This window comes from Embiotoca jacksoni, unplaced genomic scaffold, assembly GCF_022577435.1.
Source record: "Embiotoca jacksoni isolate LCO1_2020_lvr unplaced genomic scaffold, fEmbJac1.0.p SCAF_24, whole genome shotgun sequence".
Taxonomy (NCBI): Eukaryota; Metazoa; Chordata; class Actinopteri; family Embiotocidae; genus Embiotoca; species Embiotoca jacksoni.
In genome coordinates this window covers 4,091,220-5,054,530 of record NW_027185375.1, presented here as the reverse complement: position 1 = coordinate 5,054,530, position 963,311 = coordinate 4,091,220, and the positions used below count along the sequence as shown (strand labels likewise).

At 41.2% G+C, this 963,311-nt stretch overlaps 7 protein-coding genes across 14 annotated transcripts in view; 4 read left to right on the top strand and 3 right to left on the bottom strand.

The window, feature by feature from the left end:
* Window positions 1–43,902, top strand: part of LOC138204035 (RAS guanyl-releasing protein 2) — a 68,595-nt gene extending 24,693 nt beyond the window's left edge. The window contains exons 2-17 of the mRNA XM_069159141.1: window positions 13,363–13,495; window positions 13,695–13,797; window positions 14,073–14,129; window positions 14,453–14,584; window positions 15,107–15,257; window positions 16,725–16,898; window positions 21,918–22,034; window positions 22,443–22,724; window positions 27,013–27,087; window positions 28,031–28,150; window positions 28,595–28,710; window positions 28,831–28,972; window positions 36,043–36,079; window positions 39,191–39,349; window positions 40,235–40,297; window positions 42,221–43,902. Of these exons, the coding sequence (XP_069015242.1) occupies window positions 13,426–13,495; window positions 13,695–13,797; window positions 14,073–14,129; window positions 14,453–14,584; window positions 15,107–15,257; window positions 16,725–16,898; window positions 21,918–22,034; window positions 22,443–22,724; window positions 27,013–27,087; window positions 28,031–28,150; window positions 28,595–28,710; window positions 28,831–28,972; window positions 36,043–36,079; window positions 39,191–39,349; window positions 40,235–40,293 (1,794 nt within the window). The 5' untranslated portion in view covers window positions 13,363–13,425 and the 3' untranslated portion in view covers window positions 40,294–40,297; window positions 42,221–43,902. The remainder of the gene's footprint in view (window positions 1–13,362; window positions 13,496–13,694; window positions 13,798–14,072; window positions 14,130–14,452; window positions 14,585–15,106; window positions 15,258–16,724; window positions 16,899–21,917; window positions 22,035–22,442; window positions 22,725–27,012; window positions 27,088–28,030; window positions 28,151–28,594; window positions 28,711–28,830; window positions 28,973–36,042; window positions 36,080–39,190; window positions 39,350–40,234; window positions 40,298–42,220) is intronic.
* A 145,682-nt stretch (window positions 43,903–189,584) lies between these two features.
* Window positions 189,585–848,068, top strand: nrxn2b (neurexin 2b). 4 transcript variants are annotated; one of them, XM_069159137.1, is made up of 24 exons: window positions 189,585–189,916; window positions 264,952–266,330; window positions 283,975–284,043; window positions 310,419–310,439; window positions 352,522–352,551; window positions 389,595–389,612; window positions 472,320–472,621; window positions 486,582–486,605; window positions 494,597–494,758; window positions 503,377–503,815; window positions 504,970–505,353; window positions 507,490–507,693; window positions 510,967–510,993; window positions 531,686–531,805; window positions 533,110–533,491; window positions 534,688–534,878; window positions 556,334–556,507; window positions 560,801–560,920; window positions 740,907–741,088; window positions 803,518–803,689; window positions 817,700–817,789; window positions 829,810–830,132; window positions 835,886–835,964; window positions 844,968–848,068. In XM_069159137.1, exons 2-24 carry the CDS (start codon window positions 265,619–265,621, stop codon window positions 845,861–845,863), a joined length of 5,121 nt encoding a protein of 1,706 aa, XP_069015238.1. In that variant the 5' UTR covers window positions 189,585–189,916; window positions 264,952–265,618; the 3' UTR covers window positions 845,864–848,068. The 4 variants fall into 4 exon arrangements, with proteins under 4 accessions (XP_069015238.1, XP_069015239.1, XP_069015240.1 ...); XM_069159138.1 differs by lacking the exon at window positions 283,975–284,043; XM_069159139.1 differs by lacking the exons at window positions 283,975–284,043; window positions 352,522–352,551.
* Window positions 848,069–890,843: 42,775 nt separating this feature from the next.
* On the bottom strand, window positions 890,844–931,924 carry LOC138204032 (mitogen-activated protein kinase kinase kinase 11). The gene is made up of 10 exons (XM_069159136.1): window positions 929,865–931,924; window positions 911,239–911,419; window positions 906,857–907,005; window positions 905,642–905,817; window positions 904,442–904,694; window positions 899,901–900,017; window positions 896,974–897,145; window positions 896,758–896,870; window positions 895,958–896,578; window positions 890,844–893,067 (listed from the first exon to the last, which is right to left on the bottom strand). The coding sequence occupies exons 1-10, from the start codon at window positions 930,619–930,621 to the stop codon at window positions 892,466–892,468; spliced, it is 3,141 nt and encodes a 1,046-aa protein (XP_069015237.1). The 5' UTR covers window positions 930,622–931,924; the 3' UTR covers window positions 890,844–892,465.
* Window positions 931,925–933,483: 1,559 nt separating this feature from the next.
* Window positions 933,484–944,386, bottom strand: drap1 (DR1-associated protein 1 (negative cofactor 2 alpha)). 5 transcript variants are annotated; one of them, XM_069159133.1, is made up of 7 exons: window positions 944,298–944,386; window positions 942,322–942,394; window positions 941,843–941,936; window positions 940,972–941,097; window positions 939,573–939,663; window positions 939,372–939,460; window positions 933,484–937,899 (listed from the first exon to the last, which is right to left on the bottom strand). In XM_069159133.1, exons 2-7 carry the CDS (start codon window positions 942,374–942,376, stop codon window positions 937,710–937,712), a joined length of 645 nt encoding a protein of 214 aa, XP_069015234.1. In that variant the 5' UTR covers window positions 942,377–942,394; window positions 944,298–944,386; the 3' UTR covers window positions 933,484–937,709. The 5 variants fall into 5 exon arrangements, with proteins under 5 accessions (XP_069015234.1, XP_069015233.1, XP_069015235.1 ...); XM_069159132.1 differs by lacking the exon at window positions 944,298–944,386 and adding an exon at window positions 943,099–943,333; XM_069159134.1 differs by lacking the exon at window positions 944,298–944,386 and adding an exon at window positions 942,982–943,066.
* A 35-nt stretch (window positions 944,387–944,421) lies between these two features.
* Window positions 944,422–945,689, top strand: cunh11orf68 (chromosome unknown C11orf68 homolog). The gene has a single exon (XM_069159130.1). It carries the CDS (start codon window positions 944,422–944,424, stop codon window positions 945,163–945,165), a length of 744 nt encoding a protein of 247 aa, XP_069015231.1. The 3' UTR covers window positions 945,166–945,689.
* Window positions 945,690–958,664, bottom strand: rela (v-rel avian reticuloendotheliosis viral oncogene homolog A). Its single transcript, XM_069159129.1, is given in 12 exon segments — window positions 945,690–946,712; window positions 946,714–947,525; window positions 948,112–948,186; window positions 948,322–948,402; window positions 948,609–948,824; window positions 950,694–950,798; window positions 951,630–951,764; window positions 952,266–952,357; window positions 954,274–954,419; window positions 955,696–955,841; window positions 956,017–956,055; window positions 958,447–958,664. Coding segments are annotated over 12 exon segments (2,013 nt in total). The 5' UTR covers window positions 958,454–958,664; the 3' UTR covers window positions 945,690–946,553.
* Window positions 958,665–961,454: 2,790 nt separating this feature from the next.
* Window positions 961,455–963,311, top strand: part of LOC138204027 (serine/threonine-protein phosphatase PP1-beta catalytic subunit-like) — a 15,409-nt gene continuing 13,552 nt past the window's right edge. The window contains 2 exon segments of the mRNA XM_069159128.1: window positions 961,455–961,481; window positions 961,483–961,507. Coding sequence (XP_069015229.1) covers window positions 961,455–961,481; window positions 961,483–961,507 — 52 coding nt within the window.

The following is a 963,311-nucleotide window of genomic DNA, read 5'->3' as shown; positions in this document are numbered from 1 at the left end:
CGTCAGCTATAGTATGTCGTCCAAAATATCATAAAAAATGTCTTACTATAGCATGACGTCCAAAATATCATAAAAAAGTCATGCTATCGTATGTCGTCCAAAATATCATAAAAATGTCATACTATAGTATGTCGTCCCAAAATATCATAAAAAAGTCATACTATAGTATGTCGTCCAAAATATCATAAAAAAGTCATACTATAGCATGTCGTCCAAAATGTCATAAAAATGTCATGCTATAGTATGTCGTCCAAAATATCATAAAAAAGTCATACTTTTCGTCCAAAATGTCATAAAAAAGTCATACTATAGTATGTCGTCCAAAATATCATTAAAAATGTCATACTATAGCATGTCGTCCAAAATATCATTAAAAAGTCATACTATAGTATGTCGTCCAAAATATCATAAAAAAGTCATACTATAGTATGTCGTGTCCAAAATATCATTAAAAAGTCATACTATAGCATGTCGTCCAAAATATCATAAAAATGTCATACTATAGCATGTCGTCCAAAATATCATAAAAATGTCATACTAATAGCATGTCGTCCAAAATATCACAAAAAAGTCATACTATAGTATGTCGTCCAAAATATCATAAAAAAGTCATACTATAGCATGTCGTCCAAAATATCATTAAAAAGTCATACTATAGCATGTCGTCCAAAATATCATAAAAAAGTCATACTATAGTATGTCGTCCAAAATATCATTAAAAAGTCATACTATAGCATGTCGTCCAAAATATCATAAAAATGTCATGCTATAGTATGTCGTCCAAAATATCATTAAAAAGTCATTACTATAGCATGACTTCCAAAATATCATAAAAAAGTCATGCTATAGTATGTCGTCCAAAATATCATAAAAATGTCATACTATAGCATGACGTCCAAAATATCATAAAAAAGTCATGCTATCGTATGTCGTCCAAAAATATCATAAAAATGTTCATACTATAGTATGTCGTCCAAAATATCATAAAAACGTCATACTATAGTATGTCGTCCAAAATATCATAAAAAAGTCATACTATAGCATGTCGTCCAAAATGTCATAAAAATGTCATGCTATAGTATGTCGTCCAAAATATCATAAAAAAGTCATACTTTTCGTCCAAAATGTCATAAAAAAGTCATACTATAGTTATGTCATCCAATAATATCATTAAAAATGTCATGCTATAGCATGTCGTCCAAAATATCATAAAAATGTCATACTATAGCATGTCGTCCAAAATATCATAAAAATGTCATACTATAGCATGTCGTCCAAAATATCACAAAAAAGTCCATACTATAGTATGTCGTCCAAAATATCATAAAAAAGTCATACTATAGCATGTCGTCCAAAATATCATTAAAAAGTCATACTATAGCATGTCGTTCCAAAATATCATAAAAAAGTCATACTATAGTATGTCGTCCAAAATATCATTAAAAAGTCATACTATAGCATGTCGTCCAAAATATCATAAAAATGTCATACTATAGCATGTCGTCCAAAATATCACAAAAAAGTCATACTATAGTATGTCGTCCAAAATATCATAAAAAAGTCATACTACAGCATGTCGTCCAAAATATCATTAAAAAGTCATACTATAGCATGTCGTCCAAAATATCATAAAAAAAGTCATACTATAGCATGTCGTCCAAAATATCATAAAAATGTCATACTATAGTATGTCGTCCAAAATGTCATAAAAAAGTCATACTATAGCATGTCGTCCAAAATATCATTAAAAAGTCATACTATAGCATGTCGTCCAAAATATCATAAAAATGTCATACTATAGCATGTCGTCCAAAATATCATTAAAAAAGTCATACTATAGCATGTCGTCCAAAATATCATAAAAAATGTCATACTATAGCATGTCGTCCAAAATATCATTAAAAAGTCATACTATAGCATGTCGTCCAAAATATCATAAAAAATGTCCATACTATAGTATGTCGTCCAAAATATCATAAAAATGTCATACTATAGCATGACTTCCAAAATATCATAAAAAAGTCATGCTATAGTATGTCGTCCAAAATATCATAAAAATGTCATACTATAGCATGACGTCCAAAATATCATAAAAAAGTCATGCTATCGTATGTCGTCCAAAATATCATAAAAATGTCATACTATAGTATGTCGTCCAAAATATCATAAAAAAGTCATACTATAGTATGTCGTCCAAAATATCATAAAAAAAGTCATACTATAGCATGTCGTCCAAAATGTCATAAAAATGTCATGCTATAGTATGTCGTCCAAAATATCATAAAAAAGTCATACTTTTCGTCCAAAATGTCATAAAAAAGTCATACTATAGTATGTCGTCCCAAAATATCATTAAAAATGTCATGCTATAGCATGTCGTCCAAAATATCATAAAAATGTCATACTATAGCATGTCGTCCAAAATATCATTAAAAAGTCATACTATAGTATGTCGTCCAAAATATCATAAAAAAGTCATACTATAGTATGTCGTCCAAAATATCATTAAAAAGTCATACTATAGCATGTCGTCCAAAATATCATAAAAATGTCATACTATAGCATGTCGTCCAAAATATCATAAAAATGTCATACTATAGCATGTCGTCCAAAATATCATAAAAATGTCATACTATAGCATGTCGTCCAAAATATCATTAAAAAGTCATACTATAGCATGTCGTCCAAAATATCATAAAAATTGTCATACTATAGTATGTCGTCCAAAATATCATTAAAAAGTCATACTATAGCATGTCGTCCAAAATATCATAAAAATGTCATACTATAGCATGTCGTCCAAAATATCATTAAAAAGTCATACTATAGCATGTCGTCCAAAATATCATAAAAATGTCATACTATAGCATGTCGTCCAAAATATCATTAAAAAGTCATACTATAGCATGTCGTCCAAAATATCATAAAAATGTCATACTATAGCATGTCGTCCAAAATATCATTAAAAAAGTCATACTATAGCATGTCGTCCAAAATATCATAAAAATGTCATACTATAGTATGTCGTCCAAAATATCATAAAAATGTCATACTATAGCATGACTTCCAAAATATCATAAAAAAGTCATGCTATAGTATGTCGTCCAAAATATCATAAAAATGTCATACTATAGCATGACGTCCAAAATATCATAAAAAAGTCATGCTATCGTATGTCGTCCAAAATATCATAAAAATGTCATACTATAGTATGTCGTCCAAAATATCATAAAAAAGTCATACTATAGTATGTCGTCCAAAATATCATAAAAAAGTCATACTATAGCATGTCGTCCAAAATGTCATAAAAAATTCCATGCTATAGTATGTCGTCCAAAAATATCATAAAAAAGTCATACTTTTTCGTCCAAAATGTCATAAAAAAGTCATGCTATAGCATGTCGTCCAAAATATCATAAAAATGTCATACTATAGCATGTCGTCCAAAATATCATTAAAAAGTCATACTATAGTATGTCGTCCAAAATATCATAAAAAAGTCATACTATAGTATGTCGTCCAAAATATCATAAAAATGTCATACTATAGCATGTCGTCCAAAATATCATAAAAATGTCATACTATAGCATGTCGTCCAAAAATATCATTAAAAAGTCATACTATAGTATGTCGTCCAAAATATCATAAAAAAGTCATACTATAGTATGTCGTCCAAAATATCATTAAAAAGTCATACTATAGCATGTCGTCCAAAATATCATAAAAATGTCATACTATAGCATGTCGTCCAAAATATCATAAAAATGTCATACTATAGCATGTCGTCCAAAATATCACAAAAAAGTCATACTATAGTATGTCGTCCAAAATATCATAAAAATGTCATACTATAGCATGTCGTCCAAAATATCACAAAAAAGTCATACTATAGTATGTCGTCCAAAATGTCATAAAAATGTCATGCTATATAGTATGTCGTCCAAAATATCATAAAAATGTCATACTATAGCATGTCGTCCAAAATATCAGAAAAAAGTCATACTATAGTATGTCGTCCAAAATATCATAAAAAAGTCATACTTTTCGTCCAAAATGTCATAAAAAAGTCATACTATAGTATGTCGTCCAAAATATCATAAAAAAGTCATACTATAGCATGTCGTCCAAAATGTCATAAAAATGTCATGCTATAGTATGTCGTCCAAAATATCATAAAAAAGTCATACTATAGCATGTCGTCCAAAATATCATAAAAATGTCATACTATAGCATGTCGTCCAAAATATCACAAAAAAGTCATACTATAGTATGTCGTCCAAAATATCATTAAAAATGTCATGCTATAGCATGTCGTCCAAAATATCATAAAAATGTCATACTATAGCATGTCGTCCAAAATATCATAAAAAAGTCATACTATAGTATGTCGTCCAAAATATCATAAAAAAGTCATACTATAGCATGTCGTCCAAAATATCATTAAAAAGTCATACTATAGTATGTCGTCCAAAATATCATTAAAAAGTCATACTATAGCATGTCGTCCAAAATATCATAAAAATGTCATACTATAGCATGTCGTCCAAAATATCACAAAAAAGTCATACTATAGTATGTCGTCCAAAATATCATAAAAAAGTCATACTATAGCATGTCGTCCAAAATATCATTAAAAAGTCATACTATAGCATGTCGTCCAAAATATCATAAAAATGTCATACTATAGCATGTCGTCCAAAATATCATTAAAAAGTCATACTATAGCATGTCGTCCAAAATATCATAAAAATGTCATACTATAGCATGTCGTCCAAAATATCATAAAAAAGTCATACTATAGCATGTCGTCCAAAATATCATTAAAAAGTCATACTATAGCATGTCGTCCAAAATATCATAAAAATGTCATACTATAGCATGTCGTCCAAAATATCATAAAAATGTCATACTATAGCATGTCGTCCAAAATATCATTAAAAAGTCATACTATAGCATGTCGTCCAAAATATCATTAAAAAGTCATACTATAGCATGTCGTCCAAAATATCATAAAAATGTCATACTATAGCATGTCGTCCAAAATATCATAAAAATGTCATACTATAGCATGTCGTCCAAAATATCATTAAAAAGTCATACTATAGCATGTCGTCCAAAATATCATAAAAAAGTCATACTATAGTATGTCGTCCAAAATGTCATAAAAAAGTCATACTATAGTATGTCGTCCAAAATATCATAAAAAAGTCATACTATAGCATGTCGTCCCAAATGTCATAAAAAAAGTCATCTAAATATGGTCACTTCTGGCTCCAAAATAATAAGATGGTGACAGCCAAAATATCAAAACTCAAGGCTTCATATTAGCAGTTCACAAACCAAGGTGTGACATCGCTGTTGGTTGCCACTTACATGGAACCAGTGTTATTTTTCTTATTTAAACTTCAACAAGAAAGCATGCTTCCCATAATGAAACCATTTTCCCTGAAAACAATTGACTAGTGCATCTGTGTTCAAAGGTAACAACATCTACTAAGGTAACCTATTTCAAGGTAACTAATTGCTGATAGTATCTTCATATTTACTGGGCAGACATTAGACTGGGATACAACTATTTTATAACTCCTGACAAATACGTGTATTTCCCAAAGTGTATGTTGCTTTAAATATTGAATTTGACTGAGATGACTGTAAAAACAGGATGTGAGAATTCTGACCTCAGCATTGCAGTGCACCAGAAAATGAACCCTGACCGAGGCTTGCTCTGAAATTAATAGACAGTCGGCAGGAATCACCAGGGTGTTCACTGCGAGAGGCCAACCCTAATGTGCCATTGCAAACGATGATGTATGACATTTGTTCTTTTACACAATATGCCACGAAGCCTCATCTTTCAGTCATCACACAGCGAGAGTTTGTGAAGGAAGTTGTGTGTGTCGGGGAGATAACCGACAGAGTAAAAGGAAAAACTAATGATTAGAAAGAAAAGTGTGGAAAAAATGTTTATGAAACTCAGTATTCATTGAACTTTGAAAACTCAAACCCACGGCACATTAAACAGTTTTTTATGATCGTGAAAGAAAAAAAAAAGAAGAAGTGCGGACGCGCACACTCATGCAGTCGCTCCATTTCACATACGCATACCAACACACCTTTCCGGTATTTGTTATGAAGCAAACTTTCACATCTGGTAAAAGGACAGAAGTTTGAGCAGGAAGCTTCCAAACAAAGCAGCAAAAACACTCTGACACAATGATACATTGTCGGGTTCGGGGGGCAGGAGACATATATTATAGCAGTACATGGCCTCTGCAGCGATGCCCTTTCTCTCTGTCACACATTACACTTCTCATTTGAAGTCGTAGAGCGTTTAGATATGAGATATGAGAGTGTGCCAGATGTGGAACAGGATGCGTGACTTTTCGTTCATTTTGGAGGACGTAATAAAACATTACACTCTGGCAGCTGCTATGTCCCAACAAAACATTGGGAAATTTACATATTTTTCTCCTTCACTTCCTTCTGATGCGTGTGTCAAGAACATGCAAAAGTGCTGCTCGCCTTCTTTGCATGTACAGTAGGACTGCTGCCATTATGATGCAGACATCCAGTTTTTATCAGTATTAAACCCCCCCTTTTAATATCCTTCCTTCTTCCAACAATATCTTTCCATGTTTGACTGAGTTGAAGCACTCTCTTCTGCCTCCCAGTCTCTGTCTTTATCTCCCATTCTCCCATTCTCCCATACCTCCTCTCCTCCCTCCGCCTTCCCTCCCTAAGGAGCAACTGTAGCTGCTAATCTCTGTTTGCAGCCGGTGGTGTGCCCCCCCGCCCCCCGCCCTCCCACCGATGTTGCATTTTTCGTGTCCAGGGAAAAGGAAATGTTTCCCTTCCTGCTCTCAGTGCCCTGCAGTCCGTAAATAGAGCCTGCCACCAGAAGCTCTGTCAGCCCCTCTGGAGAAATGTATCTGTCCCATCATGCAGCACCCTTGCTACAACTTCCTGAAACAAACTGTGGGTGTTGGGCAACAGATAAGGGTGGTGTGTGTGTATAGTGTAAAAAAAAAAGTGGTTTATGTATGCGTTTTTAAAGTTTATCCTTGACAGAAAGATGATAAAATAACAAAGAAATACTTGCCTCTCAGTTTGGAAACTGTTGTCAAAGTTATAGTCAGAAAATGACTATCATAATTTGAGACATTAGTTTTTTTTTTTTTTAAGTCATACTACATACTCAGACAATTTGTAGAACCACCAATTAACCTGAGGTGCAGTTGTAGTGTGTCATGTTAATATTTGCTAATTAGCTCCAAAGTCAAAGTACAGCTGAGGTTGATGACAATGCAAGAACATTCATTCTGAGAGGAAGATGACCAAGTTACATGGTAATCCATCCAGACGTTGTCCATGTCCCTGGTGGTGCAAGCGCAGAAATCAGGGGATTACCAAAATTACTACGTAACATAATCTAGACACCAAAAATGTCTGCACCAGATTATGTGTTGATCGATTCAACAGTTGTTGAGAAAATGGTGGACCAACCAAACTTCTGCAGACTAGTATGATTAAGACCCGGCTGCTGGAGATAGAACACGTGTTTTAAGACTCCGTGTGTGCGTGTTTGTTACCTCATTGGGACTGTTCCGGTATAAACCAGTCGTCCTCATGGGGACCAAATCCTGATCCTAGTGAGGCACAAAATAAATTCTGGTTAAGGTCAGCGTTAAGGTGTGAATAGGAGTTATTTTAATTTTAAGGTTAGGCATGAATTATTTTAATTAAGTCATACTATAGCATGTCGTCCAAAATATCATAAAAATGTCATACTATAGCATGTCGTCCAAAATATCATTAAAAAGTCATACTATAAATATTAATATTAAAATATTAATTTTAATTTTATGAATTATTAGTATTATTGTGATTAAGTTTTTGCTTAAGGTTTTTGTAAGGTTGTTCACAATGAAAGGAAGTCAATGCATTGTCCTAACAAGGAAAGCAGCACAAACTTGTGTGTGTGTGTGTGTGTGTGTGTGTGTGTGTGTGTGTGTGTGTGTGTGTGTGTGTGTGTGTGTGTGTGTGTGTGTGTGTTCAATTCCTAATCAGAGTAAATAAATGCATGCATATCTTTTGGCTCATGCCCACTATCCATGAAAACATCAATCAAACTTGTTTCACCCAAATGCCAAGGAGAAAAGATAAAACTAAATCAATGGCTGGATAGAGACGGTGCATTGTCACGGGATATTTACTAGCATGGAAATGAGACCATTATGGAAATATAAATAACAGGATGGATATCATTACCTGTGTGTTTGTCAGTGTCTCATCATCAATCAGTGCTAGAATCAGCACGGACAACATTTAATCCCTGTTACGTGGGAGGCTTTAAAAACCCTGGTTTCTACATTTTCCTTGATGGAAGTGAGGTGAGTGCTTGAGAAGTTTTCATTTCCACTATTTACAGCCACAAAACAACAGGAAAAGGACAGTCGTTCGAAGGTGTCTGCCCGTGTCTAGTCAGAGGATGGGACATTTTCATTGCCCAGTAAAGCAGCAGCAGACAGCACATTGTGCATGGCCAGGATTGACCAGGCACCCGTCAACTTCCCTTTATCCCCACTGCGCCCCATCCCAGCCCTTAATCTGCCTGATCGATGGCCCTGGGTCGTCGTCACCAGGCAACCAAGGATGACACCAAAGCTCTCACAGTGTGTGCTACTTAACAATCAATCCGCTGCTTCACAGCTATGGAAACAGTATCAGAAATGACACTGTGGGGAAAATACTTGAAGAATGGCTCAAAGGACAGAAGCAGGGAACTTGTTAATGATAAATCAGTCTCTGAAATCTCCTGGAAGCACACGGGGAATTGTTCTCTGGGTCGCAAAAAAAGCGCTCCTGTCAACAGGATGATGAATGATGCATTCGCGTGGAATAGCAAGATAGTATGACGATAAAGACGAGCACAGCTTGTGCCGCAGTGCCAAACTAGACTCCGTTAAAAGCAGACTCAGTCTTTGCACCGGTTGCACTTGTAAACACCCCTGCATTTCTTTTTTTGTTGAGCCTCTGAGGGATGGATACAGTAGGTCTTCTGCATCTTTGGAGAAAGTTGTTTTCTGATTGAAACAGTCAACAGTCAAAATGCAGAAGTAAAACATACTCCTATTTCATCACAGAAAAAAACACTTCTGCTCAGACTTAGATGCCTCTCATTAATAATAATAATAATAATAATAATAATAATGATAATAATAATAAGAGGTAGTGTGGCAATAATAGACTCTAAGGCCATTTTGCTTCCTGTTGTGTTCACAAAATGTGAGCAGAAGTATCTATTCAGGGAGAATCTATACTCGTTTCCATAAGATGACAAATATTTCTCCTTTTTCTGAGCCAGACCATGGTGGTTTCAATGCAACAGTCTATTTATAGCAATAAAATATCATTTTTGATTGTTTCCCATTATTTCTTTAGACTGTATCTCACATTATTTGACCATATGGCCTCAGATTTGAAATTTACAATTTAATCTGGCCTTGTCATTACCACATTCACTCGCTGTGTGATGATTATGACGCGTGATGATTGAAGCCCGAGGATTATACTTCCCTGTCTTTTTTTTTTTGCGACGTTTTCTTTTCCCTCCATCCCTGCAGGAACAAGTGTGGCTGAGACAACTCGTGAAGCCTGTAATTGAGTGTGTCCACCCACTGTGCTGCAGCAGAGACAGTGCAGTGAAAAGCTTCATTGTGTCGGGCACAATAGATACATGCACACACTTCTCCCCTCCCTACCCCCCCCACACACACACACATACTTCTCATACTCACCGAACCACAACAGTGTCTAAATGCAGCGACGGGGTGTATTGTTGTGGATTCTGTGACTTAACATTGCGACTCGAGCATAACCTCAGCATTACCTTCACATCAACCAAAATGCGGGGGTGTCTTGTATCTCTCATTTCACCAACACACTGAGGTGTGTAACCTAAATAGAAAATGGGATTAGTGTGTTTTACTGCTTCAGACACAACTAAAGCATCCAGGATTACTGCAAACAATAAAAGTTTCCTTCAGGCTGAACGCATGCACAGGGGAAAAATATTTTATATATGTGTGTTGTGTGTAGAGGTGTTTGTATGTTGTGAAAGTGACTGGACATTAAGCTGTGGTTGCCATGGTTTCCTGCTTCGAGCGCTCACTAAATGGAGAAAAATACCAAAATACATTTCTTTCTGATACTATTATGGCATCAAATGTGTGACAGACTGACCGATACCTTATATACAGTGCATCCGGAAAGTATTCACAGCGCTTCACTTTTTACACATTTTGTTATATTACAGCCTTATTCCAAAATGGATTAAATTCATTTTTTTCCTCAAAATTCTACACGCAATATCCCATAATGACAAAGTGAAAATAGTTTGTTTAAAAGTTTTGCAAATCTATTAAAAATAAAGAACGAAAATATAACACGTACATAAGTATTCACAGCCTTTGCTCAATACTTTGTTGAAGCACCTTTGGCAGAAATTACAGCCACAAGTCTTTTTGAGTATGATGCTATAAGCTTGGCACACCTATTCTTGGGCAGTTTCTCCCGTTCTTCTTTGCAGGACCTCTCAAGCTCCATCAGGTTGGATGGGGAGCGTCGGTGCACAGCCATTTTCAGATCTCTCCAGAGATGTTCAATCGGGTTCAAGTCTGGGCTCTGCCTGGGCCTCTCAAAGACATTCACAGAGTTGTCCCGAAGCCATTCCTTTGTTATCTTGGCTGTGTGCTTCGGGTCGTTGTCCTGTTGGAAGATGAACCTTCGCCCCAGTCTGAGGTCCAGAGCGCTCTGGAGAAGGTTTTCATCAAGGATGTCTCTGTACATTGCTGCATTCATCTTTCCCTCCATCCTGACTAGTCTCCCAGTTCCTGCCGCTGAAAAACATCCCCACAGCATGATGCTGCCACCACCATGCTTCACCGTAGAGATGGTATTGGCCAGGTGATGAGCGGTGCCTGGTTTCCTCCAAACATGACGCTTGGCATTCAGGCCAAAGAGTTCAATCTTTGTTTCATCAGACCAGAGAATTTAGTTTCTCATGGTCTGACAGTCCTTCAGGTGCCTTTTGGTAAACTCCAGGTGGGCTGTCATGTTCCTTTTACTGAGGAGTGGCTTCCGTCTGGTCACTCTACCATCCAGGCCTGCTTGGTGGAGTGCTGCAGAGATGGTTGTCCTTCCGGAAGGTTCTCCTCTCTTCACAGAGCAACGTTGGAGCTCTGTCAGAGTGACCATCGGGTTCTTGGTCACCTCCCTGACTAAGGCCCTTCTCCCCCGATCGCTCAGTTTGGCCGGGCGGCCAACTCTAGGAAGAGTCCTGGTGGCTCCAAACTTCTTCCATTTACGGATGATGGAGGCCACTGTGCTCATTGGGACCTTCAATGCTGCAGACATTTTTCTGTACCCTTCCCCAGAGCTGAGCCTCGATACAATCCTGTCTCGGAGGTCTACAGACAATTCTTTGGACTTCATGGCTTTGTTTGTGCTCTGACATGCACTGTCAACTGTGGGACCTTATATAGACGGTGTGTGTCTTTCCAAATCATGTCCAATCAACTGAATTTACCACAGGTGGACTCCAATCAAGTTGTAGAAACATCTCAAGGATGATCAGTGGAAACAGGATGCACCTGAGCTCAATTTTGAGTGTAATGGCAAAGACTGTGAATACTTATGTACATGTGATTTTTTCATTTTTGATTTTTAATAGATTTGCAAAAATTTCAAAAAAATTTATTTCACATTGTCATTATGGGGTATTGTGTGTAGAATTTTGAGGGAAAAAATGAATTTAATCCATTTTGGAATAAGGCTGTAATATAACAAAATGTGGAAAAAGTGAAGCGCTGTGAATACTTTCTGGATGCAGTGTATGGACCAGACTCTTTTTTGTTTTGTTTTTGCTGCATACCACACACTGCATCGAGGCATTTCAAGAATAGATACATAGTGGTTTCCTGCTTAGTGCTTGTAGCTTTGTATCCGTCTTTATGATGAGCCACACATGTCAGTGCAACATGTTTATCGAAACCCGGCTCCAAAGTTCATGGTCATAAAGTGGGGATGGATGTGTAAATGGAAATGAGATTTCATTTTGAAGACCAGTATGGACAAGAATCTCATGAACTGAAAAAAAACTAGTCAATATTTTAGGTGGTATTCATGTTTTACATTTTGCTATTTCCATTTGTAATGTTTGAATTTTTCATGTTCTTTACTTTTGTTTTCCCCTCCTGCTAGTGAGAGGAATTACAAAACAAATCAGTCAACATTGTGTTTACATCATAGGCTAGCATAGCCGACTCCATCGCTACTGATGCAGCTGTAAAACGGTGGATAAATGAAATAAAAGGAATCATAATGTCAGCGAAATAACTTGTTTTACTGTCAGAATTGAATCTTTTCAGTTCAAAAACATTGAAAAGGAATCAAAGAGCCACATCTTTTTTTTAATTTGTATTTATTCAAAATATTAAAGTTAGCCGAGTTTAAACTGAATGTTAGTTGACTAAGTCGGCTAAGTCTGCGGCACACATGATCTGCCTATCTGGCCAGTGCAGGAATGTCTCACCAGACAGCAGATATAAAAACTACTGTAAAATACAGAGATATTTATCTTGTGGGAATCGGCTTCATTAGCATTTTGTGAACTTGTTAAGCAAAGGTTTGTTAAAGTTCCATACTATAGCTTTAAGTAAAATGATCAATACCACAAATAGTGTGAAAATAGTAATTTAATACTGAACCAATCATTTATAAGCAGCTTGTAAGTGGTGCAGCAGCTATTCGCTGATAAGGAATGTTTTATCTTCGTGAAGGAATCCCAAACAGGTGCAGTTTTTGCAGTAGTATTGAGGTGTTATGGCAGCAGTATATAAACATTTAAAATGTTAACTGCCCTCCGTTTCAACTGCAGTAAAAAAAAACAATAAAAAAAACCCTGCAAAAGCATCTCAACATTTCAGACTCAAACAAGATATTTTTTTTAGATTTTCCGCTGAAAGCTGGACCAATTAAAAATACGCTCCTTCAAGTGGAACTAGTTTCAGTGCACATTCTGTACATTGACTCCTTGAATGTGTTCGGGGCAAATAAAACCATCATATCAGCAGTGGATGACACTGACAGGCACATATCCCAATTAAATTTCACTAACAATACCATCATACCAGCCCGAAACGTGAACACTCACTGATTATCTCCCTCACTGCAGAGATGCAAAATAACTGACCACACAACAATTATGCTGTGAATTTTCTTCCCTCTCCTTTTGCTTTATAATTATTCTCCCTTTTTTTGCTCGCCTTTTGATCCTTTCTTTTCATCTTCTTTTGTGTTTAGTGAGAGGCACGAGAGCCAAACTGCCGAGAGGGAAACGAGGGGAAAACTGAGAGGAAGGGAGCGATGGAGTCCATATTATCAGAACAGTCCGCCACGGTGGACGAGCTGGTGGAGGCATCCATCCAGGCCTTCGGTTGGTCAATTAAGTGTCATTCATGTCATATGTAAAAGTCATTTAATTTCAAAGTGAATTATATACGATGATATATATATATATTCATGCAGAAATGTATGTTGTTGTGCACTAACTGCCAAAAATGGATATACAGACTAACTGAAAGGCGGTGTGATACCTTCCTGATGATGAGGGTCATCTTATTGTCTTTTTATAGATGAGAAGGGCACATTGAAGGATGCTGCCTTGGTCCGCAATTTCCTCATGATGCACCCTTGGTATATTCCTTCTACTGACATGGCTAAGAAGCTTGTGTTCAAGTATCCTTCACCTCTGGCTTCTGCTACATCAAAGATGCATTTCATGTTTTTTGGTGTTTATCAGTGAATATTTTCTTCACACACAAAGCAATGGAATTAAAGCACGATTTTCTGTATAGGGGAAGATCACTGAAGAAGAGTGTTTAGTCTGTTCTGTTCTCCTAAATCCGTTAACTCTTAATGAGATTTAAAAGGAACTTGTAGTGTTAAAGCAGAGGAAACAGTTACAAGTTTGACAACAATTTGCAGCGAGGTTGCACCTTGACTTGGATCAGATCTCAAGAGGAGAGCTGCACTGCTGAGCGCCGATCAAGAATATGTCACCTCGTCAAGTAATCAACTATCTTGTCTGTCTCATCTAGTGCTTCTCCTTTCTGATCTTTGCTCTTTACAGCTGTCATCTTTTTTTTTAATTTGTTTCTGTCTTATGGTCTTCTTGATGTGTTTGATTCACGTGTTTTGTTTCCAGTGAATATTAAAACACTAACATGCTACACAGAAGCGCCATCATTTGGTAAAAAGTCACATTTTATCTTCATATAAAAGCTCTTAAACTCAGTAACAGTCATATTGTTGTGTAGATGTAAACACGTCTATTTTCCTCTCAGTACATGTCATCATCTGTCTCTCTCTCCCCCTTTGGTCTTTCTTCCAGGTACTGGATTTCTGAGTTCCCCGCAGAGTTCAATCTCAACCCGGAGCTGGCGGACCAGATCAAAGACTATAAAGACCTCTTGACCACCGAGGGCAACGAGAGCCAGAGCCGGCTCATCGACCTCGACAGTGTGTGAGTGAATTGGTTGCTGAATGTGGCGCGTGTTATTGACAGTGCGGAAAAATGTGGCTGTCTGTGGGTGTTTGTGTCAGCAAGCCTTTTTATTGCCTCCTATTTGACATTGCTGAGCTGTGCTATACGGGGTCAGTGACTTATCCTTTTCTCATAAAAGCCATTACGATGTGACTACTGTGTATTGCGCTATAAAAAGACGAATTTGTGAAGCTGTGTTACTTAGCTGACATCTTTTAAACGAGGGAATATCCTCTCCTTAAAATAAAATCTGTTAAAAAAGTTGCGCAGTAGTAACTTGCTAATATATTTCAGGTTTCACAGGGCTTCTGGTATTTTATTGATGGTGGCCACTATGTAATGCCATAGTTCTTTTCACCATACTTTTGCTTTGATATCCAACACCACTTTAAGTGCAGCTCTAACTTTTGCAGTGGCTATAAAGCTGATCCTCATATAATCTTTTATGGTGTCATTCCAGAAGACCCAAGCAGAGAAAACTGTGCTGTCTCTCTCCTCTAGGCCGTCATATAAATGGAAGCGTCAGGTGACTCAGCGCGTCCCATCTATGTCCAAAAAGAGGAAAATGTCGCTGCTGTTCGACCACCTTGATTCCTGTGAGCTGGCCGAACACCTGACCTACCTGGAGTACAAATCCTTCTGCAAGATCCTGGTCAGTTTGACCACAGCTGTGCATCTCGTGGGATGTTTACAGCTCTTGAATTCCTAAAATTCTCAAGTAATCTGGTGTTTACATGCCACAGACTCTTGGTAGTTGCTAAGCAATAGTACTTAAAAATTCACACTGGGCAGTAATTATATTAGTTTACTGGAGACATATTTCTCTTTGAGTGTTATTTCGGGAGGCAAAGGCAAAGGAAATTTAAATGCTTGAAGATTTTTTTTTAGATCATTTATTCTAGTGTGGTGGTGCTGATGGCACAGTGGGGGCAGTGGCATCTCTCTTGACTTTGTCTGTGTGCCTCTTCTAAAAAAGATTCTGGCTCAAAATGAAACAAATCTAACCTAGAGGTACAAAAGGGCATTTATGACAGAGTTTTAGTTATAATAATGACAAGAACTTGTTGATAGGCTATTTATTTATTGTACAGAAACGAGAGCACTCTCAATCTTGTCATGTACCTCTTAGTGGGAAATCAAGTGATCATATTTTTAAAATGGTCAAACTATGCCTTTAAAGGGGCCCCCCAGTTTTTTTTTTTTTTTTTTTTTTTTACTGTTGCACTACCATAAAGCTGGGGGACACATTTAAAAAAAAGAGCCATTATGATCAAAGCAACAGAGCTTGAAATATCTGGAATTCTAGTCTCCACTATGCGGCTTACATTTCCCATGATGCATCTCAGTCGCATCTGTCATTCCCAGGCCAGATGCTGTTTTTCAAACTCCACACCCTCAATTTGTACAAAAATACCAACTAAAAAAAAACCCACAAAATTGCATTGCTTCCCTGTGCCAATAGTAATACATTAAGGGTTAAAAACTGCTTGGATATAAGATTTTTTTTTTTTAATATGGTACAGGTCAAACACTAGATCTTATCATGTGAGATGATCTTATATTTAGATTTGAAATCTATGTGACCTTATTTTTTAGTATAAATGGATTATCTGTTGCTTTCCCAGGCACATCATTTGACTTAATTCAAGTAAATTTCACTTGTATTTTTCTCATAAGCATCCTTACAGTATATTCAGTTCCTTTTAACCACATACAAAGAAACATGTCTGGTGAACATCCACTCAAGGTTGTACAAGCCTTTTTTTAAAAAAATGTTTTTAAGTTGTATGTATTTATTTCAAACCTTTGAACACTTCTCAGAGTTTACTTCTTTCTAGACTGGAACCATCTTGTTTTGAAATTTCTTGTCAGGTAAAATTAACTATCTGCTTGTAAAGATAATTTCCCTAATATTACATATCTTTAAATTCTGTGGGGTTTTTTTCCCGTGTATTTTGGCCAGGCTTTGCATTGTATCATGTCCAGAATTATACCATCATCAGAGGGTACAATCGTTCGAATTTCTATGAATAGTAGGATATGATTATGTTCTACAGCATTTTTTTTTAAAATTTTTTTTAAATAGATGAAAGTTCTCAACGCTCCACTTTTCTTTCAGTTTCAGGACTACCACAGCTTTGTAATGCACGGCTGCACGGTGGATAACCCCATCCTGGAGCGCTTCATCACCCTCTTTAACAGCGTCTCGCAGTGGATCCAGCTTATGGTGCTCAGCAAGCCCACTGCCCCGCAGAGAGCTGCTGTCATCTCCCATTTCATCAGAGTGGCACAGGTCTGTCTGCAGGGCCCATTAAGACTGGGTTTGGGAAAGTTGTGGGGGTTTAGGGTGCACGGACAAGGACACTGATAGAGGGCGATCGCTTCAGGCCAAAGAGAAAGAGCAGAAATTCTTAAAAAAAAAAAATTGGAATTAGAATTGACAGTGAAAGCCAAGGGGTATAGAGAAAAGGGTAAAGGCATGGCGAAGCTTAGATGATTTGCACACACACACTTACGATGTCGTGCTCTTTCATTAGAGGCACGGATTATGAGAAATGTATTCAACAAAGGCTTTGGTGGTATTAGCATGTTTAGGTTCCTACTGAGGGAAAACCTGGCATCTCTTGGAATTAAGAAAAGCAGAGTTGGTTCACCGGGTGGTGACGCAGTTTTAGCATTTTTCAATGGCTTTTTCAGGCATAAGCACTTTAATAAATCTCTCACATAATGAAGAAGTATGTAAATCTTACATTTCATTGAAACAAATAGATAATAAAACGTGACAAATCTCAAATATTAGCGGGAGCTTTTTGCTGCAAATATGATTCAAGGTTAAAGCGTAGTGTGACCACCATTTTATTTAAATAGAGGTAGAATAGTTAGAAATAACAAAAACAGAGGCATCCCTGAGGAGTTTCTACAGGTAGCATGACTCATATATGCAGCTCGCTTATGAAATGTCAGGTATAGACAGGAATAAAAGGTGTGAGGGAAACACATATTTTGGATGATTTAAAAATTCCCCTCTGATATGTTAAACGACACATAACAATACTGAAAACATAATTTGTATTTTTCCATGAAAAAAAAGTAAAATTACCTGGTTGGAAATTCTTCAACTGACATCTTCAGCATATCTCCTTTGAAAATCCAGAATGTATGAATTTGTAAATAAAATTTTTCATTTCAAAAGTTAAACTGAAATGAAGTTCAGAGGAATCTGAAAACAGCCGCTAACGTCGAACTCTGAACGTTCATCATTCTGTACAGCGAAGCTCAAACGTCCAAGAATGGAGGGGGACTTTAAAGTTACTATATACAGAAAAATGACTGACTGAAATTGAATATAATTATCTACAAAAGTTGTCAGTCCTCCAAAATTATTCTCCCTGCAGGAATTGTGCAGAAAAAAAAAAAAGTCTACAGCGATGCTAGCGTCTGTTTAAAGCTGTACTTAGGCACAGCATGTTTATGTATCTAAAGTGAAGTTAACCAGGTTTATTGTTGTTTAGCATGTTAGCATGTTAGCTAAATAAGCACACAGTGTAGCTGAGACTGATGGAATTGCCTTGGTGGGAAAAGCAATGTTTGTCACTTTCACAACAATTAATCGAAATAAAAGAATCAGGAAATGAATAAATTACGACGATAGTCATTTGTTTTTGCCCTAATTGAGATTCATCCTGTGGGGATCATAAATGTATTGCACAAAATGTCCTGTCAATCTGTCAAATAACGAGTATTCCCTTTACAGAATTTAATTTATTCTGCTGCACATTGACCTGTTGAACTAATCTTATGGCCAAGATTTCCCACCTTTCTATCTAAATGATAATCTTCCTTCCTACTGCACAAAGTAAAGCTAAATACCATTTAGATTGTCTGCACCTATCAATGTATTCCTACATTCATTGTCTGCAATCATCCACAGTCATCTACAGTTCAGGATGGCTCTAATCCTAATCTTAACGTAATCTTGTCTCTCCCACAAATTCCCAGACAGAACTGCCAGCTAGCTGCCTTACATGGTTCTCTGACCATATGTCTGGAGACCGTCATTCTTTCAGCACAGAATCATCCCTTTAAATGGCATCCTGCGCTTCTCTGTAATTGATTTTATTTCAGCTTGATGGTATCATTTGCTTTGGTCTGCCAGATGGGCTGAGTTCTCCCTCTCAGCGACAATTTACTCATATCCGCTGTGTGAGGGACCTTCAGTCAACCACAGAAAGTGCGCAAGAATTTCCATCCTAATAATGCAGTGCTCTGGTTGAATGCGTACTCGTTACTTATTGAAAGTCTTCTGCGGGGTTGTTGTCATCATTAAGAGATGTCGCCGTCAGATCCCTCTCTCCATTTACTCTGCCCTCTCTTTATGTGCAGAGCAGAAGTCAGTCTTTGATTTAGTTTCTGCAGGTTTTCTCCACCTCGCTCTGTCACAGTACACCAGTGCTCTAACATCTCTGTAGGCTGTATGTCAGGGAAGCCCAGCACTAAGTGTTTCACACTCATTGATACTCCACACTTGGACTTGTTCCAGTGTTTAATGAAGCCGTGACACTGCGGAGCTGAGGACAGATGCCGCTATTGACCAGCATTGTTGATGAACATGTACAGTCGAATCCATAGAATGCGTGAGAACGACCTATGCAGCTTTTAGTTTTAGTTCTATGCTATTTAATAGATTTTTAGCATGCTGGCATGCAAAGGCACACTGGTGACCCTGTTAAGCTCCTCCTGTAAATTACAGCTTCTCCTTACTCCATGCACATTACTGTGCTGCTCCATTGGTGTGCAAAACATTTTGAACACCCCTCATAATAAAATATAAGCATTGTCATGGTTGGCATGGTCAGCATTCAGATTTTAACAGTTACCTCAAAGCATTGCTGTGTTGGAGGATGTCCTCACAGAGTTTCTAACAATACTGTAGATTAAGGTTCCATTTTCCTGCAGGTGCAAAGCCAGCGTTAGGCCAGTGCAGTCTTCGTGTAAATCTGTGACACATGCATACCTCCCCAAAACCGATAAACACCTGTCTGAAATTTTCTTCCTTTTTCTGTTTGCCGTTTTAAGTACTGCAACATGAAACTGTATTCAAAATACAGTTTGTAATGTAACAGAGGAAGATTCTCGTCAGTAATATCACCTACGAGTGTAATCCAGTGACCTGTGGCCTGTACCAAGTGAAATACCAAGTTATCTTTGGCATTGGGTTCACTCCTGAACCATGAAGCTGGCTCAGTTTTATCTAGAGTAGATAACTGTGGTAACCGCTAACCTGCTTCAGTATAGGTCATGCCTGGTCATGACTGCATTGAGGAAGCAAATGTGTGCCGACATTTTTATGAGACCTCAATTCAGAGTTAAATTATTGCTCCCTGTCATGTCAGGCGGATTATTACGATGACATTTTTTTGCTTGCAGATATGTTGATGAATATTTTCTGTAACGGTTTTAATAAGTAGCACAAATACATAAAACATTCTCATGAAAACATTTTGCAAATAAGTTCACACATTTAAAATCTTTTTTTTTTTTTTTTTTTTTTTTAATCTTTGAACCAATGCCATGAACAGATCAAGTTTTCAAACCCTGCATCAGCCCCATCGGCAAAGGTTTACCACCTGCATGTACCGCTTAAAACAAAACAATTCTGAACCCAACTTGACCTACAATGTAAGATCTGCCCTGACCTATAATTAAATATTGGCTCAGAGCTGCTCCTGAGGAGTGAATACAAAAGCCCAGGGGGGCACCAATGCATGAGGCAACACAGACATTATGAAAATGAATAGAAGCACTGATGATCAGTAATGAGTTTTTCCCTTCTCTCTCTCTCTCTCTCTCTCTCTCTCTCTCTCTCTCTCTCTCTCTCTCTCTCTCTCTCTGACACTTCAACCTGACTATCTCCTTTTGACCTGGTGCTGCTTTTAAAGTTGATGAGAGGAGCTCATGTATTTGTCTGTTACTAAATCTCACCCTGACTCCACCTGCTGATTCCTCCCACTAAAGTATTAATATTTAAAATATTCAGCCTCTCTTCAAAGTTGTGCTCAGCTGCACCTGGTTAGTTACCAATGACTGTGGTCACGAAACCTGCAAACAGTCTCTGGTTAAGCCCATTAGTGGAACTGGAGATCTATCTTGCATCTGTGCACTGTTTCACAATGACAATCAGTGTTTCCCTGTCTTAGAGTGTCCGCAGGTCATTTTGGAAGTTCACTCATTCACACAGAATGGGCGAGCACTGAGACATATACATCCGAGAACAATCAACCCTGCTGAAAATTTTTCTTGTTAACTCTTTGCCCATTTAAAATGCCTCAAACTTTAATATTTCAGAAAATTATCCCAGCACGTGCAAAGACGAAAATAATGCTCAATCTGAATTCATATGTATTCAGCAGCAGCACAGAAAGTAGTCTTAAAATATCTGACATTTCCTAAAACTTCCCTGAGGGTGCAGTTGTGTCCCATTTCAGCTTCCTACTGGGAGCGCATTACAAATGACTCATGTTCATTAGTTTTTTTTCTTGACTGCACAATTGCATTGATATTTAAAATGCAAACATGTCTGCTCTGTTTCACGCAGCAAAGCTCCGCTCTGATTCTTTTCACATCATGTTCTCTGAATGTTCCCTCTGGCTTTGATAAACATACATCGCAAATCTAGCTGACAAGAGGACGCAGCCCTATCAGTACGTTTTCTAACACCACTGGAAAGACCTGGCATGTTCACAATGAAACCTTTCCCAGGCTTTACTGATGGCTGCATGCGTGTGCTGTGTAGCTGAACCGTATTACTCTCCAAATGATGGGCTGCCTTCTACCCTGCTTTGCAAATTGATTCCAAAGGATGTTTGAGCTGAATCAAATGATCCCCCCCTGGCAGCCCTCCCACACAGCTGCGACCTCATTGATTTTCAGTGAGATGCCAGCAGGCTGAAGGGCAGCGTGGAGCCCCGCAGAGTGCCATTCACAAAGAGCTAGCCTTACTTTGACATGGACAGGTTACAACATTCAGGAAAGTCTTGGTGCATTCACACCAGGTTCATGTTCAGATGTGCATTTGAGCTGCTGAACACTGTGCAGACTTTCCATATCTAAAAGTCTCTGCCTTCGCTGTCTAAAGTGTTTATTTTTCTGACTCCTTGTAACTCCTTTCTAACCTGCTCTGCCTTCCCTCTTTCTCATTCCCTTAAAATCCTTTTTGGGCAACGTGCTTTTTTGGCAGCGCCTTACACATTCATATACTGCCTCCTCTCTCACCCCTCCCCACTCCTAATATTTCTTCCTTCTCCGTTGACAGAAGCTGCTGCAGTTGCAGAACTTCAACACACTGATGGCGGTGGTGGGCGGCCTGAGCAACAGCTCCATTTCCCGTCTCAAAGACACGCAGACACACATCAGCGCAGAAACCAACAAGGTGCAGTAGCTTCTACCATCACTGATCTATTTCTGGCATCTACAGCCAGACACTCCCTGACAAACGCAATGTTCCCCGCGTGTCAATGCACTTAGCTTACAAGTGATATTGGATCATAATTCCGTAATCCACATCTCCTCCGAGAGCTGCCAAGCTCCTTATCTGTGCCCATTACTCCTACACACTATCTTTATAGAACTATGAGTTTGGGCTGCATGGCCAGAAAGTTGAATGCAACAGTTGGGGGAGTTGCAGTGTTTCTTCAGTTATGCAAGTCCATCTGGAAGTCTTACAGAATGTTTTTGAATCTTCTAAACTAATCTCTCATGAGACAGCCTTTTGCTTTCCTGCCAACTCTCATGTCCATCCTCTCCCCTCAAATTCCCCCCTACAATCATTCAATTGCAGGTTTTTAACAACTTAATTGAACTGGTGACATCATGTGGGAACTACAGCCAATACCGCAAGCGTTTCTCTGAGTGCTCGGGCTTCAGATTCCCCATTCTTGGCGTGCACCTGAAGGACCTGATAGCCGTCCATGTGGCACTGTCAGACTGGGCCGACAAAGAGAAGACACGGGTCAACCTGGCGAAAAGCCAGCAGCTGTATGCCATCCTGCAGGAGCTGGCGCTCATCCAGACCACGCCGCCCAACGTGGATGCCAACACAGACCTGCTCAACCTGCTTACAGTGAGTGTGAAAGGCTGGACAGAATGTGCATGTGCAGAGTCCAAGATAAATGTTTGGCCTGAATTCATACAGCAACCTGCAAAGAAAAGATTCAAACCAATTGTAACAGCAAAATCCCGGTCCTGAATCAGGGGGCTGTGAGTTTATTATTCGTCGTGAAGAGCAACAGATTTCGAAAGGGTTTGTTGATCAGCCAGACGTAAATGAAGTAGGAGGAAAAATGTTGAGAAGGAGAGCAACTTTATGTCCGACCCGTGTGACAGACAGCCTGGTTGATACACAGATTTTGTTCTGCTGTGATTTGACTGGCTCATGGTCAGACGGACTGTTGGAGCCAGCTGGGACAAAATCTGTGTTCAAAGGCCAGAGATGATATGTAACCGAAGCAGTCCACGCGTGAAGCATTCACATGTCTTCAACCGATATCGTCCAGAGCGGTTAGAATAGCCAGTATATCACCTCTGAGAAATAAATAAGGTTTGACTGTTGGAAATCGTTACCAAGTGTGGATTCAAAACATTAATTATGATAACAATCACAAGCACTTTGAGTGGCTAATGTGAGATCATTTTAACCTATTTAAACAATGAATTAATTATTTATCCTGACCTTCAGTTCCTAGTATGAGTCAAGCTCCCAAAACTCTGGATCCTACGTTTCCCATAATGCAACTCAGTTGTGTTTTTTTACCCTGTCTGCCTAGATAATGTTCAGTATTAAAACCCACACCTTCAATTTGTTCTACAGCATTTCTGTTATTTCATTAAACCCATACACAGAGTAGTTATATAGTCCTTTCCATAAGCTGTGTCCTCCAAATGACAATGCACGTACACAGTGTGCACTAAAGAGTGCCCCTTTGAATAAAAAAGAAAGCTAATACTGGCACTCAGAGATACAATAAGGATTAAAGAGGGCATTTACTTTTTGCTTTCATTATTGTAATACTGTTATCTTGTTGCCAAATTCCATTGTGTTGAACAATGCTTTTATCCAGGACACAGAGTCGTCGCCCATGTTTCAGCATCTCCTCGCTGAGCTTTAAATTGTTAACCTGCACTGAAACTTGTGTGTTTTTTTATCCTGAGTAAAAACTGAAGAGCTTTGCCCGTCTGGTTGCTTTGGCCCTGAAATTATCTGACAGGGCACCTCAGTAGAAACGGTGACCTTTTAAATCTCAACACAACAGGAAAGCCTTTTACCTCAAAGATCACAATATGCTATACTGATACTGCAGCTTTACTCATTTGCTCTGTGTTTTCTCACTACTCTTACTTCAGAACTTGATTTTCAAAGTGCAACAAACATAAATAGTCTCATTATAAAAGTACAAGTCAAACTATTCATCAGCAATAGTAACAGTAATCATGTCACTTCTTTCCTGTCTTTACTGAGAGAACACTACTTTCCTTCCACGTGTGTTGTAATTTGCTATATAAATAAAATTGAATCAAATTAGATTAAATTATTAATCACCAATATAATCCCCCCCACAACATGTTATTAAGTCATCAAATATATTCACCTTAAAATGTGACATGATGGGATGAAATTTAAAACACATGCAGAAAGCAAAATTTCGGGTGGAAATCAAAATATTAGATGTGTTTGAAAAGCAATCATTGAATGAAAATCACAAACTTCTTATTTCGAAAAATAGACTTGTCAGTAAGAGTTTGAGTAAACATTTCAGTGCAGCTTACATTATATATTTAGTCGGAGGCCAGAGGCCAGAGACTACTGACTGAAACTGATACCTGCATTGGTGCTGCCTTCAGCGTGAAAGCTGAGGCTCTGTTTAAGCACAACAACTTCACAGGCCCTGTGTGTGTTTGTGTCTCAGTATTTTTGGCAGATGCAGATAAGAGTTTCCGGAATTTGAGAAGGGGCACTTTCTGAGTTTAAACAATCCCAAGACATCAATTACTCAATCTGGCTGCAGGTGCTGGTGTGAGATTGCAGCTGGCTTCCCTCCTTTTTTTTTTTTTTTTGTGAAAATGTGAAAAACAATTTGACAAGTTTTGGAGCTGAGAGGCACCAGGAAAGTTTGCTGGACAGAGTCAATACCCAATTATCTTATGCCAGTGCTTATTAGAGTTGATCTAACTTGCGTTCTGTTTGACTTGCAGCCATGAGATGGAACGAAAGCCAATAAATCCTCCAAATTTATGAAAAAGAGAAGGCATGCCTGCGTGGAGAGTTAAAATAAGCAAACCACACAGGTTTAATTATAATTTTCCTCTTCTTTTATTCATATTTATCAGCCTTCCAGATTAATTATCCTCTTTTTTACGATCCTGACCCATTTAAACTGAACCTTTGCTCTCATATAGTGTAAGCTCTACTAAATCAGTGGGCCAAACAAGAAATGTTTTCTTCTTCTTCTATGTTTACCACTTCAGCTCAATAAAAGACAGGAAACACAATTACAGTTCGCAAACAGCTCTGAGGAAAACAATTTGAGGCCGACATCGGATGCAGTGGATGATTGTGTGGCAGTTGGCTATAATGTGTTAACTGGAGCAAAACAAATGAAAAATAGATGCCTCTCTTTCACCTCTTGCCATAGTAGCTGTGTTAATGTAAGAGATTGCTCTACTTAACAATAATGAAGAGATGTGTGTGTGACAGTGTTTAATAACTGGAAAATGGAGTCTGCGGTGTAAAATAAAAATAAATTTGAACACAATGAATAACTTTTAAACATATCTGCATAGTCTGGTGTAAACAGTGTGTTATAAGTGTGGAGTCATTAGGATGTTTTCCATAAGCCTTCAGGGCTGAACATTAGCAGTGCACAGTGACTAATTGCCAGTACTGGGAACCACTTCACTCCACTCGAGTTTAATGGAGTGCAGTTTCTGATGCAGATGAAGATCTTTATAAATCTCTTTGTCTAAAAAAACCCCTGTATTTACTTCTTTATTATGGTACTATTTTGTCACGCAAATAATTTGTTTTTATTTTGAAATACCTGCCCTGAGATGTGGGGATTTTTCATTTGTAGTGCCGACAGCGTAGAACAATAATAATCGGATACTCTGTTTGTGAGTGAGCAAACTGAGCAGAGACAAAGAAATAGATGTAACTATAACTGTTTCAGTAAAGTTTTATCACTTTATGTCTATTTCAGTAACGTTTACAGTCGGTCTAAAATTCCAATAAAGGATGGTTTTGGCTGAAATCGGTGCAGGGATGCAGTTATTTTAAGGTTTGAGACACCTTTGTTAAACCTCAAAATGTTGAGGATGAACAAAGCTGTCAAACCTTTGTCTCTGCATAAGAGTTCTGATCTCCTTTCTTCTACTATTCAAAATACAGTATTACAGTACTCAAGTGTGCATATTGTTAGAAAAGTATATCTAAAATAGTCCACTTTGAAATCATAATTTTTGACTGAAATGTTTTTTTCACCAAAAAAGTCAATTAGTTTCTAAATGTCCTCAAAATGAACTTTATTCTCTCTCACGCTTTCAAAATTCCACAAGGTATGTATGTGCAATTATATGTAGGTTAATAAATATATAGGCTATGTTTAACTGCTGGACACAAGGTGTCTCATACTTCACTGTTAAGTCCATTCTCACTTTGTGTGGCAATCACACTTGTTGAACATTGAACCAAGTTTGCTTCCAAACTAACTGTCAAATTACACTTGAAGTGAGTTCAGAGAAACTTTCCTCCTTTAGCAGATGAATGTGAAAACAGCCATTTAGTTTAAACTCCGCACATACAATCCATCACTTTGCACAGCAGTGACACTCAAACATTCAACTTCAGGGACAAGAGGAAAACCGATACTCAAAGGTGAAAACGTACTAATTTTCGGAGATTGGAAATGGACCTAGTTTAGGTGACGTCATGTGACCTACAGTAAGTGTACAGCGAGTCATGAGAGATTATAACCTTTGCCTTTGTTCAAGGATGCAGTATTATATTAAACTACTGAAAAATGATGTCGTAAAAGCGATTATATACCATTTTTCGCAATACAAATTGAGTCAGTGAGTTGCCCATGTGTCCAATTTCAGAGGACCAGTTGAAGGAAATCAGAAAAAAATCCAACTTTGAATGTAACATTAGATGGTATGTATCTCCACAGACATCAAAAGAAAACATACATATAGTAAATATTTTACATTTAATGACTAGACACAGAAAATAAAGGGCAAAATGATGAGATGAATGCTTTGGTGAATATCTGATTTAACATTTTAAGGAGATCCTGATTGTTTGGCAATGACTGGAGGTTTTACACCTGCCTCACTCGCACTGGCTCTCCATGCAGGTCTCTCTGGACCAGTACCACACAGAGGAGGAGATCTACCAGATGTCTCTTCAGAGGGAACCTCGCAAGCCAGCGGTAAGCATCACGCTGACTTAAACATCCCACGTGTCCCGTTCCGACCTTTTCCTAGAATCAGTGGCGGAAGGAGTAATCAGGTCTAAAAGTAGAAATACCACATAGAAAAAACACTCAATTATAAGTAGCAGCCCTGTATTCAAAAACTTACTGATGTGAAAGTAGTAATGTCAGCAAAATGTATTTAAAATATCAAAAGTAAAAGTATTTATTGTGCAATATGGCCCAGTTTAGAGTCTTCTATTTTTTATATATATGAATTACTGGAATACTGAGCAGCATATTAATGTTGTCATGGTCGAGCTAATTTCAACACATAATACTGTTGAAGTGTCTAATCTTTGTATATTAATGCATGTAAAGAAACTAATCATACATTTTAGGTATCAAGAATTGATCAGACAAGTAACTAAAACTGTCAGATAAATGTAGCAGAGTGGAAGTATAAAGAAGCATCAAATAGAAATGCTGAAGTAAAGTAATAATACCTGTAAATCATGCTTAAATACAGATGTACTTAGTTACTTTCCCCCACTGCTTAGAATATCGTATATTTGGCAGAAATATGCTTTGCTTTACTTCCGTCTTGATATTGCGGATGGTGCTAATTTTCACTCTGCCTTTTGAGAGGCATCATCCAGCAATTGTAAAGCTGCGAGCTCTAAACTGTCTGCATTTCAGAGGGATTCAGTGCCCCGTGTTGAGCTTCATGATGAATCCTCACCATTGTTTAAAGTTCAAATGTACATAAATATCAGATTTGATATATTCTATAATAGATTTTTTTTTTTTAATGAATGTTACAAATCATATCAGAAACCTTTGTTTTCATTTTCTCATGCCATTTTGTCCCACTGAGGAGCAGCTTTTTCTTTTCTTTTTGAAAGACTTCCCTGGTTTGATATTGATCTCGTGGCCTTTGGGTTCTCTTTGGCTGTTGCAGAACTCCAGTCCCGTCCCCGCACCTGACCCCAAGCCCACTATGATCGATGAGTGGGCTGTGTCGGTGAAGCCCAACGCCGACCCGACGGTCATCAAGAAACACATTGAGAAGATGGTGGAGGTGAGTTTCTCAGCCCCTCTCTCAGTGCCTGAGGGACCGGAAGGATGAATAATAAGATCTTGTTGTCCTCTAATCTTTCACCATAATTACCAGAGCTGGGAAGGTCAAATAAAAACCCTGATCATAATCCATCCATCCATCTATCTAGTTGCATAGATAGATATTGGTCTGAAATAACAACAGTGTATAGTGGTTAGTATAAAAAAACTTTAAATTGATATTGCTGTATTATTGACATTACTGAGGCAGTTTCCTGAGCTGTGTCCATATTATTTTTTATTGGTCACTTGTTGAATTGCTCAAAAACATGTCAGCTTTATTAAGATCGAGTGATTTGATAGAAATCATTTTCAGACATATTGATTAAATTGTTATATAGGTAATTGTTTTGCCTGTAAAATTGTCCTCCTGACCTTGATTATGTGAGAACTGTCTCGTACACAGTCAGTCTTCAAGAATTTTGACGCCGATGGCGATGGCCACATCTCCAGGGATGAATTCGAAGCAATCAGGAACAACTTCCCTTACCTCAGCAAGTTTGGAGAGCTGGACAAGAACCAGTGAGCATTTACCGATTTATTATTCATGCAGTAGTCCATATTAAGCAGTTTATATAGTCGACTGAGCCAATGTCCACTCTGTCTTGTGTGGAGCTCACCTCTCATCACTCCCTCCCACAGAGACGGGAAGATCAGCAGAGAGGAGATGATTGACTACTTTATGAAAGCCAGCTCTCTGCTCAACTGCAAGATGGGTTTCATCCACACGTTCACAGAGAGCACCTACGTCAAGCCCACGTTCTGCGAGCACTGCGCTGGCTTTGTGAGTACACACCTAGTGCTCTCATTTGAACATTAATCATGGGACGCTATCTATGACCTCCATTGATCCTCAGGTTATACTTTCAAAGATGATTTCAGATACTGACGTCCTTATATTTTTATAAACCCATCAGGCTCCAGTGAAGGTCTTGAAGACGTTTTGATCTTCGTTTCATTTCCTCTCATGTTATTGATGTATTCATAGTCTCAGTCGATGGCAAATGACATAGTTTGCTTGAAAAGGTCAAGGGTCATCAGTGCTCACCTTGCCGTTGCACAGCCACGTAGCTGCACAGACCATTTGCAATTCATTATTTGTCTCAGCAGCCACTGGCGACGCGTGATAGTGCATCTCTTAGAGGTTCCTCCTGTCAGGTCAGGGCAATGCCAATTACTTTGAGCTACAGCCACATGCTGCTGAAGTTGCATTATGGGAAATATGGAGCGATGATAACTCTGCTTTGTGGCAGTCTTACATCTCTGTGTGTGTGTGTGTGTGTGTGTGTGTGTGTGTGTGTGTGTGTGTGTGTGTGTGTGTGTGTGTGTGTGTGTGTGTGTGTTGTGGCCCTTAACATTCCCCAAAGTCCCCCAAGGAGCCCTCTGTTATTTCGACACAGACAGTGAGTCAGCACTCAGCTGTAATGAGAACAGGAACAGGGCTTCTGGATTGAACTGGAGATGCTATTCCATTCAATTCTTTAGATTGCATATGAACTACTGCATGCTCAAAAGAGAAGCATGGCATAGATTATTTGTATAGACTTCCATTAACATTCAACACGCTCGTATACGTGCAAATGAATGTTCTCCAGGGGAAACTCTGTCATTTTCAAACCATCATGAGGGGAAACTCGGAAGAGAGAGCAGGGAAAGATAAGGACTCTGGCAGCGTGCTTCCTCCTCTGAATACATCTGTGTGTGTTTGGCAGAGGTAGATACACCAGCCGCTTCCTCATCTGCCTGCTTTCTACTTTCCTCTTGGCTCCTTTGCAAAGACAATATTTTCCTGCAGCCCGTTTTTCAGCACTTGTCTCAGACACGCTGCAGAAAGCCGAGCGGGGGGGGGGGGCTCCAGTAAACACTGCAGCGTTCACTCAACTCAAGCGTCTTACATGGATCCTCATAATCTTCTGCTGTTTCGCCCGCAGCCTCCTTTAGCCTTACGTCTTAATTAATGGCTCACAGATGAGTTTTACTAAATGCACAGAGCGAGGAAACATAGCACAGAGGGTGAGTTTGAACATCTCAGGAGGATGCAGCAAGCGTTTAGCTGGAGGCTCAGAGAGGCTGCACAGAGTGGTGTGTACAGTTTTTGTTTTGGCTCCCGACAGTTTAGATTTCATAGAATAATAGTGAGTAGCATCCAATCTGTCGACATATATCTCTTATACTACTGCTGGAGTGGTCATTCACTCTGACAACTCCACCTTAAAACAGTCTAATTAGAATAATGGGGGAAAAAAATATCACAAATTCTTTCCGGGCTGTTTGTCTGCGCCGTGTGTCCTACGGTCAAGCCACTTCTTCTTTACATTAGCTGCTCACGGGTTTGATACTGTTAAAAGCTTTTCTTTTAAAGTATTTGGTGCATTGAGGTTCCTGCAGGGAACTAGCACTTCTAAACAAACCCATCATGGACACGTTGTGTGGTGACCTTATCCTGCTGGAATGCAGACTTTGGCAATGAAGAGGGGTGGTCCAATACCAGTCTATTCCTGTGACCTCAGATAATCACGATGGAATTATCCGTTCTTTTTTTTCCCACTGCAATTTTCCTCCTTTGATGTTCAAACCAGTTAAAGCTGCACACCATATGAGTCTTTTAATCTGAAACCACATATACAATTTTACAGTTAATCAGGTTGATAAGTTCTGATAGATGATGACGTTGCAGACTCAGTTTCCATACTGGATCTGTTCAGTCTTGTTTACGTTGTGAATGCAGTGGGGAGGATAGATTTAAAGGAGAGAGTCTTCAAGTGTTACAGGCCAGAGTGGCTTTTTTTCTTCGTGCTGGCAAACTGAAGAAGTAGGACAGTTTCACAAACTTCTGCTTGAAACACATTTGCTTGCAAGAGTTAGACGGGATGATTGGGAGTACTTTTAGATTTGTCTGTTAGATATGAAGCTATGACCAGGATACAGATACTTAGCATACAGACTAGTATCAGGGGGAAACAGCTAACCTCGCTCTGTCCAAAGGTTAAAAAAAAAAATCTCTATAATGTACCTTGTACATAAATCCAAATGTAAAATGACAACTCGTGGTTTTACCAGTAATTAAGGATTTTGCTTTCTGATTTCCGAGAGTCTCGGCTGGTTGTTCAATGAGATGACAAGACAAGTCAAGACGGGATGTGTTCATTAGTGAGGTTCAGAGGAACTGGTAGACCAGTGTAACTGACCTTTAGACAGAAGCATTCCCCTTCTTTTCCAGTCTCAATGATAACCCACGCCAACCTGCTGCTGGCTATAATTTCACCTTTACAAGATGAATAGATAAATGTACTTGTACATTCATCACACTAATAGGGCTGAAAAAAAGACGACCGTGCATCACGTAGATGTGGAGCATACCGAGCCAATTACCGTGGCAGCAAGCAAAACCAGGGAGGAAAAAATGTGGAGCCTCATTTGATCCGTGAAGGAACAGTAGTTGAATAAGAGTGGTCTGATGCTCGCAAGGTTATCGAGATGTCTCTTGCGTATCAGATCCAAACGTGCGACACATTGAGGCAGGAAGTTGAATCAAACAAAAGCCTTCCTGAAAGAACTGGGCCAGGGCTTCAAAACAGGCAACATAAGCTGATATTCACAAAATATGCTGGAGCAGGATTATAAACGGGCAAAAAAACACAAAACACAGAGGAACAAAACCACAAAACAGCGACTGTGACAAGGGGCAGGGACGGACAAAGGAGCAGACATGGACATGGGAACTGAAACACTGAACTGGAGAACACACAGACTAAAAGACAACAACGAGGGACAGGTAGGACTAATTACACAAAGGCAGGAAGTAAGGTAATAGAAAGGACATGACATGTACTACTTACAAAGCAAAAGAGGAAACACTTGGTAAAAGGGAAACACAGGAAACACAAGGACACAGGCAGAGGTATGACAGGGACCATGGCTTTGTTCCAAAAGGCGTACTTACGTAGTAACAGTCAGTATTTCGAGTGCCTGAGTGCGTTCACGTGGCCAAGCACAAAAACATGCCGTGCACTACAAGTACCAGGATGATATGTTCAAAACAGTCCCACGATTGAGTTAAAAAACGCCGGACACTTTCCACACTCAACAGTTGCCGTCTTGGCTAGAGGAAAGGGAGGGACCACCTGCGTGAAGAATTTTCCAAAAGGTATCTGGAGAAGCTGCAGCTGTCAGAACACAGCACAAAAGTGTTTATTTTTCATCAAGTACTGCTGTTGGATATCAGCCATCGGTGTGTTTCTTGTGTGCGTGTGTTATACAGAGAGCATGGAAACGTGTTCATTTCTGGATAAAATAATAAAGGCCAGCAGATGTATTGGCAGGAGGTGCATTCAAATGCTATGGTTATTTCCGGTATAACTGCAATTTGAGACAAACTATCCTGTTGAAATTCAAGTCATATACTTTACGTGGTGTTTTAGATTTGATTACATCTTGCTCGCCTAACTTGTCACTGGCTATGTTCCAAATGGCATACTTTCCTTATCGTACTGACACACGCTAGTAAAAGATGAACAGATGTTTGATGGGAAAAAAAAAGAAGTAATTATGATCAACTAAAAATGCCACAAAAGAGAGAGGTACAGTGTACGCAAGATACTGTCAAGTCTGTGTAGATTATGTTATTTCAGTGATGTTCAAACTTGTACATTTTCTGGCGCTGTTAATGGTTGATGTGTCACTGTGTCCTGAGAAAAGGGTGGTTTTACCGTAGCGTATCAAACAATTCAGCAGGGAAAGAATGACACGTGAGAGACAGAAGATTGTTTAGAAACACTTTTCGTTGTCTAATTGAGGAAAAAAAAAACAGCAACTTGATTTTCGACAAAATTAAAAAAGTATTCACTTTCATTTCAAATTCCCCGTTAGAATAAAGACAGGTTCAATATGGCATGAACTAGGTAACCAAACCCATCTTGCTTCTCATTTTAAACATTTGAACACGCCCGGCCGTGTTTCGTGCTCATTCACACACCACAAGCCGATTTAAAAGCAAGTGAAGAGGCATCAGTAAAGGATGCTAAAAGTAGAATCGTACATCTCCCAGTCACAGAGTTCATCTTTGATGTATAATGTGTTACTGCTGGCGGTAAAAGCAGCAGTTTTCTAAAAGCATGCGTTGAAGCGTCAAAGTGTCAAAGTGAGGCAACAAGTCAGTGTGTCTGCGGCTCTTGTTTGTAGTGCATTGTGTTTTACAGTCTACAGAGGCAGTAAAGGTCAGTGTAGGCAGAGCTGTGATGATAGCTGTGTTTAGATGTTCTCCTCATAACCGACTTCTCTTTGTTGTTGAGCCCCTGGCTGTGTGCGCGCGAGACTCTCGTGGACGTACGTGTGTGTGTGTGTGTGTGTGTGTGTGTGTGTGCGCATCTACAGGTGTTTGTGTGTTTGCATCCATGCGTGTGCGTCTGTGGTGTCTGCATGTGTGTGTGAAGAGGTCAGGATATTTTGTGCCTCCTCAGATGTGCCAGTGCGGTGTGTGATGTCCAGCTCAGCTCTTTCATGTCATTGTTCCCCCATTGCCTGTGCGCTCCCTGCGTCCCGCTTGATGTAGGGCCCCCTCCGCCCCCTCTGTCCCGCCAGCCTCCTCGCTCGCGCTCTCCCTGGTCCATTTGTCCAGTGTTCATTCAATACCTCAGAGGATATCCTCATGTGAACTGTATGGGTGTTTTAACACGCTTTAGCCCATGAATCCCTAATTGTGTATACTTTTCTCTTCATTGCAAACCATTTTCCAGTGCATAACTTTTTAGATGAACTCTCCACGTGTCATGAAGTTTATGGTTTCCATTCATTTCAATTCACAGTTCAACACAAATTAAAGGCTTCAAACTTATATTAAACAAACACAGCACTAGGGAAATGGTTTGATATGAGATTCGTTAGCAGGTACTATTCTGAACATTTTATGGTACGCTTAATATTTGGTAAAGAGTTCCAGTAAAACCAATATAGTAATTAAACCAAATTTTACTAAACTTGATCATAGAGGCCGTGTTGCATTTTGGGTAGTTACGTTGAAATAACATGCGACGTTTAATGAGTTAGAATGTCCCGACCCATTGGTCTACTAGATGATAGCGTATCAGTGTCATGCTTTGCCTCGCCTGAATTAAAAAAAAAAGTAAGCTGCCTTAAGTTTAGCCACCAAAAACCACATGGTTTAGTTCTATGGAAAAAATACTGGTGAGGGTTAGCCACCAAAAACTACTTAGCAAGAACACGATTACTTAAAAGATATCCATATCACTTTCCCACTGACTCTAATCCTGTACTCCTGGGTCAAAGTCCTGGGGCTGTATTCACAAACATGCTGGAAATCCTCTCAATGATCTCCTCACTTTCTAACAAGGAGTCCTCGTTCAGGAGTGATTTAGGAAAGTTCTCAGAGCAACTCTGAGTGAAGAAATGACAGAAACTTTTAACTAGGTGAGGAGGTGTGGTTGAGCCCTGTTGCTATGATGCCTCATTTTAAAAGGCTTGATTGGTTAATGAAAGATAAAAACACTTTGTGATAATGGGCACAGAGTGGACAGTGACATCCAGTGGAAATTAAATGAATCGCGCCCAGGAACTGTCAGCGTGATCACTCTGCTGATGAAGGTTGACAGACCCGAGTCATCACTGCTGCATTTCCAGCTGCCACGTGTCTTAGTGCTGTGATCACTTTAATTTCTGCTGTTATTGTGTTATTGCGTTGAGCTGGAGATTTCATAGCATCTCTAATGAGACTGACCACAAACATCATACCTGCATGATATAATCACTGTCATTCAGCATCTCTTCTACCTCATTGTACATAGGAATTTTCTCCTCTGCTTAAGACAGTCTTAGTCCCTGCTTCTTGTTCACCTTTGGAGTTCTCTTAAGGACCAAGATGCTTTCTGAATAAGTCTCACCTTTACAAGGATCTACTCCTAATTTAAATTTGTAGGAAATGTCAATATTCTAAGAGTTTTCTTAGTTTTTTTTGTCAGTTGGAGTAACTCTGAGCACTACGAAGCTTTATAAATATGATCCCTGTGTTTTGTTTGAATAAAACATGAATTAAAACTCAAAACTCAAAACTCTGTTCTCGGCTAGTCACCAAAAGCAGAATATCGTGACTTTAAAATTACAGGAAGGGTGGAGGGTGCTACATCTTGGAATATACGTCGCCAATAATAGATGGCTGGAATGAATTACTGTACATGTGTGTGGAGGATCTTCCTTGTCATAAAGGAAGGGTCAAAAACAAAGTGGGTGAAAAATCATGTCCCTGCTCGTCTCCAGTTTGTCATTTCAAGCAAAAGTTACTCTGTAAATGAGACATAAAACCACATTTTTCTCATTATTATTACAAACCAAATAATTCCAATTTTAACAAGATAGCGGTCTGATTATACAAAATCATTGTATCCCATTCAAAAAATACTTCTTCTGTAATAATATGCTGACTTATTACGTTAAAAACTTTTCTTGTTATATCTTGTTAGAACTTTTAACAAGAACCGAAAAGGGAAATTCACTATGATCTGAAACCTTAGTTCTTTGTATTTTATGCATATTTCTTTATTCACCGCTGTAAGTTCTTCACACTTTTTTTTTTTTTTTTTTTTTTGCCTCATTTGCCTTTGTAACAAATACGTTTCTGTGTTTCGCGACTGTGTTAAAAAGCTTATTATTTTCCACAAGAAATTTAAAGATTGTGTGTTGTCAACATTCTCACGGTGTTCATTAACACACAGCCAACCTCTGCCTTCTGTGATTGCTGCATCACCTGATGTTCTTAGCATACCCCTTGCCTCCATAGAAATGAGAACTCGTCCTAATTAACACCCATCCTCACTGCCCTTTTCCTCCTCTTTCTTCTTCTAGATATGGGGCTTCTACAAGCAAGGCTACAAGTGTAAAGGTAAGACAGCACTTCATTTAGCTGGTGTTTTATGTCTGCACCACACACATGTTGCTTCTTCTGCTCGGAAAGCATTCAGAGAATCAGTGAATCCTTTTGACTCCCATCGATTCCCACCTAAGTACATGTGATCCACACAGAAACTACGGCAAATACAGAACGGCGCACTCTTTTATGTGCAGAGTCAAAGCCCTGTTCTCCAACAGCTAGATGATATCCATCAGCTGAGACCCCACTTCACACAATGGACGAGTGTTTTCCCTTCGAGTCCTCCGAGTGAGCAAGTGTTTAAAGAAGCAGGTTCGGTCGTTGGCTTTATAAACACAGCTTGCTTCTTTTCCTCTGTGGATATGCTGCTGGTGGTCTGTGCCGACGCTATAAAGTAAATAGTGATAATCTGCAGACATTTCCTCTCTCCAAATAACCTATGCTACAAATGCCTCCAACCAGATGTCAAGCAAAAAAAGGTCAGGAAACCACGGCAGATCTAAAATGCAAGTCGTGCAAGTTTCCATTTGCTGCTGACTTTCAAGAAGTGATTGATTACAGCAACTCAACGGGAGAAGTTAGACTGGGCAGATATTTTACAGACAGCATTTCTGTGCTTGGTCAGTGTTCAGTATGTGTGTGTGTGTATATGTGTGTGTGTGTGTGTGTGTGTGTGTGTGTGTGTGTGTGTGTGTGTGTGTGTGTGTGTGTGTGTGTGTGCACCTTTTATTCAGTTATGTGGTTGTACAAGCATTTGTTTGTCACCGAGGAAGACGTTTAGTATTATGTTAATATAATAACTGATAAACATCACAGCATTTGTGTATGCAGACTCATTGTGTGTCAGAGGATGTAATGTATTCAAATCTCTTCTTGGAAAAAAACAAAACAAACAAACATTATATTGACTAATTCTCTCTGGTTCATTCTTGGTTTCAGCATTAATTGCTTCCGCATTCATTCAGCCTTTCAGCTTGGCTAACTAGTGCTTTTTAAATAGATTGCAAGTTATCATCAGACATTTGAGTCGCATAGCAACTGGTGTAATTAATGCTCCCTGGGGCCTTTGAGGTGTGTTACCAGCAGCCCCCTGCACCGTGTATGCAGAAGAAGAAAAAAAAAACAAAAAACACTTATCTAATCACAGACTCATTGTTAATTAGAGCAGAGATCTTCTGTTTTGAGTGCGTATGATAATTTTGGATGATATCAAAGTATTTATTAAAAAAGATCTGTGATTTTAGCTGCGTAAAAGGTCAGTCAGATATTAAGAGACAAACATGATCCAATAATTAGTGCTACTGAGATAAAAGGAGGGAAAATGACAGGGTAAACACATGTTGACCCACAGAAAGGAATAAGATTGATGTATTTCTTTGTGCTATGTGTATATGTATATATATATATGTACACACACACACACACACACACATCAGTTATATATGTGTGTATATATATATATATATATATATATTACGATGGTAATGGGGATGAATGATATATATACATACATACATGTATATATACACACACACACACACACACACTCCACTCACAGCCCTGAACCCCACACTCTCTGGTGTCCTCTGGACTCTGAAGCAGTGCAGTCTGCAAGTCGGACTGGGAGTTTTTAGAGTGTTCTGGTTTGTTCCATTAATGAGACCAGAGGAAGTCAATGACGGAGCCTCACAGTCATTCATCCCCATTACCATCGTTAGCCCATACTCAGGGAGGCAGACATAGCGGCAGGAACATAATTGAAATGAATCACCTACTGCAGTGCATGAGCGTGTGCGAGAAGTGTGAGTGACTGTGGGGAGCTTGATGTGTTCTTGTGGACGTCAGATATTCAGATGCTTTCTCAGAGTCTGTAGTGCAGTCACAGTGCCTGTATTCAAACTTTCATGTCAATGCAATGCAGCTACACTATGACGGCAACAAGTTTTCATTTCCGTTTTCTATTAGTTTGACATTTTCTGAAGTACACCTTTGCTTTTTTTTTTTTTTTTTGCTGAGAGTTTCCTGCATGAATCTATCGATTAAACAGGAGGTTCAGCCTTCAGCCACGTGGCTCGGCTTAGCATTCAGACTGGGAAAAGGGAGCAACAGTTGTAGCTTCGTATTTCCAGGACATACATGAGTGTAGTAGGTTCTTCCCTCCTAGCTTATGTGGGAATTGTTGTATTGTTGAGTTTCTCTGTATAATGTAAAGTTCTGCTGTGAGGACTTTAACGTGTTAAGCGCCATGATATAACCCGTGTTGTGATTTGGCGCTATAAAAATAAAATTGAATAGCATCCATTTCACATGTCAGACAGTTCCTTTAATTGTAAATCCCCTTAGTGTGGACATTTTGGGCTTATTCCCTTTGTGTGTGTGTGTGTGTCATATGGCCACAGAGCAGTTAAAAGAAAGGTTTTTAATTGCCTCTCTCTCAGTATTGGGTGGTTCATCATGAATGATGTGAAGCACTTGACCACAAAAAGGGGCAAGGGGATAACACTTCCTGAATGAAGGAGAAAAATAATTCAACTTGGGGTATTATTCTGTGAAGAGGTGGTCATGACATGGAATTTTAATTTGGAAATCACCTTTGTTCGAAGTGTGTAACATTTCTGAAAGTTTAATGTGGAGGACGTTCTTCTGCAGCGGTGTCAAGGAGAAATGGAATATAGGTCGTAGCGAGAATACTAGACGGATTTGTGCGAGTGTGTTCAGGGACTCATGTGTTCTTGCTGCTTGCTGGGTGACCCATCACTCCCCTCCTCTCAGACTCCCCCCAGTTGACAGAGTTGTTGTCGGGCACGATCGGCCTCACCGTGTGCGTGTGTCAGTGTTCGTGTGTCTGCATGGCGTGTTGTCGAAGCACTCTTCCGTCTCCACGAGCTCTCCCGTTCGCCCCGACGTTCCCGTCTGCACCCGTCCCGCCACCTGACCCTCTCTCTCCACCGTCCTCCCCTCGCCCCTGGCTTTCCCCTCCTTTCTTCCTGTCTCGCCTCCTGTCTCGGCGATTCTCCCTCCCTGCCCTCCGATCCCCTCCTCCGCCCCGCCCCTCCCCGCTCTCCCGGCACCTCTCCCTGCCCTCGTCCTTCTCCCTCCGCATGAACCCTCCTCCGGCCTCAGCCTGCGGGGTGAACTGCCACAAGGCCTGCCGGAGCCGCCTGGCTGTCGAGTGCCGGAAGAGGACCAAGAGCATCAGCCACGAGACGCCGCCAGCCCTGCAGGCCAGATCCTACAGCTTCCCTCCTCCTGCCACCACGCCGCCCAGCCTGCAGAACACCGGTGAGATGCATCACATGCAAGGAGACTTTTCAATTAAATCAAATTTCAACAGGGCCGCAAAAAACAAACAACCTGATGGCTCAGAATTTCGTTTCATTTTCTGAGCCGTAGATGAGGCAATCCATTTCCCTCTGTGTCTGTTAAATACGACATCAACACTACAAGACTAGTTTAGGATACTTACATCTGCTGGGTTAGATTTCCTAAAACCAGCACCTATAAAGCTCGTCTTGTTTGTATGCGTACAAAAACTAAGGATGGAGGCAAGCTGTTTTCCCTTGTTTGTAGTCCGTATGCTTGGCTATAGCGCAATCACCTGCTGGCTATGGTATCATAGAGCATATGTCAACCTGGTATGATGGCAAAGTGTGTTTTACACCCATCAATCAGTCCTCTTCAGGATACCATGTCTGATAAAAATCCATTTCTCTCTTTTTTTTTTTTATTCTAATGCAGGCATCCTCACAGAAAAGTATAGCTAGGAGGAATTTGCTACTTTGTTTCACCACTGCAACACCTCCACTTTCAGAAAGGGTGCGTTTGTCTTCCTCCAAGCATATGGAGTACTGACATTTAGAACATATTTTCACACAATAGAGTGTAATTTGCAACGGAAATGTAATTGGCCCACCACGGTGAGGCAAGTAACTCATAGAAGCAGTGTTTTCATCAGACATTTGCAGAAATGGTGCCATGATTGGCTCTATTTCATATCAGTGTGAAGCTGCTGGATCACAGGACCAGACAATACTGGCAGGCACATGAATTAGGATGGTAAATAGACGAAGGCCACGCCTTTCATGGGCTTTAGGCAGTTTTGCATTTCCATTTGATTGACCAATCTGCTGCTCATTTCTCTCCTCTCACCTGCTCGGTTTCTCAAAGTGATTGCTGAAGAGGATATAGAGACGGTGGAGGACGGAGTATTTGATGTGCACCTATAACCAGGTGAGAGAGATGTGGCAAATTCCTCGTTTACTGCATACCAACTATGATTGTTATTTTCATTTTTTTAATTTTTTTTTTAACTGATCTTTAGTGTTTCTATACATTTTCACTCTAGTTAACAACTTAATATTTTGCCCAGAAGAATTCCTTGTGTCAGTAAAGTACTACATTTGCTGTGGAAAGAGTTGACTCCTGACTCAGACAGAATTTATTGCCTCCAGCTGCATTACTTGAGGACATTGATCAGACTATACACAGCTCCCTCTGGAGCTTTGTATAACTTACTCACGTATAGTATCGCATTTGAAAGAAAATCACACATGCAACACCACATAGCTGACAGACTTTGATATGTCAAAGTAAAACAGCTCCCATCATTGTGTCGGGGTCAGGAGTGTAGAGCAGACAACATGTCTGTCACATCTGCTGAATATCGGCTTTTTTTTTTTCTTTTTTTTTTAAATTTTTTTTATTATTGGCTGGTGTTTTAAATAAATAGTTTGGCAATTTGGGAAATTCAATTATTTGCCTTCTTGTTGAGAGTTAGATTAGAGGACTGATGCCATTCTCATGTCTGTCAATTAAATATGAACAAAATATTTATATATTGTATATAATATATATAGATATATACTGTACTGTATATACTGTATATACTGTGCATTTTATATTTTATATTTAATATTTGTACTGCTATTTTATTGCTTTCTATTATTCTATTATTATCTATTGCTTCCTGTATGCTGCTGTAGTGAAAAAAATTTCCCCTCGGGGATTAATAAAGTAACTACCTAACCTAACCTAACCTATTTCTCCCAGCTTACAAGTTACCACATTTCTTATTGCCTGTTTGATCCATATGAGGTGTAAAAATTTAAAAGTGTGATTTTATGGCGGGCTATGTGTCAGATTATTTAAGTTTTGGCCCCAGTAACGTGTGCAACCAGTCTCACTTCACTAAGTTACTGCACCTGTTCAAGACATAACCAAGAACAGAATGAGCTATGTAGCGGTGCTGGTAGGGGGATTTTTTTTTTTTACCTTCAAAAATATTAAAATATTTCCCAAATTGTTGACCTATTTTCATTTGTTATCCAGTTCCAAGAAATAGCTCGAGGTGTTGTCATCTAACAACCTCGTTGCCCTGAGAAAAACATCAGTGCCTGCTTACAACCTCAAATCACAGTTTGAATATGAACACGAGTTATGATCAGTTCAATCAAAGAGCACGTTTCTCGTCTCGGATTGTTTGATTTCAATAATTCTTACCGTCCCACACAAGTGAAACTAATCAGTGTTTTACATTAAAAAAAAAAAAAAAAAAAAAGCAACTGGAGATAACAGGAAAAATTAAACCAATTTTTTCTTCTGAGGAGTGTTTATTCTTCTTACCTAACATCTTGTTCTCCCCTTGAGATTTACACCCACGCTGGGAACCACTGTTTTGCTGAGTTGGCCAACTAAACAATAAGAGTGTAAGAATCCAATAGAACGTGGTCAAATCAACCTTCTAATGGGAGGTCTGGGGCACAAATGAGCAATTTGTTTGTCGCAAATGTTTTGTGGCGTCACGACCTGGTTCGAAAAGACATGATAGAAGGAAGGAGATGCAGTTTGAAGGGCAAAAAGAGCTAATTTATTTGAACGAAGACATCAAAAACCTTGTGAAAAGTGCTGTGGACGTCAGTATAATCAGTGGGGAAGGTGTGTACGGATGTGTGAGTAGAGTGCTGTTAGGATATGTTGTGCGACAAAGAAGTGTGGGAGAAGAGAGCATCATTAAAAAAAAAAAAAAAAAAAAAAAAATTGGTACAAATAAATAATGCATATTTTCATGCCATTTTATTCCTACATATCTACAAACCACATTAACTACTGTATTTTCCTAACACACTGAACATGTCCTTTGTTGCTGAATGTCAGTGCGTGACCATCCTCGCAGGAGCCTTGAGCTGAGGAGTGGTTTCCATGAACGGGCCGGTGACAAGTCTACAACTCTCAATTTATAGACCCCCCCTCGTCCCCCTCCCACGGTTGTCATGCAAGAAGCCAAAATCAGCGGCTGTCAGGAGCCGGACAGAGAATGTGCTGCACTATGTCTGCTTTAACAACCCTCAGCGCTGTGACGCTGCACTGAACACGAGCCAGCACGCCTACATGCTGCCACACGGTGGACACGTACTGCAACAGCACTCCTCTCCACCGCCACCTAAAACTCGCATGAATGTGACGACCAATGTGAATGGAATGTCTTTGTGTGATTTCTGTGTCAAACCTTTGCATTTTGATTATGTGTCAACCAAAAGTGTTACTACATATATATATATATATATATATATATATATATATATATGAAGAACAAAAAAAAAATCCACAAAATTGTATTTTCTTGTTTGAATGTTAAAGTTTAGATTTTGAGCACACTTTGCTGCAGATTGAAATGGCAGTCGACTTTACTTTAAAAGAGGTGCTGTTATTGCCAAGAATGTAAAGCTGCCACGCATCTGAGAAGCTCTGTTTTTTTTTTTCTCTCTCTCTCTCCTTTTGTTTATCATCCTGTTTTGAAATCCATCAGGGCGGACCAATAATTGGACCAATTTTGATGTCAGATAAAATATTGCTGATTTTTGGTGCCCGTCTGTAGTGCGATGACAATAGCAGCCGTTCTGCCAACAAAAGGAATGTCAGAAATGACCGTATCGACATTTATAATTAGTCAGACTTTGAACATTGTTATATTTTTGTCATGTTTACCTGAATGTCAGTAACTGTCCTCTACTTCTAGCTGTGGTGTTGTTTTCAGTATACAGTACTGTACCGTACCAGTGCACTGATAGATGACCTATCCTCCTGCAGTGCTGTGAATGTAGCAGAAACAGTGAAGGGCTGCTGTCAGATGAAGAACCGATCTTTCCTATTAACTGTGTTGACAGTAGAGAGCAGGAGACTGGCCTTTACTTCCCACTGATTCCTCCATTAGCTTTTGAATGAGCTCTGAAGTTTAGAGACCGTCAGTTCAAATGAAATAATGAAAAGGGATGATGCCAAAACCGGAGTAATGAGGCTTTTCATTTGACAGCAGCTTATAAAAACATTTTCCTGAGAAATCTGTTTTAATGTGAGTTGTAGTTTGCCGTTTTTCTCCCCGCATGCTTCCTTTCCTTCACGGCTGTGTTCTCCGGCCAGGCATCTCTGTTGCTTGAGCTTTTTTGTATTTTTTAAAGTAGCACGCCAAATGATCATTTATTTAGGAAACATGATGTCTTGAATTTTCCAGACAGTGGAGATGTTTTCTGTATCTTTGTGCCTGTGGAGAGATGAATTCAGACTTTTGAGTGCCATATTGTTAACCGATGGTTTGTCATTGAATGAGACTCCTCTCGTCGCTGGTATTCATATTTCCTGCTTAAATAGCTTAAATAGATGGCGGTCCTTCTGCATCACTCCTCGCCTGGTGAAAGATGTGTGCTGCCATTCAGACTGATGTCATGCTGTTCCTTGTGGTCTATTACCAAATGAATAAATGCAGCAGGCCTCTTTCTAATATGTGTTAACTAATAAGAATGATACTGGGAAATAAAAAGGCTTCTCTTGTCTTTCTGAAATGGGAGTTCAACAGTGTATTCACATACTGTAGATGTTTCTACCTGCAGCTGCTTTGATCCAAAAAATATTGCCTGTTTTACTTCAAATTGTATATCGTTACCATTAACACTGAAAGCTGTCCATTTTGATGTTTCATGTTTTACCTTGACAATTTTCATGTTTAAAAAAAGAAGAACGACTCCCTCTGGGTTGGAAAACTTCTGGGGAAAAAACCTTTTCAAATATAAAATGAACCCTCCAAAAATAATAAATAAATACAGCCGTCAAGTCCAAAATCAAATTCATTTTTTCTCCGTTCCTAAAAAGGGAACAATCTGAGCAAAGATAATGTAATTGTTCTGCTGTCTGAGTCTGTCTGCACTGAAAGCGCAATTCAAAATACGGTAGCTGAGCAGAATAAAACATAAAGCACAGAGGTCTAATAGAAGGGAGGCGTGAGATGATTTAGTTGACACTAGCTGCAATACTGCTTAATATCAGAACAATTTACCACACTTAAAACACATTTTAACATTGCGTGTATTGCCTGTAGCACATTAAAATATTGATGCATCTATTTTTCTCATCATTTCCAAACTCAGCCCCTTTTCCCCCCGAGGACAGCAACTGCAACACAACAAGAGAAAATGAAAAAGAAAATACAACCACTCAGAAAACACAGACTTACTCCACACTCTGATGCATTCTGCCACCGCACACTTCTGCCGTCCTGCGTGTGACCATGATTCAGTGCCCTCTGCCTGTCTATTATAGACATTAATAACCAGCCCTGAATGAGCCTTGGAGTCGATGCCACATCTAATTACTCTCAGAGATGAAGTCACTCAAGGTCTCCTGATTGCTCGGCCCCCGCTCTGTATGTTCGGCTCAATGGGGGGGGGGGGGGGGGGGGGGGGGGGGGGCATTGATCCGGCTATATCCAGTCTTTGACTCCGCTCATATCTCATCCAGTGCAATGATACTGCTCAACGCTCTCGTGTGGGACTGTGTCGGCTAACAATGAGCAGATGAACAGCAGAGATGGCGTGTTCATAACTTGGCCTATCGACCTTGGTCACACACACACACACACACACACACACACACACACACACACACACGTAGTCTGCGTTAACCACATGATTATCAAACTGTTCTACATTCACTCTCTGTGGCTGCTTGTTCTAGAAAGGTGGCCCATCATTGACTGAAAGAAATGACACTGGAGACCATAGCTTTGTGTCTCCGTTTGAATTGTTTGCACGCTGCAGCACCAAAGGAAAGCAGACATAAAGGAACCCGTATGCAGACACCACACAAACAACCCGACTCTCTAATATCCTCTTTGAAGTATCACACACTCCGCACATTTCTCCTCCCCTGTTCCTCCAGAGCCCGTACAATTGCTCCTTATTAGTGTGTGTGGCCATCGCCCAACGACAGCATTGAACATCTCTTTTTAGCCCCGTGATTGATACCTTCCATTCAGCTATAGAAAAGCCCTCCTAGCAGGGCAGCCATTTAGCCGGCAGCCTGAGTGATATTGATCTACAAAGTCTGAAATGAGGGAAATTGAATAGCACCGCAGCTAATTGCATAGTAATGAAGGCAGGAGGGAAATAACCTCACACACTGTTAGCACTCGCACACTGCGACCTTGATTGCAAGGAGAGGAAAGATTTGGGGCCCGATATAGCCGAAACGCATTCGAGCTAAGATGTCATTTGCCCCCCTCAAGAGAAGGTAACAGGTCTGTGGTGCTGTTCAATTAGAAAGTGATGCAATGCACAGCACCTTGATGGGTTTTTCGAGAGAGAGATAGAGAGATACGTATTGGTATGTATTTATTTTAGCAGCTGCAGACGCATAAAAGCTGATCATGGATGGAGAAAAGGATTTGGCACGACATGCAATATTGATTTTTTTTTTTGTGGAGCAGCAGATCACTCTTAGATTTCCTCATGTAAGACTTAATGAAGCAATTATTGATTTGATGTCTGCTCATCAAAAAGCGGGAGCGCAGCCAAGCCCTGCGCTGATCTGACGTCTGCTCATCTCTTTGAACCCACCATGACACCTGCATCTGCAGTGCTGTGTCCCCCTTGTGGCGCACTGACTGCAAGCATCTGGAGCCGTTAACCTCGCGCCAGTGGGAGGTCGGGGCTGTCGCTGACCACTTGGGGGCAATGTTGAGCTGCCGAAGGGTAAGGAAGTCCTACCGGGCATGCGGGAGCGCTGCCAGTGATGTGGCAAAAACAGAGCCTGCTGTCGGGGCTTCGTGGTTGAATCACAATGCAGCATCACAATGCAGATAACAGCACTACGTTTCTGTGTCGTTCACGTGTTACTCCCCATGGAAATCGACCCTATGCATATGCACGAGAACACATATACTGTAAGTCAAATGAAATGTTGATTTATGCTATTTTTTTTTTTTTTTTTTTAAATTAGTGTCCCTTTTGCCCACACACTCGCACACAATGCTGACGAAAATACCTTACATGATTTCAGCACATAGATACTTAGTTGGGTTTCATGATTTTGCTTTCATGGTATGCAAATGTTTTAAATTTGCAGAGAAAAATTATTATTTTATTTAAAAAAAAAAAAAAAAAAAAAAGCAATAATTATATTAGATATACAGCCGCAGGCACCTGTTTAAAGTAATCTTTGAAGTCCAACAGCAAAAACAGAGTTGATGTCGAGTAGAACAAGTAAAAAAGAAAAAGCTCGGGTGAAAGTGCCTCTTCAGCTCTACTTATCTGGCTTCGTCGACATTTAAGAAGCAGCAGGGCAAACAGTCTCTCACAAAGTCGACGGCAGCGGCCTTATAATTGCATTAAGCTCATTGCTGACTCTGGTGGAGCACTCAGCACTGTAGGAGGGTTGGAATCTTCATTTAGAGTAGAATCACTTATGAAGAATATTGCTTTTAGAAAATGTGACTTATGCCAAGGAAACCCAGTGAGACGTGGCCAAGACCGGCTAGTTCTACTGTTAAAAAATTTATAAAGCACTTCTATCGTCAGGATCAACTCCAAACTTCAACGTTCATCAGGCTTTTTAATGACCTCTTGAATTAGAAGAGAAAACAATGTTATGAGACAACTCAAGTAGAGGCTCTTTGTTAAGCCAAGACTGAGAAAAATGAACACAGCCACATAGCTATTAAAAGTATTCAGAATTCAAAACCTGCCAACCCTTCACCTCTTCTTCCATTCTCTGTGCTCTTGCCTGGAGAAGTCTCATTTAGCCATTTGCTGATACCAAAGCTAGTTACAGTGGCTTGGAGGATTGACACAAAATCGATGGCATCGCTTCTGCGGCAGGGATGGCTCCCATATTTAATATTCGTGAAGCGGCAGGACAGGGGCTGGAAGGGATGGATGGAGGGAGGGAGGGAGGGGATGTAAACCTCAGCAGCAAAGCAAGTGTGTTTTGACTGATGGGGCAGTAGATTGGATCTTGTGACCCTGGCATCACCGACAGCATTGCACCTCAGACTTATCTACCTTCACGGCCAGGTCGCCACTGTTGTTAAGAGTTCTAGAGAAAGAAGAAAAAAAAAGACAGACAACAAGCGTATCCCCAGGTGCACTTTACCTTTCATTCCCTCAGTGTTTTTGAAGATTAAAAGCAGCAGCACTTTGGCGCATATAACATTTCCGCTTTGAGGTATTCATGAAAGCGCAGATATGATAGGCTATAAAAGTATGCAATGCATAAATGACTGCAATAAAGATCTTTCTCGAAATGCAAGCTATCATCTCTCCGAAAGATGCGTTATATTTCATCGCTGAATGCATCGAATATTCTGCTTTCAGTCCAGAGCACCTCAAATATCCTGTGATTTCTACCCGTTGCAGCTTTTTGTCTTTTTTACCATATTGCTTCAGTGTGTGGTGGAGGTTATGCTGGTGATTTACTGCTGGAGGACATCAATTCGTTTTTACTATATCACTATATCCTTGTTTATTGTAACCCCAACATTAATAACATGATGATCTAAGAGGGTTGCTTTTATTTACAATAATCCACATATCCAAAGACACAGTGGAGAGCTTTACTGTCCAAGAACCACAACAAATGGAAAATGTCTTGGCAGCATATGAACAGCAAGTGAGTGACCATCACTTGACCATCCCTTTGGTACTCATTAGGCAAATATGTGGTGTAGATAACTCACTTCCAGACATGAATGATTCATGGTGGGCCTTTAAACTCCTACGTGTGAAATCCAAACATGTAAATATCTGAGATCAGCTGCCATACTGTCCAGCCGATCAGTTCCAACAGTTTAATGAAATAAAACCTAGTTGGAAATGAATCCTGGGTTATTATTAGTTGCTAAGTGACGATTTGTGGGCATTTTCCAGTGGACCCCAAACACAAGGTGTTAAAATAAATAATGTGCACTATAAATCATTTTAACTACCAGTTATCTCCTATTGTGATGCAGTCTGGCCACAGCTACTCGATGGTCATCTTTCTATCTGGTGCCAAAACCTGCAGTTGGACAAAGCCATCAAGCTGGAAAGCTGAAGAAATTTGTCACTTTGGGATTGGATACCCAGAGGATATACCCACCTAAGGCAATCTGAGACATTCTCATTCCCAGGGCGCCAAGTACTGCTGTTTGGTTAAAGACAGTGGTTTCAGAGACGCACAAGGTGCTCTCTTTGGTGTCAGCACCGTGAGGTCGAAGGAGGAGGAAGTCCTAATAGGGGGAGAGGTCAGGGTCTAGTCGGCTGGAACAAACACGACATGTACCCAGGAGATCAGTGTTGGGATCCACAAGTAAGCAAAAGTCAACAGGGAGTCCTTTAAGGTAACACAAATACGTGTTTCACTTACGTAATGCGCATACATAGTGTTACTCATTTGAACCTAAAGCATGGTCTTTTCCTAAATGCAACCAGTTGTTTTAGGTTAGGTTAGGTTAGGTAGTTACTTTATTACGTTATTGGTGCCTAACACTAACCAAATTGTGAACATGTTACATTTAACCCAAACCATGAGTTTTACCTAAACCCAACCCTGTGGATATTTGGGGTCTAAACCTGAGGCACCTCTGTACATCTCCGAGATGCCAGCGGGCTGTGAAAACGGCAGTATTTGACGGTCTGAGAATAGAAAGACTGCAGTGTATGTGGTCTTAAAAGCAAAAACTTTAGTGTTGCTAAAGTTTCTGGGAGCCATGGAGACAGACTTTTTATTTTGGCAAACCATCAGATGACTCAGGAAGTGGAGGCAGAGCCTTGCCTAGGCTTTTCTCAGCAGGGGACTAGAACTGCTGACCCCCAGTGAGAACATAGTGAGGTGTTTTTATGAAGAATTCCGAAAACAACTCACACACACGCACGCACGCACGCACACACACACACACACACACACACACACACACACACACACACACACACACACACACACTCTAAAAGAGGCTCAACTACAGAAATATTTTCTATTTCCCTGGCAGAGGTCACTGAAGTGGTGACAGTGGTAGAAAGCAATGGCAAAGGGGACAGTTGTGGAAGCGATATTGCAGGGCAGTCTTGGTTTAAATGCTTTTTCAAGGTTTAAGTTGAGACTAAAGTTCATGAGTGACGGAAAGAATACGACTGTAGAATAAAGAGGTGAACATGATCTCATGCAGTTGTGTCTGGGCTGCCTCTGAATGTCCGGAAGGAGCTTGGAACAGGACAGTCAGCAGTTGAGATGGTTCGTGAAAATCGAATCGACTTGCTTTCCTATGGAAGTATGGTCATGCACGTCCATTTGGGAGGAAACCCTGGGGCAGACCCAAAGCGCATTGGAGGGATAACATATCTTGTTTGACTTGGAAACCCCTTGGGGTGCCCCCGGTAGAGCTGGAGGATGTGGAAAAGGATTTCTAGGCTACCTTTCTTGGCCTACTGCCACAGAGACTTGGACCTGAATAAACAGGAATGGATGGAGGGGGATGAGGGTGGGGGTGGATGGGGGGGATTGTACTCAGTCTCCCCCTCCAGTTACGACTTTTACTTGTAAATAATTGTCTCCTGCAACACGCGAAGGTGGTTGCCAAATCTCCTGCTACTTAAGTTTTTTTTTTGTCTTTTTTGTCCTGGAGGGCAGGCATCTCCTCCTTCATGCCTCTGAAGCAAACACAGGCACTCTGCCCAAAATAGTTGCTTTATCTCACCCTGTTCAGTTGCATAACCCACCTTGACGGTGGGCACAGAATGGAAAAGCAGTGGAACTAATATACGCATCATAATGCTTCAATTTCGAGCACGGAAACCCCCACAGGTTATTCACGGAACCTCTCCTTCTCCTGTTCTCTCCTCTGATCGAATCAAGATTGCGACAAACAGGCTATAATCACAGATTCTGAGTGACAAAGAGGAATGGAAAGAGCAATAAGAGAAAGATAAGAGGTGTGTGAGGGTATACTAGGACAGAGCATCATCCGAGGACAGGGGTTACGACGCTCTTGGACGCACCATAAAAAGTCTTCTAAGGCCGTTGTTATTGTCATTGTGGTCAGAGGAGGATGCTAAGGATTTACAAGCCCGTCAGAGAGAATTATCCACCAAAAACCTTTCAGGTTTTTATGAGAAAATGCCCAAGAGGCATGTAAAGCCTACCTTTATTAAAGATCACTTAAGCTGCATTTATGAAGCCCAACAACATTTGCTGATGGATATAGGCTTAACCTTGCTTCATGTGGGTTTATGAGGCTTATTGTTCACGAGTAGAAAGGCCTTGGATGCAGTGTTAGGAAGTATGTTACTGTTCCTGCACGTATGAGGGATACTTTAAAAGTCCACTATACTGAGCAGTTCACAGCTCTCGGCTGCCTTTGGGCTGTGTTTGTTGGACCAGTCATTTCTGTTTAGATTCTGTTGGGAGGCTGAACCAAATCCCAGCACGCGGCTGTGGGCAGGTAAACACCCTACAGGGGTTGCCAGTATATCACAGGGTAAAACATACAGTAGATAATAGAGCAGATAATCCTTATACCTCACAAGCATACAAGGCGATTTAGCGTCTCCTAACCACCCGATAGAAACATATTTCCAAAGTGTGGAGGGTGGTTTTGACAGAAAGTTGGACTATTAACAAGACTTAACCTTTCTTTATTTCATTTTTTTTTTTTTTTTTTTTTCTTTAACATGACTCTGTGGGACAGAAAAGGAAAGAATCACCACGTTTACTTATTATGGCTGTATAATCCCCGGAGAGCTTTTTTTTTTTGCCTGTCCCCAGGTTCACCAGGGCTTTAAACCCTGACAAGGGATCTCTGACCTGGGGAGATGATTGTGCTCAGGGCCCCTGTCATCCCAGGCATGAAAACGGAATCTACACTATGTGACTGTGCAGTCAGCCAAGCCCATTGGCCTTGTGGCCGGCCAGGCCGCTCTCACTCTCCTTCTCCTTCTCTATTCATTTTTCTTTTGCTCTCATCCCACTCTCATAGCCTCGGTTTTAATTGCTTTGAAGCTGAGTGCTCACCTCGGGGAACTCAACAGGATGTTTTACAGAGCTTTGGGGAGACTGACTATTAATAAATAATACCTCCCCTCTGTCCTCTTTCTTCACTCTGCACTGCGGTGAGATAGAGAGGAGCTGTGACAACAGGTTCTGAGCAACACTCTCCTGCTCGAGGTTATAGAGAGCAGAGCAAAACAGGATAAAGCAGCAAAAGATACCAAAAAAGTAGTCAGGCCACAAAATACATGTCATAATTACATCCCTTATCAGGTGTTACATTTCAAAGGACTGTTCCCTGCATATTGCATTTCATAAAGTCGAGTACTGTTTTTTTTAACCTTGCACTGCCAGTTAATAAGATTCAGCACTGTCAGGGAGAAAGTTATAATCATGTCATCTTGATTAGACCGCAATCAAAACAGTATGTGTAATTATCATCCCCAATGAAACTGGCAACACATTCAGAGCATCTTTTCCTCCGACTTACAGTAGCTGTCTTACACGCAGCTCTGAGGTTGTGCTTTGTTGTTAGCGCTGCGAGGCAAGACTTTACACCCAGGTTTTACAAGTGCGTTATGTGTCTCTGAAGCTTTCATGGCTGTATTGACCTTATAACAGAGCTAAACGCTGAGGAAACAATCATTCCCACATGCCCTCGCTAAAAGCCTCGCCAATCCGTGCCTTCATTCACTCCTATCCAAAGGGTAAGACTTGAGACTTGATCGAAGCAATCGTAATAATGTCAAAGAAACATCTTTTGGTCGCGAGCCTGCATATCTTGACCCATTTTGTTGTTTGGGGGGGGAGGGGGTTTATCTGCTCAGTGGGAGGAGGTAGATATTGGAGTTTCGAAGGATACGAGGAAAATAATCTCAAGACATTTGCGGAGTTTCACACAAACAGTTAATAGAAGTCAAGTTGAAGATGAAGATCTTTTAGCAGCTCGAGAAAAATGCAATGCAGCTACAACGCATGCTTGCGTTTTGTGAGGTGCAGCAGACACGATGCCATTGCAAACAACTGTGAACGCATAGACAAAATGTTTGCTGTTTCTGGCGTATTAAAATGCATCCTGGTATAACATACTGAAGCAAAATGAGGCATCATAAGGAAAAATAGGAACTTAAAAAGATCAACGATGCCACGCAAAATTTCTGTAACACTAAATCTCACAAACTGTCACCCACAGAATTTCCCTGTCTGCCCTTTATGCGTGGGTATATGGGATTTGCTTCTTTAATGATGACTTTTCTACACTACGAGAGCCCACCTGGAATGTACAGACCTGTTCCCCTGTTCCACTTCCGCTCCCTACGCGACTAATTAGATGCCGTAATGCATCATGATGGAAGGGGGCGATATTGAAGTTTAAAAAGGAAGAGGGGATGCGAGATTGATCCGGTCCTAAATGATGGAGGAATTGATCACGTCTCCGTGTGGTGGAAGGAGCGTTAACATGCCCTAATGAGGAAGAATAGCCATTAGTGACAGAGTTAACAGATATGCGGGCAATCTCTCACGCTGATTAAAAAGGCTTATGAGCGCCGTGACGCGTTTTGCCCTCCACATTCAGTGGGAGCAGGGAGGAGGGCGAGGAGGAGGGCGAGGAGGAGGAGGAGGGAGGTGATGAAGCCAGTAGGCAGATCCACATTCGTTCCTAACCCTGTGGGGATTTTAGACGCTCGCCACGAGAAAAATAACACATCAGCTCTCTGATGCGATACGATAGCTAATGATCACTATGTGAAAAGAGTATCGGCTACCCGGTTTGCTTATAATAGATACCAAGTAGCCTCAGAACTTATGGGCTAAGTGGAAATGTCTGGATTTACATGTATTTGTCATGCAAATGCAAATGCAAAAAAAAAAGCAGAAAAGTCACACACGCAAACAACAAATCTAAAACAGCAGCTCGTGGTCTTATTTGACAACAGAAGTCACTTTAACACGAGTATGTGTCGATGAGCCTTTGTGTGCAACCTTCTGATGTGACAGCGAGGACATTTTTAAGTTAAAAATATAATTCTGTGGTCACACTTTATATATGCTGTTAAATCACATGCTTCTGAAGACTCCACAGCTGCTGCGTGGCTTTGTGGTGCACCATTTACAGATGTTACTGGGACTGTACTTCACAAACTGCGTGATCACACCCTCTTATCTAACCTCCCTTTGTCGTGAGATGTATCGTGCCTGACAACCCACCGGAGCCAAATACTTCTCTGGGCTCAGTAATGTGTGAAAGGCTTGTTGTCAGGACAGACTTTTCACAAAACCACACACACACACACACACACACACACACACACACACACACACACACACACACACACACACAGAGTACACACACTGATCCCTGTGATCCCTGTGCCCTTTGTCTCTAATGCCATCATGTTGACGACTTGCAGCACTCTACTTTTTTTTTTTCTTTTTCTTCTTCTTCTTTTCACAAACACACACTTCTCAGCTTTCCACATTGTTAAGTTTGATGTGCTTGTGGAGCTAAATTGACCTCCATCATCGATATTCCCTTCTCTCTTCTGTTTAATGCCGTTTAGGTTTACTGCTTTAATGGGGTCAAATAATTACAGACTATGGTCACTCTTCTTGTTCACTACACTGCATTATATTGCACAGCAGACAGTCTGAACCTACATCTCCACCCCGAAGCTTCCCACGTTAACAAGATTGATGCCTCAGATATGACCACACACACACACACACACACACACACACACACACCAAAATCAATGCACTGTTGTTAGCATTTATATGGCTTTTGCTTGAATATCACTACAGCCAAGAGGGAGCCTTCAAGAAGTGCAAACAAAATTTAAAAAAAAATAAAATAAAAAAGCACTTAGCAGGTGGTAGCCATGAAACACAGTTAGCAATGGTGTCCACTTAATGAAGTCCATTAAACACCATTCAGGACTAAATGGTTAGCGTTTCAACACAGATTCATAGCATTCATAAATGTTTAGTGTTACTTTTAACCAATCACGAGCCGGTCTAATTTCAGGATCCATCCACTGTCTATTTATGAGTAAACACTTTCCGTCACAACTAAATAAGCTGATTGGGCCTCACTCATCGGAATAATACAAGATATTCATTCTGGGTTTAGCTTGTTAGAATTCATTCTGCCGATGTGAATCCTGCTAACCATGTTGAGAAAAGTGCGTATGGATTGTGACTGATATGAACGATATGGGCCAAATTTAGATCACAGGTACATTTCAGGGTGTGTATCGAATTCATGTTCTCTCTCTCTCTCTCTCTCTCTCTCCATCTGTATCCATTTCCCTTTCTCCTCCACCTCTCTGCGGAACAGTTAGATCTTAATACCCTGACAGAAATCTGGATGAAGAAGGAGACGGAGAAACAGTCTAAAAAGAGAGAGAGGGGGAGAATAAAAGTGAAACATAATCTATAACTATTGGTGGTAATCTTTTGATTTGGGCAAATTTCCTTCTGCAGCAGAATCAAAAGGTCTATTTGCATTTTTTAACAGATGAGGTTTTAATTTTCACAGTTCTGTGGATTACCTCAATTCAAAGCTCCCTGTCAGAAATGGAAAGATCTCTATCTTCACTCCCCTGCTCCTCTCTCCTCCTCCTCCTCTCTCCTGTTGTTGTATTATGCACTTGTGGAGACAAATCGGGGAAAAAAAAAAATGATACATGATGGTCTCTTTTGTCTTATGTAGTTTCCTATTCTACTAAATTATATTTGGACAGACTACCTCACTGTTCAGCTGGATATTCAATTATTTCTTCAGTCAGTGGTGAAAAACAAAAAGAAGAGAAAGCAGACGAGGAAGATGTCACTCCTTTCTATCCAACAAGAACAGAAAGGAGGTCAGACCTCAGACAATTGAGGTTTCTGCTTTATTTCTTGTGCTCTTCTGTGCGGGGACTCTTTTATCATAAACCCGTCAGTTTTGACATGATGTGGCAACACAACAAACGTTATTCCTGGGAGGATTTTTCTCTCTTTTTAAACAACAACTTTGGCTTAAAGGACAGTCCCATGTTTCCCGCTAGAGAGGGACAGGTGGAGGCTGGGGAGGCGGTTGCAGCAGAAAAGCAATTAACATTCACAAATAGCGTCAGGGAAGCTATCCGCAGAGGTTACACTGGTGCTGAATGTCACCTACTGCCTGGGCCCAATTTCTTCATTCAACCCTCCCATAAGGGCAGACACACTTAAATACATATTTGCATACAAATGCTGTGATTAACCCTCTAAGTGCATTAGCTCTGGCTGCTTTGTGGAGCTTCAGTGCTAATATCTCACTCACCGTTTGTCTATGTGTGCTTGAAATGAGGTGGAATAATGATCCTTTATTGACTTTGTTGAATTGACTTCCATCGGTCTCCCCTGGCTGTTTTGTTTCTGCAGCTCTCAAATACATTATTCCCCGTCTTCGCTAACAAATCACAGCAAAGCTTTAGTCTGCCGTTGACATTATGACAGTGCGCTCTGTTTGATTTAAGGAACGCATTTCCATATTGTGTCCTATAAAGCAATAAAGCAGTGAAGCAAAAAAGTTAAATGATTCTAGCTGGGAGAACTGTGTGGCTACAAAGCAAATACCAACAGAATGCAGTATTTATCGTATATATATATACATATATATATATATAAAGAACAGAATAAAGACACAGGACTCATCAATTAATTGTTGCAATGTAATAATAATAATAATAATAATACAAAAGTAGAAGAGCTTCTTTGAAAGGACGACAGAGCAAAGAGTTTCCTTCCTGCTTTGTAAGCTTTGTTCTATTTCCAGCAGATGAACACTGACATACTGGGGATAGCAAGTGAATATGCCAGAGGGCTGATATGTTCCTACACTGCTGCTGAGGTTAGTGTGTACCCTGCACCCAGACAAGTGAGCCTGGGTGTGGAAAGCCAAAGAGCAAGAGCAAACACAGAGGAAGAGGACAGACTGAAGGTGTTCAGTTTTTTTTGTTTTTTTTTGAGTTACACTTTGAAGGTGCTTATTGTGACCTTAGAGGCTCACCTTGAGGCTACAACAGACAACTCCCAGTGGAATCAATAAAAACAAGAAAAAAAACAACCAAAAAAACCCCCGCAAAATCCAGAGAAGCTAGTAATTACTGCTTTATTTTTTGTTTTCACTCCTCTCCCACCTTCACGCCACACAAAGTTACATGTTGCATGAAGCCGGGGAGCAAGTGTTAAATAAGAGACATCTGGAATTAGTGTTGTTCCTTCCTCGTGCCCCCTATCCCCGCCCGGCTATCTCTTTCCTCCCGCATCTCGCCCTCTCTCCTCCGTCCATTGGCAGCGCACACAGCCGCAAGCAGAGCTAATTAAATGCTTCTAAGTGAGTCGCCTCGCCTCGCCTGCCATTCCAGCCTCAGCAAAAGGTCATCCTACTCACAGGCATGAGGCAGACATTTCTCATGACTGTTTTCCTTTTGAGAAAATTTAGCAGATTGTTAATTATCAGATTACAAGTTTGCCTTTTTAAAGGCCAGCACGCCGCCCCGAGTCGGATGGCTGGGGAGAGAGGGAGGCACACGGAGAGGAGGAATGGGGAAGAAGCGGTGTAAGCAATGAAGATAGCTGCGGGGGTCCGACTTTTCTCCTCTTTGCTCGAGTTAAGTCGGGGCTATGATTCGTGATCAGACAGAGAGAGAATTTGAGATAAGCAGAGGAGAGAGACTCTCCGTCTGACAGTAAACCCTGTACTCCCTGTCTGACCCCCCCCATCAGCCCCCAGCAGGCTGCCTCCACCTCTCTCTCTCTCTCTCTCACACTCCACCTTAAATTCAAATGGAGACTGTCAAAAGACTGTGCCGCACACGGGGAAAAAAAAAAAAAAAAAAAATCACTGCTCGCAGAATACACAGAGAACACTTGTTCACTCTCTTCTTCACCTTTTTCGTCGCTCAGCCCATACCCTCCTGCTGTGTTAAAAGAGACACGGGGCCGGAGTGATGTCAGCCTGGTGACATTTTGCATTCTGCTCAGTAAAGGCAGAGCCCTATCGGAGAGACGCAGTGCAATTTCTGTTGCATCGCTGCTTGTACCGATCAAGGAGGAGGGGGTTAAACATGTCATTGTATAGGTACGTGCTGGGAGGCCGTTAATGTGTGCGCCGGATGGAGCCATGTTTTATACGTTGCCCGTGTTTGAAACGTGCAAAAATGTTCTTTTAGTGACTTTTCTGTCCATAAACCTAAACATCTATCGTTGTGGTTGAAACGTTCCTGTTATTATTACCATCTGTACAGTTGCAAATGAGATGCAACTGTTCCACTATTTTCCAAATTGCTCTCGTTTAACAGTGTTTCTTTAGCCGGATCCCTCAATGCCTCTGGGTTCACTGCTTTTCATAGCCATCAATCTATAAATTGATATGGTGAGTTAATGAGGCAATACTTGAGTCATGAATCAGCTGTGGAAATGGGCAATGGAAAGTCATTGATGAAAGATCTGTGCTTTATACCCTTTAGCGGCAAACAAAGGAAACAAACACAGTCCTATACATGTAGGATTTGAATTAGGGCCAAGTTGGCTAACACAAAACTAGAAAGTCAAATTTTGGCACTCATCCTCGGAGAGTCAGCAAAATCTTCTCCTAAGTATATCAAATCTGGTGTGACAGGAAACAACTCAATTATCAGTTACTTTCAGAGAAGCATTGGACGGCATTACCAGGGGACGTGTCTGTTTAAGCCCTTCGAAAGCTGAATTTTGTTCTTGTTGTGTTCAAGGACAGTCCAACAAATGAAATTTTACATAAATCTTTGCAAGTCATAATGACAAATAACTAAATGATCAAAGTTTGACGATCATTCTAGCTTATTTCTTATGCAAAGGTTAAGTTGCGCTATCAGCTGTAAAAACCAACTGTTGATAATGATGATGATACTTTATAGTTTGTCTGAATTCCTTTTTGCATCACAGCAGATCCATTTGCAGCACCATAAAAAAAATCATACAAATTAGGGGAAGACAAAATACACAGGTCATTTCACAATGGTTAATGTGCACATTAAAGTGATATGGATTTCTTTAAGCCCTTCGAATGCTATATTTTATTCCTATTGTGTTCAAGGACAGTCCGACAAATTAAATTTTAGAGAAATCTTTGTAATTCATAATTAAATACAAATATAAATCACAGTCTTTTTTTTTTTAACACAATGACCATTTTGGCTCAATTCTTATGCTGTAGGTTGTTGCGCTACCAGCTGTAAAAACTAACTGCTGATAATAATATGATACTTCATAGTTAGTCTGAATTTCTTCTCGCATCTCAGCAGCTCCATTTTGCAGTACCATAAAACATGTAATAAAATTAGGACGGAAATAAACACGTCAGACATCATAATCACAAATATCATAATAGTCCCTTGAGTGTACATTTGATCTTGGCTGTAAATGCCATATTTCATTTTAGGAGTGTAAAATTAAAAAAAAAAAAAAAGTGCTTGTCTAACCTTGTTAAATTACAAAACCTTGATAATAATTTGCATTTACTGTTCAAGACATGGTTTGGTTCAGAAACTACTTCAGGGACCAGCTGTAACATTACTGTGGAGTCATTTCTCGAGAGGTTGGCCTGAACAATCTTTGAGCAACTACAGATATCTTCTCAGCTACTGCAGTCGCAGCACTTTGAGATGCTTTGCTGACTGCTATATTCAAACCAGAATATGTTCACTTCACTACAATTATCCAATAGCTGATATTGTTTCCAGTTACTTTGTAGATTAACATTTTAATAAGAAAGCATGAAATGATTTTCATAAAATATGCATTAGTATGGATTAAATTACCAAACAGTATAGCTAAAATTAGCTCCTCCTTTTAATGCAGCCACTGCATTAAAAGCTTGTTTTGCTCACACCCAACAGCATCAGTGCTAATAACCCGATAATATAATATGACACTGTGACAGGGGCTATTCCACCGTCCACTGCACACACGTCTGAAGTACATTGGGCTGCTAATACGACTGTACTTCCATTTAAGTCAAATTTTGCGTACGGGACTTTCACATGCGATTTTGTTTTATGTGCTATTACGATTCCAAAATTACTTCATTCAGTCCTCGGTCCTGTCAATTCTGCAGCTAATTCTCAAATCACGGCTGACCGCTCACCCTTGAAGGCGCCACCGAGAAAAGTGTTCAGACTGGCACCTGAACACAAATGAAACACTACAAATGGCTAAATTCCTCTGCAAAAAAAGATTTTCATACTGAAGTGAAATGAATAGAAACAAGTACCCGAAGGCACAAGAGAGAAACGGTCTAAACAATCACGCCTCAAAAGCATGTGAGGATTAGGCTAAAGAATGCACGTTCTACAATAAGGTTGCACCGTGTTGTCTTCCATCAGCCGCCTTTCACATCCTCTGCCTCACCTATTTCCTGTTTTCTGACCTTCACCCCTCATCGCTGATTTGTAACTAATGTGCATAAGATGTTATTTGTGTCCCTGCCTGGGGCTACCTGTCCAAACAGCCCACTGCCGAGCCAAATAAGTAAATAAATGGGACAAGAAGAACAAATGAATAAGGAGATGGATGTTCCCTTCTTGGAGACACAGAGGCCTAATTTGAGCTAATAACGGACCACATCAAGCGTGACCCCTCGCTGAGAATGGAGGGTCAATGGAGTGTCTGAGAAGCCCAAGCAATCTCAAGTCAATTGCTCACAGGCTCAAAGATCTCATCAGCTTCTTTTCTCTTTACAGAAAGACTGGGCTGGGAGAGAGAATGAGAAAAAGAGAGAAAGAGGCTGGGGAGAGAGAAAGGTAACTGACGGCCGATGTTTTAAAACACAACGTGGTTTACCCTTTAGTCCCGGTCTCATCAACTCGACGCTAATCTGAAAAGGAGCCACTTAAGAACAAGCTGTTGTTTATAATACCTTCAAATCGATGGATGACCACCATCACGGTGGGGAAATGGCGGGGGAGCTGACGAGAGGAAAATAAGAGTAGATGAACAAAATTAGTCTCTAACCCTTTCCCTCCTGCCTATCTTCAACTCTCTTTGGAGTTAGCCCCTGATCCGTGGGGTGGGGGTTATGGGTAATTGCCAGAGCACTCCCAGCGCCAACTGTGATCTGATTTGTGGCAGAGGGCAGCCAATTACAACCATCGCGTCACTTTGTGCAAGACTGTTTCTGCCTGCAGGGGGAGAGAGGGAAGAAAGAGAGGGGGAAAAACAAACGGTGAGAAACGTGACGATGGATAGAAAGAGGAGAGGAAGCGGGAGGAGCTGACAGAGTTAGGAGAAAAGGAAGAAAAAAAAAAAGGGGTGTAGGAGGAGATCAAAACAAGCAATAGCGAGAGGGAGAAATTAGATAACGTGGTTAGAAACAGGAGAATTCATCTTCTTTTTACAACTTGGAGTTTACTTTTTGTAACTTTGCCAGTAATTGCTTCTTCTGTTTGCAGGTGCTGGGTAAGAACAATCTGCTTGAAAGGGCAAAAATATATACGGAGGAAGACCAGTGGTAGAACTATTGCTAAGCCCGTATAAAATAAAGAAAGGATTTAAGGCATGGTAGCAGTGCATGAGCAATTTTTTCATCTTCTGATAAATCACTAGCTTGGACAGCTCTCCTTGTAGATTCATAAACTGATGTTGAGGTGAGATAATGCCCTGCCTCACAGCGCAAACTGTCTGACTCTGCTGCCTAAATGTCTGTGCATGATAACTGTCCTGCTTTTTGCTTTTAATGGGTTTAACAGCCCCTTTCAACATGTGCCGGTGTGGCACAATAAGTCGTGCACAGCTTATTGAATAAGTAATGTTTTGAGCAAAATGTAAGTGCAGAAGGAGTTTTATATGTTCTGAATGTGTTCTATGTGTTTTTGAGAAGGAAGAGTCATTTTATCTATATTTTTTAGAGCTAAAATTAAAAGCGAGAAGCTTGAAATGTCCCAACCTGCCGTATTGAAACTTTGATTTAAAATATATCTGATAGGATTTGCTGTGCACTGATTTGGCCACTTGTATGTAACGCCAATCATAACAGCAATAAAAATTTGTTTGAATTTAAATATTCAAATTGTTGAGCGAACAATTAATACAATATATCAACGACTGATTGCCTCTGACCCCGTCTAAAGTAAGAGAGAGGGCTGCGATATTCAGTGTGCCAGATTCCTAATTTCCTACCATTAAGTCCATTTCCTTCCCATACTCCCTTCATTAGCACCCATGTTAAGCTCTGCAGAATTGCTAATAAGTTAATTGAGGGCTTCTTAAGACTGTGTAGGTGACATTGAGAGGGAGATTGGCCTCACTATGTGTGAGAATGAGCTTTGCATAATATTTAATGGCCACTTATGCTCCACATAGAGGAGCTGCAGCAACCTCTGGGCTCATATTGTCTCATGCACTCACACAGATATAGGATTACACAATGACGCACACACTTTTCCTGCTATTAGTATAGAGTCACTATTAATTAAACACGTCGTCTCCCACGGAGGGAGAAGCTGTGTGTGTGTGTGTGTGTGTGAGAGAGATCAGTCACCTTCTGTATCATGAGGTAAAGGGTTTAAGCATAAAATCAGCTATATCGGAGTTGTGAGTGCTTTTCACATGCACTAAGACACGCAATCATACACACACGGCACTGTAAAGGCAATAGGCTGTTTTCATTGTATAATGTGTGTGTGTGTGTGTGTGTGTGTGTGTGGGGGGGGGGGGCAGACAGGTTGACAGTGCATGCAGAGAGCCAGAGAGAAAGAGTCAGGCAGGCAGGCAGCAGCTGTATTGGGACTTCCCTTTGGGGCTGAAGGTTTCCTGCCTCTCTCTCTCTCTCTCTCTTTCCCTCTCTCTCTCTTTCCCCAGAGGCTTTGTGTCAACAGAAGAGACTTCCATCCACACACACTCACACATACAGATACTCTTCCTCCATAGCAGACCAATTCTACGCCCACCAACATAGCGTAGATGGTTGTCGGCGTGTCAGAAGAAATACACTGTAAAGCGAAATATTGAAAGGGAAGTCTGGTATGGTAATTCTGTCTCTTGAGTTTCTGTTTGGCTTCAGTTATGTGTGAGTGAGTGTGTTTGTGTTTGTGTGTGTGTGTGTGCGCGTGCGTGTGTGTGCGTGTGTGTGTGTGTGTGTGTGTGCTTTTTGGGTATCTGCAGGACAGGTTGATTGGCTGGCTGTCTGATGTCAGAATTGCCCACAACAGATCAACCTTGAACAACCTTTCTGTCGACTTGATAAGGTCCACTTACCTCCAAAGGCTCTTATCTTATTCACTCATTCACTGCAGTGAAGAAAGTGAGGATCAGGACATTACAGAGGGGCTTTGCTTTGAAAGCTTTCTATACGAGAACAGTACAGTGTGCTGTATTGTGGAAAGACATCAGAACATTTATTCAAGTGTACTTAAGCACAAATGAAGGCAAATTACTTGAAAACGTTTGGTTCGTTATGTCCTGTACTTCGACTACACCACCGTTCTTATGGAACCGCTACAATCTTTAAACTGTCAAACAAATGTTTTATAATCTAATCATCATAAGATCAAACTGCAACACTCGAACCTGTTATTAAACTATTGACAGATATTTTAATACAGTGATTAGGTTTGTATAACAACATGAATTTATTAGATTACGGTGTGTTTACATTAGTTCTGACTAAGGACTCTCTTTGGTGACTAATAGTCGTGAGTTCAAGACACTTGCTGGCCGGTCCACGCATTCTCATGGTATTAATTTCGTTTTTTGAAAGTATACTTTTTGGGGCATGGTTTAAGCTACAGGGCTGTCAAAAAAAAATGTTGTTACTACCAGTGTTAACGCTGTGCTACATTACAGAGAAATACAAAACTGGAATAATGAGCTTTTAGAATATAAATTCAGGAGCCCATGCAAAAAGAGAGCCGCCGTGTTGACAACAACGCAATGGCAAAACTGGTAATGATGCTGAATGTGTCGGAACAACCGGCAATGAGACTAAAGATTTTGATAATTAATTTCAACACGGTATATTCTATCTCAGCTCGATAGTGTCTGGATATTGGTTACTAACGGATTAACGACAGTCTGGGCATAGATGACCTGCACTCTCTGATGGTGCACATAATTCAAAAAGCCTAAAACACAACCCGAGTGCACGCAAGGCGTTATCTTTTCAGATCTGCAGCTCCTAACCGTGGTTGTCTCTTTACACGAGTCTTGGCTTGTAGTTTATAACCAGTTATTACTGTTGGGAGCACCTCCACATTACTGTGTGTGAGGAGGATGAACCGGGCCTTTATTTTCTTGTCTGGGGCATCAAACACTGTACATAATATTTGGATAAACTCATGCTAAAACTATTTATGGTACATTAAAGCCACTTAAATAACCGCTATTTGCATGTTACTTCTCGCACCCACAAGGCCCACTGGATATACGTTACACTGAGGTTACCCACAAAACCTCCTTCCTAAAGTGGAAAACTCAGCCGTTAGAAAATATTTTTGTTAGTAATTTACAATATCTCTGAAAAGACAGTTTAAGTTTTTTTTTTTTTTTCCTACAGCCAAATAACTAATGAAAACTTGGTCGACTTTTTTTCCTAGATTGTTCGGGGGCTGCCCTCGTTCTGAGAAACACAAAATACAAATTTATACATCTCTCAGGCTCTACTGTCATTTATTTGTCACAAATAGACTTCACATCAGTTTTGTTTTTCTTTTATATTCCAGACGCTGAGTTATAATAAAAACGATATAGACCGTTTTATTTAAGACTCGTAGGTCCATCTTTCCATCAGAGTAGCTGTAAAGTGGCGTTTAAGCAGGTTTATGGTCTGTCTGAACTGCTCGTCAGATGGTCAGATGTGATGTTGGAGGGGGGTGTCTGGGTGAGCATTCTCTGTCACTTCCTGAAATCGACAATCTGATCGGCCACAAGTGGAAATTGTCTGAAAATGTATGTTGTCTCCCCATTTTTTTTTATTTTTTTAAAGATATCCCATCTGCTCTCTTTCCACTGCAACTGTCTGGAATAACTATAAACACATCTTGAGAACTACTTCTGAAAGACCGTATCCTATATCCTTGCCCACCCAATTACTTTACCGCTCTACCCCTCCTTATGGTGCAGGCTTGGACCAAGCTGATGTGTGGCTTCTCAGAAATGTAATTACACATCAGCTCTGTGGCAGCTGTGGAGATACCCGGTGAAGACAGCGAGATCTGTGATTAGGTGGCTCATGTTGCCTGTGTTTTTTCCTCAGTATCTCAAGGTAGTTGATACTTAGAGAAAGGCCCTGCTCAGTTTCGGAGTTGCACATTGAGACAGTCGTCTTGACTGCTGCTCCGTATTAGAATGAGAGAAAGAATGGATGCCTTCTGAAGATGACTTGACTTCTATTCAGTAATGAGAGGAGGTCAATGAGGAAGATCTGCTCCCTCAGATTCGGTCAATATTTCGCTATGGGTAAATATGTGATGCTGAATTTTCTACATTACTTCTGCAATTCCACTGTAAAAATCTATTTATTCAATATTTTGTCATGCCCGTACTTGTCCAATGATCTTTCTGCCCGCTTTTCTGAACTTTGTCCTATAATTTTCATTTTATTTATGTTATTCTGCCTCCGATCTTCTAACATTCAACCCTCCTCCTCCTCCTTCTCATCACCAACTCATCCCTTCGGTTGACCAGGGAGCCTCAACAAAAGCTTCCGTCCACCAACCGCTTACTCTGCTCCACCACCGCCGGTGTCTAGACTTCAGAGGAGTCCAAAATCTACACTCTCCAACCTTTATCTGGGACATCACTCTATGAAGTCCCCTCTCATTATCAGAGTCTAACTGACAAAACTTTAATAACACAAACTGTCACTACTTCAATAAATATTGTTCATTTCAAAATGATCTCTCCTTATTGAAATAGAAGTTGTCCCGTTTTAAAAGTTTGTGCATAAACAATAACACTGTTGACTGTGTTTCTTGGTTGTTTGTATATAATATATATAGATATATACTGTACTGTATATACTGTGCATTTTATATTTATATTTGATAGTTTTTACTGCTATTTTACTGCTATTTTATTGCTTTTCTATTGTTCTATTACTATCTATTGCTTCTGTATGCTGCTGTAGCGAAAAAATTTCCCCTCGGGGATTAATAAAGTAACTACCTAACCTAACCTAACCTAACCTAAATCACAACATAATTGAAACAATTGCATGAGCAGTACTGCAGTAACGACATTGCCCAATCATGTAATAAAGCCACCTCGTGTGGTGGCGGTGGTGGTGTCAGTGGGGGAAATACAGTATGATTCTGATAAATAAATTAAAACCTACAGCAGCAGTATCTATGAAAGAACTACTGTTTCATCAAGAACAAACCGAGAATTAGCATAGAAAGATGATGATGATCTGGGTGGAGCCACCAGATCCCATTCATTATCTATAGGAAGCAACAGGACATTATCCAGCAGTGTAAAATGGGCAGGCAGAAGTACAACGCTGAAATTAATGAACTGCGACCTGGAAACTGTAGAAAATGATGGCGTGGTAACGTGTGGTTACATTTTAACCTTGGTTCTCTGAGTGAAGAGTCTATCTCTCCAATCCGTACTTACGGAATATGTAACGGAGTGGCGAGAAAGACTCGAGACGATAAGAGAACCAACCTGATGTCAGTTGTACATCTAGTGTAAATAAATGTACACGGAAGCTTCTTGAACCTGAAATAAGACTCGAGTAACATGCAGGTCCTGCACCTATCTGTATTTTTTATCTGTACCATTATCCTACACACCTACAACACAGGGAAAAAGCAGCAAGCTGCATATCAATTGACAGCATTGAGTGTGTTTGGTGCATGTCTACACTTAGGTCGGACTACCTCGAACTCTTCAGTGGCACATCATCAACCAGTGATGAGTCAGTTTTATAAAGTTCAAGAAAAAAAAACTGTAGAGTTAATTACAGCGTATAGAAATGTCTTGACAGTTTCAAAAACATTTTATTTTGTATTTTTCTAAAAAGATAACTTTTTAATTTGATACACAAAAGTACTTAATATTTTGCTGAATATATTTCTTTAATAAGTAACGTTTTTAGTTCATGTCCTTTTGTGACAATACTGCATTTTCACATTGTGGAATTACTTAAGTAAAAGACCTCCATACTTCCTCCACCAGTGGTCTGGCAGATTAAAAACAATGCTATTATTACTATCAGGCAGGAATCTCTGGCACAGAAATCAGAGCAGTAATTTGAAGCGATAAGACCCAATTTGTCTGAATTTGTTCAAGTTGGAAATGAAGCTCATTATGCTTGAGGTCTTGTTAAAGCCCGAGTGAGAGAAGGAACATGGATTTGAAATGCTTTTGAAATACAGATTGGTTGCTCCATGTTGCTAAATGAAAATGTGAAAGCCTTGCAAATCAAATCATGACTCGTCTGGTGAAATCACTTCAGTGCTGCGCTGCGATTCTTTTCTTCAGGAAATATCACCAAAGTGTGACGGTTTATTTCATCCTCAAGAGCCATATATCTCCAACAAGGCTACTATACATGTACATGTGGCGAGGGAGCTCAGACGGTGAGCTTTATAGTGAAGAAAGGGCTCACAATGTGGGGTTACCAATTCCATGCACAGCTGGAACGCCTGTTGTGAATGATACCTGCTGCACGTACAGTGATTTTGTTAAGTGAATCCCTGCTTTCTCCTGCAAGACCAATCTCTGCCGGTCTGTCATGCCGGACAAGTAGTTATTGAGCAAAAGATTGAAAGTAAGAAAGAAGAGATTGGGCGAAGAGGCTGGCGAAGGATAGCGAGGGAAGCGGAGTGAGGGTGAGAGACGTGGCTGAAGAAAAAGTGAGAGGGCAGAGTATGAATGTGGAGAGAATGAAAGGATGACAGAGGGCTGACGAGCGAGAGAAAGAAGCGTCAGGCTAATAGGAAGCATGGAGAGATGGATTTGACTGGGGAGAAAAAAAAAAAGAAAAGAAAAAAGAGTGAAACGCAGACTGACAAGAGACGGCAGAGGCAAAGTGAGAGACTGCCCTGGGAGGCAAAAGATGTGGTGGGAGGAGAGGCGAGGACAGCTCAGCTCTGCTGCTTGCTATTCCAGGTGTCATCTTTTCCAGTCGCCGCTGATTAGTGCCTGAACATATCTCCTGGGGAGAAAATTAAATATTGATCTATTTTTCTCTCTTCGTTCTAACTCCCATCCTCTTTTTTTTTTTTTTTTTTTTAAACTCTGCTTCTTTTTTATATAGAAAATACCACGACTGATGGAATTTCAAATTTGACTGCTCAGAGGTAAGCTTTTCACATTTGGCAAAAAACGAAACAAAAAAAAAGTGCCCCCAAATCCCTTCAATAAAAAAAGGAGCCATCTGGGAAACCAAAATGTAAATACATTATATGTCACGAAGCTGTGAGTACACATGTTCTTAAGGTGTACTAGATCCCAAAATCTTTCAATTTTTTGTTTTGTTTACCTCCAGGATATACCACTCCAGAAATCTGCTGTGTATTAATTTGTGAAATCAGTGGTAGCAACGTCAAACCCTCTCCCTTTACCAATTTGAAAAGTCTCGCATCCTGATTTTGTGACTGTCATCAACATTCCTGACTGTGTTCAGTCCTCCAGTAATGTTCCCTGTTCTTCCACTTAAATATGAAACAAGGATTGACAATAACTAAAATATTACTCAAAGGAAGTTTCAAAACAATAAAAAGTGCAACCAATCTGCTTATTTGTTTGAGATTTGGTAGCTTGTGTGGTACCAGACATCCAACCATCTATCAAATATGTTACTATCAACAAATCCAACTAATCTTTCCCCAGACCGATTACTACTCTAACAAAGAACGTTGTATGTGGGACACAAGTTTAAAAATGGTCAGCCATTAAAATAAGATACCAAGGATCTCCTGGTATGTCACTATATATCACTGAATAAGGTTAAACAATGCAACTGCACCACAGGTTCTGACAAGCAGAATGAAACAAAGGTCAAAACTACAGCAGAACTTTATACCAATCCTTTTAGGATTTTGGATTTCATATTGGTCTCTGATGAAGGTCTAACGTTAAAGCTCTTCTATATACTACAAGTGTTGCTAAAGTTTTAACCTTTGTAGATACTTTTTCCTTCTCCGTGCACTTTGGCAGTCGGTGAAGTTGGTGCCTGTCCGAAAAGAAGGAAGGAAATACTCCACTGTGTTCATCAGCTACATATTGTGGTTCGCCTGCCGTTTTGTGCAAGGAGTTAAACAGAGATTGTTGTGGGGGGGTTTTTGTGTTGTTGTTGTCGTCTTTTTGGAACAATCTGCTGAAACAATAAACTAATGAGAGCAGTGAATAAAAAGTAAAGGGACAGCCAAAATAATCGGCTGAAAGAAGCTAAAGAGCTCTATAGATCTTGGGGTAACTTCAGAGACTGGTGATATTTTTCTGTTGGTTCATCGATGTAGTCATATGACCCACTGTTAATATAAAATATCGATCAGTGTGTACAATGCAATTATCTTATTGTCAGTTCAATCATGTAACGGGTACCGCAGCTTTATCTTGTTAATCCATCGGAGAAAACGCGCATCACTGGAGTCAGTACAACTGGGAATTGACAGTGCTTGAATAAAGGAATAAGTGTGACGGGGGGGGGGGGGGATGATGGTGGTTAGACAGCACTGTGTACACTGTGTCATAGATCACTGAGTGCAAACAGTTACTTCTGAAAGTACACAAGAAGACCATATGACCAGAAGGTGTCTCACAGCTAAAAGACAAAACATTAAAACTATTAAAATCCTTCACGCCCATTGCAGCTTCCTGTCCTCTCGGGTGGCATCATAAATCCTCCTGATCCACCTGAGTCCCCTGGGTGACATAAAAAGGAACAGCCAAGCATTTAAATCCTCTCCTTCATACCCCCTTGTCCTCCCCCGCCCCCCTCATGTCCTGTTCTTCTCTGCGGAGGACTGGCTTGCGGTGTGACGGCCTCAGCTGTGAGGGCCCAGAATGGTTGTGACAAGCCAGGATAGCAGCCGTTCCCCGCTGTCCAGGAGGATTAGGTCTCCTTCTTCAGGATGACTCGGGGATGCCTCCTGGCCCCCGTACCTGGCTTCTATAGGGTCTTCTCCACATAGCAGGGTATACTGGGCCACGGACTGAGCAACGGAAACCACGCACCAGCGATGATGAACATTATAACGAATCTGATATCCTCTCCTAAAATGTATGCGATTAGGTGCAATTAAATGATAACAGCATGTGTTTATGTTACTTTGCCGAAGGGTACCTGGAGGTGCTACATCTAGTTGTTTTCAATTAATTAAACAATGACACTAATGTGATAGTTTAGTGTAAGTACTGTACATGAACGAGACTACTGTCTGGCCTGGAAGACTAGAAACAGCCCCAACCACCCTCCATACTGCATTATACACTTTGTGGACTGTTGAATTGAACAAAATAAAGAGAGATCTCACTTGTGTCTTCAATGCAAATACCTTCAGGCTGAATAGATTACCTTTTTTCTAACAAGAACTCCACTCACATTCATTTTTGTTTTTTGTACAAGACTTATTTAACTTTCAACAAGACTTTCAGATGGAACAATTGTGCTTATTTGCTGGTCCCATTTCAAACAAGCCTGCTATGGTATTATGGTTATTTTTGGCAATATGCATGTGATATGACTTTTCCACCCAAACCAGATGATACAAATGTTCTTTTCCTTTCTGTTATGTTGCAAATAGTAACATCTCCCACTCATGAAGCAACAATCTTGGTGCTCTATGTTGGCTTGATTTTGAGAAACAGCAACTCTGATGCTGTTGTGAAGCTACGGACTGAACACAAAGGAGATGGACAGGCTGAATTCCACAGTAGCTGGCTTACAAGGTAAGGTCACTTTTATTAACAGGGTAGGCTTCTTATTATTCACTTTAGTTTATTTTAACACCATCAATACCAAAGAAATAGTTTTTGGGTCTGCTCACCATGAGAATGTGGTTATCAACTCCCAAGTCTGAAACAAAAATCAACACCAAACAAAAAAAAGAGTACATTATTTTGTTTCCAAATTCGGCCATGGCTATTCTCTGCTAGTCTTTTATGCCGATATAAAATGAAGTATGTATAGCAAAGCACAGCAAGCTCAATCTGTGGAAGTGTTTAAAACCGATTATATGAATGTTAATAAAATGCTTTTTTTTTTTTTTTTGGACTGATATTTTTGGCAGCAAACCAGAATTCATTTCCCTGCTCTTGAGGCAGAACTTTTTCTCTGCCAAGTCAATACTGCGTGCCAAAGTCATAATTTTGCTATAGTCCAGGAATTTAGTATTATGCCTGCATGCTGAGCTTCAGACACCAGTGAAGAAGGATGTAGATGCATTCTTGACTGTTAAGTGTTTAGCTTCTCTGCCAATAAAGAAGAGATTGTTTGTATTGAATAACAACTGATTGAAGACATGGCATTTTGGCACAAATGGATGTAGGTGATAAGACAGGACCCCCCCCGGAGACTAGACGCTGGAGGTGGTGAAGCAGGATATGCGGATTTAAATTTTTTTTATTTGTGCAGCGTCAAATCACAACAGGGCGCTAAAGACAGGAACCCAACAATCTAACAATTCCGACATGATCGACAGCTGGAAGGAAAAACTCACTTTTAACAGGAACGGACCTCCGACGAGGCTCGTAGGTCGGCGGCTGCCTCGAACCAGTTGGGGTGAGGGAAGAGTGGAGACGACTGATGGAAACTGTCGACGCTCCCAGGAAAACCAGACAGGTGGTGTGGAGGAGGAGGAGGAGGATTGCATATTAGGAGGTCTAAAGACACGATGACAATGGTGTTTAAAGGACAGGGATGAGAAACTGATTGGCTCAAAATACACACGCAGAGAAGATCACTGGTCAAGTATGGTGACTACAACGTCATAAACGTTGACGGCGTGGAAATGGAAGTGACGAAGAAAACACAGCAGCTCGGAAAAGCAAACCCACAGAGGAACGGAGATGAAACGTTAGGGAACAGATCTTAAGCTTGATTGCTACTTATCCCTCCTTCTGCTCAAGTCAAGTTGCAATAAGCTTTCTGTTTGTGGCTGGAATCTGAATTGAATTCCTTGTGATTTTCAACAGTAAAGACGTTTATGAGTCTGTGCAAAAAAAACAACTAAAAAAAAACCCGTACGTTTGACCACAAAACACACACACACACACACCTCATTTCTAGCTGAGACCATTCATTGCAACAGATTCTAAAAGATTGCATTGCAGTGCATGATGTCTATTTCTTAATGATAATTTTCAACACATTTGAGGCATTTAATGAGATTTAATCATCAATGTCACATTAAAGGTGTCACTGGTTCAAGATAACTTCTCCGAATAAAACGAACAAACATTTGATGATGCTAATGAAGTGAGCACAACAAAGATCTGCTGTTGATGCATGTGATGATTTGTTTTATTTTTAATAAAAGGTTTTGAAGGAAACAATAAGGTATTATCATAGCGGAATGAGTGAAGTGTGAATCAGTTATACTGCCAATTTCTCTTTACCATTTAAGCAGTACATAAACATGTCTGGAATTATAACTACATTCTATGGTAATGTTAATTTAAATCTACAATAACTAATAATAATAATAGGATAAAGAAGAACCTGAAGGAGAAGTACTGTATGCTTTTCTTTCTTGTTGGCTCCATTCAGCCATTAAGACTTATTGTCCCTGACATGGTAACTGTAAAGCCGGCAATTGCAAACCAATTCCCACTTTTCTCCCAATCGACCTCTCTTTTCCACATTGGTGAGCAATCGCTATGAAAAAAAATGCCTGACCTTTGGTTTTATGGACCATTTGTGACGTGGAACAAATTTCATTGTGTGATTCCTGTAACTACCACGGGCAGCTGCTGAAGAAAAACCCAACAGCCCTCAGAAGCACTGGCCTTTCTAGCATGTGTGTATTTGGTATGGATACCTTTATCCACAAATTCAATTTGAACTTTCATGCACCATAAATAGCCATTAAGTGGACATTGTAAACTTGTGAGAATGGGGAAAAGACAGCTCGTGCATTAAGAGGATGACCCCAGAACAGATGGGATTCTTTGCTCTGCTGACGAAGCCCAAGGCCTCAGACCAGACGCCATCGTGATAACCAGTCCACCGTGGACTCCACGAAAGAAAAGGCGAGTAAATCTCGACGGGCTGAGATCCAAACATCCAATTATTCACGTCAGGGAAAGTCACTCCTCTTCCCAGTCTGAATTTAGTTGAAAAATTTGAACAGGCCAAACAGGAAATGTGCTTTCATTTCCAGAGGCAGCCAAGAGCCAAGATTGAGTGCCATTTTAATGAGCTTTCCCAATGAGGTGCCACCTGTTTTATCCAGATAATTGGATGATTGTCCACCCTAAAACGACCCCTGCTTGGCAAGCAATCTTTCTCTTTCTTTCTTTCTCTCTTTCTTTCTTTCTTACACACTTCGCTACTTTCCATAAAAAAACATAAAAATGCATCCAGAAAGAATATTGTTATTGAAAAGAGTCAACAGATGAAGAGAAAACCCACAGCAGACAGCAGACACACATTCAGCTTTTATGTGCAGAAATTAGTCTTGCCTGCTACTGTAAACCTTTCCAGCACCGCGCACACAGCTCGGCTCTACAACTTGGATTTATTCTTTTCGCAACATCAAACATAAATCCATTCCAACTGGAAAAAATAGAGTCTGTGACTGCTTCATATAGTGTGTGGTTTCTATGGTTGTGGTGCACCAGTCTGTATGCTGCTGTAGCAGCCTTACCTTCTTTATTTCAGAAAGGCACCATGTAATATTTGGTCTCAATTAGATTATAGTGACATCACAGCTCACCGAGGGCTTTAATAATTATTATGTTACAGTTTTCGCTGCCATTGTGAGTGTATTTGCTGTGGAGCAGAAACTGGACTCCTTGCTGTGATAATTCCCATGATTTAATCCATTTCTCAGTGAAAAATTGAATGGCACAGTCTATGATCAACTTGATCATTTCATTTCATACTGCTGTTTTGCATACAGCAGACATAGCCAGGTAATGTTCTGTCTATGGCCAAAAGCAACTTCCTGGTAGCTCTCCAGGATAATACTTGACACCAGACGTCAGAGAGGGAGATTCAGACTCACTTTTAGAACCAAAGAGACTGAAAGAGCTGAAAGCATAAGTTGTACTGTCTTTTTACCAAAATGCAAGGGCTTTACTAAACTGGCATATATTACTATAGATACAACTGCAATGCAACATGCAGGTACAAATACAGCATGCTGACAGATCATGAAGTGGTGGGTAAAGAGCTGGGTTTCAAAATGAACGAGTTCACCTTCATGTGTGCACAAAACTGAGCTCTCCTTACAGACACCTTTTGAATCATGTTACTTGCCTCTGTATCAGCAAAAGTGGTGGGAGAAGAACTCAGATTCTTCACTGAAGTAAAAGTGCTCCTTTACAAATTAAAGTTAGAGCATCAAAAGTAATTGCAATCGATACTGATTACAAAGGACATTAAGGCTGGAAGGAAATACCACATCACCCACCTCATTCTGGACACCTCACAACAGTCACACACTTTAAAGACTGTCTCTACCTGAATCTCTTATCTTCGCTCCACTCCATCGTTTTGTGCAACGATTCATTTTGAAATAATTCATGGTGCAATAATACATTCTGTGTATTTTGATTTTCTTACAATTCAAAGTGTGTATCTGCATTATTTGTATACAATGGGTATTATGCTGCACCTTTAACTTAATTTCTTTGTCTTTTCTGCAGATGTTCCTGTGCTGTCCATTATCTGTGGAAATGGCAATAAATATTTTGAGTCTTTCATTCTGCAGGAAAATGACTGACTGAAAAATGCAGTTTATGACATTAGTTTGTTAATGTAAGTTAATGTAATGTAAGCTGCTGTACTAAACATGTTTTATCTATTTTAGTTAACTGCTGAACTGTATATACAGTTAAATAAGTCATTAGGGTGTTTCCCAACCAAGCGGTCAGAGCATTTATATACATAAATGTATGACATACAAGTGATGAGAGAAATAAGATGATTTGTGATTTAGAAAAAAAAAGTTCTGTGTCAGGAATTGTAAGTAATTTGAACCTGAACTTTTGTTGGCTAATAAAAACAAATTCATTTGAAATAAAAAAAATTAATGCAGAAAGATGTTGTAATAAAATGGTTCTCACTGGGGAAAAACTGGGCAACAGTATACCAAAGGTACATAGCTGAATGACAAAACTAGCATTTAAACTATGCTTTTTTTTTCAGATTATTAATCAAGCCACATCCTGTACTATTATTCAACTGTTGATTGATTGTAGCTTCACTGGCAGATAAATTAGTCAAGTCCACATTATCAGATTTGGTTTACTGTGATACTACAGAGTTGAAATCACCCTCATAGATGAGTTCCATGATATATGTACATGGAAACAGTATTTATCTATATGGTATGAAAATAAAATAAAAAAAAGCCTGGTACTACAGTCAGAGGGTTATATGCAAGACAATTTGAAAGGCACTAATAACTGTGACTTACATACTCGAGCAGTTCCAAAGAGTGTAATAAACAGCGACCACCGCTCCTTCCTGACTGGGACCTGACCTTTCCACAGTAGCTGCCCCTCAATTTGCCAGCCCACAGGCCCGTACAGGCAGATAATAGGCATCCTCGAGTCACTATTACATCTATGTGTCTATATGGTCAGGCATGGACACAGGCATGGAGCACTGTAGCTGTGCATTCAAATGTCAGCGTATTTGTTGGGGAAAGGGCACTGACAGGTAGAGTGTCTGCAGGGTAGGGAAAGAGCTGTTATTAAAAAGTAACAATTTAAAAAGGACAGAGGGGGGAGAAGTTGGGAGGAAATACACAGATCAAAAAAGGGTTGACTGGATCAGGAATTCTTCCTATTGAAGTGGATCTCAAATTGGGATCTGGGGAATCCAGAAGATGTAAAAGCAAAACAAAGAGCAGTTTCATTTCACTCTCATGTATGTTAATAAATAGCAATCCAAATATCGTATAGGATGTTTCTATCATTATGAATGAAAGATCAGAGATAAGGGTAAGAGCGGAGGAGACCTTCACCGTCAACTCTACAACCTGCACTGGGTTCCCAGTTCGTGTTCAAAACATATGACAATCGTAACTTCATGACCTTTCCATCATGTCAGTGGTAGATAAAAGTTATTTTTCCTGTTCTCGTAGGAGCAGGGTACCTGTTTCCTCCAGGACGGAGGAAATGCATCTGAAACAAACTCGAAGTAAATGAATGTCAATTTACATGATATTAGATCAAGTCCTCCTACCCATTTTTTTGGATCCTCAAATACTCAAATGGTTGTTTCCCAAAATGAATGCTCTTGTTTAGGTTTAAGTAGAAAAATCCCCTGGTTAGGGGAATATAATACGTTGGGTTTAAATGATGACTTGTTGTGCATTAAAGTAGCTACTTCCTTAAAATAACGCAATCTTTGTCATCGTGGCAAAAGTCAGATGTATTAAAAATACAGTTCTGCCTGGTTGGAAACTGGGAAAATGAGAACAGCGGTCTCTTGCACCGAGAGTTTTGCAACCTTTATAGTCATGGCAGCAGTGAACGGCTTTAAAATATTGTCCACGGAAAGCAAACGGCGATCTCCTGCACCCAAGTCCACTGTTGTACTGAACCAACCTACTCACCACCTTGAAATAAGGAAAAAAAAACCTCAGACATGATTTGACCTGCATCATTCTCTGGGACACTAGTTTATCATAATTTACACAACCCTAGAGGTCACCTAACTTTAAAATGCAAAGACCGATGAGGTCATTTTTAAAGGAGGACAGCCTGCAGCATTATCAGCTAAGTTTGCAGCTCTCCTGAACTCTACAGAGCTTTGTAGCAACTTTCAGCTTATTGTTTTGGTTTTATGTACACGACTGCACCGCTTTGGTTCACTCTCGCTACTCAGCAGGCAGATGTTCTCTTCAAAAAAAGCTGTAAAAAAACAAACAATTGTATTCGACCTTTCTAACACCAAACAGCAGACAGACAAAGTTAGCAACCAGCTGGTGAATGTTGTAGAGCATTCGCAGGTCAAGAGTCGCACAAGAGATTTCCCTCCGGAGGTGGTGGAGATCACAAACAGAATAAATATGTAGAGATGTATTGGAGAAACATTTGCGAGAAACATGACTATAATGTCAGAGTTGTGGTCAAAAGATATTTCCATCGTTCCTAAGCGGCCCCCCCAAAAAAATAATCTGTTGAAACCATCTGTGTTACGGGTCCCAGGAATGGTACCACAGCAACAAAAATTAATATCCTGTAAGACACAGGTAAAGTTCAGCAGCAATGAAGACACTAAGTTCTTCCAGATTGCATCTCATTCTTAACTTCCAAAACCGCATTAAACATTCAACACCACCGTGTGTGTTGCAGCAGTCTCTATTACAGTCTCCTGCTGTCTCTGAAATGTACAAGTGTCAAAAAGTCTGGTTATCTTACAACTCTTGACAAAAATGCATTCACCGCAACTGGCACAATACGTATTCAGTGTACTTCTCACAGTATTCCACTATAAGCCGCGTAAAGTACATTTAAATCACCTGTACACAAGTGATTTAGGGCAACTGTAAAGATACAGTGCAATTTACAACAATAGTCAACTGTATTTAAACCAAACTATATTAAACTGTCTGTACATAGATTTGACCTTATGACAGACCTGCATATCACATAAAAAAATACAAAACAAGTTCACTAAAGAACATTTAAACAGCAGCATGTGCAGCTTTAAACTCTATAAACTGTGACTAACCATTAACTAATGTGCAGTTCTCTCTCTTTGTCCCCGTTCTGAAACTCAAGGCACTTGTTCTGACCTCAAATTACTCACATTGTACACACGTGCTTTTAAACTCATCTTCAGTGCAGTAAACACAACTCCCAATCTACAACATCCATTTCTCCTGCATTCACAAGTTAACATTTCATATAAATTAACTTCTAACTCTTCAAAATATACTTATTCACAAGGCACTGAAACGTATTACCACTTTCTGTAACTAACAGCAGTGTGAGAGCCCAAATGATGACTGTGTGAAAGTAGATAACGTTAGCGCTTGCAATTCTTTACTGTTCCTCTGTACAGTCCAAATGTTTAGGTCAGAGGTCTTCAACAGGGGGTCTGCGACCCCTAGGGGGTCCGCGGAGGTACTGCAGGGGGTCCATGACATTTTTGGTTGATTAGACAATTTTTTAATGTTTTTTTGTTTGTTTGTTTTTTCACAATTTTTTTTCCACAAATTTAAATGTCTTTAAATACACATTAACATGAATCCAACATATTGTAGCGAATGGATAAATGGAGGCAGAAGATGTTATCTTTCAGTCAGAAATGCACACATTCAGCGACACACAGGAGCTCTCTCAAGCTGGGCACCAGTTCACTCACAGCTCGAGACTAGCCTGGACCTGTCCCTCCAAGCCTCCTGCACTCCTCCAGTTTAATATAAAACACAATTTTTATACAATATATATAGTAGGAGGTCCCGGCTCCATCGCTTTATCAGTTTGGGGGTCCGTGGCCTGAAAAACGTTGAAGACCCCTGGTTTAGGTTACATTCTGTAATTATTACTTAAATCCCTAAGATCATGTTCTACATATTAAATCGTTCAAAATAAACAATGACAAATTAAATCATAAATTAACATAAATGTGGTCACATTTTTGAGTGTGCCACATATACTCTCTATGGAGACTTTGTCAATCTATAACAATGTCCCCTGGCTACCATCATAATGACTATGGCTGCTACACGGCTTTGCCACTTGAATGTGAATATACCTTGTTTTGGGGCGCTGACTAACGACTGCTTTTCTGTCTTCCTGGGAGGAGAGTCCCAAATGACGTGAGGAGGACACTTAACGTGCATATGTGACAATAATGCTTTATTGGAAGAATTTAATGATCATTATAAAAGTAAACATACAACTGTCCTTTAAGGATAAAGAATATATTGATAAACACACAACGTATCTCGGGTTAACTTTCCCAGTACCAATCAACAGAAACCCAGCCCCTCACCTCAGCTCTGCAAGCCTCCCAGACATTCTGTCAGTCTCAGATGAGAGTATAGCCCATTCACAGCATTTCAGTCTGCAACAACTGGCAAAATATTAAGGGTGGTAGTCAGATTATTTCCTGAATCCTTTTATCAAAGAAACATTGACATGCTTGATATATCCAAGATGAGACAAATTACCTTACTAGCAGATGGACTGATGGTGGACTGACTGTGTGTGAATCGTGCCCTCAATTGCAGGAAAAGTGGAAGCCTTCGGTTTGTGTGTATTTGTGTACTCACAAATGTTTGAACCTGAGAATTTGGGGGGGGGGGGGGGGGCAGATTTAGCTGGGTAATTGAGTGCTTAATCCCATCAAAGACTGCTCCATGCAGTCCGCATCTTCCATAATCTGCCCATAATTACACACTCCAAGCTTCAGTCATAACCCCCCCCCCCCCCCCACACACACACACAAAGTTGTTCCTGTATAGAAAGACACAGAGTGCCTTGTTCAGCTTTAAAAAAAAAAATAGTTCAATTTAAGGTTATTGATTATGTTTTGTCCCCATGGTAACTGAAATCATTTGAGTGTTTGTGGACAGTTTCACACCACTAGTGATCAACATATTAATATGAAAATGATAATGCACATGGTTCATTCCTGAAGCTAAATGCTCTAATTAACACTTTATGTCACCATGTGTGATGTCACATACAACAGTTGGCATGTACAGTGGCTCTGAGCTCTGGATATTATAATTTTAAGAAATTACAGCGTATTCCATTATAATGCAAAAATTGGCATAAAGCTCTCAGAAATCGTATCAGATTATCTCCTGTGTAGATGAATCCGTCTCAGTAGGACATTCCTGTCTTGTTGATGACACAATGTCTACACGTTGTCGACTCATTTTTTGTAGTACATTCTATGAAATCCCCAGATTATTATATCTTCAGCTATTCTTTAAAATATTATTCCAGTCACCCACTTGCAGGAAGAAATCCATTGTTGTCCAAAGAGATACAAACCCATTGGTCTGTCACGGTATGATATATATGCTACACAGGAAAAAACACATTCTTAACCTGTGGGTCAGTGCAGTGAATCGCAGAACTGACACATCTTTGATCAAGCTACTAAATGGATCCAACAGGATAGTTGTTCCTCAATAAATCCTAAATGATGCAGGTGAGCCGAAGAGGCAGACGAGAAGAAGGAGGAAAAGCAGATGTTTTTTTCTTATGCTGGCATGGCCAAAGGGACTAGCGCTGATGCTAGTAAATAACATGGTAAATACTGACGCTTTTATTCCTGAACACTCCCATCTGTCTGGCCCAGGGAGGGAAAATAAATACTGGTGGAGTGGAAGGGAGAGAGGGAGTGTGATGAACCAGCACGGCCCGCAGCAAATTAGAAATGCAGACTTTTGACTTGAGGCACCCTGGAACTCAAGTCAGCCTGCAAAAATTTGGTAGGAAAAAAAATATATGTAAAACCCTCGGTGCACCATCAACTTTCATCAGTGTGCCCTTGAGCAAAGTGCTTCATCCCCAGATTGCCTCCGCAGAGCTGCGGGTGGAGAGCAGATGACTGTAGATCTCTGCAAATCTCATGCGTGAATGAGAATATGAAGTAGTACTGGGCTACTAAATACAAATAAAACTAATTTACTTTCAATCTCCTTAATATAAATAAATTTATGTGAGCAAACATGTTTAGGGATGTTTGCAGTATGTGTTGGTGAATGGCAATGCTGGTCTGTCCATCAGTCCACCACACTATGGTCCGGATGTAATGAAGCAGTGTGTAGGATTTAGTATCATTTAGTGGTGAGGGTGCAGATTGCAATCAACTGAATACCCAGAGTGTCCGGAGGATGTATTGTGATGACTTAGGGATCTCCCTGTCACTACAACTATTGGATTGGATGTCGTTAAATGTGACTTAGATATTCATGATCCTCTCAGGATTTAGTGATTCCTGATTTGTCATTTAGCACCATTATCAGGTTCATTTGTGCCTTACATTGGTTTATGTTTAAATATCTGCAAAGCTAATGATAGTCTCAGATGTACTTTGTGGTTAGTTCTAAATTAGTAACGTCTAACGTGGCCAGCAAGAGTCGAGCAGGGAATACCACACCGGGACTCCTACAGATTACTGGCTGGTCTTCTCTGATATTTTACTCGCACTAGTCTGAGAAGATTAACCGTAACGCGTTGCTCCTCGACTCCGGACACGTTCAGCAGACAGCAGCCATGTCGTCCACACGCGCCGGCATGTCACATTACATTTTGAAGCATCCTCTATTGAGTGTCTGTACATATGAATGTGTGATGAAAACCCACACATTGCAACAAAGTCAAATTAATGTTGCGGTGATGTAATCCCAGTTTAACATTGGAATAGATAAAATGGTCAACATGGCAAACATTATACCTGTTGAATCTGAAAATGTTAACATTGTCATTGTAGGCATCTTAGTATACTCAACATTAAGCTCAATTACTATTATACCTACTTTAACCCTCTAACGCATGGTGTTGTCCTGAACCAACAAATCACTTTTTTGGACTTCATACAAAATCCTTAACATTTTTATTAAATATAGCCTGCTGTATTTACACTCACTTTTGTTTGGGCGATATCATACGAAAGCATGGAGATGTGCTGGGAGGAAATGGAGACTACAACTTTTTAAGGTCAGACGGAACTTGATCAGGCAGTCTTGGTCATTCCTTCTCACAGTGAGGACAGTGAGCTTAGCAGTTCAGAGGTCAGGAGTCAGTGTGTGAGTGTGTGCGTGTAGTCTGTGTGTGAGTCAATGGGAAAAGTACAGGACTGTACAATACATTCTCATTTTAATTGTATATAATCTGTCTGATTTTCTTTTTAATGTTTATTGTCTGTTGATAATAAGTCTGTGGATGACAATTCTGAAGATGTACCAGATGATGTTTAACCAAGACTACGGATTCAAACAATAACCCACAAAAACACACATTGAGACCCACTGACCCACACACTCTTTCAAATATCCATGCAGACAAAGGCTAAAATCACACACACACAAACACACTAATTTGGTCAGTTGGATGTTTGTTTATATTATGGGTCAGAAATTAGGTTCAACCATGGGCCAGTTGGCCCAGCGTATGCTGTATTTGTTTTATTTTTACATTCGAATGCAGAGACAATTTTTTTTTATGGTCGGTGAGAGCTAACAGACACAGCAGCCTTTCTAAAACTATACTATTTCTGTATACTATTGACTTTTATTAGTTTTTACAAGGTCATATTTATTGGGATTCACACAAGCCTTGTGTTGTGATGCAAACGAAATGCACTTCAGCTCTCATTGTGGGGCCTAAAACTTTTGAAGGGCTGACTCTAAAGGTCACTATTTGCCTACTACTGGTTAACACACTGAAATGAAATGTGAAGCACATTCACACATGATGTGGTAGTTGTAGTTTGTTTGTTTGTAAAATTATGTTTTGGAGCACATATTGCTTGTTTCTTCCAAATCCACTTATAATATGTGCTATAAAAAAAACCTTGGTGTTTCAGCACATTGTTGCCCTAAGGCTACAAACCAATATCTGGTGGGATGGGGATGGGGAGGGGAAGGAGGGCATATTTAATGCTTGATGTATTATCAGGGACGCCCAAGCTCCCCAAAAAATAGGATGACATATTTTTTTTCCCTAAAAATACAAATTCATGGCATCGAGGGATAAGTTCAGCATCACAGAAAATATTAATAGCCTATCTATCCCCCAAATACTTAGTGATAGAATGAATAGACATCTGACTGGTGCTGCTGCAGCACACATATCAGCACAGCTTGTTATTTGTACCAACAATTACTGAAGGTGAATTAAACTCAGCGGTTCTTGTTCTCTGCATATTTAAATAGACTCATTTATGTCTTTAAAGTAAAATAAACAGAACACAAATTATACGAAATGAAAGATTTAGTTTAAGTTAGTAGGAAAATGCACAAGGCCAGCTGTCATCAAAACAAAGCATCTAGCCTGAAAGTAATGATTATCCATGCTGGGTGGTGAAGTAGTTAGCAGTGTCGCTTCACAGCAAGGAATATTATAATGCTGCCATATGCTGATTAATGATGAATACAGGTGTTTTAGAAAAGTCACAGAAAAGATCTCATGTTCTACAGGATGTTGTAGGCTGCTCGTTCAACACCAGTTTCTTTAAAACTGTGGGTCAAATGATTTCAGGCTACATTTACATTTTATGTGTGTGTGTTTGTTTGTGTGCTTCTGCCAAGTTAATTCATGAAAATTCCCCTATGATTACAATTAGAGGTATTCTCAGGTATTACTTTGCATGCAGTTTTATTCAGAAATGTGCAACACTATTTCACTGTGCCACCTAATCAGCATACCCACAGCTTCCTCCCACCTCGGCTTAAACACGTTTTGTGCCAGGAAATAACCAGACAGGTGCAGGCATAAATCAGTAGACTTGGGCTGAGATAAACTGCATCAAAACTGTGTTTGCACGAGCACTGACTTAGTGCCAGCAGGAAACCAGAGCTCATTAATCTAATTAGGAATGATTTTGTTTCTTCTTATCTACTTTTATCAACCTAGTTTCTTAGAAATTGTTTCTGATTCAACTGAAATTGAAACAGCAAACATGTTTTGAAGGAAATAATTAACATTGCATTGTGTTTTCCGTCAACATAGAAAAGGAAACATTGCTAATTTGAATATTTGGCCAGTTGGAAATATGCTGATACTGAGCACGTCAGTTAAATATTCACTGTACAATGTATTCTTGTAGTGACTACAGCATCATTAAGCTTTTCATTGAAGAAGGTAATAGGTAGGGTCTGAAAAGGTCCATAATGACTTACGGCACAAAGCGGTTATTTACATTTTTTGCAGCATAAACATAATGTAACAATTTATACAATCATGTTTTATCTACCAACAATGTGAATGAAGTATGGGTGCAACAAGGGCACTTCATGGACTCAAAGTAGGAACTGTGATTTCCCTGACAAGAAGAAGCATCAGGTACGACAATGTCAATCCCCTTTTTCAAATTGTATGCTGTCATTTTTCACTCCAGCCAAGCAAAGAAATATATTTGAGAGTTTCAGCATGTTTAAGGACGTGCAAATAAAAAAATGTGCCCAAAAATAAAAGGAACAAAAGTTGCCCATTGTAGTGTAGATGAATGGGACAGGAGCTGCAGAAAGGGCTAAAACTACAAGATAAAAAAGGACAGAAAGACTAAAGGCCTGCCAAATCTCAAACCCCCATCCATTGCATCAACCACACACACTTAGTTACCCCCCCTCTGTCAAAAGGTGGAAGCGGGCCAACATGCTCGGTGGCCAGGTTGACCCCTTGTCTTGCTCAGGTGTCTATCAGCTGAGACACAGAGGGAGCCGCGGGTGGAGAGGGGGTGGCAACAGACTGCAAGATCACTATGTGGCAGAGCAGTGTGGCCTCTGGCACTGTCACAACTGCTGCCACTGCTGCCTGTGTTGTTGTCGCTGTCAGATGACGACAGTACAGACAGAAACAGAGAAAAACAAGGGAGGGTCGGGTGAGGCAGGACAGTGCTGCTAATCGGAAAGACTACCGAAATATCTTATTCCAGCCGAAATGCTGTCACTTTGTTTTTCATAATTGGTAGTACATTTATTATATGGAAATGCTTTAAGAACTCCTTGACTTTATTTTAGCAACCATTTGCACTCAAAATGCCAAAATGTCTTGTCCTTTAATCCCCACAGTGTGTAGTTTTTCCTCTTAAAGGGGCAATATGTATGAATTTGAGTTTAAAACATCAAACTAAAGTTATCCACGGAATGTGAAGCCGTTTTGACGTTATTTTAAAGATTCTTTATATTGTGTTGCACAGATGTCTACTTAAGTTGGCATGCTAACCAGCGAGTCCCATCCTGATTTGTAAAACCACCCCATATATATATATATACACACACATCACCTACAGATTTCCTGATTAACTCAAATTGGATTTAGTTTGAAGTATCCTGTAATCTACTCTTGGGCTAACAGCTGGGTGAGAGGCACTTAGTGTCCTTCCTCATCCCTCACGCCTCTGCTCTCTTTTTCCCAGGATACATGTCTGTGTCTATCTGTGTCTCTGAATATCTTCATGGTTTCACACACTCTCAAAGGCCCAGGAGGCCCACTGCACATAAGAAACATAGACACCAACTAAAACGTGTGTGTGTGTGTGTGTGTGTGTGTATTTCGTTTTTTTCAAGTCCGAGCTCCAAATATATTTTGGGCCAGTTAGTCTTAGGTCCGGTGCGTCTTCGTAACGTTGCTATTCCCTGTCTGAGTATCTTTAGTATTAACGTGGTTAATGTTGACATCGCTGGCACGGTCGTCTGTGCACATCAAGTCCCTTTGGTTTTTTGTTGTTGTTGTTTTTTATTGGATTCCACTTCAAATGATGTAGCTTTAAGTTTTAGCCAGCGGTCCATGTCTTTAAGTTCACATGATTTAAACCTGTGTGAATACTTGTAGGGAGGGAAGCAGAATATGCTAAGAGGTCTGATGCAGTGTTCCAGGCAGTCGTCTCACATTCTGCACTTGATTTCGCACTGGAGCTAAACATCACAAGACATTGCTGTAAATGTGTGCAGACATTTCCTGCATGATAAGGCTTGATTTGCGATAATCAATGAAATTGTGTGCAATACCTGCAATCCACAGTGAAATTCAGGCCTTAACAAGTGGAGTTTACTGTATGGACAGACTTTACAGTTTAAAGACTCAATGTATGGACTTTCACAGGTTTAGTGATATCTATTGATGTCAGAGTTTATGTCAAGGTTGCTGCTGCACTTAGTATCAATTTATTTGAGAAAGATGCATTCCGAAATAGAATTCTACTGATCTATCTAAAGTTGTCAAGAGGACTTCACACATTTGGGGCATCAATAATTAGTTTGAGAAATCCATCCAATTCCAATACGAATTTATTTCTTATCTGTTTCTAGACTATAATCACAGCCAACACTGGAGCTTTGGGCAAAAAGGGGAGCGAGCCAGGCTACTACAATGGTACAATGACAGTATAGTGGACTTCACATCACTATACTGAAATGCAACATGTAGAATGTACACCTTATGGCAAGTTTACAAAAGTACACATATTAACTGCAGTGAATTCAGAGAGTGTTGTTTAACATCTACCATATGTAGATATGGATGCAGATTCTTTTCAATTTGACAAAACTATTACTTCTATGTTCAGTGTGCACAATAATTCACTTTTTAACTAAATTCTATGGTTCTCTACAGGCAGAATGGTTTATTAAAAAGACAACAGTTCACCTTTTACATTTTTTAAACTCGTATATGTCAACATTGTCTCTACAAAATTAAACTTGATGAGTTATCTGTCTGTGGAGGTGATGTTTACAGAAAACTATAAGCGACATGTAAGCTTCTGCTAAAAAATATCCACCTTTGACGACTGATAAAAACAAGACATCCCATATTAAGTTTTCCATTCATGCATAGCAAACCTATAAATGTACACCCACACATACGTGGTGGGGACGTTTACATCACTGTTATTCCAATTAGCTGTGTTCACACTTGGGTAGTTAGCAGTGTTTGCCTGTAAAAACTTCCATCTGTTTATGTATCACAACTTGATGTTTCTCATAGCAGTTTTCACAGGTCATTTAGTTTGCCAGAAGGGAGGGAAGCTTCCACAAATCCCACAAACAACTCTATTGTCATTGCATTATAGCAGAAACCTCCTCCGACACAGGTGATGTGGTCATAAAGGAGGGTGATGCAGCTGTTCGAAGTGACGACAATGACATTTTACCGTGCCGGCGTCTGTGTGAGTCGCAGCTGCTGCAGGAGATGGGAGCGTTTTCATGGCTTGACATGAGGTGACTATTTTTAGCAAGAGGACATTTGATGATTTGATGGATGAGGATTTCAGTGTCAACTGAGTTTTTCTTTTCCAGGAGGGATGACATGGAGCTAATCCTGCACTGAGACAGACAGACAGACAGCGAGAGAGTTTCATCCGCGGTCTGAGAGGAATGGCACAGTCCAAACTCTACACACATGTTCGCAAAACACACACACACACGCACGCACACACACACACACACACAAAACCAATGATTACCAGAGAAGTGGAAATCATCTGCCTTAATTAAATGCCACAATCACAATTAGACTGACAGATACAGACATTTACACACACACACACACACACACACACACACACACACACACACACACACACACACACACACACACACACACACACACAGCTTTACCCCATCTGCGTGTGACAAACTGACAATTTATTCAGTAATATAGGCATTAAAGATATTTGCGCAACCTGATTGAACTGGCAGATATAGCAATTTTGGTCAAATTACAGCTGAGAATGTAAAGAGGTAATCCAGCAATTTTTATTTTATGGCAACTTTGTCACAGTCGAGGGTGCTAAGAGATAATTATCAATCAAACCATATACCTAATGTGACATCCTTTTTGTCTATTCATTTTTAGGTTATTGAATGTACTTTTAGATTGTTATTTAACTGTATCCTGATTAAGGAAGAGATAGTCTTTTCCAATTAGCAGGTGATTAAGATAGCAAATGTTATGCTTTGTAACAATTTGGTATTTATTTTAATTGTTTACTGTCAGGGCCCACTGGTGGCAGCCATGTTGGAAAGTACGTCTCATAAGATCACAGTCTGATGGAAACATGTAATTAACACTGTGAAAGGAACTTTAAATTTAGAACAAATTCAGTATTTTATTAAAAATGTGTGTATATTCCACTTCAATATCAATTATATTTGATAGGGTTACTGACTTCCCTTCTATACAGTGCTTTCTGGCATCTCTCAGCTCAGTCCTCTGGCTTTTACCGTTTTAGGTCACTCACCACTCATGTCTTTGTTTTTGGCCACAGCAGGCAGCTGTTTAAAAAACAAAATAGCGCTAAAAACCTACTTTACACCAGATACCCACAACTCAATGGCAGTCAAAGTTAGTAACTCACTGGCAAACATGTTGAGAATTTAAACAGCCAGATATTTACCTCACAAGTCAGTGAAGGCCAATAGATGAGCTATAACCGCTAACACACAAGTGAAAATTGGACTTATATCTATCATGTGATCAGAAATATGACTCCAGTGAATGCTAATGTTGCTCCATTTCTGCTGTAAGTCAGTGTTATGTTTACAGCTTTTGGTAAAAAAACATAAAAATCATTTATTACAGCCTTGACTACAGGACCATTTAAGGTAGTTTTATTCTCTGCTAATTTTACAAGTCATGTTTGCAGGCGTCACTCTCACGAGCCCTAATCATAACCACTAACTCAGCCTTTCCACTCAGCTGCATGCACAGATGCACACACAATTGACTGTGCTGGCAGGAGCCTGCAGCTATAACTGCTGCTGGAGCCACTGGAAATGTAAAAGAGGAACATTTCCTAGAGAAACCGTAAAATCTTTTAGGAACCAGAGTCTGAGTTTAAATCATCATGTTTAACACAGAAAGAGTACGAATTAGAAAATAACTAATTATTAGAAAGAGTTGCAGATAAGGCTATTACTTTAAGAATGCAAAGACAGATGGGAGCTATGTTTTAGCAGCGGAGCTTTGGGCAGGGGAGCGTGTTGGCTAGACACTTCATTACCTGGGTTGATCAAATGTTCTTTTAATTGCCACATCGGCGGCTCTCCAATCAGCCATTTTGTTACAGCGGACTGTGATACTGAGCTTGGAGGGTGTTGACCACTCTGCTCACGTTGCTCTCTATCCATCTTTCTTTGATTGTGTGCAGTGATAGTGTATTTGTTGTTTGTTCAATGCAACATGAGGTGTCGTTGAGCCATCAGTGCAAATTATGTCAGTGTTAAGGCATGTTGGAAGAACTGTTTTATTTTGTACTTCACCTAAGGATGATGGAGGATAAGTAATGTGTGGAAGAAATTCTGTCCACGCTTTTGAAATGATGGATTATATTTGCCAAAGCAGCAGACAGTTTCTGTGAAACATTTTAATAGAAAATACAGAAAGTATGTGAGTTTAAGACACAGTAGAAAAAGTAGAATTCAGCAAGCTGTTGCTTCTGACTTTGGTAAATACATTATTTCTATTCATCACAGGCTTTCATTGAGGACATTTATCAGCAATTTGTTTGAGATTACCTAAGTAATCTTCAGTACTAATTACTAATTATTAACTCTATACTATACTGTTACCTTGAGTCAAAGCTGCAGGATGCCAGACTCGACTCCACTGCTTGCCTTTGTGTCCTGTCTGCTCCAGCTGTACACGTGCTGCACTGTTTGCACACATGCATGCGTTTGTCCACCTCTCTGTCCCTGTGTTCAGTGTGTTTGGCTGGGCTACCTCCATTACACTGTGACTGTTCATCAAAGCCCTGCTCCCAGGCAACCTTGTCGCCTGGCAACACGAGTGAGGTTCACCAAGGGGAGACTTCAACCAGGCGCGAAGGGAGAGAAAACAGAAGGAAAAAGAAAGGGCAGGACAAACTGGCTCCACCTCTAGCAACCTTTTGGTTGTCGTCTGCATGGACCTACAGCTTTCCATCGCCAACAAAAATTTGAAACTCCATTCAAAACCTACAGTTTGCCAGCATACTGAAAACAGCTTGTAATTATATTAGCAAGGCAGGTACAGTCATTTTGTTTGTGGCCTGCAGCTCAATATCACCCTGCCAATTATTAAAACCCAGATCCATGCAGATATAGGACGACATCCACGCTCTAACCCTCCATCACCCACCACCACATGAACGTGCATCCACACTGGAGGCACAGTGATCGAATGTGAAATGCATCTTCATTTTAGAGCTGTTACACCGTAGAGCTGCAATTACCCACTGATGCCTGCTTACCGCCAGGCAATCAACACTCCATTAGCCCCTCCACACTCAGCCCCTAAGACACACATCTACACTGACACCCACAGACACACACATGGGCAGGCAGACACATGTACGCACAAATGCACACTCCCCTCCCAGCAACTGCGATTCTGGAGGGGACACAAATCATTACTGACTGCTGCGGCTGTGTTTTCCTTTTTTTTTGTTGATCTTGTTTTTCTGTCTCTTCCAGCATTTCATTTTTCAATCCTTAAAATTGTCCTGCTTACGCAGCTTCTGCTTCCTGAAGGAACAGAGAGTTTTTCCATTTTTAACATATCCTAGCGGAGGAAACTGATCATGTAATACTTCGCCTGAGGTACAGTAGAGAGTAAATGTGTTATTCATGGCCAAAGGCATTTCTATCATGTTAAGTGGAAAATCTGCCGCGGAGAGGTGACTGGGATGCAGGTGGAGCAGAAATGAACACAAACAGACACCAGCTCACTCATTTATAGGCGCGTGCGCACGCACGCACGCACGCACGCACACACACACACACGTTTATGAATATGTACACAGCAACAGAGACGCATACAGTACAAACAGACAGTCAAAAATAGTAAGGTGAACATGTAAATCTGCTTCCCTGGTTAAAATAGGCAGCCTCTGCAGGAAGTTGTGCATTCCAGTTCACGGCTTTAGACTGATATATATACCTATTTGCTTGTGTTTTCTTTCTCTTAACTTTCTAATCCAGTTGAGCGCTCAGGCACCCTCCAAGTACATTTTCCACCCACAGCACATATTACTTTCCTGATCAGACCTGCACTCTCCGCATGTGTGTATTGTCTTCGCCCGCCGCCCTTCAAATACTCAAGGCGAGAAGCAGGCTGTCCTTCACTTTTCCTTCTTTAAATTGCCGTTCTTTTGGGGATCCGTGAACAAACATTCAGCTGAAAGTGTCATTATTCATACTGATGACTCACAGACAAGGAGATGTTTTTCCCCATCTGAATGCTGACTGAGGGAGAAAGCAGTCAACTTTCCGCATGGCAGTATATCTGTGTGGTAAATAATGCCATACATAAAACACACATGCTTTAACAGCCAAGCATAACATGGCATTATCAACACTATGTGGATATTATATTAAATGTACAGTAGCTGACAAATGTAAGGACATTCAGTCACCTTATAGGTTAGTACTGCATGTACTTTACAGAAGAAGAAAAAAAACCTCTGAATCAATTTGTCATCTGTGTTGAAACATTCCATTAAAATAGCCCTTGACAGGTCCTTCCTGGTTTAAAGTTTGCTTCCATTTCTAAGCAGGTCAAAAGATTTATATAACTATTTACTGTATGGAATCTTTATTTTGTGTCAAAACAACCCTTGTAAAAAGGTAAAGTCAAAGGGACGACATCTGCCTTTGAAAACTGCTAATGCAGCTGAACTATGGCACCAAATTTGAACTGGCACAGAAAAGTCTACTTTCAACGATACAAAATAAAAGCAGACAAAATAACTTTTGAAATGGGACATTAATGAAATGTCTCTTTAAAGCACCAGAGATTCTTCACACCTGTCAACTAAACCCTGCAGTATGGGAATGCCAAAATGTATATATTTAGTAACAAAAACTGTTCTTATTTTGTGTGGTAGACATACGGTCTGTGGTTCAGTTGTTTATTTAGAATCCTCCCCTAATAGTATTGCATGACAAATCACATTCCTCTAATGTCTTCACAGTCAATTAATGCAAATATCTGAAATATGGCCTTCAGCGTGCAGTATGTTAATTCAGAGATGCAAGACTGTAGTCGGAGTAGTTAGTTCATGAAGGAAAGTACACAGGTTAATTTGGATTAATGCTGTAACTGCTCCATGTTAAATACAGGTCAAAAGGATTCAGAGAGAGAGCAAACAGATTAACTGTGGTGTTCAGAACTGGTGTTATTCTAGGATGGCTAATATATACACACACATGTATAATAAGTCTCGAAAGAAGTCAATTTTAAGACTCCACCCAGCATGAGAGCTGAGATCATGTGCTTTATCCTCTGGACGAAGGGAGTCGAATACAATGACGTGCACATTCAGAGCCAGTTTTTAAATTAATAATTAAAAGAAGTTAGTAGGATATTATAAATATATTCTTGTGATTCTAAATTATCTGTCTGGCCCTAAATAATGAGTACCAATTAATAATAGATTAGATTAAATGAAAAGGTAATATTTTTTTGATAATCTAATCTGTTACGAAACAAAAACAAAAAAGCAGCTCCAGTCTTAATTGTGATATTATTTTGCACACCTGCCAGGCCAGACCAATCAGCGACCAGTGCCGGTGGTTAAGTGCAATGATGTGCGATGATCATCCAAGTGTAAAAATTAACCCGAGGTCTACGCCCTGTAGGATGCAAAGACTGTAAACAGTTCACCATGGAGTTTTTATAGTTTATATTTTCTTGTCTTCCTGGTTCCTGGTGCATTGAGTTGATAGCTACAAGCCCATTCATTCAATTTTGGGCCAGCCACAGTTACTTAAAAAGAGGCACGCAAAACTCATCTGTTGCCACCAGGAGCCAGACAGAGAAATTCAAGCCATCCGCTCGTTGATATTTTTTTTTCCCATTCTCCCTTTCTGTTGTCCTGCAACATTTTAGCCTGGGGAAAAAAAAAATGCATGAGTGTGGCTGGGCATCGCTTAAGAAAGAGAGACCCTGAGTCAACAAAAGTCCAAGTTGCTGCTGTGAAAGCCTCTGAATAAATTAGTTGTGCCAAGGTATTGCTTAGAGTTTGTTATCCAGATGCACTTCTTTACAAAGTTAGCCTCTGCAGCTGTTGTTTGAATTTAATGTTGTATATCTTAATGTGCTTTTGTGTTTTACTTCTTAAAATTGAAAACTAAGACCCGGTTTTTACCACCATCACTACTCTCTCTTGTCTGTTTTGGCAACATGAGCAGCCTGTACACCTATGAGCTGAAGTGTTAGCTTTGCAAAATATAAAAGAACATGTATTTCGAGAACTCTGTTTTTGTTAATTTGAGAACGTGACTCTGCTACATTTCACAATAAGTGCCCAACAGTGTACAATTCTTGCTGTCTTCACACTGCATCAAATCAATTGTCCACTGACTCCCTTCAGAGCTGAAGTAGTCAACACATTTTTTTCTGCCAAAAGTGGCTGCAACTGAACTTATTAAAAAAATACTATCCACAACCAACTCCACAGACAAATAGAAGACAAATATTGTAATAAATAAATATATATATATATATATAATTTTTTTTTTACAGAGGAACAAATGTTACACGAGTTCGGTCTATTTTACAGTTTTTTTTCAGTTTATGCCACCTCACTATAATTTACAAACTTTGTGACCTCATCGAGATTATGTAATTTTATCAATGCAACTCTTGTCACCATGTCTAAGTACAGATCAATCCATTAACCACATTGCTTACAGTACAAATGACACATTCATTCAAGAGAAAATCATCTTTTTTCATGTTTCCCACAAATCTCCCATGATTTCCTCCCTTCTCAGTGCCTGTATTCCATTCTTCTGTGACACCAGCCATGTAAATAATTACCTATAGTACCGAGAATGGAGGATGGAAAACAAAAACATCTTATAAACCACCACCCTGTCAAAAAATGAGCCACATTCCCGATTGGAGTTTTCCATCTGTATGTCGGTGTATCTCTGAAAGTAGTAATTAGGTTGTCAAGGAGAGAGCATGCTGGAGAAACATAATAACCACCACACACACAGAGACTCTGTAGAAGGGACAGCTGGGGGACAGACGAGCCATTATGAGGACGCTGATGGCAGTGACAACTCTGTGCTTTTACTCCTTACTTCCAAAAACGTATTGACTGTGTATTGATGCGATTTTTCATCTCTTGAAGCACAGACAAGTCATTTAGATTTAAATACTGTATACAATGTATTCATTGTTTGCTTTCCAGCAGACTGGCTACACTAAAACTTTGATCCAACCCTATTACTGTCTTTAGTTTTGGTATTGTACTTTGATTTATGAATACTGCAATGCATCATATGAATTAAATAGCGCAGACTACTTTGTGGAGGCGTAATTAAAATAGGATTTAGGTGTGAATCTTTTGGAATAGATCACTGCCCAAGCCCCAGAGGACAACAGCTCTCACTAAACTAGTGTAAACCACTGTTATAAAAAAATTTACATTTGGGAGGTCAAGTACATTTATCAGAGTTCACATACTGGATCTGGACCTTGTGGGAAAACTTGGTATCACACCAAAGTGTGTCATCAATCCACTTGAGGGGAGAGTCAGTATCACGTCTTCCTTTGCACAGGCATGAAAGTAAGGTGCCTGAAGTATGAGCGCCAAAAAGGTTTAGGAAAAGATCATGGTTTGGGTTAAATGTGAGATACACACAATGTGTTTAGAATCGGCACCAAAACGACATGGTTAAGTTTCAGGAAAAGATCATGGTTTGGGTTTAAATAAGTAATTTTATGCAAGTAATGTTACATACAATGCACAAGTTAAATACTTTCTGTCTCGAACACTGGTCTTTTCGATGAAAAAGTGTTTATTCCTCCCAATCACAATCAAACTTCTCTATACATGGACTTTACCACTCTCTTTTTTTCTTACTTTGTCACATGACTTCCTTCTTTAACTGTGTCTTTCGTACATGTACTTTTCACGCTAAGGCGAGGCAAAACGTGACATTGACACAGAATCCTCTGGTGTACTGATGGAGGTACTACATGCTTTGGCGTGACACCAGCTGTATGAGAGCTGTCAGAGTTACCTAAATGGCTGGCAGACGGTAGCAGAGCTTTCCCGTGCTATAATGGTCTTGTAGGTAAAAGCCTGGCAGCACACCTTTTTGAGGGTTTTGAGGTGAATGTTGGTGGCTTTTTGCAGAAAGTCCCCAAATAAATAATTTAGAGCTGGAACAAAGCTAAATGGGGGAAAGGTCGACAGCACTTGGAGGTTGCAAAATTGAAAGGAAAAGGGGGTGAGTATAAGAAAATGCAGAGCGGAGAACGAAAACCGAGACAAACAAAGAGTTTCACGAGCACACAGGTGCAGAGAGGAACCTACCACCCAAGCTACAACTTGTCAGACCCTCACAGCTGCTGGTAGCATCTGACAAGTCGGAATGAACTCCAACACTAAAAGGATTGGAAGCCCCATTTTCCCACCATCAGTCTTGAGCTCCCATTGCTCTTGTTAGGCTGTGGCCATCAGCCACACGCAGAGTGGCTAACTAGCATCCCACTATTCCACTTCCAGTATGACAGTGTCCTTAGCAGAAACATCCTGGTGGTATAGAGAGAAACAAGCCTGATGCGCACTGTTTCATATGACTCGAACCTGTTCTGTTGCCTTGCTCTTCAATCACAGCCATATAGCGCATAATAATCATGTGCAGATGTTTTCTGGGTAGATACTTCAGCACAGATTGAAATACATACATGTTCACATACTAGGACAACAAGTCACATGGCAAGAGCCCTTAAACCCAACCCTGTATACACATTGTACCCATGAACCAACCAACACACTACAAACGCGATTCAAGTACAGTGCAATAGTATATTTTACTGACCTCAATTGCTCAAATTATAAATTGTACCAATGGGAATTTATCAGAAGTACACATGTTTATATTCTATATTTATTAGTACATCTAATAACTATGCAACTTATTAGCAATAACCCATAGTGACTTGTCGGCTCTGCTGTGTCAAAAATGTGGATGTCAGTTCATCTTTTATTCAGATGTTTGATTCCCTCGGTCACTCACTCGTTTACTGGGCAAAATTTGGTGACCCTGCAGTCACCGTGCAGCATAGATCAACAGACAAAACTCAAAACAAAGTGTGATCATCTTAGTGACAGGAGGCCATGCTATTTTTCTCTGCCCCCTAAGGGTCATATTTCTTCTTTACTGGTCATGGAAAGGACACAGGTTGTAGTAAGTTACGAGCTTCATTAACCAAGACTGCATCTGGACTGCACCTGTCAGCATTTTTATAACCATCATGCTCTCCTCATTTGTCACCTGGGTAAAAGAAACAAGGGGTTACATCAGTTATTTTTGTTTAATTAAATATATCCAGTGTGACATATCGTTTCATCTCAAAATGCAGGCACTAATCTGCACTTACAACATAAATGAACTGGAGGGAATATGTATACATTTCTGATCTCTGATATTCTCACACACACACACACACACACACACGTGTGTGCTGCCCATTCTCATTCACAGGGCGTCACATGCTGCAGTCTTGTCAAAGGCCTCAGAAAGATATGCACAAAGTGCCCTTTGACATCAGCAACTTTATCACCTGGATCAAAGGAGGAGTCATGTAATGGCGCACAAAGAGCAACAAAGTTTGGAAGAGTTTGGAGTTATTAGATGGAACAAACACTGGATTTTTCATGCAGTAGACTGGTGTTTAGTCAGTAGGAAAGAAAAAGCCAATTTGAATTTCTTTATAATAATGAAAGTACTGTTACTTACATAAAATTACTTTTATTAACTCAAACCATGACTTTCCCCTAAACTTAACCAGTGAGTTTGGTGCAAAAATCCCCTCATGCGTATCTCCTAGGCAGCTGACTGTGACAGGACGGCAGTATTTGACACCGTGGGATAAGAACAGGTGGGTGTTTGGCCAGCTGTGCAGAGGTGAGAAACTGGAAGGATTTGAATTTATCCCATAAGCTCCCTTAAACTGAGTTGCACATAAAGCAGGAATGACACTATGAATGTCTTCCAGGAGACACTGTCTGAAAGTGTGCACATACATTTCAGCAATTATGACATCTCCCCTGTCTTTGTGATGGTTGGCTTTTCAAACTATAAACACTTTTGCCATGCTCCATGTTGTTTGTTGTGGTTTTTGCCATATTTCCTATTGGTGTTGGTGACATTGAACGTACCATGTTAATTGTTAATCTGGGACTAAAGCAACAAATCTAAAGATAAATCCACCAAAGATATTAAGGCCCAAGTACTGATGAATGTATATTTTCCGTAAGAATCTTTTCATACATATTTTAAGCCTCTCCTCTGCCCTCTCATTTCTGTTTCCACAGGAGGAAGATGCCCAGCGACCACAAGCTGCAGCGCCTTCGCTGGCCTTTCTCTCCTGATTAGGATCATAGCAGAAGGAGGTGGGAGGGAAGAGGAGAACAGGAAAAAGGAGGAGGTGGAGGATGGCAGAGGGGGCATCAGGAGAGCTTTCTAGGAACACACACACCAGTTGACTCTGCTGCACCCTTCACAGTAGGAGCTGTCAATCCAATTATGCTGACAGTCTGGCCCACGAACACACGTGCGTACAGTACACCCACCCTCCACTGCTGCACTCCACCTACATGAGCTGCTCATAGACGCATATACTAATGTGTACACTGCTGCAGACATTTATAGGCGCACACACACACACACACACACACACACACACACACACACACACACACACACACACACACACACACACACACACACACACACACACACACACACACACACACACACAAGACAGCTCCAGCTGAGTCCCTGACTATCACCACATCCCCTGCTTGGTAAGGGTATCACAGCAACAACATGTGCAGCAGGGGGTGTGAAACTCTTTCCAGCTAATCAAGGCATGTAAGCATCGGCATCTCGACACATTGCCAGACACTTCAAAGCCCCGCTGTTGTGTGTTGTTTGCCTGCCTGTTGTAGATTCTACTTTCAAATGCTAGAACAAACCCTTTGAACACCCTTCCTGCCCCTTCTTCCTTTTCCTCTCTATCTCTTCATCTCTCCTCTCTTGTCTTGGCAATCCACCTCTTTCATTACAGCTTGTTTACTGTGGAGTTAACCCTTTTTGTTCCAGATGTGAACACAGGCTTCCCTTTGTGTTGCATCCTATTGCATTTGCCTGACTGCTGTAATCATGTCCTGGAGAAAGCATTATAAGATCTATTTTCTACCATCCTCTACATGAAACATGGCAAGTTGTTCTGTGACTCAAACAAGGGGAATAAATACACATAATCTCATTCTGAACAATTTGTTATTCAATCAAAATGTGGCTTATAGAGTGCAGAATGAATGCAGCGTTGAGAATTAATCTTTCTATGTACATGGGTGGCCGCAGCAAACAACCAAAGCCTCGCGGTAGCAGCAGTGTTCTGCTTCTGACATTAAAGTACACTCGCACTGTATGGTACAGTATGTCCTCTGCAGCAAAAACCTTCAAAATAAACTTTTTCTTCACAACAATGGTCAGTTGTCAACAGCAAAATCTTGCAAGAGCTCTGCCAACTCTCACAATAGGAGACCTGGCATCTCCTCTCCTATCTCCGTCATCCTCCACCTACCTATTTGTCTCAACTTAGCTGCCTCTCCCATGGTGTCTGTGGAGCTGAGGACGACACGTAGAGCAGACAGGCCTGTCAAAGGGTTGACACAAGTGGGGTAATATATATATATATTAAAAAAAAAGAATAAATAAATAAATTAGATCAATTATATACATACTGAAAACCTATTTGACATTTGAAAATGACTAAAATGTTCTACTTATGTAAAACACTCACAAATAAGTTAAGTTACACAAGGCACACTAGACTTCAAGACATGTTATCATCATGAAAAAAGACAAATTATACATGGTCATAAAATGTACCCGTTTAAATGTAAATCATTTTTACTTTCAACTTGTCTTTTCTGCTTTAGGAGAACACACCACAACTACTTGAAATTAGTGTCAGAGTTGTAAGATTTTGCTTGAGCAAAATTTTTAAATTTAGTGGGACATTTAGACTACATGCAAAAGAGGCCAGGCAGAGCTACTCTGAATTGCATGAAGTGCCACTAAACAGACCTGATTGTGCAGGTGTGGAAAGCAAAGAGGCAGCTGAAATTGGAATACAGCTTGAAGAGAAAACATTTTCCAAACTGCACACTGTTTTCAAGAGGAAGGCGATGCGTGAGAAAGTGGTTACGCCGCAGTGATAAATCAGGTGTAGCAGACATTTGATTAAATGTCAGTAACGTCTGAAAATACATATTGCATGAGACCAAACATACCATTTTTAGTGGTGCAGATTTTCTTCCATTTAACAAATTTACAACCTCAGTGCAGTCCTTCAGCCGATAGGAGTTTGAAATGAAGGGTAAAGGGCCAGTAAATCCTCAATGAACTAATCCACATATTTTCCTATTTCTATAGCTACTGCTTCTGATTGGTCAGTAGATTAGCCTGTTGAACAGGATCTGTAATTTATTTTTCTTCTTTTATTATAAAAATGTATATAAAGTGAAATAACGTGTGGCCGCCACCACCACCAGTGCAGGGTCATATTATTATTTTTTTTACTTTGGATAAAACTAATCATAGACCCACAAGTGATGGAAAATAATGGATTGAGAAAACACATTCCCCCAAGATTATAACATTTATTTAAATACTCTAACAAAGTTAAATAAAGAGCAAATTTTGAAGAAACAACAACAATAAAAATACTGTACAATGATGCTTAAAAACACAAGTCGAGTGCTAATGGTGACTATAGGTCACAGTAAGGGAGGGAGGGGGGGGCAGGCTCTGGGGACAGGGACCTCACCAGCTCCTGTGCTCTACACACTCTCACATCAAACAATACAAGATTATAACAAAAGCATGGAAATACTGGAAGGCTGTGCAAAAACAAAAACAAAATACCTCCAACCGTCTGGGCGACCACACTGCTGCCCCAAGCACTCCTAAAAGGAAAAAGAAAATCAAATTTAACAATTCAAGTACAATATTATGGGAATTATATTCTTGGGGGGGGGAATACCAAAAGTGGTTTAATAAATTACAGCTAAATAACACCAACAAAAGTCATCAAAGGCATAAAACTAAACAATACCACAGAATTAAAGAAACACAAAATGGTAGCAAAGCAAAACAGCAGTGGCTTTCATGTCTGGCCTGAATGTCGTGCCTCCTCCATCTAGGAAGGCTCACATCTTTTTTGAGCCTCCCTGAGGAGCTGGGTGTGGAGTACAAACAAACAAAATGGAACCAACAGCAGCCAAGGTTTACTTCCAGACTGAACCTAAAATCACCGACCAGATCACAATTTATATAGCACTCTATCACCAGAGGGGGGAAAGCAGCCTGACAGCACCGCATTTGGTGCAGCTTTTATACCCTGCCTAATGGGTGACCCAGGAAGTAGGAGGTGCCAAGGCCTGCCTGAACCTACAGTAGCTCAGGAGGGACAGTCCCTCACTGGCTACACATTTGTATAATTTAATTTCTATACTTTAAAAATCAAAACAAACATGTACATATTTGGTATATATAGCAACAATTCATTCTGTATATTACTGTTTGGTCCACAGACATGACTTACATTTTATCTGGCTTTATCCAATTTCTTTCTGCATGACTGTAATATCATCTTGACTACAATCTGATAAATTGTACACAAGTAACAATAATAAGACATTTTGTTTGGACTAATAGAAAAATGCCAAATGCTGAAGGGGAAATATGACAGAGCAGAGTGAGGTGCAACCTGGGTGGCAACAGACAAAGCTGAATCCTCCTCAAGTACCACACCAGAACCGATGGGGGTGAAAAGGATGCGGTGAGATTAGGGAGAAAAGTGAGAAAAGGTGGGCAGGTGCAAAGTATTTAGCTTAAGAGGTGGCGTAAAAGTGGCAAGTTAGAAGGAATATGATGTGGAGTGAAGGGAGAGGGAGGAGATACAGAGGTAGTTGATAGTAAAAAAGATAAATATGACAGTCTTCTTGGAGAGTGAGGCTAATGGCTTTCTCTTGTTCAGCTCTCATCCTTTCTGAAACACATCTGTCTATTGCAGCTTGTATAGAAAGCTCCAAACTGTTGTCACAACTCCCTGCCCTGAAAGCAGCAGTTATTTACCTCTAATATGAAGTGAATGTTAAAATAAAGGGCTTTTGTTGATGGGATTTCCCATTGCTGTATAATTTCTATGGGCTCTGACATACTGCATTTGTGCAATTCACAAGCAGTGGGTCTGCCCTGTTTGACATTTTAAACATGTATTTGATATCATGCGGTGATATTTTTCACCAGATTGAAATGGAGCTCACACTCCATGCATGATGTGACATATGATAATGACTTCAATGTGCACCATTCCCATGCAAGGCATAAATCTCTGTCACATGATGATAAATGCAGGACCTCTCACACAGATTTTTTTATTCAGTGATTTCTCAGTTGAGAAAATGGCTGTCAATGCCTCTTGTTCTGTCGTCACTTTGTTAGAAGGTACATGCCCTTGCTGGCAATTGTATAGTTTGAGCATAAACAGCATTGAATAGGAAGCACCAGTCATCCACCAACAGTGTTGCAGTTCATTTTTAACCATTAACATTGAAATGCCTGCCACGATTGATTGACCGAGTTTGAATGGCAATTTTAACAAGTGATCCCTCTCATCCCCCATCAGCCGTGATGTTGTCACAACATCGGATCGCGGGTCCTTTGGCAATTATGCTTTCGCAGTGCACAGTATTTACTGTCAGACACTCGAACATCTCCATTTGTAAAACACTGAAATACAGTGGGGCACAATAGTAAACGGATGACTTGGCTACTTTAAAAACAAAGTAGCCCTTGGTGCACAGATAATATGAAACAAAGCTGCACAATCATTAGATGAGCAGTTTCATCTCTGTTTTCAGGCCTCATAGATAGTGTTTTAATTAAACCAACATTTCCAGCCAACAGCATGTCACATGGTTAAAAAAAAGTAGCCAATAAATTACATGCATAAGTCATGTTTTATGTGCTGAAGATTATTTAGAAATGGGATTGTGTTAAATGCTCCATATATGTGACAAGGTGATAATAAATAACTGTTTAATACAAAAATCAAATCAACCATAAATTAACAACCAAAGAAATAAAGAATATGGGCCCAAACTGCACTGTCATGGAGGCTGGTGGAAAGCAAGATGTACTACAATTAAACACCAGTGCGAACAAACTAATTGGAGCTAAACCAAACTATTTAACAGCACTACAATATGCTGAAACTTAAAGAAACTCAAACAAAACATGCATACAGACTGCCACCATTTTGTTCTCCCTGGCAGCCCAACCACAGCCACACTGGAAGGAAATGAAACAGAAAAAACAGCCCAAACAATTTTATATTAAAACAAACTAAAACCTAACAAACCTAAGCAAACAAGCACATTAATATACAAAATAAACTTTCCAACTACATTTTACATACTATATGCAGAGTGGAAACAAAAGCAAATACCTTCCAGGCCTGAAACAAAGCCCTTCCCCTCAGTTGGAAATGTGCAGGTGCCTGGAGACAAAATCACCACCAAACAAAGGCGGGCCTCAGCTTGAGCTCAGGTGTGCAGGAAAAAGGCCCAGGTGAGCTTCCTGCATCCCTTTGTAGCCTCCCTCCTCCCCTTCCTGGGTCCTAGTGCTAGACTGGTATCTGCCCGTCCACATCTAAATTGAATGTAAAATCTGTGAGCCATTTGGATGCATTGAGGTTCAGCCTGTAATCCATCCATCTACACATGTATCATTGTTTCAAATTCTAGTCAAATAATATTTTTGATTATTTCAGATCTGTTCAGCATCTCCTCATATTTGCTCCAAACAAACTTGTATTGCTGCCACTGGGAAGATAAATGGATTATCACTATACAACCAGCTGGTGAACAGCAGTTGTAAAGACTTGTATGACACACAGTACGGATGAAAGTACAGCCTCCTTTTGATGTAGTGCTGAATGTATAATGTTTATAATGTTTCAACAGTCACTGCTACTAGGCCAATATGCCAGCCGATGTGGACTTGGCCATATTGTAAACATGACAATTTTAATATTGGGATATGGGGTGTGATCAAAACCTTCTGACTGTTCCTGCTGTACATAAACAGGGCAGGGGGAAGCATAACTTGCATGGGTAAGTACAATGTATTCCAAGTTGCTAAATCAACATACTCATTACCACTAGGGTTTTCTTTGACATTTGCAGGGTTGTGCGCCGTGAATTTGTCCCCCAGTGTCAACACCGAGTTCTACTGTGTAGATCTGAGGTGTCTGAGGGAAAGCAACCTAAACTGTGGCATTGAGTTCACCAACGAGACAATGTGCCCAGTTCAACACACAATTGTCGCTCCCAACCACCACTACTGGCCAGGCTTCTCTCTGTTCTCCTAAAATTTGACACAGGTTAATGCGCGTTCAACTTTTAGGTCTACGGTGAAATTGCAAATACACATGTACCAGTGGGCAGCATAGGTGTCGTGCTGTCAGAGCGCACCGGAACGACACTCTATTTTTTTCTCCAAGTGAGGAAATAACATGTTCACAGTTCTCTTGATCCAGTTGAAATAAAAAAAATAAATAAATAAATAAAGATTGTTGTTAGATACGTTTCCGGGAGGAGACCCCGGGGAAGACCCAGAACACGCCGGAGGGATTATATATCCCAGCTGGCCTGGGAACGCCTCGGGATCCCCCAGGATGAGCTGGAAAATGTTGCAGGGGAGAAGGAAGTCTGGGCCAACTTGCATGGCCTGCTGCCCACGCGACCCGATCCCGGATAAGCGGAAGATAATGGGTGGATGGATGGATGGATTTTTTTAAGAGCTTCAAGATCCAATTATCTCTAAAGCATGTCATGCAAGAGAGCCAATAAAAACAAATGTAATTGTCAAAGTTGTCATATTGGCATTCAAGGTGTGTTGATTGATTCAAGATGTCAACTCAAAACTTTGTTTTGGTCTGTAAATTATTATTGTTTTACTGTATAAATGCAACCACTTCCACCTGGCCGAAAAGTATTATATAACAATGCTTAAAATTAATATGGCCTACTATCAACCGCAACACTGATAAAGCATTTTAAAAATGCTGTCAAAGCAGAATAGCAATTTGTTTCTATTTTGTGCAGAGAGGACTGTGGAGACAGATTTTAAGACCTAAAAGTTGCTTTGTTAACTTCACCACCAACTGTGAAAGAATCCAGTGTGCGAATTACAAGTGTGACGTTATTCTTGGTTCATCTGTGTCTGCTCCACTGAGCAAAGCATTTCAGCGCCAGCTGCTCAAATGAGCTGGCTCAGTGTTTTAAAGAAGAAAACTGGGGGTCAACCACACTGGTTTGTAGCACATACAGGATGGACTTATAACAAAGTGAGTATGTTGTAATAAATAGCATAGTTAGAAATGTATTGACCTATACCATAACATATTTGTTTATTAGCCATTCTAGAGATTTCTTTTAGCTGTTTAGAAAATAAGGTATTGCAGCTATTAAGTTATTGTTATAATGGCAAACACGAGATTGCGTAGGTTGAATAATACAGCAATACATTGGGTTGCGGTGAATAAGTGGACTATGACTGAAAACGGAACAAATGTGGCTTTAAGTTTCTGCCTCTGCTACAAAAGCTACAGTCATGCTGTCGAACTTTCACAGCCTTCGACCGATGGAAAAACCGTGTTAGACGTACATCAAATGAATCTCTCCTTGGTGTGCGCTGTGCCGGAGGGGTTCATCAGTGACAAATGGCGTCTAACCAACTCATGTGAGACGCAGGTGAGGAAAGAGTATATCTACACTCAGCGCTCTGATGTCTCTTCTGATGGCGGTCGTGTCTGCGTGTGTTGTAAGAGACAGACGTAAGGAGAAAAATCATCGAGCACTGGATCTCCACGGTGATGTGTTTGCGAGTTGTCTTGTGACTTACTGCTGGCTGTGCCGTGGTGTGGCCGCTCAAACATGAAGCTACATTAAATTGATTTATACATCGTGCTGAGCATATGTATACGTTTGGTGTTATGGGAAATAAGCTGCTGAGAGGTGTACTGTATGTTTTATACGTGGGTGTGATTTTTGGTGACTATATGTGCATAGGAGCAAAATATTTGGTTGTATTTCAATTGCGGTCCTGTCAGAAATGTGCCTCTATGGGAGAATGGAGTGTATTTGTTCTCTCCGTGCACGACACTCAAACCCATTTTCTTATGCACACCTTCACATACAGTATGTGTGTCTGCGCAATCCACATCTCAGTTGTCTTAAAGCTTAAAAATCCACCACTCATCTGCTCATGTTTGTCTACTTTTCTTCCTCTGTGAGTTGAATTCACTGAGTGATATGACTAGATTCACATTATAACAATCACCATTGAATATCTTTCATATTGGGAATATTTCTTATTTTATTTTGATATTTCTACAATACTGGTTGTTTATCATGTTATTCGAACGTTTCTCTTCGTTTTTAGTCACTACGAACAAACACAAGCTGAAACCCTCAGGTTAGCCAGATTGATTACGAAGAGAAAACAAAGGTAAACAGTCAACTTATCACCTAAACCATCTACTGTAAACATCAATCACAGTTTACAGACTCCCTTTAACCAGATGTGACTTATAAAGTCACAAGGACCTGCAGTTTTTCTGTCGAATGAGTTAATTCTATCATGCTAACCTTTGGTTTATTTATCAATCTGCATACTTATATTGTCCGACACACATGGAGTGATGTTGCCATGGTGCCTGATGCTTTGCTGGCTACACTGTTTGCGTAATTGTAAGAAAATAATGAACAAAACTACAAAAATAAGTTGAAATGATAAGAACGATGCCAGCGGCTGGACCGAGGACGTGTTTAGGCGCAGCAGTGGTTTGACCTAAATGCTGAAGACAGCATGCCAGCATGCTGATATTTAGCAGATATAACGTTTATCATGGTGATCATCATCAATGTTAACATGCTGAAATTTGCAAATTATAACGAAGCCCAAAGTGCAGCTGAGGATGATGGGAATGTCTTTAGATTCACGGGATAAAATTTATATCATTAGCTTGATGATGGCTTTAGGTGAAAATTAAAGTTACTGCATTTTATTGTGAGGACAACGTCTGTAGCAAATCTTGAGACAATCAGTGCAAGAGTTGTAATCCCCTTACACGTCCCTGTACCAGAACCCCGTAGTATCTGTAATAAACATGTAGCCATTCTTTGAAGTTTGAAGCGTAGCACATTGAATGACAATGCCACTGGATCATCCTGTCACTACAATGGATTTAACATTTAGTTTCTTTTCTGTTGTAGAAAATTTGCCATAGTTGCAATCATTTGCTCTCTAATTTTTTTGCAGGTCTGACTAGGTTTATAAACATCAATTATTTCTAGACTTTTTCCACATCTCACTGTGGCCTGATGATAAGGAGACTTATTGTATTGAAAGAAATCCCTCCAGTGTCTCTTGTCCATAGAGCCAAAGTTGTTCAGTTTTGCAGATGTATAGTGACGGAATTTGGGGATATTTTCAGGTGGAAATTTTAAATCACACAAGCCAAAATTTAAAGGATTTAAGTCTGGAGTTAAGTGTGGAGCAGTCTTCACTAACCCTGAAACTACACTGCTAGCATGACTAAAACATGGTAAATTGTGAAATATATTTTCAGTGTGGAAATGTGAAGTAATTATATATATTTTTTTATAAAGATAAAGCAAAAGCAACAAAGTTACATAATCTTACTTCAAAACGCCGTCCTAATTCACAAGTGGCCACTCCGCACGTCTGATTTCCACACAACCACAATATGTAAAATCTCTTAAAATATATATTTCAAAGAACAAAATAGCCTACTCTTATTGCTCAGAGTGAATTCCACCTTGCAAAGTCAGATGCAGAAAGGGTAGGTCTATCATAAAGGAAATGAAAAGAATCAATTACAAGCGTTCAGTACTGTGGAAAACAATTAGAACATTTTATTGTCATGTCATTAAAGAGATGCTGTTTTAAGGATCTCTTCATTTAAAAGAAAATGCCCTTATCACCACTTGTCTTTTCCCTCCAGCTAGAAGAATCCAGCGAGGTAGGATCAAAATTAACCTGCGTGTCCGTCAGCTCTGAGTGCACAGACTGAGTATTATCGCTACCGGTTTTAGTGACTCACACCACATGCTGCAGCCTTCAATAGCACAAAGGCAGGATGACAGAAATAGCATTCATTTATGTATTCCCACTTTTGACTCCGTTTTTAATTGGGTTTCCTGCACGTTCAAATGCTCACACTGTAAGCTTTGAGATGCACACGCAGAGGCAGCGCACGCTTTTGCTCGCACGGCCAATGAGAAATGAATAGAGTAAGTCCTTTCCCATTGATTTCTGTTCTGCTTTCATTATGCTGGTGCAGGCATTGGGGAGGGGAGGGGGTATTTCACAAAGCTCTCTTTATCGCCGCTTTTCTTTTATGAAATGGAAATTATAACCGTGGGAGAAAACCCTTCCATCCGTCGTTGCCGGAGCCAGTCCAGCTACGTCTTCTGGGATGCAGTCGCTGGTGTACAAGAGGCTGGAAGACACGTCCACATCCACATCCATGGATTCGCTGCTGATCTGAGCTTATTCACCTGTAATCAGTTAACTAACAGGACGTGGAGTGCTGGGTCTCCCTCCTAAAGATTTATTAGTTAAATACAGGGTACAGTGTTTGTCTGCTAGTCTGATTTCACAGCTCTCTCTTGCCTGCTCCTCTGTGTGAGGGTTCATGATAGCGGTGGCTAAAAGAAGAGTTTTAAAAATGAAAAAGAGGAAGCAAGCGAAAAGGGTGTGAAAATTCTTTTCTCCTGAGTGCCTCGGTGCTTTTGCCAACATCTCTTCACTTCCACCTGTCCTTCATTTTCTGTTCTTTCACCTACTCCTGCTTTTCTTGTCTGGATTTCCAACTCAAAGCCTCTTTCCTCTTTCATCCCACCCCCCACTTACACCTACCTCTTCCCCGACAGTATCCTTCCTCTCCCCTCCACATCTTTATAGTGGTTACTTCATCTCTGCCTTCTCACACACTGATTCATTCTCCAGAGGAAAGGATTTTGACCAACGAGGAAGACAACTCACCGTTCCATATGTCATCTTTACACTCCGCTGTTTCCTAATGTTTGTGGTAATTGGATCGTCTCTCGTGAAGCAAGCCCAACATCTGTTGTTTTTGGGGATTTTACCACTTGACAGTTACTATTCACATCTGTTTGAACTTATATTTGCTGTCTACAGAAATACTCATTTTGATCTTGAACTGTACCTATCTCCAAAGGTCTTGTTAGAAATTCAGGGTCCTCCGAACATCCTGCCCACAGGCACATATTCCTGGCACATAGGAAGCCACAGTTCAGATATCCAGGTTTTGTTTTTCTTTCTTCTTTGTTTTTGTTTAGCTAGTTTTCACTACTTACCTGCATCATAAATAAAGTAAATATTGTCTCTAATCCATCTTCCTCCCTAGTTCCAGACTGTGTTTCACTGAGACATTGCAGTAGAAATAAAACATTGTAAAATGTTCACTATTAACACTTTGAAGGTGCACCCAAAATACAATTATACAACAAGTAGTGCCGATTCAAAAATCTGATTGGTGAAGTGTACATTTGGAATGTGCTCAAATCAACATGATGATCACTAGTAAATAACACTCCACCATCTCCATGGAAAATATATAATTGCAATTACATTTCATATATAATATGCAACATAATTTTACTTATTATAGGTCTATTAAATGTGACCAATGATGCAAAACTGGGTCTCTTTTGGTCCTTTTTTGTCTCCCTTAGCACCTGTACCGTAACACTACGGATAGTCGCGCGAGTGGCTGGCTTGACAGGGTTTTAACAAATGATGGCTCTACTATTTAAAAACTACATTTGTCCATGGATTTCTTTTTTCAACAGATATCTTGGCTACAACAAGACTGAGCTACCTAAGAAGTTCTGTGTTTCTCTGTGTGTGTATTTTTTCATTTCGATAAAATGATGATCTACAGGTGTAAATTCTAAAATGACTGATGGTTTAGATCCTTCCTTTTCAGCTGTCCAGTATTTTCCATGTTGTCTCACTATTAGAGAATATAGAGTCAATGGATCTAAAATCCCTTCAACCAAAGTCAACTTGTCAAGGCAGTATCCAACACATCCTCATGTGACCTACTTGTAATTGCCATCAGGAGTCTGACACCTGTATGCTCCTATTTAGGGAACATTCATGGTGATTTGCATTCATCTACCTCCACGTCCGTCCATCTTTGTCTTAATTCACCACACATACTCCTGCTTCTACACGTACGCACGATCTACATGGGTAATTAGCCAACGTTACAGCCTCTGCAGTGTGACTACAAATCACAGGACTGCTCTGACACTCCTCAGAGATACAGTGTCAGTATGTAAATACATAAACAAGTCTGGGCAGTTGTTCCTGAGGGTCAACTGCATTACCAACAGGCAGCAGCAGCATGGAGATTTGTAACTGCAACTCCTATGATAATCAACACAATCAACTACAAACAGTTCAGGGGGGTTCAAATGGATGTAATTTGCCGCCATGCTTGTCTTCATGCGTGTGGGTGGAGGCTCTACGGTGATATGTAATTTGCATGTACTGTATGTGAGGTTCTGTGTGCGCATTACATGTACAGTAGGAATATGTGTGTGGTATAAATGTGTGAGGTATGTAAAAACCATGAAGAATTCTGTTCCTTGTTGCTGAGTACCCACAGGCTGTTTATGTTTCCCCTTTCTTTTCTGCTCCACAAACACACACGCAGACACACACGCAGACACACGCACACACACACACACACACACACACACACACACACACACTTTTTCAGCAGCCTCCCTGTCCATCCTCCCACCTCCATCATACTTCTCTCCACGGAGCTGCCAGAAAAATGGCTGTCTTTTAAATGGCCCACTCAGCACGGCAAGATGACTCGCTTATCATCAAGGTCTGCTCTCTGCGTAGACATCACACTTGCCCACAAAAACACAAGAACACAGCTCAGGATTTATACAAGGCTACGCATTTGCATACCCCCATAAACACACACACACACACGTTCACACTACTTAGCCCTGCATGCATGTTTTTTGCACACAGACAAATGCATGCACACACACACGCGCGCGCGCACACACACACACACACACACACACACACACACACACACACACACACACACACACACACACACACACACACACACACACACTGCCTGCTCTGAAGCTCATTCCTCATCCCCCATTTCTACTTCCACTACCCCTGCACCCTTCCCTACTCTCCCACCCTCCCTGCGTTGCCCTGTCTGCCCCATAGGGGAGATTTCACACAGGGTGAAATACAGCGTTGCCAACATATGCCTCAAGCAATCAATTTATGCCACAGGGCTATCTCTCTTGGCTCCCTCTGCTACCATAGACGGCTACATGCAGATCAGCTCGGCTCTTCTCTCATTGTGTTCACAGGCAGGAGTTTGTCTTAAAATAAATATTTGCATCACATTGCGCTTTATTTATGAGTGTATTGACAAGTGACAATAAGTAGCCATTGTCAATGTTTGGTGTTTACACGGCGAGGAGAGTTACTGAAGCAGATGTTGGTGTTTGATGTATTGTCTTTCATTTTGATTGCATTTTGATAAGGGCATTGTAATCGCTAGTGCAGAGCAGCTACATTAAAGGAAGGAGTTGGGTTTGATATATGAGAATATGGCGGTGAACATCAAACAGCAGCACCTGCATTGCTTCTGGCATCTTCCCTAAGTGTTTTGTTTTTAAAGGTAAAGCTGTGTTGTTAAAATGGTAATGATGGTCAGTGCAGTCGGGCTCAGTGTAAACACCGTGTCACCCTGCAGCATGCCAGTAATTCCTGTGTTTCAGCACCAGTGGAGTGAACAGCTCCCTGCGAATTTTCCTCCTCTTTGCCTTTTCTTTAACAACAAAATAAATGCTCACTTTTTAGGGCGAGAGCAGCAATGCATTAAGAACCCATGCACGGCAGAAAACAGACAGAAAGAAGAAGGGATCTTAGTGAAAGAGTGGGTAGATAATCTAACACAGGTGTCTTTTTTTTCTCCTCTCCTGCTCTTTTTCTTTTGCTGTTTTTATCTGAGCAAGTGATGTGGGATCATTAATTTGCTTGCTTCTTGTGTTCCTGCTCCTGCTGAAGCCTGCCGCTTCAGTCAAATGCCTATGGCCGTCAAGACAAGAGGGGAAGACGGAGGGAGGGGAAAAAAATGGCGCAGAGATGAAGCAAAGATTTATGTAGACATGCACGCATACATGCAAAGGAATCACACAATAGGTGGTAGGCACACATTAAACCAGCTGCACACCCACACAGTCACAAAGAAATTGATCCCCTTCATTCTCTCACATGCATCGACTATATGTGCACACACACACACACACACACACGCCAGTCTAATCGCAGAGACTGTGTAAAATGGAAAGCTCAAATAAAAAGCTGGATGGGCTGATGGACTGTCTTCATTACGTTCTTGTTCTCCTCTGAAAACCACTGGGAGGAGACGTGTGGGTAGGAGAGGTTTAAATCACCATAATCCCTTCCCAGTGCCTTTTCACTCCTGCTTTTAACTTGCCTCTCTTGCTCTCTTTCTTTGTATCTCTTCCTATTTGTCCATGTCAAACTACCCATGTGAGGAAAATATGTGCCCTTCACCATGAAATAACGCCGAGCTTTTTCTTCAAATAAATAAATAATAATAATAATAAAAAAAAGGCCGAAAGAAGACTTCTACGGTCCTCGAGAGCCTCTAAACTCTAAATCAGAACATTCTACTACGTACATTAATTTATAATTGGCACGGACCCGTGTTGGTACCTCCCCTCATTCAGATTGTGCTATTATTCTCAGTTTTACATACTCCTATCAATTAGTTGTGATCAAAAGATTGCTTGGGGAAGCAGAACTCCACCTTAGTGATTCAAGCTGTCATCTTTTATAGATGTTAGTGAGTCTAAGGCACATCTGCCCTCAGAGGGGCCGGCGCACCGAGTGGTCAGCCGTGGAATCCATTCTCCAGAAGTGGTCCAATAAAGTAGGGGAGTAATGAGCAATGGAGTGTGAAAATGTGAGGCTTGGCTGAATAACAAGGTCGGTATTATCCCGTGTGCTTCGTTTATATTGATGATGAGACTATGCTTTCTCGGAGCACTCGAACACACAGAGGAGTTTTTATCCAGACCAGTTACACAAACTGACATTGATTCTATTTAAACCCGAACTGAAAACCAACCAGTGCAGCATTTAATGAGCATCAGCACTATTAAAACCAGAATTTTTCATTACAAGTCTGGTATTAAAACATTAAAACAAAAAGCTTTCGCATTAGGGGTGTACTCTACAGAGCTCTAATTAAAGGTAGGAGAATGAAAAAGAAACTGTAATTTAAAAAGAAATGAAGTTCAGTTGAAAGAGGAGCAGTCAAATTGTAGATTTGATAATTATTGATGTTCCAAACGCGAACAATTCGACTAAATAAAGACCAATTATCCACAACATACTTGAAACAAAAAGATATGGGGCCAGCATTGAAAAGGACATTCAAAGGGTCTGATCTTGAGGTGAATATTATAAAATGATGAATGAGTCAAACCTGAGAGGTTTATCAACAGGGCATTTATCTGACCAACCCATGGGCCATTGTTCTCCACACCCAGCTTGACATCTCCACACAAGCCATTGATATGAAGGTCACTCCACGGAAAAGAAATGAAAAGGGGTTTCACAGCAGAAAGTTCAGGGTGATCACCTCCACTTCAATTCAGCCACTGCTGCATTATGCTCCCATGGATGCATGGATGACTTACACTATTCACTTCGCACAATACTATGTGGCCTCTGGAGCTCGAGCGCATGAATGAGGAGACCTGGAGCCAGGCCATCGGTGCTTTGTCAAAAAGTTGGGTGACAGCCTCCCGGGAGGCTACACACTTTCAGGAAGGTCAGTTTCTACTGTGAATGTGGCTGTGTGTGCAGGGAATGGTGTTCCTGTGTCTTTGTCCGAAATAACAGGAAACTGTTTACGGTATACCACACTAAATTATTTGTAGGCATCCTGGCGTACTTGTTTGTGTTAGTTTGTGTTTTTGCATTTAATGTCACAGAATTAATCACTTGCACCAGAGATGTGCTAGTGTGTTCCTCCTGCAGCAATGAGCAACAGAAATTATATCAGAGTTGACTTTCAGTTTGGAATTTTTGCCTTGATTAACGCTACAACAATAATGAACAACAAAGCAAATTTACATTTGACATAAAATTGCAGAGGTTTGGAGAAAAACAAACAATAACACGTTCTGCAAACTGCTATTCCATTATTAAAACAGCACATTTATACAGGCAGACATTAAGGTAACATTTACTGTTTTATGGTTTGACTGGTTTCTTATATCTGTTTCCTTGTATCGTATAGTTCTTTGTTATATTCATTTGATTATATTTGATTTGATTTTCTTTGGTTTTGAGGCACTTTGTGACTGGTGTCTGTGAAAGGTGCAAAATAAATACATTTCGCTTGCTTGCTTACACATTGTATGTCTTCTATACAAACACATTTTTGAATTAATAACAGTATGCATCTGTTTTCCCACTTGCACCACCAAAATGTTTTGTTAAAATGTTATTATTGTCAAGAAGTAATCAAAAGAAGTGCAGGATAAACAGGAGCTGTATAGTACCATTTTAATGACATTATGTATTTTGTACACCTACTCTACCAACTACGTTGTACTGCATAAGTATTTGTACCGCAGCTGTGGTAACAAACTTTTGGCTTATTACCATTTTCAGCAATTTGCAACCAAAGCCCCACATACACTTTTGGGACGTTAATTAGGAAGCTTCTTCAAACCTTCAGCTGTGGGATGAAAGTAATAACAGTGTGAATGAGGGTGTGCGTGTGTGTTTGTGCCTGGGAGAGAACCTTGTTCACGTATCATACAAGTTGTGCATGGTCAAGGGATTCAACTCTGACTTTCTCCTTTCAATTAAGCTGGTAATGAGCTGACATTAAGGTCAAGCATGGACAGTGGTGCAGGAGAGCGATGCACATTAATCAAAAGAAAGTTTGCCAAGTGCCCACTGAATATTATTAACTGCATTACAGTCTTAAGATTTGTTCATGTCTTCTATTTAAACAGCGCAGTCCTTTAATGTGATTCTGAGTGTATTGACTACCGCTGCTTATATATCAGGTCAATCCAATTTTGCCCCGATACAATAGTATATATATTGGTTAACATAAGAAATTCTGCATAGCAGCTTCCATCTACAAAGAGCTTCACAATAAGTAAAATAAACACATGCTGAGTTTTTGTTATGATGTGTCATTTTCACCTACATCCAATTAACTAATCTTCAAAAAAAAAAAAAAAAGTTTTTACTTTAGTGTCATCAGGCAGAGAGTGAGCCATTTTTTGCAGTGTAGACAGTTTGTATTTAATTTTTGCTGTGCATTGTTTGCCTTTTAGAGTAATCCAAATGGTTTGCTTTTATATTGGTTTTAGCATGGGTTGTTTTTATTTGCATTGTGTGGTTTTAGCATGTGGTGTTTTACTTGCAGGTTTTTATAATCTACAATTTTATCAGGCATTTTATTGGGCACTGTGTTCTGATCTGATTGAAGCTGCTTGTAATTATTGATTCCCTGCACCTGCAAAAGTTCTTAATCAATTAAGGACCAATCATGAGTGCTGGCAAGGCAGAACAGCGTCCGTCACAGGAGGGCAGGATCTCCCCTCCCTGGTGATTAGAGGAACGCAGGAGAGGACGGGTGGCTGAGCTGGAGGAGACAGAAATAACCAGAAGACCCTGACTCCCCTCCCGGTTGCATGCTTGCTTTTACCTGGTGTTCAGCTCGTTTGTGTTTTTTTCTTTTTTTCATTTAATCTTTTAGTAGTTCCTTTTATAACTGGACTTTTAACTCTTTTTAACTTTTTTTTTTATTGTTGAAATTACACTGGACTTTTAGTCTTTTAATCACGCAGTTATTTTTTTTACGATTTTATGGGTTTTAGTTTTTGAATGAATATTTTTACCATCCCATAACTATTATGTCTTGGTGATCCCTGCCACTTTCCCTGATTTTAAGAGCCTGTGTTTTAAATGGAGACCCAGACTCCTCAAACCAGGTGGCGTTGTCGGGCAACCCTTTAACTTGTATTTGTTTCATTTTACAGCTTTTAGTCTGCTGAAATGATTTAATGTAATACCCTCCCTAGTGGGCTGACAGTAGCTTGTGGAACTCGGGCCTGCTAGCTTATAACCAAAGTCCTGATGTCACCGCTATAGCACAACTATAGCATCTACTATTAACAGTTGAAACATTTGTAATTTAATCAAAGATGAACTGTTATTAAATTGAAAGCAGGCAAAAAAAGAAAATAAAAACATTTTCAAACCATGAAAATTTACCACTGTAGATATATATCCATAATATTTACCAGCATTCTCCTCTGTCTCTCTTCTCTCATGACACGTACGATGCCAAAGTGTGTAATTCACCCGTCAATCCACTGGAGGATACCGAGTCAGTGTCACATTTTGCCTCGCTTAAGCGTGAAAAGTACACAGATGTTTGACTGTCAGAGCATGAGGTAATGTGCAGAAGTACAGAGAGTGATAGAGTCCTCAATAGGCGGAGGTAATGGTGGTTGGATGGAACAAACACACGACTTTCTCATGGGAGACTGGTGTTCAAATCTGTGAGAAGGAAAAAAATCAACACGGATTTCATATAGTTAATGAAGTAAGTCACAGAGGTAATGTATTTAACTTACTTTAAGCATCTGTCGTAACTTGCATGATGTAACATTACTTTAGGAACATCTCTTTACTTTTTTTTTAAACCCAAACCAGGAACTTTTCCTAGACTTAACCATGTGGTCTTTGGTGCTTAAACCTAAAGCAATTTACTTTACATGCCTAGGCGAGGTAAAACGTGACACTGACCAGGGCTTTAATTACCTTTTTAAAAAAAAAAAAAAAAAATTAAGACATTTAGCGTTAACCACATCATATGAGGTGAAGAATGATGTGACTGTTCCCAGCAGAGCTAAACATGTTCAGTATGTTTCTGATGCTCAATTCTACTTCTAAACCAACTCAGAGGAACCTGTTCACAGAACCTACACATGTATAGCATGAACTAATATTTCATCTTGATTTTCACTGCCAGGTAGCCTGACAAAATATATATATATATCAGTATCAGACAATAAAACAGGAAGATATTATATATCTTGCCCGTAGAGAGATTGTTCTTGTGTAAATCTAAACCTGTCTTTTGCCTGACATAAAGAATCTGGCCTTTTTTTTTTTCAATTTTCATACTGTACCACACAAACGCATTTCTCCCACACAGCTACTCATACACATACTATGTGGTACATATCTACCATATCTATATGTGTCATGCATTATTTCAGCATAGGGGTAAAGAGGAGCTTGTGGAGGAGTAGTTGGCAGTGGTGCCAGCCACCCCGGCACTCTGACAAGATTACCTCTACACCCAATTCAATTAGAAGCCCACTTTAGTCACCATTCACCCCTTCAGGGTCTCCATAATCATAACAGATGGCTCACTCTGAGACACCCACCATCTTTCACCTCCAAGCGGCCTGAAGAGGAGTGGAGCTGGAGCACTCATCACTGCATAGCGGAGGATCATGCTGAGTCTTTTTTACTGTAGTTCAGAGTATTACTTCTTTTGTAGCTGATCTGTGTGATGTTCAGACTACTACTTCGATATGATTTAGGGCAAAGTTACTGTTGTATAAATAGCCAACATGGAAACAAACCAACTGTATTCAATCTAAACTACACTGGTGCACTCAACTGCATTGATTAGCACTCTGTATTATTTATCATTTTGTAACAAGTGGTTTGTGTTAGGGCTGTTGAAACATTTATTCTATTTTATTGGCTGTTAAAATAACCCACCACAGCTTTTTGGTATTTATAAAACAGATGAGACCACATGAGTTTTAATCACTGAAGTCCATTGAGTCTTCTAATATCAAGTTTTCCTTTAGAGGGTCGAAAAGAGGAGAAAGTCAAACGTCAAAAGCTTTGTATTTTTCTAGAATCTCAGTATTCTTACAAAGCAGTACTTTGGCGCTGATGCCGGGTTGTTACAAATTATAGGCAGTGTTAAAAGCAGCATGGTATATATGGTATAAATACCAGGTATTTGGTCATACACCATATGAACCTATGACATAGAGCAATCGATTGACATCTATCTCAGCCAAACATTTAACGTTATTAGGCAAATCTTAGCATGCTAACACACAAAATATAGCGAGTGAGCATGATGAACAAATAGCTGCCTTCTAAACAATAAGTTGTGAGCAATATCATTGTGAGCATATTTGCTGGCTGTCAGCATTTTATGAGCACCACTGTACAGTCAATAGCCTTGAGCATGATTGTAGACTCTAAGACCATTTTTAAAATTGCACTGAGTTTTTTTTTTTCTTTTTTCTTTGTATTGACAGTTACAATAGAGACAAAGTTGCTTTGTTGCTTTGATCCAGGTCTGGATTTGGAGTTCATTTTGTGTGTAAATGCTGAAGCAAAATCCTTCTTTGTGATATCTAAAGGTCTTATACGGTTTCTTGATTTTTGTTTTGTTTTGTTTGACTTTGTGTTTTCCTTCGTTGTTGAAGAAATACCATGATATTTCCATGGATGGGGAAATTGTGAGCATAGGCTACTAAGAAGAATCCAGAAATCAGAGAACCCAGTGTGTAATACAGCGTTGGTATTGTGTCGGCGGGCCAAAGCAAAGTGTCCTGCTCTGACATCCAACTGCATTTGAGCTGCCTCAAGAGGTGGTTCCTTTCCCTTTTTGTTCTGCGACAAGTCACTCTATTTTTCATGTAAATGATGAAATCCTTCCCTGTGGGTGTCTCATGCAGAATGAATTAAGCCCCAGTTGTGTCATTTCATGATACATTTTTAAAATACACAACATATCTGTCGCTTTGTGGTGCCTCAGGCTAAGGCACATACCATGTCCGCGCGTCATTATGAGTTTGGGTTGAGCTCCAGTCGACTGTCTAATGCCATCACTGATTTCTTTCTCACCCCCACTCCCCCTTTTTACTTCACACAACGTGACTTGAGAAGCACCAGAAATGGCTCAGAACTTCATAAGAAAATAGAGTGATCTCCTGATTGTCTGTGTATTGTATGAGGACAACATGGTGACTCTTTTGCATACAATGGGAATCGAGTTTCTCCTGCTGAGTGGTCAATTTGGCACTCTGGTGTGCACGAAAACATCAGATTAAAAGGCACAAATACATGTTTTTGTTTTGGTAAGATGAGAATGTTCAAGAATAGAAATCAAACATCCAAACAACAGGCAATGCAGTGATATTGCTCGAGCCTCTTTTGTTTTTTTTTAATACTTCTTTTCTTCACTTTCGCTAGATGATGTGCTATTGTGCTCGCGTCAGTGCTGTTAAATTACCTTCCAAAATCAGATATAAACCACACGTACTTCTCTATATGTCTTTTTGTAACTTGTTATGCAAGACCTGAGATGAACTGCAGAAGAGAAGGCGGGGTTCATCTTTTTTCTTTTTCCAGCAATTTATGTGTGTGTGTGTGTGTGTGTGTGTGTGTGTGTGTGTGTGTGTGTGTGTGTGTGTGTGTGTGTGTGTGTGTGTGTGTGTGTGTGTGATCAAAGCGTTTCTGCCCCACCATGTGCTGATCGAGCCTAGGCCTGATAGAGCTACTTAGTCCCCATAATGTCCTGGGGTCCCCTCTCATTGCTGCCTTTGAATCCTGTCACAGATAACACTGCAGATTATATGCCTCTCCTGAGTCACTTTCAAGTTGACTGTACTCCAAAATTGCAAATCTCTCAATCTGACTGCGTGCGCATTTGTGGTGGAGAGTGACGATATCAAGTCTTCCATCTGACTTTGTTGTTTCTGTCGGTGAACAACTGAAGGAAGCTTTTGTACACAGTTTTGTTCGGGATAGAAAAACAACATGCTATGGAGAATGTGATCACACTATTGTCCAGGTTTCTCAGATTTAGGTTATATGGACCCCAAGTACTCAGGCAATAATTTCTCAGCAGGGGCAAAAGTGGAAGAGCATTGAATAATGTGCTTTAGTGGACATTTTAGAAAAATCAGCAAAGGTGCTGCAACAGTGATTTCTGCCATTTTTACATTTGTTAGGTCAAATTGACATGAAAAGGACAGAGGTATGAAATCACATTTGAAACCTCACTTATATGAACTACCTCTTCCCTTCCCAGCCTCCCAACAGCCAGATTTCAAGATTTACAACTGAGGATTGTTTTTTGTTCGTGTTTATTATCCCCTGAATTATTTACAATTACTAAATGTTGCATCTTTTTCAAAGTATGATTTTATTAGGTTTCATTTGGCCATTTACTGTTAGCAATGCACACGAAACAAGCAGACACTAATTACAAACAAACACCATGTTTAAGTGCAATACTCCACCAGCTACAGTAACTAGTCCTTGATCTGTAGCTGAACATGCTTCATAGCCCCAGTGGATAGGTGACACAAATCACGCTGCACAACACTTTTCCTTACACTAAAGTTATTTTTTGACTGTCATCGCTTTACTTGTGCTCTCACTAACATGGGCACTAGTAATTGAATTCATTTTTAACTGCAGCTGGTATTTTTTTTTTGTAGATGTTGGGAATAATTAGGGGCGGAGACAGACATAATTGTCCAGTCCTTGGAGCCAAAACCTTTGGGGTTGGGGGCCCCTCCCTTGAAACACAAAACCACATCAAGAGTGCTGTGACCTTGCATGGAGAATTGACCAATATTTTGATTACATTCTGTACATTCTGTAGATCTAGTTTGGTCAGATTTGTCTGAGATGGCAAACTCACCCTGAAATCCTCCAGACATTTATACAGCTCAAACCATCTCATCAAAATACAATTTAAATTGCCTTAAGTTAGTATGAGGAAAGTAACTTCATGTTGGTTTTCGGATATGTCAATGTCATATATATAACTGATCACATCTGTAAATCCACAAATACATGCTGCGTTTTTGTGTTGGTAGAAAAATGGGACATCTTGGCTGCATACAGTTTGTCACCCTTCCAAACTGTAGACTCTGTACAGCAGCCTAAAATGTGAATGTATGGTATAGATTAGCTACTGCATGGGGGTGCAGTTGTTCCCCCACTACTCATCTCACTCCCACTTAGTTGTTTGGAATAATGGTAAATCATGAATCATAAACATGTGCTTCAAAATGTTAGAAATTCAGTGGCGTCTCAGCTCCAAAATAAATAAAAAAAAAACTCTTTAGGTGTATTATTTATCTGTTTAGAGAGACCATGGATTCCACACACTATTAATGGAGCAAATTACGCGACACTTTGCGCCTATGCAGCTGAATTAAATCCCTTATGCTACACATCACAAAGCCAAGGACTTGACTATCAATCAGGACCCCACCACTTGCCAAACTAAAACCTCCTACTTTTCAATTGTAGCTCAGCTTTCTAATGGAGACTAAGTAGCACTCCGTGCTGTGTTTCCCCATGCTAATGGTCTTGCTGTCTGGCCTAGGAGTGAACAAGGCTGAACTCTGTCAAATTTAATCTTTTAATAAGGTTTAATACTAAAACGAGAGCCACTGCCTCCATCATCAGGCCCCCTTACCAGTTTCTCATCTGGGCTGGGCCGCTGCTCCCTCACGCAAGCAGCAGCAGAGCACTTAGCAGAGCACGGGACGTGTCAGCGCTCAGTAGCTGGGGGGTGGGGGGGCTGGTTGGGGATGGGGACGGGGACGGGGGTGGTAGTGGTAGTGGGGGCTTGTTCATGGGTACACAATGTGCCAAGAGACAAGAAGCAGCTCACTCCATCAGACAGCGCTGTCATCACAGAGGGAGAGACCAAATGGGAGGGTGAGGAAGAGAAGAAGACGGGGAGGAAGCGTTATTATTCTCCCACTTTGTTTATCAGTTATCATTGAGGACCAAAATATTAAACACACACAGGCACTGATTGACGCACGGGCATACACACACACACACACACACACACACACACACACACACACACACACACACACACACAGTTCTACGCAGGCAGACAAAGAAGTATGTAAAAATAGGGAAACGAGCAAGACTCCCATTTACACTCACATGCACACGCACAGCATGGTTAAGTGAATCTCCTAAATCACGAGCCAGTGTTCAATTCATCAGGGAACTCTTAGCAGCTGTTCTTGTCTAACCACATCAAGGCGAGGATTTAACACATGAATCTAACACTTAGATAAGTCTGCTTTTCTAAGAGATGGGGGAATTCTCTCAATAATAGTCTGCCGAGAAATTGGTTTTAAACCCTAAGTCATAAGTACCATTAAGCCGGCAGTACATTACAAATGAAATCAAAATCAGTGAATTCTCATAGGCAATAAGGTGAGTTTGCAACCCCCAACAAAGACTGCCGTGTTGCTTTGATCGCTGCAGCGTGCGCAGAATTAAAAACTCTTTTTCTAAGTCAGTGGGATGTGTTATATTTGGATTTCAAATCAAATCTGACTTGTTTTGAGGATGGGTTAGGTTATCTTGTGATGCATTGCTATGAAAGGGGGCTTTATTCAATTCAAGTAAATTTATCTCGCAATGTTATCACTTTTGGCCTTCAGTCGAGTTAGATATGAGGTACATATCTGTCAACAGGACCTCCTTTACAATTTGTTACACTTACTCAAGTCTCTGAAGTTTCAAGTTAAACTTTTTTTTATTTTGACTTGCAGGTCAGTATATTCTCAGCTTTATCTTGGAAAATTTACAAAATATACAATTCCAGGATTTGATCAGAGAGTATTCTGATAACTTTAGCCTAATAAGGGCGATAGATGAAAAGTCAGGGGATCTACAACTGTATTGATATTCATCCTGTGTGGGTATCATGAATACTTCTGAAAAACTAAATTTGTCCCAGTCATATGAGATGTGAGATATAAGTGAAATCTTTGGCCAGCTGGCTGCACTATGGGGAAAGTCAGGAGATCAACAAGGCTACTAAGATTCTTCCTTAAATATGTTCCAAATTGAATGGCAAATTATTGTATAGCCGGCAAAACATTTCTCTCAAAATCCTTTGTTGAGTGAAATGCCAGGTAATAGCCTGGGGTTCCATCAACAGAGACATTATCTGAGGAACATAAACATGTGTCCAAACTTTTATGGCAATCCAAAATTTATAGAGACATTTTAGTCTGGACACAGCACACGTAGTCATTTAACATAGCAACTATATGGTTGGCATACATATCTTCCAAATTAAAGTTTAAAACCTGGTAGATAACAGCTCTGTACAGGTATTCCCTGTCAAGTTTCGTCAATAAGAAAATAAATATCACTCTAATCTGGTGTTGTTACCTGACTTTAAGTAAACATATCAAATCAATATTTTTTGGACATTTGCTTTTTCCAAGCAGAGGAAAGCTCACTTAAAAAAAAAAAAATATGCATTGACATTTGTTTGTGCTCTTTTTGCAGTGATCTTTCCAGACTGTCTAATGCACTAGCCCTAATTGCACCATTTCCTTCAGTTGGTTACAGTAATGTGATGTTATTAGCTGCACTTATACCATTTTTCCAGGTTACCTGTTTCTATCCTCGTTGGTGAGAAGGACCAATTATGATGCTCTGTTTTTCTACCCTTTGACAGCTGTTGCTGTGTTCCCACATCTCAGCATCCAAAAATTTTACTATTAAGTTAACTAGGTAAGAAGTCTATCCTCAATAATCTACACAGACTATTCAGAAAAAAAATTCCATTTAAATTTGACTTTGAACATTTTCCACCAATATATCAATTGCCATTTCTTGTGCATGCCACATTTACGGATTAAACTGTACATAAGCTCTTTTCAGGGGATAAAGATGCTCTTATGCATTCGTTAAATTGATGATGGCTACTGTATACTTCTACTTGTACATGCACTGAGCAAGTAGCTATACTTCGCTACTCAGCACATTGCCAATATTAGGAAATAATTATTCCCTAATCAAGTCTGGTATGTCCAGAAACTGTTATCATGTGCTGAATACACAACGCAATGTAACAATACAGCACTGTCAAAGGTTTTCGGCAATAAAAGTACAGGTGAGGATGTTTTAAAATTCAATGCCATGAAGTTTCTATTTATTAATTATCTGCATAAAAAGGGCAGAACAAAGTCAAACCAAATCAACATTTGGTTTGACTTTGTTTCTTTTTTAAAAAGCAAAAAAAATCAAATTCTCCAAGGAACAGTTATTTTTGAGAGGTTTTCGAGGCACTTGGCAAGAAGGTTGTTCCATTTATCTTTTAAAAATGTGCCATAATTCCTCAGTGGATTTGTTTTCAAAGGCCTCTGTCTCTGCATGTGATCCCAGACTGACTCAGTGGTGTTGGGATCAGGACTCTGTGGGGGTCCTACCATCTGTAGCAGGACTCCTTGTATGTTTGGGGTCATTGTAATGCTGCAGAATTAATTAGCAGTGATTTCAACATTTAAAGTGCCTCAAACTTTCACTGCGCTGTGCATTTCTTAGATATTTAAATAAATTACAGGCGCCTAATTGTTTTGTGGTTCTTTTTGAATTGATGGATGACTTTTAAACATGATGGATGGATTAGAATCATTTTAATGAAACAGTCACCCGGTCTGGGAGGCCCTTAAATAACCTGTACATATTCACGTCCTTATATATAACGGATTTCTCTCTTCAGACTCCTTGTTTGGTTCTTTTGTTTCCTTTTTTGTAAAATAAAAATAAAACAATGTAACAGCGCCATTGCAGTGACAATAGATTGTTTCCTACCTGATAAAAGAGCTACATTACTTTAGAACATTTTTACTCCACGAGTATCTCATTCTGAGTGACAGGCTCAAATTGTCTGAACACTGAAATATTTTTTTCCACCTGGTGAATCATTGCTTTGGCTGAAACTTTTTACACAGCCTGAGTGTGAGCTGTCTTTGCCTTAGCTTTCTCCTTGAATTAATCTGAAATTTGAATTCCAAAGAAGCTAATGTAAAAGAACACAGACTGAGCCACCAACCCAACACCAGGAGAAAAAAAAAGTTCTCCTGTTTGGCCCTAAGGTGGCAACTCAGAGTGTTCTGTTTAAGAATAAAGACTTTCAACTGCTGTCCTCCCACAGTTTGCACTCTGATTAACTTAAGCAAAGCCTCTGTGTTTATACGTACTTGTCAAAAACAATAAGCTCATGGACAACATGGTCGACAGCTCTGCCTGGCAATGGTGGCAGTGTGGGGGGGGTGGGGGGTGTAGAGTTCACAGAGAAACACAGAGAGGCAGAGGAGGGAAGGAAATGTGATGGAGGACACAGAGGGATAACCTGAGAGGAGAAAATGTGTGTGTGTTTGTACATTCAAACCAGTGAGTAAGCAAGTGTGTATGTTAGTGTGAGAGACAGACTGAGAGACATGACTCTACCGGTGCTGAGGGCAGCAGGTTTTTGGCAGAAGCAGCGCTTTCATGTGCGCAGGGGAAGAAGAGGAGGAAGAGGAGGAAGAGGAGGAGGAAAAGGAGGAGAAAGAAGAGAGGATTTTGGCCGTGGTGCCGATGCCCGGCCATGTGGCGATGGCAGGGTCATGTCAGGCATGACTGCTTTTAGTTTTCTGATGGAGGTTGACCTTGAAATCTCGTTGCCTTTAACTGACTCTGACTGCTCGGTGAACACCAGGCAGACATGTTCTCGTACTGTGTCCCCGAGGCCACAGTCAGTAGGAGGCAGCCGCACATTCACGAGTGCACACGATGTGCACTTCAAATACTAACACACACGAAGTGCATGTGCGCAGTGAAATAGCTGCAGCTGGCACTGCATCAAGTATGGAGATTAGTGAAAGGATCAGATCATATTTTCGCACTTACCTCCAGCGTTATCGAATTCAGTGGTGTCTACAGATTATTTTGGCTTTATTTGCCCAACCTTTGAGGTATCTGAATTTTCTTCTCCCACACCATTCCATTGGTGGTGCTAAAATATTGAACATTTTAAATTGGAAACTAGTGTGTTTGTGCACATTTTTTGTAACCGTACCATAATTTTACATTTTGACCTGCATAAATGTCAACCCAAAACTGCTGCCACTGTTTTCCACTTTTTATGGAAAGGTTGATTCACAAAGATGTGACAAAGATGTCCTCTAAACAAGAAGGATTTCACACTGTGGAGGTTATAGTCCTGCTGTCTGAAATGAGTAGGAGAAAACTTAAAGGTATCAGTGTCAGTGGCGGTGTTAGGGGGCATGAATCAATTTGAAAATATTAAACCAACTACTCTCACTATAACAGCACTGTACTGTATAAATACATGTATATAATATTTGCATTAATACTCAAGATTTGTATGCGTGAAAGTATTTTTGTATGTGAACTAACCTTGAATATCTACTGCACAGCAAATACTGTAAAAATCTTTCCACATACTTCTCTCAGAACAGAGAGAATGAACAGTCTCTTCAGATTTTCTTTATTGCGTTATCCTTTTAAAGACAAACTACTGCGATAACACGGCGACAGCACACAGACACACGTGTCATCCCATCGAGAGGTGAGTGAATCTGAAAGGATAGCCGGGAACCGAGGCACCCACGGTGGTGAAGGTCACACGTCTGATTGGCTCCTGAAGGACGTGGGAAAGTGATCCTGCCTTTTAAAACCCTGATGACTACACATTAGCTGGTGTCTGGGGAGCAGCAGTCATGTCACACACATACACACTCAGGCCTCCACACAGAGGTACACGGGGGATCCTGTTTCACCGTTAAACATGTGATGTGATTTGTGGAAAATCTTCTCAAATTGCACACATGATCCATGTTCGCCCTTTTGGGCAACATACTGTATGTGTATATATCTATATATATATGTGTATATATCTATATCTATATCTATATATAGATATATAGATATCCCAGTTCTGCAGGTGACGCCTGCAGCCAGAAAATGAACAAGATTTTTAATTTTTGGAGACATAACATGGATTCGCACGTGGTTTGTTGATGTGATTTGGAAATTAGAAAAGTTGTAATGGTCTCTGATTTAATATGTTCTGCATATATGCAAATCAAAAATCGAATTCTCCTTCTCCCATCCCCTGATACAGATCTTTTGTTTCATTTATAAACCAAAAAACAACACAATGTGGCCCTGATTGGTGGTAAAAGTGCATTATTCAAATACAATTGGCTGTGCAGCACAAACAACATTTCCAATGCATTGTCCTTTTTAGCTTTATGAAAGCCCGCCTGCCTGATGATGGCTGCTTGTTTTTAAGCCCACGCTTTGAGATAAGTGCCGAGCAATTTTGTGAACGAGTTGGTCCCTGCATTCAAAGATAACAGAAGACTGTGAAAGCCGACAGATTTTTACCCTCGACAAAGAATAAATAACAACAACAGTGGATGATTTGACTAGTTGATCAACTGGATAAATTGCAGCTTTTGTTGTGTGGATACATTTGAAGACTAAGATAATCATTATGAAAGGGTCATGATGGAAGTTCACCTTGTGGAAAATAAGGCAAATACATTGTATTTGTACACTGTCCCTAAGCAATGTTAAAAATATATATTTAAATTATTACAATGAAAAGTTTCCTTTTAAATATGAATAGAATACAATGGACATGAACATCGAGCAGTAGCAATATATATTCTATTTCCACTTTTACTGTGCAATTACTATATTAGAAAGAAACATTCGATTTTAACCTTTTCTCTGCAGTCTGCTCACTTTCAAGTGGAAATGTTATACTTTTTAGTCAAGTTTAGTCTAGTATAAAATTGTTTTTTATTCTGTTTTAATCAATTTATTCATTCATTAATTTGCCATGTAGTTGCATGTTCGATTTATACCTTACAAGGAAAATATAACCTGAGTTAATACATTAATTAGTAATTAGAGCTATGGCCATCTTTATCAACTCCACATTAAAATTGTTCACAGCACTTAAATACTCTGTGAGAATGAACATAATGAGCACTTTTAATTTTGAAATTTCTCATTCAAAAACAATTTTAAAGCAAATTCTTAAGATATATTCTAAATGCAAGACTTTTAATAGATTATGTTTACATAATTTTAGCTGGGTACACATGTGAACACTTTTTATAATATGCTATAAACTGACAACATTTGGAATCTGCAGCACTTACTGCTGAGTTTTCAGCCTGCTTACCACAGCATTTTATATCCAAAATAAGCAAAGCAAAAAGCTCGAGTAGTACACACACATGGACATTGTACAAATGCAAAGTAGTGCTACTGCCTGAACAGTTAATGTACAATATTTTCATGGTCCACAGTCAGAAATTACTGCAATTATATCCGAATATCAATAAATTGAATCGTTTATCATCATACGTTATAGTATTCCAGAGACTAGGAGGATAACATCCTCAGACTCGCACTCCTCTTCTGTTGATAATACGGTAAACAGACCATGGTTGATTGACATCTCCCTCACTGAACTGTTACGGTGGCACAACGTATTGCTTCCCCCACTTCCTCGTATGTGGGTGTAAAATGCTTTTGGTGTCTCATCTAGGCATCTTTGTTTCACTGGGGAACACATACATGGTAAAACACTATTCTGCATTCAGAGTTCTATCTCTGTATTATTCTGTAAATCTTCTGCACTTACTCTTTTCACAAGAGGAAGACAGACCTTCATTTGATGTTAAAGGACAGTGGCATTCCACTATGAACTATAACATATCTCTGAAGCAGTGTCTCCCTCGCTTTCATGTCCTATTCATATATGTTTTTCCTCACATAATCTCTCTTGGCACAGCCGGCAGCTTGGATTTTCACCCCAGCTAGAGTATATGCATGTTGTTAAACCACTTGCATTTTGCAAACTAAGTGTCAGTTCAAGTAGCTGAAATGTGACACACAAGGCGAAAAAAAAAAATCAAGCTTCACTTACAAAAAAGGCTACAAGGTTACAAAACGCAGGCAGGCAGACAAAACACAGGAAGTATAGGAGAGGTTAAAAAAAAAATAAGCAAGCACTAACCAAGGGCAGAACCAGAACACTGGTAAGCACAAGAATAATGGCAGATGGGTACTAGTGAGCTGGGGGTATATACAGTGGTGTGAAAAAGTGTTTGCCCCCTTCCTGATTTCTTATTTGTTTGCCACACTTAAATGTTTCAGATCATCAAACACATTTAAATATTAGTCAAAGATAACAAGTAAACACAAAATGCAGTTTTTAAATGAAAGTTTTTATTATTAAGGGAGAAAAAAACAATCCAAACCCACATGGCCCTGTGTGAAAAAGTGTTTGCCCCCTAAACCTAATAACTGGTTGGGCCACCCTTAGCAGCAACAACTACAATCAAGCGTTTGCGATAACTTGCAATGAGTCTTTTGCAGCTGTGGAGGAATTTTGGCCGACTCATCTTTACAGAGTTGTTGTAATTCAGCCACATTGGAGGGTTTTCCAGCACCAACCGCCTTTTTAAGGTCACGCCACAGCATCTCAACAGGATTCAGGTCAGGACTTTGACTAGGCCACTCCAAAGTATTCATTTTGTTTTTCTTCATCCATTCAGAGGTGGACTTGCTGGTGTGTTTTGGATCATTGTCCTGCTGCAGAACCCAAGTTGGCTTCAGCTTGAGGTCACGAACAGATGGCCGGACATTGTCCTTCAGGATCTTTTGGTAGACAGTAGAATTCATAGTTCCATTTATCACAGCAAGTCTTCCAGGTCCTGAAGTAGCAAAACAGCCCCAGACCATTACACTACCACCACCATATTTTACTGTTGGTATGATGTTCTTTTTCTGAAATGCTGTGTTACTTTTACGCCAGATGTAACGGGACACACACCTTCCAAAAAAATTCAACTTTTGTCTTGTCAGTCCGCAGAGTATTTTCCCAAAAGTCTTGGGGATCATCAAGATGTTTTCTGGCAAAAATGAGACGAGCCTTAATGTTCTTTTTGCTCAGCGGTGGTTTTCATCTTGGAACTCTGCCATGCGGGCCATTTGTGCCCAGTCTCTTTCTTATGGTGGAGTCATAAAAACTGACCTTAACTGAGGCAAGTGAGGCCTGCAGTTCTTTGGATGTTGTCGTGGGGTCTTTTGTGACCTCTCAGATGAGTCGTCGCTGCGCTCTTCGGGTAATTTTGGTCAGCCGGCCACTCCTGGGAAGGTTCACCACTGTTCCATGTTTTCTCCATTTGTGGATAATGGCTCTCACTGTGGTTCGCTGGAGTCCCAAAGCTTTAGAAATGGCTTTAGAACCTTTTCCAGACTGATAGATCTCAATTACTTTCTTTCTCATTTGTTCCTGAATTTCTTTGGATCTCGGCATGATGTCTAGCTTTTGAGGATCTTTTGGTCTCCTTCACTTTGTCAGGCAGGTCCTGTTTAAGTGATTTCTTGATTGAGAACAGGTGTGTCAGTAATCAGGCCTGGGTGTGGCTCGAGAAATTGAACTCAGGTGTGATAAACCACAGTTATGTTTTAACAGGAGGGGGCAAACACTTTTTCACACAGGGCCATGTGGGTTTGGATTTTTTTTTTCACCCTGAATAATAAAAACCTTCATTTAAAAACTGCATTTTGTGTTTACTTGTGTTATCTTTGACTAATATTTAAATTTGTTTGATGATCTGAAACACTTAACCCTCCTGTTGTCCTCAGGTCAAAATGACCCGCAGCTGTGTTCAACCAAGTTCTATTTTATTTTCATATTTTTGGGGATCATTGGTGACAAGGAGGCTGTGAGGGTTTCTTTAAAGAATGATGACCAATGATCCCAAAAAAATATAAAAATATAGAAATAAAATAGAACTTGGTTGAACATAGCTGCGGGTCATTTTGACCCGAGGACAACAGGAGGGTTAAGTGTGACAGACATGCAAAAAAAAAATTTGGAAATCAGGAAGGGGGCAAACACTTTTTCACACCACTGTATATAGTCAAGTGACTGATCAGCAGAGTGGAAACAGGTGAGCAGAGAGGCAGGAAACATCAGGTAAGAAAGCAGGAAATGAGGGAGTGGCTGGTCTGAGGAGACAAGAGATGGGGATCACAGGAACACAACCAGGCTGACTGAATGACTGAATAACTTAAAAAAAAAAAAAAAAAAAAAACATGACACAAAGGCCTCTGATAGTAAAGAGCTCCAATGGTAACAAGAAGGAATGAGGGAGAAAAAAACAGGCATACAAATGCTTCTCCTGGGGAGTCGCTTCAACCGAGCTGAGAGTTCCATGTTTTTTTTTTTCAAGTGTGCTTCTAGCAAACCATTTCCTCCTGCAAACCTTTTCCTGCTCATCTCCTGGGTCTAAATATAGAGATAGAGAAGAAGGGGAGCGTGAGTGAGGAAAGACACATCTCACGCTGGCATTTTGTCAGATCATCTTTTTTTTTTGTGCTGATTTTTCCAATTATGGCTGAGTGACATGTAGTGTGGCAAATGGTGAGGTTGTTGGCGCTCATTTCACTGCAGACAGCAGTTAATGAGCTTTTTATCATCTATTTATGTGATTTCTGTGAGAGAGCAGATGAAAGTGAAGATATCGCAGAGAAAATACTTCCCAGACACCTCTAATTGTGATGAGATGAGATAAAAAAAAATTTAAACACCTGCTTAGCTTTGATCACTTCGTTCTACTTTTCTGTTCTTTTTGTCATTTTTAGAACCACTAAATAGGTACAATCTGTCAGTTTAAAATCTCCCTTGTGAAATATGATAATGGCTTGGTGCCATACTTGTATACAGTGATATATCTACAGTAGTTCTTTTCAAATGAATCCAAACAGTACCTGCCCAGCATGATTACTGCTAAAGCGTTCAGTTAAAAGAACCATGATACACCCTGTTCTTAATACTATCAGTAGTGATATAGTAAAAGAAAAAAAAAGTTTTGACAGGCATTGGTTTTACAAAAACTACACTCGGGAGGTTAATTATGTTGTCTATATTATGTTAACTCACATTTGGTCTTTAAAGGTCTTACACTACATAAATAAAATGTACTTACTTGAAGTCCACATTCAATTGATGAGTGTCTGTTGATTGTAAAAATAATATTTGTTCTGATTTGACTGAAGGTCAGTGCTTTACCGAATACCATTCCCATTGAAAAAATGGTGATGAATAAAAGTATTGAGAAAAAAATGGTGTCATACAACTTAAGTCTTATTTTGTAGTGTATTATCTACAATGGTATTTTGCAGAAATTATAGTGCATAACTTGTACAGGTACAGAACCAAAGCATGTTATACACTCGTCAGTCCACTAGAGGATAGTGTCAGTGTCACATTTAAGTATGGCACATGACCAGGGTTGAAGAAGGAGACATGTGACGGAGGTCATTTTATAAAGTATAAAAGTGATAAAGTCAGGGTAGGAAGGTAGGGTGTGGGTGGCTGAATGGATTAAATCCAGACTTTTCGCCCAGGAGAGTAGGGTTCATGTCTGCATGAAAGCAAAGTGAATTTCTTTAAAGAAATCTTTTCCCGGCTAAATAGTTTTTTCTTAAACCTGACCACGTGGCTTTTGCTGGCTGAACTTAAGGCAGCTTACATTTCTCGCTTGTTTGAAGCAAAATGTGACACTGACACAGTAACCTCTAGTGGGCAGACAGGTGTATTGCATATTTTGGCGTGATTCTGGTTTGATAGGTAATACTTCCAGTGTATTACAGTAATGAACTGTTAAGAACAGTCTTACATCACTGATGAATTCATAAGCCTGAGCTGTCAAACAACCTAACCGGTTTATTTGTCTTTGTATCTATAATCTTGAAAGGCAGGTGACCCATAGAAGTGTGAGAAACCACAGACATGTATTCATAGAGGACAAAATTTGCACAAATTCAAATCTTTTCAACTCTAACCTTTCCTTTATATCTGGAATCGCACTTACAACAAACACACTTCCCATAAAGAATGAATTAGACCAGTAATGACCGTGTTGTGCACCTGCATACATATGAATGGATGTCACAAATCATAATGTGCCAGGCAGATAATGAATGAGTATCTCATGATGAAGCAGCTGATGCCAATCATCAGCTAATGCAAGTGATTATTAGTGCACATTATTGTTACTTACTCGAATGCAATTTGCCATTAGGGCCAAAACTACTGAAATAAAACTCAAGTTGTAACACACCATACTTAACTGTTACATTTTGGAGTCATATTTTGAGCATTAAAATGACCTTTCAATCCATGATAACTGTGTTTACACAATTCCTGTCAAAGTAACAATAGACTTGCTTAGAAATAGAAATGTATTTGAATTTATCATGCAAAATGTTTCCTGCTGAAAACGACTTTAATTTTTAGGTTTGAGATGACAGTCGGTTTTGATTATTTTGCAATATATGGTTTTAATTCTGGGAAGCAACACTGACCAATCCTCTGAATGACTTCCTGTTGATGGGCCGCATCGGCCACGGCATTAGTGGACGCCACAGAGCTTGGAGAGGAATTGTCCCTCAGAAGGACAGTCCTGTGTGTCCTCTACCTCCCCCCTCCCCTCCATCTTCACCCCCTGGAGATGTGCAGGAAGTCCTGCTGTATAGAGGTGGAGGTGGGAGGGCCGAGACACACACATCAGGCCTCGATGATTAAGAGTCCAGATCCAGTGGCCATGAGTGTCAGCCTCTACAACACAAACACCTTCCACCTGCCCTGGTCTGGTAGAGTGTGTACCCTCCCCACCTGGCTCAGTCGGAGGCAGGGACGGGGGAGGTATACTGCCCGTCATCCACTACTGATGGATGGGGGACATTACGGCTCTTGGGGACAGGTGCCACTGACGATTAAAGGCCCCAGCCAGTGGCTTGGAAAGAATGGAAGTGGAAAGAGGAGAGAGAGGAAGGAAAGGGAAACTGTTGCCGCAGAACGGGTAAACACAAACACTGCAGGGAAAGCAGATGTGAAACGAGTGGCGAGGTGGAGGGGAAGGAGGGGGCAATGCAGGTAGAGGAGAGACAGATGGCAGGAGCACTTTTTTTTTTCCCAATGTATTTGGGTTTTAAGTGTGATACGATACGACTTCCTGTGTACCAAAACAGTGATCACGCGATCTGACATGCCTCCTAACAGGTGCAGAAACACTTTGCTTTGTCTCTTTTAGCCCCTTTGTTATTGACGCAGCCCCTATCACGACAAACACTCCTCACTTTTTTTCTGTCCAGCTGCCAGAGTCAAGCAGCTGCTCTCTATGCTGTGTTGATGACATTTGTTTCCTAACCCTGTCAGTGAGCTACGGGGACAAGTATTACCTCCCCTGTTTCAGGGGCATTTCACCTGTCTGTCATTGGCACTCCTCCGCCTCCCCGTCTTGTCACAGCATCATTGCTGTGCTGCCACGTGATTGGTCCTCTCCCTCGCTTGGGACTCAATCATTTCAAGCATCCATGGCCTGACCTGCGCACCAGAAAATATTTGCAACCTCATACAACAGAAGTAGCTAATGTTTAATTTTTGTCTCCATCATCAGCGCAAACACAAGAACCTGAGTTTTATCTGATATGTTGGAGGCGAGTACCAAATTAAGCGGTGGCTGTCATGTCACTTTGCCCATAGTCCTCCATTCATAGATAATGATTGCAGCGCTAAAATTGAACCCCCTGTGAAGGTAAAATGTGACAAATATAATCTGTGTGCTGCAGCTCATTTCCATTATCATCTGCGATCATGGATGGAGGGAAAGAGGCTGAGCTGAGAGGACGACGAGGGAGTGAAAGACACAGGATAGGAAGGAGAGAGAGCAGCAGTCCGCTGGGAATGGGCCCCCTCTTTGTTGATGCCAAGTTCAACAGACTGATTGTGGAATTGAATCTCCACAAAACCAAGGCAAGGAATAATAGTCCCCGGCTGAGAGAATGGAGCTATACTTTAGGTTTCAACTGCAGAGTGAAATGTACTGCCATCAGCAGAAAAAAAAAGGACAGTAGTAGGGACCAGTGTCTATCTCTGCAACACCAGTGATTATCTGGAAATTGCCTTGACATTCGGCTATAATTTGCTTTATAATGACTGGAAATAGCTGGGGATGAGTCCTCCCAGATTGCCATGTTATCAAAAATTGCGCCTGTGAAAAACAACATTTTCACATTTGCAAACAGCAGGGGGAACCACTTCATCAACCCCCCCTCCCCCTCCGCCCTCCTCTTCCAGCTTCAGCTGTGGTTCTTCTTCTGATCCCTCCAATATTTTTCTTTTCCAATCCATCAGTGTTTACTGTTATAATGTTCAATGTTTGCTCATCTGCTTACCCATAATCCCTCAGCACACATTCCCTCTCCTCCTTGGCCTCTATATTAAGGCTCTGTCGTCATTGACGGATTAACTCCTCTGAACTTCTCAGCGATGATACGCAGCTAAAACATACTGTGAACTATGCTTGACTGTCATATCCACTACAATGTCTCTCTGGAGTGTGTGTGGTTGTTTGTGTTTGTGTTTGTCTCTGTGTATTTCTTGCATGCGTGATCTCATGCATGGTCTCTGCTGGAAGTTCTCTTAGACGAAGAAGAAGCTTGGAATGAGAATTTAAAACACATTTACCAGCAATAACAGCTGTTTCTCAACTGTCATATTGCTTCAAGCTGACTTTTTGAACTACAAACTAATGAATCATATCATGGAATAAAACATGTTCTCCTTCAAGTACTGTGACAACCAAAACTAAGTCAAAGTTGGAGTCCACCAACTGCTCTTTTAAAGTACTTACAAATACAACGGAGCATGCAGTAAAACTTTGTGGGTGCTCTCTTAAAAACCTGTGCGCACCTAATTATAATGAAAGTGGTGTTCCTTCTCAGTTAGTCCATGTCTGATAGGTTGTCATGTGGGTTTCTGCTTCCTCTTGAAAGTGTCCTCTTTATCAGTGAATCCACACAGATACTGCTTTGAGCCTCTTGCCTGCTTATCTCTGTTAGACCGTTAATTAGCACCAAGTGCAGCAATTACACTCAAATATCCTGAGCAACAAAGACACAAAAGATGGCCCCCTACTCACCCCCGCCCCGCCTCACCATGGCCTTAAAACTAGAACCAGCTCCCATAAATGACGGTAAGGAGAGAGAGGGCGAGGAGAAGGAAATGAGTAAGGGAGATTTTTGAGCTACACAAAGACAGAACTTGGATAAGACTCTGCTGTCGTTTTTAATTGGTTTGTCTCTCCTGAGAGGAGCCCCAAATCTGGAAGGTTTTAGAAGTTGAGCCTTCTCCTGTATACGCCTGTAAGTCTGCGCATATACATGAGTGGAATTTTTGCATGCATATAACGCCACAGTGGTTGAATAACCAGCTGAAATGGGAGAGCTGGATATTTTCTCCGGCGTCGTGTTCTGCGGTGACAGCTGAGAACACAATGATCTCAGCTCAGCCAGCAGTTTCAGGATAGCTGGATGGAACATTTTAAAGGCTCTCCATGTTCATATTTCATGTTCCAATAACAGCGTGAACTTGAGTCCTTTAGGAATCATTAAACTCGTGATTTTTTTCCGTCAGTTGCCTTGGTTACCACAGGCAGAATTTTTGTGTCAGTATACACCTGTCAAATTAGCCTAAATCACAATTTGGAACAGAGAAGTGCATTTAGTTTATCCCAGTTTCATATGCTTCAAGTCTAATTTTCCCTCAGAGGTGGGTAAATTTACTTCATGAATGGAGAGAGTCTGGCCACGCTCCAGAGGGCATCGTTTCCAGCCGGTGCATCTTAATGGGTGCAGACCTTCGGTTGATCTAGAAACTACTGGAGCAGCCTGTAACTAGTATTGACCACCATATAACGTATGCTGTGTGTCACAACTCACCAAAGAGAGATCCTCCTCCAATGTGAGCAGAGTGCAACGCCATGTCAGTTTTTCAGACGTTTTGTTTTAGGAATTGATCTTGCTCCAGCTTTAATTTCTCAACATTTGCTAGTGTTGCTACATTTGTTTTGCTTGTACCACCACCACTATTGTTGGAACTACAATCAGCCACGGCCACTTGCCACTGATTAGCCTGGCCTTCAGCGAACCTTAATGCAAACAGGAATTCCAGACTACAATCACAGCAAAGACTGAAGCTGTGAACAATGGGCAAGCATAGCCAGGAATTTGTTATGGTAATATCCCTGTGTAGTGGGTGATGAAGTCAGATAAGGGTAAAATTAACTACTACTACTACATCCTCAAATATTAGAAAACTGCTCCATGATAATTAGCTGTCTGAATTCAAACAGCCGAGTTCTCTGCTCCAGCAAACTGTAAAGAACTCGCATATTTCACATTTGTATCCTCTGGCCGACATGATAATTCACAGACCTCACATTTGAAGATTCCTCAGAACAGTTCAAGTTCAAAAACGTATCTTACTGCTGTAAGAAGTAGTTCATCCAGGAGCAGATGACCAACACAACATTATCTACCCACTGGTAATCATCTATGTAGCTATCAGTGTCCAACAGCTGCAGATAGCAGATTGTCTGCCTCGAATCAGGTGTATTGCTTCAAATTATGGTCTGTAGATACTGTACTTAGAGAGGACATAAATACAGTATAACCATCAATAGAGTGCATAAAAAAAAAAAATTAAAAAAAAAAAAATATATATATATATATTTACATCATATCACATGTAGAAAAGAGCACAGGAATAAAACCTTGAATGGTGATTGAGGAGACCAGTTCAGAGTTAGATGCAAATCGAACAAAGGTTTAGGGAATGACTGTAGTCAATAAAGACTTTCACAATCAGAATACAAAAGGACATGTGGCTGCAAGCTGTATGGATCGCACTCCACTGCATCCGTCAGTATCTGAAAGGCCTCAGGTGTTCGCTTGTTCTCCCCACTTGCACGTTGGGCTGCTCCATGAACAGCTGACTAGACAGCAACCAGGAAACTGGCAACCATCTGGCGCCACTGGGGATCCAGGTAGCCCCCTATAGCGTTCGTCATGAACAGCAGAACTCCAGGGGAAAGCAGGAGCACAAATTAGGATGTAGCACACGGTCTTAAAGAGTCTTACACGGTTTGAGAAATACTTTTAATTCTGGAGGGACTTGGTAATCTACATCAAACAACATCTGTGACAGTGGGGTGAATCGACATTCAACACACCCGCATGAAAGGCTTTTTAAGTTCATATTGTAAGTGCTGAACTTCAGTAAACATTTGTTATGGCAGCACTCAAAATGTCAGAACCATAAGTACGATTTTGTTTTTTGCAATTACTCATGTCGACCATAGGGAATTGTTTTTCTAATATTAACACTGCTGCTGCATCTACCATTAGCAGTGAAGGCTGAGGTGTGATGGAGTTAACTGTTAAGGAGCCTGGGGTTGTATAAGGTTATGGTAAATTTATAGATGTAATGAAAGGTCAGTACACTGTCACTGCAGTCCGATGATTCGATATAAAAGCAAGAAGGTTCTGGGTTTGAACCTCTGCGAGGGGCTAGTTTGCAATGTTCACCCCGTGCTCACTCTGGGTTCTCCGGCTTCCTCCTACAAAGACGTGCATATTACATTAATTGGTGTGAATGACAGCATGAATGGTTGTCTGCTTCTGTCTGTCTCTCTATTGGCCCTGTGATGGATTGGCGAGCTGCCTTCGTCGAAATTCAGCTGGGATAAGCTCCAGCCCCCCATGACTCTGTTCAGGATAAAACGTGTATAGATAATAGATTAATTGTTTCATGAGTTGTGTGTTGCCCCATAGACACTTAAAAACAGCACCTATGCAGTTTTGTGGCGCAAAATCTGACAAGACTTTAACATCCATCCGTCCAGTATCTCTGTGAGCCTATCCCAGCTGACTTGAGGCAAAGGTGGGGTACTCCCTGGTCGCCAATCCATGACGGGGCCAACAAAGAAAGACAGGCAAACTCTTGGTCGCATTCACATCTACCGGCATTTAAAATCAATCAATTAACCTAGCATGCCGGTCAATAGATTGGAAGGAGTAACAAACAGGTGAAAAAAAAAAAAAAAAGTAAAAGTGTATAAACTGAGAATGATTGGATTGGATTTTTAAGATCGCAAACAAATTATACCCTAAAGATTTGTTGTCTTTTAATTATGAATCAGACCCATTTGCTTGCAAGGTGAATTGGATGTGGTGGGCGGCAGTTATGCTGATGGATGAGACAAGAGTTTCTATTGGAGGGTTTGACTTGAATCCACAGCATGGCCACACACTCACACAACTCCGTCTCTCCCGCTGTAAATGCTGGACGGGAGAGGTCCAAGGGTTGACGTTATTTTTGCCTTTTTCTATTGAAATAATTTTAAATGTGGCAGAATAATTTTCGCTGATGGTTTGTGAACACAAAACTAATTTCATAAAAAACATGCAAACTCCACACAGAAAGGCTCCAGCCTTTGCCTTGAGTGCACACCACTGCAGCACCGTGCTGCTTCGACTTCAACATCAGCCGCGAAAAATATAAAATTAGTGGCTGCCATTCAATCACAAAAATTATGATGAACCTTGCAACAGTAATTGCTGCCTTTCAAACCAATTTCTGGACAGTTTTGAATTTGTTTTTGAAAATAAAAGCCTATTATTTTAATATTAACATTGTAAAATCATATCTTCGAAACTAACTTCTCTTCATCTTTTTAAATATTACTTTTTGTGTGATTCTATCGATCTTGCTTTACTGCCCTCTACACTTGATTGTTTTTTGAGCTTTATGCAGAGTGGCATGGGTCATGGTGAGAACCAAGTGCGGCAGTGAAAAATCTGCATTTAAACAGAGTGGACAGACTAACAATCACCTGGCAAGTGTGGCGTTTTTTTTTTTTTACTGGGACACATCACTGCGCTTCAGGTGAAACGCATATTCAGCAGAGGGACAAGGGTGAAGGGAAGAGACAGGACACAGCAAAAAAATAAATAAAAATAATCAACTTCAGGCTGTGAGTTGCATACATAGCTAATACTTGTTCTCTTGTGATGCTTTCACGAGCTGCAGTAATATCCAGAGTTGACACTACAATGATGAGCTACTGACATTACGGTACTGATCTAACCAACCTTCAGACTCACGGCTTTAAAACGGTTGCTGCCAAACCATTTTACATAAAAACACAACGTTAATTTACCCACAGCACCAACAACAACAGTCTGACCTGTTCATTTCCTCTCAGTAATATGTTTCACAACAGAGAGCCAGTGATTTAATTCATTTCCTCTGTCTGCTATGTTTCCTTAATGACTGTAACCATGACCTTTAGTGGATCCTACAGCTGTGCCTCCTCCCACACTGGGCTCTCCATCCTTTTGTCTACGCATTAATTTGCTCTTATTAGAATCAAACCTTATTATACCTGAAGGTCACACCATTATCCCCCGCATTCTCAATCCAAATATTCACATCCAGTGCTGTGATTGCTTCAGACTATGAAAGCAAAGAGAGATACAGAGGGATGTGACAGGACCATCTTTGCCACTGATGAAATCCGAACGCCGGGACCGAATCACAGCTATCCAAGACAGAGGTAAAAGCTCACATCTCTGAAATGCTGTAGGTTAAAGATTGAAAATATATCCTCAGAGCAATGACTGTGTGAGATACCCATTGTATTCTTCACAATGCTGTAGTACGCAAAGCAAAGAGAGAGGGGCTGTGAGAAAAGGAACAAGAGTGTCACATCCATTTGTAACTCCCGCTGTGATGTCAGGGTGCTGGCGGGGCTTCACCAACTGTGCACAGTGACATTGATGGATGCAGGTGAGCCCCCCCCCCCACCCCACACACACACACCCACACACACACACAGCTGTTTGTTGTTTCTTTATAAACCCATAGCAGAAAGCTGGAGATGGCAAAAGATGAGGAATTGGGCAAGCAGGATAAATGAGGGTGGCATAGATAAGAATAAAAGGTGAGAGAGGAGCGAGAAATAAAAGTGTTTCAGAGAAGTGGTGAAAGGAGAGGAGACGGAATAGCGTGACCAGTCATGAGAAAGTCGGACAGATAAAGAGAGTGCATTATAAAGTTGGTGTTTCTTTTCTTCCTGCACCTGAACTTTTTCCCTCAATTCTGTTTAAATATTAAAGGCTTGTAATTAAAAGGTGACGGAGTGGGACGCCACAGGGAGCGCTGGCTGTATTGACTGAAGAGTGACAAAGCATCAGTCGCTACAACTTAAATCCTGCATCAAATGTGGGGATGGGGGAGGAGGGAGGGCCAGTAGAGGGGCAGTTGAGCGGGGGCTCTGGGATCTTGAGGCAAACACGTCTGGATGTCAAGATCTTTTCATTTGTTTACGTGCCAGTAAGAGCTCCTCTGACCTCCCGAGGAGCGCTGACAAATTTTTAAGCAAGAGCCCACCACAGCAGATATGTATTTTTGAGTGTTAACGTATTGCTTAATTTGCTTCTCTCCTCCACATGGGACTGAAGTCTTGCTGAGAGATGACTGGCAGACAAGAAGGAGGAGGAAGAAGTCACTTTTCAGCACTTTACAGTAGCATGTAGTGCAGTGGCACCACAGACTCTATTCCGCTTTACATACACGCTGGGAAACCATCCACTGTGTTTGGCCCTCTCCGCGGTGTCTGAATGCCGAAGCCGTTTGTCATTTTGTCTAAAGTGTGTCAGCATCAGATGCACACGTGAAGTAAGACTTTAGTCCTTGTGGCCAAAAGCACAACGCCTCCCCCTTGATGGCAGAGCCAGATGGTGGCTTGTCAGGGGTCGGCATACATAACCACCTCCAAACAAGAAGAGTAATTATCGATACAGTAATCACACTCTGGTACTGAATGATCCAGCAACACCTCTGAACAAAAGAAGCCACTGCACACTTTAACCCGGTAACACGGCAAAACGTGAACTAGACACGCCCATCCACTACAGTGTAAACGTGAAATCCGCTTTGGCCTGTCTAGGCGTGACAGTTACGCGTTTTCCTTTTTCGCAGACGAAAATGAAACCTACTGCATGTGTACAGCGGTGTGACTTACAGGAAAATGAAACTTTTAGGAAAAACAGGTGGTTGAGGTTAGAACACAAAAGAAAAACCTCAAACACGACATTGTTACCTTCTGGATTTGAACATGCCAACAGGGAACCCCTCCAACTTGCTGAATTGAAAAATGTATTTTGTACTTGGTCACATGATCCTTCCTTATGTTACTTTTACATAAACTTACAAAATGTGAAACTGTCACGCCTAGAGAGATGTCGGGTGTCTATTTCAAGCTTTGCTGTGATACAGGGTTGCACACATGACATGCTCTTGGTAACATGACATTTCTCTCCATCGCAGCCGAGCAGTGAGTTTAGAAGTTGTGAAACAGGCAGAGATATTGTATTGAATCCTTGCCTTCATTAATCATATATGCCTTTGAGTAAATTCACAGCTGCACAGATTTAATAAGCAACATTGTGGTAGGCCCAGGCAGTCCATGTGCCTCGCATATACCAATGTAAGAGAGATCATTATGGAAATTCTCAGAGGGAGGTGAACTTTAATAACTGCTCAAAATAAATCAAGGGGCGATATGAAAATTGACAGACGTTTCTCCCCCTCCAGACTTCAGGTAGAGTGCGGAATTGAAACAACACCAAGCGTCAGGACCTTTCAAGTAATATTGCTTCTTGAGAGAGATTCTGATTATGCAGGTTGGAATATTATGTGCCACTGCTTTGGGTAATCATGTAGCGCTGCAGCCATGCTACTATTACAATAAATCACAGTTTATGATAATGACTCAGGAGGAAATCATTGACACCTAGGCATCCGGAACACCATGTACGATGTTCATGCATATTCAGCAGGAACACCTCCGTTTGTTCCACACTTTGCTTATAAGAGAATTCCAGCGCGACATATGTGATTATGTGAGGAGACGTAAATCTGAAGCAAACGACAAAACACAAATGACCTTTCCTTACGAATCTGAGATGACCTTAGCATAAGAATGCAAATGTGAGCAATGACTGATAGTTTCAAAGGGCAGTTTTAGCCACAAATGTGTAAGTGAGTATCTCCACCCTTAGGATTTTATTGACACATGTTCAGGTGTACGCCCAGAGTGTCTATTAACATACATGACAAAGAGATTGACTCTCCTCCATGAAAAGTACAATACATATTTTTTTACACCATGTGAGATTTACATTAATGTTTCCCAAATACAAATAAACAGTGGTGCAAAGTAACTAGGTACAATTAAATATGTACTGTAATTAAGAACAATTTTGAGGTACTTTATGCTTCCACTCCACCATGTTTCAGGAGGATTCCCCCCCCCCCCCCCCCGACTCAATTACATTTATTTGACAGCTTTACGTTTAAGATTAAGATTAGAAACAATTGATAATATAACAAGCTTTTAAAATATTTTCTGGTGTTATAGTCAGGGTCACATTTCAGATGTAAACAACTCCACTAAACAGTTATTTTCCTCCCTAGACTGCTCACATGGCTTCATTTCAATAAATGTTCAAATGATTCAATATCTCACCAAGATTCAAATATTAGAAAAGTAAAGTCTAAAAGCTGAAAACAGATTGGTGGATCAGAACTTTGTTTCTTTTTTCCTTTCCCAGTAATCATCTGATGACCCTTCACATTTATCTGATATCCCTGGATACAAGACTGGATATAAAAGTAGCTACCTGCAGAAGTTTCAACAGGTACATGGTACTTGCATAATGCTGCTTCAGTAGAAATAATTTAACAATGCCTACGATGTATAGAAGAATAAGTATTTTGCGACTGATTCGTCTGTACTTTTACTTTTTATTTTTTTATTTTTTAAGTAGACCTTTACTTGACGTCTTTTTTCACATTTCTGGATTGCTACTTTTACTTAAGTACAAGGTCTGAATGCCTCTTCCACCACTACAAGCATTCACTTATTTTACTGTCAATTATAGTTCAAAGTCAAACAAGTACGATTGATACCTTCAACTGCTGCAGGCATCTAAAGATGTGTTCTATCATTCTGCGTGCTTTAACAGAATACAGAGATAAACTGAAATATCTGTTTTTAAAGATTCATTTTTTTTCACCTTGATCTTTCTTTAATGATATTTCCTGCAGCAGAAAACTTCCCACCACACCCCTTGTTTGTTGAGTCTTGGCATATTTTTGCAATTTATCCCGACACAATTGCCAAAGCAATATTTTTCATTTCTTTACACCAGCTGACTACCACCTGCAGAGAATGAGTCAGACAAATACTGGAGGAATAGTAAAGAGGTAGCAACATCAGTGAGATTGGTAAATAAAGCTGCTCTTCTGCAGCAGCACATAAACAAAGCCCTCAAGTGAAGGACAGATATTTTCTTTCCACCTGCTGCATTTCAGCCTAAATCATAACGCAACGCAGGTGATAGAGTCCTTACGGTTGTGTGTGTGCTTTCTGCTTCCCTGTTCTCACACCCCTCCATAACCTCATTACAAACTTGCAAAAAGGGTGGCAAGGAGAAATTATGATAAAGGTCCCATTATGACTCGGGTCACATCAGCCTCATCTTTACTTTCATTGCACTCTTGTTACAAACTCAAATTTTTTTTCTTGGCGCTCTTCTGAAAGAATGTTTTGCAGTAATTCTATCAATCGCATACACAGTGTCAAAAATAAGTCTTTATTCGTCCCTCTTCAGCAGGAAAGTACAGTTGATAAAAAAAAAAAAAAAAAAAAAAGCTTCCTGACCTGTCAAGCTCTCTTATCATCACTGACTTACAATGGGCTTTAAAAAGGAAAAGAAATATAGTTTTAGTCTTGCAACTGCCGAGCCCTCGAGGTATTTGATGGAAGAGCTGACAAGCATTGACAAACTTCCAGGATGGTCCCTGAAGGTGCTAGGGGTGAGCATTAAGCAGGCAGTGATGGACCCTATTTTAGTCTCTGGGAGCTGATAAGACCGGGATTCTGAATCACACATTTACAGTCACGGTTATTAAAAAAGCAGGGTCACTTCACTCAGGCAATCTCTTCAGATGGAGATGGGGGAGCTTGAAGAAAATGAATTTAGAACGGCCCATCTTTGTCTCCGCCGGACTAGAATCTTAAGGACTTTTACCTCTGGTCCTTTTCAAGAAACATAATGGATTAATAAAATGTGTTGTGCGTGTTGTTACATGCTTTCGTTATAAGTGTTTAACATTCTAAAAGAGACAGAGAGTTTTGATTTACTGCAGTAATTGTGTTTTCTTTTATTATTGCTTACTATTGCCTCTCCTCTTTCTGCTCTGCAAAATATGGTTGCTGTAAAGTAACAGTTTTCAATACAATATCCCTAAGGATAGGAAGCTTGTAGCGGCACAGAACAGCAGAAATCAATCAAATCGCAGACCAAAAGAAATGGGGAAAAAAATAAAAAATGGTTTGCTTGCTGTCCTTTTCTGTTCTATTTTGGAGGACTTATTTTGGATTACATATTCTGTTCCCAGAACCCTCAAGTATATTTATTTACTGTAACTCTTGACATTTTGAATACCAACTGTGTTCACAATTAGTCAGACTAATGAATGTACTTCTCTAAAAAAGAACACTTAGTGTGTCTGCAGCCTGAATTGTTCACAAGCAGAATATCTGGCCTTTTGTGTAGCCAGTATGTTTGGAGTGAGCTATGAAAGAGAATGAAAAAAGTAATTTACATCATGTCATTTCTGTAGTTGATATACTGTGGCTTCATTTTGGTCAGAAAATGAATGATAGAACAAGCTTATAAGGTTGCCTCAAACACTGCTGGATAGCAAATGTTTCATTCTGTGACAAGTTAATCCATCTATGGTTCAATTCAGTCTGTTAAATCATGACATATATCAGTGTTTCATAAACCGTTTGGTGTTTGTAATGGACTTCAGACCAGTACTACATTTTCTTACAGTTGGTATAAGAGGGTTGCTGTACTCTAGGAAAACAATCATGGACCCGGATAACAGGCTCATGTGCACTTCTTTTTAGATTACATTGGGTGTTTGCAAATCCAGTGTTAACACGGATACAGTCATACATTTTAGGCTCCACAGACCCTTGTGGAAATGGCGACAGGATCTTTGCAGTTGTTAGAAAGCAGACATTTCAATTTGAAAATGTCAGGTAAGCTCAGTGTCTGCATCTGCGGAGGACTATATCCAGCCACCTTTTATAATATACTCACTTCATTGTTGATACAGGACTTTTACTTGCAACACATATAAAGCTATTTCATCTGTACAGCGTACCTCTGAGTAAAATAAAGTACAATCATTTGCTCCATATTTATCATTTTCCTCACCGCATCAACTTAAAGGACCAGTATGCAGGATTTAGTGGGAGCTATTGGAAGAATTTCGATATGATATTTATGATTGTGTTTTCATAAGTGTATAATCACCTGAAAGAGTCATTGTGTCAAGTTACAGCTGTAGAATGAGTCCTGCATACCTACGTAGGGAGCAGATCCTCTTCCACAGGGTTCGTCATCCACCATGTTCCCACGGTAGCCCAGAAGGGACAAACCAAACACTGACTATCAAGAGAACGTTTGACATTCACAATGGATTCTCCTACCTACAACTTGAGGAGCAGAGTGAGGCAAGGGATGTTGGTTGCAATCTGCAATCTCACAACTAGATGCCACTAATTCCTACACATTGCTCCGTTAAGGTAAATTGCACTGATAATTGAAATAATAACGGTCTATAAAAAGCAGACCAGATGTGAAAAAAACATTTACTGAAACTTAGAGGCTGACCAGCCTGTCAAGCTCCCAAAATATTGGAATTTATCATTTGTTTTACATCAATATTTGATCAAAATGTTCCGGGCCTCCTGTTGCTGTATTATTCCATTTGATTATGTCTAATGAGAAGCATTAATTCATTCATAGTTTAATAATTTTTACTTTAAAAAAATATCTTTACTGTTTTTCTGCTGTTACTTCTTCTCATTGAATGCTGCAGACTGTTTGACCCAAGCCAAGAATTAATAATAAACAGTTGTCGAGTGTAAACACGGAGCTGTGGTCATAATATGGTTGTTAATATAAAGCTGAGCAGCCTATGCAGAGCTGCAGTGTGGCTGTCACCTTTCTCAGGAGGCCCAAAAAGCAGATAATAATAATAATCTTCTAACTTTCAGCCACTAATGGAACCAACGCGCTGCAAGATGAATCATGAAACAATACAAAAGGTATATTGCCTTTTTAACTGCCACACTTTTTAAAAAGGACCAAATCACTCATCACATACAGCAGTGCGGCATTGTCAGTTCCTTTTATCTCATTAAAAAAATAATTCAATGTCTCAAAGGTTTGACTTTCCATTCCTAGTTTATTTCAAGGAGAGCAGACAATGACCTTGATGCCGTATTTCTTTCTTCTTTTTTTTACATTAGAAATCAATGTAGGTGGCGGCACTCAACCCGACTACCATGCCTCATTCTTTTAAATCAAATAGTTCCCCTAACGCCCTATATTTATTTGTGCAGACACATACCAGAGGTGCACAAGGTCACAAAAAGTATCATCTTGCTGATGCAAGAAATCCCCCTTCTGATAACAGAAAATACCAAAACACTGGAGAGGCCACATACATCAACCACAACTGCACAGAGAGAGAAACCTCAGTGAACTTTCCCTACAGTGAACCAGCCAGTGATTGATTTTCTACACGGATCTCTAAATGGGTGTTACTCTCCTATCTGTAACAGTAATGAATTTCATTATAAGGCCCTGGAACACACAGAGAGAGAGAGAGAGAGAGAAAGAGAGAGATGGAGATGCTGACTGATGTCAGGGGAGAGAGAGGAGGAGAGAGAATAGAAAGACAGAGGGAGAGGAAGGCGGGGCTGTCATTCAGGGTCTGTCTGTCAATACTGACAGCACATCTCCCCGCTGGCCAAATACTGAAATAACAGCCAACCGCAGAGTAATTATGAATGCTGCCTACTGCTTTTAGGCAAGCTACATCTCCCTCACCGCGTCTCAGTGTCACACGCTTGCAGAAGTGTGCATTGTAACATACGTGTAAATATAGACATGTAGAGTTTCCACCCTACTTTCTCTTTGAGCATGTTGTGTCCCTTGTGCCCAGTAACCACGGTGACCAAAGACGTCCTGAGGCTGGGGATGTATCCAGGCCGCACTGAGTCAGGATGTGTGATTGGATGACTCATTGCCTTCTTGGGGCTAAAAAAGCCCTTTCATCATTATCTCTCACTCTCTCTAAATTCTCTGTCTTTCTCCCCCTCCCACCATTTCCTTCTCATTTTGCACTTATCTGCACTTCAGCGTTTCCCAGGTAAATACAAGCCATTTGGTTTTCTCCCAGACCCCCTGGGGGAAAAGTGCTGTCATCCGACACCACAGAGAGGTGTCAGGGCATTCTGTTGACTTGCCGGTTGCCTTATATTCATATCTAATCTTCCCTTCTGTTTGGTTGCTAAGGAAGTGAAATGCTGCTCTATAATTTTGTGGTCATTAGTATTCATGGAGGGCCAGGTCAGGTAAACCAGGAGTGATTGGCTCTCATGAACAAGCCAAATGCCACTAGAGACTTTGGAGACAAATTGTGACGCCATTTTTTGTTCAAGATTTCAATCTCGAGTGGCCACCGTGTACGTTATTAACAGGGTTACACTGGTCATTTATTTATTCTTTATCACCGTGGAAATCAACTGCCAGAGTTGCACTGCAGGACCAGCCATTCGTGTCATTTTTTTGTGCGCGTCTATTTCATCCTAAGGAAAATTGATTTGACTCCATTTTCATCATGTTGCCCCCAAAAATAATTTCCCAAATGGGGCATAATGTCATACAAAAACATTAGGTTAACACTTAACATTGACTGGAGAAATTTTATTTTGAAGTACCTGCTTTATAAATTGGCTGACTGGTCCAACAGTAAATCAAATATTGTCCCACTAAATAATTGCAGTACAAAAGCACAAAATCAGTCTGTGTGTGTGAAAGCTTCATTATACCATCACAAAATGCTTTTTCACATCACCTCGGTTAACATTTATATTATATAAATAAGGGAATAAAACAAAATATAAATGGTTGTCATTGACATTTAAAGCAGTATACGGGAAGACTTAATTTTCCAAAACACATTTGGTCTAATATCTTTTTTTTAAACTATTTGTACGATAGTATAAATCTGTTTTTGTTTTGTTTTTTTTCCTAGATCATTTTCATTGAATCAGTAGCATCAGGGAAATGTGTGTGTGCCTAAATGTATTCTGCAGCGTGACAGTGGCCCCAAACACAAACAAACCTCAACATCATCGAGTCAGAGGGATTAATGAACTAATTAAAACTATACTGAATGTCTTGTCCACAGTTAAACATCGATGCACTTATTTTGAAAAACCTCAAAATACAAACACGAAGGTACCACACCCTTTTGCAGGCAAAGACAGCTCGTCAGTGGTTTAGTAACCTTTTACATGGGCATAACAACCAATGAACTGAAAAAAAAACCCTATTTGTTACCACTTTAAGAGGTGCTGCACAGGAGAATGCAACAAATGTTCTCACTAATTGTCACTGGATTTTTAATTGTTTTTGTATGTTAAAAATCACTGCAGATTTAATTTGTTGACTTAGAATTTATATAGTGCGTTATCTATTATATGCAGAAGATACACAATTTATAAAATACAAAAATATTATTCACACCATTCTTTATAGAATTTAGAAAGTCTCTCTGACCCGGGATAAATCAGTTATAGTTAAACAGGATGAACATGTGTCCATTTTCTTTTGTGTATGAAAGTGGTAAGGCTGGGTGAGGAAGCTCCTTCATATTCTGCTGTTGGTCAGTGGCTCATGTTCCTTCTTCAACCATAACAAATCCCATCCCTTTGTACGACTGTTTTTAATCCATCTACTTCACTGCCATCCCTATCTCCTGTTCTCACTTAGTCTCTAATCCTCTCGCTCTGCCCTCTCTTTTAGCTTTTCAAGAATACATTCCATTTCTCTTCTTATTCACTTCATGCTCTTTTGATGCTCAGTTCTGCATTTCACCTGTCTTTTTCTTGTTCTCCCACCCTCAATATATATATATATATATATATATATATATTTATTTTCAAACTATGCATTCATGGCTGCCTCGCATTTCCTTCATCTGTTTGGAATGTTGGTTGTGCGTGTTCTCAGAAATGAACGTGGCGCGTCCACAAGATGCGATATACACATGACCAGTCAGTACATTGTAGGGGTAGAAAGGAGATGTGACAGGGTTAGGGACCTGCAAAACTAAATGGAAAGATGTCCAAGACTGTTACGGTCACAGTGGAAAATGCTGGAAAACTGAGTTTGGGCAGTGCTGCTGTCATGTTTTATCCGTGTGATCTCAGAATCAGCAATTGTTCAGGCAAATCAGGATGCTCTAATTATATCCTTGTTTATCTGGTGCGCCCTCTAGTGAAGTCATCAACTAACACACAGAGTACAGAGGCAGCGTTTACAATGCAAACGGTTGTCGACATGAACACATGGTTCAAAATTAGGTATATCTCCAGCTTGTTTCTTATTTATTACTCCCAATATCCAACACATCCCTCTGTCCGTGTCTGTCATGACCTTTCCTCTCTTCACTGCAGGCTGCTGCTCTGTCTGTATGCACATATATCGTATACATTCATATTACTACACTATGCACCTTGATAATTCTCCCCGTCAGCCAATCCATGTTTAATCCCTGGCTTTAATTTCATCCTACCCCCTGATTTTCAGAAAATAATTTCCAACACCACAAACACTAGCTCGTCCTCTCAAAAATTGCAATACAAACAAACACCCGCACACTGTCCGACTCCCCCAATCTCTCTCATGCATAGACCGATGCACATGTTGACGGCTTGTCGTCTCTGTGACGTGACTGCACAGAGGTGACACTGCGTCTGTCACTCTGACAGCTGGCATTTCACAGCGATCCACTAACCACGCTCCTCACAGAGTAGACGGGAGATAGGAAGAGATAGAAAGGGTCACGGAGAGAGGAGGAGAGGTTGTAAAACAAAGCAAAGATCAGCAAAACAATAAAATAAAACACAGCGACAGATGGACAGTTTTGCTTAATATTTCTGCCCTTATCTTACCCTTGTCCATGGAGATAAAAGGTAAAGCTTAGTGCAGAGTAGCATGCAATAGGTTTGGAGGGCACACTGTCATAGATTAAAGGATAACTTTTAAAGCAAATGCTAATTGGCCCTCTTTGTTAATAAAACCACAAGTCCTTACAAGTCCCATCTGACCATATAAATTACAACTGTATTGTAACTGAATATGTGCAGTTTGACAAGGTCATTGGTCCGAACCAATTTGTGATGACGAAGATAAGATAATGATGAGACAAAAACATTGTGGCTGTTTATGTCGCTCTTGATTTAAAAATTGCAAACAAAAGTGCAGCAAGGTTAAAGTGACGATAAGACAAGGCCACCGTGTTAGCTGAGGGGTGATTAGCATCTTACATCCCTGGGGATCAGATGAGCACTCTGCACTGTCATGGCTCCATATGCCATGGACAGCCAACAGGCCTGCTCAGACCTGCTGGATGCTTCACTGGAGGAAGCTTTTTGGGCTGTTATCACATCGAGGAAACCTGTGTGCGAGAGGCTTACTGTAAGAGGATCTCACAGTGCTGAGGAGCTGTCTGTAGAGTACTGTCCATTGCTATGCTGCCTGACTTCTGGTTAGTGCTATGGATATACAGGACTATGGACACAGAATAGTCATACAACAGCCACTGTAGTCAAGAAGCTAGAAAAAGCTTTGCGTTGGTCTACTTATTTCTTTGTTCTGTTAAACAGTTACTGGTTAAAAAAAAAAAGTCCCATATTGTATAGATTCAGATATCCTTTCTTATTGTAACCTACATTGTTGGGCTAGGTTATGTGAAAATACTGTACAAATGTCGACATGCTTACTCCGTGAAAAATGCACGCTGCTCATATTCAGCAACTGTGCGCTCTGTGTTTGTGATGTCACAAAGCCACGCTAATGTCATGTCATACAAGTTGGCGAGCTACCAGGCCAAAGAAAACCTGTGGTTGGCCAGGACATGCATTACTTAGAAAAGACTCAGCCAATATGAAAAAGAGCCCCTAAATATACAGACACAAAACAGCCTGGTCTTGGCTTGAGCCAACATGCACACTCGCTAGATCGTTTTGTTGGCAAGCAAAGTGTGGAACACCTGCATCTCCTCCATTGACCATGGCATGGTACCACGAGTTGCCATTAATTGAGTCGTGAATAAAACAAATTGCAGCCTCTATTGTAGCTTTGCTATTTAGCAATGGCGGGTTTGTGAAAGTCCCACGTCACACGTGCAATGCAGATCACAATTCTCTCTGACCAAACAGTGGTCTGCATTGTTCCCACGTCATCTTTGAGTACTGGCTCAGCTTGCTCACAACCTCAACAAAGGCGATACCCAAAATAGTACCAATTAGCAGGTTTTAAGCAACACCGTTGCCAAATGGAAAACCAAACAAAGTGAGTAGAGTGGTAGTGGCAGTGGAAAATGGGCTTTTGACTGCAGTAAATAACTGAAAAACAAGCAACACCCCCATCACCCTGAACTGCTCTGTGTTTAGTGCCCAAACCACAAAAGCTAGCATGCTAACACCGCAAACTCAGAGGGTTGGCACATTGAACTAAATGGTATGCCTGCTGAACTTCAGCATGTTAACACTGTTGATGTGAGCTAACATGTTTCTTCATACAGTGTCACAGACTCGGGAGGATTACTTGTAAACTGTTGCTTCCTAAAATATGCTGCGTGATTTAACACCTACTGCATGTAATTCTGTTATTTCCAAATGTGACCACCGGTACCGCAGGGTGGGTTATTTCCTTTTAGAGTTTGGATAGAACAACCACAGATCCACAAGTGACAAAAAGCAATGGACTGAGGCAAATGATTCCCCCAAGATTACATTTATTTAAACAATTTTTTGAATATAACGTTAAAATAGAAAGCTATTTATTAAATCAACTCTTGAAGAGACTACAACTATAAAAAAAAATCAATCCAATGTGGCTTTAAAACATAAGCGGAGTGCTCCTGGTGACTAGGCCTCATCTGTAGGCAGTAAAGGGGGAAGGGTAACGGACTCTGGGACAGAGCCCTCACCAGCTCCAAACTCTCACATCAAACAATACAAGATTATAACAAAAGCATGGAAATACTGGAAGGATGTGCAAAAACAAAAAGAAAATACCACCAACCACACAACTTGAGAACGTGAGGAGCAGGAGAGAGACCCAGTCACCAGACTCACCACCGTCTGGGCAGCCACGCTGCTGCCATCCCCAAGCACTCCTACAAAGAAAAAGGAGAATCGAACTTAATGCAAACACAAGATTATGGAAATTAATATTCTTGAGGGGAAATAATAAACAGTGTAGTTAAAAAAAAAAACAGGAAACTAACATCAACAAAAGTCATCCAACTAAACCATACCACAAAAATGAAGAAACACAAAACGGTAACAAAACAAAACAGAAGTGGCTTTCAATTCTAGTCTGAATGTTGTGCCTCCTCCATCTGGGCAGGCTTCACACCTGGTTTGGACCTCCCAGAGGAGCTGGATCTGGGGTACAAACAAACAAGAGATAACCAATAGCAGCATAGCTTTACTTAAATACTAAACCTAAAAAACACCTACCAGATCACTGTGGATCCTCAATGCAGCACTCTGGCACCAAAAGGGACAAGCAGGCTGCCGGCAGTGCATTCTGTGCAGCTTTTATACCCTGCCCAATAGGTGAACCAAGAGGTAGGAGGTGCCAAGGCCTGCCTGAACCTACAGTAGCTCAGGAGGGACATTTCCTCACTGGCTACACATAGGACTGGAAATAGAACAAATGTAGCTGTAAGAAAGAGCTGAGAATGCACAAACTTAAAACTACAGCACAGATACTAAACAGAAAAGGTTTGTGGTCTATTAAAAGGTGAGCAGTCTCAGAATGAAGGGGGTTTAGGTCATAACAGAAATAGAGAGCCATTGTGCACCAGAGAGTGAAATTCAAAAAGTAGTGCAGAAAAGAATCAGAAAATGAGAAAGAGGTGTGCAAGAAGAAAGAAATGAAAAAGAGTGTCTTCTGGGACAGAGCTCTGTAAAGCTGCCTTTAAATTCATTAAAAACTGGCTCCTCATAAGGGAAAATGGTGGTGGTCTGAAAACAAGAAGGACCTTCTGAAACAGTCACACTGGGAACGTCATTGAAAGTTGGGGCATTTTTAGGCCACAAAGATATAAAAAAGATGCAAAATGCAGTAAAACATTAATGAGAGTTTCTGGGATCCAGTAGTGCCTGCTGGAAGGTTAACAGAAGTGCTCCAGGTGTTGGGAGATTTATGAGGCTTATGAAAGAAGAAGGTATTTGTTGAAATTGGGAGCAACTTTAACACTGAGGGAAGAGTCACTCACTTTTTACCAGTACGTGCCTTTAATGTGACAGAGCACTGGTGAATAAATGACTTACAATTGAAAAACACCAACTTTTTGACACATCTGAACAAAACTTAATGGCTCCTCAGTGTCTTCAGGTTAATCCAACTAAAAAAAACATGCTGTGCAATAGACCTGGAAAGTGCGGATAGCTCAGCACCATATAGTTGTTTAAGAGGAGATTTGTATTTCTTTTGTGCACCAAATGCCACCAAAAGTCATGTTAAAGCCCATTTTCTCCTGAAAATGGGCAAAATTGAATATGCTTCGCAGCATTGGATTGGTACTTACCAAAGCATGACAGCGCCTGACAATTTCTACCTTGGCAGGTTGCACACTCTACCCTGTAGCATTTACAATGACAATGGAGGTAATCATTAGGGCATCAAAGTGCCTTGTTGATAGCAAGAGGCAGCGAAAAGGACACTTTTTTTCCCAGTCAGAAAAATATTCGACATTGGTTCAGATGTGCTGGAGAGGCCAATTATAAAGGGAGACAAATGGAGCTGATAATTTGACTGACTTGTGATTTAATTTTAAATTCATTAGACACTGTCTTCATTATGGTGGTTTTCTTTTTGAGAGGGTGGTAATTTTCCCTAATGTATGAGTAGAGGTAGCAATAGTAGGGTTTTTTTTTTACAACGAGGTTAACAGCTGTCAAAAGAAAATCTAGACTGTGGACAGCAATTATGAGGTCCGGAAGCAGACTAGATAGGAGTGACAAATACAACAATTAGCACTGCATAGACAACCGTATCGCCAAGCAGGAATTATCTATACCTGTCAAAATGCCCTTTGCCATGAGAATGCAATGTTCTATGGGTAAATTAAGAAAGTAATCCAGGATGTAGAAGAAACTGAGGTCACTAAGAAATGGCAGAGACACAGCTGGGCTGCAGTGGTGTAACAATAGTTTTAACTATTTCACAATGACTCTATTTCAGTGAAGGAAGGGTTGAAGCAAGTTAGGTGTGAAAGACCTATTGACTTATTATGGATACCTGCGATGAGTGAGATCTCAGTTGCTGCACACACAGTACAATTAGTTTTAAAAGTGATACACCAGAAAAAGACCCAGGATATAAATATACTGTATATGTAATATAATGTGATGTCGTGTAGGAGCCAGTACACAAGCCGCTATTGTCAGTCTTGTAAAAATGGAAGGCTCTTAATGTGGTGGTACAGCAACAGGAACGATTTCATTGACATTCACGTCCCAGCACAACTTATTTTTCTATTGCAACAAGTTTTAAGATGTGGATACTCATATTGAGTGGGGGTATAGGGGGGATCAGACACATCTGAAGTGGTTGGTGAATAGTGATGCTGAAATCGATAAGATGAAAGTCAGAACAGGGAACAGAGAAACTAAACGCTGCACAGCACAGATTCTGGCAAAAGCTTCAAAAGTACCAACTACTGCTGAGTATCATATTCAAATAAAACGGTTTCTCACTTGTTGCTTCTACATCCATAAACTTTTGGCCATGAGCAAACAGTTCAGTCTAACCTTGGTACAGAGTCAAACCACGCAGAAAAAAATGTTAAAAATACTTATTTGTGTGTCGCCCCAAAGTGAGTAAAGGCCTGAGTGTGGCCAACCTTACAAGTAGTCTGGCTCAGCCACTGGCAGGAACAGATGTCTGCGTGAATGGGGTATCGTGAACTTTAGTTCAGAAAATAAGAGTTGGCTAAACAGTGTTTAGCCTCCATTACTGCCATCTTGTTTCTTATTCAGTCACCAAATAAACTGGTACAGGTACTGTTAGGTAACTTAAACACTCGATTACGGCTATGGTGTGGTTGAGGTTAGGGTTAGACATGACAGCTCACTCCCGAGCCTTTAAATACAACCTCCACATCATCTCCACTACCTTCCACATCACTACACATAAGACAGTAGTGGATATAAATCCTGTATCCTCCTGTATGGATGGAATTCATATCATTCACACAGTGTATTTGGCTGGTACACAATAGTAATGGGGACATGGTTACTGTGAATGCATAAAATCTTACAGGGAAATTCATACATATTTAAGTAAAACTAGAGTTGACAGTAATAAAGTGAAAAGATTTAACAGGGAGACTGAATCTGAAAAGATTCTCTTCTTGTGACAGTGAAGTAAAATTGTCTTTGTCTGCTAATCCACAGAGACTGCTGCTCTTCATGCTAACTAAGCAGTTCTTCTATTTATTTCAAAGTAACAGCTGCTGCTACCAGAGGCACAAAATACCTCACTTAAAGTGCAAAATAGTTTTTTGGGCTGAAAGAAAGAGGCCTGTTGTTCCATTGAAAAGTTCTTCTTCATTCTTGCAAGTGTGTTTGTGCATGCTCTGACGTTTTTCAGTTTTCTGTGGATATGTGATAGAAGACAACTGAAACATCTCATACTAAAATTGTTACAGTGGAGTTTAACTTGGAAAAGCTTTATTACTCTTTCGTTCTTCACGTATCCGAGAAAAACCTCTGCTACAGGTCACACCATGGTGTGGCCTGACACACCATGGGATTTCTGTTTGAGGGTTTGATTAATCTGCAGACTTCTAGCAGGCCAGATACAATGCACCTAAGCAAGGAGCACCGAGAGAGCCTGACTGCAGATGGACAGCCCACCTGCAGTGTAGAGGAACTGAGAGGATATTGTCATCTGTGCTGATGCTTCTATGCAGCGAGGGAGCGCCAACAGGCGACAGGCCTTACTGGAGAGAGATGGCGGTCTTATCAGAACTTCAACAGACGACGGACGTGTTTCTTAATTTATTTTCACCAGATTTCCAGATCAAGACTGGCATTTCCATTAGGTGCTGTTGGTAGTATGCAAGAGATCGTGTGAGTCACAATGTGTGTGTGTGTGTGTGTGTGTGTGTGTGAGAATGTTCATTTTTATGGTGATCTAGGTGTGACTGTTGTAATGTGTTATTCTTTAAATACCATTTTACTCCTCGTTAATAATTTTACACAGCATGCTGGCATTTGCTTTGCAGAGGAACATCTGTCTGGGATTCAACCCTGGATATGCTATTGTTCTGTATTTGGTGTCTCTGTGGTGTGTCTATGTATCTGGCTCTTTTAAAATACCTCAATCTCTCTGCTTCAGTGCCTTCACTTTTCTAATGTTCACTCCCTCTCCCTTGCTCCCTCCTCCTCTCCTTCCCTAATTACCTTTTCTTTACCATCATTTCCCTATTTAGCATATGAATTGGACCCAGAGCGTCTCTGTGTAGTTCACTTATTATATTTGCACGTGCATGGATGAAAGAGTAGGGCTCTTGTTATGAAATACACTGAGAAATGCATTATGATCAATTATAGCTGTGACTGCTACGTTGGTAAGTCGGTGAATATGTCTTTCGTTCATAGTGTAATGTATATGACTTTGAATCATAATATAACACACGATGCTTGCTGGAAGGAAATCTAAATGCCTTCCTTTTCACCTCATCTTCTATCTTCTCATGTGTCTGTGGTCTCTCCTTTTATCTGTCTGTATCGTCTACATATCTGATGGTATTTAAACAAAAGATCAAAAGAAACAAACACTGTTCATATTGTTACAATTATTTTTTAATTTCTTATATACGGAAATGACCGTACTAACTGGAGTGGGTATATGAAAGCTTTTTCCAGGCTGGCATTACTAACAGTGTTACAGCATTACTAGTACAGTATCATTAACTGTTATAAACTCTTCTCACATAGCATTCTGGACACAGCACTCTGAAGCAAGATTTATGTATGCAGTATGAATAATTAGTCCAGTATCCCAACAAAGTGTGTAACACACCTGTCAGCCCACCAGAGGATACCGTGTCAGTGTGACGTTTTGCTTCACCTAGGCGTGAAAAGTAGACGCAAGTATGACCGGGTTTGAGGATCGAAGAAAGACGTCATGACAGAGATCATGTATCATGACAGAGGTCATTGAGTAAGTTGCATAGCAGAAACACTGGTCGTTAACTGGAAGGCCTGCGTTCGAGGCACTATAGATGTGTAACGTAAGTACATTATTGATAAAACTGAATATATTTAACTTACCTAATGTACGTTAGGTAACTTAGCCTATGTGATGTTACTTACTTAAAATTATTTATTTCAACCCAAACAGTGAACCCAATAAAGTAATTTTGTTGCCAATACCTAACAAAATTGCTATTGTGTCACATTTTACCAAAACTTCTAACTCTAGCAAAGTAATTTGGTGTTTGATAAAAACAAATTGCAACCATGTCACTTCACCACATGGTTTTTGGTGCCTAAACCACATGTATATCATTTTCAAGTGTACAAGAGGCAATAACGTGGTATCTTCTGACTGACAGGTGTATTATATGCTTTGAAATGGTATCTGGTTGGAATGACAGGAACTACATTTATGGGGGAAATGAAAGAATAAATTCCGTAGCTTCTCTTTGGTGTTTTGGCTTCAGGCCACATGAGCCAGGATCTGAAATGTGACTAAGACACAGGAAATTAGCTGAAAATGGACATATGTGCTGCTTTCTTAAATCAGTAAAGAGTTTAACCAGTCTGCCAGTATTTTTACACTCTCATTCTCACATGTTGCAGCTGTTAGATGCTGCGTGTTGCTTTGAAAAAAAGAAGAAGAAAATCACAAAACAAAATTCTGATCGACGAACACATTGTACTAACTTCAATTCAACCAGCTAACTGTATGGAGCACCTTTATAGCCTTAGATTCACATGTGACTCATGAACTACATTTTAAATGGTGTCTTTATATTATATTGTTCAACCACTGTGGGGTAAACTCTTTAGGGAAAATCCAAACTGAACAGGCCTTTTGAAATTCATCATTAATGACAAGAGGTTGTTAAATGATGAAATGTTAAACAAAAAAGATGCAAATTCCTTCCTTTTACGGTTGTTGTGAGGCTGCGGTTAGACAGAAACCTTCATCCTGCCAGATGAAAAGAATATTGTACTGGCTTGCAGTAATGTAAGGGATTTATATGACATAGGAGTTTACACGGACTGACGGGATCAAGGCAGAGAGAGCGGGGAGAGTGGGGTTTTGAAGCTGAGATATCACACCGCATAGCCTCTCCGATGACACTCTTCTCACAGCATTTCTCATTCATTTCCTAATGAGCTTAATGGCATGCGAGCAGTCTCACCTATTTAACCCCTCCTCCCCCCTCCCACACACACACACACACACACACACACACACACACACACACCCTCCCCGAGTCATTTTATTGGCATTTTAAAAACAAATCTTGTTCAAAATCTCATTCATCTGTCAACATCTAAAACACAGATGCATTCAACACACACAGCACACAGCAGCTTACTCATATAGTGCATAAAGCATGTGTGGATGTACAGCTGTCAGTTCAAAAGTGACCTTTGAATGATGGTCAACCGTGCAGCTCATACCTGCCTCTGTCAGTGCCTTTATCGTCCCCTCGTTCCACTCATAATCAATACTGTGTTTCATTTTCCATCTGATGAAATGATTGTTTTTGCAAAATGTCACCACACAAGACGAAAGCTTTGCCGTTTTTCTGATTACACCCAGGCTTGCTGAAAGAGGCTCTCCTCACCTTTAGGTTGTAAATAAGCAGTTGACCCGTCAGTTTAAGGACAAGTCTGGAAATATAGTGTGAATAACAAGATTTTGTCAGCGAAGAAACGGCGGATGTCAATCAATAAAATAAGCAGTGAGTGACAGCATTGTCATCATTAACTAACAGCACGCAGCTGATAAGGAAAATAAGACACACTTGACATCAGCTTTTTGAGGCGCTCTCTTCTCACGTTCAGTTTTTGTTTATCAGTGACAATATTTTTGAATGTCACGAGTAAAAACACACCACCTCACTTCAGAGGACTTTCGGCGATGAGACAAAAAAAACCAACCAGTGAAAGAGATCAGAGATGTGAAGCGGAGTGTTGAGGCGTAGTGGGGGTCCGGGATGATCACAGCCTCCACTGGGTCTCTGAGGGCCTGACTCAAGGGGAGATATAGATCACAGAGCTGAGGTTCCACCACACTTCACGTTGGAGTAAATTGTAGACTCCACTCACACCTCCAAATGGATCGACACTATCCCTCAACAAACACAACCCCCTCCCGCTCGCTTTTGATATATCTTTTTAAAGCGTTGATATCACTCACTCGCCTCGGCAATTCATAACAAACCAGACTCGAGCACCTCAGCAGCACATGATGAAAAGACTGACAGTGAAAGTGGCCAAATATATGTCTTGTTAAATGTTATATGCCAGTCATTTACAGAGGAGAGTGGATTCTCCTGCCCCTTCCCTGCATCCCTGATTCTATGACACCTCTCAAACTGTCAGGGGAGAGCGGTGTACTTTTGTACGTGTGTTCATGTGAGACAATCCATCCATCACATTTTCCCGCACTCTGATGTCGGCAATATGGCAGCCATCTTGCTGACATCCATGCAATGGAGCTCTGGGAGGCAAGCCCGCATCTAGGACATAAACAAGCACGCCTGTTTGTTTTATAACTATTTCAAGCTGTTTTTCCTTCCCAGCATATCGCAGGAACCCTGATTAAAGCTTCTCGCTCCTCCAGGAACGATCCATCAGGGTTGTACACGAGCTATCAAAAACCTCAAAGCCGGCACTTGCTTGCTGCTTTGTCTTTCAATGAGGAGCAAGGTGGCACATCAAACGGCTGACAAATCTTGGGGAGAAAAAGGGAATACTTTATTCGCACTATAGCTGTCGATGGCAGGAAGGGAGCCTACTCAGATCCTGAACCCTAAACTCATTGTCACTTCCATTCAAGCCCTACAAGGGTGTTTAATGAGGAAACACGAGCAGAGGACAAGGTGACATCTGAAGTGTGTCGCAACACAAGAGGTGACAATATGTACAATAGACCGAGATCTCAGGTCTTCCCACCTCACGTTCACACCCCATCAACCCTCCAGATCATTTTTTTCTCATGATGGATTAGATTTAACTCTTTAAATCTTTTAACTTTAACATACCATAACCAGAAATAAAGCGCTTGTGCGCATGCCTGATCCGTAGCTGATTTCAAGCCGTTGCAGTTTAAGTTTACTGAGAACTGTTGATGAAATCCATTCATACATTTACAGAAAACCAAAAACCTTAAACATGTTAACCTCCATTTTCCTTCTGTGGTGTCAGAAGTGTCAGTGGCAGATATCACCAAATCAGCACATCTGCAGATAAACGGTCAGCATACTTACAGGGTTTGTAACGATCTAAACCTTCTTAGTTTATTACTTTTCAGTGTTGAGGAGTAATTAGTTAAATGTAACAGAGTACCTTAATTATCGCAATCACTTGCAGTTACTGAGAAAAAAAAATTGGTGTTGAATTACAGTTATTATATGTTAGTAATTACAAAGGGGTTACATCTGAATACGTTCCTTTTTGATAAAAAAAAAAAAAAAAAAAAAAAAAAGCTTGTGTACAATTTTATATTTGTTCTGCTGCTTTGGCTTCATTTATTTATTTATCTACGTCCAGACAGGCTCCATTCATCCGGCAGTACGAGCTCCAATTCTGAGCTTTGTTTTTGATTAATTGTTTTGTTTGAATTTGCACTGGCTCTCGTCAGCCAATCAAATCAATGTTCATTGTTCAAAGCCGCCACACCAAGGTGGCTGGCAATGATGGGGAGACATTTAAAAAGAGTCATTCAGAAGTCAGTGTCTGAAACCTGCGAGCAAAATAAAACCCAGCCGTGTTGTTGGTTCTATCATTACTCAGGCTGGAGTCGACCTGTGTGTTTGACTTGGTTTGAGGTTCTGGGAACACATTTCCTTTATCGCAGTCATTTGTGATCTGCCAACCTGTGATTTTTTTTTTTAGGTGCCTGTGCTTTTAGTCAAAACATTTCAACCTTTATTCAAGTTAAATTGAAGATATTTTAATAAACATTTGACAGCAATCAGTGTTGAGTTCTGTTTTGGGGATTCGCACTGTGTAGTTTAACATTTAGTTTTTACTTTTACTTTAGTTTGCACTTTTCAGCTTTATTGTCCAGTTTAGAACATTCCCAAAGTAACCAAATGTAATTAGTTACATTAGTTATCACATTTTTTTTTTTTTTTTTATCAGGGTAACTAGTAATCTGTGACCTATTGCATTTCAAAAGTAAACTTCCCAACACTGCTAGGTTTCAGTTCGACAAAGAATGTTTGAAAAACAGTTGATATCTACAAACCCTAACTACAACAAACAATATATTTTTACACAACTGACTGCATACACAGGGAGAATGGAGCACAGTTCCAGTCACTGCCGGCTTCAAGCAGCTTTGACTCGCCATTCTGCTTCACTGGATTCAGATGCTAACACACTCTGCTCAGATATAAAGATGTGGGGAAGTTGTAAAAGTTTCCACTTGCTGTACCAAACTGACACTCAGCAGTGCTTGACTCCCAGTTCTCTGCAATATATTTCCAACGAGCCGCTGCAGCTTTAATAAGGAAATTGATGTGTGGAAACAAATCACTGTACTTAGCGCCGAGTGTTGTGGCGACATCAAAACATGCCCTGATTCTTATTGGAGCTGAGTATGTAAATAACATAAGGCGAAAAGCTTCGGCAGACCGAGTCCAATTTTGTTACATTTCAACTCCGGCTCATAGAAGTACATCAGTAATCCAAAGTGCCTTTTAAGATGGCAAAACATATCAGCAGAAGCTCAAATCTCCCTTTACATCATCAGCCTGCCACTGACATCAGAAACCACGGCGCTTTCTTATCTTCCATTTACAGGAAAGAATAGTCTATTTAAATCTCAGTCTGTCCCATCCCCTTTAGACCAAACCTGTGTTACAGTAACTGTATTAGGTTTCTTTCTGCTTTGACACCACATCTTCCTCCTACCCTCCTCTGCTCCTGCTCTCCGACAGCGCTGCCGAGAAAGAGGAAAAGGAACGTTTGGGCAGCAAGCTGCCAGGAGATAAAAGGTGCTTTTATCAGCCATTAGCCGAAGAGCAGACACGGCTTCTAACAAGCAGCATTCACAACCGAGCTACGTATTATATCAAAAGAAGAGGAGTGTCCAAACGTGTGTGATTGAATGTGTATGCAGGTATGTCTGCAATGTTTGTGTACAACTGCTTCACTCTCTGATGTAATATTTGGATTTCAAAGGCAGGTGGAAACACAGGAGATGAGTGCGTGTCTGGGTATGACCATGTGCATGTCCATTTTTAGGTCTGTCTGGAGTGTGAAGTGTCTGCTGTCTCATCTCAGATTTGTTCATCTCGGTTTTTTTTTCAGGAGCTGCGATTGACACTCAGGTGGGGCGAGAAGGAGACAAGAGGGTGTTGGTGAGCCAGAGGTGATCTGTGTGTGAGTGTGCGAGAGAGGAAGTGCACACATGTGTAAAGGGGGATTTATGAGTCAGGGGAAAAAAAAAAAAAAAAATGCGAGCATGCCACGCTGACAATCTCCATCACAGAGACCTGATGTGAAGGGACAGGTCGTGACAGAACACAGGAGAAGCAGTTTCATCATCCGAAGGGCCAGATGGGAGAGAAAAAAAAAAAAAAAAAAGAAAAAAAAAATCCACGGACACACAGTCACACGTAGGCTGGCAGTGATTTGCACTGATCTGCATGGAAGGACACAGGTAATCCTGCACTTTGACAACACACACACACACACAAAAGGAAATTAGATCACATCAGTCAGTCAAAGGCAGCTTTCAGACTGAAGTCACCAGTAGAAATGGCAGCCTCAGAGCAATGTCACCCCTGTCGTCACGACAAGAGGGTTTCTTTCCTCTCCACAGGCAAACACATCCACATGACGCGCATGGCTGAGCAGGGAAGTTTGATTTCCCGTCGCGTATTTTCAATGAATGCAGTGAGGCCAGTAGCTGACAATGTCATCAAAATAAACATAGGTGATTGAGTCGTTAAAATAGGCCAGATTTTTCTGCTGAGAATATGATGTTAAAGGGTCAGTTACCACTCACCGTTAGAGGGAATTGAGATATTATGTTTGAAAAATCGTAGTTTGTAGTGACACAAAAACTTTAATGCCAGAAATTCATGGGTGGAATTTGTGTTTTTGTGCCTGCAGGTGTCTGTCAGTCCATCTGTCTGGTCTTTTCTCGTGAGCACGATATTACAAGAACGCCTTGAAGGCAATTTCGTTAAACTTGGAACAAACATTCACTTGCCCTCAAGGACGATTACATTTTGGGGGTCAAAGGTCAAGGTCACTGTCATCTCAAATCTATATCATTCTTGCGAACACGATATCTCAAGAATGTCTGAAGGGACTTTTTTTTTTTCTTCAAATTTAGCACAAACATTCATTTGGACTCAAGAATGTACCGATTAGAATTTGGTGGTCAAAAGTCACAATGACCTCACAAAACAACATTTCTGGCCTTACGTCAAGAATTCATGAGCTGATAAGGACAAACCTTTACGCAAATGTCAAATAAGATAGATTGAGAAAGTGAAGACATTTTTATTCAAAAGGGCACTTCACTGTTACATCAAAATGTTCAGCACAAACAGTTTTCTGGCGATTGATCCATTATTTGGTCAGATACTGCAATCAGTATCACACCAATCTTGTGTGTTCACCTTTAAACTGTGACGCTTGTACAGCTATTCAGTTCTGGTTGAAGACGTGTGTGAAACATCCACATTTTAAAATGCGTAGCTCCTTTGCAGCAACATCTTTATTTGAAGCAATGTCTACTGTCAATCAACTTTATTTCCCACATGTGAACACATGTAAGGCTTCCTTCAAAGTCTTCACCAGATATATTGTTATACGAGTCGGCACAGATATGGATATAAACTGCAATTTGACTGGTTGGCAGAAGCATACAACAGCAAGGATGTAATTCTAGTGGTTTCTAACTCACTGCCTCTATTCAAAATGTCACACAGGAAAAGACTAATCTGAGAGTTTATATACATTTCTTTATGCTATATAATTTGTCACTTTACTAAACTTAAGCCAGCAAAGCAGCTGCACTGGAACAATGCAGGTTAAATGTTTTTCTTAGGGTATCCCAAATGTTGCTGTGTTAGGTGAGTAAAGCATTTATCACTCTTCTTCTCTGCCCAAATATCTGAACTAACAACTTTCGGACCCGTTTTCTTGACACATGGTGCAGCTGCACCCCCCCCGTCCCCCAAGCCTTATGTCGAGTATTTGAACTTTTGTTTTGAGTAAGAGAGAGAAAAAAAATTGAGAGAGGAAAAGCTCAAATTGGATGGCAATACTTCTATTTGTGCTATTACTCAAATATGCCAGTTAATTTGTCATCAAAAATTCTAAATTAATGTTTCAAAGCCTTGGCTTCAATGATGACAGGAAAATGTGTTTGCAGTAATTTGGAGACAATAAAAGCACATGCAATTAAAAATACCCATGTTTTGTATTACAAAATGGTTGTACTTCTGTGTCTGACAGATTTTTGGAAAGCAATCTTCACCATGTGGTTATTAATATCCACTGGTTGTTCTTGCTTTCTCGTTAGCAATGCCAGCTCAATAACTCGAGCTTATTAATCACACGGCCAAAAATAATGCACATCGCAAATGAGCCTTTCTAGTTTTGTATCTCTGGTAAATAGCTCCCATTGAGATTTGAAACATATGTGGTGCCTTTCTCACAAAAAAAGTGATAGTAAAAGATATAATTGATTGCAGAGTCTATGCAGGGAAACTAATTCCTGCTGCTGTGCCAACTGCTGTACTGTTAATTCAGTCACTTAAGCTGATATACCGGAGAAATTCGACGTTCTCCCAAGTAATATACAGTATATCTTTGTTAAATCTGCAAAGACAATTCCCCACGCTGTTATTGTACAAAGGCTTTTTCAGAAAACCCTTTTAATGTTCATTCTTTGATCAGCACACTGTAAGAAGAGTGTCTTGACATGCCCTCGGTACCTCTAATTATGATGTGCTGATGTCCAAACATTAATAATAGTGAGTGGTTGTATGTGTGACAGTGAAAGGGGTTACTGGATAATGGATAGAGCAACAAATTAGCACTGTCCTGTCTATAAAACTGCATTAGCTAACTAATCTCTTGCTAGAAGTGGCGCCATCAGCAGCTCAACAACCAACTCTGACTCTCTTGAGCATTGAAAGGTTTGTCTGAAATGTCTGGTCTAAAGTTTTTTGAACCTTGAAGCCACTACAAAATTCCACTCATAATGCTTGTTAAAATCAGCGGGAGAAGAGTCCTGATATCAGCATAATGGTACATCAGATGCAACCACAGGCATAACATATTCAAATAGTTAACAACTAATGTTTACATTATTGCAAAATGAGTGCTTATGAATAACTGTTGCCTGCAAGGAAATTAAATGAAATAAAACAATTTTGGACTTGGGCCACTTGGATGGTGGTTGCTAAGTCTGTCACAGCTTTGTGTACCACCAACGAGACGCATACAACAGTTTGGGAATCACTGCTCTAGATTTATGACTGATGATATTTAAACTACCGTAACTCCTTCTCCTTGCAGCCTATATAACTATAAATTTAATTGATTGGGTCTTTGCCAAATCATTTATGGATGATAAAAATAAAATGTATGCATTAATTCCCCTGTTGTGTCTCCCCCACACCGGATGACTTTTATCTTGGAAATAAATGGACACTGTCAGCACTGAATGCTGAGCCAGAGGCTCTACCATTAGGGGCCATGAGTGGAAACATTGAATCTTTTTCATTTCCTGGGATCGGTCCAACTTTCTCCAGTGTGTACTTTGCTTCTAGTACAGTGTCCACTCCCTGTCTCTTTGTATCAGTGAGACGAGAGCATCCCTCCCCTCTGTCGCCATCGTTCTTCATTTCCATCAGCTCTTTCCCCAAACTGCAAACACTCCCTCAACTCCCGTCTGTGTCTGTGATCTCTCACCCTGGTGGCCTATGGGAGCCGTAGTCCTACTGATGTGTCCGTGGCCCCAATCACCTCCCTGGTGCTTTCTGGCTGAGTGAAGGCAGTCTCGAAGGGCTTCCTCGGGTGATTGAGCGGTACCAAGCCCAGGTCATTCGCCGGGGGATCTCTCACTCACCAACACTCCAGTGGGAAAACTCTGACTGTTGGCCATTTATTCAGCACATGTATCAGCTCTATGTGGTGGCCAGCTGCAATGCAGAGAAAAGACAGAATGGAATAGTCAGGAATGTAAATTAATCATGAGCCAACTAAGCCCCAGACTGGTCACTTGTTGTCTCTGGCTTGTTAAGCACAAGTAGCCTCAAGCTTCTTCATAAGATCTAAGCAGTGGATGACACCCTTGTTATGAGTCACTGGGACAATAACACTTTGTCCATAGTAAAAACTTTAGTTCAGATGTTATGATTAATGTCCCCTTTAAAGTTTCTTGCGAACACCAGATGGATGTTCAGCTAGCAACTTGGAAATGTCTGCTGTTGTTTTTAGTACAAAAGTTCCCAATGGCTGGTCTGCTGTGGCTTGATCACACATATGAGCCATTCTCTGGCGGTAACTCACAGCCTCTTCATATTCCTGAGTGGGAAAATCATCTCATGATCAGAGAAATTAGACTGATTTTTGTTGTTCACGAGTACATCCTGAGGGGGAATGACATACGTTTTGAAAAGCATGCACTGGACGGTGTTTTGATTTCAATTCTTTCTGTTGTCATTGAAATGAAGTACTTAGACATTTTCTTATTTTGTTTTTATTCCAACGAGAAGTTAAAATGTGTGATGTTTGGCCTGAATTCAGATTGATATCAAATAAACTTCGAAATTAAAAAAAAGGTTAATCCTCAATGCGAATGAAACACTGAAAACAGCCTTTCAAATTTTAGATATTGAATTACTTGTTTGTCTGTGTTTTTTTGTAATACCAGAAAAGATCCCTCTTGGTATCTTTCTAAAATCTCAGCCATCCCGCCACCAAACAAACCGAACCTCTCCACATGTTCCTCTTCAGCATCAGCCCCCTGGCAGTTCTCACCCGACCTCCGTCACTGCACCGGTGCAATTACACCTCCGCCACAAACTGAGGTTAGAGAGAGTTCAGTGCTCTCAAGCTTGGCTCCCAGGTCCCTAAAGGACATTGATTCCTCTGACCTATGTGTGACTGCTGCTCCTCCGACCAAGGTTCACCAAGCGACTCGCAGCACGCTTCAGTGAGCAGCTAATTTCCCATGGCTCAGTACACCAGGCTATTAGTGCTGAGGCTAAAAACTAGCTGCCACAAGCTGCTGCATTGGTGAGATCTATAACCAGGCTGGCGAGAGACCAAAAGAGCTTTAACATGCTGAACGCTTCCATTGACTACTCATGCATGTAGTTGTCTCCTCCTAAACCTGTGTTTCCTCTAATAGGGCCATTTCACCAGGAATATTTTTCTCATGAGCCAGCTGTGCTCACAAGCATGCAGCTGCCGGAGTGATATCTGTATTTTCTACAGTTCTTTGTTACACTTAGTGACAGCTCAACACAGTCGGTGTGGACAGTACGACATTTTTTTCATTGTCCTGATACGGAACCGATTCAGTGGTCACTCAACAGGGATTGTAATCCTCATGGAGATGGGAAGAATACGATCACCAGTCACACCTCAGATGTCCGTCTTAGAGTTGATGAACGGTGGATTTCTGGACACACATATGCATATTTGTATAGTGAATATGTATAGTGTTGTATGTCATTACTTAAATGACTGTAGTTTTGTTCATGCTCTTGGCATTATCTTGCAATAATGGCAACAAATAGATAAAGCCTCAAAAAATGGAGAGTTCAAATGGCAAAGGTCTTTACTGGAATCTCGGTTCAGCGCACAGTAGATCAGGCAGAGGCAGGCACACAGTTTGACAGGGGGCAGACAAAGACCAGATTAAAACAAACTGAAAGACTCAAGGAAACGATGGAACACTAAGCAAAATCTATAAGATGAACTGGCAAAGAGGGCAGAGGGTACAGAGGCTAAATACACAAGGGGAAGGGAGAAAATGACGCACGGGATGAGACAATCAGGGCGGGGCAACAATTTAAATGATGGGAAAACACAGAAAGGCAAGAAATTAAGAGTATGAAAGGACAGGAGAAGGTTGGTAACACAGTAAAACCGGACATATTAAGTGTACAACGTAAGGAACAAAAGGTTGTGACAACACAACACATCGTTAATGCTAAATTCATGAACCAATACATACATTTAAACTTAAATAGTTTTTTATATTATACGTAAAAAAAAGTATGACTGCTGGAAGACCAATGTTGTCAGTGTTTACTCAAGGGTTGCTTTTGAGAAATGTTTTATTTGCAGTTGTGGATGTTTGGTGCTGAGCTGATCTGTAAAAAGTGAAGAAGGTATAAAGAAATATGTGTTAACAATTGTGAAGGAAAAAAAAAAAAAAACCTGTATCATTGTATGTTATGTTGTCAGTTCTCAATGATCAAACTGGCATGATTAGTTGCCCCACATTCTGACAAAATCACCAAAATATATCACACGTTACACGTAGTTAACACAATTTATGCTAATACGTTCATTATTAGGCTAATTCATGCATTATTTAGCATATTTTAAAATACTTGTCTTCACAACACCTTTGGTGGTAGATTGAATTTATTCTCTGCCTGTTAAAAAGAAAATTCCCCACTTTTCACGTGGATGTCCGATCAGCGTTGATGGACTATGTTGTTAAATGAAGCAATACATTCTCCGTGCCTCTGGGAAGCAGCTGCAAAAGCTCTTCCAGCATCTGTCATATTTGACATGTACAGTGACGTAGTTGGTGGCCAGAAGAACTACAGCCTGTTGGAACAGTCTTGAACAGAACCTTGTCCTCTTCACCCATACCACATCTGGCTTTTTTTTCTAACATTAAAAAATGGCATCCCAAAATGGGAGTGCAGAGGATGTTGTGGACAGGGATACATTTCATAGTGTTTTAGCTGAGCTATACGCAGCCACTCAGCCGAAAATGTGCTCGGAGAAGAGGCTGAGACTCTGAGGTGCTGATGATTGGTACTCCAATCAGTGATTAAAGAGGAGATCCTGTATTGTCTTTGATGTGACATGGTTTGCAATGACCTTAATCATAAATGTATTAACGGCACTGCTAACTTCTACCAGTGGCCATTCATGGCACTGCAACGGACAAAAATCGTAACATTTATCCCTTAGTACCGGTGGTTCTTAATGATGACCCCCCGGGCAGTGATAAAAGACACAACCAAGAACAACAAAACACCCTGAATGCAATGTGGTGCAGGGACATTAAACATTACTGTAATTGATTTTCGGTGGAAAACTTTGTTTTCTTTCAAACCCTCCACAAGTTCAGCTTGGCGCAGCAGCCTAATAGTTGGAACTTCGAGTTGGAGTAAAGAATGGCCCTGTCTGCACACGTTATTATATCACCATCTGCAGCAGTATATATATATATATATATATATATATATATATTTTTTTTTTTTTTTTTTTACTTACGAATCTAATTATTGTGAGAACTATTGCAGTGCAGTGCATTTATTGGTGTTTAGGGTTGGTGGTCAGGGTGGTGAAACGAACACTAGGAGTCCCCAAAGTCAGCAATCTTTAAAATAATTCCAAATATAAGCAACATGACTGTTTGCCAACATCAACTCGTCCTCCACAAGAACGAAGCATTCCTGCTCTTTATCAAATCATAATATTACAATAGCAAAGGTTTTGTATATAAAATCACTTTTTCCTGGATAAAGTCTTGAACTGAATCCTCTGTGATATTCATGAAGCCCATGCAGCTACTGTCTACGCCTCAGAGGTGTGACACAGTGGGGACAAACACTGCCTCCAAGCAAATAACCTATAAGCAATCACCATGAAAACATTGACCCTGACCAGACCCCCCCACCCGAAGGCTGGGGACCCAACTGCACGGTCAGCAGCTGTTCAACCTAGACTCCGGTCTGGACTCGGTGTCCCTCCCAGCCCATCCAGTTACGAGGCATGTTGCCAGCGGCCAGAGTGAATCTCATATATAACAGCCGCTATCAGTCGTCCCATAGGGGTGGCTTGTACTCAGTTAGGGCAGAGATAGTCGCAACAGTGAGCTCAGTTTTCCGCCACTCTCTGCTACATAGTGTGGCAGAATAATCACACCAATAATACTCTGGCTCCTTTTCAGCACAGGAGCTCTGAGGAAGGAAATTAAAGAAACAACGAGGAATGAGGCTCCGGATCTCACGTCATTTTTTTTTTTTTCGAAACCACACGCCGCCAAGAGAGGATGTCCAAGGCAATAAGGCTCCCAGCCTGCTGAGGGAATTGGTTTGCCAAAAATATTTGTTGTTTTCAATAATGTGGCTGTTTGTATTGCACGGAGAGGAGAGGAAGAGGAAGAGGGAGAGGAGAGGAGAGGAGAGGAGAAAATGATGGTTCCCATATAATCTCTTGTAGTGACCTAATTTCACCATAGATGCCTTATTCGCTTACCCAGGGGAAATAATGAGGAAACGGTATGATTAGCACGATTAGTCTGTCTGTAATCCTGCTGTGTGTGTTAGCATACACTACATATGTGCCGTTTCTCTCGGTCCCATTTCTATGGCTGATACCACAATCACTGCCTGTATTTAAACCCTGGCACGATGGCTTCGCGCTGTGGGTTTACGGTTCCCACCGGACCCACTTAAAGAAAGCAAGACCCCCTGTGACTCAATTGCTTGCACACGCTCTCCTCATTCTGGTTCCGACAGGCTCACTTGCCCTTCTGCTAATCCCCCTGGAAAGGTGCCTGGCCCTTGGGAGGGCAGCCCAAAGAGCAGTCCCTGTCCTCAGAGCTTTGAACAGATGCCCTGAGGGTCTTTCCTGGCCTCAGCAACACCACCTCCAATCCTCCATGATCCCCGGGATGAGCCAGGAAAACGCTGCTCCGAGGAGATCTTCTGCCCACGTGTGAGCCAACGGCAGCGAGTCGCGCAGGCAACCGCTGAGCGTCAGCAGTTTCACAGAGGCAGGGCGGAGGGTGGCAGGCAGGAGTCTGGACCCACGCACACTGGGCAAAATAAAAATGGACACACGTACACGGAGGCACAAATACAACCAGCTCCCTCACAGTACAGTAACTTTCACTTACTTAAGGCTAACATTTGGCGTGGGGATGTTGTGGTTCGCTGCAAGTGGTGTCGCTCAGAGACTGAAGTGTGTGCTTGTGTGCTTGTGCGCTTGTTTGCGAGTAAGTAAAGAATCCCTTTCATCTCGCCTCTACTACCAATCTTGGAGGCCCATACCACCACCACCACCACCACCCACTCTCCAGTCTCCTCTCTTCCACTTACAGCGGCTGCCTTGAAAGCCCCATCGCTCTTCAGGTGACTGTTCGTTCTAATGTGACGACGGAGCGAGTGGTACAGCCATACCTCTTTATTTGTAGGAGGCACAGTGAGGGGGGGGGTGTAGCAATACATAGTAAAAAGGACAATAAGGGGCAATAGAGTCATTAATAATGTAATAATGATATAAATCATGCCCGCTTTTCCTTGTTTGTTTGTTTTTTTTCCCCGTTGACAGCATGTTACATAAAAGAGAACTGAACATTTAGCACGACCTGTGCGAACCATAATGTATCAACAGATAAATAAATGCTACCAATAAGGCTGCAAATATTTGAGTGATTATTTGTTTGTTTTTTTTTCTAATCACTTACTAATTCAAAAAAAGTAGCATGAAATGATTATCATAGAGCCCAAAGCCCACTTAGTGTGGAACAAATTAACGATGCAAAAAACCCCTGCTGAGTCATTGTTGAGTCATCTGTTGGGAAAGTTGCATTGAAACCCCGACACTTGGTTTACAAAACCATCCCGCCAAGACGATTAGATGTCCCATTGTCTTTGGATATGGATCAGTCAGGTTGAAGGAGCTGCAGCAGCAAAACACGAGTTGGCGTGAGGAAGGTTACCGTTTCCATTACACTTAAAGGAATATGACGGGATGAGGTTGCGAATGAGTCAGTCACTGTCAGCATCGTGCCAATCAGCCAACACAAGTGGGACGTCAGTGGCTGAACGAACACGCTCTGTTTTCACAAAGCCGCTTTGGCCGAGAATTTGCTGTTTCGAAGAGGAGGAGGCCAGACCGGACGACAAACGTCCCTCCTTCGTGACCTTGACATCGTTGTTTCTTTTTAGCGGCGTTTTTGACTTCTGGACTGCTTAAATAGAAGTCTCGCACGTCATCGTGTGTGTGTGTGTGTGTGTGTGAAGCTGTTCCTTAAAATACATTCGTCATCTCGTACCGTGTCTGCACAGGAGGCGTACCATGAGCAGCACATTAGCCGAGCAGCTGCAGCTGCTTCAGTCCTCCGTGCGTGTCTGCGAGCTCAAGCTCCTCTCCTCTTTGTCGTTTGGACACAGTTGCAAAGAGTGGCATTTTGTATAAAAGTGACAAGCAAATGGAACATGGGGGTGGATCTGAATAACACACGCGGCACAACACGGAGAGAGGAGTCATTATCACTTCTAATTAGCATAATAAGTAGTTATGCAAACCTGTTATGGGGAACCTTGTCAAAGAGAGGTTAGCTCTTTAACTATAGAGGGAGTCAGACATCAATTTACACACACACACACGCACGCACACACACACGCACACACACACTGCATTTAGTTGTAGTTGACTTTGCCTCAAGTGGTTGCGGCTGGCTCAGTCAACAATCAACACAAACTCTCCTCGTCACTCTCAACTTTTCAACTAAAATAATTCAGATTATTTGGTTGGCAGACTTTTGCTCAAGTTTGGGACATTATTTAGAGCACTATATAATATTTCCTGCTTTGTATAAGAGACAAATTTTATGAAACACAAAGTTTACCGACTAAATATTATGATAAAGCCTGTGTGGTAAATGTTTGGACCGGCTTGCCAACTTGCTTTGTGCCCTTTTAAAAATAAACTAAATGGTGACTGCCTGCGAGTCGCGGTTTTCAAACAGGGACGTGACACATGTGACACCAAATTAAAGGACGTGAATCTATAAAACCTCACATGGAGCGTAGCTGTGATAGTTTGAACCCGTTTTCCGTTCCTTATTTTAGGTTTGACGTTTCCCGTTTTATTTTGAAAGTCTCTTGTCCTCTTGTGTCTTCTCCCTGGCCTCACGTGTGGTCCCTTTTAAAAAAAAAAAAATTTTATGACGAAGTAGTATTTCCCAATTGTACACGTACTACACGCAACAGTATAAACGTTGTAAGGGTAGCTGCAGTACATATTAAAAGTAAAAAGAAAAAGTATGTGATCCAGAAAGCATCTTTTGTCTTTCTCTCGGTGTCCCCGTGTTACCCGTGCGTCTGTTTTCGGACCCATTTACATCCGTGGATATTCTTCTGTGAACACGTTTTATTGGTATCCGTTAAGTTTAGTTTTAGGTTTTGTTGAATCTTTTGCTTTTTTTTTAGATCAGCCCCAACCACGCTGCCTTTTTTTTGTTGTTTTTTTGTCCCAATTTTTTTATGTTCAATAAAACCTTTAACTTTATACCCTTTTCTAATGCGTTTGCGTCCTCTCCACTCCCAGAACACAACAGTAGGACACTCGCCCTGCTTTCCCGAATCACATACTATTTCTTTTTTACTTTTAGCACGTACTGCAGCAAAATTCACTTCTCATAATTATAACATTATAATCACACACACACACACTCATGCTGCCTTTAGAACAGACTTCTCGTGTCTCCCGGCTAACTGTGGTCTTGTCTCCCTTATGGTGGAATAACAGGGTCTGAATTATAGCCAGACTGGGGGGGCGGGGAGCAATGCAAACATGCACCTGTTTATTCCCGTTAAAGCCACAGAGCATGAAATGCACCCCGCTCCCTCATGACGCTCCAGTAAAACCTCTGTCTTTATGGGGCTTATTAGACAACTAGGAGAAAAAAAAACAAAAAACATTTTGATCTTTACTTCAACAACAAAAGAAAGGAAGGCGCCTGCTTGACATCGGCTTTGTAGAAATGACAATGGCGACATCATTTTGTTCTCACTGGAGCAACAAATCACCAGGAAACAATGATTGTAAGACATGGTATGCACTGTGTGTGTGTGTGTGTGTATATATATATATATATATATTTTACATCATATATTTTGAAATTGCAGAGGTTCATGAGAAACTCATGGCTACTGAAAGTTTCTTTGGCCACTGTGCGATGCTTGTTCCTAAAGAAAATGGCTCACCCGCGGCTCACAATTTTCTGAGAGCAGGGAATTTTTTTAATGTATTTTATTTTGATGTCTGTCAGTGTGAGGAAAAGAACATGATGATGACACAAAAGATCGGAAAAATTGTTCCGAGAGATAAAAGGTAGTTGGTTTGATCAGCAGTTGGGTTCATTCTAGAAGAAGCATTTTCACAAAGAAAAACTAGAAAATGGCATCCAAGCTGGGAGATTCATTCGCCAGACTGAGGAGCAAAACTCTTTGTCGATGAGCACAACATTATTTGCGTGTAAAAAAAAAAACCACAAAAAACCCCACAAAAAAACCAGGATGTAGGCGTACTTGTTTCGTGGTCAACAATTAAGACAACATTTCACGATCGTGTGGAAAGCCTCAAATATTGAAAGGGCAGGTTAAAGTTGCAAACACATACAAACTGAAACATGTCCGGCTGTGAAGCGAAACAAACATCAACCTCGATCAAAACGACGGGAGGAGGAAAGCGGAGGAAAAACGCGGCACCACCTCGTCTGTCCAACGGGGCGGCGCCTCCGTTACAGTTTGGGCGTCTGCAGCTGCCAATGGAGCTGGCACGCTGCCATTTATTGATGATTTCACTGCTGACAGAAGCAGCGGTATGAACGGTAAACCGGAGCATTCTGTGTGTTCACTGCCGAACGGATTAAAAAGTCATTTCAGCATCCAGCGGGACAACGCGAGGCGGCCAAAAGGGCATTTTGTTTTGGGCGGGGAAGAGCCTCGACTGGCCGAGTCAAACCACCCCCCCCCAGATCTCAACCCGAGTGAGCTGAAGATCGGAAGCAGGAAGTGAGCGTCTGCTGGCGTTCTGGGTCCCAAGACTTCAGTCAGCCTTTTTGTCTGCAAATGCGTTTCCGCTAAACATTACATTTTGTGATTTTGTTTAGCTTCATGCGTCTCTCACTTTGGGCGCTGTGTTAAAAGGGCCATGTCTCCGACACAGTTGTCTCTGCATTGATGTAAACCTACTTAAATCAAAGCAGAGAGCACTTTAATGCAGTGTCCATTATTTTATTTCAAATTGAATGCTCCCGAAGCACGAAGGTGCAAATGCTGTTTGTTTTTTTTCTTTTACTTGTGTGTGAAATGGAAAACCTGTTGTTACAGACATAACTGTGAATACTGAGTGGTAAATCTGCCCACTTTATCACTTTAAACTACATAAATGTCATGCTGGAGTGGAAAACTCGACAGGCATGGAAACAGTAACTGAGGGAGTGGTGCTCATCAAACTTCGCTAATGTGACTGCAAATTAGATCTCGGATTCTTTTGTAAAGGGGAGAAAACCTTCGTGGAAACAAGTAGCGTGTAAATATGAGTCACATCGTGGCAACATTCAAGACTACCTCCGAGTCATCGTCAATGTCAATTAAAAATGTGTCCTCATGTGTCCTCTGTATGTTGTGTGTGTCAAGTGTCGAGTTCTGCTTTGCAAAAACATTTCACTCAGGGTAAAAAAAGAAAGAAAAAAAAAAAGTCATTTTTTTCCAGCCAAAAACTTAGTTGAAGAGACAGCAAAGAGGAGGAGGGGGAGGAGGAGGAGGAGGAGAAGAAGAAGAGTGGGAGCTCCCTGAAGCTCACATACGAACACCGAGAGGCCAAGAGTGTGAAGATGTCTCGCCTCCGGAGTTCAGACACCAACCTCGTGTCCTACCCACGACAGCCGCAAAAGAAGAGAGCAACGCTGACTATTCTCCGACGTATGCATGCTCTAAATATATTTTTACATCCACTCCAGTTGAAAGGAAAGGCCCATTACACTTAATTGGAATTTTCAACCCCCTACTGTTTCCCGCAGCCATTTTCTTCTCTTTTCTAAGAGAATCGGCAGGGGAAAAAAAAAAAAAAAGATGTTGCAGGAACGAAAATGACCAAGGGTTGTTTTTGAGCATCCTACTTTCCTTGCCTTGTGGAAAAAGCATTTTCTGCTATTCCAAAAGTAAATACTTTTTTGTTTTGTTTGTTTTTTTGTTAGGAGCCTTGTTGTTGAGGTTTTTCAGACCTGTCCAAGAATATCCTTAAAGTAGGGAGATGTGTACAAAAGCTTTCTTAAAACGCACCTATTGCACTGTCACCGCTGTGGATGTTGTATTATTTATTTTCTGAGCGTCAGAACTGGTGTGGAAAATGAGAGGGGAAAAACTGAATTAAACATCATTTTAGGGAGAGACTAATGGTATGTTTGCCGACGTGGATGTTGAAGTTTCCCCCAGATTTTGTGTTAGCATTTTTTTTTTTTTACTCCACGTGTGACTGTCAGACACACTGTACCTGTAAGCACACTGGCTGCTCTCTAACTTTCTAAATTCCATTTCATGACACATTGACAGATAAAAACTTACCAGCATTGCTTCCTTATATCTCCCTCCCCTGCCTCCGTCTCTCCACTTCTTTCTGTGCCTCAAACCAGCTGCAATAACACTCAAAACCCTACTCGGCTCAGTTCCCTCATGCCCGTCTACGCCCTTCGGATATGCTCGCTAGTACTTAACGGACAATTACAGAACATTTTACAGGAGCATGGTCACGAAAACCGTTAGAACCCGGCTCGTACGGTGGTTGAGACTGCAATTCGCCTACACATGAACACACGTGCACACAAACGGAGACGCAACAACGCATTTTACATCGATTTCAAATGAACTTGTACTTTCATCAAAACGGAACAGGAGAACTGCTGTAGCAAGTCACCGGGTCAAAGGTCAAAGCGGCATTGATCAGTGATCGGCTCACAGTGGGAAGGAGTGCACTATATGGCTTTCTTTAAATGGAGCTTTTAAACTACTCGAGTTATTAAAGAGCATCCCAAGTGATTTGATATTCAGGTCTCATGAAGATCCTCTTTTAAACACTTCTTCACTTATAGCCACCGCATTATGGGAAATGTCATTCAAGCTGTAATTGACACATTAATAGATGTTGGGAGAAAATTTGTGAAGCATCATATATGAATTATATGCAGTAATACATGCACCACTGTATGTCATGGTTTGGTCTGTTTGCTTTTTCCAAGTGCTGGAACGTGGTGCTGTTGTTTCAGGACCACGGACAGCGCTGTTGCGTGTCCACCGTCACAATTTTCTTTATGAGATTTCAACCTCGCGGCTCGCCGTACGTGATGCGATTTAAAACAAAACAACAACAACAAAAAAGTTAAAACTGTTACAATTAAGGTAGCTTGTCAGCTAAGTAGTGTTCCAAGTTTCATTTGTGCCATCACATTGTTTGCTTAGACAAAAAGCAGCTCCAGAATAAAGATGAAAAACTGCAGGAATAGGCGTAGAAGGATGATAACAAACTGATTTACGATATACATTTTTGTTTTGCTCCCCCATCAGTTTCAACTGCCCCCTCAGTCTCCCGCTCTTTCTCTACATGGCTGCTCTACTTCCTACCACACCGACCTCACTTGCTCCCACTTCACCAGTCAAGCCACAGCTGCTGCTACCAGCCGGTAAACACACCCCTCATCAGTCTCTCCCGGTTGTTGGACTGTAAAGTCGGAGTCCTCGTTTCCAGTCGACAGCATGGAAAGTCTTCATTCTCTGGCTAAGTCCATCCATCGGTCGATTCCCCCTCTGTTCTAGTTCCTTGTTTGTATTTTTTTTGTTTTCTTCAAACCCTGCATGGATTTTTTTTTTTTTTTTTTTCATTTTTCATTTCATTCAGTGTTCACTTGTCTGGGCCTGCGTCTGGCTGATATTTCTGGTGAGTAAAGTTCTTTTGATGGCCTCATCCATTGCGTCTCGTGTTGTACATTTGCGGTCCTGCTTTTCATGAACTGTGACGCCGTATAAGTGATTACTATACATACACAGAGACATTTGTGATCTCGTGCAAATGAAAACTGAGAAAATGAGTGGGAAAAAAAAAAATCTGCTTTCTTTTCCTGTCATGAGGTTCCTGAAGTTCAGGTTGTCTCCAAAAACGGACTTGTGGAAGCATATAATGTAATTTAGGCCTGGCAAAAGTAAATCTACCTTAACTGATGGTTTTAAATTAAGAGACATCTCAGCCAAATGAGATATATCTTTTGGGTGCATGCGCGGTTCTCACGTTGTTATAGTCGCAAATAATTGAGTGTTTGGTTAACTGGAAAATGAAACTTGTTGTCAAGCATCTCGACATATTACACATCTCATACTCCGGGACCTTTATAATTATTTGAAAGAGTTTTCTCCTCTTATTAAGGAGAAGAAGGGCAAATCAAATGTTTTCTTCATGCACTTGTGCTTGAAGTATGGCTAAATATTTAAAAAGTATATTAACTACAGACGGCTGCAGATGAAATAGCTGTAATTATATCTCCTCTTTAATTTTGTGATCACAAAGTATAATTTCACAACAGTAAATATTTGCTTCAATGATGTTCTTTCGATTATGATGATTTTGAAAATATTACCGTTTTCATTATTGAAGGTTTTTTTTTAACAGCTACCCACTTCTACATCCAAGTTTTGTGTATTTTCACATCAGTTATTTAAAATATGATGCAATGTTGAATCAAACACTCACCTCATTCTGCAACTTCTTAAAACGCCTTTAATCAGTTTTAATGAAACTGTGAGTAAATTATATTAAATATCCCTTCCGTTATTATTCTACTATTATACTAAACATAAATCTCAACATATACAAAGTTTGAAGGAGGGCTCAACATGGATGCCCTGCTCTGTGTCTGGTCCACGTTTGTGGATTATTGCCTCCATATTGGAATCCAGATAAAATTAAGACTTTCTTCAAGAATTTTAAGGAGACATAAACTATTGGAATGCACAATCACAGTTGTTTTATGGATTCATTGACATTGTCTTTTCTGTTCGTGCAACCTGCTATCGCACCAAAGCGTATATCATATTAATTACTTGACATACCTTTGACATTCCTATGCAAGTTGAATATGTTACATTATGCAAGGAACTTTTTTTTTTATAGTACTTAAAAGAAATCCACCTCCATTTCTCACAGATTCCAACTCTGAAAGTCCTGGGTTGGATCCATCCAACCAACCCCCAACCCATCTCCCTTCTCCTTTGATATCCTCAGGTGGACTGTCATGTGTATTACATGCTTTGGTGTAAAACCAAGCTGGTTAGAGATTAAGGGTGTCCGGTAGTCGAATGCAGTTTAAATGGAGGGTATTGTGTATCAGATGTTGTACGAGAGACTAAATCATATTAACTATTCTATTTCTTTTTTCTTTTCCCTGACCAGCACTGTTGGTGAAAGAATACAATGTGCATCCATGCATCCATTTTTCTGAGTCAAAATGGAGCCACCGTCAACACATCAGCTACGCTCATGCATGAAGTATATCCACACACTGTCACACCCATCCGCCATCATAAATGGGTTTTCATAAGGTACAACGGCAAAACCGTGCAAATTAGAGGTTCCCTCATCGATCTAGTCTTTGATCCAGGCCAGTTCTGCTGGAGGTAGTGGGAGTCATTTGGGGGAAGAAGAGAGTCATTTCCCTCCTGGAAAGTCACACGGAGCACTGAGCGTTCCCTTATTTAATGGTTCAATAGCGATACCTACTCCCCCCTGTTTGAGAGCATTGTTTCCCTATGGTTATTGCACCATCAGTTACCCCTGCGGATGCCTGGCTGACATAAATGCATACTTCCCATGCCAGCCAAGCAAATTAAACTGAATTGAAGGTGGAGAGAGAAAGAATGGGAGATTAAGTGAGAGATGGCCCGCAGAGAGAAAGAAAGAACAGAGGAGAGGGAGAGGAAGATTGAGCGAGAGATTGAAGGAATGACTTGCAATCAGGAATAAAGGGGGCCATCTCAGTTTCTCTTTGAAACCCCACACACACACACGCACACGCACAAGTTTGCCTCACTATATTTTTAAGGCTTATTTGTCATTTATCTATGCTAAGTATACGTCCTACTTTCACTGTGTATGCATGAAGCCAGGCCTGACTCTCATTTACGCATAATGACGTTTCCGCACTGAACCAACAAAAAATCAAGGCGAAGTGTGGCCCAGCTTATGCGGGAGCCAATAATTGCTTGCAACATTATCACTGCACTTTGCTTGCTCATACACTATCATCCACCAATTTCCATGAAGCACAATGTGCTGCTTGTTGTGAACAATAGTGACTCCTACTGATTGCAGCGGGAGCTTTCATGGAGAAGTGTGGTGGGAAGTTTGGGTGAAATGGAAACGCATACAGAGACAAGGCGGTGCGCATGATGGCACATTTAGCTGCTGAAGAGACATTTCCTCAAGGATTCAGTAGGAACGAAGAAGAGTGAACAGTGGGTGTGATATGGATGTCAAATAAGTGGTGAATTCACGTCCATATAAACTCCTCTCATGTACACAGTGAACACGACCCCATTTAAACGCAGTATTAGTAGGGAGGAGGAAGAGTGAGAAGTGGCTGTAACATGGATGTCAAACAACACGCGTGTCATATCAGTCACGGTTCATGAGGAGAGGACCGAAATGCATGACACAAAAGGCCAAATGCTGAACAAAAGATGAGCTTTACTGATTCAACTAATGGTTTGACTACAAACAAAGGGGACAACAAAACACAAGGAGCCAAATCCAAAACCAGAAAGAGACATTTCGGGGACTTTCCTCATTTACCGTCTATCCGAGCGCTAAATAGGAAGATTAACGCACATTTCATCCGTGTGTTCCATATATATGTGGCTGCATGAGGTGTAGCCTAGTTTAGAACCAAGTTTGTGGCAGACAGAAACAAATAAACTGTCCAAAAATGACCAACTCTTGCAATACACTTGATCAATGAGCAAATTTGCCAAACATGTTGCAATGTTCCTTTAACCTGCTCCAATCTTAACCAAGCCTGTGTGACATTAGCTCTTCAGGATATTTGAATAATTTCAAGTAGCCTGGTGAGGATTAACAAAAATGGCACAACCTCGAAGCAGTCATGCCAGCACTGCTTCTGGAAAGAAAAGAACTTAAAAAGGAGGCAGCGTAAGAATGTACACGCACACAGCAGCACCAAGTACATTTGCTACCTCGCAGGAGGGACAGAGGGAAGCTCTGATTTTTCTCGGTCTTGATAGTGCAGCACAAAAGCGGCATTGTTCACCAGTGGCTGGCTCTCTCCATCTCAGGGGGATAAAAGATAGAGGGAATAATTGCTTACCCTCACACCGTGTGTAAAGTGTTTCTCCTTTCGGCAGCCAGGCATGATGATAGCAATGGCGGTGCTTCCCCGACTCCTGTTCCCGTCTCACGTGTTGAATCTGCCATCTGCGAATGTGCTGATGTTGTCACTGCTGTATCACACACACACACACACACACACACACACACACACACACACACACGCACGCGCGCGCACGCCATGTCCAAAGGGCTCTGTAGGGTAAATATGTTTGGAGCCGTCACGGCTGATCATCTAATCATGACTGGGCCTTTGGGGAGCAAAGCCCGCCTGCTTTCCCCCCTCGCCGTAGATGCTGATCATACAATTCTCCCACATCGCCCTTCAACACCACAGATTCATATCCGAGAGACGGTTTAGATTGGCATAAAGGCCGACCCGAGTGAAGTGCTGCTTGGGCAGTTTTCCTTTTTAAGAGGATAATTGATGCGTTTCCATCGCTGCTTGATTTCTTTCTCCTGCTTCAGACGAATCGAGGAGATAGTTAAAGTTTGCTTGTGATTACGTATTGAATTCTCGAGCTTTACTCAAACCAAATCAAAATTTCAACCAAATATTCTGCCGACAAGAGTTGTTTGGTCTACTGTCTGCCCGTTTCTGCTACGCCCCTGAAAACGGGGAGAAATAACCACAAGAGTGATGCGGTGACGTTTCCTCAATGAACGCATTTGCTGGCATGAATTACACACATTTACAATACACACTTTAACAGAACAATCAACATTTTCACATACATAAATTTTGTATATAATATATATAGATATATACTGTATTGTATATACTGTGCACTTTATATTTTATATTTTTTTACTGCTATTTTATTGCTTTTCTATTCTTCTATTATTATCTTATTGCTTCTGTATGCTGCTGTAGTGAAAAAAATGTCCCCTCGGGGATTAATAAAGTAACTGCCTACCTGCTTTATCTCGACAGGTGAATTCACAAAACGGCTGCGTCACTCGGTGACGTCACGAGCCGAACCAATCTAACACGCTAATTAGCGCTAACTTCACACGTGCCGATACACTTTACACTGCTCGACAAAACTCCCGTCGTATTAACTTGCTCAAACACGACATACACATTCTCTCGTCACCTCTAGGACTCATCGGGAAATCAATACAAACACTGCACTGTAAAACAACATGAACGTACCTGAAAACGGGGAGAAACAATCGCAAGAGTGATGTTTCCTCAATGGAGGCATTTACTGGATTGAGGAGAACACCGCGAACTCCCCGGGCTTTGAAGGCGAAGACAAAAGCAATCGATCTCAGGATAGCTGATCAGGCTACTTAGCGGATGATTGATACAACAATAATGAATGAATTTTAAACCACAAAAATAGATTAGATAAACAATGAATAAATCACTCGATATTTCAACCTGTTTATGAATATGAATGGACTCTTTTTTAAAATGATAACAGATCATCAATATTTATACTTGTCACATTTCCAATCAGCAGCGTTGCTTTTTCTGTAAAACAATAACTTTCTGCATCAGTTGAGGTAATAAGCGAGGTAAATAACAAAAAAAGTTCCTGGGAAGAAGAATTATCATGCACAGCAGGGGGACCAGTACTGATGGCCGTAAACTTTTATGTCCAACACTTTGTGTTTTAGATGTTATTAATTAGTTTGCCAAAACCATTTGCTTTTTTTTTACTTGTTCCTCTTTAACTGCAGTGTTCCTCTTCTCACTTTGAACCCACTGTGTTCTGTTCTTTCATGAAACCATGAAAATACATTCTCATTACTGATTAAGAAATCAATGAAAAATGCCTCCTAATGTGCTACTCTGATGTGCAGAGCAATGTTGAGTTTATTCCCATTTCTCATATTTACTGAATGCATAAAACATAAAGTATTTTCTTCTTTAGTGATGTGTCTCCAAGGGGTAGCACAATGGTTCTGGGTTTGGACCTGCAGGTTCTCTGGGACCTTTCCTTGTGAAGTTTTCCTTTTCTACCAGTGTTTTTGCCCAGATTCAGGAAATGCGTGTTACTGTAGGTTGAATGGTGACTCTAATAAACCATTGGTATAAATATATGCATGAACATTTGTCTGTCTTTGTGCGATGTCTTTCCCAAACAGTCAGTTCCTATTATTACCTGCTCCAGCTCCTAACTCATGTTCTTGTTTCCTGCACCTTTGTAGTTTTCATATCCTGTTTTATTTTGGTTACCCACTGTTGTCTCTCGTTTCAGGTCTCTTCACTTCCTGTCCACGTGTCCTCCTGCCTCTGTGATTGTCTGCCCCGCCCTGTGTTCAGTTATCACCCCTACCCTCGCGTGTATGTCATCTGCATGCTCCCCACCTTCTGTGCCAGTTTGTTGTCTTCCTCTGTGCTCTTCATACCAGTGATTCAGTCGTTTGTCCTACGCGTATCTGTGACGTCTGCCTGTTCCTGTTTTTTTGTCTCTGCCTTGTCCCTTAATACCTCAGCATTGCCTGTACTTTGGTACGTGATCATTTTTTATTAAAGGTTTTGTCAAACTTTTTCTATGTGTACTGTGTTCAGGCTATTGCAGCTATAAGTGGTGCATGGTCTGCAAATTTAAACATGTTGATATCCATAATCCAATTCCTACTAAAAACAATTTGGTTTCCCTTTGTCACAGCACGACACGTGTTTTCTGATCTGACATTACTCTGGTTAAAGTTTGGGAAGGTTCCAAACAGAATTAGTTTATAATTAGAAAAATGTAATTTCCATTTTCATAAGAATAGAATAATATTACCCTGTTGACTGTTGAAGTGTGGGAAAGATTGTGGTCCTGGTTAAAAGACACCAACGTTGGTTGTTGGTATTTGAGCCGAAAACAAAACAGCAGTATCTATATCTGACATCTTGTTGACCCATCTATCTACAACAAAACACTCCATATGTGGATACTGTAGCTTTATAAAAATATCAAACTATTTCCTCATTTTGCTCAAGAGACATTGTTCCTATAGCCACTGACAAACATTTAGAAACAGCTAATGCTGCCATTTGCTTCAGGAAATCAATCTCCAAATTCACATCAAAGAGTAGCAACAATAGGTTTGTAACTGAAATATTGAACCCCTCGTGATTTCCGCATGCAAACCTCTTCTCCATCATCTGTTGACTATTAATCAACATCATTCCTTCGCAGTGGAGACAGATCCATTTTTCTAACCAGTGATGTGTTTCAGCAGTGAACCCACGTGCCTTGACTTGTTAGTTAATGACCTGAATGGAGGCTTTCAGGTTTACATCACTACAGCAACGCTTTCACTTTACAATAAGTACACACTGGTCAGTAAACATATGTTTCCTGAATCCTGTCCTGTTGATCATTACTGTATCCTGTAGGAGGATAGTAAGTATTTAATGTTCATATACACCAGGTTAGAACTTGATGTGACCACTTAAGCTGCTTGACTGCCTTAGAGCTTCAATCTGTGATTCATTTTCACTGGCAATTTAACATATTCTTGCTTGTGGTTATTACTGCCTCTTTTCACACACGAATGGCAATGACCAGGAGGTGACATCATTGCTCTTGAGTTGTTTTTTTTTCTTTTCTAACTCCAAGCATATTGTTTTTGTTGTAACCCCAACAATGTTCTTTTGTCCTAACCCCAGTCGTACTTTTTGTCACAAACCCCAACCATGTGTTTTTCCTAAAAGTTTCATTTCCCTTTAAATCACATGGCTATATCCATGCAATAAGTTTAATTTGTGTCCACTACATGGAAACGTGGAACTGTCACGCCTATAGAGGCCAAAGCCTGGCTATTTCACGTTTTGCTGTTGTGGACCGGCGTGTCTGTTTCATGTTTTGCCATGACACTTGGTTGAATTGTGAGTAGTCATGTGTTGTCGTCGCTGTCCACACAAGAGTGTCCAGAGAAAATATTAATCTTCACTATACAACAGAATGCAAATGCATGATTTAAATCGGTGGTTTTTAAATTCGCTTTCTTTGTATAGAGAACCAGAAAAATGTCTGACTCATGACTCATGTTGACATATTTCAAAATAAAAGACCTTTTTAGACAACATGATAACAGTAATCAATGATGGTATTAACTGAAAATCCCTGAATCTCACTGACCCAATAATAAACAGGTACACCACTTTACTTCACATGATCTATCCATTACTGTTACTCTATATAATAATATATCAAGCAAAGTAGGTGTCTTTACATATGAAGTCAGTACTAGAGTTTCAGTTGACATAAATTACATATGCATTTCTATAAAACTGGTCTTATACATAGCTGCTGGAGACTGACATTTGATTTAATTTGCTCAGAGTTGTATTTATCCATAAAAGTGTTACAATTTCTGTCATCTTGAAGTAGTTATTTCAAGCCAAGAAAAAGTGCACCCAACTTTTTTGTGTGTACAACAATCACAGTCACATTAAAAGCAAACAAATGTACTTGTGTGCGAACAACTCTCCCTCTGTGCTCTGTGCCAAGTTATTATTTGTGATTTTGATGGAAATGTGATAATGCGCTAACAACAAACAAGGGAGACAACTTCTTTGGTGTGTCGCCTTTTTTATGTTTATTTTTCATGTCTGATTACACGGCACACTTGATTTGTCTCATTTCAGGGATGAGCAGGGCCGTGATGGTGGCACTGCGATTCAGGGGCTCGGTACCATCAATTCAATTCAATTAGTTTTAATTAGTGCAATGGAGAGAAAGAGGAAAAAACAACAACCTCACAGGATCCTTCAACAATGAAATGAATTACTCATGAGTGAAAGCTTATCAAATCAGCCAGCTTTATATGTAGAGAATATTAAATCAAAGGGCTGGAAGACATATGACTGGAATGAGTTATACTGATATTTAAAAGGCATGAAATCTCTATTGGATTCAAATCAGATCATGATAACGGGCTGGTGGTTATTTGATGCTATTTGGTGCGTTATACACTCGGTTGACATCTGTCTGCTATGAGATGTTTTCATTTATTTTTAGAGGTTGCCTTTGAATAGAAGACCCGACAACACTGACTCACGTTTGATTGATGGTTACCTCTAACAATGACCGCAGAGACCGGCAGTTTTGTGAACGGCAGGGCTCTCACAAATGTCATATCCATAAAAACACTGTCTGATGATAACTCCCATACATGTATCAGAAGACTGTGAGGATTTGTGAGAAAGGCATCGTTGTGAACAAACCTTGTATAGTCTGCAGGCAATGGATGCTGACCTTTTTGGCTGATGAACCCTTGTGTCTACTTGTAACTTCATATCTCTGCATACAGGAATAGTGTATGAGCAGTGTCACTCACCTCAGATGTTACATTTGACAAATTTTAATCTTTAAACTTGAAAAAAAAAAAAAAACTACCAAAAAATAATAATTTAAAAACATCAGAAGAAAAAACCCCAACATGACGCAGTCTACGTATCTAAGTTGTTTTCCATCTTTCCTTTACCATCAATCATCTTGTGACTCCATAGATGTATGTGCAATCCCTACTATCAGGTTAGAAACCACTATTATATGTGAAAAATATAGATAAGCTCCATGCATCCCAACAGACACTCTTCTGAGCATGGACAGGACACACAAAAAAATCTGGTTATGGAGGTCTTTCCTGATAAAGAATGGTTATTTATTCCAATTAATAGCTATCATAAAACTTTTTTTTTTTTTTTTTTTTTGTCACACTTATCTGATTAATTGTCACTGGTCTTTTATTAAAAACAGCATTTCATTACATTAGGGAGAGGTTGTTAAGGAAAAGTTAGAAGACTACAAACCAGCTTCTCCCCCACCTTCAGCCAAGACAAATGTGTTTCCTCAACACCATCTAAAGGCTTATCTGGTTGGGGACCAGATAAGCTTGATTCAGGGAGAATTGTCCAGAAATGACGAATCCAAATGCTGCAACCTGCTATAACATTCTTGGCATAGAATAAATAGCAGCCATCCCTCTTCCCATTTTTGTTACAATATAATTTAAATGGTGGTGGAAGTATTGATTTCTCAGGCCTATCACATTTTAACTTGTAATGAATATCACAAGCTCAAGCATGACTACTGATCCCCTATTCACTGATCTCTTCTGTCTACTATACTGATACAGGTGTAACTTAAAGAACTTTATTGACACAACTTTCTGCTGTGAAAATCCGCCTCCCCTCTATTTGACTGCTTTAAACCTGATATTATGGCTTTAAAAATTATCTCTGAGAGGTGCCAATACTCTTTTGACAGGCCTTCCCTCGCACCATGCTGCTCAATAAGCCTGTGATTGATGCCACCCCTTGAGGTTCATTGACTGGGACTGGGATTTCTGTGTCGACACACCACTTGTCTCTGATGTGGACAGACCCTTAAGGCAGAACATGCTGATGGCTAAGACTGATGAATAGACTTTAAAAGTACTCCAAAGACACAATATTGACTTACGTGTCAATTGCGTATATGTGTTCAATGGTTCACTGATTGATCACCTGCTACGATATAAACTAGCCATTTATTTAGACAGTTTAGAAATATGTATATTCCTATGGACATGCAATAAGTGGTGGATTTGTTGTTGAATTTGTGTTTTGTTCCCATGAAAGTCTATGCTACTCTGACCAAGGAGGAAATAAATCCTGTAAATGAGCCTAACAGGCTGAAATGAAGACTTTTGCTGTGACAATTTGCTGACATGATGTAGGAAATGATGAGCAGACCCAGTTGTTCTTCCACTGAAGCAAGACAGAGCAACAGACCACAGTGAGGCCATGGATGGCTACTAATGAGGAACTTTGTCAGCCCAGTATCTGAAGGAAATGGAAAAGAAAGTGAGAGCAGAGAGAAATGCAGTTTCAGCTTCAAATGGTCTTTCTGACTCAAATGACCCCCTTCTCTGCCCACATAAAAATGGTCCCGCTTGTACAGGTGACACCTGGGTTTTGCCAGGAGTAATGGCAATGTGCCAGTCTTCAGGGTAACACACAGTGGTGCAGCAGAGAGAAAATGGCTTGGCCAGTCAAAACTGATTCCACATGTTGACTAAAAAAAAAAGAAAAAAGAAAAAAAAAATGCTACAACAGTGTTTTTTAAATCCAGCATGTATCAGAGTCCCGCTTTTTTCATTTAAGATATTGATCGGGGGGCTGATTTACGCTCAGGATGCAAACTAAATGCAATTAACTAACTGGAAGAATTATAAGTAGGCAGTGCTCTGCTGACTTGTCAAAATATTTGAATTCAGTTGGCACACAAACAGAAGCTATAAATCTGTGGATATATTCAGATTATTTCAGCAAATTATTCAAGTTCCACTTGAACAAACAACTGTGCCTCTCAACACTACCATACCCTTGAATACGTCTGACATCTGACTGGGTGGAAGTTTACTAGAAATTTGAAAATAATATATTTATAACAGCAACAGTATAATGTATGTACAACTGGAATATTAATGCTTTCGTGGACTAACACAGACTATGGTATATACTCCCTATCAACTCCATCTTCAGTACCACAGAAACACCTAAATTGTTTATGAGAATACAGCATGAGGTCAATATTCTTATTACAGTTTATTCTACACGTTCAAGAGTTTGCACACATTGCATATACTTAAATGTTAGGTCCTCTCCTCTTTATAATATTGTTTACACCAATTTGAATATCATAAATCTTTATGAGGAATATTTATCTGTACAACCAAGACAATAAACCGTAAAACTATCTGTGCAAAGAAAATATGATTCCTTTAATGTTGTTTTTTCCCCTTTTATGATGATGATCAAATGGAGCTTGTGGACCCTCTGTTTTGTTTACATAATTGCCTCTAAAAATGTTTGAGGGTGTGGGCAGTCATTAGCAAATAATAGCAGCAATGCACTTGGTAGTTGTATCTTAAACAAATAAGTGGGTGACTCATTATTTTTCCATTTTGACTCAGTTTATATATTTACAATGGGAAACAACTAATGAGAGCTTGGCTGTCATCTTTGAGGAACACTGAAGGAATCTGTGACCATCCTTCACAACCTGCATACTGTAAATTTGTCTTTATGGGATACAATATTGTGTTGTTGTTGTTTTTATTATTTTTAGGACAATACTATTGTTTTTTTCTCATTGAGTTCATATTTTTATTTTTATTTTATTTGATCACTTTGACATGTTCGTCTTGTTCTCTGCATTGAGTTTGATATTTCCTCATGTTTTCATCCTCTTTGACCACCCTATCCCTTCTAAAATCTCCACCGCCCTGTAGGTGTAACTACATGGGCAGAGAGAAGTATCTTGAACACTATACCCTCTACAGCACCTCCCCGTTTCCCTCGCCCAGGGTGAAGTAGCCTTCTCCAGCCGGAGCGAGGCGTGTCTCCGTGGGCGGCCTCTTCAGTGCGGTGCCGCTGCCACTGCTGCTGATGCCGCTGTGTCTCCTCTTCCAGTGGATGCAGGTGGAGGTGCGTCAAAGGACCCAGAAGCATTCGCACGAAATAGGGTGGCAGAACCTTCACAATAAAAGTCCCGGCGGTAACATATCTGCGTGGGAGTTTTAGTTTGAAAAGAAGAATGTGAAGTGGAATTTCCTGCCTTGTGGCTGGCTTGACAGCAGGGATGCAGGTGGAGCGACTCGGCCAGGACCGATCACATCTGTCTTGAAGGAGAGAGGGGGGGAAGGAATCCTGCGTTCTGGTCTGCTCAACGCTCTGGATAAAAAACAAAACAAAAAACAAAACAAGCACAGAAGCGTAAACTTCACCCAGGCTATACGCAGGGATATTTACAAACCTCCCCAAGTCTGGAGAATTATATCGAAGGGATTGCCGCAAAATACAAGTAAGGACTTTTTTCTTCTTTGCTGTGGAGACTGGACGCTTCTGTGTGTGTGTGTGTATGTGTTTTTCTGCCTGTGATGCTCTCAGAGGCTTTTCCAAATGGTGACAGGTGATGTCGGGGAAAAATAAAAGACACACTAAGATAGTCCAATAACGCTTGCTTTGTTCCGTTGAGAGGGAGCCAGCAGCAAATGATGCGTAATGGGTCAATATTTTGAGGAGATTTGGGAAGCGAGTGGATTTTTGGTCTGCTGTTTGTTTTCTGCGGCTCTGGGAGCAGACACGTTGAATTATTATTATTTTTTTTAGGGGGGTGGATGATGGACATATATGTTTTGGAGCCACCCGTGACAGCGGTGGCAGAGTGTGGGAATTCAGAAGAAAAAAAAAAATCGCACTGTGCTCGGTGTAAGAGAAAGTCAGGGTTCGTGCTTCGGCGAGCTGGAGATGTGTTTGGCTACGCAATGCCCAGACTACTTGTGAGGAGATATTCTTACAGGTTCCGACACTCGTTAAAGCCGGGGTATTGTTTTCATGTACCAGCTCCGCATGGAATAGAATAAACACCTGGCTTGTAGCGAGTGGGACACGCTGTATAATCTATTTACAATGCATGTAGCCTAATTTTTACATAAACAGCCTACTTGTACTCTTCTCCTTCACTCCAAATACCTAGAATGGAAATTTGCTGGAATTTCACTCACTCGGGAGTCGATTGCTGGTTTTGGCACCATCAGCTGGGGGTATTTTTTTTTTTAATTTATCCATCATTATTAATCTTTTGTTTCATTAAAATCTTTTGGACACGGACAATTAGGCCACCGCAGGCTACACTTTCTTGAATAAACAGCTGCATTATATTTATATGTGCTGGGGGGGCAGATCTGACACACTTCTGCGTAAAAGCAAAGTGTTTCCCCAAGTAAACGCGATCGGCACGATGTTTTCCAAATGCACTCTGCAAGTACGTAGACGTTGCGCCGAGTCTGCTGCGACTGTATGCGACTCCTGCGCCACCGTGTCGCCAAACGCCCACTGGGGTGCGTAACGGTGTCTCTACAGAAAATCCCCCCTAACCAACGGTTAATTCACAAGCACTACTAACCGGCAAATCCTTGATTATGAGATACCAGTCGGGTTGCGGTTAGTTGTGCTGCTAATATTTGAACTGAGCTCAGGCTATCTAGTTGAGAGGTGCAGAGGCAGAGACGCATGGGAAGGATCAGTGGGAAAACGGGAAGCAGATACCACATGAGGAGAGTCTCTGTAAGACGCCAGTGGGGAATCTGACCTGTTCAGTTTTTATAACGGAGATGGGTGAACTTTTCAGCATTGAGCATTGGCTTGATATTCATGGAAATGGTTGCGTGTTGATCACGTGTCCAAAATCAATTCTCAGACTTGTTGCAGTGTTGTGACATCAAGGTATAGGACAATTGCTATTCAATTTTTATGACCTTGTAAAATGTCAGTGACAAAGAAGTTGCTGGCATTGTGCTCACTGTGATCAAAGTAATGAAAGTTTGCTGACTGATTGATCTGAATTCTGCTTCAAGATCTTTGATGAATACTGTGAGCATGGTGATGCAATGGTTAGCACTGTGCTCTTGACAGCAATGTGGGACTCTATTTGAGGGGTTTACATGTTCTCCCCGTGCCTGTGTGGGCTTCCTGCCACAGCCCAAAGACAAGGTAAATTGGTGATTGTAAAGTGGCCGGAGGTGTGACCCTGCACAGGATAATGCAGGTATAGATAATGATGGATGGAAGGATGACTGGCTAAAGCACACAGGAGATGGCGTCGCTTATTTGGCTACCTGTCTTCTTCAATGCAAATGAAGCCCAGTGCCAGAGATCAACTAAGGTGGTATGGCTCATTTACTTTCTGAGTCCAGAAATGGGCAGATGTATAAAGGCCACATGGACTACATACCAACACTTGACCACTGAGTCAAAAATATATATTTTTTGTCTTTTCCAGTCGGCGACTTCGTCATCATACAACCAAAGAATGACAACACAAGTGTATAACTTCCCAAACACAATTTTGCATTTTCTTCCAAATTCACAAAAAAGAATCCACCATCAGCTCAGGCTAACGACTCTAGCTTTGACAATGGCTTTGGGAATACCTGAATAACTTCTCCCTTTATTACAATCCACACTGAGCAGACACACAAATGGGCCCATATATAGTGTAGTTCCACTTTTGTTCTCCCAGCTTTCAGTGCACTTCATGAAGGGTGCTTTGTGGGTTGAGATGACTTATAATAATTGCAAATTCCTCCACAATTTGAATAATTTTTCCAGACCTTTTCACCGTTTGTTATTCAGTGAGTGCAAAAAGTGGATTTGAGGTCCTGTGCTTCTCTTTTATTTCCGCTCATCTGTCTGACATGAGGTTGCACACAACTTTCCTGAATACAAATCTCCAGCTTTTCAACTCAAATGCCATCATTCGGGGTCAACACACAATCGCCATGCCATTTGTGCGCCACAGAAATATCACCTTTTCCAATGTATAATGTGACTTGTTGTAATGAGTCCCCATATGTGTGCGTTTATGTAGGAGGAATCTGCAGACCCAGTTTTATTGGAGTTATTGTGCGAGAATAAATTTGAAGAAGATATTCCCTCTCATGTTGGGTATATTTAGCCCAAATGCAGCCCCTCGAAGCATCTGTCAGATCGGAGGCATCAGTCAGAAGTTCCATCCATTCGCAGGTCAGTGTTGTGAGCAGCTGTCATTTTTCCCCTGACAGAGAGCCGAGGCACTGTCTTCTATCTCACCTCTATCAAAACACGGGCACTCACACGCCCCCCTCCGCCCTGCCCTGCCCCCTCCAGTTTACCACCGAATAGAGACTGAGAGAGCGAAAATTGGAAGAGAACAGAATCAGAATGGGTAATCTCCCTGTAATCCCTCGCAGGGCGGCAAAGGGAGCAATCTGCCTCATTAACTCACTTCTTCTGCCTCTTGCCGCCGGGCCCTCATCCATCTTCCCGTACGTTTGTCCACCGGCTGCCTCCTGAGCCGGAGAGAAGATAGGTTAAAGGAGTTTAGGGGGAGTTATAAAGTAGGCAGACACTTTCACCTCTGTAAGTAAAAAAAAGTGGGGAGGCAAATGCAATAAGAAAAATGTAAGATTTCCACTGACTCCTCCTCATGCCCTCCATTTTACCCGTGTGGGCCATGATCAGGGAGGACGTGCCCGGGCTGCTTTCTGTCCCGCCCATAATCTTTAATCCTCAGAGTGGAGGTAAGAAGAGTCCGTGATGCAAAGAAGCACTGAAGCTCCTCTTCTTGTCTAGTTGAGTGATTGCCTGAATGGATTTGTGAGAGAAAGCGAGGTGGCAGCACACAGAGAGGAGAAGAGGGAGGAGAGGATACAGTATGGCCTATTGATCCTATTAAGTTACGCCCTTCCCTCCTGTGTGGCCTTGCCAGTAGGATATCTGTGTCTAGATTGAGACTAATATTAGTCAGTCTGGCAGGACATTTATTATTGAGTATGTCAAACTTAATGCATCTCTTGTCGTGCTGTCGGATGCAGAGGAAAAGGCATAAAATTGTCATGTGATGGCACCAACTGAGTTCAAAGCTCTGTTTGGTTTTTAACAACTTGCCTTTGGTTCTTTCTAAATGAGAGAGAGTTGAGAGACTTGGGTGTTAACATATCCTGGATCTGTGCCACGTACACTACTGTATTCCACAAAGACTGGGTCATGAATTCATTCAGCAGAGCGTGCAAGCACATTTGAATCTTGGCTTTTTTTTTTTTTTTTTTCTTCTCTCGAATTGTTGAAAGTAATGTAATCTCACTCCCCTTTTTCCATATCTAAGTAACCCCCAAGAAGCAGGCACTGTAAATTAATTAATGAAGATGTTCTTTGTAGCCTCCAGTGAGCACTTGATTTGAAATATTTGCATTACCATATTGCTCGCCTTTTAACATGCTCAAGCAAGCTCCTTGGTGCTGCAGTTTAGCTGGAATTTATGAAAAGAGAATAAGGGAGTACCAATAATAGACAAATAAAACAAGACACTTCTTGTCTTTTCAATGTTTTGGCCTCATCTCAAATGTCACCTCCCTTAGGTGTCACCTCAGCCCAGACCTGGAAGAACTCTCGGCCTGAGAGTTTCTCAGGACCAATTTATGTTTGAGGTGTGGGACATGACTCTTTAGCACCTGCCACTGAGCCGGTTAACCTAATTTACTCAAGCACAAAGGCAGCTGCTGTTTCTCAGCGTTTAAAAATATCACACCTACCTCGCCCATTTGGAAGGGCACGTTCCGGACAAAACGAGCTGATGTAACCTCACTGATGATGATGACGATGTATAATTTCCACCTGCAACCTGAAGACAGTGCTTTCTCTCAGATTCCGTAGTAAACAATGGTGGCCTTTTGCACTGCGGAGCCTGTCAGACGAAACTTTTCTGAGCGTCATTCAGCTTCGTTTCATGATGTATGAACAGCAAGACTGTCTCCATCTTTTAATTATGCCCGTCCATACTAGGGTATGCTAACATGTGGTTAGCTGTAAAAAGGATCCTATTTCAAAGTGGAGCAGGTTGCATAACAGGGATATGGGACACACAAAAAAAAGCCCCACATAAGAGTTTTATGCTCATAATTGAAGAGTGGGTGTTAGTAACTAATCCTTATGCTGTGGGATATCACTCATCCACACTATTTCTAGTTTTGCATAATCATGCAATTTGTTTGCATAACACTTGCATATCTAACCTCACAATAGCATTTACTTCCAAAGACAAGTGCTGGACATTACCATCAGTTATTTAATCACTATTTAGATCGAGCCTTATGTTATAAAATGCAAGTTAATCCATGAAACTTCTCTTTCTCTTAATGAATGTTTAATTCATATCCTGTGGCCATTAATACTTTTCACAAGACTGTTTTTTTTCTCAATAACAAACATGCAGGGAGAATAGACAGTAATGAAAGCTCAGAATCATCACTTACAAATATAAATGTGCTTGTGTTCCAGCACATTGATTTGCATTTGAGTTGCAAATGAGCTGTTGAGGAACACACAGCCAGGTAAGCTTCCTCAGACGTCTTTCTTCCAAAGATTTTCTGTTTGTGTTTTTTTGTTTGTTTTGAACTCCCCCTCCCACTTCCTTTGGGGAATCTCGCCAGAGCAACTTGAAAAACTATAAATGCTGCTGTGAGTAAAGTAGCCTTTAGAGAGTTGTTGTGCTCAATCAGAGTTTATTCTACTTCAGAAATCCATAAGGCTCTTGTCCGTGCTGTCATAAATGAATATACTGTGCTGTCAGACAACCACCCCTGCAGCCAAATATATACAAGATATCGAAACTTGAGTTCATGCTAAAAAAAAAAAATCCTGAGTTTATAACTTAACCTCTCACACCATTCTGAGATATAGCTACTTTTCTAGTCCCAGAATGCACCTGTTCCTTACGCTCTACTCAACATCTGAAATTAGGTCTGGATTGTCCCCACCTGTGGGATGAGTGAACTGAGCGACGGGGGGGCACTCAGGGGCTGATGGGGGTCATGATATTGAGATACTGTCTGCTTGCTGAGGGCACGGCCGCACTCAGCCCCCAGTGCGATAGCACTCTCCCCACCAGGCAATGGAGAGGCATGACTATTCTGAAATCCACAATAGCCACTTCACTGCAGAGAGGGAGAGGCTTCGGCAGGGCACAATGGGTCCGTTTAGAGAGGTGGTTCTGCTGCTGCTGGGGCTTGCTTTGGGTTTGTGCAGCCAGTGTACCGTCATCAGCCATCTCTTGTCACCGATACGATGGCACTCTGTTTGCAGACGGCCACGGGGCAGAATGTGGGAATAGCCACCATTTATCCCATAGAACTCTCACATCGAGCACTCTCAGCAGCCAAGGACGTAGGTTGAGCAGGCAGGGTCAAACAATTACCCAGCACTATTCTCTCAGTTGTAATGGGCCAGGAATAGAGAAGCACCATTGAGTGATGACTGCTAACACCATTTTGTGATTCAAAGGAGAAACACAGAGATGAAATAGGCACTCAAGTTCAATCACATTCAGCTTTATTGTATTTTTATAGTTCTAATGTATCTTGCTTTCAAGCACTAACTGTATTTAGTTCACATTTTCTTTGTGTTTTGACTGATAGCTAAGGTGTTTCATTTTTCTTTGCACAATGTCTGCTATTCTAAACTTTTACTTTTAGTAGCTTTGCGAGTGTTGATGCAGATTTTTCTGTTGTTCCCATTTTCCTATTTGTCAGCAGCAAATGAGGCCTGTGTCACATTTGTGCCAGTCTGCCACATTGGCTGCCTGCTTTTCCCAGTTTGAAGGAGAAAAGCAGAGACGTGAAGGCTAAATGTGTCAGAATAATGGTGAGAGGAAAAGGAGGGGAGGAGGGAGAATGAGCTGGGAGTAGAAAAGAGGGAGAGCAGACTCAAAAGCCATCAACTCCTCCCTCCATCTCAGTCCAGCTGTTTCAGTCCAGCCATCCATTTAGATAGCTTTGGTGAGACTTGCAGACTAATTGCTCTGATGCAGTGCAAGCTTTTTTTTTTTTTCTTTTTTTTTGCACCTTTCCAGGACATTTTTAGCTGTTTGGTGTGTTTCTGTTGAGTATGTTTTTCTCATATGCTTCTGTTTGATAATGAATCAGGGAACCATTGGAAAAAAAAATTAATTGTTCTTATTTATAAGCCAATGTAAGATTCCCATTCCTCACTAGTTAGATTTTAGACCGTAGAATTAATTAATATGAATTCAAGTTATGTCATTGCCAATTTGATCAACAGATATAACAGAATAATGATGCAGTGTGATTTTAATAATTTTGCAATTTCCCAAAAAGAAATCCTCTTCCACAGCGAAAAGTAATTGCTTTAGCTGTGGTGATTTGTTTAGCATGAGCAGTAATACCAATCCAGGCGCATATTATATACAAAATAAAGGATACAAAAGAACTGTGCCGCTTACAAAAAGTACAACTTTATCAGCAGAAAAACAAGCTGTGCATTCCAATATCCCTGCTACCAAACCATTTAGTATGCCAGAAAAATATTTAGTATGTCCTTATTAAATGGCAACCAACGTCACCCATTGGTTTGCGAACGGCCTCGAGTTTGGATTTTGGCTGGCGCCATCTTGCTAGTTCTGGGGGTTTGGAGCCAGAAGTGACCATATTTGGATGAGCCGGTGGGGAGCGAGCGGTGGATCTGACTCGATCTGATTGGAAACCTGGCAATACTACGTCCCGCCCACTGATAGTCATAACCTGACTGCACCACAGGCCTGTCAATCAAACAGACATGCCCCCAAAAACTTTAAGTGTAGCGCTCCTTCCAAATCACATCCTTTTCGCTTTTACTTCAAGTACCGGGCTACAGATCACGACAGATATAAACACGAGGGTCAAAGTTCAAGGCGCATTTTTGTGGCAAAGTAGCATATCTCAATTCTACGCAAACTGCATCCAACAGTACATGCTTTGTAATGGTAGCTGCAATACATACTGAAAGTAAAAAAAGTATGCAATTATGATGTCACTGCTGTGCAGACTGAATATTTGACAGGTCCAGGACCATAAAGTGCTGTGCAAATCAGCACTGACGTCACACATGCTGAGCTGTAGAGTGTCTGTTGCTGTTGTACAACCTAAAATATCATTATAAATTATACATTTTGATTGTTAATTGTATTTTGAAGCACCCTTGATTTAGTTTCAACTGCCAAGATATCAACTACAAATGTCCAAAGCTGCAGCCTCTCAAATCATGGCCCGGAAATGAAATATGCCCAGATCTGATTGTTGTGGGATCAGAGCCACTTTTCCCATCAATGGTGCTAATTGTGGGGGTTTAGCACTCACCAGGTTTCCAAGTCTCTCTCTCTCTCTCTCTCTCTGTCTCTCTCACTGTCTCTGTCCCTCTTTTCTCTCTCTGTCTCTCTCCCATTTCCAACTGGAGCAGTCCAGGATTCATCAGTGTTTTCCCTCTCTTCCAAGCTGGTGTAGCACACATTTGGCCTGCATTGTTTGGGGACTAACATGTATGGTGACATGTGCCTCCCACTCCCGAGCGAGTCCCTGGAATAACTCTGTGATTTGACATGGCCCCTGGTGTACAGCAACCCGTAGAGTGTGGGAGACAGGAAGTGTGCATGTGTGTCACAGATGGTATTAGCAGCAGAGATACTTGTGCCTGTTTTGACAGAGCAGATCCTTGGGAACGGAGCCGGGATTTCCACCTCTCTTGTGGCACATCGGCCTGTCACCCTTTTTCAGTTTTCTGAAACGGAATACATGTTAAATTTCTTGATATTTCTGGAGCTAAGTTTTGCAGTTAGTGGCAGACACAACAATCTGGATTTCGATAATAGGGTAGGTTCACCAGCAATTATTAACACAAATATTTCAATTTTGAGGTCCTAAATTGCCATCAATCCACAACAGTTTCTTCCAGTTTAAGTGGGACAGCACACAGACAAACTGAAATATAAACAAGAAGTTCAATGCTTCAGCTTATTTGATTTTACCTTTACCGAACAAATGCTGCATCAGAAATACACTTGGATAATAATGCTAAATTTACAGTAAATAAAAAGAGCAGGCAGACAGAGAATCAAAGAAAGATACTAACAGAGAAAATGAGACAAACATGGAGAAGACGGAGGCAAAAAGAAAAGACAAATAGAGACAGATCAGAGGAACCCAAAAGGCCTGTTAGGTTTTCCAAAACACATATGCTATTGTTGAAAAGTCAGCCCCTCCAAAGCCCTATCAAACTTCTTCAGAGCCTTATCGATCCAAAGCTAACTCTCTTGCCAAGGCATTCCCTCCAAGGATGCTGCTATCTGCAAACCGTGCACTTTGCTCCAGTTACCCACTATTCACTCGCTCCGCCATCAGCCCTGAATCTATAAGACTTAGTCACATCTGTGTGGCCGGGAGCAAGTCAGCGAGTAGAGAGTGCGAGTGTATTGTTCTCTCCTTTAACATTAACATCTCCATCTCCTTCCTCGGTTATTAGTCGTTTTGGTTTCTTAGGAGGGGAAAGAAACAGGGACTGAGGTTCCTGCATTTTCACAGTAAAGCTTTCACAGATTTGTAACATCATCCCTTTGTAAATCATCATTATTAATGGTATAAAGTGGCAATGGGCTACTGTTGATGATGTCTGAATACATTAAGAAGGATGTGAGATTGGAGATTCCTGCTGGGACATGCTGTGAGTTTCAATAGTCTAGTGATGTACATAACATGTCATTTCTAAAGAAACTGGACTTCTGGCTGCTGGAAAGCTGACATTGAGCTGCATTGCCGGATGGATGGTTGGGAGGTAAACAGCGCTGCTTGAAAGGCTGGAAGCTGGACTGTATTCTTTTATATATATCTGAGAGCTGGACAGCATTGCTTGACAAATGGCTGGGCACTAAACTGCATTGCTGGCTTAACTTGTAATGCTGAAGGCAAGAGTTGGAATAATAGGGCAAGGATAAAGGAGGCCAGATATAGTGAAAACAAAAAGATGGTAAATGAGTGTGTTATTTTAGGACTTGTCATGTGTGAATCAGGCTGTTAAGAATCAACCACCTGCAGTTAACTCCCAAGTGACTCCTGGTTCAGACTGGTCACATAATAGAGATTAACATGTGAGATAGGACTCGATAACAGACCTTTGCGCAGCACTTACACTCTTGTTACAAAATGGGAGAATCATTCTGCAACAGTCATCATTCCTTACCTTACATTTATTCAGAAACTGACTTTTGAATTGTGGAAAAACAAGTAAATAAATCAAACATGTCATACAAGCAGCTGTGATTTCAAAGCTTGAAATTTAAAGCAGTTTAAACCCAGTAAGCTGTGTATTCATCCAATTAGTTGTATAAAGTATATTTACTAATATCAATGTATGAGAAAACTGCACATTACTTGAAAAGAAAATGTCCAGCTCAAGGCTCGAACCTTACCAAGCTACATTGGTTAAAGATGCTGAACAAAGCCTGACTTGACAATTTTATGCCTCTGTAAAAAAACCAACTACACTCATGCAAACATGTGACCATCTAAAATACATTCACAGTTTTCTATATATCATCCATCTAGTCATTTTTGTTTAGACTTCCTCTATCCACTTCCTGCAGCCAAAAGCTTAGTGTTGGCTCTGAGTATTTCAGTGACCTTCTTTGATGTCATTAAGTGCTTGTGGCACATTCCACAGAGCATTGCCACCTCCTGCCTCTCCAGTTTAGCAGTGCAGCTGAACCGGAAACAATGGATGCAAGATGCGCTGTGGAAGAGGTCACGGGGACTCCTGACCATTGAGGAAGGACATGCTTTGTGCACACGGTCCACTGGCACACTTCAGTACCACATATTTGTCAGACGGCTCACAGCACGGCCACTGTGCTGAGAGCGGCTGACCATTCAGCACCACGGACAGCTCTCTGCCCACATGCTTTGTTTCATCTCTCCCACACTGCTGCCTGTCTCACAAGGCCAGACTATCTGATTAGTCAGCTAACCTTGAATTTAACACGGACTTTGTTGTTGCATAAAGATGTCTGTATTCCAACTGCAGTAAATTATCCCGGTACCCTTTGCTGCGTAAGATAGCTCACGCTTTCAATAAAAGGTTAAAACACAATTTTTGTTGAAAACCTGAGTCAATGCTTTTCACATTTTAAAGTTGCTCTCTTGCTGTAAAACATAATGTCTAACAAATAGGAGGTAGAACTTGGTTGAGCTTGGATATCAATATTGAATTAAATTTAGACTATTAATTGTGCTACAAAACTCCCAACATCGATTGGTCCAGTGTAAACTGTTGCACTCATATTTCATCATTGTGGCTCGGGAGAACATGAAACCAACTTTTTAAATAGAAATGTTTTTACAGAATCAATATGCAGTGCAGTATTAATGGAGAGTAAAGTGTGTCTTCTGTGTTCTAATAATGCTGTGCTTCAAAAGTTTTTGATTTATGCATTTACACCATCTGCACTTGTCTTCCAGCAGTACTTAGCTTATGCAATAAAAGCAGGGCTTTATTGTCACTGCCATAATATTCTGTATTGCACACACTGAAACAGTAGTTTTGTATTCATTCAATATTGTTATTTTATCATATGCCAGTATTTTCATATTCTAGTTTTGGAATTGGATTTTCTAGATGAACACCAAACACACAGCTAGCATTCCAAGCTACCGATCCATATTACAGAAACACACCTTAAGACATTTTATGCGGTTTTGATTTGTGGAATTTAAATTTTAAATTTGCAGTGTTTTATTGATTGAACAGTGGGTAACTGTGCAAAGTGCACGGCTTGCAGATAGCAGCATTCTTGGAGAAAATGGCTTGGAACAAAAATGTGCTTACGATTGATACCACTCTGAAGAAATTTGATAGGGCTTTGGAGGGGCTAACTTTTCATCTTACTTCCTACCCAGCCAATAAAGCCCAGGGCTGGACTGGGACAGAAATTTGGCCCAGGCGGCCCATCACTATTGGTCAGACACCATCCTCCAACACACCATCCATGTATCCCACTTAAGGACCCATACCAACTGTAGCCTACTATACCTCAAAATTAGTAGCTAAGTAGTAAGTGCCCTGTGCTGTGGCCTGTCTATTTAGACACCTCAATCTCAAACTGTTTGACTCTGAACCATGGCATCCGACAGGAGAAACAGAGGACAGAGGGGGAGGGAATGGGTCTCGTCACAGATCTGACCAATGGGCCGCTGTTCCTACTTTTTGGGCTGGTCGTTGCACCTCAATTCTTTTATGAACAAATTTTATTTTATTTTTTTTACCTCTCCAGCCATTGTTGAACCAGACCTGGCGCACCCTGTTTGGTTTTGTCAGAGGTTTCTCCCTGTTAAAAGGGAGTTTTTCCTTCCCACTTTCACTGCTGGTTTCTTTTTGAAATAAAAAGCACCATTCCTATTATTACAGATAATACTTAAAGTTGAGTTGTTAGTGATTATATTTTCTGGAATCAGAGGGTAGCTCTTTTTGGTCAGTCTAGCTCATTCTCTGCATGGGCATTAATATCCAGTCAGCGTTCTCATTCATAGCTGCAGGTAAACTGTTATCAGAGGTATAAGTAAACAGTGTCACAGGGAGCTTACTCAATGCATGGAAACATATCTGGTGCAGAGACGAGAGTCGTGCTATTGATTCAGTCCCTTGGACAGTTCCTCTCGTCAGCCCACTCTGCCAGCATTCTCCCATTGCTCCTCAAAACCAGCCAATTGTGTCTGAGGGTGTAAGAGGGTTTCAGCACCTTGGATAGCTCCAGCGGCTGGACTGCTGCTCACTGTCCCTGTCATTTTTTTTTTACCACAGAGGAGCTGTTTTTTTTCCAGAACCTTGTTCCATGAACTTTCTAGGACAGTCCTTACAGTTTGTGCGTATGAATATGCATGTGGAGTGTACCTGTGTACTCTCAGTTCGTTGTTGGCAGATCTCCCTGGACAGCTCCCCACAGAAGGACTGCTGCTCTGGCTTTTTACGATGGATGAGAGGCGTGTATGTGTGTCTGTGTGTGTGCGCGCGAGTGTGTGGAACTGCGCACATTTGAACTGTGGTCCAATATTCTTCTCCTTCTCCTTATCCACCTTTCTATCTCTTGCTCGCCTTCAAAATGAGTCTGGACTGGCCTTGTTTATGTTTACCATCCTGACAGGGCTGATATTTTTACTCACTGCTGTTGCAGAAATTAATGGCAGGTCTCAGGAAGTAAACAGCCATGAAACAACCAAGTTAGGCCCGTTTCTAAATACAATACAACGGTTGTTTGTGTGTCTATGCGTGGGAGAGTGTATGTCTTGGCCGGTGGTCACTTAAGCTGCTGCTTTTATTCATTATGTACTTGTATGAAGCCAGTCAGAAGGACCTGCAGTCCTTGTGGGAAAAAGCTTCGATGATTATGTCTGATTTACAGTCCTCAATCGTCCTTGTGATGACTAGGCAAGACTTTCCCCTCTATCCTGCACCACATTTCTCTTTTCCTCCTTACCTCAGTCTTGCGTTGCATCTGGCGTTGCTTTATTTATTTTAATCAAGCCAGACTTTAGACTGGCATAATCGAGGCTTAGGGCAAGAACTGCTGACTGGATCCCTTTGATGTTTGGGCTGCTGGTTGTGCGTCAGGTCATGGTGGAAATGTAGTGATGAGGTCATGGAGTGTTAAGCCCAAGCCTCTTAGCGCACTTAAGGTAGCTGCAGAATATCTATGTAAGCTCTTTTGAAGTGCATATATTTTGTCTGATGGCATGTGCAACGTCAGACATTTTTCGGTGAAGGAAATACTGTAGTGATTTATGGAGTATCATAACACAGCAGTTGTGCTCAATGTGCAATAAGAGTGCAGTAACGTGGTATGTCCCTGTGTGTGTAATTGTGCAAGAATGCATCCGAGTAGATTCGATTACATCAAATTAGTAAATGCCGTCTTAAGTATTCATTATGCATGCTTAAATACATTTTGCACAAAAACACAGCATGCAATGCCATTTAAGCAAGACAGATCGCATCTTTTGAACTGCCTACATGTGCTTCGAGAGGAAGTTTTACATGCATATGAATATATGCAAATGCATGTCAATACACGGTGTGTGCATATACATTTTCTGCATGTTTTGCACCCCTGTCCCCGGGCACCACCTGTGACCTAAGGAGGGGTAAAGTCAGTTGATGCTGATGTGGCTGCTGATGCCTTTCCCATCCCTGCAGATGGTCCTGATAGGCCATGACACAGCACAGGGACAGCTGCTGAGTGTCACAGTGACAGAGAGAGAAAGAGAGGTGAGAAGGTGTAAGGGAGGCAAAGGCGGGGGACCGTTTCAGGAGGAATTTGTTGTTGGTGTAGCGCACAGTCTTTCTTCTTACCTCTTCTTCTATCTGTTTTCTTCTACCTAAGGGTTTTGTGAACATTCAAATCCTGAAGGGAAAATAGACCAATTAAACTGATCATTATACAAGTCTAGCCTTGAAGCTGCAAAAAGAAGAGCAACTCATAATTCATGAGCCTATTGACTGATCATTTTCTCTCTTCCAGGCGTGTTTTGCAGGTTTGGTGCAATTAAAATGTAGTATATCTATGCGTACTGATTCTTAAATAAACAAATGTATTCATATGATATAAAATATATATTTGACCACATGCTATAGTTTGCTTCAGTGACCTTATCGCTGCGTGTCAAGCAACATTAAGATACACCCACAATGTTCAGCCACACAGTGAAGAGCAAAGTGCAGTCAGTCAGTAGCACAGATAGCTTGTGGTCAATATTAGCTTGTTCTTGGATGCTACGTCAGAGGGGACGATTTTAGAAAGTGCAGGAATTAGGTAAAGGTGAAAGAGAAGTGATAGCGATTAAAAAAAAAATTAAAAAAAAAAGAAATGAGGAGAGAATGGGGCAAGTTGATGGAAATGACTAATGGAGGAGAAGGAGGAGGAGAGATGATTTGGCAAGAAGGAGGACAGAATGGAAAGGGAGGAATAAAGGGAGAGGAAGATGTCCCTTTTTCAACCTAGCACATTAAGAGTCTGCCAGAAAAAAGAGACAGACCGAGACAGAGAAGAAATGAGGTTTGGTGAGGGTTGCAGAGTGCAACCTGTGGTTTGACATTGGCTAACCTTGGCTGTCAGTCAGTTGGAGGAGGGGTTATCTGTCTCCCCCTGCTTCACTCCCTGCTGCTTTAATGAATTTACTAAGGCCTCGGGAATGGCTAATGCACTTGTTTGTGGAGGTAGGGAAAGAGGTGGCTGTAAAATTCACCAGCAGCAGTTGTGCCCTGGGGGGAACCAAATAGTCCTGCAAGCTGGGGCTCGTGCAATTTGGTAATCATTTTGTAGGCATGAATTCAAATCACAACCTTAAATATACCATCCCCTGAGGTATAACCTATCCTATATAACGTATTATACACTGCACAAGGGATTTGTCTAATATTGAGGCAAATATTCTATGATTTCTGAAAAAAAAAATAAAATAATCGAGCACCAAATCCTGAAATGATACTCTGAATCCCACATGTCGAGGTTGAGGTTTTCTTTTGTTCTCAGTCTGCCTGCCTCCTCGGTTGGACAATCACTACCAAACCATCCGATCCCTCATTCATATGCTCCATTGACTGTGCTCTGTCACTGTGTGACACCCAACGGGGCAACCCCTGATCTCAGGGGGAAGTCTCCGCAGAGGCACGGGATGGTGAGCTGCAGGGTGCGAGGGCAGTTGGGCCGTTGTGGAGAGCAATGGGGAGGAAGGAGGAGAATCCAGCTATCATGCATTCCTATTCGAGGAGAAAATATAGGTCAGAGGGCCAGTCGGGGGACATATAGGGAAGGACACAAAGCACCAAGAGGGGACAGAATATGGCAGCAAAAGAAGGCATGTACCACTCATAATTGTGTTCATGCCAAGGATGATTGGCAAAGACAGACAGAATAAAGGAAGAGAGAGAGAGAAAAAAAAAGGGACTAAATCGTGAGACAGTGACCTTTACCTCCTGTGTAGTGTTAAATGCTAAACATGTTACTGCTTACTGCAGAGCACGGCTTTCTCAACCCTTTGGGCCATTTTCTTGCCTCTGACTCCTGAGACAGGAGGGGTGGGGGGTGGGGGTGGGGGTGGGGGGGAGGCAGAGCACTTGGTTTAAAGCAGGCTGTAGGCTGCTTAGCTGCCTGAAACTGCTAGGAGAGCCACCTCGCTTCCTTTCAGTCCCTGGTTAGTGCAGCTCAGTTGGCATGTTGCCATTTTCTGATTTCATTCCGTTTCCTTCCAGCGTGTTTATTTTGAAATAGGCTACAATACAGAATGCACAGGTTCAGGATGTGTGATGAAATCGACAGGAAGGCAACATTGAGTTGTGAAATATATTGACATTGAAAAAATTTCCCCTCGGGGATTAATAAAGTATATACCTACCTACCTACCTACCGACATATTTCTCTCAGTCATATATTACTGTATTCAGTAGGCTACTGTAGCCCTGCTGAGAATGACATACAAAAAAAACCCGGTTATCTTTTTAGGTACCATGAACATCCTCTGCAACTTCTATTTCAATCCAGCAATGAGTCTTTTTATTATTTTTTTTTTAATATGAAATAGTAATAATTTAACCTGAACATAGCACTAAACCCTAATTGTTTTTTTTTTTTTTTTTTAAACAACCTGGGATTTAGAATGATCATTTCCATCAGTTATCATTGTGAACGTAGCTTTCCCCTCCCAATAGTGTTACATTCCAATCTTCACCTGACGCCAGCAGACAGCGGTCACGCGGTTAATTTGGACATTTGGACAGTGGTGAGCACGGGAGACAAATGAATAAGTAACGACAGAGGAGGCTGCAGCGAGGCGTTTTAAAATGCTGTACAGTCTAAGAGTATTAGCGCGAAATGTTCGGTGTCAGAGCAGCTCGGAGTTTGGGAACTGCGAGCTCCACTGTTTTGAGCGGGAGTGGGAGCTACCATGGCATTTGTGGTGAATAAATTACAAACAAACCTATGTGTATTTGTATTTCCCGTGTAATAAGGATAATTAGTTCACCACTTGGAAGGTGTTGCTAATTAGAGCTCTACGCAGGCTGCTTTGATGTCAATTACGTGACTTCACCAAACTACGTCCGCGTAATAAAGAAAATGATGAATATCTTGGTTTGCATTCATAAATAGCGTATTACCAGCTAAATTGGCAAAAGTCAATAAAGTCCATGTTTATATTGAAGAAGTGGTCAAATCAGGCAAAATGAGTAGAAATACTACGCGGCTGTATGGTGTTTTTGAATTTGCGGGTTTTAAGCTGTCAGGTGGTGGTTGTGGTTCATTTAGCGGTTTGCAGTAAGTGTAAAAGGCAATATCCTCTATTGCACATTAATACTTATTATCTACTAACCTGCAATAGGTTTTTGGTTCAGTATTTATTTTCTCGGAGTAGGAGTTGGTGTCTCTGACTTTTCGATGTCTCTTTTTAAGAGGAAACTCTTAAACTCTCTTTGTGTTTCATGGTTCTTTCACTGCGTTACAGTAACTCCAGCAGTATCAGTGTGGGTTTTGTAACTTTGTCATTTAGTAGACACTATTACTGTACTCCTTGCTAAACATTTTGGACTCAATGTGTTTTTTGTGGTCGCGGAAAGCCGTGGCGAAAAATAACGGACATCTTCAAAATTTTCTGCATATGTGCTGCGTGTGTATGTATTTCAGTTGTAGGTTTAAGGCGAGCTCTGAGCAAGATGGTCTCTGGTTTGTTATCCTGGCACACGTTTCAGATTTTTGTACAAATTCACAAATCTCAAAACACATTTACACTTTCACTCTTTGCAAATTCAAATATACATTCTTAGGTTTCTTTACACATTCACTACGCATACAGATTTGAGATCATTTCTCCACAGACATTTGCACAGGTAAATGCGACATATGACTATATCTTTAGAGATCAAATCTATGAACAGTTTAGAATAAGAGAAATACAGTGAGATACCTTTTCCACAAGGGCTTGGTTTTAGGATTTTGCCTTGAAACCATCTATAAGTTCTACAGAGAAGCAATATATGATCAAACAACAGCATCCTTTTTGTAGGGAGGTGTGGAAAGTCTCAAATAATGGTTCTGAACAAAGTAAGGGATGAAGAGCGAGCTGTTTCTCAGGGTAAATTAAGTTTCAAATGAAAGGTGAGAGTACATATGGAGTTAACTTAAAAGATAGAGCAGGATTTTCAGTGCCTCAAACCAAGTGGCTCATCAGTGATGTCACGGCAGGACAAGCGACATCTTGAATAAAACATGCCCAACGTTGCCAAATTAAAAGGTCAATCACCACTGGATAGACGCTACATTGGTTTCCTCTGCAAACTCGACATCATCTTACTCAGGTGTGTGTTTGTGCTGCTGTACGCCTGTGCCTCAGTCTGCACTACTTAAATGCTCCCAGGGGATTCGGTGTGTTGTTGTGTCCAGTCGTAGATGTTCTCCTATTTGTATCTGTGTGACTAAAGGCGGATGTGTTTGTGTATCGTGATGAACACATACAGTCGAAGGGAGTATTCCTGGATCCTAGCCCGCAGGCAGGAAACATGATCTTTTCTTGTTTACAGGGAAGGGTTGTCTCACTGTGGAGGCTCCTTTTCGCAGAGCTGCTGCCCATTGATATGTGAAGGCTTTATAATTGAATTAGTGCAGGCCTTATAGCCCAATGTTGGAGGCACGCTGACTTCCATCGCAGCACTGCTGTCTCATGACTTGTAACAGGAAGTCGGGAAAAATTGCAAGTGGAAGTGTATGTACTTCTTCGGGACGGGGTAGACATGTTTGTTTATGTGGGAGTATTTACGTATGTTTGGACTTTTGAGATAAATATTGATCCATATTCTTCTCCCACCAGGCTCACCCTTGTCCCACATGTAGTGCGGGTGTGTGTGTGTGTGTGTGTGTGTGTGTGTGTGTGTGTGTGTGTGTGAGAGAGATGGTTATGGCTCACTACTAGATTTACTTCAGTGCTCAGGATGTGACGATGACTGCTTAATCATTAGGCCTTGTGGAACATGTGGAAATATTTAATGGCTGATGGACATGTCCATCAATCAGACATCTGAGGGCACTTAGGGAGCCTGAAACTTGGTGTGGTTTATTCAGCAGAGTGTAGCTTTGTGTTTGACAAGACACTGTCGCTGTGTTGAAATGCCACTATGGAAGCACTATGTCACTTGTCTTTTGTTTATTTTTAATTAAATGTGAGTTTTTGTGATTTGCAAAACTTTGCATTCTGTTTTTATTTACATTTTACACATTGTCCCAACTTTTTTGGAAACATGGTGGCATTACTGATTCATTGTTGTTTTGGTACGTGCAAGATTTCTTCTGTCTTTCTTTCTGGGAGCCAACCCATCTCTGTTTATCTGTCGGCCCCCTCCACCCTCTGTTCCCACCCAGACGTGTGCATATTTACACACCACACGCACTTTTGTGTTGACACTTAATGACATAATGCACATAATGCATTTCCTCGCCCCTTATCCCAGCCTTAAACATCACAACATAATGCATCAACCTCATTCTGTCCTTAACCCTAATGCTGCGAAGTCTGACCTAAAATATGTATCGTCGTTTTATTTTAACATCCTGGCAGTTTTACAGTATTTCATGATGTTGGGTTTTTAATGTCATCACGTGCATATTACATAAATACACTTAAATAAAGGCTCTGTGTGAGTTATTATTTTCTATCGTATTTTGCAACATACACAGATACTGCTGTACTTTTTTTTTTTTTTATGTTTCTGTCCAGCCTTTTTCTTGGCGCTACCTTATGTACACCTGAGAGACGTGATTAGTTAAAGCTGGAGCACAGTGACTATTTGCTACCTACACAAAACACACCTCAAATCCAGTGTTTTTAAATATTGCTTTGATCTCATATTTCTTAACTGTCTGTGGAATCATGTCATTGCATAGTTGTATTGTTATTGGCTCATGATGTTGCTGCACTGCTTGCTTTTTCTGTTGTACGTGGTGCTTGGAGAAAATTCCTCTTCAAGCATCGTCTGACCCTTTGGCTTCACTGTTTTACTGGCACTACACTACGACAGTAATGGCGTAAATTCTCGGTATTCCAAAACGTTTTCTGCTGAGGTAATGAAGGAAGTTGCTGGTGTTACCCCCACCGACAACAACAGTGGCTTGCTAGGCTTGACAATATACAGTGTTTAGGCCTTCGACGGACATAGCTCCCATATTTGGTACAAGTTGCTCTGGAGCATCTCTGGTCTTCTGGTGCATCACCCCTCCACAGAGCACTCAATAGTGCTCTGCACTGTGAAATTACAGTATTCACCTGGATGTAATTACAGTTCTATGAGTACGTATAATTCAATGGCTAATGTAAAGTTACAGCAAATGTTTCATAACTGCACTGGTATGGTCCAATATTACAAATATTCTTAATGGGATTAAAAACCCAGCACTATATAACCCTAAAACCAAGAATTAAAGTCTGGTTCCTGACATTGCTCTAACTCCTAAAAACTCATCCATGTTCATCAAAATTCCAAAACATAGAAGAATTTTGAAAGAAAAACTCCCCTTAAACTTAATTGTGGAACAGAAGCAATTATGAACAATATTTTATATGGACATACGGTCGGGTTAAAAACTTGATTTGTATTGGAGGGGGTCTTATACCCTTAAACAGTCCACTGAATGTGTGTCAAAATGTGCTGAGCAGCTACACTGTCCTCACACTTTCTCTAAACGTTCTCACTCCCAAGGTCAGTCACACTGTTCCTTACACACACACACACACACACACACACACACACACACACACACACACACACACACACACACACACACACACACACACACACACACACACACACACACACACACACACACACACAGGGCATTGCAGTTGCCCACAGGTGCTGGCTGCAGCTGAAAACGCTGGGGCACAATCATTTATTTCAATCGGCCTTCTGTCAGTTTAGCATAGTTTAGCATAGCCACTTGAGGATTGAGGAAAAATGTATGCAGAATTTCCATTACTCAGAGATATCAGCTAAACAGCACTTTGCTTTCCCTGATCAACTGTGTTTGCTGCATTACATCAACATGAGATAATATCCCACAGCCCATCTATCAAATTCCCTGACAGTTCTTTTTAGCTGCATTCTCTGTTCTTGTAGGCATCGCCACTGTTCTGCTGGATTTGTCAGCGAATCTGTGCATTTGCATGTTTCAGGTTTTGCATTTCCTACTGGCTGCTTTCACCGTGAGTGTTTTTTGCATTCCAACCTAGCGGCAGATCATACAAAATACGCTTAAGATATATTTCTGTCTCGCACAATGCGGCCGCACTAATACGTTCACTTGTAATGGCCTACAATCGGTTCGGTAGACTGGTTTGAAACGGTCTTACTGTGGAGGATGTCAGCATGTATAATGAGGATTAAATCATCATTGGGAGCATTTCCGAGCACAGTGTCGAGACACCGCTGTGGTTTGGATTTTACTGCACACACACTTGCACACTGAGACCAAGCATTTAAGGCCCCATGGCATAGCAGACAAATGCATGTGTAAGATGTCATTGTGCATAATTTAGCAGATTACTATCAAGTGCTAGTTCATTCAAATGGAGTGGATCTGCATCAGTGGGCTAATCTAACCAATGGATTGAAAATTGTAGTGTGTTATGTGAGCTATATGCAGTGTTTCCCTGAGGATCTTTTTCAGCAGTGGTGCTGTTGTGCGCAAGGAGGGCCCATGTCGCTCGAACCTGTATTTGCACATATTGGCGGTGGAATAACTTAAAACTACGTGACTCTTAGCTTTAAACACCAGAATGACTCTGTGTGTTTGTCAGATTTAATGTAATTTGACTAAATGAGTGGAGGTACAGTATTGTCGATGTCATCTCTGACTTCACTTGGTTCACTGTTTCCACTGTGGACGCTGATGTTTGCTGTCAAACACTGACATGGAGAGGAGAGGCTGCAGTGCCTCTAGCTCCAGTCAGTTGCTCCAAGTGGAGACGGCGTGCGTGGTTTGCGCTGGTCGTGATTGTTGTGCGAAATGTAAAATTTCTGCAGTGAACAGACCGGCCCAATAGACTTATTGAAAAGTGTTAAGTGTGCTAAAGCGTTTGAATCGATGGGCATTTTGCATGATTTCTGAACACGTGAATTAATAACCTTGCTATCTTTCTGAAATTTTGCATGATAATGGAGATTGAGTCACATGAAATTTATTGGGATTTTAATTTTCTTCGTCACCCCACTACATCACAGTGGTTGTGAAAAGCTGTGATACTACACACGCTGAGCCTTCGAGGACCATTTTAATGACAAAAAACTAATTTGGTTGGTATTAACAAATGAGAAATTGTGATACTTTGCTGGAGAGGAAAGAGTGAAGAAGAGGAGGAGGGGGAAGTGGAGAGGAAATGCACAGGAAGGGAGAAAAAAAAAATTGGTGAGACTGATTGTCAGAGGATCCATGTAAAGTAGAACTTAAATTCACTGTGGTGACTCTGATTTCCACAAAAGCTTTGTGTTAGCAAGTCCTGCAGGAAAGACGGGCAGAGAAAATTGCTATCATTTGATATTCAAATCAAATTCAAATAAAAAGCTTGGGCTTTCCAGTCCCTCTGGCTTTCTCGCAACAACTGGCCTCTCTATCTATTCCTCTCCTATTCTTATTTTCCTCTAGTTTTTCTGAATGTTTTGTCTCTCCTCTCCCACCGAGCAAGTTTTTTACCATTGTATTATTTCAGGAGAAATACAGCTTGAGGGGTATTTTGACTCTTACGGCCAGTGTCTGCGTTTAATTGTGATGCATCCGGGCAGTGGCCGCCGCTGAAATGTTTAGCAGCGTCCAGTGTTTCCCATACATACAGTATACTACACTTGGGCGGCCCGCCCAGATATATTTGGTGACACATTTTTAATTTTCATTTATAAAATCTGTCCGAAGAACGATGCGAAATCTGCATCGGTAGCGAGCGTAGGGGGACAGCTGTCTGTCCCCGCTGCAGCGGACACTCGGACACAGAGACCCGCCTGCTCCACAGGCAGCGGCAGGGAGGATAAACGTACAAAAGTGCGGTTACGATGCCGACAATCGTTTGCATGCAAAACGAGTAATCTGTCGAGACATCCAGAAAGTCTTACTTTCTTTTACACATCATGTACTAAAAATCCCAGAAGAACCAAATCGAGTCTGATTGGAGTTTTGGATCAATAGGAAGAATCATTAACAGCTTAACAATAGCCATGCCTGTTCCTCACTTACTGTGTATACCGGAAACTTAGGAAGCAATTTAAATAATTTCAGCCCAAAAAAAAAATCACGATGAAAACATTTTGGAAAATTGTTTCATCTTTATGTATTTATTATGTATTTATTTGATCTTTTATCTTTTCAAATTATGAAGAGTCGTATCGATAAGATTATCAATAAGTATTTGTACGATAAATACCCCCCCCAACCCTCCAGCTACCAACCACCGCAAGTAAATCCTGTCTAGCCAGTTTTGTTTCCTCGTTTGTCTTTTCAGTTGAGCTCAATCCAAGTTACCTTGTGTTGCTGCCATCACTGTCGTATGACTATTGCCAGACTATTTAAATACAACTGAATAAAATAAAAATAAATTGCTCGTATTAATAAACATCTGTTCCATTTGTATGACTGTGTGCACAAATGTGTGTGGGAGTGTTAATGTTTGAGCGCTCGGATGTGCTGCAGTCGTTTTACAGTCGTTCAGTATATCGTACATTTGTCTGTTTGACTTTTTTTTTTAATTTAATACAACTTTTAGAACATTGATGTTCAAATAACGGGCACAAGCTAAACAAGCAGTTAGCACAGGCTGTCCTTCCTCTCTGAGTTGTGTCACCCACAGTTTGGCACTGTATGGCTTGGCAAATGACTGATCTGTTTATATGATCTGCAGCGAGTCATTATGGCTGCCTGCCGCTTAGGCGACATGTCCCTCCCTATGTGGCATTCCCGAGGACATTCATCAACTGCCTAATGGCCAAAAACGGGGGCCAGGCCACACTCTTCTCAAGACTTGTGGGTTTGGCCAACATGTTTCAGTCTGCAGATGGTCAGAAGATGGAACTCCTGTTAGAATACAATAAATCCTATTTGTGTCCTTGGCGTGCACCTATCACTAGCCATGTGATTGTTGAAATGAGGAAACCTTTCACATCATTTCTGCTAATTGTCATGTTTTAACGTCATTTAGGATATTTAATTACTATTAAATGCCACAATAATTCATACGGGCATACCGTGTTATTTTAGGATACAGCCTTTGAAGGGATTTCTCAAAAAACAATAACAGGAACACATGAAATGACAGCTGTTAAGTGCAGGTGCAGCAACGGGCTAGCTTTAACCTGTCAAACACACTGAAGGAGAGATATTTTGGTTTTGGAAATTTGTAGACAACCACGGGCCAGCATGCAAGGCATTTCAGATGACAGGAAACATCTCAAACATGTCTAAGCACCTTAAAGAGAGTAGATAATACAATATCTAAAATTGAAAGGCTACCGTTTACATATTATCGAGAATTGTGTTGATTCAGTGGCATATGTACCAACTAACAAATTCCTGGTATTGTGCCATCACTGGCTGCAAGACGGATGCCAGCATTTATGTGGACAGTGGAAGGGATTCATCAGTTCCCTCTGAGTGTAACATGTCAATATCATCTCACACCTTGGTAGTCCTCTGTCCATTCCCTGTGATAGAATTTGTGTGATCGAATTACAGCAGTGTTTTCAAACCACAACCATGGTATAGGGAGTTTTAAAATAGCTGATATCACCAGATCTGCACAATGCTTGACACTGAGCCTGAATATGAGTGGCAGTTCAATTTTAATCAGCCCTCATCAGCAGCCATCATCTAGGTAAACAGTGCACAGGGACGGGATAATTAATCATCAGTCCCTCGTTCTCAATTAGCCGACTGTTGGAGAAGTGGAAGGGAATATTCCAATCACCAAGCTGCTATAAAGGCAGCATGTTGATGACACATCATAGTTAAAGACTTCCTCCATCCCAGGATCTAATAGGCAACATCTTGTTAGCAGTCCCTCAGTGTATAGTTTATATGGGCTGAGAGCGGGAATCTGGCAAAGAGAAAGGGAATATAAAGAGAGAGATAGCAGAAGAGATAGAATATTTGCATTGTATCAATTCATGTTTTTTTTTCTCAGCGCCCATGCGACATGCCTCTTGTATATTAAGTATGTGTGTGGGTGTGCACTCAAGTTGCTTTTCCATCTGAGGCAAAAAAGGATGAATCAATACGGTCCGACTGCCATGAGCAAGTGATTGCACTGCATCAGCATTTTCAGCCTGGAAACAGTGGCACAACTTGCTAAAATGAGTCAGTCAATGAATTGATCAATCGGTGGTGATAAGCCTGAGCCATTTAACTTAGGTAACCTTTCAATCAGTTTAATGAGCTGTGCGTCTCAGTGCAGCGACTGAGGTAATGTAAGGCAGAATAGTACATGATGATGTCATTTGATTTACCAGAAAACAAAATATTTGGCATACTTACAACATTCAGTCAAATATGATCTTAAATCATCCCTTCCATACTCAGTTGGCGTTATCCTTGAACTCATTTGCGGAAGTGGGAGAACATAATAACTGTCCCATGTCAGACAGGGAGGGACAGACACTGTGAGAGGGCGTAAGGGCAGGAGGCAACAAAAGCGAGGAAACATGAAAGTGGGAGAGAGAAAGTCAGTTTCAATGTAAAGATAAAGAGTGAGAGAGAGCAAAGAAAGAAATGGGCTTCTGAAGCAGGCTGGTGTACATCAGCTGTCAGATTAGTGCAAGAGGAGCGATGGTAAACCGAGATGAGACAGCTGAACTTTTCACTGCCTATCCCCCAGTTCCCTTTGGTGGCACCACGGCCACTTTTTCAAAAGGCATTAGTTGTCACTCAGCGTGAACTTGGGCATCACCGCTCTCCCACTGTCTGTTCTCAGTGCCATTCCCCTATGATGCTGGTTAGCTGTGAGATGGCAGCAGCACAACACAAAATGATGGCAGGATTTCCACCAGCTCAGTTACCTCGTATACCTTTCTGCTCCTTGTATGATCTTCCTATGGGACTCCTCAGGTTACTCCGGCACTTGGTTAGCAGTGTAGCAGATGGAGGATTCCTCTCTCTGAGGACGATAAGATCATCATATTCATATATCACCGCTGCTAATGTACAGTGTTGCAGAGTTGCACTGAGCCAACTTTTTTGTATTATTTAGAATTGTTCTTGTTCAGAAAGGTGAAGGTCTTTTCAAATATATTGGCTGCTCGGGAACATCATTCATCCTCAGTCATACTCCTTCTGCTACTGTTATTAAAGAGACACTCTGCACTACAGGTGCTACTTGCGGAGATGACCTTGATTCTCTCAGTGTGAAACTCTACTGGAATTCAAGTTTAGAATACACAACTCAGGCTAAACTCTGGTTAGGCTAAACCATAACAAAACTAGCATTTGTTCTTAACTCATCCACATCAGTTTGGTAATAGCACAACGAGCTGCATATTTCTGTGTAAACCATATATGTGGATATAGAGGGAGGAACCGGTTGACTGTTTGGGGAGCCATTGGAGACGTCATGTTTCGATTCTGCTGGTTCAACTCGTGTTTAATAAATTGCTGCTTCTGTCTCCCTAGCAGATTTTGTTGCACTTTGGTTGCACAAGTGTTGCTGTCATCAAGTCGAGTACGATGCAGCATCACATCTCTTTCACAATGGCTGTGTCCTCCGCTCTGTCAGTATGTGTGTGTGTAAATCAGTCCCGACGTTGTGTAAACGGGCGTGACAGGGAGAGAAAAGCAGAAGGGAGCAAAAATCTCCTCCAAACCAGGTTTTAACTGGTGTTCCCAGTCGACAACACACTCTGCATTATTGGACCTAACTGTCAGTGAAATGCCATTAATGGAACAATAATTTGATTTTCTTATTAGCCACCCACATATAGTTCATCCCAAGTCTTAATTAACTGATAATAGTCAGCTGTTGCAGAGTGGTCACTTAAACAAGAATGCAAATACAGTTTGATCCTTTGACAAAAACAAGCTTTAAATGTGTGAAAAGTAATGATTGATTTTCAAAGTACAGTAAGAGATTAGACAGTATCAGATTATGAGAAGTCACTTCAAGAAATCAAAAATAAATATAAATAAATAGGAAAAAGATTAAAAAATAATTCTCATACACTGTTGAACAGATCTAACTAAAGTGTCTAATTGAATGCTAAATCAAACGCTTGAGTTGCATTCATTTGTCATGTTGAATTTGGTTAAAGGTATGTTGTATGTTGGATTTCCTTGTTTATTTTCAATTTACTAAACTATCCTTAAAAGACTCTAATATACAAGAACAACACAGCTGTTACATTGAGGAGCTTTTCCAACATGAGCAGCAGCTTTGCAAGTCTAATTGATAATATAGAAGGCAAGAAGAAGGATGATGAGTTAATGAATTGATTTTTACAAGGATACAGCCGAAATACAGCAATTTTGTGAAATCCAGAAAGCTTAGAGCTCCTTCTGAAGTGTAGGAGGAGAACACACAATGCAATGGACTGTACCACAGAACAGTGAGTCCCACATTTATTATACAGTTGGTCTCTCGTGGTTAAAATAATTCTGGCCACAGTGGAAATGGTGGCTTAAAGAAGTAAAAGGGATTGAGACCGGAGAGACCATATCTCATTCATAATTCCACTATTTGATGATTATGATTGGCAAAATGATGATGGCATTCTAATTTTGCTGGATCGAAGCTTAACTTGAAACGGCGTGAAAACACAATTGATGGATGGAAATAGAATATTGAATACATTTTATGAATGTATTAATGTGAAGCAGGAGGTCTACTTGAATGCTGATGAAAAGTGACATGATTCCAGATCTGCTCTGGCCTAGAACGAAAATGCCAATTCCCTGATTTTAGTCTGACCCAATGTTGAATTTTCCAAACACATGCATCTCCATCATCACCACTGTAGCAACACAAAGATATGTGCAAACTGTTCTGTACATTAGTATCAGTTACAGCTGATATAGTAAACTGATTAATGCTATAGGGCTATGTCTACAGTAATTCACAGACCTGTGTTCATCTATATTTATCTGCAATCTGAGAAAATCACAACCTGTTTTTCCCAATTTCCAAACCTACATGTTTGCCAGACTCTGTATTTTGTGCCATACATAAACTGCAGAATAATTATACAAAAAAAAAAAAAAAAAAAAATAGAAATAGTCAGATGTTCAAGAAAATGGTAATTTTGTAAATATGTAATACATTTTTAATTTTCCAATACAACATATGTCTTTAGTCAGGAGATACTTATGGCCACAATTGGATTTACACTGTTTTAGCAGTTGACACCACACTGCAAGCACAGATTAGTCCTCTATAGAGCAAACATTGTAGTTGACAATGTTAAACACTGAAAATGCCGTAGTGTGTTTGATATGTGAGCTGTCTGCCTGCCTTTTTCACCTCCCAGCTAATAGTTATAACATTTATTCAAACAAAATCCTCCTCTTTTTTTCTCTCTTCCTTTTAACCTTGGAGCTTTGTGTTGGGCTTTTTGTCTGTTTGGAAGGCTGACAGCCTGAGCTGTTGTTGTCAGAGGCTTTGCTCTCAAATACCAGTCTAAGGTTTCATTCAATCAGTCATTCTCCCTGTGTCTCAGCATGCTCTGTATCGATGTTGGTTTGGAGCCTTTCTCCCACAGTGAAACGCTAAAGTTGAAGTAGCCTTAGGGCAGAATAAGCAGCTATCCAGCTGTGGATTGATAGGGGAGAAAGACACATGTGCACATAACACACACACACACACACACACACACTGACACACACACACACACACACACACACACACACACACACACACACACACACTGACACACACACACACACACACACACACACACACACACACACACACACACACACACACACACACACACACACGTGAATCTGCAGGCCTTCTATTGATCCAATCATCGTATTGCTGACTCCAATGTAGTGCGCTCATGTCAAAAGGGCTGTGGAACGCCACTTGACTTCATGGGGTCCGTTCAGTCGGACTGGCCGCAGCTGGGGGAATAAACCCCAATTGAACTACTGTAAGTAATAGTTTTAATATAATTTGTTGGCAAGACAGTGTCTCGCCATATTGGTAATAATGCGAAGTAGTAATATACTCGAAGGGTCAGTTTACCCACTTTACAACAAAACATTTTCCCACATACCCACATATGAATAAAGTTTCAGTTTTTATTGCGGAGGTTTGTCAGAAACGTTTATCTGGAGTTTGCACAATTCACCAAATATACAAGCCATAGAAGTCGTCATAGAAAAAATGTCTGAGAGATTCACAGTAATCAACAGTGCACTGCCAACAGTTTTTAGTGAAATATTTTTTTCTAGAAAAGCAAAGTACAAAACATTAGTAAGAAAACATGTATATATGTTGTACTTTGAAGGATTTATTTGCGTGTAAAGCTTTATATTTCATAACGGCAACATGGGTAACATTTCTTCCTGCGCTTCATAGTCAGAATGCTCAGCGAGAGCTTGCGATAGGGAAACATGCACCACTGTGGGAAGTCATAAACGGCCAGTGGTTCATTACCAGACTAATGGACAAAGAGAAAAATCCTATAACCTAGTGAGAGGGGGGCTTTGTCTTTACGAGCTCTGTTCTCTCTCCACTGACCAACACTCTCCTGGACACGCCGACAGTGCCAGGAACTCTTCACTGTTTGTCCCATTTCTACCAACATGCTACTTCCCATAGACAATGATTTGAATTGCATAGATGTTTTTAGGCCTTTATTGGCTCTCTTAGACCGACAGAGGCAGTCAAATGGGAACAAACACATACAGCGGGAAAAATAAGTATTGAACGCGTCACCATTTTTCTCAGTAAATATATTTCCAAAGGTGCTATTGACATGAAATTTCCACCCGATGTTGGTAACAACCCAAGTAATCCATACATACAAAGAAACCAAAACAAATACGTTCAGAAATTAAGTTGTGTGTAATAATGTGAAATGACACAGGGAAAAAGTATTGAACACGCTTACTGATATTTATTTAATACTTTGTACAAAAGCCTTTGTTGGTAATGACAGCTTCAAGACGCCTCCTGTATGGAGAAACGAGTCGTATGCATTGCTCAGGTGTGATTTTGGCTCATTCTTCCGCACAAACAGTCTTCAAATCTTGAAGGTTCCGTGGGCCTCTTCTATGAACTCTGATCTTCAGTTCTTTCCATAGATTTTCAATTGGATTCAAGTCAGGTGATTGGCTTGGTCATTGTAGCAGCTTTATTTTCTTTCTCTGAAACCAATTGGGAGTTTCCTTGGCTGTGTGTTCGGGATCATTGTCTTGCTGAAATGTCCACCCTCGTTTCATCTTCATCATCCTGGTAGATGGCAGCAGATTTTTATCAAGAATGTCTCGGTACATGTTTAAGTGCATCTTTCAATTACGTGAAGTTTGCCAGTACCGTATGCTGAAAAGCAGCCCCACACCATGATGTTCCCACCTCCAAACTTCACTGTTGGTATGGTGTTTTTAGGGTGATGTGCAGTGCCATTTGCCCTCCAAACATGGTGTGTATTATGACATCAAAAGAGTTCAATTGTGCTCTCATCTGACCAGACTATATTCTCCCAGTATTTCACAGGCTTGTCCAAATGTTGTGCAGCAGACTTTAAACAAGCTTCAACATGCTTTTTCTTCAGCAATGGAGTCTTGCGTGGTGAGCGTGCATACAGGCCATGGCGGTTGAGTGCATTACTTATTGTTTTCTTTGAAACAATTGTACCTGCTAATTCCAGGTCTTTTTGAAGCTCTCCACAAGTGGTACTTGGCTCTTGGACAACTCTTCTGATAATTCTTTTCACTCCTCCTTCACAGTCAGAAATTTTGCGAGGAGCACCTGGTCGTGGCCAGTTTATGGCGAAATTATGTTCTTTCCACCTCCGGATTATGGCCCCAACATTCAGAAGTTTAGAAATGCGTCTGTAACCAATGCCATCAGTGTGTTTTGCAACAATACGGTTGCGAAGGTCTTGAGCGAGCTCTTTGCTTTTACTCATCTTGAGATGTTTCTTGTGTGACACCTTGGTAATGAGACACCTTTTTATAGGCTATCAGTTCGGACTGAACCAGCTGATATTAATTTGCACTGACAAGGGGCCCAGATTGCTTTCTAATTACTGATAGATTTCAGCTGTTGTCTTGGCTTTCCATGCCTTTTTGCACCTCCCTTTCTTCATGTGTTCAATACTTTTCCCCTGTGTCATTTCACATTATTACACATAACTTAATTTCTGAACTTATTTGTTTTGGTTTCTGTGTATGTATGGATTACATGGGTTGTTACCAACACCTGGTGAAAATGTCATGTCATGTCAATAGCACCTTTGGAAATAAATTTACTGAGAAAAATGGTGATGTGTTCAATACTTATTTTAGCCGCTGTACCTCAAATTAGACTTGCGCAGACACACCACATGTGGCATTAGTGACTGCGAGTGTAATGGATCCTCCTCAAGTTTCACCCAGTGTACACATGAACATGAGCAGTGACAGTGCTGAGCAGAGACAAGGTTAAGAGACAGAAAGGGAGAGTGAAAGCTGCAGACGGAGAGAAAGATAAGAACTTGTAAGTACTCCTCTTTCTATTATCCAGCTAAAGGAGTCTTGGTTATCACTTTTGCACATGCTCTATTGGGGCAAGGGCAATAAAGAAAGAAAGACAGAAAGAGAGAGAGAGAGATTTTCAGTGTATTCATTTGCTGATGTTGTTGTACCACCAACATGCAGGTGATGTGAATGGCATTGCATTTATTTTGAAGCAGGACAGATAGTATTAAATCTGATCGTTGTGTCTGGATGTTTATTTTAGGAGGGACAATTCAGTATTCAGCGAGGGAATGGTGTAATTCTGCATTGTTTCTGACACAACAGTTCAAAAGTGAACTGGCAAAAATGAAGTGCTTTCATGCACTTGTCTGTAATTTTCATATCTCCCTTCCAATTCTTCTGTCTTCTCTCCTCTCCTTTCTGACCGATGGTCTCTTGCTTTTCATCCAGGCGCTGCAAATAGGGATCATCTCGGGACATTACCTATGCAGGCCAGGGTAACAGGGCCCTCGGATGCTGCTTTGCTCTGCTAGGGGATCTTTGACCGGAGGCTCAGGTTACAAAGCAGACATCTTCCTTAGTACCCCCAACTCCCAAAATATTGCCTCATCTACTTACCTATCATTCTCCTCCAGTGAGGAAAGATTTGCATGAATAAATTCACAGCGTTATTGGCCATATAATTATATATATTTTTTTTTAAGGTGGGTGTCAAAAATACAAGAAGATACAGAAATCCACCTTAAGATTGGAGAATGTTGTGGTATACTATTTAAAAACCTAGTTTGGGAACTATTAAAGCATCTAATCAATGGCTCGGTTTATGACAATTTGAATAGAGAATGGAGCTTAAATTGGAAAAATATTCTCAATAAGTCTAGCAAGTGGTTATTCCTCCTTAAGGAGTCGATGTAGAGTAGCTCTATTTAATGAAAGTCAGACTACCCACATAATCAAATGTTAGCAGGTAATTAGCACACACATATTTATCATTAGTGACTGCAGCCAAAGCATAAGGAAGAGGTAGGTTTTAAAAATCCATACAAATCTTTTTTTAACATGTGCTGGGCACCTTTTTTTTCTATATAGCAGAACCAGCAGAAATAAATAATTTTTCACTTTGAGGAATACGCAGCGAGTTTGGATGAAAATAGATGCGAACACTGCTCAGGGGAACTTTGCTGTGTCACAAACTGCTGCATGTGTGCAATTTAAATGAGGAGATTTTGGGATGCCCAGTGTTGAAAATTAGCTCTCAGTCACTAAATACATTAGCACCTTGTTGGAAACATTCATATTTAGATAATTACACCAATTTTGCTGGCTTAGTGCTTTCCCCATCTCGCAGTCATTTACACAGTGGAGTCTCACAGTATATATATATATCTATATATATATATAGATATATATATATAGTTTGGCCTTATGACAACATTGCTGAAGAAAGCTGATTTCTTTTATTCTATTCCTTCTTTTTCACTGTATGGTTTGGAGAAGGTGAAGTTGTGATTCAAGAGTGAAATTAAAAGCCGATTAAACTTAAAACAATGGTGAAAGATTGAAAACGGATTGGATATATTGCTAATAATTAAACGAAGTATCAAACTCAAAATTCACTCTTGGTTGAATAATAAATGGAGCATTAAATGGAGTGATTAACTTGACGGACATTAGCCATTAGCTAGGCCTCTATTTTAATGTGTACTTGATTTTAATTCTTTTTTTTTTTTTTTTTTTTTTTTTTTTAGATATTTGTTTATTAATTATTCCGGATGTAGAGCACTTTGATTTGTTCTGTCGTGACTTTTGCCTATTTGTGATACTACGGTGGTGTTGAAGAGCGGGGGTTTCTTCCCTCAGAAATAATCTTTATCTGAGTAGAGACACTGGCTGCAGAGAGCACATTAACTTGACATCAGCCAAGATTAATTATGACTTGTCATCGAGTTACACATGTAATTAACGTTTGTGACAGCTGAGATGATCTGCCACTGGCAAAGTATGTAAGTTTAATCAGCAAAAGTAGCGGTCAGAAATGAGAAGCCACTACCTGCATGTTATACTGATTTTGCCTATAAGAGTTGGGAGATATACGGTGGTAACACACACCTGCTGGGGGGATACTGCATCTTTACTGAGGTTACAGCGTGGTAAGGCTGTATCTACTCCATTTCAATGTCCATGCTATGTGCAAAAAAAACAACAAAAAAGAAAACAACTAAAGTATACATGAAAATTAATTTAAAGTTCATCACACCACAGAATACGTTGTTAACTACCCATCCAAATTTGAATGAAAAAAAACCGACGAGTATGTTAAATTAGGCTTTAAAATCATGAGAAAAACAGCAGTCTTCTCTGCTCTGAAACGGTGGGGGCGTGTCGCCTGAAAGTGTTGAAACTCCGCCCAGTCGCGGGACTCTGTCAAGTAGCCACGCCCCGGACAATGGACGCCACGATGAGCAGTGTAATAGGACTCGATCAGCCTGACGTGTTTGAGCCACCAGAACCAGAATCAAGTTCTGAGCAGGCCGACCTGAAAACCAACGTCATTCTTCTCAGTCTGCAACAGAATGGTATTTTATTTTCTCTCATTTATTCAAGTCAGCAACAACAGTACTGACTAGCATAACATAGCTAAATCCAGTTAAGATATCAATAAACAGAATGTATTTTAATATATTTCCATATTGTTTTAATTGTCTCCATGGCCACAGATCAACTCTGCAGCCTTCTTTCATATTTCAATATATACCATTGTTATACGACCCTGTTTTGTCAATTTTTAAATAAGTGAACCCTGAACTTTCTTTTTACTTCTGTTTGCCATTTCACGAAAGGTGAAAGAACCCCGCTGTTATAATAATTATTTAGACTACGATCAAATTTAACACATGCTCTATTGTTAGTTTCATTCAACTACACCTACCTGCAGGTCTTCTGAGTGCTGTATGTGTGAATTACTGAATATTTCTTCGCATCGTAGCAGCGGAGTAACAAAATGCTGCCATCCAATTACGTACCTTTACTGACTAGTTGTTCATGATAAATATTTGATAAATGAATTTGTTAACAGTATATTTAGTCCTGCACATGTACAGGTGCACCTGTGGGGATTGCAGGACGACGGCCACAGAGGAAGACGATGTCTGCTGCAAAGAGATTAATGTTCAAGATCAAAATAAGAATTAAGAATGTCTAAAGGCCTAGTTGTTTTAGTCCATACTACTTTTTGACAGCTGGCCTTTTTTCTTTGTTTACAGGAGTGAGTGATGCACAAATTAGACATGCATATATGTAACATTGGCAAGAACAGTATTAAAACTTTACAATCAAATATGTATCTCTGAAATAATGTGCATCTTTTGTCGATCAATATTACATAATTCAGCTTTAGGAATGATACAATCCATTCCAGTCAACATTTGGAAACCCTTGGATGGAGCACATTGGAAAGCATTCCGTTTTTTACCTCCAGCCTTTATTCTCTGTTTCCACTTGGCACACACCACCGATTTAATAGATTAATGGCTAATTTCCTCCACATAGACAGCTTAGTTTCATGACAGTATTGGCTGATGAAATTTCTTATTGAATACGTATTCAGTATCGAGCTGTAAACCCCTCTATACGTCAAGGCTCACCACAAACTGTAAGGTATTGTATTCAAACCGGAGTTGGTGACTATGTAAGTCACTCAATCCATCAAACCAAGACAAATAAGATGAGTAATGGGGCTGCAGTTTTTCGATATGCATGAATTAGGACTTTAGTGACTATTACTTCTGGAACTTCTGTATGTTCACACGTTACAGGATCATTTTGTTATGACAATTGTGTATAACTATCTTTTTGAGGAATCAAAGAATGACTTTTCAGACATGAACCAGATGTATTGTTTATCCGTTATGAGATGTTGCTGTGAGTCATGGCCAAGGATGACAGTTTTTGTGTTCATCCCCAACAATGCAGGAACATAATGGCAGCTAAATACAGCTCCGAGATCTTCTAGAATACGTGCTTACAGATTACAAAAACAAATCCTTTGTGGAAAAAAAAACCTTCCTAAATTATTCATGCTTCTTCATGGGCATGTTTTCATCATCACGTTTTACCTTGCCACTATCATATCCGTTGGAGTGTGACAATGATTTGGGCCCACCAAACACACTGCAAGGGGAGAGACAATGATGGAAAAAGAGTAAAACAAAACACAGAAAACACCCCAGAAACAAAGGACAGTTACATTCCCAGGACAACTGCAAAGCAACTCGATGCCTTCTTTTGCTCCTGTGGACTGATTGTAAAACAGCTCTAGCTTTTTGAGCAGTTGACGTCAGTGTCATTGTCCTTTTCTTGTGTATTTGCAGAAATTTAGGGGTTTTTCACGGACAGGATGAGATTTCGGGGAATGCATTTGTTTCATATTGTCTCCAGTAACTTTTGATAACAAAAATGTTGCATGAAACTGCAGCTGCCATTGACAATGATGCTGTCAGAAGTGGTTTTGGCTTGTGGTTGCTTGCTACGGAAACAGAAAATGCATTCTTCAATATAATTATTTAAAGAAAAAACTCTCACTGTTTTCAATTTTTTAAAGAGAGTTAAAGTTAAGCTCTGAATGGAAGATGTGAAGATTGCTGTTGCTACAACGTGGCATAAAGTGTAAGCAGGGGTGTGTATGGTTTTGTGTGCTGGCAACAGTGACTGTATATCTGTCAGTGAAGGTCCCTTTAGTACCCTGTATCTATAGTAACACAGTAAGACAGTTTGATGTGAGTACGGGACTTCAAAAGACAGACTGCGGCCATTCATGTTTTCATCCCTCGCACTTTTATCCACACTTGCTTTGGGAGCCATGTTGTGCAGCCTTGGAACTGTCATTACTCCACGCATTTGGATGCAGGCAGTCATTTTTCTGAATATTTACCTTTTCTGGCAATATACAGGACTGTTTGTTTGGATCTGGTATATGTTTCTCATGCTGAAGTGTTAGAAATAAAGGAAAACAAATCACAGTGCTTTACGAGGTAAAAAAAAAGTAATGGTATATAAATACATATACAGCAGCCACTTCTAATTGTGGTGTTCCACAATATTAGTTTTAGTTTGTTGTTCTTCCTCTTGACATAGTGCGGGCAGAATGCCAGAAATACATTTCTAAAATGTAGTCCGGTACAATACCACCTTTAACTATAACCTTGATAATGAATTTATAATTGCATTTTCAAATTTCCATTAATGTCACCAATTATTGTGAGCTAAGACCAATATGACTGTAAAGTTGTACCGAGCCACTGAGTGTGTAAAAAGGACACACTCTATAGACACCCCTGTAAAATAGATGAGAAACAGTCCAATAGGTACAGATATTAGAGAAGTGTGTTTCAGGCTAATCCTTCAGTTTCAGTCATTAGGGGCCATGGCAGACATTGTTTGTAGCCTGACTTGTTTCAGAAACCAGCCAAAAGACAATGGGATCACTGTTGGTGTTTAAAAAAAAAAAAAAAAATCTAGAGCAAGCACAAATAACCCAAAACAGAGAGCTCTTGCTCGAAGATGCGTAGTAGAGCTCTTGCTCTAAGAACCATAGTAGTATAAATCGATAGCCTAAAGCTGTCTGTTAAAAGACCTTGTTGGGAATCAAACTTGACTCTCTCAGAGCTTGCTTCTTAAAGTATGGAAATACAGGATATTGTTTAACCATTGCTGTGAATTATTTTTTCTGAGTGAAGTCTTTGACAAGTATATTTTACAAAAGTTGCATACATCTTATGGCCACTGCGTTAATATTCACAAAAATTAGATTTTACACCTTTGCAATGGAATTGACAGAACTGATTTCACTCAGTCGATCCCAATTGTCACTCATCCCAAGGAGTGGAAGAGATGAAGGGATGGTGGAGAGAAGATGGAGGAAAAGGAGATGGTTAAAGCCCCTCCATAATTCATTTCCATCTGCCAATATGAAGGGTCTTCATTTCACTTGAAATAATACATGAAATGTCTGCCACAGAGCCACCCGTGTCAATTTTTAATCGTCACTTCTTTTCCAGTGGCTACGCCAAATCAATCATTGTCCCAAAGTCAAAAGTTGGAACTTTTTTTTTTTTTTTTTTTTCATTGCCGTCCCTTATTTCATCTGGTCGAAGTTATTCACAGATTTCAAACTTGGATGTTTTTTTTTTCAAATGGTGTTCAAGGTTTACTTTGAAGGGGCGTACAGGGACACATTCTTCACAGTGGCATGGAATTCTTAGCCTCGAACATGACATTTGTCCCTTTTTATTTATTTATTTTTCTCTTTCTACTCTTGTTGAAATATGTATCATGTTGCCAGAGATCCCCAAGTGCCTTTTCCTGTTGGGGAAGAAAGTGCCTTGCACTTTTTTTTATTATATGCCAAATCTAATTCCCTTTCCTCTCCAGTAGTGTATTAATACATGCACGACAGAATTAGTTACACTCAATTGTCCACACAGTCTCTGTGCAGACTAAGTCTTTAAAGTAGGTGGGATTAGCTTGCTTTCACGTTTGTTTGTGTCTTTTTATTGTGCATCTCTGTGTGGCCTGCATAAAGTTGCTATAGTACCTTGCCCTGCAGTTCCTGTCTTGCATGTTTGTTAGGCTGTGGGCCTCTCAGTTGGTCACCCCACACCAGCTCTGACAGGTGTTGCCTGCATCATCTCACTTCTCTCTTCAGAAAATCACACAACGTGCACATTAATCACACAGGGCAGTTTTATATTTTTTTCAAACTCAAAATGATATAACTAAAAAGATATGATGGTAAATTCGGTTAAGGGGAGTCATAATGGCCTCTTCTTTGTTGGTTGTCATCTGTTGGAGCCAAATGATCTGTTGGTTCATTAGTCTCTGCCCAGCAAGGCAGTCTTATCAAGTGCTTCCCTCAACACAATTAAAGCAAGAAAAAAACATTTTTTTTTATCCTGGATGCAACACTCGTGCTTTATGGTTATTCCAAATCTATAGAATCATCATTCCTACATCCCATAATAATGTTAGATAGTGGTATATACATAGAGGACTGTTAAGGTTTTAGGCACTAAAAGTAATTTGTGGATGCTTTCAAAAATAATGACATTTTTTGATTCATCATTTAGTTTCATACATAGGGCAGTAAGAAGAAAAGAAAAATCCTGAATCAAATCAGCATTTTGTGTGTCCACTGTTTGCTTTTAAAATAGCACCAACTGTCCTAAGTGCACCTGCTCACAGTTTTGATTGATACTTGGTGGGAAAGGTGTTCCAAGCCTTTTGGAGAACTTGCCACAGTTTGTAGTTAGGTTAAGTTAGTCTCAACTGCTTCTGTATATTCATGTATTCCTAGACTGACTCAGGACTCTATGGGGGAGGGCTTACTATCTATGGCAGGATTCCTTGTTCTTCTTGTCTCTGAAAATAGTTCTTTATGGCTCTGGCTGGCTGTTTTGGGTCACTGTCATGCTTTAGAATTAATTTGGGACTGATCAGACGCCTCCATGATGGTACTAGATGGATGGATAGGAATATTAATTGCCTAAAACCTAACAAGTCCATATCAGCACAATGCCAGGGAATTGTAAAAAACTGCTTAGTGGGGTCTCTTCATCCATCTCTGTCTCTGCACGTGTTTTAAGGCTAGTTCACTGTGGCCTCATTTCTATTATTCTATTTGTTCTATGGGTGAAATGAGGAAATGCTACAGTAGGATTGACCATTACAGAGCACTGCAATAATTAAAACGAAGCTCCTTTGGGTTTTACAGAGCAGAGACTTTGTTATACCACATGGGTGTCCGTTTCAGAAAAGAAGTGTTGAGGCGACCGACTGTGAGCGAGGTCTTTGGCTTACATATTTCAGGGTCTCCAGCCGCTACTACTTAAGCCTTGACACCTCAGGCCAACCTGATTAGGCCACCTCTGCCGTGTTTTCATCCACTTCCTCTTTATTAGCTAATAGGCTTAGCTCTCTCTCAGGGGGCCCCAGACATATTGGATCAGCACACCAACCTGTGCTCTGTATATCTCTGTCTCATTTTCTATCCCCACCTTGTTCGCTTGCTTTCTCTGCCTCATTAACTGTCTCATTCAAAATCTCACTTTTTTCTTTGTTGATGTGGCTGCATCTGTAAATGCCCTTGTAACTATGAACACATTATATATGCGTACACATGCGCACATTATATTCATTCAACTTAAATTGAATGAATTATTCATGTTGTTTCTCTTCTGCGTTTAGGGACTCATCTTCCGCTGTATTTGTCTGTTTTCCCATGAGGCACAAACACACGCACTCAGATGCAGGGCAAGTTTTACAACTGCTTGGCTGATGCTGGGTGTGGAGTCATAAAAGCAGACATCATCCCTGACTTATCACTGGCAATATACACATAATAACTCCGCTGGGATTATGCATCATACTGTAATTGACCCTTCCTCATCTGCAAAATTGAGCCCATCATTTCCATGTGTGGCAAGTCTTTAGGCTGGATGACGAATGGAATTAATATGAGGACTACCTTGATGCTGCCAAATTGCAGCTGTCTTGAAGTTAATTGTAACACAAAAGAGGGGTAAAATATGATAAGTAGATTATTATTAATTTTATTTATGTTATATCAGTTTAATTCTTTATTTTAATGCATGGGTTTATATAATTAAATCATCTGTTAGTGTGCAAGGTTTCAAAGTTAAAGTCTGTAAACTCTGAGCCTCTTAGTCACTGAAACTTAAAAGTAGTATATGAAAAAAATAATTGTCCAACTGTTAGTTGAAACTTGAAATGAAAACTTAGAGATAACAGTTCATTACATTTCCAGGCTAATTAGAATGCATTGTCTGTGTACTTTAAGCAGAAAGTCCACAGAAACTTGAACATTGAAATAAAAAGAACAGAAAGACTCACACATTATAATCCTACTAATAAACCGTCTCGAGATCAAGTCCATCTCCGGAAGGACCCCGTGGTGGTACTTGAGGCAATGGAAGAGGCTGTTTGTGGTTTAAGGACATTGAAAACACTTGGTGGTAGAACAGCAAAAACCAGCATGACAGTTTAAAAGAGAAGACAGCCTGTGAACTTTAAAACACAGATTACATGGCGTGGAAGATTGGTACTCCTCCACAAACATGACATTAACATAAAGTGACAAACCTATTTTCTTTTCTTTTTTTACATTTTAAGGGTTATCTTGCAGTTAAATTAAGGCAATCATCAAAGCAGACAGTTTTTAATTATTTGCACTGCTCACTGGTTCAGACCCTGCTAAGCATTTGCTGAAAGAAAAAATAAACTAAACTAAATGCTTTCACATGTTTTCACAGTACTTCAGTGAATAAAAAAAATATATTTTAGGGCTTTATATTTCCTAACTCGCATCTTACCAAACTAAATAGTTTGAGCATATGGAGTAGTGTTAGCAAACAGCTGTGTAATAAACATACTGTTACCTTTTTCTGAGACTGGTAGTCAGCATACTCTGTGACATGAGGACCAATAATGTTCCAAACACTCGGTTTGTGATGAATGATCATATGAGGGAATAGTTGATTAGTTCAGAGCGATTTTCTAATAAATTTGATTTAATTTAGATTTAGACTTTATTAATCCCACAGTGGGGAAATATAGTTGTCACAGCAACATATAAAGACAAAAAAAGGTGCACACAATATGAAAACATTTACAAATACGTATGCATAAAATAAGATAGATAAAAAAATATATATATATTTTTGAAAAAAATAAGAGCAATGAATAAATATGCAGACTATATACACAAAAAACAAATAAAAATACAAATACAAGTAAATAATATCTAAATGTAGCTTGGGATGAATGGAAAAGTGTCAGGCGCTATGAAATGAAATGAACAGTGCAACGTTATTTTATGGTGGTGTTGAACAGTCTGACAGCCGTTGGAACAAACGACCTGCGGTAGCACTCTTTCCTGCACTGAGGGAATGGTATTTTTGCTTGAAATGCCTATCATGTTACAGGGCCAGGAGGAAATGATATGACTGAGAAGGCCTAACTGTACATACGGTCGTACTGGCAGTGTCTTGTGGCCATAATTAAGCCAATGGATGCGAGCGTGCTTTCCACAGTGAGGAACCATCATGGCTTCTGGGGGAGCCATATTAGACCTATTAGCATGAAGTTCAGATTTGCTAACCCACAATATTTAGATATTATATATTTATTTTGGCTTAGATTGGCTTGGATAGGTTTTGCTTGTGTGCTCACATTTGTCAGATTACTACTCTAAACAATGAAAATCCAAGGGGTTAGTGAATGCTTTTAGCTTGTTGAAAACACATCCGAGTAATTGTTTAGTCATGCTTAGTCATCCTTGTTTTGTGTCTGATCAAATACATGTGGACCAGTTCACCTGTTTCCTGCACTGAAATTGATTCTTTAAACGACAGTTGTTCTCAGCTCAAACATAACTATATTTCAAGCATTGAGACTGTGCAAAATAATATTTTTATATTTGATTATGTTGCTGCTTTGTGCGAATATTACTATATTACATCATGGAGAATCCCATCAGTCCACCACCAAATTCCTCTCCAGAATGTGATCATTTTTTATTCATACAAGAGATTTGCTCTTGGTCCTAATAAATGATCTGACTTATCTGTTGAGTATTGCTTGAGTTTTGTTGGAAGCCGTCCTCATGTTATCCCTGGTGGGCTGGATAAAGCTCTGAAATACTGTTGGCTTGTGTTATCATTGGTGTCCCATAGACTTTAGCGGTTACCACGAAAAAAAACCCATTGATTCACAGATGAGATTAGCCAAGGATTGTGGTGCTCATGAGGAAAGTGACATGCTGTGCATGTGCAAAATTGTATTGAGCACCACAGAGGGGTTTGAGAGAAGAGCAGGAGATAGGTTGTATCCAAGTCAGAATACATTTAGTTATAGAAGTTTCTGGGTTTCCGTTTACATTTTGGGTTTGTTTGCACCGGGTACATGTTTTAAAAGGCAGCATATGCCCACATATGGACTCCTAGTCGTTTTGTCCTTGTGTTTGGCAACATTTTCATTTCAGCAGCTCAAGCGGTCTCCCTCTAGCCCTTTCCTGTTTCCTGCTATCGGGCCACGCAGCTGGGGCTGGGGTTGTGACAGAGCCCCCTTTGGCTATAAGGCCTAACGTGCAAGTGAAGAACAAATTAAACCAAGGGTGGTGAGCTGATAGTATACTATTATTCTGATAGTGTCAGAGAGAAATGCTGATGCCTTTCCAACTACACCCACATCCCATTTCTAGCCAAGTGAAGCGTTTCTACGCTTCCTCCCTGAGGAATTACCTGTGTACTGTTTACTCCACAGACTCAGACCTGCATGTGGGCCAGACTTTGTATCAAGAAGATATTGTAGACAATATGTAACAATGTGTTGAGTTTATTTTAAGACATGTACATGTATTCCAGATATTGTAGACCTATTTACAGCCATACAGAAGATGTTTGGGGTTTTTTTTTCCACTGGGAACATGCAAGCTGTACATAGCAAACTTGAATGTGTTTATGATTTTTTTGTTGTTGTTTATTTATTATAAAATAATGTGCTTTTAAAAAAAAAAAAAGTAAAATTTTTCTAACGCTCAGTGAGTAACCATGGCATGCCACATGAATAGTAGATAGTAGTTTTGCATCCCGACATTGAGCAAATAAAACACTGCGAGTTAAAACAAATTACTTAATTGCCCGTGTTTCAGCCACATGTTGCATGTGTACTACAATTCTAAAGTGCAGCTTTTGGCTAAAATATAATGTCAAACAATAGTAAACATCTTAAGGAAACGTGATGTAGGTTCGATGTTTCTGAAAACAAAGCACTTCTGTCAAACATCTGGTTTTGGCTCACCGCCACCACACAAAATAACTTTACTAGGACAGCCATATATTCATGACACTTGCAGATTGTGCAGTATAAAGACAGATTGATGCAGTGAAAATGATAAAAATGCAACTCTTGGGTCTTTCTTCGAGCACCATACTGACAGTCCCAATTGGTGTATGGCTGCTGTTATAACCTCCTCATCTTGACTCCTCAAAATATTCTTGATACAAAATCTGTTTCTCATTTCCAGCGGACATCCTTTGAGCAGCATGTAAAGAATAAGCCGACAGTAATGTTTGCCATGTCACTGGTAAATTGTGTGTCTGAAAAGGAAGACAACCACATGTACTGGCAGGGACAGATACATGTTTGGTTTATGTAAGGTTTGGATTTAAGAAAATACCAGGGAGGACCAACAAATTAAGTATTTATGGTTTCAGGGTGCGATGGTAAAAGGTCAGAGAAGTGCCTTATTACACAGGGTAATTTTATGGATGCATTCAGAAACAGTGGTAAGAGTTGACCTCCTCATGCTATTACAAGTACTGAGCATCCAGATATAGATCCTGAATTGAGCTCTATGTTTTCAGGTCTGACCTCCAATATCTAGCACAGTGTGGTAGTTAATTAAGGCTAACAAAGGTGGGTTAGTATGTTTGGGCCACACTTAAGTCGTTTGTTTCATCAGGGTTCTTCCCACAGATGTGTAGACTTCAGAGTTCAGATAAAGAGTGAGAGATGGAGTAGTAAAGGAGAGGGAGGGAGAGAGAGAGAGAGAGAGCGAGAGAGAGAGCTCACTGGGAGAATGTGTCAAGAGAGCTCTGGTCTGCCCTCCTTCTGAGAGATGTTGATCATAGAGTGCGTGGCTGTTGTGGGATCAAAGGCTTTGTCAGTCAAAGCCCCTTGACTCTGTCTCTGCAGAGCCGACTACAGGTACTCAGGGAGGCATAGACGTGGAATAATTCATGACCAGAGAGGCTAACCCTCAGATGCTCTCCCTGCCCAGAATGAGAGAGCGCATCTAGGGTCACAGGTCTCAGAGCCTCCCGTTATCAGCCCCTAGGCATTCAGTTGAGGACAGCTGCTGTGTTTGGCTTCTGTTCCTCCTCTGTATTATCTGTTATAACACATACTGCACAGTACTGTGTTTGGCACGGACACAATCGTGCTGTGAAGTGTTTGTGTGGCACAAATGGCATGTTTTGCATGTATATGGGTGGGCAGGTGGGTGGATGCTTGGCATGAGATGTTTTGTTTTTCCGTGTGCGTGTGTGTATGTGTGTGTGTGTGTGTGTGTGTATAAATAATTTTAGCCTTTTTACCCGTGGATGAACTAATGCCTGAGTAAACCAAACAGTGAAATCCCATTTGCCTCTGACCTGCAGTTTTCAAGTTCAAGTTTCAAACGACACATAGTTTGAGCTTGCTAGACGAATCTGAATACTATGAAGCCACCTTCTTTCAGTTGCGTTGCACAAGAACACAATGATGAGAAACACTATATATGTCCATTTACTCAAATTCTATTTAGAATTATTTTTTATTATCGCATTTCATTTATCAGTATTACGGTAAAACACCACTACAATTTTGTAAGTTAGAGTATCTGTTCCCCATTTGAGGAAGTTCTGACACGATTTGGATCAACTATACTCAGATTTGGGAAATGCAGGGCTGCATGACAAATTTTTGAGATTTGGGATATGTGTTCGTTAGCACCTGTGCAAGCCTCTGTAAGCTTCAGTTACCCATAACACCCTTCTTTGTGAAAGTCTGTGAACATAGTCTGTGTGAACGTGTCTGCATATATCTTCAAAGAGGCATAATTCTGCTATCACTGGTCCGTATACACAGGATGTGTTCAAGCACAGCGTTGCTTTGGAGGTCATCCATGTTTTGTTGTTGCACGGCGCCCAATTTGGGCATATTGGCATATGATCAGAATAGGAATACAACCATTTGATTCGTTTGTGCCTGTTTGAGCAGGCAACATAAAAATAAAATATGTTCACAGTGTTTTTGAGAAAATGAACATACAATTTTTAGCCACTGGTCTCGGCACAGCATTAACATCCAAATGACTCCAAACTGGTGACTCATTTGCTTGCACATTGTTTATGTAAGAAAAAAACAAACCTTTTTTCATTAAATATTTAAATTCCCACAAAGCACAACTTTCTATTTTAAGTGAAACAACACGCACAAACAATTTAAAAACATTTTCATGTCCTGATCAAATGGGCAGCCTACCTCCATAGAGGTGCACAATATTCTGTAGTGTTCGCCACAGATGTAATAGTGTTTAATTAGATGTCCAACCTGAACCATTAATGCGTAATATGCCGGTATCACTGAGGGGCACGGAATAGGCTACACAGTGTTGTTAAACTGTAGCCATAAGGATTAACATGTAACTGTTTAGCTTTGCTTGCAACAACCACTCTGCCATGGATATTCACAGAAGTTGGCTGAATGAATGACTCGGACTGCTATATGATGACATCATGGTCCAAGCCTGCATGTACTAATGTGTGGGTATATGGAAATGTCCCCCTTAAACTAGCCCCAGTCAGCTGCACACAGTGTAGAGAGTGAAAGTTTCAGTGGTTTTGCTTTGTTTTTGATGAACAATGTGAATTTTGAGCAGTGGCACTCACAGGGGAAACACTGGTTACAAGTTGACAATCTAATGTGAAGGCTGATTTTGTAATTTCTGGCTTTATTTATCTACTGAGCCCCATGTGAAGGCTAACTATGTCTGTGACTGTGATTTTATAGAAATCTGACCATTTGTGTTTTTTACCATTCGTGATGGGTCTATTTTTCCTAACTGATGATATTTTACTAAGACTTTACTAATACTGTCATGACATGACACATGCAGAATATTTCAAAAGTTGATTACAACTGTTTGAAACTTCTCTGCAGATTTGATCAAATCGCTGTTCCAAAGCAACTGTTCTCAGTTTGTATGTGACTGTTCAGCACTCATTAGTGCTTGCGAGGTAGCTTTGTTAACACAGAGTATTTTAAGGACAGCTTGCTTGTCTTCTATTTGGCTCTCGTACTTTCTTATTGTCTTTGTGGTAACATTGAGACTGTGAGGGCTGAGCAGCTTGGAGCACTTTTTGTGTGTGCCCACTGGTGCCAACAGTTAGTTGACAAAATGTTGTTTTATTTGTTTGTATATGCAGCATTTGATTAAGATCCCTCACAACCAGGTCCAAGTGGTCTCTTTCTTTGCCAAGTAACTTTGGAAGACATTACTTTGTTGGCATAACAATAACCACAAACAAAGGTGTTTTAGCACTGTTGTCATCTGTACTTGGGCTAATTATTAAAGGGAACAAGAGGGATTGGCTGAGTGTGTTGGGTAAAGCTGGAAGGGGAAGTAAAGCATGGGTATGAGACAAATCCTTTTGCCACTTATGTCTCCACTTCTCTTTCTGTTTTCTATCATCCCAATAATAAAGCACTTGTTTCACCAGAACCAGACCTGTCCCTTTATTTTCTTTGCTGCCTTCCTCGTCCCTCTTTTCCTTGATGATCGATAGTCTGCGTATGCAATTTTAACGTCTCTTTTCTGGTTTGTGCTTAGACAAAGTAAAAAGGTGCATGTTTTTCTTTTTCCAGCTTTGTTACTTGAATGTTCTCAACTATAACCCTCAACTGTGGCCATATACCTCTTTCTGTTACCGTCTTTATTCGTAACTATCTGTTTAATTCAACATCAAAACTATGAGGAAGTGAACTTGCCATACTGCACTGGGATTTATATTACACCAAAAATTAAATCCGCTCATAATTACATCAAACAGGATGGGCAGAGTGCCAGTTTGAGGATGAGAGAAGTACAAAACATCGTTAATGGTGATGATGCAGCATAATTATAAGACACCTAATCACAACCTGGTTTTCTTTGGTTGGCTATAGAAAGAAAATAATGACTTTGAACTGTAAGGCCTCCCTCTTGCCCAACCTTGTCAGCTTTTGGTGAGGGATTACAGGATTATGCAGTGATTTGTATCACAGCACAGGGACACCTGCCACCTTTCTCTATTTACTTTCATCTTAGTCTTGACAGGAAAAAGTCCCATGTCAACCCATTAGAGTATCTCTTTACCGTGCTACTGTTGTTTTTCAGAGATAAATTGGAGGGCAGGGGGAAACTCAGAAAGTGGGTCAGTGAGAATATACAATGAAGAGTGTGGGGGAGGGAAAGAGAGCATGGGGGAAGAATCGGGAAGGACAGAGGGCACTAACTCTGAGGCAATAATTAAGTGGAATATGGAACGTCCTCAAGGGTCCATTCGAATCAGCACTTTACATTTTGATGCAAAGTGAGATAGCACGGAAGCCACTTTATTAATGGCTTTATTTATGTGTGGGTGGATGGCATTTGCCCTGACTCCGGGACACGCTTGGCCGGCCTCTCCCTCGTACTTGCAAATTGCTAGCAGGGGGCAAACAAAGGTGACTCAGGGTCACATCTACTCAGTGTACTACAAGCTGTGGAGAGAAACCATGTAATAATCAATGTATTTACATAATGTGCCCTTAATGCACCTAATCTTATGGATTTGCATGGGTTCTTTAAAGTTCAAGCAGTACGGGCATTTGAAGCTGATACAGACATTTTGGGGGCTTTGACCTCTTCAGAGTTTGGACTGCTTTTTTTAGTGTCCTACGTAAATTCACTTCTAGAGGCTTAACACGTTTCTGAAATAACATATAATACCTAGAACACTGTCTGGTTGCTTACATACATGCAACATTTCAAGATGGTGATCCCACTAACCTATTACTATCTCGAGATTCAGCAGTGTTTAAAGATACAACAATAGCTGTTGCTTCACGTAATTGAAATGTTTTTTGGACAGGAGACATCTCAGCTTTATCTTAAAAAGAGATTATTTATTGTCATATCATAATGGTCCCCAGTGAAAGCTATTGGAAAACTCATTTGATGAAAATTGAAGTTCAAGTTTTATAAGAGTGGCACTTTATTTTCTCACGTCCTTTCACGTTCATGGGTTTGGACACCTCTTAATAAAAGCTGTGTCTGAAGCGCCAGCAAGCCTCCCCAGGGAAATGTATTTGTGGTGAAGTTTATGAGGACACCAGTCATAAAGATTTAAGATGGAGCTTTTAAAGCTGTTCACAGCATAAGCACATGTATTGAGTTGGATGGGGGGATTATTGAGTGCTGTATCAATATGGAATGTACATGATGGCTTTCCACACTTTCTATATATCTTGCCCTCTTGCTTTACGTCATCCTGTCAAGCATGCCACATTGATAATCTCTTTTTTCACTCACTCGTCATTGCGGTCATAAATGAAACATGATGGTTGAGAGTCATTGGAGTTTGTGAGGGAATAGCTGATGTTGTAATTGGTGTCAGTGGTTTGCTCTTATACCCACAAACTCACAAGTGTCTCCACTATGATTTGTGTGAAAAGGTTTACCACACTTGAGGATGAACTGACCAACACAGTGTGAAAAGACTCACAAGGGATTTGGTATTTGATTGGCCTCTGGCTCACCACCTGTCCTTAGATGAATATTCATAGACCTAATCTCCACTGACAACTAACACAACCAAACAAACAAAGGAGAATTCCTTTGGGAGCCATGTGTCACAAAGACAGAAGGTCAGAAGATGGTGCAGTGTGCAATGTGTTCAAATCCATTTTATTGTGCCTATAACATATTTTTACATTATAAAACTATTTCCACCTTTGCAGATGAGGGATGGACTGCAGAAGTGAGTCTTAATTTGGTCGCTGGTTCTGATTGGGGAGAAAACAAAATAACGATAAGCTTTTAGCTAACTGGTGCTGCCATCAGTACTTAGACATCAACATGAACGTCATTCAAGCAATTTAGCTAATATTTTAGGTTTGACCTTGATTAATACACTATATTAATGGTGTGTTGTTTGTGAGGCTTGCAAGTGTGGGCTCACTCTCACAAAATAAATTTGACTGACTGAGAAATAGGTGCTCATTGAATTGTCATTGAAAACAAACCTAAGAGTTGTCCGCTTTAGGAGCCAGCTTCCTATTGATTAAGGGCTCATTTGAGAGCTCAGTAGTCTTTCTGTACTGTCACAACTTTAGCAAGAAATAGAAGAAGATTTGACTTCAGTGGAGTGACTGCACAGACAAGGAGATGTTAAAATACCAACCTCCTGAGAGGCATCAGTGAGATATTTTCCTATGTGCTGACTATTGTCAATATTGTCCTACATAGGACCAAATTGTCAAGTCTTCCGATCAGAGCAGAGCTTGTATTTGCAGTTTGCTGCTCAGTCATCTGCTACATGACTTTATCCATGGCTTTGATCCACATCTGGCTCGGGGACTCAGTTTTAAGCTTGTGTTCCGGTGGGTTGAGGTTTTGGTAATCTCCCACTCCTCTCCCCCACTATGGTGGGAGCACTCCAATAGTTTTTTGCATAAAATTGCAGCATGGCCAACTCCTGTATCTTTTGTTGTGTCTTACACAGCATACCTTGGTGATGCTTATATATTTGTTTGAGAGGCTGGGATTCAACTCATTTTGGAAACTGTAGTTACTGGTACCCTCTGAACCTAAAAATAACCAAAGTAAATCAGCATGTTCAAAACTGAAGTTTTATGAGCTTCACAAATAAATTGTTGAACAGTTATTACCGCTAACGCCAAATAAAACCTTAAAACGTTAACACTTATACGTGATCAAATCTAAAAAGTGTATTTATGACTCATAATTCAGAATATTCATTATACCAGTGTTATTACAATCACCCTTTAGCTATTCAATTTTTTATAATTTCTAACTGTAATATCCCACCATCAAAAATATTAGAGCGACAGAAAACACTGAATATGAGTATGGATTGCAATTCTAGCAGAACAGTGAATTTAAAAAAAATATGTCAGTAATAGTTCAACAATAGTGTAAAAACAAAATAAAAGAGAAAGGGGAAAGCCATGTGCATCTTAAGGCGACTTAAATAATGTATATAACTGATAGAGCTTGTATCTGTTCATTTTAAGAACAACTTAACTGACAGTTGTAGTTTACTTTTTATCTTGAGAAAAAAACTTTAACAAACTTGGTAGTCCACAATGTTTACTTTAAAGATCTCTGAAGGTTTTGCGCTAAACAGTAGAGAGAGTAAAGATGAAGTGTCTATCTGTCAATTAGAAAATCTGCATCACGCTCTCCTCAGAATCTCAGTCGACTGAAGGGTCTCTGACTGATTATATGACTCATCGACCTACAAGGGGCAGCCTTACTAAAGAGAGTTTATGACCATTGCATATTTGGTAAGGACTTCCATTCTAACCTCAACATCCACAACAACCTATCATCAACCGAGCTTCACCGACATCATCACTAGGTGTTTTTAATGAGGTTAGATCATGTACACATTATTGTATTGGCTAAAACAACAATATGCTAATCCCTTTGGTCCAAATTGGTGATTATTTTTACCTCATGTTTGTCCACCAGAAAGATAACCTTTACATTTATTAGCCGGTGGCCTCACAGTCGCTGCCGTCCTTACTGGCTTTAATTAAAGCTGTAATTGTGCAGACAGACTCTTTTCTCATTATAGCTAATCTTTTATTTCAACCTGCTCACTATCCCCCGTTCAATTAAGTGAATTGACGGTTGTGGAGGCGTGTTTGGTAAAGTGTAATGTGAGAGGGAAGTAAATGAAATTGGACATATCACCCTGATGATTTTTGCTGTGATCACATTGACCTTCAGTGTTGGTTGCATAGTCTTGCTTAATGTTTGAAATCATATGTGGCGTGTCAGACATGGAACCTTCCAGTTTTTGTTGCAAACAGGGCTGCAAGTAATGATTGCTGTTATTATTGATTATTTGGGGTAGAGTCAGACTTACGTTTTAAAATGCCCCTCACAGTTTCGTGGAGCCCTGTTTTCAAATGGCTTGTTTTGCTTGACCTGAAGTCAAAGGCAGATATTCCAAACACCAAAAATAATACCTTTGGTATCGAATTTTAAGTAATATAAACAGAGATGTCCCCACATTTGAGGTGCTAAAACCAATGGAACTGTCTTGAAAACTGTGAATGATTATTTTTTTTTTTCGATTGAATTAAGTTAGTAAACTCATTTCAGCATTACTATAGATATGCAGCTTTTTCCCCTAGTCTGTTCTGATACTTTGTGAGCATGAATAAAGATTGGCTCTGTTGTACGTATGAAGCAAGCTCTTCTGCTCTGTGTGTGTGGATGTTGTCAAGTTGATTATTTCTCCAGAGTCGCTGTACTGGGCTTCCTAAAGTGGACAGTATACATACCACATGCTGTTTCCAGCCTGGACCCTGCTGCTTCAAAGTTGCACTGTTTACCCTCCAGAAGCCTCTGCTGGTGGGAAGTGATATCTAAAATCTGCCATACCCTGTTAATTTCTCTTTTGTAATGCAGTTTTATTTGGGAGATTGTGAACAGCTGGAAAATACAACCACTGTTTGAGACAGAACTCTTCTTTTTCTTATATGTCCTTTTACACTCCTTACACGCAGTGTCTTTACCTCACCGTCCAGGATGTGATTTAGAGTAAACACTCTAGTGTTAGCATTATCATTGTCTTATTGATTAGCCCCCTGGAAAGGGTATCGTGAGATATAGGACTGATCAAGGGGACAAACTGATATTTAAGGATGACAGTGAGATCTGAGCAAAGAGGTGTGTGTATCTTCATGTCAATTGGTGGTTGTGTGTTCAGGTAAATGTAAACCCTGAATGAATAAAGGATGGAATGGAAACATAAGCTCAGTAGCTACAAAAGTATCTCTGCTTGGGTCTTATGCACAAAATTGACAGAGGAGGTCACACTGAAATGCATGTGTATATTTAGTGACATTTCATAATCTTAAATATTTGACATCTTTACTGCTCAACTTCCAAAAATATCTTTGTTTTAGGTGTCAATAATTTGCACAAAAAAGTGAGATGATGACCTTTTATTTAAAGTGGTTGATGGCTGTTTGCAGCATAGTAACATGCATGTTTGTAATTGTGTTGTGGTTGAAAATCCCTCTACAATAGATCTTCATTTTATTTAGCCACAGTACAGGTGGGTGCTCTACCCAATAGTAAAATAAAAACTACAGCCGTCTTCACAAATCTTTTGTGCAGTCAGGTATTGTGCTGGTCTGTTGCAATTAGGTGCTGAAAGCAAGGTGAAAGTGCCATTAATATGTACCTTAGACTCCCATGCACCATTAAAGCCAAACACAAACCCCACATTGTTGTTGGGCAATTACAAGGCTTCTTCACTTGTGCTCCATTTGCTTTGTCTGGTGTCCATTTGCTGGAATGGCCTCCATCCATGTGTTTTAGATATGAGCAGAAAATGGACTAGATGTGAGGAAGCGAGACATTGCCAAAGAAAGGGAAAGCAGCAGAGTGAAAACTGTCAGGCAGAGCAATGAAGAGAAAGGATTTTTGAATATTGTACTATTGTTAGTCAGGGACGTCAGAGTGCATGTGTCCATAATCCAGTTGGGGAAGGAAGGGAGACACAGCCATGCCAACTGTTAGTGACCGAAAGCCTTGGGATTAATGCTGCACGTATTCACACTCTGATTATTGCCCACTCACCCCTCCTAAAGAAACAGTCTTGTATAAAAGTCTGTGGTTAGAAAGTCTTTTTGTAGCCACGTCTCCTCATCAAAATGTACACGGGTGAATAATATATTCATTCTCTCCAAAAATGCGACATACAGTGTGTCAGGAAGCTTATTCAAATGTGTATTGTGAAGAAGAGATGCAACAAGTGCCCATTCCTGTCACAGACACACATACTGCCCCCTACAGTATATTTCAGATCAGCATTGCCCTTGGCTAATGTGTTTGCCAGAGAACTGGCACACGCAGAGGTCAAAGGTTAATGAAACATTTGCAGGTACAAGCACTGACCCTGGACATCAAAAATGCATATTGTTGGTTTTAGTATGCATTATTCTTGTGGCCAGACAGCCTATACATAGCTTTATAGCCTCCAGTCAAAGCACTTTACCTCGTTAAAAGATCCTGTTTAATAATGTATCAAGTCCATCTGCTTCAAAGGCAGTGATCAGTCAATTGAGCAACTCCCTCACCCTATTCCCGAGGAAGCTGCAGCTTCCATGAAATCGTGTTTCCCTCCTTCCCTAATGATTTGTCTCAGTGCTTCTTACCAAATACCAAGTCAAACGGCAATTATGCTGAAATGCGATGTCTACCCTCATACCATCCTTGATCATGCCTTTTCAAAGAAATACAGGTTGTGCTGTGTATTTTTAATGAAAGCTGATTTGCACACATCTGTCAAAGACGAATAGATACTGTAAGTTAGGGAGAACTGTCTTCTATTCTTGAAAGGTCATCGTTGAGTTACTTTGCAACATCATCAAGGGAGAGATGATGATAGTGATGACGGCTGAGGAGGAGGCCCCCAAGGATTGTTGCTTTGCCGTCAGCTCTGACCGTTGCTGTAGGGTCAACATCAGCTACGTATGCCTCTGGGTCTTCTCTGCAGTGCAAACCGGACAGTGCCCATATTTTTCATCCAGTTGGAGCTGGCATCGTTAATCATCCACATCATCTTTTCCCGCCTTAGCTCCTTCCGATGCCGCAGGCTTCTCCTCTCCCCTTTTATTCTCTTTCATTCCCTCACCTCCTTGCCTGCCCTGAATGTCTTCCTCTTCTAAGTGTAGCCGTAACTTTTATTTTATATAAACTGTGCCATTGTATGCAGTGCAGTCCATCTGTATTAAGTAGGCCGCAGTACTGAAATACAATGTCTGACTGGTCTGTTGCAAGTTTTATGTTCAGTTATTTAAAGCTGTGTCAGCAATTATAAACCCAAAAGACTTCAGACAGAGTAGTATTTTCAGTAAGTAAACTATTTTACTGCCGCGTTCAGTGAAAATAGACACAACACAAACATTATTTAATGTCCAAAGAAAGTCACTTATTGTGTCTCTAGCTTTTCCAGGTAACATAAAATTTACCTGTGTTGCATTTAAATTGACCAAAACATAAAACAAGCCTCAATGGACACTATCAACGTGTTACAGGATTTGTGTTGACAGGTTGTGGTCATCTACCTTAAAATGAGCAGGTGGGAAACAATTCATATTTCTAAGAAAGAAAACGCACGCGCAGTGGCCAAAACGCTTCTGAGCAAAGCAAGTGTCTTTGGGGGCACTTACAGTCTGTCCTCTGAATAACTGAAAAAAAAAAAAGTGTTTGTTTAAGTAGGGTGATGTAGTATAAAAAAAAAGCTGCTAATACCTCATGTCACCCAGCCAGTTCAATAATAAAAAAATAAAAAGTAATTTGCAATCTGTGAAAATAAGTACTGCAAAATTAATTTTATATGCATAGCTATGAGTTAATATGCAGAAAAGTAATATCTTTCTGTAAATAGTTTTAATGACATTCTCAGGGAATAATATAATTCAGATTGCATGCTGATAATTTTATAATTTACCAAAGAAGATTTCTCTCCAGATTATATCATTGCTTTGCATAATGAGCCAACAATGAATTAGGCAAGAATGTTATGAAGCAATGTAGAACTGTCAATCTTTAAGGCTAAATTCGCTGTTTACAAGAAGACGCATTGACTTATGTCCCACATCTAGGTCTTACAGTTGGTTTTTGGGTGCACTTCCTGAAATACGATTTCTTAGTCACTCTTTCTACTTTGACTCTTGTCAAGGTTAAGATTATCTTAAAGCATTAGGGCTTACAACTCCACATCCACACAGAGTGCAAGGAGCTGTGACAGAAAGGAACGATTATGAAAAAAAAAAAAAAAAAGCAAAAAAAACAGAACGAGTTTGAGTAGGAAGGAGCAGATTTACAAACTTGTTAAAGGCAGAACTCTTCACCCTGCCTGAACAGGCACAGCCTACATCTTTACAATTCTGTAGAGAGGAAGAGCTGCATCGGCTCTGAATACCTCTGGTCTTCTCCCACTGACGGTAACCTGCATTTGTCTGTATTTTCCAGTCGGGCTGTGGATCATCTCAGCCACAGAGCATCGCCTGTCTCAAACTAATATTTTATTGGCAGCAATTTTGTGTTTGTACCTCCCAGTTACAAGTCTGCGTTTGTACTTCACACTTCCAAGTCAGGTACCATTTCTGAGTTGCAGAAAAACACACGCTTTGGGCTATTGTCACATAGGATTATCTTCCCCCCCAAAAAGTAGAAAATACCAGACAGTCATAGAAGCAGCCAAAATGTTTGACCTTCGACTAAAGGTAAGCCTGCTGTGTAGAAGCAAAACCTCCAGATAGCATGTCTTTTCCAAGACTATCTGTGTTGTCCTATTGCTCACTGCGGTCAATAGGTCAATTTTAACTAAGAGTTAAAGGCTTGATTACCGCTGGGACCTAATATGATTGATATGTATGCCTGTAGGATGGTTCTAGTTTCTCTCAATACAAGCCTCTGCCTGGGGGCACATAGTAATGTGAGTTAAGCTGGTCTCAGAGGAGGGGTTCTCTCAATGCAAAAAAACATTGAATATGCTGAGACTTCGCTCTAATATTTAGTTGTAATATCCAGTCTAATTTTGGTATGGAGCCCTGAAGGGTGAGGAGACTTGCACTTTTGCTCTCATCATGAAAAGATCAGAGATACGAACAGTAATTTATGTATTTGAGACACTGAACTAATTGTCACATTACTTTATCACTTAAACTGTCGATGGGCGCTTGATAGGATTTTCTCTTTACCACTTTGCTTGTCACTCATTCAGATATTTTTTTGTCCATATGTTTCTAAGTAACTCCCCTTTGTTACCAAATCATATTAGAAGCAAATGTGCTTGAGGATCTTCATCTCCAGCTCATGTATGACCATGACATGTGTCTTTCCCATTGTTTTTTTTCTGGTTGTCCACTCCTTGTAACTTAACCGCCACTGGGTCACTGTAGTGCCTCGGTGTCCTACAGGTGTCATTGGAGCCCATTACTGGTTTGATTGGCTGTGCAAACCACTATAGGATATTAGAGGCAATAGAACTCTTGAGATTTGCATTTTCACAACTTCCCTCGTTTGCATATTGGCCAAATATTTATCTGCTTTGCCATTGTTTGAAAGTGAGTGGAAATTTCTGATGGATGCATTTTTGAATAACAATGTACTACTTATAATTGAATAAAGGATTTAAATTTGAATTCTAAATGAAATTATAATATATATATTTTTTTGTAAATTTTATTTCAGTTTCATCTACTTATATAATCATATTCCCAATTTCTCCTGCTTTTTATTTTTTATTTTCTTACAACTTTATATCTATGTTTATAGACAATTCAACAAAATAGAATTAAAGTGAAACAAAAATAAAACTTCTCTAAATCTAAAAATAGTATAATACAGAAAGTACTGAAAGTAAAATAATAAATGGGAGGTTAGGATCTGGGAGGGGAATTCTGTGTATGTGTGTGGTGACACGAGTGTAGGCATATGCACATATTTTTAATATTTTCGTGAAAATATACTATTTTTGTTTAGAATGCAGTTGTTGAGGGATACATATCTATTATTTGAATGTTTAAGTGAATATATTATATCCTAATAGAGCCTGCAATGTGTGTACATTAAGAGTAGAAAAGTTTGTATTCCATAGCATTTAAACTTGCAGCCTTGAGACAGTAAAATCTGAGTATTTCACTTCTACAGTATGCATTTGAGTCTCGTTGGCATATTATAGTCCTTTTGAGAGCAAATGGATTAACATGATATATTTACTCCGCAGACCTTTTTTCTTGCGGTTGTAAAGATCTACGAACCTTGAACCTCACTGGATGAAAAAAAATGACTATTTAATGTACTAGCACTATACATTTACACACTCATAAACCCACAACAGTATATACTGTAGCGATAGACAGAGAACTTGCACTTTTCCCTGTCTGCCTAATTTGTTAAATCCTTGGAGAATCTGATTCATAATGTAAATTGTGAGAGCTTTCCTTCTCAGCACAATCTGCCCTGTTCAGTGAAGCTTCTTTAGATCAAATCGAACAGTTTAGGACCCAACAGACTTCAATCAAAAAGTATCTCTAAATCGTTATTGTTTTTATGCTTATTAGACTTAGTGTCTTATATACGGACGTTTAGTGTTTGGCAAATCATTTTTCAATTAAATTAAAAGACATTTTTGCTATTTAAATGTTTTAAATCTAATACATGAGGTACATCTAAGTAGAGTAGATATAGTAAACATCTTCAATAGTTTTTGTGAAGGCAGTTTAATGTTGGTCAATTGTAGGTAGTCGAGACGGAAACATGAATTATTGTGAAAGGGATTTGCTGACACTTTGATTTGTAGCATGGGGATGTCACAAAGAATAAATGTGTTTTACCATATTTGCAACTAGGTTGCTGATGGTGTTTAACTGTTGTTGAGATGGGGTGAAGTTTTTTATTTATTTATTTATTTATTTTTTTACATTAGCAGACATAGTTATTGTTAACCAATAGTCGTACATTTAAGTAATCTAAGCATAGTGTCCTATGCTTAGATTTTTTTTTCACAGGAACTCTGTGGGCATCTGATCTGTATCAACATCAGAAGATGAGTGAACAAAGGAAAATCACTGTATCCAACAACCTTAAGTCCACACCTCATATTTGAGTGACTTGAACCAGCAACTATTTGGCATGTTTCTTTGAAAAAAGAATACACAGAAAACCATGTTTTAGCCAATTATACCAATTAATAGAATTTAAGACTTTAGTACATTTAATACGTGAAGTGTGCCTCTTCTGTCCCCTGTTTTTCCAAATCATCTCCAGAATGCTATAAAATGTAAAGTGTCTTGCACTATTAATGGTTTTATTTTCAAAAATATTTTCCTCACTGTGCCATTATTATTTCATGAAGCATTGCTGATTTATTGATCATAATTTTATACATGCTTTGTGATAAAATATAGAAGTATGCAATTGGATTATAGGTTCATCCATCCATCCATTAGTTATACCTGCTTATCCTTGAGGGTCTGGAGCCTATCCCAACTGACACGAGGCAAGAGGCGAGGTGCACTGCGGACGGGTTGCCAGTCAGTCACAGGGCATTAGGGCTTCAGCTACTCTTAATGCATGTACAAATGGGATCAGTTTGGTCAGAGGTGATATGACCTACTCTCGAGTGCGGCTAATGTCACATTGTCAGCAGTAGTCATACTGTGACATGAAAGAGTGTGTGTGCAGAGGCCAATGTGTACCTTTTTATTCCTGCCGTTATCACCTAACAACCTTACCAGGTCATTGCAGTCCTCCAAACACATACAGACTGACACATGCGCTCATAAGTCATGTGCTCTCCTTTTCAGAGGGGAGTGTTTCAGTGCAACAAAGGTTATTTACAGCTGTGGCCTCAGCTCTCCTCCAGATGCAATTAAAAAGCTGTTTGGATGCACTCATGTGTAGTTCATCGGCCATTCATACCCCCCCCCCGCGCCCCCCTCCCTTTTAAACACCCCCCCCCCCCCCCAGTTTCTTTCATCGTAGGGGCTCTTTTTCATCACGCTGCAGATGACATCTTCCTTTTTGTCAAGGTCGCTGAAGAGAGAGTCCCAGATGATTGTTGTCACCCGTCAGCCCTTTTTCTTTTGAGCATCGGTTTTCTCTGTGACGTGCTGATTGTGCCGACACCATTCGAGCCTTTCAGGAAGCGGTATTTGCTCCGCTGCCATGCTGATCATGTTCCCCCTGAGTGCAAAGTGTTTAGCCAAGTCGTTGTGAGAATGCAAGGGGTGATTTGCAAAAGGCAGTGTTCCTTAATGGTGCTTTTCATGGGTTGCGTGTCACATCCCGATGGCCTGGTTTCAATTGGTCCATTTTAGTTTGTTCCATCTCCACAGTACGTAATAAAGTCTCATGGTAATCCTCTCTCCTTTTCGCGCTGGACCGTGAATCATCACCTGCGATTCTCCTCTACCTCTCCTCTCTTTTTTTGCTCCCTACTGTGAACTGCTGGTACACCCTTTCCATTTGGATTCACTCCTCTCCCTCCCTTACTATGTCCCATGAGTTCACAGAGGTGACAGGCAACGAATGAAGGCACTCATTGTTACGTCAGCTAGAGTAAAGCCATGAATTTTTAATCTGCTCTGACACTGGTCTCTGTCTGTCTGTCCGTCTCTCTTCGTCTCGCTGACTCTCTTTCTCCTTGTGTTCTATTTCCATTGGCATTCTGTCCACTGGCCACAGCTTGACTTATACCCAGCTGAGAGGCCTTACACCTGGGACCACAAACCTCAGTGCTCTGCCTGCCCCTGGTGCTTGTGTCGTGCTGTATGTGTGTGTGTGTGTGTGTGTGTGTGTGTGTGTGTGTGTGTATATATATATATATATATATATAGTATACTGCAGATGTTTCTGCCATTCACACACACACACACATATATATTCACACACACACACACATATATATATATATATATATATATATATATATATGTGTGTGTGCATGTGTGTGAATGGCGGAAACCTCTGCAGTTTAGCTGTGCTTCAGGGCTTCACAGCTGGTGTCAGGTGGGGGGAGACTGGGCAGAGGGGAGGGGTCACCATCCATGACCTTCAACCATTAGCGAGAGGCTGCTGTCGTTTGCTCTCACAAGGACATCCTGTCCACTCCATGTACATGTCGATTCACGAAACTAATAGCATCATTACGGAAGTCCTTTGGTCGCCAGCTGACAACAGTCTCTTGTGAAAGTAGATCAATGGATTCATCAATAAGACACTTGGCATATATTTAGCATTGTTGTTTGAGAAAATGAGAATCACTTGCAGAAACTAAATGCATCTGCTTTGCAACACAAATGTCATCATAGACACATTGACAAAAGTAAAATATTTTGATGGATTTTTATATTATACTTAGTTGCAAATTTACTGGTGACGTGTAAATTTCACGAATGAAATTCAATACACCAGCCCTGCATTGAATTCTGTCTTCGTTGGTGTTTTTGTTTTGCTGTTTTAGAGTTTTATGTTGGTGAGGGAAGTCAAAATATTATAAACCGTAAACTCTACAATATAATAATATGTGATAGCTGATTGTTAACACCCTTTTTTGCAAAAGAGAATACAAAATCGTAAATAAAAACAACAAAAATACACTTCATATAATGACCTCCAACGGAAGTTTAAAGGTGATTCAAAGCATCTCTAACACCTACGTTTAGCCCCGTCCATGTACCAGACAGCCAGTCATTTGTTTTGAATGTTGATCAGTTGATGTGTAGCCAGATTTATGAATGCAATAACATGCCTTTGGTCCTCACATGTGTGGGGACACATAATAGAAGTCATTACTCTCCTGCCCAGTTCTCCATTCTAATAGAGCATTAGTATGCTCTTAGTGGCACTGTTGGTATTGAACACACTCTCTCCTTGAGAGCAGAGCAACTGCTGCTTGGTCTATCCATGATTCTCCCCTCCCGATGTCACCTCACCTCTTTGCTGTGCCGATCACCTTGTAACCCCCCCCTCTTACCTTCCCCCCCCACCTCCCGATGTTTTTTCTCCTTGTGCGCGAAGACTGTGAATTAGCTCCAGCTTTCAACAGGGATCTGCCAGTAATGAAGCCTTTGTGTTTGTACTCTGAGCCGGCACAGTTTCGAAATTGAATTGGATGTTCCCTTCCCGCCTGGTTCCTCTTACCTTCCTGCTCCCAACACGGTTCGGGCTTTCTCCATTATCTCCGGCATTCCTCGTCACAATACTCCACATTGTGCGCCTCAAAACACGGGCACGGTTTTTCAATGGCTACAAACGCTCCCAGGCTCCCGTCCAAGTCCCCATACCTGGTTGCATAATACGCTAGACACACATACACGCCCACGTATAAAGTAGCAGTGTACCACTTTGTTACATTATGAATGGTAGGAGATGTATACTCTGTCAGACATAGACATTCCCATTTGCATCCAATACATAGGTCTCCTTGCAGTGTCCATAGCCAAATTTGCACTAATGCTCTTTTGTGGAAACCGGAGCTCTCTGTACACTTGTGTTTGGTACCGTCCCCAGAGGACCCCACTCTCTTCTTCCATACACTGCCACTGCCATCAGTGCTTATCCTTCAAGCTGGGTTATTGTTGCTGTGCCCAATGTGTGGCACCATGTTTTATACCTTCCGAACATTGCCTCATTCTCTACACGTGGCCTTGCTGCCATCTAAGAAGCCATCATCAAAGATCAGCGCTCACCAAATACTTAGCAGGGTGCTTTTTTTTGTATGTCCCCTCACCACGCTTAGGCTCTTACCAAGTACTTCAGTCTCACTTGCTACCTGTCAAGTGCTCCCACCTTTATCTCTCCCTCCCTTCCCACATTTCCTACTCTACTCTCCTGGTAATGGTAGAGGATGAAATGAAGAGCTTATTTCAGTTCACTCATGCCCCAGTTGGCTCCACACCTTTCTTCCAGTATTGTTGGTTGGATTTAGCAGTGGTTAGCTAGAGCTTAAGAAGGTAAACCCAGTAGGTGTCCTGACAGGAACATGACAGCATACAGGGTGAGAGGGGGGTTTGTTTAGGGATATTGATAAAGAAATAGCAGGTAGGGTGTGATGCATGATATACGATGGAGTGCTGTCTAAAAAAGGAGTGAAGTGAAGTAGACTGGAGGCCCAGCACTGCTACAGAGTGTGCGGTGTGGACTTTGAACAGCTCAGATTACTGGTTAATTGTACATGTCATAATTGGATAAAAATTGACACGCAGACCCTTTACATGGGCCACAGGCTGAGAACTGTGGATGCTGCCGATTCAGAATTTGACAGTCCAATTTTGTGTTCATTTTTCTACTTTTAATTCCTTTGTCCTAGCATACAGCAACTTAACAACAATCCACTGGCATTGCCTCCAGGCCAACAAGTCACATATCCATCAAATACTTCCCTAAATTCACTTTGACAGTCACACTTTGTGTAAGGATTATAGAAGAAAGATGCAAACGTTACATTTTGACTCGCTGTTTGACTGTCTGACTTAGCCGACAGACAGCATTGCTGGTGAAAGTCCCCCAAAGAGGTTAAGATGGCAAGAAGGAGACAGGGGAGAGTTAGAGGGAGGATGAAGCAGAAGCCAGGGAATACACAAAGTCTTTTTTTATTTTTTTTTTAGTCTGGAAAAATATCAGCATTTGGATTTTACCGTAACTCTTGTGATGATGAATTGAAACATATTATAATAGTTCAGTTCTAGTTGCCTTGCTGGATTATGTTTCTTGAGTCTGTATCTAGCAGTCCCAGGAATGACAGAAGGAAACTTTGTTAAAGTAAACACAAGTAACTGCTCACTGACTTTACCATCAAACCTAAAATCTCCCCATTGGCGCAAGCCTTATTTGACACACAGTATTACTACTATGGTTCGTGTGGGAGAGAGCTGGGCTGCTATTTACATGATTAAAATATCGTCATAACGGGATATGTCATTACTGCTGCATTATAGTTGGGTTAGTGCCAGTGGATGGGCACAGTGAGTACTCACTTTAGTTCACTCAGCCATACGGCAGAGGTGGTTACTCTAACTTTTTAACTTTCACAGGTGGCTCTGTGGTGTCAGCTTTTTTTACTGAGAGGAATTTGCTTACAGACAAATATAAGCCTTTATTTGCATGATCCTTTTAAGTTGGAACAGTGATACACTGGCTGCCTTCATTGTAGCCTGCTAATGTATTTAATACAAACAATGCCGTTAGTAAACCTTGCTGAAGGACAGAAATGTATCCAAAGCTGGTCTGCCTCCTAATATTTATTTGAACCGTTTTATTGAGTTAGAATTGCACAAACAATTTATCTGGAATCTTTCCTCCATGGCAATCATAAAAGTTGAATATTTTCGCAATAGCTCAAGCAAACACAGATACACCAGACAAAACGGATAACAATGTTTTTGTTCTTTCAGTCATTACCCAGACTTCATGACCGCAGGTAATGATATGCATGTAGACTGACTGGTGAATACAGAGCTTTGCCTCCTGGCTCAGCTTCCTTTTCACCACCACGGTTCGGTACTGCAACCAGATTACTGCTATCACTTCTCCCAGCGTAATGAAATGAAAATCCCTCTAGTGTTTCATACACAGTCCAGCCATAGTTTCTGACCTGGTCTTGTTTATTTTGACCTGGTTCTTACCCTGGAAAAGTTCACAATGGTTACTCTCAAAACTGTGATTATCTGCTTGGCAAAATAAGCTCACTGAAGGAGTTGTACATTTATTTTTAAATGTAGTGTGCTGCCCTTCCTGCATTCTTCATTACTCTGTTTTATTTATTATCTTTGACAGCTCATCAACTACTCACTACCAGTGAACACCAGAGTCATCGCTGCGTTCATTGACTGTGTTTTGGCTGTTGTGACAACAAGAAGGAAAAGCTAAAGTTTGAAATAAACACATGCAGGCAAACATACAGTTTTTTGTATTTTGATATGCAAATGCACTGCACTGCACTGCACAAAAAAAATTTAAGCCTCTGTTATGATGCCAGATCAATAGGTGAGCATGTTGACCTCAACTTGAAATAAGTTGATCATCAGTATCTGACATTACTAAACAAACTCGCCTCAGACAACATCCACTCGTCCCGTATGAACAGATTTTACAAGGTCATAGTCAGTACATTTGGTATTGATCATCTCAAGCACTGTCTTTTAGCTTTTCCACTTGGTTCCGGCAGTAAATCCTGAGGCACTGAGTGGTTTCAATTGGCCTCAGAGGCAGCCGGTGTAATATTATTTTATTCCAGGGGTCATAATTTATCCTGTCTGTAATATCCCCACAGAGGCTGTTCGGAGGAGGATGCAGTTTGTCTTACGACTTCTGTTTGGATGCTCAAAAAATTCCTCCCTCCTCTGACTTCTTCTTCTTTTTTTTTTTTTTTTTTTTCTTTCAGAGAGGGAGTGAGCATTAGCTTACATAATCAGATCCTTGAGTCTCTACTGCCCCCACCACAAAATCCAGCCTGTGTCTCCTCTCCTCTCTCTTCTGCCTAACCTACTTCTGTCCAGAGACTTGCAAATACAGGCATATTCTGTCCCCTTTTTTTTACAGCTCCCCGTTTGTGTGTCCGTGTATGTGCACACACAAAGCTGTGTGTCACCTCATATCTTTTCAAACCGAATTCTTGCCACTTTTTCCTTCTGAGTCACAAAGCGGCGCCGCATGCCTGTGCATGTTCCCGCTCCTTCAGATTTAGAGCTGAACTAAAGGAGACCTGAATCAATGTTTTCAGAGCGGCGTCAGTTCCATTTTTCATCAGTTATTCTTAGTTACTCCTTCATATCTTCTCAAAAGAGAGCCGGATAGGGACAGACTTGATACTGAGGACTACATATGAGAGGAGCTTGGCGAGAGGTCTTTTGTAAGACACAGCCTTCAACCATATTACCCAGATCAATATGCCACCATAGGAAGTGCACTGAGGGAATTGAGAGGCAATAATGAGCTCAACGAGTCTACAAGGTCTGTGAAATTAAACACATTGCTCACCTGCTGCAGATATCAGTGGGCCTTGACTCTTAGTAATCATATCGGTGCCCTAACATCAGTGGAAATCGCTAAGATGGAACATTGTGTAGAATATACAGACACCGGTTTATTGCTTCTGTCGGTCCCTAGGTCTTCAGTGTGCTTGTTTTTCTTTTGATTTGTCTGATTTGTGTTTAACAATACGGCCCTCCGTCAGCCTTGGCTGGGATATTGAAAAGACAGTTTCATTGTAAATCTGCAGTCGTGATGATATCATTTTTAGAATTTTAGAGGTCGTGTCTTCCACCTTATCGAGTGTACAGAAAGGCGATAGGATCTTGAAATTTGCAACGTCATTATTCCGTCCTAATTTTCTGTATGTAAGAGTACTATGCTTCCTTTTAAACCAAAACCATCCGATGGCATCTTTGGCCTTTGTTTTGTGGTTACATTATACGACAATATCATATTATAGCTTTCTATCCTCAGCTCTTTTCACCAAAAAATATCCTCCTAAAAATGTTAGACCGGTGGCTCACTGCTACATGGAAATGTAGGGAAGGTCGGGAGTTTGGCTTCTTAGAATATAGGCTAGACATCCTAATAAGGTGCAAATATCAGGCCTGTGGCATGAGCGTAGCAAATTGCTTTTTGACAGTATATTTAAGATGGTAATCGACTGTCATTTGCCACAGCCAATTCTCTCTGAATTGCTACGTGTGCCTGAGTGTCTCTCCCTCTCTGGCTCTATCTCACTTCTTCTATCTGCTGTCCCTCTCATTTTTCCTGTCTTATTCATCCATAATTCATCGTTGAGTTATGGAAGGCCACCCCACCCCACCAACTCCCCTTCCCCAATAATAGATGAAATTCAATATTATATTCATAAATCCTCCACTTTCTCCTGGCTTAAGGATAATATTATTGGGCAGAGTGGTGTCTTATGTACCTGAGTTTTAAAGAGCAAAAATTGACCAGGCAGCAACATGTGTAATGATACACAGTCAATCACACATGTGTGTGTCCATTTATTGGAACAATTTGAAGACATACGTTTTACAACTGCTACTTAAATAGCATGAAATGTATCTACATATAAAGATGTATTAGATATATTATATATATATAGATTTAAGCTACAATTACCCAGTGCTCTCACGCATAAAAATGAGAAGAAATTATTGTGTCATTTTAAGCTGCTTGCCCTACTCTTAAAGGTTGCTGCTAAAATGCTTCTCGTCATTGGCTACTCAGGAACCAGAAATATTTTCTAATTGTGCCCACTGTCATCCCAATTAACATGCAGGAAAGATGGTTTGGCAGCCACCACATACAGCTGCTAATTGCCTCCTTTACTGTTGGTGCTATTTTGTAGAGGCAATCTCAGGAGCAATCATAATGCAGCTCAAATGCAAATACACTGATCTGTATGTGTACACAAGTATGTGCTCACACAATTCTTAGAAATGTTCTTGAGATGCACATACCATGCCAGAAAAAGTCACACACACGGTCTCAAGTGGAGATTTAGCAAACAAATCCGAACCAGTTGTGCTGCTTATTTACACTTGGATTGTAGCTGCCAGAAACTACACCATTGTTTCCTTCATAATAAATGTTATGTCCATTAGGCACTATATGTACTCGTATGGTATTTTCATATTCATTTTCTAAAATTGGAATGGCCACTTTTAGATGTATCTTTATATTTTTGTTGCTTCCCTGGTTCGTCAACAGATATTATCTTTTTTTCCCCTATAATCATGTGAACCTTTAAAAAAAAAAAAAAAAAAAAAAAAAAAAACTATTAATCATTATTATGAAATTTTAAGATCATCTGTATTCCCTTAATAAAGTCTCACTTTTCTTACCCTTCTCATTGCAATAGAATTTATCCTTAGATTGACAGAGTTTTGACATTTTCCATGATGTTGTCTCGTTTGTCCGTTATGTTGACCAGCATATAACAAGTGAGAGTTCTTTTCCCGATCCTTTGGTTGACAGTAGCTATTGAAATAGCCTGCTGGCTATATTGATGGTGCAATGTTTTCTTACTAGAATAGACACAATACCTTGTCAGCTGTCAGTTTCTCCCTCCCCACACCGAGACACTGGCAGGTCTTTGTTTCTTTGCACGATGCTTCACCCTCGTCTGATGTGGAGATGATGAAGGAAGGGTGTGTGTGTGTGTCTGTGTGATGGGGTAGGAACTTAAAGATAGTGAGCAAGCAGACATCTGCTTGACCACTGCCTGGCAAGATGACTGTGGAGTGACTTCCTTTATTCTGTCTCCCCTCCTTTCACACTCTCAAGCCTTACTTACTTTCTGTTGCCGTCAAAACCTTTCTGTCTTTCCGATGTCCTGTCTCACTCCACCACCACCCGTCTCTCTCTTCCTCTCTTTTCTCCCAGATAAGGCCAGTAGAGCTGCAGGCTGCTGGGCTGGTTAATTGGAACAGGAGAGTCTTGAGGCCTGGCCAGTGAGCCTTGCGCTTCCTACCAAAACATCTCCAGGCACCAAGACAGCCACACGCATGCTGCTGGGCACACACACACACACACACACACACACACACACACACACACACACACACACACACACACACACACACACGTATTCTAACACGCCCCCAGCAAACATTTTACATTTCATGCATGCAAAGCAACATAAATCGGGTGAACAGGTAGGGATTGAGCAACTTACCCAAAGAAACTTAGAGAGGAAAACAACACTTGGAGATATCTAAACTTCTCAACTCTAAATATGGGCTGAGTTGCCTTGCATTATTTTTGGTACTGATTGGTGCTCCAAAATGTCCATACATGCCAGACACACAGACACAATAATTGACCCCTGCAGGTATTTAAAGATCTGCCATTTTCAGTTTCTATGGTCACACACCTTTTAACAGTGATAACATGGCAGAGTATAACTCGTGGCACAAACGCAATGCCAATTCATTCTGGTTTAGAAATCGTGCGCAAGGCAAATTTATTTGGATTTACACTTTCAGTGCTGGCCGCACATGTAGTCTGCAAACTCTTACACTGAAAGGCTGGAAATGGGTGGAACTGAAGCGTAATGGTGATGGATGGCTGAATAAACCAAGGGAGAGTGGGTTGGGCGTGATGGCAAATGAAAGGTGTTGAGGTTTGTGTCAAACAGCAAGGAAAAAAGGGGATGGAGGGACAAGTGAAAATGTTTTTTTAGAGGCTGGATGAGCACTCAACAATAGGATACTTTTACAGAACATGTGCAAAATCCTCTTTCTTTATATTCCTCAGACCGTGATTGGTGCATTACAGTCATATTATGAACCTGGCAGAGAGCATGCAGATCTAATGGCACCACTCTGCAGAGGGTGATGTGTGTGAGAGTGCATGTCAGTGTGATTGCGTCTCAAGCAGCATGGCAGGCTGAGTGTCATGAGTGATGTCCTCTTTCTGCTTTATTCTTTTTTTCTTTTTTTTTCATTTATGTGCCTCAAGCTCAGTCTCTCTCCCTCCTCTCCCCTCTGCTCTCCCCCTTTATCGGACATTTTGTTGGCTTGATTAGGGATGTAACGGAGCCTTTGAGTAACTTGCTAACACGAAGGGGTCTCTCTAGGCCTCTTTGAAACTTGCCAAATGAAGACATAAATTTCCTATGTGGAAAAACATGCATAAAGTATTATGCATGTTTTTCCACGTAGGAAATTGATGTCTTTATTTGATATCCGACAAACCAGACCAGACGAAAATAAATTTCCCACATAGTCGTTACTTAGAAAGCCTTCATTATTCACAACCTTGTTGGTTGACTGACTTAGTGGAGAACTTTGGGTGACCTGTTCCTACAGAATCAAATAGGGTCTAAAGCAGGCCAGGGGATATACAATATGTGGTTAAGCACAGTTATCTTTCACTACATCTTTTTTTTTTTTTTTACTCGACCTCTTTGACTGCCGTCTTATGTCACCTTCACAACATTTCAGCTTGCAGAGCAAATTCATTTGCCCAATGATTCACCCTGCCAAGGTGTCACGACAAAAAGGAGCAACAAGGAGGCCCGCTAAAGCCATTATTAATCTAGTTGTTACAGAGCTAACGGCAAGGCTAAAGCCCTTGATCTGTTTCATTAGGATCTCCTCATCAGGGCTAAATGCAGTTAGCACTAACAGCCACAGCTAGTCACTCGCGGCTTACAGCTGACGGGGCTGATCAAAGGCAGTAATCTGATGTCGAATAAAGGCCCGCTCACGTCTGTGTCTGCTCACACGGTCCACATGACTGAAAGGCTGTGAATAGCTGTGCTGTCGCAGTCCTGATTCCTTAATTTTCCCCCAGATTTAAGGTGCTCTGTCTCCTTCATTTATTCTTTGAAATGTAGGTTTGTTCTTTTTTACATTCTTCTTAGTCTTTGTAATTCCTCCCTCCCTCCCTCAATCCATGACTCATAAATCTCTCTCTTAATCCCAGAGCGACATAGCAGTGACGTTAGGCAGTCAGACACTTTTAGAAAGATGAACTACAACAGGCACCCAAAAAGGAAACGGCAACATTTCTGATTGATTAAAATGTGTAAAACTTTTGCAATTATCTATTAGTAATTATTCTGTTTTTAAATAATACATTTATACTTGATTACACACACTACTGCTCATAAGTCATTGCTGCAAGCACACATTTTTGCAAAAGAAAATTGCAATTAGCATTGAAAAATATTTTATTTACAGCTTCTTTAGAAATGTCTTCCAAAGTGTCCGTTCCTCCTATGTTTTACCCTCTCCCCATCCTGCTACCTGTATCCTTAGTATTTGAAATGTGGCACAAATTGTCATCTCCCACGTTTGTGTTTGCCATTCCTTCTCCTCTTACTTTTTTTTTTTTTTTTTCAAATCCTTGTTTTCCATCTTGACCAGGAATATTAAAAGTGTCTCAGCGTGCCGCTCTGGTTAATTAGAGCACAGCAGTGGCAGCAGCAGCCTCATGCTGACGGATGGTGCACTGCTGAGCTTCTCACAGGCCAGGATTAATGGCTCCTGCCTGACGAGGATGTGCTGTGTGTGGGTCTAGCTGCTCGCATGTGGAAGCTGCGTGGATAATGCGTATGCGTAGGTGTTTTACTGTGTAGGAAAGTATTTGCACATGTAAATATTTGCGAGCTACACCTCTATTATCCTTTGTCTGGATTATTGTGGTATATAAATATTTAATGTGCTTCAGGGGTTTTTATAGCACTTGAAAAGTGTTTTATTGTCATATTTACAATTCTAAATAAAGTGTTGCTTCCCTAAGAGGACAAACATAAAAAATGCACAACACTGAACTTGGTGTAGCAACGGTGGGCAGTGAAGTATTCAAACCAGACTTCATCTGATTGTCTGTGAGCTGAATGTTTGCAGAAGAAGGAAGATGAAAGCCTGGCACAGCTTCACACAACAGGTGTAGTCTGGTCTGTGGGGAATCTGAAGACCTGGGGCCAAGGCGGAGCTCAGCAGGAGATGGATTAAATACGGAAACACACACATTTGTGCCGAGGCAAACTGCAAGTGTGTACACACACATCAAAACTCATTTTTCCACAACAAAAAGCAAAGAACAAACACCCCAAGACTCACCTAAACCACACACAAGCCTTTATTTCCATAAATACATTTACTAAAGCTAAAGTCATACAAAATACCTCCATGCCCAGTTTTACATTGGTGACCAAATGCTTTTGGACGTAAACCATACAGTATGACTGCAGTTAACAGTTTCTTAAAGGAGAAGTGTATGTATAGTGAAATATATAAAGTAGGGCTGTAATGGTGCGTGTGTTTGACGTGATGTTGGGTTCGGTATGAAATGTCAATGGTTAGTTACGCCCCGCGAGACAAACAGTTAGTGGCAGAAGCTCCACCCACAATGTTTTGGCAGTGCACCAGTTGTTGTTCATTTCAGCAAGGTTAGCCTTAAAAGCTGGCCAGATACTGTGCCGATTTTATTAAACACGCACAATGTGTTAACGCGCACTGAGGTTGAATTTTAATTAGCCGCCCTGCGTTCTTCTAAAACCTGTGAAACCGTTGCTCCCACTGAATGGGTCAATCAACCAGATACCAGGTGGAGCTCACAGTTGCTACCTGGACACTTTTGTCCACTTTTAAGTCCAATAAAGTTTTTACAAACAAGATGTCCGTGTGTTGACAAAACAAGAGAAAGGTAACGTTGTTTTGTGCAACCTTTATAGTTAAAATTGCACTGCTGGCTTTGATGGTTAATTTTACGTTATGTTTTTATAACTGAGACACAAGAATTCAAGTGTTTTTATATTGACAGTTTGCAGCATTTAAGAGCCTTAATTTACGGTGGGAATTATGACCAATTAGGTACTTTATTTGAAAAAAAAAAAAGATATTAATTTGTTTTTTGCTTTCATTGCTTTACTGAAAATGTACTGAGCTGTGGTACCTAAACCAAAGTTTAATTTGTTATACAACTAATACATTTTGTTATACCACTAATAAAGAACCACAACAGTTTCTGTTCCCAGCCTCTGTCCTTGAGTTTAGACATTTTCAGTGAAGTCATTCAGACTTCTTTTCTTTACTGATGTTGGCTCTGTGATATTGTTGGCCTGGCAAAGATTCCGCAGTCAAAAAAAAAACATGACAACTGTCTTAAAATAATGATTTGCCATTAATTTATTGTCATAGTAGTCATTGAGTACTATTTCCACTATTTAGATAAATGAGCACAGACTTCTCTGTGCCACTGAATTAAAAAAGAGATAAAAAAAAAAAGAAAAAAAAAGAAGAAAAACTGGGTTGGTGTTCTGATGTTTTCATTGATTGTAAAACATCCAATCTTTGTCTCAAGTGAGGGAATAAAAATATTAAATGGGACAGTTTGCAGTGTAAATGTAGCCAAAGACTCTTAAAAGAGTTGGAGCAGAGTTTCTATCAAGAATGTGCCAACCTTCCTCTTGGGATGATGTGAGAGGAAATGGGTCGGTGGTGGCTCACATGACCATGCAGTTATCCTGAGGGGTGAAGAGCTTCGCTTGAACAAGTTGGGTCAGGCTGTGTGAGACTGAGTGCAGACTGCTCTTTCAGTCAAGTCAAGATTAGCCAGGCACTGAGTGAAAGAGCTGCTGTTTTTCGTCAGGAACAAATTGAGGCAGATGGATATCATGCTAGCAGTTGGTTTAAAAAAAAAAAAAAGAAGAAAAATATGGCAAACGTTATTTTTGGATTGAAACTGACCGAAGCTGGATTGTCATTGTTAAAACAATGCTGCTGCCAAATGCTGTAGAGGAGACATTGTGGACTCTGTGATGAAAACATAATTCCAAATGTAGGCATAAATATACACACAAATTGGTACCGAGTATACACAGTCCAAATGAACTCCGCACTGGCACACAAGGACAGTTGTTTTGCTTGGTGCCGACAGCTGCACATGCAACTAGAATCAATCACAGCCCCACACAGTGCAATCCTCGTAGCTATAGTAATCTCTTGAGGCTTGTTGTGTTTCCTCAGTGTCCTTGGAATTTAATAGTACCATCAGGCGAAACACCAATATCTCCTAACGAGCAACAGAACACGGAGGATACAGTGAAATTCAACATAGCAACCTTCATAAAGGCAGCAGTGTGAAAGAGCTGCTTCTGTCTGTAGTTGTAGAGCCCCCAACCACACATAACTAGTGAGTTCACTGTTGTGCCATAGAATGTACCAAATCCATTTACCCATAAAGGGTCACAAATTCTAGTTCAAAGAATGGATGAATAAACAAGTGTAAGCTCTTTTTGATGTCCCCTTTATCCATCTTTGAAAATATCTGCTGTCTTTTTTGTTTATTAACTGCTAATTTGGTTTGTAACAATTATGAAAATAGTAAGAAATCTCATCACAAGTGCTCTGATCAGCAACAAGGTTGGCAATTTACTGTAGAGACTGATCCTGTCTGAACACACACACACACACACACACACACACACACACACACACACACACACACACACACACACACACACACATACATGCACACATTAGCCCCCCGAGCTGGGTACGTTTTTATGTCTGTTGGAGGTTACCAAAGGGACATATGCCACAGAAGGAGCCGGGAGCTGGCACGTGGAAAAAATATTTCTATAGTGCATTTTATGATCGATGATTCAACTTTCACACTTTTTTCTCTTTTCTTTATCAGGGATTAAAGCCTCTTTTTTTTTTTTTTTTTCTTCCTGTTATTGGTATCTGATTCAGGTATGCAGGCATATATCAACTGATTTATCACTCATCAACACTCATGTTGTTCCTGCTGCATACTAGTATACATTTTGTCTGACTGTGTCTTACATTTAACAACAGTTAGACATACAGTAAAAAGTGTGTTCATAGTTCTGTGTGTGCACATCATGAAACATAACACATAGGACTCCAGCCGTCCTTTAACTGTCAAATATGCAAAATAAATGTCAGGAAACTGTGCAAATCAGCCAGAAATTTAGGAAGTTAAGGAGGAAGGAAATAAGAAAATAGAGCACATCACCTCCCTGTCAGAGTTATTCTTTTCTCTCTCTGTTGGGCAACAGTTAAAATGCAGAGCCACAGATAGACATGCTGTGATTTGGTTTCTGAGACTATAGGATTATAAATTGAGCTGTTTATCATGAAAAACCCTTCCGTAGATAATGCTTGAAAAAAAATGTACTCTACATTAACCATATTTGATTTTGTTGAAATGTTCGGAATGGCGGCGGCTCAGTAATGCAGTGGTTAGCACCGTCGCCATACAGTAAGGAGGCTCTGGGTTCAATCCCAGCCTCGCATATGTTGCCTGTGCGCAGCCACGACAACGGCTTCCTCCCACCGTCCAAAGACATGCATGTCAAGTTAATTGGTGATTCTAGAAATTGCCCTTAGTGGGTGAATGAGGGTGTGAATGGTCTTTGTTTCCGTCTCTCTGATGGCCCTGTGATAGTGTTAGTGTACCCTGCCTTCACCCAAAGTGAGCTGGGATAGGCTCCAGCTCCCCCCCATGACCCTGTTCAGGATAAAGCAGGTATAGATAATGGATGGATGGGTAGTCAGAATGGCAGGATTAGGTGAAAAAAAAAAAAAAAAAAAAAAGAAAAAAAAATTCACCCTTTTGTTGAAAATGAGGAATCACTTAATGTATAATTCTCTGAGAGCATCAGACATGTTAGCATTTGTAGTGTTCAATCCCAGTTGAGGCTGCTGTTTTGGAACACCTAAGTCTGTAGATTTTGGTTACTTTTAAACGTATTTGTTTTTTGTTTTTTTGAATGATGCAATGCCCATGCCTGAGCAAATATTTCTCCCATCCTGAAACACTTAAACGCAGAGGATGATGTGTGTTGTGCTTCCAATGCTGTAAATATAAGCTCACAAGATCCTTCTGTAGGCTTCATTAATTTCTTTTCCTTACCAACTCCAACATGCCTCGATGAAAAATGGCCCCAATATTATTTGTTTTCCTCCCTTTTGTGTTTCTCACAGCTCTCTGTCCCCTCTGTCCTACCTAATCTCTCTCCATCGATGTTGAGCTTTACCCCTCTGAGATCACGATTATGCAGCCTTTCTTTCTCTCTCTTTCTCTCTCTGCCTCAACATTTCTCCCTTCCTCCTTTCCTCCCTCCCTCCCTCCCCTGCTTGTATGCCACCCTCATCACTGTTGTCACTTTGAAGCCAGGCAAGATAGCACAAAGGAGCACGAGCAGGGGTTAGCCTATCTTTAATTGTAGACTGTCTGTGATGGAAATTAAATCTCACTCAAGAATTAATGGCGAGGGATTAAGTTGAGCCCGCAGGGTCAAGACTAGCTATTCAGATAGCTATTGACTATGCAGCACTCCACTCTGAATCGCATTTGATTTAATGATGTGTATGTTAGCTTTTGCATGTTCATAGTGTGTGTGTGTGTGTGTTCCACAGTGGATGGATGTGATTTATCAAATATACACCATTTCTGCCAAAAGGTGTGTATGGATGGCGGCTATCTCCTTTGTATATGAAACTGTTATGTTAAAGTACAGTACAATGCTTGACTTGAGTAAAAGATGAAATAAGACTGATTTTGCTCAGGCTCTTTTGGGATGTATGGTGTGATGCAAAAAAAAAATATGCTTATTTATCACTTGGCTCTCTTGGTTTTTTTTAAGCTTCAGCTTTCAACTAAGAACTATATGGATTATTCTAGAGTACATGGAATATAAAACTGCAGGGTAAGCAGATGAAAGATACATGAAATACCAAGTAAAACATCCGCAAAGGCTATCAAAGGGATTGCTGAGTAACTTCTTTTGGAATGGATCACATTTTTATATGGACGGTATCTATCTTGCACGGTTGTGCTGGAATGTACTCGTACATGTTTCCATGTACAGTATCTTATTAAAGTTGTTCTTTCTTTTTGTTGTTTCTTCCAGATCGCCACCTGCCACCATAATCATGGAAGCCAAACCTGCGTAAATCTTTGCGTTCCCTCACTTTTTAGAAGAAGAACAGGTTTTAGCTGAAATGATGAAAGCATTGTATGCTCCAGCAGACACCACCGTGCTCTGATACCCGTCTACTCAACAGCTCCCTCCCTCTTTTTGCTCATTTTCTTCTGCTTGCGCTCCTCTTAAAGAACGATCACAATCTTCCCCCAAGCTTTTGGCAGCAGCTCAAATTTCCTAGAAATTGCACTGAGATCTGGATTCTGGAGACGAACATTCTATTTTCGGTCCAGGATAGACCAAGAGGCTTTTGAAGAAATGGCTGTGTAGAAATTATCATATTCCCCCTCTTTCACTGTACTGCTATTCCACAGTCCCAGAGGCACTAACTGATGGAGAGACGAAGGAGAGAGTCTGGATAAGGACAATAATTAGAGCATCAGAGAGAAGAGGAAAACTGCTTATTGGTCAGGAAAACTGGAGTGGGGCTCCTGTGAGGATTACTTACCTAGTGAGCTTTATATCCCAGTTCAGAAGTATATAATAATTCCTGTTTACATTTGAATCTGTTATCCACAGTGAAGCTAGACCTCTTCTCTGGTTCATTAGACCTGTAAGGTATCAATTACAGAAGGGAAAAGTGGGAACTTTGAGCATGATAAGGGGGCTAAAATTCCTGTGTTGGCCTCTGTGGCCTCTGGCCCTCTTCAGCCTGTTAACCACAGTGAAGATGCTTGAATTTGGAGGGGCGCCTGGCCAGTGGGCCCGTTACGGGCGCTGGGAAGCTGGATCGGTGGGCGAGCTGAGCTTCAGTCTTAAGACCAACATCAGCAAAGCCTTGGTACTCTACCTGGACGATGGCGGCAACTGTGACTTCTTGGAGCTGCTGATTGCCGGCGGGCGCCTCCAGTTGCGCTTCGCCATCCACTGTGCCGAGCCCGCCACTTTGCACATGGAGACAGGGGTGAACGACGACCGCTGGCACATGGTGTTGCTCACCCGCAACTTTAGGGAGACCCTGCTAATGGTGGACGCGGAGACAAAAGTGGCCGAAGTCAAGTCAAAGCGGAAGGAGATGGCGGTGGTCAGTGACCTGTTTGTGGGTGGGATCCCGCCAGACGTGCGCCTCTCTGCGCTGACGTCCAGCACAGTGAAGTACGAACCACCCTTCCAGGGCTTGATCTCCAATCTGAAGGTGGGGGAGATGCCTCCTACTTTGTTAAACAGCCAAGGCATTCAGAGCGACCTGGAGTACCTCTGCACCAAACAGAACCCATGCTTCAATGGAGGGTTTTGTTCTATTCAGTACGGAGAAGTTCACTGCGACTGCACCCACACCCGCTTCAAGGGGAAGTACTGCAAGGAAGGTAAGGAACTATCACACTCCCCACTGTGATTTTGTTTTTGCATAGTACCTGTTAAGTACTAGTGGATATTAAGGCATGCTCCTTTATATACAGTGTTCACGTGTTTACTCATAAACTCTGTCAAGCGTTGACGGCCCATTTTGTGGTTGTGACCACACTTTGTAGCCATTCATTGCTATAAGGCATCAGTTCTGCAGTGCTGTGTACATCGTACTTTGAGTTGTACAAATCCATCCATCCATCCATTATCTATACCCGCTTTATCCTGAACAGGGTCACGGGGGGGCTGGAGCCTATCCCAGCTAACATTGGGCGAAGTCAGGGTACACCCTGGACAGATCGCCAGCCTATCACAGGGCCAGTTGTACAAATCTGATGTGTATAACTTATACTGTTTTTAACCTTTACTAAGACTCTTGCAGAGAGGTCAGATACTCATCTCTCCAGTCAGCGAGTAGGAGGTCTGTGTTTTAGTAGTTTTTCTGACCCTGTGAGGACGTAGAGGAAGGAGGGTGCTTCTTTGCTTGAAATATTGAGTTCTTGACGAAGAACGCTGTTTGAGGGATTTTGTGACTCAAGAGTTTTACACATGGCACAGGTGCTACTTTGAATGTGCCTATATGAAAACAATATTTAACATCAAAGCTGCTGAATATTTTAAATGCAAGCTCGCATAGTGTAGGTCTACTTTCCTGGCTCGCCTCCTTTCTGTTTTTCTTTCTTTCTTTCTTTCTTTCTTTCTTTCTTTCTTTCTTTCTTTCTTTCTCTCTCTCTCTCTCCGAACCTATTGTCTGCGGCATACACCCTGCTCTTGCCTTCATTTGCTCTTGGGATGTGCTCCTGTGCTGTCAGCTCATGTCAAACTCCGTTCTGTTTTAAACCTCTGGCTCCCTCCTTCACTGACACATCCCATTTCCATATCTATGCTTTTTCCCTCTCCTTCACATTCATCCATCTCTGCTTCTCATCATCCCATAGCATTTATTTCACTCGCCTCCTGCTCTTCCCAAGGCTATCTGGGCTTTCCACCTCACCCCCCCTCTCCGCCACCTCTCTGCCTCGCCCAAGTTTACTCCCTCACTCCACTTATCTCTCTTTCACCTTTACCCGCTGTCAGCACTTCCTACTCTTGTCTCCCCTCCTCCTGCACTTATCGCTCTCCTCTATTTCTTTCATCTGTCTGCATCTCCACATCTTTCTTATGAATTCTTCCATTCCCTATGCAGGCATCAGAAATTGCTTTCTCTGTCTTGATCGTTTGTAATGGGGGGGAAATGGGGGCGGGGTGGGGGGCCCTTCATCCTACATTATGACCACGCCTTATTAATATTGCATTGCATCTCTTAGAATAGTCAATACACTCACAGTAGCTGCTACCTCGTCCTGTGTGATGAAATTACTTGTAATTACAGAACGTTCAAAAGGTAGATAACTATTTTGCCAGCAGTTATGTGCTAATTATTTGAAGTCTTGCATTTTTGTGGCACTCGCTGATAAGCTTTGACAGAGCTGAGAAAAGACATCAACCCAAACAAAATATTGTGTTACATTTTTTGTCAGAGCATTGCTTTTGATAGATCTGAAGTAATAAGAATAAAATCAGCATGTGGCCATGATTTAGATCAAAGCCTTGGAGTCATTTTGATGTAGAAAGTTTAGAACAGTCTTAATCAGCTCAAGGAGCTCTATTGTTTTGCTTTTTCCTCTCTGAAGAAGTCAAAAACTAGTAAAGTCCTTCATTTCGCTGGGATGAGTTATTGCTGGCTATAGACACCCTATAGTGCAGTACATAATGACACTGCTGGACAGCCGTACATGTCTGTCTCTTTTCTTTCTTCTTGTTTGTCTCTCATATTATACAGTTCCTTTATTCTTCGAGCCTTTTTTCTCCTTCTTTCTCTGCTCTGTGTCAGATTGCTGTGTGGTTGCTGGAAGCAGATACTGCTGCCTGGCTCTTGGCTAAATTGAGAGCAGAATACCAATGCAGTACTACAGTGACTGCAGGAAGCATTTGTCCTTTTGAAATGGAGAGAGAGAGAGAGTGAGCTAGAGGGAGACAATGGAGATGGAGGTAAGGAGGAGAGAAACACAATGAGGAAATCAGGGAGAGGGTGATGACAGTGGTGAGAAATGGAGCGAGCAGCAAGAATGAGGAGGGCAACATGAGGATATTCATTTGCTAAGTGTCAATTTATTTTCAGAGATGTTGTTTGGTTTGAGGACCTTAAATTAGGTCATTATGGCTGACTGCCAGTGCAGCGGTGTATTTATTCCTTTTATCCAACACGTGGGTGGGAATGTAAAGGTCTTTCACTCTCTCTTTTTAGTTGGTTTTAAGACCCTTTAGATGTCTGTACTAACAAATCCATGTCTCGCTGTGTTAGCTCAGTGGTGAAGGGGCGATGTCAAAGGAAAGCTTGTTTTTAAAGGGCTTCTGCCTGCTTACTTCAGAGAGGAAGAACGCATCATTTAATAGGAATTTTTTTTAATGATGTTGCACTAGCAATATATTTATGTGTCTAGTTCCAGATTATTTATGATGTGCTAGTTGATCATTCAGGCATTTAAATGATGCTCTTCCTCACAGAGATTTACAATCAGTGGAAAAAGTTAACATTTTTGGATCACTAAAATGACAAGATTATGGCTTTTTTTTAGGGTTGCTCCTAAGGACAGAACACATACAAGATTACTATTAAAGGAAGATTCAACAAAATTACACAAACATATTCATTTATTTATTACTTGTTTAATGTTATTTATTCTGTTTTTGTTATTCTGGAATGACATTTCGCTATTAAGATGCGATTTATATAATTTTCAAAAGTTGTGAGAAAGATAAACTGAAGTCTGGTTACAACCATTGTTTTGGGGTGGATCCTGAAATCTCAGAGACAGATATTTCTTAGCTTTGGCAAATTAGTTCTAAACCATCTGCATTTCTAGATAGAAATGAGAGACAGGGTATTTACCACAGACCTTAGAATGGACAAAAGCTCCAATAAGTCTCCGGAAATTCAGCGAATAACAAAACATCTACAAAGGGAAATGCACAAACATATGAACAGAGACATAATACTGCAAATATCAAACTATAAGAAGAGGTTAATGAACTAAGAAACAAGTATTAAGAAAACTAGTCACAAGGACAAACTACAAGAAATGATCATGGGTATTGCACTAGTAGTTAATATCCCTGTTGCTTTTGTGGATATAATAATCTGATATTTTGTTGTAATATTTGTCTGAAATTGATCAGTTTAGACCCTGAACATGATGTTTGTGTCGCTCCCACTCAGAGCAGCACGTCATTAATAGAGAAGCTGTTTATGCATAAACAGACCAAAACGGCCTGTTCACATGTAGGTGGAGAAGCAGCACCGGGATGTGAATCACCAAAACAATAGCTAATGGGCTTTTGCAAGGAATAAACAAACAAACAGATGTGCTTCATAGACCCCACATAATTATACAAAACTGCAGGACATGGAAAGGTACCCATTCTTCAAAGAGACAAACGGGGGGATTTATAGTTTGATGATATGGTGTGTAGTACCCTGTTGTGGAGTTTTGAAGGAGTGGTTCAAATGCATTTCAGGTTCAAAGCTAATCTTTTGTTCGGATATTCACGAGCAAATTTCAATGGTTATAATTCTAGGACAAGCACAAATTGCCCCTTTTTGAACCAATTTAATGTGTCACCAATGAAAATAGTAAAGGTCGATAGATGGTGAACAATTCACTCTGATTGGAAACTGGAATTACCATGTATTGTACATTTTATTCTTGGTATTGTAGAAAAGCTTCTCAGTTGCATTTAGACATCAAAATCATTACATTCAGACTGTTCAGTATTAACCAGTTATATTAACAATAAGGACATTTCAATATAATTTAGCAGACATGGATGACTGATGTTGGCTATGCTGTACAGCAAGGTAGGTTGGATTTTAAAACCAAATATGAAATTTATATTTTAATGAAAGGCAAATGCGCGAGAGTGCAGGGATCATTAAAATGATTGGTTATCCTTATCGTCCTTTTACTGATAGTTACTCTGTGCTCATGAATATAAAGGCTTTGGAAGTGTCAGGCTTTGATGTACACATGAGAGCATTCCAAAAGAGAATAGAGTTCCACACAAAGAAGTTGCTTTCAAATCTGCCTAATGTGGCGATGGAAAGAAAAAAGAGCAACGCTTTAATGTGATGTTAACCACGTTGTGTTAATCTTCTCAAACGACGCTTATTCAACATCCACACTTTGACAGCCTAAAGTGTAGTTCGTGCAAATGACTCAAATAAAAGCTATTACCCACAAAAGTGTAATTCCCCGCAAAATATTGTCCTCCAGACTTTTGAAATGCTTTGTAATCATGGATGTCAGCCCAAAGTGGAATCAGTAAAATCTGAAAAATGAAAGTGACAGCTAAAGTTTTGTCATGTTAGGAGGTCGTGTCATTTCAACTTTTTTTTAATTTTTTTTTTATTCCCACTGCTTTGTAGAGTGTGTACCTCCTGTTGCACTGATTTGAATATTAGTGATCTCACGGAGCTCCTAACAACCCTCATCCATGTCTGGCACTGATGGGTTTTAGTATTTTTGCACATTTTCACAAATTTTGTTAAGGTTAAGTCAAAATGGATGAAAGTAAAATTTGAACGTCACACATTCAGCCTCATGTCTTTTTAAAACTGACCTAATACCACTGAAAAACATCCCATTTTACCGAATAAATGCAACTTTTGCTGCTCACTGAGGAGCGAGTTTACACCCTGCCGGAAGCCTTTTTGTCCAATATGTATGTATGTATGTATGTATGTATGTAGGTGCATCTTTCCTCTTATAATCATCCTATTAACTTGCATTTTGTAGTAGTTCTTGCCATGCCTTTTACCATTAGGGCTTGTAATTAAAGCTGTTATGTGCCTCTGTAGGCCGTTGTTTTTATAATTGATGCTGACCCTGGTTTTGATCTTGTGTTGACCTCCAAACGGCAGTGCAGGGCAAGGCAGCTATGAGCTCTCAAGTCAGGGTAATTAGAGGTTAAAGACTTTGTGAAAATGCCTGCTGTGATATTAATACATCAATTTCCTCCGCAAACTGTGAAAAGGCTTTCAGGTTGCCATGAGAATTGATTTGAGAAGTTATTTATTTGAATGGCCTATGAATTGCCATATCGAACTAACTTGACAGACTCAGGATCTTTGAAATGTATACAGTATGCACTGTAGCCAGTCACAAGGTAATGTAATGGAGGAAGGATCATTTACAGATTATTGTCCACAGTGACATTAGTGCACCAAACCAAAAGACTTCACTGGGAATTTATTTACTATAAATGAGTAGAACAAAACAAACATAATTTTCTGCCTCGTATTTAAAAAAAAAACAAAAAAAAACTGTTTGATATATTTGTTGGTCTCTAGTTCATTATTATGTTATAATTCATTGATCTGTTTCACTGTATCAGTTTGGAAATGTACCAGTCAGACACGTGCAGGCACGTTATTCAGTCGTGACACAGATCTGCTTCTTTTTGGCCGATACATCTGTGTACACAGACCAGGTAATAGCTTGCGTCTCGCTCACGCTGCACACATGCATCTGCATCCTGCAGCTCTTTTTTTTTTTTTTAGCTTTAAAGATGATGTCTGTTTTACATGTGTAACTACAATGATTGTGTGTTGGGCTCTGAGCGCTGCCAAAACACGGGTGGTCTACATCCACCACTGTGCCTGAATGCATCCTGTAAAGACACTGACAAAGGACTCAAGTTACTGCTGCAGCTCTGCTAATGTGTTGCTTCCATTAGGCAGCCTGTGTAAACATGTGTCTTAGCCAGAAGCTGGGCAAGTGTGCTTAATGATTTACCTCAAACACTAATATCAGAAATGTAAATAATTTCTGTCTGCAAGTAGGAAGTTTGTTGTCTTTAGTGGATACTATATAGATTTAAATATAAAAACACATTAATACCAACACTATGTTTTTGGGATTATACTTTAGGAAGATTATCAATGGTTCATAGGTTCATAGGATGTAACCCTTATTTTTAGTCTGTAACAGTAAATGATTCCCAGGGGTTGTCACAGAAAATGTGATATTATCTGGTTTTTGGCAGTGGAATATACACAGGATAGCAACGTTTATGAAAAAGGAAGGTTGTTGCAGCAGCCATTTTCCACTTGGCAGCGCCAAATAGGGACGTGTTCAAAAACAGCTGTTTAACTCGTTACCGCTCGCTACTCTCTAATTCACTTTCATCATCACTTTTTATTGTATATGTTGGAATAAAGCAGAACCTGGGGTCCCTGAGGAGCCGTGCAGGGAACTGGCCTGGACGCTGCATGTCGCGAACGCAGCCCCCTACCTTAAAGCAAAGAGGCTGTGACTGCAGGCCAGCCCGTAGCTGCAAGGTGAAGCAGGGATGCAGCGCTGTGTTTGGGGAGTCAAGGTGTCAGCTTCAAACACACACGGTCTTTTTTAGAACTTGTGGAGAGGTTTTAACACTGCATGCCACGGACAGATGCTGTTTTCCCAGACAAGTCAGAGTAATCTGGTTTATCAGCTATTGTGATTCATCAACGACATGGGCTCAACGCCCCTCTTAACACCTCGACACTCAAGAACTTGAAAATGTTTTATGCTGCAGCTCTATGTTATTTTTTTAGCTGCATGTGAATATTGTTTTTATCTCTAAAATTGTATTCAGAGCTGGAACAAGAGAGCCTACCACCATGCTGACCCTCTGCCCTTGCTTGCAGTTCTGAAAGTTGTAGTTGCCTTTATACTGTGTATACAAGATGGCATCGTGGATGGCAGCTTTGGTACTTCGCTCTCTCCAGTGATATTGGACATATCACAACCGCATCAGCACCATTTGCACTGTTGTTTAGGTGTATATATGTAAAAAATATATATATATATATATATTTCTTAGCTCTATATATGTGTTTATGTTTATTTATGTTTATATATCTATTTATGTCTGTGTGTTTATATTTTTTTGCCCACTGAGAGAACAAGTTACAACCAAAGTGAAATTCCTTGTATGTGTAAACATACCTGGCCAGTAAAGCTGATTCTGAAACTTTGGGCTCTGAAGCAATACAGTATTGCCTAATTTAATGACCTAATGGCATTAAATGCATAATGCAGGAATCTTCTCAGTGAAACTAATGTTTCTCATCGATGATAGTATTTTAAATGTCAGACAATGTGAGTTAACTGTGGTGGGACAATGGATTTTAGTCGTAATAGTTGGGTGATGGTGACAGAGCAGGGCTGGGGCAAAGAGCAGAGTATACCATAGCAAGTCATACATCATGGTGATAATTGCGCTATCTCCCCACTGGCGACAACAGAGGGGGGAGGTGGAGAGAGTTGGGACTGAGTGTGCAGTGGGGAATGAGGGCCCTCACTGCCTGATAATTGAACTCCCAATTAACTTGTCCTGTATACATAAATAAGTATGGTGCTAATGAGGGGGCTGTACCCCATAAGGCTGCCTGAAGAGGTTGTCTAGATAACCTTATCAGCCATGTGTCTGGCTGTAATGACAGAAGCTGACTGAATCCAAGTTGTATCTTTTTGCATTTACCGAGCAACTGCACTGATAAAGTCTAATGAAGCAGGCTATGCTTCAAGTCTCCCCTGGATCTGATTTTGTTGGTGTTTATCAAAGCTGCCGTGTGCTTGCTGGGACATGGTGTTTGTAAAGCAGCTGTTTTTTCTATCATTATGGCTCTCCTTTTCCTCTTCGAATTGTTGAGTAAGCATTTTCCTCAATTTCAGTTTGTCTTGGTAGTACCATGTGGACACAGATGGTAAAGCTCCAGAAACATAATTTTTGTATATATACATGTTGAATTGTATTATTAAATTTCAATGGTACAATTTTCACCTTACACAGAATAGTGTAAAATGCCAGCAATACTTGACCCCTTCCTAAAAAATGTGCATGAAGAATGCAAAAACACCAAAAAAAAAAGCTTGAAGATATCTTGGAAATTATATTGCACATGCACGTGATCTTAATAATTTACACTAGATGGAAAACTGTAAAATAATAAGTATATTGTAACAAATAATCACTAAAATGGTGGTCTTGGTAATTAGGAAAGACATTTGTGTTCGAAAATTGTCTCATTAACAGTAAAAGGGGTTGGTCTTTTTTTTTTTTTTTTTTTTCTCAGACAATAATTGTATTCACATTCCCATCTATGGGTGTGGCAGAGTAACCCATCTTCCCCAGGTTTACATGTGCTATCTTTATTTATAGTGTGTTTTCAAATTGAGCTCAGATTCACCTTCAGGGTGGGCAGAGGCCAAAGTAACAACCAAATCTATCTAAGGAAACACTACAAAGATAACTTAATCAAAATCAACAAACTCAATTACAACATCTTAATCTCCATGTCTGACATAAACAGGAGGAATCAAGGTCAGAGAAATGTTAGGCCACACCTAGAAACCTCCTAAAGAACTACAAAGCCAACCGCATGGCAAAAGTTATAGATAGACACAAGAGTGGTGGATGGGGAAGGAGGCAGTTTAATTTTTTTCCCTTGCAATGCGACGGCGCCATTTTGGCTCTTTATGTCATTGTGTTTCATCTGACTAAAAGCCTAAATAAATTAATTTCATTGCGAAACAACACTTCAGTAGAGATTATCCAACCCCCCCCCCCCCCCCCCCGATTGACCAAACCAAATTACTGTTCTTGCAGAAAAAAATTCAACCAAGAAAACCACTGTCTCTCACTCTTGTTTTTTTACATATTCAACAAATGTCTGTTTTGCCTCTCTCTCCCTCGTCATCTCACTTTCTTCATTACCTCCACTTTTAAGTGATCTCAGTTTTTGCTCACTCTCAACCCTTCACCGGCTCAGTTTTTTTTCTTTTTTTTTTCTCTACATCAACTGTGTAGAGGCATTTTGCTGGCTGAGCAATCCCAAGTTCAAAGGACACATGCTCCTGGGCCTCCATTCTCCGCTTGATAGATTCTCAGCTTCCTCAAGCAGACAGCAAAGCAAAATTTCACTATTTAGGCATGGCTTTCCAATATTTCTCAATTCCTCATACTTTGAAGGCTGTTGCTTATCTCGGCCTCTCTTGCCATGGTGTCTTTTCATGTCTTCCTCTCAGGGTTTCTTTCTGTGCTTTTGCTTTTTGAGAAGAGAAGAAGGCCATATATTCATCTACACTTCAATAACTGATTCTGATCCAGTGTTAAATTGGTCTTTGGTGTGAAAAAAGAAAAAGAAAAAAGGAATCCAGTAACCGTTTCTTCAGCTGAAATACTTGCTTAAATCCCTAATCCCCTAATTCCACTCATTTTTTGCACCGTATGAATACTTTTATGCAGATTGCCTCTTCTTGCAGAAGCAAAAAGCAAGAATTACTGGATTAAAGTGTGAGGTTAAATTGACTCAAAGAAGCCAGTGAGTGTGAAGCACACAGACGACGTGTTAGTTTTGACTCGTATGTTGCAGTGCGGTGGTAGTGCAGGATGCAGGTCCGGTGGGGGAAATCAAGCAAGTAGCTTCTGGGGAGGGTGTCAGTCTGATGTTTCCTGTCTACGTACTCCTTCACCATTTTCTCAGGTGAGTATTTGCTGGTCTGAAGGTCTCTGCCAGCGTGAACGGCCGTCAAATACAATTAAAGCTTGCTCTCTACCCCCGCTGTCACTCCACAAGTAGAACAATTGAGCGAGAGGTCTGGCTCGCACATCCCTGTCACATGTCACTTTCGATCCATCCCCATTATCACCGAGCTGGAGGAGAAACAGGAGGCCCAAAACAAAACAATACACAACAGGAAAATATACTGCCTTTGAAAAAACTTTAAAACTCTATGTTTTTCACAGTGAATTATACAAGTGCTTAGTGAACTGAGTTTCCACAGAGAATGTGTTACAAACATCACCATGTAAGACAAATATATGCAGCATTTACAGATGAGACATGTATTGATAGTTTGCACACGTCTATGTGATTGTAAAGGATGGTCTTCAATAATAGATGAAAATCGACACGCATGCACGACATGCATTACAACATACTGCTGGAGGAGTACATCAGACAGCTTTTCTAATTCAACAACAAAGCAAATCAATAACTTGTTTTACTGCGTTGACTATCCAGCATCGTTATCTTAATGTATTCACATCGATGGCTTTAAATTTTGTGTGCATAGATTTTTGAGTACTTGGTGCAAAGCTTTATGCAATTAGGCTTGATTTCTTTTTTTTTTTACTTTTAGGTCTCCTGACTATTTATGTATACCGTTAATTAGCAGACAGGCCGCTTCCCAGAGGTTGCAGTCACCAGAAAAGGAGGAATTATCAGCGGCAAAGTCACGTTCCATTTCAATATCTGCTCGTGCTGCTTGCCATCAGTGAACTGACTGAGACCTTTCCTCTCCAGAGAAATGTTTGCTTAAATTAAAGTGAGACTACACTCAGATTTTAATCAGATATAGGAATGAATGGGTATCTTAGACCCCTTCTGGTAAAAGTTTTAATCTGTAAAATATTCATGATGATGATGCACGTATTAAAGTAAATGCAATTCAACTAGCAATATTTCTTTCTATGCAGGTCAAACTTGACAACAAAAGGAATGCATGTTAAAACCTTTGACTATGGCTAGTTGTGATTGAAGTGAATCAAGTCACGTGTCTATTTATATTATTTTGTACTGAGAAGGGCTTAAGAATCCAATTCTACATTATTAGACCATTTGCAGGACAGTAAGGCTCATTCACACATTCTGCAAGGATGTTCCTGGGCATAAAACTTTGTAATAGCTTTTCTGCATGGCTGCACACAAAAACTCTGCACTGTGTTGCTTTATTCCTCTCTACGCCCAGCTAGATGTGGTATCATGTTTAACTCAGATAATAGTATATATATTACACTTTTTATTAGAATGCTCTGTAATCATAAAAGAACACCACACTTGTTGGCAATCCATTTCTGTCCCGTTCCCAATATGACTGTGAATATTGTTGGCTATGTATCAATAGTATTATTTTACGGCTTGCATCAAATATTTATAGTGTAATTCTTGCACTGTTTGATTAATACTGTCTAGTATTTTTCCAGCATCTTTTTATATTCTAGTGCTGTGCTTGCTCACATTCAGTGTACATCGTAGCAGCTGTAACAACATTTTCTACTCAACATGATCGCTTTTACCTTACAGTGAAAAAACCCAGGCTTTGATCTGTTGACGCTGTGTGTTATTGGCTGCTTGTTGCTCAACTTTTCTGATTAAGCTCATCTTAAAGCTGCACCGAAAGGGCTTTATGTAAAGCAAGTTGATCACCTTTTTTTTTTTTTAAGATTATTTTTTAAGGGTCACTATTGAAACCAAATGACAAAGTTTGTAAGACGGGCTTCTATGCCATGATTCATATGGTTAAGCGTTACCCCCCGCCCCACCTAAAAACATTACATTACCTCACCTCTACAATTCTACAACTCTACAGCATTAGGTTTGCATTTATAATGTATGTGTAATGGAACATCAAGATTGCTCCATTGTGTTCATTTTAAATAGTCTTTAAAACAAAACAAAAATAGTTATTAGTATATGCGACATTCATCCCTCCATATTTCCCCCCATTTTTACCGGCAACTGGTTGTTACTCCAAAAGGTGTCAGAGGGTGGCCGTAATGCACCTGACAGCCGTCGGCTAGCTGCCATCAAACAACAAAAGGAAAAGAGGAACATGTTGCTACAAGGCTCCAGAGCTTTGCAGGTAAAACTGTACAAAAGCTGTAAAGACAACTTCAGCCATCGAAAAGTTCCATATGGAACTCCTTCAAAACATAAATGAAGATGAGGTGCAGTGTAAACTCTGCAGGTAAAGTTATCAGATCATCGTTCTACCACAGTGATGAACAGTAATTCGACTAAAGCATTGAGCAACGGTCCTTCCATTGATCAATACTTGAAACTCGAGTTGCAGTCAGGCCAAATTTTTTGAGGGCTACTGGACTAAACTTCAAGGAAGCGAATATAAGCTGGGTTTATGTGTTACACAAATGTGTGCAAGGATCCCAAGAAACAAAAAAAAACAAAAAAGTTAACTTAAAGCTGCAAACTGTTAATCTCAGGTAACAGCTTTGGCTGTGTAACCCCAGGCTGCCGGTTTAAATGATTTCTGACCGTTTAGTGACTGATAAGGGATCCTTGCAACTCCGTGTATCAGGTGACCTCGTGGCCCTCTCCTGGAAAACTTGTTTGTGCATTCAGTGAGAAAGAATAAAGTACCCAGGGAGGTAGGGAGGAAGGGTTAGGGGTTAACGAACATCAGGGCAGAAAAGGGTTCTAAGCATGAATGAGTGTTTGGACCAAAGCAAGGCTCAGAAGACATTGCCGTCAACACAGACTGTGAGAAAACCTTCACCATTCCTCAGTGCCTCCTCCACTTCAATCAAACACCTGCCAGCTGGGCTTTAAAAGAGCACCGTAATCCCCCTCCTGTAGCAGCCAGAGACCCCTATTACTGTAATGTGACAGTATTGGTATATGAAGAAGAAGGTTCTGATCCCTCCTGTCGTATCCCGATGCCCCAGCTGAGTGTGTGACTTTAAATACAGGTGCAAATACCCTGCACTACACTCCAGCATGCAGAGAGACCTGGATCACAACATGGGGGACTCCAATTGGCCTTTGGAGACTACTTAAAAAGAACTAAGGTGCCATCAGTGCTGATCTCTGCACAACCAGGGTTGCATTCATTGTTGCTTTATAGATCTCCTGTGATTCAGACTAGTTCTGTGACATTTGTTTATTAATTTAGCCTTCCAAACAGACGGGACCACCTATGGAGTTAATACAGCGCCGGCGACACCAAATTACTCGGAAATGAGGTCTGATTGGTGATGTGCCTGCTGCTGTAATGCCGTCATTCAAGTTGCAAGCTGTTTGTGCTTGTCGCTCATCACGACTCTCCTGCCTTGCTGTTGAGTGAGACTTCACACCATAGAAAAAAAAAAAAAAACTTGTGCTTTATTCATCTAATTTTAAACTACTTCCATTTTGAGTTGAGCATTTTTTTAAATTAAATATATAGGTTTAATGAAGAACTGTGGTAATCGTTCAGAATCCATCTAGTTTTTTTTTAAAAAACATTAAAAAGCTCAAGGTCTGGGGAAAAATTGCGACATTATTCACTTCCTGTTCTCGGAGACTAAACTTAGCATGTTGTGTTTGCAGTAACCTGGTAATTCACCCTAATTTCCCTACCAGTCAAGTGCTTTTTTTGTTGTTGTTGTTGTTGACCAAACTAGGAAGTAACTAACTGATCATTACAATGATCATAACAATTAAAAAAACAGAAATAAGGTGGATGCTCATTGATCATACAGCAAAGAATGAGGTACACGGGGCTGGATGGAAATCGGAGAAGGAGTCTGGAAGGAGATATAGAGAGCATACTTTGGCCATTTGGTGGACAAAAAGATGCTGCAGGACATGGTAACGTGACAGTGGGAGTGACAAAATCATTCAACACCTTAAGAATGGCGTCATGTCTCTGTTGGACTGCCCAGGGTGATATTTGTCAGGGAAAATGGAACAGCATGAGGGGCACACAGTCAATCCTGGGAGGGCAGCACATTGTGATGCCAGCCAGTATATTCCACGTCATGGCAATTCATATATATTGCATTCACGGGATGTTTGTGGTGAAGCACTCAGCATGACTTCTCTATACATCAGGCAGGTTGACAGATGCTATGGAAATAATTTATAAGAAAAACAGGGGACCATAAAGAAGGTTAGAAAAAATAAAAATGGTCTCTCAGTATGTGTGGTGACCACTTCCCCTCATTGACAGAACTAACGCTTTACCACACAGGCACGGCCTTAATGACAGTTCTCAGTTTCAGCAGCATCAATATGATGTTTCGATAATGTGATGCCAGGAAACAGACTTAGTTTTTACATTCTGAAATGATTGTTGTAATTATTCAGTCTTTCCATTTAGGAGCAGTCATCACAACATAGCGCCGCATTTATTCACAGCCATCTTTCTCAGCAAAAGGACTTAATCATACATTTCCATAAACACACAAACACATTGACACACATCCTCTGGCGTCACTGCTCACAAGCCAAGCAGCGAAGGTAAATATTGACTCACAGTCTTCTCATTAAAGGGCTTTTTGACTGTCGAAGCCTGAAAAGGACATATAGTGCACTAATTGCAAATGGTAGACTGCCAGGGGTATTGTGTTCTGGTAATAATGGTCACCCTTTATCTTCTCCTCTCCCCCCTGTGTAGACCTATTGCCAAGGGATAACTCAGACCAAAGTGTTGAATCAGATTAGAGGTCATTGCGGATGTTAGGAATTACACGACTCCTCTGTAAATGCAGAAAACATAGTTCATGTGAAAATAGGGTTAATCTTGTTATACTAGGGATTCATGCCAAGTTTAAACAATGGGCACAGCTTCTAGGCCCATTTTTTTCTGCCAGCTGTTGTCTCTGTATTTCACTAAGCCTTGCATTTTTTTGAATTATCTTCACAGCTCAGAGCTACAATAAGCATAATGCCTTCCCCTAATACTTGTTGTTTAGCCTCGGTTTAATTTAGGTCCACCATTGCAACAAAGTCACACAAAGTCACGAATACTGATTGTGAAATAATGTGAAAAAATTAGACATCATAGTTAAAGACTAAGCTCATGAATATGGACGTGAGAACAAGAGTGTAGAGGGAGAGAGGGGATAAAAGAAACTCGCAGTCCCAGAGAGTATATTGTTCTGCTGTTCACATGTCTGATCAAGCTTAAAAATGCTATTACCTTATTGTCAGTGGAGCTGTTCTCCGTGGTTTACCTCTAGAAGATGCGCTGACCTTTTCAACACTTTACCACATCAGGTCTATTACGTGCCGACAGCCCTCCTCTCCCATTTCCTTAGGAGAGGATAATGCCAGCTCCCCTTTTTATTGTGATGAAAAAGCAGAGCTGGCTTTAGTTTGATTTCTTTCCGCCTGATCTTGGAGCCTCCTAGGCAGGCAGTCCTAACAGTCACTTTACCTGAAAGCAATCACCCAGAATGACAGTTGCTTTGGTGTGTGATTGTATATCAATAAATTGGAACCCTATTATTTGTCATTCAAAATAGAGCAGTGGAGGGCAGCAGCCTGCACAGACAAGAGAGTGGATTTTCTTCCCTGGTGGACCTTTTGTGATCCGGCATCACGACGCAAAGCTTCCAGCAAATATGTAGTGGAAGGGATTGATTGAAGCCGATACAGTGAGGGCACCAGCATATAATACTTTCAACATTTATATTACCATAGCCATTCGTTGTGTCTCTGTTTTACTGCATGACGAAGGATTCCTTGCTCTTTTCTTTGGCTTTTTATTACCACTGGAGGTGGAGGTAGCACTGAGATCATAGTGACTCAGCTGTGTCTGCAGCCTGCCTCCCACTGTAGCTCCCATCTATCCATCCATTTCTACTTAGCGCTGTTTTTTCGCTTTTCATCTATATATATATATATATATATATATATATATATATATATATATATATACAAAAATCTTAGATAATTACCATCTGCAATTTTGTCCCTTTAATTTCCAAGACGAAACCATGACGCAAGAATCTCAAAATGGCTTCCTGGGTGAGTTTGTAAAGTAAGGGCAGATGGGGGTAAGGATTAATTCCATGCTTTATTTGCGCTGCTAATGACAAAGAGGCTGCTTTGGCCCTTGAGGGGGGGAGAACAGTCTTGAAGTGAACGGGCAAGATTTGGACCAAAAATACATGTTTTCCCACGATACTTCCATGGCAATGGGATACAATAGTCACACCCACATAGCTGGTAATGAATGATCAACCTGGTATTATCCTTTTATCCTCTCCCACAGGGGTGTTAATGTTGAGCTATGTCTGTGGTGGATTTCTACCAGTGTGACACATTTATTATATAAATTCAACCAGAGGCTTATACTGTATTAACATGCATTCAGCGACTGACGCACTATAGCCAGACACAGATTCCACATGAGCTGATGAGCGAGAGATGGATCTGTTTTCTCCATCTGTCTTCAGCCAGGTAACTACTGTGATCTGGCCTGGTTTTGCCGTGATGTGTGTGCAGGGTGGTGTGTGTTGTCACACTGCACAGGTGGCGGGCAGCAGGGACGGGAGCAGGCCAGTGAGCAGGTAGAATACCATTGAGGTGGAAATAACAGTCTCGTCTCCTCTGCTGCTTTGAGAGGCCTGGCATGAAATGCTGCAGGTAGTTGTGACCACACACTGTTGCTCCCCCTGTACTGGACAAAATCTGGTACTACGGGTGTATCCATGTGGGTTTGTATACCTGCTCACAAACATGATGCACAGACAACAGTTTACTACTGCAAAAACAGTGTATTGATTCACTTATTTTGTAAAAATGGAATCATCATGGCTTCCTGTATATTGTTGTTCACTGAGTGGGACAGAAAAAAGTGAGGCAAGTTTATGGTTGTTTTGATTCATAAGATCTGTTGATGAATGGCTGTCTATCACACACAGTTGGTACAATAAAAAATAACCTAAACAGTCTCTTGTGCTTTCAAGTAAAACATTAAACCATCAGATGTAAGAGAACATTTTGTATACACAGTGGGGTCCAAATGTTTTGAACTTCAAATGAATATATTTCCATTTTGCATTCTTTTTTCTAATTACTACAAATGATAAATCAGCTGAACAATTTCAGTGCAATATTTACATGAATTTGAAAATATATTTGCAATGCCAATGTCCTTTTTTTTGTAATTTTTGTTTCTATGATTGCGGCATTAAAGCTGCTTAAACTCCACATTTATGTAATAGCCCATGCTATCCCAGCATCTTTTACAGTGTACCGGAAAGCTTCTTGTGACATCACAGAGCTGGACTTTCTCAGTCTTCAAGTGTCCCTATAAATGTTTAACGGGGCAGAGGACAGGTGGCCGTGGAGGAAAGCCTGTGGCAGTCATTATTCAAACAGGTCTTCAAAGCTTTGTTGTGTTTTGGCCCATTATCCTGCTGCAGTATGGATCGTTGTCCAAAACGTTGCAAACCAGAGGGTGTATTGTGTGTGAAGAATGAGATTCTACTTCCCCTTTTTCAAGGTGGCTGTCTAACTCCCTGAATTGAATATGTCCATTCACCATGTTTCACTTTGGTTTGGATACACTGTGGTGTCTTCCTCTCTCCCGTTTGTCTCATCACACACAGCCTTATGTTACTGCCAAAAAACTGGAACTCATATTCATTAGTAAACAGGACTTTTTTTTCACCACCCACTGTGAAACGCTAGTATATATTAACCCGCCCCGATTGTTTGACCTTCTTTCCCCTCCTGAGAAGTGTTTTAGAGACCCTACTCCTCCTCTGAGAACATCATTTATACTTATAAAAGCTTCCATTCGGTCTCTGAGTTTGAAAAGTTTAATGTATTTATCTTCTGATGGTGTGGTCACTTTTGGTTTGCCTGATTGGGCTTTAGATACAACTGATCTCATTGAAACTAGTGCCAAACCTTCAGTCTAGTCATGAGTTGACACTTGCTCTGAACATCAGTTTGATTTCTGACACTTTCCCTTAGTCCTGAAGCTATGTTTTTCACTTTGACAGGCATCTTGCTGTCACCGGTGGGTTCTCCCAGCACGAACTACAACAGCCAGCTGAAGTACGGTTTCCAAGGTGTTTATTCCACCGGCCACAAACATACAATAAATAAGTATAAAATGTCTGTGTGCTCATCTGTGTAGCATCCGAGCACTCGCTGCACATCCATTCATCAGCCACCCTGCTGCTCCATGTCCTCAGTAGAGCCATCTGGTGTCCTGCTACTCCATTTTATGCAGGAAGAGAGGGACAATCAGTGGTTAGTTTCAGCTTGGGACAATTAAGTCTCTCCCAGGCACTGTTCCCTGAGCCACTCCCCCAATCAGTCCCTCCTGCAGCTGAGCCAAACCACACCCCACTACCACACTCACCATTAAAATACCTTTTAAGTAAGCAATCATCTGCTGGAAACTGAGGTCAGAGGCCTACCTTAACAAGTAAGCAATGGCTGCAAGTTAATTTACTTGAACAAGCCTCTGATGAGTCGATCAAGGCCATCAGAATGTCACCTGAATGCTGCTTCAATGGAAGGATACAACTCTGAGGAAATCTGACCATTTTGTACAAATGAGTTCACATGGTCAATGCCACAAATTATAACTTGTCTTTTTAAATATTTCTAAAACCTCAAACCGTTTGATTATTTCCAGGTTTACTGGAAAATATGACAAATATTTTACGTGATCTCAGACTGAATGTCGTAGATATTAGATCGGAAAGTTGCTAAATGTTTACAGCAGTAAGATGATGGGACCTGCAGCTAGTTGTGCTAAAGATAATAGGGTTTAAACTAAGTGAGTGATAACTGTTTTTCCACTGTATTTAGTTAAGGTGGTTTATGTGAGATAAACGTTATATGGATGGACATCAAACTAATTAGTTGTAAATATACATTTTTCCCCCTTCTTGTAATCAGTCTTGTCTTATATCCACTTCAATAGGATATACACACACGATGTGATTTGTAGAAAAACAAAAAAAGGTCCTCTCAATGGATAATGAAATGTAGTAAAAATAATTACATGTCAATTAATTATTGAGTGAAATGAAATTGGGCTGCTTTTTAATATTTCATTGCTGTGTCCAGAAGGCTGCATTGTACTGCTGGCCGATGACCAGCCATTGTATTCATGCGTTCACCTGTTGCCTCTGACCAAAGCTAGCATACAGACCCCAGCTGAGAGCCCAGCTGAGAGCCCAGCTGCTCCTTCTCTTGGATCTTCGACAGGTGCCATTGCCATCACAGTCTCAAGCTGTGATTGCACCAAGCGCTAGCCACAGACAGATGAAGAAAAGCAACATCAGTGAGAAAATCAAAAAAGCTTACCAGCTGGAAATAATAGTACATTCTAACACCCCATTGAGAGCCTTAGTCTCTGAAAAATGTATTATGCACTTGACTCAGTCTGACCTGCATACATGACTGATCAAGCTTTTTGAACGTGAAAGTGGCTACGAGGAGGAAGCAAATAAAGGAGACTCCTTTTTGTTCTGTCTCCTCCAAAGAACTTCTTTTGTTCTCAGGGTTTTGGCAGCCAGCCTCAAGTCCAGTCAACTTTCACTGCAGTGATTTGTCTGTGACACATCAGTAGCTCACAGAGCTGCTCATCACTCTCATCTTGGAGAGTTTAGAGGGGTGAAGTGAGGGGTGAAGTGAGGGGTGAAGTGAGGGGTGAGCCAATGTGACAGTGCTAGGTATCCTGTAAGGCCTGCCTTTGGTTCAAGCTGTCACATCAGTGGGAATTCTCCTCAGCAAATAAGCCTGTTTTCCCATGTAGAGACAGACAAGCCGCTCGGCATGCTGGTTCATTAGTTCTTACACTTGGAAATCCTTTGTACAAAAAGTCAGATTTCCTCAGAGTTGTATCCTTCCATTGAAGTGGTATTCAGGTGACATTCTGATGGATTTGATCTACTGATCAGAGGCTGGTTCAAGTAAATCGACCTGCAGCCGTTGTTCACCTGTTATAAATATGGCTGTGTCTCCAGTTTCCGACTGAAGATTACAATTATATTGTAATGGTAGCAAACAAGACTTTACAATTAAGTGAGTGTCAAAAATCAAATTGTTAGAGAAACAGCACTCCATTCCTTCGAGACATGATCCACCCTCTAGTTTGCATCATGTGGAGAAGGATTCATACTTCAGCAGACACACCTTAAATCTTTGAAGAACTACCTGAGGACTGAGGAAGACCAAGGAGTGCTGAATGTCATTAACTTTCCTCCACAGTCACCTGACTTAAGCCCTGCTGAACAATTACGGGGCTCTTATGGACCGAAAAAGGCAACCACTGTGTGACAACATGGGTTACCGGGTCATCAGGTTTTGCTGGAATCCCAGCAGGTTGAGTGGTGTTGTGAGATAAGCAACAGTTTTTCAAACACATACGAACATATCATGTCAATTTCACAGACTCAACAGTTCAATTAAGTTGTTAAGCAGAGATTACTTTGGACTTAAAAGCTGTGTGAAAGTTCTAAGTCTGTTGGTTTTTTAGCAGTTTGATATTCATATCATTTTACCCTGTCATGTTGAGAACATTTGGTGCTCATTTGAGCTTGACCTCTGCCTAAAGGTTTGTGTGAAGCATCTTCTGACTGTTTTTGGTAGAAAACATCCCACCTATAATTACATTTGCCTTCTGCTACTGTGTTCCATAGATCCTTCCTATTTGGTGACTTACTGACCCCCTTACTCATATACAAACCTGCACAATGTTGCTTTACATACCGCCCATGGCCAATTGCACTTTCACTCTGGTGAACAAGACCGAAATAGTGGCTTCGTGTAGCCCCCCCCCACCACCACACACACACACACACACACACACACACACACACGGTCCAATGAATACTGTCTCATTGTCTCATTGAGGGATAAAGACGAGCCTATGTTTCTGTTGCCACTTCCACATAAGGGAATGATGAATGTTTCAGTCCAGTGGAGGACAATGAGGGGTTGGAGATGAGGTCATGGGCTGGTTCAGGGCAATAATGCATAAATCTCAGGCCGAAATGGATGTTCCGAATCCCAAGCAAGAGCTCGAGGCACATTTTGGGTACAGTACTGCCACGGGTCAAAACTCATTCCCTCAAACACATTAAAGCACATTCAGTTATTTGTGCAATGTGTTATCCATAGTGTGTTTCACGCAGTGTAAGTCTGGCAAACACAATATACTTTGGTAAACCTGACATACTGTGCCACTACAGGTGCTACTATAGCCGAAGGAGCCATTTTTACTAACTAGTGCTGTTTGCTGTCATTTTTAATGATATTCTGGTGTATGCATCAGTGGTGGACTTTAACAGCAGACAACCGTGGCTAGTGTTGTCTGCTCCTGTGATCTTTCTGTGTCTTTGGTTTTGTTCGGCTGTGGATGTGAATCATTCTGTAAAGTCTGTCTCAGGCTGTGCTCATACAAAGCATTTTGGAATTTGTTTGAACTCTGAAGCATTTATTCCATTAGCATGGTTCACTGAGGCAGGCAGGGCAGAACAATGATGCACACTATTCTCTGATGCATTCCAACGCAAAATATGGGAGACACCAAAAAACTGCACTTAGACATTTGGCTCAAAGTGAAAAACTGAGACTTATTACAGAAGAAAATGTAGAAAAGAATAATGTATTATGATCCAAGTACATGGATGTTAAAAGGCAAGGCTTGATGGGTAGAAAATTAGGTGATGACATGTGATACCTCTGATTTACTCATCCCTGGAAAGTCGAGCAAATCAAATTGAAGGAGAAACCACCGTCTAGACTGATTTTCATATCCTGCTGTTGTCTCATGTGCTCCCAACTACAATAAAGAGCTCAAACAAGTCCATGTTTCCACAAAGCAGTGCTCAACATTATGTTCTTCCACTTTGCTAAAATTCTGACTTTTATGAGGATAACACTGGTTTTACTGGCCTGGTTGTATATATTTCTGCATCTGTGTTTTGTCTTGATTATGAAAGCATGAATATTGTTTTGGAGGAGTGTTGTGCACATGGAGTTATTATTACTTGATTCCCTTTGCAACAAACATGAATTATGGAATGCAAAATGGCGCGTCAAGCTGCTTGAGGTAATTTACATCAGCATTGGAAAACAATAGACTTTGTGATAGCTTTCGAGTTAAGATCTATCTCTTCTCCTCAACATCTATCTTTCCTGCAATATTGGATTTTCAGCTCTCTCAGAACAGTGGCCCAAAGCAGCAACCATCACCCACCGTACCTCCTTATTTTTCTGACATTAAAGGCAATGAGATAATGGACCTCTTGCTAGCAAAGAGCCTGCTAATAAACCTCAAGGCTATCTACTGGGCCACATAATGATTTTGATAGCAATATTTCAGTGTATGAGCAATTCAGAGAGAGGCACGGGAGATTTGATAGGGTTTTTTCTTATGAAAATGTAGAAGTTCATTCATGTTATTAAATTAAGTCTTTTATTTACCATCTAAAACAATGTTTCAACAAGGTCTTAATACAATTATTGATACAGTGCGGTATGCTTCTCCCGTTTTCATGTATCAAAGGTAGGAACCTCACAGCGCTCAGCTAACCAGGACTGCATCAATAAGCCAGATAGTATTTGCCTCCTCTTATTACCCATCAATAACATAAAAATGTATTGTGCCATTAGACTGATGAACGTATAGTGGTAGATATTTACTCAGCTTACAGTAACAGCTTACATTGACAGCTCACTTTCTCATGAAATTTTGATATTGATTCATTCAATTTCAAATGCCCTGATGTAGTACAATGTAGCGCAAATATTATTCCCAACATGACACTGACCCTGTCCCTCTGTGCAACGTAAATTATAGTCACAGACTAAAGTTGTACATAAGAACAAAGTAGAATAATGTGCTTCCAATGCAATTTTTTTTATTTTTTTTAAGGCCATACTTGTAAATAGCATTTCCATTTACCTCCTCTGATCAGCAGCCTACTAATTCACTTGGACACCTCAACCCAAGACCCACCGGCCTCGTCTGGCACACTGTAATCTACACATTCATTCTGACATTCATCACTTTCATACTGTAGGGAACTGAACCACTGTGGGCTCACTACCATCAATAGCTCTTGCCTCAGAGTGGTGGCATTTTTGGAGATCTATGAGGGTGTTTATGAGCAGCTTGAAAAGGGCATTTTGCAGATTTATGGACGACAAGGCTAAATGATCTATGGAAAACAGGGAGAGGGGAAGAGTTGTTGATGTTGATTGTGGGGAAAAAAGTCTTTGAGTGTTTTTTATGTATACTTGAGAGGGCTGTGCCCCTCCCCTCCCACACAGTGCAATTTGATAGGGACAGGAGGGGAGAGAAGGTAGGTGGGGGGATTTAAATTAATAAATAAAAAGGTCACGTCAAGCCATTTTCATAAAAGCTCATTAACTTTTATTTGCTCAAAAATATGTCTGTGTAATTAGAATAACAGAGATTGAGCTAATGAAATTACAATAAACAGTGGTGGTGTGGAACCAAAAAATAATAACGCAGTGCTTACTCATGTCTGAGGCTTAATTGCACATTATTGGCAGGTGACCTTTGAAGGAGATTGAGGCAGATCCCCAGGTGTTTTTGGCAAGGTGTGGGTGTAGTTTGTCTGTATGCATGCATGTGTAATCTCTGTGTTCACCAACTGTTTAAGCGAACAGGAGTTCCTCTTGTGTGTACGACAGCAACTGAGAGGCGTTTTTATTGCCACTCTGACCTTCATTTATTTGACCTATTGCTGCTTGCCGGTGAAGAAGTGGAACAATATATTTTTGACAAATGGCCAGTTATCGAACTGGCTTTCTATACACCTTGTTCCATAAAAAAGAGCAATCAGAAACTTACTTTTGTCATTTATTAGCAGGTTTATTAGTGAGGCTGGCTACACTTGTCCCATGCACAAAGAATACAGTGTTGACGGCGCTCAGCTGTTTCCCTGGCCTGCTAGTGTCGTGCTAACTTAAGGCCAAGAGAATAAAATTTGGAGAACGTGGTGAAATGTGCTTGATGCAGTGTGCAGGAGAACCTGCTCACACTCAGCCCTACGTGATGGACATGTGGACACCAGCACTCCTCTGACATATATTATTGACAGCAGAAAGCTATGTGTTTGTCATTAGCAAGAGCAGGCCGTAAATGATCAATGATGCCTAATGTCACTTTTGTGGGATTGGAAAACGATAATCAATTTTCAGTCAGATTAATTACCTCATTGGTCTAATATTGTTGGCGACCTTCAGATGGAGCACCCATTCAGTTGGAGCAGTGAGAGCTTCGGTTCATAGCTTATAAAACATTTGTGAGAGAATTAGAAGTCGTATGGATAAGACCGTACGGATCGACACCACCTGCATGTAGTTTCAAAACCTCACCTCTCTAACCTGCGTGAAACCTGGCACAATTCCACAGATAGGAGGGAGATTTGTCAGCCTCCCTGTTTGTTCACTGTGTGTGCTGATAGCGTGGCAGCCTGTTTGTTTGTTTATTCCCTGTCTAGGTCAAAGCAGATGCCCTCGCTCTTCTTCTCCACCTTTCCCACTCTCTCACCGAGCCGGTGAATTGGTGTCTCTGAATCTGAGTCTCTGAACTCATCTAGACCCTGTTGTGCTGAACTTTTCAGAGGACTGTATGTGCTCTGAGGTAATGTCACAACATTCAATTCTCAGATCCAGTGCACATTGTCCAAAGAAGTTGTCTCCGGTGGTGGATAGACTCATGAATTGGATGTTTTTCGGAAAAAATAACTTGGAGAATGACGGGTTGCATGGGTTAGTTGCTGCAGTTACATAATGCTTCATACGGTTTTATTGCTCATATTCTCAATTATTAGGTTTTGTACAAAGAAACAGGTGCAATATGATTAATGTCAGTTTAAAGTTACTGACCTCTATTTGACTATTATTGTGTGCTGAAAGAACAGCTGAATAACTCCTTTTCCAGAATGATTTATAAAATGTACGTTGATAAGGTATCACATGGATAAAACAGATACTGTCCTGCAGATGAGCAGTAAAGGCAGATTATGCTTTGATCATTCTGTGTGATATTCAATGATGATCTAAATCCTGCAGCGAGATCCATACAAGCTGATTTTCATTTTGTCTTTGTGCTGATATATTCAGAAATGTTCAGTTGACCTGAACATTATGCATCACCGCGAAGCACGCAACCTTGACCTGCTGTCAGTAATAATCTACATCAACCAACTCATCTCATCAAATATTTCAGAGGTCACATACTTTTCTCTCTCATGTATCCATACAGAGACATTATAGATCACAAAGATCATCAGTATAATAACCTGTTGGAAATTAATCTTGATTACAGAAACGTTTATACAGTAAATGTGCACGGAACAGTGGTCCCGAAAATGCTGATGTTAATCAAACGATATGAACACTTACTCACTTGCTCCATTCTTGGGCTCGGTTCTTGGGTCACGGGAACAGCTTCTGAACGTTCTGATCAAACCACATATTATTTTGCATGCTGTTAGAATGGTAAGCCGTTTTTCACAGTTTGTTATATCCACACATCTGTATATAGGTATGATTCCTACCCAGGTTCTCACAACAATACATATTCAAAACACTTTTTTTTCTTCGTATGTATCCTAAATCTTTGACAATCATAAGGCATTGTTCCAACATCCTTGTTACAATAGCAGTATAAATCATTGTCCCTTAATTTAAGTAGAGCCATTCTGCATTCAGTAATCCTTACATGTCTTTTCCCCTGCAAGTTTAATTCAATCATGTTTTGGTGTGTTTGCATCTCTAATAGGGTTGTAAAACAAGGATGCTCTAACTATTTAATGGCAGGTTTGTTGAGGCAGGATTTGAGTTTCATTGATTGGGTCGGGGCCCAGTCTCAGCACAAAAAAAGAGGCAGAGATGGAGATTTTTTTTTCTACTCTATCTATTCTGATTTTGACAGATTGAACAAAGCAGTGAATATGTGGCAAGAAGGTTTTGTGTATTGTTAGCATAGCAACCACACCACATAATCTTGAACTACATGTAGTGTTTTTTTTATTATTCTGATTTGCCTTTCTTTTTTTCTATCTTTGACCAATCACACTTTGAAACTGGAATTGCCTCGCCTCTATCAAAATTGAACAAAAAAAGGCAGTTTCACATTCTGATTTGTTGCAGCCCCGATCATCTCCATACAAGACAACAGCCTTATTACCAGACCACTTAATCTCTACACAAGAGCACACTCCATACTTCTCTAAAATACCTCTGTCCATTTTCAGATGTGAAATCTCACGTTGGTTGTGACTGTGCAGCGGAACATATTTGAAACCAAGCAGACACTTCCGCACACACTAGCACACGCTGCGGTAATGTAGGTCAACACACACTCGCATACCCACATGTACTGTACAGACACAGTATGGATTTACTGTCATCACCTCAAAGGGAGGGTAGGTGCACTTGTTCTCCAAAAACTTCAAGTTCCCCGCATTGTTTACTTTGTGAATTCCTGTTTTCAGCGAGACAGCAGCCTTTTTGGCACAACAGTGACTTCGATGCACATTGGCACCTGGTGAGGCGGTTGACTAGGTGTTGAAACTGTGAGGCAATCGTTGTGACAATTGCGAGCTTTTTTTTTGGGGGGGGGGGGGGCTCAAACTCAGTGAGCGGGTACTTTTTTCTGCACTCTACATTTTTATTAGTTTTTTCTCTACTGCATCTAACGAAAGATGCAGCGTTGAAAAATGGTGGTATTTTACTCAACGTTTGATTGCGACACTTTTTCACCACATTTCTTTCTTGAGAGGTGATAAATAGTGCTTGCCATGCTGTCTTGCAACACTTATATTACTGAATTTGACCTTTTACTGACAACAGGCAGTCATGTAATTGGATCGTAAAGGTATTTTGTTCTGTGCTTGGAAGTTGGATTTGTCAAGCCCGGGGCACTTAATGAACACATGAGGTCATTTATAATGGACTGAAATGTGTGAAAGTGCAGCATGAAAGGATGGTGTGTATTATTGTTGTCCATTATGTAAACTAGTTTGACCTTTTCCAGTGGGTCACTATAGATTTGATAGAGCTGTGCTTTAGATTGTCCCTTTACAGTATATCATTTCATTTCATCATACCAGGATATATTGTGATACTACACAGTGCAAAAGCCAACATGTGTTTGATATCAAAGGAATCAAGGAGATGCAATATATGTATAATAGTACATAAAACAAGTGCTACGTGACAATCGATTTTTTTTTTCTTCTTTGAAATGCAAAAACTTTAATGTTTTCATGTTATACATGTGCAAGCAGGTAATTCAGTTCAGTATCTTCTATAGATCCAAAAGTACCTTAAGTGTGACTTCACGTAGCTTCTTTTCATCATGCACCAAATTGACTTTTTTGCTGTTTTCCTTTTTTTTCAAACATAATAGGATAGACACCATAGACTGTATATAAAAGTGGACGTTGCTTCTGGGCCTTACAAGTGGAGCCAATGTGGAAGTGCCAGAAAGTGCAATACCGCTGAGGGCCGCTGTAGGTTTGGCTTCAAAAAGCCTCTGGCTCAACAGACTTCAACTTTTCACATGGAATACAATGTCAATAATTTTTTCGACAAGTCCATTTGAAATTAATCCCGTAATTAATTAGATATTAGGTCTTAAAAGAGGTAGGTTTGTTGGGTCTGTTTGATTGACAGCCCTGTGTTGCAGTCACATTTTCGCTGTAGGTGGGTGGGGCTTCACTATCCTCAGGTTCCCAAATAGATTGAGTCAATATCCATTGTTCGTTCATCCCCAATTCATCTAAATATGGTCAGTTCTGGCTCCAAAATAGTAAAATGGCTGAAATGCTGAACTTGAGGCTTTAGAACAGGTGGTTGCCTCTTGCTTGCAAACCAGGACTGAAGTCTATAGTCTACATTTCGTACTTGCATTTTTGCACGTGAGTAAATAGTTAACACTCGGAAAGCAACCATGCAAAGATAGAGAAATGGAAAATGTACTTGATGGGTGAACCGTTGAATGCAGGGTGTAAATGATTAGAATAATTTGGTCTGATTCAGAGAAAATATAGTATTCAGAGATACATTTTATAAAATACAATTTGTATTGTATTTTGACCCCAGTGGGATTAAAATTGGTTTTCCACTCTGTGGATGGTTTCTCAGGTAGCTTTCAGGCACACTGGAATGTTTAGCAATGAATTGTTGTTCAACTACTGGTAGGTGATGTTTATTTTCTCATTTCTTAATTTGTTTGCCACCATCCGATGACAAAATACCCTCTCAATCCAGAGGAAAATGATAAGCGTGTTCTCTACTGCATGGCAAAGCTGTGGAGAAACAAATCAATACTCCTATTGATACAGAAAACAATAAATGAAACAAGAGTTGCAGCGCAGCTGTGTTCACAACATTCTGCTTCTTCTTGTGCTTTTGCAAACAAAGAAAAACATGTTTTGCCCTGCTTTGTGTTTAATTCTTGCACTCTGTAGTTTTCTATTTTAGAATCCCTTCGTCCATGTAATCTGGGGGCACGCTGCTCAGCACCTCGGGGCCACGCCAGGCAGTTCCAGACAAAGTCACATTAGCTTCTCTTGACCTCACAGCTGTAATCGGCTCTGGGGAGAGGCAGGTGGTTGGTGCTTTGCAAGAGTTTCCATGCTCAACGCTAATAGTTTAGCAAGCGCGAGGGCCAGCGCGAAGAGCAAGGATGCAAGCGTTACAACAGCTTACCTGGAGATTACAGAATCAGCAGTTCACTGACAATGCAGCCCCGCAGGATTTGACTGCCATTACCCTGCAGCGACATTTTAACCATTGGACTAGAGATGTGGTGTGACTTCACTGGACAGTTATCAGAAAGGCCAGGATTGAGTTGTGGCTCTCGATGTAGCCTCACACTTTTGTGTTTCAGACATCGTCACTATGATTGGAACATGAAACTATGTTGTATTCATTAGGCAGTCGGCATCAAACAACATGATTTTAATTTTAATTTTATTGGTTTTCTTATGGCTGTAGTAGGTTTGTTGCAGGCACATGGCAAAATCGTGCTCATCCCTATACGTGTAATTAAAGTGTCTCTAAGTGAGTCCTTTCTCTTCATACTGTACATTACCTAAAGGTCTGTTTCAGAGATTGATGAGACAGGATGGGAATTTGAAGCCTTCTTTTCCTTTTAGAAAACTGCCACATTACCAGCCAAGTTTGTCAGACTGGGGAGGCTGGCTAGCTCAATCCTAACTCAATCGAGGATCATCAACAATTGTCACTAAATCAGCCCCGTTAGTCTTTAGCTTCTCTCTCAATTCATTACAAGTGAATGGGCTTTTATTGGCGTGACCATTTTAACAGGGACTCTGGGAGTGTGTGGAAGCTTGTAAGGCTGGATCGACACAGGCAATTTACGAGGGGATCGACGGTCGACTTGAGGCCAAAACCAGCACAAAACAAACAGAGCCAGTGAGAGTGAGAGATTAAGAGATTTGTCAGCCCCCACCCCCTCCACTCTACTATTTCTCCTTTTTATTGTCCTTCCATTTTTTTTATTTTTTTGGGGGGGAGAGGGGGGGGGGGGGTTCTCAGCTTGTTTGTTTGGCTCTGCTCATTTCCCTTCAGTCTTGAATGCTGTGGGTCTTAAAAGCTGCTTTCCCCCCCCCTATTTTATGCATTTTTTTTTTTCCCTTCACATTTTCTGTGGCAGTCTTCCCAACAAATTCTAACATGTCCTCCACTGAGACTGATATTCAAACTGTATTATCTCATCCACTGCCTTCATTTTTCCCCAAAGTGTTCTGACAGTCAATATATATTTAAAATATAAAGCAGCGCTACATAAGAGCTACTTTGAGAATCGGTTTTCTCTTTCAAACAACTTACTTTGTCCTGAAGTGAAAAGAACAGAGTTTTGGCTTGTTTTACCCAAAATGGAAAAACAAAATTGCTGACCATGTAGTTGTATTTTGATTCAATCCATAATGCTAGGATTTCCCAGTTTTTATTTGTGATTTTTGTGATCATAAAGGGTTTAATACTGCAGCACCTCTTCAACAAATGGTATTTCATGTTATTTTGCGGGAATTGGCGGACAATGCAAATCCTAATTGGCATAGCCATGTTATCCATTCTTATGATAATTTTTTTTTAAAAATAGCTAGAATTATTGTTTACCTCATTTTAAGTTTTTTTTAATTTTATTTTATGGAACCATTGGCTCAACATATGTAACTTAACAAAACAGACAGTTTGTGACTACAGTATAGAATACAGGTTACATCTTTAAAAAACAAGTGCCTTTGATGCTTTTTGAATATTAAATTACCACATACTGTTTGCACAAAACTGAAGTGATCTCTTAAAACTGTAAGAATGTATAAAGTAATGTAATTTAACACACACTGTATGATTTAAGTGATGCAGTGTTTTAGAGCAGAAGGAATGAGTCTTGACAGATTTTTCAAATATTTTTTTTCTCAAGCTCTATCACTACCTCATACAAAACATGCTGAGTATCTCCTTGACTTCCTTCTTTCCTTTCAAAATATCCTTGACATTTTAAAGTTAATTTTTACTGATTTTCCTCTGTGGTCCAGAATGATGTCAGACTTCTTGGACTGGAAGATCATGATCGTACGAGTTTATAAAAGAAAATCCACCAAAAAACACAGCATAAATAAAAAATAACAAATGCAGTAATAGAGGTATTTTTTTTGCATTTAAACCAAAGTTTTGTTCGATGGATAATGTAACTTTCACATTGGGGACAAAGAGCATCAATTCTTTCATTGATTTATAATTCATAATTGAATAAAAAAAAATAAAAAATAAACATTGTGATATTGTCTTCAAACATATTAATAAGCCCACATACATGTAAGATAATTTAAGCTTGACTTACTGTATGCAGTAGTTTCATGCTGTACCTGCACATGCAGAAGATGAAAACTATGTAGAAGTGATGACAACTGAGTTTCCACATCGCCATAGATCATTTAAAAAGACGGATGAATGCATATTTCTCTTGAAAGTGAAAGATGATGAGATCAATGGCTCGTCTTTGTGTAATTTTAATGTTTCTGTAAGAGAGTCTTGTTAACGAGACGACTGGTAAGAGCATGGCCATCTTATTGGCATCATGAACTGTCACTGGTTGTCTATCTTCAAACCATATGCAGGGCTGAAAGTCGCGTGGATGAGTGGAGATCACCTAATTACAGACACGTTTACTTTTATCAACATTTATTTACTACTGTTGACAAAGAAATGTTCTTCCTCTTGGGTCAAATTCTGTTTCTGCTACACTGGATCTGTCTGTTGTCTATAATTGTTGTCTACCTGAGATACAAATGCTCCCACATATACAAACAAACAAAAAAATACAGAGAAAAGTGAGTTACATTTCAACATAAACTTCAGTTGTTCTTACTGCTTGAGTTGTTTTTACATCAAATTCTGCAGTTTTCCATCCTCAAACAACAGTCTTCAGTCTGATCTTGCTTCTTATTTCACATATGCGATAAACCATCTGCCAAGGCTTCTTACATCTCATATCTGCCTTCCCCCCCCCCCACGCCCTCCCCCCTGCCCCTCTCCCACTCCTCTCGTTTTCCCATTATCTCCCCTCACTCCCTTCTCCTCTGTCTTCCTACCTTTGCAAAGATAAGATTTGCTCTCCCCAGTGAGTTTTTGGTGTCGATACTAATGTGCTGTTATCATCGATAAACTGTCAGACCACCTCCTCCCATTCTGCACCATTCCTGTCCTGACCTTCCTGCAGCAATCGTGCTGAAGGCATTTTTCATGACACAGGAAGTCCCAATTTTAAGCTCCTTCAGGGAATTTGTCATATTTGGATTTGTGATTGGTTGATTGAGAGCAGCTTAATAAGCAATACATGTTCACCTCCCGCACCTCTCCACCCCTCATTCTAATTTAAAAAGCAACCTTACCTTAGAAGCCAAATATTAAGCACAAATTATCCCAAATGATGTAATAGCCTGACATGTATACTTTATAAACGTAAGCAGAGTTTATCAGTGGATAAGGAGGAGGCTGTTTCCAGCAGTACATTGTTAAATGTCAAAACATACCTTACTTTTAGTAGAAGGTATAAAAGATGGACCAAACTGTGTGTTTTACACATTTAAACCCTGATTTAGCTCACCAGATTTAGTGTCATGCACTTGGACTTGTGTACAAAGAATAGCATACTATGAAAGAGTGAGTGATATCTTGTTAAAGGAGTTTTTAACATTCAAAACTGTAAACCGCAAATAGGCAGATTAGTAGACCTACCCATAAGGTCTTAATACAGCTATCAACACAGGTGGCCTGTGTTGATAGCTGTATTAATTTAACTTGAACTGTGTCTGTTCCTGTGAAATGTGGACTAGAAAACATGGCTGAAACACTTACTAGACTTTGCGTTATAATAACACACCTGTACCTCATTGAGTGCAGACAAATGCTCAGGAAGTAGTACACTAGGAAAAGGCCAAATTGTGCAGTAGGCTCTGTAAAATACAGAACATTTTTGTATGTTTGCTTTTGTCAATGTTTTCATTTAGTTCCTCTGGATATCACACTAGAGTCCAAACATCATTAGCATTGCATTTTAAATGGTTGAATAAACATATCAGCACACAGTATTTTAACATTGGCTGCTTTGCAGATTGTTTGGACTGAAAACAACTGGCGGCAGAAATGATAATCCCTGAAATGCAACGCTATCTCCTCTGTTACCCGCCATTAACATAGATATTTTTGGGTTTGGTAAAGATACTGATATATACATTAAAAAAAACAAAATATATTTTAAAGACATCTCCTAATTGGCCCTTTGTCTTTGAGACATTTACCGATGTGTTTGGAATAACCTCCTATCTAAAACCAATTTCTGTTGTTGTCCAAATGGACTTATCTAACAAACAGCAGGCTAATTCAGTAGCTTTTGTTTCTTTAATAGCAATATGTCTAATTCTTAATAATAATTCAAATGGAAGCAATAATCACCACAATTACATGTTTAATGCATTACAGATTTTATGTTTTATGATTTAAAGTTTTTTCCACCAAGACAAAAATCAGCTATACTCTTAACGTCTCAGCTGACAGGTTCTACAACTTATGGCACCATTTGTATCTTCTGTATACAGACTTAAACTGTGCTCCCTCTCACAGCATTAAGGTCTAGATTTCTACGGTCTTCTTTTAGACGACACAAGCTCCAATGATGAACCCGAGGCTATTTTCACTGGTATTTCATCACCATTGCTACAAGCTGGGTCATTATAAAAAGCTTGTTGTGTCCTTTCAGAACAGTCTTTGGTGTCCAGGTCTTCCATCATTTCATATGATAACACTTGCAATTTATATCAAGAAAAACACAATATTGCATCTTAACAAACTGTTATTTTACATGTAGCTTGCCATACAATGCTGGCAGTAGTTATCTTTTCACAATCCATGATGTGGGAGCACTCTATGACTTAGTAATTCAATAAAAATGTATTGATGCCTAATTAAAAAAAAACATTTCATTGATTTATTTTCTAAAGTCGTGCACCTCTATTTTTAGTGACTTTTTCCCTTGTTTTTTAACCTCTACTTGTTTGTTCCTGGATTTGTTTTTGCCTGCTCCTTGTCTGTGCCTTTTCCCTGTGTGGATTGACTCTCTGGTTTTGGACTTTTTGAATCTACCTGTGATTCTGAGCTTGGATTTCCCTTTTGAATCCTTTGTTGTCACTTTGATTGTTGTTAGTAAAGATCATTAATCTGAACAGCCTGTCTGAGAGTCGTGCATTTGAGTCTGCCCCCCATACACGTGACAATGGTATTTATTGAGCTTGAGTTAACAGCGCAAGGGAGTCACTCCTCAATCGAATAGTAGATTCATAATTAAATAGTTCAGAGCGAATTTATAATAGTATTTTTGCTTGAAATGCCCATCCCTGGTATGAAGTCCTCTGCACTTTGTGACGTATTCAGTTGAAGAGCAGGATTGTGAAAATGGGTTAAGGAATTAATAAAGATATTACTTAGGAATACAAATATGTAGCTAGCATCATGACAGAGCTCCAGAGAGGTGTACTACGAAGCAAGTTCAATATGCCCAGGCTTTCTGTGCTCGAGCTGGCTCAACAAAGCAGAAACTCACAGTTAGAGGTAACCGGTATTACGACGATGGTTATCAACTTTCTCTGTTAACTCATGCTCTCTGCTTTTGGCTATGAGCACTTTCACATAAAAGAGGTGTTTGCAGCATCTGACATGGACAAGTGTACTGACAGCACAGCCACATATTTTAAAAATGAGGAGCAAACTATAATAAAAAAAAAAACAACATCATGAAGTTAAACACATAATCCACACTGAAAGCAGCACAGCTGCAGCTGCTAAATGATGGAAGAATATGGAAAAAAAAATTCCCCACCTGTGTGAATGTATTGCTGAAGTATCACCTTACCATAAGTGTGCAGGAAGATTGGACTGATTTACATGTGCATATTTCATGAAATTAATGTATATTAGATGTATTCTCATGACGTGTATAAACGTTTGAATCGTATAAGTTCACCTGCAGCCCCGGAGGTGTCAAATGGCCTGAGGAGCAAATCAAAAATAAATATAAAATCATAATTCAAAGCGAGAGGTAGGTTTACTGTCAATACTTAATGCAAGATGTCTTAGTGCATCAACCAGTCCCTGGTATCAGCAAAAAAACTGTTGAAATTAATCTATACCTCATAAATGTCACCGGGGAAAGACACAGAGGTTTGTCGATCTCTGAACACAATGCTGTCTCACTCTAGAGAGGACTGTCTAAAACCGCGTACCGAGCTCCAATGGATCTTCTCCGATTGGTGATGACAATTTTACAAGAGAATTGATTGGTCAGTATTGCTCCAACACAACCTGCTACAGACCAGGTTAAGTGTGCAGCATAAGTTCCCATGGTGATCTAGCCAGCTTAAAAGAGAGCCACCTTTGTGACACTGACAACCCTGGCTTTAGTCTCAACATGCCTCGCTAACCCACTATTCTCGCTTTGTAGCACACCCCTCAGTTCTGCCCGTGTGATACAGTTTCTGTTCTATACTCAACAGCCCAGCTGCACCAGTTCGCTCTGCAGGGAGCAGCTTCTGTTCTCCTCAAACAGTCACACTCCCCACCATTTTAGAACCATGATAGTAACCACGACATTGGCAAGCTGGCAATTTTAGATGTAAATGTTGCATATGACTACGCAAGGTTTAATACAGAGTGGCAGATGAATAAAATATTTCTCATTTCATTGTTCAGTGACTCGGGGGACTTTTTTTTTTTGCACAATGGATACATGATTTGCTGTGAATGTTCTGTTCTTAATAAAAAGCCATCTACACATCTGAGTAAAACATGCCAGAAATGCATCATTAGTTCACCAATGGTAGCTCATGGTAGGAGCTACATTATGCATCTGCCAACTCAGTCAGAGGTAGGGTAGAGAAATGGAGCAACAAGCATGTCACTTAATGCGTGTTGATGCGTCTTTGCTCACAGTTTGCTGGGCTCTGGGTGGCAGCTGAGTAGCTGCCAGCTAACAGTTAGTGACATCAATGAGGTGGATACGGCTGTTGATTGAACCTAACTATAAATGTCATCTTGGTGAACCCTCCTTTCCACATCACCTCACAGCATAAGTGAGCGTGTTTTGAGCGTTGGGAACCCCGGTGGGAACCAAATCTCAAACATCGTCACCATTACTTTTACGGTCTGTCATTTACAGCTACGCATAGATGTGACTTTGCAGAATGTCTTTGCCATAGGGGTAGAGACTTGAAATGCCGAGCCCAGAGGGTGAAATGTCACTGCAATACTTTGACGTCAAATGATAGTTGTTGAACTTTCTTTACACCAGTCATACAGTCTCGAGCATGAATGAATCTTAAAAAGGTAAAATCTCCAAAGTGTGGCAGTTACACTAACAGTTGAAGTCTAATCACTGCTGATGGCTCAGAAAGTGGCTTCAAATAGGCAGCGACTTCACAGAGATTATACTGGCAGACTGTCTTGAGCAGACAATTATATTATCCTCTGTCTCAGTTCCTTATTTTAGACCATTTTTGTCAGCCAGAACTTGTCAATCTTGTGGACTTTGCCTTTATTATAGGCTCGCTGTAGCTCTCTAAGAGAAAATGTGCTATTTTTTTAAAAATAAAAACTGGGACTTACCTGTTTGCTTAGTGAATGAAGGCTCACAATGTGATTTATTACCCCACATGTCTGGAATCTTGCATCCAGTTGTGTCATGAAGGTGATGGGAATAATTTATTTAGATTTATACCAATTTAAGATTGACACTTTGAGATCATTTTTCATCTTGTGTATTAAGCACTATACACAGTTTATGATGAGGGAATGTAGAGAACAATGGTTAACAAAGATTTTCCTCCATGCAAAAAATAATACCTGCCTATTGTGTATTTTTGCCGTTTTAATAAAAACATTTTTTAAATTCTTTCTCTATTACCTATATATTTTTTTCCTTTTCTAGTATGCTTGCCAATCATTATGTAGCATCTCTATTTTGGTAGTCGTATGGCTTGACACAAAGGAGGTATGTTCCTGTGGCCAAATACAGGCAGAAATCATTCACTTTTAAATTTTAGAAGTGCGCTTATTCATGTTTTAAGTGTAACAGAAGCTGCATTTATAAATATATGATAAACACTCTGTCACATACAAAGTACTTACATCTTCACCTATTCTTAGTTTGTGGGCCAAAAATGATAAGCACAGTGCTATAGATTCAGTTTATGTAAACTGGACATGTAGTACACAAACAGCGAGAGGCCACTGCAGAGAAACATAAAGTCCCTTTAGTATGAATTGAGAGTGACCAATGGATCATGCTGTTGCAGTAAACGCTGATGAAAACACAAAAATTATCTCTCAACCAATTGCAACAGAAGCTTGTATGTTTGAATATTTGTCTAATCATCTAACCCTTGTTTTAGTCATTTTGAAGACGTAATCTGACAGAGGATTTGGTAGCGGGGGACAAATACACATGATCTCTCCATGTTATTTGATGAGGTCATGATCATGGAGATTTCCCAAACAATGGAAGCAAATCTTTTTTAGGTCACCTTGAACAAGGATTAGAGTACAAGAACTCATTTATACATTTTTATAAAAAAAAGTCTGATTTGTCTGGCATTCCAGCTGGAGAGAAAACACTCTTGGTTCAGGGATAGAGACCTTTAGTTCAGTTCATATACAGCACACCGATACATACTGTACACCCACATGCAGAAATATGTGTGTGTGTGCATTTATACAGCCTGCAGCTTATATAATAAATGTTGTCCCTTTTAAGGCCATCCCTTTTAGTGATACGAATATTAGAAATACCTGTTCATCCTGCGGTCATCGGTAACTGTAGAGAAAGCAGTTTTTTTTCTCTGCCTTGGTAAATCTTGAATAGATACATGAAAATGCTTCTCTGCTTTTAAATTAATCTTTTTGTTAACTGAGCACAAGTCATTACTTCAGAATTTAATTGCTGGGACACAATAATGATATTAATATAAAGAGTTTAAAATCAAGGTTAAATGTAGTGAAAAATGAGCCGTGTTGAAAATCAAATGTCCGCTCGGCTGAAGGGGGCCTTAATGGACGGGGGACTGGCTCGGTGAATTGGTGAAAGACACACTTATTCCCTGAAAGGACTAATGGACGGAGCAACGGACCGACCGACTGACTGCTCGCTTGCTAACTCGTCCAAGGGAAATATCTGAATTATGTAGCACCTGCCTTGTATTTATTCATTATATATTAACTTAGTAAAAATATAGTAAAGATAACAATGCTTAAAATCAGTTTTTAAAAAAAAAATGTTCACACTCTTAAATCAGTACTTTGTAAAAGCCATTTGGTGGCAAGTACAGCTTTGAATCCTTATTATGTCTCCACAAGCTCTCCACACCTGGATTTTGGCAGTGTATATGCCATTCTTCCTAGCAGATCCTCCCAAGCTCCATCAGATTGAATGAAAAGCATCTCTGAACTGCCATTTTCAAACCTCTCCAACTTTGTCAGGGTTTAATCCTGGCTTTGACTCGTCCCTCAAGGACAGTCAGAGACGTGTCTTAAAGCCACTTCAGTATTGTCTTGGCTGTGTGCTTGGGAGGGATAGTGTGAGGAGTGAGCGATGCTGGGTGAAGGGGTTGAAGTTACTAGCTTAGGGTGAGAGCGTAACTACGACTTCCAAGGTGCATTTTGGTTAGAAATATCCGGTTACTGTAGTTAAAGTTTATGTAAGCTGTGTGTCATGACTCATGTTTGTTGCTAATGGTGGGTGTCAGCTAAACCCTCTTTTCGTGAGAAAAAAAGAACAAAGTCATCAGCTTAAATCAGTCCACTTACAGATGATCATTTACTATGTAATGATACCCACTGCAAAGTGAGGTTTGTTTGATTTCCATTTTCAGTAAACATTTGATCAGTTTCTTCAAGTCTCTAGTTACATCTCTTTGTTTCTGTCTGACCTTGTCCTTGTTGAACCTTGTTTCAGGGGCCTGCTGTCAGCCATTGCCTTTCTCCCATCCTCTAACTAAAAGTGCATAGGTTTGTGTTGGCTGAACAGTTTTCAAAAATGACAATACAGATTTTCAGATTTTGACACATTAGTTCTTAAGTTCCAGTTCTGCATCAAAATGTAGTGATAGTCAATTCACAGATGGAGGTGTATGAACATACGTGTGAAAGTGTTTTTAAATGCCCTCACACTCGGCTAACATATCATTTACAAACTACTTGTTCCTCAGCTCATGGCTAACTTTCCACTCAACTTCCCACAGTTTTTGATATCTTGCTCCCGTTAGAAAAAACTAAAACATTACCTGGCAGACAGAGATGCTCCAAGATGAACTGCACTCACTGCAAACAAATGCAAAATATAATTGTTCACTGTTTTAAAGGATAATTCCAGTTTATTTCAGCCTGGTGTACATCCCATTAATGTGACTCTATATAATATGCTAACTCTGCGCTTTGCGTCCGTTGTTAAGATTGAGGGCCATGAGCAGTAGCTTGAGTTTAAAAAAACAAAACAGGAAGATCGCTATGAACCCTCATGTCAGTGACTGGCTGAGTCAGTAAGTCAAAAAGTTAGAACATTGGTCAGTTGAACACCACAACTTCCTGCATCCATTTCAAATTAAAAACCCTAGTTTCACATTAAAAGCGGTGTAGTGTTTCAGACATGGTGCTGCCATATACTAGGTTTTAAATAAAGCATTTCATAATTAAATTAGGGTTATTATTGCACATGGAGGTTTCCAAGTCTGGCGTCAACACTTCTGACTTCTTGCAGTTTTCCTCTTCAGTCCACACAGCAAAGCATTTAATACTCTGCCTCTTCTCCATCCTCCATGTCTCATATTCCAATTGATGTAGCCCCCCTTCTGTTTGAATATACTGTGTATGGCCAAACTCAAAACACTTGCAACCATCATCCTTATGGCCCGTGGGTAGTCCCGAACCTTTGCATTTAGCTGTTGAGTTTCCAGAAAGTCAGCCTCATGTAAACAAACCAGCATGTGTGGATGAATATTCCTGTAATTAGGTCAGTCTGCATGTATCCCCAGATGGAGATCCCTATGCAGTTAGCAAAATGGCTGCTCCAGGCGGCTAATTTCTGCGTTTGCTTTTGGCTAGACTTGAAAACAAACGTTTAAAATGATTCATGTAAAAATCATATTTTTAGGGAATCTGAAGGGAGCTTTCACTTTTTACCCTGATATGCGCTGTTCACGCTGTTTGTGGGACTCCTTAAGACTCTGTAAGAAAACCACAGAAGCCAAATTAATGGGAAATTCACCTGGCAGAATCAGCTATTAGACATTTAGACTAACAAAACACACATATACAGTATTTACAAGTGTGAACAAAAGTATCCAAATCCAAGGATTGTCACTAAACTAAAACTACAAAAAAAAAAAAAAAATGCAAATATATAAATAGTGAAATATCAAATTATTTTTTAAATAAGGATCCTGTTTTAATGCAGGTGAAAAATACCGGCTTTTAGTTTGAAGTTATAGCATTTGTTTCTAATGCAGATTAATTAACAATCATTTTTATTTTTAGAAAACAATTTGCACTATTTTTAGACTGGTGGGGTATACGCTGTAACATATTTTCAAATTTTACTTTTATACGGAACATTTTAAATACACCTGAGCAGAAAATGTCTTTTACTGCACAGTGAAGAAAACGCCTATACATTCGTTTAAGGTTGCATTGCTCGAATCCTCTCCATTTAACCCCAGTCCTCTCTCTCCTCTAGACATCCTGTGTTAAATTGGGAATCCTCTATATTTTGTGTTGTTGCTAGATAAATCAGTCAATTTGTTTGATTTTTTTTTTTTTGAATTGTTTTTTTGGTCTTATTTGTTTATCTGGATTAGAACGCCTCCCTCATATTTGCATGTTTGTCGGATGGACGTTTTGTGTTGTGCTGTCAAGATTTGGTGTGAAATCTGCAAAGGCCATGTCTCACAGATTAACTTGTCACTCACGCAAGTTTCTGACAATGAGGAAAAGTTCAGGACAAAGCTTTCCTCTGATAAAAGAAAACAAGTGTAGGGAATATACTGTATGTGTGCACACATGTTTCTGCCCATCTGCTTGCCCCCTCTACGTACTCCATCATTCGCTAATATTGTCATTTCCTTTCCTTTGTGCCTCTGTTTAGTGATGTCAAATAGCCTTGGATAGAAAGGGATTTTTCTGTATCCTTTTGCTTTTTGAAATCTTAGTTCCCTGAGTGACACTCTGCTGGCCAAAATAATAGACTTTCCGTCTTTCCAAAGCAATTAGAGATAGTCATAAGATTGGAACCCCATAAAGTAAAGGTTTGTATTAGAAATTTGGAAGAAAAGCTTGACTGCAAAGCGAACAACAGACATTTGAAAGTAACTATCACAGTTTTGCTGTCGTGGTTTATTCGGTAGAATTCAGTACAAGATGAACCAGTAGAGACAGCATTTATTTACAGCACCATAAGACCTCATTCAGCAGTTATTGTCCAAAAAGCAAAAACAGCCCTCTGTCACTTGAACCCATCATTATTAATACGTGGATCCAATGAGAAAGTTCCACTGTGTGCTGCTCTAATATCCACTCCTATTTCCTTTTGACACGTCCCAACTACAAACCACAGGGTAAGTAAATTGCAGTGGAAAAACAAATGGAAATGTGGTTTGTTATAAGTATGTTCCTTTTATAAATAAATACAACTCGTGTTGCACAGTGCAATATTACTTTATGACCATTTCTGCTCGTATCCAACCAGTTAATTGTGCAGCTTTTTACATGTGCAAAGAAATGTGAGGATAGTCATAGAGAGGAGGTTGTTTTTCAATGCAGGCATGCTTTTCTCCCCTCAGTAAATCCTTTAGTTAGCTTGGTGAGGATTAGGTCTGAAAAGTCTCTCATTTGCCTCCAAAGCCCTCAGGGATTCATCGGTGAAGACATTCAGCTTCTCCGCTGCTTCCATCTGAATTTTACTTTGCTATTTATTTATTTTTATTGCAGCCCACATCTGATTTCTGCTCCCTTTTGTATTCTGGGACTGTATTTTTGATTAATTTTGCCTTTTTTTCATGCTTTCGTCGCTGGAGGTACTGCACACTAATTTAGAGATATCCTAAGGAAATGTCACATTTGACTGGCTGTCAATTTTAATGCAAGTTTATGTCTACATTTCAGCATTGGGTATTTATTTAAGTCTTCACTCAGGTTGAAAGGTTAGAATAAAGAATTTATAGTCCTCTTTTTTTTATCCTGGACAGCATTACAAGCCTTAGCGATGGGCCCTAAAAATGCACATATACATAGCAAAGCCTTTGTGCATTCCGCTCTGAATATTGTTCTCTACGTTTCAACATGAATCGCGAAGAACACTGAAAAGACTAAGATCCCAGTGGAGCTTAAAGCCTGAGGCTATGTGGGATACACGCTAATGGAAAACCTCTGGGATAAAGGTAATAGGTGGTAAAGACTACAGGAAGCCATGAATGGGATAAAACAGACAGGAGGTTGGGGTATATCCCACCAGCGTATTTCTTCCTTAAGGCTAGATTTTACAACTATTCAGTGTCAAACGGTGATTGCTCAAAATATATCTGTCAAGGAAATCTGTTGAATTGTTTAATATATTAGACACTTCCTGTGGCATTGCCTCCTGACAGCTACTCTTAATTTCCTCCATAAGTTAACAAATGTCTTCCCTGGTGTAATGTGGGGAAGGTGCCAAAACAAAAATACATTTAGAGACTCAATGTGATTTATAGAAATAATAGAGATAGAAACTATTGAGATATGCTTTGTATTACAAGTGGTGCTAATTTGAAATGTTTGAACACAAAACTACATCTTCAGTTTTGAACCACTGAACTATATGAACATGATGCATACAGTTTATATCCTTTCCATTATTTCTGCCCAATCAAAACAGTTGAGATCATCGGAGGATGGTGCTTTACGTCACGAACTGAATTCAAATCAACCAACACTGAGAATTTAAAGAAAAACAGACTCTTCCATCTCCCGAAAGAGAGATTCACGATCTCAACAGAAGCAGTTTCCCTGTTTCACTGAAACCGAACTGACAGAGAAAAAGGTACCACAAATACAAGCGGTACTATGTTGAGAGATGAGTGGAAGGGGAGACGCAGAGTAATGGCAAGTGACATCATTAACGTCTAATGGTACATCAAACATCATCTGCTTCAGCGTGGAAGAGAGAGAGGGACATGTGAAGGTGCACAATGAAAGAAAGGATGATGGGCTATGATCAGAGATGAGAGAGGGAGTAAAGGCAAAGTCATGGCCAGTGATTATATAAACAACTGCTAACCTACATCAGACAAATGCAGTCCTCGTGCTTCAGCTTGGCATAGTCTTTGTTGTTAATGAGGGGCTTTTAATCAGTGTGCTTTCAGCTGTTGAACTGCATCTCAAACTGTCTACATTTGTCTACATTGACGGTTGATGAATATGGCGACAGTTTTATGGTAAATGTCCGAGTTTGTGACTTCATGAACTCATTGCAGGTCACGTTATGCAACGGCGATGCATAGTGAGACCATCCAAGGGTCTTGGTGGTCCTTGAGAGTTGTTGTTGAATAGTTGGCCCCATGTGGAGGGGGACAACCTGGAGTCTTTATTTATTAACCCCGAGGTGGCCTTCACCTGTAATGTGATTGTTTGAGATTGAGACCCTTTTAAGGAACTCTCAAAGGCCAGAAATAGTACAGATTTCATATGCAGATGTACGATTTGCTTCATGCACGAGTGAACAGTCCCTCTTCAGGAACTGTGCTGGTGTGTTATAAGAAATGTGGTTGACTTGCTTACTTTTCAGGCACGTTGGGTCCCCAATGGTGTGTTTCTGATTTTTAAATGCCTTCTGCTATCATTAAATCTTAATGCTAAAAGTGACTTGAACTATGTGGGCTTCCCAGCACAAGGACCACATATTAAAAATAGATTTGTCCTTTGCAGCTGTAAAATGTTGCATACTTTTATCTTTGTTTGACCTCATAGATTTCCATATACGGTATGTGACTGTGACACACACCCCTGTGAGGATAGTGCATGCTGCTCCCGTCCCTGTTGTGTGCTGTCTCTGCTAGTCTGAGTGAAATACTGTGCCAGACATTGAAGTAGTGCAGTGTAGAGTCACATGAATATATTATAAACCACGCTACATCTTAATACACCCGCGTCACATGAAGACCCAGGCCCAGCAGCCACAACAGCAGATCAAAATGCCAAACTCTCCACAGGGATGCCACGCCAAGCTCGAGGCTGTTTTACATTCTTGAGTCGCTCCTCATCTTCCAACGTGGGGTTTGCAGAGCGGCAGGCGGCTGCAGTTTTATTTTCTTGCATTACAGATTGTCCTCTGTTGCTACAAGGGAGATTTTCTAAGTAAGTGTCCTACTAGAGCCTGATCTTTTTGAATCCCTCTTGCTGTATCATTAAGCCTGGGAGAAGTGTGTGAGAGTCACTGTCTCTCAGTTGGGGATCCCTTTTAACTCGAGCCTCTTGTTCACTATGGGAAGTTGTGTTGTTACAGTGTAGTGTACTGGAGGAATGTTCTTTAGACTTTACAGTAAATATTTTCTTTATAAATAGAGTACTATGTGTGCTTGCGGAGTTATTCAGCCATCCACGGACTTCTAAGAAAGTCAGCAGATTAAAGACTTTTCATTACATATTTATGGGAGAAAATTGAACCGTTTTGCTGTCAAGTCTAAAGATCTGGAGTCAAATTTTCTGCATTTATCTCATACAATTGTTTGAAGAAATAATAGAAAGACATTTCCTTGAAAAAAATGTGCAATCTAACTGTATTTTTTCTGTCTTTTCTCTCCCCTTTCCATGCATTTCCCTTCGGTCCCTGAAGCTGAAGAGTATGCTGTTGAAGGTAAGACTGATGCTCTCCTCTTCAGGCCGTCTGATGGCTTTCCTCACTGTTGTCATGGATGCTGATGCTGGTTGCGTGTTAATGCTATATGCCCTCCCTCTTGGGAGGGGCATTGTCAGCTTGGACTGCGGTTATAAGTGACTTCCATGGGGCCTAAATTCCAGTTCGTGAACAAGATAAAAGCGATGGATGCACAACTAAAACTATCCCTGCTGTATTTTTTTTAAAATTTTATCTTGTCTCTTTTAATTTTGTTTTGTTTTAATTGTACTTTATCTCTATAGATATAGGAGTATATCAATGCACTTTAAACTGTAAAATAGTCAAGGCAGCTCAGCAACCTTGAGTCAATTTGCTTGTTAACAAGGTTTTGTTAAAGTTCACAATCTATAACATGGTGATTTTAGGATACTGTCCTTCTTGCCTGCCTGCCTGCCTGCCTGCCTTCCTTCTTTCCTTCTTTCCTTCCTTCCTTCCTTTTCTATTTCCTACAAAGGTGAACACAGGCTGCTAGCTAGGGTGCTGCAGGCCTCTCACTAGTCTTTGGGCCAGGCACTGAGCCAATGTTAGATGTCGCAGACTTCAGATGAGCCTTAGCTTGTCTGTCTGCAGACTGTTGCCTGTCTCCGCTCTGCAGTGGAAGAGGTTCACCCACCGGTTGACTGAATCTGTCTTTCGAATCACACTCACGTGGACAGAAACAGGCCTTTTTGAATGTATGCACTGAGTGCCAAAATGGTGGCTTGGTGTGGGTGTGTGCGCGTGTTTGCATTTCCTCCTTACCGAGTTTGAGGTGATGGATTACCTATCACGCAGTGTGATCCAGCAGGGGGAAACACTATGACAAACACCCTCTTGCCTTGGGTTTTCTTCAAGTTGAAAAAAAAAAATGCTTGCTACAGTTATTTTTCAATCTTTATACCAAACATGAGTAGTTTATCTTGTGGCATATTGGAAATATAAAAGCTCATGCCAGTGTCGTTTTCTTGTTATCTGCAAACCCGGTGAACTCTATTTGAATTCTGGCCTGGACTTGACACGTAAAATGTACGCACTTGTAGATGGTGTGAAGCTGACATTTGCTCAGTTGGTTCCTATGTGAGAAATGAAAGCCTCTTATAATGACTGAATCTGCGTGCACATGTCTGCGTGTGAGTGCCCTTGCAGCCAGGTCTTATGTCAGTACCACTGAAAGTCCCTGATGGGTAAATGTCAAAAGGGAAGGTTGGGAGCAATAATAAATGGTGGCAATCCTACGAAACACTGTCTGACGGAGTATCTGCACCCAACTGATGTGGAGTGTGATTCATTTGCAGGAGTACTTAAACGATTTTATAATTGCCATGTGCATTTATACCTTACATCAAGGTGTCAGCCAAGTGATGTACCAGAAAAAAAACAACTAGCAGTGAAAGTGTCTCACTCTTGGAATAATGCAGGCATAGAAGAGGTGAATATACTTTATACTATCTTTGTAATTTTGTAGTAGACAGGTTCGGGGATGCTAGTTTGCCAACATGTAAAAGAACAAGTCAGATCAATAGTTACAATGAGATTAATTAAATGGCTACAGGAATGTCAAATTAAGCCTTTCAAAGACATTTTGTGTTTGGAAATATCACAGGCGCCTGCACAAATTGCATGAAGTAATCATTAACCAGCATACTGGTATTCAGTAACCAGTGACCCTGGGGTGCTTCAGGCTGCTCAAGTAAAATCAGACTCTCACAAATGTATAGTTCAGAGCAATAGTTCTAAGTAGTGTACCAAAGAACCAAATATTATGGACTGTTGTTTGAGTTACGGTAATGTCACTTCGGCCTTACATTTTAGCTCAGAATCTGGAGTCGTCCTGCTGAAATGAACTATGTTCTGCAGGTATTTATTAGCATTGGACAAGGGCATGTGTTGTCGGTTAAGGGTCCTATTAATTATGTGGGCTACCAGCAATTTGAGAGGGGCATTCTCTCCTTGTGCAGAGGTCGAGTTGTTTTTGCAGCAACACTGTGGCTGTGGAGTTTTTAAACAGTTTTCAAAATCTTTGGAGTTTATTCTGACTCACAAAAGTATTCCAGGCTCAGAATGCATTGTTTTATTGAGAGACATACTAAAACTAAAAAAAGTCCTGAATTGTAAATGCTAACACCACAATTAATCTGTGCTCTCCAAAGTCAGGCAGTTTAATTAAAAACAAGTAGTATTCCCAGTTCCCGGTGTGTCGCATGTCCACACGGCAGCTCGATAGATTTATTTATTGGCCCATTGTCTCCAAAACCAAACTCTGAGAACTACTGCAGTCCTTTCTCCTCTATTTTTAGGTCTTCTTTGTGACCGCATTTGGTCTAATTAGTGTTGGTGTCCATGTGTTCAAAGGTTGGTTGAGATTGATGATGCAGAGAGATGTTCAAATTCCCAGGGAGGCCAGTGCCCCTGGAAGGTAGCCGGTGGCCCTCTGCTCTTACACTGTAGGTCCTCGATTGATGATGTGCCTGCAACACTGACCTGTTTTTACCAGAAAGCCATCCAAGCACGTCCTCTCCCCAGAGGACCGCGTGCGTGATGTATAGTTTCATTATGTAAGCGTAAGTTTACATCATTGTCTGGTGCAGTTGTGTTGCTGTGGTGTCTAATATGGAAATGGAACTAAAGAGCCAAATATATTAACAAGCTTTACAACATAGAGGTGGCCATTTTAACCATCTGCTGCATCTCTGGGAGAATGCCGATTGGCTACCCCTGTTTAAGGCATTGAACACTTTAACGACCGATATTGTGTTGGGGTGTGAAGAGCGGTTGATGAACTGTAGTGGTATTGTCATTTCATTTTCAGTATGAATATGAATGTAAAACGGAATTTCTGATATAGACCTATTTAGCTGACTCTTTGGTGAAGAAACATTTATAAAACAAAGTGATGGAATAATACATTTTTAAGTCAGTATAACTGCACGCCAAATGCTGCAGGACCGCCATTTTTAATTTTCTTCCAACTGATTGTCTGACAGTCCATGTCCATGAACATGGCCGAGAGAAAAACGGCTCCGATACAATTGGACCGTAACCGATCAAATGTCCTCTGGCCTCGGAAACTGGCTGAAAAATGTTGTGACATGATGCTTTTTTTGAGTGAACAATGTTCTGAGCTGCCCACGCTGATCTTAATCAATCTGATCAAGGCTAATGATCTTTTCTCTCTGAGCCACGCAGACCTCCAACTTAATCTCTCCCTCTAGGAAGGGGAATAAAAAAATGTTTCCCCCCACCATAACAAATGGAGTTTGATGTTGGCTAAAGATACAGGATTATAGATTTGACTGGGGTCTGTAGTTAAAGGAGATTACTTTGGATCATTCAAACCAGATTATGGATTTTGTTCTTATTTTCTTAGGAGAAATAAAACAAAATAATAGAGTAAAAACTTTAATGTTTTCTAAATGCGTGTGTGTTGTCAAGGCAACAGAAGGAGAAAACAAAAAGTGTAGTATTAAGTATTAAATGTTCTGATGTCATTGTGGTATTAACCTAGATTTAGTTTGTTTTTTGGAACAAATTATGCTTGTACATGATCCATATTCAAATTCCAATTGCTTTTGTTATTATTGCTTTTGAATACCACTGATCAAAAGGCCGATAGCAACTGAATGAGATGGAATGCACACTAAAGGAAAAAAAATAGGATTTTACATTAATGCTGTGTACAATTTCACATGGATCTTGCATTTGTTTGGGAATAGTGCCAATCGTTTATAAATTCAGTCAATGACCGTAAAAAATAAAACAAAAACAGTCAGTATTTCCTGTGTGAACAAGTGACTGTATTTCTACTAAGTTTTTTCTTATAAGAAACCCATCAAGAAAACAAATTTTCCATTAAAATTTCAAAGTTAAAAAAAGCAAGGCTTTTTATTAATTTATGTTTACCGCTAGTAATTACACAACATGAAATAATTTGTATCTCTTACATTCTATAAAAGTATGGCATAGCAAAACTATCTGTACATTCTTTGCAATCAATAAAGCCCAACTGCATTTTTCATCGAATGCACAAAAGATGTGCAGCATTCAAACGAAGCAATTGATTTCACTGGCAGCTTTCTTTTTTTTTTCACAAACTGTTGAAAAGAAGAGACTGCAAATACAAAATGCAGGCACATACACTTAAAGTAACTCCCTCGGAAGGGAAAAATGACCATTGAGGGAAAGAACAAAATGGCTGTCTCCGTTCAGGTCACAAATTGCTTTAGAGCCATTAGACAGTAGGATGCCTTGATGTTTCCTCTGTCTGCTCAGCCTCTGCCAGATGTTGGAGTGAGATTAAGCCTCTGCAGGTCCTGGAGGAGACAAAGTCCAGCCATGCCTGGTCTCACACGACATTAAATTCACCCCCCACACATCTCTCACTGTTTCCTCTCTTTCTAGTTTTCTGCTTTGTGATAACAGAGTCTAAAGGGATGGAGTGGGCATCCCCTTGTGAGCAAGCTCAGATGCTTCAGTGTCAACATGGATGGCCTTAGGCAGCACTGTTTGCTATGATGGAGAGCAATGCATTGGACAACGGATGGCCTGGAGCTCTGCTGTTGAATTGTCTTTGTGTGTGTGTGTGTGTGTGTGTGTGTGTGTGTGTGTGTGTGTGTGTGTGTGTGTGTGTTTGAAGAAGTTGTGCCATATTTTGCTGCTCCTTTTTTTTAATCACTAAACACTCAACAGGTAGTCCTCTGTCTTACATATCTGTACATACAGCATGTGATTTGACTTTGAAATCATGAAGCTTTTCAATATTGATGCTATGCCTAGTTGTCCCCTAAGCTCGATTCATTCATTTCATATTTTGGATTGAAGCTTTTTGGAGTAGCGGAAATGCTGCAGCAGCCATTATACACTTTAAATTGTTTCTAGCACATTATGTTGTCCATAACATTTTTGAAATCATTCACCTCCAACTGAGTTTTCTCTTTACTTATCAAACACGTCATAACTGCAGCACTTCTGCTATATTAAAGTGGCATACCACAATGAGCTTTGGGAGGAATTTCGCCGCTTTTTTAATAGTACTCATTTCTCCTTTGTGCTAAAAGGAAAATGTGTCGTGCACCTGTGCGCCTCAGTTGCTTTTGTAATAGCAAAAAAAAAAAAAAAAAAAAAGACAATGTTTTTTAAGCATTCCCCAGTGAGCTTTGGGGGTTTTGGGGTATTTGGAGTTTATATCACTTCATACTGTATGTCTCATTTGGTTGTCTTCACCCTCTAATTTATGCCCGGTCAGGGATACAGTCGTGGTAACCTTCCTCTCTTTTTGATACCTCTATCACTCGGATTCTTGGCTCGGTTCCTCTTTCTTTATCCCTTCACTTATCTTTGGCTTTATCCAAGTCTCCTCAATCTAATATTGTTTTGTCTTCTCGCTGCCTATATGTACTCTTGGTATATCTTTCTTCATTTCCTTGTGCCAGGTCTCTTAATGTTCTGTCCTGCTTTCTTTACCTTGATTATTCTCTCCTCTCCTTTGGGAGATGAACTTATTGGTTGTAGCTAAGAGGAGTATCGACGATGTGGCTCTGTAAGAGGCTGTGAAAGGCAGCTGGGCTATTGAATGCTCGACAGAGTGGTCTAGAGAAGAGAACTGAGAGGTTAACCTGAATTTATCTACTGGTGCCAACAATGCTCACTTGAAGCGTGAAAATTCAATTTAAACTTTTTTTCACAACTATGAAATGTGATTGGATTGCTGACATATTAGAATACAAAGGCAACATGTCAATACTCCATCTTAGCATTCAAAGTCCTTGTTAGTAAAACTTTGCTCTTAATGTTTGACACTATTGTCAGAGATAATTGGAACTAAAGGTTAAATCAAAGAAGATTAACCTGCCCGAAGTACACCAGTGTCAATATGCAGCGTAAACTCTATTGGCAGCAGATTAACAGCTGAAGGTGGCTAATGTAATTATTACCTGAGCACCTCTGTAATTTATCTTCCTTTGAATCTCCAAACAGAGCTATGTTTAGTTTCACTGAGCACATTCCAAGAACAAGATCAGAATAAAGCAGGAGCCAAGACAGGTTTAATTAGGCATGTATACCTATGAAGAAGTACCCCAAAGAACACTAGCGTGCGTGTGTGTGTGTGTGTGTGTGTGTGTGTGTGTGTGTGTGTGTGTGTGTGTGTGTGTGTGTGTGTGTGTGTGTGTGTGTGTGTGTGTGTGGCACCAACTGTAATTTCCATAAGCAGATTGTTCCAACAAAGTCTAGAGTCACTGCTTCATATATTTTTTACACACAAGTCATTATTATTTCCAGACTGTTAGAACATTCCTGTTGTACCTTTTCTGAATTATATTTGTCATTGAGACACCACAGACTACAAAGCTGGGAGTCCCTGTTGGACAGACACTGTGAGAGATTGCATTTGGGCAGAGCTCGGAGAAAAGTCCATCTCCTGCCCATCCTCCAGCTGACAGCCAGTGCTAAGAGAACAAAAGCACTTTCACTTCCAACGGGTTACTAAACCTAAAGGTTAAGGGAAGTGGTTACTGCCACATTTTTTTTATATGTAAATGTGTCTGGACTTGGCAGTTCTTTCATCTGTGGTGCATCTGTGTGATACTTGGTGTATACTAGTGTGTGTTTTCCCATCACTTAAATGTCTAAGGCCCATCCTCTCGTACAATGCCAACTCTTTTTCAGTCCAAAGCGAACAGTTTCTTTACACCAATGTGTTTGTTTCAACTGTCTTGTTTGGGGCTCTGGTCTTTATTTGTTGCCCAACAATAATTTACTCGGACAATTATGAATGAAGGGCTATTGGTGGCACGGGGCCATGGCTGAGAAAAACGGTCTGGTAAAATTGAGATCAATAGGCTGGTGAGATGAATGAGAGTGGCCAATAAAAGAGGGGAAATGGGGAATAGAGCTATTCTCAACTCATCCCTCTCTCACTTTCATAATGGGAAAATAGTAACACTTGAGTGGGCTTGTTTTGCCACAGAGGACGTCCCTCTACTTGAATGGAAAATGATATTCATTTGGGACACAAGTAGGTAGAGAATGTGGTTTTTTTTTCTTGCTTTATCCTCTTTTTGTTTCTCCCTTTTTCTTTTCGTCAGTTTTACTTTATTCTTCTTTTGCCGTCTCAATTTTACTTCCGGCATCTTACATATATATTTTGGCTAGACCCGAACAAATATCTGTCCCTGAATGACTGAGTGACAAAGTTGTACCATTAGTTATCCAAATGAATGGTGAAAGCTGCTATCACACATACACGGCAACCCTGAACTGACCGAGACAGTATCCGGAGGGGTTGGATGTGAGAATGTCCAAATCAGTTGGACCAGACATTAAACGGACTTTACCCTGCCAGTTCCTTTGTACAAAGTCCATGTAATGTCCGATTGAGTCAATGTGTGAATACAGCAGGTCATTGTCCAGAGATCTCACCGCATGTGAGAGAACACGTTGATGATGTTTCTATCATGAGTTCTGCACCCTCCATCCAGGCTCAGCTCCTCGCCTTAACCAAACCAAGGATTCTCAGTAGGTGAGAATACATCTGACACAAACAATCTCATGTGTGCTGCATGTGTTAAAATGACAACTTATTCCCCAAACTGTATTTCCCATGATCCTATAAGCACCTGTAAAAGACAGTAATCCTAAAGTGATAAATGTTATACGAAGCCTGTGGGTCCTAAGCTTGTCCCCCTTGTAAAACACCTAAAGATAATGTGGAGTTGTTCACTTTTTGTTGATAAAAATAAGAATAAAATAATTTAAACTGTATAAACATTCCAAGGCAGTTCATTACATTCGAGTTTGACATTTAACATTACTTTAATATTAGAGAACACATTTCGGCAAGTATTCTGGAAACAGTTATTATAGGAAGTTTCTGTTGCTGTAGATATCTCGTGATATCTGCTGAAAATGATTCAAACCAAAGATGAAGAAGATAACACTTGAACAAACACTTGAACAAACTAGACCACAAGGCATTCCTTCATTTTTACCAGCCACCTGCCAGGATTAATTTTCCTGCTTAAGGTTGACTCTTGTCTGGCATTTATTGAAAGATTTCAAAAATCTTTTCATCATTGTTTGATATTTGTTGATCTGGGACTGCAAACATCGCAGCTCTAACTCTCTCCATAAACTCAAGTCTGTGTTTAAAAAGTTCATATCAGGTTTAATTTGGCATGATTTATAATGAAAAAAAAAAAAAAACAACGCTCTGTAGCATAACCCTGGATTTATGAATTAGTTACTTCAACTCTTACATAAAGTTCTGCGTCTTGCGGCCTCCTGTGTGTAGTTACACAGTACTTCACGATAAACAATGCGGACATCTCTGAGAAAAATAAATATTTGAACTGTCCCTTTTACAACATCCCTGCAGACAGGCCTCCCCTGCTTTTTTTTTTCTATCCACTGTCACTGTGGCCTAACCACTATGATGAGTTGTTATCAGAAACGCCATGAATTTGTTCAGCAGCTGCCGCAAAGCCTCATTCCCTGCTCTTATTTATTTATCTGTCACCCCTCCAATTCTCAGAGGACCCGAGAGGAGGAGCTTAACGCCACAGACCCTCAGTGCTTAGGCCGGGGCCTGCTTGATCACTTGGAGGGGGAGAAATACAAATGAAGCGTGTGAAGGGTATAAGGGAGGTCAGCGGGAGATGAGGGGTAAGCAGCAAAAAGAAGGACTGCAAAGAGGAAAAAATATAAAGCTAGGGATGAGAAAAAAACGTGACATGGGCCTGTGTGAGGAAGATGAAGGGTTGAGGGGAATCTCAGGAGCTGAGGCGTCAAACCAGCAGGCTGTCTCAGTGGAAAGAAACATGGCCTAGATACTTCACTAGGATTCACTGTTAATGACTGTTCAGTTAGGCCACGGTTTCATTTTGTCAACTGAGCCAGTGTCATACACAAAATGTTATTATATGCCATGTGACCTTTCAGCTTTGTGTGTGTATGTTTGGCTAAGAAAAGCTCTTCTGTTGACTGTCACCCACATATTCCACTGAAGACGGGTCCGTCTGCCCGTTTTATCTTCCTTCCTCATTTGGTCATGTTTCCTGGATTTCTGTGCTTCTATTGTGGGCGAACGTTGCTAAACGGTTTCTTTTTTGTCCGTTTTGTGGTTATTGTTGTCATGTCCTACTTTGTGCTGCAGCCTAGAAACAGAGTTAATACAGTTTTATTTTGAAATTTTTCCGGGACTTTTATTTTGTGTTCTCGACAAATTTCCTGCCCGGCCGATCTACTGTACTCGAGTTGCCGCGGCTTCCGTCAGAAATGGATTTACTGCCTATCTTCAGTGCCGCGAGCCACTTCTGGGACGCTGGTGAGACGGACCGCGGCGCAGCTGGTGGGATATGAAGCATTGTCTTTAATGACGGCAATTCACTCCGGCAGCCGCGTCGGAGACGGAACGCGTCGGGCACGGAACCCGTGAAAAATAGCCTTCAGTGCGTTAGCCTTGTTTTAGCTGTGAATTTCAAAAGTTATTGCCTTCAAACATAAAATGTGGCCTCACAAGTTATTGGCTCCAGCCACTTCCTTCGGTGGAAAACTCCTAGGTCAAACTAACATACAGATTTTTCAAAATATTTGTTTTGCATATTTAGATGAACATATGTTCATACAAAAACATAAACATTCTCTGCTTTCTTCTTTTGGACCCACTGTAACACTGTATTTAATTAATTTTTCCATTTGAAATTCAGACCATGAGTCCTTGCATCAACAGGTCCGGCAGTTTATTATCGGACTGAGTCATCCGTCCTGCAAAATGAAAATGTGGAAAATAAGTGGTCCACTAATCCTGGTACCACAGATGGTCACTTGGCTTGTACTCCAGATTGGTCCTTTAGATCAGCAGTTTGATTTGTGCAGGAAAGTTTCATCAGGAAAACTGAAAGAAAAACGACCGTTTGTTTTCACGGCCTGACAGTCGACAATGAATGAAAGCGATCAAATCCCCACAACCTCCCCCTTTTGCTGACTTGAGGCAGACAAAAACACGCGCTTACACCTGTGCTGAATCCAGACTTATATCAATATTACTCTGGAATAGATTGACTGTCTTGGTTTTGTCTGTGGATGTGCCAGCGAGTGTGTCCGTGTGTGAGTAAAAGAAAGTGTGTGTGTGTGCAGGGCCCAGATTAAGCTGTCACACAGCATACGAGTGGTCCCAGACAGGCTGATCAATGTGGGGCCAGCTTGCAGATAATAAAGTGGTTAGGTCTCCCCCGATGTCTTTAATTGAACAAGTGTCGCTGGCTCGGCCCATCTGGACAGAAAGCATCATGGGAATTGGGTGTTTTTATGTGCGAATGGCTGGTAAGGAAGAGGAACTTTGGAGTTCTGTGATCCTGAGTAACTCAGGACGCAGCGAAGAGGTACCATGTAGTCAGACAAATGAGAAACATAAGTCTTTCAGCTTAACGTCCTATACTTTTTGTACATGTGTGCTCCTTCTTGAAGAAGTTATATTATATATATATATATATATAAATGACAAAATATTCCTTAATTTATCAGTTCAACTTGTTTCTGCACATCTTCCTTGCTTTGTGTGTGTTGAAGGAGGTCTCTCCTTGTTGTTTGTCATCTATCCAGTGTCATCCTGCGTTTTGTATGTCCTGACCACATATCTGGTTCTCAGAACCAGTAGAAGTGAATTGTCCTGCCCGCTGTTTAAATTTAGTCCAACCACTGCCTCTTCAATTAGAAGTTCATCTTCTCTTCTGTTAGAGGCCACAACTTCAAACAGCAGCAGGTCGCTGAATGCTGAACATTGCCTCAGCTCCCTGAGATGAAAACGGGAGAACGAGAGAGAATTTGTGAAAGCACATTTATTTACATCCTGGAGGACCAAAGGCAGAACCATAAACTGCCTGAGGGTATTGCTTCTGCATGCAGGGAGAATTTGCTACAATCGAGCGATTTTTTTTTTTCTTCTTCTTCTTTGTGTGTATGTGCGCATGTGTTTTACCATTTAATTCTTTACCACTGTCAAAGGTCCAGTTGTACAATTTGCAGGCACTAGAGAGTGCAAGCTGAACAGTTCAATGCCCTAAGCAAGTGGCCCAGTTGAATAAGATAAGGTCAAACTCCATTCCTGATTTAGAGGATACAGAGCAGCCCCCATCTGGACACTGACAAGAGCAGCCTCCCTCTTCTCTCTAAGCTAAGTCAATGAAGAGACCTTCTACCTGTCTTGTTCGCTGTTTCTCCTTCCCTTCAGCCTGAGCCCCTATACACTATTCATAAACTTGGGCAGAGGGTTGTCTGACCTTTTTGCTGAAATGTTAGGGCAAATTAGTTGTCAGAGTAGCGAACGTGGCAGCCATGCTAAGCCCCAGCTCCAGTCCCACAAAGCTCCACCTTTCTACTTTTTTGTTTTGCCTTTTCACAGGGTGTCTGCCCTTTGTACTGCTGTAGCGTTATTCCCACCAGCACAGCCACCATGGACAGATTTTTCTTTCTGTTACTATCAAAGCCCTCTCTGATTGCAGAATGAGGTGGGCAGACAGAACACACTATTTAGAGGCATGATTTTCATCACAAAGCAGCACAATGTTCTGCACAGACGGGAAAAGATAAGTGTTACACGCACCTGCCAATGGTCACTGAGAAAAATAGCTTTTAAAAAGCTCATCGAATGCAATCCAAAAATTCAGCCATGTGGTCCATTTCTGCTGAAAGCTTTGCTCACAGGTAAACTGTAGGTCAGCCCTTTCAATCATATAACGAATTTGAAAAATCATCACAGCATCCTTTGTGAATCATTGCCCTAATTCAATCTATACATCACGAATCCTTGAATTACTATCACCCACTTTTACCCTGAATATAGAGCAGTTTATAATGAGCCCAAATGCAAGCAGCACCCTTTTAAAGCACAGTAAACACTGAGCTTGCTGAGCCGCTGGCCCCCAGAGTCTACGCATATTCATTACCTTACGTAATGGCTTTTTAAAATAAACACCAGTGCATTCAGCAAACATTAATTATTCCTGCATACTAAGTAGCTACTCGAAACACTGTTTTCTGTGCGTGTTACTGCTGGTGCACTTTCTGACAACACTGAATGTGAGTGCAACTTTTGTGGTTACTTGGGAACAAGCACATTTAGAATAAACTGTGAGTAAACAGATTTGTAAATTTAAAAAAAAAAAAAAAAAAAAAAAAAAAAAAATTTATGTTACTGGATTGCATATCCTTGATAGCAGACTGGAGGGTCGAGGTTAGTCATGTGACAGTAGTGGAGTTCTGTGTTCTGAGTTGTTTTGGTTTTAGCAGATTAGCACACTGTACTAGCGAGCCACTCTAATACAGGCAGGCTTTTTGTCTGTGGTGACTCATAATTAAAAATCTCTTGATTCCCTGTATTCATTTTTACTTAGCGATTTGTCCTCCATCTGAACTTGATCTTGTTTTGTGGTTCAGGGCTAAAAACTGATCCCCTCTCCCTACAGACCTTTTGCCTTTACTTTCTGACCTTAGCCTGACACTGATCCTGCCTTTTGAAGACAAGTGAAGATCAAGTGCGAATCAAGCGGTTAGTCTTTCCAGTGATACAGGATTTGTTTTTTGTTTTCCTACCATGTCTGTGGTTTGTGTTTGTCTGTGCTCCGTGGGTCGATCAGTCCCACATGCTAAACCCGTGCAATAATTGGGTGTGTGGCTGTTTGCAGCCGGCTCCAGCCCATCATTCAGTTTGAGAGGAAATCCATGGCAGGGTGATAAACATATTGCTAAGTAAGGGGATTGTAAGCCTGCGAGTGTCATTGCGCCCAGCACTGTGTACACAGGGTGACAGCGCTGCGTGCGAACAAATGCAAAGATAACTGTCATCTGAGGTCAGCTTTTTCACCAGTGTGGCAGCCTGGAACAGCATTATGCAAGTGTAAAAATTTTACAATTTCTTTCTCCTCTTACAATTGTCCAAGTTTCTACTTAGATTTCCTATTAAAGACTGTCTTTACACACTCCAAACATCCTCATGAACCATACTTTACAGTCTTGAGTGTGTGTATCCACCTTCCAGTCACTCAGCTTGAACAGGATGATCACTTCTCACCATCTTCACATCCCCAGCAGGCAATCCCGCCAGTGTTTACATACCGACCAAGCAGTTACAGTCGCCATATCACATTCCGCCTGCCCTCGCTGTTTACCGAAGGCCATGATTAAGTGCCTTGATGGAAAGCATCTACATCCATTTCATCCATATTTGATGAGTGAAAGTCTCCCTCCCGTTCCACACAACAGGGGGAAGCTGTAATCAACAGTCACACACAGTGAATAATTATTTACCCAGATAATGGTTGTGTTTATGCAAGCTCAGAAAAGGTTGATTTTTATTTCAGCTCTGTGTTTTTCTTTCTGTGATACAGAGAACTCTGATTAGGTAATAGCATGACTGATTTCCTGTCTTTTTTTTTTGTTATTATTTGGATGATTCAGTCCGTCAACTAATGTCATTAGCCCCCTTCACAGAACAACCTTCGTCATCTCCAGGACAACAACCTCAATGAACTTATCAACCAAGAACCTGATATGCCATCATTTTACTAATGATATGGGGTTAACACCTGATTTTCTATTGTGCACTGTGCTCACACGTAGACTCCACAGACAGGCAGATTATGGCTGCAGTGAGCTGTTACATTCTATTTCAGAGTCACCCTGTAAACCTTTGATTTTTTTTTATGAGCTAGACCCCATTTCTGCGGGGTAACACCACATTAAAGAGAATGTGAATCCACAAATGAGGTCAGCAGGGAGGGCTGTTACATTAAGGGCAGCGGAATCATAGTGTCTGACTCCTACAAATGGCATGTAAAGATTAGCATATAGATACTCGGACGGATTATTTAATATTATATCAGGACAGGGTCACACTGACACTGTTACATACACTCAGCTGCCAGCTTATTAGATACAAGTGTGCAGTCCAACACAGCAGTTCTGCAATAAGTCGGCCTTCGTGACAGTTTGAATGTTTAGTTTTTGTTTTAACTGTCTTACGGAAGTGTTGATTCAATTGTCCAGTTATTTTAGTGGATCTGTGGTTGTCACGCTGTATTTCACTATCCAGAGAGGGGTCTGGTTTTTTTTTAGACGACAAGATAATAGCCAAGCAGTAAACTTGAACAGTTCCAAAAACTCTCTTAGAGAAGCTGGACATTATGACTTTTTGACCTCCGTCTGAGTCCTTTCATATGGGATATTTGCCAATCAAGATCACGCTCCGTCACACAATTTGGCACTGTCCTTCTTCTTGTTGCGCTGCCCCTGTTTACTGGGCATTATGACTGCACTGAATGATGCAGGTCCAACCAGCCAATGACAAGCAGACACATGCTCACTCCGGGGCTCTCGCCCTTCAGGTTCTCATCTAGCCAACCTGTTTTCATTTTCAGCAGCCAGACAGGTGGATAAATGCATGATGGTAGTTGAGGTTTTCTTTTTTTCTTTCCTCAGTTGTTGCTTAGAAATGTGCTTCCCTCCCCAGCTCTTCATATCAAATCTTACTCATTGAGTTTGGCAGACACAAAACACCAAAGAGTGATGCTCAAACAAGAAAGCTGCATCATGCTCCATCATGCTACTATCATTAAACAAGACTCAGGAGAAGCGTTATTTGAACTTCCTGAAAATTCTAAAGGTTTGATGGCAGCAGAACAAACAATTTGTATACTTGTGGGATTCAAGTTGATCTAGCACATCATTTTATTAAAGTACACTTTTAACACCTTGTTAACACTCCCAACAGAGAATCAAATTAACGTGGTTGAGACTGATTTGAACTGATATTCTTCATTTGAAATCCAGAAAATCATGCGTGTCATGTGAGTTAATGTAGTCCTTGTGAAGCATGCTTTTTGTTTAAAGCCATTTACACAGATTTGCTGTTAACTGTGGAGCAGCACAGAGGAAAGGAAGAGTACTTTTTATGTAAAGTGCAGTTTATCGTTTTCCAACAAGGAAGCAAAAGAAAAGGGTTAAAAACAACAAAGGTGGAGATTTAATGTCGAAGCAGCAATGAACCTTTTTTTTTTTTATCCAGCTTCTTTGTTGTCTCGTAGCCCTTCATTGTTCGGCCTCACAGGTCTACGAAGGTGGCAGCTTGTTGCTCTTAGAAATTAGCATGGAAGACCAGGATAAAACCCTGGTTTCTGAGGACCTAAGCTATTATTTCACCAAATTCATATTGATCCTTGTTCCCTGAAGCATTGATCCCAGTTTTAAACAGAACAGGAGGAACTCTTTGTATTCGACACTTGAAAGAAGTGTGCCATTTTGTTGTCACACTGCTGTCTTTCCATTTCACTTGACTAAAAGTAATCTCTGTAATGTGGAATGAAAGCACTGCAGTGACAATATTTCAATGCTCACGCTCCTTTTAATATTTCTCTCGGCGGTTTTCTCTCAGCTTTATGTTTTTATATGATAGTCACATTTCGGATATTTAGGTAAAGTCCAGGAGACAACTGTTGAATGTGAACAGTGCTGGAAATGTTCGTGGCTCAACATTTGCAGAAATTATTAAAAAAAAATGTACACAAGTGTATCAGAAAGAAGCAGACCACAACACTAACCTTTAGTTTGCAGGGCAATCCCAAAGACCCACAAGAGTCCAATTTACCTAGTATTTACAGCCACAACAATCTTCAATGAGCGACAGAGGACACCCCGAATGGCATATCTTGTTATTGCTATTTCTCTGCGTAATTGTTGTCACAATTTGACCCTCCAAACAGGGCAGTCCTCTGTATTGTTTTTCAGACTTCCCTGTAAAATAACTGTTATTTGGAGCCATTGCAGTTTCCCATAGTGATGAGAACACATCAGAGCTACAGCTTCTAAACTCCTCTCAAGTCTACCTTCCCTTGGCATATATTAGCACATCTGAGGAGCTGAAACTCCAAAGTAACCAGTGTGCTGTTTATCCCAGGCATAAAGCAGCTCTAAGAGATGTGACTCTTCTCTCTTGGAAAAGAAGTGAATGTTGTGAAATGTAATAAGCAGCTCAGGTCTACAGCAGAGGCGTTCTATAGAAACCATAACATATTGATCAGCAATTTTCCCTGAGCGAGTGCTACATCACAGCGCCACATTTTTGCTCCTTTGAAATGTATACTTGTGAGTAAAGGACCTTGCTTGTACTCATTTATTTCATGGTTGGAAGGATCAGGGAAATAACAAGCATGCAGCATCATATTGTGCTCACTGACTGGACCCAGGTCTGCTTGTGTACATCTTGTGTTGTGGAAATGCATAGTGAGTAGATTTCCATCCGTGTTCAGACTTTGAGACAAAAGGGCTCTGAGCTGCCCCATTAAATTTGAAGGGGCTTTCATATGACCTCAGGTGCCTGACCCTCAACAGGAAAGTCCCTCTTTTGAATTATGAAGCAGACAGGTGTGTGTGCCTGTGAGAGGGGTGTGATACATTTTTTTGGTGAGACTTTCTTGTAGTTACTGTGCGGCCTTGGTTTATTTGTGCCTGTGATTTTTGTTCCGGTGTGAATTCTGTATTATGCTGTTCTACAAAAATACACACAACACATGCACATATGTAATCCAAGTATTACTTTGCATGTGATTTGCCAAAGTGAAAATATTCCATTGTAGAAGTACAGCTTCTTAAATCCATATCAAGATGGCATGACTAAAACAGCAAAATCATTATTTCTATGTGATTATTATTGATTGATGAATATTACTAATTCATTGTCTGCTCCAGTGGTGGAAGACAGATTAGCTGGAATCAGGATGAGAATCAGACTCATTACTTGCTGCCCTTATTCTTAGACTGTCTCAGGTTTGAAACATATGCAATGTCCCTGCTCTGCCTAGATCTAAAACATTCAGCTAAAATATATAAGTGACGGAATTATGGCATATAACGTCCTTGTTTGATACATTTATGGATCATAAGATGTAGGAATTTTACCATTTTACTATGTGAAGTCATGCCTCTCAGCTAACCAGCCCAATTTATCTCGGGTGGTAAATGAGTGGAAATCAATGCTTCTTCTTGTACCTGCAAACTCTGTTAACTGGCAATTTTAAGGTGAGAATTGTTGCAGGTATGTGAATAAATATATACATTTTCCAAAGGTTGGCTGGTAAATCAGCTGTTATTAGTTTAGTCCTTCTTAAAAAAAGATTAAGGTCATGAATAAGCGCATTGATCAACAAACAAAAAATGATTTAATACAGTCAAAACAGTACTGTACTGAACTTTGCAGTCATGGAGTTTAAGATTTTATAGACACCTGTCAGCCAATCAGAACTGAGAATATAGTAATGTCAAAATATAAGTGAATCCCATGTAAATGGTCTCTTTTGGCATACCTAAACAATTGCCACATAACATTTTCATTTTCTTAATTCAAATAAATAAAAAAAGATATCATTCAAAGTCAGAGTACACGCGCACATATATTACACCTCGAAATCCATGAAATTAAAATCATGTGTCCCAGATTAGGTGCCTCCTCCTTATTCAAATGTCTGAGGGTCCGCTCTCTGTGGGGTTTCCTTGTGCCAGGATCTAACGAGCTCTCTAAGGCATAGTACTCAACCTTTTTGAGTCGCCTCCCCCCACAATGATGAGGATGTTTTTTACAGCATTAATTAACGACCCACGATGTGCATTTGTGGTTAAATAGAGCTCTACAGCTACTCACAGTAGATAGATGGCAGTAGCAGAAGTGGCTGATAGGTGCCCTGAAGCAGGTGTGTACCCCGCCAACCTGGCACCCCCTAACCCCCGAGTGCATTAACTGTGTAGGAGGTTGACGTCAGAGAGAGGGGGGAAGCCTGAAGTAGATGAGAGGTGTTTGAGGATAAAGGAAGAGACGGCAGAGCAGAAGAAACCGCAACTCGGCTTCCCTGCTTATTCATCCAGAGCTGTGTATGGAAACCCCATCGGTGCTTTTAATAAAACGAGGCATCACTCAAAACTACATGCCGCCACATTCTACCTGCTATTTGTGGTCCCTTTGTCATACTGCTTCTCTGCCTTCCTTTTCTGTCTACAGGAAGTGACATCACACAACTTATGAGTATTTTATGTCACTTTCCTACCCGTGTGGAAATAAGAGATCCTATAAAAACCATAAATACGCAGTGTGTACCCACCTCTACCGCTTCTTTCCCATTTCTTTTTATTACACCCGAGCTGGATCGCTCCAAGCTGACTACAAAATAATGAACTGGGGGGTGAAGGAGGTGGGGGGGGGGGGGGATCCACGATTCATTAGAATAAAACATAACACACAGTACAAATACACTGATAAAAGGCTTTCAGTGGCTTCACTGTTGTGTAGCAACAGTTTCAATAATTAATTTCCTGGAGGTTTTCTTTTTTATTATTGTTTCTGCTATATTGTTTCATATATCATAGTCTAAGTTACTCTAAACATTAGATGAATTTAGAATGTGCTGAGTCCATATGCAAGATTTACAAAGCTGCACAAACCCCGACCAAGTTTTAAATAGCATTTTTTTTTATTGATTAGTGTACCTCGCAGCCAACTGCATAAGCATTTGGCTGCACTCTACTTAATGTTCAATATGTTGCATTTATCTGGCCCAAAGCATTTTTTGTTCCTCATATATTTGCTCTAAATCGTGGAAGCGTGGCTCAAAAACTAAATGTCAATTTACTTTTATCTGGAAGGGGAAAGAATCATCTTGATTCATTTATTCTATGCTTGGGTATTTGGTGCAGCAAAAATCCAGGAAATTGGGATCAGATGTGAGTCATGTGGAAACAAAGCATCCAGGGGTTTTAGTTCCCAAATGAACTTGGCCTTTGTTCAAGGGTGATGCCGGCCAGCACAAAGTTTCACTTTTTCTTTGTCTCCTCTTTATCTCATGGAAGGCGAAGCAGAGATGCAGATAATTATTATGATGGTAAATGACTTGGCAAGGTCCTTATTCAAACATGCTTTTATCTTTGGTCCCTTGTTCTGTGGTGTGACAGTGTCTCACTTTGAGCGTGCTACTCTGTTGTTTTATTGTCTCAGTGCATTGCGGTGAACTTTGATTTGCTCTGAAGGAAAGAAGTCTTTTCTCACGATTTTCCCGAGCTGCAGTGAACACTGAGCGGTAATATTCCAAGACAGAATTCAGAAGCTATTAGAGGCAATTAGGAGGCATTTAAAATATTCTGGCTTTGGGTCTTTAATGGCTCTGAATTGATGGCCGCCATACCTTAGACAACTTTACTGTACTGATGTCTGGTTGCTGGTAAATCATTCAGTAGGTCGGTATTCATGTTGTGGGACCTCTGTTTTCTTATTATAACTGTATTTGCTGTGACATAACATCTTTGTTTCTACACTGGAACAGACTGACAGATAGGTAGGAAGATAGAGCACACGTTTCCCCTCACGGCATGAAAGTGGCAAAGTTGAACACTTAAATGTTTCGTCATGGAAACCAACTTATTTGACTGCTAGAAGGCTCTTTGTGTTGCAACACTTTGAGTCAGACTTTGGTTTTAAGTTTTTAATGTTTATATGTACACTCACAACTGGAAACCTGAAATGTACATTGTCCAGGAGAAATCATGTGTTTCTATGCCTCCACCTCAACTACAGTACTGTACTGTTTTTATGACGTAAGAGATCAGTTTACTACACAAAACTAACTCGGTCAACAAAGTGCATTTAAATGTACTTATTGTAGGCAAGAAAAAGCTCTGCTCTCATGCCTGCAGAATAAAAGTGGATGTCAATAATGTAACTTTGATCAAAAAACAGCAAAAACTAACCATACTGTAGTTTACATAAAATATTTAAAAAATGACTGGAAAGAAACTGCACCAAAAGGTTGCTTTTTGCCCGGAGACTTTTCTAGTTATTTTCAATTGTCATTTCTAAAAACTGAGTTCAATCAACACCAATCATTCTTCTAAGAATCTGAACAGACACAAACATAACGGTTTACGTAAAGATAGTGTTGTCTTAGTGAATACAAACAGATGAGCCTGGAGGTCTGTGAACAGCATCAGCAAATATAAATCACACCAGGTTTTTCACAATGCAGAAAGACCTGGCAGCTAATTTTATGTCAACTGTACTTTTAACAAATGACTTTAGTTTGCTCTCTAAATAAATTAAATTGATTAACTTGGCCTTGTACATTATGAGAGGTTCCTGCCTCTGTTAGAAGTAATCAAAAAGTACTTTATCATTGTGCGGATGTGAATACATATTATTACGTGAAATTTCCTCGGATATAATTTTGCAGCAAATCTTTCCATGAAGTAGGTATTTGAGGACTTTTCTGCATTGAATACAAGTGTTTCTCTACTTCCTTGTCTCACAGTGGACAATCAGTAGCTAATGGACACTAATACAATGAGCAGAGCAAATCTCACACACCATGAGTGCCCAATCAGCTAGTGCTTTTCAAATCAAATCCACTTCAGTTGTTGCTGATATAGGCCCGTGGCCTGATTATCGCAATTAATGTCCTGTGATACCTCAACCTACCCTCACACATGTCAAAACCCTCTCAGGCTCATGGACTATGTCCAAAAGTCAGTCATATTTGCACAAACCTACAGGTCCGATTTCAAATTATAGAGGATGTAGTCTCGTGAAAGCCCACACATTTAATTTGATTTAAAAGGGGTGATTATTCATTGTGCGCCTGCAATCAGCCCACATTTAGTCTCTGAATAGAGAAAATGAATTCATGTATTTTATATTGTCTCTTTAAAGCATTCATTGTTGAAGTGGCTTCCTCTAATGTTTCCTAGTCTATAAGGGTAAGAGACACCCACGGTGTGTACACCACTTCTGATTGACTCCTATTTTCTAAACGGACACATGCGGCGCAGTATCTCTTTGATTACAACGCAAATGCAGAAACTCATCCATATTCGAACGGTTATTCAACAGCTTTCCAGAGTGAATACATCTGAATTTTTTTCAATTCCATTAATGACATACCCTGTACAAGGAGGCCAGACATTTCCCTGGATGTACCCACACATCGCAGCCTTGACATTTAACCCAGTTTCCCTCTGTTTATCTGCTGGAAAGTCTTGCAACATTGAAGGAAGGAAGAATAGAGCAGGGCAGGCAGAAACACTCAAGAGGTTTTTGCCACAGAGACACAGGTGAGGACTCCCCTTAACTGCCAGCTGGGAAGGTGATGGAGATAGAGAGGAGGAAAAGCCCTGATGAGAGAGGTGGTATTTGTTTGTCAGGGGAGCCACTACCCATAGCAGGGCAATAACACCCCCACGCTTCGACAAAGATCAGACTAACTTGGCAATCTGACACACCGGGCCACAGCGAGGTCCTTACCACAGGATTTATTCTGCCTTTGCTGTATAAACAGTTTTTTTTATTTTTATTTTTTATTTATCTTATCGCTACCCTGTTGGCTGCAGGCCTGCCCTGACAGCGTGCAGCTCGAGAGGTGCCATCATTAAGGGAAACTATCTTATGTTCACACAGCAGCCAAAAGTGCCTCACCACTGATTTTGTTTTCCTCCCCCGTGTGTCACCGATGCGATATTTGAGAATCAACCTGAAGAGCTGGATCACAAGGGTACAGTTTGTGCTGCAAAATAAATAACAAAACCGTGTAATTAATAGTGCACTTGATGTCATTGGCACCTCTGTTTGGTAAATAGTAGGCTTGGACCGTATTTGTGTTTATACCTTGATACCTTTCTAAGATTTCACTGGGAGTAGGTGATGTAAACTACATAAATATACTAAGTGCATGACACTGCAACAGCCTACACTGTTGTCTCATACCAATTACTTAGACAAGGCTTGCAGGGATTAAATACTGTTGACCTGTGTTACAGTGTGGCACTGTGAATACTGTTTAATGACCAGACTGACAGTCATTCCTACCTCCATCTGACTCTGTTGTTTAACATGCCTGTTGTAATAATTTCATTTTATCTTTAACAAAGGCTACTTAAAATATCTCTGTTTGAACATAACTTCATTTTGTAAAACAATTCAATGCTAACTCCATTAAATTAAAACTAGTGACGTGCATTGTTATGGGCAAGATCGTATCATGTCCAGTTAACTGCCATCGTAGGTAAATGTAAAGGTTCTGATGGCTGGTTCCTTCGTCCTATGCCACTTTCTGCATGGAGAAAAAAAAATGCAAACGGCAAATTCCGTACAAGACTGTGAAATACACCCCAAACATTTTTTTAAACTAACCTCAGCCGGTGTGAAGATGAGCATATTTATTTTGTCCAGCTTTAGTTAACAGCGCTAAGAGCTGCCTGTGTTCTCCCCTCTGCTGATTGTTTGTTCAGACGCTGCACTTGATGAAAACATGCGGAGGGATTTGCGGTCGCCCTCGGACAAGTGACAGTTTCATGCGTTGTTCTCTGTTGCCGCAACTTTCCTGCTGCAAATAGTGGACGCAGCTTCATCTATAAATTCACAGGATCACATGTATCGTCCCATTTGAACCCAAAATATTATCGGCCTTGACAAAAGGCAATTTTTTTTTATGTTTCCTGTATTCCCACCGGAGTCTGCCACTACAATGTTATTGTGTAGTATATAGTATATCATGCTAGAGGAGCATCTCTGTCAGCTAAACAGAAAAATGAGAGTATGTTTTTGATTATGTATCTAAATACTGTGGTATTCTTGAACACTGTGTTACAGCTGGTTTATATGAAATAACAAGAACCAATAATCTGGTGCTTATTTCAGCTTGTTGAGCCAGTAAACAGTTAAGTCATTCACATCATTTTAATTCAAGGACGTTCTTCAATTAAGTGAAAACACAGAGGCACAGAACATGAGGTATAAAGAGGGAAACACACCAACAGCATGTAGCTCTGGATGTGGCTGGCTGTTTGCATTTGCTAATCGATTTCAGAATAGATCAATACATATCAAAATAGTTTCAGGTATGAACCGAATTTTAGAAATGAGCATGAAAGCGGTGCAGTTTCCTGCGAACTGAATAAGCCTGTGGAGAGACAGAGTTGTCGCTCTGCTGTATTCTGAGTGTGTGTGCATGCAGCAGTTAGTGTGTGATCGCACGTACACGCTCACACGTAGGTCTGTGTTTAAGGCGAGCAGAGATAAGCACAATCAGCTGAAGTGTGTTGTTGCTTTAAAAATATTGCACAGGGAAATTACAAGATAACCATCATCACTACCACTCGGTATTATCTGCCGTGATGTGCTTCAGCATCCCAAAACGACAGAGCAGAAAAAACATTTTGCAGGAAAGTGTGAACACAGATCTGTCTTACCCGTGTGATTCTTTGCAACTTCTCCTCAACAACTGCTTGTTTGTGTGAACAGATGGTGGGTTTCTTTCACACATACACACAAAAACACATATGCATACATCGGGCCCTGGGAGAGATTGTAATGGAGCTGTCCATCAAGTCAAATCAGTGACAAACATGGAATGTTTCAATCTATTCCAGCAGCAGAGGAGAGACAAAGTGCTTTCAAGGCGAGGGCACAATAATGGCAATGCAATGTATTCAAAATATAGAGTCACAAATAATGGATGATGCAAGCATGCACAAATATTTGAACTTTTCACTGCTTCCAAAAGCAAATATACTAGTTATTTTACTCTCTCTATTTGACCCTCCTTATTTAATTTGATCTTATTTATATTTTTGGTCAGTTTAGTTTATTTACACATGTATTTACTTTTTTTACTTTTTATTTTTTATTTAATAGTCTAATCCTGAATCAGCCAGGTTTAAAGGTTTTTTGTAAAGTGTTTGTTTTTGACGTTCTTGAATCCTTCATAACCAAAAACCTCCAAGACATGAAGATGTGCTGTTAGAAACATTGAAGTATTCCATGAACCATATATTGTCATTTGCGGTGTGTCTGAACAATATTTGTTTGTAATATTTGTGTGTGCATGTACTGCAGATGTATGTTGGACTTTGCCCATGTACCTGCACGTGGAAGGTAAAAGGGTTATAAATCACTGTCTGCGTGTGCGAGCATATGTTTGTGTTTTCTGTGCCTTCTCGGCCTGTTATGAGAGGCAGCTCGTCCTGACAGTCGGAATGGATGGCAGTCATTATTTATGATGCCAGCCACACATCACTGTGTGTTGTCACCACACGAGCTGTCAGCCGCCACAAGATGATAATCGCACAAATACCATTTGGCTAGAACCTGTAGATGACTATCTGTCGTAAATAACAGTATTGTATACGCGGCTCCTTGTTTATGTGTCTCGCAGAGGGAAGACGGAGAGAGATAAGGGATGTGGATGGAGACTTCACCCTGATCGCATACATCTACCAGATTAGATTTCCAATTTAAATCAGAGTATGTTTTCAGCCTGAAGGTGATGCTCAGCTGGGTGTGGTTGTGTCTTCCATATAACATTTGATCATAATTATTGCAAACAAGCAACACCATGTCAGAACTTTGTGTTGATCTTTCACTGCGGTTAAGTTTGTGGACGTCTGCTTTTATATTGCAGTCACCATGGCAAATTGAACTGCTCCAACTAGTTTACAGTAACTGTTGCATTAATCATCATCTTGACCACTTTTTGGGGTTCATGGAAATGTCATGCCATACTCTATAGATGCATATAACTGGATGGTTAGCTACGTGTCAGAAATCACTTCATCACAACACTAAATGAATGGCACAACGATGTATTTAATTTTAGACATGCTACTTTCACTTAGTGCTGATCGGTGCTCTTGCAGTTAACCCTTGTGTTGTCCTTGGGTCAAAATGACCCGCAGCTGTGTTCAACCAAGTTCTATTTTATTTCTATATTTTCATATTTTTTTGGGCTCATTGGTGACAATGATGCTGTGAGGGTTTCTTTAAACCAAAAAAAAAAAAATCCCCAAAAATATAGAAATAAAATAAAACTTGGTTGAACACAGCTGCGGGTCATTTGGACCCAAGGACAACACGAGGGTTAAATATAATTTACAGAAGGTCATATCAACTGTCGCTAACTAACATTAACGTCATAACCTCTGCCAGCATCACTCAGTGACACCACTTTGAAATCAGAGTGGAGTGCAGTGTTTCTGTACTTCCAACAGTGAGACATCTTGTCTTGTAAAAATATCGGCTGATTGCATCACATTGATTTAAGCAGAATCTGCCAGTTCACATATTATTCAAACCAGAACAATAAATACATTTGATCAACTTTTAGTTCTGAATCAGGCATATGCAGAATTTGAAACAATTAGCGATTGTATAATAAGGGGTGGCAAAGTCATTGGGCTGCTGTTATAGCTATTTTGAAATACATATATTTAGTCAACATTTAATAACTTCTGCTGCTGCGGATATATTGTTTTGACTATGTACTGAGGAGCTTTGGCAGAAAAAAAAGATGTATTTTATCCTTATTATTTTCAGGTTGTTTTCAGGTTTGGCTGCCACTTTTGGCTGCCACTCAAAACAGTATCTGTGTTCTCAAACTGCACTCTGTAGTTGTTTAAATTAGAACTAACTTTACAGTTACAAAAGTTGTGAATTTATTAAAAAAAAAAAAAAAAAATGGGTTGAAGGATTCAGATGACACATTAATTTAATACTGGTTTTTAGATCAGACAAAATGCTAAAATACCAACTTTAATTTCAAAAGCCTGAAAAGAATCAATTGACTCAGCGCTGTCTGAAAAGGAATATTTTAATCAAACAAAATTCACTCCTGTTCTTTTTTAGGTTCCAAGTGCATATTATGTTTCAAAATCCTTCAGTAACCTTCGATATTAGTCATTTTCCTCTTGCTTCTTCTTCTTATTGTTGTTTTAATGGCAATTCTTTTGGAGAGAAACATATAAATGTCACTTAATATTAATTGTGGGTTTTAGTTTTTTGTGTTGAAACCCATGTTACATAAATAAACAACTTTAATTGTTCTTGCTTAGACTGACTGACTTAGCTTTGGGGGGGGGGAATCATCTCTGTATGGACAATGGGTGAATATTGTATTTTTCTTCTTTTTTTTTTTTTTCCGTTAGTTGTTCACTTTTTAAACCTCCAGAAAAATCACAGTTTCCTTTCTGTTATACCTAAGTAGATAATCAATTGTCTTAATAACACATCAAAAGCATCCCCCAGGAAATAGCGTTGTTGGTTTTAGAAGTTGTCTTTCTGTGTGAAAAACATTCTTGCAGTACAACTAAGATCTATTTCGTTATATTTTTCTGGAGCTTTAATGTGACATTACTGTTTTGGCAAAATAAAAAAGTCAATTTCCTAAAGTTACAGTAAATACCTTGCAGTATCTAACACATTACCACTTTGTTAACACTAGAAAATTGAATGTTGAAAATACTCTGTGACCTCCCGTCCATCGTTTCTGACATTTTAGGTGTGTCCTAAAAGTTTGGGAGTGCTTTTCATCCCACTTTCCCACTTACCATTTGCATAATTACAGCCTGAGAGATGTTCTGTTGTCACCGCTTGGTTTGACCAGATTTTTAAACCCTACACTAAACATCAGCTCACATTTAACTGTAACAAAACTGTATTTGGAAAGCCATTGCGTATGCTGAGAGCTGTGTCATAGACCATATTTGCCCTAGGGCACTGTGTATGCGTGTATGCGGGCGGTTCTGCAGGAAGGATGACGTCTAACGGAGGAGATAACGGACCCCTGCCGAGGCAGCGGGGTGCTTCGTCGGGCTTCATACTCACACCACTTGCCACTTTCTCTGTGTGGACTTCTCTCTCTTTGTCTCTCACCTTCCCCTTATGGTGACATTTTGCGAGGCAGCGTGTCGCCATGAATGACAACTAGGGGCTCTTTGGAGTGTATGTCGGCAGAGTGGCCTGGTAGAAGGAGATAAGGAGAGGAGGCCGCACACATGCACACATTCCCCCACACACATACACATTGTCCATGCTTTAAAAAAAAAAAAAAAAAGGACACAGAGACCGCCATACACTCAGATTTCAAAGGAGGGCTCCGTATCATTCTGCAAATTTCTCTTAAATTTGTCTAACACGTATAAAGACACACAGCGACACACATCTTGTGGGCGTGTCTGGAAGCTTTTTATCATACATATGTTGTCAGTCATTATGCAATAATCTGTTAAATTGTGTCTGACTTTTCTGCAGAAACACTAAGTGACCATGGAGAGATTTGTTTACAAAATGTTTCACATTTATTTCTGATTTGTAGTTTCTGTTTTTAACACACGCACAAGTTAAATAGTTGTGCACAAACCACAACACAGCACACACACACACACACACACACACACACACACACACACACACAAACACACCTGTTGAATGGCAACTCCCATTTCTGTGTAAAAAAACAAAACACTAAAAGCATTTCAACATGAGCGCTCCCAGTAAGCCACAGATGCTCATTAACATGTATAGCTGTAACTCGGTAGCTCAGGGTGACACACATATACGCCTATATTCCACAGCACCAGTGTAGAACCCCAGCTTGCCGCCCTGCCTCAGGGATGGCAGCGGCAGATGGTGCCTGTTCTGAAGCGCAGAGTACCCAGATTTGTTGGTTGGAGCCCTGAGAGGCACCGTTGATCATAGAAATGAAGTGCAGATGACACTGATCACTCTTCGCCTCTTCCCTCAGCTCTGGCGCTTTCAATAAATGCAGAGGAGCTGAGAGACACTTAAGGTGCAGAAAGGGGGAAGAAGAACGGACACTGTATGGGAGACGAATACGAACAAACCAGAATCTTTATGTGGAAGCAGTATCTGGGGGAATTTGGATGCAGACCAGGCACCGCCACCTCCTTGTTAACTATAAACAACAAGAAGAAAAAGCTTGAATTGTCAGTGCTAAGCCTGAGCAAAAAAAAACAAAAAACAAAAACACTTCTTGATTGATTTTGGTATTTCTGAGGCAACTCTAATTATATGTGTTTGTTACTGACACTGATGAAATACTCAGACAGTTATTGATTTAGCTGCCTGACTCTTTTTCCAAAACAGATCTATTCCACTACAGCTGGTATCAATCTTTATCCCAGTTTCAGGTGCCTACTTTAGCCAAGCAATTAGTTTTAATTACAGGAGCTTATATGGAAATTGATTGATCTGGATGACTGTAATATGACCTATTTCTAAGACACTCCCTCCTTTATCGTTTATCTCAAAATGTATATTGTGTATCCAATTTATTCCTTAAATTAAACAGAGTACATCTGACCTGATATTGTAATTTGACAACTTTTAATACAACCTGTAAACAATACTTTTATTGAGATACATTAAAGGCAACGCAAACTGTTGATGATCATTGCATTGTAAACATTTGTCACGGCCATAAAATGTAATTTTTACTGGTTTGGGTTGATGCTGACCTTGACCAAATACTGTACATCTAAATCATTGGATATTTTTAGTTGGATTGATCAGTGTTGGCTGCACTGCATATAGGACAATCATGGAGAAGGATTTTAGTCCTTATGGTGCATTTAGTTAGGGCCTCAGATTTTAAAGTGCTGTCATAATTAGTCCTTTTACAATTGTTACATAATCGCCTGAGTAGCAATGATTTGAGCTGACTGCAATCATTTTGCATAACCGTTAGAATAATTTCCATTCATGTGTATAAAAACTGATGGACAAGACTAACAGAAGTGTCATATTTCCATCACTATTCCCACATTGTTTTTCACTGTCTGTGGTTCGACTGCCACTTTTTTAATGACTTGCTGCTCTGAGTTGAGAATTATTACCACTACATTACAATGTTTATTTCCATTATTATTACTGTACCTGTCATTTTCAGTAATGTTTTTGTATATTTCAGGAATATGCTTTTAATATATATATTTTTTTACGTCATATAAGCCCCATGCAAATGTTGTTAAAAATGCCTAAAAGGCAAACAGAAATGTCATTTTTATCATCATTTTAAAGGCCAAGAAGTGGCTCATCTTCATAAGGTGTGTGTATTACAGAACTATGATTAGGCCTGTATGTAATCATGACATGAATGGGTAGTAAAAGACATCTAAAGCATGTATTGTAATTTTTTTGTATGTTAAATGACAACTCAAATTTCATCATGAAATTTAGTATTGATACTGCAAAGTGTTACACCCTTTCAATATACATATACACAGTGGTGAAATACTCAAAATCTGAATTATAGACTCTCCAGCGAATTTGATTCTTTAACCACGTTGCCCACAGATACACGCCACACAAATATCCTCCTAAAGAGAGCCACCAGAGAAAAAAAAGTCATGGCCAGAAGGAGTGTATCCCGCTGAGAAAACTGCTTACTTTTTCAATTTTCCCTTCTCCCCTGGTCAGATGAAGCTCCTCTCTTTGGCCCACACTGGATAATTGCATATAATTGGATTTAGCAGTTCAGCGACCTTGTGGTCAGTTAGCTGAACTCGACGGTCACAAAGCAAGAGTGAGTGTTGGTTATTGTGGGTGTGTGTATTGTATACATCAGTGAATATGTTTTAGGCTTTTGAGAGACAAGATGATCCAGATAAGTCATGTCAGCCTGATGTCAGACAGTGGTCTTTAGCTCGTCCTGACACAGTCCTGTGCATGCCCGGACTATTTAACACATGCTAATGTTATCACTCTTGTGGATCACCAGAATCAATTTTTTATGCTGTCACAAAGAGTTGTAATAAGTAAAGGGAGGCAGTCACGGGCCGCAGGGGATTTCAGTTCTTTGTGCCTCGAGCCGGCATATTAGCATTCGTAGAGTATCATGGATTAGAGCGGTAATCCTCCAGGAAGCTTGTTTTTTCTGATTTTCACGATATCTTTGGTGCTAACCAGTCATGGCTTTGTTGTTTTTACACTGCACTGCACAGGGACTGTACTTCCATGTCAAAGAGTCAATCTGGTCACATATCCTTTAATGTGATCTGTTTTCACCTGTTCATGGCCCTGTTTTACTTTTGCGTTTCTGTAACAGTGACTCTCAATTGCTTCAATCACTTTGAATTTTCAATCAGAAAGTTTTTTTAATTAACAAACAAGCAGCAGGAGACAGTAGATTAGACTTTTATAGGAGAATGTCAGATATTATATTTTTAATGCAGGCTAATATCCAGCACAATCGTAATGACTACAGAATAAAAATCCATTGGTATATTAGTGTCTAATCTGAACTCTTTAACTTGTAAACTGGTGACCAAGTAATCACCCCCTGCCACGACACACAGTAAGGGACAAAGGCACCATATTTTGGGGTTTCTCTCTCATGTGCTCTCTGAGCCACTAATCCACTTTCCTTCGGGCTCCCCGGGGATGAGCTGATTGAGCGGCGACTGGTACTCAGCTGCTGACACACTGTTAGGAACGGCCGGCATGAGGATGAGTGGCCCGTGAGTGCCAAATAACCAGTGACTCGGGCACCACCGGACTCCTCTGATCTACTACCAGGTCTGTCTGTGGAGGTGGAGGTGGTGGATAATGGATCAGGGAGGTCAGGCTGCCCACCTCCTGGATCCAAGTGAAAATATTTCAGACTAGCCTTTTTTTTTTTTTTTTTAACACCGCTTATTCTGGATATGTGAGAGAAAAATGTAAAGGATGCAAAAAATAGCCCAGAGAACAGATTGAGTGATTTTCTTAAGGAACTGTCATGGGGCTCAAAACAGCACGGTGGATCCAAGGATGAAGTCGTGACAGATGGGATCAGTGGAGCCTAGCATAACAGCCCTATCTGATTAAGCAATCCTACACTTTACGAGTGCTAGCCAAACTGATGGTGGTGGTGACGGTTTTGGCAGTAGTGGTGATGACAATATTTACTCAAATTCTCAAGTGCAATGGCAAAAGTACACCTTTACACACACACACACACACACACACACACACACACACACACACACACACACACACACACACTCTCTCTCTCTCTAGATGTGGCTGTGATATAATATGGACTTCTTGCTCCTGAGGTTTGTGTTGGCCTTCGGAGGGCTTCCTGGGGTATCAGGCTGCTCCAATCTGTAAATCTTGTTATTTTCGATTGCCAAGTGCCAGAGAAATGAATATGATTAATGTCAGTTTTACTCTTTTCTAAAGTATAGAGCAAAACTATGAAATAAAATGAACATAATTATGTATTAGAAAACAAATACAATTATGTTTTTAGGTTCTTGAAAGTGGCTACCGTTAACCTTAAAAACAGCTTTGTAAATATATTTTCCAGCTTTATGAGTTTGTTACCGGCAATGGTTTTCAGTTGATAACCTTGTCCAAAGTTAATCCATATTACGCATGTTATGGCATGAATTTCTCAACGAAGTGAAGAGGAACTACAGTTCATCATGATTTTAAGACTTAAAGTTCATTCTAGCCGGAAAATGTCAAGAACTTGTAAAGTTTCTTAAGTACAATCACAAAAACCATCAAACACCGTGATCAAAGTGGCTCTCATGAAGACCGCTCCAAGAAACCAAGAGTTACCTCTGCTGCAGAGAATGCGTTAATTAGACTTACGAGCCTCATAAATCACCACTTAGTGGCACCCCAGATTAGCATCAGTGCTTCGCAGAGTTCAAGTAACAGACACATCTCAACCTGAATGATGAGGAGGAGAGGGTGTGAATAAGGCTTTCATTGCTTCAAAGAAACCACCACAGAGAGAGACGAGCCAGAAAAAAGAATGGACATTAGACCCGTGTTACTTCGGTCTGAGGAGTCGATTGTTGTTTGCCACTGCAATGTCTTTTTGAGACGCAGAGAAGGTGAACAGATGGCAGCTGCATGGGTGTTTGATTCCCACCATGAAGCATGGAGGCGGCGGTGTCATGGCGGGGTGCTGCTGACACTTTTGGTGATTCATTCTCTTACCTAGCATGGCTACTGCAACATTGCAGCCACACATCATCGCAACTGTTTTTAGCTTTGTGTTTTTCAAAATGGAAATCTCCTGACTCTGTAGGGGCTAATTCAACAAGAAGGAGCGTCCGTCCGTTCACTTGGCCTCCACAGTCAGCCAACTGTTATGGTTTGGGATGAGTTGGACCACACAGTGAAAGAAAGGCAGCCGAGCATGTGTGGGAATTCCTTCAGGACTGTTGAAAAAGCCAGAATACTTCATCATGAAGCTGGTTGAGATAATGATACAAACTACTTTGAAGAATCTAAAATTACAAAGATAGTTTTGCTTTCTTCGCACTTTTTCACTAAATAAATCCAAATGTGCTATTTAATAACTTGATGTTTTCAGTTTTGTTCTGCAATATATAACATTTTAAACATCGTAAAAATTGAATAGGTGTGTCTACATGTTGGTTTCCCTCGATTTGATGTATTCAACATTCACCATCCCCTTTTAAATGAAAGTAATAACATGCAAATGAATAGCAGCTCTGTGTTTGCCCCACTCACACTTCATTAGTGTTATGTACAGAAATGCTTACAGTTAAACAATACATTATTTGCATTGTGGACTTAATGGGATACAGTATTCCTGACTATACAAGAAGGATTTGCCTCCAAAAGTGCTGCAGTCAGAAGATTTATGAAAAGGTTAGGCTTATTTCTGTGCCCTATACCTACAATCCCTGCTGAGTTTACCTCAGTGGGCGACGAGCAGACAATTTTGTGAATGGCATCGCAGATTCCTGTTTTCTTAATACAATTACACAATTATCTTAGTCAGTTGTATAAGCTTTTTCATGTTTTCCTCCTCCTTGACCTTTATGAGTTAAGCGCTATGTATTTGGGTGGATGATGTAATACAATACATAATGGCAAGCTTGATTATTTGCAGAGAAAAGGATCCAGGAAGAGGCAAAGTGAGCTCCACAGTGTTGAGGCCAAGTCAAAAAAAGGGAGGGAACAAAAGAAGAAGGGATGATGGAGTCTCGGAAACAGGAAGAATAAAAGACAGCCCAGAGAAGACGGGAATGGCAGAGGAAGAGAGACAGAAAGAAAGCAGGGGAATGTCAAGCACAATGCGAACATACCAGCATGGCCGTCGTCATGATAAGAAAGATATTGGAGCCAGTTGCCATGCCAACACAGGTCTGGCTGCGGCATCCTATGCATTTGTCCACAGAAGGCCTAAAAAGTGATGAATGACTTTCAAGAGAACCAAACTTGGAAAGAAAAAAATAATAATCTGCGATGTTGCAGGGGAAAAAAAAAAAGATTTGTGTCTGTCTTTTCTCTTTCACCTCAATGGTCCTGGAAGACTACAGTACCTCCATATATTACAGGGAAATATAGCTGACACTTCAAGGTGGAACACACTATATCAGTAAAGGAAAAATTATTAATGAGGGCAATACCGGACTTAGTCATTTCCAAGCCGGTAGGACGATGAGCAGAAATATGGATCCTGTTTAACCTCATGAGCAGAAGCCTCACTATGCTCCACTACTTATATGTGTAACCTTTTGTTTTGACATAGTTTTATTCATACCCCTTCACAAATACGCTCAAACGCATATGATGTTTTCTTGTTGAGGGTTTTCTCGCTGTCCATCATACGTGAACCCCCATTCCAAGCAGATATTTCACACCACAGCAGCACCAGACATCCCCTACATTGTGTTTAACATTGTTGAAATGTTTGTTTACAAGGTTCAGTACCGTTTAATTTTCTTGTGATCAGCTCTCTCTTTTTTCTCCCTCTCGCTCCTTCTGCTTGCTCGAACTCAGGAGCCCTTTTGTTTGAATATGCAGAGGACTTCTCTCTCGCTGTTATTTGTTCAGTTTGCCTAATTAGACTTTGGCAAGATGAAGGCAAGCAGCAGGGCTTTTTGCTCAGCAGCTGAAACTAAACGAGATACTGTTGTGTCTCCAGGAAAAAGTAACTCGAGATTTGTTGCTTAGGGTTGAGCTTTGTTATTTTATGGCATTGCATCACGTTCATAAATCATAATGGCTGGACAGAAGATTGTCAGCACATCAGTCTGTGCATTGTACATTAATTTGTTTCGTATTAAGATTCAAATGCTTGACACCTCCCAAGCACTGAGCACAGATACTGTACTCATTCAGCAAGAAAACATCCCCAGTCAAGATTTATCTTAAGAATACTCTTGAGATTTTAATTTTAAGACCACACAGTGACAGTGCGAAAACAGCAAGGAAATCACTTGCTAAATGACATTAAGGGCAATTAAGAGATTAAGGCTGATTATGAGGATAAACTATTTAATATTAGCTTTACAAATTTCCACTTACTGAAGAGCCTGTTTAAAGAACCTCTTGATCGCCTTTTTATTCACCATTGTGCAGCAAAGGAACACACCATTATGCTGTTGTGAGTAAGGAGGAGACACCAGTTGGGACTTTCCAATCTCAGTTAAATCAAGCTGCTCATCGTTTCTCAGAAAGATGATCCCAGCTTCACAAAATAGGCACATGAATTATGAATACATTTGTTACACAAATTTCCATTAATTTTGCCATAATTACCCCGCTCTCTCAAATGACTGAACTTCCAGGAGCACTGCAGATTCTTTGGTCTAATGGTGTTTACCCGACCCGACGAGTTAAATGAAGTTAGTGCGCCATCTCAGTTGGAAGACATTAATTTTCCATTATGGGATGTTTTTGTTGTTACCTGCTGATACCCCCCACCCCCCGCCCCCCCACTCCCCGACACGAGACAGGAAGTCGCCTTGTCAGAACCTCACGGGGAGCTGCATTTGCAGGAAAAGTCGTTACATTTTTTATTTATTTTTCCTGGAACACAAATCTACAGCGCACAGTGTGGTTCCGTTAGTGGAGGGAAACAGGATTGAGCTCCTAAACGCAGGCTGAAGGGAGAAGATTGTCAAAATGAAACATGAAACATCAACAAACGCTCAAGGCAAGGTGCTATTTGGCACTAATGTCCCTGTAGATCACTTTGCCTCAGAGTTGAGCTTCCACAGTTCAGAGGACCAAGTGATTTGTTGTTTTTACTTTATTTCACTAATATGAGATTACTTTTGTAGTTGAAGTGTTATTGATAACAAAAATATCTCCCTCTACAAATCATTTCTTATACTTTGGAGTTGAAAATGTCTATAATTTGAGGTGGAGGATATGGTGTCACCGTCTTGACTTTGGAGGAATCATTCTTATTCCAGATCTTTGTAGTCGAGACATTTTGCTGATAACTGAAATTATATTTTATTTCTGTATATCTTTCTGTAATTTTAGATCAACAAAACTCAATATCAGTAAGGAACGACATGATCGGACTAAGTTGCATTTCAAGAACAAGAAGAGCAGAAGGATGACTTAAGGATTTGAAATGATGCTATTAGCTTTGGTTAGGTTATGTGTGTGTGTGTGTGTGTGTGTGTGTGTGTGTGTGTGTGTGTGTGTGTGTGTGTTTGATGGGAGGTTGAGGTACTTTGATGGTTTTGTACTTAAGAAAGAAGGTGTGGTCACGTGCTAATCGTCCACTTGAAGACTGGCTTCCTTCCTTCCTCCTGTCAATGCTGCCGGTTTCTCCATCACATCTGACATTGCAATTATAGCCTCTGACATCCCAGGGAGAAATGCACTTTGTTGCCCACTCCCCACTTACAGCTCCTCTAATGAGTAGAGTCCAGAAGTAGCAATCAGATGTATTCATTCCCTGAAATTGGCTGTTGAAAGAGGGGCGGATGGACCACAGAACGGTTGGAGGGTACATCTGCAGCACAGGCAGATGGAATTGAGGAAGAGGAGAGGAAGGACAGATGGATGCTGTAGATCTGCGCGGGGACTACTGATGAATTTTGACCTCATAAATGAAAGCAAAATAGAGGTCAGATACAGAATTTATTGGTTATTACACAATGAACCTAGGATGGCTCTTCCAGTCCAGAAAACATTGTGTAAGTGGGAAAAAATGCAACCCGTTTAAATATTCAGATAAACTCTAGGACATGAGGACGCCACGGTTGCCACCATATTTCTGTATCGTGTTGGTACAGCCCTTCATTTGAAGTGAATGCTGTGTGGCTTTTATTTATGACCCGGTAAAACACTGTTGCTCCTCTGAGCGTCTTTAGTCTTGTGTAAATTAGCATGAGCGAAGAAATCATCATCATCATCCCTTCTGTGTTAACTTCAATGGCTAAAACCTGAAACTAGGCCAAGTACTGCAGCTCGACTTATGGAGGTCCATTTAATTTATGAACTGTTTAATTAAGATGGAACAGCTATACCACTCACCGATCTCCAAGTTGCTCTGATTAATTTTTTGAAACACGTTTCACAACAACACTAGCTGTGTTTTAATGAATAAAAAGTGTCAACGTGATGTACTTAGGAGTTTATTAGAAGATATAAAGGAGCACAATATCTTTGTGTTGCTTTATGATCTCCCCACACAATAAACAACCTTTCAAAGTGTTTACAATATGGGTAATCTTACGCTGAATGAAAATACACATTGACAGGTTTTAAGGTATGCTTTATATCTTCAATGTTGCATTATGTTTGGACAGTGCTCATGTCACTCTAAAACACCCAAATCCAGACAGACAAGAGTGTGTTGGATGAACTGTCACGGCAGCGTAGGTTAGAACATCATCCATTTTCAAACCTTTGAATATGCAATCTTAATTGCGTTGTGTGGCTGTGTTTAAATTGAAACGTTGAATAGTAAATCACATTATCTGACAGGCTTCCAAACAACACTTAGTGCATCGCTCCTGACAGATGATGGGTCTTGCTGCTGTGGAAAGTGACCATAAAGATGTAATGCTTCCCTCGCTTAGCTTAAGTGCCTCGCCTGGGGTCAAGAGTTCTCTATGGTATTTCCAGGGTAATCAAATGTATGTGTACACACACATGCTCATAAACTCCACTTGGGCTTCTCAGCAGTTCTGAACTTTTGACCTTTGCTCCCTGTCGACTATGAAAGCAGCATGTGGTAAAGCCAAACCAAATCCTTAAAGGATTCCTTCAGAACCTTTGGGTTTATGTCGGGCATCTGTAATTTTCTGGCACACTCTGTATGTGCAAAACAAGAGACAGCACAGTTACTTGGAGATTAGGTATTTATACAGCACTATACAGGGCAGTATATTCCTTAAAGGAACACTGGCTCAATGTCTGCACCGACAACAGCTTAACCTATTGACCGGATTAGGACCAAGGGATCAAAGCTGGTCGGTTCTTCATTTGGTTATTTGATTGAAGGCGAGTGCTCAATCTCTGCATGTTCGGCTATTCTATTTTCTCACAGTGAGCTGCAGTCCTTGTCGGTAAGCTGCTGTGGACCCAATGAGCAAGATTTTCTCTTGATGTTAAAGCACAGAAATTTACTACAGTACATGTCTCTATCCTTTGAAACAGCCAAAGCTCTATGTTAATAATTTAAAGCATTGAAAGACATGGAAGCAAGATTGTAAAGGTTCTAAGCCCCTTACCGCCGACTATCTCTACCTCTCTCTCAAAGAATAGATTTCCAGAATGAATTATTAAAGCACTTTAAATTCTGCCACAGCTTCGATATTACTTAAGCTGCTCAAAGACACTACATTATAGATCAGGCTACTGTTGTGAATATTCAGTCATTCAATCATAACCGTATTTCAACATCTTAGAGCAGATGTTGTTACAAATTGCTCCGGGTTGTTTCCTGAGACCCCACGCTTACACTTCGAGGCAGCGAGAGACACACATCGATGATCATACTGTGAAACTTTATCTTGGCCCAGGTCTTAAAAAAGCCCTTGATTTGTGGATGTTTTGGATAGTGTGTAGTTTTATATCTTGTGTCAAGGATGCACCGAGCAATAAGCTGCATGTAAAAGGATTTATTGATCTAATTTTGTATTTCATGACCTTTCTACACTGACAGTTCTTGTTTTTTGGTAATGCCTGCTTACACTAAAGTGTCCTTCAAAATATGATTTAACTGCTGTTGTGCGACTTCTGTTTTGCAATCAGCGAGTAAAGAAATGTTTTTTTGGGGGGGTTTTTTTGTCAGTGTGTGCTTTCAGGAGACATGTCAACTGCGGTAGCCATATGTTGGTGAGAGTCCTTGGAGGATGATGCTATTTGACATGCCATCGCAACGCCACAGGAGGCCTGAAAAGCGAACCCATTCTTCCTTCTGACTTAGTCTGTGCGTCCATCTGATGAACGAGGGACTGAGGAAGTTAGGGGAACGGAAGTGCAGAGAGGGTAGAAAGAGATAATGATGATGACTCCAATTTTTCTCTGTCCCCTCAAGTCGCGTGTCGTCGCCGCTGCCCCGAGACCCAACACATCTGTTCACGTGGGTGTGGGTGTGTGTGTGTGTGTGTGTGGGTGTGGGATGACGTTGATGCTCATAATCTGTAAATATTTGAGGAACGTTGTGACGGATTAGTGTCTGACAAGGTCGTTGAGGAACATGCTGTTCCCGCTGAATGCAGCTTACAAAACAAAGGTGTTACTTAACAATTCTGAATCTGTCTTTATTCATTACACTTTATCCCAACATGATCCATGGGTCCAAATGGGATGTCAGAACCGCTTAAGGTCAAATATTCTTTAAGTCTTTATACATTCAGTAAAAACAAATACTGGACCTTATTCTTCGTGTTTGTTCTTTCCATCCACCGTATCCAAATCCATAGTATTAACCTTGTATTTATTTCTAGGTGGTTGATAAATTCTCGTTTTTATCATGAGCAACCAATAGTCATTGCAAAAGAAAATCATTAGTTTGCAAAACAGTCGTGGCTCGTGTTCATCAGACCTGACAGAAGAGCAGAAGAAAGTGGCAGATGAGCAAGAGGTGAGCAGGAGGCAGCTGCATCTGGCTAATGGAGGGCTGCGTGTGGAGGCAGGCAGCGAGAAAAGGTGGGCAAGAAAAAAAAGGGAGGAAAAACAGAGGGGAACAGGAGTATCCCAGAATAGGACGCAAGCACGTCTCCTCCTAATGACAGAATTATGACCCCGCTCCATCTGCCACTCAATCATAACCAGCCAATCAGAGCCGCTCTCCAAACGGTGGCCGGTTCCGTCAGGCACTCCCATCTGTACCTCACCACAGAATTAAAGATGTAATCAAATGCTCAGATGTCAAGGAGAAGAGAAAACTCATAGATTGGAGTTGGATTCCGTCAGGTTTTCCTGTACGTGTCCAGCAGCGCTGCTTGTGGCCGTGGTCATTATATTTGCCCCGTAATATCGATGCAGGGTGGAAGTTAAGAAATAAATGTCTGTCGGATTCAGATGTCTTATAGTTTACGATAATTTACATTTCCTGAAATGCTGCCTCCTCTCTGTCAAACCACCACTCGTAAAAGCTATCACACCCTGATCAGGATCTGGAGTCTGGCATTGGATGCTTGTGCCAATCCAACATCATTTGTGTGTATCTTTTATGTCTTTAGTATTTTGGGTGAAATGTTGTGTAAAAGGAAACGTTTTACAATTTACACATACAAAAGCTGTTATTATAAACTGTTATAATGTTCTGTTTCACGTTCTGACGCAATGCTTTGGAAAGAATGATTCCTTTTGATATATTTTTGGCTTTTCTCCGTCACCTTCACACCTGTCTGTGGCTCTCTAGTTAACACGGGCTTTGAAGATGCCGTTTGACAACTTGCTGTGTTTTTCCCTGTGTCTTTTCTTCATCTATGCATTTTTTTTCCTGTCTTCCCTTCTCTATTGTGCCACCGCCTGCCTCAGCTGGATGAGGCCGGGGTAAGAAGGTGGGGTTGGGGGGTGGGGGAGGGTGTATTTGAATGATTTGGTATGCAGCGACAGCGCCATTCTGTTTCATTGCAGGAGCCTTCGCCTTATCTCCTTAATGGATTATGAGCGAGGGAACAAAAACAGAAGAAAGAGGCAGAGTGAGAATGATTGGACTTCCTGCAAAGGGCTGGCAGGAAACGGACTGCAGCCAGATAAATAAAACACTCTGCCTGTATATTTCCTCTGCCCCTGAATCACAGATGTTATTAAGAGAGAGGACAATGGAAACAGCTTGTAGTTAAGAGTCATTTGAGTTTCTGTAGGCTTTGTATTCTGATTTGCCTGCTGACTGGTGCTGGTATAGACATGGGTGTATTCCTGCTGAAGCACACAGGTTGGGTGCTGATTTGTTTTTTGAGACATTACACAACGTATTTGTCTTGTTGGTATGCAGGGAAAAAAACCAGGTACTGAATGTTTAGTTAGCCTGAAGCACCTCAGTTAGTCAGTCATTGGACTAAATGTTGCTGCACAGACCTCCCTGAGATGAACACCGCTACATTTACTGAGCATGGAAGCTGAAGTGTAGCTGTTGATTAGTGCTGCTCTAAAGGTTGCTGCTTCTATTTGCTGGTGCTGGAGTTCGAAAATCAGTGCTTTAGCACATTTGTGATTGAAGAGGATAAGTGAGACGCTTTGTTGAGTCATAACTTAGCGACTGAATGAATGATTAACTTTTCTAGATTGCTGCAGATCAGACTTGTTGATTTTCATCACCATCGGTAAACAGAATGTCCACAAGAAAAGAAGGTTTCCTGAGAAAGAGTTCAGAGTACATGCAGTTCAGTGTTGTACCAAACCATGAATAATAAAACAAAATAAAACAAATTAAAAAAAAAAATGTCTGATAGGTAACTGCTGCGTATTTATAAATAATTCAGGCTTGTGACTCATCTCAAGTCTGAAAGACTGAACACAAATCTTGACTTTTCTGTGGTGCTCCTCTTCTTGCAGGTGAATGATAATGAACCCCCACTTCCTTGATGCTAAATGCTTATGTAGATCGAGCTGTTTGCTGGTATTGTCAAGAGTCTTTTGTTTGAAGCTGTATTGATCAAGAAAAGACAAGTGTACACGAAAACAATATATGACATTTTGGTCTTCTAGTTCAACAGGTGTTGTTTATATATTGTGCTGCCTGGGGATACATCCAATCTGCTGTAGCCATTCATTTTATTTGGGAATAAACTCTGCTTCGGGCCATAATATTTCATTTCTTTTCTTAGTTCTGTCTCAGTCTTGTACGGTTTGCTTCCAAGAATCCTCGCCACAAGACATGCAGCTGTATGTGCACAGCCCGGGAACACTGTTAGAACATATATTTCCCCTCCTGCCAAGTATCTTCCCTCATGATCCCCCCCCCGTACAGCACAGGTGCTACATGCAGACTGAAAGTAACATTCCAAACAGTGAGAGTTCTTGCTGTATATATCATTGTGGTTATACAGAGTTATGAAACAATAATGACTTGTGTTGATGCCCTAAAGACATTTAGAGACTGCAAGTTCTTCTTTTTTTTTTTAGTGTCCTTACTCCTGATAGTTTAATTTAAAAGGTTGGCATTGTTTCGCCTGTTGCTTATTTGAATGGCAGATTTAAGCGTGTGGATCCTTTTTTGTCTGGAGATTATGGTACGGTTGTGTTGAACGGGTGTTTGATGTTGTGTCCTAAAAACCCTTCAATCTCCACACAGTCATAATGTTGTGAACCTTTTTTGCATGTATGGATGGCTCAGTGTGTGAAATGGTTTCTGTGTGCTAGTGCCCGCATTCAGAAGGTACTTACAGCAGCAGCTCTTTGTACATTTATTTCCTTTTACTCTATCAATGTGTGTGTTTGGCTACATGTGACCACAATAGCTGACAGTTAGCTAAATACGTATTTAAAGTGACTGTTGTGATGCTGTGGTGATTTTTATCCTGTAGCATTTTTCCAGAAATAGCTCTGCCCCCGTCTGTGTGAGACCTTGCAGAGCGCAGATTTTTATTTTATTTATATATATATGTATATATGTATATATATGAGTACAGTATGAGAAATCCAGTTCAAGCCTTTTCTGCCAAACAGTTCTCTGTGTGTTCCATAAGTACTCCAGAGGAAAAAAAAGCATTTGTGAGAGCAATAGCCTTCGGGGGTTGCGCCAAATGAAAATGCTTTTTTTTCTAAACCCCCCCACACCTCACTCAAGAAGTGTTTGCTTGTTTTCTGTTTCTATTCGCTCTCTCTCTCTTTCTTTCTCTCTCTCTCTCTTGTTTTTACCTTTGATTTGAACTCTGACATCCAAGTCTGCCCCGGGATGTCTGTCACAAACTGCAGTCCAACGTTGTGACAATGCTTTTTTTCTTCCCGTGCCTTTTATGACCTTCTTTTCTTCCTCTTTCTGTTCTTTTTTTCTGTTTTTTCCCTTTCAAGGTCTGGCGCACCTGACGTTAAACGACCAAGGTATGGGTTCATTCCTTTTTATTTTGGTTCTGTTTTTTTGAGAGGAATTGACTCAGCCTCTTTGCCCCGAGCCCCTCGAATCTACCGCTTCCCCTCCTCCTCTGCTTTTCACCTTCCCTCGGTGCCATATCCCTCCATCTCCTCCCAAATCCTCCCTTGCCTTTTAATCCTTTGCAACATCCTCCGTCTGTTGCTGCCCCTTTCTCGGCCACCCTCCACGTCTCTTCATTTCTTTGGTTGTGCCTCCTGCTTCTCCTCCCTGTCCCTGCCGCCATATCTTTGTGCTTTTCTGTGACCTCCACCAATGTGTGTCCCACCCTTTGTCCTGTCCTATGGCTCACGTCCTGGACCTTCACCTGACCACCTTTGACCCCGACGACCTGACCCCCGGGGCTGAAGGTAACACTTTTCTGCTATCGCTCCTGCTTGGGTTTGAACAAGAATAAGAAAACAAACACCAAAAAGAAGAAAAAAAAACCATTTAAAAAAAATAAAAATAAAAACCTGCTGATTTTATTGGAAATGTGTTTGATGGTCAAAGTTACAAAAGCAAAATGTGTCCAGAATCCCATTCACTGACACTTCAAGGTGAAAGTGTTGTCGAATGTGCAGAGTTTCTCATCACCACTCTGCTGACATTCCCATTGTTTGGCATTCAGATTTGTTTAAAGGGCAACAGTTCAAGTTCTGACAAACTTTTAAATTACGTCGTCTTCTGTTTTATGCGAAAATGTGTCCGCAATTGTTTTGACCTTGCTATGACCACTGGATGTTATTGATTCTGTTTTGTGTACATTTCCACACACACACACGTCACGCAATATCTGTTTAATCTCTGCCACACTACTCTTCGTTCTATCCCTTTGATTTTTGTTTCCTCATCTGATGACTTTTCATGTATTTGACATATTTTTCAGAGGGGTATAAATATGAGCAACCGATTTCATGTGAACATTTGATGTCATATTGTGTACCTGTGCTGCCAGAATGCATTTGAAACTCCACACAGAGCACCAGTCTGACTATTTTTTCCCCCCTCAGTTATGTTCTCCTCATTCTGTGACCTTTCTTTGCTTCGGGCCTCCCAGTGAGGACTGTTCACAGAAAACAAAAAAAAAAGCAAAGTTCACAGGAGAGAAAGGAAGTGAACAAGTGCGGTGCATGCTCTGACCTTTACTGGGGTGCAGACGGCCTCCTCTCTTGTATCTTTGTAGCCCATGATTCATGCAGGCCTGAGCAGAAGCCTCCTCTCCTCTGTTTCACAGTTGACAATTACTTTTACATTGTTTTCCCCTCATCTGATCATTTGTTCTGATACGGAACAAATGGAGGAAAACATGTTATCTTGGAAAGTTCTGTAAATTGGTAATATTGCATTGTATTTTATATGTTTTAAGTAAAATGGTGTTGGTTTCAAGATATACCAAACTTCTGTCAGCCATGTATCATTTTGTTAGATATACAAGGGTTCATCAAAATGTTCCAAGAATGCTCCTGTTGCGTGCCAACAGAGCGAAGCATCGTGACGTGCACAGAGCAGATGGAAAAAATAAACTTTCATGAGGAAGTATTTCAAGTTATTTTGCCTGATCAAGATTGCATTTTTGCAACCAGTTGTGCGTGCACATTTCTCCATGGAGTTGAGCAGGCAGCCAACATTAAAGTTTGTGTCAGACTCTGTAAGTCAGCAACGGAGACCCTGGAAATGCTTCAGAAAACCTTTTGGCACTAAAGCAATGAGCCAAGTGAGGTGATTTGAGTGGCAAACACGTTTCAAGAGGAGCTAAATGTCACTGTCTGAGGCACATCAGTTAAGGATCAACCAGGTTGGTTTTCTTTGACATTCGCAAGGTTGTGAACCTTTAATTCATCCCACAGGGTCAAACTGTCAACACATCATCTGTGTTCAACTTTGGTGTTCTGAAGCGTCTGAGAAAAAACATTTGGCACAAACCACCTAAACTGTGGTGCGATGGCACTTTGGTTCTCCAACATAAAAACGCACCCACTGACAGCGCATAAAAAAAAAAAGTGCACGTTTAATGCCCGCAACAACATAACCACCTCTCCCCACCAACCCTTCCTTCTCGAATTATTTCTGTTCCCCAAGAATTTTACTTATAATTGGAACATTCTCTATGCTAGTTTCAGCTCCAGGGTGAAGTTAAATCTGTGCCAATAGTCACAAAAACACATGTACTGCAGGTGCTGATTCTGATCAAATATCCCCTTGCTCCGTACATGTCATGGTGCTGTAACGATCTCAGAACCGTTTGATTCCCCTCATGTCATGTGACGATTGGCACCAAAATCATCTGACACTTTTATATTTAAGTGTGACTGAGGACCTCTGATACTAATAGGAACTTTAACAACAAATATCTATTGGAAAATGTAGACACACTTTAAACACAACTTTAGTTGTCATTGGGCTTTTAATGGTTGACTATTAAGAACTGAAAACAAAAATATATATTTTTTTTTTTTTTTTTTTTTTTTTAATCGGTAATCAGCAGAAGGGACTCATCCCATGTATGCTTCCTTTACCATCAGCCAATCAAGATAAGACAAGCATGCTGTCCATTACAAACGAAAAACAGCAAAACATTTGTTTATACCTGTAGCTACAGCTCGATCCTATGTTAGTGTGTTTGTGTGTGTCATCTGGGTCCGTGAGCCATGCCTGAACCCTGTTCTATTCTGCCATGTTTTAAACACCAGCTTTACTCCACAGCCCAGAAAACCTGCATAAAAATATATCTCTGAAATGCACAGTATCCACATTTTTACTACCATGGAGCTCTGTGTTTTCCAGTTCATTATTCCTATGTGGCTCAACACAAAGGCAGAACATATTTCCCTATGCCCAGCGGACATTCACTGCTACGAGCAGATGTATCATAACCATAATCCCTTCATCTCTATGCACCCACAGCTCTGCCTCCCTTTAACATTTCCCACAACCCGCTGCCATTTAACTCTTTCCCCGTCTGTCGTCCACCCCAAACTGGGCTGACGGTTTACGCCAGCCACCAGGATAACCAGAGGAATGGGAACTCTGACATTAGAACATCGATCCATCTCCATCATCTCCCCTGAGACAAACCCTGATCTCAACATATTCAGTGTAAGATCCACCGTTTCAAGGATGTAGCCCAGCATGTCCTGTAAACTCTGCCCCCACAAGCAGCTGCATCTAAAATTGTATAATTTCTCAAACTGCACATTTTATTTGACTTTTTTCCAAACAGAATGACAAGGGCTTGGCATTGTGGAAAATAAAGTGAGGACAAACCTGTTGAAAATAAATGGAATCTATCAAACAACACAGACGGACTACTTTAGTGTGCATGCTACTCACTGCAACCCACTTCTTCCATGTACATATTTTTTCTCAAAAATCAAAATATCTATCGCCAAACGGGGCACAGGCATTTGGTGGAAGTCTAATATAAAATTCAGTTTAAGATTACATTAAACCACTACTCCACAGGTAGTGGGTACGGAAAGTATTCAGACCCCTTTAAATTTTTCACTCTTTGTTTCATTGCAGCCATTTGCTAAAATCAAAAAAGTTCATTTTATTTCTCATTAATGTACACTCAGCACCCCATCTTGACAGACAAAAACAGAAATGTAGAAATTTGTACAAATTTATTAAAAAAGAAAAACTGAAATATCACATGGTCACATTAGGAACCTTGAGTGCTGCAGAAATTATTTTGTAACCTTGGCCAGATCTGTGCCTTGCCACAATTCTGTCTCTGAGCTCCTTGGACAGTTCCTTCGACCTCATGATTCTCATTTGCTCTGACATGCACTGTGAGCTGTAAGGTCTTATATAGACAGGTGTGTGCCTTTCCTAATCAAGTCCAATCAGTTTAATTAAACACAGCTGGACTCCGATGAAGGAGTAGAACCATCTCAAGGAGGATCAGAAGAAATGGACAGCATGTGAGTTAAATATGAGTGTCACAGCAAAGGGTCTGAATACTTATGACCATGTGATATTTCAGTTTTTCTTTTTTAATAAATTTGAACAAATTTCTACATTTCTGTTTTTTTCTGTCAAGATGGGGTGCTGAGTGTACATTAATGAGAAATAAAATGAACTTTTTTGATTTCAGCAAATGGCTGCAATGAAACAAAGTGAAAAATGTAAAGGGGTCTGAAAACTTTCCGTACCCACTGTATGTATGCATGTATATATATATATATATATATATATATTCATTTCTGTCATCTGAGCTAAGTTAAATGAAAGCTACATGAAAATAGCATAAGATATAACCTGCAGGATGGATACCATATTATCAGAGTTGTCAGTAAAAATAGCTGCTTATGCTTGTTTCATCAAGCAAAGCCTGGCTATATATTGACTTCCCCTATAGCCAGAATTAATCCAGTGATTGTCTTCAATGGACAGGATAAAAAATAAAAAAATAAATCCATATACCTATTGGGTAAAGGCAAGAATGTACCAAATGTTAGCGAATTAGATGATTTTGACTGAAGGCACACCTCAGCTTTCTTTAAATATGTCTGTGTGCACGTGCACATGTCTGTATCTGTGTGTGTCAGGAGAGGCATGTTTTTAACAAAAAGGGTTTTGGTCAGTGTTAAAGATCAGAGGCAGGTGCCTCAGCCATCACACAACCACCAAGCCAAGAAAATCAATGTCAGTCTCCTCTCAAACCCAAGGCTGTCCTTCACGGCTGTAGGAAGGACAAACCTCAGGCTTCAGTCACTCACTGCTGATGTCTATCTCCCTGCCTGGAAGACGGCTGCCAGCAACACACTGGGCCGCATGCTTGGAAAGCAACCTATTTCATTTAACAATGAAATGGTGACTATCATTTAAAAAAGAACTGACATATAAACAACGTGAACAATAATAATACATGAATAAATGGAAATGATAACCATTTTCACCTGCCAGAGTAATTGAAAGGGTTGGCATTTGAGGAACAGCGCATACCAATGTTTACATTTAATGGAGTCATTACAGTATAATTTTAAATTGCAAATGCTTTTTTCAAGATACACACTTGAATACCCTCAAATAAAATGATCAGTTTGATCATAATACAAGGAAGAAAAGACAAAATACTTATATGAAAATTTGGGTGAAGGGAGTGCATTCAGTTTTTATTGTGTAAAAAATCTGTAACTTGTACTAAAAAAGTCCTTTTCAGCATTTCAATAGAATACAAATAAAAATACAAAGTATCAAAATGTCTGGAATTGGTTTTGAAAAGGATTGAAATGATATGACTTTAGATTGTACACTGAATACATTTTGAATAAGTGCAGCTAATGAATAGAAGTACAATATTGTGGCTAATGTTTAGGATGAAATAGATACACAATGCAAAACTGCAAAGTTTTCCTCAAGACACTGCGCTGTTGACCTGATGGATGGCCACATTTATAGAGTCTGTACAGTCTGTTGAACACTCTAACTCCAGGGCAGACAAACTTCCCGAGTCCACACCAGTGCCAACGGGCGATCCTTCACAGAACATGTACTAACAACAAAACAGAACTAGCAAATAGCTGCCACCTACATATTTCTGGTAGCAAGGTAATACTACCACAATACCTTTTATATATATATATATATATATATATATATATATACAGTGCAATAGAAGAAGCTGTGCTGAACAGAGGACAAGTGTAATTGAAATGAGCAGAATCAGGTTTTAATAGTAGTATTCTAATTGGCACAATATATTTTTAATTGCATTGACCTGTATAGATAAGCAAGCCAGTAATAAGAAAACCATAATGTGTGACAGAATATATTTTGATAGTGTCCTTCCACTCCTGCAGGCCGATGCTGTGAGTATAATATTACTTTGGTCACTCTGACAAACTTAATTCATTATTAACAGTAAGCGCTAATGATCCAGAGTATATATGTAGTTGTATGAGTCTCATGAAACTCAGTTGATAGTAATGTCAACAGTCCATTTTATCATGAAGTTTATACAACAGTGTATTTAAATATAGATGTAACCTATTTGCCCGACCCAGCAGTCTCCAAGGTGTTCAGGTTTCGCTCTAAACAGCAACCCTCAAGCTGTTTCAGCTTTGACAAACTCATTAAAGGGCCCCGAATAAACTCCCGTTTTCAATAATAGACGGAAGTATGTGCAAGTTAATGTCTCTAAATCTGCAACATTTCCAGCCCCTTGGCTTTGGAATTGCAGATGCTTTTGCCCACGGACCATTTAATTTCCGTGTGAATGAAGTTCCCTGCCACCAGCACCACCTCCTCTTTGGGAGAGCCCAGCATGATGCATACTGGGAATCAAATTAAGCAGCCCCTGGGAGATTGTCTCTTGGCAAGTTTAATGGAGATCTCCTTGGGGATATTGGACAGAAAATGAAGGGAATATCCAGCACGATCTGTATCTAACCTCGAATGTAATAGACTAGGTCCAGGCCAAGATAGTAATCTCTGTCTGAGCTCACTGAAGACAATTCATGGAGTCTGTAGGCCACCTCAGTTTGAGCTGTGTAAAGCACAGAGAAGTGCAATAAGCTCAGAACAACTGGGAAATCAAAAGGACCTTATTCTTTATGTGGTATGCTTTCTACAAAACATGCATATAATTTATTGGTACTTCACAAACATATTGGCCATTAATTAAGACAATAATAATGTCCCTTTTCATGTTCAGTCTATGTTCATATACGATTATGAAGCAGTCTGATTAATATTCACTCTAATTCTTGTGTCCAACTGCTTCACCTGAACTAAAACACATTTGTAGGGCTTTGAATAGGTGTCCATCATGATTTATCTAAGTTATATATTCGAAAAGCTTTTTCAATACCATTTCTAATTTGTGTGAAAAGTGTTAATTGAAAAATATACTAATTGGTAATTAGGTATCAAATATTGATGCATGTTAAGTCTTCATTATTGATGGAAAATATTCAATAGAGATGCTTCAAACCAAACAATTGTCACCATTAACTTATCATAATTGTTATATTTAAAAATAAAATAGTTCTTTTTTCACATGCAGATATGTGATCACACCACATATCGGCTTAATTAAGTGTTTTACTGCACTCACATGGTATTCGTTGATGAATACAAATTTGTATTATTTTGAAAGCCTCCTCACTTTTAATTGCCAATTATTCTTAGAAGCCCAACATTTCTGACTGCTATTTATAACACTTGTGCTTGTTTTCCAACAGTAAACATGGGGGTATTACCACCATGTGGCTCATGTCATTTGACTGGCTTGGATAACAGCCTATTGCCCCCTGGCCGTTATAATTCGACTCCAGTTAAAACCTCTGCAGACCTCATTTGAACAATGGAGACTACTCTTCTCCACATACACAAACAGAACAATGCATGTGAACATGTGCAAGCAGCACACACACACGCATAGAAATGGGACACACACACACACATAGTGGAAGGACTCATTAAATTGGATATAGCTTGACATTTTGGCAGACTTTAAATAGAGATACCTGCAGTTTTCAAAACAGACTGTGTTATTAAAACAATTAAAGAGCAGTGGGCTTAATGGCATGAATACAAAAGGCCACAGTTGGTCCAGTGTTAATACTGCTGAAATATGCGTGTGGTCACCTAGAAATTAATTGTTGTACTACGAATTACAAAACATATTACTGGCAAAATGGCAGTTGCCAGTCGCAATTGTCTGAATACTGCAAATGACGTTAGATTTATATTCTGTGTCATCCTGAATAATTACTTAAAAATGTTCAGCCGGTAAATGTTCTATTACCATATGGGCTGCATTCTTACAGTAACGTTTATTGGCAAATAAATGATAAATGAAACAAAAAAGTTTGGTTTTAAAATAATTTCAATTAATTTGTATTATTTTTGTAAGGAATATGGTCCCACTGCACTTTAGAATTATGAACACTACAAGCAAATGAAATAAAAATGCAATAAACAATAAAATTCAAAACATCAATGGGGGAAAAAAAATAAGACTACATGCAATAGTGGCATACAGATGCAAATGCATTAAGAGCAAGGGAGAGTGGAGCTGAAGTGCTCAATGCAACATGGGATGACCCCAATAACCTAGGCTAACAATGCTTTCACCAAACTGCATTAATATGATTAGTTCATAATTCAAACACATATTGTGTCCAACATTATGGTAAATTATGCTTTCTTGAGCTAGGACCACTGAAACCACTGTGATCAGCCTATTCAAACATACAAACAAAATAAATCAATAAGTTCTGAAACTACTGCCCAGGAGAAAGATATAACTGTAATGAGGAACTGGTACAAATGTAGTCGCCTGATTGTCATCAGCTCCTGAGTTACACACGTTTTTGTGAGCAGTAGACCGGGTGCGTCGGCGATGTTTTGCAGACCTGAAACTTTAGCAGAGCGAACATCAAAGTGTTTGAAACATTTCTGGGGAAAAGAGCAGGGAGCCAAATCCGGTGAGTAGGAGTGGTGAGGAGCAGCAATTGTGTTGTTGTGGGCGAGAAACTTGTGCATTCTCATTACGCTGTGAGCGGGCGCACTGTCATTTTTGGAGAACCCAAGCAAGCACCATCGCCACAGTTTGGGTAATTTGAACTCAACGTTTTTCATCAGAAGCTTGAGAACATCACATCAGAGCTCCGTGGTTTCACTCCGACCCTCCTGGGATGAATTCATGACACGCAGCCCTGTCAATGTCAAAGAAAACCCACCCAGTGGGCCTTTTTAAAGTTTTGGACAGTGACATTCTGCCCCTCGAAAACGTGAATGTCTCCAAGAACACCTCTCCAGGCTCATTGAGTCGTTGTCGCAGCCCTCCTGAAGCATTGTAAGGGTCTCCGTTTGATACAAAATCTGGTCATGTTTTCATAGAAATTGCCGAAGCACCCGATCCACCGCTCACAAAAACATGTGTAACCCAGCAACTGATGATGATCAAGCTCCAAACTTTGTCCGGGCTCTGTTTATTACGGTTACATCTTTCTCATGCTCCGTGCACGTCACGGTGCTGTGGTGCATGAGCAGTCGTCTCGGAACATATTGATTTACCCTCGTAATATATATATTTTTTTTTTTTAACTCACATGCTCCTCTTCTTCCTCAGCATCACTTCGCTTCACAGTCGTAAGGTTTTGTTGAGGGCCAAATATGTGGTGCCCCGTTAGTTATCTGAGATGGTGGGAATATTCTCCCATCATCTTCTCCCAGCTGTTAAAGTACTTTCAGAAAGTTAGCGTCGTGTCCTCCACCAGACTGCATTGGTTTTCTGTGATATGAATGGGCAGCAACAGAGGTCCAATTGTGCCTTAGTGACTTCATTCTTGATTGGAAGTTATAATTAGTGAAAATGTGGTCAGGTCAAGTAGAAATGTAATTAAACTCACTCGTTGTTTATTACGTTATTTACCACAATTACTTAAAACTAATGTAATCAATACCAGTAAAAATGTCTCTGGTTATTGATATAATAAATATTATGAGAGTACATTAATCTGGGAAGCAATATTTTATTTTGCAAGTCAGGAATGTTTTTGCTCAATGTTGCCTCTCTTAAATATTCAACTTTAACTGTACAGAATGATGCAAGTTCAAAGTCTGACACTAGAAGGCAGTTTTCAAATGAATCTGCTGAACATGAAGACGCCGATCTTTTTATTAAAATAATTGTCACTAAAAATAACAATTTTGGCAGCTGTATATGTACATTTCAGAACTTTTTCATACTTTACTGCCAGGTTTAAAAATGTTGTAATATCCTTTTGAATCTATCAGTTTAAACATAATCCAATAATAACACTGAATAAAGCTTGAAATTCCTTTTTTTTTTTTATAGAAACCAAATTAATATTAAATGAAGGTTTAAATAGAAGCTTGTTTTACAGTTTGAGGTCCCACATTCATTCACACAACATGAGCACATCCAGCTTAAAAAAAAAAAAAAAAAATCTCGTTTTGTATCCCAAAGGATCATTTAAATTTTAGCAGTGACCTCTTCCACCCTGTTCAGCAGCCTGGGGGTGTGCGTCGGGTGTGTGTGTGTGTGTGGGGGGGGGGGGTGTCTGGCTAGAAGCCTGCAAGGCTGCTGCAGAGACATTAGGTCGGGATGACAGAAGTCCTCACACAGGCAGAAATTTCTCCTGACACAGCAGCAGGCTAAAATGGATGGAGCTCTACAGCAGCCTGAATCTGCCTCATACAGTACCCACTGTATAAAGAAAAGCCTGGGATGTGTAGATCTCTGAGTACAGGGTCACTCTGGTAGCAGCTTGTTAGTGTTCTTATACTACCATCATGATTTTTAACTCAAAATAAAAGTTAAATTTGGACAGAAAATACGTGCATAAAAAAGCTAAAAGGGAGAATAAATTGTATTTTGATTTGACTGTAACAAACTGAGTCAATAATGTGTACAAACATCAAATCATGATACTCGTAAATGTTAGAACATTCAGTCCAATTACCACAGTACAATTAAATTATGGAAAAAAATGACCAGAATTCATAGTTCATCCTTGTCATCGCAGTCATGAAGTGTAATCACAATCTTGATGATAATGCTGATTGACAGGCTGGACTGAGGCTACCTTGTATGACCTTCAGTGGGCCCCTTGGGTAAAGCGAATGGCAGAGTGTGAGGTGTGTGACAGTCCCAGTCCTCATGTGCCCCGTCCGAGATTGATTGGAGGGCCCGCATTGTGTTTCCCAGGCTAGTCACGCCTCGTTATTGGCAGCCTCACTTAGAGAAAGTGACAGGACACATCATATGCCCAGAGAACTCCCACTTTACTATGCAATGGGAACACACTGCCGTACCCACACACATTCGTACGCAACTGTAGATATTCCCTTTCAGACTTTGTGTCTGAAAGTGAGACAGTTTGCTGCTTGACGGATAACAAAATTCAGTGATTCTGAGTTATATAAATCATAGTTTAATGTTTGTCTTTGTTTTTCATTTTGAGAATGACAAAAAAAAAAAATTATATATATATAACTCTGGCAGGTACAGCATAATATGTTTTCCAGGTTTCAGATTGCTACACTGAGAGTGCAATGCCATCAAAAACTAAATGTGCAGATTCAAATATAGTACAGTTGTAAAGGGTAAGTTGACTAGGATATCAAAAGAAGCTCAAAATGATAAAGTTAGGATTGTAGAGTTTCATTCATATCACCATCCCAGTAGAGAAATGGACTTGACCTTGGAACATGACAAAGCAGTGCCAAACAAAGAGAATCGGAAAAGCAGAGAGGATTCCATCTGCCACATGAATTGTAAAAGCGCAGGCGTGGTAGTGCAGCACTGTTGAACAACTTTACTGCAGCAAAAAGTAGTGCATTTTAAATATAGTCATTTAAATTACACGTTCTTTTTTTGTCTTCTCTTGCTCTTCGGAGCTAATTGGTCGACCTTGACTTAAATGTGTCTGGCTGAAGGCGGTATTCATAAACAGGACAATAACAGTGTGGGCTGGCTGTGGAATTCCCTCCTGCGAATATGTAATGAAAACACATCATCACCGTATGGCACTGCACAGTATGACCCACTGTGTGCCATATCTTTCTCGCAGACTACATGGCCCAGTATAATGGTGCAGAGTTGAGAGAGCTCTGTCTATTGAGATTGTGTTTTAGCTTTAGTTTTAAAACCTTTATGTTTAAACAAAAAAATCCGCAATTGAAACAACATACAGTTAGCAAAGAATGGCAGCTCTTTAACAGAGATTGAAAAAAAAAAAATCTGTGGAGATTATAAATCATGGAATATGCCCCCAAAAACTAAATCAGACTTCACTCAAATCAGTATAGGTCCTGTGGCACTGCTAATTTGTGCAGCAGAAAATCTAGCTGGATGCAGTGATGTAAACACACTATACATCTTTCCATACTTCCGTTTTTAAAACTGTGGGGACAGATACAATATGAACTGTTTGGGACATGAACGGAGATACAGTTTGATTCAGGACACATTCAGCTGAAACACAAAGTGCTGTGCATTATTCTGCCTAGTTGAACATGCATCTTTAAATATTTAGTTTTATCTAACAAACTCTTTAACCGTTAGATGCAAGATAAACATTTACCTAATGATGTAAAAAAAAAAAAAAGAAAAATTAAAAGCACCATGACTTTCTAATAAGGGTAGATCATTTCAGGTGATTGACTTGTGGCCTCACTCGAGATAGTAATTGAGCCATTGACAGATAGTGGTTAATAACACCCAGTGCAGTCGAGCAAATTCAATTTCCTCATATGTTGTGTTTGCCCTCTGTGTTTTTCTTTTAATTGTGTGGACCTTTGTCCTTAATGCTTTTTTTTTTCTCCAAGATTCAACGGTATGAATTTATGTTGCCTCCCCCACCTCTTTATTTATTTTTTTTTAACTACATTTGTAGTCCTTATTTGGACAGGAGTTTAATTGAATTTGGCCTTTTGGGAATTAATCTGGGGGCAGTGTGGTCAGAGGCTGGAAATTGGATCCAGGTCAGGTTTTTACATGTTGTAATTAAGGTCACCAGGGGCAAGAGAGAGGAGGAGAAAATAAAATAGGCAGGAGCCATGGAGCAGCACATATATACGATAGAGTAGGAGATGGAGGGAGGAGGGTGAAGTGGAAGGAAAGAGGATGATGGTAGAAAAGAACATTTGAAAAAGATAACCAAAGTCGTAGGAGATGTGAAAAGTTGAAGGCTGGGTGATGAACAAAAAACAAAAAAAACAACTGATCTCAACAATTATACAAAAAGTCCCTCTGCCATGAGTAATTTTCAATAAATGTATTTGTTCTGTTTGGGTCAGCTCTCATCTGCACAATCACCCTGCTAGGCTACAGTAACAAGGTAATATAGCTGCCTCATCTAGGGTCAAAACAATGAAAGAAAATACACACACTTGGTTGGAAAGTAAAATCGAGCGACCGTGAGGAGAGTCTGCTGTGAAGGCAAAGACATTGTCAGGAAGAGAGGTCACATAACATCGGTTATTTGGAAATGGTTTGGATTCATAAGCAACAACAAGGTCATATGAGCTGCAAGATATGCAGCTGACCTGTGCCCATTAAGACAGGATAAAACAACAGGCTTTTTTTTTCTTCTTTTTTTTAAACCATTTAAAAAAGTAACATTACCATCCCACCTCTCACACAGTGAACCAAGCAAAGTCTGCGCTCCCACACTGCTAACTAGCATTATCAACCAGCAGCCAAACCTACAGTACAAACAGGCATCTTGTATTAACTAACATTATAGTTTAAACCTCCGCAGCAGTCATCATGTCTGTCTTTACCGAGTCTGTGATAGACCTCAATTACAACGTGTAAAATCCGGACCTGGATCAGATCTGTTGGGTTTGATATATGGGTCATTCAATCAGAAATTAACCACAAGTTCCCTGTGGAGTTTACCTGTGATAACCTGTGTTATCTTCCCCCCTATTGGTATTACATGGATATTGTCCTAATTATATTTCACAGCTCTGGCTGATAGAACTGCATAAATAAGGGAACTAGAATGAGCAGCATTAAGGCTGTGGCATATTTTCACTACGTGTCTTCTACCCAGAGGCGTTTTGTTGATAGAAGCATAGCCAAAGGGCCTGCGATTAGATTACAAAGATTTTCAAATGTGAGAAAAAAGCGCATCATCTCTCCTTTTTTTTTTTTTTTTTTTTTGTCTTTTCGTCTTCTGTCATCTACTCTACAGCGAGACAAAATACAACCCACAATGTGGGGACTAATGAAGACAAGGCTATGTGCAGAGAGAAAGGAAAAAAAAAAGAGAAAGAGAGGGTGGTTAAATGAGACACATCAGGTGATGAGTGTAAAAACAGTCCAATGATAATGACCAGTGAGCCTTTGCTTTCCACTGCTCTGTCTCCCCACTGTTTTAGTGTCACAGGGAAAGATCCGCAGAGCATGCATATACTGTAACACCTAATCTAGTGCCTGTCTACACATGGCCTCTATACTCTCCTTCTCAGTTGAACAATAGAGGCAGCTATAAAACCCTTGAGGGACCAGGAATTACCACACAGAACATCAAAGGGATCACACCCTCATAGAATGAATCATCCCTTTCTATGACACACATAGTCATACGCACTTATTGAGATGAAGCAGTCTTGCTTCATATCTTATTTCTACAGTCTTACCATTGTTCAGTTGCATAAAGCTCATGAATACTCAGTCTGTGATGAAAGAATTGAAGTCGACTGACTTCAGAGAGCCAAGAGTTAAAACCGCACTCTAGTACCATACTCTAGTACCACACTCTCGCTCATATTCTCTAAGCATCTCACCTTAAACTGCAGAAAACTTGAATGCTGAATGAGCACATTTTAGGCCACATATTTAATAATCTTTTCAATGAAAAAAAATAAAATAAAAAGGAAGCTGCGGCTGGCCAACCAGAATAAAATGTAATGAACAAAAATAATCACTTCCTCTTTTATAGTTTCTCTCTCTGTCCTGGGGAAAATTATATTTCTGCGTTTCGTAAATAAAAAGAAAGAAAGGGAAGCTAATCTCTGGTGGGAGAGGAGGACAGACTAATGGAACGTGTTGACACATGTATTAGAGGCTGCTATAATTGAATAAGGGGATTTGGAAAAGAGAGGGAACATTATTAAGATGCACGGGGATTTAAAAGGGTAGAGAACAGAGGCAAGGTCAGCTTAGTCAAACCAGCGCCGAGGAACATGTATGTTTTGGGAGAAATATATATGTATATTTTTTTCACTCCAGCCCGTTTCTCTACTGTATTTATGTGTAAATATGTCATTGGTATATTCAATATACTTAAGAGATACAGCATTTCTTTATAAGCCAAACTTGAGGACTTGGGGACCTGAGGTTCAGTTATATTTAGTATTACCATGACAGACTTGAACCTTTCAGTTTGGTGGTGTAATTGGAGACTTCCTGGCAACCATTAAAATCAGCTGTGTACAACTGAATATACATTCAACAAAAATGTAAATGCAACACTTTGTTTTTGCCCCGATCTGTCATGAGTTAAAGTAAAAGATGTAAGACTTCTTTTACGCACACAAGGTCCACACCTGTTATCCATTTGACAGATGTGACACATCAAGATGCTGATTAAAAAGCTTCATCATTGTACTGGTCACAATATAAATCCACAACAACAACAACAACAAAAATCAAGATAAAACTGCACGTTAAACAGTATGAGGCACAATTTGACAAATGGCTACATATATGCATCTTTTCGTGGAGGCTGGGCCGGAAATCCAGTTAATATCAACACATCGGGTGGATGGACAATCTGGGCAAATGTGAAGTGCTGACTAACACAGATTTTAACAAATTTGTGAACATAATTTGAGAGAAATCAACATTTCAATGTCCATAAAATAAGTCTTAGATCTTTTAATTCAACTTGTGAAAAATAAGACTGGAAACCAAAGTGTTATTTTTGTTGATTGTTGAAATAAAAACACTAGTTCAGACAAACAAACAGACAAGAAACAAAGCAAGCTGTGCTTTTCCTGAGGCAAGAAACATGTTCAGTAGTGAATTAGCATTCTGGCCCGATGGTAGTGAAAGAAGAGCATTATTACAAAAAGGATGCTTTTGTAATATTTCTCCAGTATTTAAGATGTATTGATGCCCAAAAATAAAAATAAAGAGTAATTATACCACTACCTCTTGTAAATGCTCGTAAATATTGCTGAAACCTTAAAAATGAGGACGACAATTTTTTTAACTGAACAGCCTCTGATAGGCCCATTACCTTTACTCAACTTTTTTTTTATTGAATCGTAGCATTGGACTTAAAATCGTAAATAGTAGTTCTACCATGCAGCAGGCCTCATGCTGAGTCCTGGAGAAAGCAACATTCTTTTCTGCCTGTCCCTTTTAAGTTGAATTTAAGAAAGACAAACTCTTTATTTAAAACGACAGGTGGCCTAACTATAATTCCTAGAAGCACGACAAAAAGTCTGGCAAAAGTTCAGCAGCAAAACATTTTATCTTCCTGTGACCTTCTGAGAGAAGGATCTCTGCCACTGCAGCTTCAAATTGTTATTTAAAAGCAAAATATGAATCTGGACCTGAGAGTGTTTGCCTGTATGATGTTTGGCATGCAGCCATATAAATCATTACACTTCTGTGTGCAGGTAATTGATTTCTCATTCCAGAATATCTGAGTTGTGTAGTTACCCGTCACAGTTGTCTGTTATACGTTAATGGTTCCTTATTCCTCTGTAACATCACGCCTACATATAGTTCCTGATGTGCCATGAGGGCAACGATAATGAGTCATAGTTCCACCAGAAGAAACGGCACGCTACTTGATGCAGACATGCTCCACCTGCATGTGAGGTGAGATCACCAAAGTCTCACCCGGCACATCATGTACCATGCTGTCACTATGCTCTGTCCTTCCCCCGAGAGTGTTTCAGTCATATGGCCAATTAGTAGATATTCACACTTTCCTCAGAACCTGCCGCTCACCTCCTGGAAACCCCCACTGCATGTTATTTTAATAGTTCAGTATGAAAGAGGTGCCATGATTCATCTTCATGAGTTACAGAACAGTGGATGTTCACTTAATGATTAATGAATGTCCATAATTAACCTAAATCTGTGAACTGCACTCCCATGGGCCAACAGTAACATTGATAGAATCAGATTGACATTAAAGCTCTTTTTAAATTCCCCGTGACAATATGTATGTAAATGTAACAACTGATTTTTGATGTTTTCTCATAAATGAGCTTGAAAGAAACTTTTGAATACATTATATTTCATCCTTAACTCAAAAGTGGAAACGTTTAACATGTGGGCACAGATCAGCGTCAGTGAGAAAAGAGATGGCATGGTACTGGTCATGATGTTTGCCAGGCAAAAACTGCAGTTTTAAATTCCTCTTCAAACATTTGAGAAATGACTCCCACTGACCTTGTCCTCCAAATTATCCACTACATGGTACTGATCAAAGCTATCTATCTTATCTCCAAATGGGCCTAATTGGGCAGATGATTTGTTTAGTGAAAGGTTTTAACTTATTACTGAGGCTCAGTGAGTCAAAAATAATTCCCCCTAGTTAAGATAGGAAGCCAGTGCTGACTGTCTGGAGTGCTTTCAATAAATTTGCAATGCATTTTCTGCATCAAAGTGAACTGTTGAATAAGCTAGACAGCAAAGATCCTCATCAAAGTTGTAGGGAATTCATAGATTTTCATTTTGGAAATAACAATTTAGTAGCTCATTTGAATACAGCCTTGCATGACAACACTCGTGTCACAGGTGCAGTTGTTAAATGCATGTAGTAATCAATAGCTGAAAGAATGAAATGTCTTCTCACCAATGGTGTTTTCAAATGGCAAAAAAGGGCAACCTTTAACGTTCTACCTTTTATCTCGGCACATTTACCAAATCAATTACATAGACATGTTTTTCTTGTAAATGAAAAGGAAAGCCAGTGAAAAGTGGTCACAGCCTCTGAGAATTAAATAGTTTACACTGGGCAACGTACTCCGCCTCAATTTAGCCCTTAATTTTGAGAATTCACAGGGCAGTGGGTGGTTTTGTGCTCGCTGGAGCATACAAGCGGAGGCAATGAGGCAAGTGGAATAACATTAAAGCCTCTTGTTTGAAAACGTGATCCATAGAGCAAGTAGACGAGGTGAGAGGGATGGCGTTGAGAGTAGGAGAGTAGGATTTTACGTTGAAGGCTCTGATCAAGAGCATAACTAATGATCGCCGCTTCTAATGTCAGTGAAGACGTCCGGATATTCAGACGAACACTTTAGTAACCAAGATCAAGCAAGAAACATCAAATTATAGGAACAGATCAAAACAAGGGTGAATTTGCTCTACAAGCACCGGGGGACAGAGGTTAATATAAGGGGTGAAAAGAGGGATGGGACTGGGGGTGTGGACGAGGAGTGGGATGAAAAGAAAAAAAAGAAAAGAAGACATCAAATGGAGGTGTTGGGCCGAGGGCAGGGCCTTCCTGTTGACTGTGTGCTTTTATGTCACTTAAGAACAAAAGAGATTCTGCGTAAGTTATAGTTCTGCTAAAACGTTCCCATGAATAAGATATCATAGCCATTTCTCTTTGTTTGCATTCTTAATTTCCAAAGCCAGTTTGCGATAATTTTCATCCCTATCATTAATCAAGTGCATTTGCTTTTGGGGAGAAAAAATGATCACGTAAGAATTATGGTACATTTTAGTATTCCTGTGACATCATGTGCAAACAGAATAGGTTATGAGCTCTGAGAGCTTCACTCGCAGCTCTGACAGGGCTGTCAAAACAGATATGTGCTTTAATAAATCGAATTATACACCGAGGGCCTGATTTACTAAAGGTTTGCACGTGTAAAATCACATGCAAACTCCACACCACCCGCAAAAAACAAAAAAAACAAGCAGACTTACCAACGACGTGCAGTGAGGATTGCGTCTTTCAAACGTGCAATTTAACACACGTTGTCCATTCTGTGCATTTGCCTGCATGCATATTTAATATTGGGCGTTTCTGCTTGAAGGTGCAAAATACTGGAAGGGAACATGCAAAGAGAACAATTTAGCACCCGCAACGTTATTTACTAAACCTGAAAGTAGAAACAGGAGAAGTGATTGCGCGTGTAGTTCTACTTCTACTCCTCTGGAGAGCCCATCTGGTGTCCTGCTACTCCATTTTATGCAGGAAGAGAGGAACAATCAGGGATTAGTTTCAGCTTGGGCCAATTAAGCCTCTCCCAGGCACCTGTCCCTGAGCCACTCCCCCAATCAGTCCTTCCTGCAGCAGAGACAAACCACGCCCCGCCACCACACACGTGTTAATCGGGTCTCCCTGAATGGCCTTTTTGTTTTCCCCGCAGTGTTGACTTTCTTGCTAATAATCTCCTATAAAGCGTTTTGTTCTTGTTGTATTTATATGGCTTAATTTCAATGGGATCAGATTTCCTTTTACTTTTGCGGTTGTTCTGCGTTTGTCATGGCTGGAATCACTTGAACATGCGCAAACCCCTCATTTAAATACACCGATTCGCACCTGATTTAATGACACAATTACTCTTAGTAAATCACCCGCAAAACAGGTGCAACATTTTTTTTTTGTGCTAACTTTTGGAAGGCACACGCAATGTTAGTACCTTTTATTTGAGATCTTAGTATGTCAGGCCCTGCATTTTCACACACACGTGTACAGACACACAAAAACAACATGCACTGGTGGCTCCTGACAACGCATGCAACAGACCTGCTTCAGAGTGCCTCTGTGTGAGGGCATAGGTTTTTACAACAATGCCCTCCTGAGGAAATTCAGAGTAAAATAGGCAGTGCTCATTGAAATTCTGTGTGTACAGTATTTGTTTATCAATCACACCCTCTTAGTTTACTCTTTACTTATATCTGACTAATTCATCTGTATTTCTGTCTGAGCTGTCTGCTGAGCTCTCTACTCTGATTCCACATCGCATGATCAATATTCTTACTGGTATTTCACATCAATTATGCACATGCACAGTTGGAAGTGATGTGGAGAGGGCCTTCTTGTAGCTGTGGATGTTTAATTTTAAATTGAAAGACTATATGCATGAAATCATACAAATAAACTGATAAACTGAGTCTCCTTTTGATCGTGAAGTGACGTGTAAGCTCATGTTATCTGAACTTCAGTCCTCAGCCTTTATAGTGTCCTCCTCAACTGTAAAGAGAAGCAATAAGGGTTATTCAATTCAATTAAACTTTATTTATATAGTGCCAAGTCACAACACAGGCTTTTTCATGGCACTTAACACATTAAAGTCCTTACAACAAGACGTTACAATATTATACAGAGAAACCCAACAATTCAACAATTCCCACATACGCTAGGAGGGGGAAAAAAAACCTCCTCTTTCAGGGAGAAAAACCTCCAACAGAGGGAAGGAAAAACTCCCTCTTAACAGGAAGAAACCTCCGACAGAACCAGGCTCAGAGGTGGGCGGAGCCATCTGCCTCGACCTGTTGGGGTGAGAGGAGAGCAGAGAGAGAAAAGGACAGCATAGCGATAGAAGAGAAGAACTGTTGGTGGAGATGACAAGCGCAGGGCAGAGACATGCAGCCCCATGACGGGACATCTGCAAAAGAAAGAAGAGAAACTACGCGAGCGAGGGAACTGAATGGAGACAACAGACAATAAGAAAAAGCTATGGGAGAGAAAAGGATGGTGAGGTATGAGTCAGTTAAAGAGTAGGAGGAAAGAAAAGAAGCTCAGCGTGTAACGAGGTCCCACAGCAGCCTCGGCCTATAACAGCATAACTAAGGGTTGGTTCAGATCCACCTGAGCCAGCCCTAACTATAGGCTTTATCAAAAATGAATGTTTTGAGTCTAATCTTAAAGCTAGAGAGGGTTTCTGCCCCTCCAACACAAACTGGGAGCTGGTTCCACAGGAGAGGAGCCTGAAAACTGAAGGCTCTGCCTCCCATTCTACTTCTGGAAACTCTAGGAACCACAAGTAGACCAGCGTACTGAGAGCGAAGTGCTCTGCTCGGATTATATGGTTCTATAAGATCTCTAAGATATGATGGAGCCTGGTCATGCAGAGCTTTGTAGTCCTCAAGAGAATTTTAAATTCTCATATTTTAAATTATATTCTTGATTTCACAGGAAGCCAGTGAAGAGAAGCTAAAACTGGAGAAATATGATCTCTCTTGCTAAATCCCATCAGTACTCTTGCTGCAGCATTTTGGATCAAATGTGTTTCGATAGCCAACAGAAAGACCAAATTTGAATCAAAGGCAGAAACTTCCAGTCTTTAACTGTCATCAGACATCTGTAAGTTTGTTCAGAAAATGTCAGAAATACCTTTTAGAAAAAGATTCATGAGAGTCCTCCAAAAACAAAGCTGTATAGCACTAAAGGATTCTCACATTAGTGACTGAATTGAGCTCAAGATTTTAAAACTAAAGGAGATTATGTTGTGTTTCCATCAAAGATAAATATTCACTTAATAGAAACACTCATCTTAAGTTAATGGATTCACATGTGGACCCACTTCTTTTTAAAGAACAGTTGGTGATGAGAGGTTTGCTTTTTTTGTGCTGTGTGCAACTTAAGGAGATTTGGGTCGATGCCTTCTCTACCCCACTTATCCGATAATTCCTGCCCTGCATCCACTTATTAATTATTCAGTTTCTGCCCTGCAACTCCCCACTCCACTACCATCTTTTTGACTTCAGGATAAGCTCATCGGGCTTATATAACATTAGCTTTTTGCAGACCTGTCAGTCTTCTTTTATTCCCTTGCACACTTGAACTTTGAAAGGGTTTCATAATTACTTAATACCATTAAATGGCCAAATGCATCTCGTGAGGTTGCAACTGTTTTTCAGTTCAGTTTTCAGTTCTGGTTTTTTTACTGACTACAGCAGGTTAAAACAAGCTTCTGCTCTCAATCACACAAATGTGATTGCACAAAAATGCATGGAAATGTTTCGGACAAGATAAGTGAGAGAAAAAAAAACAAAGACCCTCTATTTATTTGTATTTACATGTGTGTATATATATATATATATATATATATATATATATATATATATATATATATATATATATATATATATATATATATATATTTTTCATGACAAAAAGGAGTTGAAAAAAAGAAAAATAACTTTTACATTTACACTGTGAATAAAAGCTGACTGTCAATAAAAGAAACATACGAAGTGAAGAACTCCCTACAGCAGAAATACATGGAAATAAAGGGGATTATCTGCTTTACATGCATGTGGTAGTATCCCTTCTTTCAGCAACTGCACCTCTCTACTGACGCAGTTAAAGACTGAAACATTCCTGAAGCTCATATATAAACTCTGAAGCATTTACTAAATGCATTTGGCCAAGGGAGAACAATTGCATTGGAATGTGGAAAACGCTAATTAGTCAACCTTAAGATCAGTCTTTCTGATTATTAAAATCAGAACCTGTAAATAATCATGACAGAAAGGTTTTAAGTCCATCAATACTAGTGAAACATGTTTTTATATTTACCACTAAAACAGTTTTACAGTAGAAAATGAAAGTAGGTCATCAGAAAGTCAAGGCTCGTGCATAAATCATTGCAATGCCCTATATCCAATGAGCACCACTTCCCATGTGAACATCAGGAAACTAGCTACTGTACAGGTGATAGTGAGGCTTCTGTCACTTTGTTTAGAAGCCGTTACTTTAGATAGGTCAGTGACAGATCTGAACAAAGAAGTAATGTTTTGGCAATGTTCCCCTAACTTGAATTGTGTTTCTGAACTTGCATGGCTCTGAATAAATATCTTGAAAATCAAGAATGTCACACAAATTTATATTTCAAAACATGGCATTTAAACATGATTTCTGCTTCTCACCAAACACAACTGAACTTTGTAAATAGTCGGGGCATTTGTTTTCTCTTTTTTTTGAGTACCCACTTTCTGGTCCTCTCTTGATTAGAAAACATATTAGCCAACCACACTCACAAAAATAATAATTAATATGTAGAACAAGAATTTTATAAAATAAAAAACACATTTAATTAGCTGGTAACAACTGCCTGCCGTAAGTACATTTACAGAGAAAGTAATGGAAGTCTACTCCACTAATTTACCATTAAACATTGTCAGACTTGGGATCCACTTTAGTCTAAAAATCAATCAAATCAGATACATTGTACTCAACTGCATGCAGTCATTTAACAAAAAGGGTGACACAAAATACCATATGAAATGCATGTACATTTACAGATTCAACTTTTCAATTAAATTGTTAAGCTGCTAATATCATTTATAATGAACATTTTTGTATTAGGTTTAAAAGAATACAAAGTATAGGTGTCTTCGCTGGTGGTTTGAGACTTCCGGACCTTAATATGTATGTCAAAAAATACAAGTGGAAATTGAGCAAATATAGGAAGTAAATATTATATGTTTTTATTTGTTTATTTATTTTTTTAACCACCTCAGCTGCCAGTGTGGAAATATGTCACTTTTGGAATATACCCTAACGCATACATTGTATTTTGTGGAAAACATATGATATATGAAAACCACCCTTATGATATACTAATTGTAGGAAAATGGCTGTATTAATTTCAGGATTTGGGACTGAAAGGAAGCGACCTCTAATCTGACATCTTGTTGGAATACATTATTACTATGCCAACTTCCAGAACCTGTTGGGTACATCATCATTGAGTGAATATCAAGTAACACCAACAAAGGTTAGTCAGCTGTTGCAGAAAGTCACAGTTACAATCACTTTGACCCAGCCAATTAATTGGTAGATTAATCAACTAATACTAGTATTAAGTGAATAATTTAATCAAGCAGCAGGGCTTGGCAACAGTAACCACAGACCATTAACTCGGGTAGAGCATTACAGCATTAGTCTAATCACATCTAACAGAACAAGCACACTAATCATAAAGGAACCGAGAGGAGGTCTTGATAGCAGGCCTCGCAGCCTTTACAAAGTGCACTTCTTAACCCTTCACAAAGTAGCAAAGCACACAGAAATGTTGCTGCTTTGTTGGACTCAGGAGAGCCCTCAAAATGTTCCCTAATATTGTATACATACTGGTAAAATATATTTCTCCCCTATAGACAGGTCACACCAAAGCCTTTACTTTCCCCTTTCAATACATCCTCTTCCATGTTCTTCTATCTGTGTTCTCTCTTCCACATTTTCGTGTTCACTTACATTTTCCTTGTTTATGGCTAATCAGGTGCTTTCCCTAACCAGCTTCAAATGGGGCCACATCCAACTGAGAAAATGTGTTAATTACATTACATTTCATTTAGCTGACGCTTTTATCCAAAGCGACTTACAATAAGTGCATTTCAACCATGAGGGTACAAACCCAGAACAACAATAATCAAGAAAACTACAAAGTGCTATAAGTAAGTGCCATTTTAAGTGCTACTTAAGTGCTATTCAAGGTATAGTCAGAAGAGGTGTGTTTTTAGTTTGCGGCGGAAGATGTATAGGCTGTCTGCCGTCCTGATGTCATTGGAGAGCTCATTCCACCATTTAGGAGCCAGGACAGCAAACAGTCGTGATTTTGTAGAGTGTTTAGCTCGCAGTGAGGGAGCAACAAGCCGATTGGCAGATGCAGAGTGGAGTGAGCGGGCTCGGGTGTGAAGTTTGACCATGTCCTGGATGTACACTGGACCCAATCTGTTCGCAGCGCGCTACGCAAATACCAATGTTTTGAAACGGATGCGGGCAGCTACTGGTAACCAGTGAAGGGAGCGGAGTAGTGTGAGTGAATTTAGGGAGGTTGAAGACCAGTCGAGCTGCTGCATTCTGGATGAGCTGCAGAGGACGGATGGCACTCGCAGGTAGACCGGCTAGGAGGGAGTTACAGTAGTCTAGGTGTGAGATGACCAGAGCCTGGACCAGAACCTGCACCGCCTTCTCAGTGAGAAGGGGACGTATTCTCCTGATATTGAGCAGCATGTATCTACAGGAACGTGTTGTTGCAGTAATGTTGGCAGTTAGGGAGAGTTGACTGTCGAGTGTCACACCGAGGTTCCTAGCAGTCATTGTTGGGGCTAACACGGAGTTGTCCAAGGTAATAGTTAATCATACAGATATCACAAATCCAATACAAGTAAACCAGTGAAAAAGACAACATGCACATATCATAGTGAACGGGTAGAAAATAAAAGTGTCAGACAGTGATATTTGGGGTTTTATATGCAGTTTCCTTTGCCTAGAGCAAAGTGAATAATTATTGTTTAAAAATATTCCCTTACCTGAATGTTATTTTCCTCATTTTTTATCACAAATGCCCCCTTTGGATGAGAACAATGTCTTATAAGAAGAGACTGACATTTTAATACAGATGTGTGGGCGACATGCGAATTCCAAAATGTATTTTTTTCGCATGCCCATTTGATCATTTATCTCTGTGTGTAATCTCCATTTTCTAGGAAAGAAAAACATTTCAATCCGTATCTAGCATTTAGTGTCAACATTTCGCCCTTGACTGACACCTCAGATAGTTTCAGTGGCAGGCTGAAATTACACATTGTTCTTGTGGGGGCTCTCTAATGGCAAATCGTGGAGCACTTTGGTGGTTTGCGAGGAAAAAACAAAGTATTTAATGAAATCAGTGATCAAATGTGAATGTTTCTCAGTGACAGTTTGGAGAATAGATGTTAAAAAGGAACTCATTATAGAAAAAGGCAGAAAGCAGACTTCAGCCATGCAGGCTGAATACACTGCCACTTCATCAACTGAAAGCCTTGGAAAAGAAGAAACTCTGCTATTGCAAGCCAAGAAAATATATGGTGGAAGATTCTGAGAATTCTGAATAGCAAGGCATTTTATAGAGGTTTAATTTGTATGCATGTAGCATTAGTTTGTGCTTGCCAGGTGTGTTTATTTATTTGTGTGTGTGTGTGTGTGTGTGTGTGTGTGTGTGTGTGTGTGTGTGTGTGTGTGTGTGTGTGTGTGTGTGTGTGTGTGTGTGTGTGTGTGTTGTCAAGGAGCACTTGACATCAGAGGAGAGGTATGGGTGGAGGGTAGCAGAAGGGGATTTGGTGAATTACCAGGCTGCAGCATCAGCATCGAGTCCAGGGGATTAGAGCAAGGACCGGGGTCCAGGAAAGAGATGTGGAGACGCACGAGGAGAAGGGGATCAGTGTGTGTGTGTGTGTGTGTGTGTGTGTGTGTGTGTGTGTGTGTGTGTGTGTGTGTGTGTTAAGCTTTGGTCAAACACCGCCTTCAAGCACAACGAAGAGGTACCTTGTCATATCACAGGGGGAGCACCCTCAAGGTCACCGAGATGCACATAAAGTGTGATAAGTGGTGTGCCAGTTGGAATATGTACACTATAACGGGAAGCAACAACACTTGGAACATGGATCATAGGAGAAATGTGCAAATTCACTCTGATTGGGTAAAACATGTGGAACAGCTGAAAACATGCTCAGATGTGGACCTTTTTTTTTTTAAAACCTTTTTTAATTATTCAATTCTATATAAAGAAAAACAAAATTAAAAGAGAAATCCTTTGTAGAAAAAAGCAGCAACACTAGAACAGAAACATGTCAGATTCACATTATAGTACTTTATTAGTCCATGTCAGTCAATGAAGTTGGGTAACCAGTCAGACCAGTCACAAATTTACTCCATAATATCCACACTTTGAAACACATTTGTTAATTGTTTTCTCACTAGAACTAATTCTATTTTATAATTACTTTTCACCATTACAATGTCTGTCTTTCCCACATTGCACTCATTTGCGGCTTTAATGACAGTTGCGACCGTGAGCCTTTTTTCCATTGGGAGAGCCACTCAGGACTGCTGGCCACTGAGGTGCCACAGGACAAATGGCTTCTCAGAAAACCACTCGAGCTATCAACCCAACTCAATCGCTTAACTGTGTCACTGTTACCTGGCAACAGAGATTGGTCCTGCCTCCTGTGGATACAGAAGTAAAATAATAAAATAAAATAAAATTGAAAAAATTATTGGCAGAGTTCTTTTCAGCTTTTGTAAGACAAGACAACTCAAACATCCTATTTGATCATAGCATTGCTGATTGATTCAACATAAAAGGGGGAAAAAGTGGATGCACAATCAGTGTGAAATTTATTTTTTACACCCCAGTATTCTTAAGTCCATTTGTGACATGCATTCTTGCAAAAGGTCTCCTCTACCTCCAAACAAAAACAATTTTATCACCCTGATTTATTTACCCTTGTGTCTCCTGCTGTATCAGTAACAGTCTTAAGCTTGTTCTCAATTATTCATCAATTCTTTGGTTGGTGCTTGTTAGCTTTGCTGTCATTGTTTATTGTCAGTCTCAATACCTTTGATACCTTCTTTTATTAGAGTACTCTGTTCATTATGCTGTCCAAGCATCAAAATCAAACACAGTGTATGTAAGCAAATATACCACCCACATATTTAAAATGGTACCAAAGCGTCCAAAGCTAAACGCCAATGACATGATTTAGTGGCACCTAAAACTATCAGTGACGTTCCTCCAACTAACAGGAATTCAACCAGCTACAGTCAAATTATCTTACATCTCCAACAAACCTGGGCTGACTGATTGATTTTTTGTATTTTTTTTTTTGATTATTTTTTTTTTTTTTTTACCTTGACCTGGCAGCTGTGACAGTGGGACACATTTAACCCTAGTTGACTGCTCAGGATTCCAGTAATGACCCTGAAATATGATCGAAAGCTCAAGTGTCTTTTAAGATATGAATGCATTTCTGAAGAGTAGCAATTTTTGTAATCCAGGCATTGTGTTGAATGAATATAATTTTGTGTTCCATTGTCTTACATTGATTTCAGGAATCCTCGATTTAAAAAGAAAAACAAATCTGTTGAAAAACCTGTATTTATTGGATGTGTCGAGCATTTTTTAGATCCATATTTGGATGCTAGGCATGAGACAACATGTTGCAGGACACACAAATAAATAAATCAACCAATATGAAGTGTGAAAATACAAGAGCCACAGGAGGGAGAGGAGGGTGAGGGAGAGTGATACTTGTATAATAAATAGAAATATAAAAAATAAAAGAAGTAAATTTTTCATCTATTAGGCTTGTGAGTATGACACCATTTCCTGATGAAGGCACCATCAAGCTGCGTGCTTCTTACAATTAGAAAAGCAGTATGAAGGGAGGGACTGGACTCTGACAAGCCTTGGGAAGAGAACGTCAATATAATGGAAAAGCAAAGAGCATGTTACAGGGAGGCCAATACCTTGCACCTGAAGCGAAAGTAATCAGCATATTAAATGGCCATTATCAGGTGTCATCACTCCCATAATTATGCTTCAGACTGAGCAGACTGCACCTACTAGGAGGCCAGAAGGTTACATGTATTGTGACTATCAGTGGGTATAATAATTATAACAGTAGCAAAAGAGGCAGTCAGGTGAGGTAGTAAGTGTAAAGAGGGAGAACAACTGTGTAGGGTGGAGGTTTTGTGTCGTTAAATGGTTCAAAGACTGTCCTGTGTGAAAACAAAAGTCAAGATTGACTTATTTTAAGTTGCATGTATATAAACTTACCATATAGGTAGGTGCAAGCTTGATTTATGTATGCAATGTACCTATTTTAACTGAAACCACGATCTTATCATGAATCTAATCAAATAGTTTTGGTGCCAACAAAGAAACAAACAAACAAACAAAGTCTCTTGAATGACTAAGGTCTGGTTTGCTTGTCGCCAGTACCCTCCGGCAGGCCATATATGTCCTTATTAATGAACTACTGAGGTGAAGAAGTACCCTGGTGTGAACCCGACCCAATTTCACTGATTGAATATCGGTCTGGTCACCCTCCACAGAGAATGGTTCGCAGATGTTCCATCCTACCGGCCGTAGACCTCGGGTTAATTCAGCTCGCTCCGAAATCGGCCGACACTCTGCCACAGCTGCAACTACCAACTTTTTTTTCGGGTCACCAAGAGTTCACTTAGAGTTGCGCTCATCACTGTCACCAGCCGTCAACATGCCACAAGGGTGCTTAACCACCGACACTGGTCACTGATTGGTCCACCCTTTAGTCGCTCTGCAAACACTAATACGAGTCACAAGTTGCTGCCTCTCGTATCCTGTTTCTTATTTGATCATTTTTGTTTATTTGTGTTGTCTTGTATTATTTTGACTGCGATGGAAAACGCTTCCAGACCTCAACCAAGTAGCAGTTTCCCCCTAAGCCACAATGTTGTTCACGTTATATTGTTATTAAAAGTACTCCCAGGTTGCACAGGACTTCAAGATATCGTTGGGATATCCTGCATTCAATCAATGCATGAAATAAGTTTGTTTTCCTGAATGAGGGGACAATAGGTGAGCATTATTTAATGCCTCAGGGATTGACTGCTTTGGTCTCTCAAGGAAGCAGGTGTGTCATTATAACGCTTTGCTGTTTAATCACATACAAGGCCTAGTGATTGCACCTCCATAATTGGCTCAAGCAATCTCAGAAGACTAGATTGGCTAGATTCTGGGGCCACAGACTGCAACAATTGTTCAACCCACGGAGAGGACACAGAAATGTAATGCCTCTCTCGTTATTTCAGTTAGAATTTCTGTTCAGCTGGGCACAGTGGCTTCACCATATGGGTTTGATGGCAGGTATGGTCCAAGTAGTCCCAATTACCCCTTTGTACACATGACCTGTCCAGAGATACCTGCAAGTCCTGGACTGAGGCCTCACAGAATAAAGTATATATTTTTTCAGTGGAGTGCTCCTGCTGGCAGAACAAAGTCCAAGCCGAATGGTTTATGCCCATCTCACGGCTACAGATGATCTCCCTGGTAAGCTGGATGGCTGCTGACTGTGGTTGCAGTATTGGTATGCCCTTTGTTGAAAGTGCCCTCTTAATTGAGCTTAGTGCCTTGGGTGCGGGCCCAATTAACTCAGCAGCAGACTTGAAGAGGTCTGAATCCCAGGGAAGTGAGGACCCTTTTCTAATCAGATCACAGAGCTCTGGTGTTGCTACACATGGCATACATTTTAACCAGTTTGCTTCGGGGGGGACAGCATTCTGTTCCCTCCTTTTTATTCTGAAGAACATTAGCCTATCTCTGAGGTGGTATTTTAAGGACTGGGTAGGTTTCCTGTCTTTTTGTATTTCTTTGAATGTTGCAGTGGGGCCTTGATGGTGGTTGTACTTAACTCTAGCTCAGCCTCCTTCCAAGGATTCAGGATAATAATTATTGTGATTTCAGTCGGTCATGATGCCTATTTTACATTTTTAGTTTTGATTAAAGTTAATGACTAAAGCAGTCAAAATCTGTGAGTTGTACATACTGAGTAAATTCATGGCCCATTTACCCAACCTTTAAAAACAATGACCCGCCATGGCGTGAATTACAGTTTCTCGCAAATATAATTTTCAATTCCAAATTCTACATTGCGGTGTGTGTTGAAGATTCAGTGATAACATGGAAATCTCTGGACTTCACATGGAAGAAAAATAGAGTAAAGGCAGAGATTGTTGAAGAGAAATGGCAAAAAATAAATTAACAAGCAGAACTCGAGTTTAAAAATGTATTTTCTTTTGTTTGTTCAGTTTTTCACAGTCAATTATTCTGTTTTCAAATGCACAGCTCTTAAAGTCGGCACATCAGTTTCAAACTTCATTGTCATGCATGGTATTTGGAAACTTTTATCACACATCAATAGGTACCTATACAGCAAAACCCTCTGCAAACATTCATTAAATGTAAAGCTTCAGCAGTAATTGTTACCATTTGTGGGAATCAAAAGCTATTTCCAATTGCAAAACCTGACACACCTGCCAGACTTCAGTGTTGATGAAAATGAAAAGAAAATGTAACAGTTTGAGCAACGTCATTTCAGTGTTCATTTGTTCCCCCTAAGTGTAGAAATAGCTTCAGATTCTGCCATGTACAACCTACATTATTCTAGTAAATCTCACACACATGCATACACACATACAGGAGGGTTAGGGTGCTATTGAAAATTTAAAAAAAGAGTGGATTATTACATGTTGATGACATGTGGAAGTGAAGTTAAACCCAACTGGGTAACTCATTGACATCTCTTTCCTCCTGTAATTGAACAAAAGTCCCGTTTTGAATGATACATCAAAGGCAAATTGTGTTCATAGCACTTGACTAAAAGCACATTTTACCTCATGTCAAAGCCGTAAAGGCTAAGTAACCTCAGCATATTACTAATTTGCATTGTTTTCTAAGTACCAACTGGGTACAACATTCCTTTTACCACATTAATAAAAAAAAAACTGCTTTTACCGTTTTATATGTCATCCAGGGGATTGCATTTCATTACTACCATTCCTTAGCATACTAACATTGTATTTGGTTTCCAATTAAAGTCCAGATTTTCCCACTGGTTGTTAATTCACATGTGGTGGTGGATGGCACGGCGTGTGACAGATGCGCATGCAGAGACTCAAACATTTAGAGGGGGAGAGTGTAACCCGGGTTAGTTATTGTAGCTACAATTCAAAGATGTCCCTGAAATGCTTCCCATGAAGACTATCATAGATACTACAAATTACTAATATTCTGTGAACGCCTCACAAGGAAGTTATTGGTAGATGCAGATGTTCTGTAAAGGGCTTACATGCATACTATCAGTAGATACTAACGCTTTACTCATGTTCCCTAAATGACTGTACATGCAAACTATTGATAGAGGCTACAATTTCCTGATGATCCCCAAATGCCTCACATGCAGGCTATGAGTAGACAATACAATTTCAAAATGTTCAATAAAACGCCTCACATGAAGACTATCAGTAGATGCTGCTAGTTACTAATATTCTCTGAACCCCTCACATGGAAGCTCTTGGTAGATACAGATGTTCCCTAAACACATCACATCAAGACTACTGATAGTTTCTAAAATGCCTATGCAGACTATCAGTAGATGCTAGCTAGTCGGGTGCGTATTAGAAGCCTCCAGTCTCCACTCAGTCACTGCAGTGCACTTAACTCACACAGGTTTTTGTCAAAAATGTCTTTGTCAAGAGTGAAATAAGGCCTCCTAAAGTAAGATTTAACCACCCCGGAACCGAGTGATTTCATCCAACTCTGTGGGTCTTAATCTGCCCAGGCGGGCCGCCCAAGTAGAACCTGTGTGTGGGAGATGCTGGTAACCTGAGAGACATTTCAATATTGTAAACTGTGCATAGGTGGTGATTGTATGTGATGAAACTCTTGGATGGGATTTTAGAGTGTTATTTTCCTTGCAGTGGTGTGAGTAGTCAACTGTTTCTATCCATTTAGCCTGGGGTGAAATCCACCAGTGATACAAAATCTTGATCATGGCAGAATGCTCTGATTTTTGTTTTGTTTTGGTGGTCACTGATATAGAAAGTCATTCCAGCAGTTGGGTTCTCACCTCTACATCAGAGTACGAGTATAGATTTTTGCCCACAGTCTCTTGAGGATTCGGTAAATGCACAATCATCTTTCCTATTTCCATACTTTGCCCACCACGGGGGATAACTCTATTACTGTGCAGATGCCACTGACACATGCAGTTGAACTTTTATAGTTGCAATACGTTGCATGAGACCACACCAGGAAGTCTCTGGTCTGTAAACCGCGGCGGGGTGTGGAGACGAAATATTAACACTTAAACAGTTCAGGTCAGAGTTTTTCAATGAAGTCATTGATTTCTGATGTGTTGTTTATGTTGTTGCCTCATATCCATCGTCTCTGTCTTTACCTCTCGTGTGTTTTTCAGAAGTAGCAGGTCCAAAAGCAGAAATTATGATATTTCTTTGTAGGTATGAGATATTTGTAAAACAGTGAGTAAGTATAAAAAATAAATATACACATTTTAAATGTATTTAGTTTATTTTCAATTTCTTGACTTTTTTTTTACACTTGACACACAAAACAAGAAATGTTGTCAAAGATGTTTCTGTTCCATCAAATGTCCCAGCAAGATATTCCAGTGAGCCAGTATGCATAGTACCAGGAGCCTGAACCTAGCTCATCTATTTGTAAGGCATTTACTGTAGGTGCCTTTAATATCATTAGTTACATCCATTCTTTACCTGCTATGTCATGCAAAATAAAGCTCTGCTTTTAAATGGGTCTTTCGGCCATACTTAGTCAGGACATGTCTTGGTAGATATATATTTTCATTCTCATTAAAAAAAAAAAAAAAAGGAGCCATTGGGCCTCATTCACTAATATGTGCATAGAAATGTTCTTACTTTGCACACAAAGTGAGTGTGCACGCAAAATCACTTTGGGATTCATGACACGTGCAAACCTGCCAATTTTGTTCTCACCACCACACGTATGTTAGTGAATCAGAATCATTCTAATTTGACAGGCGTGTGTCCGCGCTCTGCAATTAGCATACTGCCACGCCCCCGTCTCTCCATATAAGTACACTGTTTGTCTAGAGCTTCATGAAGAAAGCGGTGAAGTGAAGCGAGAGTGACGAGAAGTTGACAGAGATGGCACCAAAAATGGAAAAGAAAATTCCACAACAGCGGAAATTGAAACATTAGTGTTTGAAGTGGAAGACAGAAAAGGTACACTTTTAAAAAGTGTTTTCACCGCAGTAACTATGGTTAAAAAAAAAAATGTGGCGTAGGATGCTGTTACTGAGGCTGCTGCGTCCCCTGAAGTGCACACTGTGGCACAGATTAACCCTTAGAACCCGATGACCGCAATAGCGCAGCGAGTATTTATCAGAGATAAAGCAAGTTTTGAGATCACAGCTGACCTCTGTTCTGTCTCCAGCATGTGGGCTGAAATTACATCCCACTTTGAATAAAAATGAATGACAACGTATTTATTGGCTGAGGTTATAGCAAATATCACAGGGGCTTATGCTGAATGATTAGCCCCAACAAAGACTGATATATGACATTAAAAGTGAAGGGAGTGAAACTATGCTAAATAAAATAGCCCTGGGTCATAGGGTTAAAAAAAAATGGTTTGCTATTAAAGTTAACGCAAAGAAACACATCACATACCAAAAATAAAGACGGAAACACGTGGAGGACAAAGAGCACCTGATCTGACAGCCAGAATGAGACACTGGCAGCAATTATTAACAAATTAACATCCAACATGGGTGGAATATGTCCTAGAAATCAGGGTGAAAGTGATGACATCCAGCAAGAGTATAGCCGCAGGTAATTTATTTCAGAATTAACGTGATATTTGCAATTATCTGTGAATATGTGAATATATATATATATATATGAATATTTTAAATTAATAGAATACTTGATATGGATTAAATGGCATCAATTTGGTTAGCCTATTTAATACATTTGGTCAATGCATGAGAAAATTAACGGTTTTCAATATTGTTGTGTACTAAATCCTTTTTTAATGAATGCAGTTTGTTTTAATATGCTAAAAGGTGTTTGTTTACATTTTCTACGACAGCCAGGTAGTCATCATTTGTTCGTACTCACGGTTTAAGCATAGATTTGTGTGCATGCACTGTTAGTGAGTGGAGCCCATTATCTGTAGGTGCTACAATGGTTCAAAAAAAAAAATCAAAATTAGAAGTGAACTATCAAAGGCTGCTCGTACCAATTCAAAAATGTATCCTCAAAGCAAACATTTCACTGTAGGCAATTTATGACTTTAAACTGGTTTTTTTAATATATATTTGTGTTATCTAATAAATAAAACATTTAGGTTAGCTGATTATTACGCTATAAGCTATATTGCAGTTGGCTAAACTGTGTTCTTTTTAAACCATATTTTGTTGTCTAATAACTTAGTGATTTATTTATATTTTGCTAAAATGCTTGTATTTGTCTTTCTTTGGCTTTTATTATCGGTTACCTGGAATGTGGACCACCGTGGTTTGCCCTTAACATGTCTTTTTTGTAGTTCTCCTTTTGTGTGTGTCTGTGTTGCACCTCACTTGTTCATGTGCGTCTTGTTCCCTCCACACACTTCTCTCTCAACCATTCACGGAGTAGACGGGTTGACAGCCCGGTGGTGTGGAGAGTGTGGTCAGAGATGGAAAGTAAATCGACAGCAGACAAGGGTCACTGCTTCTCACCTCTGAGACTCGGTTACACAAAACCAAAAGTGGAGGAGGTGGTCAGCGGTCATTTTCCAACTTGCGTCCTCAGTGATGGCACTATGGTCACAAAAAAAAAAAATGCTCCATGCACTGTTAGGTGTAATGAAGGGTATCATTCAGTGCAAACGGTGCAGGGAATGTATGACTGGGCTTACAAAAGCCAACGCAGAACCAAAGCTTGTTGGAACGCTCCTTATCACCTCTCAGCATGTTTCCTTCTTGAGTGCCACACAGTCAGCCGGTGTTATTTACTATACCACAGGGGTCACCAGATACTTTATCGCTCTGCTCCTGTGTCCTGTATCAGCCCTCCAGAATTATATATCCTCACCTGGTTACCCCAGCTCTGCGCCCCGCACTGCAAAGATGGCTGCCATAACTTTATATTTGGACCCAGCTGCCATGACATGATATTACATGGGAGCATGTCTCCCGCTTTGTACGTCTTTATTTCTCTCATGGTGCACTCGCTGTGGCCTTGGAGAAGGAGAAAGGAATGATGGATGAGTTACGTTTGACCAACCTTCTCTTCATTTGCTCTGTTGCACTATCTTTGCCTGCTTGTCTCATACACACACACACACACACACACGCACACGCATACGCACGCACTTCTCACTTGTTCCCGTCATTGGCTACACCCCGTGTGTGAGAGCATGTTTGTCGATGTCAGAGCGAGCGGGGCAGCTGATACTACTCGGGAGTGGGAGATACCCCTGTCAGAATCCAGGATATTAACGAATGAGGCCTGGGAGACTTGGGGCGTATTGGTTGCGTTTATTCCTCTGATACCTTTACTATCGTTGCCGTCATCCACTAGTGTGGACATGTAAGCTCTGTCTCAGCTCTGGTGCTTGGAAACTCAGATCAAGAAAAAGGCAAAGCGCCCCACACTTTGGGTTTGCGCTGGGACTGAATGAGCTGATGACAGACTATCGGTTTACAGCCGGCACTACAGCCGGCACTTTGAGGGAACTCTAACCAATATCTCATTGGGATGAGGTATAGGTCGTCAATCAAGTAAGCTCATAAACAAACACACAGATTCAAAATTTCTTTTAAAGGCATAAATGAAATGAGAAATATGCAGTTCACGTTTCTTATTTGTTTTCAACAAGTCCATCAGCCTTAAACCACCATCATCACACACCAGGCATGGTGAGGTTCCACTTCAAGTTCAAGGAACAACAGCAACAAAGAAAGTATCAATAGGTTTTTCACAAATGGCATTAGAAATGTGTAAAACTGCTGCAATGTTCAACAGTGGAGTTAAAAGAAGGCACATGTCCAGGACAAGTGTTTAGATTTCTTCAAATGGTGCAGTGTAGAAGTTCCACCATGTCATCAGCTCAACTTCTCTGGGGGGACGGGGGGGGGAAGAAAAAAAGGTTTTCACAAGTTAATTGGATGTGCCCTCCGTCCTGCATTGATCTTAACACCTACTGTAAACTCTGTAGACTTGCTTTACGGTCTTTAATTGGGAATTTGACCCTACATCATGGATCAATATTTCTGATGAAAATTATGCCTGTGATATATATATATATATATATATATCACAGATATATCAATATAAATATTGATTCATGCTGTAGGGTCAAATTCCCAATTAAAGACTGTAAAGCAAGTCTACAGAGTTGAAGTCATGTATTGAGCACTGGATGGAATCCAACAGCAGTGGGGTGATCGGTGGTCCTTTTCATTTCTTCACAGCTTCATTTGTCTTCCCCCATGCTTTAATGCTTTATGTCACTCTGCTTGACTCTGACATGAACAACGTGTGGTGTGATGTATAATTAACCATCACAGGTTGGTGTGCCATGTCATTCTTTTAACAGGTAACCAGAAGTCAAATACTCAACTGACTCAGTGACTCTTGCACCCAAACATATCATATTGATGTTACTAAACTGCTACTAAACTGTTTGATTATTCTGTTTTAGATCCTTGGTTGTTTATTTATTTATTTATTTATCAGTATTCCTCTTGGCTAGGTTGCTTACGTTTAATAAAACATGCATAATTATATAATCAGGGTTTCTGAAAATGAAAACTACATGGTAGATCCTGCCACGGACGATGTTATTATTGAACTTCTCAACATAGTCTTTTTTTAAATGGATTTCATGAGTTATTTGCCGAGGAAAAAGGAAAGTGAATGTGAAGAAGTTAGCTGTTGCCTCAAAGGTTTTCTTTTGAACTTTATGACTTATTTTATAAAGAAAATATGAACACTGGCCTCTGAACATCCGCGGTGGTTATTTCCTCCCTCCCACCATCTCAATTAGCAGCTCTGTGTTGAGGCTTACAAGCACTTGTACAAATCAGACGCTAATTGCATTCTGACTTTTCTCTCTTTCTCCTCTTGCACTTATATCTCTATTTGTCGTGACTCTCTTTTGGTGAGCAGGTATATCGTGTAAGTAACATTTTGTTTTGTGCTTTGAAATAATGCATCTTATCTTCCTCTTCTTTTGTCTTCCCTTACAGGTGACTCATCCCAAGTTGGTAAGTCGTAACCAAGTTTTTTTTTTCTTCTATACTTTCTGCCACCTTTACATAATTTTTCATATGCACTCACCCCGTTGTCACGGCAACTGAATGGTTACAGACGTTCTTTATTATACAGTGCAGCTCGGTTTGCGTGAACACACTCCAACAAACCAGCAATCATTCCTTTTAATTTTAAAAGGGTTAGGGTTGAATTCAGCCGGTGTGCAATAAGCAATGATACACAGCTTTTCAAAACAAACTGGAAACCACTGTTGAACTTATTATTTTTCTCTTTCTGTCTTTCCTTTTCTCTCATTTTCATTCTGCATGGATTTCAGCTATTTGATTTTGCGAACTGCATTACCTTTCTACAGACTGAAGGAGATTTCCAACAGTTTACTCTGACAAGACAGAATTCTGAATTCCTACTTTGTGAGAATGTTAATGGGAATTGTAAAGGTTTTATTGAGCGGTTTGCCAGTTTGAGAACCAAGGTATAATTCTGTTAACAATCAGTATATTGTTTTGCTGCACTTAACTCCTTTAATGATCCAGGAGTTGGTCCTCTGTCGTTCACAAAGTTTTTGAAAGTGATTATTGGAGGGCTTCATGTTCTGCTGCTTTGTTTGTGTGGTAAGGCAGCTTCAATTTGTCCATCTGCCTCAGCTGGTTGAGTGCTTACCTTTTTGTAATGTGACTGGTTGCTCTTCAGAAGTACAATGTCTAATATACCCAGCTCAAATTTGACCAAGAATATGTGGATATTTGAAATGATGCGACAGCGGTCCGTGTGCAATATGGATGCAACAATTTGTTTTGGACTAAATACTGCACTGAATTGAATGTACTGGACCTTTGTCAACTTAACCATACTTTTATTGATTGTTGCTAAACTGAGACTTAATAGGTAAGTTACATCAATATTGTAGTAACTTGTTTCTTCAGTGGTGTTCTTGTTCGTACTTGTTGTTATGATTGTATCTTGAAATGGTCTACATTAATCCAATCACAAGAATCTCAGCTTCCCAACGATACCTAACATAATTACACTTGTGCACTGTAGAGCTGTGTATAAACCAAAGAAAGCAGGTCCTGTTTGTCCTTTTGAGGGGTTTATGGGTCACTTTCATTTAGCGACATCTTTGAGAGGGAATTCAGATTCATAGTCAAATCCTATTTATTGTGTTGTTTTGATCTCGGCCCAATGTATTTATTAAATCAGATGCTTTTTCCACAAATATGCTGATGTGTCACAGCACACTAGCTTTCCATCAGCATATCATTTAAAATCAATGTGCGATGGTCAGACTAATGGGATGTATCAACACCTCACTCAGACGGTAGGGAAATGAGATGGTTAGAGTTTGAAACTGTACTTTGTAGCAGCAAACTATTGCTTTAGTGATGTGTCAGTGTTATTGTTCACCTCCTAATTATTAGCTTTGTCTCGCTGCAGTACCCACTAGCATTATGAAGTTGCAATAGGAATCTCCAGCACAGCAGAATGTGTAACATGTAATGAGGAAAGAGCATACCGTTTTTTTTTCTCACAAAATGGTGATAAAAATGTTTTTAACCAATCCCGTGGTGTATATTTCCCCTGTGAGTCCTGCACTGTGGTAATTCAAGCATGTCTGCTGATCCCTATACATGAATAGCTATTTGTGTGTGTGTCTTCTTGTTTGGCCCAGAGTTCTGATGTTGTCTGAATACTAATGTGACATTTTTTTTTTCTGACTGCGGCAGCTATGAAACTAGCTGAGGACCGCAGGTTTGGTTAGGGGCATGATTATTGCGGGGATGTATAGAAGACCAGGGACAAACACTCAAATACAACAGCCATGCCTTAACACCCAGCAAGATTTAAAATCCAGGAAGGGGGAAGAACAAAAACTAATTAAAATTTGATCAGAGGCCAGTGGAAATTGAGTTTCTTCTTCATTAAAACCACCGGGCAAATAAGAGAGATAATTCAGTTTTGCTTTTTAGACACAAGCTGTCTGCAAATTCATCATGGTTTTTGTTCTGCAGATCTATGAGGTCTCATCAAGTCATCACACAACTTTTGACTGGCTCATGTTTTTAATATTTTTTGCCAGATGTATTTTTGTTCAGAATACACTGTGATTTTCATTAATTATTGAGCCCATCAGTGGCACTGCGGTTTAAACGTGAGAGCTTAATCACGTTCTTCCTCAGGACTAGTGAGGCAACAGCAGTGAATATTGGCTTTTATTTGGAAATTAGTAATTACTGTTATTATGTTATTGTGCAGTCAAAATAATTGTTGTGCAGTCACATTCTGCTGTAAGGCAACTTGTTTTTCCCCTTTCAGTTTATTGGTCCAAATATTATACAGTGCTTGAATTTTCACCAAGTTTCTTTTAACCTTTGCAGTGCACATGCAGACACTCACGCTGACATCATCCACAACATCCAATAAATACCGGTAAACCCACATGGGAATACATTTCAACCTGTCCCCACATCCGTGTGGACAAACCCATTATTTCTGCTTATATATTTCTGAGTTAATATGATTATTTTTCCAGACAGTCTGTTTTTTCTTTTCACTGCCAGCCTTGTGAGGCAGGTAGTGGCAGAGATAATTGTTATCCCTTAGATGTAAAGGCAGCGAGGCCAACAACAAGCAGGGATCCTTATCCTATTGCTGAATTTCAATCCGACTCCAAAAAATGGCATTGGCAGAGGCAGAGACATATTTCTGCCTGCATCTCTCTGTCTGCCTCGGTATATCTCAAGCCTTGTTCTCCACAGATCAGATGATTAGCATCTCTCTCTCCCTTGAATGCCAACCTCAGGCTAATCAGAGCCAGCAGAAGCCTCTTCATGCTGATGCTGCAATGGGATTGGCCTGCTCGCCACACATGTTACCAAGAATGCTCGGTGAAGCACACATCCACAATTTGGACAGGAAAAATGAGGGATTCAAGCTCTGTAATGGGGGTGGGAGGTGGCATTTAGTAAACATATTGTTTTTCTACGAGTGTTCAACAGACAAGCTCCAACAAAATACTTAAAAAATCTGCCTCAATTATTTTCACACATCTCACAAAGTCTATTATTATTCACTAACAATCAAACAGCTTCAGATTTTCTGCTTCAATTGTGGAATAAATGACTAATGAATAATATGGCAACTCATTGTCAATAACATATGCTGATGAACTTCTGGATCCACAGACTCAAATGAAGCATCAGCAGCACCGTGAAAATGAAGCGGCATCACTGGCATCAAGGTGGTGTTAACACTGTCCCATTTATCCAATTCCAACCAACTTGCCTAATTTATGATTTCTTTTTATCCCCTTGATCATGAAAATGCTGCATATCGAGGCGATGTTCTGTTTGATTGCAGCGATTTGGCAAATCGTATACACCAGCCACACACACACACAAACCAAGGTAATACAAAAAAAAACTCTATTATCCCTGGAAATGCAACCTGTACTTAAGATATTTTCCCTGCCTGCTGATAAACGTCACAGCCTCGGAAGAGCACAACAAAGTAGGAAATCGGCAATATAAAACCCAGGCCTGTGGCCACATTTACATACTAAAGGAGGACGGTAATGAGATAGCTACCTGAGATAATTACTACTCAAGGCATCCAGCTCTCATCGCCTACCGCGGGGAACCAGTTTAACTCACTACAATTAAACGGCCACTCATTTGCTCCATTTGAGGCACCATTTATGCCATTTTATGCTCCACTGTGTCTTAAGACAGTGGTGGCTTGAGTAGCGGAATCCTGGGCCAGCACATGTGGAGTGATGCGTGGATATATAAATTAAAAAGTGATACAAATAATAAACATGGGGAAGAAATTATAATGTATGCACCTCTTTTTCAGATATATAGAACAATATGTGTATGCGTACTTGATTTCAACAGTCTTGTATGACTTAGATTTACATGCATCTCACATTTGAACTAGACTCTTGGCTAACTTAAATTAGAAGACATTTACAGCTGATTGTAAAATGTCCCTTCTGTATCATGTGTCCTATAAAACTGCCAGTGAGCACCTTGTCTCACTCGTTCTCTACTCACAACTGTCCTGGCAGGCAGTTTTTGACAAGGATATTATTTTTGTATCCACCTTCCTCCTTTAAGATGTCTCATATGTGTTTCTTGATGCAATGCAGACACAGTACATGCAGGGTGTTGTTATTGTGCCCCTTTATCTCAGTCAGGAGTTTGACTATAGATCATCAGTTCACATAATCAGGCCTTTATCACTCATTAATCACGATAGATGTCGATACAAGGGGGAGAAATAATAGCACCCTGTCTCCCTTCTGATATCACTCCAAAGTTTGTAATACACTTGTCAGTCCACTCGAATGTACTGTGTCAGTCACATTTTGCCTCGCCTACAGGCTTGAAAACACACATTTGGTTCAGGCACCCAAAACCACACAGCTGGAGTTAAGAAGAGATCATGATTTTGGTTAAATGTGACAGTCACAATTTTGATAGGGTTAGGCATAAAATGTACTTGCTTCTCTTTACATAATGCATACGTTAAGTTGTTACTCAACCGATGTTACGTAAGTTGCATACATTAGGTTATGTAACTAACTTACTTAAATTATTGAAACGAAATCCATGCTGACTTTTGCTTTCTCACAGACTCAAACACTGTCCTCTCAGGCAAAAGTCATGTGACTCAAAAAGTGACTCAAAAAAGCTCTCAGTTCTTCTTCTGGTTCTCAGAGCAGGTTTCGATACTGTAGATCATGCCATAATGTTGCATAGGCTCGAAAACTTGGCTGATCTCTCAGGGGTCGTTTTAAAGTGGTTCAAATTGTATCTGTCTGGCAATGAGGTTCTTTGTCGCTGTCGGGGATTGCTCTTCTGAGTAAACTGACACTTTGTAAGGGGTGCCACCAGGGTCAATCTCAGGTCCAGGTCAGGTGTTTTCAATCTTTACATGCTGCCACTCGGTAATGCCATCAGAAAGCACAACATTGAATTCCACAATTATGCTGATGACACACAACTGTATATTTCAGTATCACATGATCATTTTAGCCCAGTGGAAAGTTGATTATGTTGGCTCCACGACATAAACAAATTGATGTCAAACAACTTCCTACAACTGAACTCTGACAAAACGGAAGTTATAATTTTTGGTGCAAAAGCCCATAGAGAAATTTTGGCCAGTCACCTCAACCCCCTAACACTTAACACCAAGGACCAGGTCAAACACCTTTGACTTATCCTGCACTGTGACCTTAGCTTTGAGACTCGCATTAGAAACACAACAAAAATATAATTTTATGCTCGTCTCCCGGGTATACCTTGAATCTTGACAAAAACTTGTGGAGAGTCCGCTTTTTGTCATTGTTGCCCAGTGCTGTGGAACAGCCTGCCTGCGGATCTGAGGGACTCCACTTGTGTGGACATTTTCAAAAGTAAACTTACAACGTATCTTTTTAGCTTGGCTTTTCCTCGAGGTTCTAATGTTGTATTTGTTCATTTCTTGTTTGGGTTTTTATTGTGTTTTATTGTTTTATCTTTACCTTTCTTGTTTTTATTGTATTTTAAGTTGCTTTTATCTTGCTCTGTGAAGCACTTAGGGATGCATTGTTGTATGAAAGGTGCTATATAAATAGATCTGAGTTGAGTTGAATTGGTGCTTCCAATCAGCCACCCCTGACCTCTTTTCTAGGCTGACTTTATCATTCTTTGCACTCTGATCCCTGTCACATGACCACTTTCTTTGACCATACTGTCACATACGTGTACTTTTCAATCGCAGGCGAGGCAAAATGTGACACTGACACAGTATCCTCTACTGGACTGATGGGTGTATTACCCACTTTGCTGTGACACCGGGCTGCTTTTCCATCGTATATGAACCCATAAAAATCAGACTGTATATTCAGTCTGACTGTAGCTTGGCTTAGAAATGCCATTATTAACGCTAATGTTAATAAATCATGACTTGGAAATGTTTATGTTGCAGACGGTGACTCTGTAACTGCTCTGCTGACATTCTGCCATTTTCGGAAGCTGGAGAAAAACCTGACACGGCAATCACTCAAACCTACTGCCATTATATTTCATTCTTGTCCCGTCTCAAACGAATAAATTAAACTGTAATATCTTGACTGCTGAGAAATTGCGTTGGATTGTTATAAATGATGGCGAGTTGATAGGACGTTATCGTTGTGCTTGTATATTCAGCTGAGCAGCGTGAGACTACACACTCGGAATAGGAGATGGAGAGCACTGCTCAATGTACATTGGTGCCAGCGTGTGAAGATTAACGGCGTCCGCTTCCATTAGTCTCAGAGTAATTGTTAAGACAGCGGTGAACAGTCCATAGCTCTAATCCTCAAATCAAAGAGAAGTTGCACAGACCACCAACATTCACATTTGATTTCCTTCACTCAAAAACTGAGACTTAATCTTTCCGTCTTGTTCTGAGATCACAGTGCAGAGGCGATGTACTTTATTTACTAATTAGCTCGGATTTGATCACAGTTCTTGGGATCCTTGTTTCAATCAATGCAAGCTTTGTGGAAGTGAAGTTATTGAATTTACGACAGAGGTGGTGTGCTTTTTTTTTTTATGTGCAGTGGGGCCTGACATAAAGCGCACTGTAAGAAATACTCTGTTGTCTCCTGGGGAAATAAAGGCTATTTTCTACTGGACGCGACGCGTTCCATCTCCGACACAGCTGCCGGAGTGAATTGCCATCATTAAAGTCAATGCTTCATATCCCACTGGCCTGGTCCGTCTCATCAGCATCTCAGAAGCGGCTCGCCGCACTGCTCCGCTAAAGATAGGCAGCGAGTCTATTTCAGATGGAAGCCACTCGGAGACTACGGCAAAGTAGAACAGAGTAGATCGGCCGGGCAGGAAATGTCTCGAGACAACAAAATGAAAGTCTGGGAACATTTTCAAAATAAAACACCCGTGTGCAAACTCCCGCCCGTAAAAAAATATTCACTACATCACCTTCCACACCTGCAGTTTCAATTTGGACAAGGAATCCACTGTCCTCCTGCTACAGTCACAGTATGTGAAATAGTTGCACAATAAATAGGAGGATTCATGTTTTTAATGACTAAAACACAGCAGGGTGTATTAACTTTGTCTGTAGGCTGCAGCACAAAGTAGGACAATAACCACACAATGGACGGAAAATAAACGGTTTAACAACGTTTACCCATAATAGAAGCACAGAAATCCAGGAAACATGAACAAATCAGGAAGGATAATAAAATAGGCACACAGGCGACATGACGGACACATCCTTAGTGTAAAATGCGGGTCAGAGTGAGTTTAGGAGTGTGCATGCAAACAGATCTATGAAGAAAAACTGAAAAACAGAGATTCAAGGTGAAAAGAGAACAATGCATGTGAGGAGGATGACACTTGTTTTTGCATACAGTGTGCACACACACTCTTTTAAAACATAGCTGCAGAATTGTGAAAGCGCAAAGGTTTGGGAGCACCAGAACCAACACAGACACACACAATTTATACTTTCATCTCAACCGAACTTTGCAGGTAATGCCACTGCGTTACAAGTTGCACGAAAACCTGACGTCTCTGTTCATATTTCCTCCCTGGCATGAATTCACACGGTGTCCTTTGCCATTTGTGTCGAGCCCAAGGCTGAACTTCATTACAATGCTCTGCAGGTCCGTTGCAGGTCTATTAAGTTGATTTAACTCAGTGAGAGGGTAGAGAAAGAGCTGGCATGTGAGAACGGGGCCGAGTGATGGGGTTATATTATCGGGAGCAGCAGGAGTGTTTGCTAAGTATCGGACCGGGTCGTTGCTGTGGATGGGTCCCAGTGCCCTGTAGCTCCACAGGTTAGAGGGTGCGTTCATTAACGGCAACAGCTTATTACCAACAGCTGGTGCTGGGTACTGCCCAGGGCCAATCGCATACATTATCACACACTATCACACACGCGCACATCCTTTGCACCTTTAGTCTTACGACGTGAACTGCCTTGATTCTCTAACTTGACTGCATTCATCCCTTTTTTGATGTATATGGAGTTCTCCGTATTTCCTGCTGACAAAATCTGCTTTTGGTGTCTTCTTTTATGGTGGCAAACACTGCATACATCATCTCATGTATTCAACAGGTTTTTTTTTTTTAAGGAAAGGATCCTAACAACTGTTGCTAGGATAAAAGGAGTTATCAAGTCGGAGTGCGGTGTAAGTGGAATTACACATTTTATGATATCCGTTCTCTCAATAAAACTGTAGGAATGAAATTAACTCTTACTTTTGCTCATACTTGGACATGAACCTAATCTTAAATGTAACTGTAAAACCCTGAAGTGCTCTTTTGCAAAGAACAGAATCACTTTTCTCTGCGTACATTTCCCACTCTGACCCTATAAAACTCAATCTTCTTTTATTTTTCATTCGCACACAGATACGTGCACAAACACGCAATCTTGCTTGTATTGCCTCAGGGTCATGACAGTGCGACTGTGGATCTGAGGAGGCGATGACAGACGGAGTCAGCGGCAAACTGTCCACTTCCCAGACTCTAATCGACTGTTTGCACACACCTCTGAACTCTATACAGCAGCACTGTGTGGACAAGATATCACTTTGTGTCTGAGACAGAGGAAGATCACGTCTATTTGCTCTTTAGCTTTATTTAAATGCGGTTTAATTAAGTCCTGTGATAATATTGTGACTTGTTGGTGATGAGTGAAATAAAAGGAGAAGGCATTTAAATTAGTCTGGCAGGGAGTTGTGACAAACAGCTTTTAGGCAAGGTTGAACACTGCATGTTTACAAAGAGCTGCACTCACTTGGTGGAAGTTTGGTCTGGATGCTTACCTGATTCACAACAGTATCACAAATAATTTTGGGTTTTGATGGGTCATGAACATATCCCTACGAGGAGCTGCAATAGCGCCAAACCTGAATAATTAACATTCATGATTTCCATGCTTATTTAAAAGAGATGCTGTAGTAAAATGTAGTACTCACATTGCCATTAATAAATCACACATACTTTACCTGTAAACCCGCATTGGAAGTGATGTTTTAATCATCATTAAATACCACAATATAATCAATAATAGAATAGACGTAAAAGGCTCATATTAAAACATTTACATGCATATGCAGTACATTTAAGTGCTTGACCAAAAAAATAAACACCACAGCAAAAAACAACAACACATATACACTCAAAGGCAAAGAGTAGATCAAGAAAATGTCATAAATTCACCCTCAGGATATTAAAAAAAAAGTGGTTATAGACTCCAAGTAAATGCTCAGTTAAGTGTTATGGACTACAATGCACAGTCAGTACAAAGGGTGATATTGAATGGAACAAACACGGGACTTACACCTTGAAAACTTTTGTCAACATAAATGTATTTCATGTAGCATAAATAAGTTATCTAAATACAATATTTAAGTTATTTGACATATGTTAAGCAAGTTATATATGTAATTTTACTTAAATGATTGATTTAAACCCAAACAATGAATGTTTCTTGGACCCTCACTATGTGCTTTTTGTTGCCTAAAGCTGAGGCACCTTACTTTTCTTGCCTATGCAAAACATGACTCTGACACGGTATGCTGCAGTGGACTGATGGCTGTATTTTCCACTTTGACATGGTACAGTTGCAATTCATTGCCAGTTTGCCATTGACCAGGTTATGGTGATAGTAAATATATAAGTATGTAAAGCAATCGGCGCCGTACTCTGATTCCAGTGTCAATACTCCACGGGTATGTTTGTGTGTGTGTGTTTCATGTGTAACCCTTAAAAAACCCCACAGGGATGGGGATAGGTCATCCATCATTATGACAGACACTGAGCTTCTGGCACATTCAGCTGCTTTACAAACACTCTCTTCCAGTTTCTTTAGCTTGCATAAGCTGTACGGCTGCCATCAGTTTATTTATTGCCCCAGCAGAGATCGAATCTGACTTGTGCTAATGCTAATGTAAAAATCACATTCTGTCCTTTTGCTACTGAACTGACAGAAATGAAGGTCTATTTCTGTCACAGGGGAACAAAGTGGCAGTGAAATGAACACTGATTAGTTTCTTTAGGTGTATCGTTTCAACCATATACTCTGTTATTTATTGAGTAAGTGAAAGTTTGGTGTAAAATGCCAACAAATAAATTATGATGGTACTCCTTTTTTTATTTGCCATCAACACACATCATGCTTAACATACAGATGGGTGACAAATGAAGGGGCAAAAACAATGATTGTGGTGGAGGGTGCTGTCACCATCAGTCCAACATATTTCCATAGGTGTTCAACTGGGTTGAGATTTGATGACTGTAAAGGCCATCGCATTTGCTTCCCATCGTTTTCCTACTCATCAAACCAATCCGTGAACCCACGTGCCCTATGGATGGGAGTATTGCTGTTCTGGAAAGAAACCATACGCATCAGGTTAGAAATGTTTCATCATGATATAAAGGTGATCATTCAAAGCAACTTTGTATTGGTTTGTAGTGACCCTTCACCCTAAGGGAACAATTGGAGCCAAACTCTGCCAGAAAAAAAAAAACTCTGCAGCATAACAGAGCCACTGGATCCCGTCACTGTCGGGGTCAAGCGTCATCAATATTTAAGTCAAAACTAGCTGTTGCTTGTATTAGTCTGTGATTGCTTGTATTCATATTTTCTGATTCATTGTTTTATTCATCATTTAATGATTGATGTCACCACTTCGGATCCCATGTGATCTCCCTCCTCGTTATTACTGCACAGTCTCAACCTGCTAATGTAATTTCCAACTTTGTTGAAATGCAAACTTGGGCATTAATACACCCCATTCTCACCGTGTATCTATTCGCCAAAGCTGCTCTGTGGTTTCCCAGAGCACGGTCAGCAGCAGCCCACAGCCGACCTGATCGATAGGGAACCCGATAGGAGGGATGAGGCCCATGAATCAACCTGTCTGAATATGAACCAGCGCGCACACTCGTGGCAGGACGCATACAGGAGGCATTTAAGCAATGTACATACACAAGTGATACCTGCACCGTAAAGACAAATGATCCATACGTAGACGAGATGCCGACCTCCAGCACGATACACACAGACACGCATAGCTTTTTTTTTTTCCTGATTAAAGTCTAAGTGATCTCTATTTGAGTACCTCCTGTACCTGACTGTTCATGTTTTACGTTTTGTTACTTGTTTTAACGAGTTTTTCCAGCAACTGTTCACGCTTTGGAAATATTGTATATCTTCTGTCATGCTACACAAACTGCATTTTTTTTCTCTAATCTGATAGCTGCAGCTTCCACTGCTCAGAATCCCATTATATACATTATTGCGGTTTGTGTTTGCAGCGAATCTTTTCATTTGGGATGAAAATGGACATGAAACTCAATGATTATCAGAGCATGCCTTTCATAACCAAGATAAATGAATGCGGCCTTGCCATGCAGTGTGTTTGATAACCGGTAAATATGTGCAATCTGTAGAATCCATGTTCTCTCTCTTAGTGTACTGGTGCAGGAACATTGTGTTGATGCTGATTTTTAAGTAACCACTTAGGTATGGTGGAGCCTGGGTGGTTTTTGGGTCAGCTAAAGTTCACTTCCAACCAGATTTCAAGTGTCTCAACAGAAACGGCATATACTTGTGATCACTCCAGGCGTCAGTATGCATTTTTAGGATGTTTTAGATGTTGTTTTTCGACTGCAGTTAAACCAAACTGACAGCTGTGATTCAATTTATAAGTAGCATACAAAGGTTTTGCCGCATACTTTGACTTTCATGTGTGATATTTTAGAAAATGATGTGCCAGTGAATGCTGGGTGGCAATGACAGTTGATGTACTTGATGCAAATTGACAAGGTGGTCTGTCCCATTTTCCTTTCTATATCTCTGATAAGTTGGTAAAGTTGCACTGTGGTAAAAACGTTCTCCACTTTTTTAAATAGTGCACAGCCCATGTCTATTACCTTCGATGATAAGGCACAGTAGGTTTTACGAAATTCTGTATTCCACCGTCTCAGCAGCCAGTTTTTGTTTCATCTCATCTCGTAAACCAGCAGAAAAGAACTCCACAGCCACCATTACAAGGACCAGGAGCCTGTTTGGTAGCAGGACAGAGGCTGCTGCATTGCTGCTCTGTGATTTTATGATGGACTAGCTTGCGTTGATAGGACCCTGGCTCCCAGGCTTGTGGTCTCAACACAGAGTGTGAATGTTTGCTGGATGGATGTTTGGATGTTAGTGGCTGGCACAGGATTTCATCGCCGCCCTTCCCTTCCCCGAGTCTATCAATCTGTATCTCTCACTGGATGGTCCACATTATAACAGGATGTTGTATCTAACCAGTTTTATAGATGAGACAGGCACAGGACATACACATCATTTTCAGGCAAGAAATGTGTCAATATGTCGCTGGTTGTTTCTTTTCTTCTCGGTGCATGAGTCAATTCTTGTTTTGTATTATTATTTACATGACATTGAGGAAAATCACTGCATGCTCTTCCCTGATTCATTAGTAGTCTAAACACTGCTAAGTAATGGTGGCCACTTGCGTCATCACAAACTTGACATAATCGGAACTGCAGGCCCATCTAAAGCTAAACAGAAACACATTTACAATAAAAAACACAAAAAAACATGTTCCATCTTTTCATAGAGTTGAATGGTAATGGTCTGCACTTATGTTGCGCTTTATCACCTTCGCGGCCTCAAAGCATTTTACAGTTTGCGTCCCATTCAACCACTCACACACCAACGTTGGCTGAGCTGCCATGCAAGGTGCTCGCCTGCCATCAGGAGCAACCTGGGGTTCAGTGTTTTGCCCAAGAAAACTTTGACATGTGGGAAGGAAAACCACCAATCTTATGGTTAATGGGCAATCTGCTCTCCCATATGAGCCACGGGCCGCCTGAAGGTGGCTGGTGGGCGATGTGAGATGGGTATTCTAAATAGATTGTGTACCTGTAAGCTTACCCTGACTGCAAGATCTCCCCCAACCCACAGACATATAGTCATCTGTTCATTCCCTCAAATATGACTGACAGGAGTGTTTCCTAAATTAAGGCTCTTGGTTGGGTTTAGGTACAAAAAAACACTAGAATCAGGGAAAGAGAATGGTTTGGGTAAAAATGATGACTTCAGTCATGTTATGCGTTAAAGTTATCCTACTACTTCTTTAAAGTTATGCAACCTCGCGCAGTCTGCTTTTTTATCGAACCATCCACCCAACCTGCCTTCTACCAAGGAGGAACTCGCATTTTATTGACCTAATCTGAACGGCATCATTTTATCCGGGACACCAGGTTGTCAATATTTATACGACCGCTAATGTAATTGTGGGTCATAATAAGCTGCTGACACAAATGAGTGCAGAGTTTCAACCTTAGAAATTGCTGTAAAGGATGACTGAAACACAGATCTTCATGATAGAGCTGGTTTTCAATTGCAAGGCTAAGATGAACAATTATTGGAAATAAATGCTTCTTCAACTCCTTCAGCTCATCCTCCTTAGTCCTGTGGTGTTTCTGTGGAGTAAAGCATCCGGCGAGCCGGTACTTGGAGGTGATAAATGGGGGAACCAGTGGACCTAGAGTTTTATCAGTGCTACCAAGGCCTGCAAACAAAGAGGAACACGGGATTTGCTCTCGGGTAGGACAAAGCCCGACTATGAGGCTAAGGTTGATCTATGGCTGCACAGTCACTATAGGATACATGTTGTATGGGCCTCAGCGAACATTGTTAGAGCAAGAGGGCCAATCGCTGCAAGTGTGTCTGTTTATGGAGAGAGAGAGAGGGCATGTAATTTATGTGTGTGTATGTGTGCACCATCTAAGTGTCCTCGTGCAGTTTGATATGAATCACTCACACAAAATTTTGTGTACTTCATTGAGTGCAGTGTGGGATGAAATACATTCTACTCTGCAGCTGAGATGATTGAGTTTTTACTAGAACTGTGTGTGTCTGTGTGTCTGTGTGTGTGTGTGCGTGCGTGCGTGCGTGCGTTTGTGCGTGCGTGTGTGTGATTGATAGATGTGCTTGTTAAAAAAAGGCATGCGGCTGTGAAACGACCGACCAATTAAATCCAATCTGTTCCAGAGGACAGATGACATCATAAAAAGTGCGTCATCCTGCCACTGCCTACACGATGCCCACACGCACTCAAACACAGATACAGCTCATATGTACTACAATGGTACGACTAGTTTCCACAAAGTGATTTTTGCTCACTGTGCCAAAAATATGTGTGACTTAATCATTATCACTGACTTCTGTCTTCTTACTCCTCTAACTTGAGTGTGTGTGAATGTGGGTATGTCAGCCTATAAGCATTTTAAACAGGCGAACATTTGGAGCTGAGTTTTGTCAGTTTCACAGAGGAAAAGCAAATGCAGTGAAATATTTAGCATGCGCAGCACAGAATTAATTTCAGACATGCAGCAGCCAGTGAAAAAATATTGAATAAGAGTAAAGAAAAACTGTAAACGAAAAACAATCAAATGTATTCAGGCTTCATTTGAATCCGTTATTGTTATGTTATCTTCTCTTGTTGTCTTTACCTTAAAACAGCCCTCCTGTTTCTCAAGCAGTCACATCCTACTCAACTAAATTACAGACAATATATAACAGCCTTCATTATGAAACATGAAACCTGCGATCACAACAAAATCCGTGACAGAAGAGAAATATGGCCTCACCAGCAGACGGTGGTTTAAATGAGAGGTTTGTTACTTCTTGTTCTGTTTCATCATTCCCGTCATCCATTCCATCTCATTTAACTGTAAAGCTCACAATCTGTCGCTGAGAGGTAACTGATGTAGATGAGACAGTTATACAATACTTCCCTTCTCAGCCTCATTGTGTCCCTCCTCCATTTTTTTTTTTTTTTTTTTTTTTCCAAGGCCGGTGTGTCACTGCAGATAAAACAGGCGGCACTTTAAAATATAGATCTCGTGTCAATTTTTCAAAATCTGTCTTTGCAAGACAGTTTTATTTCTCTGCCGATGTAACCTTCTACACTGAAGCATCAAGCTCTGGATAGTGAGGAGAATATTCAATATCCGATCTTTGCCACCTAGTGTGGCTAAACTTTATTTCACAAAGTTTGTTTCAGGTGGAGGAATTTCCACTTTACCAAGCAAGCAAAGCAAAGTCACAGCCAAAAGTTGAAGTCGGTACCTTTACAATCTTCTGCTTTATTCATGTGCCCCTTTTGATGCATTTATAATGATTTACAAGCTGCGTGTTCTCTGATGAATTTCTAACTGACAGAAGGCGAAGCAGAAATTCAATTAGAGTGCAAGTATACGGTTGTCTTTCCTGTCATATATGCAGTGACAGCATTGCCCATCTCCAAAGCAGACACCTGCACACAGAAGCAGCCGCACGTGTTCTTTCATTAGCACCACCCCCTTTGAGGAAGACGATGATACACACATTACATAGAAAACTACAGAAAGCTTTATTTACCTTTTGTCACGTGGGAGAATAAGACGTATGGAGTGCTGTGGATGTTTAAAAAAAAAAAAAAAACAACAGCAGACATGATAATTAAATTAAAATATGTGTGTGGTTAGTAGCCTGCAGAACACCAGCTGCAGCTCAAAGACACTGGCCATGAGGTTTTCTTAGCTTCGCGTGTAAATCCTATGCAGTCGTTCACAGCTCAAGAAATACAACTTTATTTTGGGTGGGGAGGATGAAGTTCTAGTTATTATAAGACATAATCCATGTTTTCAAGGAATTGCTCCAATGACATCTTTATCAGGTTTGTCAGGTTATGCTAGGAATCCGAACAGGTGGTGTGAGTTTGTGTGTGGCGGAGGTGTGCGAGAGTCGGTACAGGAGTCTCGGCCTTGAATACATATCCCCCCCCCCCCCCCCCCCCCCGAAGACCCCATGCAGCACGCAAGAGCTTGAATTAAAGTGGATTTAAGGGAGGCGAGGCTTGGAGGAGAGCGAGGGTTTATAACTCTGATTGCCATGCCCACTACCCATAATAAGACGCATTACAGCGCTGATGTTGTAAGATTACGGTGACTTAAGAGACATGAGCAGCCTTACAGATGAGAAGAGAGGGAGAGAAGAAGAAAGGAACTGGCATGAAGGGAAACGAGTAAGTGGTTTGGGACGGACAGAGGGACGAGCCCGAGACCGAAAGAAGGGAACCAAACGAGCTGGAATTTGGATAGTGGCAGTGGAGGAATGAGGGGCAAAAGGAAGAGAAGCTGGCAGAGGGGACAATAAAACAGACAAAGGAAATATATGCATTCCTGTCATCATACGAGAACAGCAGAGAAGCTCTCAGTTATTAAAACGTTGACAGCTTCTGACAGCGATATAGCTCCATTTTGCTCTGGCCCCGTCTCCGCACTGACTGCAATTCAAAACAGGCTGAGATGTCGTGCAGAACCCTGACAGGTGTTTGTGTCCCGTTATGTTACAATTGACAGGAAATGGGGGAAAAAAAAAAAAATGAAAAAAGTTTGTGTCTTTTGTCAGCAGCCCACTCGTAATTTGGATGTTTTTGATTTTTTTTGATGTGCATTTAGCTGCTGGAAAAAAAAAGTTCAATATATGAATTCATTCATTCTGACCAGCCACAGTGCTTAAATGTTTATATCTAAAAGAAAAATGTTTACCAGACAAAACAAGAAACCACAAATTATATATAGTGATCCTTTGCTCCTGTCATGCAGTTTCCAAAAGCTTAAGAAGTATAAACTCCAGTTTAAAATGGGTTGTAATATGCTGTTGTTTTCAATGGTTGTTATTGTATATTGGTGGATTTGGTTGAAACCACTTTTAACCAAATTAAATATCTCCATTATCCCAGTCATTGTTGTTTCCTGTTGTTTGTTGTTTACTGCAATTAAGATAAAAATGAGCTGCTGAGTATGAATCAAAATCCTTGCAAGTAAAATATAGAAAGGACAGTTTTTTAAATGTATTTTTTGTATGTGTACACGACTGTATTTGTGGTGTCTCTGTGTTGTATTTGTATATATATATATTTTTTGTTTTCTTGTTTTCTACCATGCAACACAGAGACACATTTACATTTGACCTCGACTGTGCATTGTGGCCTTAAGAACGAATTCTCAGCCGAGGACACTGTGTCATCGACAAGCAAGCTTTGATAAATGGGCGAAGGATCACTGTGATTCAGTGGCCTCGGTGACACACAGCCTTTACTGTGTAACGTGGTTTAATGGGCATAAGAGTGGACGACCTTCCTCACGACATACACAACATCTTCATTGTACGGAAGTGTGAGGTGTGGGGTGTGTGTTGTGTGATTAGGAATGTGACTGTTGTTGCCATGTATTTTTGGGTTATATTAAGGGGTTTACAGCTGTGCGGATGTATAGACGCTCATATTTGCACTTATATTGCCTAATTTCCGGTGTCTTTTGTTGGATTTTGTTCTATGGAGACATTGTGACTCGAAGATTCAAGGTAAACCAGCGTCCACACTTTCTGTAGAGTTTACAGAAATGTCAGTTTATTGATGTGCAGTGGATGGAGAGGGAGATGTACAATCAATCTTCACTTGGATGCTTTAATGTCCAAATGCAGAGAATTATAGGAATTTGTAATATTCGCCTGACAGAATGAATCGGTTTGTAATGTAATAACACTTTAATTTAGAGTGGGGTAACAGTCAGGGTGTGAGATATTGTTAGTAAAACAATCGGACATAATGCAGGGGTACTTGTGGAGCTGTTGTCGTGTCTACATAGTTTTTTTTTTTTATGCAAATCTCCAAGAAGGTTTCAATATGATCTAATATTATGAATGAGACCTTAATAGTGCAATTTAACCCAACTGTTTGCCATCACAAGACCTTTGGAGGAGGTAGCAGCTACTTTCTGCAGAATAGAGATTGCAACACCGCCTGCAGCAGGATTCATTGAACTCCGGAGTGGCAGGAGTCCATTGTCAAAATGAAGATGAAAAGAAGTCAAATATTCTACTTTATTTTCACAATGTTGCAGGCGGTAAGTTTGATGTCCCCTATTGTGTTGCGATTAAACTTGTGTGTTGTGCTTCATCTCGTTTGCTTTTTCAGTGAAATGTTGACGCACTATAGACACTATTAGTGTCAGATAGCATCGCCGCTGAAGCTAATCAGGCTACATTGAGCGAGATTTGACAGCTAGCTGCTCCCTACAGTGGCAGGCAGTACTTTCATTATTCACCAGGACAACATGCTCCTCCAGAGTGGGCGGTTTAGCTGTTTTTTATACTACGGCTGCTTGCTGTCTAGCTTTCTTCCTGGAAGCTCATTTACATTATAGCACCAGTTCCATAGAATATACAAAAAGTTAAATGCCGTGTTTGGAAATGGTGATAAAGTTTAGAATGACATTTCTAAAGGACATGAAGGACTGTGCCGTTCTCACAATGTATTTACACAATACTGAATATTTCCTCCTGGAGTTTTTGCCTTAAGAATTATCAGTTTAAGTTTCAAGTAATTGGTCTCAAGGCATACTTGACATAAAGTGCCATAATGTGACTCGTTTGAGTGATTCTTTCCTGCACTGAGCCCAAATATTCCCAGATGGGATTACAGGATTCTCTAAAAGACCAAATCCAAAGTCGACTTACTGGAACTGGCAATGTGACACTTTAATGATGTGAATCAGCTCGAAAACCTAAAAATTAAAGATCTAAAAATGTATATAGAAGATTTCTCATCATAAGTCTGACACTGCCTGAGAGTTTTGTATCCTTGATCAGTCTAGTTTATTCCTCTAGTTTATTCCCATTAACAGTCTCGTCTGCTTCTTCTATTTTCAAATGTTTGAGAAAACAACATATTTTAAATACATTTCTGATGAAAAAATATCTATTTTGTTTTTATGACGCTCAAAAACACAACACTTTACTGTAAACACTCCCCCGCCTCTTGGTTTCTGTGTAATCACCATTCTAAACATGCTGTAATCAGTTTGGCTGGGGAAAAGCTGAGTATAAACCCTCTCCTCTGATTGGGAATAACAACATGTCAATCTCCCAACTGATACCAGGGCCACTTATTAATTCCTTCTTGTATTCCCTTGAAACAGGGTGTATATTGAAGATGCTGGACAAGGGGATTTCCCTATCTGAAATTGAATGTGGACTTTAAATATAATATATTTAATGTTTATATAGACTTTAAATATAGATATACTAAAACGCAAGAAGAAAGAAAATGCAAATATGCAAGTTTTTTTTATTAATTTTTTAAGCGAGCGTTGGACATCAAAAGGATAAAATAATAATGAGTAGGAACAATACAGCGCGACGAGCTGCCGGTTGTAATCTCACTCTTTCACAGAGAGAATCCAACCCTACGATAGTTTTACCTTCGTCTTTATTTATTAACAACACTCTGACAGGAACATCAAAACATAAAACACACATATTACGTACTGTTATATAAAGAAATTTGACAAAGCTCAGACAACCAAAGCGAGAATTACAGTTTTGTATTTTTCTGTTCTTCCCCCCTAACACCACACATGTTTAGAGAGTGCTGTAGATAAGTCGATTCACTCTCACCTTAGAGGTGCTGAGCTCATTGCTATTTCTCAGCAGGCTGTTTCTTTTAGCTGGAGGTCCTTTGGCACTGGAAAATTACATTTGGAAAGTCCTTTGTGTCCTTTTTTGTCCCCAAAGTCAGCTGCAGGAATATTTCATTTTAGTGCATATACCTATCACATGGTATCTGGAAACACACACACATAGTTACCTCGGCTATGCGCACTATATATCTCTGTTTATTTGTTGGACCTATATCAATGCTAAAACCAGCTGAACCTCAAACTCAAATACATTTACACTGTATTTATTTGTAAATATATATATTTTTTATGTGGATTTCCATGTAGTTTTTGTATTCTATAAGTAAAGTAAATAAATCCTGCAGAAATGCAAGTACAATTATGTTGGATTCTGCTGAAAAGGCTGACCTTTGGTAGCTCTGTTCCAAAAAAAATCTTTTTAAACTCTCTTGTTGCTTTGTCCTCCACACACGCACACGCACACGCACACACACACACACACACACACACACACACACACACACACACACACACATGCACGCGCACACACGCGCACACATGGGGTATTCTCAGTCCTATTCCCCTCGGTTGTTCACAGCAAGGCTACCTCAAATGGAGTCTGTCATTGTCGTCCACATAAAACTCCTCTATGTTGATGCAGCATTACAAGTGCTGCGGCTCACTGTCCAAAGGCTTTTAATTGTTTTGGGGAGCAACAGACCTGTTTGTACAGCGGGGCTTACGACAATACCGCTCTGATTGTGGTTTTGGACAAACAATGGTGCTGTGATTTGAGCCACTTGGCCAGTGATTGCTGCCATAGCAGACTTCGTGACTTGCGGCGGGGGACGTCAACACCCTACAGACCAACCACTCCATGCTGAGGTCGGTTGTGGTTGTGTTTGTATATGTAGGTGGGTGGCTGTTTATATTATTCATTCTGTCTGAGTCTCTCTATTTTCCTTTTTCTTTCCAGGAAACGCCTTTGGTACCCCTCTAATTTCTAATCTGCAGAGTCTGAAAATACCAAGTACACAGATATCTATTTGTTTCTCTGCCTGCCTCTATATGTGTAAATTTTACTTTGATTACTGGTGACTAATAACAGTGTTGCTGCTGTACCTTAATAATGGATCACACAGTTTATGATGACATGTTGCTCTGAGAACTAAGTGAAACTTTTGATTTTATACAGAATATAAAGTACATTTTTAAAATAAAGTAATCTCATAACCTGCCACGCTGAATGCTGAGCCCCTAGAATTTGATCAACAACCAAATGAACCCCCCTGCAGTTTCCATTATGCAAAATTTTAATCAGAAAGTTGTAAAATTACATTTGTAACTTTGGAATTAAAATGCCCACTTTGAACACCAATAATGTCTGATTGATTACAGTCTGAAAACCCTGCTTGAATGAAGGCCCAGTCAGCTACTCTAAATGGGGGACCAATCAGCGACCAGAGGGGGTGGTGAAGTGCATGGACGCTGAAGTCAAGCATTTCATTTTTGAAGTATAGTTCCAACAATGCCGGCAGGTGTAAAGCTAAATGATACAAATAGTAGCTGCAATGTAAGCAAATGTTGAGTAATTGAAGCCGGACTCTGCAAAGTCTACAGTGGTCATCTGCTAATGTGTGGTTGCAGTCTGGTTGCATTTGGTGAGGGTCTCTGTTGTTTACAGTTTGGTGAGTTTCGGCACACAACAGCACAGATTGGCTGAAGGTTGCTCCAGAAATTTCTTAATTAACCTGAAGTCTACCATTGGGATGCAACAACTGGAAACAATCGTTAGTGGAATGTAACGAAACAATTTGTATTCCCAAAGTGAATTTTGGTCTGGTAAGACCGGGCCAAAAAGAAGAGCCCAATATTGAAGTCACAGAGAAGGACAGGGGATCTGGTGAGTGTGGAAGCTCTGGGTTAGAGGAAAAACCGACAGATCAAAACCACCAGCACTGAGTGCTCCCTATCTGGTCATCGCCCTCCACTCTGCACTCACTCCACCTGCAGCAGGTGGCGCGACCGTGACACTCGATACCCACTCAGGCAGACAGAGTGATAAATGACTGCTGGCCCTTTCTGTCGTGATGATAATGGGCCAGTATGAATATATACACTCACAAATAGCATCCCACCAGGGACATGATGCCCTGCCTCACACCTAACAGCTGCCCCTTTGGCTCAGCATCTCTCATTCAGATCTCCTTTTTCCAGCCAGTCCTGAATGTTTCCAAGTTTGAGTTGAAGTTGGGGTTATGATCCGGAGTAGTTTCCGTTGATTTGCTGAGACCTGACCTATTTGATCAGAATCAGAATTGCTTTATTGGCCATGTACATTAAAACATATAAGACACATTGAAGCCGGTTTTAGGTTTTACTCGGCGTCCAAAAAACTAAGAACAAAACAGACAGACATAAATAGACATATAAAACATAAATACACATATTTACAGGATATAAATGAATGAATATATACACCTAAAACAATGGTGCAATTGTACATAGTGCAAATTGTGAAGATGCGGTTGGGTGTAGTGCAAAAAGGTCCACTGACGTAAATCTGAGCCTTAATGAGCTGAAATATGTTTGGGGTGTCGGAGCTCTCATGGCACAAACACAGACTGGCCTCGTGACTAAATGCGATCAGAATCTGAGCTGGAGGTGTTTGCGCAGGCGTCAGTGTGCTCATGCATGCTTGCGAGCCTGCATATGTTGAAGTTTCTTGACTAATGAGGCTTCCCTGCAAGCTTCACCGATATCAAAACACACCGAGAAGCTGTAAGACAGATGCATTTGATGGATCTGTTCAGCTGCCTCGGCAGTCGCCAGGCAGGTAACACGGCACCGATGCAGAACAATGAATATTCACAGCAACTTTGTTCTTATTATCACAGTCATGTTTTACACTATTTTCCCCTCTTAACACTTCCCAAAATATTCAGTACTCTGTTGTAAGAAAGTGGCAATCAAAGAAAAAGAAGTAGACACTGCTTTGTTCAGCGGAGGTGATTAACAAGGACAGTTTAATTAAAGCTGAACTTTTGGGCACTGAAAAGAACAGATTTATCATCCCCATCAATGAGTTGGCAGAGGCAGCTCAGGCACAGAACAGACTGGGAATATGGAGTCTTCATTTCATGTGGTCCACGCAGAATATCACAAAGTTTTGGTTCGCGTGAGATTTTACTCGTTTGATATTTCAGGTTGACGGGCTTACGTACATCTATAGTCACACAGTTAAAAAAAACCTTAATATTTGTCTTGTTTGAAACTTGTAGAAACATTTGTTATGGTTTGCGCCCTCCCCTCTGGAAAGTGGCCTGAGGGTAACCTTAGGGTGACGTTGGTCTTTTCTGTGGGGTGTGTGCAACTCTCACATGTGAGAAGTTACATTCGTAGGACGTAGCCTCTTTTGAAGTACATAACGACAGTAGAGTTTAGTTACTGTAATCAGACATAAAGTGTCCAGATAAGACCAAGTTTCAGAAAACGGTTTGTACGAATGTCGTGTGTTCGCTGCACCAGAAAGAGAAATAAAGGTCTGGTTCAAGTAACAATGATGTCTCTCCCTCTACTCAGAATCGGAGAGCCTCTGTGGACTGTAAAGCTTAGTTACCAGAAACACACACGCACACACGCACATGCACACGCACACACGCACACACACACACACACACACACACACACACACACACACACACCGGAGGGTCCAAGTCCTCTTATTTGTGGCTGTCAATAATCCATTCGTAGCCAATACCCAGAAACTATCAAGCTAAGATCCCAAATACTGTGGGAATACATGAGCTACATTTTCTGTCTACTTGCTGGTCATTCAGAAGCGTTACTGCTTTTGTTTTTAGCATTGTCATTAACAGGCAGCTCGCTTAACATGTGCACTTGTAAAAGTTCCATTTTAAATCTTTATTATTCCAGTTTTGTATTTCTCTGTAATGGTGCACTGTGTTAATGATGTTACTTGTTACCTTCTTCATCAACCCTGGAACTTCATTTTCTCATGCTAAAAATATAAATATATATATTTAAATAATTAAATCATTATCATAAATGCATGACGATACGTGTGTTGACTATTCTATTGAATTAACAACTTTTAGTTATCTGGCCATTTTTAGTTGGGGGCAACACTATGACATAGACACACCACGGCTCCATACACTTTCTCTTTAGATGGTTAAAGTAATCAAACCTCTCATTCTTCTATTTATTCTACAAAACACCAGGGCAGTTGTTGTTGGTGGTAAATGTGAACCTTTTGTGTTATTGTGTTATTCTATTACCAGTGCAGCCTTTCAGTCAGGGGCAGAATTTATGCTCCCCAGACAAAGCTTTTCCATTTTGCATTTTTATTTACAAATATGCAATTATTTGATTTAAAAAAAAAAAATAAAAAAAAGCTGAAAGCCCAACATACAGGCATCAGGAATTCATCAAGGAAAATGACAATATGAAACATGTAATATGGATGAGGTTAAGGGAATGATAAAACTGCTGGTATGAAACTTGTGTGGGTGGACAGATGAATAAGGAGCTAGAAGTGGATGGAGAGGGAGGGGAAGAGAGAGGTGAGGTGCCAGCGGTTGTGTTGGAGGAGGAGTGTATGGCAGAAGGGTGAGGCGGCTTTGTCTCTTGGCAAGGTTGAAGAGGAGGCCAGGAGAGCAGGAAAAGGCTGGAAGGTGGGCAGGAAAGCATACTGACTCAATTAACACCACATGCAAGAAACAAAGGTGCTGCTAGCTGGCTAGAGATCCAGCAACACACGACTTCTTACATTGTATTAATGCTTAGACTGCTGCCAGCTCGCTCTAATACATAATAACACTGAATTGATAAATATGTTTTATTGACTTTTCATTTGTGTTCTATCCGTATTTAAGTTAAACCTGCTTTAAACCTTCGAGTCACTAATTCATAGAGTTTCTAAATATTGAATAGAAAGAAGTTAAAACAATGTCATTTTAGGGTCGCTTCATTGAAAATATTATTATTATTATTCAAATTTTTACTTCATCGGAACAACATTAGCCTTATAATTACTTGTATGGCTCAGAGGAAATTAGTAATCTGTATCATGGAGATGAGCTTACTCCTCTCACCCATACTATGCCTTAATAGACAAATTTGCTCAAGTGAGGCTGTTTTGGGTCCAGCCAAAAACAAAACAAAAAAAACAAAAATATATATATATATCAGCCTGGAACACTGAACGCTGAATTTGAAATAGAGTGGTTGCCTCTCTTTACAAGTGTAATGTAAGGCCAAGTGGCTGCCTGTATGACCCAGAAGATGAAATTCAGGATCTATAGAGGATTTCAGCATGGCTGTCACTGTGTACCTGCATGGTGGGGTCCACATTAATTTGATAATGAATACAGACATATAACTTTGCCACGCAGCATGGAGTCAGGGATAGAATTCGGTAGGAGTAGTGACAATGCAATGCTGAAGACTCCCTACATCTTAATATTTTCACATCGCCTAAGGCCATGCTCCTCTACTCATCCAGCTCGACGGAGATCGTGAACAGAGAAGAGAGGGGGAAGTATGTTTGGAGTCTCTCTGAGCTTGATTTGATTAGGGTGTTCTCCATGGCTAAATTTATCCCTCTGTGTTTCGGACAGCGCTCACCGATAACTCAGTTGATTGCATTGATGATATATTTTTTATTCATAAACCTTTGCCCCATAAAGCCTCTAATATTACTTGTCTGAACAGGAAGAGGAGGGGAGCAGCAGTCGGTTGATGCAAACAGCAGTAGTTTGATCTGATTCACTCACTGCTGGTGGGGATATTATTTATCCGTTTAGATTTTTTTCATGGAGGATAAAACATTAAATATTTGTTATTCTCAAGATGATCGAATTTCACACAAGCTTCTAAAGAATGTTTAAAGAGTTTTATTCCAACATTTAATATTTGAAAGGGGATAGGATATTAAGTGACTTGAGTCAATTTAATGAACGATCCTTCCACTTTATTTGCAAATGCAGCTTTTACATTCTTTAAAACAATAATTTTATATTTTATATTTTCTTTGCTGTTGATTTTTGCATAAAAAAGGGCCGGACTCCTCAGCCTGTACTTGTACTAATATTCTGGGATTTGTTTGGTGCAACATCCATGGATATCACATCCAACCATTAATGTACTGTGAACTTCCATTCATACAATTGAAAGTGTGTATGTGAAAAAAAAAAAAAAAAAGATCAATTGACTCTTTTCTGACATAGTACACAAATTCATTAAAGTCCAACATTAATGGAGCTGTTGTCTCTCCTCTCTTCTTTTTTTAACAAAGAGCAGAACACATTCAGGATGTGGCTTCTTTTGTAACACCAGGTCAAATAAACTGCCACAAACTAAATTTAATTACGTGTGTAATTTGCTTTCTGGCCAAAATAAAGCTCGACTGTTGTTGGGTTTGTGTTCTCGCTCCAAGCTGGTGGGTGTAATTAGCTCAAAGATTTGAAAAAAAGAAGATAAGTATCACGGGTCGCACAGTGGTGCAGTAGTTAGCATTGTCACCTGACAGCAAGAAGGTTCTGGGTTCGAGCCCCAGCCTGGAGCCTTTCTGTGTGGAGTTTGCATGTTCTCACTGTGTGTGCGTGGGTTCTCTTCGGCCACTCCGGCTTCCTCCCACCGTCCATAGACATGCATGTCAGGTTAATTGGTGATTCTGGAAAAATTGCCCTGAGCTGTGAATGGTCTTTGTTTCTCTCTGTCTACATGTGATGGACTGGCAATCTGACTGAGTGGAAGCTGCCTTTGCCCAAAGTGAACTGGGAAAGGCTCCAGCTCCGTTCAGGATACGGGTGTAGATAATGGACTCTTTAACATCAATGTACAACTACAAGTGAACTGGATATTTCCGTTTTGCTTCACATCAGTTTTAGGAGTTCCATTCTCTGTTTAAGGACCTGGAAAAGGGTAAAAGTTGTGGCATGGACCCTTTTAACCTTGTTTTGTGAGAAACTGTTTTTAGTTGCTGTAACTGAAATCATGTGGCTGTTTTACTGAGGTTCAGTAAGGAAACCTTGATCAAATTGAGCTTAAATACTTCAACTTTGTTTGGCCCAGCAGCAGTGACAACAGGGTAAAAGCATTGTGACTTGCAAAGGGAAACGCAATGTCTAATGTATGCAATGTCTGCTTGCTCTCTCTCTCTCTCTCTCTCTCTCTCTTTCTCTCTCTCTCTCTCTCTCTCTCTCTCTCTCTCTCTCTCTCTCTCTCTCATTGACAACAGAAAATTACATGTTACTTTACAAAGCAGTCATTATTAGTTTAGACCAAGTGGTAATCCACACACTGGTTTGGAAAAGGCAATTTTGGCACTGAGATTTTAGCTGTTCCCATCTTGTTGTTTAGGAGCCAAAAGTGACCATGTTTGAAAGAGCTGGGGAAGACCAAAGGGGGAATCTATCAAACTGAGAACCGAGGGACACTATGTTCATCTATTTGGGCACCCTGACTGCACCCCAGGCATGTCAATCAAACCAGACATTTCCCGAAGCTTACCAGAAAAGTAATCCAATTGCGTCAATTTAGTATTTCTTGAGTCAATTGGAGCCAGAGGTTTTTTAGAACCAGCCCTGGTGGCCCTCAGTGGTATTGCACTTTAAGGCACTTAAGCATCGGCTTTACTTTTCAGACCTACTTTTGAGACTGCATCTATTTTTACATACAGTCCATGGTTTACAGTGGTAATTTCTTACCATATTGCAATGATGGCATGTGACCATTAGAAAACTGGTGTTTCTTCTGTGCTTCAATTGGAAATCAAAAGGATTCCTTTGCATTTGAATTGCTTGTGGATTTCTTTAGCAAAACCCTTACATAGTGGGAATGAAAGAAAATAATGCTATCCACATCGTAAATGAAGTAAAACTGCTGATCCTGTGTTTGTTTAAAGTACCGGCTCTGTCCTCACACTGTTCTTTTTAAAACACACTTTCGGAGATTGTGAGGTTGCAATCCTCATGGTGTTTTGTTACCCAACTGTGCATAAGGAAATAGCATTTCATCAGCGTTGATCATTAATCTTTGTAGAGCCTATAATGTTGATTACAGGAAAAAAACAGTCTGGGGCAGGTTGGATATTATTGCTAAAGACCACAGGTGGTCTGACTCTGCAGGACCTGGTCTTGATCACAAACAGCATACAGTCTTAAGGCACGGCCAAGTACTGGTCTGTAATCACATCATATCAATCCTGCCTAATAAATGCCAGGTTAAACTGGCGAACTGTCCAGGGTGTACCCTGCCTTCGCCCAATGTGAGCTGGGATAGGCTTCAGCCCCCCCCCCCCCCGTGACCCTATTCAGGATAAAGCGAGTATAGATAATGGATGGATGGATGGATGGATGGATAATGAAGGCCAGAGCCTGAAGCTACTGCTATAGTCCAATTTACCTCCCTTAGGGTCTTGTATGTATGCATGCATGATTAAGCATAAGATGAATGATATGTACCGTAGAGGGGAAACTGGACAGCTTCAAAGAGAGATCACAGTTTGTGGTTGGACTTTAAAAACGTGTTTATTTTTTAAAAAAAATTTTAATACATTGCAGGCATTTTATGAAACAAATTGTATAATTTGGAAGTAATTTGTTGCCCCAACTAGATATGAATCTTCTGGTGGTGAATTCCTGCCTGCATGTGTCCATTTATCCCTGAGTTCATATGTATGCAGTCTCGATTGCTGTATATACTCCTATTTTCCAAACCTCCTCATTGCCCTCCATGTCAGCCCATTCAGCTCATTAGGGCTAAGGGCACATCTTGACTCTGCCATCGTCATGGCAACACTCAAATTAAACTACTCAGGGCATCTCTGGCTATTTCAGTGCCTTCGCCTTCCAGGCACTCAAAAAAATCATGTGGAATATGTTGTTTTTTTGTTTGTTTTTTTCTTTGTGCACAGCTGCATACACAAGTGCCAGGCTGAGAATGATGTATGATGTACATTTGCGTGTGTTTGTACAACGTTGTGCATACTTCCATACGATACACGTACCTAGCTATACTTGCAGGAGCAAGCTTTCTATAGGTGATGATCCAAATTGCTGTGACCTGCGTGTTGCCCCAGAGCCACTTGTCTTCGCCTTGAAACCCTAATAAAAGTTGTCTGTCTGCAGCGGTAGCCAAAGCCACTTATCACATGATGGGATGAGAGCAGAGTTGGCTGCAATTTGTATGCACAGAAACACTCTAGCTGTCACGGGGTGGGCTTACCCAGGAGATTAAGAACCCGTAGAGGCTTTAGTATCAAGAAGAGATCATGTTTCGGTCCTAGTGATCAGCACTAGCTGCCACAAGACGGCGTGATAAACCGCAGACTCAGATGGTTGATTTAAATACCTCCTCACACTCACCTCACCATTAACAGGCCCGTAGCTACTTTGAAGGATGTGTTTCATGAAATATGTTGGTCCGCAACAGCACAGAAAGAGCGATGATGATTCACAGCTATATACAAAGAAAGGAAGCCTGATTTACTGTATGGAGTTGCTACTAAGTCATGGAAATAAAATAAGCACAGGCTGCTAAAGATCTTCTGAGTGCTGGAATCTCTTGCTGTGAAATGTATATTCAGACAACTTTTGTTTTTAATGCTTCTTCAAATCACAGCTGATTAACACAAATCTTAAATTTTGTAATCATGACACACTGCATGCTTCACTTTTTTACCTCATGTCATATCACTTGGAGCAGCTTTATGTGTATGTGACTGTGGACTGTGTGTATGGATGTGTGGGGTCTACTCTCCAGCATATACTACCCATGATATATGTCCCCTTTTGGTCTGTAAGTACACCTCTTTGATTTGATTTGTCTGTCAATACACTGACTCAGTTGTAAAAGACTATATTCTCTGTGTTCTTTTACTGCCAGATTGCTGGTATTACTCAACCTGGTTTACCAGCCTTCCTCTGGGCTCCTCATGGGGAGAAATGATATCACTTTTAATGGCATATGTCTTTGTTTTCAACAGCTTCAGGGCACCTCATACAATAACTCTAATTTGTGTTTTGAACAGAACCAAAAAAGAAGAAAAAAAAAAAAAGGACAACGGCCTGAGAATGGATTTTGTTTCTTTGAATGAAAGCAGTCGTATGTGCTTACAATCGTGGGTATGCTTTGTGTTGGCCCTTTGGGATCCTTTTAAATAAGCCTTATCCATGCAGCATAATTCCTTATAGGGTGTGCTTTGTTGTCACAAATAGAATTCAGCGTCCACTAGACGAGCACTAATCCAGGGCAACCGTATGTGGCTTTTTACTCGTATCAAGGTTTACAGTGTGTCGTTAGCTTCTCGTCTTAACTTTGCGTGACTTGTTTTCTCTCCAGTTCAGTTAGTTGGGAGAGAATAAACAAAGAAGAGCGCCAGCCAGCGAGGAATATATGCATGGTTTATACTGTGACCATTAGATATTAGCACTAAGCAAAAATATTTGAATAACTGCTTTGCTACAAGACCTCTTAGCACCTGATGATAACAAACACACATTCCGTATCAGCCATGTCACATGGTTGCACAGTTTTAAGACGTGGATGAAGAAAATGAGACGAGGGACGTCAACGAGGCGATGAATAAAGAACAATGGAGGGGGGGCTTCTCAGTTGGGGTAGCATAATGGATCTGAACTTAATCAGCAATCAACATTAATGTTGATGCTTCTCTGTTTATTCAAATTAATCATCAAGGACAGGGCACCCCCCTCCCTCCCCCATGCCAGACGAGCGGAGTATTTGTCTCTGCTGCACCTTGCCAAGGAAACTGATGATGAATTACTCTGTTTATCAAGTCGCCCCCATTAACAAGCCTGCTGACGGCCCCGTCTCCATCCCAGAAGATGTTTTCTTTGGCTTTACTGGATGGTAATTTGGATCCTGAAGATCTTCCATTTTTTTTCCTTCCCCGTTTGCTGTCTGAGTGAAAAGTGAAACTGCAACAAGCTTCAGTAGTAATGGCTAGGTGTGATGCTGAACCCTAATGTGTTTCACTTAACATCTCGCTGGTTGGATAAGTGGATGAGTAGCGGCGGAAGGAGCAGTTATACCAAAGTGAGGAAGGAAGAGTGTGCATAAATCCCAGGGTATCATCCTTGGCAGCTCAGGGTAAACACAGATTAATGTTGTTCGACCGCTACATCAGAGAGGATGTGTGCTTAGATAAACAAGATGTACTCAGGATATTGAAGCTCTGTTCAGGTAGATTATTGTCCCAAGTTTCCCTCCTGTAGTTTGGGATCAGTACTATATTTCCCTAATGAATGATAATAACAAAGGGAAGTAAATATAAAACGCTTAAACAAAACAAAGTATTTGTTAGGCTCTGAAGTGCCAATAAATAAAAAGTTAAAAGCTTTGTCAAAGTGTTCCCTTAAGCTACCTTTGGCTTAACAGAACAAAGGTAAAGCGATTTGGCTTAGTTCAGCAAAGATGGTTCTAACTTTTCAGGCCATAGATTGAAACTAAATGAAAAAACATTGAAGATTCATTAACCACCAACTGTCCATGAGAGATAAATAGCTGAGAATGGCAAAAAAAAAAAAAGAGGAGTAGAAAGTAAAAGAAGCAATCAGATGAGAGGGTGAAGAAAAGCTTGTGGCAGAAGAAAAATAGCTAGATATCGGAGAGCACATTTCTTGTGTAGGCCATTCGTCATATAGAGCTGGAACAGGAGGGGGGAGAATGGATAGAGGTGTGGAGGGGGAGCGACGGTGGAGCTGCAGGAGAGCGGTTGAGGCTGGGAAGTGATGAACAGTTGGCCTATCCCATCAAGGATGCCTTCTAACCTGTGCTGCAAAAGGGGGCATCCATCAAGCAGGCATGCGGCGGTGCTTTGCACAAATGCACAGCCGTAGAAACACACTGCTCACATGCTGGGCTCGCACTCACAAAGGGCACAGTGATCACAGCCATAGGCTACTGCGCATCACCCAGCTGACTCTATTACACCCGTGAAGTGTGGAGAGATGTACCACATTTCTTAAGGTGCATGTGGGGTGCAGGAATGCGCTGCTCTTCATTACCGTCTTCATCAATCACTGTTGTCTGCACGTATGTTTTTTGTTTTTTTTCCTACTTAAAGTCTCTTTGATGTTATTTGCCTTGAAAACATGAAATGGAATTATTAAATCCTACTTTTTATTGCCAAATCTCACATTTGTTTAATGAAGCAAATGCAAATAACAGGTTAAGATATTATAGAGTTTGTCAGTTTCATGCCAATAATGACATTAGCTGGCTCGTCATATGTCCCACCTGAAGCCAGTGACATCTGGAAGGGTCACCGCAAGCTGTGATGGAAGTCATGGAGCTGGTCTACTGGAAGAAGCCTTTAGAAGACCATCTGATGTCTCAAACAGAAATATTTATTGACATAATCGATCAAGGAGAGTCGAAATTACAAGTGTAGGTCGCCATCTTCCCATTCCGTCTTTGACCTCCTTTCTTCTTTGTCACTTTTAATAATGTCCTATAGAATGTTTTACATTTCTAGATAAAAAAAATAAAAAAAGGTCTCATCTCATCCTTGAAACCTGATTAATATTGTGACACAGGAGAATGTCTTCTTCCGTAGTCAGACTTTGCATTTGTCCCTTAACCTAGTGTGGCTCATCTCTTTGTCATGCCGTTGCCTGTGGTGAACCACATTACAGGTGGTCATTGTAATCATGTAAAGAGAGCCAGAGAAAACAAACAATGTTGGAAAGTTCCTTCACACTGACATTGTGACACATTGTGTCATTGCAGACTAGATTGTGCTTGAATCAGTGACTAATTGCCGGTTCTGAAAAGCAAATATACACACTGTGGCCTCTGCAGTTTTCTTCATTCCCTCACATTACAGGAGTGTCAAGGCAATTTAAAAATATTCAACAACAGAGTTTGATGTCACCTAGACTTCACCCTAACTCAAAAACAGAAACCAATTTACTTTGACTTGATTAGCCAGTCCTTTGATTGCACTGAAACACCATGATTTGAGTTTTATAAATGCTGCTGTGACTGAGTACTTAGTGTTGATATGGACAAGTGAATCAAAAGTCATGTGCATATTTGTGCTCATGCATTTGCAAGAGAACACTTTGTGGAAGAGGTGTTTTAAGGGCAGTATGCTCGGAGACAATCACCCTCCTTTTGTGCATTAATCCCTTGTGTGTAATCTGAAGGTTTTTTTGTTTTTGTTTCAGTGTTTCTCATCCTAAAAAGAAATACCTTTGTTTTCCATGTACTGCAGGGCAAGCATTTATCTGCGCAGCCCTGACACTTGGCCAGCTGTGTGTCAAATGAACCGCATGTATGTGTCGCACGTGAATACGTGTATTTCGCACTTGTCTGTGTGTGTGTGTTTGAGGGAGTATGTTTGTGTGCAAACCGAAGCCTGTTCATCTGTTTCCTCTATGGTCGGCCTATTTACGATATGGGGACACAAGTGTTGCTGCCGGCTCGGCAGATGTTTGTGCTAATGCTGCTCGACTGTTCACTCTTAATCATGTGGGCGCACGTCAGACACCCTGCTGCTGCTGCAGTTATGGATTAGTCTCTTCCAGCTATTGACTGCTGGTGAAGCTGCAGGCTGGGGAGAGACTGATAAAAGACACCTGAGTGTGTGTGGTACACCAGGGCTCTGGCTGTGTTTTTTATTGACTACCTGGCCTAATCAACACTTGGAGCTGAAGGGAGAGCTTATTAGCAGCCATGTACTGCTTAGATGCCTGCAGGATGTAGGGTTGGAGGGCAGAGGGTGGATGGAACATGGGTGTGTTTATGTAAATGTCAATGTGAGTTCAAGAAGATAAAAGCAAGCTAATGGGCTTCACATGTAGACACCTCCCAATCACTGTAGCACATGCAATTCAGACAGGTGTGTGGCCAAAGATTAGTTTGAAAAGAGTAATTAAAGGTTTTCTAATATGAAATATGCTCACCTATTTTGAAATGGAGGGATCTCATCTAAATGTTGTGTTCGACTCACGCTGATGAGAGCTACTTCTGTGTAAAACATGTTAGTGTGGATGAAGCCTCTGCATTTTTAACAGTAGATACACCAAAGCAATCCATGCCATACAAGTAAAGGGTTCGGTACCCAGACCTGGTCTGAAACACTTGACCACTGGACAAAGCTGGATGTCCTTTAGTATGATTGCTGCATTGTTGTTTCTTTTTCATGTGCTGCAAGAATATTACAATATATATTTCCAACAAAAGAATTAGGATTCCTAATTTGATCTCTTCTAGTGTACATTATTTACAAACTGAAGAGGACAGGTGTTAAAGATGTATAGTCATTTCACATTCTAAATGGTTAATATTCTGTGGGCAAATGACAATTTTCACCATTTTTACCTGTTCATTTCTCATGTCTGCAGTTTTATGACATGCTTCATATTGTATAGTAAAAGGTATGTATCGTCACAAAAAAAAAAAAATTAATGTATAAAACAATGCCACAGTTCATAGCTAGCTCAGAATGAATGATTTGGACAACTGAACTTTGTAAGATGATGATAATCAAACAATTTCAGTGAGAGTTGGTAAATTAAACGAGGTTTTATTGTGTTATTCACTAGCAGTAAATGTAAATGCTTGCAGATATTCAAAAAGTTGACCTAATTCAAATACTTGTTCCTGATATTTTTGCCTGAGCTTCTTCTTTGCCGTTCCAATTCGCAGTTAGGACGTTTTAGCTGCTCGACTTTTGTTGCAGAGACGGAATAAAAATGATTGCACATCTTCAAATAAGAATCGACTTTGGATCCTTTTTTGCCAGCATATTTGCACTTTTTTTTTTTTTTTTTTTTAATTTTTTTTAACAGAGTTGGACAGTAAAACAGATTTTAAACTTTAGAAAAATGAATATGGGGATGTGAACCATGGTCACCCTCTTTAAATTACACTCAGTTAATTGCAAAGCACCTAGTGTCCTTCCACAGATACTCTGCACCCAAGTAGCTTTAACTGAGATTTTATTTCCTTTTTTAAGCAAGATTCTTGCTCTGCAGACAAACGTTTGTATAAGTAACTATTGAAACGTTTTCTTTTTTTTTTAATCTCCAAACTGTTCAAATCGAACCCAGGCCCTAAGTGTTGTTGACGCCCTTCACGGGTCTGGACTTTATTTGTCGAGACAAGGCCAAAAGAAGCGGGAAAACGGAGCGGGAGTTTGGTGGGTAGACAGAAAAACGACACCCTTAGTTAAGCATTATTAAAAATGGATGAAAGCATTACTTGCTTTTTTCAATATCTGATTTAAATTTAATGAGGGAAATTAGAGTGAGAGGGACGGAATACAAAAAAAAAAAAAAAAAAAAAAAGATTGATTGTACCAGAGAAATGGGAGGAAACTCTGCGGTGGTGCTCGCAGCCTTTGTTGCCATGGAGATCAGTGGGGAGGCAATTAGAAATGTGCAGATCGTGTTTGAATAGTGTATGCATAATTGATTAAAATCATCTACAGTGTGGTTGTGGTGCTGTAAGTGATGGTGATGGTGGCGAAGATAAATCAATACTTCATTTTGTGGTGGATATTGAAGTGAATGTGACGGGGAAGTTTCTCAGTTTGAACTTAACAGAGAAACCTGCAACCCAGAGCTCTTGTCTGTTTGGTAATTATTGTCTGAATGCTTGTTTCATCTCCTGGCTGTGTTTTGATGTTAAGTGTGTAACAGATCGGTTTGTGTTAAACTGCTTTGGTTTTTAAAGAACTGTTGAACCAAAGTCCATTTAATATTCTCCCTTTTTAAACTAGACAACTTGGGCTTTTTTATACTGCAGTTCTGAATAGTTATATATTTTTCTCCCCATTCAGCACCGTTCTATAGTGCCTGCTTTATTTTTTTTTATGGAACAGGAGTGATCAAAAGTTTATTGGTGGATCTTAGTTTTGTTTAAAGGTTTAGTTTACTATGTTGTTGACCTTTTATTTGCACAGCATCCTCCTCTGGGAAATAGTTTTTAACTGCACAGCTGCCACTTGGCACGCTGGAAGTGTGATATAAAAACTGTGTGTATTGTAAAAATTAATTTATTTTAAAGTCGGTGCGAATTTCATTTTGTAATTACTGGAATGCAGTTAGGTGAACAATTATCATGTGTTGAATTCTCAATATTTTATAGTCACTTTGTATATTTCACTATACTTGACAAAGGCATTTTTACTTAACATTAATTTTGCAGAATGAATAACACAACGACAACACTAAACTCCAAAAATAGCTTCTTGAAAGGTACTGTAACTGAAACAAACAACAACAAAATGGTCTTATCTACAGGATTTGAATGCTGTCATGTTGCTCTGTCACATTTATGCTCTTGGACTGAAAACAGAACCGAAGTGAGCAAGCTTTTTACAAGTTGACCTTAAAACCTCCCAATACACAGTATATATTTCATTCATAGATTTCAAAATCTGAAAATTAGGTGTTATGACTGTCTTTGATGAAAGACATTCTGTCTGCCCTCATTTGCCAGCACAGAGGTTTCTGATGGGGCTGTGGTAGCAGATCAAACTGTATTTAGAAAGAGCCTGTAAGCTCCACTTCTTTCCTCTGAAAGCCTCAATCTTTTAATGTTGCTTTTACGTTTGTAAATGCAAAATGTTACACGTTAGTTTAAAAAGGACAAAATTGATACTTTTTTTTTCAATTATTTGGTTTCAGTTCAAGCAAACTGTCCCTTGTCTTTGTGGTGACATGGTGTTGAAAGGGCTCAGTACACCAGACTAGTGTGTTTCAGTTCCACAATAGACCTATTCTGTACATCACTGCCACTGACTGACAATTTTGTGGCACGCTGTGTCATTAAGAGTAATTATCAGTAGGTGCAGTGGGGGAGAGGCTGTCATTCATTATATTGTTTTCTACCCTTCACACTCGGCACAAGTTGGAATCATCTTGTCATGGTAAGAACACTTCTTCCTCAAGTTTTAAGGAGGTAACGTGTGAATAATGCATTACCGTGGTCTATAGGAAGCAATTGGCATTACATAAATTGCCAGAACGGAGGATGATGGTTTGGCTTTGGAGGCTTGGCAGCATCCAGCAGCTGGTTACTGACATCTAAGAATGTGACTGCATAGATACTATCATAAATATGTATCTATATACATACAGAAGACGCACACATGTAAAAATCCAATAACTCTGTTGCGAAGTCTTTCTCCAGTATCTTTATTCTTCTTTTTCCAACTGATATGTGGGGGCACTGCCTCTCTTAGTATTACTTTCCTCTTATCTTCTCTTTCTCTCACCACCATGCATTTTTTTTCTTTTTTTTTTTCCCAATGGCTATGATGTAGCCTGCCTCTCAGTCAGGACCTGGTCTCCATGGTGATGGTGTGTCCATGCCACTGGCTGGAATCGACACTCCAGAGATTTGCTGTTTGCTGGGCTCTCTGCCAAGCCAGCCTCTTTGCAGGTGCCAATGTGTTGCTCTGGAAAAGTGTTAAATCCATGACTGACACACAGCAGTGTTTGCAGCTTTGTATCCAATTTGACTCCTGACTTTGGAATATGTTTGGCATTACAGTGTAGACAAATTTGTAAGAGACTTCAAGAAAATACTTTTGTTTTTTTACTTGAATATTAAAATTAAAATTACACCATATAACCTTTTTTTTTTTAAATTCTGTTGTGCCTGTGTTCACCATGCTGTGCGAGTTTTCTAACAATATTCTTCTTCTTTTTTTTCTTTCAATTTGAGTTTAAGGCAATAGAAATACCTCACTCCCCTTGTTGAGTTAAACAGGATGCACGTATGACATTTTGAGTTGTGTCAATCACTTCTTTGGTGTTCCTGCTGAATCACATACAGACATTGCAGCAAAATACAAGCACGAGTCTAGCCTGCAGTTCTAACCCCCTTTCCATTTTGTTTTGCTTAGATTGAAGCAGCAAATATTTATGTATTGACTTTCTTAGAAGAAATGCAAAACACATTTCCAGGCATTCAGTTCTTTATGCAATTCAAGTTTAAAAAGCACATTTCATATTTGTTCAGAGGAGCCAAACTAGCGTAAACCAACCCTTGTCTAGGTCTACATGCTCCTTTTATCCAGACATACTTGCAATAAATGGGCTGACAGGATAATGATTGGTGATTCATTTTACAGGACACATAACAGTCACTGGGATTAAGCCTGTAAACTTCTAATAATGGGATCTCCCTTTTCATAAGGCTCATACAGTGTATGATATGTCTAATGTAGAAGGTTTGACAAAAATATTACACCAGCACGCTTAAAACTTAGTCTCAGTTTCAGTGGGATGTTCGGTCTTCTTGAGGGCTCAGCATATAGAGTACTGTAAAAGTTGCTGGCTTTATTTTTTTAAGAAACAACATCATGGCCTTTTACTCATTTGCTAAATCTGCTGCACTGCTCTTCCCTTTGTCTCGATAATGGCATCAACCTGAACACCTAATTAGAGAACCCCCTTTCTGGTACGTGTTTGTCCACGGGGAAACTGCAGAAGTGCACGTGATCAAGTGATGCAACTTGGAATATGTACTCATGAAGGTTATAGCTTCTCCCTGCCCCTTGCACATAACAGTGCCGCGCTCCATTCCCGTGCAGCAAGACTGGTCTCTAAAGTTTTTGATTAATTCTCGTATGGTGTAGTGAAGCTACTTTGTGTACTTTATGGAAAGTAACTTGTCATGATATGAAGAGGTGGGTCAATATGTGACATGCCGAGACAGAATATTACACTCAGTTTTGGCACTGTTACATGTTTTGTTTTTTTATTGTACAACTAAATCTAGTGACTGAGTTTTCCTGAACATTTTTTTTAATAATTTTCTTTAGATAATTACATAGTTATGTCCTCCTAAGCAAGTATTCTACTTATTTATTTGCATTGAGATAATTAATTAATTAAAAATGGATGTATCCTCTCTTCAGTTGTAGCAGAGATTGTGATCAACCATATAAAATGCCTACATTCAGTATTTGTATGGTGATATTTCATCAAGCAGAACATTGTCATTTTAATGAAGGCTATAGAACATCTATGTCTATTCTTTTTTTTTTTTAACTCAATGCCTCCCTCATAAGGATATAAACCCTTCTTAATACAATGGCAACAATTATACAGATTTCCACTGCACTATAGATAAAAGATATTGACTCTGTGACAATTCTATTCACATCCTCATTAACGCACACAAAGAGGCTGTGTGTGTTGAATCAAACGCGCCTTCATTTGTTTTTCTTAGACTGAGAGCGAGGCGCTTTGAATTGTTCTCCGACTTTTTCGACCTTTTTTTCACCTATCAGTCCATCTTCAGGGTCTATCCTCTTGTCTCATTTTTACTCTCTCTCCAAACACAAACATTTTTGTATGATATATAATTTGCATCATTTTCCTTAGGTGAGACAGATAAAAGATGAGAAACGAATCCTCTCATTAGAACCACAGATTCTTCTCTGATATGAGTGAGGATGACCTCCGTGTCTGCCTGTTCCATCTGTTACTTGTTTGTCTGCTTGTCCTCCCTCCCCTTTTAACTGATCCTCTGCTGTCTCCGACTGCTGCCACCCTCTGGTTGTGTATCTGATACAACCGTCCTGATTGCCGTTAGGGCAAAGCTGCATGTTCAAAGTCTTACTGATGGGATTCAGATTTATTTACAAATATTTAATGAACAAGAAGGATGCACAGATACACATTAATAAACAAGATTTGGTATCTTTGAGAGGCCTATATTTACATTTTCTTCAAAAATCTATATTTTGATGTACTTTTTATACTTTTACTCAAATGTGGCACATTTTACTTAGTTTACTGGCTTTTCCCTTTGTGTCTGTGTGTGTGAACACTGTATTACAGAAGGAACACACATTAATTTCACTGTAAACGGAGTATTACTAGATATGAATAAATTCTACTTTGAACTTAATGGAGCTGTACAAATGTCCAACACTTACTGGCACTTCCTTTTCTTTGTCTGGTAATCAACTGACTATTTTCAAGTTGTGCTCTGTTGGCCAAAAAAAAGCTATTTAAAGACATTGTATTGTGTTGCAGTAAAACAATGTAATGCAATCAAATAGAGAGGGATTTATGAATATGCAAATTATCGTTAGTTATAGATCAGTTGCACATGAAATAGTACCACAATTTGTCGATGTGCATCATAATCTGGGCCAAATTTTGATGCACAAGCTGCACAAAGTCAAGTGAAATTGATCCCATACTAATTTAAATAAATAGAATCCTGCTCTGTAGTGTGAAATGAGCAGGGAAACATAGTGTCGGTGGATGTCTGGTCTGTTGTGACAGTATGTTGAAAGGTGTGGGATAATGCTGCCTGTGTTGACATGAAAATTGGATTTGATCCTGTAATAGCAGATTATGAGGTTGGATTGGATACAATGGCTGAATGCACTTTTTGTCACAGAATAGCAATTGAAAGGGTTGAAATGCATTCTTCTATTCTTCTATATGAACAACGTGCAAGCATGGAAGCATCATTGCCTGCACAGGACGCAACAATAAAATCCAAATTCATGAAATCATCCCACTATTCTTATTATAATCGTATATATTATCACAAACAGTATGTCTGTTTCAATCACCACCATCATACTCATTATTCAAACATCTCTGCCACTAACATCATTACCATCATCACTGGCATTAATATCATCAATAGCTCCCTCTGTCATTATCATTATCTCCGCCATCAACACAACCATCATCATCTGTGTCCTACTTACATAGCAAACAGGAGAAAGGTGACGATACTGAATAAATAAGCAGGTGAACTGAAATCTTCTTATTGTTCCAAAATTCACTGAGGTCAAAGAGGAGCAGCTCACAGCTTAAAAGAAGAAGCCCTGAATCAAATATTGATGAGGCAGCTTCAGTAGGAACATGGTAAACAAACAAACAATTTAGCTTTCTCTGTGAACTTTTTTGACAGCGCCATTCCAAAGTTAGAAAGATTGACATCCATCAGAAAAGGTCACTATATTCTCCTGCTTGTAAAGAATGGTGGATTGATTGTATTGATTACTAACTACAAAACGAGTGTTCTTGTAGTCAGTATATTGTACATACTGTATTACAAAAGTATGCAGTATAGAATGAACACGCAACTCTATTTCTTTTAGAAAATTGCACACACAAAAAAATAATTGTATGCATTTCTATTGATTTTTCTGCTGTACCAAAAATACACCAAAACTGCGCTACAAACCTAACCATGACTCTTTTTTTTGTTCTGTTACGTCCCCTCATGTTATGCATCAGACAAAAGACATAATTCCTTAATCCTTCCTGTTTTTCTTCTACATATATAGTGCAACCTGTTAGTGGAGCTGCAGCTCCGTGTCGGTCTGTGTCCACACATGAGGTGTTCAGGCGCAGTATACAATGCAGGGAAAATAGACATGTAGCACGAAAAGCTCCCTCTGGCTGCCATTATGAGTGTATTGTGCACATATGGCAGCAGGATTGATACAAACGGTGTCTTCTGTGAGATGCGTGTGAGACAAATGAGTGACGCAACCCAAGACGTGGCTTCAGTCCCTCAACGAACCAACGTGAACTCGCACCTGACGGCATACTTTATAACAGCAGATGTTGTGTGTCCATCTTGGAGGGGCGGGGGGGTTGGGGGGGTGACACATGGCATCCGAGTGTCTGTTTATTAGTGTACATATAGTATTGACACGTGTCCACACGTATGGTTAACCATCAACTGTCAGCCACTTTAAATTGTCTCTCCTCAGCTGCACATTGACAGCTCCCTCTGTTCTCTTTCTTGTTTTGTCTTGCATCATCTCAGTGTGCGATAAGTCGCCGGAGCAACTCATTATGCATGTTGCAGCTCCACATGCTTCAAACTGCGACATGCTCGGATTGTTAATGGCAAAAGACGGTTTGTGCGGAGGGTGGTGGATTGTGGGTGAACAGTGATAGCGGTGTTGGGGGCGGGGGGTCCTCCTCCATAAATCAAGCATGTCAAATTACAAGATTGTGTTACATGATTAGCATCTCCATAATGAGAGGAGTTCATTAGCTGCCTTTATTAGCTGTGATTGGGCGTTCCGGATGCCATGTCGGAAAAGCTTACAGAGTTTGGGTGCATTTACTGTAGGTTTATTAACGTGATGACTTTGGCACTTGCATCTCAGGGGTGCATCAGTGTGTGTGTGTGTATGTGTGTGTCTTGTGGCCCTGGTGTTTATTCAGCGAGGCATTTAAGCATATGTCTTTAATATAAATTTAAATATGTACACAAGCACATCAATTCATACATCAAAGGTGTGAGCACCCATGGGTGTGCACATACAGTATACAGTTTATGGTGTGTTGTACTTTACACATCACATGCTCCTTCCCCCAACACATACCCTCCCACCCCTTCTGTGAAGCATCTGCTCAGTTCGGAGTGTATGCTCACCTGCCCAGCACGCCAGCACAATCCACTGTCATTAAATCCATTTAGTCCATATGGCTCGACCATGTCTGTTCTTCAGTCCATGCTGTGTGCGTGTGCGTACGTTTATGTCTGTTTGTTTGTGGGTATGGCTCTTCTCGTACCTGATGACGCTGTCAAATCCCTCCCCGACGGTCAGCTTCACTAGAATCCCCCGAGATCACTCAGAATTTTCTTTTCACTCGTCACTCATGATTTCCCATTGGTTTCATATTTTTTCAGTTTCTTTGTGCTTCTTGTGCCCACTTGCTTCACCACTGTGTATTCATTAAAGTGATAGACTTGAATCAGATTAACTTAGATATCATGCCGCATGTGTATTTCCACGGTATCTGATCATCACCTCACCTTATTAAAAGGCAGTTGTGAAGTATGTGATGGGTACTAACCGCATATGACGGTTTTGTGCCTGAAAATAAAGTGCCAATTTGTAATAGCAGCTTCTCTAAAAATAATGTTGCACAATAAGGTGCTGTTCACACAATGACTAACCTTGCTACGTGTGCACATATTTCTCACACCTTCAGTTTTTTCCACTGTGATTATTGTCTTGAAACTCTGTTCACATGAAAGTTCACTCAGCCACTCTGAAGGGCGGAAAAATCAGGGACCAGTGCGGGTGTTGGAGTGCAACGACGTTGAGGTCAAGCATTTGAAATGTAGTTTCAACAATGGCAGCAGATGAGCTAGATGAAGCGACCCGTTGTAGGAATGCTCGCAAATATCAAGGAATTGAAGCCAGTTCAAGAACAATGCAGCTTGCATCCTAAATTTACTTTTTATAGTCAGTAACGGTTATTTACTGACATGATGTTGCACTCTGTTTACACTGGAGGAGCTTCTCTGTTGTTTATAACTTGCTGAATTTCGGTTCACAACATACACGTGGTGGTCAATGCTGATTTGTTCAAGGCTGTTCCAATAGTTTCCAAATTAACGCCCATCAGGATGCAACGACTTATACCAGTCCTCAGTGGCCACATCCATATATTCACTCAGTGATTTTGGTCTGGTCAGAACAACTACTCACTGACCATTTTTATTCAAAACTACATATTCTACTCTTTAGTCAGCAGACATACATCTTAAGTCTTTCTACACTGTACACACTGGCACTAAAAGGGTAGCAAAATACATTTCAACATGTGAAATGAACTCCATCCACTACAGACGGTTTCAGAGATGTAGAAGGTTAAAGAGGGGAAAAAAACATCAACTACATTTCATGCAACTGTTTTATGAATGCATGTATTTGCTCTTGATTACACACTGTCCTTAATATGGATCTAACCCCAGTTAGTATAATTTACAGTCCCGCTGCAGGCCACCGGTTAAATGAAATCAATCTTTGTATCATATTATGAGACACTGACAATCACACATATTCCCTGAGTGCTCTTTGGCCCTTTTGTTTTTGTCTCCCTCTTGGTCTGTCAACATATCGTAAGTGTGGGATGAGGATGTGAAGTGGTAAGTGGCAAGACATGACCCTTCCTTCCCCCTCGCACACATACACATGCACACACACGTGCACACCAATCCACTTCGGGTCTCTGCTTGTATCTCGCCCATCCTCTCCCAGAGGTGCTATCTCTCTCTAACCTGTCAAGGTTGTCAGGTACTGATAGATGGCAAACAGATACGGTGGAGGGAGAGGCAGGCCATAAACAATGCTTCCTTACTGCATCCCCCTGCCCTTGCTCTGTCTCAGCCTCCGCACACAGCTGCTGGTGAAACGCCCACCACTGGATTTTCATTGAATATCGGATCGCTGTAGCAAACGTCTCAGCTATTTTCTGCCTTTCTGTACTCCTCAGACTTGCTATAGTGCCTCTGTAGTTCAGATTCAGAGTGAATTAAATTGATCAACCAGAACCGGTCTTCTGCAAACACCCAAGTTTTGATGTCTTTGCAATGCCAACAATGCTATATATCGTACCTTTATTCCCGTTCCAAAACATAAAGTACGTTTATAATTTCCCTCTAAAATGCAGTTGGAAGTGAAGCTCATGCTAATGAAGCGAGTAAGGCCAGATGATTAATTGATGATTAATTCATGATTAATTGCAGGTTTTATAGACTGCTACCAGTAACTGAGGGAAATTAGATCCTTTACTTTCTTCACACTCAAAGTAATCAGGACCTCACGGTGTCATCACACTGCAACTATAAACTGGGATTTGATTGAGTGTTTCAGAACCTTTGCAGCTGATGAGATGCACTGGGTCCATGAATCTTGGCTCTTTGTCCATGGCCATGCCTCCTCTTGTTACTTCTTGATTCTACTGGTAACTTCACAGTAAAAGGACCACTCTTTCCAGCATGCTAAACAGATAAGGGCGGCTTGTTTGCCGGTAACAGAAAAGAAGACACTGGCGACATAATAAAACAAGGACTTAAAGATTAAAATAGGCGTGTGTGCTAGTCTGTGTTGTCACATGTGCACAGACGTACGGAACCGTATGATCATTTTAGTCCATATCCTACGTAGATAACCAAACAACTGTCTTTTTCAGGAGCCCGGGTGTGTACCCTCTGGTTTTTGCACAGCTGTACTGTATGTGCACACAGGGTGTCAAGAGGCTCTCTGTGAACGGCGCATGGAGATTCAGCCTGCCTGTTATTTACGGCAGCAAACTCCTCTCGGAGGTCAACACACGCAACATCTTTGAAATGTAATTATGTGGCGATTGGTGAAGTGTGGATGCCGATGCGACAATTTATGACAGACTTAGTCCTTATGGATGGCAACCCATCCATTCCGGTCCTCACACACACACACAAATAAATTCCAAGGCCCTGGTACAGACTAGAATAAAGGAATGATGGTGACACGGAGGTTGAGGCAATGAGTGCGTGGCCCAGTGCAAGGAGAGGGCAGTGATGCTAATATGTATGTGACTGATCTCCCAGCTGGTACTACCCATTCGGATTCAGGGTTAATGGTAAAGATTTGAAGCTGATGAAACTTTCACGGGTTCACGAATGACAGCTTTAGGTGAAAAGTGAAGCCACCTCAGTAATGATATTGCAGCTACTGTATGCTCTAACGTGAGACACATCCAAGTCGGTGTTAGGGTGGGGAATGAATAGCTTTTAGTTTATTTCTTTTAGTTTATGGATATGTTGAATCTGAAAACAGCCAACCAAAAACCCTCTCACCCTCGTGCTTAGAACGACTCATAGCTTGAGAGCTTCAAGGTCATTCTCTGGCTATTATGCAAGGACCAATTCAACATACTGAAAGGTCGCCGGCCTTGCTGGGATTGTTTTCCTGTGGCCATAATTAACTGCGAATAGAGATTAGGATTATTTCATTTAGGTAATCTGACCCAGGAGTCCCCAGCCGGTAGTGGTCGGGAGAGATAGAGAAGGATAAATTGGTAATGTCTTATAATGAGCAGCTACAACAGGCATGCTTTGGCCCCAACCAGACAAATAAGCATGCTGTCGCCCCATTGCCTTCTCCCTCCATTGTGACAGGGCCCAGAATGGGAAATCATTTTTCCATTTATTTTTTAATCATTTTCTCAATTTCCCCCTCCCTACCATCCATGCCGAAAGTAATTTAATCTTTGGGCCACTTCAAAAGACATATTTTGTGCGCATGCTCACGCCATTCCAAATAACACACATTGCATATCCGTGGACTCGGCCGTGCATGCAGACCCTTTCTCCCCTTTGCTTAAAGGTATGGTCTCATTCTGGGGGGATGTGTCCTTAAGCTTCTTCATCATTCCATCCTAACTGTCATTTACTGCGGATATGTGTTGCACCTAGAAGGTTATCAGGGGTACCAACGCTCAGGTGATGAGGAGACATGAGCTGAAAGGATGTATGTGACTGATCTCCCAGCTGGTATATTTGTCAGATATGTGACAAAGCAAATTTTTGTCACATATCTGAAAATCATCACCTCAGAAAATGTTCCACCTCTTTTGGAACTTTGGCAACAATAGCATTCGCTTGTTGTCACCAACAACAACAACAAAAAAGGTTTAGAATACAAAAAGCATGTTAGTTGAAAAACAAAATCCTTTGAACCGCACCAAGCTTCCAGACTCCGCTTTTATCATGAAGCTAGAGTAGACACTAGCTTTGCAGTGCACACAGGCTTAACACTTTGCCTGCATTGAAAACACGGCAGCAAATCCCATCCAAAAGTATATGTTTTCTCTCCCCAGCAATCACATTTGAGAGGTGTCTGTCTGGCTGCCCCCAAACACTGGTTTACTCGAATTCTATGGACTCTGAAGATTTCTGTTTACCCCATTCAGGCGGGTGGTGGGGGTACAAAGGGTGCAATAACCAATGATGAGCAGTGCCCTGTAATTTTCTGAATAGATGTATCTATGTAGCAGTCTTCTAGGGGCTAAATCATTTCTGCTGACAAATAATAAAAGTGAGGTGGGGGGATTGCAGGCACTGCCCATAAATATTTAAAGACTGGAGGATTATTACAGAGTTGGGTTTTATAGGAAGCCTCGACTCTAATTGTTGTAGCTTGGAGGGATTCTAAACGTGTGCCTGTGCACGTATTCGTGCTGCCCGATATTCTAGGCTTCGTGCATTTTGACAGCATATTTGTGTTGATGAGTTTGTTCAGTCGTTTTATGATCTCCTCAGACATCTTACAACTGCACATCAAAACCTCACTGTCTCTGTGATGTGTTTGTGTCATAGACAGCACAACCTTTTTGTTGCTGTGATGAAATTTCCTTTCAAGTCTTCCCACAACTTTGACCCCAAAAAGCATCATAGACAGACTGATGGTGGTTGATTGGACAACAGTGTGGCAACTGCTTTATTCTCTTAGTTATATGCTATCTATTACTTGTATATTAGTTATCTTTTATTTGTATTTAATGTATTTCTTCTTTGGCTGTTTTTATTGATTGATCTGCACAACATCAATACACTAAGTCAAGGTTTCCAGAGATAAACTTAGGGTATGATCTTGTTTTTGTGCTCAGTACCATACTTTAACACTTTTTTAGGACACACTGAATTACTCTGATAATCTCTACTGAAAACTGTCTTTTGCTGTTCAATACCAAATTCTAATGCCTAGGTTAAATCCACACCAACATATTTGTATTTGAAAACTCAAAACGTTGTTGTATAGCTCATCTGTGTCAGTGAACCAGAGTGTGTCTGATACAAAGACTCTCAATGGGCGGTCTGCCCATCAACAAGTAAATCTTACATTAGAACACTTTTCTTCAACCGTATTTTTCACAACACAACTGTCTGAGTTCCACTGTAGTAGCTGGAGTCTTCACTGTGTACAGCCAGCTAGCGAGCAGCAACTGATAGCATGTGAGGAGAAGAAAGGCCTGGTAAGCTTAAGATACAGCTATACTGTGACTGAGTTTAAACTCCCATGCATTCATATGTAGCCCAATTTTAGCCCTTATTTTCCAAGTCGAAATAACATTATATGAACATGAACTTTTAAACCACACGTATTGATTGAAATCACAAGCAACATGTATTACGAGACAAAATGGTGAATCACACCATTAAAATGTTATTGGGACCCACAGAAAATTTAAAAAAAACAACAACAAAAAAACACAATAATACTCGGGATTTGATTAGTCGGTGTGGTGGTACCATAACGTTGGCGCGTTTGCTGGAGCTCATTGAAATCCTCAAGGAAAGATGCTGTTGGTACTCACTGTTCCTCAGTTACTCAGAAAGCTGTAGGTAACAGTCTTTGTAAAAAACGTGCCCAGCGGTCAGCTGTATGATGAGAGGTCTCATGAGTCTCTGTCCTTCGGCATGCAGCGCAGTCCTGAGCACATCTACTGCAGTAGCTTGTGGTAGCACTCGACACACACAAGCCAGAAATTCACAAACAGCAATGAGTTTGCTATGTTGTTGCTATAGATGTCCACGTCATTACATTTTTTATTTACCATACTTGCTCAGAAACTGGGTGCAAAACAAAGGGGTTTTCAAAATGCACTCCAACTCTCTCCTCCCAGCGAACGAAGCCGCTACCTCATTAGCAGAAAAAGTCCACACGTGGCAATGACCTCCTTTAAGTGTTTTACCAACCGAAATGGTTTCCAACACGGCTCACTTTATCGTATTATCGGACCATACACTTAACCATACCATATGGACCATACACACAAAATACTCCAGTTCTAACTTGAACGAATACCAATAATAAAACACACTTTTCTGGAACGTACAACTAGCGCTAAATATCCCTGCAAATCCTGTGTTCCTCTTTGTTTGCAGGCCTTGGTAGCACTGATAAAACTCTAGGTCCACTGGTTCCCCCATTTATCACCTCCAAGTACCGGCTCACCGGATGCTTTACTCCACAGAAACACCACAGGACGAAGGAGGACGAGCTGAAGGAGTTGAAGAAATATTTATTTCCAATAATTGTTCATCTTAGCCTAGCAATTGAAAACCAGCTCTATCTTGGGGATCTGTGTTTCAGTCATCCTTTACAGCAATTTCTAAGGTTGAAACTCTGCACTCATTTGTGTCAGCAGCTTATTATGACCCACAATTACATTAGCGGTCGTATAAATATTGACAACCTGGTGTCCCGGATAAAATGATGCAGTTCAGATCAGGTCAATAAAATGCGAGTTCCTCCTTGGTAGAAGGCAGGTTGGGTGGATGGTTCGATAAAAAAGCAGACTGCGCGAGGTTGCATAACTTTAAGGAAGTAGTAGGATAACTTTAACGCATAACATGACTGAAGTCATCATTTTTACCCAAACCATTCTCTTTCCCTGATTCTAGTGTTTTTTTGTACCTAAATCCAACCAAGATGACTATATGTCTGTGGGTTGAAGGAGATCTTGCAGTCAGGGTAAGCTTACAGGTACACAATCTATTTAGAATACCCATCTCACATCGCCCACCAGCCACCTTCAGGCGGCCCGTGGCTCATATGGGAGAGCAGATTGCTCATTAACCATAAGGTTGGTGGTTCAATTGCCAGTTTTCCTCCCCACATGTCAAAGTTTTCTTGGGCAAAACACTGAATTGCTCCTGATGGCAGGCGAGCACCTTGCATGGCAGCTCAGCTACCATTGGTGTGTGAATGTGTGTGTGTGAGTGGCTGAATGGGACACAAACTGTAAAGTGTTTTGAGACCACTAAGGTGATAAAGTGCAACATAAGTGCAGACCATTTACCTGTTTTCCCTCGGTCTGGTCTGCTTCTCTTTCTCCGATTTGCACTCTCCTTTCGTTTTGTCTTGCCCTTCTGACAACCCGCTAGGTTACAAAAAATGTTCTCTGCTTGTCCTGATTGGCTAGCAACACATTGACACATTAATATACATACAGTAAGGACACAAGAGGCTCGACAACTCAAAACCGTAGGACACTTCAGCACTTTCCAAACTATGTCTTTCTGCCTATGATTTTAAATGCAAAATGCATTGGTTTACAGAATTACCAAGAAACAACATGTAAACACCTGAGCAGGGTGCTACATGTGCATTAAACTTGCAGAGTTAGGAGTAAAGAGCTATCATTAAGAGTTTATGAGGCCTGTTTATTTTTTCATCATACTATATTTTGTTTGTCTGGAATCACAGTTTGCCCACTGCAGCCTCCTTTGTCATTCAGCCCACTGACCCTCAGCCACTCCCCAGTGGTGCAGACCACCTCTTGCCTTCCTTTTGGATTCTGTTTGCTGGTGGATGAGGAAAAATGACTGTGACATTAGCTATCGATTTCACATTAACTCATCAGGCTCCATCGCTGCCCCAGACACATTGATTTCTATTTCAATTGTCACAGGAGAACACAAAAAAGGTGAGGATCGCAAAGGTTTGAAAAATGGACGGGGTGTCCTTTTTTTAAATAGCTGCCAGCTCACATCTCGTTTTAATTTTTTTTTATTTATTTCCTTTGTTTCCCCTGAGCTGAGGACATCTCGCATGGCTAAACTTTATGTGAGAATGCAAGTGAGGAGCACATGTTCTCTTTTTGTTTTGTTTTTTTTACCTACCTTACAGCCTCAGGTCTGTTTCTTCCCTGGCATGATTTCTTCACCGACCAACACAACCATTCCCAATCTACAAACAAATATTGTAAGGGATAAATTTCAAATTTCAGACGTGTGTAGTAACAGTTACTCTTTGTTAAGATGCCATCAACCTCCATTGTATGTAACATTTCTTTATTTGTTTAAAATTCACAAAAGCACATCCCACTATTAAGAATAATATAGACAAGATTCAGGAACACCCTGGGATTTCAGCCAAATTTGGAATAACACTACATAATGTGCGAGCCTTCAGCTGTGAAAGGCCTTTTTGCATATGTTGACATAATTACCCGATGCTATACAAATGAGTTATGTAGCTGCTGTGGTAGTATCGTGGTCTTTGTTCAGCATCTGCTGGTTGTGCCGAGGGAGGCCGGCACACAGGATAATGGGCCTGATGGCAGGTGGCGATTTGTGTTCGGCATCTGAAAGCCTTTCTCTCCGACGGTTGGCAGAAAAATGGTCATGCCAGGGTGCACACATGAGAATATAGCAGGCAGCAGTGGTCAGTTCTGCCAGCCACTCACTTGGGCAACTCCATGGTTGGTTGGTGTGCCGGTGACTGGCAGAGGACAACACCACAGGGCGGTATCTAATTACATTTACAATTATTGCTTTTCCTCCTTTTTTGTTTCATATTTCAAAAGAATTAAGGGATTACACTTCAGTTCTAAAGTGAGTAAAAAAAAAGACAGTTTACCACAGTTTAATCACATTGATTAGTGCACACGTAGGGTTTTTTTTGCAATAAGATGTGTCTTTGTGTGGCTGATTTTTAAAATGGGGAATGATAGTCAAAATCACAGTAGTAATACTCATTTAACCTGCTGAATTTGCCTTCAGAAAGATATTGAATCCCAGGTCTGTCTGTATTTGAAATTTCCAAAGGAGATCAAAGTATTAAATGATGATTATTGGCATAATTCATTATTTACTTGCTTTGTGTCTCATGTAGCAGTTTTATTTCAACAATTTTCTTCTGAGACTTAACAAGAAAAGTTTTTTACGATCCTTAAATAAATGTGTTCAAGCAGCATTTTTTGTTGTTGTTTCACCATGTTTTTCTTTTTTGTTTCATGAATATTTATACAAACAGTCTTAACACTTGGCTAGCTGTAAACTACATCATTTGCCAAAGTGGCACAAATGCAGCTGTCATGTTTGAGCTGATCACCGCATGCATCTGATTTTTCTCTTAGCAGCCACAAACAGTAATGAAGAGAAAACAGGTGCATCTCAAAAACACATATTTCATGGCTGACAGACCCGGGCACTGTGACACCTTATATAGCCTACTGCAATGTGATAAACAGTATATAACACTGTGAAATATCACTATGGTGTTGAATTCTTCGATATGGTTTAATCTTACAATAACTGTATCATGTTAAAATTGAAATGGATATTTTAATGAATGATTAAGGCCTCAAAGTAGAGCTCCAGTGAAAACTGTGCGAGATTTTAAAAGTACATTTCTCTGCACAAATTGAGACTCTCAAGTACAAACCTGGAGTAAAAATCATCAGTTGTGCATTTATGGATCTTAATTTGTGGATCGTTCAGTCTCATGCTGTGGATACCAATCTTCTATCAGCCAATCACATTGCGGTTCTTACCCAGTCTGTGAGCAGTGACATTTGAAGTGCCAGTGTGTAGGACTGAGATGGATCTATTGGCAGAAATGCAATGATATTAATGATATTAATAATTGTGTTTTTTTTCTTTGTGTAATTAACCTGATTTATTTTTACCTTAGAATACCACTACCATGTTTCTACAGAAGCATAAGCAGGGACAAACCAAATACAGGCTCTAGACAGAGCTTTACGTGATTTCAAGTTTTGCAGCAACCGCATATATTCTCATTCACGCACGGAAGATGAGGTCGAGGGGAGGGGTGTTAAATTGGTTGTAAACTGCAACCCAAGTGCCAGATGGCTCTGGATTTTATACACTGCTCCTTCAACCTGGGACAAGTTCATCCAGAAAAAGTGCAAATGGAGCCAAAAAAAAAAGCCGGGCCTCCTGTCAACATCATCACTAATATGATGTAGATCTTAAAACATCGATATGGACTGTTGGATTTGGATTTTTTTTTTTTAATTTTTTTTTTTATCTCTGATTTACTGTTCATTTGTCACAGCTGAAATCCCACCAGATAAGCAGCTACATTAGCAGTGTTACTGAATCAGGGAACATTCAGCTGAACTTCAGTATGGGTTGTGGATTAGCCAATTCAAATATAAAACCTGTATCTGGTTTGCCTTAGCGACTGGGCAAGAGTGAGCGAAGCTAGATACGTTCAGAGTTACTAGTTCTTTGTTTTCTTCTGAAAACCCAACTCTTACGAGCAGTATTAGTTCTCGGTGCAAAATGGCGGGACATCTCTTCACAGATTTATATCAGAAGATTGGTATAATTGATGCCCAGGAGGATCCAATAAGTCAGTGAAAACAACAGCAGAGATACAAAATAGTATGAACATAAAATAATATAATTTCACTAATGAAAGATGTACTGACTTTTGTTGCATTGAGGTTGTATTTCGGGGTCTGTATTTTGAGTGTAGTCCATCTTGCATGTTTGCTTTTTTAGTATACAGAAGATCAAATACCCTGAATTTCAACTTCAGTCATTATACGATGATATGATTTTTAATCATTTAACATTTCCATGATATTGCAAAGGGGTTTTTACTCATTTGTCAAAATTACAGTGCTGAACCTTCAGGGCAGAGGTGACATTGTGTTTGTGCTCATGGGAGTTGTGTGTGTGTGGGTAATTATAAAGGAGAGAGTGTGCAGAGATTGATGACTAAAACAGAGCGTGATTACTCACAAGACCTCCCTCAGTCATTCCCTGTTCCTAAAGCTGCCCTTCAGTCAATGATGTCACGACCACTGAGTGTCAGAAGTTTGCTGAGCAGTTGTGATTGACATATACAGTACACGTGTTGTGTAAAGGCAAGTGAGAAGAGAAATCAGACATATGACGAGATCTAGAGTATAAATCTTAAACGTTTTTAATCAAAGAAAACTACTTAAAAAGATGTACAAATAATGGCAGAATTAAGTTCCACACAAATGCATGTGCACATGTAGGAGCTTCCTAACAGTCCAAATGATTTGTAAATGCTTTCACAAACACAGTCATCACATATTATAATCTATATTCTTAACAAATGCTGTGTGAAAACATGGAGGTTGGTGCTATTACACAGTGCAGAATGTTTTCCATTAATAAAGGCTAACTGCTATTTGCAGATTATAAGGATATAATTTAAAAGTATTGAAATGCACTCGTCTGTCACTGTTTTGCTCCATCCTCTGTATGGCTTCATACCTAACCAGGAGCATTTCAGAAGTGAACAATATTGTCTGTCGTTTTCTGTTTGTCGTTTTTTTTTCTCCTGGTTTGGTCATTTTTCTTTGAGTTTAGTTATTTTTACATGGGTAGACGTTGTTCAATTTCATTTTTGTCCATTTTGTGTCAGTTAATGACAACTCTGCTTCTTTGTGCTGTAGCCTACAGATGCTGTGCTTTAATAGTTAAACATTATTCATCCTCATAATGATTTCCTAAGTATTTCACAAACAGACTGTTAGCAGGGGAGAATGCATCCTTTGTCCTATTTAAAAGACCGAGGGAGTTTACATTGTTACTCGAAATACGATCGGGGTGATTTAATTTGAAAATTGACCGGATGCTTAACACTTTTCTGTCTGAATTCCTGTCTGGCTGATCTGCTCTGTGTAGAGTGATGCAATCTCACCAAGGGTCCTTCAAATTTGACTTGGTGCGTAGTTTTAGCACAGAAGAGCACCAAGTCAGTTCTGGGACGATGCTGACATGCGCAACGCAACGCAACACAGTGTAGCGTAGCATTTCGAGGAATATCAAGTATTGACTGAAATGCAGCAATCAGTTTCAGTGGCCATGTCGGAACCAGAACGTGACGCAGATGGATTCTGTGGAAAATAGCCTTTAAAGCTTTAAAGAAATGGAACTCCCTCTTACTGAAAGGACCAAATTGCATTTTTCTTATTCCGTACACACATACACACCTTTCTCCACCTCGTTACGAAGTTCCCTCACTTAATAGTGTTTTTTGAATCTTCTTCTCTTCTCTGGCGTGACATTTCAGTTCAAACATAGCTGAATATCACTCAGGGCACTCCCTGCATGTTCTTATATTCACCAGTTGTGCATTTGAATTAGGTCTCTGTGATGTGGAAGAGACTCAATCCCTCCATTTACCTCACGATCATTGTCAAGCAGTTGCAGTTTCTTGAATGCTTCCTTTCCTGAAAGACTCAGCTTATTGTGAACTGTGAGCTCTCTGGCTATGGTTTTTGATCTGGATGATGAAATATGTTGTTTTTACAGAGGATATTTTTAAAACTCCCTGCAGGGAGGACAGAGGAGAAGCAGGAAAAAACATGACAGAGCCTCGTAGGCAAAATGTAGACCTGCTGTTTGTCAGATTGTCTGATGTAATCGACATTTACACACATGTAAACATGTGATACCATATAAAAATCCTCATTCTTTATATCACTGTCAATTAACAGAGCAGAAGCCCTCACACTGATTAATGATGATCAACCGTGTTAGGATGTTCCAACCTTTCCCCATTGATGTGTGTGTGTGTGTGTGTGTGTGTGTGTGTGTGTGTGTGTGTGTGTGTGTGTATGTGTGTGTTCGTGTGTGTGTGTGTGTGTGTGTGTGTGTGTGTGTGTGTCTGTGTTAAAAGAGTTGGTTGAGTAACAGGGCAAGTGTGTGTCACAGTTTGTGCCAGAGCAACAAAAGAATGGCACCACCATAGAGCTTTCACCAGAAACATGCTGGGGAAGTGTTTGTATCTGTAAATATTGGACTGTTTGTGTACCTCCCCCATAAGTGACTGTCTCCACCTCCTCCCTCCACAGCGTCTCCTTCCCCGCACTTTCATCTGCAACTCTGTCTCTTCCCCGTTCCCCCGATTTTCCTTTGAAATTTCCCCAGCCTACAGCTCATTTGGGTTTATACGCAGGGCTAAATGTGATCAGGTGCTGAATTTATTTACTCACTTTCCCCGTATCTGGGGAGCGTATGAAGTTGGCACTTTTAAGCTTGACTGATGGGAAGATGCGAGGATGTTCATGGAAAGGTATGATAATGTAAGAAGGAGCAGAGGAACAGGGAGGGAAAGAAAGTGACAGGGGGAAAACAGAAACAAGATGCCAAAGAGATGGAGGGATTCAAATGGGTTTCTCTGGCACAGAGGAAGGGATATATGGGAGGAGACAAGATGTCATGGGGTCCATGTGAGGGATATTCAGCAAGAGAAGGGGGGGGGGATCCCAGAAAAATATACAGCAAGAGGGTTTTGATGATGATGGTGCATCTCCAGCACAGCTGATAAAGAGAGAAAGAGAAATAGACGAGGGGAAGAAGGAAGAGAGGAAATGTCCATGCAATTACTGGGGCTGCCAGAAAGAGGCTAATCAAATGGCACTTGGCACAGCAGGCCTCTGTTCCATGCAGCTGGTGGAGGAGGGAGAGGATGGGCTTTGACAGCGAGGAGAAAAGATGGGACGGAGGAAGGGATGGCTGCAGAGGAGAGGTTGCAGGGATGTAAAAGGGGGAGCAGGTTTGAGAGAATTCAAAATGTGCATAGGGCAAGGAGTGGGGCGCAGCATCAGACATGTCAATGGTTGTGAATATGGAGAGAGAGAGAGGGGGGAGGAGGAGGAGGAGGAGGAGGAGGAGGAGGAATGCTGGCATGGCCAGCAAACGGAGGGAAATTTGATGCCCCCGGAGGGTGAGTAGGTGGGGGTGGGGAGCAGGAGATGTCATCCCACATGACATTATGTTTCCTCCGTCCTTTGATGGGCTACTGGTTATAGTATCAGCACTCACTTCCTGTAATACAAACTGTCTGATTAAAAAATAAAATGCTGCAACATTATTTGTATTCAGACTGGATACATCGGTATGAAACTGAGCAGTGCATTGTGTAAAAAAAATATATTTTTCTTCAGTCCTTAATTGCAAAGAGGCAGCATTTAAAAGTCTTTAAGGCAGCCTGATTTTATATTTAGAAGTGCGCGTTAGTACAGTGTATGTGTATCTGTGTGACTGAATCAATCACCGGAGCGGGGCTTGATAGAATGAAGAGAAAGCTTAGGCGATCAAAGCAGAAAGAGAATCTTTGCTGGCACTCAGCAGCAACAACATGACCAGTCAATGCTAATTTCAATAACTCTTTAATTATTGGTGTCGGAGCTCCTTTAGATCATTTTGCACCGCGTGAGCCAGCGAGGCAGAGGAGAGAGAGCGGGATGAGAGGCAGAGAGATAGGGATTCTCAGTGCTAAAATATTAATGAGATATGAATGACAGGAGATACATGGAAGGTGCTGGAGATGGAGGGGGGGGGGTCTCTTCTGTAATATTGATGCTGAGAGTTTGGTTGTAAGGATAACTTTGGATGGCAGGGAGGGAGGAGGGCAGGAGGTTAACATCTTTCTCACTTACGCACGTACTTCTCTCCCAGTGTATCTCATCTCTACTCCCTTATGAACTCTAGTTCTCATTTAGGAAAGGAAGAATCTCTCTTTTTCCAGTTAACATTTTCCTTCCTCGTTCTGGGGAAAGCCTGACAGTATGACATCGTTCCTTCTCCTTCCTCCCTGTTCCCCTGTTCAGTTTGATCCATTCACATCACACACTCAAGATGTGGTTAGATAATGAGGAGACTGGGTGGCGCAGTAAGTACAATCGGCTTTTATGGCTGCATCAGGGTTTGGATGAAGTCCTGACAAAAAAAAAAAAAAAAAAAAAACCTGACTGACCCTCAAACAGGCTGCCCAGTTTCACCCAAACTTTGTTTTGTGTGTTTCTGCCAAGGCACCATCAACTTATACAGCTAAACAAGGAGCGATTCCTTAAACTGAAGTTATAGGCAGTGTGAGAATTGATGTGCTTTCAGGGGGTCACTTTTCACTGCTGTGGACTTTGACCCCACATACTGTATGTGCTCATCAGATAAAAAAAAAAAAAAAAATCCTTTTTGAGGGTCCCTGAAATCTCTCTCACTGTGGATCCACGACACTGATTCAGTGAGTTGAGAGTGAGAAGCCCTCTCTGGGTTGTTTCTGTACTTCTCCACCCAAGAATACCATACTTACCCACACACATAATCAGTGTTTGTATTTTAATGTTCACTAATACGTCACTATTCCCCACAGTGTTAGTTCCAGCTTTAGAAAGGGTTCAAGAAGCTCAAGTTGGAATCCCTATTTGGTCCAAGTGAAAATAATATTTTGGAATGCTGTGTAGTAGCAGATGCTAATTGCAGTGTGGGACCTAGCGAGCACTCTGCGAGTCTGTATTGTCAGGTTGCATTAGCACCTGTTGACTTCTTCAGGTTTGTTTTGTTGCATTTTGTGGTGACAAATCTGAATTGTTTTGTTTCGCTTATAAAATGAGACGTGCCATATGTCTCAGGGACCGACAATACGTGCAGGCGTCGCATGCGTGAATGCCAAGAAGGGGATGAGAACTGCAAATGTGAGTCTAGATAAGATGACTACAGAGCTGAGTTTTTGTTAAAGGGTGGCTGCATGAAGGACAATTAATACATACCAAACATGGGCCCATGTTTGCATGTTGTAAACAGTATTACAATAAATGGATAAATAAATTATGCAAATGTTGGAAAAGGATATTTCAAATGGATGTGTTTATTTAAGTTCCCCAAACATTACACCAGTGCAATGTAATTGTTTGGCCATTGTTGGACGTGCAATTCGATGGACAAAGTTTGAAACCGTTTCTTCGAATTAAGGAACATTACTGTGAACAATCATGGCTTTAAGAACGGTATAGTGGTAGTTTGATTTAAAAACGCACCTGCCAATGCTGCATTTCTGACCTATTAAATGAGCAAAACATGAGCTTCAAAACTGATATCCACCATTGTTTTGTTTCCTGTTGTATCTCCTCTATTCAGATAAATTAGTAAATTAGGACCAAGTATAAAACACGTGTAATTAAAATTTTAGCTTAGAATAACACTGATGAAAAAAGTATGATTTAATTGCAGGCCCCTGAAACCTACTAACAGTAATTACAATAATAATTATAATTTGTTACTTCCAGCCTTGGCTTGGTTGCACATACACTTTTTTGTGGCAGGGAATAATGTTGTGGTTTTTTTTTTACTTGTATACCTTTTATACTACTTTCGTTGAAGTAATGTGACCATCATTTGTATTTATTTCTGTAAAATCAATTTGTTTTTACCTTTAGAACGCAGCCTATTATTTTTCCTTTTAATATTACGTGAACTTCAACATATTGCGCAACGACGAACCGTCACTGTGTCTTCACTGTATACGATGGCTGGAGTTGTCACAGTACAGCCTACAGTGTCAAACGTACCTTATCCTCTTAGTTCTTCATTCAAGGTTACCTAACTGAGCCCCGGGCAGCACTTCAGATGTCTGCAGCGTAAAGAGTTGTGACATTGACACAGGAGTCACAGCGGAGTCACGTCTCCTACATTTGACAAGGCTGTGATGAGGCTGCCATCATATTAAGGGGAAAAGGCGGAACATGCAGCGTTTGTCGTCGGTGCAAAGCGAGCTCGGGCATGACGAAGTTTTTCTCTTTGCGGATCGTACGCTTAGAAAGAACTTAAACAATCTCTCTATATACCCACAAGCCCGGGGAAATGCAAACACACCGCAGCACATACATAATACAACACCCACGTACGCGCACTCTGCGACTGTTCACATCACTGCGCCGAGGAAGAGTGTGTGTGTGTGTGTGTGTGTGTGTGTGTGTGTGTGTGTGTGTGTGTGTGTGTGTGTGTGTGCGTGTGTGTGTGTGTGTGTGTGGTTTCACTGGAGCAGCAATACTCTTCTGAGCCTACAGGTAGTCAGCGAGTGACAGGGGATGAGTGGGGCAGATAGGGCCTGATGTCTAATTAACTTACTGCCTTTAGAGAATGCGTGTGTCCTTAAATCCAAGGCAAGTGATGACCACCATGGCGACGAGGCGAGGGGTTGGAGTCATGCAGAGGAAGAGAGGGCTGTGGCATCAAAAGTGTGAAGGAAATAAGCTGTATTTTTTTCCATGTCGATTTTATCTCGAGGCATTTGTATTTTATTCAAAGTTCTCTCCAAAAAACAACAGACACGCAGATGCGCTCTTTTCCTGGCTGTGGTGATCATGTTTTCCATGTTGGGAGCAGCAGGGTTACACATAGTGAGTGATAAAGAGATGGAAACCTGAGCCAGACATTTCTGGGGATAATATCGTTACGTGAATGATGCATGCAAACACCTGATGGGTATGTGCTTGCCTTCTGAGTTCAAGCTTTTTTTCAACTAAAATCCTCTGTGATGCCATATCTACAATATTTGTCTCGTATATATTTTCTCTGAAAACCAAGGAGTGCAAAAATCACTCTGTGTGACATTGAAAAACAAACTCACTGAGATGCAGAAAACAGGCAGGAAGAGCTGCAGAAACAGGGGCAAAGGGAGGCAGTGAATTACAGTCTTTAATTAGACCAGACATAGAGTGCTGTCTGCGTGTATGACACAGGCGAGGCCTGAAGGAAGGAGTATAAACGGAAAGTCACTTTCAAGCTCCAATAATATAATGGGCCCCTCCTGGGACCAAGCAAGGGGGTAGATTTTTTTTTTTTTTTTTTTTTGTACATTTTTTAGTTAATTGTGTATTCATCTTTAAAGCCTCCATGTTTCCAGGTGGGCTCAAACAGCTGAAGTCATCACTGCGGACCGGGAGGTTACTGTGTGACTTTTCGCCATTATCATCTTCAGCAGCAGCCACACACAAACAGAGCCTCCTGCTAAGCCTGGTGTCATATCAGTCTTGTGTGGCTAAGCAGGCTGTTCACTGAGTTGTGAAATTGAAATGCAGCCTTGGTTATTAGACAAACAGCCTATCACCCATACTGCTAGTTCACTGTCAATAGCCACTGTAGCGTCAACTAACAACACAACTCATTTGTTGATTAAGAAGAGCTGTGCGTGTAGCGGGGGTTTATGTGTGCGCGAGCGCTGATGCAAGTTTATCAGCCTGTGTGTGTGTGTGTGTGTGTGTGTGTGTGTGTGTGTGTGTGTGTGTGTGTGTGTGTGTGTGTGTGTGTGTGTGTTGCTTGCCATCACTGTATACATTACTGAGGCTACATTAATGTGACACATTAATCCTTACCACCAGCACAAATGAAAACATGACTTCTGTTTAAAGATTTCATTTGAATCTATTAACCCGATGATAGAGATACAGATATGAGTTTACTATATAGTTTGAATGTACAGAAGTGTTGGTATAGAATCATACATGTGTAATAGTGGGGTGCTCCAGTTGATTTTTTTTTTTCTTAACGTTTTTGCTTATGGAAACTCTTCTGTGACGTCGCATTTTATACTCATTCTAGGTCAACTCTTGATCTAATGATCAATCTAGAACTTCCCTTATTCCTTGAGTGAGGTTCATCACTGTGTCGTAAAAATGACAAGAAGAAAAAAGAAATGAAAGCACCTAAGAATTTTGACAGAAGCCGGGTCAAGTTGTACAGAGCAGGCGTGCAGACTTCCAATCGTACGGTATATCACATCACTACATGAACATCTACCCTCTGGCCTTTCAAGTAGAAGAAAACATGTTCTCCTTCTGCTAACACCCACTGCATGTAAATTAAATATGCAAAATAATCACAAGGATGCTTTTTTTTTAACAAGTAAAACACAACAAACTTTTGTATTTCCTAAATTGGAAATGGCAACAATAAACACAACTAAAACAAAAAAACACACCATTTTACAATGCAGCTTACGTTCCCACACTCAAAGCTTGAAACATTTGGAAAAATGACAAAATCAGGACGTCATCTAAATCAAGCTGACAAAGCACTTTACTTCTGAAATGGTGGAGTATGAAGCCCGGCGGAGGACAGAACAAAACAGTGTTGCAGTTGACCCGTGCCACAGGTTCGTTTAGTCCCACATAGTGTACGGACACTGTTGGAATGAGGTTTAATGTTGTTTGTTAAAGTTGACAAGAAGAAAGAAAGACTTTCAAGGGGTTTGATGATGTTTATTTCAGCCTGTGTGGTATGATGAGTTAATTTACTTTAAATGACGTCGGGGGACAACCAGGAGCAGAATGATAATCATAAGAGTTGTGAGAAGTCCCAGTGGTCCGGTAACATTTCAGCGTGATTACTCCGGTCTAGCAACTCTGAGCTTCGCTGCAAGCTGAGCTCAAAGAGCTGATTGCTTCCAGTCAGTATCTCCACATACTAACAAACACTCTGTCAGGGCCCAAACCAAGTCAGCGAACAAAGCATGCTCTTGAGTAACTAAGTTACAGTCAGTTCTCTCCAGTGAACTGATTTCTTAAGTGTCATGTAAATGAGAAGCTAGTTTCCATAATCGTAGTTGAGGATTAGAGAATCCTGATTCTCCCAGGTAGATTTCTCCTGGAGAACTCCGATTTCTCTGCCATGTGTACGCACAGCTGGGTTTTAATCCGCTTTTTTACAAGAGTGCATGTGCATGACAAAAGATGGCACACGTGAAAAGTGAGAGCAGGGAGGGGCTGGATGAAAGAAGGGATCATCACATGGAGTAGTCCTAAGAAAAATGAAACTTGTCTGTAAAAGTCTTTTTCAGACAAGCAAAAAGGCTTGCTTCCAGTCCAATATTAGAACATGTTAAAGTCAGACTCTCCTTTCGGTCTGCACACCTGCGTGCTTGTCTCTCAATAAACTGTCAGTCCGCTATGACAAAACAAGAACAGTCAGGGAGCAATGTCTACTTCTGTAAAAATACAGTTAAAGTCAATGAGCGCTGTTTCTGACGTCACGGGTAAGAGGAGACACCTGGTCTGCTGCATGTGTACGTACATTTACAGTAACCAGGTTACCGCGGTGCATGTAAATGCATCCCCACGTTACCTGTGCAATCTGATTTCTCGGAGTAATCTGGCTAGTTAAGTGCATGTAAACATACTGAACAATGGAGGAAGTGAACAGCCTCTCTTCCAAGTGGCACACACCTACGTTCACTTGACATGTTGAGTTTGGATTTCCTGAGGCAAGAAGATAAACATTTAAACACACTGGAAAAACACAAATATTTGGTGCAGGTGTGACACATTTCAAGCCACGACAGTTGTTTATATAATAATGTCATTGTTATAATGCTGGGACTTCATATAATATCAGTTTACCTGACATGACTTTGTAAGACCTCTATGCGTCAGTGGAGGTGACAAAATAAAACTGAAGCACAGGTTTCCCCACTACACACACACACACACACACACACACACACACACACACGCACACGCACACGCACATACACACACACACACACACACACACACGCACACGCACATGCACATACACACACTCTCTCTTTTTGAATAATGTAGAGCCGGAAAGCCTGTGTCTCTCTGACTGGACCACCACCAGGTTGTTTACTTGTGTTATTTTCAGTTTGAAACCTTTATTCATGTTAAACCTGTGAAATGATGCAGTGAGAGCATTCAGTGTGTCGCATGTGGATTAAAAAAAATATTCTAGCTATGAGTGTCAGTAATTCTGTAGATGGTTTTGATTTTGTCCCTTCATCGTAAACACGGTGTTGTTGTGCAGTTTGTTACACACATGAACTAAGGACTGACAGTGGCACCACTAATTCGTTTATCACCAGTCCGTCCTTACATCTCCACCATGCCTTCCTTACATACAAACATATCACGTGATAAATTCTTATGACTATCACGTGATCTAAAAAAAAAAAAAGTAATGTAACACAAATGCTTTGATTACTTTTAACTTTGCAGATGACCCGTTGAGGCTTCTTGGAAGAACATAAAACATGTTTTCCAGTCAGAGAAAGTTAATTTTCTTTTGATTATCTACCACCGTATTGTTTCTCTTTCCTCCCACCTAAATTAAAGCTACAAGTTGTTGTCTTTGTTTATAAAGGTGAAAGGTGTCGTACTATGATGTACTGTTTAATCCAGTAAAATAAAATACACCAACACGTGCATCAATTTTAGAAAGTGAAAACAACCTTTCTGTTTTCACATAGCTTGACAGAAACGTGAAATGACATGAGAATTCCTGCAAATGAAGGTTATTTCAGAAAGCAGTAACTTAAAGTGTGACCGTCTGTGGCATCAGTAGTGCAAATGTGGGTGTGTGCTTAAAGTGTTGTGTAAAGTGTGAATATAAATGCCAAACAAAAACAAAATGAATTTCAGCCCGAAAAGAGGAAGGGGCATATGGAGCTTGTATGTACACTTTATGAGCCACTGCAGTCAATCTGCTTTGGCGTGTAAAAAGCAACACGAGTAAATATACACGCCATGGTGGTATAGACACACACTGGCAGGCTAGGCACACTGTGTGTGGGTCACATGCTTATGACAATAAGTTGCGTGTCAGCACTAAATGTGTAAACATGCAGAGCAGCTGTCTGGAAACTTTTTAACATGCTAGCATCACAGTGTCGATGTCTGTAGACATCCGATGCATCAGTTTTGCCTGATTATCATGAATTTTTTGCGGCAATTATATGGATGGACTATATTCATGTTCCACTGAGACACTTTCGTGATATTTGTATGTTTAAAGGAGCAGTGTGTAGGATTTAGAGGCATGACACATCCAGCAGTGAGGTTGCAGGTTACAATCACCTGAATACCTCTCCCCTCACCCTCACTTCCGATGTGTGTGAATGAGTGTGTGTGGCCACAAAACTGTCAAAAAACAAAATACCCTACACCCTAAATCCTACATACTGGAACTTTAAAAGGAACATTTGCCATTTATTGGTTTTGGAGAATGATACTTAGAAATTGGCCTTGGAGGAAATGTTACTGCTTTGACAGAACTTTTCTATTTTCTTCGTATTTGACTTGACCTTTTAAGGTTTGATTTTCTTCAGTAGGTTGTTCTACAAACAGAAAGTCAGCGTATTTGCTTAACTCTTGTTTTGACCAGGCAGATGCCAGAATGCGTCTCCTTTATGATGTATTATTAGGAAGTGGTTATCTCACCAGCTCAATTCTTCTATCTCACTTTTGCCATATGGGATGATTCATGTTGCTACATTTATCATTGACAGGCCTCTAAGGGAAAAGGTTAGCATTTAGCTAAGGGGTTTCCAATACATCAGTGGATTAAATCTCATTTAAGATCTTTCGCCTTTCTGATAGATGCCAAACCCTCAGAGTTTTACATTCACCGTGAAATGTCAGTGGAAGTATTGATCAGGTATGAAAATTTGAAGTTTCATACAAGTTTTTCTGTGTCTGAGTATGTGCACTAAATATTTTATTTCCACCGACATTTACTGACTAATTTTGGTGTTTAATAGTAATACTAGTGTTTAACTTTTGGGTTTTATTAGGAATCCATTGCAGCAACAAAGGGGTGCAAGTTGTTGGGGGGAGAAAAAAAATGATCAGAAAGCTTACCAAATATTGGCAGTATCCATTGCAATGCAGTTTTGACACGTCACCCTTATTTTTAGTAATAGCAAATCCTTCTTTCCTAGTCTTGTACCAGAGTCTCTGCTCATCTGCAAAAAAGCCGTGTCCTCCAGCTCCTTCGTGGGCACTTACACAGTTTTTCGATTCACAGATCAAGAGGTCAAGCGCCTTCAGCTACAAGTTTTGCTCATTAAAATTGTTTCCCAGCTGACTGAAAGCCTTATTAGTGGTTCAACACATTGGATCACTTAATGCTTCTCTCAACATTGGCATTTACTCAAATTTGACCCAATATGCAGGTTGTTTGTGTGCGTGTGTGTGTGTGCGTGTGCATGTGCGTGTGCGTGTGCGTGTGTGTGAGTGTGTAGGTAGGTAGGTAGGCATTTACTTTATTAATCCCCGAGGGGACATTTTTTAAACTCCCCTAAACTGTCATTTTTAGCCTTTACAACTTCTTTCCCCCAATTTGGACTTTTCTGATCTGAACGAAGTTTTGAATTCCATCTCTTTCCCTCGGAGGCTGGCAGGCAACAGCTGTACTCAAGTCAAAGTACGGTTACCTTATAAAGGGTTGTAAAACTAGTCATCAAAATAGCTACTTGAGTTAGAGTACAACACTATGTACTGAAAACCTTACTTGAGTAAACTAACTGCCAGCCAACTCAAACTGCAGAATCTACTGGTTTTAAATGTAATGGTGGGCGCTCTAAACAGCTGCACTCTCTGTACTCTACTGCCAGTGATGACATTAACATATTAAGTAAGGCAGTTAACAAAGGATAATTCTTCAGGCAATTTGCCAGGGTTTCTCATACAATTAAAAGACACCACATTCAAAAAAAACATCAGGCACCCTTCCAAATATACACCATTGTTTTTAATTTTCTCTCTGCTTTATCAACACTAATTTGTGATAAAACATGCCAGAGTGCAGTTTATTAAAGTTGATGTATGTTTCTCTTCCGGCAGTCAGTTTACATTTTAATAAAAACACATCTTTCTTTTTTTTCAAGGCTAACTTTTATGCTTTACTTGCCGACCACATGACTGCTAATTTTCAAAGAGACTTTGTGCCGATGTAAAGATTGGTTTGTGCTTGATGTAACATCTCTGCACTACAGTTCAATGTAGCATGCGTATGGAGTTAATGAGCCACGTTAAGCCAAAGTTCACTGGAGCAAAAAAGTCATGAATTTCACATGGCTGCTTTCATGTTGCTGAGTTAGAAGTGTATGACCGTTCATCTGTCTAAAATGGGGAAAGTATACAATTATGTTGGAAATTAGTCATATTTATTAGTTAGAACATTAGCCCTGTGGTATACAACAACTTTGTCTTGGCAATATGGTTAGGGTTAGGGTTAGGGCTATGATGGGGCACAATTATTATTTTAAAGAAAAAACATTGATGGTGTTAAAAACACTGAGCATATGTCAAGTTGCTGTTTGACATGGTAACCTGCAACAGAGACAATCGGCACCAACTAGAAGTAGGAAGTCCCTACCTGAATATTTTACACATATCATCTTTACTCTTATTTTGAAAGAGTTCAGGACTGGTTCCCACTGGTGCACCCAAATATGAACTTTTTCCCATTAAGACGCTATAAATTTCACTCGCATATGTGGGCAAAAGATTTGTGCTGTAGAGATCTGCATTAATATGTAGTGTAAACTTTACTTTTCTCATCCTAAACAAATCTAAGCCTTGTAATAAATAGGTGGATAAAGTGTGCAGATTTGTTTACCCTCCTGTCTCTCCTACTCGTGCAAACACTGCATGGAGTAGGTATCCTAGAAACAAGTATCATATTTGTAATAATGGCTGTAATGTGATATAATGGACAAGATGTGTGTCAGTGGGGGGAGGGGACTCTGATTGTGCAAATGAAAGGTATATTCTGGCTCCAGTTAATAGGGCTTATTATGTATTTGTCCAGTCTTGCAGTGAGCCCTGTTTTAGCACAGGGCTCTGCCTTTCAGGTGCACAAGCCTATCGTTAGTGTCAGTTTACATGACATTTTCTTGTTTACCATTTGGGCTCGGAGTTTGAACAGACCTCCACTGTGATAATAGTCACCTGCCAGACATCCACAGTGGAAAGAAATGACTGAGGAAAAATGAATAAGCAGGAGGAAAAAGAAAGAGTGCAAATCAGAGAGGGGGAGAAGGAGGTGGAGTCTTGAGGTTGCTGCCTTGGTGTCTAATACCGTAGTTACAAAATTAATCGTTTCCAAGGTGACAGACAATTGAAGGCAACTGTTTTACACCCGTTATGTCTTCTTCTGTTCTACATCCAATTAGCCCCAAGAACAAGAGAGTTGGAAACAAGAGACAGGCTAAATATAACTCCTGGGGATGACAGTGAGTGAGCAATTCAAAAAGGTCAAACCACTGCACCACTTTGCCCTTTAACACACTGTACAACCACAGAGCAACTCAAAACACACCTTGTTCTCAATGTCACATCCGGACGGATCACATGACCCAACTTCCAGTAGTCTTAAACATCAGACCCTTGATTCCACTCTTTTTGTCTCTACAAAAAAATTAAATGTACTTTTTTTTCACTACCTGCACGGTCCTCGAGCGCTCTTCAAACACTGTCAATCAAAGTAATGGCATAGGGGATTAAATTACAACGAAGCGTACACTCTTAAAATGTGACCTGCAGGTACATTTAAAGAAAAAAAGGAATCTAATCAAGTGTCTTTATAACCAAGGGCTCGTGGGTCTGAATGAACTCTGTGGACACTTTGTAGACATACATTTGACTTAAAAAGTCAAGTGAGTGATTACAATTGCAAATACATGCACAATGTCAAAAAGATGAAACCATTTGTAATTCAATTACTTACTTAACATATATATGGTTGTTTTTTTGTTTTGTTTTTTTAACAGTTTTTGTTACAATTTATCTTATCCCATACTCGATTTGAAAAATATATTCTCTGTAACTCTGCAGGAGTAATTTCCACCACACAACAATCCACTTAATATGATAAAAACATAGAGTCCTGCAGCTCTGTATCCACCTGCCTCTCTAAGAAATATGAGGCATCTTTGAAAACCCTGGCTCACTCAGACTTAGGTATAAATATTGTTTGTAAGGCTCAGTGGGTAAATAAAAAAACCTAAATGTATTTTTGCTCTCATTCACTACTTCACTATTTCACTGTGCACAGCTCATTCAATATTGACACTCCTGCTTATTTGGCAGCTTCCCACAGAACAAATGGCAAGATGGCATATTCACTGTGGCTCAACAAGCATCTTGAGTGGGGAAGGAGCGGCCAATGCAACGAAGAACTTTGGCCTTCAGCAAATGGGCTGCAAAGATGACAAAGTATAGTTCCTTCATTACAATCAGCCCACGGATCGATACTTACAGTAATCACCAGCTGTGCAGTGAAAGGAGAGTGAAGAGGCCCGGTGGTGGGAACAATGCTCCTGTATTTCAGCCCAACAAGAGACCAGAGAGATCCATCACCGCAGTCACAAAGTGCCAATACAGCTAACTCTTCACAAGCAATGTGAAGGCTGGACATGAGAGACAGGATTAATTTATAATAGAAGACTACTCCGTGGGTTATAAATTAAAATGCATAATTTTGACTAGTACTGCATGCTTAATACTATATCATATAGTTTAATGAACAAATGCAGTATTGACTCCTGCAGAATCACAGTAATAGCAAACATGTCTGTTTTTGCTACATTACACTGTATACATACATGTCTAATATCTCACGAAGCTTCTAGCATATGGTTATGAGCATAGACTGTACAACAAAAAGGACATAGTCTCCCTTTGTGAAAACTGAAGCCAATGTGTACGTGTCTTAAAGTGCAATACCACTGAGGACCACAAGGGGCTGTCTCCAAAAACCTCTGGTTCCGCAGAAAAAGCTTTAGCTGCTCTAATGAAATGCTAAGGCAATAATTTGTTTCTATAATTGTATCATTAGCTGATGTAACCCACATTAGTTTTACCAGCAACTAAAGGGTTAACTCAAACATGCAGTACCGACGTTCACCAGAGGGGCGCTGTGGTGCACGTCGGGAGATCAAAGCCTTCTCCCGGCAGAAGACCCTTTATGTCTCAATGAAACAGCAGAATGAGCGACACCATGAAGAATCTCATTTGGTTGATTTTTGCTCACTGCTGTTGAGGATCTTTATTTATTTGATCGTTAACCAGACCGACTCCGAAGGAAAAAGTTTCTTTAAGTCTGAGAAGAATCTCCGGTGAGTGACGGATGCGTTGCTAAGAGTTAGCCGTTGCTGTAGAGCTACAAAGGAGGACAGTTGTTTAGTTGGGCTAAAGATACCGATCAGGAGAGAAGAGAAAAAAACCCAGTCGGAGATAAATATTAAATTGTTGTTGAATATTATTTTACGTGGTTGATATCTGTGATTGTGGAGCTACATGTGACCGACGGGGCTAGTTAAGCGCTAGCTAAGCGCTGGGGGTTAATGCGTCGGGACCTGTTGAACCGAGCGGGAACGATGACGTCATGTTCTTGTTTTGGCGCCAGAAGTAAACGGTCAGATTGAGAACAGCTGTTGAGTGTGTTGCTTAGTAACGGTGGACGTTTAAATAATGTCTGTTAGGTATAAGTGACGGATGTCACTGAGACATGAGCACATGTGTGTGTGAAATATGTTAATATTGACCATAGTGAATATTATATATATATATATATATATATATATACATACATATATATACATATATATATATGTATGTGTGTAATACTATTTTACTGGTCATTTACTGTTCCACCAACAATAGAGTTTAGAAATTACAGTACTGACATCATATTAAATTCTGCTGCATGCAGATTGTTTTTTTTTTTGGTATGGATCTGTGATGGAGACAGCGATCCCCAGAAACCTCCACAGAGCGCTGGAGCTGAGTGACCCTGTGATCCCTGATCATCTTCTCCGTGGGTGAAGCTGCATTTGGTCTTCTTGGATTCTCCTGCCGGAGCACCGACGAGCAAAAAGATTCAGATAAGAGTTAGTCTGAGAGCCTCCAGACATACACTACCGGGTAGTAGACTGAAAGACAAGAGACTGAAACTGACTGACTGTGAGAGAAATACCGGTATTGGGGTTAGTATTTGAATTTGTTATTTTTCTTTTATGTTGTTCCCTTGATTTTCTGTGTGTTAATAACTATAATAAATTGCAGTTCAGTTCCTTGTTTTAAACTGCAAACATTTGCCGTGTCTCATTCACTCCCAGAGCGACCTAAAGACAGTCCTAAACTTAACACAGGAAATCTACTGTGTTACATAGATACTACATATGGCGGGCGAGCCAGCCAGGAGTGTTTGAGACACGGCTCATGTCAATAGATTAATAATTCAGTGTTGATTAAGTTTAGATAAATTTCTATTTTTTTGAAGTGGAATTACATCCTATGCTAGTATTTTAAGTTACATAAATTGCCCCAGAAAAAAAAAAAAATGGATGTTGAACAAAAATATGGTATTCATGCCAGAAGGTCTGTCTGTGTGTCTGGTATCAACAGTGCTGATACAGATAGTGACATCATTGCCTCTCTGGGCACATTTGGTGCTGTAGAAAGGGTGGTGAGAGTGCAGAGTATAGAAGAGCAGGGTGATCACACTGCCATTGTGGAGTTTGAGTTGGAAGCTGCCAGAGCTATACTTGAGACCGATTTCCCCTTTGAGATACAGAATGTGAGTGACCCAACTGTGAAATGGCAGGTGGACAGTATTAGAGTACTTAGCCAGCTTCCTAACTATGAACCAGACGCCGATGTTGAATCTTCAAATTCAAGTGATAATAGTGACTCTGACAACAGTATCCACTCTAACTATAGCACTACACCCTTGATACGCAAACCCAGTAAGAAATGTGATCTGAAAGAGCCCCTTCCGCTTGAGTTTGATGGGAAATCCAACAAGAACCGAAGACATGGTTCAGCTAAAATGAAACCAACTTCAGCTCAAGGTTTCACACTCAATGAAGTGACAAATCCACCTGAAGTGCAACGCATTGTGGTGGAACATGTTATTAAAACTGAAACCTCCACACCTCAGAACCAGTCAAAATGGCTGCGCTCATTCTCGGGGCGAACACCTAAGCCGGCCGGTGAAGCAGATTTTGATACATGGTGCCTTCATGTGGATTCGATGTTTCAGGATGGCAGCTCAATCAATGTGCAACGAAGGAAAATACTGGAGAGTCTCCTCCCGCCAGCCTCAGATGTTGTGAAGCAGCTTGGTTTCTCAGCCCATCCCAGAGATTATGTTAAGTTGTTGGATTCTGCTTATGGCCTGGTGGAGGACGGTGAGGAAATATTTGCTAAGTTTCTGAACACCAATCAGAACCCAGGTGAGAAAGCATCTGAGTACCTACAGAGGCTGCAGGTGTTACTAAGCACTGCTGTGAAGAGAAATGGAGTAAAGAGGTCTGACGCAAACCGTCACCTACTAAAACAGTTCAGACGTGGCTGCTGGGATCACACCCTTGTCCTACAACTAGAACTCAAAACTGACAAACCACCTGACTTTGCAGAGCTGTTACTGCAGCTCAGAACAGAAGAGGATAGAAGAGCCACCAAACTGGATAGAATGCACCGCCATTTTGGAACCTCCAAAGCCAAGGTTATGGCAAGTGTGCACTCTATGTCTGACATCTCTCCATATAGTGATCCCCATGCAAGTGTATTGCAGGCATACATTTCTGAGACTGAGAATCTGAGGGAACAGGTGTCTGAGCTACAGATGCAGCTCAACATGAAAAAGTCTGAAAAGAAAATGAAGCATCATAATAAGGCAGCTGAAACGAACAACGATTCACCCACAGCCAGAGCCGAGGTTCAAGTCCATCAGGTGACACCTCAGTCCATCCCTAAATCACAACCAAAAGCTTGGTTTTGTTTCAGGTGTGGTGAAGACGGGCACATAGCAAAAACATGTGAAAACCCCATTAACAAAGCAGCTGTCGACCAAAAGTACAGAGAGCTTAAAGCCAAACAGGAAGAATGGAAGGCCAAGCAGGGTCTACCTTTAAACTGGACCGGGTTCCAGTAGCGGGACATGCTGGAACCACGATTTTAGATGATGGTCCCATGAGTAAGGAGAAACACAGAGGAGTCAAATGTCAACAGAGTGATTCCTCTAGAAATCAGCTTCCAGGTGGTTTAGTAGGCTCTAAATCTGTAGCTGATGTTACGATTGAAAATATTCAGTGCAGTTGCCTCATTGACACTGGTTCGCAGGTCACAACATTCTCAAAATCCTTTCATGATAGCCACTTATCTTCCCATCCGATTCTCCCCCTGGGTAACTTATTGGAAGTGGAGGGAGCTGCTGGCCAAATTGTTCCATACCTTGGCTATATTGAAGTTGACATACTCTTCCCCCAGAGTTTTACAGGACAGCCAGTAAAGGTTGGCACCTTAGCACTCATCGTTCCTGATCACAGAGCTAATGCAGAAGTTCCTGTTCTAATTGGTACAAATGCCCTCGACACCCTGTATGAAGGTTTTGAAGGTGAGCCACAAATCCCAGAGAATTGTGCTTATGCTTCCCTCATAAGACACTTGCATAGCATTTACAAAGACAAGACACAGGACAATGGTAAAGTTGGGAGAGTCAAACTACAATGCAAGAGGAGCAAAGTCATACCAGCTGGTCAGAGAATGGCAGTGACAGGATACACGAGAAATGTTCCAACTGCTCCTGGAGCTCCCCTCATGGTGGAGCCTCCCACCTCCTCTAATCTACCAAATGGTTTGGCCTTTTGCAGCTACATTATGTCAAGCCCACATCAGACTTCATTCAAAGTCCCCATACTGCTTAAAAATGAGACCACACATGACATCAAGTTGCCAGCCCATCTTGCCCTTGCAGAGCTCTCAGTCCCCTTTTTCATCTCCCCATCAGTCCCCCCAATGGGTGAGCCTCAAATGGAACGAAAGGCTTCACAACAGCCAAGCACCAAAGCTGAATGTTATGGTGTATCTCAAGTGAGTTCCGCAGGCACCATTAATTTTGATTTCTCGGATTCCGCTTTATCAGAGCGATGGAAAGACAGAATCACCAGAAAGCTGAATTCCCTCCCCGAAGTCTTCGCTATGGGAGATCTTGATCACGGACATACAACTGCTGTCAAGCATAAGATACGCTTGTCCGATCCAACTCCCTTCAAGCAGAGGGCGAGGCCCATCCACCCTTCGGACTATGAAGCTGTGCGTCTGCACCTTAAAGAACTGTATGACGCAAGCATCATCAGAGAGTCGGAGAGTCCATTCGCTTCACCGATAGTCGTGGTAAGAAAGAAAAATTATCAGATCCGCCTGTGTGTGTGGACTACAGGAAGTTAAATATCCAGACTATCAAGGATGCTTATGCTTTGCCAAACATCGAGGAGACTTTTGCAGTTCTGACTGGATCCATGTGGTTTTCAGTCATGGACTTGAAATCAGGTTACTATCAGGTCGAGGTACAAGAAGAGGATAAACACAAGACAGCCTTTGTTACGCCCATGGGATTTTGGGAATTCAACAGAATGCCACAAGGAGTGACCAATGCACCAAGCACTTTTCAGAGGGTCATGGAGAAATGTATGGGCTCACTGAATCTAACAGAAGTCGTTGTTTTCCTTGATGACCTTATTGTGTTCTCTGACACCCTTGAGGAACATGAGGAGCGGCTCATGCGAGTTTTGAACAGGCTTAAGGAATTTGGTCTGAAGTTGTCACCTGAAAAGTGCCATTTTTTTAAAAAGTCAGTAAGATACCTGGGACATATTGTCTCAGAGGATGGTGTAAAAACTGACCCTGAAAAGATAGCTGCATTGACCACTTGGCCTAGACCAACCAACATCAGCGAGCTGAAGTCATTCTTAGGGTTCACTGGGTACTACAGGAGGTTTGTGAAGGACTATTCTAAAATCTCCAAGCCTCTAAACGATCTGACTGCAGGTTACATACCTGCAAAGAAGAAGTCCAAAAACCAAAAGTCTGTTTCCAGCACTGCCCTGAAACAGCCATTTGGCGGAAGGTGGACACTGTCATGTGAAGAGGCATTCAAAATGCTCATTGAAAAGCTGACAACTGCACCTGTGTTAGGTTTCGCAAATCCCAAGAAACCATACATCTTACACACTGATGCCAGTTTACTTGGACTTGGTGCAGCTCTGTATCAAGAGCAAGATGGTCAAATTAAGGTAATCGCTTATGCCAGTAGAGGATTGTCAAACTGTGAACGAAGATATCCCACCCATAAGTTCGAGTTTCTCGCTCTCAAGTGGGCCGTCTCTGAGAAGTTCTTTGATTACCTCTATGGAGTTGAGTTCACCGTCATGACAGACAATAACCCATTGACTTATGTGCTGACATCTGCCAAGCTTGATGCTGCAGGACACCGGTGGCTTGCTGCACTATCCAATTTCAACTTCAGCATCCAGTACAGAGCCGGGAAAAGGAATCAAGATGCGGATGGGCTATCTAGACGCCCACACGAATCACCCGAGGTGGATCATAGTGCAGCTGCTGAGGATGAAAGAGTGAGGCAGTTCATTTCTAAGTTTGTGACAGAGGGTGACCCAGGAAAGGAAAGAGGGACAACTTTCCCTGAGGAAGCTGTCAAAGCCATATGTCAGAGACACCACTTTGACAAAACTCCTGAAACGGAAGGAGAAAACATCCTTGTGCCAGTTGCAGTTGAGAGTCTTGCCATGGATGTGAATGCGATCCCTGCAGAGTTCCTTCAAGCTGACCTGCCCCCTGGAGCAAGCACTCTTCCCAGGATGTCACTGCAGGAATGGGCTGTAGAACAGAGAAATGATTCAGCGATCAGCAGAGTCATAGACATTGTAAATGCCAGGAGACGTCTGTCTTACCGTGTTAGGCAGAACGAGGAGAGGGAAGTGCAGCTGATTCTCAGAGTCCAAGACCAGCTTGTTCTAAATGATGGAGTCCTGTATAGGAAGCGGGTTCACCAAAGTGAGGCTTCCTTCCAGCTCGTGCTTCCCAAGAAATACAGAGAAATTGCTCTTCAAAGTCTCCACGATTTTGTGGGTCACATGGGATTTGACAGAACTATGGATCTTGTTCGCACACGCTTCTATTGGCCGAGAATGTGCACTGATGTTGATGAGAAAGTCAGGAAATGTGAGCGATGTATTCTCCGCAAGGCCAAAGCAGAGAAAACTGCTCGTCGTGTGAACATACAGACCAGTCGACCGCTGGAGCTCGTCTGTATGGATTACTTGTCCTTGGAACCTGATGGCCGCGGGACAAAGAATATATTAGTGATAACGGACCACTTCACTAAGTACGCCGTGGCAGTGCCCACATCAGACCAAAAGGCAAAGACCGTAGCCAAGGCATTGTGGAACAGTTTCTTTGTTCACTACGGTATACCTGAACGCCTGCACAGCGACCAAGGTCGTGATTTTGAGTCTGCTGTTATTAAGGACCTATGTCATTTGCTGGGGACAAAGAAAACAAGAACTACTCCTTATCACCCACGTGGAAACCCAGTCGAGCGGTTCAACCGCACTCTCCTACAGATGCTTGGGACGCTCCCAGAAGACTACAAGACCAGGTGGCGTGATTTTGTGCAGCCGTTGGTCCATGCCTATAACTGTACCAAGAATGACACAACTCGATTTTCCCCTTATCAGCTGATGTTTGGAAGACAGCCAAACCTTCCCATTGATGTAGCATTTGGACTTTCTCTGGCAGGGCAGAAGAAAATCACACACACTGAGTACGTGAAAAAACTCAGAGAAAGCCCACAGGAGAGTTACAAACTTGCAGTCGAACACAGCGAGAAAACTGCTCATCGCAACAAGCAGCGATATGATTTGAAAGTGAGAGAATCCGTTTTGGATGTAGGAGATCATGTTCTTGTCAAGAATGTTGGGATACGAGGAAAGCATAAGATAGCCGACAGATGGAGCCGAGCTGTGCACAAAGTGGTCAAGCACATTGGGGATTCTCCTGTGTATGTCGTGGCTCCACTCACTTCTGACGGCCCAGAGAGAACGGTACACTGCGATCTACTCTTACCATGTGGATTTTTAGCATCATCGCAACAAGACAAAGTAGATCTGGGACCCAAGAGACAATTAGCAGTCAGAGCACCGCAGGAAAGTCCTGTGCCTGAAATGGAAGAAGTGGAACACCAGTATGAAAGTCATGAAGAAAGGGAGTACTACTATCCCATCCCAGTTCAAGAGGACGTCACTTACCCAACCATCACCATTGTGCATGAAATTCCAAGAACTGCAGTTGAACCTACCCCAGAATCAAACAAAGTCCCGATGATTCCTGATATATCAACTCTAAACCCTGCCGCTGAAGTATTTCAGCCCAGGACAGATGGAGATGAAAAAAGTGCTGAGGATGAGATCCCAGGTCAGAGTGGGGAACGGAGAGCGCATGAAAACTCACCTGTGAATGAACAAAATGACCCTGTTGAACACTTACCTGTTGATGGAGATCCAGTGTAAACTCTAAAATTGTGTGGCAATACTTACCTGTGAATACATTCCTTTCTGATATTTTTGGGACAGCCCTACCCTTGTCCCATGAGTGACAACACATCGTCGGTACACAGCAGGTTTTGAGAGACAGGCGATGCAGAGACCGATGCAGAAGCTTAGAATACCATAAATGTTTTAGTTAAAGACAGCTGACAGTTTAGATTTACGTGTGAGGCGGACAAAGATGGCAAAATCCATGAAGAAATGAAACCTAAAACAGGTAGGGGCCGCAAAGATCTGAGCAATCGATCAATCATCCCACCTCAGCACTTCCGCAGCATCCTACCCTCTGACACGGGAACTCTCCCCACTCTTTAAAATCTGCATCGCTTCTTTCTCTTTTACTCTGTTTCAGTTTGTAGCATTGGCTTCTGTCGTGGAAATGATGTATTTCCAGTGAGAAATGAACAGATAATCAGTGATACAATGAACTGTCTTTTGTAAATTTAATCAGACGAGATAATATAAGAATATCAATAATAATTATGAATGCCATAAGAATACTAAGGAATCAAGAATCCCAAATCAAATAATTACAGATGAAAGAATTACAGAGTCAATATATTTCAGCTGAAAGAACAGGCTCATGCACACAGGCTGTGCAACGCGAGTCTGACCCCACATACAGATACAGTCACACATTTGTAACCGAAAACATGTAGTCAAAACATAGAACAGGGAAATCTTCTCCCGTGAGGATGTTCTGTTTTCCTCTTCACTAGACATAGCTAAGCAAGCTTTTTACACACAAATGTGCTTCAGGTCTGCTGGAAAGTTACAGAGAATCATTGTAGCACACAGGTTATTATACATATATATATATATATATATATATATATATATATATATATATATATATATATTTGTTGCTTTTTTCTTTGCGGCATGCTTCATGATTGGCTCTGGATGGAGGAAGGAGAGATTGTGCATGCGTTTTTTTTAAATTTTTTTTTATCTTTGCTTCATGATGGAGCTGTTTGCTTCCTAGTGGGGCGGGATTTTTCACAAAGCGGTTGAGCACAGGCAAGTTCTTTAAAACTGGCCAAATATTTAATAAGCAAACACACATTTTTCACTGCAGTTCAGATGTCTGTGCCTTGCAGCTTGCATAAGAGAATAGCCGCTGTCTATGGACCCAGCATGCCTGTTTGATTCATGAAGCAGCATCAAAGCTTTCATATGCCCCTTACATATCCCACTGCTCTTTCTCATCTTGCTGTTGAATCGTTTCTCCAAAGCTGTCGGATACTCTCTCTGCGGGGTGGATGGCACTCATCGAAAGCTAATAGAGGGTGACTGTATATGCACATACGTGTGTGTTTGTGTGTGTGTGTGTGTGTGTGTGTGTGTAACAACAGCGAGGTAATGCGATGCGATGAGCGGATTTGCCAGCATGGGGTCATCTAGATTTTGGATGTTTTTGCACGCACACACTCTCAGACACTTTGTCTTGTCTTATTCCATTCTCTTTTTTACTAATTCCCCTAAAACTACCTAATCACTTCCAATGTGTAATCCAATGGGCCAAAAAGCAGTATGTTAAGGTTCATTATACGTTGACTAATGCAACACACTAGTTTGGATGGAGCTATTCATGCAGCTCATCTTATTAAACCTGCTCTCTCTATGTCTGAGCTGAATCCAATTTAATAACACACGCTGCACTGCGCTTTTATTACTGTGATATCCACCAAAGATTAGCCTACAATGGCACTTCCGGGGCAACATTGGCAATCATAGATTGTATTTGTGTTGCCGTGACATTTTATCACCATTTATGATGCTCTGCTTTTCCAGAGTGTGGACACTCTGGACAGATCATAAATTCTAGCATCGGTAGTACAGGCAAGCTTGGTCGCATACTTAAACATACGCTGATGCTCATTGCTTATTGAAGCTATTGCAAGATTGTCAAGACTGTATCGGCACTGTGTGTGTGGCTTGCAGTGTGCGATAGTCCAAGTCAATGGCATTGATTCCCCTCTGGCTGGAATTCCATCCCTCTCCCTCACACACTCACGGTGTAGCTCACAGAAATTAACACCCTCTGAAGAACAATGAAGGCCACAGATTGCAGAGGACAAAATGCTTGACACAATGTCTCCAGAAAAGTCCTTAGCTACTGCTGGTGGAGTGGTTGTGACAGAGGTCGCAGTGGAGGTCGAGGTTACTGAATCCATTTTGAGTAAGGTAAAGGCAGGGGAGAGAAAACAGTGAATTCTGAAGGATGTGTTTTAAGGTGGATCAGGAGTGCTTAAAAAAAAGGAGGTTGCCTGATATTGTACTAATTCCTTGGTTCAGCTAGAGAGCAGTACTTTAGCTGGAGGTTTTTATTTTTTAAGCCAGTAAACCGCCATATCCACTGCATATAAGCATAGAAAGTCCAAGCTTCATTAAAGGCCACTAAAGCTGGGTGAAGACGAGCTTGGATCAAATAGTTCAAAGACTGTTCTTGCTGCGTCAGAACAGAGCGCAGCACAGTGGTGTGCACAGATCAGGGAGAACCTATAACCTTTGTGAGAAGGACCACTGTGACATGCCCATTTGCGACTTTGACATGGGCCTGAAAGTTGAGGAAAGACGGCACATCAAATTCAACATGAAGCACATTCTTGGGTCTTTGGACAGTGACGTTCTGGTCCTCTTATAATGCAAATGACACTCGAAACAGCTGGCCCGGCTCAATGCTTCATTGCTGTAGAATTTCTGAAGCATTTCAAGACTCCATGTTGAAATCCAAAAAGCACACAAACTACTTGTCACTAAAAATGTGTTTTACTCAGCCGATGATCTTTCTCAAGCGACGTACAAAGGAATACTCAGGAAGGTTATAGCTTCTTCCTGGTACATGCAAATCGCATCTAACCCCTCAAAACAACTGCTTTAAAGATCTGTTGAATAAACTCTGTAAAGGCAAATATCAGAGGAACTCAACATTTAATTAATAATAAAGTCACCATTACGGGTGGTTACATTTCAAATGAGTCATTTCTGTAATGTAGTCAGGGCCTTCTGTGAGGTTAATTGAGACCTTGACAGCACTTTAGTCTCTGCTGCATGCCCGTGTGTCTCATCTTTCCTCTGGCTAGAGTGCCTGCTCTTGGGCTTCGTGGAATGAGATTTGATCTGAGTGAAAAGCGTATACGCCAAGTGTGTACGCGCATGTAATCAAAAGAGCTCTGCCATGGGACCAAATGGAAGAGATAGAGATGTACAGTAGGTGTAAGATGAAAAACACACATACGTACGGCACATATTCGCAGGAGCTGAAGTGGTCTCAGTTAGGGAAAGACGAAGTCTTTTATATTATTTTTTGTGTGTCTTGGCTGAAGTGATCTTGTCACTCCTGGGAGCTGGGAGGAGGGCTCCTCTGGTGCTCTGCGGTGTGGGGGAATATTGCCGAGCGCAAGGGCTTGCCGGAGATACAGGAAATGACTTAACCTGACTCACAATATGAGATGGATCATTGTACATTTTCAGATAGCACTTTTTTTTCCCTTGCCGCTGTCTCTAAATTTACAAACAAAAACCGTATGACTGTTAATCTGAAAACCATTCATTGAGGGTCATTGTTGGCATCCTGACCAGACCGACTGGTGTCACGGTGAACACCCTCCTCCCTGTCCTTTGCTGTCACTCTCCGATCCTCCCCAGCTTTTTCTCCCCCTCTCAGCGTTCTGTTCATTAAACAGACATAAACAAAAGAACGTTTCTTTTTTTGGTTTGCTGCTTGCGTCTCGCCATTGCATGCGGCTCAATCTCACTGAGCTCACGGAGGCAATCACAAGCTGTTTGTTGCTTACCGTTAACAGCCCATACTATGGGAAGGGAGGGGGGGGGGGTCCAACTTAGTACATAATTGAAAATGGTCGCCGTGGTCCATTTGCCACGCGTTTGTTCTTGCTTCACCAGCAACACAGCCACAGCCAGGATGCTGCTCTTAAGGGATTTGCTTTTGTGTGTAATTTTTCCCCTCCTTCTCTTTCTCTCTCCTTTGATGCTTTTTTTTTTTTTTTTTTTTATGACAATTCACACTTTAGTTGAGATTGCTCCAAATTTCGATTTCAACCAAAATGCTCTTTTAAGTAGCTGTCTCTGTCTGGATGCTATTCGTCCCTCACTTCTCTTTAAAAAAAAAAAAAAAATGTTTTTCTTTAATCTGAGTGCATTCACCCTTAGTATGTGGCTGTGTTTGTCTCAACGTGAGCACAATCATCCCTCTTTAATATTTCACAAGTACAGCAGTTAGCCTGTCACTTAACACGGTACTACTTTCTGAATGTTTTACTTTTCCATGTGTCTCCCATGCAGCAGTTATTCCTAATGAAATAAACTTTTTCTCATGTAGGCCCCATATTGAAAAAGTCATGGTCAAATCTCAGTACTGAACGCATAACTTTCAAATCGACACACCATTATCCACCAGCACTCGTTCTCCTCTCACCTGAGATTGCTCCTGTGGTTAACTCAGTCGCTCATAGGATTTGGCTTTCAATCTGTCTGCCAACGGGCCACCTACCCACCTCCCACCCCCACTTCTAGCCAGCCCAGCCTCTCTCCTCAGGGAAATGCATCGAGGTTTTGAAGTGATTTTGTTGTAATGGAACTTCAGGATAAACTAGATTTGATGATCCACCCGTACGAGGGAGATACTCTGGGCACTTTGAGTTTGCCCTCTCTCTCCCTCCGTATTTGAGCCCTAAACCTGATTACCTGTGGCTGATTCTTCAGTCCTGCCTCCCCTGGGAAACAGAGGTGTGGAGGGGCAAATGAACACAGGAAGTAGAGTGTCACTTCAGATCACAGTTCATGTCAGGAGACCAGTTGATCTGGATAACTGCAGAGTGAGGAAGAGTTATTTGAGAGTTGAGATATCTTGCTGTTATTGCTGATGTTGTGTGCGTGTGTGCTTTTTTTGTCCCAAGAAGCAGCTGATGTATAATACCTCGATGAAAATGAATTGTAGTTTGTCTGAGGATCCACCTCTTTGTTGTTATTATATTTAAGTTTAAATAAAAATGTAGTTGATCCTGCATGGGAATGAGTTCATATTTGCAACAAACATAATGTGATCTTAGGGAAAGAGGATGTATAGATAATATATAACCCAGGCGTCTCAAAATTTTAGAAAATGAAAGTGTCCGAGACCTACTCATGTTAAGTAACATGTAGCTGAGCTCCAACAAACCTGCTTAATACGCTTTTTCTATCAGAACAATAGCAAGTTGATATACAATAAAACTAGAAACACACACTAACAACCTGATGTTACTGCGTGCTTTGTATAACCAAACTTGACAGCAGCAAGGAAATATTGGCAGGTGTTTGGCTGAAAGCTGAATTGCTTTGTGTCACAGGGAGGCGGGATGTCTGTGCATTTGATTGGATAGAAAAGTAAACAGATTTACCAAGAGACTTTGGGTTATCAGATATATATACATAATGTTTCGAACCTTCCACAATCAACTCAGAAATGCGTTGCGTTCTACTGATAGATCACGATCTATCGGATGGAGACCCCTGATATAGTTTTATAACGCATAAAACAGTTGGAAGAGTAAATATTATATTCACACTGTAAGAGAAAATAATCAGAGGAACAATTTTTGAGAATTTGAGGAATCCTACTATTCCTCCTTCTCCTGGGCTGCAGTGTCCACACTCTTACTCCTGTGATTGAGGTGTCACTGTTGTGAGGGCTCTTGCAGCCTCCTTTCTGTTGTGACAGCTGCAGGTGTTTGTTCCTGACAGATGCACACAGTGTCCTCCCTGGCTGCTGTTAGGCTGCTGTTTGACATGTGTCCATCGTACAAAACTGTCTGTTTTGACTGGTAGTGTGTGAACAAAGCTCAGTGCAGTGGAAGGAGCCCATGTGCTGCACAGACAGCCTGGCAGGCGGTATCAAAGCTGTCAATACCTTTTTCTTTCCTTTCTGTTTGGCTTTTTTTTTTAAGTTGCTCTTTTAATCCACATTGTCTGGTCTTTGCATTCATATTTCTCTGTTTTGGCTCAATTCAAAAACATTGTCGCTCTAACCCAGCTGCTTGTTTTGCCCGTGTTGCTAGTGTTAAATTAAGGTTTGAAGTGAGCACAGAGTAATCCTTCTCCTTCAGCAGATGAAAAAACGAAAAACAAACACCATTCCACACAGTCATGCTCAACTATATGGATTTCTGGGGGCTCGTGCCAATACCAATGTTAGAAAGTGAAACAATTCTGATATCGATACATCGAATGAAATGTGGTTATCGAACACTTGCGAAAAATATGTAATAAAGGGAAGTTATTTTACAGTTTAATGATGAGCTTTAATGTCCAAATGACATCAGTGAACTTCACTGTGAAAAAAGAACACACTCACACATACAAAAAAAAAAATATATATATCTATTTTACTCCAGGCATCTTTTTTCTGCATTATGTTCTGTAAACAAAACTGTTCATATCAGGCAACATATATGCAGATATATCTGTGATAAAGTCGACCTCAGTCGGGCTATAATCCAAATGAACGAAAATAGGAAATCAGTCTTCTGAAGAGGGGCTAACATTGTTTTCTTTACACTGAAATTCCTTAGCCTTCTTTTTTCTCTTTTCCTCTTCTCAAGGTAAAGAAGAATCTGTCGCCACCTTCAAGGGCAACGAGTTCTTCTGCTACGACCTGTCCCTGACACCCATCCAGAGCAGCACCGACGAGATCACGCTTTCCTTCCGAACGCTGCAACGCAACGGCCTCATGCTGCACACCGGCAAGTCGGCCGACTACGTGAACCTATCCTTGAAGAGCGGCGCTGTTTGGCTGGTCATCAATCTGGGCTCGGGGGCCTTTGAGGCCCTGGTTGAGCCCGTCAATGGCAAGTTCAACGACAACGCCTGGCATGACGTGCGCGTGACCCGCAACCTGCGCCAGGTAAACACTGCCCGCATAACACAGGGCCGCTGCAGTCAGGATACCTCTCTCTGGTATCCACTTATCTCTGCTTGCATCTTGTTCTTTTCTCTTAACATATGGAGAACACAGCAAGTGTTTGTCTCGGTTGTCTTTTCTCTTGTTTGTTGTTCGTCCTGCCCATCATAACAGAAATGTCTTTTTTCCAGTTGAACCTGAGCTGAAGGCCTGTCTTTTCTGCTTTTTTTTTTGTTTCTCTTTTTGCATCACTAATTTCAACCAAAGATCCATCTCACCTTCATATTTAGGTCATTCAAAGCCAAAGGTTAAAAGGCATCACAGTCCAGATGGAAATGAGACTATTATCCCAGCTGTAGTTGGATTATATTTCACATACATTACAGTGAAATCAAAGACAATTGTGCACGTGTAGGTTTTGTCCTTGGATGTTGTTCTGGAGTCTTATTAATGAACAAGCAAAGCCAGTGCCCTGCTCAGTATGTATGCACATAATGTACTCAGCTACACAAATGGAATGCAACCTAATTTATCAAAGGTGACAATGCACTTAAAACCATTCTGAACAAATTACCCAACACATCTTTACAGACCTTTAATCGTAGCTAATGGAAAACAAACGAGCACCAGAAACCAGGATATCTGTGCGTATGCATGTGAGTGTGAGTGTGAAATGTGGTGGACCTGTGCATCCCAGCTTGTTCTGTCTCCACCCATACAGTAGAGTGCACGATCTGAATACTGGACCCACTGGATGCACTAAGTCATCAATTGGCAGGTGCAGATACCAGCAGTGAGATGCAATCAATTTCACTTACACATGCCCTGCTTAGTTCCTTAAATTTTTTTGGTAAATGTAATTGGAATGAATGGCTTGTCAGAACTAATAATGGGCATTGCAAGTTGCCCAGAATGCAAAAGAGCCTAATGTGAATGCATTAACACAAAGATGGTGCATCAGCTTCTTTGTATGCGCCTGCAAAACCGTCTCCAGAAAGTTGGTAAAAAAAAGTAGCCAATACTCTCAAGCCTCTGTACTTTCACACTCAAGAAATTCCTCGCTTTGCAAAAAGACAAACCTGAGAGCAAAGTGATTCTTAATGTGGACTAAGTGCTGTTAAATTATAGGGAGACATTTCCATGCAAACCAGACCCTGCAATTTCTCTCGTACAGAAATTATATTATATATCTCGGTGTGGTATCTTACACGATGAATATGGTCCAAAATTTGTGGAGCTGATGTTTTATTAGCAAATAAAGGACTCGCCTCAGGATAGGGGCATATGATCACACATTCATAGACACACACAGAAACTCAGGCACACCATCTCAAAGACACACACATCCACTGTTGGGGTCAAATATGTAATGCTGTCGAGCTATGTGTGATCAGCAGAGTGAGACTGCCTTAACGAGTTTGGGAAGCCAACACGGTTTTAAAGATTTGCTGCATTAGCCAATCCACCTACCCCCAACTGCACCTTAACGATCATTAGGCAAATGTGAAACACAGCCATGCACACACACACCGAACTTAAAGTGAGACCCTATTATGATGTGCCCACCTTCCTTTCTGACTATCTGTATTTCTATTCATCTCTATGCCTGGAAGACTCCTGTATTCTGCTCTGGAAAAAGAGTCAATATTTAACAATACCACATCTACTAGTCACCTAGAAAACACACAGTAAAGATAACATTACTAAAGGGGTTTTGTTGAAGTCTGGGGCTTAACTTGCTATTACTGTAAGGTCTTGATCTTACTATGTAAAGGGCCCCGGGATGATTTATGTTGTGATTTGGGGGCGACATAAATATAATTGAATTGAATTAAACTGCAACAAGTTCACAAGAGAAAGAGGGAGGCCAACACACAACACCGGAAACATCAGGGTTTTACACAACTACAACCAAGCAAATAGAATGGCAAGTTCCAAATACAACCAAAAAGGAGCAGGCATGCAATTGAACGAGGAGCCAAAAGCACGGAAAATAAAATGACTAACTGGAAACAAAAGAAGGGAACACAAGACCAAGTGAAACTAAGCAGGGTGGGGGTAATCACAAAGGCAGTGAGTAAAGTAAACTAAGACATAGGGGCTGAGTGATTAAATACAACAAAATAAAGTGGGGCACCTTGACATGAACTAGAATTTCATGTTATAAACAAATAGGGAGAACTCCATCCAAAGTTGTTTCACTTCACTTAGAATTTATATATAAAATTGTAATTGCTTGAACTCGCCAGCAATTCAAGTAGTGTTAAGTTACTCTCACTTATCCTTGCCGTTTTTAAATATGAAGTCATGAGTTATATTAGATAAGAGTTCTCTTCTGCCATGCAAGGTACTCTGGATAAGAAAACTATAGCTTAATCTCAATAAATCCTCCCCGTCTGAAAACTTTGTGGGGTCGAGCAGATACCGATTTCCCTCACTCAGTCCATGACCTGACTCAGAACTAACCGCCCACACCACATTTTCCAGCCAATCTCCATCCACTCATATAACAGCTTGAATCCCCAGCAGATCACTCTAATTGACCTAACAGGCAACCTAAGTGTTAAAGAGCTCTCTAGATTTACGCTGGGCCATCCCCACAGAGAGACACCAGGAGAGACATATCATTGACATTGACCACCTATGATCCGGTGTTTACTGCTCGCCTGCTATCCAGCAGATCAATCATTTCTTGTGTGTTTTGCAATCTTGTAGAACACACATGCATTTTACGTATGATACGGGAATTACAACATTTGGCCAATAATAGAGAAAGATGAACATTTCATTGAAAAACTTGACCATTATAAACTCTTCCAAGACTGTAAATTGCAGAACTGCTAATTTAGATTGTATTCTGCTTGGGTTTTTCCCCACACCCTTGATACAGTGTAGCTTCCAAATATTAAAATATATGCCTTTGGGTTTGTTTGTTTTTTCTAATAATTTAATGGTGAATGCATGCCATAAACATCATGTATTCCTGCTCCAAAAATCAAGTTTGTGTTGTTGTTGTTTTTGTTTTTTTATCTTTTACACACTGTAATGAAACCTACAAACTGACAACATAATAGCTACCTATACGGTTTGTATCTATTTACTTTTCCCCTTTTCTATTGCATGACATCATCTGTAACTGTTGACCAATCAGACTTATTCCATCAACATGTGTGTCTCGCCCCTCCTTCTACATCGAGTGTGCCTTATACACTATACATTTAATTGCACCTTCAATTCTTTAATTATAATTGAAAATATAACATTTTCTTCTGCCTATCAGAGCCTACGCGATATCTTTAAATATAGCCGGCAGTCTATAAGAGAAGTGTCGGATTCCAGCTGAGGTTATTGTACAGTGTCAGTGGTCTCCGACGTCTCATCCATTCTGCGTCTGTTGTTCTTAATGGCTCTTGCAGCATTATGCATATCTACCACAGCATCAGTGAACTCCAGAACAAGTAAAGCCTGACCTCTTACAAGGAAGCCTCTCTCCCTCTCCCTCTCTCTCTCTCTGACTTCCCTCCCCCTGTATGTGCATATTTGCTGTCTTTCTCCACTAAACCTATGCATTTGGCAGCTTTGTGCGGGATAAAATGAAGCAGACAGAATTAGGTGAGGTGATAGGGACTCTGCTAACAGAGAAGAGAGAAAAGGGGGAGGGCTGGGTATAGTATATGCCTAACAAATTATCACAGGCTCAGAGCTCCCCTCCGTGATATCTGGCAGTACTGCAAGTGTGTATGTGCAGAGTAGTGTGTGTGTGTGTGTGTGTGTGTGTGTGTGTGTGTGTGTGTGTGTGTGTGTGTGTGTGTGTGTGTGTGTAGAGGAGTCCTTGTGGTGTATATTTGATAGGCAGGCAATCACCTTTAGCTTGACCTTTCATCAGTGCAAGTCTATCCCCACAGTACACCCATCCTGCACCATTCACTGGACACATTGCTTAAACATCACAGTCTCCTCTCTCCCCCTCTCCCCTCCCTCTGCTCTTCCTGACATGATGATCTACCATCATGGACGTCTTCTAGACTTCAGTCCTGGTGACCAGCGTTTCCCGTGGGATTACAAACACACAAACACACAAACACACACACACACACACACACACACACACACACACACACACACACACACACACACACACACACACACACACACACACACACACACTGTCTTAACGCACTGCCTAAAGTAAAAGGTCAAAGGCAGAGATGGAAACCTCCATGTCAGGGTGTCCTGGGAGATGTTGGATCAGATACACAGCACCAAAATAGAACACATTGTGAAAATGGGTCAAATATTAAGTGTGCAATGACAAACTGGTCACCATACGGCAAGTAATTGGAGTCCTCATTTATGCAGTTTAAATAAAAACTGATATTTGTTCACCATATTGTATTTTCAGTTAATATAGATTTTTCCAGAAGCCCTGCAGACACAGTGGCTTTGCCATTTTCCTTAACTGATCATTTCCCACTTTTCACTTGCCCAGAAGTTGTTGTGAGCTGAAATCATGGAAGTCATACCAATATGTTTATTTCTGCTTTCCCTAAAGCCTTCACTGAGCACAACGCTGTATCAGAAAGCTGTCATTGATTGGATGCTGCAGGCAGTCTGACACAACAGTTGTATAATCGAGTATTATAACCAAGATAAAGATTTGATTTCTATTAGATTCACCACTTAATCTGTTGGTATTAACAAATTAACAGTAACAACTTTACTCATTTATTAATACAGGTTTTATATTCCTGATATCTTTATTTCCTCTGTTAATTAGTGTCAAAAATAATATTACAGTGAGAGGGAGGAGGACAGCCTAAGGTCTTTCTTAAGAAACACAGTTTGTCAGTTGTCGTCATTTCCATTCAGTCACACGTGAAGCTGTATATTGGATATAAATATATTTGGTCTAAAACATATGGGGAAACATTGTAATCACGGTCTAGTTTATGGAATGGTGAATATCTATCAATAAATGTCGTTGCTACCAGTAGAAATAGGCTTTATGTGCATTCAGTCTCTGAGTAGAAATACATTTACTCACCGTGGTTTAATTCATCTCACTGCCATTTAAATACAGAACAAACAGACTTAAAAGAACAGTGTATTTGGACAGTGTATATATGGACAAATACAAATAGAAATTCTAAACCAACAAAAGTCACATAACTCTAAAGTTCAACTGTGCTGCTATCATCAGATATGGACGTCACTTCAGATGACACTTCACAGAAAGGGACGTTTTCCTTTCTGTAAATACATAACATATATCCACGGACTGAGGGAGACAGTTTGTGTTCCTTGCAGGGATGAGCTTTAGCATCAACAACTGGAAAATCAACCACAATTCAATCTGAAGTCCCTCGTAAAGAAGTTAAAACCACCGGCGCCTGTGTTATTGTGTTCATGCCATTTACTGTCATTACACTAACTCAAAGTCAAGCCATCATTTTGTGTGTTTTGCAAGTGCAGGTCAGGTGATGTTCAATGCATTTCCAATACTTAATTTCCTTTATAGACCACCATCACTTGGTGAAAATCAGTACATTGCACAATCACCTCCTACCTACCTCTATAATTTAATCACTTTCTAATCTAATCACATCATTAGTATATTTTGTTTCAATGTTTCTTTGAGGTTGTTATGACAGAAAGGAAGGACAAGTTATGAATTATTTTCTTTTGATCTCCTGGGAAGATATAAATTCAGAAATATAGTTCTCTATATGTATTTTTGGAGGGCTACATTTCCATGTTGACAATCACTTGAACAATCATAACAGCCTTAATGCATGCTTAACAGGCACTTGGGTGCCTCCTGGATACTGCAGGCAGTCAGAAGAAACATGAGACACACTGAGAAGGGGAAGGAAATGGGCACTTGTATGTCTGTATTTTTGTTTGTGAGCGAATGGTTTTGTGCACAACAGAGAGTGGGAAATGAAGTGTAGTTCTGCTATGAGACTAAAAGGGTATCTGAGCAGTGGGAGGATAGTGGAAGCGTAGGGAGAGAGATGGCAGTTTGTTCTGCACTACCAACACAAGAACAGAGGCAAGCTTTCTTTGAATTCCCCAATGTGACTTTTCAACCAAAAGATTCAACATCCATTGTGTCACAGAAGTGGGTCAGTATAGCTTATCCAGCGACTAGAGAGAGAGAGACCTTTGAACTCAATATCTCTCTTTTTCTTGCCATCCCATTTTTCCTCTTTGTATCACTGTCACCCTTTACTCCCTTTTACGCTCTCACCTACAGTATCATCTGTCCTCTTGTCTCTGGCTGCTTCTTTCTGGCTGCCTCTCTCTCTTCCTGTCTGCTTTGATGTTCCTCAAGTTCCCCCTAACCGGCCACATCTCTTTCCCATATTACTGGACCACAGCAGCTGTAGGATTAATGAAGGGATCAAACAACATTTTTCATGTTCATTTAGCACAGAGCGTACAGCCCGTTATGTTCAAAATGCTGGCCCAGAGTTCAGATGGAGCTTTGATCGAGTTCGGAAAAGGTCACATTGAGAATTCACATTGGCTTGTGTTGGCCCAGATTGACATAAACAATATTCTAAGAAAGCCTTTGTGATGCACTTGCTCTTCTACAATCCTCTTCTTCTTACTAAGTTGTATGCGAAGTGTACAAAGAAGGCAGATAGCTTTGTAACAGTACAGTTGAAACTGTTCAGCGTCAAGAAAAAAACAAGACAACACTGTTGTTAGTTTTAATGTTTTCAAGATTCACAGAGCAAAGGGAAAATCTAAGTTAATTCTGAATCATGTTTGAGACTGTTTATGACTGTAAAGGGTGAAGTCAAGCCTCATAGTCAATAATGGATACTAAAATTTACACACACACAAAAACAAGCTGCAAGACAATAGTGGTTAAAAACCAACGATGCAAACATTGTTATTCAGTTTACACATAAACACAACCTATTAAAATCTAAACTTCTCTCTCCCATGCATCTATACGCAATAGAAATATTCGCTAGCTAGCTGTATGTATTCAAATTCAACACATAACACTCTTATATATGCATATGCCATCTCTCTTCACGTCTCTATGGTTGTTATGTGGAGGAATCAAGGGATGGAAAACCTTTTGATTAAAAATAGACTTTACACTACAAAAAAACCAGTCTGATTTCTAAACAGAACACCGTGACAGCTCAGCTGCGGTCATGGCTGAAAATTGCATCGAGGAGAATCATTGTCATTGATCAGTCTTTTAATATTTTACATGCAGTGGGATCTTGTGAAGGCATTTCCCCGTTTGAAAATGAGGAATTCACTCATTTAAATGTTCTAATCCCTGCTACTAAGACATCACCACATTTAAAAGTCACATGGCCAGGCATGTAGGAGAAATGATCATTTCCCCCATTTGTTCCTTACAAAGCGACAGAATAAAAATGTCTTATTCCCCCATCAATCAATACTCGATGGCTGGGCACTGCCTTCCCGTTTCACCCTCCTTCGCTATCTCTCTCTGACTTGCGTCAGAGTGTTTTGAATCCATTTATGTGAGGCATGATCAGCTGCAATTACCCTCCCCTTCCTCCTCTTCCATCCGTCCATCCCTCATCTCCCTCCCCTCTCATCCAGCCTCTCTCCACAAGGCAACCAGCATTCCTAAGAGCGAGCCAATCAATTCCTCTCCAGCTCCTCTTCCCTTCCCTCTCTCTCTCATTTTCACTTTATCTCTCGCTTCCATTCTTGCTAGCAATTTGTCACTTAGCAACGGTGTCTGCTATGCTGTTAGGTAGTGAATCATCCCGGGCTGCAGTCCTGTATTAACCCTTTCAGCACAACTAAGTCTTCCACTGAAGCACTATGATATTTCTGACGAATATCATAATGTCTGAAAAGTCCTGATTTAACAAGCAGAATATTAAAACAAAAAAAAAACCATCATTCCGTGGTCCCTCGACCTGGTGTGTTTTTAGGGACAGGTGCAACAAGGGAAGTAAGTAAATGGCTCATCAATTTTCTAATTAAAAAAATAAATGAAAATCTGAATTTATAAAATGTTAGAACTTTAACGAGGTACCGGTCACCGATTGGTTACGAAAGTAATTCTATTCTGGAACACTCGGGTTACACTTCATGACCAAGCAACACACTAAACCTTGTGGATAAGCTCCTACCGTTCACACGTTGGCATCTCAATAAGGTCAACATAATGTGTTTCAGCATAACGACAGACTGAAACTCTTTTGGCCAAATCAGAAATGTTATTTACAGCGCTCAGCTTTGCCAACACATGCACTGCACTGTTATGGTGATGATAGGAATTGCTGTTCAAGTCAAACAGGGGTAGTGGGTTTGTTTGATGTACATAATGACATGCTAACACCCCTGTAATCCTTTTTCACTTTACTGCCAATGACATTTTAAGTATTCCTAATGTGCTCCAGCCATGCTGAGAGGAAGAGGGGGGGGGGCGCAGTCATCATGTGTATGTGGGAGGATGTGCATTTAGGATTCTTCTTTTTTTTTTTTTTCATCTTTGTTCTGGTGACTTTGTTCTCTTTTTTTTTTTTTTTTGTTCTCTTCTATGTCTCTTTCCCTATGCTGATCAGAGGTCGACACCTCGAGCGCAGCCTCTGCCTGTTCTTTGCACAAACTATAAAGACCCCATGCTAAATCATTAACCCAGCTGCTTGATATCAAAACTCAGGAGTTTCTCTGCATTTCAGGGGAAAAAAGCGCTCATTTGCATCACATTTCCACCACATTAGCATATCAGCCCGCATTCCCACACACACACACACACACACACACTCACTCACTCGTCAGCCTCATTTGCCACAACCTGCTCCGGCACTTTAATGTTTATTTCTCCCTCCGCTGCACAGACCTTTAATCAGATAACAAATCTCCGTGCCGTTAGTACATTCAAACAGGTGGAAACAAGTAATAGAATGTCAGTGAGACAGAAACAGTAAGAGATTGAAACAGAGATTGTGGTTGAGCTCAGGAAAAGTAGCAGTGAGCATCTAAGATTGAGATGAGGCCTTGTAAAATAAATAAAAACTGGTTGTTAAACTACCACAATCACTTGAAATTGATCTTGACATTTACTAGCATCCTTAGCTGTTACCTGCATCCAAGTTGGGAAAGCGACGTCCTTTAATTGGCCTTCTTTGCTAGTAAAACATACGTCTCAAACAGGATTCTGTTCCGTCGGTGGGGAAACTACAGCCTCTGTTGCAACTCAAACAAAGGGTGTCAACATTATACTGTATTGTGGTATGTAAGAACGTTGAAGGGATCTCTATTTAAGCGAAATGTTGGCACTCAGATGACACCCTTTCACTTTGATTCTGAGGGATGAATATCAGACCCCAACAACTTTACTGCTGAAGATTTTGTTGCCACTTGTTTTGTCCTATTTAATGGGATCCAACAGACTTCCCTTGCGTGTGTGTGTGTGTGTGTGTGTGTGTGTGTGTGTGTGCGTGCGCGTGCGTGCGTGTGTGTGCGTGTGTGTGTGTGTATTTCTCCGCAGCCTCGCTGTACCATTTTTTCTTATGAAGCATATTCACAAGTGCATGCAAGTAGCAGTAGCAGTTTTCCCTTTAGATGCGAATGGAATAAAAGAGGAGAGTCAGACATGGGGGAAATAGAGATGATGATAGGAAACCAAAAAAGAGAAACAATTATGACCATCTTCGGCGCAGCATCCATGATGTTCGACTGCAATTTCCATGCACTCATTCTCTCGGCTATACAGAAGCATACACACCCTCACGCTGTTTGTTTGCAGACTTCTCGCTGCCGTAATTGCAGTGACATTTATATTTGCACCTGAAGCCTGTCTGCCAGATTCCATTACTTGGAGCCAGATTTCGAGAGAGGCAGACGAGACTGAATGCCAGATGATTGGAATGAGCGCAGAACCAAATGTACCTGAAAGAGCTATTTTGAATCAAAGCCCAGCTGCACGCCATCTGACGGGGTCACCTACGGAGTGTACGTGTTACTGAAGACAGCCTGGTACACCACACGTGCATAGATACATGCATACAGCCAGGCACGTAGGTGTACATAATATGGACGTTCACACACACACACACACACACACACGGCCACAAAAATGTAAACACATACTGGATGTGTCTCTAATCACGAATTCAGACTGTGAAATTTCCCCTTCGACAAGAAACCACCCCTATTCCCTCCCCTCCCGCCCCACGACACAATACCACAATATTCCTTTTATTTCTTTCTTCATAAATGCTCAAAATGAAAATTTGCAGGATAATGGTCATCAGTCTGAGGACTTTCTGAGTTACGGTGATAAATCTATCTGGACTGGGAATCTTGGCTCCGCTGTACTATCCATTGATCATTTTCACAGCTTTGTCATTAAATATTTATTCAGCTTATTCACTGGTGGCCACAGTTCAGTAATGGCCACTATGATGTGGCTGTAAAAGATCCACAACTCAACAAAAGATAAATCTACATCTTCGCAAACTGTGTCTGCCATCCTGCAGGTCATCTGCACATGTCGACTACAGTCTCACCTATGAAATTCAAATACTGAGCTGGCATGTTCAAAGTGTATTACCGTTAGCCCCCCCCAACCCCCCCCCCCCCCCCACACACACACACACAATATTTATTACATGAATATTTCTCAGCCCAGGGGGCCCTTTGAGACAGATGCAACACCAAGTTGTTTGTCTGTGCCTGTGGTTGTTTACATGACTGGGAGGTTTATCCTCCATCAACCAACATCAGCATTCGCAGTTTCCGTTTTCCCACATGGGTCAATTACAGAGAGCGTGATGGGCTGTCACAGCAGGAGCTCCAGGCATGATGGGTTTTGAGGCAAAGGTGCAGAGGAGAGGAAATTTGCTGTAAGAGAGTGAAATTAGCAGTGTGGAAAGGGGTAAACTTGGCTGTTCGGTACTCTTGCATCCATACTCGCGCCAAAATCCCGGGCCAGTGTATTTCTTGAATACTCTCACCACCAAACACACACTCCTCACTAAGACAATCTGATATTTTCTGAGAAGGATAACAAGAGGTTAATCTCATGAAGTTGGCTCTTATAGAAGATGTCATGCGCTTGTCCTGCATCCTTCTTGCCGTGGTGCTGCACACACTTCTTCCTGAGCGCCACAAAATGGGGAAGTCGTGACAGAAACCCTTTAAACCAACTAAGTTACAAGACCGTTCTGTCTGCTGTTTGAGAGCAAAAAGTAGAACAAAAGTTCAATTTTCTGCACGATTGATCTTGACAGTGGAGCACCAGTTCAGCAGTACTTACAGTTCTCAAGTCTGCAGTACAAAGTCTGACTCGCACATCAGCTGTGCCTCCCGATCTTCTACACATCACTTCTAGTCTGGCGGTGTGTTATTTGGTACTTTACACTGGGAGCAGGCCAGGGTCATGATTTAAAACGTAAGAAGTACAGAGTTTCTTTTGAATATGTTGCAAATAAACTTAAACTTAAAACAAACTAATTTAGTCGCAAAAGCCCACAAAGCTTCATCGAGACAGGTCTATAGATGCACACATTGATAAGTCAAATACAAGTCAGTGTAACAAAGAACAGATTTAACGGCATGTTTTGACCGTGTACAGTTAACCATTTGTTGAGACCTGTTAAGGAAAGTCCAAATAAACTGCCGTTCTTCCAGCATATGAAGATCCTGCTTATTTAAACTGTATAGACTGATGAACATACAGTTTGTGGACTCACTATAGAAGACCATGCAGGCACCACACAGACAGAAGCTTGAATGTAATCTCTTCCTTTCGTCTGTAGAACCTAGCTTTTCACTGTTTCGCCTTTTGAAGGGGTTTTTCACAACCATTCCAGGGCTGCTCTGTCACAGGAGCGCTAGTTCACGGAGTTCGGTTGATCATCCAGACATCAAGTGGCGGCGAAGGATCTTAAACCTACACAATTCAAAATGTTTCTCGTAACATCTTTTTAATTTCTTTTCCGTTGCCATGTTTGAATGAGTTTTGGAAATCCTGCTATCATTGTCACCTTTGTCGGGGTACATTTTGTCTTGATCCAAAAACCTTCGTCGGGCTTCTCGTTTTCCAAGCTTCCGTTCTTTGATGTTTCAGCTGTTTTTTGTTTTTTTTGTAAGCTTAGGGACACGGGAGAGCACTGTGCTGCTGATATGCAAAGTCACCCCCACCACTAAATCTTTTTTTACCTAATTAATGGATTAAGAGGAGCCGTTAGACAAAGTGGGGGACTGGTGACAACACTTTACCGTGACCCTGGATCAAACAGAGGGGATGTATGAAGCATCAAATTGGCTAGTTGACCTCCGAGAGAGGACTCTGTTTATGGTCACCACTTAGATCCTGCTCCCACACAGAAACAGACAGTATTCCATCCCCCACACAAATACACCCACGGTACTGTATCTACTGTACATAATACACACTCACTCACGGCTCATACATGTCATGTTGTGGTAGCTATTTTCCATCATTGTATTCATCTCAACCACCTCACCTGGAGCTTTGTATTTGATTCGTCATGTTTAACATTGTTGTATTTACAGCAGTAAAGATAATTGCTCAATGTATAATGCGATCTCATCCGTGTGAATGACCTGACCTACAATTCGATTTTTGAGAGAAAATGTATTGCGTTAGATATAACCACACACTGCAGCACTGCAGATGTCCTCTTGATGTCCACTGTGTCCTCAGCGACAACTCAGGGCAGATCTCACTGACATTGATATTTTACATCCACTCTACCATTTGCCTCGCAAACAGCTTAAGACACGAGGCGGTATTTTAAGACAGAAAGCTGTTCTAAGACTCTGTAAATTCTGATATGCCATAGCATATGCCATTTTATTGATTTATTTATTTTCCATTTTATGTTCAAATTCACTTTTTTTTTTTCTCTCTTCCTAGGGGGCAGCGAGCATGGCTATTTATTCTAGACATGACCTTAATGAACATGTTTCTCTCTTCCAGGATGCTGCAGATACCATAACCTGAAATAAAATCCTCATGAGAGGAGCAGAGAGAGTGTCTCTGCTCCTCTCTATCCTTCAGCCTTCTCTCTCCTCCTCAAGAGTACACCAAATGTATTCTGTTTTCCTAAAAGCCCCTGAAGATTTCACGTCATTACTCTGAAAATGAATTTTTACAATGCAATCATTTATTTTCTTTCTTTTCTCTTGCATGCATCACAGTAGCCACTTAATGAATACTTGGGGACATTTTTAATTTTCATAATAAATAATTTCACCTGTACAAGTCATCAAAAACGATTGGCCACGTCCGCAAACAGAGAATTTTGAAATGAACCTGACCCCAGCGACAACAAGCCCGCTGACGAGATTAGTCTGTCACAGTGAATACTAATACTTCTGTACTTCTCCCTCCTTCCCCTCCTGAAAATAAACCTCCCCATCTAAACTGCCCCAGTCCCCTCTGTGGAAGTTGATTTGCTAACTCTTGTCTCTCTTACTAACAAGCTTCAGACTTCTTCCAATTTGATTCTTTTCATTGGTGAATTTTTCTTTTCCCTTACCTTTTATGATTTCAACAACTAACACTGTGTCATTCACGGAATGTGAACCATCTGTTGTTTTCTCTACTTAACTTGCGACTTACATACTAACAAATGTACTGTTATCCTTTTATTCCTTTTTTTATGATTTTATTTTGTAGATGACCCTTTTAAACTAAATAGTTGCTTCCAATTGCTTTCTTTATTTCTTTATTTGGATGTTTTACTACATAAACAGAAGGGAAAAAAAGATTCTTTTCAAATTATATATTTTTTTAAATCAAATTACATTTATTTTTTTTAGAACTAAATCGCCTATTAAACGGAGAAGCTGCTTTTGCAAAAGGCGATTTTCCTTTTTTTATTTCCCACTTTTTTGGGGTTGAGGTGTGTTTTCTTGAGTTTTTAAGGTTTGTCATTATTTTTTTTCTTTTTCCTCCCCCTGTTTTCTCCTGAAGCACGCAGGCATTGGACACGCTATGGTAAACAAACTGCATTATATGGTAGATATCATTCTAATTGTCTTACACTTTGGTTTGCCCTGGGTTTTCCGTTACCTCTTTCTATTCTGTTTGCTTTACTGAAAGTACAATCCTCCATCAATTCCAAGGTAGCTGAAAAACTTCACCTTTCTGTTTTTCTTTTAGCCCTCTCTGTATATATATATATATATATCTGTTACTGCTTTTATTTTTTTTATCGCCATCCAGTTTCCCTTTCCTGAAAAGACTTAATGTCTTCATCACAAGAGGTCTGCCCAAAAAGATCTACAATTATATAAATTTAGATGTTTTTTTTTTTTATTTGTTTATTTTCCGTCTCTTTTTATTTTGGTTATTTATTTTTCTCGAACTTCAAACACTATCCGTATGAAGAAATAAAGAATCATAATGCAAGATATTTTCTCAATTGAGTATTAAAAAAGTTTTAAGAACTACCTTTACATTTTGTTAAATCCTGTTCCTTTCTGATTTGTGTTTTATTTTTTACTTTTTTATTTTTTTAAGAAGATCCCTATGAAGTGAGCGCACACAGCAGACTTCTCAAGCAGATAAAGGTCAATCCAGTGAAAGGAAGTATATATATATAAAAAAAAGAGACTTTTTTTGCCCCAACTGTAACAACATGAGATGAGTGGCACCAAAGACACCACCGTGTGTTGCTTCAGTTGCACCTGCGCAGCCTGTAGTGGAGTGACCTGTTAACTCGGCTTGCCATCCTGTGGTTTATGGCATCATGAAGAGTATTTACAACTCGTGATTTAGTGGTCAAAGCCCTGGCTGTAAAGTAGGCCTCAAATGAGGGCTTGATCCCATTAGTGGCCCCCGGCTGATTGATGATCAAGATGGGGCCTTTCCCAAGACCTTGCGCCCAAACACACTCCCTCTGTTACACACACATGTGCACTCTTTAAAATGTGCTGTAATGTGGCAGTGGTCCCCGAACTCAGGTGCAGAGGTGATCAAGAGTAAAGAAGGAAGTCATTTTTCAAAATAAATATCAATGGTGAGAATCTTATTTTTAAAGACTTACATCAGCCTTAATGCACTGTAGTGTCCACTGGTGGACCACCATTAGTGTGGAGTTGTGCTCAGTCTTACTTGCTTTCACTGGATTTCTCCAATCAATAACTGTCTGCCCATTGATGCAGATCATAAACGGATCTGTATGAGAAAATCGGAGCTGTGTGCGATCGTCCCTCATTAACACTAACACTAACTTATATTTCTTATACTTTACTGGCCTCACCTTTGCATGACCAGACCTGACCCCCCTCTTTCCAATCTTTTTTTAAATATTTTTTTATTGTTGTTTTTTGATATAGAGATTGCATTGACTATATATGTATATGTATATATCATGGCTAACATATATACATACATATATGAGTTGTCCTAATATAATCAATACGGCCATACGACATATTAGCCACCCCCCCTTGATTTATTTTTATTTATTTACTTTAAATTTCTTTTATTTTTACAGTTTTTGTTTTTTTTTCTTATATAAGTTTAAATTAACTCACTAAAATGAATAATGACCTCACACCTTATCTTTCTGAAACAAAAACAAAGGGAAAAAATAAAGAGGGGGGACAGATTCTCATTTTCTGGTGAATAGAAGATTGATGCCCCGAGGTATGAATCTGGCCGATCCATCATAACACGCACGAGTTAGAAAAGAAATGTATCTGGCAGTGACTCACTCATTCTTGAATCAAATTCGGCAAAAAAAAAAAAAAGTGATGAAGCAATTTTGTGCTTGCATCAGAAATCATGTGGTGAAATGAGGCATAATGAGAACTGCAATCATGACTGAGTAGAGATTGTTGTGTGCGTGCGTGTCCAACATTGTGGAGGACAGGGTCAGCAATGATACAATATTTCCCACCGCTGGAATACTAATGGCTCTATTCTCCAAAACATGGGCGTCTCCTCTCCCCCCTCAATTTTCCTTATTCTTTAAAAAAAACCTCTCATTTCCGTTGATTCCATCTGTGATTGTTGACACTGGTCCCATCCTGTCCTAACTCCACCTCCAAACTGACAGTATCCAGTGGTTGTGTTCCTGCACCCTAGCTGCATGTTTCTATTGGCTAGAATGTCTTTCCCATCAGCATCGTCACGGGGTGTAAATGCTGCTCTTGCCCAGCACGTGTCAGTCTGTTGTACACGTGTCTAAATGGGTTTTTATGTTGCCTTCCTGTCCAAAACCCAAACCCTTAACACTGAAATCCCTCATCCTTCCTTTTTTACCCAATCGTCTGGTGTTGTTGTGCCCTGAAATTACTTTTTTTTTTTCCTCCCCCACTACTTTCCCACTTTTCTGCATCTTGCAAGATGTTTTTTTTTTTTAATGTTTTTTTTTTTATTTGTTTGTGTTGTATCTAATGGAGATCCCCATCACCACCACCACCACCACCACCACCACCACCACCCCCCTCCTTCCTGTCACCCCTTAATTTATGTGCATGGCTTGTGTGTCACCCCTGTTAGCTTGGATGGACTCATTTTGTTTCTTCTTAACCAAAACAAACCCTTGTCACATGAAATAACACATTCAGTCCAAATCTGGATCTGGTTTGAGCAATCAAATTGCAGAGGACTTTTAAAGAATCCTCACATACGTTTTTACCACTGACTAAATTTACTAAAACAGTGTTACTAATCTACTGTTTGAATCAAACCTTTGTTGTAACTGTACTAACAACCATTTTTGTGTCTGACTTTCCCTTACTTACAAAAGTACTAACCGATTTCGTTCACCCTCCAACCCTTTTAACTCTTTTCGGCATATAGCTAAAGAACCCCCCTCCCCAACCCCCAACCCCTCCCTCCTCTTTCACATCCTCCTGACAAGTGTTGCCAAAACAGTGCTCGCCCCGAGCTTCCCAAACCTCCCTCTTGTCTTTACTAACTTAGAAATGTAGTTTAGCTCCAAGGTTCAAGGTCTACGTCTCCAAACTACATTCTTATATTTACTGTTTAAAGACAAGGCCATCACTCAACATAAATTGCGCCCGGCTCAGACATTTGACAAGCTGCCAGACACCTATCCAAGTCCAACGCTGGAGGGGAACTCGTTCTGTCCCCTTGGCTCTTCTGCAACTTTCGTTATTGTGCGCCTGGTTTTGACCTGAGCTAATGCGGGGGAAGTGTGTGGGCTGCTAAGTGTGTGATATAATGTATTAACACAAAAAGATAACATGTTGTTTTTCCCTGCAAGATTTCTGACAGACAGTGGCAACGAGGGTAAGTGATGCATTTTCAAGGTAAGCCTGTTGACCTCTGATGCATGGATTATGATGTTAAAGAGTGAAGAGTGACTGAAAGGTGTCTGTACGTAGTCACATTCGATATAGTCAGAAATTTCTGACAAATGAACTACAAAAACGATAAGCCTGGGACATGTCATTTTCCATTGTATTTTTTTTTTTTTCCATAACAATTTGGGACATGGCTAACAGAAGCTTCGAGACTTACTGTAGTCCTTCTCCTCAGCCCTCGCTGTGTTTATTCAGGCGCACAAGGAAGTAGCGGCTGCTGTACTTGTGTTACCTTCTGCGTGTGCTTGCTCATTTCTTTCTTTTAATTTCGCCCGAGTCAGCATATTATTTTGCTCCCGGACTTGTGAAGATCAATAGGCAGTAGATGAGCTGTGAGTTCTCGTGTACGCAGGGGATTTTGTGCAAGCGTGTCAAATGTGATGCGGATTCATCTCCTGGCACGTGTGATAGACATTTTGAGCTCGCTGAACAGAAAGTTTTAGTGTGTACAGAATGTGGTTGCTCTTATTATTTAAACTATAATAGGACTAACCAAACCGAGTTCAAAAATATTTCCTAAGTGTTTTCAGTGTAATCACCAGCATAGTTGTTTACTTCATAAAATGCAGATCAACTTTATGGAGTTCCCAGCAGCCTGCAGTCATGAAGGAAGATATCTGTGAGCTGTAGGGACACGCTCAGTTGAGCACACTGTGGGACTCCACGGAGAACAGCCACATCACAAAAGCTTTGTCAGTCTTTTGGTAGTTGTTGGTTTATCAGGAACAAGCGCTCAGCAGGGAGCATAAAGATTAGTGAAAAGAAACCATCTCAGGGGCCAGCTGAGCAGCACATGAGCACATAAAATAAAATCTCATGATTTCAACAGCCGTGTCACAGACAGTATATTCAGCTGTAAACATCTTCAGTATGTTTTGTATGATTTCTGAGACGCACAGTTCGGCACAGATCAGCTAGGTCTGTTTAGTTTCGGTGTGTGCTGGGCTGAAGACGTATTTAAGGAGCAGCTGGGTTAATAACAAGAATCAAATTATGCTACCAGCTGGCCTTTTGAGTTTGCTCTGTGTTTTACCTGTTTTCCTGTTTAAATCATCCTATTTTTTTGTAGTGGTGTGTTAGTTGCTCATTTGAGGTGGATATGGAAGAAGGAATAAGGTCAACCGAATGAAGATCACTGGAAATAGAGCATAGAAGTGTTAATAAGCCAGTTCTATTTTTGTGTTCTTCTTCTTTGATTGTCACAGCAGGCTTTGTTTCAAGACAGAAACAGTGATCGCACAATTACAGAAAGGGATTTACACAGTAAACGATCGCAGTTGTTTAAAAAAATAAAATAAAAACTATATTTCCATGTTAATAAAAAAAAACAGTGCATCAGTCTGGCACAGGAGAGGTCCTCACTAACCTTGACTGTTCTGAATGTCCTCTCTCAGCTCGGCTTTTGTTCCAGCTCTACATTTAATTTCAATGCACTCACAATCAAGGAAAAACCCAGAGTGCTAATTTTATCTCGTGAAGTGAACCTGGATTTTAACAAGCATTAATTTGACCTGTGAGTGATTATCACCATGAAGTACAGAGGAATAGCAGAGGGAGCTAATGCTGGAGGTTTACCTCTGTAGATATCGCAATGTTTTATCAAAGTGAATCCTTGCTGTAAATACACTTTATGGTTTTATTGACGGGCTGTTAGCTGCTTGTGTGCTTCACACAGATCTATAGGGAGGAATCCGAAGGATGGACGTTCTAACAAATGGATCCAGTTTATGTTTGATGTTTTTTTTCAGCTGCTGTTGATAGGACCTGCTTTGTTAAGTAAAATGACCACAATTAGAACAGCTTTTAAAGCTACATATCACTCTGAATGATAAAACTAATAACAAAGAAGGTCAGTGGGAAAAAGCAGCGAGAGACTCACTGGTAGAATCTTAACATTTCACTCTTTGGAATTCATTTTAAGAACAATCTGTTGGCATTTTGCAGCTAACAATTTGAGCTGAGACCGCATGTTGAGTATTTCAACTAGCAACGTGTGATATCATCACCCTTCCCCTCCTACGGCCAGTGATGCAAGTGCTTGTAATGTTGTCAGTGAGATGAGTGTGCAGTCTAGTGGAAGCAAACACTCGCTACCTCCAGTGAATAATTACAAAGCCACCTTGGAGGGAACTCGTGGATCTTTGTTTTACTTTTGTTCATTTTTTTCGCTGTAACGGTTTCATGTGCTTATTTTGGGATTCTGACTTATTGTCTCTGTGGGTTTGTTCTTGCTGTTTAAGTCCAACCTCTGATCACTGAATAGAATATGATCACACTGGGCTTTTTTTTTTTTTTTTTTTAATAAACTGCATGTGGTAAAGGCTTTGATGAACCTTTTAAGTGGTGGAATGTGGGATAATATATGAGCAAGAAAGAAGAGATATGTTGTTAATCTCAAGTTTTCCCTCTTAGCCTGGAACTTTATAGGTGTCTGGCAGCTAGCCAATGCTAGTCCCTCATGGCCGTAATGAATACATTAAGCCCTAAAGATAAAGCACCAACAACCCTCAATAAAATATTCCATTAACATTCTTCAGCACTTTAGTCTAAACTCTAATTTCAGAAGCTTTGCAGGTTACATCTTTACTTTTGAGGTCTCCTATCTCCTTGTTTTGAGAAGAAGTAATAGCATGGGTAGATGGCTGGACCAAAGTCAGTAGGTTTGAATTCACATACGCCGTGATGATCCGCCCTCCCCCTTTTCTCCTCCTTAGCCAGTCAGGTCTCTGTCATCACTATCGGACAAATGAAGTGGTCCTGCTGAAAGCCCCATTCGAGATCTCCAAAGACGACCCCAACATACCAGCATTGCAGTCTCTTCATGCCATATACTTCTGGCCAATATGATCCATCTTTGTCACCAGGGACCAACAGCAGACATAAAAATGAGTTGCCCTGTTAAGAAGGGAAGTACGGAAACAAACAAACAAACAAACAAACAAACAAAAAAAAAACGCCAAGGAAAAGAGAAGATGAGAACTCAGCAGAGGCGAATTATCTGTGGAGTGCAGTTGCTAAGGTTTCTCTTCAGCCCGCTGGCTTAGAGTGCATGTTGCAGTTGTTGTGGACCGATATTTAAACTTCAATTGAAGCGTGTTTATTAATTTACTACAATAACTGCTATTTTTGCAGATTTAAAAACTGTTCTGTTTATTGTTTGAACGGAATTTGTGTCTGTGCTCGTAGCATGAAAAATTATGCAGATCAACCACATGTTAAACCAAAGTAATGTCACTACATCCGACATGACAAAAAGACCTCCTCTCGTATTCAAAGTTTAACTGCAAATAACCGCAAATTAAATGTGGACTTTGATGAAATTATGGCCTTTAGTGCCAGCTTCATGTTTTAGTATGCAGAGGTAATGAAAAGCAGATGGTTGTGTACGTGGCTCCCAGCAGTGCTGTATTCATACTTTTATGCAGAATACCAGCTGGTGAATCAGACACTGGAGTGCTTCACTTTCACCCAGGCTAGCTCTTTTAGGTTAATTAGACAATACATTGGTCACTAACTGCAAAAGTCTCTCCAGAATCAAACAGCATGATTTGGCAGCGTGTGCGTACTGCAGCATAGCTTGTGGTACTGATACTAAACACAATCATGATATAATGCCATTAGCCAAACTACATGTATTAGCATTTTCATCCAGTACTGCAGTTTGATGAATTTAATTTAAAAAGACAAGGTTTTTTATTCGTGACGCCTCCTGGAAAACATCGGAGGAGAGATGCATTTTCATTTCAGTCTCATTTTTAGTCACTCTTCAGACAAGGCCCGGTGTAACTTTTTATACCAGTTACCTCATGTCTTTTAAGGTCTAGTGTTACATTATTACAACAGAAGTCTCCACACATGTTTTAATTGAGGATGAAACCCTTTTTTTTGTTCTACTAACACAAACGTGTGAACACTTTTTATTACAGATATCAAAACCTCATTTGAGCTCAGAAAAGAGGAAGAAATATACCTTGGAGAGCCTCAAAATGTACCAAAACAGCTTTTGTATTAGGAATATCAAGTCTTGTTTCTGCACTTCAATCCTTGTCCTCTCATAGCGTCAGCCTGGGGCTGCATGTTTGATTCTTGACTCCACCTAACATTTTCTGCTCCGTCAGAAATCAAACAGTCAGCACAGAATATGTAACCTTGCACAAAATATGAGACTTGAGGCAGTTGATTATTGAAAAGGAAGTTATTTCTTTACTGATAGTTCCTCCAATTAGATACTTGTTTGTGTTTATCGATAGCATGTTTACAAAAGACTAGTTGTTTATTACATATACTGAATCTTTTTTTATAGAGCAGGGTTCAGTTTTAAAGCCTTTAGTCAGCTGAAACAGAGTTATTCTTCCACCACTGGCAGGGATTACGCAGTCAGCATTGTTCCATTGGTTTTCTCTTAGCAACTGCACTCTAGAGTGAAAGCCCTCAGTCTGACTGGCACCAAAAGCAACCAACCAAGTGCTACAATTCAGGGGACAGCCCCACCTATCACCGGTGTTTAATCCAATTTCTTCCTTGTTTTTCCTCCCATTTTCTTCAAATTTCTCGTCTGTCTTATCATCTTCTGTTTCTGCCTCTACCTGCTCTATTTCTCTACCTCCCTCTCCTTTTTCTATCTCTTTTGGGCCATGCCTGTACCAGGTGACCATCTCAGTTGATGGTATTTTGACCACAACTGGTTACACCCAGGAAGATTACACCATGCTGGGCTCGGATGACTTCTTCTACATTGGAGGGAGCCCCAACACGGCAGACCTGCCCGGATCACCAGTCAGCAACAACTTCATGGGCTGCCTTAAAGATGTGAGTTGCTCTGTGTGATTGTGGAGTTTGTGGTTTGTAGTTTTTTGAGGCTGATCAAACATGAAACTGTACATAATTATGTGATGCATGTCACTGCTTAAAGCTAGTATATTACGTTACTTGCTATGTACACAATTCTCACCAAACCAGCCGTCAGTGTATGATTACCGTACAATCTTATACTTAAAGTAACCTTTTTTGAACTGTTCACAGCAATTTAGTGTTTCTAAAACTAAGAGGAGGAGAATTTTATTTTTTCAAAACAAAATTGCATTAAAAAAAAAACAATAATACAAAGCACTACATCAGCACCCGTGTTAATTGTGTTTTTGTGACCACTGGTATGTGCGCACTTACGATTTCAGCATAGACTTGAGCGGAGGACGTGCATATCATTTTGTGTCCAACTTCGGAAAGCAACAGTGGAGACCCTTGAAATGCTTCAGAAAGCCTACGGCAATGTAGTAATGAGCCTGGTGAGGTGTTTTGAGTGACAGTCATACTTTAACATCGGCAGAACATCACTGTCCAAGACTGAAGACGGTGTGGCAAGTCATTCAGCACAACCAGGTGAATTGTTTTGACAGTTCAGGGTTTGTGCACCGTGGATTCATCCCCCACGGTCAGACGGTGAACACCGAGTTCTCCTGTGACGTTCTGAAGCGTCACAGAGGAGCATTCAGAGCAAATGATCAAAACTGTGGCGCAATGGCGCACGAGTTCTCCTACATGACAGCACGCCTACTTACAGTGCGTTGAAAACAGGCGGGTTTCTCGTTCACATGAACCGTAACTCCCCATCCCCCCTACATGCCAGATTTGGATTTCTGCGGCTTCTGTCTGTTCTCCAAAACATTTGACACAAAATTCGGTGTTTGCTTTCTGATCCAGTTTCAGGCCCATTGCAAATATGCACTCACCAGTGGTCACAAAAAAAAGTGTGTGTCACAGGTGCTGATGTTATTGTGTGTTGCTGCTTCGCCCTGCTCCATGTGCTGCACAACAGGAACAGTCTCAGAACTTTGTGATTGGCTCATGTTAGAATGTGGAGTAGCGTCATTCTCGCACATACGCACATGAATACTTGTGTTGACTGACACCGTCTCGAGAATCATCAGTGTGCAGATATAACTCCCATATGTGAGAGTGGGAGGTGTCAGTCAGCATCCTGAATTTCTGTCCAGTGTTTATTTCCTCCATGCTTCTTTCCTCTTGTCCTAACCACACTGCAGACCAAACACTTCCACAGGAACCCCTCAAACCACACCACAGTCAGCAAGTGGAATACAGACAGATTCAGACTGTATACACAGTCACACACAGTCTTGTATGTAGAGGACAGTTGTCTTCAACTCAACTTTGAAAAAACTGACTTTTATTTTCACCAGGGTATTAATCCATGGCTGAACAAGCTGTCAGGAGGACCAATCATATCTTAAAGTATTATGCCCATGTAATGACTTGTATAGAAGCGACGCAACATGGTGCCATCGCATTTCCTCATAAAATCACGCTGATTGAATAAGTAATTACTTTTGCCATCACTTTTAATGGATCACACAGTAATCACCCTATCTCTAACTTAATTATGCCTGTAGAATTACATTTTCATTATTTGGGCTGCTATCGGAAGGATCCCCAGTGGGTCTTAAACTTCCCAAGGCGTTTAACTATCCTCTCTCTCATCAAGACAAGGCTGGATTTACAGTCTATGTACAGAGAGAGAGTAGCGAAGGGAAGGGGGATGGAACAGGAGGAAAACTGAGCGCTAACAGCAACAAATAAAGGTGAAAGAAGCAATGATAGCAAAGTTCTGCATGTCGGAGCTGATGGTTTGAGAGACAGTTTCAGGGTCACAGTGTCAAAATTCTCCATGTCTTTCTCTTTGCTGGCATCGGTGGCGATAAGCAATAATTGCGATGGTGTTTCTGGACTTCACTAATCAAAGATTTAAACAGCGTCATGTTGTTTGTTTTTCTTCGGATTCACTCTTGTTTTTCAAGTTCCATCATCAGTGTTCATCATTTTGGTCTGTTTGTTTGGTCAAAGTTACCGTTTAGTTGCAATGCAAGCAGAGACCGGAAAAAAACAACAACACTATTACGCTTCTTCTTCTTCGTGCACCGCTTCACTGAAAACGCAAAAACATTCATCAGTGGGCCACACGCTCAGTCACCAATGTGTTACTTCATTTGCTGTTAGATAGTGACTTAGCAGATATTTATTTAAAATGTCAAACATGTTTAACAACTTTTAGACGGTTCCATAGATTTAGCAAACTCTCAATAAAAAGCTAATTTAGAAGAGATGCTGCAGAAAAAACTTGGCAAAATAGTGGAAAGGGGGTGCAAATAAAATTAAAAAAAATGCAAGCTGAATATGTATCAAACTAAAAAAAAAATATTACAACTATTATCAACAGCAAATCCTATTGGATCGCACATTGCAGACTGTAAGAAAAGAACAATTGCAGAGGTGAGATTTGGTTTCGAGAGAACTGAGTGAGCTCCAGATAAAATCCAGGAGGTACGTGATGTTACTGTAAACATAATACATCGGCATTCATTTATGACCTTCTGCAAAGGGAAGACCTTTTCATTCATCAGCTTGGGTTTCGGTCAGCACTGCAAAGCATGTGTCAAAACTTTGTGTGATAAACAATCAATTATCGAGTCGTAAAATTAGAAAAAGATGTTTTGGATCACCTTTCTATGTGAAATCATAATGCACCTTTTTCTGTCCATATGGGTACCTTCTACCTGTGTGTCTCTGTATTATTATTATTATTATTATCATTATTATTACTATTATTATTATTATTATTATTATTATTATTATTATTATTATTATCGTTTTGACAGTGCCCTTGAAAAATGAATGGCTTCAAAAACTGGTACATTTCTTCTGCCCCACAATGATGGGGGGGAAAGGAGATAAACAACAGTATATTTGAAAAATAAGGTGATTATACTGTATCGTTTTCACACGGTTTGCTGACTTAATTTTTACTCAAAGTAAGATATGTTATACTCAATAACCAATTTTGTTTGTTAGTTTTTGAAGGTGTGTGGAGGCGAAAATAATATCCCGACTTAAAACTCACGAGGTTGTTTTCCCAGTGTTTGAGTCTCATGGTCTCACACTTGTAGCTGCGGTCAGGCTTTAATGAGTACGTCAGCTGAGCGAGAAAGGTAACCATGCAGAAAGGCATTGAGAAAACCCGCAATGAGAGTAACCGAGAGCACCGGGGAGAGTAGTAGTGGCTGAGAGTAAAGAGAAAAGTGAGTGGTTGGGGGGGGTAGACACCGGTACGTTTCATCCTGCGCTGGTTCTGTGGCACAGCTCGGATTATCAGCGGTGTTATGGTCCGGGGCAAGGCTTTCATGCCGCCACCGTGGTCAAATGCCTTTGATACGCTTGGCCGGCACCCTCCAGGCAGCAGAAATCCAAAGGAAGAGCAAAGCAGTAAAGAAGTCACCAAAAAAAAAAAAAAGACACACTGAAACTCTGTGAAGTTTTTATTTGCCCTATGTGTGCCTGTGCTCCTCCATGTGTGTTCAAAGTCACCCACATGCTATGATCACGCGCTGCGTGATGCGCTTGCGTGTTTTCTCTGAGAGGTGGGGTGTGAAATCGGGTCTCTCTGCTCCTCAGCCCCCCAGTCTTGTTTCCACAGATTCCTCTCCTCTTCTGCGTGTCACCATCTGTCTCTCCACCGCTCCATTTCTCTCGGAGACGGTGACCTTGCTATCGTCCCTTTCACACCACCCTCTCCATCTCGGTCTCTCTGCTCGTCTTTGTCACTCTTCCTGCCTCTCTGATCACTCCTCTCCGTCTCCTTTTCTCTCCCTCTCATCTTCCCTTTCTCAGGGGCATTTTTGTGTAATTAAGTCCATGGTAGCGCTGTTGGTACACCAGCTTTGCCATCCTGACGGCCAAATTAAAAATTGATTTCTTCAAAAGATTCCACGCACTGGATGAATGCTCTTGCCCTCCTCCTTGCACTCTCTCTCTCTCTCTCTCTCTCTCTCTCTCTCTCTCTCTCTCTCTCTCTCTCTCTCCCTCTCTCTCTCTCTCTCTCTCTCTCTCTCTCTCTCTCTCTCTCTCTCTCTCTCTCCCATTCTCTTTCCTTTGCCGCCCTTTCAACTTCAGATTGATGCTCTATCTCTCCATCTGCAACTTCCTCCTAGTCTCGCCTTTGTTGAACTATAAAATCTACTTAAGTCACCCATCACCTCGACTCCACCCCACCAACCACAAGTCAACATTAACTGAGCGGTTTTAGGAAGGGTGCTGCTGCAAAGCCTGTCCTTTACCCATTTTCCTTTTTACTAAATAGCAGCTATTCATACAGCATATGGTAATAATGGCAGTGCATTACAAACTGTCAGTAAACACCATTCGAGCCAATTCATGCAGTATAATACTATGTTGGAAGTGTTTGTTAATTATGTCATAAGTAACTCTAATACTGTGCTATACGGGCTCATCAAACATTCTTAACCCCCAGTATTTGAGGAATGAATTATTATTTTTACACTCTAGACCTGCAGAGTTTCTGAATGACAAAACAAATCGATGAAGTCACCCCTGAGGTGGAGGTTTCGGCTCCGCGTCGGCTGCACCATTAGAAACAAGAAGTCAGAGTCCACATCACTGGAGTTTAAGTCGACACAAAAAAAAACAACCTGTGGTGCTGCTACATGAGTGAATGAAATCTAGAATCAGACATGATGATTAAATCAAAAGAGGGGACAAGAACTGTTTTGGCATTATTAACTCTGTCAAGGGATTCAGAGGTTTTTTTTAATCTTTTGACAGTAATCTTTTTTATTATTGTCAAACCTGACCTCCCCACCCCCAAACCACCACCACCACGGCCACCCTCCATACACTCCCATATTAGGCCTGGGATACACCGCCTGCCTGGCGTGTGCTTTGCCTTTCACATGCTGCTCTACTGCGGCTCGGTTCCATTTGTGGCTGCAGGTCCTGCCATTCAATCAATGAGTTCCTCTTTGATAATGCCCCTTCAGTATTGAATTTTTAAGGTGCGACAAGTGATGAGTTGTAACCAAAAGACAGTCACGTGGTTTTTGTTTAGCCTCACTCACATCGAAACACACAGACACACACAGGCACTCACACTGAGATAGAGGAGCAGAGCAGCGAAGAAAACACCACCCTTCACCTGGTGAAGTGTCGCCATGGCACAATTATAGCCGACTCAAGTTTTTGTTGTCATTATACACTACAAATTTGATCACTGGTCGTTTCCCTGTATATATTTTTTTTTTACAGGAAATCCCGCAACGCGTGAAAAATAGGCATCAGTTCTATTTCATAAATGGCACACCTCACACGCGAGGTGTGAGACGCACGTCTGAGCAGGCGTTTTGGCTGCTCTAATCCGTTAACATAGAAGCCTAAATGAAATGACGCCATGCAGACAGTGTGTTCCAGGCCTTACACAAAGTCTGTGTAAGGCCAGGATTTCACCATATAAATGAAAGGCATATAGTATAGATGCTAAGTCAGCACAAGAATTTCTACAGATCCCGGCCCTGACTGAGTCCAGATCATCTGGAGGCTTTGCTCTACAGAGCTCCAAATATTTGATATCTGTGAATTGGCCCTGTGTGCTTTACACACTTTAGTGTCCCCATGGATCCCTCTGTCCCTTTGTTGCCCTCTCATTTCTCATACACCGCCGTCTTCTCCTGGCTCCCTCACTGCTTAACACCTCTCCTTTCTATTTTACAGCCTGCTTTTTCATCTTAGTTTTTTGTTGCCCATGGCAACTCGTTCTTTTTACATTTATATTATTCTACTAGAGACAAACTGATAGACACAGCGTGGAAAGATAGCGATTGAAACACTTAATAACTGGCTAATTCAATATTTTTTATGTCTTGCCCTTGCTAAATTGAACACGAACAAACACACACACACACACACACACACACACACACACACACACACACACACACACACACACTGGAACAAACAAGCACAGCTGCGTGGAAGAAGATTTTAACATTTCTGAATGTACTCCACTGGTGGTAGTGTGAAAGAGGATGTGAACTGGCCCAGTCATGTACCATCTGTCATCTGAACTTTTTTTTTTAACAAAATCTGCACTTGCTGATGATCACGCTATCAGCTGTCAGTCACAGTTTATGTTACACAATGCTAAACTTGGCCACATGCCTGTATTGGTCCGATGGTGACTCTTGAGATTGCACTCAATCCCTCTGACAGTCAAAAAGTGAGAGACTCGTGTACTTGTGACCATTAGTCTTTTGTACAAGTGATTTGTTTTTGTTTTTGTTTGGATTCCTCAGGAAAATTAAGAGGTCACAGTCAAAAAAAAATATTAAAACGAGAGAAAACAAGCATATGACAGGAGTCAGAATAGAGATCTATTGTCTGTTTTCATCGACCCAAAATTCACAGGAGGAAGAAATGACCTCATCCTCTGATAGTGTTGATTGGGAACAAAGTAGACATGCTGTATGATCTTGTATAGAAAAGCATAACACCAGCTCATTTTTTTTTTTTTTCTGTCGACAGAGCAGATTAACAAACCCAAGTACCTAAAATGAAAATACATATTTTCTCTTTCTCCCACTGCTTTTTCTCCCTTGCACCTAACACTCTTCTTCTAACACCTTAAGCCAGTCGAGGTCACGCCTGATTAGCTGCCAGTTTTAGCGTTATCATGGCTAATTACCAGGACTAATCTCTGCTAATGATGACATTATAAAAGTGTACTGTACATGTGGCAGAGTGGCCAATGTAGAAGAGAACCAAAGGAGGCTTACGTTCGAGAATAACCCAGCACATCTGCGTGCTTGTCGAGCATCCTGCGTAGGTGTAGTGTTTGACAGAGAGGAAGAGATAGAGAGGACCAGATTCAAAGTGCGTCCGCATGTGAGAGAGAAAAAAAAAAAAAAAAAAAAAAAAAAATTGGTTTAAGATTGGTGGCATTTGAAAGAGATACTGTGGGAGACGATGACGAATGACAGCAGTAGTCTGGACAAATTAAGCAGTCAAAAAAAACAATATAGTGATCCACACGAGGCTTAAAATGAATTTAAAACAGGCCAGTGCAAACAAAGGAAAAGGCGATTTGATACACAGATAATAATTCAACCTTAATTATTCGTCTTTGGGGTAACAGTAGTTTGCAGTTGTATTCAAACTATGTAGATATTATTGAAAAGCACAGTGAAGTACATAATCAGATTGGTGGATCATGATATTCAAGTTGATTTAAGTGACTTGATTTCACCCTTAAAAGTGCAGCCTGACTAGTTTTGTGATCAGATGCATTTTCTTTGCAGTTTGAATTGCATTGTCGGCCAAAACGAGTGGAAAACAACATATTTACAGGTTAAAGCAATCAATACAACTGGCCAACTGGCCCTTGCTTTTGTCAAAGCTACTGTTGTGCTCCAAACACAATGAGCAGGTAGCTTTTCTGTCTTTACTCAGTGCCAAATCATCAATAGACATCTGCTGCCAGGATCAAACTTGAGACTTTACAATAACAGAAGAATCTCCTTAACCTTGCAGCAGCAGAAAACAAAGACAGAAATGTGGAGATTTTTTTTTTTTTCTCCCATCGTTAACTGTCAGCGACTGTGTGTAGGTGTGTGAGAGCGTAAAAAGCGCTGCTTGGAGACAGATCACACAAACAGAGACCTCAGCTGGCTCACTCCATTACCTTGAGGATGGCCTCTCAAAGCGCTGTGTTCAACAAATAAAAGGAAAACTAAAACTATAAAAGACGAGAATAATTTAATTTGCCTTTAGCTCTTAATCCATTATGAATGCACACAGTGATGCATAAATGGACACTTTGAGCTCAAACAATAGCACTTTATTCCATCAAAGGCTGTTGGAGACATTTGCATTAAGGCTGTGGGCAACATTCTTTGGATATCAAGTGTTGCCTTTTAATTTCTTTTTCTGTTTATTGTGCTTATTTATTGCCATTTTATGCTGCACTTTCTGTACAACAGCGCCTTGGCTGTCTGTTTTATGGATTTGACCAAGAGTTAGGAGTTTATACAGTGGCGATCAGAGCGTGATGCACCGAGTGCGTTGAGTACCCACTAAATCCCAACACTCACGTCAGTGGAATCAATGAAAGCGTGCCCTGGGCAACTCATTGGCCCCAAGTGGTCGCTCTTGGTGTTTCAGGTTTTTTTTTTTTTTTTTTTTTTTGTGTGAAGGATTTCCTCACCAAACCATTCACAGAGAATTCATCAGAGGTAGGAGATGCAAAAGCAGCTTCTGTACTTCTAAATCTGGTTTCACACCATTCTTCAAGAAAATCATGAATTTCATTCACATTTGGAGTCATCGTTTCCCCATGTTGACAATATTCTTCAGCTGCGGTTATAGCACATACTTTGAGTAGTTAACATGCGTTCCCCGGCTCTCAGTATTGTGAAGAAAATGTTGTTGACTGTTGCAGCAGCATTTTGTTTTCAGGCTCGAAAAGGAAAGTACATTTTTAAATAAGAATCCGGCTCTGGTTTACATATATGAATCCACAATCACCATCAGTTATAACCCTATAACCACTTTCTGTCCTGTCTGCTTGTTAGGTGGTGTACAAAAACAATGACTTCAAGCTGGAGCTGTCCCGTCTGGCCATCGAGCGTGACCCTAAAATCACCCTTAACGGCGATCTGGTGTTCCGCTGCGAGGACGTGGCAGCCCTGGACCCAGTCACCTTCGAGACGCCCGAGTCCTACATCTCCCTGCCCAAGTGGAACACTAAAAAGACGGGCTCCATCTCCTTCGACTTCCGTACCACAGAGCCCAGCGGCCTGCTGCTGTACAGCCACGGACGCCCTCAGGGCCCTAAAGAGCAGAAGCCCGGTCGGGAGCTGAAGACTGATTACTTTGCCATGGAACTTCTAGACGGGTATTTGTACCTGCTGATTGATATGGGCTCTGGAAAAACAAAGCTCAAGGCCAGCAACAAGAAGGTCAATGACGGGGACTGGTGCCATGTGGATTTCCAGAGGGAAGGGAGGAAAGGTGAGGGATGCTTTGTTGAGACTGACAGCTGACGTATAATTTTACTGAGCACTTTTTTTTTTTTTTTTTTTTTTTTAATCTTAGATTCATAATCCACATTTTCTAACAAGGTGTTTTCACGTTATGAGGCAGGTTGATATTCAGTAATGTTTTTCATACTGTTTTATTCAAATGTATAGATTGGTTATTCTTCAAAGTAGAACTCAAAAGTCAGACCAAATATCTGTTGTTGTTGGGTTTTTTTAAAACCAGAATGTACACTCAGACTAAACATGTACTTATTCTAAATATCTTCATGTTTTCATTGTATTGCATCTTTTGGCAGCACATTTGAACGATTCACTGGATTATGACGTAGACAGTGTCATGGACGGTCACAGAAAAGGAGACTGAAGTGAATGTGACATAGTCTATAACCGTCTTCCACTAATTCAGTATGTTAGAAGTGAAGGAATGGTTACACATACCAATATCCGGTGTTTGTTAACTTACGTTTATTTTCCCTTGCTGTGTGATGTCTTCAAATGCTTCTGTGGGTACAAACAGGAGCATCTGCATGCTTAAGTGTGTGTGTGGTGTCTGATGAATGATCTGTAGGTGGGCAAGCACCTTGGACATTATATCTCCCCCTAATGGTGTCTTATAATGAGGAAGGGTGTGAATGAGTGTGTGTGTGTGTGTGTGTGTGTGTGTGTGTGTGTGTGTGTGTGTGTGTGTGTGTGTGTGTGTGTGAGTGTGTGAGTGTGTGAGTGTGAGTGTGTGAGTGTGAGTGTGTCTGCACACGCATGTGATCTCACTGCTGCTCCCGCTGTAATTGGCTTTTAATAGAAAATTAAGATGGAGTCGTTAATCACAGAAAGGGAGAGGGCCTTTTGTTTCACCCACTCCCTGTTGCATTCTGCTTCCCTTCTCCTCCATTTAGTCTATTATAGATACATTAGACACACACTCACACATGCGCACACACACTCTACCGTCATCCGTCCCTCCTGTTTCTTGTATGTCCTTCTGTCTGCCCCTCCCACTCGCCCATTCACTCCCTCACCCACTTGACCTCCTAACCCCTCACACACCTCGTCAGATCACGCACTTCTTTCAGTATTTGATAGTTAATAAGGTCTTTTTTTGTTCTTCCTTGTGTTTCTGTCTTTCAGGATCTATCTCCGTCAACAGCCGCAGCATGCCCTTCAGCTCCCCAGAGGGCAGCGAGATCCTGGACCTGGACAGTGACATGTACCTGGGCGGGCTGCCCGAGTCCAAGTCAGACCTCATTCTGCCGCCGGAAGTATGGACGGCGCTCCTTAACTACGGCTACGTAGGCTGCGTCCGAGACCTCTTCATTGACGGAAAGAGCCGCGATGTCCGCCGTCTGGCCGAGATCCAGAGCGCTCTGGGAGTCAGCAGCTTTTGCACCCGAGAGCTGCAGAAGAGATGCAGCAGCACACCCTGTGGAAACGGAGGTCTGTGCAAAGAGGGATGGAACCGCTACATTTGTGACTGCACTGGCACCGGATACCTGGGAACCAACTGTGAGATAGGTAAGGAGGGTGAAAGGGAGTCTGTATGAGTGAAAGGATTCCAATCTGAAGGTCTTTTACGACTGTATAGTTAATTATAGGTTCTGATCAGCTATGCACACGTCGTAGAAAACATAACTGTGTTTAACACAGTCCAAACAAAAGAAAATAGATGTGTTGTATTGTCCCTAACAAAAAAAACAAAAAAAACAAAAAATGTGCACAGGGACAAATAATGAAAAGTTACTAAATTGTTAAAGCTGCAAAGCAAAACAAGAACACAAATGTAGAATGTGAGTTTCAACACAATTATGACATTCTGCCTTGTATGTGACACGATCAAGCAGCTGCTGGTATAGTAGACCTAAGAGCTCCACAGGGAACTGTGTGCAGACTAAATGCCAAACGAGGCTCGGTTGCACTCGGGCCCGCTTGCTGCAGTGGAGGGGGGGGGGGATGCGAATCTGAAGTGCTGAGAGGTTGGCAGCGATGTGGCAGAGCAGCCAGGCCTACCGCCGCCATCTGTGCCAGTCACGCAAACCCGGGTGGCGCATACGCCACGGCGAAGCAGGGCGAGCTCCTCAAACAGCACCACGGCCGTCTGATTCATCCCGATTAGCTGCAGGCACCTCGGTCCACGGTTTGTCTTTGCACGTCTGTGGGCGTGAGTGAGCCGTGACAGGATGGGATTTTGAGGGACAAGGAGGGTAATGAGGGAAGGAGAGATTGGATTCAAATCAGGACAGTTGAGGCAGAGGGTGAAATATCTTCATTTTGGAAGGGTGATATTTTACCAGTTTAGTCTTTGGGTGCTCACGCAGCAGGTGTGCTGTCTGTGATGTTCTTCTGCCATCTAGTGGAGCTCTGTGTTACTGCACACTCGGAGCACTTTGCTCGGAACCAGCCACATATTCCTTTGTCAGTAAACTGAGTTCATAGATTAGCAGGAGGTACAGCGAATCAATAATATTGACGAGAGAACGACAACCAAGGTAATGGTGTTTTGAGCAGGTGTTCATGTGATGATGAACATTCTTTTTGAGCTATTGATCGTTTTAATTGATTGATCGAATAATACATGTGTTCTGTCAGTAGGACATTTGCCAAAGAAGACAAGGTGTGTTTGTACATTTGATTTTTGTTGTGCACTTTTAAAATATCACTGCTTTCCGCCTGCAGCAGGGATTTTTCTGCATCTTTAAACATCGTGTTTTCATACACTCTTAAACCTAAACGCTTTAAGCACCCTGTGACAGTGACTCATGTTAGCCTATGGTGACATATATCGACCCAAACTGCAAGATAAGAGCAGTCCTCAGGGAGCTGCCACTCTCCGCAGCAGTCTATTTATTGCAGGGCTGATTCTCCAGACAGTAGCCACAGTTGTGTCTCATGTGAATAAGAAAACCAGCTTCACTTTTCACATTTTCCTAAGCAAGAGGAGAGTCTGATTTGAAATCCAGTATTTATATTTCCTGTCGTTCTTCTTAAAATGAAGTCCAGGACAAATTCTAAGACACAACTATTATCTTGAAACAGATTAAAACCTAGTTATATTTAAGAAGAAAATGACAAGGCAAACAACATCAAGGTGCATTTACAAAAGCACAGAGACAGAGGTCTTGATGAGCAGTCTGCATGTTGCTGTCAGACTTCCAAACCTTAATGTCTGAGACGTGCAGCGTGATCTGTATTATCTTTTGATCGGTGTGATACGTCTTCAGACACACATGGCTTTGATCATCGCTCCTACTGAATGTTCACTTGATCTTATGATTTAGACGTGACAACAAAAATACACCTTTTGACAAACGGGAAATTGGTATTCGTTTTGCTCGCATTTGAAATAGTTGAACGTCAAAGACAGAAAATTAAAAATTGATCTTTTATATGGTTAAGGTTTATTGGCAAAACATTTTTTGAGGATATAAACTCGTCTTAATGTAGTTTTAACTAGGAATGTAGTGTTTGGAGGAACTGAAACGTAAGTATATTCGGTAGAAACATTCATTCAATATTATTTTGTGTTAGATACTTTCACTTGGCTGCTGATACTGTACTGTCATATCCATCTACCATCATGACCACATCGCTCTCCGAGCGTCTTTTCTCCTGTCATTCGTTGCCCACTTTGTCATCTCCTTCGCCCTTACACAGAGGCCACGGTGCTGAGTTACGACGGTAGCATGTACCTGAAGATCATCATGCCGGTCACCATGCACACGGAGGCGGAGGACGTGGTGCTGCGCTTCATGTCTCAGCGGGCGTACGGCCTGCTCATGGCCACCACCTCCAAAGAGTCAGCGGACACCCTGCGACTGGAGCTGGACGGAGGCCGCGTCAAGCTCACTGTCAACCTGGGTAGGCCACCGCGACTCATCGTGGACGTCCCTGCTAACCTTCCCCCTGGCCCTGTCTCCTCATCCTCACTCAGTGTTTTAGCTTTGTATGCCTTTGAACTCAGAATACTAGTTTGACATTTTGAGTGTCACACCATGATTTTTTTTTTTTTTTCCATTGTAAAATAGTTGGGTGGGAAAAGTTTATGAATTCGTCCCTCAGTTACATTATATTTGTTTCCTTTGGTTGATGGGAACAGTTGGCAGTACAGCGGTTTTTTGGCCTTCATTATCTACTGGTTTAAATGCAGAATAGCCAACAACGCTCAAATGTTGTTGTTTTTTATCAGAGAAAACTGAGGTAGAAATCCAGAAACTTTTTCTTTCACCAACTGCTTGCCTTAGAAGAATAAGACGGATTGAAAATGTAAAGATATAGCCAGACCCAAGTCATTTCGTCCTCTGTAGGGAGCCACCCTGCGGTGGTTTCTGTTCCATATTCTCTGACCCCCTCTGCATTCACTCCTTCTTTGAGGTCTCTGTGAAGCCCTATACCTCCTCATCCCGTTAAAAAGCTCCATCTCGAACAGTACCGCTGGCCCGACCCTGAGCCTCAACCTGTTCACCTGTCTCTAGAAGCCTCTCGGTGGCCTTGCTCCTGTCTCGCTCCTCTTTCCAGTTCTGCTCTTCTCCCTTCTTTGTGGAGTTAGCTTAAGGGCTGGCTGGTTCCACCGCTACTGAGCTGCACTGCTAAATTGAGTCAGGAATCTTTAACAATAGGCAAATTACCAATGTGTTGAAAGAAGAGGAAGATGTAAAGAATCCTGAAAGGCAATGTTAATGGGGAGAAGGTCAGTGAAATTATACAGAGAACAGTTTGTAAGCTGTATGGTTTCTTAGAGGGGCCAAATGCCTTTCCTCTAATAACTGGCTGGAGGAATGCCGACCTCCTGACATATTAGAATTTAATTGCGATGAATAATAGAGCTCCGGGTAAGATGGGTGCGACCTTTCAGCTCTTGATACTTTAAGTCTGTCCTGAGCCTTTGAAGGACCAGACGCTCAGCACTGAACCGGGAGGAGCATGACAGAGGCACAGCCTGGAATATGAGGGTCTAAGCCACCGTAGAGACAGGAAGGGGGGCAGTGGGATAACACAAGGTGGCCGTTACTCTCTCTTTTCTCTTCCTCTTCCTTCCTCTTCCTTCTATTTCCTCCAACTTCTCACTTCTTCTGTCACTCATAAACCCCACCACCTGGCCAAGACTCAGAAGATGGAACTTTTCATCCCTTCAATGGCCTGTATGTCTGCGGCCCACGGATCGAACAGCCAGAGGGACCGGCTCACAGCTGTAGCTGACACAAGTTTAATGTACACAGGGCCGCAACTTGACCTGCTAGCAATTCCCCATAATTTGCATACCTGCCCCATTTCTCTGTTTTCACCTGCACTTCAATAACACCTCCAAAAAAAAAAATCGACATAGTTGTCTGATGCTTTAGTTTTGCTAATGATTTTAATACGATAAAATTAAGTGAAATGCATTCCTCAATCAGAAGGCAATCCTTCTGATCTGTTAAGGTCTTAATCCGTGTTATGATAATTAAAATCCAACTAATTAATGACTAGGAATAGCTATAATTGGACTGATTTAGCCCCAATTGTATTTATTAGTGGTAGATGATGACGATAACCTTTCGAGTGTGCAATGTGTAGATTGAAAGTAAGCCTGCCGTGCTAACACTGACATAAATTACCTGTAATGTTCTAGTTTAACACCTTCAGACATTGTATTTATTGATTATCAGTAAAGAAATACACATCCTGTAGGGACACTCTTTACATTTCTGCCCCAAATCTCATTCATTTCAGAAAACATCATTGCTGACCGGAGCTGTACTTGCACTACCTCCACGTCTCTATAGAGTGATGCTGGTCCCTGGCTGTTTGTGTCCACTATTCTGTAGCGGTTGACAGCTCGAGACCACAACCCAACCACACTGCCACATGCACACCTAGTTCAGCACTAGATGGGACAGAATAGCAATAAATTCATCTGAAGATACAGGATAAGATTCCATTGTGAATAAGAATCTGATACTTTTATCCCTGAAAAAGGAAGTATCTTCTTACTAACTCCCATCCAGAGGTGGGGTTAAAGGTCAGGTCAGAGGCAGATTCAGTTACTTGCTCCAACCAGAGCTGGTGTTTGCTGAGACTCTGCTTTAACCTCAGTCTTCAAGCCGAAGGACAACGCTTTTTAACCAACACGTCACTATTCTGACCGCACAGCTTTTGAAATGATAACACTCTTCGCTGTGTTTTTGTCGCACTACTTTTAGCAAATAGCTGACAGTGGGGTTATATTTCTGGCAGTTTGTGTGCATCAGGCAAAAGGTGGCTGGGATGTGCAGATCACCCTTTCTTGTCATTTAAACTGTTGGGTTTGTCAAAACCCAAAGTGCTGCAGAAGGCAAGTGCATCTAAAAATTGCAAGGAACGGGGGGGAGGGGGGTATAAAGCTAAAAGTGTAGTGATAGCACATTGGGGGGGAGGGAAACGTACACAGCATGAACACAATGAAATCAAGTAAGTGTTCCAGGCCATCTAATTGTGTCCAACACCCTTTGTGCAGTTGAAATTATTAGGCTCTATCTAACTTGTTCATGAAGGTGATTACTATTGCATGCTTTAGACAGAGGTATTATGATTTACAAAGAGGGGAACATAACATGAACTATTTAAAGAGATGAAAAGTGTATGAAGGTTTTTCCAGATGGTATGCTAAAACGTTGATGCTCAGTATGTCAGAGCTGCACTCCACCTAGATACAACCTCATAATTCCAAGTACACAATTTGCATCTTGACGTTGCCTCTGTAATCACATGTTAAGTTGTTAGTATTTATTTATATACCAAACAATAGAACACTTTGCAGAGTTTATTTCAATGTTGAACGTAGTGTCATCAGTCGGTTGAAGCTGCAGCACTCTCTTATTGTGTAGGTACCACGATGTGAGTCTTGCCTTCTACTGTGCTTTGGGGTTAGTGGGTGGAACGAGGGGTGGATGATGGGATTGATGGAGGAAAAGGGTGATCCTGACTCGGAGTCTGTCCCCGGATGGTGGCCCCAGAGCAATGCTTGGTTGTCTGCAGAATGTACCTTGAAGGATGTAAAATGTCTTTTTTTTCCTCTTTTATTCTCTCTCTTATTTCTCTCTGTCTCTTTCTTTCTCCTTTTTTTTTTTTATTTTTTTTTATTTGATCTCACCATTTCGCTCTCTCTCCCGCCAGATTGTATCAGGATAGACTGTAGCCTCAGTAAGTGGTTCTATCCATTTTTCTGACTAAAATGTATCTGTCTTTCTCATTCTGATTCTGTGCCATGGCTCTTTCATTTCTCGCCTGTCCTCATATAGTGACACCTCTCTCATTAACCATGTCTCTGCTTTGCTATATTTTCTTTGAATGAGCTCCATTTATTCATTATTTTTCTTTTCCATTGCACACTTTTTTTTTTAGATTTGTATTTGTGTTTCTCACGTGCTCATTTGTATGTCTGTCCTCAACTCTTTTTGAAATACTTGATGTAAGTTGCTTTTTTTCTCTCCATAAGTTCTGTCACTTTAAATTCCCTCCCACCTTTTCTTTCCCAGATTTAATTAGTGTTTCACTTACATTACTATGAGGATTTTCCATCCCACTAACCTCCTCCCTTTTCAACAACATGACATTATTCCATTGCCTTTCTCATGCTTATTACCATTCTAGTCATTTTCCTGTCAACCTTCTCCAAAAATGCATTCACAAAAGGGCAACGTGACACTCCCCTGTTGGATGTTCCTATTTTCTATTATGCAGCGCTGAGTCTCCGCTCCACGCTGCTGCACACACAGGTGTTGCTTGTTTTTCTATGTGGGACAAACTGTAGTTTTGGCCCCCAGAAAGCTAATTGCTTCTCTACTGAGAGATGGTACCACCTGGTGTGTGCTTGTTTTCAGAGCAAGCTAATGTTTTCCTGCCTCATGCTGACAGAATGATAGCAAACTGTTATTTCTATCATGTCCACTGACAATTGAACAACTAGCCCACAGGTAAGTGCTGCCAGCCACGGTGACAAAGATAGAGAAAACCTCATGTTTGCCACAATGTGTGCGTGTTTGTGTCTGTGTCTGTCTCTGTGTGTGTCGGTGGGTGTGTTCCTCAATTTTGATAAGGTCTTTGTGAGAAGAGAACGGTTGGAGCTTGACTTTGATCTGCCTCTTACAGCTAAATATAGAGGTAGCAATTAATAATGCATTCTTGTTGGCTTTTCTCCCTTCAAGTATGTTTAGAGAATTTGACATTTATGTATTGGTATTTATTGAATCCTTGGTATCTGGTTTGAATAAGGATCAGGGTTTACATTTGTATGCTTGCAGGATATTGTCGGCTGCTGGAATCTTATTATAAATTACAAAGGCGCTTCTGTAGAGTCAAACAGATGTGTTTGTCAGCCTGGGCTGTAGGTGTGTCATAATCACTGTGTGAGATGCCATGAACTCCCCTTCAGTCAGTTAGATCTGAAGGAGCCCCCTGTATGAGAGGTAAACTGTCTTTAAGAAACTGAAACATGTCCAGTTGCTTTTGGATAACACTAAGGTTGACCTGGATGACGGAGAATCTTCACATATAACATCTCTGTTCTTCAATTGGGTACAATCCAAACACTTCAAAATCTCCACCCGGCATGGAAGTGGCCTCTGGGTTTGACAGATTAAACCCCCTTTATGTGCAGACCCACTGGCTTGGCACATGTTCAAATACTGCTGAGAAGATGTCAATACCCTGGGTTAACCACTAGATGTCAGAGAAGCAATAGGAATACTCTGTGATGTTCCCGCAGTAGGGAGGAGTTGGAGACTGAAGCTGTTTTTTTTTTTTTCCCTCTCTCTCTATTTTCCTCCCATCACAGGGCTCTGAACCATTTCTCAGTTTTCCTGTTAGAACTGGCCGACTTAATTTTTGCAAATTATTTTCTATGGCGGTTGAGGTCGTTTCAGATTTACATGTTTTAATAGGAGAAATATTTGGCTGTCTGAGCATGTCACGAGGGATCTTGTGGTTTTTCAGAGCTGCTTTATGCTTCGTAAAATCTCCACCATGATGGAAAGACCTTTTTCAGCTGCTGGGTTTAAAAATTGATCAGGTTATTCACTGTTGCTGCTCAGGCAACGCGGACTCTGGACTCTGGGTTTCAGTGGTTTTGTGAGGACTATTTTACTTAGCCTTTATGTTTTTTGGTTGACTGGGCACCCTTGTACAGTAATGCCCTGCTTCATGGCCACTCTGTCACACAACCCTGGATAAGCGGTCCCAAAATATGAGTGTGCACTTGTAAAAAGGAGAGAGAGAGGGACGAGAGAGCAGAGACAAACCAGGCAGAACTAGAGAAAAACATTTTATTCAATGCCATGACATCTCGGTCGATATCTCCTTCAGAGCCCTACAGCAACTGAACTTGAGTAAGAAAATATAGGCACCAGAGTCTCTGCTGGCTGGTCTTTGAATAAAAGTAGCTATGTAAGCAGCACCTGTAATATGTCAGTATAATGGAGATGTTCAGGTATACAGACAAATAAGAATATATCCAATTGACTGTTACTACTGCTAAAACGACAGTATGTCCACTGTCAAGACTCTTGACCTTTTTTTATTTCTCTAATTTCTGGCTCTGTGAGGATTAGGAAGGGAAGGATCAGCCCTGTGTGTTTTATTGCAGTATATTCTGACCCCCAACTCTCTCAACTTAATGCATGTGATAGAGGGCAGATCCGTAGCCCTCAGCTCCAGTCGGGTCAGGGTGTCAAACTGATGATATGTGTTTGGAAGGTGGCCTTTCAGCCGCCAGCAGCGACTCCTCTTAGTTCAAGATAAGATGAGATTTGGCATGACATATGGCCAGCATGTGGGGTGCGACCACTCCGTCTGCTAATGTCATACCCTTTGGCCTATCCACCTGCAAGTACTCACTCCAGAACAGACTGAAACACACAGTGGGTCTGTAGAAAGGATGCAAAGAAACACCATAGCTCAGGTTCTCTAAAAAAAAAAAAATACAAATTAAACATACAACATGTATGCATCATTGTATGATTGGGCATACTCAAGTAAAGGTTAGTGATCTGCTGCATGTTTATACTCATTAACAGTAAATGATGACAGTGCATCCCTGATTACCCACATAACCTGATTTCTCTGAGTTACTAAGGTGTGTGGACAGTAAACCTGCTGACAGTTGCTCAGAGCTAATAAACTGCTATTTTAGTGCAGGGAGGATGCAGCAGTGGTACAGCAGGAGAGGCAGCGGAGGGTAAGAGAATATGCAGTATGAAAAATATGTAGGGAGAGTTTTAATTTGATCAGTGCAGTAAAAACAAGCTAAAAGGAGTACCGGTAGTATTTCCACCACTATTATTCTGCAAGCATTATGTTAGTCTGTCATAATCTATAGTCTGCTGCCTACTCTCCTTACTGTAGATAGTTTTGAAAGATTTACTCTGGAAATAGTGAAAATAACTTTTGCTGCAATAAACAGCGTAACATGGCTAAAATCAATAGTTTGTGTAGTAAAGTGACTGTATATGTAATTTTCCAACTAATAAAAAGTGGATTTACAGTAGGGTGCAGTTTCAAAGATGCAAACCAAGGTAGGGAAATCAGTCAGTTTGAAAGTATGTCCAAATCCTATTTGTTTTCTTTTACTGGTGATTGAATAATGACCTTATCCTTTAATTCAACATGTTTCCCGATAAGTAAACTCTGGTCAACATTTTTTAGATCTGTATTTAACAATATTGTATGGCAGTAAGTACAGAACATTGATGACTAATAGAACCAGGTGATGATTTCAGTGCTGTCAGTGAGCATGCCCACAAACACAGATGAACATGTTCACACATATGTATTCACAGATGCATGCATCACCCCCCGACCACCCACCCACACACACACACACACACACACACACACACACACACACACACACAGACGCATTTCTCTCACTGACGCTGTCTCCCTCTTCAATCCCGACGGGTCCTCCGATGTCACACTCCTCCCCTGTTTGTTCTCCACAGTCTAATTTGTACTGAATTGGCTTCTTATCTGCCTCCTCTGCTCTCTCTCTCTCACTCGTCTCCAGGCAGATGGCTTTTTCTTATTTTTGCAGTGAATCACAAATATTGAATTTGAATGAGTTTCCAATCGCTCCCTTAAATCATGAGTCATCACGTCCTATCTGAGTCAAATTGATGTCAAAGATGGATTTGCAGTAGGCACTAGAAGTTGCCCTCAGCATGCACAATGCATCACAGTTTATGAAGTTGGATCATGCATCAGTTAGTCAGTTAGACTGTATCAAATTTATTTTGAAGATGCTTGGATTGGGATTTGATTTTTAAAGGCAATTTAATGCTCCAGTGGAGGATATCTTTTTTTTAATTTTGTTTTATTGAATACTCATTTTATCCTCCAAAACTCCAGGCCAAATATGAAGCAATGAGCCAATAAGAGGTTTTCATTATTAACATAATGTCTTAAATCGGTGCACCGTCAGATATGGGGACATCATTTGATATAAATAGATTTATGTTTAGACAAATCATCTAGTTCAGTGGTGGACAACAGAAGTTAATTGTACATTTCCCAGTAGTTCGTGCATTTAAATGTAATCAACAGTCATCGGTGTGACAGTAGTGCACTGCTAGGAACCAGCAAAAATACACATTGTGTAAACAGATTAGATGTACTGTATGCAGCCCTCCGGGCAGTGGCCTCCAACACACACACACACACACACACACACACACACACACACACACACACACACACACACACACACACACACACATCCATGCAACTTCATTTGATTTTAAAACATTTAACACATTTTTGCTCTGCACGGAAATGAACCAAATGCCTCTTAAAATGTTAAACAGACATGACCCAATAAAGAAGTTCTCTGAAGCCTATATAAACTTCAAAGGAATATGTAATTGGAACATTTTCCTAACTGGAGCTGGAGTGTAGTGTCCTCGAGTGTTTGTGTGGAACCGGGCCAGCAGGATGAAGTGTATATGTGCACATCTGTGTGGAAATGTGCGTCAGGATACACTGCGACCTCGAACTTTGTCAATATATATATATATATATATATATATATATATATATATATAGTGTTAATGAGATAGTTGAGGCCAGAATCTGTCAGAATGTCAAGGCCGGTTGCTTTGAAAGACAGCAAACTTTAAGTACATATCATGTAACTATGAATCTGAGAAACGTTTATAAAATCCTGACTCTTAATTCTACTAACTCAAAATTGCACAAATGAGCAGAGGAGGTGATGAACCACGGCTGCAGCGGTTGCGAACGCTCTGCGAATTCAGAAGATCTAACAAGGATGGCACCGTGCCTTGTAGTTTTTCTTTTTACTTCCTCCACCCTCCCTCCAGTCTCCACTCACTTTGAACTTCAGACACCAGAGGCTCTCTGCACACTAGACCTAACCGGGTGAGGGCATTGCCTTTCGACCCTTTTTTTTTGTCCAATACGAATCGTCCACACTGATGTTCCAGTGTCTACTTGTAAGAAGGCCACAATTTAATATATTTAATGTGGAGAAGACAGACAAAGAAATATGCAATATCTGTCTTTTCATCTGGGGACTAAATACAAATATTAAAATGTGGTGAACAGTTTGCTTAAATACATGTCTGCTGTTCTCCTTCATGTTATAGCTCTTGTGTTTTCCAGAGTCTGCAATGAGCAAAGTAATCATGATGCAGAGATTGGACTTCAGACATTGAGACATCACTCTTTTATGTTATGTGTGTGTCTGGACATGTTTTTTCCTTTTGAGACAATTTCACAGACGTGATGACCAACTGTCGCACACACAAGTCTAGATTGTTGATCTAAGATTGTGTTTTAATGCCACGCATAGTAACCTTTTCATGACATTTTTAACAGGTGGAACCTCTGTCATATCCTAGCATTATTGTACTGTATTGTACACACATTTAGCATTTATTAGAAGGCTGTGCAAAGTTACTGTCTATAATAATATAGGAACGATACCTCAGGAAAGGATAGATGCAAGGGGAGCTTGTTGAACAAATATACGTAGCTACAGATTGTCGTGTGTTGCTTGAGTTCTCAAGTGCTTGCAAGTACATAATTTATTTTTGCTCCACATAGAAAAAGCAAACAAGTTATCAAAACCCATACTACCTTATACGTTGTTTGTTGCTACTCTCAAATATGACCCACAGAAGTATTTCTTAAATCACCCTCCCTGAGTAGAGCACAAAAACACAAAGTTAGGTTTCGACAAATGTAATGGTTTGAGTTAAAAAGACAGATCGAACCATGTTGTGCGTTACCCTTCATTGTCATGGCAACAGCAAATGCAGTCTCAGTAAGTAAAGAGTGGTCTCCTGCACCCAAGTTTTCTGTGGCATCTCACCATCCACCGCACCTGTCTCCTCCTAACAAGGAAGAACTCCCGTTATACAGGTGACATCTGAATTTGTTATTTATAAAACTGTTTAACTATAAAATGTAGCTGCGGGTCGGAAATAAGAAGTTTACACGTAAGACTTTTGGGGTTGATCTTTTTCTCGGTCTCAGAAAAAAGGTTCTCATATCCATGGGGTGCCAGTTGAGTCTATTTTTCTCCGAATTATGTCAACACACAACACACAGTTGTCAAAACTGACAACATCTTAACAAGTGCATAGAGGGCTGGACCTGTGTGTTGAACTGGTTTGTGGCTGCCTCCCAGGCGTAGCCTCAGTACATGATCAGTGTGCCTCTACTCAGCGCTCTGTGGCGTCGTCTGCGACAGGTTAGATATAGACTCATTACAGACACTCTAATGAGAGAGCCGGTAACAGCCTGGAGCTGTCCAGACCCATACTGCCTTGCAGGACTGATGGCTGTCTCGTGGGACCATACCCTCCTGCCACAGCATGCTGGGAAATGCGGTTCAAATCATAAATCAGCATCCCCCTAGGACCTTTTTCTGGAGTGTGAGGAAGAGAGATGTGAGAAAGGGGAAGTTTAAAAAAAAAAAAAATGAGAGGACGAAGGAAACCGATAAGAAGCAGGCGACGGAGGGCGAGGATGAAAAGGGAAAGCAAAGAGGGAGGGTGCAGATGGCAGTATGAAAGGGAAGAAGGGAGATGTCTCTTTGAAGCTCCAGCAGAAGCTCTAAAATTCTGGAGAGGATGGGTAGAATGTATGATTCATTTCCTGCTCCTCGGAATCAATCGGGTGTCTTCTCTACATCTCCCAGACTCAAATATGTCTTCCTGCGGTGGGCATCTGCAATTTTAGACCCTATCAACAACAGTTATCTTGTCTCACTAAAGCAGCACAGGCACCCCCTCCCGCACAGGGCTGAGAAGAGTGGGGAAGCAAAAATGTGAGGCCCCTGATAGCTACGAGAGAATACAAATGTGCAAGGAAGCATCACACACACATTTTGCTTTAGAGAAGGGAAAGTAGTCACCCTCGTGTACACACACACACACACACACACACACACACACACACACACACACACACACACACACACGGGCACAAGCTGCCTTATCTTTGTAATTGCCATGGGGGGGTCATAGCGGCAGGCGTAGATAATCATGGCTGGGGGTCATAATCTGTTTGCCGCTGCCCTCTACGCTGCTTATTCCTCTCTTCTCATTGACCGCTCCCTTACACACCAGAACCACACACACACACACACACACACACACACACACACACACACACACACACACACACACACCGCAGACAGTTTCTTACACACACACACACACAACCACCTCCCCATTCTTTTTTCATCCCTGTTTTGGGATGCAGCACCACGAGGGAGATGTTTTGGATGTGGCTGTAGGGAGGCTGTTGTGTCAGCATGCAACAGTGTCCTCAACTGACTGCCAGAACCCCCCACTTACCACTTCCAAATCCCTTCTATGCACACAAATACTCCAACCCCTCCCCCCACCCCCTCCCTTCTCTTCACGGAGAAACACATCTGCTCTCAGATGCACCGTGTATATAGTGGAGTGCTATATAGAGGAGGGGAGGAGAACTTTGATAGATTAAAGGTTTTGAAATGGAGGTTGGAGAGGGTGCATGACAATATAGTCACCAGCAATAAGAGGGACAGAGATGGAGGAGAGTCTTGATATGGATTTCTCCTTGTGTTTTTATCAGGATTATCTGCTCATATCTTCCATTTCCATCACAGCATCATCGCTGTTAGTAGATGGCTGACATTTAGATGGCACGCATGCAGGCACACTCACACACACTAAAGCGTATACACAGAAACACACCCCGGTTTTCATTAGATCTGCAGCGAAGATGTGTGCTCCTTTGAGTTAGGAAATATGATATCTTAAGATAGGAGCCAAATGGCATTATCGTCAAAGGAGGTCTTATCCTGATAACTCTGAGGAGCAAAGTAAATCATGTCTTATGCCATAGAAACAATATTAACTTCTGCAGTCTTATGTAACAATTTCTGCCATTAGCTCATGCTTTTACAGGAAAATAACATGTCTATGTGGGTCAACCCTCAGCTCTCCTATAAACCACATCCCACCGCAGTAGAAAAGTAATTTATATTACCATTCCCACATATGGAATGTGTATATAATAAACCATTTGGTAAATTATGCTGCAATGGTGCCTGCAGAGTGACTGGCAAAAAAAAAAAAAAGCAAAGTCCTCCAATCCATCTATAATGTATTGGTCTATGCAGCTCGGCCAAAACACGCTTTTCAATTTAGCCATCGCTTGGCTCATTTTTAAACAAGACGCTTCCGCATCTGAAAGTCAATGAAGGCAGTTAACACAGTTACTAGCTGTGAATCATAAAATGGCACCCGTGGGTCTCTGAATAAGGTATTTCCATAGTCCTACCTTTGTAAATTCGATTTTGGCCACATATAGAAGTAATGTCTCAGGTTTGTGAATGTTTGGCGAGCAGTTTATTGTCACTGTTAAGTCAAACCTATCAAATTTCTCTCTGTGAGGAAAAAAAGGTATAATATCAATGTTAAAACCACTGCACAATAACTCACCTGCTGTATGCTGACTGGTAAATGTAAACATCATTTTATGTGGATTTTCATCATTTTCTTATTTCCACTATACAATAACTGCAAGTTATGTCCCTGTTTTTCCTCCATTAAATACAAATAGAGAACAATATTATGTATTAAACTGACTTGTTCCTCACATGAGAAGTATAAAGTATGTAGACTGCCTGTTTCATGATCACTTAGGAATTGAATGCATTAAAATTCACTATATATTATGTATATTTTGAACCAAGACCTAATTTAAATCTCGTGCCTGTGGCTATGATTACTAGACCATGCAGTGGTGTGTGTTTATATAGTGCAGGCAGTGAATGAAAAATGACAAAATTCTGCTTCTTTGCAGAGTTACAGTTGCATCATGTGTAGCTTTTATTGGCATACATTTCAAATTACTTAAATCATGCATGCGGTTATAAAAGGTGTGCACGGTAATGCTATTGATGTATTATTCTGTTCATAATTTAGTATTTTTCCTGTTTCCGGACGGTGTGCAAATGTTTAATATTCTCTCTTTATATTTTATATGAAGGGCTAATGTGTTTATCTCCCAAAGGCCTGTTCATCATTTCTACTTAACAAGCCCACCTGTTTGTCCCGACAAGTCAAATTCCTTTTCAACAAACTGAAGGTTTTTTTTTAATGCCAAGAATGCTGCAAAAGCCTGCGTCATTGTTAACAGACTGAGTCATTAAAGAATGCAGTTTGTCACAAAGAAGGCACATTTCTTTTCTGTGAACGTGTTATCAGCTGGCACCTTTAAAAGCCTTGCAGAACAAACTGTATTGTTTGGAACAAAAACAAAAAAACTGAGTTGATTAAATAAAATGCAGCAGGACGAGTATTCTTTTAATGGGAAAAAAGCAGTATGGTCAACAAGAATATGTTTGTTGTTGACTGAATTCTGCAAAGCATAGAAATCTCAAAATGCATCGATGAAGTTCCCTCAAAAAATGTCTGTCATTTACAAAGTTGTTGAATAGGTTTTTCTGGCCTGCTGTAGACACTGACATGACTATATTTCGTGTAAGATTGCACCTTGACTGAATTTAGCTTGTGAGGCGGATGGATTCACGTGAACTGCTCCTACGTCACGGTTCATTGATCTGCGCTGTTCCAAACGGTTTCCATCATCAGGTCTGTGTCCAACAAAGATCCATGAGCTTTAAGCGGAGGCTAGTGCGAGAGTGGATTCTGTTGCAATGTGTTCTTTTCTTTGTGGGGTTATCATTTGTTTTTGTTTAGTGTCATTACTGCAGGCCACAGATGCGAGCGAGCTCATCAGCTCATAATGGGCAAGTGTCGGTTTCAACATAATTGTTTTATCCATCAGTTTTGTTGCGTGTTGTCATTCTATTAAGAAGTATTGCACCATGTCAGAAGAACATTATTCCAGAACACTACATTATCCTAGTTTATCCCTTCAAGGCCAGCAGTTCTGTGTGGGCTGAGGAACAAAAATGGAGGTTGTGGTGACAGTGATGTTTTTTAATATTCCAGTTTAGTTTCTCAGTCCCTCACTTTTACTCTGCATTTATTCTGCATTCATCTTCACTTTACATTTACTGTATTACACTGATCAGTAATATACCTTCTGTAACTACTCACCAGCAGCTTTATGGTATCTTTATGATAGTGTATCAGTGAAATATTGCACAGGCTATTAAACTGTAAATTTCAGTCACAATTTATTGGAACACCTCGGGCTGTGCATCCAGTCAAGAGGTTCTCCAAATACATACTTAAAGAGTTGTTTGACAGATTGTGCTGCTGTAATAACACCGAGGTATGACCATATTAGTTCATAATATTTCAGACAATTCCCCAGATTATCGATGGAGCATTTCCTTAATTTTCATCTGGTGATGACCATAAGCAGTGCAAAGCACACACTCCATGATTTAAAATGTAATTAATAGATGTGATCTGCACATCGCTTTCAAGATGTGCTTCTGTTTCCACTTTGTTTTTTTAAAGGCAGAGATAAATAATTTCCCTCACTGTTGAAAATATAACAAATAACAAAAGAACATGTAGAGCTGCTCCCACCGACATCTCTAAATCCTATTTACTTTTCATACAGTGACAACCATTTATGCCCACGGTGTCCCCAGTCTAGCAAAAACATTTAAAATGAACACGGCTTGCATATGACCATGGTGGCCGGGCGGGCTCCGGTGTCCTGGAGATGTCCCCCGCCGTCCAGACAGCAGTCGACTTAAGTAATCAAGTGTGAAGGTTGCAAGGAGCAAACAGTCATTAACCTCCCAAACACAGGCCATCATCACCGTCTGCAGAGGACAGAGGGGCGTGTGCGTGCGTGTGTGTGTGTGTGTGTGTGTGTGTGTGTGTGTGTGTGTGTGTGTGTGTGTGTGTGTGTGTGTGTGTGTGTGTGTGTGTGTGTGTGTGTGTGTGTGTGCGTGTGTGTGTGACTGTGTGTGTGTGACTGTGTGAGTGTGAGCGACTGCCAGGACTAGTGAGTGTTGTATAGGCCTGTGTGTGTGTCCTTTATTGCTGTCTGATGGATAGAGTGGAACGTGTGTGAGTGTGTCTGTTGGGAGGTGCGTGAGTGCACGGTGCGTGTCTGCAGCTGGGACTCTCTTCAATTGGGTTGAGGGGATTGTGTGTGATTGTGTGTGTGTGTGCGCTTGGAACATGAAAGTTTGAGGCCTTAACCTCAGTCTGGTAAATAGTCATCGGCGTGTGCGTGTCTGTGTGCACATGTACACAGTGGCATCCCTGTCTATTTATCCTGATTTGCAGGCAGATCAGGCCATGTATCCCACTCTGTCAGCCCATCCGGTGTGATCTCGACACACGTAATTCCCATATGGCAGTGCAGTATGGCTGCGCCTGGCGTGCCTGGGCCTGTGACCGCCTGTTTGACAAGCCACTGTGTCGCCTGCTGTGATGCCATGCTGAACCGACCCATCTGCTCCAGGCCAAGCTAGCACGAGGGAGAAATCATTGGAAGCGAGCACGAGGAAAAGGGCATTGGACCTGGGGTTTGGCATGGCACAGCGGCCAAGATTCTCCTGAACTACTGCCCTCAAAACGCTTCAGAGAAACAAGGGTGTGATGGAGTGCGAGGGTGTGTTTGTTGTCAGTAGAGATCAGGAGAGTTGACACAGTGGATAAACTGTCCACCTCGCTGGGTGCAGGAGAGTTCAGCTACAGGTGAAGGCTGTTTTTTGTCTTCATTATGTAAACTCATTTTGCAAGATTTTTAAAGGAGCCCAAGCATAAATTATCTTCAGTTTTTAGGTCAGTAAAAAAAACAAAAAGGCAAAGTGATGAAAAAAAGAAAAAGAGTCTAATTAAAATGTGATCTGTTGGAGGCACATTTGAATGTAACTCGTTTCAAGCATGCATTGTATAGTATTACGAAACATTTGGATTCATTCCTTTTGATCACATTCTGGAGGTTATAGTTTACTCACCATTTGTTCTCATTACATCATAGGACCAACGTGTGTGTGTATTGTAGGTGTGATGTTTTAGGATGAAGTTTGTGTGTGATTATGTCTGTGTGTGGTTCTGGGAGTGTGGCTGCAAATTTACATTGCAGGCAAAATATGGAAACAATCTGATTTCCTAGTCGGGAAAAATGTGGCTATTTGCGATTCTAACACTGCAGTTGCATTCAGTAATATGTAATATGGTTAGATTGAGGAAGGAGTAATATAAAAGCTACGGTCGGATAAATGTTTAATAAAATAAATAAATGTATGGTATTTGGATGACAGCAGCTGAGATGTAACCACCAAAGAATACAGTGAAGTCAATGTACAGTAGTGTCCTCAAAAGCACACTAAAACACTGCGAATGCGAATATGTGCGAAACCACGTGTAATCTGGGGTTGTGGTGGGCTATCAGTGTTCGTGTCAGAACACTTCAGGGGTCCCTTTCAGTGCAGCAATGAGATGTGCAGTATTTATAGGATTTGTTCATTTGGGTGGGAGGAGAGCATTCAACCGTTTGAACTTAAGAGGCAACATGCTGTGCGGCTCTGTATAAAAAAAAAAAAAAAATCTATAGCAAGTCAAGCAGATTCAGAGGGAGATGCGGTTCAGGAGGGTGTTTCAAAAGCGGAGATACCTGGGACAGATCGGTTGTTTGCAAGTTTTATGTGCTCGTGTGTGTTTGCAGGCTGTGGCTCGCAGTGCAGCAGAGTCATTTAAAGGGGAAAGAGAACATACTGAAAGAGGAAAGGATTGTTAGCGAGCCAGACAAGGAGGGAAAAGAGAGGAAGAGTGTTTAAAATGCGTGTGTAGAGAGGAAGAGAAAAGGGAGGGGGGAGGGGAGGGGGTTATGGTGTTCCTCTTCATTACCGACACTAAGGAGCCATGCCAGGAGCACAGATGGCAAAGGATAGTGGGGGCATGAGGTTGGCACATAAACTGCAAAACACACTCACACACCACATACATTGGTACGCTCTAACCGTTGTAATACATATTTATAATCAAAGAATAGGTCCTTAAAGCTCAATATGTTCCTCCTAATTCTGAAAAAGACAGGTAGGAAAGACTCCCATATTTGCATAGATATTGCCTGACACATACACACACACACACACACACACACACACACACACACACACACACACACACACACTCTCACAAACACGTGTCATCAAGTTATCCCTCTGTGTTCCTGTGCCAGTTTCTTGGCCAGGAAAACAGTCGTGCTGACACTGCATCTCTCTCATCATTTTTTGGCCATCTCACTTTTTTTTAACACGCACACACGCACACACACACACACACACACACACACACACACACACACACACACACACACACACACACACACACACACGCACACACGCACTACCTTCCCATTACACTCATTATCTAACCCCTCGTCGCCCCCAACGCTCTAATCTAAGATTTAAATTAAAATTTTAACGGCTCCTTTTTGAAAATCGGCCCATCTCACTTTCTTTCACTCTCCTCATCCGTCAGTTATGCACACTCAGACACACATTCGGACCCCCGACGGTCCAATTAGAGGCTGCGGTCTGTTTGCACAGTGAGAAAACAGGACAACATGTTTGTGTGTGGGAGATGTATCTATTGTGCACAGTATGAACTTCTCTGCTCTGCAAGGTTGAACGGAAGAGCGAGCTCTTACACGCTCTCTCTCTCTCTCTCTCTCTCACAAGCATGCGCGCACACACACACACACACACACACACACACACACACACACACACACACACACATACCTCCCACAAATGTAGGAAGCAAGAAAAGCACGCAGTGTCAGGTGGTAGTCTACAGTACACCTAAGAAACACCCACCAGCTCACAGCTGAAGTCACTTTGAAACACAGAAATCAATATTGTAGCACCAGCTATGTGTGTTTATTGAAACTATACACTGTATTTACAGTGTATAGTTAACTGCATATAGACAATAGAACATCACTAAGAGATATTTATAAAACATCTATAAAGAAAGATTGATTGCTATTTCCCCACTGGCAAAATCAAATATATCACAGAACCATCAGTATCATTTAGTTTTAGTTTGCTGTTTTCTGCACAGTAGAGGAAGTAGCTGATCAGTGGGTTTCTGACCACTGGTCTGTGATTTCTCCATGCATCTGAAATTTGAGGAGAGTGTGCACGTCAAAGTTTGTGTCAAATTTTGGACGATTAGAAAATAGTTGCAGGGAGCCACATTTGGTGAGTAGGGGAGTAACAATTGTGTTGTCATGTTGATGAACCAAAGTGCCATCCCTGTATAGTTCAGGTGGATTGCACAGAATGTTTTCCCTCTGATGCCTCAGAACATCACAGTTGAACTCAGTGTTGACAGTCTGACCCTGGGGGGACAAATCCGCAGTGCACAATGCCACAAATGTCAAAGTAAACCAACCTGGTCGTGCTCCTGACCCGATGAGCCTTTTTTGGTCTTGGATAGACAAGTTCTGCCTCTCTGAAACGCTGACATTTCATCAAACATGTTTTATTGCCGTAGGCTTAGCAAAACATCTCAAGGGTCTTTGTTGACAATTCTCAGAGTTTAACACAATTTTTGATATCTGCCCTCTGCTCGGGTCCATGGTGAAATCGAAGACACACCCGGACCAGCGGTCACAAAAACATGTGTAGCACAGGTGCTTATGTTGATCAAGCGACACAACTTGGAATACTTACTAATGGGTGGGGGTGGGGGGGTATAGCTTCCCTCTGTCATGGCTTACATGCAAGTAGAGCATTCTCAGAAGTTTTTGATCCATTCTCGTAGAGGAGGAAAAGGCTCAAAATGTCCATGTCTCTGTCTAAGACAGTGCGCAAATGTTTTATGCCTTTCAGAATAATTTTCAAATTGACATTTCTGGTCTGACAGGTGCTTGGCTTGAGCAGGGAAGCATCACCTAATTAAAAAGTAAAGATCAAATGAATTACCATTTTTATAGTTTTGCTTTTAAATGCTGTTCCGAAATGCGCCAACAGTGTTTATTTGCGTCCCTCTTCGCTCATGCTACTTTGAGGAGACGTTTCAACCTTTGAGGAAATTTCAATTTCGACGTAATGCGGACTAGAATGAAAGTTCACTGAGTTTTCCAACGCAATTGTCTCATGTAATGCTCACCACTGGTTTTCATGATTCCCGTGGCATTTTCAAAATGCCTTACTTATATTATTGACATTGAAGACACTCGCGGAACAGCAGCAAATGAGAAAATAATCCTCCATGATACATCCCATAGATTCTGCTTCAAAGAACAATGTGTATAGCCTCTTTACATACAGAATATTTAAAGCTGGAACCTGCAGCGTTGTGTGCATACTTACTTCCGTGTGGGTGTGAACAGTATAGTGTGTCCAAGGAACACTGTACAGTTGTATGTTCCCAGGTGGGTGCACAAGAGGGGATTTGCCTTAAGGTCCCTCACCTGGTTGTGAAATGCTCATCGTGAAAATAAATAAGTCCTACACATACACATATTGCCACCTAGATTACTCGCTAAACAAGGATTTTATAAAAAAAAAAAATACCTTTTTCTCTCTCCCTCTCCTTTTGGAATTAATCCACAAGAGAAGCCAAGCATCACAATTCCACCTGGTCAGCATTTGGTCTCTCTGGCTCTGTTTTTATGCTTCTCTACTGCTCTGCAAGAAAAATAAATTTCAGTCATCTGGTACCCACCATCATCTCTGCATTTTCTGTCCTATCCTATCCTATCCTGCCCCCCCCCACCCCTCTCCTCAGCCCCTCTCCCTCCTTCTTCCCACTCAGTATCATCCTCCTCTTTTCCTCAGAGTGGGGCTGCTGAGCCGAGAACGAAACACTAAAGGAGTTTTAATTAGACTGCTGTCCACTGTTGTATTTTGCGGCTTTGTGGTAGCTCGTGACCTCGATAATCCCGAGCAGGATGATGACGCTCCCTCCCAGGGAATTTGAATCGCAGAGCTCAAGTTGGCATTACCTACTCTATCCAATACTTTAAGATGGCAGGTTCTGTCAAACATCGTAACAGATAATATGATTCTCTTGCAGAAGGGACATCTACTGTTATGGAACTCGACTGCTAAAGTAGCTCCGTTTCCCCTGTTTAGTCAAGTCAGTGTTGAGATGAAAAAGTGACATATTCATTGCACAGCACGTTCTGAAATACATTTTTTTTTTCTCTGTTCAGTGTTACATTCATTTTATTCTGCGATGGCTGACTGGAAACTTTCCAACCCTGCACTCATGCTGTAATACACAGACATGTATTGTTACTTCTGATCTAAATCTTAATTTAACTCCTTTCTTTTTTTCTTAGCAGCTCAGTCTGGGGAACTGTGTGACTGAGTAAATGGAGCTATGCATTGTCTTCTTAGCTCAGGCACATCATCACATGCAAACCTTCCTAGAAAACTTTGACCCTTTCACTTGCAGACCCACCCCGCAGTTACCCCCGTCCTGTACAATCTCAACACTCCAATAACATATGCTTGCGTGACCCTGACAAACAGCCAGCCTCGATGGCTTGTCTGCAGGACTGCATGACTCATAGCTGCTTTCGTTGTTGCACCAGCAGTGGCCTGTGGGCCTGTCATGCTGTGGGGTTGTATTGCCGAGCAAAGATCGTCCCTCTCTGGCCGGCTTCGGTCCCTCTGGTCAGACTTTGGTGCACTTGTTAGCATAACAACCATGTCGGGAGTGCTTGCTGGGTTCGCTGTGTGGTCATCATCAATCTGAAATGATACTAAGTGACAATTGGGATGTTAGCTGGACCACACAGAGCTCTGGTGTCATTCAGAATGCAAAGGAAACAAAATGAAACGTGCCTTACAGCAGTGTTTTCTCATTTTGAAGTCACGTTGGGGTCGGAGTTGTGGTTTCTGTAATTAACATGAACAGGAATGAGAGAATTCATTAAACTTGATAACTTATTCCGTCTGTCAGATGCTTCTATCTGAAGCACAACGTAGTTCTGAGGGTTTACCCATTAACATGAGTGGTCTAAGAGATTTCTGGATCACACAGCGAGAGAAAACAAACATTTCTCAGCTTTCATTTCATGATGACAGAAATGTTGTCATCATGCCCACTTGCAGGCCGATGATCAGCTTCCCTCTCTCATGTTGTTTTGATTAGCATTGAGGCAAAATAATTATCCCACTGTGTTGAAGTGCTCGCTGCTGCAGCAGCAGCCTGAATAGAGACTGATGGCAACAACCTGCAGCCACTGGCTGAGGGCTTGTGTTCCATTGATCCGATTGCATTAATCAAGGTTGTTTACAGAGGGAACACAGCGACCAATGATGGATGACTGCTGCTAATTATGTAACAGCCCGCACACATCACACCTCTCACTTCTGGTGTGCTGACCCAGTCAATGAAAATAATCCACAATCTTAACTATTTTTACTCTGGTAAAGAAATCCTCTTGACATCTCCTCAGCTCCCATTTAACATAATTAGAAATGCAAGGGGAAGTGGGTGGGAGGGGAGGGGAGGGGAGGGAAACATAAGAGGTGGAGAGATGAAGAGAGAGGAAGCTTCTGCTTATGTGATCACAACCCTTTGCCCTGCTGATCTCCAAGACAAAATGAGAGGGCATAAGTGGCGGGATGAGAATTAATTGCATTTTAATAATTGCATAGCTCTGTTATTAATGAGCCCTGTGTCCCTCCTTGTTTTTTCTTTTTATGCAGTGATTACTTCTCTCTGCATTAAAGACTTAGTGGCTCATTTAACCCTGGGAGGCGAGTCCTCAGCCTGCTTGTTTGCAGTTTTACCTGAGAAATGAAGTAACCCTTCACTTCACTTCACCTCACTGTTAGCGATACACCTCCAGGTTCTTCATCAGTATGTGGTTTTCCGGCAGTCACTCTTCATTAGTTACACTGATAGCATCATGACCTGGGCGTTAAGCCAAAGTAAAAATATGCTGAAGTCTTGAGTGTTTTAATTTTAGAGTTATACTTGGGAACAGCAAACTCAGCAAAACCAGTCTTTAACCTCTGAGTATGACAGTGGACTTGCATCCCAACCTCACCTGTGCTTTTTCTAAAGTGCTGTTACTGTGCTTCACACTCTGCCCATCCAGCCTGACGGCTCCCCAGCTGCACTTTAACCACCTTCAGCCCAAAGCTTTTTGTTGCTTGCCTAGCCCGGCCAGAGGAGCATATATATCTTGTGCCCCTTTTTGTTTGTGGTATAATGGTCAAATGGCTCTTAGTATGCGAGCAGCAGTGGCCCTTCCTCTCCTGTGGCCAGTAGCAGTCAGGCGAAATAAATATTACATGGACTCCATTCTAAAGGGTAGCCGTTCCCATTCATTTGTGCTGCACTGGGCTGTTCGAACTTTTACGATCTTACATCAGCCGGCCGGCTCTACTGCGTCTCCGTTGCACTTTGTTTCTTAGTTTTCAGTTTTTTGTGTAGGGTTTCTTTTTCTCAGGCTTTCTTTTTCATCTTAGTCTGTTTTCATATTTCACCCCCATCATCCCATCTCTCTTTGTATCAGCTTTAACTCCTCTGCTCCTAACTTTTATTCACTCTTTCTCTGTTTGCGGCTAGCAGCCTTTTTCTTTATATTTACTCACACATGGTGCGATCAAAAGTCTTTCTATCCAATTTCATGTGGCCGCAGACAAAAAGCCTATGAAAAAACAACATAATAAAAAAACTAACAGGAGTAAATGGGAAAACAATTCTCCAGTGGGCCGTGTGTGTGTGTGTTCTTGCGAGGCGGTACCATCAATTGTTAGGTCATTTTTTTCCTCTACACTAAATAATTTCACACACAACTAGGAAGCGGGCAATTATATTTCACCAGACTGTACTATATCATCCACTTGAGCAGCCGCTATAATACGCTGAGGCTTCAGCCAGCTAGCCAGTCAGAGAGAGAGCCAGTGACCCTGGGAGTGGAGTGGGATTACAAATATTAGACCCGAAATAAACAAATCATCAGTGGCATGGCGTAAGAAACCCAGTGGCTTTTGATGTCATGGTGGTTTTATTTACCAGCCACAATGGCCCTCGCTCCACTTCAGAGCTGCCTAAAAGTGTGCATAGTACAGAAGGTTGCTTAATGGAAGTGACTGGTATTCTTTTATTTTTGTCTGCTCTGATGCCAACGAGGTGAAACTGTCCCCTCATTATTTTGTTGTTTACAGAATGCTCTCAGATCATTCATTATCACCATCACCTCAGTGCCATGTCACTGCACGTGCTCACTGCTGCCCGACCTCAATTTCAGCTTATGAAGCCATGTGAGGAATGATTCCCCTTTTGTTACATACATTCCCAGCCTGGCTCCGCTGATAGTCCGGTGACTGTTCACATTAAGGTTTGTTCAGCCAAGGGTGGACTAATCAGCTACCAGTAGCGGTGGCATGCAATGACGTTGAAGTAGCAACAATGATGCTACTGGTAGAGTTTCAGCTCAGCATGCTGTATATTGTGGTCAATGCCGATTGGTTAAAGGCTGCAAATTAAGCTGAGGTCTACGCCCATATTGATGTAAGGACTGGAAACAACCCTCAATAGTGGCCAGACCCTGGTAATACCAAGCTAATACTTTTGCACTCTATTTTGAATCCTTCAGCAAACTCTGGCACAGTTATTAGCCAGCACCAACCACTGCATTGACTTAGCCATGGAATCTGTTAACTCGTCGCTGTGCATGGAAAGACAGATACATGACAGCTCATTTAATCAAAATCCACACGGTTTCCCTTGTTGTCGTTCCTCCGCCAACTGTTTGGTCCAGTGTTGATACATATGGCTCAGTCATTGGCAGCACATAGATAGCCTGTTCCACACTTTGAAAAGACACTTACATAAGTATTTCTTTAATAAACACCAAACTGCCTCCTTCATGGGCAGAGTTGAAACAACGGTAGGAGAGGAGAGCAGAGTAAAAGTGAATTGGGAGTAACGATGTGGAAAGGGGTATTAAGGAGGAGAGTGGTTCGGTGGGATGAGCAGTCTTGCCCATCAACTCCCGCACTTACACGGCCCATTAAGAGGCTCCTCCGTGTGCTGAGCTGAGACAGAAAATGTTCTGTGAAAGCAGAACATGCCTTCGTTGGCTCCCTGTTCTGATCTACTTTCTGAGGTTGTTTATTTGGCCAGTGGTCTCGACACTCTTCTGCAACACTGTGAGCTCAAGAGAAGATTTTACAGTCTGTGAGGTTGGATAATTGATTCTTTTCACGTCTAGTATAGTCGAGAAATCCATAGTGTGAATGTGTTGTGCAAACATGCAGGTTTTCTTCACTAGCCCTGTCACCAACACTGTGTGAACTCTGTGTGTGTGTGTGTTTGAGGGGGGTGGGCTGGCGCATGTGTAGGCGCGCACACCTTTTCCACCGTGCTGTTTGTGATTTGAATTCCCCCTACGACAGGCAAAGGACCTGAGACAGTGTTCGCGGGGCAGAAGCTGAACGACAACGAGTGGCACGCAGTGAAGGTGGTGCGGCGAGGCAAAAGTCTACAGCTGTCTGTGGATAATGTCACAGTGGAAGGTCAGTTTGTGTTTGGGACACCGAGGGATTAATTTGGGGCGAGAGGCAGTGAATAAGACTGCAGTGAGTCTGAGCATGGCGTTACACACTCACAAATCCATTTGTTATCCAACCAATAATATATTCACCCTCAAAATTGAACTGTTTTTCCATTTGTCTTTGAAAGAGGAAGTTGACTCATTATCATGATAATGAATGACAAAGGCCATGATAGGTTTGTTTATTTATAGACAGTTATGCATAGTGGCAGCTAAAGACGTTTTGATAAAAGTGAAATAATTGATTCAAACACACTCACACACCGTGATTAAATCTTAATACCCATTTTACAATACTCATTTTAATTAAAAGACTGCAAATGAACTAGTTTCAGTCAGAGCAAATCCATACAGATGTATAAGAAAGTATAAAACATATAATTTAGACTGAGCACAAGAGAGAGTTGTTCATGCATATATTTCACTAACTGTGAGCGAGCAGCTGTGAACAAAGTACAGCGGAATAGGTTCTGCCAACTGATAAGAAAATAGAAAGAGAAGGATGAAAGGTCAAGAGACGTGGTGGAGTTACGGGCACTCACAGTATTGTGGCCTCGGGCGAGAGGATGGCGGTGGCAAAGGGTGAGAGAGGAGGTGAGGAAAAGGTGTGAGCTAGATGAAGGAAGGAGAGTGGGCATGCTGAGGCCGGAAGGAAGAAATGACCCTGAGAAGTTCGGACCGGTTCACAAACTGGTTCATGCGAAAGAAAAAGGAGGAAACGCCCAGTGAGTCCTTGCAGGAGCCGGTCAGGCGTTAGCAGGGAATGCATTTTAATCTGCAGCTTGCCAAGATAATTACTCACATCTCCCAGTGAACACAATATAAATTGTGGTTTGTAGAGCAGTAACAAGACATTTTCTGCAATATTATTCCCGTATAATTTAACTTCACGTCAGGTTAGAAAAATAGGTGCACCGATAAAACCATATATTGTAGACAGACTCTAAAATGTATTTTAAGATATAATAAGCATAATAAAGACACACAAACCCCCAGATTAATATGCATTTCTTCACAGGTAGTTGCATCATTTATACATTTTAATATTTATGGTTTATCCCTGATTATGTTGAGTTTGACACACAATCTCCACAGGAAGTATAAGGTTCCATTTATTTGTCTGTTAATCCTTTCACAGGGCTATATCATTGTTATGTATTGCAAATCTTGTTCAAGGACGTGTCCTGATAGCCAATAGAGAGCAGGGCAATTCATATTTTACAATTTGTTAATGCAGTTCTTTTCTGTATCATCCATAATTTTCAGGCCAGATGACCGGTGCTCACACACGTCTCGAGTTCCACAACATCGAGACCGGCATCATGACCGAGCGCCGCTTCATATCTGTGGTGCCCTCAAACTTCATTGGCCACCTCCAGGGCCTGTCCTTCAACGGCTTGCCATACCTAGACCAGTGCAAAAACGGAGACATCTCCTACTGCGAGCTGAACGCCCGCTTCGGCATGCGCCACATCATTGCAGATCCGGTGACGTTTCGAACTAAAGGCAGCTACTTAGCATTAGCCACGTTACAAGCTTACGCCTCCATGCACCTCTTCTTTCAGTTTAAAACCACCACGCCTGACGGCCTGATGCTCTTCAACTCTGGAGACGGGAGTGACTTCATCGTTGTGGAACTGGTGAAAGGGTGAGCGAATCTCTTTCTGATGATTTTAGTCAAGTGAAAAACTCTTCTCTTTTATCACTAAAGAGATGATCTTTCCTTTTCTCTATTCCATTGATGTTTAGCTTAACTGGTGACAATAAATGACAAATTTTTCAGTTGAACTTTTACTTATTCTCCAATCTGCCATTGACATAAAACAGCCTTTCACTACTTGTGCTTACAGACAAGTACCGTCTTTTGTTTTGTGCTACAAAGTAATCCTGGTATTCAAAGGAATCCACACATCTCCTAACCCAGCAACACGCTGTGAAATACAGTGTCCAGTTGGGTTAAACTGCATGTTGTGAGTTATTATTGCTGCTATGAACACAGTGGGCTGCACGTCAGCTTAGTGTAGGTTAGTGAGTAATCATAACCAGTCATCTGAAAAGCTCAGCTGAAAGCTGCACATACTGCAGCCTATTATTGGACGGTAAATGGAAAGTAGACAAATATTAATGCCTGTTTTTCCGCAAAAACTGTGTCTATTTTATACAATCTGTTAACTTTTAATTTATCATTTTTAACACGATGCATTTCTCAGACCAGGGAAGAAGTCTTCAAACTTTTCATAAAGACTTGAAAAAGCGAGCACAAACCAGAAATAAACTGGTTAGACTTGTGAATTGTATCACCCTAAAAGCTGCTCATAATTAGAGTATCAAAAAGAGGCTTTTGCTCCTGTATCTCTCTTCCTCTTGTGCTCTATAATCAGCACTGTTACAACACAAAGGCCTGAGCTGCTTCTGTCACACAAAGACAAGAGGCTACATAAAGGAATTGGAATTGAGGTAGAAAAAAAAGCACATACCTTGAATGAAACAGCCACAATAGCCTTAACCCAACACACAAAAGACAGCCATATTTGTGTGAAGGAGGGAACTGTGCCACCTCATCCGTCTGTGGGCAAACAGGGAATTCTAGACAAAAGCAGGTTTCTATATTTACATGTCAAACCAATGAGAAAACACAGAAACAAATCCCAGGCCCCATGTGCAGCCACATGAACTCGTCATATTATTTTCCTCAAACATTTGTTATTAGAAAAAAGGCTGGTTACAATTCAGAAAAAGTATGATATATCGTTGGTGTTTCTTGAAAGAAAATATTTTATTGCCAAAAGGTTTATAATGACTTATAATGGCCACACCAAAACACTGTGATGTCCTTCCTGACAGGTATGTCCACTACGTCTTTGATCTCGGCAACGGCCCGTCGCTGATGAAGGGCAACTCAGACAAACCACTCAACGACAACCAGTGGCACAATGTGGTGGTGTCCCGGGATGCCAACAATGTACATACACTGAAGATCGACTCACGCACCGTTACTCAGCACTCCAATGGAGCCCGCAACCTGGACCTCAAAGGTAACAGCTGGCCATCCAGCACTGTTGAATCTAGATTCTCTTATATTGCCATTGCCATTTGCGACGAGATGATTTGAAACTTAGAAACTCCTCGCAATTGATCGCTATAATCTATAATGTATTGTTCTCAAACCTGCCAATTTACACCAAAGCAACTGGACGAAATGGTGTGACATCTCCACTGCGACGAGTCTCTGTACTTGTTTTAACTGCCAGCTTTTCAGGGTTTTTTTTTTGTTGCTGGATAGAATTTCTCACTTCTTTAAACAATTTCAAAACTCAATTTGTGATCAATTGTCAAGTTCTCGTGTCTTTTTCAGTAGCAGATCCATTGTCTAGAGAAGGTACTGTATCCTCTAATAAGCAGAAAAAAAACACTGCAGTCCAAAACTGTCCACTTGCAACTTGTCAAAGCCGACACGTCAGCTGACCTCACTGACAGCTGAGTCAAGCTGAGACAGTCCACACTGCTGCAACGTACATCTTGTAATGGATCTTTGGACTGAACTGGGCTTTACAAGAATGAACTATTCCAGTGTCATCCTTGGTCTGTCCCTTATGAGATGTTTGAGAATGGCAATGAATACATACCAGCTCAAATCCATCTAAATTAGATCCACTTTCATTATTCCAGCGGCTTTTAGAGTCTACTGGGTTTTCTGAGTCAAAGAGGGGTCTTTAGTTTTTGTGGTGCATATAGCACAATGTTGCCTTGATATTTGTGTTAGCTATGTACATTTTTCTTCACAAAGACCTTCCAAAAATGCACAGCTGTTGTATTCACAGGTTCTGTTTTTTTTTCCAGGCGTCCATGATAAAAAGAGATCTATCCTGGGTGCCTGGTGTAAATATGGCGGCCAAATAAATGTGGATAGTGGATGAAATAAAATGTAACAAAAGCCTGGCAGCATTGTTGGTAGCCCAATGTTGTTCACCTTGAAAGATGACCCTCCACTTTCAGCAGATGTTGGCTTTACAGGAGCAGGACAATAACAGAGCAATATCGTTTACTGATCACTATCCTAAAATTACCTAAATCCAACATCACAGACCGACTTGAAGCAGAGAAACATTCTGAAAACAATAACAGCTTATCACTTCATCCATCTGTGCTTTGCTCTTTTTTTGCTTTCACATGCTTGTTTCCAGTGAGCTGCTTTTTCGACTGGAAAAAAACAATCGCATTGGGTGCACCTGAATTCTACCTGCAACATGATGACTGTCTTTTGATTGAGGCATCTTTACTTCTTTGAATTTAAAATACCCTGCCCTTGTGAATCCTTTTGAAATAACAGCCATGGTTACGAAGCACTTAAGGGTGAATAGGTATCTCAGGTCTACAGCGAAACTGGGACTGGAAGCTCAGGTAATTGTAGGTTGAACACCTCAAAAGTCAAGTTTTCTGATGTGTTACTTAGATGCTTGAGAGGCTGTTTGCATAGCCAGAGACTTACAGCATAGAAATAAAAGCAAAGGTTCAAAAAGAAACAGACACCTACCTGGAGGACAGACACTAGCATGTTAACAATGGACAACAGAGGGCAGACGCGAGCATTACCAAACTCTTTCAAGTCCGTGTGTGCACTAATATTAAGATTAGCTCTGTATAATTCACTTTGATTTTGCCTGTGTCATCTCACAGAGTTTGGAGTCCTCCTGAGGGTGCAGCGGGTGGTTGTGTAATACAGATCAGAAGTCAGGGTGAGCCTTTGGGCCCACCGAAGGCTGCCAAGAGTCAAAAGATCAAAACGCGCGCCAAGCTCTTTGGGGAAAGCGTGATTTATTGACATACTTATCCTTTTTTTTTTTTTCTTTTTTTTTTTTTTACCAGTTTTGCCCTTTGCGGTATGCACAGTGCACCTCGAAAAGACAGCCATAAGGTGAGGCTGGGGTGAAGATGAATGGCACTCTGCCAGTTACCTTCCCTGAACTACATGCAAAGTTGATGACCATAGAGCAGGCTTTAATAAGCTGCAGACACAAGGATAGAAGAGTATTGAATCAGCTATATTGGTTTTAGCGGTAACACGTGCAATTACCAGGTTGGTGTGGAAAAAAAAGATTACATTTGCCACATATGCTTTGGAGGAGGAATGCAATTGTCACTTGGTTAATGTGTCAATATGCTTCACAAGACTACACTGTTGATAGAGATATCAGTAACTACTGCATGTAATGAATGTTTGCTTTCATGCAGTTTGAGTGTAGCAAGCTGCAGCCTAATTGTGTATTCCTTATGCATGGTGTGATTGATAAATAAATGGGCTTTCCTGTTTATCCATGCATGCATATATCTACACAAGCAATCTCCTACATTAAAGTGAAGTAATTCATGTTTAAAATGAAGAGGGTTTGTTTTTGATTGATTGCTTATGTCTAGGGTGTGGCAAATACTGCTGTCAATCAGCTCTGAGATTAGACAGGAGAATCATTAAGAAACCAACTGCGAGGCTTTTAAGTGGGCTACCATCCTGCAGGGGAAGGATGACTGTGTTGTTTGTGGTTTTGGGCCCCCCCGTGTCATCCTCATCTTCATTATTTGCAATCATGTTGAATGGTGTCCAGTCTAATCAAGGAAAAATGCTTTAGAAGCACCCTCACGATAAAGGGATACTTTTTCTGTCAATACAGTTTACAAAATGTAAACATAATATATCTTCCCATTATTGAATGAAGCAATGTTCTACACATAATACATCTGTTTCCTCTCTTCAGTATATTAATAAACAGTTACATCTGCTCCTTATAAAGTGCTACCATCCCTCAGCTGCCCAACACAGCCATATGACAACAATGGATTCATTTGCATATTCAAAATTACAGTCACACCATAGAATTATTCCTTTTTTTTTTTTTTCCTCACAAATGAAACAAGGCATATTTTCAGTGTATAATCACAACAGTATGTATTACTCGGCTGTAACCTTTCATCTGTGTTGTTAACTTGGTCGCTGGTATTTTCAGGGTTCCTTTTTCTTCATCTGAACAGCGTTGTGTCTGCAGGGGACTGAAATTGAGCAGCTTTCTGCTACTGGGAAGAATAATCATTGTACATCTTCCTTTATAGGACTTGAGAGGGGGGATGGGCATCTTCCCTCCGTCCCTTTGTTTAATTGAGCATTCAAACCTCTCAGTGGTTCCACTGTGACAATTCCCCTGGCAAAAAATTGTGTGCGGCTCAAACTGTAAACACTATTGCAATCCACTGAGCTTAAACGTGTGTGTAGGTGGAGAAAGCCTCTTGACAAATACATAAACATATACAGTATAAACTTAAGCAGAATCGGCTTGCCCCTTGCAATGTGTGTAGGCACACACTCACTCAAGCTATGTACATTTTGTCTAACTCTTCAGCAGTCACACACAAAGCTGAGCAAATCAAGCGCAGGAGAAATAGCAACAATAAGCTATTTCTCACAATCTCTTTGCTCTGTTCTAACACCATTTCAGCAGGCATTGCAAAGAGAAAAACCCAATTCTCCAAGCTTTATCTGTGTAATTGCGCAGAGAAAATGGGTTTTGTGCGCTCTGTCTTCCTTTTCTTTGTTTTTGGACAGGCAAAACATCTTCAAGGCATCCCTCTTTGTCAGCTAAATTATGGCGAGGGAGCAACACATGTAGTCCCAGAGGATAGCGCTGAGTGGATCTAGTTTTGTGTAATGAATGCGGGTCTCGGAGCAAGACATGTTGAACAGACACCATACAAGTAATATGGCCCTGCCATTCCTGTTAACAACCTGCTGAACACAGTGACAGCAAGATATTTCCATATTCTGAAATAGCCTTGTTGATTCTGTATTGAAACACAGTGTAGAAGAATCCTTATCAAATATGCCAGAGAAGCTTTACAATATGATGGTAAAACACGATAACACAGAAAAATCCTTTAGTTATACCATCGGAGGTGAACGATACCACAAATCGCGATAAGCTGAATATGATATCACAATGGGTGCGTATTTTTGGAACGTGGAATTCGTTCTCGTGAATACAATATAGAAATGATCACACACATCATCACGAGCAGATCTCACTGGAGCCCGGGAGTAAATGACCAAAAACTGTTCATGTTGTGTTATGTATAGTGTTATGCTAAAACATAAAAAATAAAAAGTGCAGGGGAAAAAAGGTGAGAGGAGGAGAATGATGTTCCTCCATCCAAATACATAAGCTGTACATTGTGCTAGCATAGCGCATAATCATCAAACTCGGACTTCTTGTTTGGGGCAACTTAGTTTGACCTTTTTTTAAAAGACTATTGTTTTGGCATTTTGCCTATAATAGGAGCAGTGTATAGACAGACATGAAATGTCTGGAGGGAGAGCAGGAAACTAACATGCAGTAAAGGTCTGACTGGCCAGGAATCAAATCATTAAATCAGTGTTACAGCTGGCTACCAAACTTTGATACTTTCAAATGCCCAACTTTTGCAGGAGTAAATCTCATCAGTGTCAGTGAACAACAGCATTTACTGTGCGTAACCTCTACTCGGGCGGCCCGTCCGCTTTGATCAAATCAATCACACTATTTTACTCTTTATAATAAAAAAAGGCCAAAGAACTGGCTGAGTTGTGCTGCAGTAACTAGAGGCTTCTGTGTGTGCAGCCGGCTTGCTACAATCTATCGGTAGCACACGGGGGAATTCAGGGAACATCATTAAATTGTAAGTTCTAGCGATAACTTGCATGGTAGACGTTTAGGAGACGCCGGTTAACTGGTTACACTCTCAGCCCCCAAAGTGCATTAAACGTAGAGATCTGCACTGTAGTACGGGTAACTCCAATTTAGTCTCACTTTAATTATATTCTCTGTATGCTGAGGGCAGTACAAGTGGAGCCTCTTACCTCTTCAAAGTACATAAACAAAGCACCGACTGAGCGGGCTAAAACTGATTTGCTTCTGCTATGTAAAACTTGTCACAATTCCTGAACTATTACATATTCTGTCTGTATCTAGTAATATTCATGATGGTCGTTAAGGCTGTTACAGACTGCTGACCAGTCTTGCATACATTATTAAAAGGAAACAACGTAGACGGAAACAATTTTCAGTATATTATAATGCTAGCTTATAATTACCCAACTGGAGTCTTCTACAGTAAAAAATTATATGAGTTACCAACACCCCACCTCAGCCACAACTTTGATCCAGAAAATAATGGTGTTAATTATCACAGAATAAATTAATATGTGAAACAGGATTTCCCCCATCATCTCTGCAGGAAAGTGTCAAACAGCCTTTTGTTTGATGCCTCATATTGTGAGGGCTGCTTTGCCTGTTTCAGTAGTGCTTTTTAAATTTTCTTTTACCACATAGATCTCATCGAGTGTTGGTTTAATTATTTCCCATTTGTGGTTTGAAATGTTTGGACTTTTAACCATAGGATAATACCGTTTTTTTTCTGTTTTGATTTTCAATACTGGTACTTTTTTTTTTTTTCTTGCCAGGTGTTGCTTCTATCATTTTAACATTAGTAATTACCATGTTCCTTTTTGAGGCTTCACTCTAATTACATGAACGAGACTCTCACCCAGAAGACAAGCAAGTTCCCTTTTGGGAAGATACAGTAGCAGGACTAATTAGCAGCCTCCGCTTTAGTGACAGGAAGCAACGGATTTATATAATATATCTTCATTTTGCGAAACAGTCGCACCAGTAAACCTATTTGCGGTGTACAGAGGCTAATAGACCCCATTTGTTTATGCAAATTATACTAGTTATCACAATTAATTTAACAGTGATATATTGATCATGAATTAATTAGTGCTACACATAGCACTTTAAACCGTGGACACTTAAGGTTAATTAATAAATATTCTCTGACTAAAGCCAATGAGGATATACAGTATGTCCTTCTCTGTATCCTCTTACTAACATAGCATAGCACTTAGCAATAAATGGAGAAGTTTGTAGGAGGTCAAAGTATGAGTAAAAGTTCCTTTATTATTCCTGGACCTCAACAGTAACACATATATTTTTTTTAAACTGGAGCAATAGACCTGTTTCAATCCAGATATTTTAGTTGTCGTTATAGGGAAAACCCAGGTGTATCAGTGATGGCTGCATATCACTTCGGGCGGTTTCTACTTTTCTGCATGATGGTTCTTGACATGGCTTACTGGGACACTTAATGGGAATGAGCCATCATTAATACACCTATGCATTACGACCATGGCAAATCAAGATATCTGTTGTGAAAAATGTGCGAATTAGTTATGTAAACACTACAACAAAAATTGCTGCAGGCTTCAGTTAAGTGACTGTCTGGTGTTCCGGTGTAGCACTGTTATATTTCTGTTTTGTAGTTTTGCCCCTTTTAAAGCTGAGGTTGAAGTAAACAATGTTAGGCATGTGGAAGAGGAGGCAAACACAAACACCCATTGCCACCAGGAAAGGAACCTGTTTTACTATGCAAGAAAAATGGCAGTGTCAAAAATATTAATGTCATTATTAAATAATGTAACAGGAAGTGAGGAATGTCAACAGCAGCAGAATTAATCTAATGAAACATTTTCCAGGTTGAGAAGATGCAGGGAGGAGGAGTAATTTGGCATACCATATTCAGACAATGCCTGTCCCCTTTCTTTTGAAGATGCTTGCTAATGAGGCATACTTGTGTAGAATTGTAAAGTGATGACATTGACTATGTTCCATTTTCTACCAAAAGCAGAACAAATTGAAACACAATATGGAGGAGAGGTTTGGCAGGGATAGAGAGGAGGAGGAGGAGAGAAAGACAAACAGGTACACAAATACTAATGAGTTGAGCTCCTGCCAGCAGTAAAATTGAGATTAGCCGTTTCATTGCCCAAAAGTTAATAACAGCATCTGACAAACCAAACCTAAATTAGTCGATAATCCTGTTAGCATACCAAAACCTTTCCGTACCTAAACGCAGACCAGAAGATAAATCGCTGCTGAAATTCAAATGTTTTCAGAGGCACAAATGGAAAAGGTGATGGTCACTATTTACTGTTGTACCAAAAAAAAGTTCAAATTGATTATCAGAAAGGGGCAGACATTAAAAGTTGTTTGTGTTGCTGATGAAAATGTCAAAGCTGTTAGAAATCCCTTTCATTTGTCCATGTCCAAGTTAGGGAACCAGAGGGTCTCATAAAGTTTAACTCTTGATTAAAGGCACAATGTTCCACCACCTCCAAAACCTGATGGATACTCGAAAGGTTTTAAGTTTGGCCAGAAAAATAATAAATTCGTCCAAAATTATCCCACAGAAATGCTGGAGACACCACAGCTGCACATCCATCCTCGCCGCGGCGTAACGTGATTGTGATTGGTCAGGATGCAAATATTTTTCTTGCCGCAAACGCCCCTCACACATGACATATCACAAATGAGAGCGAGCAAGGTCACTGCACAAACAAAGCATTTCCCAGCATGCCTTCTTCCTTACAACTTCCTACAACTTTTTAAAAATAGGTATCAAAATCAAATATGTCTATTTGATTGGTCGAAATAATATGTATACAATTTAAACATGGAGTTTTAGGACATATCAATTAATAAAAATGATATTACACTAAATAGGCTATGATTCAAAACCATAAATTCACAAGGTAGGAAGTTGTATATCTGTCACAAGACTTGGAGGTATTGATAGTGCAATCGGATGTAAACTTTGATAATACATTGGATTTGGTAAGAGTCTCTTTATGAGAAGTTACAGCAGGCTTTGTGCAATATAGGACAGAATAAAAAAAAAACTAATTATTTACTTTATGCTTTTCACATTACAGTTCATAACATGCTGAAAAAAAGGCTAATCTTCCTTACGTAGGGCTGTAGGTGGTATGCGATAAGAGTTTGACAAAGGACTCATTGAGGGATAATGTTAATGTGGTGCTACATGGATAGTTTTTGTGTGCTCGCCCTCCCTACAAGGGACATTTTTCTTATACTACCCTCCTCTAGGAGAGGATCAAGATGGAGCGACAGCTCAATGGCAGGACTCTGTGTTGCTCAAGGACAGAGCGGTGTGGGGTGGGTTTGGTGAACGGGACTAATTGTGCCCACCTTTTCAGATAAAATGACTTGAATTGACTTGAGCTGCAACACTGCTGCTGCTGAGTTTCATACAATCTTGACAATATGTACGTCTTCCACTGCCCAAGATTTGGCCTTGAAGGGTGCTATTTGAAGGGCAACAATGGCTTGCTTCAGTCACTCATCAGGAACAGTATATTATTAAAACGGTGCTTGCCCATCCCTGTCCTCTTAAGTACACCGTCACCAGTGCAGTAGCATGCCCACTTATACAAAAGAATCATTTTTCAGGATGGACATAAAACATCTCAATATGATGATATACATTGACTGTTACATCTTGAGGTCTTTCCCTCTGCTTCCATTATATTGTATGTGGAGGAAATGTCATTACCATAATGCCGGGATCTGCTCTATTATGTAGAAAAAAATACATTTTTGTCCCTCATCTCTTTTGCTTCTTATTATTTCCCTTTTCCATTGCATTATGTACTGCGTGAATAGCCTTTAAAATCAGCCTCTCTGGGGCAACAGTAACAAGACGGTGGTGCAGATCTATTAAGTGAAGGACAAGACAGCGATGTAATCGCACTGAAGACAACAACAAAAACAAAAAGCGTTGTCCAGCAGTGAAGATTGAAAACCTTTTCATTTCTATTTCATAGTCCTTGAACTATTACATACAGTATACTACTTTAAGATTTTGAATCCAGAGGCAGAATACTGCAAGTGCTGCGCTTTTCAGCACTTATCATGTTTTCTCCAGATATTTTCTTGACCTCATAATCTTTAGAAGAGGACACAATGTTAGCCCCAAGGACTTCAAGTAGTAAAATGCTTCAAGGACTTAATATGATGACAAGCAACTTGGAAAGTAATCTGAAGTGTCTCTGCTGCGCCTCCCCAGTTGAATGCTCATAGCAGTGAGGAGGTGTTAGACAGTAACTCTGAAAGCAATAGGGGCTTGCTCAATGACACCTTTACTATTTCCCTCATTAATAATTCAGCTAATTTGACTTCCAACGTGTTTCAGTAGTCTTTTATTACAAACATATCAACACTTGAAGAGAGGTGTGCTGGGGGCATGTTGACTAATATCTGAGATTGTCACACTAATTCATTGTGTAGTTAGCATGGGCTTATTGCACTTTGATTAAATAAGTCTTTTCTTGGCTTCAGGAGCTGAAGAGATCTCGTTTGTTTTTGTTGTTGTTCTTTATTTTTTGTGCTTTCTGCAGAAACACAGAGAAGTAGACAGCAAATAACATGTTTATTGCTACTGTAGTTAAGTGTACTTGTTCAAATACCCTCCATACAAGTCGAAGTATCTTGAAACTAATCAGGCCGAGTAGTCGTATCAAGAACAGGACACGCCGACTTTTTAATTTGTTTCAAACAGACTTTAAGACTTGTTCTGATGATGGGGATTATTCTTTTGTATTCATCTCGGTAAGAAACCAGTGTTCCAGTGTTCTCATGAGACTTGTTAGCTCAAATTGTTGTATCACGAACAGTGAACTAGGTGTGACAGTAAGGTTGTGTTTGAAATCTGATGCTGCCAGAAGGAGAAAAGTAGGAAATACCTGTTTGGCAAATGTGTGACAACCCTGCGTACTGTATTCAATTTCCTTTTTAACACTGCTTCACTTCGCACCTGGTGTAGGATTGTGAAGGACAGAGAGGGAGGAAGCCATGTAATGAAGATCTGCCAAAGCAGGGCCTGAATATATTTGCATAATAATAACTAAACAAATCACATGCAGCATAACTGGATTAGCACCTCACATCAGACAGTATAAATGTCTGAAGCAGTTTCTTCAGCCTCCTGCATGACACATACGCCTGCAAAGCTTCGGGAACGGGGAGACAGTGGGAGCAATTTGGGATACATGTTGAGTTCATCCACACTACGCCATTCATTTGTCATAATCTACATCATCAGCATTTGCCATGACCACTGTTCTTTATCTTACTCATTAATAACATTATCAATCAACAACATCTATTCTTAATTCTGTTTAATCAATCAACGGGGAGTCACCATGTTTACAGACAAAAGGCTGAAACAGATATATTTAAAATAAATAGATGACTGAAGTAAACGCGCTTGGTGTCTGCAGTGACAATCATTGCAAGCGGTTAATATGGTCAAACAAAGACAACATCGACGACTATGAATCTTCATACACTACAAATCCAGAGAAAGAAAAAAAAAAACATCACACCAGTGACACATGCTGTGGCGTACTTACATACTGTACACTCACTATTTTCATTGCATAAGTGCGTTTACACTGTACAGTATGAAAACATGCTGTGCACTACAAGTACCCAGATGATGCTCTCAAAACATTCCAAAAATATGATGTGATACACTGGAGAATTTTCACACTCAGCGCTCGACCTCTCGGCTACGTAGCAGAAAGGGAGGGACCGCTGATGTAAAGAAATTTAAAAATCATGGTGTCCAGAGGAAGCTGCAGCAAAACACCACGCAAATGTTTATTTTACGGTCAGTAACACTATACTGCTGTTGGACAGAAGCTATTGTGTTTGTTAAACAGAGGGCACAAAACGTTCAATTCTGGGTTTAAAAAAAACAACAACGGCCACCAGATATGTTGGCAGTTGATGCATTCAAATGGTACGGGTATTTCCAAGAAGTGCAGCACGAAAGTGTGCAGTTTGAGACAACCCTGTTTGGATCGCTGGGAAGAGAAGTCCAAAAAACAGAGCTGCAATTACAATTTATATCCATAGGTGTCATCAAAATAAAGAAAACGGAGATTTTCAAAATTGTTGTTAAACTACATCTTCATTAGATACCTTTTTTTTTTTTTTTTTTTTTTTTTTTTTTTTTTTTTCATAAACCAATAAATCAATGTAGCAACATCAAATGTAATGTGAAATACTCTGATCCTTCACTGAGTCCTGGAAAGCCTCATCTTCCCTCCCAGATTAATTTAGTTTCCTTTCCATTCATCTCCTCCCATGTCCTTCTCTATCCCCTCTATTTTTCTCCTCAGTGTCAGTGCTCTCTCAATAAATGATGGGCTAGGTAGCTTGCCTGTTGCAATAGAGTGGTGTGTTTTAGCTTTTATTCTCACACTGACCTGTCTTACATTACAATTTATTATGGCATTACGCAGAGCTTTGGCCATTTTCCCACCCCACCTTCTTCTTGCTCCTGCTTCATCAATCTCTTTCATCAAAAGCCAGCTTCCTCACCAGAGGTGAGACAGCACTTCTTTTGAATGCGTGTATCTGTATGCCCATTCATGTATTTACAGCTAATGTTCAGTGCTTGCAACCCTTCTGCTGACACAAATAACTCAAAACAATGTGGGAGACTCTATCACGAGGGGCAATCAAAACATACTGAGACTGCTCCTGTAGCAGTATCAGGGAGAGGTTAAAGTCTTGTAAGTAAGTATTCCAAGTGTCATCGCTTGATCAACATCAGCACCTGAGTTACAAACGTTTTGGCGAGCGGTGGTCTAGGTGCATCTGCGGTTTCTTTGCTTTTCATGATTTTAAGGGCCTTCTTTTCCAATTTCTGGAAATTTGACCTGCTCCCTCTGCTAATTTCCGAGGAGAAATTGCAAATTCGCCCAGACCAGTGATCGCAAAAACCGTGTATAATTCTGGTGCCGATGTTGATCAAGCAACAAAACTTGGACTATATACTCGTGAGGACTATAGCTTCCCCCTAATACATGCACGTTGCTGCACACAGTTAACACGCAACAAGAGCAGTCCCCCCATCATATTATATATTAGCTCTGAAGTGATAGATCCCCTGAATATATAGTGCTCGAAATATACTACAACAACAAGAGCAATCTAAAGAATGTTTTAATCCTTATAAGTCATCAGTTAGTTTATCAAATAGTAACCAATCAATATAGTAAATATAAAATGAACTATTTGGTGCAGGCCTAATGTGACTTAATGTTAAATGCTCTATAGGCAACATGTTCTTTTATTAGAATATGACATTTGACATATGCAATCCATTGTTAACAGTATCGAGCAGTTGCAGTGATATTAGCTAACTGTACATTTTATGAATCATTTTACATAGAAATAGTTATCAACAGTAATATATTCTGCATGTGTCTGGAAAAGTAAACTACAAAGACTTGAGTTCTCATTCATGCAAACAATAAGAACAGAAAAGAGAATGACATTGTTTTTGTAATCACGTCCTATTAACATCTCTCCAGGCAAATGGGCCAATAAAAGAAACCTTGTTTTAACTATCTGCCAGGTGAAATATAGAAGCCTTTTGTTCTCATAGAAGAGACAGAGAAAAGAGTGCAAGTATTTTCTGATAAGGTACAAAACATTTTTTTTTATGAAAAATAGGTCAAAATAATAATATAATAATAATAATTGAAAATGACTTGGACTATCTGATACCAGACAGGCTACTAGTGACCTCGGTCTCCTGCATAGAACCTCTCACATTGTCTTTCCATTAAGTGTTTTTTTTTTTTTTAATGTTCAAAATTACACAGACAAATATCAGCAATACATTTTCCACACTCCGTTTATTCCGGCAAGAGATGGACTGAATGTACCCCACATCATCTTAAATCCCTGGAGCCTCATTGGTTGGCTTGGGCTCACATTGCAGAAGCTCGACTAATAATGTCCCTGATGGTTGCGATACTGTCATGGGTACATTTATTTTTCTCCACACTCACAGGTCCACTTCTCCATCATCTTGAAAGAGAAATTACACCATGTTCCAAATTATTACTAAGATGCATTTTTTGTTTGTTTGTCCTGACAGTCAGGATGATTAAGTTTATCATAATACTGAAACGATTATATAACAATGTGGACATTATTACAAGAAAAAACACGGATAATGAAAACTGAAAAATAGTTCCACATTATTATGCAGAGTGCCATTTGGAAACCATCATAAATCTGTTGTACGTTTTGCATCAACTGAACGTTCCTCTCGATCACAATTTAATAATAACAATTTGTATTGTATTTAATTTAAATGTGATGGCAGTGTGGCCTCCCAGAGCTGCTGTTTTGAAGTGTTCTGCCACCCACCTCCTTCATTGATCTTCTTTGCTCCATAGGTTTTTCAATAGGTTTGAGGTCAAAAGTTGAACGTAGCCACCGCCGGGATTCCCCCCCCCCCTTTTATTTCCATAGCAACCAAGACGTCTGTGGTGTGCTGTGCAGATGGTACAATGTCCTGCTTATATATTTATATATATATATTTTGGAGAAGGCATAATTCAACTTTTTGCTTTTTATACTGCGGCAGGGAATAGGAACTCTACATTTATTGTGCTCATTCAAAATACGGTTCAGTCCAAGTCCTCACTTCCCCACCGCCTTGCTGCCGTCAGGCTTGTAGTAACAAGTTGACCATTCACCACCAGAACTCATGCGTCTGGACCGTTCAGTCTAGAATAATTAAAACAGCTTTAAATTAATTCTCAACTATTTCTGATCCCACTGTTTCTCTCTTTCCCAATAAGCCTTTATCAGATCAGATTAATCTGCGCTCTGAACCACTCACTACTATTTTCACAGTTCAATTATTTCTCTTCAGTTTTTTAAGGAAACTGTTGAAAATGTGATGCCTCTTGCAAGGCATTGCACTATTCCATACTTTTTATATCGTAAAGATAATTGCATGACTGCTGTGACTTGCTGTGTAAAAAAACGTTTTATTTTAGTAGGTTTCCCTTTCATTAAGGTCACCTGGTAAATTGTCTGAGATAGATACCAGTTAATTAAATATATATGAAGAATACAACAAGCAAAACCTAAAACAAAATATGTATTTGACAGAAATCATGCTTAAATTGATTTTGAACACAGTGTATATTAAATTCCCACTGCAACAATGGGAGAGTCATTCATAAACATCCATTTGAAAACTGCTATCACAGAGCAAAATATTTAGATTAAAGATAACTCTATCTTAAAATCCATTTCATGAAAGTTGTTTTCACACAATTATGGATATTGAATTTGTGTGAACTCCTAGTTTTGAACAGCAGAGACGGAAGGAATTAAAGTTGCAGGCATGTTTTGCGGACAGTGAATAATGGGACTTCCAGTGCCTTGTGTCAGCAGCACTACGAGTACAGTACAAAGTCTGGTTACAGTCAGTCACTAATTGACTGGTGCGACATTTGGGGTTGATGTCTCACCTGAAGACATCGCCATTTAAAACTTGCAGACTGTGTAGATTTAACTTGTGCCAGTTTTGATAGATGCAACGAAAACTAGACTCATAAAACACTCGTACAACAAGTCTGACAAACTGACCTTCACTGGCTTTTACACCACACTCAGTTAAGGTAGAAGCGAGTAAAGCAAAGAGACAGGGAGAGGACAAAGGATATGAAGAAAAACAAGGTAAAGATACTGTGGAGCACAAACAGTAAAGATGTAAAAGGATGGTGGTGGTGGGGGGCAGAGTGATGAAGACAAACACGGGGAAAATTGAGAGTAAAAGATGGTGACCGAGCAAAAAAAATGAAATAAAAACGACCAAACCTGAAGTGCTGCTGGAAAGTCCAGCCAATGCAAAGTGAATGGAAATACAATATAGTGACATTTCATGGGGAGAAAATGGAAGCATGGAAGTGTGTAATGATGCCTGTCTGTGTCACTGTACAATCTCACCAGCGAGCACTGACACACAGAGTCTGGGTCAGTGAAACATTGTCATGGTGGCAAACAGTTAATACTCTCTTTTTTTTTTTTTTTCTCCTGTAATGTAAATATGCATCCAAGTGGGGGAAATTATAGGTTGGTTGCAGCTTCTACCATTGTAACACAACAGGCTATGTCATAATGATTACAGAGCAGCTAAGAGACTTCAGAGATGCTGTAAAGCACACAGCACCAGGGCTTTATTAACTGCATGTGAAAGCACAGCCCTCGTAGATATGAGCACTTCAAATAGGAAACTCTTTGCACTGCATCACATAAAAGCAAGCATTACAATCATAGCGTGTTAATAACAGTGATCTGTGGGTCTGATATAATGTTAATTGAAATATTATTTGGTCGCTGGGCACATAATGGCTCTGGACCCCTACAAAACACAATGTCCACTCTTCCTGTAGTTGATTAAATCCAACTGGGTAGACTACGCAAAATTTAAATGCAAAGCAAGATACTCTGTTGGATGAAAAATAACAGTGGCCGGATATTCTGCAGATATATATTGTTCTGTACATTGTTTTATTTCCACGTTTTCCACTTTGACCAAATTGTATACCCTTTTCTCTTGTTATGTAATTTGGAGGGATTGTTGATTGTTCAACTGTTTACTGCAGCTGTGTTTTAGATCTCTGTTTACCTTCCAGCCAGTCAGAACAATCCTACTGAAAAGGTATACCCACTAATAACATATTGTGAATGAGACTTGAAATGCTCGACACACGGTGATTGTTGAACATGTGTAATTACTGCCTAAGAGATGTTCTCACCTGCAGAAATCTCATCTTTGATATTAAGGCGTTCAAGTCTAGACGGGTAAATTGTGTGTTTGCCGAAGAAACGATAATGATGTGACTGCTAAGAGCAAGTTGACGACACTTTTTGTTTTCCCCTTCTCTCTATCTTGATCTCTCCTGTTTAATTTGCCGGTGTTGAAATGTTTATGTGCGTTTCAAAGACTTAATTGTTATGAGTCGTTCTAGGCATGTAATGATCGTCACACTGCATGCTGCAGTGCCCACACTTTAATTAGTGCATGACGATCACAGTCCAACATTACTAGCCCGGCTTCATGCTCAATGCAGTCATTGTGCACTTCAAAGTCAAGGTTCATTTTTAATTGTAGAAACATTTGACTTGAATATTGATGATTTGCGGCTGCAAAATATATTCAGACACGGCAAAATGAAGCTCACTTTAATCATTTAACGTTCCATTTTCACTTATTGTTTCCAGCTACTCTGTTTGCAGCCTGTTCTCCGTTACTTAGCCGTCTACGCTGACGGAGTTAGATAAAAAGAGAGAGAGCGACTCCGGAGGTGTATTTCACCACCTGTGGTTACAGTGCAGTGGAGCAAGGATGCACCTGTTGTCATGAAATAATGACAGCTTTAGTTGCCTTTGGCCCTTTTTTTTTTTTTTTTTTTTTTTTTTTTTTCAGGATTCCAAACATCTCTCGCTATATTATATCATCCAAAACACAGAGACATAAGACACAACATAATTATGCAACTTATAATTTAGCATCTGCAATTAACGCAGCGTCAACATTTATTCTCTGCACCAGTCATCTTGTTGTGGCATCTTTGCAGATTGGAGCGCCTCTATAATTAGCAATCACAGATTGCCTGCATCTTCCTGCTGGCTGCCATTGTCCCACCACTGCCTATAGCACAAATCACCCCGGCCTAACAGCCATTCATTTGCGCAGCCCACTGCATACACGTGTGTGTTTGTGTGTGTGTGTGTGTGTGTGTGTGTGTGTGTGTGTGTGTGTTTGTGCATGTTTGCATGTGTTTTTGTGTTTCTCATCAGTAATCATTCAATCTTTGTCAATTAGAGCCAGCATGATAGTGAAGCAAAACAAGCAGCAGAGAAAGGAGCAAGTGAAGACTCGAGAGGGAGGCAGAGATTCTTAATAGAGCATTTAATGAAAGTTAATGGTCGGCTTTGTGTGCACCGGGGAATTGTCCAGAGGGAGTCTGAGCATTGTTTAGAGATCAGAGCAGACATTGTGCATTCATGACCCATTCTTATGATTAGACTTCTCTTAATGATGAGTATAAATAATGTATATCACAGTATTGCTTGATATGGGCACACGCTGCAATACCATCACTTCACTTGGGAGCCAATTACAAGCAAGGATGAAATAAGGATGAATTTCTTATAGAAACCAAACTGTTTTAGATATTAAACACTATTTTGGCATTGGGGGTTTACGCCCAGTGAAATTTCTCTCGAAGATAATTCAAAGATTTTAGAAACAGCGAAATTGGAGCTGTGAGGTTTTTGCTCACCGGAGGTGGATAGTTTTCAGATACAAAGTATGGGCACTCTTACACATCACATAAACAATGGTCTTTCTTTTTAACAAATTGTTGACGTTAAAACGTCTTGTGTCCTGCATATCCACATACCTTTCCATTCAAAGAAGCTGTGAAAAGAGCTGCGTTCTTTATTATCGTAGTGAGATCTAAAATTACCTGGAAGAAATTATTGATACCCCGGTCGTCAGTGGATTCTAGTGATACTTAAAGCAGACTTCAATTCATGTTACAGGTCCCTTCATTCTTTTAATCAATAATTCAGCCTGTTTAAATGGAGAAAGGTACCTGGTATGCTTTTTAGTACTGTGTGCACCACACTGACTTTAGAGAAAGAAAAGAAATTTAGCAAATTCAATATCCGTAATGAAGTTGTTTATCGATGTCTTAACTTTGCATATTGATGTATTGATTGTGAGGGTGTCATTACTTTTGGTTGATCTGATTGTGTTTTGAATCCATTTTCTGCAAATCATTTCACAGTGCTCTGCTCTGCTCTCTGAGCCTGGATTTCAGTCTAACCTTCAGGTCAGACTCTGAGAAAGACCTTTTTGCTTCGAACTACAATTTGACCCGTTGACACTTTTACTTAATTCTGAGGCCATGTTTCCACTATCTCAATGCTACTTAGTGGTCAGCGTTCTGCTGGGAACCTGAGGTACATATTTATAACAGATGAACGATGACTGCAAGTTGATTTACTTTAACAAGCCTCTGATGAGTCGATCAAATCCATAGAATGTTATCTGAAAGCTGCTTCAATAAAAAAAGGATACAACTGAGTTTACATGGTCAATAGCACAAATGTGCTTACATTTGATTGGTGACCTAGAAATTAAGAAGAATACTAAATATATTTTATGTATTTTATAAATTTAGAAAGTCTTTTCAAATGTTTCTGAATCCTGAAAACTAGCAAATTATTTTTAGGTTATATGAAAATGTAGTCTTGGACTTTTGGACCCCACTGGATCCATACTTGTTGTTCATATATTTGTATAAAGAAAATTATTTACAATAAAAGGGTTGTATGTCAAAGTAAAAACATGAAACCAAGATAAATTACATTGGAACTTTTTTTTTCCACTTTGTGAAGTTGTAACTTTTACAAGGTTGGTTAAAAACAAGTCAGAAAGCAATCGGGGGGGGGGGGGGACATATTCATTTTTTTTTTATCAGAAAAAAAAAATATATATACGAAGTTTTACCACCATGAAGGACCAATGGAATTATCTTTATAGAAGTCAATGTTTTAGTTTAAAACCCTCTAAAAACCCTGATTGCCAAGTGTAAATGTTAAGTCAGCATGCTCTTCCAGATGGTGGTGTCGGAGGCTCTCCTGGGCCCTGTATCCAAGCATCCCCGTTCCTCCCACCGGCCCCTGAGAGGTCATTATGATAACCGTAGATATGTGGAGGTGGTGTTCTCTGGTGATGTCTGGGAACCTGTAATTGGTCCCGTCTTGTGGATCTCTTTGGGCTCTTCAGCAGCACAGACATGCATCACTGCTGGGACAGCAGGGCCAGACAGGGACACAGTCTGAGGGCAGTGAGGAAAGTGGCTACTCATCATTCTAACCTTCCGGCAGAAGAACAGGCCTTAAGAGCTGCAATTGGGAAAATTGGGAAAATAACAACGTACTGTACATTTAAATATTAGTTTTATTCACGTCACTGATTACTTTACAACATAACAAACCACAAGCACTAAGTTACAGTAGAGGTAAACGGTTAATCACTCAACCAGCATTATTACAGTTAGATTTATATAACTTAGCAAATTATAGAAGTGAGCAGAAGAACAGTCATCATTTCACCACATCAGGTTACACTACCTTATGCTACACCGAGAGTTTTCTTTCCCAACGGAGTAGGAAAACAAACCATCTTTAATGAGGAGTATTGTCTGTCAACAAATAGAAAAAAAACTGGTAAATGAGCAAAAAGAGCCTCACACTTAGTTATATATTTTTTTAAAAATAAGTTTTCTACTGCATAAATGGAAAATAAATAATAGATATGATGTTTAGGTGCGTGATTTGAATTAATGGAGCGCTGCTGGAGACGATGCTTGGTGAATATCTTACATGCAAACTTTGTTCCTCGCAGCTTTTACATGTCAGGATCCAGAACTTTCAAAGTGTGTACCTCTATTAACGCGAAAGCCATGTTGCATTAAAACAAGAAGGCGGTTGATGGTGAAATATATGTTGTGGAACACAATGTTCACAGGTCCAAATAAACAAGGACATCAAAACTTTACACAAATAAAACAATCCCAGTTTGCTGTGTGTGTGTGTGTGTGTGTGTGTGTGTGTGTGTGTGTGTGTGTGTGTGTGTGTGTGTGTGTGTGTGCGCGTGCACGTTGCTTTTTTCTTCTGTAGTTTTTACTCCGCTGAAAGAAAACAAAAGTCTCATGACTAATTCTTACAGTAGATCTGGCGCAGCCCTCCCTCCTCTCCTGTCTCCTCTCGTTATGCAGTCTGCCAGTGGAAGCTCAAGCATTCTGTTGACTTCTGCGGAAATGAGCTGTTTGCTCTTTTGAGATTAACTCCATACCGATAATTTCATATTTGTTAAATGGGTCTTACAGCCCTGATTTCAGGACATCACTCAGCCGGACAGCTAATGAATTCTTTGTATTGATTATAAAGCCCGGGAGCCCTGGCTGGGAAATATGAAGTGTCAAGTGCTCATTAATTCTAGAGAGGAGTTGGCAAACATCATTGACTCATTCCATTACACAAAGTCCACATATAATTGACCTTGTGGCTCATTGCTTCTCAGTTGAAAGTTCTAGTTTGTAGCTGTGAAGAAATGTGTTGTTGTTTTTTTTGCGAGTCGGAAGGATTTCTGACGGTCTTATCTTTGTAGCAGGATCTCGCCCCTGTGTGAAAGGTTCTGCTGGATGTTCATTTTATGCCTACTTAAAGATAAAGCGAGGAGGGAGTTTTCAGGAGTTTTGATGATATGAAAAGACCGAATCATTTCAAACTGTGTTTATTCATACGCACTCACATCAAAGGCCTCTTTGTGTTTTTCATAATTTCACTTGGCATTTTCTGCAAAACTCTACATAACAGAGGGCTGAGATAGAGTTAGAGAGATGGAAAATAATTGGGTTTAAAAGTGGATGGGTATTTCCTTTTATGTTGCAATGTAAAGAGACTTTAATTGCACTTGAGCGCTGAGATTTCCCAAAACCCAGCTTTATCGTGTCGCTGAGGATTCACAAATGCTGCTTCCTTCATGAGTAAGAACTGCTGTATGTATTCTGCCCCACTTCTAACAGAGCACAGTACGTGGACAGGCTCATGGAATAAATGTGTCAAGCATCACATGCCATTTCCAATTCTCCAGGCTTGATGCTGTACAGTCTATTCATGTCAAGTGTAAGCTGCTTCCTTGAATCGTATAATCGCCGGAAACATGGTCTTGCAGCTTCCGTAATGACAAAGCATTTTATCAGAGAAGTCTCTGAGGAGCACACCTCTCAACGTTCACGCTGCTCGGCTTTAAAATGGCAGCTCTTTGTCTCTCGGTGACTGTAGTGTTCGCTGTCTGCTGTATGCATACATTCACAGTGGATCAGTACCACACCGTTCTGTCATGGAACAACTTGTGATTCTCAGCAGACACATTTAGCCATAAATACGTCAAGGATTAGCTTGTTAATCCTTTAACAGCAACGATTCATGAAACAGTTAAATGTAAAGTTTTTAATACACGTCACAGTACACCTGCTCACACACTGGAGCAGTCGCACAGGTTTTCCTGCCCGTGTTGCATAATCAACATCAATTTTCTAAAGATAACTTCAAAATTGCAGCTGTGATTTTTTTTTTTTACCATAATCTTGAAATAGTGAGCTCAGGAGGTCATACAGTGAAAGCATTACAACATTTACAAAATTAGCTATTTATTTATTGACTATATGAAAACCACATCCCCTGAAAGATGTGCTGTGTATATTCCTATTGGGGTATTTTTTTTTAGAATTGGGAATCAAGCCTGGGTTTGGGTCAGATTTATCCATGAATTTAGAATCCATTTCTGAGATGGTTAAACTGTATATATATTCTTCTTTAGCAGTATCCAGCAATGGTCAATTTCCAGAATACTTAAACTACAAATAAAAATGCATGCTATAATGTATGTACATATTCATATATGTACAGTATATATATATATAAAAGGGTCACAGATTTACCTCTGCAATTGAATTGTCATTGTTGTAAGTGGTTATTATATGAATATGTTTAATTATAGTGATATGTTTTAATGGAATGCATTTTGAACTAAAACACCAGTTATTTTGACATTATAGAAGTTAATTAGTAATGGCTATTATTCACAGGTAATCAGAAATTACTATTTTCAACTTCTCACTTGTGGTTATTATGTGTGTGTTTTGCAGGGGAGCTGTACATCGGTGGCGTGACAAAGAACATGTACAGCAATCTGCCCAAACTCATTGCGTCCCGGGACGGGTACCAGGGCTGTCTGGCCTCTGTGGACCTGAATGGGAGACTCCCTGACCTGATCGCAGATGCTCTCCACAGGGTGGGTCAGGTGGAACGAGGCTGCGATGGTGAGTAGGCGAAGCACCTGTTTGTCACATACAGACGGTGGTATACACCAATCAGCCTCAACATTATAATCATTGACAGCTGAACTGAGTGGCATTCATTATCTTGTGACAACAACACCTGTCAAGGAGTGGGATATATTAAACGGTAAGGGACCAATCAGTTCTTGACGTTGATGTGTTGTAAACAGGAAAAAAATGGGTAAGCATAAGGATCTGAGTGACTTCGATAGGGGTCGAATTGTGACGGCTGGACAACTGTGTGAGAACATCTCCAAAACACCAGGTCTTGTGTTAGTTTGTACCTAAAGTAGTCCAAGGAAGGACCACCGGTGAACAGGCATAGGGTCATGGGCACCCGAGGCTCATTGATGCATGTGGGGAGCAAAGGATGGCCCATGTGGTGCATTCCAGCAGGAGAACCACTGTAGGAAAAATTTGCCGAGAACCTCAATGCTGGCTGTGATAGAAAGGAGTCAGAACACACAGTGCAGCATAGCTTGAGCAGACCGCTCAGTAGAGTGTCTACAATAGGCACGTGAGCTGAACTGGACCATGGAGCAACAAAGAAGGTGACCCGCTCTGAGGAACCATGTTGTCTTTTACACCACGTGGACGTCCAGGGGAAAAGACAGCAGCAGGATGCACTCTGTTAAGAAGGGAAGCCGAGAGAATGTTCTCCTGGGAAAACTTGGAGTGTGTGGATGTTACTTTGACACACACCTCCTACCTTAACCCTGTTTCAGACCAAGCTCAGCCCTTCATGGCAACAGTATTCCTTGATGTAAATGCCATTTTTCAGCTGTAGAATGCAGCTCCAAACACTGCAGAAACTGTTCAGGAGTAGCTCAAGGAATGGAGTTCAAAGTGTAGAATAAATCAACAATTCTCTCACCGATGAGTCACTGGGAAAACTCAAACAGCTTTGATTTTAAGTGCTAAAATCCATTGTGTTATACAATTTTCTTGTTGTTAGTGAAACTAATTACTCACAGAAAAAGACAACTTTTTAACAATTACTCATCAAGATTACAAGGATTATAAGGCACACATTTCAACAGTTGAGTTTGTCGTTAAGAGATGGAAATAAAACCTTTCTCTGTTATTATCCACACACATACATTGGACCTGATTCCCCTCTCTTGCCTGATCACACAAAACTGCCACTTAATACAGCTTCTAGTAAAAACCCACCAGCGTGGTAACTCAGGTGCATTTTCCGTGGCTGCTGTTCCCTGATATGCACCAGGAACCACGCCCAAACTCTGTGCAGTCTTTACAGTCTGTCCTCTGTACATCCTCTCCGTTGCCTCATAAAACCTAACGTTATTGTCAGTATGGCTAATCTCAGCAGCGTCACACCCTCATTGACTTTTCCTTCATCAACCTTGCATTTGTCGTATTTTTACCTCTGCTGTGCGTGGTCGGCCGCCGCGTCTCAGGGTCCATGACTCTGATGTTGAGTAATTAATCCTGAGTACAACAGTGGGTTTTGGCTATAGCATTTCCCTCTCCACACACCCCACCCTCAACTCCCTTCTCTGCCATGTCTCAGTGGCATACCGAGCGTCGGAGAGCACAGACTTGATTTCCCCAAGGGCTGCACTGGCCGACTCGATGCAGCACTGATCCAGCTTTCCCCCCCTCCCTCCCTCTTGTTCCCCAACGCTGCTACTTCTGCCAGCCGGCCTTATTACCTGCCCACAGTTACACACCACAATTACTTCGCTCCAAACACAGTTTAAAACTACATTACGTTATCATATCGACTCCTGGAGGCACCTGGAATGGATGTTAATATTAGTTAATGATTGGATGTGCCAGTGAGCTGAGCAGTTGTAATTGACCAGTTTTGAAAGGGTGGACCCTTTTCACAAATGTTAGTATACTGAGTCCTGAGGCTGTTGCAAATCCACGTGTTCCCTTGTTGATATTAAGGGGATACATCAAAAAAGATGTTAAATAGTTATATAATGTTACTCTAATCAAATTCAGAATATGATTTATCACCACTGGCTGGAGAAGCCAAACACATTTTACATCAATTCAGCCAATTACAACTTTCATATTGTGCAGTTTTAGTGGTCATTGATATTTTCAACACTTAAGATCCAGGTACCAAATTGTTGGTTTACTAAAGCAATAACAAGAGTGATGAAGATTACTTTTCCAAAAGCGTCGTAGTCCTTATTTTGGATCAGTGCCAGCGTCCACACCGACTCCGTTCCGAGCTCGTTGTTGACTTGTGGACTGGGGATACGCAGAGTGGTCAGAGGTGGCTGCCGGTCCGGTCTCTCCAGACCTGAGGCCAAACAAAGGCTAGAACAGGGAGCTTGTTCTTGTTGCTCCCCGCTGACTCAGTGGATCACAACAACAGAAAACATGATGGAGGGGTGTGGGGGGGGGGGGGGGGGGGGGGGGGGGCTGAGGCCGAGAGACTTGAAGATAAGATACATAAACAGTGTTGCTGATTCACTGCGGGGAAACGCAAAGAAAACGAAGCCAAAAAATAAAAACAGCAAAAACAAAACAATGAATCTCTTTTCACGTCAACAGACTCTAAATGCAAACGTATGAGCATTTGTAGCAGAGCACACAACAGTTGCAGGGGTTGAATTTAATTTCAAGCTTACTTAAACGGTTTTCTACTCATTTAGAGATTACGTTGGAATACCACCTCCAAAAAAGAAAAGACCAAAATTACAATAATCAGAAGCTTTGGCCAAAATGTTAGTTTCATATTTCATTTTTAAATCAAAACCTCAAACTAATCTCCAATCGAGTGCACAAAGCAGATGTTTCAGTTACAACCAATCTCTTAGGCGAGTACACGGCGGACTGTAGTAAGGGAATAATGTGTGCTCGCTTGTTTTTTTTTTTTTACAGTGATATCATGTTAGCTCTCTCTTTATATTGTTCAGGATTTACCTGAACATTTAGAGCAAACGCAGCAGATGGAATTTTGTGTTCCAACAAAACCCGAAGCACCTAATAACAGGTTCTCAGGCAGCCATGCAAAGGTAATGGGTGGCCAATCAATAGTTTAAAGGAAGAGTTTGATTACATGACATGGCTATTAATTATGACAATATACTTACTTATCTCCTCCAGGGAACATTTTATTAGTGAGTAATTAATGCAGCAATTAGGAACTACTAACACAACAGGTAGACAGAAAGTGGACATTTTGTAACTGAAAGTGAAAACTCTCCTAGTTTTCTTCTTATTTATATTTTCCTTTTTTTATTACAGATTTGGGGGGGGGTCTTTTTTTAATTGGGCCATTTGTAAATGGCACAGTGAGATGTCTGTTTATCTATGCAGAAACAAATTACTCTGGCACTGAACCATGGTCTTTTGAAAATGTCTGTATTTAATTGAGATTTTAATGAGAAAGCCCACCACCACCAAGACAACAGCCACCGCACACACACTTATTTTTAGAACAATCGTCTTGCCTCAGACTTGATCTGCATCCTAATCTTACATCTATCATTCAGCCCTTTTCCCATCTAATTTGGAGAGCAATTATTTGAAATCAGGTTTTCCTGGAAAGAAAACTAATGAAGATCTTGTCTTCCTTCATTTCAATCAGTTGGGTTAGCTTCAATTAACACAGTCAACAGAGACCAAACACTTCTCAGTTCATGTGACAATGCCTGTTGGGTCAATAGTATAATCCAAAGTGGAAATATGGGTTTTCATGCCGTCTGAATAAGTGGCTGAAATTCAACAGTGGAGTTTATAATTGGTGATTTCAGCCATCCCTGACAACAGGAGAGAGTTTACAGTTAAGAGAGCACCCAACACAACAACAAGGACACAAACATGCCGAATGCTTGGTAAGCATCACTTTAACAACAAAGTGAGTAGAAATTATTGGTTCACCAACTCGTAGGTTTAAAATCTATTTTAGAGATGCTAAACTCTTTTCAGCCGCCAACCTTCACCAGCACAGTCAGCTGCAGGCTGCTGAATGTGCTGATTCTCTGTGGGGCTGGCAGTACGAGAAACAGCACTCCTTTGAAATTAAAGGGGGTGCCTGAATGTTAATATCATGTATTGCAAAAATAGAGCCTTTAAATGTATCCTCTGCCGCCATTGCCTGGAGGAGTCGACTGCCAGCAGAGCTGCCTGGGATTTTGCTTCTGGGTCAGATTAAATGCAACAAATACCATAATATACTCCTGATGAGCACATTTCTGTGCATTATGCAACCCTTCACATCAATTTTATTCATTTTTTTTCCCATTATTTTGAATTGAAAACCCCGTTTTGTCTTTATTACGCTGTCAGGACCCAGTACCACCTGTACGGAGGAGTCCTGCTACCATCAGGGGGTGTGTCTCCAGCAGTGGGAGGGCTTCACCTGCGACTGCACCATGACGTCCTACGGAGGCTCGTTTTGCAGCGACCGTAAGTGAACAGTTTTTAATGACCGGTTAGAGCGTGTGGGTGGTGCAGTGATGATAGTTGGAGGTGGACAGCTGGTGTTAGGGCTTACAGTTAAAGCTCCACAGGCAACTCTGCTCCGCTGTTGAAGTGAGAGTCTCCTTATTCTTTGGACAGTTGTTAGTGGTGAGTCCAGCTTTCTCCCACCCAGTTCTAGCTCTTGGAAGCACCATGGAAGACTTATACAGCCTCAGTTTATCATTAAAGCACTGCATATTTACATACATACATAAATGAGCATGAGAGCCTCACAGATCTGACTTATCATTTCTTAAATAAAAAAATGCTTTTATAAATAAGTAGATTTTAACATAGTATTGCTACCAAATTAAATGTCTAAACACTCATTACCTCACCTCGGCAGATCCACACAGAGTGCACTGCACTCACCTTCAAGTGTCAACTATTTGTCACTTGCCATTCTTTGTCAAATCTTGTACAAATCTGAGGTCCTCATGAAATTGGTTCTTGAGCAACTGCTGGCCCCCGCTGTGAGGAAAAGCTGCGATTTAAGCCCTGTGTCCTTGCCATGTGCTCACGTGTGTGGGTGGCTGGCAGGTGGGAAGTGAAAGACGGAAGGTACGAACGGAGGAAGGGGGAAAGAGTTTTATCCCAGATGTGGTGTTTATTTAATGTTTTTCAGTGTTTCTCTCCCAGGCTGACAGGATGTGTTTATTCTAATATGATTGTGGTTAATGCTTTTTCTGAGGGCCCAGTGTTAAGCTAAAGTCTAAACATTTGCATAGATATTGCTTTGGTGTGAACTACCTTCATTGAAAAGATTTTTATCTTTGTCATAATGTTCCCTAAACATTGCAAATTACCTACTAAATCAATATAAATACCCTGACCTGTTGTCAGAGACCTGCAACTTAAAACATGCAACTGCAGCTCCAACAAACCTGCTGTAAGCTTTGATTCATGTTTCATTATTCCTTAACATGAGCTGAATTTCAGTGTTATTTTAATGACATGCTTCATGTTTTTAAGTGTTAATTTAACAGGTGACTCTTTATTAGGTACTGCCCCATCTCATTAGCAACAATGTTCAGCTCTTTCAAAGTAAAACTAAAACACGTGTTAAGATAAATGTGTATTGTTGTGTGTCTGTTGCAGAGCTCAGCTTGGTAACATAGGGCTTATGTCCAATTAGCATTCAGCACTCTTCACAGGTTTGATTTAAACAGGGGCAGAGGCAGGGTGACAGGCTAATAGACTTGTTTGCATAAGTCTTTGTTTGCTTATGAAGTGGTGGGAGCTGAGTTAAGCTGTATCACCCTCACCTTCTCTTCTGTTTTTTTTAAAACCTCCCTGTGTCTCATTTGCGATAGAGTTCATATTTGATTGTTGTGCTGTTATGTCGGCTGCCATGTCAGATATACAGAATAAGACTGGGCATGACAGTGAGGTGCTGATTAGCAAGGTGTTTTTTTGGGATTTTGGAAGTCTCAAGCAAAGAGAAGGCGATAATAGCTGCTCTGTTGGCATGACAGCTATGCGAAGATAAGCAGAGATGCTTTGCTCCTTGAGAGAGGAGAGCAGATGGTGAGAAGAGAAAAGGAGAGAGGTGCTGATTCCTGTGTTTTGACTTGTTGCCTGTGGGGAACGGTGGCAGGTTTACCGTGCTGGTTGCAGATATGACAGGTAGAAGTGAGTGGAAACAACATGAGTTCTGTGGAGAGATTCTGGATGCTGGTGTCTGTTTTGTGAGCGTGTGCAATAGTGGAGGGAAGGACTTCCCCAGCAGCCTGATAAAATGTTTTGTAAAACTGCACACAAAAAAAGAAGCATTCAAGTGGAACAACTACCAGTCTGCATTACATCGGGCCTTGTTAAGCATTCAGCTCTAAATTGTAAGACATGGAAATCTCCGACATGAGACCATCAACACCGACATCGGTTTTCATCTTTTTTGTCTGAGCACATCTGATTGTAGTTGTATGTGTCAAATGGCTGCTGGTTAAAGTTCACTCACCCCTGCTAGAAGTATTTTGCAACTTCTGTCGGTTGTTTTATTCAATGAGGGGTTGCCATACTGTAGTATCACACATTTACGACATCTGAGAGAAGAGCCAGCACCTCTAATCTGCTGATGACACAGTTTTAGAAAAAAATAATTAACATCTAAATGTGGCTAATTAAAATACAACTCATTTTTCTTCTAAATTGAAGTGCAAATTTGATCAAATTGCATGTTAAACAGCTTAAAAATGACATCTATGAACACAGTTCTATGCATTTGATGTTGTTTACATACAGTATATATTTTTCTAAATGTGCTAACAAACAGTATGTCAGCCACTTCCAAGTGTGCATGCAGTATAGTTGATGTCCTTTCTCTCCTCACAACAGCTGCACATGTTCTGACCTGCCTTCCGTCATCATTTCTGACACCCTGGAACATTGAAACAAACAACATCTCTTGACCTTGAGGGCTCTCCCTCAGTCCAACTTTCGAGAAAACTGCATCGTCTTCTCTTCCTTCTCTTTATGCTTCCTTACCTCTCGCCGTACAAACAGCTTTGTCTCCTTGAAGCTTTGCACTGAATCACCATTTCTTTCTGAACATGCCAGCCTTCACAGAATTTTCCTTGAATCGGCTCTGAAAACCAAGGTAGGACTTATTAAATTGGGTAACGTGTCTATAAAACCGATCCTCCAGATTTGAAGATCTATAAACATATTTGTGTTTGTCCTGGACGCAGAGGACTTTCAGTTTTACCTCAAAACCCCATCGATAGGGTTACGCTCTGTTGCTCTCCGCTGTGAAATTGCTTTCGCCTTTTCTCTGCCCTTGATTTGTTTCCTGCATATCGAGGTTGATCGTTTTCAAAGGGTTTAAATCCTTTGTTTTGCTGTGTCATAGAAATCCTATAGCATGGATCCTGCTTCCGCCTGCGTGAATAATGAGAATGAGGCCAGCACAAACAGGTGTATGGGCTGCATCGCTTTGTAGCTTTCTAAAAGGTTTGGATGTCATCAAACGAAGGGACAGAAATAGGCCCAGTAAAAATGAATCACAAAGAACCAGTGTGCCACGTGGTCACACTCTTTATCTCCCACTGTGCAAAATACAGTGTGTGGATACAGTACACACACACTCACACTCACACCATCTGCGTCACAGGTCACACACTAGATTCACTAAAAAAAGAGATGGATAATCAACTTCTTTTTGCTCTGAAAATAGAACATAAACTTGAATAGAGCGAATGGCACTGCTTTTCTCTCTCTGTAGGGATTAAAAACATAATTATTACAATAATGACTGCCAGCGCTGTATTTGTGAAAGAATGTTCTTCCATCATCGACCAAACATGAATGGGCTTTGGGTGTAGGGTCAGTGTATGAGTGTTCCTAAACGTGTGGACTACCCTGCTCTAATATGCCTGCTAAAGAAATACAAATGAAACACAAGTGAAAACACACATTCACACAACTGCAGTTCGGTATAGCCATACTAACAGATTTAGAGGGTTGTAATAGAGCAAAAGCTTAAGAGTAATTTCCTCAGTTTATGCCCAGAGTCATTTGTTCTACTCTGGGTGGAAAGGTTGTCAAAATCATTGACATAACAGTAATTATTTATGAGTGCAGATTCACAGTTCAGTGGAGGAGATATTACACACACACGCACGCACGCACGCACGCACGCACACATGCACACACACACACACACACACTCAGAAAAGATTTAATATTTCATACCAGATAAACTGAAGTATTTTTTTCTCTACTGGATTTTATGACCTGTTGGACGTCAGCCAATCATATCTACCACCTGAGATATAATGAAGGTTAACTCATCGTCTAAAGCTTCAGACTACATGTTACCATTTTCTTTGCATATTTGATGCAATAAATCTTGTTCAGCCAAAGCAGCTGCTGAATGAAGTGTTGTGCTTCCAAAGGAGTTTTAGTGTCACATTCATTTTTTTTTTTTTAATACTATCACAGGTCTCTCTATTCTACCAAGAATTAAAGGTATGTAATACTACAACTACATTGAACTAATAATGTATTTCATCGGAACATCTTTTGATTTTTGGATTGTATCCCGGTTTACTATTGCTTGTGTCCCTTTGTCACAAACTCGATGCCCAGAGACAAGGACAGGGGACAAAGTAAAGTCTGACACGAGATGCTGGCATCTAAAAAAGGGTTTATCTATGATAATGACGATGAAGCTGAAATGGCGGTTTTAGTGGTGTTGTTATTGATTTGTTCATTTGGAAAAAGCTTTGCTTTCAGGATGTCCACTCACAGTTTAGAAAAGGTCTGCTCACAAAAGGTGTTTATTTGAAAATAGCATATTGCAAATTTTTATTCGTTTTTCTAAGTGACATTGATGTGTTGAAAAGACATTTGACACTGTAGACTTTTATATTAATCCTGAGTGCAATACAGGACTAAAGTTTGTGTTCAAGGAAATCACTTCTGAGAGGTTCTTCATCGGCATTCCTGGATTGAAAAAAACTGTCTTACTCATTTTTGCCCATCCACAAATCATACTCCACTGTAAACTTATTTTTTTACTGGCATTCCTTATTTATGAGTGTCCACTTGTTAAGAAAAGACACCACTAAGGAAGCCTTGCAGTCTGATTGGCAGAAAGTTGATAGTGGAAGTGATCACCATAGCCCAAGGTTAACCCTGTTTCCTTTCACTCTCTGATAAAGGGAGACTCTAACGCTGCTGAATCTCGCTCAATACAATTGTCAGGTTTTTCCATACCAATCTTTCTGAGCAGTGCAACAGTTCAATCTGCGGTGGGTATGTTTGTGTATCTATGTTTGTGGAGAAGCTCTCGATTTGTAGAATAGTATTGTTTGCACCTTTTCAGTGACCCCTTCTTTTGGTTGGTTTACTCCGACCGTCCTACCGTACAGGACTCAGGAGAGGGGGGCAGGGGATGCTGATATATGAAATGCTGCTCGAAGGAACGATCAGGAACAAATGAAATTGGTCTGTTGTATTCATCTTTTTCCACCCAACAGTAGTCTACAGACTTTGCCTCTGCTGCCTCATTGAAAGGAGAGTGCTTTCCACCAGTATTTTCGACCAGATGTGTCGCTTCTATTCTCATTACCAGTCGGAATTTTTGGTGTATTTGCTGTGACACTGAAAAGCACGTCGCATTCGATTGGAACTGAGTGTTGTTTCTCATACTGTAACACTACGTTTGTGCACACAGATGCATTTATGGAACAACAATAGAAACAAAAAAAGCTGCCTTGCACCCCTTATTGCACACATACACATACACACACGCACACACACACACACACACACACACACACACACACACACACACAAACAGAACCACACCACAGAGCATTTGTTATTCAGCAGCAGCCTGCAGTGATTGACTGGTCTATTTGTCTCTGCGTAGCGTATAAGTGGGCCACTTGGTATTCTGCCTTATTCATCTGGAACCAACTCAGACAGAGATGCTGTGTAAGTGCGTGTGGTACGAGGGCTTTGTTTCTCTCTCCGTCTTTCATTCTCTGTTTATGTGAGTGAGAGAAGAAACAAGATGGAGAGGGACGGAACGGGAGAGAGGGATCCTGTGAAGAGAGGTTGCATCTGTGCAAGTCTTTGTTTGACTGTATGCAGTAAAGCTGGGCGTTAGCACAACCCGTGCATGTGTACAATGAGTCCAGCTGCCAGTGCACCGCGCTCTTGGGCGTATTAATTGAGCAAGTGTGTTTGCAGCGCTTCTGATTTCAATCTGCGATCGGATCAGATTTAATCTGATTGGAAATTTGCTGATACTACGTCCCGTCCACCGATAGCCGTAACCTGACTGCACCACAGATCTGTCAATCAAACAGACACCACCCCGAAAACACTGCTTTTTGAAGCTTACTGTGTAATTGATGACGGGATTGTTTGCAGATGGAGAAGGAGTGACTTTAGCTAGCAAAACTGAAATATGAGTGTTTATGGAGCCGGAGGCGTTTTGAAGCCACCCTCTAGCGGCACTTTGTGGTATTGCAGCTAAAGGCACTTCTGCATCGGACACACGTTTTAGACCCGGAAGCTATTTCCACTTTTATATGCAGTCATTGTCTGCTCCACACCAGTAATCACTTTCAATTACAGAAAAAACAACAAAAAAAATCAAATCTTTCCAATCAGCTTGCAAAAAAGTAAAGCATCAGATAGTCATGATTAACAGTTACTGTTGGACATGTTGGAAAATGCTGCTACTCTGCATTTAGTTCAGGAATGCGTGGGCACAAATCATGGCAGACTTTAAACTACTTTGCACCTTCATCTGGAAACTTAACATTATTATTGTATCTATGTTTGAGTATGCATTAACTGCAGCTCTTTATTTATCGAGTCCTTTATTTATTTCATGCAAGCGCCCTAACTTTAAGTAAATTGACTGCAACATTTTAAAGGACTAAATGCAGCTCACTAAGAGTTGTACTTCTTGCTTTTGCTAGCCTACTGTTAATGCTTGATAAGCTTGATAGGTTTCAACAGGCATCGGCCACGTCAAGCCCCTCTCGCCATCTCTGCTCACCAAACTTTAATGAAACCCGATGACTGAAATGCATTCACGCTCATCCTCTCCCGAGACTCTACAGGTGATCATTTGCTTCGCACGTCGCTTCAGATGTAAAAAAAAAAGATAAAAAAAAACAACAACAGAGAAACAAAAATCAAAGAAGGGCTACTTGTCTCTAGGGCAAAACAGAATCACTGTGTGTGTAATGCACTTGGTTCAGGCTTAACATCGATTGTCAGGCCGCTTGCTGTGATGAAGGTCACACTGGCTTCAACATGGACTCAGTGCTCAACACAGCATGGATCAGGACAGACTTAAGGGAAGGCTTTAGCCCTCTAAGATTCTCATCACCAGTTGAAATCACTCAGCCTAAACTCAGGAGGAATGAGTAAGTAGAGCTGCAAACCTTTCAGAGAAAAAAAAAAATCTCCCCTGAAACCTTCTGATCCAATAAGGGAAATCAACAGTTTTTACCCAAGAACCCAACTGAGAGAAAGACGAGTACGGGCCCACATAAAAGCCAACTAATGGAAGGTGTCTAGACTAGATTGTTGCGCCTATTCTCTATAACACTCTCATTTATGTCCAGATTCGGTATTCATTCCTCCCGCCATCTTCTCTCTGCACTGTTTGACAGCCGGCCCCAAAGTGCTGCTGTCCAGACCTAGCAATTAAGTGCCACCTCATTAGGCCAGAAACACAGTGTGAATCCTGAATAATTACTTGATGTTCTTCTTTTAATACCCATAAATACACACACACACATGCACGCACGCACGCACACACACACACACACACACACACACACACAGACACAGCAAGCTCCCTCACTGCTTTTCAGTGGCGGGCTGGTTTAGAAATGAGATGGAGAGGGACCAGGGAGGTTGCAGTTATCTTCCTATTTGCAGACACTGGGACTGAAAGCATGGGCAGAGGAATGAAAGTTTGGATGGAAAGCACTGGAAAGAAGAGAGTGCAAGTGAGTAATGAAATAGTGTTTGGGCATGCAAAGGCAATTTTGGCTTCCCAAAAAAGAGGGCAGCGCTAAGCCCATTGGACTTTAGAAGTCACCATGTCAAGAGCTTGAAGGGGATTGGTTGAGGGTGGATGGCCACACTCTGGCCTGTGGTGCTGAGGGCGGTGGGTGTAAGTAATAGCTTGGCTTAGATGGAAATTATGTGTTTGCTGTACTGGTCAACAGACTAGAACATGTTTCCAGTGCTAATTGAAAATTTCAATCAATGTGCCACTTTTCAAAGCCAAAAGAACAGGTGCAGTAGATGATAACACAAATATCTCATAGATAAGGTAAATGTGGTGAATTAAAAACAGCAGTAATTAACTATTCCCTAATCAGTTTAGCTTTGTTATATCACTTTATCATATATGTGTGTATATATATATATATATATATATATATGATGAAGGTCTGTTTTCCTGTGAGCAGTAAAGCTAAACGTCTGCTTGTGTCTTTGGGTAGAAACACCGGAAAGTCTCCTTTGGTCTTGGTGAGGTTTTGTTTTGTGTCAAAGCAGTGCAGATTTTTCTCTCCCTTTTTGGTTTTAATTAAAGATTTCATGAAACCACAATGTGCATTAAAGCACAACTAATGGGGCTTAGTAATTGCATAGAAACCACTCCAGCCACTTACAACCATTATCAAAAGCCTTTTACTGTACTCTGGAATAAGAACGAGAGTTCAAACATATATTGTGTGAGTGCATGTGTGTGCTTGTGTGTGTGTGTGTGTGTGTGTGTGTGTGTGTGTGCGTGTGTGTGTGCGTACGTGCGTGCGTGTGTGTGTGTGCACGGTCTTGTGTGGACATGGTATAGAAAATCAAAATATAAAAAGGGTGAAAAACAGGAAAAATCGATCAGTTTTAACTGATGTTCAGTTCACACATTTCATGTTAGTCAGTTCCTGTGTTTACTCTTCGTGAAAAGCAGCATTTCACATCTGATTAAAGGGTGACAGAGGGATGGATTTTCACAAAACTACTCCCGTGTTGTTCCAACCCCATTACAGAGTAAATACAAAAAAAAAAAAATCCATCTGTCCCATCCCAATCCCGGAAGACTGACACGTTTTGCACGGGTCAGGTGGTTGCAAGCAACCAACAACCAGAGCAGACAAAAAAATGATAGAAAAAATATAATATATGCTAGTAGAACTGCATATATAAAAACAGACCGTTCGCTATTATGATTGCCTCTTCGCCAGCTCCCACTGACTTTTGTTTCCATGTTCTTCTAGTCACATGACAAACGGGGCAATGGGGCAATTGACTACGATCCCACAATGTCAGCCTCCGCCCCGGACCTGATTGAATTCAGTGGTGCAAATGCACTTCCAAATACCACGCACACCTTCTGCAATCAAACTCATGTAAACATGACTCTGACAGATGCACTTTGTGTGTGTGTGTGTGTGTGTTTGATGCATTTTGAAGGTAACCACAGATTCAGCAGGACATAAACAGAAGTCTATCAAAGGCAGGTGCTAAAAGCCATTCCACCGTCCCATTTACACTTATTTGGAATAAGGAAGTAAAACTCTGTTGCATTGTACATTAGGAATAAATGAGGAGTTGGCACAGCAACCGTTTAGCTGTGCCCTAATTTCATTACACATAAGGTTGGAAAAGATGCTCATCTTTAGAGGGAGATATGATCTTCGCTGGCGTAAATGACAGCTGCTCTACAAAATGATGCACAGTTTATAATTGTTGGTCCTGACGACCACAAATAATAACTAGTGCTTTCGGGATGGCTGCTTCCCAAAATATACTAAATATCGCATAATACTGTCGATACATGAGATTTGATTGGAGGAATGGTCCTATATTAGGCAGTCAAATTGTCTCTTTCTCTTCCTCTGTTTCTCCTGTGCTTGATTGCCTTCCTACACACACACACACACACACACACACACACACACACACACCTGCGAACACACAAGGAACTCAGCTGAGAATGTCAATGTTTCCTCAGGGCATTAGCACAGAGGGAGACCTTTACTCAAGTTGACATGGTAGATCATCAGGACTGGCACGTAAACGCACACGCATGCCCCCCCCCCCCCACACACACACACACACGCACGCACGCACACACACCCTCCCTCCTTGTATTTATCCTTGTGGGGGTTGAGCTGTCAATAAGTTGAGCTGACAGTCTCCTCTTCACCTTGTCTTTCTTCTGCATCCTGTCCTCTTCCTCAACTCCTCTCCCTCCCTGCCCTTTATTTCCTGTTCAACTCCTTTTACTCTCTTGCCCTCTGCTGCTCCCTGTAGGCTGAGGGAATGTTACTGGTAACATGACTGAAGCATTTAAAACATGACAAAAGTTCGGCATTAATTTAAGATGTTAAATTGAGTGTGGTATTCAAGCGTGACCCTCAAAAAGTATCAGGATGAAAATATCAACAAAGTTTGTATATTATTGGCTTTAATTTCATGTCCGCAAGTGTGCAACAAGAATCCTTCTCATAAAACACTATATTTGCCATATTTGGAGGAGTCAGCCTTATAACTTAGTGTTCCCCCATTTGTATACTCCAGAAATCTTTAAAATACAACAGCATGGATTAAATAACTGATTTGTCTAAGATGCTTTGTAATACACATTGAACTAATTTTGTTAAAAACAAGTGTGAGTATGCATTTAAATAAATATTTAAAAAAAAAAAAACAGTTGTAAATCTGAACGTGTTCAACTCCTCAATTGATTCTGGAGCCAAAGAAATCAAACAAAGCCAAAGTACTCATCTGTTTAGGAAAATTAATACAGATTGAGGTTGTTGTTGAAAGAAGCAATCTCCTTGCACCACATGTCAGTGCACACTTATGGCGAATCTTTTATTTGCACACGCTCCAGAAATAACAATTGATTATGTGTTAGCAAGCAGTTTAAAATGGGTTTTGAAAATATGTACTTCATCTGAAGCCAAAATTTAACTCCTTAGACTTAGACTCCCCCTGCAATACCTCTTTATAAAAGGAAATGAAAAATCAATGGCATGGATGGCTGCTGATGGAGCAGCAGCAAGTTGTCTGTGTTTGTGTAAGAAGCCACACTATACAACAGATCCTGTCTTATTCTTTGGCTGCATCCACTCACTGACATTATAATGCAGTTAGGCTAATCACAGTTTTATTTTCTGTAAATTTTGTGCAAAAGAATATGAATCAATCTCTCTTGCTCTTTAAATCACTCTTTAAATCGACACATGTGGTTGGCCTTGATGCATATATTTGTCTTGGGCTCCTCCCCTCAAATGCCTTCTACCTTTGACACTTTTGAGAATAATGCAAATATAGAATAGGTGTAAGTGATTGGTAGGATTTACCATATATATGAACATAATTCGATAAGGCTGTGACTCAGAACCTTAAGTGCAAAAGGTGGGAAGATTGTATCTACACCTAATGCTATCATTAAGATGTGTGAGGCAATATTAATCACACATTATACAATCAAATTGAAACTGTGCATTAGAAGACCTGTGCTGAGATCATACATTACAGATTGACTGCTCTGGCTTTATTTGCACCTGTGACAGTAAAGCCGTGGCACATGTTTGCCGAAGTGAACCTGGACATTAAAGGTAACTTACTAGCAGGCGGGCGGCTCCAGTGTATACTATGAAATGTAATCCCGCCGGTGCCGCAGGGGATGCACGCTCTCAAAGTATATTCATAGAAATCAGGAGCATCAGTGTAGTGCAAACTGACTCCCACCTGAGCATCGGCTCTTACATTTTGTACTCACATCTTCTTCTCTGTCCCCCGGCCAGTAATGGAACTGCCCGAGCGGAAATGCAGTGGCCATTTTAAAGCAGACCTGAATCTGTTGCCTAGTGAGGTGATAAATGATGGTGGCCAAAGAGGGTGATGAATCAGAAATATCTCTCACTCCCCTTCCCTTAAGAATTAATCCACGCTGATGTGCATTTCAGTGTGTAAATTCAAGCTGTGATGTTTTAATAGATTTTTCCCCTCTAGCTTATTGGCAGTATTTTTGTTTTTTTGTTCTTAAAACCTCGGGTTACATTTTATATCATGTTGTTATTAGGGTGTCAAGGGAGAGATTTTATTGATATTTTTTTTTCTGTATTTTAAAGAAAAAAGTATTTTTTTTTTATTTACTGCTGTGAGAGACCTGCATTATAAAGTCTAATCTTCAGTGTGTGTGCCCCACTGTATGCGCCCCATTGACTCAACTCACAGCTTTTGATGTGATGGAGATATGTGGACACGATGTATGTGCTTGTATGCTCCCCCCGCATGTGTTTGATGCAGTCTCTCCACATCATTGCTGCATTTCAGTGTCTTTGATTCCTGTACTCTGACGGATGACATGGGGACGGACCAAGTACAGATGAGAGCAACCAAGAGAAAGAGAGGATAAAAAGATGCAGACAGAAACAGAAGCAGAGAGAGCGATGGCACTCTTTTCAAAGCCCCCCCCCTCCTTGGCTGTCGAGGGAAACTTTGACTTTCACAGTTGGAATGTATAATGAAGTCAGCCTTCTCTTTCCCTTCTAAAACCAGTCTCATCACTATCTAACAAGAGAAGCTTTGCATTTTATCACCTTATTTGTATATTTTCCGTTCCGATCCTTATAGACAGTGACTCAGATTTTGTTAGGCATCAGTAATAGTGTCTGATTTTATCTGATGCTTCCAAGGAAAATCACGATCAATAATGTACCAATGCAGAATCCCAAAGCTGCACCAAATCAAACATAGATCAATGTATTAATTGACCCCTCACTGCATCTCTCTTTGGACATTCTTCCAAGTTAATCAAGTAAAATAACATATTACACATTATATATTACATAAGAAATGAAATCCACACAGCAGTATACACAGAGCAAGCCCACCTCTGGTAGTAGGAAATAGTTAATAATTTCGCATAGCTTGAATTTACTTCAACCATTTTATAATTATTATCATATATATCATTTAAACACAGCATGAAAGTGCTGCACAACTTCAGAAAATAATACAAATGTGGCAGATAGAATAATAACAAACTAAACAATAAAACAAAATAATAATTAAAAAAAAAAAAAAAACATTTTAAAGAAAGTAAAAACAATTTTCAGTCAAAACAACACCCAAAAGTATACATGAACTGTTATCAATATGGGGAGAAAAAAACAATGATTGCAAATAAGATATGAGCCCAATATGAAAGAGGCAGTGGGAACAAATATGTTTTAAATTGAGATTTCAATACTGGCAGTGAATTTGACGACCTGGTCTGGAGGCAGAGTCTGTTCTCACTGACAAATGTGTTGTTTTTACATATACACTAGTGAATTTATACATTAATAATTAATTTCACTAAATAGACAGACACCATGAGGTGAGAGAAACATGATTCTTTTTTTAAATGACAGCTTTAAAAGAAAACCTACGCGTTTGCTACCAAGTCCAAAGATTGTGTGTCGCTTTATAGAACAGTTGAAAAATAACGGTGCAGACTATGGAGTGTTGCATGGCTTTGATGAAATATCTATCCTCACTAAAATGGTTTCTATAAAGTGCTTCATGCGCACAAGTTTACAGCAGAATGTACGAGAGAACTGTTTCTATAGAAACTTCTCATTTGCATTCAGAATCTGCTTTTGGGTTTTGTGCTCTACTTTCTGCAGACAGGCACATTTTCCAACACAGGGAAAGTTGTTTTTTTGTGCTGCTTTAATGAGTGAGTTCTATTAGCTCAGACTTAGAGACACATGTCTGAGGTGTAAGTAGAGGTAAAATGTTGCTATTAGTGCACATTTTTAGGCCTCTGCCATCTTGTACAGATCAAGTATTCCATTTGCTAGGTGTGTTTAAAATGAAATCCTTCTCACGAGCTCCACTTGTCTCGATATCTGCTTCAATTTTTATCATAACGACTGGCATTTCACTCTAGACTTTTGTATCCTCTGTATCTTTTTCTTTTACACACACACACACACACACACACACACACACACACACACACACACACACACACACACACACACACACACACACACACACACACACACAGCAGCTGTGGAGGGCCAGCAATCGATTGAAGCCAGTACTATGAGCACAAAGTAGACAAGTGTCCTTGAGCAAAGCAGAAACCACATTAATAACCCTGGTGATGACAGCCCACTTCTGTCTGAATGCAGTCATTCTGACTGGAGCTGAAAATCTGTCTCTGTAAAATTGGTAATACGTGCATTTCTGCAAATTTGTTAGCCGGCACTCATCAGAGAATCAAGAAGAATTTTAATCGTGTTTGTGAGGCTGAGTGAAGCTGCTCGGACATGCGACCTGTCTCCATGAATCATCTTGTTGCTGACTATCAGGCTCTGCATTATCTTTGTCTGACTACGGCTGTATCTGTCATGTGTTTTCCAAATGTGTTTCCCTGCCTGGCTGCCGAGAAGTAAGCCCGGACCTCTTCCCCACTCCCTCGTCTCCATCCCTGCGCTCAGGACTTCCTGTATTATTCATGGCAAGGCTGTTCTTTGTAAATAGAGTAGCGCGGGCCGCCCAATCAGCTGGCATATATCGGAGGGACCAAAGGCAGGCCTGACAAAACAGTCCTGCCTGTAAGAGCTTTTAAAAGCAAAGGTGGGAGGGAAATGAGCAGGAAAATTACACAGTGAAACAAAACGCTGTATCAACATTAGGGCTACACCCCCACCACATACACGCATACAATCACACACATCTAGGAGCCCTAGCGAACACTGGCTACACAAACAAGACCTGAAAGCTCATTTTCACCCCCGCTCCTTCAAAAGGTAGAAAAAGTGCTTAGAGCAGCAGTGAACTTAAAAAAAAAGGTATTTACATTGTTGTTGTCGATTTGTAAGGTGCTGCGTTGTCCTAATTCACTCAGGATTAAAACTTAACTGTGTTTTTAATGCAGGTAAACTGGAGTCCATGATATGGAAAGAGTTTAGTTTAGAGTTTAGGTATATGTACAAATGATGTGGCTTCATAGTATGTAATTTATCACACTCAAAGTAATACTTGTCCCTTGCACTGACAAAATTTAAGATTCTTCCACTTTTTTCTTCCAAAACAGGATGTTTTCACCATTTTAAACATACATGTTCCCAATATAAACCAGTGAGTAAATGGATAAAATGTCCTTATAATTTAACATAACTTGCCTCGCTTTTGGTACAGTTACTTTTAAGGATTACATTTTCCACTGCAGATTGTACCCCCTCAAGGATGCGGCGTTACTGTAGCAGTGTCGCATGAAACCGCCATGACGAAAATCACACGCTGTTATGGGAGGGATTATTAAATCTCACTGAAATGCTGTGAAAGACAGTGGAAGAGTTTGAATTGTTTCTCTCTTCTATTACCCAGCACCACCCCACCACCTCCCCCAACCCTAGCACACAGGAACCACCACCCATGGTTCCTACTGTTACATTTAGCTGGACTAATTGCTGTTGGTAACTCTCCGCTAATAGCTCTTGCTTTGTCTGTTGCCCACTTTTTTTTCTTTTTTTTTTGTCAGATGTTGTTCTGGCATTTAAAAAATATATTTTTTTATGTTTTAGTTATTGTTATGTGTTTTTGTAAATGATTACTGATAATGGATCTAAGATGCAATTGAAGTTGTAGGTGCATTGAAGTGCAATTTAAGTTTTCAGCTTGCTTAGTGTTCTAGCAGACCTGGATCTGTATATTGAGATCTCTTCTGTGAAAATGCACTGAGTTTAAAGTGTCTAAATTAGATCAGATGAAATTATTTTTTTTCTTTGGTATTACATTATTGGGAAGTAATGGTTGACATTTCGACTTTCTGCTCTTTGTGCACTTGTAGTTGTTTTTGTAGCATTCAAGTTTTATTTGTCTGTGTATTATTTGAGGAAAATCATAAAATAGTGCTGCTACTCAATAAGAAACATTGTTCTGCTGTCCTTCAATGATTTTCTGTTTTATTGTGAGCTTGACTTTTCCAATAGAAGGTTTACAGACTGCTAAATTGGCCTATCTTCAGTCCTTGCCACAGATGGAGCATGCATGAGCAGTCCACATGCAGGCATTAAGTGTGTTTCGATCTAAAAGCCCATCAGTGGGACTCTCCCTGGTGTGAAAATGTGCACACAAACTCACACTCATACCATCCCCCTTGCACGCACACACACACACACACACACAGGACACATATCCACAGCCTAATAAATATTCTCTCCCTATTTTGTGTCATTCCATTCCCCAGAGAGAGGCCCGTATTGATAGGCAGCACAGCTTTACCTGATCAATAGTCTCTTTCTCCACCTTTCTCTTTCTGTCTCTCTCTCCCCACAAGTCTCACACATATCTCCACTCTCTGTTCTCCCTCTGATCTTGCAGCTGAATTACTTCTGATCTTGATCACATAGCCGGAAACCACAGAAGCTCTGATCAGTGTCATTTGGTTTAATTTTCACTTACCCAGTTCTACCGCACACTGGAAGCTGGCAGGAAAGTAGGCCAGGTGGGGAGGGTGGGAGGGGGGTGGGAGGGGGGTGGAAGGGGGGAGGGGGGTGAGAGCGTCCGCATGTGATTGTATATCACAGAAATTTTCAAAAGCAAGGTGCACGGTGCCTCACCCTTGATTTGCACATCCAGCCGCCGTCAGCAGCGCCGTAATGTGTTGCAGGGAAAAGGCCAAAGGGTCACATGAAACCATTTAAGTCCAACTAAACCGAATAAAGTTGCTGTGCTCTGCAGCTCGCCCTTTTATGAATAGTGTATAAAGCCCGAAGCCCCTTCGTTACATACACACACTTGCATGCACACATACGAGAAGATTAGATGGCTCAGCTTCATACATATTCAAAAACCTATTTGTCTTATCTCATGAATTCATATTGCCCCCAGTTCTGATATGACTTCGTAATTCTGTAGAATCCGTAAATGCATCTGAATTGACTCATATTTATAGCACATAATGATGGTATAATTACTAGTAATAGAGCTGCTAGTTGCTTTTGATAAAATAAAATAAAATTAACTGCAAAATATATTTTAGAACAACAGTCAGTTTAATCTGCTTTAAAATGTCATTGTCCCTCTAGTTGTTGCTCAATTCTGAAACACATTAGCATTTATATTTGATAAAATGTGTTGTTTTCTTGGTGAATCCCAAATTTTCTTGCCTTTTCTTGTGTTAAAGTATTCTCATTGACAGCTGGTGATCAATTCTACAATAAATACATAATGAAACATGGATACAATCATCATATCAGAGCGTAAGCCACTGGTCTTTAATTAAAGGCCAAAATCGGCAAAACGATTTTGTGGCCTAATTTTGTATATAGAACACAAAGGAAGACGGGATGAGGGAGGTGGAGAAGCAAGGACGCAGAGGAAGAAGTGCAAGCCTGCAGGTCCCCCCCGAGGGCCCAGCCACCGCTCTGTGTAAATAGAAAACAGCAGTGCACAGCACAGAGCTGAGTCTCTCGCTCAGAAGCAAGAAATCTGGTCATTTTAGGAGCTAAAACAGCAGGAATGCTTCCCACCCACCCACCCACACACACACACACACACACACACACACACACACACCGTTCTATTTTCTGAAGCCACAGCACATTAGGCGCTGTCTAGACCGGTTTAAAAACGTGTTAACTATGTGATTTGCAAGTTAGATTGCATTTAAATTACCTTGGAAATTAAGATCTGCAGGCTGAAAACAAGAGTTACAAGTGTTTTGGCGATGGAGATTTGCTTTGTTTTGGAGGGGGGGAAAGCGACGCTAAAGGTAAAAGACTAAACAGAAAGAGAGCGAAAAGTATGATTCTACAGTGTCAGTATCTCACCCTCCACCCACACTCGTCATTGGTGGCATTTGGGGCTGTCAAGGACCGAAAAAGGGAGAAAAAAACAGATCCTTACTTTTGATGCCTGGCCTAGCTACAATGATAAAATATTGAAGCAGTTTTCAGCTCACAGTGCAGTCACCGCTCTTCATGTATTATTCTTGAAGATAAAAGGCTGACCCCCCTACTGCTGTACCTCACCTCACCCCATCGCATCAATTACTCTCCCTTTGTGTTTCTTGTTCTTGCTGTATCTTACTCCGTTTTGTAGTTGCTCTGGACTGAGCTCGCATATGCTCCTGTATGTCTGCACATGTGAGGAACAGTCAGATATGTGAGACTTTGTGAATGGCGGCATAATGAGCATCGACAATGCTGTTCGACATATAATACATTGTTTGACTTGAAAGCTTGTGTTCATTTAAGGATCTATTCACACTCAGCACCTAAGTGCACCTTGGCTCATATATATATATGTGATGATTGTCACTCATCCAGGTCATCATCAATCTGTGTTGTTCAGAGGCAACTGGACTTGTTTGAAATTCCTGAACACAAAAGGCTTCTATGGGGGTTGTTGAGGGTAACATGTGAAACCCATCCTGACATCTCTGGAGTCATTTAAGGTCACAATAATCCTTAAGTAAATATGTACCACCGCAAATACAATTAGCTACATTCAGAAGCTGTGTTAAGGTGTCTTTCATCACATAGAAAAGGGCCCCAGCAGTCTACTGTGTATAGCATGACAAGCCCCATGCCAAGAGTTGAGTTACATCATCTGCCCTATCCTGAATTTTAATGAGGGGGGTTTGATCCAAAGACACTCTCAGACACTTAGATTTAGCATCAGGAAAAAGTGCCTTCATTTGTAATACCACTGAGGGCCTCTAGGGGCTGGTGCCACAGAGTATTTGGCTGTTATAGACTCGCATTAAAAAGAGCCAAATTCTCTGAAAAATAGTGTCATTGAAAGTATTTCCACGAGTCATGATGGTGTCATGGCTTCTGATCAGTGTTCGAGTAGTCCTTCTGAAAATATATTACATAATGAATTAAATATTAGGCCTCACAGAGAGGTAGGCTTTGGGGCAGGCTGGGTTTGGTTGACATGCCTGCAGTGCCGTCACATTTCTGGTATAGTGTCATCAGGTTCTCAGTCACCCTGTCACTCCCAGCTCATCCAAAAGTGACCACTTCTGGGCCCAAAAACAAAAACAAAACGCGAGACTTCAGGCTTCAAAACAGCTGTACACAAACCAGTGGGGGCGCTGCTGCTTCGATAGAACCTATGACTTAGATCCAATCAGAAGTGGTCACTCAAGACACATCGGTAACATTCCGGCGCCAGGTGTGAACTATAATGCACCTCAGAAGGATGTGGACACAGTTTGTATTTACCAGATATCACAGGTCAGAATTTGAATTCAAGGTAGAACCTCAAGATCTGTCAGCGATGTTTCTGATTTGGTTGCGTGTGTTTTGGTCTTTTGGAAAGACACTGTGTTTGTATAGCTAATACAATGTGAATAAGTTCCCGTATCCCACCGCTGGAACCAATCAACCAGCTTCTCCTCCCCTCTGAACCTCAGTCTCTCCGGATTGCCGTCACCCTCCTCCTCCCATACAGCAGTGATTCATCACAGCAGTGAAACTGTGAACAGAGGAAGACAAGGCAGTGGGTAGTGTTTGGTAACTACAGCTGGCACTTATTTATAAAAAGGGTGACAGAGGTAGGAAGAGGATGGTGGGAGACAGGGCTATTTAATTTTCTAATATTTCAGAGTTTGTAAGACCGTTCAAGTCAGACAACAAGAAAACATCCTGCAGAGGTTGATTTCCGGTTTGAGCTGTCCTTCTTTCCACTGTCAGAAGTCACGCCAGATCTATAATGGATTTTCGAGGCCAATACCGATGGTGGTATTTGAGATTTTATAAAATCACACAATGATAAATATATACATATATATGAACTGAGTGGGACATTTTGTCGTTACAAAATAAAGTGAACTTGTCATAGACACTTGGAAGTGCGGTGCCGTCATGAGCTGACATTTACAGTGATATATCCTGAACAAACTTACAGACCATTCTTTCCTAAAGAGGTCCACAGTGGCACTGTGCACTGAGCAGCAGCATTCAGTCTATGTAATAAATAGTCGAGATGAACACGAATTCGGTGCACCATCTAGCTTCATCTTCCTAAAAAGAAATATGAAAATAAGGTTTTCGATCAGATGTCTGTGTCAAATTACACAACCTATATATAGTCTACATCATTAAAAGTGTTGGTGCAAGCTCTCGATGTCTGCTATTGTCATGGGATTATAGGCAACCACTATCTCCCTATATCCCACATCATACATACAGAGGCAGTGAAATGTGACGACTTAGCGCACGGCTGCTATTTGAAGCAGCATAACAGCAAGGTCTGCTTTGATAGTGAATTTAAGTGATTTCTTGTCATTTGTAACAAATGTGTGACTTTTTGGTCTAAAACAATTATAAAAATGTAAACAAAAAATGAAAATGTTATAAAGAGTCTCATTGTTATTCTCTGTTGAGATAGTAAAGAGCAGTGACATACCACATTGGAAGTAAATGCTTTCAAGTAATTCAAAGAAGTGACCTATTTTTGAAATTAAATCAAATAACGCAATAAATTAGCGAAACAAAAACAGCAAGGGAGAGTATAATTTATTTCATAGTTTTTGGAATACAGTGACAGCATATGATCGGTGTTTTATGAGGGGAAGTGAGAGACTGGCACGGAGACAAATAGGGAAGCAATGATGAAAAAGTGAGCGGTAGATGAGATCTATATTGGAGGAGGAGTAGATTGTTTCCGTGCTTCCTGTGATCTCCATAGAATGAAGCATCAGTGCAGCAGGAGAAAGGAGCACGAAACAGCAGAGCGCGCACACACACAGGCACACCGACACACACCAACACACACACACACACACACACACACACACACACACAGATCCGCCATGTTCAGAGTGGTATTAGGTAACAAGCAGATAGAGCTTTAAAACCTTCTCCAACCTCTTTTTTTCTGATTCATCCTCCCTGCTCCCTTTTCCCATCTTTCATTTCTCTATACCCCCTTTTCCTTTATCCTTACTTCACGGTTACTTTTTTAGACTCACACTCCTTCCCTCTCGCCATCTCCCCTGTGCCGCCCACCCCCTCTCTAAGATTAATTTCCACCTTTTAACACTTTCTTCCTAAATTTCCTCATTCCATCATTTCTCTGCTTCCTCCCCATGTTGTTTCCATACTTACAGTACATCTACTACTTCCCTGTCTCTTCTTGAGTTTCTTTTTTTTGTTTTGTTCACCATTATCATCATCTTCCGCTCTTACACACAATTTTCTACTCCATCTCCCTCCCTTCCTCTTCTTCTCTCTATCCTCTGCCACTCATCCATTATCTCTCCTTCCTTCCTTTCCTCTCCTTTTCCAGATTATATCTCCACATTTACACCATACTACCGCTTTACCAGGAGCTCACTCCTAAGTCTTTCTAATTTAACAGTGCACTACCGCTGGGGCTTCCGGGGGCCAAAGGTTCCAGTCATGTTGTCCGGATGAAAAGGGGGGGGGGGAGGTCCTCAAGGGTAAAATGGCTAACAGGGAGGCAGAAAAGAGGGTGATAAAAAGGAATTGTGTGCATGGCTTGACTGAGTATTGCCGTACAGTGTATGTGTATCTGTGTATCTGTGTATCTGTGTGTGTTGGTGGAAGTTGAAAGTCAGTGTTGGAAAAGATAAGAAAAGAGAGCAGATGATTTGAGTTTAAGATGCAGTCACTATCCTCCGCTCTGAGAAATCATTCAGGCTTTGAACCATGTCTTTACCCTAGTTCCATGCAGAAAGCTGTGTGTTTGTGTGTGCGTGTGTGTGTGTGTGTGCGTGTGTGTGCCACAGGGAATTTCAGCCAGAACAAGGAAGAAAGAAGTAAAGAGAGAGTGAGAGATAAGTTACACTCATCTGTGTGTGCAGGGCAAGAGAAGAGAGCGAGGTACTCGCCTTGAACATTAATGAGACCACACTCGGTGGCGGATTTCTAGTAAAATCCACTCTTCTGTCCTCCTCGTCATATCTCTCCAACTTCTTTAAATGCCGTGATCTGTCATCTGCATTTCCCCATCTCATGTCTGCATTTTTCCACGTGCACGGTGATCAACCTTTTTCCTCCCTGTCACCTTTACACGAGTTAGAAGCGTGTGTTGTTTTTAACTCGACATCTGTGCAGTGTCAACGGCATCAAATTGAGTTTGAAAAGGTTTAATTCAAAGAGACAAACATTCAGTTGTACCACTTGATCACAAAGGAACAAAACAGCAAACTCTGATTGCTTTTCTGCTTTGATTTGATTTGCGCCAAAAAAACCAAAAACAACTCTGCCTCATCGGCTTTCCATCTTGACCCAGTGTTCTTTTTCCTCCTTTCACTTTGATTCTGTCCCCAACTGCCGGAAAGGTTTTTCAATGAAGTGAAGATTTATAAGGTAGTTGCAATATTTAAAAATAATGTGCAATCAAAATAAGATACTCTCAACCTAGTTCTTAAGAAAATAGTTGTTTTTGAGTGTGTACACTGGTACCAAACAAAACAAATGACTTGGTTAAAATGAAAGTAGTTGAAATAAAAAAGGAGGGGATCAATGATTCCTCAAGAGAATGAAAGCAAACCATAATTTCTAACTTGTGTTTTTCTTTCTCAATTCATTAAACTGTGCAGGATGTCTCTGTCTTGTGCCTCTTCCTCACGAGCAGTCAGGAAGCTTCTGACCCCAGGTCACATGTCACATGTCACCTTTCCACCCAACCGATATCACTGAGCATCTGACGCCTGTAACTTCTACCACAGCAGAAACCAGTTAGTTGTGTTGGTGAATGATGTGGTCCCCTCTTTGCAGCACATTTGACTTCTTTGCCCATACCCTCCTAATGGTTCCACGCAGGCTTTATTTGTGCATGACAATCAGCCCTTGAGGCAATTAAGTGGCAGCAGGATGCCGAGCAAACAGGTAGTAAATTATTAATAATAGGCCTAAATGAGAGTCTGAGAAGCCGGTGTCTGTATTTGTGTTTGTATGTGTGCTGGCACGCTTTCGTGCATTCAGTCGCTAAGGGGATAATTATTTAAAAGGAAAGAAATTGGAGAAACAAAGAGAAAATGGCTACAGAAATAGAGAGGGATGAGGGTGCAGGGAAGGAAATTGGGATGTAGACAGCATGCGGAGAGGATGAATTGCATAATTAAAAAAGTAGCCAGTGCATATTGATTGCACAGATCCTGAGATAGGATTGTGGAGGAATGTCCTGGGAGTGCAGCTGTCCCCAGGCCAGAGTGAGAGATAGCAAGGGCAGGGGCCAGGGATAATGAGCTTCTACAAATGGAAACTGCTGCTCATTTAACACACACTTATCGCATTCATTTTGATGGAGACGTGCTGGAGCATAAAGTCACATTTATCTGTGCATTAACGCGTAGCAATACAAATGTGGGTATGTGGGCCATACAAAATACTGCTTATACACACAAAGACTTGCAAAAAAAATTGGGTTTCCCGCTCTACAAAAACACCAAATCTCACATGCACAGATATGCACACAAACAGAGACATTTAATTTGTAGATCCTGCTTACCGTAAAAAAAAAATGTTGGCATGCTCCCTCTTTATTTTCTGTCACTTCCATTTTTGGTATCGTGGGCTATGCAAGAAGCCAAAATAACATTGTGCGTGCCCGCGGGGAGGGAAAATGGAAGTGGAGCGAGGGAGATAGAGACAGCGGTCTCTCGTTCAGCTGAGTCGATCCTGGTTGCCGGTCCCCTCTAAGCATGTTTGAAGTGTGTCTGTTGACCCGCAGAACGACAGCACTCATTCACGCATGAGTTTAGATTTGCCATGCTGGCAAATGTAAGCAACTGGATAGAACACAAAAGAAAAATAAATGTTGAGAGAGCGAGAGAAGGGGCACAGAAGTTCATGTTTTTTTGTTTGTTTTTTTCATAAAAAAGTTTTGTGGCTCTGCAACTGCTACAATAACAAACACTGAGTCAATCCAAAAACAGTCAATAAAAGATTTAGCAATACACAGCTTGCATTGTTGCAGAAGTGTTTACACGAAAAGTTACTAAGCATTAAATAGACATTTGTAAAGTCAGGCAGAATGGGTAAGCAGGTCTAATTTTTGCATGATTGCATGTGGAGAACATGAAGTAAGTTGACTCTCTGCTCACCGAACCATTCAACTGATTAGATAGATCTCATTCTGCTGAGAAGCAACCCACCAACAATTGCACTATCACAGCCACCAAAGTGGTAATACAATCGCTGGTCCAAGAGAGGATTTTGTGTCTTCACCTAATCCTGACCACATATTTTCTTGTTGTTTTTCTTTTTTTTCTTTTCATAACGTGTTTTTTTTTTTTCTCGGCTAGATGAGGCAAAATGTGACGGGTGTATCACGCGCTTTGCTGTGAGACACGGTTGGCCATTAATAATTCCTCCTAAAATATATTTAATTAAATATTCCAAGATTAATTTACATCTTATTTTGAACTGAAAGCAAATTGGTTTTGACCTTCTTTATACCTATAGCTGATAATGCATTTTGTCAGGGGGAGAGAGTGCCTTCGGATGCTGAGGGAACACTTGACCATGAACGCAGGGACACACCCTTACGCAGATATACATGTGTAGGCACTCTTTCTCGAAGAAGCACTCCAACAAGCTGTCAAACACACTCACATGCTCACTCACTCCTGTGTCCTCAGATTCAGTCTTTCAGCTTGTCTTTGCTAAATTTATCAGACTAATCCTTCTGTCTTTGCTTGTCCAATAGAGAAATGGAAAAATTAAGCCAGAGGAGGGTGTGTGTGTGTGTGTGTGTGTGTGTGTGTGTGTGTGTGTGTGTGTAGGGGAAGGAGGGGGGGCACGGGCACGACCACAAAGTAACAGGAACAGAGGACATTAAAATGCATGGGTGCCCTTGCCAGTTCCGATAAAGCTCACGATACACCGGCATCAAATAGTCCGACTGTATATAGCAGGCAGAGGTTCTGAGCAGTGCATCCAAACGTCCTGTCTGTGGCGCTTCATGTGCATATGTGACAAAAAGTGCGTGTGTGTGTGTGTTGGGGGGGGGGGGGGGGTCTGACCTTCCTGCAGGCCACTCCCTGCCTGCCCTTGTATTATAGTGCAGTCACCTTTTGTCTGGCACTAATTGTATAAAGCAGCGAGCACACACCTGGCATGTTCACTCTAATGCTAAATCTCCCAAGGTCAACCCCACCTCTCTTCCTCTTTGATCACCTCCTGTGTCCCTTTATGATTTCATACTCGTGAGGTCCCTGTCTCACTGCCTGAAATATATTCTACTAGCCGGGGATTTTAAAGGGACATTACAGGATTGTCATCTTTCCTCAAGACAAATTTTCACACACACACAGACACGCAGAAGAATACATTTACTGATCAAGTGTGGACACTCTTGTATGTCCTTGATGAGCCTGGCATGCCGGGGTGCACAGAATGTGTTTGCGTGAGAGAGGCAGTGGATGTTAAAGGGGTTGCAGAGAGGGCGGGAAGGGGAAAAGGAAATAGGCTGTCAATACATGCCCCTGGGCTGAGAAAATGTCAAAGACACACATGGCAGATGGATTGAGAGCCACTGGGTTCTCTCTTTAGGGTATAATGCCTTTATGATTGATCAAGAATAGCCTTCAGTCAACACTCCCTCAAAGTCAAAGCGTTGCGCTTTAAAAGTGAAACCTGCTGTGGGAATCGACCTTTGCAAGCGATGCCTTTACGTTTCCTTTAGGGAGAGGAAGTTAATGCCATGTGCAAACTGTAAATGTGAGCTGCCTTGTTCCGTGCGTGTCGATATTAGCCTGAGGTGGCAGCAGTCGATCTCTGACATCAAAATGAATTTAAATATTCCTATATCTCAAGATGTGATTCATCTGGTCTGCGAAAGAGTGAAAAAAGTGAATCGCAAATTGAAAATGACACCTCCAGCGATGGTGTATTTCCCAAGCTGAGAAATATTAAAAATGTGGTTGCTTCTTTAAAATTAGTTATTGAGACAGGTACATGCTGCTGTAGCTGTCACGCTCCAGAAATGTGGGCATGATGAAAAAGGCTTGATGTTAGCAGGTCTAACTCTGTGTTAAAGCCCAAAATTTCCAGGGCAGTGCACGGATAGTGGTATTTTAACCTGGTAAATAAGATTAATAATTAGCTGGTGATCTGCAACAGGTTGTTGCCCTTTCAGAGTGGCACCCAAGCAGTCTTAAAGCGGTGGCCAAGTTCAGCTGAGCACAAATACCACAGCAAGAGGCAGGGGAAATAAGCAGCTTGAAATGTCTCTGCGCACACTCCCTTTTTCCTCTTCGATGATTGATGGTGGACATTGTTCACTGGCTTTTAGTCACAGGCTTGTAATTGCTTTTTGATATTGTTACAAATGAGAAATTACTCTGTCCCATTACGAGCGCGGGAGATAAACAATGGGGAGGCTTCAGCAGAGGAGGGCGATAAGACGCTGTTTACAAAAGGAGAGCACCAATATTCACATTCCATTTATTTGAAGTGAGTTACAATATACACAAGTGAGAGATAGATACCTTAGGATGTAAATTACTGAGAATTCCCTGTGCTCCATCATTTTACAAAACTGCACTAGCACGCATAACCATTTAATAACGTTGTTTCACTGGTCCGACGAGTGATTATTTTTAATCAATGTATCATGAAGGGAGAACCAATACTGCAGTACTCAATTGTCCAATCATGTCTTTAAATTATGTAGAACATATTTTAAAAGGTCAGTAGGATTTCAAGTGAACTGCATTGATATGAGGGGCGTGGTGAATGTGAACTAATGACAGTTTATCTCCGTGTGCCTGTAGCCCATCCAGTAAACAACCTCAAGGAGTTAAATTAATAGTCCATGTCTCTTGACATGTCAGACCTTGTGTTAGCAATGTGCCAGAACGTCACTCCCAGCTCCTTCCTGTCCCTTAACTAGACTCCCATCAACCTCCCACCAACCTCCCACCACAGCCACTCTGAGGGGGGAAGCGATGCTAGTCGCTCATCACTTATCTGTCACTCGGTCAATGTGTGCGGTGGTGATGGCCGACAGATGAGATGGAGGTGTGTATGTGTGTGTGTGTGTGGTCAGGTGTTGGTTGTGTTAGATTAGCGCACAGTTTGTGCAGATGGAAATCTAACACTGCGGGTTTGTTATCCCCGTAATCATCAGCGTGGGCACGATCCTGTTTTCACTGGTGACATTTCCCATATATCATCAACACGGCGAGCACAACCCGGGGTAAAACGCATCACGCATACTGAGAGCCTGTGTGACGATAATGGGTTGTTGGTTGGGTTGTCGATTGCCTCTCTTGAATTGGTGGTGTTTACATCATGCAGGAGCTGTTTATTTAGGGAAAGTCTCAGGAGTCCAGGTAGTCAAGACAAGTCTTCACTGCTCGGGACAATTCTCCGCTCATTAATGGCAGGTCAACGTCAAGTTACGTCTTCATAAGCAAATTCGACTTAGTGGCAAATCTTTTCGGACTTCTGAAATCCCCGCATTTAACAATTTCATTGATTATGTCAAGTTTTACAAGATATTTCTGGGTCTCATAGTTTAAGAGTTCCATGTATGGTTATCTATTCAAGGACTGTCTGTTGATGTCTTATTTCAATTTTTTTTGTGGTTTTGACACTTCAAAATCTGATTCATGAGAATTTCAAGTCATGTCTTCCGTGAGTCAAGTATCACAGCAGTCAAGTCCAAAATAAGTATAAAATCCTTACTTTTGTGACTTTTGAATGTGACTACAAACCAAAGAGATCTCGCTAGGAGATTGTTCACACTTCTCACCACACTGACTCAGAGAATGTCCTATCAGCCTCTCTGTTACTCCAAACCACTCTTCTTCCCTTCCTCTCTTTTACTGCTGGCTAATCTTGCCTCTCTTTCCATCTTTACCATGTATTTCCCATATTGCAGAGCAGTAGAGCTGCATTTTGTTTTGAAGACTTGTGATCGGACTTGGACCTCCTTGTAAGAACTCTCCTTGATTTGAAGGAGTTCCGAAATCTGGACCAATCTCACATGACTTAGATTGTCAAGACTTACAAACAGATCTGCTGCACTGCTCAAGGACCTGCAGAGGGAAGACCTTGGCAGTGCAGATGATGCAATTTTGTGATGTTGATGAATATGTCTGACTGCCTCTCCTGCATGCTCAGATGAACTTTTTGCAGGCAGCACAAACAAACTACATGCTCTTTAGGTCTTTTCACGATTGTTTTTGAAGTTAGAAGATCTTGTGCATCTGTTGCGTCAGAATTGTGTGAATCAATTCATTAAATAACGAGTGATTTGTTTTGTTTGTTTTTTGTTCGATTACTTCTTGAAAATTTCACCACTGCATTCCCAGTATTTGTTTTGCTCGAAGTTATTTTGTAGCTCCCTATAATCACAGCCTCTGTGTGTTTTGTGGCGGCCTTTGATTCACACAGCCACAAGATGCTGCAAAACTTGTTTACTAGTTGTAAAAAATACAAACCAGCTCTCAGGGGTAGCAGAGGATCCCTGCAGAATATGTCCCAGCCTTAGTGATGGAGACAAGCTGGCGTGCGGTGAGTCCCTGCACTGAAAACATGCTCCCTCTGTGTTGTAAGCTTCCCATATGATTCCCACTCTTGCCCTTGGACATGGAAAACAACTTCTCTAATTGATAGGAACATGCCATGTGATGCAGGCTGATGACTCAGAATCAGTGTTTGGTGCCTGAAGGTGGAGCTTTCCACATGGGGATTTTTGGAGTTTGCGTGTTGGAAGCAAAGGTAAGCCACCCATTGCATGTCAATTAGCTTGTCAGAGAGTAAACAAGTCCACTACGTATGTGATCACTGAGAGAGGTAGACAGGAAGACCACATAAGAGCTTATTGTAGGATTAGTTTTGCATTATCCCATCTGAACTTTCCAGATTTCTTCCTTCTTACACAGAATACTAATAATACCCCTGACTACACACAACAAAGCCCAAGTTATTTGTCATTTCTTAGAGAGGGGTTGTCAGTATTAACTGATTCTGTCAGCCATGTGCTCATAAGAACAATACTCAGTTAAGGGCGAAGACATTTCTATGGCCAGGTCGTTTATTGTAGCCCGGTAAAGTGTTTTTTTTTTTTTTTTTTTTTTTTTCTTCCTGCTCTGAAAAGCATGTGTGTTATTTCTGTCACATTCGTTTCATAATAACATCACTGTCGTCACATTTTGTCAATCTAGACAATAATTGTCACCTCTTAATTAACAACTCTTAAATTAGCACCTTGTCACACAGAGTGGTGGTAATGAAAGAACACATCGCACATCGTGTCAACATTTGAAAATCACTGAAACACTTTCATCTCAATGTGGAATGAAAAATCAATCATCAATCAAAGTTGTTTCGACCCTGCTGTTTGTACTGACCCACACTTATACACAAACCCACATAGACATTCTCACAAAAAAAACACAAAGGGCTATACCTCATGTTCTGATGAATCTAGTTTTGTAGTACACTCTGTGATCTACTCTCCAGTGAATGCCATCTCTGAAGTGGTTAATCACTGATTATTCTGTCACTCAAGAGCAGCTAGCTCAGGGAGTTCAGTGTGTGTGTGTGTGTGTGTGTGTGTGTGTGTGTGTGTGTGTGTGTGTGTGTGTGTGTGTGTGTGTGTGTGTGTGTCAGAGAGAGTGAGATAGGAGGTAGGGAGGCATGCAAGAGGGAATTTGTTGGGATAGACATGAAATTCAAAATAAGTCGCTAAAATATAGAGAAACAGCTTTTAGAGTATACATTTCTCACTCAAACATCTGTCTATATGCAGTTAGGTATCAGGCTTGCATGCAAAATGGAATTGCCTGATTGTGAAAGTCTCAAAGTAAAATTGAACCGCCTTTAACATGAACAAATATCAACATTATACAATTTCTTTAAGTTTCAATGGAAACATGCCAGACATCGGAACACAACATCAAGCAAAACAATACGTGTTATTGTCTGATGGATGTAGATACAGTATGTTCATGAAGCTACGGTATATGTAGATTATATGTCTTAATATGGAGGTTTAAATCAAAGTGGTTTCCATCAAAACATCCACAATACTATTTGTTATCATTACAATACAACATAAATGAATGGGTTCATTGTGAGATATATATATATATATATATATATATATATAACAATTCAAGCTCTGCATTGCTGGATGATATAAAAAAAATGCTAGAGAAGTTTGAGTTTGAAGCATATATAGGACGTCGCTGCATTAAGGACCAATGGTGACCTCATTAGTCAGTCATGTGGCATTTATTCAGCCAACCAAGGTGACTTTGTGAGTTAGTCATGTGGCGGTGAGCCAACCAATGGCAGACATTGATGTTTACAGGGCTGGCTCTGCTGCCATGGTCCACCTCCAAAAAAATAACAACAACCAAAAGAAAGCTTGTTTTTTTTATGTTGTAAGCAGTAAGTGAGACTTTAACCATAAAACAAAAAAGATCAACAGCCATGAAAATCCATCCTGGACATTCTATATGCTAGTGTCAACAAAAGTCACTACATTTAAAAGAAATATTATAATCATGTCTACATGAATAATTCTTGCAAATGTAATGGAATTAATTTACTGTGTCTTAACTCCTCTGCTGGTTGAAATATGATCAAACTCCCACCTCTAGCTAGCTGATAATGAAGAGACAATTATAAACATCTTCGCTATAACCTTCCTTTTAAAATGAACTGCAAATTATGTTATTCACATCTTAATTGGAAATCGTGTGCTCTGCACCTTTGAAGAACCCACACTCCCTACGCCTGCAAACACAGCAGTCTGAGCACAGCAGCTGAATATGGAAGTTCACAAATAACATGTTTGGGGTTAGAATTGTTAAACACATTTCAGATGGTGTTTTTCACACCTTCTGCTATGAACTGCATTTCATGTTTTAGTCAATCCTGTTTTTGTTTCCTTCCCCCATGACTGAGATATGTTGAACCTGCCTTTAGTATTGAAGAAAGGGGCTGTAGTGTATTTTGTTGGAGCTGTCCCTGGTGCTGAATTCACTTCCAAGGCGTCCAGCTTTTGTTGGCTTCAAAAAAAGACTGAAGCTAAGATGATATTTGGAAGAGGATGTTAGGAAGGTGGATGGCGGCCTAGCATAATTCAGAGAGGAAGGTAGTGAGAGATTTGTTAGAGAAAACATCACCTGCAGAGAAAGAAGAAGCTGGAGAGTGAGAGGGGGGCGGGGGAGGGTAGCTACGGAGGAAGTGTGCATGTGTCAGGAAAGTGTGTGTTTGTAGTTACAGTTGAGCCAGCGAGTATGTGACCTATGCCACGGTGAAGGCGGTGCCGAGGGAATAGAGCAGATGGATGACTAGCTGGTGTCTCAGCACCTCTCTAGTCCACTACTGGCACACTCTGTCCATTTGTCAGCATTAGGAGGAGGAGGAGGAGGAGGAAGACCATGGGGGAGGCACAGCGGAAGCTCTACAGTATGTTGCTAACCCCCTCACTACTCTCCCTCTCCTGATAGTTTTTTTTTTTAGAGCAGATAGATAGAGAGATAGAGAGAAGACTAAGTGAGTTGAACATTCTTCTGACATACTGTGTCGTTTCATTTCAAGGTTTTTTTGAAAATATGATCAGTGTGTTTGCATTTACTGCAAACCAGAGACTTCAAAGTGTATGGAGAGGACGATACAGGCACACACCTCAGAGTAGGAGAGGCAAGATGGCAGAAAGTTGACAGAGAATTGGAGAACATTATAATAAATCCACCAGGGAAAAGCACTTGAGCACAACCGAGGGGAAATGTGTCTGCACTCTGCTGAAAAATGAGCATAGTTCTGGGGCGACCTGATTGCCGAGTGGTTAGGGCACATACCACATGGGTGCAACTGCTGTCAGCAGTGAATCCTGGTTCAGCTCCTGGCCGGCGGTACCTTCACTGCATGTCATACTCTTGCTCTCTTTCCTCCCATTTCCTGTCGGTTTACACTGCAGTATCTGGATAAAAGGAAAAAAGACCCGTAGTTTAATACTATTTTTTTTTTTAAAGAACGTCATGTCCGTCAAGATGTTTGAGCTGCAGACTGAAATAATACCTGACTCAATACTGTAGCTCTACAGCATTAAACGTAGTATTTTAATATTTTTTTTATTGATGTCTTGCATCCCATATTGGAGCTTTAAGCCATCTTTGTACCGTGAACTGGTTGGCTCTGACTTGTACCAGGTTAATTCCTGTAGTCACCTGTACTGGTTGTGTGTGCCACAAATTTGAACATTGACTGCATATTTTATGTATGCGTATTTAAAAAAAATGTTTTCCACTGCACATTTCTGCATTTTGAACTCACTCATCCATATAGATATTCAAATGAACTTTATTCTCACGTCACATAGCTGCATCGTCTGTCGAGATAGCACAAACCATGCCAGCCAAACATATGTGACCCAGTTCATGTATATTTAACTGCAGATTCTTTACAATAATTAGGTGACAGAAAAACAACATTAAGTAGTGAATATGTCTTTTTCTGTGTTTCCTCTCTTGTTGACCAAACTGCGGCAACTTTTTCACCGGTGCCGCGCTGCACAGGAGCCACGAGAGGCTTAATAACTGCATATTCAGAAGATCTGATAGATTAACCCACCCCAGCAAGTCAGAGGTTCTTGTGAGGTTCAGTGTGCCTTAGGCTGTGCTATGATCTCCATGTGCACGTGTGTGTGTGTGTGTGTGTGTGTGTGTGTGTGTGTGTGTGTGTGTGTGTGTGTGTGTGTGTGTGTGTGTGCGTGTGTGCGCGTGTGTGTGCGCGTGTGTGTGTGTGTGTGTGTGGGTTTCAGTATTGTATGTAAGGGATGTGCGTGCCTGGTGTGTGTGTATTCCCTGGTCAAAAATGTATGCCCCGAGGCATATCATTTCAGTGTCTTTCAATTCATGTGCAGACACTGTAATCATTGTGCGGCAGTAGTTATTATTCAAAAGAAGGAAAAAAAAACAAGATCACAGTTGCATTTCAAAACAATGACACACATAGACAGGTGAGGTAGCGTCATCGTGCCTTCAGGGTAATCAGTAACGTGGTAAACAGCTCAAAACCCTCTTTTAAAACGGCCCTCAAAATGTTTCGTTTCGTTTTCCCCATTTTCATGTGTAACGGCAGTAACACTGACGGCAGTGCTGTGTGAATTAAAAAAAATGTCCCCTTGTGGGATTAATAAAGTAACTATCTATCTGTCTGAATGTTTTTATTCCGTATGGAATCAGAGTTCTTGTCTTTGGAGGGAAAAAAAACATTTTACCACTGGGTTCCAGGATAACATTGGTGATTCTTAAATTCCTCATTTAGAGGAGCATCATGTAGCGTGTGTGTGTGTGTGTGTGTGTGTGTGTGTGTGTGTGTGTGTGTGTGTGGTGTGTTAAGGATTTGTTTGTTTGTTTGTTTACTGAAAACCACAATGTCTATGCAACAGGACATGAGTGCTTTCACACTTTGACAATGTAATACTGTGTGTAAAAAAAAAAAAAATGGTCAGTTGGTCGCAGTCTTGGCTCTTGCACGCCGTCAACATCCTGCAGAAAGTTGTTTTAATACATTTGTTTTCTTCTCCTATTGTTGCCTCTGTTCTTGCAGCATTTGTAACGACGGTATCAGTTTTCTCAGCTTGGTCACAGAGTCGTGGAAGCACTTTCACGCATGGGGCCTGTTAAAATGAGATAATAGCAAATAGGTTTTTATGTGATACACAAGCTCAACTGAGTCACTACTCTTGCAACTTGGTAAAAATCTGTGTATGAGGGAGGATTGTGGAGAGTATTTGTTTCCTTATTCCATTTATATCCAAACAGCTCAGAGTACCTCCTTTCTTGCACTGGTTGCTGGCGTTCATGGTATTCTAAAGATGGAAGGGCATTTCATTTTGAATTCTACATTAATAAAACACTTAGTCAGTGAGTTTAGTGAGTCAGTGAGGTTGGTTAAATGTTATTAATCACACATGGAGACAGACGGCACTGTAAATGCAGTCAGATCATTTCGAGGGAGGGGGATGACTAAATGCTGAGTCACAACTGGACAGATCGTCACTCACTATGCGAAAAAAAAACATGCATTTAGATACACACACACATGCACCCCAAGCTTGTCCTGCTTCATGAGGATCGCTTGAAAACAACATTTAACTCTACTGTTTCTTGCACTTTAAAAGAAGCGTTGTGGGTGTGTTAGTTGACAGACTGGGAGAGCATATGCTTTTCTTCTTGTGTGCTCATATTGTGTGTGTATGCATTTTTTTTTTTATTATTGGCTGGCTTGTGTCTCTAACGCGAGAACAATTGGTTCTTTGAGACACATGCACACAGATTCCTTAGCTTGACACTGGGACAGTGATCAGCAATCACAGTGCCATCTGCCATGTGCTAATACACCAATCTTCCATTTCTAATAAGCAGCACTGCTACTACGACTGATTACTTTTCCAGCTGTGTTTACACTTACACTTTAACAGAGCTGTGTGGAGTCATTTACCTTAAGCTGTGTCGAGAACCTCTTTACAAAGTACAACAACTAGAGGACAGAACGACCAGTTGCCATGACTGGAGAGCAGTGTTGTTTACTTCAACCCTAGTGACTCTGTAAAGAGGAGTTTAACAATTTAGATTTTTATTTCCATGATTTTTGCTCATTTTTGTTGGAGAGAATTGAGATTTGTATTTGTGTGAGTATCCACTTAGGTTAGATGAACTGGTGACTTTGAAATAGGTGTGTGTACAGCCTCTTGTTAATATGAACCAGAAAAGGTTCCAACTTCTTGTGACCCTGTAGATGAAAAATGTTTTTGTTTTGCTTGTTTATTTTTTGTAAAGATGGGACTGCGTGATAAATACTGCAATATGCATGTCGTTGTTAATCCACTTTCTGATGAATTATGTTGTGAAGTGATCATGGTATTGTCACACGTTTCTGTTATCCAGTTATGTGCCAAATGTATCAAGCAACCAGAAAGAGTTGTTGGTTCAGGTGTCTCAAATTCAACAATTGTTTATTTTCTGTTTGTTTTATTTGATCATAATGTATCTTCATCACTTTGGGTTGTGAGAAATTGTAACAGACAATTTTTTGTTGTTTTTGTGATTTTATAGATTAAATGATTTATTAAAAACATATAACATATTGTTTGTTCCAGATGTAGTCCAAATTGATCATTTTAACCAAGTTTGAATCATAAAGTAAAAAGGTAATGATACGTTTGACACATGATGATTTTGATCTCATTGTTCCACGTGATTTACATTTACCATATGGAAATGTTAAAATGACCTTGACCCTAATTTCATAATGGTATCATCCAGGTTGCCCTGCACCATTAAAGCACTATTTAATCATCAAACTCATCATGTCCTCAAAGTTGGTAACACTTTACTTCAACTCCATCTATTTAGCATTGATGAGAAGTATGCAATCATTAAGTAATGGCTTTTTATAATAGGGTCCCCATGTGGACACCCATAGACTATTGCTGTAATATACTGCAGCATGGCACAAAAAAGACCTTAAACATATGTCAAATTACATTATAATGTGTTTAGAAACCCTACGTGAACTGTTACTGCTTAAAAATGGTAACTAATATAAAATCTATAGAAAAAGATACATTTTTAATCAGATTTGAGTGTTACCTCACCTTGTGTCCGTCTTTATTTCTCTCCTCTCCTCTAGGTTTCTGTTTCTGTGTCTTTCTTTTGTTTCCTCTCCTCTGCTGTGGATCAATGGGTTCTACCAGCCAAACCCATCTTATTGACATTTCTGTGCTCTCAGAGTAACAGAACACTGGTCAGAAAACAGTCATCCTCCCGACTCAGCGCAGGATATAAATAGAGCTGTCAGTTCGAGACGTCACATAGCTATTACAGTTACAGTGTCATGTTTCACACTTGCATTATTATGATCAGTAAATTGCCTGTCACAGTTACTTGAGTTCTTCCAGCTTATTCAAAGATAAGCACTTTTTCGGTTCTCCAGGGCTATTTGGACTAATGGATATTGAGCCTGTTAATATTTTTCTGCTCATTCCAATGCGTTTACATTCTGCTGCCTCAGCCTTTTATGGTAATAAAGGAGGACCCGCTAGTCTTGGGTATTTTTAAAACTGAGAACCTCTGAACTGGCAGGAATAAGTCATGCTCTGCTTTTATTTTTAATGTCTTTTCTCCCTGTAAAACATCTTTATTCAATTTTACAATTCAAATTTTCAAATCATCATACCTGGTACCCTGCAGCACTGTAATGGTGCCTTCTTCAAATGAAGGTTAGAGCAATGCTGCCCACTGTTTCTTGGACACACACCTGGACACACAAACACAGACGTACAAATTCAGACCATAATCCATAATGGGCTTCTTTTTTTTTTTCAGACGTCTAAGTCTGTAACGTTTGGAGTGTGAGGGCAGAGAAAAATGGTATTCTGTGGTGAAAGTGTCGATAAACACACAGGGTGAGGTGACATTGACAGCATGATTGTCAACCATGAACATAAAACTGAGAACAGCACTTCACCTACAAAGTCACAATGACACACTGAAGAAACTCAGGAAAGGAGGCGAGGAAGAGAGCAATATAGAAGAGACTGCAAATTCAGTGGCTTTGCAGCCATTTTGCTTTTCTTTAGATTTTCTGCCCTCTCCCTCTGTATTGACTTGCATTGATCCTGTTGTAGATAGATTGACTGCATTCTTTTAGTTATTGTACAACGGCCAAGTTTAGAAAGGTTCATTATCTCATCATAGTAAACCTGACTCCCCAAACTGCAATTTATGTAAATGTTGTTTGGCGTTTTGTGTTAAAATACCTAATTCACATCATCACACCCTCAAAGCTTCTTTTTGCTGAGTGGGAGCCACCATGTTTGAATTATTATCATTATGAGTATGTATAAATCAGAGGCATCGGTTTTGTTTAGACACACTCTTTTGCCTCCGTCTACCCCAAAGCTGATTTTAGAGCACAGAAATGGTTCCCAATTGATTTGGCTCTTTGTCCCCCTCCTCTGCTTGCTCTGGTACACTCCTCTCCGCCTCTGCTATTATGCCTTCCAGTGGTGAGCTGAGGCTGTTTATTTTGGACGGGGAGAGAATCACAGCTGGCCAAAAAGCGATTGGTCAGGCCAAGTTTCCGAATGGCCACATAAAATTAAACAGAGAGCACAAGTCACATTCTTTGAAGTAACCTCAGTAAATCTTGTCTGTCAGTAATAAGAGTCATTTGAATGATTTGTTTCATGGACAGGCATTGAGATGTCCTGAAGGTGTGTACCAGTCTAAAATCCTGTGGTAATAATTTCATAGCTAAACATTTATAAAAATCCATATTTAATTTTTCTACCGAAGATTAATCTTAGTCATATTTTGGTAGTTTCACTAGTGACGATGATGTATTTTGTCCCGTCAGGTTATAAATGATGGTGTTGAAGCCAAATTCTTCATCTTACTTGTGGTATAAGGAAAAAAAAAACCTCTCTGGCCGCCACTGCTGCTTCCATTGCAGCTATACACATTCTTCAGCAGATTATTCACATTATTTGCATTTGGCTTAATATAAAGCACTTTCAGGTAGACATAGTGAAGCGTTGACTGAGAACTCCATTAAGCAGTCAGTGGCCTGTCACAGTCGAACAGGCTTATGGGTTTCAACCTTACCCTTGTTCCTTTGTCACTGATATGCACGTATACAAATTACAAGGCCTGTGCTACATTCACAGGGGCCCACCTCAATCTCCCTCCTCATGGCTTCATTTAATGACTTCATCAGTCATCTGTAAGATTTTTTTTTTTTCCTGTTATTGGATGGGCTCTGGCCCAGCGACATGGCAGGGACTGCTTCGACTTGCCCGGGCAGACAGTGAATCATGCAAAAGGTCTTGGGAGTGCTGGAGATCCAAATCTCCATGGTTATCCCTTTCACTCAGGCTGGATGTAGGCTGAGCTGGCTGGACTGAAAGCCCAGATCAGTGCTTCTACAATGGGACCCTAAGCCCCAGGGCTGCTAACCATTCTTTATACAAGCTGCCTTACTGGTAGAACTTAGTATGTGTTGGTGTAGACACATGAGGTCAGCTGCTCTCTGCCTCTCATTCTCTGTTTGACCCCATTTTTCACTTCCCAGTTGTAGGATATCGTAATATTGCTTTAAAAAATGTTGAACTTGGCTTATGGAAGATATACCACAGCGAAGAAATAATTATTGGTGGAAATTACATAACAGAAACAGACTGGATTTGAAAGTGGGGCACTGTAGTTATTATATGCACCTAGCCAACCACAGCATCTTTTTTATTTCTATGCAGTTTAATGTGATTTAAAAATAAAAGATAAAGGATTTTAGGGTATTTGAATACATCTTTTAATGAACGATAATAACTGTAGTCAGGCTATGAACTCTTATTCATATTTTTCCCCCTTTTGCACCAGCTTTGACGGGACTGACTCCCCCATGTGTCACAGTCCCTGTTACTGCTAACCCCGTCTATTGATGTATTTGTTGCTGCTGTAAATTCCCCCAACAGAACAGTAAATGACAATCGTTGGCCTCCGTTGACCTCAGCAAAGTCTTGGGGATACAGAAAAAGACAGTGAATTCCAATATGGTTATTGAGAGTTAAGCCATCTTAAATCCTTCTCTGTCTGCCTGAGAGCTTCCCCTTGAGAAACTTGTCTGAAGTTAACTGGGACACTTGTGAAATTACTTCTATGTGGCTGTGAGTGGATAAAAGGAATTGCTACTGTACATACTACCTCCCTACAGACTCAAACTAGCAGAGTCTACTTTTTTCTTTTTTTTTTACCTGACAGCACCTCAACACCATAAATCTCAGATGCAAGCCCAGAAGAGGCTCCTGAGTCTCCTGTGCCAGTCAGGCATCAGTTGAAAGCCTTTTTCCGCCCTTTTAAAACTGCTGTTTTTCACGTGGCGCACAATAGTTTACACTGATGGTATTAATGTAAAAAGCTAAATGAGGAGTCGTGTCTTTCTCACAAGTCTCTTCCATCTCCGGCTGCATTCGTCATCCTTTTTTGCCGTGTATATTGTCAGCTGCAACACATTTTGTCTCCTCGAGATTCTGTGCCTGTCATCTTTCAGAGCAGGACAGGTGGATTTGTGTCTGTCAGGGTCACGCCCAAGTTTTCACGCCTTGTGGCTGTTATGGCCGCAGGCTGAATTTACAACCACAGCTGTGGTTTTCTTCTATCAGTGCCCCCAACCACATCTCCTTTGGACAAGGAGCAAGGTTTATAGTGGGTGTCCCGGTTGTGATTTGCAGCAATAAGGTTTGTCTGTAAAACAGGGCGATAGTGTACAAGTTGGGTCTTTATCTATCTGTCTTGCTTAAGTGTGCAAAAAACATGCACACCCCATATCCGAGTACTGGTACAAGCTGTCAGCATTGTATTCTTGGCATCATTTAATTTCGCTGCCTGTTCTCTACTCCCCTTCTAGCACTAGTGTTTGCTTTCCATGATTGGAAAGCATCATTCTCAACTAAATAATGAATTTGTTTGATGCTAGTCTCTCTCCCCTGGCTAACCAGCTACAACCATTTTAATGTGATTCTCTTTAATGTGTTCTTGCTCTGCTCAGCAATCTGTGGCCCTTGGAGGTAATTGTGAAGCCATTATGTGGAATTATTGACATTATGCTGGCTGTCATGGCATGATTGTCATATCTTGTGCATTTTTCCAGTAGAAATCATTGCTTAGGGTTAATACGTTGTAATATTTAACTGAATGTGCCATGAATTAAAGTTGTGTGTTGATATGTTATCCTATTATACCAGCTCCACAAAGCATTATATAGTTACCTGACTATATAGAATTAGGTGTCTAACATAACCTCAACCCAGATAATTTAAGGGGTTTTGGCATACATCTTATCTTTTAGCATTTATAAAGATTGTCAGCTTCATGTTGTCTGCTTATTTATATAATTGATGCCGTAAGCTGTATTTTCTATTTGTTGGGTTTGAAACCATCATTTGCCAAAAACAAATGTATTTTTCGCATTTGACCTCCACACAAAATGACCGTAAGTTTTGATTACTTTGTCTGGGTCTGCTCATCGCTACTGACTGATTATCCTTAAAATAAAAGACTAATTATTTTCTATTCTAGCTATATACAGATTGTTCTTTTCATGTACGTCCCCACCAAAGCCTGTATAATATAACAATGAACTGTTCTTCTCTGGCGACCTGATTGCTGAGTGGTTAGGCAGCATGCCACATGGGTGCAAATGCCAGTCGGACCTTTATTTTATTTGTCCACACTTCCGAACGCAATATCTGAACAATGTCAAAAATGGGTAAATAAATTAATCTTTAAAATATCTATTTTGATTACATTTGAATCATTATTCTTATAATACATAGTTTAATAGAAATAACTAATTGCACTTCTGGTCAGATGTCAACTGCATTTCACTGTCAAGTACTTTGAACTGTCAGGTGACAATAAACTTGAATCTAACATCCATTCATGATGTACATTTTGGTCGTGGTTAAAACAAACACATTTCCTTAGATTCATGGAAGTGTTGCCTTCACACTCTTCTGATCTTGATTGCCATTGTGTCTCAGCCATACTTGGTCTGCGACAAGAGGCAAACCCAAGCATGTGGTTTTACTATAAATATTGTCCTGATGAATTTTCCAGTAGGAACCTCATTCCAAGAGAGAGCAGGCTGGATTTTCTAGCAGACTCAATGTGTCTTTCCCAATGGAAGTCCTGATATGTGTTGTGAACCGCATGTCAACAATTTAATTAGATTAACCGAAACAAAAAAATGCCCTCATCTCTTCATTAGTGATGTCAATATTAGCTGCTCCTCTTCTCTAAAACTACTGCCATTCCCCGTCAATACACTTGCTCACACAAATCTATTCAGTACTTCTTCCTCGTTCACATATGCACACACACGCGCACGTCCAGTTTTTCCAAAGGTCCTGAAAGACGGAAGAGCTTACAGCATCGAACACACTTTTGTTTCGTGGCAGGTATTTCAGATTCAAAGCCTCAACCACACCAATAGAAATCAATGCCTGCACATTCACAAATATGCATATGTACAATAGAGCAGACACAGTTTTCCTCAAAGAGCCAGACAAACAGTGAATGGCTCCGTGTTAGAGGCCCAGAGGCAAACTGAAACAGTCTCTGGCAGACTGACACTCGCCTGAATGCAGGTACACAGGATGGTGTGTAAACCATACACCCTCTTTGTATACAGATAACCATGAGAGCCAAGCCAGCTCCCTCTTAAACTGGTGTGATTGACTTTATGCATTTCAAAAAGCCCCTTACCTAATGTGTCAGTATTGGCATTTTGAGTTGATGTGGTGTTGTTATGTTTTATGGTGTGACATAAAAAGTAAGAGGGAGGCGATTGGCTGTGCAGTAAAAACCTGGGACGGGTCCAACAAACTTGCTTCCTTTTTCTTTCTCTTTCTTGTAATTTGCTTTTTTTTTTTTGTTGACTCTCTCCATCCTTCATTTGTCCATTTTACTCATCTTTTAAATTAAAAGTTCATTACTTGCACTTAACTTTTCTGAATGCTTTTTTTTTTTTTTTCCTAATATAAAAGATAATTGTCTCCTAACTTGTATTTGTTCTTTGGGAGAAGTAAGAAGAAGAAAAAGAGAAGGAAATTAAATTATTTTTTCTGTCATTTTTGTTACCATATCACTTTTGCAGACGGCTCCACAAGGTTGTTTATTTTATGTTACATTAACTCAGCTTCTACGCAATGACTTAATGTAACATAAAAGATACAACCCTGATACAGTACAGTCATTCATATTTTGAGCATTTGGACTAGTTTCTAGTTTGTTTGTTTACAGTTTTGGCTTCACAGTTTAATTCTGATGTGCAAATGAGATTTGATGTACACACTAGTAAGATGTAAGACACAGTTTTCTCTTTCTGCTGTGGTCCATCACCTAAGGGAGAGACAGCACCCATGAAATAGCAAATTACAACAAAAATGACAGGCTAAAAAAAAATAGCTGTTTGTAATGGAAGAAAGCAGCTTATTTTTGTATTAATCAACCACTGAACACTTGAAAAAGAAATACCCGATTAGATGCAGGGAAGTTTAACTTTAATCAGAGACACCGGTTGATCCACTAAATAAATCTGCAGCAGGGACTTTTTTCACTGTGAAATGTCAAACATTCTTGCCTATAGATTGACATGTGCTCCATGGTTAATTAAGTTTTGTCTGATTTGGAGTATACTAATTCACATAGATCCACAGGAACATACAGTATATTTGTTTGCACATTATGATAATATATAGCATCACTTTCTGAGAATGACTTTCAAGTGTGACAGCAGCAACGAGAACAAGTCAAAAGAAGAGGCCAGGTTGATTCATCCACAAATAAACAATTACAAAACAAGTTATACATTAGAATCTACATATAAAACAAGGACTGGTTAAAATATTATTGCACTACAACCATACATTTTAAAAAGCATGCTATATAAATAGCTATAATCCCAGCACAATAAACTACCCATCTCTTTCTTTCAAACTCAGCACTTCCTGCTTGTCTAGCTTCACATTAAAAGCCTTTCACTTCTTCATATGTGTGTTTTTTGTGTGTTTGTCATCAGATTCTCAGTGGTGTTCTAGTAGAGTGATTATTGTAAATAACAGAAAAAACCTATAGATCAAAATCATGCACTCGGTTTATACAGCAATAAAGTACCGGGAGGCCATTTATTGTGAATGCACTTCTCTGATAAAACGACTAACCTGTTGAGCTAGATGAATATTAAAACTCTCATTTCACTCAAATCATTGTTAAAAAGCCTGATCTCTGTGTGGATCTATGTGTTATAGAAGTACAGTTGACCAGGTGTTATAAGGAAAACGGTGGGCAAATTAGTCCTGATGACACAGCTATGTGTTCAGGGTCAGAGGCGATGCTGAACCTCATCTCTTTGTTTTTATGAGGAGAAAATAAATCCTACTTGCCAGGTCGATATTTTCTCGTCATATCTGCAATTTTTGGTGGAGAGCAGTGAAGAGGCATTCTTACAGTGTGTACTTACTTCACTGATTTCCTCAATGAAAAACTTTATTTTGAATCTACACCATGTGTAGTTCAAAGCCTGAGCGATTCATCGGTTGGTTGATTATATTGGCCAATAGTGGCCTATTACAGATCAAGATATATTGGTATTGGTGCATATGTTGTCCAATGTTTTGTAGAGAGCATAATGCACAAAAAAAATGCTTAAGACCATTTAGAAATTCCCCGTCCCCCATATCCACCAACTTCTATTGTTTCACTGCGCCTGTTTAGTTCAATCTAAATAATTGGCAGTACTTTTATTCTTGTTCCAGTTTCTCACCTCGCATCTTATGCACCGGCCTTTTCCCTTTCATTCCGTAACTTACAGACGTATGAAATAAGACCTGTTTTGTAAATGAACAAGATAAATTGATGGATTGTTCTCACCCTAGCTCGCATATATTCCACTTCCTGCAGAGGTCTCTAAATGTGAACAACACCGTATAGTGGGCTTGTGCCAGAGATAAAAGTGTAGTGCCGCCTGTTACAACCTGTATCATATATCATTTAATATTCTTTTATTTTATTCTATTTATCCTTTTACATCCTCTGCCTGCTCTTGGCTCATTCATTCTCTCCCTCTATCATCTGCATGCTCCTGCTGGTATCACTTTCTGCTGCGTAGCTGTCATGATGATTTCACAGGTGCACTGTAATCTCTCCAAACAATGAGTTATGACAGAACAAACACATTGAATACAGAAAGGTATCACAGGAGGATGAGGAGGAGAAGTGTGTTTAAACCCTGGTGACATAAACCTGATTGCCACCCGCCCGTGTGCTGAAGTGTGTTCTGATCAGTCCTCGCTCTGTACAACAAGGACAGGAAGGGCTTCTCATATCTTTTTGTTTTTGTTTTGTTTTTTGTCAATGTCATGTGTGTATGGATAATGTAATATACGTTTACACTGTAGAGGCTCTTTAATCAATGTCAGCACTCTTCCTGTCATCGGAGAGTGACACTGCAATCACGACCGCAGCCACCACTCTCACCCCGGACTGATGAGAGATGAGAAGCAATGAGAAGGGCTCGCTGCTCTCTCTCAGTCCAGATCTCATAATCAAGGCACCCATAAAATTTGAATTTGTTCAAATGTTTTTTGCTCCTACGTGAGCCTTTGCAACTGACAGATTTGTTGCTTCTTTTTTTATGTAGGCCTGCTGAGACGTTGATGTCTTGATGTTGATGAGAAAAAATATGTCTTACTTCAGAAATCATAATCGCTTTGTGAAGAATACATGCTTTGTATGATCACATATAGGACAAAGTGAGCTATGATGAAAGGGTCTAAATGGGTAGTGAGATATTAGGTCATCAGTAGTTAATTGAAGAATTGTATGTGAAATAATACACTACATTTTATCTGATGAATTGTCTTTGTATTCACGATCTCTGAATGCCTCCTCGCGTCAATATATCTGATCTATTGCAGGCTACATTGTGCTTTCATAGTTAATATTTATTGTATGTTTCTTACACTCTTTTAACACTGTGACAGTGTTAAATCTCTTTAACAGCCTGTGTGTGCTTAATGAACGGTCTTGTAACACAGCAGTGGAGCTCAATGTGCCCTGGGTGGAGCACAGTTTAGAAGGATGAACCTTTCTGCTGCGCGTTTTAACTGATGCATCTCGGAAAAGGGTATAAAGAACGATGTCAAAGACGGAGCCACAACTTCATCTGATGAGAGCATCTGCAGATGCTCGAGAGGCATATGTTAGGCCTGGGGGCAGGTAGCAGAATTAATTTGTGTCAGTCCACGGATAAGTGTTGCTGATTTGCAGTATTCTAACTGTTGCCTACCTTTCAGATGAGATTTAAATTTTGTTGTGATGTCTGAGAGCAGTAAACTTTGAATCTTAAATGCCATGCATTTTTGATGGTGCTTTCACTTAAAATGTTCCAAATCATCTGAACCCCTCATCTAAGTTGTGAAAGTGAACTTCGTTGATGGGGGAGGTAGTGCTGGGTCTTGCACAGGCCAAAAGACTCTATCTGCAGTTTGTGCCTGTATAGATAATTTGATACCTGATAGATTCAGACATGGTGACTTTGACTTCTCCATTTCCATCCTCTTCACACTGCCCCGCTGTCTCTCTATCTCCTTTGGCGTCATGCCTGGTACACCCAGGCCTCACCCCGAGCCACCCTCCTTCTGCCTGTCTACTTCCTCTTCCTTACCTTTCTCCACCCCTCACCTCTCTCCTGAGGGAGTCAGGAAGCTAATGGCTTTGTGCTGAGTCTTCACCATTAATCAAGCCCCCATTAGCAAAGCCCATACAAAACTTTGGACTAATTGATGTACTGGAGTAAGAGGACGCTTGAGGAGTGTGCATATGAAGAGGCAGCACAAAGTGGGCCAGGAAATGAGAAAGTAGAGCAGGAGAGGTGAGATCACGGAGCTACAGTTAATTTATATTATTGCCTCCAGAGGTTTTGTGGCACCTGTCTGTCACATCTGCTGCCAGGAGTTTTATAGGTTTCTTATATCTCATCACCTCATCATGGTCCAATAGAAACCGCTTTCCAGATGCAACAAAAAGAGAGTAAGACATATTAATGAGTATACTTGCTCACAAAAGGAATAATTTCTGGGTTCTGACTGGAAAAATTGGAATAGATGTGTGGAGACACATCTATTCCAATTTCAAACCATTTTGATTTTAAACATTAATTAGGAAGAAAAAATGACTCAAACTATTTATTGATTATTTCTCATCCTGCACATACTTATCATTCATAAAGTAATTTCTTGCCAGATGTTACCTGATTTAACTTAAAGTAGCAATCCCAAAGATCTTGATTTCGTTCTCGTTCGTGCTTTTGGACTTCACTTCCCTGCGTTCCAAACAGTGACGTTTTCAAAGTTTCCTTGTTTGCAGTCATCAACACTTTGGTTTGCTCGGCCATGGTAACAGATTACTCACAAGGCTACTGAGACTAGAAAAAAAGTCTCTCCAGAAAAAAAGTTTTTTTCCCAGAGAATGTCACCACCGACATCTAGTTCAATACGCAAAAAAAAAACATGGATTAATCAGTGGGCCACAGGCTCAATCACCATTGTGTTCCCTCATTCGATGATAGATAGTCACTAAACATGCATGTATTTAAATGACAATCTTGTTAATTGAAATTCTAATTTAAGTTACAGTTTCAAAATGTCTGTTGCATATGTAAGAACAATGGCTCGCTCAGTATTTCAGTTTTAGGTGTCCACAGGTCAAACTGTTAACCCTACTGTTTTCTTGCTGAGTGAAGGAATTGAATTTCTTATTTTTTTCACTAAAATTGTTTTACTTACATTACAAGTCATGTTGAAGTCTGTCTGGTTCAGCAATACACCTTGTGGTAATCCACCCAATAACAGCAGCCTGTACTGTACTGTCTTTGTATTTCTTCAGCATTAGTTGAGTCTACACGGATCATTTGATTAGCTTCGGTACACTGTGTGACTGTTTGTGTCCCTTTGCATAGTTCTCCTGTGCAGCAAGCATTCCTGCTTGACAGACACGTGCACAAACCCAGATTTTTCCTCATTATGACTTGGAGCAATTTGCTGAATTGGGAGAATCTTGACAGCAATTATCTAACCCAGAGAGTCAGCAGAGAAAGGGCTGTAAGACAGAGACAACACCTTGTTCTCCGAGTTGGATAGTCCTCATCAGACCATTCCGGTCTTTTTTCACAATGACAGAGAATAGAGAAAATACTAACAGGGACAATTTAATAGGTTGCAAACCCTGAATATTGGTGTGTGGGTGGAACAGAGAAGGCACTATGATGTGATGTATCATTCTGCTGATAGTAATGGTAAGTTGGCAGCTGAAATGATGGTGCACAGTTACATCTTAAGAAGTGTCTTAGAGGCTGGCTTTTTTCTTTCTTAATGGAACAAAAACAAATGAACATTGCTTCTTTTTTTCTAGCTAACACATGTTATATTCCAGGAAGTGGCGACTTGTATCATCTAATGAGAGCAGATGAGGGAAAAAAACAACAACACGTCCTTCAATCTTCGGTGATATTATTACGGCAGATACAATTATTTTATCTTTTGAAATGTGTCTTTCTTCCAAAAGAGGTCAGTTTTGTGTTGGGACTGGCTTTCCTTAAATGGAACATGCTGAATTAACAGTCACTTGACTTCCCAGCCAATTGGAGGGGTTCACCGTTCATTGTACCTAAACCCAGTCATTTTCCATCGCTGCAGGTTTTCCTCTCCACAGTGGCAGGGCTTCTACTTCTTGCATGACAGAGGCTCTGCCAAGGTCTAAAATATATATGAGGACGTGCGGTACGGTGCTCCATTTCAGGACCTCCCATTATGACTGCGAATCAGAGCATTCTCCTCAGCGCTGAATAATTCATGCCGAGAAAGTATCTGCTTAGTCAGATTTTTTTCCACCTTGTGTGGAGAATGGATAAAAGCAGTCAGCGCTCATCTTGGAGCAGGGGTACAGAGTTGCCACTGAGATCAAGTTGGAGTCAGGGGACTCACAAAGAGAAAATCAAATCTTTAATCTTTTCAAATAGTAGATGGATCTTGAAAGATGGAGATTGTCCCTGAAAAAAAAAAAATCAATTTACCAGGAAGTCCCATTATGATTCAGGAAGAGTATTTTTGGTCGCTTTGCAACCTGCAGCATTTGAATTGCAATGAGAGGGGCAGGTGAGGATGGAGGAGGATGAGTTGGGGAGTTGGGGCAGGAAGGGCTGTTCCGGTCACCCCCTTTTATTTATTCCAGACGCTCTCACTGTCCCATTACTCACGCAGCAGCCTGAGAGCTCTTACTCATTGAAACCCTGTTAAAGCCCTGCGTCAGCAACACAGACAGACTGAGAGAGGGGAAAACACAGAGAGGGAGAGGAAGAGAGGGCAGGAGACAAAACAGAGGTGAGACAAAACACTCGTCCTGCTCTCAGCCCCATTTTTCCTGAGTGTGTCTGCTGCTGGTTGCTATCCAAACCTCCATTAGCCCCTATGAATAATGAAAAGGAGCAATGAGTGTGTTCGGATTGAGCTATTTCCCCCCTTCACAGCTGGGACCTCCACCCCTCTGAGCTAGTGGGTGGGAATGTAGGCAGACAAGGTTGAGAAATTAGAGAATATTGAAATGAGAAAATTAGTTATTTTTCTGAACCGCACACCCAATCCATCTTGCAGCTGGATGGGTTCGTGTCAGGAGAGTCATTGGTTATGGACTTCCTATCTGTTTAAGGAGAAATGGCTTGGGGCAGGAAACTTTGTTCTGATTGGTTGAGAAAGTTTGAGATTGACTTTGGTTTCACTACACTTTCAACTGACGGGAGAGCCTTGGTTACGAGGAACTCTTTAAGATTTGTTAAACTTTCAGAGCCGGTTAGGTTGAAAAATGAAGCACATACTTTGCTGTTTATTTGCATCACCTGCACTCATATATATTATAGAAACCTTTATTCTCAGGGTTAACATTTAAATTATGCAATGCAAAATCCTTAACTACCTATTAAAAATGCATATATATATTAATACAAAATAACATACCAGTGTTTGAACTTCTCGTGAGTCACTTTACAAAGCCCATTCATGATTTAAAGAGGCCCTCAGAGGACGATCTCAATGTGTATTTTAAGAAGTCTCTTGAATACTTAAGGGTGAATTGGAAGCAACGTGTACTCTAGTGACCTGAAGTGCCAGCTGAAGAGTAAAGTCTGGACTTTTTGAAATAACACTAAGAATGCGACACTGGAAATTTACACTCGTTCAAATTAGACATCTCTCTCTCTGTTTATATGGTGCACATTTTCTATTTACAATGTAGATATAAAATATATATTTATTTTAGCCTCCAACATTTCCTCGCCCATCTCTCAGCTGTTAGTGTGCACACACCCTGTCAAGTCCATCACCACCCCTCCTTGTTGTTGTAAGAACACTTGAAACAGCTCAAATCAGACAGCAGCAGCTGGCCTCAGACCTCTTCCTGGAAAAAAAAGAATGTCAGCATAGACTGAGAGCAAAAGAGAGGAAAGGCAAGAGTGATGGTAGAAAGAGGAAGGATATAAAGGCTGAATGAGAGCGAGCACATAATAGAGGCTGAGAAAAGGTGAAGATTGGCATTGATGAAATAGAGACGTGAAGGAGACTAAAAAGAGCAGCAGAGTTAGAGTGAAGCTGTGAAAACAGATATAAAAAAGGACGGTGTGTTTATCATTTGTGCTCACCCTCACTTCAGCTCCTCCCTTTTTTGATGACAGCAGGAGGAGATGCGAGAAGGCAACATGAATGGAGGCAGCCTGAATTTGTCACATACACCCTTGCTCTGTCACGTCACTTTGAAAGGATGTCAATTACTTGTGACATGTGGTGGAGCTGCATCACCTGTCATGAGGCTGGAGGTAGATTCTTTTGCATCTTGAAGTTGTTTCTACAGTCATGTTGCTGTCATTCACTTTTTTTATAGCAATGACAAATATATAAATAGGATGTGAAATCTTACGTATATTTAGCCAGCGGGTCGGGGAATAATTTTAAAAAATGAACAAAAAAGTCATACTATAGCATGTCATCCAAAACGTGATAAAAAAAAAAAGTCATAGTCAGCATGTCGTCCAAAAAGTGATGAAAAAGTCATACTATAGTATGACTTTTTCATCACATTTTGGACGACATTAAAGAAGTATTACTTATTTGTGCAATTTCTGACGACCTGGTATAATTATGACTTCCGTTCAAATTTTGGCAGGCAACACAATAGTGCAGTTGTCAGCGTTGTCGTCTCACAGTTTAAAGGTCTGGTTTGATACCCGCCTGGGACTTTCTATGTGGAATTTGCATGTTCCTGCATAAGTAATAACCTAAAAGTAAAATATGTTGTCCAAAATATGGATGACTGACTTATGCATGTAGTCTATAATGTAAAACAAGCATGTAATTCATTCATGACGTTTGTAGTTGTAAATGTGACTAAGTCACACCCCAAGCAAGAACATGCAATCCTCCATAATGCCTTCCATAACCTGAACGAAAGTCATACTTATAGCATGTCCTCAGAAATAGCACAAAAAAGTCACACTTATTTAATGTCGTACAAAATATGGTAAAACAAAAGTCATACTATAGCATGTAGTCCAAAGTATGACTTTTTTTTATCACATTTTGGACGACATGCTGCAGTATGACTTTTTTTTAATCACGTATTGGACGACATGCTATAGTATGACTTTTTTTTTTATCACATTTTGGACGACATGCTATAGTATGACTTTTTGGTCATAATTTGGACGATATGCTATAATATGACTTTTTTTCACATTTTGGATGACATGCACACCTATCGACGAAAACATATTATTTTGATAACTTTTAATTCCAAATATGTTAAGACTGTACAGACTCAATTCAAGTCGGTCCAACCAAATCTGTAGGGGGAATTCGTTAAAGCACAACATGTGTGAATCACCAAAAATTGCAAACAAAATTCAAAATGGCAGACTTCCTGTTGAGTTGACCTAATGGTGGGTTGGAACTTTATCCACCGAATTTCTTGCATGTAGGTAAATGTAGCTGCCGGGTCATCTGTTTAGGGGGCGCCAGCGAGCCATTTGGCCACGTCCACTCGTGACTCCACAAGAATACGAAATGTTTCACCGGGAGAGATGTGTGTACCAACTTTCATGAGTTTTGGAATATGATAAAACTACCAAAAAGGAAATTAATTTGTATGAAGAATAAGGAACGAGAAAAATAATTCCTTGGATAACAATAGGGCTTTCACACCTTTGGTCCTCGGACCCTAAAAAGTCTTTTTTTTTTTTTTTTTTTTAAAACACTGCCAGATTAAAAATGCATGAAAAAAATCTGCACAAATGCAAAAATGAAATTTTTAAGTGCTGGGATATGGAGCGGATCAGTTGGTAAATTGGAAATGGACTGTGTTTATATATTGTTTCTATGAAATAGTGCTGCACAATGCTTCTCAATTACTCATACACACACATTCCAGCAAGGCACAGGTCTGACAGTAATGAGGGTTCAGTGTCGGGCTAAACAGCACTTTTACTTGTAAATAAGAGCCACAATCACTACAATTACATAACAGTAGCCATGTTTTATGTATGTTTACTTGGCTTTAGTGCTCCAAAGTTGAACAGGGTCCCATGACTGCAAGTCCCCTCCTGATCCTGACTGTGACTTAAGCATTAGACCCATCACGTGTCAGTTGAACCCCATCCGCAGCCTCGCTCCTCACCTCGCCCTGCTCCGTAATCTTGGTGCGCTGCGGTCATGGTGACGGTGATGGTTAGGGTCCACGGTTGGATGTCAAGCACCACACTCAATTGCTCATCTCTCATGTTACCCAGTGCAGGGCTGCACACATTTCATGCTTGACCATGCGTGTTCCCTCTCAATCCATGCTCCCTTCTTTCGTCCTCCCTCCTCTCCATTCTTCTCTCTTCACTTATTAATCTGGTCACTGGGGAAGGGGCTGGATGGAAATGCAGGTGTTAGATTTTGACAGTCAGCACTGTCTCCTTTGTGGGTTTTTTTTCCCAACTTTGCATTTTTTTCCTTTTTCTGCTGTCGTTCTCTGCCTCTCCAATTAGATTGCATTGCTTTAGGTCTGTCCCTTTAACTTGTCTTTTTCTCTCTCCCTCTCTTTCTATCATGAATTTATAGTTGGAATTTGCTTTGTTATTATTAGTATTTACCTATATAGATGTCATACTGTAAAAAGTTATTTGAATGTGTGTTAGGTATGCATTGAGATTCCAGCTGATGTTTGATATTTTACCTTTAAGGCTTCACACTTGTTTTGATGCTGAAACTGTGACAAAGACTCTGATTTACAAAGTGACTTAAAAACACATACACATTCATATATATATATATATATGAATTAAAATGCCACCGAAGCCCACTTTTCTTTTTTTCCCATTCCACCTACACTATTTGAAAAATGTTGACAGATGTCAGGCCTCGTGGAGCCCAGCTAAGATTGTAGGCCTCCACATTTTGATCACACAGTATTTTCTTGCAGATTAAAAAGTCCGAAACACATTTCCACTTATCAGAAATCATGTAGGAACATTTTGATAGAATGGTATACATGTTTTTTTTTCTTACATTGTATTTCCCCTACAATGTCTATTTGAGGTTAAGGTTTGTGAAAAGTCATCTTTTTTTCCCCAAAATATTACCAAAGAAACAATACTTCCCAAAGTTTAAGTATATGTTTGAATGGCACAAACCTTACATCACTTGGGATGCAAGAAGTACTATCTCCACTTTGTACATCCAATAGTACTTCTGACATCCTACCTAAAACCTCTATTAAAGGTATTTTTAGTGTTTGAAGCTGTGGTTGTATAGTAAGCTTGCTGGAAGAGGATAACTCTATATCCTTTACTTCGCCGCTCCATTTTGATCTTCCTCTGCCTGTGTCCCTCGGTCTTTGTCCGTCTGTCCGTCAGTCTCCCTCCCTCTCTGTCCACCAGTGCGCAACTTTGTAGTGTCGGATCTTCAAAGAGAGAGCCAGGCTAGAAATAACCCCTTCTGTTTGATTGCAGAGGGGTCAGTGATGATTGCTGCAGGTTTTAGTTCCTCAGAGAAATTGTCAGGAAAAAAGGCACAGTGTGCATTTCTCTGCATGTGTGTGAATGTCGGGGGTTCTGCAAAATGTGTGGCTGCGTGTGTGCGACTGGATGCTGTTGAATGTGAGCTATTGTGAATCAGCTCAGAGAATGAGAGAAATAGGCAGCTGTTTTGCCCTGAGCCCTCCTCCTGCCTCTCCATTTTCTAGAATGTTGTGACCGAGTGTTGTGGCTGCTTATTACTACCTACAGTCTTTTTACTTGCAGCCAATTTTACCAAGTGTTTCCAAAGCATGACCCAGACAGACAGACAGAGGTGGCAAGGGCAACAAAGAAGGGAGGGTGACCCGTGGCAAAAGAGTAGCTCGCTTCTGTGGCTTTGAATCAAATATAAATCAACACTGCTCATAAAATAGGAACATTCACAGGGAGGCTTTATATTTAACTGTGAAATAAAAACAAAAAAGATGGGAAAAAATGCCGCCATTGATTCCCAGAGGTCAAAGAGGGGAGCTCAATAGCTTCTCTGTGCTGATTCAGTCAAATGATGAATGATACTTTAAAAAACTCACAAACATGCTTTGATTCCTTCTGTGTCCAGTCTTGTGATGAAGTGTAGTTCTTATCTTGAATGACGTTCCCTCTGCCAACCTGAGTCCCCTGCAGAATGAGCCTCACCTCCAAATTCAAAGGGAGCAGACCTATCGTGCCCCCACTGTTCAGAACTGCCCATCTTCAAAACTTTCCAGGCTGCCTTTTTGACCCACCGGTCTAATTTAAAGCAACAATGATTGAGCAAATTTTGAGCAGTCACTATTAATGGAGCTGGCTGGAGCAAGGAAATGGTTAGGAAGTTCGGGGTTGGGGGACGAAGAGGGAGACAGGCGTGATGAAAGGTGTAATGGGCGGGCAAAGAAGCCAGAGGAAGGGGTGTTCTTTGTTCTTGGTACAACATATGAAGCCCCAAAAGCAAAGTGACAGAGGAAAATGTCTCTCTCCCTTTTCTGTTTCCACCACTTATCACTGTGAATCAGCCCCGTGTCATCAGGCACCCATGCTGGTGCATGTTACACCCTGTGAACACTACTCAGGAGTGCCAGCAGACACGGGCAAAATAAAAAAAAATAAAAAACTAAGTGATTACTTCTTTGTACCAAAGTTTAATCAGTCTCCCACTATGCTTTAGATAACTTTTGACCCAGGCTTGACAGGAAATTAAAATGATTTCTCTGGTAATGGAGACTTGAAGGAGTAGTTTCCTGAAGGTCACCTGCGTCTTTAATTACATTTTGGGCATTTCTCCATTACAGGGTCATTACAAATGGCTTTGTTTAGTCAAAAACCAGGAAGTGAATCGTTACAGGTTTCTCTGGTGCCCTGTGACATCACCAACCTTTCCAAGGACCCAGTGCCCAATCAAACCTGTAACGGTGTCAACGGTTTGATAAAAGGTTGTGTGATTTGATGAAACCATCGACTGAATATAAAAGTGGAGGTAGTTCTGGGTCTGAAAAATGAAGCCGATGCAGAAGTGCCTTAAGTTGCGATACCACCAAGTGCTGCTAGAGGTTGGCTCTAAATAGCCTCCAACTCCATAGACTCCCATTCAACTAGTCTTATAAAGTTCTAAGTCAATAAAATATATCCACGAGTTATCTTGGTGTTGCTAGCTGAAGTCGCTCCTCCTTATTAGTTTTCTGGTGGTACGTCTAAAAATATTCCCGTCATTAATTAGAAATTAAGTTTCAAAAAGCTGTGTTTTTGGGCGCATGTCTCTTTCATTGACAGGCTGCAAGGCAAGGCAAGTTTATTTATTTCAGATTGAGGTCTGAATCCATGACTACACCTAGATTTCTGGCTTGGTTTGTAGTTTTTAAGATCAATGATTGAAGCTGAGCGCTGACTTTCAATCGTTCTTCCTTTTTCTGTTGTATCTTTGTTTAATTGAAGAAAATTCTGGCACATCCAGTTGTTGATTTGTTCAATGCATTTACCCAACCCGTGTATGGGTTTATAGTCTACTGGCTATATAGTTATGTAGATTTGTGTGTCATCTGCATCATTATGATAACACACTTTTTTTCTTTCCATAATCTGATCTAGTGGAAGCATGTAGATGTTGAACAGAAGAGGCCCCAGAATTGAAACTTGGAGAAAACCATTTTAGTCCGCTCTGATGTGTACTTAGCTACAGGCACAAAGTATTCTCGGTCCTTCAAGTGGGATTCAAACCAGTTTAGCGCTGTGCCAGAGAGTCCCACCCAGATTATTAGTCTGTCTGGTAGCATGTCATGGTCGACCGTGTCGAATGCAGCACTGAGATCCAGTAATACTAAAACTGAAATTCTGCCACTGTCTGTGTTTTAAGTGGATGTCGTTGAAAACCTTAACAAGAGCAGTTTCAGTACTGTGGTGCTGTCGAAAGCCTGACTGGAAGACAACAAAACACTTATTTACAGCCAAGAAGTTGTTCAGCTGTTGAAAAACCGCTTTTTCAATTATTTAACTTGAAAATGGGAGGTTTGATATTGGCCTATCATTTTTTATTGTTGTGGAGTCTAAATTAGCCTTTTTTAGGAGTGGTTTAATAACTGCAATGTTTAGGGCCTGTGGGAAGACACCCGAGAGATGGGATGTGTTTACAATTTGTAAAAAATCAGTGGTCATGCAGTTTGAAATATTTTTTTAAAAGGTGTGTCGGCATAATATCCAAGCTGCAGGAGGAGGACTTCAGATGTTGTATAATGTCTTCCAGACTACCATGGCTGATTGCATGAAATGTCATGATATTTGAATGGATATTATTTAGAGATGGGGACAACACATATCCTGTGGTTGGTGTGGAGGCATTTACTGCTTGTCTAATTTTCAGAATTTTGTCAGTAAAAATGGAGGCAAATTGATTGCATGCCCAAGTGGATTGGAGCTCAGCAGCTACTGACACTGGAGGGTTTGTTAGCCTGTCAACAGTAGCAAATAAGGCACGTGTGTTGTTATTGTTTTTGGTTATGATGTCAGAGAAGAAGGACTGCCTTGCATTTCTCAGTTCCAAATTATAATTGCAAAGTCTAGATGTCACAGTGAACCTAGAGATTTGTTTTTCGCCACCTGTGCTCAGCTTTTCGACACTCTCTTTTCTCTATTCTGACCAGCGTGGCATTTCTCCAAGGAGATCTTGGCTTACCAGAGACAACCTTCACTTTAGCGGGTGCAATGGCATCAATAACATGTTTAACTTTAGAGTTAAAGCTAGCTACAACTCTCATTAACTGAGATGCCGGAGAGGGCTTGTGTGGAGGAGAACTTCTGAGTAAATAGTTCACGGGTGTTTTCAGAGATGTAACGCTTTGTCACAACCTCGGTTTCGACATTTGTGTGCAGGGAGATTGCACTCTCAAAGAAAACACAGAAATGATTGGAGAGTGCAACATCAGCCACAGCCACCTTGGGAATGTTAAGGCCTTTGATGATGATGAGGTCCAGTGTGTGCCTTCTGTTGTGGGTGGGTCCTGTCACATGCTGAGTAGTGCAAACAGCCCCCCACACCCTCTTGCCCATATATGTTTATTTTGCAAATGTGTCACAAACTTGTTTAACACTCAGCCCAATAACTTCCTCCAAGACAGCGAGGATATTTAATTGTTGCCTTCATTGCTTGAGAGACCCACTGGTACAGTGATCTCTACAAAATAAAACGGTCATAACACATTAGAGGTGACACCCATATATACAAGGTTAAGATGAGAAAATCATGTTAATTGTCATCGTTTAAAAATATATTATTTTAAAGCAGGAGATGTTCAATTTCTCTGAGCAGCTTTGGTGTTTTCATTGTTTCGTATTCACACTGTGGAGGACACCACCCTCTTGGCTGTATTTAGGATTCAGTCTTTGCAGGCACTTTCTTGAGTGCGATGTCTAGACAGTAATTTCATGAATAAATACAATGGATATCACCTCTATTTGGCCCTCCTGATTGATCTGTAAGCTTTGTATTGGTATGATGAATACAATGGACAAGAAATGCTGAGGTGCAAATATCTGACTTGACTAGAAAACAATGCATGAGATAACTGTGTGTGTGTGTGTGTGTGTGTGTGTGTGTGTGTGTGTGTGTGTGTGTGTGTGTGTGTGTGTTTGGTGGGCCCTCTATCTGTCAGCATTATGCAGAGCAGATTCATACACACCCTCACACTTTTACACAAAACTGCACAACTGCATTCAGACAGGAACACATAGAAGACATGAAGGAATATATGAACACACAAACTCTCTCAAACACACACACACACACACACACACACACACACACACACACACACACACACACACACACACACACAATCATGAATGCAGTCAGTAATAGAAGTAGGTCATACTGACCGAGAAAGAGGCATTGATTTCACTCAGCTGCAAGACTAACTACCTCCTCACTCATTGTATCACATTCTAGCAACTGTACACACATTGATTTTGCGGGCTTCGGTACATGAAAACTCCCTAACAAGAGCATCTCATTTGAATCATGCTTAACTACTTTCTATGGCTATAAAGTCAACATAAACAAGAGCTACGACACAATGCTCTCCCACTCATACTCAGAGGTAATGTTCTGTTTTACATGAGCATGACGGGAGGGGTCTTGTCATGCCAGTGATGCAGAAGATGGTGGAGAGAAGGGCAAACAAAGGGATGGTGGAAGACACAAAAAGAGCCGATTGCTTCAGTTTAATGCCCACAGGACCCGTCTCTCTCTCTCTCCTCTCTCAAATGTCAACTTCTGTTACAGTATGGATTACGTAGATGTTCAGGACAGCATGGAACATGGCTTATTGGCAAATGAACAGGAAAAAAGACTAAATAAATTTTGAAGAAAATACAACTAACTGAAAATATTTTATATAAAAAAGCTGGCATTCTTCGTTCAGCTTTGGTTATGGTTTCTTATTGTTAGCAAATTGGATAAAAGGATTTCCTCACTATGTTGATCAGCTCTTAGCCAGAAGCTTATTGGTTCCATTATAAGACAAAAACAGATCTGCAATCACATGGACATGATGTAATTTCATCATTTTAAGACTATAACACCTGATTTGTAAATTCTGAGGTTGGTTTAAAACTGATCAACCTTTGTAATAGCACTTAATCATTCAAATTAGGTGATCGTGATGGAAATCATAGATTTGGAGTGAAGAAGTCAAAGAAGACACCACTTTGGATGGCAAAACAACCAAATTTACTGACAGACCTCCATCGAGGAGAGACAGCTTGACAAGTGTAGTGATGTCTTCCCAATCCATCTCTGAGTTCCTACCCTCCCAGGTCCAGTTAATATTGTCCTCCAGATCGTTAATTTATTTCCAGATAAAGAGAGCCACCTGCCTCATCGTTTAAGCTTTGTTAACCCTGGAACACAAGACTGCCTCCATCTACAGCCGTAACTGACCAGGATATAGTAACCTATAGTGGGCAAAGGAAACCTGATGAGACAGAGAGACTGGATTGATGAGAGGGAGGCCCAATGATGAATACAAATTCCCTCACTCTGATTTATTTGAAATCCACTATGTTTACTGAAAGATTCAGTGGTCGCAGGTGATTTAGTCTCATAAACATGAGTGTGCCAAACTACACACTGCTAAATTTCAATCCATGGTGCATAAACTATGCTCATGTATGTTATCCATTAGATTCATGTTTACTTTGCTTGTGCCTTAACCCTTTGAGATCCCCAATTGGGGGTCAGGCATTAAACTATTATTAAAATATGGAGATGTGATATTTACACATCTGAACAAATCTCACAAGTGCTCCCTTTGTTATTAAAAATATTTTTTTGTAATTATTTTTTGTTGTAGTTGCAGAGATATACTCTTTTTTTCAATTTTCGAGGCAGAAGCCTAAAAAAATAGGTGTGTTTTTAAAGGGTTAAGTGGCTTGGTGGGCACATGTTCCTCTGTAATTCCTCTATGATCCCTTCATTAATGCTTGTCTCTGTTGAGCTGAGCTTGACTGATACCGTGTGATGATGAGGACGCTCATGCCCCATGGTGATTAATATCACAAACAAATATGACACAATTACTAATTGAAATGTGGGTCGCTGGCCTAAAACGACTTTGTCATTAGTGATGCACAGCGACTGCCCTCTGTAAGCTCGATGGGTAAATGCATTTGGAGAAGGAAGATTAAAGGAGTTAAGAAAATACTGGCAGGGAATACTGCTTTAAATTAAACTGTTAATAGAATGGTGTAAATCATATTATCAAAGCCTCAAGAGGAAGCAATCTCATCTTTGGTTCAATGATTAATTACATGATTAAATAATTCATGGTCATAGTCTGCATAATATTTGGATGTATTGTAAACTCACATTAGTGGGTTGATACATGACAGGAATCTGCTCATGTTTGCTCTTTTTGCATACAGTCTAGACATCCTAATACATGTATTTGGATGCGGTTACAGATGCACATCCTTTTGAAAATCTGCAGTTTTAGTTTGTATGCCCCCCACCGAATCTTCTTCACACAATGGATTACCTGCTGTGATATATCACGCGCAGAATGAAGGGTGGAGGGAACATTGTCTATACGCACTGAGAGATGAGAGTGGCACTGTGAGCAAATGGGCTGGAAAATTCTGAATAGTGTCGTACTATGATGATGCCCATTTCCTGTAAAACAAGATGGAGTGCACAGAAGCCTTCAAGGGAGTGCAATCGTCTTTAGACTGATGTGGGAGTTGCGCTAATGGTCACAGAGCCAGTGCAAAAGAACAGGGGTAGCAAGCAAAACAGCATGGACACTAATACTGTTTTTTTAAAAGAAACTCATAAAAAATAATTAAATCAAATTTAAAACTTCACTGAGTACATCAACTAAGTCAGCATTCTGCAGTCAGTCATGGAGTCTTTGACTTAAGTCTGCAAAGCCATTATCCATATATGTAAAATAGCTCTACGGGGCAATGAAGCAAGGCAGGCTAATGTGTTGTAGTGCTGACGCAGTCGCGGCTGACTATCTGGCTGGCTGCCTGGTCACTGTCTCTCTAATGGAGATAGACCGTACTCTTGTGTGGGGTCGAAGAGGGTGACAATTCAATGGCCCCCATGTTCAACATCATTTAAAATTCCCATTAAAAAAAAGGTAGTCCATGAGTGACTGAAATAAGATGTTACTTTCCATGAGATTACATTTGATACTTTTCTAAAACAGTAACTATATTATAATCCTTTAGCATCTACGCTCCTTTTGTTGGTGGTACACCTGTATTGTGTACCACATTAGCCACAAAGACCAGTGTAACCTGTGAAATATCTGTATTCCAGATTAAATGATGGTTCATACTAGTGGTTGAAGACCATGAAAGCGTTACATATTATTTGCATTGTACTGGCAAAACATTGAGTGGTACAAAAGGTTTTCACAGGGATGGATGGATGTTGAAAGACTTAACTGTGATCTTGTGTATGAGGCATGTATACTCGTCAGTGTTGAATACCAGGAGATAAGTAAAGACAATTACTTTCTAATCACTCTCATTGATCATGTGTTCAACACAGACATCTGCTCTGCCTCAAAAGTCATGTCCAGATTACAGCACCTGACACTGAAATTGAATTTAAAAAAAATGTAAATTATTATTTTATAGGTCTAATGAATGGGAAGTATAATGGCCACTGTTGGCTGCAGGGTGACAAAAAGTCATGATGCAGTGGAAAGGCTTTTAAATTCAAAAATCACAGATTATAACAGAAAGCAGTCAAATCGTGAAGGGGACTTGAGGGCACGTGAGGCAACGGCCACTGAAACATCTCTCTCGTCGGTGGTAGGCGTTTACAGATTACCCTCCAAGAAAATTGGCCATAGGCTTCTGTCCCTGGGGTTACATAGTAGACTGGAAAACAACCGCCGAAGGTTTTCCTACATTTTTAAAGACATATAAAGAATATGTTGTGTATGCTAAAAAACAGACTGAAAGAAAATGTCCCATGCAACCAGTTCCTGTCCTTTCCCGCAACTCCCTCACCAGAAGCCATTGAACATCACTGCAGGCCAGAGTTAAAACTTCAGAAGATGAGTCATGGTGAGAACCGTTAGTGTGTTTGTGTGAGGATGCATGAAATGCTTGGCACGTCCCAACATGTCTTAATCAGTGCCAATAGCTCGAGCGAATCCCCGCAGCTGCGATGGGCCGGTGGCTGGTTGTCTGGGTAGGAGCAAACACACATTAACATACAAACACAGACACTGACACGACTGTGAGGGCCATCTGGCTCTCGCAGGCCCCTGCGGTGGGGCCGAGCCCTCAGAGAAATGTGCTAGGGAGTGGGTGGTCTCTGTAGTAGGAAAAGGACAAGGAAGAGGAAAGGAGCAAAGAATAAAATTTGAGATTGGGGAGTGATAGGCCTCCACCTGCCCACTACTTATTGCTAATTGGCCATCAAGCTGTTGACGCTGTGCCAGCCGAGTAGCAGGGTGCCAGCGCACAATCTGACTGCCATATTTTCCATTTCTCTTTGTCTTTGTGTACTTCGCTGTCCTCTCTTATTCCGTCACTGCTTTCGAGTCTACAATCTATGGAGACCACATATAATTGAGGTGTAATGTGATCTGAAAGGTAATATCCTGGAGGGAGAAATATATGCCATGTGCCGTGGCTTGTGGTCTCCATTTTCTTCTGAGTGACTGTTCTGGGAGAATACAGTGAATCTAAATGCCCTCAGCATGGGCACAAGAAGTGCTCAAGTAGTGTTCTTGGAAAATAGAGACTCATTTTGCCACTCACACACACACACACACACACACACACACACACACACACACACACACACACAGTTCGGTAGTTAGTTGAGTTAGCTGGCAACACTGGCCGCATGCTGTTGTTCCTGGAACAGATATAATGACTCTGCAAATTAACAATAGCACAAAAGTCTTTGTCCATGTCAACGTACATATGCATTAATACAATAATAAAATGATGATGTATTATTAACAAGAATAAACAACCTCATAACATGTTCTCAATGTTATAACTATGACCTCCATCTTGCAGGGGCAAGTGAAACAGGGAAGAATGTGTCAATCCCTCAAAGGCAACAATACTATTTCGGCACAGTGGCAAGTTTGTGTTATCATTGCAATCCTTCCTCCCCAACCCCCTCAGTTATGTGTTTGGTAATCAGGTTCATGTCTGGAACCATGTGAGGTACGCTACAGGAAACAATCAATACATTTGTTGTATTTATTTATTGAGTTTTTTCACCACCGAGTTTTGCAGAAATTGTAAAGATGGCAGTGTAGTCAAGGTTTCTAATTACATTTTTTTCATAACCAAAATTTTAAAAGCAACATCACATTTTTACTATTAATTGTATGGGTATTAATGACAAATATATTGATGATATCTGTGGACGAAGTTATAAATTATAGCATGAGACCAGAGTAAATATGTTTCTAAGACTTAACTTTTATCAGCAGTGTGGAGTTAACGCTAAAACGCAACTATGGTTAACGAGCAGAATTTTGCAGTTTGGGATATAAAATTATCACTAACCTTCATTGTCCCTCTAGAAAAGAACTGTAGAGAGTAAAAGCAAAGGAAAAGCAGCAACAAATCAGAGCCAGGGTTTGTTTCTTTGAGAACAAGTGGTAATGTAACATAAAGCGGTATATGGATAAGGATTATAAATGCCCTATTATGGCTGAGTAAAAGTGGCTTTGATTAGAAATGAGTATAGCCACTTAACCGGCAAATGGTGACAAGTGGGTTGGAGTAATTGATAGCCCTCCATAGTAGAGCTGTGGGAGGAGTAGCTCGTATTAAGTTAGCATTGTCTAATATAAGCGAGGGGAAAGACAAGAATATAATTGTCATTGAATCAAAGTTATGTGCCTTTAACAAACCAGCCTTTTTTTTGTCTTTCTTTTTTGCCAAAGGAGAGAGACAGGGGAGAACATTTGCCCACAGGGGAGTTGAAGCATCAGTGAAAAAGTTGGCAGAGGAGGAAGAATATGATTATGTAGCTGGGCATTGCAAATTGAATTATTTAAATGTGTGCACTGTAATCATGGCCAAGGGAGTGAAAATAAAACGATGAGAGAACCAACGAATGAATCAACAAACTAAAGGAGACAAAGAGAAAACGTGCAAGCAAGTGTGTGTGGTGAGATTTCTGTGCACTTTGTTGCATCCATGCATGTACTAAAGCTCTCTGTCCCATAAAAAAATCAGTAGATTAGTTGGACGTCATTTGAAATGCAAGGTTCCCCATTTAGAAAGGCTGGAGGACCACGCGCTCTGGCTGGTTTGATCCTGTGGGCGCTTCTCTCCTGACAGTCACATCTGAAAGCTTATGGCTTTAAAAGCAGACTATTGGACTCCAGCAGTGAGAAGAAAAGAACAGCATGATGAAACCTTACGATGCACTGCTGTGGCACAGCCGAGGTTCTAAATGTTGTATTTGCTAATTCATTTATGTAACCTGTAGTTGGAGATCACTCACAAACCAATCCCAGCAGAGAGCCACAGATCCATTTCCTCCCCTGATTAAATTCCAACTGTCATTTTGGGTGCCATTAATCCTGTGTGCTAATTTTTTTTATATCAGAGTCCCCTCTGTATGTCCAATCATCTTAGATTAGCGGTCCTCCATTACATGTTCCTTTCTCATTTCGATCGGCATTCATCCTCTTGTGCTACATGCTAACAGTGGAGCCTTTCTCACAGTTAACAAAAGGACATCCCTACCCATTTTCTATTATTAATGTGGAAGTCTAATGACTTTATCAGACGCTGTCGCACAGTGATTCCTGTAAACCGTTGCACTGCATAAGCGGGACCCAACACAGGGCCAAGCTGAATAAAGAGTGTAAGGGTCTTTAATTAAATCTGTCATCTTGGCATTTGATAAGCACAGCAGGGCATTATGGCTGCCAGTTATGGAGCTTGATGGTGGGGAGGAGGACTGACAGCCAACCATCCTCATATATCTTCATTGCTTCAAACCAGGAACAAAAACAAAACAAAAACATCCAGGAGTGTGGACACACACACTGCTTCACTCACCAACATGTGCAGTAAATAACTAAGGTGATATTATTCAGCCAGTATATTCACATCACATTAATCACACAGGGCAACAATTCATGATCTTTCATGGCAGCAACAAAGTGAGTGTGTACGAGGCAAGTGGGAAAACTGTGTAAATCAAGTTGGAGCCATTCAGAGATTGTGCAAGACATAGATTGTATTATAAACAGAAATAGACATAAGATGAAAATACATGATGTAAAAAACCATGCATATATTGGCAAATCATGTTGTCCCAATCTATCTGATCTCATTGATGAAAATTGGGAATTCATAAAAAATGTCACCCCAGAACATCTTCAAATTATTTGATTAGTCTGGAAGACAATTCTGCAAAACATAATTTATGTTAAATTCCAACATTTAGTGCCAACACAGCAAGTATTTCCCCACTAATTAAGTGACATTTCTGGATATGAAGTTCAAGGTGGCTGATGGGCAGCTGGTGCACAAGAAATGCACTTATTGTAAGTCGCTTTGGATAAAAGCGTCAGCTAAATGAAATGTAATGTAATGTAATGGTGCATCCAACAATCATTGTTAACTTTTTCACCTATAACCACAATCTTAACTGTATTGTAGTTATAGTGTGTGTTTATTTAAAAAAGTAATAATAATAATAACAATGAATTGAAAAATGCTGGCATGAAACATTGTAAACATTGACACTGAGTACAGTTCTGGATTTGTGCAATTATCCAGTATCATTGGTGTGTCTGGTAATATAGTTGAAATGTGTCTGCCTTCTACTATATTAAGACCAGCAGTATTTTGGACCATTGTTGTCTGTTAACTAGGGTCTCAATAATGTTCTCATGGCGGTGTGTAGTTGAGTTCACTTGTCGTTTATGCAGTGCTACAGCAGTTTAGGAGAGATTGCAGTGAAATCACTTCAGAAATCATGTCAACATCTGAGTGGAAAGTGAAGGTGAATGTCTCTACCGAGCCAATCCTCAAATATGGATTGCACCTAGAAAGTGCTCGCACAGCCCTCCTTCTCTGTCTAAATTATTGAGTGCATACATGTGATTTGTTTACTTGGCCTGTGTCCATATGAATAAGTAATGCCGTGTCACGCACAGAGCATGTAAAGAGATATAAAGGCCGGAGGGGAGGAACATTTTTTTACCATCTGATTGGTGAGTGTGTGGGTCTGTCTGGATTTGTTTCAGTGCTGAGAAGTAGGTATCTTCAAACGATAAGATGAAAACTAAGTGAAACTATCCTATTATGGCTGGAATCTTTTGTTATCTCTTGTCTTTGCCTTTTTTTTAAATTTGGTTGAAGACTGCAGTGGCAGATTTCAAATATACAAGCATATCTCATTTGGGTCACTGACTTTCATACAAATAACTTTTATATTTTTATATTTGATATAAGATCATTGGATTAATTATCTTAAGCAATGAAATGGCTACAAACAGGCTTGCAGGCCCCAACTGAATATATTGACAAACCTTATGCTTTCCCTTCATGAGTAAAACAAATTATGATTGTAAATTAATTTATTGAAATTATTTTTTTGCATTAAGTAATTTAAACTCATCCAGTCATTTCTCACTGGGAGACTACAGCTAGGTTGCTGTGTGTCATCCTGGTAGGCTCCCCTTGCATTAACCAATGATGCACAGACGGCTATGCTTAAACACAATAGCCAATTCACCAATATCAGTCACAGTTACTTCAAATATGCTGTCACTCCTCACTGCCTAAATATGTTGCATGAGAGGTTTTACCCCTTAAAAAATGAATACAGTGGTCAGAAAAATAAGACATCATTTTAAACAAAGGTTTTCTGCTCACTCCAGCATAAAACCTAATTGCACAACTTTTACTGTATGTTTATTCATCCTACATTCTGATGTATGTAACAGTACACAGTCATTAGAAAGTGAATGTAGACTCAGTAGAAATATGATTTTTCTTCGTGATCCAGTTGTGAACACGTTGAGCATCACGTATTACCTCAATTTGAGCACTAGTAATGTATGTCTGTTTGCTGGTTCTATGTTGTCTCCTGCTTCCTGGCTTGATTATTCAGTGATTGGCCCTCTCCTCAGGTGGCTGTTGTCATGTAATACCTCTCCACCTGATTCTCCAAACCAGTAGACTAAATGTCAACCTGCTCAATTTCCTGTGCGCCGCTGAAGTGCCTGTCAAGACTTTTTTTTTTCTCACTCTCACCTATGCTGTCATCAGTTGATGATGCTTTCCACAATAGTTTGCATTAAAAGGACAATTTTCTTTGTAAAGCAAACTGTTGCGGTGAAATCCATCAGGGATGTAGCACCATGCTGTTTACTTCACAGCCAGTAAAAACATTGATTCACAATCTACCACAAACTACTTGAGAGCAAGCTGAGTTGCCGGCGACACCATTAGCTTACTTGAATCGTGCCAAGACAGGCCGGTTCGAGCTGCTGCAACTTTTCCATGCAATGCTCTAAAAAAAGGTTTGTCGCAGATCTTTGGCCTGATACGGCCTGTTCTTGCATTGCATATGCTTGGCTGTATTTTCATAGGCGTGTCATGGTTGACACATTGTAGGGTGGCCATCTGGCTGTGTTATGTGCTAGTTGTTCATGTTGCACTTGTTTTTCTCACTGGCTCTCTCTCCCTCGTGGCTCGAATTTACTAAATGTATTAACCACAAATACAGACACTGTGGGTCATAAAGTCTGTGGGGGAAGAAGGTGACGACGTCACAAGTAATTATTATGTTCACTGTGTCACATCCTGCTTCTTCTCTTGTGCTCATATTGTGCATAAAGATTGGAGGAAGATAGAGAGGGAAGCATTCTATTAAGTAAAATAGGAAAAAATGTATTCAACTGAAGCTTTTAGGATGGTCATATAAACGATTACCCTTGAACGTGTCAACCCATCATCTTCCCTTGTTATTGTTTGGTAATCATTTTGGTGACTCTTTCCTAGATAAAACTCAATCATTCCTTGGCCATCAAAATGTGCAGCACGGCATTTTTTTTTTTTTTTGCCATCCCGATTGGCAATAGCAGTCAATACAGTGATGGAAAGTCATGTTCACATATTCAGAGCAGGCATCCCCATCTGCTTACTGATAAGCTTAGCGTGTTAACCCTTCAATCTTGCATTGCTGCAAGTCAACAGATAAGTTCTGGAGCTGTTTCTATCAGCCTCAACCCTAATGAACACTCGTGTAGCCGCTCAATAGGAGGCCTGCACTTAGGTGGTTAATGTCCTCTACTGAGTGGACGCAGGAGCTGCTGTCAAAGGAGGGAGATAACAAGGCAGAATGGACTGATGAGAGGGAGAGAGGTACAGAAAAACGTCAAGGACATTCCTGGACGCCTCTCTTTATGTGCCCCTAGTTTTCCTCTCTTCTCATTTGTGTCTCTCTGTCAAACACCGGAGTTATTGTAAAATGTAAAAATCACCCTGAGGCGTGATCCAGTTTGCCTACTGTGTTCCCTATATCATCCCAAGCAAGATCAAAGCTTGTTTGGTACAAGCACTGGTGGGCACTTGTCATTGACCTTGTGGGAAAAAATCTGATGTGAAGATTGATTCGCTACCTGCAGGGATTTGTGATATAAGAAAAGCTACAAGGTGTGCCATATAGGCCTGATCCATAAATTATGTTTTTGTTTTTTTCCTTTGTATTCCCAGCTTCTGAAGTCGAATAGGATGTGAAAACTCCAGTTGGGGGTTTCATTGCAAGCGTGGAGGTCTACTTTTGTAGGGGCCTGACTCAGGTGACTGAATCCTAGGTCATTGCTGTCAAACGGCACCAATGATTTAACATGCTGGGCACCGAGGATTACTCTGTGGCTTTGATTTAAGAAGCACTCTGAAAAAAATTGCAACAGTGTGCTGTAAACAACACTATTAGACATGCTGTAACACACACACACACACACACACACGTGCACATAACCTGCATCATTGATTCGTCTCTTTCAGTTCACAAGGACAAACAGTGGAAGAGGAGACCTTCAGGAAAGCAAACAAATAACGAATTAAATGTGTGAAATTAATTAATTAGAACATGTTTATTAACTGATAGAACTGACAGCAAACTCATCGCACTTATCTGACACAATGCTTTCATGGTTTGGTACACAAGATGCAGCAAACCAAATAGTTTTCCTTTATATTTTTCTTTTCTTAAATGTATTCGGCTGCCGTGTTGCCGTGTTGCCCTGTTGCGGACAGCAGCGGTGGTGGCTTCTGTGTGCAGAGCGTGTAACGAAGGCTGACACATGGAGGAGGCAGCCGTCACCCTGTCCATTAACTCTGAAATCCTGGTTCTAGTCAGCTGTACTGCAGCAAAGGCACTGCACAGCACTCACACACACACACACTCACACACACTCACACGCATACTGTGACTCACTGTATAGGCAAAACATGCCCTAAAAGGATATTTTCTGCTTTTATTTTTTGAAAACTTTTACTTTCCCAGTAATAAGTGAAACTGTACACAGAGAACTGGGAAGAAATATCTTCCACTGAGGGAAAATCTGTGGAAAGTATTTATTTCAAGGGTTTCTCGCTCAGATAAGAGATGATACAAGAAGGAGCAAACATCAGAAAGGGGGATTAAGACCAAAATGTCTCCCAGAGGGAGAGAACGATAAAGGCTGGAGTTAAAGAAGAAGAAGAAAAAAAAAAGGTCTAAGCTGAGAGCTGGTGTTGGGGGAAAGGATTAAAATGACAGGTATAAATATCAAGAGAAGATTGGGACATCCTGGTGAAAGGACACTCAGGGCTGAGAATCTGTGGAAACTGATATGTATGCAGACAGAAATCCACAACCACTGCCTGTCATTACATTATTCCCTGGTTTTCTCTCTACTTATTGTGTTTTTTTTCTCGCCAACTAAATGTCCCAACTGTCTTATGTACAATTTTTCTGTTCCTTTTAAGCTTCTCTACTTTTTGAATGCACCCTGCAGAAGCAGTTTGGTATCACAGCCATCATTCCGCTCAAGGATAATAATCTCATAGTTTTGCTTTGTCTCAGCGTGGAAAATAAGGTGCCTAAGGTTTGGCCAGGAAAACCACATAGTCAGGGTTAAGAATAAATTATAGTTTGGGTTTATGTTAAGTAATTAACATGATGTACATGATGTAAGTTACTTAATGTCATTATCTATGTAACTTTCTTACATCATTTGAAAGAAATCCATATTGACTTTGACTTTCGCACCATTTTTCAACCCCTGGTCATACATGCATGTACTTTTCACGCCTAGGTGAGGCAAAACCGTGACACGGTATCCTTGAGCGGACTGATGGCCATGATACCAAGCTGCCTCAGCAGGATATATTCACAAAGAAGTAAAGCTTATAGAAGCATATTTGATCCCAGTTAAGTTAAGACTCTTTAAGACCTCAGATTCAAATCACATTATTAAAAAAAAAATGATTTGATAAGCAATTCTTCCTGCCTCTCTGCCTGTCGTCAGTCTCATTAGATGTTATATGTTGCAGTTAAATGTACAAAACTCAGAGGAAACAAGGGCAGATAGAGTGCAGCCAGTACCGTCATTAACCTCAGTAATAGATGAGCTTAAAAAAACTTTAGCCTCAGATCTCATGTTGGATTCTAATATCACATTTTCTGCTGCCAGTCAGGTTTGTCTTGTTCCAAATGTCTCCTGCAAATCTCAGAATGTTATATTTAGAGAATCCTGCAGCTGTTGTCACTACTTTTCTTTTCACCACTATTTTATTTTATTAACTGAGCGAAGAAAATATTGTCAAGCCCTGCTCACTAAAATCTCCTGTGGAAACCGGAGTTCCATTTGTGTGCCGCTCCAAATGTTTAGTAAATACAGCTCTGCATGCCTGGTGGCTTCTCCTGTTATACTTGTACATCAGCATCAATGGGTGTGTTGCAAAGTCCGTAGGATGCTATCAGCGGTAGACGGAATTGCAGTTTGAGCCATGTATCTCTTACGTGCAGGATAAGACCGAGAGAATTTTCTCCCCAATCTGTTCCCTGCAGATTTCTCATTGTTGTTGTGTGTTAATCTCAGTGATAACAGCAAGGACTTGGCGCTCCCTATCTGGAGTTTAAATCGATAGGCACTTCCATTTATCGAACATACACACCACCAGAGCATCAAAAACGGCTTATGTCTTAAATAAGCTGTTGTACAGTGCACTCTGTCTGTCTTTCTGTTGATCTCTCCTTTTTTTTTTTTCCACAGACATAGGCTACACACCGCACATTAACTGCCTTTCCTCTTCACGTAGGCTTTGGATAAATTAGATGTGATTCAGCTGGCATTTTAAACACTGGGGTGTCTCATACCCTAGAGCTCTGCAATCTGGCTCCCCAGAAAGATGATGACTCTTTCTTTCTCTTTCTCATGCACGCTCGCTCTTCCCCGTCTACCCTCCAAACTTTTTCTCCTGCGCCGTGCTCCGTTCCCCTCTTTCCTCCAGTGCTATTGTTGGGCCTTCATTGCGTATAGAAATTGTATTTAAAATCCTTAAATCCTTGTCAAAATTTCTCCCTGTGTGCAAGAGATTACTGTGAGCCAGTATTATTCTGGAATAGCTTTAGTAGGCACTCTCCCTCCCCACCAACCTTTCAGCATGTACCCTGATTATTACCTTCACAATAGGACATAGAAAGGAGTCTCTTCAGGTCCCGGAAAACCTGTAACTCACCCTCTGAAGTTGCTGCGAGGTAAAGAGTAATCACTTAAATAAAGGAATGTTTCACTGCCAGTGTTAATAACAATAAAAAGCCATTGAAGTGAGTGTGTTGCACCAACACAGAAGCATCTCTTCTCCATATAGTTTTGCCTCAGTGAGAGTGATACACTGCGGGGCCAGTTGTCCGTAGCTTCAGGTTAGTGGGGCCCCTCATAGGCATCATGGACGAGGGAGGAGGAGGTGGAGATGAGCCCATCTGGCCGAGACAGCTGGGTCCACAGCTGGAGGGACAGACAGTGACAGCTGACTCACCACACAGTGTTAGGCTGCAGAGATGGATGGATGGATGTCTGGAGGGACAGGAAAGAAGCAGGGAGAGAAGAGAAGATGAGAGCGACAGAGAGAGAGAGAGAGAGAGCTGGGGAAAGCTTGTCAGCCCACCAGGATTCTTCGTTTGCAATTCTGTGATGGTGAAATCAAAGAGAGTGTAAATTTTTTTCAGCGGAGAGAAGAGGTCTATACAGAGCTTGGCAAGTGTTGTGGGTAAAACTGTGTTTAACTTGTGGAACAGTTTAGTCTTGTTGCTCTTGATTTCATCAACTGCGTACTCTAACAAGCATTTGCATCACATACTTTACCATTTCTGTGTGCTTATTAGCGCAACATAACTCGAAAGAGTATCTGATATACGTAGATGTAAGTTATTTACAAAATGGAAATGCGGACGTGCTCATTAAGATCATAGTCCCCTTGTCCATATTTTTTTTGCTCTGCATTAGGCTACACATGAGCAGATGACTGTTAGTGGACATAGCCGGCCAAAAGTACTCAGTAAACATCCAGTTCTGGATGACAACAACAAAAAGTTTGTGTCAAAGGGGTCAAGAATTAAGAATGCAATATTAAAACACAACTTACAGCCTGCTAACTCTCCAACCTGCAACTGAACTTCCTGCCAATATTAATTGACACTACTTTGAAAATATTATAATAAAGACAATATTAATAAACTACAGAAAATAAGAATAAAAGGGAAAGGGAAATAAAAAGAAAAAGAAAGATCCTGACATGACCTCTGCCGAGGGCTCTGACCAGATCTGTTCATGATTACTTGGTTAGAAATTGACCGAAGAGCTAGTCTGGGTCATCGAGCATGGCCACACCCCAGGCTGAACCGATGCTCATCTGTCCCACTGTTGTCAAGACAGTGAATTATTTTGACTGTGGGTGAAAAAAAAAACCTGTCTCAGCTGATAAGACAACATTACAGCACCCTGAGGAGTGAGCCATACCTGCGCCGTTTAAATATTCAACATCTCGACCTCCTGATAGATAGCAGATCTTTGTAATTACCAAACACCCAATTACCTATAGGACAGAGAGAACTAACATAAGTTTGGCAGACAATGTCATTCCGCGTAGGATCATTAATGAAATCTCAGAGAAAAGGACTTTTATGGTGACGTGGAAAGGAAGACGGGGAAGGGGGAAGGAAGCGATTTAGATTTTTTTTCCTTATCTCCTTGCTGTCTACCGCTTACTCCCCTTGAGGATATATCATTTTATGTGATTAAGATGTGTGCAACCTGCTCCTCCATCCAAGTGAAACAGAAGACACCCCCCTTCAGCTAGTTATCTTTCCTCTACCTAGCAAAAGCTTCCTATGCCCACAAGACACGTTTTCCTTTAATCCCTCCCAATTAATTACCAAACATAGTCATCCTGCTTTTTTCCCTGTCTCCCTTTCATCCTGACCTGTTCGTCTTCATCTAACCCTTCTCCCTATACCTTTTCCCCTGTAACCCTGCCAGTGCTCTAAACCTCTTTTTCATTATCGCTCACAGTCCCTGTTATCCTCACACCATTCACCGTAGAAATACATTTAACTAGCTATCCTTCGTTTCCAAAGCTGCTGAAACCTCAATGCTATTAATGGATTATTTTGCCCATAACTCTGTCCTCTAATGCATCCATCAGCTCTCCATAGACGGCTTCATATTGTGCTTTCATCCTCGTTGGTGCTCTTTTTTTCTGAGGGCATTACCCAACGGTAAATGTAGGCATCTGATTACCGGCAGGATAATTGATGCAGGGTTGGTGGAAAACTGATAGATTTTAATTACAAAACCTCCCCGAAACCAACATATTGAAGTAAGTAAATAAACAGAATGAATTACATTACAAACCGCAGACTGGCTGCGGGTCTGTCTTACTGTCTTTTCCTGGTTCTAAACAGTTCAAGGCAGGGGCCCGGTGGTAAACTGTGAGAGGTTATTTGGGTCAAGTGAGTCAAAACCCCACCTGCTGGCAGCATTAAAAAAAAAAAGAGTGGCTTTAGTGGTACTGAGTAAATTAAAAATTAATGACAAACCACTCATGCTGTTAAACATTTGTATCCTACAATTTAAAGCAAGTGGCTGGATATAAAAGTGTTGAAATTGTGTTTTTAATTGTGCTTGGCTCCAGAGGAACTGTATGGGTGTAAAGTGAAGGAAAACAAATGAAAAGTCTCGAGGCAATGAGAGTGGATGGTACAAATGTGATACCAGGCAGCTTAGACGGTCCGCTGCCCCTTTGTAGTTTGACGGGCAAATATTGTTGTCGACATTTGCTCGCCTATACCTGAGCAAAATAACCCAACTACAGTTGGCAGCAGTTAGTATAAACAAAGCATTTAGCATTTTTCTCTTTTATCATTTGAAAGTCCTGCTTTTGAGGCAAATTTTGAGATTTTGAATGTCTCGGTTCCCACCAGCTTAGAGAAATTGTTTCAAACCAAATAGCTCAATCTGGAGATTGTCCAGGAGAAAACGACTCACTTGTAGCCTGTCAGAAAACGTTTTCGCTTCCTGTGTGTGTTGTTCAAAGAAGATGGTACCTGGTCAAGAGCAGCAGGACCCCGAACATTTTTCTGAGAATGTACATGAAAGCAGCAGAATTCATCCAGACAATGCTGTATAATGTGCCTTACTCTGCAGAGTAAACTGCCAAAATGTACAGCTTGGGACAATGAAGGTTTCATTGTGAAACTGTATTGGTTTTATGTGAGACGGTCCTCCTCAAAGTAGATTATTTTCTGTCTCGGTTGTGCCTAAATAGAACGAATGCTACATCTTCCTGACAAGCAACCTTGCGGTTGTGGCTTCTCTCAAAAGCAAAAGTAGCTTGATTTCAGCATTGCACCACAAAATCTGAGACCAAGGCAGGGGTGGATGGTTGGGTGTACAAGAAATGTAACTTGTAAACAGAGTTTTCATTCAGGAATTTTTCTATTAACCACAATCATTTATGTGGGCCATTATGGAAGACACAATGAAAATAGTGGTACCATACCATCTTTATATTGGAATATTTACATTGAAATATTTAAAGGCAATCACAAATTCCTTATTTTATACATCTTCTCTGTTTACTTGGGGAAAATCATTGTGTGATGTTGTAGTACTTATCACTTCAAAAGTCCATTTTTTTTTTATTATTTAAACACTATAAATTGGTGAGGCATGTTCGCAGCTCCACAAAATCAATTTTGAATAGCCTGCCTGGTAGATGACAGCTCACATTCAGAGATGCTAATGACAAACTGTTGTTTGAGTGTCTCCATTTGGATTCCAGTTATACAAGTTTATTTCCCAGTTTGTAGTATCCAGCAGTGCGCTTATGTAAGCGGCCAACATTGTGTCTCAGTCTGGAGGAAGTTTCCCAGCAGTGCACTTACATAAGCGGCTAACGCTGGGCCTCAGTGCAGGAGAAAGCTACTGAATAGCACAAACAGGAGACTGGAGTTAAAAATTGATGACTTGCTTTTTGTGTTTTGCTCTCCCCCTCTGCGCAAGCAAAGAGATTCAACTTGTCCTAGTTTCCTGACCTCACCCAATGGAAAAATGAAAGCCCTTTCTCTACTTCCTCTTTGGTTGTCATTGCCTCTCGCACCCCTTAACCCTCGTGTTGTCCTTGGGTCAAAATGACCCGCAGCTGTGTTCAACCAAGTTCTATATTTTTATATTTTTTTGGGATCATTGGTCATCATTTTTTAAAGAAACCCTCACATCCTCCTTGTCACCAATGATCCCAAAAAATATGAAAATAAAATAGAACTTGGTTGAACACAGCTGCGGGTCATTTTGACCCAAGGACAACACAAGGGTTAAATAGACCTATACACTAACATATAGCCACGTGCGCCCTTTGTAATGTGCTTCCTTGAAAACATTTTTTTATTAAACATCCTGTCGCACTTTGCACTTCTGTCATCTTTCCTTCTTAAGATCAAGTGGTGTTTGAGGGCTAATTAATTAGGTATATAATGGCAAGAATTTGTCCTCAGGATTAGACTGTAGAGGAGAGTGTTTGATCCCACGTCTGTCAGTAAACTAAGCCCACTTCCTCCATCTATGACCTCACTTTCCCCTGAGGGAGTTTGGAGTTTCTTTAGCGGAATATTTTGTGTCTGAAGCGCACGACTTTTGGCCTCTGAAACGTAGGCGTTGCATCACACAGCAGTAGTGCTGACGTGACAGTTATGTGTGTGTAGTGCAATTACTATGCATGCATGTGTGTGGGGAGTGATTGCTCACCTGTGTGTATTTGTGTGCTCTTGTTTTTGTCCTGTGCCAGAGGGGAGTGCAGCAGCAGGTGTTGGCAGTCCTCTGTGTTTTGCCTCATAATGAGTTCCCAGTCCACACGCTATCCTCTGAAGGAAACAACTATAATGTCTGTGACAGTCTCATAATGAACCACAGCACTGTTGTCCATTACATTTGAATATATTTTGAGATAAGCTTTTATTAAAAAGTAGTAAGCAATTGTCACAATGGTTTGTTACATATAGATGAGATTATTTGGGGGTTTTATTTGTTCTCATCCCTCCCCTTTTTTTTTTTTTTTTTCTTTCAGTGTTTCCATACTACCGTTTTTTCTTTTTGAAAATGAAGAAGCTTTCTTTCAAAAAAGCTCCAATATGAATTCATCCAAAATAGTTTAGCTGCCCAGTCCAATCGATTAAAGGCAAGGCAAGGCACGTTTATTTGTATAACACATTCAACAACAAGGCAATTCAAAGTTCTTCACATAAAACCATTGGAAGCATCAAAACATAAGGCAAAAGAAAAGGGCATTTAAAAACGATTAAGAACAGAGATTAAAACATTCAAAATAGTGATTAAAACATTAAGCAAGCTAAAAATATGATAAAAGTTACAGTGCAGATTAAGACATCCTCAAATCTGCTTCAGTGAAAGGCAGCAGCAAACAGAAAAGTCTTCAGTCTCGATTTAAAGGAGCTGAAAGTTGCAGCTGACCTGCTGGTTTCTGGGACTTTGTTCCAGATATGTGGAGCAAAAAACCTGAACACTGCTTCTCCATGTTTAGTTCTGATTCTGGGAACAGAAAGGAGACCAGTCCCAGATGACATGAGTGTTCTGGATGGTTCATAAAGGTAGCAGCAGATCAGAAATGTCTTTTGGCCCTAAACCATTCAGTGCTTTATAAACCAACAGGAGGATTTTAAAGTCAATTATTTGTTGGACAGGAAGACGGTGTAAAGACCTCAGAACTGGAGTGATAGCTATAGACACAAAGTATTATTGGTCCTTCAAGTAGGATTCAAACCAGTTTAGTTCTGTGCCAGAAAGTCCCACCCAATTTTTTTGTCTGTATAGTAGTATGTCACTAATCCACTAGATCCACTAATACTAAAACTGAAATTATGCCACTAAACAGAAAATTTACAGCATGTCAGTGTTGTCCAGTGTCATCTGCAAATAAAATTGTTTCGATTTGGTATCATTTTTGGTAACAAGTACGTATACAATTTACGAGGTTAATTTAAATGATTATTAATTTGCTTAAAGCTATCCATTGGTGGTCAGTATTTAGATGTATGGTGTGGAAAACAAAGAAATAGAGAAAGAAAAATAAAGTGAATCTGTTGTTCCCTGCAAATTTTGCAGAAATTAAAATCTGTGTCTTTGGACATGTGGAATAAAAACACAGATAGTTTAACACGCTGGGTCTGGACTCAGCTAGTTATCATGCCAAAACAGTATTACAGCTAAGTGTGTAATACATGTGCCAGTCCACTAAAGAGAAGCGTGTCTTTGATGCAACTATTGACTTTCATTGAGGAGGATGGGGTACGAGTCTAGGAGATAGTAATGTTTTCTTTGAAAGTCCTAACTGGTCCTAACCGTAAATATGTTTTGTTTTGTTTTCCTAATGTGCATGACACTAATGAATTATTTGAGGCATAGACACCACTTTGATACGCTTCCGTCTAGTGGACAGACGGGTGTATTGCATGCCTCTGCCAACCTGATATCACAGCAAAGTGTGCAATACACCCACCCTTCCACTCGAGGATTGTGTACCAATGTCATATTTTGCATGTATGGTTGACGAGGATCAAGGATGGAGATTAAGTGTTGGAGATCATGTGATGAAGTCAAAGTCAGTTAAAAAGAGGTCAGGGATTGTTAGACAGAACAAACACAGGAATCTCACCTGGGAGGCCGGTGTTTCAGTCCATCAGAGCAAAAGTTAATGTTGATTATCTTAGGTAATGTAAGTAAACTACTTCCATAACATAATGTATTTAGCTTATGTAACATATGTAACATATAACTTATGTGACACACGTAATGTTACTTTTATAAAGTTACTAATTTTAACCCAAACCATTACCTTCTCTAAACCCTAATCAAGTAGTTTTTGTGCCTTCATCTACCCAAAGTTTATCCCTATCACAGGTAACCCAAACAATGATCTTTTCTTAAACCAAACCACGTGTTTTTTCCTGCCTAGACCTAAGGCACAGCAAAATGTGACACTAACACGGTATCCTCTAGTGGACTGACGGGTGAATTTCACGCTTTGGCATGATACCAGGTTGCACAATAACACCTGCATTTGGTTCCCGGGAACAGAAAAAAGCATGCAAGTTAACTATTGCGTGTAGACCTGTGTGCCAGAGGAAGAGAAGGAGGTGTAAGAAATCCACTCCTAAACACTGCCTTAATTAATGTTAATGTAATAAACGTGTGACATTTCGAACAGGCAACCTTCACCTTTATGGGTTTTTTTTTCTCAGACGACCATTAACTTGTCCGGTGAAAAAAAGTTTTGAGTTAATGTGTTCTTGAGGGTAGAGTCGGTGAGGGGAGTTTATGAAGTATAATTTTAGTTGAGATTTGTCCCTTTCACAGAGTTGTTGACCAAACAGCATCCTCATTTTGCAGTAAGGAATTTCCTGTTGATGTGGAGCACAGTAAATACTTTGGAACCAGCTCTCAGCATCAGGATGTGATAGACCCGGTGTTTAGACATGCTCCAGCTGCCGAAGAGGATTTACTGAACACCATTGCATCCAAACCTATACAAGGAAACTTGAAGTTAGAGAATGGGCACAAGCTTGTGGATTTGGACACAGTAGGCTTTGATGGATTTTGTGTGTGTGTGTGTGTGTGTGTGTGTGTGTGTGTGTGTGTGTTTGTGTTTGTGTTTGTGTTTGTGGAGGGGGCGGGTGGTCTTTGTTTGGAACTTCTGTAAATCACTCCACTCAGTTCAGCAGTTCAGTCTTGGTGCAAAATCGGGAAATGTGTCCCGGTCACCCTGGGTGTCACTTCTCCCTCACACCGACAGCAGCAAGCACAGCATCTCTTGTCTCCCCTGGGATGTTCCCACCTGGCAGAGGTGCTCGTGTGTGTACATGAGTGTGTGAGTAAATGAGTAATAGTCCAGACTCTGTTCTCTCCATCAGTGCAGAAGACCTGCACTGCCTTTTCCCGTTTTGACCATTTTTCTTGCTTCTTGTCTCTGGCACTGAGCTCCTGTCCCAACTGCGATCTCTATCAGCCGTGATTTATCTGATACACAATCTCTCTCCATTTCTCTCATTCTAGCCCCTTCCCTCGGTCTTTCTTTCATACTTCCTCTCCTCCTGCCGTCCAGTCTCTACATGTCTTTTCCACACTGCTTGCATCTTTCTCCTCCTCATTATTTTGAACCGCCTGTTCCTCCTACTCCTCTTACCATCATGTTTTCTTGGCATCCCCATTTGTCACTTTCTTTCTTTTTTATTTGTTGCCCACGCTAATACCTCTGCCCTCTTTATAGAAAAAAAAAAAAAAGAAAGTAACTGAAAATGAGTACATGCTGTGCAGGGAAAAAATAAAAGCCATGCAGAGGGGTAAATTGGTCCAGGCTTGAAAGGTGTGCTGAGTGCAGAGGGGTTGAAACAAAAGGAGGAGGGAAGAGGATTATTAAAGTAAAAAGAAGTGTGGATGTTTTCTTGAAAAAAACAAAGTCATAAAAGGTATGTTTCTCCATGTGCATATTTTGTACTAATGTAACTTGTGGATTTATAAAGGTGTAAGTGTCTTAATGACCTTACACACTCCAGAGGATGCTTGATGTCATCGCAACATATCCACCGGTTTACAATCTGCCGTGTGTGTGTGTGTGTGTGTGTGTGTGTGTGTGTGTGTGTGTGTGTGTGTGTATGTGTGTGTGTGCAAGCAACAAATCCAGCATGCATGTGTGCCTCCCATCGGTCCTGCGTGCGTGCTCTCCTCCTTCAATCCTCTCCACTCATTCCCCTCCCACTCTCTCTCTCTTTCTCTCTCTCTCTCTCTCTCTCTCTCTCTCTCTCTCTCTCTCTCTCTCTTTCTGCATCAACCAGACACACAAACACTCTCTCACTGTCTCTGCTCTGCCCTGTGTATTATAGTCACTGTCTGTGCTTTCAAAGGATCTTGAGTGTGTCCACCTTTCCCCGGGTTTCGGCTCTATTTCTGCCCCTGACTCTTGGTTTCTGCCTTGCCAGTACGGAGCCGTGCGCGCGTGTCGTTTTTAGGGGGGGGGGGGGAGAAGAGAGAGAGAGAGAGAGAGAGAGAGAGAGAGACTGGCTGACTCGATCGGAGAAAAAGGAGACGGGAGAACTGTGCGGGCAGGAAGGATGCGCTCGTTGCTGCAGCTTCTGATTCAATTAGCATGAATTTCACAGCAGAGGCAGTAGCGGCAGCATCATCGTCAGACTCTCTCAGCAAGCCAGCAGCAGCACCCTGTGTCGGAGCTCCGCTGAGAGGACCGATGGCCGCTTCTCGTCTGCTTCTCAACCTGGAAAGCACTGTTTGAAGGAGCCGAGGAACGGACTCGTATCCCCAAAGGGGGGAAGAGCAAGTGGGACGGAGTTTCATTACAAGTCTAAGGATTGAAAGATTGTTGTGCTGAACTGAACGTCAACCACTCTGATGCTCTGGTTATGGTTTAATCCTGTTAAGGTGTCTTCTTGGTGCTGCTCTGCGTTGCGCGACCCATATTGATTTATTTTGTCAGAAAGGAGGGAATTCAGCACCGCTGCACTTGGAAATAGCCAATCGTTTTGTTCTCCTTCGGAACAACCTTTTTTGTTTTTTTCTTGCCAGTCCTTTATTCTATTCATTGCCTTGTTTTCCTGCTCTCGGCTGCAGACTGATCGGGTTCAGAGCTCCTTCAGGGACTCCAAGCCCTGAAACAGGATTTGACTGCTCCTTCATCACAGCACCCTTGTCTCTGCTCCTGTTTCTTGCCTCTCCCTTTTGCACTCTGGCTTTACTTCTATTTTTCCATTCTACTGCTCTCCGTTTAAGTTGTCTCCGAAAAGCTCCAAAGGCATGGCAGGAGTCTTTCTATTCGTGATGGAGGCTTGGATTATGGGTGGAGAAACCCTCTGAAGATCTCCCCAAGGCGAAGGAAACCCTGTCGAACAATTAACTCAAAGAGTTGTACACCAGATATTTTTTTCAGGAGCTAAGATGGAGTCCTTTGTTTGCTAAATCAGTGCTGCTAAACTGTGATTATTTTGCTTTTGGCACCCGAGGAAGTTGTACGTTAAACAAAAGAGGTTAAGTTTCACACAAAAGGTTTAATTGTTAGGAGAGCAGTGGGAGTTGTTTTGGTTCTGAAGCTTTTGGATATCAATACTAGACTGACGGAGAATTTTTGGGGGTCTTTCATTTCAGGAAGGATTTTGTAATTTTTTTTTCACTCATTTTTTTTTTTTTTTTTTTTCAAATTTCCAGTCGTTTTGGGGATTTTCAAACAAGGATCTTTTTTTTTTTTTTTTTTTTTCCTTTTTGGCTTAAATTTTTAATCCGTGTTTTCTTTTAGTTTTTTTGTCCTTCCCGGGCTGGAAGGCTGGGGATCATGGGCCCTGGATTCATTTGAGATGTTCACTTCCTGTTTGTGTCGTATGAGGGGGAGGGGCCTTCCGTTCCTCTCAGGCCCCGCCCCCATGGAGCAGGAGGTGGAAGTGGAGGTGGACAGAGGGTTGCTCCTGGTATCCAGGCCAGCTGCGGCATCACCTGTGGTGTGGGCCAGTCCAGCCTTCCTGTTCAGGCTGGTGCTATCTTTGGCACTGCTGGTATTCCCATGCCCAGCGGTGGCCGCCCGGGTCTCCTCCTCCCTCAGTACCACCCACCATGTCCACCACTTCCACAACAAGCATGGTACTGTGCCCATTGCCATCAACCGGATGCCCTTTCTTACACGTGGGGGCCATGGTAAGATCATTTGTCTTTGTTGCTACACTCTTCTGATACCCATCAGGCAATGACTGACCAATGATTTTGCTGAGCAACATGCAAAAGAACGTGTGAGTTTGACTGAGAGGAATGGCATGTACTCCAGGGGTCAGGAGGAGTTAATTTCCCTCAAGGGGTTGATTTATGGTGGTATTGAGCTCTAAATTGAGTACATAAGCCCAGGCAATTGGTCCATCCATCTATTGATCTGTGTCATCTCTGGGAAGACGAGAGGAGCCAGGTCTTGGCGACCAGTCTCAGTGCCTCAGCTCCCCATAGGTCGCTGTCTTGATTCATGTCCCTGAGTTGGCGGATGATGTCTCTAGAAGCCGTTCCCTTCTGGGCTCTTTGCGGCACATCCCCAGCCAGCTGGGTTCCGCTTCTTGCCTTTCAAGTTCAGCCGCCATCTTGGGTCTACAGACGTATTGAACTGTGGCCAATTTAAATTCATGTAATCACCACCCGTAGTGAAATTGTTGACACATGATGGCAGCCACTAAAAGAGAATGGCCTTGACTTGGTTGTGTCTCACATGCTGCTTGTCACGGTACATTGTACACCCAGAGAAATCCATTGATAATAGCCTGAGAACTCCTTATTTTGTCCTACTTTCCACAGCATATGTCTTTGGCTCAGTGCTCTGCGGTGCAGTTGCTGCGCTGTTCTTAGCTGAAGCTGTCAGGGACAAGGCAGAGTTTCACACTGATGATTCCTTTGATGTGCCCCAACTCCAGCTTTTTCCACTGCAATTTCTCTTCTCCATTTTTTTCCTTGAATTTATTTCCCTTGCTGCCTTTCATCATCCTGTACATACATTACTTTGACAGGAGATGTTAATAGCATTTATTGATTCCTCAGCCTGTTCATGCTCATGTCGGTCCATTTGCATCCACTTAGTGATGTTCTAACTGTATACCTTATGTTTGTCTGTCTGACTGTTTCTGTCTCTAATTTCTAACCTTGTCTCTTGCTCAGTATATCTATAATCTGTATCAGTGAATCTGGTCTCAGATGAGCCAAGGAGCTTTATTTAGCCCTCTGTGGTCTTCTGTCTGTGGTGAGCCTCTGTGGACATTATTAGTTCACAACCTCTTCCCTGGTGTTCAGTGCTGCATTGCATTTATGTGATCCGGCTCACAGCTACATGTAAATACATGTTCTCTCAGTCGAAGTGTGACTGCGCACACAAATGAGAGCTGATACGTGTCATAGAGGAGATAGCAGTTGCTTTATAATTTTTTGCCTCTCATTCACACACTCACACTCACAGCGAAAGCAACTGAGCTGCCATGCAAGTTGCTCAACCTGCCACTGGGAGCAACTTAGGGTTCAGTATCAAAGGCACGTTGACTGGACGGCTCAGGGACTGAACCGCCAACCTGACGCTTCGTGAGAAACCCATTCTATTATTTATTTTATAAGCCACAGCTGCCTAAAATTACACTATGCGTCAGCCAAATGTCACATGACTGACTGATGAACTTACACCATTGGTTGGCAGAATGCCTTGACTTCTTGTAGCCATCTCAAATTATCGCATTGTATACATGGGCCAGCCATACACTATGTTCCGACCTTGTTGTATTGACTGTCAAACAATCTCATAGTGAATTCATTAAATAATATTATAGTTTTTCTTATAAAAAAAAAATTCCAAAACATGTTCCATGTTGAGCTTTTAAAATTCCAAAATAGCATGTACAATATTAAGTATTGTATTCATTAGATTGGACTGGCCTAAAAGGATAAAAAAAAAAAAAAAAAAAAAAAATTTAGACTTCCAACTTTGTCATACTTGTTGTCATTTCATTTAATCTCAGATTTTATTTAGTAAAACCAAAATGTTATATCTTTGATCCAAAGGAAGCAGGATCTTTTGTGCACTTTTTTTTGTGTCTCAAAAACTCACTAATAACACTTCAGATCAGCTTGTCAGCACTTGGTCTCTCTCTTGTCTGTATTAATGGTGCTGCTTGGTCAGTGTTGAGACAGAACAATCTTCATTCCAATCTTTGCCCTCATTATGTGAACCCAAAAGTGAATCTTTTATTTCCTAAAGTATAAAATTGTCAGTGACAGTGTTCCGTCCCAATATGCCCTTTATTTTTTATGTCGACATTTTAAATTAAACTTCCACATCCTAGTTCATCATAGAGAAACACTGAGTATCAACACACAGACAGTTTTTCTCCTCTAAAATGGCAGCTCCAACTAGTGTCTTCTCTTTATTTTCCTGCCTTCTCATCTGTCTAGCTTGGAAAATTGGATTGCACCTCTCAAATCTTGAGTTGCTAAGCTATTTAAATTGACATAATTAACATAGAAATATTATCTGGCTCTCTGTGGATTTATGGCTGTCAAAAGATATTGGCCTGCAAGAGGAATGGTCTGTTTACCCTGCGAAAAGAAATAACCCCCGCTACATTTCCATATAGCAAACTTCGAGCTCAAGCTCAGGCCACGATGTCACCCCCCTCTACTCTACAGGCCTGTCAGTCTTCTGTGTTTGTTCTCATGTGCTGACAGTCATGCACGGAAAAGTACATGTTGAGCGCAACAGCCGCTAAAGCTACAGCGAGATGAAGAAGTTATTAGGTTGATTGGTTGGCTGTGTTTGCTGTTCTTTTTTCTCCCTGGCAGTATGCTGTTGCAGTTACTAATGTACGCCTACACAGCAAACACTGCTGCTTCTCATTTGGTTTGCGTTGTTTTTAGTACTGTTGCACACTTCCAGCCTTTTCATTGTCTATTACAAGACAGCACATGCACATTAAAGCACTGCTCGTGTGTGGGGAGTCAAATTCAGTTGCCATCATAAATACTTCCATTGCAGCCTGGCATATCAGGTCCTTGTCTGAAATGCCAGCTCTCTCTGTATTGTCAACCAAGTGGCACAGTTTATTACTACCACTAATACCTTATGTGGTGATAAGAGCCCACTTACTTCAGAACATTTTCAGCAGGCAGTTTTTCAACTGGGTCTCATTGTCACAAGTCTGTAGAAGAGACTTTACCATCACAAACTCATGCACACACTATCACCACATTATATTACGATCAGAAGCCCTCGCATCTACCTCCATGCAGTTTGCCAAGTAGCATTTACTGTCAACTATGAAATTAGGCACCCATCATTCATTAAGCTTCGCTTTGTCTCTCTGTCTCTGTGGCCCTGAACCCACTCTGGGGCTTTAGCTTATGAGATCCATGAGATTCAAGGCTCAGGCCTTATCTGCTGCTCTCTTCCCACAGTGTCATTATTATGCTACATCTGTCTGGGTGAGCTCCTGCAGGGTCTCGCTGCGCTCCCTTCTGGCATCCACTCATCTATGAACACACAGCACACCAAACAGAATGATTGCAATCTTATACAACATGTATGTGACAGCAATAGATGTGGCAGTTGGTGATGTGTGTGTTTCATGAGTGCTGAAATGAAAATATATTCTACTTACAGTATATGTTGTATGCAGTGCTTGCCTTATGCAAACATTTTCTTCAGTGTTTTTAAGGTGATCCACAATTCACACAGAATGAAGGTGACAAGCCATTTGCCACTCAGCGTTTCCCATAATAAAGGCTCTATATGGGTGGCCTGCCCATTTTGATTAAGACCTGGCTATATAGATAAAATCCCTTGGTTTCAGCATGTTTACAATGTCACATTAAATTGAGTTGAGGCATTTAGAAAACATCAGCAATTTGCAGCATCTACAAAAAGCCTGCATGTGGGGCATTCAGGGAACATTGTAAATTGCAGCATCCACCAATAGCCAACACGTGAGGCCTTTACAGAACATTGGTAAATTGTAGCATCTACCTATTGTCTTCATGTGGGGCATAAATTGTCGCTAGAGAAAACATCCAGGGTTACACCAACCCTCTCCTTGTAATCTGCATGAGTGTGCTTGATCAACGGCCACACGCCATGCCACTCAACACCACAAGCAAATTCTCAACCTGTGGGAAACACTGCCACTGATTAAAGACCCCTACTGCTGCCATCGTCATCTGTGATGGATGAATAGCTACCCGATTTAGAGAGACCTTTTTGGCTGTCCAAGATGGCCACCAATTGCAGCCTTCTATATGTAAAGCAGTTCATTACTGTCTATTCAGACGCTGCAAAGTATCACCCACATTGCTATGATTACAGCTAATTGGAGGGTCTTAACCGCTGAACTGTGGCATTTCACTGGGTTGTCCGCCTGGTGATAAGTGACCTCACACACACATTCATGTGCATGCCTCTCACATTGGCCTCTCTCTCAGATCCATCAGACATGTGATGGTTCTTGTGGCAAAGTATGAGTTTAAAACGCTCTCTGAGTCTGTACAAATGTGTTGCGCAGAAAGTACTTCTCATGTTCCATGAGAAATTTACAGTGCTTGCGTGGATAACCTCGCACCGCTATTAGAGAGATATTGTACTGAGGTGTTAACAGCCTACCTTATTCCAGATATAAGCCAATAAACTTTGCTCAGGGCTTGTTTATGTGTGATCTTCCCTCGTTCGGTCTAATGGTGCCACCGTGTTTTTTATTTTGGTGTGTCTGTCAGTACTGTATATCTGTTCTTGCAAACACATACACATCCCTGTGCATACTTTTCATGACTCTGGATTGAAGACACTGAAAGGAGATGTTTACCATACAAGGTAATCCATACCTGAACACCTCAGTGCATAAGGCTAAAGGGATTAAACAGCTAATTTTGAGTCAGGCTGCCATTGATGTGTTAGATGGAGGGCTTCCAGGAGATTTTTACTGCTGAGTGGATCACTTTGTCCTTGGCGGTGGACAGAATGTATCCAGGAGGGACTCTGGTGTGTACATTACTGTATGCACATTTACCTGTGTGCAGACTTTTGCATGAATATTTTATTTTAAAAAATGCTACCAAAAATGGAATGTTTCCCTCATTGGCTAACGGCTACATTTTCTGAAATGATCAGCATCGTATATCTCTTGCCCTGCCTGTCATAACTGGTCTCCCAGGAAACCAAAGTCAGACTCAACCTCAGGTGTGGTTTTGGAAACATAAAGGAATGTAGTCAGGAAATGGAAAGTTAACCTTGATCACCTCAAGCCAACAAATGATTCAAGATTCGGATAGGATCATAATTACAACCGCTCACAAATCATCTCAGCCTTTTTTCAGCTTTACTTCTGCCTTGTGTGTGTTTGTGTGAGCAGCTTTTGTATATCACACAAATGTGTTGGTTTTTTTGTTGCTTTTCAACCTGACCATCAACGGAAAACACACCAATTGTTATATATCTAGCAAACCTTTGTTTGCAATTGTGAAATAAAAAGACAACAACATTGTATTGCTGATGCAAGCCAGACTAGATTTTTCATCTTTTTCCTATTTGAAATGTGAATTGCATCAACAAAATGAACATCGCAGCAGAAAATATAAAACAAATTAACGTGTTGTGTGATCTGCAAAATATGATTGAAAATATACACAATCGTTTGGAGCAATTTTAAGCGATGGCCAAATGTGTTTAGCCACGTTAAATTACACCTTGAAATAAGCCGCAGTCACGGTGTCCATACTTGACCGTGCTGTGTGCTGATGTTAAGTGTCGGGTTGCCGTGATGAATGAAGCGGCCCCTCCTTTTCCTCTGGTCTTCGGTGATCATGGCGACCCACCTTGCAGTGCCCTTGAAATAATTGGAGAGACATTGTATATTCACGTATTTTGACCAGGCTCTCTAAATTCAATTCCCTGTTGTCATCACTGGCGTACATTTCTTTACATTTTTATTTTGAGCACATAATTACCACACTGATTATTTCCAATGTCAGTTGTGGTTAAGAGATATCTGCTGTTCTCTCTCTGTTCTCTCCATTCTTTTCTTTGTCATTTTTTTATTTTTTTTATTGTATTTTACCTCAATCTCTGGAGAGTTTATCTTCAGTCTACATACAGTATTATTACCCTTATCTTCTACACCTTATCTTCCACCCAGACTTCGTATCTCTGCTTCTCCTCTCTCAGAGCCATGATTTCTCCATGCCATGGTCCACTTCCTTCAGGAGAACAGTCACTGTTTGTAGTCCTCTGTGTGTTGTTGTTTGTTTGGCTTGACATTACATGCATACTGATTCGTTCAGCTGCCGCCTTCGCCCATCCATCCAACCTATCCTGGACAAGAGAGGGTCCAAGCACCATCTTTGCTCAAAACTTCCCAGTGTGTGGCTGTCTCAGCTCAAGTTTTGTCCCAGTCTGTCACCACTGGCCTATATCACCTGTTCACGAGCAAGGACCACCACCTTAATTATGTATTAACAGAATGTGTTGATAATGATATGGTGGAATTCATTGGAGCTGGGTAAAATACTGCGGTTTGGGGAAGGCTAAATTGAGAATCCACTACTGCTCTCGGGCCTCGCAGATCACCAAAAAAGCCTTCCTAAGAAAGCAGTGATAACAAAGTGATGCGCAGGTCTTGGAGAAGCGACTACCGGATGGTTTTGTTGATAGTAGAGGATGTTGGAGGGAGTTTTGGAGAAACTGTTTTATTATTATGGCCTTTTAGTGAAGAGAAATGCACCGTCATGAAGACCCCAAATACTGGCAGAAGGAACGTCATCCAGAATTTGAAACTGGCATCCCGGTGTCCGAATTGAATGCTGTAGTTTGAAGAAATGGAAGGACTGACGAATCTGAAACTGGCATTCTAGTGCCCGAATTGAGCACTGTTGTTGGATGAAATGGGGAACAACCGAAACGAAACGGGCATCTCAGTGCCTGAAATGGACTCTGTAGTTTGATGAAATAGGGGGACAGACTAAACGGAAACAGGAATCCTGGTGCCTGAAATGAGCGCTGTAGTTTGGGGAAAAGGAAAACAGAGGAAATGGAGAATTACACAGCGGTGCCCCAAATGAGCGTAGTAGTTTGAGGAAATGGGAGGACTGACGAAACAGAAATGAGCAACCTGGTGCTAGGAGAATGGCAAAACTTTAATGAAATAGGGAGACAGAAGAATTAGAACTTCGCATCCGCAAACAAGCACCGTCTTTATGAAATGGAAATAAGATCCCAGGACTGCTGAAATTAGGGGAAAGAGAAAAGGACCACTGGTCAGCCAGCGCCCGAGATGTGAGCAGGAGACTGTTGGAATGAGGTGGTAGTGGAGAAGAAAACTAGCATCCTGGTGCAAGGAACAGGAGGAAACTTAAAAAATGGAGCATATAGGAGGGGGGAACTGACGACCCGATGTGGGAAATGGATCAGACAAGTATAAAATTGAGAATAGAGAACAGGAGCCCTGGCATCCCGGTGCCAGAATTGAAGCAGAAAAGCTGTTGAAAAAGAAGTATAAAGGAGAGACATTGGCATCCCAATGCAGGAAAACTGTGGAAAATGTTGTGTAGAAGGGAGACCTGGCATCCAGAGACAAACAGACAAAAAATTGCTGAAAATTAAGTATGAAGAAGAGAGGGCATCCCGGTGCAAGAAACACAGCGAAACTGCAGAAAATGAAGTTCTAGTCCGTCAGGTGGCAGTAATGAGTAGAAGAAGAAGAAGCAGGTGAGGGGGATAGATGATAAGAAGGTGCAAACCTGGCAACCCGATGTTGCAGGAGTGCGTGGTGACATCACAGGCTGAGAAGGAAGGAAGGAGATTTGTTTCTTTTGAGTTGGCCCATGAGTCTTGAGAGGTTGGAAGAAGTTGCAATAACTCGTGATTGGACTGTTGTGGTAGCAGGTCTCTCTTTCTTCTACCGACAGAGCATAGTTCGTTCGGAGATTTTTTTATTTTTTTTATTGTAGCATGGTCGATGGCGTGGATACGGCTCGAGGTGAATAGCTGTTCCCGGAGACTACCTTTTCTATGGGGCACCACTTGAGCAGGTGAAAGAGGAAGGAGGGCAGCCACTTTTGTGACAGTGACTTTACAGATGGATGATCTTCCTCGAGCGGAATCTCGGATGGAGGACGGTGGAGGTTTTTGTCGTTTTTGCTGGAATGCTCCCTATGGCTATGGCAAAGAGGACATCAACAGATGTTTAGAGGATAAGTTTAATAATGGAGCCGATTCCGAAGGCAAGATGAACGAGCGGCGTGGCGTGGCCTGGCTTGGCTTGCTGTGGCTCTGAACGGACAACGAGAGCAGACAGATGCGCCGGGTGGGAGGGTATTTATAGACGTGTGACCGGAAAGGGAGTGTTTGAGGTGTGGTCCTGCTCCTGAAATTCAGATAAAATAATCTCCAATTACTGTGCTAATGACAAGCTGCTATGTTTGATAATCACCACTTTATCTCTGGGCTGCAGAGGGAGGTCAGGTGCAGTGTGTGTGTGTGTGTGTGTGTGTGTGTGTGTGTGTGTGTGTGTGTGTGTGTGTGTGTGTGTGTGTGTGTGTGTGTGTGTGTGTGTGTGTGTGTTTCCATCTGTGTGTGTAAGGATGTTGAGGAGGGGGAGAGCTGTTGAGCGCTCTCCGTTGAGAGTCAAGTCACAACCCTTCTCTTTCAGAGAACACCATTAGTATTCATGATTCTCCCTCCACACGAAGTTCAAGGCGCACAGCCGCATGCACGGACATGCGAATCGTGATGAGAAACAGAAAGGACGCCTCGGGTGTTCTGGCCAGTTAAGATAAGCTTGCTGGTTTGACATTTTCTGTCCTGCACCCACACACCCACGCTCCCACCCCCTTTTCACACCTGAGCATTTGTGCTGCCATGAAAGGGAACATATATAAGCCAAGAGTGCCAGGCTACACCTTTCCAAAACGCTGCCAAGACCTAAAATAGGCGAGTGTGTCATCAACTTCAGCTAGCTCTGAGATTTTTGAGCGTTGAGCCCGTCGCAGGAGTACATTTAACAGGTTTTCTTTTTTCAATAACTTCTCAGTCTCCTGCTCGATACTTCAGGCTGGTGCATTTCTGACATTTTAAGTAGTGTAATGCTGGAAAGTATGTCTCAAGCAGCACTGTAGCAGTTCAAAGCCACATTCCTATTGAGCGATACTGCAGACTCGCTCCAGCAGCACCCTCAGAGTTTCTGCTCCATAGTTTGAGTCTACGTATGTGCCTACTGGCGCGTGAGTTTCTCTGTGGCTGCTGCCTTGCTTTCTTACATGAGCATTTGTATCCCTCTGACAGCTCTGGGCCCGAGGCTGAATTGGACCCTTCGGGTTTGTCACCCTCTTGTTTTGGCTATAGTTGCCAGCTGCAGAATGGCAGCCTCTCTTATACTGAAATGTAAGGTCAGCACGCCAACAGGCAGAACTGCTAGATGGTCATTCAGAGGCAGTGGCAGCAGGATATTCGGCAAGACTGTCAACTCATGACAGGTGTGCCAAGAACATTGGTCGAACTTTACAAAACATGCAATAATAACACAATTTCTAGACAAAAGTTAAATGGAATTTACCTAATTTATGCAAATAAAAAAAGTCAAACAGGTAATAATAAAAACAGTTTGATAATCTTTGAAAATGAAAGGCCTACTCTGCCAATCATCTCAACATAATTGAGGTGATTTGGGCAAATAATATTTGATGTAAACTCTTTTTATCTCAAAATCTTTCATTTTCTTTTCCGTTTGGTTAAAGATTACTTCAATTCCACATCCTTTTATCAGTTTGAGTTGCAGCAGAGTAAAACACCATTGATACGACAAAATAATATTCAGAATAGTTGACATATATCAGCAAAGAAGCCACCTCTGCAGTCATTTGCATGAAGCCAGTTAGCTAGCGAGCACATTCTCCCTGCCTGCCAGGGAAAATTATTTGCCCTGTCTTGCTCTCGCATGTTCGGGCACAGACACAAAATAAGGTGTCACACACGGCCACGGGGACCAGATGAACGCGTTTCCCCCAACACAGCCATTCATAGCTTTTCTATTAAATAGAAGGACCGAGTGAGCAGAAGAACGATGGCACTTTGCCTGGCCGCTGTGCTCGGGATCCTCCTCCGCCTTGGGTTTGATTAATGCCGCTCCAAAGCAAGAGGAGCCATGCATCAATCCATGTGTCGCAAACTAACAGAAATGAATGGGAATGGTATTCAAGTTCTTGTTATTTCCAAGTTAGCTATTAGTCGTACACTGAGTTACAACATGGCTGGAGCTGTACCATTGTCAGTATGTCTTTGCTGTCGTAAATACTGTAATACTGCGGAACACTGAAATAGTCATTTGTTGTCATATGTCATATTTTTTTTCCCGCTTCTAACAAACACAGCAGGTGCACTAATGTCACAGATTCTTGCCGGTCTTAGCAGTCAAGTGTTTCCTTCTGGGGAATTAGCCCTCTGAAAATGTGTTAAAAGTTGGCATTGAACTCAGGGGAAGTGACACGGTTACTCTGTAGCGTGTGTCGGGATGTTCTGTCATTCCCACCCACCTTCCCTGCCACAGCACATGAAAGCACTGCAGGCACATCACTGGGAGTGCACCGCGGCGTGGGCAACGCCTTGGCTTTGTAGACAGCACAGACGAGGGGGCCAGATCTTCAGAGGTTGTGGTGATGTAAGCCCGCTTTAATTATTTAGCCGTCAGATATTAAAGCGGTGAAACTTGGGGGCCCGCGCCAAGTATTTCAGTCTCCACTGGGAGTGCTCGGCATTAATAAACAAAGTGGCTTATATTATGCATGACTGATGCTTTGAAAAACCGCCACCTCTGCCACTCTTCCCAACCCGAAGGAGGCACAGGAAAACACTTTCATGAGCTTTGCAACTACATGAGGGTACCCCAACCCCACCCTTCATCCATCAGCTAACCTTCCCTGCCTCACCCTCTAGTTTCCAAGGGCCCTTTGATTGTGGTTTGTTTCCAAATTAAGCTCTCCGGGAACTAATAGGCTAAAACATTCCCAAATATAATTTGCGAGGAATTGTACAGATCTGGGACAAAGTGCATCTACATGTCTTGCTGCATCATTCTGTTTAGTTGGCAGAAAATTTGTGGCAGTGTGCATGTCAGTGCACTTTGCATCCTTTGTAAAATGTGCAATAAGCAGTTTTCCAGCATATGAAAACCCTTAAAGATAAATGTAAAATATGCCCTGCATTATAATATAGAATTAGACCACAATGTCAAAACACAATTAAAAAAAAAATGCACACAATAAGACATTTTACAACATATATTGGTATTATTTATTGTTTTATCTGTCTCCAAAAAGCAGATGATGTATTATATCTATGATAAACTTTGCATATCAAGATTATTCAGAAACCAATTTGTATGTGTTTTCTTTGCAAGGATTATCAGAGACGAGTCTGTCTGCTGGAGACGAGCAGAAATATAATTCACCTTGATCATTTTCCTTGTTTTTGCATCCCACTGTGTTTTTACACAAATCTATTAGTAAATTGAAGTAAGTGTTAAGAAAGACTTTATCTATTTGACTGAAGTCAGCGTTAATACCATACTAATCAGTGCTGCGTTGACAACATCTTTTAGCCCATTTCGCCCCACCTATTGTGAACACAGTTATGGGCCATTTAACATTTATCTGTAGAGCTAGCTTTGCTCAGTTGGTCTCCTGCTTTGCTTCATCCTTCATTTCTCTGTATTGTAAAAAGCTTTTCATGGCTGTGTTGCCTTCAAATATTCAAATATAATTTCCTTGACAGAAAGCACTCGCAGCAAGCGGGATGTCAACGGGGTTTACTTGTCGGATACTGTTTTGTTTTTTTGTCTGTATGACCGAGGAGGTAACCCGTGGGATGGGCGGTGTATTGGCTATGCTTTTTTTTTTTTATACCAGTGATTTATTTTTACTGCAGTCCTGTGGGACTACTTATTTATTGGCTTAATTGTTCTTTAAAGCTGCGTTGTGTTATTGTGGAGGTGGCATGCACAAGGCAAAATGTGATGTAGTGCTTCAGCAGAGACATGGCCTTTCACTGTTTGTAGAAGCATGTCAGGATGGGAAAATAGGTAAATAAAAGGTTTACTGAAGGAGCTTGACTGACAGACACCTCCTGCTACGCATACACCGTATCACATAAATCCACATGTACACACATGCACACGCCCACATGTTCCGCCAGCAGAAAGTAACTTCAGCAGAGTTCAAGTGAACTTCAAAGATCGCCGCGTCTCCATCTGACACATCTGTGCCAGCGCTGTGATGACTGACAGACATAGCATCCATCACCGTCTTTCCCCCCCTGCCACTACAACTAATGTGCCCACAAGTCAGCCCCGCACGCAGCTTCCACATCGCATAAGGAAGGAGGGGAAGATGAGGTATCTGGTGGAAATGAGAAAGAATTCTGGAAAGAGTGGAGATTAATAGAGTTGGGGGAAGGAAGGAGAGCTTGCACAGCAGGGGAGGCAGAGGAAGGTTGGAAAGTGAGGGAGAGAGAGAACTACAGAGTGCTAGGCTCTTGGCATGGTTGTGTTTGAAGCCCTAACGCAACTTCTTGCACACAGAGCCTTGACATACTTAAATCTCCTCCCCAGGGCCTTCGGGGGGCTGTAGAGATGAACCAAGGCACTACTGGAGCAGAACCAGAGCTAGGCGAGCCCCCCGCTACTTTCCACTCTGCTCCTCTCTAGTCCGTGCTGTTGCTGCCATCTTATCCCGGCGCATCAGTCATTTCAGCGTGGAAATAGGTTATTCAGGAGTGTGCCCAGGTGACTGTCCCTTTTGGAGCTAGTCAAAACCAGACTCAGCCTCACATTTCTGGGCCGCAGGACCATAAACCTCTGTCTTTCAGTCCACTTGAGCTGAGCAAGATTGAGATGTGTATTTCTGAATCACTGACCACTCTACTACACACATGGGAAAAACGCCAACAGTTGATAGAAAAAATATCAACTGTTTGTCCAATTGACAAATAGCTAGAGACTATTCCATCAGTTCCAACATAAGGTTGACTTTCAATAATCAGACCATCACTATAGATTTTATGGTCCAGTTTATGGTGTATTTGCAGTTATCTGATTGTAGGATGTGACATTCAGATTGGGTGTGTACGTGTTCCCCTGTAGGAGGGAGGAACGGTGCAGGTCAATATCTACTCAGAGAGAGTCAAGTGAAAGCAATAACTCGAATTGGCTGTAAACTTGATTGATTGCAGAGGAGAACAGTGCAAGTGGAGCATTCATAATGGTAGTGGCGCAGTGAAGGCCTCGCCAGCATCATCCTGTACTTACAGAGAGAGCGGCGTCTAATCTGTCTGCGATGATAACTGTAATGTGGGGGCCTTTATCTGCCAAGGGGGAAACCGAGAGGCTTATCTCATGGCCTGTATGTAAGGCAAATCACTCAGTCGCCCAGCCTCTACAAGCTTCACCCTATCCACCTCCTCCTCATCTTCTCCTTCTTCCACATGCCAGCTAATGTTTCCTCATTGGGCAGATTATTGACCGCCAATGGCAGGGCACGTGGGCGGGCTAAGAGGCTCAGTCTGGCAGAACAGTTGAAAATGGATTTTTTTTTTTTTTTTTTTCCCCCCACAGAATCTCCCATTTTAAACTGCACACCCAAGTGTGGAATGAAAAAAAAAAAATTATATCAGGAAGAAATGTGACATTACATTTGTTTAGGCTGGAGGACTAAATGGCCCTTGAGCCAAATAATTTGATTCTGGCACCGAACACACCTCCTAAATACTGATAATTCCCACTTCATGTAACTCCCCAGTGTAATCTAGACTCTTTGAAATGTTTTCATTTAAACGTGTGTTTCTTGTGTCCTGAAACCTTTGCCTCAGTTAGTACAGAGCTTTGTTCCTGCATGTTCATCAGTCAGGATAATGGCCGTCCACTGCACGAGCTCTCCTGCCCTTTCCAGCTTTGACAGAGGTCTAGGTTTTCCCACAAACTGGGTTCGATTACAGCTGACTGTCATCATGAAACTAAATTCTACAGAGTATTACTGTACCGACGCATGGTTAGTTTGTATTTTTAGTCCTGATGGCTCCTGTAATGATCCGATTACAGGCCTGCTTGCTTTATAGTTACCAAAACAAACACCCTGGCTGGAATTAAGTGACAAAGAAAAATTACAACAAGACTGATTTGGGGAAGAAGCAAATATTAATTTTGATAATTGAGGGATTATACCAACACACAGTAGTAAAGACATATCTGCCTCCAGGTAGATGGATAATTGGCATGGAGTTAATTAAGGTGACTGCACATCCTGTCACCGTCAAACAAACAGCCTCCACCTGGACTCCATTCCTCAGATGCAGACGAACAGGCTTGACCTTCCCCTTGTCCACTCGTCTCCGTGTCAGTCTGCATTTCAGACATTCCCCTCACAGGAGCCTTGATCTCCTTGCCTACGGATGACTGTCGTTTTTTGAGCTCCCTTTATTCTTGATACACTTCCCAAAGTTGTTTATTTTTTTTCCTTTCTATTACTGAGATAAAGATAGTATCTTTGCAATGATAGGTTGCCGTGATCCATTATATATAGTTACCGTGTGCTTGGCTTGTATGCAGAGGTGGACTGCACTCGACTTGAACCATTTCCCTTGTTGAGAGTCCGCTCCCTCTCTGTCAGTTATCTGTCTTGCTTTGTCAGTTTCCTCCCTCAATTCAGAGCCTCCATTTTCCTTTCTGGACCCGCTCTGTGGTCACTCAAACAGTGCAGAGTTACATAAAGCTGTCCAGGTATTGATTGCATTTCACTCACAGGTAGCTTCTATTGTCCATAAACTGTAATTTGGAGATCAAAAGGTCAGAGCTATTGAAGAGTAATAAACAAGATTGATGTTGTGTTCTGGTAGTGGCCCTTTAAGTGGTAGATAATGGATGCACTATTGTTATTTCATCAGCAGGAATATTTTAAGCGTTTGGTTCTCATTCTGATACTCTCTAAAAAACTAAAAAATTCCGCTCTTAAATGTCCTTTAGGTTTTATTTTAGAAGATAATTTAAATACCATCACACATGCGGAAGATGGAGGATTCTATTATAAGTTTTACTCCGATGTGTCAATGATTCAGATGAACTTAAAGTATGCAGTTGATTTACGTCCTGTATCTTGTCAATCTAATATGGCTCATTCCATTTACGTAAATGTGACTGTTGCTCCAGCACGCGCACACAAATAAACCCACATGCTAATCATGTCCACTCCCACAAATAGCCTCATAAATGCAATTTAATGGTAGTGATTTTCTGTAAAAATGTTAAGCACTAAATGTGTTCACTTCATTTTAAAAACGACACACCTTTTTAATGAAGTCCTTGTCTCACTAATCCTCCACCAATCAAATCAATTACATGGTGTAATTTTGACCAGGAAAAACGTTTGTTCTGTGTCAAATCTCAGGAGCAATTACAACACCACCAATGCATGCTGGGTATTTGCATGTTCAGGCTGTCATATGGCTTGTAAAAAGTTCCATCTGTTTCATCACAGTAATGTTGGAAGATGATGTTGGTCAGTTTGTGTCGTGGAAAGTAAAGTACTGGAGTCAATTTGTTCTCATAGCAGAAATAGCAATATGTGTCATGTGTTATATGGGTACACCGTTGCCGTGTGAGTGTGTGTCACACAAGCCCAGATAGATGGAAGGACAGGAGCCGGGAAAGGATTGATGAATGCAGGCTCAGTGGGCGAGCAGGTGAGAGATGGAGAGCATTATTTTTCTCCCTCTCTCTTTTCTCTCAGCGCCGGGAGGTGACCTCTAGCTCGGCGATATGAAGAGAATGTCACGCAACATTACCCCTCCCTTCGCCCCAGACGCAGACGAAGTTTTATTTTTTGTGCCACGCTGTGGAGAGAAAATAATTCTTTTCCAATTTGATTAATGTCTAGTGTGCGGGCAGGCAGTACACAAGGAGGCAGTAAAGAAAGGATCGGTATCCCTTTTATACATTCTCTCTTTCTGATCTGCCATATGTATTAATCAGACTGTTGATATGCTGAGATGAGGAACAGAGCGTCCAGAGTTTCCTCCCTCAGGATGTCAACTATAATCCTTTTCTTGTTGGTTAGCTGACCTCCCTCCTGAAGGAACTGCTGTATCACACACAAACATTTCATGCTTTTCATAGTCAAATGGGATCTCTGTGGAGAATATTTTTTATAAGAAGCAGGACAAAAGTCAAGAGCCAGCAGCCACATCTTGAATACCTAATATGTTCCCTTGTGCAATGAATCACCGAGGTACAAATCTCAGTCTGGTCCACTTCTGTTGTGTCATGTTTGGCCCAGCTACATCCGGTTGCCATGTGGAAGCATTGAGCAGCCGTACCAGATGCAAAATCTGTCAACATAGCACCGAGGACAGGTGTATGGACATGACAGTTCTCCAAATAGCCTGCCAGTGACATGTCAGTATGTTTGATTACCCAGCAAAGATGTTAGTTTTCCAGATGAGTGGGGCAGTTAGTATCTACAAGCACCAGTCCATGTGCTTAATTACAAACTAAGGAGAAACCTCCCTCCTCAACCACCGCCTCATCATTTTAATTACCTGTCAGACCTGGCCATCAGATAACTACTCTCCATTGTATAAAAGGGTTTACATTCTTTTTCTTCAACATTATCCGGTCAGTCAATCAAATCGTATTTTGTGGCTTATAGGTGGAAGGACTGAACCTTGAAATCCTCTAAATCACACCTCCAATCTTTTCAACTGGTGTCAATGCATGGCCGGTGTTTAGTGGTCGTAAATGTCAGATTTGACAGTCAGTCCCTTCAGAGTTGAGCTGTCCAAAGCTTGTCAAGTCTGACGTGTGAAAGGCGAGGTGACATGAGGTTCTAGCTGTGGACAGTGAGTGGTCGGGCTGACTTTAGCTGGCTGCACAGGGACTCAGTGTTAAGCAATTTCTTTGTCTACATAACGTGGTCTGCAAGTAAATAATGGGACACAGCAAGATATATGTTTGAGTTTTTCACAGAGGACTGCATGGTGCAAAATGGATTTGCATTGAGGAAGAAAGTGAGTTGAAGAAAAAGTAGTTGCATTGTGTGGGTTAGTTTGCATGTTCGTACAATTTGTGAAATAGAATCTATTGGCCGGCTCATTAGAGAGTCATGCGGCACATTATATTGTTTATGTCTAGAAGGGCTCTACTAAATCATGTAAATACATTTTGATGAGTGGAAACTGACAGAAGCTTCCTCAGAGCACAGAATGAGAAGTATGTGTGCAGTTACGTACACTGCTTGTGTATGGTTGCGTGTGGATGCGCGGGTGGCAGAGGAGCTGACATCCAAGCATCTGGAAAGGTGACATTGAATCTAAACATACAGTTGAAGCTGAGATTTGATTGGCAGGAAGATATCCACTCCGGTCCTGTTGGCTTCCCGTCACTCTATGATTATGAATTAAGCCCTGCATGCTTGAAGTGAGCAGAAACCTTGATACAGGTGTGGCAAGAGATAACTGATTATTTTCATCTGATATTTAGTCAGGTGTCAAGTACGTCTTACACTGCAAAGAAGAAAATGGACAAGAGATTACTGTTCAAGAGAATTTATTTAATCCCAGAAATATATAAAACTCTACTGAACCTAACTTTGCACTACATTTAAATATGTTTTATGCATCTGTCTTGTAGTGCAGTAGTACACTGGCTAGTACTGTATCAGTGTCATGCCTCGCCAAATACACACATGTATGTCTGTCAAAGAAAGAGGTCCTGTGACAAAGTACAAAAAGACCATGCATAGAAGAGTTTGGATTGGATGAAACCAAAGATTGATTCAGCGTGATAAGGTGTGGTTGGGTAAGGACAGAAAGAGGTCCTGTGACAAAGTACAAGCTTTGAAGCTGTTGTGTATGGTCAGCGTTTGGTGTAACCCAGGCCCAAACATTTTGGGCTCTTTCTGCGCATATATTTCAGTTAAAGTCTGTATTTCCATGTAAAATCTGGTATATCTCTCTTCACCTGTTCACTTCTGCCCTCTCTTAATGATTGCCGGCAGTTGGTTTGTAGTTGGTAGTTGTCGCAGAATTTGGTCTAAAGATGAATCCTTCCAGAAGAACTCTTTTAGGCTAAATCATGGTAAAGTGAGCAGACACTTGGACGCTGCCCTGTATCAGGAAGTAGTTGGTGACATTCTGGTGTTATATCTAGCTGAGGTGTGCTGGCCTGGCAGCCTGATCCTGTTACATGACACAGGGAGTTTTTCATCCCACCATCAGCCTACGGGTGGCTGCCATTGTGACTGGATCTGAAGCCATTGTCACATGGGCTGGACACGGCTGTCAGAGTTCTCCAGAAAATAGTCAATTTCTGAACAAAGTAAGAGAAAGTACTTGGAAAGCGGTAAAAGACTTTTGCACTTTACCTCTCAAGTCACTGCTCTCAATCAATTAATGAGACCAAATAAAATCCACAGAGGCTTTGTGTTGCATTAAGCAGTCGGTGATGAATAAAAGAAGGCAGGTGAGACATCGTAAAGAAAAGAACTGAAAAGATTTCTTCCTGACCTCCTTGGAAACAACAGAGTGCTGCAGTTATCCACTGCAAGATACACTATCTCCCTTTGCACAGCTCCAAGGTTGTTTCAGGGAAGCGCCTTAAAACAGAGAAAGAGCAGGGTTTTGATTTGCTTGCTACAGTATGTAAATGGGAGCATAGAAATGTATTTTGGAATGTATAATCATCAAACCACCACCCCTGCTGGTGATCTGCATCATAAGCGTTATCTCAAAGGCCCCAATTAAAAACTTCTCCTGATTCACAAACATTGTTGTGTTCAACCTCCGTCAAAACATCATTCTGCTTACTCTTACTTTCCTCACCTCAGTGATCTCGCCCCGTCTTTGACAAGAATGTGACAAACAATTTTGTGTTCCACTGAAATATGAAAGAGCAGTACAGAAAGAGCAGTACAGAGTAGCAAACAGATAATAGGATATGACAGGGAAGATAACGAGAGTATTTAAAAAGACAGTTGGGTTTTACAGGCCAACAAGGCCATAATAAAGATAAATGGGCTTATATGTCAATGCCAAAATTCACAAATGATAAACTTTTATTAAATCAACCTTTTTGAGAAACTCAACACCAATACAAACCAGACCCAATCCGCAAAGGCCGTAGCTAGAATGATAGCTAGTATCACAATTAAACTGAATGAGAGGTCTATCTCTGTTGCTGCACCTCATGCTGATTGAGGATGATTAGATTGGTCTAGTTTTATATAAAAGCCTTTGTGAAGCTCACCGTGTGCACCTCCATTGAAAGTGTGACTGACGGTACACAGGCAGGAGTCCCCCCCCACACACACACACACCCCGACCCCACCCCTCACACACACACACACACACACACACACACACACACACACACACACACACACACACACACTCAAAGGGTTCCTCTCCAACATACCACCTCTTGATGCTTTCAGCTTGACTGCTGTCTTCATTGATCCCTCCTTCCCACCCTCTCTTCTGACTCGTTTCTGTTGCATGGCTCCCCCCTCTCCCGGCCAGTTCTACAGTATTTCCCCATCAGTGATGTGGAGCTGTGAGACTTTCAGGGCAGCGGCTGCAGCAGCTGTCAATGGAACAGCGGACACTCTTAATTGGCTCCCCTGGGGCCGTCCCCGTGGTGGAGTGGAGCAGGGCACTAGGTGTGGAGGCATGCTGAAGACAACCAAAGACAGGCCTGGTTTAAAACCCACTGAACAGGCCTCTGGGCTGCATTATTGTATCGTATATTAACAGCTGGGGGCAAAAATATAAACGTAAAGTGATAGTTAGTGGCTTTAAATTGATTAATGCTCTTGAGTAATTAGTTATAGGTTTCTTTCTTTTTCCCAGAGCTCACTGCAAAGATCTCAACTGCATTTTATGATGTGGTGTACACATTCACTCAAGTCTGTTTGTCCTCATTTCCTCAGTTTCATACCATCCTTTGCCTTGATATTCTCACGTCTCTTTTTTTTTTTTTTTTAATTATTCACGTGCTTGCTTTGTGCAGCGCAGTGCCAGGACAGAAGGATGAGTCACTGAATCAGACATCTGCTTTCTCCTCTCCCACTCCCTCATTTTCATTCCCCGCCTCTGCCATCTAGCCTGCACCCCTTCCTGCCACATGCCCCTGATGGCCTCATATTCCCTCTCTTCTTCTCTACCTCCCATTATCTGCATCCCTATCTCTATCATTTGATTTCCTTCCTACTGTCATCTCTTACTGTACTATCCGCTCCTTCTTTTTTCTCTGTCTGTCTGTCTGATGCTTTTCTGGTCTCCTCATTACAGCTAATGTAATTCCAGCAGTTGTTTTTCCCTCTGTCTTTCATCCCCTATAGTCCAGCTCAGGCTGATTAGGTGGCTTTGTTACGGGACTCCAAACAGATAAAAGTGAGATTCAGTTTCTCCTGCTATTAATTGAGATGCAAGTTGACAGAAGGATAGAAAGAAGAAGGCATGGAAGAAGACTGAACATAATAAGGGAGGTTTGGAGGGGATAACTTGGGTATCAGAGAGCATTGCCAATCTCACTAATGGCTGTATCTCAGCATAACCCAGAGATTGGATTTTTGGCAGGCGTAATGTTTATGGGTATCAGTGTGGGATCTTGATCTGTGCACTTGCAGTATACTGAAACAAGCTGAAAACACACACACAAACTTTTCCATGTTGACCTTACTTCTACAATTGATCCGACTTGACAGTTTGTTTTAGCTCTGACAGAAAGAATCAGTACACACCAAAGCTCATATCCCTCACATGAAGTGCAACCAAACAGCGGTAGGACATGAGGCATTCCAACAAGGACAAAGGCTTGGTGTATTAACACCCATTCACTGGTCTATGAAGTGGTACCCAATTAGCACGAGTAGCAAGGAAGAAGCAACTTTACCGTGTGATATTTTCATAGCCTCTGGTTCCTGGCATTTTCCGCTGATTTGTTAATTAAAGTTGGTGGGGGGTGGGAGGGTGATTGACCTTTTAGCTCAATCTGTTTCCTTGCTACCGCTGGATCGGGGGTGTATTTCCCTTTTTTCCTGGTGAGTAACTGAGCGAGGAGAGCGGGCTGCACCCTCGGGTATCCTGCAGTCGGAATTATACAGTCACTGGGCCTGGCTGTTTGTACATATGCTGTATAAACACACACAGTCATACCACGGCTACATAATCGTGCATCCATGTATGCTCTTGTTAGCAAACGGGGCACAAATACACCTGCGCTGACGCACCTGCTTTTGAAGAAACAATATTACTGTTGTGGCAGTAACACAAACATAATAGTGTGCCCGTACGGTGCCTTGCTTTTATTATGTGACAAGTGAGAGTTTGTTGGTTGAACGCTGACAAACAGGGTTTTTGCTACTGTGACTAAAATGTTGTTCATAATGTAATTTGCTTAACCCACAAAATGTTGCTCACTGACAGGCTTTTTTTTAATTTTTTTTTATATTTCAGGCATATGCAATAATATCCCCAGTGAAGTAGAATAATAATACATCCAACACTTACGATAAAACACGATAAAAGGAACAAATATTGAATATAAAATACTTAATCTGAAATGATTGCTGCCAATGGCATCCACTAAACATGTTTTAAGTCATGGTTATATTTTCTTCTTTATGACTTCTTTGGTGGTGGAATTAACCTTTACTACTGATTACTGCTTTTAAGTACATATAGATGACGCAGGGAATTACTCATGGATACCTTACTAGTAGACTGCCATGTCTCGTAAATAATACATGTGTAAATATAAGTATTGCTCCCAAACTGTTTGTTTCACTTGAATTTCTCAATTTGCCTTACCTCAGCACTGTGGTTATACTCACCAACAAACTACCTCTTCAACACCGACACTGGTAACTCGCAAGTATAACAGCTGTTAATATATTAATATTTATAAAAGTTCTTATAAAACATTAAATAATGAGGTCTAACATGAGGCTTTTTTCATTCTACAAGAGTTGACAACCTTCACTATGTTTTGCTGCGTAGTTCATTTGCTACTTGTCACAGAAGTCATAGCAAGCTGCAGTGTGGAGAATATACATTTCTCATTCAACTTATTTCTTTAATAACAAATTAACTAATTGCATTAACCTTAGCAGTTAGTGTGTCATGCGCCACTTGAGTTCTGGAGAAAAACTCCACGGCTGACCTTGTTTCTGCCTTGCTTATTTCCCATAATACACCTCCGAAAAAAGAAAAAAAAAAACAGTTTAAATTCCTGCGTAACAAAACCTTAACTTTTATATATACATATATATAAATATTTTTTAGTACAGGAATCAGCTCAACCAAAAGGCACAACTGTTTCAATCACAGCTGTACAGAAGCTTGCCAAGTACCACATCAAGCTGAGCCATATTATGTGAAGGACAGCTATTGTAGCTGGATAATGAGGTATAGCAGCAGCATATTTTTCAAAATAGGTTTCTCATCTGCTACCGTTCTCCTGTATATTGTTTAAGTATAACACTCGACCGATCCCAGTTAAAACACATCGGTTTCTTAAGTGTTGTTGCAGTGCCAGCAAAGATAAACACACCAACAGAGGGATACCTGCAGACACACCAGAGTGAGATGTGAAGTTCGGAAGTGAAAACAGACAAAAGAGAGACATAGTGTAACACAAGGTCTCAAACCAAGGCCAGACCAGCCAGATAAGGGGGTTAGTTAGACACCTTACAGGGGTCTGCCACGGGCTCAAATGATGAGTGATGGTGGGTCTGGACTGACAGGCACAGGGGCCACTGAGGCTGGTAAAAGGTGCCATTGGGAGACAGATGAGGGTGTGATGGGAAGGGACATGTCAGATGGAACAGTGGACGAAAAGGGTCAAAGGTTGGGGCACAGCATGAAAGGGAATTCGCACTCTGTGTGTTGTGATCAGAGAAATGAAAGATACTTTGAAGTGGTGCCTTATGGCAGGAAGGCTTTTTAACTGTGAAGTCGACACGGTGCTGGGTAGACATCTAGAGAGCTGGAAAACCTGCACAATAAAACCTGAGAAAGCCCGCTGTCTGTTTGTCTCAGACATATTTCTGATACTCCAGAAGAAGACATCATTCAGTGTTGTAGGATATGTCAGAAAGCAACAGTTAAGCACATACAAACACATAGTCTATGTTTGATAAATAATAGATACCCTGGGCTTTCTCATATGGAACTAGTATTACGCACAGTTTCAAAAAAGAAAACACCTGAATTAACTGTATGGTTTTGTCATATACAGTTTATAATAGAAGTTTAGGATCTTTTTGTTTGCCTTTCTTCTTGTATCACCAATAATAAATAAAAAAAAGTAGGAGACATAACATGTCTTGATAACATGACCGTTCCCCAGCTAAAATCAACACATTGTGGTTACTGCCTCATGAGTGTTTTTAAAATGTACCTTTACTGTCAGAATGATACAATCATAAGCAAAACTCAGTTGTTGACTCCATTCGTATATCTGGTCTGTGTTGCCCTGTACTCATCCACACATTATGAATTTAAATCAAGGAAGACATGACTTCCATAATAATTCTTCCTGCAGATGTAGCCTTATGAATAAACAGTGATACAGGGAAAACAGGAACGAGCTATACGTCCCCAGTCATGAACAAAATATGAGCGAAAGAGAGATGAGTGTGTTGTCCCTGTGCCTGTTAGGACCCTTCCCTGGAGACCGTCCCTGGTTTCAGAGAAGAGCATACATTATACTGAATTTATAGCAGATTGAAGACAAGAGCAGAGAGGAGGATGACATAAAACAAAGAGAGGGAAGTTTGGCAACGGTGACAAAGAAAGGTGGTGAAAGAAACCAACTGGCTGAATGAGAGTTGACAGTGGAAGTAAGCAGACGCAGGGAGTGACGTCAAGGTTAGAGAAGCTTGGTTGTGACAAAGAAGGAAGAATACCAATGTTGTCCCTCAAGAGAGAGGCATACACATGACTAACTGTTTCAGCCGTGGCCACCATTAGCAGTCCTTCATCTTTGTGGGAAGCTCCCAGTAGAACTGTATGAATGTCAGAGTGTAGCTGTAAAAGAGCACGCACGCTCAGTTGACTGTCCTGCATAAATAAATGTTCAACAATAATTGAACTAAAGGTCTGCAGCCCTGCTAGCAGCCCCCTGGAGGTTATGTGGTTAATTATACCCGACATTATGCAAAAGTTTTGCCAATTTTCACTTTAATTGTAGCTTTATCATTGGTGTGGCAAAACGTATTAGGTTTGTTTTGATAACCAATGCTTAGGGGGTATAAGGACATAAAAAGTCAAAGGAATGCAAGTGTCCTCAGCAAGTGTTTTGGAAATCTGCTGCATAGCTCGTGATATAACTTGTCTTGACACTCAAGAAATGTTGTAGAGAGTTCTAAGCAGAAGGGGTTCATACTCTGGGAAGCATGGGTGGGCCATGGGCAATCTGCCAATCATGCAGACTGGGCACAATTTCCAACCAGGTATAATGGCACAGTATTAAGACACCACTAGAGGATACCGTGTCAGTGTCACATAATGCCTAGCCTTATGTTTAGGCACCAAAAACCAAATGGCTTGGGTTAGGAAAATATATTGGTTTGGGTTAAGTGTGACACGGTAGCAATTTGATCAGGGTGAGGCACCGAAATGACTTGGTCAGGGTTTGGTAAAGATCATGGTCTATAAGTAACAATATGTACGTTAAGTTAAACACATGATGTTATAAAAGTCATTTGCTTACATTTGAAATCCACACTGACTTTCTCCTAAACTCAGACTTGAAGTCTCCCTGACGTCCTCTGTTAGTGGACCGGATCACTGTCTGTACTTATCACACCGAGGCAAGACAAAATGTTAACGCAACACAGTACCCTCTAATGGACTGATGGGGCTATTGCACGCCTTGTCGGGATACCGGGCAGCATTTTTGTGCAAATGAAAATGAATGTCCCGATGGAAGAGCTGGAGGAAAGATTGGGAGGTCACCAAAAACTCTCAGTTTGATCCTATGGTGATCGTGAAAAGCAACAGCAAATTTAATATAAATATGGCCACTATCTTTTGTGATTCTACATGTCTTTTATTAAGTGTTGATCAAAGCCTAAATTTAACCATGCAATGACAGTAGATGGATGAGCAGTGGGTCACCTACATTGGAGGGTATCATCTGCTACAGGAACATGGATTTAAGTGTTAGATTACAAGGCGATCCAACCGGTTGTGGTCAAAATGTCGTGTTCTGAACCAAATTTGCTTCATTATTAAATGGATCGGAGAAAACTGCTTCCAACTATTTCCTTCAATGACACATTAATAAAAACCCAGACGTTATCTGACATTCACATGCAAATCTACCCTCAGAAAGTCGTCTCTCATTCGAACATGTATTCAGTCACCTAAAGCACAAAGGCTGTTGCACGTCGGCCCGAGAGAGCAAGATGAATCATCTCAGTCAAGACCTTAGACATTTTCTATTCATGCCACCTCTCTCTATAGAAGCTAATGGGCTTTCCCTGCAGCACATCTTTATTGTCTAATGCACAGTAATGTCTCGGATGTTTTATGAGCTCGACCTAGCGAGCAGACAGAGAAGAAAGTAACGGCGAGGCTGATCGATGGCTCGGTGGTTGATGGATATAACCATATGGAACTGGAAGGATGACAGGGGGAAATGGGGAAAACACAGAGCTGTGGTGCAAAAGGCTACATCAGATTCCTAATGCTGTTCTGCAGACAGACATCTGGGCGTAATGCAACGTACAGGGATGTTTGTATCATATCTCTGGTGAATTATAAATATGGATATGTGGGACTGGCGTGCATACTTGGATGGATTTGGACAGAAATGGGCCTAAGGCTTGTAGTCAAATCAGCTGTGGTTATTAACAGACATTACAAAAATGCGTTTAAGCTTCTGATTCGGTTTGTTTCATTCAAAGGTTTTTGGAGTTTTCTCTCTTCTGATGGGAATATTTTAGCAGTTTGCACCAATTTATAGCTTACGTTGCACAGATGTTAGCGAGAAACGACGTTACACAATAGGATTACTGTTGGACAACCATTCTAAACTTAAACTTGTGCTGCTGTCTGTGAGGAACAGTCAGTGGTATGTTCTCATGAAGGGGACAGATTTCATGATCAATCAATTCCGAAATTGTACTCACGTGAAGAAAATTAAAGAATTTGATAAAAAAAAAAAAAAAAAAAGTTGCGAATATATGCAACTATCGCAGAATTTGCACAACGTTTGGACATTTTGAGATTGTGCTCAAATACAGTGAAAGATGTGTGCATGCATGTGGCTCGGAGCCACTTTGCACAAAGAACGATGTTAGTTTAGCCGTGCATAGCATGAAGGGACGGTTCAGCGCGCCTGTTGGAGTGGATCGGTACCAGTCTCTTTTATGCCGGCGATGCTTGGCTGCACTAAGCACCCATCTGTAGAAACACATGGGGTGAGGCAGAGCCGGGCGACCGCTGATGAGGGAATTGGTAACAGTTCAATGTTACTGAGAACACGAGCTGCACGGACAAAGAAGCATGTCGTGTGCAACAGACACATTTAAGATATCCTTATGCAAACATGCACACACACAGTTGTCTTCACACTGCTCAAAATCTGAAGTTTTACATTTATACAGCTTATGACAACTCTATCCATCTCGTTCTTCCATCTCATTCTTCTTTATTGATTTCAGACTGAAAGAAGCCACAAAAGACTGAAGTATCTTGCAGCAAATGTCATTTTCAAAGATATTATCTCAATTTTCTTTAGGTTTAGAGTCACATTCTTCCACTAATGGTAGTATTCACCGGAAAATGATACTCCCTGAGGAAATGGTGTCAGAGCTAAAGGTGAATTATTTTCCTGGATTGTTCTGTTATTGGCAGACGACAGACACAGAGAAGCCCCTCTGCAGCCATTTTGAAATCTTAAAAGATTTCAAATTTGGTGAGAATACTAAAAAAAAAAAAAAAAATGATAGCCTTCCACTGTGGATGGATCAAGGCAAAGGTCTTTGCTTGCAGATAAAGTTCCACTCAGCACGCCGACCAGCCCGTGTTCCACCGCTGTGTTGGATGGCAGACTTAGGCCGATAGCACCATTATTAAACCCAGTTCAGTTTCTCTCTCTCAGCTCTGCAGCTTCACTGACTTGGCCATCTCTTTCTTTCTGAAGTCCTCATCAAAGTCACTGATCTTTAGCCAGCCAATCCTCTTAGGACCAGGAAGAGGATCTCCCCCTGACACAATGCTGACGTTCGCAGCATTAGACCTGTCAGATATGTGAGGTGGGAGTGTGTGTGTCTCTAAGAAGCTACGTTTGTGGGTTTCAAAGGGAAAGTGATTTTGAAGTCAGACATCCATTGCCAGCTCAGTATAATTAATATCATAGTATTTTGCATTTGCATTTATTATGGATGAAGTGTGCACCTGTGTGTGTGTGTGTGTGTGTGTGTGTGTGTGTGTGTGTGTGTGTGTGTGTGTGTGTGTGTATTTGAGGGCCTACCAGCTCTGAAAGTCAGACACCACAATTTGTCTGAACCACTCTTAACAAACAGCCATATGCAGTAGTGCTTGTTGATTATGTCCATGTTTTGGCAGGACAAATGAGCAGTATGTCTTTTTCCACAGCCCCTATAATCTCATTGCCACTTTTTGCCAGCATTTTTGTGACATTGTTAACTCCTGATAATGACCACGAGTGAGCTGACTTTTTATTTATGCCTCTGATGATCAACAATCAGCTTTTACTCTCTTACCATGTGGTTGCTAAAATGTGGTTGTTTTTTTTCCAAACACGGGTTGCGTACGACTCCAAAAACACAAGGATCATTTCACGGGTGCATCTTTGTCTGAGTGCATCTGATGGTTTAAAGTGCCAGTGTCTCTGATTTAATAACAGCAATTATCACTTTTTCGGGGGGGAAAGAACAGACCGCTTATCTGTCTCAGGATAGCTTGAACAGAGCTGTCTGTGTTTGTGCTGCTGCTATCTCTGCGCCACACACAGACATATTTAGGGGGATTGCGGCTGGGTCAGGTTGGGTGTGAGATGTGTGTGTGTGTGTGTGTGTGTGTGTGTGACAGGGATATGTTTTGTTGTCTATCCTTGTTGCTTATTTGAGCTCATTTGTCTCAATGTATTGCTCTTTAGGCTTCCATGAAAGAGAGAGAGGGAGGGGTAGAAGAGGAGAAATGGAGATAGAGATGTGGGGAAAAAAGGCAGAGACAAAAGGAAGCTATAAAGTTGCAACACACAAAGAAGGGAATTGAATGCAGCTTCTGCGAGAAATCAAAACACTGCCAAGGGAATTTAAGCGAGAGTGGGTATATAAAGAAGTGGATAATGGAGAGGAAGCTATCTTGGCTCTAATATTCTCCTGTATAATGTTTAAATGAAAGAAGCATGGCTTAGATATTCAAAAAGAAAGTCTGGGTTAATGCAGAGGAGCCGAGGAAAAAATAAGAGTTCTTCTGGACCCTGATTCATGCATTAAAAAAGTACATTTTGCCATCACTCAGTTATTTAAAAAAAAAAAAAACAGTTGGGCAAATGTGTAGCAGAGAAGTGTGTGAATGTGTGAGTTTAAAGTACACAGGTAAAGGTGATGGAGAGCACAAACAGAAAGGAGTACTTCAGTCTAATATGCGATGCCGTCTGGCTCGACGAACGTGTTTCACGCATTTCACACACGTCTCTGCAACTCACATTAGACCTGCATATTTCATGAGTGTAATGTTTATTTTATTACATGTGTATCTCTAGCCCTTGCTTCATTTTGACTCGAGTCAGCCCTTCTTAGCCACTGAATGGCCTCTGTTTCTTCCTATGCACTGCTCTTTTACCCGCTCCATGAATCCACTGATATTTTTTTGTCTTCATTTAACTCCATTACTTTCATAATGCTTCAGGTTACACTGAAAGGTCTGGTCACGCAATGTTTCTTCTTCTACTGACGTTGTCGCTGCCTTCTTGGCTAAAAGAAGGTGCCTGGATTATCCACATTTAAAGCTGTATTTTAGCAACTAAAATCATACCTGTGTGATGTCATAGCTTGCTCAGCCAAAGAACCCATTTGAATCAGATTGTTGTCTGGTATAGATTGCCTCATCCTAAGAATATATGTGTAACAGCAAATAAAATATGTCTGTTAAATAGGTGTCCCTATCATCAGAACGCCATTGTCATTGCCTTTCCAAAATCATAAGACTTTTGACTATGACTAGTCTGCCACCGACATGGTTTATGCTTGGCTCCGTAATGCATCTCATACTACTCATTATCATCATATTGTTGTTGTTTCTTTCATGCCTAACTACCTTCTCCATCTTCCTCTTTATGTATGTCTCTATGATTACCTGCCAACATGTAGGTTTCAAATGATGGGAGTTTTTTTTTTTAGGGGTATCAATGTAAAGCAGCCAAAGCAGCTCAAAAAGTCGCTAAATATGGCCATACAGAGAATGTTAGGAACAACAGAATATGTTTGTCACGCAGCACAGAGCCTCCATCTGGGTAACAAAACACTGGCACCTGCCTGTCTGTGCAGAGAGCAGCTGTGAGCACGCTGTTTGATATGTGCTGTGGGTTGCCAGGTTGTTTTTGGATAGTGTTTATTAGATTATCTGGCAACTTGGGTAATGTAAAAAAAAACAAAAAAAAACATAGAAAACGTATGCAAGTACGACGATTTCTATTATTAATTTTGAGCTGCCATGGACATTCAAGATAGACAACAAAACAGGAAAGCGATGGGAGATGCTCTTAAAATACAGATGAAACTCAGTGTTAGCAGGTACGCTAATGTCTTTTTTAGTTTTAGACAGATGACAAAAACAAGTCTGGCATTTTTTCTGGTGAGTAAAATGTTATTTCCTATTATTTCTTTGGCTCATGTTAATCATCATGTTAATGCTGCCATTCAAAACAGCTTTTACAGATAATGTGACAATCTAGATAGTTTCTGTCTCACAAAGCTGGTCGGTTTTTCTGCAGTCTAATTTATTTCTTCAGTTCCCATAATCCTGAGCAAATGTTGACACCGTGTTATAAACATTTTCAGTTTTTAGCATCAATGTTTCACTTTATCTTGACTTTGTGAACGCAGCACTGTGGTATCAGAAAGCGACATGTTATCCCCTTTGAACGGATGGCTATATGCAGCACTCACTGATGCTTGCTCATGCTCACTGATGTTTCCTGACATATCCAATTTGGGTGATCCTTCCCATGTGTATGCAAGGTAATGCAGTAAACAGAAGAATCTTTAGCATCACGGCTACACTCCTGTCTGGACTAATTATGCTGCCACGTCTGCAGTGGATCGTTTTGAAGCAGTGAATAAGAATATGACTCAAAAATATAGATCCGCATGACAGTATATTTATACAACTGATGGTGCATGTAGTAAAATGGCAAACAGTTTTCAGGGTTGTTGTTTTTTTTATGGCGGATGTCTTACTTTGGAACTCACTTTAATCCTTATCAAGCTAAAAGACCTTTACATTCACATGCACATCTATTGCCATCTGACATTCACACCACTGTTAACAGTCAGAACACTGCCTCAGCCAAAACGTGCGTGTGGTGTTGTTGGGACCGCTACATTGCTCAGGGGCCATTCATTTCCAAGCTGTGCTTAACACACTTGGTGCTCTGTGGTGAAGATGACATGTATATGTATGAGTTTCTCGGGGTCCAGGCAAGAAGCGAGCGAGCGAGCGAGGAAGGGAGAGAGGGAGATGGGTAGGAGAGAGGAATGGAGACGAGGAAGAAGGGAGGAAGGGTAGTGATTACGCAAGAAAAGAACGCCATAGGTCTAGTGCGGAAATGGGAAAATAATACCAGGCATATGCTCTAGAGTCTTAGAAAAGTGCAATGAAACAGGAACTCCGGGTTAGATGCTGCATTTTGTCTAGGCGGCATGCACTGTGAATTCTCGACAACACTATTTTCATATTGCAAATATGTTCCGGATTTTCAGGGCTGCAGGGCCTCAAAGTTATTAAATTCAGTGATTGGGAAATGGCAAAGGTTGCATCACAGCAGCTTCTCAGACCTATCATTTTTCTGGATGGTAAAGTCTGTGGACACCAGCGAATACAATTTTGTCTGTACAGAATTTTGCCCATGTATATGGAAAAAAAAAAAGTTTAATTTTTTTGATATTTCCTGAAAGTAGAGAAGGTTCTCCTCATGCCTCAAAAATTCCCAGCGAAGATTCATTTTTAAACCAAGTGCAGTGTATAAAGAGCAAAAGTCTACAGGTTTTCATTCCAGTAAGACAATCATTGCAGTTGGTTTTATTGTTTAACACAGCCTCAATGCAGACAGACTGATAAAGTTATATGAGCGCTGATTGGGTGAAATACTACAATAGAAGTTATTTAACAAATGTAACCTGCATAAAATCAGGAGCAAAGCTTATATATCTCCATGATCAACAGACTGCATCAAGGTGTCACTCCCCATCCTCCATCTTTGCAACCAATCAGACAAGTCAAAGCTGTATTTACAATTGGATATTACTCTATCATAAATAACACACGATCAGTGCAACCAAAGATTATTTGGGGCTCATTATTCTCATTCATTTTTTTTTTTCTGAATGTTTTTTTTTTCTGAATGTTTTTTGCAGGTTATTCTCATTTTAATGAATAGCGAGTCTATCAGCTGTGGGAAGGGCCTTGCTTTTGAGGTCCTCTTTTGAAGCTGGCTCCTTGCTAAATATTTAGGCCACAGGCCTGATGGTATAAATAAATATGGATATGTTCTCTCTTCAGCAAAGCCTGCCAGTCTCCATGCCTTGGAGACTTTGCTCTGTTACATATTGTGGGAGTTGAGATTAAAAAGAGATTCCAAAGGCTGGGAATGTCTTTTTAGTGCAAAGTCATCCACACACATTCACATCTTTGGTCCTAATAACAGCTGCATATAATTCCGAGTGCCTTATCAGGACAGTTAATATGGTGTCCACAACAGAATACATTGTTTAACATGATATCATAATTATTCAAATTTGATGGAAATTCTGTTTGTTAAAGTGAGCTGCGACCTAAATTTGGCAATACTGAAAGGTTAGTTGATTTGTTGATCAACAGAAAATGAAGTGACACCGTAAAATTCTTTGAACACTCAACTGATTCTTCAAAGGACTAGCGTGTAGGATTTTTGCACATCTAGCGCACATCCACCAACATCAGTAAACTCCCCTGTGTGTGTAGGAGATTTATGGTGGCCCCAAAACTCACATAAAACTTAAAACGCCCTTTCTAGAGCCAGTGTTTGGTTTGTCCCCTCTGGTTTAGTGTAGTAGTCTGGCTTTGTGAGCCTTAGCCTTCTTTGCTGTGAATCTATTCTGGAAACCCTGCTCACTTAAAAATGTTTGCAAAGCCACTCTAAACTGGGGGGCAGCAGTTGCAACCTGTGAGGGTGGCTTAGTGTGATGATATTTAAGTCAAGCATTTTTTTTTTTTTAAATGTAGTTGCACAGGCTGTGTAGTTGCAGCGGAGTTAGAGTTTCAGCGCATATGGTGGTCAATGCTGATTGGTTAAAGGCTGCTTCAGTTGTTTGGAATTAACCCGAGGTTTACGCCCAGTAGGATGCAACGACTGGAATCCCTATGGTGCATGGCCACACCCATATATTGACACTCGAGAGCCATGGTTGTGCAACATGGTGTGCTCTATGGAAGAGGACCCTGTAGATATGAAGGGATAATTATTTAGCTTCCTGGATTTATCTGTTTAACATTGTTGCAATGTGAATATGTTTGGGTTAGGACTGTTGGTCCAAGTAATTTAAAACCAAGTAAATTGAATCCAAAACACTGGATTCCATACCTTAACCTTTAAACAGTACCCATTGCAAAGACAACTTTACTTTGACTGACAATACAAGTAATAGTTGCTTCCCTGAAATACTCCTTTATCTGAGCCTAAGAGACAAACAGGCTGCATATAAAATATTGCAAACCCTTACTTGACAGCGTTTAAAAAGTGGAGGTACCATGCTGTGTTGTCTCCATCTCCCTTTCGTGTTCTTTTCTCTTTACATCTTCAACTTCCATCAGGATCCCCCTGGGATACTGCCTGCATGGTGGAAATGAGTGTAGAGACATCTGAGGACATCAGAACTCTTATTCTCTGATTATTTCTCTTTGACATATTTTCCAATTCTCTGCTGCTTTGCCTCAATCTCTATCTCCCCATTTTCCTCTTTGTAGTTTTCTGCCCTACCCTTTATAATTTTCCGTCCGTTATCCCAAACACAGGCTGCCGGGTGGGGCCATTCCCTGCCTTGCTGCCAGTCATATACCGATGCCACCCTCCCCTGGTTCGGTTATGAGCCCTTCCACGCCTGCTGTTCAAGCCCCTGACACAGGATTCACTGCCTCGCCAGCTCAGGATTCACAGAGGCAAAGCTTTCCACCCATGATCCAAATGAATTGTGACAAGGATCTAATGCACCACTGAGAAATTCCTCTTTGTTTTCACGGAGTGTCTGCATCGCCCCTGTCTCTACATAGATTTGTTTATATTCCATGTTCAAATTATTTGTCGATATGCATAAACAGTGTAATTTAGAGTAAGCTACAAAAGCCATGTTGAGAATATTAGAAATATTGATTTCATATTTAGACAATTTATCTTTACAGTGTGATCCGTATTGTTGTTTTTTTAAATTGCACCTCAGACCTCTTAAAATCCAATCCATCTCTGTATGTGCATTTGTGTGTCTGTATCGGTTTGTGTGCAGCACATTTCACACACAGAAACACAGAGATGCGAATGCGGCAGTGTGCTGTCCGTACGATCTATTAGGGTTACTTTACCGTTAGTCTCACAGAGCCAGACGGATCTCCACTTAGCTATACCAGCACTGGAGAACCGTCTGGTCGCATTCATATCATTTTGATATGGGGGAAAACACAGTGTTTCTTTACACAAATTGCAGTTGTCTTAAGCCCATTGTACACTGATGGTGTCTTTCAAAATAGTCATTAGTGCTTGTTTTGGTGGTACATTTGCACATGAGGAGGTGAGCTCTGGTATTAAAATAGCTAAATCCACACAAAAGACTAAAAAGATCTAAGGAGGCGTGCCTTATTGTGTGATCAAAACTTGCCATTTTCAGCATGCAGGTACGTACTCAGAGGTTATTGTTGTTGTTTCCTGATATGACGGGGATGAAACAACACAAAGATGGTAGATGCGAAGGAGAATATTGACTGGAATTATTGGCCCACGGCGGGTTTATACCAATATTCTATCCGGGGAGTCGCACTACTTCATCTTTACACAATATTTCCAGAAAAACAAAGATTTTCTCCTTTTATCCGTGGTGGTTCCAAGCAATCAAAGTGGTTTTAGAGTTACTTTTCAATGTTTTTAGATATGTACCTAATATTTCTGCCCCCCTCATACACCAGAGATATATTCGACTTTAGTTTCCAGTACCCAAACTATTACAGTAGCTACCACGAGTAAATATTTGTTTTTTCTTTGTGGTTTGCCTCAGTGGGGGTTTATTTGTGCAGAAACATTGTACAAAAAAAAAGGATAAAAAAAAGGCAACAGTTGCACCTCCCATTTGATGATGATGGGGTATGCGTGAACCATTAGACTGCATAGTGGAGAGCAGATTGGTCCAAGCCATCATATCTGCACCTGTTTAGTTTGTGTAGTTTGCCCCTTATCCATCCATCCCTCCATGCCCTGCTCTTTCCACCGTTTCATCTTCGCTCTCCTCTCTCTTCCAAATGGATGCTTATCTTCAGGCTGCCCAGCCTGCCTGTTCAGCCATGGTTGAAGGCACCTTCTGGGGCTGGAAATGAAGAACAGTAAAGGAAAAGTAATAGTCCAGGCCTTGACAGGGGTTTGGCACTGCAGGTCAGCGTGGGTTCAGTGTAAGAGGGACAAAGCGTTAGTCCCCCAGACGCTGTTACCAGTCTGATTGCTTTGGACAGTCAAGTCTCAGGGAACCCAGCTGGGTATCTGGATGGTTACACAGGCATAGAGGGGATTTGTATGTTCAGAAGTGTTGTCTGCAGACAGTGTGCATAGTAGCTTATGTTTGCCCTTCATATGCATCCTCTCTCTTGTTCCATCACGATGCTTTACTGAAATTTTTGTCACATCCACTTTGACTTTTAGGTGTATGATGTTGCTGTCATGCACTATTTAATTGGACCTGTTTGGATATGGGGACCTGCTTATTCTTGTTTAGTTTTATATTTACCCAAAGTTTGGTTTGATTCCAGTTTAATAAAAGCCTAAAGCACAGACAGCTGTAGCATGAGTCAATTTTGCTCTGGGCATAATTTAACAGCAGCTTATGGTAATGCACTCATCATCTTTTTCTCTGTATGGAAATGACCAAAATATTGCTGTCTGAAAAGTTATTTTAAAAACCGTTTCTTTGGAAAAACACATTTAAATTATCAATCACACCTACTGGAGCCTAATCTCTGTGAGTTCCCAATTTAAACTTCCTCCAAAAATGAAATAAACAAACAAGAAAGCAAACAGATTAATAAATAAACACATAAACATATAAATAGATAAATATCTTCACAGCTCATTAGAATTTAGCAGTTTACCCCCTGTGTAGCCACGCAGTTCTTCATCCAATCCCCATCTTTTCAATTAACACTGGGTGAGGAAAGGTGGTGACCTTTCCATCCTCCCTCAGCTTTCACAATAAACACACACACACAAACAAATACACAAACACACACACACACACACACACACACACACACACACACACACACACACGTGTCCCCTTCTTTGCATTCCTTCAACGTCCTCTCCATTCTTTCCTCTTCCTTTCTCTGCTGAACTCCACTCTGATAGCACTTGATTAAAATGGAGGTCAGTGGAAGGAGCTCAAGGGTAAAAAAATCAGAATACTGAAAAGGCTGACATACATGTACACACACATAAGCACCCCCCCCCCCACACACACACACACACACACACGCACAAACAACATAGCTGTACGTAGATCATTCACAGACAGCCACAGCAGGTGCTGTCATGCAAACTGATGGGGTCCTGAAAATGTGTCACGAGTCCTTATCATGTGTCCAATTAGTGCCTGACACAATCGTCTCTTCTACACAAGCAAACCTATTATAACTAGGGGGCAGGGCGAGGAGGGTTGAGTGGATACTTGTTTTGTGCAAGACTATTCTTCATGAGGCATCGCTTGATGGTCGACAGCAGAGGGTCCCAAACTCGTTCCTATGAATGACCCAAAATGAATCTGGATGGAGGGCCGAGGGCCAAAAATCTGTTTTGTGAAATGACATTTCAATAAAAAAGTATTTTACAGAAAATTTACATTTTGATTCTAAACTAAAATTTCTGTATAATTAAAACACTACTCTTTCATCTGTGTAATAGTAATTGTATTATTTTGCTGAAATTATTGTCTAAAACAGTCCTCTTAACAACTTTTTCTCAAACTTCTCTTGTCAGTGTGTCACTGCCTCAATCTCTCATCTTTACTGGCAACTCACCGTTAGTGATGCAGGACACACTAACAACACATGACAATCAGCAGGAAAGAGAGACAATACCATTATTATTTATAAATAAGACGTAGGCCGATGTAATTTAATCGGGAAACCTGACTGTGAAATGTTGTACATTGACCTAAAACTCATCTACTTTCAGATGCACAAAATCTACAGTTCAGGGTCATTATGGTTAAGATTTTACAGAACCTAAGAATAAGGAGAATAAGCATGAGCTTGTCAAATGATGTGGTGGGCCAAAACAAAGAAGGTGCGAGCCAAACTCGGCCCACGGGCCCCAAATTGGGCTGCTCTGGTATTGCATATTGCATGTGCACAATATTGACAGTGCACTTTAACAAGCAAGTTTCCCTGCAGTATGTTCACAATTTTTTTTATAGTTTTATTTATTCATTTCTTTATTTTCATTCAACCCAGTGTAATGCTGTAACGATTCATATTTAAAATGTATAGATTTTATCAAATGCATGTAAATGAGAAAAAGGCTCATTTACCTGCTTGTGAGTCCCTCTGCGAGCCTGAGATCTCAGTTAGTTATAGATTTTTGCGCAAATGTGATTGAAGACAATGCACCTGCACCCCAAACACCTTGTTAAAATTCAATAAATGGCCTCCTGTTTAGTATGCCTTCTAGTTCATTCTCCACTCTCTGGAAGATGTTGTTCTGTCGGTACAAGCGCTACAAAGTGTAAACAAACTCTGTATGCTCATGAAATGGCCTCTAAGTGGGCTCTCTGTCCCCAGAGGTTATCTTTGGCTTTAATCAAACACCACAGTGGTCGTGACTTTTCTACTGCACTGACTCGCAGTTTGGAGAAAAAAATGAATAAGGTTACGATTCAGGTGGAGGAGCAGAGTCGCGGTAGGCTGCCATGGGAATTCGACGGTCATGGCAGTTATGCTTAATTAGCCAACTATTGGCTGAAGAGAACAGTACATCGCCCACTCTCCGCCCCACCGTTACACCTGATTACACTGCGTATCCACGATATGACTTTACAGCATTGTTAAACTATTAATCATCACGGCTTCAGAATAAAAAATAAATGGTTCTCTTCTTGAATGTTTAAACATCCAATGAAACATGTTGTATATAATATTATCTTATCTAGTACACACCTCAGGCCAAACGTGCCTTACATTTCATTTGGCTTGTAGCTTTATTCACAGTCAGCGTTAAACGGTTTCACTTTTCTAAAGCCAACGTTCGACGTGTTTCCAGGTTACTTTGAGGAGAAGGTACATTTACAGCAGGAGAAGATGTACGTATGATAGAGTCCACACGTGCACGAACACACACAGTCAGGATACAAGTGAGGTCGTAATTTGGTGGAAACATCAGTGGCAGAGCTCCTGAATGCAATTAAACACCTTGCCTCATCAGACCCTCAAATCAGTCATTCTCTATACCTTTCCCTCTTGTTGCGTTTTTTCCTTACCCCATCACTAACTATATAGTTAATTCACTGAGACTGAACATTAAATGTGTAGTTTTACGAAGTTAAAATGGGGCAGGGAGAACATGACTTTTAAAAAAATGGCTTTGCAAAATCAATCTACTTACAACTTTTTTTAAAAACAAAAAAACCTTGAATTCCAAACCTAATCTGCAAAAAAAAAAAAAAAAAAATGCTTTGCTGACTGAGGAGACTTCTAAGCAGAATATTTGCAGCACAGATTTCTAAACAAAACACACATTTTACTCTGACAGATCAATTGAGCAGCACCAAATGTGACATGAGACACTGGGGGAGTGTCGCAGCGCTGGGACAATTATCCTAAACAAAATGTTTTTGTAGCTCAGTTTGCTCACTAGCTCATATGGACTTCCAAAATGCCTTCATTGCACCAGATACCATAATGCAGTTACTGTGCAAAGTCACTCATTATAATATGAGGAATCACTGTTTGACTGAGCTGATGTTAGCTTGTGTTTTTCATAGTGAAAAGGTGTATTTATATACTTATTTATTCGAAGGCCATTACTGACAATGCATTATGTCACGTTTACCTCTTCTCTGCAGAGGTTGTGTTGATAAAGTAACACAGCTGTGGTACAAAACTACCACTATGAGACACACGAGGCCACTATAGTAAACAAATGGCATTTTTCTCCTACTGTTGTACATAAAAAGACAACATTCTTATTTCAACATCCAATTAACGTAAGTACCAATTTGTGCAGCTCATTATGCAAAACAGCACATATCTTCCTACATAACAAAACAGTGACAAAGATCAGCATACAAAATAATCCCTTACTCATTTCTAAAATGTAACCACTAGAGTCACATTCAAACGATATTACTCACACATTGGATTTCCCAGTATGCACGGCAGACTAATAACATACATTATAATGGAGTAGGCCCATGATATTGCTGTTCATTTGTCTGTGATATAGTCAGGTCGGAGCACACCATGCCCCAAACCCTCTCCCACACCTAAGTTATTACTGTGAGCGGATGCAGACAATTTAGTCTGCGGTGTTCTCCTCCCTGCACGTACACAGACACACACACACACACACACACACACACACACACACACACACACACACACACAGGCAGAGTAATAAATGTCAGCCAAAGTTAAAGTTGCTATTAATTTAGGAAATTGGGATGTTGTTTTTTTTTGTGTGTGTCTTTATTCCACCTACATTTTACTGTGTTTACATTCAAAGTAGAAGCATAGATATACACAAGTACACTGTGTGCAACCTTTCATTTAAATTAGACTTTGTTGGGAGTTTTGGTCTGTGGCAGGTATGATAGCATTAGCCCTTGTTTCCCGGCCTACCAGTACATACAGTGGTGTTGCTGGATAATGGCGGTTAAAAAGGGCCCCTTTTTAACCAGGCAGAGGTGTTCTGTATTTTAATCGAGGCTGCACAGAAAAATGGAGATTGTAGTTTTGTGTGTGTGAAATGGATTCGCTCTTTGAGCTATGCATTTAAGGGACATAGAACATTTGGAAAGGCGAGTATTTTACCCATGTCAGGGTTTTATCCCTCATTTGCTCTTATACACATTAGCAGCAGCACCTAAGTAAGTTATTTATTTGCTACGAAAATGTATTTTGGTGAATATAGGAATGTGTTTTTGTGTCCTCGTCCAGGTATAATTTCAGATGTGGTCTCGGGGTTTCTGCCAGGAGCCTGCCAGCTCAGGTTCATCTCGGACCAGTGGTTTTCTGTTGTCAAATATTCTTTTGTTTCGCCTCAGCCTCCAACAGTTAAATTAAGGGGAAAAAGTGAACCCCAAACACGAAAGCGTAGGGAGAAAAAAAAAATCCAACTTTTTCTCTCACTGTATTTGGCACCAACATAGCTGTCATTTCTTTTTGTCTTCCTCTTTTGTTACTTTTTCGTTTCTGTCTCTACCACCAGTGTTTTGATGGCCTCAGACCCCAGGATGAAATGCGGTTGTTTCACTTGTCAAAAGAAATGCATCTCGAGAACTCATCTTGTCATGATGAGCCAGTGCTGCCAGTTCCATCGAGGGCTAACAGTCTGATGCCCTAAGGTGCTGCTCCATGGGTGTTATAAAAATAAAATACAAAATAAAGCTCTTCATGGACTTCTTTGGGTTCATAGTGGCAATTTCTACAATGCAAAATATTACCACCATGTATCTGCAAAGGGTTGATAGGCCTGTTGATCAATTACTGCACACTGTTTGGGAACAGAACCTCTGCTTGGATTTCATGAACCTCCAAATCCTCAAACACCTTTGGAGCTAAGATGTATTGATGTATTGCTCAAGGACACTTCAGTGGGCCAAAAGCTTCTTCACTAAATAGCTTTAAAAATGTGTGTCCTCTAGCCTTTCAATACAAATACAGATTATAAATTCATAAGGTACATAATAATACAAAGATAAAATAATAGCCTATATTTCAAGAGTGCAATTATCTGGCTTCCAAAACATGGTTGAAAAACAGTGTTTTTGTTACCCACCAGGTTATATTGTCTTACTGGGTATTTGTGGTGGCCTTTCAATAAAGCAGTAATGTCACATTAAATGTCACAGAGCTAAGAAAGAGATTCTCCCTCACCATGAATCTTCTACTAATATACTCACACACCTACTCTGCCTTTGAATGTTTCTTCCAGTCCGCTGCCTTGCCTGAGGGTCCCTCAGCCCCTTGTGGTGCTCGTGCGATCGACAGAAAGAGGAGGGACCTTCGATCGTCTCCTCACTTCCTCCCTTTCTGCTGCACGTCAAAGTCAACCGTTGCGCAAATACACCCAGATCAGGTGCAGAGTCCTGGCTCACGCTACACCCCCTCCTACCTCTCCTCGTTCACACACTTACCCTTTAACGCTAAACTTTGCTGTCAAATCTCCGTGGGCCACCGGAGCGCAAAGACAAATGTTTCCCGTTGAAATGAGAATTGATTTTCCCACCGGCCTCTGTAATCAGCGGTTCGTACGTTTTCATTTTGATAAAAAGTGGTGAGGGGCATCGTTGCAGTAATGACCGTCCCCGTGGGGAACTAAAGGGCACCCGGGGGTGAGAGAGGAGGGATGCTGCTGAGCGAGTTGGAGGTGACCAGAACATTGTGTTGTTCTCAGGAAGGTCATGTTCCAGCAGGAGTCTCAGTGCCTTGTTGACACCGTCGAGTCCACTTGTTCATTGGAGCCTTTCCAAACTAGTTACAACTTTGCAAAGATTTGAGTGGCATATGACCATGTGTATTCACATACAACAACCTACAAATATGCAAGCTGGTGCTGCCTCCAACTTGACATCAGAATGGGCTGAGATAATCTACATGAAGAGTGAGGAAGATGAGGGTGGACAGAAATCAAGAAAAGATAGAAACAATATTATGAATGAGTGACAGTGTATGCCACTCAGACAGTTTTACTGATGGGGAGGAGATGAGGGGAAGTGTATGGGGAGGGAAAGAATCGGAGCCAAGCTTAATGGCCTATGCAGCGACAAGTAGAGAGGTCAGGTTATAAATCCATGTGCTGATGTACCGGGCCAAGACTTGGCACGATCCCCTGCCAGCGGTTAGCGCTTGCTTTCCACCTGACTTCCTCTTTCTTCTTCTGGCTCTCATTCCTCTCAATCCGCCTCCTGTCGTATTGTCCCTGTCATGACAAAGACATCTGGGTTTCTATTTTTGACATGCGAAGCAGACCCAGACCTAAACTTTTTTGACACTTTAACTGCAGTCAGCGCCAATTGTAACGATCTGTGCACCGATATCTTTTCTTTTAGAAGTATAGGCCAACAAATAATGGAGAAAAACATGATCATCCGCATTTTTATGGATGACCTGGCACCCACAATGCCCCATGCTTTCCATCCGCCGTATCACCTCCTGCCTGGTTCTCCTATATTTACTGTCTCTCTCCACTAAGGACGAAAAACAAAAACATCTTTTAAAGTTTATACATGCAATGTCATTACATGGATATCATAAATCTAACACACTGGACAGTTTTATTACACCACAATGCAGCTAATTTAATTTAAAGTGCCATCAATATGCTAGTGGCAAACCTGCGCCTCCTACACATGGAAGTGAGTTTACCCGAGGGAGCAGTGCAGTCGCTGTGGATCTATTCAAGTGTCATCCCTTTGGAAGGATACAGAAAAGAAGGATTTTTGGTAAATGATGAAAGGCCCTGTAGCACCTTGTGCTACAGCTTTTTTGGAATGTTTTCATTTTGAGGTTATTATTTGCCCTCGGTTCTCCTCAACTTGATGTTTTTAATTCAGAAATACTACTGTCCTTACTATTTCTAACAATACTTTAGGCCTGGAGAGAGGTGGAGAGCTTTATAAGCCTCTAATGGCCAAATCATCCATCTTGTTTAGAATTTGTTTTTTAGATTTAATGGTGGAAATTAACTTGATCTTCTGAATAGGATGGGTTCTCTCTGTGTGCCTGAATGCACATTAAGATAACTTCAAACTAGTATAATGTTCTAATTGCAAATGTATGCTATTTTCTTTCTACCTTTAATTCATACTAATGAATAGCTTAGGTTACTGTATTCCAAAACTAATTTAAATGTATCTTCGTGCATGAATGGAAAAACAGTCAGGATGGAAAAACAGATACAAAACAAAGATACTCCCACTTCACTTCTGTTGTTTTTGTGCATATGCAAAGGGAATGAAGCTCACTCAGTATGCAGAGGTGGAAAATGTATTCAGATCCTTTCATTAAGTAAAAACCATACTGTGAAAATACTCCACTACAAGTAAATGTCCTGCATTCAAAATCTTACTTAAGTAAAAGTATGTAAGTATGATCGCCAAAATGTTATGAAAGTATCAAAAATAAAAGTACTTTCATTGTGCAGTAAAATACTCCCATTAAATATGATGTTTTTGGATGAATACTACTGCTGCATTTATGTTTATTTTGCAACTGTAGATAATTTCACCTGCTTCATTGGATGTTGCTTAGTTTAATCTACTTCAGCGCATCATATTGTATAAGAGCATCATATCTTTGGAGAAATGATGTCCTGTGAGAATTACGTATCTCTAAAAAGTCAACTCTTCAGCACAAAAAAACAGTCCTGTTTTCAGCTTTGTGAAATTTTGCAGTGAATCCAAGAGGGTTTTAAAAAAGGTTATTTATCTTCACAAGTTTAATTTTCCCAACACGAGGGATCATTTGAACCTTCATATTCATCAGAAACATTAAAATTGAAAGTTGAATTTGGAGAGACATGTTTTCCCTGGACAGGGAGGGAATGAAGAATTATAATCTTAAAAGTAACTAGTGACTAAAGCTTTCAGTCAAATGTCATGAAATGTGCAGTAAGGTATAAAGTTGCATTAAAAGTATAGTAAGAGTACCTTGAACTTTTACTTGAGTAAATGTTCTTGGTTACATCCCACCACTGCTACCATGTATCATATTTCAAGTGCATGTACATGATGTTTGCCCACTGTAGCACTGACAGCAGGTACAACACTGTATTTTTTCAGACATATATACATGCTGTTTGACATGTTTGTATTTGGGGCATCACCTTCACAAATCATTGCATACACATTTAACCCATGGCAGTGGGCTCTGTAAGGCACACTGATGAAGCCAAAGTCATTTGCATTAAAACACGTGGTGCGCCTCTGTCACCTGTCCACCTATTTCCAGGGAATGATCGCCGAGATAGGAATGGACTGTGAGGGTGTAGAACTGTGAATGTGTCTGTCCGTGTGTGTCATAGCAGTGCTGTAAAGTGTGTGGTGGGAATATGCTACCTTTTAGCCTTTGTATCCCTTGACATTTCCGTCACAGTGGCCCAGTTTCTCATCAGTTCGATCATGAAAAGATCCACGGACAGAGGTACAATACTCTCCATTTCCCGCTGTATTATTCAGTTTAATTCACCCTCTCTCACAAGAAAATGATCTCCTTTATGGCCTTTGTAATTCTCCACTTTATCCAGATCTATCACATTTAGAAAAACAGGGAGGACTCACCCCCATGGCTTAATGCACTGTATTTCTCATGGTAGGTTGGACTGTTAAGACTAATTGAAGCACAGCATGGCGTTTGATAAACAAGCTGTTCTCCCTACTGCATGCGACTAATAGAATCTCCGCAGTTGAATTAATAATGGTGAAATAATTTAATCTGTGTTTATGTGTGTCACTGGGGATTGAACAAGTGGGGAGGACATTAGTTGGAAAACAAAGATATGTTTTCAACATAATTGTGCCATACCTTTAAAGTCTTGACAGACCGGGGGCGTGTGATTAATGGACATGCTGACCTATTTTTTTCAAGTAATTTCATGCATAAAACAAATATTACACAACAAAAAGGGATTTGTTTATTTTGAAGGAAATACATTTTTCTGGGGCATCAACCAACATTGTGCAGAAATGGAAAGGATATCCCATCACATTTCCTGATGACAATGTTGATTGTCTCTCCAGTCACCCAGTGTTCTGTGGCAAAGGGCACAAACATTTCAGAGAAAATGGTCTCAAGGACAACGTATAGAGCGGCATGACCAAAAAAACGAAGTTATATCAAGATAGTGAGTAGTTTTTGTCGTTCACTTTTGGATGTAGTAGAGTTGGTAGTGAGCTGGCAACAGTGTTACAGCAGGTTTGGCCAAAACCTGAGTGAGGAAGAGCAGGACAAGATCTTCATCACTTGATGATGTAGAATCTATACTTTTCTGAAGAATGAGCTGACACAACTCTATTCAAACCTGTTCTTGAACAACTTTTTCAAATTTGCATCGCTGCCTGTATGAATATGTTTGATGCAAAGTATTCCCAGGTGTTTATTCATCATGCCCCCTGTATGCAAAGGCCTTTATAATACTATAGTACTAGTATAGTATAGTATAGTATAGTGCTTTTGTATGTTGTATCTAATTCTCGTAAAAAAATGTATTTAATCTTTTCACTTACTAAAATATAATCCCCCCAAAAAAATATTTTTGTTTGTTTATGCTCCAAATATGGCAGAATCCTCGATGCCACACAAACCCAGTTGTTTTGTTTAGTTGTGGATTTTCCCTGAACTGCTGGTTTCAGGTGTAGTGTGCCTTCAAGTGGCTTCAGTCGAGTGGCTAGTTGGTTACAGACTGCCAAGTGGCACTTTACAGATTATTCAGTGTCTGCAGTAGAGGCACCCTGTAGCAAAGTGCAGGACGAGAGTAAAACACAATAAAAACCTGTGGCAAATGGAAACATCTTTCTCAGGCTGGCAGCGAGTTGGCTTGCTGGGTTATTGTAAATGCGCTGTCAGTGAAAGACCGAAGGCTGCCTTTCAAATTTGATTGAAGCTGACATTTTGTTGGCGTTCACCCCGCCGCCCTTTCTTGATACATGGAATCAGCCCCGGTTTGCTTGTCGGACGGTTTCCATTAGTTGGGCGGTTAGGTGTATTAGAACGGCTCCCCGGTGGATTACAGTGTTGATAGTCTGTCAATCTCTCACACTCAAATGTCAGGATTCACAGAGACCTCTCCTCCTTCCCTCTGTTTATCGTGCCCTCATTGATTGAAAGCCTTGATTGATATCTACACAGCAAGGATTCATCTCACAGTAATCACCTGAAACCTCAAGGATGCAAATGTCTGTGCCTTTTTATATCACATGATTGCATGTCAAATCACATTTAAATGGGTGTTAAAATCTGTAGTGGTGCTTCCCTCCTCTTCTGAGTTGTCACACAGTATCAGGAGATCATAATAATTCATGTGTGTGCAGTATGTGTGACATACAGTAAACTAGAAAGTGTGGCCATTTCAGACAAATCAATTTTAAATAGTTATTATTTTTAGGGCTTCTCTAAATGACTGACTGCAAGGCAAAAGCAAAGCAACTTCCTGAGTGACATCTCATGGCATCGAGTGTGACACAGAGTTGGTTTCAAAATGGAGGCGACGGTTTGGGAAATTTAAGAATGAATCATAAAATCAGGTGACATTCATTCACATACATTTTGAAATCAGAAATTCTTTTGCCAACACAGCTCAGATAAGTTACTTTGAAATCAATCAAAACGAGACTGCATCCATTTCTGTCAGCAGCAGTAACACTGCAGTGGTAACAGTAGCTAACTGGTATTATAATGAAAAAACAAATTAAAAAGAGATATGTAGGAGGTGGCTGAAGGCGTCATCGCTCAGTGAAAACATCTATCTACTGTTGTGTGTATAGTGGCTACATTTACATCACAGCTTGTCACGTAAATAAATCTTCAAATATCTACATTTTATGTCATCATTTGTCTTAGCTAAGGAATACTTTTATACCAGTAACTAGGTCTACAATGATAAACAAGATAGTCAATGTGTATCACAGTTGGCGTGTTGGTCCAGAAATGTTTCAGCTGCTGAGAATGAGTCTTTCAGCTGACTTTTTTTTTCTGCAGCACTGACCAGATCAAAGTTTATCTCCTGATGCAAACTAAAGGAAATTGTTTTTGCCTAAGAGAATTATAGCAACACTGATAGCCGCCTTTTTACCTGTTTTATCTTCTTTTTGAGTTCTGACTTTTATATTTTCCAGGATCTGTATTTACAATTAGACACAATAAAAGATTAAATACCACAGGGATCAATTTTCTTCAGCAGCTCAGAATGAGCTCAGAATGATATAGGGTATAAAAAGGCGCGAGGAACAAATGCACAGCAATGACCCAGTCTGTTTGAGGATGGAAATGAATTCAGTCTTAAGCAATTCCGGTTGAGTGACAGGCCTGACGAGAGGCCTTGATTTCCCCACAGCGCCGTCGCTCCATCTTAAAGCTAACCTCATACATAAAAAGACCACCAATTAGGAGTTAGTCAGGGCTGCCCACCATCCTGGATTATGATTCCATAATTGAGTGTGCTGGAGGTCACTACACTTACTCTATCTATGCGGGGGGGGATTTTATTTGGAAATGGCCTTGCCAACAGAAGGTGATGGCTTGTTAATAACTGCCAGCTCCAGGCAAAATTGCCTGTCAATGAAGGTAATTGGGCTCAAAAGCCATTTTTTTGCACTGTCACTTTATCTACATTCAAACAATCTGCAAAAACCTGAAGAAAAAGTCAGTCAGTTATATCATCATGCTGCTGAAGCACAGCTGACATGTTGGGTGATGAAGTAACTCCAAGTTAGACACGCTGTTATTTGAGCTATTTTACCCTCTCCCACTGCATGTGCCCCTTTTGTTTTTGGTGTCAGAATAGTTAAGTGCAGTGGTGGAAAGTTACTCAAGTACAAGTACAAGCGGTACTTGTACTTTATCTCAAAGTATAAAAGTATATAAAATAAATATAAAGTCTGCAAAATCATTAGGTACACAACCTCATACAGTACTTTATGTTTGATATTTTAAGTACATTTGGATAAGAGTACTTTGACTTAAGTAAGATTTGAATACAGGACTTCAACTAGTAATTGAGTACTTTTTCATTGTGGTACTTAAGTAAAAGATCTGACTATCCTTCTACCACTTGTAAAGAGCTCATCTGGTGCAGTTGAGTGTTCAGTGCCGGTAGATGCCTTTCAGTGTAGTCCTTCTTTGGGGATTAAGTTGGATTAGTCTCTTCTTATTGCTGCACTGAACAACAGTATTTAGCTCTGTCAGTTTCTTGAACACACCTGTCTAGTCCAGCTGGCTGACGAGTCTGTGTACATATATGTTCTCAATATCACACAATGTCTTACTTTGAAGTGAATTAGCAGAGCAGCTGGGTCACTACTGGTGCCCAGCACTGTTTTATTCTCGTCTTCCTGTCCTCACTCCTCGACTCCCACATCTCTCTCCATTCCTGCTTGTGAACTTGCTTGTCTCTAACCCACCGGTTGACGCCAATCAGGTTAGGTCTGGCGATCACAGGGTGGATGCTATTGAGGGGAAGCTGAAAATAGCACTGAACGATCAATAGGCAAGCACTGAAATTCAAGAGGAGGAAGGAAATGCATAGCAAATGCAATTGAGCTTTGGGGCAGCAGGAGCCACTGAGGCAGCAAAAGAAGCAGCGGAGGCTCCTGCATACATTATTACACAGGTGTTGCTCTTTTATGACGAAGCTCATGGGCAAAAAAAAACAGCATATATAAATGGACTTTTGTAGTTTCGCTGAGGCTAAGAACAAGTATTGACTTTAATATTAACTGGAAGTGAACACATATTTATAAGAGAATCTGTAAGTGAGAAGTGAGAGATACAACCAGTTTAGACCTGAGGGGCATTTGATCTGGTACCAAAGAAAGAGGAATGAATTGAGCTCTACCCTTCAGCCATACCTCACCTTCATAGCTCCCATAAAGCAGGAAATGTTGCAGTATAAAAAAAAAGGGAAACTGATTTACAAATGGGGAAAACTGTAAAAGCAGAGATGAAACACTCTTGATGCGGTAGCTCACAGCTGTGTATGAGTGTGTACATAAAATTGAGTGGGAGCCCAGAGTTTGAAGACGCATAAAAGCACTTCCCTCACCATCCTCCCCTCCGGACCCCTCATTCCACTCCTGCATCTCACCTCCTATTGTCTCTCGTTCTGCCTCTTCCTCTCTCTTTCATCTACTTGTATTTACGTGTATCATTTTTGCACGGGCATGACAGGCTGATTGAAGCCATCAATTATTTAGCTAAATGCAACACAGTTCTGGCCAAAGTCCTCCCTTCAACACCTGCCACTGACTCAACTCTGAAGCTGCCTGGTGAATTATTCACAAGTGCCCTCTCTTCCCCCCTCGGCTGCAGACCTGCACAGCCACTTCCCTTCTGGACTTGATTAGTTTTCAGTCTAAGGTGGCAAATAAAGCAGAAGTTAATGCACACATCATTGCGGGGTTCATTCTGGATTCGGCTCCCATAGGGGATTTATGTTGCTTTCATTAGCGCAGCCTATCGGAGACGGCAGCATAATCTTACAGCTGCAAAACGATTCACATGGGTGTGCTCAGATGGAGCTTGGAGTGTGGCTATCAGGTAGTGACACGTGTCAGCCATAAGGTTGATGGCACAATGAAGTGACGGGGTCGGAGCGTAGGTCTGAGAAATGATCTGAGACCAGCTTCGGAGGTCATGCAACAAAAAAAAAAAAGCATTAAAAGCATATTACAGATGGAGCTTTTATAAAGCAGCACCTGGAGATTCGAGAAAGAGGCAAAATTTGATATACCCTCTGGTTACAATGGGATTATTTGTCTAAAATGTCGTATTACTATTTAAAGCCATATCAGTTCTTGAATAGAAGTGCACTGAGGGCTGATGAAGGGATGTGTGTGGTGGTAGGGCGTCTAGGTTTTAACATTAAAGTCAATAACAAGCATGACAGAGTACACAGTGTGGTGCTGGAGGAACACACATACACTCACACAGTCAGACTGGATGACTGCATCCACCCATGCAATGTGCTCAGATGTTCTTTCTGTGAAGCACATGCATCATGCCCACACATTTCTACTACCCAATGGCCGAACAGCACTTTTATTATTAATTCAGAATTAGATTCATTCATTTTGGCTTTCCTGTAGAGCATAACAAAAAAATAATATAACCGCAATACAGCTTAGATCTGTTTTATTTAAAAGAATAATAAAGAAGGACGGTTCAGCAAATACAAAGCACAAGAGGGTCGCAGCTGAATTTATGTTATGATTTTTTTAGCTGTATTAACTAAAGTTGTGCAGTCAGACAATATGTTAATATTCAGATAGGTCGATTTGTTATCTGTCAGTGCAGCTGACCAGGTAGCTTTCAAATCCAGCATCCAGTCCAAGTTAGGACACCTTGACACCAATATTACAAGCTGGCATCACGACAAAACGTGAAATAGTCACACTTTGGCCTCCATCCGTGACAGTTTCACATATTCCTGTACTGGACGAAAATGAAATGGACTGAATGCATACAGCCATGTGATTTACAGAAAAAAATTAACTTTTAGGAGAAACATATGTTAGGGATTTGTGACAAAAAAACATGGTTGGGGTTAGAAAAAACAACATGGTTGGGGTTAGGAACAAGAACATGGGTGAGGTTAAAACAAAAACAACAATGTCACTGTCACACTTAGAAAGGCCAAGGCGTGACTATCTCATGTTTTGCTGTAGTAAACCAGCATGTGTATTTCATGCTTTGAAAATGAAAACCCCATTGAGAAGAGAGCCAGAGGAAGTGGCATGAGGAGCAGGAAAAAGTCAAATTAGTGGGCCACTGATTCCACTGCCACATTTATCTCAGGGTTTGGCAACAAGGAAATTGTAACCACAGGTGTTCTTCTTAGTAGACAAATAGGACTTCCCACAGTCCCATCTGGTATTGATCTATGTGTGTGTTTATGCTTTGGCTCTATAAAGTTGTGGAGGATGTGTTTTGTATTCTAATCCAGCACTGCAATTTATATGCTCAATGCCGTCATTGACACACACAGAAAAGAGGCAAAACCTCATCAGACTGGCGAGCCCTTCATCACGCTGCTTCTGTTGGTCTCAGTGGACACCAATCAGAACACCAGCTCTGATTTGAGCGGCCACCGCAGCTGTCCAATGTTGGCTTCACTGCTCACCTGTATTGACTGGGTTATTAGCTCCTCCTGACTGATGCAATCAGGTGTAAATGATTATTGGATCGCTGGAGAAGCGAATGATATGATGTAACCACAAGTTACGGGAGGGAAAATCTGTCATCCGTGGAGATTTTATTGACATCCTAACATTGAAAAGATGGAGGGAGAAGGAGGTGAAGGATCTCCAGCGAGTATTATAATGAGGAGATGCAGTCACAAATCACGATTTACATACATGCAATTCTAGTCATATATAAATTGAGGTTGTATATTAACAGATTTGCGGTATGGCTAGTAATAAAACAAAGATCCTTGGCTTTCCATCTCTGTTATTTCTCTTTAAAGACCATCTTTCCTCGGCTCACAAGGACATTTTGGCTCCCTAAGGCGAAGACTTCCGTGTCTGTCAGTGCGTTGAATGGGATACAGAGCGGCAGTTCTCAGTGATTCGGCTGAGGTCATCCTACTGTTGTCTGCGGCGTAGGTACACGGCAGATGGGCCCAGCCCCCTTGGTGAAATTAGTAAAGCAGTTGTCCTTGGTGGCATTGGCTGTCTTTCACTGACTATTGTAGTGCAAGAGATTGGGGACTAATGATTAGCTGGCTCTTATTGAATTAGCTCCCAGTAATCGCTGTTTTATTGTTTTCATATTTTCTCTTTGGAGTAAATAGAGGGTTGCAGATTAAGGGTGTGGGTGTGGATATGTGTGTGTTTTGTTGTTGTGTAATGCAGCCAGTGGATGCTCACCTTCATGAGGGGGTGATTGTGAGGTTTTTGAAAGTTGGTACCAAAGTTTTACTTTTGGTGCTGATACTTAAATTGTAGATGTGACCATCAACTTGTCAAAAACAAAACAAAAAAAACATCACATGTTGTTCCCTTGAGTCTCATCAGAAAAGACACTTTTCCTGCCATGGGAAACTTAAGCTATTCACGGAACAAATTAATGTTTTTGGATTTGACATTTCTTCAAGAAAGAGGCAATTTCACCTCAGTTTATTTAAACAGACAATCATAAAACTGTAAGTAAAGAAGATCAATTCCTCTTCAGAGGCTGATATCACTGCCTGAAATATCTTTTCTTCCTTCCTTTGATTGTCTGATCCTTAAAATGTATTTTCTTACACACCACAAATAAAGCCTGTTTTTTTTTACTTTATAATTTGTTTTTGACTTTTGTGACTTATGACTTATGAATGGGCAGTTGAATTAATTACAAAAATGCATTAACATGCACAAGGACTAGATATGCAGTGAATTATTTATTAAAATTGTGTTGCCGTAAACAATGTTTTGCTTTGTATGCTGAACCATCTACTCCAACTTTCACCTTAAGTGGTTTTGTGGCACTATGACAATGCTTCAGTACTTCGCTTCTGAGACAAAATGGTCGTCATTCACTTTAACATCAGATGCTTGTTAGGTAAATGCAGGTCATTTCAAGTGTTTAAAGAACTACTGATATTGTCGTTTTCTAATGGAGGAAATGTACACTGCAAAAATAATTTTCTGGAGAAAAATTGTTCCCTGTCTAAAAGCAGCCACGTACAGGAAGAACACCTTGAAATAGCATTTGAACATCCATTCTCAGTCAGTCTTGTATCCTGTTTAAACAAATTGAATCAAATTGTAATGGCCCGGTGTGTTTTCTCCTCCTGACCTCGCTCTCCACCCTGCAGTCTCCCTCCTCGCTTTCCTTGAGCACTCTGCCCACTTCATATCCTCCACCACGTCCTTCAGGGGAGGTGGAGGCACTGAAAGCAGAAATAGCCACTCGTGCATCACCACAGTCACACAGCCTTGTTCGCTCCTGTCTCTCACTCCATCTCCCTTTTGTCTTTTAAACAAAGGGGCAGCGTGTTAACCCTCTGAGAGTACTGCATTGACCCAGCACCTTGTAGCTCCCACGCTATTCCCCACTTCTCCATGGTACATTTTTAGCGCACTTATTATAAAATGTGTTATTGGTGTGTTCATGACAGCTGAGTGAGAAACGCAGGGCTCTGATTGGTGAAGGATTCACTGCCCTCTGAATTGCTCAAGGATCTTTTTTCTCTCTTCATTTTTTCACTCCCATCCTTCATTCCTCTTCCAGTTTTTATTTTTTTTCTCATGTTCTTCAGAGTCACTGCAGAGAAAAAAGAGTGACATAAAATAAGAATAAGAATTCAGAACAGAAGTGAAACAGACATGATTTTAGTTGTTTATTTTGAAAAGCCTGATCACATTTAGCCTGAACCAGTTTTACAAAATTGCTTTTCTTGCTGTTTTTGCGTGTAATTGGGGTTTGACTTACTGAGACAGCAGCTAATTGCATTATCAGCAACGTGGACTGATTTCTAGTTAATGCTATCGCCATATTGGATTAGTAACTCAGTGAGCGTCACGCTCCAGTGGAAGTTTAATGACCGCGCTGCCTCAACTCTGTGTCTGGCATATTGTTTGCTCTTATGAAATAGTTACAATATGTTGATTTATTCCTGGTACTGTATTTTCTTTCATAGAAGCATTACTTAGCTTTTATAATTCACTGCAGCTCCTCTGCATACTCTCTCAGTATACTCACTCACTCTGTACTGTTACTTAGATTTATGTAGAACTCATGTTAATTTAGTCATCCCCACTCAACCTTCCTTTACATATTTGCAAAAATTGCTCTAGTAAATTGGGTGAATCTTTCAGAAAGTTCACCAAGCCGTACTGATCGTATCTTCTTCCTGCCTTTTTTGATAAATAACTCCTATTTCCTTAATTGAACACAGAATTTTGAAAAAGGACTTCACAAACGTGGCCCTTGTTAAACAAGCAGTTACCGTAGCTACGAGCCATCATTGTGCTGATGTTTTGTGTGCATGTCTAGCAGCTTCAGTTTGGGGCTTTCAGCACTAAATGTTCGATTTATGTGCTGTGACACAACCAAGCAGCAACCAACAGTGATATCACCCAGTGGTTTGTGAAAGGCCTTTATGAAGCATCGAGCTCAGATGATGGCCGTCACCATCCTGCCAGTTCGGAGCAGTTTGGACCCAGAAGTGTCCATATTTGGACGATCTGGGGAGTAACGAGCGATTGTATACCCGAAAATACTACTGTACGTCCCGCCCACCAATAGCCGTAAACTGATTGCACCACGGGCCTGTCAATCAAACAGACACGTCCCCAAAAAAACATCTTTTTGAGGCTTATTTTCGAATTAATGATGGGATTATATTTAGATGGACCGCCAGAAAATTTATAAGGAGCAACTTTAGCTGGCAAAACCTAAATGACTTGTGGAAAAATGTACTGACTTCGTATTTCATGAGAGAAGTTAACTGGGAGTCTATGGAGCCAGAGGCTTTTTGGAGCCAGAGGCTTTTTGGAGCCAACCTCTAATGGCACTCGGTGGTATTGCAGATTAAGGCACTCCCGTGTTGGCCTCATTTTTCAGACCCGGAAACTACGTCCAATATTATATAAAGTCAATGAATACAACAGGCATTTTAAATAACCAGCAACCACAAACATATTCTTTTTGCATATAGTTTCTATCTGACAAAAGTCAGGATTGAGTAGCCCAAGAGATTTAATGAACACAAACTCTGAGCTTTGCTGTTTATTTATGTAGAATATGACATTCAGGGGAAATTTTAGACTGGATGCATGAGCACTCTAATGTGCTAAATCTTCCCGCTGCTGTGGCCTCCAACTCACAGTGTCGTACATTTTAGCCCTGTGAATGTTCCTGATGTTAATTCTTGGGATGTTAAAATTCTTGGAACTTTTAGTGGAAACATATCTATTAATCATACGTGTGGCTACATGCAGTTCATTTACTGTTCAAAGTCATTCACCGAGCACCCACATCACAATTATTCAATGTAGTTATTTTATCGTTAGTTTTCAAGGAAGTTGACTCAAAATTACACAAGTCGATGCTCTTTTAGGTGAAGTTTTTGAATATAGCTGTGACCTCCACCCTGTTAGCCATTGTGCTTTGTTTGTAGCCCCTGGTAAGACTGCTACGTGTCAGGACATGGCAGACCGTCCCTGGCATTGAGATTGATCGGCTGCAGCATTGGGGCAGACAGGCCACTGATTGCAGACAGTGATGATCACACATGTCAGGTGCTCAGCGCAAATACCCACTTACACCCTCCACAGCACACATGCTGTAGAAGATATGTACGCTAAAGAAAAATATGCTACTGCTCAGTTACTAAAACCAGGTTAAACACACAAATACAAAGCAATAAAACTATATGAGGGCGATACATTAATTTCTACTGAAATGAAGGATGGAGATCGCATGAGAGATTTGAGTGGCCCATGGCAAGAACAATTTGGTATTTAATGAATTAGATCCTTTCTCTGTTCTTGTCTTGAGGACTCTCTTTCAGGCTAGCTCAGCTCTGCTATCCTGCTTGTTTAAATATCAAGATCATGTATCACCGCAAGGCTTGGAACGTATGATTATATATTTTTCAAGTATTCCGACAATAAATAGACATACAGAGCATGACAATTATAAAATATGGCCGCTGCGTACATGTCATCTGCCTTTTCTTATGAATAGGCACTCCAAATTATATTTCCAAACACACACACTCTACAATGTGAGGAAAAACAACTGAGTGGAAAGTTTTTCTGTGGAAAAAAAAAAAACCTGCTCCTTATCAAACTGTAACTATTGTGGCTGCGTCAGATGTGTGCAGCTACAGTCAGAGTGAAAAAGCTGTGCCAGCTTCTGTTATGGTGCTTTTCGTCTTGTACATGTTGAGAAGTAACTCAATGTTATATTTGTCCTCCATATGTAGTTAGTTAACCAGAGTGTTCAGAAAAAGTCACAATGAACGAAAAAATATGTCCAGGAATGCAAGATGAAGTTTAACAGGCAGCCTTATGACTGAATTTTATTTTCCTTTTAAAATAACAACTTTTGTGAAACGACTGCCACAAAAGCTGTCGTGACAGTGTCAGTGTTACAAATAGCTTTGCCGAGGCGTTAAACCTAAAGTGCCTCAGCTTTAAGCACCGAGAACCGCACGGTTTGTTTAAATAAAAGATCAGGGTTGGGATTCCAATAAGAAATCTTATATAAGTAACATTTTGTACGTCAAATAGTTTTCTTTATATACCTATAAATAAGTTAAAAACATTACATTATGTAAGTACCTTGCTTACAAGAAATCCACATTGAGTTTTCCTTTGTAATGAAATCAAACACGGGTCTCCCTGGTGAAAATCCGAACTTTATTATGCTCAACCACCCCTGACTTCCTCCCTAAACTGACTTTATAACCTCCTTCTTTGACCCCGATCATGCACGCATGTACTTTTCACGCCTAGGCAAAGCAAAACGTGACATGGACACACTATCCGCTACAATACTGACCGGTGTATTAAATACGTTGGTGTGGTACTAGGCTCGGGATAATGGTGAATAGCTACAGCTTTACAGTTTCTGTAGTCGCATAAGCAGAGTCATACAGTCAGCGAAGTGGGAGTTGTACAACAATATCTATCTAAAGTTTGCTAACATTAACCTCCATGAACTACTGATCATGCAGACCAAAAAAACACTGAAGCATTTATGGATTAATGGTGTTCTTATTCTTAAGTATTGAAATAATAAGTTTGCGCCTCCTTCTCTCACTTTTATCACCTCCACTCAAACTTGACACTGACTTATGTTTATGCTTATAGCTCATTCTACCCATACACTATTGTGTGTCTGTGGTTAATATGGTACTAATAACAAGCTCTAGAATAGCTGGAGCACTTTTTAAGGCATCGAAAGCCCCCCAAAAACAGTTTTACTTGTGATTTGAGTGATGTATTATGGACGCTCGCTCTCTCCATCTCTAGCCTGGGAAGTAGCCACAATAACAACCCAGGCCTAATAATGATTCCTAATAGGGAGCAGTAATTGGAAATAGCAACTTCATTAGTGAGTGACAGCAGCAGGTGATAAGACAGGGGAATACTGTGTAGCCAGTGATGCTAGGAACTCATTATCTGCAATGCATGCCCCACTCCTTAATTATTTGAGAGGATCTTCACACTCTTCACAGTCCCTCTCTCCCTTTGACTGTGGATTTTTAAGTAGTTTCTTTAAAAGAGATATTTGGGGTGCCTCTGTTATCTGTGTTTGGGAGGTGGATGGCCTTGGGATGAAAGCGATGAAACGGAAGAGGAGCTGTAATGAGAATATCCTCGCTTCGGCCTTTGATGCAAAGCAGACGCAGCTATCCATATTTCTTTTTTTTTTCCGTCTGTTGTTGTTGTTGTTGCTGTTGTTGTTTGGGTTAGCCTCGCCGCAGACTGTTGCAGTTGTTTGATTTTTAATATGCCCGACATTACTTGCCAACAGTTTTCATTAGCAGCTTATTATCGCTACCCAAATATAATAATATGTCACCAACAACACAAAAGTTTAGCTTTAGCACATAACCAAAGAAATGTTCCTCATATTCCCCCTGAAAGCGAGGTTCATTAAAATAAGCAGTCTTCTGGGAACGTAGAGCTTACATGATGCTTATCTACTGTGTGCTTTATGCTGAAGCAACACAGCAGACAGCGGGGGGGGGGGGGGGGGACAATCAAGTCTCCCTGCATATCACATGCTGGGACTCTGGCTAGACAAAAACACATGTCTGTGTGAGTAAAATTGCAATTTTGTGTTGTCTATATCTGTAACATAATCACACTGTATGGTAAGCAGAAATAAGCAAGCATGATTGCTGGAGAGGTGAAGCACTGTGAGCCCCTACATGTGTGTTTCTGTGAGTGGATTCTTTAACCTGCTGCAGAGTTTGATTACTTTACAATAGATTTGCTCTCCTTCGGACCCTGATTGGCTGCCACTGGGAGGGCAGCGGGGAAACTGAAGGAGACAAAAGAGAACGGAAGGAGAGGAAAAGGAGAGGAACAGAGAGAGCACTTGAACTCTTGAGTGGCATTGTTGATGCTAATGCGCTGCCCAGAGACAGAGAGGGGGAGAGAGAGAGAGAGAGAGAGAGAGAGAGGGGAAGAAAGGGAAAATTGAAATAGTAAAAGTGATTGAAGGAAACAGGGGAGTCTGGATTGCTAATGACACTGAATAGACAAGATCACAATGATTGAGAGAAGAGATAAGATTATCTCTTATTATCTGCACTTGCATTTAGATCAGAGGGAGAATAGAAAAAGAAACTGAGAACAAGTAAGCTGAAGGCATGTAGAAGTCTGAGCTGCAGCAGTGTGGCAGAAAAAAAAAAGACTCAAATTACAGTACAGGCTTTTGATTAAACATGATGACCGGACATCACAGGCATTGTGCAAGCCAAGGCTCAAAGGTCAAACTTATCATGCCCTTTAAAAAGCATGATCTACCATTGCATCCCCAAGGCCATACACACACCCATAAACACACACGCACACGCACACAAGGCTTCCGTTCCTTTGTGCAGCGAGATGTAATTGGGACTGATTAGCTCCCCGTCTGTGTTGTCCTCCGTGCCATCCTCCATGCCAGATCCATTTGCCTACAGGGGTTCCCAGCTCCTCTGGTTGAGAGTGGTGTCAGGCTGCCGCAGGAGGCTTATGACCAATTGTATATAACATATTGCCATCATACAGTTGATGCAGCAACATCATTCAGGATTATGAATATAGATTTGTAAACATCAGAAACAATTTTAAGATGAACTAATCCATCCAGGCACGTATTTCAGCCGGGGGGGTGAGCAGTTCAGCATGAAAAACACACACACACATACACACACACTCACTAGCCCAGGTATTAATCAGTGGATGTTTTAGAGGGAGATTCCAGCATCTTGCGGCCATCTGTGGTCGTGAACAGACTAACAATGCTTTGTTTACCGCCAGGACCAGCCAAACCAGGCAGCGGTGCTGCAGCCAAAGAACTGTCGCATCCATCTTGATTGGAATTCAAATGGATCACTCTCGCTGGGATCAATATGGCATGATAATGATGTTGTGACATTTGGAGGGGAGATTGTGCGAGCCGATGTGTGTTTGCAGCCCTCGTAGCGATACACTGAGCGAGTTGTCAGTGTATATATGCCCCTACCTGCATCTGGGTCTGTACTCACACGACCGTTTGTGTTTTCTCTGCAGATGCGTCTGGTCAATGATAACATCATCAGTAATCTATTGCTCATCTAGTTATTTTACTTTTGCACTTAATCACCAACGTTGGCTTTTACATCCAGAGTTCCCTTTAAATCTTCGGATGACTCATCGTGTGATTTGCTTTAGTGTGGATCACCAGGGAAACCAGAAAACTTTGATGTAGAACATTGTTCTGATTTGTTTTAACTAGATGAACTAAAAATAGTTAGAGTATGTCCACCCAGAGCGACATCTCCCTACTTCTCATCTCATTTGGCATTAATGAAGAACTCAGAGGAAATCAAATCAGAGTGCAGCATTGGGTTGGAGGAAGAGGAAGTCAGTAAATCATCTCTCTGGACTTTTCTGGAAAAAGCATACTCGTAATAAGTTCCTGTATCAGGTTTCTGAACAGTCTAAATGAAATTTTAATTGAAAGTTTTTCATTATGGCATTGAAATACATATCTCACTTTTGTGATTTTTTTTTTTTTTTTTTTCCTAAACCAAATTCTTGTTGATTCCAATGGGGCGTCTTTTTTTTGTTTTCAGTATTGAGTTGTATTTTTTTCACATACCATTCAGCTGACTCATTTTTGGCCTCACGACTACCACAGTCCACCCGCTCTTCCATGCTGAATTGGTTTTAGCTGGAGCAGCTAGCTTTATGAGCGACATCAGCGATCTATCAAAGCGGATGAGGACAGCCCTTTAGCGCCATTGATCTCTCCACTCTGCAGAATGTGCATATATGCCCTCTATACATCACTGCATGACGCTTTATCAAGAGATGGATGAAACACAGTGGCAAGCTTTGGTCTGCATTAGAGATACTAAATATTTCTGAGGGTGCTTGCTCTGCTGATTAATGGCTTCATAAAATGTCCACAGCCTACTCCTCATCTTTAGGCAGCTTTTCAATCACATGATGCTGTCCGACACTTCTGCTCGAAGCTTTTGGAAAGACTGAGACTTGAATCTGATTTGTGCTTGCTTGTTTTTGTATTGTAACATTTATATTGACATCCTCTGCGTCATGTGATTAGTGTCAAGAGGAACCGTCTGCTTTACTAAACTATTTTTGTTCTTCTTTCTTCCTGCTCCGTCTGTTGACATTTTTTTTTTTTTGCTCATTCCTGCCTCCTAATCGCTCCTCTCTCCCTACGCTTTCCTGTTTTTCAACCTGTCCCGTCTGTCCGGCTCCTGAAAGAGTTGGCTGCATTGTAGTGAAACACTATTAATTACCTTGTCATCCCTCGGCAGTTGGCAGTGACAGGTTTTAGACCAGCTCTCTGAGGAGGTGGGCGGACACCGGCGCTAAATTAAAAAGCCGGGAGAGCTTGTCATATCCTGTCACTGGTATATTTAATGAAAAGCCAAGCGTGTGTGTGTGAGCATGTCTATATGTGTGTTTAGTCTGGCGAAAGACAGGGAGATAGACGTGCAGAATTACAAACAGATGGGTGGAAGGAGAGAATGAGACGCGTATCGACTAAGTGAGAGACCAAGAAACAGCTGGCGGTTGTGTGGACGGAGGTTTGGAGACAAAGAGAAATGAAGCCAAATTATACCGTGGAGGCAGCAGGCAGAGCACATCAGAGCAGCAGCCACTATGATTTACACAATTCTTAAGACATGCTGGTAGTATCGCAAGCGTGTCCAGGCAATAACTTTGCAAAGTATAGTTGACCTCATCTTTTTGCCTTTTACCCCAAAAGACTGGTTGCGTGGTGCGTAGTTATGTCTGTTTTTCTTTTTCTCTCCGACTTCTTTTCATCAATATTGCTGCATCCCAGATTCCAGCGTTTAAGCCTCAGTAGATGAATTTTACAGAGAACACCTGACTTGTAAGGGATTTTATTTTTGTGCAGTGTTGCTTACAGCACAGCTGCTTCTTCCGTAGGTTCAGCACATAACAAGTTGAGCCGCGCTGCCGTCTCAGCGCTTCGCCCTGCAGAGAAATGGAGATTTGTTGTTTGCATTAATACTCCACTACTTCACCTAATGGAAAAGCCATGTCGCGTGTCCCAGGCCTCGTGCATACTGCAGCGCCACGTTACCGCCGTGTAAGGGGCGTGTCCCTACCAAGGCTTCAGTGCTGAACCAGTCTGAGACGTGCCCGGCCCTCCGTCGTGTTGTTCATCTGAGCCCAGACCTGTGTTTGTCCTGGCAAGTGTGAACAAGTAGCAGCAGCCCAGAGGAGCTGTCCACGGTGCTGAAACCACAGGTCTCTCCTCCACTGCGGGGGATTGCAGCTTCACTGGCAGATCAGCCTCCAGAATTAAGTTCCCCTGACTATGAGACAAGCAGGAATGTGCAACTTAGATTCTTACCATTCTCTAAATATTTTTTGGCCTCCTTCTGGATCCACGGAAATTCACAAGATTCTGATTTTATTGAATTATGTCCTTTTTTCTTTTAAGAGTAAATGGTTTCCCAGTTTTCATTACGTCAAGCAACCACAGTAATTTTCTTTAAGTCGGCGTCTTCTGACATTTCAAAATTAATGTGCGAAAGATTGTAAAAGCCTGAGAAAAGGTCACCGCTTTGAAATGAAAAATCACGGTAACAGTAAGAATCATACTCCTTCAGCTTTGCTTTAATCCTGCTTAGTAAAGCAAAGATTAGGCCTGTGGAAAAGTGTCATCCTGATTGGCTGAGCTAAACGTTTCCTTCAAATTAGTCATTGAGGTCAAAAAACTATTTTTCAGACCAGAATGTCTGGAAGCCTCGACACCTACCTCATGCTCACCTAAAGGCAGGCAAACTAAGTGAATTACCTGGCTTGTTTTTGGTAACTGAGATACAATCTCAACAGGTGGTAGCAGGGTTTGCTGCAGCAGCATTTCCTTGTCTATTAAATGCAGCTTGAGTCTTAAACATGGAGAAGAAAGTCTATCGGGAAGGGTCTGCTATTTTCAACCCTTCACTGAAGAGGGTATGATGTTACTGCGGTATTATATCTTGGAGAAAAAAAAAATGCTGTAGGAGAGTGAAAGAAACTAGAAGAAGGGAAAGAGAAAGAGTGAAAATAGCCTTGGGAAATCTCCCGCCCCATCTCACAGGCACCTCAGCTTCCCTGTTCCTCTCACTCACCTCACTGACTTTTAATCGCTGGAGCCAATTTGCTGGGAGAGAAACCCCACGCTGGCAAGAAATGAAACTACCTCAACTCCTTGACACACACCTACCCCACAGCACCGTCCTTCTCCTCCTCTCCATCCCCTCATCTATTCTCCCTTCTTCAGTATCCCAGCACATCAAAGGCCTGGAAGAGAAACACGGAGACTCGCTTGGTCGCCTTTTTGTCTCGCCACTCTTCATTCTGCACCGCGGCCTCACTCCTTCCTCATCTCCCTCCTAGGGTTTGAGTCGTGTGCCAAATCGGTGTCCAAGAGAGAAAGAGGTTGAATTTAAGTGCGGCGCTCCTCTTTTACATCCATGAAATACTGGGTACTCCTTTATAGTATTGGCAGGGGATTGTGTGTGTGTGTGTGTGTGTGTGTGTGTGTGTGTGTGTGTGTGTGTGTGTGTGTGTGTGTGTTTTGGATTGGTGCTTCATTATTTATTATTTTCCCCTCAGCCTCACTGTTATCACCCAATCAGCATCAAGCTGTGGAGGTTTAGGAGAACTGATATTCATATTTGATGTACTGCTCTCTTTACAAAGCCTTTTTGTTATCATCTGCAACCAAAACCACATAAATGTGTCACAGAATATACGTGTCACATAAATACAAAGACATTATTCTCAATTATCCATATCAACATTTTTGTGAGAAAATGGTCAGAAAATGTTATTAAAAAAATTGTATAGAAGGACGGAAACAGGAAATGATGGCAGGAAAAAAGAGAGACGGTTGTTTGTCCGAGGCTCTCCTCAGCACAGCAGTGGCAGCGGCAGGGGTTTGAGACTGTAAATAATTTAGCATCTTGCAACCAAGAACACACAAATGCACTGCACACTCAAGCACTCTACATTTCAGACACACACACACACACACACACACACACACACACATAATCCAACCTTCTCTTTGTCTCTCCACACACACCTACACAGACAATGGCCATTTTAGTTGCATCCCCTTATGGCGGCGGCAGCCACTTTACTGTTTTATTTGATGCGTTTGTATATTTCCTGTGCTGGCATGCATCAGAGTGGAGAGGTAAGCTGGGGGCCAAAGTTATCTCCAAGGCCAAGAACTAACACACACAAAGGGAGAGGACTCAGCTCCCCTTATTGTTTCCCGTCCAACTTCTCCTTTATAGTCCGCTGAACTGGCCGTTAGAAAAGGCCATGATGCATTTTCGAGTAACCTCTCTGCAGGCCCTCAAAGCTATCAGTGAACACAGCTCAGCGATGACACCTGTTATTATCATCACCAGCCTTTAATTGCATTTCCAAATGCCCAGGGAACAGGGAGCAGCCTTTTACTGCTGCACTGTAATGCTTATATAGTTATTCTGTCTTTGGCATGAAAACACCATTACTCCCCAGAAGGCTTCTCCTGACATTTAACGTGGAAGTGTTGGCTCGGGGGGGGGGGGGGGGGGGGGGGGGGGGGGGGGGGAAGCTGGGTTTGAGGGGTGGGTAAAAATGGATAAAGATGTAGGAGGAGGGTGCTGGCAGTGATGTGGAGGGGAGGGAGGGCCCTGTAATGGGGTGCTGTAGAGCGGCGATATTCATGATAAGGCACGCAAAATGTCAGATGTGAGCTGCATAGCGAAATAAGAAGTGAATGTCAAGGGGCAACGGACAGCTGCTAGGCAATTTCCTGGTCATTAGTAAGATACCAGTGACCTGAGGCGGTGCTGGTGACCTTGGTTGGCTCACAGTAAGTGTGAACCGGCCTGTTAGTGACTGAGCCACAGGCTAATAACAATTGTAGTGTTGATACAGCATACAGACAGCGGAGACCATCTCCAAAACGTAGGTGCTACCTTGGGTGTTGATTAGAAAAGTACTGGTATGAGATTTTTATGCTGCGATTATTGTTGCCAGAAATGTCACAGTAAATGGGAACATGATTCACATCAAACTTTGCTGAAATGCCACTGTTAATGCTGAAGTATATGTCTGATTGAATGGTGACTATAAGTCTTTGATTTTGTGCACCCGCATGTGTTTTAATTTTAACGGTGATGATTTCGTGAAGCCAGAACATTTTCAAAAGAAACAGGGATGGCCCGTAGCACAGTCATTATTCCGCCTTTATTGGACCAAGCGGCAACATCGGGAACTGAAAAATGAACCCAATGCAGAAGTGGCAAAAAGTGCAGTTCCTCGAATGACCACTCCAAAGACGAGTCAATCCCCACAGACACTCATCTTAAACTGGTCAACATTACCGCATAAATATACACGTTTACAGTCTGCTGCAAAAAAATGATTTGGTCTGAAAAGATTCTCTTTCATGGAAATTGTACCAGAGGGTTATTTTTTTATTTACCAAACTCACCCATTTAAGTTGTATTACAGCTTAAAGTTACACACAATTAAGTGTGTGAGTGGCTGATATGAGTGACAGCTTGGCACCATTACAGTTGGCATGCTGTCCTTCAAGTCTTGACCATTGACCGTCAGCCAGAGCTGCTTTAAGCAATCAGGCTTCATTCAATCCACCTCAGCTCCACCCAAGTAACATTGCCCATTTTGGGATTAGCTAGGAGTCAGCCACAGCCAAGATGGTAACAGTCAAAGTCACCCACTCTGAGCCTCAATGCCACTTTTCAGGAAGCCTCTGGGTGATGTCACTGATGCTATCTGCTTTCTCACAGCAGCTCGGCAGGCCATCACTTTTAAAGCTGGCCAGGCAAACAGCCTGTTTCAGTGGCTGTTCTGTAGCAATTCTGCTACTCAAAAAAATAAGCCTTTTTGAAATCCGTGCCCTCTGGAAACACTGATAATTACAGTAATCACAGTTAAATAATGACAATAATAGAAATTGTTGGCAGAGTTTTTTTTTTCCATCATTATGTTTCACCACATATGGTAGTATAGCATATATCCAAACTAATATACTTGCAAATTTGTAGTGTACACTACATATTAAAACAGAAAACACGAGCAAAATATGTTTCAAAAGAAAAATAACCAGGAAGTGAATGTACAATGTTTGCACATTGTTAACTTTGAGCCTGTCTGCAAGATGTTAAATGTACTCCACCAACACGGCCCCTTCTTAAAGGTGACACACTAACTGGATTAGAAAACAGGTTATCAGTGAATGTAAGTCATGCAATGAAATGTCTTCTATAACATAATTGTTAAAGCAAATTAGTATTTTATAAATGTCTGTAGTTTTGAAGGAAAACGTGTTATATGAGTAAATGACTACGTTTCTAATATTTGCTTCGCACTTTTTCTTTTTTAAATGGGCAAGAAAAACGGTTGCCAACACAGCATGGAGTGACATAATTTCACTGTGAGCACTAAACAATGTCCTAATTTGCATGCTAACTGTGTTTTATGGACTTTCTCCCCCTCCCTCCTGCCTCGTTGTATCTGAAATGCCAGTAAATGGTAGGGGCTCTGCAGCAATCCCAGCATCCCTTATGGTCTCATGTTCCCTCCTGGCATGACACAGATGGAGAAGGCCGTGCCCCACTGGTGTCACTTTGTTTGGTGGTGTTTCACTGTGATTTTGAAGCCTGTGGGTGCTGGTAGGGCCACAGAGGCCTCTCCTGGCATGAAGTCATATCATCTCTGCAGGAAAATAAGTTAAAACGAGGGCGGGCCAGTTGGGAGGGCAAAATGGAGGTTAAATGTTGCAATGCATAGATGTCCGATAGACTTTACTACATATGGGTATCGAGAGGTATTTTTGAAATATATTTAAGTGTTATTATTTTTCTGTTTCGATTATTTTTTGTATCAGATTTTTGTCTTTTTTCAGCTGATCCAAACACCGCCTCTCCTTGATAGTATGTCACTGCAGCAGCAAAACCTTATCTGTTCTCTTTGCATACTGAAGGATACACTCCATCCCTTCCTCCCTTGATTTCACCTCCCCCTCTTCCCTTTCCCACTTTCCCATCTTTACGCCAGTGTGTTACTAATCAGGGCGCACAGAGCCAGACAGTTTGTTTGCAATCCGATAAGAAGGACTGACCGTGTGTGTGTGTGTGTGTTTGGGGGGTCGGGGGGGGGGGGGGGGGGGGGGGGGGAGTCAGGCAGAGGGAGAGACATTCTGGAAATATCAGCAAATTGGATTTAGCAGGAGAAAATAGCAGGTATCTGATAGCACACCGACTTGATTCTATTAATGCAGGCGGAGAAAGTAAAGCAGGTGGTGTGTGTGTGTGCGAGTGTATGTGTGTTTGTGCATGGGTAAGTGTGTGATGGTGGTTTTAATTAAGGAGGTGCAACATAGAACGGTTCCCCCTCCACGCACTTTATGACAGAAGATCAGTGTTTGAAAGCTGGCACTCTCTCTTTCTCTCAACATGGCTGCTCCCCCCCCACACACACACACACGCACACACACCCGGCACACTCATACACACAACCACCCACCTTCTCAGGCTTCATCAACCCCCCTACAGGCTCTACTCTCCCTTGAAAGGAGGCCAAAATGCTCAACAAAGCAGTTGTTGCTCGTTGCGTTTGATATGGAAATTTTGAAGATAGCTGCTAATAAACAATGAAGTATAACTTCCGCAGGCTGCCAAATTTTCTCTTGGAGAACTGCCTCTCCCCCTTTTTTATTTTTTTTTTTATTTTTATTACCTAGCTCCATCTGCACACCGTTTCATCCAATCGCCAGGAAAATGAGAAGCGAGCAACACACGCAAAACACACACACAAACACCCTCCACACTAGCGACTTTTCTGTCTTTTTCCCCTCCCGCCTTCCTTTCAATATCTGCCTTGGCTGACCTAGATAGTGAAAAGCAGGGAGATGGAAAAACATGACTTCAGCAGAATCAAAATGCAAAATTTCAACACTCTTGCAGACTAGCCTTTTGTTATGCAGTTCGATATACACTTGCAAAGTCTTCCTCGTCCAGGTGGCAGTATTTATAGTAAAGGTTGCTGTTGTTCCAAACACTTGTAGTTTGTTTGTTTGTTTTCCTCTTCCCTCTTGTGCTCAATAAGGGTAACTTTAAATACTGACTTCAGAAAGGTTTTATTTTATGTGTGCACAAAAACTGGGACAGAGTCATACCTCACTTGTATCCTGAGGAAAGAGAAGCAAACTGAACATGTTCCAACTCGTTTTTTATCACTGTGATTGCACCCAGAAAGCTTCAAGCAGTATTTGATCTAAGTACTAAGTCTGAAGCCCATAGTCTGAGTGTGTTTAGGGTGTGTGCAGATACACTTTACCTAGTTTGATGGCAGATAATCTGAGCAGTGTGTAAAGTGCATGTTTCAAATCATACCTTAATTAATCACAGGTGTGTTTTGGACATAAAATAAACCAATCAGAGTGACATCTGTGCCAGTTGTGCTTGCACCTTGACAGTTTTTTGTTTTGTTTTGCCAAGTATTAGGAAAGAAGGCGTCTCTGCTGATCGAGTAGTTTGATTTCCACAATGATAATCTTTCACATTGTAATCTTTTTGTTTGAAATCTTTTGCGTGTTTGTGCACTGCTGCATATCTCTGTGTGTGTAACAAGGGGAGTGTACATGTGTTGTTCCCCCGCCTTTGTAGGAGCATATCACTATCTCAATAATGAAAGTTAATGAAAAAAAAAATTCCCCTCGGGGATTAATAAAGTAAATACCTACCTACCTACCTAATGAGTCCCAAAAATAACTGTAAAACACTGCTGCATTGACTTAAGAGCAGGCTTTTGATGATCAATTGCTCTCAGTTGTCTTAAGACAGCAAAGCCCCAACAATGCACCCTGACTCCTTTTTTTTTTAAGACCAGCATGCCCTCTGTCTGACCCACTCTTCACAGTAAGGCCATGTTTTTGCATCAACACATGCTGTCTGTGGAGAAACAGGACGGTGCGCTGCCTCTATACTGTTCCACCACTGCCAAACTAGGTCATCAGACCCTGAGTGTTGAAGATATGTATAGTCTATGCTGAAGAAGTCAGGGAAGTGTGCCACACAATATATGAGCCAGTGGTAAGAGAAGTGCAAATTTAGGCATTCATCTTTGTTCTCTTTTATTTATTTTTTTCCAAAAAAAGAAAGCGCACACAGTTGTTAATTTTGAACACTTGAATTTTGTCATGCACCTTCTGCACCACATTTCGAGGCTCTTATTCTGCCTCTGGATTCTTCTCGCCTCTCTTGATCTTTGCCTCGGATTTCTCTTTCATCCTGGATGGATGACTTTGTGTAGAGGACGGCATTTATTACATCCTCTAAAGAAAAGCCGCGGCTAAGTATGATAAATGACTGATGAATTTATGCGCGTGTGATTAATGTAGAATCATGTTGAGGTTGCATTTGAACTAACCAGCTTCTCTCTTGCTCTTTCTCTCTCTCTCATGCTCTTCCCCTGCCCCACCGATGCCTTGAAAACAACCAAATAGGTAAGTGACAGAATCCCACTTTGCACACTAAAATGTCCGATTGAGTTATTTGGTTCATTTTCTTTGCTAGAAAGGCAGGTCTGAGTGGCGCCAAGCTTTGGCAGCAGGTACAGAATAGATGCAGAATAGGCTTTAAGGATTATTTGCCGCTACCTGACGACTTTTAAAGGCATTCCGGCCCTTTTGAATGAGAATAAAAATGGTGGACACGTTATCTGTGCACCTGTGAAGGAAGAAAAAAAGTGCGTCGATGCATTACAAAGACATTTTATTTACAACTCTTTTCAGTGGCCACTTTCTCCCACAGTCATAGCATTTTCTGGAAACCTCAGAGCTGTCATTCTGGCAGTGATTCAGGCACAGTCTGCCGCTTGCTTTTAATTACATATTTAGCTCGACCGTGGGAAGCCTTTACTGTAAGTTTTCACGGAATCTGCTCTTGTGGCTTCGAATTTAGGCGTTGCATTAAATTTTAATAGACTCTGGATTGCAATGAATCTTACCTCCTTCTACCACTGATTCATTTTCGACTTATTTCTCTTTGTATCATATTTAAATAGTCAGAGGACATTGCAATATTAATACGTGTGGTGATTATAAAAAGGGGGGAATTGCCACATTTTTCGAGGCAAATTACCTCCTATGTGTATGAATGAGGGCAGCTCATGCCACCGCCTCAGTGCTGTTGATAGGGCCAATTTATATCAAACTAGTTGGAGGAAATGTGGAGTATTCTTTGACACTTTTTTTTTCACTCGGTGCTGGTTCCTTTCAACAGAGTATCATTGGGTTGCTCATTAGAGCTCAGCGCAGACAGCATTAGAGGCGGCATGTGATGCTTCACTTCTCACTCATTTCATTTCGTCTCTCTGCATTTCCATGTGCATTTTGCAACCAGCCTCTTTATATCTCCACCAGCACAAAGGTGAATTGCTCATCTGTCTTTGTGGCTTTATTCCACCCTTCTGTCTTTTCATTATTCCTCTTCATTCTCCATCTCCTTTTGTCTTTTTCATAATAATGAAAACCATCTTTTCTTTCTCCCTCTGCCTGCTCTGTATGGGATGCCTAATGGAGCAGGCGCGTCCTGTGCTGTTATTCAGCTCACACCTCATAAGGCAGGAAAAGAGAGCAAGATGGCGTTCGTGTTGCTCATGTGTTCCAATTTAATTTTCTCATTTGATCTTGTCAAACGACTGTATTTGGAATACATGGGCCTGTTTAAATTCATGAGGTTAGATGGAGAGCTCTGTGTAATTGGAATCTTTTACTCACTTTATTGAGGATGCCCTCTTAGCTTATTGGTGACCACAATGTGTCCGAGTGAGTGGGTGGAAATGCACTTGTCACCATAGTAAAATGAGAAACAACAATACCTCACAGCTGTAGTAAGGTTTGAATAACCAAAGGCCCACCTGTAGAAGAACATTTATTGGACTTTGATGTAACATCTTATTACAAGGACTGGCTCATGTAGAAGCTTCATTTTAGAATCATTTTAGTTTTCTTTAAAAAAAAAAATCAAACTCTAAAAATAAGAAAATACAGATAGAGTGAAGGCGAATCACAGGATTTGGTATAACGTAAAGTCCAAATAAAGAGGGGACCATATAGCTACAAGCATCTGGTGGTACTCTAGAGCTGTTGACCAGTTTATATATGAATGATAAATAAATGTAAATAAAAATAAATAATATATAAATGTAGAGTAGGTAATACTCCTAATGTGAAGCGTGTTCACCAGCGTAAAATTAGGTACCATTCAGTGGAGACATTATCATAATGATGATGTATCTCATTAATCAGATGGTCAATTTAAATATGGTTTAAACTGCAAGATAAATTGGGAGAAGAACATTTGGTGGTGTCAGTCATATACATGTGTTAAAGTCATTGTAGTCTTCTGCAGCAACCAGACATTACCCGAACCATTTTTACTAAAAGTAAAGTTTTTCATTTTTTCTCCCGATACCTTCTCAGTTTTGTATCGAGTCGCACAATTTTAAAACACCTAAAATGACCAACCAACCACCGACACCAGCCGTCATACTCGTCTATGATGAAGGCAGGCTAAACTGGAATCATCACGTGGTGACATGTTATTAGAGTCGAGAGAGACGGGTAAAAAAAAAGAAATGCTGGTGCTTTGCTGTAAGTGCAAGACAAGACGTGTGGGATTCAGAGAAAAAGGTGATGTCTCAAGGAGAGGAGGACACAGAAATGGGATGAAACAAAATGTGCTGTTGTTCTTGGGTTTTTTTTCTCAAGGCATAAAGTGCAGATGTCCTCCTCTACATTTAGAAACAATTCACCAGATTGTTCTTGGCAGTGGAGGGAGAAAGGCGTGAGAGGAGCCATGATGTTTGTGGTATAAAATATGACAAAATGTGTTATTTTGTCTCTTGAAACCACTCACCTTGTAGGGTTTAATCCACTGTGCTTTCAAAAATAATGGCACGAGTGTACGTGAGAGGTAGAAATGGTTGAATCAATGTCAAACAAGCTTCATTCAATATAATCATAGATGTGTATCATTTATGTGGCAGCCCTTTCAACAATGTGTGATTTAGGTTTTTGTTGAAATAGCCAGCTAGAGATGAAAAGCACTTATCCTGATGATTGCTACATGCTGCGAATAAAAACAAAAACAAACCCTACCTGAGACGTCATTTTTGGAGTGATCTCAATACAAACTGTAAGGCTCGCAGAACATTTGTACATTTGTAGTTACACTTGATGTAATCACAGTTGATGTGTGTAGCCCAGTGTCCTTCAGAATAATGTCCATAAAAGACACTTCACAGCTCCTGGTTTATGCCCAGTACCAGAATGAAGTGCCAAAATAGTAAGTACAGTGTTTGTTATATGACTCGATTAAGTTTTATTTACCTCTCCCAAATCTGTAACTTATTTGAATTTAGCTACAACCATGGTTCCAATTACAGAGGTGCTTCCCTGAAAGCCTTCTTTGAGATATTTGAGGGTAGCTCTGAAACATCGTCCATTTTTGTAGTCACAGGTCAAATATTTTGACTTTCTCTACAACAAAGTTCCTGAACTAAATAATACCAGTAAAAAAAAAAAAAAAAAAAAAAAATGCAATTTTTGTGTGTTAATTCGCTCAACTTCCGGACATTTCTTTCCACTAATAATCATTAATTCACCTTGACCACAGACCTGCGTTTTCTCAAATTTTGCAACATGTTTGAGCGGTGATGGTTTATCCTTCAAGACAAAGCCAGCAGTTTGATTATAATGGGCACTGATTTGTTTGCATCTTGAAGATATCTGTCATTAGAAACCTACCGCTCTATGTAGTGTATGTGCTGCTTTGTGAAACCCCATTTTACGGACGTTGTAGGTGACACTTAAATCCAAGTGTTCTGCTTTGATCCTCTGCTGTATTGGATTTGTCAGCATGACTGGCACTCAAAAGTAACCTATAGAAGAATACCTGCTTTTTTCAGCTCTGAAAAGTGTTCATACAGAAAATATATAATAAACACAGCCATGCAGTCACCACCGCTCTGCCCTCTTCTTAAAATCATTTGTTTCCCCAAAGGAGGAAAATGTCCTTCGAGACTTCCCATTGCACGCCGAGGACGTGCTCTCCAATCCTATAGGCTCTCGTCGTTTTTTTTCTTTTTGTTTCTGTCGACTTGTCTGGAGCTTTTTCACAGGCTTCCTTAGAAGTTTTTATTTTTATTTTTTTTATTATTATTATTATTAATAAAAAGCAGAATGCCTCTGTGCAGCCTGCTTCATGTGTTACTCCTCCAGACTTCTGCAAACAGCCTCTACAGCTTCATGTTTTTGATGGTATTAAATTGTAACGCAGAAATCTCCCAAGTGCCCACATTTTTTATATAAATCAATGTATCAAGGTTTGGGCTCTGTATCTTTGCAAATGATTCCAAATGGAGAAACAACAGTTACAAGTATCATTTGTTTGATTAGTAATGTTTGAGTGTTGAATTCACTCCTCAGAGACTCATTGTTTACTTTGTATTTATATGAATTTGAATATGAATCATGATTTAAAAAAAAAAAATTATATACAGTAATACTAAAGGAGGTAAAGTGAATATAGAAAGAAGCAGAGAGGCCGAAGAAGGTAGAGGGACTCTCAGGGAGCAGACGAGTGAGCATCGTGCAGAGATGACGTGTGAACAGAGGTTTCAGTGCTGCAGGGAGTGGAGCTGCTGGTTTCAGTGGTGCTTTAAATGACCCTGCTATCTCTCTTGCATTAAACACACTGCCCTGCAATCTGCACTAAGCCTCAAGCCTCACCCTCTGCAATCCGCTTACCCTTGAATAGCTCTAAATTAGCAGTTGGCTTATTCACTTTATGCCTCTGAAGGGCCAGAGGCGACGCAAGAACGTTTTTTTTTTTTAACTTTTATTTTTTTCAGAGGTAAAGACTTAATAGAGCCTGCAGTAAAAATGTGTTTTTAATGAACCTACCTTAAGGGTGGTTCCAATCCCGAAACATTTGATTAATTAGATAGGATGGTTTCAGATGACAGAGGCTGTGGGCGACCCCTCTTTCTTTAAGGACTTCATTAACCCAAAATCCTTTAATGTGACATCAATAAAGTGCGTGCTCCTCAGACCAAAATGTTGTTGATTTTTGATGGGATGGTGGGGGTGGTGAAGAGGTTCGTTTTTATGTTAACGTGGCTTTTTGTTTTACCGACATTTCAGTCTCCTCACCTTTAGTGTTACCACGAACACCGATTTACATTCACTCTTTTCTACCTCTCATCGGTCAGCCATTTAACAGTAAAACCAACTCAGGGATGGATGCCGACAAACGAGTGTGTCTCTGCTGATGTGTCCTTGCAGCGATGCTACATTAAACCTCCCATCTGGTGGGATTACAATTACAGGTATTTAATTTGGTGGCGCGTCATTAGTGCTTTGTTATGCCGTCTGACAGAGTCAAGCCTTCCCCTACTCCAATGACAATGACCTGCATTAGCAGAGATTCAATGATTGGCAAGATGACAGAGCAGAAAGGTAATTGGGTTGCATGGGCGGAAGATCTCCAGGAAGGGATAAATCAAGGATAGAGACTCACGGAGTTGAAAAGAGGGCAGAAAAAGGAGAAAAGCTGCACAAGACAGATTTTAAAGTGCAAATAAGTCATCGTATCAGCTTAAATTACAGATACCCCTCCTGAGACGCCACAGCATTTCTTTAATTACCCAGTAAAATTCTGAAAATGAAAAAAAGCCCAATAAGGGATTAATAAAAATGCTAAACTGCTGCTAAACAGCGCTAAATGAGTTTGCAAAGGCACACCATTCGTTTTTTTGCTTCTTCTTTTGTCCCATCGGCGTACTTCAGAGTATAAAACCATTGCAGTACCACTTCTGTAATAATGGAGTTCCCTTTAGTATTCAACTTGGAACTGTTTTGAATGGGTTATCACTGCCGCATTGCACATTTAACCTTTAGCCTTCAGCAGTGTCCAAGAGTCTCTGACATATACAGTATATACAGGCTCTAACCTTTGTAACTACCATCAGTGGCCTCAAACTGCCTTCGACTGGTTGAGTCTTGTCAGAATTTCAATGGGCAAAAAAATATTTTTGTTAGTCAGGCTCTACGAGGACTGTGCAGAAAGAAATGTTATTCTATTTCCCGCACCAACCCATCCTCTACACACCCATGAAAAGCTCAGGGTCAATTTGAGGATGTCGATAGGACATCAGAGATGTAATTAAAGGGGTAGTTTGATATTTTAGGAAATACATTATTCTTATTGATTGTCTATCTGAGAGATGGGATATTAACTTCTCTGACCGCATTATTAATATGAAGTTAGAGCTCGGTTAGATTTTATGAAATACATTCGTAAAAATGTCAAAAGAAAAGCTTGTGTCTGAAAGTCATTGTTGATTGATATGTCAGGAAAAACACAAGTCTGTCTGGTCCGTGACAAGTGATGGATGTCTGATACCAGAATCGCTTCAGAAACCCCAGCAGAGTGGATCGCTCTTGAGTCAGTCGCACCCTTCAACGAGCGCCGCACCTCCACCACTCCTGCAGTGAACAGAATGAAGTGTTGAGAGCGAGGAGAGGTTCAACTGGGTCGGCAGGCCGATCAGAGCCGCGCAGTCACTGCGGTTAATGGATCGGTGTCCGTCCGCTGCCCCTAGAGAAGATTTACAACCAGCTCCCATCGCATCAACATCTGCTGTTTAACATGTCGCTTCCAGCCTGGCAAGACCAGCGAACAAACACACGCATGTAGACACAGAGGAAGGGATTCAACAACAAAAGCAGACAGCTGTGATTTAACAGCACCACAAAAAGCTGCAGCACATACTGTATAATGATCTGTCTTCTCTCGAGCCCCTTCTTTGTTAGCTTTCCGCATGTATGTCGTTTTGTCCTAGTGTTTTCAGGGCGTATTCAAAGTGACATCTGTCGAAATGGAGAGCTGTCTGTTGGGCACGCAGTTGCTGCCATTTTACACAAGTGATATTCGTCTGTTTTCCGTCACGCTAGGCAACACACTCAACACGTTGTTTGCCTTCAGTATATTAAACAGTTCAGCATCCGTGACATTTCAGGTGAAGCAGGGAGCAGCGTTCCGTTTAGCCTTTTCACCTCCCACACATGCAGTTCATTTGCATTTGCACATGTTTTGCCAGATTAAAAATGTACAAGCCTAAAAAAAAAAAAAGGATAAAATATATAGTTGGCACTGTTGATTTCCTTCCATAACAGCCAATAGCTTGCCTTTTGTCGTAGCAAGCTTTTTTTAATCAGATGCATGCAGGAGTCTGTCTTAGTCGAATGAGAAGAGAATAAAGGGGGCTGACTGAGGGGGGGCGTGGAGGGGAGGGAAAAAAAGCGAGGAACAATTGGCATGAAATGAACTGTCGTCAAAGCCGGCGCTCCGCTGAGCATAAAACAGTCAGAGGGGGATGATTTATTGTCGCAGGGAGAACAAGGGCTCTACTCTGTATGCATATTGTATGTGTTCTGATGGAGTTGTGGCCTCTATCAAAGAGTATTTCTAAAACATGAAATCATAGTAATACCCAGAGTGGGGAAAAACTGGTTGAACCTTACAAATTGAAACTCTCACTGCGTTATTTTCCCTGTCTGTTTCCTGTCTGAATCTTGTCCATCTCTTACTTGTTGTCATTAGGTCTCTCAGTCATCACCATCTACTTGTGCATGTCACTCCCTGATTCACTTTGTTTATTTTTCCCGGCTAGCTGTGGCTCTCTTTCCCTGGATGTGTTACAGTCTCTGGCTTACATCCTATTCTGTTGCTTCTTCACATATTTCCCTGTCACCCCGGCACCCACCCACCCACCCACCCACAATAGGGGGGGGGGGGGGGTCTTTGTCGTCAAATTGACTTGCCGTGTTCACCAAACGGATGAGCCGGGCACAGACCAGCCCGGCCTCGACAGTATGCATGACACATTCATGCCTGTACATCCACTCCTGCCAAAACGCTGTCTTGGCTCTCGTCCCAACTCTCTCCTTATTCTCGCAGCACTGGGGTGGGGGGGGGACACAGGCACAAAATGGCTGCCACTATCACTGCACTCTTCTCTCAGCAAATGAGGAAGGAAAAAACTGTGTTGCTTGATGTTTTACAAAGAATGAGATAATGCAGGTTGTAGAGAGTGTTTTTATGGGTCAGATAATGGTTTTAGATTTAATATTCAATCCCTTAAAGACAATTAGAGACGTAATGATGTTCACAATCATAGATGTATTAATATATTTTACTATTTTTTTTTTTTAGATAAAACCTTTGTTCTTTTCATTTCCATGGTTGTGGTTTCTTGTGTTTGTCTATTGAAAATGTAAATTCACACAGAGTGAGGGTCCAGTACCAGAGTTTCCTCTGTTGTGTCCCACATTAGGTGATTTGTTAGTTGGACGTGATTTATTACTTCGAACTTAATAATAGTTGGACATCGTGTCACTTTGTCCCCAGAAATTGAGTGGTATGAATTGGTTTAGAAGTTTTGGTGGCAGCTCACACAGACCTTCCTCTACATTAGAGGCTCACTTGCATCAGCCACCATTTTCTTCCTGGCAAGCATCCTCATTTTGTAAATGTCACTGGTGTGTGCGCTCTTCAGTGTAGCATAGTCCCTCTACCATTGTTCCTCCTCCGTTCTCTCTTTTTCTGTGATTACAGCAGAGCATGAATGCAGCAAACACTGCGCTTCCGTTATTACCGCCAATCTCCATCACTCCGTCTCCCCTTCTGTCACCAGTGCTCCTCCACCGGGGCAAAAAATGGATTTTAATGGGTGGTAGTTGATTAGTGCAACACTAATGACAAGTCAAGTAGTGTGGAGGGCTTTGGAGGGTTAAGTTGATTTAGAGCGACGGAGCAGAGGGACACGAGAGCAAAGATGAAACTCAGAGGGAGTGACTCAGCTATTGATTGACTGACTGATTGATGGGTTGCAGCAATTCAATTTTTATTTTTTTTTCCTTTTGTAGCTATCCACACATATGATTACAGTACGTGTGGATTCAGAACAGTTATTTAAATCAGAGACAGAGTGAAACTTCTGACTCACACTGTTTGACATTTCTGTTTTTCCTCTCGTCATTAAAGCTCGGTCATTCTGTCCTTGTCTCATTTTGCATGTCACTCTCTGACACTCTTCACATGCTGTGTGTTTGTCTCGTCATTTCCACTTCCATTTCAGCTTTTCATGTGCAAAGTTAATGGTAAAAACAAGTTGTTTTTCCTTTCGACTCAGGTACTTTATAACAGTGACTTTCAACAAGAACAATTCTTATAAACATTAAGTTTAAAGGGCTCAACCGCTGTTATGGTCCAGTCATAAATAAGTATCATAATTTGTATCATAACTACAGCCACCGTGCAGAGGTTTCAGTTTCGATAACTGTAAGTGGTACACACTTTTTTACAGGCTTCCACAGACCACACTTGCATTTTTCTGAATGAGTTTTAATTGGCTAAAAACAGAGACTGTGAGTGGGGCTGTACAGCGAGTTACTAGTAAATGTGAAGAAATAAGTTGGTCAAAACCATGTGTTATACAAGACATATGAGCTTGTGGTAAAACAAAAGAATATTATCACAATATCCAATTGAATACAAATTATTAAAACTATTACATTTAATTAATATAATAGATATTAATATATTATATTAATCCAGAAGCACGTATTTAAAATTGTAGCAAGCAGCAAACAGAAGGGTTAAAAAAGGATTATTGAAGCTCAGCTGACAGGTACCCTGTAGCAGCTTCATAATTTTTGTTTTTATCGTATTTGGAAAACTGTTTTCCAGGATTTCTATTTAGATTTTCACCCCACTCCGATTCCTTTAGCTTTCCATTTCACCTGCAGCATCACCTATGGAATGATACATGACAGGAGCCGTGTCAACAGCACAGACTTCTGGCTGTTGCAAGAGACCTCATGGAAATGAGTGTGTGAGCTGTGATGCATTTATTAAAGACCTCTCTCCCTCCCTGCCAAATCAAAAGTAGGTCACTGCAAAACTGTGGGCAACTGCAAATCACTCCCTCCATGTGCTGTACCTCCTATTTCCTCACTGCGCTCTCCCATTTCTATGTGTAAACCTTATATTAACACCGGCCTCATATTTGTATTTCAAATATGTCAGCTGCCTGACATGTCAAGGGGAAGGATCTAAAATTGAATTAAGGGGCAGGATTTATTGCAAAAAAAAAGTGCAGGCGAGATAGCGACGAGGCTGTTGTTGTGCCTCGCAAAACAATTTGATCATGTTAGAGAATTTGGGCTGTTTTTGTAACGGCTAATAAGAAAAAAATTGAGTTTGCTTGAGCCTGTTGGACAGTCACGAGCAGCTTTTCTTCTGTTGTGCCTGAAGATGAAGCAGCATCCCTGTGCTCCAACTCCTCCTGTGGTAGCTTTGTGTGTCTGCACAGGGTGTTAGCTGTGCTTATTGCCAGGCTCACCACCCTGTTATGTGTCACATAAGCAAGGGGAGTGTAACTTTTTTAAGTTAAAATGCACCATAAATCAGTGACAGAGGAACCAAAGGATACTTTCAATCCTCCCCACTTGCCTGCCAGCCACTACACCACTTTACTAGTGATCTTACTGGGCTGCACAGCAGTTGTCCAAAAGCTGCACATCAAAAGAAGTGTATGCTTGGCGTTCAAGTGGTTACCAGCATCTACAATAGAAGCCACAGAATTTAGAAACGTAGCAAGTGTGTAATGTAGTCCAGTAAAAGCAAAGACATATTGACAGAGGAAATAGATAAGCTCTATGGGAAGTTGTTTTATTAAATTACGAAGAAAAACTAGAAAAATGATGATATATTAACTTACCATCTAACAAAACATAAACCTCTGTTCAAATATCAAATAAAAAAATGGCACCCAGAGGGAAGAGATGGAGAGGCTGGGGAAGAAAGGGACACAAATAACAGAAGGATTTCATGCAATCAGTTATGAAGCCGGCTTGTGATGGCAAGTGGTTTGCATTGTTTGCATGCGGTGGCTCGGCCAGCGAGGGGTAAATGAAGCTGAGGCAGGACTAAACTCACAACCCTCAGCCTACTGTAGCTCCTGATGACACCACTCTTCTCATCTCTCTCATTAACGTCTGCTCCCTGCGTCCCTCTTTCTAAACCACAGCTCCTTTGTTTCATGTTTGCATGTGTGAGCGGTTACATTGTGCACCAAAGCTATCCCATTCAATCACGCCCTCACACAGGATCATGCGGATCATGTCATTTTACAGTTTTATTTAGGATTGTAAACCACCTGACATTCCCAAGGATTTCAAAATAACCAATGCCATGCACAGCTAGAATGTAATTCAGTCTCTGTCTTTGTGTCTTACTTTCCCTGAAAAGCTTGGTATAAGATGCATCTTGAATAATCCTAATAACATTACTTCACTAATATAAAGGAAATAGCTTTGAGCTCTTGCAATAACTGAAATGGTGTCACCCTGTTTGCTGCTTGTTAAAACACAGATTGGCTTGTTAAGATGGATTTTTAGTGCAGCCACAGTGTTGCATTTTAAGCAAAAGAAATGCACACATTCTTTAGGTATTCCTACACGTGTCTTCTGCATCCCCTCTGCAGAGCAGTCAGACTTAAACTGCAAAAAAAAAAAAAAAAAAAAAAAAAAAAAATCACTTCACCCCAGTAATGGCGTCTCTTCTCTGTCTCCCTGATGGAGGATTAGTTTTAAGATTCCATTGATCAATTTTTCAAGCGCAATTAGGTCCTGGCCTCAAGTTAGATCATGTACTTCTGAACCCTCTCTGAGCCAGTGTGCAGCCTCAGATCTTTAACAAGAGAGACGACTCGAATTAGCACGAGATTGTGCGCCTCAGGACTGTATTGTATTCTTGTATTGACAATGTCTGAGCTTGTTTTTCTCTAACACCTAACTTTCCATTTTCACAATAAAAAAAAGTTGGACTTGACCTGACTTGGCTGAGGTCTTGTTCCCCTCTGCCTCTTTGCCTCTCATTTCATCTTGCCTCTCCTTTTCTATCTCATGCTTCATCTCTTCTGTGCCTCCCCCCCTAATCTCTCCATCCTTCCCCTGCTCACTCTAACCTCTCCCCGTCCACCACTCTGTGCTCGTGTTGCTGAAGGCAAGGGACAGGGTGGATGTTTGAAATCGCACTGTGAGTGTCTCATTAGAAGCAGCAAGGCCTTTCTCTACATACCGACCAGACGAGCCTGCTGGCAGAGCATGGTCTGCGTTAGCTTCTGCAGGAAAAGAAATAGGGCAGAGATTGAAGGAGGTAAGAAAGAGACAACAAAGAGAAAATAGCAGGAGTACTTGAAAGTTGGGGATAGAAGTAATAGGCGGTGGTAAAGGTGCAGGTTGGCGGTGTTTCATCCCATCAGCTTTCTTACCACACTGTTTTGTCCATCTTCGCTCCCTCTCACCCTCTTACCTGCTGGTAGCAACAGCTGTTGGAGGAAATGGAGTACAAAATGTCACCTCATTGCTCCATTTTCACCCACTATTCACATGCCTGTGTCATGGCTGACACCGGCCCATTCTTCCTCTCCCTCCTCATCTTCTATTCTTCACATAAATCTCACCTCTGCCGATAATAGAGAGTGAGAGCTCTCGTTTGGTTTCGACTGTTAAGTTCCCCCCCAACCTTACACACCTGTCACATTTTTACTTCACCTAGGCTTTCCATATTATACCCTGATAATAGGATGGTAACAATATGTGGTGGATACGTTGCATGTGTTTCCAGGGACATGAAGATAATGTCCTAAATTGAGATAAATTATCACATAATGTGGCATTTGTTTTCTTTTTTGTTTTGCTAATGCTCCACTTGGTAATATATTAAGACAGTAGTCTTAACAACTTAAACGACTCACTTGAGGTCCCTTAATGAAATGCTATAGATAAATAGACTGGTTTTGTCATCTTACTCCTTGCAGTCATGATCACTTGCAGTCAGCACTCTGAGAATTCTCTCATGCATTTTCTTTTACAGTTTTTGTGACCTAAGCAAATGTAGTTTAGCACCAGCTTTTCATTTCATATTTGCACCGCTCTGCTAAAAATGACTGTAAATGTATTCTTTAAGACTCAAATGACAAAACTTTTTTATTTGCCCAAGCTTTGAGACACAATGGAGGTCAATGAAATTGGTTTATGGTGCCTGCAGTGCTCAAAGACAGCATTGTGTCAATGCCACAGTTACAGTTTCAGAGGAACAACTTACTTCTGACGAAATAATCCCTATGAAACCTATTTACAGTGATGTCAGTTAATTTCCTCTTGCTGCCATGTGGAGTCAGCAATTTAGACGGCTTGCAAATATATCTTTTTTTTCAGGCACAACTATTTCATTTCGCTGCAACTATACAACAATCCAGTTCGACTAAAAATAATAATATTTTTACAACGTAATTTTAGAATGAAAATCCAGACCCCAACACCTCAATGAAAAAAAAGGATTAAACATATGATTTTCAATTAAGGCTAATTGAGGCTAGTTGCATGAACACCAACGCTTTCTCAGGTTTGCTCTTTGTTGTGTCCAATCAAATATGCCCCATGCCCATGAACCAGTAAGAAATCAGATTGTGAGTCTTCATAAAGATGAGAGAGGGTACAAGAGCATCAGTGGGCTCCTGAACATGAACACAACAGCAGCTTTGTTAGCGGAGGTATATTAAGACACCCGTAACAGAAGATGCAGAGACCATCCTCGAAAAACAACACAACATACAATTTACGATTAACTGAACCTTGCATTGAAAAGTTTAAGTGCTGCCTGGCACAACGATTATCCATTGAACGTGGTGTCTCAGTAATTGCTAAAAAAGAGAAGTGAGCTTCTATGGACGCCACACAAAAAAGAAAATCATTGCTCACAAAACTGCAAGATTAAACTTTGTAAAGGAGCCTGGTGAATATTGGCAGCACATTATTTGAAACCAAAATAACTTGTATCAGGTCAGTGTTCTGCATGCAGAGCTGGCCAGCAGTGATGGCAAAGTGTGATCGTGAAACGTGGGCATGTGCTGATGTGGGGCTGCATAGGCGCAATATGAATGCAAGTTTGTTTACGCAAATTTTCCACCACAACAATCATCCAATAGTTTTTGAAGAAGGGAAAAGCATGTCCCATGACTTGAAACCAATCCAACCCCTTTGCAGTATTTTAAAAGTGAAAGATAGAGCTACAAAATCCCTCGAGCAAAGAGCAGATAAAAAAAAAAAAAAAAAAAAAAAAAACTGTGAAAAATGGAAGAATATCTCTCCATAGATCTGAGTGAGACTGCTATCATCCATGCCCAGCAGGATTCAATCTGTCGTCCAAAGTAAGGGTGAACTTAGAAAATATCAAGACATAACTCACTAGAGATGAGTGCTCTTTCTCCTGATGCAGTTGGTTCTTAAATATGTCCTTTCATTAGAGTATATTCTGTGTTTCAACTTAATTCGCTTCATTCTTCTCGGGCTTTAGCTATGAACAAATAGAATTGAGTTCAATTTTTTTTTAAATAGTTATTTTGGTGATATTGACCAGAGTGGACTCAGTTTTGTACTGTAACTGTAAATAAAATTGTTAGCACTTTATAAAAGTAGGACACAACTTGCGGTTGAGTGTTCAGATTATTTTGTCCCTTATTTACACTAAAACCCCATGCACTTTCACCACACTACAGCTAGGGGGCGTCCACTTGGCTACATGCACTGAACTTTAGTGGGAATGCAGGGAAGAGGGGGAAAAAAAGGGAGATGATGAAGTCTATCCCTATATCCTCATGGCCGTGTACAAGAAGCTAATACTTCTAGACATCCGTGAAGCTCTTTTTAATCTGCTGACTGAAAGTGATGGGGAGGGAAAGGAAATGTGGATAGAAAGGAGAGAAGAGAAGAGGGAGTACTGCAGGAGCTTTCAGTGTATAAAATCAGCTGCAGTTTGAAAATGATCTGCTTAGTTTGTTCGTATTTTTTTTTCAGTGTTGTTGGCACATCGCTTGGTCCTGCCGAGAGGGGCATTCAGCCGTAATGTGTCTGCAAATCCTTTTTTTTTTTTCTCTCTTTAAGCAGACATAATTTATTGCAAGGTTGGAACTCCCATCACCAAACATAAGCCGTGTAACAGTCAATGTGCTGTGCAGAGATGTGTTACTTTGACAAGCCTGAAGACATAATCGTGCTAATTTTACATTTATCTTCCGCCTCCGTTTAGCTTGACAAGTTCATGTCACGTACCTTTGGTGTTTGCACCTGTGATCAGACAGTTGATACCCGTTATATCATCTGGGCCCATAGAGACAGTAACAGAAAAAGAGGGGTATATAGATGTGCAGTGAAACTTGTCTTACATCTTGAAGGCTCGGGAAGATTGCTACGATCACCACTTCCTGTCCATGCCTTGGCAGGGAAGCTCTGCTTATTACAGAGAAATTATTTGCTGTTTGTTTACCAGCGAGAACTGGCTGAAACAATATATTTCCTTGCCATTGTGAGGCCCCGTAGACTGGCTGCTGTCTGCGATGTGTTGACTTGAATCCAGGGTGAACTGCATTCGTGATTTGTCTAATTTCTCTCATTAGCCACAGCGTACAGATTTAGTATGAGCTCGGGAAATGAGTTTGGGTTGTTTGGGGTGCCGGAGTTATTGCGGTGGCAGAGATGCCATTGGAGTGTGTGGACACTGGAATGGTTGCCTGGTTGCATCAAATCACATTTCTGTTTGGGGGGCAAACTGTGCTGTTATCAGCTTGCTGTTGTTAATAAGACAAGATGAAATAAGATTTGTGCTTTATTTGCCTCCGAGCATTTCTTTCAGCCATGTTGGCTCCAGTTCATTTCTATAACCTGTCATCTCTCACTTCGAGATGGAGTGTGAACAGTTTGTTGTTACTTAAAGGCACTTACCGTGCAATGAGAAGAAATGTCTCTGCACTGGAGAGGCAGAGTTTGTTCTTTTCCAGCCCTGAAATAATTCTTCCTATTTTACGGAATTACACCATCATGACATTTAACATTTGTAAATGGCTTCGTGGCAGCACAGCCCATCTCACCAGTGCTGCCATTCATTGTCCAAACACTCTCAACAGGCTCTGAAATAGCCCGGAGCTAAACACTTGCATGTGTTTTTTTTCCCCACTGTTCCTTCCCCTCATGAAAATGCAGTGTCTTCCTATTCATCTAATCTATTTAGGTTCAAGCACCCCTCGAGGCTGCAAACAGCTGAAATTACATGTGAACGGCGCAGTTTGAAGGTTACACTGCCCCAAGCACGCTAGGAAAAGTCAACAAAATAGACCGGAGGGAAACATGAAGATGCATGTTTGTAACTTTAGGATACATTTGATCAATGTAACAAGTTAGGTCTTTCTAACACACTCTGCTTTGAACATACTAAAGAGTCCTCTTTTTACTCATTGACAGTTTTCTGGTTTATACCTCTCAAATATTAATTGTTGCATTTGTCAAAGGAACATTTGGATATTATCAGGCGTTACAGCAGTGTCCGTACTTAAAGTCCCAAATTTTGTGGAACCATACAAATACCTGGCCTTTGTAGCACTGCCCTACTTTCACACAAGCCTAGTATCATGTCAAAGCATGTATCACATGTAATACACCCACCAGTCCATGTGTCAGTGTCACATTTAGACTCACCTTGGCGTGAGAAGTAAACAGATGGTATGACCAGGGTTAAAAAAAAAGAAGGTTATGTGACGAAAGAGCGATAAAGTCGGAGTAGACAGGAGATCGAGTGTACAGAAAGCCGAACCACAGAAATTCTCAGCAGACTGACGTTCGAGTCTGTGACAAAGCAAAATGTTTGTACATTTATCAAGTAATGCAAGCAAGTTGCTTAAATAACATATAAAATGTAACTTGCGTTATGTGAGTTAAGAAACCTGCGTGTGATGTTGCGTAGCTACATTTTTTTTTATTTAAACCTAAACCATGATCTTTTCCTAAACTTGACCATATAGGGCACCCTGTTCTTCACGCCTAGGTGAGGCAAAACGTGACACTGTCATGGTATCCTTAATTGGACTGGTGGGTGTATTTTACACTTTCTTATAGTACCGGGTATAGTCATATTCTCTCTTTGCTCCTGACACATACTAGTCATTGTCCATACCCTAAAAAACTCCTCGTATGACGAAAATGATGCAGAGCATTTTTTGCTATCACTTTAGTTTCGGCACCTAAAACTTGAAGAAATACATGAAGAATAAGCATTGTGCCCTTTCTGTCTGAAATAAGAAGTCACAGCTTTTTCTGCTGTTCCATTAAATTATTTTTCCTACTTTGAGGACTTTCTTCTCATCAAATCAACAGTCTGGGGACTAAGATTTGTACATGTAATATAGGTTATAAAACCCTCTGAGGCAAGCTTGTGATTTTAAGCATTAAAGATAAACTAGATATTATGATAAACAGGAAAGCCCTGTTTACTTTTGCCCTACATACCGAACATGCAGAAAGTGAAGGCATGCTCATCGTGTATAGAACAAATTTCATGGGTAAATTCCTTTTAAGGGAAATGTATACACAACTCTTATTTGTAACAGCTTTCAGTGTGTTTGTATACACCACAAATTAAACCACTTTGGGATAAACGTCAGTGACTTCAACAAGACATTATTAAACCCAACAGATTGCCTGAGAGTCCAGTTGGCTGCTCAACTGATGACGCACCAGCGAAGAAGAGCATGAGACCTCCACTAGTAGCCCCAGTGTTTGTTTTCCATCCTGTTACAGTCTGTGTTTGTTTGTTTGTTTGTTTGTTTGTTTGTGTACACCAGCGTCTGTGAATTCTTATTTCCCCATCGTTCAGGGCCTTGTTTGCTGCTTGTGCATCGGCCGCCAAGCAGTCTCAGCTCCAGCCAACAAATGGATTGTTATGTAACGGCCACAGCCAGCTATGCCTGACTGCCAACCTGCAGAGAAAGAGAAAATATGGGGGACAAAGGGAGGGTTAAAGATAAAGAAAGGGATTGAGAGAAAGAAAGCCGGGTAGTTAGAGAAAGAGAGAAGCAGTAAGTGATGCGCCTCTGGCTAAATGTTGTGGTTCCAGACACAGCACAGCAAATCTCCTTTGCTGTTGCCCTTTCTCTCCCGCGGTTTTTTTTTTCCCTCTCGTCACATTATTGGTTCAACTTGATTTGTTTTCCATTGAAGGGCTCTCAGCAAAGTACAGACAATCATTTATTTAGCATCTCCCATTCCTCGCCTCGCTCGTCCATCTTCCCAGCTCCCCCCACATGTGAAATATCAGCTCTGTGACAGCTGCTGTCCCTGTCCGCGAGTCCTTCTGGGCCCGTTGAGGCGAGAAAAAAAAATACAATCAACTGTCTCTACTTTACTCGGCCACTTTAACACTGACTCACCATCAGAGAACAAAGGCACCAACGGCATTTCAGATAACCTATCCTGGGTCCACAGAGAGTAGACTTGTGATTTTTTTTTTTTGCAGTCACCCCTTTGCTTTATCCGCAGGATCGAACCAATTCTTAACATTTAGCATCTGGCTGCTCAGTTCAGTCTCCACCAAAGCAGCATGTGGCAGATTTAAAGTCTCATGAGATCAGAGGGGAGCCGGACCACCTTCAGTCTTCAAAGATACAGGCTTATATTTGTCCTATTTTTCTTCTGAGACTAATCTTTACGGATGCAAGCTCATGATAGCTGAGTGAAAAGATAATGGACCTTCTATGTGGGCAGAAATGGATATGCAGTCATGCAGCATTGAATCCCGCCCAGCAGTTTTCATGCGTCAACAACACTCAAAGCTCCGCAAGATCCCCAAAATCCTGCGTGAACTGACCCAAACCAGCTCATCATATGTGCATCTCAGAACACATTCAACACACATGCACCCAATATTTACTGCATGTACTTCACACATCGACTACAGACTATGTTGTCCTTTCATCTTCTCACTTCATCCGCCTCAGCCTTTGATGTGGGAGACCCTGGAGCCTCGGGAATACAGTCCTGGGGAATGAAACAGAGTGGATCTGTGCTCCTCGGTAGAGGCTTCCCATTGATCCCCTTTTCGTCTATTGCTCTCTGTCTCTCTCAGCATCCTTCTGTTGCCTTCAATCACTCACTCCATCATCTTTGCCACCCTCCAAAATATACCCATCAACGATGAAGGTCAGCAATGAATTAGCTGTTCTCATTGCTCCTTCTTCTTTCAACCCCTCCTACACCTCTTGTAGCTCAATAACAAGTCATACAAGCCCTGCAGCACACTCAGCTCATTTCATGAAAGAACCATTTAGGATATTGCTCCAAGCTCTGGTCAAGTGTTTTGCAGGGGTCGAATTCTAGAATGTCCATTGTTAACCCTCCAGGGTATGACGCCATTTTCTAATTTTTTTTTACCTATTTTCTTAAATTTGCCTTTTAAAGCCACGTGCATGAAACATTAAACCCATGTTTCCTATAACAATTTCCAGGGTAATGTCAGCCATAACTGTAATGAAGCAACCATTTTACCCACAGCACGGAGTAAAGAGATAATTTAACCCTAACGCTGAGTTAAAGTCTGATTTTGGAAAGCTTTCAAATAAGAACATCCTTAAATTATGTGGACAAATTGTTCTGGTGCTAGAAATGGGTTTATCAAAGTCTTAGGTTCACAAAAGTAGTACAAAACATCAAAAGATTAGCTGACAAATGCATGATAAATGTCTAAAATATAATTATATAATAACGTTTTTGAGTAGATAATAATAACTTTTTTTATATAGCGCCTTTAAAAACAGAGTTTACAAAGTGCTCTACAGAGAAGCAAAGCATAGTCATACATAACGTCAATACCGGTAAACATTTAAGAAAACAGGAGGCAAAAAAGACCATACTATAAAGGTAATGAATACGACAAAACCAAACAAATAACCAAAACGAGCAAATGAAATAGAAAACAAACAAATAAATAAATGAATAAAATAAACAAACAAAAACAGGGGAACAAAAGAACAGCATAAAAGGACATAAAAGGACGACAACACAATGTGTTGTAAGCAAATGAAAAATGACCATTACAAACGTTTTTATCAAACCAAATACTTACTATTACACAGAAAAAACTCATTTTTAATGTAATGTTTTTATGTTGCTGGAGAGATACTACATGCGGTTCACTGGGCCCAGCCATATGGTATCCCCTCTTTAAAAGAAAATTTTAAAAAATAATTTAAGGCATTCATTAGTTTTATTTACAGAAAGTTTTCACTCTTTTTCTTTTTTTCTCCTCCACTTCCACCTCGAAACACATTAATTCACCCGGTAGTTTTACATTCAGAATGAAGTTAAATTTTGTTTCGTCTTATCTCTGAATAGATTCCTTTTGTTTTCATATTCAAATGAATCTTGAACACCTCTGTTCCACCGCCGTTCATGTCGTTACTTTCCAAAACTTCTACAGAAACTTCAGCAGCTCTAAACTTCTTTGGCTTTCTTCTACGATTATGGCTGAGTGAAAACTGACCCGTTTTCTCGAGGATGAATGTCCACGAATTGGTTTCACAAAAAATGTAGACGGACACAGGAATCCACCAAATGTGCACAGTGAGAGGCAGATGAAGTGTGTGTTAAGCTCTTATCTCAGCTTTTTAGCTCTGGCTGTGGGTCATCTCGCGATTAGATGGAGTAGAAAGTGGAGGCTCTACAGATTTCGACGAGATTTGAACCATATTTCTGAGCCGTATTATTGCCGAGATATTCTTAGAGACTTGAAGTTTGACGTGCGGGAGCGTTAATGGAGCCCAGAAAGTGGAGGGTGATGTTGACTTGGAAAAAAAAATTACTCTGCTATGTGATGATGTGCTTACTCTTATTTCTTACAAGTGGTACCTCTCAGAGGCCATTATGTCCATGGAACAAGCTGGAGGGGCCATGCTAGTGGAGACACACACAGTAGACAAGCTCGAGTAGTTTAAGAGGGTTTTCCATTTATTTGAGTGTTATACTTTGGATTCAAGTGGTCATTGTAAAGTCAACATGTTTTGCTTTTAGATTGTTGTTTGGAAAAAGCACGCAATCCGAGATGTCACTTTGGAATTTTGGAAATTTGTTTCACTTTTTTCTGATATTTTACAGACGAAACAAATCATCAGTTGTGTGGCAGATTGATTTACAATGATAATAATCATTCCGGTATCACACAACAGCGTGTAATACACTCATCAGTCCATTAGAGGATACCATGTCAGAGTCACGTTTTGCACACATATGACCAGGGTCAAAGATAGAGGTCATGAGTTGTGGCCTCCACCCTCTGGAGCCATCTTTCCCCAGTTAATGGAGAGGCAGGTTCAGTTGATAGTTTTAAGAAGCTTTTAAAAATATACTTGTTTCATAAGCACTTTGCACTCTAATGAATGCTTGTAAGTGGACTTACTCAGGCGACATACGCTACAGTACTTATGTGAAGTTACTTATTTTAACCTAAACCATGATTTTTATTTTCCTAACCTTAACAATGTAGATTTTGGTTCCTAAACCTAGGACACCTTATCTTAAAAAGTGAAGCAAAACATGATTCTGACATGGTAACATTTAGTGGAAACGGGTGTATTACATGCTTTGGCGTAATGTCAGGTTGAAATAATAGTTTGTCCTTAATTTGTTTAAAAACATTTTTTATTTGACATTTTTCTTTGAAGAAAAATCTATATGTTGCATTCAGAGGTTTTTTTTTTAAATGTTATCAAACCCTCTTTTGTATCCCTTTTACTTCTTTCTTTGAATACCACCTGAACACAGTTCCTGCAAAAACGTCCCGCGCTTGTGTAATTTTTACAATTTGAGCCACCATTTCGTAAGGTCACCACTTTAGGGATGAAGTGGCTAACACCAGCTTTAGCCGGTGTTTGTTTATGTGCTGTGAAGGCCACTCCAGCGTAATTAGGATGATGTTAACACTAATTGGGCCTGTGGCTATTAAGCATTATCAAGAAGTGCACACACTCATTTGTACCCCCATCACACACAAACGCACACTCAAGCACAAACACAAGAACGCACCTGTATTCCCATAGACCGAGCAAGAACAAAACAGACTGACCTTTTCAGTGCATCACAGCTTAATGACTCTATGGTAGAGAAGGATGTTATTCTATGCAGGTATGTTATTATTTCTTCATACGGCACGTCAGTGTTTGTCATGTGCTCTCGTCTTTTTTCTCCAAGCATTAGCCCCCTGTCGTTTTATATTTTTTTGCTTAATCCACACTGTTTTATTTTAAGATTAACACCAGCCAAAGTCTTGCTGAACGTAGTCACCATATTTTGCAGTCGTAGTGTTTGACGGTGGTGGTGGGTGGTGGGCGGGGTCAGTCTTGTGATGCATACCCTCCAAACATTGTGAATAATTAAACAACAGAATCCCAGGGCAGAACCTCAAGCTGAAATATTCACACATATCTGGCTGCTGCCGCCATTTGATTGACGTGTTATTAGAGTTAATGTGAAAACATGCTGCCGTTATTGCTGCTCTGAACACGTTTGTGCGTTCTTGCAGTTCAATTCTTAGTCGGGGAGTGTGAGACCACGCGGCTCGGGATTGTGAGCAGTTGGTATGAAGTTGTCAGAGCCTCACCTTCAGCTTCACCTTCACCCACCCATGGGCAAACAGAGTGAGAATAAGAGAACAGAAATGTCAGGCATGTGTGAACAACACATGCAAACAAACAGTGATAAACACAGTCACTGCAACAAATTAAATGGCATACTAATGTGCTAAACTATCCAGTTGGTCTTGTGTGTGCACCATCAAAACTTGCTGGCTATGCTAATGATTGAAATATCTGATTCAAATCCTGTTTAGCTTTAGCTTTTTGGGGGGGGTCTATTTTTCTTTACCACTTACAATAAATGTGTATTAGACAAAATGTGAGACGTTTAAATGACCCCAAAGTCTAAAAATATATACTTCATGTTTAGATTTTGGATGGAACTCAACTGGAGCCTTGAGAACTTTTCTTATGCTATGACATTGCAGCTCTAGTATCATTGGTCCACTTTCAAGTGAGCAACAGAAACACAACTGAAACTTTAACTATTAGTGTCAGTATTATGTAGAGAACTGAATCAGATCTAAACAACCAGAAAAAGAAATGCTGATCTCAACCTGTCTTTTTGATATTTTCACTCTCCTCCTCTTCATTTCTTTGCATCATTGATTCAAACGGCACAGTTACACAATAGCACAGTTATTTAATGACTCAGTCATCTTTTCTTGTTGTCAGCAAAATGTTCTTCTCAAACCACGATTTCTTTTAAATCCTTCTCATAGTTCCTCTGATGTACTGGAAACATCAAAAATGTACTTCTTGGAGCTTATGCAGGAGTTAATTGGTTTATTTGGCAAAACGTGATGGATAGATGATCTTTTTTCCAGAGTTCTGTGAAAATATTTTACTAAATGTGTAAACTGCCTCATTGAGTTAGTGTTTGTTTGAGCCTTTGACAGAAACAAAAATTGCTGCTGTTTGTCTAAGCTCTGTTGGTCATCACTGTCTCAACCTCACCAGACTATTGAGCGCCGTATCAGAGAGAGGAGGGTATTTTTGGGATGATCAATAAGCTTCGTAGATGATGTATGCAGTGTAGCTGTGCTGTCCTGCCTAGCAACCTTTTCTAAAGACTACTCTATACATAACAGAGTGTAAAGCAGCATAACTACATGACCCCCAACACTCCCTTTTCATGTTTTCCTACTACCTATCCCCCCTCTGCCTTCTATACAGCTCCCACTGGAGCACTTCATTTAAACATATTTGGAAAAAGACAAAGATAGCATCTGAGTGCTAGTTGCGGCATGGTATTTGTACAAAAATCACTCTCTGATTGTAGCATGCCCTCCAGGGACATAACAAGCATTTTGAAATGTGTCAAACAAACCTTGCAAGCGCATCATCGGTGTCGAAAGCAAAATAGGATAAACATTTGAATCCTCAGGAATTATAAAAGGTACAGCTGTGTATCAAGTCCCTACTGGCATAATTAGGGAGGGGAATAATCATTAGACATCTCGAGCTGACAGAAGTGATTTCTGAACAGTTCAAGGGAGGATTCATAGAAATGCGTGTTACTGACATACCTCACTACTGACACCGTTTACAGAAAATAATCCAGCGTTCATGTTATTTGTAAATATTTCAATGATTGAAATAAATTAATTTAAAACACACAACACATTTATTGTCAATTATCTGCCACCAGGCTTTAGTTTCGGAACAAAATATGAAGTAGTTTTAAGAGGAGGGTAACAATCTGTCATTGAAATCAGGTCCATTTTAACAGTAGCCTGTAATTTGATTCAGAAATACAGAGCTGGACTGTTATTCCGTTATGACTATCAAACTAGAAAGAAAGCACCCTTTTGCACAAGTTCACACAGTGACATTAAAATCCTGACTGAGCTAAAATGTAAAGGGTAAATTAAAGAAGTTACAAACTAATAATTTCTTAGAAAGAGCTCTAGGGGCAAAATATATTATATGGTCACATTTTTGAAGTTGAAATTAGAAGAATGACAAATATTAATTGAGGAAAATAAGGTACTCAAATTAAAATATAGGAAGGCACATTGGTCGGCACAGGAGTAGAACAACTGGCTGTGTTCACTGGTGGGAAGACAGTGAGGGATCAGGTCCTTGTGGATTTTTGTTGATAACCACCAGATTCCTGTTCACTTCTATCCTCGATTAATTTATTTCCAGCATTTGCAATTCTCACAGGCATTGACCACCAATAACCCTCCAAACCAAACCTTGTCAGATGAATTCAGACATTTTAATTGGTAATATTGTATTTTGTTACATGAGGAGATCTACTTTAGAGCTGTGGTTCAAAGGAACATGTCTCAGCTCCAGATTTGGGTATGCGCAACATTTGAAATATGCATGATCAGTCCAATTATTTTCCAAGTATAAGGTCAGTCCAATTACTCTTTTACAATACAGTAAAAAAAAAAAAAAAAAAGGCCACTGAGTCTCCAAGCTAGCACTGCCGACTTTTCTCGATCCAATTCCAAAGGAAACTGTTACCAGCCTGATGAAATCAAAGTGAGTCAAAAAGACAGGATTAGTTTGAATTTCCTTGAGGTATAAAATGGATGTGATTTAACCTCATGAGGACGACAATAGCTGTGTCAAGTGTGATCGAGTAAGTTGTCTTTAAATATCTTTTAAATACATTGTTTTGCTGCCAGTAGATGCTTGGGAGAGAGAAGAATGGCAGTCAAAACTGATGAGTATTTTGTCTAAAGTCCTTTGCACATTTTGCTAAAGAAAGAATTTGCATGTAGAAAAAACAAGTTAACACATGATGTGTTGTCCTTGAATGGACTCTGCGAAGTGTTGGAAACTTTGAGACTGCTGTAATCAAGTGTCGTCTCACCTCATGTAACCGGAAGGTCCCTCTCATCCTTTGAAGCAATCTTGCAGAGAAGATAGAAGAGCAACATTATCCAACCACATTGGGGAATGACTTGCTATTTCCACTCGAGATGCAGCCAATCTTTGGGATGCCATTTCTATGTTTTCTTAGATACTGCCACAATGAAGTATCCATCAGACCAAGGGTTGCAATGCTGACAAAGTTGTTAAACTACAAAAAGTTTGCATCTGAGGTTATTGATGTCTGTGCCAGAACAAGTGAGGGGAAGAGATGGAAAGACCCTAAAATGTCAGCAAAGTGTGTGCTCTTTGCCGAGTTCTTGTCAGGGTGTGTGTGTGTGTGTGTGTGCTTGTAGTTCTGCAACTTCAAAGATCAACAGCTGTCTGGAAACTTTCAACAAATGTCTCATCTCAGCCCCTATCTCTATCACAGACAATAGCTCTGTCTCTCTCTTTAACTGCTTCAAAGAATCTGACTGCACTGATGCAATAATGTATGAAGGTTGGCAGAACTAACTCTGTGTTATTGAGTTATTGTTTGAGAGTCTGTCTGAGAGTTTAAAATAAGAGATGTGTATAAATTTACACGAGTGTACTGGTGGAGCCTCAAGTCTCATTGCCTCTCAAGAATTGACTTCCTCACTACCATCAGTCCTTATTTTCCTTGAGGAGTTTCAATGTTATGGCGGGCTTGTGTCACAATTTTCATGTTGTCAGCTCCCATGAGGCTTTGCGACCATTGTTGGACACCGCACCATTGACCGCAGACCTAAATGAAAAATTGTGGCATCCTCTTTCTCCAATATGACCTGTTTATCCCCACGGTAGATGGTAGTGGCCGAGAATCCACTATCCCAAATCAATCGCCCCTCGCAGAGAAAGCATCTCAACTGATAAACTCAATTCTAAATACACTCTCCGCTCGCCCCAATGTAGAGTGAGGAAAAGGGAAGGGGGTGAAAAAAATTAAAATCAATAGGTTTTTCATTACAGCTTTGATTCATGAGTCTTTTATGATTATTTTTCAACCGGATCCGTGGACAAAGGAAAATTGCATTTATTTTTTTTTACCAAATTACCAGCCAGCCCACGTGCATGGAAATAATAATTAAGGGGCATCCTGCGACGGTTTGATTCATTTCGATGCACTTTCTCCACCTCTAGAACTGCAGGTGGGATTGATTGGTTGGATCGATGGCGCCAGAGCTAATTGGACAAAAGTAATAAATATTTAGCCTCCCCTTTTTTTTGATGGGGGGGGATGAGACACATGAGTGCAACAGAGCATTTCCATCATTATTGTTATTCTAGTGAAAGCTGGCAGGCCAATGTTTTGACTGGAGGGCTGAAGGTCAGAGGAATCCATATCTGGCCGGCTTTTTGTTTGCTGACAACTCCCACTGCAGCGCTAATTTACTTTTAACTTACAGTTTTCAATAAAGCCAAACAGGTGCTGCTTGTTAGAACTTCGAAGCAGATTCCTTTGTTTGTCTTGATCTCAATAAATTACAGACACACATTTTCACAAATACACAAGAAGCCCACATTAAAAGTGGGAATATATTCATCTGTGTGTTTGAGCCCGTGTTCAAAGGCCTGCGAGTCCCCATACTTACATACAACAAAATCGGGTTTTTTTTGCGAATGACCTCCAGAACTTCCCGTGAGAAACAAAAATAAATCACTTGGGTGTTTCTTAATCTGCCTTGTCTTAAGGAAAGATCATGGTTTAAATAAGCAAAGGCTTATTGTTGATAGGAGACTGAAGGCAAAGTGCAACCTCTAGTTACTGATACTTTGTAGGCCTAACAATAAAGCCCAACATATTAACCAACTTGACCACAAAAGGTTACTTGTCAGGAAAACATCACCATAGATGACTTTTAAGTATTTGAACAAACCTCAAAGGAGTCTTTTGTATACCATCCAGCTAGAGAATCATATTAAATGCAATTCAGATCAATTTCATAAATATAATGCCAAATAACAACATAAGTCATCTTAGGGCACTTTAGATACTAAGGTCCAGCCCTTATAACATCATAGAAAGAAAACCAAAAATTCAACAATTCCCACATGAGCAAGCGTTGGCAACAGTGGGGAGGAAAAACTCCCTTTTAACAGGAAGAAACCTCAGACAGAATCAGACTCAGATGCTGTAGCCATCTGCTTCGACCAGCTGGAGCAAAGAGACAGCGTGGAGAGAAAAGAACAGCATAGAGAAACAACAAACTATAAACACTGGGCAGGCCGGTGGGGAATAGTAACAGCTCCTAAGCCAGAGGTACCTGCAGAAATGAGGATAGGTGCTGAGACCAACATGGGAAGTCCCCCAGCAGCCCAGGCTTTTAGAAGCATTACTAAAGGATGGTTCAGGGTCTGCTGAGCCAGCCCAAACTATAAGCTGTGTCTAAAAGGAAAGATTTAGGCCTTTTTTTTTTTCTCTTTTTTTTTTTTTTTTTTTAAAGAAAAGCTGTTGTCTACATTTCATCATATCACTACTGACTATTATGAAAAGCAGACAAACTTTCAGATTCATTTCTTGGCAACAGTTTGATGTGATGACCTGCTGGAGAAGTTGCAAGCAGTAACTCTTTTGACCTTCTTGTGTGCATGATGTTCCACACACCGAACATTAGTTTGTAGATGTTTAATGGTTTTAAGGAGATCATTGTCTTGAAGACAACTGGGGAAGAATGCCCTCCAGACCTGTCTTCTTGGATTTGATAAACACATTTTCTCTCTTTTTTTTCGCTCCATCTCCCCCTCCCATTATTGTGTGTTGCACTGCAGTATTCAGTGGATTTTGCCTCAACCGGAGCAGCAGGTGTTTGCTGGGAGAAACGGTGACACATGGATGCGCCCTGTCAGACTACTCATTAGAGACTCTGCACCTCCTTTGTCTCCTCATTTAGAGGGGAGACAAGTGCACATACACACAAACACATGCACACGCGTTTACCAGTGCACAAAGCAGCAGGTGGCCACTATCAGCTGGACAAATCAAAGCAGGCAAAGTCAACACCAGCTCATCCGATGGATGTAGTCGCGAGAGAAGTAGAAAGTATTTCCAAGTATTTCTAGAGTTTATGAATTCTTCTTCTTTTGTTTGTGACAGAGTAAAGTGAATGTGCTGCTGATGAAAACAAAGCAAAAAGTGACAAGTAGGACTGTGACACAAACGTCAGGCATATAGAAAACTCTAGGGAAGACAAAGCATATGGTAGCTGCTACGCATGAGAGGGGTGTTAATTGATGAGAATTAGTTCACTGTGAGTACACACATAAGATATGCGGCAATGATACGTGCTGCATGTCTAATTCGTGTTACACCCTAAATGAGATGTCAGTTAGTATTAAATTCATGTGGCTTTTTGAGGGCCTTCTCCCCTTTATGTTATACCACGCCATCACTATCAGCCAATACTGATTAAAAACAAAGATGCCATTTTCTGTTGCTGCACCATTACATTGGTATTCTGCATTGTTTCAAACATTTTTAAGTGGAATTTGCCTTGACAAATTAGATATTTCTTAAAGCCTTGGGCACTTCATTTAAATTTGAAATGTAGTGCTGTGGGTTTAGTGCAGTGGTGACTACTGCTTGGTAGTTTAGGTACATTAACAGGGGCTTTAATCTATCCTCCTGGAAAAGTTAGCTTTTTTATCCATTTATAATTATTTCCTCCAGCAGTTGGATATGTTGTGTCTCAGAGTAGAGTCCCTGCTAATTTCCTGCCTCTGTATTAAACTCTTGGCGCAGCCAGAACAGAATAAAGCTTAAAGTCTTAACATCAGGTACTTGAAATTAGACTAGACAACTAGATTGAAGAGCATACAGTCACACTTGTGTCATTGTCTCACAGTGATGGAATTTCACAATAAAGTAGCATCAGATAGATGATGTGAGTTTTCATCAGTATAGTTTGAAAGAGATGAATGTGACACAATGTTCAATTACTATTGACAAAAGTAAAAAATAAAATTAAAAAAAAAAATGCTATAATGCACTTCTAAATACTTTAAAACAGTGTACTTAAGTCATTGACTGTTGCATGTCCAAAGTTAATGAACTCCAACAGGCAAATTAATAAACAAGAAAGGCCAAATCTGCTGCAGCAGATGCAGATATATCCAGACTATTAGTTGGTGAGGAGAAAGTGTCTAAAAATGCTGGATCACACACTTCCTCTCATGGAAACCTCGTACAGTCTTAGGTGAGAGCATCCCTGCCTTTAAATGTCCACATGTGTTATACAGCGGCTGAGAGGTAGAAGATGTAATACGACATATAAAACCAGCGGAGTGTTGATGAACTCTTATTACGTGCGTAATCACCGACGTTAATATGCACCAACTTCCCCCACCAATAACCATTTTCTGCTTTTCCCCTTGTGGCTCCAGTCTCATCTATCACAACATGGCTCCACTCCCTCTCTGTTTGTCGGCCATTTTAGAAATATTTCCTCCTCTTCCTCCCTGGTTGTCTCTTGCCCAGTTTTTGCAAAGCTCTGGTGCTGCACTGTTAATAAACACTGGAAAGAAGAAGAAAAAAACAAAAACAACACCAACTTCTTCTCTCCACCATCCACAATTCACACTTTCCCATCCTCTTTATTCCCTGCCTCCATACCCTGTTGTCTTTCTTCATCCTCTCTTCTTTTTTTTTCCCTCCTCCTCCGGCTCACAACCTCTTTATAGCCCTCCTTGCCATGCTGCGATAATTAGTCAGCGCTAAAATAATACAGCCTGAAGAAAACAACAAGAGCTGAGCAGAGGGCTTAGCTCCGCTGGGAGGGAAGGAGGAGAGGAGGAAGGAGGGAGGGAAGGAGGGGTGGTGCGAGCCAGAGAGAGTGAGATGGAGAGAGGAAGCGAGAGATGGGGAGGAGAGTTGTGTGTGTCAGCTGATTTCAAATGGCTACCAGCGGATTGTTAGATAATGAAAGTGTCAGGTAGCTGAGCGAGTGTTTGTGTGTGTGTGTGTGTGTGTGTGTGTGTGTGTGTGTGTGTGTGTGTGTGTGTGTGTGCGTGCAGAAGTCTGCATCTCTCCATTCCTTATCAGGCTGATTTTTCCTCGTGTATGACTAAGAGTGTGAGCGGCCCCCTTGCCGGGGATGTTGTTTGATGGCCTGTTGGCCCTGCAGTCATCACAGCCTCTGCTTTCCATCCTCTCTGACCTGAGCACACCAAGAAAGATTTGTAGGGCATGTAAAAACATAGACATGCTGGTGTGTGTGCGTGTGTGTGTGTGTGTGTGTATGTACTTGCAGATGCCAGTGTACAGGATTTCATAGGCAAGCATGGGGTACAGGATGAAAGCTCTTGCTGTGCGCTGCTGTGTCCATGTGTGATTGTGCATATGTGAATAGTGCAATTAACAGATTAGATAAACAACAGAAAATTGGACTATTTGCTGGATTTCATGCTCAGATATTATTTCAATAAAATTAAACTGTGAAACTTATGTTGTTACCAAAAATCAACTGATGGATTTGTACCATAGGTAGTGAGGTTTGTGTGCAGAAAAACTGTCAGAATTCTTTGTTTCCTTGTGTATATTTAGCTAAATGCTCCACAGAGCTACATCTACATGCATCAGTATCCAGACATATACAGCCTTCATGTATGCGTGTTTATGATCCATGGAGGACAGACACAGGGTTGAGAGCAGTTCACTGTGGTTTCATTATGATATGCTAATTACACCCAATGCCCGTCATCTCTCGTTTACCACTCGGCTCATTGGAGCCAAGCCAAGTCCTCACTCCTCTGTTACAGTTCAAACGTGAAATCGCTCAGTGTATGGGGCGTTTTTTTTTTTTTTTTTTTTTTTTTAGGCTAGAACTCAAAATACTGTTGAGGCAAAGTTCCTCTGACAGGGAGATCTGAGGAATTTCCTTTGTTAATGTTGAGAGGTGGTGGTTATACTGACAGCATAGCCAACACAAAGTTTGTCAGTTCACCGTAGTTTGAATGCGACGCAACCGCAGGCAACTGAGGGGCAACTGAAACTGTGGTGGCTCGGCAAATTACCATTTCAAAGGGGAGTGACAGGCACCGCCAGTGTAGTAGTAGTAGTAGTGCTCCTGCTAAACATGACTTCATGACCGAGATATACTCTGCTAACAACACATGTTTAGTAACCAGAATGAGGGCTTTCTTTCACATACATAAATAAAATTTGGATTATCAAATCCCTGATTGTCAGACTTCCTGCTGAAATCCTAGAGTCCAAGACTTTTCCCTTAGATGCTGCTTTGAGTCATTCTCATTTTTAACACAGAACATCATATTTATCATGCACTCAGCTTCATTTGACATTAAATTACAACCTGCAGATTTTCAAGCAAGTATGTAGCAGAGGAGAATACACAAATGCTTAAGATTGTATAACGACTCATAAGGAGAAAAATGTAAAATCTGTGATGCATAAAGTCTGATTTATTTTTCTTTGGGGTGAAATTTCTTTTATTTGCTTTTTGGGGATATTCTGCAGTTTGTGTTTCCACCTCCCATCTTTTTTCCAGCTATTAAAGTGTTATTGTCATGTCATAACGCCCCTTTTCTTCCTGTGTTTTGCAGCTGGGACAACTTACATCTTCGGGCGAGGCGGAGCCCTCATCACATATACCTGGCCACCCAATGACCGGCCGAGCACACGGGCAGACCGGCTGGCAGTGGGCTTCAGCACGCAGCTGAAGGAGGCTATTCTGGTCAGGGTGGAGAGTGCCAAGGGACTGGGAGACTACCTGGAGCTGCACATAGTAAGATACTGCCTTGGGGATCGTGATGGGGGATGAAATTATACAGGGATGGTAGAATACCACTGGGTACATTCAGTGAGATGAATCATTGAATTTCCTGGCCAGGGAACGTGGAGCGACAAAAAAGTGGGGTGCAGGGAGTAGAACGAGAAATGGGAGATGAACCGGAGGTCATTGATGCAAAATAAGTACAATGAAAGGACAGAGGCACTTTGTTTTTGTGCAGTACTGCAGTTTAAAGAATGAAACTCTACACAAGATGACACTGTACATCTATGTTGGCATGGAATGGCATATTGTAGGCTGGTAAAAATACAATATAATATGTATGTAGGATTCCAGGTGCATTGCAGGGTTTAAAGGATCATTTAGATTTATGTTGTTACTTGGATTTTTGTTGTTGTTGTGTTGGTTATAATTTCTGTTGTTTACACCTGTTGCAATGCGCTTCTAAATCTCAGGAATTAAGTCAGCAAATATATTGTGATCTGAATGATATCCAAAACTAAAAAAAAAATGTGGTTGTAATGAGTGGGAATAATCCTTTAAGGTTGGACTTTTGAGGTTTTAAAAGTGCTGAGGAATACGAAGGCATTGCTCTGCTGTTTTGCATATTTAAACCTGGACAGCCGACTGGTCTAAATGTCGAGGAATTTAGATTTTTGGTGTGTAGCACTTGCCAGGGTCACTGAGAGGAATCAGTGTGTGCAGTGTCCAGAAAATGACTAATCATGCTGCAGCATTTCTTTTTGTCCCGTCAAACTAGTTATTACCCTCATTTCTGCTTTTATCGCTTTCATATGTTAGGCTTAAAGGTCATTTAAACCCACCTCTAATGATAACTTTAAATAGCAATTAAGGGACAGCAGGCATTTAAAAATGCATTTGCACAGGCGCTAATCGTCTCGTTGACCCCTGTGCTTCCTCTAGCCAATATTACATTCAAGGCTCATAGTCATGTTGATGGAGTGGTTTCTGTTAATTGCCCACAGGGACCACACCTGTAACTCTGATCCACACAACATGTTGCTGGAGTCGCACAACAAAACACAGTGTCCAGTCTAATATCGCAATGCCCTGCACTTCCTTTACACTCACTTAAAGTACTCAGTGATAAGACACCATCATTGTTATCTACACTTATCTACACTCTGCCATCTGCGCAAGTGGGTGTATGTGTGTGAGATCACACCACTCCAACATCCCCGTGACCCCAATTTGTTGGGGCCGCCCGTGCCTGCGAGCGACAGGAACATGGTTGACCCCGGGTCACTTCTCATCCAGTGCTCCGTAAACTGAGTGACAGAGGGAGGGATGATGGGAAAGAGAGAGGGGTAGGTGAAAGAGTATAGAGGGAGCAGAGATGGTGAACACACCAAGTGGGTCAAGGCCAATTTGAATGCTCGAAACATCAGCGGTAAATAATGATAATGACTGTAATTATGAAAGATTACAATTGTAAATGCAACAGACACAACAAATGATGATGGGGTTGGAGTGGGGATGCAGCAAAGTTCATCTGCGGCAACTTTGAACTCTAAAGGGTCATTTTCTGTAACTTGTAGTAATATTTCTGCAGCTTTTTAATATTCAAAAGGTTGTTAGGAGAGAGTTACAAACTAATTAAACAGTGTGCCATAGAAATATCAATAGAAAACCATAGATCAACACCTATGTATCTTACCATACAGAAGTCTTTAGTTTTTTTGCCCAGGTTTTCTGCATTCACTCAAAAACTGGAAATAAATAGAATTTACTTGTGGTGTGTGCAGCATTGAAAATGTATTTGACAAATTACAATTAATTACTAAGTTCTCATCATAACCATCAGGCCTCACTGTAAACACTGGAACTCTTCTAACCTGAAAGAGGTGTTTTTTGTTGAAGCTTTTGACTGTATGTTCTGAGGATTATTTAGGCTAACACAACACTGTTCCTGTAATGACAGGCTGCTGTTGAATTTTTGAATATAATCTTTTAAGCTATAAGCCCAGCAACAAAATTCGATTTGCCTCCTTTATATTTGGGTGTGGCAATACATCTCGGATGCACATATCTGAACACTTTGGGGAATACAAATGTATCCTTATAGTCACACGCAGCTAGAGGTCGGTGAGGTAAAGTCTTTTTTTTTCTTTTTGCAATTTCGTTGAACTGATCCTTTAACTTGGATTCAACTTTGTGCAGAGTTTTAAGTGAACCATGGTGCATTTGTTTTTTATTCTAACCTGAAGGAATGACTCCTCACTGTTTATCTCAGCCCGCTCATGATCCCTCATCAGTCATTCTTTTGCTTGCTCTTCTCTCAAGTGCATATTCTCTATCTAACTTCTGTGTCTTTCATTTACTCCCTCATTCCCTCATGTCTGGCCCATTCATTCTCACTTTCTCTCCCTCACACACACACATCAGTGGCTCCGACACACCAGCCCGGCGCCTCTGCTCCCATTGCAATTACATTTCATTTGCTGCCGTTCCTCCCGAGTCGCTCCCCTAAATGACTCTGTTCAGCCCGTGGTGGGTGTTTTGGTCCTGTTAATTATGCCTGTCTCTCTTTGAGGGGAGAGGTACAGGCAAATTAAACCAGAGAACCTACGAGCCGTTGCCCCATATCATCCCACCTGATGGGGGCCTCACGGACCCAATCAAAGTACAAAATAGCTCTGGAAAATAGCTTCAAACGGTGATGGTGGCCTCCAGGTGCAATACCTGGGCCCTTATTCGTTGGCTTTGACTAGTGGTTAAAAAATAGCATTTCACTTTTCATTTCAGGTTGACTTGTTCCATTAACTCTAATGGGATTATACAAATCCTAATCCCAAATGACATATCTGAGCATTGATATGCACAGTCCTACAAATATGCATTGTTTTGTTGTTGTTGGATTTCTGAGGTTTGAGATCATCAATTACTCATGAAGCAATTAATTCATGGTAATGTTAAGATAATGGCTTTTCCAAATCTGTATCATTAAATCAGCGGTCCAGAGACTTAGATCGCAACCATTTCTTGTTACTACAAGAAATGACACAACACTGATGGATGTAGTCTCTGCCTTAGTAGAAATACTGGCACTGGTGGGCACAGCTGATAATAGCATGCCACCAGGATGTGATAGAACATTATTCCTTATCTCACACAAACCACCCGTCTCTTTTTATACCCTTCTTCCTCTACCAGGTCTTCTTCTCTTTCATGCCACTCCCCTCCTTTCCATTTGTGTCCATTTACCTGACAGAGGGCCTGACATCACTCACTACATCTTCCTGACATTCTTTCATCAGGTCCTGGGGTAGGAGATGTAAAGTCAGGGCTGTGGGATAATGTGCTTAAACTAAATCGGCTGACTGCGACTGCTTTAAAAAAAGGACATAACATGTCCTCATAAGACCTTGTTTCTTGCATCTCCCTAATTATTTACTGAGGGTGTGTCTGAAAGTGCGGCAAAGTTGGCGAGTAGGCTCTGAAATACATTATCTGGAAAATGCCATAGGAATGAGTCATTGCTGAGCAGACCAAGCATGACTGTGCATATTGCTGTTGCAGTGCAGTATTGCATATGTCTATAAAGATTCTCTGTCATCTGGGTCAGAGAAGTAGTGGTAAACAGAAAACATCTGGATTAGTTTTCGAGTCCTCAGACTTCATCAGTTCTACTGACTGGTGTGGAGTTCCTCTGTATTTAATCACCCAGGGAAGTTAAATACCATATAACTCCCCAAGAGTCAGTGAAACTAATTAAGCCCCTTATGAATGGCAAAAGAATTTCAAGAATTCTCAGTAATTCCAGTCACCTTTCACTCACTGCGCTCAGAATGTCAGTATGTCGTTGCTAAATTTGGAAGCTCCCAAAGGTTGCATCGTTTGTACTAGCAACTGTTTTTGTGATAGGTTGTTGGTATTATATGTCACATTGGTCTAGCCGCTGTGAGATATTAATGTCTATCCTGTCTAGTTCATCATATTTTCATTCAATAGACATTGCTGTTGTGCTGAAATGACAAGCAAGACCTCACAGCTTCAGTTTTCTTTGCTGGGATTATAGTGTGGAAACCCTGTTCACATTAACCTTGGGTGGACCAATGAGCCACCAGTTGAGGTGTCTAAGTGTTATGATGATGAAGTCAAGTGTTTTTCTTTCCAAATGTAGCTGTATCTGTGGTAGAGCACATATGATGATTCAATCACAAAACGTTAACAACTTCTCCAGTAGTTTTAAAATGAACCCGAGATCTACGCCCATTTGGATGCAAAAACTGGAAAGGATTCTTTATGGCGAGTAGCCAGACCGATAAATTCATGTAGTGATTTTGGTATTTGGTGCTATTCCCAGATTTTTTTTCACCATCAGTCAGAATTTAATTTATTGCCAAATGAGTTTTCACACAGTGGAAATTTGTATTGTTATAGTGGTGCATAACAATCAAAAAAGAAAGAGGGAAAAAAAAAAAAAGGAAAGCGCCATGTTCGATGTGATTAGTTCACAGATGTACAGTATAAAATGATAGAGCCCATATTAATGTGTTGTGTAGACCTCAAGACCTTGTTCATGGACCTTAGTCAGGTGTCATCACATAACCCGAGTAAAGGAACTCAGTTAAGACATAACTTCCAGTTATATACACACACTTGACGAGATATTTTCTTCATTTGCCTGTTTACCAGTTGTTTGCTGTTACAGTTTTATTCCGGAGTTCTGTGAACACTAAAATGACGGTCCAAGGCTCTTTGGTAAAGCAACGACAGCGGAGCAAATTCCACCAGCTGTCAGTTGGTGGGCCTTGAATGTAGAGTATTCACCACAGATGTGTGTCTCTGAGGGGAAGAATAAATCTCCACATTCAAGTGGATATAAAGTTTTTATGAGTTTAGTACAAGTGGAATCAGCAGTGTAAGTAAAATGTACGACAAAAATTACATTGATTCATTATTTGGATATTTCACTTTCAATGAAATAGCCTGTGGTTTCACTTCCCAAAACATGGACTAAATTGGAAAACAGACAACTTTTACTTCTTAAATGACAATTCCATTTCCTTTGACTTAGTAGACAGGATGTCCCCCAGTAGTTATGATGTCTTTCACAGGATGTTACTTCTACAGAGGTTTAATTTTTTTTTTTAAATAAAAACGGGTCATTTGGGAGTACAGGACATCATTTTTGCCAATCTTCATGACATTTCCACCATCAGGGCCGGGGGTGTTAGATTCAGGGAATGAAGGCTACTGACAGATATGGAAGCGGGCTGATAGCTAAATCTCCCATCTGTGGCTGCTGGAAAAGGTAGATGTCCTTGCAAGACCTTGGAAGCCAGTCAGAGAAATAAACAGGTTAGAGTTTAGATTTTTTTTTTTTTTTTTAAAGAGATTGGTATTACTTTTTTGTTTCTGCCAATCACCACTTTAAAACAATATGTCATCAACATCACTTTAAATTTGCAAATAGTCTCGTGCCTTTACTTTATGGCACAACATACAGTTATGCCAGTTCATAACTGTTTTTAGGTTAGGAGAATGGAATTCACTTGCTACACCAAAACCCTGGCCAATGTGTTAGAATTTAAACTATATAGTCTTGTGTAGCTTGTTCAGTACATCTAATTATATCTGCCTGTGGTTTATAGTTACACTTCAGCAGTTGTAATCAAATTGACATACTTGCAGAACAGATTTTTAAGCAGGTGATTCAGTTTTTCAGTCGGTCCATCAGTCAGTTTGAGGGTTGTATGGATTCACACTCCTCCTGTCTTAGTTTTACCAGACTGAGAGTGAAAGCTTCTGTTGGCAGTCATCTGTGATTCCCCACAGTCATTTATCAGTGCAAACAAAGTACTCGATTCTATTGTTTTGTGCTGACTTGACAGTCTGAGTTTGTCTATTTTTTTTTTCCTGCACAAAAACATTGGCAATTTGAAAACTGGGCATTTGAGAAGTGTTGCCTTTCATTCCAGCTTGGCTAGAAAACCGTCTGCTTGTCCAGCTCGGTGCTACGCCATCCATGCTATCTGGCTCAGGTGACTGCACTGCAGGCAGCCCACCCAACCAGTGTGTTAAACAACTGAGGAAAAACAAATTTAAGAGGCTGTCAGAAAGTGCTTGCTGAATATAACAGAGGATATGGCTTGTCTAGAGGGGCTGCACTGAGCTTTAACATTCTGACTCACCAGAAATTAATAGAAATGACCATGCAGGTTGAGAGGTAATATTCCTTGCTTAAGACTGTTAAAATTTGGAGTCCTTTTTTTGTAGCTGTTTCCACTTAAGGCAATAAATGCAGTGGCAAATTAGGGTTATTTGTTATGCACAGAGAGATGAGTCCTTAATGAAGAAAGGAGCAAATATTAGAGCCATTCTCTTCATGAGCTACTCATAAACTTTCTAAATGGCCAGACAGATGGCTGAATAAAGTTGTAGCAGTTTAGATGCACCTTTCAAACTTACTTACGCATTTTTTTTTTATATTTTTTTTTTAGAGATGTCTGTTTGTGTTTATTGCCGCTCTCGTGTCGCTGTCATTACATTTACAGCTGGCAAGTTGTTGCGCTAACTGCTCTGTGGGAAGTGTCTCATCTGCAGTTATGGGCCGGTGCACAGTGCACAGCGTGCCTCCCCAAGTACCTTCATCACTGGCTGTCCGGGGCCGGGCTCGTAGCATTAAATAAGGGCTGCCTCTGATTACCCGTTAGGGAGCCATCGTTCACCACAACTGTCTACTTTGAGCTAAGGCAGAGAGGGAGGAAGTTGCGGGTGGGATAGCACCAGAGACATGGCAATATTTCCTCCTCTTGACCCCACCCTTACCCCTCTCCCAGCATGTGACAAATGCTGACTGAGAAAGGAATAAAGCAGAACAGCACAACCGGGCCTTTGGGTTTCTGTACACAGGCATTTGTGGCCAATACACGTGTGGATCTGACTTCATTAGCTTCACCGTGATCTGTTATTCCTCTCACTGCTGGCTAATGAGAGGAACAGTCTTTTACCGCCACATTGGCTTTTTGTTTTTCGCTTTTACTTTCTGAAGACCACAGGTTATCTGTCAAGGGTTTTAAACCAGCAACTGTTTAATTATGGGTTGAAAAATATGATCTGACAGGCGACAGCAGCCGGGGATAAGATGAGTGGCGAGGAGAACAGGGTGGATGGAGAGCTTTCGGAGTGCAGTGGGGAGCTAAGAGATGCTGGCGTCAGATGAAGGCAGATGGTGATGCGGATAAAACTGTCAGGGAGAGGCAGAAGCTTTTATCCTCCACTCCCCACCCCCAGTAACACACACACACACACACACACACACACACACTTATAGCCACACACAGAATGCCTTTACTCCTAACTAGCTGTCGGTCGCACACAGAGTCACTACCTGCTCTCAGGTTCCAGCTAGAGTTACACACAGGTACATTTGCAAGGACACCTTGACAAGTATGATTAGACCTCGTACACACGTTAATACACGCATTATTCCAATGTTCTTGGCTAGCCCTACACACTCTCCCCCGCACATTGTAATTTTCTTATTTATAACTCCCTCCCCTCCCATCCCCCATAATTCCTCCTTTTAAACAGGTGTCAGATCCGTAACTTTCTCTCCATCTTGTCAAGGGGGTAAAAAAGCCAAACATGTGGGCAGGGGTGGAGGGATGAACCGTGGAGAGCGATTGAGGAAGAAAGGGAGGCATTGCTTTTGATGAATGCAACTGCCTCGCAAAGGGGAGCGTGGGCCGCCGTCAGTAATGAGATTGGGTCCTGGTGAGTTTGGCAGGGTCTCCTTCCTCAACCGGTGGTAGCCTGACAGCATATCGATTAATCCTTCCCTTCTGCATCACTAATTAATTGTCCCCGTGAGCGGAGGTGAGGCATGGCATGAGTTGAAGGGAGGTAGGGCCAGATTCTACCTTAGAAATCTCATAATGGGTGGCCAATTTTGGATTGGGAAGGGGATTATGATCTTCCTATAAAGAAGATTGGAACATTTCAAGTCCAACATTTATCTATACATTTGACTGGTGATGCTGGTAATGGGCAGCATGGCTTTAAATGCTGCTTGAGAGTTCTGATTCAGATCAGTCTGTCTAAAATGTTAAATGTCTTTAAATGACGCTCTGCAGATCCCAGCAGTAACTCAATACTGCTGAAGTGAACAGTGCTATGTGGCTTTTTTAATTTGTCAGATCTAAATGTAAATTACCTGATCTTTTATTTTCTTAAATGCACAACACAAATTAAAGTGGACATCTACTCTGAATCAGATACTGTTGTAAAGTCCTGGGTGACTCTACTGGACTGAAACATCTCCAGTTTGGCCACACCCCAAACGGTAATATGAGAACACACAGAGCTGTTTTGCCTTTGACAACTGATGAAAAAGCACTGGTGCTGACATCACTGAATGATATGTGGTTAGAGGCGTGATGTGATTAGAAAACTACGCGGAGAGGAGCAGCTGCTGTAATAGTGTTGATTTACTCTTGAAAAAGATGTACTCAGGAAACACGGATGAAATTACATCGATCTTAAAAGTAGATCTCACCAGCTGATCTGCAACCATGCTGCAAGCTAAGAGGACATCGATATGGTTTACTACACTTTAGCCTAAGTGAGTCCACAAAAAGAAAGCAATACATTACAGTGGAGTAAATTGGCAGATGCTTCCCTCCAAAGTGACTTACAAATTGTAGGCAATTTGGGGTTTAGTGCCTTGTTAAAGGACACTTGACATGTGAACAGGAACTTGGGCTCAAATCCAACGAACATTATCGGAAAATTTCAACCCAGAGCATTTTGGTAGATCACTTTAATAATTCTCATATAACTTTACTCTGACAAAGTAGTTGGTAAAAACAGGTTAGCAGTAGCCCTTTGTCAATTACTGTTTTTTTTTACTTTGTCTTTAACAATTAAAACACACCTGTATTATTGGAACCAACTAATGATAAGTCCATAAAAACATAACAGTTTTGCTAACAAGGTGCCCTCAATTATCTTCACTGCCAATAGGTCACTGTACTTGTAGCTCACGCTGGCTATGTATCCTGTGAGAGCAAAGTAGAAGATGTGTTTTCCCGATCAATAAGCTATTACGGTCCAGGAGTAGGCCTGTCTGTATGGTTCCAGTCCTGCCTTTAATGATTACCTGGGAAGGCAAAACTACCCTGTTTCCATTCTATATTGTCCGTCTGCCAACTTCCATTCTTCCTCTTGTCTACCCTTTGTCTTCTGTCTGCATACTTCAAGTGTACACGCAGTAAGTATGACTGCTCGGCATCGGTGCGATCTAAGATGATGCATGTGTTTTATTTTGATCAGTTTCCCACACAAATTATGTCATCAGCAGTGTGATACATTGCACTGACACTTTCGTCTTTATTGCTCATGTCGTATTATTTAAGAGGGAAGCATTTCACGTTTGTTGTGCGTGTGTTTAATCTTGAAGGGTAGAATATAACTCATTAAGTCAGACGTGGAAGGGGTCAAAATACAACTGTATGAATCAAATGAAACCTAAAGAAAATGTGCAGCTGGGCCCCATTGTCCCACTGCTCTATGAAAGAGTTGTAAGACGGACAGACAGACAGGCAGGTAGATAGATACACAGACAGACAGACAGACAGATAGATAGATAGATAGATAGATAGATAGATAGATAGATAGATAGATTTTATTGATCCCGCAAGGGGAAATTGTTTCGCTACAGCAGCACAGGTTACAAACATACAGACTAAAAGCAATCAAATTTACAGAATACAAATAGACGTAGTAAAATATATAATATAAAAATGTACAGCGCTGTAATACAATTACATCATATTGTCAATGATGGAGAGCAGATTTGGCCAAAGGTAAACTATTGTGCATGGGATGAGGAGGAAGATGGAAAGAAAAGGGGAGGGCAGAGAGAAAGTTAAGAAGATGTAAGAAGATAAAGAGAAATAAAAGGGAGAAAAGTCAATTGTTTAAGTCTACTTTGTGTTTTAGACATCCCTCAGGATGCACTTTAGCCAGGCCTCCCCACACTCTCTGCAATAAGCAGCAGGTCAGACAGGACGACCCATTTATTCAACACAACACATCCTGACGTTCCTCATTACAAATGATGCCTTTATTTGCATTCTGATTCATCTACACCTACTGCTGCTGCTCCTTCCGCAGCAATTAAATATTCTCTGTGACTAATACACTCATTTTCTGTTGGAATGCTCAGGTGTCTTTACTATTCTGAATGGTCTCATTAAAACTTTTCTCTTTCATGATTAACTCATAATGCTGACACATGCATGAATTTTTAGAGTGGGTGCGACAACCTGAAACCAACAACACTTTCCTACATTGTATGCAGACTCCCAATTTTCATAATTAACACCTTCCCTCAGCTTCTGCATTTGTCTTATAATTTTGTACTTATAATCATTGAAAGCTGTTAGCGTTTTATCCAACACTTTGTGGACTTTGGCTGACCCTCATGTCTTCTTTCCTCTTTGATTCATCGCCACGTCCTTATTACATCCTTGCCCTTTCCATGAAAGTTTGACGATTGACTTTCTGTACTGTTGGAATAAATCGTATGTCTTCTACTGATTGTAAAATCACTGAGTCAATGCCCCCTCTTAATATCTCAATCGACCAGCAAATGAGCATCCTACATCACATTTGGCCCACTTTCCGAGAGAAAAAATAATCTATAGCTTATTGCCTAAACAGGGTTTGTTGTGTTGTTGTGAGGAGAATCAGCCAAGCCCGACTTTTCTGTAGAGTCCAAAAACCTGCTTTGAACTTTTTCCACTCCTATCTTACAATGTTGGTCAGCTTAAGGCCCAAACACTGTTACCGAACCATCTCTCACATTTATCTCAGTGTACTTGTTGACTATCTTTGGTAGGCTGTTTCTTTGGTAGAACGAGAAATGGACTTATAAGACTGAGGGGAGAAAAAAGCAGAAGCTCCAGGGGTAGAGAGAGAAAGATGGACTGAGAACGTATCTGAGGCTGCGAGAGGCAAAAAAAGATGTTTACATCTGCTCATCCATGCAGAGCGCACATGTCTATGTTTCCAAGCCCCTCGGTGATGTACTCAAGGCAGAAATGATGAATGCATCTTTTCTCTCTTGCCACTCTCAACTTCGCAAACCCATCGACCATTCTGCTGTTGACGGACCAGGAAAAAAAAACTCTTCATTATTCAGTGCTCTTGTTGTTTTGAAAATGAACGCCATTAAGAATGAATGTGAGGAGCCTTCTGCATAAATTTGTTCCGAATTGAGAGGGAGGCTCTTAAAAAGCAACCAGTGTAGAGCAAAGATAAGAAGAACACTTTTTAAAACTGTAACTGCTTTTGAGGAGTAAAAAAGCTTTTAATAAATGCCAGTGTTCTGCAGTGTTACATTCCACACAACGTCCCCCTCCCGAGGATGAAAAAGAGCCAGCTGGTGGGGCCAGGAACACGGCAGTGCCTGCCATGATGCGTCTACAGTTTACTGAGTGTGTCGCAGCTTTAGGTCACTGTCAGTGTATATGCAACGACTGCTGTTTCATGCTTTTTGCGGGCGTGTTGGTAGTTGATGTGCACAGTTAACAGGCCGAGCATATTGAGTTCACTCACTGTAACTTCAGCAGTTGGCAATTGATTTTGCTTGCCTGAAGAGGGGTGATTAAAATGTGGACAAAGAGAGAGAGGGAGCTGGAAAAGAACAGTGCAAATTTAACACTCTGTTTTATGCAATTGAGATCATATTTTTGATCATTTTTGCCATCATTTCTGTGTTAAGATGACACTATTCTGATAAACATAGTTGCTGTGATCTGGGAGGATGCTGACATTACTATAACTGTGTAACATGGTACAAGGGTTGATAAAAAAAAAAAAAAGTTCAGTGACTTTCTTGTGAACAGAGCAGCCCAGTCGTGCACAAAGCAGAGGAAAGCAATAACTGTCTCGAGTAGTTACTCCAATCTTCATCAGCACCTGTGTTCCACATGTTTTCGTGAGCACTGGCATGTGCGCGTTTGTGATTTTGGGGAACACAAAGAAGTCGCAGGGAGACAAATCCGGTGAGTAGGGGTGGTGGGGAGCTGCGATTGTGTTGTTGCGGGTAAATTTGCACTTTTCCAACCCACTGTGGTTGGACAACTCAAACACCATTACACCAAAGTTCAGATCTTTTTAGGCGAAAGTCACTGTTGCTGATAGTCTGATCTCGGGGATCAATTCATGGTGAGGAGACCAATGAATGTCAAAGAAAACCTCCTTTCACTCCTGATCTGACGCACCTTCCTCCGTATTAGACAGTTATAATCTGCCTCTCTTTAAACCCAACTCCCACAAATGGCAAATTTGGCTGGGCTCAAGTCGGTGGTGAAAGCAGCATTGGTAAAAAAAACAAAACATGTGCAATGCAGACGCTGATGTTGATCAAGTGACGTAATTTGGACTACTTACTCATGAAAGTTATTGCCTCCCCCTGCTCCATGCACATTAGTGTGCTGCATTCCATTCATGCACAACAGCAACAATCTCAGTTTTTTTAATCACACCTTGTAGAGGTCTATTGTGTCACTCCACAGCACTTTTTTAATCCTCAACCTGCCAACCTTTTCTGAAAGCTTCCAAGTCATAAACATTGGACGGATTTATACCAGCCATTCCATGAACAGAAAAACTGTGCACAACCACATTGATAATAGTAGGTCTAAACCGATTCAGTAATTTAATCTATTAACTGTTATGAAGGATTAAATGGACAGTTTGGGTCATAATGGTACCATTTTGTTTTATTTTGGGTTTTTTCTTCCAAATACGTTTGACTGTGTTTGTTTAGTCTGTCTGATTACTCATCACACTTCCCTCAGTGGATAAGTTTGTGGTGATTTCATTGTTTTCCCAAATCTCAACAATTTACCTGGTGATTCCAGAAACACTTTTACTCGTACAAATATTTGCCAAAGAAAGAAAATAGTCATCATAATGGAATTTCCCTGAAAGGGCAAAAGTGAAGATGTCCTCCTATCCTTCACATTTAGCCCAATCACCCTCTTCCCTCTTTTCAATTTCCTCGTCTTTATGGGTCGAGGAGTAATTCACCAGTAATCCATCCTTACTGATACGGGTGACTGAGGTCTTAGCTCACTAAGCAGTCGACTGTCCCGTCTTTCTCTCTCCTTCCCCGAGAGATGAAATCCCGTTGTCAGACTGCCGATAACTGAAGCACGATGGGCCCCCGGGGTCGGTGCAAACATGTCGTAGACACCATCCTATGGATGTTCACTGCTGAATCTTTCATGCGCTATCACCTGGACGATAAGGAGCAAATAGGATTCGCTCACTGCAGCTGCTGTATTGCTTTGGTAAATCTGCTGTAAAGACCATTTTTTTGGTTGGATTTGAACAGAAGGCAGCATTCAGGGTTGAGACAGGGGGAAATAGAGAGTTAAAAAAAGGAAGGATATAAAGAGCACGGTGTATTATGTTGAGCAGCAAATACAGTATGTACAAACAGATGTGTGTAGTTATGTTGCTGGTGCATAATGATTTCTATACCAAAATCTCTTCTGTTTGGATTTTCACATATAAGATCGTATTTTCACTTTGTCCACCTGTCAGTTAGCAAGATAGTATGTATTCATTGACCATATCTTCTTTGGTATATTTTCTGTCTGTTTTGTGAAAATTGCTTGTGAATTTGATCAGAGATGATACAGAAGGAACAGAAAAAACAATATACTGTAGCTGTCATTCACTTTGATTCATTCGGCTACCTTCTTTGTCTCACTCTTTTTCCTAGGAGGGGGGGTCAGTTGGAGGGAAACACGCAAGGAGCTAAAACTGCAAATGGCTTTAATAAGCAAACCAGAAAAAGGCTTTTGTTTCCTTAAGCTCACATTCACAAGACCTGCGAATTGAAACCTGAAGAGGAAAGAGATCATTTCTTTTGTGATACATTTAGCAGATGTGAAGGAAAAAATCCCCCCAAAAAACAAAACAAAAAACTGTGTCAGACTGAGAAAATTCAGAGAAGTCAGAAATCAAGACAATTCTCAGGCTTGTTTATGCTCACTGAGCAGCACTGTGTCACATGTTCCCTTTCTTATATTTAGAGGAAGTAAAGCCGCAGGGGAGAAATCTTTAATAAGTGATTGAAGGATTGGTGCCATCATATTGCTTCTGCACAATTTAGGAGGAGAAGGAAGTTCATCATTCATTTATTAGCTCTTGCCGTTGGGACTTAGGTGTACCACTGTTTCTTAGGTTTATCTGATCGGGTTTGAGACAATCAGATGTCAAAATCAGTCATTTAGTAGCAACTGCTAGTGTTGTCATCAAGACCACGTCAACCGACACCAAGTCATGACCACGATCCAAAGACTTTCAGGTGTTGACACCAAGTCAAGACCAAGACGAAGGCAGGGTGAGACAGAGTCGAGACCAGAACCAGACCGGTGCGAGTCCTACACATCAGGACACACTTATGATAAAATGTTGGACATGCAAACCATAGGCACTCCTCAAATTGATCTGAAAGATCCACCTACCTAAAAACACCAAAAGGAAAGAAATGAGGATTCCCCTTCATTTTGTTTACACAAATATGTGTGCGTATGGCAGGCATATCTCGCTATGTGGCAAATAGCAGGCAAGCAACTAAATTAGTAATCGTGCTTCCTTTCTAAGTGCCTATAAAAGTTTTAACATGACCTCAGCCATCTCATTAAGCGTTGCATTGCAGAATTTACATACTGATGTGTGTTTTCTTTTGGGTGCTGTTATGCAGATTAACTCTTTGTGGCTTAGGTTGCCAAATCTCATTGCAGAAGATTTATACAACCACAGTTTTGCCATCTGTCTTCTGTATTCTCTTTCTTGGAATGTGTGTGAAGGAAAGCAGTGACAGCTTTCAGCAGTGGAAAACAAATTCAATAGGAAATGGTTGCATTTTGAACCACGAAGGTTTCCGTCCAATAACAGTGATGTCCACAAATAAATATGATGCTCAGGCAATGTAGTGATATTTCCACAGCTGTGGTCTTGACCGGTCTTAACCTTTTAAAAACACACCTATTTGTTAGGCCTCTGCTCAAAAATTGCATCCCCATAATAAAAAGAGTATATCTCTGCAACCACAATACAAAATTATAAAAATTAATTATTTGTAATAATAAAGGGAACACTTGTGAGATTTGTTCAGATGTGTAAATATCAGTATATATGTGCATATTTTAATAATAATTTTGCTAAGTCTTCTCCCTGGCCCCCAATTGGAGGCCTCTAGGGCTTAAAAGGTTCAACTAAGACATGTCAAAGTAAAATTGCAGTGAATTCCAAGACAACACCTTCAAAATATGTTGACCAAGACCAATCTCAAGTACTACAACACATGCAAGCCTTATTGTGTGAGTTTGTTGACAGATACATTCAGAAAAGCAAAAGTAGGCTTGTGCAAGTAAAGCATGAGCTTATACTAGCTTGAAGGAGGCACTGTGGCTTAGTTGGTCAGAGTGCCTGAGTTCAAATCCCAGCAGCGCCTGAACAATCAAACTCTTCATTTCCCTGCTATAGGATCAATAAACTCTTTATCTTATTAGAAAACCAGAAGTCACCAAATAGACATTGTTCAATTTGGTTGCATCATATTTCTAAAACTTTATTTTGGCAAACACAATTGATAGCTGCAGCCGGTAGGTTGTGGTTATTCCTGTCACTCTGATTATTTTATTATATCGCAGGGTTTTTTCTTCCACTCCCCCTTTGCTGAGTCAGTGCTTGTACTTACATCGAGCCAGGCTTCAGAGTGATGTGCTGAATAAGTACACTTATATTCATAGCTGATATAGCAAAAGGCTGAGGTAGAGTCGATGCAAGTAAGGGAAGGAAAAGTCCTCAGTTTTACTATAATGACGGTGGCAAAGTTTTTATGGCACCCAAAAACTGAAAATGTACGGACAGTAGTTCGGCATGGGCTGTGATGTGAGACGTTTAGGGACAGATTTTGCAAATGTTTCCACGTCAATCTGACATTTCCCATCAGATCTATAAAGTTAGAAAGGATATTTAGCAGTGGCTCATTGGGGTTGTGCATGAAGTCACTTACATGACAAAGTGTTCACCAACTATTATCCGGTGCACTTTGGACACATTGATCCTTCCCTCTCAACTAAGGCAGTAACCGTCAAGCTGTTCATCTCTGCGCCAACTCCAGGGAAAAAAAAGGCTTGGTAGTTGGACATCTTCCCAGAGCAATTAGCTGAACCCACATGCCTGTTTGATTAATACACAGATGAAAATTAGCTTCTGCCAGCCACTCTGCTGAGCCTAATCCCCATCCATGGTGACCAGGTTTCGGTGTCAACCTCTATGCTTTGCGACTGTTGACTCAGCTACCGGCCATATATAAGGTTTAACATTAAAGAAAAAAAAAAGGACATTGATTTGTATGATCCGCGTCACCGCCACTGTAGCATGATGAATGGACGCGGTGGCAGACCACAGTCATCTGTGTTGACAAATGAAGCTTTTCCCCCCCATCTTGCTTATTCCACCAGCTCACCGTTTTACATCGCCACGCAATCTCGGCTCAGTCAACCGGGGTGCAATCCATACAAACGTGACAAATAGGGCAGAGTTATCAAAGCTGGCAGTCTCAATAATTAGGAAAAACCAATAGTCAAGGCCGAGGAGACCATTTCCCTGATGGATTAACAGCAATCGCTTACAGCAGAGTCCCAGAGCTGTTTACAATGGCAGTCATAAGGCAGATGTATTGAGCATCAGCAATGCCTTTCTCTGGATCTACTAGATCAAACGCAATTGGCTAACTAATCAACAGATGTAATAGAGTATAGTGGTCTGTTTCCAAAAGCAGCAGATGTATTATCATCAGACAGAAAATGAGCTGTATAAACAACAGGCACTCACTTCCTGGCGGTCCAGACTTTGTCTCTCTACTTCACATGCACACATGCAGACACATACATTGCAACCCACCTGGGAGGGATGGTCAGAGCACTGATTGTGATGCCAGTTACACAGAGAAGAGAAGAATAGCCAAGAGCTATTCTGAGGGCCCCCCACCTGCTGTTTTAACAAGGCCCAGATCAGTGAGCCTTCTCTGGGTCAGATGGCCGGGGGTGGTGCTTCCTAGCTCTGGTGCCCCCCTGCCAGCTTTGCAGCTGTGCGTGAGGTATCCCGCTGCAGTCTTGCTTGCATGGAGAGGCTAAAAGCTCAATTATATAAGGCCTCCGTCATGCCTATCTAAAATGGAAACAGCTCAGTGCTGACATCACAACCCTCCAGACATGCATCAGTGTTGACAGAGACATCCCAGGGGCTGGAAGGTTTAGAGAAGCAGCAGCAAGGACAGTTTTCACACTCTGAACATCACGTACGCACACAAAGATGCATTCAGATACATGCTTCATAAATCCAGCCATGCTGGGGGCTGTCACGGCAGGGTGTTGAGATGCCATGCTTGCCATGACAATTAGTTGCACATCTGGCCTGATGATGGCGAGAGTCGACCAAACAGCTGGTACAGCACTACCAGTGTTTAATGTGTAAATCTGGAGGGTCCTGGAACGATGGAGAGCAGATGCAGTCTGAGAGGGGGGTTTGCAGAGGGAGCTGCAGGTTAGCCAATGATCCTGATGTTGAATGAAAAGTGTGACAGGTAGTTTGTATGCATTCTGTAAGGCCTGATAGAAAATACCGCTGCTTCTTTTCCACACAGCATGAGAGGCTCAGCTGTTGAGCGAGTAATTGAGGGTGCTAATTTAGAGAGAAATGCACAGATTAATACATTCAGTGAAAGTTTGTAACTTTCTCTGTCTTTTCCTACTGGTGAATTTGATTTACAGAACCTCAAGTTAATATTGTGTGACTTTGGAAGCATCAGATCACAGAAAAACTTAGCCAGAAGGCTAAATAACTTTAAGTAGTGATTTAAGACATCACCAGAACAGACACATCAGTCTTTGAATCCCTGGTAAGACAACATAGTAACATTTAGGGTGTTCACTGATATAAAATGCGACAAATACAGGTCAAAATGATATTAAATACACAACAGCACATTCAAGATGAACCTACCTATATTTTACCTAATGTCCTGTAGCTCACTGATATTGAAGATCTCACTGAAAAATCACTTAAATGGTAACAAACTAGTTCAGGCTTTGTTAAAGCTTAAAATGTTTTGTGATCCTATTTTAAATGTTTGTATTAAATCAGTGAAGCTTTTAAAAATATCAGCGAAATAGGAATGATTAACAATTTGAATCAAAGGGACACAAATACATTAAATGTCTGATCTGTATTTATAAATAAATGTTACACATATAGTTTCAAACGGATGTTTTAAAAAAAATCTAAAAAGCTTTTGCTGACTTGAGCGGCAACTACTGAGTGGGACAATCAGCCAGTGGTGGACAAACAAACTGACCTATACCAACAGTGAAGCAAAATTAAGCAATACCTCTGGGCTATTCAGGCAGCTCATCATTGGCTTTCAAAGATTTGAATTTCCCCTCCAGGCAAAATCTGTATATTGGAATGATGTCTAACTTACAGTGTTGCATATCTCACATCTCTCAGAAGGCTCTAGCTGAAAGGAGGGGAGTATATTAGATCTATACTGCATCTAGAAGATATGACATGTAAGAAAAGAAAGGGCAAATCTCCCCCTGAGTCCCCACAGCTCTGGCAAATGAAAGTACAGCGACAAACTAACTCACCCTGAATGGCTATTTAAGGGGCTGCTTGTGAAGCTGAGAGAAGGGGAACACCCTGACACCCACTCACCCTTCCACTACCGGCATCGCTGCGTCCCAGATCTGTAATTATCCCCTGGAATGATGAAAATGAAAAAGAAATAGTAAAGATGGAGCCATAGCCGTGACGGCTGGTGGGTCATTTAGCTGAGCATTTATAAAATGAAATCTCTCCCCCCCCCGCTTGGTTGGGAGCGATATTAGAAAGTCTAATGCCTGTCTGGACAGATAAAGAGAGGTAAGGGCGCCCTAATCTGCCAGTTAGCCGGGGAGAAACATCATGACAGGCCCAGAGGGGAGGGTGTGGTCCCTCACACACTGACACCTTGCTGAGGCAGCTCATTCTTTCTCACACTCAGGGAAAACACCTGTCTGCAGTTTATCATTCCCTGTTCCATCAGTCCCCTTTTAGATTAGAATATATTTACAGTGGGGGTCCAAAAATCAAATGGTGGTATCTTATAATGAGAGTGAGAAGTTGAATCCAGCATGATTTGATAATGTTCTAAAGAGCTTCCTTGGCTTGGCTTTCTCAGCCCTCATAAATGTTGAATGGGGCTGATATCAGGTGACTGGGGAGTAAAAATCCATGACTGGCTTGGTCTTCAAGTAGTGACGCTTGCAAAGCTTTGAGGTGTGTTAGGGGACATCATCTGGCTGTAGTATGAATGCTTCTTCACAAAGATGCAAACCAGAGGATGGAGCGTGTGTGCGAAGAACAGACTGCTACTTCTCCTTGGTCAGGGTGGAGTCGATTTGGTGCAGGTGTCCGACTCCAGAGTCAGCAAAACACCCTCAGACTTGATTATTTCCATCCCCATGTTTAACTGTGGGTTTAATAATCTGTGGTGTCTTTCTCTGTCATGTTCATCTCCTTACATCCCCCCCTCCCGTTACTACCACAAATCTCTTTAATTCATCACTAAATATAATTTTTTTTTTTCCATCATCTACTGTGAAATGCTGGTATGCGTGAGCCCACTCCAACTGTTTGTCCGTGTTTTCCCTCCTGAGAAAGTGGTTTAGAAATGCTACTCATCCTCTTAGTCTACTATTACGCAGCCTTCTTTTGACTTGACATTTACTGATTGGAGTCGTGCTTTCTTTATTTAGCAAATTCTGGATTTATGATGAAGTTGCTGTTCTATCTCTCCGTAACAAAGTCTGGTACCTTTTGGTCTACCTGATCATGCTTTGGATACATCTGATTTCATTTGAATAAAGGGTTTTAGAGTGCCATGCACTTCCCTTTTAGAAACATTTTGTCCAGCTTAGAATAACAAGTTGACTTCTAACCATCTGACTTAGTTTCAATGCCTTGATTCTTGCTATCAAAAGTCTTCTTAGTAACCAATGTTCTGCTGGAATCTTGAGGCACAGCCATACTTATAACAGGTGAACAATGGCTGCAGGTTGTTTCACTTAAGTGACATCTTATTGCTGCTTCATTAGAAAGAATGCAACTCAAGGAAATCTGACCTTTTTGAAAGGAATTTTCATGGTCAGTGGCACTAATTTGCTTAAATGTGCTTGCTGACCTAGAAAAAGTGCAGAATCCTAAATATTTCATCATTATTTGCTATAACTCTCATTAATTCCACGTTAACATGTAAACCTTTTGGACATCACTGTACGTCATTGGCAATGAGTTGTAGAGTAAAATAAAAATGTCAGAAGAGTCACACTGTGATGTATATTGAAAGTCCATTTATAGGCCAATCGTGCTCAACAAATACCTTCCTAAAGAGCAGCAGCTGCAGAATCTAAATACTTCATTATGGTATCCTCAAGGTACATTCTCATACACTCCAACTAATAAATGTATGCAGCCATGATGCTCGTTACAGCTGCTTTCATTCTACGAGGATATGAACAGCATATGCCAGTGTCTCCTCACTCTCATATTTAGAGATGCAATGCTCATCTTCCGCTCCCCTTCGGCTAGTGAAGGGGAGAGAGCCCCAATTCCCTCATCACACACAAAAGTTAAAACAAGCTTTAATTAAACTGTAAACTTCCTCCATGCGTCCTGCGGCACATTTAATCTGTTGCTGCGATGCAATTAGCTATGATTTAAGAGGTATTTGTGACGACGGCACTGGTTCCGTAATCACCGTGACGCCCCGTCTTTGGGCTCTCGGACATTTGTTCACAGCAGCCATTTTCCAACTAAATGCGAGGGAGAGAAATGTCAAGAGAGTTCACTTTGATTCTGATGGGAATCGTGTAATGTCACCGGTGCTGTGTTCAGCCGCATCTGATAGAGCAGCAGCTCCTGAATGTCTTCTCCGGTGAGAGTCGGGCTGCCTTGTGCCACCCCTTCTCACAGAGGTGATTCAACATGCATACAAAGGGAGCCATCCGAACACATTCTTGTTTTATCTGTTTTTCTCGATATGAGCCGACTGGACTGTCAAAGCGAGGACATTACCCGTGTTTGAATTCGGCTTGATTCGAACGGTCCCTGAGCGGTGAAATATGGTGCACGTTATAGACACAGGCAGACAGACAGAAATCCCCACACGGCCCGTATCAGCGTCTCCCGCCGAGCGATTTTTGTTGACCCTCACGTCACTTGGGTGTGTAACACATCGGGACCCGAAGTATCCTCCAGCGAGGCCTCATCCTCGGCCTTTCTCACCCTGTTGGTGTCACTCGACATGGGTTAGTGTCCCTTGAGGTCAGGGTGTCGTGTAAACGTTCGCTCCTTATCAAAGTCACGATGGATACAACCTGCTTTGAGTTACTTACACCGACACACTGTCTCTCCACATCTCAATCTTTCTGTCTGCATCTTTCTCTCTCCACTTTGTTTTTCTGTCTTTTTTTTTTTTTTTTTTTTTTGAATCTCTTCCTGATTTCACCTTACTTCAAAAGTCTCTGTTTTTCTCTGCTGGGTTTAACTTAATTCAGTTAGCTCATTACTCCGGCTGATATTTCCATTTGATTAAATACTCAGATGTCGTTTATTCAATTACACTCACTGCTGTGATGACCATTAATCTTAGCCGTAACAAACCAGACAAAAAAATACCATACTCGATTCATCAGAAATGCTTACAATTTTCAAAGTAGGCAGAGTGGGCAGACTCCTGTTTTATTGATAGCTGAGCCAGCAGGGGCACATAGCCTCAGCACGTCTGGCATCAAAACCCAGTGATCCCCTAAAAGAACAGGTGTACATGTAGCCAGGACGCATTGACATCTGATCTGCGCAGACCACTTTTGGAGGCGGTCTGGGATGCATGTGGCCACGTTCTTTTAACAGTGTGTCCTGGGCCACCTACTAAGACCACATGCTCAGCTGACATACTCTTAATAAGGAATACAAATAAATGCAGCTCTCTGTGCCATGTTCCTGTGTTTGTATCTGACCTGGTGCTTGCCACATTACGGCAGGTGTGTTAGTTTTGGATATGTTTTTTTGTTTTACTCCATTCAAACAGTTCTTACACCTTAAGGTCTCTATCTGTTTTCTATTTTCAGTTTTTTTTTTGTTACCAGAAAATGTGTCCTGCGTGATTCTGCAGGAGAGGCAGCGGAACTCTACAAAAAACAGGCGGGATATATTGCAAACTCGCACCTGTAAAGTAGCTGTTTAGTCATTTAAAACACAGGCTGGATGATGCCTGTTTCACCATAGCCTCTTCTGGTATAAGCTTTTTTTTTTCTTTTAATTTATCTCGTGATTTCCAAAACACAACAGACCTAAATGTGGAAGACTCCTGCCACTCGCACAGTTAATTTGTCCACAGCAGCAGAGCCCAGCAAGCTGGACCAATTAAATAATGTGACCCGACACATTCGGGTGCATAATAATGTGTTGTGTTGTGATTTAAAGTTTGTGTTGCAGGAAACTGACTGAGTGCAGCACCTAAGGACGATAAAGTGGCGTTACTGTTTGATGCAAATACAGTTTAATATGAAATTATATCAAACAGCACAGTGGTAGCACTGTCACTTCCTGACACCCTGCTGGTCAGCGGAGGGCTGGTCTCTGTGGAGTTTTTTTGCTCTCCCTGTGGCTTCGTGACTTTTGTGCAGGTGGTCCGGCTTCTTCCCACAGTCCACAGTCCCCCCCCCCCCCCCTCCCTCCCTCTCCCCACCCCCACCCCCACACAAACACACTCACACAGACAAACAAACACACACCCAGCAGTCTTTGTTCTCTCTTAAAAGATGGCAACGGTTGTGGAATTAAGAGAGGAGATCTCTGCATTCTGGAACACAAAAGAGGAGGCAATTTAATTTGAGCTGGACTTCAAACAGCTGTCAACAACTAGATACAAATATGTCTATGTTGTCCTTCAAAAGCATCTATTAAACCGTCCTTCCTTCCATCTATATTGACTTCCCTCTGTCCAGCCTCCTCATTTACTCCCTCCCTTGCTTTTTTATTCAAGTTCCCCTGAAGATGGTCAACTTAATTCATGTTCACAGAGCCTCAGCCTTGCCATGTATTTGTTCCAGTTAGACAGGGTTTAGCCAACTCTGTAATTGGCCTACGGTTAATCCCTGCCTTTCTTTTTAGCCACTTTCAATGGAGGGTAAATGACTTCTTCGACTGCCTGTGTCACAAATTGGTTTACAGAGTGTGTGCTTGTGTGAGTTGTACATGCTGTCAAAGACAGATTATGGCACTCCAAAGGTTCTAACTTGAGAGTAAGCTGCAGGTATTCTCACATGTCAGTAGCAAAACAATAAGAGGAAGTAAAGTAAAAGCAAAACTGGAGTAATGATGAAAAGCTGCTATGTAAAACAACCACAGCGCTATGCCAGGACAATGTGTGATGGACATGCATGTCTCTTTTAACAGCTTGGAGAACTTGGGGGAGAATTTAAAACTCGTGCACAATTAGCATCACCAGGGTGAGAGGCTGTAAATCTGTTGCGGATCAAGCATCTGAATCTGCGCTTCGCCAGGCTGGAGGCCCATGTAGTATGGATTGCTTTGCAGATACCTGCAGAAAGACAGATTAATAGTGATGGGAAGATGAGATGCCACAAAGAATTCATTATTCCCCCTCTTAAATAAATGAGCCCTGGGCTGCTACTTCACTGCTGCCATCTCAGATATAACACACGCTTTGATAAGAGTTGTCGGGAGGATGGCGCCCTGAGCGTGAGCATGTTCATCCAATGTGTATGCATGTGCTGGCCTCTCAATTTCTGCTTTTTTCTGACATCTACATGCATACCTACGTGCACATGCTGCAGGGGAAAATGAGAAGAAATAAGAAGGATGTGCGTTTGAATTGAATCTGGACTTTAAGTAAGCTGTATGCTTGAGACGACGGACAGCCCTTTATTGCTTCCAAGAAGCCTTACAGTGCAGATTGAACTGCCGGCCTGCCAGGAAATGCTGGTTATGGACATCCCATTGAGTTTCCCAAACGTTCACTCTATGGATTAAGCAATCATTGTCCGATGTACTTTACTGTGTGTGCTACACCACTACATATTTTTTACTAACCATACGATGATGCCCTTCTGAACTGCAGTACACACTGGAAATGGCAGCTCGAGTGGATCTGACGTAATTTCTTATTTTTATGTTTTTGGCTTTTACTCATGTACGACGCAGAAGGGTTTGTTTAAGAGATGCAGTGTTTGGCTTAATGTGCCTGTGACACCAGTATTGCCATGGTGGGAGTTTGAGTGCATCTCAGACCTTACAACAAGCCTTCAATGGGATGTTATTTATAGGAAAATATTTATCCTCGAAATGTTAATGGAAAATTATATATCTGCTATTTTTTTATTGTTTGTTGCTGAGTATGCCACTCACACAATAAAAAAAAATAATAGGCATGCTTACTGTGCATGTTTTGTGCACACACAAAAAAGAATGCACTTACAAATCACTACAGATTTCCAAAGACGTAATTTTTGCTTTACTGCTTTGCTGATATTTATAGTGTACTATGAGAGACCTCCAGTGAATTTAAAGGGACAACACTGTGCTCTGTATATGGCTGTGTCTGTATGTGTGCCATCCCTAAGCGCCTGTTGTCACTACAGCACATAAGAGTGTGTGGACTAGGGCTTGTTGACAGCATCGCAGCATTGGTCATGCACAAAAAACACATAATGCATTAGGTCCAAGGCGATACGTGACATTGCAGAGATATTTACTGTTGTACAAAATTATGTCTCTTTGCGTAATATGACCTCAGATGTTGTTTTATTGTAAATGTATTTTTAACCCAGCTCGTCAACTTCTATTATTTTTTCTTCCGATCTACTCCGTACTATTCAAGTCCAACCTTTATCTGTGTGCTCTAAATCTGTCATGTCCATTCTGGCGATTGTGTGGTCTGTCACTGAGACTGCATCATCTGCTCAACTGTTCAACATGGACTCCTGTTCCCACCCCGTACACACACACACACACACACACACGCGCGCTACCCCCTCTTGCTGGCTCTTATTTTCTCATCATGCTGTTTGGCGCCGCCGTCTGCCATGCTTTTGTCTTGTCTTTACTTCCAGCCAGAATGGAAGCATCTGGCTGCAGCCTATTCAGTACATGCTGTAGAATGGTTATATTTACCAGTCCTGTAATTGGGGTTGTAAAACCTTGTTGTGTATGCTGCAGATGTGGGTAGAAGATCTACAGCTGATAAGCTCTCTATACAGGAACCAGTTTATATTAGAAACATGACAAAGTCATGTATAATCATATTGCATTTTACTCCCATATCAAATTATTAATATACAAAAAAAGATACTCCGCCTCCCAATTTGTCCTTTCTGCATTGATGAACAGAAACAGCTTGAGTCAGGATTTAAATATCTTTAAATACCTGCCATTTCATCAGTGAGCCAATAAAGCAATAAAAGAATATTCATGATTTGAAGTGAACTGTCTATAATACATTTCCTGCTTTACCATCCCACACCCTGAAGAGACACATAATAATTGTCTCCACTTCTTACTTCCTTGTTGCATGCAGTAAGTGTAAATAACCATGAAGTACTTTGGTTTTTACTATACTGAATAGGTGCACTGACTCACCACAATGTTTTCAACATGTGGGCAGAATGAGTAACTTTGCAAACTTTTTTCTTAACCCTTCCAATGAACCGTCTCTCGTCTAATGAGTTATTTGCAAATGATTCTATTCCACATAGATTAATGTGAGGTTTCAATTTTTCAGAGAGGGAGGCTTTGATAATGTTCATATTGACCTATTAATTAAGAGAGAAGGTTGACAAACAACTCTGGAAGAAGTGTTTTGTGTTTTCTTGCCCTGGTAGTGACAGCACACAGCCTTGAGGCAGCCACTCGTCACTACAGACTCATCTACTTCAGAATCATCCTGGCGAACCATGTAAAGCAAAACAGCTCAGTGGGCCCGGGGCTATTCCATTCGGTACTCCTTGAACCAAACAAAAAAGGAAATAAATTAAGTTTTATGCAAAGCTAAGCCCCAGTAGGAAAATGCAAAATGCATTGCAAGAGATGAGCACAATCTTTGTACGACAGGATTTGAGGCAGTATAGAACATAGAGGGTTAGATGATTGTACACCACGATAGGGGAAATTTTGTTACCGCCATTGATTAAAGCATTGTACTCCGTTGACTGATTGTGCCAGTTTAGTGCAGTCAAGTTATCGCTTCCTGTTTTTAAGATGCCTGTATTATTGAATTTTCTTAAATGCTGCATTGTCACGATGAATAGATGGATCAGGATACCCACCCATTCATTACTGCTTAACTTTGCATAAATGATGACTTAGTCTGTCCCCTGTCCTCTGTCTGTCTCTCTGTCTTTCTGTCTCTCCACCTTTTGGAGAACGTTCTTTCCATTTCTCCTGTGGCAGAGATGTTTCTTTGTATCAGATTGAGTGTTTCAGAGTGCTTTTTACTAGTTTCCTCACAGACCACCCTGCGTCTGAAGGACATAGTGATGGGAGGGATGCCAAGGTCCATAGAAAACATGCCCTGAATGTGGGTTACATCATCCCTCCACTCACCACCTCTGTCATTTCAAACACACCCTTGCTTTCCTGGAATACCCATAATTCAACCTAGAGGACTACAATCACAGAGTGAATGCATTTTGTCATTATCATTTTCCTCAATTTAAGTGAGAGGAACAAAAAAAGCCTCCAGGACCTTTCAATTAGTGCTCACAGCTCTTTCAAAGGCCCATCTCCCGCTTGCTCTCCCGCAAACATCTGGCCCCGCCATCATTTGATCGCTGCGCCACAAAATGTGGGTGCCATTAATAAGCTTTATTACAGCACATTGGCATTTCAGTGATGTCTTTTTAATTACCTTGATTGATAGTTTTGGATTTAGATGAATCCAGGATGGGAGGTCAGGAGGACAGCTTGGGGGGAGGTGGGCTGGGTACAGGGGGGTTACTGGGACAACTCGTTCATTTATTGTGAATCAGTAACCTTTCCAACTTGGAGTTTAAAATGTAAATGGCGCCCCAAGGGTGATTATCATAATATATATCAGTGCCATTTAGATTCACTCAGAGGATGAATGAGACCCCTCAAAGTGAATATTTCAGTTATTTCCACCATCTTTAAGTGTATATTACTTGGGATTCTGGTCAGGGAAGATAAATATGAAATGATTATGGCAACCACTAGCCGGAAAAGGCTCTTGAAATATCGACTAACCACAGCCTGAAGCTGAGCCTGTCAATTCCTGTCAGCTTACACAACATGGCAAGATAGATTTCTTTTACAAACAAAGATTTGTCTTTTGAAAAAGGGACCACATCATTTCTTGACCTTCAGTCTGACACAGATGATGTTTTTCTTTGTAATAGATTTGTTTTCCTCTTTGGATGATGAATCAATATGTTGGCTGGTTGATATGTCTGTTTGCAATTTAAAAAAAAATAAATAAATAAATAAAAAATCTTGTGATCACCATCACGTACTGTACGTCAGGGTGAAGCAGAGGGCCAGACTCCTTCTGTTTCACTGTTCAGCTGAATGTTAACACATTTTTAAACACAGATAAGCATATAAAGAGACTGTAATCAATATCAACACTACTCTGAAAAGTTTGAAAAGGATATTGTACCTTAATGTCCTGGACACATGAATATATTCTCTCTTGCCCAAAAATCTGCTAGAAATAAGGTTAAAAAAAAAAAAAAAAATTTACTTTTGGTTTAGGATGCTCTGTGCTACAATTAAAGGCCACGAGCTCAATCAAGGATCAAGGCAGTGTGTGGTGGGGCTCTATGTCTAATTACAGAACCATCACAGGTACAAATTTCTGCAGTCAGTCAGTGGAAGTCGCTGTGGATTAGAGGTTTTGCTAAATGCCTTAAATGTAAATGAAGTTGTTTACGATTCTGCTGTGTCAGTGTGCTGCCAGTTGTGCGTACAGTGCTGACTGCAGCACTCCCCAAAGGACAGGACGGAGGGGAGTTCTCGTCTGCTCTGTTTTACTCTCAACTACTTTATCAGGCAGGATAGCAGACGTGTTTAGATTATGATCATGACCAGCTCGGTAAGTATAGGTTTTCTTTTTCCGTGTTATAACGTGGTTGCTAAAGGTAACACCACTCACTCGGTCAGGTGCACACATTTTTTCACTGCCTCTGCAGACACCCAGTAGAGCACACGTGAAATTAAATCTAACGGTGAACAAGAGTGTTACCCTAAAAATGAATCAACGCCCAAAGTGAAGATATTAATAGCCGTAAAACTGCTCAACAGATGTTCGACATATTTATAGTGCTAAATGTTATGGAGCCCGTACACTTCGAAATGATCTCTTTGAGGCAGGAAATTAACACGTCACAAGTTTCACTGCATCACATTTACTGATGTCCCAGAATAGCTCGTCTTATACACCGTATTTTCCTTTCATCACTGAAGGACACTTTCAATTTTTTTTTAGCTCAAAATAACTTTATTCGCAATTTAAATGGGTACACGTCACACACAGTTGGCTTTTATCGGCGGTTTATTTCAAACTGTAACAGACGAAGGTGCTTTAAATAACTGTATTACAGTTTTTCTCTTTCAGACTGCACACTCTGTTTTCTGTTATGAATTGCCAAGTTAGATCTGTACTGAGCAGCAGGACATAACAAATGGTCTAAAATAAAGGAAAAAGGCCTATTGGATGAATAAAAAGCAACGATTTATCCTAATTCTAAAATCAAAATGGAACAGTAATATGGAAAAAAATATTTAGACATTAAAATATACTTTTTTCCCACACACATTCTGTTTGATTTGTTTCCCATTTGTGTTTGCCATGTGCACTCCATAGGCTGTGAATAATGGTTTCATATTCACCAGTCAGTGGTGACAGCTGTGCTGACTAATTCGAGCATCATGAGCTGAGTGCTACATCATATCACAGCAGCTGCACTTTGCCCATTTCACAACATACTTCATTCACTATTTATAACAGTGTTGGAAATTATATCAATCTGATTTCAAAATATTGACTTGAAAATATTGCAGATAATCACTTTAGCTTTTACACTGCCTTGTAAAAACAGTTTCACAGTCCATCAGTCACCCACTGATTAATGCTGCAGAGTGGAGGGACTTTAATGTACATCGCTCCTTCTCTTTTCTTTTTTTTTCCCCCTCTTTGTTTGTTTTTGGAGATCTGGAATTTGTGGATTAAGTGTTCCAATAAACTAACCAGTAATTCAATATATGTAAATTCCACATGCCTATAAATGTACAATATTTTCTTGCAAGATAGAAAAGCTGTTGAAAGAAGCATCAAGACTTTTTTTTTTTATGTAGCAGTAAAACTCCTCAGTAAATTTAACCACTTAAATGAAAACCCTCCAGATGAGAAAGCAGCAGAATGTTTCACAATTTATCCCAAAATATAGCTATAATAGAAGTTCCTATTAGTCTGATGTTTTTACCCACATTGTGTTAAATTTCGGAACATACTTTTCAGGAGTCTTTTGTTATCTTCCCTTGACAAGTTATATTTTCCCTTTGCTCTGCTTCTCTCTGCTGTCAGACATCATCACCTGATGTCAGACACTGTGCGCCTCTTCTGTGAAGAGAAGTTAACTTGATTGGGACGATAATCAAAATCTCAAGTGGCTTTGCACCTCGATGAGAATGTGCTTCATGCACAATTTTGTAGAGATTTTCTCCTTTTTCTCCTTGAGGGCCGGTATCCTTGTGTTAGGTAGTTGAGTTTTTAAGAAGTCAACATAATTTATCATGAAGTGGGAGGTGGTTCAGTCCAATCACAAAGCACTCGACACCCTTTGAAATATTTGAAGCTGAAATTGGAAGAATTTCTGAACAGTACCATAATTTCAGGTCAGTGGGACTGAAAACAATTTTCTTGACATATCGCATGGAGTGTGCCAACTGTTTCACAGCATATCGCTTTGACTTATTTATTTGGTTTTATGCCAATAATTTATTGTACCGTCTACTTCAATCCACTGCTTGAAGAAAATGTTCAGGTATTTTGTTTGTGAATTATTAGAAAGCATGTATTTTGTTTAAATACATCTCCTACCAATCGCCATTTAACTTCTCTGTATGAGACAAAGGGAGTGTCTCCTCTCTCCCATCAGTGTTGCTCACTCAGGCATAGGTCCATGCTGTTCTTTTCTGATTCCCAGCATTTAATTTAGCTTTAATTAATACATCTAAGCTTCAGAGTCACTCAGAGGACAATGCTCAGTTTTCCCTCTGTCTCTCTGTGACTCCTCAACCCAACAAAGTTGTGCAAAACTATTTGAGTTAGGGACTCTGCTTTAGAAAATGTTTCAGCTTTGTTCAATTTTAACTTCCAAGGAGACTCTGTCCCTCTATAAGATTCTGCTTTACCTCGTCCAGACAGCAGTTATGTGTTCTGTTGTATTCTGAGCTCTTTTGGACACAGACAGACGTCCGTCCCACAAACACATGCTTATATTAGCAATCAGAGCTGCTGACGAGGACATGATGCATTTATCGTTCAAATGCCTGAAAGTGCTTTTAGCAGCAAGATGAAGTGAAAGCGATAGAGTGAGCGAAAGATCTTTTATGAGCATTTCCCACTTTTTCCACTGGGTCTCCAGTGGCTGAGTGCGTCCAACTGTACACCCTCTTCACTAATCCCATTTAGTGAAAATCTAATCAGAAAAAGCCCACTGGAGTTTGTGCTGCCCAGCTCTCAGCAGCACAGTCTTACATCATCAAGAGACAATCTTGATGATGTAAAACTGTCTCCTTCTGGCTTCAGTCACACTCACCTCTCCTGTCTGTGGTCATTTTGTCCATTCGTGTCTCCTTCAATTGCTTCTCTGACTTTCTCTCTGTAAATTTGACTGCATATTTATTTGTCAAAGGTTTTTCATGGAGGGAAAGTCAACCCAGCTTTATGTTCTTTTGAGCAGCACTCTGCTTCACATTGATACAGAAACACACAGTCATCTCCAAGAGCTGACCAGCACAGTCCTTCCATCTTATTACTGCACCAAGTGGCTGTTAGTATTGTAGTTTTGCACATTCTTACTATGTTCCAGTTTTTGTTTGGAAGCTGGGGTTGTTACTGACAGGTCTGCAGTGCTTCAGTTTGACCTCCAGATATAACGGTTTAGATCATCTTAATAAACTTGTTTGATTTTTTTTTTTTTTATGTTTCCTGTCCCGTCAGATCTCAGCACAATCAAAACAACTAATCAAATAAAAATTTAAAAAAATTCACATTGCATCTTTACAGAAGGGCAGTGAAAACCCTAACTCTTGGATTGTTTTGCTATCTTTACAGAAGGGCAGTGAAAACCCTAACTCTTGGATTGTTTTGCTTTTGTGGCATATTTGCTAACGTACCAACGCATAGCTCGCGACCCGGTTCCGAGTAGATCATGGAAGGCTCCAACAATATGCAGTACCTCCCATACATAGACGTACTTGTCTGGGCTGCCAGGTATATTGACAGCTGCCCAAGTATATTTGGCAATCTATTGAAGCTTTTATTTTATTTAATTATTTTCTAACATGCCCAAAAGAAAGACGCTGTTCATGCGATCGATTTACAAATGGAGAATACTGCTGCACTCACATAGTGACTGACACACAGAGACCAGAGGACTTTAACTTGGCGACCTGCAACTTGCCTGGAAAACGCAGCAGAGATGCTCACAAACGTTTTGGCTGGACCGCAACAGCGGACACAGCATGCACATGCTGTGAATTTAACCTGCTGTGATGCAAAATGTGTGTGAAGAGTATTAATTTGTTATTGTTCACTGGTTCAGCTGGTTTGGTGGAGCTCAGTTATGTGAACAAATGTTACTAAAGATGAGTAGCTCTTGAACACTTTAATTTTGTCAAAGACCCTTCCTCTAAAAAAGGGAAATGGTCAATGATGGGGATGGCACGTTAATTGCTTTGTTTTGCAATTTATTTGATACTGATATGAGTAACAGTGCTTTAAAAACTGTATAAAGACCATTACTGTAATGGATGTTTTTACTAGCAGCAGTAAAATCCTACTGTCTTTCCCCTGGCTGGTTGGTAGTGTTTTTCTAGTTTATTCATCTCTGTCCATCTGCCTGCCTGTCTATCTCAGCAAGTAACCAGCCTGCGGTCTGACTCCCCCTTTCCTTCTCCATCACCAGCATTTTTTATGGCATCGTGGTGGTTTGAGGACAGCCAAGCAAAAAAGAAAACATCCTAATCTAGGGCACAAGCTGCATTCCATTAGCTAGGCCTGCCAACCCTTATCCATTGATCTGCCCGGATTTGGGAGACTCTCTAACTTTATATTTTGAGGAGTTGTGTGGAGTGGGACTAGCGCCTCACTGATCTGACAGATAAAAACAAAGATGAAAGAGCTACATTTAGGCATAGGCCCGGGACAATAAGCAGAGAAGTGTGTGTGTGTGTGTGTGTGTGTGTGTGTGTGTGTGTGTGTGTGTGTGTGTGTGTGTGTGTCGAGGGGGTGGGGGATAAAGGGATGAAGTGGAGGATGTAGAGAAATGTATGTGGCACAAGTTTGACCTCCAACACCAGTCAAGGTCATAACACATATATATATATATAGAGAGAGAGAGAGAGAGAGAGAGTGGCACTCAGAGTGGCAACTACTGATCATATAGGCATACTGGTGCATCCACTTGCTTTAATTAAATAATAAGCACAGTTTCCCTGCATCCACTGCATCCTATACTGTATGATTTCCGTTTTCAGTGAATAAAATATCAGACACTCAAAAGGCCCCCCCACCTCCAGCTTGTGCCGCTCTCCCCACGTAAAATCATGAGTTTTGACAGCAGGCACGGCTGTTTGGCTTCCTGTGGCAAACTCTCACCCGCTGTTTCCAGACCACATGAAAAGGAAAAAGAAATGCTTGATGGCAGAAGAGGAGGAGGAAAGAGGAGGGTTCAGTTTTTTTCCAATTTAGATGGAGGAACAGGATTAATGGGTTAAGTAAAATGGCAGTTCTTTCGGATAAATTTGAAAGCATATGGAATAAGTAATTTTTTTATTCCTAAATAAGTGACTTTAGGCAAATGGTTTCAAAGCCTTTCTTCTTCTTCTTCTTCTTCTTCTTTCCTCCACCACTCGTGTCTGCTTCCCATGCAGTAAAAGTTGACCTGGAAATGCATATTTACCCAAACACTTCCTTAATTAAAAACTGTCGCTCCTTTCCTCTCGGCTCGGCGGCCCGTCCCATCCCCTCAGCCCTCACTGACAGCCATTCAGAGCAGAAAATCTGTGGACTGCATCGCCCTGCTCGCGGGCTAATCTCTGCCTCTCACACCCTGTTTCTGAATTAACTGTCCTCATTATCACATCCTCCCAGAAACTCTCCCTCACTTCTCTTTTTCTATCATCTCGCTACTCCTCCTCTTCCTCCTCCTCCTCCTCTTCCTTTCCCACCTCCTCCTTCCTCATGTAGCTCTTCCTCTCTTCCTTTCCGGCTCACCCTCAAAAAGTAGGACGACAGGAGAGAGAGAAAGAAAGCCTTCTTCTTTTTTTTTTTCTGCTTCCTCGCCTAAAGTTGAGAAATTCTAAATAGCATTGAGTGGCCACAGGCGAGAAAAATGCATTTTGGTGTCAGCCAAATGATAATTGCATTTCAGTTGTAGTGGTGGAGGAGGCTCATTACATAAGCAAAACATGAGAGCTCACCAGTTTGGGGTCTGAAGTTGTCACAGAGGTGCTCTGAAATGTAGCCGAGGGAGCGTGCCAGAATCCAACTGCCTTATTCATTGACCGCTCTAATGATGCCATGCTGTTGTATTGAAATGTCTCTGTTAGCGGTGCATTAGTGAGTGGTGGAGGGCTAGATGTTAGGATTTTAATCCATTTAAAAGCATTTTTATTTTATTTTTTAAGACAAGGCCGTTATCCTGGCACATAACTACTGTTTATTTAACTCCATCTCAATTTTTTTTTTCCCAATAAATAACTACTAAGTCACTGTAAAATTGTTTGTAAGATCAAATTCAAATTTTGAAATGGATTAATTTATACTAACAATATTTACCAATTTCTGCAGTTAAAGATTTCCTAATTATATCTGGCAATTCACAAACCCTCAAACAATTATACAGCACAATAATCAGTTCTTCAGAAATTAGATTTAATGCTTTTAATTGTCCAATCAGAGTTGACAACTGAATAAAGCCTTTAAATAAATAAATGCATCAACTCCCCATCAAAGCTTCAATTATGCAGTGATAATGACTTTTAACACCAATGAATTGTTGATCTAAAAGCAAATGCACTTAAAGAAATGTTTGTATTGTTTGAGACGTAAAATGTCCAAAATGAGCAAACAGCTATTATTTATGACATAAAACCATGCAATCTGACAGGAGCACGGTTTATAACGGAGACTGAGTGGGATTTATCTCACCGGGCGATCTGTCTTTTAGTAATTCTAGCCTCCTCCTTCGGTACAACACTGCAGGTATACTCTACAAAGTGATTATTCTTGTCAGCATTCAGCGCTGGCAGGGAATTACAGATTTAGAAAGCTGCTATGTGCAGAATGCCAGACATTACTGGACTAGATCTGAAACCTGATTAATGTTTACATAATTTTGTATAATATACATGCACGTTTGTTTACTGAAAACATGCAGGGCTGTAAATGAATGACTTTGACTGGACACAGCTCTCCCACACTCATTGAAAGTGTCTAGGGTTGGAGTACAGCGTGCTCCGGCACCGACACCACACTCCATCCACTTGTCGACCGCACAGCAAGGTTTTTGATAGCCAACACTTTAGCGAGATAGACCATCCCATCGGCAAGGATGCATTTAAGGGTCCAGGAGACTGATGGACAGACACAGGATGTCAGGCAACAGTCAGTGAGCCAGAGGAAGTAGATGAAAATAAAAAATAAAAAAAAGGCTTGGGGGAAAAGCACGCAGGCAGGAAGGGAGAGAGAGAAAGAGAGAGAGAGAGAGGTCTTCGATGAAGACCTCAAATGCTTTCATTATTGGCATCAGATGCCAGCATGAGATAGAGACTGGTTTCAAGACTTTGGGTCAGGACTCCAATCTCCAGCCACAGCAGAGCGAGAGGGGCTGTGGAGGAAAAACAATTCACCATCGCTGACATGTAGGCAATGGCAAGAGTCTCGGCAGCACTGAAGCTGGTAAACAGAGACATACAGGCTGAATGGCAATGCACAGTGCACCAGTGTGTGTGTGTGTGTGTGTGTGTGTGTGTGTCTGTCCGATTGGAAAAACATCACGAAATATACTCTTACAATCATGCAGAAGCACACCTGCATCCGACAGAGAAACTAAACACTGACTAAAAAAATAAAATAAATAACTGACGGCAAAATCCTCCTCAAACACATCCCTTCATGCATTACACATGCCCACACCCAATGCAAACACACAGCTCCCACTAAAAAACACATCCAGACTCTTTATTTCTCATGAGCATCAATCTAAGAGGACGTCATTGCATTCCTCTCAGGACACTATAGCCTCTCTTTCATCTCTGAGCTAATGATGTTTCCCTGCACCATTCACTGAGGCCTGTTTAATGAGACGTGTGTGGAGGGGGAGGGGGGAGGGGGGCACAAGGGGGAGGGGAGGCACGTTGACCTGCCCCTTTTATTGAGAATAATGGCGCCAAAATGGCTCCCATCAGCTCCAATATTTCCCAGGTGGGTGTTCATTTATCACCGGACCCGCGTTTCCCGAGAGAATCATAATACAGACAGAAAAAAACAAAACCTTCAACTCCCCCATTAATGGCCACTCAGCCTCAGCTGAACTATCTCTGCAGGAACAGGGGCATCATCCTTTTATATCTGTAGGCAGGATGCATTGTGCTTTTGTCTTGTTTTAGCTGAGCATTTCCAGAGTGCTTCAACATAACTGTATCTCATTCAGACTCTCAGTGAGTGAAGACGTTGTTGGGTGATGCTGGGAACTGCAGATGAACCACGGAGTCTGAGGGGGACTAATTGCTTTGTGTAGTATCAAGAGCAGGTGTTAACAGTAATGTTTGCGTCCTAGTTAAAGACAGAGTTTTGTGTTTTTCTTCCAGTAGGTTTTGTGCTCCAAGTCACTCCACCAATCTCAGGAAGTAGTCCCACAATACACCTAACTTTTCTTCGAGTGAAGCAGCGATTGAAAACACATCACTCACTCTGACAGTTGTTCTCTTCCTATAAAAAGAGTCCAAAAAAGAACACAAAATGCACACTAAAAGTTGCTCTGTGTGCAGCTGACCAGCGTTTTACAGCTCCACTAAAATATTCAGCGGGCGGGATCTCGTCCCAGACAGCCGCCATCGTCTGGAGTGGATTTATCTATTTTGTCAGTCTGCTTGCGGCCAAGATGGCTTCACAAAACATCTCTTCTCCTGGGGGGGGGGGGATGTAAATCCAGTTTTTTCCGCTCACCTCTTCCACTCCTTCCTTTTCTGTTTTCCCTTTTCTACTGCTAGCTTTCAATGCAGGGCATTACTGTGCTGAAAGTGTTTTAAAGCGTCAACTGTCCAGGAAAAGGTTCATGCTGCAGGTGTGCACACAAGCAAAAGGCTATCTGAACCTAAATCACAGTTGTACTCTCTCTCTCTCTCTTTCTCTGCCTTGGGCGCTGAATGCCCCAAGTCTGACTGGAAGGCAATATTAGGTAAAGGAAGAGCAGTCTGAGTCACGGGAATGCCGCCATCCCTTTGGTCCCAGTAGGAGGTGGTATGCTGGGATCACAACTCAGCCTCCACTGAATACATGTTTCAGCCCTGCAGCTTCCCTCTATCACTGAATAACGCCTCAATAGTATCCTGTTACTGTACACTGTGCACACAGATCATTGTAGAACTGGGAACACAATTCACATAGGTGCTCTACAGATTGATTTTAAGAAGATATTGTAGGAAGTCTTAAGTAAACTTCCACCGGTAAATCTCAGACATTTTCTCAATATGAGTCTTATTTCTTCTTCGCAACTTCCATGCTGACAAAATGTCTTGTTTACATTGTGGCTCCTTGACCTGGACCAGTTTACAAGGATCAATTTCAATCAACTCTCAAACCAAACGGTTTAGTAAACAGTGCTGCTTGTTTATCACATGTCTGGTTATTAACCACTCTTGGCTCAAATGACATTATTATAACTTTAATCAGGCCCATACTGTAAGAGTAATTTAACCGAAGCAGAAACTTTAGGTTTTTCTAACCTCCAGTGTTTCAAATTCTCCCCTGCTGCAGTGAAGTCCAGTCAGTTTTATTTTTATAGTCCATTTAAATACAACACCGGTTGACCAAAGAGCTGCTCAACATCAAAGTGAATTAATATAATCAGATAGACTTAAAACATTTAAGCCATTAAAGACAAAAAAAAGGCAATAAAACAAAATTCAAGAAAATACAAATACTTGTACTGTATTGCCAGAACAATACACAAATAAACATTACCAGTAAAAAATAGTTTGGAAAACTTTGATTTTAATTAGGCCTAATCTGGAAATGCCAGTGAAAAAAAAATATGTTCGTAAATGAGATTGGTAGTGGCAGTGAAGTTGACGACTTGATCTGGAGGAGGAGGAGGCCGTTCCAAAGTTTTGGAGCTGTCCCTGAGAAATCCTGGTCGGCCCTGAGAGTCAGTCTGAATCTAGTAACTGCTACAAACTGCTGGTGCAATGACCTAAGCAAGCGACGAGGGGTGCAGGGGTGCTACAGGTCAGAAAGATAACCTGGGGCTGCTGCATATAGACAAACAATGACATTTTAAAATGAATCCTATATTCTAGCCAATGAAAGGATGCCTAGATAGAAGAAATGTTTTCATGCTTACATGTACCAATCAGGAGCCAGGATGTTAATATGCAATCCTGAGTGTGTGGTACGCCATGACATCACTGCTGATTGAGCTTTGAGGTGCACTGGGGCACACTTCCAGGATCACATACAGGTAATACAGCTGGAGTTTGAACTGATGGTTCAGTTTTTAGGCCACCCATGATCAAAATGTATTAAATACATTCATGACAATACAAGGTAGCCAAATATTGCTGAACAGAATGGCAAATTTTGTGAACTAAAAATGACAATGTGTCTCCCCCTTTTTTTTTTGGATCACAATGGGGCTGAATAATCCCATTTCAGCGGCATCAAAATCATGGAGCTATCTATGGCTCATTACCTTTGCTAGATTGCTGTCTGTTGGATATGAGAGGGTCTTTAATAGAGAGCTCAGTGCTGGCGTCCAGCGATTGTTGATAGCGTTTGATATGGGGAATCGGAGCCCTCGGGCTTAGTTTATGCACTCTAATCCTCACTGAGAGATAAGGGGAGAGGGCCTTCAATGTGACACACACTCAAACAGAGAGGCATACACACACATCCCAGCACGTCCCGTACACAGGCGCACCATCTGAAGGGCACAAACGCCACACTGATGCATTTACATACTCACAAACCTCTGATATGGTGTTGTCTCTGTATTTGACATTATCTCTGACACGAACAAAGAAACCCACACGTGCACACACACACAGGCACCGTCAAGACCATTGCAGCACGGCGCTGGATCTGAGACATCGGGGTTATCTGGAAATAGACCTTTTATGTCCTGTTTGTCATCACCTCACAGAACTGTGGGTAAAGTGTGTGTGTGTCTCAGCTTTCTGCTGTAGTGACCCAAAGTGTCATCACTCCACCTGGTGCCATGATGAGCACATGATCTTGTGTGTGTGTGTGCCTTCTTTCTTATCTGTATGCGCGACTCGCTTCGGTTCCCATTTTATTTTCTTCTTCGCTGACTGCCACTTTTCTGCTTTTCTGAAAGTCCATGCCTTTCCCCAGCAGGGCAGAACAGTCCAGCTATTAAACATGTACTCTGAGCGGAGGGGAGCAAGCCTCTGACATGTAAACAACTCTCAATAAGGCATTTCTAACCACACCCTGACAGACACACACTTAACCTATCAGATCAGCTGCCTTGATCAGTGCCTCAGTAATCAATCTCCATTATGTATTATCTCCATAATCAAGGAACGCCCAGGCACACACACTCGCACACAAACTCATCATTATCAATTGAGAACACACACTGAAGGAATAAAAATAAACATGAACACGTGTTTTCAAAGTTAAATATACATTGTCTGCCGTAAGAAGCGCTATTAGCAGTGTAGAAATTTATTTTTTTTTACAGCCAAACAAACAGGGTTTTACTTTTAATGTTTACAGTGCCCAGAGAGGAGGAGAGGCAAAGGGGCTGCAACTGAGACAGAGGCTGTGAAAAAGATAAATAGAAGAGGACAAAGTTCAAGAGAGACACAAACAATAACGAGTACAAAGAGAAGCAGAGGGAGAACTACCAGCTGGGTAGTAGTTATGCAGATTTTGATTCAGCAATTATGGAAACAAATGAGCAGAATAGAAAGAGAGAACTTGGAATAAATGGCCTCGATAACGCAAAAGAAAGAAAATATATGCACAGTTGGAACAGAAAGGTGTTTGGGTGATTAAGATGTGACAGAAAAAGGAAGATATTCTTGACGTGAAGGGCATCAAACAGACTTCTTGGTAAGATTCTGGTTTGGGTTGGGTTTTTTTTGGCCTTGGGACAAAATAAAATATGGCCCAAGACCTCTCTTCCTTCAGATGAAATGAAATAAATGTTTATTCATCAAGCCATCTGATCAAAATGAGTGTAATTAGCATTTCAGTTTTGCCGTGTTTCCCTGGAATGTGGTTGGCACTCGCATGAATCAGACACAGGTGCAGTGCCAGACAGAGACCAAGTCAGACGGGGAGAGAAGTGAGAAGACGGCAGTCTGGAGAAAGAAAAGGAAGGGGGCTCATTAGGAGAAATTCGGGCAGACAAAGTTCTGCATTTTACTCCTGCTCTGTAATTACGAAATGGATTAATGAGAAAGAGACACACGCGTCTGCCAATGCCACTGCAATTAACAAGCGGAGGAAAAGTTTGTTTTTCCGCGGCTGCTGAGAGAGAGCAGAGTGCGGTCATGACGTTACGCTCATTGACTTGTCTCTTTGCATCTTTCTTCGTTCTTGTTTTATGCGCTTTTGGCTGTGTTTATCGCCCCAGCTCTCAAAATACCCTTCGTGTTCCAGTCTTTGCTGAAGCCTTCCCATTAGCCTTCACCTTCTCCTCAATATGTAGGCTACTCGCAAGTGGGGCAAGTATGTACAGTGTGTGCAGTGTGTGTATATCCATATGTGAAGGTTTGTCTTCTCGTTCTTTGTTAGAAACCAGGACTTCTCACAAGGTTATGGAAAGACAATGACATGATTGTAAATAGTTGAATAATGGGACTTTTGTATTAGAATTCTGCAGAGATGAGCAGAATTTCACACAGAGAGCAGCTTTTCTCCCTATGTTTTATCATATATTATTTAAAAAAAAAACATAACATTTCAAGACGTTATAGTATATTTTCATACTAATTCTGTAAATGCAACCATACAGTACTAATACTTACAGCTCAGTATTGCTTATCGAACTGTTTTCATTCATTTTTCTATTTTATTTTATTTATCTAGCTCAAATCACAACACAGGTTATTTCATGGCACGTAATACATTAAAGTCCTTCCAGCAGAACTTTACAACATTATACAGAGACCCAAGAATTCAACAATTCCCACATAACCTAGGAGGGAAAAAGTCCTCTTTAAGAAAGAAAAACCTCCAACAGAGGTATTGTTAATTAGTTGTAAGTTTCTCTACTTTGTAGAAAGTCACTGTCAGAGAAACACATCTCCTCCAGAGTTAGTTGCATTTCAAAGCTTTTCAGGCCATTACTCACTACGCATACTTCCTTTAGTACACTTTGATGTAGAACACTTCATGTTAGTATAGTTACTTGCGTAGTGCAAAATTGGTGTCTAAAATCACACACAATTGTTGTACATTTACCGGAAATGCTGGCCGCCACGTCACCTGCTAACATATCTGCCACCTTTGTTTGCTCATTTTACAACTTGACACTAAAATAAACCAGTTTGTGTACAACCAGCCTGGTAGCCAAGAGAGCTGCAGTTTCCTCGGCTGCCAATTTCAGTAGTTTAAAATAGGTCGGTGTTTCCTCCTCTCCTCTTCCGAGGTGGCAACTGTTGTGATTGAAAAGTGTCCAGAGTTTCATGTCCACACTCACATTGCACTGGAATTTGTCTTACTTGTCAGTGTGAACAGATTTATGCACTCAAAATAGCAAGGTTTAGTATGTAAGTACACAAATTGAGACACAGCCTCAGAGTCTTAGAGGGTGTAATCCCTCCTTTTTCTGCCAGGATTTTAATATGAAAAAAAAATCAGGATGAAGTGAGTTTTGTTGACACTGGCTTAGAACTGATGGAAAAAATGCCAATCTAGAAAAAAAGTTTACTTTACAATGAGCATCTTTTTTTTTGGAAGTAGAACCCCCAGTCTCAGTACAATTATGTATTTGTTTTTCCACAATTATTTAAAGCACTGGTTTAGAATTAGGACTTTTCTTGGAGTTTCAGGGCAAACAAGTGAAACACAATGTGATGTTATTGATGCTAATGAGATGCCCCAAATAATAGGCCATTGCCCTGTAATGTCCGGTCCAGCATTAGTCTGGTGGGTTATTTTTTTCCAAAGTGAAAAGCAGTTGACAGAAGTACCTCGCACACACAGAGAAACTCACAGCTTGTTTGTACGCACGTGTGTCTCCCTGTCTTCATCCATCAGTGGGTGCAGTGTGAGCAGGCAGCAGGTGGTGTGTGTCAAGGGTGGCTGGTGCAGTGGAGGGCAGGTGTCAGGTGCGTGAGGCCCGCGCGGAGGTTGAGGTGTTGTGCGGTCGTTGTGTAAGATAGGCGATGATGCGTGCTAGTGGAGTTGTCGGCTCAAGTCTATTCCAACTTCTTTTTTTTTTTTTCTTTATCTCTTCAGCACACACAAAGACACACACACACATTCAGGTATATACTGTAGATAGCCAGCTGTCTAGGATGTCCCGTTTCTTTCAGGATCAAAACTGAGCTGATAGCCCCAGTCGTCACGAGCTAAGTAAATAAAAACTGAGAATTTATGTTTGCAGCACCCAGTTCGCATCTTTACTTTGTTTTTCCTACAAAATGTGTGCAGACTGTTATTTTATCAAATATTACCTCCGGCTATACTTTTCCTTTGCTTCTAAGGAAATTGAACACGTATATTGGTCTGCAGTTCGTTCCCTGGAGATCCAAATTGTCGCTGTTATTCTTTATGCCTTGATTCTACAAATCTATCGCTCTGCCTCCTGAGCCCCGTCACTTGTCTTAGTGACTCAATCGGCTCAACATGCATTGTAATGTGGTGGTGCGTCGTAGCTGACATTGATCTAAATGAGGATGTGCTGCACGTGCTTTTGATCTTCTTTAAAAACCTACCTCCACTTTATACAACGCATACTGCGCTATAGTCAGCGGCCACTACATAACCGTCCAAGTATGACCTTTAGTATTACAATAGCAGCTGTCATAGAGTATAAGGTATTCATGGATATCTAATTCAATTACTTCTGGATGTCAGTAGAGAACATGCACAATGCCTGTGAGCATAACACACGGTAGTAATGTTCGAATGTTTGGATTTCCGCAGCGTGGAAATGCGCAGCCCACATTAGTGCACAATCAGCCATGGACCGTCATTGCATCTGGTGTTTTGTGTTGGTGTGTGTGTGACAGCGCAGAGATGAGCTCTCATACAAAACCACTTGTAAAATGTTCCGCATGCATGATCACATGTATTACATGATCTCAATCAAACCGCAGCCAGCGACATGAAGACGGGAGCACAAACCCAGAGACAAAAGTGTTTTTGTTTTTTTTCTCCAGCGTCTTGTGCACAGAGCCGTCGCATTGGTAGGATTGTTCCGTGCATTCTGGATGGACAGGTGACCCAATTACATCCAGAGGAACCGAACCCATTTTAAATCATGTTTGACAGTAATCTTCATTTGGAGTACAACTTTTCACTCCCCGAGATGCGATATGTATAAACATTTGTCTCGAAGCAAAAAAAAAAATACTAATTATAACGGGCAACATTTTGGAATTACCAAAAAGGTGCAGACTGAACTGCTGAGCTGTACAACCATGTGCTTCCCTCAAATTAATTCACGCTGCTTCATCAAAATGAACACACAAAAAAAAAAAAACACATTATAAAGTGAGAATGTTGTCGCTGCTCCCTGGTGGTATCTGGACATTTAGATAGTTAGATTCAATTTAGAGATAAAGCCTATCCGTTTCAATAAAGCAATGAGTTTTGTTTAGGTTGTGGTAGAGCATAAAAAAAATTTAAAAAAACATTTACAAAATTCAGCAGCATTACTAAACATGGAGTTGGAATCCTGAGGCGGCCCATGACAGTGAGAACTAAAAGGAAAAAAATGATGTTAATCAGTCCCTCCAGGAAATCTTGCGATCACACTAATTAACACTAATTCAAGAAAACTCAACAATATTTGAAGGAGCTTGCAATTTTTTTTAAATTCCCGCAAATATTTTGCAAGAAGTGTCGTGTGCAGAAGCTGTGCTGGAAGAGTAACGGCATAAAGTAAGTCTTTTCAAACAAAACTCACTTTATCAACAAAAATAACTCATTTACAATCAGGAAAGCTCTGCTCCTGTTTTCTCATCGCCAAATAAAACTTAGGAACAAGTGGGAAATAAAGGAAATGACGAGGTTTGCGTGAAATGTGGTCATTTTAAATGCTTATTATCAATGGAAGTGATTGCATATTACTGTATGCTAAAATAATTTCATAATCACATTAAGTTGTAAAAGACTGCACTTTGTTTTTGTGCATACAATAGACCTATGTGTTAAATTAACATTAATGAAACAGCATCTAAAGCTCTTATTTTGACAGCTGATGTAGTCGTCGTTAGTCACAGAATGTCTGTTCTGTAAAGCTGCGTCACTTTTATGAGTTTTTTGTAACTTTTAGCCCTGCGCTTCTCTAAGTTCAATTAAAATTAATAAATAGATTAGAACTAAAATATTAGTGATGTGCAGCATGATTAAAACGCCGCAAATAACGTCTCATTTTTGGGGAAAATATGCCGCAAAATCAAGCGTTTTTCGATCGCAATGATCACCAAAAAAATTCAACGAAATCCTCGAGAGAGAGAGAGAGAGAGAGAGAGAGAGAGAGAGAGAGAGAGAGAGAGAGAGAGACTGGGTAATCCACTGAAAAAAAAATCTTAGCTGTGAATAAAAAAAAAATAGGTCTGACGTAGTAGCATCAGCATCTACGAACAGACACAGGCAGTGCACAACAATGTATTTACCATCCAGGTGTTTCGGCCTTCGGCTTGCTTACATGCGTGTTCGGTTCAAGGCCATAACACTCCTATTTATTAAGTGTAGGAGGAAACACGGACATGCAGAGTTTCAGAGGTGAATGTTCTGTCCAAAATTTCAATTCGTTGGCAGCTTTTTTTCTGTCAAGTGGCCTGAAATAAAGTTTTATGAAGAATGCCATCTTACATTCAGTCAATGTCTCTTTGTTTTTAGCATCCTCTCCTTGTTTGATCGTCTCATTTTCCCCTCCCTCTCTTCATCCACTCTCCGCACCACTCCTCCACCCATCTGACGTCCCTCTGCTGCCGCTGAAGGCATTCAATTGGTGGTGGTGGTGGTGGGGGGGGGGGGGGGGGGGTGATGAGGTGTGTGGTCTGGGGAAGGTTGCGCCTGCTTGATTGGCTGATAAGATGCCTGGTTAAGGTTTTTAGAGGGGGAGGCGGCGAGCTGGTGAGAGTAGGTACTGTCTGACTTTCAAGTGAGGAGGCTCTTGTATGCGCTCCCACGCTCTTCAAAGAGGTAATAAGAGAAGTGGAGGCCGTTGGGGTGCCCTGCGATTGATATTTGATGGGTTTTTTTTTCATTGTCTTTTATTTATTTATTTTTTTGCACCCTTTTAGTCAGCACAGTGGCGTACTTTTTAATCTTTATGTCCTAGAGATGTGTGATGCCGCTGACGACACACGCGAGGAGTGAGAGTAAATAGGGGCTCACATTAAATCATCTTGGATTTATAGGGCGGTGGGTTTTGTAGTCGCGGGGTGGGGGTGACAACACACACACACACACGTACATGTACGTACACACACACACACACAAACACTCTCTGACAGTACAGTAAGTGGTTCTGCCCCAGCAGTGCTAAACAAGGCTAACAGTCCGCAGTTATGGACAGTAAATAGAGCAGAGCTCGACCTGTAAATAACCAACAACACAGCCCCATAAATCCTCTGTGTGTGTGTGTGTGTGTATTTCTGTCTTTCTCACACACACAAGCCACGTGTCAAGAGGGGCCGCTGTGTGTGTGTGTGTGTGTGTGTGTGTGCGTGCCAAAGACTGACACTTAGAGAGAATTGTTGCTGCCAGTTGACAGCACAGTTAAGACGTTTACACTGACGTATGTCCTGCTTCCTTTTTTTTTTTAGTGTAACCATGTATTTTTCTGGAGACAACGTTTGGGAGTACAGCCAGAGTGTGTGCTGGAGCATGTTGGGAGTAGTTGTGTGATGACATACAGTGTACAGTATGTGTGTCTGTGTAGTTGGTAGAGTAAAAGAAAAACATGGCCAACAAATAGAAGGCCGGTCTACGAGTGTTCGATATCACTGTCCTATCAATTTTCTTGGCCCCAGATTCATCATGGTTGATGACCACTGACGGAGGCACTCTGAACTGCCACGGCAGGGTTGCTATGGTGACACAGCAGCCCCCGGCTGGCGAGACAGCAGGGGTCGCACCAGGCAAGCTGACCACCAGTACATGTACCAACGCGCGTTCATTCAGACGGAAATATCTTTAAAAACAAGTGGAAGTTTAAGAAAGTCTACGCAGCACGGCACTTGATAAAGGGACATTTGGTATCGACCATTTGTGGCAAATTAGCAAAGGACCTCTTGTACCTGGTACAGGAAGTTACTGGCCGATTTAATTAATACCTGTACAGTGAAGATCCTCCATAGAAAAAAGAAAGCATTAATGGTGATTCTTTCTTATATGAAATATTCAGACATTTGTCAAATTAAGCTCCTTCATTAAACCTGTAACACCAAAATGCTCATTTTAGCCAAAACCTTAGCTTTATAGATTTAAAACAATAGACCTTTTTCACAGCAGAGACTTTGACTTTGGGAAAACAGGTGTGTTAATGTTGTCTGAGTTTTAATTAAGGGAGCTCCTGCTTTTGTGCATGTTGTTAAAGTGGACGTAGAATCTGGGTCTAACAAGGGAAGCCAATGCGGAAGTGACATAAACTGCAATACCACCAGGGGCCACTAGGGGTTGGCTCCAAAAAGGCGCTGGCTCCATACACTCCCATTCAACTTCTCATTAAATACAAAGTCAATATGTTTTTTCCAGAAGTCATAATGGTGTCATTCACTAAAGTCAGTCCTTCTTACTCGTTTTTTGGTGGTCCATCTGAAAATAATCCCGTCATTAGTTAGATATTAGGCCCCAAAAAGTGGCATTTCTGGGGGTGTATCTGTTTGATTGACAGGTCTGTGGTGCAGTCAGGTTTCTACTTCAGGTGGGTGGAGTGTAGTGTCCTCTGGTTCCCATTAAGATCAAATCAGATTCACCATTCGCTCCGACCCAGCTTATCCATATAAAAAGGTCACCTCTGGCTCCAAAAAAGCAAGACGATGACGGCTGAAATGCGTCATCAGAGCTGGGAGGAGAAAAACAATTGAGCACAAATATTTATGCTGTCCAGTCTAAAACATATCAACAAAAACTAAAACTTGATGAAAAAGTGTTTTTTTTTAACCATTTGGGGAATTTTGTAATTTATCTTTTCAGATAAGTGGAAATAATGTGCCCTTTAGAGAATTAGTCAAGTCATATTGTTTGTCTTATTGCGAATCCTTTTTTTTAACCAACCTATTTTTTTTTTACATTTCCTTCCACAGTAGTAGCCAGTGGGCTGATTTATGCCTTTTTTTGTGTGGCATTCTTTCACAATAGCAAAAATATAGAATATCATTAGACTTTTTAAAGAATTATTGATAAGCTGGAATGTATAAGTAGGTTGTCAGAGGGAGAGTGAGCGTACATGTGTGCGTGCGCACGTGAGTAGTCGGTCTCACACTGTCACTTTTTGTCTTGTATAGGCTCGGCTAAAAAAAAAAAAAAGAAGATTTACACCCCGACATCCCACGGTATAATTCTCAGGAAGAGATGTAGCAAAAACTTAGTTTTTCCTTTCTTTTCCTTTCATTTAGTTCAAACTAAGGACTTTGAAGGCTGTGGCGCCGCCTTGTAAACAAACATCGCACACAGCCGTCACTGCTGGAGACAGCCTCAATGCTTTATGAGCAACTTTGTAGCTGCCACTCGTCAAGAAGTACAATGTGTTATTATTTAAAATTTTTGCATGCAGTCACAAACAACTAGTATGTTCGCCACTGCCTTTTAAAAACAACAATCACCAACACCATTTTAATAATTTGAAATCCGACCACATTCATGCACTAATCATGAAAGTGTCATGCGTTGAGATCCATGTAGAGTACAATATTAATGCCTGTGGTTCTTTTTGGGCTGATAGCATCGACACAGAGTTAATTTCTCATCCACATTATATATGATCGTTGCGGCGTTCACCCCAGCGAGACGCAGGCTAAAGGTTAGAAGAAAACCATTTTTACATTCAATTATTCATTATCTGTTGCAATTTGCCGCATGATAATGCGCTGGTTGTTTCATTTTTAAAGGGTGCACTCCTCAGCTATGAACCTTCATGAGATCATTAGCTGCTCCTTAATATACAAAGCACTGTTTGTTCCCAGCAAACCTGCGTCTACCCACTAATGTTGTTCACTTCACTAGTCTGGGAAATTTACATAAGTGTAACATTTATAGAAGATTAATGGATAAATGGCCAGTTAACGTTGTGTTTTTTAATCTCACCAAAGCGGCACAACCTGTATCATAGAAGTAACTCTATTACAATTAACTATTTTCTTCTTACTCATGTAAATAATGGACCGAGGCACTCTATTGCAGCTATTCTACTCGCTAGTGGGATTTATCGCATGCATCTCTATATTTTAACAAGCAATTTATTTTGAATAAAGGAGCTTGAATTTAAATGTACTAATAATCTACAGAAGTGATTAATAATCAGCATTTCCATTTGTATAAAATAATGCAGCATAAAAACAGTATCTCTTTAATGTCATTGCCAAATTACCTTTTCCCTCTGAGCAACATTTGGAGAAATCCATTTGACTTGTTGAAGCAGTTTCCTCGTTACACAGTTTATTCCCATCCCTATCTGCAAACCAAATTTCCCAGACCAGACAGGGAATATCAGATAAAAAATAATTAGTTTCATCTTTTTCTTTTAACTACTCTTTCTGCTTACACTTACTGTTCTTATTGTAACCTCATGTCGCTATTAATCTGTGAAGCGGCGTTTGAGTTTTATTTTGAAATTCCAGTGGGAATGATGCACATAAACACCACGCAAACATTATAAGGTAGAGTTATTATAAATCAATTTACTTACCATCAGTAACATTGCATCGATTGTTAAACATAATCAGATTTTCATGTTTGTAGTGTCTCTGAGAAGAGGCCGTGCATTGAGGGAATTCCACTTGTTTTTAAGTGCTTGTTATAAATCCTAAGCAGCAGCTCAAGAATTAGAGGTGCAGGAAACTCAAATCCTTGATTTGAAGTTGATCCTTCCTGGTTCAGACGCTGGGTTTTGAAAGCAGTGTTTGTTAATGCAGAACAAAGTTCCAAACAAGGAGCGCTGCTCTCATTAATGTAGCTTTTGATGTATGATTGACAGTCAATATAGATTGCATTGAAAGAACTTCCTGACTTCTGTGATGTATTGAATAGTTCATGGATTATTGAAGACAAAACATCCAGCTGTTCTAATAAGGAAGAAAAATAATATTTGGGTGCAGAGTGTGTTATTTTGACGCACCTCATGTACAAATATGATGCACGCAGAGTGAAACACACTCTGTGGGGAAGTCTGTCTGAGTTTAAATCAAAACATGTTATAGTCTGTGTGTTCCACATTTGTTTTGTTTTGTGTCGAGTTCAACGTGTTAAAACTGCTTCGGGATGCATTGGCCTGTATTTGTTTGGTTGTCGGGAGCCACACAGCCCAGTTGAGAGCTGTGATATTTTTCTGATATCATTTTTGGGTATTGACCAAGCAACATAAGGCATGTGGATTTGTTGTCTTGATTTTATATTCGTCTGACAACTAATTTAAAAAAAAAAAAATATGGTTGGCATCTTTTATGCAGGTAAGAGGAGAACATATGAAACACATTTTAATGTTATGCAGCAACACAAAAACCTCCAGCACCAACATTAAATCAACATTGGTGTCCCCATTAAAATGATGAGTATCCTTTCTGACATCTGGGCAAACTAAGATGTGAATCAATGTCTCTTTACATCAGTCACCTTTGTGTGGAGTAAAAAAGTCAGTTTATCTTTTGTATTCAATTGCAGCTGTTTAACCTTTTGCAATATGCTTAACACCCATAAAACCGGCGGTAGTTGTCAGAAAAAAATATTATATTTATCAACATAGGTCAAACCATCTCGAGGCTTAACACAGAAAAGTTGCTATTTCTATAGTGTACAGTCTCGGTGTTAAAGAGACCCAGATGAATCACATTGGTTTTAAAAATACTCTCACACAGACATTTCGTCGCTCAGTTTTTAAAAGCAAATTATCCCAAAGATTTAAATAAAATATTGATAAATAGATGATTAAAATATGAATAATAACCCACAGGCTTATTACTGAGTTTACTTTAACAAATATTTCAGGCTCATCTGTTTTGACAAGGAGGTCGTTCGCGGAAAATTCTGCTAACTTTAAGACGTTCACAGACACTTTTTTTTTTTTACTAGTGCCAGTGTTTTTAATTTTCTGGCCATCTTCAATATTTGCAGATGGCTACTATCATATTGTTAAAGTTAGAGAATAGTCATGGTGATGGCAAATGAGTTTTGGTTTAGTGTTAGACAACTGAAACACATGTTAGGAGAGGTTTACTGAATGCAATGGTTGCTGGCAAGCCTGAGCTTGATGCTGCATTCAAATGGAACTCGTGCGCTCGAGGTTACAACATGGGAAGTCATGTGCACCGTATGCTTAGGGTTCAATGTTCAAGTCGTAAAAACACTGTTGCTAGGTAACAGCAACATGGAGGCATCTAGAAGCCACAGAGCCTAACAATTTAGCAAGCAAACAGGGAATAACGTAATGCAGGAAATGCAAAGGCGCAGAGGGAAAAAATGAGGCCGTTGGGAAGATCAACGTTTTCCTCTGATGTAAGCTATTATCTAAGCAATGAGGACAAACTCGACATGACTAAAATTATCACGAGAGGACGCTGTTCATATAGACTCCTCTCATGTACACGGTAAATGCGACAACATTTGACCATTTGATCGCAGCATAAGTCACTATACATCTACCTTCTCACATCTTTACTCTTCACTTCTACCATACAGGCACGCTACTTACGTACATAGACAAGTAATGTTGGTATTACACGTAAATCCTGATGTGCCAATGATCCATTAAAAATATAGTTTGTCACTGGGATATTTGAAACGTGCCTTTTGGCACAAAGAACAGAAAGTAGGGATTTTTTGGAGGGGATTTTTTTTTTTTTTTGCAGGCTTGTTAGATTGCACAGGTGTACCTAATAAGCTTCACACACCGATATAGAAGACACACCACAAACGGATTATGGTATCAGATTTATCCCTCACCCAGTGCTTTGCTTGAAAACATCATGTGCACAGAGCGTGCGTTGATTAACCAGCAGTCAGCTCTACAGCAGTGGTGCAGAGACAGGGAGAGAATGAAAGGACAACAAGGCAGACGGCCAGGGACAGAGAAAGAGATTGTGTTCGCTTTATCCGTGTTTGCTCAGTTTAGCCCAGGGCAAATATTAGCCCGTGTGCTCGGCAGCCGTTCTTCTCTACTGGGCTTCAACCTCACACCCGGCCCGCAGAGACTAAAAGGCAAAAAGGGAATGTGGAGTGAGGGGATAATAGAGGATGAATGGGAGGGAAACAGTTGGAGACTTATCAGGGTAGCAGATGGGCAGAAGCAAAAGGCAGGTATGAGAAACTGAACAGAGAGCAAATAATGGCAGAGAATAAAAAGAAAGTAAGAATCACAAAGAGGGCAGTCTGAGTGATCACCTGGCCGTCTGTGGTCCAAATCAAGAGAAATAATAGTTTTTTTGGTCAGCGCATACTTTTTTTATATTTATATTGACATATATAGCTTTTTATACAGCTGCATTACTTCACGTCTTTTGATGGAAGAACAGCATGGCACTTTTTTTTTTTTCCCAGCTTTTTACCATCAAAGAGCTTCTCTTTATACTGCCATTGAAAGTGCACTGTTTAAGTCTGCTCAAACCGCAAACTGTACGAAATGCACCACCGCTGTTTTCAATCGCAGGAAGTTTGGAACCACATGAGATGGTAACCGACGGAAAGAAAACAGATAGATGCTCAAATAAATTCTTCTTTGCAGCTCTGTTGTGCTTTGCAAAGGAAAAAAAGAAAGACAGAGAAGAGGAGAGGCAAAATGAGGCTGCAAGGACAGAAAGTAGAGAAGAGGGAAAACAATGGACAGAAAACACTTTGCTCTTGATTTTGTCCGAAGGTCACAGTCATTCCCTTCAATTTCGGCCAGCTGCCTACCTCACTTCTCCTCAACAGAGATGAACGTGCAGCTCCAGAACAAACACACACACACATACACACACATCAATATACAGCACGTCTCGCCCATATAGCTACACACCAAGTCACACAGTCAAAGTGTAAAAATATCAAAAAGGAGTAATCTCACACTTTAGTTTTTTTCTAGCAGTGTATATTCTGACATGACAAATTGTGTGTGTAAACTGGAGATAAAAAAAAAAAAGACAGCAGAGGAGTTGTCATCTCTTCTGTCTGTCGTTTCATATGAAATTTCAACTATTTGCCGAACCAAACTGGTTCATCTCTCATGTTATAGAACCTGAATTTGAGTGATGTTTGTAAAGGCATTTATTGATTACTAACCGTTTGTTTTATGTCATCCTTTCAGTAAAAGGAAACAGGTGTTCTCTTTCTGGTTCGGCCTGTCTCAGTTGGCTTTCATTTTGGATCAAGTCTAACTAACCTCAAGTCTATTTCAGACCAGGGGTCATATTCACAAAGCTTCCTAGTAGTAGAGTTGCTTTTAATAACAAAAATCTAAGAAAATTCTGAGAATTTGTTTTCAGTTTTCTGAGAATGTCCTGCTTCAGTTAAGAGTAGATCCTGGTACAGATTGAGGTTTTTCCCCAAAACATCTCATCCCTTAAAAGAGCTCCTCAGATGAAACACTGTTAGGAGCAGCGAGGAGGACTTTTAAGAAGCTAAACAATTTCTAGAGGAGAAAGTGATGGAAAGACAAAGAGGTAGGAGAATGGCATAGATTTATGATGTTTATGGTCACCCTCACTAGAGATGCATTCACATCTCCAACTTAATGCAACAACACAAGACATATAATATATATAATTGATCACTGCACTAACATATTTGGCATCTGTAAAAATACAACAGTACAGTAGTGATGACTTGGGTCTGTTGCAACCTTCATCAGCAGAGTGATCACACAAAAAAAACAGTGCTTTCACAGCTTCATATTCCTCAGCTTCATATCAGAAAGCATGTTAATTTCCTTTCAGCCAATCACACCACAAAGAGTGCTTTTTTCTTTTGATTAACTAATCCCACTATTTAAAAGTATGTGTCTTACCTTGCAACAGAGTCAACCACACCTCCCCACAAAGATTAAAAGTTTCCATCTACCTTTACTCAGTTTTCCTGAGAATTTTCATAAATCACTCCTAGGCTAGGACTCTCTGCTAGAAATGTTTAACTAAGCAGCTCTCTGAGAGGATTCTCATAATGTTTGTGAATACAACTCCAGGTCGTAGCGCTCTCATGTCACTTTCAGCCCTCTTTTAAAGGCTCAGTTCGTAAGTGTTCCTGAGTGAATGCATCCACTTAAGGTGTGTTTTGGAGTTTATTGGCTGACTTATTTTGAGACTTTAGTTCTTATCTATTTAAGTTATGGATTTCAAAGGTGTTTATCAAGGTTCATGTCTCAATTAGGATAAGCAGCACAGTGATAATGGTTTACCTTCTTGTTTGCCCTTCTTAATACCGTGCCACAGAAATCACCCATACAATGTCAGAAAGGATTATTATTGTACAAAGCCAATAAACAGACAGATTATGCACAATATTCAAGGACTCAGCTATGTCATTTTGCAATTTGCTTACTAGACTTTTTGCTGTCAGGCAGGAATGATCTACAAACCTGTTTTGTTTTTGAATTGGAGCACTTTTCTCCATCAGCCACAGAACACTCATCACTCTCGGATCACTCACAAGAGCGCATGGATCAATTGGATTCTAGCAAACTCATGTTAGCAACTCCAGTCAACACAGTAATGAGCCTCTGGGGAGTGAAAGAGCTGCTGATGAGGGAGGATAAAATAGAAAATGGAGAAAAAGGAGGAAAAGGGAAGCAAAGTTGCTAGCCAAAGTGAGGGGAATTAAAATTGAGGACATCTGAAGGTGATGCAATATTCATTCCTTGTTTAAGGAAGTCAAAAAAAAATATGTTGACGCTTTTAATGCCCTAATAGGAAGGCCTTATGACTGCAGTGACTGAGTTGCCATTTTGGTTTTACTTTATACTCTTTGAACTGACAGGCTTTGGAGGGAGAATAGCAAAAGACACAGTCAATAGAAATGTTCAAGCCATAACATAAAGTAGCATTCAGAAACACTGCACACAGTTTGCTGAGTTTCTAAAACCTTCATAAAGCTGATAAAATGCCATGTCGGTCATCAGTTATTGCTTCTCTTTGTCCCCAGAAAGGTTGTCAGTATAATGAGGTTTTTGTGGCAGATACAGGGATTATTGCCATATCTTGGAATTTAATGAATTGATGAAGGATTATGAGGCATTGGTAAAGGCAGAGTTTAATTGAATACAAAAAAATGAGATAAAAAAGGATGCGTGGGAAACTTTATTGGTCTTGTAAGCCTCTTTGTTGCACATTAAGTCACCCAAACTGAGAAATATCTACCAGTGTCTGGGCCTACCAGGGCTTTTGGTAAGACGATGAATCGTGGGTGGATGGACATTGATTTCGACCACCAACAGTGAGACAGATCCTTTTCCGGCTTTGCCTCAAGAAATACTCCCCCACAGCTCCAGCGCTGTGCCTCCCAACCCTTCTCTCTCTTCTTTTTTTACCATTCCTTCTTATTTTTACCTCTTCTTGTTACCGTTTTTGTCAAATCATTGTATCACCACTTCTTACTACCCTCCTACATTAATCTTTCCTCCTGTGTTCCTTTGTCATCTTGCACGCTCCCCCCTGTTTACTTTATCTCTTCCATCCTCCAACTGTCTCTGGTTGGTGACTTGAAGAGGCTCTTGACATGAAACATCTTTGCTCTTTGAAAGGTTCAGGTTTCACTTGGGCATCTTGATAAATTTAATCTCTCTTAACACATCTCTTGGCAGCAAGGCAGTCTGAGTTGTAAATGATGATTCTATTTTAGCAGCAAGGTGGCATATTCCCGTAATATCACCTCTCTGATTTATTCGTTTTGCATGTGATAAGGCACTAAAAGGCAGTTTAGCCATCCATGATGGATGCTTTAAGTTTATCACTTATATTTTGAAGTGGGAAACTTCTCAGCTGGAAAAACCTGAACACAAAGGACACAATGGACTTCATGCACGAGTAGTTAGTGAGGCTTTTGCAGAGAGGAAAGGTCAGATAAGTTTCATGCTCAAAGACAAGAGTCTAGTGGAGGTTACTGATCTTGTATCAGTCTGTAAATTACATCCAATACCTAACTTACTGAAGGTCACCGGTTCATAAAGCACTCAATCAAACTAGCATTTATCACAGTTGCTTGAATGAATGTTTACGTAAAAATGGATCTAATGTAATAGGTGTACCTTGTAGTGAAAAAACAATTGAAATGTATTTCCCAGATGACTTTAGCTCTACACATCTTTGTAGCATCTTGCAGCTTGTTTTGGTGCAACAAGCTTCAACTTTGCTGCTTTGATTCAGTCTTCTTGCCCTCATCTACATTGTGTCCAGATGTTATTCTTATCAACTCACGGTTCACTACCTGACCAGCACCAGCAGACATAATTAGAGACTAGCTGTTGAAAGTAGCGGAACATTTAGCAGCTACAGAACACATTATGTTTCTTGAAAGATGGTGCAGACCAAAACAGAGCTAGAAGCAGGCTGAATATTTGATTTATAATATTTGGATGACCAGAATCTTTAATCATCTTTAAGTGATACTAACATTTGACTGTGTCTACTGTATGTGTATGCTACAATATGATAAATGTTAATTAAAATGTTCAGTTTTTTTTTTTATCCAGTTCAAATTCATTTACATATTTTAAGTGTTTGAAGATCCAAAGCGTATGCCCTGCAAGGGAGCCAATAAAACAAGTGAATTGGTCAAATTTATCTTAATTAGATTTAAGATCTATTAATTGATTAACATCAACTTTTATGATCAGCTGCCATTTGCGCTGTCAACATTACTGTATAAAATAGAAAAGGTTAATACAAACGTGTCACTTAATGTATTACTTCAAATTAAAAGCCCTTCAGCATATCATTAGACAGATACCCTTCATTTCTTAAAGAGGCTTTTATAGTGAAACATTTGCAAGAATGTGTTTTGACTGAAATTGGTCAATCACACTTTAGATGAGTAATCCAGAGCAAACTTTGAAAATAGCAGGGTTTACTTTATTAAATTAAAGTGATAGAATTATAGACTACGTTGTTGACTTGCCACCACAGTAGCAGTAGTTACGCTTTAGAAATGAGCCGTCCGTGCCCCCATGTGTGCCTCCATGCGTGCCCATATGGCTGCACTCCTGAACACGGTCCGATACTTCAACAAGCACTACATTCCGGGTGTTAATGGTTTGTCCACCCCAAGTGGCTGAAAAATCAGTTAATACAGGTTTAAACAGAATGTCAGACCAAAATCGATTCACACCAGTGGATGTGCGCAGAATAAATCTGTGCTGAAGAGGAGAATATTAGCTGTATCATGTGACCTATTGCCAAATGGTCACTGCTGTACATACAGCACTCGCAGTAATAGTTTTCCAATGCCAAAATAGCAGTACGAGGAGTAAACATGTTCTTTTTTTGACATAAATTCCAACAGTGACTGAATATGGTTTCAATTGCAAATCACACGTAGCAACAACAACCCACTTCACGCATTGTACCATAATTTGGATCCCAGCCACTTAAAAAAAAAAAAAAAAATGCATACACGAATCACTACATGTGTGTGTGTGTGTTATGTGTGTCTATTGGCTCTTAGCAGCTTTGTAAACAAGGCTGTGGTGTGTGGCGAGGCTCAACGTAACCTCGATCAAGGACGTTCTCATGTTTGCATATTAGTACGCGTGCGTGCGTGTGTTGATAGTGAAAGCGGGCGGGTCAGACGGGATGCAGACCTCCAGGTCTGATGGCCACTGTAGTGAAGGACATCATCCATCAACAGTCTCAGTGGTACGCATCATGTTTGAATCCACTCTGCATATACTGTTTGTGTTGGGTTTTTTTGTAGCGCTAGAGATCGAACGCTGACACAAAGTGAATGAGGAGTTTTGGTGCAGGCTGACAACATAATCAGGATTATGGAGGATGATGTTTTGGCTGATTTATTTCTCCCGCTCTCCTTCCTTAGCATAAACGTTGCTTCCCTCTGCAATATTTTTGGCTCGCTGCCAGCGTGTGTGCACTCCAGGACAAACAGGCAAGCCCTGTGCGAGTCATGCTCTGATGGGAGATTTAGATTCAGACGCGTACATACACACTTATACACACACCCACGCCGCATCTGTCTAACTCATTGATTATTCAATGAGATCTGATTCAGCAGCCACTCATCATTTTGTTTGCGCAGGAAAGGACGGGTAGCCGTGACCACTGACGCTAGGAAGAGGCAAAAAAAAAAAAGAGGAAGAGGACGAGAGAGGGGGGGGAGATAAAGTGCTATTAAGATGAGGAGATGGGGGGGCAACTTGCTCAAGGTGACTGCCAGAGATCACAGCAAACACATACAAATGAGTTGGCTGAGCAGAAACAGAGAGAAGGTGTGGTAAATCAAACCAACCATATCCTCTCTGCAAAGTGACTGCTTTGTCACTGCCTTCCGTCCTTTCCCCGCCGACGACCAAATCGAAACGACACACACGGAGCTCCGTGTGCACCAGCCCCGTGTCATTCGAGATGACTGATGAGCGAGAAGGACATGATATCTGAGTGCCAGATTAAAGTTTCCCGATTCAAAATGGCTGCTGGCCCCCTCTGTGTTTTCCTCTTTCCGTCACAGACACTCTGTAGACGTTAGGTGAACGGACAGGGGGTGATTTAGCCGGCGAGAAGTCTATATGTTATGCAACCGCCTATTTCCTCTTACGTAACGCTGCAGTTTCTGAGAGGAAGATTAGCCCCGCTATACTGTTCTCCGTGCAGCAGATGCCACATCTCCACTCGCAGGCATCATGCATACGTGTTGACAAGCTGATTAGCCATAGATAGCCAGAATTACCCTCAAACGGAAGATGCAGAGATACCACATGATGGAAAATCAGGAAGCCTGTGGGATGCCTTAGAAAAATACCAATATGAATCTGGAACTGAAAATAACACACAAAACCAAACATTAATAGTTGGCATATACGCTAAAATGCTGTGCTCCAGCTGTAACACTAATGAAATATTAAGCTTCCCTACACCACACAGAAGTGTCAGTCCTTTTAGTTGGGCATCCAGTAAAAATCTATTTATCAGTCATTTCTCTGTCCATGCTGCTCCAGCGGCTGATTCATAAGCAAATAAAAACTGGAGCTCTGCATACTTATGCAGGCATGTCAAGTTAAACTCAAGCACATACAGGCCGTGATAGATCATTATTGGGAGAAATAAGAACGAAGCTGATGAATAGTTTGCGTTTCCGCCACCCACGGGACTATTAACATGAAATTTGTCAAACCACATCACCGGCATCAGCAAATTGCTGAACTGGTCAGCCATGTATCTGGACCATTTCCTGAGGCGCATTGACACAGCAAGATGCAAAATACTTTGAGTGATTTAAACAACTGCAACTGTCTCTGCTGGAGGGGCTTGCTGAATTCACTTTGCAGCCTATCCAGCAGTTGTTTTCTCCCTCTAATTCTCCTGTTTGGCACTGGTATCAGATAAAAAAAAAAAAGGGAAACTCACAATAACTTTGAGGAAATGCAAATACATCAAGAAGACGATGAGTTGAAGCTGCAGGGTGTGTTTGAGAAGAAGCACTTCATGATTGAGCTGTCTGTAAAGAAAATGAAACAAAGAAACAAATGCTTGAAAAATGCATTCACGTTCCGCCTTTGTCTATTTTTCCCCGCATCTTAATTGACAACCAGTGTGTGCTGGGGAGAACGAACGAGATCTTGACATCTTCAAACGGAGCTTTGATCTCAAAGCACCTTGAGGCCCTGGAGGATCATCAAGGTTCCCTCTGTCCTTTTATCGCGCAGTGTTTCTCTCTGCCCCTTGCTCCTCCTCCTCCTCACGCTCTTCCTTTTCTGCTCTGCGTGATCAACGTGAGCTCTCTGAGGCTGCCTGATAACCCTGATACACACACACCACAACTGCAGCCGCTGCCTCATTTTCATTCCGCTCTCGACAGCAGCATTTACCTCGACGCGCTCCTGCACGCTGCAAGGTCATGTTGAAATATTTCAGACGGAAATGCTCTCCGTATTCCAGCACAACTCTTCCTCTGCGGTAGCTTGCTGCACAGAATTCCAAAAGCCAATTGTCTTTGTCTTTGAGAAAAAGGAAGGAGAGACTCTAATGAGGATTACAGAAACTTTTTTTTTTTTTTTTTTTTTGGGGCAGCTAAACACCAACTTACACTACTGCTGTGTGGGAAGCTAATCAGCAGTTTTCCTTTGTGAAAAACATTTTTGTTGTAAAAAGTTCTTAGATATTTGGCAAGGACAGCAAGTTTGTGCTTGAGTAATTATTACAACATTCAAGAGGAAATCTTTGAAACATGTTCTTTTCTTTCCCCCCAGACAAAAAGTTTTTCCTTGAAACTAAGTGCAACAACCCAAAAACTGATTTTGGTTGAAGTTAAAACTCATTCCAGAGATATGTATTTCTTCCAACCCCCTGCTACTGCAGATCTTTGAGTCACAGAGGTTCAATTAAACATTCAAAGAGATGCTGTCCTCTTCAGGCACTTGAGGTTTAAATTGGATTTAATTGAAAATGCATCATAAAGTAGAGCTCCTTCCCTCTAGTCCAGTAGACCCCTACCTGCACCACTGATTGACCCACAGAGGGAGAAGACGACATGACCTCCACATAAAAGAGGAGTAACGTAACATTCTTATGACTGACATTAGCCGACAGCTGCAGCAGATTAAGGCCCACTAAGCGGCAGTTGAGACGCGCTGGTGTTTAAAGAGCAGCCAGGGCTTATTGTAACTTACCTAGCAGTCCCTTCATTTCAACGTTGCAGGCTTGACTGCTCCCAGTCATTCAAAGAGTTGTTTTTTTTCCTTCTGTTTCCGGAGATATGTTCGCTTAAGGGAAACGGCCATTAAAATGTCATTACCGCCGCACTAAAATCATTTTTAAAAAACCACTGGTTCCCAGCGGCTTCCCACTGTAATGGGCTCGATACATTCCCTCAGCACCGGGAAGAACCCTAATGTTGCGGAACACAAATGCTAATCTCTCCGTAAATATCACTCAAATTCACTCTCCCTTCTGCTTTTCAGTTGTAATAGCATGTATTCATTCTGCTTTGCCCCGGCCAATTGAATTAATTCTCCAAGCAAAGGTGTTATGATTATTCTTCCGTCCTTGTGCGTGGGATATAACACAGATGATCCCGGCGTTTCCACTTGATTCCAAAGGCATTTTCACTAACCCTCTCCGTTTTGTTCTTCTTGCTGCAGTATCTCAAAAGTATCAATAGGCCAAAGCTTTGATTACATTTTCATTCATGTGCGCTTCACTAATCGCTCTCTGACAGTATTCATATTCATGTCTGGGAATCTATATTGGATTTTGGCATGCGTGGAGAGAGCAGGCGGAAGGACTGCGAGGGTCAGTCTATAACATGACTCAATTGATTACGTGCCTAAGAAGCTGGAAGCACTTTGCCATTTGAGATGTTTAAGCCTTTTTTTCCAGAATTAGATCATCTACTGAGCAGTCCATTAAGTTCCACTCCGACGAGCTCAGGTCGAGCTTAGTTCGGATCTTCGTGCCGGAGTGCACCGAGCTGCGTCCATTCCCTGTTGTGCTGTATTCTTCTTGTTTATCCTGGTTGTCTTATGTTCTGTTGTTCCCTGTGCAGCATTAATCACAACCACCAGCTCTTCCAGTTGTACCGCCACTTGAGCATGCTCAATTAATACCCTAATCATGGCTGTCATCGATGCATGGCCATAATGTGGCCTTGGCTGCATACTGTAACCGCTTTATACAGCACCAAAGAGCGGTTAGGATGCACATAAATTGGCTGTGATTATACTGATCATTAAGTCCCTGTACAACCACTGCACTTAGTTACTCTATTAACTTGCTATTTTAAGTTCTGTTAACATTGGGCTGTTTTATTGTCTTTTAAAAAATACTTAATCAGCCATGAATAATGAAAAACCGCTGCGAGCAAAAGCCACACGTTTACCTCTGAATATCTCAGCATATGGAAAGTGGCAAAATAAATGCACATAGCTAATGAGATAATGGAATCAATGAAGTCATAGCTGCTCAGGGCAGATAGCAGTGTGCAAATGTGACCCTGTCCGCAAATGAGCTGGACCTATAGTGACGAAAGAGAAGTGTTCCTGTCTGAGGTGTGAGCCGGGCTCTTACAGATGTGCAGAACAAAACTGCAACAGAGGATTTACTGCCAGACAGAGAGCTTGTCTGTAATGGTGCTGTCTGCTATGTACTCTATTTTTCTCTCCCTCACCCTTGTTCTATGCCTCTCCGGCAGACTGTAACTCTGTAAATGACTTTGACCTTTCCTGGGACTGAGGACAGGAACCACAGAGGGAGAGGAGAGAGATGGTGGGAGAAGAGAGTAGAGTAGGCGGTTGACTGTAATAAACTCGAAGCAGTGGGTGACTGTCAACACTAATAGATGGGAGAGGGGAGGGGGTCACCCAGTTGATGAATACTAAAGGTGCCTCAGTCCTCAGTGAGTGCACTGTTCTTTACCAGGGTGATGTGTGTGTGATCTGATGCTGGAATCGTCATCCGACTGCCGTCACCGAGGGCCTTTTTGTTGATTTCAGAAAAAATACTCTCGATTTTTACCACAGGACAACAAAATAGCAGCCCCATCACGTGTATTATGGATTGGTGCACGGCAGGATGACTGCAATTTATCTGTACTCCATTGCAGTGTAACTGCTGTTTAGTTGACAACTCAATTGCTTCAGAGAAATTCATTCACACACAGACAGAATTTCCTTTTTTATATTCTTTTGTCATTACACTCCCCTTTATGCGATGCCATTTAGAAACTAGCTACGCTCAACGGGGCCCCTCTGTGTATCAAAGGTTAAAAATATAAAACATGAGTAATGATGAGTGTTCCAGGAAGTGTGATTTTAGGTTTGTGCCAAATCTTTTTGTTATCGTAGACTTATCCACAACTTTGCTGCTTTTCTGAAACAAAATGATCAATCAACTGATTGGCTGCATTCCCCATCTCTAAAGCTGAAACTAAAAATAGCTCACAATCCTTCTTTGAAAGACCTCAATAGCTTGAAATGTTTAAATGCTGAATTGACACATTAATTCATGAATCTAATCAAACTTCTTTGGTGTGTTATTTGAAGCAGGATATTAGACAGCGAGTTATTTTAAGTATGAACCAATGGGCTGTTTGGAATTTTGAGAAGGCAGTTCAATTTGATTGAATGGGCAGAACAAAAAAAACGATCCACTTCCAAACAGTTTTCCAGGCAATTCAAGATTCATCGGTCTCTGTGTGAACTTTCTTAACTTGTTATTTCTTCGTCTCGGTGCCCTTTTTTCACAATGTTCTCCATCATCATCTTTGCTTGTAGGAACGGGGAAAGATCAGCGTGATCTTCAACGTGGGAACGGACGATATAACAATCGAGGAGGGCGCGGTGATGGTGAGCGACGGCAAATACCACGTGGTGCGATTCACGCGCAGTGGTGGCAACGCCACACTACAGGTGGACAACCAGCCAGTCATCGAACGTTTCCCCTCAGGTAGGAACAGAAGCCCTGATCTCTCGGACAGCGGGAGGGCCATCAGTGTTGGATCAGAACCTTCACAATATTGAATTTTCAGAGAAGCTGGGTAACACAGTGGAGAGAGAAAGATGCAGCTTTGGCACAGAAATAATAATTATTTCAGCCTCCCATGTGCCACTAAAGGGGATTTTTCTTAAGAAGCACATTCTGGTTTATTTATCATGACATTCATATTTACAGATCGCCTACATTATTCTCGGTGATTAAGTCAGGTTCTGGTGTAAAAAGGCAGGAAGAGCCAAAGCAGCCTTCCTGAGGCAAACAATCTCCCATCTAAGAGCATCCTGCTCTCTGCAGTTACTCTGCCATTGTAGCTGCTGGCACTGGGATGCCATGATTGAAAGGAGGCCAGCAGAATGCAAATGTGCCAGTCAGGTACGGTAGGTGAGCAAGGTTTTTCAGGCAGGATACAGAGGGAGGACACTTCATGCGGGGAAAGTATGTGGAGGTGTTTAGAAGTCATGCCTCGGCTCCGAGATAAACACAGGCACACAGACTTAAAACGAGGGCAAACACCCGATGAGTCACTGCTGGGAGTGTGCTCATTCACCCCGCTTGTTGTTTAACCATAATCATGGTATTCTATTTCAGCCTGAATTATGAGGCTATTTTTGGTGGTGCAGAAGCTTTCACTTAATTTCTCTCTCCAATGTGTTTCCTCTTTATTCATGGTTGTTCAAAGGAAGACATTTTGTGTTCCCATCATGAGTTTGGTAAATGCCAGGCTAAGCTGGACTCTCTGCTTTGATGAAAACGAAAAACCTGAATGGAAAATAAGGTTGGTTTTTTTTTCACCAATGTTTTTATGTCCAACTTGTAAATCGGCAGCCCTGCTGAAGTCAACATGCTCCATCTCCATTGTCTAAAAGCACCGTCTATGTATCATCATTGTTTCAAACAGCAGGGAGAGTGCTGCTAATGTGGTCATGATATTTACCCTCGTCGACATATAGAGCAGTGGGACTGTGACATTCTCTGTCACAGCAGTGATCCCAGATTTGGAGGCTTTGTTTTGCCATCGAGAGAAGAATATTCTCTCGCTCATCCATCAGCACAGCGAGGCCGGACCGAGGGGCATGCATCACAACCAGAGGAGGAAGCGCCCTGTGACAGTTCACTCTTTTCAGTTGTTATTATGATGGAAATGCAGCCCTTTTCGCTACAACACGCGCTCCAAAGAGGAGCCTTCATCTAACAATAGCACGAGCCGCTCGGAAAAATAACAGTAGAGCAGCCTGTTAGCGTTGGCAAGTGAGTGTCATCATTCAAATCTGTGTTTTGTTTCGTCAAGAAACATTAATGCACAGCCCATATTCTATTCTTTTTATTCCTCTTCCCTTCCGCCCTCCTTGCCGCTGTTGTTGTCCTCATCAAACATTTCTTTCCTTTTTCCTCTGCTGATCAAGTATTGAAGTGTTATTTTGTTGTTGTCTGTTAGTTTATTTGATGAGTTCCGTGTTTGGCTGCCAGGGGCTAGAGCCCGTCTGAAGTTTTAGGAGGTTATCAGTGCTAAAGAAAGGAAATAGATGAAGATTGGGGGGATGCTAACTGGTGCTAGAATGGCTTTGATTCATTTATGTGAGCTAGATACACTCGAACTATTTTTGGGCGCCTGCTTTGATGGCTCCGGCACACGCTTTGAAGGTTTCAGTCGTCATTGTCTGGTTGGGCGGTGTCCTGGGGAAACAGAGATGTTACACATTAGGTAAGCAAAAGCCCCGGATGGGGCTCAGGCACAAAAGGGTGGAGGATTGCGTAAAGGGGGAGAGCGAGGGAGGGATGGAGGAGGGAGGTGAAGGGATTGCAACTTCCCTAACTGACATATGAGGTGCGTAAAGAGAGAGAGAGAGAGAGAGAGGTTACATTTTGGGGAAGAAGAGAAAGAAAAAGGAGCTCCCTTGTTGAAACAAGTTCCTCTGACCCAGATTGGAGATTTAAACGTCTTCTGATTCTTTAAATGGGACAAAATACTCTATACTCTCAGTTTGTGAAAGGAGTCAGGCCTACATCATTTTTCTTGATGCTTACATTATGCAATATCATCGCGATGTTGTCCCAGTAGAGCACTGACATCAACTTGTAACCAGATTCAGAGGAAAATAGAACACGTTGTCATGAAAGATGCTCCCAATGGGGCGTTCTGTTCGGTGTAACAGGTACCAAATTTGTCTTGTTCCCCTAACAAAACAAGCAAGTGCAGTTTCATGTGAAATCTCTGTCCCCAAAGGGACTGTTGCGACCCACATCAGGCAGTCTTGTCTGGATGCCCTTGCAGTTTGGATCCCTGTCTAATACTTTCTGTACACAGAGAGCTACGTGTGGGATTCCCCATCACCCAAAGCATGGCCTCAGAAAGGTCCTCACCAGATAGCAGAGATAGAATGTAAATGTGTCGTCTCTCACAAGAAGGATAGTGACACGTTATCTTTCTGTATCTTTCCCTGACCAAAAACACATTTATTCACACTGTAGCCTCAGTCCAAAATGCCTATTGGATTCAGAAGTGTTTGCACTGCTTTGCTCACAAAGCCTCCATTAAGGCCCAGGTTTGCCAACAGCAGGCTCATAAACAGAAGGCCATTGCGAGGTGATGATTTGGAGAGACAAGATGTTGACGGCAAACACGGCTGTCACGGGTCAGGCACATTCAACGGCAGAGCAACACGTCTCCTGATGTCCCACGAAGTGATGTTTGTATTCCTCGGGGAGTCTGTGTCTGTGGGTGTTTTGGTCCGTGTCTGCTTCTACGTGTGACAGTGCATGCGTCTGTCTGTGTGCATCACATAGTGTGCGTGTGTGTGTATGCATGCATTTTGATGGACAGAGAGCAGACAAAAAGTGTCAGAGGAGTGCCCAGACAGCTAATCCAGCATGTCAGGTGTCCCCTGTGGGTTCCTGCAGCAACAGTTATTGGCCCGCCCCCACCTCCTATATTCTCAAAATGGCAGACTAGCTCAATAAAAACATCCCCGTATCACACCGAGCACCTCAACCTGGCCCCAAATAAACAGCCAGATGCTCGCAGCAGTGCCATACGGACTCTAATTGTACCGTTTCACACCCAATTCCATTTATTTCCTGGTCATCTGCTGTGAGAGAGTTAGCAGAGCTGATGTGGCTAATTGTTTAGTCTGCAGCGGTTACCTTAAAATTTGATACCATTCCCCTTTGAGATAAGTGTGTGCATCATTTTCAGATAAGCAAACCCTGAAGTCCTAGCAGCCTGACAAAGGGTGTCTGGTTTGTGATGTTACCAGAGAACATCTTATTCCTCTTACAGAACTGAGGTAACGTTTTCTGAGGAAGACTGCTTCATAATTAAAGACTACTACCCAAACACTTATCAAAACTTGGCCGACAGAAAATCGATCTCTGCTCCGCATCAGGGATCCGCATCACACTGATTTTTTTTTTTTTACCTCACAGAAGTTTAGAAAAAAAAAAAAAAAAAAAAACACTACCTCTGACAGATGTAGCTACCTCTAACCTTACTTAAAATCAGCTTCATTTTATTTATATAGTGCCAAATCACAATATCATCTCAGGGCACCTAACATTTTAAGGTGGCAAATTTACAACATAAAGAAACCCAACAATTCAACACTTTCAAAAACTATTTTTTAACAGGAAGATAATCTCCAAGAGAACCAGTCACAGAGGTAGGCAGTAATCTGCCTCTACGGGTTGACTACTTTAACTGAATCATAAGTAAAGAAAGTCGCTGAGTCAATGAGCTTACTCATGTCCATTATTACAGCAAAAATTATCAGACTGAACAATGAAGCATTTTATTATTGGTAAATAAAGATTTTCGTTTGTAAAAGGAAGAATGTGCAATCATATGTTTCCGTTTCATTTCAGTCTCGCTGTAATGATCTGATATAATTGCCTATGACAAAGACATGAAGACACATTTAAACTTTTATTTCTGTTGTTGTCACTACTCAGTTTCTGTAGTATTAATTTTCCAAAATTTGCTTGCTAATCATGCAGCAGCAAGTCTGTTGTCCCATTTTTTATTTCAATTTTTGGTTGAACCGCACGCCTGTAAAGAATCACTCAGTCTATAACAATATCAATTCCAAAATATCAGTTTGTATAAAAAACCCTGCATTAGTTATAATCTGCAAATGCCATTTTGAAATTTGCCATTATTTTATATATTTCTAGGTCAGTTTTCTTCCTGCCCTGTAGCAACTCTTCACCCTCCTCTCCACCCCTTTGCTGATCATGGCGCTCAGACACTCAGAGGGGAGGTCAGATTTGGTGAGTGGGGTCCTGCTACAGCATTAATCCGTCTCTTACAAGGAGCCAGCTGTCCTTTCAGCAGCTGCTGCACCCCAAAGAAAGAAAGAAAGCTAGAAAGAAAGCAAGAAAGAAAGAGTGTGTAGTATAATTGCTTTTGCGTGGTTATTTTTGTACAGATGCATACATATAGAGTGTATGGCGGTGTTGTTTAATGCATCCCTACCTGCCTCTCTCTCTTTGCCGTGTCTCACACAACCCATCCATCTCATCGTCATCGTCTCTCTTTTTGCAAATCACCTCACATTAATTATTTTTGTGATTCCAGTGATTCATCACAATAAATTATGACATTACAGAAAGAAGGACCCACCCATTTCCTGAAGGTTTATACCACACTTGGCATTTGGACTTCATCGCGGTGCCCCCTGAGCTTTGCATAATCGTTATGAATTTTAAAACCGTAGTTATATCGTCACCATCATGGCGTATTGGCTATGATTACCATATTTTGCTAGCTTTTAACTGTCATTATGACCAATGAGAGTGCACATTGTGCTGTCTTTCCTACGCTCTTACAGTTTCACGCTCACTTGTCAGTATTTACGAGCAGTACATCTAATGTAAAGCTGTCACTTTAGTTTCTGCAGTTGAGTAGAATTAAAAAGAGGAAGTGGTTTTGGGAGATAGTGTTGCATAAATAACAGTGGAGGACATAAGGAAAGCAATAGTACTCTACAGCAAAGTGCTATGGATGAATTGCTGGAAAATGATGGACTGATGGAGAAGACGGATGAAGAGACGGAGTGAAAGAGATAGACAGGTTTAGTGGAACAAAGAGAGGTGAGAGCCAGCATGCGTGCTGGAAGCAAGACGCTGTGACTGCTGTGATGGATTAGGCTTTGAATGTTACTGAATAATAAGCGCTTCACAAATTGGATTGTATCACAACAGGAAAGATTACATACATTGCAGTACAGTGTGATGCAGCGCATGAACACACTTCACATGCAGGCGCATGCATACGCAACGCAGCACTGTACACGCAGCCAAGGATAATTTCATTACACAAATTACTTGCTACTTGAAATGCACCCAGACACAACAGTGTTCATTTTGAGCAGACCAATCCACCACTTAACACAGATCATAAATCAAGGACAGAAAAAGAAAAGGGGAGATAGGCAAAGTACAAAGACAGGGCTATTGTCATTCCCGATTTTCATTCTGTAAGGCATTTAGAGGATCCGTTCAGCGTGAAGGCTGGCCATTAGAGGGAGAAAAAAAGGGAAGACGACAGACATGGAGTCAGTAAAGAATAGAGAGACTCTTTGTACCGGCGAGGTCAGCTCCAGCTCTTCCGTCTGAGCTGTTAAGATGTTCTTACTCCTCAGATAAATGGTGTAAGAAAAGGGGTCAACAAAGCTCTCGGCCGTGCTCTTTTCGTCCTCCTTTTTTTTTTTTTTTTTATCATTACCCTTTTTGTCTCCACTGTTTCCATCTTTGTCTCTGCGACCTCTACGCTCAGAGAGACAGAAAACCAAGCGTGAATAAACAAGGAAGAGAAAGAGACAGTGTGAGAGGGGGAGGTGGGGGTGGGGGGGATGAAGGCAGCCCAGAAGATCTGCTTCCCTCTTTGCCTTTGGCAAAAGCAATATGAGAGCACTCTAAAAGTAGCTGGAGTATCTGAAAGTAGGGGAGAGGAACAGGATTAGGACAGGAGAGGGGGTGCACTCTGTATGAGACAATGGCTGGGGGCACAGGGACTTCACCTGGACATGGACTAGATTTCACCTCACTAGCTCGGGCTCGTGACTGTGACGGTCCACCAAGCAGATGAGGATGGATGAGTGTGTGAGGTGAACCTTGTGTCAGGCTTGGCAGGAAAGCATCTTGAGTGCCATATTGCTTGGGAAGAGTCCCACAATATACTGTAAAATAGGCTTATTCATATGTTGGCTTCTCATATATGGTAATGGTAATTACAGTTTTTAATGTTGCAGCAGCCCCTTGTTATAAAAGAACCAATCACCTGCTAATTTATCATCAGTGTGGAGAAGTCCTCGGTAATGTTATCAAGCCTAAATGTGGACTTCTTGATTTTAATGTTTCCTTTTTATTTGCAAAAATGATTAAAAAAAAAATTAGGTCAAAAAAATTGCTTTACTTTTTATATTTTCTGCTGCTTTAGCTTATAACGCCACTATTTTAGTTTGACAGCTATATGGGCTACTTATTAGATACTCTGTAGGACATGACTATATATAGAAATATATTTATATATAAATATTCATATGTAACATTTTTAATGCGGGACTTAATGCTATTTTACTTTAGAAAAATACTTTTAATATGAGTGAAGTATACAGCGTCAAGGCTGCCACTGATGACATGAACTTGCTCAGCGCTTTGTTTTTTTGTACAGCTAAATTAGCACACTGTATTTAAATGTGTTTCCCATTATTTATTGTTATTACTAATGTAAAAAGTGGAGTTTTTTTTAAGTCACACTCGCATCTAATAACACCTCTGAGCAACAAAAAAAAAAGAAAAATAATGCCAGTACTCTCAGGCCATTAATGGGATATGATGCGTGACACTCTTTGGGTTTTTATTATGTTCGTCATTATATTGAGGAAAGTAGCTACAGCGGAGAAAGTCAGTAAGAGTTAATTGAAGTCAGGCAGCTTAGGCACTTGTCACTGGTGACAGTTCCCTCTCGTTCTGCTGCTTCTTATTGGGCCTCTGGTGCTGTGCGACTCCTTTTGATTGGATCTTGCACAGTTGGAAGGTATCTCCAATTATTGGCCTGTAGCTATGGGATGATGGAGAGAGAGCGAGGAGAACTAGTCAAGAAAGTAGTGATGAGGACAGGGCGGGTGGAAAAAAAAAAAAAAAGAAAAAAAAAGGAGATACACCGCTAAGTAGTTCAGATCAGGAGAGGGAAAAGATTGCTTTGGGTAATTAGAGAAGTGACAACTTTGATTTCCAGATGAGTTGGGGAGGCGTGGGGGGGCTTTCTTTGGCTCACTCCAGCAGCCACCCTCGCAACAAATCCACCGTGGCTGAGATGAAAGGTGGCAGGGATCCCGTCGCAGCAGGAAGAGAGAGGGGAAGAAGTGAAAACGAGCTGCTGGATTGATAACTGCTGCACAGATGAAAGATGAGCGAGCAGTTAAAAACAGCGACATATCATCCGTTTCAAATGCACATAGACGTAAGAGGTGGGCGATGTATTTACAATGAACAAAGGAGTGTGGTGGGTAGGTAAATCGGTGTCTTTTCCCAAATGAAGAAACACAACTTGTCTGCAATATTTGGCTTAAAAACGATGGAGGAGGGGGGGGAGGGGACCTCTTGTGTAAATTCCACCATGTTTGAGCCCTGAAAGTTGTCTTCAACAATTCTGACTCTGCAGAAACAGCACTTCAACTGTCTTGTCTTCAGAAACACGTCATAACTGAAACATCTGCATTAGAAACAGGGTGAAATATCTGTTTCACAGCACATATTATATCACATTAAGACATGAAAACAGAACTTTACAAACAAAAGCAACATGATTTTTGCAGAGGTGCATTTAAAAGCACAAGGCTACACTATATAGGTGGTGGTCGCAAAAACACCCAGTGGATATGAGAGCAATCCATCTAAAGTTACAAAATGAAAAGCAGAATGAGGCTAGCTTGTCAGATAGAGGTTTCTGAGAGCGAGAGAGAGAGAGAGGCAGAGCGGGATGGCCGCTAGCCAATCGTCTCCAATGTAATCTCCATTCTTGTGGATGGATTTCCGATGTGGGTGTCCTGTACAAGGGCATCTGGCTGCCTGCAGAGCTACATGATATACAGTTGGCTCCTTGGAGGATCTCTACACACACATGTAGTCACACGGACGAACACATATGCACCGATACCAAAGGAGACAGAACAGTGTGTGATTCATATGCTGATTATCAGCGCACTCAAGTCCCACTCACCCAGACAGACAGAAACAGATACTCTACACTCCCAGCACGCCGGGCAGAGCTCCTGCCTGTCCTCCACTTTGCTTTGTGTCTCCCCGAGGTGCCAGTCAATCAGCGTGCCCTTGCCCTGCCCCCTAGTACCGCAGCTGTGATATCGACCCAGAACCCGTCCCCACCATGGCCGTTCATCCAGCCGATGCGCCGGACGGCAAACATGCAGCCCAGGAGGAGGACAGGCAGGCTTCCAGAGAGGGAATAGCACCAGTGTTTCAGTGTGGACCGTCTGAGCCTCGGGGGAGGGAGGGGGGGGAGGGGGTCCAGAGCCGCAGGCATGAAGGCTAGGCAAACATGCATGACGTGTGTGAAGGAGTGTGGTCATCCTGATGTTTACATGCACACAGTCTGCTGGGTTGGCTCATACAGGGAGTTATATTTGATTTAAGATGAACTATTTATATGCACCTATAATTAGAGTGCACGAGCTTTATTTCCATATCTCCACCAATTATACAGTATACTTTGTGAATACCAGAATTACAGTTGCAAAAGATCATTAACAAAATACTTCTAGTGTCTCCTGGGACTGAGCTGTAACCTTAGGAAGAGGCATTTCTGAAATTTAAAAAAAACCAATGATATAACGGCTTGGGGCTATATTTTACATTTGAGCCTGCTGTGCATATGTGCCTGCCATGCAAGGCAACAGTCAAATAGATATACATGTATTATTCCATATCGTTATATGCATCATAGGACAGAGTCTGTATGCCATCCGAAGTAGTGACATTTTATGTTTTCATCCTCATAACCAGAACACTACAGATGCATGAAAAAGAGCTTAAAAATGGTCCAAATCCTAAAACCCAAGCTCCTACATTCCCAATCGTGCAGCCAAAAGCAACTTTCATTAGACCCTCTCTGATTGGTGAGCAAACTCAGATTTCAATATTATAGATATTATAAAACTAGATTTACAGGCTGCACATTTCTCTACAGGTGACTAGCAAATGGACTTGAAGGTATAAAAACAGTAGAGTGCACCGTTAAAGGAGAATTAATCAACATATAAACCACTTGTGTCCATTAGTGAAGGTTGGCTATGAAAGGGAACCAGAATGTTGTATGCCTACACGAACCACTTGCATTGCAGTTTACCTACATGTCTGCCCAGACTCATAAAATATGTCGTGAAGACTTAAGGACTCCTTATACGTGTTCACATGCTTGGCCAATGAAGCAGATTCTGATAGAACACAACGTTTTTGCCATGGCAGCAGACAATGCTTCAAATATGGAAGTTGCTCCACAGAAGGTAGAAATTTTAAAAACGACTACTTCACGCGCATCTTCAACGCAACAGCACAAAACATCTATACAATCACTATAGCTTCAAGGTGGACACTCAAGATTAGTATCACCAACGGTATCTGACCAAATGAGCCAGCGCTGAACATGACAAATTCACAGCAACCTTGACCTGCGACCACCAAAATCAAATTACTTAATCCATTACGTCCAAGTGAGCATGTGTGCCGCATTTTAAGAAGTTCCCTCTAGGCGTCTTTGACATGTCGCGTTTACAAAAATGTGAGGTCGCAGTGACCTTTGATCCCAGAAATCTAGTCGGGTTAGCCTTGAGACCAAGTAAAAGTTTGTGCCAATTTTGAGGAATGTTCTTCAAGGCATTCCTGAGATATCGTATTTGCGAGAATTGGATGGACGGACAATCTTAAAACTTAATGCCTCTGGTCACGGCAGTCTCCTGCACAGAGGCATAAAACGATATGCCTCAACAGCTTAGAGCCACTGTGATTCACCAGTTTATTTTTCTCTCTCTTTCTTGAGAGCCAGGTCCGATTGCATTGTTTTGCCATCTTTCATATCAAGCAAAGGGAATAGTCTTGGGAATGGAGCGAGTGTGATAATGACGGCGAGGGAGAAGAGAAGGGCCCAGCTGTTTAATCTATCCCCCCATTCTCATGCAGAGCAGGCTTCAGCTGGTGGTGAGAAGAGCGAGAAGGGAGAAGTTTCACTCAGAATGACTTATTTCTCCAAGGATCCCAATGCAAACAGATGCAAACAAACAAGCAAGACACGGAGGAATTTTTTTTTTCTGACACTGCGGTGTGTCGAGGACACAAACCCTGTCCAACAGGAGTACGTGACTTTTTTTTTTTTCTCCGGGGCTGTACATACATTTTTACTCAAATTAGTTTTACAGTCACATTCTGTTCTCTGTGGTTTCCATTAGTTCCCGTTTTCTTCCCCTTGTCCGTCTTTTTGTTTTCAGCAGAAACACAGACCCATTGTTTGTCGATTCCTCCGTTGTCTTTGATTGTCAATGAAAATGTTGTCACTCACTCCTGCTTGCCAGGGAGAGACCACACACACATTTGCATACAGTACGCACACTCTCCACTCCCAGCATTTATTACTTTTCCAACTGCACACTCAGGCAGACTGTGTGTTTGTGCGGAGTAATGAATGGTAGCGCCTGTGTCACGATGGAGTACATTTAATCTCCTGGTAATAAACTCACTATGGTACCAATAAATGAAGAAGAATAGAGGGGCAAAACGGAGAAGAGGTAAACAATACAAAAAATGGAATGAAGGGGGGTGGGGGCGGGGACATATGTGGGAGGAAGGGAGAAGAAGAGTTTGGATGAAGAAAGAATCAGAAACCAGGACGATAAAAGAAGCGAATGGAGGAAGGAAGAGGAAACAAGAAGCAAAGACTGAAGAAGAAATTATTGAGGAGGAGAGACCTGGAAGGCAGGAGGGAGGTAGTGAAGGTGCAAGGAGAGAATGGGGCAGGGAAGGTATTAGTAAAAAAAAAAAAAAAATAAAAATTGGTTTTGGCAGGAGGGTGAGAAAGAGGACAGAATGAAGCGTGGGTGAAAGATTGTTTGAGAACAAGGGAAAGACAAGAAGAGTGGTTAGACGGGAAAAGGAGCAAGCTGGAGGAAATGAATAAGTGAGTAAAACAAGGGAAAGGAATTAAGGAAAGAGTGATGGCAGCAAGAAAAGCAAGGGAAAAAAATGCCATGGAGCATGAAGAGGAGGGGCAAAAGCATTTTCGAAATAATCTCTTTGGTGTGACATCTCAGACCTGCCACTAGACGGTGGACTACAGTACATCTCTCCGCTTGATCATCTTTATCAACCATTATTAGGCTGATAAAATAAATCCTGCATGGGATTAAGTTACTGGAAGTGGCTGCCTCGTTGTGATTCAGACGAGAAAGTTAGAGGAGGGAGAAGATTTAGTAAGGATTTGAGGACGGGATTGCAGATGCAGCAGTAGGAGGAGAACATACGCACACAGGACTGATTCATCTCACCGAGGACTACTGCCTCCCACTATTTTCCTTTCACTCCGTTATTATTTTGATCGCCTTTTTTTTTTTTTTTTTCTCTGAAACCCCATCAGCACCACCACACCCTTCCCATCTCGCTCGTCTCCCCCTCTGCTACCAGGAGCATATGTCTCTCCTTCCCTAATTCAGTGATTGCAGCAAAGTGCCCATGTCATTACTAAAAACGGGGTTGTATGTGCACCATAATTGCTGCACTGCCTTTCCAGAAGGCAGAGAAGTACCTAGCTAATTTGAACTGTGATGTGAACACATGCATGTAATTGCAGCAATACAGTTTTCCTTTTCATTTAGAGCAATTTGTGTTTCGGTGGGGGGGGGACACACATTCATAAATCACAGGAAGACCACCAATAAAATATGAATCGGCCTCAATACAGGAGATTCATACTTGAGGGTTTCAAGTTACTACAAGCTACGAGGAAAATAAAGAAAAGGTTTTACGGACCCCGTTAATCGAAGAGTTATGGCAGGTGAAAAGCACCGTTACTGTGAATTATTCATTGTACAAAAACTCCACTAACAATTTTCCTACCTGCCATTTTTCTGTTGTCCTGCATCTGTTAGTCAGTTCTCACCCCAGATGAGCACACAGAGCTACAGGTGCAGCCACACTGAGTCATATTTGCTACATGGGAGCCTCCTGCTCTCACATGTTAATTGTGCTACATTCTTCTCCGTCCATCTGCCAGCTATCATGCAACCCAGCCTTTCTCCTTGCTTCCCTGCATCTCTGCTCACTTCTCATTATCTTTTCTCACTGTGGCCCTCGTGCCCACGCGCAAACAGCTGCGTCTCTTCGTATACAGTATGCACACGTGCAAACCACCAATCTCCTCTCTGCCTGTGTGAGGCACTATTGCGCAGGCAGGCGTGGGTAGAGAGACCCCTGGGGAGTGGAAGTAGGTACTGCAGAACTGATAAGGTGGTCTATTTTAGATCACTGCAGCAGCAGCACAGTGCAGAGGGGGGTGGGGATGGGGGTGGAGCGAAATCAAAGTACACAAGTGAGGATGCAGGATATACTTCAGAGCTCCTGTGTTTACTGCTTCCACGCTGGTTCCAAACTCTCCCTCAGGCTCAGACTCGCCTCTCTGCAGATAATTTCATCAGCATTTTCCAACAATTAATATCTCAAACTTCTTCTCGACTCCAGTCCAGGTCCAAACCCCGTCTTCCTCAGATTGTACTATAGCTAGTGATACAGTTATGGGCAATTTCCCCATATATTATAGTGACAATAGCATGTTCCTCATTTTTGGGAACCCCTCACAACTTCATACCTCCTCAAGGACACCAGGGGATTCCCTGAACCAATTTTTAGAAGTCACTGTGCTAGCAGAGCTCTTTGATTTTTTTTTTTTTTTAGCCTATAATCTGCAAAGATTGCTGTTTTACATAGACAATAACTCCTAATTAATCCTCTGACATTGCCACCACATTAGACTTCATCTAACCTCCAGGCTGGCCACCATCAACCCTCATCTCCCCTAATTCCAGCTCCGTCTCTATTAACAGTGCTAGAGATGTACGCAGCATGACCCCGAGGTTGATTGAAGTGAAGTGAGGGATAATACGTTCGCACAGCAGCGATGAAACTTCTTTGACATGCTGATGAAGTGATGCTAATTGCCGAGTGCCACTGACAAGTGGTCCATTAATGCATACGGAAAAAACCTGAGAAAAACAGTGTGCCGACGGTTTCACTCAATCCTTTTCACGTTATTGAAGGAGAGGAGTCGGATTCAAAGTTCTCCACGGGGAGAACGTCATCCTGTTGTCGGATTTGGGAGGTGGTGATTTGCTAATCAGCAACTCTTTGTGTGCGATGGGAACTAAAATATGTCTTCCTTGAAACAACCATGAAATGCGTTTTAGTGCTGTGTGATTATCTCCTGCTCATGTGAAATAACAATGGTTTATTGCTGACATTGAGATGTCTCTTTTTCTGCTTTCTTTTCTCACTATGTAATAATTCTGTTTTTCACTCACTGCTGGTTCTGTGTGCGGTTCTAGCTGAATCTACTTCATTACTTCTTATTCTTTTCTAAAGTGTATTGACTGTGCGGGCAGCTAACATAAGTTAGCACTACCATAAATGTAATCCTACTCTATCTAAATAATTCATAAATCTGTTTAACATGTTAGTACATTTTTTTAAAAATCATTTAAACTCAAGGAAACTAGACAGCTGTTAACTTGTCTAACCAACCAAACCAGCCCAAAAACACATCCTCAAGTTCTTCCTGTCCTAATTAAAGCTGATTTAAAGTACATAACTTGCTAAACATTTGCCATGTTGCCCTTCTAACCTCTAACCTTTCAACTTCCAGATTTTTTTGTAACCTCTCTTAATTTGTCTTCTCCAAATTTCTTAAAGGGAACTTTGATAATGAGCGCCTGGCTATTGCTAGACAAAGAATTCCATACCGACTTGGTCGGGTAGTTGACGAGTGGCTACTCGACAAAGGTAATAAATCCCTTTAACTCCACTAATGATCTAACCGCCTAACCTACCGTTAACCACCACTCTGGAGGAGGTGCAGTTCCACGCAACAGGGGTGAATGTGATTTGGCTCTTTAACACACCGATAGGTCCCCGATAATCCACTGCAAATGTATAAACAAGCCTAATTATGACTGGCTGATACATCAAATACTAATTCATCTCACTTATTTTTATCTCCAGTGATGGGAAACCAAGCTGGAAATGAGGCATTGTTGGAAGATTTGTTGTTTTCTATCACATTTACTTTTGGATCTAGTTCATCTTAATTTTTTATAATTGGCTTTGAAAAAAATACTTTACATAGTTTTCAATAGTAAAACCATTCTCAAGCTTTGATTTGCAGATATCCAGGGGACCTTATCCAAAGCACCTTAAACTGGGGCTGCATCTCTTCAGAGCATTAACCCCCAAATAACCCAACATAACCCCCTAATAACCTGACCACATGTAAACAGCCTACTGATTCCATCTGCTTCTTTCCTGTGTCTTTTGTTGGCTGAATGTGAACTTGTATTGACCATATATTTAATAACTCACGAAACCAAACCAAAAAAGAAAAAGTATGACTTTATCACTGGCTTTTCAACAAAAAGAATCCCCCATGAAAGTCACTAAACGTTAAAGGGACTGTTGACCGTCTACATTCATTTGGGCGCCATTTTCCCGCCCAACTTTATGCATAACTAGTGCCGTAAGTTTTGAATGCGGTCCTATCAAAGTGATGATTCTTTAACCCTTTGAGTGCCAAATGTCCCAACCTCTTTGTCTTTGTCTTGTGCCGTGTGTTTGTGCTGCTGAAGGTGGTTGATTCTTTGTATAAATAGAGAGGAGTCCAATAAATTAGATCAATGGACTTGAGTCAGTAAATAGTTTCTTTCAATCAAAGGACTGCAGACGCTCATTTCTTGTGTCCTTCTGGTAAGAAATGAGAAACAAGAGCACACAGTTCCATTAGCTGTAAGAGAATAAAAAAAAAGAGTACAGGGATAAGAATCTCAATAAATGGATGGTTTTGGTGTAGAATGTCTGAATGTTAAAATACTTTACAGTAATGTTTGCATTAGCTGTTCTATTTGCATGAGAGATGTATTGAGATTATCATGAATTAAGCGTTTCAAGCCAATTAGCTTTAGGGCTTCCTTTGAAACAGTATTCCGAATGATAACACATTGATGAATGCAGAAGCCAAAATTTGTCTCCAAGAGCAAAATGAAGTATTCATGCGACAGACAAACAAGATAAATGAAGAGCTTCCATATTTATTTCATGAAAACAAAACAATCCTTGCATTCATCTCCAGCTCCTATAAACTGACTTCTTGCTCTCCTGCTGTGCGTCAGGGAATGCACTTTTGCCGAGGGTAGTTAGGACACAAATCAGAATTAAAAAGGCTTCGGAGATGAAAGTTGAATGAAAAAGCGGATCAATAAAAAATGACTTGCCCACTTATGAAATGATTTGTGCATGCTATGAAATTCTAAAGAGAATGAGCTTGAAACTAAATGTATTATTCCCTTTCTTCTATAGTTTGAAATGAGTCTGCATCCAGTCATTTAGATGAGAGCACTGGGAGAAAGTAGGGAGGAGAAATAAACAGATAAATCGCATCAAACCTCAAGTGCAGGCTTTGATCAGGGTGCATGTTAAAGAAAAAAAAAAAAAAAAAAAAAAAAAAAAGGGGGAACAAGGTCGCTTATTTGCCAATATGATTTGATTCATTAGAGAAATGTCGTACACACGTCATGGACTGAAGAGGCAAAGTGGTTCTGGAAGAGCATTTCTAAGATGCTGCTTTCATAAAGGACATGCTAGTCTAGATGCTGAAGAGGATTAGCGGACATTTCCAAGCTCAAAGGGTTAAAGCTGTTTGTTGCTTTGATAAGGAAGCGGATAGAAATTAAAGCTAAGAAACCTCTAAGCAGAATCTAACCACCTAACAGCAAATCAAACTCCACCCACACTAACCGCTGAGGGCTTCTCTCCGACTCCCTGTCTTCCACAGCCGTGAATTGACTTGTAATTGGACAGATTTCCCAGCTTTGCCCTGCTGGTGACAAATTCAGAGAGCCCTCAGTTATAACCTTGTTATAAATCTTGTTTAACATTTTTATCGGACCTGGATGTCAGTATTTGGAAGAACTTGGACAGGTTGCGGCAATCGTACGGGACAAAAACAACAACAAAAAAAGCTAACAATGTTCTAACTCCTGCTTAAAGAAACAACTCCTCCAAGTGACAACGCCTTCCCATCGTCCTCACCTCCATGGAAAGCAAAACTCAGAGGGTTAAAACAAAGCAAGTGACCGAAACCCAAATTCAACCATGACACACCAGTTCTGGATCATTGAGACTAAATGTGAAATAAATGAAGGTCCCTTTAACATTTATTGTTTTCACCACTAAGGAAATGGCTGTATTGTATTTCAATGTATTCTTCTGTATGTCATTTGCTATGAAGGGTGAATGGAGTATTTGAATGGGAGGTGTGTGGTAAACAGTCTGGATCATCCATCCAGGAGTACTGTAGATGTCCTGTAATGGTCCAGGCTGCGTAACCAATATGGGGTTTGAGTCTCTGGTGATTTTCTCACATGAACGTCTCAGAGGGTTTCAACATGCTTCAGAGTTCTTGACCGGAGAACAGAAAACAATCAGCCCAGTGGGTCTCCTCATCAAGTGCGCTCAGTGTTTCATCAAGTCTGTCAATTTCAGCATGGCTGGAAAATCTCCATGTCTACGTTAGTGTGTGCACAGAAGTGAAAATCAGACTGCTAATCGCTCACGTTCCCTCGCACATATCAGTGTTTCAGTCGCACCAAGATCTAATGGAAGTCATCAGAGCCAGCAGAGTCCGAGAGGAGAGCCGTGCTGCAGAGCTGCACTGTCTCACTACATCTCTTTCTGAAGCCCTTATTCCATCTCCCCCACTGCGTGTGAGGCATATCAGAGTGAGCATCTCTGGCCAACTCTTTGCCTTCTGACTAAATCCAAAATGGCATCCATTACAGAGACCCAATGGAGGGGAAAAATCCTAAGTTCCAAAAGTTTTAAACAGCTCTATCCAAGAAAAAAACTTGCTCCGATGCATTCCCTTTTCCTCCTCTTTCTGATGGATCCATCATCCCACGTTTTCTACTTTCTATCCGTCTCTTCTGACCTTCACTCTCCTTAAATCCTCCTCTATATTCTTTGACCAACAGAACCAGGCTTCACCAAAAACTTAGCAAGCATTCCCCCTACTTCAGTGTTGCCTTTTTTTCCTTTTGAAGGGATGATAATGTGTCACAGCTTCCTGGTCTCATCTCGAGCTCCACTAGAAAATAAAGATAACAAATAACCAGAGAGAATCAATTTCTCGTAGGTGTTCCCCTTTAGCGATGAGCAAGAAAGCGAAGGAAGATCCCAGAAGAATTGAAACGCTACATCTTCTTCTGGCTCGGAGTCTCTCCCCGCAGAGCTCTCCAAACAGCCCGACGATCAAGCTCGGAGTCGAGCCACACGAGTGCAGGGAGGAGAAGACAGGAGGAATACTAGGACGGCATGTCTGTGTGGCCTAAAACGCGAGCTGGAGAACTGGGTTTAATGCTCAGTGTTTAATGGTCTGGTGTGAGCTCCCCCATTCCCTAATCGAAAGCAATCAAGTCCTCCCACTTAGTGTGGGGCCAGAGCCCAAATCAAATCTCGAGGCTAGGCATCAGTCCAGATCTGCTATTCATGATCCCAGCTTCATTTTAGAGATTCTCTCACATCTGGCCGCAGAGAGCAAACCCGTCTGCCTGTCTCTCAGCGACTCCATGATGAGCTTTGCATCCCACTGAGCACTATCTTGTTTTTTTTTTCCATTTCAAACCACAGCACTAATGTGGCCATATTTGAAACATGCAGAGGGGAAACGGAGTGAATTTTTAACATGCTTGCCCATGAGTAGAGAAGTAGCAGCAATAAAGTGTCTCTGTGGCAGGAAAGAAGTCCCTCTTTAATGTTCATTTCATGGTCCCCTACCATGAAATGGCCTAAAAACAGCAGTCACAGCTGGAGAGAATAAAACGAGAGAAGATTGTCCCCAGCTAACCACCGTGCTATCTCCCTTTGTGTCTCCCTCGACAGTATCACTTGTTTAAGATCTACATGCAGATACAGGATCAGATATAGAGCCTCATCTGATTAAATCCAAATCTGCTGTCTCCAGAGTCCTGCAGATTCACCGCCACAATCGCAGCACCCTCAGCTGCCTTCAAGGACCTCGGGGCTCTACGCTGTCTCCCAGGGCTTTTAGTCTATCTTCATGCTGCATTTGGCCCCTCATCTCCATTGTCAAACACAATTAATTCATAGTGTTCTACCCTGAACCAGCCCAACTTCTGAGGAGTAAAAAAGCAAAACGCACTTAATTACCAAATAGAGCCTTGTGCCAAGAAGATAACTTGGGAACACTTCATAATCGACTTTGGCAGCATCCCACCCCGCCCCCATTGTGCTCGAATCTTCTTCCACTTTCCTTTTTCTCTTTTCTTCCTTCAAAAAAGAAAATGGAAATAGAGGGAGTTCTTGTTTGTTGATGCAGATACTAGAAATTCTGCTGTCAACACAAACCCATAAAACGGTCCAAGTTTCTGTTCTGTATGTCAGAAAGCAGTGTATTGACAGAGGTGAATTCTGGGCCATCCCTCCCACCCTGCAACTCAGCTAAGAGAAAACATTTCAGATAGAAGCTCCTCACGGCCATGTGGCATCCCTCCTCTCTGTGAGATAACAGGAGTGGAAGGAAGATGAGAGAGGCGTAATGATGACGGTGGTGGGAGAAAGATACCGCTCTCTCCAGCTGCAGTCTTTTTCATATCCTGTCATATACACCTAGATCATCCTTTTCCACACCGCCCTCCGCTCCTTCCCTCTCCCCCCTCCAACAATCACCTCCTCCAGGTCAGCTGTTCACAGCCAGGGGGAGGGGCCAAGCCCGGCATCGAGCCGCCGTCCCGTCCCCGCCCCTCCTTTCCAGACACGCGGCCGTTATTTCGCAGCCTCCCACGAGCAATCTGAGCATTAGCAAGCCGAGCGTGCCCCGAGCACAGCCCACTCCTCAGTTCGGCTCGGCTCAGCTAGTAATTACCGACCACAGTTCATCTGAGACAAGCCATTTCTCTGGCTGTTTAGAAAAGGAACAAAAAAAAAGTCCAGGAGCATGGTGCACCAATGCAAAGCTGCAGCCAGAAATGTGTGACTACTCCTTTTATTCCTGCAGTTTTTAGGGCAGTTTACTTCTGGTCAAAGTAATAATCTCCATTTGTAACTGACATCAGGCAAGAGTGATGACACCTGTTCCCAACTGATAGTTAAATGTGCAGGTGCTGCATTATATTGAAATGAGGCGCACACAGCTTTTAACTTTTCTGCAACAGATTATTTATTGTGTGGGCAATTATAGCCACCAAAAATGAACATATCAAGAGAAACTCAAACTAATTCGAAGGAATAGACATAAATACGATGAATAAAACCTCTGATTTATTACAGCTTCCATTGTACTTTAATAGGTTTCCTCATCATTGCCATGTGTATTGGCAACATACTGTAACACTCAAGTAAAGCCAAAGCTGTGATGTGGGTGCACGACGTCCAACAGAGCAACACAAGCAGTCACAAGATCAGGCTGTAAACAAGCCAAAGTTCCGGCCAGAATATTTAAATCTGGAAGTAAAACGTAAAGCGAGCACGCAGGTAGTTATCTCTTATTACAGGCAGAGAGCATTCAAAAATGGAATCATATACTGCGTAGAGTTATTGTATAGTTTGTATTAATCGTGTAGACATTTACATACACGTGCTGAAGACTATAAGCTTCCTGCACCACCACTGCATCTCCTTTACATAATCCTTTCATTTTCTGGCAAATCACTGTAAAGCTTTCAAAACAATGTTCATGCTAATTTGTACAAATTTAGGAAAAAAATTCCATGAACAGTTTTTTTTTTTTCTCATCACTGATTGGTTTTGTCAGCTGCTATCTCAAAGTTCTTTGAACGGCAAGTCACTGCCCTTACAGAAAATAACACGAGTTTCCCATGTTTTCCACTTGGGACATTATGTGATCAAATGTGATGACGTGTTTACCACGATAACCTGGGGTAAAATTATGTAGAAAATGAAATGTTCCAAAACCACGTTTTCCCAGGGCAAAAGAAATGTTTCACAAATGCACAATAATGTGATTGTGATAGGATTTTTTTTTGCACGTGAAATTCAGGTTGTCTTTTTTCACCCTATATGACGCTTTTTTTTTAGTGACATCATAACATTCTCAGCATTCTCAACAAATAATTTTAACTATAAAAAGACCCTAAATTATCCTTTAAAAACATCTTTCATGAGGTTTTTTTCAGCAAGTATAATTTACATAGTGTGACTCCTTACAATAAGTTGATTTTCGCACTAGTGTTTTTGACAGCAAATCCAGCCGAGTGTGCTATTTTGGTATTCTTCCCAGATCTGTGTAAATGTATACCCACTTCCTCTATGTGAGCGTCCTCACTGGCCAAACAACAGGGCTGCAGTGATTCATACAGCTGGAAGCTCTGACTTGAAGCTAAGAAAGGTACGTTTCGTAAAAGCCTGTGAATAGCACAAACTTAACCATGTGATTAGCTGACTTTAGCACTTTAAAATTAGTGTGTGAAGCTGGAGGTGACTCACCAGGCATTTAATATCCTCTACATGAGAAGCAATTCAATTCACTTTCCTCTTTTTGCTTTCTTTTGCCTTTCATCTCACCAGCTCACTAACTCTTCCTCCTACTTCTCTCTTACCATCTTACTCACGTGTATTACTGTATATCTTTCTCTTCCTCAGACTTTAACTGCGTCATTCTTCTTCTTCTTCTTCTTATCGGGCCTGTCATCCTCTCCCTCCGCCCCTCCCTCTGTGCCCTCGCTCTGTCTCTTTGACATTCTCTCCTCATGCACACTCGCTCTTTCTCTGTCCTCCTCGTCTGTCATCCTCCCTTGCTCCTGTCATCTCTCATGTCCCCATTCTCTCAGTCCCTGTCCGACCTCCTCTTTCTTTATCTCTCTCTTTTCCCAAGCACCCAATAGGTAGCACAGGAGCTTCCCCATCCGGATAAAATATGAAGTAAATTACAGGTCAATAGTGTTAATAGTGATGACCAACTTCAAACTTCTTCATAAAAGTTAAAGCTCGCATCCTTTTTTGGAGGCAATGTTGAGGGAAGCTCATGGGAATATGAAAGACCAGTGTAAGATGTACAGTAGGAGTTCACATCTCCTTTCTTATCGATTACCTGCACACTGCACTATAAATGTAACAATAACCACTCTCCCCCAGATGTACAAGATGCTGTGACATGCAGGGGTCATTACCACAATGTTTCTGCAAGGAATTAAAAGTCAGAGCTGTAGAACAGGAGCAAAGATACTTCAAACTACAGCACCTCTGAAGAATAATTTATAGTCACTGAAACCTTTAAAATGAGCCAAAAAAGAAATTCAATCCTCACCAATCTGAACTAAACCTAGAGATTCACATAAAACTACAACATGCTGTGTGTGTTACTGCTCAGTCATCTTCAGGCGGCTCCTTCACTCTTTATGCTTCTTTCCAGCATGTTTATGCATATCCCTTCATTACTCTGAGCTATTTTTACTCCTCTTTGTTGTGACAAAGTTGAAGTCCATTCTGCTCATTCCATATCCCCCTATGGATTTAATAAGAATATACACTATGGATTTAAATGTAATAAGGACTGACAGAGTCAGGATGGGGATGTAAAGAGCTAAAAGAGGAGAAGAATTAATCTCACATTTTTTTCTGACAGATAGACAGATCATTCTGTTAACATCCTGTGCACTGTGACATGAATAGTTCGATCTGTGAGCCAAACACAATTTACAAGGTTTTAATGACTGCAGGTGTCTCGCGGTGTTTGGCCAGCGCAGAGGGAAACAGTCACATCTGGAAGTCTAAATTCTCAGTTCGAGTTTGATAACAAGGCACCATAACAGGTTACGTGAAAAGAAGCCTTTGTTACCCTGTGTCGGTCAGTCTGTAATTGTGGGCTCAACTGAAATATCTCACTAACTATTAGATAGAAGCTTTTCATCCGCATGCACCATCAGGCCAAAATGTGTGTCAGGAATACTGTAGTTTGTGACCCATCAGCCTCTGCTGTAGCAATTTTATGTTAAATGCTAATTAGCAACATTTGGCATGGCAACAACTTGAAATATAACCGAGCCGTGGAATTTATTCTGGTCATCAAACCGTTTCCTACATTGGGCATCAGTTCTTATAGTGAAATAGATATTTTTAATATTAGTTCCCTCTTCCGATTTAACATCAGCCCATGGAGGCCGGCTCACAGTACCATTACGAAACGGACATTTAGCTGTGCCGGAGCGGTTTTAAAGGGAATGAGAGGAGCTGATTTGATTGGCCATGACCAAAGTCGGTTGTGTTACACCTTCTAATTATCCATCCCTCCTACTTCACCAATGTACCAAGCTGCACCAGAGATGTGCTTCTGGTTGTTTTTACCAAACAATTTTGACACACCTTCTTGCAGGGGTGCAAGTAGTTGCGTTGCGCTGGGGCGGACAAAGATGGTATTGTTTATAATAACAATTGATTCAGGTCTTTCAGTATTCTTGCTCATCTGCCCGATACAGTAACACCCAAAACCTCTAGATTTAGACAGATGGGTAGATAAATGTATAAACAAAGGATAGAAGTATTGAAATTTAGCTACAGTGGCACATTGCAGAAATCTGACCCTTCTGGTCTCTGCACTGCAGTTAATTATGGCTTTGTGTATGGCTGTTAGCCCCCCCCATACACACACACTTCTGCCCATTACACATCCATTGCTTTAAGAGCCCTGAGGAGAAAGGCAGCAGCCACTCAGTCCCTGTGAACTGGTCCAATAGACCCTCATCAATGTGCAAACCCTCTTGTGGTGTGCTGTCTACACACACACACAAACGGAGAGGCGTATGTAAATAAATGTTGGGCAAATACACACTACTTGAAAAGGCCAACTATCACACACATAAAGGTCATTTCACTGACATATTTCATAAGTTATTATAAATACACACGCACGCACGCTCTTCTCTGCAGCAGCGCCAGATCCAGCTCTGTCATATTAAGCGCTGTGATTGCTTGTCATGCAGAGGCTTCCTTCTCTGCCCTCCCACCCCTCCATCCCTCCACCCCACCCCGCTCATGCCCGCTGCCAAAATTGGCTCTAAAACCGCATGTCACTTTTGATTTGACCCGGCAGACCCTGAAACAATAACTTCATCAGGCCCTGTTAGAGTCTCATCCTGACCAGACAGCTACCAAAACAAACACTGATTTCCCTTCATCTAGTCTAGAGGGCACCTTTCTCTTTTATCGCTCTACCTCTCTCAGTTGGGATGAACATAAATGGCCGCCACAGTGCTCTCCTGCCCTCAAGGCTTGTTTCATGCACTTTTTTTTTTTTTTTTTCTCTACAAAGGAGAAGGCATTAAATTAGAGTTACCCAGTGGATGCTTGGACACTTACAGAAATAAGGCACAATACACATGTGCAGTGACTTATGGAGGTCTTACTAATCCCCCCTACTCTGCATCATAATCATAAGCCATTTGTCAATATGGCTTATTTATGACTGTGTCACTGGCTAAGAGTGTAACTCTGACACCAATACACTTAACTCCTCCGGAGTAAACTGGCCTGTCGGAACAGATCATCTTCAGACTTGCTCACACTCAGGGGAGAGTTGGGTGTTTATAGAGGAACTCAAACTGTTTGGTAAATCGAGAGGAGCGCCCACATTGAGGGACACAGATGACGATGATGTCTGTCCTCAACTTCTCCGTGACCCTTTCAGTGGAGAGTCAGAAGCGACTGGGGCTGTTTGAAACGGGAGACCCTCTGGGCTGACACTGTGTGTGAATGTGTATGTATGTGGAGGATGGAAGTGGGCGGGAGGTGGACTGAGATTGTTTTTGTGCGTTCCCGAGTTCGTGTGTTCTCAATCCTGACGTGTAACGTTAACCCCTGTATGTACACAAAAGTGGCTCTTCTCCTGTGTTTTCCTAGCTGATGTCCACACTTTGACAATCTGTCCATCCTTTACCGTTCATTTTATTTATCGCCGTATCACTCCCACACCAAACATGCTAAGTGATGAGATAATAGAGTGAGACTCGGCTATTATGTCAACAGCACATTTGCCAGACATTAAGTCTCATCATTATAGCGTTAGGGGACGGGGGCTCGGTCCCTCGTGGGTCCCTGACGGGCCTAATGATCTGATAATGGGATGACACGTGTAATGGCCCATCTCAGTGCAATAGATTTATCTCTCCAGCACTTCTGCTGAAAACTTACAGATACACACATATAGTGAAGATGTGCTTTTTATGCCCATGAACACACACAAGTGCATTAATAGCCATTATTTGTCTGGTCGTTCCACCCACCTGGGTGTTACACATATGTCAGAACAAATGCACCCATATAGATGGAGAGTAAATCATAATTACAGTGATGAAGCACCATCTCCGCTCTCCTAATTGAAAACAAATGGAACCTGGGTCTGTCCCAAGTACTGATGAGCAGAACTTACAATCTCACTGAGAGAACAATAGAAACATTGACAAGTTTTTCAGAGGATTCATTTGTCACCATTCAACGGAAGCCACCGTCAGCAGTTGACATGAGGTGCAAATGTGCAAACATAAAAGATGTGGAGTCATCTCTCATGCCCGTACAAGATGTAATAAATATAGACACATGCAAGGACTTTATACAGAAGCACACGTTCCCTTCAGGCCACAGGGCTCTCTCATTTCAGAGTTCGGTAGCCCACCATTTCTAGAGTCGATATTTCACTCTCAAATGCACAGATTAGGCTAGTATCCCTTTTGACAAACAAACACACTCCCTCTTTCCATACAGGGATTGATTAATCCATAAAAAGCTCTTTGGCTTCTCCGGTCCTTTTCCTCTGAGTAATTACCTCATAAGGTCTGTTTTTAACCCACATTCGTCCAACAGTGTCCCTCTACCCTCCTCCCTCTGTCCACACATCCACATGACTCATAATAGGGGTCAACATTTGCATCGGTCCACCCGGTGTGATGGGATGTCCCCGAGGAGATGGGAATGCAAATATGAGGAGGGGGAAAAAAAAAAAAAAAAAAACCTGAAGTGACATCAGCTGGAGAAAATATAGGGAGAAAAACTACACCTGTCAGACCCCCCTCCCCTCCTACTCCACCCCGTCATCACAAGTCCTGGGAACACATTAGTATTGGACCCTGGTTAAATGGTCGACCCTGTCCTCCCTTCATCCATCTATCCATCCAGATGAATGGTAATGACCACAGAGAGGAACAGCCCCTGCTGAATTAAACATTTCCTTCCAATGAGGACCTCATTTTCCTCCTGTGGATGGCAGAGCGGGGCGACATTTTTTTCTGCTGGCAGAGGTACTTTATCATTGTGCAGCTCAGGTGCATTGGAGGTCAGTGACACAGACCTGCATTGTTCTAATATATTCCATCTCGGGGCAAATGAGATGCATTTTGCTATGAACCTTCAGTCTCAGGGTCAATCCGCAACTGCCCCTGCAATCTATTTGACTGCCAGATTCAGGCTGCCTTTCTGGGAACGTGGCACGTGCCCAGCTCCATAATGGCTGCAACTGCAGCAAGCCAGGGCCCAATCTCCCTAAAGTGTTACCCAGGAAATCCCATGTGATTGAAATAGTCCCTCTATCTCCCCTGTTTCACACTTTGCCTGTGTATTACTTTGTGTTTCATGTTCAAGCTCATTCAGAGACCATGAGCTGATTTGTATTCTTTGCCTTTTCCTTCCTTTTTCTTCCCCTCTCTTCACGGCTTCTACTCTTTTCTCTTACTTCCACTTCCTCTCTCTTCTACTTCATCGCTCTGACCTTCTCATCTTTCGCATCTCAGGTCGCCAGTTGACCATCTTTAACAGCCAGGCGTTCATCAAAATTGGTGGTGGAGAGAAGGGGCGTCACTTCCAGGGCCAGATTTCAGGCCTGTACTACAACGGCCTGCAGGTGCTCAAACTGGCAGCCGAGGGCGACCCCAACGTCCAGACCCAGGGCAACCTGCGGCTGGTGGGTGACGTGCCCTCGGTGCTCACCACTGACACCACCTCCACCACCCCGCTGGCTGACATGTCCACCACCATCATGGAGACAACCACCACCATGGCCACAACCACCACCCGCAAACAGCGCTCGCCCACCATGAGGGACAGTGTCACACAGGTGAGTGATGACGAGCCTGTGATCCCAGCTCGTTTGCATGATTCATACCGAGAGCAAACCGTGGCTAAAAGTAGCCTGCCGTTCCAGTCGCTCAGCCGCAGAGATATTCCTGCGCTGTGCATTGTGATGTCACATTGCCAGTTACTTTTAATTGGCTTTCCAAAGTTCCTCCAAAATCTCAAAGTGCTGAAAAAAATATTTGAAAGATTAAACGGCATAACCAAGTAACCAGATGGTCTCCTGCTCGGACGGGTACATGTGCATTTCAAAAGAAATCATACGTCAGCTGCAAGGTCAAACGGTCACGTCCCCGTGTTGTGCGTGAGCTCCCCCTTGTTAGCCCTCAGCCACATTCAGATGTTCAAACAGCCCTCTGCCTGGGAGGAAGTTACAGAACAGCTTTTGTGTGGCTGGCCTTATTAGACCAATCAACGCTGCGATTTTGATTTCCTCTCAGATGATATGGCTGAGTAGGATGCTGGGAAATCACAGCACATCCAGACAAATCAACTGCAGTTGGAGGAGGGAAGGAGCATCATGAGGAGGAATCCTAGGGCACAAGCTGCACGGCAACTCAGGGTGCAATAAACCTATATTTATGACTACTTCACATCCATGCGAGAGCCTGGGATTTATGGCCTGACGATGATGCACAAAGGCACATATTGCCATCATGGCAAGCAACAATTAGCAAACAGTAGCGCTGCTGCCCACATGCCTGAAGATGGAGGAGACGGGTCATCCAGGCCCAGTACTCATAAAAAGAAATAATAACAGGATCCATTTGTTACAGGGGGTGATATGCTCCAATATCATTAGCTACAAGCTGTGTGTGGTGCAGAAAGACTTTGCTGTGAAGCCTTGTGAACCAAGTGCGATTCAGGCCATCAGTGGAAGAACTGGATGTACATTTATCAGCTATTTCTGTTACTGTCAAGACTTTGTACCTTAACTAAATGAAAGCTTGCGTCTTTAAAAGCTGTCAATTGCCATCCTTTAGCTGTCCAGCAAACTTTTATACAGGAAACATAGAGGTAAGGTGCCAATTACCAGCACATTTCTATCATTCTGCCGTGTTCATTAGCGCTGTTCATGTCCACTGAAGCTTATCCGAGATCAGTCGGCGAGCCATTTGCACTCATCCCCGATAGCCATGATCAGCAGATCCAGAATATATTTAGACCTTACTCTTTATCCTTTTATCGCAATCTCAAACATTTCCTATCCGTCTCATTTTGAATAGCAGTGCCAATTAGAGTGAAGTCCAGAAATGGCCGCTGATGGCACAAGTGCACAATACACAAAAGTGTGTGTTGGAAACATGCAGTTCAAATAAAACCACAATGTTAGTTTGTTGTTTTCCTCCTCTTGTACTTTGATAAAATTCACTTGCTGAGGCTTCCACTGCCTCATCAAAGGAGCACTGTGATGGCAGCTGGCAATATACGAAAGTGGTCCCGTTTAAAAATGTTCATCCAAAGACCTTGCTTTCAGTCTTGGTTGTTACTACCATGTATTTACAAGCAAGTAAGAAGTTTTGGGCTAAAAAGCAAGTCAGAGCTCCTTTAAAACATTGTCTCGAGTGTACCCGGCTGGCATGGCTTTTTTTAAATGAACGGTCTGTGATTTAATGTGTCTGCATCTCCTGTCTAAACATGAGATCAGTGGAACCTGAATACAAGATGTCACATGTAGCCATCCACTTAGTTCAATATCATATCTCTGGCCTCCAGACTTCTTGGCGGAAACATCCTTCCGCTTTCAGCACACAAGCTTTTACAGCAGCGTTCTGTGATGTCAAATTGGCAGTTGCAAACACCCCTGTTTGATAAATTATCTGGAACCATTTTAGGATAGCAAAGGACTCCGAGTGCTGTCTGCCTTTCTGTTGTTACAAGCCTTAATGGGAATTGCATTTGCTGATTGACGCTTATGTTTGGACATAAAAAAAAAGCACAGTTCCACCTTTAGAGTGCTTTTTATTGCCAAGTATCTATTTTTATATCATATACAAACATTTCAACGGCTTCGTCTTTATTACGATTATGGACCTAGCTGAACAGTCTAACAGCCTAAAATAGCGTTCAAGATATGTGCTTGAGAATGAACAGATATTACCAATGAGTATCTACTTTAATGATCAGACGGGCAATATCTTTCTGTGCACAACAATAACATAAAGGCATTATTGGGGCGTATAGTTGGCAAACACTTTCCTGATCATTCATACAGATGATGCCGGTGTGACGGAATATTTGTTGTTTTGGCATTTGTTCTAATTTGCTGGGAGGTGTTGAAATGCCTGGAAAGCTCATCTGCTCCCACCAACGAAAAGATAGAATAACACAAAAAAGCTTCAGTGAACAAACACAGTTCTATTCAAGTAAAATTAAGTAGTTACGAAAGGTTGGGGATTACATTGATTTTAGGACGGCTGAGGGGCACCAGGCAGAGTATGAAATATTTTAGATTCGGTCTTTGACACAGTCTGGTATTCTTGTCCTGGGAAAAAGCCTCTGGTGCACATAGAAGTGTTGTTTGTTTCTGTATTTGTGGCAGCAGCAGCAGTTTGGATGGTGGTGATTCATATCATACCATAATAGATGAACAGATAAGGAAGACTAAAACCCCAAAAACTCAATCAGAAACACACACAGTCACTGTACTCAACTTTGGGAAGCACATACAGGTCAACACATACTGAATGCCTCTCTGTTTCGTAATGTGCAATGTAAGGCTTGTTACAGTTTGGACAGATTGCCTGCAAACTTCCTGTGGGGTCGTTAACCCCGTGAAGAAGGCTCCAGGTGCTCTTGTGGGGTCGTTAACACCTTGAGAGTTGTTGGAAGTAATTTAGGTCACGTGCGAGCCACCCGGCCATCGTGTTATAAGTTCAAAATAGTATACTTTTAATGATCCACAAGATGGCCGGTTGAGTCCCACTTGTGACCTAAATGAATCCCAACAATTCTCAAGGTCTTAATGACACCACAAGAAGTTAAACCTGGAACTCCCCTCCAGTTCGTTAGAACTGAAGAAACCTTTCAGGTGAGAGGCGAAACATCTTCAAGAAACTGAAAAGAAGTCCTGATGCCTTTCGATAAAACTTAGATTGACCATCTTGTGGATGACTAAGAACCTTCACAGACAATGTAGGTTTCAGAAGTAGTCAAATTCTTACAAATAAAAATGTTCAACGTTAAAGGTCTTGACAGCTGCTATGTATTGTTCACAGCCTCAGTCTTTGCTTTGATTATAGTCTGGAAACCCTGTTTGCTTTAAGGTTTGCTCAGCCACTCTGAAGGACAGACCAACTAGTAACCAGTGGGGGTTGCTCAGTGTGATGACGTTGAAGTAGCTCCAACAATGACGGGTCATGGAGTTTCAGAAAACAACATCATTTTATGGTGGTCAGTGTTAAAGGTAGCTCCAACAGTTTCAAGATTAAACCATCTACGGTCATTAGAATGCAATGACTGGTAACAATCCTCAGTGAAGCATGGCCAGAGCTATACATTCATACAGGGGATTTTTGATAAATTCAGCAATTGAAGTCTCTGACTAGCCTCTTCACCATGGCAACAGAAATCTAAAGGACTGTGACATCATTCGGGAGAGTCCGGGGATTCTGTGTTAAGTAATAGTGGTGGTAGCTTGGTTTAATTTGGTAATTCAGTTTTTGTCCTCAAAAAAGTATAATTTACCAGTGGTTATTTGAACTGTGTGTCAATTTCTATAGCCAACGCGTGAAACACTGAAGCCAGCGTGGGGCGACTGGAGAATTTGGTCAGGAATGCCTTTGACGAGAAAGGAATTTCAATTTCCAGTTGCAGCCCACAACAAAATTTTACCCTCCACATCACAGTAATACAGAACACAGAAATGAACAAACCTGACAGGGACTATGTCTCTCTAATGAATTTCTTCAGCACCTAAGACACAGTGGAGACGAGTTAGGGTGGCAGAAAGCAAGAAACCTAAATTTCCAATTTCTCCAAAAGCTCTGAGCTACCCGCCACGCTGCAGCTTTGATCATAGTGGAATAATGTGCTTTGATGCTTAGAATAAAAGATCTACCTTTTGATGTGCATGTGGGGGTCTGCCTTTTCCCCCTTCCCTTCACCCCTTAGTACTGTGGGTTTCCATGAAACAGTTGGACACATCACTTGTCTCGCGCTGACCCACATTTGGTGTCAGGATGTTATAAAACTAAGATCACAAGCTGCAGCCTTGTTGCTGTCTGCAGCTGAGAGCACTCCCAGGTGCTGGGATCTCACTGATTTGTCTGGATGGATGGATGGATGGATGGATGGATGCGAGGATGCTGCAGAGTTGCCTCCTTGTGGGTCCTGCTTGGAGACTGATGGAAAATGTTCTGACCAGGTCAAACTGGAGTTTGGAGCTACTCCTTCAGCATTAATCAGTACACCGGGTTAGTGGGCCTCCTGGCAATTTTCCATCCAATAAATTACAGTCAGTGTTGCTATTGTGGCCTGCTTCAGATGTTGGAGGGGGGCAACTTGTGAATAGGGGGCTTATAAGTGTGCCACAGATATTGCACTAAATTACAACCGTGGTAACTCCAGGAGTCTGAAGCCATTTGACATTTAGTCTGCAAGAAACTGGATTATATAAACATATTTTTCATTAATGGCCACAAACACACCCTGCTGTGTGCGTTTATTGATGTCCTGGTCATTTAATTTAGACAAGTGCACATTTTAAAGGATTCATTATGTGCTGTTTACAATCGAGTGAGGAAAAGTGAAGCAGCCGACTGCATGGATTGAATAAAAATACAAGTTTGATGGAGATGTGGCTGACAAAGTGAAGCAGGTTTATTTGGCCCATTTGACGGAGCCAGGTGATATGAACACACACTCAAACTGACACATTCTAATTAATAAATGATTACACCCAGGCCGCGGATTAATAACACAGAGAAAACTCGGCGAAGCAGTGTGGCACTTGAATCAATTATGGTGATAAAAGCCCTCCATTTTCTATTGGATGACCCCATCTTGAATAACAACCAGAGGCTGAGGAGAGAGGAGGGGTAGGAGGTTGGGGTGTCTAGACACACAGCTGCATGAGTCATGCAGAAGTGGGGACAAACCTTGGCTGCTAAATTGGAACCACCTTGTCAGATTTAATCTGTTTTCATCTCAAGACCCCCGCTGCTGTACCTGCTGTGGTTCTAAAGCCCACCCAACAGACTGTATGTCTTCTTTATCTCACAGTTCAAATGTCTACAGGTCCGAGGTCAAAACAGATTTCCTGATATAGACGAAGAATTAAATAATGGTTGTGCTTTGGAGCTTCCCATGTCTGCCTCTGTTGCCCACACAGCTGAACTTGCCCAGAGTTTAGACGAGCTACACCTCTTTGATCGTTTGGTCAAAAAGAAGAGCTGGTTTCACTTTGGTTTCCCTCCAGCTCCCCATCTCTGCTTACATAAATACACATTGGTGAGAGTCATAAAGCACACCCACCTCCATATTTTCAACCACTACTACCAAATTGCTGAACAATAAATCCTCATATTGTTGCCAGAAGTTAAAATATATATTTTATTTTTTTTTCCAACTCCAGCCTTTTTTTAAAGTTTGCCTCTCGGTTGCTTTAAAATCCGAGCCAAAGACCTTCACCGTGACTGGCAGAGGTTCTTAATCCTCCCTGATGCTCTGCGTATCCTCTACACAAATAAAATGAGTCCTGACTCTATCTGCTCTCCTCCCTCTCTGTTCCTCCAGAATGCGGATGACCTCTTGGTAGCATCAGCTGAATGTCCTAGCGATGACGAAGATTTGGAGGAGTGTGAGCCTGGAAATGGTGAGTCAACTCAGGGAGTTCTGTCTTCATTGTGTTTTTAATCCAGCAACAAAGAGCAACCTGAACCACAAAAAAAAAAAAAACCAGACTTATCTAGACTACCGCTATGTCTCTTACTGCACTTCTAAATGACTCTTTGTGGCTACACAGCCTCCCATCTGCAGCTCTGATTGGCCAGATGTGCACCCTCTGAACCGCTTTCTTATTGTTTTTTTTAGATCAGCAGGCAGTCAGCAGCATTGTGATCCGTCAGTTGCTCAGCCAAGTGTTAATACCTGGCATTTACCCTGCTGCTGCACCAATCTCCTGCTCTGACTCTAACAAGGCAGGACAGTTGCAACGTGGAATCGCAGCTTGTTGTGCACTGCGCACAGCTGCAGCCTGGCAGGCCCGGTGGCTGAGGCGCTGTTTGTGTGAACAGCGGGTCAAGCAATGTGCTGACACCATGACAGGAGGTGAAAGTTAGAGGCCATGTGTTTTACTCCCTGCCTCTGTGGTTTCTAGCTTTATTAAGCTGGCCATATTTGAAATCTGCCGAGAACCATGTTCGTACAGTGAAGCTGTGGGATTCAAATTACTGCGACTGCTCCGGAGAAAATCTAGGAACCAGGAGAAAATGCAAATCCTCATTTAATGACATTTTATCCCAGAAGATCCTGACTGACAAGATTTTTATTGTTAAATGAGTTTATAGATTTAACTGTGGTGTGGGTGGGATGACACCTATCATCAAAACTGTGCCAGTATACAGTGCACACCGTTCTGGTGCTAACGTCGAGGAATTAGAAAAGGAGAGCCCAGAACATCTGCGGCACAAGTTAATAAATGTACATTTTGATTTGCATGCTGCTTAAAAAAATTTTTTGTTAACAGTTGAGTTTAATATGAAAGGAGCTTGTCATAGAGTACAGTATATTTATCAACTAATGAGACATCTGAATAATTATATGGCCTTTATTATTACATGGTCTTTAATAATTTCTCACTTTAGGAAACCATATCAACACCTGGTCTTTATTTTCGCACCGATTCTAATTTTTAGAATGAATTATACATGCACAAAGATTCTGATTTGCTCTTAAAAAAAAAAAAAAAAAAAGGCCTGAAGCTGTGAAACTGTAGCAGAACAAATGTTATAAACAAAAACAAAAGAGAAGAGAATCAACATAATGTCGGTTTGTAAAAAGCACTTCTTCACTTTGCCTGGAATAAATTCACAAAAGTTTTTTCTCAGTATTGGGATTAAAAGGTTGGAATATGTTGGAGTATAAATGGCAGGAGATTACAATATATATCAGTATGTTTGTGCGAGGAGGAACTGATCTGAACCCGTGTTGAGAAACTCGAGTGTAGCATTCTCCTGCGGTTTTCTCTGTAGGTGGTTGGGACCAAAATAGAGACTCAATTCCCCTCTTATCGAAAGGAGAAATGAGAGTTTTTCGGTGGATGCTCTACCCAGGCTTAATCTCCCATGAGGAACTGCAACTCTCTCTCTCTCTCTCTCTTGTATGCCCACACAAACACGCATACAGTGGCAGACATGCTCACCTTTCCAGACAGACACTTGTCTCTCTCACTCTGTGGGTGTAAAGTTTTCCCTTGAGCAGCCGACACTTCCGAGAAACAACAAACACGCTCGCGCACACAAGCACACGCATGCTCCCTATCACACCTTCCAGATGCCACGGGAGTTCCAGGGAGGCAGAGCCAGCGGGGGTCGGATAAGCCTCCGTGAAAACTGTGGACAAGCAGAGAAGAATCAACATTGTCCGCAAAACATGTCCCCTCTCCAGCACCGCTCCGCGAGCACGGGCCTATAGTCATTGTGCGATAGGACCAATTCCCAGTGTTTTCAATTACATGCGAGAATGCAGCTCTGTGTTCTTGGAATGCCTTCAGGATGGAGAGAAAACCTTAAGTACCGCTGTATATTTTCTATTAAGCTGCGCCAGATATGACTGCTGTGAATTCATGGAGATCAGTACAACTGCTTCCTCCATCTGCTTTACAGATGTGTTCACCTGCAGCTGTACAATACACAATTCAACGGAGGCAGCTTGTTTTTCCAACAACTGCAACGTGGTCCAGGGAGAGTTTAGGCCGTCGAATGTTAAGTGATGACACTCGATGTGCAACGCTCAGACAGCCGCCATCGCGCACATGCTGACACGCTCGGAGTGGATGCAAAAAAAAAAAAAAAGCCACACAGGGAAGAGGACCTGAGGAGGAGATGAGTGGGGGAAAGGGCTGGGAGGACTGCGCTGTCAAGGACTGACCCTCATTGAGATGGGTGTCACGTTCCTTTGCGCTCAAAGCAGAACAGAGAAACGGGGAGAGGAGAGGGGGTACGGAGAAAGCATGCAAGAGAGAGAAGAAAGAGGAAGCCAAGGAGAGGATGAGGACCCAGTGAAATTCCCGTGAACGATTCCTGACTTTCCCACCAGGCTAATTAAACTTTGACTGTTAGGGAGCCTTAATTACATCAGCCAATTAGAGCTCTGCCTTGGATCCTTCAGTGTTGGTAATGAGCCTCTGTCAGGAGAGCGACAAGGCCTCGGAATTGTGGATTACAAAGCTCAACGTACTGAGGAGAGAGCGAAGTCAACATGAACACAGGAAATATATCTGTATATTCACATGAACACTCGTTTAATACTAAAAGACACATTGCATTCACGGCGAAGGAAAATCTGATATTTTTTTCAAACAACAAGCTCTGCTCATTAAATCTCTTTCATTTCATCTCCATATTTCACTCTGTCTTTTCTCTACCTCAGCGCGACCTCACTTTCCTTTTCTCTCGCTTACCTCCGAGCTACTTATCAGTCCCAGGATGTTGTAGGCGCTATATCGGTATTACTCCGACAAGATCAGAGCTTTGAGGAGCTCCTCAATAATTCATCAGCAGAGACGCTATAGAGACAACCAGCGAATGCTCGTTTGAGGTCGAGGAGGGAAAGTAAGAGATTGGGTGATAGATTAGGGATGACCCAGAGCGCCCAGTCCCCGCACCTGTCGTGACTCGGAGCATGGTCGATGGGGTTGGGTGTCCGTTATTTGTCAGTGTGATACTTCATTGATCTCCCTTCCCTCCACGAGTAAACAGCCCCGGGTTTATCATACGGGTTCTACAGGTTGGATGTTTGGTGATGTAAAGGCTTGAACCAGCGTCCCTGGACGATCTGTAAACAGAAGACCAGGCTTTCAGAGTTCAGAGGAGCGTGTCCTCGATGTTACTGGAATATCCAATCCGTCGGATTCAGAGGCCTTCCTCTGATGTCACCATTTTCAGTGAAAACAATAGGGGATTACACAATTAACGAGGTGACTGGTGAAGTTTGCATCATCATTGCGCGATAAAAAAAAAATTCCCCAGCAGGAGAGAAGAACGATAAAATGGTTAACAATTCATGTGAATGGTTCATTTGTCTTCAGCAACAAAAGTGCTTTACATAAGACAGATATAAAAGAGGCACGAGGCGATTCAAGGAGACAGAAAGAGAATTACAAAAGAATATTGACCATACAAATTTGACAGATTGAATGTGAATAATTTACTGGTTTAAATGAATGCATCATGGCTTTTACTATTAATAACTAATTAAAGAATTTATTAAAAATAAACTTGACAACATTAAATGACTGCGCAATCCAACATTTTAAATAGTGTACATCCAAATTTGCAGGTAAAATAGAGAAACATAGTTCCAATTACAATAACGACTGTGTTCATTCAATAATCCTGAATCATTTGTTTCCTCTATATATACACACATGCTACTTAGATAGAATGCACTATTTGCATATTTGCTACAAAAAACACTGTGCCTCAGGGTATTGTCTTTGTTTAGGCCTTGGAGATGCGTTCGGCTAATAAAAATAGGGATTACCGTCCTCACAGACATAAATCAGGGGAATCATTTATTGCAGAGGCTGCTGCTCAGTCTGCTGTTAAATACATAAAACTGAAGAATGCATTACTCGACATTATTCGCATGCTTTGTAACTATTTTATTCATTGCTGGTCAGTTTTGCTCTTCAAAATGAATTTCAGCTGCAAACTGTCTAATTATCCAACTATCTAAAACCTTATTGAAGTTATAATTAAAATCTGATGTTAACCCAGAAAAGTAGATGAAGACGACTTTTTTTTTTTAAATTTCTGGTGCCACTGCTTTCTCAGCAGGGAGTCTTTGCACTCGTACTTCAAACTGTAAACACATATCATAGTTTCTCCCCCGCAGCACCACGCAGAAAGTCTGGTTCACTGATTGTCTGAGCCATCTAACCTAGTGAGTTTTTTTTTTTAATTCTAATTAATGTATCCTTTCTTGTATTTACCAGTAGTCAGTTAGCTTTGCAGTTGTTTGGTTAGAAGCCTTTTAATTTAACAAATATGGAAAACAAGTAGAAGGGAGATATGAAGCAGATGTGCACTATGATAAAAAAATAAAAGATGTCTATTAAAATGCAGGGGCGAGGTAAAGTGATATATTGTCATATCTCTGCATCAGGATGAGACTCTATGTGTATATCAGATTTATTCCACAGTGAGGTTGACACACCAGACTGGCCAGAAATACAAACCCAGCCCGGTTCGTGGAGGTGATCCAGCTTCTAAAGTGCTGCGCAGGGAGGTGACTTTCACTGGAGCCAATATGTGACTCTCATTGAGACACACAGTGTGAGCCGGGGAGTCATCTCCTTTTTTTGTCAAAATAAATCACTTTGCTGGAGAGCGACGGCAGCAAACGCAGCATTTGTAAACAATTTACGGAGCCTCATGTATGAAGAAGCAGGTTTGTTTCCTGTCGCACAGATTATATGCCCATAATTGTACCTATTGTAGCATGATTCAAACGCAAGCAAGGGAAAATATATTATGCTCGGACACGCTGCTGGATTTTCCATCTGCAGCCTAATCAAAGCTGAATTACAGAATGCTCAAACTCCAAACAACCTTTTTGCTCTAAATATTTCAAATGGATGCGAGCGTGGCGACGTGATCGGCAGAATAACGATGTTTGTCAGGAGACCGCCGTAGATGCGTCAGTATCCATCTGCCCTGTTCTCATTTTGAGTAAATAGGGGGGGGGTGACTCCCGCTGGTAGCGTGGCGGAGTGGTATGTGGGGTTAAGATAAAGAAATTTCATCATGTGGACTAAACGTGGTGCCACTGCCTCAAATTGGTCCAATCAATGCAGTCAAACTCAGTCAATCAGGTGGAATATCTCCGAGTCTCTCTCGCTTTTAACACTAAAATGGACAGTGTAGGAATACTGAAGAAAAAGACATCTACACTTGCAAATGTGATGCTTACAGGCCGCATCACTGTCGTGCCAATAATGACGTTAAAACACACCCTCTCGTGCGATAGTGCAATTATAAAGCAAGTTACCAACTAAATTAAATATGTAATTAAAATATATTCATGTTTTGGGGCAATTGCTCTCAAAATATTAAACTTTTTGTTAGTATGACGTCCATTTCTATGGCAATACATGGGGTATGACTAACAACTGGAACACAATCAGTTGCGTCAGTGATGCATGCAATGTTTACTACTTCACGTGGTAGCCCGACCCTTAGTAACGATCCTAGCAACAGAGACGAGATCTAGCCCGTTTTAATGTTTTCTAGAGATCGTTTCTCAAACTGAATAAATACAGCACATAGAAACACTAAACTGCTTAGCTCGCTCAATCTCGTAGGTAAGATATCTGCTGAAAAATGATATCGATGGACTCATGTATTTTTAAGATTTTAGCACCGCGTCATGTATTAAAACATAACCAGTCAAGCGAACCGCCGCTAGGATTTTAAGTGCGCAACTATCCATGGTGTTACGGTACGGGTGCTCAGAGCGACAAATAAAGACCAAAAAAGATCCAATTTTACCAAATAGGTCACATGTAATAGATCTATAACATGTAAATACAACAATATAATGCATATTATAGGAAATTCAAGTCCAACTATATACTTGCCATTGAGAAGGCGGAGTGATATTTCTCGTGAAGAGCAGGGTGTGCCGTTATGCTGATTTGAGCACGTTGAAATGTACAGTTGACCAATCAGATCTCTGGGTCGGAACTACTTTGTGTGTGAAGTATAATCATCAGAAATGGTCTCAGTGAGGTCTGTTTTGCGTGCGACGTCTACGATGTCGAATAAAATATCTTCACTTTCCCATCAGTCTGTGGTTCTTGGCAGCTTTCAGCAGGAGAACACAGATAGGATCATGTGCAACAACTTCCTGAGCCTGCCTTTCTGGGTGTTAACTGACCAATCAGAGCTGCATATGGGCACAACAGCATTGGGGAAAGGGGGAGAGCCAATTGAAGCTGTTGATTGGTTTGAACTATTGGTGCAGTAGGCTTGGGTCACAAAACGGGAAATGAAAAGATGGTTGACTTGATAAGTGTGTATCATGCTGAGATGTGGCTCTTTCTGTGTGTGAGGGCTGAGATTCATGTTGTTTTTATCCCAGTAGTCGCTGCCTGACAGTCATATGAGAGGATGCCATAAGGCCTCCAGGCTTTGGCTCCGCTGAGAGTACAGCAGAGTGACAGGAGTGATTTGTTGGAACGATCATTTACTTTTATGATATCTGTATTTTCCTCCTAAATATCTGTATAATCCCTTAAGTACTGTTCTATGGGTTCATAGACTTTAGGCTGGGAAACACTGTGTTCCTGATTCGGACAGGATTACATTCAGTGTTTACCGTAACAAGGACATCCATTTGCAATGTCGGCCGCATACTGTAAAGTAGGGCACACGGTGAGTGGAAGTAACTCCTCCTCAATTATGGGTGGGCTGCACACCGAGCCGCAGTGCAAAGCCTGAAATTGCACTTGCAGCATCTCTGCCACACAGACAGATGGCAGAGCAAAGATAGCAAAGCCTAGCATCTCATCACCCTCAGTCACATATCTCTGTGGAATTATCACTGAGGTCTTTTTTTTTTTTTTTTCCCTTTCTTCTGTGACTTTGACAACTTATTTCCCAAAACCAAAGTTGTTCTTTTTCTTTTCTTTTCTTTTTTTTTTTTAAACACACTCGGGGAATCTTCCTCGGTGTGGCTCCTCTTTGTTCCTCAAATGTGCCACCACGCTCTGCTGTCCTCTAGCCCTCAAGGTGAAACGCATCCCTCAAACACAGAAAGGAAGAAAATATAATGGGGCAAAATAGCTTGAGCATTGCCATGGAAACTAGCGTTTCCAGTAACGGCAGTAAAATAAGAAGTTAGAAGAGTTGCTAAGTTTCTTTTCATCCTTTACAGCTCTCACATTCTGCTTTATTTCAAAGTCCTGTATCTCAAGTGTGTTGTTATATGCTGATATGTTACAGTGGCTTTGTTAACTCAATGCATCACCTCTTCTTTTTAACAAAGCTTTTGCCGTTCTGAGTTAAAATGTGTGGTTATATAACTGACAAAGGGGGTTTTGGGGTGTTTGAGCGTTGCTTAGCTGAATAAAGGCCACAGAGGAATTCTTACAATCCCAGAACCTCCTTTTACACTTTCGTCATCACCCCTGAAACGCCTGATCCAACACCCCCTCCCCTCCCCCCCTCTCCCACTTAGTCACTCTGATTTACCTCATCAATTGAACAAAGAGCCAGAGTCATGATTTTATGCTGGTGATGTTGGCATTTCTTTGGTCATGTTTTCTGCTGTTACCTTCCTTTTTCTCCCTCCAAGATGTGCTCTAATTCCCTCTGCCATGTTTTTCAAACTGTTTCCTTGACTGTGACCCTGAAGTATCTGCCACTCTTGAGAAAAAATTCAGTGTGTAAATAGATTGATATTCTGCTGTCCTGTTAACACACTCCCAAAATGTTTAACCGTTTCAGTCTGATAGAAGGATTCTTCTTGAATGTCTTTTTCTCCTTATACACCCGGTAATCTTTATTTAAAATGTGGGTGTTCATTTCAGACTGAAGCTAAAATGTGATTACATAACAGAAGCTTGACAAGAAATTCTAGCTCATAAAGATGTTTTTTTTGTTTTTTGTTTTTTAACTGTTTACTTGCGTTGGTGGCTGTTTGAGAGGAGCATCATTGCCCCATGTATATGTGTGCTATTTGGGAGGGAAGGTGGGCATGAGGGAGTCCTGTGAATTAAATGGGAGCAGTAGGGTTTAAGACTCTCAGTGTACTTTAGTGAGCATTGAGAGTTTTGGGTTAGAAATTAGGGGCATCAGTTTCCCGCAGCCGCTCCTCAGGGTTGCATACAGATTAAGCTAATTAGAAATGAGCCATGCCCAAAGGGGGAAAATAGGATTGAGACCATTCTTCATGAGAATTTGGGGGCTGGTGGGACAGTGAATAATTTAACAATATAATTTATTTCTTACATTCTGATTATTTTTCACCCAGTAAAGAAATAAAAGAGGAGAGGAGGTTAAAGAATGGGGTGCGGGGAGGGGAGTTGTTTATCACTATCCGAGAACAATCTTACACAGCTTTCTTTTTGTAATTTTTTTTTCATGCAAAAATCATGCGGCCAATTTGTTGATGTAAGTGACCTGAACCTCGTGGTTTGCTATCTTATTTAACCAATCACAGCAGAAACATCTGAGCGTTAGTGTAGCTAAAAGCGTAAGCAAGACTAGAAAAGTGAAGGCTAGGTTGTGTAGTGCAATAGATGTTAAGTTGTTCAGTGTAATTTGTAGTCTGCTTTTAACTTGTGTTAGTCATTATAACATGTAGGTTGATGCAGCACAGGGAGATAGGTCAGAGCAGCCAGGAGCAGGATAGACTGTTTTCTTACACCTTGTATTATATTTCAGATCAGAGTTAGACAACATATTAACTTTTTCAGTAGACCAGACTAAATAAACGTATAGAACTAACCTCATGTTAAGCTGTAGTGCTGTTCTAATACTGGTGTTGCTGTATTCATTTGAACTGTTTTTCTTCTGTTGATCTGGAGGTGTTGTTTCTCTCTGGCCGTCTCTAACACTCTTTTCCCTCCGTTGTCTCTTTCTTGTCCTAGGAGGTGAATTAGTGTTGCCCATAATTACGGTGGACTCCCTAGATCCCCCATCCATCGCCACCCACTACCCAGTAATCCCCCCGCCCCCCACCACCTACCGCCCTTTCCTCACCCTGCTCGAAACCACCAAAGAGTCCCTCCCCTTGCCCAACGGCCGGCCCCCCTGCCCCCTGGACCAGGAGGACTGCGAGGAGACCATCGAGGTGTCTGCGTACGGCTCGGGGGAGATGACCGAGTCAGATGACGAGGACTATTACAAAAACTCCCCCCTGGTCACCGACAGAACTGTCCTCCCTCCTCCCCCGGCCGTCGAGGGCGGCGTCCAGAACCCCCGAGACCGCCACTTCTCCCGCTCTCCCAACTCCCACCACCCACCACTCTCCTCCACCCCTACGGCCAACCCCGACCAGCTCAGCCCGCGCATCAAGCCAGCCGGCGGTGGCAGCAGTAGTAGTAGCAACAACAACATCCCCGCTGGGAAAATGAACACCCGGGACCAGGTGCTGCTGCCGCCGGCCCACCCCTCGTCAGACCCGGGCAACCGCAGAGTCCCGGGAATAACCTATCCCCCAAATTTCCCCCATGTTCCCACTCCAGACCCCACGTCTCCCGAGAGAGGGCTCCCAGGCGCCGTTGAGGTGCAGCAGTCCAGCAGCACCACCGGGATGGTGGTCGGCATCGTGGCGGCCGCTGCCCTCTGCATCCTCATCCTGCTATACGCCATGTACAAGTACCGCAACCGCGACGAGGGCTCCTATCAGGTGGACCAGAGCCGCAACTACATCAGCAACTCAGCCACGCAGAGCAACGGCGCTCTGGTGAAGGAGAAACAGCCCAGCACTGCCAAGACAGTCACCAAGAACAAGAAGAACAAAGACAAAGAGTACTACGTCTGAGGGAGCGCCGCCACGAGACACAGAGACAGAACGAAGACGCACTTAGAAAAGGAAAGAGACAAGAGAGAGAAAGAGAGAGAGAGAGAGAGGGCAGGGAGAAAGGCAGCATGTGGGAAATGACAAATATAACATCGTCATTCATTTTAAACTCAGTATTGTCAGGTGGTTGTTGCTGTTACCAGTTCCACTCTGATCGGAGGGAGGCAGCAAAACAAGATGGTTCTGTTCACACCGGTCAGCATTGCTTTGATTCATTTGACTAGACTAAACTTTGATTAAATGTGAACCATGGTGTAGATTTAAGGACAGGCTTCTACACCTCAGAGCTCAATACACACTGTGCCAACAATGCTGATAAAACAGTGACTTATGGGTGAGCATTTGACAGGTTATTTAATATCTGGAGTACTGTAGGAAAACACCACCATCAGTATTTGTGTACTTCACTCTGAGGCGAGCTTGCGGTGGACGCCCGTCACCTTCGACAGTATCAGCTTATTGGTTTCCAGCCAGGCTCGAATTAGCAACTTGACACCCCTCTGTAAAATCAATATACTGCCAGCTTACAGAAACACTGTGTCAAATCCAGTTCTCCCACATGGGGAAGTGTCCAACATATTTGATCTCTCTCTCTCTCTCTCTCTTCCTCTCATTCGCTCGTGCACTCTGTTTCTCTCCTCGTCTACGGTGCCCAACAGCCGATGCAACGTAAACTCTGCCGTGTTTCAAGCATGTAGTATTCATTTACGAAAAAGAGATAAAATCTGTTTTTCTTTCTGTGGAGTTTAAAAAACAAAAAATATGAAGATGATTGATGATCATAACAACGTTAAACGTAGCAACTATGTGAGATACCACCGCTCCGACCTAATGGATGCTAACTTGTACGTTTAGCCGCCAAAAACTTGTCGAGGCCAAAAAACCCTTTTGGTCGTCTTTTGTTCCAGCAGATCTGTGTCATGTGTTTCTGGAGCTCCGAAGTGCCCTCTAGTGGGCCAGCAGAGAAACTGTCACGTCCTTACAGTTACTAATCACAGAAAAACAGAAAAAACCTCCAGCAAACAAGATGAACTCTGTTCTATATAATTATAAATATATGTATAGGCGTTGCAGAAACCTATGGACCTAAATCGTGAGCGAGTCTATAAGTGAGTTTGCTGACAAAGCACAGCGAAGACGGACTTTAGGATTTTCAGCGTCAAAACAGTTTCACCGCCCGTTTCCCAGATCCCGCCCCTCTCATGAACAGTATGGCTGGCTGAATGCCTTGCTGCAAGACTCAGTCACTTTGGTTTGCTCTTTTCTTTTTTTTTTTATTTGAATCTTTTCTCTGGGGAAATGAGAGACATTTTAAGGGAAAGTCATTCTTGCTGGAGTTCCTCTGTGGCGAGAGATACCCTGCAGCTGAAAAAGCGACTGTGTCTTTCACCCCTCTCGAGCCTGACTGGACTGATGGCAGCCAATGGGCAAAGCAAAACTTTGTGGGAAGAGCACACAAATAATAGGTGAACGGCAGTTCCCTGGAAGATGTACAACAGAACTCTAGTATTCCAATTTTCTCAGCTCTATTAAAAAAAGAAAACTGTACCATGAAAAGAAAAGAAAAATCCTGAAAAAAGTTTGTGAAATGTCTAAATATTTGACTCTCATCCCATTACTAAGAGAAATGTGTTTTCCCTACTATCATTCCTGTTTGAAGAAAAAAAAATGACTATGATTCTGGGAAACTGAAATTTCTATGTATTTTCTTTTGGTAATTGAGCAAATGTGATTTGGGTTATGAACATGAAATCCTGCATTTTTCTTTCCAGAGGAGAGAAGTTCCTCTCTTATTCCATCCTCCATCTGTCATCCTCAATCTATTTTTTGTCCTGCATCTATTCCTTTTTTTTTTTCTCTGTATGGCAGATTGTACGTCCCCATACCCTGTGGAGGAAGCAGGCTTTATCCATCCTCCAGTTTTTATTTGTTTTATATCTATTTCTGTCTATACGGAGAGAGACGAGATGGCAGCCATTTCACTTGACAGGCTCCATCAGTTCGCTCACCTGCCACGTTCGTCTGGTTTCTCTCTTTCTCCATTCCAAGCATACTCCTCCCAGTATCTTCCTGTTCTTTCTAAATGTTATTGTAAAGTGTTCCAGTGAGATGACTCTAAATATGTGTACATTAACAGAGGGAATACACTTGGTTATATACTTCTTACTCCCCGTGTCGTGTGGTCTGTTTATCGTCGTCTCGTCTCCCAAACTAATTTTTACCCTGTGACGTATGCAGAGGACTTGAACAGTTATAAATACCTGCACTTGATTTGGATCAACTCGATATGAATTTATTTGATGGAGAAACCGCTGGGTAAAGCCACCATGAGTTTGACAGTGGTATAGCCTGGTGTTCCCAGACCAAAATTCACTTCGTAAATATATGGGGTCTGGGTAAAGGAATCGTTTACAGTCGTCGCATCCTACTGGGCGTAAACCTCGAGTACATTTTAACTCTGCCACAGCTTTAACCTCATTTCGGAAAAAAAAAAAAAGAAGAACTGCAATGGTCGACACTGGTTACTGATTGATCTGCCATTCAGAGCAGCTGAGTGAATGTTAATACGATCGGGGTTCTTTTCCAGATTCAGCAGACTTGGGTTAGGTACATCCAGTCAGCATACATTTTATGTCAGTTACATTCTCACTGTAGAGTTGAGGTTTTCAGATATGAGGCACGTCTCCTCAGGAGGGTGCAGAGGGAGCGATACGAGGCAGAGATGCTGCCTGTGATGAAGGAGACAGGTGGGAGTTTTGGCCCACGATTTATGTAAAAAAAAATGGCACATTGTTCCCAAAGTTGTAACTCAGTCATATATGAACATGTTTTGAAACATGTATTTTTAGCAATTCAGTGTGACTTTTGTTTCAGAGGATGTCAGTATCTGCTTTTAACAGCAAATAAAGGTCCATATTGTAGGAAAACAGATGTCCCATATAAATCCATCACATTTCTAATTCAAGTTAATACAGTGATAAAGGAGCTGTACATAGTGGTTATTAAAAGCAGGAACTGCTAAATCTGCATACCTTTGATGGTGTAAATTATGTGCTAAAATAAAAGGGGCTCAAGCTGTAACCAACAGCTCACCCACTGACACCGTGTCTCATTTGGTGTCAAGACTTTTAAAACTTTGTTGTAGTGATACAGTGCAGAGTTTTCAATGATTCTTTAATGAGTTAGAAAAAGCTGCTGTTTATATTCGTGTTATTGGGTAACCTGGTAACCTTTTTAGTATCATTTACCCCAATAGAGAGGAGTGGATGAGCAGCTGGTAGGGATTCGTTGTACTGCTGTGGCAGCATTGAGGAGCTGCTGACGCTGTGAAGTGAAAACAGGGGAAAAAGGTAAACTATCAGGCTTTTATTATTTCCATGTAGTTTCATGAGTCTTGCAATAGCTGCTGCTTTTTAACCACATTTTATTTTGGAGCAAGGTTCTGTATACCTTCATACACTGCATTCAGAAAGTCTTCAGACCTCCTCACTTTTTTGCACATCTTTTCTTAGTTGAAGCCATATGATAAATTCAGTTTGTCCCTCATCAATCTAGACTGAAGCATAACAAAATGTGAACAAAGTCCAGAGGGAATACTTTGTGTATGTGCTCGGTGAGCACAGACGCTCTTTCAGGAGTGATATTCAAGAGGTGTTGCTTTGCTGTAATCACAGGAACATATGAAAAATCAGCACATCTAATTATAATCCTAATGCTGTTTTAATTCACACATTACTCTCACCTCAATTATTATTACTTTTGACAAAATTTGAATTCTTTTTAGTCACTTCTGTTAAGTTTGAGTCTTCATGATGAGCTTTCTTCTCACCATGAAAAGAAAAACACTTCACAAAGTGAAAGATCACAAGTAGCCAATCAGCTTGGTGAAGATGGTGAAAGCATGCTAATGTCCCAAACTTTAAAGAGCAATCACACAGCTCAAGCTGAGTCCTCACCACCTCTCCAATCAAACATGTAGGTGCACTGACTTCTTTATAACACTGCTTTCAAAAGACAGAGGCAGAGGCAAGTGTTCTAATGTTGTAGTGGTGATTTACTGTCTACGCCTGAAAACGGATTCTACTCTAAGGAGCTATGAAACTCTTCAAAGTCGATTTGATCATCTAAATTGTAAGGCAAAGACACACGAATCTAAAATACACATCAATCTTTAAGTTTACAATCTGTGCTTGAGCACGTCAATGAATAACAGATTAAAAAACTGAAAGTAGAACCTGGACCTTTCTGCAGCGCAGGCCAAAATTTAAAAAGTCAGGGTACTCAAATCTATTGGATAGGCCACAATCTACTGTTTGTCCAATGAAGGAAGAATGAAAAATAGAGAACTTAATTCTTTTAGACGAGTTAGACAGGTCTCTTGTTGAGTGACAGTGGCTAGTTTTACATAATTGCATTGAAAACAACACTATCAGCATACAACCACTGCACAAACTTGAATGTTTTTCTTCAAAATTAGTTTTTTGGGAACAAGCTGCTAAAGAAGAAGCCTTGTGTGTCTTGTGTGTGTGTGTGCATGGCTCTCCGTCGCAGAGAGAGTGGTGGTTTCGCCAGCAATCTCAATGCCAAACTAAACCTTTTCCAACTTGTAATTATGGTAGTTACACACACACATCAACCTACAGCACACTACACACATGTTGTCTGATGACCAAAATCATCTATCAGGCTCCGCATGGTGTATTATATACAACTGCTATGGTTATCCTGAATCTGTTTTAATGATTGAACAAAAACATGAAGCGCCTACAGTCATGCTGGCAGCTCTGTGAGGCTGAACTTACTGAAAGAAGAAATTTGAGATGCAGTTGTTTAACATGCAGATGTTTAGCAGGGATAATGTTTACAATGTTCTGGTTTAGCATTTTAGCTTGCTAACCACCACAAACACTAACTAAAGCTAAGGTTTTTGGGCATCTTTAGCTTTGCAGAGATTTGGTCATGGACAGGACTGAGAAGTTAAGACAATGCAGAAGTGCTTTAAAATGCAATATCACTGAGGGCCAGTAGGGGCTGGCTGCAAAAATGTCAGGTTCTACTAAAGTCCCATTTAAAAAGTATCAACGTTTCTCATGTCATACAGAGTCAGGTTTTTTTTTCTGCTAGTCATTAGAGTGTCATTATCTAAATCCACTCCCTCTGATCAGTGGTCGTGTGGTCCTTCTGAAAATAATTCCATCATTAATTAAAAAATATTAGGCCTCAAAAAGAGGTATGTTTGGGGGCGTACCTGGGTGCAGTCAGGTTTCTGGTCTAGGTGTACAAGCACAGTGTCTTTTGGTTGTCAGATCTTTCCCAACTCGTCCAAATCGACTTTTGGTTCCATAAAAACAAGATGGCGGTGGCTACATTGCCAGACTCCCAAACGAGTGGGTGGCACCACAATGAGTTGGCACTTGGCCATAAGCTGAAGTATTTGACAAAATGAAAGCTTGACCTGATGGCAGTAGGAGATGAAAAGACACATGATCACCAGATATATTTGGATTCCTCCTCTGGGCACTGTTGCTTTATTTGCCAAATTTTATGCCAATCCATCTGAAAGTTTTAGGAATATTTTACTTCCAACTTCAAAAATTTATCTCGGTGATGCTACAGGGAAAGTCAGGGGATCATCAAAGTCCTTTAGTTACTTCTTCTGGGTAAATGAATTCCTTTACCAACTATCCTGCCAGTTGATTCAGTTCAAGAGATGCTTCAATCAGGACCAAAGAGGTGGACTGACAAGCCTCTTCATTCTTAGGGAGGTAGGACACAAAGCAATGCTAAATAGAGGGTTTATAGCTACATCAGCCAAGTAAGGCTCCGTCTTACATAGCACCATAGAGCAAAACAGATGCGAGTATACAGTTCCTCTCTGTTGGTGTGGCAGTGCATGACTGCTGGCCACCTGGTGCACAGCCCAGCCCGCTGCATGCATGCAGGCTGCATGAGAGGAATCAGTGTATGATCAAATTGTGCCATGGGAGCAGATGTTCGTCTTCTCCCGACACATGCCTATCCCCCGTTTCTCTGCGTGTTATCTCGCCTCTTAACATGAAGATTTAAAATGCCTGATGTGCTCATCATGGAGCTCAATGTTGCAAACTATCCATAACAAAGTGGCCTGTACCTTGATGAGATCATTTGCAGCCGGTACCCAACACACAAACAAAGACATCCATGCCACACATCCATGATGGGTTACTGTGGCATGTAGAGCAATTAATCCACTCCCGCAGACACCACTGAGACACCCAACGCCAACGATAGACCAAACATTACATTGGCATCATGTAATTAACTGAGGTAGTCCACCTGCCCACATCAAAACATATGCTGATGTGTGAAAATCAAGAGGTGGATAAATGCTGGGAAGAAAACGGTACAGTACAAGCATGACCGCAGAAGGCGGCGAGGACGGAGTTGTGGAGAGAGGGGCAGATATCAGGAAAAATGGAGTGACCTTTAATATTGCAGCAAAAACATGTCGCAAAAATAAAAACACACGACTGTGCCAAAGTAAATCAGTCATCACCGCAGCATTTTTTCGATTCCACACCTCTCATGAGCTTCAGTTTACATCTTGGCAGATGAAACCCACCATAATTTGTACATGATGAAGTTCTGGCTCTCGCAGGTCCTGATCATATTCATCTTCAGTCTGTTCAAATTTAAAGAGTATTTAAGCAGGTAATCTCAGTCTCTATGATTGGTTTGTTGACCTGTACGGTAAGATGAGTGAAGACGGAGCCATGAGAGTTCATGTTTGGTGTTGTAACATGTTGCCCTAGTTTTCTGGGGTTCACTGGAGGGAATTGAAACTATAGCAATGAATTAAACCGCACAAAATAAAATATTATAATATTGAAGAACTGTAAAAAAAAGTTTCCAATATTTCTGCCATGCAACACATCTCGGAGTAAATGAGGTCTTAGTTCTCCTGACCTCTCTTTTGTGTTTTGTGGGGCAAGCCTGCTTGTGAGACAGCCAGGCTTCGACCATTGATGGGAGGGGCATAGTGTTCTCGAGTTCCCAATCAGATCAAGTAAGATTTAGTGCTCACTCCTCCCCAGATTGTTCAACATATGGTCATTTGTGGCTCCAAAATAGCAAAATGGGGCCGGCTGATATGCTGTATTAAAGACTTCAGAAAGGTAGTTCACATACCAATGGGTGATGTCACAGTTGGTTAGATTAAAGTCCAATCCATTCTCATATCAAGAGCCAAAGTGAGAACAAAACTTTCAGCAACTGTCACAGAATTAAGAAAACTCTGTTATACGGGGGTTGTTGTTTTTTTTAATAGAAAATGACGTAATATTGGTTTGATTCAATATTTTGTACCATTCTTTAAAAAATATAATTCGTCATAATCCCTATGCCATCACAGGCAAAACAGAATACTTTTTTTAAACAGAAGAGGTTACCAGTAAAAAATTGAGAATGACATTAAAGAAGAAAAGTTGTGAATTTTACTGACAAGACCAGAAATGGTCAAACTTGTGACACACCTGCCCACATCGCAATGTGTTCTGAAAACACCAGGAACTTAATTATTGTCTCACCAACACAGTGAACAGTTGCAGAGGCAGCTCGTCATAAATAGGAAACATGTTTTGGAATAAAAGTTGGTCTCCCCTTCTCACAACCTCAATCAACCACAGAAGACAAAGCATTTGTTGCACCACGAGGGGCACTAGACCACAGCTGTCCATCATTCCCTGTCCACTAAAAGAACACTTGAACTGTCCTTCAATCAAGTCATACACAACATAAATACTTAAGGATCAAGCTGGTAAGAGTTACTTTGTGGTGTGCAGGACGGAGAAGCAGCCACTGCAGGTACACCATCTTTAAATGAAAGCATTACAAATACTACAGTTGAACAAGGATTGAAGGCAGAAATACTGTATTGACTCATTGATGCCATCATTGTGTTTCAACAACTTTGTGGTGCAAGAAATGGTGAGATACAGCACTGGCTCACAAAGTGTCTTTCTGCCACGCTGCAGTTTGGTCCATGGAGTCTGGAATTGGTTGAGAATTGATCATCTCGTCCTTTTCTACAATGAATTCTCACCTTTCTGACTGACCAAACGCTGACATTTACAACAGGAAATAAAGGTCAGGCGGGAATTTTCTCTCGAGTCGTCATCTGTCTTCTTGTACCAACGTCACCAGCAATAAGACCATATTTCCGCCAGTCTAAAACCAGTTTGTTCAATCATCTTTTACTGCGTTTCTACGCCCCCTATCCTTCGAAGATAAAAAAGAAAAGACTCCTCTACAATTAAGTTAAAGAAAGTGACTCAAAAGTCAGTGCAGTACTGCCTCCACAGGGATTGAATCAGCTCATACACCAAGACACAGAATCGAATCAAAAGCTCTGTGAATCTGGAGCAGAGGTTAGTAAAGGTAAGGAAGGAAAGAAGAGCGAGACTTCCTCGCTCCATTTTATGTGCCGTTTCCTCCCTATTTCATCATCCAATCTTCTTTCCTCCTCCGAGTCGTCCCCCGTAGCCACTTTTCGCGTTTACTCACCAATCTATAAAATATGATGTACACACGTGCATGGGTCAAACTACGATTAGACATCTCGGATATTCCCCTGTTAAATTTAAGGAGAGCTTTGTTTTCTTTCCTGTTCTGCTCCACATTCATCCAATCAAAAAAACGTAGAGACAAAAATAAAGCGCTTGCAAAAAGCTTGGCTTTCACAGGAAATAATGGCATCACTGGCTAGATAGACAGGCGGGGTGTCAGCAGTCCCCCATGCCTTCCAAACTCATCAGCATTGGGCTCGCGTGTGTGTAACTGTGCACGTGTGGGTGCATGTGAGAATCACAGGAGGCGATGGAGATCCAGAGTCAATTTGTTGATTTGCCTCTCCGCGTAAAAGCTCAAATGAGCTGTGTGTGTTTGTTTTACTGTGTGTGTTTGTGCGTGTTGTTCAGTGTTTTAATCGTGTGCGTGTGTGAATCTCTCGGCAGCGTTTATGACGGGGGGGGGGGGGGGGGGGGGCTCCCGCAGGAACAGACTTTGTTTGAAGTCCCCCAGAGACAACCAGGCACGCAAGGCAACCCTCCCATTCTGACACCTGGGTTGGCATGCAGGCACTTAGACAAACATGTTAAAAGCAAGTCCACACACACACCTGCAGACTCAACACTGTGCTGCAGTTCAAAGACTACATCCCTAAAAGACTGATGACAGACATTAAAGCTACACTGTGGTGTTTTTGACCTTTAGTGGCGTTGGGGAGCAACGTGTCCATTTTTATATTTTTAGTGTCATGTGCTTGTTTTTGGATGTAAATGAAATTTAGTTTGTTTCAAAAAGGAAAGAGACTTCAAGCAGGGATAACATAGAACAGCATAAATAGAGATGGGTCGTGATGATTTTCAAAAATAATTCATGCATCCGTCATTGTCTGAAATCCCAAATCTTTAATAATGCATTACTATCACCAGTATGTGGCAGTAATGTACCTGAAAGCTGCCAACCGCCATTAAACAACAGAACAAGAAGAGGAACAAGCTGCTATCAGGCTCTGGTCAAATCAGACTGTATAAATGTGGACATAGCTTCCAGGTCTGAAAAATGAGGCCAATGCAGAAGTGCTTTAAGCTGCAATACCACCGAGGGCCCCTAGGGGCCCTAAAAAAAAGGCTTTGGTTCCATAGACTTCCATTTAACTTCCCTCAATTAATACAAAGTCAATACAAATTTTTAATTTAAAGTCATACTGGTGTCATTCGTTCTTATTAGGTTTCTGGTGGTTTATCTGAAAATCATTCATTAATTAATTACATTTAAGGCCTCAAAAAGCATTTTGGGGTCATGTTAGTTTGATTGACAGGCCTGTGATGCAGTCAGGTTGCTAACTGTGGGTGGGGCAGAGTATCCTCAGGTTCCCAATCAAATCAAATCAAATTCCCCCCCCCCCCTCCTTCCCATCTCGTCCGGTCACTTCTGGATCCAAAATAACAAGATGGCAACGGACAAAATCTGAACTTGAGGCTTCAGAACAGCAGTTCAGAAAGCAATGGGTGACATCACGGTTGGTTACCGCTTGGGCAAAACATGAGCGGCACTTTGAGATTAGATGCAACGGTACAAAAACAGCAGAAAGATGCGAAGACAATCGCAGCCATCAAAAAGTTTAAGAAAATTAGGGGCAGTGCAAAGATCATAAGCCTAATACAACTACACACGACGAAAGATCAACTGTCAATGGCTAGCTTTGTCCCCATATGAAGTAAGTTAGATATTAGATGTGCATAGCAAACGGCAAGATGGTAGCTAGACACACTTCCCACCAGCTCTGTCTAAGGCGAGGGTTTTTGGAAGTTTGATGCCATTTGTCGAGTCAGTTTTCTGCATCAGCAAGTCTCTCTTTCTGTGCGTGTGCGGTTGCAGGGGAGGGAGGGAAGGTCTTTCAAATACTCAAACAGTTCCCAGCACATATGGATAAGTGTTTTTGTTTGTAATGCCCTCCAATACAGTTAAATAACAAGACACGTATGATGTGTCTTGTTCATGCAACATGACAAAAGTTAATTCACTGCAGTGTGGCATTCATAAGCACATTTAATATTTTACTGAGCCCCTCTCTTGTTAACCGACAGATTTATACTTTACATAGAAACGAGTTGAACTATGAAGCAAACATTGATTCTAGTACCAAAACTATATAAGCTAAAACAAAAACGGCATCTAAAATATTTGATCAGTTAGCTAATTAGGATTCAGATGTATTAATAAACAGCATGTTCTATTCATGAGCTAAACTGAGGCTACGCCACTTTAGGAGAACATCGGCTTCTTGAGCCATGATTAAACTCTTCCAAACCACACTGGTGTGCCGCAGCATGTAGCTATAGTCAATACTTACCGTGTTGTTTTACAGTAAATAAGGGCAGTACCTGTGGAATGGCTTGTATAATATCGCCCCGTTCGTTTTGTTATATTACAGGATAACGTACCGTTCGTAACAACTGTTTGACATGTCACAGGTTTGAGAAATAAAATGACTTGCTCTCTGGGTATGCACAACACCAGGTCCTGTAGCTGGAACAACTCAATTATTAATATTAGTAGATGCACCCGTCACAATACGTTTTTGTACATATATTAATCTTTTGAGATGAAGTCAAAGCATCACTCTGAAGAGGTTTAATCAGGTACAAATCAAAGAAAACATTTGTTACTGCCTGCGGAACAAAGAGTTTAGTGTCATTTTACATATTATATCGCCGTATCTGTCCCCCCAAAATTAGGGAGGGGCAAAACTTAATGAACGGTATATCCTTTAACCTGAGCTGCTGCGTCTCAGCTTCCTGGCTATATTTCTGCAACTGGGTGATAATCATAGTTTGAAATAATGAAGTACAGTAAATGGAAACTCGCTAATCGGTTTGTGCAAGCAATCTACAATACAAAGTACTTCAAAGAGCAAAAGAACAAGAGAGTTTCTTCAGCACTTTATACCAGGCACACTGGTCTCCAACTTAATGTTACGGTCGCCACAGACATTTTCCACAGCAGACGATTTGACCTGTCAGAGCAGGTAGAGACCAAATATTAGTCATGACAAATCAGGGCCATTACTAAGTGTGCCAGTGTCATTGTGCTGGTACTGTGCATGCTTCCTCTTTGTTATGGCTTACTGGGACATGGAAGTGGAACAGAGCCATCACTAAAGCTATTAGTTAGACCAGTAATTTTCCAGGTTCCCCATATCCCCCGCTGCCTGCGTTTCCTGTCACTTACCTGTGAACTATCTATTCTTGCGGTAAAAATTAATTTAAAAAAAAAAAAAAAGACCAGCTGTGAAAAGGGTTTTTTGGAGGACACTTCTACCTTTGACTGCAATTTCCAATACCTTGCTATTAAGTACTTATAGTTTTGCACCTCTATTCAAGTCGAGAGTAAATCGCTGCCAAATGATGTTTAATGGCTGAAAAACTAGAATGGACTATAGAGGGAAGGGATAGGTAATGACAGCCTTACAAGCAAGCAGGTCATACGTCGCACTTTAAGGTCCTGAAAGTTGTAGTAGTGAGATATGAAACAAAATGGTGACATCTTTAAAATGCACCTTACAGCCTTAACGTATGAAGAATACAACTTTCAATACATTATGCGGCTTTTCCTGATGGAATACCAAAATCACGTCACTCTATTCTACAAAACACCTGCTGGTTTCCATCATGCATCATAGCATTGCTCATTAAAATCAAAGCGCTTGTGCCGTGTTTACATCCTCGTGTAAGTGTACATCTTGCCAAGCAGGCCACTCCAACATACGCCGGACAGTCAGCCTCTCAACACTCCCCTCCATTCAGCAGCCCTCTGTGGGTGAGTGTCTGATCGGCGCTTCTTGCCAAAACGCTCAGTCGGTTGGAGTGGGACTTTTGTCTGATGACACTCGCACTGATCTGGGATCTGCTGTAACAAGTTAAAACCTGCTACTTGGCTTCTTCTCTCCCGCTAAATTTACTCCACTTCCTGCCTATCCTTGTCTCCTCTCCTTCCACTCTCCCTCCCTCCTTCTCTCACTTTCTCCTCAAGAAGCGTCACGGTGTTTAGACTAATTGACAGCACCTCTTGGGCATGACACAAATAGAGCCTCAATTTACAAGTCAAATATGTATAAGGAGCGACGTGTGACTGGAAGGGAGCCAGGCAGAGCTTCGGCTGCAGATGGAAGTGTGTGTGTGTGTGGGAGGGGGGGGGGGGGGGGGGGGGGGTAACTGGATACAATATGGTGAGCAACGGGCTAAAAATGGGGCATAGAAGGAGCTTGGGAAAAGCAAGGGAAGCTTTAGACAGAGATTGTGTGTGCATCTACATGGCTGTTCACAAGTTTGTCTTTTCAAGTGTGTTTTTGTCCGAGAACGAGAGTGAGATGAGCACAAGGGCCGTCATGCATGCGAAAGCAGCGTGTGCAGGCGCAAGAGTGTGTTTTTATGTAGTATGTAGGGCCATGCATGTGTGTATAACATACATAACCAGCGGTGTGCGTGTTGTGACTGCAGAGAGAAACCCAGACTGCAGGGCAGAGAGGAGGGTGCTGGATGAGTAGGTAGCTGCCTCCACACCTCTGCAGCTGGAATGAAGCCGTACAAAACGCCCCACACGCCCCTATCAATCTGGCTGTCGGCTGATCCCTCTGTCTGACACACACCAGCACAGAGTGCGTGAAACGGAGAATGCCGAGCGAGCCGGAGAAAGGTGAGAAACAAAAAGATGGGAGGTGTGTCTGGGGGGGGGGGGGGGGACAAACGTGTTGAAAGACTGACATTTTTTTTTTTTTTACATTTTTAATCACTCCGCTTCCGAGAGTGTCTGCGCGCTGATGAGCGTGCGTACCGGCCGCCATTCCTCCCCTACTATTTTTGCCCAGTTGCCATGGCAACCACCGTCCTTATGCTTGTGTGCGTGCGTGTTTGGGGAATGTAAAGTCAATGCTGTGGGCTCGCAGAAAACTATTGTCCACACTTCAAAGCTGCACCTTCCCCCTAAACCCCCCCAACCAACCCTATGGTGACTGAAGACAACTCAAGTGACTCACCTAAGGAAAAAAAAAAAAAAAAAATCACTTCACCAATAATCCCCTCCTCACCTCTGCTTCCGACACCCGCCAACCCCAGAGATAATCATTCACAGTTTGAGATTATTCATGGCCTCAGTTATGTGGAACAAATTAAGGACACATAGAACGACTCGGTGCTCATTAAGGCCTATTCTAGATAGGAGGTCCATTATAGAGTACTCTAATTAAACTGCTGTGGCATTGAAGCAGCATCCGGCTGACCTCGCCGCCTCTGAAGACACTTCAGCTCCATCACCATACTAGGATCCACTCATTACCACCCTGTACTCTATCTGGGCTAATGAGTGTGTGTGCGTGACAGGTGAAGAGCCGTTTGGAAAGCGGTTTAGGTTTGTACTGCAGACCGGCCTGTCAGACAAAGATGTTAATGGACACTCTGACATCAGCTGTTAAATTTTTGAGGGAATATTTAAAGTTCCATACAAGTATTTGTAAAATTAAAAAAAAGCACCGATAACTACATAAAGTAATAAAATGCAGGTTATATCAGTCTGTATGGATGGGAAGGTTATGTTTGAAATGTAACGGGTTACAGATTGTTGAAATGTAATTAGTCATTTTGTAATTACTTCAAAGAAATGTAATTTTAAACTGAATTTTAAAAAAACCGATTTTAAACCAGGCAACCACCTAACAGAACTCAACACTGATTACTTTTAAACTTTTATTTAAAGTTCTTCAATATAGCTTAAATTAAGATTGGGAATGTTTTGATTTCACATCACGTATGTACATCATAAGTGAATGCACGACAGAAAAAATGTCCCCGAACCTCAAACCAAGTTCAGGTCAACTTCATGCCGAGTGTCGATAAAACTATCATCAGGGTCGGGTGCTGCTCACAGGTTTTGGACATTAGTCATTCAGAAACCACCACGACATGACCAACTACCTGTTCATGGTTGCTTAGGGCAAATTAATTGGCTGATGATTGGCACAAATTCAAATAACTAATCAAAAACAAGGTCCACAATAAGAGCTCATACTGCCAGATGTATGGAGCCTGTTTAGACGTAGTCAGAAGACCAACAGCATAAATATTGTATCGTACATAACTTTTTTACATAAAAAAAATATATTCAGATGTAACCGCTTTGTAATCACCAACATTTAAATCGTCACGAACTTTATCAAATATGTTTTCTCAGAAACCAACTGATTATAATTACATTTTTGTAATCTAATTACATAACTGCAGTACATGTTACTTAACATTGCCTATATCACAACATGGACCTTGAAGATTCCCTTGTGCTTAAAAATCCCTGAAAAATTATCAGAAACCATCAGAGCTGCATGTGCAAAATCTATTTGCATGTGAAAATAAATGGTTGATATGTACAGTATGTCTTGGGTTAATTTCCATCAATGCCATTTAAAAAAGCAGCTGCAAGAGCGGTGTTTCTAATAATCAGGAAACTACAAAGTAGTATCAGGGTTTTGTTGCAGACATATTCAGTTCAAAATAGGGATTAAAGTAGCCAAAGCCTCCACAACTTCTTACCCGTCTTACTGTATCTGTAACTAGCTCACTTTTGATTGGTAGAACAACACTGCATTTAGCTGCCTCAGGCAACCCTGCTTGGCCTTCATTCTACCTAATCATAAAAGGCCATATTTATTGGATGGATACAGATTTTGTTTTGTGATGTGATTGGTTCATATGCAGTCAAACAATGTGACTTGCAACATATCAACGGTGCCGTGTGCACAATGTGTGTATGCAGAGTACTGCTTTGGTTAGTGAGGCCATGTTATGTCCTTGTACCGGTTGCTGCAGATGTTAATGTGTTTGCATAGAGAACAGTGTGTGTGTGTGTGTGTGTGTGTGTGTGTGTGTGTGTGAGAGAGAGATGTAATCGCACACAGTTCTGCAAACAGAAATACGCAATAGTTTCATTCCAATATTTTCCAAGGTGTTCTCAATAAAATAACAAGTAAATAATGAAGATACACAAGGAACATGACCAGAAGGGAATGATGAAATTTAAAAGCTGAATGATACGTGATGGGGGTAAATTCTGGCATGCCACCATGAATTACACATTTAAAATGTGAAATATCATGGCTGATGCATTTTCCCAGAGTGGGATTGTTTTCTGCAGCATCACGGAGACCTCGCACATTTTACTTAGAGCTTTGTTTGCAGCCAAAACGATTTTCCGATCTGACATTCATTTCAACTGAAGGCGTTATTGACTGTTTTCACTTACAAGCTTCAAACTAAGCGAGAGTCTCATTATCAGATGGTGCTGCATGATTAGCACTGAACATAACTTGTTTGTTTCTTTAGACGTAATTATTTTTTCTAAAGGTCCCAGAAATTCAGTTTAGACATTAACAATAATTAAAATGTAGAGCAACCATATTGATCCATGCCACAGTTGCCATATATTTTTCATGCATAACTATACTTTTTGATTTTAAACACTGTCGTTTCGAACTTATCATTTTCTGATCCCTTCAAATCATCTGGCACGCAGTTGTAGTATAAAATGCCAGATACTAAAGATGGCAATTGTGATGTAACCTTGATAAAACCACACAGTCAGTGTGCGCATATGTCCTGAAAACATTCGGAAGAGCTGGTTTACTGAAATGGACAACATTTTCATGCTTTGATTTGGACCAAATACCAATTTAGAGATTTTAATAGAATCTGAAAGCCACAGTTCACCTCTAATGGGGAGATATATTTGAAAAATCCCACATTACCATTTAAACTTTTCAATGTCTTTGAATGGAGGCACTCAGAATCATTTGAAATGTCCTGACATTAATGCCGATAATACAGTACATCTGGCAGCACTTTCACAGCAGTACTGTTCTTAGATGTCTTACTTTGAGGAATATAATTATTATGCTGCAACTACCAAATATTTTCTTCTCAGAAAATGATCAAATGCTGTTAATGTCCAAATGTGTGGTTCTCTCTGACCAACAGCCCAAAACCCAAAGATGTTCAGTTTATTATGTTTAACACAAAAGCATCACATCCTCACATTAGAGATACTGAAAATGTTTTGGCTGAAAATCACGTGTTTGGGCTACTAAAATGAGTGATTATCCAAATTACTGCTAATTATGTTGATCAATTATTCAACTAATTGTTGCAGCATTTGTGTATTTCTCCATCATGTGTAAAATGTTGAATGTTCACATTAAACTTGAAAGTTTGAAATTATGCAGTAAACATGTGGAAAAGTGATTCCTTTGTGAAGAAAGCTCAGATTTCAGACTGCTATGAACAACCGCTTCTCGGAAAAAGTCAGATCAGCTACTCACAGATTTGGTCATCAGCGCCAGGCACAGCAAGCCCACAAAGTGAAGAGACCTGTCCATCCACCAGCCCGCTCTCGTTACCAGGGTGTCACAGCTGTTGGTGTCAGAGAGCCACAAGGTGTCCTTTGGCATCTGAAACATACAAAAGGTAGGTTACCTCATGTCTTGTGCACCATCACGAGGCCATTCAAAGATGATCAAATACGTAGAGGGATAAAGCTCAAGCACATGGAGTAGGTCAGGGTTAATTAGATGGAACAAACAAGACTTTCAGCCGGTAGAGCAATGTTAGAGTTCATGAAAAAGCAAAAGTCAATGTAGAAGTTTGACTGCGGGTGGAATGCAAAAGACCAAGAATTAATTGGAACCGGAGACTGCTATAACAGAAATGCAAGCTTTAATACAATAGAGAAAATAGAACATCTCTCCATTTGACTGGAGCCATAAAAAAAGATTGAAACAAACTACACATTTAAAGCAAATCAACTATAAATTACCAACCAAAGAAAGTAAAGAATGTGGTGCCCGACTGCACTGTCGGGGAGGCTGGTGAGAGTTGTGTGTACCACAAAAAAGGGAAAAAGAAATTGCAAAGTAGGCAAGCAAAAATGAGACACTACTACAAACAAATTGGAATCAAACTATTCTAAGTTGACTAAAACCAAACATGATGATATACAAGACTGCCACCATTTGATCCACCTGCTAGTACAACAATGTTCACACAGAAAGGAGATAAAACAAAGAAACAGCCCAAATAATTCAGCTTTAAATACATTAAAAGCTAAGAAGTATGGAGAAGAACAGTGGCAGTCTCCTCTAAACACATCTCTGGTCGAAAACTAAAAGAAGTAAAAGCAAATTAATATACAAAAGGAAACATTTCAACAAACATTTGACAAACTATATTCAAAGTGGATATAAAAGAAATACTGTTGAAGCGTGAAAGAGAACTCCTTCCCACCAGTTGAAGACTCACAGGTGCCTAGAGACTAAATTAAAATACCATGTTAATATTATATTAAAAGGACAAGTGCTTGGGAAATCTTTGTGATCAGGTGATAATACACAGGAGCCAGAATAAACTGGAACTTGAGACAGATGTGGACAAAGATGTGAGCTTTATTACATCATAAAAAATAAAACGCATCTCCGGTTGACCGGATAATCCAACTAAACACAGGGAATAATGAAGGGGTTGAAATAACTATGTTTAATACAAAAATTAAACAACCCATAAATTATGGTTTATGATCAATTATTCAACTAATTATTGCAGCATTTGTGTATTTCCCATCATGTGTAAAATGTTAAATGTTCACATTAAACTTGAAAGTTTGAAATTATGCAGTAAACATGTGGAAAAGTGATTCCTTTGTGAAGAAAGCTCAGATTTCAGACTGCTATGAACAACCGCTTCTCGGAAAAAGTCAGATCAGCTACTTACAGATTTGGTCATCAGCGCCAGGCACAGCAAGCCCACAAAGTGAAGAGACCTGTCCATCCACCAGCCCGCTCTCGTTACCAGGGTGTCAGATAATTCTGTTTTGTCACAGCTGTTGGTGTCAGAGAGCCACAAGGTGTCCTTTGGCATCTGAAACACACAAAAGGTAGGTTACCTTATGTCTTATGCACCGTCACGAGGCCATTCAAAGATGATCAAATACGTTGAGGGGTAAAGCTCAAGCACATGGAGTAGGTCAGGGTTAATTAGATGGAACAAACAAGACTTTCAGCCAGTAGAGCAATGAGAGTTCATGAAAAAGCAAAAGTCAATGTGGAAGTTTGACTTCATTGCATGGAATGCAAAAGATCAAGAATTAATTGGAACCTGAGACTGCACTGTCAGGGAGGCTGGTGAGAGTTATGTGTACCACAAAAAAGGGAAAAAGAGAAATTGCAAAGTCGGCAAGCAAAAATGAGACACGACTACAAACAAATTGGAACCAAATCAAACTGTTCTAAACTGACTAAAAACAAACATGATGGCATTCAAGCATACAAGACTGCCACCATTTGATCTGCCTGTTAGTACAACAATGTTCACACAGGAAGGAGATAAAACAAAGAAACAGCCCAAATAATTCAGCTTTAAATACACTAAAAGCTAAGAAGTATGGAGAAGAACAGTGGCAGTCGCCTCTAAATGCATCTCTGGTCGAAAACTAAAAGAAATAAAAGGAAACGTTTCAACAAACATTTGACAAAATGCATGCATAAAGACTGCCACCATTTTGTTCTCCCTGGCAGCCACACTGGAAAGAAATGAAACAGAAAAAAACAGCCCAAACAATTTTGTATTAAAACAAACTAAAACCTGGGGGGGGAAAAGGAAACAAACAGACTGATTAATACACAAAATAAACTTTACAACCACATTTTACAAACTATCTGCAGAGTGGAAACAAAAGCAAATACCTTCCAGGCCTGAAACAAAGCCCTTCCCCTCAGTCGGAAACATGGAGGTGCCTGGAGACAATTTATCAAAAAGAAAAAAAAAAAAAGGCCAAGTTAATATGTTAAAAAGAACAATTAATTAAAGCATCTTTTATTTTGTGTAAAGAGCTAAAAGACACAGTTCATCTTGATATTTGTTCACTACTAAAAACCATGTTTTTCAACAACATGACTACCAAAATCACCACCAAACAAAGGTGGGCCTCAGCTTGAGCTCAGGTGTGCAGGAAAGAGGCCCGGGTGAGCTTCCTGCCTCCCTTCACAGCCTCTCTGCTCCTTCCTGCCTGAGTGGGTCCTACTGCTAGACCGTCCACATTTAGTTCAATACTAAAAGGTACACATTTCATATGCTGAATCATCACCAAAAACTTCTAAAAACAAAGGGGAGCCTACCAGATTCACCACCAAACAAAGGCCGGCCTCAGGTGTGCAGGAAGAAAGGCCCTGATGAGCTTCCTGTCCCTTTTTATAAACCCCGCCCACCCCTCCTCACTGGGTCCTCCTGCTGAAACACGTTTGTTACCTCCCCTTCCACAGAAGTAACCCAAACAAGAGCGTTTGCTAACCCTAACCAAGTAGTTTTGTTACCTGAACCTAACCTAACCCCCTGCTTTCGTGAAGAAATTTCCCCTCGGGGATTAATAAAGTGTATAAAATCAAAAAAAAAAAAATCAAAATAACCAAACCTGGTACAATTAACCCAAATCATAATCTTTTCCGAACCACAACCATGTGGTTTTTGTTACTTAAATGTAAGTTGCCTTTGTTTGTCTATATAAGATGCGAATGGCTTTCAAAAGTTGTCAGTATCTGACGCCCTCGGTATGAGTTGCTCCGCCGGACACACAAGTAAAGTTTTTTGTGTTTTAATTGTGCAATTTGTTGCTGCATTTTGTTAAATTAATAATCTGAAAATAAATTATTGACTTCAATTTCTTAGTCCCTTAGTTTATATCCAAGTTTGTGCCAAAGCAGGAGCATTACAGTTACAGCAACATTTAAAAAGGAAAAAAGAGATTGTTTTATGCTATATTCACGACGCGCGTGTATTTACAAGTAACGGCTGAACTTTGAGAAGACTTTTCTCGACAGACACTTTATCCTGTACTTCCAAGAAGAAGGCTGAGCCTCCAGGAAACTCTCACGATGCTGTAATCTCTAGACGCGAGAGTCCAACACACAGTAGAATACTTTCTGCTCTGTTTGGACATTCATTGTTTTCAACACAGAAACAGCAGACGACACCGTGACAGGTAAACTCGTTGTCTTTAATTTGGTATCGTCTTGTCATACATGGAAATCAGCATAAAGATAACATCGCGCCGGGTCTCAAACTGAGTCTCCCGGAATCTCATTTGCGCAAACATTTGATCATCACCTCCAGATGTAAACGCGAGATTCACACGCTTCAGAACATGAAGGAGCGAAAGCCGCGTCGTTAAAAATCTGCCAGGATTTGGATCATCGGTGTCTCTTTAATTTTGTGTTACTGCAGAATGTGTAATTGTTAAACTCCTCCACCTGCTGCAAAGCTATCGCCTGTGACGGGGTACTCGTCTCAGAGCTATTAACAGCAAAAACACAATTAAAGTCGCGGGAAAGGGAACGCTAATAATATCTCTGACACAACGACACACCACAGATTTGAGTTTCGTCAGTAATTTATTTTGAAGTGAAAACAATTTCACCAGTCTGCTGTCACATTACCGTCATCAGCTAATGTCTCAGAGAGCTACATGACATGGAACATGATGGAAACATGATAGTTATATTTGTTTTATGTGTTAATTGAAGAAACATTACAGGTTTGGTTTTTTTGGTTGTTTTTTTTTGCTTTACAGAGATCTCGAGCTTTTTTTCATCTCTTCAGTGAAGCGAAAGCTTCGCAGGATGTTTTAGATGTTTAGATCCTATTGCATTGAACGTGTGGTATTTTGCTTTTTATATTTTTCAACAGCTTTGTATTTTTTACCTGGTCGTACGAGAACCCATGGTTAGGGTATATAAATGCAGTAGTTCCCTGGTCAAAGGAATACTTCACCCACAAAAACACTCTTTGTGTATAAGATATCTGCCACAGTACCTGTCGGCTTAAAAAAGTAGTGCTGAAAAGTGCGTCGCTTTGATCTTTTATTTTTCAAACATAGCTAACAATATATTTTGCATGTCACACTATCGCCTTCCCATCCTTTCAACGCAACTGGAATTATTTTGTTCCAGAAACGTTCTGAATGAATGAGAATATTATGCGTTCGTGTTTTCAGCAGAACATTTGTTGTTGTTGTTGTTTTTGTTTTTGCTCCCAACATTAACATTCTAAAAAAATTGTCTCCGGAACATTGTCAGAACATTATGCCTTAATTCGTAATTGCACGGTTTCTGCTCTGTCAAAGAGGCGCATTAGATGATTTATTGGTGGATTTTTTTTTTAAATTTTTTTTTGATCAGTTACAGTCATAACTGGATCAAAGGAATGGCACAGATTTGTAAACCCGTCTGAGATTTGAATCCACACCATTTATAACGAGGTAGTTATTCCTGAAACATTTCAGCTTTGCGTTGATCATTGAGGGTTAACTTTACAAATCACTGATCCTTTGAAACAGGTCAGCTTCGCCTATCAGTAATGTGGGTTTCAAGATGTCAAAATTTAAGATGGGAATCCTGGTGCAGGTGCTGTGTTTAAATACCAAAGGGTTTGCATTGAGACTAGCAAGTTAGCCAAGATGCATGCTGGGATAGGATCCAGTCCCCTCCACCAGTCAGCAGGGTAAGCAGGTATAGCAAATGGATGAATGACAGTAAAACTTTTGCACTGTGGAACTCATATTTTCATGCTGTATGTCATATGGTGGGTTGTCATTAAAGTAGTTGAAGTCAAAGTTTAAAGTGATACTTATGAATAAAAAGAGCATAAAGAGGGAGGTCAGCAGAGGAGGAGGAGGAAAGAAGGAGGTAAAGTATACCAGCACACAATAAGCAGAGAGGTGGGTCAACTCATGAGATCTATATACAGCCAACAACTCAACCAATTTATTATCTCCTAAAAGGGATGAATGGACTTCCCGGATTTCATTTGGATAAGAAATGAGGCACGGCAAAGAAAACCAATCCGTCATCATTTCTGTGTGCTCAGGACAGGCTATGAATGGCTCTTAAGAACACCATTTATTAAGGCTTACGCTCCACTGTATACCCCTGGTTCCTCTTAAAATGTTCAATTGCACCACTGCTGGTCATGAATCAAGATATGGACTCTGAAATCCTCTGGGACAGAGGCTCAGGGAGGAAAATTAACTGCACCATCAGCCCTCTGCTGTAACAGAGCAGCATGCTGCTGCTGATGATATCAACATATTCTTTAATTTTAGACTCTTCTGTTCTGTTTTGGTATCGGAGCGATGTTGATTTGTTTTATTCTCCTTGTCTTCATTTCCTTCTCGCACCATCTGTCTTCTCCGCTCTATAAATTGAGGATAAATGTTTTAATTTAGCCGATTCTGCCTCGTAACACTCACAACTTACACCTGCTTCCAAATCAAAGCAACAGATACATATTAGCATCGGGTGACGTTGAGCTGACTTTAGAAGCTCGTATGGCACTTTTTAGTCCCATTACATGATTTTAGAAACTGTTGCAAAACAGAAATGTGACCTTTTTTTTTAAATGTGCAATGTTTTCAATTTGTGTTTTGGTCACAAATTAAAGCTGAAACAATTAATCAATCACTCAATTGACAGAAAATTGATATTCAACAATTATAATAACTGATCAATACCAACTACTCACTGAATATATATAGATTCTTAGTCCTCTGGTATAATAAATCCAATACCCTTCAGGGTCCAAACAGTCGTCCCAACAAAAGACAGTGCAACCTTTGGGACACTTTTCCCAACATTTGAAGGATTAATTAAGAAAGTAAATTATGTGTGAATCATTTTTCCAGCAAAAATGTGGAAATTTGCTTTCATTTTTCTTGCACCGGGATTTTTTTTTTTCACAAATGCCGATAGTTTCAGACAATGTATATAACAAACAGAATGAAATATTGAGCATATTAATTGTGTACCAAAATAATAATCAGTTGTAACCATAGACACTTAAAAAAAAAAAAAAACCAGGGTCAAGTAAATTTAAAGTAAATGAGAGTACATTTAAAATCTTGTTTCTCTGAATTAGACTATTCGGCTGACAAACAAAGTCCAGCTGATAAATTGTTTCCGATTTTTTTTTTTACTCTTGAATATCAATATTGACGTCACCCTTAAAAATACAGTATTGGTCCCATTGTAATTCATATTTCATGCTTCGCCACAGTTCATCTCCTAATTTGACACTTGTTATGGGCTGATGATTGACCCACCTGGTTAACATCAAGCGCGGATATTGTGTTTTCACTGAGTGCACCCGCTGATTATCCCCAGCTATGTGTGACCCTGCACTAATGGATTTTTTTTTTTAATTATTATTATAGAAACATGAGTGTCAGAGAGAAAGTCATCTTTTAGGAAAACTAAAAATCAGGCAAGACATATTGACAGTTTGGCTTATTGGCAGTCTGACACCGTCATCAATAACAGGCGAGGTGACTTCTGAGTCCTTAGAATCCCTGTCTCGGTAATTGACTGAAGCCGATTTAATGTCGAAAAAAATGACTCAAGTTATACCCACAACTGTTTGTAGATTATGAAATTGTTGAAAGTAAATTGCGACAAAAAGATCTGATCCCCACAATGCATCCACTCTACAGCAACTAAACCAAACCCAGTGTCCAGTCCGTTGTGGTCAGTTCCACCTGCCATCCTGCAGAGTCACTCTGAAGCTGCTTGTGCCTTTCGCAGCCGGCAGGAAAGTGGAGCTGCTGACATTCAGTATCCATTGAGATTTATCCCCCCCACAGTTGGGGACTTCTCAAGCTGAATTAGCAGCAAATAGCTGCTGTCTCGGCTCGTTTTTGTCGCAACAATGAAGCATGTAATTGTTCTGTACACATGCACGAACGCCAACCGCAATATTTACCCTGCAAACACTTCTCCCTCTCAAGTCTTTCATGCATGCAGGCACATTTATTCAGGGCTCTCTCTTATCGGCTGCCACAAAACAGGCAGGTTTTTGTGGCGGCCTTGTGCTGTGTATTTGCTTGTGCACTGCTGGCGTGCACTTCACAGTCCTATGTCGGACATGCTCCCGTTGAAGCGGGTTAGTTGTGAAATCAAGCAAGAGGATGGATGAATTATTATTTTTTTTATTTTTTTTTTTTTATGTAACAATATAGGCTTGTCAAAGGCAACCAAGAACAGTGGCCAATTTGGCACCGGGACAGGTGAGGCATGTTGAGACGAATTGCAAAATTAATCTTTGATCAGTAAGACGCTACAGCAGCAAACAGGTCCACCCCAACAATGTTTGAAGAGAGCCTTTCTAATAAGAGTGTGTGTTGTTTGAAAATCTCATAACAATAATGGGAATCACGGGGACTGATTCATTTTTTTTTTAATCTGCCTTTCTTCTCTTCTTGCTACTCACTCTGCTACGATAAAGAGTGAAGACTGAAGCCTGTGTAATATTTTTAATTCTGCATACATTTCCATAAAGACCTTTTGTCTGTAATTTCCATGATCTCAATCTGTCAATCAGCCTTCCTGAGTTACATGTGCGGCTCTCTGCGGTGGGAGGACCCACTCTCCCTAAAAACATCATTAGTCGGCCCCGCCGTGCAAACGTCTCTCTGACAGCAGCCCTTCAAAAGGGACACGCATGCTCAACCTCTGACCTGATGCACTGTTGATATGAGATTCCCAGGTGGTGTGAGATGGGGAACCAAAGGTGGCAAAATGGCAGACTACAGTGACAACAAATAGACTCAGTAGATCAGTGCTCAGAGTCTCATGCAATTATGTGGTGCAGTAGCTGCACTAACACATTGCCCTCTGGTGGCTACATCTGCACAAACATGACTGACTGGATCCTCGTGATAAATATTGGGAGGGAATTATGTTTTCACATTTAGGGAACGGCCAAGCGTTATATTCGACTTTAGCATTGAAATTAGCACAGATCCATACAGCGCTATGAATCTATGGGCTGAACTCTGTTATCACTGGTTTGAGATGTCTTAGTTTTGCATTATTACAGCACCGGGGAAATCTTTGGTCCAACGTCAGTTTGCGTTTAACCCCCTTTTTAACCTCGCTGCCCTCACAGGCACTTTGCATAATTTGGCTGTGTGAGCACGTGACAGGTCAGAGAGGCACATAACAGATTGATAACACGAGGTCCTGAGATTTTCTAAACTAAAGATTTAGAAACAGCAGCGACGTTAGGAGTTAAATTCTTGTAAAAAAATTTAAAAAAATACTTTGGTGTAATCATTGTGCACACTGGTGCTGTGGATTTTTAAAATAATGATCCAGCGAAGGGCCAAATGTCTTCATATTTAAACAGATTTGATGGCATAGACACCAGAGGTGAAAAGCTATAATAGCATGCAAGATACTGCTGACAGCCCACAACTGTATTACACCAAGGATACACTGTGTGAGTGTGTGTAAATGTGTGAGGGCCGCTGAGCACTAGCACAAAGGAAAACCTTGCTTTTAATGCTTGATCTCAAACAGCTCATTTAATCACTGGACAGTGATGTTCACATTAGAAAATTCCTCATTTACTGTGACGTAAATGTTAATTTTGCCATTTTCAAAGCAGCAAAAGAACTCAGCCTCAGCAGCTATTGAAAGACAACCTAATTACAACCTTTTTATATGGGTTTATATTTAACACTGGATTTGATTAAAACCTTAACACTGCCTATATTTATGAGAATGAGTTTGTGACTCCCTGAGAATTACCTGCGTTCCTGCAGGAAACACTATGCAGAGGCTAGTTTTTGGGTGAGAACAAGCTTGAAAGGACAGTAGTTTTAATTCACTGACAGTTCAGGGATGTCATTTTGGGTCATGTCCTGACAGGCGGGGGCTCCAGGGGTCTTGAATGTAATAGCTATGGAGCAACTGGATGGAAAAGACAAAACAGCAACGTAAGATTAAAAAAAAAAAAAAAAGATTGTATTAAAGAGTTAAAATAGTGTCACTTTTGCTTATATTTAAAATGTTGAATGATAAAAACAGGATGGTTTCTGCAAACTCTTATTAAAATGATATATTAAATCAAAATGATGATGATGTCTACACCAGATCGGGTGGCTGTGATAATGAGTAAAGAGCTGAAACGCTTAGTTGATTAATCAATTGTTCTATGTCACTGGTGCTGATTAAGCGGCCATATTGCTGTCATTCTTTTTGCCTGCGGCGTGCCAGAGTATAACGAGATCAATGTTTAGATACATAATTAGGCCGTGCATCGGATATGAAATCCTTATGTGTGCGCGTGTGCGACTGATACTATGTTTACCAACCTGTCTGCGCTTTCTTCCATATAGTGGGACTCTCTGCCTGCCAATGCTGATGCCTGTGATAACAGTGTTTCTCATCTTCATCCTCTATAATTACTTACACACATACAAGGCAGCCCGGCTCCGTCATCGCACTTTTTTTTCTTCCCCTCCTTCTCGAGACTGTTGCAGTTTTTCCACCCGATCAACCTGCAGAAACCTTCTGCTTACAGCCGCACACTCCCACCACACTGCTCGGCTCCGCTCTGCTTAGACATCTCGTGCGCATACTGTTTACCTATTTACCTGTAATACGAACTAACGCCATCTCTCAATGGTGGGAAGTATTCAGAAACCGCACTTAAGTAAAAGTGTCATCGTACAATACTTTAAAATACCGCATTACAACGAAAAGTCCTGTATAATCTCACACGTGTTTGGGTTTGTGTACAGCTGCACGAGGGGAAAAAAAACAACATCTGATAGCTGTTCCAAACAGCAACCTGCTCAGTAATAGTTGAATTGATTCAGCATTTATAGACGCAGAGAAACAAAGATCGTCGAAGCTGTTGCAAATTTTCCTCTACATTTGAAGTGCGAAGCCTGTCGCAGCCTTGGTCTCTTCAGACACAAAATATTTGAGAAGCTTTTCATTTTTGTTATAATCACAAGAATGTCATACATTTCTAAAAAAACAAAAACAACAAAAAAAAACAGTCTCTGCTGTGCTGGATGAAGGACAGCATTGAGCCTCCAGGCTCCATTTGCAGGGTAAAACTGGTTTAGCTGAAATAGAGCAGGTTGTTGGCGCCGTCAGTTAGCAGCTCATCCTCCGGCTGACCCAGAGTGTCCACAGTGTTTTCCATCCACAGAGAGAAAATGTCCATAAAGTTAGATCGGCCTCAAAGATATTTACGTTATTTGGGTTTTGACGTTAAACTGTACAATTAAATCCGAGCAGATTAAATGACGTACCAGGTAATGCTGGCAGCACTGAAGGAACACCACGCTGCCAAGGTGGCCAGAAGACAACTGAATGACCACCTATCGGGGATAACATCAGGAGGCCCGAGGGTGACAGACAACACTCAAAAGTCTGCACAGTTTTACACATTTAATAACTGTCAGTGGGATGAGATTACATAGCGAAAGCACCAACATGATGTTATTGTCACAGTTCATCCTTATTGTTTCGTTATGTTCATTGCTGTCTATTTCAGTCTGTTCTCACTGTTTAGTTGTCTTTCTGTGTTTTCCCCGTCGTTGGGTTGTCTCGCCGTCCTTTAAGTTTTTCATGGTCACTTCCTGTTTTATTTTGGTAACTCACCTCATGGCTTGTCACTTCCTTGCCCTCATGTCTTCCCCGCCCTGATTGTCTCCACCTGTGTGTACTTATCTCCGTGCCTCCATGTGTATAAAGTCTGGGTGCTCCTTACTTCCTGTGTCAGGTCGTCGTTGTGTTTCTCCAACAGTTCGTCTTGTTTTTGTTTTGCACCTCCATCATTAACAGATTGTGCCTTTGCTTGTGTTTTGTGCAGTCATTGTGACACCTTAACAATGAGCGACACCAACAGTCTTCAGAGACTCGAGGACGGCGAGCAGCTACAGGAACAGAAAAAGAAATAAAGGCTCCACGGTTTAATTTTCGACATGCTACTCCCATCGACGCATGTTTGAAGTGTGCAGAAGAATGATTTTGTTATCACTGCTCGGTGGTAAATGATCACATCCACTTACCTGCTGTTTGATGGGTTTGATTTTCCTGAAGACAAAACGGTTTGCCTCGTCTCTCCCTCAGCAGCTCGTGTAGGTTCTTGTCTAGTGTTTCAAATGCGAGACAGGTACGTCCTTTGTGTTCGAAGTCTTCAAAGACGTGAACAATGTTGTCCGGATCAAGACCGCAAATTCTTCTCAGCTGGAGAGAAAGTGCAACACCTGAGACAGATGACACAGCGGAGGAACAATTAATGTTCGGTATGTCATGAAATGCGATGCTCAAAGATTCTGAGGGGCCCCTGGGAATCACTCTCTTCAGGATCTTAACAGCCGTGATGTCATTGGTGTCAGTATCCCTGCACTCAGCGATTCTATTGAAACAGCCGCTAACCCTGAAGCACCTGAACTGATCCACACTTTTCATGGGAGGGGTCTTCAGGAAAGCAGTTATTATGCTGGTACAGACACACAGAGAAGGGCTAAAGTATTTTTTAATTTAAGTGTTAATAGCTTGTTTTGGCTGACCAACTGTCTAAACCACTAAGTCTGTCATTTCAGCCAAATAAACCAAATAATCATCAATTGTTTGTGATCTTTTTTTTTTTTTTTTTTTATCATGTGATGTTAATGATTTATTTCCAGTCCACTCTAGCGTCAGCCTTCGGACAGACAGGGTTTCACATGTCACATATCTAAGGAACCAATCATTTAAATTTATGTGCTGGAGCCACAGACTGATGTAGACGTAGCTTCCGGGTCTGAATAAAGAGTCCAATGGGGAGAGTGCCATAAACTGCAATACCACAAGTGCTGCTAGGGGCTGGCTTCAAAGAGTCTCCAGCTCCATAGAGTCCCATTCAATGAAATACAAATTCAATATATTTTTTCCACAAATTATTATGGTGTTGTTCGCTAAAGTCACTCCATCTGACAATTAGATATAAGGTGTCAAAAAGCAGAATGTTTGGGAGTGCCTCGGTTTGATTGACCCCGTGGTGCTGTCAGGTTTTTGTTATAAGTGGGCGGGGCATTGTGTTTCCAATTAGATGGAGTCAGATCCACTACTCGCTCCTTCCCACAAATATGGTCACTGGTCAAAAACTTTACTCTCTTCTCATTCATTTCATTTTCCCATCCATGTGCCAAAACATTTTATAAATATCTGTTGTAGATGTGTAATATGTCTTTGCACATTTTGTATAACAGCTCACAGTGGCCCTGATTTTCTTTATCAGTATTTCAATGTTGCATCTTCATTGATTGCTCAGTGCCACAGGTTATCAAATCCCTTCTCACTCCCTACAGCTCACGATTCAAAGACTGGATCAAGTTAGCTTGATATGGATTGCTTTTTCTTACACTTTCTTAACTAACAGTGTTTGTTTTGTGTGTGTATACTAACAGTTAAGCTTCGGCTCTCGGCAAAGATCACTGTGACAAAAATTTCCGCAACGACTGACTCACCGTGGACTCATGACAGCTGATGTTAGTGAGTGCACAGTTCTGGGAGGCTGCAGATTTGTGTCACTGAGATGTGGATGGCACCCTTGCGGTGAGCTTTGCAGAACAACATGTCCTAAAGAGAGCAGGGCTGGAGCTGGATTTCCTCTATTTGTTCAGAGAAGCTTGTGTTGTCATTTCTACTCCTCTGACAATCCACATATCTTCCTCTCATGTCCACTGAAATCTCCTCTGATCAGGACGTCTCAGTGTATTTGTAACCCAATCAGGAATTCTGACTCGCGTCCCTTTCTCTCGCTGCATGCTGCGGCCTTGCTCATCTACCAGCTGACTGTAGGGGTGTACGGTAAACCAATCAGATCCGGCCACGATCCCATTCAGCCAATCATACCATAGCTGTCAAACTTTAAGCATATTCTCTTCCTCCAAGTCAGATGGCATTTCGGGCATTTCGCCGCGACTCTCCTCCACCCCACTCGTCTCCTGGCGTCTCAGGCTGAGCCCTTCAGAATCTATTCATCCCACCCAGTTCTCCAGCACCTTCCTCTTCCCATCACCACCACCAGTGTCTAGACCCCGAGGGGAGTTTTTCCTCATCGATTATTCGCCCTCACCTTCCCTTCCAAAGTTGACGACATCTCGTCGGGATCTATCGCCAAAGACTTTCATTTATCATTCTCACTGTTGTTCACCTGGCAACAAAATCCCTGTCTGTTTACAGACACGTCTCTCCTGATTGAAATGTCATCACAATGATTGGATAACCTGACTCTAATTACCTGCTCTCATAAAAGTCAATAATCTAAAAGGTGAACCTGCAGCTTTGAACAAGTCTTCAATCCAAACAAATTGCATACAAGCATACAGAAAACGGTCTGACCTTCTTTTATTCTAACGAGTAAAAGTCAAATCCATTGTAAACATTCTTACAATTATATACAGTATACTGTATTTAATATACTGCTATGATTGATTGAGCTCAATTCAATTTGGGGGGATAGTGGGAGTCTGATTTGATGACTAAACGGAGATGAAAATTAACATCTGACACCGGGCTCTGTACATGTTGATGATGCTGGAAACAATGTTTTGAGCAGTGAGGAGAAAAAATATCTAAAGTTAATCATTTTATACTGGACATTGGGGGACTTAACACGGAAATGTGACAGTGTTGTTTGTCGTTGGACTATTTTATCTCATTAAAACCAATTGAAAATGTGATAACCTTGTACTTTTTTAAAAACTGAGCCCATCAGAATTTTACTTTTTAAAAATGTTAATATTCAAGTATTAAGAGGAGGTAGAAAAACTAAAGCTGTATTCATAATTTTTTTTTGGCCACCTGGGGGCAGCAAAAGAAGCTGTCGACAAAATATTGATAAATTATCACCTTATGTGGTTTTGATTATTCATCAGGCGATTGGAAACACAATCTGAACTGAATGCTTGTGTTATCAAACAAGTGGTTGCATACACTGGTCACCCGATACTTAAAAATGATCTAAATCAGTACAAAACACTAAAAAATACAATTATGTTGCATGTGTATTATTGGCTATTTTACTTATGTACGTAGTTGGATATATCTTTATATTATTATTCATTTTTATGTCAAAAAAATATACAATATTTTATATTTAAAGCTAAAGTGCCTCTTCTGCCAGTGAGAGTAGTTACAAAAATCCTGTCTCACGTGCGCACTCCATAGGCTCCACTGTAGCCTACCGTTGTGACTGTTAAATGGTGGATAAATGAAATAAAATGCATCACTACCCCTGCTGAAAAGAGTTGTTTCATTATCAGAATTTGACCCATTCGGTCTAATAACGTGGAAAAATGTAGAGGAGTTGCATGATAGAATTATTTTATCCCCATTCAAGTGAGGATTGTGCAACCGGAAGTTATCTGGTGCACTGCTCTCTGCACACAGAGCATGCTCAGCTTGCATTCATTCATGTCTCACCCCCACTGACCGATGAAAAAAACTCTGCAAACTGCACACGATAGATTGATCTGATCTGGCTGTGGTAGGTTCAATCAGCATTGTGTGAACTCATTACGCGAATTAATATGACTAATTTCTCTCAGGAGCTGGTTGAGGCCAGAACAGGGATAAAAGGTGAGTCAATGTGTTACGTAAATGACCAGAAAAAAGATTTTATTTGAATGCTAATGTTGATCTGTGTCGGCTGGATGTGAACATAGGAATTAGCAACAAAGCTTCGTTCCACAAGTGGCCAAAAAAACAAAAGTAATCAATCAATAATTGCAGATTTAACTGCCACTTGTGGATGACAATTTTTGTATTATTTGATCTACTATATTTATTCTATTTCAAAAGAATTCAATAAATTAAATAAATATAAAATATACTAAACATGGTGTGTGAAAATATATATTTCAATAGGCTAAATAAAAGTGAAAAGAGAAAAAGAAAAAAAAAAAACCTGTGTTCAGTGTAAAGGCACTGCAGAGCCACACCACTGCGCTTTACAGACTCTCGTTCACAGTGTCCATGGCAACAGGAGCCTTGGAGACTTGTGCTGGGGTAGAGGAGGGTCAGGCATTGCAGAGTTTTCTCCATCACGTCCTCGCTGACGCTGCTGATTCCCCATTCTCTGTGTTATCCAGTTGACTGACAGTGCTGATGAGAGGGGAGAGGGGTAGTAAAGTGCGGCGCTGTGTCTCAGCGTGTCCTCCCACCCAACCTACGTACCACCCAACGTTGTTCCACTCGTTCTTCAAACACATTCGGATTTGAGAGGATGACCTCCCTCTGGACGCATCTGATGTTTGAAGTTGCCGGTATGCGCTCGCTGCTGCGCTGGAGTGGTCGCAGTTTTCCTGCAGCCCTCGTCAGTGGCTCGCATTGCAGCACAAATATCGATTAAATCATGTCTAGATGCACGTAAACACGCGAGTGAGTACCTGTGAGGAGCCTCCAATGTGCTAAAGAATGAAATGAAATGAATAAACAATGAAAAGTAGCTTAAATTCATCATTACTTTAAAATTAGGCTTCACTATCATCACTAAAATCCTCCCACTGATAAAAAAAAAAAAAAAAGTGGAATGGCCCTAATGTGACAGCTGACACAGAAGAGAGGAGAACAGACAGAACGTTTGACAACAGTGGAATGATTGGCTGATTTGAAATCGTGGTGAAATTCGATTTATTTATTTCCTGGAAACAGCCATTGTCGGGTGATAAGAACAAGTAGAGAGAAAGAAGTGAAGATGAATGAGACAGAAAGATAGAAGTCTTCATGATTGAACTCGTGCCGAGCTTCATTTCCGACATTTCAGCATTCACTTGAGGTGCGCTTAGTCACACAGTCAGAACATCGTGTCTGACGAGGCACCAAACACAGTGACGATAAAGTGTGAGTGTATTCACCGGTGCATAACTGGCCCAAAATTTGCGTTGTTTAGGGAAAACACACACAAGCCAGCGCTGTCTTCACCCCGTCATCACCTGTCATGCAGCTGTAAAGCGCCCGGTCTCACCACTGAACACAACGGCTTCACCCAGTCACTTACAGACACAGGAGATACACACATACGTACGCGACCACTACTTCCACTGAACCATATTCGTCTTCATTTCATTTTATGGACCGTGAATGATGTGGAAAGATGTGGTGATATGGTCATAACAGAATATTTCCCAGCGCTTCAGTGGCAGGACAGACATCATTTTACGTTTCAGTTTAAAAGGAGCTGTCAGCAGGAGGAAAACGGCCCCCACATGCCCTGTAGAAGTGACTACGGAAACCCAGATGGATATTTTTGTCGACAGTTTCGTGGGGATTCGAAGCATCTCGACAACTACCCAATGAAACGTCATACAGACGTTTATTGTCCACAGATGATGAACACTTTGATCCTCTCCCTTTTTTTTTTTTCCTGCGCCACCAGCAGGGAAACATTTCTGGTTCGAAGTGTCAAGTTTGAACAGCTATTGGAAGGATTACATCCATTTCTGATAGACATTCGTGTCCCACAGAGTATGAAATCTAATCATTTAGATCCAAACTCATTATCAAGAGATAGAAAACTCTCACTTTACAAATAAAAATAGTTTGTATTTTCCTTCAGATCGCAACAGAATCACAACAAAACAATTGTTTTTTCCAATGGAAAGATGTGCAGTAATACATTAAGTCCACATTTCAGGCAGGACACTTCCGATTTAACCATTTATAACAGGATTTGTGTTCAGCAGAGACTCCGCTCGAGAACAATCTGAGCAAGTCCCTGAGATCACAAACACCGGCACAAGCTGCGTCAGCTGCTAATAAAATCTGAGAAGAAACAGAATAGAATGGAAATATGTGCAGCGACAAGCGTGTTGTGTTTCCTTTGAGTTTATGCAAAGCGTGCATGACTTTCTCATCTGGATTCAGGGAGATCAGCGGCATACTGAATACATACAGATTATCATGTGGCAAGACGCAATTACAGTTTGATGCAAAGGAAAAATTATTTATGAGCAACCAACATCTCTTGAACAAGAAACTGTAGATTCATATAGCAGTGCAGCTTCGAACTAAGCTGCTTAATGAGGAATACACCGTAGTAACAGAATCATTGTCAAATCTGAGTGCCATTTCATATCCAAGAATCTATTAATAGAATGTTGTACATGTTACATAAGTTAGTCACGGCTTTTTAAACGGGCAACATTTTTTTGCTGTTCAGGTGGAAGTATCATTGATATTCTCCAAAAAAAAAACAGCGGTCAGTGGCTTTGCATGTCGAAGAGTAGTATAGGAACCACTGAAGCCGCTGTGGTTGCCACACCGATGCAGAAAGAATGGGTTGCGTACAGCTATGGGGAAAGAGCACAGCAATTGCACAGAATGCAAAGCTGCAAACTGTGATTTAAACATAGCGCTCCCAGAGTTAAAGGTGAACTGGAGCTCATCACCTGTAATCCCAGGTGCAGGGTGTTTAAGGCAATGACTGGAATCATTTTTGTCAGATTTATCTTTTTTTTTTTTAATGTGTTATGTAAGATACAAGTCCCATCTTGTAATACCACTTTGTGAGTCCCAAACTGAGCACCTTTACATGCTATTTTAGTTTCATGGCAGGATGTACTGTTGTATATTAGGGAGAAAGCTGTGACAATAATTTGAGCCTCTTGGTCACGAAGAGCTGAAAAATCAACAATCATCCTCTTCCGCCCTCAATAATTCAGAGCAGCGACTTCTATGGGGCTGATGTGGTATATGGGGAACAGAGACTTGTATCCCTTCTCATCCCTGGAATGAGCTTGTTTACCTAATTACTGAATATCATAACTTAACATGAGACGATAGAGGAGAGGAATTGCAGATGAGTTGCAGATCTGTAGTGGGCCAATGTAGGAGCTATGTGGAATGAATGAACACAGTAGCATTGTGTCCTTCACGAATCTTTTGCTCAAAAGAGCACATCTTTTTGGGGAACAAACTGACCTGAATAATTTCCTTAAACGATCTGTTCATTTCTGAGTTCACTTGAGCGCTCATTAAGTTGCGAGTGAATGTGCTGGGAAACATTCCCTCAGTCAGTGACCTAGCAGCAAACGGCACCGAGGGTTGGCTCCAAATAATCATTAGTATAATTCCTCACTTGGTTACACTTACAAAACCACATGAACACAAATGCAGACACCTTCAAGTTCCCCGTTGTTTTAACAGACTTTTCCAATAAACACAAGTTTAAAATGTTAAACAGCTTGTACGAGAGGCAAGTGTAGATTGCCGTTGTTGCGACTGCAGATCAGGCTGACTTAGATCCTTTCACTGTAGTGCATGTTCAGCGATCGGTTCACTCATTACACTGTGAGCGTGACGCCTGAGTGATAGTCAAACTGCTGGAGTCAGTTCAGTTCAAAAATAATGTTGAACTTTTCAGTTTCAAGGCTCATCTCAAATATCCAGCAAGGAAACCTTCAAAATATCAAGAATTGTGAGCGGAGTTCGGTGTGTTTGTCAAAGCGTCAGCGCTTCCAGCTCCAGAAGCCGACCATCGTGTCGAATGCAAACCGTTGGGCTGTGTTTCCGTTACAGGAGACTACACGGTGGGAGCTCCGGTCAAGCGCTGAACAATTTGTTGTACAAATCTTCTAAGCCAATAACATTAAAGCTCCGATTTTTGACATTTCCGGACAAAGAAAAGCACTTTGCTGCGCATCACTTGAACGCAGCGTCATAAAGTGATAAGGCCCACTAATTAGGTGTGACAGGCTGAAGTCGTGAACAATAACACAGAAAGGGGCTTATGACTAGGGCTGACTTTTTGCCTGCGTGAACCACTGCGAAGCTCCATTTAATGTATCTGATGAAAAATCTTCTGCCTCTGGACTCAAACACATCATAGTTGCATCATAAATAGATCTGAATACATGGTGAACAGCATGGAGGCAAAGAGTGGGTTAACACGAAAATCAAGAGAATATTAATAATACGCTTTTTATTATTGTCATTATCCGTCGGTATATTTTCTCTCCTTCTGTTAGGAAACTACTTTTGTGTGCTGAATGCGTGCCACTTATCGTGAATATATATATGTTCTACAGTCTGTTTGCATTGTTGAGGTTATTACCAAGTTTTAGTTCATTTTGTTGTTGCTGCTGTTTCTCCTTTGTTCACATAGTCAGCTTTATAATGGTTATGTCTGTCAACATTAGATGTCTGCAATTCCACAAGAGCTTCTCCACAGACCTCAGAGTTGAATTGTTTACTCTTGTTTGCTTTTGTGATGACAAGCCGTCAAAACCATTTCCATCATCACGGAATATTTTGTTCTTGACAACAACATAGTTCGCGTGTTACGGAGGTCAGCATTATTGTAGCGTTGACAACATAAAATAGTGATAAAACAACACGAGGGAGATAATTAACGCACACATGTCCGCTTCAGCCGTGCGCGTCGTTATAGCTGATTAGAATTGGGACAGTGTCGGGTTTCACTCTCCTCGTTGCCGGCTAAAAATGGCATTGCGGTGCAAAAAAGTGATAATTACCGAATATTTTTACACCAGTACAATCGATAAGATATCGTGAAAACTTTCTTATTGTGGTATCCAATTGTGCTGTTGCCACGATACAAATGAGGTCACACACATGACAGGAGTGTTACATTTTATTTGGTCTTATCTCTTTTTGAGCTTTTTCCTTTGTTTTGTTTTTCCACAGGTTAAAACCCATTACAATAGTCAAGCGAAATAGAGACATTTTCACATACTGTATACAGAAATAATCCTCTTGACTCACAATAAAAACAGTTGATTAGGCCCAGCCCAGTGCGAGATTTCACAAAAAATGCAACAATAAAGAATTTTCCAAAAAGCCAGAGGACTGCGAAACCTCTGACTCGCATGAGCAGAGACAGTTCTGAGAGAGCTGTAAAAATGGCTGCCAGGGCAATGCGACACTTGTGTTATCACATCGCCTGGGTTGTAATAAAACACAAAATAAACATGGAAACGAATCTGGAACAATTACAATAAAAGCAAATAGATACAGAGACAGAGAGGAGGTCAAGCTTGTTCTCTTTACCTCAAGCGCCTCATCTCCATCTAGCAGTTTGATGCACATAGAAATTCAGTATGGGTGCCTCAAGGGGACATTAGGCTGCGATTTAGGTTTAGGATTTTGCTGCAATACACACAAAGAACCGGATTTCAAGCTCCAACCAGGCAACTCTCTTGAACTTTTTGCAACACACAAATACTGGGGCTTGCATTTTCATACAGATTTGGTCAAATTGGAGAACTGGAATGTAAAAGTTGATCTGCCTCATGTGAAGCACCCATACATGCATCTTAAATACTCCAGTGAAAACCTATAAAATGTTTTTTTTTTTTGTTTTTTTTGTTTGTTTTTTTTGTACGCGCGACGCAATCAATCTATCATCCTAATGTAGACTACGTCCATGGCCATCTTCGAAGAGAAATAGTTTTAATCCAGTGTGAAAAAAAAAGATGGCCATTTATAAATATCTACTTTCCCCCCTTATATAAATTTTGTGGGTGTCCTTAGCTGGCTGGCAAGAAGCTGTGAGAAGAAAAGCCTTTTACAGTACGGTGATGCTGTGAGTGGAAAAGATTTGACCAGTGAGTCATGGGGATTTGTACCATCCAAACCACTTCAAACTGCGTCTGTGAAACATTTAGAGTTCCGTCATTTAAGCCCAACCACGAGCACCTGAAAGAGACCACTTACTGTGAAAATACCCTCAAGCCTCAGTCAAAATACTTCTCCCTGAATTAAATCTCTGCCTTGGAAGACATTAATCACGTTAAATGCCAGACATTCAGCCACTTAGACATTCATGATATTCGATAATATTGATAAAACATTGGCAGCCCCAACAGCGCCGGTGCTGCTTTGACACCTGTTTTATCTACGATCCTGTGAGCGACTGGCATTCTTTCCGTAGCATTTTTTTTGACGAGACAAAAATTACAATGAGAAAAATCAATTCATTAAATCAGAATTGACCGAAGGCTTATTTTTTTTTAGGCAACAAAAAGGGATGCTACTTTAATTGGCCTCTTTTGGTGGTAAATAAATTTCATTTAGATTCATTCGATTATTGCCCTGCTCGCGAGCGCCCCCCCCCCCCCCAAAAAAAAAAATCCACTTTTGTTTTTTGCCGTTTTCCGTTGTCTCAGATGTCTATACTGAAGCTAACAAAATCCACGCCGTTTTCCAGAGTTCAACTTTAATATGCAATTTTATGCCATTGCCGAATTAGAAAATTTCAAATGATTTGGGTTTAACTTAACTTTGAGGTAGCGGAAAGTGGCCAAAGCTAACGGTGACTTTAGTTTTAGGTGTTTTGCGGGCGGGGCAAGGGTCGATATGCAAATGATTTCTTTCTAACCAATCAAAAAAAAGTAAAGTCAAAAAGCTGCAATTAAATCCCCTTTTCTAGTCTATAATAATGACATGTGAATGCATTTTTTTTTTTTTTTTTTTTTTTCAAACGTATTGTTATTAGTTTCGTAGAATTAAAAGGAAGAAAAAGGTACTTTGGGTAAGTAAACAAATTTGAATTGTAGAACGTCACAAAAGTTGTTAGCAGATCTTTGGTGTGAGGACCACACCACAATCTAACCAGATCCCAGTGATAGTTGTCAATATTACACCCGAGTTTAAAAATTAAATTCTTCCCCAAGCTAAACGGACTCTCTGGTCAGATTAGAGCTTCATACATAGAACCATCTTACGCACTAAGATTTGTAGTGAGTCATCATAGGATTAAGAAAAATGCCAAGAATATCAGTTCTTTCTTTTTATCAGCTGGAGCAGACAACAATAAATCACTTTTCACTATCTATGTTTGAGACACGAGGGCTGTTTACTCAACCGACTGGCTCGCAGCACTCATCTAGCCGTCCAGAAACAGAAATGTACAGAATGAACGGCTTCTATTTGAGAGCAAGATCACAAGGTAATTGAGTGTCAATAGCGAGGCCGAACAATAATCACAACCATGTGGCTGTTGTATGCTGTCGAGCGGAGGGAAGGGACAAATGAGTGGGCCTGGGACTTAATAACCGGATAGATAAAATCCGTGTTTATCTCCTAAACAGAGTGCCAGCTTTCTGCAAGAGCCATCAATGTGGTCTTGGAGGAGAATTGGTCTTTCTTTCATTGCTCCTATCCATTCAGTTTTTGTTGTCACTAAAAAAAAAAAATGTAAAAAAAAAAAAAAAGGGACAGCAGATGGTGACCTTGGATGCACAGACTGAAAAGAATTAGGTAATAATACTCAGTTTCACAAACCGAGCATTTGCTCATGCACCTGGTGGCGCCTCCCGCAGACATGGCTTTTTTCCACATCCCTGTTGGGACGGGCAATTCCTGTACGGCCGACGAAAGGTCATATTTGATCATTTGGTCTCGGCTTATTAAAGCCAAACAAAGGCCCGGGCAGGTGTTTCAGTTTAATATGAGCCTTTAATACGAGCCAGAACGAGCGATAATGTGTCTCTGGCAATGGCAGCTAGCTGTGAGACGAGGCTGAAAAGCAGGTATATTTGTGACGTCCACTGAATTGAACTCGAGCAAGCAGAGGCAGCAAAAGGTAAATGGGGTGAAAGCCATTGAAATGCGAGGCCATCCATTTTGTCGTTTCAGAGTTTACTCTTCAGTGACCCGCCGAGGTAAAAAATTTCATCAATAAAGTAAATACAACATGTTCAGCAGGAGCTTTTTTCACCTGGCCTTATTGAATTGTTCTCCAATTTCCTCACTAACCATGAAGGAGAAAAAACGTGCTTTAACTGGAGTGGCAGCAATTTAAGAAATGCAGTCAACTCCTGACTTGATTTGCCGACTATCGAGAAATGCATATGTGGTCTGTGCACACTCTGCGCTCCGCTACTTTGAGCAATCAGTTCAATTCTGCCGTTTTGACTATTAAATGGGTTTTCTACTCCCCCCCCCCCGCCCAGTAACCGAGGTTCACGTGTTTGTCTTCCAGAGATTGGTTCGTTTACCCAGAAGGCTGTGCAGTAATAAGATTCAGCCTTTCACCACCATCACTCACCACCACGTTGTCCCTGTCACACACTGCGCCTCGATTCATGCCGTTCACCCCGTGGCCATTTTGACACGTTTTGAAAAGGGGATCAAATAACGCCGACGTGTCGGCATGTTGTCAGAAACTAAAAGATGGAACGCAAGTTGAAGCGGCAACATGTAAACATAATACAAGGCACTGTACACGTTCTGGGTTAGCAAATAAAAAAAAGGAAGATTTGCACAAGGAGGTCCTGAAACAAGTAAAAACAACATCAATACATTAATATCTGACGTTGTCAGCTAAATAATGACATGGAATGTAAAAAGAAAAATAAAGCTTTGTACTGTCCCGGTTGATTCGGTTTTATGTCAAAGGTCAGCTTCAGCTAGGTAGCTCATGTTAGTTAAAAAGGTCATTGTCATTACCTGTCCGTGTTTTCACTTTTTTTTTTTTTTTTTTTTTTAATCAACCAGGTGAAGGTTCAGGAAAATAGTCAAGTTGTTTTTTTTTGTTTTGTTGCTTTAAGTTTCATTTTACACTCTAGTACAATGTTTGGACTGACACTAGTATTTACTCGTGTTTTAAGCTGTAAATTTGGACTGTTTGACAACCTTTAGGTACATTTTATCAGACGCTATTTACTACACAGCCTCTTACACACATGCAAATCCATCTGGTCCTGTGTTCGACTCGCTAGAGATTCGAATTGTCAGGGGAACGTTCACCTGCAACGCTGGGTGCTCGTAGTAATGTTGATTTAAAGATAACGGACATGGCGGGTCCGTGAGGGGCTGCCGCTATTATTCATAAAGCTTTTACCGCTGTCTGAATAAAAAAAATTCAGGACGGTCGTTCAAATCAAGACACGTATGCGCATGTGAATGTAGCTGCTGTTTACAAAATCCAACTTAAGCTTTAAATGTGAGTATAACCTCAACGGATGGTTGCACGAGGCAGCACTTCCCACTGTTATGCCTTCATAAAGCCAGCAAATAAGCTTACATTGTTTTCTTTTTTTTTTCTTTATTCTGGATAATAGCTCTGATTTTTCACGCCAGCAATTCAAAAACACAACTACCGCTCACAAGTAGCCTCTTGGCATGATGAGGGTCAGGGCCTTGTATTTCTCCATTGTGCCGTCTCATTAGATTTTATTCATGTAATTTATTGACCATTTGCCATTCACTGATTAGGGGCAATGGTCTGAGCTTGAACTCTAAATTAAAATCGTCAAATCAAGTCTTGCTCCCTGCCATTGTGGGGCTGAAAGTGGATTGCCGGTTGTCAGATATCATTCTCGCCTGCAGAGAATAAGTGGTCTGGACTTTTAACAGTGCCTTTCAACCTTAGTGGTCTCAAAACTCTTGACAATTTGCCTCCCATTCGGCCATTCACAGCAAACCTGCCGTGAAAGGTGCTCATCTACGATTGGGAGCAACCCGTGGTTCAGTGCCTTGCCCAGGGACACTTCGGCATGTAGACAGGAAGACCATGAAATTGAACCGCCAGTCTTAAAGGAGTGGGCAACCTGCTCTACCGGCTGAGCCACAGCCGCCCTTCAGCTCCTCTCTCCGTGTCAGTTTGTACTGGGGGAAGCGATTTGCAGTGACGGGTGGGGCGATGCCTGCACGAGCAGAGTGTCACAAACAACTCATCAGGACTTTCTTATTGGGATTCTGGCTGTCAGCTCCTGCAGAGAAATGGCAGCTATGGTTTCCAGATCTGACAGCCAAAACCAAGAATCGGACGTCCCGGTCCGGAAAGTGCTCACTAAAGTGTGTCCTGTTTCTTCTCTCAGCAGGGAAACGATACATTTGTCAGATTCAGATTGCACTTTAAGAGCTGAGGTGGGGGTATATTGCCTATGTAGAAATAGCAAGCACATACTTTAAGTATTCCAAGCTATTTCCAAGTGCAGGTCATTTTGTAGCAGAAAGACTTCACACCACCTTAAACGAACTACTTCCAGAGATCATTACCAGTAGGAACCATATTCCCATCCCGACTACAGGTAAATAACATAATCATTTCTGAAAAGCACCCTCCCGTCATTGCAAATAAGCTTTGAATACAATCAATAACTAAATGTGCACGCACTTGATGGAGAAGGACAAGTCACGCTTTTCAACATCGAGTCTGAAGGAAAAATTTTGTGTAGCTCTGAGAGAATGTACAGACAAGACATGAGTGGCAGGTTGAAGTGAATACTTGACACTCGCAGAGAATTTGTGACAGAAATAATCTGCTAGACGTTTCAATCATCTCACTTTCCCCCATGTATCTCTCTCTTTTTTCCCTCCTTGCTCACAAAGCTGTTGACAATAACAGCTACCCAAGCGTAATGACTATCAGGAGATAGCTCTTGAGGCTTTGAGTGTTGACACAAAGAGACAAGGCAATAACTCATCACTTGTCATGTCAGTAAAATGTTGGTGGTGAGGACAAGAGAGTGCAAGAAGGTAGGGGGGGGACACTGCTGAGGGAGACAAATTCTATATCAAACCTTTAAGGTTTGTTCACAATGAAGAAGAAACACAGTGCTCTTATTCAAATGATGACAGGTGAGTTGCTCAGTTAGACCAGAGGTCAACATCAAGCTTTGCACAAGAAAAATGGTCAATTCTTGTGTTTGGGTAATCGAGTCCGATTCTAAAAGGCTATCTGTATTTTATTGCTTTTTGCTGCGTGTTCGGACCATTGGATTTACTCTCGGTCATGTGTGGGTACTCCTTTTTTACCCTCCAGGCACAATTTAACTATGCGGACAGATGCTAGAAAAACTCCAATCACAGCTGCTTGTCTTCACAAAACAAGCACAAGCAGATCCTCAGGTTTAAAGCTCCAACAGCATTTCGACCCCACTTTGAGAATTCATAAAGGTTCATTCGATATGTTTTGTATCTTTCTAAAAACAGACAATTTGACTTTGAGTCTGGGAACCCTGTTCGCATTAAGGTTTGCTCAGCCACTCTGAAGTGGTCAGACAACACATGTACGTGTTCAAACTGGTTTATTTGAAGAATGAGACCTTCACGAGCTCTGTGTCTTTGTTAATGTTGAGTATTACTTGGACGACCAGGCGATGGCCAACGGACACATTAATGTGCAAAAAAAAAAAAGAAAAATATACAATAAAACTCCTGTTCCAATTTCAAACCAAATTGCCTCTGCGAAATGAGCACTCCTCTGCAAATGGACTCCGTCCTAGAACAAATGCCATTTCTTTTTCCCGCATGGAAAACCTGGCTGTTACTGAACTGAACGCTCTGCAGTCTGAGCACAAGACTGCCCTCAAGAAAAGTTTCCGGAGAAGAAGGGAGAGAAGTAAAATGAAAATGAAAGAGAGAAAAATATCTCCCACATCACCTGAGGGGTAAGGAAGCAGAAAAAGGTGAGCCTTGACAATAAAGATGAAAAAGAAGTCCAGTCAGCAGCCGTGGCCAGTGGCAAGAGGGAAACAAAGAAAAACCGATCGTTGAAACTCTATACATGAAAAAGGGCACGGCTTATATCGAGGAGCGCTGGAAGCGACACAGTATCTTGCCCGGGGTATACAGGGTATTTTTGTAATGTCGGGCCAAATTAATTAACCAAATATCTGAATGCTTTGTTACTGCTCCCTGCTCTTATCAATAGGCTAATTATCACTATCAGCTCCTGTTCGTCAGTAGGATTATTAAGCTAATCACAAAGCTTTCCCCTTTGGAGACGAGGTTTTCGCTCCTCGTCGGAACAAAGCCGTCATTGTGTTCCGATGACACAGTGTCAGTGATGAAGCCAATCAGTATTTGCACACCGCACTGTTCCGAGTAAAGCCGCGGTTAACAGGACAAGTTGGCGCTAAAAGTAGGTGGGTCTCTTTCAGTTGCTTGCATGCTGGACTTTGCACTTGTTCTGTTAATAGACTACCTGCTTGACAACCAGCTGACTGCCATTAATAAACACACACCCTGGGATACAGTTATGCATCATCAGTGTGTGATGCTCAACTTACTTCAGAAGCTATTTTGTGATTAAATATTTGCTGCTGCAGCAACTTGAACCTCAGCCTGCTCCCCCACCAAGCAGTTCTCAGAATGACTGAGCATATTATATTTAGCTTGTAGAATGATCAATGATGATCACGAACCACGAGTGTGAGACTCAAGAGGTTCAGGCGTTGCTGCAGTGCGTTGTGGTACGTTTTATTGCTGTATCTAACGTAGAAGCATCTCAATGTGCATTAATCGCCGCATCACGTCTCAGTTGTTTAATTGGCATCATCAGGCTTCGTTGTAAAGGCGTTGAGTTGTTGCGTTACGGGTGCGAGACTACTTCTTGGCCGGGAGCATTAACTTCCAAGAGCCTCAGCCGGCTGCCTGGCAACCTTATGATGACGACCACGAGTGACCACAAGTCACTGCAGCTGAACAGAACGGATGTCTCGTGCTCAGCTCCTTTGCACAGCTGGACTAGCTTCCCCCCCCCCCCCCCCCCATTTTATGCTAACTTATGCTAACTGTCTCCTTCCTGTAGGCTCCATACGGACTGATATAAGTGCGGTATCAGTCTTCTCAGCTCACTCTTGGCGAGAAATGTCTCTAAAATGAGTTTCTACAGCGTCAAAATGAAGAATAATCTCATAGCTTCAGCACCTGATTGCGGCTCATTTGTATTCCGACACCAAATTTGATCCATCGGTCCAGGAGATAAGTTACGCAGGTCCACGAGAAATAATGGTTTTGCTAGAACAAGAATTGAAAGAGGGGACCAACCAAAGCCTGGAAAAGGGGTGCGTTTGTTTGATCAGGTGCAGGAATTAAGTGTTCATTTTTGAGATCTGCGAAACTGCAAAGATAATCTGGTGATGAAGTTTTCAATGTAGCTTCCTTGGAGTATTTGCAAATACTTTAAAGTGTTTGGTTGAACCTCCCTACAGCGTCAAGACAGGTGGTGACAAGACAGTATGGATGATACTTTGAAGTTTGATAACCGCAGAAAAGGATATTTAATTTAAAATGAAATACGCTCGGTGCTGTCTTGTGTGCAAACCCCTCCGACCCCTGCACGGCACTTAGTGGAGGTAAAAACGATTCATTTTGCAAACAGCCTTTAACCCAGCCCTTACACTGTCACAGTGGCATTCTTTGGCATACGGAGGGAATGCCGAGGGCTCCCCCGTCTCGTTTCCTGTGCTGTGTCGCCTGCCAGCCGAGTGAATCTGTCCCATCCCTGGCATTTCCCGGGGAATGTGACTGGAATGTTATCGGGCTTCCAAGTGGAATGCCTGGGTCACGGTTTCGTCTTGGGTTTTGAGAGCAGCCTAGAATATCCACTCTGAGTGCTTTCTCCCATAATGCAACAGGCAGATGCAGTTTGGAAGAAAAAAAACAAAACAAAACAAAAAAAAAAAAACCCAGTAAGCTTTCCTTGAACAATGAGTCTAGACATACATGCACACGTGCACGCACACGCTGGCGACACTTTCTTACAGAGCAAAGCTAAGCTGATTTGCAAATTTAAGCCAAATTCATAGCATCTTCCCTCCGCACCAGATTAACCATTCAAGGAACCTTGAAAAGATATATATTAAAAACACTTCACGAAATAAGGCACTCCATTTTTCCATTGTCCTGAATACTTTCAGTCTGCAGAGAGGTAGAAGCAGATGAAGCTGTGCAAGTCGCCTTATCCACCTCTGCATTGTCACAATGCTTCAAAGGTAGGGGGGGGGATAAAAGCAGGTGATATGAGCAGTCTGATAGAATCTGAAGATGGGACTAGTGATCTGTATTCTGCTCCTTCAAAGGGGATCGAGAAACAGATAGAGAGGAATAACAAAATGGGCACCAACGATTGGTTCACAGGCAGCTATCCCACGATTCAATGTACCACCTTTCACTGGCTTTCTGTTTTCCAAAGCAGCGGGCTGGTGTAGAAATAAGACCTGCGATGATTGGCGCTCCCATGGGGGAAACCTCCCTCGGTGGGTTGAGTGATGAGTGTGCGTTTTTCCAAAACCCTTGTTACGATGAAGGAAATAGTAGTGGAAACGGTCCTGTGATAAAAAAAACAAAAAAAAAAAAACTGCAGGTCTAAACATCCGTCAATGTGAATGGAATGGCTGGAACTAGAAGCGGTCGTCTCTGAGTTGTGTCGGGGACTTGAAGGGCTTGAGCCCCAGTATCCTGCGGGGGTGAGCCCTCTCTTTGGTGCCGTCCAGGGGCTTGCTGCAGGCCGCCCAGCCGAGGTCGATGAGGGGCGAGTCGGCGGGGTTGATGGGTGCTATGCGGAACGAGGGCAGCGTGGGGGAGCCGTTGGCGGAGCACGGGGCGGATCGGGAGGTGGGGAAGGGAGCCAAGAAGGGGTCAAAGGGCGAAGCCGCATCCGAGCCGCTCGAGGGATACGCCTTGAGGGTGAACGGGTCGCAGTCCGGAGAGGGGAAAGGGTCGCAATTGGTGAACGGGTTGGTTGGCGAGGGTTGGTAGCCCAGAAGGTTGCTGTCCGAGCGGTGTGGGCTGCGGCCGCTACCCGAGTTCCCACCGCCGGCCGAGATGAAGCTCCAGGGGTCGATGCGGGGGCGGATGGGGGAAGGGCGGGGCCGAGGAATGACACTGACCTCCAGGCGGCGGGTTTTAGGGCTCCACAGGGCAGGGTTAGGGTGGAGAGAATATGGCCGTGAAGGTTTGTCCTCAGAGTCCTGCGTGTCTTGGCATAAGGGCAGGTCCAAAACTGGAAAGGAGAATGATAAAAAAAAAAAAAAAAAAACATTATTACACCAGCAGTTTTTGTATCACATTTCTGTTTGGTCGAGGGACCGGGAGACAGACAAACATCTTGGACTTTAAGCCCAGTTCAGACCAAAGATTTGAGACGAGACAAAACTGTTGAAACGTTGCATGAGAGGTTAGAGCAGCGGGAACTGGCCCGTCGGAGCTCAACTCGAGCTGACTCTGCGTATCAACTCGCCGGTGGGACGTATTTTTTTTTTTTTTACTCTTAACCATTATAATGTTTTTTTTGTGCCTATTCGAAGAGACCCCAACTCCACTAAATGACAAAGCTGCTCCGGAAAAAGAATTTGACAAAACGGGGACGATCTCCTGTCTCAACTAGTTCGCTGCCAACATTTGCATAAGCCCCCTGGGTAATCAGTTGAAGCACCCATGTTGGGCTTCAAATTCTCTACCCTCTTGTTTTTTTATGCTTTTGTCATTTCATCACTACTTAAAAATGCAACTGTTGCAAGTAACTCACTATCACTGTCCTCATTCACAGTTTATGATGCAACAAATTATGTCCAGTTTAATGTTCTTTGAGGTGGTTGTCTTTTATCGTGTTCACTGTAATTGCAAAGTGTATTGGGACCATGTTCCAGTGGGATTTTTGCATTTTTGGAAGGTGCAAAATGGATTGATTGATCCAGCTTTCAAAGAAAAAAACCTAAAAAGCGAGCACATAAAAAAAAAAAAAAAAAAAGTACAGGTAGTCGTTGCGCAGTGGAGATGTGACAAAGTCTGGTCTAGTTGCTTTTCTATAAACCTGCTGGGCTCAAAAAGCTGCAGACTGGTGAATTGAGAGAGTAGTTCCAAGTTTCAAATCATCCTGTGATCAATCTTGCCTTCAGAAAGCTGCTCCAGAGCTACAGAACACAGCTAAATCTCAATCTGTACAGTCAGAGGCGGGGCCCCTTCAAACAAAGACACAACATGATAGAAAGTCTAAACGCTCAACATATTAAACATCTCCATCATCTTGTCTTTAATTTTCTTTCTTGAGGCTTTAATTGTTGAGCTGCAAAATTACTCGGCAACTGCTGCAGCACTGCCCTGCTGCTCCGTTGTTCACTCCTCTCCCATCTGAATTCTGCACTCACTTAATATTCTGCAAAACACATAAACCTGTATGATGAAACTGATCCAAACAGAAACATGAGTGGGGTGCATTACTGTTACCAAAAGAAATGGAACAATTACCAGCAGAGAATACTGATACAATTAGTCTAAATTAAGTATAACATAGCGCTGTGTAAGGTGTTGACAGAGCTGCAACAGGAGCAAACAGAAAGTGTAAATTAGCCCCGACAAGAACATTAAACTCGGAATAAATCAGCTCGAAAGAACATTTGCCTTTTCCAAATGTGATGCGTCTGCCAAATGGCATTATTTACATCAACAGTAACTCTCCAAAGGTTGCTCAGCTATTCAAGGTGACAAGAAAGAGCAATCAGGAGTCCAACAAAAATAAATAAATGCCAGCGAAGGAATCCTCTGAATTCATCGCTCTTCTTTTCATGCACACATTCACCAGCGGCAACCTTGTGGCAGTCTGTCTATGTATCCGAGTCATTACAGTCAATAAACATAATAAGATGTTTAGCCAAAACGCTCGCTGTTTAATTATGCGTGTCTTTTTGCCTCCGTGCTTCTGATGTAATGAGCGCACGCCGTTTGTGAGATCACGGCTGTTGGCGGCGGAACAGGCGAGGCATGTCTGCTCGGTAACCGGGGGGGGGGGGGGGGGGGGGGGGGGGGTTTAGAGCTGCGAAAGCCGCTCTGTGGAGAATCCACGGCTTTGAGAGGCAATCGGACCATATATAGAGTGTGAAATGGTACCAGAGGGCACTCTTAAAAACCTTCCTCAAAAGCCCACTCGCTCTTGAAACAACCGATACTCACGCCTCCGTCATTATGGCTGCGCGCTGTGCCAGAGCTTCCAAGAAATGCATATTAGTCTTTGGACAAAAAAACATGTGAATGCACTGTAATGAATGTGCAGCTGAAATGCGATATTTTGTCATTTTGAGGGGCGGATGAATGCTAATCCGACTTCAATGTGATCTTTTGTCGTGTGTCATGTACTGTGTGTGTGTGTGTGTGTGTGTGTGTGTGTGTGTGTGTGTGTGTGTGTCCCGAACAAACTTGAAAAGCACATATGAAAGTTTGCTCCAACCCAAAACACACTCAAGACAAAGTCCCGAAGTGGCCAGAAAGATGCGCACACACACACGCACTTTTACTTCGTGTCCGTGTGACCTCTCTGTATTGTGCGACCACCTGCTGTTTGGCACTCATCTTTAACTTTACAATAAAAGAAAACTGTCTTGTAAAGGGATGTAAAAAAAACCCCACAACAACGGGAGACTGGATGCGGGCGTTGCTTAGCAAGTATTAGCAGTGAAGTATGGGGGACCAGCTGTTACCTGAGATATGCAAATAGCTGAAGACGAGCTTTGATGTGAATGAAAAAGTGCCGAGCAGCATTGAAGCCTCCCTTGTGCTAGAGAGATCTTGCAAACAAAACAAAACAACAAAAAAAAAGGCACAATAATAATTCTGCCAGGGAACATTGTCATGCTGAGGCGGTACATTATTCAAGGTATAAGCTGGATCCAAGTTTCAGTGTCGGGCCCCCTGGAACATGCTCGGTGCTCTTGAGGAAACGCAGAGGAATCGTGCAGCTAAATTAGGAGCCAAATCGTGGACCTACTCTGGAGGAGTGGCTGTACCTTAAAGGAGCACTTTACAACAGTTGTTTCGTACTGTACATTCATGGAGTAGGGAGACTCATTAAAAGACGAGGAAACAAAACGGGTGCAAGTGAAAGGCAGATTCAGACTGACCTAGCTGAGACGCGTGCAGACCTTGACTGGACCTCCTCCTCCTCTCGGCTCTGTGCTCCCAGGCCTCACAGCTCAGCTCCCCATTGGTGGAGTTTGAGTCGGGGGTCCAGTCCCTGGGGCTGGCCTTGTCCTGCTGCGGGGGGGCCCTGGGGCTCTGCGGACTGTGCGGCGTTTGCGGAGTCCGGTGTCCGCTCCTCTCTCGGGGGTTCGGCGGAGGCGGCGTCAGGGGCAAAGGCTTCAGTTCTTGGTACTGCAGGGCTAAATCCAAGAGCGGTCTGTGGAGCGGCTCAAAGGTGGAGAGGGTGATGAGATCGTCCACTACTGGGGGGTCTGAGATGAGGGGCTTGGGGAGGGAGATCTCAAGTTCGGAGGGGGTGCGGTCCTCTAAGGAAGGGGGGTTAGTTCGAGGGGGCACCCGTGGGGGAATATCCAGGCAGCGGCCTAGTCCTATGGAGGCAAGGAGGGAGCCACCGCCCAGCAGGGCCCGGTGGGTGCTCTTAAGCAGGCAACTGAGAGAGCCCCTCTCAGGCCTGGGGGAGCCAGCCGGGGAGGAACCCCCTTCCTCGCTGGCTGAATCTCCCTGAGGTAGAGGAAGCCGCAGGCTATCCTTCACTGAGGAGCCTGCAGAGAGATGAAGTTTTAAAAAGACAGAAAGGAGAAAGAGAACACTCAACATATTTATTATTCATTCAGCTTCTATTCATAATTCACACTCATGCCAGCGTGAATTACAACAGTGGCTAATGGAAGATACAGCGTGTGGCCGGCGGTTAGGCCCGGTGATGGAGGGTGTCGGCTACCGTTCTGAGCAGAGGGAGGGGTCGGGGTGGAGGGCCGGTACTCCTCAAAGTCGTCCTTGTTCTCTCTGTTCTCATTGCTGTCTGACTCCAGGAGCTTGGCTCTCATCGACAGGCTGAAAGAATTTGAATTCAAACACGGTGATAATCAAATCATTGTGCGTGTTTGCTCGTGACAGAAAAAAAAGGGGGGGGGGGGGGGCGCCAACGCTGCTGTACCTGCTCTCCTGGGGACTAAGGCGCAGGACTTTAGGGCTCTTGGGGCTTTTGGGGCTCTGGGGCCTCCAGTGGGAGCTCAACCTCAGCTCGCCATTCGCTTGTTTAAGAGAAGGGGCATCCAGGGGCCAGACGGGGCTCAGGCCAAACGTCTTGCTGTTGTCGCTGGGACTGACTGCAGAGATAAAGGAAAAAAAAAAAAAGAAACACAACTGGGTAAAATGGATACGAGCTTTCTGATAATCAGTATGCGTGCTGCTTAGCTGTATTTTAATGAGGTGAACATTTTAAAAGACAGGTTTCACCAACAAATCAACACAGCACTGCAATCATCTCCAACACGGTGACCTTTAACTGACTCCCGCTACAGCTCCAATTTATGAAACTTCAATGGGCTTTTTCTGCCCGTGTTTCTGCAAAGCTTAAGTCCTGATTAAGTCTGTGGATACAGTCTATACTAATGTAACTTTCAAGTGCTTCGCTGAGCAGAAAGTGTGACGGGCATGAGGCAAAGTCACCTGGGAGAGGATGAGGAGGAATGCAGGGCTCTGTTGAAAGTCGGGATTGGTAACACCTCTCACCCCCCAACTGGTTTGTGCCGCTAACACAAAGCGTGTGAACAATGTGTCTGGGCTTCCTGTGACAACGCCTCCGAACATACCAATTCCATCGCACCATCCTAAAAGATCACTCCTCGACTAACAAGTTGGGTGTTACACGATAAGAGGACGCAAATGTAGAATCGTCACAATTATCATACACGTCAAATACCAAGGAGGAGACTTTAAAGCTACAATTTCATGTCGCTAAGTTCTGGTGCTGCTCACTTTCACTGGTTCCCACAGACGTGGGAAAAGGTAAATATGCTCTCTGATTGGACATGTTGTATTGTTATCTTTGGCCTTTACTCCAGGTGGAAGCTTGGCTGATGCACTTTGCTCTCATCACTCTCCAACACAATGTTTTCAAAGCAAGCACAAAAGTCAGGTGACGGTGTTGCAATTTCATCGAGATCAGACAGCGGCTTGGAAACTTTCCCAGCATTCTCCTCTGTGCACTCTCGTTTTCTTTTACAATACGTCTCTGTTAATGTCGTCATGTTTTGATGGAATATATTTTATATTTATTTAGACGCTGACGTTAGTGTGCTGTCATGCTCACAATGATAATGGTAACATGCTGGTGGTTAGCAGGTACAATGTTTACAATGATCGCCATCTTAGTTTATCATGCTAGCATGAAAACATTTGAGAATTTGCACTAAACCGGGAATAGAGCCGAGGCTGACGGGAATGTTGTTAGTTTAGCACGAATCAAAGTGTTGTAAAAAAAGTATCACCCGTTCATCCTGTAGGGGATAATATATTTCACTGGATGAAGGCTGGCACTACAAGTAAAGGTCAGGGGGTCATCAAGGTGGTCTAAAGTTATGATTTAACCAAGCAACTCTGCCATTCCTAAAGAACAGCATTGAGATGATCATATCAACATGAATTCATATTCCTGTACTGCAGGTACTGGAACTGGGACGAGCAATTGGGACTAATAAAAGATCCAGATCTAATACTGCCGCCACAGACAGAACAAATAAATAGTGACAAAAGGATACAAAAGCTGTTAACACATATGACATAGACAGCCCACCGAGAGGATAAAAAATGCTAATTTGAACAGTCCTTAAAAATATGGGGCAGTTTCATTTTCGTGTTATTTTATTCAGTTTAATGCGGCACGATGAAATCTGGCGATGTGCACTAATGCTGGCAGGTCTCGAGACAAATAAGTTTGGGAGGCCCCGGCAATAAATCAGTGCTGCTACTAAGAGGGCAAGCATAAATATCAACTAAACACATTTTAATGACAGGCACACTCGTGGCTTCGTGACTGCCATTAAGGAGAGTCATTAGGAAGTAAAGAAAAGCAGCCGGCTATTTAATGAATAAAAGAAGCTGGCAGATGTTTTGGATTCACTAACCACTTTTACAGATAAATGTTTCACTGCAATTTGGGCTTCCGTGTCAGCCCCCAGTGGTAATTGTTTAGTAAAATCTCTTTTATTGCCTGTTGCTGCACCACAAATTTCCTTCTGGGTTTTGTTTTGAGACAACCCGTGACCTGCTGACCACGCTTTCCCTCCGAAGGGAAAGATCTCGGGGCGTTTGTCTACGAGCCTGACAAGCAGAAGAGCATTGTAAATCTCTGCCGCTGCCGCAACCCTTCTCAACCCTTTCTCCTGGAGCAATGAATTCTTCCCTGCTTATTTTTAATTCAGTAAACCACACCGTAGCCGCTACATGCATATAAAACAAGTGGACTCTTTCTGCCTGGAAAAAATATAGCTGAATGGCTCCCCCCGCTGCAGCACTGAGGGAACTGACGACTCGGGCGGCAGAGCGACGCTGCGGTGGAAACGCGCTGCTGAGAAGTGCCGAGCTGCTGAGAGGAAGTCAGATAATATTTGGACTGGAACACACTTTTGAAAAGGGAAAAGGGTGTGTGTGTGTGTGTGTGTGTGTGTGTGTGTGTGTGTGTGTGTGTGTGTGTGTGTGTGTGTGTGTGTGTGTGTGGAGGGAGGAGGCAGAGCAGAGAGAAAGAGCAGGGGCCCACAGGGAAACAGGGGAAGACAAAAAGACGAGTGGGTGGTTGAGAGCACATGAAAGGAGAGAATTTGGAAACTGAGAGATGTGATGTTGCAACAGAGTCTGCGTGTGTGTGTGTGTGTGTGTGTGTGTGTGTGTGTGTGTGTGTGTGTGTGTGTGTGTGCAGGCAAGCTGGCGAGAGGTGCTGCGTTCTTTGCTTCTTTTTTTTTTTTATGTGTCTGGAAGCACGTACACATACAGCGTGTGTGCACCTGTGCGTGTGCATGTGTGTGTGTGTGTGCGTGCGTGTACGTGTGCGTGTGCTTGCTGTTGAAAAACGACGGCACTCACGTTGGATTGCACGTAAACGTGGGCCGAAGGAAGGTGAGGAGCTCGAACCCAAATCAGGAGAGTTCCGCCTCTTCTCCAGGCCTGGGGACGCCTGCACTGTGATTTTATGGATGAAATCTGCAACACACACACACACACACACACACACACACACACACACACACACACACACACACACATTTATTAAAAACAAGATGTTAGATATTCATATGTGCAAGAGCTGGAAATTGTTTTGAAGGTTGCAACACTTTTCTTTTTTTAAATTGTTTAGCTTCCTTATTCAATAAACCAGCCTCAAAAGGGTTTCACAGCCGGTAGGAAATGCGGGTGTCGAGAGTTTCTTTTTCAGTTGACTACTTCTCCACGGCTCATTTCTTTTGTTTGATCATCGGGCTGGTCAATATGTACAAAACCAAATATCCCGAAGTTTTTGACCAAATGCCTCAAGGTCTTAGGATGACTTCTGGTGCTTTTACAAAATATTTACGCGATGAGATTTTTGATAAGTAATTATTGGTAATGTGGATATCGTGACTTGGTGGGTGAAGGCCAATAATAGAGCAGTCTGATAAATTCAGAACACGACATCACTTTACTATATTTCAGCCTTTAAAACCAGGAAAAACACAGCACTAATGCCACATCACTACATTACGATACCCAAAATCTAAAACTGTATCAAGTCTCATATGATATTATATCGATATATTGCACATCCCCTGAGCTAACAGCATCCTACTTCTGCTACTTGCTATTGGCTCTTACTGCTACTATCAAGCTACAAAGCCCAGCAGCAGGGGTTTCCCTGAGGTGCAGCACTCAAGCCATATCGGGCACCAATAAGCCAACAACAATCAGAGTTTTTCCAGATCTAATATTATAGTTGTTTCTCAGCGGACTTCATTCTGATTCGTTCTGATTTGACTTGACTTTTTGTGGGGCATTTATTATCAGCTCTATATATTCTGAATTTTTGGAAAGTTTTATACTGATAGAGAAATAATAACGGCCAAAAATCATGTGAAATTGGATTTATTTTTTTTAATTTTTTTTTTTATTGAAAAATGTTACATTTTCTCAGGGCAGGAACTTCAAACCCTCCACCAAGTTTTCCCCAAATTTAGGGAAAGTACCGAGCAGGTTTTAGGACGGAGAATTTATGATCCAATATGGCAAACAGATTCTAAAAATGTATTATTTATACTTTTTTTCTGTCTCTTAATTTGGTCATTTTCATTCTAGTGTGGTTCATTTTTACTTTGGAATTGATAAAATGTGCTTTTGAACGAATAAATCAGACTTTCAACTTCCTTTCCCTTCAATATGTCTGTGCCACATCCGCACATTACAGTAAATGATCAATTTTAGCATGAAACTATTTTGTACAATACATGTACAGGTTGATATAACTTTGCGTTTAACAGGAAACATTCTAAAATATATCATGATAAAACTCTAAACAAATGGAATATAGTAATTCTATTATTATGTCTTCTTAAATCAAAGGCACCAATCATCAGTTCAAGAAAAGATATCAAACTCTTCAAACTGAGAGGACAAAGAAGTCGACCGACAGCAGAATAAGTCGTTTGAGCATCTTGTAAATTGATCCCTGACATTTACCAAAGCTGGTACTCACTCGCTGCTGATAGTGGAAAGCAACGCTGCCCATATTGATCTTCAGAACTCAAGGGCATGAGAGGGAAATCGTTCTAGTAAATCATTCCCTCAAATAGTAATTAATTACCTTAAATTATGAACATCAAATCAAAGTGCACTTAATTCATCCACTTCTTTCTCTACACTGCTTACGGGTTCCCTCGGCTTTCCTCATTACTTCCTTTTAATAAATGGTTTGTCTCCTCAAACAATTCAATTATGTTCTTAAATTTCCTTAGACACTTAGAATTAAAAAATAAATACTGACTCTGGCTCTAACAAAAGATTTCACTGTTAAAGGTCCCATATTTTACCTGTTTCTCGATAACAACAATCAAATATGTTTGTGGTTTTAAGCACAAAAAAAACAGTTGAATATAGTTTTACATCATCTGTCTAAATCTTCTCTGGAGCTCTACAAAGATTTGTGACTGTGTCTTTAAGGCGCATTGAGCGTCTCCTCTGATTGGCTGACTCCTGACTGAATGACTCACGCTCAGACCGTGTTCTTCGGTCTTGCAGCTTGATTGCACCGCACCAGATTGACCGCTATGTGTTTTCTTTGTCATTAAAGGTTGGCCGGTGGGCTACCTGTGCTGAGGGCGGGCATATGACATAAGGCTGAGTTTGTGACATCACAAACTCATGAAAGTCCAAACTGCACAGTTGCTGAATACAGGCTCTGTGTGCATTTTGACACTTTTACAGTTTGTATACAGCACATAGACCTGCTTTATAATCAAATAAGACAAGGTCATCTGAATTCATACAGTAGGGGACCTTTAATTTGACGTGATGGATGATGCAGTTTGACATCATGGCTTCATAAATCAATTGTATATAATTATAAGTTCCAGGCATAACAGGCTCCATAGCACGCTGCTACTACCATGAACTAGTATTTGCTTATTGTCATTAATACTGCTTGACTCGTTAGAAAAAGTAGCTAATTATCTGTTCAGGTTAACTCAAGCAACAACTTCTGGGGCTAAAAAGTTAATAACCCAGTGCCAAAACCTGCAGTTCTTAAAACGGCCACTAGAGGCTGGCTTCAAAAAGTTAGATAAACCCCATAGACCACTTTGTTAAGATGACAAAATAGCAGAAATAAAGATGTTTGATGTCTATAGCTAATTTAACCGTTCATGACAACTTTGCAATGGTGAAATTTATATAACTCGCCCGTTTAATCTGTAATAAGACTTATGTCTAACTAAGGGCGGGGCTGCTTTGAGTGACAGGTGGGTGCCGTGACGATGGGCTGGCTGCAGCTCCACCCTAGCACCACTTTTTTTTTTTCCAAGATGGTGACGTCCTTCAAAACCTCCCTTCAGAAAACGTATGGGTGACGTCGAGGAGGCTACCTTCAGGTTTCATTTGCGGTCAACGACTTAACCGACCTGACTCAAGCTGCAAGATGTTTTTAAGAGGAAACAAGTTCTAGAGATAAAAAGCGGTGCAGATTTCGACACGTTTTACCTTCACGGGAATATTTACATCACACAACAATGCCTCGGCTATCTTGTTATTGCCAGACTGTTTGCTTCTCTGTATATTTAGCCACAATACAACCATGACAGAGCCAGATTTGTAACGCCAGTGCAAAGCCTCTGTTAGTCCGGAATACATTTTTATATATCTGAAGTGTACTCCGGGGTATAAAGTACGAGAGCAACACAGGATGAAGGAGAGGATAATAATAACAATGGGCGAAAGAGGAAGGGAGAAAGGAAAGGGATTCGGGCAGATATGGTTAGAAGGAGACTAAAAACACTGACTGGGGAACCCAGAGGGGAACAGAGCGAGAGAGAAAATGGGTGAGGAGGGGCGTGCTTAAAAAGAAAAAAAAGAGGGCGAGAGACGCAGAGGGTGAGAGCGAGAAAGTGAGCGAGGCCAGCCAGCAGTGTATCCATGGACAGGAAGTGTCGAGGCGTGGTTGGCTCGCTCTCCCCTCTCATCAACCCCCCACCACCACCACCACATCACCGCCCTGCTGCTGCTGGGAAAGGCCTAACCACAACACATACACACACACACATACACACATATATATAAACACACACACACACACACACACACACACACACACACACACACACACACACGCACGCACGCACGCACGCACACACAGACAGACAGACAGCGCATTTACGCATGCTTGCTCAGCCCAAAATACACTCGTACACGCATTGAAACAGTGGATGTGAACTGCTGCCGGCTGGGTGACTGTGTGACAGTGGAGCATGCAGAAGAAACAGCAGTCAGGTGAGGGTGGGGAGGGAGGGGAGGAGTCAGACCTTTGATTCCCCCCCCCCCCCCCCCCCCCCCCCCGCACACCCTTTCACACGGTCACTGTTTTCTTACAACGGTGGACTGAACGCTTTCAGGCGCTTTTTAGATGAAATTGTAAGGAAACTTTTTTTTTTTTTTTTGAAGAGTTGTCACTTTTGTGATGAAAACACAAGTAAACAATTTGAAAGCGATTGCGTGACAGGAGAAAACAGCACCTGTCTGCAGCCCCGCTTTCAAAATATCAGCCTTTAAACCTACACGAGTCTCGCCCTGATAGGAACCTTCAGCAGAACCGAGCGACAAAAATACAGCAGTCATACCACAAAACTCCCTCACTTCCTCCTCTCTGCTCTTTTGTATCTTTCTTTCTATTTTTTTTTGGACTGTTGTTGTTATTGTCGTTGCTTCTTGAGACCGAGCCAGTAATGGCCCTTGAAATGGGATTTCTCGTCAAGACTGCTGCCTGCTGACTAATAGCTGATTTCTGATAGAGCAACTCAAAAGACAAAGACAGACAGAGACACACACACACACACACACACACACACACACACACACACACACACACACACACACACACACACACACACCTTGGGGCATGCTGATCTTCTCGCCGTTCTTGCACTTGAGCTTGTGCTTCTTGAAGGTGCCCTTCCTCTTCTTGACGTTGGGCTTCTCCTGGTTCTGGTTCTGGTTCAGGTGGAGGATGAGGAGGCTGAGCTCGCGCTCGAACACGTCCTGCTCCCACTGGGCCAGCTGCTGCTCGCGCTGCCGAAGGAACTCTTCGTGGGACTTCTGCTCCAGAGCGGCTCGCTTCAGCTCCTCCTCACGGCAGCGCAGCTCCTGACGGAGGATAAGAAGGCAGTCGGGAGCGGTTTAATGTCAGCAGGTCCCGATCACTTGTGTGGACCAAAGTTCTGCAGGTTTACAGTCCGATAACACCTTTCGTCAGCCCAGATGACTCACGGCGACATTATATTTATATTTACTTTCACTTTGAATGTCAAAACTAAATTGGAGGTTGTAAACTTCATAACACTTCAGGGCAGCCCGAAAGCAAAGCGGTTAGGGCGCCGGTTCGATTCCCAGCTAGCCAGATCTTACTGAACGTCATTTCCCTGCAATGTCTCCGCACAATTTCTGTCTATCTCTACTGCGCCTTTCTGAAAAAAGAAAAAAAAAAAACACAACAAAAGCACAACTAAGCATACATGCTTTTCAAACATCTTTAAACTTGTAATGCTTATTAAGTTTTGAAGTGTGTGAAATATAAAATGAAAAATCAAAATGATCTTGAATAACAGAAAAAAAAACCTAACTGCTGATGTGACGACGTTGGTAGTTTGGTTGTTACTGTGATGACGACGCTGGCAGCAAAGGGCCACGGCATGCGCACCGCATTACGGGAAATGTATATCTTTCAATATAAAGGCACAGCATGAGAAATTCTGTCGACTTTAAAATAAACTCAACTTTTCTTTCACTCGCACCTCGACCCGCTGAGAATGGCCCCATGACCTGCTTTTGGGTCGTGACCCGCAAGTTGTAAACCACTCGTCTAAAGGATGTGTAATAGCTACACTAGCTATCGTGATCCTGTGGTCGGTGCTGCCTTTATGACACGGCCAAAACACCGGAAGGAATTGAGTTCAATGTGAAGTGCAGACTAAGCTGCTTTGGTGGAATCACCAAAGATACTTAGAGCTGCTCAAAGTTGACATGCGTCAGGAGTTTATAACTCAACAGTACAGACGCTGCCACATGCCAACTCAAAGCTGACCGCCTCGTACCTTCTCTTTAGCCCGGATTTCATCAAACATGTCCTGGATCTCCAGTTTCCAGTCCTCCTGCAGGGAGTGGAAGGAGTCCTGCGGCATCTCTTCCTTCACCTGCTGCTCCAGGGCTGTCAGCTGCGCCAGGATGGAGCTGAAATTGGGTCTGCGGTGGGGGTCCTGGTCCCAGCACTCTGTTGTACATAGTCAGACACCAGGGTTTGATTAGCACAAGAGCTGCACTTAACGTCACCTCCACGAATGTATAGATGTCCTCACTTTCATGCAAAAAAAAAATAAAAAAAAAAAATAGCAGAAGTAGTGGAGCAATGCAGAAAAATAAAAACACTAAAATGTATATTCTTGCAAAAAGAAACAAAGGTTATTTAGAGTTCGGTAGGGATGACAGAAAAACACCAGACAGATTCACATAATCCTCACACATGCAAATCAGCAAAAAAAAAAAAAAGGAGAACTTCATCCTATTGAACGCTTTCAACTCAGATTTTAAGCCTTAAAAATCAGGCCATATGACTAAAACGGATGTTTCTGCACTCATTGCACCTCATTGAATGAATATCCCTCAATGCCCTGAATTTGTATTTACACATGTTTCAGGCACTTGTGTGGCACAATCCAGAGTCGAGCTGATCACTTATTCAAAGTGCTATGCTTAATTACCTTGCTGTGGGGAGTTTTGCATAATTTGCTCAAAAAACTTTGGGCATTACGAGCAGATGAAAAACCAATCCGATGATTAATTAATCCTCTGGGGTGGCTACCGGTACTTTAGTGCACTGATCTCTTTTTTTTTTTTTTTTTTTTTTTTTTAACACACAAGCTGACATCAGGAGAAGAGGAAAAGTGGAAAGAATGTAAACTATCTCTATCGACTTTCAGCCAAATGTGCTGGATATTAGGAGCAGCTTGCTGACAGCAAGTACCCAGGTGGAATTTCTTTTTTTTCAGTGAAACTGAACAAGAGAAGAACATGAACAGCCACAAACATATTGCACAAGGTGGCTCCAGCACAAATCACTTCCTCTCCGTGAACCACGTGCGGGAATTTATTTTCTTAATTTCAATGCAGCTTTGGGGAAATGGAAAGAGCGCGTGCCTGAAACACCAGTCGGATCTCACGCAGACGTCTCAGCTGAGTTTTTTGACGGCCGCTGCCGGAGCGAGTGGTGCAAACGAGCGCACTCCCTAACATTTCCAAAACACTTGTCTCACCTGACATGAGCTGCGCAAAGGGTTCGGGGCACGTGGAAGGGATGGGCAGGGTGAGCTTGTTGACGGCGACTCCGTAGGCAACGGCGAGTCCATCAATCCCTTTGTAGGGCGCCTCGCCTGTTAGCAGCTCCCACAGCAACACACCGTAGCTGGAGGGCAAAAAACCCCCCCAAAAAAACAGACAAAAAAGGCATGAGACAGTTCACTCAGATCAAATTCAGACATCTCGGAACACAACTTCATGATATAACATTCTTACAACACATATAGTACAGCCCTTAACTATTAGCTCTGTTATGTACATGTTCAAATAATGTAAATCAAACTGCTGCATTGGTAATATAATAATAATTGTGCAAACTTAATTTCATGCCGTTTATTTCACAGGGATAATCTGGACTGATCTTGAGAAGAAAAATATACAAGTTAACTTTACAAGGCCAATTTTTAATCTGTTGTCCCCAGACAACTTCAATACCTCTTGTGTTCATCTCATTTGGAGTCCAGCAGTCACACTGCTTTGAGCTCTGGTTTGGTGTCCACCAACTGTTTACTTTGTCCTTCTGCTATTTGGTGCAGGACAGATAATGTGCAGTGAGTTCATTCAGTGAAACCAGCTACCCCGTGTGACCAGAAATGAGACTGAACCAAAGCACCCAAGTATCTTTTCCAACACATTCTTCTAGCTGCTGTAGAAGGGTCATGATTTTCACATATTTTAATAGTAATTTAAAAATAAAAACTCAAATCGTTTATGTGACTATTATCTAATCCTATTTCCCCGGTGCCTGGAAGTAACGCATAATTACCGCCAGAAGGTGGCAGCAATACACCTAAAAGCTGTTTGCGAACCGCCGTTAAACAACTAAAGGAGGAGAACAGTTTGCCGACGGGCGTCGTTTGAGCTCCGCCCTTCACGAAACGCAGAGATCAGAGGACAGAAACTAGCCGGACCTGCAACGTGCCTGCAAAACGCAGCAGAGACTCTCACACTGAGCTGGAAAGAAACGGGTGCTCACAAATTAGGTAAATAACATATTTACAATTTTTTTTTTTTTTTTTTGTGCTGGAGCACAACAGCAGGCCAGAACTGTAAAGTGAGAGTCTGTCACTGAGTGTGTGAGAGATCAAAATTACACCACCGGTTGGCTATTACCGTGACTTTTCAAATTAAAAACATCGAGACAAAAGCTACTGTGATACAAAATGTGTACGTCGAGTATCAATTTGTTATTGTTCGCGTAAAAGAAGAATGAAAGACAAAATATATATTTTTCGTACCAGATAACACCCATACACACTGGGCTGTCTCTTGTCTTTGGATGTGAATAAATCTGATCCATTTCAAGTCCGCGTTAACTTTAATTGTATCACTATGTTCTGCACATCATATCTCACACATTCATTATCACAGCACTGACAGTACAGAACCCAGAGACATTTGTGCAATTGGAATATTTTTTTTTGTACTTGATATAACACTGTGAACTCATGCATGCAGAACTTGTGCTAACACAAATACACAAACGCACACAGGACTTCTGAGCCCACACAATGGGAGCAGCCCTGCGTCCTAAGAAGATGAAGCGTGGCGCAGGACTTGGATCTCCCACACTGTCAATTAGCCCTCGCCCGGACCTGACTGAACGCACTGTGGAGGCTCACTAAGTGGAGAGCGCAGGCCGCAGCCTATTTTTATTTAGTTCTTTAATTACAACTTCCACACACTGTGTCTGTGCAGAAACGCCGCACGTCGGCTCGCCCCCGGGGCGGCCGTCGTCTCCGCGTGGCGGCTTTGGAGACGAGCGGCCGCGGACAGATGAGAAAGAATACTAGAACAAAGATTACCCTTCATTTTCAGAGCAGGGCTGCCTGCGCTCATTTTGCCGTTTTCCAGATTCTGCGGCGATTACTGTGGAAATGAGCGTGCGTGGGTTTGTTGTCGCTGGACGGGGAAGATGGAAACGGAGAGGACGTGTGTGTGTGTGTGTGTGTGACAGTGAGATGGCACTGAGGCCATTAAGGTAGTAAAAACTGCACTCTGTAACTAAACGCGGTTCTTTAAAGTACCAGAAAATTCCTTAAGCAGCTTGTACCATGGCAAAATCCTTTTTGATGTTCTCAAGGACGCTTGCTCAATTGGTTTTACATAGGCTCTGTACGAAGCTAAAAAGAAGCATTCAAGGGTGGATGAAATGGTCCAAATCCACAGGATTAAAATTAAACCATAGCATATGAGAGAAACTGCTATACAACCAACTGCGGCGCAAAGCGGTGAACGTGTTATCGTTCGATGAAATATTTATATTTCTCTCTGTTGCCGGGTAAAAACACCCGTTTGCATAATTCCAAATGCTAATTTGTACACGAAACTTAAAAGCCATCACGAATCCCCTCTCCAAAAAAAATAACAGTTATTAAAGCCATTACTACAAAACCGCTAACCATAATCAAGGGACTCCTCTCTTTCTCTGTCGATGTGGCCAAATGCACACAGAAATGCACACGCACCCACTCGCACACAGCTATTCCCAGATAAAGGGCTGTGGTTTAGGTCTGGTGTGTGGCCTCCTTCTCCGTCTACACTGGAGACAATGGGACAGTGTGCGGTACACATGTCCCACAACAAAGCACAGAGCAGCTCTTTGAAGGGACACCATCACATGGTCGCGGTGGCCTTGCTGCCATCCATCACCCTGTCCCTCCATCTCTTCATCGCCGAGTCTCCCACCATCACGTCTCTGCACTTTCACCCTTTTCGCTCTATTTCGCTCCGATTTTCCGTCCACAGAGTTGTCCTGTCTGAAGCTGCGGATACGCTGACTACTGACTACATCCAGAACTTCCAATACAACTTCAGCAATGCTTTCCTGATATCAAGCATTGAATATCCAGGAGGTATATAGTAGAGCCTTTGGTGCCTAGAATGGATCATAGGTGTGCCCGCTTTCCTTTAGATCCTCCCTACACATACATTTGACTTTTGAGACTTTAGAAAACCCTACGATGACACTAGGCTTCAGTTCAATAATTACTTGCGTGACACCTGTAACTCAAATTAAATCCTAAAAAACAGTAGAAAATGCCCGAGGACTGTTGTGTGCCCACTGAGTACCACTGTGCATTTACAACATTTGAAAAAAATCTGAAATTCCTTTTAAACATCCCTTCCACATACATCCATCAGTTTGGCTTCACAAGTAAACAGCAACTGAGAGTAAAACTGAAATGATACATTTTAAGGTGGACTGGCCAGGCTATAAGTCGGGCTGCACGTTCAATCGTGTTAAAAACACGACTTCGATTCATAGCTCTCTGAAATTTTATTTCTAAAAGACGACGACTGTCGCATTTTAATCCGGGACTGAGCTGCATCGAAACAAGCGCTCCTACCTTCTTCCCTCAGCAAATGACAACGCGGTGTTACACCACCTGATGCCGAGCAGCAAAAGGCGGCAACGGGGAAAACAACCACAGTGAGAGCAAGTCTTTAAGTCTGCAATAAAATTGCTGTTGAAGGGGGGGGGGGGACAAAAGGACATTTGAAGAGATTCACTTCTCACGTCGGTGAGTTAATGTTAAACTAGAATAAGCAGGCGATTTGGTTTAGCTTAGCATGAAGACTGGAAACAGGAGGATGCAGCTCGCCTGAGAATGTGCTGATTGGTTCAATTCAGCAGTGATGGCAGGTGGACTATTTCAGCTTTCCACAAAGCAAAGCTGACCGTTTCCCTATGCCTCCAGTCTTTATGCTAAGCTAAGCTAATAGCCTGCATCATATTTAGCAATCAGTTATGAGAGTGGTGTCGAGCTTCGTATTTAACTGCCTGCAAGATAACAAAAAATTGCACTTCTCAAAATGTCAAAGTATTCATTGAAAGCGCTGCGAATCAGTTCATATCACCTTTTCTTATATTCCGGGCGTTTCGTAACCAAATATTTAAAAAAAAAAAAAATTTTTTATTGTACTCTATTAATCCCCGAGGGGAAATTCTTTCGCTACAGCAGCATCCCGAGGGGGAGGTGCTGCAACAGGCTGCCACGACCGCGGCGCCAACCAACCTGAGGTGCATGTTTTTGGGTGATGGGAGGAAGCCGGAGAACCCGGAGAGAACCCACGCAAGCACAGGGAGAACATGCAAACTCCGCACAGAAAGGCCCAGGACCGGATTTGAACCCGGAACCTTTTTGCTGTGAGGCGACAATGCTAACCGCTGCACCACCGTGCCGCCCTCAATACCACACGAGGACATCTGTGCACGCAATACAAATCCTGGATTTGTTCCAGGCCGCATTTCGTTACAAGTTACGCAGCAGCTACATATCGCCGAGCTCCAGAAACCTCAACTTCCACCCTCACACAGAAACACACAGGCACTCACCTCCAGAGGTCGCTTCCCTTGGAGAAGGTGGAGGACTTGATGACCTCGGGGGCCATCCAGGCGTAGGTGCCGGCGGTGCTCATCTTGGTGGTCTTGTGCCACTCTCTCGCCAGGCCGAAGTCGGTGATCTTCAACGTCAAACCCTCCATACATTCATTCTCTATGGGCTGAGCCAGGAGGACTGGAGGGAGGAAGGACAAACGGGCGGGGGAGAGGGACAGAAAGGACAAAAAGAGACTTAGTGATATTCCAAGTGCTTCAAATTCAATGAAATGCTTCACTGGAGAGAAAAATGATCCACTTTTTTTTTGGTTTTGTTTTTTAGCTTAGAACATACAAAACAATCATGCTTAGAGCTCAGTCTTCAGTGCACACATCCACACTTTGCTGGTTTCTTTCTCACTTCCTCTTCCTCTTGCCTTGAGGCCACTACGACCCAAACTGACAGCGACAAACACATTTCCACATTTCCGATATCACGGCTCACTTCCATTTGACTGATCACTGTAAACCTCGGCCTCCTTCGATTATCAGCTTTTGGACCCAAAACGGGAGACAGGATGTCTCCTCGCTTGGCACGCTGCGCACGGCGCGTTTCAGCCGGCACGCTGAATCACATGCGCGATTAGGAGCACCGCGGGCGTCCCCACCCGCAACCGAGCTGAGCATCAGTGAACCGGCTGACGTGAGGAAGCGCACATTTTGTTTTAGACCCCCGCCACTCTTAAGCCGGCACGCTAACGTTAGTTAGAGCAACAATAGCACGACATAAAGAAAATAATAGTCCAACTTATTAATGAGACACTTTAGTTCACGTTAAGCCTTGCGGTACTTATGCAGCGACGAGCCACGCCATGCTCCGTAAGCTACATGACAAAAAAATGTCGTTGGAAAATAAATCGCGATAAAATGAGACTTTTAATAAAACTAAAAAAAAACAAAAAACATATTACTTGGTGTGCTGTGTGACACTGTAATACACAAGAACCTCATTGCTCGGGCATTTTTACAAGAATGGCGTTCAGGAGAAAGCGTAAAAGAAGCTTTAAATTGAAAATAATGCCACCATGTGCTATTTTAATGAACTCTAAGAATTAGAAGAGAGGAAAGTTTAAAATAATGGACAATAACGATTTGTCCATAAAACTAATTTAGGTGTATATTTAACACACTTTCTTCAAATAACTGTTTATTTTATTTATTTATCCGATATTGAACACAGGAGGTGTCGATAGACGTTGAAGCCCTTTTGTTCAATTGAATCAGTTTTAAAGGTCCTATATTATATCAATTCTAATGCAGGAGAAAACACTTAGCAGGCATTCTTTCAAAGAGGTTAGCGAGCTACCAGGATCAGCCAATCAGAGGAGACGGTCATTTATATCAACGCGCCTTGAAGACCCAGCAACCAAACAGCCTGTTCTCGGTAGAGCTCAGGAGAAGAGCTTAAAAAAGGAGATGTAAAATTATAATGTTTTTTTGTTGCTTAAAACTGTGGTTTGTTGTTCAGGCATTTTTACAAGAATGGCGTTCAGGAGAAACCATAAAAGAAGCTTTAAATTGAAAATAATGTCACCATGTGCTATTTTAATGAACTCTAAAAGAAAAGAAAAGAAAAGGAAAAGAAACCTGAGGGGAAAGTTTAAAATAATGGACAATAACGACAAAACTGTGGTTTTAAGCAACAGATATCTTGATTACAGATATCAAGACTGCACTTTAAACACCATCAAAGTGTAGAGTACACGGCCTTTAAATATTGCAGCGGGGAATTGTAAAAGAAGCATTAATTACAGATGTGTAGATGACGGGCTGCAGGAAAGTATATTTATTACGCGATATTTATTTGCGTAACCTACAACATGCGACGGAGGTAAGAAATGTCTTTTATCTTGATGCCGTGTCGTGCAGAAAACCGCCCACGCTGCTCCCGCATCACGAGCTCTAATCGCAGCCTGCGCCCAACTTCCCAACCGTGTCAGAAAAAAAAAAAAAAAAAAAAAAAAAGTCACGCAGTATTGCCCCGAACGCTCGCGGTAGCGCAGCAGAGTAACAAATCTGTCACGTCTTACGGAAAAATGGCCGACCGGGGGAACCTGAACGTCCCGTTATTCCTTTGAAGCCCGGTGATATTCATCTTTCCTGTGTCTTATCTCGCGCCGGCAGACCGCCGTCACTCGGCCGCTGCAGCTACCCGCGCGGTCAAAGCGGGCGGAGCCCACTAATGGTGGAGTCAGATCAACAGCTGTTTTAAAAGGCATCCTGTGGAGTGTTTATGACACCCCCCTTCCACCATAGTGGCACTCAGGGTTTATATTGTGAGTGGGTCCCCGTTTTATCTGTCTCACGCACACACGTGGGTTATAACGCACACTTTTCTACCAATGGTTTAAAATTGTTCCACTTATTTGCCGTTGGTGAAGATGCGCCAGTCTTCCCTTGATGCCTTCACATTGTGGGTTTCCTTTCTCCCCCCTTTATGGCAGTTATTTAATGTAACGCTGCTTATATTGCCTCCCATATTTACGATACTTTTATGTTTTTCCTACTTTGAGTTAACGCGTGTCCGGGTAATTCAAAGTTTTTGTGTATATGTGAATATCTTTGTGTACATGTCAAATTCTTTTAGTATATTTTTCAATGTCCAGATAAATCAATTATTTTCTATTTAATTCTACATTCGCGCGCATTAACTAAAAAGAGAAACAGGATACAGTGAACTTTTCTTTCCGACTTGACGAAACTAAAGTATCTTTTGACGTTTGTTTTCGGCCAGACGCATTCCTCGAACCGGCTCAGCGCTCCGCTGCACCGCAAATATGCGCCGTATCAACTTTTGATGGGAGAGCCACTTCAAACTGTACGCAGCCGATCAGCTGGGAAGGAAGTCAGACACAGGACCGGGCCCGGTGAATCCGGTTAACCTTCACAATAAAACGCTCCGCGCAGACTTCCGATCGCGTGTCACCTCACTCCTTCAACACCGTCCCCCCTTCTGGGGTTTCGAGCAGGAAGAGAAATGCGTGTCTGTGTGGAGTAGTTACGCAACTTTGTCTGTGGGCTGCAGCACGAAGGAGGAAATAACTATAATAAACATAAAACACTGTTTACCCGCTGGGAGCACAAAAATCTGTGAAAGATGATCAAACCAGGAAGTTAACGAAACCGAGCAGGCAAAAACGCTTTTAGCACGATGGACCTTTGCCTGGGGGAATCCACGGGTCAGATTAAAGCAGGGAGGAAGTTGCACTGACATGACAGTCGTGTCTATAGTCGCACTGGTAGGACCATCTGACTCGAACTAAATATTTATTTTATCCAATAACCCAATCAGGAAGGATTTGCAGGTTAAAACTGAGCTGAATCTGGTGGTGGTGGTGGTGGTGGTGGTGGGGGAGGATATCAATGTTTCTTTCAACCGTGTTACATTAAATGAATATATTTTATATGTAGCACGTTCAAATTATGTATTCAAAACATAATAATTGAAATACAGTCAAACCAAAGACCATATGCAATCCGCATTCTCAAAAAACACAGTCACTTCTTAACCACATTTAATCCAGTAGTGACCAACAAGTTACCAAAACCGTCCTTACCGGGACTTTATGAAACCCTATAAACCCTGAAAATACAAATGCTTTTCAAATATGGCGTCTTTTCTTCCCCCGAATACTACGACAACAACGAGAGAGGAAAAAAAAATTAAAAAAAATGGAACGGATGGAGCAAATCCAGTATCATAATTGCTTGAATCTCATCAACAGGGAGGGGAGCGGCTCATAACTGACGCACAAAGACCGGCTCCGTCGAAACGGAGAGAGAAACCGAAATAAAGCGGGAGAAGCACACGCTGTAAAAATGCAATAACCTCCGAGCAAACGCATTTTTTGGTGAGCAGCCGGCGCGAGGCATTTCAAGGGCTCGCCGAGCGAGCTTCTGGGCGAAAACAGAATACAGCGCCGAGGATGTCGGCTGCCGCGGCGTGACACGGCGTCACATGCCTCGGTGTACGGTCGGCAGCTGTGCCTCTCTTCCTCTTTGGCCGGCGGAGCGGGCATCGCTCACGGCACGGCCGGCTGTCAAAAGCGCAGGGAGGAGAAGCGGCAAAGAATTTGACTTATTATAGGGAAGTAAGACTCCTGCTATTTGCAGTCACTTTTCCGACTTTCTGGGCTCCGCGCCCTTTTCCCTTTTTTTCTTCCCCTTCTTTTGACTTCGTTCAAAAAAAACAAACAAAAGAAAAAAAAACAACAACAAAAAAAGTTCTATTCCATAAGTCTCTCTTTTCTTTAACCACGCAAATATGAATTTGGCGAATTTCTTTCGACACACTGAACGGACACTCTCTCTCTCTGTCTCTCTGTCTCTCTCTCTCTCTGTCTCTCTGTCTCTCTCTTTGTCTCTCTCGTTCAGACATCCTGTGCTGTGCCTCGTCGCCCAGAGGCAGCGGGTTTGACGTCACAAAGGAATGCATCACAAGAGGTTGTGTTGTCTGCTCTGTGTGCGAGAACGTTGACCGGGTATGGGGTGGGGTGGGGTGGGGGCGGGGTGAGGGCGGGGGTGGGGTAGGGTGGGGGACGACACAGGAGACTCGGGTTCTTTCATAAATGTACTTGCACGCCGAATTCTGCATCCGGTTCTGCCAAACCCACACATACAGAAAACAGTGTTTCAGCCTGGGACGGGGAGGGTCGCGGCAGCCGAGGCGAAAGCGCTAAACGGGGCGGGGCGGGGGGGGGGGGGAGGTCCTGTGCGCTCGCGAAGTGCGTACGGGACGTCAATGTCTGTCTGGCTGACATGTCACTGCGAGGTAATAAAAGTACAACTTGTACGATAACTGTCGACACGCGTTCAAGATAAATGACGTATCGCCAGCCACCAATGTGTCAAGTCTAAAATTTGACTGACAAGCTATTATTTTTCCCACTGCACCCCCTCCCCCCCACCACCACCACCACCACCACCACCGGGTGACCGTTTCCATCCGCTCGGTGCGAGCTAGCTCTCATTCATTCTCCCGCTTCTGTATTCAGAACTGTGCTCCCCCCCCCCCAGAGTCAAATCATAATTTCAGTCATACGCAGCGTTGCGTCACACATCAACGGTGCGCAACAACAAAAAATGGGATGTTGCGTAACGGTGAGGTATTTTAATTGGACGGCAGATCATTGATATGTGAAGTGATCGTCGCGACGCCAGACTGAGAAGGACCGAAGTTATTGAATATTTTGTTTTTTACAAATAGAAATTCGTCGAAACTATGAAAAAGATGTATTTTTCTAAACTAAGTTTTGCAGTACAAACCAACCAGAGACCACGACAGTACACCGAATAAGGCTGAAGTTATTGAACATTTTTATAGGTCGTTTGTTGTTGTTGTTGTTGTTCTTTTCACTGGTACACAGAGACCTGTTTAATTGGTCCAGCTCTGAGGCCGGCTCAATTTGAGGAAAAATTAGGTTTTAGCTTGTTGTCCACCTTCTTGTTTGTTTAGTTAATGAGTTATTGACTCGGGAAGTTCGAATGTGCCAATGTCTTTCCAACTTTACAGGAGATGTGTTTCCATGACTATTTCTATCCAATGAGAGTATTTGCCGTAACGTTACTGGGCGACACGCAGAGTTTGCTTTTGGCAAATGATAATCCTGAAAACACGATCCCCTCCGCTGCTGCTTTGTTATGACCGTCGTGCTTTTGTCATCAGCTCGGCGTTAAAAGGCTCTTATTCATATGCTGACCAGGATGTGAAGCGTCTGCAGAGCATAACAATATAACGTCAGTTTCTAAAGGGGTGAGAATTCAGAATTCGGCGGCGACACACCGCCGCCTTTAAATACACGTAGGAGGACACACCGGACACAAAGCATTTTGTCCACTCTGCCTCTCAGATCTTTCGCCTCACATTCCCAACCGCCTCTTTTTATTCTCACTGCCAGGCAGCTTTTAAATTGTGGAAAGAAAAAAAAAAAAAAAAAAAATGCATTGAGGTACGTCCGTCACGCACTTTCACATCGACACAAACAATAAAATGGCAAAAGTAGCCAATGGCAAAAACAAAAACAACATCTACAGTTCAAAAAAAAAAAAAAGAAGCCTGCTCATTTAACCTTTCAGCAGAAAATCAATTTCTGTCCTTTCGACGCCTGAGTCACTGTTTCTGCCAATTCCAGCAGCTCTCGGGGAGGCGGTGGGGGCGGTGCTGGTGTCGGGAGGGGGCGGGCTGGTATTTACTGCAACGGGCCCTGATCCCTTGCTCCACTTCTTTTGTGCTGCTTGCCGGTCATCGTCTGGTAAAAACAAGCCGCGGTCAGTCACCCCTGTTTCCACCGGGACGCTCGCCCACTGCAGCCGTGACCCCACTTCCAGGAAGTGACGTCGGCTTTCGGCTAATTAAGACTCCGGTAGCTGGCCCCTCCCTTAAAAAAAAAAAAAAAAAAAAAAAAAAAAGAGAAGAGCACTCCCAGCGACTGCTGCTCTTTGTGTGTGTGCTAAATTAGTGCAGCGCTATTTTAGGAAACAGAGGTTAAAAAGGGGGGGGCACCTGGGGACAGACACTAACAGACCGGAGGGAAGTGTAGGTGCTGTGGTAGAGCGAGCTGAGGTTACAAGGTGACACACACACACACACACACACACACACAGAGAGAAAGGGAGGCGGTGCTGAATGTTGATTGCTATCATATGATTGATTGAGACAGGGCACAGTGGCTGCCTGGCCAGTTATAGATGCCCACACACACACACACACACACACACACACACACACACACACACACACACACAAAGCAATCCTTCTACGTGAGAAAACCAATACACACACAAAATACTTAACACACTCACGGTATGTCCATTTTTTAGCAATGCGCTCAGCTGCACACAAGTAGCAAAGTATGGGAGAGAGAGAGAGAGAGGGGCAATCAGCTGAAGGGCACACATGAATACTGAACACTGCTGCTGCTGCTGCTGCTGCTGCTATATACACACACACACACACACACACACACACACACACACACACACACACACACACACACACACACACACACACACACCGAGGAGTCTAATCCTCGGGGTGCCTGTTGTGTTATGACAGCTGGGCGGTCTAAACACCAATCAGCAACTTGATACAACACACATTATGAAATGTAGCTGCACAGATATTCATCATGATGCAATATTTAACATCCCTTTTAGTCACGTGGACCCAGATTGTGAGTCCAAAGCATCGGCGGCAGAGAATAAGCTGCTCACCTAAATTCGAATCCTTATCAACAATTGATGAAAGAATTGTCCCACACCGTAGACCTGAAGTTGTCACACGTTTCGTGAACCGTGTCCATGCGTTGCGGGGCTGTCGCTCCTTATACGACCGAATCCCACCCAATTTAGAAAAAGAAAATGATTTATCTTTTATTATTTATTTATGTACATTAAATACTGTATGTTTTTAATTGTTGTTTTTTTTGTTTGTTTGTTTGTTTGTTTGTTTTTAAACACCAACAGCACATTTGACCTGTCCATTTAACACACACACGCACGCCAGTGGGCCATTTCAGCACCCGGAAAAGAGTTGGGGTTCAAGTGCCTTGCTCATGGGCCCTCCAAGCAACATGCAAGCAATAGTTCAACTTTCAAGCTCTCAGAAGACACACAGGTTGGAGAGAACATGCTCCACATAAATGTGTCCCCGGGAGGGGGGGGGACACACACACACGGGTCCCAAACACTCAACTGGTACAACACCGTACCCACGATGCCGAGCGCAGACGCAGACACGCCGAAGCATTTCAGCAGTCTCAGCACACCGCATTCTTCTTCCACTTCCTGAGCTGAGTCAGAGTGCATCCACAGTTCAGCCCTTGTTCAGCCTTCCTCCTCTCGCCGCCGTCACCACGACGACGACGACGGCCGCGTCCAAATCGGCCGCTGACCCACATGACGATAAGCCCCGAAGGAAATATCTTCGAAACTCCGCCGTCCGGCAGCACAGTGGGGGGAAAAAACACACTCGTGCCTTTCATGAAAAAAAAAATAATTATAATATATTGGGGACATGTGAGGTTGTTTTATTTTTTTGTTTTTTTTTGTCACATTTTAAACCAGGAATCCACCTCTCCCCCAAAGAATAACAGCCAGTATCCTGACTAGACCCGTCTTGCCCAGACAGAGTGTCTTCCTGATAGAGAGGCGAAACCAACAGTGTCGCCACAAAAGCGCCGTGACAGGTCTCCATGGCAACCAGCCTCTGTTTTGGCACTGTTTGTTGTTCAGAAACAAGAGTGTGTCAGTTGCAGCCACGGCTGCTACCTACAGCGGCCTCAGATCAAGGCTGTTTGTTGCTCAACCCAGCAACACATCACTTAGCGAGAATCCCGGAGTCGGGGATTTTCTTTTCTTTTCTTTTTTTTTTTCTGGTGCTGATTTAACGCGAGCTTATCCGACTGACAAAGCACAACCGTGCATCCCGGGCAAATTTGAATTCCCCGCATTCTTCACATGTCATTAAACAAAGAGATTTAATTCTAAAATGCAAGCCTAATGTGCAAAATCCCTCTCAACCTTTTTTTTTTTGGGGGAGGGGGTGAAGAGGCTGGAATTTCAAATAAGGGAGAAAAAAAATAAATAAATAAAAGGTTTTCTGGAAACTTGGTTTGACATCATTACTGACGTAGAGATTATGAATTTCAAGGTAGTTCATAGCAGGAAACGGGTAGAATTGCCGAAGTAATATCTGTAAAATCAGATAGTTGGCTACGCCTGCATGAAACTGGCAAAAAAATTTGTGGGACAGTGGTAAGTAAATAGACATGTATACAGCTAGGAAACAAATATATACATATATGTATGTATATATACATATATATATATATATATATATATATATACACACCGATCCACTCCTCAACCTGCAGTCGTCTGCCTCCTTCACGGAAGAACTCGCGGCGACGTCGTGCGCTTCGCGTTGAAGTGGTTACCTTGGTTACCGCGGCAACATGGACGCCGTCTAGAAGCCACGGATGCTTAAGAGTGTAAAAGCAAGCCCAGGGGGCGCGTAGTGTAGCGCAGGAAGTCCAAAGGTGATAGTGATCGAAGGAAAACATTAAGGCGTTTGGGGAACGTCGACATTTTTGCCTCAGACGTATTAATTAAATTACAAAAAAAAAAAAAGAAACTTGCAAAGCTAAAAGTACAATAAATCAAACGGGAAAATGAACTCCGGCGCCGCCTTTTCTGTCGACGCGAGCGCGCCGCCGCTCGGGAACTTTCAGAGGGAGAGAGAGAGAGCCATGGAAAAGTGGTCGTTACATCGACAGCGCCTGACGTTCAAAAGAGCAAAAGCTTGTAAAGGTTCAGTGCCCTTGCTCGAGGACATTAGAGAGAACATGCGGCGGCGGCGGCGGCCGAGCGAGCGCAGCGCAGGCAGTCACGGCGGGCCGTAACCTTCCAGCTTGCACGACAGTCTTTCTCTAAACCTCCAGCACCCGTCACGACGACGCGCCAGATATTAAAAAAAAAAAAAAAAAAAAGTCGGCCCCCGGCCTCTTCACTCCGCACCTCGCTTAATTATTACCCCCCCCCCCCTCACACACACACACACACACTCTCGAACTCCACGCCGGGCCGAGCCTCTCCGTCTCTCACCGCATGTCGTTTCTCGCCCCCCCGTCTCCATTCTGGGTTCAGGGTTGGACCGATCGCAGTTTAACGAGTGCGTCGGGCCGATGATGATGATGATGATGGCTGGAAGCGCGCGAGCACACACACACACACACACACACACACACACGCGCACACACACACACACACACACAGTACTTCGCGAAAACACAAAGATTTTTTTTTTTGTACAGAAAGGGACTAATTTAGGTTCTTAATATTAGTCAATGGCCCAAAAATATCCCCATAGGCTTTTTAATGCCTTTTTTTTTTTTTTTAAGCGGGTCAACCTAAACCTCCTCTGTGCTCTCTCTACTCTACTCTACCCCCTCCCCCCGCTGTGCAGCCTGTAGGCGAGGGGAGAATTCCGGCAGGGTGGGGGCTTTCCCCAGGAAGAACAGGAGCTTTGTCATCGTCCCGTCCCGCCCCCCCCCCCCGAGGGACGGGACGAGGCCATAGGCTGACAGACAGTCTGGCAACCTCTGACCAGGCCCGCCAGCGAGTAAGGGAGAGGGAGGCGAGAGTGATAAGGCATAATCACAGCGTGGGAGATGTCGACTCACGGCGAAACTGGAGCGGCCCGCTCCGCCGGAGTTTCGTCTTGTCGCTCCGGGGGGGGGGGGTGGTGTCCTTTTTTGGCTTAAGAGTGGGCGCTGTTCGACGTCACCGAGATACACTGCCACCGGGCCGCAAAACCCGACTCGGTAACAACCTTCACGGGCAACTGCTCTGACTTTTTTGGAGACGCCCGGTCAATATCAGCACACGAGTTCCACGTTTCTGTGACCGCCGGTCCAAACAAAAAAACGAGCTCCTCGTCAGTTGTTCGCTTTTCAGTAATTGATAAACATACAAGTAGTCCATGAAATAATAAAAAAAAAAATTAAAAAAAAATGCCCATTACCAATTTATCAGGGCCGAAAGCTTGCGAGTTCAGAACCCAAAAGAAATGTACGTTAACGAGAGAATTCTGCAGCAACTCGTCACGCGCAGGACCGGCGGATGAGGCCGTCGGCGGATGAGGCCGACGGCGGAAACGTCACGCGAGGTGGGAGAGGGAGGTCAAAACTCTCGATTCAATTTGGATCCATTTGGCAGTTGATGGAGCGTAGCGGGCGGCCACACAAACATGACACCGGTCGCCCAAACGTGACAAACCGCCGCGGTCAATTATTATAAAGGCCGCGGCTCGAGTTCAAAAACAAAAAAAAATAGTGAGATTTACTTCCAACCTCCGGAGCCTCCGGGGGCGCGAGCGCCGCCTTATAAATAACCGCTTTACACTCCTCCGGAGTCGACGGCTAAGAGGGACGTTTTCATGCTTTATTTATCAGACCCGGCCAGATTCTCCGCAGCGCGCCGACTCCTTACGCGGTTCCGGCGTCGCCGGCGGACGAAGTGCGAAATCGACATTCGGCCACTTAAAACTCGCGCGGCGGCCGGCGATGCGACATCGCGGTCGGGGGGGGGGGGGTACGACGCGTCGTCTTGCCATGCGAGCCAATCATCGTGAGAGCGAGACGCATCGCGATCTGCTCGGACTACCCACGCACGCACACACACGCACACACACAAGACACAAGGGATTATTTTGTTTCTGGGCACCCACCACATTAACACGGTCAGGAGGGGGGGAGGGGGGGGGTTATAAATGATTCCCTGTGCAAAGCGTCCTGTGCCAGGTAAAAAAAAAAAAAAAAAAAAAAAAAAAAAAAAGAAGCTGTGAAAGCTCCTGAAAGCGGTGACTTATTAACAAGCCTCCAGAGCTCTCCTGTTGAATTTTAACCTCCATTACCGCTATTTCCTTAGAAACTAGAGAGAGAGAGTGGGCGGGCGGGGGGGGGGGGGGGGCGTTACTGGCTCTGACCCCTGAAAGCTGGGATGTCAAGGCAAAGCTGCTTGCAGGCAGGGCCGATGTCCCCCGGGCGGTAAATAGGGGATGAATCAAACGCACGCAGGCAACAAAAGGAAAACAGACTGGCGCCGCTTCAACGGCACGCCGCGGTCAAACGAATCACTAAGAAGCCCCGCCCCTTTTTAACCACACACACACACGACGGATTTAAAGAAGAGTAACTTTCGGGGCATTCCTGTTTGTATTTACCAGTCGAGAGAGAAAACAAGTCAATTCGTTCGATCTCCAAAAAACAAAAAAAGCTTCGCGGGAACTAAAATTCGCGGACACGTCCGAGGATTCAGGAGAAGCCTACGGTGGCGATTTATTTTTTTTTGGGGGGGGGGATTTTGTTTTGTTTTTGTTTTTTTGTTTTTTACTTAAAAAATAAATAAATAAATAAATCACCCGTCCGTTAATTGAATTCCCAGTCCTTTCGTTCCTGCTATCTCGCGGATGTTAATGAGTAACGCCGACTGCCGAGTCCACCTCGATAAGGCCGCCGGGCTGTGTCGACATCGCGGGCAACAATGGCAACGAGCCCGGAGCGATTCCCGAGCCCCGTCCGATACGTTTGCGCAATGCACATCTGAACGTCCGATACAAAAATAAAGCTATACAAGATGTAAGATAAAGCACGCTGAAACGAAATCAAAACCCGGGACGCGCGCTTTGCTCGCGACGCATTTAAATAAAACGTTCTCTGAACTTTTCGCTTCCTCTTCCACGAGCGAGGTTTTCGCTCGTCTTTTTTTGTGATCCGCGAGGCCGAGGCCGGAGACGAGGGATAAAAACCAACAGGTTTCACTCCGGCTGACTTCTGGAAAGCGCTCTGCTTCCAGTGCAGTCTGACCTTGCGGTGTCGTCTGCTGCTATTTTCCTTCTTGTCCTCTCAACTCCCCTGCAGTTCTGTTGTTCAGCCCGCCTCACTCAATCTGCTTGGACACCGCGTGCACACGCAGACACACACACACACACACACACACACACACACACACACACACACACGCGCACGCACACACATTTTGCAGCTTTCAGGACTGAGCGTGGGTGTGCAGCAGCCATTGTGTGGGCGCGTCTCATTTTTTTTTTTTTTTTTTTTTTGCACCCGCAGTGCATCGACTATACTGTGCAAGAAGACGGGTTGCGCACGGCGACGGTCGAACCTCAGACGTCGTGATCATTAAAAAAAAGCAGGACCGCGTGGAGAGCTCAACCTCAACTGCCGTTTCGATTGAAACTCTATACCGAGTTTTTGCTGGAAATTATGATTTTTTTTGCCAAGAAAAGGAGGATAAATCTCAAAGAGAAAGACACACACCGATGTTGTAATTCAACGCCCCCGGGAGGTCGATGCCGATTGGTTAAAAAGGTTGCTCCGATAGTTTTCAACCCCGATGTTGTTCTTCGTCGAATGCGGGCGGCGGGGAAAAAAAATAAAAAATACACGAGGCGTGCGTGACAGCGTTGTTCTCTTTGAGCGACGTCGCCTTAAATAATGCGGGTGTTCAAAATGAGTAACAGGTTTACAATAATAATAATAATAATAATAATAATACGTAAAGTATAAATTACCAATGTAAATAGCAACTGAACAGAAAAAAATAATAATAAATTAAGTCGCAGGAGCTGCCAAAAAAAAAAAAAGGTATCTCTTCAAATGTCGTCGAACGGAGGTGCTAAAAGGGGTGCTGACAAATTTTGGGTGCAGCTAAACAAAAAGGTTACCAGTGAAATCAACGTGAAAAGTTAAGTCTGGAGCTCAGAACACAAAAACAAATGAGCTTTTGTTAGCTTTTAAGTACTTCTCTTGAGAGGAAAAAACAAAAAAAACAAAAACGACTTGTTTTTTTTGTCTGTCTGTCTGTCCGTCTGTCCATTGCGAAACACAGACTAAAAAGACAGGAGGATGACTAAGCCGCACATGGAGCTGGGCTAGTTAAACTCCCCTTCTGCCTTATCGCCCACTCCGAGCCGGCAGCAGCGCAGCTGAGCTCTACCCCCAGGTAACCCCCCCCCCTACACCTTCATATCTTTAACACAAGTTCCTTCTTTTCAATTATTTTTTTCTTGATTTCTCATCTCCCGCTTAAAAAAGAAAAAAAAGAAAACACACGAGGGATTCAAAACAGCATTACAATTTACCGACTATTTCGTCCTGATCCCGTGACGTGCTGAATCTTCTTTTCCGCCGTGTGACCAAAGGAACACAAGTAAGTCACGTCGTTTCTGGTTAGCGCCGAGTGAGACACCCACGCGTTCACATTTTTCAAACTTCTATCACCATTGTCATGAGTGTTTTGAAATCGGCCAGTAGAAATAAGCACGCCACTGGGATCATAAACTCAACCCTTCCTTGTGACACGAACGTGGTTTTTTTGTTGGTTTTTTTTCAATCCAAGTATATACAGTTGCTTTATGAAACGATGATTTTGTGAATGTAGTGACATCTTTTAAGGACGATGGTGAGTGAGCATTTTAGGTTCTTAAAAATCATAAACGCTGTTACATTTACATTACATATTCTTGCACTCAGACTGTTCTGTATACACGCTCCTGCATTTGTTTCTAGCCACAAATCTACATGGGCGAGGTTTGAATAATCCAAAGCCTTAATGGGCTCAATGTTTGAAGCCGATCCCAAAGTAAAATGCTCGCTTTTCCTCAAGATGACGGTTTCCTTTCTTCTGCAGTTTGTCTTGGCAGCGATTCCTCAAACCGGTCTTTTAATAAGACTGTTAAGGCGTTTCAGGGAATCGGTTACAAGGTCTGGTAGGTTTGATTGACAGGTCTGTCGGGCTATCAGTCGGCCCTTACCGATAGAGCTCCCTCGTCCCACCTTCCACTTCACTCTGCCATCCGCACTTCGCCCAAAATAAGATTCTCTGGCTGCAACTGCTGGCTGAGAGGGCCTTTGATCAGTCTGAAGTCACAACACGGGCAAAAACGGATATCATAAAAACGGATTTTTGGTGGTGCGATTCTGGCCCGTCATCCTCAACAAGAATAGAGACATCATTTTTGTTGTTTGACCGACAACAACAAAAACAGGTTCGCGCTTTTACGTGCCAACTCCGGTGGCAGCCAACAACATATTTGACTGATAAACTGATAGCCAAAGTCAAGGCTGACATTTTTCACTGCTGGATTTTTTTTTTTTTTTATCTCTAATGTACAGCTTCACGACCTTATTGCCTCAGCTATCACCTAAACTGCACGCTAAATAATAATAATATGGCTCCTTTAACAGAATGCAGGTGCATGTTCAGATCTGACCGGGTTTTCAAATCCCCTCGTTCCCATCGCTAAATACGCCTGGAGTACCCGCGTAATGCAGCTGGACGGCGGGACGGCGATGTGTGCCAGTGCAGTGCTGACAGGAGTGCACATCACACACACACACACACATATTACACACACACACACACACACACACGGCCGCCCGGCGTACACACTAAGGACACCGACACACACGGGGCCGTCCCGAGTGCGCTGCGGTGAGGGGCGCTGGGGGGCCCCGAATGAAAACACGCTGGTGGGGAGATGTATCAGATGTTTGTCCACTCGTGGAGAGAGAAGAACAAAAATAAATAAATAAATATAAAAAAAACAAAAAACCTACATGTTGATCCAAGATCTAACTGTGGCTTCTTCCTGAAAAAGGGGCCTGTGAGTCGGAGCCCAGCGGAGTGCTTAGCTTGGCACTTTCCCCCGCCAGTTCTAAACTAAGGCCTCTGCACAGTTTTATGGCATGTGGCGATGCCTATAGCTGTTTTTGGGTCTATGAAGGCTTTGTGCAGATAACCGACAAGTGGAAGGACGACAGCTGCTGCGCTCGAAGAGCTTTCGAAGGCTCCCGGCGACGGCACGGGTTTTGCTGTGGCTGCACCGAAATGCTGCAAAAAAATGCTGCGTCGACGTTTTGATGAAAACGTTTTTGTTTTTTGTTTTTTAAAGCTGCGCGTCTTCTTTTAGAAACAGTTTTTGAAGAGTTCTGCAGTGACGGACCCACGGCATCTCGGCACTGTCCCGCTGTGGAGCTCTGTTTGGTTTATTGTTTTGGTTTAAGAGCGCCGGGTATAAAACGTCGATACTTTTATGACACGGACTGAATTGGACGACTCGTTTCAGTCTTTTCAAAGTAATTTGTCTGAGCGAGTTGTTGGCATAGACCTATTGATAGTGTATTAGGATTTTAGGGAACATTGATACTGTCTATAAATAAATAAATAATACAAATCAGCTGTTTTTTTTTTTTTTTAAGGTCCAACAAAAATGCCAGGAATCATCTCCTTTTGCGGTTAAAAAAAACAACACGTCAAGTAATTTGACAAGTTTACCGTTATATGCTGGGACTGCGTCCATGTTTGATTGACAGCTGAGCATCCAGGGACACAAGAGACACAATATAATCAAACTTGCATCTCAAACCGTAGCTCACGAGACAGCATTTGTTGGCACCCACAGCGTTTAGCGTGTTTTTTTGTTGTTGTTGTTTGTTTTTGTTTTTTAATGTGCCCCTCAGTGAGCTATCCAACCTGCACGCGTTTCCCCAGTGAATGTTTTGTTTGGTGGCTTGCACAGGAAGACAAAAGTGATGCAAAGACATGCGTCCTTGTTTTGTAGATAAGACGAAGACATTAGCTCAAAGGCTAATGTGAGTCAAGGTTCAAAGTCCGAGGCTCTGAACTAAAGACAATGGCTATTAGTCAGTCAGTGACGGCTACGGGACCGCGTTTCCTACCAGAACTGTACGTAAAGCCCTCGAAAGCTCTTTTAGAAAACTATTAGGAGACCAGATCAGTAATCTGCAGGGGAAAAACAAAAAAAAAATAAGGGCGAGTGAAAAAAAATAGCCTCTCGTGCCCGGACGCAGACAAGAAAAAAGAAGAAGAAGAAAAAAAAAAGAGGCTCCTCAGCTCTCTGCTTTGTATTCGACGGAGTTGCAGTTGCGGCCTCTGGCTACACAAGCCAACATGATCCTGTTTAATCAGCATCTTCTGCTGGTCCAGCAACAGCAGCAACTCCCGGCTGTTGTTTACAGGCCCTTCAGGGGTAATGACTATTCACCCCGATCCATCATCGGAACAGCTCGAACTAGGTATCCAAACTCATCTCCTTTCTAATGTAGTCACATAATCTTCACCTAGAGTTTCGGTTGGGCTCATCATCATATTATCAGACCGGGAGTTCTCCTGTCCTCAAACCACCCTGTTCAACTCGCGTCCTTTCCTTCCTTTCTCACAACCGGTCGTTATGAGAAGCGTTACGGCCCACTTGTGACTACAGCTTCTCCCCCGTGCGACCGCGGAGTGTAAAATGGCAGCTCGAGAAAGAAGAACTTGCAGTAATATTCTGAGGAACTGACACCATAATCTGAGGTTCGCCATTGAAGCTTTAGTACATTTTGTGCAGTCAAAGTAGCTGCCTCACTATCTGAATTTTCTTTGTGCGCCCGGGTCTTTTCCTTTATAAAAAACAACAACAACAACAAAACTGTCAGCGTCCCACTTCCATCGCTGTCAAACCGACGGTACGTCCTTTTTTGAAACGACCCTTCCTCCCCTCCTCCGCCTCCCCTCCTCCTCTCCTCTGCCTCCCCTCCGCCTCCCTCTTCCCACCAACACAACAGGATATTGCTCAGTGGCACAACAGGGTTACGGCTGTATGGAGACATGTCGAGGCAGGCCAGGGACAAAGATTCGGAGAAGAATAAAAAAAATGTAAAAAAAAAACCCAACAAAAAAAAACAAGAGGCAGGAGGAGGCAGGAGGAGGCAGGAGGAGCGATACGATCTCCCGGCGCACAGAGAGAGGGATTGTGTTCGCTTCGGCCCGCCTCGTATACAAACACTATATTAACGCAACTCTTCTTTCTGTTTTGCCCTACAGGAGACGCATTTCCAGCCGGGAAAGAACCTGACACACGGGTGTGTGTGTGTGTGTGTGTGTGTGTGTGTGTGTGTGTGTGTGTGTGTGTGTGTGTGTGTGTGCGTGGGAGGAGGGGGGAAGGGGGGTGACGGGTGGGGGGAGCGGGGAACGGTGGACAGAGACTGTCGATGGTCAACAAGCGAGACTTGACACGCATGAAAGCAAAATGGATGGAAACATTGAGGAGTCGCGGAGCAAAACAATATTCTGAGGACGTGCCGAGTTAAGTCCCTTTGTTGTAAACAAACCTTGAATGAAGGGAGTTAACCTCCTTAAAACCTCCGAACCAAGGCCGTATGCTCAGAAATTATTTCGGCGGTGTTGGGTTGAAACGGGCGGCAAAGCGCGCGACCCTTTTCGATCCCGGCGTCCCTTTGGGGATCGGGATCGGACGGGACGGAGCCGATAGGGAGTCGTGGTCACGTGCCTGCGTCACGACAACGATGACAATAACGAGAGGGGAGTTGCTGCCGCGTTCAGGTCAAAGGCCCGAAAACAACCGACGCAAGAGCCCCCCCCCCCCTTCCATCCCCCCCGCCCCCCTCCGGCCGGGCGTCGAAGTCCGAAAGTGTGAGCCGAGCCACAAAGCTTCCTCTTGAATTCCCTGACCTCGGCCTCGCGAAGCGTGACATTCGTCCCCTCGACAACACTTATCTACCGTCTACGAGCCTTTCGGGCCTCCTCGGCCTTGACCTACTTCCTTCAGCCCCCCCCCCTCCCCTACCCCCGGGGGGGAGGGAGAGGGAGAGAGAGGGGTGAAGGGAGAGGGGGGAGGAGAGGGGGGGGGGGGGGTGTCACGCGACTTCGGCTGCCGAATGCGTCGTCGTGCCACTAAATCTTATTTCTAAACGCTTAAGTCGTGATCTTGAAGCACGCGTCGAGATAAAGCCGACATACCGCCGAAGCAATTACGCGACAGAATCCGAAGCGGACGCGGACTAATGACGCGAGTCTGGGAGACTGAGCGAGAGCCAAGAGGTCGTCTCTGTTCTAGATACGGCTTGGTAATGACTCGGGAGGTTCAGTTAGCAGCTTCAGATACACTCACTGTCGAGAGGCCTTTTGGAACCCCGGAAGACCCAGAACACGAATCCATACCCTGCATTTCATCAGCTTTTTTTGTTTTTTTTAATAAGACTTACTGTTGTTGGACTTGAGATCTCGGTGGATGACGGGGACGATGGCCTCGCTGTGCAGGTACAGCATCCCTCTGGCTATCTGCACGGCCCAGTTGACCAGGACGTGCGGCGGGATGCGGCGGCCCGCCAGCGCCCGGCTCAGCGGCCCGCCCGAGGCGTACTCCATGATGAGGCACAGGTTGGGTTCCTGCAGGCAGACGCCCTTCAGGGTGATGATGTTCGGGTGGGTGAGCATGGAAAACAAACGCGCCTCCTGCCTGACGTTCTGCGCCGTCACGCTGATGTCCTCGTCCGGGTCCTGTCGGGCGGCCTTCACCGCCACCAGGCCGCCTCGCCACGTGCCGCGGTACACTTTCCCGAAGCCCCCGACCCCGATGACCTCCTCCAGGCTCAGCTCCCTGAAATCCACCTCCTCGGGTTCGAATTCGCCCACGACGGCCGGGCTGAGCTCGCCGACCACGCCGCCGCCCGGGAGCTTGGCGTATCCGCTCGGCTTGAAGGAGCCGTAGTTGGACGGGAAGATGCCGACCTTGTTGTTGACCTTGCCCGCCCACCAGCCCTCGTCCCCCGATATCTCGGAGTCCAGAGAGAGGACCTCCACCAGGTCGCCTTTACGCAAGGTGAGCTCATCTTTGCAGGACGCCTCGTAGTCAAACAGGGCTGTCCACACGGGGTTGGTGAAGTTCCCTTTTTGTGATTGCTCCAAATTTTTCCAGTTCGACAGCGGGCCTCGACTGAATATGTTCTTCAGCGGCTCCATGGAGCCTCCAGCAGATGTTTTGACTGGATCTGATTCTGCACCCCAAGGGTTTGAAAATAAAGTACAAAGAAGTACTTTATCGCGCCTCGCTCCCTTTCCTGTCTTTCTTGTTGGCTCATCAGGGACCAACGGAATATGTTCAAAAGTTGGACCGACAAGAGGGCAACGGGAGAGAACTCGAAGACGACCGAGCAGCGAGCGTCTTTCATTCGCCTCGACATGAAACTCAAAAAGCTTTCCGTTACGAAGGGTCAGCTGGGAGATGGCTTTTGTTTGATTACGGCCAAAGTGGGTCAACGCTGGGACAGACAGCGAGCGTCTCCAGCGAACTCCTCTCTGTTCAAGCGATGCGGCGTGCGGTTTCCCAACACATGGTTTGAGCACAATATCATCTCACCAGCCTGCCTGCAGTTTAAGAGGCTTCCGCTGATCACCTCATAATGGCTAAATTAGCCCTTGCGTCTTCCCACGTTCAAAACTGCCACCTGTTGAGTTGAGATTTTGAAGAGCGGAGGTGGAGGAAGAGGAAGGAGAAGAAGAGTCAAATTCTGCCTACAACTTATCGCAAAAACAATTCGAAGTGTGGCTACTTGCGAATCCAAAATCGAGGTTCCCACAACATTTAACTGTCCATCTGGAGGGTTTTTTTGTGTGTTTTTTTTTTAAATGTATTTTTAGCCATTAAGTGCGGTGGCCACCACAAAGCAGGAAGCGCCGAGGAGCGGAGAAGAATAGCAGGAAAGGAGCATTCAGTCCAGCCAACCTAGTGTTTCACGACAAGTTTCGGCGCTGACCGCTTTGCGTTATTGAGCCCGAATCTCCAACAACGGCGTCTGGCAGAAACCTCGCTGCGCTCCCGCAGGAAATCCCGCGTCCCGTCGCGCCAGAGTATCCATGCTTCACGGTCTTATGAAGATCACGCGATGAGTCGAGCTTTATCATAACAGTTTACAAAAAACAACAAAAAAACAAAACAACAACAACGAAAAACTTCGGGGCCGCCGACTCCGTAAAACAGGAAGAGCTCTCCGAACCTGCTCGACTTTACTTTCCAGGGAGAAACACGCAAGGTGGGGAGAGGTTGGGGGAGTAGTGGGTGGTGGTGGTGGAGGTGGAGGGGAGAAAACAAACAAACAAACAAACAAAACGAGTTAGTTCCTGGTTGGAGTTCAACGCGTGGCCCGGTCCTGCTCGGCGCTCCTGCGGTTCCGGTCGGTATCCAAACAGCGCAGCAACTCCATCGTGACTTCTGATCGCAACTCCTCTTCGTCGGTCAGCGTTCAAACTCGCCAGCTTCCCTCGAACCCACTTCTACGTCTGCGCTCACCAGTCAGTAGAGAGGGTGGGGTTTACAAAACTTTTTCTCTCTCTCTCTCTCTCCCAGCAGGAAAGGAGTCAGATGACCACGGTCAAGGTAGACACAAAATCATGTGACCTAACATCCGGTGTTAACCGTCAAAATAAAATGTCAGCGGAAGTCGAGTTAATTGTCGGCGTGCGTTGCCAACGAGTACAAACTCGGCAAATATCTGTGTGTAGCTGTCCAACTTTATTGTTTCATTATTATTATTATTATTATTATAATTATGTGGTCGGTGTTAACATAATATATTTACATTAGAGAAGAGGTGGGCAATTCAATGATCCAAGATCATCAGTTTACTTTCATTAAACCTCTGTACAGATCGTTTTTGTCTACATGTTGCTCTCTATTGCAATACAAATAATAATAAGTTACAACGGGATTTCAAATGTCGAAGTAAAGTAGTCTAGCCTTCATAAATTGAGGCAAATTACAGACTTCAGATAATATTCAAAAAGCGAGTGCTCAAACAGGCTACTATTTTTTACAATAATAGTCTCTTTTTTTTCAAATTTATACTGTTGCGGTATTTTGTGGGTATTTCCTGCTGACTTCACACCCCTGGTGGTCCACAGTGCAGGAGGTGCACCACGCTCCTGCAAAAAAATTAAAACTACTGTACCAAAAAAAATACGACAACGTGAGTGAGGTGCAGGCTTTCAAAGTAAAAGATTCGACATTTTTTTTAACAGCAGTCGATTATTTGCTGTCAAAATAGCCATGATATTAATGTTGTAATTATATAACTATAATTATTGTTATTATTATTATTTAGTAATATTTTGGGAGAAAATTAGTATTTTCCTGACTGCCGATTGTGCTTTGATCCCACAGGGCACATTTTGATCTGGCTTTTATTTTGAAATTTACACTTTACGTCCTATTCCTCCATTTTGGCTGGCCTGATACTGGAGGCAGGGGCTGAATGTCAAGTGCAATTTCTCAAATACGAGGCACTTCCTTATAACGTTAACTTATACTTCTACTCCACAACATTAGTTACTAGTTACTTTTCAGAATATACTTTCATACTTTTCCTGTCTAGTGAAAACCACGTAACTCCAAATTTTAATGATTCTGAATTTGGAGATTAAAAATGTATGGGTCGAGCTATTGTTTAACTTTTTAAGGTAAATAAATGACTTGGATCATTACTGTAGATTAAACTAAGCATTAGTGGTTCAAATTAGCACAACCGGAAATAACTATAGCAGCAAAATGCACATTAATGCAGTGGGTACCTTTACTTTTCATACTTGGGAGTACATTTCACTGATAGTACCTCGATACTTTTACTGCAGGCAGGGTTTGAATGCAGGACTTTTACTTTCACCGTGCGGTATTAGGACCTGAAAACTGCTCCTTCCGCTGCAGGCTGTAAATACTGCAGTATTTATTTAAACCTGAGAAAGAGAAAATGATCAAAAACATTGCAGTAATTAAGCAAGCAAAGTCTTTCAAACACAATAACACAAGTCATTACTGACGTGATATCAATATACCTGTGGGTAAACCTTTTATTAATAGTTATCGTACTAATAATAGCTCCTAAAAATCCACACTTTTTGAAAGATGTACATTCAGACAAATAATATCCACTTTTCTTCTGCCATGAGTATCTTTTGCATTTCAGTAAAGCAATGTTACTTTTCAAACTTATAACTTCTTTCTGTTAATGTATTTATATCCAATATGCCATATGATTACATGCCATCAGGTCTACAGCTAATTTATTTCCTTTGCTCCTACAACTCAACGATAAAGTGTCTCGCCCAAAGAATCAGTTGGAATGTGAGTCTTTAGTGAAACTCAGTCCAAACACTCAAGGACAGCAGTTCATTAAAAACTGTCCCAGGGCTAAAAAAAAAAAAACCAACAAAAAAAACGAGGATCAAGTCCTGCTGCTTCTGAGGACAAAGTTCTTGAAGATTTTCTTTTTGTTACTTTGAATAAAAGAAAAGAAAAAAAAAAAAAAAAAAAGAGCTTCAAGATCGTCTTCAAAGCGACACATTTGAAAGTCTTTAGCGTGTGGCTGGTTTCATGTGCTTTATGTGGTTTGACGGGCAACTTACACGACCGAGGTGGAAGAACTGATTTAACTGAAGTGGACTCAGATTCGCTCCTTTACTGTTCGTCTGAAGTCAAACGGAACAACTTAAAAAGTTTCATTCCGAGGAGCTTTTTTTAAAAAAAATTTTGTATCATCTTTCGACTGTAAAAGCACGAGAGTTGAGTGGATTTTCCCGTTAAAAAATTACAAACTACTGCTAAAACAATGTAAAACCAGACTCTCTCCAAACTGGATTGACTGTTCAAAATGAAAACTGGCCAGTTTCTGATCCCAGATAATGAAAAATCCCCTGGGAGAGACTGTATGTTTACTATAACCAGTACTTTATCTATTGAAGCCTATTTGTGCCAAAACCTTTTTTTAAAAGGGCAAAAAAGTTCATAGGTTTCAGTTAACAGGTTATATCATAATTTACCATCAGTACATACAAATTGTGACTCACCGCGAGGTTTTTTTTTGTAATACTTTGATTTGCGATTAGATGCACTTTTTTTTTTTTTTTTCCTTTCCTGTCATGCAAAGCATTTGTCTCAGCGTTACAAGACGCCACAATTATATATATAAAAAAAGATACACAAACAAAAACAAATAGCCTACACAACAGAATGCGTGTATTACGCATGAAATTTAACTTAATGAAGGACTTTATCTCAATTTAAATGTATTTATTCCTATCAATTGGTTAATTTAAATGTGCCGCCAGCTGAGTCTTTTTGCCATTAGGTATTCGGTATTGACTGACTGGTAATTTTTCAATATCATTGAGGAGGCATACGTCATAAAGTCTTTCTGCATACATAAAACAATTTTTCCTTTGAAATAAATGACACTTTCACTTCAGCAAAGGATCCGACTACATCACAGTGCCACGTATGAAATGCGATCAAATTTGGCCTTTCCTTATGAATAATGTATGACGCGATATCCCACGTGCCACCTACGATGGTGGAGTGAGAGCATAATGCTCAACGAGCATGTTGGCGCAGCCTGAAGTGCACATCTGAGAAGTACGTGACTGCGCTGGCCCCTCCGATCAAGTGCTGAAACACAAGGTGCATTTTAAACATGTGCTCTTCAAGTAGCCACGCTATGAAAGGCTTTTATTCTCCAAAAAAAAAAGGTCAGGGAATTCCAGGTTTTTTTTGTTTTGTTTTTTTTTTACCACATTTTCCCATGTTTCTAAAAGTCAGTGGCTTCATGGGAGGGGATGACAATCAAGAGGGCCACCTTTGCCCCCCCCCCCCCCCTCCCGGCTGCTGTGTGGAAACAGTGTGCTTCCTCCTATTCCCTCTTTGATGGCTCCCCTTCCCTTCCCTCCTTCCCTGCCCCATATTGGCTGCCGTTTGTTTCAACAGCGACCTCCTAAAGTCAACCACCTACAACCCCCCCCCCCCCCTCTTCCCACCACACACACACACACACACACCCTCTCTCACAACACACATCGAAACCCCGCCCTCCTCGCAGTACGCTGAGTCAACGCTTGTGCAGGAAGGACGCAGTTGGTTTTTTTTGCAGCTCCGGCTCTGCGCTGCTTGGTCGGTCGGGTGTGCGTGCGTGTGCGGGGTGGGGTCTAGAGGAGGGGCGGCTGCGTTTACACGACAAAGTGGTCTGTTTTAAAAAAAAAAAAAATAAATAAATAAATAAAAGAAGGCAGGAGGAAGAGGAAAGGGGCGAGTACCCGGCGCTCAGGGCCGAAAGTGTTTGCCGGACTGCATTTCGAGAGACGGTGGCGGTAATAATCAAGCGCTCCACAAACCTGCGACTGTCGCCGCACTCATCCGATTCAAATATCGGGAGGCTGCGGGATAAAATACCAGCTCTGCATCCACGAGGAAAGTCTCCTATATTGTAGAATACAGAAAAGGAAGGGAATCAAAAAAAAAAAAAAAGTAGGAAAAGCGCGGAGTTGAGACTACAAAATGCGCGTTTTCTGGCCTGTGGTGGCGAGAGAGAGAACAAAAAAAACACCAAGGAGGGGAGCAGTTAGGAAATGTTTTGCTCAAGGACGCAGCAGGATTCGGGTTTTGCGCTTCCAGCTGCTTGAACAAAAGAACGGGGAGTCTGAAGATTTGAAGGCTGTTTGCAGATTTTCTCCACGTGAAAAGCGTCGCGGCCTTTTCGTCTCCGGCGTTGAAAACGAACCAAAACAAGGTTGCTTTTTTTTTTTTTTCTTCTTTTTTTTTTTTAATTGAAATATGAACTTTATTTCACCCATACAAAATAAAAAGAATGTTAAAAGTTTACAATACAGCGTCAACTGTCTGTTCGCAATCATTTCATACCGAGACTGACACATAAAGGGGGAGCCCCATCTCTGCTTTCAATGAACACATTTAAAACAAGCTAAAAGAGGAGGGGAGGGGGAGGAGGAGGAGAGGGGTGGAGAGCGGGGGGTGCGGGGATGTTGGAGATAAAGGAGCAAGTCACTCAAAAAATCGGAGGCGTGGCCGGAGTGGAAATTAAAGAGAAAGAAGGAGAGAAACAACTTTAAAAACAAAGTTATGGTCCAAGAGTCGCGGTATACATCTGACGGGTAATTTAATGCTTCTATAAAATAAAATAATATTCAGGCTTCCACTGCCAAAACAAACACCCTTAACCCGCTGATATGGTTGACTTGAGGAGGAGGGGAGGGGGGGGGGGTCAGGTCTACGGCTCTTTTGATAAAAACGTGACTTAAAAATAGAAACTAATTGGAAAAAAGCTGCGGCAAGCGAACCTATAGTAAAAAATACACCTGCTTCCTTTGTTTATGTTGCAGTCCGACTTGGCCGAGTCGCGACAAAGCCAGGAAGCAGGGCTCTCATCTCAGCAGCAGTCTTTCGTAGCCCAATATCGATAACGCGGTAACGCAACGCGCTTTAGCGGCGAGACGGCCTCCTGTTCCCTTTCGGCGAGCGCGCGCGCGCGGCCTCCCCGACGCCCCCCCCCCCCCCCCCCCCCGCCTCGGCTCGCCGGCTTCCCGCGGGCCGAGGCGGCTCGGAGAAGGCTTCGGCTGCCACTCGTGGAATTCTTCAGCCAGCCTTGAGGGTCTGAGCGACGAGGACTGATAATGTTCACTTCATAACGTCTAACTACGGAGGATTTAGGAAGAAATGGAAGAAATAAAAAAAAAAAGAAAAGAAAAAGTGCTTCCCCCCCTCCCCAAAAAAAAAAAAAAAAAAAAAAAAGCAACCTACACAACCCCGACCTCTCCTGTCTTTTTTTTGGGGGGGGAGGGGGGGGGGGGGACTTCGTGGCAGAAACGGTGACGACTGCCGCGTTTGCTGGTCCAAATCGAAACGGCTGACTTGTTAAGAAAAACATCCTCGTTTTGGATTTTCCTCTTCAAATGGGGAAAATAAAAAAAAAAAAAAGGAAAATTAAAACACATAACGTGCAACCAGTTTTTTTTTTTCCGTCTCCCGCGGGTGGCGTCTCTTACAGCTGGCCGTCGAGGGCTTCGTCTGTCGGTGCGCTGCGGTGAAGAGTCTTTCCCTCTGCTTGCAGCAGCCGCCGGAAGAACAACTTAAGAATTCGAAAAATAACGTTGAAAGAGTGCGTGTGTGCGCGTGAGATTGAGTGAGTGAGTGGGTGGTGTGGTGGTGGTGGTGGTGGGGGGGGGAGTGGGAGAAGCGGGGGGGGGGGGGAGGAGGGGGGGGGGAGAGGGAGCTAAGAGTCATAGTCTTCATCGTCGTCGTCGTCCTCGTGTTTGTGCGGCGCGGGGGCCGGGGGAGGCGGCGCCGCGCTCATCATGGAGGGGTGGGGGGCGAAGGCCATGCCGCCCGCCGGCTGTGCTGGAGCCACGCTGCCCATCGAGCCCGTGTCGCCCGTGTGCATGTACTCGGGGGGCGCGCTGGTGCTGTGCGTGTGTGTGTGTGTGCGTGTGTGTGTAAAGGGGGGTGAGGGGGGAAGGAGGGGGGAGGGGGCACAAGAAGAGGTATGTTAGGAGTCTCGTCCTTTCACAATATGTTGCATCCTCAGAAGAGTGCACCCAATTTAAACGGGAATTAACCGCCGGCAAATTGGCCGCGCGTCATCTGGCAACGCTGCGAGCTCTCGAGTGCGGCGTCAAAGCACTACACACTACTACGGATAACATGTACTACATGTACACATTGTCATAGTATACTTCTTCTTTTTTTTTTAGCATTTAGCATTAAAAAAAAAAAAGAGATCAATACTCTAGCATTTTTATACTTACGGGAAACAATACACAATACGTGTGACATTTCCTTTGTGCGGTGCATCGTGGGAAAAGTGTCCACGAAGAACACGCCGACTTGTGAATACTACATTTCGCCACCGCCTGAGAGTAAACGACACGCTCATACCGGCGTCCAATGCTCCTGTGTACAGTGAATTTAAGACCCTGCACTGGTTTCCTCGTCGGCTGTAGTGGAAGAACAGCGCCCCCTGGCTGATTCCAGCTGTAAACTCCTCTGCCAGGCTTTTTTTTTTCTGGCTGAACGAGACAGCACAGTTTTTCAATTTCCAATAATATGAGCTGAGGGCTTTCAGGAGCCTCATAACGACTTATCAGCCACGTAAATCTGACCATATTTGCTGTTAGAGTGAGATGATGTAACTCTGGAGAGACGAAATAGGTAATTCTTTTTCATGTTCTCTTTACAGATGGAAATAATTTTTTTTTTTTTATAAAGGCTGTTCCTCAATTCAGTATACTCGGGATTGGAGTTTGATTATTAGCTTTATAATAATAATAACAATAATACAAATAATAATATACAAACATGGCAGGACCTTTATGGAAAGCACCATATAAAGAGAGAGTGCGGCAGATTTGTAAAACCATGCAAAGTAAGATTCATGTGTTTTTCTGCACCAGTGAGAGCTTTAAAATGATTCTGTCAGCGACGCTGTCGCTGACTGATCAGCGCTTAGTCAGACACGAGAACCATGTGTCGTATTGCCATCGCATTCACGCACAGATGTTCTCGTCTGAAAGAAGAACATCTGTGCGTTTTTGCTCTCTCGGCGTTCTTTACTTTGCTCTTCTTTCTTATGGAGAAATGACTTAAAATTCATATTGACCGGGGTTGTTGTTTTTTAAAATCAAAGTCTAGGAGATCCATGGTTTTTCCTCAGGAGCAGAGACAGACGCGCGTACGAGGCAACGAAGCACCCGCACAGCCGCCTCCTCCTCCTCCTCCTCGTCTTCCTCTCTGACTGCAGCCTGGAGGATAATTACCGAACACACTGTGCTGCCAGCTGCGCAGCGTCTGTCTGGCGTGGATTTAAAACACGGTCTGGACAAACGGCATCTCGACCGCGGATTTTTTTTTTTCTTTTTCTTTTTTTGTTCCCCCGTACCTGCAAAACCTGGAAGCAGCCTGCAGATTTGTGCTTGACTGAGAGCCGTCCTCCTCGTCCTCGTCCGTCTCGCTGTCTTCGGAGTCATCCTGTTTCCATCACAAGGGGGCAGACAAAGCGTGAGCCCTCTCGCGCACACACACACACACAAATCATCACCAACAGAAAGCCGGAGGCCTCCGTATGCAGATCATCTCCCACCTCTTGCTCCGACTCTGTGCCGGACAACTTCTTGTCCTTGCCTTTGGAGCTGGCCCCTCCGTTCTTGCGACCAGACCCCGGCTTTCGACCCCTGGGGGAGGGAAAACAAAACGTTTACGTAACGACGTGCGGCTACTTTTCGCGGCAAAGTTTCTGAAGAAAGTTTGTGTGTGTGTGTGTGTGTGTGGACACGACGTGACGCCGTTTCGCTCAGTCCTCTGGAACGCTCTTTTAAACTCCACGCAGCGTTTCAGGAGTAAAAGTCTTTTGTCTGTTTTATTTCGGTGACTTTCTGATTTGGTCCCTTTTCCTTGATTTTTGCGCTAAGTTGCTAAATGGTGCCTTTTTTTTTTTCAGGCCTATTTGGTGTTTATTGTTATACAGACAAAAATACAGTTTGCTGTGTTTAAGCTGTTAAAAAAATAAAAAAAACAAAATAAAAACATCCTTCCTCGTAACCGTGTCGGATACAGTTGGCGGTTGCCGTGTAAACTCCCCGCCGGGCTGATCCGCTGCGTGCGGCAGAGCGCCGAGCCGGCTCGTGTACGCCGTTGAAAACGCGCTACGGAATCGCGAGCGTGGCGAGGCGCGGCGCGGCGCGGAGGTCTGTCTGCTCGGCTCGGGATCCGTCTTTTAAATCTACTCCGGACGAGGGCGCGCGAGCCAGAAATACTTTGCGAGCGGACGACTCGACGTTCGTAGATGTTTTGAACGAGCAGCACGGCGCCGGCGTTCCAACATCTTGTGAACACATTCGAAGAGTTGAAAGGCGGTTATTCCGCGGCGTAAATCTTCGGGCGATAATAAGATAACCTCCAAAGGAGACCGGTTATTGGCGGGAATTGCTTTGAGCCAGCGCACGTTGTCAGAAACTCCCGACACTCCGCTCGCCTCGTTCCCACGGTTGACTCAAAATGTCTAAATAGGAGGAACCACTTTGAATTGAATCAGAATCGAATCAGCCGCAATCTTTAGTGACAAGAAGACTTCTCACTCATTTCATTTGCGTGTAACTCTCTGCTACAAATGCGAGTGTTTGACTTGACAGTCAATATTGCTTCTTCTTCTTTTTTTCTTCTTCTTCTTCTTCTCCGCAGTTCGTCTATAATTAGTAGTCGGCCTGTGGAAAGAATGCGCCTGCTCTTTCATTTTCTTGCCTTTTTTGTTGTTGTTGTTGTTCTGTAGTTTTTGTTTTGTTTTGTTTGTTGTTGTTTTGTTTTAATCTATAATCACAAAACAAAATGGAAACCCGTGATAAGGTAACAACGCAGGGATGACCAAACATATCGCTGCGGTCGCTTTCGATGAGCAGCGGCAGCCGTTTCCCGGTTAACGGCGAGTGGACGCGGCCGGCTTCGTATCGCACCGGAGTGTTTTCACCATGTAAAGGCAACTTCACCTGCGTGGGACTTTCTCTCCCCCCCCCTCCGCGTGGTTCTCCTCCCCCTCGCCCTGCATGTCCGGCACGGTGGCCACCAGGTCTTTCAAGAAATCGAACTGCTGCTCCAGCTCGATACACTGTTTTCTGCAAACACATACGCACAGTTGTCAAATCGTCGCTTCCTCCACTTGGGTTACCCCGCACTGTGAATAAGAGCAGCTGAATAAAAAAATAATAAAAAAATAATAATAGTAATAAAAAAAAGAAAAAAAAAGAAAAAAAAAAAAAAAAAAGGTCAACCTCGTGTCAGATAAACAAGAGCGATGCACGGCACCGTTCCAACATTTCGACAGCATCACACCGGCGAGATTTGTCTGGGCAGCCGCGTCTTCCTCGTGGCCAGCAGGTACGTTCGGATGCGAGGGATTTGGCAAATGTGTTTACAAACCCGCTCGGCAGCGCTGTCGAGGAAGCACCAGCGCAGCAGGTAATCCAACGATACGGCGTATCGGGCGCTTCAGAGTGCCTTTATGTAAACCCAAAGCAAATGAAGACACAACGCCTTTACGGCTGCACGTATCCAGAATCAAATTACTGCCGTATTCACGACTTGCCGTTTTGTTGTTCAGCCGGCGGGGAGCTCCCGTCTGCGGTGCTTCGGTCTGAATAAATCGGACGGAGGACGGCTCGGGCCGGATCTCGGTGCGTCTTGCGGCGCATCTGCACCTTCGCTTTTAGCTCACCGCCTTGTGATCACGACGCACGGGGATGCGCGGCGAATTGTGCGCGCAGCGGGGAGAGCACGGTGCAATATGCTGTCGAACGGGTTGGTTTACCGAGACACACACACACACACACACACACACAAAACAAAAACAAAAAAACTTACAGATGCGACGTTGTCATTGTCTTTGCATTCCTAGACTGGGTGACTTGACAGGCCTTTGTAAGCAACGATTCCAAAAAAAGCTCCAGGGCTCTTGCTGATGTCTCAGTTGAGGAAATAATGATACCGGCGGTGTGCGTCCCTCATCTAAACACGACCGACTCCATCACATGAACCTAAAAAAAAAAAAAAAAGTACCGCAGCTGTGCAAAGCCTCAAACAGGGCTGCTCTCGAACTCCCGATTAAGTACGATGAATGTTACCGGACCGGTCCACTAGTTTTGGCGCCTGATCACAACGCCGGTCGACAAAACTTTGCACTCGATCCAGAGTCAGTTCAGGGCTGACGAGTCGTTCGTTGACAGGTCATCTTTTCTGCTCATTTTCTTCAGCAAGTAAATCATTCAAAAAAACATTCAGACACTGTGAACACAAACCCTTTCGAACTTGCACACTGGAGACCTCTCAAGCAGGAAGGATACAAATAATAACAGGTACTGCTGCGGCCACTTTTCCTATTTCTTCATCTGTCTGCATAATCTTCTTAATCCTCGCCTGAAACGAGAGAAAAGGTCTAGTTTTTAAACACGTGTTTGCACAGTGGGTCAACATGTGTGAAGACAAGAGACACGAGTAAAGTTGTATCACTGCAAGAAAAACAACAACAACAACAACAACAAAAATAAACAGATTCGAGGTAGATTTGTGTTCATCGACTGCTGTAAAATGTCAGCAAAACGTTACAGTCAACACGTTTCTAAAAGGGGAAGAATCGCGATCGAGTGATAAAAACCGGTCCTTCCTGCCGTGTTTATCCGCTTTTAAAAAAAGTAGCGTTTGCGCTGTAAATACTTCCACCGGATTGTCTCGGTAAACAACAACAACAACAACAACAACAACAACATTTTTGCTCAGATTCACAACAGTTTCACTCGAGTTTAGCTCGACGTGCTAAAAACAACGTCCGTAAAAGTGGACTCGCTCGCAAATTTCCGGCGCACGCTTGAAATTCACTTTAAGCAAAAAAAAAAAAAAATAATAAAAATACCGGGGGGGGGGGGCTAGCTAGCAGCGTCGTGGGAGGAGAGAGAGAGGGGAGAGAGGGGGGGGGGGGGAGAGAGAAGAGGAAACAAACGACTAACGTAGTTTGTAGTTTACGGGGAAATGGTTCGCGTTTGCTAGTTAGCATTGTTAGCTGTTAAAACAAAAGAGGCCGAAGTCAGCAGCTCAGCTCCGACGCCGAGTTCAGCCGAACTTACCGGAGGGAATCTGGCGTTGTATTTCTTCTTTTTACTGGGCATAGTTAAATGACCTGGAAGGCTAGACTAAAAAAAAAATAATAATAATAAAATTTAAAAAAAAAAAAAGCAATATTTTTCCACGTTATTAATCTTTGATCATGTGTATGTATATACATATATATATATTTATATATATATATGTGTATACTTCGCCGCCGCCGCCGCCGCCACCGCGCGCGCACACACACACACTAGCTGTGGCTAGTAGCTCCGCGGGGCTAACTCGTCAAGTGCGTCGTCGTCAGTCGTCCCCCCCCTCCTTCCTTCCTTCCTTCCGCTGCCTTGCAGGTCAGTTCGGTTCCGCAGGGTCACAAAGCGCCGCCGGGTTATCAGACAGCCGACACCACCCCCCCCCCCTCCCGCCGGATATATAAACCCCGGAGGAACCTGCGATATTCATTTAAAAAGGTACGGGGTTTTTTTTTTTGTGTTTTTTTGTTTTTTTTAAGATGATGTTACGACCGGTGTGTGTTTGGATTTTTTTTTTTTTTTTTTTTTTTTTAAATAACAACACAGCTTTTACTACAATGTATGTGCGCCGATTTTTTTTTTTTTTTTTTTCTTTTTAAAAAAAAATAATAATAAAAGCGACGTGTTTTGAGTGTAAATAAATAAATAAATAAAAATAAAAAAAAAAGCGGTTCGAGTTCAGCTGCAGATATTTGACGAGTCGTCGCGTCGCTGAAAATCAACACAACAAAACTTCGGCAGGTAACTGATCCTCAACGTTTACGGTCATTTTGTGTGATTATTCTACCGGTAAAAAAAATAAATAAATAAATATAAAAAATAAAAAAAAGCGTGTTATAACGTCACTTACTGAGTATAAACGTCCAATTTTTTTTTTTTTTTTTTTTTTGGTCAGGAAGTCGAATTAGTTTTTAAGATTTGTACAATCGGCTAGCCGGGTCGGCTAGCTGGTGAACAAAAAACGGAAGCGAGTCTTTTCTGCGGGTTCAGTTTAAACGTCAACTGGAGACGAAGATGAACAGTAACGTGTGTTGTTGTTGTTGTTGTTGTTTGTTTGTTTTGTAAAAGAGTTGATGGCGGGGGGGGGGGGGGAGTTGTTGATGTAGCAGGCTGGCTAACTAGCAGCCTCCGTAAACAAACCCAGCCCGTCCGGTTCTGCCCGACGCGAGTTAACACCGAGTCAGCACCTTGATTAAACTTATGTGACGCAGATGGTTGTTGTTGTTGTTGTTGTTTGTTTTAATTTCGTCTTCCTTTTAACAGGGCGAAACTCCGGGACTCGGTTGAATTAGCCTCCACGCTGACGGCATCATGGAGGAGGAAGAGGGCCCCGTCGAGAAAGCGGCGGAGGTCTCCGTCCCCGCGGAGACGTACGCCGCCGAGGCCATGGCTGCAGACATGGACCCCTGGATCGTGTTCGACTCCAGAAGAACCCCCAGGTCGGAGTTTGACGGCTGGCTGGAGAGCAACAGGCCCTCCCGGGTGCAGCGGTTCGGAGACGAGGAAGGGGGCGGCGGCCCCGTGGGGTGGATCGCTGTGCTGGGCCCGAACCACTGCCCCAGCCCCGGCGACGTCGTGGGTCTCCAGGAGAGCTGGGAGAAGCTTTTGGCCAGCGGACGGCCCGTCAGCTTCCAGACGGTGAAGGAGCTGGCCCTGAACCACGGAGTGCTGACGGGCAAGTGGCTCATGCACTTGGACCCCGGTTTCAAGTTGGACCACGCGTGGGAGTGCGTGGCCAGGGCGGCCCTGGACGGCAAGATCTCCCTCGTCAAAGTCAGCCCCTTCAATCCCAAGGGAGAGAGCAAGCAGGTCATATGTGCCTACAACCAGAAGTTCACCGAGGAGAGCGAGGTAATGAGGCTGGATTGTGTCATTCGTGCCGCCGGGGTCAAATGCCCTCTATCTTACAAGCCGGATGTATACACAAACCTGGGGATCTACCGAAACAACCGCTGGAAGCTTTGTCCCACCATATACGAGAGCAAATTTGACCTGGAGTGTGTGCCCAGGCGTTCCCATATTGTCAACAAAGTCACCAATCTGGAAGTAACATAAGACCGTCAGAAGAGAGGCAACTTTTGCAGGACCAGTATAGATATATATATATATATGAAGAGGCTCTTTATTAAGCTGCGTTGTGCAGCACAGTTCACTGATTCTGACCGTTTTGATTGTCTGTGGTGTAATTTTGATTTCAAGCTTTTCCTTTTTTTTTTTTTTTTTTTGCAAATGAAACCACTAAACCTTGTTTCCATCAAGTCTATTGCTGTAATATTTTCTGAGTGACCTGAAATACGGTCCAATTTTTTTTTTTGTATCGATAAGAACATTTGAATTCACGAGTTTTCAACACACACACACACACACACACACACAACTGGCAGGATGGCTGAAATCCTTGATTTGTATGCACATTTTCAGGGGATAACTTGCATTCATTCATTTTGACAGTGTACATTTGTTTTGTTTTTTTCCGTTTGGCTTTATTATTATTATTATTATTATTATCATTTATTTTTCTCGCTTTGTACTGACCCACAATTACAAAGTTGCCAAATAAAATATACTTTTGAAAACCATCTTATGTTCTTTTTTATTGCCAAGAAAAGTGTTCTGGATGTTGTTAGTCATTGATTACAGCGAAAGTTGAATACCTATAGTATAAGATCATACATGTAAAAAAACAACAGCATAATCCAATCTCAAAGCATCTTTTACCACGGAGGATAGCAAAAGGACCTACAGGTCTGACACGCGAGTTAAACCGCAGCCAGTATTCACGAAATAACTAGAAGAACTGAAACTAGATGTTTCTGCTGTAAGCATGGACTCCTTAATATCGCTAGTTTGACAGCTATTTACACGTAGCCCTTCATTTTGGTTCTTAGCACATTCAGACAGTTACTGCCAACCTTCAGAAGACATTTAAAACATTATACGCGAGTAACCCGAAGCGATGTTTCATGAAACTAACAGTGGACATCATTTGCATAAACTTACCTCCGTATCTTGATTTCATGAGGCCCTTTGTTTGAAGTAAAATGGCCGACCAAACTTGGATCAATTCAATGACCACAGCTATGGAAATTGTTCAAAATATGACCGAACAAAAACACGCATCACGTGTTCTGACCTCACCTGACGCCTTCACTTAAAGCATCGCATCCGACTGGCTATTTAAAACAAGCCTTTGCTGCTGGATCATCTTCCACCGTCATGTTGACACCGAAACAGTTTGTGGCGGATGTTAAACATGACCTAAAGGGAGTGTGATGAAATGTGATTGTGTTGAATATTGTTTTTTTTTTTATCATTTGACAGACAAACTGCACATAAAACTGGACATAGCTTCCTGACTCAACGCCACAAAAAGTCTTTGCTGGTATTTCAACGAGAACGTCCACTTGAGAGCAGTTTTGCTACGTTCCGCCTCCTCCGGCTCGTCATGTCCACTTTTCCTTTTCCGTCCGAAGCAAAGGAATCCTGAAGGCTGAACGGGCAGATACAAAAGGTCTTTTGTCAAAAATGTTTCGAAATAAATCACTCGGACGGCTTTTAAGTCGGGTGTCCCGACACAAACCCGGCTTGGCTTCCATTGTTAAAAATGGAAATAAGACGGTCCTCGTCGGCGGACATCAACTCGTCAAACTCGTCGAGCATCGCGGGCCGGTGGCTGTTGGTGTTGGATGCGATGTCGATCATGCCCTCATTCTGGAGCAGGTTGACAATGCTGTTGGGGTAATTCATCCAGGTGCTTCCCGGGTTGCCGGCAGGGTCAGAAGTGTTCTGCAATGCTGCGCTGTTCTGGGCGGCAGCATTGGAGCCGGAGGGTGCAGCTTGTTGGCCTGAAGACTGAGCCAACATCGAGACGCCGTTTCCACTCTCGCTCATGAGGTCCACAAAGTCGTCCATGTTTAGGCTGTCCAGGGTGCCTTGGACCTGGGCTTCGGAAAAGCTGGGGAATTCTGGGATATCCTCGTCCACAATCGGCGCGTCCACGCGGAACTGAGCGGCCTGGAGGTTGAAGGAGCTGCCGGTCTGCGAGGCGGCCATGCTTCCCTGAGAAGCTGCCGTCTCCTGGCCGATGGCCGAGGAAATGTTGGGGAAGAATTCGTGGAGGTCCGACAGGTTGACGGTGGAGTAGTCCTGGTTGGCAGTGGACGCGGCGGTAGAGGAGGAGGAGGAGGAGGAGGAGGGGGCCGACGCCGGGCTCATCGGAAAGGTGGGCACCGGAGCGGCTTTGGGCTGGGGGCCCAGGTTCAGACTCTCCATGATCTTCCATGTTTGGCTCGTGGTTGCAGCCGAGATGGAGGACGCGGCTTCTAGTTTGGGCTGGACTGAGAACAACTGGCCTGATGTGTTGTAAAAGGACGGCTGAACTTTCGCCCCACTGGCACCAGGGGGCGCCACGTTTCCTGGAAAAAGAAACACCACAAACAATTTGAGTTCCAATACCTAAATATCCACACAGTATATTGTGTGTACTGGAGCGGGAAACCCGATTTTATTGTCAGATAATGGCGTATGTTGGTCAATACGCACGGATGTGAAAACTTCTTTTAATAATGCAGAAAACGCTGCGTGAAGTAAACTAGAAATTGTTCCATTTTTGTTTTATTAATAGCTGTTTATGATTTGAAGTGGCGGTTACTGTTTACTGAATATTTTGAAGACAGGAGGAGAGAAGAAGATGAAAAGCAAATGGCAGATTTACAGTACATCTGAATTATTGTTAGGATTTTATTAGGGGACCCCAATCATAACCAAAACACATGTGGCCGTCAAATAGCAATAACAAATTCACAAGTGATTAAAAACTAGGACCGAGGCCAACAAATCATTTCATTTCTGGATTATTTTGACAATAACTTTTTAAACTAATCCTTTTATCATTCAGTCAATGAAATGTCAGGAAACGGACGAAAATGTGTCTCGCAGTTTCTCAGGATCTTTAAATGCCTTCCCCCCCCCCCCACGGTTTAAAAATATCTGAAGACTCACCGGCTTGTGCGTTCATGGACGGAGGCTTGGGTCTCCTCGCCTGACTTATGGGCCGTCTGTCTTGCGGAATGGACACTGAAATTCCAACAGACATTGCTTCTGTTACAGTGCAACTACAGCGGAGCAACCATTACCCTCCCGCGTTATATGGAAGAGGAACAGGAAAAAAAAAAAAAAAAACAACAACAACAACAACTGTCATCCACGTACCACTAGACAGCATGGGCCCCATCTTCAGGCTCTGGAACATGTCGCCCGTACGCTTCCTCTTCTCGCTCAGCCTGTATTCATCTGCAAGGGGGGCGTTTTCAAAAAGCATTTATCAGTTTGTAGCGTTGAACGGCTAAATTCATCTTTGGTGTTTCAGAAATGCTAAAAGAAGAGGAGTGTTGGAGGCGATACGGGTGGGTTTTTTTTGTGTATTTTTTTTTTTTTTTTTTTTTTTTTAAGGTTATTATTTAAGGCGAGACGAGCGCCAGGAACCGCCGCTTCTTTACCTGGATCGGATGGCAGGTACTGGAAGTCCATCGGCTCGCTGACCTCTCGGTCAGACGGCCGCCGGAGCTGCATCTTGACCCTGATGGGCTCCGTGAGGTTGGTGTCGCGATACGGCGGCGTGCGGAACACGATGGCCACCTGCCTGTGGACGTCGGCCTGGGAGAACGTGCCCTTCCCCTCCCAGGTGTCCTGGAAGAAACGCACCTCGATGTCCTCTGCGCGGGGGGCGGGGGGGGTGGGGGGAGACAGGGAACGTAGTAAAAGATGAGAACGGACTCCAAAACTTCAAAAACCAAAAATCAACTTCAGCCATTTTTCTCTCCAGCTTCCAAAAAAAAAAGTAAACAGAGAGAACGACGCCAGGAGTGCTGCGTCACGTTTGCTGCTACGCAGCGGAAAGTTTGCCAACCACTTGCAAAACCGGCTTCAGATGTTTCACTTCGAGCAAGAGGGTGTCATGTTTCGAGCAGAAAAAAATGCGTCGACTCGGCTTTCCGAGTCGACGGCTCGCGCGAAAAGTCTTTTGAGACCTCGCGGCCAGGAGTGCAACAAACCCGTCCACGTCCAGGGTTCTCAGGCTTTTTTCCCGCGACCCGACGTGAAGCCAACTGGATCAGAACCGCCGAGGTCTCTCCGGCTGGGAGCGTCCCGCGGCTCCGGGTTCGAAACCGCCGAGCGTCCCGCCTCGCCGAACCGCTGCACGCGACTCGGAGCGCCATTTTCTTTTTTTGCGACCCGATCGAGTTTTTTTTCCGCTTTGTTTACCGAGTATTGATTCCAGATAAAAGAAAACCGAGCGCGTCACCAGGAGCAGAAGAGCCGACGGGTTCAAAGAGCTGCGCTCGATACGAGCAGCTACCCACGCAGGAAACTGCTTTGATGTGAACCGCACGTCAGCCCTGCACAAACTTTGAGCTTTTTCAGAGATAATCGTAAAACCGTTTTTTTTGGGGGGGGGTTTTTTTTCTAGGTCAGCGGGTGCATTTTATCAGACATGGAAGTAAAGCGGGTTTGATTGTCACCGTTGCGTGCGCGCAGCCACGTTTTGGGACTCGGAAAGGAAAACAAATTGTGAAAATGAGAAGTGGGCCACTGACTAGAGGAAGAGAGGTTTTGGTTGGTGAGAAAAGTGACTCGTGTGGAAAAAAGGGGAGTGGGGGGGGGGGGGGGTGAGAAGAAGAGGAGGGGGGGTGAGAAGAAGTGGGGGGGGGGGGCGCTTTGCTTTGCTTTGTTTTGTTTTGTTTTGCTTTGTTTTGCTTTGTTTTGCGTTGCGTCGCAGCAGGCCGTGCGACGGGCAAACGACAGCTCACAAACAACAAGCAGGCATCCCTTCGCGTTTTAATCTCGGTTTCGGTCTCCGCCGCATCGCGAGATAAATATCTGCCTGCTGCATGTTTTTTTTTTTTTTTTTTTTTTTCCATTAATGCCGAAGCACGCAGCCGCCCCGCAGCGGCTGGAATCAAAGCTAATGAGTGCAGTTTGCAGCCGGAGCGGAAAAGGGTGGGGGGGGGACGACGACCAAAACAAATCGGCCCGAAAGAGGCCAAAAGGCTCTGTAAAGCGGCGGGCCTGTTTTGATCCTTCCTCTGTGGGTTCGTCGCTACGAGCGACGACATTTCACGTGGAAAAGTCATCTGATGACTTATTGAAAGATTCAAATGTGCAGCTTGAAAATCGGAATCCCGAATAAACGCGGGCCAGCCAAAACCTTTTCGATGATACGACATCATAACGTGTTAAATTGTACACGCCGAGGCCGTGTTTCTTTTGCTAAGTGAAGACCACTGTAGATACAAGTGAGAACTGCGAGCAACTTTAAATACACCAAAAAAAAAATAGCGTTCCATATGCGTACACGTTTGCCGACATCGGCAAAACATTAGCCGTGATGAGCTGGCAGTGGTCCCAGACCGAGTGCTGCTACCGAGTGCAGCTGGAAGTTATTTTTATTTTTATTTTTTTTGTCTTTTTAATTTTGGAGAACAGATTTCTTGCAGCGCACTCCCATCCGCCCAGTCAGTTTCTGACTTCTATTTACGGACCGTTCCAACATGAAAGCGCCGGTTTCACTAGTTGCCTTCTACCTTTTTGCACTTTGTCGCACAGCAGGAAGATTTCATCCCCTCCTTTGCAGCTTCCCGAGTTGCGGTTGACTCTGCAGATCTTCAGCTCAGCTGTGTTCGGGGCTCCTGCGAAGACAGCGAAAGCGTTGATGAACAAATGAACACTCGTGCCACAGATTAGCGCCACGCTACGAATAGGAAGTGCGAAGGAGTGTTTGGGGTGTGGCTGACAAGTCAATACTACACGGCTTAGATACGGTTCTCGCCCCTATGTAGTTGTTGTGTTTTATCTTCGTAGTCCACTGTGCTATATTAAAGGCCATCATTCAATTTCGTACGACTACCGCCAGCCTATCTTTAATTTAAATAGCAAACGCGACATTTGTTTATTCCGGCGTTTTGGAGCGACTGGCAGATGGGACGTCTAAACTGCCGACGATCTTGCGTATCTGAAAACTGGAACGATAAAAAGGAAACAAAAAAAAACAACAACAACAACAAAAAAACACTTTATTACGCAAAACATTGCAAACCTAAAACACATTTGCGGTTGAGAATTTAAAGAAAACCCTAAACATCTATTAATGGCATTGTTTCGCATAGATCGCATTTCAACATGAAATGTGATCAAATACTTGAAAAGCAAGCAAATTGGAAATTCGTTATTGAAATTAGAACCAGTATATAGCTCTGCATTCAAAAGAATTTAAGTTCAAAAAAGAAGAAGAAGAAGAAGAAGGAGGAGGAGGAGGAGGAGGAGGAGGAGGAGGAGGAGGAGAAGGAGAAGAAGAAAAAGAAGAAGAAGAAGAGCCGAATCTTGTAAATACCTTCAGGCTGACAAGAAGTTAGCAGACAAAGAGGAACAAAGCCTGTCGGACGTGCAAAGGGTAAGAGAGCGAGGTTTACACGGAGGCCGAGCGAACGGCGCGTGTGCTTCGGGCGTGTCCGTCAACTCACTGTTGTCGTAGATGGGCTGCGACACCACCGGATCCAGGGGGAACAGATCCCCCGTCGGCAGCGTGATGGAGGCCTGGAAGCAGAGCCGGACGGAATTCAGGTCAAACTCCTCCTCCCACACCTTCGGCTCGGGAACTGAGGCCAAGACGGTGAAAGGGGAAAGGGTGGAGCGCACAGTCAGGCAACACAACAGTCTGGAAAAGCACTGCATGCATTCATTCATTCATTCATTCATTCGTGTGTGCGTGTGCGTGGGGAGAGCCATTTAGCTGTTAAGACGCAATAGCTTTTCGCCGCTCACAGCCAACGAGCCACGCTCACTACGTTGAAAATACAACTACATTGTACGACAAGAGAACGTCCCTTGAAGTTCAAGGGAAAAAAAAAAACGGCGTTACCCCGTTATTTTAAGGCTCGCGGCAATAGTGGGCAACAGACATTTTGGGACGACAGAATAATGGAAACTTCGAGGGTAAGTGCATCGCTGGGATTTTACTTCGGTAAACGTCCACCAAAATAACGGCGTCCGCACGCGAAGCGGGACGTTCGGAGACTCTCCGCACGGCCCGATGACAACATCGAACAGCCACGGGGAAGCGCTTGGTGTCGAAAAACTGGTAACTGGGATTTACTTACTGTTGTAGGGGTTATTGTTCGTCTGCAGTCTACAGGTGATGGCTTCGTTCACGTCCTTCTTCTTCACACACTGTATGCCCAGATTCTGAAAACTGAAAGCAAAAAAAAAACAAAACAACAACCACTAAATCAGCGTGTACTTCCCATTTCTTATCAGTTTAAGGGTTTTATGGGAAACAAACGCCGCCGCGCCCACACAGTGACCACTTCGTAGTCGACACATCGTGCAAGTAATTTGCTCCATTACCTACGGTTTTAATCTGTTTTGTACCTTTGGCTTCAGATGAGTCTGAAATACTAAAAGCCACATTTAAGAATACTAAAGCACGATCGCTGTGGTCGCCGACCGCATCCGCTGGTTGAGAGAGCAGTTTAGGTTAACCGGAAAAATACTTCACTTGACCAAAAAGATAAAAGACATTTTAGAGACGCAAAACATAAACATCCTTAGGAAGTGAAACCTTGGTAATGTTAAGATTTTATTTCTGCCAAAAAAACAAAAACAAACTATGAATTGCCTTTGAAATGCACCGAGTTACAAAAGGTTTAATTCAGTTTCATTTTCTTGCACTGATCATTCTGGTTTCAATCCATTCTGCAGTCGTGTTGATAAACTAGTAGACGTTACTTTACAACTTCCTTAAAGCTTCTTCAAGAAGTTGCTGATCTCAAACTCCTAATGTTACTACAGAAAACACCTTGCTGGTTGTATTCCTGACCATTCCTGGAAAAAAACAACAAAAAAATAATAACATTGACCTTTCTATGCAGCTAGAAAGTTTTTTTTTTTTTTTTTTTTTCTTACCAGAATATTCTTCTTCAAAGGTAGGATTCACGTTTTCTAAACGCATTCTAAGTGTTACGTTAAAATGTTTTTCTTAACACCGTCGCGGCATTATTTCCCAATTCTTCAAATGTTTCAGAACGTTTTCAGAGAAAACATGAGAACATAAGAAGAAAATTCTGAGAACAAACTCAAAGAAGAACATTACTGAAGGCTTGCATCATTTCCAGCAGGATATCTTAATATAGACATCTTCACATGTCTTATAAAAAGATCATTACTATTTTCATTATTAAGACTATTATATGTACTTAAAAGTATCTTTCATTGTTATTATTATTCCTTTAACAGGCAGTGGTTTGGGGGATTTAATTGTTCGTTTTATGCGAAATATACATAAAACCACAGGTAAGAACAAGAAATGAATGATACTTTGAGAAAATCAGCCTGCAACCCGAGGTAGACTACTCTATAGCTCTATTCTGCGTGCCTTTAACAACCTCTGTTGGAACCGAGAGCCGCTATCAAAAGAATTCATCTTTAAATGTGAAAAACAACATGACTAATAAAAACCTGTGCGCACGTTCAGTCTGCAGCGTGTTTGTTTCTATCGCATCACAATCATGACCAAGACAGAGAAACATGTCCGGTCTTGGTTGCAATTCTAAACATTAAATCATGAAATCTGTCACTGTTGCCACACTTTTTCGAATCCAGATGATTCATACTTCTTTGCTTTTTTTAAGCTACGGCAATTTATTTGTATTATTATTACATTTCGTTTAGCTGACGCTTTTATCCAAAGCGACTTACAACACACCGACGGCACGCCGTCGGGAGCAATTTTAGGGTTCAGCGTCTTGCTCGGGGACACTCGGGCACGTGGACGGGAGGAGCTGGGGGATCGAACCCACCGACCTTCCGATTGGTGTGCAGCCCGCTCTACCGACTGAGCCACAGCCTATTTGAGCGTGACACGCAGCCGAGAGACAGCCGAGGCCGCGGAGTCACCTGGGTTGTTATGAACTCTGTTAATGTTTTCCCCGGCGACTGTTTTTTTTTTTGTTTGTTTTTTTTATTACCGGGGTGACAGCACACGCGTCACAAGCAAATGCCACCTTGTGCTGACGTCGTGAAACTGTAATTTCCAGCGGGGCGCTTTCTCTGCGGTCCGAGTGATGTCCCCGTCGCATGGCAACACCCCCCCCCCCCTCCCCCGCTTACCTGTGTATCCGTCTCTCCTGCAGGTCGGCCTCGTAGTAGCCGTGCTTGCAGTCTTTCCCGACCAGTTCGTGGGGGTGAGGTTTGTGTGGCGCGTTCTTCGTCACCAAGGAGATGCGGACGCGCAGGGGGCCGCTGTAGTTGTGCACCTGTACCCGGGGGGAAGAAATCACACTTCATGGATAAAAGCGCAGGCGCAAGGAAGCCCGCCTCGGGCGAACGCCGCCGTCTGAGCGCACATCTGTTGCAATGTACTGCATCTGCTGCGGACAGGCGAGACGGTTGAAGACTTTTAAAGCATCTCTCAGTCGATTGCCGCGTCGTATTGCGCCCCCCCCCCCCCCCCCCCCCCCCCCCCTCCCACCCACCCCGTGCTGCAGCGCTTGTCCGTATTTGGGGCGCGCTCCTTTCGTTACGACGCGATCCCTTTCGAGTCGGTAAACATTTCGAGTTACGTCACGTGATCAGCGTCGGCGGCCGCGCGAGATCCGCGTTTTAGGGACCACCGGTGCGCTTTCGCCACCGGACTTGAGCATGGACAAAAAAAAAAAACACACAACAACAACAACAACAACAAAACCGCACAAGTTCCCTGCCCGCAAACAACGCAACCGTCGCTCTCCACCACCGCTGCTCGGCGTATTTGTCTCCCTGCTGCTCCTTCGTGTTCCCGGACAATATCGACGCAAGATTTGACGCGTGCCGTCCTGCTCGAGTTTCGTTGACCACGACAACGGGCGAAACTCGGCTGCGACGATCCCCGTTGTCGACGTGTATTTCTGTCTGCGCGTGCAACCGCTCGGTGCGCTGCTGTATTAATCTCATGTCGAATGATAAAAGCCCCGTACCCCCCGTGTGGTTTTCCATTTCTTAGATTTGTCATTCATTTCTTCCTTCTTATCATTATTATCATCACCATTTAACTTATTAGCCTTCCTTTTTTGCCGAAGTTATAAAAAAAAATAAACCACACACGCGCACACACGCGCACGCACACACACACACACACACACACACACACACACACACACACACGATATCCAACCTGATCAAGCAGAACTGGTTTATGTGTGATCACGTATCACTCACACAACAGCTGCTTTTGTTTTCTTTACTCGTGTTTCGTTGATCACATTTATGGGAAAAAAAATTGTTGCTCCTCCCCTCCCCCCCCCCGTCCTACTTTCTTTATGTACTTTATGTGTGTACCTGTCAGTATGTGCAGACAACAACAAGAAAACAATACTGAATAAAGTGGTGCAGTTGCAGGAGACGATTATTCAGCACTGACCTGCTCTGTAGTACATGTACAAAAAAAAATGTTTACCCAAACTTCTGCTGAAGAGGGTCGCACGTGTAATGTAAGCTACATTAAACGGATTGCAGGTGGAAAAACACGCAGTGAAATGTGCCTGTCCGACTCACCTTGATGGCTGGGTGGGTCTTAGTGGTGTCGTTGCTTTTCTCTCCCGGGATGCTGCCGGCTGAACGTCCCTCACACTTGTACCTGAACCTCATCCCCCTCGGCTTGGGCTGCTCGATGATTGCTATGAAGGGGTTCACTGTTTGGACTGACAGAGAGACGGAGGACAGAGAATACCGAGCTTTTACTTCTTATCTGTGTGTGTCAACATTGATACAGCTGCGTCACGGAGCGGAGGAATGATGTTTGCTCACGAAATCTCGCAAAAGCAAACACCAGGACTGACTTTTACTGTTACCGTTTTACAGGAAACCACGTCTTACCTGGGTTGAGTGACGCCATGCTCCATCCTCCATACGCACCTGTGGAGGACAGCGACAGGGAGGACAATTTAAAGACTTGTTGGTCAAAATCTCAGTGGGCAGTGGATTACCATCTATAATCGCATGATGCAGTTACGGGGGCAGTGGCCCAAAAAAAAAAGAAAAAGAACAGCCTCAGCACATATTTGTGGGACGGTAAGAGTTTGTCATATGCGGTGTGGCCAGAGTGGAAATCTACTAGACGGTTCGGCGGCTAAAGAGGTCGAAGGACGCCCGAGATACAAGGGCTTCCCGGCTAAATATAATCACTGGTCATAAACTGCCTGCCAAGCTGCGGACCAAATGAAGAAGTGCAGAAAAAGGCAAACAATGACAGGCAGGGTGGAATATTGGTGTCGGATTACCGGCCGGCTTGATAGAAGTGAGGCAAAAAGCGGGCGGGGAGCGCTCTAGTTTCAGGTGCTGGGGGACAGCGAGCAAGGGGTGACACTAGATCAGGTACTTGTTCTCGTCAAAAGGCATGAAGAAGGGGGATTACCAGGCCGTAACATGCCTGCTCTCCAGCCGCAGACCAAAGGAAGAGAATGTGGGGGGGGGGAGGGAAAGGACTTTTTTTTTTTTTTGGCTTCTTTTCGCTTTATGTGCAGCGACGCATGAAGAGGGGCAGTAAAGTACCAAAATCACCATTTACGCTTGTACTATATAATATTCATGCCAATTAATCACTTAATAAGAGCTACAAATAAATGCCTTATGATTGCACTTGTACTTTCTCTCGAGGACCTCATGTTATGAAAGTGAAAGTGAAAGTGTGTCGTCTCATGCTCGTAAAAGTACTAATATCATGCGGTGAAAATTCTTCGCAGGCCCGGGCCCCTTTCACATCACACCACTTCATAATGAAACAGTTTCCGGAGTCTGACGACAAACCGAGTGATCTCACGAGACCAACCGGAGTGAAATGATCAGGCACCGTCTTCACAAACCATTCGGATGTCATCGTTTCTACCGATGTTAAGACGCATGCCGTCCCGCGGCCACCGCGAGTCCCATTAACGCAACGCATGTTTGTCAGACTTCCTCCGCACTACAACACATATCTTTCATGAACCGTGGTCACCACAAATATGAACGCACGCTCCCCAAACACCCTCTGGTGTTTTTCTACGTCGCGTCATGTTCCGAGTGACTCGCTGACCTTGTGACTGACCTGTGACCCGTCTCACACACAGCCCAGCACTTTATACTGTGAACTACACAAAAATCAATACGCCGGTTAACTAACATTCAAAGATTAATATTCAATCAAAACTGGATTATAGAGATATTGGAAATTATATATCAAGAAAAAAACATATATAGGTGAGTATGTAGACCAAAGTTCACACAGCTGAGCACACACACTCACACACACACACAAAATCTCCCACAATCAAAACACAGCTGAAGCGTCTGAGACTGTCTGGTGACTCACTTTCATTTGTTACTATGCCTCTTGTTTGTCAGACATTTTGTTGACTGCTCTGTCATATTGTCTTCTTCCCATCTCCGTTCAAGTCATCTCCAGGTCACGCTTATCAGTGGCTTCAATCTATTTTTAGGACGCAGCCTACAAGATCTAGAAAAAGTCTGGCGGCATTTAACCCCCCCCCCCATCATAAAAATCTTGCAATTTATTGTTTTACAACTTACAGGCAAAGTTGAATATATAAAAAGGAACCAGGGGCGGTTTATAAATATGCACGAGACGAGCTTCACATCGGCAAACTAAACCGCCTGTTTCTTATGACAATTTGTGTAAAAGTATGATGTGCGCTTATCAATTATTTCCGTCCATCAGAACTGAGGTGGGCGTTTGCGAGCAGCGACTACCAATACAAATATATATATATATATATGTATACACATATTTTTTTATTTTTTTTTTATTTTTAAATGAAGCCGGTTGTGTTTAATGTCAGCCGAATTAAAGAAAAGTCGCCGCTGATGAACCGGCGAGCTCTTAAAATGTGATTCGGGGGTGCGCATTTCCACAAATAGACAAGAAATAATTAAAATCGCGACACATCTAAACGACGTTTGGCAGTGTGTAAGTCCGCCCGAGGGGGAAGATCCATGAGGTGGACCAACCCGACGAAGGCCCTTTCGGCAGCTCGACACTGTTCGGGCAGGTGAGTTCGCCGCACGCAGGAGACGGAATGACAGCAAGTCCACTGGCACAGACAGACAAGGTACTGTACGAAACTTAAGTTCAGTCAACCTTCTTTCCGGTACGTTAAGCTCACTAACCGGTACGAGACTCCTCCCGTTAGCGCAAAAAACCCAACCACAGCGGGGCTTTCCCCCTCCGTGCGCAAAACAACTCCCTGTACATTTCACGTCCAGTCTGAACAAACAAGGCCGAGCCAAACGAAAGCAGCTGCAACTCACCGTCCATGGCTGCGTGTCCGAGTTCCGGCTCCCGCTTTCTCCGTCTTTCGCCTCTCTTTCTCTGTACTTTGTGTCGTTGTTGTTGTTGTTGTTTTTTGTTGTTGTTGTTGTTGTTGTTTTTTTTAAAGCTAAAAGTCGCTGAAAACACGACCGTGCGGACTCCCCAAACTTCTTGACAGAGCCGTTCTGTCGCGCACTTCGCTCCACCCACATCTGTGTCCGGCGGTGAACGGAGTAAAGCAGCGGGGATACTGTACTGACAGGTTTTCCGGTAAAAGAAAAAAAAACAAACAAAAAAAAAAAAACAGCGCACAAATTCAACAAATTGGTCTATTTGAGGTACAACGTGTTCAAAGTGTTTGGTTGCTTTTTGCGCAACACGACGCTTTTAAAGTCAACATGGTGATCGCACTTGGTTGCGTCAAATGCGAAGGGCATGAAAACGCCACTTTGCTGTCCTTGTGAAATACATTTCCGTTCATTTGGTTTACACCTGTGTTTGAAAATGTAAATAATAAAGGAATATGAATTGACACATAGTGTAGACAGACAGTTTTGACAAAAAAAAAAAAAAAAACTTAACGAAAACCGGATTTGAATACGTGAATTAGGATGTTTTAAGTTTTTTGTTTTGTTTTTTCCCCTCCGTGTTGTCAGGTTTACAACACAGCATTAAAAATATGTTTTTGCTTCAAAATAATTGACACAAATCGAGTCAAGGAATAAAACCAGTGCACTTTGTGCCCTAGTTTAAAATATGCTTCAATACAACAACATTAGAATGCAATAGACTATTTGAAAACAAAAGTACAATGGGACTTAATTAAAAACCAACACTTTTGTGATAAAAAAAAAATAATATATATATATATATATTATATATATATCACAAAATATTTTAAATATGTGGGGAAATGAAATTTTAAATGGCTAAATATTTTCCAAAACACTGGAAACAAATCTGCATTCGACAGATAGGCTACTTATAATACTATTATAGGCTATTATTATACAACTATAAGGTGCTGTCTGAAAAAAAAAATCTTTTAATAGCTGTGAAATAGTTTCCCCTCTCTCTCGGTCTCTTTTTTATTTAGCCTATTCGTTTAATTTATATTTATTTCGCTTAGCATCTTAACATCATTTATTTCTATTAATATATATATATATAAAATGGTTTTGATACGTGTGTATTTTTGGCAATGCTACAGCTTTATAAATGAATACATTTATCCATGATCTGCTGTTATGTCTTTTACCACATTGTACGTGGCATCTGTGTCAAATACTAATAACTACTTAGTAGTACGTAATTCATTTAAAGGTTATTTTATAGCAGACAAAAACTTGGCCACGAGAAATTCTGTGCCATTATTTTGAAGAGAAAATGTCTGTGTTTCCGGCTTTGTCCCCCGTGTACAATTTGACGCAGCTTTCCCTTTTTTCGCCTCTCCTCTGCAGTGCAACTTGCCACCAACCCACTCAAAAACAGTGCGGAAATACCCAGATGACGCACTTGAAAGGAACAAGAAAATAATTTGTGAGTGGGAGAGGCAGCAACATAGCTTCTGGCTTTAGTCATAACCTGGAGGAGAATTCAAAACCGATCAATCGCTTCTATTCAATTCAATTCAACTTTATTTGTATGGAGCCAAATCACTGCATAGGTTATCTCGTGGCACTTAACACATTAAAGTCCTTGCAGCAAGACTTTACAATAGAAGGGTGTTCTCAGGGTTTCCTTCTGTAAACACACTTCTCACAGTAAAACACACCGCTGCAATTGTAATAAGTTTTCATTGATTATGTTAAAACAGTTGCTCGCACACTAACCTACATGACAAGTTCCCATTCTGCTGGTGGCCCTGCGCACAATGAAGGCGGAGTGTTGTACACATAATGGAATCCAGAGTATTTTTTTATTATTATTAACTATTATTTGTTTGTTAAAATGTGTTTGTCTTTGTTTAGCTAAAGAAAAGGGAATTTCTGCAATTAAAAATAATATATACTGTATATGTATATATATATATATATATATATATAAAAACCTCTCCAAGATTATGACATTTTCTGACCAGCAGGGGGCGCTGTGGGGAATAAATAAAGGTCTGACTTTCAGTACAGGACTGTGCAACTGGTACTTGACAAAAATGAGTGAATGGAACTTAATAAATAATTTCCACAGATTTCCTCATTGCAAATCAAATTTTATGACCATAAAATTGGCCCGTAAACACAAGAAAAACAGAAATCCAATCTAATTATTCATTTGTTGCAGGAGAGTTTATTCATCATAATTATATATATATATATATAAAATTATATTTTTTTCAGTACTCTCCTATTTTACTATAATCATTATTATTATTAAAACTAAATATGACTAACCTCTTGCAAAGGCCTTGGCCACCCTGATGCCTTCAGGTACTGTGGGTTACCACAGCTACAAATTTAGAAAAGCTGAATTGTCCATTATCAAGTGTTCTAGGAGTTTGCATCCTTTGGGTGCTCTTCTTTCCTCCCAGAGTCTAAAATAATGCAGATTAGTTATGTGGCCCTACATTTTTGTACCATATAGCCTACTTAACATTACAGTTGTTTGGAAGTTCAAGCCTCTGTGTTTTGGCTTTTCAGTGCTACCTTTTGTTTCTATTAGTCCCCTTAAAGCATTGCTTCTCTTTACATGTGTATATTTGCGCCGTGGCGTTGTTACTTTTGGATCATAAAATAGTAAAACTACCAATCTCCAACAAGTTCCCGAGAATGTGCCATTTTGGAAACGAGTAGAAACCAAAAAGAGAAGTGAGATGTGGTTAAAAGCTCCACTTGTCTCCCTTTTTTTTTTTTTTTTGCACCGTAAACTAATATATCCGAGGGTCCCCTGAATGCAGCGTAATAGTCCTAATGGGAGGCCCGTGGATGTGGAGGAGGTTGGCGGTGCGTTTATGTGCTCTGAGGCGGTGCCTGCCTCCTCACTGCGGCGGGCAGAGCTCTTCGTTACAGAAATGGCGGAGGGGGAGTTGGACGTGGACCTCGCTGATTTCCAGGCTTTTAGAGGGTGAGTTTCACAACCCTGTTTGATTCGCGTTGGCTTTGTTGTGCGTGGCGTTCATCCCCAACAGTTTTTTTTTTTTAAGTTTGATTTTGACGCGAGTTGAGAAGGAAAGAAGGCCCGCTTTACTCGCTGGCGCAGCCCGGTGCTGGAGTGAGCAGGACCGGTCCCGTCAGTCAGTCAGTCAGTCGGCACACCTTCAGGCAGCCGCCGCCTTCTTTCTCAGGACTAAGTTATCATTGATTCATATTTAAAGGCATTGGACCACGGTCTTTCAATGGGGATTGTGAGTGTTAAAGAGTGGGTTGACGGCGAAGTGATAAGAAAGTTGTAGCCGGGAGGGCTCGCGTCCCCGACGGGTCCAGTACGGGGGCGAACCGCAGACCCCATCTTTCAACTAACTATAGCAAGTTCAATGGTGCCTTTTTTTAATTTTTTTTTATTTTTTAAATGTCGCAATATGGGTGTTATCCCTTTGGTATTAAGGATATGACACACTTGCCACCTAAAAACCTATCGTGATCTCTACTTTTATTCCCACAAACTCGGTACAAAACACACCGCGGTGGGCGGCAGCATCTGCTGGTATATCGGCACTAAAAAAGTTAACATTTCTTCCAGAATAAAGTGCAGCTTGGTGATTTTAGGTGAGCCGAAACGTTCAGTATAACCGACTGACCCCCGAGGAGGTGTACAAATATCCGGTGTGTTGTCTATATGTGGGTTGCCCACAAGCCTAAGAAAAAAATGTCCAGTTTCCAATGGGGACGTCGGGTAAGGATTTCTCAGCTGAAGTGAGGGGACACGTCACAGTGTTATGTTTATACGTGAATGTTGCTAAATGGTCATGTTAAGCCTAGTGTTAAACTGTCATCCTACAAGTGTTCACATTTTATTTTTTTTAAATGAATTAAACGGTTAGTCCGACATTTAATAAGCTTTCCTACCTTTTTAACTGTGGATGACAATCATTCAGAAAGCCACCTGTGCTATATGTCTGTTTGCTGTCCTACCTAACATGCATGTGTGGATATGATATGGGTTGTTGTTTATACTTAAAGCCATCAGTTTGAGTCTGTCGGCACTTCACAAAAGTAACCTGTGTACTTCTGAAGAAAGAACTGTTGTTATTCCTGCGCCGTTGTTATGTGTTGGGTTAGCAGCAGTGGATGACTTTCCCAGCGGTGTTAAATAAGGGATCCAGACAACAAGTGAGCGGGAGCTCTCTGTCTTCTTTCTGGCCTTTCTGTCCTCTTGGGAACGCAGACGGGGTCCCGCTCTGTCTTCAGTGAACGTGCAGACAGCTGAGACAGTGGTGAACAAAACAATCACGATCGATCATCTCGCACGCGCACTCACACACACTCACACACACTCACACACACTCATGTTCAGCCAGCTGGAAATCAGACACACACAAACATACACAGTTTGGCAGCGTATGCTAATGAATGAGCACGAAGAATACATGTTGGTATTACTAAAATCAATCCAGCTTGATTTGGAGGCTTGTGACATCATAGTGCTTTTGTTTGCTCTTTGTGTGTGTGTGTGTGTGTGTGTGTGCGCGCGCTGCACAGTAACACAGCAGTGTGAGCCTGTCATGTCAGTTGTGAAGGACTCCGAGCTGTAGTCGGTTTGCTGGCTTCATGTTTAGCTTTTTATTTTTTTTATTTTTTTTTTTAATGCAGTGATTAGAAAACCTCAGTGGAGGAAATTGGAGGGATCTGTCCCTAAAAGCTTCCAGATGTGAGATGTGACTGTATCCCACCATCCATCTCCTTTCATTCACTTTCTCTTTCCATCCACG

Coding starts and splice junctions, on each gene's coding strand:
- nrxn2b (XM_069159137.1), top strand. CDS start 265,619: ATGATAAGGGGGCTAAAATTCCTGTGTTGGCCTCTGTGGCCTCTGGCC. Junction 310,440..352,521: donor TGAAGAGTATGCTGTTGAAG/GTAAGACTGATG, acceptor TTCCCTTTCAAG/GTCTGGCGCACCTGACGTTA. Junction 803,690..817,699: donor CATCGAACGTTTCCCCTCAG/GTAGGAACAGAA, acceptor AATTTCTTAAAG/GGAACTTTGATAATGAGCGC.
- LOC138204032 (XM_069159136.1), bottom strand. CDS start 930,621: ATGGAGCCGCTGAAGAACATATTCAGTCGAGGCCCGCTGTCGAACTGG. Junction 904,695..905,641: donor AAATCCGGGCTAAAGAGAAG/GTACGAGGCGGT, acceptor ATCCTCCGTCAG/GAGCTGCGCTGCCGTGAGGA. Junction 896,579..896,757: donor CCCTCCCTCTGCTCAGAACG/GTAGCCGACACC, acceptor ATCTCTCTGCAG/GCTCCTCAGTGAAGGATAGC.
- drap1 (XM_069159131.1), bottom strand. CDS start 942,451: ATGTTGACCCACTGTGCAAACACGTGTTTAAAAACTAGACCTTTTCTC. Junction 939,664..940,971: donor GGAGAGAAAGTCCCACGCAG/GTGAAGTTGCCT, acceptor TCCCTCCCCCAG/GGGTCGAAAGCCGGGGTCTG. Junction 939,461..939,572: donor GCACAGAGTCGGAGCAAGAG/GTGGGAGATGAT, acceptor TGATGGAAACAG/GATGACTCCGAAGACAGCGA.
- cunh11orf68 (XM_069159130.1), top strand. CDS start 944,422: ATGGAGGAGGAAGAGGGCCCCGTCGAGAAAGCGGCGGAGGTCTCCGTC.